Source organism: Ambystoma mexicanum, chromosome 8, assembly GCF_040938575.1.
Source record: "Ambystoma mexicanum isolate Mex_15411 chromosome 8, UKY_AmexF1_1, whole genome shotgun sequence".
Lineage (NCBI taxonomy): Eukaryota > Metazoa > Chordata > Amphibia > Caudata > Ambystomatidae > Ambystoma > Ambystoma mexicanum.
The window spans coordinates 163,018,563-164,171,995 of record NC_090929.1 but is presented as its reverse complement, the minus strand read 5'-3'; the positions used below and the strand labels follow the sequence as shown (position 1 = coordinate 164,171,995).

Below are 1,153,433 nucleotides of genomic sequence, written 5' to 3'. Positions count from 1 at the left end.
ACATGAGTGGGGGCCTGGTGGAGGCTGCCCCTGCACTGCTGGGGGGTGGGGGAAATAGGGGACATGAGTGGGGGCCTGGTGGAGGCTGCCCCTGCACTGCTGGGGAGTGGGGGTAATAGGGGACATGAGTGGGGGCCTGGTGGAGGCTGCCCCTATACTGCTGGGGGGTGGGGGTGGTGGGAGTCATGAGTGGGGGCTTGGTGGAGGCTGCCCCTGGTGGCTGGGGGGTGGGGGTGGTGGTAGACATGAGTGGGGGCCTGGTGGAGGCTGCCCCTGCACTGCTGGGGGGTGGGGGTGGTGGGAGTCATGAGTGGGGGCCTGGTGGAGGCTGCCCCTGCACTGCTGGGGGGTGGGGGTGGTGGTAGACATGGGTGGGGGCCTGGTGGAGGCTGCCCCTGGTGGCTGGGGGGTGGGGGTGGGGGTAGACATGGGTGGGGACCTGGTGGAGGCTGCCCCTGGTGGCTGGGTGGTGGGGGTGCAGGGAGACATGAGTGGGGGCCTGGTGGAGGCTGCCCCTGCACTGCTGGGGGGTGGGGGAAATAGGGGACATGAGTGGGGGCCTGGTGGAGGCTGCCCCTGCACTGCTGGGGAGTGGGGGTAATAGGGGACATGAGTGGGGGCCTGGTGGAGGCTGCCCCTGCACTGCTGGGGGGTGGGGGTGGTGGGAGTCATGAGTGGGGGCTTGGTGGAGGGTGCCCCTGGTGGCTGGGGGGTGGGGGTGGTGGGAGACATGAGTGGGGGCCTGGTGGAGGCTGCCCCTGCACTGCTGGGGGGTGGGGGTGGTGGGAGTCATGAGTGGGGGCTTGGTGGAGGCTGCCCCTGAGGGCTGGGGGGTGGGGGTGGTGGGAGACATGAGTGGGGGCCTGGTGGAGGGTGCCCCCGGTGGCTGGGGGGTGGGGGTGGTGGTAGACATGAGTGGGGGCCTGGTGGAGGCTGCCCCTGCACTGCTGGGGGGTGAGGGTGGTGGGAGTCATGAGTGGGGGCTTGGTGGAGGCTGCCCCTGGTGGCTGGGGGGTAGGGGTGGTGGGAGACATGAGTGGGGGCCTGGTGGAGGCTGCCCCTGCACTGCTGGGGGGTGGGGGTGGTGGGAGTCATGAGCGGGGGCTTGGTGGAGGCTGCCCCTGGTGGCTGGGGGGTGGGGGTGGTGGTAGACATGAGTGGGGGCCTGGTGGAGGCTGCCCCTGGTGGCTGGGGGGTGGGGGTGGTGGGAGACATGAGTGGGGGCCTGGTTGAGGCTGCCCCTGCACTGCTGGGGGGTGGGGGTAATAGGGGACATGAGTGGGGGCCTGGTGGAGGCTGCCCCTGGTGGCTGGGGGGTGGGGGTGGTGGTAGACATGGGTGGGGGCCTGGTGGAGGCTGCCCCTGGGGGGTGGGGGTGGTGGGAGACCTGAGTGGGGGCCTGGTGGAGGCTGCCCCTGGTGGCTGGGGGGTGGGGGTGGTGGAGACATGAGTGGGGGCCTGGTGGAGGCTGCCCCTGGTGGCTGGGGGGTGGGGGTGGTGGTAGACATGAGTGGGGGCCTGGTGGAGGCTGCCCCTGCACTGCTGGGGGGTGGGGGTGGTGGTAGACATGGGTGGGGGCCTGGTGGAGGCTGCCCCTGGTGGCTGGGGTTGGGGGTGGTGGTAGACATGGGTGGGGGCCTGGTGGAGGCTGCCCCTGGTGGCTGGGGGGTGGGGGTGGTGGTAGACATGGGTGGGGGACTGGTGGAGGCTGCCCCTGGTGGCTGGGGGGTGGGGGTGGTGGTAGACATCGGTGGGGGCCTGGTGGAGGTTGCCCCTGCACTGCTGGGGGGGTGGGGGTAATAGGGACATGAGTGGGGGCCTGGTGGAGGCTGCCCCTGGTGGCTGGGGGGTGGGGGTGGTGGTAGACATGGGTGGGGACCTGGTGGAGGCTGCCCCTGCACTGCTGGGGGGTGGGGGTGGTGGTAGACATGGGTGGGGGCCTGGTGGAGGCTGCCCCTGGTGGCTGGGGGGTGGGGGTGGTGGTAGACATGGGTGGGGACCTGGTGGAGGCTGCCCCTGGTGGCTGGGTGGTGGGGGTGCAGGGAGACATGAGTGGGGGCCTGGTGGAGGCTGCCCCTGCACTGCTGGGGGGTGGGGGAAATAGGGGACATGAGTGGGGGCCTGGTGGAGGCTGCCCCTGCACTGCTGGGGAGTGGGGGTAATAGGGGACATGAGTGGGGGCCTGGTGGAGGCTGCCCCTGCACTGCTGGGGGGTGGGGGTGGTGGGAGTCATGAGTGGGGGCTTGGTGGAGGCTGCCCCTGGTGGCTGGGGGGTGGGGGTGGTGGTAGACATGAGTGGGGGCCTGGTGGAGGCTGCCCCTGCACTGCTGGGGGGTGGGGGTGGTGGGAGTCATGAGTGGGGGCCTGGTGGAGGCTGCCCCTGCACTGCTGGGGGGTGGGGGTGGTGGTAGACATGGGTGGGGGCCTGGTGGAGGCTGCCCCTGGTGGCTGGGGGGTGGGGTGGTGGTAGACATGGGTGGGGACCTGGTGGAGGCTGCCCCTGGTGGCTGGGTGGTGGGGGTGCAGGGAGACATGAGTGGGGGCCTGGTGGAGGCTGCCCCTGCACTGCTGGGGGGTGGGGGAAATAGGGGACATGAGTGGGGGCCTGGTGGAGGCTGCCCCTGCACTGCTGGGGAGTGGGGGTAATAGGGGCCATGAGTGGGGGCCTGGTGGAGGCTGCCCCTGCACTGCTGGGGGGTGGGGGTGGTGGGAGTCATGAGTGGGGGCTTGGTGGAGGCTGCCCCTGGTGGCTGGGGGGTGGGGGTGGTGGTAGACATGAGTGGGGGCCTGGTGGAGGCTGCCCCTGCACTGCTGGGGGGTGGGGGTGGTGGGAGTCATGAGTGGGGGCTTGGTGGAGGCTGCCCCTGGTGGCTGGGGGGTGGGGGTGGTGGGAGACATGAGTGGGGGCCTGGTGGAGGCTGCCCCTGGTGGCTGGGGGGTGGGGGTGGTGGGAGACATGAGTGGGGGCCTGGTGGAGGCTGCCCCTGCACTGCTGGGGGGTGGGGGTGGTGGGAGACATGAGTGGGGGCCTGGTGGAGGCTGCCCCTGGTGGCTGGGGGGTGGGGGTGGTGGGAGACATGAGTGGGGGCCTGGTGGAGGCTGCCCCTGGATGCTGGGGGGTGAGGGTGCTGGGAGACATGTGTTGGTGATCAGTAGTGCAAGGTGACATGTGGGTTGGCTGGGGGGCATGGCCATGGTGGATGGGTTGCCTGTGGGACATGAGCAGGGGTGCAGGGTAGTCCCCTGTGGTGTGGGCTGCCTGCAGGGTCCGTGGAGGGTGTAGTGGGAACACCTGGGAGGACCCACATGGCCAAATCACGTGTAGCATTCCCCGGCACCACCTAAATACACGTACCCTGCTGAAATCCCGTGTGAATCTTCCCGCGCACCTCGGAATACACGTACCCAGGCCAATCGCGTGTGGAACTTCCCGCGCATCCCGAAGTACACGTACCCAGGCCAATCACGTGTGGAACTTCCCGCGCACCCTGAAGTACACGTACCCAGGCCAATCGCGTGTGGAACTTCCTGCGCACCCCAAAACACACGTAGCCGGGCCAATCGCGCGTGGAACTTCCCGCGCACCCCGAAGTACACGTACCCAGGCCAATCGCGTGTGGAACTTCCCGCGCACCCCGAAGTACACGTACCCAGGCCAATCGCGTGTGGGACTTCCCGCGCACCCAGGTACACACGCACATGCTATTTTTCACACAGCGGGTGTCCGTGTTTGTCGGTACCCCTTTGCACCTCATTTGTCCTAGAGGGCCACTGTATGGACCATTCATCATGGCTGTATATGGGTGCTTTTTGTTATCGCACATTTTGGCGCACATTTTTTTCAGGCGCAGGGACGCTACCGCCTGCTTTCTTGTGGCGTACTTGTTAGGCCCTGTGCGTGTCTTTGACCGTGTGCTGGTTTGCCCTATTCGATTCCATGAATACGGGTTGTAGGCGAGCGTGTGGGCGTTCCGCGCACTTGCCTCCTGTACTTCCCCCGTGACGCCCATATTTTCACGCGTTGTTCCCCATTCCGAGTGTTACGCCCCGTGTTCTGCCTACTTTTGTGATGTGCACCACGCTATGTGCGATTTCGCAGTGGCCGTGGCGCACGCTGTTGGATGACCTGTGCGCCGGCGTGCGCGGCGCACATTTTTAGCGCACATCCAATGTTTTTCTCGCGCACGGACTTCCATGAATCGCTGTGCGCTGGTTTCCCTGCGATTTTCGCACTTTTCCTGCGATTCGCACGTTTTGGCACCTCTGCGCGGGAATTTTCGGCGCACATTATTTCCATGAATCGACCCCTCAATGTAACATTGGTTCACTTTAGACACTACCTAGGGCCTACTCTGTGGAGGCCGTAGCCTCCTCACCCCCTCTCTCTCTCTCTCTCTCTCTCTCTCTCTCTCTCTCTCTCTCTCTCTCTTTCTCATTCTCTCTCTATCGCTCTCTCTCTTTCTCCCTCTCCTCTCTCTCTCTCTCTCTCTCTCTCTTTCTCTCTCATTCTCTCTCTCGGATCTTCTTGGTGACCTAAGCCAGGGTAGTCTGGTCTTCTTGTCATACTCTTCCCCTCTGTACATGGCCTTTCAGTTCCTATTCTCACTCTTCTCTCCTCCTCTCTACTCTGGCTCTTGGGCCTTACTCCTTCCCCCTCTCCTTCTTTCTAGTCTCCTCCTCCCTCCTGATGTTAGTACTCCTCTCGCTTCTCTTGCTCTACTTCGTTACTCCACATTTGAGTTCTCCTCTCACTCCTCCTATATCTGTTCTCCTCCTCCCTACTGATGTTACTCCTCCTCTCATCCTCTTTACTCTACTCTCCCCCGCCCTCATGGTCTTCCTCTTTCTCTCACTCTCTTTCACATAACGGTATACAGGTATTGGAAAGGGCTCATTTAGAGAAGGATACTGGGAATGACTAATTATACCTCTATTGATGCCATACGACTGGAGCTGGGGCTGTCTCTAAATCTCTTGGGATTGGGCGATGAACCATGAAAAAGTTGCCAGAATGAAATCCCTAAGCACATTCTCTAGGATGTTCTTTGCTTATAAACAACCACAAGCTTATCTCAGGCTCCTACCCTCCCCGGGTTTCACTGAGAATATTTAATATTTATTTGTTTTGGTTTATTCAAACCTTTACAAAGAGAAATATATACAGAAAACAACAGATTTCATTAAACACTGATATCAGAATGTACAGAAAACAGATTTCATTAAAAAAAATGATTTCACAATACATTACTTATACATTTCAGTTTCATTAAAATACAAAATACAGAAAAACACATATGAACAAGTGAGAGAAATAACCTACTCCAATCCAAAATATAACCATCTTACAAGCTCATTGACCTTTTTAAACTATAACACATTCTGCATCATCCATTTAGGCACCAAAGGTTTATGTCAACATACAAATGTTTTTAAAAAATTCGTTGACTTTTATTTTCAAGGCGATAGAAGAACCATGAAGCATTTCACACCACAGTTTATTTCTATCCACCCAGGCTGTATTATAAACAAATTGTGCAAAGCTTTCCAATCTCTTCTCTCGAAGATTTGGACATTCCAGTAGTAAATGTTTTAGGGATTCACCTACGTCTTTTGATTTACAGAACCAATAAACTTCTGTCCCACAGGAGCTCAACTCCCGAATAAAGAGAATCTTATTTGTGCTTAGAACGTTAAACCTGAATCGCATGTAATAGTTTCGAAATTCTCTTGAAGGATATTTTTTCAGATATGTTTCCGGGTAAGGGCAGAATTTCCAATATGACACACTTTCAGAGTATAGCTTCGAGTTTAGCAGAACTTCATTGTTCTCCAACCAATCAAATGCATTAACAACCTCCTTCACTTTGTGTGGAAACTTAATAAGTGTATTTACCGATAGACCCAAATCAAGAAGTTTCTTCTCACAGTCCTCTTTTAGATTAAGCATAAAGTTTCCATTTGACGCATGTTTCAGATGAGCATAAATTGTGCCATTTTCAGCAACCAAACATTTTCTTAATAGAGCCGATTTTCTATTAAACATGATACTATTGAGTGATCGGAGACCAAGTTCGTATCTTATTAGCTCTAAAGGAATACAATTTGGAACATAGTATAGAACTTTTCACCAGATCATAGATTCCAGTTGGCGTAAAAAGGACCACATGTTTTTAGAGAAAAATGTGCACCCATAGGACAATCTTGGCAACACCTTAAGTCTATAAAACAAGATGCAAGGGTCGAGAGTAAATTTGCCATATGTTCTTTCAATGCCTTTTATTTGATTGAGAGCGACTTTTGCTTTTTGTATCAGTCTGTTCTTTATTACTTTACTGGAGTTACTGGAAAAAACATACCCCAACCAGATTAGGACAGATTGGCTTTTGATTTTAGCACCATTACAGGTCCAATACGAAAAAAAGGGAGTTGGACTTTTGCAGCCCACGTGAAAGATTATGGTTTTGCTCGGGTCAATTTTCAGTTTTCTTTCTTCAATAAACAAACCAAAATCATTTATAAGCTTTTGCAGGCCGATTTTTGTGCAGTCCATTAATAAAAAATCATCAGCATATGACACCCACCTAACAATTGAGCCTCCAATTTTGGGTCCAATTATACCACTAGAATCCAAGGACCTGCCTGCATTAGACACATACAGATTAAAGAGTGTTGCAGCTAATCTGCAGCCCTATTTAAGCCCATTCTCAGTGGGAATAATATCAGTCATGTTTCCTTTGTTTAGTCTGACTCTAATTGATGTTTCTGTATAAAGATGAATAATTATGTCTAACAGGTCTTTATCTATGCCTAACATTGACAAGGTTTTCCATAGAGTGGGCCTGTCAACGAGAACAAATGTGGAATTTAGGTCCATGGATGCAATATATAAATGCTTCATAGCTTTTTGTTTGACCGCACTCATTAACTCAACCATCAGCAGACCTCCAGCATCAGTCCCTATAGCTCTACGAAAACCAATCTGCCTATATTCAAGAGTATTGTTGTCATCAATCCACATATTCAGTTTTTCAAGTACTATACCAGCAAAGATTTTTGACTCCACATTCATAAGTGAAATAGGGCGATAATTTTTGGGACACATACGATCACCTTTCTTAAATAGTAGAAAAACATATGACACTTTCCAGTTATTTGGGATCTTTTTTTAAGGCAAATGTCCACAAATAAAAAATGTAGGATCTTAGACCACAGATCAATATTGTTTTTTAGGTTAGCAAAAGATAAAAGATTGGGACCCGGAGTGGAGGTAGGCTTTGCTTTTTTAATTAGGCTTTTAATATTCAGAATGGATGTGTCCAATTGCCATACAGCATCTATGAAAACCTCAGACCACAAACAATTTTCCGGAGACTTATATAAAGAACCAAAGTACTTGGACAGTACCCCAGCATCAATGGGGTTCAGTTGTAAACACTGTTGATTACTGTGGTATTTATTTATTAAAGACCAAAAGCTGGTATTATTGTTCCCATGCATGGCCTTTAACATTGCCTCCCCATCTTTTTGAGCTAGCCCGCCTTTGATACTCTTGATCCAGTTCTTATATTTTTGTTTACATTGTCTAATTTTTAGACTCCTCTCGGATTCCCCCATATCTTTTCTCTTTATATTTCTAATATGTTTTCTCACAGTCTCAGCAAATGTATGTGTGTGCACTTTAATTGATTCTGTCTTGTCACTTCTGAGCACCTTGCTACAATGTAGCATATCTTCAATATAATCACCAAAATTATCGACCGAGTAGCAGATCAACTTTTTCTCATAGTTTGAATATGCAAAGTCCTGTGAAAAAATGTGGTTAACCTTTTCAATTTTGCCACAATTCCATTTTACATGTTTGCCATCATTAAATGCTTCAATTTGAATAGGAAAGGACATGGTTTCATTATTACCCTTACTCCAAGGGAGTTCCAGCTTTAGCATTGTATGATCGCCATTACAATTTTCTATAACTTCAAACTTTTTACAGTACAGTTTCTCATGAGTGGTCACAAATATATAATCTAGTATGGAACATGACCCACGAGCAGCCCAAGTAGGCATGATATTGTAGACTGGTTCCATGCCCCAACTCTTTCCAAAATCCAACCATTGACAACCTCTAGTTTTTTTACTACCCAGATTGGATGAAAAGGCACGTATCTGGTACTGTTCAGCTTTTGTAGGTGAAAAATCCGCATTCAGATCCCCCGCAAGCAAAATAAAACCTTGTGGGTATGAATCAAGCCAGTTACATATCTCTTCATTTAGATAGACAAAGAACTCCTGTAGTTTACATCTATTCTCATTACATGCATTCCAATATACGTTGAACATCAACAAATGAGCAATTCCAGCCTCTGTTATCAATTCAAAACTAGCTCTTATGGCACAATCCAGCACAAAAGAACTATCCAGTAGTTTAATACACACATCAATTCTATAAGCCAGCAGCAAACCACCACTTGGTCTACCTCTATCTTTTTTTGTTGCCGCTAATCCTAGGGTATTAAAAACCATCAATGTACAAGCCAGAGGTGACCCAGGTTTCTTGCAACAACACAAAGTCATATTCACTAAATTTCACACATTGCACAGTGTCTAACAAAAGATGTTTATATCCCCTTGTATTCCATGATACAGGTTGGAAATAAGACCTCGTGCTAAAGTGGTTTAGGGACCGATTTCAGTTGTGCAATGGATTCTCGTAAGGACAGTGCAAGCCAGCGCCACTCTTGCATGTCCTTTAGATAGGACTTAGCTTCATTGATAGCCTCCATCCCTTCATTTTGTATTAGAGGTAATTCATATGTTCTAGTCTCAGGGGTTCCATTTTACATTGGCAGCTTGGAGTTGACATAATTATTGTAAGGTATAACATCGAAGCCTCTCCTCTGTAAGGAGCCTACCTCCTTTAAGAGAAGCGCTCTAATCAGGGGATATTTGATAGTCAACCTTACATAATCATATCTCAGATTATGAATGAAGTCCACAAGTTGTATATCCGCCGATGTTATCAGGCAAAGTTCAGGGATTTCATTAAATAAATTCAATATATATTTTCTATTCAAAGAACTAGGACCACCTTCTTCAAGTACATAATACATAATTAAACTATGCTCTTCTGGAAAAGCCGGTGCCCTTAAATGTCCAAATGGCGGATCGTTCTGCAGACTATGTCTTGTTGGCACGGGCCCATTGTCAACGATAGGCATTCTGCATAGGGGTTCATATAACCTATCCGTCATACGAGTAGTGTCTACAAAGTCCCCTGAAGAAGAATTTTCGTTAGGTTCATTCAAAGCATAACCATTACAACTTGTGGTAAAAAAATGTTTTAAGATGTTATCAACCATAATTCCCAAAATAAGTTCTGAGACCCCTTCAAGACCATGACCTGCATCTTTTATAGCTGCCTCTGGTTCTGGGTTACATGTCTGCCCACATTCTTCATTTATATGTCGAGAGTCTACATTTCGGGCCTCACATAATGTTTGAGCCACGGTATCGGTCAGATTATCAATCATGCAAGATGTTTTTAGTAACCTTCGACAAGACACCCACATAACCACTCGAGTTCTGTTTTTTTAGTATATTTTCAACCAAATGGCTAACCTCTTGTTCGGTGAGACCCTTCTAGGTCTGCACACATTCTTCATTTATAGGTCGAAGGTCTATATTCAAAGGCCCACTTGAAGATTGAACCAAGGTGTCATTCAGTTTATCATCATACAGAGTATTTTTAGTGACTTTCGGCAAAACTACCGTATTTTCACCCAGCCTCTGTTTTTTTAAGATGTTTTCAACCATACAGCAAACATCTTGCTCTGTAAAACCATTCGGGGGGGGCACGCATCCAACCACCTTGGATACATCCATCGTGCCTTGCTCGACCATAGGAATCTGAGTAACAGTTCTTACTTGTGTATTCGGAGTTTCGCTGACTACAGGCCCAGATACAGCATGTGTTTGCAGATCCTCAACACTAACCACGTTATCATTCATCAAGTGAGGAGGTACACAAGGAGACATGATGCCAGTTGAGGATGGTGTAGTGGGGCGTGACTGCATTTCTGGATTTTTAAAGATATCAAATATGTCAGCCACGCCTCTTTCCATACGCCTAAGATTTTTATCAATCCTATCTGTCACCTGTTTGTGTTTTAAAGCATCTGTTAGTCTATTAGCACCCTCAATATAATCTTTCTCAGATTTATTTCCTATTTCTGTTATACCTTCACATGATATATGCTTCCTTCTTACAGTACTGGGCATAGAATGTGTTCGAGGATCCTTGTTCTTACAAAGGTCATCACCATCAAATCGCATGTCCAGATTTCTCATAAACCTACGTGAGCTGTTGCTTAAACCCTTAGATTTAGAAAGAATTTTTTTCTTTTTTGCTTTTTTCGCTTGTTTTTTAGAAATGTTTGTTATCACAGGGTCATTCACCATATTCAGTCCTTTCTCACTATCTTCCGTGCCATCTGAGAACGCATTTACTTTGGACTGTTGTGCAAGTACTTCTTCATGGTCCAGGATTGTATTATCAGATATAAGTATTGGTACATTTCGGACATCCTGTCACAATATTGTATTATCAGAAATAAGTATCGGTGCACTACTAGCGTCCTGATTACATGTTGGTAAACTACCTGTACAAATATTTTGATACACCAATTCCTGATTTAGGGTTTTTTTGTTGCCTTTTTCTTCCCACTCATTCATTATATTAGAGCACAATTCGGGTAAGGCTCTTAGTGCAAGTACAATTTCATTCAGTAGTCTAGACTGCTTCTTGAGCTCAACAAACATGAGCCCATTCACACTAGCATGCTCATTGTTTGTATTTCCTTGAACATTGCTAGTGTATTGGTTAACCTCACCCTCTGTGATAGTTTCAAGGTGTTGTGTTATTCCCATTAGGGATTGATCTGCTGTACTAAAAATAGGGGGCGTATTATCAAACAGCAGACTTGAATTTAAATCACATGGTAATGTATTATCAGGAGCCAAGGTACTATCCCCTTCATACAGACTTTGGGAGGAGACAGAAAAAACCGTATTGCTCATATCTGGAGCACTCCCACAGACATTTTTACACGACTGTGCACTTTCAATTAGATCATCATCTGTGTCTGACGCGCCAGGCAAGGCTGTCACTACAGCCAATGCCATGCTTGCACGACGCGTCAGAATATTAGGCACAAACGTTGCTTTCTGAATTATTTTCCCTCTGTGGACAGACATTTGGACTATTGATAGGTACCTAAGTCCATCAGTGTTCTTACTGCTCTCTCTGAATCATCCGCCCACAGCGCAGGCCATTCACCATTTCAATTATCTGGCATAAGCTGTTTCACAAGCCAAATGAGATAGAATCAGTAAAAATGGAGACCACACACCTACCCCACAGCCTGCACACCGCACGTCGCACAGTTAACAGTAAACAGTACTTCACGTACTTCCCACGGTGCGAGTGCGCAGGCTGAAGGGTTTAAGTAGGAGGTGATAGGAAGGAGGGGGCGTCGCAATCCACAGGAGGCGGGAGCAACACCAAGTCCTTAAACAGAAAGGGAGACAGAATATAATGTTGAAGCAATTGTACTTGGGCGAACGTATCACACCCTACAAGTAAATGCACATAGAACGCATAGAATACACGTACACGTAAAATACACGTATATGTTTAATCCTCACGAAGCACTCATGCAAAGAACAGTCACCTTTTTTAGTGTCTATGGGACAGGCAAGCCGCGGTGTTTGCGGAAAAGACATCCTCCAGGCGAAGATCCTCACAATTTCCTGCAGAACAGAGGCGAGTAGAGGAAAAGCACTTCAAAATGCCATCAAGGTCCAAACAGCAACAGACGGCACAACAGGTAAACAGTACTTCACGTACTTCCCACGGTGCACGCGCGAGTGCGCAGGCTGAAGGGTTTAAGTAGGAGGTGATAGGAAGGAGGGGGCGTCGCAATCCACAGGAGGCGGGAGCAACACCAAGTCTTTTTTTAGTGTCTATGGGACAGGCAAGCCGCGGTGTTCGCGGAAAAGACGTCCTCCAGGCAAAAATCCTCACAATTTCCTGCAGAACAGAGGCGAGTAGAGGAAAAGCACTTCAAAATGCCATCAAGGTCCAACCAGCAACAGACGGCACAACAGGTAAACAGTACTTCACGTACTTCCCACGGTGCGTGAAGTACTGTATATAGCTGAATATACAGCTAAATAGACTACGGGCCTCATTAGGAGTTTCCCTGTAACGTTGTATCCAGACCGGCAAACTGAGTTGTGCTCGCGGTTGCCTTTTATTCCACCAGGTCTGCCCTGGCGGAATGAAAGGCACCCGTGAGCACAGCAAGCCTGTAGCACCGGCACGGTAATGAACGGTGCCAGTGCTACAGGCATCCCCAATCCCATTGAACACTATGGGGCTCAAATGGGAATGGGGATCACCCGATTCCGGCATCCGCGAAAGGGCAATTACCAGGTCCGGCGGGGCCGGAATACCCTGGTAATTGCCCATTCGGGGGTGCCGGACTTTCTTGCAAGTTTGGAGGTAGCCTTGTAATGAGGCCCAAGAGGTTCTGGGGGGTTAGAGAAGCCTGGATGGGTCTATCGATTGAAAAGAGGTCTTGTAGAATTTGCAATGACACGCACGCCATCGAGTCAGTTAGGCATGTTCTTACCTCCTGTCCTAATATGAGACCCGCCTATGAGTGTTATCTGAGTAACTATGTGGAGAATTTTGAAGCCATCTACAGGGAAATGTTTTGGCTCAGATGTGTTTCACGCTATAGTCGTGGTTTAACCATTACAATTTCACGGGTATGGAAAAGTGTGAGAAAATATCTGGCGAAATTTGAAGAGGATGTCAAACTTGTTTCAGGTCTTTAATTTGTGTCTAGTTGGTAGCAAGTTAGCTGGCAATAAGAATAACATGTATGTCTGCCATCTATCCTCACGTAGTTCTCTCTATTGACCTCCTGCGTGGGCCTTGTATGGATTGTATTGAGCCTTCTTATTTGGAATTTTAATTGAAGTTCTCTTGGTTCTTTTTTCTCTATTTCTTTTAAGGGAACGTTCTTATTGTTTTTGACTGTATATGTGTTTGTAATATGTGTGAAAGTTTGATTGAACTATTTACACAATAAAACACATTTCTTGTATTACACTATACAGCGACATCACTCTCAACTGCAACACCTTACCATCCATCTCTCCAGAAATTGCAGTACTCTCCTCCAACTCCTCATCCACTTCCTGCATACTGCACTCTGGTCACTTGGCCCTCCTGCATCTCCTCCGACCTGACTACAACACACATTGGGTACTCCATTTATCTGCCCCTCTGGGCCAATCTCTGCCTTCTCTACCCAAAACTCTACCTTGTGGGCTGGAATTTCTCCTTAGTGCTTTATCCTTGCCCCCTCTTTAGCCACCATTTTCTTCCAGCCAGCCATGCAGCCTCTGGTGGCATTTGGTCCCTGTTCCCCTCCTGGATCAAATAACTCACTGTCCATAAAAATCAAGAAGGGTGTCCTGGTCTCACCTATTGCTGTGAAGCTTCCCACTGGCTCCAGTTCCACTGCCACTGCTCCAATGTTTCTTCTGCAGAGAGTCTGGGGACTCACATATGGAAGTGTTGGGCCTCACATACGGCTCCTCAATGGATAGGGAACCTCCATTCTTATCAGGGCACCATTTATGTACTGCTAGTCTAGGCCAGGTTTTGCCTATTGGACACTGGTGCATTATGGTATGCGTAGTCCTTGAAGGTGGTCTCTGGCAATTATGGCTTTCCAGGGTTCATTAATTATGTTAGTGTTATGAGGAGTGTTGTGCATGCTGGTAGTATTAGTCCCTGAGACTTGCATCAGGGTACCAGGCAGCTCTAGTCGGCATGACTCTAGGGCAATATCTGAACGTTTAGTGAAAGAGGCTTGACACAATTCCATGCATACCACCTAAAACAACCTCTGTGGAAGGGCTGGGGGCTGGCTCCGGCTGCATTTACCTGATACACGGCCACTGCTAGCTTAAGATGGGCCCTTGGTCACCCCCTGGTAGGATCATATTAATGGTCCTGTCACAATACGTAATAACCCACAAGATTTTATAGGAATAATTAGGTAAACAATTAAGAATAAAGTATAGTTTCCAAATATAAGGCATGTAAAGAAGAATTTAAAAAAACAAACAGAATAATTATTTTCTGTTTTCTTTCTTTTTTTCTTTACCATTTATGATATACCAGTTTACTTATTATGACATTGATTTCATTTTGATGTGTATATTTTGTGTTTATTATGCACATTCCATTTATTTTCTCATTTGGATGGCCTATATTTTGCGTACTTTAGTTCTGTTCTCTGATTACTTTTCATGTATATACCTCAGGAATTGAGGATTGGAGAAAAGTTTGATTCTACACTTGTTAATACATTTTAATATTTTTAGAGTGCTTAGTATCCATTATGTATAAGTGCAATACACATTTCAAGAACTGGTCTGCACCTTCTTAATGTACTAGAACACATACAAAAGGCCTTCAATTAACAGACACCAGGTGCCTCCGAAGAAGCAGGGAAATGCGAGGAACTCTACCTGGTCAACATTAACCTAGAGGCGTTGACTGTGGAGGAAGCAGAACCACCTTTTTGTTGTAACTTAGAATTCATTGGGCTAGACATCAGCACAAAACACCATAAATACACATAAGTAATAGAACAATGCTACACAAATATAATCGAGAAATGATGGAATTGCTGACATCTTTCCTCCAAGAAGGGACCTTTACAGCTTTAGATCACACTAAGAAAACATTGCGAGAAAACATTTTTTGGCTAAAAAATTATCAAGAAGGGAAATTACCACATTTTGGAAAAAGGCAACACCAGAGAAGTACTTTGACATGATAGGACTCCAAATGTTTAATGATGTTAGGTTTTCATGAACTTTGATGATGAAGATGACAAATAAACAATTTAAACAACACGTCAAGTACCATAATAAAATGTCCAGTTCAACAGGCAACAGCATTATATAGAAAATAGAAATTCCAAGGGACGCACTTATTAAAGACATTGAGGATATTGCTAGAAATGAATCACTAAATAAAAATTGCACAAGATTGAATCGTATTCCAACTTTCAGGACGCGATTAATCTGAAAAACATTGGAATATTTTTAAGAAATAAGAAGGGTTATTGACAAGAGAGAGTTTATACCTTCCACCTAAAGTATGAACTGCCCAGAAGAAATTCCCAGTCATGACAGAGTGCGCCAGGCAGTCCACCAATCAGCCTAGATGATGTAAGTGGCCAGAGCAATGAAGAAAGTACCTGTTACTCACCACTCCGAAATAAGCCGAAAGATGCAGAGAAGTGACCTTGGAGATGATGGTGGTACAAGAATCGATATTCACCCTTCCATCCCAGCTCCCCTGAGTACAAGACTCAGGCTTCCTCAAAGAGGGGCTCTTTTCCACAATGTACCTCTCTGCTGTTTCAGTTGGGACAGACAGAGGTGTCAATTGAATAAAAGAGCGGGGAGAACACACACCACCAATACCAATGCTGCAAAGGAATACAAAGATATTAGACTGAGTTGAGGTAAATGCAAGTGTTTAGAACAGTTGAATTAAATGGGCAACTACCTAGATAGATATTGGAGTGGAACTTCCCCGGGGTGGATCTACAAGGAATAACACAAAAATGAGTGGAAATGGTCTAATTCAATATCAGTCCCAACTATATACATAGAATCGATAACAACTAACCTGAATAAGGATATAATGAGGAAAGGGATCCTGGAACAGAAGACGACGACAGGAGAAAATAACAAACAGGGATGTTAGTATAGGGAAGTAGCCCCGGACGGCATGAGGGTTGCACTAGTGCCGGGTTGGTGCAGTTTTCAGGAGAGCGTTTATATGCACTTGAGGGCAATATCACATGAAAGTCACTCAAATTCCCAGAATCCAACAGAAGACTAATATCCAGACAAATTGTGGAGATAAACAGTTGTGGAAATCGGGATAGCCAATTAAATCTGTACCTGAGCACACATGTATCCCGAGTAGCTGTAGATGAGATCCGGATAGTAGACAGTAATTTGGTTCCGAGTGCAGAGGCGGCAACCAGGAATGAAGTGCCGCAGAAGGGAGACGTATCCAGTAATGTTCAGAGTCAAAACAACCAGACGAGCACGACAGGAATAAGGGAGGAGACGAGGCAATCCAGTAGTCAGGAAAAAGGTCAACACCAGGAGTTCAGATGAGGAATCGTGCGTATGAAGACACGAAGAGGAAACGGACGAAACCGCGAGTAGCTGATAACGCTAATTAGCAGCAACAAGCCCCTTGGAAGACAGTGGTTTTATAGTCGTAGGAGGGGCGTGTCTTGCCTGCCGTACGTCTTCCACGTACAAGAGTCAGCTGACCCGGAGTCCGTCGAAGTTTGTACAGACGCCATGGTAGCCTGTATCTGGTCCATAGAGGAGCTTGTAAAGAAGTCCTACCCTGCAAGGAGGCCCGCGAGGAAGCCTGAAGTGTAACAGCAACCTCCCTCAAAGACTCCGGCAACCCCTTGGCGGAATGGAAACTCCTCAGAAGATCCGGACAATGCAAATTGGAGAGAGGCTCCCAAGTACCGTCCTCAGGCCCATACTCCTTCCAATCCACGAGGTAGAATAACGTACCCCTAGACACCCTGCAGTCCAGGATACGCGAGACCTCATATTCCTCCTCAACATCCACCAAGATCGGCGAAGGACGAGTAGGCAGACGGGTCCCTTGGATGAAAGGCTTAATCAGGGAGACGTGAAAGACCGGATGCAGGCGCCATGATCGCGGCAAAGAAAGCTTAACCGCCACAGGAATGATAACATCAGTAATGACGTAGGGTCCCACATATTTGGGCAGAAGCGAGCGTTTGCCTGCAATTCGCAAATTACGGGACGACAACCACACCTTCATGCCACTGCGATAGACTGGAGCAGGTGATCGATGCACATCAGCATTCTTCTTGGCACGATCTTGAGCTCGGAGTAAATGACAGCGTACATCCCGATGAATCTTATTGAGATCTCTCACGCAATCTCTAGCTGCAGGATTAATGGCCGGTAACACCGGATCAAGTGGGAGTGCCCTAGGATGACCACCATAAAGGGCAAAAAAGGGAGAAACTCCAGTTGATGTATGCATAGAGTTGTTATATGCAAATTCTGCATAAAGCAGAGAAGTAAACCAAGACTGTTGGAACTGAAGGCATAAACAGCGTAGATACTGTTCGATAGTAGCGTTAATTCTCTCAGTCTGCCCATCCGTTTGAGGATGGTAAGCCGAGGAGTACCTGTCCTCAATACCCAGAGAAGCTGTAAGAGCCTTCCAGAATCGTGACGTAAATTGTGTGCCACGATCGGAAACAATAACCAAGGGTAATCCTAAGAAACGAAACACATTCGTCAAGAACAGTCTCGCCAATTCTGGAGCCGCGGGCAAACCAGAGCAAGGTATGAACAATGCATATTTCGTGAAATAATCAACAATTACCCAAATGGTGTCATGACCCTGAACGTCAGGAAGTTCCACAATGAAATCCATTGACAGCATCTGCCAAGATTTGTACGGAACAGGAAGAGGTTGTAACAAACCGACTGGTTTGGCTCTAGAGGTTTTACACTGGGTGCATATGGAACAAGTAAAATGTAGTCTTTTACATCACGAACCATGGAAGGCCACCAAGCCCAACGCCGTAAGGCTTCAAGAGTTTTTTGACTTCCCGGATGTGCAGCAATCAAAGAATCGTGAGACCACTGGAACGCTAAATCTCTAGCTTGACCTAAGGGTATATAGACGCGCCCTTGAATGAATGGCATTCCCTATACTATTTCCAGGTTGAGGTCAGTGATCTCTTTTGGATGGGTTGAGACCCAATCAAGGATGATTGAACGCAAAGAGGGCTGAACCGAACAAGCACAAACAACTTTGTTCGGTAGAAGAGAAAGTGCTTCGATCTGTTGAAACTGGCCATCCGCATGTAAGCAAGAGAGAGTATCAGCCGAAACTTGAGCTTTAGCCGGATGGTACATGACAACAAATTGATATTGTGAAAAGAACAAATGCCACTGCGCCTGTCTAGCTATAAGACATTTCATAGAATTGAAGGCTAGCAGACTGCGGTGATCCGAGTACACTGTTACAAGGTGTTTGGCCCCCAGAAGGTGATGTCTCCATTCCAAGAATGCGTCTCTGATGGCTAGAAGTTTGTGTTCTGTGATGGAATAATTTATTTCGTAAGCTGTCAGTTTACGAGAGAAGTAGGCAACAGGATGAATCTCTCCCGAATGAGGACAGGTTTGAGACAACACCGCCCCAAGAGCATACCCTGATGCATCAGCTTCAACAAAAAAAGGAAGCTCGGGATCAGGATGTTTGAGGACAGGGGCAGAGGTGAAGGCTGATTTTAATTGGTCAAAAGCTTTCTAAGCTTCTGAAGACCATACAAATGGCACCTTGGCACTTGTCAACGAAGTAAGAGGTGCAGAGATTTCAGAAAATCCATTGATGAAGCGTCTATAAAAGTTTGCAAATCCCAGGAATGATTATAAAGATTTGACTGATTTGGGCACAGGCCATTCCAGGATTGCAGTAATTTTGGACTGACTCATGCGCACTCCATTGTTAGTAAGATCATATCCCAAAAATTCCACCTCTGAGGCATGAAATATGCACTTTTCGGCTTTTACAAACAATCTATGTTCTCTCAGGCGTTAGAGTACTGTTTTGACATGTTTTTCATGGTCTTCGTGGTTTTGTGAGTAGATCAAAATGTCATCCAGGTAGATAACAACAAATTGATCAAGAATGTCATAAAACAGATCGTTCATGAACTGAAAGGTGGCCAGGGCATTACATAACCCAAAGGGCATGACTAGATACTCAAATAGACCGTAACGTGTTTTGAATGCGGTCCTCCATTCGTCCCCCTCTCTGATGCGGATGAGATTGTAAGCACCACTGAGATCAAGCTTAGTAAATATTTTGGAAGAACCCAATTGATCAAGGAGGACAGAAATCAGAGGAAGAGGGTACTGGTTTTTTATGGTTGCTGCATTCAAAGCATGATAATCAATACAGGGACGTAGATCCCCTTCCTTCTTAGGAACAAAGAAAAGTGGTGATTAAATTGGTGATTTAGAAGGACGAATGAATCCCATGGCCAAGGCCTTGTCTATGTAATCTTTAAGGACTTCATCTTCTTTGAGAGTGAGGGAGTACACTCTGCCGGATGGTATCTTTACCCCCGGTATTAGGTCTATTGGGCAATCATAGGCCCTATGTGGGGGTAGAGTCTCTGCCATCCCTTTGTCAAAAACATCTGTGTAATCTGCATATTGAGAAGGTATCACAGAGACAACGTTTTTAGAGACAGATCCAATATGCATAGTGGGAGAAACCAACGCCCTGACCGGACTATCCTGGGTAATACCGAGTAATGTAGTACATTGAGTATTGCATATATTAGAAGGGAACTGAATCTGAGATGTCGACCAGTCGATGGCAGGATTATGAAGCTTCAACCATGGAATTCCCAGAATGACTTTGTAGGCTGGTGCTTTAATGATATCGAATGATATGTCTTCAGTATGGCCTTCGTCAGTACTCATATACAGTGGAACCGTTTGGTGAGTTACCATTCCTGAGACAAGAATTGAACCATCCACTGCATTCACTGTTTCAGGTATAGTTTTGTGAACCAGTGGTATTCTTGACATGGAGGCAAAGCATTGATCAACATAATTACCTGTTGCACCTGAATCGATCACAGCTGTTGTCTGGAATGATACACCGTGATCTAAGGAAAATGTAACAGGTAGGTGGACTAAATGGCTCGGATTCTGTAATGTAGAGTCCAAAGGTGAGTTTCCTGACATAGGGACTCTGTCTACTGTCGGGATTTGGCATTTCCCACCTTTCTTTTGAGCTTTTTAGAACATTCTGGCAATAAGTGATCAGAGGCCCCACAGTACATGCAGAGATTGTGTGATCTACGATATTCTCGTTGAGCAGGGGTAAGTGATCCCCTAACCACACCAATCTGCATAGGTTCTGGAGCAGGAAGTGAGGAAGACGAGGCCTCTGCTGAAATCGTGCTGAACAAAGCTGGTTTCTTTTCGCCACGTCTTTCAGATTTACGAGCATCAATCTGAAGGACTAAATCTAGCAGTTCCCCGAATGCCGTGGGGACTACAGGAACAGTGGAGAGGATGTCCTTTAATTCCTCTGAGAGACCTTGAGAGAAGACGGCTGTCTTCTTTTCCTCAGGCCAGTCAGTTTCTGCTGCCAACTGATTGAACCGGGCCAAATAGACCAATAAAGAATTGTTCCCTTGTCGATGTTTTAAGAGTCAGTAGCTTGAGTAGTATAACGAGTATCAAAAACTTGACTCATCATAACAAGAAGGGCATCAGAGTTGTAAAGAACATGACTATTGGATTCCAACAATGGGTTAGCCCATGCGGCTGCAGTGCCTCCTAAATGAGACAAAACAAAAGCCGCTTTAGTTGTAGAGGTGGGAAATGAAGCGGGCCGACACAAAAAAGGCAGTTTGCATTGATTAATTAATGTTCAATATTGTTTAGGGTCGCCTAGGAAGCGTTCAGGAGGATCTAGAGGGAACTGGGTTGTAAGCATGATCGGGTTTGATTCCTGCTGTGGAGGTGGAAACCCTGAACCTGATGCTGTAGCACCAGCACCGGTCATCTATGGCGCTGGTGTGGTAACCAAAGCCTGAATGGCATCCATACGTTGGCGCAGTGCCTTTTGTGCACTGGTCAAGTCGGTACGTAAATCCGTGACCATTTGCACGATTTGATTTAAAGCATCACTGGCCTCCATGGACATTTTCGTGGCTGCTAATTCTGCTACTCACCACTCCGAAATAGGCCGAAGATGCAGAGAAGTGACCTTGGAGATGATGGTGGTACAAGAGTCGATATTCAGCCTTCCATCCCAGCTCCCCTGAGTACATGACTCAGGCTTCCTCAAAGAGGGGCTCTTTTCCACAATGTACCACTCTGCTGTTTCAGTTGGGACAGACAGAGGTGTCAATTGAATAAAAGAGCGGGGAGAACACACACCGCCAATACCAATGCTGCAAAGGAATACAAAGATATTAGACGGAGTTGAGGTAAATGCAAGTGTTTAGAACAGTTGAATTAAATGGGCAACTACCTAGATAGATATTGGAGTGGAACTTCCCCGGGGTGGATCTACAAGGAATAACACAAAAATGAGTGGAAATGGTCTGGGGGGGCGTGGCTAACCGCCATGTAGGAAGGACGTGTTCGGCGCAGCTCCGCTCGATACGATTATGGATCCGCCGCCAACTACCGCTTAAACTTGACTGCAGCCACTTGAAAACAGAATATAGGTCGTGTGAAGGAGTGTTCCGCCTGTTGACGAAGTTTGGGAGCCTCACGACCCTCTGAGGGCCCGCACCATCGAAAAGAAACGGAACGTCGTACGAGGACAGAAAATGGCGGCCATGATGATGCCCAGCCCGACGCTGTAGCGGAGCCCTGTGACCGACCGGGAGGAACCCGCAAGGGGCCAGCCTTTATGGAACTCGATCTGAAGTGGCAGAGATTGCCTAAGCTGAGACTTGTGCTCCTGTGTCCCGAAGAAGAGCAGCGAGGAGACGGAGGGGGGAGCGCCTGATGCGGCCTTAACTACACCCTCACCGGGCCCTGCTGAGCGGCCCACTGGCGTAGCCCGGCGGGCGGCCGACGCACAACCCCCCCCACGAAGTATCCCCAGCACGGCGCCATCGGACACAGACTGTGTAGTGCCTGCCGAGGCCTGACGGACCACGAAGATAGGACATGACCACTAAGGGCGCCCGAAGCAGACACCGCCAAACTACCATGGAGTCCTTCGCGGCCGCTGGAGCGATCGGACCCGCGGAGGCTTCTGCCCCTGTGGAGGTGCCGGGCGCCGCGAGACCCGAGCCAGCCAACTCCCAACTGCTAGAGGCCATCAAGACACTCCAGAAAACCATGGAGGACAAGATTGATGCGGTTGCGATCGACCTGAATTTACTGAGGCAGGATGTGCGCTCTATCACCGGCAGAACGGACGCTCTCGAGATCCAAGTCCGAGACAATACCGATGCCAAAACTCAACTTTTAAAGGATGTAGACATTTTGGCGCAGAAAGTGAAGAACCTAGAGGACAGGGCTGAGGAGGCCGAAGGAAGGGCCCGCAGAAACAATATCAGAATTATCGGCCTGCCCGAGGGCATCGAGGGCAACGACCCTACTAACTACGTCGAGAACCTGCTCATACAGGAAATTGGGGCCGGGAAACTGTCGCAGGGCTTCACTATTGAAAGAGCCCATCGCTCCTTAGCCAGGAGGCCCCCACCGGGGACCCCACCAAGACCCGTAATAGCCAAAGTCCTCAACTATAGGGACAGGGAATCCATTTTGGCCTTCACCAGGATGGGCGGATCCATACAGAGGGACGCCGCAAAGATAGCAATCTACCCTGACTACACCCTGCAGGTTCAAAGGAGCAGGGCCCAGTTCCACCACACCAAGGCGAGACTCAAGGAAGCAGGCCTGCGCTATCTACTCCTCTACCCGGCTAGACTCAAGGTCCTGCGCAACAACAAGGCCCACTTATTTGATAACCCAGCAGAGGCCTGCGAATGGATGGACAGAGAACAGATCCCGGACATCGAACGGAAGCAGCGCGGGCCCTAGCCGCCCGCAACAAAGGAACTTCTCCACTCATTGACTGCAGTCGCCGCTCGTACATTCATATGACAATAGACGTGGCGACACTGATGGAACCGGAGCCGCGCCGGTCGTGGCGCACCTCCTGACAACACCTTCGGAGGCAGCCCCTTTCCTATCCGCAGGATACTTTGGGTGAGTTCACCCGCCCGTAGGGCACCGGAAGACCCTGGTCTGATGGGGCAGAAACGGGGATGTCAGAGCAAGGGCAACCTCGCTAGACGTGTTATGTTTGAAGTTGTGTTTTTTGTTAAGTTAGACGTTGTTGTTTGTGGGGGTTTGAACCCCACGTTGGGATCGCAGTTTGAATTGGACACAAACCGGACCGGGACCAAGCGCAGCGGAATTGCAACCAGGACGACCAAGTTCGTCAAACCCCTCAACCTCACGCTTCCCACAGCCGCACGACCACACACAGACCATGGCTGAGAGGATCAGAGTCATGTCCTGGAACGTCAGGGGGCTAAACAGCTATATCAAACAGCGCCGCATCCACGCCTACATGAAACGCCACAGGGTCGGAATCGCCCTCCTTCAGGAGACCCACTTATGTGGCCCTAAGCTTGCAGCGTTGGCCAAGGTCTGGCGGGGCACCCTAGTGGGCTCCCCCTACTCCACCTACGCCAGAGGCGTCTTGATATGGATCGCCCCCTCTGTCCCAGTCAAGCTGACCCACACCAAAACGGACAATGAAGGTAGGATGGCCCTGGTTCAGGGCACCATAGAGGGGCGGGACGTCCGCCTGATTTGCACCTATGCCCCGAATCATGATGCCACTGTTTTCTTTCGCTCGCTGTACGCTCGGCTGACCCCGAGTAATGAATGCATAACGATATGGGGAGGTGACAACAACTGTACCCTGAACCCTCGCATAGACAGGTCGGATGGTAAACATGGGGACCCCTCCCCACCCGCCAAGATATTGAACGCCCTCACGCAGCAATATGCCCTGAAAGACCTGTGGAGAGTGCAAAACCCCGAAACCAGAGGCTACTCCTTTTACTCCCCCCCACATAAGGTCCATACCAGGATAGACTGCCTGTTCATTAGCGAAGAGCACGTGGCGGGATTTGAGGACACGCAGTACCTAGCCAGGGTACTTTCAGACCACTCCCCTTTGATGACCTCGTGGGTGACCACGACGCCCAGGCCCCCCATCCCCACGTGGAAATTGAGGAGCGAAGCGCTGTTAGACAAAGCCTTCAGCGAACAAATCAGGGAGGGTTCCACACATTACTGGCAGACCAACATTGATAGCGTCAGATACTTAGGCACAGCCTGGGAAGCCTACAAGGTGGTAACTAGGGGGGAAATGATAGCCGCGGCTGGAGGGGCCCTAAAATCCGTCACGTCCCTGCTAGCGCACGCTGAGACTGAACTCCAAGATCTCGAAGCCACCCCGTCCCCTGATCCCGCCCACCTGCAAAAGATGATTGATCTTAAACAAACATGCCTAACACACTGGGAGACGCTGGGGAAGTTGAGCTATACAAAATTCACGGAGAGGAATCATGCCCTGGGCGATAAACCCGGGAAGCTTCTTGCATGGCTTTATAAACGAGAAACCCCCAAATACCCCATTTGCTCCATTCGTAATACAGACGGCCTGACCCTCCACACGCAAGTGGGTATCAACGCAGTGTTCAAACAATATTACCAAACCCTTTACTCCGATCCAGCCCCGCCCCCTGACCACGCGATCGAAGACGCCCTAGACGCCATCTGGCTCCCACGCCTGGAGGACCACTTGGCAGATCCCCTCGGAGCCCCCGTCACCCCCGACGAGGTCACAGCCACCATTAGGTCATTGCCCTCGGGTAAAACGCCGGGACCGGACGGTCTCCCGAGCGAATTTTATAAGGCCTATGAGGACATACTGGCCCCCCTGTTGTCCAAAGTATATAACGAGGCGTATGACATAGGCCACCTCCCCGACACCATGACTGAAGCCACCATCATCCCCTTACTTAAGCCCGACAAGGACAGCTCTGACTGCGGCTCATACCGCCCACTATCCATGTTGAATGTAGACAACAAAATCCTCACCGCATTACTGGCCAGAAGGCTTCGTGCAGCCGTCCCGTACCTCATACACCAGGATCAGACGGGCTACATGCAGGGTCGCTCTATGTCCGAGAACCTGCGAAGGCTGCACCACGTGATACACAGCACAAACGGCATGCCCGGTAAATATGCAGTTGTGTCCCTCGACGCCTCTAAGGCCTTTGATTCGGTCCGATGGACATGGCTTTATGCCACCTTAGCAAAGATGGGGATCGGAACGGCTTTCTTGAACTGGGTCAAACTCATTTACACCAACCCCACCGCCAGAGTGCGTACCAACAACACCTTTTCTGAAAAATGGAGCCTGGCCAGGGGCACTCGGCAAGGGTGCCCCCTATCCCCTCTACTTTACATCTTAGCGATTGAACCAGTGGCAGCATACCTTAGGCAGGAATACGGTGACGGGGGAATAACGATAAATGGTGTGAACCACCTTGTCTCCATGTATGCGGATGACATGCTCCTCTACCTGAGGGATCCCGAACACCTTCTCCCCTACATCCTGGAAACCCTAGACGGGTTCCACAGATGTACAGGGGTCCAGATTAACCACAGCAAGTCTTGCTTATTCCCCCTGGCTGCACTTAGTGGAACCAAGGAAGAACACCTCCCCCCTCTGGCCCTTAAATGGGAACCCACTACGTTCAAATATCTGGGCGTCGTGATCCACCGGGACCCTGAGACCGAACATGTTCTGAACACGGGCAGGGCTAAGGAGGGACTGGCTAAATCAATCGACCTATGGTGCAAATTGCCCCTTTCGATGGCTGGTAGGGCGGGACTCCTTAAAATGGTAGCACTCCCCCGTCTCCTACATTTCTTCACCAACGTCCCCTACAACATCCCCCAGCGTTTTTTCAAAGACCTGGCCATGCTATGTAGGAAACTCTTATGGCGGGAGGGGAGGCACAGAGTTGCCTTAGACATTACTCAAAGACCGTACGAGAGGGGAGGCCTGAACACCCCTAACTTTGAGCTCTACTACATAGCGGCCCAGCTTAAGCACGTGATCCAGTGGATGGCTGATGATGCCATGATGGATACACGCCTATTGCAGCCCCCAGACGCACCATGGCTGCTCAGGGACCTCCTCTGGATCGGACCAATGCCCAAAACGCCGGACGCGCACCTCATCCGCCTAGGCACTCAAATTTGGAGTCGGGCCTGCAAGTTGGTCAAGCTGTCCGACCCCTACTCCCCACAGATCCCTATAGCCGCCATCATGTCCACTAGGCCGGAAGACCGGAAGGCGATCCGGAACATATGGGAACCCTCCGGCGTCGCCACTCTGGGCGATCTGGTGGACGACCAGGGCATCCACACATTTCCCGAGCTGCACGAATTGACTGGGGTCCCACTGGGTCAGTTCCTTCTATACGGGGCGGTGCTGGACAGACTTAGGAGGCGATGGCCGGATGCAGAATCCCAATGCGCCGGACACGAGGCCATAGAGAACCTGATAGGTGTGGCAGAAGGGGGACACGAAACCTCTAGGCTTTATGAGATCCTAATTGACAACACCACACATAGCGAACTCACATGCAAGAGCAAATGGGAGGCCGAGCTGAACACACTATTCGGCGACACGGAGTGGGAAACAATAACACACTATCACAAAAAGGTTTCTAGGAATGCCCGATTCCAGCTTATCCAATTTTACATCATCCATAGGGCCTACCTTACCCCAGCTGTCATCTCGAGATTCAATGGCGCTGGTGTGGTGCGGTGCCCCAAGTGCCAAGAACCCGCGGCCTCCCTGACCCACATGTTTTGGGCCTGCCCGAACATACGAACCTTCTGGTCGCAAATTCAGACCAAGGTAGCAGAGGAGGACATAACGCTAGACGTGCAATCCCCCAAGGCATGTCTATTGGGCTCGTACCCACGAGGGAAAAAAAACAAACCTCTCAACAGGCTCAAAGACTTGATGTACATCCTCGCAAAAAGGCGCATCGCAATGGCCTGGAAGTGTCCCAGGGCCCCTAAACTTGTAACATGGTGGGAGGACCTTCGCAGATGGACTGTGGCTGAAACCGGGGCCTGGGAGCTGGCGCAAAGACAGCAAAAAATAAATGACTCGGAGGACCTCCTGCAGTGGATTGCCCTCACGACGGCCCTGTTCAGTCCTAAGGAAGCCAGCACCTCAGGCGAGGACCCGGACAGCCCGGGCTCACCCTAATGCCAGCAGCAGACTGCGCAACCCCGGTCCGGGTTCACTTGGGGAGGGAGGGAATGCGAAATCATTGTGGATATTTAATTGATTGTCGTGTTGATGATACTGGTTGTATGTTTTCTTGGAAAAAACAATAAAAATATATTTAAAAAAAAAAAAAAAAAAAAAAAAAATGAGTGGAAATGGTCTAATTCAATATCGGTCCCAACTATATATATATAATCGATAACAACTAACCTGAATAAGGATATAATGAGGAAAGGGATCCTGGAACAGAAGACAACGACAGGAGAAAATAACAAACAGGGATGTTAGTATAGGGAAGTAGCCCCGGACGGCTCGAGGGTCGCACTAGTGCCGGGTTGGTGCAGTTTTCAGGAGAGCGTTTATATGCACTTGAGGGCAATATCACATGAAAGTCACTCAATGTCCCAGAATCCAACAGAAGACTAATATCCAGACAAATTGTGGAGATAAACAGTTGTGGAAATGGGGATAGCCAATTAAGTCTGTACCTGAGCACACATGTATCCCGAGTAGCTGTAGATGAGATCCGGATAGTAGACAGTAATTTGGTTCCGAGTGCAGAGGCGGCAACCAGGAATGAAGTGCCGCAGAAGGGAGCCGGATCCAGTAACGTTCAGAGTCAAAACAACCAGACGAGCACCACAGGAATAAGGGAGGAGACGAGACAATCCAGTAGTCAGGCAAAAGGTCAACACCAGGAGTTCAGATGAGGAATCGTGCGTATGAAGACACGAAGAGGAAACGGACAAAACCGCGAGTAGCTGATAACGCTATTTAGCAGCAACGAGCCCCTTGGAAGACAGTGGTTTTATAGTCGTAGGAGGGGCGTGTCTTGCCGTACATCTTCCACGTACAAGAGTCAGCTGACCCGGAGTCCGTCGAAGTTTGTACAGACGCCATGGTAGCCTGTATCTGGTCCATAGAAGAGCTTGTAAAGAAGTCCTACCCTGCAAGGAGGCCCGCGAGGAAGCCTGAAGTGTAACAGTACCTCCTGAAAGACAGATCAGCAACCCATTCCCAGAGTACAAGGACTCTGAATGCAGACCAAGAGCAATGGGGTAGAGGCATTAAAAGAAGGAGCATGCAACATGACAACTTAATCAACAGAAGGAAAAAGACTAGGGGCCTCATTACGAGGCGGGCAGAATGGGTTTAACGGTGCTGGTAAAGGTGCCGGCGCCGTTAAACCCATTCCGCCCTATTACGAGGTTTCCTTGCGGGACCCGCTCTAGACATCTGGTCAGACCAGACGTCCAGAGCGGGTCCCACGAGGGGATCAGGGAGCTAACAACGGGCCCGTTAATAATGGGCCCGTTGTTAGCTCCTACCCCATTCCCATTGAGCCCTATGAGGGCTCGAATCGGAATGGGAAAGGTCCGGGTTCCCTGAATGGGGAAATACCTGGCCCTCCAAAGTCGGAATGGCCCAGTATTTCCCAATTCAGGGACCACAGACCCAGACCGGAGTTTGGAGGCAGCCATGCCCATATTAAGAGCATGGCTACCTCCAAACTCGTAACGAGGCCCTAGGTGTAGTAAAGAAGTTAACAGATTGTGAAACAGACATGTTTGAACATTGTTCTAGAATGCGAACTTTCCTTTGCATCTGCCAAACCTCAGTAACATCACGGCAACATACATAGGTGCACATTCACTAGAACACTGAAAGTAAAAGAATGTTTTTCCCTTACAAGTACAAAAAAGCATACACCAATATGTATTCCACACATGTTAGTGGTCTAAGAAACACACAACTTCTTACGTCCCAAGAGAATGGGACTGAGATTACTGAAATATGTAATTGCTGGATGAACAACGTATAGAATTAAACGGGAAATTTGTTTATAAGCTTTGGTTATTGAGAGATGTCCTGTGGTCAAGGATGTTACATGGAGAATCTATGTCGTTGAGGCCAAGAGTATTCTCTTTTTTAAGGAATGTGTGTAAAATAGATTAATAAGGAATACGACTAATAATGCAAATAAGGAGTAGAATGTACACAGAAAATAATGAAGTTGTTTTTCTTCTGTAACAAAATGTAAATGTTTTGCTATTGGTGATTTTAAATGTTTTCTGTCTTTTTGTAAACGTTGTTATAAACCATAAACAAATAAATGGAGAAAAAAATATATAATTAAATGTTTCTGGACCTTCTGAACTCAAACCTTAGTCAAACTGTGTAGCTAAGTTAGCTACAGATAATTGCGTTAACATTGTATTGAAGCAGTTACCAAAGAAATACCATTGCTCCAGGTTTCTCAAAACAAAGTCAGATACAAATACACCATGAATTATCAGGAGAAAGAGGCATTAGCGAGATAAGCCTGGGACACAAACATGACTGTCACCAAGCAGATATGGTTGGAAATATAGGAATTTAAACAGCGCCGATTGCATTGTAATGGCTAACGACCTCTTTCATATACCTGACTGTCCTGCAAAGCTACATTTAGACCCAGCAGAGAGACACCATAGTCAGGCAAAGTGAGAAGTTGCGTAGGCAATGGTATGAAAAGGGGGTCTTGAAAGATGGCGAAAAGGATATGCTCAGTGTTAAACACCCTATTATGCCAACATGTTACATGCAGAAGGAAATGTTGAATAATAATGTATGTACATTACAACAAAAATCTATAAAGACTCCAATGTGTTGCTAACTCATGCATATTTGTCAAAAAGAGGACTTAGGCTGCAAGTGTATAACCACGATCACAATATACTGTATTACGTTTTGCAAAGTTTCATATAAAGTATCTCACTCAAATAATGTTTACCATCATACCATCAGCTTGAGGGGATCATCACCTCAGGTTCACCTGCTTTCTTTCTCAACCTCAGGATAAGCTCTCTCAGAAACCTTGCAACCCACCCCACCCCCTCTTTGTGTAATATACAACAAAGCATGCTGGCTTCTGTATTATTATTATTATATAATTTGTATTTATTATACAACCAAACCATTGGCTTTTTCTCAAACAATGTTCACAAAGCAATCAGAAGCAGACAATAATGGACAGATAAGGCAAGCTGAACAGTTCAATGCCACAAGTATGGTTAGATATGGATCTGAACATGAGAATTTCATACCATCCACCGGGGTATCATGACCATGATACCCGGGAGTGAGATATAAGATAGGCAGCAAGCGTGTAGCAGCAGATGTTACGCCAATCGGAATGGCTCAGACTATTGCCTCTCGATTCCAGCTCATGGCCATTCTATAATTCTTTTAATATTGCTTTATTAGACAGCCATAGTTTTGTTAGGTGGTATATGAGCGAGATCTTATTTCCATTAAGATAAAGGGCCTCATTACACGTAGTGCGGTAAGGGTTTACCAGTACCGGTAAGGGCACTGGTACTGGTAAACCCTTACCGCCTTACTACGAGGTCCCTTTGCGGGTTGGTATTAACACCTGCTTTCTAGCAGGCGTTAAAAACCAACCCGCAAAGGGACCAGGGTGCTAATTACGGTACCGCAATTTGCGGCACCGTAATTAGCGCCTTCCCCATTCCCATAGAGCCCTATGGGGCAAAAATGGGAATGGGGAAGGGCAATGGGGGAAGGGGGAATTACCGCCCCACCAACCTTGGAATAGGGCGCTAATTCCCCTTTCCTCCAAGGCGGTGCCGGTATCTTACCGGCATGGACCAAGGTGCTATTAGCACCTTGGTCCACCGCCTACCATGTAATGAGGCCCAAAGACTCCAGGGAGTATCTGGGTCAGACAGCAGGACCGTCTCCTGCCCGGAGGTTAACTCTGATGTGGTAGCTCCCTAGACATGTCCAGCTATAAGAGCAAAGCATATGCTTGGCAGATTCCACATCCACCGCTAGACACAGCCTACAAGCTCTCACTTCCTTATTTAAATTGTATCTCGGTCCTATGACTTCAAAAGTATCCACAAGGCTAAATTTGACTCTCATTTATCCGTCCCTTATTAAAGCATTTGGGAGGTCTCGAGTATACAGAGTTGGTTTGGTCTGCCTAGAGTAGTGTATGATACACTCTCTTGCGCTAGATTTAGTTGCTAAGTTAGTCACAATTTGCCCCCGTCCGACTCCTTAATCAGCATCTTCATACATTTGTATACTTGGACCTAAGCATTCTGATCGGGCCCAGCTGCTCCCACTGAGATCAGTGAAGGCCTTCTTCCCAGATAACTGTGCAGGTCACTGATTTAGCACACCTAACCAGCTTTATTCCTTCTGCATAGAACAGACTTAATACCAAAGTATTGGTGGCATTAGCAGCTTCCATTGGTACATAACTTGCATCGCTTTTAAGCTAGTTAATGAGTATATGATAATTTCATAGAGCAGGTATTGCACTGGTAATCTCTCCTGGAATTTAAAGATGGATTTAATGCACGCGCCTTCTAATTTGCACAGCTTCTTCTCCCTCTTTCCAGCCCAAACGTCTACGCCTATGTAAGCTTTGGAACAATTTTGGCCTTAGACATTTTAAGGAGTGAATTTATTGAAAAAACCTGAATGCTGGGTCACAAATCTCCGTAGAGCACCAACCTGCTGGCGGGCCGCCACTTCAATTTTGGCCATGTGCACGTGCCAGTTTAGATATTGATCCAAAATGGCTCCCAAAATATTGTATTCAGGGACACACTCAACAGAATTAACATTGAGTCTCCAAGTATAATCATCAATGGAAGTACTTCTTCTGGGGGCAAATATCATAATCTTTGTTTTTCCAGTGTGGATAATATGCAGTGTTATGTGAATTAGCAAAAGATGGAAAGCTGGGCTATCAGTGCTAGCAAGCCTCTTGGTGTAAGGTTTAAGAGAAACAAATCATCCCGACAGTCAGTCGTGTGTGTAGTTGCAAGTGTCGGTGGATCTGATTTCTTTCCTTCTTTTTTCTTTTTTTGTTTCCTTCCTTCTTTGTTTGTTTGTTTGTTTCTTTCTTTCTTCCTTTGTTTGTTTCTTTCTTTCAGCGGACACCACCATAAAAGCATAAATATGATTATACAAAATCACAAATGTCAACGGCATAAAAAAATACAGTGAACAGTTTGTCCATGTAACAAAGCAATAAAAACATTCAATGCAAAAAGTTCAAAGGAGTACAAAAATTCAAAAACTCCTTCAAATATCAGCATTTGATAGAGATAAGACGTAACCCTCCACCACCTTAGTAAGGACCCCGACATGGTCAGTCTTCCGGAGCTCTATAGCCCATGTTCTGGGTGATCATGCCCAGTTTAAGTAGGAACCCAGGGTACATCAGTAGAAACATCAAAGCAGGTCTATAATGTCTGAAACCACTATCCCTGAGTATGATTATCAAGCAAGTCTTCCAAAGATCCGCATAGATGGGGCAGAACAAAATAAAATGAGTCAAGTACTCTGTTGCCCCACATACACACAGGTGACTAGCTACCCCTTTCCAGCTACAGGTAGGAGCCACTAAGGGCAAAACCTCCATCCTTGCTCTAGTAAGCACCGTCCGATGTTGATAACTCCCAAAGGTCAGATACTTAGGTAAGGGGCTAAGCAGCAGATAAGGCCTAACCTGTGTACTGGCCAGCATACTAGTTTCCCTGCTAGATTCTGCTCAATTATCAGCTTCAGAGTCCTTTTTGAAAAACCAGCCAGCTTTACAAGGTCCTTAAAAAACAATTGTACCCAAGCTCTTATACATCAACAAGTTTTGGATTAAAAACCTGGTTAGATCTTTCCCCTTTTCAGTCCAGATGTGTACCAGGAAAGGATTGGTCTTGCATAAGTCAGATCCGCTATGTAAGGCTGCCTGGTTTCCAAATTAGGTATATAGCTTGCAGTGGACTGGGGAACGCATAATAGCTTCCTTAAGAAGAAGTGTTCTACAGTCTACAGCCTTGTCGGGTTAGTATAACCCCATATCTTGCATCCATACGACCCTACTGCGGCAGCTTTCCCTTTGTACATAGTATCTGGGCTGGCGAGGAGTGCCCCAAATCTTTAGCAAACCGGAGGATTCCGCCTAAAATCTGTCTCATTTGTATCCCCAGTTTTGATAAATGGTCAGCCCGAGTTAGTTTCACTCTCTTCAGATGTAGGGGCAGGCCAGCCATGTATAGATTAAACAAGAGTGGAGCTAATATGCACCCTTGTTTTAATCCACAAGAGGTGGTTAGATAGGATGTCAAAACAACTTCAGAATTAAGCTTGACTTTAAAGTGGTGTATTTTGAAATAGCAAAACGATGGCATTTAGTAGTCCCTTAGGGGTGCCCCAGTCCTACAATTTACTCCACAGGATATTTCTGTCGACAGTGTCAAATGCTGCACTAAAGTCTATAAAGGCCACATAAATCCTTTGCCCTTGCGGACTCCATGCACTCTCATTTAGAGTATTGATGTATTGGTTATTTGCAAGGCGCTTTATACAACAAGGTGTTTGAAAGCACCACGAGGCAAAAAGAGAAGGCAGCAGGGGAGAAAATAACAAGAAAGGTCCTACTAGGTCTTGTGACATTCGGATGTGCAAGTACATAACACGAAGGGCTAGGGAAAAAAGGAAGGGGGCGGTGAAGTGCTGGTTTGAAGAAGTGCTAAGGAGGGGGAAAATGGGTGAGGAAGGGGGGAAGTGCAACAGGGTGTCATCCGCAATCGCTACCGCGGGTGGCGGCTCCTTCCACGTTGGAGGCTGCAACCCGGCAGGTAGGGCGGTTTAGTCCCTTCTTTGTGTCTGGTCTCGAGTCATTGGCCTATCGCAGCACTGCCGGAAGTTATCTGCCCCTCAAGCCCGGCAGTCGCTGCGTTTCAACCCTTTGCTGGTCCTCGCTCCAGCGGCTCTGGTTCTTGCGCTCTCCCAGCTGTGCCCTCTGCTCGCCTCGGCGTGTGGCGGGTCATTTCTGCCTGCTCGTTCCTTATCCTTGGGTACGAGATTCCTCTCCTCCTCTGTCGGCCGGTTCGTTTTACCGGCGGCGGCCTTACCTCTTCCAGTCTCTTCCTCGCCAACCTCTCGGCACTTCCTCGCTTTCTCCTCCTAGTCTCGCTGCTCTGGTGGCGGGCATTTTTTCTCCTCTTTTCCGCTTTTTTTATCACTCGCGGTTCTCCAGTTTTTCCTTTTCTTCTTTCTGTTGTATTCTCTCCTGTAGGTTCTCTCTTTTTCCTACCGCGCCTGTGTTTCCCTTGGGCCGGTTGTTCATTGGCTTCCTTCTCACCTCGAGTTGTGTCGCATTGGACTTGCTTCCTGTGTTCAACCCTGTGGATCTCGTCTCTGCTTCCAGTCCTACTGCTACAAACTGGATCTTCACCTACTTCATTGCCAGAAGTCTCCTAAGGGTTTTTCCCACGTGTGGGTTTTTTCCCTTTTGTCCGGCCTGTTCCCAGAAAAGGGGCCCCAGGACAGCTGTCTATTCAGCAGTCACTGTGGCTTCTCACCGAGACAGGCAAGTGCTACCTAAAAAAGAACGGGACTACCTGAGCCGGTGGAATCTACGAAACTCAGGTCACTCTGAAGACTCAGGTGAGGAGAGTTTGGAGGGACGGGAAGACGAAGGGGTTCGACAGCTTAAGCATTCACAGATTGAAACGCCAAGAAAGACCAAGATGTCAGCCGAAGAACAAGTTCAGGAGTTATGGAAGGCTTTCCAGGCCATGTCACTGGAATTACAGGGGGTCAAGACTGAGAATGCCCTTCTAAAACAGATGGTAGAGGTCCGGGAACCCTCACATCCCCCGGAATTGCCCCCTATGGCTCTTTCTTCAGGAAGATTTGATGGCTCACCTAAGAAGGTAAAGGAATTCTTGGAGGCCTGTAATGTTTACTTCACCTTCAGACCGCACACCTTCTCCACGGACCAAGCCAGAGTGGGGTTTCTGATCTCCAATATGACGGGGAATGTTTTGGCCTGGGCTACTCCGCTAGAGACGAACAGTAATGCCATCCTACAGGACTTCTCTGGGTTCCAGAACCTATTGAAACAGACCTTCGAGCGACCCGAACTATCTTTTACTGCATGTGAGGACCTGCTGGATGTACTACAGGGTGCTCTAGATGTGCTGTCATACATCTCCTCCTTTAAGACACTGGCAGCAGGAGCGGGATGGCCCGAACAAGCACAGTATGCTGTATTCCGGAGAGGGTTGAGAGATGAGATCAAGGATGAGCTAGCCAGATCTCCACGCTCTCCCACATTTCCAGATTTACTTGCTGCCGCTCTCCACATCGAGTACCGTCTCCAAGAGAGAAGGGCAGAACGCCGGAAGCAAAGAGGATCAGGTAATCCCATGGACCCTCCTTCACACTCTCCCTCTGGATGTTTCCCCTCTACTCAGAGCGGAGAACCGATGCAAATCGGAGCCACAAGGGCACCCCTGTCATCTGCTGAGAGGCGGCGAAGAAGAGAAAAAGGTTTGTGCGCCTATTGTGGTTCCGACCAACATGTACTAAAGGACTGCTCTGAGGTACCGGAGTGGAAGGCGGGAAACGATTACCCTCGGCGTCAATAAGGACGGGTAGCCGGGGGTACTCAGATCTTCTTCAGCGTCCCTACGTCACACTTTCGGTGTCGGCTTCAGAATCCCAAGAGGATTCCAGACTGATGGTACTATCCGTTACCTTGAACCTCAAGGGGGTACCGGTGGAAACATTAGCCTTATTGGATTGCGGTGCGGCAGGGAACTTTGTGGACACTCTGTGGGCCGACAAGATGGGTCTCACTCGGATAGTCCGGAAGGTGGGTCAGAAAGTGGAAGGAGTCGACGGTACACCTTTGTCGTCCGGACTAATCACTCATACCACCGAACAACTCTCCTTGGTCATCAACCAACACACAGAGGTCTTGCAATTCGACATTATTAGAGCCGTGCATTTCCCCATAATCCTAGGCATTCCTTGGCTGCGTAGGCATAACCTGCATATCAACTGGACGGAAAATCGACTGAGTTTTTGTTCCACGTACTGTTCGGTCAACTGTCTTCCTCCCGATACCAGGGAAGATCAACAGTCGGTTAGGGTTCTCTCCAAGGATCATGTGGGTATTCACGCGCTTCCTAATTTTTGTGCAAAATTCTCCGGGGTATTCCAAGAGAATCTCCACGCTCGGCTACCTCCTCATCGGCCAGAAGACTGCTCAATCGATCTGGAACCTAATGCACTGGTTCCATTTGGGCGCATGTTCTCTCTTTCTCAGGCCGAAAAGAAGGTATTAAGGGACTATCTGGATACCAACTTGGAGAATGGTCTTATTCGACCTTCGAAGTCACCAGCTGGCGCCTCCCTGTTCTTCATCAAGAAGAAAGACACGACTGATCTCAGACCCTGTATCGATTACCGGGGCCTCAATAAGGTTACAATTCGTGATCGGTATCCCATGCCACTCATAACCGACATTATTGAGGCGGTACAAGGGGCTCGAATCTTCACCAAATTGGATCTCAGGAACGCATATCATCTGCTTTGCATCACCGAGGGGGACGAATGGAAGACAGCTTTTCCCACCCCATATGGTCTTTTTGAGTATAGAGTGATGCCGTTCGGCTTGGTGAACGCACCGGCTGCATTCCAGAGATTCATGGATAGGTTATTTTCAGATCTGCTATCGGTCTCGGTTATAATATACCTCAATGACATTCTGATTTTCTCCCCTAACATGAAGGAACATATTCAACACGTCACCCAGGTTCTGTCTCGCCTTCAGGAAAATCAGTTACTAGTCAAGGGCGAGAAGTGCAAGTTTGCGGTATCCTCGGTTCACTATCTCGGATTCATTCTTTCCGAAGAAGGGGTGGCCATGGACCAAACCAAGGTTGATGCTATTCTTGATTGGCCAGCTCCTACTTCGGTTCGGGAAGTCCAAAGATTCTTGGGATTAGCAAATTACTACCGTAGATTCATCTCAAATTTTTCAGAGGTAGTATACCCGATTACGCGCCTACTCAAGAAGGGGGCGGTTCAGTTTTTTTGGTCGGACGAGGCCGAGAAGAGTTTCGATTTTCTCAAGAGATTGTTCTGTACCGCTCCCATTCTTCAGCATCCTGATCAATCACGGCCATTTATTTTGGAGACCGACGCATCAGCTGTCGCAGTAGGAGCGGTATTGCTCCAGACCATGCAAGGTGTGGAACACCCCGTGGCATACATGTCAAAAACTCTTTCTCCTAGCCAGCTCAACTATTCTGTACTGGAGAAAGAACTACTGGCCATGAAACTTGCCTGTGAAGAGTGGCGCCATCTCCTACTAGGAGCCAGACATCCATTTCTGATTAGGACAGACCATAAGAACCTCAAGGTACTACAAGAATTGGAGTGTTCAAATTCCAGACAGGCCAGGTGGGCCCATCTTTTTGCACAGTTTGAATTCCAAGTCTCGTATATCCCGGGATCACAGAATAGTCTGGCGGATGCCTTGTCGCGCAAAGACTCCACCAAGGAACACCTGGCAATCAAGAGGGAGTCCATGTTCAAGCGCAACCAAATCCTGGCTTTTGTTGGTTCTTTCGTTAAAGAGGTGAAGACTGCCCTCATTCAGGAAAAGCCCCAACTACCCCCACGTCTGACCTCTCCCTTTCAACAAAGAGGAGACTGGCTTTTCTACAAACAGAAATTGTACATTCCTGAAGGTCCTCTTCGTTCAAGAATCCTGAAGTGGAGTCATGACTCTGGCTCGGCCGGCCATAGAGGGGCCGAGAATACCCTTGAGCTCCTCTCTAGAACGTTTCTTTGGCCAAATGCTAGAAAGGAGACATATGAGTATGTCAAGGCTTGTCCAATTTGTGCCAGAGCCAAATATCGCCTGGGAAAACCTTTGGGTCTGCTCACTCAGGTCGAACTTCCTACTCGCCCATGGGGTCTTATATCTACCGATTTCATTGTCGATCTGCCGGTCTCGGAATCCTGTACCTGCATTATGGTTACGGTAGACGCATTTTCTAAGCTGGCACATTTTTCTACCCTTCCAGGTCTGCCCACTGCGGCTAAGATGGCAGAGGTTTTTTCTTGAGATATATTCAAGTTACATGGTCTCCCCGATAAGATAATATCGGATCGGGGAAGTCAGTATATCTCGAAGTTTTGGACTGCCTTCTGCAACCGTTTGGGCATTGAAAGAGCTCTGTCTTCAGGGTTTCACCCGGAGACCAATGGTCAGACGGAACGCCTGAATGCGACCCTGGAACAATACCTAAGGTGTTATATAACTCAACATCAAGACAACTGGGTCTCTCTGCTTCCCACGGCAGAGTTCTCGTACAACAATACCAGGCATTCCACCACAGGACTCTCTCCTTTCCTCTGCACTTATGGGGTTCACCCTCGTGCTGTGTTTCCGGAGGTTCCCAGTTACACCAACTCCCCGACGGTGGAGGAGGTATTAGGGAATATTAAGGAAGCCCAGACTTCACCTATTCGGAGTCTAGAGGTCAGCAGACGACGGACAAAATCCTGTGCCGATCAACATCGGAAAGAATGTCCAGCATGGAAGCCAGGTGATCAGGTGTGGTCATTCACCCGGTTTCTGCCCAGATGGACACGGCCTTCTAAACTGTCTCCTCGTTTTCTGGGACCTTTCACTATTCTCTCTAAAGTCAATCCTGTCACCTATCGCCTCCGGCTTCCTTCCTCTCTTCGCCGCATTCACCCTGTTTTTGATTCCTCTCTTCTCAAACCTTACTGTCCCGACCTTCACCATAGAACCATTCCCAGATCTACCCTGGCACATTCCTCGGAGCCTGATGAGTATGAGGTATCTCATGTCCGTGATTCCAGGTATTATCGCGGACGTCTTAAGTACCTCCTGTCCTGGAAGGGATACCCTGAGTCGGAGGACTCATGGGAACCGGCTTCTCAGGTTCATGCACCAAGGTTGTTGGCTACTTTTCACTGCCGCTATCCAGGGAAGCCCGGTGCGGTTAGGTGGGGAGGGGGTCATACTGTCATCCGCAATCGCTACCGCGGGTGGCGGCTCCTTCCACGTTGGAGGCTGCAACCCGGCAGGTAGGGCGGTTTAGTCCCTTCTTTGTGTCTGGTCTCCAGTCATTGGCCTATCGCAGCACTGCCGGAAGTTATCTGCCCCTCAAGCCCGGCAGTCGCTGCATTTCAACCCTTTGCTGGTCCTCGCTCCAGCGGCTCTGGTTCTTGCGCTCTCCCAGCTGTGCCCTCTGCTCGCCTCGGCGTGCGGCGGGTCATTTCTGCCTGCTCGTTCCTTATCCTTGGGTACGAGATTCCTCTCCTTCTCTGTCGGCCGGTTCGTTTTACCGGCGGCGGCCTTACCTCTTCCAGTCTCTTCCTCGCCGACATCTCGGCACTTCCTCGCTTCCTCCTCCTAGTCTCGCTGCTCCGGCGGCGGGCATTTTTTCTCCTCTTTGCTGCTTTTTTCACTCGCGGTTCTCCAGTTTTTCCTTTTCTTCTTTCTGTTGTATTCTCTCCTGTAGGTTCTCTCTTTTTCCTACCGCGCCTGTGTTTCCCTTGGGCCGGTTGTTCATTGGCTTCCTTCTCACCTTGAGTTGTGTCGCATTGGACTTGCTTCCTGTGTTCAACCCTGTGGATCTCGTCTCTGCTTCCAGTCCTACTGCTACAAATTGGATCTTCACCTACTTCATTGCCAGAAGTCTCCTAAGGGTTTTTCCCACGTGTGGGTTTTTTCCCTTTTGTCCGGCCTGTTCCCGGAAAAGGGGCCCCAGGACGGCTGTCTATTCAGCAGTCACTGTGGCTTCTCACCGAGACAGGCAAGTGCTACCCAAAAAAGAACGGGACTACCTGAGCCGGCGGAATCTACAAAACTCAGGTCACTCTGAAGACTCAGGTGAGGAGAGTGTGGAGGGACGGGAAGACGAAGGGGTTCGACAGCTTAAGCATTCACACAGGGAGACCAGGGGGCAAGTGCCAGGAAGTGCAAATAAGTGTGGGACCGTGGCGGGGGGGGGGCCTCCTGGAACCCTGTGGTACTCTGGGGGAACCAGGCAGCCAGTTGCAGAAGCAGAAGAGAGTAAATAGCAGGGGAGGGGGGAGAGTGAAGGAGTAGGAGAAAAGGAAGGTCTTCAAGAGTTTCCAGAACTTAAGGTGATCAGGCTCAAGCCTGAGATGGGTAGAGAGACCATTTCAGAGGGCGCCTCCTGCAGAGGAGAGAGATCTACAGCTCACTCTTTACTTAGAGAAGCATCTGGGTTGCAGAGAGTTGGAGGTAGCAGGGCAAAGGGCTCTAGAAGGGAGATATTTAGGGAGAGAGAGTTGGATGCAGCGAGGTCCCAGGCCCCAGAAGGCCTTGTGGATGATGCAGAGGATCTTGAATTTGATTCTAGCAACCAACGGGAGCCAGTGAAGAGAAATTAGGGCCTGGGAGATGCGGTCATTGGGCTTGAGGCCAAGGATAAGTCTTGCAGTCCTGTTCTGGATGAGTTGAAGAGGGTGAAGAGAAGATGCAGGAAGATTGAGGAAGAGGCTGTTGCAGTAGTCAAGCCTAGAGAGAACCAGAGCTCTAAAGACATTGGCCTCATTACGAGGTTGCCGGTCCGGAAACAACGGTACTGGTAAGCTTGCGGGTACCGTTGTTTCCGGACCAGCAAAATACAAGTTCTGCGAGTGGGTGCCTTTCAGCCTGCCAGGTCTGACCTGTCGGGCGGAACGGCACCTGCTCGCAGACCTTGACAAATGCACCAGCACCATTCATGAATGGCGTCGGTGCATCCGTCCTCCCCATTCCCATTTGAGTCCAATGGGAATGGGCAGTAATATTTTCTGGTGCCCGGCAATGGGCAATTACCGGGACCGCTGGGGCCGTAATGCCCCTGTAAGTCCCCATTGCCAGACGTCGGGAAAAAAATGACTCTGGCGGCAGCCATGCCGTTTTTACCCCCATGGCTACCGCCGGACTCATAATGAGGCCCATTGAGTTTCTGGGGAAGGTGAGGAAAGATAGGATACCTCAGAGAATGAGGTACAACGAGTACAACGAGGTACAACGAGTGGGCCTTCGTAGCAAGGACCGTGATGTGAGGAGAGAAGGATAGAGAGGAGTCAAAGATCACATTAAGGTTTTTAGCCTCATAAGAGTAGTCAATGTTAGAATATTATCTACAGTGGAGTAGGTTACAGAAACCGGTTTGGTTGCAGGGTAGGGTGTTTTTCTGTAGAGACCACTCATTTAATTCAGCTAACAATTTTGTAACAACAATCTAGGCTGGTGCATCAAGCATCGCCAGAATGTGGTAGATTTTGGGATCATTGATAGGCCCCCGCTTGTATACCAGAACAGCAACGCTCTCAGTCCATGTCTTGGGGTACATGCCAGTTTGGATGATGGAATAACTGTAAATGCATCGTACCCCATAGTTTTGGGTTCATTTTCATCAGCGCATTTCTTTTTTTAAAATAAAGGTGATCATTTTCTCTGTGCTGTGTTTGAGTGTCAATTTATCTCCCTCCATGGTCAAGCAACATTCACAACCTGGTTACAACCCAAGGTCAGTGCTATGTGGGATTGCCAGGACTCCTGAGAGGCACCCTCCGTCAACTTGAAGTTGCCTGTCCTGCCATTGGCTGTTTTTGAAAAGGCTTGTGCGTCATTATTCTTGGAAATATTTATTAAGTTATTTCAACATTCAATTTTCTGTCGAGCTCTATAGCCACCATTGTCGGTATGCGGATTTGAGTAGTTTGCACTGTTTGGCTAAGATGGCCGAACATATAGTACAACGGATGACATTACGTAAGTCTTTTCGTAGGTCTCTTTTTTATCACAGATGTTATTATCATATGTATTTTTGTGTCTTTTATTGTCCCTCACGTTATTGGTGTTAAATCTTGGATTCCTGATTACTTGGATTTTTATTAAAAGTTGCAATAATTAAGTTCTTAATGAATGTCTCATAAGCCTCCAGATAATTCAGACCATATCTATAAGTCGGTTCAGTTCTTAGTTACCTTCCATGATATGATTGGTTATTTATAACGTGTTTAATACCCAGAGGTTTCGAAGTGCTGACCCGGGATCGAACTTGTGCTGCTCCATGTCGTCTTGCTTCCCAGGCGAGCACATTGCCCCTGAGCTATCCTGCCGAGACTCCATCATTATTGCTGCTTGCGCTAACATTAAAGGAGAGGTCAGGGTTAATGTCTGTTCCGCCCTACTGGAGACCCCATTATTAGCACATTCTAAATCATCAGGTTTCCAGACAATACGGTTTGATCTTTGGTTTAAGTTGATGTTGTGGTTGGTGTCATGGATCAACTTATGCAGCAGGTCTGTGTGTGAGTGCCAGCTTGAAGGACCACCAACAGACTTTAGAACAGTTGAGATACCCAATAATGTTAGAGTTCTGTATTACTGATTCTGACATTGGTATTCTCCTAATACATTAATTTATTGACGACCTAAAAGGCCAAACATAAACTAAACTAAACCATAATCTAACAGTATAATTAAAGGCCAGGTATATGTGTGTCCTGTTTGTCCAATGCAGTTATGTGCAGTCCGATATAGGTGGAGGCATTGCTAGGATACATAAAGACAGTGCCAATTCGCATAGCTTGCCTGTTGTCACCTAGAGGGAGCTATTGCCTAAGGATGTGTTGTGGTCCCATCGTGTCAATGAAAACCTTCTCCTTGGTCCGTGGACACGGCCTCTTATAACACATTAAATGCCATACTCCCGAGGAAAGAAGGGATTCTGCAATCCAGTTCAGGATTTCATTCATCAACCCCAATGCATTAAGTGATAGAAGTCTCTATTCCTTAGTGCCTCTCTAAGAGGGTTTCAAAACATAAACCAGAAAACATACAACTTCATCTCAGCGGAAAACAGACAGGAGCATTCAGAACAAGGTGCTGGTCAGCAAAGAAAACTACTAAAAAGAAAAGAAACCGAACATACCCAAGAGGGAAACAAAATTGTGCAGTACCATGGATGTTAGCTTTGTGTTCTCTTGAACATATTTGGTTTTTATTCCAATTCCTTGTGTTCACCTCAACACTATCAGAGAAAAAAGCTTTTCGTGCTTAAGAGTAGAAAGACAGTTATGAAACCATTAGCTTTATTACACAGTACTCTTCACATAGCTCAACCATACCAAAATAATTGCACAACATTGGCATGCTCTTACTTAAGATAAGGATTTAAACCAGCACTGAAGAGCACCAACCTTTAGTCTCAGATACATAAAACCGATCAAACCACGTGTCAATTTAACTTGATTCAGCCACGACCTAATTGGATTTCAGAAATGTGTCACGTGTTCACTGTGCGCCAATGTGGTACACACAAAAAAAAGACATCTTTTTTATATCGCATTTCATGTCAGGGTCCAGCCTCTTAGCGCAGGACCACGTTTTCGAACCCGTGCTGCAGCGAAGCTGTGCGGCTCTGCATTGACTTGTTTCTAAGGCAAGTAAGTACAAAACACAAATGTTTACAGTTAATGCTGGAAAAGAGGATATGATCCAAGAGCCTATCAACTGTTGTATCACTTTTGTGAGTAATACAAGTATCTATGTAAGAAGTTTTACCTTGGAAGTACAAAAAGAGAATTAAGAATGTGCATTAGAGAGAATATGCATGTAGTTTGCAACAATGATGAAAAATATCCATTGGCACAACATTGGCAGTAGGAACACCAGCGTGGAAGAAAAATGCAGATATATGTAAATTAGTCCCTCAGAAATGTTGATGGGAAATTTAATTGTAAATTAATTTAAAAGAACATGAAAAGTGTATGCTAATTGAAGAAGCACAAGGCCTTTATATTCAGCGCTAGGCCTAGAGTAGTTTAGAGAGAACTCCATTTGGAATTCTACACTAGCAGTCAGGTTTGGGGGGGGGGCTTAGTGAAATGGTCGTATTTTGCTCCACAGAGAATTTGGGCACTCTGGGCAAAATTTGCCTACTTTGCCAATTTCACCCACAGAGAAAAACAGCAATTGTTTTTCTGTCTGAAAGTTCACTGTTTTCATGAACTTTCTTTTTGTTGCTTGAAGTTTCATTACTAAAACAGAATTGTATTGAAAGAAAAGGTCAAATGTTGAGCAAAAAATGAAAGTTCTGGAAATAAAACACTCCAGCAACAGGTTGAAATTGCAGGTGATTTTTGAAAATTTCATTTCGCCGTCGGTAATCACGCCCACCACGAGGTAGGATGGAGAAAATAAACCTGCCACATCAATCTGATATTTACTGGCATGCTGATATTCTGCTGCCTTAACACAATTATTCCGATTCTTGCTTATACCACCAAAAGTATATTCATATATTACTAACAGAAGTGGCTTCAAATTGTTGGCCGGCAGATGAATACGTCATTTATGACTTCTGCCCCTCCCCCGGCCCAATACCGCACTGGTGAGAAACGTTACTCACCGAGACAACTGATCTACCCTTATCCCAGCAACAGGACATAGAGACAATTTCAGCTGAAGATGACAAAAGTATTCAATCTAACTTTGTAGCTGTAACAAGCACACGCATTAGACAGGAAGCACATATGCACTCCACATGAAGAGCATGTACAATAGGTAATATATGCATTTATATATGAATAATATTAAAATAGCATCCACAGACATGAAGAACGTTATAACCTAACCAATGTAAAAGTTGAACACAACATGAACGATACGTGCCTTTAGCTCACTAACATAGAGACAAAGTGCCTCATTACACGGTAGGTGGTAAGGGTTTACCGGTACCAGTAAGGGCACCGGTACCGGTAAACCCTTCCCACCTTAGTACGAGGTCCCTTTGCGGGACCCGACCTTAACGGCTGGTGTAAACATGGGAATGGGGAAGGGCCATGGAGGAAGGGTGAATTACCGTCCCGCCAACCTTGGAATGGGCTGGTAATTCTCCTTTCCTCCATGGTGGTACCGGTATGGTACCGGCGGCAACCATGCTGCTAATGGCACCATGGTTTACCGCCTACCGTGTAATGAGGCCCAAAGTGTAGTTAGGCAGCCATCTTCTTAAAAATGGAAGCCGCAGTGTGCTTTTAAATAAATAAAGTGAAAGACAGTAAAGGAGTATTTTAGTGCCTATAAATTCTAATGACTCGATTGTGCATACGTGCTTCAAAGAGTAAGCCAAGTATCCCTAAAGAGAACAAGTTCTACTGTAGTATCAATCCAATCATAAAACTTAGAGTATTAGTTTACACTCAAGTTGCTGCTTTTATTGTATTAGCAGTCATTCTAATGGATTTTTCTAGTATTTTGTGGTATACATAAAGAACAAAGCTTTAGATACAGTACAGTGCATAACATCCAATTGCAAAGCTCATTGGTGGGTTAGTACTGTGTGTGCATAAAGATTGCATAAGAAAAGACAAATAATAAATCAAAGCTAAAGGTTACATAAATTCAAAACCCTAAAACACCAAGTCCAACAATTTGCACCAAATCAGTTTTATGAGAAACCAAACAGAACCATGAAATGTCTAAACGGGAATACTATGAACCAAAGAAAACAGTTGGTTGGTGCATGTTTCCTGTAGTATTTCAAACTGGAGACATCTGTAGGTTATATTAGTTTAGTTTAGTTTATTCATTTGTATTGCGCACCAGACCCGAGGGTATGAGGGCACAGGAGCAACAAGGTTATTCACAGCTTGGTTACACGTTACAATGCATTACAATAATTACAGTGGGGCAATAGAAGGTTGAAGCAAACGGATTACAATGCATTATAATAATTACAGTGGAACAATAGCAGGTTGAAGCAGTCACGATAAAGGCAAGAGTTTGCGGATTTACAAATATACATATTTACATAGTTTATAGCGGTGGTGTGGGTAGGATGGTATTATCGGTCATTGTTCTTTATCCAATGTATGTAGTTGCGTCTAAAGTGTGTGTAGGTTTGGGGTGTCCTTAGAGAGGGTGGTAGGGAGTTTCAATGTTGGGCTGCTTTCACCTAGAAGCTGTTGCCACCCATTTTGGTGCGTTTGAACCTGGGAACTGCGAGTAGATTAGCGTTGGAGGTTCTAGTAGGTCTAATGGACGTGTATTTACTTATTCTGTCGACTAAGTAGCGGGGGCAGCATTGTTGAGGCATTTGTGTGTGAGTGAGGCTACTTTGAGCAGGATTTTATCTGTAGTGTTAAGCCATGTATGGGCTCTCCTAATGTTAGAGATGTGTTCTCTCTTGGGGACGCTAAGCGCTGCTCTGAGAGCGTTGTTTTGTAGCATCTGTATTTTGTAAATAACCTGTTTGCTAGCTCCTACGTAGAGGGCATTGCAATAATCCAGTTTCGATAATACACAGGCTCTGGCTAACGTAATGCAGCTCTGGGTGGATAAGAAGAGTTTGGCTGCTCTTATAAGCTTACATGTGTAGGCCGTGGAGGATGCCATAGAGCTAACCTGTTTATGGAAGGAGAGGGAGGAGTCAATGTATTTTCCTAAGGTTTTCACTTCCTTAGCTACTTTAATCAGGTTCCTGTCTATTATGAAGCTGGTGTAGTTGTGGTCCAATTTGGTTAGGTTTGCGGTGGAACCAAATATGATGAGTTCAGTCTTGTCATCATTCAGGCATAGACTGTGAGATGCCATCCACGTCTGGATGATGAGGTAAACCTTGTTCACCAAGGCTAAATCATGGTTGTAATCTCCCGTCAACGGGATGAGGATCTGGGTATCATCGGCATAGTTAGTGTAGGTGATACCCAGACCATCTAGATCATCAAACAGGGGCTTCGTGAACACGTTGTACAGTGTAAGAGAGACGCATGAACCCTGGGTGACTCCGCATGTGATGGGGATGGGGTCGGCGGCAGCTGTGGTGGAGAAGACAGGCATGGATCTGTTGCTGAGGAAAGACTCGATCCAGCCGATGGCTTCTTGGGAGAAGTGGGCAGCTGAATCCAGGTGATTGCATAGGATTTTGTGATCGACTAGATCGAATGCCGCAGAGAGGTCAAGGAGAAGCAATAAAGCTGTTTTCCCATTGTCTCTAAGAGTGTCAATTTGAGCCTTCAGGTCGATAAGGGCCATTGCTGTCCCGTGTTGGTGTCTGAGCCTGATTGCCGAATACCGAGGAGATGGTTTATTTCAAGGTATTTTTGGATTTGTTGGTAGGCTGTCTTGTCTAAAATCTTGAGCAGGAAAGGGACGGTGGTAATAGGTCTGTAGTTGGTGGGAATGGAGGGTTCGAGAGAGGGCTATTTGAGAAGGGGGAGGACCCAGGACTCTTTGAGGTTGCTGGGGATGGTGCCTGAGGAGAAGGAGGCGTTGATGAGTCTGGTGATGAATGGCGAGAGGTCTCTTGCCGCATATTTGATAATTTGTGGGGGGCAAAGGTTGCCCTGACAGTTATATGGTTTTAGGCTCAGAATGATATTTTCCAATTCAAGAGTGGAGCCTTTGGAGAAGCTGAAGCGAGTGGTGTTGGGAAGAGGGTGTTGGGGTGTGGGGTGCGGGGCCGTATCAGTGGAGTTGGTTGGTTTAGCTATGGAATCTTTCTTATTTTTAATTTTAGTTTGTAGGCCTGTGACTTTATCATTTAGGGCATTTTGGACACTGGTGCACCATTGTTTGTCCTTCACACAAGTGTCTGGAGTTAGCACAGGTGTTTCCAGTTCTTTAATGATCGTAAACAGCTCTTTAGTGCTGGAGTTGGATTATGCAATTCTTTGGTTGTACGACTCTTGTTTGGCAGCTATGATTTCTTTTTTGTAGTTGGACATTATTTTATTGAGCAATATTTTGTTATGGTCTGTGGGAGATTGTCTCCAGGCTTGTTCCATTTTGCATTTTTCTAGTCTAAGAGTTTTAAGGTGACTAGAGAACCAATGGTTGAGATGCTTTTTCGGTTTACATTTTCTTAGTTTTAATGGTGCAATGGAGTCTAAGGCTGTGCGCATGGTTTTGTTATAGCCTTCTACAAGGTCATAGGGGTTGGAAGTAGCAGGGAGTTGGTTAAGTGTGGGGAGGATGAGAGGGATCAGATTTTCCACTGTGATTTTTTTTTTACTTCTCGTGGGGATGGCTGAGGCTAGCACATTGTTGGTGATGTGGCTGGAGTCTTCGAGGGTAATGGAGAGGAGATGGTGGTCGGACCATGGTTGAGGGGAGTTATCGGTGATGGAGGCCGCGCAGTTGTAGTCTGCTACCCAGTCGAGGGATCTCGTTTTGTTATGGGTGGGGCCAGATACTTTTTGGGTAAAGCCTAATTCAGAAAGAGTATTGTTGATGAGGGTAGCCTGGTGATCTTTGGGGTCTTTAAAGCCTAGGTTGAAGTCTCCTAGGAGGAGGCTCTGTTGGTTTTCTGTTTAGTAAACTAGTTGGAACACTAGTAGTCATAAATGAACCAGCTATGAGGAGAGGGTGAAGGAAAGCATATTTCCAACAGAGGACCAAAACCATCGATCTACGCCAGGGGTAGGAGCTCCCTTATCAGTTGGTGTGGATTGGAGAGCGGAATCTAAGCTCTGTCCATGGGCGTTTCGGCTTGCTGTTGATGAACCTTCACCTGGGCCTCTGGGTTTGGCTCTCTGTGCGAGGGTTTCCTGATTACGCCGTTATGGTTTTCGGTGTCCTTGAATGAAGATTTTCGGGGAAAGCGGAGAGGGAAGTGGCCGCTTGTGACGTCCTCAAAGTAATATACTTTGCTCCACTCTGGTGTGAGTAACTAAGATTCCTGATAGATTGTGAACGCTGATTGGTGAGAAACAGCAATTTTTGACATTTTCTGTCTGAAAGTTCACTGTTTTCATGAACTTTCTTTTTGTTGCTTGAAATTTCATTAATAAAACAAAATTATATTGAAAAAAATACAAAATGTAATGAAAAAGTGAAATGTTCAGCAAAAAATGAAATTTCTGTAAAAAAAAAAGCAAAGTTCTGGGAATAAAACACTCCAGCAGCAGGTTGAAATTGCAGGTGATTTTTGCCAATTTAATTTCGCTGTCGGTAATCACGCCCACCACGAGGTAGGATGGAGAAAATAAACTTGCCACATCAATCTGGTATTTACTAGCGTGCTGATATTCTGCTGCCTTGACACAATTATTCCTATCCTTGCTTACACCACCAAAAGTATATTCCTTTATTACTAACAGAAGTGGCTTCAAATTGTTGGCTAGCAGATGAATACGTCATTTATGACTTCTGCCCCTCCCCCAGCCCAATACCGCACTGGTGAGAAACATTGCTCACCGAGACAACTGATCTACCCTTAACCCAGCAACAGGAGATAGAGACAATTTCAACTGAAGATGGCAAAAGCATTCAATGTAACTTTGTAGCTGAAACAAGCACACGCATTAGACAGGAAGCACATATGCACTCCACACGAAGAGCATGTACAATGGGTAATATATGCATTTACATATGAATAATATTAACATAGCATCCACAGACATGAAGAACTTTAACCTAACCAATGTAAAAGTTGAACACAGCATGAACGATATGTGAATATAGCTCACTAATGTAGAGACAAAAGTGTAGTTAGGCAGCCATCTTCTTAAAAATGGAAGCCGCAGTGTGCTTTTAAATAAATAAAGGCCTCAAGACTTTGATAAAACTCAAAATGCTGAAACCACAGAAATACAAATCCGTGTAGAGCTCAAGTGGTGGCTCGCACATTGTGCCGAGCTTAGAATGAAATAGGAAGGGTAGGCACGGCAGAACAAAGGTGCGAGACACAAGCAGGATACTCCCAGATTAATTAAAATTTAGTAAGAATACAACTAGTCTTTGTTAGCCAGGTGCAGTAACACAGTAAGCCAAAAAGACTCCATGAAGGATAGCTCAAAAGTGTCCTTGGAGACAACAGAACACACTACACACATGTTAATAAGAGATAAAATCTCAATAAATAAGAGGTAGTTCCATTTCATACACGGTCTCGTAGCATGTGACCCATAATTGGAAAGCACTGGCCATCATTTATTAGAAGCACAGATAGGGCACGTACCGTACTCCCTAAACGTGCACGTAGTGAAGATGGATGGCTGAATTCGCCCCCTATTCCCCTCCCATATGATCCATGGCAAGAAGGAAGAACCAAAGATATTGTGACTGCCCATACTATTTTGGACCAATTCCTAGTGCTCCACTCATTGATAAGTACGTCGAGAGGTACCCACTCAGCCAGCCTTACAGACCAAGTGCAGTACACACACTACCCAGGGTGGATGAAAACCCTCAGGTTGCAACCAATGAGACCTCAATTGACAGCATCAACTAAAGTGCCAAGAAGCAAAACCCACAGACGTTGTTAGAGATACCACGACATAAATGCATTAGACAGGAAGCACACGTGCCATCTGCACATTGGGACACAAAAACCCACCCGATTACACAGAGAATACATGCGTAACAGTTCTATGATGGTTACCCATACATTTTTTCATTAGCTTAACGTAGCAACGGAGAAAGCGCAAGAAACAAGAGATCCTGTGTACGCTTGCAGATGCTTGTATATGTAATTAACCCTCTGGAACTGCAGGAGCACCTATGAGACCTGACAGAGCCATGTGCGACTAACATATGGACACTATAGAATACCACGAACAATGTGGGAGCCATGTTAGGGCTTAGAAAAATTACAGCAGGCCACAGACTTCCAGCAGAGAGCTGAGCTGAGATTAATTCAGGCTGACTCAAGGAGAAAACGTATGGGACTGGGCCCGCAGATAATGCCACCAGATACTGATATTGATATTGATATTTTATTTATATCGCGCTAGAGAACGACAAGGCAAAGGAGGGTAACAAGGGAGAACAAAAACAACAATCTTACTAGGCCCAGTGACATTGAGAACGCACAAGTGCATGGGAGAGGGAAAAAGGGGAAAAGTGCATGGAAGGGAGAGAGGTGGAAAGTGCAGAGCAAAAGAATACAGATAAATAATAAATAAATAAATAATAACAAGCAACAAACAGTGGTAGTGCAGCCAGCAGGTGGCAAGTGCTAGGTTAGAGGCAACAGACAGGGTGAGTCCCATAGGTGCAGAGACAAAAAAGGGGGGACTGTATGGTTACAGATACAGGCCCCAGTGCCAGGGTTTGCCATGAGGCAGTGCAGGTGGGTGGCAAGGTGAGCAGGTATCTGGCACCGGAAGTCAGAAGGTAGGCCCGGTGCCAAGAGAGAGCATATCAGCAGGGGAGAGGAGGGGCAAAGGCAGAAGCAAAGAGGAAGGTCTTGAGGTGCTTCCGGAACCAGAGATGGTTTTACTCAAGTTTCAGAGTGGCAGGGAGGCTGTTCTAGAGGGAGGCCCCAGCCGAAGACAAAGATCTACCCCCAGCTCACTTCTTTGAGAAACGACTGACCCTGAGGGAGGTAGAGGAGCGAAAGGCTCGAGGGGGAAGGTATTTACGGAGGGATAGGTGAAGGTAGATTGGACCCAGGTCCCAGAAAGCCATGTGGATGATGCAAAGGATTTTGAATTTAATCCTTGCAGGCACTGGGAGCGATTTCAGGGCTGGGGAGATATGATCCCAGTGCTTAAGGCCAAGGACAAGTCTTGCAGTCCTGTTCTGGATAAGTTGCAAAGGGCGGAGAGTAGAGGCAGGTAGGTTTAGAAAGAGGCTGTCATAATAGTCCAACCTAGAGAGAACCAGGCCTCGAGAGACAGTGAGCTTCAGGGGAAAGGGGAGGAAAGGCAGAATACCTTTGTGGAGGTGCAGTAGGAAGTTTGATTTTTTAGAGATGTCAGAGATGTGGGCAGTGAAGGAAAGCGTGGAGTCAAAGATGACTCCAAGGTTCTTAGCCTTGCAGGTGGGGTAGGAGAAGAGCCAAGGAAGGCCGTCCAGAGAGTGAAAGGAAAGGAGGGTGAGGGTGTGCCAATGAGGAGGATCTCTGTCTTGCTAGCATTCAGGCAGAGATCATTGGTGGCACACCAATCCTGAATGGCAGATAGGCAATCAGAGATTAGAGAAGGAGAGGAGGTGGCCGAGGGAAGCCTGAAAATGAGTTGAGTGCTGTCAGCATAGCACTGAAAGTGGGAGCAGTAAATGGCGATGCAAAGAGCAAGAGTTGCCAGGTATTGGTTAAAAAGCCAGGGTGAGAGGTGTTAGGCACGGTTTGTATGCAGTACCCTTTGGGTGCACTAGAACAACTCTGTCTACAGGTAATAGGAAACCCAACCTTTGGTATAAGCTTGTACCACACAGTGTGATAGCGTGTTGAACAGCCAGGCTTATCTCAAGAGGGGTCAATGTGAGCCGTAAGGGAGTTACACTGAGACTTACAGTAACAAGTATTCAAATAAACACTTCCACTCAAGGTTTCTTGAATAAACAATTATTAATGTATTTATCAGTCAGTTAGAATAAGCCTTCTTCAGAAGGGAGCAATATAACAGTAACATTCAAATATACTTCATAAACTGCACACTCTTAATATTTCTGATCAGTAAGTACCCTTTTGGGATTGCCCACTGACACAGCCTACACCCTCAGGTGACTTCTATAGCTAGGGTGCTGGGGACATTAATATATCACTGTTGCATTTAGAATCATGTAGGAGTAAGTCAAAGGAAAAGGCTATTAGAACAAACAAGAGACCACACATATTCTCAATCAGGCAAATACTTTTAGATCCCCCAATAACAGTCATTCAGTGGAACAGGCTCAGACAAAGTCAATAGGCAAAAGTCTATATGAGCTGAAGCACTTCTTTGCAGGTAAGTAAAAAAAAGTCTTTGAACAATGTTTTAGAAGTCTTTGAAGAAAAGAAGAATCAAATGGGCCACATGCTGTTAGACCTGTGAAAGTAGACAATGCAAGCAACTCTACAGCAAGAGTTAAGTTCTCTTAGACTTTACAGTACCTTTGTATTGAAGAAAAAGTGCAGCAGATGACTTCAGTTCCTGTGCAGCTCTGCAGATCTCTCTGTTCCTGGGCCTCAGTCGTGGGGACAAGAGGGAGGACGTCTGGGCACTCCTGCACTGCAATGGGACGGTCACCGTTTGCAACCGGCAATCTTTCCAACAAGTGGCACTTCTGTGTTTCAGCTCCTAGCGACTACCGCAAATAGCAACACTGTGGTTTCTGGCTGTTGAGGTGGACTTTCCTTGCTTCTGGGGTCCAGGAACTCTGTTGAGGTGGCTCAGGCTCAGTTGGTCCTGCTTCCTAGGAGTCCGGAGGATCTTCCTGGAGCTCTTGGACAACTTAAAAGCAACGCACACAAACTGGTGTTCCTCTCCCTGGTGTTTCGGTTTCCAGCAGCAACTCTGTGGAAATGCAACCAGGTCAAAGAGAATGTCCAGGTGACTCACTTTGGAGTTGATTGGTCCCACCAACTCAAGGGGAGAAGTCATCCTGGCAGGGGCTTCTCTGTCGATACGAATTTGGAGTTTCAGCACAGCAGCAGGGCTTCACCAGGCAAACCAACGGTCCAGGAGTTGCAGCAGGCATCCTCTTCAAGTTCTTCTTCGGTTCCTTCGTCCAGTGGTCGACTCTGCCTTACAAGCCAAAAGCCTCACCTTTTATTCAGTTCTCTCCCATTCATTCCAGCCTAGCTGTCAGTCACCCAGCAAGATGGCTGTCCTTGCCGGACAGAGAGCAAGACAATCACTTCAGAATGCATTTGGGTCTCCTAGGAGACTAAGCACGGGGAATTTCGTCACCTCCCTCACTTCCTGCATACCCCAGACACCCTGGAGCCAGAGGCGGGCTGCACTCGTGAATCCAGCCAAAGGCAAAGCAAACAATGGGACCAAACCTGGTTTGGCACGCAGAGTAAATCTCAAGAGGGACCTTGCCACAAAGAAATGGCAAAAAAAGAAGACCGGGCCATTTTGACAAAAATGGCACCCTTGGGTGCTTTACTGTGGCTACAAACGCAGCCTGCAGTAAATGCACACCACGATAGTTAAACGTAAACCACTGCCACCAGCCATTCACTGAGGAAAGGGTAACATAAAAAATGTTACATAAGAAGCTACACAAAGGGGATACTAGGTAACCCCTCCAGCACCCTATTGTAAAATAGTGTGTGCTAGGTCTAGAAAGTTAGAATGTAAGTAAAGTCAGTTTCACTTTACTGCTCTGGGAAACAGTAGTTTATCCCAGAGAAGGTACTTAAACCTTGGGGAAATCTAGAAGCTGGAAGACTTCCCTGTGTCACTGCACTGAAGGTGCTGTGTGACACAATGTAAAAGATGATGCCTATGGAGATGGTCAGGCTCCACAACCAAAAGAAACATAGAGTTCAAAAATCACATTAAAGTACACAAGAGAGTGGGAAAAAATGCTCTCACTCTCTCCAGGTTAAAAAAATGAAATCCTCAAAATCCAGAAAAGTTGCTGGGGGTCTCTAAGGAGGAGGGAATTCTCCCTAGCAAGAGGTTAGAGCCCTGGGGAACACCACAGGTAGACAGGGAGATAGATGAAAGGAAGGACCCAAGTTGTGCCTTGGAGGGTCGATCAGAGAGGAAAGAGGTCAGCCAGGCCAGGGCCTGAGTGGTGATACCCAGGAGTAGCTCTTGAGAGAAGAGAAAGATCGGAACTGGAGATGGTGTTCAAAATGAGTGTAACATTTTGATTGTAGATTCATTACAGAGAGGTGCCACAGAGAATGGTGATTGTGCTTGAAGCGCCACCCACCTTTTGGGAGGAAGACATGGCCAAGGTACCAGATAGTTTGTGGACCACATGCCCCTATTATTTGGGTGGCATAAAAAGCATAGGGGGTGTGAAGGTTAAGTTGAAACCAGGAGCAATTTTGGCCAGAGTAAAACAGTATCCCCATACCAAGGAGGTAGATGATGGCATTTATGAGACGATTAATGCCCTCATTGAAAGAGGCATTTTTGTACCATCAGAATCTCCATGCAACACAGCAGTGTACCCCGTGTGCAAGGACAACGGGGGGTCATGGCGTTTTATTCAGGATTTAAGACCTCTTAACTACATTATAGAAGCAAAATATCCAGTAGCCCAGATCCGGTGACAATCTTGTGTGGCATTCCAGTGGAAGCCATTTGTTTCACGGTCATTGATTTAAAGAATACATTATTTTCAGTGCCACTACGCCCAGACTCACACTTAACCAGCTTTATGTACCAAAACCAGAAGATGAAACATACTTGTTTGCCACAAGGGTACTGCGAGTCACCATCTATCTTTAACAGAGTGATCCAGATGGATCTAAGCAACATACAGACAGAAAGCACAGTTCTACAGTATGTAAACAACATCCTGATTTGCATCGAGACGTAAGACCAGTGCAGGGAAGACTCAGTACACATGCTGACAGTATTAGCTGTAAAGCCAAATTACACTACTGCCAGAAAGAGGTGCTATATATTGGACAGATAATATCTAAGGGCGGCCAACACATTGCCCCAAAGAGAGCAGAGACAATACACAATACACCCCAGCCCAAGACAGTAAGAGAAATGCAGTAGTTCTTGGGGTTGTGCAATTATGGCAGGGCATGGGTCTTTGATTACACCACATACACAAGGCCACTATTGACTGCACTGATAGTGGCCCAAAAGGGAACAAAGATACTAAGATGGACCACAGACATGACTGACGCCTTTGAGGAGCTGAAAGAAGCCATAAGCACAGCTCTAGTGTTGGGCACCCAAGACTATAAGAAGGAGTTTTTCTTGTTTTCACACACTGACAGGATGGTGATGAAGGTGGTACGGACACAAAAGACAAGCATGGACCATAAACCAATTGCTTATTACAGTGGACAGCTTGACCCAGTGATGAAAGGACATTATCCATGCAAGCAATCTTTGGCTGAAGCAGCATTCGCAGTAGGAAAATCATCAACAGTGACAATGGGGTGCACCATCTCTCTTTATTTGCAGCACGCCCTGTTTGCGATACTGCATAAACCAAATAGCACCCTGCCAACACCAAGAGCATCAGGATATGAAGTGATACTATCGAATGTAGGACCCTTACCAGGTAGGGGAGTATGCACATGACTGCACAAAAAACATAGAGATGTTCAGTGAAACACGCAACGTGGGGGAAGACGGCCTAGAGTGGAGTGACACGCTGTACATTGATGGTTCGTCAACATTTGACCAAACTGATGGGATCAGACATACTGGAACTGCAGTGCTAAGCCTGAAGGAGGATGGGACAAGTGAGGTGGTCGTGAGCAAACGGCTAACATCCCATTATTCAGCACAGGCAGCAGAAATAGTGGCCCTTATACTAGCACTAGAGAGCAGCGTGGACAAGCATGTGACAATCTATTCTGACAGTGCTTACGTTACCTCAACAGTTCACTCAGGACTGGCTCGATGGTTAAGGAGAGGGTTCAGGAGAGTAGATGGGACCCCCATGCAGCATGCACTGTTGTTAGGCAAATTCATTGAAGTGATTGCATACCCAAGGGAACTGGCCCTAGTGAAGTGTTAGCCCCACACAAGTTGTGAAGATCCGATCTCCAGAGAGAACGAGGCAGCAGATTATGAGGCGAAGTGTGCCGCATATTTTGGGCAACTATGGGAGCTAGAAGAAAGATCAAAGGCCCAGGGAGGAGTAAGGAACATGGTGATGGGGGAGGGTTAGAATGCACTACCAGAGACACAGATTATGCAACGTCAGGGAACTGCACCACCTGAAGAAAGGGAGTTGTGGGTAAAGAGAGGATGCTCCATGTCCCCAACAGATGCCTTATGGTGACAAAATAACACAGGGAAGGTGGTCATCCTGCTAACATTGCTGAAGACAGCATTAGCACAATTGCACTACCCAACACACACAGGGAAGGAGGTAATTGCTGCCCGCATTGGAGAAACGTGGTTTTGCCCAAATTTGAATGAACATGTAGCTGAGTTCATAAGTGTCTACTTGACGTGTCAGCAGTTCACAGCAGGACATACATTAAGAGTGGTGAGCGGAGCCATACCAAGACATGTAGGTCAATTTCTGCACCTCCACGTAGACTATGTGGACATGATCCAAGTTTTTCAAGGTTATGTCATGATCTCTGCTTCCAAAAGATCAGGACTTGCCCGACTCCCTTGGAAGCAGACCCATAACCCCGGTTCCGAGTGCCAGCCAGTCCCAATTGGGACCTTTTGGACCCTGTCCTGGCGCCAGTGGCACCAGGCTCATAAAGATGCCCAGTCCCAGCGCTGGAAGCGCCGGGCTCATAATGCTTGGGTGGACTTACCTGCAGCAGACCATGCTGCTTACTTACCTGCCAGTTGAGCCCCTGATCCTCTTCTGTTTGGGACTACTTTTCCTGTTGGGTGGGGCAGGAGCCACTCCCTAGGTTCAGAACACTGGAACTCTTCTGGAAAGCAGGAACTCTTTTCTTACCTAGGCGAGGCTGTGGAAGGAGACACCTAAGCACTACAGGAGGCTATTTAAACCACACCCGATGGATGAATCTTGCTTTGCGTTATTCTGCATTCTCTGCAGCAGAACGCTCATCGTGTCTTCTGCTTCTGATCCTGGGCCTAAGGGAACAAGGCTTACCATCCTGGAATCCAGTCTTCAGCAGCACCTGTAAAGACAAAGCAAGAACAGGTTAGCACTACGGTCTTCAGTGGCAGCGCATCTCTTACCTGGTCCATCGGCTGTCACCAACGCCTCACGCTGCATTCCGGCATCTGAAAGACAAAGGCTTACCTACTCTTCGCATGCTCCGGAGGTCTTCGCACTGCATTCCGGCATCTGAAAGACAAAAGCTTACCAGCTCTTCGCACGCTCCAGAGGCCTTCGGCGCTGCATCCCGCATCTGAAAGACAAAAGAAGGTGCGTTTAAAGACATTGGGCAACTTTATTACCCACGTGCCATTACTCCTTCCCACGCCGAATCCAGTGGGTATTCCAGCACCCTTCAGCTTCTCGAAAGCCCCGAACTTGTACCTGCAAGATAAAAGGGACAGTTAGTGCGCATCGTGAAGCAGGCTACAAGCGCTTACTTACGTGCTTCCAGGCGCTTCTATTCCTCATGCGGGTTCGATCCTCAACTCTCATCAGCCCGCCATCCGCCATCGCCGGAACCCTGCAAAACAAGATATATCATTACAAAAGACTTTTAAGACATTTGAAGTGCCCAGAACTTACCGTTCGTGCAGTTAACGACAGGCAGCAGTCCTCTGAGGTCAAGAGGCCTGCACCCTTCTCCAGTGAAGAAACTGGTTACGGCACCCTGCCCCGAGGCAGATGGAGAGCTCGGAGTTCACTTACCTAAGGTGAGGGCGTTAACCTTTGGGGGTTCTACAGGAGAAGAGAAAGGGAAGAGGAGAGAGGCACCCAATAACCCCAGTTCATTAATCCCATATTTTCTATCTGCAGACATCTTACTCTTCGAGTCAGACATACAGTGCACAGAGGTCCAGCCCAAAGAGCCAACCGTGTGTTACACATCACCTTTGAAGATACGGCATTCACCCAGTCAAGACCGGCGCCTCTGCGGGAATCAGGTGAGCGTTACAGGTTACCGCTACATGATCATGGTGGCCTGCCCATTCCTCAGATGGACAGAAGCAGGGCTATGCTCCCAAGCCGATGCACTAAGTGCAGCAACATTTATGTTCCAGAGGAAGTTTTCCCAAGCTGGGGTGTCTGTGAGGTCCTGCGGTCTGACAACGGCCCTCACTTCGCCAATGAACTGTTTCAGCACATCACAGCCTTGCTAGTCTTCAAGCACAAATTCACCTGTGCATACCACCCACAAGCAAACGGGATGTGTGAATGCCTGAATGGACTCCTGGAGGAGTGCATGGCCAAAACTCAGCAGAGCACTAAGAATAACTGTCTTCACTGTTTGCCGTTGGCACTATTTGAATTTCTCAACAAGCCAGGGTCTGACCACCATTTAACGCCCTGCAAGGTGGTGACAGGACATGCATCTCCCCCTGGCTCCTCCCACAAGGTCAGTGAAGCTGGATTGGCTCCCACACCTCACTGCAACCTCCTCTCCTGCTTTAAAGGGAGAGGAGGCTCGCCGCCAGACAAAGCCGCGTAGGGAAGGCCAGGAGGAAAGGCCGTCATCCCTCTTTGCAACTCTTTGCTGCTCATCGGCGCTCGATGGTGCAGGGTACAGGCCAAGAGGAAAGGCTCTACTGCCCTATACCCATATACACCCTAATCCTCACACAAGTCGCTGCCCGACTCACAGAGAAGCTCCCATCTATGCCCGCCCAGCTGCCCTACCTATTAGAAACCTCCGCCATCGTTCATGCATCGTGCCCTTCCCACTGCTTAGCTACAAACCATGTATCAGTGTGAGCAACGTTAGAGTTGGCAGCAGGGGTCCTTTACAGGTTCTCTGCCGCTTTGAATCACTATGCGGTACTCCAGCTAACAAAATAGCCGCCTCAAATGAACACTCTGCCTGCTGCGATAGCATTTAAACGCTCACCAAAGGAACATTGCATGCTACACAGAGCCCAGGCGCACATAATAAATGTCTAGCCAGATACTTTGCCTGTAACCATGCCTCTGCACTGCCTGTTGATTTATGTTTGAACAACCATGTCGCTGCAGTGCCTGTGCCTCTTGATTCATGTTTGCCCTACCATTTTGCTGCACTGCCTGTGCCTGTTCATTCATGTTTGCCCAACCATGTTGCTGCAATGCCTGTGCCTGTTGATTCATGTTTGCCCAATCATGCTGCTGCATTGCCTGTGCCTATTGACTCATGTCTGCCCAATCATGGTGCTGCACTGCCTGTGCCCATTGACTCATGTCTGCCCAACCATATTGCTGCACTGCCTGTGCCTGTTGATTCATGTTTGCCCAACCATGTTGCTGCACTGCCTGTGCCCATTGACTCGTGTCTGCCCAACCATATTTCTGCACTGCCTGTGCCTGTTGATTCATGTTTGCCCAACCATGTTGCTGCGCTGCCTGTGCCTGTTGATTCATGTTTGCCCAATCATGCTGCTGCACTGCCTGTGCCTGTTGCCTCATGTCTGCCCAATCATGTTGCTGCACTGCCTGTGCCCATTGACTCATGTCTGCTCAACCATATTGCTGCACTGCCTGTGCCTGTTGATTCATGTTTGCCCAACCATGTTGCTGCACTGCCTGTGCCTGTTGATGCATGTCTGCCCAATCATGCTGCTGCACTGCCTGTGCCCATTGACCCATGTTTGCCCACTCATGTTGCTGCCCTGCCTATGCCTGTCAATCCATGTATACCTAACCATCCTGAGTGCACTAATCCTGCTCCCTCTGAAACCATCACTGAGCCACATTATATCTCTGTCCCATCCCATGTCACTCCTCAACCTTTTCCACACACCACCACACAGCACTCTGACCTTATCCTAAGGTGCGCGCTGGTTAATGCACGTTCTATTCCTGCGCATCCCCTCAACATTCACGACCTTATCATCAAAGACAACCTCGACATCCTTGTAGTTACCGAAACCTGGCTTAATGATAGCTCAGGACCTGCACTCTCATTAGCCATCCCTGCAGATTACGCTATCTTCAGGAAAGACCGTACTAATCAGAGAGGTGGGGGTGTCGCCTTCATAGCCAGGAAATCCCTCAGCATCAGAGAATCACCGGGACAGCTTGGACTCAACTGTGACTACCTCCCACTCAAAATCAACCCATCCCACAACTGCACCATCAGCATGCACACTGTATATCGACCTCCCGGTCCTTGTAGTGATTTCCAATATTCCCTCATCCACTCCCTGTCAGATAATATCAAAAAGACCTCCCAAATCATTCTCCTGGGCGATCTTAACCTGGGCTTCAATGATCCTAAGGATCACCATGCTAAAGCCCTCAACAAAGCTCTCACCACCCTAGGCTTTGCACCAACCATCTCTGAACCCACTCACATCAAAGGACGCACTCTGGATTGGATCAACCAGCACAATTGCTCCAATCTAGTCACTGCCAACAGCCCTATTCCCTGGTCCGACCACCACTATATCCAGTTCAATCTCACCGCTAAGAAAAAGCACCCGATCCTCATCAGCCCATGTCCAGCAGCACTCGCCAGGAGCTCACTCAAACTTACAGCGGAAAATCTGGCGCCATTTCTAATGGTGCTCTAGCTTCAGGCGCCCTCCTCCAATAACCCAGATACTCTGGCCAGCACCTTCAAACACATCATCACCAAAGCAATAGACGCCATCGCCCCTTTGGCCCCTAAGAAAGCCAAGAAAATTAAACATTCCAATACCTGGTTCTTAAACAACGCTCAGAAAAATTATCTGCCCTCTCTACCTGGAAAGCCAACCCTTCAGAATCTAACAGGGAGGCCTTCAAGGCCATCTCGAAGTCATACAAAAATAATGGGCCTCATTACCTGGTAGGCGGTGAGCCATGGCGCTATTAGCGCCATGGCTCATGCCGGTAAAATACCGGCACCGCCTTGGCGGAAAGGGGATTTACCGCCCCATTCCAAGGTTGGAGGGGCGGTAAATCCCCTTTCCGCCATTGCCCTTCCCCATTCCCATTTCTGCCCCATAGGGCTCTATGGGAATGGGGAAGGCGCTAATTACGGCACCGTAATTTTGCGGTGCCGTAATTAGCTCCGAGGTCCCTTAGCGGGTTGGATTTTAACGCCTGCTAAAAGCAGGCGTTAAATCCCCCAACCCGCAAAGGGACCTCGTAGTAAGGCAGTACCGGTAAATCCCTACCGCCATCCGTGTAATGAGGCCCAATGTCATTAAAGCTAAAGACCTCTCATTTAACTCAAGGATTAATGACACCAAATCAAATTCCAAAGAAATATTCTCTATCTTCAGAGAGTTGGAAAAACCCTCCACCCCTCCACCCACGCTCCTCAAGGATGAACGTTGGTGCAACAGCATTCAGTCTGCAATGCTAGACAAGCTCAACACCCTTCAGACCAAAGTCATGGCCCACCAAAAAGCGCTTGAAACTCTAATAGCCAGCCAGCACAGCCAAGCGTCCACCTCACCTGAACTGAACCCCCCTCCTCACTTCGACTTCAAAGATATTACGGAATCGGAGGTCATTACCCTGCTCAAATCAATTAAACACTCCAATTGCAAAGGTGATGCCTGCCCAGCCCAACTCATTAAAGACTCTGCTCCCACCCTTGCACCCTTCCTCACTGCCTTCATTAATTCTTCCTTCAGGTCAGGTCTTGTTCCCAAAGATCTCAAAGAAGCCTGGGTACGCCCACTATTAAAAAAGCCATCACTCAACCCCACCATCCCTGGGAACTATAGGCCCAACACCACGGTCCCATTCCTGCAAAAAAATTCTCGACAAAGCTGCATATTTGCAAGTACAAAAATACTTGAAGGAGAACCATCTCCTAGGCCTGCGGCAATCAGGTTTCCGCCCACGACATGGCACTGAATCAGCCCTCCTTGACCTAAAGAACCAAATGGACGACCTGAGAGACATAGGCAAACCAGCACTCCTCCTGCTCCTTGACCTATCAGCCGCGTTCGACCTGGTCGATCACAACACTCTTTGCCGCCATCTCGCTTCTGCGGATAACTTCTCCCCCAAAGCCTGTGACTGGATTACCTCCTTTCTCCAAGACAGGGCTATGAAAGTTTTCTCAGACTCAGCCTCCGCCACCCCCAGCCTCCTCAAATGTGGAGATCCACAAGGGTCCTGCATAGTGCCAACGCTATATAACCTCTTCACCAGGCCTTTGTTTAGCATTCTGGACTCCCTGGGCATCTCATACACCAATTATGCAGATGACACACAGGTGTTAATCCCACTCACAGAGAACTACAAAACCGACATGTCCAATCTCACGGCTATCTACTCAACCATCCAATCCTGGATGGCAGACAACTGGCTTTGCCTTAATTGTGAAAAAACGGAACTCCTACTTATCGGCTCACCCACTACCCTGGGTAACCTCAGTCAGGAATACTCCTCTTTCACTATTGACAACACACCCATCAAGGTTTCTGACAATGTCAAAACACTTGGCGTCTACCTAGACTCAAACCTCACCATGGACAGACAAGTGAATTCTATTGCCACCTCTTCAGCCTACTACGCGAAAATCATCAACGCAGCCAGACCATTTCTATCATGACAGAACCGTCTCACCATCGCCAGAGCCATTATTGGCTCCAGAGTCGACTATTGCAACACCCTACTATCTGGGACTTCTTGCAAAAACCTTGCTAAACTACAACTGGCTCAAAACAATGCCTTCAGGGCAGCCACTGGGACCTTAAGGAAAGACCACATCTCTGAAATCAGGAGACAGGTCCACTGGCTCCCTGTCAAACAGAGAATTATTTTCAAAACACTCTCCCTGGCACACAAATGCCTCCATGATGCTGCCCCTCCATACCTTGTCCAGAGGATTGTCAAACACACCGCCACAAGACCTCTCAGAGAGGGGTACTCTAACCTTATCCTTCTTCCCAAAACCATAAATGCCCATGCAGGCGGATCCAGCTTTTCCACGATAGCCGCCACACATTGGAATGCCCTTCCACCCAACCTAAGAATGATTCAGTCTCACCTAGCCTTCCGCAAAGCAATCAAAACAAAACTCTTCATCTAATACCACTCAATTGCTTTCTTATGTCTGACTAAACTCTGTTAATGCATTACTGCTGAATTATGTACCTGTAACTAAGAGACCTCACGGTCACATGTAACCTTGCCAACTGAAAATGTTTATACAGTTCATGTAACAAGCGCCACGATGCCTCTGGGCTGCAGGTGCGCTACACAAATGCAAATAAATAAATTGAAAGATTGTGAGAACAGTGCAGATATTTTAGGCCAAGAAATGTGTGCATATGTCACTGCCTTGGTTTCTAGCTCTTCCTTTATCTTTCACCAGATACAGAGGACCCAGGGCAGACCTGAAGACAGTGAAGAGATTGATTGCAATGATACAGAGACAGATAACTAACAAAATCAGTTAGTATTGGTGGGGGACATAGTATTCCTCCGCAACTTCCGGAGGCGCTGGAACATGCCCAGATTTAAGGGACCTCATGTAGTGGAAGCCATAGCTGATCGAGCAATCATGCTCATTGGTAAGACTGTTTGAAATCACATCCAGGACATCAAGCCCTACAAAGCCGTGGCCTCACCTGGCAACAGAATTGCAGTAATTGACAGGCCAACGTTCAAGACATTAATGAACTACAAGTGCGTGCAGATCTTACGGAACTAGGGAGACCAGGCCATCCTGTGATACACTTGTAGACATTGCTAACTGAAACACTGTCTGTTTGTTTTTCTTCTTTCGCACATGCAGATCTACTTGAATGTAGAGAGGGCTGTATTGGTTGATACTCTGATGATACTCCCCAGTGAACACCCTGAAAGTTTCTCTAACCAATATTTGCACAATATAATAAGACCCAGACGTTTCAGAGTGTGGTCCACTGAAGTAAACTTTCTTGTTTTTGTTGAATACCTAGCACAAACATTCCCCCAACTTCAACACAGTGCATTTCTGGTGTTACCCACATTGAGAGACCCCTCACTAAGAAAAATTTGGGCGGAATCCTTTGTTTTCGCACTTAGTGATTATTTAGTACATGTAGCTTGAGCTTACTGACAAATATTAACACAATAACGCCTTTTTCTTTGCAAATTTCAGGCAGGCAACTTTATCATCTCATCACGCTGCAGGGATACAGCAGCGTAAGTGGTCATGGCAGAAACAATAAGAAATATCATCATCATGGTGTGCTTATTGCTTCCCAGTGGCATAATGGGAATCATTTTCTGGCAACTCTATACAGTTGTAAGCACTACCGCTGTACCCTCTACTAACATTATCCTGACCTGGGCAGGAGGGACGACCATGTCAGGTGGAAGAGAAGACACTGCTGATAAGGTAAGAAGAGGTAAATGCAATGTTGACACAGACATGAAGGGAGGTGACATGTATCTCACTAACACAGCACAGGTATCAAACAACATGTGGTATAAACACATGACCAAAGTAGGTAAGGGAACCACTGGGGAGAGCTGTTATGTCTGCTCTGTAATCCCCTATACAATGCACAGTGCCTGATATACCTCGCAATGGTGCAAACACAAGGAAGATTCTAAGGGAAGACAGCAACATTGAGATGGATGTCCAAAGGGTCCTTCCCATATGAAGATAATTACATATAGACATTGGACATGATGAACAATTATTGGCAGGTAGACAAAGGGTTGCAGTACATCACTAACTGACCTGACCTGAGAAGGGAGCGATAAAGACTATCACACTGAAGGAGCTACCATGTCCTTGGACAAGAGTGAAGGAGATAGGAGGAGTTCTGGGGTGCTGGGAAAGACCACAGATACTAATCTATGAGCGAGTGTACACAAATGACAGATGGGAAGATGGAGTGGTAGGAAGCAAGGCCCTGACCCTAGCACAGTCAGCGGTGAACAAGATGCAAGAAGAAAATGACAAGTGCCTGAAGGAATGGGATACGAGTGCAAATTTGTTGACATGGGTAGAGAACAAAGCCGGACCAATGCCAATAATTCCCCTGAAGACACCAGTATTATGCTTCCTGAACAGTGGTGAGGTAGAATTTGGCGAGAACGTGGGATGCAAGACAGTTGAACAACCTCCAGCTATGAGAGCAGGAACGGCAGTACTGATGGATCACTACTGGGTGTGTGAATCAAAGGTGCACGAGAAACTGCCACCTGAATGGAGAGGAGTGTGCTCCCTGCTACACATCAACATGCCCTCATTGGTGGTACCCATGAAAGATGTAAAGCTTGATGAGTTTCTGAAGATGGATAACAAGAGAAGAAAGATGGGATCGGTCAACCCAGCACCGACAGCCCAGACAGAGAAAGTGGAGAAGCAAGACAGATTGAGCAGAGTGAAAAGAGGGGGGAAGCATCAGTAATGGCACTGGATCAAATACCAGCCGAACATAGGCTGTTCAGCCAAACACAAATGTTCTTTGCATCAATAATTCTGGGAATACAAACCTGTACAAATGCCAAGTGGTTACAAATCACTCAAAGGGAGCTGATGGTAACAATCAATTCAACAGTAAATGGGCTCAATGCAATAAAAGAAGAGCTCAGAGCAATAAGGTTGGTGGTGCTCCAGAATTGATACGTTCTGGATCTCCTCACGGCCATGGAGGGAGGAGTTTGCACAAAAATAGGGAGTTTTTGTTGCACATTTATAGCAGCTAACAACAAAGATAATTGAACTCTCTCAGATGCAGTTGCACAATTGGCACAGATGCATGCAAAAATGGAAGATGAAGCATGAGGAACAGGAGAAGACAAGAGCTGGCTAGCATACATATGGTCATGGATCACATTGTGGCTATCAGATAGCCTGGAGGTGATAGCTGGAGCACCACGTATAATGGGATCAGCATCAGAATGCAGAGCTAAAATATGCATTGGAAGGTGCAAGAATACAGCAGAAGAGGCAATTGGAATGCAGATCCTGATGGATGTAACATAGAACAAAGGATGAGATTGTGGCCGAACGAGACAAGTTAAGAGAGAAGATTACACAGTGTGAACTATTTCCAACAGGAACAATAAAGTTGGACAATCCCTGTGATCCAAAACTCTATCAAGGGAAGTGGGTTTGGTGCAACCCCGAATGGATGTGCAGCTACATGCACTGGTCCTTTGATGATCACACAAACTACTACGGATACCTCAGAGGAATAACGAAAATATGGCAGCCCAGAGAAAAAAAACTGGACATATAGAGATTTGGTTGGCAAGTTGACTAGAGGGGGGATTGAAGAGCGATGGCCGAATTTATCCCCTATTCCCCCTCCCATAAGGTACATGGCGCGAAGGACGAACCGAAGATATCATGACCGCCCATACTATTTCGGACCAATTCCTAGTGCTCCACTCATTGATAAGTACATCGAGAGGTATCCACTCAGCCAGCCTTACAGACCAGGTGTGGTACAAACACTACCCAGGGTGGATGAAGACCCTCAGGCTGCAACCAACGAGACCTCAACCGACAGCATCGACTAAAGTGCCAAGAAGCCACAGACGTTGTTAGAGACACCACAACACAGATGCATTAAACAGGAAGCACACATGCCATCCGCACATCAGGACACAAACACGCCCCCGATTACATGAAGAACACATGCGTAACAGTTCTATGAGTTAGAGGATGGTTACACATACATACTGTCATTGCGTTTATTATTTTCTCATTAGCTTAACGCAGCAACACAGAAAGCGCAAAAAGCAGAGATCCTGAGTAAGCTTGCAGATGCTTGTATGTGCAATTAACTCTATATAACTGCAGGAGCACCTATGAGCCCTGACAGAGCCATGTGTGACTAACATATGGAGACTATAGAATACCACGAACAATGTGGGAGCCATGTTAGGGCTTAAGAAAATTACAGCAGGCCACAGACTTCAAGCAAAGAGCTGAGCTGAGATGAATTCTGGCTGTCTCAAGGAGCGAACTTGTAGGACAGGGCCTGCAGCCAAGGCCACCAGATACTAGTGACATTCTATTCACTGAACGACAGTAAAACCAGCCACGGTTAATGCAAATAATTCCTCATAATTCATCATAATTCAGAGCTGCAGAAACTCCAAATCACGGTCTCTACACACGTGACTCAGGCGACTCCAATTATGAACCGAAACTAGCAGCTGAGAACGAAAAGCAATCTCACGCTGCCAGACAAGAGGCTTGCAACAGAGTTGCTACAATGGAGACAAGTGTTGCATGATGTGGACGTGCACTCTCCTTGTCTATAGTGGTACACACAAGTTACAATGCAGACACATAATTGTTAGTATTACCTTGAGAAAGTACATCGAGAGCTGAGAACCATTTTAGATCCCAGGCCTGGGGAACGTCAGCTCTAAACAATCGCAGTCTAGTATCCTAGGGGAGGGTAGCAATGGGCAAGAACCAATGCTAAGACCCTCATACTGCAACATTGCTTAATGATAATAATTTGGGATGGGCCAGGCCAGACACCTGACATGCGAGAGCAAGTAGACTAACATGTATAGGGTTCACTATAGGTGGACTTTGACTCAGCGCCCAATACTCGGGTGCGAAAGGTTTACTGGAGAGGGGCCCAGGTTGTGACATCACTCTGATGCAATGTGCCCTCAAAACTGGACTGCAAGCCAGGAAACAACGCAACATCCACAGATTGTTCTTCAATCCTTGTAATGATCCCTGTTGGTTTTGGGTGTAATATATCGCAGTTTGAACTTGCTGTCTGGCTCAGCCATTTGGAAATCATCCCACCCGAGATGGGCCAGTTCTCCAGGCAGTACAGAATGATGAGGCAAGTGTCTTGGTGGGGAGCCGGCAGCTGAGCAGTGTCAACAACACAGAACGTAAGTATGGGCCCAGACTGACAGCAATTGTGAGAGCGAGGGAGGATATTGAGTATACTGAGGTATTGATGGGTATTGTTAAATATTGTAGCAGTATTGTTTAGTAGTATCATAGCATTGTAGCAATGGTGCAGTGGGCAGAGACTGAAGAGGAGGTAGAAGTTCCTTGTCTATGGTTAGGGCACATTCGGTCTTCGAGGCAAGAAGGGTCTTGTGAAGGAGAGTAGTAACTCAAAGGACTTGGATGATAGGAGTTTGTAATTAGAGTATTCCTGTGAATTGGGCGTTTTAGCGTGGGTAATAGATGACAGTATTCCTGTAAGGGTTAGCATGAGCTATCCTATATTATGGAAGGTGAATTGGCTGGTTAAGTCTCCTGGAGAGAGGCGGTTTACACGTTAGGTGGCGCAGCGGATGCAGTTCATTCACAAGACTAGTGGTATACTCCACCTGGAGAGTGGAAAGACAGATGTGGGGTCTTTGTGTGAGTTTGGGAGTAATGGGTAATTTTTTTGTGCGCGTGAAATTCAATTTACCTATGTTGTGTTGATAGCTTGGTGACGTCAGCTTTAGGTTTTTGTATAGGATTCAGAGAATTTCAAGACGGTGTGGAGCTACTATTGTGAACGTGGGATTGGCAGATGAGGTGAACCAGTGGCGGTGCACGGAAGGCGCATGCACAGGATTGTGGTTGTGTGCCTGAAGAGGCAGAGATTGTGAAGGAGGGTGTGCGTGGAGCACGCCTGGTAAGGTGAAGAGCCAAAGAGGCTTGTAGAAATTTGAAAGTATAACCATTGCATTGTGATTTTCTATCCTTGAACAGCGGATTATTGAAACCCTCGAATTGAGGTCAGGTAAAAGAGGTATTAAAATGTATATAGGTAACAGTGGGGGAGTTCCCCCTCTTCAACATTTATGTAAGACACGTCCACCTTATAAGGATAAAATCTGTAAGTCTTTTGAAGCCATAGCAGTGACAAAGAAGGAATTAATGGTGGGTTGGGGCCTGCTCTCAAAGATAAGTGACACATGATTAATTAGCACTGGGAGTAAGAATGCTAATGGATTAATTGTAGGCAAAACCAACAAAAAAGCAGATGTCCAGATCTCATGTTGAGTGGGGAAACAAAACTTATTGGGCCTCATTACGACCCAGGCGCTAATGGGTTAACGGCGCCGTAAAAGGCTGCGGCGCCGTTAACCTATTAGCGCCTAATTACGAGGTCCCTTTGCGGGACCGGACCTTAACGGCTGGTTTATTGCGGCACCGTACTTAGCGCCTTCCTAATTCCCATTGAGCCCTATGGGGCAAAAATGGGAATGGGGAAGGGCCATGGAGGAAGGGGGAATTACCGCCCCGCCAACCTTGTAATGGGGTGGTAATTCCCAATTTCTCCATGGCGGAGTCAGTAACTTACCGGCATGGACCATGGTGCTAATAGCACCATGGTCTTCCACCAGGGTCGTAATGAGGCCCATTGTGCAAATGAAATGAAAATGTGCATATATGTTTAGAGATTGCCATTAGTTTAGATGCACAATCCTATTTTGTTCATTTCCTCAGAAACCATAAGTTACACAATAATGATTCAAATATCATTAATGAGCTGATGCACAGGCCTATCTGTTGATATAACTCTCATAATAATTTGACTTTGTAAACAAGAGTTACAACCTGAAATGTTGTTATGATTTCCCAGATAATGTCAAGAAGCAGAGATTTGGGGTGATGATAGCTTATTAAATTATATATCTGTTTGGAAAAGTTTGGGTTGGTAACTGTTATAATTATTGAATAAATCAAGAAAAACCCTCATTCAAACCTGCAACTTTGTGCAGTCAAGGGACTCATTTCATGAGGTCCGGCATGGGCAGGCCATTTTAGTTATATATTTATTTTTATGCTTAACTATAAATTCCGAAATGTTGTCACATTCTAGTTTTAAGTGCAACATTAAAATGTGTAGAAAAGTTAATTTCAAGTGGGAGGACTTGCCCCTCCCGAATTTGAGCTTGGTAAACTTAAAGGGCTAATCAAAGATAAGAGGTTTGGCCTTGAATAAGGGGATGGAAAATAGTTGTCCAATCAAAACGGATCACCAATGAGCTGGCATTTCATCATTAAGACATTTTTGTGGGAGTTGTGAAAGATTCATAAGGGGATGCACAATGGAAATGAGGGAGACTACCTGAAATTACCTGGGTTAGAACTGCTGATAAGATTGCTAGAGGAAACCAGGAGAGGGAACAGAGACTGGGATCTATTACCAAGGAGAGGCAAAATAGAGGGATTTAGCCTGGAGAATATCCATGTCTGATTTTAGATTCTGATGGACTATGGGGGGGTCAGTAAGGCGAGGTGGAGAACTGCTTGTAGATTTTTTCCAAATATGCCATTTTATTAAAGTAAATAATGGAAAATAAAGCCGTGATTGCCCTACACTACCAAGGAAGTCCCTGCCTAGTCTAGAAGCTAAGTAAACAATCTTTAGCATGGGTAAACTGGTCCTCACACTAAAAATCAAAAATACAAGAAATTATATTGCAACATCATAAATAAACAGCATTAACTCAATATCTAAATGACCTGTTCTTATCCTGGGTAAGATCCCTTCCCCAGGATTCCATGTTGACTCAAAGTGCTCTTCAAAGGAAAAGGAACATTGTGAACCAGTTATTAATAGTTCCAAGTTAAAGAAAAAGTACATCAAACAAAAATCCACTGGTAGCAACTCTTTTATCCTTGGGTGAAAAGATCCCTTTCCAGCTCCCAGCAAAGAAATAGCACCAATTGTAATGATAGTTATGATAAATTGTCTCTCCTGCAACCCAACTTACAACACTTCAAAAGAAGGTGTAATACTTCCTCAAAGTCATTGGTACACAATTCTTTAAGACTTCTCCAGTTCAACTTTAGTTACAACTGTACATTCGTATATTTGTCAGAATGTTTGCTCTGGGCTGCTGTTTCCCTTTCAACAAACACACTTGTTGGTACCATGAGAATAGTCACCTTTGTCCCACAGACGGTTCTACTTCATACCACTTTGCTTGCACAAGTGGACGGTGCTGGAGGCATCCCTAAACACCCTGTGGCCTGGAGGCCCCACCATTGCTCCCCACTGCAGCCTGTGGCATAGCTCCAGCAGAGGTAGGCCCTGTTGGGCTTTATTCAAAATATTGTGCACTAATTCAACAATCGTACTTTAAAAAAAAGAAGACAGCGAAATATCCTGAAAATGGGCCATAGGCTTGGCAACCGATGTGTGCTTACCTGGTTGTTTCTCTGGCCTATTATAGCATGCAAGGCCTGGCTGGGCAGGAGCACTACAGCATGTGGCCTCAGTCCATCGTGGCCGACACGCTTTCCATCTTCGCAGTGCCCCACCAGCCAGCCTTCCCCTCCCTGTGATTGGCCAGCCCTTGGACTCATTATCCAATCATAGAACAAGCAGGCTTAGTCGGCCCCCAAACGAAGGCCCACAACTAAGGCCCTGTCTGTGCATGTCTTGGCTCAGAGGGCCCCCCACATTTATCCCTCTACAAACTATGAAGCAGCCTCCTTTCCACACCTGCTATCCCGCACACCTGGACCCAGCATATCTACGCTCTCTGCTGATCCACCAGTGAGTGATGGCTGAACTCTTTCCCTCCTCCACTAACACCTTGAACCAAAATGGTGCCTATTTCACTCTGCCATCTCTGCTTCACCTATTCTACTTTCAACAAACAAAAAAAGAATCTAGGTTTGTGTGTATTGGCATCCTTGCACCCATTTCTGCACTGCAATCTGTGTTCTTTTAAAAAAAAAATGAATCTTGCACCCCACAGTTTGTATTGCATTTTGTGCCCTCCTATAACTACTTGGCCACCTGGTGAATTTGGGCCAGGATTGTGCAGTGCTTCAACTATCCTCTGCCACCCTGATGGCGATCACCATCTCTCCTATCTTCTCTAACTGCTACACTATCACCTAGCCACCCTCTCTCACGAAGTCTGGAAGGAAAAAGCACATAAAAGACATCGTGAGTGCCAACCCTGGCCTACCCATCGCAGACACCTATGTCAGCGCAACTTCCAGACAGGTCTTCACCGATATCCTCTTCTTTGTCCCCTCCCCATAACTATGAACTCCTCATCTCACCTCTACTCTCTCCTCTTTCACAACATCCTCTCCCATTAATGCCACCACCAAGTGGGAAGTCCTCTTGGGGGGCTTCTCCTCATCATTCTGCATCATTAATGTCTACCACTCTGGCACTATCTTGTTTCAGGTTCCTCAACCCAAACTCCTTCTCTTTGACCGGCACCTGCCTTACCTCATTAACTTCCTTCCTTCACCTGCCTCTCCCCCAACTGCTCTCTGTCCCTCCCCCTTCGACTGGTGTACCACGTCGCTGTACTCCGCCTCACAAAACCTTCAAAGGCGGAGACCTCCTTCACCTGGATACACTTAACGCCCATTCACCCAACAAACACTCTGCTGACATCTGCCTCCTTCTTGAAGACATTGCCTTCACATTCTCGCTCTTACCGAGATGTGGTTCAGTGCCAGCTCAGTCACTGCTTTTGACTCCCTTCTACCCGATGGCTACAAGATCTTTTCCAAGCCACAACCTAACCGTGCTAGCATTGGGGTTGCCTTAATCTTCCCTGAGTGGGTTCCTACTTCCCTCATACCCACTCAGACTTACTCTTCCTTTGAGAGCCTGGTCTGCAAGTTGGTCATCTCTCCCTCATCCTCTCTGACCATTGACACTATCTACAGGCTTCATGGCACTACCACCCTGTTCCTCTCTGAATGGGCTGACTTCTGCTCCTCTCAACCACGTCCAATCTCCTCCTCTTTGGTGATTTTAATATCCAATTGGACTCCCCTATCATAGCAACCACTCTCTTCCTCAACCTCTGCACTTTTCTATCCCTCTCCATTCTCCCTTCTGGTCCAACCCACTCGACTGGACATACTCTGGACGCCCTCATACATTCTAAACTCTCTCTCCCCACTTCTGGTCACACCACTCTCTTGGTCTGACCACTCACTCCTCTCTTCTTACTTACCTGGCTCCCTTTGACCCTCTGACTGCACCTCCTCCAGCCCTGCCAACCTCGTTCACAGACATCCGTCCGATGAAATGAGTGTCAGCGGCTGCCTTCACATCCACCTTCTCTCTCCTTTCCCCCCACCGCTGACTCTACTTCTGACTCTGCTCTCAGCAATCTGCATCTGGCCATTTCTAACACTCTGGCCATTCTTGCCCCAGTCATGAGGAGCTGCCTGAAACCTGCCTCTAAGCATAATTCCTGGTACGACTCAGAACTTGCAGCCCTGAAATGCAAGTGCAGAGCTGCGGAACAGAAGTGGCAAACCTCAGACATACCCTCTGACAAACTGGCCTGCCACCTGCTCCAAAGGCAATAAGACTCTCCATCCATGCCAAGAAAAGGGCCCACATCCAGGCTTGGGTATCGGGTGCTTCAACAACACAGCTGAACTCTTTCAAATCTGCAGGGAACTATCCAACCCTTCCACAGTCTCCTCCTCCCATCTTCCTTCCCAGGCCCTCTGCAACTCACTGGCCACACACTTCACCACTAAAACTCTGGACATCCTGAAAACTCTGGGCACCCTTGGTGCCCACTCTCCCAACTCCTATCCCACCCCCTGCCTCCTTTGCCCTCTCACCCTTCTTCCTCTCTCTCCTCCTTCTCCCCTGTCACACCCGATGAGGTCACCAGAGTTGTCCGCTTTATGAAAGTCTCCTCCAAACCGGTTTCACCTTGCTCCTCCAGAACCATCAAGGACAACATTGGCTCTCTTGCCCCCACTACTGCTGATTTCTGCAACCACTCTTTTGCAACTGGATCCTTCCTCTCCTCCCTCAAGAACACCCTTGTATGCCACCTCCTGAAAAATCCTTCAGCAGATTCTACTTGTCCAGCTAACTTATCGCCGTATTTCTATCACCCCCTTTCTTGGAAAACTCCCGGAGAAACTGGCCTTCCCCAACTTACCTCACACACTGAACTTGTTGGCGGTCTCCACGACCATCAACCTAGATTGCGAGCATCCAGAGGTATGGAAATTGCTCTTCTGAACATCCATGAAGAACTGCTTGCATCCCTTGATTCCAACTCTCCAGCTGTCCTCATTCTACTTCATCTCTCATCAACCACTCTATCCTCATAAAACAACTCCATGATACCCTGGGTATTTCGGAGCGAGCACTGGACTGGCTGACCTCTTTCCTAACTGATCATCCGTCCCAGCACACCTTCTCCTCGCCTACCTCCTTCTCCACCTGTGGTGTCCCCCAGAGCTCTAACCTTTCCCCCTGGCTCTTTAACACTTACCTTGCTCAGGTGGCATGCATCATTTCCTTCTTCTCCCCCAATTTCCAGTGCTACGCAGATGACACTCAACATTTCTTCAAACTTCATGCTGACTCTCTTGCTTCTTCCATCATCCCGGACTGCCTATCTGCAATCCATTCCTGGTGTACTTCTAATGATCTCTGTCTCAATGTCAGCAAGACTGAGATCCTGCCTATTGGGACCCATGCTCCCTCTTTCTTATCCACACTCTGGGCATCCTCTATGGGCTTTCCCCCTTCTCCTTCATCTGAAGCTGAAACTTTGGAGTCATCTTCGACTCCTCTCTATCCTTCCTCCCTCACATCCATGGCATTGCCAAAAAGTCAAACTTTCAACGATTCCTTCACAAAGGAATTTTCCCTTTTTTCACTTTCCCCCAGGAGCTCAATGTCGCCAGAGCTCTGGTTCTCTCTAGGCTTGACTACTGCAACAGCTTTCTCTTGAATCTACCCTCTTCCTCTCTACGACCCCTCCAGCTAATCCAGAATAGGGCAGCAAGACTTATCCTTGGCTCAAGAGCAGGGACCACATCTCTCCTGCCCTAAAGACTCTTCACTGGCTCCAGGTTGCTGCACGGATTGAATTCAAATCCCTCTGCATCATCCACGAGGCTGTCTGAGGACAGGGACCACGCTATCTACAACTTGATATTACTAAATATTCTCGCTCTAGACATCTACCTTCTTCTGTATACCTTCTTCTGTGACCAACTCTCTGTGTGTGAAGCATTTCACTAAACAGAAGGTTGGAGACCAATCTCTTACTTCTGCTGGCTCCCTCTTGTGGAACAACCTCCCCCTTCCTCTTCGTCTTGAGCCAGACCTCATCACATTCCAGAAGCTCCTCAAGAATTTCCTTTTCATTTCCTCCTTCACCTCTTCCCTCCTCTTCTAACCTCACAGGCGCCGTGATTGTGTCCTCGGGGCACTGGCCTTCCCACACCCAATCGCCTCAGCTTCTGCTTACACACAGCACTTGGCTCGGCACCGACTGGCCTATGCCATTGTAGGCTTGCACTTACCCGCTTATTGCAGCTCAACACTCCCTAGCACTTAATTTAGTTTGCACTTACATCTGCTGCTCACTCCCAAGCATGGACACTTCAGCACTTACCCCCACTCCCTCTTCCCCTTGTCTCTCTCTGCACTTGCATGTTCTGAATATTCGCGAGGCATTGTAGGTTTGTCTTTTTACTCCAATGTATATATTGTTTTTCAAACCCATGTTCCTTCCCTGTTGCCATGTGTGCATTTTGAAACATAATTTACTTATTGCCTAACAAATGCACAATAAATAAAAAATAAAAGAAATACCACTTCAATGTGACACCTACTGACAACTTTTTAAACCATCACAGCTTAAGTGTTACTGCTATAGCTCAGTACTGGAATTATTGGACACACTTCAACAGGATATACTTCAATCTCTTCAGGTAGGCAAGGCACCCTTGCCAAAAGGGACAGCCTCTTTGCCTCTCCTGTCCTTTGGACTACCCCAATTCAGTACCTTCAAAGAAGAGGCAGACTTCGACAAGATATCTTCAACCTCTGTAGGTACGGAAGGCACTCTTCATTTTAATGACTTTCTTAAAAGGGGCAGCCTCTTTGCCTCTCTTGTCTCCTGCCACTTCAGAATATTCTTCACAAGCAATTAGTTCCCAATCCCCAGCTTTGTTCACACCTTTTTAGAAGTCATTAGCCCAAAGAATTACCCAGAAGTCGTAATGCCACTCTTCTAGCTCTTCTAGCTCCAGGTAATAATGCCATTTTAGGCCACTTGAAGCTTGACAACTTTGCAGTGGATTTAGAGGGCTCTTCAACACTTGGCAATGCTATTTTCACTATACAAAAGGGGTGCCTCTTGACTTGGGCAATGTTTGTCCTTCTCTTGATTGGTTTAGACTCTTTGCCTCTTTTGAAATGGTAAAAATGTCACTTCTGGGTATAGTGAAAGATTCAGTCTGTCAAGTGAAAACACAATGGGGCACATGAAACCCTTCTTTATAATTGAGTTTCAAGTTTAAAGTTGAAGTAAGGATTGTACTTCCATGTAACAGTAAAGGATGAATTCTAACTTCCTTTGGGAAACACAATGTGGTGCTTGCTACCTTCCCTTGATATATTTCTCACACTTTGTTACTTGTAACTCGTATACTGTCAGTACTAAGTAATCAGGAATGGTTTACCTTCTTAATTGAGGACACGCGACCACTGTGTTATTCTGCTGCAGTCTAAAGAGTTGAACAATGGAGTTTCAATGACTATAGCTTTCACACAAGTATCAGGTATTTTATAATACACGCAAGTGCTACATTTCCATTGTGAAATAAGACTTCAGATAAACGAATAGCTTTCCCTCCCGTTAAACCATACGTAAACCACTTAGGAGCTGGTTACAGTTACCGGAAAGGTTTGTTCAGTGTGTTTGAATGCTGTGCTTCACTCACTAGCTTCAGGGCCACTGCTCTTGCAGGTTGCTCTGCCTTCCCGCCTTCCTCAACCGCTGCTACTACTTCTGGCTTGCTGGCGACTGTAAAGAAGGCATGGTATCAAACAGAAATATAGACACAAGTGATCACCATTCATGGGTGTTTATTGAACTTCAATTGGGTTTGAAAAACACCTCTCTAATCCTAAATCTAAAGAGGGGAGCAAGCTACGACCATCAAATAATAATAATGCAGTCCTAGTGGAGTCTGTCAAAATAAAAGGGCCTATACTAATATACCTATTGCCAATCCTTACTTCTAAATACAAAAAGTGTGGGAAACAATGGTATGCAAAAGAAAAGTGTTCAAGAAATGATATGTCCGGATATACAACCCATTGGCTACCCTTCTCCATGTTTTGAGTACAGGCAAGGCATCAAAAATGGAGTCTAGCACAGTCTCTGGCTTCTCTAGCATGAGGATTCAGTTCAAAACTTCAACATCATGGTCTTCTGTGCCAAAGTCTCTTTGCCATTCAAAGGGCCTCATTTCGAGTCTAGTGGTAACCCTGCCGGTGCTACCGTCGGGTTGCCGCCGGGCCCGTAATTATTTACTGGCATCTGACTTCCCACTGCCACCAGGGTTAGTCCCCATTCCCATAGAGTCTTATGGGACTCTATGGGAGTGAAGACACGGAAGCACCAGCACTGTTAGCAATGGTGCTGGTGCTCCCATGAAGAGTCTGCCTACCAGGGCCGCTGCGCTCGGCAGAGTCAGACCTGTCAGGCACAGCGGCAGTGGCAGGCAGACACAGAGTTTGCCAATCCGGAAACAAGGGTGCCGGTGAGCTTACCTGCCATGCCATGAATCTCTTTAAATAAACATGGATACTTGGCCAGTAAAACGTCCCACTGATGTATGCGTGGGTCTTAGACTGTCCTAAGTGTCCTCCTGTCAAATGGGAATGTGCAATCTATAGTACGATCTTACAATGGGTTTTGGGGATTACTAACTGAGTTTTACTTAGGCCTTCTCTGGAGGTTTCCGTTCTGCACAGTGATCCTTGCTTCAGGAGGAAAAAGAGACCTCCCTTCTGTAAGCTTTCCCCTTCAGGAATCACCTGAAAGAAAGCCTCTGCGAGTGCTGGATCATTTTGCTGGGCGAAGGCTAGATCGGGAAAGATGGTCGATTCTTCTTCCATCTTTGCATCCATGGTAGGTGGCTCATCAGCTTCTCCAAAGCCTAAGGTACCTCTGTCAGTTTCTTCTGGTTCAATCTCTATAAAATGGGGAATTAGAGCCCTTTCAAGAATTTCCTGTGCAATTGTGTCCCCATGGTGTGCTTCAAATGGAGTTTCGCCATGGTTCTGTAAGAGAGCATTTATGTCTCCCCGGAAGTCGGATCTATGATGTCCGCTAGGACATCCAGACCAATCTTCCAGGCCAGATTTTGGAGGCAATCTTATATAAGACCCAGGAGGGGTATTAGAACCAAGTCTATGGGAATCATTCCTCTTTTCCCTGGAGGGGTAGTAGCTTCTCTGCTGCTACAGATTTCAAAACCGATGGATTCATTCATGGTGATAGAGTGATCTGAGGCTCTATGACTAAACTTCTGGAATTTTAGGGTTCCCCAATTTGTCTCAATTGAGTCGCATCCCACCCTAACACCATATGTTAGGAAGGCATGGTACCAAAAAGTAAGACAGACACAAATGATTACAGCTCAAAGGTGTTATTGAACTTCAATTGGGTATGAAAAACGTCTCTCTAATCCTAAATCTAAAGATGGGAGCAAGTTACGACCAACAAATAATAATAGCGCAGTCCTAGTCAAGTCTGTCAAAATAAAAGGGCCTATACTAATAAACCTATTGCCAATCCTTACTTCTAAATATAAATAATGTGGGAAACGATGTTATGCAAAAGAAAAATGTTCAATTAATGATATGTCTGAATATTCAAGCCGTTGGCTTCCCTTCCCCACGTTTTCAGCACGGGACAAGGCGGCACACTCGAGCTTAACACACTCGCTGGCTTCTCTGCACGAGGATGCAGTTAAAAACTTCAACATCATGTCCTTCTGTGCCAAAGTCTCTTTGCCATTCAAAGGCTCTTATTTCAGAGGGCCTGATGAAACACGGAACATGAAAGTTCCTTTCTTCTTAGGATTTCACATGTACAAATTCTCGGGTGATTTTCTGTTCACCCCGGGACCCCCTCCACCGGACTCAGACCCAGTGGCAGATTTAAGGCAAAGGGCCCGTGGGCAGCACCAGATACAGGGCACTAGAGGAGCGGGTGATGGAGGCAGAGCTTTGGGTGGGCCGAGTTAATTGTGGTCACAAGTTTACAATGGCAAACTCTAGGGACAAAAGCTATTTTCTATTAAGTTGTCTTTATTATAGTTACCTAGGGGTCTGACTAAGTGGAAACAGCTGGGCCTCCTCAGCAGCCTTTGCTATCAATGGTAATATTGGAGAATGAAGCCTGAAGCTAATGTTGGAAATGAGCACGTTCAAGGCTAAGGGTGAAAGAGAATTACTTAAAGCTTTTCAAGAGCACACAATTTCCTAGAAAAATGGCTCTAAGAAGGCTAGTTGAATCCAATGTTTGCAATTACAACTCTGGACATTTTCCCCAAACATACAAAACCTTGTGGAAACTTGTCTTTGATAAGTACACATTTCACAGTACAATAAATTCAGTATTGTGCAACAAAACAAAACAGTTCCTTGATAGACATTCTTGTGCAAAAAGGGAAGTAAAAAACACAATTGGCAGCTAAGCTTCATAAAATAATGTCCAACGCATAACTAAAAAAATAAAGTTCAATGCTAGAAGTAAATAAATTGCCAGTGCCAACCAAAGGTCCCCAAATTGTATAGGAATACACTGCCTCTTTGTGCCTTTGCCTTTACAAATGCTTCTATCAGTTTTGATAAATCTAAATTATACACAGTATCTTGTTCAATTGCCAGAAGCCCCAAGTCACTTAGACATTTCTGTGTCATGGTAGAGCGCATGTAGTTTTTCACACGGCTTAAAGTACTCATGCTCCTCTCTGCGCTTGCAATGCCTATTGACAGGGTCAAACATATCCTGCACAGCATGGACATCTCTGGTAAGACATCTTTCATAGAAGAGGAGACTACAAACTGCAGATAGTTTACCACTGTACTCGTGGGGCATGCACTCCCAATTTTTACATGTTTCTGAACTCCAAAATAGCAGGTCTGGAATAAGACTAGGTTGCCCAGTAGCTCCTGACTGAAGACACAATGGGCCTCATTACGAGGCAGGCACTGGCGGAAAGAAGGGGGCTAATATGGGACCGCCCCCTTCATTCCGTCAGGGCCGATTACAAGTTTCCCATCGCGGGACCCGGATCGCACGCCTGGTAAAACCAGGCGTGCTTTCCGGGTCCCGCGAGGAGAAAAAGGCGATAACAACGGGACACCTGTAATGTGCCCGTTGTTACCTCCCTCCCCATTCCCATTGAGCCCTAGGGGGGCTCAAATGGGAATGGGGAATGGTTCCTGCAAGGAGGAATTACTGGATCCTTCAATATTGGAATGACTGGTTATTCCTCATTGCAGGAACCCGGTAAACGTGACCGGTTTGGTGGCAGCCATGGAGCTAATAGCTCCATGGCTACCGCCAAACTCGTAATGAGGGCCAATATTTCTTTAGGAGGAGTTCAACTGGTTTCCCCAGCTCAACACTGCTCAAGCCTGATAACCTTTGGGGCTGTAGGAAGCCAAACAGTTCGCTCACCTCTTGGAAGCCGTTGCATCACTCTCTCATTTCACCAAGCATGTTATCCAATACTTCAAAGTATCCTAGTTTATGTTTTTCCAAAGGTGAAAGTGCCACATCCCTTTAAGTTTCTCCATCACGCCTTGGTACACGCCTTTCACGTTGGACAGGGAAATCATTCCGTTCAAGCCCCATTGCTTCCCATTCTTCTCTGGCACATTTAATAAATCAAAGTAGGCATCATCTGACCTTAACATTTGAAGCTTCTGTATTGTCACTTTGAAAGTTTCAGAAACCAAATATAGGTCAATTGACTGTAGGATGCGTACCAGGGCATCCATAACAGTCAGGACTTTCTGCCACCACAACAAGTTCAGATATAATACCCAATCCATTGATAAGAGGAGTGTTCTTGCCTTCATTACATCCTCCCCCTTACTTCATTGGGCATGGGCTTCATCCTCAAGGCACTCAATTATGTTAAAAAAGTTCTCTTTCACAGCATCAACTGCCTTCAAACGAGTAAACCAACGTGATTCACACAGGGCTTTTAAGCGCAATGGCACATGGCGAGGTCTTTCATATTCTTGGCTTGATGAACTAGGTGTGACATCATATATAGTTCTTTTTCATTTTCTACTGGACTGGAGGAGGATTCCTCTTGTGGAATTCCGTTGCAGTCTTCTAGTGTATCAAAGTTACAAATGTCATTTAGTTGGGCATTTGCTTTTGTAACTTTTGAGTCACTTTCTTGGGCAAGAGAAGTAAGGTGTGCATGGTTTTCTGCTTTTTTCGATAAAAGAGCCCATTGACGATTAGAAAATGCAAATTAAGTGTACACTGATTGTATGACAGCAAAGAAACATTTAGTGGTTGGGCCGGCCCTATTCTCTGCTGCATGTACCAGAACCAAGTTAATTTGATGAGCAGGGCAGTGTATGTAAGGGGCATAGATATGATCTCCCAAATAATCTTTAATTTGTGCCTGCAATCCTCCCCAGGCACCTGACATCACACTTGCTCCATCATATCCCTGCCCACATAGATAATTGTGATTCAGCCCATATTCCTCAAAAAGAACATTCACAATGCGGGAACACAATGCAGCTGCATCTGCTTGTTGCAGGTCAATGAAAGAAAGAAAGCTCTCATTGATGGTCACATTGTTTTTTTCTTTATCAATATAAACATATCGTACCAAGATGGCCATTTGATCTACATGTGATATATCAGTCGTTGAATCAGTAATCAGTGTAAAGAATTTCACCTCTTTACACAAATCTAGGATTGACTTCCTAGTCTCCAAAGCAATCATGCCAATGAGCTCATCAGTTATGGTTTTGCTGACATACTTTATACGGTTTTGTGACTTGAGATGAGCATTAAAAGTAGGATTGTACCTGGCAATCAACTTAACAACCGTCAAAAAAAAACCACAGTTGAGACCATTTAGGTTTTCCCGATGACCCTGAAAAGGCATTCCTAACGTAGGCAAACTTCGAACTATGTCTAAAAGAATAGTTAGCACTTCATGCCACTTCTTAGCATCTTGCATCTTTGGAAATTGGTCTGTCAATAAACGTTTCAATGCTTTGGTCATTGTTGTAAGTTAAAAAAGCTAAATTAGATCTCATGTGTGATTTGCTTTTTGCGTGTAGCATCATTGATTGTCCAAGATGTCGCCAATCATTGAAGCCTTGAACCCACTTTACATCTTTGGCTTCATGATCACCCAAAAGTCAGCAATAATGGCAATATGCATAGTCTTCTTTGTAAGCGTAAGCCAGCCATTTCACTCTTATGCTTTCATTTAATACATACTTTATGAAATATGAAGAGGAGAAGCGACACAAACTGGCATTTCTTGGATAATGGCCTTCTGGAAAGTCTTTTTCAAGTGGTTTGCATGCACCATGAGAAACAAGAGCACACAGTTCAGCTTGAGTAACATTTTTGTACAGCGCTTTATCTGTTACAAAACAAATAGATCTTAATTCATCAGCTGGTGATTCCATCTCAGTGATACAATTATTCTCTGTATTATTATCTGCAGCACTTCCTGATCGGGCCCCTAGGGGACCCTCGCGAATGGAAACAAGGCACAATCACCAAACACGAATTGATACGCCAGACACGAGATCCAATTCCCAAAGCTAGTGTTTATCGCAAAGCAAATAGTCTCAGTTGGCCAAGTGGGTCTCACGTCCTGCAACGTGTGTCTCCAGACCCCGAGGGACGCAAGAGAGCGAGCATTGTACAACAGTTACAGATATACAAAACAAACATCTCCCTATCATTAATGACATATTCAATACCGCCCATAATGTATTTCCTTTGAAATGGATTCGATGATTGACAATTGTGACAAATATGACACCTTCAGACATTCATTTAGCAACAGTCTGCAATCTGCGGACCTGCAGACATGATTCTTTGTTTTAGGGAACACACTGCTCTTGTTCTTTCAAGCAAGCTGCGTGCGGGGGAGGGACACATTCCAGGCCATGCTATCTTCCAGTTTCTATTTGTGTGCTAGGGGTCAACTCGTTCTACAAGGCTCAGTGAAGGGGAGCCGTAAAAGAGAGCATAATTCAATCTATTAATTTTTCGTTCCTACCCTCACTACCGCATCAGTGAGACTAGCTGGCACCTGCGTAGTGGCTAAATGCCTTGTTGCTTACTTCCAAGGACTTGTGAGGGAGGAGACCGGCCATTGCTGTCTGGATTGCCTGAGTTGTGTTCCAACATGTATCTGGTGGCCTTGCTCTATGCATGAGCAATAATGAAATGACGGAATAGACTAAGCTTACAGCAAAGCAGTTTGAACAGAAAGCAAGAAGCGGAAATTAGACAAAATGGCGAATTCTATTCCGAACAAAATGGATGTACTCTGGTCATACTTATGAATCTGTATTACTAATACCGAATATATGAGGCGGTTGGTCTTCAGCCAACAAAATACATTGCCTATACTATGGGAGGGTAATTTCTAGACTCACAAACCCTCCTCTTGGCCGTAAGCCAAAATGCCTCATCCATACATTGCATCCTCTTCTGACCAAGTATCTGATTCCAAACTTTTCATACTACTATAATCGTCATCATTGTCATCAATATTTATTGACATAAATTCTTTCACTGTCTTCATTTCATGATTCATTTGAGTATTCAACCCAGGAGTGTTTCTTTTTGTTACTGTATGTAAGCACTCCTCACTTATTTCAGGGCAAATTATTGGTAGACAATGTATGCAACAACATGTCATGAATATTCCTAGTACTGCTACTAGGATTGCAACTAGTTTCCATCCCCATGAGCGTAATGTTTCCCATAACCAGGAGCTCATGTTCAATTCCCAACTACCTTCTGGAGGATGGAGGTCGGAGCTCAAAACGTGCAACTTTTTTATGGCCCCAAAAATAGTAGGCGATGAGTCACTTACAAATACACAACACAATGATCCCACGATTTTGCAAACTCCCCCACGATCAGCCAAAATTATGTCAAGAGCCATCCTATTTTGGAGTGTCATCAATCTAATTCCTTTTTCCTCCAACGTCATGTTGAAAATATGTCTGTTGTCCCATTTATCGTTTTCTCTAATATTTTGGACAGTTGTCTTATATTATAGGAGTTTATTGCTTGGCCCCAAAATGGTGTAAATGATTTTGCTAGGTCTTCCATAATTAATCCTCCCTCCTCGTCCCGTCGTGGTCTTGATCTGGATAGTTTGGCTAGGTCGGCTGTTTTTGAAAGAAACACCCCCTGGAAACAGAATCCCCAAATAACAAGTTCCTCCCCAGTTCCTAGGTAACCAGGGATAAGCTTTTTCTCCACATATGAAATAAACAGGGTCACCTACATACACTGGTTCTTCCTCTTTGTCAAGGAACGCTATATTCATACATCTAGTAAATGTCCCCACTGGATAAGAGCCCTCCTTCTTTACGCAAAAGGGAACAGAGCATGGACTATAGCTCACTGTATAGGCGGGGGGTAATGTATCTTTATTTCCTTCTAGGTTCATATGAAACATGATTACAGATGATTTGTATGGCACAAATAATCTATCTTAGGGCATAACTACTGGTGTTATCAGATGGGTTTTACGAAATATAGAGCAACCTACAGGTTTCATGATTATCTCCTCAAATTCATCCATGTTTGTTCTATCCAATTGACCCGTTTCACTGTTGTTCCATTTCCCATAATACAATGCACTTACAAGGACACGTAACATTCAGTACTCAATGGCAGTGGCTGCACATACCAACCTATCCCCTTACCACCATGCTGTGGTACGTGAGCACACACCCAACAATTGTTTTTTCTCAGAATTGAGTGTGTCATGTTCATTATTAGCAGTAGTGTATTATTTCCATATCCTTCCCTGTGTCTCTCTTCCATTGGGGACAGAGTATGCGTAATTACATGGACTGGGCTTTCAGTGGTAGAAATATTTCTAATAGGTAAGACGACTTGTAATGGGTGTATTTCTTCTAAATACCATAGGACCAATACTGTCGTTATTGGTGCTAATATACTCATAACGCACATGACTATTGTTAGGATCAACATACAATTTTTCCGACCGTGTTTTTTCTGTAACCTTACAGGTTCTATACATAACTCATTATCAGCAGTGGTGCAGGAAGGGGCAGAAGCTGGTGCAGGCATTTTTCTCGATTCTTCATTCTCCAGCAATGTTCGTCGTGAATACCTCTTACTCTTGCATTTGTCCGTATGTCAGTAAGTTCAAGAATGTCAACAAAGTGGTTTGCCAGTTCTCAGCAGCCTGGATTGCTATATGTTGGGCAAGATTTGTCGTGCTTCTGTACATTGCTCAAAGAACTCTGGAGCAGTTATCAATTGCCTTCATTCCATATGAGGCCCTGTAGTCTGTGAGGGGCGATCTACAGATTGATTTTTTTTTTCAAAGATTGCACCGGGGAGCCGCGTTCTTGAGATGTCGAATTTGCACAACCCTCACACCTCTCTCCCCTAGGCCTCCGGTTCCCACTTCATCCTTGATGGGAAACAGAGGCAACAAAAGATCAAGGCAAATGAAGGTTTGATCACTCCTTGTTTCGAGGCCATAAATTATACCGCCTTACTCCTGGTACTGTGTGACCAATGAATAGTGCAGGTGCACTTCCAGATTTAGACTGAGTGCCAGCCTGCGGCGCAACGATAAGTGGTGGGCGCCAAAGTGAGGATGCAGGCTTAGTGCCAGCCAGCAGTGATGCAGATTCTGCTGGGCACCGTTAGGGCACTCCTAGCCCTTCCTCCTTTATAGCAATCTTTCCAGGCTTTGTTTCAGGATCAGACACATTTTTCGGCAAAGAACTGGCAACAATTTCCTTTGTTTCAGAAGCAGCTGCCTCTTTCTGGTCATCTGGATCGTTCAGTTCTTTCAAGAACGATGGAACTTTCTTTGTGTGTGTGGCATGTATCCACGCCTTCCTACCGTCCACGCGGACCGCTGTCTGTGTTGCTAAAAGTACCTGGTAGGGTCCACGCCATCTCGGTGCAAGCAATGAATTCCTTTTGAAATATTTCACCAGGACCCAGTCGTCTGGCTGCAGCGAATGCCCCGGACCAATATCTCTGATGGGAAGTGCCTCCTGCACCTGCTGATGAATCAAACGCAATTTCTGTATTAACAGGTTACAGTATGTACTGAGCACAGGATACTCAACTTCTCTCAATCTCCTTGGATGTGGCGCACACCAAACATTCGCCGGCCTCCCCATCACGATCTCGTAACGGGAGAGTCCAGTACTTCCTTGTTACAGTTGCATGCACAATAACGCCGGGGGCAATGCGTCTGTCCAACGCAACTTATTCCCTGCACACATTTTGCTAGTTTTGCCTTTTAGTATGCCGTTCTGGCACTCAACAAGGCCGGCACTCATGGGATGTCTGGCGCAATGGAATCGTTTGTCAATCTGGAGACCTGCACAAATCTGTAGTATCGCTGCACCCACGCAATATGGGCCATTATCTGACCAAATGACTCGGGGCAGGCCAAACCACGAAAAGTATTCCTTCAACATCACTTTTGCGGTGCTCTTGGCAGTGCAGTCCTTCAATGGATGTGCCTCTACCCACTTACTGAACGCAATCACAACCACTAGAACATATCTCAAGTTTTGACACCTTTCCATTTCTATGAAATCAAAATGGATTACCTCGAATGGCATTGAAGGTGGGCCAAAACTACCTATTGGAGTCACTGTCCCCTTCCCCACATTGTGTTGTAGACATGTAATGCAATTCTTTACTAGTCTTTCTGTGTTTTTCTTTATGTGTGTGTTTTTCCATACTGTGGCCAAGTGCTGGACTATCTTTTTTGCAGAAATGTGTGTGGGACTGTGAGCCATTGTGACCATCGTGGTTACATAGGAGTTTGGCAGCATCCAAGTTCTACTCTTCTTGTCCACCCAGCAACCTTCCACATCTAGTTCTGCGGAGCCCTCAGCCCATTTTCGTATTTCATCAGCAGTGGCTTCTGCCTGCATCTCTTTAACAGTGGCAATCCCATCCTCTATCATGCAGGGCACTTCTTCTGACTGTACTGTTAACATCTTCGTATTTAAATCAGTGGCAGTTTGCTTCGCAATTCTGTCTGCAAATGCGTTTCCTTCTCCCACTTTGAATGTTACCTTCTTATGCGCCTCGCATTTTACTATTGCTAGGCGCTTTGGACACGTAAGTGCAGACAGCAATCGTACAATCAAAGGCCCATGTTGAATTCTGGTTCCATGTGATGTCAAGAAACCCCTTTCAGCCCAAAGTAGGCCAAAGTTATGTACCACCCCAAAGGCTTACTGGCTGTCAGTATATATGTTTACACTCAGATTTTCATATTTTTCACATGCTCTGGTTAACGCTATTATCTCCGCAGCCTGTGCAGGGTTGTAGGGGATTCTTTTACTCTCTACAATATTTTCCTGTGTCGTAATAGCATAGGCAGCAGTAGATGTGCCATCAGGTAATTTGAAACAGGACCTGTCACAAAACAGTTCTCCATCCGGCTCTTTCTGTGGGGTGTCTGTTAAATCAATTCTTCCTTTCGTTTCTTCCTCAGTAATCATTAAACAATCATGGGGAGGTGATTCATTCCCACCTAATTCTTCATTGGGCAGTGCATTAATTCTGCAGGACTCAAAGCGCTACACCTCATAATTTGAATGTGTGGTGCAAACAGGACAATTTCGTATCAAGTCAATCTAGCGGACGTGAGGTGTTGCGTCTGCGTTCTATTCAATAGAATGTCTATGGCATGTGGCACCATTAAAATTAAGGTGTGCTCCAACACCATACCTTCAGTTTGTTTCACTGACGCAGCAGCCGCTGCAACAGCTCGCAAACAACATGGTAACACGCAAGCGACAGGGACCAGCTCGGAGGAAAAATACCCGCATGGTCTATTTCTTCAACCTTGTTCCTGTGTCAAAACAGCCAACGCACAGCCTTCATTCTCATGCACAAACAATCTGAAAATGTTTTCATAATTTGGTGTGCCCAAAACTGGGGCAGAGCACAATACAGTTTTGAGCAGATCAAATGCTTTTTGGCATTCTTCATTCCATTGCAAAGGCATCACAGCATCCTTTTTTGTTAATGCCACCATTGGTTTCACAATCATTGCAAAGTTTATTATCCACTGCCGGCCATAGGAAGCCAAGCCTATTATGGCTCTTACTCCTTTCTGTGTTTTTGGGATAGGCATACCAGCGATACTCTCTATTCTTTCTGGTGTCAGCCTTCTCCCTTTTTTCGAAAGTAGGTAACCCAACTAGGCCACCTCCTTTCGACAATATTGGAATTTCTTCAAACTAGCTTTATGGCCATGTGCTGCTAAGTGTGACAATAACAAGACAGTACTTTTTTTTACAAATTTTCTCCATATCTGCAGCAATTAACAGATCATCTATATACTGTAATAATACACAACCTGTCAGTCGCTCTAACATATCCAATTGTTCTTTCAATGCCCTGCTATAAATACTTGGACTCTCTGTATAACCTTGAGGAATGCGCGTGAATGTAAATGACCACCCTCCTAACCTGAAAGCAAACAAGTATCTGCCATCTTTGTGTACTGGGATGCTAAAAAAGCATTTTTAAGGTCTATTACACTAAAATATTCTGCCGAAGCGGGTATCATTGTCAAAATCATGGTGACGTCTGGGACCAATGGGAATTGCGGATCAACCACTTTGTTCAATGCGCGCAAATCAATTATGAAACAATACGGTATCTCATTACCTCCTTTCTTATACACCAGGAGAATGAGGCTATTACATATGCTGCCTGCAATTTCTTCAACCACCTTTAGGTTTACCAAATCTGAAACAATACTTTTCAATGCTTTCTCTCCCTCTGCTGAAATCTTGTATTGAGGAAGATGTGGCAACGTTACTCCCTCCTTCAAAACAATTTTTATTGGCTCTATTTTCAGGCATCCCACATCATTGTCATTCATTGCCCATATGCAAGCTGGTACTTCACTCAACTCTCCCGGCAGTGGTTTGGACAAAAATTCGACACTGGTATTTTCTGTGGTGAAATTGTCAAGTACATCCCATCAGGAGTGCAATAAATAACTGCGCTCAGTTTTTTCAACAAATTTAATCCTAAAAGAGAAATGGACAATTTTCAGTAAATGGACCTAATGTTACTGTTACTAGCTGAGACACTGAATTGACTACTGGCATACCTGTGAACAATACTGAAATATTACTTTGCCCTGACAGTGCTAACTCCGGAAACCAAGTGGTGGTCTATTGAGCATTTGTGCGCACCGGTGTCTACGAGAAAGCTGTGCTCCCTATTACCGACTTTCATTTCTACGTAGGGTCCTTTTTGATTCACGGTAATAGACACTTGTTCCGACCCCTGTCTTGGGCTGTCCTATTGGGGATATTGGGGAAACAACACATCATCCGATGTGTAGTCGCCACAATATTATGCATTGGGTTGTGTGTCAAAAATGTTTCTGCTTCTGCCTTTAGTTTTGTCTGCCCTGATTCTGGTTATAAGGAACCTGACTCTGTTCTTGGCTCTGATTCTGAGTGCTGTTTCCTTGATTATTCTGGTGTTGCTGTATATTATTATTATTTCTACTCTGTTCATTTGTTCCCGGGTGTCCCCTGTGCGGTCTTCTTTGATCAAACCCATTCCTATTTTGCAAGTGTGGACATTGCGCTCGCCAATGCCCCTCTTGCCTACAATATGCACACTGATTTGATCCCAGAGGCCCCCCATGCATGTTAGAATTACTTCTCCCTTGTGCATTTCCTCTCCCTCTATTGTGTCCAGTCACCTGCTGAAGTAACACAATCGTTTTCAAATTCACCCTGTCCTTTTCCTCTTTCTCTTTCTCTGTGTTCACCCTATTCTCATAATACTGGGCCATTTGCAATACATCACTCAATGATTTTGCTTTCCATGCACTGTCTGGTGTCATTATTAAGTTTTGAATTGGAGGTATACCCTCTCACGTACTTATCAACAAATAGTATTTTACCTGCCTCCGTGCTTACATCCTGTCCGCTAAAATCTGTAAACACCTCCTCAAATCTATTAAAATAATCTCTAGATAGTTCATTTTTGTTTTGAACACATGCAGTTAATTTGTCCCACACAATTCTTTTTTCTGGAACGATTGTTTTTAGTTTTTGTATTATTCGTCCTGGTAGCGCTACCATATTTGGCGATGGTTTCTCACCTGCTTTTCTATCCTTATCCTCTTTTGCTAGATTTTCCCATGTGACACCATAGGCCTTATCATCATCTACTTTCCTTATTTGCTTCCATATATCCGCTGGCAAAATTACTGAAAATATTAAGTCTATACCATTCATGGTAAAAATGGACGATATCAAATAGGACTCTATTTCCTTATAGAATCCCGCCGGATTCGTCCTCAAATCTGGAATCAATTGTTTTATATTATTCACTTCCTGTCTGGAGAACGGGACATGTACATACTGTGCTGTATGCGCTTCCATTACCTGTGCTGCGCCTCCATTAACACCAGGAATTTCTACTTTCGGCACAAAAGTAGGTGGGACTTCCCTCATCGGAAATACCTCACTTACTTCCCCCACCTTTCCTCATATGCAATACTATTCCCAAATCAAGTGATAAGGCTGTTTCTCCTGTTCCTCGTTCAATAGCTCTCTTATATATTGCCATTAATTCGGGGGGCTCACTTGTTTATTGTCTATGTCTTTGTCCTGCAGATATTCGACCATCACCTGCAATGCTTTTCTCTTCATTGGCAATGTGTATTGATCAAATATTTCGTGCACTTCCATCGTGGGAATACTAGGATCTGTAATCCATTTTAGCACCTCGCGTTTACATACTTTCGATTTTTCACTAGTCTGTCATGATGGCAGAAGAAACCTCCGCTGTACATATGGTACCGCCTCCTTTCTATCCCTTCTTATATCTTTATTCCTATACGCTGGTGTAGCAAACATTTCAGCATACGCATCATCAAGTTCGTTTTTAAACTCGAAAAGCCTGTCCAGATGTTCTTTTATTTCTGTATCCCTCTCCCTACATCATACCAACGAATTCAAATCCTGCAACTTCTGCGGCGGTACCATTCCAGTTAACTGCGTCCATCTTTCCATTAAATATTCTCCCATGCATTCCAACAATACCTGTTTTTCACCATTCTTCCTGAAATCATACATTGAGTCCAGTGTTGATATTTCATCATTTCCATCTATATACATCTCTGCCTGTTCTGTCAACTCTTGTTTTCTCTCCTTGCTAACCGCACTATGGGTTACTCTAGTGCACTCACTTTGTCCCGCCCCCTCTCTTCCCTTATCGTCTTCTCTTATTACAGTGAATTCAAGTTCAATGGACGGAGGGGGAAGAGGAATGTCTTGAGAGGGAGGTGTGGATGGGACAACGGGGATGGGGAGTGGCTGCTGCGGTGCCGGAGTTGTGGGCCTTGGTGCTGCTTGCTGTATGGTCTGCGGCTGTACTGGAATCTGTGCTGCTGGGAGGGGCTGTACCACTAAGGGGGCAGGGAGGAGGGTTTGAGCAATAGGCACTGGTGCAATCCTCTTAGTCTCTTTATTTGGGCGCTCCTGCCTCTTCTCAGTTAATATTTTATTTATTAACTCATCTGATGAATGCAATTCTTGTTGAGGATATATTTTGTCAACCCCTAACTGACCACATCTCTCTGACTTTCTCAAATTATCATCCCATTCCTTTTCATCCTGCTCTTTCACTCTTTCTGCTTTTGATTTGTGCCTGCGCGCATTTTTCTCCCTGCTTTTCCAATGAAGCATAGCTTCCTTCCTCCAGTCTCTAATGACGTCAAATGCCGCAGGGCATGTTTTTTTTTCAGCAATACGTTTTCCAAATAATCTATCCTCACAATCACATAACTCCCATGTTTTGGCCATTGTAAATCTTCTTCGTGTCTGGTTTGCCTATGCCAAATTTCACAAAACATTACCGCCCCTACACCATATTTCACATACATTTCATATGCAGGCGACCCCACGGGTGGCGCGACCTGGCCAGTTTCCAAAGATTGTCTACCGCAGTGGAAAAATCCCACTAGGCAGGAAGACAATACCCCAGGCATGTTTTAACCTTACCGTTGGTTAATTTCAAACTGTAACGCTCACCTGATTCCCATGGAGGCGCCGACCCGTTCTGGACTGCTACAACTTCTTCCACGGTAAAGCGTAGTGCTTGGAAGATGGACTGGACTGGACCCCCAAACCTCGTCTGTCTGGCCCGTAGAATAATCCTTCTGTAGATGGGAAAAGGGAGTTTACTGTCTGCTAGATTGTGTGTGAGATTCCCCCCTTTTTCCCCTTCTCACCCTCCTCGAACCCTAGCTGTGCCTTCCGCAGACTCTCACCTTAATTTCTGTATGGACGAGTTCTCCATCCTGCTTCTGACGCAGGGGCGCGTAGATTTCCAGTTACTTCACTGGATCTCGAATTTGGCGAGGGTTCGATGTCTGCTTGCCTTTACCAAAATGCTGCCCTAAGTATATAGTTCAAAAGATCAAATCTTATTTGTCCCTTGGCCTTTGTTTAATTTTCAGGGACTAGGTGACGAATCCGTGTGGAGGAATGGATTCGCCGAGGTAAGCTCAGGTGAGTACTTTAAATGAAGGTGTGCCATAGTGGTTTGCTCCGACACCTTAATGAGTGTGTTTTATTTCCCCATAGGGGCCGGGGTATGGAAAAGCCAGAAAAGCCGCTCCGACCCGAAAAGGGAACTGAGGTCCCAACAAAATCCAGGTAAGACTTAAGGTGAGTAATCTGTCCTTTTGCAATTAGTTCGTTGCTCACCTTGTTTTGTCCTTTTTCTCCGTAGGTCTTGAATGCGACCGATCTCGCGCGCTGAAAAGGTTGCCGGCGCCACGTGAAGGTAAGTGGAAGCGGCGCGGCAGCGTGAGTAGCGGGGCGCTTCTACTATTGTCTTTCTTTTCCGTAGGTGCTGGGATGCGGCCAATGTCGCCTATGACCGCTGAAGAGCTAGACAGCGACACGTGAAGGTAAGTGGAAGTGGCGCTGCAGCGAGCGATGAGATGCGTTTCTAACCCTTGACTTTCTTTTGCAGGGTCGACGGAGTGAAGAATCCGGATGCTGGATGAAGGTAGGTAATGTCCTAATGCTTGCCTTTCTCTCCTTGCAGGTGTTCCAGGTGCTGGCAGGCGTGGCAGGAGCCAGGATGCAGGAGCCGACTGGGTGAGCGTCCTGCTGCAGAGGCAGAATAACGCGAAGCACGTGTGGCCATCCGGGCGTGGTTTAAATAGCCTTGGAAGAGCTTCAAGTGAGTGTTCTCCACTGGCCCCACCCGAGTAAGAAAAGAGTTCCTGAAAGAAAATAGTTCCTCCCCAGCCTTAGTTGGCTTGGAGCTTCAGACAGCATGATCTGCCTCGGGTGAGTATGCAGCATGGTCTGCCTCAAGTGAGTTCACCCAAGCATTACCATATGTTCTTCCATGATGAGCCTGGCGCCTATGGCACCAGGACAGATGCCTTTTATGATCCTGGCACCAAAGGCGCCAGGACAAGGTCCAAAGAACCCCTATAGGGGTTCTGCTTGGTGAGTATGAAGTCTGCTTCCGGGGATGCTGGGCCTGACCTGGCTCCTCGGGAGCAGGCATCATGACAGCACTCCCCCCCAAGGCCCCTCCCAAGGTTGTTTTCCCCGGGGGTTTTGGTTTGTCTGGGAAGGTCCGGTGAAATTTTTTAATTAACCGAGGAGCATGTACATGGTCATGGGGTTCCCATGACCTCTCTTGAGGCCCGTAACCCTTCCAATCGATTAGATAGAAAAGATCTAAAATGTTCTTCACCTCGAACTTAGGTTCTCCCTCCACTTGAATGGGTTCTGGAGGCTTGATTAGTCTGGTTCCAGGTTGCACAGGTTTCAAAAGTGACACATGAAAAACAGGATGTATTTGTCATGATCTCTGCTTCCAAAGGGTCAGGACTTACCCAACTCCCTTGGAAGCAGACCCATAAACCCGGTTCCGGGTGCCGGCCAGTCCCAATTGGGACCTTTTGGACCCTGTCCTGGTGCCAGTGGCACCAGGCTCATAAATATGCCCAGTCCCAGCGCTGGAAGCGCCGGGCTCATAATGCTTGGGTGGACTTACCTGCAGCAGACCATGCTGCTTACATACCTGCCAGTTGAGCCCCTGATCCTCTTCTGTTTGGGACTACTTTTCCTGTTGGGTGGGGCAGGAGCCACTCCCTAGGTTCAGAACACTGGAACTCTTCTGGAAAGCAGGAACTCTTTTCTTACCTAGGCGAGGCCGTGGAAGGAGACACCTAAGCACTACAGGGGGCTATTTAAACCACATCCGATGGATGAATCTTGCTTTGCGTTATTCTGCATTCTCTGCAGCAGAACACTCACTGTGTCTTCTGATCCTGTGCCTAAGGGAACAAAGGCTTACCATCCTGGAATCCAGTCTTCAGCAGCACCTATAAAGACACAGAAAGAACAGGTTAGCACTACGGTCTTCAGTGGCAGCGCATCTCTTACCTGGTCCAGCGGCTGTCACCAACGCCTCGCGCTGCATTCCGGCATCTGAAAGACAAAGGCTTACCGACTCTTCGCACGCTCCGGAGGTCTTCGCGCTGCATTCCGGCATCTGAAAGACAAAAGCTTACCGGCTCTTCGCATGCTCCGGAGGCCTTCAACGCTGCATCCCGCATCTGAAAGACAAAAGAAGGTGCGTTTAGAGACATTGGGCAACTTTACTACTCACGTGCCATCACTCCTTCCCACGCCGAAATCAGCGGGTATCCCAGCACCCTTCAGCTTCTCTAAAGCTCCGAACTTGTACCTGCAAGGTAAAAGAGACAGTTAGTGCGCATCGTGAAGCAGGCAACAAGCGCTCACTTACGTGCTTCCAAGCGCTTCTATTCCTCATGCGGGTTCGATCCTCAACTCTCTTCAGCCCGCCATCCGCCATCGCCGGAACCCTGCAAAACAAGAGGTATCATTACAAAAGAACTTTACATAAGTCAAAAGCCATACTCACGTGCTCCTCGGCACCGCTCCACAGCAGCCACGCCTTACGCACTTAAAGACTTTTAAGACATTTGAAGTGCCCAGAACTTACCGTTCGTGCAGTAAACGACGGACAGCAGTCCTCTGAGGTCAAGTGGCCTGCACCCTTATCCAGTGAAGAAACTGGTTACGGCACCCTGCCCCCGAGGCAGATGGAGAGCTCGGCGTTCACCTACCTAAGGTGAGATCGTTAACCTTTGGGGTCCTACAGGAGAAGAGAAAGGGAAGAGGAGAGAGGCACCCAATAACCCCAGTTCATTAATCCCATATTTTCTATCTGCAGACATCTTACTCTCCGAGTCAGACACACAGTGCACAGGGGTCCAGCCCGAGGAACCAACCGTGTGTTACACATCACCTTTGAAGACACGGCATTCACCCAGTCAAGACCGGTGCCTCTGCGGGAATCAGGTGAGCGTTACAGAACGCAAAGCCCACCGCAAAACTCCCACCCAGGCGCTATGGAAACCTCGGATACCGACCAGCTAGCCCAGTTACTTGGGGAACTAAGAGCAGAAGTGCATGCAGCCCGCCAGGAAACGAATGCTCTAAGAAGGGAACTGATTATTTCCAAGGAGCGAACAGATGATCTCGCTAGACAATTGCTACAGTCACAAGCCGGACAAACTCAGTTGCCCGCATCAGGGGCAAATCATCCTTCAACATCCACTACGAACCCAGTGCAGATCAACCTACCCGGGAATGTGCCTCTGGCTTCGCCCGAACGATTTTCTGGTGACCCAAAGAGGTTTGCAGTATTCATTAATCAGTGCCGCTTGCACTTCTTATGCCGGCCAGCAGCCTTCCCAACAGATCAAGCTAAGGTAGCTTTCGTGCTTTCGTACCTCAGTGGCAGTGCGGCAGATTGGTCGATCCCTCTAGTTAATCAGGATGATCCGGTTCTCCATGATTTTCAAGCTTTTCAGCTCAGCATGGAAAAACTGTTTGCAAGACATTCACTGGGGCAGGCCTTGGACAATGAGCTCCTTTCATTACGACAGGGTAATCAAGACCTTTTGGCTTATATTGCGTCTTTCAACAGACTGATAGTGGAAACCCAATGGCCTGAGGACAAAAGGATTACGCTGTTTTATAGAGGTCTACGTGGAGAGCTCAAAGATGTGTTAGCCCAAGTAGTGAATCCCCCGCAAGACTGCTCGGACTATATTGACTTAGTCGTTCAATAGACCACAGACTACAGAACAGGAAGGCCGATCGTTCCAAGTTTGATGCTCGAGTGTTTTCCAAACCACCAACTCCTACCAAAGGAGCAGACCCATGCAAATAGGGGGCCTGAAAAGGACCACTAACCCAAAAGGAGCGGGAAAGGAGAAAACAGCTGCAATTATGCCTCTATTGCGGAAACTCGGGGCACTTTCTTCGAGACTGTCCGGTGAAACCAGCCAAGAAGGCAGTAGGAGCTGCAGTTACCAGGGTCACAAACTCTGAGCAGGGAAACGACCTCGCCCGACAAGAATAGAGGTCCTCTTGCCGAGCGTTAAAACCAGTTCCGTGACCTCGCATTTCGTGATACCTATGGTCCTCATTAGCCCTGAACGTCCGGATCGATTACATGCGTTTGAAGCTTATGTCGACAGCGGTGCCATCGGCAATTATGTGGATCATGAAATGGTATTGAGGATGAATCTGACTCTTTGTCCAAAGGCTGTAAAGGACGTCATTACTACGGTGGATGGTACGGAGATAGCTTCCGGACCAGTAACGCATACCACCCAAGAAGTGACGTTAGTAAGTCAAGATGGACACTATGAGAAGATCGTGTTCGATGTGATCAAGGCCCCTCAGTTCCAGATTATTCTAGGAATTCCTTGGTTAGAGAAGCACAATCCTCAGATCGATTGGCGAGCAAGAACGATTCAGTTTCCAGAATGTGTCTCCATTTGTTACCCTCGACCTGATGTTGCACTGGCAGCAATTTCTTCGGAGGTTCCCCAGTTACCTCCCGAATACCTAGAATTCCAAGATGTCTTCCAGAAGGATCAAGCTAACTCTCTACCTCCTCATAGGTCTTATGACTGTCAGATAGACCTGATACCTGGATCTACCCCTCCTTGTAGTAGAATTTATGCCCTCACCGAGCCTGAGAATCTTCACCTCCGACAATACCTGGATCAATACCTAGCGAATGGGTTTATCCGTCCTTCCAAGTCCCCTGCTTCCTCAGCTTTGTTCTTCGTTCCAAAAAAAGAAGGGGACCTTAGAACTTGTATAGATTATCGTGCCCTGAACCAGATCACCGTTAAGAATAGATATCCGTTACCTTTGAGCCCTGAACTCCTGGACCAAGTCAGAAAAGCATGCATATATACAAAGCTGGATCTTAGAGGAGCCTACCACTTGGTACGAGTAAAAGAGGGCGATGAATGGAAGACGGCCTTCCGCACCAAGTATGGGCTATTTGAATATCAGGTCATGCCCTTCGGACTTTGCAATGCCCTGGCCGCCTTTCAATATTTTATGAACGACGTCCTCAGAGAGCTCATAGATGTGTGTGTCGTTGTCTATATTGACGACATCCTCGTTTATTCTTCATCGGAAACTGAACATCGGAAACACGTGAAAATGGTCCTCGAGAGGTTGCGTCAACACAAACTTTTCGCTAAGTTGGAAAAATGTGTTTTCAACGTGACTGAAGTTGAATTCTTGGGATTCATATTATCACCTAGCGGAGTGCGTATGGATTCAAAGAAGGTCGATGCAATTCTCAAGTGGCCTTCGCCATCCTCCGTAAAAGGTGTTCAAAGCATGTTAGGCTTCGCTAACTTTTACCGCAGGTTTATCCCCGAATTCTCTCGAATAGTCCAGCCCATCACCGCCCTGTTAAAGAAAAACAAACGTTTTGAATGGTCTACCGAGGCGGAACAAGCTTTCCAGAATTTGAAGACTAAATTTATCTCTGCACCGATCTTAAAACATCCTCGCCCAGAACTCCCCTACATTGTTGAAACTGATGCTTCGAGTCTTGCCATGGGAGCAGTTTTATCACAAAAGGACCCAGTAACCAATCAGTTGCATTCCGTGGCATTTTGGTCCTGCAAATTCTCGCCTCCTGAAATCAATTACACTATTACTGATAAGGAACTTCTGGCTATCAAGTCCGCCTTTAAGGCTTGGCGGCATTATCTTCTGGGGGCCCGACACACCGTTACTGTGATCACAGATCACCGTAACCTGCAATATTTGAAAACCGCAAAATCTCAATCCTCTAGGCAACTCCATTGGGCACTATTCTTTGCCGAGTTTGACTTCATAATTACCTACCGACCTGGTACGAAAAACGGTAAAGCTGACGCCCTTTCTTGGATGGGAGTGGAAGAACACTTGATCAATCCTAAACCTGTACCTATCATTCCCGAACAAAGAATTCTGGGTGTAATCGCCACACAATCCATTGAAGAAGTTAAGGATAAAGCCAGGCAACTGGTAACTCCAGCAGACATACAGAATCGGCATCTGCAGGGAAAGGACTTTACGGTGAAGGACAATCTATTGTATTTCCAAGGACGGTTATACTTGCCCAGCACAGATTTACAGCAAAAGGTAATCTCCTGTTATCACGATTCTTTAATGGAAGGACATCCCGGTATGGCCAAAACCTCGGAAAAGATCAAGCGCTACTTCTGGTGGCCGTCTTGGAAAAAAGATATCAGAGACTTTATAATGTCCTGTGGAGTATGCGCCCAAAACAAGAGTCAAAAGGAAAAACCAGCCGGCCTCTTACGCCCTATTGACATCCCACCTCGCCCTTGGCATACGCTTTCTATGGACGTCATCACCGATCTACCTCCATGCTCCGGATACAATACGATCTTAGTAATCGTGGACCTATTCTCCAAGATGGCGCACTTCATTCCACTCAAAGGCTTACCATCAGCAGCAACTCTGGCCCGAGAATTTCTCGAAAACATCGTCCGACTGTTTTCCTTCGGTTCTAATTTCGGATCGAGGAAGTCAATTTATTTCTCATTTTTGGCGAAGTTGCTGTCGGTCGGCTCAAATTGATGTGAGACTTTCGACCAGCCACCATCCCCAAACCGACGGACAAACCGAGAGGACCAATCAAACTCTGGAACAGTATTTACGCTGCATGCTGCAACAAACTGAAAAAACTTGGAAAGATATCCTTTGGATAGCCGAATATGCCTACAATAACTCTGTCCACTCGGGAACCGGGAAGACCCCGTTCTTTCTTTTATACGGTAGTCACCCTCGAACCTCGGATTTGGATCCACTCCAAGATCTTGGAACACCAGCAGTAGACCACCTGCATTCTACAATCACCCAAGCCTTTAAGGAAGCCGTTTCTCACCTTCAAAGGGCTAAAGAACAATACAAGAAAGGAGCAGACTAACATCGGAAGGAAGCCCCCCAATATCAAGTAGGAGATCAAGTCTGGTTATCCACCAAATATCTACCTCTAAAAGGACCACGCACATTCAACCCAAGATACCTTGGTCCCTATTCAATCACTACCATAGTAAATCCGGTAGCGGTCAAGTTGGACTTGCCCCCTCACATGAAGATACACCCGGTCTTCCACGTCTCTCTACTAAAACCCGTGCAACCTAAAACCCGACTAACTAAATCTCCAAAACCTATCCTAGTTGATGGAGAACTCGAGTTTGAAGTCAAAAGTATCCTGGATTCTAAGATCTCCAAATCTAAACTATTTTACCTGATTGACTGGAATGGTTACGGCCCCCAAGAAAGGTCCTGGGAACCTGCAGAATATGTCCACGCGCCTCATCTAATCAAAAGATTTCATCGAACATTTCCTAACAAGCCCAAACCCCCGGAGAAGCCCGGTTTGGGAGGGGCCTTGAGGGGGGGTGCTGTCATGATCTCTGCTTCCAAAGGGTCAGGACTTACCCAACTCCCTTGGAAGCAGACCCATAACCCCGGTTCCGGGTGCCGGCCAGTCCCAATTGGGACCTTTTGGACCCTGTCCTGGCGCCAGTGGCACCAGGCTCATAAATATGCCCAGTCCCAGCGCTGGAAGCGCCGGGCTCATAATGCTTGGGTGGACTTACCTGCAGCAGACCATGCTGCTTACTTACCTGCCAGTTGAGCCCCTGATCCTCTTCTGTTTGGGACTACTTTTCCTGTTGGGTGGGGCAGGAGTCACTCCCTAGGTTCAGAACACTGGAACTCTTCTGGAAAGCAGGAACTCTTTTCTTACCTAGGCGAGGCCGTGGAAGGAGGCACCTAAGCACTACAGGAGGCTATTTAAACCACACCCGATGGATGAATCTTGCTTTGCGTTATTCTGCATTCTCTGCAGCAGAACGCTCACCGTGTCTTCTGATCCTGTGCCTAAGGGAACAAAGGCTTACCATCCTGGAATCCAGTCTTCAGCAGCACCTATAAAGACAAAGAAAGAACAGGTTAGCACTACGGTCTTCAGTGGCAGTGCATCTCTTACCTGGTCCAGCGGCTGTCACCAACGCCTCGCGCTGCATTCCGGCATCTGAAAGACAAAGGCTTACCGACTCTTCGCACGCTCCGGAGGTCTTCGCGCTGCATTCCGGCATCTGAAAGACAAAAGCTTACCGGCTCTTCGCAAGCTCCAGAGGCCTTCAACGCTGCATCCCGCATCTGAAAGACAAAAGAAGGTGCGTTTAGAGACATTGGGCAACTTTACTACTCACGTGCCATCACTCCTTCCCACGCCGAAATCAGCGGGTATCCCAGCACCCTTCAGCTTCTCTAAAGCTCCGAACTTGTACCTGCAAGGTAAAAGAGACAGTTAGTGCGCATCGTGAAGCAGGCAACAAGCGCTCACTTACGTGCTTCCAAGCGCTTTTATTCCTCACGCGGGTTCGATCCTCAACTCTCTTCAGCCCGCCATCCGCCATCGCCGGAACCCTGCAAAACAAGAGGTATCATTACAAAAGAACTTTACATAAGTCAAAAGCCATACTCACGTGCTCCTCGGCACCGCTCCACAGCAGCCACGCCTTACGCACTTAAAGACTTTTAAGACATTTGAAGTGCCCAGAACTTACCGTTCGTGCAGTAAACGACGGACTGCAGTCCACTGAGGTCAAGAGGCGTGCACCCTTATCCAGTGAAGAAACTGGTTACGGCACCCTGCCCCCGAGGCAGATGGAGAGCTCGGCGTTCACCTACCTAAGGTGAGATCGTTAACCTTTGGGGTCCTACAGGAGAAGAGAAAGGGAAGAGGAGAGAGGCACCCAATAACCCCAGTTCATTAATCCCATATTTTCTATCTGCAGACATCTTACTCTCCGAGTCAGACACACAGTGCACAGAGGTCCAGCCCGAGGAACCAACCGTGTGTTACACATCACCTTTGAAGACACGGCATTCACCCAGTCAAGACCGGCGCCTCTGCGGGAATCAGGTGAGCGTTACAGAACGCAAAGCCCACCGCAAAACTCCCACCCAGGCGCTATGGAAACCTCGGATACCGACCAGCTAGCCCAGTTACTTGGGGAACTAAGAGCAGAAGTGCATGCAGCCCGCCAGGAAACGAATGCTCTAAGAAGGGAACTGATTATTTCCAAGGAGCGAACAGATGATCTCGCTAGACAATTGCTACAGTCACAAGCCGGACAAACTCAGTTGCCCGCATCAGGGGCAAATCATCCTCAACATCCTCTACGAACCCAGTGCAGATCAACCTACCCGGGAATGTGCCTCTGGCTCCGCCCGAACGATTTTCTGGTGACCCAAAGAGGTTTGCAGTATTCATTAATCAGTGCCGCTTGCACTTCTTATGCCGGCCAGCAGCCTTCCCAACAGATCAAGCTAAGGTAGCTTTCGTGCTTTCGTACCTCAGTGGCAGTGCGGCAGATTGGTCGATCCCTCTAGTTAATCAGGATGATCCGGTTCTCCATGATTTTCAAGCTTTTTAGCTCAGCATGGAAAAACTGTTTGCAAGACATTCACTGGGGCAGGCCTTGGACAATGAGCTCCTTTCATTACGACAGGGTAATCAAGACCTTTTGGCTTATATTGCGTCTTTCAACAGACCGATAGTGGAAACCCAATGGCCTGAGGACAAAAGGATTACGCTGTTTTATAGAGGTCTACGTGGAGAGCTCAAAGATGTGTTAGCCCAAGTAGTGAATCCCCCGCAAGACTGCTCGGACTATATTGACTTAGTTGTTCAATAGACCACAGACTACAGAACAGGAAGGCCGATCGTTCCAAGTTTGATGCTCGAGTGTTTTCCAAACCACCAACTCCTACCAAAGGAGCAGACCCATGCAAATAGGGGGCCTGAAAAGGACCACTAACCCAAAAGGAGCGGGAAAGGAGAAAACAGCTGCAATTATGCCTCTATTGCGGAAACTCGGGGCACTTTCTTCGAGACTGTCCGGTGAAACCAGCCAAGAAGGCAGTAGGTGCTGCAGTTACCAGGGTCACAAACTCTGAGCAGGGAAACGACCTCGCCCGACAAGAATAGAGGTCCTCTTGCCGAGCGTTAAAACCAGTTCCGTGACCTCGCATTTCGTGATACCTATGGTCCTCATTAGCCCTGAACGTCCGGATCGATTACATGAGATTGAAGCTTATGTCGACAGTGGTGCCATCGGCAATTATGTGGATCATGAAATGGTATTGAGGATGAATCTGACTCTTTGTCCAAAGGCTGTAAAGGACGTCATTACTACGGTGGATGGTACAGAGATAGCTTCCGGACCAGTAACGCATACCACCCAAGAAGTGACGTTAGTAAGTCAAGATGGACACTATGAGAAGATCGTGTTCGATGCGATCAAGGCCCCTCAGTTCCAGATTATTCTAGGAATTCCTTGGTTAGAGAAGCACAATCCTCAGATCGATTGGCGAGCAAGAACGATTCAGTTTCCAGAATGTGTCTCCATTTGTTACCCTCGACCTGATGTTGCACTGGCAGCAATTTCTTCGGAGGTTCCCCAGTTACCTCCCGAATACCTAGAATTCCAAGATGTCTTCCGGAAGGATCAAGCTAACTCTCTACCTCCTCATAGGTCTTATGACTGTCAGATAGACCTGGTACCTGGATCTACCCCTCCTTGTAGTAGAATTTATGCCCTCACCGAGCCTGAGAATCTTCACCTCTGACAATACCTGGATCAATACCTAGCGAATGGGTTTATCCGTCCTTCCAAGTCCCCTGCTTCCTCAGCTTTGTTCTTCGTTCCAAAAAAAGAAGGGGACCTTAGAACTTGTATAGATTATCGTGCCCTGAACCAGATCACCGTTAAGAATAGATATCTGTTACCTTTGATCCCTGAACTCCTGGACCAAGGCAGAAAAGCATGCATATATACAAAGCTGGATCTTAGAGGAGCCTACCACTTGGTACGAGTAAAAGAGGGCGATGAATGGAAGACGGCCTTCCGCACCAAGTATGGGCTATTTGAATATCAGGTCATGCCCTTCGGACTTTGCAATGCCCCGGCCGCCTTTCAATATTTTATGAACGACGTCCTCAGAGAGCTCATAGATGTGTGTGTCGTTGTCTATATTGACGACATCCTCGTTTATTCTTCATCGGAAACTGAACATCGGAAACACGTGAAAATGGTCCTCGAGAGGTTGCGTCAACACAAACTTTTCGCTAAGTTGGAAAAATGTGTTTTCAACGTGACTGAAGTTGAATTCTTGGGATTCATATTATCACCTAGCGGAGTGCGTATGGATTCAAAGAAGGTCGATGCAATTCTCAAGTGGCCTTCGCCATCCTCCGTAAAAGGTGTTCAAAGCATGTTAGGCTTCGCTAACTTTTACCGCAGGTTTATCCCCGAATTCTCTCGAATAGTCCAGCCCATCACCGCCCTGTTAAAGAAAAACAAACGTTTTGAATGGTCTACCGAGGCGGAACAAGCTTTCCAGAATTTGAAGACTAAATTTATCTCTGCACCGATCTTAAAACATCCTCGCCCAGAACTCCCCTACATTGTTGAAACTGATGCTTCGAGTCTTGCCATGGGAGCAGTTTTATCACAAAAGGACCCAGTAACCAATCAGTTGCATCCCGTGGCATTTTGGTCCCGCAAATTCTCGCCTCCTGAAATCAATTACACTATTACTGATAAGGAACTTCTGGCTATCAAGTCCGCCTTTAAGGCTTGGCGGCATTATCTTCTGGGGGCCCGACACACCGTTACTGTGATCACAGATCACCGTAACCTGCAATATTTGAAAACCGCGAAAGCTCAATCCTCTAGGCAACTCCATTGGGCACTATTCTTTGCCGAGTTTGACTTCATAATTACCTACCGACCTGGTACGAAAAACGGTAAAGCTGACGCCCTTTCTCGGATGGGAGTGGAAGAACACTTGATCAATCCTAAACCTGTACCTATCATTCCCGAACAAAGAATTCTGGGTGTAATCGCCACACAATCCATTGAAGAAGTTAAGGATAAAGCCAGGCAACTGGTAACTCCAGCAGACATACAGAATCGGCATCTGCAGGGAAAGGACTTTACGGTGAAGGACAATCTATTGTATTTCCAAGGACGGTTATACCTGCCCAGCACAGATTTACAGCAAAAAGTAATCTCCTGTTATCACGATTCTTTAATGGAAGGACATCCCGATATGGCCAAAACCTCGGAAAAGATCAAGCGCTACTTCTGGTGGCCGTCTTGGAAAAAAGATATCAGAGACTTTATAATGTCCTGTGGAGTATGCGCCCAAAACAAGAGTCAAAAGGAAAAACCAGCCGGCCTCTTACGCCCTATTGACATCCCACCTCGCCCTTGGCATACGCTTTCTATGGACGTCATCACCGATCTACCTCCATGCTCCGGATACAATACGATCTTAGTAATCGTGGACCTATTCTCCAAGATGGCGCACTTCATTCCACTCAAAGGCTTACCATCAGCAGCAACTCTGGCCCGAGAATTTCTCGAAAACATCGTCCGACTGTTTTCCTTCGGTTCTAATTTCGGATCGAGGAAGTCAATTTATTTCTCATTTTTGGCGAAGTTGCTGTCGGTCGGCTCAAATTGATGTGAGACTTTTGACCAGCCACCATCCCCAAACCGACAGACAAACCGAGAGGACCAATCAAACTCTGGAACAGTATTTACGCTGCATGCTGCAACAAACTGAAAAAACTTGGAAAGATATCCTTTGGATAGCCGAATATGCCTACAATAACTCTGTCCACTCGGGAACCGGGAAGACCCTGTTCTTTCTTTTATATGGTAGTCACCCTCGAACCTCGGATTTGGATCCACTCCAAGATCTTGGAACACCAGCAGTAGACCACCTGCATTCTACAATCACCCAAGCCTTTAAGGAAGCCGTTTCTCACCTTCAAAGGGCTAAAGAACAATACAAGAAAGGAGCAGACTAACATCGGAAGGAAGCCCCCCAATATCAAGTAGGAGATCAAGTCTGGTTATCCACCAAATATCTACCTCTAAAAGGACCACGCACATTCAACCCAAGATACCTTGGTCCCTATTCAATCACTACCATAGTAAATCCGGTAGCGGTCAAGTTGGACTTGCCCCCTCACATATAGATACACCCGGTCTTCCACGTCTCTCTACTAAAACCCGTGCAACCTAAAACCCGACTAACTAAATCTCCAAAACCTATCCTAGTTGATGGAGAACTCGAGTTTGAAGTCAAAAGTATCCTGGATTCTAAGATCTCCAAATCTAAACTATTTTACCTGATTGACTGGAAAGGTTACTGCCCCCAAGAAAGGTCCTGGGAACCTGCAGAATATGTCTACTTTTCCTGTTGGGTGGGGCAGGAGTCACTCCCTAGGTTCAGAACACTGGAACTCTTCTGGAAAGCAGGAACTCTTTTCTTACCTAGGCGAGGCCGTGGAAGGAGACACCTAAGCACTACAGGAGGCTATTTAAACCACACCCGATGGATGAATCTTGCTTTGCGTTATTCTGCATTCTCTGCAGCAGAACGCTCACCGTGTCTTCTGATCCTGTGCCTAAGGGAACAAAGGCTTACCATCCTGGAATCCAGTCTTCAGCAGCACCTATAAAGACAAAGGGCCTCATTACGACCCTGGCGCTAAGGGGTCTGCGCCAGCGTTAGCTGCGCGGACCCCTTACCGCCAACTACGAGTTCCTGGAGCGCCATGGTCATTTTTCCGCCCGCTTTTTGCGGGCGGAAAAATCCATGGCGCTCTGGGACCTTGGTGTTAATTACGCCACCGTATTTTACGGTGGCGTAATTAACTCCTTCCCCACTCCCATTGAGCCCTATGGGGCCGAAATGGGAATGGGGAAGGGTAAATGGGTCAATGGGGACTTACCGCCCCGCCGACCTCGGAATGGGGCGGTAAGTCCGCCATCCGCCATGGCGTAAAGGGACTTTGCGCCATGGCCGGAAAGTCCGTCGCTGGCGGAAAAAATCCGCCAGGGTCGTAATGAGGGCCAAAGAAAGAACAGGTTAGCACTACGGTCTTCAGTGGCAGCGCATCTCTTACCTGGTCCAGCGGCTGTCACCAACGCCTCGCGCTGCATTCCGGCATCTGAAAGACAAAGGCTTACCGACTCTTTGCACGCTCCGGAGGTCTTCGCGCTGCATTCCGGCATCTGAAAGAAAAAAGCTTACCGGCTCTTCGCAAGCTCCGGAGGCCTTCAACGCTGCATCCCGCATCTGAAAGACAAAAGAAGGTGCGTTTAGAGACATTGGGCAACTTTACTACTCACGTGCCATCACTCCTTCCCACGCCGAAATCAGCGGGTATCCCAGCACCCTTCAGCTTCTCTAAAGCTCCGAACTTGTACCTGCAAGGTAAAAGAGACAGTTAGTGCGCATCGTGAAGCAGGCAACAAGCGCTCACTTACGTGCTTCCAAGCGCTTTTATTCCTCACGCGGGTTCGATCCTCAACTCTCTTCAGCCCGCCATCCACCATCGCCGGAACCCTGCAAAACAAGAGGTATCATTACAAAAGAACTTTACATAAGTCAAAAGCCATACTCACGTGCTCCTCGGCACCGCTCCACAGCAGCCACGCCTTACGCACTTAAAGACTTTTAAGACATTTGAAGTGCCCAGAACTTACCGTTCGTGCAGTAAACGACGGACAGCAGTCCTCTGAGGTCAAGTGGCCTGCACCCTTATCCAGTGAAGAAACTGGTTACGGCACCCTGCCCCCGAGGCAGATGGAGAGCTCGGCGTTCACCTACCTAAGGTGAGATCGTTAACCTTTGGGGTCCTACAGGAGAAGAGAAAGGGAAGAGGAGAGAGGCACCCAATAACCCCAGTTCATTAATCCCATATTTTCTATCTGCAGACATCTTACTCTCCGAGTCAGACACACAGTGCACAGAGGTCCAGCCCGAGGAACCAACCGTGTGTTACACATCACCTTTGAAGACACGGCATTCACCCAGTCAAGACCGGCGCCTCTGCGGGAATCAGGTGAGCGTTACAGTATTCGCATATGAGCTGGTAAATCCAGTTTAACGGTCACAGGATTGATTATGGCCGTAATGGAATATGGTCCCAGGTATTTGGGATTAAAAGTTCGAGGTCCTTTGAGTGATAAGTGTTTGGAAGCCAGCCAGACTTGGTCCCCAATCTAGTACTGAGGTGCCTCACTTCGATGCCGATCAGCACTTTTCTTGTATCTTTTCTTGGCTTGTTGTAAATGTTCAGTTGCTTCTTTGAAGGCTTTGGTAATTGCGGTATGCAGCTGGTTCACTGCGGGTGTTCCGAGATCATGAGGTGGATCCAGGTCAGAGGTTCGAGGGTGAAGCCCATATAAAGTGTAAAAAGGACTTTGCCCAGTTCCAGAGTGCACAGAATTATTATATGCATAGTCAGCTATCCAAAGAATGTCTTTCCAGTTACTTTCAGATTGTTGCAGCATACAACGTAAATATTGTTCGAGAGTCTGGTTCGTTCTTTCTGTTTGACCATCGGTCTGGGGGTGATGACTGGTTGATAGTCTTACATCGATTTGTGCCAATTGACAACACCTACGCCAAAAGTGGGAAATAAATTGGCTTCCTCGATCTGAAATCAGCACAGACGGAAATCCGTGTAACCGGACAACATTTTCAAGGAATTCTTTAGCTAGAACCGAAGCTGAAGGTAAACCTTTTAATGGAATGAAGTGTGCCATCTTGGAGAATAAATCCACAATAACAAGAATAGTGTTATATCCTGAACAGGGGGGTAAGTCCGTAATAAAATCCAATGACAGGGTGTGCCAGGGCGATGGTGGAATGTCTAACGGTTGAAGAAGACCGGCTGGTCTTTTCTTTTGGCCTTTATTTTGGGCGCACACACCACAGGACATCACAAATGATTTTACATCTTTTCGCCAAGAAGGCCACCAGAATTGTCTTTTCACCTTTTCCTCAGTTTTGGCAATGCCGGGGTGTCCCTCTATTAGTGTATCGTGATAACAAGAAACAGCTAGCTTTTGTAAATCCGTGTGTGGAAGAAATAATCATCCTTGGAAATAAGGTAAATCGTTATCTATAGTAAAATCAGATCCCTTTTGAACCCAGTCCTGCAAGTCTGTTGGGTCCAGGAGTTGTTTAACTCTAGTTTGGATATTTTCTAGCGATTGTGAAGAAGTCATACCTAAGATCCTCTGTTCAGGAATTATCGGCACAGGCTCTGAGTTAGTGACTGTGTCTCCCATTCCAATTCGGGATAGAGCATCCGCTTTGCCATTCTTACAGCCAGGAAGGTAGGTGATTATGAAATCAAATTCAGCAAAAAACAGAGCCCAACGGAGCTGTCGAGATGACTGAGCCTTGGCGGTTTTCAAGTACTGTAAATTCTGATGGTCGGTGATCACCGAGATGGTATGTCTTGCGCCAAGGAGATAATGTCGCCAGGCCTTAAAAGCAGATTTAATCGCTAACAGTTCTTTGTCCGTGATGGCGTAGTTAATCTCGGGAGCCGAGAATTTTCTGGACCAGAACGCAACGGGATGCAGTTGGTTCGTCTCTGGGTCCCTTTGAGAAAGGACAGCTCCCATAGCTAGACTGGATGCGTTGGTTTTGACGATATAAGGGAGATCCGGGCGTGGGTGTTTCAATACGGGTGCAGAAGTAAATTTAGCTTTTAGTTCTTGAAAGGCTTGCTCAGCTTCTTTAGACCATTCAAAACATTTATTTTTTCTTAAGAGTGCAGTGATGGGTTGAGCCACCCGTGAAAACTCCGGAATGAACCTGCGATAAAAATTGGCAAAGCCAAGCATGCTTTGAACACCTTTTATAGAGCTGGGTGATGGCCATTTGAGGATAGCATCCACTTTTCGTGAGTCCATGTGGACTCCTTTAGGTGTCAGGATAAAACCTAGAAATTCGACTTCTGTGACATGGAAAACACATTTTTCAAGTTTAGCAAATAGTTTGTGTTGGCGCAATTTCTCGAGGACTGCCCTGACATGGTTTTGATGATCAGATTCCTAAGAGGAGTATACAAGAATGTCATCAATGTATACGATAACACAAACATCGATGAGTTCCCTGAGGACATCGTTCATGAAATATTGGAAGGCAGCCGGTGCATTGCACAGTCCAAAAGGCATAACTTGGTACTCGAACAACCCATATTTAGTGCGGAAGGCAGTTTTCCATTCATCGCCTTCTTTGATTCGCACTAGATGGTAAGCCCCCCGGAGATCTAGCTTGGTGTATATGCAGGCATCTTTCACTTGGTCAAGAAGTTCAGGGATCAAGGGCAAAGGGTATCTGTTTTTGACAGTTATCTGGTTCAGTGCGCGGTAGTCTATACAAGTTCTGAGATCACCTTCTTTTTTTGGTACGAAGAATAAAGCCGAGGATGCAGGAGACTTAGACGGGCGAATAAAACCATTGGCTAAGTACTGGTCCAGATATTGTCGTAAATGAAGATTCTCGGGGTCGGTAAGGGCATAGATCCTGCTGCAAGGGGGTGTTGCACCGGGTAGTAGATCTATCTGGCAATCGTATGACCTGTGGGGCGGTAGAGCATTGGCCTGTTCCTTTTGGAAGACGTCTTGAAACTCTTGGTACTCTGGCGGTATTTGCAAACTGACAGGAGTTACGGTAGCTAGGCCAATGCTTGTATTTCGTGGATAGCAGGTTTGTACGCACTCTGGAAAGGTTATCCTCTTTGCTCGCCAATCAATTTGAGGATTGTGTGTTTCCAACCAAGGGATCCCTAGAATTACTTGAAATTGCGGAGACTTGATTACATCAAACACCGTTGCCTCCCGATGCCCGTCTTGACCCAGCAATGTCACTTCCGTGGTGGAGTGAGTTACCGGCCCAGAGGCGATTTCGGTTCCATCCACAGTGGTGATGACATCTTTATTGGTTTTAGGGCAAAGAGGGAGGTTCATCCTAGAAGCCAATTCACGATCCACGTAGTTTCCTATAGCCCCACTATCGATGCATGCCTTAATTGCATGCAACCGTTCAGGCTGCTTTGGATTTACGAGGACCATTGGCATGGTAGAGTGCGAGGTCAAAGAGTTGGTTTTTAAGCTCGGCAAGTGGACCTCTACGCTTGTCGGGCGTGGTCGTTTCCCGGCTCAGATTCTACAATATCTTTATCCGTGGCTCTAACCACCTTTTTGGGCGGTTTTACAGGGCAGTCTCGTAAGAAGTGTCCTGAAGTTCCACAGTAGAGGCACAATTGCATTTGCCGTCTTCTTTCACGCTCCCTTTGGGTCAAAGGTCCCTTGACTACTCCAATCTGCATAGGTTCAGTAGCATTGACACCCTTTGGGTGAACCTGGGCTTTGGCAAAAACCCGGGTTTCAAACCTGGACCGATCTGCTTTTCTGTTTTGAAGCCTGTGATCCAGTTGGTCCACTAAGTCAATATAGTCCGAGCAGTCCTGGGGTGGATTTACGACCTGGGCCAAGACATCTTTAAGTTCTCCACATAGACCTCGATGGAATAGCGTAATTCTCTTATCCTCGGGCCATCTTGTTTCCACAACTAACCTATTGAAGGTCGCAATGTAAGCTAAGAGGTCCAGATTACCCTGTCGTAGAGATAGGAGTTCGTTGTCCAGGGCCTGTCCCTGAGAATGCCTCGCAAAAAGTCTTTCCATACTTGTCTGGAAGGCTTGAAAGTTCTGAAGGATCGGGTCGTCTTGAGTAACCAATGGGATTGACCAATCAGCTGCGCTGCCGCTGAGATAAGAAAGTACAAAGGCTACCTTGGTTTGGTCATTAGGGAAGGCCCCAGGTCTGCAGAGGAAATGCAATCGGCATTGATTCATAAATACTGCAAATCTTTTGGGATCTCCAGCAAAACGTTCAGGCGAGGCCAGTGGCACGTTTCCAGGTAGATTGATTTGCACTGGATTAGTTGACACCACGGGGGTGAAACTACCCCCTGAACTTGGTAGAGGAGTTTGACCAGCTTGACTCTGCAACAGCTGGCGGGCAAGATCATCAGTTTGTTCCTTTGACACAATTAACTCCCTCCTGAGGGCATTTGTCTCCTGGCGAGCGGAATGAACTTCGGCCCGTAATTCCCCTAATAGCTGGGCCAGCTGGTCTGTCTCGGATGTTTCCATGGCGCCTGGGTAGGAAGTTATTGGTAGGCTTCGCGTTCTGTAACGCCCACCTGATTCCCACAGAGGCGCTGACCCGTTCTGGACTACTACAACTTCTTCCACGGTAAAGCGTAGTGCTTGGAAGATGGACTGGACTGGACCCCCAAACCTTGTCTGTCTGGCCCGTAGAATAATCCTTCTGTAGATGGGAAAAGGGAGTTAACTGTCTGCTAGATTGTGTCTGAGATTCCCCCCTTTTTCCCCTTCTCACCCTCCTCGAACCCTAGCTGTGCCTTCCGCAGACTCTCACCTTAATTTCTGTATGGACGAGCTCTCCATCCTGCTTCTGACGCAGGGGCGCGTAGATTTCCAGTTACTTCACTGGATCTCGGATCTCGGATTTGGCGAGGGCTCAAGTCTTATTTGTCCCTTGGCCTTTGTTTAATTTTCAGGGACTAGGTGAGGAATCCGTGTGGAGGAATGGATTCGCCGAGGTAAGCTCAGGTGAGTACTTTAAATGAAGGTGTGCCGTAGTGGTTTGCTCCAACACCTTAATGAGTGTGTCTTATTTCCCCATTGGGGCCGGGGTACGGAAAAGCCAGAAAAGCCGCTCTGACCCGAAAAGAGAACTGAGGTCCCAACAAAATCCAGGTAAGGCTTAAGGTGAGTAATCTGTCCTTTTGCAATTAGTTTGTTGCTCACCTTGTTTTGTCCTTTTTCTCCGTAGGTCTTGAATGCGACCGATGTCGCCTATGGGCGCTGAAAAGGTTGCCGGCGCCACGTGAAGTTAAGTGGAAGCGGCGCGGCAGCGTGAGAAGCGGAACGCTTCTACTATTGTCTTTCTTTTCCGTAGGTGCTGGGATGCGGCCGATGTCGCCTATGACCGCTGAAGAGCTAGACAGCGCCACGTGAAGGTAAGTGGAAGCGGCGCTGCAGCGAGCGAAGAGATGCGTTTCTAACCCTTGACTTTCTTTTGCAGGGTCGACGGAGTGAAGAATCCGGATGCTGGATGAAGGTAGGTAATGTCCTAATGCTTGCCTTTCTCTCCTTGCAGGTGTTCCAGGTGTTGGCAGGCATGGCAGGAGCCAGGATGCAGGAGCCGACTCGGTGAGCGTCCTGCTGCAGATGCAGAATAACGCGAAGCACGTGTGGCCATCCGGGCGTGGTTTAAATAGCCTTGGAAGAGTTTCAAGTGAGTGTTCTTCCACTGGCCCCACCCGAGTAAGAAAAAAGTTCCTGAAAGAAAATAGTTCCTCCCCAGCCTTAGTTGGCTTGGAGCTTCAGACAGCATGGTCTGCCTCGGGTGAGTATGCAGCATGGTCTGCCTCAGGTGAGTTCACCCAAGCATTACCATATGTTCTGCCATGATGAGCCTGGCGCCTATGGCGCCAGGACAGATGCCTTTTATGAGCCTGGCGCCAAAGGCGCCAGGACAAGGACAAGGTCCAAAGAGCCCCTATAGGGGTTTGCTGGGTCCTGCTTGGTGAGTATGAAGTCTGCTTCTGGGGACGCTGGGCCTGACCTGGCTCCTCGGGAGCAGGCATCATGACACAAACTTACCATGGGCGTTTGATTTTGCAAAACCAACTCTCAACCAATATCAGGGTTATTTGGAATCAGGGCACGACTCACCTGATCAACCAATTCGTCTTTCAAGACGCAATTCGTCTGTATACTGATGCAACCAAAAACGTTGTGTCTGCGTATCTTGGCTCACTCTGCCTCATTTCGGGACCCGTGTGTACAGATCTGCGAAGGAGTCTCTCATCACTTTTACAGGGGCGCCCCGAACACCTCTTTATCCCGGTTCGACCGTCTCGTCCTCGCTTCATTCTCTCCTTTCACCTTCTTTATGTTACAATGTACACGATGGAATAAGTGGGGGAGTGTGCCTATTCGGGTGCCATTTTGATCGGGCCCCTAGGGGACCCTCGCAAATGGACACAAGCACCAAACACAAATTGATACGCCAGACACAAGATCCAATTCCCAAAGCTAGGGTTTATTACAAAGAAAAAAGTCTCAATTGGCCAACTGGGTCTCAGGTCCCGCAACGTGTGTCTCCAGACCCCGAGGGACGCAAGAGAGCGAGCATTGTACAACAGTTACATATATACAAAACGAACATCTCCCTATCAGTAATGACATATTCAATACCGCCCATAATGTATTTCCTTTGAAATGGATTTGATGATTGACAATTGTGACAAATATGACACCTTCAGACATTCATTTAGCAACAGTCTGCAATCTGCGGACCTGCAGACATTATTCTTTGTTTTAGGGAGCACACTTCTCTTGTTCTTTCAAGCAAGCTGCGTGCAGGGGAGAGACACATTCCAGGCTACGCTATCTTCCAGTTTCTATTCGTGTGCTAGGAGTCAACTCGTTCTACAGGGATCAGTGAAGGGGGGCCGTAAAAGAGAGCATAATTCAAGCCATTAATTGTTCGTTCCTACCATCCCTACCGCATCAGTGAGACTAGCTGGCACCTGCATAGTGATTAAATGCCTGGTTGCTTACTTCCAAGGACTTGTGAGGGAGGAGACCGGGCATTTCTGTCTGAATTGTCTGCGTTGTGTTTCAACATGTATCTGGTGGCCTTGCGCTATGGATGAGCAATAATGAAATGACGGAATAGAATAAGCTTACAGCAAAGCAGTTTGAACAGAAAGCAAGAAGGGAAAATTAGACAAAATGGCGAATTCTATTACGAACAAAATGGACGTACTCTGGTCATGCTTATGAATCTGTATTACTAATAGCGAATATATGAGGCGGTTGGTCTTCGGCCAACAAAATACATTGCTATACTATGGGAGGGTAATTTCTAGACTCACGTCCTATTTCGAAATCGTTTACAGAAGGATTCTGGAGTACTTTTTGTGGGTTCATGTTTGTGATCACATCAACATGGTTAGCATTTTGGTTTAGGTTAGTTGCTATAGTAGCCGTAGCTACCAGTGCACATTGTTACAGCTGTTGAGTGAGTGAGTGCACACAGACAATGGAAATGCCACAGCACCAATAGACTTTTGCCCCTCTCTTTCTGTACTCAAGCTCTTCTGACAATCTGTACTGAAAAAACTTTGGGCCCGATTCATAGAATCCAGCGGAGAAAAGGCAGAAATGCCACGCGCGGAAAAGGATTCATGGATTCCTCGAGGCATCACTACCCATGGCACAAGGAACATCAAGCAGTGCCAGTAATGCCCCCAACATGCCCCCACATGCAGTAAAAACTTGTGGAAACTCAGCATGTACCCTGTACACACCACAGCCAAATAACGTGGAAACTCAGCGTGTACCTTGTACACACCCCAGCCAAATCACGTGGGAATTCAGCGTGTACCCTGTATGCACCCCAGCCAAATCACGTGGCAACTCAACGCGTACCCCATACACACCCTATTCGCTCCAAAACAAGACACGGCACCGGCACAAATTCACAGGAAGCAGACCCCTCTTGATGGGACACCCACACCCCAGCCCCCATCACCCGTCCCGCCACCCTGCAGGCAGCCCCCACTACATGGGACACCCACGCCCCATCACCCAAGCCCGCAGGCATCCTCTGCCACATGGGACACCCCAGCCCCCATCACCCGAGCCTGCAGGCATCCCCGCCACATGGGACACCCCAGCCTAGCCCCCATCTCCCGAGCCTGCAGGCATCCCCCACCACATGGAACACCACAGCCCCCATCACCCAAGCCTGCAGCCATCCCCGCCACATGGGACACCCCAGCCCAACCCCCATCACCCGAGCCCGCAGACATCCTCCGCCACATAGGACACCCCAGCGCCCAACAACCCAGCCCGCAGGCATCCCAGCCACATGGGACACCCCCAGCCCAGCCCCCATCTCCCCAGCCTGCCGGCATCCCCCGCCACATGGGACAGCCCAGCCCCCATCACCCCAGCCCGCAGGCATCCTCCACCACATGGGACACTCCAGCCCCCATCACCCGAGCCTGCAGACATCCCCGCCACATGGGACACCCCAGCCCAACCCCCATCACCCGAGCCCTCAGCCTTCCCCCGCCACATGGGACACCCCAGCCCCCATCACCCAAGCCCACAGGCATCCCCCGCCATATGGGACACCCCCAGGCCCCATCCCCCCAGCCCGCGGGCATCCCCAGCCACATGGGACACCCCAGCCCCCATCACTTGAGCCCGCAGGCATCCCCCACCACATGGGACACCCCAGCCCAAACCCCATCACCCGAGCCCGCAGGCATCCCCTGCCACATGGGACACCCCAGCCCAGCCCTCATCACCCCAGCCCGCAGGCATCCCCGCCACATGGGACCCCCAGCTCAGCCCCCATCACCCGAGCCCGCAGGCATCCCCTGCCACATGGGACACCCCCAGCCCAGCCCCCATCACGTTCACTCAGTTGATTGGGTGTTCAGGAACTAGCTTTCTGTGTAGTGACATCACCTTAACCTCCTGTCTACAAAATATCCTGCAAACATCAAAAAAACATACAGCTGGCCCACAAGCTTCAGTGTCTCAGCTGATCATATGCAATTGCTGACTGCAACCATATCCCAACATCACAAAAGTATATGTCAAAGTGAGGCCCTGCATGCCATGTGACAAAGTAATGTCAACAATCGACATGTACAAATGATCACACAGTGACAGAATGCAAAGCACCCTCAATTGCCGTCACATGAAGAGACATTGGCCTGGCATGCCACGGCATGAGCCTCAATGAGCACACATCACCTGAACAGATAACCTCATAAACACACGAGTGACCCTCCCATGTGTGAAGGACATGACATGGCATACAACCAAATGACTTGTCATTCTGAATGCACATGTGCACAAGTGTCCAAAGGGGCAAAGAGTCCCAGGAGGGGGATGAGAGTGAAGACAGACACATGAAACTTGTTACGGCCGGAGATAATGAGACGATGCCAGTGCATGGGAAGTGGTGATTGATGAAATGTGGTTCCGGAGGTGCCAGTTCAGCACATGCGAAGGGCATCATAGCAAATACACCCAAAAAGACAACAAAGAAAGTCAGAGTTGGTGGAAGGGCCGCAGAGTTGGCTGCTGAGGTGGTTGCAGTCTGCAGCAGCTTGCTTTACTTGTGTGGAAAGGCTTTGGTAGTCTGTTTACTACCTCTATCTGGGTGAAGAAGGAGACTCTAGATAACCCCTTCGCGCCACGGAGCGCCCACGGTGTTGGCTGCTGAGGTGGTTTCAGTCTGCAGCAGTCCATGCCCGTCCGGCTTCCTCGGCAAGAAAATTACATCAAGGCGTTTTCAGGAAGCTGAAGGGCGCCGGCTACACCGCCAACGAACTCGCAGCGAGGACAGCGGACTAGAACACAGAAACCCACTGAAATCTCCTCGCGTTCAAGAAAAAACATAAACCAAGTGCAAAAATCACAGAGGTATCGGCGGCGTCAGTGGATCTGATGGATCTGTCGCAATATACGACTGAAGGATCAGAATCAGAGCTCAATCCAGCAAACATGAGAAGAAACCCAATAACAACAAACAGTCAGACAGAAGACAGATTTATGACATTAGCAGAAAAATGTGAACAACTTGTGGAGATAGAAGAGCACCGCTTAAATGGCTCTAAACCCCAGAAATCACAAGAGAACCCAAACAACAATAAAGACTGGGAAAGGGGAATACAAGAAACAGGAAGAACACACAGCAGTCCTCGAACTACATCAAAACAGCAAAACTTAAGAAAACTAAATCTCGCGACACATATAAAAACTGTGGACTCAAGAGTGAAATCATCGCCTAGGAAGGAATGCCGACCACTTGAAGAGCACCTTTGGAAAACAAAAGAAAGAGCAGAGGTGGTGAACAAGTGACGCCTCACATACCGGGAGAAAAAATCAAGGCATTTGAAATTTGAAACTGGAGCAAATGGGAGGAAGTCAAGGAGAAACAGTCCTAAAAAGGAAAAACGTAATGATGTTAATTAACTGTATACCCAACTTCAGCCAAGTTTGCACGGACAATATAACAATTGTGGAATTTGGATTCAGTGGGAGAACGGACTGTATATATTTCCATATTCCATCCCTTGTGGTGAGGTCGATGCTCACAATGGCCACAGAGAGTTTACAAATGTTAGGTTTTGACCTAATTGAATACACTTTGAACGAGAAAGTACTAAAGCAATCAATTCAAAATGACCACAGGGGTTCACAAAAAATAGCACCTCTTGCAAACTCTAAATTAAAACCCAGCTATTCAATGGAGAAAAGGGATAGAAGCCACGGGTCCAGGAACAAGTAGGTACAGACTGAGGCCCGCAAAGGCAAAAAATGAAAGGATGTCAAAACGGAGCCACTAGAAGAAGAGAAAAATCTTATCCTTGTTGATCATAAGATCCAGCTCTATCAACAAAACGGAGAACTTAAGTCCTATCAAGACCCGTTGAACACAGGGCGTAAACCACAGGGCCCGCTTTCAAAGCTAACAATCTCCTTTAAAACAGACAAACCGTCTATTGATTCTATGGAACCATACAATTGTAATGAAAATACTTCACTTAGTAAAGCTTGAGAAAAGTGGGCCTGAATACCTGAAGTTCTGGCTACCTCAACTCGAAGATAACATCTCACTGACCTGAAGTATAAACAAGGGCCACAGCAGGAAATGATACACACAACCAAGGAGACGCTAACTAACGCTGGGCTCGTGGAACACCAGAGGGTTCACACACAACCTATCACCTAGCGATGTACACTTGGGAGAATTTGATACCCTTTGTCTTTAGGAGACCTGGCTAACAGAAAAACCGTGTATGGATGGTTATGAGACTTTTATTTCACCAGCTGGATACATTTGGTCGTCCATCTTCAGGCCTCTTGACTTTGATTCTTCAGGCAGCAAAATATGCCATATACAAACTCTGATGTGAAGTCTCTATTTTCAAGTACTACATCTGAAGTGGCAACATGTGGATTGCACAAAACCGGAGGATGAGGGAAACAATATCATTCTATTTGACACCTACTGGAACCCCCTGGCCATGAGCAATAAAAACTTCCTGGAACTGGCTGAAACGACTCTGGATGAAGCCTTTGTAAATGTACAACCAAAGTATGCAATACTGTGTGGAGATTTAAACCTGACCTATCCGAAAGTTGGAAAAACCGGTAATAATCAAAAGTCAGCGACTTACCAAAGGGGTACGTTATGGCAATTGGTAATGATACCAAGAGAACTGCTAAATCTTCATTTTACAGTAAAAACAAACGAAGACCTGATTCCAACTTGGGAAAAGGATGGAAACTCAGCCACAATATACCACATTTTTGTGTCAAGAGAGTTTCTTATACACATCACAACCTTCGCTACAGTTTGAACTGCTCATAGTGACCACAATCTACTGATGATGAAATGGGATAAGAGATGGGAGATGAAAGAAAAGATGAGAGCTACAATAGAACAATGTGGCGGAAGAACTCATCTGAGGTTATGAACAACAGCAGTTAAAAATTTGACATCGACATATACCACCACCGTCTCAATGAAAGACGCTGGAGATGCCAACAACAGCAACTACGAGCCTCTCTTAAACATCTACTGAGTGAAATGCAGGAATACGACCATTGACCAACAAGACTCTAATTGGCATCTATACAACAAGAAGGTCGTTGTGGAAAGAAGAAGGTTAAGAGCTCTGAAACGCTATGCAAAAAAATCACCGCGAACATACAAAAACTGAATGAGATCATACCGTATATCATCATTCCAATTAGATGCAGAAGGCATGCTGAGAGTAATTTGCGGGAGAAAACAGAGAGAAGTTTGGTAACTTATCAAGCTCACATCGAAGGGGACAAAGAATGTGTTGCAGAATAATGTGGGAGAAAACGTTTGGATAAAGCATTTTACAGCTCTTTTCCAAAAACCTCCCGCAACTGGTCTGGATTCTTCAGATAACAGGTATGATAACGATCAGTCCCAATCTACGAACATAAAGTGGGACATCTCCTGCGATAAGGACCTGATACTGGAGAAAATTCAAAAACTTAATACATCAAGGACCCCGGGCCCAGATGGCCTGACAAACGCCCACCTAAAAGAAAACCCTACAGAATGGGCCATTTTCATCTCAGAGGTCATCAAAAAAACCACTGACACAAGGTCCATACCATCGTCATGGAGAACAGCAACAGTGGTACCAATATTTAAAAACGGGCAAGAGACACCCAGTGAACTATCGTCCGATAGCATTACTGGACGTTATTGGCAAAATCTTTAGCTCCTTGTTGCTGGAAAACTTCCAAGCGTGGAAAAAAGCCGAAAATCTGGCGAACCCATTCCAATCGGATTTTGTTAAAAACACAGGAACGTCAGTGAACATTCTGTTCCTAAGCGCGCTAAAAGATCGTTCAAAGGATCAGAACTCAAAAATCTATGTGGCTTTTGTCGACCTGCTCCAGGTGTTTGACCAGGTCAACCGAGAAATCCTTTGGAAGAAGCTTTCAGCAAGAGGTTGTCCAAGAGAAATACTAGAGCCAATTCAATCTCTACCGATAACATCCATGAAAGTAGGCTGAATCAAGCAGGTACACTGTCCAACACAATCCTCACTGCAAGAGGAGTCAAACAGGGGTGCCCCCTAGCGCCTACCCTCTTCTGTTCATACCTATGGGACTTTGGTGAATCAGAAGGTGGTGCCAGAGCCTTCCCACCAACTATGGGAGGAGTAAAAATGTCCCGTCTGCTCTACGTGGACGATATGATCTTATTAGATCAGACTGCCACAGGTTTGCAACGTCAATTGGACAATCTATCCAACTATATCAAAAATAATGGTCTAGAGATAAACAAAATGAAGACCAAAATCATGATTTTGGAGAAAAACCCAAGAAACAACGAGAAATCCCAGTGGTATTTGGAAGGTGTAAAAATCCAGTGTGTGAAAGAATTCAAATATCTGGGGGTCATGCTGAGTAACAGTTTAAAATAAACTAATATGCAGGAGTCTTTGGTGGAGAAAACTAAGAAACTGACACTCCAAGCACGAGCCATAGATACAAAATTCTACTGCTTCACTTTGGTTCCACTGATCCAGTTCTACAAAGCAAAAGTGGTACCTTCCTTGACGTATGGGGCAGACGTGATGCCTAGGATCCCGGACGCAACCTGACCCAAACTGAAGCGTCGATTTTGGTGCCAGGTTCTGAACGTGCCAACATCAACCCCTCTACCACCAATATGTCAAGAACTACGCACATTGTCACTTCAAGCCACGGTGGACAGAAGTATCCTCATGCTCTATAGGAAAGTAATCATGACAGAGTGAACAGAAATCTTAGAAATAATTCACACTGAGACAAAAGGAGGTAAGAGCAAACTACTGTTGGAATGGGTTTTGAAAAATCATTCCAAGCTGGAAGAAATAAACTCTACAGAAGAAGAACTAAAGACAAACCCAAACAAGTGTCAAACTGACTGTTCATCTCCCCACCCCCCTGCAACGACATGATTTCATGAGATCAGAACGTATTGGGGAAAACTTCCACACAAAGATTCGAGAGCTACTTTTATGAGAGCAAGATTAAACCTTCTCCCGACCAACGAAATTAGATTCATAAGAGGCATATCAAAGTCTAACAAATGCCGTTTTTGCATGACCCAAAATCAAGTAGAGACTCTTAGACACCTACTTTTATCATGTGAGGGATTGAAAACCAAAAGAGATGTTCACATGGGAACTCTGTTTAAAAACGCTAAAATATTTGAAGAAGAAGTTTGGTGGAAACGACTGATTGAGGGAGAGCGAACTGGCAATGTAATAGCAGTGACTCATTTTCTACAAAAAATTGACTGACAAAAATACGAAACTAATGAAATGACAAAAGATTACTGACTTACTTCCTGAGGACTGAGACACAGAGTCAACAGAAAAAGCCATACAACCTTGACATAACTTTGTTAACAGCACTTGGATCTTGTTTTGCGCCTTGCTTTTCTCTTTAGTTTCGCTTCATTTCATTTAATTTCTGTTTCCATGCCACTTTATCTCCAGATGAAAATGGGAAAAACTGAAAACTTTGAATGTTGACTTTGATGATTTTGGATCAAGATGACTGAGAGAAATAATCTGTAAAAATTGTTTTAAACAGTTGAATCAAGTAAATAAAAATTAAAAATAAAATAAAAAAAGAAAGTCTGCACAGCCGGTGGCAATTCCAAGCCTAAGTGCAGACATGAGGTGCAAACTGTCGGTAGGTGTCTGCTGGCATACATAAACACAGTCTAAGGATTGGGTATGCCGGGGAAGCCAGTGCAGGTGTGCAAGTGGCGTGCAAGGGGACCTTTTGCCAAGTTCAGAGGGAAGCAAGCTGACCATAGCAGATTCACACAGGACGTCATCAGGGCGTCAAATAAAAAAAGAGGAATGCAAGCTGACCTTAGCAGATTCACACAGGACGTCATCAGGGCGTCAAATAAAAAAAGAAAGTCTGCACAGCCGGTGGCAATTCCAAGCCTAAGTGCAGACATGAGGTGCAAACTGTCGGTAGGTGTCTGGCATACATAAACACAGTCTAAGGATTGGGCATGCCGGGGAAGCCAGTGCAGGTGTGCAAGTGGCGTGCAAGGGGACCTTTTGCCAAGTTCAGAGGGAAGCAAGCTGACCATAGCAGATTCACACAGGACGTCATAAGGGCAGAGTAGTACCAAAAGCACAAGCACAGAGGAAGACAGAAGTCATGATTGAGTAAATGGCAATCATACCATGCCATATCCACCAATACTGCAGCATTGATTTGTCCATGTGTAAAACCATACCAATGAATAAAAGGTATTGAAAAGCAAGATGGCTAACTACATGAGAGACAATGAAATAAGCACAAAGAAATGCTGCTGAAGGGCAAACGCACGTGTGTTACACTGCATCAAGCAAGTCCTGGCCCAAAATTGAAAACATTTTACACTCCCATCACTCACCCCACCCACCCGCATCCCAAACACAGTGAGGAACAATACACATTGTGCTGCACATGTGAAAACAAATGCCACTACACTGTGCACATGCCAACTCCACCTTGACACCCATCCACTGGTCATGCACACCAGAATATTCCACATGTAACTAGACGTTAAACATGACACATGCATGCAAGTGTGCACACGCATGACCAACAATGGTCCTTAGCAGGGACACATAACAGAGTAGGGAAGCATCAAACTTAAAAAAATAAAAGATCAAACATCACTGGGAGTGAAATAAATGAAATATATTTAAAAGTAGTGTAAATGTCATAAATATTTCTTTAAAAATGAAAAGGTACATGAACAAAGAAATCAAACGTAAGAATGTCCAAATGAAAATCCGGAGTACGTAAACAAAAGATGGAAAAGTCACAAAAAAAGTCCTTGTCCATGAATGATTTCCAGAAACCAAATTCAAATGAAAAATAAAAAACATTACACCCTAGTAAACACAAAGTAGGGAATAAAATGAGAACAATGTACAAAAGTAAGAGGTCCAATGTCCCAAATGCACACCAAAGCCGGAAATAAAAATCCACAAAATGAAACACAAAAATAACTATGTACGAAAAGCAGAGCACAGTCCAAACACTCCAAAAAAAAGTATAAAATGAAAAGGAAACTTATATCTAAAGAACTATATACAATGGCAGCGGGCTAGTTCTCCTCACCATGCTCCTTCAATGTCTCGGCCAGGGCATTATCGAACACTGCGTCCAATTCCCCTAGGTGGGCCTCTGCTCTCACCTCAAGGGCTTGCAGGGACTCCAACATGCTTGTCTCCCACTCCCTGCTAGTCTCCTCGAGGATCTCAGCCCGCCTATCTGCCCTATGCAGTGAAATCTCTGCCCTGGCCATGGTGAGTCTTGCCTCCCATGCCCGCAGCCGCTCTGCCTCGATCTGCTGCCCCAAACGCTCCAACACAGAAGACATCCTTTGGGTAAGGTCCACGTTTGCCTCTTGTCTGATGGCCGATACCTGCCTCCCTGAGATACCATGCACCGAGTATTGCCGCCTCCTACTCCGAGCCTGCTGCTGCATATAGCCTGGTGCCTGCTCCTTAAGGCCAGCCTCCGGGATGATGACAACCCCCGGGGCTGTCGTGCATCTGCCCTGCTCCTTGGTGCCTGCTCTCCCTCCATTGCTACAGCTCCTGTCGACAGCTGGATCTGCGTGGTGACCACCTTGGCTGATCCAACTTCCGACTCTGGCAGGGATGTGATCTCCACCAGACTGGCCGCTGGGGTTGGGACAGGTACACAGGGGGCCCTGGTGGTATGTTTATGTTTATGTTTATGTTTATTTTATTTATATAGCGCTTTACGCCAAAGCGCTGTACATTATAACAACAACACAATAACAGTAGAAGCAGATACAAATATGTGTCAAACCATCAATACATAAACTAGAACAATTTGCCAGCAGAGATAAATGAGAGAAAAACAATTTTCCAGCAGAGATAAATGAGGGAAAAATGGTGTAGAGTTGAATGGAGAGAGGAAGAGGAAGTGAGATAAGGTCAAGGCGAGAGGGGGGGGGAAGAGGAGATAAAGAGGAGGGATAGAGAAACATGAGGAGGAGGATAAGAGACGGGTGGGGGGGAGAGAAGGGCGGGGGAGGATCAGAGTATCAGAGAGGGGGGTGGAGAAGGAGAGATTTTAAGGAGAGACGAAAGGAGGAGTAGGTGGGGATGGAGCGAATAGAGAGGGGAAGGGAGTTCCAGTGAAGGGGGGCAAGGAGCTGAAAGGAGCGAAAACGAGAGGAGGCACATGGGGACGGGGGAACAAGGAGAAGGAAGTGATCTGCAGATCTGAGGGAACGGGAGGGAGTATAGAATGAGATGAGAGAGGAGAGATAAGCGGGAGCAAGTTCATGGAGAGATTTACAGACGAGTCAGAGGAAGTGGAATTTGAGTTGGGAATGAAAGGAAAGCCAGCCAAGCTGTGAGAGCGAGGAGGAGATGGAGTCTTTAGGTGAGAGTAAACAGAGGGTGCGGATGGCAGAGTTGAAGAGGGATTTTAGGGGGGCAAAATGAGATGCAGGGAGTCCGAAGAGGAGAGAGGAGCAGAAAAAAAGACGAGAGAAGAGAAGGGAGGATATTAAAAGTTTAGTGGCGTGGAAGGTTAGAGTGGAACGTATTTTGCGGATATTGAAAAGGTGGTAGCGACATGCGCGGGAAGTGAGAGATATGTGGTGGGTGAAGGAAAGGGAGGAGTCGAAGTGAATGCCATGGTTACGAGCATGGGCAGAGAGAGGAAGATTAGTGGGAGGAAAGTGAATAGAAGGAGGGGGAGACAGATGAGGATTAGTGTTGGAGGGAAAGAATAAGACTTCAGTCTTGTCTGTATTAAGAGACAGAAAGTGGGATGACATCCAATTTTTAATGGCAGTAAGACAAGAAGAGAGCTTAAGATGGAGGTCCGGAGTGAACGAAGAGAAAGAGAGGAAAAGCTGGGTGTCATCAGCATAGAAGTGATGAGAAATGCCGAAAGAGGAGATGATAGGTGCGAGAAGTGAGGTGTAAAGGGAGAAAAGAAAGGGGCCAAGGACAGAGCCTTGGGGAACACCATAGTCCAGTGGAAGCGTAGAAGAGGTACGACCGCCCCATGATACGGAAAAAGAGCGGTGGGAGAGGTAAGAAGAAAGCCAGTTGAGGACAGAGGGCCTCATTACGAGTCCGGCGTTAACCGAGGCGGTAAAACCGCCTGATTAACGCCGAACTCGTATTACCATTCCGCCTCCGTGATTCCCGGAATTACCGGGGCATTACAACCCCGGTTTTCCGGGAATCACGGAGGCGGAATGGTGTAAATCCCCATTCCCATTGAGTCCTATGGGACTCGATGGAAATGGGGATCATGGAAACACCGGCAGCATCTCGTAATGCTGCCGGTGTTTCCTCGTCCGCCTGCATGCGGGAGGTGTTAAACCCGCCAGGTCAGACCTGGCGGGAACATCACCTCCCGCCTGCAGGGGTCGGACTCAGGCGGTCCGGAAACAACGGTGGCAGCGGGTTTACCGCCACCGTTATTTCTGGACCCCCTGGGTCGTAATGAGGCCCAGAGCCTTTGAAACCTAAAGAAGAGAGAGTGTTGAGCAGTAAGGGGTGGTCAACGGTGTCAAAGGCTGCAGAGAGATCTAGGAGGATGAGGATAGAGGAATGCTTAGAGTAGCGAGCAGTAAGGAGGGAGTTGAGGACCTGGGTAAGGGCAGTCTCAGGGGAGTGTTTAGGATGAAAGCCAAATTGAAAGGGGGGAAGGAGAGAGTGGTTGGTGACAAACGCAGAGAGCTGGGAACAGACAATGCGTTCAAGTAATTTAGAGAGGAATGGAGGAAGAGAGACTGGACGGAAGTTGGACACAAGAAGAGGATTAGCAGATGGTTTCTTCAGAATGGGGATGATGGTAGCATGCTTGAAGGCAGAGGGGAAGGTAGCAGAGGGGAGACAGATATTGAAGAAGGAGGTTAGGTAAGGAATGAGGAGAGGGTAGATCTTGGGAATAAGGAGGGTAGGGAGTGGATCAGAAGGGGCAGTAGTGGGATGAGATTTGGACAGGAGAATGGAAACGTCAGACGGAGTGATAGGAGAGAAGTCAGTCATACATGTAGAAGGGGGTTGGGGGAAAAGGGGGGAGTGGGTACCCAAGGAGCAGGAAGTGATGATTTGGCGAAGAGAGAGTATCTTAAAGGAGAAGAAGTCAGAAAAGTCAGAAGGGGATAGGGGAGAGGAGGTTGAGGGGTCCTGAGTAGGTGGTGAGAGGAGGCGAGAGAGGGTTTGAAAGTTACGACGAGGATGAGAGGCTTGTGAGTGTAGAAGGTTAGAGCAGTAAGATCTTTTAGCAGAGTTGAGGCTGGAGTCGTAAAGAGAGTGGTAAGAGAAGTAAGTAGTCTGGTTAGATAGAGAGGGGAATTTGAGCCAGCGACGCTCGAGGCGGCGTAGAATACGAGGCATAGATAGGAGGTGGGAGGAAAGCCATGGTTGAGAAGGTTTACGAGTAGGGCGGAAGGAAGAGAGAGGATAGAGTTGATCCAGGCTAGAAGAGATTGAGGAAGACAGAGAAGATAGGGCTTCATCTGCCGAGAGGGAAGAGAAGTCGAGGAGAGGGGGAAGAGAGGAGGAGCAAGTGTCATGAAAGAGAGAAGGACTAAAGTTGCGGAGATCTCTTCGAATGAAGGAAGAGGAGGAGGGAAACGGAGAAGACTGAGGCTGAGAGGGAGTAAGGGAGAAGGAGAGTAGGGCATGGTCAGAGAGATAGTTGGGTAGTGTAGAGACGGAGGAGGAGGAATAGGTAGAGTTGAAAATGAGATCAAGAGTGGAGCCAGAAGAATGAGTAGGAGGAGATGGGAGAGGAGATAGGAGGTATGAATCAAGGATGGAGAAGAGAGGGGAAGAATGAGGAGGAGAGGGGAGGTGAAGATTGAAATTGCCAAGAACTGTGAGAGGAGATGGAGATGGAGATATAAGAGAGAGGAGGTGGTCAAGGTCTTCATAAAAGGTCTATATATAATTAAAAAAGAGATAGGATGAAGGGAAGAGAAGGATTTGTGGATGTATTCAAAGGAGGGGAAGGTTGGGAGAGGTACAGAGGAGGTAGAAGAAAGGTATTTAGGGTGGAAGAGGAGTCCAGTGCCTCCACCCCGACCAGAAGAACGAGGGACGTGAGAGAAGGAAGAGGAGGATGTAGTGAGAGAAGCAGGAACAGTAGAGTTGTGGAGTGGGATCCAGGTTTCAGTTATGCAGAGGAAGTGAAGGTTAAGTCGGAAAAACATGTCCACTACAGCAGTTGTCTTATTGCAAATGGATCTAGCATTCCAGTTGATAAACCTGGAGGGTTGGGTAATAGGAAGGTAGACAAAGTTGGGATGAAGGGGAAGGGAAGGAGGTGGTTGAGATGGGGGGAAGGGGATTGAGAGAGGGAGTGGACATGATAATAAGGGGAAAGGAAAGAAGAGTGGGGAGGAGAGGGAGGATAAGAGAGGGGGAAGTGGAAGAGGAGTGGGGGGACGAGGAGAGTGAGGATTGGCAATGTGCATGACAGGGATGCTTAAGTGAGAGGGTAAGGGGGGTCCAAGATAGAGGCGGGTCTAAATGGTCCAATTTGTGGCAGAACCAGTGGTTATGGAGGGGGCAGGCAGACAGGGGACAAGGGAGTCAGGTGAGGGGGGAATAGTCAATAGTGATGACGGGGTAAAAAGGCAGTGGAGGTTGGAAGAGAGGTTGGACCGTATTCAGGCGACCAGAGAAGGAGGTGGCGGTCCTCAGGTGGCAGGTAGTCCGTGGAATTGTCTCAGTGGGATTAGGCAACTCGTACTGGTAGGATCTAAATTCTGTAGATCATTGAAGGAGGCAGTGGTGTTATGACCGCAGGATTAGACAGCCAGTGCAGGAGGCAACAGCAATTGTAGACAGAGCACTAGGTAGGTGCCCAGTGGTGGTACCAGAGGCACCCAGTAAGGGAGGCAGCGGTACTAAGGAGGTAGGTAGATCAAAGGATAGTATCCGCAGGATTAGGCGGCCAGTGCAAGAGGCAGCGACAATTACAGGCAGAGCACAAGATAGATGTCAAGTGGTGGTGACGGAGGCAGCCGGTGTAGGAGGCAGCAGTACTTGTCAGGGTACAGGGAGTTGTAAGGGGGAGTCAGGGCTTAGTGAGAGGCCCAGGGCACAGAAGAACCAGACACAAAATAAAACAAACCAAAAGGAACAGCCTCCAGCCTTACAGGAGGCTTCTCTGTCCCTTTTGCAGGCAGAAGGCTCGCCGGACCACAACTCCCAGCAACCTCCGGGCCAGGAACTACTTTTTCACTCCCATGTTGGGAGGGGCTCGCGCACGCGCATGCGTGCAACACGAAGGCACGGGGCTTGTGCTTAAGCTCCCGACCGGAATGGACGCATCCAGCAGAGCTCCTGCCGACAGGGATTACGCGAGGCGCCACGCCCCAAGGAACCAGCATTCCGGCCCCTCGCTCACAACAGATAAGTGCGGCCAAACCATTGCGAACGAGCGATTACTCCCTACATGGGAATCAGAAACGCAGAAGCGGGGGGAGAGCGCAAAACAAGCAGAGGAGCATTGGGACATCCAGCTCGTTGAGGGCCTCGCGCAGGGGGCACCGCCCAGCCATATTACATCCCCTGCAAGGGACAAAAGCTAAGTGCTAAGCAGCGCTCCCCCACATATAACCAGCCTGAATTTTGGCTACCAAGACCCATTACCATTAACGCGTACAGCGTTTGTTATTGTCGTGTTTTCGGCCACGTGCGGCGAACTTTGGCAGCACGGAGAGCATTTCAGACCACAGCCACGTGCGGCAAACTTTGGCAGCACGTAGTGCTTGATATAGGCCACGTGCGGCAAAACTTTGGCGGCACGATGGATCTAGTTCCTTTTAAGCCACGTGCAGCGAACTTGAGCCACATGTTCAGAAACACACGCTGTTGTTGGGAACAAAAGCTTTGAGAGCATGTAATGTGCATGTGCCAGCACTATATGTGTGTGGAACGTATTATGCCTATGTGAGTTAACACAGGTCACTAATACTAAAACTCTCTTGCAGCATTGGTACTGCTCCGAACTCCGGACCTGAGAGTGTGCAGGCAGGAGGCAGGCCAGCACTCAACCACAGAGCTAAGTGCCTTTTGCATCAAAAGTTATTGTAAACACTGTGTGTGTGTTGGGGTGATTGTGCATATATTACTGTTGTTTTTTCCTATATGTCCCCTTGCCTGTCCACTTCCCCTCTCCTAACCTTCACTCCGGTTACCCTCTGTTCGAGACCCATCCAACCAACGAGATCCTAACCCTCTTTCCCTGCTGGGGTCTCGGCAGCCTGTGTAAGCTCGTCTTGCAGGTGCTCAGACCGCAGCGGGGGTAGTTGGTTCGCGCCACTCCTGCATCTGGACTTTGGAGCCGTGACAGTACTGAAGATGGTAGGTAGAGTCTCAGTGTCCACAGGAGTAAGGCAGCCAGCTCACAAAATGGAAGAGCAGTGGTGGTGACCAAGACAGTGGCAGTGACTGCTCTAGCCAAGGAGAGGTAGGGACAATCAAGAGGTTGAGACGAGGTGGCAGGTAGTATCAGTGTCTACAGGAGTAAGGCAGCCAGCACACAAAATGGAAGTCCAATGGTGATTTCTAGGCAGTGATAGTGACTGCTCAAGCCGAGGAGAGGCAGCAGGTGTAGGAAGGTGGCAGGTAGTATCAGTGTCTGCAGGAGTAAGGCAGCCAGCGCACAAAATGGAAATCCAGTGGTCATTTCCAGGCAGTGATAGTGACTTCTCAAGCCGAGGAGAGGCAGGGACAGCAGTAGGCACGTCAGGCAGTTGAGGTGAGAGTAGGAAAGGGAGTGACAGGGTCACTGCAGCCAGGAGGTAGGGGCAACAGCAGGTTCCGTCAGGAAGAGGCAGGAGCGAGAGAGGCAGTGAAGGAGTAGCTCAATCGCCCAGTATGAGAGCTAGAGGGCCAGTAGAAAGAGGAGAGCGGGGCCAGGGAACGGAGGAGATGACTCACCGTATTACCAGCGGCAGCAGAGAGTGGTAAACCAGGCAGCAGAGGAGAGGCCAAGGCAGGAGCGACTGCGGCCCCGGCAAAGATGCAACAGGAGCTGGAGATGTATGGCCCCAAACCTTGAAGCCTGCAGCGCCGAGGCAGAAGCTGGAGAGACGCAGCACCAAGGTAGAGGCTGTAGATACGGTGCGGAGGTGATGGCAGAGAGGCAGAGCAAGTTGGCTGGAGTAAGGACGCCGGTACGGGATAACGCATAAATCCAGGAGGCACCAGTACTGAAAGAAGCTAAGGGCGGTGCGACGGCCTACCGAGATCCAGGAAGCCAGTGGAAACCCGGGGGCGCCGGGCGAGGAGGCGCCACGGTGCCTATAGGTGGATCAATGGCCGGATGAGACCAACTGTACAGAGGAGGAGCCGTCGGCAGGAGAGGAGGCGAGCCGGGTGCTACCAGGAGGGCCACCGCGGAAAAGAGACAGAGGCGGCAGTGTCAAACTTGATTCCGCTGTACCCGGCAGCAGAGGAGAGGCCCACTACGGAAGATGCAGCAGACCAGGAGCAGATGAGACTGAAGCCGGAAGATGCAGAGGAGAAGCCCAGATGGGGGTGTCCGCGGTCCGGAACTGCAGGAAGGCAGAGCAGGGGTGTCCAATGTTGGCGCGAGAGAGCAGCAACCACGCAGGAGGCGAGGACCAGGTCGTCAACTCTCGGCAGGACACTCGCAGGGCGCAGGAGGAACAGGAACGACACGCCACCCCCGAGCCAATCCACGGAGAGAGGCACCGCCGCGGGCAGGCAGATGCAGTGGAGGCCCTGCGGACCCGCACAAAGAAGGTGGGAAGAGAGCAGAGTGGCGACCAGAGCTCCGAAGCAGGAAGGGAGGCAACAGGCACACTAAAACTCGGTCCGGAGGCGCACCAGGTAAGTAAGTGCCTGTCTGAAGAGTATTGGTATCTGGGCCGGAAGGCGGTTGGGAGGATGACTTGCGCACAGAGGAGGAAGACGAGGAGGAGGTCACAGAAGTGGCCAGCCCACGGACACAGTTCAAGACCAGGAAATGTGCTAGCCAGTTCACGAGACACAAGAGCTCTTCGTGATTATCTGCAAGCCCCTGGTAGAAGCCTGCACATCATCACAAATGGTACCTGTATGTCTCATGATACTGGCTAGCAACGGTTCCACCCTGTCCTGAATGGCGACATCCACAGGTATTGGTGTTTCTGTTTGTGTGGAAACATCCGCCACCTGCGGATGGGTCCGGCCTGGGGCATGCCCGCAGGTGCATACTGGCTCAGTCGCAGTCCCAGGGGCAGGAATAGGCACAGGCATCTCCACTGCGACCTGCACTGCTCCTGAGTCTGGACTGCACCAGTCCCACCCACGTCATCACCCCCACCGGGCCTCATGGACAGGGCTGCCGCGGCCTCCTCCTCCACCTCCACCAACCTGGATGCCTCCCCACCGTCTTCCACATCGGATCGTCCCCGTGCTACCTCACATGTCCCTCCCACTGCCGAGGAGCAGTGGGAGGGACATGTCCCCTCAGCAGCTGCGGCCATTATCTCTGACGCGGCACCAGTCTCCTCACTCCCCGAAGTTGAAATGACCTGAGAGCATGACTGGGCCTTGCGTCTGCGCCTTGTGGAGGCATCCCTGCTGCCCTGCTCCACAGTGCCTTCTCCGTCCTCTTCTTCCAACTTCGCTGTGGAGAGGGAGACACAGAACACAAACATCAGGGTACTGAACATATGTCTGTTTGTCACAAAGCAAATGTACATGAGTGGCACTGTCAAAGGTCACAACCATCATCACCCTGCAATTAACACACATGCACTATCATGTGTGTCCTTCACAACAGACAATCACATCTTTGGACAAGGCACTGTCAGCACCTCCAAATTGTGCATGCCTCTCACATGCATCATGGGACATACACATTACATGCACACACATCATCTGACATTCATGAAGCAGGCCACCGAACTATCACATCAGAGTCCACTCAAGGTCAAATTTGCAGCAAGAGTCAAGCACACATCCAAATGCTCCAGTAACATCCATCCAGGAGTGTTGGTCAGTCACACACTCCCTTCTCAGACACATGCACATGGACACCATGCATGTCCATGATGTTGGCAACAGAACACATGTGTCACACCTCTCACACGGCCATGTTCAGACACATGTATGCAACCATGTGCACGTCATTACATGCAGAAGCGCATCCCACATTGCAACAGAAACACAGTTGATGTCACATAGGCATCAATGGACACACATGCAGCATTGTCTGGGACATGCACACAGACATCTGTACAGGAGGCATACCTGACATAAGGCCAAGGTGCACACTCCAACCATGCATCAACATGTACATGCACTATGGAGGGCAACAACACATGGACACTTACCAGTCGACTCCAGACGGAGCTGCAATTCCATGACCTGTGCGTGCAGCGCTGGGTAGAACCATTCCAGGACCCGCATGTTGTCGGTGCTCAACCGGCACTGGCACCCCCTTTGGTTCACACCAGCCTGGAGGAAGCGCTGGGCCTTGTTGTGGGTCCTGGCTTTGAAGTCCTCCCAGGACTTGTGGACATGGGTGAAGTTGCGGTGTGCCTCCCCCTCCGCGTTGATGGCACCCACGATGCCCGCCCAGATCTTCCTCCATCCTTCCTTGAGGACTTGCAATGATCTGTGGAAGAGGGCTTCATAATGCCCCAGGACTTGCTCCACCAGGATGTCAACTTCCCTGGCTGAGAAGCTGACAGCACTCTGCCTCGCTGCCGGGGGTTGCCACTTGCCTCCGATGATGTTGGTTCAGACATGGCAACCCCCGAGGCAGGTGTGGGTGGGCAAGGTGGTCCTGGGGCTGGGCTGTAGAGCGGTGGTCTGGCACATAGGGAGTCTACTGGATCAGCAAAGCTGGTCACAGGTCCGATGACAGGAGCACTGGCAATGGTTGCACAGCAGGCACAAAAATGTGCAGCACGTGGGCAGCAGGCACACACAGTGGGCAGGCAGCAGCAGTTGGAGGTAGGTAAATTGGCTGGTAGGCAGGAGCGTGGGTCTTCCGTGTTACTCGCGTGGGCAGCCGGAAACAGAGTGACTCTGCACGTGCGGAAACTTAGCGTTAGTGTGAAATCAGAGGAAAGGCCCCAAGCGCGTAAATTATGTGACACGCCCTGAACGTTGGGCGTTGGCGTTCAGGATCAAGATAAAGGTGTGCATAGGATAACATTACAATGTACGTGCAAATTGTAGCGGACGGACGCAATGACTTCAGAGTATTTTGGGGTGACACACTAATTGTTCACTACTGTGACAGTCCGTACTTCTTGTTTTGGCGGTGACGTTGCCTCCGCCCACACGCGCGTGTATTTCTTATTTTCTTGTGAGGCTGACAGTGAGTTGCGTATGCATTTTGTATAGTGTGGGTGCCCCTGTGTGGCGTGTAGCCCCATTTCTGAGGTCATAGTACCCTATGTGTCCTTCGCGTAAACATTTTTTGTGTTACTGGGTGCCACAGCGTACTGTGTAACGTTTTCCTTTACACGTGGGCTACCGAGGGGTCGCGTGCACGTATTTTTCTTTTTGGGGGTGTCTGTGCATTACCCGGCCCGTTTTATTTTCACCAGGGGTTACATTGAGCCTTGCTGGAGCACACTGGTACGTTTTACATCACGTACCCTGCCCCTTCACTCAAATTGCCCAGAACAATTGATAGCTGCACCTCCCATTGCACTAATCCATCAGTGCCATGACTTGGAGGGCAACAAGTGGGAAGGGAGGCAAAGGTGGACGAGGTGGTGGAGGTGGCTGAGGTGGCCAAGGTGGTCGAGGTGTCAGAGGTGTCCAAGGTGCCCGAGGTGTCCAAGCCCATGCAGGGAGAGCTATGCCCCCCACCCAACAGGGTCAGGGAGATGCAGCTGATGCTGATGTCCCCAGCACCCAGGGTCCAGGAGCAGCATCGTCATCTGCTGTCCACACCAGCCAAGGTCAGGAAGCTGCAGGGGCAGCTGCAGCAACCACCCAAGCTCAGGGGCACACAGCCAAAACTGTAGTGGTCCCGGCCCAGGCCAAGAGAGACCCTCAGGCAGGGCAAGAGACATGCGGTGCAAGGTACTGGTACCAGCACCCAGGGTCCTGGAGCAGCATTATCATCTGCTGCCCACACCAGCCAGGGTCAGGAAGCTGCCGGGGCAGCAGCAGCAACCACCACCCAGGCTCAGGGTCACCCAGCCAGGACAATAGTGTCCCGGCCCAGGCCCAGAGAGACCCAGGGGCAGATGTCCTTGTCCCTAAGGGCAAGAGACATGCAGTGCAAGCTACTGGCACCAGCACCCAGGTACAGATACCTGCAAGGCAACCTGCTGTTGTACCATCAGTAGCTGATGCCATAGCCCAGTCCACCAGTACTCCAGCCCCTACTGACCCTAATGGTCCCAGCCACTCAGGGTCTGCATGACCTTGCAAGAAGCAAAAGCGTGCAGTAGCAGAACTGGCTCAAACCCAAGGCACGGCAGAGGAGACCCACACGTCGAGGAAGAGGAGTTTCTGTGATGAGCAACTGGACCTACTCGTGGACTACGTGTTGGAACATGAACGTGACATGTTTGTGCGGGCAGGCAGCACACATATGTCTGCTCAGCAAATGGCCCACTGGCATCGCATCACGGATCGTGAGGTAGTGAAGCGTTGGAATGACCTCCAACGCCGAGCCAAAGATAAGCTGGGGGCTGCCTATGCCTCTACTCTGGTGACTGGAGGTGGGTCACCGCGAGAGGATGATGAACTCACTCCACATGAAGAGATAATTAGTGATATGATTGATGTGGAGCAGATCCAAGGAGTGGGAGACCAGCCAATTTATGAGGGAATGACGGTGAATGGTGGTGCGTGTGCATCCAGGACATGTGTATGTTTCTTGGGTGACGTGTTATGATTGTCTAGCAGTTCTCACTACATTTACATGACTTCCATGGGTGAACCACATCATGGTGGACTGATACGTGCTTGTTGTCATGAAGACTGCATACGAATGTTGTGCTGTACACCGTGACAATCCTCATCACCACACCTGCTCACTCCTTCCATGTCACTCTTTGTCCAGCCTCTCTTGGCCCTCTTCCTGCTCCAACCTGTGATGGCGGATAGACTGTGATGATCTTCCACTCCACACTCGCCTTCTCTCGTCACATCCCTGACGTCTCTGAGAGGTCACCCTGCCAGCTGCAGCTCCTCAGAGGTATTCTTCCTTTCCTCCCCTTCCCCCAGCAGCTCACTGTCTCCGGGGGACTGGTAATTCCTATGGTGGACTACTGCAAGAGTCTCTACCAGGAATTCCGTGCTTCTACTCTCTTCCCTCTGCAAGTCATCCAGACCTGGACTGTTGGAGTATTCCTTTTGTCTTGGGGCCAGGTATCTCCCTAGGACTGTGATGATGGCACTGGCTCCCAGTGGCTACGACTGTTCATTTCAGAACCCTATGGGTCCTGGGGCTGTTATTCCTTCAACTCCATCTTCAAAATTCGCTTCCTTCTCATGGTCTTTGATCATCCCTTTCCTACTCCCTCAAGGTCAGTAGCTTCTCATGGCAATTAGTTTGTGGTTAATGTCTTTCTTCAGCTGGGGCCTCCCTCTGGTACAGTCTCCCTGCCTCAGTGGAACTGGAGGTGAACCTTCTCCGTGTCTGTAGGCACTTCTGTTGCTTCCTCATGTGTTGTGCTTTCTCTCCTCCTCTCCCGTGCTGGAGTCCAGGATGACTGAGAGAATGCACTTGTCACCTGGCAACACTCTGATCTGTGTCACAGTCCTCTGACCCACCATTTGAACCCAGGCACTGCCTCCCCTGCCCTTGGGGGGTATTTACTGTATACCTACAACCCACTACCAACACCTAACACCTGGTGTCTGCACTTATCCTTCCACTGCCATCAGCCCGCAACATTTACATTACTGGTTATGTAGTTATATTTTAATTTGAGGCCGTTCCCATGTACTGCACTGCTCTCTACCACTTCCAACCCCAGGTCTCCCCTTCTGCATGCCTATTCACTAGCATGATGTCAATGTGACCTGGATGGACTCATGAAATCAGTGTGCCTGGCTTCACTCTATTCCATCACCTTGTGACACTTGTGTGTTTAGAATTTGTGATTTCCATGTCATGTCATGTCATGTTATGTCACAACCATTGTACATGGCTCTGGGACAGTAGTCATCAAGTTCCATCTCATGCTGTTTGACAGTTCAGGCATGGCTATGCTACGTGGCATCTGTGTATTTGCATCAGTGATGTTGGTGACTCAACTATGCCAGTCAGGTGCTTGTGTATGAAGCAGGTGTTATGCACCATGCACTACATGTGTTGTTGTGCCCTTTAACACACATCCATGGCTGCTTTCATGCTACCCTTCCCTTCCATTGACACTGCGTACGAGCAGGAGTTTGTGCCATGACTGACCAGGCAGGTAAATGTGTTGCATGACAACATTATGATACATATGTGTGTGGGCTATGCTGTTTACAAGTGTCTGCATGTATTTTTCTGTCCATGTGCAGGTGATGAGGCACTGGATGCAGATGAGGAGGTGGAGGAGGTACAGGATACTGAGCCGCAACCAGGCACCAGTGGAGGACGTGCTGAGGTAGCCCAAGAAGATCCACTGGTGCTACAGGCCTTCCTGGCCCGGACTCAGTCTGAGTCCGCCTCTGATGAAACATTTGGCTCTGGTGGTGAAACGGATATGGATTTCTCTGTGCTGTCGCAGGTGAGTGAATCAACTGTGTGTGCTGTTCTATCCCAAACATATGCAGGTAGGGAAGACCCCTCACAGGGCCAGTCAGTGTTGGAACATCCGTCTGTGGTGGTTACGGGTGCAGGGTCATGCTCCACAGTATTGGCTCCTGTTCCTGGGACAGCTGATCAAGGGAGGGGTGCGTTCCTGCAGCCACAGACAGAGGCAGCACATCAAGGGCCACGTTCTCTTGGGCCAAGCAGGCATGGGGTCTGCCAAAGCAGTGGCCGTGTGGCAACAGGCGATACTGTGTGGGAGCAGTCCATGTATTCTGTTGCACAACAATAGGAGGATTCATATGAGATGTTGGCTCAGGGCATGGATAGGGTGGCCAATTCCATTATCCCCCCAGAAAGACAGATGGAGCTCCAGCAGCAGGCATTGCGGTCCACATGCCACTCACACAGACTCCACATGGAGGCCAGCAACAGGTGCCGATGGGCAGAACTGAGGGCTCTGAATGCGTCCATGACTGCAGAGGGTTGTGCCCACAGGGCTGCCCTGAGGGAAGAGAATGGGTCCCTCAGAACTACACTGGCTTCACTCGAGTCAGCCCACAGTAGACGGTCACAACAGCAGATGCAACAGTAGACAAACACCATCTCAGGGGAACTCCGTGCAACCCGTGAGGTGTTGCAAGCAGAACTCAGTGCATCCCATGAGGTGTTGCATGCGGACCTCCGAGCGATCATGTTGCAGATGCGAACATCTCAGTCCTGCATGGTTGCTGCCATGGAGGACAAGGCCATAGCTATGCGTGGTGACCTTCCATTACCACTAACACCTTCTAATGCTTCACCAGAGGGTGGCAACAGCAGTGACAGCTCTACCAATCCATGCTAGCCGTGCAGACCATGAACCAATTGAGGTTTTTCTTTTCTTCTCTACATCCATACATGTGGATGTTGAGGTGCACCCTGCCCCTCTACCCTCCTGGGTGCCCTTCCCCCACCCCCGGTCCACCACGGGCATTTTCGATATTTGTTTCAGTATTTTATTGTCTATTGTGCATTTATGTGACAGTGTGTTGCTTTGTGTGGCATCCAAGGGCATCCACTGTATGTTCCAGCTGGTCCCATACAGGCTTGCCTCGTGTTGGTACACTCCTTGTTTGTGCCTTAGGGTCCAGACACATATGCCACTCCTGCTTCCCCTTTCCATGGGCTTGCAAGGTGTGCAGCACGTAAAAGTAACTTACACAGAGGCATTGGGCTTCCATTATATCTGTGGGCAGTCTCAAGGCAAACCTGTGTATACACCCCTAGCGTGATTCATGATTGTTTTTCCAGTGTATGGTTAGCATCCCATTTTGTTTGGACATTGAGAACCATCATATTTTCATGTTCCATCTTCATGTATTAGCTTGACTGTCTCCATTAATGTTAGCCTTCCTGCTGTATGCGCTTTCCTGCCCCCTTTAGTTAGCAGAGCCACACTAAAAATGGAAGAGTGCCATGTGGTAGTTGGACACATTGATGCACTTGTGGTATTCTGATTGGTCACTGTCAGACAGATTCACTGTTGGGTCCTGTGTTTCTGGTATGTTATACTGGACAATTGATGTTCCTGGGTACATTATTATTTTGATGTGTGAGAGTGAGTTATTTCAGAACTAGTTCCGTTTATCATTGAGCACTTTGTGACAGTAGTGTTATGTGTTGCCCATTTAATTGTCACTTTTGACGTTGCATAGCATGGTGTGGCAACCAGGTGACATGAAGTTTGGGAGGGTTTAGATGACATAACACCATTTCAATGGGTGCTTTGGCATGGAGTTAGTGGCATACTGCATCTTCCATGTGTGCCTTTTGTGCACACCAGATTGAGTTAGTTCAAGTTGTAAGGGATGCACACAATGTAGCACTTCCAAGGACACATTCTCAGGGTGGTAAGGTCGGGACAGGTGATTGTCCCTTTGTCATCATCGATTTTGTCACCTAGACTGTGCCAGGCCTGTGTGCACTCTGCAGGGGTTGGATTTTAGGTGAAAGAATGTGTCACAAGCTGGGTACGGGCAGCCTCACCACATGCCCTTTCCCCTCCCATGTGCAGCCATTGTGCATGTGGTTGGGGATGTGGGGGCACCACCATGTCCACTGGTACGCCACACCATGTTGCAACATTCTGCAGGCCACATGCTGCCATAATGATCCTGCACACTACTTGTGGTGCATATAGTAGCTCTCCACCAGAGTGGTCAAGGGAGCGGAAGCGTGACTTTAGCACTCCGAATGTGCACTGCACTATGCCCCTAGTTGCAATATGGGCTGCGTTGTATCTTACCTGGGGTGGTGTGGTGGGGTTACGTATTGGCATCATCATGTAGGTTATCTGTGGGTAGACACTGTCCCCTGTGGAGGTGAGATGGTTTGTCAGTGGTGTGGTTTTGTCTGCGTGAGACATGCATGCATTTGCAGGGCCATTTGTACTCACCAATGAGCCATGTGTTGCCATGCCTCTCAGCTTTCAGGGCCTGGTTTAGGCGTGACATTCTGAATATGAAACTATCATGGGTGGACCCTGGATAGTTAGCATATACAGAGGTAATAATGATTCCCTTGACATCACATACAACCTGCATGTTGAAGGAATGCCAGTACTTGCGATTGCGATAGATGTGTTCTGTGGCCCTAGGTGGACATAGAGCCACATGGGTGCAATCAATGGCACCAAGCACTTAAGGGAAGTGCGCCACCCCGTCAAAATTCTGGACCATGGCCTGCCTTTCTGGGGTGTTCTGGGCATGTAGATGTGCCTGTAGACTGAGGGGCATGCAGTCATGATTGCCAACACCTGGTGTAGGCAGCATGACTGAGTGGCCTGTGAAATTCCCCCAGCTATGGCAGTTGTCCGCTGAAATGACCCAGTGTCCATAAAATGTAGAACGCTGAGCACCTTTACCAAGGGGCTCAGTGCTTGGGACCACAGGGGGGGAGATGTGAGGTCATCTTCCCACTCCGTGACCAGGTCTAATATGATATCAGGTGGAAACCTATACCTGGCATAGACCTGGTCATCAGGCATCCCAAAAAGGCTGGTCCTGGGTAAAATAATGTGGCCCCTGGCTATCCTCCTCCTCCTGCGGTATACCCACGATTACTGCTGCAAAAAATGGCAAATTCATCGTAGCTGTATAAGCACGTTTGTTTTTGCGTTGCCTTTTTATGCATTGTTTTTGGTGCGCGATGAAGCTTACTCCAGCTTTCGCGTGGCAGAAGTGTTTCCGAATTAGTGTGTCTTTTACCACGCACCGGTGAGCCCTGTTCTATTCCATAAATATGTGTTGTTAGCACGCGTGTGAGAGTTGCAAGCATTTTTCTATGGTACTTCCCACGTAACGCCCACATTTACGCTTGTTGTTCCCCATTGCATGTGTTCCGCCCCCTTTTTAGGTGACTGCGCAAGACGCTTTGCCCCTTCGCTGGGAGTCTCGCACAAGGCGTTTGTGGTGTCGCAGTGACGTGTTGGATACATGCGGATTCCTCATAAGTCTGCGGTAAGCCACGCGCATTGTGTCCTATGAATCGACAAACGGGCGCTTGCACATGTTTTCACGTGCAAGTCCCCCTTTTTCTGTGCAATTAATTCCATGAATCGGGGCGATAATTTCCTCTGTTTAGGATCGATTGCTGCAGAATTCAAAAGTAGTCGATCCTTATTGTTTCTTTTGAAAGCACCAGACTTGTGCTTGTAGGTGGTGTCACGTCATTTGAAGCCATTCTAGTACTATATCCTGACTGTTTCAGTAGCTGATGACTGGCGCGCATGTGTATGTGGCAGGGCAAGTCTTAAAAAAGAAAAAGAGAAGTCCTTATTAACATGGGCAATGGGAAGACATCACAGGAGGTTGCATCAAAGGATAATTCCTACAGCATGCAGGTCCATTTTATCCATGGCCCAGCTGTCCGGCAACTTTTGTTATGAAATAAAATCTACTCTCGACACACTAAACTCTAGTTAATGATCATTATTGGTTACTTAATTAGTGCTTCACCAAATCACTATATATAGAACATATTCGCATACAATAATCGCCCAACCTCAAAAGGATGAACGGCTGAAGTCTCAAGTTACAGTGCTTTGAGGATATTGCGTCATTTACGCTCCAGTCAAGCTTTACCTTTAAGAACTTTGAATCTCTCTCTTCCCCCTCCTGAGGCTCAAATGAATGACTTTCAACTTTGACCGCAGACAGTAAAATTAGAAAAAAGACAAAGGCAGATTTCTCTTTAGTTTATCTGTGTCCCGATTATGCTACATTGGGGGGATGGGGAGTTAAAAAGCAGCAACCTAGGGTAGCAACTGCTGCACCATGCGCATGATGCCCTTGTACACCCATTGAATTTCAACAACGAGTTAGGGTGGCGAGTCACGTGTTTGATCCCTAAATAGTCACGTTTGACAGAGGCCCATCTATCCCCACAAGTCCACCCTTTCAGACGGGGGTGCTGCTGGATTTGGAAAGATCCGGGCTATGCTAAGGTCAGGACTGTCTGGACCTGCGACTAGCAAGCCTTTTGGTAGTAGCCTCTGAGTTTCCTAGCCAGGGCTACAACCAAAAGACCCAGGGCTAACCCCAACCTCCAAGTCCCCCTTAGCGACGCCTCTGCTTTCAGATATGCCAGAGCACATGGAGACCATGCAAATGGCAGCAATGCCCGGTATAAGTCCAGTCATGCTTTTTCTTCTACCCTGTTGTTGCAGCTTTTCCTGGATGTGTCTTTGTGGGGGATTAGGTCTGGTGGTATTCCGGGTGTGAGTAGGGTAGACATTTTTCTGGGTGAAGGGGCATATCTTAATGCTATAGGCCAGGCCTTACTTTATGCAATTCTGTGCATGCCATCTGCTAAATATTCTAAACCTAGAGAACATACACGTCCTTGTAGCAGAAAGGTGATGTCATTCTGTTTGTGCGGGCGGTGCTGCAGCCATGCATTGCAAAACGGCAGAATTGCATAGTGTTAAGCTTTTGCTGCAGGGGTTGGAGTGCGGAAACCTCAGATCTGTATAACGGTGTACTGGAGAGTGTGGAATTACAGAGCCCTTTACAATATTTTTTATCTGCGTGGACTTTAGATGCAAAACAGATCAATGTGGACGGTGTTAAAAAACAAACAAGAAGACAATTGATGCTTGTGACAACCGTGTGATGAGCTGCTTGTGATCGGCGCAGGTCCAGATGCTGTATCTATTAGTTTATTAATTTGGTTTTTTTCAAAAGATTATAGAGTTTTGTGTAGTACAGTTGCGCTCTTGAGCCTACATATAACAGAAAAGGGAATGCGACATGGAAAAATGCACTGATAAATAACACAAGCAAAATAGATACAGCACACACACACACACGTTAAGCAAATCAGCCAGCTAACAGATTGCCACACTGCTGTCCGCTGCACTTATAATAGTGCCTCAGAGAAACAGGACCCTGCTGACAGTTAGGCCATAGTCTATCAAAACTGCAGAGCTGAGCCGCAAGTACAACAATACACATTCCGTCAGGAACTCTCTTTAAAAGGAAGTGCGGGAGCTGCAGAGAATCCCAGCCCTTTAAATATGTCTGGAAACAGAAGTTTGATCAGAGGGAACACGTCCAGAAATCAGTTCCTAGCCCGCCCATTCCCTCTGAACTTTCATTCTCCCCCGTCTTCATGGCGACCTTTTTGCCAACACATGGCTCATAGTTTCGGGGAAGAAGAGGCCCCACACGGATCAGCAGGCCCCTGTCCACGCCCTTTCCCAAGGCAACCTTTTTAAAGCCGTTGCTATGTGCAGCCTTCAACACAGCAACCATGCCCGAGCTAAAACTGTCCTAAAGGTGGGATAATGCATATCACAGTCAAATTATATGATAACATGGGGAGCCGGCACTTATAGCTTACCTGCCCTTTTAGTTGGCAGCAGCAGACAGCAAACACTGCTCGACAGCCTCAACTGTGTACTCAACCAGCATGCAGCACCCTGCTACTGCTAGGCCCGGGCAATGGCGAATTTTATGCCTTGTGAGTCACATGTAAGCAGCACGCAAGTCATTAATGCAAGCTCTCTTTGCAGCATTTGAACTGCTCCTGACACCGGACCTGAAAGTGCACAGGCAGGAGGCTGGCACTCACAACAAGCTAAGTGCCTTTCTGGTTTATTGTGTGTGGATGCAGTGTGAGATGTTTGCACTTGGGTGTGTGTGAATGTTCATACAGTACCCCTATCCACTTCCCCTCTCCAAGCCCTCTTTCCGGTTACCCTCTACGCTTGTACCTATCCAACCATCGTGGTCCTAACCCTCTTTCCCTGCTGGGGTCACGGAGGCCTGTGTAAGCATAGGCTTGCAGGCACCAAGACCACAGTGGGGGTGCTTGGTTCGTGCCACTCCTGCGCCTGGAAGCCAAAGCTGTGACAGGTGTCCCACTCCCAATCCCTGAAGACCCCTCACCCAGGTGATCCTCCCGCACTGGTCCACCCCCAGGAACTGTATCCAAAAGCCATGGCCCTGTCCTGGCCACCTGGATGACAGGTCCGCGGGGACAAGTGGGTGAGACACCTTCTGGTTTCTCACACGACCCACACCCTTCTCCAGCACGGGTGTCTCTGGTCTGCCCTCTTTAATTGGGAGTTCCTTTTTCTCCCGAGACCCTCAGCTTGCCTTTTGCTTCTGGCTATGGTCTCCTGCACGCTCACAGCTCTTCAATCACAGCAATATGGCTCACATGGGGAAAACTCAGCCTCCAGCACATCTTTATCTGCGCAGCCCTGGCCATTCAGGTTTTGGGAGAACGGGACTTTCTCAGAACTTGCAGGTGAAATCTGCTTTCTCCACGTTCTGGCGTCCCTTCTGTACTCCCACTTCCTCCTGGTTTGCCAGCCTTGTGCTTCTCCTCTGCTGCTACTACTACTGCCAGCCTTCCAGCTCCCGTTCCAGCTCCTTTTGCTCCTGCTTTCCTGTGGGGGCCTTTTATCCCTCACTGGTTGTCTAATAGCCTTAAGGCGTGGGCTATTAGCCTCAATGTATTTATTTATTTATTTTAATTTTTGGTAAACTCGCCCGAAGGCCTCAGGGCCCACAGAGAATGAACAAGACAAGACAAAAGGAAGGTCAGCGTCAGAGTGGCAGAAGTCAGAAATGGCTTAAATTGAGGGCACGTTGAACAAAAAGGTCTTCAGCCTTTTTCTGAACTCACACGTTTTTGATTTTTTTTAGATCAGGAAATATAGAGTTCCAGATAGTAGGGGCTAGGACATCAAAGCCTGGTCCCCCGTATCTAGCGAGCCTGACTCTTGGCTGGACACGTCTTGCCTGGTCCTGAGACCTGAGCGTGCACAAAGGCTGGTTGGGCTTCAGATGCTCTGTGAGACAGATGGGAGCCTCGTGGGCCAGGCATTTGTGGGTTAGAGTCCAGCTCTTGTGAGAGACACGTTGCCTCACAGGCAACCAGTGCAGCTCTCTTCTTGCCACAGAAATATGATGTCTTCTAGAGAGACCTAGAACTGCTCTTAGTGCCCATTTTGGGTCACTTGAAGGGCAGAGAGGTTTGATTGAGCAGTGCTGGCCAACACACTATTGCAATAGTGAAGTCGTAAGTTGACTAGGGCTGACTGGAGACATATTTTTCCGTGAAATAAAGGGACATTAATGAGGCCGAATGATGCGCAAGTCTTGGTGACGTGCTGTCTCATGGTCAGTTCAGCATCCAACGTGACACCCAGAGTTTTCACTCTCTCTTGGCTACCAGGATGTGAGTGTTGGCGATGGTGAAGTTAGCATACTCTGGGGCCTGTTTCTTTAACATATGGCTAAAGGCAGTGATAAAGATCTCGGTTGCAAGACTACTGCACTACTAGGCTTAATTGCCTGACTGCTACATCTGCATGCCTCTTCAGTCCTCTTCCTCATCTCAGTCCTGCTAGGATTCCCGAGCCATTATCCTGCAGCGCCAGTTACACCCCCAACATTGCCCCTTGCACAGGAAAAAGCCAGCGAAAAGACCCCCATGCTACCCTTGGCCCAGCACATAGCCCCCCACCATTGTATTTGCGTGAGAAATCAGAGCGTACCCCGCTCGTGGCAGTGAAATCGCGTGAAAATGGCCTACCACACCCCCGCGAAATCCCGTACCACGCTCACGCCTGTCAAATCACGTGTAAAGTGCCTTGTGTACCCCTGCGAAATCTCGTACCCCGCTCGCGCCAGTCAAATCGCATGAAAAGTGCCTACCGTAACTCCGTGAATACGTCCATGCCCCGCAGCCAGCCCATCACCTTTGACTATGCCCCGCAGGCAGCACACACCACAGGGGACCCCCAACACACGTGTCCATGCCCCTCAGACAGCCCATCACCTGTGACCATGCCCCGCAGGCAGCCCAGACCACAGGGGACCCCCAGCACCTGTGTCCATGCCCTGCAGACAGCCCATCACCTGTGACCATGCCCCGCAGGCAGCACACACCACAGGGGACCCCCAACACCCTTGTCCATGCCTCGCAGACAGCCCATCACCTATGACCATGCCCCGCAGGCAGCCCACCCTGCAGGGGACCCCCAACACCCGTGTCCATGCCCCGCAGACAGCCCATCACCTGTGACCATGCCCCGCAGGCAGCACACACCACAGGGGACCCCCAACACCGTGTCCATACCCCGCAGGCAGCCCATCACCTGTGTCCATACCCCGCAGGCAGCCCATCACCCGTGACCATGCCCTGCAGGCAGAACACACCACAGGGGACCCCCAACACCTGTGTCCATACCCCGTATGCAGCCCATCACCCGTGTCCATACCCCGCAGGCAGCCCAAATGGCACCATACACCTGCAGGCAGGCCCCGACTCATGTCCCCCCACCAGTGACGGCAATCTGCAAGCGGGCCCCGACTCATGTCCCCCCACCCTCACAAGTGACGGCAACCTGCAGGAAGGCCCCGACCCATGTCCCCTCACCAAACACATTGTCACAACATACAATCATCTAGCAAATGTCCACCCGAATGCCACCCCACGCTACCCCCCACCCCAGTGCAACTCCACACCCATCCATTGGCCCCACTTCCCAGTACTGGCCCCATGCATGGTATTCACAAAAGCACACATGCATTCACCCAAAGACATGCCCAACATAGCTACACAGCAGTGACACATGACTGAGCCAATGACGATTGACACATGCACCAAACAATTGAGAGTAGACAACACTCAGATTGGACTGTATGAAAATGTATTTAAAAAAGTAAAATACACCAAATCAAAATCAAAGATGAGAATGAAAATGAAATTTACATAAATCGAAAGGAAATGCAAATCCAAAGGAACATGAAAATCCCAAAAAGGGAGAATCCAGAAACTGGTCCTGTCCAAAGTAATGTTTGCAGTTCCAAACGTAAAACAATAAAAACCTTACTCCATGGGGAAAAAAAGCCAAAAAATCCACCAAAGTCCAACTATATACAAGAAAGGATGAAGGGTCCATGATCACAAAAGTCAGATTAATCCTCCAAAAACACCCTATAAAAAACAACTATATACAAAAAGTGGAGCAATGTCTGCGTCCTCCAAATAATAAAAAAAACAAAGGAAACCTAACACTAAAGAACTATATACAATGGTGGTGGGCTAGACCTACGACTCACCGTTGTTATCAACAGTGTTGGCCAAGGCATCATCGAACTGCGTGTCTATAGCCCGGAGGTGGGACTCAGCTCTCTCCTCGAGGAACTCCACCCGTCTCTCTGCCCGCCGGATGGAGTTCTCCGCCCTGACCATGGTGAACCGTGCCCTCTCTGCCCGCCGCCGCTCTGCACCTATTTGCCGGCCCATCCGCTGCCACACAGAAGACACACTTTGTCCTGCCCATTGGCCGATGCGTGCCCCTGTGATGTAGTTGGCCCCGAGTCCTGACGACTCCTATGTTGAGCCTGCTGCTGCATTGATGCCATGTGCCTGTGCCACCACGACTGCCTCCGAGACAATGGCAACCCCCGGGGCCGTCGTGCGCATGCCCTGCTCGAAGGTGCCTGCACAACCTCCATTGCCAGGGGTCCTGTTGCTGGGGTGACCACCTCTGCCGAACCTCCGACTCCCGACTGTGGCAAGGATGTGATCTCCACCAGACTGGCCGTGGTGGCTGGGGCAGGTCCACAGGGGGCACTGGTGCATGTTGGCCAGAAGACGGCATGGAGTACGACTGGTGCATAGTGGATGAGGAGGAGGAGGAGGAGGGGGGTCGCAGCAAGGGCCTGCACATGTAGGAGAACCACAACAATAAGCCGTCCTAGCCAGTCCAGGACGGCACATACCTATTCGTGATGATGTGCGTGGTCCCGCCAGGAAGCACACACATCATCACGAATGATGCATGTGCGCATCGCGACAGCGACTAGAACGGGCTCAACCCTGTAGCAGATTGCCTGATCCACAGGTAGAGGAAGGTCAGTTGACGTGGACTCATCTTCTACCTGCAGAATGGTCTGGACTGAGGCATGCGTGCCGGTGCACAGTGATGCAGTCACAGGATCAGAGACAGGATTAGACAAAGGCCCCTCGCGGCGACCTGGATGCCTCTGCACCATCTTCCGCACTGGATTGCCCCTGTGGGGGCTCACCCTTCCACTGCCGAGGAGCCTATGTCCAACCTCGCCCTCTTGGGCATCCCCTCAGCAGCCGTATTCGCGGACGCGGCACCAGTCACTTCACTTCTCTTAGATGTTGTAACCTGGGAGGCTGACTGGGCCAAGCGGCTGGTGGAGGCATCCCCGCCGCTTGGCTCCACAGCACTGTTTCCGCCCTCTTCCTCCATCGTCGCTGTAGATAGGGAGACATTGAACACAAGCATCAGGGTACTGAACAAATGTCTGCTAGACACAAAGCCTAGCATTAGTCCTCTGTATCATGGCTACAGTCACACATGTTGTCCCTAGCCGTCAAGATCACATCGTTCAGTCACCAACACCTACCTCAAACTTCAGCCAACTCTCTACTAACGCTATGCAACCTAATCTCTCCACATTCTGCAAGGCCCAAGAAACAATACTCTATGCCTCCCTACCTTGTACCACTTCCAATAGAAACAACAGACTCCGCGCAAGACTAGCCAAACTACATGAACCACTGAGAAGAGCCCTTCCAGCCTCCAACCTCAAAACCAACTACAAACCTAGCCCACGATTGCCCAGCCACTCTAAATGGCCTACTCAAACATCTACCTTGAATGTGAACACCATCCAGCTTAATAACCTCCAACCTAAAGCTTGCCCCACTGTAGACAAACCCATCCGAGCTAACAAAACTCCTGAGGACCCCCCCCTCAAGGGAGCGCTCCTTAATGCTAGATCACTAGTCGCTCACGCTACGGATATCGCCGATTTAATCACAGAAGGGAACCTGGATTATCTTGCAATTACGGAAACTTGGCTCCATAATGCAGCAGGACCTGCCCTCATGCTAGCTGTCCCTGACGGCTACACCATAATCAGACAAGACCGTGATAATGCACGAAGTGGCAGCATTGTGATTATTTCTAAAACGGCTCTTGGTCTCAGACTAGCCCCTACCCAGCCTCTACAATCATGTGAAACCCTCACTGCCAAAATGCAGATAAACAAGTCGCAATCCATTACCATACACCTTATATACAGACCACCCGGCCCTCTTGGTACCTTTAAGGAAGACTTGCATAATATAATTATGAACAACCTGAAACCTACCACGCAACTACTTATATTAGGTGACTTCAATTTAGGATTTAACGACCAAACGGACAAAAATGCCACAGAAATAGCTAATACGATCAAAGCACTAGGCCTTACCCAAAAAGTCACTACACCCACCCACCTTAAAGGGAGAATATTGGACTGGATAGCGGACCTTAACTGTTCTGCCACTATCACTTCCATCCTGCCTTTAGCATGGACAGACCATTCTCTGATCTCCTTTCACTTATCCACTATCAGACCCACTCCACTGGCTCGACCTCGAGCGCCACCATGCCCAACCAGAAGCAATAAAAGTATCATGGTAGAAAAAATCATCCACGCCATACTGCCTACTCTCAACGCACTGCCTGATAATCTCAACCCCAGCAGCCTAGTTCAGGAATTTAACAACATTACGCTCACCACATTGGATAAAATTGCTCCTATCAAACTCAGACCGAGCAAACCCATAGCCCACCTAAACAAGTGGTTCACCCCACAACTCAAAGACCTTTGCACCTTAAAGAACAAAAGTGAAACAAATTGGAGACTATGCCCCTCTTGTGAGAATAAAGCCAAATTAACTGCACTCTCATCACAGTACAAAAAGGAAATCTGCCAAGCAAAACGCGACTCCTACAACGAACGTATTGCTAACTCAAACTCAAGCATGAAAGAACTCTTCTGCATACTTAAAGAACTTGAGTCCCCTATTGCTATCCCGGACGTCTGCACCAAGGACAAATCCTGGTGTACAGATATCCAACAAGCCTTAGGGCATAAAATTGATACACTTCAGAATAAAATTCAACTAAAAAAGAAGGCTCTAAACCTACAACATTCGCCTAACACTCTCCTGCCCAACGAACCACCACTGGCACATAATGCCACATTCCACTTCTCCAAAATGCCCATCCTAGAGGTAGAAAAAATTATCCTATCATTGAAGCCCTCAAACTGTAAAGGTGATATCTGCCCTGCACAGCTAATAAAAGACGCTGCTAGAGAACTCTCCCCATTTATAACCAAATTGATAAATGCCTCATTTGCTACAGGTACTATACCTGCCAACCTCAAGCAATCCTGGGTGCTACCACTCCTCAAGAAACAGACACTAGATCCCCTCATCTCTACTAACTACCGGCCTATTACCACGGTCCCTTTTTTACTAAAAATACTGGATAAGGCCGCCTACACTCAAATTCAGAAGCATTTAGAATTGCACAAACTCCTGGGCAACAGACAATCTGGCTTCCGTCCACTGCACGGAACTGAGACTGCCCTAATTGACCTTAAGTCCCAGATAGACGAGTTGAGAGACAAAGGTAGGACAGCACTCCTGCTTCTACTCGACCTCTCCGCTGCATTCGACCTGGTCAACCACAAGGTCCTATGTCGGCACCTTGACTCTGCAGCTCACTTCTCCACGGACGCTATCAAGTGGATCGAGTCCTTCTTGAGTGAGAGGACCATGAGAGTCTTCTCCCCCTCAGCATCAGCCGATCCTACACCTATCCTATGTGGTGTTCCCCAAGGATCCTGCGTCTCCCCTACCTTCTACAGCATCTTCACTAAGCCACTGTTCGACGATCTGGACCAGCTGGGTATCACCTACACTAACTATGCAGATGATACTCAGATTCTCCTACCACTTTCTGGGGATTACGGTATGGACATGGGCCTAGTGAACAAAGTTTACCTTATTATTCAAGCATGGATGGCCACACACGGTCTATGCTTGAACAATGATAAGACTGAACTAATAATATTGGGCTCGCAGGCCAACATAAAAAAACTAGGTCAAGAATATTCATCTTTCAATATTGACGGCAATACTATTAAAGTCTCCAAGGAAGTAAAAACCTTGGGATTCTACTTGGACTCCACACTATCCTTTGACAAGCAGGTCAAATCCCTTACCTCGGCTACGGCTTACACATGCAAACTTCTTAGAGCTGGTAAACCGTTCCTCTCTGACAATAGTTGTCTGATCCTGGCTAGAGCTCTTATACTCTCTAGAATCGAATATTGCAATGCCCTCTACATTGGGGCTAACAATTCCACCATTCATAAGCTCCAAACGCTACAGAATAATGCCTTAAGAGCAGCCCTTGCCATAAATAAGAAAACCCACATTTCTGCCTTGAGACGTCAACACAAATGGCTCTCCACATCCAATAAAATACTTCTAAAAACACTCTCTTTGACACACAAAGCCTTGAACAATGCGGCCCCTAGTTACCTTATAGACAAACTTCAGAGAAGAACTTCTCTCAGACCCACTAGAAGTGGGAACACCAATTGCCTAAATATCCCCAAATACAAACTTACCACCATCGGGGGTAATGGCTTCACTGTTAAGGCAGCCAAAAGCTGGAATGCACTGCCCCAGGAGTTGAGAGCTGACCAACCATATCCACTCTTCAAGAAAAACTTAATAAAACACATCACTGCCACCAATCCTTAGCCCCAGGAGTTGAGAGCTGACCAACCATATCCACTCTTCAGGAAAAACTTAATAAAACACATCACTGCCACCAATCCTTAGCTTCCCATCACCTTCTCCCCTGAGGACACTATCCTGCAATTATGAAACAGTATATCTTGCTATATTCTTTCTTTATGTAAATACTGCAGCCTATGTATATGTAACCATATAAGATGTATATCCTTAGTGCATGTACCCTTGCTTCAGTCCTTGTATATATCCTATAATCATGCAAAATTGTTCATCTTGCTATATGTAAATTCTGTAACCTGTGTATACGCAACCATGTAAGCCTTGCATTTCCTTGTCGTTGTGCCCTTTTACTTACGAGTCTGGTGCGCTTAACAAATGAATAAACAAACAAACAAACAAACAAAGCAAATGCACATGAGTAGCACTGTCAAACGTCATAACCATCATCACCCTTTACAACACGCAGGTCAGTGCAAGCAACACGCATGCAGAAACAAGCATGGCACGTGCAACAGACATTTGCATCAATGTCCAAGGCACTGTGTGAACATCAGAGGCCCACAGGGAAGCCCTGAGGGAAGAGAACATCTCCCTCAGAAATACTCTGGCTACACTTTTGATGGGCCAGGGTACACGGGCAGAACAGCGGATGGAGCAGCTGGAACGCACCATCTCGGCTGAACTCCATGCATGCTGTGAGGAGTTTCGTCTGTCATGTGAGGCCTTGCAGGTAGAACTCTGTGCTACAAGCGAGACCTTGCAGGGGGAAATCCGTGCTACACGTGAGGTGCTGCATGGGGGCCTCTGTGCTATCTTCCTGCAGGGCCAGGCTTACCAGACCCACATGCTTGCTGCCATGGAAGGGCATCCTGGGGCTATGCGTGGCAGGCATCCTTAGCATGCACACCTCCTGATAATTAGCCAGAGGGTGACAACATCGACGACTGATCTCTCACTTTGGCCTAGCCGTGCAGACCATGAGCCCATGGAGGATTTTTTTTAGTCTCAACATCAATGCAAGTGGGTGTTGAGGTGCACCCTGCACCTCCCCCCTTTGGGTGCCCCCCCACTGGTCAACAATGGCCATTTTTATTTTATTTTCCTTTTTTTGACTATTGTGCATTCATTTCACAGTTTGTTGCTTTGTGGCATCCGAAGGCATCAACTGTGTGTTCCAGCTACGCCCATACAGGCTTGTCTCATGTTAGTGTTTGTGGCTTGGGGTCCGGACACATATGCCACTCTTGCTTCCCCATTCCATGGGCTCGCAAGGATCGCACCATGTGACAGTAACTTACACAGAGGCATTGGGCCTCTGTCATATCTGTGGCCAGTCTGAGGTCCAACATGTGTATACACCCCAATGGGTATTCATGATGGTCTCTTCAGTGCATGGTTGGCCTGCATTTTGGTGAGTATATTGTTAACTGTGCATATTTTCATGTTGCTTATTCATGTATTGCCATGCCTGTCTACTTTGTTGATGCACTTCTTGCTGTATGTGGTACCCTGGTGTCATGATGCCTGCCTCCAAGGAGCCAAACCAGGCCCGGCACCCTCAGAGACAGACACCATGCATTCAAGGGAAGTCCCAGCAGCCCCAGATGGGGGCCCTTTGGACTCAGTGCTGGCGCCATCGGCGCCAGGCTCACAAAGAAGTAGGTTGGGAGTAGTGCTTGGTGTAAACTTACCTGTGCAGACCATGCTGCAACTTCCAAGACTGGAAGGAACTATTTTTCTAGGGACTACTTGATCTCTAGGGTGTGACCGGTGGAGGAATACATATTTCTGGGGGAAGAATACATACCTGGAACTACTTGAAAGGCTATTTAAGCCACACCCAAGCAGCAGACCACGCTTCGCGTTGTTCTGCACTTAGCAGCTGGACGCTCACCGTGCCTGCTCCTGCCTTGGTCCTCCATCATGCCTGCCAGCATCCTGGAAACACCTAAAGAAGAAAAGGGAAGAGAACAGGTGAAAACAAGAACCTTACCTGATACATCTGCACTCCGGAATCTGCACGCCGACAATCCTGCAAAGAAGGCAAACATTTTAAACGTGCATCGCGTCGCGCTGAGCATGCTGCATTTCACTCACCTGCACGTGGCGTTTTCGAGTCCTGCGACGTCCATCCGGAGCTTCCACCGCCATCCAGCACCTATTGGAAGAAAGGAGAAAGAGAGGTGAGAAGGGAAACACGAATCTAAGTAGAACTTACCTGTGGTTCAAGTCCCTGTCCGCCTTCGGGTTTGTGCCATACCTTCGGCATCTCAGCACCCAGGCCCCTAAGGGGAAAAGAAACAGACATTGTATTAGTGAGAGCATGTGAGAACATTAGCAATACGCTCACTCAAGACTTACCCATTTGCAAGAGAGACACAGCAGCTCTTTTCGGGTCGGCGCCTTACCTCCGGCATTGCCGTACCCCGGCCCCTATGGGGAAAAAGACATTGGACATTAAAGGAGATACTTAAAACTGCAAAGGAATCTCTCATCGGAATTCTTACCAGAATTTGGCTTCTTCCAAATCGCCTGCAGCCCGGAATCTTCTCCAGCACCTGCGAAAGAAAAGAACAGATGAGTGAATATAAACCCAAACTTGCCATAAACATTTGCGGTACGACGGGAATGGACAAACTAGTTTAAACTCATCAATCCAGTGAAGTAACTGGAATCACAACGCGCCCCTGCATCAGTAGCAGGATGGAGAGCTCGTCATTTTGGTCCCTAAGGTGAGTCTTCACAGGGAATCCCAAAAGGGTTTCACGGAGGGAGAGAAGGGAAGTGGGAGGTCGGAACATCACCCGCAGACTATTAACCCTTCCTTTTCACACACAGTGGGATATTCCTCCGAGCCAGAAAAGCCAGGTTGGGGAATCCAGTCCAGTCCATCTTCCGGGTCTTACGCATCTCTGCAGAAGAGGTCACAGCAGTCCCAGCCACGCCCGCGCCTCCGTGGGAGCCAGGTGAGCGTTACAGAACGCGAAGCCTACCCATAATTTCCCACCCAGACGCCATGGAGACTTCCGAGACAGACCAACTGGCCCAATTATTGGGGGAATTACGGGCAGAAGTGCATGCCGCCCGCCAGGAAACTAACACCCTTAGAAGGGAACTAATCTTATCCAAAGAACGAACTGATGATTTGGCTAAACAGCTTTTGCAGAGTCAGGCAGGACAAACGCCTTTACCCGGCTCCGGGATGAATTCCACTCCGATGGTTTCAACCAACCCGGCGCAAATTAACCTGCCAGGAAATATGCCTCTGGCTCCCCCTGAGCGTTTTACTGTGGATCCCAAGAAATACGCCGTTTTCATGAATCAATGTCGTTTACATTTCATATGCAGACCTGGGGCCTTCCCTAATGACCAAACCAAGGTGGCTTTTGTGCTGTTTTATCTCAGCGGCAGTGCTGCCGATTGGTCGACTCCGTTGGTAAATCAAGACGACCCAATCCTTCAGGACTTTCAAGGCTTCCAGGCAAGCATGGAAAGATTATTCGCTCGACACGCTCAGGGTGAGGCCTTGGATAACGAACTTCTGTCATTGCGGCAAGGAAACCAAGATCTCCTATCTTATATAGCCACATTTAACAGATTGGTCGTAGGGACTGGGTGGCCTGAGAATAAAAGAATTACATTATTCCACCGAGGTCTGCGTGGAGAACTAAAAGACGTTCTTGCTCAAATAGTGAACCCACCTCAACTCTGCGCAGAATACATTGACTTAGTGGTCCAACTTGATCATAGACTCCAGAATAGAAAAGCGGATCGGTCCAGATTTGAAACCCGAGTTCTGATCAAAACCCACACAAGCCCCAAGGGTACCGACGCTTCAGAGCCAATGCAAATTGGGGGAGTTAAAGGACTACTAACTCAGAAAGAACGAGAACGAAGAAGACAAAAACAATTATGTCTTTACTGTGGAGCTTCTGGACACTTCCTGCGGGATTGCCCGGTAAAACCACCTAAGAAGGTGGTTGGTGCCACAGACAGTAATCTTCCAGAACCTGATTCGGGAAACGACCAAGCCCGACAAGCGTAGAGGTCCACTTGCCGAGCGTGAAGACAGACTCTTTGACCTTGCATTTCATCATGCCTATGGTCCTCATAGATCCAAAACAGCCTCAACAGTTGCACGGAATAAAAGCCTACCTCGACAGTGGGGCTATTGGAAATTATGTTGACCTTGAATTGGCTTCCAGGATTGGTCTCCCTCTCCGTCCAAAAACCACCAAGGATGTCATTACCACGGTTGATGGAACCGAAATTGCCTCCGGGCCGGTAACACACTCTACCACGGAAATGACACTGGTTGGCCAAGATGGCCATCGGGAAACCATAGTGTTTGACGTAATCAAGGCTCCACAATTTCAGGTAATCTTAGGGATCCCTTGGTTAGAAACACATAATCCTCGAATTGACTGGCGAGCAAAGAGCATAACCTTCCCTGATTGTGCACAAAAGTGTTATCCAGGAAATCCACAGATGGGTCTAGCCTCAGTAACCTCCACAACAGTACCATTACCTTTTGAGTATCAAGACTTTCAAGAAGTCTTCCAAAAGGAACAGGCCAACACCTTACCTCCTCACCGGCCATATGATTGTCAGATCGACCTGGTACCCAATGCTCAACCGCCTTGTAGTAGAATCTATGCCCTTACTGAACCGGAGAACCTTCATTTGCGACAGTATTTGGATCAGAACCTTGCCAATGGTTTTATTCGCCCGTCAAAGTCACCTGCTTCCTCAGCTCTATTCTTCGTACCGAAAAAAGAAGGCGACCTTAGAACTTGCATTGACTACCGCGCCTTAAATCAGATAACGGTCAAGAATCGTTATCCTCTGCCCTTGATCCCTGAGCTCCTTGACCAGGTAAAAGATGCTTGTATCTATACTAAGTTAGATTTAAGGGGAGCTTACCACCTGGTGCGCATCAGAGAAGGCGACGAATGGAAAACTGCCTTCCGCACCAAATATGGACTCTTTGAGTACCAGGTAATGCCTTTCGGGTTGTGCAACGCACCTGCTGCCTTTCAATATTTTATGAATGACGTTTTTCGAGAACTCATCGATGTTTGTGTCATTGTATATATTGACGACATCCTGGTGTACTCCTCCTCGGAATCCGATCACCGAAAACATGTTAGAACTGTCTTGGAGAAACTGCGCCAGCACAAACTGTTTGCAAAACTTGAAAAATGCCTTTTTCATGTTACGGAAGTTGAGTTTCTCGGATTCGTCCTAACACCTAAAGGAGTCCGAATGGACTCACGGAAAGTGGATGCGATCCTCAAATGGCCGTCTCCTAGTTCTGTGAAAGGAGTTCAAAGTATGCTAGGTTTTGCCAATTTTTACAGAAGGTTTATCCTAGAATTTTCTCGAGTGGTTCAACCCATCACGGTGCTCCTACGAAAAAACAGACGCTTCGAGTGGTCTAAGGAGGCAGAACAAGCCTTTCAGGAACTAAAAACCAAATTCACCTCCGCACCTGTGTTAAAACATCCTCGTCCGGACCTCCCTTACGTTGTGGAAACCAACGCTTCTAGTTTAGCCATGGGGGCTGTCCTTGCTCAAAGGGATCCAGTTTCAAATCAACTACATCCCGTAGCCTTTTGGTCCAGGAAATTCTCGGCTCCTGAAGTGAACTACGGAATCACAGACAAGGAACTGTTGGCTATTAAGTCAGCTTTCAAAGCTTGGCGTCACTACCTGCTCGGCGCAAGACACACTGTTACAGTGATTACAGATCACAGGAACTTGCAATACTTGAAAACGGCCAAAGCTCAATCTTCTCATCAACTCGGTTGTGCTCTGTTCTTTGCAGAATTTGACTTTATAATCACATATCGCCCGGGTTGCAAGAATGGCAAGGCAGACGCTCTATCTCAAATTGGAATGGGTGACATTGCCTCAAGTCTAGAGCCAGTTCCGATTATTCCCGAACAGAGGATTTTGGGTGTAATCTCTTCTCAAACTATTGAGGATGTTCAAGGTAGAGTTAAATTGCTTTTCGACGCTACAGCTTTACAAGAATGGAGCCAGAAAGGCTCAAACTATTCCATTAATAATGATTTACCCTATTTCCAAGGGCGGTTATTTCTGCCTCACAAGGAATTGCAAGAACTTGTTATAGCACATTATCATGATACACTAACGGAAGGACACCCGGGCATCGCTAAAACAGAGGAAAAGATCAAACGGCATTTCTGGTGGCCATCCTGGCGAAAGGATATTAAATCCTTTGTGATGACCTGCGGAGTGTGCGCCCAAAATAAAAGTCAGAAGCAAAAACCAGCCGGTCCTTTACGGCCCCTGGACATCCCTCCGGCACCGTGGCACACCTTATCGATGGACTTTATAACTGACCTGCCTCCTAGTCATGGGTATAATACTATCCTGGTGATTGTAGACCTCTTCTCCAAGATGGCTCATTTTATCCCATTGAAGGGGTTGCCTTCAGCCCCCACCTTAGCAAAGGAATTTCTTGAAAATGTTGTTCGTTTACATGGCTTCCCATCCATATTGGTTTCTGATCGGGGAAGTCAATTTATTTTTAATTTCTGGAAAAGGTGTTGCCAAATGGCCCAAGTTGATGTGCGATTATCCACCAGCCACCATCCTCAAACCGATGGTCAAACCGAAAGAACAAACCAGACCCTGGAACAGTATCTGTGGTGTATGCTACCTCAATCTGAGGGTAATTGGAAGGACATTCTATGGATTGCCGAGTACGCGTACAACAATTCTGTGCATTCTGGAACGGGTCAGACTCCTTTCTATACCCTATTCGGCCATCATCCCAGGACTTCGGACCTTGAATCCCCTCAAAGCCTTGAAATGCCCGCCGTGGATCATTTACATGCCACAATAACCCAACCCTTCAAGGAAGCAAAGACTCATTTACACAAGCCAAAGAAAGGTACAAGGAAAATGCTGATTTACATCGAAGTAAAGTACCTCCTTACAAAGTAGGAGACCAAGTGTGGCTTGCAACTAGACATTTACCGCTTAAAGGTCCACGAACTTTTAACCCAAGATATTATCCAATCAAAGCTATCATTAACCCGATAGCCTTCAAACTCGATCTGCCACCTAATATGCAAATCCATCCCGTTTTTCACGTATCACTGTTGAAACCAGTGCCACCCGGAACCAGGTTATGCAAACCACCAGAACCAATTCCAATAGATGGGAAATTGGAATTCGAAGTTAAGGACATATTGGATTCTAAGATGTCCAAGTCAAAACTCTTTTATCTGATTGATTGGAAAGGATATGGACCTCAGGAAAGATCTTGGGAACCAAGTAAGAATGTACATGCACCTCGACTAATACGGAATTTTCACCGGAAGTTCCCAAATAAACCGAGGCCTCCAGGTTGGACACCCTTGGGAGGGGCCTTGGGGGGAGGTACTGTCATGATGCCTGCCTCCAAGGAGCCAAACCAGGCCCAGCACCCTCAGAGACAGACACCATGCATTCAAGGGAAGTCCCAGCAGCCCCAGATGGGGGCCCTTTGGACTCAGTCCTGGCGCCGTTGGCGTCAGGCTCATAGGGGACATCAGTCCTGGTGCCATCAGCGCCAGGCTCATTCAGAAGTAGGTTGGGAGTAGTGCTTGGTGTAAACTTACCTGTGCAGACCATGCTGCAACTTCCAAGACTGGAAGGAACTATTTTTCTAGGGACTACTTGATCTCTAGGGTGTGACCGGTGGAGGAATACATATTTCTGGGGGAAGAATACATACCTGGAACTACTTGAAAGGCTATTTAAGCCACACCCAAGCAGCAGACCACGCTTCGCGTTGTTCTGCACTTAGCAGCTGGACGCTCACCGTGCCTGCTCCTGCCTTGGTCCTCCATCACGCCTGCCAGCATCCTGGAAACACCTAAAGAAGAAAAGGGAAGAGAACAGGTGAAAACAAGAACCTTACCTGATACATCTGCACTCCGGATTCTGCACGCCGACGATCCTGCAAAGAAGGCAAACATTTTAAACGTGCATCGCGTCGTGCGCAGCAAGCTGCATTTCACTCACCTGCATGTGGTGTTTTCGAGTCCTGCGACGTCCATCCGGAGCTTCCACCGCCATCCAGCACCTATTGGAAGAAAGGAGAAAGAGAGGTGAGAAGGGAAACACGAATCTAAGTAGAACTTACCTGTGGTTCAATTCCCTCTCCGCCTTCGGGTTTGTGCCATACCTTCGGCATCTCAGCACCCCGGCCCCTAAGGGGAAAAGAAACAGACATTGTATTAGTGAGAGCATGTGAGAACATTAGCAATACGCTCACTCAAGACTTACCCATTTGCAAGAGAGACACAGCAGCTCTTTTCGGGTCGGCGCCTTACCTCCGGCATTGCCGTACCCCGGCCCCTATGGGGAAAAAGACATTGGACATTAAAGGAGATACTTAAAACTGCAAAGGAATCTCTCATCGGAATTCTTACCAGAATTTGGCTTCATCCAAATCGCCTGCAGCCCGGAATCTTCTCCAGCACCTGCGAAAGAAAAGAACAGATGAGTGAATATAAACCCAAACTTGCCATAAACATTTGCGGCACGACGGGAATGGACAAACTAGTTTAAACTCATCAATCCAGTGAAGTAACTGGAATCACAACGCGCCCCTGCATCAGAAGCAGGATGGAGAGCTCGTCATTTTGGTCCCTAAGGTGAGTCTTCGCAGGGAATCCCAAAAGGGTTTCACGGAGGGAGAGAAGGGAAGTGGGAGGTCGGAACATCACCCGCAGACTATTAACCCTTCCTTTTCACACACAGTGGGATATTCCTCTAAACCAGAAAAGCCAGGTTGGGGAATCCAGTCCAGTCCATCTTCCGGATCTTACGCATCTCTGCAGAAGAGGTCACAGCAGTCCCAGCCACGCCCGTGCCTCCATGGGAGCCAGGTGAGCGTTACACCTGGCCCCTTTAGCTGTCTTTTCCACACTCAAGATGGAAGGGGGCTGCGTGGTGGCAATGTCACGTTGAGACACTTGTGCTATAGTGATTGGTCACTGTCTGACATTGTCACTGTTGGGTCCTGTGTTCATGATATGTTATGCTGGTAAATAGATGGTCCTGTGTTGGGTTTGCTTTTGATGTGTCAGGGGATCGGGGCGATTGTTCTGTTGCCGATGAGTCCACAACGGAGTAGTTCACATGGATATGTATGCAACACTGAAGGTGCGTACATTTCACATGTAAACATGCATTGAATACCCCTGCAAACAAACAAACACACAAAACACCCCCCCACCCCCAACTCCACCCCAACATACCCCCCCCACACACACTACTTACCTTCAGAGACATGCTGTGTCCCTGCTGCGCAAGTTCACTTTTACTTTCGTGATCGGGAACTGGCGCAGCAGGTTCATTTATTTTGTTTATTTTTTCTGCAGCTGCAGGGGTTTCCAGCCCACAACCCCCGCTCACTTTATTGTGTTGTGTAGTGAGCGGGGTGTTGCCAGAGACACCCCCGCAGCACCCGCTATTTCTTTTTTTTTTATTGCCTGAAATGCATGCCACCAAAGGTTCATACTTTTGGTGTTCTAACCTTTGGTGGCATGCATTTACGTCCTTCCGGTATAGGTTGGATATTTTGGATCAGTCTTTTCTTCGGAGTCCGTGCCTTAGGGAATTGTCTCTGGCCTATTTCCCTTTGTCATTGTGCACTTTGTGACAGTTGTGTCATGTGCTGTGAATTTATTTGGGGTTTTCACATTGCATGCCATGGCATGGTGTGTCGGGCGGGTAACATGGGGTTGAGTGGTGTTTAGGTGACATACCAGGATTTTGCTGTGCTGTTTTGCATGGGGGTGGTGGAATCTGTAGCTTGAATGTGTGCCTTTTGGTCACACAGGATTTTGTTTGTTTAAGTGGCTAGCAATGCACACAATGCTGCAATTCCAAGGACACATTCTCAGGGTGGTAAGGTTGTGACAGTTGACTGTCCCTTTGTCATCATCGATTGTCACCTGGAATGTGCCAGGCCTGTGTGCACTCCGCAGGGGTGGGATTTTAGGTGAAAAATGTAGCCACAAGTTGGGTACGGGCTGCCTCGCCATGTGCCCTTTCCCCTCCCATGTGCTGCGAGTGTGCATGTGGTTGGGGATGTGGGGGCACCACCATTTCCACCGGTACGCCCCGCTGTGTTGCAACGTTGTGCAGGACACATGCTGCCACAATGATCCTGCACACTACTCAGGGAGCACATAGTAGCTGCCCACCAGAGCGGTCAAGGGAGCGGAAACGTGACTTGAGAACTCCGAATGTGTGCTCCGCTATGCCCCTGGTTGCAATATGGGCTGCGTTGTATCTTACCTTGGGTGGCGTGGTGGAGTTCCGTATTGAGATCATCACGTAGGTGCTCAGAGGGTAGGTACTGTCCCCTGGGGAGGTGACAATGGTTGTCATTAGTTGGGTTTGTGTATTTGTCTGTGTGTGACATGCAAGCATGTGCACAGGCATTTGTACTCACCAATGGCCCATGTGTTGCCATGCCTCCGAGCTTCCAGGTCCCGGTGTAGGGCTGACATTCTGAATATGAAACTGTCATGGGTGGACCCAGGATAGTTTGCATAGACAGAGGTGATGATTCCCTTGGAATCGCATACAACCTGCACGTTGATGAAATGCCAGTGCTTGCGGTTGCGATAGATGTGCTCAGTGGCCCTAGGTGGACGTAGGGCCACATGGGTGCAATCAATGGCACCAAGCACTTTGGGGAAGTGTGCCACCCTGTAAATTCGGCGCAGGTCGAGGGTAAGCCACGCAAAATGTGTTCCATGAATACTGGAACGGGCGATTGTGCACGTTTTGGACGCGTACGCTGTGACTTTCACGCTTGCGCCCCCGATTTCGGTGCACATTTATTCCATGTATTACCCAGATAGTCTAGAAAGTAATTGGGTACTCCTATTTATTTCTGCCACCTCCAAGATTCCCTAAAGGGAGGGGTGCATTGAAAACAACATTTTCTACTGCTTCCCATTCCCCTGAACCCTGCCTTAAAGCAGAGGGGTTCCAAATGGTCAACTGAATACCTGGGCTTTTGTGTGCTGGGGCAGAACAGTGTTTTCACAAAGTTAAACAGAGTGGAGTCACTGGTTTAAAAGCACACCTTCTATTGAAAGTGAGAAAGTGGCTCCTGAAAGAAGGGAGATGTTGCCTTGCATAGCAGTGAAAGCAAAAGGGTTTCAAACATAAATAAGAAGGGTTTGTTCTGAAAAGTTTTATGTGCTATAACACTGCGAGCATTCCTAAGAGTGGAGCGCCAGTCAAAATTATTTTTACATGTGATTAAGTTAAACAAAACTGCTAGCATGTCCAAGTGCGTATGGAGATTAAAAAGACAGAGCACTGCATGTGTGAATTTGTTTTTGTCAATTGAAAAGTGTTGCATATTATTTAAATTAAACTTCATATAAAGTAGAGTGTCAAGCTTATGTTCTTGTCATGTTTCAAGGTGCTACATGCTATTAAAAGTGAACCAGAGGGAAAGTGTTTTCGCTGTGCATGTTGTGGAGCTAAAGAGTTTGAGATCTTGGTTATTCTGAACCGACTAGTGTTTTCAATTTGTGGAAAAAATAATTATTAGGAAAGAAAAGCATTTGTGCCACAGAGTGAGGTGGTTTGATTTGTGATTTTGTACACATTTTAATTTTCCTGTTCTTTAATAAGTATATATTTTTCTATACACCGGCCTGGTTCGTGGCTTACCTGTTACTAAAGGGTGAGCGATCTACGTGGTACTATATGAATCACAGGCAGGATTAGATTGAACCAAAAAGGAATATTGGTGTGGCATTTTTGATTACGGAAGAAAAGCATTCACTGCATCGCTGGTTGCCGCATAAATATCTTCAACATTGAGAAGATGTGGAAGATGAGGCACAAGTCCATGAGCTATACGTGGCCATAGCCCCCCCCTAACATGACCGGGAGGACAGAGTGCTTCCATTGTCTGTGCCCCTTGCTCCCACAAGGACCCCCAGATCACAACCCTCCACCATCAGCACATGAAGTCAATGATTGTGTGCAAGGTTCAGGATGTAAATATCCAACATGCCAAAGAATAAGAGGCTGTGATGCAGATGTATCGGATTGGGGTTGTTTGTTTGTCTGATAATTGTTTGCAGGGAACTGTCCGCATAAAGCTGCCTGCATTAGAACAACAATCAGACAAACAAACAACCCCAATAAATATGTAACCGAAATGCAGCCGCCCCCGCCCCTCCTCCCCTACTTACCTGTTTGCTTGCCTCCACGTCCTCTGCACCCCCTGCAGCGTCAGATCAGTCCCTCTAATGCTAGTTGGATCCAACACCGCAGGGTCGCATTTTCTTTTTTCTTTTTTTTGCCGTCCCCGCCTCCCATGTTGAGGTAGCGGGGAACACCCCTACAACCTTCCAAGGCCAAAACATACAGAACATGGGGAATAGGGGACCTTCCCCCCGCAACTCCCACTCCATATGTTCGGTATGTTTTATAATCGATTGAATAGTACTGGCTGAATTTGGTCAAATGTACCATTTGATCGATTATATTCGATCAAGTTGGTTAATTCTGAGTATCAGGCAGGCATCTATCGCCAGTTAGTCAACCTCTTCTACACTGCTGGTGAGGCCTGCAGGGTCCCTGAGATGACCTGTTCAGCGACTGTACTACCATGGCTCAAACCATGGTCCGGAATGCCAGTGATAGGCAACCACATTGCAGCTGCCTTTTGAAGTTTTTGTAAACAAAGTAGCAGGGTCCTCCACCTATCCATCCAAAGTGGCACCAGTGAGCTGTGCCAAGGCCCTACACCTATCCAGCCTCCACCTTGTACCCCAGAAGTACCCCATTGGCAGCAACAGCTCTGTGAGCAAGAGTGTCTGAATTGCGTCATAGTACGTGGTGTCTCACCATGATGAAAAGCTGTAGTCATGGTGACATTCATAGCAATATGCAAACACGGTCCTTGATGACACGTAGGTATACCATATGTCACAGGGATACTGTAATATTTTATTACATTTCAATAGTGTTAAATAAAGCCATATGAATTAACAACATTTTCAGTGTGCTTTTTGTGTTGCTACTACAAGCTGACACAAGTCTGGCCCTCACATAACAACAGTGCATATTATGCAACAGTGGCAAGTCGGGGTCTACCAGCAAACTATGGCAATACACATTCTCATCATTCATGCTCATATACAATTCAGTGTGTGATGCTAGGCGCTACAAATTCTATTAACATAAACATTGGGCATGTGTCATAACAAGCATCACCTGTACCATGTCAGTTCATTCCTGTATTCCACTTCCAAATCCCACTGTACAGCAAGAGTATTGTTTAGGATCCTTAACTCACGAGGCAGGTGATTACATACTCAACTAACACACTGAACTTGTCGGTGGTCTCCACGATCATCAATCTGGATTCCGAGCATCCAGGGCATTGAAACTGCTCTTCTGAATACCAGTGAAGAACTGCTCGCATCCTTGGACTCCAACTCCCCAGCTGTCCTCATCCTACTTGATCTCTCCTCTGTCTTTGACACTGTCAAACATTCCATCCTCATAGAAAGGCTCCACAATACCCTTTGTATCTCAGAGCAGGCACTGGAATGGCTGACCTCTTCCCTAACTGACCGCTCTTCCCAAGTCATCTAGGGCAACTTCTCCCCTCCTACTTCCTCCTCCACCTGTGGTGTCCCCCAGGGATCTATCCTCTAGCCCTGGCTCTTTAACAAATAGCTTTCTCAGCTGGCATCCCTCGTCTCCACCTTCTCCCTCAACTTCCAGTGTTATGCAGGCACAATCAACTCTTTTTCAGACTTCTTGCTGACTCACTCGCACCTTCCTTCATCCCTGACTGCCTATCGGCCATCCAGGCCTGGTGCACTTCCAACGATCCCTGCCTCAATGCCACCCAAACTGAGATCCTTCCAATTGGGACCCCTGCCTCCTCCTTTGTCCCTTCTCTCTTGCTTCCCACCTTGAGCTCTCCCCCTGCTCCTTCTTCTGAAGCCATGAACCTTGGAGTCATCTTTGACTCATCTCTCTCCTTCCTCACTCATAATCAGGACATTGCCAAGAAGTCCCACTTTCAACTCTTCCTTCTCAAAGGAATTCTCCCTTTTCTCACTTTCCTCCAAAAGCTCAATCTTTCCCAAGCGCTGGTTCTCTCTAGGCTTGACTATTGCAGCAGCCTCCTCCGTAATCTATCTTCTGCTTCTTTGTGACCCCTTCAGCTAATCCAGAATAGCGCAGTGAGACTTATCCTTGGCCTTAAGCCCAAGGACCGCATCTCTCCTACCCTAAAAAGTCTACACCTGCTACCGGTTGCTACACGGATCAAATTCAAATCCCTCTGCATCATCCACAAGGCTGTGTCGGGCCAGGGACCACACTATCTGCAACTCTCTCTTACAAAATACTCTCCTACTAGACCTCTACGCTCCTATAGTACCAACTCCCTCTGTGTAAAGCCTTTCACTAAAGAGAGAGCAGGCGGTCGTTCACTTTCCTCAACTGGAACAGCCTCCCCCTCCCTCTGCAGAAAGCACCTCAAAACGTTCCTCCTTTCCTCCTCCTTCCCTTCTTCACTCCTCTGGTAATCTCACAGTTGCTGTAATTGGTGTCTTGGACCCTTATGCATCCTCGGGCCCCTGACCATTCAAATCCAATTTCCCCAGCTTCTGTCTACCTTCAGCACTTTCCTCGGCACATCCTCCGCACTGGAGTCTCACACTATTTCACCTAACAAGGCTCCTGGCTGCATAGCACTTACCATACCTTGCACTTCATCCGTGGCTCACCCTCGAGCACAGACACCCCAGCACCTACCCCAATGCCCTCTTCCTTGCTGCACTTGCACATTCTGAATACTCGCAAGGCATAGTAGGTTCGGCCGTCCCTTCCCCCACTGTGTTTTTTTGTATATTTTAACTGCACTGCAATCCCATGTTCCCTCCCTGTTCCCCTGTGGGCGCTTTGAAACAGAATTAATTTGCTGTATAAGCACCTAACAAGCAAACAATAACTAAATAAATAAATAAATACTGGAGTTTCAAAGCCGCTGTGGTGGAGGTCCTACTGCCATACTTAACACAGAGCTCTCACGTTGCTCTGTGTTAACAGAGCATTACAATGTCACCCATTCAGCACTAGTGGGAGGGGGGCTATTAGCAGGGACTTTTGTCCCTTTAGAAATGGGAGAGTGAGAGGTGAGAAGGGTGCATAATGCTGTATGCTTTATGAAATGATGACTATGTATTTATTTATTTTGCATTTGTTAGGTGTCTTTACAACAAAATAGTGTTTCAAGGGAGCAGAGGGGTAAATAACAATGGTGTTTCAAGGGAGCAGAGGGGTAAATAACAATGGTGTTTCAAGGGAGCAGAGGGGTAAATAACAATGGTGTTTCGAGGGAGCAGGGGGGTAAATAACAATGGTAAAACAGTAAATGTATAATTGTGGTCCTACTAGGCCTTATGACATTCGGACGTGCAAGTGCAATGCAGGGAAGTGCTGGAGATAGGGAAGGGAGGAGAGGAGGGAGCAAAGAAAGGGCATGTGCTGGTGGGAGCCCGGGAGGGAAGTGGCTCGGGTGCTAGGGGAGCAGGTCGCTGGCTAAGTGCTAGGGCGAAGGAATCCCAGGGTGGGATGCATCGCCGCCAGGCAGAGGCCTGCAAGGGCAATTCTGAGGGGGCAGAAGGGGGCTGGTGTTGACTTGGTAAAGGGCCTGGTAACTGTGAGACTCATGAAGGACCAGGCCGCCAGTCTCAGTGGAATTGGGGTGGTTAGCAAAAGAGGGAAAGATGTCGACAAAAGCAGAGTTATGAGGAGTTTTTGGAACTTAAGGAGGTCCAGCTCAAATCTGAGAGGGGCAGGGGGATTGTTCTAAAAAGAGGCCACGTGCCGAGGAGAGAGACCTGCCCGCCACTCTGGAGAAGCGTTTGACACACAGAGAGTTGAAGTTAGAGCAATGGAGGGCTCTAGCAGGACATTATTTAGGGAGCGAGAGTTGAAGGTATTGAGGCCTCAGGCCCCAGAACGCCTTGTGGATGATGCATAGGCTCTTGAATCTGATCATCATGGCCACCGGGAGCCAGTGGAGAGATTTTAGGTCTGGAGAGATACGGTCCCTGGGCTTCAGGCAAGAATACATTTTGCAGCCCCATTCTGGATTAGCTGGAGGGGCTTTAGGGAGGAGTTAGCCAGATGAAGGAAGATGCTGTTGCAGTAGTGCAGCCTGGGGAGGATCAGAGCTCTGGAGACATTAAATTAAGCTTCTGGGGAAAGGTGAGGAAAGTAGAATGCCTCTAAGGAGGTGAAGCTGGAAGTGGGCCTTCTTTGCAAGGACTATAGCTTTAAAAGACAAGGGGAATTTGTTAGTCTCACATTCATCTGCATGATGCTATTGTGACTTTGCATGCAAGATGGAGGCATAAAACTAAAGCCATACTTTTTGTGCTCTACATATTTCTCTGACACTGTTTATTGTGTAAAGTTAGTTTACTATGAAAGGTTAGTTTATTGTGTAAGGTGGTTTGCTTCTAAGGCATTGCTATAAATAAAGTATTATTGAAGCACATGAAATGCAAAGCAAAACCTTAATACATATGTATGTAAACACTTGTGTATAGGCGTGTTATAAATGCCAGATCATATCATATCAAACTAAACTTGGGAATGTGTGCACAGTTGCTTAAATTGATCACATCCCGGTTTCACCATTTAACCAAAGTCTGTCGTCCTGGGCAAATCATTTAATCGTACTGTGTCTTATCTGCAGCTCTGTAAGTTTTTCTGATTCACTTCATAGCTTATGTTAATATACCATGCTATTAGAAAAAAAAGGCTAATGACTATAGAGTTGCTGCGTATATAATAATAGCGCACTTTAGGGATTTTGCACCAGAAAGTTATGTGCCACTTGGCTTACTTATGGCAACTTATTCAAAAGTCGCTTTCCATGGTGCCTCCAAGTATCAAACACTGCTGATGCTCCTTGCAATGTCCTTTTCTGTGAAGTCACTTCTGTTGGTGCAATCCATATGCAAATTAGGAGGTTTGCATGTATTTTGCCCCAAAGCGCCTGGACAGAGCACCAATAGATGAGTTTCTTGCATTTGTAATGATCCTGCTGTTTTATTTTTTTTGTTATGTGTTAAAATGCCATCTGCCACTGATGTTACCAAAAAGGTACATAAGGGCAGGGGTGCGCAATTTGGGGGCACGAACGGGACCGAATGGAACTGCACACACTGAATTTGCGTCGGAAAGCAGCAGGACTTTTTTTCATGGCCCCCCGCCCCCACACACACTCTTGCAATGCTAGATAATCCCCTGGACACGTGTATGACCACTCCCTACTTGTGTCCCTAATTCTGCAGCTTTGCACGGTCTCCCCATTCTTCCAGCCTATGCCTTTTGCCATTTCACCACTTGTTTTATGCATGCGTGTCTCTCCTACGCCCCCTTGTGACTTTTGTACTTATTTTTCTTGTGAATTTGATGGATCCCTTTTTTTAAGCGCATCCCTTCACTTATGCAATTTAGAGATGATGTCAATCTGTTTTGAGAATCTGGCCCGCCAATCATATTCACTGATAATGAAGTGCAGAGGACGGCAGAGGCCTCATTGCTGCCAAGCAGACGCCCAGTCCTCAGGATTCCAACTCCATCCATGGCATTGCCCTCCAATTCTTTGCGGACGGCATCTCGCTTTAGTCTCCTGGACCTCAGCGATTCTCTTCCCAAAGGTTCTGTCCCCTGAGCCCCTTGCAGCTGTCCCACTTCTGATCCTTCTCTCTCCTTGCCCCTCTTCTCATCTTCCTTCTCTCTCGCTCTACTATGATAACCTATCTCTCTCTGCTCCTTCCCTATCCCCCTCCTTTTTCCCATACAGCTTGCTGACTGTCCACCTGGTGCACCTCAGAGTCTCACATGTCCCTGGATCCCCCGCCAGTCCCCTTGCACTTGCCTCCTGGCCTTGCACTTGCCTCACCATCACTGCACTTGAGAAATGACCAAAGAGAGTGGCTCTCCCTGCACATACCCCAGGCTCCACCGACTGGGTGCGCTTGGACCCCTCACCCCAGGACTTGTCTCCCCTCCACCTCCGCCTCCCCTGTAACCGAAAGCACCTTGCCTGAAGATAGTCTCTGTTGCCCTCAGTCTTCAGTCCTTAATTGCACTTGGAAAAACTGCAGAATCGTTGTCAGACCTATTTGCTGTTATCTCCGAATTTCAAGGGCTCTGAACAACTGTTGTTCTTTCCCCATGTTCCCACCCTCCTTGAGCACTTTGAAACACTTGCCTTGTGTAAAGGCGCTTTACAAATAAACATTACCATTACCCTCACTGGAAGGCTCTCTCCCATGGCCATCAAACTTAGCCTGACAATGCAATGAGTCAACTTGATTTACCACCTTATGACAAATCCTCCCCAGCTGACCCCCAGCCTAACTCCCCTGAGAATGGAACTCGCGAATCCAATTATGCAAATCGCTCCCATGCATATTCTGGCGGTAGGCCCTTAATGCACGCCTTACCTGTGTGTGTTGCCTGGTGACTGTTCCCCATCTGCCCCTCACAGCGCTATATCCCCTCCAGCCGCTATGACCTCAGCCAGACCGCCATCACATACATTGCAATGGCCCCCCAGGAAATGCCTCTATTGTCTGTAATCCTATTTAATTCATTGCTCTATGAAAGGATGTGCTTATGATTTAAAAGAAAATAAAATGCCAATTTCTGAACTTACACAAATACATTTCTTGCACATGAGTTTGACTGCTCAAAGCAGCTGCAAAGCTCAAAGGGCAAGGATTGTCCCATGCGTTGTTGCGCAATTCACTTGCGCCAACCCGGAGCTGGCGCAAGTGAACTGCGACTGATGTGTATCTACTTATAAATCAGGGATTTGCCCACGCCAAACCCACATCAACACCAGGTTTGCAGAAACGCATCAGGTGAAGACTTCTGCATGTGTGCACGTTTGCGCGCACGCAAGCTTGCACGCAGATGCAGTCGGTAAATTAATATATTGTGCTCGTGAGTGCAAATCAGGATTTACAGATGAGCAAGTCATGCTTGCGCATCTAGAATTATGGAGCAAATTGGCCGCAATGTTTTTGTAGTGGCACAATATCAAAGTCTTTTCTACCAAAGCTTTTCTGTTTGCCTTCTGTGGAAAGCCAAATATGAGTTTTGCTCCCCCTCTAGTGGCGAACTTGAGAACTACTGCCCAATGTTGAATCGAGGGTGCACGGAACATCTATATTTATAAAATTGAACGTTTGCGGGGTTTTGGCTTGGTGAAGTGTTGTTCCTTATACAATTCCACACCGTTTCACGAATCTGCACCACATGTTGCATAGTCACCTATTAGGAACATCCGAACAATGCTGGCTACATCACATTTGTACAGCCCACCCCTTTCCCCGGATTTCAGCGCATTTCAACATTTGTTTGTGGGTTTGTGGCTTGGTGAAGCGTTGTTCCTTATACTATCCTGCAGAAGATTTTGCATAGTTACCTGTTAGGACCATGTGGACATTACTGGCTTCATGACGTTTGGACACCCCACCCCGTTCACTGGATTTCAACATCTTCACATGATTGCATTGAAATCAGTGAAACATCAATGTGGTACCTCCTCAACACCACCACAACTCCCCCTCTTCCTCCTCCTCCCCTTCTTCCGAGTCACCCTTCTATCAATTGCGCAATCACCTCTCACTCACTTCCTCCTATCTAACTACCATTTTCACGCACACACCTTCCACAAACAATCACAACACAGTACCACTTTCACTTAGCAATCAATACAGCACCTGTTCTACACGTTGCCTCCACATTCCTTTCCAGCATCCTTTCTCCTTTTAGTCCCTTGGTCAACCACTTCCTCCTCCTCTGACCTCACAGGAAGAAATCACACCTCCTGTTTCCTGTGCCTCCTTTTGTCCTCTCTCTTCTGCCTCATTGGTCTTCCACTTTTAGTTCTCCTAGCCAATCCTGTCTGCTCTTCACCAGCGGAAGGTTTACAGAATGGTAAATGCATACAAAAGGGATAACCCTTGCATCCTTCTGTCTTGCAGACCCGCTAGCATCCAGCAATGGTGTTCCGCATGGAACAATGCCTGAGTGTGTGTTATGGAGCTGCTCAGCTGCCGCCCCTTAGGTTTGTGTAATGGCTGGAATTTCATGTCTGGGAGCCACTCTGCGGCTGAGCCACAGGTAAGCTGCTCTTATTGTAGCAGGCACAAGTTCATGCCACTTGACACACTGCAATTACTTGAGCAGACAATTCGTTTTGGGTGTTCTGCTCCTTAGTGTTGCTGCCATACCACACAGTAGCTCTCTCTCTACGGTGCTGGTAGGATTCTGCTGGTGAGAGGCTTCTCACTGAAGGTTCTGGTGGACTGCCTCATCGCGGGTGATCTTCCAAGTAGTTGAATCATGTTGTTTTCTGCAATAATAAGAAAGAGGCCAGCCAGCATCTTTTTCAAGGGGTATGGGGTGATTAACAGTGGCACTGTTTACACCAATACATGCATTTAGAGATGGGCAGGAACTGGTGCCCTCCCAACTGCCACATTCCCATTCCCCCTCTGGGATGGGAATGGCTCTGACTTCCATCCTGGTGGGTCACCCGCCCCAGGCTAAGAGGGTACCCTATCTCCTCCTGACGAGGTCAGTTTACAAGGCCAGTTTACTGACCTTGTCACACCTCAGTGGCAGAGAGCAACATGCTCCGGAAAGGCCGTCCCTCATCCTGCAGACCCACTCCACAGCCTGTAGCAAAAGCAGGACTTTTTCATTCCGAGAGAGTGGTTCTGCACATCTCAGGACCCAGCGTTGGCCACCCAAGCCATGTGATTTCTAATCTTGGTAGGGTCATCCTACAGAGATCACAGCTCACAGGAAGGCTCAGAGGGCTAGTTTAGCTAATTAAAAAAGACATGAAAAATGGAAATGCCTTTTTTAATTATGTTGCAGGCACTGCCTTACGGGCTAATTAACAAAGGCACACTTTGTTAATTAGCCTGCGAGTCTGAGTGTGCCTGATAAACACATTAGAAAAGGCATCACTAAAGAAAAAGAAGAAGAAAAATCTGCTTACCGTGTCCAGACAACAGCAGCGGTTCCATCCTTCTGGTTCAGCCTGCATGCATCCTACATCAACCCCATCCTCAAAAAACCGACACGCGAACCACTCCTCCCCCAAAATGATCACCCTATCTCCAACAGACGTTTCATCGCCAAACTCATGGACGGCGCGGCATTCAAACAACTTGGCCATTTTGCCGAAGCCAACAACCTTCTAGACCCAGAACAATCAGGCTTCAGGTCACTCAGAGGAACCAAATCTACCCTAGTCTCCATCTGGGATGACCTAAAAAGAACAGCCGAAGCAGCCTGGTGGACCTCTCTGCAGCCTTCGACACCATCCATCACACCATCCTACTAAACAGGCTTCAAACACTAGAATCAGAAACACAGCCCTCTCATGGATCTCCTCTTTTATCTCCAATCGGTGAAAAATCATGCACCTCCATCATTTCACATCCACATCACGACCAGTAAAGAAAGGTTCCCCACAAGGAGCATCCCTATCCCCCCTAATCTTCAACTTCTATCTAAAACCCCTGCCCGCAATCATCTGCTCATACAATCTTACCTGCTACAACTATGCAGACCACACCCAGATCATCCTCAAAACCCCAAAATCTCAAAACCCTGGTAGTCCGGACCTGTCATCATGCCTCTCGCATATTGACCACTGGTTGACAACCAACCACCTCATCTTCAAGCCCGGTAAAACTGAAATCCTAGTTTGTGGGAAAACAGCCCTCCTCCTCCAACCAATTCCGTGGCCTCAACCCCTAGGACAAGCACCGGCAATCTTGGGCGCGGTAAAATATCTAGGATGCACACTGGACTCAGACCTATCCCTCAACCAACACACCACTACCGTTTCCTAAACCTGCTTCTTCCATCTAGGAATTCTCAGGCATATCATCCCTTGCCTCACCTGTGCAGACTGTTTTTCTGCCATCAACGCCATCATCCTGTCCCGCCTAGATTAAGCAAACTGCCTCTACCTACGCGTAATGGCATCTCAACTAAAGAAACTCCAAAGAATCCAAAATAAAGCAGCACAACTGCTCATTATCATACCCGCCAGAGAACACATCAGTCCTACACTAAAGGTCCTCCATTGGCTCCCGATTGCTCGACGCACTACCTTCAAAGCCATGTGCATCACCCACTGCGCCGTCCACATCACTGGATCGGAATTCCTTTGAGACAAAATTGTCCCCTACCAGCTGTTAAGGAATCTCGAATCCCGCACAGAATATCGCCAAGTGGTCCTACCTCACAGCTCCTCCAGGCTGGGAAGATCCTCTTTCTCCGTCCAAGTGCCAATCATCTAGAACTCCCTACGCCTACACATTCGCAACACTGAAAACCACCTGAAATTCAGAAAGGCCCTAAAATCCTGGCTCTTCCCCTAATATCCCCATGAAACCCTCCCTGAAGCCAGACTGCCGAACCCATCATCCCCATACTCCAACTACAACAGAGAGGGCTGCAGCATTCGCAGCGGCTAACCTGACACACTGTCAGCCCAGGCACAGCAACATCCCTTACGTAACTAACTCCCGCGAATCACCCCCCCTCATAAAACCGCACTGCCAAACCCTACTCTCCCTCCCTCCAACGACATCACAGAGGCCGGCAGCTTTCGGAGCAGCTCACCTGATGCACAACAACATACCTTACCTAACCACATACACCAGGGAAGACAGCAGCATTCACTGTGGCACACCACAACAAACTCTCCTGCCCTCACCACCAGGACCCTCAAACCAGAGAGACCATGAAAAATGAGACCGTGCCATCCTCTCTGCTGCACGGGACAAAGATCGCTCCAGCCAAACAGTTTTGAAGCCTACAGTACATATATCTCACACGACCTCTATGGACACAGGCTGCAGGCACGGCCAAGCATCCATGCACTATAGAATGCTGCTATGGCTACGCCCTTCCGGTCTAGCATCGCACAGAGCCATCCAGACTGCAACACCTGACGTACCTCAACATCTCTGCCACTAGCATACAGCGACTACCATCTGAAAGGAACTCGGTATAGCTGGCCACACATCGTCTCTCTCAACAATGGCCCTCTAACCCAAACCACCAACAGCACCCACCCATGTGCCTGACAAATTTGGGCTGCTTAGTCGAGCCTAGCCATCGACCTAAGCCATATTCCAGCAATAATGCACACAAGCATCTTCTAAAATTCCTAGAAACTTCAACACATTGACTACGGTCACTGAGGGCATTCCAACTACAAAGTGCATTGAGGCCATACAAATGGGGAAAGGGCGGTATATAAATAACCAAATACAATGCAATACAAAGTCTCCTTGTCCATCTGGTTGTAGTGTGTTGTTTTCAACACACGCAGTGATATTACTGGAGCCCCACGCATGTCCAGGAACTTGGGAAAGAGAAACAAAATCAACTTGGTTTTGTTTCTATTTCCCAAGTTCCTGCATGTGGGTGGGACAGTGACATCACTGCGTCGCTCTCCTCCCAGTCCACAGCCTCTCAGCATTGACCCTCCTCTATGGAGGCTGGTCAATGCTCAGAGGCTGGTGGGCACTGACATCTGGCCCTCCCTCAACTCCCCGCCCCATGTCCTATCTCTTGCACAAACTGGGGTGGGGTCTACAAAGTCGGACCACACCCTAGTCTGTTTGAAGGACAGGACAGAGGGCTGGATGTTAAGAAAAGGATGGCTTTGGGTGTTTCTTTCTTGACACACCTGGGCATCCTTTTTAGTCGGGTTTGTTGGCTTTTAAGTGCCGCCCTGGGGTGGCCTGCACTGCGCATGTGCAGCAGGTATGGCTCCTTGGAGCACTTACCTGCTGCACATTCAGTGCAGCCCCAACATGTCCAGGATGTTCCTGTTACTCGTGGACATGGTGGGGAAGTGTCTTTGTTGTTGGGGCTCGGCCACTCCCACTCCTGCTCCCATGGGCCGCCACGCCTATTGACAAATGTGCAGAAACCCTGCAAAACCCAAAACTCACACCCAAACCCCGCAAAGAGCAGGGTCATCATGTAAATGTCCAACCAAGACCAGGACAAGGGAACCCCATGGAACTTTGTAGGACAAGCTATTGTACAATCTATTGACTACCTTTAAAGGACTTCAAATGCTGAAAAGTGCACTTGTAATTTTCCTTTGGTGCCTCATGCATTTCCCCTCCCCCATTTCACCAAGAGAACACAGGAAGAGCACTCAGATGTATCAAGCTGCTTTACATTTCAATCCACTCTTTTTCATCCTAGCAGCGATTTTACACTTAGTTACTTCCTACATGATAATTAACCAGTCTGTTTCAGAACTAAACTTCTCTCATCTTGTATTTTGTGGGATTGACGACAGGTGTCCATGTAGCCGGACCCACAGTCCTTAGGAGCACATGTTACAAGCTAGGCCCCAGGCCTGGGAGTTTGGGATCTCACTTTGCACAGCTTTGGTGAGAAGTCAGGATCCAGCAGTGGTGCTGAGCTCCAGCAACCAAACCCTGATCCTACAGCACAAGTACCAATCCTGACCCGGAGGCGGTAACACTGACAAGTATCTTTAACTGGCTAGTCACTGGTTAATTTACCTTTACATAGCACCATCAAAGACAAATACCAGCACCTCTTATGTCTTTGCTCCAGCCATACAAAGATGGCAGTCGATGGCAAAGACCCAGTGGCGTTCTTCTGCAACTTCAAATGGATTGCAACTGCCACACCTTGAGATCGAACCTATTGGCTACATTGCATTGCCCCATTGCTTACTGCGGAGCTCCAGGTGGCCTATCAGGTCCTGTATGCAGATGGTCAACCACCTAGGATGACTTGTGCCTCAAGAGCCTACACAGGCCTTGGAGAGATGGGGAATTCAATCTGCAACACCTACAGAAGGCACAATAAAAACCAGAGGAGATGCCTTGCAGAGTCAGCTACTGAAAATGGCTTTTACTGGATAAGTGTCTGGTGCAGAAGACCGAGATCCACGTGGCTGAAGACTGACGTTGCAGAAGGCCACCATCTGAAGAGTGCTCCTCCGCATGGTCGCTTTCCAACTTTACGCTATTGTCAGCGAGGCCCACACCTATAGTTCCCACTGCACTGATCACATACTCCTGCCTTCTCTCCACTCCCTGTGTGCCCCCTCTACTGCACCAACCTATCTGTCCCCACCCACTGATACTGTTTGCGCTCCAGACGCTGTTAAGGCAAAATATGATGCATTATTGTAAGTCACTGCATGCACAATGCTCTTGCATCGTGATTCTACTCAGTGGCCTTCGAATGGTACATGAAAACCCTTGCTGGAGCTAAAAAGGAATTGATATGGAAGGAATTTCAATACTCTCTGGCATGCTCATTTCAGAGGCCAGTTCAGCAACTCCATCAGCCTGACCTGTAGATTGCCATCCAAACAGCCACTAGAGTGCAGAAATCACACTAATGGGGGGCCAGTGCGGAAGACGGCACGCCTCAAAGGACCCCAGCTTCATTATCTCTGAGGGAACTGTCCACCACTCCCCGGGGCACCACGCCATGGAAGGAGGAGCCCATGAAACTGGATAGACAATGAGAACCTTGGAGAATCCTTGCATCCCACCAAGAACCCGCCACCATGACCAGACCTTGCCTAGTAGAGACAAGGAAATTGGGACCCAGTCTAGCCTGTGGTGCTGTGGTGCGATATACACCTGTGGGAAGGTGGGGGATCGGGCTAGAATATGTCCAACTCTGCAAAGTACTGAGCCTATAGACACAAAGTATTGTGCTCCGTGGGTTTCAAAGAAGAAGAAGAAGAAGTGGTACCTCGAGCCAGCGTTCCAGCCTGAGCAGGTGTCATGCACATGCAGCAAAACCTCCAGCCTGAGCAGGTGTCATGCACTTGCAGCAAAACCTCTCGTAGAGCTCACCTGTAGCCAGAGTCCCCATGGACTGGAATCTCTATCCACGATGGTGTGGGAGCTCTGGGGCAGCTGGTGGAGCATGGAGGTAGACAGCGATCAGGTGATGCTTTCAGGAGATCAATTCCCACAGTAGCCGAGCATGTATCCCAGCTGCCACCATAACAGTTGCTGCGTGTAGGTGGCCGGGACACTATGTTTACCATTCCAAAAACGCGCATTGCAGCTGGTTTCTCTGTCACCACCGAGGTGCATGCCGCGGTACAGCAGCCTCCTATTGGTGCTGCTGTACCCCCAAGGCACCTGCAAGGGACAGTGAAGCTTTAAAGCTTTTTTTGCCCATTTTCTGCCCTCTGTTTTGCAGTAATCTACCCGCCTCCTGCCAGCCCCAGAGCTCGCCTTGCCTACCTCTATGAACCTCTCTACCAGGACCATCACTCAGTACTCTGCTGCCTACTGGATCCTCATTTATTTATTCATTATTCATTTAATAGTTCATTTATAAAGCGCTTAATACCAGCTTTGTGGTTGCTAAGTGCGGGATCGGCATTCGAACCTGTGTGGCGCTGCGTTGTCCTGCTTCCAAGACAAACGCGTTGCCCCTGGGCTATCCTTCCAGATGTTAATCCTGTTCTGGTTCCCTTAGTCGCCAACATTCAGTATGGACCCTTGCCCCCCTTAAAGGGCACCATGCATGTGGTTCCTGTACTGTATGTAAATACACAAAAACCTGGTAGATATAGAGTACTCAAGGGGTTGTTGATACACATATTGGGCTTGTTACAATCTCCGCTTGAGAAGAGACCAAGTTTATGTGATATTTTTGACAATCCACTGTGCATGGTCTCGACCTTCCTGAAATTGATGCCTATATTACCAGTCTATGTTGAGCACTGGGATACTTAAGTCTAACCTGATCAATGGGAATTTGTATTGAGAGCTGGATATAAAGCAAAGTTAGACCTAAACTTGAGGTTGATTCATCATAAAGTAGGGTGCTTATACTGGACACCTGTACACATGCTCAAATTAGGGCTGATCAGTGATGATTTATGCTGGAGTTCTGGCTTGGAAGTGGAACTTTGTTGCATATGCTGTGGGAATGTGTGAGGGTATGCGATTATTGGAAAGAGTTCTTAGATAGGGTAGATTTGATTATGGGTATGTCATTTCCACGTCGACCATTACCAGTGGTATTGCAATCAAAGACTGGGGGAAATAGCTGCTGGATATCTAAGTCATTGGTGATGGAAATTAAACAAATTATGAAGGTCTGGAAGACACGGAAGACGCTGCAGGTTGAAGATTGGATTTGCGAGATGCAGGTTTTATCTAGTTTTGAGAAGCTGTCATTTGGTAGGAAAGATATAACAGAGACATATCTTTAAATGTGGACTTCCTTTAATGAGTTGTATGATTGAATTGAGAGTTTGGGTATGTGCATGGAAGATGGTTGACATTTCTGAATAGTTGTGTTGGTTGTAGTGTATGTGTGTGAATGAGTGTCTTTTTGTGTTTGTCTTTTTTGGGGGGGAAATTGTATATAATTGTGATTTGTTTATTAATTGATTATTTTTAAATGCACATGCATTTTCATTTAGGATTTTCTATACTGTTTATTAACGCATGTTATTTATTATTCTGTAATTGCTTGTTATTTTCATGAAAAATGAAATAAATATACCAACAAAAAAAACACTTGAACGCTTCAAAATAGGTATCTAAAGCAGTTTACGAATTGTAAATCTGATAGAGTGCAGTGGCAGAGCTGAGGGGAAAGTGAAGGACAGTCACCCCCCTGCCCTCTGGCTCCCACCTGATGTCTGGTATGCCCCCCAGCCTCCTGGTGGCACCCTATTATCCGCCCCCCTGGCACCAAAAGCTTATGACGCTACTGAATCAGTGCTATACTCATTGAGTGCCCTTGTGGCTTGAGGTATATTGGGTTTGAAAAGAAAAAACTGCTTGATTACCCCTTTCCTAGTCTACCTTAAAGAGTGGTCAGTGAGAAGAGACAAAAGGATAGATTATCTAGTTCATCTATCCAAATAGTTGTGCCAAACAAGTAATCATTATAAAAACCACATTTTAATCAACAAACAATTAATTACAAAATGATATGATGTATGCTTTCCCGCAACATCACAAACATTCAGAGATAATTAAAACTTCAATTTAAAGAAAAACAGTCCAACAATTATTGCATTCTTGTGCCCAAAAATGTGGATTGTGTTAGTAAGTGACATTCAGCATTTATCACCATGACATCAACATTTTTACCACATGCTATTGTGGCAGGGGAATACTGTCAATATACAGCAAAAGCTAAAAGTTCATTTAGGAGAAAAAGACAACGTTGCTGTGGTGTCTGTGGGATGTCTACATATGTTTCGGCTGAACAGATGTCGTCAACACCTTCCCTGGTGTTCCGCTGTTTGCTTTATAGCCCTCTTCAGGACGGTGCGTTGTTTTAATGGATTGAAAAGAAAATTCAAGGTAAATCCCCAACTTTTTGATCTTAATATGGTTAGACTGGCGCGTCGTAGTTAAAACCAGGAAATTGCTTCCTTTATGGTGATTGCAGATTGCACTATAATTCGTGTTCTGATTTTATATTCAGATTAAATCCTACTAGGCACTTCTTCAATTGTGTGCGCGAAACCTGCGTGAGTCTTAACGATCTGTTAATTGTTGTTGTGCCGTTATGGAGCTAGATGGTCACTCCATGCAACAGTTCAGGGTACAGTCAGAATCCGTCTTGTCTGTGCTTTGCCTCTTTTTCTCGCGTGTTATCCTGCGAGAGAAAACGGTCTTACGATGCCCGCCTCAGTGCTATACTCATTGAGTGCCCTTGTGGCTTGAGGTATATTGGCCATAAGGTCAGATCAGCCAATATTCTTGTATGTGAACACAGGTCTTGTATTTGTTGCAAAAACCTAAATGCACCATTAGTGAAACAATTCATGGATGCAGGACATTCCACTGACAATCTTTTGTGGTGGATTGAAGAATGCATAACCAACACACCTAATGGAACAAGAAGTATAAAGAACACGTGTGGATTTATAGGCTTGATAATCATAAGCGTGGTCTCAATAAAGATTTTAATTGAGTCATGTTTACACAGTAACTGGAGAAGAATGTAATTGTCAAAATTGTAACCTGTATATTGCTGAACAGGATATTTCTGTTCCTCTCTTCTTAAGCTATGTAACTGTGTTACAACAAACAGATTCTGTTCAAAATACCAGTAGCAACTTTTTACTGAGAACTATGAAAACACTTTTTAAAACTTCCTTCATATATTAAGTGAGATGACTGTCTTTGGACCACTTGGAATGTGACGAATAACAGGGTCGACCGTGGAAATATTCAAATGTAGCAGACCACTGTGAAGATTCAGGAATGAAACTCGGACACAAGTTAGCCATGTTTTGGGGGAAAGGCCTCTTTAAGAGGAATTTCCCTACCTAAAACAAAAAACTAAGGATCTGTCAGTGTCAGGATGTCAAAATCAAAACTGCCCTTGTGTTCAAAAGTTCTGTTCTGACCCTCACACTATAAACGAAATGATAAGGTGAAAAGGGAAATGTCTTTAACCTTAGGTGATTGCAAAAAGAGTGTGTAATGGAAAATAAACAACTCAACACAAAGGTTCTCCAAGGTAAAATAGCCCTTGTTCCATAGGGTGGCTACCTTCCCCTGGGCTATTCCTCAAAACACATTATTCTCTAACACAAAGGTTCTCCAAAGTCAAAGGGCCTTGGTTCCAGAGGGTGGGGGCCTTGGTTCCAGACGGTGGGTCCCTTCCCCTGGATTCCTCCTTGATATAAATGATTCTTAGTTTAGCCGTTCTTTGTGTCTTTTCCTGGCCCACAACAATACTGTTATTTAAAAGGCTGCCCAGCCGTGTGGTTTCCACTTCTTTCACAGAGAGTTGCGATGACTTCTCCCAAACAGCAGCCGCCTAGACGACTTTGCTTTCGATCTTTAAATGGCCCGCGCACAGATGCATTGTGAAAACAACTAGAATGCTCATTGAGCTTAAGGCTCCCTCTGCTGTGTATTGTTCTTTGCTTCTTCGTTATCACAGTACTTGAGTGATTGTGGGAAAAGGAGTCTATTGATTTCGATTGAGACAGGTTACTTCGAAAATCCCTTTCAACAGTTCTGAATGAGCCAGTTCTATATGGTGGATAACTAGAACTGAAAAAGGTAGTTTGAGGGGTTTTAAGTTTTCGACCAGGGATGGAAGTGTGGTCTATAGGGTTTTGAGAAAAGGTTTCTCTATTTTCCCTAAAGCTCGGTGTAGATGAATGGCAATAGGCCACTAGGGTAATGAGTGTGGAGGAGTTTTCTTCATGGGGAAATGGAGGATACTATGTCTCATACAATTAAGCCATGACATCTCCCCAGAGGCTGTCTCCTCCCATGTGATCCTCCCTCATGTAGCCACCCCCAGGGTCAGGATCAGGTAGCAGCTGCCGTCCCTGGCCACATGGGAGAAGGTCACTGCGGTGGAATCAGTGATGACTCCATTGGATTCATCACACCACCTAGCATTTGAAGATGCTGATCCGGCCCCTGACTCTTCTTGCTTCTGAATGCACATCGCTGACTAATCCTGACTGACATCCATCAGGCAGATGTGCGATTTAATACTCTGTTGGGAACACATTGTTGTTTAGAGGGTAAAGAAAATATATCAGCACATTTTTTTATAGCCAATAGTATTTGTATTTTCCGTTGTTTTTGTATATAGGGATGATATATAATTAAAACAAGTGAAAACAACATATACTTATTACACATTTCTACTTCGGCATTACTAAACAACAGGCAGCGTCCTTTTCCTTAAATGTCATCACGCTGTGTATGCAAAGTGCTCACATCGTTGTCTTGTTCGATGCGGAATAATACGCCAGCCCGTGGCGTCTCTCATGAACGCCGCCGACATCCTGGACGTGAGATCTCAAAGAACTAATGACTAGTACATGTGAGTGGGGTAAATCAGAATAACGAAATAGGGTACACTGTGTTATAGCACTGCGGGCAACGTAGCTTCCGACTCCGAAAATTAGATGCTTTGTGTCTTTCTGTTTTGTAGATTTTGTGACTGGAAGGTCCTCCTAACTGTGCACTCGATGTGACTAGGTATTGTGGGCACACCAAACGAGTAATTGATCAAAAGTAAGTGCTTATAGATTTGGTTTGGGGATGCCACTCAGAGGCACGCTCTGCTTGCACATTATGTATATTAGAGAACCAAAACCAACACTTGATTTGTACTGGTAATTTGCCTTTCGCAGTTTATGCGGATTTTGAGATTGGAAGGCTCACTTAACTTTGCCTGTCTGTGTGTCAGGCTTGTCAGACCAAGCGATGACTCTGGGATCCCTCGGGATCCCTAGGAAATCTATACGCTGTACTACCCCTGCCCGAGGAAATGTGCCCCACTGATTAGTATAACAACCTGTGTGATCTATAGCCCAAGGCAGGAGTGCTACATGACACCTGCCCTCAGGAAACAATAACTGATGGTTTTTCAGGAGCTACAGAGGAGTCAGGATACATAAGTTGAAAGACATATAGAGAGTAAAGCACAAGAGTAACAAGTTAAACAGCAAGGTAGTAATGTCCTAAGTTATGGGCGAGTGGCTACTAACCAGGAGCACCAATGAATAATGCAGGCCCTAACCTGATTACCCAAACATAAATACCTGAAATATAAGAATCACTGGATGCATGGGTTCAGGTTTACATGATGTGCGACCATTGCGAGAACGGCACTGCTCTGTTCTTACTATTGTTTTATACAGGATCTGTGCTTTAAATGTGACATTAGAGGAAAGGACCCTGTAACGTTCATAGGTCACACTACATCATCTCTGCCTATTGTGAAGGCATCATGAAGTAAGACAGAGACAACAGATTCAATGTTCAAAACAAACTGATTCATTAAAGTAAATGTCAGGATGGTAGAAGGCCTAACTTTTCTTATCTTAAGGTGGGATTTGCCTACCTGAATGAAACTAAGATCCGTCTGAGTCCAAGAGTTCAACTTAAGAATCTGTCTGTGTGAAAAACATATCCTTCACAACTAAAGCTAAACAACGTGTGGGGATATCAATAATCAAATAGTGATCAACATTAAGTTCTGAGCTTCTTCCAGCTCTTAACCTCTTCTTCAGTTCCCTTTCCCTTCCCCAAGTTCAAAACAGTTCCCCAAAAGTCTGAAGATTGCCCTGACTCCAGTTCAAGGCAATATAGTTCCCATAAATCCTTGAGGTTCCCTTCCCCAAGTTTCAAGCACCACAGTTCAAAAGAAATAGTATTAGTAATTCCTCAAGTCTCAGGGTCCCTTTCCCAAGACGTTAACTCAGCCACTTGTTCCCTGGCTTGTTTCGCAATGTTCTTGGTTTTCACAATTTAGGACTCACTAGTCTAGGCACAGTTGTCAAACCATGCTGTCCACCATCACGCGTCACAGGTCACGCAAGCAGGATACCTAGACTCGGTAGCTCACACAGGTTCTTCTGTGCTGATCCCTGTGTACAGAGTCAGGTTCACGTAATCTCTTTTTACTGGTCTTTTGGCGTTATGTGTAGCCGCATTGCATTTGTTCATACCATTCATTTAGGGTGGTCTTATTTCATGGGCCACCCTCTTGTAGTACTCTTTAACACTTGCACTTTTTTCCTCAAGTTGCTTTCAAATGGGCACTTTCCTTTTTTAATCAGTATTTGCTTGGGCCATATAGTGTTATCCAATTTAGGATGTAATGTATTTATTTTCGAGTTTTTACTCAGTTCGGTATTTCACTGTGCATAGTTCAGTTTCAATATTAATGAATCAAATAATTTTCATGATTTCTTCTAGTTCAGTATTTAATATGTATGATTTAATTAGTTTTGAAAGTTTCCCATAGTTTGGTGTCCAATATGCATATGTGCTTCTGAGTGGCTCTTCCCATCACTCACCGGTCCCGGTGTTCCTCTTCTACGGCTCTGGCTGCTTCTTCTCTGCTTCCGAGATGGCAGGCCTGCCTCTGCGAGCCCCGCTCACTTGCCGTGTGCTGTCAAGCGCTCACCTGAAATTCCACTGCCTCTGGGCGGGAGGTCGGCCGACATCCTGGATCTGCTACTCTGGTCTGACCACAGCTGCCTCTTCACGGCCCGGGTCCCCTGCGGGTCTTGCCCACACAGGCCTCCCTGTTGCTCTCTATATGATATGATAGGTTATTTATAACGCGCTTAACACCCAGAGGTTTCTAAGCACGGACCCGGGGATATAACCTGTGTTGCTCCACGCCGTCTTGCTTCCAAGGCGAGCATGTTGCCCCTGAGCTATCCTCCCGAGACTGCTTTCTGACCCTCCAAGAATAAACCTGCAACCTCTTGACAGGTTGGAGGTGTGCAGTCTCAATTGGGCTTGCCTGACCAAAATTAGACAGACATGCCTCACCCTCATAGTACTCTATATGCATCTTCTTGGTCCCAGTACTAGAGTAGTGAAATGGATGTTTGGTGTTCACTACTTTTAGTCACCCCTTCCTTGTCCCAGAACTGTCAATTGTCACATGTGGGTAAATGAGGGGGAACAGCTTTATAGTAACTCATAAAGGTCCGGGAAGGGTTATGCTGATCTTTAATTGGAAAAGGGGGATACCATGTCTGTCCTGTGGGTATCCAATCCCCAAGGACCTTCCACCCAGGTGATCCTCCCTCACTTCTCCACCCTCAGTGCCTGGATCCAAAAGCGATGGCCTTTCCCTGGCCACCTGAGCAGAGGATTTAGGGGAAGTAGGAGTGAGCATACCCTCAGGTTTCTCACATACCCTTTCCCAATGAGAGCTGGACGGGGGTGCTTCACAGGGGAACTGGGAGAGGAAATCTACATGACCTTGCTCTTGTCCTTTCCAGTGTTCAACTGTGAAGCAATATGGCTCAAGGTCCATAAACCACTGTATTACCCGAGAGTTGGATTCCTTCCTCTGACTGATCCATACTAGAGGAGAGTGGTCTGTTTTTAGGCGAAAGCTGTGACCCAGGAGATAATACGTCCGATGAATCACAGCCCATTTGATTGCCAATGCCTCCAACTCAATGACTGAATAGTTTTTCTCTGCGGGAAAGAACTTTTTTGCTGATGTATAGAATTGGATGTTCAAAACCATCATAGTTTTGTGACATAACAGGTCCCATTCCCATTAAGGAAGCATCAGTCTGGAGGATAAATTCTTTGGGAAAATCTGCAAGTCGCAAAATAGGGTATTGGTTAGGGCTTGTTTAAAGGTCATATAACATATGTCATCCTCTTCTTCCCATCTGATCTTTTCGGCTCAGCATTTTTCAATGTATCTGTCAGTCGAGATGTTTTACTGGAAACATTTGGAATAAACCTGCTGTAATACCCAATTAGCCCGAAAATGGCCCGTAGATCTTTTTTGGTTTTTGGAGTAGGGGTATCAAGAACAGCTCTTACTTCCTCTTGCTGTGGTTCGACAGTGCCATTCCCCACAAAGAACCCCACATACTTAACCGCTGTTTGGCCCAGCATTCATTTTCTGGGATTAGCAGTCAACCCTTTCTTAACACTCTCATGACTGTGTGAAGGTGGTATAAGTGGTCTTCCCATTTCCTGCTATGGATTACAATGTCGTCTATATAGGCTCGGCAAAGTTCTGAGTAAGGTTGTAAGATTGTGTCCATTAATATCTGGAATGTTGCAGGAGTGCCGTGCAGACTGAACAGCAGGACTTTAAATTGAAATAACCCTATTAGAGTGGCAAAGGCAGTATTTTCTTTACCTGGGCCATGCAAAGAAACTTGCCAATCCGCTTTCATTAGATCTAGCGTCAAAAGGTAAACAGCATTACTCAGTAGGTCTATTAGATCATCGATACGGGTCATGGGGTAAGCGTCAAAGGCAGAGATGTTACTCACCTTTCGAAAGTCTATACAAAACCTCTGTTACATTGTGTAATCTTAGAATTTGATATGACACACCCTGTTGGTGAACGTTTCGTTTTCCTCCATTCGAGAACTCAGAATGGAAGAGAGCGAAGCGTCAGCCGACTTGGTGATGAGTGGTTGGCCGGGGCAGCCCGTCGGAGATTCCTTAATTAAACCTCAAATAAGTCATTTCGTCTTCTTGCATTATTGAACACTACAAATGGCGACGAGGATATTCGTTTAAAGCAGAAGAGAATCTCCGACTTGATGCGCACACTCACAGCAACCAGTGTAAGCTGTGAACACGAACTCGGACCCACGTAAGCTCGCCACGGGAGGTCTTTGCTTGAAAACAAGTACCGGCTGGTAGAAAAGTAAATAATAATTACAGAGATCTCGAAATTGAAAGGGCATCATTTGAATGTGCGCGCGGGCTCCCAACCGATGTGTCAGCATAAACCGTATGATTGATACGTCTAATCTACGTGAACCGGAACGTAAGTCTTCAAAGAAAAGGACCCTATAACGTGTTCAACGTGCCTCCATTTTGTGCATCCAGCAGTATCACCATAGCAACACATAGCAACTAATCACGCTGAGTGTTACGCGCATTTGCAGTTTGTTCGGGAGAAAGTAAACATTGCGCTTGTGACCGCATTACAGATCGATTGGGAAAGTGAACTTTTATACGCTCCAACGACACAAGTAATGAGTTTGTGCAGAGTTTCCACACAAGCAAATAAATGACTGTAGAACGCATACATGCACAATTAGAGGCCTCGTGTTTTGATTGTTGCACAATATAAAAAAGAGGAAAGAGATAAAGAAAGTGTTCATCAGAGGAACATAAAAGGAACTAGTGTCAGTCATGCAGAGTGTTGTGGCTCCGATGAAGTTTCTGCCCCTGCCTGGCAATCCAGCATGCCCCTGGGAGCAATGGCTGGACAGCTTCCAAGTTTACTTAAGGGCAGTTGGGGGAGCTAAATATAACGATGATGTTAAAGAGGCCACTTTATTGAATTGCATAGGAGCAGAGGCTTTGAGGATTTTTAGGACTATGCCAGAACCCAGTATTGTAGAGCTAGGAGCTGGGGATTCTTCCACCAGTTCAAGGAAATTTGAAATCACCCTAATAAAACTGAACAAGCATTTTGGCAACAAAACGAATATTGTCCTTGAGAGGTACAGATTTCTTTCCAGGAAGCAGGGCAAGAATGAATCTGTGGATGATTACATCGCGGCTCTGAGGGGCCTCATATCGACATGTGAATTTACAGGAGTGGCAGATGAGTATATGAGAGATCAACTGGTATTACATGTGGCCGATCCTCGAATTCAGCAGCGCCTGTGGCAGGCAAAGAACCCATCTTTAGAGCAAGCTATTGAAATAGCAAGAACATTTGAATTAGGAGAAAAGTACATGAAGGAACTTCATGGTAAGGCTGAAAGTATTGACATCAAATCCATACAAGCTACCAATGAAAGCAATAGTGACAAAGAGGAAGAAGCACTGATTGCCATGGTGAAGAAAATAGTGAAGTCAGATTTCGGCTCAAACTTGAGACAGAACAGAGAGACATTCCAAAGATTACAGAATAGATGCTTCAAATGTGGATGGTCGAAACATGTAAATAATGAAAAAGATTGCCCGGCTCATTCGGCGGAGTGCTATAAGTGTGGACAACTAGGTCATTTTGGGAAGGTCTGCCGAAATGTAAGGGGCAGAGGCAAATTCAATCCTCGCTATAACAACATGAGGACTAATGGCCAATTGACCAGAGGACCCATGACAAGTGTGAGAGCGCTTGAAGAATCAGCTGGATCGAATGACTTAGTGGCGAACACCAGCTGCTTTGAAGATGAGGTGTGCATACTCACTGTTGCAACAACTGGGAACTCTCTAGGCTCATGGGTGCCCATGGCAATAAATGGCATTACGTTGCAAGTAATGGTTGACACGGGTTCGCCATATACCATGGTAGACATGAACACATATGTAAATGTGCTGAACATGGACATAAAGAATCTTCAAACGTCCAATGTCAAGGTGACAGGTTATGGGAAGACACCCATTAATATTATTGGATATACCTGGGTGCAATTGTACTTTGAGGGAAGGAAGACTTTTTGCAAACTGTATGTGGCAAAAGATGGTTTCTCAATTGTTGGTTGGTGGGAGCAGGCTTCACTAAAAATCAGAATACACCCAGGTGAAGACGTACCGATAATGAGCATAACGTGCAACACTTGTGACTCTGCTGAAAATCTAGCAAAGAGTTTTCCCAAAGTGTTTAATGACAATATAGGAGCCCTTAAAGGTTTCAAACATCGCATAATACTGAGAAGAGGTGCAAGACTGGTAGTGCACAGAGTGAAGAACATTCCGATTGGTACAAGAGAAGCTCTACAGAAGGAGCTAGAAAAATTATGTTCTCAAGACATTATCGAGCCGATTGAGAGCTCTGAATGGCTTTCCCCTATTGTTATTGTGAGAAAACCTGAAGGGTCAATCAGGATGTGTGTAGATTTAAGAGATCTCAATAACAACATATGGATTGATCGCCATCCGTTGCCTAACATTGGGGAAATGTTAACTACCATGGAACCAGCAAAATGTTTCTCCACGCTTGATCTATCATCTGCTTATCATCAGGTTGTGTTGGATGAAGAGTCAAGGCATCTTACATCTTTTAGAACACCACTGGGGGCCTTTCGGTATAAAAGGATGCCATTTGGATTGGCGTCAGCAGCAGCAGTGTTCCAAAGGCTTATGCAACATCTTTTCTCTGGCCTAAAAGGAGTACATTACTTTCAGGACGAAATCCTTGTGTCTGCTATGACCGAAGAGGACCATGATGCCAAACTACTAGGTGTATTGCAGGTGATACAACAAAAAGGTTTAACTCTTAAAATAGAGAAATGCAAAATAAAGAAAAGTGAAGTTTCATACTTGGGCCACTGCATCAGTGAGAAGGGATTAAGGCCAAAGGAGACCCTGATAAACACCATTCTAAAAGTTCCTGATCCCACAAATAAAGACCAACTCAGGAGTTTATTAGGTCTCACAGAATATTATTCTAAATGTATTGACCATTATGCAGACAAAACCACTCACATGAGAAGTCTGATGACCAAAGGCACGAGATTTGAATGGTCGGCAGAGTGTAAAGAAGAATTGGATGAAATCAAAAATTTAATTAATAAAGCACCTGCACTCAAGATGTTTAATTGTGGTGCTAAGACCTTATTGTCAGTTGATGCTAGTAATGTAGGATTAGGTGGTGTTTTGGAACAGATCCGTGATGGCTTGCTTGTTCCAATTGCTTTTTCCTCAAGAACTTTAAAGGGGTCAGAGAGAAACTACTCTACCATTGAGAAGGAAGCATTGGCCGTCAAGTGGATTTTGGAACACTTTAAAGGACTGATTTGGGGTATCCCAATTGAATTAAAAACAGACCATAAACCACTTGTTCATGTGCTGAACCCCAAGAATTCTCATTTGACGTCCCCTCGTATTAGAAGATGGACATTAATCATTATGCAGCACAATGTTGTCATAAAATATACACCGGGTAGAACAAATAAGGTTGCTGACTGTTTTTCCCGGCTTCCGTGTGTTGATGGAGACATGGATCCGTGAAGTGATGAGAGAGTAATAGAAGACCAAGATGTAGATTCCATTATTGCACAAATGCATCCCAGTTTTGAAAAAGAGGAATGGGTGGCAGCCACTAAATCAGACATGGAACAAGATTTGTTGAGAAAGGCGGTTGTGGATGGTTGGAAAAATGTTCAGGATGAGATTAGGCTGTGGGAAAGAATCAAAGATGAGTTGTCATGTGATGACTTGTGTGTCTATCGAGGTGATCGGATTGTTCCTCCCACTACACTGAGGAAGAAAATTATGGACATTGCCCATGAAGGGCATATTGGCAGAAACTTAACAAAGAGAAGAATTAGAGGGACATACTGGTGGCCCAATGTGTGGAGCGATATGGAATCACTAGTTAAGGAATGCTCGGCTTGTGCAGTAAGTGACAAAAGTAGACTAACAAGAGTCACACCACTTCAGCCAGTAAGTGTACCTGACACAGTATGGTCTAAGCTGGCTATTGACATTGCTGGTCCTTATGAAGTTTTGGAACCTATGAAGATATATATATCTTATAGTGTTGGTTGATTACATGTCAAAGTGGGTGGAGTGTGGAATCATAGAGGATTCAGTTTCTGCATGCAAGGTTACTAGATTTTTGGAAGAAATATTTAGTAGAGAAGGTGATCCTCAAGAATTAATTTCAGATAATGGAGCCCAGTTTATGTCGAATGAAGTACAGAGTTTTTTAAAGGATCGAGCCATCAGGCACAATACCACAGCCTTGTATCATCCCATGAGTAACAGACTTGTGGAGAGGATGAATCGCTTTATAAAAGGGACAATTCAGTTGGCGGTAGTAAATAATCTGTCATGGAAAGATACTCTAAAGGAAGCACTAAATACTTATAAAGTCACCCCCTATTCTGTTACTGGTGTGGAACCGTTTACTTTAATGAGAGGCAGGGTTGCTAACAATAGACTCAAGCCGGCTTGGATGAGCACAAAGAAGAGTGCACGCCTGGACATGGATGAGATCATGGAGAGAGTCAAGAAAAGACAAGAACAATATAAGAGGTACTATGATCAACATAAGTGTGTGAAGGAGAGCAGTGTGGGAGTAGGAGACTGGGTCAGGATAAAAGAGCCCAGAAGAATCTTGAAAGGAGAGTCCAAATTTCGCACTCCCCAGAAAGTAATTAAGCGTTTGGAGAAATCAGTTGTGTTGGACAATGGAGATAAGTGGTCTTGTGATGACATCACGTTAGCAAGGAAAAATGGCTTGGAAGACATTAACAGTACCCCCGATGTATTAAAACAAAATGTGAATGAGAGAGAATTGGGAAGAAAAACAGTGAAGGAGTCAACTGTTGTAGAGTGCCAAAGGGTTCCATACAGAAATGTTGGACAATCTACAAGACCGAGGAGAGTCATACCCAATTACAGAGAAGACTTTGTTTATTATTAAAACATTAAATTGTATACACCAGACATTTATGCAATTTGCATTGCATATTCCTGTGGCGCCGGAGATGTCAAAGTGTATCCTTTTCCTTGTGTTTTTATTTACTTTTCATCATTTTTTTTCTTCTTTTTCTTTTGTTTTCTGCTTGCACTGTTTATGCACATAGTTGTTCTTTTCTTGTTCTTTGGGAGTCTGGGAAGGGAGATGCTACATTGTGTAATCTTAGAATTTGATATGACACACCCTGTTGGTGAACGTTTCGTTTTCCTCCATTCGAGAACTCAGAATGGAAGAGAGCGAAGCGTCAGCCGACTTGGTGATGAGTGGTTGGCCGGGGCAGCCCGCCGGAGATTCCTTAATTAAACCTCAAATAAGTCATTTCGTCTTCTTGCATTATTGAACACTACAACCTCCACCTTCCATTGGGCTTTGCCACCAACACGACAGGAGAGGACCACAGACTATTAGATGGTTCAATGATATTGGCCTCTAGCATGTTCTTAACTTCTTTAATTATAGTTTCTTTTCTAGCCTCAGGTAACCTATGCGGTTTTAGGTGTACTACTTTACCACGGGAGTGTGGATGTGATGATAAATACCCTTTACTCTGCTGGGTTCCTCTCCAAAAACATCAATGAACTGCCTGATAAGCTCAGATAAGTCTTGTTTCTGATTGTTGTGGAGGTCAGGTGAATTAAGGCTTTGCTTTCTGTGTCTTCTGGAAAAAGACTAGATAATATTATGACTGGGTATTCTGAAGGGTTCTCCTTCCAATCCTTCAACAGATTTATGTGGTAGATTTGGGTTCTAAGACGGCAATCTGGTTGTGAGATCATATAATTACATACATGGGCCTGTTTGCTCTAGTACTTCATATGGTCCATGCCATCTAGACCAAAGTTTATTTTTCGAAGTAGGCAATAAGACAATCACCTTTTGAGCTATCGAAAAGGACCTGGGAGAAACATTCTTATCTTAGGAGGTCCTTTGTTCTTGTGCTTTAACCATGTGAGTCTGTACCAAAGATCTTACAGCTGCCATGTGTTCTTTCACTCTATTTGCAGTTTGGGAGGGTGGAATTTGGGCCCCCTCTCTCTCTCTTCCCATGTTTCTCTCAACATATCTAGGACATCCTGCGGTTCTCATCCATAAAGGAGTTGAAACAGGGAAAGTCCTGTTGCTTGAGGGTTTTCCGGACTGCAAACAATGCCCAGGGTATCATTTGATCCCAGTTCTTACGATTCTGCTCAAATAACCTCCGGAGTATGGTTTTGAGAGTCTTATTCAATCTTTCCATGAGGCCATCTGTCTGGGGATGGTACACAGATGTTCTGAGAGTGATAATGTGTAACAGTTCTTTGACTTCCCTCATACGCTTGGTCATGAAATTAGAGGCCTGGTCAGTGAAAATCTCCTTCAGAAACCCAACTCAAGAGAAAAAAGTAGATGTTTCAGTATGTGTTGTATTGCATTAGTTCTCAGGGGGAAAGCATTGGGATACCATGTAGCATAATCTACAATAACCAGAATGTATTTGTTCCCCATTTTGGAAGTTTCGAGGGGTCCCACAACATCTATACCAATCAGAGAAATGGAACCTCAATTATTGGTAATGGATTTAAAGGAACTGGTGGTGTATGCTAGTTTACTGACAGATGACACACGCTTGGATGAAGGTTTTAACATCAGCATGAATTCCGGACCAGTGAAATGTATTTGCTATATGTGTCTGTGTTTTGGACTGCCCCAAGTCACCCCTTGTCAGATGGGAGTGGGCTATTTCTAAGACCACCTGTTTATGATGTTTAGGGACCACCAATTGTGTTCTTACCAGGCCCTCTAAGGTAGTATCCAATCTATGAAGAAGCCCATGTTTCAGAAAGAAAAAGGTCCCCCTTTCTCACAGCCCTCTGGCTCCATTACCACTTGCAAGAATGCCTCAGCTAACAAGGGGTAATTTCTTTGGGCAAAGGCTAAGTCGGGAAGTGTCTCGGGCTCTTCCCCTTTGGCTTTCCTGGGTTCAGGGTTGGGAGGGCCATCAGATGTCTCTTTGACCACCCCAAGGCCTTGAGTTCCCTTATCTGTATTTCCCTTCCTGGTCTCTTACTTAAGCCTAGGAACCACTGCTAGCACCCCTTGAACATTTGTATCCCCTTGATGTATTTGGAATGGGTATTTTCCATGATATTGTAGCAATACCTTAACATCACCTCTAAAATCTGGGTCTATCACTCCTGCTAATACAACAATTCCAAATCTCCATGCCAGCCCTGACATGGGTGCCAGTCTAATGTAAGTACCAGGGTGTCGAATCAAATCAAATCAGTGGGTATCAGTCTTCTTTCACCTGGAGGAACTGTTTTATCCCTACTACTACAGATGTCAAACCCAATAGAGCCTTTGGTGGCTATTGAAGGGTCTGAGGCTCTGACACTTAGCTTTTTGAACTGTAGGGTCCCCAACCTATATCAGTTGAGCCGCATCCCAACCCTGACACCATTTGTGAAGGCATCTGTCATGATGCCTACCTCTAAGGAGCCAGGCCGGGCCCAGCAACCCCAGAGGCAGACATCATTTTCCCCAAGGAAGTCTCAGCGGGCCCAAGTCGGGGCCCTTTGGACTCAGTCCTGGCGCCTTGGGCGCCAGGCTCATAGCGGACCCCAGTCCTGGCGCCTCAGGCGCCAGGCTCATAGAAGAGGATATGTGTTTAAGTGCTTGGGTGCACACTTACCTGATGCAGACCTTGCTGCTTCATCCAGGCCCTCTTGAGGCCTGAATGGGACTACTTAACCTGTAGGACTACTTCACCACCCGGGTGTGGTCGGGGAAGGATACATACCTGATTGGTGGAAGGATACATACCAGGAACTTCTTCCAAGGCTATTTAAACCCCACCCGAACAGCCACACATGCTTCGCGTTGTTCTGCACCTAGCAGCTGGACGCTCACTGTGTCAGCTCCTGCATCCTGACTTCAGCCACGCCTGCCAGCACCCTGGAACACCTGCAAGGGGAGAAAGGAAGAGAATAGGAGAAGAAAAGCCCTTACCTGCTAAATCTGCATCCCGGAGTCATTTCTCCAACGGCCCTGAAAAGGAAGACATCATTTTAAAGGCATTTCGTTTCGATCGCTGCAGCGCTGCATTTTACTCACCTTTGCAAGGCGCTTCCATCTTCAGCAGCGATCTTCCGGATTCAGCTACGCCCCGGCGCCTAGAGGAAAAAAGACAAGAACAAAGGTGAGAGGGAGAAAAGGAATAAGAAAAGCTCAGTTTCCTTTTAAGTCGTACCTGTTGGATTATTCCCACTGCATTTCGGGTCCTGCCGCTTCCTGGCATCTCCGGACCCCGGCCCCTATGGGGAAAAAAGACAAAGACATTGAATGAGCGAATGCAAAGACATTACCTGAGCGCTCATCCAGAACTGTTTCACTTCGGGTCGGCGCCATATCTCCGGCACTCCGAACCCCGGCCCCTAAGGGGAAAAAGACATAAGCATTAGCGCTTGCTGCAATTAGACAACGAACATTATTATTAAGCTTGAACTTTTGAACAGAACTTTTACAGCGCCTTACCTGAACAGTCAAGCTTACCTGAACTCCCATCAATCCTCAATCCAGTGAAGTAACTGGGTTTCAACGCGCCCCTGCATCAGAAGCAGGATGGAGAGCTCATCCTTCCAAACCCTAAGGTGAGGCTTCACGGGGAATCGTGGAGGAGGTATCGTGGAGGGTTGGAAGGGAGTGGGAGGCTTGAGCATTGTTCCACAGTTGGTAATACTCCCTTTTCACGCACAGGAGGGTATCCAACGAGCCAGGGAAGCCAGAATAGAGGGGCCCTTCCTGTCCATCTTCAGAGTTCTGCGCCTTCGACGCCGCGCCTCCGTGGGAACCAGGTGAGCGTTACAGCATCATGAAATAAGACACCGACAACAGGTTCAATGTTCAAAACAAACTGATTTATTAAAGTAAATGTCAGGATGGTAGAAGGCTTAACTTGCCTTGTGCTAAGGTCGGATTTCCCTACCCATACGAAACTAAAGTCCGTCTGATGCCAAGAGTTCAACTTAAGAATCTGGCTGTGTCCAAAACCTATCCTTGCCTTCACAACTAAAGCTAAACAATGTGTAGAGATGTCAATAATCAAAGAAATGGTGTTCAACATAAAGTTCGGAGCCTCTTCCAGCTCTCAACCTCTTCTTCAGTTCCCCTTCTCCAAGTTCAAAACAGTTCCCCAAAAGTCTGAAGATTGCCTTTCTCCAGTTAAAGTCTCATGAGGATAGCTCAGGGGCAACACGCTCACCTTGGAAGCAAGACGATGCAGAGAAACACAGGTTTGATCCCCAGGTCCATGCCTAAAAACCTCTCAGTATTAAGCGCTTTATAAATAACCAATTACAATTACAAAGGGAATATAGTTCCCCACAATCCTTGGGGTTCCATTCCCCAACTTTCAAGCACCACAGTTCAAAAGAAATAGGTCTTGAGGATTCGTCCTCAAGTCAATATTAGTCATGCCTCAAGTCTCAGGGCCCCTTCCCAAGACGTTAACTCAGCCACTTGTTCCTTGGCTTGTTTCGCAATGTTCTTGGTTTTCACAATTTAGGACTCACTGGTCTAGGCACAGTTGTCAGACCACACCGTCCACCCATCACAGGTCACGCAACCAGGATTCCTGGACTCTCTAGCTCACACAGGGTGTTCTGTGCTGGCCTCTGTGTACAGAGTCAGATTCACTTAGTCTCTTTTTACTGACCTTATGTCATTAAGTGTAGCCGCATTGCATTTGTTCATACCATTCACTTAGGATTGTCTTATTTCATGGCCCACATTCTTTTACTACTCGTTAACACTTGCACTCTTTTCCTCAGGTTGCTTTCAAATGGGCACTTAGCCTTTTAAATCACTATTTGCTTGACCGATATAGTTTTATACAATTTAGGATGCAATGGCCCTCATTACGGGTCGTCGGTAACCGTGCCGGTAAAACCGGCAGGTAGCCGCCGGACCCGTAATGATTTACCAGCGTCTGACTTTCTGGAAACACCGGGGCGTTACAACCCCGGTGGTCCGGTAAGTCAGGCGCCTATAGGACTCCATGGGAATGGGGACCAAAGAAGCACCGGCACCGTTATTAACAGTTGATCTGTGAAAGTCTGCGGGCGGGTGCCATACCGCCCTCCAGGTCTGACTCTAGCGGGCAGAACGGCACACGCCCACAGGCTCGTAGTTTGCTGGTCCGGAAACAACGGTGCCAGTAAGCTTATCAGCACCGTTGTTTCCGGACCGGCAAACTTGTAATGAGGGCCAATATATTAAATTTCAAGTTTTTACTCAGTTCAGTATTTCACTGTGCATAACTTGGCTTGATTCCAAGTTTTCTTATAGTTTTGTACTCAATATGCATGATATAAATCGTTTTCAAGATTTCTTGTAGTTCGGTATTCAATATGCATGATTTAAGTAGTTTTCAATGTTTCTCATAGTTCGGTATTCCATATGCATATATGCAGCCCGCTAGGAGTGCCCCGGCTCCGAGTGTAGTTTCCCATCACCAATTCCGGCGTTCCTCTTCTACAGCTCCAGCTGCTTCTACTCCACTTCCCAGACAGCAGGCCCACCTCTGCGAGCCCTGCTTGCACGCCGGGTGCTGTCAAGCACTTGCCAGCAATTCCACTGCCTCTGAGCACATGCAGACGGCATCCTCTCATCTCGCTTACAGCTCCAAGCTACTTGCTTCCCCAATATGGAGACTCCTACTCATGGGATGTCGACCGGCGTCCTGGATCTGCTCCTCAGCTCCCACCACGGCTACCTCTTCACGGTCCAGGTCCTCTGAGGGTCTTTCCCACACAGCCCTCACTTTTGCCCTCTATACTGCTTTCTGACTCTCAATGTATACACCTGTAACCTCTTGACAGGTTGCAGGTGTGCAGTCTCATTTGGGCTTGCCTGACCATAATTAGAGGGTCAATGTGACCCTCATAGTACTTTATAGGCATCTTCTTCATCCCAGTACTAGAATGGTGAAATGGATGTGTGGTGTTCACTACGCTTAGTCACCTCTTCCTTGCCCCATTATTGTCAAGTGTCACATGTGGAGAAATGAGGGAAACAGCTTTATAGTAACCCATAAAGGTCGGGGGAGGGTTGAGCTGATCTTTAATAGGAAAAGGGGGATACCATGTCTCTCCTGTGGGTACTCTGCTCCCAATCCCCAAGGACCCTCCACTCCAGTGATCCTCCCTTGCTTCTCCCCCCCCCCATAATTACTCAGAGCATAATTACCGTCCAAGGTTTGAAAAACAAGCTCATCCAAGGTTTGAAAAATCCCAAACATTTTTATTCTCCTTCACTCTGCCCTTTTTTACTGCACTGATGAACTTGCAATGAAGCCTATGGTCACTTAGTTTCATTGGTAGTTTCTTGTTGGTAAGTCTTTGGGGTGGAACTTTAATGGTTAAGGTGAATGCATTTGGAAAGAAGGTCCCATTCCTTGAGAAGCCTATGAGGGACCTGGGGCATTGGCTTCTCTCTTGCCCATGTGTTACTCATAGATGTGGCATGGACCACTTTGCTGATTTAGAGTTGGAGCATCACGTCTCTCTCTTCAAAATAACCCTGCTGTGTTTTGTCCTGGCCTTCTTTATTTTTGCAGCGAGTATCTCACCTTAAGGGATATGGTCAATTCTGTAGCCCTATTGGAAACTAAGGTGAGGAGTCCTTACAAGCCAAACCAGCGTTGGTATTTGGAGCCCTTCTCACTCGATGCTGTTGCAGTGTGTATGTAGGCAATATAAAGAAAGTACCACTGATGCAAAATAATCTTACTTAGCAGTCTATATTGCCTCTGCAAATAATTCAAGGAAATAACATTTTAATATTCTTAAACCGGTTTCTCAGCCAAGTAATGTTTCTAACTCAGTAGTACACTCTACAGTGTGGTGTAATAATTTGCAATCAGCCATTACAGAGAAAATCACTTAGATTCACCTGTATGGTATACAAATTGTTTGGAGTCTACTAGTTCTAGTTTACCCTATCCAGCAGTACCGAAAGACACTATGAGGTCTATGGACTCCATTTTGTGTTCCTCTAATGCTACTATGACTCATAAACCTCTCACATCCCACTGCTAACTTTCACCCCTAACCCTCAGCATCCTTAACCATGAGTCACGCCATGTATACGCTGTCTCTGCAGACATGTGTAAGTGGATGCATCCCGACTCGCCTGAGAACCTGCAACTCTACCTCGCTGCCCAGAACTCTCTCAATGCCTCTCTTGAAGAGCCAAAACAGAATTCTACCTCACCCTCATTGACTCTCACTCCAACTATCATTGTCAGCTACAGGGCACCCTAAACTCACTCCTCACTCCTCCTAAACCTATGACTATGAACGCCACTCTCACAGCTAATTACCTAGCTGAATACTTCACTGCAAACATCTCCAAAGTTAGAGACTCCCTAGTGACTGACCATCCTCACACTCCTTCCTCCTACATTCTACACTTGGCCTACTCTACCATCGTTCTCAGCATCTAACTCCCACATTAGTCACATTAATACCAAAGAAGTACTAGCTCTACTGATGCAGGCTAACCCCACTTGTGCCCCATCAGAGCCTCTTGCTCCTTAGCTAGTCAAGCTTATTGCACCTTTAGTGGCCTCTGACCTCACTGAACTCTTCAACCTGTTCTTCCACTCTGCTTGCTTTCCCTCTATATTCAAAACGGCTAGGTCATTCCTCTCCTAAAAAAGCAAGGGGCTGACCTGAACCTACCGGCTAACTGTTGCCCTCCTTATGCAATACTCTTAAGTACTGAAATGGGTTGTGTACAACTGTCTTACACATTTCCTGGATATCTGCAACCTTGAAACCACTTGCAAGCAGGTTTTCAGTCCTATCACTCCACAGAAACTCCTCTCATGAATATCTCCAACTTCACTGCCTCTGCTAAGAACTCCAACCTATCCTAATTTTCCTTGACCTGTCCGCTGCCTTTGACACTGCCAATCAATCTCTCTTTTCTTGGGATTCGCAATTGAGCCCTTGCCTGGATTGAATCCTACCTGGTACATCACCAGTTCTCTGTCTCCTTAAACAACACCTCTCAACTCACTCCTCTACCTGTCGGTGTTACACAAGGCTCTGGCTTGGGTCCCTTCCTCTTTACACTCTACACCTGTGAACTTGGAGCACTAATCTCTCCCTTAGGGTTCTCATACCAATGCTTTGAAGATGGCACCCAAATCTCCTTCTCTTTTCCTGGACATTTCCAACTGTCTCTCTGCCAATAAATATTAGATGGCTTTGGACTCTCTGATGTTAAACTCTGCCAAAACAGAGGTGCTCCTCGTCCCTGCCAAATACTCTCCCTCATCTCTTCCCTTGCCTATCAAGTATCCACGTGACACTCGCCCGTACTTTTCTTCAGCTAGAAACCTCATCGTTATTTGTGACCCTTCTCACACCATCTCTACTTTCATCTCCAAAACTGCAATGACAGCTCGCCTAGACAACCTAAATATTAGGAAAATCAGGCACCTCCTTCCTTTCAACACAACAAAGCATCTCTTAACCACTCTTGCCTTCTCTAAACTGGACTACTGTGCCAGCAGACTCTTTGGTCTACCCAACTCTGCTTTCTGTCCTCTCGATAAGATCATTAACTTCACCACCTGGACTCTCTTTGAACTCCCTCACTACACACTTACTTCCTCGTAATGTCACCAGGCCGGATGACTGATGATGCAAAACAGGGCCAGATTTAAATTTCTTCTCCTGGTTCACAAATCTATCCACGATAAGGCATCACTGTATCTATTCTCCTCTATCCAACCCTACAAGCCTTCTCGTAATCTCTACTCTGCTTCCTAGACTACTCTTGTGACACCTCACCCTCCCTGTGCTTCCTTGTGCTTCTGCTCTTCTGTCTTCTTGATCCACTTGCATGGAATTCTCTTCCCCAGGGCATCCGAGAAACAGTCCAAACCGATTTGTTCACAAACAAACGAAAAGCCTACCTCTTGAACGCTGAGTTACCCTCTTAACCTACCTCTCATTTGCCTTCTAGCTAACATTCAATGCTTTTTTTCTTTTAATGCATCAGCATTTTATCTTGGTTTATTTTCTTTTGATGAAATTGAGATGGTAAATAAGGGCCAACTCTAGATCGCTACGTGTTTTGGGATGTAATCTGCTAGTAAAGGTTTGATGATTAAACATGCTACTAATTTGAGCGCACATGTAATTTATTGTCTATTTTAAGATGGCACTTTGTTACTGAGGACATCGTATTGTGAGCTACTATGTCAGCTGACATAGAGATCATGTGACACAGTGCGATCAATGGGTATGCTTTTTTCTCTTTATTTAACAAACCGAGGATTGAGAGATGTCATTTTGCCTGAAGAAATCCTCGGAGAGGATGGAACGTGGGTTAAACCCGTTTCAAAGCGTGAAATGCATCAGTTTTCTTGAAACACCCGCCATGTTGGATTCTCAGACTTTTGTCTGTGTTAGCGGACATTGCGGTAGGAAAAACAACGCAACATTGCACTTGTCAAACTCAACAAACAATCTCTGGGGATGTGGGGGTGATGAGGATGGGATAGGATATATGGCCATAAGAAGCCAAAAAAACAGGTGTTTTTCATCCCCCAAAAGTCTGCGAACACTCCAGATGTCCTGGGGCAGTCCTGTAGTGTCCGCGGACACTTCAGATCTGTGCCTATTTCTGCATTACACGGTTGGTGAAAAGCAGTTTTTGGATTACTTATAACTTTGGCGCCACTCAATGAAACTGCATAATTCTAAATGGTTTCGCAAAGTTTGGTGGGATTCTGTCAAGAGGGGGCAAAATTAGAGCGGGGGCACAAAATATTGCAAAGGCTTATAAATGTGGTGCCATTTGACGAATCTGCACAACAGTTGGCAAAACGATTTTGGTCTAGCTATAAATGGTTTTGCAAAGTTTGGTGGCATTCTGTCAAGAAGGTGCAAAATTAGAGGGGGGAGCCCAAAATAATGTAAAGGCTTATAAATGTGGTGCTATTTGCCGAATCTACCCAAAAGGTTGCAAAAAGATTTTAGATCGAGATATAAATGTTTTTCTAAAGTTTGGTGGGATTTTCTCAAGAGGGGGCAAAATTAAAGGGGGGTCTCAACATTTTTAGATGGCTTATAACTTTTTTGACATTTGACCAATGTGGACAAAAGTTTTGAGAAAGATTATAGACCCAACCTTCAATGTTTGTGTAAAGAAGGAATGGATTTTGTCAAGTTGGGGCTAAGTTATATGACTATTGTATGTACATACATTTTGACACTTTTGAAAAAATAAAACATGGGCGGATTTCAAGCAAACGCATCTAAGGAGCATCAGCAAGGACCTTAAAGCATGGTTTTGCAAATGTGGCCGTGTTTTTGTTTTTTTTGACAAGATCATAATGTAGGTACAAAAAATAGTGATATACCTTTGGTGACTGAGGTATAGCCTGTGGCCACGGGCAGTGGCCAGATTGTCCGGGTCATGGTATAAGGTCATGACGCGGACAATCTGGCTAATGGCCAGGACCGCGAGGGACGAAAAATGGTGTTAAAGGGGCCATGTCCACCTGGGACTGGCTATTTGGTAACGTTATTCGAAAGTAGGATAGGTTTGAAAGGGAAAAAAATGTGGTCGTAGTAATATGGTCATAGGGTTCTGCAGGCTGCCATGGAAAGGGAAGAGGGGCTCTGTACGGAGCCCGGCCTTCTTTTTCCAATGGTGGCAATCTTGGAAAAGGATTTTCCTTCCAACAGTGGAAGAAAAATCTATTCTTTAGCACCCTGGGTTCCTGCTTTGGGAGCCAGGGGTGCTAATGGCCTTTATCCCCCATTGCAGGGGCTGCAATGGAGGATAATGGTCCGGAGCCCTTGTTATTTATTTATTTATAACACGCAGAAGCCCGCAGACATCAGGGCGCACACAGACACACTTCGCTTGGGTCGATAACTTGGGCTGCCGGGCCGTTATCCCCCGTTCCGGTTCCTGGAATGAGGGATGTACGTCACATTATTTACATTAGCATTACACAAAATGCTTATGGAAATGTTGGAAAACCGTATTGAGTCTATGTACTTTACTGAGAAATGTAAAGTAGATAGAGTCTATAAGATTGTTTTTTAGTTCTATTTTTTAACTGTGAAAGGTGGTTCCTAAAGGAACCTTTCTTTTGTTGTTTAAAAAAAAAATGTTTGCAGGAGAGGTTAGAACGTAAGGTGAGGAGGGAAATGAAGGAAGAGCCACCAAGCACTTATATGGAGTGTGTGTTACTTCTAAGGTAGTGGGTAGTGTTTCTCATGCTCCTTGATTACAGATTAAAACGCACGTCGAAATTGCTTCCCCTGCCGAGTGGTGTGTTGAAGTATAAACAGAGGACTGTTGTCTTCCAAAGATATGGATCAACAGCCTCTTTTATTGCTTGCAAGGTAGCTGGTGGGATTTTGTGTGCCACAGAAGTAGGCTGTGTGGTTACAGTATTGGTTGAGGAAGATGATGTGGAGGAAGACAGCCTACTACTTGCTAAGAAAGGAACAAACTTTCTGAGAGCATTGCAGTAGTTGGATTTGGTGTGGCGGCAAATGGAGGTGGTCCCGTAGGAGTAATGTCCAGGTAGTCTGCGAATGAGTACAAAGTTGCACTGGTCAGGGGGGGCAAAGTTATAGTGGGGTCCCAAACTTTCTTTTTTTCCCATAGACCGAATGGAGAAAAAACTTTGCTCATGCCTACAGCCCAAACTGCTGGACGGATTTTCACCAAATTTGCACCAGGAGCAGCAGCTTGGTCCCGAAAGCGTGGCGTCCCACTATAGGAAGAAAAATCTATGTTTTAGCACCCCGGGTTCCTGCTTTGGGAACCAGGGGTGCTAATGGCCTTTATCCCCCATTTCAGGGGCTGCAATGGACGATAATGGTCCGGAGCCCTCCTTATTTATTTATTTATTCATTTATTTATAATGCGCCGAAGCCCGCAGACATCAGGCTGTGTGGTTACAGTATTTGCTAAGGAAGATGAGGTGGAGGAAGACAGCTTACTACTTGCTGAGAAAGGAACAACCTTTCTGAGAGCATTGCGATCATTGGATTTGGTGTGGCGGTGCATGGAGGTGGTCCCGTAGGAGGACTGTCCAGGTAGTCTGCGACTGAGTACAAACTCAGTGCATTTCACTTTGGTAGCTTTAGCCTTTGGTACACTCCCAACAGCGGTAAAGAAATGGCACACCCATGATTCGATCTTGGTGCTAGAAGTAGGCACTTCCTCTACCTCATCTTCTTGGTCCTCTTCATTGTCTTTGGAAGTATTGCGCTTTTTTTGCTGTGAAGGTCCTCCAGCTGGTGGTGGTGGTGGCGGCTCTTGGGGAGGAGGGATGGCAATAACTGATGCCATTTTTAAGATAAATAGCAGTTTTGATAAAATTCTTCCAAGTATATACTGTGTACTAGATTGTTAATGGATAATGAGTACGAAAAGGTGTAGGAGGTGTGTAAGGGAAATTTTGAAGTTCAAAGTTCCTAGATCAGTAGAAAATGCAGTTCCAAACTGTCTTCGGAGCACAGATCCGATCACAAAGTGCAGATGCCTTCGCGCACATGTCACCATGCCTGGCACTGTCCAGAAGGTCTTTGATGAAGTCAGAGGTTCCCGGACGTCTACGGATGTAAAGGTATTTCAAAAAGTTGCAAAAATTGTATAGACGTGTTAAAAATGATGCTACAAGATGGGAAATGGCAGAGTTTTAAGGTGAAACTTTGTAAATTAGACAAAAATATTGCTTATTGGGTAAGTATGATATTAGTAAGTTGTAGGAAAATAGCATGCACTGGAAAAAACCTATGAAATTCAATGAAAAAACTTTATTAAAGGGACGTTATGGTTAAGTTGCACTAATAAAAACCTATGAAATTCAATGATAAAACTTAGGTAAGCGGACGTTGTGCTTAAGTTGCACTAAAAAAAACCTATGCAATTCAATGGAAAAACATTGTTACAGGGACGTTATGGTTACAGGTAAAACCGGAAAACCTCAGCAATTTGCCAGTTATGGTAAACTAAGCAACCATAACTCGCGCCACCACTGTGCACTGCTAAGACTAACACCCAGGACATCAAAGATGACATCACAAATGTCATTGATGACTATCGTCCTATCACAAATGTTCCTTTTCTGATAAAAATCTTGGGCACCAGTTGCAGGATATTATTGAATCTGCTGATTTCCTAGGGGTTGGCAATCTGGGTTTCATCTGTCTAGAGGTATGGAGGCTGCCTTTCTAGATGTGAAAGAAAATCTGCTTAGCATTCTAGATAGAGGCCCATCGGGGCTGCTGATGTTATTGGATGTTTCAGCAGCCTTTGATACAATTGATCAAAGCCTCCTACTCTGTCAGGCTTGGAACATTTTAAAACTATCACCTAGGGTGATTGGCTGTCTCTCCTCAATTATGACAGTTAAGTCTACTAAAGTTATAATTGAGCCCTTTCAATCAGCTAACACCCCAGTTAAGTGTGGTGTGCCTCAGGGATTCTGTGTATCACCATTATTGTTCAATAAATACATTAAGCATCTTAACAATCTTCTGGCTAGTCAAGAAGTAATGTTTCAAAACTACACTGAAGACATCGAAATAGTTTTTGAACTGTCTTGGGATGTGGCATGGAATTGGATTATTGAAAACCAAGTGTTTCATTCCTACGGCGCATAGTCAGATGGCTAGCTTGTGTCATAATTTCTTTAGTGGAAATAATAAAGTACAACTGCAAAGTAAATCCTCATGTCATTGGTTCTTCATCTAGCTTTTATCTCATGCTACTTAGGCAAATTATACCTCTTCTTTCTCAAGACAATTGTATTACCATCACTCGGGCTATCATAGGAAGCAAGTTGGATTGGTGTAATGCTTTGTTTCTAGGGACTCTATCCTGCATCCAGAGATGGCTTCAGGTAATTTTGAATTTCACTGCATGTATTGCCATAGACAGTCCTTCTGAACATCAGCCTGGATTTTGAGCAACACCCTCTTAATATTGGCAGCGCATAGGCTTACTGAATGGAACCCTGAGAAATTCAAGTGATCATTGGCTGTACCTTGAAATATTTGAGAAGCACATTAATTTCACTTACAGCAATCATACTATATAATAAAAGGCCAGATGTATGTTTGTCCGAAGCCATCATGCGCTCACTTCACCTGTTACCACCACTAGAGGTAGCTGTTGCCTTAAGTATACAACAATAAGACTTAAAGCTACACAACAGAGACTGCCCGCTTCACCAGCTGTTGCCTTTCACATACAGTAATAAAACTTCAAGTTCATCTTCCAGGCGAACAAAATGTGTATTAAAACAATGATAACATACAATTAGCTTCAGAAAAGGTGCTAGGCAGGGATACCACTTTAACAGCCTACACTTAGAAAATATATACATTTACGAAAACCTATAAACAGAAATTAATTTGATTAAACTGCTCAACGGGAATTTAACGAAAAACAATGATGGGAAACCTCCACCCAACACAACGCTGGCTCGTGTACCAGGGCTTTTGCACTACTATGTAATATTATGGCTGCTCCCGGATAATATTGTCAGCTTTTCGGAACAATGGCCTCACTGCCAAGATGGTTGGGACTATGATTTGCTGTTCAGCGTGGTCATATTTTGCAGCACTGCAGCATATTGTGCTGCATTGTGGCATAATGTGTAGCACTGAATCTTGTGTTCAGTCAAACTGCGCAGTAACCCCATAATGACCTCCTAGTTGACCTGAGCGCCATCTTTCAGAGCTACAAAGATGACACCCGAATCATCTTTCTTTCACACGGTGCTCATGAGGCAAATATGAACCGCACATGCGCACGCATGATCTTTAGCCATGTCAAGAGATGGATGAGGAATAATTGTCTTGGGTTAAATAAAAATAAAATTGATTTATCTTGATTTTCTTTGCTACTCGTTCATTACCTAAGCTCATAGAATGATTTACCAACATCCTCATGTGAGGAGTTCCTATTTCAGTTCAGCAAAAGTGAACATTCTTGGTGCCCTTCTTGATTCAGCCCTATCCAGGGATTTGCAAGTAAACAGCAACTCAATCTCTGCAAATTATTATTTAATGCTATTAAGACAGCATACACCCCTGCTGTATGAGTCCCAATGCGGAACTATTGCCCCTGCCATCATATGAGCAAGTTTGATTATTACAATGTGCTTTTTAAGGAACTAATCAGGGTACACCATTCAAAAAAGTCATACAGAATGTTGGAATCATGTGTAAAAGAGATCTAAGGTAAGGCAAGTACAAGGTATTCAAATGCAAAAATGGCTTATCTGAAAACAAAGAAAATAGTACACGATATAAATGGCCTTCCCTTGTTGGGTCGCCCAATGCCCTTGATCCAATTATTTCCAAAAATTAAGCTGTGTTGTAGATGGATGAGATTTCGTTTTAACCTCCTGTAAACCATGGAGCTATTGGGCACCAGATTACCTATTGTCATGAATAAAAGAACGTGCAGATTTTGTAAAAGGGAAGAGGTTCTGGTAAAATCCTAAAACAGTGGGTCATTGACTGTGAGACATTAAATCATGTGAGATTGGCATATTTTAATAAACGATTAAGAGATACCAGTTTGGGGCGGGGGGCGCTCGAGAGCCCGAGCAAGATGGCGGCGAGGTGATGGTAATATGATGAAGGCGGGTGTAATTCCGTAAAATGATACCGCTTATCCTGCGCAGTTTGCAACCGAACTATGAGCAATGGCAAGCCCATGTCAGAGGGAACAGACCAGCATTTACCCCAATCGTTCAGCTGGTCGGGAAGCTTAAAACATTTTGAAAACATGCTAAAAGCCGCTTCAAGCCTTAAGAGAGATGGCATCTCCAGTGCGCGATGCCAGGGAGGAGCTAACGCATGAAGGCGGCCCATCGTTTAATACCGAGACAGCGGGTCCCCCTGACAGCGCGTTGGAACACTGAGCGGACTGGCGCCTGCTGCAGGAAAACAACTGAAGGGAAGAATGCAGGCATACCTCCCCTAACGATGCTCCCTGATAACCCAGCGTTACCCATACCATGCTGAAAGGCAGAACACAGGCATATATCATCAGCGCACCTCCTATTTGGATCCCGTGACCCTCCAGCACAGCGGACGCTGTGGTACCCACACTGGGAAGTGCAGTAGCGGTAAGTGGACCCTCCCCCACATTGGCAGTTGACTTACTCGCAAGCCGCCATGCCGACAAATTAACTGAACCCATGCGAGAGGGCCAAGCGGGAGCTGGACACCGCTCTACGACACCTGACTGCACAAGCTGGGGCCACCTGGGCTTGGCTAATCACCCTCCCAACACAGAATATCCCCTGGGACATTTACAGTTGGACCAGACATAGGGGAACATCTGGCCATTACCCTGGCAACATTGGAAAATGTTGTGTGTGCATTGCTGACCTCAAAATAACATGGCAATGGACAGGGTGGCGCAATGATATCAGTAAAGCCCACAGGGGCCTCTCCTGCCATCTGAATCAGCAAATTGACGTGACTATCATATTAGTCAACAGACTGGCTGCCTATCACCCTGCACTACAACAACTTACAGTTGGGAACCATACCACCACCACGACCAAGGAGTACCTGCTAACCGCCCTTTCCACGCATACCGAAATATTTCAGGGTCCTGATCAATGGCACCCTTATGAGACCCCAATTAACATATGCTGCACCTTTTGCCACTGATCATCTGACTGCACTTAAGTGGTAAGGCCCATTTACAATTTAGCACCCCAGCTAACCTGCAACGTTACTGAATCAACACACCACCACTGTCAAACGGACCGCACGGATGGAAGGGTCCGCCTAAGCACATCCACAAGACTGCTACAACCATATCACTCAAGATCTACGTCGGTGGTCTGGATGTACCAATCATCTTGACTATATGTCTAAGGGTTCATCTTGAATGCTACTGCCACCCTTGCATGCACCAATATCACAGGCATTGGTTTGGGGGACACCTGACATGCATCTAGGGTGTATGGTGCAGGTATTTTGAACACCTCAATCAGCAACAGATAATCTCTTGGAACTGCGACTGACCACGGGGCACTACGTACGCCACCTCCTAGTTGTCAGCCCGCCACTTAATTTTAGTAATTTAATTCATTGTTTTTTTTATAATGCGCCTAATACCGTACCTGAATTCAGTTTCCAAGCACGGATCTGGGATTCGAACCTCGGTTGCTCTGCATGGTCTTGCTTCCAAGACCAGTGCGTTGCCCCTGTGCTACCCTCCATTGGGCATGGCAATAAATCTATCTGGAAGCAACATCAGCATAGATAGTGAGCCAAACCCAACAGAAATGCCTTTGCGCTGGTCTGCACGTCAACACATCAAGATGGATGTACAAAATCAACTACAAACACTTCTCACAGAAATGAGGGCAATAGGCCATAGCACCCAAGAGACAAACATCACAGTTCTGGAGATCAAGCATGACATCCAAGACATGCAGACCCGCCTGAATGCCCAAGCAGAACACACAACTGACAATGAGCAATGGATTAGCGCATTCCAGGATAATAGCGCTGTGACTGCCACTGATCTTGACAATCTCATAAAAGAAGTACAGCGCCTCAGAGCAAAAGTCGAAGACCAGGAAAATCGCTCACAGCGCAACAACCTTCATCTCGTTGGCCTCCCCGAACAGGTGGAGGGATCATACCTCGAGACATATGCTTATCGCCTATTTCAGGACCACCTTCACATCCAAAACCCAAGGTCGAATGTGATTGAAAGAATGCACATGGCCCCCGTCCCAAGACCTGAGGCAGGAGATCCTCCACGGCCCTTACAATGCGGCTCATTAACTTCCAACATAAGGTAGCCATTTTACGTGCCTATAGAGCAGCCCGCACAATTCGTGCGGATGTGTCAGAAGTCTGTATTTTTAATGATTATTCTGTCGAAGTATCTCGATGAAGGAAGAGATTTGCTCCCCTATTTACGGCACTACAAAGCACAAACCACAAATATTATTTAAAATCCCACGCGGTCTGGTGTATGCAACTGGACAAAAATGGCACTTCTTTGATGATCCACAGGACGCCTGGCACCTATTAAGGCAACAAGATCTTGTCTCTACAGACTTCCCTGCCAATACCGAGGAGAAGAGACCAACTCACCAACCAGACTCTTCGCAATGGCACCTCCAACAACAGCAACGACCGCAAGGCAAGCGACACCGCTCTGGCAGGCGCCTAAATCGACCCGACCGCAAGGACTACCGACCCCCAACGTGATTGAACTTTATCCATATCATCTTTCTTCAATCAATAGCATCATACAAAAGTCCAATGTAACTATTCCCTGTACACCAGATTGGGTCACTCAGGAAAAGAATATGCAACCAATGACAACATGTCTAAATGTCCATGCAGATGATAACAAAATAACCTACCTTCTACAATTAGCCACCCCCCACCCCATGGGCTCCCGGTATCACTGGTGGCCCCCGACGAATCCCACCAGCATGCTAGATGGGTGGACGAGATTCTTATTATCTCTCCTATCCCTCCCTGGGCATGGGCTTTCAAGAAGCAGTATTGGGATACTATTGGTTTGTCCCAATGTTAAGGTTACGACCTACAGGTTCGAGGTCATGTTTGTTTTGTTAAAGTTCTTAATTACACACACATTCACTATGTTTGATCAACACAGCTCTCTCCCATGACGGGATAGAAGGTAAACTGGGCAAAATCGGAGGTCCTATCTCTCAGACCTGACATACCATGGGACTGTCATGATGCTTACCCCCGGGCATCAGGACCAAGCCCATCAGCTCTGGGAGCAGGCATCCAGATACTTATTAAAACCCCAACAACCCTTACTAGGGGCTGTTTGGGTTCAGTCCTGGCGCCTTAGGTGCCAGGCTCAACATGGAAATCAGTCCTGGCGCCATAGGCTCTAGGCTCATAGACTTTACTTACCTGATGCAGACCATGCTGCTAGTGAGTCCAAGCCAACGTGAGGCCTGGATGGGACTATTTTTCTTCAGGGACTATTTTTTACTCAGGCGTGGTTCTAGGGAACTTCTTACCTGGAACTACTTTGGAGGCAATTTACACCACGCCCGAACAACAGCACACGCTTCGCGTTATTCTGCATCCAGCAGCGTAACGCTCACCTTGCCTGCAGTCTGCATCCAGTCTTCTGCCACGCTCACCTCGAATCTGAAACCAAGAGGAAAGAAAAGGACAAGATTAGAAAACAAACTATTTCGAATTCCTCACCTGATTTTCGGATCCATCTCGCCTCCGGACCTGGAAAGAACATCATTTCTGTACGCGTCGCATCTCCAGCTGCAGCGCTGCGCCATACTCACCAGTCCTCGCAGCATCTTTCGATTCGGCGCTGTCGCCATCATTTCTTCGCCGAACTCCGGCACCTGAGGGACAAAAGAAAACAACAAGGTGAGCTGAGAAAACCAACAAATAAAACACTTATCATCATAGACTTACCTGATTAACACCGGAGGCATTATTCTATAACTCTCCACATCTGCATGTGCCGCACCTGCAAAGGGAGAGAAAAAAACACGTTAAACACCGGCAACATTTACCGGACGGCGTCGGGTAATACAGACTCTTACCTGAGCGCCACCAACTGCCACGAGGGGTATCTTCTCACAATCTTAGTTGCAAGACAAGCAAGGAAGGGGGGAACAAGAGTGAATCATCAGACATATTGAACTCTATGAACTTGATACTTACCAAACCTTGCCAGGAACCTCAGAGTCAATACTCTCCGGAACTCTCCCACGCCTTCAAACCAGTGAAGAAACTGGCATCAACGCGCCCCTGCAATCCACGCAGGATGGAGAGCTCATCATTTAAAAACAAGGTGAGGTTTCTAAAAGGAGATATCGGAGGTGACAAGAAGGGAGAACGAGAACAGTGGGAGGGGGCTATCACTCATATCCACGGGTGGTTAAATCCCTTTCTCCACTTGCAGGAGAATACTACGGATCAAGCAGACGAGATTTGGCGGGCCAGTCCAGACAGTCATCTCGGCACTATGCATCACGTTGGTGGAGACCGGAGCTGTCCGGGTCTGAGATCGACGCCCCTGTGGGAACCAGGTGAGCGTAACAGGGACCTAGGCTTGGTAGTCCCTTTTCGCCTCCAGCTGCATTCCATCAAATATCTGGGGGTCCATGTTGCCCCAACCATCCAAGAAATTGCAGACCTGAACTACCCACCTACCCTGGCAAAGATTAAATTGGATCTTATCAAATGGAACGCACTTCGGCTGTAATTGGCGGGCCGCATCAACGCCTTTAAAATGAACTCCCTCCCAAAACTCCTATATCTAGCGATGATGCTACCCTGTGCCCCATCGCAACAAATGTACAAAGACTGTTACGCTAACCTGGTCTCTGTGGAGGCGTCGGGGCACTGTTGCAGCCCTCCCTGAACTTGTATCACCCACTTCAGGCCTCTCCCTCAGTAGAAAAGCTGTGAGCAGTGATACGTGGTGATACTGCTCCTGCATGGAGATAAGAGTGTGTGAGTGTGCCAATCTGTGATTGTTGTACCTCTCGAACCCTTCACCCCAAAGTACAGTTTCTGTGAGCATACGCCAGCCCATAAAGCTCACCTGTGAATTATGGAAGATAAGCTCTCCGTCCTGCTACTTCTGGCAGGGGCGCGTTGAATGGGATCTAGTTCCTTCACTGATCCCTGATAAGGATTAGTCCAGTCCAGCTGGGACGATGCTTCTCCTTATGATTGGTAAGTCTTTCTTGACCTCTTGTGATGCTGTTCATTCTGTTTAATGTCTTTATATGTTGCTCCTATTTATGCTTGCAATAATGCCTCTCTTCTGTTTTCTTCCCTTAGATGGAAATGCGGCCTCAATGCAGCTGTGAGACAAGAGACGCGGCCGGATGGAAGATGGATGCTACGGCAATGTTCGACAGCAGGTAAGTGATGGTTTAAGGAAAGCGTGAAGATTGGCGAAGCGCAACCTTAAACTGACTGTTTTTTCAATGTCTAACCTTGTCTTCTGTTTTTCCTTGCAGGCGCTGCTGTCGATGATGGAGCATGTCGTGCTGCGGTGCCAAGATGAAGATTTCGGCGTTCCGGAAAGTGTAAAGATGAATACTTGGTTCGCTGAAGAGATGTACAGGTAAGAATAGCTTCCCCCAGTTAGTAAGTTTGCTGGCAGGAAGCAGGATGTCCAGGAAGCAGGATCTTCAAAGGTAAGTCTGACCTCAGGCGAAGGTGAGAGTTACGCTGCTTGCAAGTGCAGAACAACACGAAGCGTCTGTCTTGAGGATCGGGGCAGCTTATATTACTGAGATCGTGGCCACGCTCATTAAGGCCGTTTTACCAGCCACACCCTGCTACTCCTAGAGAGGGAGCACGTGCGAAGGCAATCCATTAGCAGCCACACCCAAGAATGCACTTGGGGCTGCTTAATGGATGGAATGTTCAAGGTTAATGCATCCTGCTTAATGGATGGAATGTTCAAGGTTAATGCATCTGAAGTGCTATGTCCATTATAAAAGCTTTTTGGTGTTAAATGGATGTTCTTGTTTACTTTTGTTCATGAGCCTGGTGCCAAAGGCACCAGGACAGTGTCCACCCAGATCTCCTGTGCATGCGACCCCTGCATGCCTGTGCCCCTGACTTCATGAACAGGTCAGACCTGGACACACAATTAATTTGGAGAGGCAAAAAGGCAAGGATCCGGCTCAAAATTTCACAGGCCTCCAAAAATGATGGTGGACTGGCAGTACCAGCCTAGCGGACTTACCATCAGTCAGCCCAAATATGCTCAGCCAAAAGATGGATTGATACATCAGATACATATAGTTGGAGATTGATGGAACTCTCCCTAATAGCACCATATTCCCCAGCAGAAATCCTGGCCATTCCACTAAACAAACTACCTAAATGCATTAGGTTACACCCACTGATAGGCCCATCGCTGACGCAATGGCATAGGATGAGACAACTGTTGGGCTGTGATGCCCGGGTGGCCCCAGCCTGGATTAGCATATGAGCAATCCCCTTAATCACTCAATCGGCCTAGAACACACTTTACACAAATCCCATGGGCCAGAGATTAGAGTGCTAGACCCCTATCTATCTATCTATCTATCTATCTATCTATCTATCTATCTAGCTATCTATCTATCTATCTATCTATCTATATTGTTTCTTGTATAGCACCACTCGCCTGCAGGCCTCAAGGTGCTCACATAGACAAAGACAGATATATAGAACATTAAAGCAGTGGGGATCTAGTATTCTAGGATAAAGTTGGAGCTAAATAGCTACATCGTCCTTCCATCGAACAGCAATGTCTTCAGCTGTTTTTTAAAGATAGTAGTTGACGCACAGTTCTTGAGATCAAGAGAGAGAGAATTCCAAATAGTAGGAGCCCAGAAATTAAAGTTGGCTGCGCCAATTTTTTTAAGGGTCATTCGTGGCTGATGCAGCATTTGATTTCCATTAGAGCGAAGGGTTCTTCTTACAGGGGCTTAATCTTGTTGACAAGATAGCTTGGTGCGTTTCCTGACGAACATTTAAACACCAATTCTGCACCTTTAAAATTTGATTTGCTGGTCGACAGGGAGCCAGTGCAGTTTTCTCCTGGCAGACGAAATCTTAGAGCGCCGACACAAACTATAAACAGCCCTGACAGCTCCATTTTATATTGTTTGTAGTTTCTTTACGTTTGTTTTGGAGGTGCCCATCAAGAGACTATTGCAATAGTCTAATTTTGCATTAATGATTGCACCGGCAATCATGGCTCTATTCTGTTTTGTCAGAAATGGGCGAATTTGCCAAAGGAGATTTATATAGAAAGTACATGTAGGTTTCAGGTATGAAATATGCCTCTTAAATGATAACTGGGAGTCAAAAAAGACTCCAAGGGGTTTCACATGTTCTGACACTATTATATTATTACCATTTATCCTAAAGCTTGTATACTGATCATCCAATGTTTTTACTTTTTGTGGTGTGCCTATTATTAGTAGCTCTGTTTTATCCTCATTTAAGGCTAAGGAGTTTGCTGCCATCCATTTTTGAATTGCGGCAAACACATAATTTACTCTTTGAACATCGTCCTCACACGTTCCTGACAGCTCAAAAACCAACTGTGTATCATCAGCATAGTTGGTAAACCGGACACCAAGTGTTATGAGCATGTCACATAGGAGCTTAGAGAAGACATTAAAAAGTAAGGGAGACAAAAAGGAACCCTGTGGTACTCCACATGTTAGGGATGTTTTTCTCGACAAGGAGTTTCCTTTAACTAATGCAGCCATTCTGGGTCCCAAGAAGGTTTTAACCATTTGGCTGCATGGGGAGTACATTTCCCAACTGCAATTAATCTTTCAACCAGAAGATCATGATCTATCAAGTCAAATGCTGAGGATAAGTCCAATAGTAGGAGTAACGCTGTATTCCCTTCTTCGATGATATGGCAATATTGGATCGTAGGTCTAGGAGAGCCATCTCCGTACCATGCTTTGCTTGGAAACCGAATTGTTCAGAGGCAAGTATGTCATTGTTCTCTACAAATGTTTGATACTGTAAGTAGGCGATCTTATCAATTATTTTCAGTAAAAAAGGCACATTTGTAATTGGTCTAAAGTTTCCTGGAACTTTCTCAGACACTTCGTCAACTGCAAAAGACAAGGTTTATTTTGCTCTGGGACAACAGATAATTTCACTACAGTTTCAGTATCAGGGAGCATGTTCACCTGGTCTCTAATGGCCTGTTGTTGTTACTCCATTTTATAAGTAAAACTGTCATGAATAACCTGACACCAGGCATTATCCCGTGGTTTCTGAGTCTTCGTTGATGCGCTTTTTAGTTCCTTCCGAATCATAAATAATTCCTTCGACTGGGATTTTGCCTGCTGTATTTTCTCATTTAGATTTTTTGCTTTGGCTTTAAAAATGGTCTGTTCATAAGCTTATCCTGTTGTTTATAAATGGTGGCCGATTCGGCTGTGGAAGATTTTCTCCAGCAACGCTTGGCCTTTTGCTTAGCTCTTCTGGCTTCCAAGATTTCCGAAGAGAACCATTTATTCTGACCTATAGATTTATTTATTTTTTACAGTTTTTAGAGGGGCTAAGGAATGAAAAGCTTGATTACTAGCATTTCTTAAAGAGGAAGTAAGCTTTTCAAAAGGGATATAATCTTCTAGGGATGGTAGTAATGGTATTACGTGTGCGTTAAAAAGCCTCACAGGTCACTTTCTTATGGTTTCACAATAGCATAGATGGTTTATTCCTTGTTAATGATAGATCTTGAGAGGATGGTATATAAAATTCAAAATTCACATGTGAGTGGTCTGACCAGACACATTTTTCGACCGTGGTGACAGTTGGTTTCAAATGTTTTATTAAGAGCCAGTCTCTTGCAGATGAGACCAACTGCATAAATCCAATGGACTCCAGGGATAGCTTCAAATCCTTGGCTTCTTCGTCCAATTGGTTGCTATCCCATAGATTAAAATCACCCAAATGATAAAAGCAGTGGAATCTTTGGAGGCATTGCCTAAAAGATCAAGTAACTGCTCTTCAAACAATGCTGTTACTCTAGGTGGCCGATATAATAGTAGTATGCTAAGGGAGTATGTAGGGTTAACATTTAATTTCACTAACATTGCCTCACAGTTGTCATTCTCTGGAGTGCTGGAGGTGTATAGCCTCAGAGTTTGTTTGAAAAGAATGGCCACACCATCCCCACCCTCCTCCCGATCAGTATGAAGAGCAGAGTAACCTGTCGGAGTAGCCATTATCATAGCATGATGTATTGTTTTATTAATCCATGTTTCTGTGAAAAATAACATCTCAAGGCCTTGTTCAGAGACAAAGTCAGATATTTCTGTAGCATGTTCTATTAACGATCGGATGTTAAGCAAACAACATTTAAGTTTTTCACTTGGGGTTGTTATGCATGTTGGAGGACTATTATTCTCCCTATATATAATAGGATTGATCTCTGATGGTCTGCTATCTATTGGCGCTGCTGTAGTTATTCCTGAGGGGCCGTACTGAACTGAGATCTGGGTTGGAACCATACCCTGTACATCCCGAGTTGTTTGGGTTAAATGAGTAATGTGGGTTGGCCTCAATCTGATAGAGGTAAGCTCCTCTTTTACTTCGCTCCAGTAAATGTATGCGAGCTGCATATAGCTAGCAATTGGGGCATTAATGTTGTTAGACTCCCCCTTAGCCATGAAATCTACTTCTTCCTGGTCTGCCAGCTCTCCTACCCCATGGGCCTTAAAAGCAATCTCATGGGGCAGGGTATAGGAGGCATAGTTAGGTAATAAGGAGAAAGCAGTGACAGGGTGAACTGTCCACTGGGGGTAGACAGGGGTATGTTTCCCATTATGATTGGGTGCTTTCCCTGCCCTACAAGCTTCTTCTGCCTGGCCTGTTGGTTTGCCCTCCCCATGGGCCTTAAAAGCAACCTCATGGGGTAAGACAATGGCAGAAGACACAGGTGCTCAAAACAAGGGTGAATCATTTCGTCCGTTGTTAGGCACGGCTGCATTCATCCCCGAAATGGGGTTCATTAATGTCTTCACTGAATTAGCACTAACCTGTACTGAGGATAAGAGGCTGTTTGACTCTAGTTTGCTGCGTGCTATTTTTATGGCCTCCTGAACCGCTGGTAAGCCCATGCTGGAGATGGTGAGCAGGGCTTACGTGCCGTCCCTTCCAGTACCTTCCACGAACCGCCACAAACTGTCCCTGATGCTCCGGCGCTGACGCGCCTGATGTTTCAATTAGAGGAGGCTTTGAACTACAATGTTAGAGGGAATTGTAGTTTTTAGGAGCTGCTTTCACATGTAATGCACGAAGCAGAGACTTCAGGAATAAAAAAACAGCAGTTGCAACACAATTATAAACTGCGCGGTTAATATTTTGTGTCCCTAATGCAGCTTTAGGTTGAAACAGAAATTAAATAATGGTTCAGCAAGCAGATTACAAGTATGCTAGATAAAACACACCTAAAAACACAATGCAACTAATGAATAACACTAAAAGGAATAAAATATCAAGAAGAATCCTAAAAACCATCTCTTGCACAAAGTTCTATTAAGCAGCTAAACTATGACGGGGATACACCGATGGGGTTCCAAGAAGCTATTTATAAAATTTTGAGAGACTAGAGGGAATATTTATCTGGACCTCTTTAGGACAGCCCTCAAAATGTCAAAAGACTGAACACACCACACTAATGCTTAAAGGGTCCCTTGCTTCTCCAGCACCTTCTTCTGACTCAGTCATGCATGTTATTTAACTCATTAGTTTACAACATACTTTTTCCAAACAGTTTTTTTAGCAAAAATATCAATTTATTTACTCTCAATTAAAACATTGCTAAAAAACACATGCATGATTATCTTGAATACAAAATATTGCACTTTTGTCTAAGTTCAATTATTGCACATTTGCCACTATCTTTGGCATTGTTGACCACGGACAAAGCCTACATAACACTCTGTTATCTAATTCCTATCTCTGCTGTTAAATAGTTCATCAGTAGAGGACAAGTTTTTCAATTTTTAATTTACTTTTTGTGTCCTCTCATATCTTCGCTGGGTGCTCTAAATTCCCCAATGTAGTGTCCTACTCATTCACACTTATGTCATTCATACAATTTTTCATTCTACAATCCACACTACCCAATCCAAGAAGCTAGCCAAATACTCAGACTACGACACACGGAGTGGGTACATTACCCTACTATATGAGAGGTGATTAGATCCAACACAACCAGCTAGACATTGCAGAATACCCCATCAGCGGGTGGACTGGAAATGGAACAAAATCCGACTGAGTTCCCATGAATACGCTCATTCTACACCATCTGCACCCCGAACAACATCAAACACAACATAATACTCGCAGCACAATGGTCCAATGACTTAAACATCCCAATAGACGTAGGCGATATATACGACTATTTCGAAAACCTATCATCAACGTCACACAATATCCGCAACAGAGAAATACAATATAAACTGATCCAAAGGCTGTACTATACACTCAGTAAACTCTACTGTATGGGTCTTATTCGTTCACCAGCGTGCTGGCAACAGTGTGAGGAGATGGGTACAATGGGCCATATCTTGTGGTCATGCCCTATGATTAAGGCATATTGGAAAAGGGTCCATACAATGATTACCCAGGTTCCCAACATAACTATTGATTTAGCCCCTGGGCCAATGCTGTTTGGCGCAGATGATGTGGACTGGCACACCGGCCCAATTTTAAGAAAACTGGCACACCTAATCCTCTTCTCAGCACACAAGCTCTTAATAATGCATTGGAAAAGAGACTAAGTACCTACCAAACAAACATGCTTAACGATGATTACCAAAATGTGCTTACTTGAATGCTCCATCATGAGACTGAGAGGCAGGCCTGTACCAGCAGACCACTTTAGGGATATATTGGACATATACATTGAATAAGACGGAAATATGGACAGGGGCCTCCTTCATCATAGATGTCTCGCAACTGAACTAGTAGCAGGGATGTAAGAACAACTTCAACAAGTGCTGCCCCACATAATATTTCCCATCAAAAGATGCTGGTATCTGGGAAGCGAAACTATGTGCTCTACCGTATGGCCTCTATCTGAATATAAAAAGCCAAACACTTCTACAATGTGTGTGTATTATTATTACTTTTATAATTATGGTTACCATTTTTGTTTTGGGTGGGGGCAGGGTGTATTAATGCTAAATGTGAATAAAGGGGACATTTTATTTTCTTTAATTTCTTAGAGGGGGGAGAGGGGTTCGGGGTCAGTTATGTATGGATCAATGATACTGTTACCGGGCCTCTGTTTTAGGCTGATGGGTCATGTAAGCTGTCAATTACATGCTTTGCAAATAAAGAGTTCAAGTTTTTTAAACACATTATTTATCTGGAGGCTTTGCATGAATGGTCCTTAAGTATCGCTAGTACATTTTCTAATGGTGTTTTTTAAGAATTTTAAATCAGTTAAATCAATAATTTGTGTCACAAGTATTTAGTAATTATCGATAAAAGGAAATTATTATAAAAGCTAGTGAGTGTAATAAAATGCATCAATTAAAGGTTTTATTTTATTTCTTTATTTTATTTATTTAAATGTATAAAGTGCCCAGCAGCCCGTAGGCATTGTGGCGCTGTTACAGCCTATTCACTTAGTACAGGTACATTACATAGCAGTTGTAGAGATTTGGGGAAAAATTGTTACGTAGGCAGTCGTACAGGTTAGGCATTGTAGGGACGGTTAGTTGAATAGATTCGTTTTTAGCACCTTTCTGAAGACTGTGAGAGATTTTTCATGGCGTAGGTTGGGCGGGAGTGCGTTCCAAGCTTTGGGGGCTAGTACGTCAAAGCTCGTACCGCCCGCTTTGGCTCTATTGAAAACTGGAAATGATAATAGCTGGGAGTATTGGTCCCGCCTTGGTCTGTGGGCTGGAGCAAGGTGTATTCTTTCAGACAGGTAGGCAGGGGCTGTCTGCGTAATGCATTTGTGAATGACCGTGAGGGCTTTAAATGTTAGGCGTTCTTTGATGGGTAGCCAGTGGGCATCTTTTCTTGCCTGTGAGATGTGTTCTCTCCTAGGTATTCTGAGGGCCGCTCTGAGGGCATTGTTTTGTGCCGTTTGCAGTTTGTTAATGTTTTTGGTGGAGGTGCCTAGGAGCAGGATGTTGCAGTAGTCAAGTTTTGCGCCAGTGGTGGCTCTGGCGATGTTGAGGCAGTTGGTTGGTGATAGGTGTGGTTTTACTGCGTTGATGATTTTTGTAGTGAGTGCAGCTGAGGATGAGATGGCGCTGACTTGCCTGTCCATTGATAGGGTGGCGTCAAGGAATACCCCAAGAGTTTTCACTGCAGTGGAAGCTGTGATAGCCATATTCTCAATGTTGAAGGAATAATACTTGTCATTCAGTTTTTTTAGGGACTCTTTGGGGCCTATCAGTAGGATTTTGTTTTTTTCCCCCATTTAGGCAGAGACCATTGGTTGCCATCCAGACCTGGATGCATGTGTAAGTCTTTTGGAGTGTGTTAAGGTCTTGTTCATAGTTCCCAGTAAGGGGCAGAAGAATTTGTGTTTCGTCAGCATAGGTGGTAAAAGCTATGCCAAATTCTTCGAGGTCGCTGAACAGTGGGAGGGTGAAGAGATTGTATAGAGTGAGGGAGGTACAGGATCCTTGTGGCACTCCACACTCAATGGGGGAAGGGGTGGCTGAGGCATAATCGGAGAAGACCCTCATGGCCCAGCCTTCCAGGAAGGAGGTTATCCAGGTGGTGGCTTCATGGGAGAAGTGGGCGGTGTCCTTGAGATGTTTGCACAGGATCTTATGGTCAACCAAATCAAAGGCCACCGAGAGATCCAAGAGTAAGAAGAGTGAGGATTTGCCTTTGTCCATGGCTTCAAGTAGACCCCGAAGGCTCAGATTATGCTTTCTCTCTTCTTTACTTTGTCGAGCAGCAAAAATTAACAATAAACAATATAGCACAAAGTATAAAACTACAATCCACAATGTAGGTGACCTTTTTTAACCAATAGTCCATAACAAGCCTTATAAACACTGTCCACCATTATTTTTTGTCCTCTTTCTTTGCTGCTTGGGTACATATTTGCCTATCTGTATTTTCAATTATGTGAAATAAGGTGCTTAATGTGATTTGGGGCTGCGCTCGGGTTGGGGGTGTCAGTACAAGTGCAGCGCTTCACTAGGGTGTGGCGGAGCTTATCCGCAGATTAGTTATTAAGGGACACAGCGAGTCGGAGCGGGGCTCCGAGGTCCACAGTCTTTGAGGCCATCACACAGGGGGACTTGCAGTCACGGAAGTCGGCCGGAGGGCGTCAGGTGCCTCGCAGTTCTGGTGCACCTCAGTACAGAATTCTGTGACTGTTGGTGTGACAGCGCTTCAGAGGCTCGTGACGAGATCAGGATATATTCTGTATTTCGGTGATCAGCTTGCACGGGTACCCATGCTCGACAATTGATCACAGAGACATTTATTAACAGAGACATGTATTCACACAGCACGCGTGTGTATTACGAATCCATAGACTGCTGTCAGAGCGCTCACCAGAGCGAGACAGCGCCACCTGCCTGCTGTAAGTACGCAACAAATTCAATATAATATTGACGGGCATAGTCCCCTGTAAAAACTGTGTGGCAGGAGTCTAGCCACTGAGTCTGCTTTACTGCAAATGTTCTATTCATATATATATATATGTTTGATGGGAACAGGCCCATGAATCCTGTGTTTTGTGTTTTTGTGAGCATTATCCCAGAGTTATTCATGATGTCTAGCTTCAGTGAAGAAGGAAGGGCTTAAGTCAGCCAAAAGAAGAGTACAGTCCAGTATGGGGCAGGTCATACAGAAGGCTCTGGGTGCCAGTTGGGGACAATGATCCCACCTGTTGTCTCTCATGGAGGACTGGTTAAAGCTTCTTAAAGTGTGGAACACCTCAGCGGAGCGGGTGCACATGGGAGAGGGAAAGGGGGAAGAAAAAGAGCCTGTAAGTCACGCAAGGCCAAGAAGCCCCGAGGCACGTCACAGAAAGTGAAAAGTAAGAGAAAGGCAGTGAGAGCGAGAGCAAAAGACAGCAGGTGGCAGGATGTTTCCTCAGAGAGCTCAGATGAGTATGAGTAAGACGTCTGGCGGATTCAGTCCTCTGAGGAGGAAGTGGGGGTAATATCATCCTCCAGCGAAGAGGGGCATAAAAAAGCTCCTAAGAAAAAGAAGGCTGCAGATATGGAAGAGGAAGCCGGGGATGATTTCGACCCAGATACCCTTGTACACCCACAATCTGCTGAGTGGGAACTGCCAACTAAAATAGCAGCATATTTGAAAACGGGCCTTAGGCGCCGCTAGCAAAGCAGGCCAGAAACAAGCTCATGGTGAAATGGCCTCATCTCCCGGAAAGGATAGCAGAAACTCTGGAGATTGATGAGCGGATGGTGACGTTTATGGGAAGATATGTGAAGGATATCAAGAAAGGTCTATACAGGCCCTGACAGTCATGTCAAGACAATATGCTTGATGTGGCTGCACCACTTACTAAAATATTACAAACAGCTGAAGAGGCTAAAGAGAAGAATGAAGCCATCGACCCATTGATCTTGACAGGCTGGGCAGAGAGAGCGGTTTGCCTGTTGGGTAATGCCAACAGTGCAGTAACGGCAGAGAGGCAAAGATCATTCCTTGTAAAGATAGGCCCTAAGCTCAGCGAGTTGGACACGTCTGAGGTAGCTGTGGCTGCTAAAGGGAAGTTATTTGGTGACTCGTTCATAAAGGAGTTAACAAAGTTCGCTAACTCCTAAACCTCCATAGATAAAGCCCATGCGTCCCTGAAGAGGGTGTTTGGTAAACCCATTTTTGGGCTGGCCGGCAGAGGAAGGGGCCGCTCGGCCAGCCGCTCTGCATACAACAGATCTTTCAATGATAGGAACCAATGGAAACAGGACGATCGGAATCTCAACCCATTCTTCCCATCGAGAGGAAGTGGAAGGGGCTGGAGACAAGAGATTGTCAACAACAACACAACACAGTTGTGAGCAGAAGCTCATGCACAAAGGTTGAGAGAGGAGGTGCCAACAGTAGGCGGGAGACTAGAGCAAAACGTAAAGAAGTGGTACCTCATATGCTCTGATGATTGGGTTATAGATACAGTCCAAGGCTTTCATGTAGACCTATACCGGTCCAGTACAGGAGAAATGGCCAAACGAGTTGGAGCAGAGTGCAGCGGACAGGTCACTATTAGACACAGAAATAAGAGGTCTAGAGCAGAAAGCTGCCGTTGTACGAGTGACAGATCCTTCTGGGAGTTTCTTAAGCAATATGTTTTTAGTAAAAGGGTGCCACAAACTGAGGCCAGTCATAAATCTAAGGGAGTGGAACAGCTTTGTGGTCTACAGGCACTTCAAGATGGAGGGTATACACCTCCTAAAAGACATCTTCCAGCAAGGGGGCTGGCTAGTCAGAATATATCTCAGGGTTGCATACTTGACGGTGCTCATTGCTGTAGAATCAGAGGACATTTCAATGATTCCGATGGGAAGACCAGATATGGGAATTCACATGTTTGCCCTTCGGGCTGACATGTGGTGCTTCACAAAGTTGATGAAACCAGTGGTGACGTATCTCAGAGAGCAGGGGTTACGTCTGATCATTTACCTAGACAACATATTTGTTTGTTTGTTTGTTTGTTTGTTTATTTGATATAGCACAAAACCAAAAACCCTGTGGGAGCTGGGCATAATGTGTCACGACAGGGTATTGATCAAGAAACAAGAGGTCTCCACAATAGACCTGCTACTGAGATTAGATTTTTTGGTGAATTGGGAGAAATCTCTCCTGCAACCGTAGCAGACCATGGGATTTTTGGGGTTCATGGTGGACACGTCTCGAAGGGACGCTGAGCCTCCTTCTGAACAAAGTGAACAACATCAAAAAAGAAATCAGGAATCCTCTAACGAAAGAGGTGATGCTGTAACAAGAGATAGCCAGACTGGTGCGACGCTTGGCATCATCAATTCAGCGATTTTTCCAGGTCCACTCCACTACAGAGCCCTCCAGAGATTAAAGATTCAGCATCTCAGGAGGGGCGTATCTTATGAGAAAAAGGTGCCCCTATCGCAGGATGCGAAGGAGGAGCTGGAGTGGTGGCTAGAACACATGGATGCCTGCAGAACAATATTTGGCTCATCCCCGAACCTAATAATAGAGTCTGATGCCAGCAGATGGGGCTGGGGTGCCCCATGTGGAGATCTGTCGACAGGTGGCAGGTGGTCAGAGAAGGAGTTACATCAGCACATCAACTGCCTAGAGATGCTTGCGGGCTCGTTTGCAGTGAGATGCTGGACACAGGGGAGAGCACAATGTTGTGTACTCCTCAAAATGGACAACAAGTCCACAGTCAGATACATAAACAGACTAGGCGGCAAAAGATCCAGAATGTTGGTGGATCTCGTGATTGAGTTTTGGCACTTATGTCTACAGAGGGAAGTGTCAGTGACGGCAGAATATCTACCAGGCTGTCAGAACGAAGTAGCCGACTGGAACTCGAGGTTACTCAGAGATGCCAGTGAATAGAAGCTGGACGAGGGGGTAGTCCAGAAGTTGATGGCAAGATGGGGTCCATGTCAGAGAGACCTGTTTGCATTGAGATTGAACAAACAAATACATTGGTTCTTCAGTTGGAGGCCAGACCCCGAGATGGGTGGTTGGAGGCGGGAGGCGGCAGATGCATTTCTCCAGATCTGGGGCCCGAACACGGAATATGCATTCCCGCCATTTTCAATGATAGCGAGAAAGCTGGCCCAGGTCAACAGGCAATGGGAGTTGCTGCTTCTGATAACTCCAGATTACAAGGGGCAGGCATAGTCCCCAGATCTTCTGGAGATGTCGCACAATAATCCGATTTCTCTACCGAAGTACGACCTGATCATGCAAGACCCCTCAGGAGACAGCTACCCTCTAGTGCGGTCAAGCAGCCTCATTGCATGGGACATTTCTGGGGATCCTGGTCTAGGCCAAGGTTATCGAGTGAGGCTGAACATATTATCGAGGTGTCCTGGGCTCCAGGGACCAGGAAAGCTTACAGACCAACATGGGCAAACTGGCATAGCTGTGCATGGAGTGGAACATTTATCCCTCTAGAACAGATGTGGTGCACGTAGCTAATTTCTTAGCTCAGATGGTGGCACAAGGCAAGGCCTACAGCACCATTAATACGGCTTGCTCAGCGATATCAGCGAGTCATACACAGATAGAGGGGTTAGCAGTTGGAACACACATTGATATGCAGATTGCTGAAGGGTGTTAGACTGCTGAGGCCTCCAAAAGAGAAATACACCCAGTTGTGGGATGTAGATAGGGTTTTGAGAATGTTCATATCTTTGCCTGACAACAGCGAGCTATCCAGGAAAGCTTTATCTGGCAAAATGACGACCCTACTATGTTTATTGTCATGCAAGAGGGTTTCTGACGTGAGCATTAGAAGCTAACAAAAAATCATCATCTCCTTCAGGGGTAACATTTCATGTCACGAGGAGAACAAAAACACATTTGAGAACAGTATCATATGAATCATTCCCTGATCAGCCTAAATTATGCCTGGTTCGATATTTACGGATATACGAAAACATGACGAAAGACCTGCGACCTGCAAGGGTCTCTCAGCTGCTCATCGAGCTAAGGAGACCATTCGGTGCAGTGGCTCCCGCAACCCTGGCATGATGGGCAAAATGGGTGATGAGTCAAGCAGGCGATGATATAGAATGCTATGGCGCCCATTCAGTGAGGGGAGCAATGGCTTCTAAGGCCTTTAATGTGGGAGCTCTACTGGAAGACATTATGAGGGCAGCTGACTGGTCAAATGAATCGACATTCAAAACATGTTATTTCAAGCCGCTGGAAAAGTGGCAACGCTGGTGGTAGGTACGTTTTGAACAAGCATAATCCGAGCCTCTGGGTCTTGACATATAATTCAGATTCTCAACACTAACATTACCGAAAGTCATAATTCTATTAAAGACACAGAGGCGAAGGATTATCCAACCCTAATAATCATGAGAAATGATGTGATGGTGATGTTATGATGTGGTTCTGTTATGCAAATGATAATGTGTCACGATTACCCAACCGAATAGAACAAGTGTCTGAGATATGGTTTATGTTGAAGGTTCCATCCCGGACAACAAACCGTCAGGGATGTGAATATTGGATTGGAAGTTGAATTCAGTTAGCGTTTACCGGTTGGGGCGCACACGTTTTAGAAGACAAGCGAACGAAATAGGATGAATTACGATGGTGGAAAGTGTTTATAAGGCTGGTTATGGACTATTGGTTAAAAAGGTCACATGTTTTAAAGGACCAATAAAAATATGAACTACCAAAGACTCAAACTACCTTGGGCATTGTAGTTCTATGCTTTGTGCTATATTGTTAATGTTTGCTGCTCGAGAAAGTAAAGAAGAAAGCATAATCCTTCACCTCAATGCCTTTAATAGAACTATGACTTTCTGTAACGTTATTGTTGAAAATCTGAATTGTAATGATCCGTATTAATGAAGATATCATTGTAGATGGTTTTATATAACAAGGGAGAATTGTGTGTGTGTTATTTGAATCTGTCACTATTTTGTTGGAATTTTTGGTTGCACGTGTAAGGTTTTATAAAAACCACAGTAATACATTATTTAAAAAAGGAAAACAGATCATTTTTTAGATACAAGCATTGATCAATTGAGACATCTACATAAAGCCAACTCTAGCTGTTTAGGAAGGGAGACAGCAGTGCTTTTCCCACACAACAAAGTTGCTATTTTTTATAGGTTTTTACTTTTTCCCTCCTAAAATATCACTGTCCCCAATGTAAGTCAATGGACAAATACTGATTTTCCATACTAACGTTATAGAAAGTCAAGATTCTATTAAAGACACGGAGGCAAAGGATTATGCTTTCTCTCTTTACTTGAAACTCGAGCAGCATTGAAAACATGTACAACCATGTACAAAATTACAGATTAAAAAATACATTTCCCAGATGGGCCTCATTACAAGTTTGGCGTAAATAATCCGGTGTTACCGTGATGGCAGTGGTACCGTTTCCGTCACAGCGTGGTGCCGGAAACAAGGTACAATTACGGCTTGGCGGCCGCACGCATCAGCAAAGTGTGGAACTGGTGCCACCGCCATTACGGTAACACTGGTGGATTCTGATGGGCGGTATATTAAGGATTTATATTAAGGACCTATTCTTTGATTTCTTGTAGCCAGATCTGCTCATTCTGTTCTGGACACTCACCCCCGACAACCAGTCTGTGCAGGAGGTGCTCCCTAGCCATATTAATTTCTACTGGGATCGCCATTTTGGAAATATCAATTTCCTTATGACTTATTTTAGGGTGAATTTACTTTTAGAAACAGGCCTGATTTTCAGAGTATTTATTTTGAGAGGTGCTTGTACAGTGTAGCACAGTACACCAACCCAGCAAGGTGTCTGTACCCTGCAGGCTAGTATGCTGTGTTAGACTGTCACGGGCAGTAACTCGAACTCAAAATCACGGCACAAGCCAGAAAATCTGTTAAGGATTTCAATCAGGCACACACCCGGGTCTCACCTAGCATGTAATGCACAGATGAAATACTTATTTATTATGTCTATAGGTCAATATCCTGAGTGATATACCACTCATATCACACCCGTCTCAAAATACTCCCCAGTTTACAGTGGACCAGGAATCAGGCTTGTTGATAAAGGTAAATATTTATTTACTTATTTAAAATTCAAATCAAACACAAATTTTAATAAATATATATATATATATATATATATATATATATATGGGCAGCAATCACCAATGTGATGACAAATCAACAGTTCAGAAAGTAAGTAAAGCAATTGAATTCACTTATAGTAATGCAGAATAGAAAACACAGGAAAAAGAACAGTTTTGGCTTGTTGAAAAGATAGCGCTTAGGTTAAAGTTTCCCGCTGCAAAGTTCTTAATGCACAAATGAGCAATTTTACACAGATGAAAGTAATCAGCAGGTATTCAGGAATAAGAACAGAGTACAGTGTTTGAATATAATCTTCCCTCCCCAAACAAGAGAGAAAAGCATTTTTGGAAATTGACACTTTTTAAACTGACAGTTGAAAATGGCTTGGTGAAGCAATGAAAAATGTGCAAAAATGCTTAAATTGATATAAATTCCTATGGGAGCAACACTAAACAGGTTCTAACAAACATAAGCTACAAGATGAGCAACAGAACACACTTTAAATCAGAATGGGAGTGTGGAAATACTTTGAATGAGAAAAAGACATGTGAGAAACTTTTGCAAAATGCGAATTCGCGCCTAATTTCTGCTATGCGATTTTTAATAAAAATGGGTCAAATATACTATTTCGCAATGCAGTTGTGGATGTAGCTACAGGACTTAGGTTTAACTGGGAGTTGAAATTAGGTCTCCAGCTATAGAATTGAAGAAGTTATGTAAGTTTTAATGAGAGGAGTTTTAGAAAAAAAATAGAGCAGAGAAAAGCAGAAATTCGATTTTAAAATGACAGATTGGTTTTATTTAAACCATACTAATGACTGAGAAAAAGAGAATGCTGCCTGGGAATCACCACAGTTACGCATGGCCACTTGTAACACTTCATGTGGCGGATGCTACGTTTTCTTTATGGGAATTACTTTATTTAATCCAAATCATTAATGGCTTATGGTCTAATGAAACAAATGAGAAAATCAGCGCTACACTATGGATTACAAACAGGGTTGCAAGAATGGTTCTGACAATATTGGAGGTTCTGAAGTTAAAGATGGGATAGGTTGAGATTGGGATAGGACAAGAGAATATACTATGGGTTACTATGATTCCTGTTTATACTTACAGTCCACTGTAAATTCAGATTGGACCGTCAAGTTCTGGTCATCACAGATCAGTCTACGGGCAGCAGGGCACCTCTGGCGGAATTGTCAGCTGGGCGGTTCTGGTCAATTGTACAGCCCTCGGATTGGATTGGATTGGATTGGCTCTTCTGGTCACTGAACACGGTAGATCAGCGTGATGGCGAGTTTCAGCAGGCAAGCCTTAATGGTAGCAAGCCAAACTGGATCAGAATTAATTTCTCTTAAGTTTGGGATGGTTCAAGATTTGGGCCTAGCTGAAAAGAGCTCAGCAAATGCTGAGTCCTGGGTTTTGCAAAGAAGTCTGTAATCAGCTGCCAGATGAAGAAATCTGGAACAGGACGTCACGCGGCAATCAGGATGGAGTCAGGAATCAGTGTGTGTCTGTGTGTGGTGAAGTCCCTATATTTATCATGCCAAGTGACTCACAAAGTTTATGGTAGGGGCAGAATTTCAAACCACACCCCCACGGCTGTGATAGGTCAAAGGCACTTGCCTTTTTCTGGTTGGAAGTCAGAAAGAGCTGTCATTTCTTTTTTTGTGTGATTTGGGAACTCCCATATTGATTTGAACCACAATGTAACTTCCCCAAAAATGCACATTCCTATAATTATGCCCTCTAATAAAATCAGACACATACATACATAGTTTATGGGTTATCCTGACATCTAACTCCCATCTTCGTAAGAGCTGTCTTTGTTGTTCTGTGGAATTTTGTCAATTTTAATCATAACGGTTCGGCCTAAAATTCCTAATCCAGTACATATCTGTGCAATTATCCCTAGAACATGGGTATACAATATTATATTTGCAGCATAAATAGTTTTGGCACAATTATTCTTTTTGTTTAACTTTGGGTCCTTATGTAGTACAGGGTTCACTCACGTTTTCACAGAAAGAGCATAAAATTAGATCCACAACTACCAATTTTTAGATTTGTCCTCCTTCACGGGGCACAGTTAAATGTTTTCAAAGCTTAATCACAAATAGGCATTTTAAACAACCAATGTCTTTCAGCAGTTTTTTTTCTTTGTAACTTTCCTTTCAACAGGCAACAGCTGTCACATTCCTTTGATCAGGGTGGGGTCCAGAGGGAAGTTTCCTGCCCCTCCCCTAAAGGGATCAGTGCTCAGCCTGCCATTGTCCTTGGCTTGGCCAGAGACGAAAGTCTGATGAGTTCATTGTTTTCAATATGAGAGAACGTCCAGCATCAATTAAGCCTTCCTGTAGCAGGGGAGTGTCATCCTGGAGTGTCATCTTTCCCAAACTGGGCAGTGTCAAGTCAGAATTAAATAGTTAACTCAAAACTGGGTTTTGACTATAAGATTCACTTTAAGATCTTTCCTTTAAAACATATAGAAATGAACACAGTTTATAAGGGATTTGGACATTTAAATAATTAGGGCTTTCACAAAAGCATGCTTTAAACAGGCGATTTTGCACTTCTTCATGGAAAAAGCACATTTAAACTGAATCCCTTACATCAGAGTTTCCTCTGCACCACTGAAATGGTTACATGTTTTGCCATTTTTGGCCGCATTGTTCCCGTGGAACTGAAAGAAATGTTGCTGGTGTGCCTTTTTCATGAGATACATTTCTTAGCTGTTGTCAGTCAATGAGGCCCGGCTTCTCTGGCCACACTGGATGATCTGTAATTCTTTTAATTTCAATGATTCACTGCAAAATTAATGGATCTAGCGCCAAAACAGCACTTTGAAGGTTGCAAAGCTGCATTTTTAAAAGGCATTTCCGGTTTTTAGCCCAATTCTGTTGCCTTGCTTCATGTGAAATGTAACAGCATCCACTGGCATTCTCCTGCAGTGAGAATTCTGTTGTCACCCCCACTTTGACTATGTGGCAGGGGTGTGCAGCCTTGGGTGAATGTGACCCATGTGCAGTTTTGCAGATTTTTGCGTGCACAGGGGTTAGCGCATCCATTTTTGGCTGTTTCTTTCCCCATTTGTACAGGGATGCAGTGGGGCGCATCGGCATGGGTAACAATATCCCTCATCCCCCCCCGGACTTCGGCTTGACTTCCAGTCGTGGGGAAGTTGGGCACGTGGGATTTTTCTTTCTGTCCATGTGAAGAAATCTGGTTGCTTCTCCCGCCAGCGATTGATCCGACACGCTCTCCTCGCTGGTTCTGGTTGGAATGGGAATGATACTCCCGTCTTCTCTCATGCTTTCCTTTCCAGTGTGGAGTGACACTCCGGATTTCTTGGGTTTTTCCTCCGGGTCCCCGAGGAGGTCCTCCTTGGTGATTAGGTATATTTAGTGCCAATACTAGAAAACAGAACATAACACAGGTATGGAAATGTTCCCACTGCTGTTCCCAGGGGGATTTCAGCAGTGGGATAGACACATACATTTAATGACAATTTATAATATTCCGTGCATGTATTCAATATTTTAACAATTCCCTAGGTGTCCGGATTCTCTCCCTCTGGGTTTCTGGTAGGCTCTTCTATTTGCCGAAAGTGTGCCTGGGATGGCAACTCTTTAGCTGGTTGATGGGGACCCACTTGTCTTTCTGCCAGCAAGTCACCTCTGGGAATGCGGATTCTGTAGTTGAGGCCTGGGATGGTGACCTCTCCTCGATTTCTGAACTTTCATTCCTACCGTAGTGCTGGGCTGACCAGAAGGCTTTCTTTAGGATTGCCGGGACCCTGAGATTTACTCTCCAGTTGGGAGAAGCAATAACTGGGGTCCAAATTAATTTCGAGTTGGTTGAGGAGGTGACTGCCCATATAAAAGGCGGAAGGAACACCTTGCATGGCCCAACAACTATGTACTATGCTTTTCTAATCTCTAGAAATTTTGATTATGCTACTGCTAATCAGAAGTTGTTTGGAACAGGGAGTTTCCAGGCCCCATACCCATGGACCAATTGGCTCAACGGCAGGCAGGGTCTGGACTTTTGGGAGTTTCCTGAATAATACTTCGCTAATGAAGCTTTCTTCGCTATTCAAGTCAACTCCGGCAAGGACAGACTCCTTCCCGTGACTTAAATGAATCTGGAAGAAGAGCTGTACGCCCTTCTTCAGGATGCCAGCTAAGCTTTGTGCTGGTTTGATATCAATTTTGGCTATGGAATTGGGATTTTCTGATTGTGAATTAGTAAAGAATTTCAGGGTATCTCCTTCCAGTGTGGAATGCCACTTAAGACCGGAAGGAGGGTTGATTTGTAGAAATGGAGAGGAGTTCCCATTACCGGTTTGTTGTCCCACAGCAATTATGGTAACGTCAGGTATGTCATTATTTTGAAGGTAGAACTTAATTTGGTCTGGTTTGGTTAGACTAACATGGTTAATTTGATGGGCCTGTGAGTCTGGGTCCAGAGTACCTTATTCACACAGTCTATTAGGGGAGACAACCTTCGCAGGATGTCATTCCCTAATAGACAGGGGGTTCCCTCTGGCACCACGACTATGACCGGGTGCTTCATTTTGTGTCACCCAAGTTTAATTTCCAGCTCTGCAGACCCCTCGACAGGAATTTCCTTCCCATCGAAGTTCTGGAGTTGTCCAGGAAGAGGGGTGAGAGGGATCTGCTATCTCTCCCCACTTCCTGAATTAAGCTGCTCAAAGATCCTCTTTGACAGCAGAGTTGCTTGGGATCCAGCATCCACCAGTGCTGGAATTGCATATTGCCCTTGCACTTGGATGGAGGCGTAGAATCTACCTTCTTTCTCCTCCAATGGGCAAAGGTAATGGGCGTTCTTGGTAAGCTCGATGGTCAATTTAATTATTTCTGACTCGGACACCGGGATAGTTGGGTCAAGAGTCGGTGTTGGAGTTGTGGGATCCGGCAAAGAATTTTGACACACCACTATTTCGGGAGTTTCGGGCTCCCCTCTTTCTGACTCTGGCATGCCCCCCCTTTCTGGAGGCAGTCAACAGAAGTGGTTGGTGAGGTTTGGGGTTCCTCTGGTGCTGGTTCTGGGATGCCCCCCCTTCCTGGAGGCGGTCCCCATAATGGAGTTGGGTAGTTTGGGAATCCGAGCAGGAAATTTCACACTCAGGGATTCGAGGAGTCTCAGGCTCCTCCCTTTCTGATTCGGGGCTGTCCCCCCCCCCTTTTTGGAGACAGTCCCCAGAATGGCTTTGGGGATCTAGGGAATCTTCTTTCTCTGGTTCTGAGCCACCCCCACACCCCTTTTTGGAGGCAGTCCCCAGAATAGGTTTGGGCATGATTGTGTGTGGAAGCTTGGGGATCTGCAAAAAAAAATAGGATAGTTGGATATTGGGTGAGTTTTGGGCTCCCCTGGTTCTGATTCTGGGCCACCCCCACCCCCTTTTTGGAGGCAGTCACCAGGATATTTTTGGGCAGGGTGGTTTTCCAAGCAATCATTCTGGGGTTCAATGGTGGGCAGTTATAACTCCATCCCCACATTTACCCATTCTTTATTAGGATCTCTCTGGGCCCATTTTTCTTTGGGAGGAGTTCCCCCATCCCTGAAGGAGAAGATCCTTTTCCCAGAGTCCTCTGAGGACCCCTCTCCTTCACATTGGAGGACACCAACCTCCTCCACAAGATGGGTCTTTTTAGGTCCTTTATTTCTCCTACCCGCCCTCTGTTGCTTAGGTTGCAGACCTTCGGGGGCAGGAGATTTTGGTTCTGGTTCCTGGGTTTCCAGGGGCTTTTCACAAGTGGGGAAGGAAGCTTCCTCTAAGGCTTTACACCCCCCTTCCCCGGTGCCTCCTCCCTTGGAACCGGTGGATTATCAGGGTTCTCTCCCTGTCATTGCTCTGGGGTACCAGACCCTTGGGTTGTGGAGTTCTGAGCTGCCATGTTCATCTGAGGGTTCTGCTGAGCCCTCAACATGCGACCCAGATGCTGGGACAAATTCTGGACCTGACGCTCCAGTTGAGACACCCCCTCTGGTGTCATGAACCATCACCTACATCCTTTCTGGACATCGTGTTCCCTGACCCATAGGGGATTGAATGCAGTACTACTTCCAACATGGCCGCTTCACACAGAATGCTGCTTGCCAGTCTTTGCGTTCCACGCACTCCGTTCTACTAAACAGACATGCCCCCGCTGCTCTGTGAGTCTCAACGCTACCGCTTGCTGTAGTTGGACGTGTGTTGCCGGAGTTCGCTCAGGGCTTTCTACTGAATCCTGTTTCCCGGTTCCTTGAATCCCCCTTCCTTCCTTCTTTTCCTCAAACCTACCTTATAACTTCCTGGATTTTTGCCCGCGCTCGAGTCACGGCATTCCGTGTCTACGAGCTCAGACTTTGTTCCTTCCTGGTCTCCGTCCTGGACATCTGAACGTATCCTGGAGTTGGATTGTTATCCTCACGCTGGAATCCGAAGACCAGCACACGGGTTTATAAAAATCCCGGACCGTGCGAAAGAAGTCCCCAAAGAAGGTCTCAAGCAAACAACAAAAATAGGTGAGAAGGGGAGAGACTTGTGACAGATTGAGACGCCTACAAAATGATACAGACACAGTGATGGAAACCGCGGTTCAAGACCTCATGCGAGGCATGCAGGAACTAACCACAGAAGTTCAGAACCTTAAAGCTGAGAATGCTGCATTAAAGTAGTTAGTTTTGTCACGTGACTCTGCAACTAAGGAAAGCATGTTATTGGGAGGAGTAGTGGACAAATTTGATGGTTCTTCAAAGACCCTCCGTGCCTTCCTTGATTCATGTTTGGTAGACTTCACCTTCAAGCCATACTACTTTTCCACTCCTAGAGCAAAGGTGGGGTTCATGATCTCACACCTCACTGGTAACGCCTTGACCTGGGCAACCCCCCTAGTCAATTCGGGTGATGCCCTCCTGGATAAATATGATGGGTTCGTGGAAACTCTAAAGGCCATGTTTGATCGCCCAGAGCAGGTTTATAGCGCTCAAGAACATTTGCTTGAATTTCAACAAGGATCCCAGGATATGCTTACCTATGTGTCCCGCTTTAAACAACTTGTAAAGGAAGCTGATTGGTCTCAAGAAGCCAGCTTCACCCTCTTCCGAAGGGGCCTGAATGAAGAAATAAAGGATGAGTTAGCCAGGGTAGCTCGCCCAAACTCCTTCCAGGCTCTCATGGACCTTTCCTTGCAAATCGACTTTCGAATCCAGGAAAGAAAGGCAGAGAAAAAGAAGTCTAAGTCAACCTTCCAAAAGGCTGTCACAGACCACCCATCTAGACCAGAGCCCACAGCTTCTCCAACCTCGGATCCAGAACCCATGCAATTGGGGGCCTTCTGTGGACCCATTACCCCACAAGAAAGAATGCGCCGGATTCACATTGGTCTGTGTATGTTTTGCGCCTCCGATAAACATTTCGTGAGAGAGTGCCCTATTGCTCCTCCTCGGCGTTCGGGAAACGCCAGCTCCCAATCCTAGAAGGGGCACAGTTTCGGGAGAGAGATGTCTGTTCCACATCAATTCCTTCCTTGAACTCTCCTGGACAAAATAATCTTGTGATTTTACAGGCATTCCGATCGCCTTCCAAGAAAGAATCTTACTCCATCCTGGCATTATTGGATTGCAGAGCCATGGGCATATTCATAGATCATGATTGGGTGACTACTCACAACATTCCACATTAAATTCGAGAGACAATGCAACCTGTAGAAGCTATTGATGGGAGACCCCTGTCTTCGGGACCCATAACCCTTCAAACTAAAGAGATCCTGCTTTCTATAAACCACCATCAAGAGAGGATTAAATTTGACATTATAAGATCGGCCCACTATCCAATGGTTCTAGGCATGCCCTGGTTACAGAAGCATAACCCCTACAACAATTGGGAAGCAGGCTCCTTGTTCCTTGGTTCTGAACATTGTATGTCCCACTGTTTGTCCCTATATACCTTACCAAGGTCCTCTAAAGACTCTCAAGAGACCCAGCAAATTCCATTCACTGTCTCTAACATCATCCGGATTCCCAGGGCCTATCAGGCTTACTCAGATGTGTTCTTAACAGCTATTGTTCAAGCTCTACCACCCCACAGACCTGAGGACTGTGCCATTGACACTGAACATTCAGCAGTGATTCCCTTCGGAAGAATGTTTATTCTATCCGAACCTGAAAAAAGGGCCCTCCGGGAATACCTGGACACCAACTTGGAAAATTGAACTATTGGACTTTCCAAGTCCCCAGCGGGAGCTTCCATTTTCTTCGTTCCTAAGAAGGATTCCAAGGAGCTTAGGCCATGTTTGGATTACCGTGGCCTTAACCAGTACACTCTCAAGGATTGTTATCCATTGCCTCTCATCTTGGACATCCTGGAAGCAGTCAGAGATGCAGTCATCTTCACAAAATTAGATCTAAGGGGGGTGCTGTTGCGCGCAACTAAAATGGCCGCCTGATCGGAGCGCTCCGATCCCACGAATATCCTTTGTGCAAATAAATCCGTTTTGGAGCCGCGGAGAGAAGAAACTACTACACCGTCAGTTTCCCGTACTCCTACTGCACATTGTGTGCAGATCCTGTTCGAAACCGCGGAGGCGTGGGGGAGTACGCAGACCGTTTCGAACTAACGGCTTCTCCAGTGGACCGTGGCCCGCCAAGGGCTCCGGAAGAATCCTACGCCAGTCCGATGTGCCGTCATCAGCACAAGGCCACGAGGAGGAGGAGCGCTGAACACCGTGGCGCAGCCCCACGACACGGTCCTGGGATCAAACCGTGTGGGCAGACATCGGGCTCCGGCCCGCCTCCTGGATAACAACTGGGTCCGCGCACCATCTTTTCATGCAAGGCCACGGCCGACTCATGCACCGGGCCTTTCGCCGAGCGAACCCTCGCCCGCGCTGCGAGTGCAGGTGAGAGAGGTAGGCGGACCCAGAGACAATGGCTGTGTCAAGGAATAAAAGTTGTATAAAATCCTTTTTACATTGGCTGTCACCCAGAGACAGTACTTATCCTGTGCAGACGGCGGGCCTGACCCGAGTCATCGACCCTTGCTGCGCGCGGGTGACCCATAGGCCGTAACGAGAAGAAAGGCACAGGCATGAAAAAGACTGGCCCAATGGACTCCTATGCCGGCTCCCAACCCCAGGGGACGCCGGCTGCCATAAACATGGGGGACGACAATCCTGCTGCGATTGAACAGGGCGACAGAGAAGACTGCCTAATGACCATGGTGCAGAATGGCTTCCTTGCAGTGAACGTAAAGCTGGACGACATCGTTTCAGCTATCAGCTCCCTTAAGGCTAGAGTGGACAAGGAGAGCACTCGCATTAAGGAGGCTGAGAGCAGAATCAGCACAAATGAAGATATCCTGACGCAACACGGTCGAGACATAGCACAGCTGAAAGGGGAACTGCGTAAGACTGAAGCAAAATGCGATGACCTGGAATCTCGATCTAGAAGAAACAATATCCGCATTGTCGGCATTTCGGAATCCTTCTGTAAGAGTCCCATGGAGCGACAAGTTAAAGCCCTTTTGAAAACTCTTCTGGACACGGAATCCTTCTCTAGCCACTTTCTTGTTGAGCGGGCCCATCGCACCCTAGCGCCGACACCCAAACCTGGGGTGCCACCGCGCACGATTATTGCGCACCTCCTGAACTATAGGGACAGGGGCGCGATCCTGAAACTTTCAAGGGAAAAAGGCTCCCTACAGTATGAAGGAAGCAGAGTCCACATTTATCTGGATTTTTCTACCAGCATCCAAATGCAACACAGATCCTACGAACAGGCCAAAAAGCTCCTGAGATTGCGACATGTCCCGTACGCCCTCATCTTCCCAGCGAAACTACGGATTCAACATGGCGGCAGATCGCATTTCTTTGAGACACCAGCGGAGGCCATAATGTACATTGAGGCGTCCATCCCCATCCCTCCCAGAGAACATCCGCGAGATCGGAACGGGCCACCAAGACCGGGAGATGACGTCCCGGATTCAGCCGAATGACATGTACTTACGGAAACATACTTAGCTGTGAAGACGTCTCTCCTGAGAGCAACGGCTCCAATTGATATTGTTTGTTGTGGTGGGGTCGTGAGCCTCTGCTGATGGTGGCCCTGCGAATGCAACTAGCGACCCTCAGGAAAGTTCCCCAGGTTATGGGGATTGGGTTACATCATCGGGTTGGGGTTGATGGTGCGGGCGGGGGTGGGGGCAGGGTACAAAGTTATGCCACGGTTGGCAGGAGTTTCAAAACGCAGAGACGGGTTGCATTGGGTACAAATGTTAAGGCTGGTGGCGTGAGCGATTCACTTCACACATTGATAATCATTGGAATACCATGGTACTGGGGGAAGGGGGGGGTAACTGTTTAACTTCTTTCATGGAATATCCGGGGACTTAACAACCCGATTAAGGCCAGGAAAATCGCAGCATACATAACTAGACATAACCCCCAGGTGGTGTTACTGCAAGAAACCCACGCACTGGGGCAGGTCTGTTCCAATTTTCTCCCTAGATGGGGTGCATTGCGATACTATACTGAGTACTCCTCCCAATCCAGAGGGGTTATGACTCTGATACATCCGAATCTGGGCTTCCGTGTACAGCACACAAAAACTGACACTTAAGGGAGATATGTGGTATTATGGGGCGAGCTGGCGGGACGGAAGATGGTCATAGTAAATACGTATGGCCCCAACATTGACGACCCTGAATTCTATAATGCTATATATAATTTGGTGGTTGAAGCTGAGGATGCGGCAGTGATCTGGGGAGGTGATTTTAGCACGATACTCGACACGACCCTCGACAGGTCTACAACTTCTCATAGAACCTTGACCAAAACCGCATTAGCGATACGACAAATAATGCAACAGATGGCCATGGTAGATATTTGGTGAGAACTACATCCCCAAGAACAGCGCTTTACCTTTTATTCATCGGTGCATGAATCTGAAATATGAATTGATTATTGGCTTATCAGCTCCACGCTCACGAATATGGTCCAGCACTGTGATATGTACCCCCGTACCCTTTCAGATCACTCCCCTGTGACAATTACTTTGTGTGTCGGCGAGGCAGCCCCGAGGGCTAGACGCTGGAAAATGCCCCCTGTGCTACTTAGAGACCCTAACGTTTGTGAAGCACTGCGCACTGAAATAGAGGAATTTTTCCAACTAAACGAAGGGTCGGTAAACCGGTGCGCTACACTGTGGGAAACATTTAAGATATGGGTGCGGGGCGCAATTATGGCCAAAACTACGGATCTATTGAAGGCGGTTAGGCAGGAGTTGGATACAATTGAGGCCAAACTTGAGCTCCTAGAGTTTGAATACACCTGTACACACAGTAAAGAGGCCCTACTAGATATTCACACTACACTGGCAGAATTTAATAAACTTGCTGCGAGGGAGGTAGAATACATGGCTGCCCTGGCCCGGGCTCGTAGATACAGGGAGAGTAACAAGGCGGGGAGATTCCTAGCCTGGATGCTTAAGGCCGAACACGGCCATCCCCCTATAGCGACAATCCAGACACCTAGTGGTGACATAGTCAGTGGGGACAAAGAAATTAACGATTTTCAAGAAATTAGAATTTTGCTGCATTCTATAAATCATTATATGCTAACAAAGACACCAAAACGAATGAAGAAATAGTGGAATATCTAGACGTGATTGATCTCCCAACCCTGACCCCAGAGACACGATTGATACTAGACACCCCATATCACTTGAGGAAATTGCAGAGGCAATGAAAGCATTAACATCAGGTAAAGCCCCAGGCCCCGACGGCCTAGGTGCCGAATTATATAAAGAATACCATGATATACTAGCCCCGGTCTTACTGAAAGTATGGGAAGAGGCAATGGAGCGTGGCATACTTCCAGACACTACGCAAGAGGCAGTGATAATGGTCCTTCTTAAGCCCCGTAGACCCCCACAGGACATGGGGTCTTATAGACCCCTCTCACTCATTAATACCGATGCGAAGATTTTCGCTATGGTCCTAGCTACCAGGCTCCCGCCCTATATGCCTATATTGGTACATCCCAACCAGGCTGGCTTTATACCAACAAGGTCCACTGCTCTTAATCTGCGCAGACTCTTTGGAGTAATGACTCAGATAGACCCATCGGCGGATGCGGTGGCGGTTTCCCTTGATGCTGAGAAAGCTTTTGACTCTGTCTCCTGGATCTGTTTCGGGTCCTGGAGAGATTTGGGTTGGGAGGATATTTCGTTAGCTGTGTCAGGTTGTTGTATACTCGCCCGGGTGCAAAGGTACTAACAAACCAAACCATGTCATCCCTGTTTCACCTGGGTAGGGGCACCAGGCAGGGCTGCCCCTTCTCCCCAATCCTTTTCGCACTTACAATAGAACCCATGGCTGAATAGGTCTGTCAAAACCATGCATGTAGAGGTCTTCGCATGACAGGGAGACCACAAATCATTTCCTTATATGCAGATGACACCCTACTATATATTAGGAATCCGGAGGTAAATCTAGCGCCAATTATGGCTGAGGTCAAGAGGTCATCTGAATACTCGGGGTACAGGGTTAATGTCTCTAAGTCAGAACTGTTTCCGCTTACACCTAAAACTAAAGATATGTCAGACACAAAGGGATTCAAATGGACACCAACACACATCCGTTACTTGGGGATCATGGTATCCAGGGACGGGAGTACACTGCTCTCAGAAAATCATGGCGAACTCCTACAATCCCTGACTATTAAATTACAAGTCTGGAACAGGCTCCCTCTATCCCTATATGGGCATATAGCTTTACTTAAGATGGTAGTGCTACCCAACCTCCTATACCTTTTTTGCAATATACCGATTTGGCCGGGCAGAACATTCTTCACAAAACTCAATATGCTCGCCACTACATTTGTATGGGGAGGGAAAACACCCAGGTTGAAATGGTCCAAAATGACAGAACCCTTTGCAAAAGGTGGGATTGCTGCACCAGACTTTGAACTTTACTATTTAACATCACAGGCACACTTTGCGAGACACTGGTTTGATCCAGAGGACACGCACCACACATCAACCTGGAAAGATTTGCGGCATCTCCCTCAGACTTGCGAGCTGTCATGTTTCACCCTAATCGTAAGGACACGTGCAGATATGATCCTGTGGGCACCACCACACGTGCATCGGCCAGGATATATAAGAGATTGGCCATTACGACCCCATATGATCCAGAGTTACCATTGTGGAACTTCCCGGGCATTAGCCCCACATTTGATAAGGCTGTCCAGGGTGCCTGGGACCCACAGAAGCAATTTAGAATGCGGAACATGTTCCCGGAAGGGAGGTTTTGTGCACTAGATGACTTTGTCGGGGCAGTGGTGGGTGATCACCTAAAGCGATTTCAGTTTCACAGGATGAAATCTGCCTTCGCTGCCAAATGGCCTTCCTTCCCAGAAGATCCACCCACACACGAATGTATTGCAGCCATGACGGAACCAGGGGGGCACAGGAAGAGTCTGTCGGCACTATACGGCCTTGTTCAGACCCACTCCAGGCCATGCAATAATGTCAAGGAGACCTGGAAACGAGATCTAGGGGTAGAGCTGTGTGAAGCCACATGGTCGAGATACTGCCAGTTGACTAAATGTGTATCCATGAACTCAGGGCTACGTCTTATTCAGTTTAAAGTTCTGAACCAGTTACACTATACCCCAGCCAAGTTAGCTAGGTTTGTGCAGGGCCACACGGGGAAATGCCCTAAATGTGACGCCCCTGACACAGACTCCTATCATATGTATTCGGCCTGCCCACCAATATCTAAATTCTGGGGGGAGGTGGCAGAGATTTTGGAAGACATCACGGCAATACCTGCTACACCCTCCCCGCGGAAATACCTCTTTGGGGATATTGGTAAAACTGCAACTACCACTAGACGATTGTTTAATTTAGCATGTGTGATTGCAAAGCAAAATATATTGAAATGTTGGAAGTCCATAGATCCTCCTAAGTGACAGGACTTCTTGAAAGACCTGTCGATGGTTAATGAACTTGAAGAACAATTTATTATTACATTGCCATCAAGATGCCGCCCCAAAGATATATGGTCGCTGTTCAGGCTCTATCTATGCAATATGCTATCTGATGAAGAGGACAATCCATCGTCACCGCTCTAGTACTGTCAAGCAAAATGCAAAAGTGTAATGTGTATTGTAAATGATCACATATGTTGTTATATGATGTTGTGATTCGCTGACCGCTGGCCAGTTTTGTCTTGTTGTACCTTTCTCTGAACATAAATAAAGATTTAAAAAAAAAAAAAAATGTTGATCTAAGGGGTGCCTATCATCTTATTCGTATAAAGGAAGGTAACAAATGGAAAGCAGCCTTTATAACACCCTTTGGCCATTGTGAATACTTGGTTATGCCCTTTGGACATGCAAATGCCCCAGCTGTCTTCCAACCTTTTATGGATCGAGTGTTTTCTGATATGCTATTCCTATTCGTCATGGTATATCTGGATGACATACTGATCTACTCCAAGGACCACCTAAAACATGAAGAGCACGTAAGAACAGTCTTACAACGTCTACGTGAACATAAACTCCTGGCTAAACCCGAGAAGTGTCTTTTCTATGTTTCAACTGTTCACTACCTCAGATTCGTTCTTAGCCCAAAAGGAATTTGAATGGACTCCTCAAAAGGTTCATTCCATTCTATCCTGGCCTGTTCCAACCACTGTAAAACAAATTCAATCCTTCCTTGGGCTTGCTAACTTCTACCGGAAATTTATACCAGCATTTTCTGAGATTGTGCATCCTATCATTACATTGTTATAGAAGGATACCCCCTTTCGGTGGACCTCAGCCCAAGATTCGGCGTTCCAGCGGTTGAAGTCGGAGTTCACACAAGCTCCCATCCTAGCTCAACCCGACATTGATCGACCTTCTCTTGTCGAGACTGATGCCTCCAACTACGCCATTGGGGCAGTCCTGAAACAGGAACTTGGCGACAAGTTAGAACACCCCATCGCCTATCTCTCTCGCACCTTGACCCCCAGTGAAACTCATTATTCCGTCCTGGAGAAGTAATTGCTAGCCATCCGTCAAGCCTTCACTGATTGGCGTCATCTTCTTTTTGGGAGCTAAACACCCGGTACAAGTCCGCACGGACCATCAGAATCTCCTAGTCCTGCAATCCCTAGAATGTAGAAACAGTCGTCAAGCCTGTTGGGCCTTCTTTTTTGCCCAATACCAATTTCAGATCCATCATGTCCCTGGAACACATAACATTATAGCCAATGCCTTATCCAGACATCCTGATTATGAACGGCTTGAAGATCGGACCTTTCCTAAAATGTTTCCCTACACAATATTTGTTGCTCAAGCAATAACCCTCCTGGAGGATTTTCGAGTTCAAACCCAGTCCTCTGAATCTTGGAAGGAGTTTAAGAGAAACAATCGATGCAATCTCAAAACAAAGGACGGTTCAAGGACAATCGCTTGGTCATTCCCACTCCTGGACTGAGCCAAAAAATCACAAGCCTATGTCATGACACCGTGGCATCACCAACACTCTCCGTCTAATACAAAGACAGTTTTAGTGAACATGATTACAAAAGACCAGCAGGTCTCCTGCTCCAACCAGCAATACCAACAAGACCCTGGGAAATCATTGCCATGGATTTTATCGTGGAACTACTTTCTTCCAGGGGCTACACAACTATAATGGTTACCATTGATTTTTTCACTCAGATGGCTCATTTCACACCTTTATACAAACTGCCATCCTCATCTGAACTTGCTGGAATTTTCCTGGAACACATTTTCCGGCTTCATGGGCTACCTTCCAAGATCATTTCTGACCGGGGACCCCAGTACATATCCCAGTTCTGGAAACAGTTATGTTGTATACTGGGAATCCAGCTTGCCTTGTCTTCGGGTTATCACCCACAGACCAATGGAGCCACTGAACGAGTAAACCAAACCCTGGAACAGTATCTTTGTTGCTTTGCCACCAAGGTCCAGGATGATTGGTCACTCTTAATACCTGTGGCCGAATTCGCTTACAACAATTCGGATCATTCTGCCATCAAAACCCGCCCCTTCTTCTGTAGTCAAGGATTTCATCCTTCAGTCCTACTGCCCATTCTTCCACACCCTACCCCAGTTCCTGCGGTTGATTCCTGGATTGAAACACTAATTAATGTGCACAAGGAAGCAAAGGAACACCTAGAAAAGGCCCAAAGAGACGTTAAACATTATGCTGACTCCAAGAGAAGACCTGGGCCTTCCTATGCAGTAGGCGATAAAGTCTGATTATCCTCGAAACTCCTTCCCCGTCACCTACGACCAAATAAATTGGCTCCCAGGTATTACGGGCCCTTTTCTATTAAAGAAATTGTCAATCCAGTGGCCTTTCGACTCCGACTACCAGAGTCATGGAAAAAGATCCATCCAGTCTTCCACACCTCTCTGTTGAAACCATATGTTCAGCCCTCTCGAACTGCTCCAAGATCTACCCCAGTGATTGTCAATGACCAACTCGAATATGAAGTCTCCAGAATATGTGACTCTAGGTACCGACATGGTCAATTAAAATATTTGGTCGAGTGGAAGGGTTATCATCCCAGTGAGCGCACGTGGGAACCTGTGTCAAACATGAATGCCCCCAGGCTGATTCGAAGATACCATCTTATCCATCCAGGCAAACCCGGAGGAGCTGGGCTTCAGAGGAGGCATACTGTCATGAGCCGTGCCTACATCCTTTCTGGACATCGTGGTCCCTGACCCATAGGGGATTGAATGCAATACTCCTTCCAACATGGCCGCTTGACACGGATGCTGCTTGCCAGTCTTTGCGTTCCACGCACTCCATTCTACTAAAAAGACACGCCCCGCGGCTCTGCGCGTCTAAACGCTACCGCTTGCTGTAGTTGGACGTGTGTTGCCGGAGTTCGCTCAGGGCTTTCTACTGAATCCTGTTTCCCGTTCCTTGAATCCCCTTCCTTCCTTCTTCTCCTCAAACTTACCTTTTAACATCCTGGATTTTCACCCGCGCTCGGACATTGTTCCTTCCTGGTCTCCGTCATGGACATCTGAACGTATCCTGGAGTTTGATTGTCATCCTCACGCTGGAATCCGAAGACCAGCACACGGGTTTATACAAATCCCAGATCGTGCGAAAGAAGTCACCAAAGAAGGTCTCAAGCAAACAGCAAAAACAGGTGAGAAGGGGAGAGACTTGTGACATCTGGTTGTACGGGGGTCTCTGGTCCACCCTAGGTGGATCACAGGAAGGGTAACTGTCTCTTCTCCCATAATACCCTGGGTTGGGATAGTTCTGTAACCTTCCACCCTTGGACTCCCCTTCTTCCGGATTGGGCTGTCTTGGCTCAGGAAAGTGGGGAAAGAAAGGCGGGTTGTTTTGTGGGTTGAAGTTTTGCCGGTACCGGGGGAAGAAGCTCAACCTGGCATTTGGGGAATTACTGCCCTCCTGGGGAAAGTTAGGAGGGAAGTTTCCTGGGTTGGTAGCTACCTGGTTGGATCCCCACCCTTGGGCTGGGGGAGACCACACATACCCCAGGATGGGTTTGTTGCCCTTGTAATGGGGGCTAATATAATCAAGGGAGTTAGGGGTCCCATTGGTGGGATTACCTCCCTGACTACCTGTCTGGGACTGGCCCGAGGGCCTTCTGGTTCTTTGGTTGGGTAAGTTCTGTATAGGTATATTTTTAGGGCCCCCCATCTCCAGATCTAAAATAGGGGCAACCTTCACCTCCGCCACGTTAGCAGCAGCAGGGGTGTTGGTTGGTTTGGGGATTTTATTGGTATTTTTGTTCTCTAAAGGTTTCTGCACTTCATAAATACGGGTCGCCTGTTCAATGACACAGTCCAGTGATCTCTTCTCGTGAAAGACCCTCACTAGCTGGGTCATGATATATTTAGGGAGTGCATGGAAGAAGATGTTAATGAACTCCCTACTGTCTGTGCACACCCTCCTGGTGGTCTGCGCAAAAGCACATTTAAGTTCCTGCACAAATTCTTGTGGGGCCTGATCTTACCCACACTGCAGATTGCAGGCCGCCTTGCGGGACTCTTGGCGGTTCCTATGGATAGAAAAATGTTTTAAGATGGCCGCTTGAGTAGGTGGACCATCTTGAGTGGTTCTGATCCTCCAGCCCCGCAAAGAAGCTGGAGTACTCAATTGGAGAATGTCCATTTTACATATTGGATGCAACTCTGACTATCTTTCAGATGAAAAGTATCCATCATCTGTTCGTATAATTGCAGGTGTTCCCAGGCTGAATACTTGCCATTTTTGTGATAGGGAGTTATAACGCTCCTAATGGCCTTGATCTGTTTCAGGGGATCTTTTTGTAGAGCCCTCTTGATTTTGGGGCCTTTTTGGTCTTAGTCACCCGAGTCCACTCATCCTCTGACTCAGAGGCACTACTACTGGAGGTGGCTATCTGATCCTCTAGGCTCTCCCTGATTCTGTGAGCTTGAGAAGGGCTTGCAGAATGTGGGACCTAGTTTCTTGATGCCTGTGGCGCTCAGAAGAGTCTTCTGACTCTCCCCTGCTCCCAGGATTGGCAGAATACTCCCCCCCACACTGCCATAGCTGGGAAGAGGTCTTTAGGATACTCTTTTTGGGTTTGATTTCCTGGAGTTCCCCACCAAATTTTACAAACTGATCCTTTGGTAGGCATTATTTTTGAGGATCCAATTCCCTGATTCTCCCCTCACAGGAGTCTTCCTGATCACCTGATCAGAGAGGCTAGCCCTAATATTTGGGGATCTGTACAGAGACGCCCGTCCATCAATTTCTGGGGGGCGCTGATCTGTCAGTCCCATGTAACCAATTCTGCTGAAGTCTACCATCCCCATGCCCCTTGGTTCATATGAGTGTTTAAACAAACATGGTAAGCTAATAGAAGCTGTCAGACACAGACAAGCCGCCGTCGTCCTTTTAACCGTTAACAAGGTACAATGCGGTAGCACAAAAATAACGGTTTTGTATGAGGATAGTGATTCAAAAACATTCACAAATGAGGAACTAGGTATATGAACGCTCAGACTCAAGAAAGGGAGAAGGGCCACCCGGCTAAGCGTAACTTGCCCTGGGGAAGAACACCCTGCCCCTATCGGGGGTGCCTGTCCCTAGGTGGCACGTGGTGTATCGCCTATCTAAAATTAATAGAGGAGAGGGCTGTCCCTAATCTTTTATACTAGTGGCATGTGTCTGCTGGGAGACACAGATAACAAAATAACAATTATTGAGGGCAACCCATTTCCAAATGGGTGTCGCAGCAATGGATAGAACTGTGAATTAAATTCTGTAGCTGCTCGATCTAAGTGGAGACAAACTGAGAGCAGGTCAACTGATTGTATTCCATCCTAAGTATACAACTTTAATCTAGCCCGTAGGTCACAATAGTTGGAATGCAATAAGTACAAATGGAAATACCACTGGCAAACAATATGGTTAAAACAGCCGAAAAGCTGAAAGGCTAAAAATGTCTCTTATAAAACCAGCTCACTCTGTACATTTGAGTGTGCAAGCAAATAACTTGTAAGACAGTATCTCTCTACTGTGGTGGGAGATATAAAAAGTGGGTCATGAGAGCCCTCATGACCACAGGGGTCGACCGGTTTCAATGGCGTAGGTGGGTTGAGCCATCTTCATCAGGACCGTGATTCAAGCTGAAAAATTAATTTAGTAGTTCAGACTTGCTGAACTGTAGGTACCATTTGGGAGGTGATAGCGTCTCCTGTGAGGAGACAAGCGAGGGGGGGCCAAAGGGAGGTGGGGAGTTAGGGACCACTGGGCAAATTGTTAATGCCTGTGGGGGAGTGGTGGTCATCCTTCATCTGAAGGAGTGAAACGAAAACAAAATAATTTGGCAAGAAGATACAGGAATGGGTAGAGGTGCCTGAACACCAGTGAAGTGGGTCTCACCATCAAAGGTAGGGAGGGGGGTGTGTGAAGAGGGAAGGGCTGTGCAAGGAGTGGACCCAGGTCCCAATATGGTGGTACTGAGGCACTCAGCTCTTGCAAACACTAGCTGGAAGGAGGTGGTGGTGCAGTGGCTGCTAAATGCAGACGGAGCATGCTGGGCAGTCTGGTGGATCAAAAGAAGTTACCTCTGTAATGGAAACCAGGGAGCAGGGGAGCAGCTCATGTCTAGTGGTGTTGCCTCAAACAGCTGCAAAGACAAGAGTGAATGTAGGTCAACAATGATCTGTTGTGAGGAGATACCAGTAAGTGTAGCGTAAGCTAGCTTAATAAGGTGTACCTTATGATTTCAGCTGCCTGCTCCGTGAGCGCCGGGTGCTGTACTGTGATGTACAGCTCATGAGGCGTAAGTGTGTAAGGATGCCCGATCGCCTTCAAAAACAAAACAAGAGCACAGTCGCGCTAATGTCCCTGTGATGCGAACGGGTGCCTAGGTAACGCCCTGTGTGAGCGTTGTGCTCAGTTCTCAGAAAAGAAGCCTGATCACCTCCTGAAACAATCCCGGAGCACGGTCGTGCTGCTGGCCCTAAGCACGGCATATGGGCACTGCACGGATTAGTGTACCATGGTGGACCAGTGTATTGGCAACAAAGTGGGAGGCAGGGGGGATTGGAATAAAATGTTTATCACAGGGGAACCCAAGTGAGAGCACAAGGAGGACATACCAAACCATGGTAAAAGGCCAGTGATGCACCCAGCAGGCTGGATGGGAACTTAAGTTGGACAAGTGTCCAACATGGCATCAGAGCACCTCTTGTAGAAGATGGTGGAAAAGAGATGGAGACAGTGTTGCACCCTACAAGGGTGCTAGATGGAGAGCATAAAAGACTGGCAAGGGTCTGGACAAGTTGGATGGGGGCCCTAGCTGGACACCAGAGCACCTCTTGTAAAAGATGGTGGAAAAGGACAGTGTTACACCCTACAAGGATGCTGGATGGAGAACACAAATGACTGGCAGGGGTCTGGGCAAGGGAAAGAGCGCTATGCCAACACCGCTAGGTCATGCCACTGGATGTTTTTGTTTAGGGCTTGGAAGCACGTTTTAAGTCTAAAAATCCACATCTGTTCACGCCTGAACAAGATGTTGTGGTAGTTCCCCCCTCTTAAGGGTGGTGTGATTTTCTCGTTGATGGTCCATTTGAATTGGTCCACGGTGTGTCCTTCAGCTGGAAAATGTGGCACTAAGGGAGCAGTCAGCTTGTTGGTTCTGATGCATGAACGATGCTCGATTATGCGTGCACGGGCTGGCCTGGTGCTCATGCCTTAGATTGCAAGGCCATGTGATCATATAGATCACACCCTTTGTGTTGCAATTTGTGAAGGTGTTCTGTCTCCAGGGGGTCTTCCAGCCTATGTCTATCTCTGTGGTATTGGAGGTCTGGGCACACATAGAACAGTTGCCGCATGGTGCATGTCCCTTGACGGGGAGGTGTTCCATAGAGTCTGTTGGCTTGGCTCTCCTCTAGGTGTGGTGATTATCAGAGTTTTCACGACCTTGTCTCTCACGTTGAATCATCTTTTGAGTGCAAAACGCGGGACAGGTATGCTGTTATTGTCTGTATTCAAGATGGGCCATAGTCTCTTCACTTCCCTTTTGATTTTATTCAGAATGGGCAAGTAGGTAAAGACCGCTGTGAAGCCTGTCGAGTTTTCTCATTTGGCGTGTTGTTGTAGGGTGACTGACCTGGGGATGTTCCTAGCTCTTTTGTAAGTATCCTTGATGATTCTCTTCGGATAGCCTCTTTCAGCCAATTGGTTTTGGATTTGTTTGGATTGTGTGGTGTAGACAGAGGTCTGTGCACACAGCCTCCAATAGCATAGAAACTGTCCGAAAGGGAGGTTATCTTTCAGTGCTTTAGGGTGGTAACTAGAGTAGCAGAGCAGGGAATTCCTATCTGTGTTTTTTTTGTAGACGCACAAGGCAAGATTCCCATTGTCAGCCGAGATGGCCAGGTCGAGAAAATGGGTACTGTGTCTGTCTTTGTCCAGAGTGAACTTCAGATGCGGGTTCAGTGAGTTCAGCCAAGCATGGAAGGAAACTATTTCCTGGTCAGACCCTTTGAAAATCACAAAAATGTCATCTATATACCAGCGCCACACGGTCAGTTGGTCAAGGTAAGGGTTGGTGTCTGAGTAGATATGCTGGTGTTCAAATAGGTCAACATAGAGATTGGTGAGGCTGGGGGCAAAGGTGGCCCCCATCGCCGTTCCTGAGATCTGTTGATAGAATGTATCTTCAAACAGAAAATAATTTCTGGTCAGTGCTATTTCAGCTAGTTGTAGGATGAAGCCGGGTGGTACTCCATGGAGCTCCATTCCTGAGTGTAATAGACCACTAAGCATGTCTAATGTCTCCTGTTGGGGTATTCGGGTATATAATGACTCTATATCGATTGTCACAAGCCATTCATCTTCTGGATTGTATTGGAGTGTGTCTAGTAGAGTAAGCATGTTGGTAGAGTCTTCACAGTTTTTTCTACCACACTGTGCCAACACTGCCGAATCGGTCACTTTAGAGCAAGCACTGCTCAAGAAAATCACTGAATTCAAAACCAGCATTCCATTCATCAATAACAACTGTACTAAACCCCAACTTTTAACCTTGACAGATATAGCCAACAATTCAGCCATCACGATCAAACCAGCCGACAAAGGCGGGGCCATTGTCATCATGGACACCATCAACTACATCACAATGGTCAAGACCCTCCTTTGTGACAATGACAGCTACTGCATTTTACCCAGAGACCCTACATCGTCTCTACAGGCTCTCATAGCCCCAATCATTCACAAGGCTGAGGCCCAGGGATATATTAGTGCCCGCGAGGCATCTTTCCTGTCCCCGCCTAACCCCCAGATTCCGGCCATGTACGCATTACCCAAGATCCACAAAGGCATTGTTCCACCACCAGGGCGCCCTATCGTCTCTGGAATTAGCTCAGTTTTGAAACCTCTGTCACAGTTCGTGGATTTCTTCATCAAGAATCAGATTTCTAAGATGGCCAGCTACGTCAAAGGCAACATGCTTACTCTACTAGACACACTCCAATACAAAATGGCAGATGGGGCCATGTACAGTTCACTAACAGCTTGGTGTAATGGGCCCTTGTCCTGCCATGTGGCAGTGACCTGTTCTTTGATTTCTTGTAGCCAGATGTGCTCATTCTGTTCTGGACACTCACCCCTGACAACCAGTTTGTGCAGGAGGTGCTCCCTAGCCATATTAACTTCTACTGGGATCGCCATTTTGGAAATATCAATTTCCTTATGACTTATTTTAGGGTGAATTTAATTTTACAAACAGGCCTGATTTTCGGAGTATTTATTTTGAGAGGTGCTTGTACAGTGTAGCACAGTACACCAACCCAGCAAGGTGTCTGTACCCTGCAGGCTAGTATGCTGTGTTAGACAGTCACGGGCAGTAACTCGAACTCAAAATCACGGCACAAGCCCACAAAATCTGTTAAGGATTTCAATCAGGCACACACCCGGGTCTCGCCTAGCATGTAATGTACAGATGAAATACTTATTTATTATGTCTATAGGTCAACATCCTGAGTGATATACCACTCATATCACACCCGTCTCAAAATACCCCCAGGTTACAGTGGACCTGGAATCAGGCTGGTTGATAAAGGTAAATATTTATTTATTTATTTAAAACTCAAATCAAACACACATTTTAACATATATATATGGGGCAGCAATCACCAATGTGGTGACAAAACAATTCAGAAAGTAAGTAAAGCAATTGAATTCACTTATAGTAATGCAGAATAGAAAACACAGGAAAAAGAACAGTTTTGGATTGTTGAAAAGATAGCGCTTAGGTTAAAGTTTCCCCCTGCAAAATTCTTAATGCACAAATGAGCAATTCTACACAGATGTAAGTAATCAGCAGGTATTCAGGAATAAGAACAGAGTACAGTGTTTGAATATAATCTTCCCTCCCCAAACAAGAGAGAAAAGCATTTTGGGAAATGGACACTTTTTAAACTGACAGTTGAAAATGGCTTGGTGAAACAATGAAAAATGTGCAAAAATTCTTAAGTTGATATAAATTCCTATGGGAGCAACACTAAACAGGTTCTAACAAACATAAGCTACAAGATGAGGAACAGAACACACTTTAAATCAGAATGGGAGTGTAGAAATACTTTGAATGAGAAAAAGACACGTGTGAAACTTTTGCAAAATGCGAATTCGCTCCTAATTTCCGCTATGCGATGTTTAATAAAAATGGGTTGTGGATGTAGCTACAGGTCTTAGGTTTAACTGAGAGTTGAAATTAGGTCTCTAGCTATAAAATTGAAGAAGTTATGTATGTTTTAATGAGAGACGTTTTTGAAAAAATAGAGCAAAGAAAAGCAGAAATTCGGTTTTAAAATGACAGATTGGTTTTATTTAAACTATATTAATGACTAAGAAAAAAAAGAGAATGCCGCCCGGGAATCTCCACAGTTACGCACGGCCGCTTGTAACTCTTCACGTGGTGGATGCTACGTTTTCTGTATGGGAATTACTTTATTTAATCCAAATCATTAAGGGCTTATGGTCTAATGAAACAAATGAGAAAATCAGCGTTACACTACGGATTACAAACAGGGTTCTGACAATATTGGAGGTTCTGAAGTTAAAGATGGGATAGGTTGAGATTGGGATAGGACAAGCAAATATGCCATGGGTTACTATGATTCCTGTTTATACTTACAGTCCACTGTAAATTCAGATTGGACCGTCAAGTTCTGGTCAAGGATCACTCTACAGGCAGCAGGGCACCTCTGGCGGAATTGTTAGCTGGGCGGTTCTCGTCAATCGTACAGCCCTTAGATTTGATTGGTAGATTAGCGGGATGGCGAGTTTCAGCAGGCAAGCCTTAATGGTAGCAAGCCAAACTGGATCAGAATTAATTTCCCTTAAGTTTGGGATGGTTCAAGATTTGGGCATAGCTGAAAAGAGTTCAGCAAATGCTGAGGCCTGGGTTTTGCAAAGAAGTCTGTAATCAGCTGCAAGATGAAGAATTCTGGAACAGGGCGTCACACGGCAATTAGGATGGATTCAGGAATCAGTGTGTGTCTGTGTGTGGTGAAGTCCCTATATTTATCATGCCAAGTGGCATCACAAAGCTTATGGTAGGGGCAGAATTTCAAACCACACCCCCACGGCTGTGATAGGTCAAAGGCCCTTGCCTTTCTCTGGTTGGAAGTTAGGAAGAACTGTCATTTTTTTGTGTGATTTGGGAACTCCTACATTGATTTGAACCACAATTTAAAATCGGACACATACATTACATATTTTTTGGGTTATCCTGACATCTAACTCCCATCTCAGTAAGAGATGTCTTTGTCGTTCTGTGGAATTTTGTCAATTTTAATCATAACGGTTTGGCCTAACAATTCCTAATTCAGTACATATCTGTGCAATTATCCCTAGAACACGGGTATACAATATTATATTTGCAGCATCAATAATTTTGCCACAATTATTCTTTTTGTGTAACTTTGGGTCCTTATGTAGTACAGGGTTTACAGAAAGAGAATAAAATTAGACTCACAAGTACCCATTTTTAGATTTGTCCTCTTTCATGGGGCAAAGTTAAAGGTTTTCAAAGCTTAATCACAAATAGGCATTTTAAACAACCAATGTCTTTTAGCAGTTTTTTTTCTTTGTAACTTTCCTTTCAACAGGCAACAGCTGTCATATTCCTTTGATCAAGTTGGGGTCTAGAGGGAAGTTTCCTGCCCCTACCCCAAAGGGATCAGTGCTCACCCTGCCATTGTCCTTATCTGGACCAGAGACGAAAGTCTGATGAGTTCATTGTGGTCAGTATGCGAGAACCTCCAGCATCAATTAAGCCTTCCTGTAGCAGGGGAGTGTCAACCTGAAGTGTCATCTTTCCCAGGCTGGGCACTGTCAAGTCAGAATTAAATAGTTAACTCAAAACTGTGTTTTGACTTTACAATTCACTTTAAGATCTTTCCTTTAAAACATATAAAAATGAACACAGTTTATAAGGGATTTGGACATTTAAAGAATTAGGGCTTTCACAAAAACATGCTTTAAACAGGCGATTTTGCACTTTTTCATGGAAAAAGCACATTTAAACTGAATCCCTTTCATCAGAGTTTCCTCTGCACCGCTGAAATGGTTACATTTTGCCATTTTTGGCCGCATTTTTCCTGTGGAACTGAAAGAAATGTTGCTGGTCTGCCTTTTGCATGAGATACATTTCTTAGCTGCTGTCAGTCAATGAGGCCCGGCTTCTCTGGCCACATTGGATGATCTGTAACTCTTTTAATTTCAATTATTCACTGCAAAATGAATAGATCTAGTTCCAAAACAGCACTTTGAAGGTTGCAAAGCTGCATTTTTAAAAGGCATTTCCGGTTTTTAGCCTAATTCTGTGGCCTTGCTTCATGTGAAATGTAACAGCACCCACTGGAATTCTCCTGCAGTGAGAATTCTGTTGTCACCCCTACTTTGACTGTGTGGCAGGGGTGTGCAGCCTTGGGTGAGTGTGACCCATGTGCAGTTTTGCAGATTTGTGCGCGCACAGGGGTTAGCGCATCCATTTTTGGCTGTTTCTTTCCCCATTTGTCCAGGGGTGCAGTGGGGCGCATCGGCATGGGTAAAAATATTCCACAGGTACATCCTCCACAGCAGCGTGCATGCCGGACATAGCGGCACCGCCTACACAGAAGCAGAAACACCAGAGCTGGAAATACCGTTACCACCAAAACCGGAAAGAGGGCAGCAGCCATTATATAAATCACAATCCACTGCACTCCTCCGGTACCAGAAGTCATACAGCTACTGTGAGTGTCCAAAACCACTGAGGGAGATGTCTTCCATGATTCCATTGAGCCGTCAGCGCAAACCCTGCTTCAGTGAAGCGGAACTCACCCTGCTTGTTGACCACATAATTGACAACGCAGGTGAGTTATTCACAGCAGACCAGAGGTGCCGCACGCAGCAGAGGCGCAAGGCCACATGGGCTGAGGCTGCCCAGAAGGTGTCAGCTTTGGGGGTCACAGCTCGTTCGGTCAAGGACTGCCACAATAGGTGGGATGACCTGTGCTTAAGGGTGTGCAACATACTGGCAGCCCACAGACAACAGTGCAGTGCAACAGTTGGTGGACTACATTCCCCACTGAAGCTGCTACTGTGGGAGGAGAAGTGTAGCAGCGTGCTGCACCTCGAAAGCATTGAGGGAGTGGGTGCAGCGGAGGCTGGAGCAGTGACACCTGGCAAGGCTGGTGAGTACAGGGAGTGCAAAAACATGAATGTGAATCAAGCTAAACCTGCCCCCCCAGCAATGCACAGAAAACCATATATCACAGTCCCGATCAGCCCAAGCACACCCAGTACTCCCATGCCCCCCAGCAATGCACAGAAAACCACATGATCACAGTCCCCAACAGCCCGCATGCCCAGTACTCCCATACTCCCTGAGCCAAGCAGATGGCATGTCCCAAGGATGACCCATACACACCCACATGACCGCAGCACACTTCCATGCATGTAGCCACAATGTGATGTAGCTTGAGGAGTGTGATGCATGTAATCGTACCATACACATCCTGTGACACCACTAACAGCATTCCTTTCAATCTCCTACAGGAACATCACCTGACACTGATGGGTGTCACCCGGGGACGTCAAGGGGAACTGTATGTGCCCATCGTGATAGACGTCAATGTGCATCAGGTGCAGGCACCTCGGCCACCTGTGCAGAAACGAGGTCCCAGGTGCACCACGCTCATGAAACCACCACCCCTGCAGTCCCAGCTACCCAACAGGCACTGCAGCCAACCACCCCTGCAGCCCCAGCTACCCAGCAGGCACCATAGCCAACCACCCCTGCAGCCACGGCCACCCAGCAGGCACCGCAGCCAACCACCCTGCTGCCACAGCTATTACAGCAGGAAGTGCAGTGCCACCACCATACCTCTCCAAGTCAGATGGCACGGACAGCACTCAAGATGAACAGGACAGTGAGGCACCAGGATCAGACAACGAGGACAACGCCAGGCCCCAGATCAACTGGGCACATTTAGCCCAATCAACCTCTGCGCTCCTCAACACCATCACTGCAGGAGATCTCCAGCCGTCTCCAGCTCATAGAGGAACGTTAGGACATGCTGGCAGGACTAGTTGAGTGACACCTTGAGGAGTCCAGGCTCCAACACGAGGAGTCCTGCATGCAGCACGAGAGCAACCAAAAAATAGGCTGCAGGGTTGCACTTGCCATTGGGCGTTGTGCCACTTCAAACATGTTGATGTCACAAAGGGTCCGTGAGGGCAACAACATTCAGTCGAACATTGCTAAGACAATGTCACTGGCCCTGCAGGACATCATGAGCTGACTACCCCCACAAAACCCCACTATGCCCTGCACCACTACTTCCAGCTTGCAGGCAGGCAGCCCCAGGAGGAGGTCCATGCAGCTGTCTGGGGCTACTCAGAGGGACATACATGGGGTCAAGCATGGGAAGACATAGAGTGATGTTTCTTTGTTGAAAGTTTCACATGTTGACCTATTGGGTGTTGGACCTGGGCGGAGGGTGGGTATGTTTGGGAGGTGGGGGTGGTCCATAGTGGGAAAAGGTAGTTGGGGCCTGGCTGGAGGGAGGGTATGTTTGGGAGGTGGTGGTGGTCCATAGTTGCAATAGGTAGTTGGGGCCTGGTTGGAGGGTGGGTACGTTTGGGAGGTGGGGGTGGTCCATAGTGCAGACAGGTAGTTGGGGCCTGGCTGGAGGGTGGGAACGTTTGGGAGGTGGGGGTGGTCCATAGTGGGAATAGGTAGTTGGGGCTTGGCTGGAGGGTGGGTACATTTGGGAGGTGAGGGTGGTCCATAGTGGGAATAGGTAGTTGGGAGCCTAGCTGGAGGGTGGGAAGGTTTGGGAGGTAGGTGGGTAGGTGTGGGTGTTTATTCTTGTTGCACCTGTTCCTATAGATTTTTGTCATGATACACTGGGTTGCAAAATCGAATTACGAGTGGACATCTTTCTACTTCCGTGTGTGTTTCAATCATTTAATGTAAGTGCCAGAGAATAGTGTGCTCTATGTGCACTAGAATTGAATCAGAAAAAATAGTTTATTAGTGCTCTCCGTGCATGTAGTCCATTCATGGCACCCCGCCCTGGTTGTACACCCATCCCATCATCATCGTCATCCTCTTCATCCTCATCTGCTGGGTTCATGTCCGGGGGCAGTGGAATGTTCCTGCGTATTCGCATATTGTGCAGCATGGCACATGCCAGCACAATTTTCCCAACCTTTACGGGGCTGTACAGCAAAGCCCCGCCGGATCGGCTGAGGCAGCAGAACCGGGCCTTCAGCAGTCCAAAGGTCCGCTCTATCATGCCCTGTGTCCGTATGTGTTCCCGGTTGTAGGGCTTCTCATGCCTGTTCCATGGTCGTCTGATGGGTGCCATGAGCCATGGCGTTTGGGCGTATCGAGCATCACCTGCATGGGAGTGACAGAAAGATAATAGGATGTTTGTGGTAGTAATTTGGTGTTGGCGATGATAGAATGTACACAGTCACTGTATGATATTAGCACATGACATAGTAAAGGTCACAGATTTCAGTATGCATTCTGCAAAATTGACTTGGATCAACTGTTCAATATCACACACTTTGCTCACACATTACTACTGAGACTGTTTGGCCTGCAATGTCTCCATTTGCGATGTACTGCTAGGCAACTACATGTCACATTCCTCTCAATGTACTCAATGGTGTGTTCCTATGTACTAGGTGCCTCTTGTCTTGTATGGTGCAGGCTAAATCAGTGTCAGGCAGACGCAGCAAGCACGATTGGAGAAATCACTGTGCAGGGCATGGAAAATAGCCATCAAGCACATGGGTGAACCTACTACTTCATCACCGGTGACGACACTCCCTTACACATGTTGACATTGCATGGTGTGCCACTCCATTGCTATTTTTTTTTTACATTAGCCAGTGTATGTATTCCTGTGACATGGCATACTGCTATTGCAGCGGTAAGCTGTGTGAACTCTGGTGAGTGTCTATTGCCCCCGCCAACTACACAGAGGTCATGCATTGGTAGTTCTACTCACTCAAAAGCCAGGGACCCTCTGTGAGTGTCTATTGCCACCCCTCCCACTACACAGAGGTCATGCATTGGTCGCTCTACTCACCCAACAGCCAGGGACATTGACCACCCCCTCGACCCCCACTACACAGAGGTCATGCATTGGTCTCTCTACTCACCCAACGGCCAGGGACACTCTGGTGAGTGTCTATTGCCCCCCCCCCACTACACAGAGGTCATGCAATGGTCGTTCTTCTCACCCAACAACCAGGGGAGTGAAATTGCTTCCGATTTCAATAGCCGCCTCAATTGCATGTCTGGCAGACAATTCCACATGCGTGTAATCTAATGCACCAATGCAATTGGACATGCCAGCAAGGGCATGGAAGGCCACTTTGGTGGCATTGACCTGTGCAGGGGTTCGGGGTAGGGCAATGTGGTCTGACACATGGCGCAGCAGCGCATCCAGTACCTGGAAGAGTATCCTAGAAAAACAGGGTTGTGACAGCCCGTGCAGTTCGCCAACAGTGTGCTGGTAGGTTCCAGTTGCAAGGAAGTGCAGTACTGAGACTACCTTCAGCAAGGATGGAATAGCAGTCCGGATGTTGATTATGCTGCTGATGTCATCATTGATCAGGGTGATTATTGCGGCCCTGTCAAGCCGGTATAATGTGTGGATTTGACTTGGGGTCAGGTTCCAGGGTGAGGCCCTGATGCGGGGGATTGGTGGCTGCCTGCGGGGTGGTACCTGCTGTACATTGATATTTGGGATGGCCACCTGGTTCCTCATTTGCCTCCTGCACCTACGCCTCCACCTCTGCCCCAGTGCTGCTTCTAACTCCATAGCTGCTTGCAGATTCCCCATTCCAATTGTTGCTAGACAGAATGCCAGCATGGTTGCGTTGGGAGGTGGATTGGCTGTGGTCCTTTTGTAGGTTCCCAGTGGCCAATGATGTGCAGCTGGGCTAATTTTGTGCACCTGGTGTTTGTTGCTGCTCACCTTCCACTGTTTAATGCCTGGTCCGCGGTACCGGTATTACAGGCGCAGTGTTCACAGTGCTACTGCCATTTTTATGGCGCTGTTTCCGTGTACATGGTACTCGTAATGGACCCGGTATTCCGCTGTGCTGGTAATTCAGGGACGTCCGAGGATTTGTCCTGATGTTTGCGGTCACGGGCCTACCGGGTTCGGTAGCACCGGAGGGTCACTTTGTAGTGACGGTGTTTACGCCATCGTGGGTCAGAATTCACCGGTCCGGTAAACAGTGCTGGTACCATGCTACTGGCACCGTTGTTTCTGGACCGGCTTGTAATGAGACCCATAGTCTATTTTTTGTGTAGTCCATTTTTGATATGTCAACTAAATCATGTGACATTTTTATCCAATCTCATTGCACCATCTCCCTTATCTTCCTTTGCATTCCTCTGTCCTTCCTCTTTCTTTGTCTGTCTCTAACTTCAAGTTCTGCGCCCAACCGGTAGACGCTGTAATACTCCTAGGCCTTCTCTTTCTCCCTTCATGATTCTGTATTCTTCACCTCGGTTCCTGTAGAGTAATCAAACAACAAGGTTAGCTGGGATAGGGCGAGTAATGGTTATGTCACCACACAGCTTTACAACTTTAGTATCTCATATGTCACACATTCTCTATAATAAGTATGCATTCCAAGTCCCAATACTATATCAAATATGCAGTACCTGTCTATTACAAATTCCATACAACGATTGCTCGGGTGGGATAATCCTTCGCCTCTGTGTCGTTAATAGAATCAGTATTCTATGTCAAGATCAGAGGCTCGTATTATGCTTATTCAAAGCTTACTTACCACCAACGCAAACATCTCCTCTATTGGTCTAAAATAAAAGTGTTTAAACGTTGACTCCCTAGACCAGTCTGCTGCCTTTAGGATCCCCATCAATCTAGCCGCTGCGTTGTATGCCTTAGAAGCCATAGCTCCTCAAATGGAATGCGCCCCGTACGTTCCAATGTCAATGGGCCTCGTTACGAGATTGTAGGTAGCCTTGCTAATAAAACCGGCAAGGCTACCTGCAAACTCGCATCTGGGTCCGGCACCCGCGAATGGGCAATTACTGGACTATTCCAGCCCAGCCGGACCTGGTAATTGCCCTTTCGTGGGTGCCGGGCCCGGTACATCCCCATTCCCATTGAGCCCCATGGGGCTCAATGGGAATGGGGAGGGTGTTAGCACTGGTACCATTAATAACATTACCGGTGCTACCATCATGTTCTGCTCGCAGGTGAGAGTACGGCCACCAGGTCGGACCTGGTGTCTGCAAGGGCACCCGCATGCAGAACTCGTAGTATGGCAGTACGGTAGCAACGGTGCCGGTAGCGATACCGGCGCTGTTGCTGCCTTACCACCAGCCTCGTAATGAGGCCCAATGTCTGCCTGCAGAATACACCATCTAACCCATCTGGCTAAGGTTGCCCCTGCTACGGCCTTGAAAGATTTCCTTAGTGAGATAAACAATTGTATTACTCCCGTATGTCTAAGAGTACCCGTCACCTCCTTGTACTTTTTCAGGCACCGGACTGGACAGCATTCAGGTTGGTCCGGAAAAGTTGAGTAGGAAACAGTTTTAATACCTGTCTTAGTTATCATGTTAATGTGAAAGGTGACCCCTGAAGGGCTAAAGGATCTCCTGTCTATTTCGAGTGTGCTTACATCGGACACTCTTTTGCATGATATGAGGCAGAGCAGTGTAGTGAGCTTAGCCGATATTGCTTTTCTTGTCAAGTGCTCATTGTCTGGCCAGTTATTAAACATCTTCAGGACTGTATTCACGTCCCATGTCTGTGAGTATCTGGATAACAGTGGTCTCAAAAGTCTCACTCCTCTGAGGAGTCTACATACGAGTGGGTGTTCACCTACCGCCACGTTCTCTATCTTAGGATGGCCGGTGGATATGGCTGATATGCATGTTTACTGTTCTGTATGCTTTGCCTTGTGCTGCCAAAGTTGCTAGGAAATTCACTATCTGCGTTACACCTGCTCTAGTGGGATGTATGTGCCGTTCCCCACACCAGGTACTCCACCTTGTCCAGGCCAATCTGTAGACCTTTCTGGTACCTGGTGCCCACGCTTCCTCAATGAATTTTTCAGTGTCTCCTGAACGTCCTGGCTTTTGCAAGACTGTTCGTAAATCGCCCACGGAATCAGTCTCAATTCCCCTTCCTGGTTCAGTGGGTGATTCTCCACCACTGGGTTCTGAATCAGCTCCTTGAACTGGGGCAGTACCTGCGGTTTGTCGAAGGACAATTCAAGAAGGTCCGGGAACAATACCTGACTCCTCCAGTCTGGCGTTACTAACATTAGTGTCGCCTGCTGTCTCCTGACCTGTGCTACTGCTCTTGCAATCACTGCAAATGGGGGGGAAGCGTATTCCTTATCCAGTACTCATGCTAGTAGAAATGCATCCGTTGCCTCCGCTGTTAGTTTATGTTATGTTATTTTTTCTTATACCGCGCCAAAGCCTGTAAGCATCCAGGCGCCGCGAGACAGAAGTTGGCGGCAACCAGTAAGGGAAGTGTACTAATAGAAGAGGTGAGTCTTCAAAAGTTTCGGAAACACAAGCAAGTCCCCGGTTTTACGCAAGGTAGCTGGCAAGGCATTCCAGGCCTTGGCGCCTTGGATATGAAACGCTCTGCCAAGCCTGCCGGCTCGTTTCACGCGGTGGTGGGCTAATAGAAGATCTTCAGCTGATCTGAGTCTTCTTGTAGGTTGATAGATATTTATAACATCTTTCAGGTAGCTAGATGCAGACCCATAAATACATTTATGGCAAATGGTAAGTAGCTTAAACCGAATGCGGGCCTCTACAGGGAGCCAGTGTAGTTTTATTCTGGCAGCTGTGATCGGTTCAGAGTTTTTCATCTGAAAGATGATGCGGATGGCTTTGTTTTGTACTTTCTGAAGTTCATGGAGATCAGCTTTACTTGCCCCACATAAAAGTGAGTTACAGTAATCCACACGTGGTAAAATGACAGCTCTCACAAGTTTAGTGTGGTTTTCGATAGAGACAAGTGGGGCAACCTGTCTGAGCACTTTAAGATGGTAATTGGTGCTCCTTGAGATAGCTGTAACGTGAGCATCACAATATAAGCTGCTCTCCATGTAAGTACCTAGCGTTTTAACTTTCTGCACGACTTTTATGTCACTGCCATCAATCCTAAAGCCTGAGTACGCCTGGTCCAGTTTAGTTAATGCCTGGGTGGGTTCAAAGAGCATAAACTCAGTTTTTGATGTATTTAGGCAGAGCCAATTGGTAGACATCAACTTTTTTATTAGTTGATACACCATGTCCACCAAATGTTGGTCAGTATCATGGTTGCCAGTGATGTCAAGGACCAATTGAAAATCATCAGTATAGTTGGATGTTGGATCCAGCTCCGGCTGAAGAATCGCTTCAGCTGAGTGTTCAGCCTGGACACAAACAGATCTGTCTTGCATGGTCTTCTCATTTCCATTAGGGACACAAATGCCATCCTGTCTAGTTGCCAATCGCTGGCATCTCTAAGGTGTCTCGAATTCAAATCTGCTACTATGTTCTGCAGAACCGGAAGATACTCTGCTGTAATGCTGATCTTGTTCTCTAGGCATATGTAAGACACGTGGGGAGAAAGCACCAACTTCTTCAACTTGCGCCCAATCAAAGTAATTTGTGAAAAAAGAAACAGGGCGTCACAGATTCAAGAGGAGCAGAGGTCAAAACCCCACCTCTCTCCTCCACAAATTGATTCTGCGCCACACTCTCAAAATTGTACTTGAAATAAGTATTTGTTTTAATGGTCACGAAAATTAGAAAAGAAAGGTCATCTTTTGGCTCATAGGTGACACGTGTCTCGGCAGATACAGAAATTGCCTTTTTCAAACCTGGGCTAACAAAATAATACTTTGGATATAATGAAAATAATAGACAAGTTACATATGGGCCAAAAGATGACCTTTCTTTTCTAATTTTTGTGACCATTAAAACAAATACTTATTTCAAGTACAATTTTGAGAGTGTGGCGCAGAATCAATTTGTGGAGGAGCTATATGTTTTCCGATTGTTCTCTAGACACATGTGCCAGAAATCCTTTGCCAGCTCCGCTAGCATCCTGGACTTCGTCCCACCCAACCCGTTTACGTATCGTACTGCGGAGACATTGTCCATCTTTAGTAGTACACAACACTTCACCTTGTCCCAGGTCCACCATCTCACTGAAAAAGACCCCGCCATCAGCTCCAGACAATTGATGTGGTGCTCCAGTTCTTTCCCTGACAACCTGCCTCCCGTTGTTATCTCTCTGCAACGGGCACCCCAACCCCAACGGCTTGTATCGGATTCTATGATGAGGTCCGGGGATGAGCCAAATATCGTTCTCCCATTCCAGGCCTCCATGTGTCTGAACCACCACCATAGTTCTCTCCTCGCCTACGAGGATATCGGTACTCTCTGTTCGTATGATAACCCTTTTCACAGGTGTTCGATCTTCAGGAGTTGAAGAGCTCTGTAGTGTAGTGGCCCCCGGGAAGATTGCCTGAATGGATGATGCTAGTCTCCCTACTGATCTGGCTAGCTCCCAGAGCGATAACCCGTCTTTCGCTTTTATTGAGCTGATCTCTTTCTTGATCCCATTCACTTTGTCTATTGGTAGGCTGGGCGTAGCATTTCTCGTGTCTATCACAAAGCCTTGGAACTCTATTGTCTGTACTGGCTCCAAAGCGGATTTCTCCCAACTTATTAGAAAGCCCAGTTCCTGCAATAGTTGGATTGTCATGTCTGACTGTTCTACTAGTATCTTCCTGTCTTGTCCCATCAGACAAAAATCATCTAGGTATACTATCAGTTTTATGCCCTGTTCTCTGAGATGACTCACTAATGTACGCATTAACTTCATAAAGACTCAAGGCGCTGATGCCAGGCCAAATGGGAGGCATGTGAATTCCCACTTCTGGCTTCCTCACCAGAATTGTAGGAACCTCTGATGTTCCTTCACTTTTGGGATCGTCAAGTAGGCATCTTTGAGGTCTATCCTAACCAGTAAATCCTCCCTCTGCAACACGTCCCTCAAGAGATGGATACCTTCCATCTTGAAATGCCTGTATACTATGAATGCATTAAAACTTCTCAAGTTTATCACTGGTCACTGCTTTCATGTTGCTCACAAAACCGTTCGAGGAGTCAGACACTAGAGCAATGGCACCCTCATTTTCTAGTTCGACTATCTCTTTGTTTAATAGCTTTTGGTTTTCTTCGTTGAACCTTATGGGCCTCGGGTATTCTGTCTGTACTAGTTCCTGCCAGAATACTAGGTGGAAACCCTGTACTGTTTGTTCGACCCATGAATCTCCTGACAACTCTCTCCACCGTTCTAAGAACTGTGCTGTTCTCCCACCTATCGCTGGGGTCCCTGTTTCTCCAGTCTGATTGTGTAAGGCTGAACCCATTCTCACCTGTGTTTGCCTGTTGGCCCCTGTTATTTCCTCTCCAGCCTCTGCCTGTACCCCTTCCTTTCGACTGAAAGAAGGAGTTAGGTCTGCGCTCTTCTTGATTTCTCCAGTCATTTCTGGTATTGTAGTTGGTCCTGTAAAATGAGAACCGGCTGGCTGAGCGGCCCCTTCCTCTGCCAGCCCTGCAAAAAACCTTAAGTCCGAAGACTCTTTTTAATGATGCCAGTTCCTTGTTATTGTGGCGTAAGTATTTGCAAACTTTGTCATCTCCTTCATAAATGCATCTCCAAACAGTTTTTCTTTTACTGTTGGATGTTGATTCTGCTGTAGCGAGATAGCTCATTTCTGGGTCTATTTTGATGAGGATGGACCTCCGTTGTTCCGTTGTCAGGGCGTTGTTTGCATATTGCCCTCTGCATGCTGGTTTCTTCGGGTCTACCTTTTGTTCTGGCTGTCTTGCCTCTTCTGCCATCTGCCAGTTTTTTTATCGGGTCTAGGATATCCAGGATCTGCCTATCTCCTTCTTGATGTCGGTGCTGTAGCGACCCATGAAGGATAGCATCTTCTCATTAATTTCTGGCGTTTCCGTCATCCTTTCTGGCACGTGGGATCTGGGGCATTCTGCCCTTAGTTTGCTCATGGCCTCTTTAGTCAGGCTGTTGCGAATTCTCTTCTTTATCTAATTGGCAATCTTGGCAGGGGGCTCCCCCTCGGCCAACCTGGGATGTTTGAGGGAATCCTGGTCGAATACCTCACCCATCTCTTCCTCCTCCCTCTGTCTTTTCCTTTTCTTGGCAGCCTTACGCTTATCAGGAGGGCTCAGGGATGATCTATTACGCTCTTCTGAGCTGTCCTCAGATGTCTCGTCCAACTCTTCCTCTTCCAGGTCCACTGAATAGGACTCATCATCCATGTATCCCTTGCCTCTCCTCACCCATGACCTCACTCTTTTCTCAAAAGTAATAAAGTCCTCCACCAAGCTCCTACCTTGGGATATTCCCCCAAACCTGCTCCCAGTACACACTGTACTGCTTGGCCTTTGTTGAACGCTGTCCACTGCCTGCTAAAATGAGGTTCTTCAAATTCCTTGCTGGAGCTATGCATTTCTTTGCAGGGTTCCTGGGCCTGTACCCGTCTCACATTTGCAGCTTACATGTAACGCTCACCTGATTCCCGCAGAGGTGCCGGTCTTGACTGGGTGAATGCCGTATCTTCAAAGGTGACGTGTAACACACGGTTGGCTCTTTGGGCTGGACCTCTGTGCACTGTATGTCTAACTCGAAGAGTAAGATGTCTGCAGATAGAAAATATGGGATTAATGAACTGGGGTTATTGGGTGCCTCTCTCCTCTTCCCTTTCTCTTCTCCTGTAGAACCCCAAAAGGTTAACACCCTCACCTTAGGTAAGTGAACGCCGAGCTCTCCATCTGCCTCGGGGCAGGGTGCCGTAACCAGTTTCTTCACTGGATAAGGGTGCAGGCCTCTTGACCTCAGAGGACTGCTGTCCGTCGTTAACTGCACGAACTGTAAGTTCTGGGCACTTCAAATGTCTTAAAAGTCTTTTGTAATGATATCTCTTGTTTTGCAGGGTTCCGGCGATGGCGGATGGCGGGCTGATGAGAGTTGAGGATCGAACCCGCGTGAGGAATAGAAGCGCCTGGAAGCACGTAAGTAAGCGCTTGTAGCCTGCTTCACGATGCGCACTAACTGTCCCTTTTATCTTGCAGGTACAAGTTCGGAGCTTTAGAGAAGCTGAAGGATGCTGGAATACCCACTGGATTCGGCGTGGGAAGGAGTAATGGCACGTGAGTAATAAAGTTGCCCAATGTCTTTAAACGCACCTTCTTTTGTCTTTCAGATGCGGGATGCAGCGCCGAAGGCCTCCGGAGCGTGCAAAGAGCTGGTAAGCTTTTGTCTTTCAGATGCCGGAATGCAGTGCGAAGACCTCCGGAGCATGCGAAGAGTAGGTAAGCCTTTGTCTTTCAGATGCCGGAATGCAGCGCGAGGCGTTGGTGACAGCCGATGGACCAGGTAAGAGATGCGCTGCCACTGAAGACCGTAGTGCTAACCTGTTCTTTCTTTGTCTTTACAGGTGCTGCTGAAGACTGGATTCCAGGATGGTAAGCCTTTGTTCCCTTAGGCCCAGGATCAGAAGCAGAAGACACGATGAGCGTTCTGCTGCAGAGAATGCAGAATAACGCAAAGCAAGATTCATCCATCGGGTGTGGTTTAAATAGCCTCCTGTAGTGCTTAGGTCCCTCCTTCCACAGCCATGCCTAAGAAAAGAGTTCCTGCTTTCCAGAAGAGTTCCAGTGTTCTGAACCTAGGGAGTGGCTCCTGCCCCACCCAACAGGAAAAGTAGTCCCAAACAGAAGAGGATCAGGGGTTCAACTGGCAGGTAAGTAAGCAGCATGGTCTGCTGCAGGTAAGTCCACCCAAGCATTATGAGCCCGGCGCTTCCAGCGCTGGGACTGGGCATCTTTATGAGCCTGGTGCCACTGGCGCCAGGACAGGGTCCAAAAGGTCCCAATTGGGACTGGCTGGCACTCGGAACCGGGGTTATGGGTCTGCTTCCAAGGGAGTCGGGCAAGTCCTGATCTTTTGGAAGCAGAGATCATGACAGCACCCCCCCTCAAGGCCCCTCCCAAACCGGGCTTCTCCGGGGGTTTGGGCTTGTTAGGAAATGTTCGATGAAATCTTTTGATTAGACGAGGCGCGTGGACATATTCTGCAGGTTCCCAGGATCTTTCTTGGGGACCGAAGCCTTTCCAGTCAATCAGGTAAAATAGTTTAGATTTGGAGATCTTGGAATCCAGGATGCTTTTGACTTCAAACTCGAGTTCTCCATCAACTAGAATAGGTTTTGGAGATGTAGTTAGTCGGGTTTGAGGTTGCACGGGTTTTAATAGAGAGACGTGGAAGACCGGATGTATCTTCATGTGAGGGGGCAAGTCCAACTTGACCGCTACTGGATTTACTATGGTAGTGATGGAATAGGGACCAAGGTATCTTGGGTTGAATGTGCGTGGTCCTTTTAGAGGTAGATATTTGGTGGATAACCAGACTTGATCTCCTACTTGATATTGGGGGGCTTCCTTCCGATGTTGGTCTGCTCCTTTCTTGTATTGTTCTTTAGCCCTTTGAAGGTGAGAAACGGCTTCCTTAAAGGCTTGGGTGATTGTAGAATGCAGGTGGTCTACTGCTGGTGTTCCAAGATCTTGGAGTGGATCCAACTCCGAGGTTCGAGGGTGACTACCGTATAAAAGAAAAAACGGGGTCTTCCCAGTTCCCGAGTGGACAGAGTTATTGTAGGCATATTTGGCTATCCAAAGGATATCTTTCCAAGTTTTTTCAGTTTGTTGTAGCATGCAGCGCAAATACTGTTCCAGAGTTTGATTGGTCCTCTCGGTTTGTCCGTCGGTTTGAGGGTGGTGGCTGGTCGAAAGTCTCACATCAATTTGAGCCGACCGACAGCAACTTCGCCAAAAATGAGAAATAAATTGACTACCTCGATCCGAAATTAGAACTGAAGGAAAACCGTGCAGTCGGACGATGTTTTCGAGAAATTCTCGGGCCAGAGTTGCTGCTGTTGGTAAGCCTTTGAGTGGAATGAAATGCGCCATCTTGGAGAATAGGTCCACGATTACTAGGATCGTATTGTATCCGGAGCATGGAGGTAGATCGGTGATGAAGTCCATAGAAAGCGTATGCCAAGGGCGAGGCGGGAGGTCAATAGGGCGTAAGAGGCCGGCTGGTTTTTCCTTTTGACTCTTGTTTTGGGTGCATACTCCACAGGACATTATAAAGTCTCTGATATCTTTTTTCCAAGACGGCCACCAGAAGTAGCGCTTGATCTTTTCCGAGGTCTTGGTCATACCGGGATGTCCTTCCATTAAAGAATCGTGATAACAAGAGATTACCTTTTTCTGTAAATCTGTGCTGGGCAGGTATAACTGTTCTTGGAAATATAATAGGTTGTCCTTCACCGTAAAGTCCTTTCCCTGCAGATGCCAATTCTGTATGTCTGCTGGAGTTACCAGTAGCCTGGCTTTATCCTTAACTTCCTCTATGGATTGTGTGGCGATTACACCTAGAATTCTTTGTTCGGGAATGATAGGTACAGGTTTAGGATTGATCAAATGTTCTTCCACTCCCATCCGAGAAAGGGCATCAGCTTTACCGTTTTTTGTACCAGGTCGATAGGTAATTATGAAGTCAAACTCGGCAAAGAATAGTGCCCAACGGAGTTGCCTAGAGGATTGAGCTTTTGCGGTTTTCAAATATTGCAGGTTTCGGTGATCTGTAATCACAGTAACGGTGTGTCGGGCCCCCAGAAGATAATGCCGCCAAGCCTTAAAGGCGGACTTGATAGCTAGAAGTTCCTTATCAGTAATAGTGTAATTGATTTCAGGAGGCGAGAATTTGCGGGACCAAAATGCCACGGGATGCAACTGATTGGTTACTGGGTCCTTTTGTGATAGAACTGCCCCCATGGCAAGGCTCGAAGCATCAGTTTCAACGATGTAGGGGAGTTCTGGGCGAGGATGTTTTAAGATCGGTGCAGAGATAAATCTAGTCTTCAAATTCTGGAAAGCTCGTTCCACCTCGGTAGACCATTCAAAACGTTTGTTTTTCTTTAACAAGGCGGTGATGGGCTGGACTATTCGAGAGAATTCGGGGATAAACCTGCGGTAAAAGTTAGCGAAGCCTAACATGCTTTGAACACCTTTTACGGAGGATGGCGATGGCCATTTGAGAATTGCATCGACCTTCTTTGAATCCATACGCACTCCGCTAGGTGATAATATGAATCCCAAGAATTCAACTTCAGTCACGTTGAAAACACATTTTTCCAACTTAGCGAAAAGTTTGTGTTGACGCAATCTCTCGAGGACCATTTTCACGTGTTTCCGATGTTCAGTTTCCGATAAAGAATAAACGAGGATGTCGTCAATGTAAACAACAACACACACATCTATGAGCTCTCTGAGGACATCGTTCATAAAATATTGAAAGGCGGCTGGGGCATTGCAAAGTCCGAAGGGCATGACCTGATATTCAAATAGCCCATACTTGGTGCGGAAGGCCGTCTTCCATTCATCGCCCTCTTTTACTCGTACCAAGTGGTAGGCTCCTCTAAGATCCAGCTTTGTATATATGCATGCTTTTCTGACTTGGTCCAGGAGTTCAGGGATCAAAGGTAACGGATATCTATTCTTAACGGTGATCTGGTTCAGGGCGCGATAATCTATACAAGTTCTAAGGTCCCCTTCTTTTTTTGGAACGAAGAACAAAGCTGAGGAAGCAGGGGACTTGGAAGGACGAATAAACCCATTTGCTAGGTATTGATCCAGGTATTGTCGGAGGTGAAGATTCTCAGGCTCGGTGAGGGCATACATTCTACTACAAGTAGGAGTAGATCCAGGTATCAGGTCTATCTGGCAGTCATAAGACCTATGAGGAGGTAGAGAGTTAGCCTGATCCTTCCGGAAAACATCTTGGAATTCTAGGTATTCAGGAGGTAACTGAGGAGCCTCCGAGGAAATTGCTGCCAGTGCAACACCAGGTCGAGGGTGACAAGTGGAGACACATTCTGGAAACTGAACCGTTCTTGCTCGCCAATCGATCTGAGGATTGTGCTTCTCTAACCAAGGAATTCCTAGAATAATCTGGAACTGGGGGGCCTTGATCACATCGAACACGATCTTCTCATAGTGTCCATCTTGACTTACTAGCGTCACTTCTTGGGTGGTATGCGTTACTGTTCCGGAGGCTATCTCCGTACCATCCACCGTAGTAATGACGTCCTTTACAGCCTTTGGACAAAGAGTCAGATTCATCCTCAAAACCATTTCATGATCCACATAATTGCCGATGGCACCGCTGTCGACGTAAGCTTCAATCGCATGTAATCGATCCGGATGTTCAGGGCTAATGAGGACCATAGGTATCACGAAATGCGAGGTCACGGAACTGGTTTTAACGCTCGGCAAGAGGACCTCTATTCTTGTCGGGCGAGGTCGTTTCCCTGCTCCGAGTTTGTGACCCTGGTAACTGCAGCTCCTACTGCCTTCTTGGCTGGTTTCACCGGACAGTCTCGAAGAAAGTGCCCCGAGTTTCCGCAATAGAGGCATAATTGCAGCTGTTTTCTCCTTTCCCGCTCCTTTTGTGTTAGTGGTCCTTTCAGGCCCCCTATTTGCATGGGTTCCCCGGAGTCTACTCCTTTGGTAGGAGTTGGTGGTTTGGAAAATACTCGAGCATCAAACTTGGAACGATCGGCCTTCCTGTTCTGCAGTCTGTGGTCAATTTGAACGACTAAGTCAATATAGTCCGAACAGTCTTGCGGGGGATTCACTACTTGGGCTAACACATCTTTGAGCTCTCCACGTAGACCTCTATAAAACAGCGTAATCCTTTTGTCCTCAGGCCATCGAGTTTCCACTATCAGTCTGTTGAAAGACGCAATATAAGCCAAAAGGTCTTGATTACCCTGTCGCAATGAAAGGAGCTCATTGTCCAAGGCCTGCCCCTGTGAATGTCTTGCAAACAGTTTTTCCATACTGAGCTGAAAAGCTTGAAAATCATGGAGAACCGGATCATCTTGATTAACTAGAGGGATCGACCAGTCTGCCGCATTGCCACTAAGGTACGAAAGCACGAAAGCTACCTTAGCTTGATCAGTTGGAAAGGCTGCTGGCCGGCATAAGAAGTGCAACCGTCACTGATTAATAAATACTGCAAACCTCTTTGGGTCACCAGAAAATCGTTCGGGCGGAGCCAGAGGTACATTCCCAGGTAGGTTGATCTGCACTGGGTTCGTAGAGGATGTTGAAGGAAGATTTGCCCCTGATGCGGGTAACGGAGTTTGTCCGGCATGTGACTGTAGCAATTGTCTAGCGAGATCGTCTGTTCGCTCCTTGGAAATAATCAGTTCCCTTCTTAGAGCATTCGTTTCCTGACGGGCTGCATGCACTTCTGCTCTTAGTTCCCCAAGTAACTGGGCTAGCTGGTCGGTATCCGAGGTTTCCATAGCGCCTGGGTGGGAGTTTTGCGATAGGCTTTGCGTTCTGTAACGCTCACCTGATTCCCGCAGAGGCGCCGGTCTTGACTGGGTGAATGCCGTATCTTCAAAGGTGATGTGTAACACACGGCTGGCTCTTTGGGCTGGACCTCTGTGCACTGTATGTCTAACTCGAAGAGTAAGATGTCTGCAGATCGAAAATATGGGATTAATGAACTGGGGTTATTGGGTGCCTCTCTCCTCTTCCCTTTCTCTTCTCCTCTAGAACCCCAAAGGTTAACACCCTCACCTTAGGTAAGTGAACGCCGAGCTCTCCATCTGCCTCGGGGCAGGGTGCCGTAACCAGTTTCTTCACTGGATAAGGGTGCAGGCCTCTTGACCTCAGAGGACTGCAGTCCGTCGTTAACTGCACGAACGGTAAGTTCTGGGCACTTCAAATGTCTTAAAAGTCTTTTGTAATGATATTTCTTGTTTTGCAGGGTTCCGGCGATGGCGGATGGCGGGCTGATGAGAGTTGAGGATCGAACCCGTGTGAGGAATAGAAGCGCCTGGAAGCACGTAAGTAAGCGCTTGTAGCCTGCTTCACGATGCGCACTAACTGTCCCTTTTATCTTGCAGGTACAAGTTCGGAGCTTTAGAGAAGCTGAAGGATGCTGGAATACCCACTGGATTCGGCGTGGGAAGGAGTAATGGCACGTGAGTAATAAAGTTGCCCAATGTCTTTAAACGCACCTTCTTTTGTCTTTCAGATGCGGGATGCAGCGCCGAAGGCCTCCGGAGCGTGCGAAGAGCTGGTAAGCTTTTGTCTTTCAGATGCCGGAATGCAGTGCGAAGACCTCCGGAGCATGCGAAGAGTAGGTAAGCCTTTGTCTTTCAGATGCCGGAATGCAGCGCGAGGCGTTGGTGACAGCCGATGGACCAGGTAAGAGATGCGCTGCCACTGAAGACCGTACTGCTAACCTGTTCTTTCTTTGTCTTTACAGGTGCTGCTGAAGACTGGATTCCAGGATGGTAAGCCTTTGTTCCCTTAGGCCCAGGATCAGAAGCAGAAGACACGATGAGCGTTCTGCTGCAGAGAATGCAGAATAACGCAAAGCAAGATTCATCCATCGGGTGTGGTTTAAATAGCCTCCTGTAGTGCTTAGGTGTCTCCTTCCACAGCCACGCCTAAGAAAAGAGTTCCTGCTTTCCAGAAGAGTTCCAGTGTTCTGAACCTAGGGAGTGGCTCCTGCCCCACCCAACAGGAAAATTAGTCCCAAACAGAAGAGGATCAGGGGTTCAACTGGCAGGTAAGTAAGCAGCATGGTCTGCTGCAGGTAAGTCCACCCAAGCATTATGAGCCCGGCGCTTCCAGCGCTGGGACTGGGCATCTTTATGAGCCTGGTGCCACTGGCGCCAGGACAGGGTCCAAAAGGTCCCAATTGGGACTGGCTGGCACTCGGAACCGGGGTTATGGGTCTGCTTCCAAGGGGGTCGGGCAAGTCCTGATCTTTTGGAAGCAGAGATCATGACATTACATGAGCCTGGGTTACTTTACTGCACCAGTTATCTTGGGTCTGTGCCCGCAATCTGTGCTTAGCACTGTTCAGTTGACAGCTGTTGCCTTGTTTGCCTGAATGCAGGTGAAGCTCACCTCAACCGACTTATTTTCTGTCTGTATTATTATTGTCCACCAGGTGGCACTCTGATACGATCTCGCTGACTCTCCGTGTCAGCTTGTGAGCGTATCCCGCTCCGGTGCGTTGTCACGTGTTCACTGTGCTCGTTAAGATTAATCTATGTGAGTTTACCCAGAACGTTGTCTCCTCGCTGCCTTCAACGTTCTATGTGAGTTTACCCAGAACGTTGTCTCCTCGCTCCCTTCAACGTTCCGGAACATGATCACTGAGTGCCAGAAACCTTAATTGGTCCTGTAGCGCCCAGGATCACTTCTGTGAATGTAGTGCACCCTCACAATGACAGGGGACATTGCGCTCGCTGGAGCTGTTAGCCCCGTCGCAAATCTCCACACAATATCGTAAATATCTTCCTACCTCATGCCGATATGCTCCGCCAAGTCTCTGCGCGCTGCGTTCGCTCTGCTTAACCAACTTTAAATTGTTTAAGCAATTTCTGTAACACTTCAAATACCATAAAGAAATGCAAACACTTAACTGGCTGCCCGAGCAGCAAAGGAAGATAAAGGACATGGTGCGATGAGATTGACATATCAAAAGTGGACTACACACAAAAAGACTATGGGCCTCATTCTAACCTTGCTGGTCCGGAAACAACGGTGCCGGTAAATCGGATCGGCAAAGTACAGCTCTGCCAGGCAGGTGCCCTGCCGCCTTGAAGATCTGACCTGCCTGGCGACCAGCTCCCGCCCACAGAGTTTCACGGAAGCACCCACACCGTTATTACCGGTGAAGGGGGTTTCCGTGGTCCCCATTCCCATAGAGTCCTATTGGACTCTATGGGAATGGGGAACAACCTTTTACCAGCGCCTGACTTTCTGGCCGCCGGGGTTGTAATCCCCCGGTGTTACCGCCAAGTCAGGCACTGATAACTGTTTATGGGTCCGGCGGCTACCTGCCAGTTTTACCAGCATGGTTACTGCCGGACCCGTAAGGAGGCCCTATAGCTGGGAAATGTTGTTTTTAATGTGTCTTTTTTTATATGGTTGTAACGGTTTTGAATGCTGCTCGAGTTTCAAGTACAGAGTGAAAGCATAATCCGAGCCTCCGGTCTTTGTTACACTACGCGGACACCCGGCGGGAAGCAGGAGGAGTTGGGGGATTCTAAAGGGTATGTCTGTCAGTTCCTGTATGTACGATCCACGGAGAGGAATAAAGTGAAGGTCCTGCTCCGGCCCGGTGGTGTGTCTTTATATATATATATATATATATATATATATACATATATTACACGGCCACAGTAGTGGCCGTGTAGTCATAGTTAAGTTGCTGTTTCCATAGGAAGAGCACTTTTTGGGTGGCTTAAAACTTTGCTCCCTCTGGACGAATCCTCACCAAACTGCAATAAAAGTATATGGGCCACTTTGAAGTTTTTTGCAAAGTTTGGAGATGTTTGGTCCAGGGGGGCAAAAGTTATAGGGGGGGTCCCAAAACATCTTTTTTTCCAATAGACTGAATGGGGGAAAACTTTGTGCACGGCTACAGTTTAAACCGCTGGATGGATTTTCAAGAAATCTGTGGCAGGTACAGGGGCTTGGTCCAGAAAGCGTGCTTTTATAAATTTGGTGACCTTCCGTGCAGTACTTTTCTTTAAAATTATCAAAAAGTAGGTCTGAAAAAATTAGTGATATCTATGTCCGCTTCGCGGTCACACTTCCCTGTTCGGTCCACGGACAAGATATCGATTGGCTAAGGGGCTGGCGTCATGACCACGGACATGTGACGTCTCTGCCCATTGGCTGCTGCAAGACGTGTTCTGCGTCAGATTGTTTGGATGCGCCCGACAACTTCGATCCGCCGAAAGCGGAGCAACAACCAGCGTACATATGCTCTATTTATAAAACTCTTTTGGTGTGTCACAGACCGTTGGGAAAGGTTCAGACAGTAAGACATGGGTGAGCAATGCATTTGTTCTGGGGGTCGGTCTTCATGATGTACTTTCCATGGACAGCTTGTACGCACAGAAAATGAGGTGTGTAATAACGATAGCACTTCAGTCCATGCAGAGGACAGGAACTTGTAAATGTTGAAAGCACACGCGTAGTGGTAGCCAACATTGAAATTGACAACATGCCATGATTGCATTACTTTTCCCGATGGCTATTATTATATTCAGTAGTGCGATGCCATGGGTGTCACATGCTACAGTGGTTGTGGCCAGGGCCTAGAGTCTTGGATGCATGGCCGTCGGCCGAAGGCCTTACTTCCAAGACTGTAGGCCCTGGCCACAACCACTGCAGCATGGCACACCCATGGATACACCCGTAGTATTGCATTTCGATTGGCAAGTTGTGGGGAGTGCGTGCAGTCTTGGGTGCATGGCCAAAGGCCATGCACCCAAGAACAAAGTTATAAGTATTAGACGTGGAAGCCACTGCACACCCATCCCATGTAAAATCTATGGATATACAGCTAGAAGTGAAGCCTCTGGCCAGAAGCACTGAAGGATACCACACCTATAGAAAACCCCCCAGTACCACACATCACTGAGGTGGTTGTGGAGAGACCTTGCACTCTTGGGTGCATGGCCGAAAGCCATGCACCCAATAACACAGTTATAATCTCTTCATGATGTATTTCCTATGCCCACCTTGTACGCACAGAAAATGAGGGGTCCAATAAGGGCAGTATTTCAGTCCGTCCAGTGCACAGGGAACTTGTACCTGTTGTAAGGACATGCATAGTGGCAGCAAACATTAAAATTGACAACATGCTGTGATTGCATTACTATTTCCTATGGCTATTATTATATTCCTTAGTACGCCGCCATGGATGTCACATGCTACAGTGGTTGTGGCCAGGGCCTAGAGTCTTGGAGGCATGGCCGTCGGCCGAAGGCCAAAGGCCTTACTTCCAAGACTGTAGTCCCTGGCCACAACCACCGCAGCATGTCACACCCATAGATACAACCGTAGTATTGCGTTTCGATTGGCAAGTTGTGGGGAGTGCGTGCAGTCTTGGGAAGGCCATGCACCGAAGAACAAAGTTATAAGTACTAGACGTGGAAGCCACTGCACTCCCATCCCATGTAAGATCTATGGACATACAGCTAGGAGTGAAGCCTCTGGCCAGAAGCACTGAAGGATACCACACCTATAGAAATGTTCATGATGTATTTTCTATGGCCTCCTTGTGCGCACAGAAAATGAGGGGTCCAATAAGGGCAGTATATCAGTCCGTGCAGTGCAGAGGGAACTTGTAACAGTTGTAAGGACACGTGTGGTGTTAGGGAACATTGAAATTGACACCATGCCGTAATTGCTATACTTTTTCCTATGGTTATTGTATTCATCAGTACGCCGCCATGGGTGGCACATGCTACGGTGGTTGTGGCCAGGGTCTAGAGTCTTGGATGCATGGCCTTACTTCCAAAACTCTAGGCCCTGGCCGCCAACACTTCAGCATGTCACACCCATGGATACTCCCTTACTAATGCGCATCGAATGCCTGGTTGTGGGGAGTGTGTGTACTCTTGGGTGCAAGGCTGAAGGCCATGCCCCCAACAACAAAGCTATAACCTCTTCACTTACAAGCCCACATGGGTTTCATGTAGTGCAGTTGATGTGGACAAGATGTGTACTTTTGGGTGCATGGTTGCACGCTGTATGCCATAACCCAAGCAGGCACCCAACAGGAAAGGTGTAAGGAATGGAGTTATAAGAGACTTCACAACCGTATATTGAAATGTATGGCCATACGCCTAAAATTTTAGGCCTACGCACAAACCGTGCAGCATTTCAGAGCTACAGAGACACCCCTAGTATTGAACATCAGTCAGGTGGCTGTGGGGTGAGTCTGCAGTCATGAATGCATGGCCGCGGGCCATGCACCCAACAGCACAGTTATGTGTAGTGTACTTACAAGGCACAATGGGTACGATATGGTGTCGTAGTGCATCACTCTGGCGGCTGTGGGGAGGGGCTGCAATCATGCCCCCAAAAGTACATTTGTTCATAGTGCCACAATGGATGTCATATCGTGTGGTAGTAGTGGCCAGAATGCAGAGTATTTGCACTGCAGTTGTAAGCAACTATGCATTTTAAATACTGTATACCCATACATTCATAATGCTATGGCCTCAAACGCACCTAAGTAGCCTGTGGCTACTAACTACTGTACCATATCACAGCTATTGGTACACTTGTACTATGCAACATCATTAAGATGATTGTAGGGAGGGCGTTGCATTTTGGGAGCATGGCCAAAGGTCATGCTCCCAAAACCAAGTTTGTACATAGTAAAATGACAAGTCACAATGGTTGCGATATGCGGCGGTGTTTCTGGCCAGGACCCAGACTCTTGACTGCATGCCCAAAGGCCATGCACCCAAGACTGAAGTCATGAGCAGTGGAGTTACAAGTGAATATGGGTGTGGTGTAATGCGCTAGTTGTGTGGACGCCCTAGTGCCTTACCTGCATGGCTGTAGACGATGGTTCAAAAAGCAAATTTATAAGTAGCTAATTTACAAGGACCATGGTTTTGATATGCAGTGATGGTTGTGGCTATAAACTATACTCCTTGTACCTTGGTCGTAAGGCGTAGGTGGTAGGTTACACACCGAAGATGCAAGGGCCAGCCTACAGGCACTGCATCATATTAGTACCATGGATTAGACATGTAGATTTGCATGTGTAGAAAATGACTGCCAATATACTTACTCCTTACTTTGTTCAGATTCCAGATACAATTTTTAATTGCTTATCGTACTTGGCGGAAGTATCCCTTTTTCCATTTCTGTGATAAAAGAAACAGGTATGTTAGTCTTTGCATTTTTTGAAAATTTACTACATTGCTTAATAGACAGTTCACCTTTTTTTTACCCTCATATTTAGTTTACAAACCAGTGTACGGTGCATTGCGCTCAGTTTCTGTGTTTGCTTTTCTAATCCTTGGGTCTGGGGAAAAAAATCCTTTTCGGATTAAAAAAAAACCCTTCATTTACTATGGTACTAACTGCTTCCTTGTTTCCGTTGAGTGTTTCCTTCATCTTTCCGATTAATGTTATGTTTGTTGCCTTCCTGCCGATTTTTGCCAACAGTTAGATACCTGTAGGCGCATTCTAACTGTGCATTTGTTCCTACAGCTTTGTGATATTCATTCATTTGTGTCATTGTTATATCCTGTTTCCTTCATCTTTCACATTAATGTCATGTTTGCTGCCTTCCTGCCGATTTGTAACAACAGTTAGATACCTGTATGTGTATTCTACCTGTGTATTTGTTCCCAACGATCTGTGATATTCATTTATTTGTGTCATTCTTACATCCTCTTGGGTAGTTAGATACCTGTTGGAGTATTCTAACTGTTCGTAGTTTTTCGCATACGTTTCTTAAAAAATCTTGAAGTACTCATTATTTCGTAAATTTTGGCTTTAAGAACATTAAATACGCATTTGTAAGATTAGCTGGTAATCTCTGCTTTAGAGTAATGGTGCTATCATTACATTCGAACCATCCACATTTCTTTTTAATGTATGCAGTGTAGTTACATGCATTGGTTGTAGCTCCTGCATGGTAGATTATACCTACTGTTGTAAAGGTTTTCTTTCCAAGTGACACTGGACCGTGTGTGAATCCAGTCAGTTTGCAGTTGTTTTTGGTGCCATCTACATTATAACGTAGAAGCATAAGTATTATGTAGGCACTATGTGATTGTATGAGTAAGGTGGAGCGATTGTCTGAATTGCAAATAGTACATAATCTGCCATGGTTTGCATTCTGTACAAGTTGCTGAAATGGAATGCTCTCACAATTTGGTATGGAAACATACACAAATCGCTCATTTGGGATTTCTTCCTGTATCACTTTGCTACAGAGAGTCCATGTATGTTTCCACATGTACGAAATCTGGAATGTTTCATTTACAGGTATGCTTTTGTTTTCCAATACTAATAGTATGCACATTAGAAATTCTTGTGGATCTTCTTGTGTTTTCATAGTGAATCTCACCATTCCAGCACAGACGGTCAATTGTTGCCTTACTCCATGAACACTGTATGTGTTGTCAGGATTGCTTGTTGCATTTCTATGCAGCACTAACATTTGCAAACACAATTGGTCTGTACTGTGCAGGTAAATATTGTTAACAATGGGTGGCAATTGAAATAGAATATTCATTTCTACATTTGTATAGCAACTTAGCCCACTTTCATTTGCAAATTTGAATGGTCCAGCAAGTTCTGTATCTGAGTGCATTTTTCAGAATTTATGTTTCTTCTTTGCCGACGTCCCTGGTTTACATTCCCTAATAGGTTCTTCTATGTTTGCGGTAATTGATGAAACTTAACCTTCTTTTCTTTTCTTTCCGGAATTTGCTGTTGGATTCTGTTGCATTTCTGTTTCATTTAGTTTTATTTTACCAGGTTTTACTTTATCTGGAACAGGGTATTGTTTCAGATGAGGGGTGTACAGTGAACGCAATCTATTGTATTCTAGAACGCAAGGAATATCAGCTTTGACTTTACTTGCATCAAAGTTCATTAGCAATAGACCGTCAAGTGTACGCAAGTGTGATAATGCTATGTAGCTCATACCTTCCTTAAAGACTGTGTTTCCTATATCTATCAATGCCTTGTCTAGGGTAAGACCTTGGTATTTATGAATGGTAACCGCATATGCAAGAGTTAGAGAAAATTGCTCTCTATGTACATACATGTCTTTGAAGAGAAGGAATCGAGCAATTGAGCACCCTATCCTTTTCACTTCTGAAACTTCATCAAAGCGAATATTGACAAACTGAATGTTGCTATCACGTGGGTATGCTTGAAAGCCAACAACTGTGCCCAGTGCTCCATTAACTAGCCCTTGCTCTATGTCAAGTTTATGTTTAAGCATTACTCTACAATTTAAGGATAATTTCAATATTATTTCCAACCCAGCTGTGTTGGAGATTGAATTTTCTAAACTATTTAGTCTTGTTGTGGCTTGCTCACACATGGGTACTGTCATACCATGTACGTCTAGTTTGTCTGTGGCGCTAATTTCCAGTATTGGTTGCATTTCTTTATTTAACATTGTTTCATTGAATTTGAAACAGTTTGCAAGAGTTGGCATTAAGGCCATACAATTGACATATCTGTGCGCTCTTTGTTCCATAACATCAGTTGCACATGCATTGTCGCCATAAAGTGTATGTAAGTGCCAGTTTTTCAATACAAATTGTGCTTCTTGCGATAATACACCAACTCTAATACTTTTAAAGATGTTGGCATAAGTGAGATCTGCAGATTGCCGCATGTTCTCAGTTAATTCTCTATATTGGAAATGTTGCCAAAGGTTAACATTACCCATGCTACCAACAATTTTCCGGCAGAGTTTGTGGCCTAAGGTTTTTAAAATCGGTTCACCTTTCACTGGTGTCAATTGTAGATCTCCGAAAATGATAATGTGTTTCCCTGCAAAGAGTTCTTCGTTGTTACTTTTAAGTACTTCTTGCAATCTGAGATGAATCAAAGTCAACATTAGGTTGGAGACCATGCTCACTTCGTCTATTAGTAGCATTTTCATTTGTTTCAATACTCTGTGTAATTCCATTACAGCTTCTGCAGAAAGTTTGTAGTATTCTAATTTATTTTGATGCTCTACTGGAAGCAGTAGTAATCGGTGTAAAGTGACACCGCCTATGTTGTAGGCAGCTAAACCTGTGGGGGCTGTTACAACAGCTGACAGTTTGTTGTTTGTCAATTGTTGAAGGAACTTGCTGATGATTTTGTTTAAGAATGTTTTCCCTGATCCAGCTTCACCACTGACGTACAGCAGTATAGGTTTGTAATTTTGGCAGGTACATTCTTTATTTTCGTGTTGTACACCATGTACAATTTGTTTGTTACGTCTTCAAAAATGGTGCGCTGATAGTTGTTAAGTTTTGCTTGTTGTACAGTTAAGTCTTCTGTATCTTCTTGATACTGATACATGGTGTTTTCTACTTCTGCCACAGCTACTTCAGCCTCATTTGCTATTAGTGGTTGTCCTAGTGGTTCTTGACTTCCTGTTACAGAAGGTTGACTACTGTCAGAAGAGTCCTTATCTAGTTGGGCCTTAAGCTCTTCTTCCTGTTGCTGCTCATTGTGTAACATTGTTTTGTACTGCATAAAGTTCACATCGGTGATAGCGATTTCATTTGCTTTGAAAGTATCTTCATAACAGTCATAGTTATCTAGTATGTCTTCCTCTTTTCTCCATGGTTTGAAAAGTTGTAACAGAGACATGTAATATAGTTCTTTCTGTTGAGGAGTTTTCAATGACAATTTTACATGATTAATTAAGCTTCGTTTGGTAAGTTTTACTAAGCTCCCTTCACAATCGGTTACTCTATATCTACGTTTGCTTTCATCGGGTTTTGTTATTTTTGTATGCAAAGTTTTGAGCTATGTGGTATAGACACATGCTTTCCAGAGTGCTACTCCTGTTTGGATAGTATGTGTCCAGTAAATTGTTTTTTAGAATGTCTTGGCTGTTGGGATCATTTCTGGCAATTGTTTCTATTTCCTCATATGATTTTAGCACTCTTTTTCTAGATTTTGCAGGACCAAGACTGAGCCATACTATGTTGTCTGATTTTCCATACAAAGCATTACCGGTAAAACAATCTGCTGCTTCATAGGTGCCACATTCTCTATGAGAGAGCATTTTTATGCCTATGCTGTACAATTTCTGTGATAATGTTTTGTCTGATGCTAGGTCATCCCAGAGGTCTTGAAGCTCTTTTTTTTCTGCTTTTGTTAAGTAGGCTGTAACATATCGTGCAACAGCAGTTGAATTGTCTGCAATGTACTGCACATCTATGTTTGCATTCCATAAGAGGTCAATGATTGCATTGCAATCATTGATATATTTTGATTCTTCCCTTCTTTTTATGTAATGCGTGTTCTTAGGTGATTTACCTTTAACACTCTGTCGAACTGAAGACATGAAGTTGTTTACTTCACCTGTTTATGTAACTGGTCTAGGGAAACCAAAGCGGCATTTGGTGTAGTATTTACCTTTCTTTTTGTATTTGCGGCGACACTATTTGCCACATTTGTGTCTTTGAAATTGTAAAATCTGCCCATGCAGCTCATTATGTGTCTGTTGAGAAGGGATTTCACAAGTGACATATTTTTGGATAAACTGCAAAACAGTGCTGTCACTGTCGTGACCAAATTTCGGTGCACCTTTGATCCATAACAGCATGTGAATATGTGTGCTCCTCTCGCTTGATATTCTTTTCTCTAAAAGAAGTGTTGCACTTCTCCTAGGGGAGGAACAGTTTTATTGCAAATAAAGTGTAGCATGGCAATGAAATGATGATGGAACTATCTTGATACATTAACTGGATCTAAAGAGCAAAGTTTACCAGGTGTTAATATATCTATGTTATTTTTGTTGCTGTTTGCTATGCGTAGGAACTCATGTAAATCTTCCCATGCATATTCGGCACAACTTAGCGTAACAAACCAAGTTGGTGGTCCAAGGTTTCTGATCATACAACGCACGTCTCCGTGCCGTCGGAACCAGTATTCCTTTGTACCACGCATGTTTGCAAAAAACATTTGTTATACTTGATTGTAAAACCTCATCTTTTTCCTGTACTTTTTGTATTAACTGCGTAGCTGACATATTTTGAAAGTGGGTGCCAGATTTAAGAATGTGTGCAACTCCGTAACATAGTGTTGCTAATTCACTTTCATAGAGTAGGTGGAATATGTATTCCACATTTTGTCTAAATCTGGGATCTTGTGAATACATTCGTAATGAACGGTATTCTGATTCCCCAATCTGAGTGGGTCTATCATCATATCTTCCATCTTTGCCAGTAGGAAATAGCAGTGGAAAAGCATGTGCTTCTATACTTTTTTCCCATATACTCATTGGTGACCCTTTGGTTTGTCGCATTTGGTAAGTTTCCAGTGCATCATCTATGCTTTCATTGGGATGCAATGGATAAATTGTGTAATGGTCCAAAAGAGTGGATATGGTAGCAGGATCCAGAAGTTCGAATTGTCCAGTTTCTGATGGCTCTTGAATTATTTCAGTTGTTTCCCTTAAGCTTTCATCAATATTTATTTCCTCGTAGTACTCATTATTGTCTTTTAGATACTGCAATGCTTGTCTAACTTTGTGTAAGTCCACTAATTGTTGCCAAATTGTTTTGTCCTTTGTGGTACTCCATTTACCAAGACTATTAAAGAATGCTCTATTGAACGCTCCACTCCTAGAGTGTGTACATTTTCCGTTAGATCTAATGGCAAATAAACTACTTTGTCACAAATGCCTTTCACCAATTCAGAGGAAGGTAATTTTGCTGTTTTTGGATGAAGGCGTATACTTGCTTGAAATGGGTGAACTGTTTGAATTATTATGCTCTCATACAAATTGAGCTGTTGCAGGATTTTTGGTAATGGAAACAATTCCAAATTATTTGTAATAGCACGTGAAGGAGTGTGGTTGTTGTCTAATTGTGTAGTACAGTAACTGTAACATATTAGGCCTTCAGTTAGTTCATATTTGTTTTCTGCTAAAAGGTAGAGCGCTAATTCAAACCATTTAGAATCTTCATTGTCTTCTATTTTGTATGCTATGTCCACATTTTATGTGTTCCTTTTGTAAAATGTTCTGCGGCAACACACACACACATGGTCTGGTACATCAGCCGATGACCTTTTAATTTTACTATTTATTTTCTGTATGTGTGTAATAGAAGGTTGCTATGTGCAGAATTGTTGCTACTATGTTCTAAAACTGTTGCATTTTGTAAGTGGCTCTCACTTCCAAAATACTTTCTCTAAATACGGTCAATTTCTTCTTGTACGTATTTGGGTGTATTATGCAGAAGAGTGGTATTTAAGTTGCCTAATTCTGAAGCTGGACTTTTTGCATAGTATATTTTATACACTAGATTTCTTACATTGGAATGATGTATTGATATCCTTTTGATATCATGTAAGGTGCTTTTGCAAATAGGCCCAGAGATGCAGGCTAATGAATGTCCTTTTAGTCATGTGTATTTCCGCACTGGACAAATATCCATATTTTGCAGCACTTTCATCTTACTTTTGTCTTTACCTTTTACATATTGATTGAGGAACTGATGTAAAGATTTGAACGCTTTGTTTGGAATGGTACACATTGATGTGCACGGCCATTTGTATACTGGACGGTGTGGTTCTGCTGAATCTTACATTTGTAAGCTGTGTTTCTTGTTCCATGATGGTAGTTTTGATTCTCTCATACCCTCATCCACCGCTATGGATGGCAATTGTGTTTGTTTGATTTTGTTTGTATGCTTCTTCATTAAAATATGGTTCTGTGGTTGTTGTGGGACTCCATTCACCACCACAAACATGTAAGAAATTATTTTTGTTTACATTCCGTTTATTGCTGAGTTTCTTTTGTAATTTAGTACTTAGTTTTGTTAGTGATTTCATTCTATTTAACACTAATATAAACAACTTCCTTTTGAGAAGGATTGCACTGTCCACCAGAGCTTGTAGGATTAACTTTCTACAGTAGGTTTTAAGGGGTGAGGATGATTTCGGTCCTCTTCTTAGTAGATTCTGAAGGACTCTGTGACGAAACATTTTTGATAAAATACTTTTTTCACTATGCGTTCTTGTTACACTATCAGGATTATTAGGAGCATTGTTAGCTGTACTGGTAGTCGTTTTTTTGACAACATGTTTGTGTTTTGTGACATATTCTGATGGAGGAGGTAAAGTTTCGGTAGTTGAGACTTCCTTTGTTTTGCTACCCAACTGCATTAGCTGCTTTGTTCCAACATTCTCTACAAACTGTACAACAGGTGGATGCTTACATTGGGCACTTTTATTTTTATTTGCTCTACATTTGCGTTCCTTTCTACGGAGTTGCTTTTTGGTAGGCATTCTTTGGTGTCTGTTGAAAAAAAAAGGTACACTTTGGTCTGTTGTCCAATGTATGTTTGCTGTGTGCATGTGTGCATGAGTCTGATGGGGAAGCTCTTTGTCATGGTGTGTCAATGTGCATTGGACTCTTGCAATGATTTGGTAAGGCTACTTTACTGTTTGTATACTACTACAATGTGCTTCAGATGAGAGTACAAAGTGGGCTCGAGAACCATTATTAATAAACGAAATGCCATACACTTGCAACAGCAACTTATTTTCTAAATCTACCCTTCTAAGGATTACGTATGTTATTTGAGTTCCAAACACACAGGGATTTGTGAGCCATTCTGTCTGTTATTCTTTGTTCAATACATGGATATTTGTAGGTAGAATGGTTTAGAAATCAATGTTTGCTTTGGTGCCCAAATTAAACAGATAACCCACACAGCCTCTTTGAGGAGTAGTTACAATATAAAGGTAGTACTGTACTTAGTTTTTTTTGCAAAATAACCAGGTTTCTTCGGATATGTCGTCTGCAGTGTAGATGCTGTTGATTCTCAGGAGAGTAGTCTTCCCTGCGGTGCAAAAAAACAAAATCAATTACTTTGTGTGTTTACAGCAGTGATGATACTGCACACATTAATTGTGCTTCTTTCGTCACAGCAGTCTACTTTCATATTTCAACCCACTGCATGTGTGCATTTCACTTCACTCTGTGCAGTCTTTGCATGGTATTTGCAATATGGTACTTGAAAGTCCTTCAAAATTGCTAACAATTTTAAGTTTATGGAAATGTCTTGTTTTTTACACAGTGTTCTATGAATAGGAGAGAGGTTTGTAAGCGATAGGGCACAATAGTATATGGGGGAAAATGTTCTACTTGCAATTTAAAAGCACGATGCCGAAAAATCGTGAGACCCTCAGAGGGAGATGTCACCACAGCAATCGGGAGCGCTTACTTTTGTCATACGATTACATTGCGAGTAGCATTACTGTAGGCCGTACACAGTATACAACTCCGACATTTTCTAATACAAAATCGAGTTTCGCCCTAAATAGGTATCCTTGCAACGTTTGTATAGGTTATGCCAAAGACAGTAAGAAGTCGTGCGGTTTGTCAATGATAAATCGGACATCTTGCACTTAAAAGGGGGAGCGTGGCTATGTATTACCTATGCACATTTAGCAGCATTATGTTCTCCGATTGAAATATAAATACCTGTACTCTATACTCATGCATGTGCGCATGCATGGAGCTGTACGTAGAAATTCGCAACACTTGCAAAGTAGCTTCTGAAGTAGGTGCTTTGCAATGATATGCGACTTCCATTCAGAATTATCAACAGTAATTTTGAATTGCGCAATGTTGATGACGGAGTTACATTTACCGATGTTCAATGTGATTGGTGGATGGTTGTGTGACTGCTTAGTTGTGTCCAATGAGGGACTCGATTTGCTACCGTTGTGGAAAGCGTGAAAGGACTGGGTAAGAGTTGAGTGCCGCACGTAGGCAACGCTTGTCCGTGGGTAGGGCATGTCACATATGGGTTTCTACAGCAAATCCTGCATGGAAAGAGGACTGTAGGCATCAGCCAATCAGATGTTCACATTACTTTTTTGTGTCGAAAGACGGTGGGTACACTGAAGATGGCAGAGGTGGAGAGGGTCAGGGTTTTGGTGCTTGGAGACATTTTTGTCCATGGCTTACAACATTATGCAGAGAGTAGGCATGTGGCACACCATTTGGATGTGAGAGGAGTGGAGGTGGTGTGGAACGCTGAGACTGATGCCAATGTTGCGGCAATTCTGCAAGTTTGCAGACACATACGTACGATGACCTCTCCTCCTCATGTGGTAATTTTGTACTACGGTGCTTGCCATTTGGGCTACGTGACTGCACGTACTTTGTTGGCAGATTTGGGACAGTTGGTTGAAGCACTCATGAACATCTTTCCAACTGCGAAAGTAATTTTTTCTGGTTTACTCCCTAGAGTACAATGGGACAACAATTCTTTTTTCTGTCCAGATCAAAGTATTGGAAGGTGTATCATTAATCGTGGCATGCGTGCGTTTATGTTATGCGCTGGTATGTTTTTCTGCAGCCACGAAAACATTGTTCCAAGTAATGTGGATTATTTTGAAGCAGATGGTGTTGCGCTATCTTCTTTGGGAAATGCAATGTTCTTTTGGAATGTAAGGCTTGCTTTAGAGAATGTTCTGTAATGGTTGTAGGAGTAAAGCAAGGACAAAAAATATTAAAAAAATAAACAAAATAACAGATGTCTGTAAGGTATCTGCCCAAAAATAAAAAAAGCGGCTCTTTTCAGAGCCCACCTTAAAGGAGAAAAAGGGGAATAATACTTTAAAGTACAGTCGTCATGCTCTGATCCTATACATGTCCGCGGACATGGCGGTAGTTTGCAGCCAGCGCATATCACCAATGGGAATTCTGGGGTGAAGACGCATGAAAATGAAAATGAGCGGACCTAGGGGACCTAGGGATTGGTCAATAAAGTTCAGTGGGTGTGTTCTGAACGGCGAGATTTAGTAAGACCGTCTTCTCCCTGACAGGAGACCACACAGCCATGGCTTTGCATGCTCGCAAACAGATTATCTAGATTTTGGGAGACTCATGGAAACATTGGTTGAAGGTGCATGCAGAAAGCTGCAGTTTATCTGCAGATCTCGGATTTCCTCATGTGGAAGTTCACTGGCGTGGCGTGCGTGGCATGAGGTGGCTGGACTTGGTACCTCTCTGTGTTACTTTACTGACAGAGCGTCCTCCAGATATACTTATCATTCATTGCGGAGGAAACAGTTTAGGCCATGTCTCTGGAATTTCTTTGCAATTTGCAATGAAGGAAGGACTTGTGAAGCTCATGGACATGTTTCCAAATTGTCAAATACTTTTTCCCGTAATGCACAAAGACAAATATGGCTCCGTTCTTCTGCTTTTGGTCCACAAATGGAGAAAGCGAGACGCAATGTGGATAAGTCTGTTTGTGCCTTTTTAAGAGATGTTGGCATGACCTCATTCCACAATGAAAACATTTTGTTTCGCAGCTCTTTCCTTTTCCGCAGAGAAAAAAAAAACATTTCTACCTCCCCATTATGGTTCAAATTAAAACCGAAAGAAACCCTGAAATTTGCCATTTATGGTAAACTAAGCCCCCATACCTGTCATCACCACTGTGCACTGCTAAAACTAACACCCAGAACATGAAAGATGGCATCACAAATGTTATTGATGTCATCACTGACGACATCACATGTTTAGCCCCTTTGTTTTTGTTCCCTGCCACATATATATATATATATATGTACATTCAGTAAAAAAACTTTGTTAAAGGAATGTTATACTTTACAGTGAAACCAAAAAACACTGCACATTCCCCCATTATGGTAAGCTCAGCAACCATAATTCGCAGCATCTACGTGCATTGCTAAGACTAACACCCAGGACATCAAATATGACATCACAAATATCTTTGATGGCATACACCTCCCACGGTTGATTCCACCCGCCTGCAAGCTCCACAATACTCTGTCGATCTCGCGTGACATCGGCTATCTAATTCCAACTTAACTACAAGCATTCCGGGGTGATCCCACTCACCGGAGCCTGCAGGGCAATCCCGCCCCCAACAAAACACAGAACCAAGGACATTTTCTGCGTGCCAAAGGCCGCCAAAGCAATCAAGGTGATCCCGCTGTGGAGAAGAAAAAAAATGTTCTCTTCCTTTTTCTCATTACAATAACGTGACTGAAACCAGAAGCAGCAGTTGCATCAAAACAGGAGCCATCCATCAGCAAGGAGTTGGCCCACAGCTCCATTGGAAAAGCGGCCCCGCAGCTGTCCAAAGAGGCTTGGAGACAACAACGTGCCAGCCACCACATCCTAGGTGGCGCCCGGGCACAACAAGGAATCCTGTGACCTTGTAACTGTGAGTGCCAATCTACACCCACCAGAAGGGGAGTCTGCCGCACACCCAAGGACGGCGGCACCAAACGGCAGTCAAGGACAGAGGTACTGTGCAACCCTGCTACCCGTGTACGCAGCGCCAACACCATTTTCTGATCCCACACCAGCGCCAATAGTAAAATGAGTGGTCCGAGTTCGCCCTGGAGCTCAGGCCCCCACAGTGCCACCTGCATCCAAAGCGGCTCTGCTGAGGAAACCGCTCCCATTCACCATGCTGCCACAGAGCGACAAAGGACCGCGGTGGATCGAATGGGTAGAGGACTTCAATCACTTTGTTAAAGCGGCAGGCGAAGACGAAACCCCCCACACTAAGCGACATGTTCATCAACCTAGTGGGCAGTGAAATCAAAACCATTGTGAAAACCATACCGCCATAAGAAAAGATTGACTTTGCCGCCCTGATCACGGCACTCAACAGGAAACTTTTCATCGAACCCAACCGTGGTTACGAGCGGTACGTGTTTAATCAGTGCAAACAAAATCAGGAAGAAACCGTTGATGAATTGATCACACACCTTTGCGTGAAAAGCACCCTCTGTCAATTCCACCTCTTCTCTACAGACAAAGCCATAAGACTACGGGTGATCAAGGGCTGCACGTCACCCGCATTCCGAAAGCAACTACTAAAGAAGCCCTCGACCATAGAAGAAGCGAGTGAGCAGGACATCATGGGAGAGCAGGAGCTCCACAATATGCCAGAAAAAACAATACTTGCAAAGAACGCCTCACGAATATCTCAATGGGGGAGCAACACAACCCCTGCACTCTATCGGGCAGTTCTGAAGACGACTGTTACACAATGGAAACACCATTGACCCCATCATTCACATCATATGCAGCCCCCGAAAGGCTGCTGCCTACTCAGTTATCACACAGCCAGCTGTCTCGGCCTCATTGAAGGGGAAGTGATCTAGTAGACCACATCACCCATAAACAACAGAGAATCCATATGTGTACTCAGTGGGAGCACGGAAGGGGGCAGTGCCATCACAAAAGAACTCATCCAATCCAAGTTCCCTAGCCTATGGACACGGAACACTCGTCAAGTTGTGCTTCGACGAAAATATCTGTCCGGTACCCCAGCAACCGAGAAGAGTGGGTTTCCACCTTCAAGAAGCAGTCTTGAAAGAATTAGACCAGCTCCTTTCGGAACGACATCATCGAACACGCCACCGGTCCAACCGTGTGGGCGTCGACACTAGTCATTTTCCCCGAGGGTGAAGGTTGCATCAGAATCTGCATTGACATGAGGATGGCAAACACCGCTATCCAGAGGAAAAGACACCTGGGTCCGTGTATTGAGGACATGATAGTCCAACTTAACAGAGTGACCACCTTCTCCTAGTTGGATCTCGTGCAAGGGTACCACCAGCTCGGACCAGCTCGAACTCCACCCGGAATCCAGAAGTATCACCGCGCATGAGGGCCTCTTGCTGTACCGATGGCTGAATTTTGGCATCTCTTCCGCAGTAGAAATCTTTCAAGAGGCCATCAGACAGGTGATCCGCCCAATGAAGCTGCCACTAAACTACAGTGATAGGTACTTGCAAGCAGGAGAGGATAAGCTGGCACCACTTTTTTGGTTCTTTTAGTTTTTTTTATCTTTTAGTCTATGAACTCTTTGATAAATGAATATTTCTGAGTGGGGTGCAACCCATGTGATTGCGCCACCGTGCTAGGCACGTATAAACTAATAGCGACAGAAGAGACCAATGTTAGTTAGCCTTTGTTGTGGGCTGCACACCCTAACAACCACTCGAGTGGTTTTCTTCAGTATTGATATATTTGTTGCTTGTTTGCTTAAACTCGATCACAGTTGTTTACTGATATCCGGTGACTCTCACCCAAATAACCTATTTCTTACAAATTCCACTCATAAGTAAAAGGTGATTTATTTGCACTATGCATTTTGGAGAAGTCCTTCTTCAGGGCGTGATAGCTTAATCAGATCAATTCCACAAGGTACAAATTGCCCCCAATTCATAAATGATAAATGTCAAAAACCAGTCATCCCAAAAACAGAGATTTTGATAAAGAACAATTTAACCAACATAATTTGCCATGATTTGGTATTAAAATATTAAGTGCATGCAGGCCACATGACAAGAACCAACACAGTACGTTAACAAATGGTAGTACATAAAAGACAACAAAAAAGAGAAAAAACAAAAGCATTCTGTAAGTGATCAGTTACTTTTAAATGTTTTGCAACAGAAACTGTATTTTTTTTTCCTGCTTCCTTATGTGATTAGTAACACATGAGTTTGCGTGTTGCTAGCCTTGAGTGCTCTCAAAAATCATTTGACTCCTGCGTTTTGCCAGGGTTGCATAGCATGCAGTAGTAAAACAGGATGCTAATATTCATAAGTGCCCCACAAGATGGTGCACGGCATATCATCTCTTGCGTTGTCCCACTGGTGATCCTAAAATATACCATACTACCTCTGAGATTCTGGTGGTATGTGATGCATGCATCGTACCTGTTAAGGCAAACTAACATTGCTATTAATGGTCCGTGTGTCTCAGCACAGCTCATGAAATCATTAATCCTAAATTCTGAAAAGATACATCACTAGTGTCAGAATACATACTTCGAATAATTAAATGTGTCTAAATGTATCTTGGTTCAATATACAGTGTTGCGCTGATGACGGGCTCACCTTCTATTTCAGGTTCTCTAGTAATCCAAAAAACGAAACCGCTGGGACAGCCGTCCGTCTGCACGCGGCATTCAGGCAGCTATGCCTGCAGTCCCCCACGTTAACCACTGTGTATTCCGTAGCTATGGTGATGTCACTAGACATCGATGATGTCCAGTGAAATTAAGTGTGTGCTAATGTCGTGGCAATATTGTGCATGCACATTGTGCTAACCGTTCTTACTGCTGAGTAGCTACGTGTACTTATCCATATATAATAGGCGGTGCTAAATGAAGTCAATGTTTGCTAAAGTCACTAACTGTGTCTGTGTGGGTATTGCCATGCTGCTAAGGCATACTTAGTGATCAAATGGTGCGGTCTATACCATACTGCTGCAGTGCTTAGTGCACAGTTGCATGTATAATCAGCAATCCTTAATTGCAAAATAGGTTGCAGAAGATACTGAATCTGTCTATGTAGGAAATAACGTTCTGCTGAACACTGTCACAACGTGTGGAGATATCAATAAAACGTGTAGTAATGCAAAAAGAAAAATGTAAATTAATTAAACCTAAGAAAACATGATGTTTCGCTACACTGATGACATTCGATACTTTGGCACGTCACAAGAAGAACACGACGCAGCCCTGATCGAAACCTGCACCGCCCTCCAAACCGTGGGGCCGACAATAAACTTAGAAAAATGCAGGTTCAGTAAGAAAAATATCAGGTTCTACAGCCATATTTTCTTCAGACAAAGGAATGACTCCGGACCCAGACAAAGTAGACACCATCACCAACCTCCAGGCTCCGACAGAAGTGGCAGATGTGAGATCCTTCCTTGGCATGGCTGGATACTGCGCAAGATACATCCCGCACTATGCAACGCTCACTGAGCCCCTGCGAAGGCTGTTACAAAAAGACCCTTGAGTTCCACTGATCTGCCGAGTGACAAGCCACTCTTTCAGTAGCTTGACAGCTAGCCTACTTTGACCTGTCATGGCACACTGAAATGATTGTCGACGCCAGCCCAGTGGGACTAGGTGTAATACTCGCCCAGACCAGTGGTGAAGACACACACCCCAGACACATAGTTGCCTATGCAAGAAGGGCACTGTCTCAAATGGAATCAGCCTACTCCCAGGCCTAAAAGGAAAGCCTTGCAGCGGTCTTGGCATGCAAGCACTTTCATAACTTCGTCAAGAGATTCACCCTGGTGACCAACCATCAAGCTTCGCTCTCCGTGTTCGGGAATCCTTGCATGAAGATGCTGCCAAGAATCGAGAGATGGGGAATACGTTTACAAGAGTACGACTACAAAATCATTCATCGACCGGGGGAATTATCAAAACCCTGCAGACTACATATCACGCCCCCCGACAGGGGCATCGACAACCAGAAAAGGAGACACTAGTATATCAGCTATGTCACGGAAAACGCTTTGCCACCCGCACTATCGCTGGAGGCCATCGCTTCTGCATCAGCTGCAGACCCGTCCATGGCCCTGGCCATCGCGCTCACCAGCAACAATAAGTGGAGAGACTACCTACGCTCCAAAAAGAGTCACTCAGGGCTAAGCCAAGAAGAAATCGAGAGGTTGGCAGAGGTGCATAATGAACTTGCGGTCAAAGACCAGTGCATATTACTGAGAGCGTGCAAACTCATCATCCCAGTCACACTCAGAGCAGAGGTCATCAAGGCGGCACATGAGGGTCACAGGGGAGCCGATAACACCAAGAAGCAGCTTTGGTGCAACCTCTGGTTCAAATTCATGGACTCCCTAGTATACAATTGGGTGAATAGTTGTCTACCATGCCAGTGCAACACGAAGGCAGAGGTGCCCACACTCCTACAGCCAATGCACATATCTGACAGGCCGTGGGATCAGGCTGCAGTCGACTTCTATGGACCCCTAGAGTCGGGAGAATACTTAATAGTCTTCATTGCCGAACATTCAAGATTTCTCATTGTGAAGAAGGTTGCGATGACAGCATATCCCCAAGTGGCAGCCGTATTCGATGAGGTACTGAGTTGATGGGGCATACCGCGAACGATTAAATCAGACAATGACCCCCGTTCAAGGGACATGATTTCTCTGCATTCGCGAAACTCATGCGCTTTGCTCATCAAAAGATCACACCAAGATGGCCCCAGGCGAATGGAATGGCTGAATGCTTTATGGTGTCAATCAAAAAGACCATACAGAAAGCATACATCGAGGCCACCAACCAACATCAGCACCCTCTGCAGGATGCTCAGGGATTATCGCAATACACCCCATGAAGCGACTAACAAAGCACCAGCAGAAGTGATGAAGTGGTACAGGGTGCACACAAGACTCGTGAGAAACATCAATGACTAAGAAGAGCTTGACGCAGAAACCATATCGAGAAACACGCAGAGAAAGGAAATGGCAAAACATGCCACAGACATCAGGAGGAGAGCAATACACAAGGAACTGGTGACAGAAGACAAAGTACTCGTAAAACAGACACCAATCAGGAAGACCGATCCAAGATACTCACTGCATCCTTTCAAGGTAGTAGCCGCCAAAGGCTCCATGATAGCCGCGCAAAACGAGATGCAGGAAATCATGAGAAATAATTCACACTTGAAGCACCTGATCAAGAACGAGGAAAATGGCACACCCCAAATGGACTGGAAGCCAGAGGTGACGGAAACCCGTGATGAATTGGGAACGCCCCCAGAGAAGGCGAGGAGCATGCCGCCAGCCGGGCCACGGAGCCCAGAGGGCGCAGGCCCGAATGAAGGTTGGGCTCGCCCACAACGCACTATAAGAAGACCCATGCGCCTAGTAGATGAATGCTGAGACAACCTCAGAACATTTGTCCGGGGGTGATGTTACACTACACGACTCTGTGCCTTTAAGGCACAGAGAGGACACCAGGCGGGAAGCGGTAAGAAAGGGAGGAGTTGGGGGTTCGAATGGTATGTCAGTTCCTGTATGTCCTGTACTGGGGAGGCCGCCGGCCGGCCCATAGAGTCAGGGTTTGCTCCGCAGTACTTTAAGACAAGATAGCTGTACCTTTGAGATGGATGGGGGTACGGGTATATTACTCCATCACCAATCAATAAGGACAACTCAATGGTTTGGCAAAGGGGAGTCCATTTAATGACAAGTACAAAAAAACGGGGAAACATAGAAATCAACAGTGATGCGATAGTCCGTCTCGCTTGAACTCCCAAGGACTTCATACAAACAGTAACATTTGTACCCAAAACTCGTCATCATGGACATGTAACACTCGAAAAGTTAACATGCAATTCTATTGGTTGGGAAAAGGTAACTTTACTATAGGTACTATATCTGTATATGGTAACGGAGTAAGAGGATTGGATAAACACTATCAGGTGGGCGTCTAAGCCCTTCCTTCTAACATTACTCTAGTAGACGTCACTATGAGTACGACGTCTCATTGGTTCTACTATCTATAGGACCCTAGATTATTTGGTCCATTGTGATTGGGTTGGCTTCAACCCCATGCATACATTTCCACTTTACTTAGCAGCATGCAGAATGGTCAGCCAGGTGCAGGATGCCCCAAGATTCACCCGGCCTCCCTTCAATCAATCATTACTTTAGTGGCTATCTGTCAATTAGTTGGCTGTGGTCGGCCTCGAAACTTCATGTCAGGAAAAGCTATGATATCTCTGTCTGGGCGACAGCCAGGCGTAGGTGTGAACCCGTGCCACTTCTTGCTCGGATGGTCACGTGCTGCTCACACCGTGAATCTGCCTAGTTTTCTTCAATTCTGTGCATTTAATTCTTGTTCGGCTTGCCACCTGCCTGGGCCTCCTTATCTCGGCCTTCCTGAGATAGGCTGTTCTGTTCTTAAGTTTTGATTCCGCGAAGCTACTGTTCGCTCCTTCTATTGGTCTGACCTTGGCTCCCCAGGCACGAGTTGCTCTTGTTGAGTTTCAATTCAGCCGTCTCTTCTCGTTTTAGCTGGAATACGAATCCTGTCCTGTTTGACCTCTAGTAACCTGAGTTCATTCAGCTTTTGTATAAAGTGGACTCCCACTTGTATAGTGTGCTTCGTTGATGTAGATATGTGTAGGTGGCGCTTGCCGCAGACTATCTTCTACTAAGCATAGCAATCTGCACTGTTGTCTTAGCTTTCTTGCGGTTTCAAGCATATGTACAGGTGTTTAGCTGGTTGAATGACTTCATCCTGCTTTACAGTTTAAGTTTCTTTATATGTCAACATCGTCTCTCCTTCTAGGTTCACGATATCCTTATTCATGGCATTTCGTCTTTGTGTGTCATCTTTGGGTTGTCTTACCTTCTATCTGTATGTCTGTCCGGGCCTTAGTGACGTCACCATTCACCTTCAATTAAGGCCTTTGAGTTTCTTCCGGGACAGTGTTTAAGCAACCTTCATTTTGTTTAATTTGCTGGTAGCGTTTTCTCAATGGATACCTTACTGTCCATGGTTGTCTGGTTATTGGTACTTCAACAGGTATTGTTCTTATGATAGGCACTAGGCAGAGCCCTACTGCGGCTCTCTGCTGGTTTATTTGCTCATCTTACGTCATTTATTTGGGTGTGAATGTTCCTGGTACTTCGAAATGGGCGGCTGGAGTGCTGCAGGCTTTATTTGGGACCTCCACTACAGTACGATCCACGGAGAGGAATAAAGTGAATGTCCTGCTCCGGCCTGGTGTTGCGTCCTTTCTTTCTTTATATATATATGTATATATGCAAACGTTAACGGTCTTGACATAGAATTTAGTTCTCCCACTTTCCTCTCAAACTCTCCCCCTCATTTTTGTAATGTCCTTTCATCATTTCATCACGGGACCCTTCACGAGCTCCCGTGATGGAAGGGTGAATAGAACATAAAGACGTATGTTTGGAATGCGTGTTTCAAACGCGTCTCATGGCAGTTGCTTTCCACGGTCGGTGGGGCCAATTCACTTTCACTTAGCTATTAATGTAAATAAATAGCTTGCCTATAAATCACGTCTCCCTGCGTGTAATTAAACACTTCAAGTGGCGACGAGGATCTTCAGGCCCCACCGCCCCTTTGTGTGCCCCAGGCTTTCATCTTACCTGAATCTGTTTACCATCTTCTACGCTCGGTTTGCCAGCTGAGATTTATGTGCGTGAGCAGGCCCTGCAGCTATCATAAAAGCTGTGGCCGCTCCGACTTCCAGCAACGGCTAGTCAAAGTCAATTAAGTGAGTAGTTTTTCTTAATCCTGATTGTGTTTACTTTTAATGTATGCCGTCCGGACACGGCTCTTGGCCTGTGCTGTTAAGCTTACCGTATTTCACAGAATAGAGGTGTTTATTTTTTATCAGTTACAAGTTTTCCATCTACCGTAATTCTCAGTATAAAGGCGCAATCACATGGAAAGAGAAGGTACATTGAACTGATAAGCGTTTAAAATTGCAGGAAGTCATATTGTTGGCTGATAATTGACCATTTCAAGCCATCCACCCATATTCTCTACACTGTGTGCAAGTACATTAAAAAAAAAAAAGGAACAGAGAATTAAAGTGATACATTATTATACTGCAGCAACTCCCTGCATTCGAATTTAAAAGAGACATTAAGGAGACCGTAATTCACAAATTTGGTCAACCCTTTCCAATTTGTGGCACATATATTTTGTGGTCAGCATGTCTTTCAATAGTGTACCACCGCCAATGTTTTTCCTTTCGGATGTTGGTGAACCAGCTATTCCATGGAAAAGATGGATTAAATCATTTGAACATTACGCTGGCGTTGTATGTGGTCAGAATTGCAGCGTGGAGAGGAGGAAGTCTCTTTTAATGCATTGTTTAGGCCCGGCGGGGCAGGAAAAATTTGAAGATCTACCAGATCTACTTTCTGATGAAGATAATGACTTAAATGAATATGAGCGGTCAGTGAAGAAGATGGGAAAACATTATGAAAAGAAACTGAGCACTATTTTGGAACGTTATAAATTTGGGAAAAGAACTCAAGGAGAGGGTGAGAGCATAGAACAGTACATCACTAGTTTGAGAAAGCTAGCCAAGACATGCAATTTCAATACTCAGTTGGACGAGAGGTTGAGAGATCAATTCATGCTGGAGTGTAGGAGTAGCAAAGTAAGAGAAAGATTATGGGCTGAGGACGACCCCAACTTGGACACTGTCTTACGTGTGGCCAAGGAAGTGGAGCACACTGAGAAATGTGTTAAAGAATTAGAAAGCAGGATGCAAAATACTGATATTAAACATGAAATTTCAAAAGAGAAGCATAATACACTTACTACAAGTAAAGAGAATGAACCCATTGCCCAAATTTCAGGAAATTCCAATAGGAGATACAAATCAGAAAGAAACGGGAGATTACCGTGGAATGATGATAAAAGAAAAAAACCAAGCTCCAGAGTTTATAACAGTGATGTGAGAAAGAAAAGTCCGCACAGGCGTGAAGACGACCTTAGAAGGAAGAACACAGGGAGATGTTTTAGATGTGATAGCATGGATCATTGGGCGGATAACCCGGAATGTCCTGCTTTGAAAATTATATGTGGGAAATGCAAAGGCAAGGGGCATTACGCACGATGTTGCAGAAGGCAAAACACTTCCACTAACTGGATAGGAAGCGATGAAAATAGTGATGAAGATGAAGGAGAATGTGTGTTTGTCGTGACAGGCGAAGAAAATGAACAAGAAATAGAAAGCCCCAAGGCCGTAGTTTGTGTTGATGGAACCAACATGCACATGATGATTGATTCAGGTGCAAAATATACCTTGATACCACAAATTTTCTGGGACAGGAAGAAACATGAATACCTGCATGAACCAGACATAAATCCCAGAGCATATGGCGAAGTTAAAATAGATGTCATTGGATGGTTTTGGGGAGCACTCAAATTCAAGGAGAGGAAAGCAAATGGGAAAATATACATAACAAAGAAGGGGAGAACGCCTTTGTTAAGTTGGACCCACCAATGCAAACTCAAAGTGAAGTTGGATGCTGCGTCGGATGAGTCTGTATATTCAGTTGAAAACAACGCTGGAAGACTTCAAGGAAACAAAGAAGTCGCCAAGGAAGCTGATATGGTGAAAGAAATTTTCAGGAAAGACATCGGATGTCTGCGTGGGTTTGTTCATGAGATCAAAATGAAGCCAGGACATGTTCCTGTTGCGCAGAAGTTACGCAACATCCCGCTTTCAATGAGAGAAGAAGTAAGAAAGGAGATTAAATTATTGGAAGATCAGAAAATCATCGAGAGAATAGATGCCAGTGAATGGGTTTCACCATTAGTTGTATTAAGAAAAAAATCCGGAAAATTGAGAATATGTGTAGACATGAGAGAATTAAATAAGTGCGTGATCCCGGACAGACATCCACTCCCCAATATTCAAGAGATTGTATCCACTATTGGACCCTCGAAGTATTTTTCCACTCTGGATCTAACATCAGCATACCATCAGGTTAAACTTCATAGGGATTCTAAGAAAATGACAGCCTTTATCACGCCTGATGGGCTGTATCAATACAGAAGATTGCCATTTGGGTTGGTGTCAGCTGCTTCAGTATTTCAGAGAATCATGCACAAACTATTTGAAGGTGACGAAGGGATTATTTGTTTTCAAGATGACATACTGGTACACGCCATCAACCAGAAGGTGCATAATGAAAGATTACAACAGGTCTACAAGAAGTTATTTGAAGCAGGTATGACCCTTAGTAGAGATAAATGTAATATAAATCGTAACGAAATCGAATATTTAGGACATACCATATCTGCTAGCGGCATAAAACCAAGGAAACAACTTGCTGATGCCATAATGAACATGCCAAGACCAGAGTCAAAGGAGGGCCTGCGTACGTTCATTGGAATGGCAGAGTACTATTCTAAGTTTATAAAGGATTTTGCCATACATACTGTTCCGCTACGTGAACTTCTAAAGAAGAAGTCATTTGAATGGAACAGGGAGTGCGAAGAAGAATTTGAAAATATCAAATCAGAATTAAACAGAGCACCATCATTGAAGAATTTCAAGAGTGGGAGGAAGACTATAATAACAACAGATGCAAGCAACCTAGGGTTAGGAGCTGTTGTCACACAAGAAGTTGAAGGAAAAGAAGTTCTTATCGCGTTTGCATCTAGATTGTTAAAGGGTGCAGAAAGGTCGTATGCTGCAATAGAAAAGGAAATACTGGCCATCAAGTGGGCAACAGAAAAGTTCAGGAATTTCATCTGGGGAGTGGAGGTGGAGATTCGCACTGACCACAAACCATTGATACATGTCATTATGAATAAAGGTTTGGACAATGTATCTAACAGAATTAAAAGATGGGTTGTACTTCTGCAAGAGTACAACTGTACAGTACGATATGTACCAGGAGTGAAGAATCGTGCTGCTGATTGTCTGTCGCGACTTACCAACAATTCTGAAGTAGACAATGAAAGTGAAAACAATCCTGAAGTTGTTTTGAACGTTGAAGCGCTTTCCATATCCAAAACTGAGTGGGAAGAAGCGGAGAGACAAGATGATAGCATAAAACAGTTGAAACAAATTATACGAAGCAATGGAAGTTTGAAGAAAATTATGTTTGAAGGGTCCGGTCTCATCGAATACTGGAGAGTTGCAGATGAACTCAACGTAGCGAGTGACAGAATTATGAGAGGAGATCGAATAATTCCACCTACAAGTCTAAGACAAAGAATCATCGATTTGGGCCACGAAGGCCATCAAGGAATTGTGATGACTAAACAGAGAATACGCGATGATTTCTGGTGGCCAGGATGTGACCTGCAAATCGAGAGAACCATCAGAGAATGTATCCTTTGTAATCAGAGTGACAGGGCGTGTGTGAGTGCGAATTACCCTATGGTGATAACGAATATTCCAGGGAAAGTATGGGATGAAGTAGGCATGGACATACTAGGGCCTATTCATTGTGATGGTAAACAACAATTTTGCTTGGTGGTCATTGACCTTCTGACCAGATGGGTAGAAGTTTTAATCAAACCTCATATGAGTGCTAAAATAGTGATAGATTTTTTGTCAGAGATATGCACTAGAGAGGGTTTCCCAAGAAGCATATTAACTGATAATGGTGTCCAATTCAGGTCAAAAGAGATGGAAATGTTCTGTACCAGTAATTCCATTGTGCACAAAACTAGTGCAATATACCACCCACAAACCAATGGGGTGGTTGAGAGATTCAATAAGGTGCTCAAGGATGCTATTCGGTGGGCTTGGTCAAATGGGCTCAACTGGGAAGAAGCGGTGAAAAGAAAAATAATTGCTCACCGTTTTACTCCCCATAGTACTACTGGTCTATCACCTTTTGAGTTAAGTAGAGGGCGCAGAGCAAACACCAAATTGACACCATCTTGGTTGGAGAGGGAGACCATAGTAAGAAAAGATTTTGGAGAGGCAGTAGAGAGTATTAGGAAAATCCAGCTGAGGAACAAGGCAGCTCACGATAGTCTAATGAGCAAAAGGAAAAGAAACAAGGTTCCCAGAGTGGGGGGTCTGGTGAGAATTAAACTACCCCCTGTACTAAGAGATGGACCCTGCAAATGGTCCAAACCAGTGAGTGTGATTGAGGTTTTTAGACATGCGGTGAGAGTGCAAGATGGTAGAGTCTGGAATATGGAGAGAGTATGTGTGATGGAGTCAAGTAAGGATGTAAATACTGGTGAAATGGAACACAAGGAGCAACTCAGTAGGGGTGACAATGAAAGAATGAAAAGGAATGTTCAGCATGTGAGATCTAGGTTGAATAGAAATGTAATGTCAAACATTTCCTTGCCAACATCTAAACCAGATCCGCTACATATGTCAAGAACAGGGAGAGTGATCCGCAAACCAAACCGCATGAAGGATTTTGTCTGATATTACTGAGGATACAGAAGAAGCCTACTAGACTGTATTCCATGAACGGCAAGAGACTAAGGAAGGGAGATGTAGAAGAAGCCTACTAGACTGTGTTCCATAAACAACAAGAGACTAAGGAAGGGAGATGTGTAATGTCCTTTCATCATTTCATCACGGCACCCTTCGCGAGCTCCCGTGATGGAAGGGTGAATAGAACATAAAGACGTATGTTTGGAATGCGTGTTTCAAACGCGTCTCATGGCAGTTGCTTTCCACGGTCGGTGGGGCCAATTCACTTTTACTTAGCTATTAATGTAAATAAATAGCTTGCCTATAAATCACGTCTCCCTGCGTGTAATATTTTTTGTCAGTTACAAGTTTTCCATCTACCGTAATTCTCAGTATAAAGGCGCAATCACATGGAAAGAGAAGGTACATTGAACTGATAAGCGTTTAAAATTGCAGGAAGTCATATTGTTGGCTGATAATTGACCATTTCAAGCCATCCACCCATATTGTCTACACTGTGTGCAAGTACATTAAAAAAAAAAAGGAACAGAGAATTAAAGTGATACATTATTATACTGCAGCAACTCCCTGCATTCGAATTTAAAAGAGACATTAAGGAGACCGTAATTCACAAATTTGGTCAACACTTTCCAATTTGTGGCACATATATTTTGTGGTCAGCATGTCTTTCAATAGTGTACCACCGCCAATGTTTTTCCTTTCGGATGTTGGTGAACCAGCTATTCCATGGAAAAGATGGATTAAATAATTTGAACATTACGCTGGCGTTGTATGTGGTCAGAATTGCAGCGTGGACAGGAGGAAGTCTCTTTTAATGCATTGTTTAGGCCCGGCGGGGCAGGAAAAATTTGAAGATCTACCAGATCTACTTTCTGATGAAGATAATGACTTAAATGAATATGAGCGGTCAGTGAAGAAGATGGGAAAACATTATGAAAAGAAACTGAGCACTATTTTGGAACGTTATAAATTTGGGAAAAGAACTCAAGCAGAGGGTGAGAGCATAGAACAGTACATCACTAGTTTGAGAAAGCTAGCCAAGATTGGTACTTCGAAATGGGCGGCTGGAGTGCTGCAGGCTTTATTTGGGACCTCCACTACAGTACGATCCACGGAGAGGAATACAGTGAATGTCCTGCTCCGGCCTGGTGTTGCGTCCTTTCTTTCTTTATATATATATATATGTATATATGCAAACGTTAACGGTCTTGACATAGAATTTAGTTCTCCCACTTTCCTCTCAAACTCTCCCCCTCATTTTAAAATGTTGGCAAGTGTGCATTATTCAAAGATTTACTTTTCTCCAGCTATAAATGTAGACACAACATATGTTAAAACACATGAGCGCTACAGTTGGATGTTTTAAAGTTTGTTAGTGAACTCACGTTATCTTATATTTGTATGTATGTGGTTGCTGCCATGGTGTTTAAATCGGCTGCTGTTTTTGTTTCTATGTAGAATGGAGCCCAAACGATCACTCCTATACAGCACGGTTAATTCCTTCGAGCCAAAGGTGCGCTTTATAAATTCTAGACACATAGAAAATGAACCGTCTGCGACATGATGCGTTCTGTCTAAACGGGAACTATCCCATTTCATTTTCATTTTGCCGCGTTGCTACGTGCAACCTTCCACTCGATCTGCTGGTTTGATTTCTAACTGTACGGTCCCTTTCCAAACGACAGCGTAGTCCTCTTTCTGTTGCTTTGGTTGTAGCGCGCAGTGACAGGAGACACCTAACGTTGCCTAGGGGAAAGCATAGACTACGTCTCCCAGTGTACTGTGCGGTGTGCTTCCGGCGGTTAGAGTGCGCAGGCAGGCTGCCTGCAGCAGAGCCAAGCCAGCAGGCGTGTGAGGCGTACAGAGAGCGGAGCCTGGCCTGCATGGATACCCAACAGTGCTCCGCGAGCCCGGCCTGAGACAGGGGTGGCCATGTTCGTGCAGGAGGAGAAGATCTTCGCCGGGAAGGTGCTGCGGGTCACCGTGTGCACCATGGACGGGGTGGAGTGGATTGAGGAGGTGACCGAGGACAGCAGTATCGAGCGGCTCAAGGAGCGCTGCCTCAAGCACGTAAGGGCAAGCGGCTATTCTTAGGCACAGCAGCACCAACCTGGCGCACCCTGGCAGAGGCCCCTCCCCAGCTGTCACAGTTCCTCCCCAACTGACAGGCTCCTCCCACCGCCCCAAGCTGACACCGGCCCCGCCCAGTCCCTTGACCCCCCTCACCCTACCCCGGCCTGACACCTGCCACTCACTGCCTCATGCAGGTCTCTCACTAAACTTGGCAGATTCCTCTCCCATATACACCTTCCTCTCCTGTGACTCTTGCTGGACAACCCCCCCCACCCCCAATCACCCTACCTGACAGCGGCCCCTCCCAGTCCCTTGACCCCCCGCCCCCTATCCTGGCCTGACACCTGCCACTCACTGCCTCCTGCAGGTCTCTCACTAAACTTGGCAGATTCCACTCCCATATACACCTTCCTCTCCTGTGACTCTTGCTTGACATAAGACCCCCCCCCCCTCCAATGACCCTACCTGACACTGGCCCCTCAAGGCCTTTAAAATCCCAGTCCATACACGTGCTACATCTGCCTAAACTTAGTTTAAAAAAAAAGGATGCAGTGCATAACTAACCCCCTGCCCTCAGTGGGAATTTGCGTCAGTGTAACACTACTACACGTTTTCCCTACGAGTACTGTATATTTATAAATTATGTGTTCCTTATTATTCAACTGTAATCACAAACTTAATTCCACCAGTGAATGTTTTTTTTTCAATCGTACATAGTTTAAACACATTTTCTTTAATAAAAAAATATGTTTGTTCTGTTTACAAAAAAGAGCTTTAAAATATTTGTATGTGATTTAACTCGGCTGTTTAGATGTGATCTCATACATTCTTCGACAGTAGTTCAAACACGCACGAAATTTCCGTCCTGATCTAAAAAAACATTACTGTGTTTGTGAAAATATTTTTTAAACGGTTATTCAATACATTTACAAATCGTAGAATCCAAACATACATTGGTATTCCTGTGGGGATAATGTAACAAGCGCAGTACAATACATGAATTGAGAAATCAGAGTTCGGGAGGATATCTCGCGCTCACACCAACAACTTATTGTAAACCCTATTATCACTAGTGCTACAATTCTTCTGAATAGGTACAAAAATTCCTCAAGTTACATAACAGTTGTCAAATATATTATTTAATTTTGACTTTCAAAGTGTAAAACAGCCGACACGTGTTTCGACCTTTGGTCGTTATCAAGGCCTCTCTATATCAATAGGTTATATCTTCTGTCTCTGTATAGTAGACCCTGAAAGTCTATGTTCCTAACATGCCATATGTTCCAATGGTCTTAACATTCCAAAATTTTTTGTCCAAGACACGTGTTTCGACCTTTGGTCGTTATCAAGGCTGCACAAATCATTACATTCATTCAATATATCAATATATTGATAACGACCAAAGGTCGAAACACGTGTCGGCTGTTTTACACTTTGAAAGTCAAAATTAAATAATATATTTGACAACTGTTATGTAACTTGAGGAATTTTTGTACCTATTCAGAAGAATTGTAGCACTAGTGATAATAGGGTTTACAATAAGTTGTTGGTGTGAGCGCGAGATATCCTCCCGAACTCTGATTTCTTTGTCTACTTTGTACAAACTTTGTGGGAAGTTTGAGGGAGTGATATCACTTGCTGCCGACCCCTCCGTATTTTTATTATATATATTTTTTGAAATTTGAGAGTGGAAAAGAGCGCACGCAATTTGTTAGCGATCCCACAACTTTTTGTATTCCAATACATGAATTGATTTTGTCTCGCAATAGCCACATAATTGTGACAATTTGACATTATATAAAAATAAAAATGTGCTTGTGGTGGGATTTGTAGCGCTGTTCCTTATACAATTCCACACGTTTCACCAATCTGCACCAAATATTCTGTAGTTGCCTGTTAAGACCCTCCGGACATTACTGGCTACATGACATTTGGACTCCTGACATGTTTCCTGGATTTCAGCACCTTCACACATGAGACCTTTACCTGAAATCGACAAAACAGGACCAGACCCGACATGAAGAACTAAACTCGAGGTCCAGGCACTAGGATGCACAGTTTCCAAGATACTTGCACCGCAAAAAACTGCACCATGCCAGGGTGAGGCAGCAGGTGGGGAGAGAGCACAAAAGGTCCCAGTATGCAGCAACACACCAACTTTAGCCCCCCTGCTCCGGGGTATGTCAGCCTGCCACACGTGCCCATTCTTGGGCAGTCTGCCTCAGGGTGCAAAGCACATCAAGCAATAAGCGAATCAAAACAGAGACCTACACGATATGTTCACATGTCTGTCTACAGAAACCGTTGTGGGAACAGGTACTTCTGCTAGTGTTATATAAAGTTGAACCGCTTTCGGGGGCAGATTGTGTTGAAATATAAACCTCTCAATTAGATACATTTCAATTACAATATGAGTTCTTTACACCATTCCATAAGTAGCATCACAGAACAGCAGTTAAGTTTATTGTTGTTATTTGTTCCTTAAATGTTCTGGGGGGAAGATAACTTTCTCCCTTTCCCTCGGAAATATTTCCATGTTGATTTTTTATATTCAGTCATTGCAGTTGTAGGGAGGGTAATGGTGCGGTCAGTAGGCATTTATTCCACTTTTCCTACAAGTCATTACCGCGAGGCAGGAGATGGGGCACATACAAGTTGTCTGTTTGTAAGCCGGTGTGAGTTGTAGGAAAGAGGAATTAATATGTATTAATAATGGTATGCCACTCCATACAATTGGAAAGATATAATCTAAAATGAATATGGAAATATTTAACTGAGGGGTGAACGTTATCTTAATAATCCCGCAGAATGTTTAAAGACCAAATTCGGGGAAAAGGTGTAAGTGCTTTTTTCTGGTCACACTTTTGTTAAATGTGAATAATGTATTGTATTTCAAATTTTCTTAAATGAGAGGTTTCTGTTTATAAACAATTCAATGAAAAAAAGAAAAGGTGAAATTAGAAGGATGTTCTCATTAAGGCAAAAAAGCTGGCTTACAAGTCACTATGTTCCCTTAAAGTGGACAGGGCCTCTTAAAAATACCTTAAGTTCTTGTCCTGCCTCTAGTGGGGCTACTAGGCGCTTTACTGCGATTTAAGATGTTAGAGACATGTAGCCCCACTGGCGAGTCTGTGCTGAGTCGGTTCGATGTTCGAGCTCCCTTTGCGTCAACTTGATGTCCGGGACGGGTGAGCCAATGGCTTCCAATGGTTCCAGGCAGTGGTTTAATCAGCAGTGGGGTCGAATCAGTGTTCGAGTTGGCTCCCAGAGGTCTTAAAATCAGTTCCTTCCACAGAGTCGAAACGGCGATTGGGTTGAGACAAGGCAGTCCGTTTCTCTGCCAGAGAACTTTGGAATAGACTGTATTCCAAAGAGAGTGCCAGTGAATCCTTCATCTTGTGAGTGTCCAAAGATGAATGTACCAAGTAGAGGGCTTCCTGTTATATAGAATGTCACAGGGGATTGTATCAAAGGAAGCCTGCTGTAAGGGGTCCAATCCAGTCTGTTCTAATAAGCGTCCTTTGCCTTTAGACATCCTGCCCAAAGTGTTTTGTCTGCAGGAAATGGGGTGGAGAGCCATAGCAGAAACCAAGATGGTGGAACCCCTCTCCTAGCCTATCTCTATCCTGTATGATATGATATGGCATTCATATCGCGCCTATACACAAGTGTTTCAAGGTGCGACGAGGCAAGGGAGGGGGAACAGAGGGACGACAGAGACAATGATCTTACCAGGCCAGATGACATTGAGATTGCGCAAGTGCAGGGGAGGGTGGAAGAGGAGAGTGCGGGGGGAATGGGAGGGGGCAGTGCAGTACTGAACAGTAAAAAATAAATGGAATGAATAAAAACAATAGGTAAAAAGTGCAGCCAGCTTGTGGCACGTTCAGGGGCGAGTGCAGACATCAAGTGTCAGGAGCTGGCGGGGGCTGTAGGGATACAGAAACAGCCCCCGAGTGCAGGGGTTGCCTGGGAGGCAGTGCAGATGTGCAGCTGGCGGGGAGGGGACCTGGGCCCGAGGTCAGAGGGTAGCCAGGTGACAAGTGCAGTTTCAGTCAGGATTTCAGCAGGGGAGAGGAGGAGAGAAAGCAGAAGCAAAGAGGAAGGTATTGAGGTGCTTCCGGAACCGGAGATGGTTTTACTCCACCCTTTCCAATGTCTGCTGACTTCAAAAGGACGCCAGTGGTCAGCACCTTGTTGTGAGAGGGTCTTTGTTATGTCACTGTTGCCTTTGAACACAGATTCCTAGGGGATGTCTGGTGAGGGTTCTTGTGCCTTGGGAGGAAGGTGTTGCCCTTTCTGCAGGATGATCGAAAGACAGTTTCCTGGCCTTTGTTCCACATGGCTGTTTTGGAGACACCCCTGTCAGATAAGTGATACATCCCTTTCATAGGTGGACAATGCTTATCAAGCGGACCCTAGTTTGATATCAAATTGCTGTGGCTGTATAATTGTGTGAGCCGACTAGCCACCATGCTACAACCAAGCATGGCTTAAGTGCACTCTTTAACCTGTGACCAGTCTGACTAGGGTACACAATTATTATGTTTTGAATCCGCAGTTTAGAAGATTAAAAAAAGGTGCCTCTGTCTGTTGGAACCTTATGTTCCAACAGCTGTCACGAATGGGACATAAAAGATACTTGGGTTAATTATTTGACCAAGAAAAATACGACACCTGAAAGCGAAACTGTCAGACAATCACTGAAATTTTGTGTGTAGAAATATATGTATTAAGTGTATGATACATTTTCTGGAAAGAGCCAAATTTGTTTGTTTTAAGAACATTTTTTAATGAATGTGTGAGTTGGGAATGAGATAAGTATAGATGAAATATATGATGGTGAATTGTTATTTATGGTTTTCAAAACATTGCATGTAACAATGAAAGATGTGTTTATTGATTAAAATTTGTAATATTTTGTTTTGAACTATACCCGTGTCATCCCTATCTACTGGTCCATCCTTGTTTGCTATAAACTTCTTATATTTGCCTACGGGACCAGGGATTGTAGTAGGTACACCCCTTTTGTTTTGAATACAAATGCAAATGTGACATTGGAACCTGCCTTGCTGCCGCTGCAGAGCAGTTCTGTAGATGTCAGGAGACTGACAAAGCAAAGGCATGTGAATGCAATCTGCTTTTGGCATGGAGCTATATGAAAGGAGGGCCTGATTAGAAGACCCTCTGCCCCCTTTCCGAAACAGAATTACCTGTATAATTTTTATTGAATATACTTTTTATTTTTTTTAAATCTTGGGCTAATTTGCCCTCACCAGATGGCATTTCGTCACAATTGCGGGAAATCATCAATACATGTGTTTTGACCATGTGGAGCTTTTCTCTTCAATATTAATTTCGCATAGTTATGGGTTTTAGACCTTAGACCCTTAGGCAAGGAAGGAAATGTTATGTTGTGTGTTACGGTTTCTTAAAATGTAGGAAACTACAGCTGCACAGTTTATTTAAATCAAAATGTTCATTAATTATCTTTCTTTTATGAATTACTTGTGGTTTTACCAAAAAGGAAACCTTTGCAATAAAACAATGGTCAAACAGACTATACAATTCGCATAAAGGAGATAAAACAGACAATCAATCACTTATTTAAAATCAATTTCAAAATCGCAATATCCAGTGAAGTTTCATTACTGTTCAAAATCCTGAGCCCAACAAGTTTAGTATTTAAAAAATATCTCATCTGAAACAAATTGAGCAAAACATTAATAACAACTAAGTTGAAGGAATAGACACACAAAGATGATAGTGTTTTCCCTTCTTGAGCATAGAATTCGTGAATTCCTGGGTATTCTGTCCCTTGACCCTAAAACCTGTCTTGTAAATTCCAACATTGCATTTCTATGGAACCTTGAAGGATGTTTTGACAAGTAAGCGGGCAGAACATTAAAAGCCTTAATTTCATGTCTAAGATTATGGTAGTTCATTGTTAAAGCTTGGTTATTATTCCAGTCTGTTTTGAATATTTTCTTTTTGATCTTATGAGGCAAACTTATGAGAATAGTACAGCAGTGGGGGGTGTTTTAGGAATATCAACCATCAGTGTCCTGCGCTAGATAAGCAGAGGTGGCAGCTGAACAGTGGAGTAACGAAGTAATAGACCCCCTACTCCGGTAAGTATAAGTAAGTATATAGGGCTCAGAAAGAACCCTGCTCCACTTCAGGTCAAGCGCCACAAAATAAAGATAGTACAACGGATTGTTGGGTTTTCATGAAGTATATTTAAACAGACAGTTGCCCTATAGAGACACGTGTTTCGGCGAATCACTCGCCTTTTTCAATCAGGGCTAATTGGTGAGAGATATAGTTCACTTTTTCAAATACGGTGGTGAATTTCATGGGGTCAATCCCGCCTCACAAGAGGTGGTCTCCTTCACAAGCGTCGGCGTCTGGAAGCCGACGCTTGTGAAGGAGACCACCTCTTGTGAGGCGGCATTGACCCCATGAAATTCACCACCGTATTTGAAAAAGTGAACTATATCTCTCACAAATTAGCCCTGATTGAAAAAGGCGAGTGATTCGCCGAAACACGTGTCTCTATAGGGCAACTGTCTGTTTAAATATACTTCATGAAAACCCAACAATCCGTTGTACTATCTTTATTTTGTGGCGCTTGACCTGAAGTGGAGCAGGGTTCTTTCTGAGCCCTATATACTTACTTAAACTTATGAGAATGTTATAGGACTCAAGCAGTTCAGTCTTCTTAGCTTCCATTAAAATGAAACTCTACATGAGTTCAAACTCAGTTCATCTTTAGAGCAGAAAACACACAATTGCCTGGAGGAATTAAAACATTTCTCCACAACTGAACTTTTTCTCAATCTGCTCGAGCACGTAGTGAAAACGGACCGGTCTCGTGCCTTACGGCTTAAATCTGAGTTCCACATGTGAGAAATAAAATGTTCTTCCATAACTATGATTCAGCCTTCTCCTATAAATCATACAGCAGAACTGTTTCTGTTCCATACAGAAGATGGGGAACAGTTTATTGGTGATAGTACTTCAAAATAGGGGCGGCCAAAAAACAACCACATTTCCTATCAAAGACCATTATTTTGGCTGTATTTGCCTTAATTTTCCTTCGCAAGATTTTACAAAGCTAGCCGAATTGAGGGACTGGCATAGATAACAATGCCCAAATATTTAAAATTGTGAGCCACTTCTAAACGTGCGTGATTCAAAAACAATCAAAATTGATCTTTCTCAGTTTAGTATAATTTTTGATTTATTTATATTTAATATACAATCTTTTGATAAAAAATAGGCCTTAGTCGCTGCCAAGGCTCTCTGACGGCCGATAGGATTTAAAGAAAATAAAACAACATCATCAGCATAAGCCAAATGATTAACCCAATTTAGGGGGATTATTAAAAATGTCTTTAAAAATCACACCAAGGTCGCAAAAAAGGTGACAAAACGCAACCTTGGTGTAAACCCTGCTGTGTTCTGATCCATCTTGTTGTGTTACCATTTTCATCAAACTGACTTATTTCTGTCCCAGAGTGGAGGGCAATCAACATGCTCAGTATGCCTTGGGGACAACCCAGTTTGACTAATTTAGCCCGCACCAAAGCCCTACTAATGCAATCAAAAGCCTGCGTAATGTCCAGGAAGGCATAAACCTTTTTTTTTTAAAATCCCTTTCGGCTTGCTCTTGCAGCAAATAGGTTACAAAACAGTTCTGGGCCGTACTCATGCCTGCCCGGAACCCTGATAAAAAAAGTATCAAAAATACCCATGGTAGATCACCAACTCTGGAGTTCACGGAGAATCAAAGCACCGAATATCTTGCTAGAGCACTCCAAAAGGGAAATTGGGCAATCATTTTTGGGCTGTAGTCTGTCACCAGTTTTATAGATTACAGTAATCAGTGTCTTTTTCCAGGAAACTGGAAGAGTGTCCTATCTTAAAACATTCTGGAATAGGCCCCACAAAATAGCTGGCCACAGACTAACGTTAGAGTTTAAAGTTGCATTTGCAAGCCCATCTGGGCCTGGTGCATTTGATGTTTTACTTTTCTTTGTAAGGGAAAGGGCTTGAACCCTTTCGAAGTCCAGTACCATACAGTCAGCCCAACACCCAACTAATTATCGTTACCTCCTCCTCTTTCATCGTACAACTTAGAGAAAGTGCCTCCCGTATCTCTGCTTTTATTGGTTGAATTTGGAGAGAACGTTGGAGGTCTGGTGCCCTTACCAGCCTCCAGAAGGAGCGTGCATCTTTAGAGATGATTGAGCTCAAACAATGGTTTTTTAGACAATTTTCATAACTTCTTTTTAAGGCTTTACTTTGAACCATTGTTCCTAAGGGATCCTTGTTTACGTGTCTTAGGCCATTCCGTAAACAATGTTTCCTCTCTCTCTACTAACTTTTTATCATACCTGTGTTTATGTGCATGCTGCCCTGTTGAGGACTGGCAGAGCAGAGCTTCGGGGTATACAGATTCTCCAATATTTTGTAGACCACCGTGTCATAGACAAGTGGATTTAGCAGCGAATCCTTCTCGGCAGCATCAATTGACAAAACATTGTTATTAAAGCAGGTTGCCAGCCCTGGTTTCCATACTAAAGCAGTATTTCTTGGATTGACATCTATACAGATATTCAAATTAACAGGGATACTTTGCACAACATTTGAATCCACGGACAGTGAAAGTAAACAGTGGTCACCAGAATTTGTTTTAATCACGTCGACATTCAAACATAGCCAACTCAAGTCAACAGAAACAAACACATAGTTTAATGTAGACTTCCTCACCCCGTTTTTCCAGGTAACATGAAGGGGCTTATCACCCCTAATATTACCATTTACCAAGGCAAGGTCCCAACCTTTCATCTCCTCCCTTATAAGCCTTCCCCTTTCTAAAGCCCGGGTTGAGGCTTTTATTCTGTTATTCAACCGATAGTAATGAGGATCTAGGCATTCACTATTCAGACCCCCGAAAATTAGAATACTACATAAGGCTTCAGCCATAGCCTCAGCAATCAAATCCAATAGACTGTCCAGAATAGATACCATTGATGTTGATGCAGGATTAAAATATAGATTAAACACATAGCACGAGGCTTCTCCTGAGGCCACACCCTTACAGTTCACTAATTTGACCAACTGAATGTCGGCCCTCTTTGTTTCCACAGGGGACATTTTAAGGCCCAGACCGTTCTTTAGTGCACATAATAAACCCCCCACCGGACGACCTCTTTGACGCTGCACTGCATTTACAGTGCAGATGGTGAAGCCTTCTACACATGCAAGGCCTGTAAGCCCAGTCTCCTGTAGACAAATAAGGGAATAGGGTCGTAAGGACTCGAAATGTGTTGTCAGAAATGCATGACCCCTACAATTCCAAGAAGCAATATTGAAAAGTTTTTTTCATTAGACATTTTTATCGTTTAGCTGCCTTCCATGCAAAGTAGAAAGAATGGCGGATCAATCATAGCTTGGCCGAAAAATCGGGGGGATTTGATCAACCACACCACACACCAATTCAGGGCCACAAAAGACACTTCTAGTTAAAGTAAAAAGATGTCCCAACTCCAATTAACTCAAATTTGGACTCTGTACAGGTTTACAAAAGGCCTCACTAATATTTACCACCTTCCTAGCTTGCATCACTCCTATGCTAAAGACATAAAAGCTTCCAGTTCTGGAATTACCAAATTTCTGATCGTTCTATAGAAAAGATATAATTTAGCCACATCCACTCTTATATCAGAAATAAGCTCAACCTGAGAAATGTCTTTTGAAGTTGGCATGCAGAGATTTGAAATCTCTGAAAACAAGACCATAACGTGTCGCCGATTTGAGGGCAACGGAGAACTGTCCATAATAATTTGTTCACTATTTGTTCAATATTTAAAATGCGATCCTCCGCAAAGGAGTTTTTGACAGCACTGGACCCATCCGTCCCCTTTTTAGCCTTTAAATGATACCCCTGAGAAGACACCATGAGCTGGCTCACAATTTTGTTAGATGGAAGTGGCGGATACTTAGAAAGGGAGCAAGGGCACACTGGCCCATCCAAACCCTTCTTAGGGAAATGTTGGAACAAAAGCCTCCTTTTTTCTTCTAGTGACATAAAGGATTGAACAGAGGACACTTGGGCCTTTGAAGTGAACCCCCTCCGCCCCACCAGATCTGCTGCAACACTAGACTGTGGATTTTGCAACATGGACTGTAAGCGTTGCTGTGCATCAGAGGTTTGGATTTTACAAAACACCTGCGACTTCAAGTTATCTGTTACAACACATTGAACACCTTTTTAAGGGCGACTTCGACAAAGACAGCTTTTCTTTTGGTACTCTCAGTAAAAAAATTGGGGCCAGTTTTTGGGTGCTTGCTGGCAAGGACAAATGTTTTGCCACCACGGGCAAAGACGGAATTTCAACTAAAACTTCTATGGACCTCACCATTGGCTTTGCAATACTTTCCATTTCGGAATAAACTGACAGAGTGCTGACATTTAAATCTTCATGCACTTCTGAGATGGGTTTAAAGAATTTCGTAATGGAGCCTTGTACTCTAGTTAAACCCTTTTATTTCTAAATGCTTTCTTTTACTTATGGCTTTTCTAGGAGCAGAAGTAGGCTCGTCGCATAAATCTAATACACCCATTTCCTAATCTACAATACATAACGCATGCTCATCATTACATTTGGAAGGTACATTTAGAGTACATTTCGAGTAGTGCCTAGTGTTTCGCGCCTCAAGTTCCTCAAAAAAGATCTATTGTTTTTTTTAAAAAAAAATATTTCTTTTTCATGCACACAGAGGCGGAAGGGGGAGGTCAAAACGTTCCTCCTGCCATGGCCAGCCTAATTAACTAAAAAAAAGCTCCAGGCCTGTCTTTTTATTTAGCTCTGTAAATGGTGTCATCGATTAACATACCAATAGAGTGTACCTCAAACAGGCGCAGGTGGGACCCAGCTGCAGAGGCTAACAAAGGAGACAGGAAACCCCAACAACCTTTCAGATGCACGGTATCAACCTGAAGCCAGCTCCTGCCCTCAGTATCGCGTTGACAGTGAAATTTCATGTCTGGGACTGTGTATATTACAGTAGTCATCCCGGCAGGGAGACCCCATTTAGAAGGTATGAGTATGTGGATTGACGGTGCAAGAAAGTCTGTTCTCGCCGCAGCTTCAAGGGAGACCAGCCACTTTAATCAGGAACCACAGAGAGCTCCTTTAAGCAGAGAAACCCATTGATCCACAGCACACAGCAAGATTGGTGGGACTTAGTATTACATGTTTTCACCCCTTTACCTTTTCTGTTGCAAAGCACTCTGATTATGACCTCATGCATACTGGAGATTGTTGGTGGGGGGCGCAGGATTTGTTCATTAAGGGATTAGCCTACACCAATCCCTGTGGTCCATTTGGCTTCAAAACAAGGCTGAGCCTGTCTTTTGGGCAGATCATCTGAAGGCTTCACCAGAAGGAAGAACTCAGCATTAGACCCTGGCTGAAGGTACAGTCTGCCTTACATCTTCCGCCAGTGAATGAAGGCCAGGATTTCCAAAGAGGGAAGCAAGATCCCCAAAACATCACCCAGAGAACAGAGGGAGACACCAAATCCAGAGGACCCTCCTGCAGCTTCAGAACCGGTACCCAGCCAGCACATAGCATGTCCCGCTCGGCTCTGCAGCAAGCTTCCTAGGTGGGAAGTGCCAGAGACTCTCAACCAAACCAAGGATAAGGCAGCTGCCTGTAACACTCTCCTCTGCTTTGAGCCATCCACCTTAAAGGGCGACACAAGCCCAGTGAAGAAGCTAGGAGGAGTGCTTCGACAAGCATCTACCGACGTCTCCCTTAAGACATTTTCGAGCCAGCCGAGCCCCTCTGGTTGCAACCGACTGCACCAATGTCTGTTGTTATGCCACAGTCGCTAAAGCCGTCCGAGACGCCTCGACCAGTGCTTGAAAACTGCCACCAGCACTGAGACAAAGATTCCTGACCCAGAGCCACCGTGTAGGCCAGCCTGCAGCTGTCCGTCCAGCCTCCCTCCTGTCTTCAACTCTGTTGCAGAAGCTGCAAAGTTCCCTGAAACCGACTCTACACTGTCGAGCATTAAGAACTTGCACAAGGTACATTGTGGTTCTGTCCCCCTAGTCCTTCTCCGAAGGCCCCTAGTGACATTTTAAGACCCATTGCTCCTTTTGCGTTGAAACCAAGTATCCTTAAACTGTTACGATTAATTACTTTACTAACTACCCTCCTGTCAGTATCCAGAGTGCATCCCTTTTTCCTTCTTTGAAACAGTTTGTCCTCTGCATTCCTTTACGTGGTGGGAAGTATTTTGAAGTGTGCTAGAACTCTTATGATTATAATAAAGAAGATATTTGTATACAACCTTGACTGGACAGTCCCTCTTATCATTGGGTAATAACTGTTTTTTTTGCGGTGTTGCAACAAAACCAACGATTCAACGACCTTGCAGAGAAAAGCCTGCCGTTCGTCCACATTACCAAAATTGGAAATAGACGTTTATAACTGACTTGTGTTTCCAATGTGTTTGGATTCCTTCTCGTGTACTAGAGGTGTAGGGTTGATGGTTTAGAAACTGATATTCATCCCTGGGCCACTGGTTTGTGCTGCTAGTCAGGTAGCATCTCCCATCTTATTGGATGTATCCCACAAGGCACTTAGTCTGAGAATAAAGATCAAATATTGGGATCGTCCATGTATTTGTGACACATCACCAGGACCTTACACATAGACTTAGGACCCCAGGGGAAATGGTTGCTGCACAACTATGTGGTGCCCTCTATTCTGGTGGCCTGTGCCACAGATAGGCTCATACTCTTGACATTATGCTTGAGTGCAAGGTCAGTTGTTAACTCTTCTCTGGTACATGATTCAGTTGATTCATAATTCAATTGATACAATGTCAGAGTGACCAAAATGAATGAAATGTCTTTCAGATATCCGTCTTCTGTTGAAAGATCAGGCTGCCTTAGAACAAGGCAAGATGAAAATAGAGGTAGGGAGATTGCCCCAATGTTTAAACACCTAATAACAGAGGCTCAAAGCCTATTTCATATACACCGATGTGAGGGAAAGTTTTGGAAATGTTAATCGTATGTACTCCCCTTGCATATTACTGCATTATAATGCTGAGTAAGTGCTGCAAACTGCCATGTTTAAACAACTGGTTCTTGCTTCTGCGAGGCGAGACTGTCGATTGTAATGCGCATGTCTTTGTAATGAGTGCACCTCACTTAGCTTGTAGGAATGCTCGCCTTCACATCTTTCGTTTCTGGCGTGTTTCCCTTTTTGCAAATGTAACCGTGTTTTAGGCTCCTGCTTTCTTAGGAAAAGCGCATTAATAGACAAAAGTCCTCATATCACAAGTTTCCTCACCTGCCTGAGAATGTGTGTGAATAGAGTATATTCACCTTGACTAAATGGATTCCGATATGCTGTCCTCCCTGATAGTACTAACTAACATGAAAGGGGCTATGTTCTCTGCCAGCAACATTTGTTTCAGTAGAATTCCCTGACCTGTTGGGACGACCACTTCCATTGAAATTATGTGTTCCTTTGAGTATAAGAGAACGTTGCACAGAGGGAAGGAGGAAGGGGGGCTCACTTGCACTGAAGTCTTGTGCTACTGTTGGTACTGTTTTGTTGCGTTTTACTAATAAAATTCACCAATCAACCAGAATCGTGAGTGGTCATTTTTCCCCAACACGTTTGGTGACTTAAGACGTTGGATTCCCATTGCTCTGTGCCCAGCTCCAAGGGCGCACATCCCAGTGATCACCATGGGCCCTGAAGAGACAATTTCTTTGGAAGGGAGATCTGGGCAGAGTGCCTGGGGGAAACTCGAGGAGGGTGGCCAGAGCAGGTGAAGATATGATATGATAGTTTATTTATATAGCGCCTATACACAATGTGTTTCAAAATGCTTCAAGGCAAGGGAGGAAACGAGGGAAAATGCAATGAAATTCTTACAGGCCGTGAACAGTAAGGATGTGAAATTAACTATTGTACTCAGCCTGATGACATTTCAGATAGTGCAAGAGCTAAGACATAAATAAAGAAGGGCGGGTGAGAGTGGGGAGGAAATGGAAACAGACAGGCGACTACCGTACTAGGCCTGACGACATTTCTGGTAGAGTTGGAGAAAACAAAAGGTGAGGGAGAGGGGTGCAGAAAGGGAGGTGAGGAACAAAACAAGCGACTATCGTACTAGCCCTGATGACATTTCAGATAGTGCAGGATGGGCGGGGTGAGAAAAAACAAGGGGAGGGGGAGGAGACAGACGAGGTTTCTAGCATGCTAGGTCCAGGGACAATTCTGATAGAGTAAGTGCATAGAAGAAAGTAAGGGGAGGAGGGGAGAAGATAGGAAAAGGGAGAGGAAGAGAGAGCAGAGAGTAAGCAGTCAAAAAGAGTGGAGAAGCAAGAGGCGAAGCCAAATACAATTGCAGAAGATGAAAGAGCTGATTGAAAAATCGTGGATTGTGTCTTATGTCTCGTATTGTGTTGTCTGAAAAGGGTTGGGGTAAATGTTTAAGGAAAAGTAAAAGTGGCTGGCCACTGCAGTTTAAAAGGGGCACATCCATACTCCCTGCTGATTGCGTACATGAGAGAGCTGCGTTCGTCAGCATAGTGTAGTATGGATCAGGGATTAGGATGGATGTGTTCTGCATCAATGTGAAGAAAGCATTTTAGATTAGACCACCAGGATTGTCTTGTCTTAATCCGTACCTCGTTACTCGAGACCCTTACCTACCCATGTCTCTGAAAAGCTGAATACCGCTCTGCACTGTGGGTAACATAATGAGGGATATAGGTTGTCAACCAGCAGTCATCTGAATCTGACCAATATCTGCTGGTGTTCCTGAAATTTCTGTAACTGGGAGAAACAGAGACTGGGTGGTGATACCTGGTTCGGGATAGGTGTGGCAGAGTGGTTGATCTAATGAGTCGTATCTACGCCACCAGCCACGGGATTCGATAGCGTCCCGATGCAGACTGGTTAGGAACGGATGTGGATCCGTTATAAGCCCTACCTTGTCTTAGCCCTGTGAGAATGGGTTCAGGGTAGTCAAGACAAGTGCCACTTTCTCCTAACGCACACTTCATGTTTACTCACTATTCACCAAAAGCATGTAGTACCTTGAAAAATGGCACAAATAGTCACCTAAACATATTCCTCAGGAATGTACATTCGACTTGGACAGAATAACGAATTTACGCAAGGCATTAGAGAAGAAAAGTGCACCTATACGCCAACGGGATAGTTAAGATTTGTATACCAAAGCTACTAAGAGACTGACTGAATACAGGGCCCGGGCACTGAAAGACATTCAAGAAAAGCTCCATGAGCAAGTTAAATCCCTGAAAACCGAGTACTCTGACCTACAGGTGCTGGCCCAAAAAGCAAGGTACAAATGATTATATCCTGTAATTCAAGGGCCTCGCCTGTTACAGGTAAGTTCTGAAGATATCTTGGACACTTAGAACCCTGCCATTTTAAATATGATGCCCGATCAACGACTGACTTGCCCAGACTCTAACCAACCAACAACTTATCAGTCCACTCCAATAAGCTCCATAGACTATCATCCTACTTGAATTAGTTGTGGTGAGCAGTGCTGCCCACAGATGTATTTACCTTGCTTAAAGCGCATGCCAATTGACCAGCTGAAGAACCGGCAACCAATTATCAAATTAATCATCAAAAGAAGTATTGGTCTGAGATAAATCCATGTAAACAAGCTAAGGAAGAGATCCTGCGGAATACGGCGAACGTTTGAAACAACGTTTTGAACAATATTCCGGTATTGTTGACGCTGCACTTGTTGCGCCTCAAGCCGTGGTGGCTCAGTTTCTCATGTGTTTACAACCAAAGGTATCTGAATGAATTAAGGCTGTGCTGATAAAATGGAAGAAATGTGTTATTGGCTGCACAGCACTTTCATGAAAAGGTAGAGAGACCAAAAGTAATTACTGAAGCCAAACTCATGGCGCTACAAATAGTTTACAACCTCCCTCAAGGAAGGGGAGGGGTTTGCCCCGTGCTAGGTGGGCGAAAGCAGGGAAGAGGGAAAGGAGCACCCCAGTTGTATGAACCAGGGCAAACTGCTGAAAGGTATTACAGATACAGTGATCAGTGTAACTACTGAAAAGAGTTTGGCCACTGGAAATCCGAGTGCCCACATCGGCCTCACTATCAAGGTCGAGGCAGACAGCCAATGCACAGAGCAGAATGGCGAGATCTCTGCCTCCACCGCCACTACTTGAAACCGATGTTTAGGATTGCCGATGGGGTTTCTGTGCTTGTTGCACCACTTATATCAATGGATCCTACTTGCTGTATGTTGACTGTATTGTTGCTGGTCAAAAGATTTCATGTTGGCACTGGAGCATCGCACTCCACACTAAAAGCCTCAGAGTTTCCCCTGGCGATGCGTCCTGAGGATGTAATAAACTCTGTAGGTATAGGGGGTACTCCAATACCTCATTCTGTGTCCACTCCGCTTATGGTCATGATGGGTACGATTTCTGACCAACATGCGTTTTTGCTGAGCCCTTACTCCCCAGTGAATTTATTTGGATTAGATGTATTGTGTAAACTAAGCCGTTCTATTTACTGTTCCCTTGATGGTATATATCTTGAAATACCTGCTCATAGAGAGCACAAGGTGTTGGCAGTATTACAGGAAATTACACATTCGAAGCCTGGGGACCAGGCTGAAACATCTTGTCCACGGCAGGGGCTATTGGACCAAGTCCCTCTCAACTTATGATCAACCCATGCAAATGACACTGGATATATGGTTAAGGCTCGGCGAGTTAAAATCACTTTGGATCTTGCCAAGCCCTTGCCATGTGTACCTCTGTATCCCATTTCCAGACAGGCTGAAGAAGGTATCCGTCCTGTGATAGAATCCCTTCTCCATTAAGGTATTATTGTACCAACCCGCAGTCCCTGAAATACTGCTATTTTGCCTACTAAGAAACCAGGTAAAGAGGTTTATCGTTTTACTCAGGATTTGCATGCAGTTAATGCAGTATTACCGGCTGTTCCAAATCCAGCTACAGTTTTGTGATGTATTCGCTACACAGACAAATATTTTGCTGTCGTAGATTTATGTTCAGCATTTTTCTCCATACCCATGCATCCTGACAGTCAGTACCTATTCCGATTTACCCATAAATCAACACACTATACGTTCACTAGGCTACTAATGGGGTATGTAGAAAGCCCTACCTTGTTTTCCCACATTTTAAAGAAAGATCTTGATTCGATAGTTTCCTGGAGGGTCGATGCTGGTGTGCAGCATGTAGATGGCCTGCTCCTAGCACCCCCACACCTTGGAAGCGTGTGAGGAAGACTCACTGGTCCTGTTGAAAACACTCGCTGAAAAGGGACACAAGGCATCTAAAGACAAATTAGTTGTGTCTGCCCCGTGTGTGGTACCTGGACCATGACGTTTTAGCAGGGCAAAGGCGTTTGTCCCGGGATCGGATTGCAGTGGTCCAGAAAGTCCCAAAGCCCCATACCAAGAAGCAAATTAGGGGGTTCCTCTGGATGGTACATTTCTGTAGGCGATGAGTCCTGAAGTATGCTTACATAGTTTAGCCCCTTCAAAACCTCACATATGCTTAGACAGCTGAGCCCCTGCAATGGTATCTGGATGCAAAAGATATCTTCGTCCCAATTAAGATAGCAGTCGCAATAGCTTCGGATTTAGGCTGGCTGGATTGTAGTAAGCCTGCAGCTTTACATCCAGTAGCCTTGGGAATCACGGCTTGTCTGAGAGCTGTCGCAGTTGCTGCATTGTTAGTAGAGAAAACTGACTCTCTGTTGCAAGGGCATGCCGTCATGAATTTGGTTCCCCATGCAGTATTGTCATTACTGCTTAAAAGAAAGACGCAGCATGTGTCAAACTCCCGCTTTACTCGATATGAAAAGTTACTTATTTCTGCTGCCAATGTAACATTGAGAGACTGTTCAGTTCTGAACCCTGCCTCTCTATTACCACCCCCTGAGGATGTGGAGCCTAATGACTGCCAGGTTGTTGTGGAGACACTTTTGTCACCCTTTGTTGATCTTTCAGATGCACCTTTACTGAACCCTGATCTTGTATCAGTATTCCAGAAACTGGGTGATTGGTTTCTGGCTATTCTGTACGTAGCCCCCATTTCGTTTTAGAAGCCCATCGATTGGCTATGGTAAGATCAGCTCAAGTCACAGAACTCGTCATTCTCACCTATGCGTGTACTCTGGCCCGTGGGAGATCGGCTATAATCTATAATGACTCCAGGTACGCCCACAGGGTTGTCCACAACTTTGGAATTCTTTGGAAGCAACGTGGATATTTAACTTCTACACCCCAATACTAAATGGAAAATATGATTTAGCTTTATTGAATGCATTGTTACAGCCTGCAGCTGTAGCCATAGTGACACGATTCCTGACAATCTTTTGCAGCCCAAGGAAATGCTTTAGTGGATGGTGCCGCTTGCTCAGCATCCTTGTAAGGGCCCCTCACTCCTAATTCATTTCTTGTTTGTGTTGCTGTTCCAAGGTCACCTAATTCTTCCCTTTCCAGTCTGGCGATCCTTCAAGGTCAAGCCCTAGAAGCTGAAAAGGTAACCTGGACTCAACGTAAATGTAAACTGGGAATTAATTTCCTGTGGCGTTCTCCAGACGGCCGCCTGGTGGCACTCAAGGTACTTCTCCCCTGTCTGGTCAGTGAAGCTCACGGCATTGCTCATTCAGGTTAAAACACAATTGTTACTTAGTTAAATCGAGATTGGATGGCATCCGGGTCAGCTTCCATGGGCCAGAGGTATTGTGAAAGTTATGTTGTATGCTTAACGTACAATATTGGGAGAGCAGTGCCCACAAAGCTGTCTGCACGTCCTGTACTAGGAGATACATTTTTACATGTACAGACAGATTTCATACAGCTCCCCGCTTGTATGACATACACGTACTGTCTAGTTCCAGTGGATGTATTCTTTGGGTGTGTGGAGGCACATCCCTGTAGAAAAGCAGATACTGTCACTGTGGCCAAGAAGTTTATAGCTTGGTTTGGATTGCCCCTTAGTAGTGACAGTGACCGAGGTACCCATTTTACTGGTCAGGGCATTAAAGAAGTGTGCAAAGCTCTAGGAATAATTCAACAGTTCATTGTGCTTATCACCAGCCCTCAAGCGTACATGTAGTATGCCGGAGCTGTGTCCTCAAGTTGAGGCTGTCCAAAGTGTTTTAAAGAGATTTGTTTGAAATGGCTCTAAGCTTTTCCCTTGGTTTTGTTTGCATGTTAACCCCCAGCGTAAACGCAGACTGTCTGCTCATGAAATCCTCACTGGTCGCCCGTGATAATGGAAACTGCACCTCCAGTAGTTCGCCACATTCAAAGTCTGCCATTAGAGGATGGCACCTTGATTAAATGTTGTTGCATGTTGATTTAAAACTTTTCGTCTGATCTCATTATGCTCGGGTCAGTGAAGCTTTCCCTGAACCGGCTTCTGAACCCGTTTACTCTCTACGGCCAGGACACTGGGTCCTGGTGAAAGTCCATCAGCGGAGGTCTGCACTCCAACTGAGTTGGCGTGGTCCCTTCCAGGTTTTATTGAACACAAATTCTGCAGTGAAGTGTGCATTTATCCCAGCTGGATCCATGCAGCGCATTGCCACAAAGTCGCCGCCCCCAGTCGACAACATCACCTCTTTGTCCACCGATCTTACTCTGGTTGGCTGCAGTTCCACCGCGACCACCCCCACTAGTGACGTCTCAGAGTGCCAGCCGATTTTTGACTTTTTTTCAGGGTTCCTGGAACAGAACAGCCAGTATCAGAAGGCAAGGGCACGATCCCCGATCGGCCAATAAGTTCATGTGCTGAATCGAGATCTGCAGCTTCTGAATCTTTTCCATACAATGAGTTCTCTGCGGGACCTGCTGTTAAGGCTCCTTCGGCAAGGCGGTCGAATTCTTGGAAGGACCGGTCCTGATTCAGGCCCCACTGTTGGCGTACCATCTACAGTGTCTGAGTCCACTGGACCTCACAAAGCAACCTGCAAGAGGTACGCTCTCTGATCCCGTGGAAAGATACCAGATGGTCAATAGTTTTGAGCATGCTGGCAACTGGCCAAGTCCCTTGCCTCTGGATCTGTACCCCCAACAGAGATGAATCCCCTGAGGTCGTCGGTGCGCTGGCAAACAGTGGATGCCAATGCTGCATCATTTGTTGGTCATTCTTTTGTTGCAATGACACTTATTTTTGTTTGGCTTTGGTATCTTAGATATTTGGTGTTTTGGCTCTTAGGTGGAACTCTCAATCTAATACTGTGGGTTACGAATGTGGGTTCTTTGTCCAGTGCCTGAGTCTTGGTGGAACTTTGGAACATCGATGAGTACTTTGTTGCATCTTCACGGAGCCTGAAAACATTGGTCTATCGGATTTCTGTTGCCCATGTCCGATAGCCTACCAGCTTTGATAAACTAAACTGAACCTTGTCTGCAAGCCACGTCTGTTGTCCTGAGAGCACAATTCGATTTTAGACCAGGAGTGGACCTGGTGTGCAGACCGCCCGGCTACATTTCTGTTGTTATATTCTTGTTTCACTGTGACAAACATGACAAACACTTTCCGTACAACTTGCCATGAGAATGACGGTCCCTCTGCACAGTCATGGGTTCACAGTGAAAATACGTATGTACACTTCTCTTGGCAGTATGCCTGCATCTTTAATTTGACAGATTGTTGGGATTGTGCCTATATGCTACATGATTTATACTCCAGTTTCCTATTGCACCCATCCCCTTTCATTGGGGGGGTGTCTGTTTGGATCTCAAGTTGGTTGCCTGGTCCCAGGGCCCAGGAACGTGTAGAGATGCTCATTCCCACTTGGGTTTCACTGGTCCTGCGAATTTCCCCACCCAAGACCAAGTTCACATTAAACCATCAGCACTTCATCTTTCCTCCCCAGCCGTTGGTCTCATTTGTTATACCAATCAAGGTTCTTTGTTCATGGGAATTAGCAAATGTCAGTATAATCTGTTCACTGACTCTAGTGTAGTGATTAATAATGCCACATTTGCCTTTGGACATAATTGTGTCATTCTCCCATATTCCGGAACGTACTTCATCTGCGAGGACAAAGCTATCCCCTAGTTGCCCATTAATTGGTTGCCTGGGTTTTGCAATCAAGTATTGGTACATTTTCATGATGAGAAAAAGCCAACACATGTTTCGACCAGGGGTCTTTATCAAGGCGGAGGAGTGGGGGACTGGATGGTCCTTGATTAATTTGCTGGATAGCTTCTGTAGTGCCCAGGGGGCCTTGGTCAGTGCTCTGCTCACGGCGATCGCATTCACCGAGGCCAATGTACAAATAACAACATGAAAACCTAATTGTTTCTAGCAGTGAGTCCGTGACCTACACTCGGGCATCACCCAAATATGTGACAACAGTCAAATCCAGCGTCATTACCACCAGGGATCCAACCACAGCTATTCTGTACTAAGAAGTGGTCACTATAGTTATCAAGGATAAATTGTCGTTTCAAGGCTAGAATAAATCACATTGGTTCCATGTGCCAGACCCATCTTAACTTGAATCCAACGCACCATACGAATAGAGGCTGGTGTTTGTTTGTTTGTTTGTTTTTATTCACTTTTTATGCGCGCCAGACCCTGGGGTAGCAGGGCGCAGCAGCGATAAGAAAATGCGAAGCTTACATGGTTACAATAATGGCCTGAAATCACAAATAATTACATAATATACAATGTACAAGGAATGGTCAAATTGGAATTGCATAAAATATACAGTGGAGACAGATGCAAATGATTACCGTGGGATGTAGATGACAGTTCAGCTGAGGTCAGTAGAGGTTAGGAGCTGAATAACATTTTTTCTGAAACGGAGGTAGGGCAAATCCACTCTTAAGTCTTGTGGCAGTGAATTCCAGGTTTTTGCAGCCTTTACAGGGAAGCTATTTCCTCCGATCGTGGTGAGTCTGAAGTTAGGTATTGTCAAGCAGTTGGCGTTGACAGCTCTGGTCGGTCTGATAGATGTTTGCCTGTGGAATTTGTCAATCAAGTATCTAGGGGTGGAGTTGTTAAGGGCTTTGTGGGTCAGAGATAGCATCTTGAGTTGTATTTTATTGTCGGTGGTCAGCCATTTGTGATGGCGTCTGGCGGAGGAGATGTGGGTTCTTTTATTTATACCTAGTGCTGCTCTCAGGGCATTATTTTGTAATATTTGTAATCTTTGAATTATTGTTTTATTAACTCCTGAATATAGTGCATTGCAGTAATCAATTCTGGAGAGTATTAAGGCTCTGGCCAAGATTAAGCAGCTATTATTGGAACGCAATGGTTTACCAGCTCTTATCAATTTGCAGGTGTAAACCGTGGAGGAGAACAAGGATTTTACCTGTTTATCAAGTGATCAGGTGGAATCAAGATAGAATCCAAGGGTTTTTACATCCTTGGACACTTGGATGATATTCCCGTCTATATTGAAGGAGGAGAATTCCTGACCTCGTTTTTTGATATTGGCTTGGGAGCCCAGGATTATCAACTCAGTCTTATCATCGTTCAGACAGAGGCCATGAGTAGCCATCCATGCCTGGATGATAAGATATACTTTGTTCACCAATTCCGTGTCCTTTTCATGATCCCCAGAAAGCGGGAGGAGGATCTGTGTATCATCTGCATAGTTAGTGTAGGTGATACCGAGATGGTCCAGATCATCAAACAGGGGCTTGGTGAAGATGTTGTATAGAGTTGGGGAGACACAAGAGCACTGGGGGACACCACATGAGATGGGGGGGGTGGGATCTGCCGCTGCTGAGGGAGAGAAGACTCTCATGGTTCTTTCACTCAAGAATGACTCAATCCATTTAATGGCTTCCGGGGAAAAGTGGGCGGCAGAATCCAAATGACTACAAAGGACTTTATGATCCACTAAATCGAAGGGACCACAAACGGACTCCTCCTTTATTCAGAACACATGGCGTCCAAGGCTGAGTTAAGACTATTTTGAAAGGGCAGATCAGCTTCTGGGGTTTTACATATTCTTAGTTTAGGTGTTGTGGGTTCATTAAGTTGATTGTGACTTGGCATATTTGTGGATGCCATGTTTCTCGGTTATTAAGATGTGCCATTGTATCCTGTTATGGTCAGACCATGCTGTAGGTAGTAGGATTCTGGGAAGGGAGGGTCAAGGCAACAGTGATGAAGAGTCTAGATTAGGGGAAACTACAGTTGCAATTTACCAACCATGCATTAAAAGCCACTCGCCTTCTTGTGTGAAGCCAGTTCTCCATGAACACGGCACACTATTTCTTACTTGGCAAGTGTGGATTGTCACTTACAAATCATTAGGCCTAGTCTAGATTAAATGTCAGTGGGGTCTCGTCCATAAAGGGTGATGGTTGCTGACCCGCCACCTATTATGGAGCAGCCACGCTAAGCAAGCCAGCTTGGTGAAAACACGGAACACTTCCTACAGCTGCAGCATGCAGCTGAGCACTCCTTCATGGGCTGGCTTTTTACTGTAGAGAAATATGTTTTTCCCTTGACTGTACAGTACTCCAGCCGCACATGCTCTAATTGGCCATGCAAGGAGTAAATTTGCTTCGCCCACACTTGCATAACCCAAATGGGAATGCAGGCTGGGCTACTGTAGTGCAATGTATGTGTAGGGGGCGCTCATACACCTCGCTGAGCATTAAGCTGCATTGTGGTGGCAAGTTGGTGCCACTTCTGCTCCACCCTGCATGTAAGGAACAAGGCAACTCTTCTTTCATCCTGTTTGTGTGGTGCACGAGAGCCAGCAGGCCCCCTGGCAGTGTGGGTGGCATCTGGAGCAGTTAAGAAAAAAAAGCATTGTGTATGTATGCGTAAATGCAATGGTTTGCTTAAGTGTGCATATGAATGTTTGCTCGTCTGAATGAGACTTCCGTGTGTATGGATGTGAGAGCCTGATGAGATAGTGTGTATGTTATATGAATGTGTGTGTGCTTGCAGAGTCTACACTGATGCACTCAGCATGGCCATATTTTCTTACAGTGGCATGGCTTTTCTACTGGCATTAGAGGCAAAGCTAGCATGAGGAGTGTTCTTACATGGGTGTGCTGGAGGAGGGGGGTGTTAATTTGATGCAGCCAGCATGGATAGGTTTTCTTATAGTGGCATAGCCTTTTTACTGTGTTTGGGCCTCATCACGAGTTTGGCGGTAACCCTTAAATCCGGCGGTCGCGCTATTAGCGCCGGATTTGACGGTCCGCCAAATCAGGGCTTCGGCGGATTTCTCCCCAGCTCTGAGCTGGGGGGAAATCCGCTGAAAATTCGCGCTATTACCGCCGGCGGGAAATCCGCCTGCGGTAAGAGCGCGAAAATTCCCCATTGAGTTCAATGGGGAATGGGGCATTCCCGAATGGGTTCAGTGGGGAATGGGGAATTCCATTACCACCAAACCTGTGATCTGGCGCTAATAGCGCCGGGGGGTTTGGCGGTAGGGCTAATACCGCCAGCGTAACCGCCAAACTCGTGATGAGGCCCTTTGTGTGCAAAGTAAACCTGAGTATTTCTTACGTGGGCATACGTGCATATATTGGCACAGCCAGCATGAATATATTTTTTTAATACTAGCATATATTGTGGGCACATGCATCTACTGTTAGTGACAAAGAATGTATTGGATTTATACTCTATGTGGCTTTTTTTCACAGAAAGTGTGCTGTGAAATGCACCAATTTTAACGCCTTATTATAAAGATGTACTTAAAGGAAGAACCTGCCCGAGGCCCCTTTGGTTAGTTGGTGCTCCCTCATTATGCTGGGCCATATTCATTGGAAATGTTTTGCCCTTCCAATTAAAATGAAAAAATCACCAGTTGGCACCGTCCATTTTGTGTCCTGACTAATTGGTAGGGGGACCTCGAAATAACTGTAACATAACTGGAAAAGGCATTCGAAAAATGATTTGGTTACTTATAGACCTTTGTGTGGAAGCCAGAACTGTTACGGTTAATTAGTAGGAGCAGGAAAGGATTGTGGTGGTATTAAAATAGGGCTTGGTTGGGCAAGGGAGAGACATGTATACAAGATGTATGCACAGGGAAACAATGGTGATAGCGTGCATTTAAGCAGGACTTGGCAAGCAAGCCATTATGCTGAATAGATCTTTAACTTCAGGTATGCGCGGAACCTACAATGTTGTCTTATGGGAATTCATGATGAACATAGAAGATGGTGAAGCTTCCGCTGCTCCTTTTGGGGATGAGGTTTCAGAGAAGCACATTTCTGGTTAAAAATAAATAAATAAATGTCCAGTTTCTGTGTTCGATAGATGGTCGTAGATGAAGTGTTTATTTTTTTGTGTTACTCATCAGGCTTTTGATTTTGTTTTTGTAAGATGTTCTTTAAGATTGTGTAGATTGGTAGGCATTATTGTGGTGTGGCAAATTGGCTTGTTCCTCTTTCTAGTGTACCCATTGTCATGTTACTGAAGTGAAATCAGTTAATTTTATTAAAACTTGCCAATGGAAATTGCAACAGTACCTATGGAACTCTGAGTCCATCGGCTCGTTCAACAGCCTGTAAGGTGGTTACTCATTGGCAGGCTGCATTGTTGATGTTGAAATAATAGCGGTGCAGGGGCCTTGCCGGGAGGTATGTTTGTGTTCTCATCAAATATTTATTTCGATCAATAGTTAAATTTGGCTTTAGTGTACGCTATGTTAGATTCATATTGCATAGGTTTAGTGTGTTAAGTTTAGTCGGTGTTGGTCGGGGGTGCAATTTGCTGTGATTTCAAGATCGTGCTGCTGTATAGGTATTTGTATGCTTTATTTGGTGGTTCAGGGTGAGTTTGTAGGAAAATGTCTTAGTAGGGTTAGCGTAGAGCGAGGTCTCTGCGATTTGTAATTTACTTTGATTTGGGTGGTCTCCATTCCTTATATGGTCATTGGCGTTAATATGCATTCCTTTGTTGGACCAGCCTGGATTTGGTTGATTTTGATTTTGGTTTTGGTTGTTTTGGTATCTGGTGTTTCTACTTTGCTCGCGATTGGATGTTTCCCTCCGATTGTACTCCCTTTTTAGGTGGGTGAGTTAAAGAACCAGGTTTGTAGTAGTTTCCAGTAGTTTGTAGTAGTACTCTGAATTTTACTTGTTCTTCTGTTAGCAAAACTTTGGAACTGACTCCCAAAGGAAATACTGAGTTGCAGGAAAATTCTGATCCACCAAATTAAAGTTTTGAATATTGCTTTGGTTGGGGGTGGACATCGCTGCTAGATTTCAGGGCTCATTTTGGTTTCTAGATAATTTTGTATGAGTTCCGCTCCTTGGCCGTGGCTTATATAGGATACTCAACAAAGCATGTATTGGAATCCTTTCTGGACTTGAGAGTAGTTACTCACAAATTCGACAATATTGATCACATGTAGTTGGGGAGGAAGGTGATAGCGATGATGAGAGCCCCATTGCTAAGGTTGAAGTCAGTGTTGTGCCTAATTGCATGATGGCAAATTCGGGTGCAAAGGTGACACTCATTTTAAAGGATGTATAGGAAAAAGTATTGGGAGGGAAAAAGGAAGACTTGATGCACCGAACATCAGTGCAGGTGGGTATAACATGGATAGAATCGAAATTCTGGGTTACTTCTTCGCAACTTTCAAATTCAAAGGGAGGGAAGCGATGGGGAAGATTTGCGTCGCAAGGAAAGGGGCTTCATTTTTTTGGAAGGAACAACGTAAGCTGAATATTAAATTAGATCCCAACACGTGAACAAGTGCTAGCGGTTGCAGACAGGGTTGATGCTGCACCAGCAGTACTGAGGTACCTGGAGTTCTTTCTTACAAGCTGGGAAAATTACAAGGGATGGTACATAAGATTGTCTTGAAGGAAAAAGCTGTACCGGTAGTTGTTGAGGTCCGTACATATGGCATTGAGAGAAGTAGTAGGAAAGGAATTGAAAAAAAATGATGTGATGGTGGAATAATAGAGCATGCAGCACCAGTAGAATGGGTGTTTCCGTTAGTAGTTGCAGAAAACGTAATGGTGATGTGAGGCTATGTGTGGACTTGCGTCAGGTGAATAGATGTGAAGTAGTAGAATGACATCCATTACCACATATGGGAGAGTTATTAAATCTGATTGGAGATGGCAAAGTATTCACAAATCTCCAGTCCAGAAAGGATTCCAATAGATTTTATTGAGTATCCTAGAGGAGCCCCAGCTGTAGGCCTTGCACCATTCCTATACTTCTCAACCATCCTCTCTCCATGAAACTTCACACAAACATTCTATGTAACCATTCCACGTAACCTTGAAACAGGAACATATCTTTTCACGTAAGATACAACACATTGCTGTTCCTTTTACAAGTACACTGTATTCTAAATATAACATTTCATCTAACTATATACTTGAAGGTGGTAAAGGAGACAACAGTGTGCAGTGTGGAAAGGTTCCTGGAAGATGTTTAACAGGGAAGGTATTCCAAGCACTATCATGACTGACATTGGACCTTGGTTTGTGGAGGGAGGAGAGAGTATGTACTTGGAGAGGAACAAAGGGATATTGGTTCAATTAAGAGTCTATTCAAACCCTTTCTGGAGTGCTGATTTGTTGCTCAACAGATTGCTTTGTATGTTTTGAAGTAAATTCCGTCTTAGACTGGAAGCCAATTGTCATGAAGACTGGAAGCCAATTGTCATGATGCCTACCCCCGGGGACCTAGACCAAGTCCAGCAACCCCGGAAGCAGGCATAAAGTTATTCTAAGCAAGCCCAACAACCCCTGCTAGGGGCTATTTGGGTGCAGTCCTGGCGCCTATGGCGCCAGGCTCATATGGAGAGTCAGTCCCGGCGCCATAGGTGCCAGGCTCATAGATTAAAACTTACCTGATGCAGACCATGCTGCAAACTTACCTGATGCAGACCATGCTGCAAACTCACCTGATGCAGACCATGCTGCAAGAGCTCCAAGCCAAAAGAGGCTTGGAAGGGACTACTTTACCTAGGGACTATTTTTTTTTTACTCGGGTGGGGCTGGGGAGGAATACTTACCTGGGATTACTTTGGAGGCTATTTAAACTACGCCCGAAGAGCAGCACACGCTTCGCGTTATTCTGCATCCAGCAGCGTAACGTTCACCTTGCCTGCAAGTCTGCATCCAGTCTTCTGCCACGCCCGCCTCGAGTCTGGAGCTCCTAGAAAAAGGGAGAAAGAAGGAGAAAAGGTTAGAACAAGAGCAATACCTTTGATCCTTACCTGAATTCCCGATCCATCGCGCCTTCGAGCTGGAAGAAAGAAGTTATTTTATGCGCGTCGCCTCTTCTGCTGCAGCGCCGCGCTGAACTCACCGGCCTCGCAGCATCTTCACATTCCACTGCATCCTTCTGCATGTTCCCGCCGCACTCCAGCACCTAAGGGGAAGACAAGAACAGCAAGGTGAGCCAAGGGAATACACAGAGGCAATATAGTTACCCCCCATAGACTTACCTGATTTTACCACCGGGGGTACTACTCTTCTTCACGGGTCGGCGCAGCTTCCACTTCATCCTCGCCGAACCCCGGCCCCTAAGGGGAAACAAAAGGACAGCAAGGTGAAACAAAGGGACAAACAAGGGGAAACCTCCTCACCACAATAGACCTACCTGATTTTACCGCTGGAGGCATTATTCCCCGAGACTTCATGCTTTCTCTCAGCGCCTGAATAAGGGAGAAAGCAACAGGTTACATATTGACATTATTAAATCAAACTGTGTTGGATAATACAAATCCTTACCTGAATATTACCGGTTGCCACGAGGAACTCTTCGCTAGGATCAAGCTGCAACCTGCAAGGAATCGGACAAGAGTGAAAGTCAGACATTTGAACTCTCACGAACTACATACTTACGGCGTCTTGCCGGGAATCTCCGAGTCAATATTGTTCTGGAACTCACCAATTCCTTCGAGCCAGTGAAGCAACTGGTTATCTACACGCCCCTGCGCTCAATGCAGGATGGAGAGCTCATCTTTCCAAACCATCAGAAGAATATTCCTACGGGCCAAGCAAACGAAGCTAGGTGGGCCATTCCAGTCCGTCATCTCGGCACTACGCGTCACATTGGTGGAGACCGCAGCTGTCCAGTTCAGATCGACGCCCCTGTGGGAGCCAGGTGAGCGTAACACCAATGTAGGGTTCTTGGTGCTGAAGTGATGTGTTCTCTCTTAGTAAATCTGAGGAGTAGTCTTACTGCTGCTTTCTGTATTTGCTGTCAATATTTGGTGAGTTATTACGACATTCCCAGGTATAAGCTGTTGGCCTAGTGGAGATGACGTTGAGTCTTCCATGTGGGAAGGTGAAAGAATGTAGTATCCATTTGATTGCGGGTAGGTGGAAGAAGCACTTCATATTGCTGCATTGACTTGTGGTTCAAGTAGTAGGTCATTGTCCATTCATATTCTGATGTTTTTAACTATTTTGGAGGGCTCTGGTGAGTTTCTCTAGGACATGGAATGTGATGTTGGTTTAATGAGTTGTTGGGTGTGGTCATGATTTCGGTTTTGTTCGGGCTGAGTTTAAGGCTGTTGGAGCACATCCATTTGTTTGAGTGAGGCAGTTGATGAGGGTTTGGTCTGGTTCTTCAGTAGTGTTGATTTTTATAGATGAATTTGTGTGTCGTCTGCATAGTTGTAGCAGTTGAGTCCATGTCTTTTGATGAGGTAGATGTTGAAGTGAACTGGCGATGGTGATGATGAGTCTTGTGGATCTCCACAGGTTGATGTGTGTGGTTTAAGGTAGGCATGGCATCAACAGTAAGAGCAACAAAAGTGACCACAGTTCAAGGGTGTTTATTGAACTTCAAAAAGGGTATGAAAAAGCCTATTTAAACTTAAATCTACAGATGGGAGCAAACTACGACCATCAAATAATAACGCAGTCCTGGGGGTGCCTTGTCAAAATAAAAGGGCCTACACTAAAAAAAATTTTACTTCTAAATACAAATACTGTGGGGAACAATGTTATGAAAGGGAAACATGTTCAAAATATGTCAGGTTTTCAGGCCGTCGGCCTTCCTTCCCCACGTTTTCGGCACAGGATAATGCAGTTCACTTGAGCGTAGCACAATTTTACAGTTCACTTATCAGCATCAGGGCCTTCAGAGCGCAAGTCTCCTTGCTTCACAAAGTCTCTTTAACTCAAAGGGCCTGATGCAACCAAATAATCAACAAGTTATTTTCCTGTCTAGATTTTCACAAGTATTCACATCGGGTGATTCACTATCCACCCCATGATCCCCCTCAGCCGGGCTCGGATCCTTTTAGTATAAAGTTCTGCACAGGCTTCTCTCTTCCGGGCTCGAGCCCGTCTTCCACCTTTCACTTTATCACACATTGTTCATGGGTTCTTCTTTTTCAGGTGACTCACGGTTCACCCCGGATCCTCCTCTGCCGGGCTCAGATCCCTTCAACAAAATTAGTCTCCCTCAGCCGGGCTCGGACCAATGTCAATTTTAGTTCAAATATCGAAGTTTGGCTTGACCCATTGCAGTACCACTTCGATTTCACAATTGTTTTTTAACGTGCACACCCTTTTGGTTGGATACCTAACAAGAGACTTTCGAATGAGCACCCACGTGATGGCAGACCATTCTGTCTACGGTATCGGTTCTTAGTTTCAGAGGTCAGTCACTCATCGGCTGTCTTAATAATCTTCTTTATACAATGTTGCTGCTTGCAACCTTGGTTTCCACACAGACCGGTCTGATATCAGTCTCCCCGACTCACCGGCTGTGCTCACTGGCTGTGCTGGCTTCACTGGTGCTGCTTTGTTCTAGGAGCCAAGGACAGTACCACAGCAGCAAACACATCTTCCCCCAACCTCCTCCCCCTTGACTATTGACATGGGAGAGCGCCGGATACCTGCGACACACAATGCAGGATTCTTCAGCTTTTATTCCAAGTCGTAAGTTTCCTTTTCTCAAAGGCTTATGAAAGATGTGGTCTTTCGGTGAAAAGGTCAAGGGTGCTTCCCTCCTTGTAATCCTCTTCGGTCTTGCATCTTGTATTAATCTGCCCTCTTGGAACTGCTGCTTCCTTGTGTGCTTTGCGTTGCTCAGTGTGCTTTCGTGCTCTGCCTTTTATCCATGTGGGGAAGTGGGATGGAAGTCAGGTGTGTGTAATCAGTACTGGCCTGATCCTGTCTGACCATTGTAGTCGGACATGTCAGGTATACGGCTCGGGTGTTAGTCATTTTTCCCTTACAGTGAGTTGTCTGGGAGAAAGTGTTTGGTTCGGAAAAGAGGGTGGGGGGGAGAGTTGAGTCCTACATATCCTGGGGTAAAGGTGTTACAGGGAAGGGGATACCGAGTCTGTCCGTCCAGAGTCGCACTTGAACTCCCCGAAAGATCCCTCATCCAGGTGATCCTCCTGGACTGGTCCACCCCCAGGAAATGGATCCAAAAGCGATGGCCATGTCCTGGCCACCTCGATAACAAATCCTCAGGGACTAGCCGGTGAGTCACCTTCAGGTTTCTCACAGTGGTGATGAATTGAAGGGGTTAGCCAGGTTGTTTCCATTCTTTCTGTTAGCAAGGACTTTGGCCATAGCAACAGCTGATTCCTATTTCTTTAAGTCTTTTGGGGAGTGTTTCGTGGTGGACCGTGTTGAAGGCTGCTGATATGTCTAGTAGTATTAGTGCTGAGGGGGATGAGGTCTGTGTTAGTTTGTAGATCGTCCCAGATGGATCGTAGCACTGTTATCATTCCTCTCATAGGTCTGTAACTGGCTTGTTTGTGCCTGGTCTAGTATCTGATTGCTTTCTACATGTTGCAGCATTTGTTAATATATGTAGCTTTATAGTAGCTTTGCCGGGCAGGGGATGTTTGAGATTGGCCGGTAGTTGGTTAGGTCTTGTGTTTTCTGCAGTGTCTTTCAGGGGTGGTTTAAAGTCTGCCGCTTTGAAGTTTCATGGTAAAGCTCCTGTTGCCAGTGAGTGGTTAAAGAGGCTCTGGAAGTATTCTGCAGTCTCCTTTAAGTGAGGATAATCTTGTAGATGTCTGGTAGACAAGGGTCTGCTGGTGATCCTGCTTTGTTGCTTTGATTCACTAAATTGGCAAATTATTATTTTGACTGGTGCAAAGTATTTTAGTCTTGTGGTTAATTCTGGATTTAGCTCATCGGTGGAGTTATTCGTGTTCTTGGGAATATTTTTGATGACTTGCTGGATGTTGGAGATTCTGTTTTTGAAATGGTTTGCAAGGTCTTCGCACAGTTACTGGGAAAGAGTTGGGTGTGTTTTTTGCAGGCTATCTGATGTCTTGGCTCATTAATGATGCTGGACACCTTTCTGTGTGTTGCTCGCTTTTTTTGATGTGTTCGGTTTAGTATATGTTTTTGCTTTGAGGATTTTGGTTTTACATAGTCGTAGCTCTCTTTGGTGTTTGTTTTTTCTCTGTTGAGTTGGTTGTAATTTTTCTTCCACTCCTGTTCCAGTTTTTTGTTTAATTTCTTCAAGTCTCAGAGGTGGTATGTGAACAATTCTGCTGTTTTCTTTTCTGTGGGGGTGAAAGGTTTTCCTGTGTGATGGCATCTAGGGTTTCCGTAATTCATTTTTGGATTATCTGTTTTTTTCTTCTAGGGTGGTTGACCCTAAAATGGTGCTTGGTGGTTTCGTGGATTAAAGTCTGGTGTTGAAAATGTCATCTAGGGTGTGCCCTGCAGTGTGTGTCGCTTCCTTCATCAATTGCTGTAGATTCATTTCTGATGAATGAGATGTTAGTGTTTTATCTTGAGTTTGTGTTTTCTTCTTCAAACCATATGTTGAATTTTCCTAGTAGGATCAGGTGGTCATATTTGATGGTGATGCTGGCAATGGAGTCTACAAATGTGTGTGAAAATGTGTTGCATGTTGGCAGTCTGTAGATGAGAAGGAAAGAGAGGTTGGTTTGGTGGTCCAAGGCTAGCTGGAGGAAGAGCGTTTTACAGTTCCGGATATCTAGTAATGGTACTCTTATCTTTTGGTGGTCTTTGTGTGCAATGGCGTGGTCCTCTCCTTTTTCTTCTTTGTTCGCTTGTTTCAATTTGAAGTTATTGAGTAGGGATTTGTGTGCGACTAACTTGAATATTTCTGTTAGCCAGGTTTCAGTGAGGAATAGTATTTCCATTCCACCATTGCTGAGAAGATTGTATAACTCTGTGGCATGTTTTGATATTGATGTGCCATTGATTAGGTTGCAGTGAATCATTTTGTTTGCTGAAGTTTGTCCTTTTAGGGCATTGTCAGTAATTTCATTTGGCATTGGTTTGCTTTTCCTTTTGACTCTGCATTGTGTTTTGCTGTGTGAGTTGTGTGACAGACTTCTGTTGCTTCCGTTTCTTCGTTGCGTAGCTTTAGAAGGTTGCATTTTGGGTGGTTGTAGTTGTCTGTAGTTTCTTGTTGATACGTGTTCTCTTGCCAGTTTTTAGTAATGAACGGTTTGTTGAAGTCTTTGATTCAGTTGCTTTTCTTCTGTCTATCTCTGGTCTACCCTTAGCGTTTTCAGCGTCACTTTGTGGTTGGAATCTTTATGGATGGGTGGTTGTCGAAGAAGTTTGTAGGTTGATAGGTAGCGTGACCGATGAAGTGATTTTGGTCATGTTCTGGCAAAGGGGCACTCTTCCAGAGGGTGGCTTAGTGTATTGTTTCTTGGTGTTCTTTGATTCCCTTTCATGGTAGGTTGAGATGATTGGTCTTCACCCGCCCGCCTTGTTCTTTTAAAGTGTCTTCTCTCCTAGTCCATGGCATTTTTGGGGGATTTTGTTGTTGGGTTGAGGGCTTGTCGGTTGGGCAGAGTATCGCAGGGCCAAAGTATTACAGGGGTCAAGCCTCACCGTGCTCGTTGCTTTACAGTAGCAAAACCTCATCAGGAGGGATCTATGCCATTACTGCGAACCTCAGAAGTCCGACAGCCTAAAATGCCGGCTTTTTTTTTTAAACACTTACACCACATACATATGCGGGGGGAAACCGCAACATCCCCATACTTGTATCATATCCTATACTCCCCTCCCACATATATATGTGGTGTAAGAGGGGTCGGGAAAAAAAAGTCAGCATTTTCGGCAGTCGGGAGTTCTGGAGGCGACATTTTGGTATATTTCCATCAGGAGCGACCTCTTGTGAACAAGGAGCTAGTACACAGTGCCACAAATCTAACTTCCATATAAAATGCAGTCTATAACTTTTCCGTTTTAAATTTGATGCATTATGCGTTAAATGTCTTTGAGATATGTCATTAAGCTCCTTTGTATACATTAGGAAATAGCAGCATTAATGTAACATAGGTATGTTTGTATTGTGAGATTTGGTCTGGGGAGTGAAAGGTAGTTCTGTGTACCTGTTGGTGTCAGGCTAAACGGGTATTTCAAAGCTACAAGCGGAAGATAAATGTATCTCACAGGGCTCTCCAAATCTGCTAGCCCACACACATTGGCGAAGAGATTTTATGAAGGGCGAGTACCATTTGCATGGCGAGTTTGGGTATGGTTGAAATGTTCATTTTACGTTTACTGCAAACAAACTTTGTTTGCAGTAAAAGGCAAATACAAGTTTTGCTGTGCATTGCTGGCCTTTGGGTAGCATCATTGCACCAAATATTAAGTGTGCTTAGGGAGTGAAAGTTGCTAATATGCCGCTAAATTGCAGGACTGGTTATCTTGTACGGTGGGCGTAGGCACTACATGTTCCGACAAAGGTTATTTTCCCCTTTGTTTCAATTGGGGATAGAATAACCCTATTTGTAGTTTATTGGTCATGTTTGATCTTGTAGTTTAACACTAGCATAGCAATGTAGCACATTTTCTATGAAGGGGAAACCGGAGCTGGCGCCTTTACAATCCTTCTATGGCGAGTTCTGCAATAATTGTGCAGGAGGGCACATGATTAATAGGACTGTTGTAAATGTGTAACTCTCTAAAGCATCCTCTGCATGGGTTCCCCCTCGTGGATCTTAGTTCCCAGCTCCAATTTGCTGGTTAAAAAAAATGTAGTACTCTTTTACACATCATTTTACATCACTTTCTTTTAAGCTAACCCACTTTAGAACATGGTTTTGCAGTCGGGCAGTTTGGCAGCATTACAGTTAGCATTATGTAAATGCTTGCCCTTCTCACAAGCACAAAATACATCTTGACGTTCACTCTTTAGTTCTGCATCAGGTTTCAGAGGAAGCATGTGGAAAATGAAACCTTGGGCTGGCGACATTGTTGGCTCAGAGTCTCTCTTTTTTTAAATGTTTTAATTTTTTACATCTTATATATCCTTTATATATAGATTGTACAGGAAACAGGGAATTTGCCACGGCAATCGTGTTACTGATTTCGAGAAAACCTGCAGCATTCGGAAGAACATGTGCTGATCAACGAATCCTAAATTTGTAGCATTTGTATTGGGGGACCACAACAGATCACAGACCTACTTAGCCACATAATGATTTATAGTTGCTAACTAAAATACGTGATGCACCACAATATCTTAGGCTAGATTTCTTGATGGAAAGAAAAGGCATTTTTGTTGCCCTAGGATTCCTTTTTTCTTAGTCGGTTGTGAACAAGATAAGATCTTGTAGCTACCTTTTGAAAATCCACTTTTTGGGATTGAGAAGGAGAGTAGGGAGAACAGGTGGTAGTTGGAGGGCTAAATCGGTGTCGCCAGTTTGCAATCGTAGGAACGGAGGATGCAGGACTATGACCAAAACGACGCATCTGCAATTACTAAAATAGTAGAGAAGTTGCGGCTTCTTTTGAGTTTTTCATTTTAATAGGGTCAAAGCGGTGAGCAAGTATAACTCCACTCAGAATGTCACTTCAATGCTGCACTTCTATTTTGTTGAAGAGCAACCGTGATGGGCTGAAGAGTGTTTTCCACTCTAGCTCAGATTATGGAAAGCCACAAACCTTCATAGCAGTGCGGTGTGCAGTATCCTCAACTACCATTTTGGGGTATAGGATATCATGGAAATTAGGGATGTGCCGTATTTCTGTACCAAATAGATTAGTGGCACTTTATGCAGGTCCCATGTCTTGTATTAATGCAAGGATCCAGGGTGACAATCGTTTGTAGTGTGAACCCGCTCTGGGTCCTTATGTAAGTATAGTGCTACAGAGTTCTGACGGAACTCCCCTCCCTCCCAAATTGTTTACGTAACTGTCTATGGTAGTGCAGATTACACTTGCAGATACACCCAGTACAGTAGAACAAGTGAGCTTCTTAGCTTCCCACAGACACAGAATAGGTACTCTTTGACGATTGCCGGGGTAAGATTCTTTGACTTAAAACTGTGACAACGCAAGCAGGTGTGAAGGTTTACCTCTGCCACTCCCCCACCCCGCACACAAAACGGGTACAGCCTGAGCAGCTTCATTGCAAGCTTTTCTCACCCAAAGAATTGATAAGCACAACCTGTAGCACTGCAGCACTCCCACCCACCCTGACTTAAAGTGTAGCTCTGCTTATAACCGGCCCCTACAGTACATTCCTGTGAGGTTTGACTGCCAATGGTGACGTTGCAAATGTAGTAAAGATAAAGACTTTATTTGCTTCAGGTCAGAATAAAAGAAACACTTTCTTCTCATTAAGTCTTAGGTCATCTCTTCTCTGATATACTATTTTTCTCAGCTGGTCCTTGCAGTGGCTAGTGATTATGTCTCACAGTTCATGTTTCGCTATACTCCTTGGTTTCTTCTCACAGAAGGAATAATTTAGTCTGCCCGATTCTATGGAAAACTGTTTCTCTTTCTCAGCCAATCTTGAACCACATTGGGGAGCGGCTGTACTTCATCTCTCTGATGACAGTTCCCTTTGGTTCTCTGAAGGCTTTTCAGCACCACACGCTTTGACTTGTGAAGTGTAAGACTTCATCATTTCCCAAAAACAATTTGCACTGGTTCATTTTCTCCCTCTCTGAGCCTTGTTAGGATGTGACCAGACAGCAAACCCAACATAGAATTCGGTGAACATTCACCTCCTCAGACACCTGCTTTGTGCCTGAATCATCTGTCTTTCGTCACTGTTTTCTATCGCTTCAAGGCATTGTTCTTTACACTCGCTTTAAGTAGTGTTAACAAATGCCTCTCTCTTGGGAGGCCCCTTTGATCTTCTCTGTGGAGCTCTAGCATGACATTGTTACCCCACAAGCCCATGGATTTAACACTACACTTAATATGGATCTGATGTTTTGAAGCACTCCATTGCTTCCCGAACCTAGGGTCGCACTCAGTAAGCACCCTTATAATGTTGTATTCAGCATGTCGCACCTCAGTTTCCATCTAATTTCAACCTTTTCTTCACGTTGCGTACCTGGTAATCCGATCACATTGGTTCAACGGAATTGGGAGTTGCCCATCTTGATTTTCTGGCGACACTATCCCTCACATCATTCAGAAGTATTATAGCACAGACCGAGTCAGTACAAGCTTTCCCGACATGAAAGATTTTTGCATATGCACATACCAGTTAAAAGATGGGCATCACACACAAAATGGGCACAGGCAGCAGTTGTTCATATTGTTATCACATAAAGAACATGTGTAGTCCATAAAACTTCTGTGTCCTGGACAATATTGGTGCATGTCTCTCACTCGCTGACACACACAGAATATCATGACCATCAATAGCGCAGAGGTCTCTCTCTCTCTCTCTCTCTCTCTCTCTCTCTCTCTCTCTCTCTCTCTCTCTCTCTCTCTCTCTCTCTGCATGTCTCTCACTTGCTGACACACACAGAACATCATGACCATCAATAGCGCAGAGGTCTCTCTCTCTCTCTCTCTCTCTGCATGTCTCTCGCTGACACACACAGAACATCATGAGCATCAATAGCGCAGAGGTCTCTTCCTCTCCCCCAGCTCTACTGCTCGTGCTCTCTTCCCGTTTCCTTCACCACTCGCTGCCCTGTTCTCCCACTCTTTCCTGTGCACCTAAATTCAGTCAGGGAAAAGAAAAGGCTAGGTTTCAGCTGCTCAGTGTCTCACCTTCTAGTGGTCCAGCTGCCCTTAACTGGCTCATCTTGAGTTAACATGCATAGCTTGATATTGTGCCCTCTGTTTACCAGGAATGCAGCACTGGGTGATTTGGTAGTATGGTGACTCGAGAAAAGTATAGAAATTGGTATCATATAAGATTCATTCATAAATTCATCCCAAATTTTCTTCAAAACGGATGACAAAGCTATCCTAATACTTCAACTCAGTGGAGGTGTCATAAAACTGCATAACAAAAAATGGCAATATATTTTATTAATATTTGCATCAAAAGACCAGAAAAAGTGCGCGGTGCTCAGTTAGAAAAATATCAAATTCAGAATTCACAAAGTATAAAATTGGGGCGACAAAGGAAAATAATGCACCACAAAATTGCAAAAAAAAACAAAAACAAATGAAGCAGCACAAATTCACAATATAGACATTCAAAATCCAAAAGAAAGAAATCCAAGCTCTAAAACATGAATCATTTGGCTAGAGAATAATGGTCAACAAGCTAGTACAGTCGACAGGCTGTCTACCTCTTTTGCATAAATGGGCTGTTCCGTGTCATATGGTTCAGCCTTTGCTCATTTCGACTTACATCATGTCTGCCTCTGTACAACCTGCTGAATACTTATATTCAGTTTGTTGAAATCAAGTCATGTGTTCCCACCCGTGGCACAAGAGTTGCCATATTTTTGGAGGTATGCCCGTACCTTTCACTTTTTTGAATGAACAGGCAAAAACGTCAGGGGAGCGCCTTAATACAACCTTTCATTTTTGCATCTGTTCTCATAAAGCTTTTCAACGCTTTTTTCTTTATTTGGTGAGTGCGAGTATCGGCTCTGCCTACCGATATATTTGACGGCGTCTTTTTTTTTTTTTTTTTTTTACTAGCTGGGCCAGTCGACAGGCTGTCTTATTCTTAGGCTGTCCCGTGTTATACGGTTCAGCCTCTGCCAGTTTCGACATACATCATGTCTTCCTCAGGATCAACTGATGAATACTAATGAAAACAAAATAAATCTGACTATAAAAGTCAGCTATTTCCGCTGTATTTATTTATTTATTTATTGGGTATTTATAATGCGCATATACAGCAAATGGTGTTTCAAGGCGCAACAACACAAAACAAGGAGGGATAGGGAAGAAGAATAACAAAAACGGTCCTTCTAGGCCTTATGTCATTCGGATCATGCAAGTGTAGTAACAAGAAGTGCAGGCGAGTGGGGTGGTGGGGGGGTTACCGTTCGGAGTGGAATGTGCTAATGCTAAGGAGGCAACGAGGGGCATGCAGAGCGTGCAGGGAATTAAGGTCCACATGATAAGTGTGAGGAAGGGGCTGGATGGGCACAATAGGAGTGCAGGCCCCGCTAGGCTAGTACACAGGGGGCAAGAGTCCGGTAGGGCAAGTGCATGAGTGGGGCATGGGGAAGTTCAGGGGAGACCGAAGTGCTGGGGTAGACTGGGCGAGGAGAGCCTGGTCCCTGTATGAATCTGAAGAAACGAGGCAGCCAGTCAAAATCCGGCAAAGGGGGGGGGGCATTAGCTGGGAAGAGGGAGGGAAGGAAGAAGAGACGAGGAGGGTCTTGAGAAGGTTCCAGAACTTAAGGAGGTCCGGCTGAAGCCTGAGAGGGACAAGGAGGCCATTCCAGAGGGAGGCTCCTTTGGAAGAGATCTACCCACACTCTCGGTTTGGAAAAGCGTCTGATCTGTAGAGAGTTGGAGCTAGAAGACCAAAGGGCTCTAGTAGAGAGGTATTTTGGGAGAGAGAGTTGGATGTAGCGGGGTCCCAGTCCCCAAAAAGCCTTGTGGATGATGCAGAGGGTCTTGAACTTGATCCTAGTAACAATCGGGAGCCAGTGGAGAGATTTTAGGGCTGGAGAGATGCAGTCCCTGAGCTTGAGGCCAAGGTCTTGCAGTCCTATTCTGGATTAGTTGAAGGGAGTGAAGGGAGGATTTAGGCAGATTGAGAAAGAGGCGGTTTCAGTAGTCCAGCCTAGAGAGCACCAGAGCTCTGGAGACATTGAGTTTCTGGGGGAAGGCGAGGAAAGGGAGACTGTCTCTGATGTGGTGCAGCTGAAAGTGGGCCTTCTTGGCAAGGAACGCAATGTGAGGAGCGAAGACGAGATGACACCAAGGTTTTTTGCCTCACAACAGGGAGTCGGGAGGGGGTCCCGTGGAGGGCGGCCAGAGAGTAGGAGGGAGCAAGGTCCCAATGTGAAGGATCTCAGTGTTACTGGCATTAATGCAGAGATCGTTGGCAGCACACAAAGCCTGGATAGCTGGCACACATTCAGGAATGAGATAGGAACAAGAGGAGGCGGTGGCGGGAAGCTTGAATGAGAGCTGTGTGTCTGCATAACACTGGAAATAAGGAGAGAAGGCGGAGATCAAATGGGCTAGAGGGGCAAGCTAGATGTTGAAAAGCCATGGCAAGAGGATGACCCCTGAGGGACGCCTCAGGTAGAGAGTGTGATAGAGGAGAGAAAAGGGCCCAGTTAAACCTGGGATGGTCAGTCAGAGGAGAGGAAGGAGGTCAACTAGTCCAGTTCCAGGTCCGTGATGACAAGGGTATCACAGAGCCGATTTATAAGGGCAGTATGAATGACTGTATCAAAGGCAGAGGAAAGGTCAAGAAGGATGAGAACGGAAGAGTTGGAGTCGAGATTAGACAGCAAGTCTTCATGGGTTTTCAGGAGTGTAGTTTCCATGCCTCTGGTTACTCTGAAGCCAGACTGGCTGTCATGGAGGCAACCAACGGATTCAGTGTGGTGGATCAGCTGGAAGATGACCAGCTTCTCCAAGAGTTTGCCCAGGAAGGGAGTGATGGAGATAGGGCGGTAGTTAGCTATGCAGGAGGGGTCGGCAGAAGGCTTTTTGAGGAGAGGGTTCACAAGGGAGTGCTTGAGGGCTAGCTGGAAGGAGCCTGTGGCAAAGGAGTGATTGCAGAAATCAGCCAAGGCTGGGGAAAGGGAGGCAGTGTGTCCTTGATAGTTCCGGAGGAGTAGGGGAGCACCTATTTGGAGGAGACTTTCATAGAGAGGACTTGTCCAGAGACCATATCTGATGATATGGGTGAGAAAGAGGAGAGTAAGAGGGAAGGAGAGAGGGAGGCCAAATGAGGCTCGAGAGCGGGTGAGGGACAAGGGAGGTGTGTAGAGGAGAGTGAGGACAGGATGTCCTGAGTTTTGGTTAAGACGTGAGAGGCCAGTGCCGTGCAGAGGGACAGGGCTGGCAGGGGAGACGTGCAGACTGCAGTAGGATTGGCGAGTTCCTTGCAGATTTTGAACAGTTCAGTCATGTTAGTGGCCCCAGAGATGAGGGCTTGGATATAGGCTGCCATCTTCTTCAAGTTTATGGAGAGTCTGTATTGCCTTTGTCGCAGACGGCAGGCCAGTCTGTCAGAGGATGTGCTCGAAGCCTGCCACTTCTGCTCAGCAACTCTGCATTTCGTTTCAGAGAGGCTAGGTCGGAATCAAGCCAGGTGTTGCGCTTCGAGGCAGGCTTCATGCGTATCCTCATGACAGGGGCAAGTATGTCCAGAGTGTTGGTGAAGGGCTTTGTCAGTGTGAGAGTCAAGGGCTGGAGTGGGTGGGGGAATGACAATTGCGACGAAAGCAGCAACTGACACTCGTTTCATCGGTTGAATGACGGAGAAGGAGACTGGCAGGGGGGGAGAGAAAGAGAGAAAGAGAGAAAGAGCGAATGAGAGAGAGAGAGAGAGACACAGACAGACAGACAGACAGACAGACTGACTCGCCAGGTGGCCGAGCAGCAAGACAGGCACCGACAAATCAGGTGTACGAGAGAGGAGGGGGAGTCCTGAGTCAGGTGGATGGAGAGGCTAAGAGACTTGATCCTTTGCCAGCCGTACTTCGCCAAGCCACTTGTTTGCTTGAAGCACAGGCCTTGCCCAATCAGTATTTAGGGAATCCAGTACTCTTGCCTGTCAGTTCAAAAGTGCTGGGTTTGTCCGCCTGTGCCCTGCGAATGAAAAAAACCTCGTAATTTCACACACCATTAAAGTTCTTGTAATGGTGATTTGTCCGTAAGAACAACAATCAAATATAAATTCTTAACTTAAAATGTTATCAAAGCTTTTTTATTTAGGGTACGCCGAGTATTGGCTGCTTCTGGATCAATTGCACGTGCAATTACATGTCGTATGTGAACACCATTTTCTTCAAGATTAAGTCACGTGGTTTGTGCCTAAAGATGTAATCGCATCAACTGCAAATAAAGACTAGAATGCTGCATTAATATCAACCAAAGCCTGTGATTTTAGTTTTATTCCAACTCATTTGGACTGATGATGTGTGTTAATGGATCCAATAGGCTGTCCCTTGTAGATTAAGTATAGATTTTTTTATTTTTTTTTAAATGTCAAACGTCAGAGCTTTTTTTTCATAGTCGATCATAATGAAAAGGGTTCGAATGTTGGGCTACATCATGCTTTGTTGGAAAAAATTATAATTGGTGCCATGACAATTAAAATGCTCATTAGATCCGATGGTAATTGGGGATCATTAACTAAACTAAATATCGGATCTAATTAGTCATAGTTATGCACACCCTAATTGGTGCCATTCATTATGGTTGTTGAGGCTATCAAGGAAGCTTTTTGTATAGTACAACCGGAATTGTTCTCTAATCGACAATCTTCCATTACATTTTTGTCGTTACTCACAACTTTCTCAACTGCCATCATCGTAATTGGTCCTGGTTGGGCCCCATCTGGACAAAATGTTGTACTTAAGGGGCGGTAAAATTCTTTGTTCGAATCATTGTCCTGTGTTCAATGATCCGGATCCTAACGGGTCATGAAGACGTACCTACGTATATCTTGTGTCACAGACATTGAATAATATATATCACGTAGGAACTTTTGCATGTAGTGTGGGTCAAAGTTCCAGGTTTTGCCATTAGCTGTAAAAGCTTTTAGTTGGGATGTAAATCTGCAGTCACTGCATCCTCCACATGCAACATGATCTTTGACCGGCTAAAGACCCAATTGAGTTGTGAGTGTGTTGGGGCATATTTTTGATCTCCTATCTGCATTCACCAATCATTGTTTTATATTTTGTGCTTTACGAAATGCAAATTAAGGAGGCAGAAAATCATGATCAATAAGTTGTAGAACATGCCTGTTTTTTTTTATTTCGTTTTTGCGATGGAATTGCTTCTAAACTGTCATTCTGTTTGGATTTAGACAGTGGTTCAAGTAGCAGAGATTTGTCTTGATGGCTGACTCTTTTGATTTCCTAAGTATATATTTGGGGTAATCCCTTTGCCTAAGTCTGTCAGTTATCACTTTGTCCTGCATACTGAAATCACTTATTTTTGTGCAGGCGGGCCTCACCCTCAGAAATTGCCCGTAAGGAATACTTTTTTTAAAAGTGGTTTAGGCAGAAGACTTGCAAAATAGTATTATGATCTGTGGTTTTCTGTAGAGATTAGAGACTAAAAGTCCATCTAGTGCCTTGATTGTCTAAAAAGGAAATGTCTTTGTTAATTGAAGAAGAACACTTCAAACTAAATTCGGGTTTAGAAAATCTACTAAGAATTCAACATTTCCTTTTTTTTTTTGTGTACCATATGATGAGAACATCATTCATGTATTTCTTAAATAGTTGCATAGCGGACAAGAAAGGATTTGTCTGGGAGAGAATATACAATTCCTCAAATCTAGCCATATAGAGATTTGCAAAATTGGTGGCAAATGCTGTCCCCTTTATTTGCAGATAGAAGGTATTTTTGAATTTTAGTATTTTTGAGTCAATGTGGTTTCCAAATGTTTCGAAGTGTACCCGCGGTAATAGTATGTGGATTATCCCTACTGTCTAGAAAATCTTTCATAATCCAGAGTGCTTCTCTTTGAGGGATGTTCGAATATAATGCTCCAATGGCCATAGTTACCAGCATTTCCTTGACTGGATCGAAAGATGATACCTCAATCTAACTGATCATATCCCTGGAATTTGCCAAGTATGTGACCGTTGAGCAAGCAATCGATTTAAAGAAGTACATCTCCCTAATGGTTTTAGGATGGTACCATATAATTAAATTATCGGGTGGAGTAAAGTGTGTATGCTGCTTCTACACCCCCTTCCCTTGTAAAATGCCTGATTGGAGATCTGTAAATGGTAACACTTGCTTAATTAAGATTGTGAGAACAGACGCAATCAATTCTTCAGTGCAGTGTGAGTGACTTATTTAGGGTTTCCTAAATAAAAAAGAGAATTGTGTGTTTTGAATCTTAACCTGTCAGTTTTGACTAATGTTACACGCTCTATGTGAGTTAAAGTGTATTTGCCAGTGTTCCATTAACAAAATCTTGGGGAGAATAATTCCCTCTCCACTTTTTTTTTTCTTTCATATAACTTTTTATTAATAGTAAGATGAATAAAGTACGGATAGCATTGTTGCAGGAAACGCACTTAGATACACAAAAACAGAAAAACCTGGTCGGGGTGGCGGAGTGTGTTGGTGGGCTCCACATACTCGACGTATGCAAGGGGGGTCGTCATTTAGGTGGACCTCGCTATTCCATTCAAAGTGCTGGCAACAAAGACAGACAATGAAGGCAGGATGGCAATGATACACAGGGTGATGGACAACCGGGAGATCTGTATTGTGAACACTTATGCCCCAAACCATGATGCCACTTTGTTTTTCAGATCATTGTATGCAAGGTTGGGACCCTGTAGGGATGGAACATTGATCTGGGGAGGGGATTTTAATTGTACATTGGACCCAACCGTGGATAGATCAGCTGAGAAACAGAAACGGCAGTGTCCTCCGGCCAAGGTGCTAAACTCGCTGTTGAAGCATTTTCAAATACGGGATCTGTGGCGGGTAAAACATGGTGCAGACAGAGAATACTCTCATTATTCGGCCCCACATAAAGTATACACAAGAATAGATTATATGTTCACCGTGGGAGGAGGACATGAAACTCAATTCTCGGAGACGGAATACTTACCCAGTTCCCTGTCAGACCACTCCCCACTCGTGGTGAGTGTCTGACCCGAGACCACCCATTCCCACGTGCAAGCTGAGGAGTGAATAGCTGCTAGATAAAGCATTTGATAAGCATGTTATTAAGAGCACAATTGAATATATAGCGGTAAATGAGGGGAGTGTGCAGAAGGTGAGCACTGTCTGGGAGGCGTACAAGGTGGTCATCAGAGGAGTAATGGTAGCGGAATCGGGAGGGGTACAGAAAGTCATTGTCAAGGAACTCGATAAAACAGAGGAGAAGTTACCAGTATTGGAGAGGGAGGCTAACGTCAACAAAGAACACATAGACGAAGTAATTGAACTGAAACAGGCATGCCTAACACAATGGGGCAGATAGGGGAAGTTCAAATATGCAAAATACCTGGAAAGAAGCCATGCACAAGGGGATAAGCCTGGGAGAATGTTAGCGAGGTTGTGCAGATGAAACAACACTAGATCCCCAATATGCGCTATTCAGAACAGAGACCTGGAAGAGGTGAATACGCAGGTAGGCATAAATGAGGTGTTCTCTGAGTATTACAAAGCACTCTATGCTGACCCCCTGGAGAGTACGAGAGGGATATACATGATGTACTTGAAATCAAAGCGCTGCCCCGGTTGGATGCCCTCCAGGCAGAGTCCCTAGAGACACCAATAACCCCGGAGGAGGTCGTGGCTACCATTAGGACACTGCCAACAGGGAAAACGCCAGGAACATATGGGCTCCCTAGTGAATTATATAAAGCCTATGTTGATACTCTGGTGCTGTTGATGGCCAAGGTATACAACTAGGCGTATGCAGAAAATATGCTACCAGGGAGCATGTGGGAGGCCCTGATAGTACCGCTTCCCAAACCAGACAAAATAAGCACAGACTGTGGATCCTATAGGCCACTGTCACTGTTGAACCAAGACAGCAAAATCTTTACAGCAATCTTAGCAAATAGACTTTGCAAGGTAATACACGTACTGATCCATCCTGATCAGACCGGGTATGTACCAGGGAGGAACATTTCGGAGAACCTCAGGAGACTGCACCAAGTGATCTACAGCACGGAAGATCGTGCTACAGTATGTGCAGTGGCCTCCCTTGACGCTATGACTGGTTGTACGCCACGATGATAAAGATGGGGATTGGGCCACAGTAAATGAAATGGGTATGGTTGATGGATACTAATCCAATGGGCAGAGTTCGGACGGGGAGCACCTACTCAGATGCATGGCGGCGTATTTGTGGCAGGAATACAGGGAGGCGGGCATAGACATAGGGGGTGTGAAGCATGTGGTGCCCATGTACGTGGATGATGGCCTGTTGTATCTGAGCAACCCAGTGATAAACCTGCCATACATCCTGGACACACTGGACAACTCTAGCAGACTAACAGGGATAACATTAAATGAGAGTAAATCATGCTTGTTCCCTCTGTCTGTAATGGCAGATGTAGCTGAGGGGGATTTGCCAGCCCTTCCTTTTCCCTGGAGTAAGAACTCCTTCAGATACTTGGGAGTCAACATCTATCATGACCCTAAACAGGAACACAAATTTAACACACTGCGAGCCAAACAAGGGTTAGTAAAATCTATGGAGTTCTGGAGTAAGCTACCCCTGTCAGTGATGGGCAGGGCAGCACTACTAAAAATGCTGGCACTGCCGAGACTCCTGCATTGCTTGGGGAATGTCCCTTATAATATTCCTAAGCAATTCTTTTGGGACCTAGAAAGGATATGCAGGGGGTTCCTGGGGCAGTAGGGGAGGAACAGGGTGGCTCTGAGCACACTGCAAAGGCCATATGAACAGGGAGGGCTGAAGATACCACATTTCGAGCTGTACTTTCTGGCGTGCCAATTGCAATATGTGGTACAATGGATTGCTGATGACCCCACGACTGAAGCAGCGTTGCTGCAACCGCTTATTAAAAAGATACCCAAGGACCTCCTTTGGATCCCCACCAGGGAACACACTAGTCATCCTTATCTGGTGGAATTGGGCGTCCAAGTTTGGAAAAGGGCCTGTTAAGAGATGAGGCTAGCGGACCCGCTCTCACCACAAATCCTGATAGCAGCGATTCTAGATGGGGAAACTAGGCAGTAGGGAAATGGTGCGATCAAAATGGTAACTGTGTGGTGTAGCCACGGTGGGAGACCAGCGAAATGAAAGAGGGCTGATGACGTTTGTTGAATTACAAGAAGCTCCGGGCATACACGTAGGCCAGTTCCTGCTGTATTACAAGGTACTGCGAGATAGATGGCCGGGCGGCACGGATGAGACCATAGGTAGTGAAGAGATTGAGACGCTGCTTAATGTAGCGCAGGGCGGACATGCCATTTCTAGGATCTACGAGATATTGATAGATCAGACTTCGCAGACAGAATTGAAGTGTAGGGAGAAATGGGAAAAGGAATTGGGGGAAGACATTCAAAGACAGAGAATGGAAAGAAATAACATTGTACCATAAGGTCTCGAGAAACGCCAGGTTACAGCTAATGCAATTGTATATTACACAAAGAGCATACATCACACCTGCTGCCGTTGCGACATTTAAAGGTGCAAAGAGACAAAAATGTCTCAGATGCAGGGTGGTAGATGCTTGACTCATATATACACTCGATAGTGCAATTGTTCTGGATTGGGGTGGTGAACAAGCCAGCCCAGGGAGGCATAGAGCTAGATATCCAGACACCGGAGGCTTGTATGCTGGGCTGTTAGAAGCGGAATGTGAAAGATAAACTGTTAAATAAAATCAAAGACTTAATGCACATAATGGCCAAACATAGAAGATACCAAAGAGCCGAGCATAGCCAGATGGTGCAAGGAGTTGGAAAAATGGACTACGGCAGAAAACGGGGGTATGGGATAAGGCACAAAGAGAACAAAAAGCTGATGTGGGAATGGATATCGCTAACTGTGACATTGTTTTTAAACCAGGGAGAAGAGGAGGAAGTGGAGACCGCACAGTGAGGGGTAGATGCAATGTGATTGGGAATGTAAAGGTGGATATGCGGCATAGGCTTTGTTGGGGGCGGCTAAGTAGTGTTAGATGAAGTTGAAGTACAGATACAGGATAATATGTTGGAAAATATTGTGCAATTTGTTATTGTTAAAAAATGCAATAAAAAATAATTTACTAAAAAAACCCTTTTATTAACATTTTCACAGTTTTTCAATACAACAATTCCCCCCCCCCCTTCCCCAAGAGTCCTGACCCCCTTATTTTTACTCCATGTTCTTTTTTCATCTCGCAGCCACATACACCTACGTCGCCCGGTTTTTATTCGACCATGCCCAACAGTCTGATCCTTCTTGGGCACCATATTGCTCTAGCAAGCACCCCTTTGGAGATCTGAGACCAGTCCTTCAGAAAACCTTGGTGATTCCCTTGCAACGATTAAGTGGCCCATTCCAGTCCTGCAAAGTTCCAGACGTTTCCTACCCAATCATGCTCCGATGGAGGTTCTTTTGATTTCCATTTTTGTGCCACCCCCGACATCATCAGGATCACAAATATTTTACGGTGCGCTCTGGTGGACAGCCCCACCAATTGGCCCCTCACCCCGTCCGAGCCCCAAAATAGACTGTCCTCTATTACCAAGACCTAATGCCTCTCCCAGGACCTCGCATATTACCTTTCAGTATTTTTGGATTAAAGGGCAGTCCCACCAAATATGTTCCCATGTCCCTACCATTCCACATTGTCTCCAGCACAAGTTGGATAGTGAGGGGTAAAATTTGTGTAGTTTGTCTGTGGTTAGGTGCCATTGAAGCATGAATTTAAAAACGATCTTGCTAATTTAGGAATATTGACCCACGCTTGCATCCATTCCTTCTCCTCGATCTCTTAGCCCGTACCCACTTGCTAAAAGCATCCTATATCTCTGTTCCCCTGGTGACTCGTTCTGTTTGATGAACTTATATAGTACCCTCACAAAATGCTTATCTCCAGATTCTGACAGTAAGTACGTCTCGAAAGGGGTTAAGGCGTGAGTCGCTGCCTCCCTCCTGGGAGGCTGTAAGAGCCAGTGCCTAACCTGGAAGTATGTATAACTCTGTCTCTTCCACTCCAAAGTCTACCTTACATTGGGGAAATGTAAGGATGGCCGGGCCATAAAAAATATCCCTGATCTTTTGGCAGCCTGCTTGTCACCACACCCAGAATCGCCCATCTTCACAGCCAGGGGCAAAACATGGATTGCCAAGAATTGGCGTAAATGGGGACGGGAACGTGGTGAGTTGAGCGGTCTTGTTGCCTCATCCCAGGCATACCCCCCACCGTCAATATACTTCTGAGGTACATCCTTTGTGGTCTATCGCCCCCCCTTGGTTTCCAGAGTACCCTCTCCATATTGGCCCCCATCACAGCTTCGACCATAGCCCATCATCTTTCATCCAGTCTCTCACTATTCTTTTCTGCGTTGCCATAAAGTATGCTTTAAGGTCTGGTTCCCCCAGACCCCATCTGTTTCTAGGCATCATCGTAACCCTTCTAGCTATCCTTGGTCGTTTGTAGTTCCAGATACACCACCCAGTGTAATTTTGGACCGTCCTAAAGAAAGAAGGAATCTGGACACGGAGGGTTTGGCGAAGTAGTACAATAATTGTGGTAAAATAACCATCTTTATGAGGTTGATCCTTCTCAACCAAGTTATTGTTAGTGGGCCCCAATCGACCAATTTGTTCTTCAGTATGTCTAGCCAGGGGAGGTAGTTGGCCCCATAGAACTTCAGGGTTCTGGTTAACTTTATATCTAAATAAGTTATGGATTTGTCCACCCATTTATGCGGGAACATGGCCTTGAGCCCTTCCTCTATCCCTCTCAGGATTGTGAGATTCAAAATGTCTGTCTTTTGGGGATATATTTTCAAGCCGGACACCCTCCCGAACCATAAGATCTCATTCTCCATTGCCCTAAGAGAGCCTTCTGGGTTTGCCAAAGTCAAGAGTATGTCGTCTGCGAAAGCCGCTATCTTGTGAACCCTTCCCCCAAATGGTATCCCTTCTATCTCTCCATTTGCTCTTATTCTCACCAGAATTGGTTCCAAATAAATAGCATAGAGCAGGGGAGTAGGGGCAACCCTGCTTGGTATCCCGCTGGACCCTGATGGGCTTGGACAATTTGCTGTTTATTGCGAATCTCAAAGATGGATTTTGATAGTTGTCTTCGACCTTCTTTATAAAGGTATCCCAAAAGCCCATGTACTTCAGTGCCTTGAAGAGGAACCCCCACTCCACCCTACCGAAGGCCTTTTCAGCATCTAAGGCTACTAAAATCGCTTCAATTTTCTTTTTGTTGGCCTTCTCTATAAGATGAGCTATTTTCCTTGTATTATCACTTGTCTGCCGTGACTTTATGAACCCCGACTAGTCCTGGCTGATTATGCCTGGTCTCTTCGTCAGGAATTTGGGACATTTCTCACGGGCCTATGTAGGCTTGTTGAGATTGTTCATTAGGGTGGGCAGGGCTATATATTTAAGTTTGGAAAATTCCCGGGGGGTGCCCTTGGTATCCGAGCTGGTTTCCCCCTTCCACCTTTATTTTATAATAGTTTTAGCCTTCTTTTCCTTTCTCAACATTCTGGCCAGAAGTCTATCGGATTTATTGGCCTTGATGTAATATTTCTGTTTAAGCAATATTAGTGACTTCTCTGCTGCTTTCGTCTGTATAAGTTCCAGTTGGCCTTTTATGGCTCTGTACTCTTCAAATTTTCCCACTCGCCCCAGTACAATTCTTGGACATTATTCTCTTTAATTTTCTCTCCAGGTCTTGTCAACCAGTTTTAATTCCCTGTCTCTGCAGGCTTTTATTGCAATGATTTCCACCCTAATTGTGGCCTTAAAGGCATCCCATCTTGTTTGCTCTGTTGTATCCTCAGTACTATTGTCTTCAAAGAAGTATTTGATCCTATCCCCCCCAACCCATTTCTCAGAACCTTGTCCCTAAACAGGAATCCTGGATACCTCCATTTACAGAGTCCAGGGTGCCCTGGCTTTCTCCCTAGTTTCAGTAACAGTGGTGCATGATCCGAGAGGGCATAACCCTCTCGGATCATGCACCACTGTTACTGAAACAAGGGAGAAAGCCAGAACATATAGCCCCACCTCTATTGCCCTCACCCATCCAAAAAGCTTCAGGGATGCCCAAACATAATCTATGCGCAATGAGGTTTGATAGGGGTGAGAGAAGAATGTGAACCCTTCCCTAACCCTTCCTTTTCCCTCCATATGTCAACTAGGGCTAGGCGTTCCACCTTCTCTATTAATTCTTTCAATGGTTTCCCTTGCCCTTGTGCCCCCCTGGTTTTCGCAGATCTATCCTTTTCTGGATCGCAAGCCAAGTTGAAGTCTCCCGTTAGAATTATCGGGCCTTTTGCAAATTTCTCTAATCTGTTCAGGGTATGTTCAATGAAAGCATCCTGTCCTGTGTTGGGGGCATACAGAGTCGCTATTGTATATCCCTCCCCCTCCCCTTTAAGTTTAATGCTAGGTATCTCCTCTGGGCGTCTTGTCAATTTCGGTCATTGTAAGGTCCAAGTTATTTCATATTGCTATCAGCACTCCCGCCCTCTTGCTATTCCCCGTGGACTGATATATTTGGGCGAAGCCCTGTAGTCTCATCCGCTCCCTGTCCCGGTCCTGCACATGCGTTTCCTGCAAGTTTAGCATGTCGGCCCCCCCCCCCCGCTCCTCAAGTACCTCTCCAATTATTTCCTCTTCAATGGGGAGTTTAGCCCCTTTATATTCTAGGCTATCCATTTCTAAAGAAGTATTTGGCTTTCCTACGTCTTAAAACCCTGTTGTGGTCGGACTCCCCAACCCCCGACCCTCTCTCTTCCCTTCGCCCTCCCCACTGCCCCCTCCCATCTCCTCTTCTCTCCCCTCCCCCTGGCTGAGTGGGCAGTGGGCTCTATCAGCCTCTAGTCTCCTCCCCTCCCCCCAAATTTCCTCTTCGGGAATTGAGTCCCTTACTTCCCTCAGCCTGAGCTGAGCCTCTGCGGGTTCTCACCAACCCATTCTGGATTCCAACCCTGCCCCCCTCTCCTCGGAGCCCATTGTAGTCTTCCCAATGTTTGCCCTCCCCAGGCTTGCTTATTGTTTTGCCCTTTGTAACTCTGTTTGCATCACGGTGATCAGTACCTTCTGGAGGTGTCCTGCTCGCTCATACCCTTCTGGATGGATGGGCTTTCAATTGGGATAGATACCCCCTTGCTGTTTTGCTTTGGTTTTACCACTGTTGACCATTCCCAGCTCTTGAGGCCTGTTTGACCCTTCTTTTGGGAGGGCCTTGCGTCCTGGTAATCTTCATCAATCCCCAGAAATTCAGGCCTTCCTCACAGGTTGGTAATCCATAATCCCTTTCCATTCCATTCAAACACTAAGCCAAACTGGAACGCCCACCTGTATCTAATGTCTTTGTCTATAAGTGCCTGAACGATGGGGGCCATATTCCTCCTTTAGGCCAGAATAGTCTAAGACAAGTCTTGAAAAACCATCAGGTTGGCTCCATTGTATGTTATCTGTTTAGTAATCTTGCAATGCCGCGAGGACATCTAGAGGGCGCGCCCCTGGTTCCGATTTATGGGGACCAACTCTAATAATCCTATCGATTTTCACCTCTACCTTTTCCTCGGTCTCCAGTAGATCTTCAAAGGTACTTCTCACCACATCTGGAACCTCCTCAGGCATGTTTTTGATCCGTATATTTGATCTTGTCGACATGTTCTCCAAATCTGCAGTTGCCAGTTGTTCCACCCAGGTCTCTGTTTTTCTTGACTCCTCCGTCAGTTCCTGTATTGCATTCTTATTTGTATCCAGCCGGTCCTCCTTTTTGTTGACATCTTGCTTTATTTCATGAAGCGCTGCCGCCAAATCCTCTATCATGATCATTTGTTTCTGATCCGTTTCTGATATTTTATCACCAAAGTCCATAAAATATTGCTTGAGGAGTGACTGTGTTGCATTTTGGTCCTGTCCCTCATCTGTTTGGGGCTCACTCCGGTCCGTGTATTCTTGTCCCCCCTGAACCCCTTTCTTTGCTCCACATTCTCTAAAGGTTGCATTCAGAATGTTTCTTGGGACCCTTTGAGGCTGCTGGCAAGTCTTTCCCCCTAGTTTTGGACATTGTCGTTCGTTTCACTTCTAGCTGGGGGCCTAATCTCTCTGTATTGGCCTATGGCCTGACCAGTGACAAATCTAGCCTGGGTCCCTCTCAATAAGTGGGGAATATAGCTTGGACCTTCACTGTCGTCCTCGTTTTCTATGTGAATGGAGATTTAGGTTGGTTGAGTCCTCTGGTAGGTTAAATGGTAGATCGTGGGTTTGAGAGGGTGATCCCTGTGGTTCCAGATGTTTTCAGTTAGTCAGGGACCCCTTGCTCCAATTAAGGGAAGTGCCCTTGCTATCCTTGATTACTATTTGGGGGTATAGACGTCTTTACACTCCTCTGGTGGTGAATGCCGCTTTCATTATGTGAGCAGTTGCTAGCCCCCCTGGCCACGGGGTCTTGTGTTACCTTTTCCCCTCAAGATGACCTCCACTGAGGGATTTAATACCCCCACAGTGGGCTTGGGGCATGCTACTAGTTCCCTTCCTTGTATACTTCCCGGCCGAGTTCAAGCTCCCCAAGCCCCCTCAAAGCTTGGTTTGCTGTTTGTGGCTTACTGTGGGCCTGGGCAACTTCTCTGTTTTTGCCCACCTTGGTATCCGCAGTGCCCTTCTCTGTGGTTGGGGCTCTTGACACCTTCTGTCCGGGGCCCGAGGTTATGCCCCTGAATCACTGGGGAATATCACGTATCCCTCCCACAACGGCTTCGGGGGATTGCCCGTTGTCTCTCGCTCTTTATTCCACCTTTGATCCCCACCAAGGGATCCGATCGGGTGGTGGCTCCTCCTCCCCAGAACGGCTTACTGCTTTTATTCTGGATTGGGGGTTGGGGAGTTGATGGGCGAACCTTTCATGACTCCCTCGCTAGTTCCTCCTTGCCTGTCTCTGGATGTCCCGCGTTGCTGGAGGCACTGAGTCCTCTGGACCGTCTCCGGGAGTTCCTAGGGCTTTTCTCTGTTCTGAGTGCTTAGGTGCGCAGTCTGTTGCTCTGGCAGTCCTCTGTTAGGCTCACTCTTCTCACTGCTTCAGAGCGCCCAGTAAATCCGTCCCCGCGGATATCGCCGTGAAGATGTGTCCTCACTCTGGTGTCGCTCAGGGCCATGTCCTGGGCAGCGCACCAGCTTCTCTCCCACTGAGGGAGCCCGTTGTCTCGGTGCAGAGTTGTGCAGTGTATAGCTCCCTTCTACACGGGCATTCCCTATACTGCTTTCGCTGCCTGGGGAGGGCCGAGCATGCAGGTGCGTGTTTGAAGGCCCCGAGGTTCAGGAGAGCATCGAATCACGGTGCTCTCCCACAGTGGCCATCTTGGAATCTCGTTCGTTCTCCACTTTGGCGGGACTTAAAGAACACTTTATTTGAACACTAGTGCTGGTCCAATGTACTTTTCATAATGTTTCTATGCATTCACCAGTGATAAAAGAATATATTGGGAGCCCACTGGGATCATATTTTGCAGCCGGGCACACTGTCATTTTATCGCCAGTGCTACTCTACAATATGATGTTTGCCCTTTGTTACAAATTAGGCAGTGGCACCTCCCATCTCAATATAATTCCAATACTGTAGAGTAGCCCTCTCTCCCTCATGACACAAGGCATCGGGTAATTATCTTTGTGCCTGCACGCAGAGTTTTTCATCAGCAGTGAACTAAAAGGAATGGTCCTGTGCACCTCCCGAGTTCTGTATTTGGTACACACCCACTTCTTGTAAATGAACCTTGTGTAAACTGTCGGCTCCTGTAATTGCTGTATCACTCTATTAACTAGTAAGTATGTGGTAAACCTCCTTGTGTAGCGGTTACTAGTTACATTTTCTGATGTGAGCTCTGGAGAACCAAAGATAAATTCGTATTTCCTCTGAAACCACAGAATATCGATGTACTTCAAATGTATGCTCTATCCAAATACTGATTGCTTGTAATATATTGTGGGTATTTGCACTGTACTATTATCACGAGACAGTTAAAATGACCTTCAGTCATGAATAACTCCCATTGACTATGGGAAAAGTGAATACCATCAGGCTAGGACACCTCATCGTGAAGGGGAGGGCCAAGGGAGGATGGCACTACCCTTTCTGGAGCTCCATTTGCATTTGGTCATGTAGTGCCTCGTTTCAGATGGTGTAAATTCATGTTGCAATACAATATTCTATAGGTTATTGCACTCGCCACTAGCCATTGGCTAGTGATATTTCACTCTTGGTGAGTAAGCGATGGTGTGACATGTGTATGTATAGAATTGGAGTGCCGAGTGACTTTTCTATGGCTGGCTAGTAGCTTGCAACTTACATTTTTGTCCCCTGGCTTATTGTTTAAATTCCCAGGTACCCCAACATTTTAGGGATCGAGGAGGTCCAACGTGGGGGTGAAATGCCCACAGCAGCAAGTCTCTCCAATTGTTTGCCATTGTTTACATAGGCATCAAACATTCACTACAAGAAGGAATTTCCATAGTGCTCCTTAACCAAAGCAGTGTCTGCAACATTTTGCAATACTTTCACCACACCGCTCCCCCAATTTTCCAGTACTTGCATCGTCCAAATTCATTGCATAGCTTTGCCATTTGCTTTTTACTCTTCCCTTTAACTGATGTTTTTTTCAGAATTTCAAAGGTGCAAAATATTTGCATATCCATTGTCTGTTATTTAAAATTCAGTGCCCTTTGTCAAAGGCCTCTTGCAGGAGCTAACATGTACCACGGGCATGTTTTTCAAGAATGCAACACGGGCCAGGTAAAAAAATCATATTCATGTTTATCCTTCTTATAATGTGGAGGGGTGACATAAATTGAATTTAGCCGCTTCTTATTAAGTCTAATTAAACAATAAATAGACACAACCTAAGTTTCCTCCCATGCAAAGTAATCAAGGTTGTTCTTGATTATATGTCTTTCATATGCATTAAACCAGCTTAGTGTTAGTAACCAAAGATTTTCTCTTAATATCCTGCCATTAAAGTGATCTATTTTTTTCACCTTGGAGTAGTGCGCAGATCTTCCAAGGTGGTGTTATTTTGGGAATCTTTGTTTTGGATTAGTGAGCCTGAATGGTGCAGCAGATGCGTCAGGGTCACTTGCATGTATTTTGTTACAAGTCTGCAGTGCAGGAAGAGGGGATGGGCCAGATTAACTTGCACATTCATGCTTATGCATGTAGGAAAGGTCCCTGCAAGGAGCAGAGCGATCTTAAATGCAAACTGATGCCTCTGCAGTGCTTACCAGGAAATACATCCTGAATGACAAATTATTGGTGCTCAACGGGTAGTAGTTTGTTTGATGATCAAGTGTTATGTTCCAGGAACATTTATAGATTTGATCAAGTATGTTACCACACAATCATGACGGGTTTTAAGGAACTTTCAGTGAATGGCCATTATTTGAGTGAGGGGTAGTATTGGAGAAGTAAACTACGAATTTAGCAGTTATGCCAACATTATATGTTCAGGATAACTTTGATATTGATTTTTCGTTAAGTGTGTTTCAGTTAATTTCCTTCATGGCACATTAATTTCACTAGCAAAGGTATATTGTAGCTGTCACAATGTTGATGGTGTTGGGTGTGGCATATGGCAGTGAAGGAAATACAGAGACTGAATGCAGAATGCATGGGGAAGTAAGCCAGAATACCATAATGTGCACTTCTGAGCAGTGATGGCTGCCAGTAACCGGAGCGGTGCAAGGTTTGAACTTCAGCACATTGACAGTGTATGTGTGAAGGTGTATATTGATTTATTTTGCTCACATCACAGAGATTCAAAGCTTGTGACTGGCGGTGGGGACACAACCGCACAAAGGTACAAAGCGAGAGGGAGTAGTTGGATCTTCGGTACGGACAACGGCCACTGCAGGGTGCAGTGGTATGCTAGAGTGCTTGATGCATACATAGTGCAGTATTCCATAGGTTTCAGACAAAGTGGTGTAACGCTTATGGTATATGAGCCAAGGTATCAAAAAGATACATTTCCTACACTGTTTAAGGAATACAAAAAAGGGGTGCTGTGACAAAATGACTAATACTCTGAAGGCGTATAGAGATGAGTAGTGGCTAAAGTGCCTACTTACATTTTTTGTTTTTTTTTGTTTTTGATGAAACATCTTTACAACATGTGATTTATCTTCAAACAAAAAAATTACACCTTTCAAAATATACAAAAAACAGAATTCTACAATGTATTACATAAGTTATATAAAAATATAAAATATTTCAACCAACTTAGTATGGCAACAATTAAAAAGACAAAATAATATCTCTTCAAGTCCTAGCAGTATCTTGGAAGAACTGACAATTCGCTCGGTTTGAGTTGTATAACAAGTTTACAAATTTTTTACCTTTCTCTAGTCTTTACTCGAATTCTGTGACCAGATCAAGTTTGTTGTCAATAATTTGTAGAACTTTAACCAGTGCCAATATAAGTGAAATCCTGTATCCCCACATACATTCTATCCATAGCGTTTCTAGGGCAATTCCCGTGGTACCGGATAAGAATTTGCCGAGATATTTTTGTCTGTCTTCCTCAAAAGCAGCACAATATAGTAACAAATGTTTCAGAGATTAATTTACACCGATCAGACAAAATCTACAATTCATGTTATACTGCTCATTGTTGTTAAATTTCCAAAATTTCATGCGGTCTTTGGTTAACAGTAAGTGAAATTTGAATCTCATGTACGTTGTTCTTACCAGATTACTGGGTACCTGCCTAATATACAAAAGTAATGGTTTTTGATGATGTCTAAATTTTGAGTATTCTTTATACATTTTGTATCAGATGTGTTCGCCCAATCATAAATATATAGTTTTTTTTTACAATTTGAGGTAGGGTTGCCAGGTCTGTTGTACTCTGCGCAATCAAATCTAAGACTTGTGTCTCCTTATAAGACTTCTGTAAGGAAGCTGATTTGCCCCTCGTAATCATAGCTGCCAAATCCTCATATAGCAAGTTTTACATTGGTTGGAGAATTTTTGCAAAATTTGTTAGTCTTCTCCATGACATTTTAGACGCCAAAGATGTAAGCCCCAATTCATTAATTATTATGGGATTTGGCATTGAGAGGGGTAAATGTAAGACTTTTTTCCAAATAGTTCCCTGTAAGGAGTTTAAGATGTGTCCAATCGCTAAGGTACATAGATCGAAGCCATATAGTATAATTGCCTCTACTTTAAGCAGGTAAAACTCTATTAATGGGATAAGGGAAAATCTACAGAGCTTGCGATGAATGATCTTCATTTGTGCTATAAGTGGCAATGCTTTGATTGATATTGCCATTTGCCATTTTTTCACCGAGTCAGAATTCGTTAGATTTTATCCCAAGTAAATCAACCCTAGTGATCGAGGAATCATGTTTTCATTAATTAACCATTTAAATGAAACTTTTTTCCTTTTATTAGAAAAAATCATTGTTTGATTTTCCAGGGTTGACTGCCAAGTTGTGTTTTTCACAATAACCATAGAACAAATCTATTTTGTTTTGTAGCCCAAATGGCGTACGATCCAATAGGATGATATCGTCGGCAAATGCCAACCAGTTTATACATAAATCTCCCAATTTTGCAGCAAAGGTATTCGAGTGTTCCCACAACTTACCTATTTCGGCTAAATACAAATTAAAAAGAGTAGCCGCCAGGTTGCACCCTTGTTTCACCCCAATGAATGTATTTATAGGATCAGTCAACCTACCAATACCGTCAATTCGTACGCTGTAACTGGTGTTAGTATGGAGCATAGCAATCATTGTTGTTATATGTGATGGTATCTGCCATTTGTGCATCTTTGCCCACAGGATCTCTCTAATCACACAGTCAAACGCTGAGTACAGGTCCACAAATGCCATGTATATTGGACCATTTAGATTTTCTCTTGAGCTCTTTAATACGTGCGCAAGAATAGTTGCATTCAATTGTGTTCCCATACGCTTTCTAAAACCTGTTTGAAAGCGTGAGAGAATGCGTAAAGTCGATATGGATGCATTCAGTTCTCTGAGGATTAGGCCAGCGAAGACCTTTGCAGGAATATCTATCAAAGCAATAGGTCTAAAGTTAGATGGGTCAGCTGTTCCTTCCTTTTTTTGTAAGGGAATAATTAAAGCAGAGGACCAGGAAACTGGTAGTTTTTTTGTTTTAAAAATGGTATCAAAGCAGCGCATGAGATGAGCTGCCCATAATTTAGGGTCATCCTTCAACAAACGGGGAGGAATTCCATCTGGACCTGCTGCTTTTGAAAACTTTAAGCTCATAATCGCTGATTCAATTGTTTCCACATCCCATGGACAGCTGTCGGGTAGTTCTGTTACCTTTACCACGTACTTAATTGACCTGAACTTTTCAGGCAGTGCATATTTGTTACTGTAAAATTCAGTCCATGAGTCACCACTCAGGGGCGTGGCCTGGTGCTCATGGAGTGAGGAGGCTGAAATCCCGAGCTCCGGCCGAGCCCGTAATCTGATCCTGAATAGTGAGCCCAATCACTAGCAACACCGAAAATCAAGCTGACCCAGTCGAAGCTGGGACGAACCCCCCTCTTTTGCAGCTTCGCCCGACAAAAATCGGACAGCGGGGACCGAGCAAGAGGCCTGGCCCGGCGTCCCCCCTGACCTCGGGCGAGACGCGCAAGATGGCGGCCGCGGCGTACTAACACCGTGGACCCGAGCGGCGAAGGCGGAGTGCCAACAGCAGCCGCTTCCTCTCCTGCCGCCTGGAGGAGTTCGGCGGACCGAAGGAGGCGAGACCCGGCGTGGACCTCCTGGAGCTCTCGGTTCTGACTGAGGACCGCGGCGCCGAGCACTGGAGACCGGCGCGAACCAGCGGCCTACATCCGGGCGGCCTCGGTGGAGAGGCCCCTAGCGCCGCCGGCAACCTGGGCCATCCAGGCTGCGCAACAGCGGGTGGGACTCCCCCCGCGGAGCCTGCGGTGGAAGTCGTCCGGAGAAGCGGACGAGACCTGGGGCCTGTGATACGCGCTGAAGGAGGAGCGGCCGGCGGTGGCCTTGGTCTCCAAATACGGTGAGACGCAACCCTGAGACGGCGCAGAGCGCGCATCAAGAACTGCGACCATCTGCTAGAACCGCGGGCCCACCTGGGGCTGGCCCAACCTTCTGGGCCCAGACAGCCTGGACCTGGGCCGCTGCCTCCCCCATCCTGAAGGCCCATGACCGACTGGCACACTGGGGCCACAGGCGCTGAGCGCCCTCCACCACTAGCCTCTACAACCAACGGGGGTGACTCAGAGCGCCCTGCCTACCCGGACATACTGCAACGCCACCCCTAGCCTACCACGGAGGTGGGTCCACCACCCCTGAGGCGGACAGGTCCTAGGGCGAGGCCCTCCTGGGGGCCGCATCACGCCCCACAAACCCGGCAAGGACACGGCCCTGTCTCTGGCGCCACCGAGCTCCGAACGCCTGGGACCTTGAGGCAGCACGTACCCGCCAGACCTGGAGGCGCACACCGCAAACATTCCCCACTACGACTACACTGAACATCGCAGGTGGGGTCACCGGCGAAACAGACTGGCGGGGCCCACGCAGCAACCCAGTTCGAAGAGGCGTAACAGCCGAGCAAACAACACCACAATGTCCACCCTGAGAAGCAAGCCCAAATCAGCTACAATGGACCCCTTCCTCACGACCAAGGCCCACCCAGCCGCCCAATCTACCCCAAAGGGGCTGGCGCCGCAGGACACCCAGGGAGAGAGCCCTGCAAACAGCCAAGTACTCGAAGCAATAGCGGCCCTAAAGGAATTTATAGACACTAAGATAGGGGAGGTAAAAGCCGATATCCAGCTCATCCGTCAAGACGCTCGCAACCTGACAGAGCGTGTCACCAATATAGAATCCACCCAGAAAGACACTATGGAAGATACGAAAGATCTTAAAGCCGAGGTGGCAGATCTCAGGAGGAAGGTGGGCATCCTGGAGGCAAGGTCGGAGGAGGCGGAAGGACGCGCCAGGCGCAACAACATCAGGATCCTTGGCGTCCCTGAGGGGACAGAGACTTCCGACCCAACCGCATATGTAGAATCCCTAATCCAGCAGGAGATTGGGGCCGAGAAGCTGTCACAGGGCTTTGCCATAGAGAGAGCCCATAGATTGCTCCAGAAGAAGCCTCCCCCAGGCTCTTATCCCCGACCCATCATAGCGAAGGTTCTCAACTTCCGAGACAGGGAAGTGATCCTGAGATTCTCGAGGGAAGGTGGGGCGATTGACAGAAACAACTCCAAAATTACCATCTACCCAGACTATACACAATCAGTACAGAGGGCAAGGAACTCCTTTGTCCCAATTAAGGCCAGACTGAGGCAACTAAACCTGAAGTACATGCTGCTGTAGCCATCCAGACGAAAGGTGATCTACAAAGGGAGAGCGATATTCCTTGAAACCCCGGATGCGGCCGCTATGTGGATGGAACACAACAATCTGGCCGAGGTCCCTGAAGAGCCCATGCTCGAAGACAGCGTCGCAGCGCGCAAAGCACGATAGCCTGGAGCCAGAGCCCCTTTTTCCCGATCCGCACATTGAACCTCACCCTAGAACGATACAACGAGCACGCTGGACACCAGCATGACATGAGAACGCAAAATGATTACGGGGCCCGCCGAGCCTCCCACACATGAGCACGCAACGACAACCCCCGAAAGATCAGCGCAGGCCCGTTGCCAGCACGACCTTGCTCGCGCCGGAAACCCTGATGGGGCCAGATAGCGCGAGAGCACCTGAGCACTGCACTTCACCGGCAGGAGCTGGGTGCACCAGTTAGTTATTTTTTATGTGTTACTGTTGAGACCGCCCCGCTACCCGAAACAACCCAAGTAACCAACGAGTACCCGACACCGAGAGATGCATCTGGCCGACTTGCAGAACTAGAGCAAGAAACGACGCCCAGTAACACGAGATCAAGTGTTGGAGAGGCGAGGGCCCGCCCAAGACAGAAACTGCATTCAAGCGATGGTACCACAACTTAACATAATCACATGGAATGTCAGGGGGATGGGATCCTACGTAAGGAGGAACCGTGTCCACTCCTACCTGAGGCGCAAGAAGGTCTCGATTGCACTGCTCCAGGAGACACACCTCCTGGCAGAAGCCACACACAAACTGGCAGACTACTGGGGGGGTCAGGGCAGTGGCGCATCTTACTCCAAATATGCACGGGGTGTATATACATGGATAAGCCCAGACACACCATTTCACCAAATGGGAACAGAAGTGGATAAGGACGGAAGATATGTAGTGGTGTGGGGCATGATAGAGAACACACGGATATGTATTGTAAACTCATACTTCCCTCAGCACGGGGTCCCCTCCCACTTGAAACAACTATGCACTAGAATTGTGCACCACAGAGACGACACCTTCCTATGGGGGGGCGACTTCAACTGTGTTATGAATGAAGAGATGGACAGGTCTAGGACGCCACAAACCACCAACAACTCTGTCTCAAGGGCACTTCGCAAAGCAGTGGAAAACTTGGATCTGGTCGACATCTGGAGAGACCTTCATCCAGCCGATAGATCCTACTCATTCTTCTCATCTCCACATGGCCTCCACACCAGGATAGATTACTTTTTCATCAACGGCGAACTTATCCCACAGGTGCACTCCGCGGATTACCTGGGCAGGTCGATCTCGGACCACTCTCCTCTGCTCATGCAACTAAGCCTGAAAGGCCCTAGGCCCCCCATCCCGATGTGGCGTATGCCCACGGAGACCCTGATGGATCCTTCCTTCAAGGACACCCTAGGAGAAAAACTGGAAGAATTCGTAAGAATCAACACAGGGTCAGTCGAGAAATGGAGCACGCTTTGGGAGGCAATGAAGGTAGTAACCAGAGGCGAGGTGATAGCAGAAGCTGGTGGAATCAGGAAGCAACTGAAAAGGGAACTTGACGCCAATGAAGAGGAGATCAGGCGACTGGAAAACAGCCCGACCCCACCCAGCGAGAGGGAACCCAAGCTGGCAGAAACCAGGGATGAATGCCGACTCGCCTGGGACAGGCTGTCCAAATTTGACTTTTCCACACGCACTGTTAAGGCACAAAAGGAGGCGGACAAACCGGGCAGGATACTGGCCTGGCTGTGCAGGAACGAGCAACCAAGACAAGCCCTCAAGGAAATCAAGGACGAACACGGAGTAACCCAGAGGACACAACAGGCAATTAACGATGTCTTCTCAAACTTCTATGCCAAGCTTTATGCTCACGATGAACAGGTCCCAATAGAAGACATTCGCGACACCCTGGATGAAGTGGGTCTCCCCAAACTGAGCTCGGAGCAGCGAGAGATGCTGGGAGAAGCCATCAAGAAGGAGGACATCTCGGAGGCAATTAGGTCCCTCTCTACATGCAAGACTCCTGGAACCGACGGCCTCACACCAGAATTTTATAAAGCCTACGAGGAGATCTTAGCCCCGGTGCTACACGGAGTATACGTAGAGGCATATGAGACCGGCATATTACCTGGCAGCATGAGAGAGACACTCATAATACCAATGCTTAAACCTGGCAAGCCCATCGACGAGTGCGACTCATACCGCCCCCTGGCAATGCTGAATTATGACAGCAAAATCCTAACAACCATACTGGCTAAGAGGCTCTCTAGGGTGATCGGGTCTATAATACACGAGGACCAGAACGGCTTTGTCCCGGGACGTAACACTACAGCCAACCTGAGAAGGCTCCAGCACGTTATAGCACAATCCGCAGGGAGCAAGGAAGATCTGGCTGTGCTCTCACTGGACGCCATAAAGGCGTTTGACTCAATATTCTGGGAATGGCTGATTGAGACTTTGAGGGAGTTCGGACTAGGCGAGAACTTTATACGATGGATCAAGGTGCTCTACAACACCCCAGTGGCGAGGGTAAAGACAGGGGGTGTGGTGTCTGAATCCTGGGACATCCAAAGGGGAACAAGGCAGGGATGCCCACTGTCACCAATGCTGTATGTCCTCGGCCTGGAACCAGTAGCGATCTACTTCAGGAAGCAGCTCTTCGACGCAGGGATCAGAACGGGTGAGACGGATAACATTATCTCGCTGTATGCAGACGATGTCCTCTTTTATCTGCGCAACCCCCGAATGAACGCACCTACAGCACTAGACATCCTCGACAACTTCGCGAAATACTCCGGGATAAAGTTCAGCAGGCAGAAATCATGCTCCTTCCCCCTGGCCGGGCTTCAAGGGAAGGAAACAGAAGAGCTACCAGATATTGGGATTCAGTGGCAGACGGTAGCGTTCCGCTATCTTGGACTCACCATCACGCACACGGCTGCTTCCACACACGAAAGCAACACGGAAGCAGCAATGCGAGGGGTACGCAAATCCACCAAATTTTGGTCCCGACTCCCACTCTCTGTGATGGGCAGAGCGGCCATCACTAAGATGATAATACTACCGAGATTCCTGTACTACTTCACCAACATAACGCACTATATACCCCCCCCTTCTTCAGAAAATTGGAATCTCTCCTCAGAGACTTCCTGTGGGGCCCGGCCAGACATAGGCTTTCGCTGCACACCCTCACCCTCCCGTACAAAGAGGGTGGAATCCAGCTGCCTGAATTCCAAAAATACTACCTCGCAGCGCAATTGACACACGTTGTTAAGTGATTGTCCGACGAACCAACAGCTGAGACAGGCATTCTTCGCCAACTGATAGCTCCAATGCATCCTAAAGAAGTAGTATGGAATTCACAGGTCGGGCCTCCCGACCCGCCCATGCTGGTGAGGCTGGGGAGACAAGTCTGGAACAAGGCACGCACATCGCTCGGCCTGGGCCAACCATACATGCCTGAAATCCCCATGCTCGCTGATGTCTGTAGGACACCCATCGATTTACCTGCAATGAGGAAATGGGAGAATTTTGGCCTATACACCTGGGGGGACATGTTCGAGGATGGAAGCTTCAGGGAATTTGACTCACTACAGATGAAAGAAGGGCTTGCTGGTGGACAATTCCTATGGTACCAAAGGGTGAAACAGGTTGCTAAGAAGACATGGAGCACATGGCCTGAGGAACCGGAAACCCACCTCCTTGTGCAAGAGATGCACAACTTAAGCGATGGCTGGAAACCCACGTCGAGACTGTATGCCCAACTGAACGACAGGCGCAACCCGAGGAGCGCACTCCTGAAGGAAAGGTAGGAGGCAGACCTGGAGACCGACATCACGGAGAGCGAGTGGGACAGGGCCCTGATGCACCCGAAGGAAGTGCCCCGCAATGCCAGGTTCAGGCTCATCCAGCTGAATGTCCTATACAGGACCTACATGACCCCACAAAGGGTATCCACATTTAGCGGAAAAACCCCACCAGTGTGCCCATGGTGCACCAGCGAGCACGCAGACCTAATCCACATGTTCTGGACCTGCCCCAAAACCAAGAAAGTCTGGTCCGCTGTTGAAAGGACTTGCAGGGGAGCCGGACTGGAAAGGTACGAGTGGACGCCTAAGGAGTGCCTCGTGGGCACATACCCCAGACTGAGTAAAATTAAGCATATAGTGAAACTAATGGACATGGCGTGCATCCTAACGAAGAGAACGATAGCAATGGCCTGGAAATCCCCAGGAGGCCCCAGATATGAACCGTGGATCAGGGAAATGGAGAGATGGACCAGCGCTGAAACCAAAGCCTGGGAGGAGGGGAACAACCGAGGAGGCGAAGATGTGAGTGCAACACTGGAATCCTGGAAGGCCCTCCTGAGAGACATGATCTTTCTAACGGACTTTAAGCCCCCTTGAGTGCACCTCTGTCGACCCGAAACAGATTCCAGCTGTGATTCCAATCATAAAGGTGAAACAGACACAGCCCGATAGATATAACTCCATGGCTGCTTTTGGTAGTATGGCCCGAAGGCAGTCTGTTCTCCAAGACGGATGAGAGCTGGTACTGCAGCAATCCAAACAACAATAGTACAGCAATTCCAAAATAAAAGAATGTTCACGAAGGTAAATTATATGATATGATGGGTTATTTATAACGCGCTTAATACCCAGAGGTTTCTAAGCGCTGACCCGGGGATCGTACCTGTGGTGCTCAGTGTCGTCTTGCTTCCTAGGCGTGCATGTTGCCCCTGAGCTATCCTCCCGAGACTTGATTAATTAAAGATCCTAAATGATAGGATCTTTAATTAAACTAACAGAAATGCACACAACTAATAAAAACACTACTGGCCCACCCTTGTAAGGGAAAACGCAGTGAAAGCAGAAGTTAAAATAAAGAGACAAAATGGGTGTTCTGGCAAAGATTTCAGCAGCATAATGCCAGATTTATTGCATGTCTTTCACGAAGTAGAGAAGGGGGCTAAAAAGGCACTAGTGTCCTTATAAGGCGGACCAGGGGGACAGGGCCACTTCAAATACATTTCAGTTCTGGACATTAAGGTTTTTCGGTGCCAAGACGGGTTCGAGTTGGGGAGATGTAGAGACTGATTCCAACAATGCAGTGCTGTTTCGCAGCAGCGAGCGCCTGCTGGTTGCAGATGATGGGAATAGCAGGTAGTGTTGGGTCGGTGATGCTGGAAGACTCGGCAGCCTCAGATGTCTAGAAGCGCAGACTTGCCTTTGGCAGCGAAGCTACTCGATTTGCTCAACGCTGCATCTGGATACTGCAACAGCGACAGCTTGAAGAATCTGGTAACCATGCAGGCTGTGTCAAGTTGGAGACTAGAAGACTCAGTAGGTCTCAGATGCAGAGATGACATAGCTTCAGCTCCAAGTGAAACTTGGAGATGTGAAGCGGCAGTTGAGCGTCAAGGTCAAGTATGACCCAGGCGGTTCCCGTGCAGCAGCGTGGATGGTGTCAAAGTTGCACAAATCAGCATCAAGGCAGTTGGAGATGCAGGGAGAGCTGGGGTTCACTTCTTTGGTTCTGTTGTTGCTGCAAGACCCAGTCCAGGGTTTTGGAGGCAAGGGAAATCCTTTCTTCTACCTTGTCCAATTAGGAAGTTTTGTAGGGAATACCTGCAGGGTTCTACCTCATCCATTGAGCAGGATCATGTCTCAGTTGCATTAGGCCTTGTCCAGCCAGCTGGTTATCCCATGCGGCCCTTGGGGTGGTTAGGGTGACAACCCTTACCCTTCCTTGGAGCTCCTTTCTTCCCCTTTCTGGCAAAGGACTTTAGAGTAGACTGTACTCCCAATAAGGTCCCATTGAATCCTCCTTCAAAAGTGTTCCAAGGATTAACTAAGGTGAGTGTGCCCCCTGACCCCCTACACAGACAAATGTCTACAGCGGCTTGTCCACTGCAGGTGTTTTAACAAGTGTCCTTTTTTTAATGGCTTCCCCATAGAGCTTTGTTTGCAGGAAGTAGGGGAGATGACTGTACATTTTGGAGCTCTAGCAAAATCCAAGATGGCGAGACCCCCCTCTGTGGCGTGAAGCTCTCCTCAGGGCTAGTCTACTTTTGCCCCCTTCCTCTGACCATTTCAAAAAGTACTCGTGTAGTCCATTGTCAGGACAGGACTGTCTTTAAAGCACTGATTTCCAGTGGACCTACTGAGGGGAAGGGGATGGTTGGGGGTGTCCTCTTGCTTGGAGGAAGGCGGGGGAGTAACCTGGTTGATGTGAGTATACCCAGGCCAAACAGCCAATACACGCCAAGTCCCGTCATGACTGAGTCACTGCTCAAGTTGAAAATATGATCTCCAATGCTTGTGACTTTATCATTATATACTCTCAGTAGCCACCATGGCTTAATTTGACATGGCTTATTTATAGTTATTAATAACTGCTACCAGGATGCTTGGATGTCATTTTCTGAAGTAGAGAAGCAGACTGTTGAACAGCCACTTCTGCTTGTTGAAACTTCATTTTCCGACAGCTGTGTTCAGTAATGCACATGTGAATTTTGCACCGGCCCTGCTGTGACTACAGCAAAACAAAAGAGGTGATGGCTGGAAGGTTTATAATTAATCTTGACCTCTGGCATTGCTCTGGGCAACCCTCCAGACCAATCGTCCTTCACCTTCCAAGCCATTACAAAAGGGCAAAGACCACATGCAAATCATGCTTGGCCCCATCCCGAAAGGAGCAGTCCAGTCCGAACTGCTTGGTCACATCCCTTCTGCACAAGACCACAAGCATCCCTAAACATGTTTCAGCTTTGTTGGCCTTATCAGTGAAGAGTAGCTTAGGTAGGTCTAGAATTAATCTTTACCTCTGGCATTGCTCTGGGCAACCCTCCAGACCATCTTTCTTCGCCTGCCAAGCCATTACTGTCATTACAGGGCAGCTGCTGAGGGTGCTAGGATACTGTCAGCACAGTACGAGTGTGCTTTATTCTTTTTGGCATGGAGCATTAGGACAGTTGGGTGTTATCAGCAGATCCCACTTACAGAAGCAGAATTACCAGCATTGTTTGAGTATTAAAAATCTAAAAAGCTCAGGCTGTTTAATACCTGCAGATGGCATAACGTTACATGGACACATTATAGAAAACTAATAAGAACGCAGTGTTTGTATCTATTTTGATACATTCATGATCTACCACCCATCTTAACTATTATTCCTCCTCCCCCTAATACCATGAATAGGCTACTCCCACCCTCATACTAAGTTGGCACTTCCACACACACAACCTCTTGGTTAACTATGGCTAACCGCCCCAAAATTGGATGTTTTGATTGGCGCACCAGAAAGGCCCCTATTCACCCATTCAGACACCATCCTTACATGTCGTCACCCCCCCTCCCAACCTAGCATTCATGAGAAGCAACAACCTACACCCCCTTCCCGCCGGGACATCGCTCCACTTAACACCCCCCGATCAACCACCCTCTCTCACATTGGTTGTCTTTCCAGTTCATTTCCTCCCACTAGGCATAATCCTCTTTAGACCACTCCACCTCCACTCCCACTAGCTTCCTTGCATCCGCCCCCTGCTTTGCCGACCCTCCACACTTATATTGCCCCAGCTCCCTCAAAATACCTAAAGAATAGACACCTTGCTTCCCACGCCATTCCTATCGAGCAAAACTCCCCCTACCTACCTACCGCCCAGCCGTAAAAATAGCTCACACCTACATCCTCACCTCCTCCCTTACGAACCTTAACCCAGTGAAATTGCTCCTTAACCTGCTAAATGGCCCCCAAGGCCCACACCAATCGCTCCTCCCCGCGCAGCTCTCGGAGATTGTCACCAGACTCCCCAGCCACCCCTCCACCCCCCTGACTGGAAATCCAACCCCATCAGAGAGACCTTCCATCCTTGTCTCCCCCTCCAACACTAGAGAATCTACCTCCACTAACCCACGTGGCCCCAGCACCCGGTACGCTAATCCACCCCCCACCGCATACACTCCCATCCCTTGTAGCCACATTTCCATCCGACATCCAGAACTCCTCCATCATCCCAGCCCTCACCACACATCCGACAGTAACGCCTATAGCCTCTGTCCCCTCACCCTCCAGCAGAAACCAACTGTCTCCCCCTACGGACACCCCTCCCAGACACACACGTCTTGGACCTCACTCTCCCCTCCCCTCCACCGACACACCACAAGCCAACTGCCCAAGAGCATCTTCCAGCCCTCCATCCCCTTTGCATCCTCCATCACCGCATCAGCCATCACCCCCCTCCCGCCTCCGCATCGAGCCTTCCCCATCCCTCGGTGGTCAAACCTTCTCCTCTCCCAACACCCTTCCAGAATCTAACCCCCCTGTCTTCAAACAAACTAAACGGTCATCTGAATTGCATTCTCATCAATGCCAGACGTGTCGCAAAAAGTTGCTACAATATGTACAACCTAATCTCATCCGAATTCCCTGACATCCTGAAACCTGGTTCCCCCAAGATTTCTGGTTGACTGCACATGAAGCCTTCCCACCAGGTTAAAAACGTAATGTGCAAAACGGGGCCAGCAGGGCAGGCGGCAAGGCCACCCTTCACAAAGCCTCCCTATCCTCGTCACATTCGAGCAAACAAGCCTGCAACAAAGTCTGGAAATCCCTGCATGTGAAATTCCTGCTTTCACCCTCACACTCACAGATTCTTTATTTATTTTGGCATGTATAAAGCGCACACAGCCCAGAAGCATCTAAGCGCTAGAGCTTAAGAGATTGGTTACAAGAGAGTACTTCACAGGTACAGTTGCATTTTAACATATAGATTAGAGTACAGAAAATCAGATGTACAAAGCAGTCAAGACATGTATGTTATATCATAAGTAATTATTATTCATGGCAATGGTACTAGGAGTTAGACATTGATAAGTAGATAGAGGCACCTGATGATTTTCTTTATGGGATCGGGCTGTTGGTTAGGAGTGGACTGTCTATCCTAGGCCTGGTGTCTCATTGTTGGGAATCTAGGCTGAAAGGTCTGGTTTTCAGACATTTTCGGAATGACCAGAGGCATGGGCCATTTCTTAATTATGGTGGCAAGGTGTTCCACAGTTCACCTGCTACTACCGGTAAGCTGGACACACCTGCTTTCTGTCTCTTAAATCTTGATGTAGCAATGAGGTTCGCGTATGAGGCTCGAGTAGGTCTGTTGGATTGAGTTTTGACAATTTGGTTATTGAGGTAAGCTAGTGCATTGTTGGCGAGACATTTGTGGGTGACAGTGAGGATTTTAAATTTGATCCTATGATGGACCGGAAGCCACTGGATGCGTCGTCTGGTTGACGAAATGTGCTCATTCTTGGGTGTATTCAGCGCAGCTCTGATAGCATTATTTTGTACTATTTGGAGTTTTTTGATGTTTCTAGTACTAGATCCTGCAAATGGAGAATTGAAATAATCTATCCTCAAGAGGATCAGTGATCTTGCTAAGGTAATGCTATTGTCTGTCAAGAGGAAGGGTCTGCTAGATCTAATAAGTTTAGACATGTAGGCTGCGGACGAGACAATGGCATTGACCTGTTTAGTCAGGGTGAGGGAAGAGTCGATGTAGACCCCCAGCATTTTATTTCATTGGCGACATTGATGGTATTGGCAGCAATGTTGAAGGGTTTGTATTGTCTTGGAAGGTTATTTAACTTGAATTTGTTTCCTATTAAGTTTAACTCTGTCTTGTCATCGTTAAGGCATAATTAATTTTGAGCCATCCAGGCCTGGATGTCAAGGTACATTTTGTTTAGGTTGTTGGCATCAGTGTCATAACAGCCTGTGATAGGTATTAGTATTTGTGTATCATCCGCATAGTTGGTGTACATAATGCCCAGATTGCCTAGTTTCTCAAATAGGAGCTTTGTGAAGGCATTATACAATGACGGTGATACGAGCCTTGCGTTACGCCGCATGTTACTGGGACTGGGGAGGCTGCTGATGAGGTAGAGAAGACTCTCATCGCACGATTGGAAAGAAAAGATTTGATCCATTTGATGGCTTCAGGGGAGAAGTGGACTTCGGTTTCAAGATGATGGCATAATATTTTTTGATTGACCAGATCAAGCTGCGGGCAGGTCTAGTAGAAGAAGGATGCAGAGGTCTCCTCTGTCCTTGAATTGGTCCATTTTCTGTTTTTAAGTCCAATAAAGCCGTCTCTGTTCCATGACCAGGTCTAAACCCATATTGTCTCAGTCCTAGGAGTTTTAGTTTCCAGGAATAGTTGGATCTGCAGGTAAACTACACGGTCGAGGATTTTTAATAAGAATGGGACTGTAGTGATAGGTCGGAAGTTAGTTGGGATGTTAGGGTCCAAGGTCGTTTTTTTAAATTATTTAAATTTTTTTAATTTATTTTAGCAAGGGTAGTACCCAGGCTTCTTTTAAGTCATCGGATACTGAACTGGAGCCAAATGAACTGTTGATGATGGTGTTGATGAATGGTGCCAATTCGTTGGCACATTCTTTTATAAGGGTGGCAGAACAGGTGTCCCCTTTGCATCTCTAAGGTTTTAGCCCTTTGATAATGTTAATAGTTTCTACTGTGGACACTGGCATGAACGTGAATGTATTAATCACGTGTGGCTCTAAGGTCAAATGTGTGGTTTGGGAGGCAGGGTCAAGGTTGAGTTTATCTTATTTTTTTCAATTTTACTTTGCAGAAGTGATTTTGTCAGCTAGGTCCTTTTGCACATTGGTGCACCATTGCTGATCTTTGATGGAAGGGTCACGGGTCGGGGCTGGTGATTCCAGCTCACGGAGAATGGCGAATAATTATCTATCTTGATTGGGCAGTCTGGATTCTCTGATTATATGAGTTACTTTTAGCTTTGATGATCGCTTCCTTATAGTTGTTAGAGTCTGGAAGAGGGCTTTGTTTGCAGGTGTTGGTGATTTTTGCCAGCTACATTCGGCAGAGCTCTTGGATGCTCGCAAGGTTTGCAGGTCTGAAGGGAAACGGGGATTGGCGTGTGATTTTAAGTTTTACTTATTTGGATTTCAGTGGAGCAACTTTATCTATTACTGTTAGCATAGTTTTATTAGACTGTATGACTAGTAAGGATGGATCAGCATCCGGGTAGGTGGAGTTTGTTAGAGGTGATAACAGAGGGAGCATGTTGTCACAGTTGATATTTTTGAAGCTTCTAGATGGTAATGTGGATGTGAGTGGGGAGAGTTTGGTAGGTTTGGTCATTATAGTGGTGGAGAAGATTATGGTATTGTGGTCGGACCATGGTCAAGGGGAATTGGATAGGATGTCCGTGACACAGTTTGTGTCAGCAATCCAGTCTAAGGTGTGACCTTTCTCATGGGTTGGTGAGCAGATTCAATGGAAGAATCCTTAGGCTTTCATGGCGTTTTATTTATTTATGTATTTATGTATTTATGTATTTATTTATTTATTAATTAATTACATGTATATAGCGTGCAGGCAGCCCAGGGGCATTGTGGCGCTGTTTCTTGTAAGGAGACTTAGTTACAATACAATGGGTACAGTTTGTGCCTTGGGTTACAGTAAGGCAGGATCCAGTGTTGAGCGATAGGGAGTATCATACAACATAATACATCATACATGTTGGTCATGAGAGCTTGAACATATGGGGTTGGTTAGGTGAACAAGGTAGTTTTCATGGCTTTGCGGAAAGCAGTCAGTGAAGGTTCAGCTCGCAGAGGGGTGGGAAGGGTGTTCCAATGTAAGGCAGCAAGGTAAGGGAAGCTGGCGCCACCTGCTCTAGCTCTTTTTACCCTCGGTACGGAGAGCATATTGGCATAGGGTGTCCTGGTGGGTCTTGTGGAGGAGACCGGGTGGATTCTCTGGGATAGGTACGCTGGGGCTGAGAGGTGGACGCATTTGTGGGTGATACTTAGCGCTTTGAATATAATCCTTTCCTTTATGGGGAGCCAATGGGACGCTTTTCTGGCAGCAGTGATGTTGAGTTGGCTAGGAAGCCTGCATGAGTGTCCAAGGGATCATTCAGACCAAGATTAAAGTCACCTAGAATGATGGCTTTGGAATGTGGTTTCATATTGAGGGCTAGGAGAGAGGTAATGTCATCGTCGAAGGTGGATAAGGGACCTGGGGGTCTATAGACAATATGAAGGGTGCAAGTACAAGTATGTGTAAATAGAATTTTCAAAGTGATTACTTTTATTTTATTTATTTCATTTGTTACACGCCCAGACCCTGGGTATCATGGCGTGGTTCCAGACAGCTTGTGCATTAAACTTGGACAGGATTACTTACATAGCATATATACATGTAGCAGAGAAATGGGGTTACAAAATAAGCCAGTTAATAGTATGCATAAGAAGGTACACAAAAACATACAATTGTAATTACAATGTTCAATTCAGTCTACCTCCGGGGGAAAGTTCTGATAGCCCAGCGGGAATAATAAAGTCTGAGGTGGCTAGCTAGAATTTGCTAGAATTGGTTAAATAACCATGTTTTTACTGCTTTTTTAAAGCCTAGGAAGGATTCCTCCTTTTTGATGTTGAGTGGGTGGGAATTCCAGTGTGTGGGGGCAAGGACTTGGAAGCTGCTACCTCCTGCTCTGGTACATTTGTGGCACGGGATCTCCAGGAGTGCGTGATTATTCTATCTGAGAGTCCTGCTGGATGTTTTTTTCTTGATGCTTGTTTGTTTGTTTATTCATTTATAATGCGCACTGGACCCTTAGGTAACTGGGCGCTACAGCATACAAGGCTACTTCAAGTTTAGTTACATAGTGGGGAAAGATACATACAGGCATATTACAGTACATATTCAGCAAGTCTAGCTATTGGATATACATACTATACTTAAATATACATGGGTATGGATACAGGAGGGAGCAGTGATTAGGATGATAGTAGGTACACTCTGTGTTTTGTTAATCAAGGAGGTTGTTAAGAATGTAGCCAAGTGAGGATATTCCGTCTGAAGCTGTAGTGATAGTGTTGTTCAGATAAATGGGAGCTTTATTGGCAAGACATTTGTGTGTGACACAGGGTTTTGAAGATAATTCTGGCCTTAATGGGAAGCCAGTGGGGCTCCCTCCTGATATTGGAGATGTGGTCAGATTTTTTTATATCTAATGCTGCCCGTAATGCTTTGCTCTGCATTAGTTGTAACTTGCTGATGTTCGTGTTGGAAGTTCCTAGTAATAGGGCATTACAGTAGTCCAGTTTAGCTAGAATCTAGGCTCTAGCCAGGGTAATACAATTGGTAGTTGTGGGGAATTGGCGGCTTAATGTGATTAGTTTAGATGTGTACGAAGTGGAGGACGCAAGTGCAGAGATGTTTGCCCATGGTGAGGTTCGCATCTAGGTATACTCCTAGAGTTTTGACTTGCTTAAATACTGGAATCATCGTGCCAGCAATATTGATTGCTGCATAGGCTGGTTGAAGGGTACCTATTTTAGCTCGGGAGCCAACAATGAGAATCTATGTCTTCTCATCATTGAGGCAGAGGCTATTCAAGGCTATTCAATTTTGGATGATGGCATAGACTTTGTTTATGGTTAGTGTGTCTTGATCATAGTTCCCAGAGATGGGGATGAGGTTCTGGGTGTCCTCTGCAAAAGTAGTGTAGATGACACCCATATGATCTAGTGCTGAAAGGAGGAGCTTCGTGTAGGCATTATAGAGGGTAAATGAAAGGCATGAACCTTGAGGAACTCCAATGAGGACTGCTATGAAGTTGGCAGCATCTTTGCTGATGGAGACTCTGGATGTGCGTTCGGATAAGAAGGATGTTACCCAAAGCGTGGCATTGTTTGAAAAACTGAAGTCTTTTGCTAGTGTAGAAAATAATTGGTCATGATCTACAAGGTCAAACGATGCAGATAGGTCTAGCAGCAGTAAGAACTGCAACAAGAGAGAACCCATCGTCATTCCAAAGAGTTTCCCTGAGTCTCTGATGGTGTCCATCTGTATTTTCAAATCAATGAGTGCAGTTTCCGTGCTATGGTTTGACCTGAAACTGGATTGTCTGGATCCTAGGAGGTGGTTTTGTTCAAGGTGATTTTGAATCTGTGTATATGCTATTTTATCTATGATTTTGAGAAGGAATGGGACCGTAGTTATTGGTCGGTAGTTGGTGGGCACAAGAGGGTCAAGGGTGTTTTTTAGAAGCGGTGTGACCAAGGCTTCTTTGATGCTGGCTGGGACCAAATTGGTGCTAAAGGAGGCATTGATGAAATTAGTGATCATAGGGGTGAGGGTAGTTGCACATGCTTTAACTAGGTGGGCTGGGAAGTTTCCCCTTTACAGTTGGAGGCTTTAAACTTGGCAATGGTGTTATTCACTAGTTCTTGGGATACTGGGGTGAAATGGAATAGTGGGATATTACAATCATTGGAGATAGTAGGAACGATAGGTCAGGTATATATTTTTCAGCTAATCCTTTATTTTGGTGATTATTTTCTTTAGCAACAGTTCAATTTTGGAAGCTAGCGCATCTTGGATGGTCGTGCACCATTCTTTGCTAGTGTTCACTGGGGTGGATAATGGAATAGGATTTTCCAACTCTCTGAGGATGGAGAACAGTCCTTTTGAACTCAAGGAGGCATTGCTAATGCAGATATTGTAGGCATCAGCTTTGTGGGTAATAATTGGCGCTTTGTAGGTTTTGTTTGCAGTATTGAAGGCGTTTGCGGACTCTATGGTATGCGTTTCTGTAGGTTCTCGGCTGAGAGTTTCCGAATGTTTCTCATTTCATAGGGTCCATTGCCTTAGTCTTAGGAGAGCATGTTTCATTGCATGTAAGGGAGAAGTTCACACTGTGGTGTCTGTCCAGACTAGTGGAGTGATTGACTCAATGGCTAAAGCGGTATTGAGTGTTAGTATGCAGTCCAGTGTCCTTCCCTTAATATGGGTGGGTGCTTTCACAAGTTGTGTGAAATGCATATCTTTGAGGGCAGTGTGGAGGGCTTCGGCTTTGTGATCTTGGCTATCATTGAAACCTTGATTAAAATCACTGAGAATAATACATTTGGTTTTTGGTTTAACAAAGGGGGCTAGTAAAAGGGGAATGTCTACCTCAGGCTGGGAATTAGAGTTGGGCGATCTATAAATCACTACTAAGTTGATGTATTGTGATTGGTGTATTTCGCTAGTAGGACTTCGTAACCTTCAGGGTTTTCGATGGGGCATGATCTTAAATGGAGGTGGGATTTAGCTATAATGGCTACTCCCCCCACCAACAGTCTTAGATCTATCAGTCCTAAGGATGATATAATCAGGTGGGATGGCAATAGTGAGCAAGGTTCCTGACGCTTGATAGAGCCAGGATTCTGTGACTATTAGTATGTCCAAATGTTGTTCACTGATGTAGTCGTGTATCTCTGAAGCGTGGGCTCCTATGAGGCATTAATAAGGGAGCCTTTAAGTTGGGTAGTGAGAGCAGTTTTGGGTGCCGTGGTGGTGGATGGAATTGGCATCTTGTGGGCTAGCCTGTTGTTCAGTAATAGCTGTAACACTTGTTTTGAGCACTTCTGGTTGGTGTTCGGGGATGGGTTTGGTTTGTATGGGGGTAGTTATGGCGATAAACTTACGTGACCTGAGGCGGTGGGTTCTGGTACTGCCCTGAGTGGGGATCGATTTGAGCTGCTTGAGCCTGGTGAAATCTGAGTTTTGGTGGCACGTGACTATGTACATGCGTTATCTGAGTCGAGCGAGTCTGGCGTTGCCCTGTGTAGGGTAGGAAATCAGCTCGTTAACAGTCTTTAGAGCGGAGATGTAATATGTCCTAGGTGGAATGACGATGGGTTCTCTTGTTGCAGTTCTTGAGGTCATTAAGGGTGTTGGCCTGATCCTGTAAGGGTGGGAAGGGTGCTGTGGACGGTAAGAAGGGAGTGGGGCAGGGGATAGGGTGGTGCCTGGGGCAGCCTAGTCTGGAGAGGCCATTCTGATAGGTGAGGAAGGGGTTTCCTGTGCATGGAAGGCAATTAGGTACGATATAAAACGGCAACATAATAAGAGCTACCCAGCCTATCATGACTAGCGTTATAATGATGCTAGCAGTGTGATATGACAATAAAGTAATAGGTGAGATATCCTTAGTGCCTGGGTGACTGCATCAGCGTAGGACGAAGGTAGGCATTTGTGGGGTCGCTAACATTTCCTGTTTGGCATATATACAGTAGACAGCGATACATTAGGCAATGGGGCAAAGCATGATGAGCTGTTCAGGACACTTTAGTTGGTTGAGTCGAGGCAGGTACAATTAACAATATAGTAACAATATTCTAGCCTTAATGTATTCAGAGTTAACATACGTGCATCAAGGTCACCCTTAACATATTAGCATAAATAGCAAAACTTTGTTACAATACAGTACAGGTGGTACCTATTGAGTGGCAATCCCCTGCTCCAGTGCAAACGTATGTTTGTAATTTGGGAGTGTCTACAGTGCCTACTATATGTTAGTGGGATAGACAGTCGGAGCTCTAGGCAGGGCACAGTGGGCTCGCATGACAAACGTAATCTATGTCCCTGTAGGTTAAATACGACACCCCAATATTCGCACTAATATTAGAAGATTATAGTTTTGTGCATAAGGTGTATTCTGTAGTACGTAGAGAGTCAATGCAGGCAACTGAGTATATGCGAGTAGCATTCGGATATGAATTTCTCAGTGCTGCTACCGGGCAGAAGTTCGGCATCATGGTTATTTGATAATGATCATACTAGGTTGCTAAACGGAGTGGGTCTGGCTTACGGATTTACATTACTAGGTATACAGAGGTGATCAGTTAGCAGAGCGTTACAGCGACACAGGAAGCAATGAAGTGTAACTCAGTTTTCCGCAGGCAAGGCGGCACGGCCCGCCGCGGACCGCAGCAGACAGGCCCTTACGAATGTGGCCCTTGCGATAAGCGGCCAGCTTCCGCATCCGGTCGGGATCAAACGAAAATAGAGCAGATCCGCCAATCAGCTGCACGTGAAGGAAGGTACACCAGCCTCCAGTACACTTTATGCACACAAGTCGGCCATTTTTGAATGGTCGTGAAGGCTTGAGTAAAAATGGGCGATAAGCCTTGTAAGCAGGTGCAATATGGTACAGAAATGCTTTTGTAAATGGGGCAAAGCTTAATTGCGAGTCATGGAGGATAGAAAGCAGGATGTTAATTCTTTCCGCGTTGAGCCGGTCATGGATCCAGTGCAGGACGGGATGAAGTGGAGAAAAATTCAGATGAAACACCTGACATCGGGTGTAATGGCCTGATAAAGAGCACATGCTTGTACAAATCAATAAATGCACATGCTGAGGGCTTATTGCTTGCCACAGACACACAGTGCCACGTGAGGGATAATTTATTCAGATAAATCTGAAAAGATCAGACAAACAATTCACGTCGGTCTGAATTTGCACATGTGGGCTTATTTTATGGCTGGAGTGGCAAGGCTTTCACGGGAAGCCTCCAAGAGGAGGGGCTGTGCTCTTGATGCATCCCTTCTCACGTCGCTGTAGATCTTGTTAATCTATCTACCCCCGGGATACAATAGAAGCTTTGTGAATTCCCTAAGTGACTCCATAGAAGCACACATGGGTTCCATGTGTTAATATCCCACATAAATATCGCCATACAAGAATGGCACCATTTTCTTGCGGCAATATTAACCCATGGAACCTGCGGGGGACACCCCGGCAGCCAATTATTTTTTTAAAGGGAGCGGGGGTCAACCCCGCAACACCTGCTCCCATTTACCCCATAAATAATCCTGATAAATAATATCGCCTATGCCGTTTCCCGGCGACTAATATATGGCCCGGTATATTTGCATATTAGTATGCTGCTTGCACCTTATTACTATTTTTAACAGGGCCATCATGCTGTCTCTTGCATTGTTTTAGATTTGTACACTGCTACGTCGGTGTAGTGCACTTTCGCTATGCAACTATTCTGCTAAATTACATGCACTTGCACTTTATTCCATTTGCCTGAATGCTGCTACTTGCCTTGTTTACACATATTGCTATTGTCACTTTTATCTTGCAATTTTGCACACTAATTGGCTGCTAGAACTGTTTTTAATATCTTATTATGCCTCATTCATCGGCATTAGTCATGTATATCTATGTCCTATGATGCTCCAGATTGATGTCATTGATCCTTTAGTGTTGTTGTCAGACGGTGTGTTTATTTCCATTTTTATGTAATGGTTTTATTCATCAGGGGCGGATTTGTAAAATTTTCTTTTGACTGTGTCAGTACATCATTGATTCCAATTTTGTACTACTACTGTTGTTTATATTTGGTGGTACCCTGGAACCATGGCCCTGCCCTACATGGAAGGCGTGCTCCCGATTATAATTCATGGTCATTTTGCCATGATTCTCATTTCTATGCACTTACTGCAATTTTTATTGTGGTGCCACTTGGCCTTTAATTTTGGTATTTTTGCCATTCCTTTCCATTATGGCCGACGCCTCTTCCATTTGTCCAGGTACCCATGTAGTTCCAGGGAAATAGTAAAAGGACTTCCTTTGTCATATTATAAAAGTGCTCTAGTCCTTCTTCTCTTCACGTGAACAAGCACTCAGTTGAGTGTGAAACGCGTTGTGTGCGGGTCGTGTGTACTGGCGTCCTGCCTCTGTTTTTGCCGCTGCTCCCCAGCCGTATTTTGTGTATTTTTTTGTTTATTTTTTGGTCACATTAAATACTCTAAGACCTTTACTTTCTTTGTGAGCTGTGCTATGTGTGTTTCCTCATGGATTTTGGTCTTTTCATTGACCGCGGAGAGTGCGGTTCACCTCCTCTTTTTTGCTCTCTCTCTCTCTCTCTCTCTCTCTCTCTCTCTCTATATATATATATATATATCAATATTATTTATGGGGATAATATTACCTGATACCCACGCATGGTCTCCCACCCCCACCTCAAAGTATTGGGGGTTTTCAACATCTGGTTTGACATGCCACATAACCCAATGACCTGACCACTACTGGACAACCTGAAAACCTTGCATCAAACGCAGCTAGTTTTAAGGCCAACCCACTCTGCTGGTCACACCCTTGACGCAATCGGTTCACCAGAACTTCTTATCACACTAACACCACGTCCGCTTGTCTCATCTGACCACTCTGCCATCCTTTTCACCCTCTCCTCTGTAGACCTACCCGCCCCTCCCCCAGCTCCGGGGCCACAAACCAAAACCTGCCCCTGGAACGAAATCAAAGTGACTCCGGACTTGGCAGAGACCCTACTAGGCTCCCTGAACTCCACCCCCCTCCATTCGGGTCAGATCACCATCTCTAATGTTGATCACTGGCTTTCTGAAGCACTCCACTCCCTCTCGCCATTCAGATCTTTCTCTAACGGATAAGGCAGCTCACCCAGATAGTTCACCCCAGCCCTAAAAAAACTGAAAACCTTGAACCATATCGTGGAGCATAGATGGTGCAGACATCACCATCCAGCAGAATTGCCTATGCCTCCCAGCTCAAGGTTTATCATGCAGAAATATGCAAAGCCAAACAATCCTACTACTGGAACAGAATGTCCAAAGTCCTGCACCCATCGAGGGAACTCTCCAAGCTCATCTCTGAATTCAATGCCGCAGCCTCCACCACCAACACTCCCAGCCACACCGAATCCCTCTGACGCTCCCTCTCAGGCACTTCTCATAGCCCAAGAGAGACACCATTCCATCCTCTCTAAAATCTCATCACTCTTCCCCCACCTACCCCCCCTACCTCTCCCACACCATCAGAATTCCCCCCCCCCCTGAATTTCTTAAGCTAATGTCACTCAGGCGGGCCTCGGGATCCCCTGGGGACCCTTGTACTCCCACTGCTAAAAGAAATTTGAAAACAATAATGATGAGCACTTTCTACAAATGACCTCTAGAAGGCGCGCGGAACACGACAAAATATAATGCAGAAAAAACAAAAAATGTATTATCTCGGGAACGGGATGACCTATCGAGCTAGAAATAGTTGCAACAATCTGGCAATGAAATGAAGAATATTCCATGCAAAATTCATAATGCCAGAACTCGCTGTTCATGAGGAGTTATGTCCCAAGATCAACACCATACACAAAGCCACAAACAAACACAACTTTGTTTTATATATATATATAGATTAGCTGACTGAGCAGCATACTCTCGACTATGCCTTTTCTCAGAATCAAACAAGACCCTCGACTCTCCATCTGGGACAATCTTAAGACACTCAAAGAAGGTTGCGCCACCCCAGTCCTACTTGACCTCTCAGCAGCATTCAACACCATCTGCCACTCAATCCTCACCAACAGACCACACACACTCTCGGCATCTGGGATTCTGCTCTGAATTGGATATCCTCCTTCCTCACCAACATATCTCAAATAGTACACATGCCTCTTTTTTCCTCGGCTTCTCAGCCAGGCGTCTGCGGAGAGCCGCCCAGCGCCTCCCCCTCACTGCTCCTCTTTAACCTCTACCTAAGCCTGCTTTCCGCGCTCATCCAATCCCACAGCCTTTCATGCTACTATTACGACACCCAAATCATGTTCAAAATCCCAAATGGTCCCACTTCGACCTCTCCTTATCTTGCAACCTGCCTCTTAGAGATAGAACACTGGATGACAGCAACCAACATCCTATTCAATCCAGGCAAAACTGAGATCTTGCAATGTGGGTAGACTTCTCTCTTCCCTCAACCCACACCCTGGCCGCTCTCCCTCGGCCCTCACACCCCCATTCTCCCCACACCAACACAGTAAAACATCTCGGATGCATTATGGGCGCAGACTTGACCATATCGCCTCACATCATGCAGATACCTACACATGTTATGTTGATTTATACCATGTACAGCTACCACCCAAGGGCAGTCTCCAAGCGCTCACCTGGCTCTGCAAGAGAAGATGACTGGGTGTGTTAGTGAGGATAGGATGATATGATTGGTTCAGAACCAGGATGAACTGGCATCTGTGAGCCTTGTCTTGCGTGCAGGATTTGGTTCGAGAGGCCCTGCATGTTGTAACCATATGGGTAGGACTCAGTGGCTAGTGATGTCTTTTGAGGAGATGCTTGATGTAGGAGGTCCTCAATTCTTCTGGGAAGGTACCGAAGTGAGTGATGAGTTGAGGATGGATTGTGCAAGGTCGCTGACGCAGGGGGCTGTCGAAACTTCTTTTAGCAGAGGGAGTGCCAGGGTCCCCAGGGGATCCAGAGGCCCGCCTGAGTGACATTAGCTTAAGGAATTCAGGGGGGGATTCTGATGGTATGGGAGAGGTAGGGGGAGGTAGGGGAAGAGTGATGAGATTTTAGAGAGGATGGAATGGTGTCTCTCTTGGGCTATGTTATAGAAGTGCCTGAGAGGGAGCGTCAGAGGGATTGGGTGTGGCTGGGAGTGTTGGTGGTGGAGGCTGCAGCATTGAATTCAGAGATGAGCTTGGAGAGTTCCCTCGGATGTGTGCTAGTGTCTGTTTTGGGTGTGTGTGTGTTGTATGATTTTAGCGTAGGCTTTGCGGTCATGCACACTAGTTGGTTGTATCTATAAGTGGTCCAGAGTCGGGGATAACAGTTAGGTGTTTGACTGTATTGTGGTGGTGTGCATTTGTTTAGTGTCGATGGAATACCCATTCTCTGCCGCCCTTTTCCTTACCTCACCTTCCCACTCTCCGCGATCATTGCTATCGTTCTTTCACCAGTGTCCAAAATTTCAAGTTGTAGGACACTCGACACACACAAGTCACTGGCCCCCATTTTTGAAAGAAGTCTGGTGGATGACACATGAGGCCATGTGTGCCAAAACGTAAGCATTGAGGTACACATTAAAGTGATCGGAGATCATTGTCCCTGAAAGTGAACCATAATGTTCTTTAGTTCTCAACATGTCATTGTAGGTAAATGTAAAAAGCGAGCACTACAATTGTGAAGGGCATTCATTTATTGCATGTCCTAATTAAACACAGTGCTGCGATTCATTGCTCACCTCCTTCATTACATTTTAGCCTTCCTCCCTGGGCTGTCCTCATCAGCCCAAAGTTCATAGGCTTACATACTTGCAGGAAGTTCCAGGAGAAGGGAGTGTTTTAAAACGAAAGAGAGAGAGGACAAGTAGCCACTAGACTGATAGCCACTGTACATGTTAAGAACTATAGATCATTACGCTTCACTTTCAAGGACAATGATCTCTGATCGCTTTAATGTGTATCCTATTGTTGAAGTTTTGGCACACCAGGGCTTGCAAAGCATCATCCACCGCACTCTTTCACAAATGGGAGCAAGTGACTTTTGCGTGTTGCTCTGGTCTACCTTTTTGTTTATGTTGCATTGATTTTTACTCTTCCTTTTTAAGGAAACTAGGGTAGTAGCACCTGTCTGCATCCATTACTTACTGCATTTGATGTCAGATTTCAGAGGTGCAAAATATTTTCATATCCATTGTCTACTATTTTTAAACTTCAGTACCTTTTTGTCAAAGTCCCCTTGCATGAGCTAACATGCACCACGGTCCTATTTTTCAAGAATGGAACAGGGGGCGGGTAATAGAGACATATTAATTTACTCTTCCCTTTTTAAGGAAACTAGGGTAGTAGCACCTGTCTGCATCCATTACGTACTGCATTTGATGTCAGCTTTCAGAGGTGCAAAATATTTTCATATCCATTGTCTACTATTTTTAAACTTCAGTACCTTTTTGTCAAAGTCCCCTTGCATGAGCTAACATGCACCACGGTCCTATTTTTCAAGAATGGAACAGGGGGCGGGTAATAGAGACATATTAATGTTGCTGCTTCTTCATACAAAATGCATCTAGTTTAGCCCCTTAAGTCTAATTAAACAATAGACATAACCTATGTTTTCTCCCATGCAAAGTAATCAAGGTCGTTTTTGATTCCGCTGTCTGCAGCACGTTGCTCATTTATATATCATCCATATGCATTCAACCAGCATGCTGTTAGTAACAAATGTTTTTTTCTGTTCATATCCTGCCATTCAAGTGATCTCCTGTTTCACCTTGAAATAGAGTGCAGATCTTCCAAGGTGGTGTTATTTTGGGAATCTTTGCTTTGGATGAGTGAGCCTGCGTGGTGCAGCAGATGCGTCAGGGTCACTAGCATGTATTTTGTTACAGGTCTGCAGTGCAGGGAGAGGGGCCAGGCCAGATTATCTTGCACATTCATGCTTATGCATGTAGGAAAGGTCCCTACAAGGAGCAGATCTTTCAAACTGACTCTTCTGCAGTGCTTACCATGCGAACAATCCGGAATGACACATAATTGGTGCTCGTTTATTTGAGTGTTTGGTTATGTTATGTTAAATACATGTTAATATGTATTTCATACTGTGCCAAATCTCCACTGTATTATTATCAGGGGGCTTAGGCTTGTCATTGGAGTAGCGTCCTGTGCCCCGCCAGGCGTACCCAAACCTCGGAGGAATGGCTATCAGTGGAACTCCCTCTTTAGATAAATGTATGAGGGAAATATTTATCAAGGCACAATAGAAATAGTGGTTATAAAAACAGAAGTCTAATAAAAAAGGAAGTATAAAAGCTGTTTAATCAAAATATAACAAGCCATATTCAAACAAGACATTCAACAAAGCACTCAAACAATCACACTAACGTCAAACATGTAATCTAGAGCAGTTTGCAAAATACGCTCTCGCCACTAGCCAATGGCGAGTTATTTGGCTAAGAAGTAAGAAATGGTGTGCTCTGTGTTTGTATATTATTCAGGTGGCAAGTGACCTTTTTTGCATGGCTAGTAGCTTGAAACTTGAATGACTAAACCCTTATCTAGAGGTTAGTATGTTGGAGGAAAGAAAATGAGTGAAAGGATACAGAGGCAGGGAAAGCAGAAAGCATGGGGAACAGATATGCTGGGGGGTGTTTTTTGATGACATGGGTGTGTCTGTCCTGTTAGGTGGACCTTGGTTCTGCAAGAAGGAGGAGGCAGAGATGGTCTAAATTGCTTTGATTATTGGGTTGTGTTTCCAAGGCAGATTTGGACAATGTGGTCATGTTTGATGGATGAGGGTCCGAAGTGTGTGGTCGGGCAATCCTGGAAGTTTGGTGGCTTTTTTGACAAGGCATCTCTATACTTTGTACCACAGGCCAGACACTAGAATGCTAATTCTGTATCTGCCAAGCCTGCCTCAAGACTGGCATAGTAAAGAATAGCCTGTGTGTAAAAATTAATTTTGTTGGTAAACGTAGGCAAGGGAATGGAGTGGTAAAACTGGTAGAGTAAAATGAAAAAGGTTCTGCACCTTGATGTCAAAAGGGTTATTATTTCATGTCATTCCATGCTAGACTGAATTTTTGTTTGTGGTGAGACAGCGTGGTGTCCTACTTGAACGTATTGTAATATGTAGCTTTCTATGGTGCCCTACACAGGATGTGTTAGACTATGAACGTTGGAGGTGGATGTGCGGCCAAACGGGTTAGATAGGGAGAGAAGGGTCTTTCTTTATTCAGTGACGACAGGCTAGCACCCTTCTATCATGTTCTGTTACTGTGCTTTGCTTGCTAGCTACCATGAAGCTATGACATCCTTTGTACAGCACTTTATGCACAGTAAGGCACCCTCACAGGACTGAGGAGCAGGGTAGGAAGCTTTCAAGTCACAGAACAACAAACGTGAATGCCAGACTGCACAAGGATCCATGCCGAGGGGCTCCTTAGCCATTTAGCCATCCAGCCAAAGTGGAGCGAATGGGTGTGAAACGGAAGCGCGTGTGCCCCAAAATGGAATTGCAGGCAAGAGAAATATTGATCTGAGCAGCCTGTACACCTTGAAATGTTCTTAATAACCCATGCAGGAGGGGTTGAATGTCAGAACTGAGAATTTACAGAGAGCCCACGAAGAACCTCTCCCAGCCATCACTGCTCCCAGATCCCACAGATATGCCTCCATTCTAACCACCAATTGGGGGGCACTGGTCTCAGATCATTTGACCTGGCTCTAAGGGGAAGTGATCTTAAGGTGACTTTGCCCTGTCACATAGTTTAGTAGCTCTGCAGGGCCATCCAGCCCATGGAAGCCTTAAGTTAAGGGTGTTGAAGTAATGGGCAATCTCCCAGCCTTCTTCCCTCAGCCACTTGCCTATAAGCATTTGCTTTCCTGTGTCATGCTACTTGTCTGTAAATACCCGTTATTGCTTCTTCTCAGCCTTGCCCTCACCATGCAATTCTCATGCTATCTCTTCCTTTCCCTTCTTCTCTCTGCACTCCACTCAAAACCTAGCTGTCATTACACTTCCTTTTCTCGTATATACCTCAGCGCCTCTCTATTTTCTCCAACTCCACGTTACCTCCACGTCACCATGCTTCTACATCTCACTCTGTCTATTGCTCTTTGGAATGCACAGTCTGTGTAATTAAACCTCCTTTACCTCCAACTTCTTCCTTTCTCATTCGCCTTCTCTTGACCTCATTACCCTTACTGTAACCTGGATCTCCCCATCTGATTCTGCAGCCCTTTCTGCCCTTCATGACTCTGCCTACACCTTCACTCACTCTACCCTGACAGGGGTGGTGCTTTAGAACTGTTTTCATCTTCCCATCTTTCTAGCTCTCCTACTCCCCATCTCCCACTAATTCAACCTCATTCGAATACACTATCTCCACAATCACCGCCCCCTACGTCATATATAATATCTCTCGGCCACCAGGTCTGGTAGGTCAATTCTTCATCAACCTCTCCCAACGAATTGGCACTTTCCCTCTCGATCACCACCTCATTCTTGACTTTAACCTCCACTACCTCTGCTGCTCTGTTCACCGACTTTAACTCCACTCACTCTCTTCTGTGCACCCGTTAAAATGGAAACTCCCTCAACCTTGTCTTCTGTTTTGGCAAAATGGTATCGGCTTCTGTTCTGAACATTCAAACAGTGACTTTGCCCCATCTTTTATTCGTTCAAAACATCTTTTGGAGCGCCAGCAGTGACAAATAAGGAATTTATGGTGTGTTGAGGCCTGTTCTCAAAAATAAGCCAAAGATGTCCAGAACTCCCATTCAGTGGGGAAACGAAACCTAATGTGCAATTGAAGTCCGATGCATATATGCTTGGAAATTTAAATTTAGATGGACAATCATACTTTGTTCATTTTCATAGGAGCCACAAATTACACAATAATGGGACAAATATCACTGTAATGATCATTAAAAAAGGCCTTAATGTTTGATTCAACTGTCATAAAAATTCAACATTGGGAACATCAACCTTGGGAACAGGAGTTACAACAAAATGTGTTTCTAGAGCCCCAGAAAATGTCACGAAGCAGAGATTCTGGGAGATGATAGCTTATTAAATTGGATATCTGTATGGGAAATTCTGGTTTGATAACTATTATAATTATTGAATACATTGTGAAAAACCCTCACTCAGACCTGTAACATTGTGCCGCGACGGGACATATTTCAATAAGTCTGGCATGATGCGAAGAACATATATATATATATATATATATATATATATATATATATATATATATATATATATATATATATTAGTTATGCTTAACTATAAAGTAAGAGTGTAAAAGCTTACAGGGTAATTCATAGAATTTCGCAGAAAAGTGTCGCAAGCGGCTGGCGCAGAGTGTCCGCGTGCGATTGTCTGCGCCAGGCACGTGCGCTAAAACCGATATCCGCGCACAGCGTATTCATGGATTTTAGGCTCCCAAACCAGCCGTGGCGCAGAGTATCGCAGCGACCCTGCAGCAGCGCCAGTAACGCCCCCAAGAACGCCCTCGCGCAAGGAAAAGCCATCAAAATCGCTAAATCATCGCAAAGGGCTGCGCTAACCCTGGACCAGTTTACAGGGCTGCCAAACAAGGAACGCAAAGCGGGTAACGTTCATATCAGGGGTACGCGGGAAGTTTTACACGCGATTAGCCAGGGTACGTGTATTACAGGGGTACGCGGGAAGTTTAACACGCGATTGGCCAGGGTACGCGTGAAGTTTTACACGCGATTAGCCAGGGCACGTGTATTACAGGGGTACGCGGGAATTATCACACGCGATTTGGCTGGGTAGGTGTATTACAGGGGTACACGGGAAGTTTTACACGCGATTTGGCCAGGTACGTGTATTACAGGGGTGCGCGGGAATTATCACACGCGATTTGGCTGGGTACGTGTATTAGAGGGGTGCGTGGGAAGTTACACACGCGATTAGGCTGGGTGGGTCCTCACAGGTGTTCCCTGTACACCCTCCACGGCCCCTGCAGGCAGCCCACAAAACAGGGGACTACCCTGCACACCTGCTCATGTCTACCACCACCCCCACCCCCCAGCCACCAGGGGCAGCCTCCACCAGGCCCCCACCCATGTCTACCACCACCCCCACCCCCCAGCCACCAGGGGCAGCCTCCACCAGGCCCCCACCCATGTCTACCACCCCACTCCCACCCCCCAGCAGTGCAGGGGCACCCTCCACCAGGCCCCCACTCATGTCCCCTATCACCCCCACCCCCCAGCCACCAGGGGCAGCCTCCACCAGGCCCCCACTCATGTCTACCACCCCACCCCCACCCCCCAGCCACCAGGGGAAGCCTCCACCAGGCCCCCACTCATGTCTCCCACCACCCCCACCCCCCAGCAGTGCAGGGGCAGCCTCCACCAGGCCCCCACTCATGTCCCCTATCACCCCCAACCCCCAGCCACCAGGGGCAGCCTCCACCAGGCCCCCACTCATGTCTCCCACCACCCCCACACCCCAGCCACCAGGGGCAGCCTCCACCAGGCCCCCACTCATGTCCCCCTGCACCCCCACCCCCCAGCCACCAGGGGCAGCCTCCACCAGGCCCCCACTCATGTCCCCTATCACCCCCAACCCCCAGCCACCAGGGGCAGCCTCCACCAGGCCCCCACTCATGTCTCCCACCACCCCCACCCCCCAGCAGTGCAGGGGCAGCCTCCACCAGGCCCCCACTCATGTCCCCCTGCACCCCCACCCCCCAGCCACCAGGGGCAGCCTCCACCAGGCCCCCACTCATGTCTCCCTGCACCCCCATCCCCCAGCCACCAGGGGCAGCCTCCACCAGGCCCCCACTCATGTCTCCCACCACCCCCACACCCCAGCCACCAGGGGCACCCTCCACCAGGCCCCCACTCATGTCTCCCACCACCCCCACCCCCCAGCAGTGCAGGGGCAGCCTCCACCAGGCCCCCACCCATGTCTCCCACCACCCCCACCCCCCAGCAGTGCAGGGGCAGCCTCCACCAGGCCCCCACTCATGTCCCCTATCACCCCCAACCCCCAGCCACCAGGGGCAGCCTCCACCAGGCCCCCACTCATGTCTCCCACCACCCCCACACCCCAGCCACCAGGGGCAGCCTCCACCAGGCCCCCACTCATGTCCCCCTGCACCCCCACCCCCCAGCCACCAGGGGCAGCCTCCACCAGGCCCCCACTCATGTCCCCTATCACCCCCAACCCCCAGCCACCAGGGGCAGCCTCCACCAGGCCCCCACTCATGTCTCCCACCACCCTCACCCCCCAGCAGTGCAGGGGCAGCCTCCACCAGGCCCCCACTCATGTCCCCCTGCACCCCCACCCCCCAGCCACCAGGGGCAGTGTTAAGACGGATTTCTGAACTCTGTCCTGGTGGCGCAGAAGTTCAGAAGGCCAACCTAATTACTTGGAACAGGGTAACCTCTGGACAAGCCAGACCAATCAAGGTAGCGATCGCGGCGGTCAAGACTAGGTCTCAAGAGGGGTGAGGGTGACTGAAAGCCCGCAATGAGCACACAAAGCAAGAGCGCTTACAAACTACTCCAAACAGTTGTTATATCAAAAATAGATACACATTTATTTTAAGGCCTTTAAAATAATGACCGTAGCGAGAAAATCACAATATCACAATATTAAACCAACACATACCATATCAACACAATATATATACAAATACACAGTCGCAAGCGTTTAAAGCACGAAATATGTAGTCCACCTGCCAGGGAAGGAAAACAGGCAGTGCGATAATGCTTTCGACTCAGTTCGCCTTCATAGGCACCTAACTAGATGGAAGTCCGAGCCCTACGAAGAGTGGAGCCTTGTGCTCAAAGTACCTGCCACGCCGGTGCCGACGGGCACAAGGGGAAGCTCTTCGGAGGAAGTCAGGCGGTTCACGTTAGTGCACAGCAGAAGAAGAACAGGTTCCGCAACTCAAGCGCAGCCTCCACAGCGGGCAGAAGCAGAGCGCGAGCGCGGCAAAAGGGTGCTGTTTTTACACAGCAGGGAAAAGCAATGGGATACTGCAGGAGGGCGACCAGATCCTAGATATACTACTCACCGGTCCCCGAAGCAAGCAGACCCAGGCTTCTCCACGATAGTTTCAGCAGCTGGCAGGTTCAGAAGAGCAGGAGACGCTTTGTAGTCGTGTAGAGCAAAAAGACGTCCCAATCGACGAAACCAGCACAGTTTTGTTGCCGCACAGGACAACGGAGCGGCCGTGTGTATTCGAGCCAAATGAACCCTCCTCCCTTCAGACCTGGGAACGCCAAGCGTACGAAGCGTGGGAGAGGGTCAAGGACTCGCAATACAACACAACCTGGCGGCGGTTGCAGAGCCAAACTCCTTGGTAAGCTGGTCAGTCAACTGGATGGCCCAGAGACGCTTCCGAAGGCTTACTTGGCAAGAGATGGTTGAAGATGCCGGGAATAGCTGTTCCTGCTATTCCAAAGGTCGAAGCACCAGTACAGGCCTTCTGGTTCGATCAAAGGAGGACAGGGGCTCTCCGGACGACAGCAGTGCAAAGGAGGATTCCTTCAGCGGGTCACCAGCGATTCCTTGGTCCAGCCTCGTAGTTGCAGGATACTTGGCTCCTGTATTCCTTCGTTCGTGAGAACTCAGGAGATCGACATGGTAGTGGTGTTTCCAGCCCCCTCTTATCCACGGTTCCCTTCGCGCCAAAACGGAGGGGAGCCAATGGGAGATCCGCTCATCAAAACACATACCATACGTGGACCAATCACGGACCACGGTGGTCCCAGGCATTCACACCACCCTAGACTCTCTGGCACCCAGGATGTGTATTGGGACCAGACATCCCAGCCCACACCCTGGAGGCACACAAACGACATGTAGAAGCCCGCGAAAGCAACCACGTTTCGCGGGAAAGTACATGCCCAAATAAGGAAGGCCCCGGGTCGCCGGACCTGGGGAAGGTGAAGGGAGCAAGACGGTCAGTGGACAAGACAAAGGAGCCTCGCGGCCTGGCCATTTTGGGAGCCAGGCCACCATTTTGGGTTCAGTGCAAAAACGTGCTCAGAACGCCAAAAGGAGCTCAAAATAAACAATACGATCGCTGCCACCATTCGAGTCCCTGAATGACTTGCACCGATCAAATACATTCCTAAAAGAGTATCTAGGGCCTGTAGAAGGCTAGAGACCCAAGAGAGCTGTAACTTAGCTTACAGTGCCCTCTTGTGTCGTGTTGCACTAAAGCTGCGACACGATAGAAGAAACTACGGGAAACCACGTTCCCCGGTACTGACTGTCTTAAGGGCATGTCAGTTTCCCCGTAAGAAAGGAGCGAAAGCCCAGAGGAGTGCGGCAGAAGGCTGTACTTCTCTGGCAAAGTCAAGAACAAGGTTAAAAACAATAGCAAAAAGTTTAGGGGTTGCCACATGGAAGGAAAATTCCCTACAATTACGAAATCTTTCCTAACACTCGCCCCTCCCAGACTATGGACAGGGGGAACTAATCCACCCCTGGATGAGTCTCTTGTTCAGGTCGGTTAAACATTCTGGACAACCCATCAGCATTGCTATGTTGGACACCTGGTCTATGCTCAATAGTGAAGTCGAAGCCTTGAAGACTTATGGACCACCTAAGCAACTTTGGATTCTCCCCCTTCATGTTCATTAGCCACTTTAACGGCTTATGGTCAGTCTGCACAGTGAAGTGGGTCCCATAGAGGTAGGGCCTCAGCTTCCTTAGGGCCCACACAACAGAGAAACATTCTTTCTCTACCGTGGACCACCTGAGCTCTCTGTCCTTAAGCTGGCGACTAATAAAACCGATAGGGTGTTCCTTACCCTTCTCATCTACTTGTGATAGTACAGCTCCTATCCCAGTGTCAGAGGCATCCGTCTGCACGATAAAAGGTCTTTGATAATCAGGGGCCCTGAGCACAGGGGCCTGGCACAAGGAGTCTTTTAAGCCATTGAAGGCCTTCTCACACTCGTCGGTCCAAGTTACCTTCTTGGGTTTCTTCGGAGTTGTGAGGGCAGTCAGAGGAGCAGCTATGGTGCCATAGTCTGCCACAAAATTGCGATAATACCCCGTGAGTCCTAAGAAGGCTCTCACTTGGGTTTGCGTAGTGGGGGTAGGCCAGTCTTGTACTGCTTGTACTTTACTGGGTAGAGGCTGTATCCTCCCTCCACCTACTTCATGTCCAAGGTAAACCACTGAGCCTTGTCCAATCTGGCATTTACTAGCCTTTATGGTCAAGTTGGCTTTCTGAAGAGCCTGGAGCACAATCCCGAGGTGTTTCACATGGTCTTCCCAGGTGGCACTGAAAACTGCTATATCGTCCAGATATGCAAGACAGAATTCGTCCAACCCATTCAACACATGATTCACAAGCCTCTGGAAAGTGGCAGGTGCATTCTTCAACCCGAACGGCATTACCCGGAATTGGTAAAGGCCGTCTGGCGTCGAAAATGCTGTCTTCTCCCTGGCATGTTCTGCTAAAGCTATTTGCCAATAGCCAGCAGTAAGGTCAAACGTGCTGAGGTACTTGGAGGCACCCAAAGTATCCACCAGCTCATCTGTTCGAGGCAAGGGGTGGGCATCTGTCTTGGTGACAGCATTCAGAGCCCTGTAATCCACGCAGAACCTCAATTCAGAAGTGCCTGCCTTTGGAACCAGAACCACAGGACTGGACCAAGGACTACTAGAGGGTTCAATCACCCCAAGATCTAACATCTTGTTGACCTCGGTCTTAATATAAGACCGTACTTTATCTGACATCCTGTATCCCCTACTTTTGGTAGGTACACTGTCTCCTGTGTCAATGTTATGTTTGCACCAAGGTGTCAAACCAGGGGACTGTGAAAACAGGGGGGAAAACTGCCTAAGCAAACTTTTCACCTCAGCCTGCTGATCAGAAGTCAGGTGAGGGGCCACTCGGACACCCTCAACGGAGCTATCTGAAGGACCGCTTTGGAACAGGTCGGGGAGAGGTTCAGACTCCTCTTCCTCAACGTCTGATGCCAGTAGCAGTGCTGCGATTTCGACTCTTGGGACGAAAGCCTTCAGCCTATTCACGTGGAACACTTTTGGAGCCTGTCCAGGCCTTCCAAGGTCCACTAAATAGTTCACCTCACCCAGGGGCTCCACCACTGTGTAAGGGCCTGACCATTTGTCCTGTAAAGCGCGAGGCCTTATTGGATTCATGATCAGGACTTGCTGACCAGGTGTAAAGTTGATGAGGGAAGCTTTCTGGTCGTACCAATGTTTCACCAGCGCTTGCCCTGCCTTCAATTTATCACTAGCCAAGCCCATCAGAAGTACCATCCGTTTTCTGAGCCCTAGCACATAGTCAACTACATTGGTAGTAACAGGGGGAGTGGGCATCTCCCATCCCTCCTTGACAATGGCTAAGGGTCCCCGTACGGGATGACCGAACAGAAGTTCGAAGGGGCTGAAGCCAACACCCTCCTGTGGTACCTCTCGGTAGGCAAACAGCAAGCATGGTAAAAGAAGATCCCATTTTCTTCTCTGGGGCTCCTCCAGAGCCCCAATCATGCTCTTTAACGTTCTGTTGAAACGTTCCACCAGACCATTGGTCTGGGGGTGGTATGCAGAAGAGAACTTGTAGGTGACCCCACATTCTTTCCACATAGCCTGCATATACTTCGACATAAAGTTGCTGCCACGATCTGACACAACTTCTTTAGGGAAGCCAACCCTAGTGAATATGCCGAGTAAAGCTTTTGCAACTGACTTGGCAGTTACAGTTTTCAATGGGATGGCCTCAGGATACCTGGTTGCATGGTCGACCAGCACCAGGATAAACCTATTGCCCGAGGATGTTTGCGGGTCAAGGGGACCGACGATGTCGATCCCTACCCTTTCAAATGGTACCCCCACAACTGGGAGCGGTACCAACGGAGCTTGGATTGTCGCGCCAACCTTACCAGACAACTGGCAGGAGGCACAACTCCTGCAGTGACTTTCTACTTGCACCCCCATCTTGGGCCAGTAGAAGTGCATGGATAACCTTTGCTTGGTCCTCTTCATACCAAGGTGACCAGCAAGGGGAACTTCATGCGCCAACTGCAGGAGGAAGGGTCTAACAGCAAGGGGAACCACCAACCTCCTATGGTCTCCTTCTGTAGACTCTGTGGGCTCACTATACAGGAGTCCACCTTCCCAATAAATCCTATGCTTCCCAGGAGGTTCACCCTCAAGCTGGGAGCAGGCCTGTCTCCTTAGGCCTTCCAGAGATGGGCACTCACGTTGGCCTTTACTGAATTCGTCCCTATCAGGACCTCCTTCAACTAACAAGTCTTTTAGTTCCGGATGGTCGTTGGGGTCGAATACTTCAGGCATCGCCACCTCCTCGTCAGGCTCGGGCGATTGACCAACTTCCTCCACCGCAGTGGTAGGCGAGCTCGGGGGAATATTCTCTTTCCCCCGTCTTGACTTGTAGACTCCTTTCGCCTTGGGTTTCCCCTTCGGCTGGGGCGGCGTATTGGACTTGGCCAATGCTGCCCGTGCTTGAGACCGTGTGTAGGGTCTTTCGGCAGTGTCTCCTACGAGCCCTAAAGCTCTGAGATCATTACCTAATAAGACCTTTCCCGGGACGTTTCTCTGAATGCTCACTGGAATCCTGACAGCTGTACCATTTAAAGTTAGATTAACAGGGATCACGGGAAACATACGGAGGGGGCCGTCAGCCAACTTAGTGGGCATCAGAGTAGCTCTGGCAACTTCCTCTGAGTCTACCAAGGTAGAATCCACTACAGTTCGACTGCACCCACTATCCCTAAGAGCTGGAGTATCCACTCCATTGATCAGCACACTGTCTTTAAAGTAGTGCTTGGTATTATCCGGAATCCTAGCATACGCCTCTGCGACTTTAGGCTCCCAGGAACCCAGGGACACTAAAACTACCTCGGCCTCTATTCCGCTGGGAAATGAGTCCGAGGAGAAGGATGCTCCTGTAATCTCTTCTTCCTCGTAGGAGGAGAAGGCCAGATTAGCGGAGTGGACCCCCAAAGGTCTAACCTTACAACGGGGATCCCCCTTCACATGGTCGGTTGCTCCACAAGAAAAACAAGCCCCAGTGGGTCTGTTTACGTAGGGAGGCTTATTGTAACCAGAGTTCTGTTTCGGAGGCGCACCTCCACTACCCTGTGAGTTCTCTTGTGTCTTACCCTTGTTTTTCTTTTTGTGGCCCTTTTGGGAAGAAGATTTAGCAGATTCCCCACCCTCCATATCTTTGGACTTTTTCCCCTCCTCCTGCTTACCAGGATGAGTTTTGTCCTTATGGGACACTCGATGTGACACCCATAAGTCTGCTGCAATGGCCAGCTTCTTAGGATCTATCTCCTTCGAATCGGCCAAATGCTGCTTAAGCTCCGGGGAAGAAGAAGCAAAAATGTGTTCCAGCATGACAAGATTTATCATGCCGTCGAAGGTAGAAACCTTATAGCCTTCGACCCAGCCAGTTAAGTTTTTCAAAGATTCAGCGACATAAGATACCCAAGTACCACCTTCCTTTTTCTTATACTCTCGAAAACGCTTTAAATATTGGGCCGGAGTCTTCCCAAACTTTAAAATGAGAGTCTGCTTTAACATTGCGAAATCAGCCCGCTCAGCCTTCGACATTTCCATAATGGCACTACAGCCAGAATGGGGCAGTCTACTGAGCAACCACGCAATCTTATCAGCATTGTCAACTTCCTGGACCTCGCATGCATACTCAAACGCATTCAGCCAGTCCATAATGTCATTCCTCTCCTCATACACACTGAGCAGATCTTTTGGAAACCGTGGATGAGAGGAGGCCCCAGACCCATGTCCAGGACCCTTGGATCCATTTGCAACCTGAAGCTTGGCCAGTTCCAACTGGTGATCCCTGTCTTTTTGTTTTTCTGCCTGTTCGATTTTTAATTTGGCTATGCTGAATTCAAGCTCCTGCTGCCTAAACCGCAGCTCTTGCTTCTTGAATTCAAGCATAGCCTCCCCATCAGCACTGGCAGAGGAAACATTAGACATTACATCCTCCCCGTCCTCGTGGTCGCGGTGGAACAGTGCGGCGGCAGAACCGTCGGTTCTACCAGTGAGAGCAGCCCCACCACCTTCCGCACTGTCCTCAGAAGTAATAGCGTCAAGCTGCGCTTCTTGCCACGCCACGATTCTTTGGATCATTTCCAATTTCGTGCCTTGAGAGGAAACACCTCTCTCCGCACACATCTTTTTCAGCGTTTCTGATTTGGAAGCATTTAAAGTTAACAACGTACTTGTTTCCATACTGTTTGATAGGACTATGGCCTTTTTAAAGTTATACTATAACAATTCACTACGTGTACTGTTTGGAATAACCCGAAATGCCTTAGTTCGAGCGCAACACTGGATACCTTCAGTCGTATCCCACCGCTGTACACCAATTTGTTAAGACGGATTTCTGAACTCTGTCCTGGTGGCGCAGAAGTTCAGAAGGCCAACCTAATTACTTGGAACAGGGTAACCTCTGGACAAGCCAGACCAATCAAGGTAGCGATCGCGGCGGTCAAGACTAGGTCTCAAGAGGGGTGAGGGTGACTGAAAGCCCGCAATGAGCACACAAAGCAAGAGCGCTTACAAACTACTCCAAACAGTTGTTATATCAAAAATAGATACACATTTATTTTAAGGCCTTTAAAATAATGACCGTAGCGAGAAAATCACAATATCACAATATTAAACCAACACAATATATATACAAATACACAGTCGCAAGCGTTTAAAGCACGAAATATGTAGTCCACCTGCCAGGGAAGGAAAACAGGCAGTGCGATAATGCTTTCGACTCAGTTCGCCTTCATAGGCACCTAACTAGATGGAAGTCCGAGCCCTACGAAGAGTGGAGCCTTGTGCTCAAAGTACCTGCCACGCCGGTGCCGACGGGCACAAGGGGAAGCTCTTCGGAGGAAGTCAGGCGGTTCACGTTAGTGCACAGCAGAAGAAGAACAGGTTCCACAACTCAAGCGCAGCCTCCACAGCGGGCAGAAGCAGAGCGCGAGCGCGGCAAAAGGGTGCTGTTTTTACACAGCAGGGAAAAGCAATGGGATACTGCAGGAGGGCGACCAGATCCTAGATATACTACTCACCGGTCCCCGAAGCAAGCAGACCCAGGCTTCTCCACGATAGTTTCAGCAGCTGGCAGGTTCAGAAGAGCAGGAGACGCTTTGTAGTCGTGTAGAGCAAAAAGACGTCCCAATCGACGAAACCAGCACAGTTTTGTTGCCGCACAGGACAACGGAGCGGCCGTGTGTATTCGAGCCAAATGAACCCTCCTCCCTTCAGACCTGGGAACGCCAAGCGTACGAAGCGTGGGAGAGGGTCAAGGACTCGCAATACAACACAACCTGGCGGCGGTTGCAGAGCCAAACTCCTTGGTAAGCTGGTCAGTCAACTGGATGGCCCAGAGACGCTTCCGAAGGCTTACTTGGCAGGAGATGGTTGAAGATGCCGGGAATAGCTGTTCCTGCTATTCCAAAGGTCGAAGCACCAGTACAGGCCTTCTGGTTCGATCAAAGGAGGACAGGGGCTCTCCGGACGACAGCAGTGCAAAGGAGGATTCCTTCAGCGGGTCACCAGCGATTCCTCGGTCCAGCCTCGTAGTTGCAGGATACTTGGCTCCTGTATTCCTTCGTTCGTGAGAACTCAGGAGATCGACATGGTAGTGGTGTTTCCAGCCCCCTCTTATCCACGGTTCCCTTCGCGCCAAAACGGAGGGGAGCCAATGGGAGATCCGCTCATCAAAACACATACCATACGTGGACCAATCACGGACCACGGTGGTCCCAGGCATTCACACCACCCTAGACTCTCTGGCACCCAGGATGTGTATTGGGACCAGACATCCCAGCCCACACCCTGGAGGCACACAAACGACATGTAGAAGCCCGCGAAAGCAACCACGTTTCGCGGGAAAGTACATGCCCAAATAAGGAAGGCCCCGGGTCGCCGGACCTGGGGAAGGTGAAGGGAGCAAGACGGTCAGTGGACAAGACAAAGGAGCCTCGCGGCCTGGCCATTTTGGGAGCCAGGCCACCATTTTGGGTTCAGTGCAAAAACGTGCTCAGAACGCCAAAAGGAGCTCAAAATAAACAATACGATCGCTGCCACCATTCGAGTCCCTGAATGACTTGCACCGATCAAATACATTCCTAAAAGAGTATCTAGGGCCTGTAGAAGGCTAGAGACCCAAGAGAGCTGTAACTTAGCTTACAGTGCCCTCTTGTGTCGTGTTGCACTAAAGCTGCGACACGATAGAAGAAACTACGGGAAACCACGTTCCCCGGTACTGACTGTCTTAAGGGCATGTCAGTTTCCCCGTAAGAAAGGAGCGAAAGCCCAGAGGAGTGCGGCAGAAGGCTGTACTTCTCTGGCAAAGTCAAGAACAAGGTTAAAAACAATAGCAAAAAGTTTAGGGGTTGCCACATGGAAGGAAAATTCCCTACAATTACGAAATCTTTCCTAACAGGCAGCCTCCACCAGGCCCCCACTCATGTCTCCCACCACCCCCACACCCCAGCCACCAGGGGCACCCTCCACCAGGCCCCCACTCATGTCTCCCACCACCCCCACCCCCCAGCAGTGCAGGGGCAGCCTCCACCAGGCCCCCACCCATGTCTCCCACCACCCCCACCCCCCAGCAGTGCAGGGGCAGCCCCCACCAGGCCCCCACTCATGTCCCCTATCACCCCCACCCCCCAGCAGTGCAGAGGCAGCAGGCAGTCAGGCAGCAGCAGGTGGGAGCGTGCTCGGGCTCTGGGGGGCAGTAGTTCGGCCTTCCGGGCAGGAGCGTGGTATTCCGTGTGCGTACGCGTGGCCAGCTTGGTACGGAGTGATTTTGCACGTGAAAATCCTGCACGTCAGCGTGAAAACTGAGGAAAGGCCCTCAGCGCGTAAGCGCGTCTGTGACGTGACCCGCACAGGTGTTTCCCACACAGCACGTGATGACAGAGCACACGTGGAAAGACTGCACGTCAGAGTGTAATCACGTGTGATTGGTGGAAATGGCCCTACACGCAGAAGTGACAAAGCGTGTGATTGGTGGAAATGGCCCTACACTCAGAAGTGACAAAGCGTGTGATTGGTGGAAATGGCCCTACACGCAGAAGTGACAAAGCGTGTGATTGGTGGAAATGGCCCTACACGCAGAAGTGACAAAGCGTGTGATTGGTGGAAATGGCCCTACACGCAGAAGTGACAAATGCGTGTAATTGGTGGAAATGGCCCTACACGCAGAAGTGACAAAGCATGTAATAGGTGGAAATGGCCCTAGCGCGTACACGCCGCGTAAGTGACGCTGGACGTGTGGGCCTGTATAAAAGGTACGTGTAGAACACGTTTTCCTTGTACGTGCTTTTCGTGGAGAGCGAGTGGGTGAATTCTGTACTTCTTGTCGTTTCACACGCGATTTACTTCACGGCGTTTCTAGTTCGTATTCCCTGTTACCTCTGACAGCTTTTTCTCTTTTTTCTCTTTTACTGGTTTACCTGGGCCTGTTCCCTCAAACAGTGTTCCCTTCTACTGTTGTCCTGTCTCCTCAGACAGCGTACAAATCTTCTTTTGGCGGGGGTGTTGCCAACCAAACGTGCTCCTTTTACACGCTCGTTTACCAGGCAGACGGTGAGTCACGCACGTATCTAACCTCTGTGCTTGCCCCGTGTGTAGCCTACCCCTTCAGAGGTCATTCTAGGCTGCGTGTGACACGCATACGTTCATTCTTGTGTTTCTGGGTGCCACAGCGTAGTGCAGGTTTTTCTTTCTGCACACGTGGTCTAGGAGGGGTTGCGTGCACGTCATCTCCCTTTTTTGGGCCTCCTGTGCGTTGCGTGACCCGTCATCTTTCCCTAGGGGTTACATTCAGCCTTGCTAGAGCACTAGGGTACAATTACCATCTGGTACCCAACCCCTTTGACCCCCAATTGCCCAGGACAATAGTCTACATCCACTCCCATACGCACATTAACATCAGTGCCATGGCTGGGAGGCGAGGATTCCGTAAGGGTGGCAAAGGTGGAAGAGCCACAAGTGGTGGCCGTGGTGGATCCGGTAGGGGACGTGGTCGTAACTTGCAGGGTGAGCCTGTCCCCCCATGTGTGGAGGACCAGTCACGGGCACCCATAATCCCCCCCTCCCCCCCTCCCATTGAGGCTGATGTGGCTGACACCATCCATGCTCAGCCCTTGTTGAACCAGCCCATTGTGGCACCAGACCTGGCTGACTCTATGGCTGACTTCCAGGTCAGCAGGGCTACGACACGTGCGCTGGTGCACGTTGATGCCATCATGCCACGTGGATCTGGGGCAGCAAGGTCATCTGCTGCACCAAGGAGGCAGGGCGGAGAGGCTGCAGGGGCAGCTGCGGCTCCATCCACCCCAGCCCTCACACACCCAGCCAGGACAGTGTCGGTCCTAGTCCATGCTGCTGACATTCCCCCTGACACCATCACACTAGAGCTAATGCCTGCACCAACTCCCATGCTGAGTGTGCAATCCCACACTCCTGATACAGAGTCCACCAGGGCTCCTGCCCCTAGTGTCCAGAGCGGCGCAGGACACTCAGGATCACCACCACCTTCCAAGCGGAAGAGGAAGAGTGCTCGTTCGGCACAGGCTGATGCCCCAGACACGGCTACACAGTCCGGCCCGTCCAGGAAGCCCAGCTTCACGGATGACGAACTGAATGCACTTGTCGAGTATGTGTCCGGACATGACAACGAGATGGTCATTGTTGCAGGATCCAAGACCACACCTGCACAACGCCAGGCACACTGGCAGACCGTTGCGGACATCGGAAGTGCCCTTGGAATCGTGAGGCGCACAGCCAATGATTGCTATAAGCGCTGGAATGACCTAAAGCGCAGGGCAAAGAGTAAGCTGGCCTCAAGTCATGCCGCAACTCTAGTGACTGGAGGTGGGTCTCCAGTAGTAGACATGGAACTCATTCCACATGAGTCAGTCGCTGGGACCTACGTCACGGAGGAACAGATCCAAGGCGTGGGAGATCTGGCTGATTACGAGGCATTGTCCGGTGAGTGCACATGCATGTGTGTGTCATCCATGTGCATGGTGTGTGTGTGAGGGCTTCTGTTCGGGTGCCAGGTGAGTGTGTGCGCCTGAGTCGTATGGGTCAGCCATGTGCTTCATGCAATCCTTCCTGCGCAGCTGCATTTGGCCATAGCAGTATCCCTTCTGCCAACAGTAGACATCTAGCCCAACTGCACGCCAGTTGCCCTTGAAGTGTCACCTTGCCACAACATATTTGCTTCTTTTTCACTGTTCATTCAGTCAGTTTGTTTGCATTCCACCACTTTCACTAGGCATGTCGCTGTCCACTAGTCACATGTCTGACATGGGTATGGTAAAGTGGAGTGACTTTGTCTCCTGGATATCATTTGTACACACATGTCCCTGTGCAATTGGACCATTTCAGACTGGCAGCTCCAGGTGAAAAATCTGACCTGTTAGAATTAGAAAAGCAATTACATGCGGGAACTGGACTGAATGAATAGGTGCTGCCCTCCTCCCCATCTTCACTCAATAGCAATGGTACATGCCATCTGTGTGATGGCATGTGTGTTTCACCTGCCAATCACAGGCCAATGTGTGATGCCACTGCCAGGCAGCATGCAGAAAATGTGTTCATCTTCCATCTTGGTGTCATCAGTGTGTGCCATTTGCCTGCACTTCATACGCAGTGAGGGTGCATGCATGGGAGGGTTTTAGTCATGTGGGACATGTGTCAATCAAGTACTGGTTCTCTTGCTTCTCAGCCCTCAATGTGTGCCATGGTGCTAATGCCTGTTTCCATTTCTTTGTTTTCATGTCTTTGCAGGGGAAGACGCACCTGATACTGCTGGGGTTGTGGAGATGGTGCAGACCCAGGAGGGGTCCGAGGGCCGACCAACCACCAGCGAGGGACGTGGTGTGGTGGTGGGGGAGAACCCACAAGTGCTGCAGGTCGTGCTCTCAAGGGGTGTCTCTGGCTGCACCTCCCCCGAGCTGTACTCAGGTGTTGATTCGGATGAGACCTACGTGCCGTCGCAGGTGAGTGTTCCAGGGAGGGATTCTGTTCTGTCTCACCCACCTGCACCAGGGTCAGAACCCTCCATGGGGATGTCAGTGTTGCCAGCTACGCCTTCGGTGGTTACGGATGCAGGGTCACACTCCGCGACATCTGATCCTGTTCCTGGTCCAGCAGATCAGAGGGGGAATGCAGTCCTGCAGCCTCAGGCAGTGCCGGCACAGCAAGGCGCAGTTCGCCTTGCCCCAGACAGGTGTGGTGCCCGCCGACGTGGTGGCCGTACGCCACCCGGCAATACCACATGGGAGCAATCCATTTACGGTATGGCAACCCAACAGGCTGCATCATCCGAGATGATGGCTCAGGCCATGGATAGGGTGGCCACTTCCATTGTCCCCCCAGAAAGGCTGATGGAGCGACTAGAGCAGGCAACCGACTCCATCTGCCAGTCACACAGGGAGGACATGTTGGGGTCCAACAGGGACAGGCGGGCGGCACTGGCGACTCTGCAGGAGGCCATCTCCATTGAGTCCCAGGGCCACAGGGAAGCCCTGAGGCAGGAGCTCCTTCACCTCAGGACGACTCTTGTTGAGCTTGAGGCTTCAACACACCAAAGGACAGAACAGCAGCTGGAGCGTCTCACCCGTACGCTCTCAGCTGAGATGCAGGCAACGAGGGCGGAGGTCCGGGCATCCCGTGAGTTGTTGCATGGGGACCTCCGCACACTCATCCTCCAGAACCAGACCTACCACACCCGCATGCTTGCAGCCATGGAGGAGCAGACTAGGGCCTTGCGTGGGCTGCCTCCCATAGTGCAACCACCTCCGGATGCAGCTGCACAGGGTGATAATAGCGACAGCAGTGATACTCCCACAATAGGGTAGCCGTGTGGGCCATGAGCCCATGGAGGTGTTTTATCTTCCCAGGATCCACGCAGGTGGGTTCTGGTGTGCATCCTGTCCTCGGACCTCCTGGGTGGCCTCCCCAACCCCCCCGGGCCCATCAATGGCCATTTTTGATTGTTTCTTATTTTTATTTTTATTTTTATTTCTTTTATTCCCAATTTTTTTGGGACGATCTGTTGGCTTCCGTGGTTCCTGTGGGCATACGCTGCATTGTGGCTGGGCACATGCAGGCTTGTAATGTATTTGGTTCAGATGCTTGGGTTTGAGTCACACACACCCCTCCTACTTCCCGTTTCCATGGGCTTGCAAAGGGTGTGCCCAAGTGACAGTGAATTACACAGTGACGTTGGACTCCCATGAGCTGTGTGGGCAGTCTGTAGTCAATACTGTGTATACATTCCTAGTGCATATTGCTGTTGTGTTGTACACTGCATGTTGCATTGATGTGTAACTCTTCTTCTGTGTCTACCTCCCAATTTGCAGGTCCCTTCCTCATGTCCACACAAGGACCTCTAGTCTGGAGATGGGGTCCATGTTGGCAGCAGTGCACCTACAACTCTACATGGCGACAACACTGCACAGTTGGTAGTGGTGGGAGTGCAGGCATTTCCAGGTGGTGAGACTACTAATATGTAACATTTGTGATGTCATGTTAATGGTACTACGTGCTCAAGTATGTTGTTGGTCCGGCATTGCTGTGAGCATTTCAGGTGTTGCAGGTTTATAATAGTGCCACTGTACATAGTGAGACTGATGTCATGTTGTGGGGATTACTTTGTTTACCTGCAATTAACATGACATGGCACGGTGTGTCGTGTGGCGGTGCTGGGGTTGGGTTGGCTGACATGGCACTGTCCTCTTGTTGCATTTTGCAAGTGGGTATTCATTTTAGCTGCTTCAATGTGTAACTTCACAAAACTGCATTGGTGGTGTCTGTGTGGGTAGGGATGCACACATTGTGACACTTCCAGGTGAACAATCTCAGGCTGACATGGTATTCCCGGTTCATTCTCCAGACATTCAGGATCAGTGTCAGGTTGAGTCATCATTGATTGTCAGATGGAATGTGCCAGGGCAGTGTGCACTCCACAGGGGTGTGATTTCTATGTGAAGTAATTAGCCACTAGCTGTGTACGGGCTGCCTCCCCCCGTGCCCTTTCCCCTCCCATGCGCAGCGGCTGTGCATGTGGTTGGGGATGTGGGGCCACCACCATGTCCACGGCCAGGCCCCGGCGTGTTGCAACGTTGTGCAGGACACATGCTGCCACTATGATCCTGCACACTACTGGGGGAGCGTATAACAGCTGCCCGCCAGAACGGTCAAGGGAGCGAAAGCGTGACTTTAGCACTCCGAATGTGCGCTCCACTATGCCCCTGGTTGTAATGTGGGCTGTGTTATATCTTACCTGGGGTGGCGTGGTGGGGTTCCGAATTGGCGTCATCATGTGGGGGCTGAGAGGGTAGGCACTGTCCCCTGTGGAGGTGGTGATTGGTATCATTGGTGGGGTTGTGACCTTGCTCAGTATCCAACATGCATGCATGTGCAGTGGCATACATACTCACCAAGCAGCCATGTATCGCCATGCCGCCCAGCTTCTAGGTCCCGGCTTAGGGTGGACATTCGGTAAATGAAGCTGTCGTGGGTGGAGCCGGGATAGTTGGCATATACTGAGGTGATGATTCCCTTGGCATTACATGCTAACTGCACGTTGATGGAATGCCAGTGCTTGCGGTTCCTATAGATGTGCTCAGATGCCCTGGGGGGACGTAGAGCCACATGGGTGCAGTCGATGGCACCTAGCACTTTGGGGAATTGTGCCACAGCGTAAAAATCCAGGGCGGCAGCATGCCTTTCTGCAGGTGTTCTGGGCAGGTATATGTGCCTGCGGACTGATGGGCGTGCAGTGATGATGTTCAAGACCTGGTGTAGGCAGCATGACTGGGTGGCCTGTGACACCCCACCCACTATGGCACTTGTCCGCTGAAATGATCCAGTGGCTAAGAAGTGCAGTACATTGAGGACCTTCTCCAGGGGGCTGAGTGCTTGGGAGCACAGGGTGGGTGATGTGAGGTCATCCTCCCACTCACTCACCAGGTCCAGTATAATGTGTGGTGGAAACCTGTACCTCCCATACACCTGGTCATCAGGCATCCCGAAAAGGCTGGTTCTGGGTGTGAATATTCTGGCCCTGACTATCCTCCTCCTCCTCCTTTGGTAGCCCACTGCCACTGCTGCTAGGAACGGTATGTTCATCCTGGCGTCTGAGCTTGTTATTGTTAAAGTCCGCAAATTTATGCTTTGCGCGTGTTCTAGGCGAGCGTGTGACCCGCGCACCCCTGGAATCCAGTTCCCAGTCCAATGGCGTGTGGAAATTCACACGCACCACGGGATACAGCGTGTGACCCGCGCACCCCTGGAATCCAGTTCCCAGTCCAATAGCGTGTGGAAATTCACACGCACCACGGGATACAGCGTGTGACCCGCGCACCCCTGGAATCCAGTTCCCAGTCCAATAGCGTGTGGAAATTCACACGCACCACGGGATACAGGTTCGCTGACGTACTTGCGTGTGTAAGTGCCCGCGCACCCATTAAATACACGTACATAGGCCAATCGCGTGTACGCGCACTTTTGTCCAATTACACGCGATGACACTCTGACGTGCAGTATCTCCACGTGTGCCCCGTCATCACGTGCTGAGTGGGGAACACCCGTGCGGGTCACGTCACAGACGCGCGTACGCGCTGAGGGACTCTGGTACAATAGAATCGCGTATGCGTGCTGACGCGCTTACGCGCTGAGGGCCTTTCCTCGGATTTCACGCTGACGTGCAGGATTTTCACGTGCCAAATCACTCCGTATCAAGCTGGCCACGCGAAAACACACGGAAGACCACGCTCCTGCCCAGAAGGCCGAGTTACTGCCCCCCAGTGCCCCGAGCAGCCTCCCACGTGCCATCTGCTGCTGCCTGCCTGCTGCCACCGTGCCCTGCCATTTGGTGCCTGCACATCAGCCATCTGAAGGGGTCCAGTTGCTGTGTCCACCCCTGCTGGAACTGAAGACTCCCGACTGGGATTACATCGCTCCACAGCCCAGCCCCAGGACCCAGTTGCCCACCCACACCTGCCTCTGGGGTTGCCATGTCGGGCACTTCCACATCTGGCACCAGTGGCAACCCCAGGCCAGAGGGGCAGAGGGGCACCAGCTTCACTGTCACCGAAGTTGGTGTCCTGGTGGAGCATGTCCTGGGGCAGTATGATGCCCTCTTTGGATCGTCCCGCGCCAGCAAGGAAGGACGGCAGAGGATCTGGGCCGACTGTGTGGTTGCCATCAACGCGGAGGGGGTGGCAACCCGCGACGTCCTGAAGATCAAGAAGCGCTGGGAGGACTTGAGGTCCAGGACCCTTGTGAAGGTCCGGCGCCTCGTGGAGGGGGGCCGGGGCCGCATGAGTTCCATCCAGATGAGGGTCCTGGAACGCGTACGCCCAGCGCTCCACGCCCAGATCCTTGAGAGGGAGGCCCGTCTGGAGTTGAGCGGTAAGTGTCCATGCATTACTGTGTGAGACAGGGCATGTTGCGGTGTGCTGGTTCTATGATACTTGCCTGTATGTGTGCCATAGGCCATGTATGCATGTATGTGTGCAGGGACATCATGGTAATGCATGTGCGACCAGTGATGTGTGATGCACATGGTTGTTGCATGTGTTGAAATGCCGCATGGGGAGCCCTATGCAGATTTTGAACATGAGAGCATGCCAGTCTCTGTACCTGGACATGGGTGGGGGTGAGGGATGGGTGCTGATGCCAGGTACATATATGGTAGCCATGTCTGTGTGCCTGACCTGCGTGTCTGTGACTTGTGCATGCCATGGATGCATGACACATGTGTGTGACAATGCACAGATTCAGTAAAGCAGCCAAATTACCCTTGTATCCGCTGTGTTTGGTGTGTTTGGGGCCAGATGGATGTGACTGAGGTGAAGTGTGTGCATGTGATAGGCATGAGCCATGATGCATGTGAGTTACATATCATTGAATGTTTCAAGAGTCCATTGGACATGCATGGAAATGTCCATGGCATGCACCATGCCTGTTACTGTGTGTGTTTTGCCTGGACTGACCCATGTGTTGTGGAGGGACATGATGGAAGTGTACTTTGACAGTGGTGCTCATCTGCTATTGCTTCCTGTCTAGGGGACCATTGTACAGTGCCCTGATGCTTGTGTTCTTTGTCTCCCTCTACGCAGCGGCTAGTGAAGAAGAGGGCGGAGACGGCGCTGTGGAGCAAGGCGGCGGGGATGCCCCCACGGCTGCAGCGGAAGGGGTGGGTGAGCCCCCACAGGGGCCTGCTACGGTGGGAGACGGTGAGGAGCCATCCAGGTTGGTGGTTTGCACAGAGGAGGAGGAGGCCGCCACTGGGGCACACATGGGGCCTGGTGGGGGCATCCCTGCTGGTGCAAGTGGTGCAGTCCAGGGCCAGGGGCAGGAGGCAGCACAGGTCACCGTGGAGGGGCCTGTGCATGTCGCTGTCCCTGACCCTGTGAGTGCACCACCATGCACCAGCAGGGATGCCCCGTCCCAGGCCTGTCCGCAGGTAGAGGGGATGTCCATGTCACCTGACTCCCCTGCACCCGCGGACGTGGGAACCCCTGGCCGTGCGGAGAAGGTCCTGATTGGGGTCGCGATGCGCACGGCTGTGATTCGTGATGCCGTGCGTGCTTCCCGGGAGGAGCACGCACGTCATCACGAAGTGCACCGTGCCGACGTGGCCCAATTGGGATCGGCCATGTTCGGGGGTTTCCTGCATGTGTTGGCCAATGTGGCGGCCCTCTCCTCCTCTGTGCAGGCTATCCACCAGTCGTTCTCCTTGCCGTCTTCCAGCCCAGATGCCACCAGGGCCCCCTGTGGACCTGCCCCGACCAATGCAGCCAGCTCGGTGGGGATCCCATCCCTGCCACAGTCGGGAGTCAGAGATCCAGCAGGGGTGGACACCACAGCAACTGGACCCCAGCAGATGGAGGATGTGACGGCATCATCGGGCAGGGCACGTGCACGACGGCGTCGGTGGTTTCCATCAGCCTGGATGCCGTCGTGCTGGCACAGGCAGTTGCGTCGGAGGCAGCAGCAGGCTCAACGTGGGAGGCATCATGGCTCGGGGCCAGCAACATCAGGGGTGCAGGCATCGGCCGGAGGGCAGGAGAACCCTGGAATGGGAGTGGCTTCCGTGTGGGAGCGGTTGTGCCAGCGGATAGGTGCGGAGCGGCAGCGGGCAGAGGAGGAACGGCTCACGATGGTCAGGGCGGAGGACTCCATGCGGAGGGCGCTGAGGCGGGCTGAGTGCCTCGAGGGTCTTCGCAGGGAGTTTGAGCTTGACACTGCGTTATCCCTGCGGGACCTCGGGGCCAGGGAACATGCCCGCCTCCAAGCCATTGACCAGGAGTTCGATGATGCCCTGGCCCATGACAACAACCAGTGAGCCGTCCGAATAGCCCGCTGCCTTTGTATATAGTTGTATAGTTAGGGTTAGGTTTCCTTTGTTTTTTTGAATTTTTTTTTGGTTGCGATTGGACAATGCACCACTTTTTTGTATATAGTTCAGTTTTTAGTTAGTAGTCATAGTTAGGTTTAATTTGGTTGGGCTCATGGACCCAGGATGATCTTCTTCATGGTTCTTCAGTGGCTTATTTTAATTTTTCAGATTATTTTCTTGGACATTCATCTTGTTTTGTTTGATTTGCTTTGTGTTTTTTCTTATTTCATTTCCATTCTACTTGCTGTTCAATACATATTATTTTTTTATTCTTCAATGTGTCGTATCATCTCATTGCTTTCAGGCATGTCATGTTGGGTGTTTTGTCATTCACTTGCAGCCATTGTGTGTGACAGACATGTGTTCAATTGCATTATTTAAATTGGGGGTGTAACATGTAATTGCCTTTGATATGTGGGTGGGTGTGATAGTTGGTTGGGCCTTTTGGCAGGGGAGGATGGGCATTACGGACATGATTGGGGAATGTTGGGACCCAGGTGCAGGGGGGCATGGATTGGACATGGGTGGGGGCCTGCTGGCAGGTGCCCCACAGTGCTGGGGGGGTGGGGGTGGTGGGAGACATGGGTGGGGGCCTGGTGGAGGCTGCCCCTGGTGACTGGGGGGGTGGGGGTGCTGGGAGACATGAGTGGGGGCCTGGTGGAGGGTGCCCCTGGTGGCTGGGGGGTGGGGGTGGTGGGAGACATGAGTGGGGGCCTGGTGGAGGGTGACCCTGCACTGCTGGGGTTTGGGGGTGGTGGGAGACATGAGTGGGGGCCTGGTGGAGGGTGACCCTGCACTGCTGGGGTTTGGGGGTGGTGGGAGACATGAGTGGGGGCCTGGTGGAGGGTGACCCTGCACTGCTGGGGTTTGGGGGTGGTGGGAGACATGAGTGGGGGCCTGGTGGAGGGTGACCCTGCACTGCTGGGGGGTGGGGGTGGTGGGTGACATGAGTGGGGGCCTGGTGGAGGGTGCCCCTGGTGGCTGGGGTGTGGGGGTGGTGGGAGACATGAGTGGGGGCCTGGTGGAGGGTGCCCCTGGTGGCTGGGGGGTGGGGGTGGTGGGAGACATGAGTGGGGGCCTGGTGGAGGGTGACCCTGGTGGCTGGGGGGTGGGGGTGGTGGGAGACATGAGTGGGGGCCTGGTGGAGGGTGACCCTGCACTGCTGGGGTTTGGGGGTGGTGGGAGACATGAGTGGGGGCCTGGTGGAGGGTGCCCCTGGTGGCTGGGGGGTGGGGGTGGTGGGTGACATGAGTGGGGGCCTGGTGGAGGGTGACCCTGCACTGCTGGGGTTTGGGGGTGGTGGGAGACATGAGTGGGGGCCTGGTGGAGGGTGACCCTGCACTGCTGGGGTTTGGGGGTGGTGGGAGACATGAGTGGGGGCCTGGTGGAGGGTGACCCTGCACTGCTGGGGTTTGGGGGTGGTGGGAGACATGAGTGGGGGCCTGGTGGAGGGTGCCCCTGGTGGCTGGGGGGTGGGGGTGGTGGGTGACATGAGTGGGGGCCTGGTGGAGGCTGCCCCTGCACTGCTGGGGTGTGGGGGTGGTGGGAGACATGAGTGGGGGCCTGGTGGAGGGTGCCCCTGGTGGCTGGGGGGTGGGGGTGGTGGGTGACATGAGTGGGGGCCTGGTGGAGGGTGACCCTGCACTGCTGGGGTTTGGGGGTGGTGGGAGACATGAGTGGGGGCCTGGTGGAGGGTGACCCTGCACTGCTGGGGTTTGGGGGTGGTGGGAGACATGAGTGGGGGCCTGGTGGAGGGTGCCCCTGGTGGCTGGGGGGTGGGGGTGGTGGGAGACATGAGTGGGGGCCTGGTGGAGGGTGACCCTGCACTGCTGGGGTTTGGGGGTGGTGGGAGACATGAGTGGGGGCCTGGTGGAGGGTGACCCTGGTGGCTGGGGGGTGGGGGTGGTGGGGGACATGAGTTGGACATGGGTGGGGGCCTGCTGGCAGGTGCCCCACAGTGCTGGGGGGTGGGGGTGCAAGGGGACATGAGTTGGTGTTCATTAGTTCAAGGAGACATGTGCCTTTGCTGGGGGGCATGCCCATGGTGGGTGGGCTGCATGCGGGACATGACCAGGGATGCAGGGTAGTCCCCTGTGGTGTGGGCTGCCTGCAGGGGCCGTGGAGGGTGTACAGGGTACACCTGGGAGGACCCACACTGTCAAATCACATGTGGAACTTCCCGCGCACCCCTGAAATACACGCGCCCAGGCTATTCGCGTGTGGAACTTCCCGCGCACCCCTGAAATACACGCGCCCCGGCTATTCGCGTGTGGAACTTCCCGCGCACCCCTGAAATACACGCGCCCAGGCTATTCGCGTGTGGAACTTCCCGCGCACCCCTGAAATACACGCGCCCAGGCTATTCGCGTGTGGAACTTCCCGCGCACCCCTGAAATACACGCGCCCAGGCTATTCGCGTGTGGAACTTCACGCGCACCCCTGAAATACACGCGCCCCCAGGCTATTCGCGTGTGGAACTTCCCGCGCACCCCTGAAATACACGCGCCCAGGCTATTCGCGTGTGGAACTTCCCGCGCACCCCTGAAATACACGCGCCCCGGCTATTCGCGTGTGGAACTTCCCGCGCACCCCTGAAATACACGCGCCCAGGCTATTCGCGTGTGGAACTTCCCGCGCACCCCTGAAATACACGCGCCCAGGCTATTCGCGTGTGGAACTTCCCGCGCACCCCTGAAATACACGCGCCCAGGCTATTCGCGTGTGGAACTTCCCGCGCACCCCTGAAATACACGCGCCCAGGCTATTCGCGTGTGGAACTTCCCGCGCACCCCTGAAATACACGCGGCCAGGCTATTCGCGTGTGGAACTTCCCGCGCACCCCTGGAATACACGCGCCCCCAGGCTATTCGCGTGTGGAACTTCCCGCGCACCCCTGAAATACACGCGCCCAGCTATTCGCGTGTGGAACTTCACGCGCACCCCTGGAATACACGTAGCCCGCTCCCCCAGGCCCGATCGCGTGAGGAACTTCACGCGAACCCCTGAAATACACGTAGCACGCTCCCCCAGGCCCGATCGCGTGTGAAACTTCACGCGAACCCCTGAAATACACGTAGCCCGCTCCCCCAGGCCCGATCGCGTGAATAACTTCACGCGAACCCCTGTGATGCACGTACCCTGCTGAAATCGCGTGTTAGACTTCCCGCGCACCCCGGTATACACGCACACGTATTTTTTGTCAGCGGGTGTCCGTGTTTGTGGGTACCCCTTTGCACGTCATTTTTCCTGGAGGGCCACAGTATGGGACATTCATCATGGCAGTATATAGGTGCTATTTGTTGGCGCACCTTTTGGCGCACATTTCTTACAGCCGCAGAGACGCTACCGCCTGCTTTCTTGTGGCGGTCGTGTTTGTGCCTGTGCGCTGGTTTGAGCGTGCGCTTTTTTGCCCTATTCTATTCCATGAATACGTGTTGTAGGCGAGCGTGTGGGCGTTCCGCGCACTTGTGCCCTGTACTTCCCCCGTGACGCCCACGTTTTGGCAAGTTGTTCCCCATTCCGAGTGTTACGCCCGTGTTCCGCCTACTTTTGTTGCGTGCGCCGCGCTATGTGCGAATTTCGCTGTGGCCTGTGCGATTTTCGCTGTGACCTGGCGCACGCTGTTAGATGGCTTGTGCGCCAACGTGCGCCGCGCACTTTTTTATCGCACATCCGCTGGTTTTCTCGCGCACGGCCTTCCATGAATTGACGTGCGCTGCTTTTCGTGCGATTTTCGCAATTGCATTGCGATTTTCGCTATTCCACTGCGATTCGCACGTTTTTGCCCACTTGCGCCGCGCTAATTATTCCATGAATCGGCCTGTTAATCTATTGGATTACTTAGTAGTCACCCATACCTATTAGTCCTTACATAATGGACTTGGATTATAACACAATTTTAACATTAGATCTTTTTAATTTTTATATTCAAAACTTTGTTAGAACAACTTGTTTTAAAACACTTTGTGTCGCCCAAGATTATGACCCACATGGTGGGTATAACACCAATCTAATGGGAAAATATACCACCAACTTTTTTACAACGTCAACAATTTCATAAACACAACAATACACATCCGCTAGACATTTACACAACGTGTCGATTATCAACATATGTCATAATCCTGGGTGACACAGTGTTTTAAAACAAGTTGTTCTAACAATGTTTTATTAAGTTTTGAATATAAAAATTAAAAGCATCTAATGTTAAAATTGTGTTATAATCCAAGTCCATTATGTCAGGACTAATAGGTATGGGTAACTACTAATCATCTCCTCTAAAACAGATGAGTAATCCAATAGATTAAGGTTTTACACTCTTTCTCCTTTGTGTATACATATTTATGGTCTACCTCAGACTGTGGAGTTAGGTTTCCAACGGGGTTCAGCGATCTTATGTATAATGAACTATAAAGTAAAACATGTTTGTCATGTTGTAGTTTTTGAAGTGAAAAACTGAAAGGTGTAGAAATGGAAATTCATGGGGTTGGATGGATCCCACCCTGAATTTGGGCTTGGTAACTGAAGGTACTAATCAAAAGAAAAGGGGCCAGGCCTGCGTTAAGGGGGTGGAGCATCATGGTCCAATACCAAATAAGGGCCAATAAGCTGGCACATCATAATTTGGACATGTGATTATGGGTTTATAAGAAGTCGCACAATGTGAGTCATGGAGAGGGCTGCATGGTTTCATCCAAGTTGGAACTGCTGACCAAAGTTGCTGGAGGAGGCCTGGGAAGAATGAAAAGAGGCTGGGATCAATGACCAATGAGAAACAAAATGATTGACCCTGGAGAATATCCATGACTGATGTTGGATTCTGATATTCCCTGTCCTGTACCTGGAAGATGACCTGAGCTTTGATGTCCTTTTTCCTGAGCACAAACCCAGAGATATTTATTTAAGTAAACTTCCTCAATCAAATCCAGTCTGGTATGGGGGTTTGTTTCATTGATTAGTTTTCTCATTATTGATTGGGCGGGCATATGAAGCAGGTCCTTAGTATTTTTACTAAACAATAATTTAATTCATTCCCACATAGCAAAAGTACATGGGGTGATTTTGTTGAAATTTGAAATTAACAATATCGCTCCCAGTGTGGATAATAATATAGTATGAAAAGTAAATGGGTACTCCTATTTATTTTGGCCAACCCCAAAATTCCCTAAAAGGCGGGGGGTGCATTAAAAATGAAATTCCCTACTGCTTCCCATTCACATGAACCCTGCCTTAAAGCAGAGGGGTTCCAAATGATTAACTGAATACCTGAGTGTTTTTTCTGTGCTGGGGCAGAACAGGGTCTTCCCAAAGTTAAACAGAGTGGAGTCACTGATTTAAAAACATACCTTCTACTGAAAGTAAGAAAGTGGCACCTTAGAGAAGGGAGATTTTGCCTTGCAGGGGTGATAGAAAAAGGGTTTCAAACATAAATTAGAAGTTTTTATTCTGAAAAGGTATTGTGCTATAACATTGTCAGCATTGCTTAGAGTGCAGCGCCAGTCAAAATTCTTTTTACATGTGATTAAGTTATACAAAACTGCTAGCTTTCCAAGTGCACATGAAGATTAAAAAGACAGAGTCCTGTATATGTGAAATTGTTTTTGCCAAGACAGTGTTCCATCTTAGTTTAATTAAACTTCATATCAAGTGGGGTGTCTAGCTTATGATGCTGTCATGTTTCAAGGTGCTGCATGCTATTAAAAGTGAACCCCAAGCAAAGTGTTGACTGTACTTGTTGTGGGACTAATGAGCTTGTGAATTGTGTTATCCTGAAGCAACTAGTGTTTTCACTTTGTGTAAAAGAAATGATTAGGCAAGAAAAGCATTTAGGCCATGGAGTGAGGTGGCGTGATTTTGATATTATAAAAATGTAAATGTCCCTATTCTGTAATAAATATATAGTCTTCCTGGTAATGCAATGTTAAAGTTACCACTGTTGGCTTGACCTCTGAGAATCGGGGAGGTGTACAGAGGAATGCAAAAGTGATCTGATTGGGTATTGATTGTGAAATCTAGCAGACATAAAGTGCAAGGTCTTTGTTCCTGTATAGAAAGAGATTATAAAGTTGCAAAAAGCCACGTTTAAAATGAGGGCCATTGAATGGAAGAGGCCAGGAAACTATTTATATATGGACATTAGGGGCTGGCAAGCCAGAATGGTACACGAGGTGATATCAGTAGGCACTGACATTTGGTTAAAAGGTGGGATGTTTCATAAGCTTTAGAGGGACTCTACATGACCCAAAATATTTGTGAGGAACAAATTCTAATTGCTAGATTTATGGCTAATTTATATTTCCGGCTGCAATTAGTTGAAGAGAAATTGCCATACCCCAAACCAATCAGGGTATGGCATAGGGCCCTTCCCATCAAGGAGCTCATGCCAGTTACTTGCAAACTCCCAGGTACAGACTGGAACTGACCGCATGCATACCACTTCTAGAGAACAGGTAAACATGAGGCAGGTGGCCTCACCTAAACCTAGCTAGACTGATCTGGAAGGCCAGTCCTTGACTGATATTGATGAACGTTTACCTCTACCAAAGAAAAAGCCAGACCAGTGTGCCATGGCAGACAAAAAATCCTGTGAGTACTTCTGACGCTGAAAACTCATATGGTGAGAAAATCGGAGTTAGTTTTACAGAAAATATTATTGCAAAGAGAACACCTAATCTGCATCGTTGAAAGAGAAAAATCAAACCTTCAGCCTAGAAAGGGCATTTTAAAAATCTCCACAGGTTCAGGTGAAGGTGTGGACTCCCCCAGACTATCTGGAACGAGGGATAGTACACATTGGTCACCGTCAGAAGAAGAGACTACTGCGCCAAAAGGTGACAACAGGGAAAGAGACCTTGAGAGTTAACAGCAACACAGGCAAAAGGAGGAGTCCAGGTCCTATCATTCTGCGAGGTTCCCAATCTCATAGAGCTGGGGAGCGCTTAGGAGACTGGAGTTCAAATAGCAGCACTGAGTCTCGGGGTGAATGGATGGAGGTTCAAGGGCAAAAACAAAATATGAAACAGAGAAAGGGTTTTGATAATGACCCAATCAGGAAGATTACGGCCATAAAGAGCATCATGACCCCATTTGACAAGAATGCAAAATATTCGGTGTGGGAGCACTTAGAACATTATGATCAAATGATGACATCATTTGAAATCAAAAATGTCAACTGCATGGAGTTTGTGAAATGAACATCTTCCCCAGAATACGCCAGTTTCTTTGCGGGACTGGAAGACCAGGATAATTGCAAATGGTCCACCTATAAGGCAGCCATTTTAAAACGCTTCTCCACTCACAGGAACCCACAAGAGGCACATAAGGCTGCAAATAATTTGCAAGTCGAGCCCTCAACCTAATCGTGCTTCACAGAACCATGTCCCCCCTTGTCCCCACCCCCCGACCCCTATCCCACCCAACACCCGGGTCTGAAATGTCCTGGGGGGAAATGACTGATGGAAAATTCTGACAATCAACAGGTTCCTGAGGATGGGGCCCTGGTTGAAGGGAGATCAAAAGCCTTTGAGGAAGCTTCCTTTCCTACCAGAACAGAACCCCTGGAAACCTCCCAGCCTTATAGTGAATCTTCTACACCCTGGAAGCTATAACACAAACAGAGGGTACATTTGAGAGGTGTGCAGTCTGCGTTCTCGACTGATTTTCTGCTCACAGTCTGTCTACAGTTGCTGTTACTTGTGCTTTGGGCTACGAGCAGGAGGACTTGCTTTAAAACCTCCCCTAATCGTAGAGGTGTGCAGTCTCGGCAATCCGGCGAGCGACCGGGGAGCGGCGCCCTTTCTTTCCTTTTAATTTGGCTGTTTGAGTCAGAGGGACAAACAAGGAAAAATGGTAGGTCATTTACTGTACTCTCCTTCCCCGGATTGTCTTATTTGGTTACCATTGAGCAGTGCCCTGCTGCTTGTGATTCTGCTCTCGTACACATACCATGCTGACTCCGGTGTCTACAGGGTTTAATCCCTTTGAGCTATGGCAGAGTGGGAATTAACTCCGGCTACAGGGGGTTCTATGATGGCCATGTTAAGAAGTATGGGGTTGTTGCTGATATACACCCCCTATGTTCACCTCCTAGCATAGGGTGGGTGCAATTGCACTAGCTACACCATCTACTTCAAAAACTATACTGGAGAGGAGCCCTATGTGGGAAGCGCAGGGGAGGGAGGAAAGACCCCCCGCAGTTAGATCTAAAAGTATTGGATGCTCGTCTCGGTGGTACCCTCCTGTTGCCAGATAGTGTCAATGGTTGTGCTGGAGTCTTCGTCTGAAGGTAACCGGGGTCGGGTGTTCCGAGTTATTCAGTTTCCGCGTCTCAAAAAATGGGGGATGCGTTTACGATTTGTACTGGAAAATTGGACCAGGTACTCTCAAGATTACAACATGCTGGCCATGGTTCCGTTGGAATCGGGGCTGGACGTAGACTTGGTATCCGATGTTTCAATGTTAGCCCCAGTCATTTCACATGAACTGGGGAAACGTGTTACACTCTCACTGGACTTTAAATCTTATCAATGAGTAATACCGGAATCTTCATCTAACCCCATGGATTTTACAGAATCATGTTGCACCTGCCAGATCCTGTGTTATTTTTTAAATGTGATGCAGAATGCTCGCCTGTGCAGCCTTACTTGTACAAAAAAGGAGGATGATGATAAGGAAAGGTCTGGGTGTGTATACCTGAATGAGGTGGTTTTGCCAAAAGTCGATTCAGCCTGTGTTCATGGGCATCTGACAAATGATCCACCCTTCTGTGCTGGTGGGCCGCCCAGGAACGGGTTGGATAATACAGTGGTGGATTTGCTATCCTTCCCTGTCCTGACGCGACTGTTAGACACAATGGGCGACTGTTAGACACAATGGATAGAGGGTATGAATCCCTCAATTTTGAAATATGTGAGGTAAGGCAGATCTTGAAGGACCGGAGTGGTAAGTAGATTATTTGGACGGTTTTGTTACAGCATCTATTATGAATAAGAGGTACTCTGGTAAACCAGATTAAACCTATTCCATACCGCAAACACTGAGAGATGGGCTAAAACCCCTGCAGTGGCTAGGGGTGGTGTAGTCACTCTGCTAGCAAATGAGATTGAGCTGCCGCTTCCAGCAGTGTCGCGTCTAAGTTTGGATCAAAGTGATGTGGAGTGTAAAAATGCTCTGAATATCCTGAGCAGTAGTCACATTGAGGTTATCCCCCACCCCATGGTGAGGCAAGCTGCTGCGAAAGAGAGGGGGCAACAGCAAAAGAAGTCATCAAAAATTGTAAATGCCCCCTAAACAGAAAAACAGGATCTTACGAAATATTCCTAAATAACCTGAGGCAGAAGTTCAACAATGCCCTAGTGCCCAGGTGTGGGGGTCAGTTCAGCAAAAGATGGCAGCATTAACAGGGCGGAGGCTAACAGCCTTCTAGGGCATCAACATGGCAGTGCAGAAAAAGTAATCTACACCTCAGCTCAAGACCAAGGATTGAGTGGCCACTCATTGTCATCTCATTGATGATGCACCCTTATTCGACCTAAGGAAGGCCGCCAGTGGCGCAAGATAAACTTGACTGTTACTGTCTTGGGATCCGGCAAAAAGATCTCTGCTGGTGAAACTTCCCTGAGAATCCTAGCTTGAAGTACCCTTTGTGGACCCCACTGCCTTAGTGACAATCGCAACAAACCCATCCCTTCATTGGTGGTGTGCAACCCAGAGTGGGCTGGAGGTGCATTGGGTATGGTCCCTGGAGTAGTTGGCAAGGCACCTCAACTACATTGAACACCATGCGCTTTTTCTTTTTTTTTTTTTTTTTATCCCTTGAAAGCTTTCCTGGTCAACATTGCAGGGCAGGTAGTTCAGATCCTGACCAAAAATATGATCACCATGTTTTTATTTGAACAAGCAGGGGGGCACCAATTCATTGCAGTTGGCCCTTCTGATGGTCGAAACATGGGAGTTGGCTCTGGTAAACTATATTTTCCTCCAGGACCTGCACATTCCAGGGGAGATCAATGAGGAGGCAGATTCTCTCAGTAGGAGAGCTTGCGACAACCACAAGTGGGAGCTCAACCCCACAGTAGCAGAGCCGCTCTTTCAGCAGTGGGAATGCATATCTGTCGAACCTTTTGCATTCTTCCAGAATACAAAATGCCCCTTGTACGCTGCAAGACTCTAAGTGTGGCTGAAATTTCTAGGAGATATCTTGGGTGGGCCTGGAGATGTATGCGTCCTCCCCTCCCCCCTCTTGTCCACAGAGTCATAGAGTCATCAATAAGTGGCAGGAGTCCAGGGGTGCACCTTTTTGATATATTTTGTTATGATCCCTTACTGGCCTGCAAGGTTCTGGTTTTCGGACCTTAGGGACCTTGCAATGGCCTCCACCCTTGCTGAATTTCTCTGGTCAACAATGACCTGATAAAACAGAGGCAGGGGATCCTGCAACACTCTGCCTATTCACTGGATTTATCAGCCTGTACTGTATGAGCTGAGCTTACTTTGCTTAGATCAGTCTACTGGGAACATGAAGGTTATCCTGACTGCGAGAAAGCCTAGTACTAGGGCCCAGTATAAGAACAAATGAGCTTGCTTTTGTCACTTGTGCATGGCACACCACATCAATCGTGTGTCTTGTGGGCTGGACCCGGTTGTGTCCTTTGTCACAGACCTGGCAGAATAGGCATCTCTCTGGACACCTGTCTGATATATCTGCCCTTTGGCACTTATAAGAGCATAGCTTCTTCTTCCCTTGTCAAATCTGCTGGTTAATAGAATTCTGGTGGCCTCAGTAGGTTGCGTCCTTCAGTGAAGGCCTTTCGTCCTATATAAGACCTTAATGTAGTTCTTGCGGCCCTGCCTCTGAAATCTTTTGAGCCCATGGCTTCAGCTGACATACCTTGTTTTCTCTGAAGAATGCGTCCCTGGTGACTGTCATATTGGCCAATCATGCCATCCAAGCTGTTGACCGGATTCCACTAGAATAAGATGGTCCTTGAGACACACACATACATCTTTCCTTCCAAAGGTCGTCTCTTGAGTTCTGCATAAACCTGGAGATTTCACTCCACATGTTTTTCCCTACTGGCCCCACCCCCCAAAAAAAACAAAGAGGTGAAGACGGGCCCTTCATTGCTTGAATGTGAGATGCACACTCTGATGGCAGCTGGGCAAGACTTCTGCTCTTTGGAATGCCTTTTAGTGTTGCACGGCAGCACTTGCTGGAAAGTCTCCTACACATATACTCCAGAACCTCACGCCACCGAATTGCATGCACGCACAAGCGGTTCGGGCCAAGGCAGCCTTTGTAGAGACATGTCCCTTGGGATGCTATGGCCTAGGCGGATACTTGAACCTCTGCAGGTACTATTGCGTGAATACCACCTCACAGGCTGATGCCCAGTATACCTCGGCTGACCCTCAGAACTTGTTTGACCATATCATGGTAGGTCCCCCACCCATATAGTGTACTTTGCTTTTTAGTTTCTTTAGAGTGCGAGAAAGGGGGACGGTATGTAGGAGGTACGTAAAGGTTGCCCACCATAGTGATCATGTTACACCTAGTCCCATATGCCATCCCCGTTCCCCAATAAAATCAAACATCATTCACATATCGCCTAGGTGGATGGAAAGGGACTGGTGGGGTAGACGGTGGAGCCTGCATGGGGCATGATCATATGAGTGCGTATCCACTACATTTTGAGCATGGATTATTTTCTGCTGGAATGACACTCCAGTCCCATCTACTGTGGAACTGTGGACAGATAGTCTCAGGAATACAGAGGATGAGGGACAATAGACTAGTAGTAACATAGTCACTGTGGTGACTAACGTTTACTTTTATAATGTACTACTCTGATTTTACTATACTCTACTAGTTGTGATATCATCACATTGTACATGAGACACTCTTTCAGTGCTCTCCCCAGCCAAGTCAACCTTGCCAAACATTCTTCTTAGGCCTGTCTCAATATCCCACCCGAGACGCATCCCTTTTCCAAGGACCATGTCTGCTCAAAGCTCATCCACACCCTAAGACCCATCCCTGCTACGAAACCCATCCCAAATTAAAGGCCCAAACATGCACCAGGCCAATTACCTCACCAAGGCTCATTGTCACACGAGACTCAGTCATGTACATCACTTAGGTTAGTGCTAAGGAACTATATAAAATCTGGATAATCTATAATACTTTTCATTTCACACTATATTGGTGTTTTGGATAATCGTAATGGAAAACATGAATTTGTTCACTTTCTTTGTTTTTGAATTCTAAAGAATAACATACCTCCTTCAGATACATCATAAACCACCTGAAATGTTGATCCTGCATCACAGTATTATGGGTTCAGTTCCAGTTCGAAATGTGCTTTTGCAGCTTCTGACCTTTTAGTTACCTAACTTGCATCATCAGAATTCCAGCTTTTTAACATCCGCCTTTAAATTAATTGGGCCAAGAAGCACAATTTTTAAGACTACCTTTTTGGTAGATTCTCTAGAGCACATTTCTTCTTGTATCCCCTGAGCACAGTCTAGAGTGTACTTGGTTCTGTAAGGTTGCTCCCTTCTCGTCCACCTATATTGCTGTTTTTTTTTTTTTTTTTTTTTTTTTTTTTTTTAGTGTGTCCAAGGGAGCTTAGAAGACCCGAAAGTTGTCACCCATCATAAGCTGATTCATGCAGCGTCCGAGCGAGTACTGTCTGACACAAAGACTGTGGTTGAAGAGAACATTCAGGATAAAGGTAGGAGTACTTTGGCTTCATCTTTAAGGTTCCCTTCGGTGTCCTCTTGAAATGCCTGTTTTGTATTCGAAGGCTGTCCATGCTTATTATGGTTCTGTCCACAAAAGCTCTAAAGTCTATTACTGGCGCTACCGAACTGCACCCTGAACAGCAAATCTGCTACCCCAGACCAGCAATAAGCATATCCTGTAAAAAGCCCTTTGTCATGATAGTCAACTGCTTAGAGGCACAGTGGATTAGCAGTTCGGGTTAGTCTAATGAAAACTTATTTGCATGTGGTTCATCTCCTTCTGTAGAGCTTAACAAGTTAAAATGTGATTCCATAGAATTACCAATTTTTAGGAAGTGTTCTCTTAAGCAATTCAGTAGATTTTATTTTGAATGAAGGTGCTGATTATCTATTCATTTCTGTTCAGTGAACAGTGTTTTTCATGCTAGGACTTGTAGGCTCATACGTGTAATAGAAAAAGTTGTGAAGTGCATGGTCCAGCTTGTGAAGTGCTAGAAGCTGAAAATCCAAAACTGTATTAAGGCCACCCCCAAAATATGGGGAAGTTTCCAGCTATGTGTTTCGGGATGCTTTAGTTTTACTTTAAGAACAAAGCAAATCCTCATTGCGCTCCAATTTGACTAGAAGTGCTCCAAGAATTACTGCACTTTATAGTTGATTTCTTTTTTTGGGATCATTTTACTGTCTTTTCCATATCACTGTTCTGGATTTAGCAACTGTAAGATGGTCGATCAGTGATTTGCATAACAACCAACATTTCAAGACTTTGGGCAAACACTTTCATTATTAGATTCTTGAGGAAAACGTTTGGATGAATGCCTAGCGGTGCTATGGGTGGAACTAGAAACCATAAGGAGGATCTTGGATAACCTTGTTTCAGGTTGGGATTAAAGAAAGTGATGGGTAACTTGCTACAGCACTTAAGCCTCTTATGTAGGCTATTGTGCAAACATAAAGATTCTTAATCCTACTCTAAAAAGCTCTTGCCCCCTCCTGCACATTTCTATTCTGAAAAGGAAAGTTCCAAATGGGTGGGCAACTACTTCTCAGGTCCTGAGCATCCCATGCTCCTCTAAGCTAAAACAAAGAACTTTGAAAAAGACCGGCGAGCAAAAGTTCACAAATCTCGCCTTTAGAAGTTTGCCCTTATTCTACCAACACAAACCGTCTCTGGAAAAAATGCCCCTCCAGTGGTTACTCAAAATCCAGCTTTCATCTCGTCTTCCTGCTTTCACACAATGCCCTTTCCTTTTTATGGGTTGCAGCTCTTGCATTCTTTCTCTTGTTCTCCTTTCAAGCCCCTCGTAGGAGACTGTTACTAATTTGTCCTTCCTTCGCCGTTCTTCATCTTTCTTTGTTTTAACAGGCCCCTTTCCAAGACCCTTTCCCTGGAACATTTGAAAGGGCATACCCACCGATTTAATCTGAGTCATTTTGTGCAGACAATATGGTAACCCTCCTGCCACAGGTGTACAGCTCATTCTGCATCCCGTCCCCCATGCCTCGAAAGTCCCAGATGGGCGTTCAGTTCCCCAAAGGTTTTCTCAAGTCACCTGAAATTAGTTTCAGTCCTTCTCCTCCAGGTCATCCTGCCAAGGCTAGTCTTAAAGTGCTCTTCGCCAGGTCTTCCTAGCTTGCTGAGCCTTTTCTGAGCCTGCTCAGGCAGCGGCCGTCTCTAAAATACCCTTCTCGACAACTTCTATCTTCTCGCAGTCTCCCTATGTATCAAGGGAGCATTCGGAAATACTCCTGCTTCCTTTGGCTCCAAGTCAAACAGGGAACCCGCCTATCCGATTTTTGTTTTATCTCTCTAGCTGTGGTGCTTGGTCTAAAGCTAACCTCGATTGGTTACTCCTTGGGACTTCATGTATCCCTATCTGGGATTGGTTCTTCTCGTCAGTGGTCTTAAGGGTCTTTCATCATGTTTATTAATAGTTTTAAGGATTGGTTTATACAGTAAGGGTTCTTATTTAATGTAATTAGGTACCGCAAGTTTCATAAGCATCCGCGCTCTGTCTCTGTGCAGCACCATCTTGGAAATCCTTTCAGCTGGTTGCATGCTTCCGTGGTCTCCCTCGCCAGGTGCAGCGTCCGGGGTGTTGGAGACGCTTGGCAAAGTATCCGCTGTTCGTCTTTCTGAGGGTAAGTCAACCCAATCAGATTTGCAGACGTTGTTATCCCACAAACAACCTTAAGCGGATTAATGCCCAGTCCATGTTCTGGTACGGAAACTGGTCTGGTTTCAGATAGTTTATTCAGGTATGAGTGCTCTGTAGAGAAATGTTATCCGGAAACCCACTAGGGTGGTTTACCGCATCACTCTGGGGACAGAGAGCTGGAGGGATCACTCCTCACCGTCCTTCTGAGGGTAGCGGTCTGAACACCCCAGTCTCTGGTGGTTTGCTTCCCACACAACTTAACTTGGGGAGTTTGGTGAACTTGCCACCACACTACTTGGTGTTCATTTTTCATAGTGAAATGTTTTATTGTGTAATGTTTTATCCCATCTATTCTTAGGTATTTTGCTATAGACTGTCATCCCTTGGGCTACCCGTTCCAGTTCATTTCTGTAGGGCGTATTCTCTTCTCCACCCACAGTACATTGCTTTTATCTAGCATTGTAGACCTTTTCTAATGTTTGCTGTGTTATTTCTTTTTTTTTTTTTACCTAGCATGGTGTTTCGCCGGCTTTCACTAATGCCGCCCTCCAGCTTCCACACGCTAACTAACTCAATAATGGTTATTTTAGAATTAAAGTGTAGTTATTAGACAAGAGCAAACTATGATTTCATATAATAGCTTTATTATTAAAAATCTTGTTTTGTGTCCTCCCTAGTACTGAAAGATGCTAAAATGATTATGTTGGCAAGAAGTCATGAGATGTACACAACTTTAAATGTTTCTTCCGTGTATTTTTCCTCTACAGATGTCTTGTTGTTGATAAAAAAGAGGGCTCCACCTCCTCCTCCTAAAATGGCGGAAGTGTCTGCGGAAGAAAAAGTAAGTCCAGGCAGATTTTGTTTACCCGCTCCTCTGGCGTTTAATTTGCAGCTTGAAATACATTGTGTATAGGCACATTATAAATACCCCATAAATAAAAAGAAATAAAAATGAACAGATGAGAACGTGTTAAAAAGCTGCAAATGGAACTAGCGCCATGCACCTTAACCACAGTTGAAAACAAATCACAGTGGCTAATTTAAGTTTTTTTTAGTGTGTGTTTGTATTTGTTGGCTTGTAAATAACGTGTCTATGTGCATGTGTGATATATAGTAAGTGGAAAACATTGGTTAAATGAATGTTATGGTTGTTTCCCTTAAACATGAAAATCGACATTCAGTAAGAAAAACTTTGTTAGGACATTGTATTTGCAGAGCAAACCAAAAAAGAACCAATAATTTGGCAGTTATAGTTTTTTAAGCAACATTAATGGTGCCCCCGCCATTATAAAACAACCATAACTCGGCAACTGCCACATTATTTCAGGGAAAGTTTGGTGCTTCCGGGATCCTCTCCTGGTTATGCTATTCATAATGAGATTGGGCTCAAGCTACTTGTAAGATGATATAATATTAAGCCCAATGTCCCTTTGGCTATCTGCTTGGTGTAACCAGTACACAATATTTACACAAACGCTGCTGAAGGGCATTTTTCTATTTTATGTTATAACACTTGTATAGCCCCAAAGCCCTAAGGCATCTAGGCGCTTACTTACAAACAGGAAAAAGAGACTGGTGGGCAGATGCTTACATGAACAGTGTCATTTTTAAGGACTTTCTGAAAGCCAAGTGGTTATTTTCTTCTCTAAGTGCTTGGGGCAATTCGTTCCATGCATATGCCACCAGAACTGGAAACGAACGTCCATTTCCATCCACTCTCTTGAACTGATCCACTTTCAAGAGATGGGTGGTGGCGGATCGAAGGTCTCTCATAGCTTGTAAATTGAGACCCTAGCTGGGTGCACATCCGTAGATGCACTTGTGACATAGTCAATAGCTTGAAAGAAATCCTAGCTGATATAGGCAGCCAATGCAATTCCTTCCTAGCAAGGGTGGTAGATTCATTTCGTTTCATGCTGTAACAATACGGACGGCCGCGTTCTGGATTTTTTGCAATTTAAAGATGTCTTCTTTGCTGGCACCCAACTAAATGAGAAATCAATCTGCACTCCCGTTTCTATCCAATAATGTATGAGGTTTTGATATTTTTAAGCAAAATATTAAGTGGATGCAGACGAGATGATAACCAACCCTGGCATAAGGGTTGTATAATATGAATCAAAGAACAAATAAGTTCCCAATGTGGCAACTCCCGCCCCCTGCACACTATCGAAAGGCTCAAAACGTATTGAGTCCAGGTAATTTATTTGTATTTTGTGTGTTTGTATCAGTGTAATTTTCCATCCTTACATTCATATCGATAGGCAATATTTCATATGATTCAATACATATCAGATAAATAGACAATTGGCATTCTTGTAGAACATAATTGATTTATTTGAGGCCCAACGCGTTTCGAGACAATCTCTTCAGGGGCATATGAATACATTTCAAACAATATCTGAAAAGAATATTTAGATAGTAAGCATTAATACATGCTATTTACAAATATGATTCAACAATCAAGCAAAAAAAGCAATACAAACACTATTCACAGTATATATGTTTGTGAACATCATATTAACATGTATGATCAACCTAATGACACGTGTACACATCCTCATTATTACATTTTTAGTCCATTTTAGTCTTTTAATAACAAGGACTCATGGTAGTCCCTAATCCTAACTGGATTTTGCTCAAAAGAAATTTTATTATAAGTAGCTCCTACTATTAGCTACCCGTTTGTTACAACTCCTCAAAGTGGAATTTAGCAATAGCTGAATAAATTCTTAAAAGCGCTACGGATCCCTAATTGTTGAATACAAACTGACAGAATACTGTTTTGTAAGTCTGGGAGGCTTACAAAGAATCGTGGCAACTGCTAAGATAATATTGCTTGCTTCAAGTAAAAAATCCCCAAGGATGAAATTCAAGGATCCAACTGTACAGATTTTTTATGGTGCTAGACCAAACCTATGCAAAGAGTGAAAAGTATTGGATCTGGTTGCTAATTGATACAAAAGGACAACAATCATTTTCAAGAAAGGTAAGTTAAAGCAACTTACCCAAAGTGATCAATTGGATGTTTAGTAAGGATGATGATCAAACTGGAGAGAAAGATCCCTCTGGGGTAGTTCTAGTTATGCAGCTAAGCAATGAAATGACCTATGATGTCTTTTTTTGGAAGGGACAGAACCTAAGGATAAAAGGTATCCTATTTAGAATACTAGGTAAACAGTAATATGGATAACAAAGTGTAAAAACACCTCACCAAAAAAGACTTACTATGTATACATTTTGCGCTGGGGAGCAGAATACCAGGAGCATCCGCCGTATCCATCCGAAGAAGGATTCAGGATGAAAGTTGTTGTCAAGATGCCCGCTATAAATAGTGGCCTGTAATGATAATGTAATCGCGCTGTCTAACAAGATAATGTAGAGTGATGTCATCGCGCATGCGCAGCGTGACGTCACAATTAAAAAAGGCTGCAAGTTAGTGTTCATACAGCAACTTGAAACTGCGATGTCAACGAACAGTAAAAAGAGCTAAAATTAGGCCCTAATGGGGATGTAATGGCTGTAAGATTTTACTCTGGTTGCAAAGCACTAAGAAAATTATGATATGACGTACACACGCGCATGTGCAACGTGACATCATGACTACAAAAGGTCATTCAGAGAGTCAAAAATTAAGAGGATGTAAAGGCTCTAAAATAAACTCTAAGTCTACCTAAGATGACAAGGGCTATTCCAGAGAGCTCATAAGCCCGTCCTGATGGATAAAGAGGTAATACTCAGATGGTATAGCCATCAAAAGTAGATAATAATAATATGTCGTTCACACGCGTCTGCGCCACGTGACGTCATGGACTTAAGAGTAGGTCAACCGGAGACTAGAACGTTTAGTAAACATTATAAATCCAATGGCAGGATGAAGCAACGACTCTTAAAAACTGAATTTGAGTTATAAATAAACATAATGAGCGTCATGAACATAACATGTGGATGGTCAGTGGTATGAAAGGACTCCATCACATATCCTAGAAATGTTAAAACATGAGTAAAATTACTAAAGTGTGTTTACCTATGTCTACCCCTGTGAGGAGGCATGCCATTGGTAAGAAATAGATTTGAAGTCAAATACTAGATATGAATTTTAGACCTGTCTCAAAAAGAGAGATCACAATCTGTGAGTTTAGGACAAATTGGTCCATAGTCCGATTAACCCGTATCAACATGTTCTGTCTTAAAAGGAGTTCACATTCTGATGTTATGAAATTATGTGCAAATATACAATAGTCTATTGTTGGAGTTGGAAACAGGTGACATACAGAATACCTGCTTATCACACAATACATTTACAAGGCTCAATTTGTATAAAGTTAGGATGGATTTTAAAGAAAAGGACCTAAATAAAAGTCCTCATTAAGTCCAAGTGGGGTCAATGAATCCAATTTATGGATCCAGTATAGTTTTTTCTGAGAAAGGCGTTTAGCAAGATCCCCGCCTCTAGGCAGTAAATGGATCACTTCTAAGACGGTCCAACGGAGTTGTGAAATGTTGTCTATTTTCATTAAAATATCTATAAACAGGAGATTTGATATTGCTTGTTCTGATGTTTGATTCATGATCAGTTAGATGTTCTTTGATCTTCCTTGAGGTTTTACCAATGTAATATTTACCACAGGGGCATTTTAAGGCGGGAATCACAGTTTTACTCACAGGTTGCATAGTCTTTAAGTGGGATTTTCTTACCACTATTAGGATGTCAAGCTGTTGGAACAATGCTGACAATTTAAGCATGCGAATGTTCCATGTTTCTGTTTAGCAAGAAAAATGTGATGTTGTTTTTTGGGGGTTTTCTGCCTTTATCAGTGAATCTGTAAGGTTTCTGCCTCTTTTGTAGGCTAGCATAGGTGGTTGTGGAAACAATTTGTTTAGATTGGCATCAGATTTGATAAGATCCCAGTTTTGTTGAATGATTTTCTTAATTTGAAAACTTTGGCTAGAATATTTCAGAGTATGTATCAGTCGTGTGTTGTCATTTTTGGGATTTTCTTTTAAAAGGTCTACCCCTTTAAGTGGTTCAATCCCTTCTATGGCAGTGTTCATTATTTGTTCAGGGAACCCTCTTTTCATGAATCTTCCTTTCATGTTTTCCAATTCAGCTGTTAATTGGTTAGTATCAGATGTTATCCTTTGTGCCCGCAGGCATTGGCTGTATGGCAAGTTCTTTTTGAGGTTGGATTGTTGATAGCTCGAAAAGTGTAAAGTGCTGTTAACGTCGGTAGGTTTTCTGTACGTTTCTGTGGTAAAGACATTACCAACCCTTGAAATATTAACATCTAAAAAGTGGATGTTAGGTTTGCCAATTTCCAAGGTAAACTGTATTTTTTCATGGCAGCTATTCAGATAGCTGAAAAACTCTTGTAAGTCTTCTTGAGAGCCATGCCAAATACCAAAAATATTGTTATTGAAAAGTTTACAAAAAATCAATTTCGTTTTCCAAGGTTCTTTGTCCAAAATGTGAGTTTTTTCAAAATGTAACATGAAGATGTTTGCATAGGCCGGTGCTACCGAGGAGCCCATGGATGTTCTCAAGATCTGTAAGTAGTATTTGCTGTTAAATCGAAAGTAATTATTGTACAGAATGATGTTAATCAATTAAATAGCAAATGTTTGTGCATGGCGATGTCGTCATGTTGGAGCAAAAACCATTCTAATGCTGCAATTCCTTCTGCATGAGGGATGGCGGTGTATAAACTATTGAAATCCAAAGTGAATAGTATGAGAGTTGGTTCATCGTTCTTGATTTCATTCAATAGATGCAAAAAATGTGAAGTATCTTTAAGGTATGTGGACGTTTTCTGTACCAAAGGTTTCAGGGCTTTGTCCAGATAAATGGCCAACGGGTGGAAAATGCTCTAGGCCCCTGCCACTATGGGTCTAAATGGAGGGTCGTTCATGTTCTTGTGTACCTCGGGTAGTGCATAAAGTACTGGAATCGTAGGGAATTTTTTGTCAAGTAATCCACTGGTGTGGTCAGATATCCAATCATAGTCTAAGGCTTTGTCAATAGTTTTCTTTATGACTTACTTTAATAGCCATTGTCGGATCATCATCAAGCACCATGTATGTTCCTTCATCATGCAGTAATTTGAGGCATCCTTCATTATACATGTCAGTGTCCATCATCACCACCACCCCGCCTTGGTCTGCCGGTTTGAGTGTGATTGAATTGTCCTCAGATAATTCTTTAATAAGGTTCAATTGATGTCTTATGTTGATTTTGTTTGAGGTACAAGCGTCTCAATTCTTTGGTGGTTTTTTAACTTGAATAGATTAATCACTGGATGGTTGACTTGAGGATGGAATGTGCTTTTACTTTAGATTTCCAGGAATTCATGTTTTTTCCGTTGTACAGTTGTTTCTGGTATAGAGTCAATGAAAACTTTGAGTTCCATTTTCCGGATGAGTTTAAAAAGATTAACTTCTTCCTCAAAAATGGCAGTAGGGTTAGTCAGAATGAATGAAATACCTACATTTAAAGTGTCTTCTTGTGCTTTAGTCAGATGTTTAGATAAAATGTTGAAAATAATAGAATCCTTTATTTGTTTTTTTGTCTGGGCTTTCTTCTTCCCTCTGCGGGTTTGTCGCCTCCTTCTAAAAAAGGAGGAGGTTTCAACTGTTGGTGCTTTGGATTTGGAGGGATTTACATTTGTTCCGCCCTCTCTTGCTGTTGGTTGATTTCCAGTGTTGGTGGCACCTGTGTTGTCACATTCACCACTTGCTATGTCAGAACTGTCTGTGTTACTGTTGGTACCGGGTTGTCTAGGTGGGCTTGCAAGGGTTCTTGAAGGTCTTAAGTTATTGTAATATGCTTGCCAAGAATTTACAATATCCTGCACGCAGTCTAAGATGTCTCTATGAAATTTCCTGATTTTTTTGTTGTTCAATATCTTTCTTATGTGACTCTAATTTCTGGTTGGTGTCTTCAAGAATAAGTTTGAGTTCATCCGTAGTTTTTAACTTGGAAAGTTGTTTCATTGAGGTCAATGATTTAGATAATTCTTCTATGGTTAATAAAATCAGATCCAAGGAGCACTTGTTTAGGATCTGTTCCCACTTTTTCACAAAAGCTGATTCTCCTTACATAGTGTAGGTCTGAGGTAGACTCTGAGGCCTCTCGGTATTCTCTTGCTTTTGAAGTGCTGTGCTAGCGTTGTCGCGTGCAGTTTTTGTGATATTTCACGTCGAATTAATTTTTCCAATTTGAAAATGAGTCTTTCAGGGTTGTCATCACCTGTTGTTGCAGTGTCAGTATCTTTAATTCAGTTTTTAAGAGTCTTTGCTTCATCCTGCCATTGAATCTATAATGTTTACTAAATGTTCTAGTCTCCGGACGACCTGCTCTTCAGTCCATGACGTCAGGTGGTGCAGACGCGTGTGAACGTCATATTATTATCTACTTTTTATGGCTATACCATCTGAGTATTACCTCATTATCCATCAGGACTGCTTATGTGCTCTCTGGAATAGCCCTTGTCATCCTATGTAGACTTAGTTTTTTTTAGAGCCCTTACATCCTCTTAAATTTTGACTTTCTGAATGACCTTTTTTTGTAGTCATGATGTCAAGTTGCGCACATGCGTGTGTACGTATGTCAAAAATCTTACAGCCATTACATCCCCATTAGGGCCTCATTTTAGCTCTTTTTACTGATCGTTGACATCGCAGTTTCACGTTGCTGTATGAACACTAACTCACAGCCTTTTTTTAATTGTGACGTCACGCTGCGCATGCGCGCAATGACGTCACTCTGTTTACATTATCTTGTTAGACTGCGCGATTACGTCATCATTACAGGCCACTATTTATAGCGGCCATCTTGACAACAACTTTCAGCCTGAATCCTCCTTCGGATGGATACGGCGGATGCTCCTGGTCTACCCCGCGCAAAACGTATACATAGGAAGTCTTTTTTGGTGAGGTGCTTTTACACTTCGTTATCCATAGTACTGTTTACCTAGTATTCTAAATAGGTTACCTTTTATCCTTAGGTTCTGTCCCTTCCAAAAAAGACATCATAGGACATTTCATTGCCTAGCTGCATAACTATAACTACCCCAGAGGGATCTTTCTCTCCAGTTTGATCATCATCCTTACTAAACATACAATTGATCACTTTGGGTAAGTTGCTTTAACTTACCTTTCTTGAAAATGATTGTTGTCCTTTTGTATCAATTACCAACCAGATACAATACTTTTCACTTTTGCATAGGCGTACTCTAGCACCCTACAGTTGGATCCTTGAATTGCATCCTTGGGACATTCTCTTAGCAGTTGCCACGATTCTTGGTAATCCTCCCAGACTGTTTTGTAAAAACAGTATTCTGTCAGTTTGTATTCAACAATTAGGGATCCGTAGCCCTCGGTTTAGAATTTATTCAGCTATTGCTAAATTCCACTTTGAGAAGTTGTAACAAACGGGTGGCTAACAGTAGGAGCTACTTATAACATATAATTTCTTTTGAGCAAAATCCAGTTAGGATTAGGGACTACTATGAGTCATTGTTGTTAAAGGACTAAAATGGACTAAAAATGAGGATGTGTACATGCGTCATTAGGTTGATCATAAATGTTAATATGATGTTTACGAACATAGACACTGTGAATAGCGTTTGTATTTCTTTTTTGCTTGATTGTTGAATCGTATTTGTAAATAGCATGTATTAATGCTTTTTATCTAAATATTCTTTTCAGATATTGTTTGAAATGTATTCATATGCCCCTGAAGAAGAGATTGTCTCAAAATGCATTGGGCCTCAAATCACTTATGTTCTACAAGAATACTAATTGTCTATTTATCTGATATGCATTGAATCATATGAAATATTGCCTATCGATATGAATGTAAGGATGGAAAATTACACTGAAACAAACACACAAAATACAACTAAATTACCTGGACTCAATATGTTTTGAGCCTTTCCATAGTGTGCAGAGGACGGGAGTTCCCTTCTTTGCTGGCACCGCCCAATAGTGTATTGCAATAATCCAAGTGTGGAAGACTAACGGCCCTAACCAACTTGGTTTGATTATTTTTTTTAATTAAAGGAGCCACCTGTTTTAGCACTCTGAAATAGTATTGGGTACTTTTTACAATAGCATCTACTTGGGCCCCTGAGTTCTATGTGGCTTACAAATACGTGCCTAAGGTTTTTATCTTACTAAATACCGCTATCTGGCTACCTTCAACCAGGAAACTGGAAAAGACCAGAGCTAAATTCTCCCTTGACTTCTTTGACCCGTATATCATTAGTTCCGTCTTTCTGGCATTGAGACACAACCAATTTGTGGTCATCCAATTCCTGAGCCTCCTGGTAATTTCCAGACAGCTCCAGGGACAACTGAAAGTCGTCTGTTACATGTACCCTGTATTCCATGGCTGGCCTCCTCCCCCTTCCAACTTAACAGTATGAGAAAGATGTCTTGAATTCTTCACTTGACAAAACTTCAATAGGGAATCATCATAGGAGGAGGAGAAGCAAGAAGCCAACAATAAGTAAGTGTGGCAAGGGCGGGGAGTGAAGCAATTACTTCACGCCATACTACATTACCACCCAACTCCGGAAGCTAAACTATTGTAAACTTCTCCATCTGTGATGTAATTGCATTTAGAAAATCTACCTAATGTCATATCTGTCTTGTAGTTGCACTTAGAAAGTCGGCCTTAAATAGCATAACCCTGGTCTACTTTGCATTTAGAAAGTATGCCTAATAGCATATCTGTGGTTTAATTGCATTTAGAAAGTCTGCCTTAAATAGGATATCTGTGGTCTGGTTTGCATTTAGAAAATCTGCCTAATTGCATATATGTGGTTTAATTGCATTTAGATAGTCTGCCTAATAGCATATCCGTGGTGTAGTCGTATTTAGAAAGTCCACCTAATAGCATATCTGTCTGTGTAGGTGCATATAGAAAGTCCGCCTAATAGCATATCTGTGGTTTAATTGCATTTAGAAAATCTGCCTAAACAGCATATCTGTGGTTTAACTTCATTTAGAAAATCTGCCTAATAGCATATCTGTGGTTTAATTGCATTTAGAAAATCTGCCTAATAGCATATCTGTGGTAGTAATAGTAGTAGTTGCATTTAGAATGACTACCTAGTAGCATATCTGTTGGTGTAGGTCCATTTAGAAAGTCTGCCTAATAGCACATCTGTGATTTAATTGCATTTAGAAAGTCTGCCCAATAGATATCTGTGGTTTAATTGCATTTAGATAGTCTGCCTAATAGCATATCCGTGGTGTAGTCGCATTTAGAAAGTCCACCTAATAGCATATCTGTCGGTGTAGGTGCATATAGAAAGTGCGCCTAATAGCATATCTGTGGTTTAACTGCATTTAGAAAACTGACCTAATAGCATATATGTGGTTTAATTGCATTTAGAAAGTCTGCCTAATAGCATATCTGTAGTGTAGATGCATTTAGAAAGTCCACCTAATAGCATATCTGTGGTTTAATTGCATTTAGAAAGTCTGCCTAATAGCATATCTGTGGTTTAATTGCATTTAGAAAGTCTGCCCAATAGCATCTCTGTGGTTTAATTGCATTTAGAAAATCTGCCTAAATAGCATATCTGTGGTTTAACTGCATTTAGAAAATCTACCTAATAGCATATCTATGGTTTAATTGCATTTAGAAAATCTGCCTAATAGCATATCTGTGGTGGTAGTAGTAGTAGTAGTAGTTACATTTAGAATGTCTATCTAATAGCATATCTGTTGGTGTAGGTCAATTTAGAAAGTCTGCCTAATAGCATATCTGTGGTTTAATTGCATTTAGAAAGTCTGCCTAATAGCATATCTGTGGTTTCATTGCATTTAGAAAGTCTGCCTTAAATAGCATATCTGTGGTCTAGTTTGCATTTAGAAAATCTTCCTAATTGCATATATGTGGTTTAATTGCATTTAGATAGTCTGCCTAATAGCATATCCGTGGTGTAGTCGTATTTAGAAAGTCCACCTAATAGCATATCTGTCGGTGTAGGTGCATATAGAAAGTCCGCCTAATAGCATATCTGTGGTTTAATTGCATTTAGAAAATCTGCCTAAATAGCATATCTGTGGTTTAACTGCATTTAGAAAATCTGCCTAATAGCCTATCTGTGGTAGTAATAGTAGTAGTTGCATTTAGAATGACTACCTAATAGCATATCTGTTGGTGTAGGTCCATTTAGAAAGTCTGCCTAATAGCACATCTGTGATTTAATTGCATTTAGAAAGTCTGCCCAATAGCATATCTGTGGTTTAATTGCATTTAGATAGTCTGCCTAATAGCATATCCGTGGTGTAGTCGCATTTAGAAAGTCCACCTAATAGCATATCTGTCGGTGTAGGTGCATATAGAAAGTGCGCCTAATAGCATATCTGTGGTTTAACTGCATTTAGAAAACCGACCTAATGGCATATCTGTGGTTTAATTGCATTTAGAAAGTTTGCCCAATAGCATCTCTGTGGTTTAATTGCATTTAGAAAGTCTGCCTAATAGCATATCGGTGGTTTAATTGCATTTAGGAAGTCTGCCCAATAGCATATCTGTGGTTTAACTGGATTTAGAAAATCTTCCTAATAGCATATCTGTGTTGTAGATGCATTTAGAAAGTCTACCTAATAGCATATCTGTAGTGTAGATGCATTTAGAAAGTCCACCTAATAGCATATCTGTGGTTTAATTGCATTTAGAAAGTCCACCTAAATAGCATATCTGTGGTTTAACTGCATTTAGAAAATCTACCTAATAGCATATCTGTGGTTTAATTGCATTTAGAAAATCTGCCTAATAGCATCTCTGTGGTTTAATTGCTTTTAGAAAGTATGCTTAATAGCATCTCTGTGGTTTAATTGCATTTAGAAAGTCTGCCTAATAGCATATCGGTGGTTTAATTGCATTTAGGAAGTCTGCCCAATAGCATATCTGTGCTTTAATTGCATTTAGAAAGTATGCTTAATAGCATCTCTGTGGTTTAATTGCATTTAGAAAGTCTGCCTAATAGCATATCGGTGGTTTAATTGCATTTAGGAAGTCTGCCCAATAGCATATCTGTGGTTTAACTGGATTTAGAAAATCTGCCTAATGGCATATCTGTGTTGCAGATGCATTTAGAAAGTCTACCTAATAGCATATCTGTGGTCAAGTTTGTATTTATAAAATCTGCCTAATGGCATATCTGTTGGTGTAGGTGCATTTAGAAAGTCTACCTCATAGCATATCTGTAGTGTAGATGCATTTAGAAAAGCCACCTAATAGCATATCTGTGGTTTAATTGCATTTAGAAAGTCCGCCTAAATAGCATATCTGTGGTTTAACTGCATTTAGAAAATCTGCCTAATAGCATATCTGTGGTGGTGGTAGTAGTAGTTACATTTAGAATGTCTATCTAATAGCATATCTGTTGGTGTAGGTCCATTTAGAAAGTCTGCCTAATAGCATATCTGTGGTTTAATTGTATTTAGAAAGTCTGCCTAATAGCATATCAGTGGTTTAATTGCATTTAGGAAGTCTGCCCAATAGCAAATCTGTGGTTTAACTGGATTTAGAAAGTCTGCCTAATAGCATATCGGTGGTTTAATTGCATTTAGGAAGTCTGCCCAATAGCATATCTGAGGTTTAACTGGATTTAGACAATCTGCCTAATAGCATAACTATGTTGTAGATGCATTTAGAGAGTCTACCTAACAGCATATCTGTAGTGTCGATGCATTTAGAAAGTCCACCTAATAGCATATCTGTGGTTTAATTGCATTTAGAAAGTCTGCCTTAAATAGCATATCTGTGGTCTAGTTTGCATTTAGAAAGTCTGCCTAATAGCATATCGGTGGTTTAATTGCATTTAGGAAGTCTGCCCAATAGCATATCTGAGGTTTAACTGGATTTAGACAATCTGCCTAATAGCATATCTATGTTGTAGATGCATTTAGAGAGTCTACCTAATAGCATATCTGTAGTGTCGATGCATTTAGAAAGTCCACCTAATAGCATATCTGTGGTTTAATTGCATTTACAAAGTCTGCCTTAAATAGCATATCTGTGGTCTAGTTTGCATTTAGAAAATCTTCCTAATTGCATATAAGTGGTTTAATTGCATTTAGAAAATCTGCCTAATAGCATATCTGTGGTTTAATTGCATTTAGAAAATCTGCCTAATAGCATATCTGTGGTAGTAATAGTAGTAGTTGCATTTAGAATGACTACCTAATAGCATATCTGTTGGTGTAGGTCCATTTAGAAAGTCTGCCTAATAGCACATCTGTGATTTAATTGCATTTAGAAAGTCTGCCCAATAGCATATCTGTGGTTTAATTGCATTTAGATAGTCTGCCTAATAGCATATCCGTGGTGTAGTCGCATTTAGAAAGTCCACCTAATAGCATATCTGTCGGTGTAGGTGCATATAGAAAGTCCGCCTAATAGCATATCTGTGATTTAACTGCATTTAGAAAACCGACCTAATAGCATATATGTGGTTTAATTGCATTTAGAAAATCTGCCTAATAGCATATCTGTGGTTTAATTGCATTTAGAAAGTCTGCCTAATAGCATCTCTGTGGTTTAATTGCATTTTAGAAAGTCTGCCTAATAGCATGTCGGTGGTTTAATTGCATTTAGAAAGTCTGCCCAATAGCATCTCTGTGGTTTAATTGCATTTAGATAGTCTGCCTAATAGCATATCCGTGGTGTAGTCGCATTTAGAAAGTCCAGCTAATAGCATATCTGTCGGTGTAGGTGCATATAGAAAGTCTGTCTAATAGCATATCTGTGGTTTAACTGCATTTAGAAAACCAACATAATGGCATAAATGTGGTTTAATTGCATCTAGAAAATCTGCCTAATAGCATATCTGTGGTTTAATTGCATTTAGAAAGTCTGCCTAATAGCATCTCTGTGGTTTAATTGCATTTAGAAAGTCTGCCTAATAGCATATTGGTGGTTTAATTGCATTTAGGAAGTCTGCCCAATAGCATATCTGTGGTTTAACTGGATTTAGAAAATCTGCCTAATAGCATATCTGTGTTGTAGATATATTTAGAAAGTCCGCCTAATAGCATATCTGTGGTTTAACTGCATTTAGAAAATCTACGTAATAGCATATCTGTGGTTTAACTGCATTTAGAAAATCTGCCTAATAGCATATCTGTGGTGGTAGTAGTAGTTACATTTAGAATGTCTATCTAATAGCATATCTGTTGGTGTAGGTCCATTTAGAAAGTCTGCCTAATAGCATATCTGTGGTTAAATTGCATTTAGAAAGTCTGCCTAATAGCATATCTGTTGGTGTAGGTGCATTTAGAAAGTCTACCTATAGCATATCTGTAGTGTAGTTGCATTTAGAAAGTCCACCTAATAGCATATCTGTGGTTTAATTGCATTTAGAAAGTCCGCCTAAATAGCATATCTGTGATTTAATTGCATTTAGAAAATCTGCCTAATCAGACCCTCCAGCTTATAGCGAAAGCCGCGAAAACGGGCGTTTTGCGGAAAATGCCGCAAAAAAGGCTGTTTTATGCAAAAACAGCATCTTTAAAAAAAATGTTTTTTTTTACATTTTTTTTAAAGTAATCTGCAAAAATTACTGTTTTAAAAAAATAATACTTAGGGTGCCAGGTAGTCAACTTTTTTTGTTACACAAGAAATGAAATGCGCGAACACATCTCATCACTTGTGCCCCAAAAAAGTGCAGCCCAAAATACTGAGTACACTCTTTATAATGAGTATGCCTCTAGACCGCGAAAGTGGGGTACATGTCCTCATTATCTCAAGATATGTCCATGTAATAAGATAAGAAATGTCTACTTAAGATTTAGACTAAATCAGTTTGGAACTCTTGAACGCATGCAGAAATGGGATAATGTAAGGCATCAATATCTGGCCTTAAATTGTCGATTTTGTGAAAATATAATGCAGAGAGAAACAATTAAGCACCTTGTGGTTTACTGTCCACATTTTGAGCAACGCAGACTTATTTTATTGGATGATTATGCACCCGGACCCACTGTTATAGAAAGGGTTTCATTTTGGGAACGATGTATGCAGGGTGATAGTATGCAGATGATTCTTGCCTTAACTAGATTGTTATATAAAATCAATGAACAATTGGAAAGTAAAAACTTAAATATAACATAAAATTAATATTGACCTGAAGAACGAATTTACTTTTGTAAATGATGTACATATAGTATATACTTATAGTGGTTCTATGAATTTTGTAGGTGCATATAGATACTGGTTTTTAAAAAAGTGAGATCTTTGCAGGTGTACTTGTGAAAAGTACTTATATGCATAAATGAACAGATGTAAATTAGCAAACTGTGTTTAATGAAAAAACTGAATATGATTCGTAATTTGTATAGTAAACTCAAATGATAGCTGTGTTTTATTTGTTTTATGTTAAAGTAATTTTTTTAAACAAACGTTATGATAATACTGTTTGTAAAAAGTTTATTATAAAATATAAACTGTAAACAACTTTTTAAATAAAAAATAAAAAAAAAGTGCAGCCCAATCCATAAGGGACACATGAATGGGCACATTTTATATGTGCGCCCATTCAGATGGCCTTTTTCACCTCCTTGATCAAATAAAGTGGCGTTTTTGTCAATTTAAAAGCACATCCCTCATTTCCAAGCAAGATGCACTTTTAAATGTGCAGAAATTGTAGGCAACCCTACGCGCACATGATGTGGGGCTGCCACTGCATGACAGGGTCTTTCCTGACCCTGTCATGCATTTCTTTTAAGGTATGAACCGCTGCTGTGTCGCTTGCATTTCTGTTCCTCAAACAAGATAAAAATGCATTTTTTGGGTCGCATTTTACAGCGGCAGGCACCTGGAGGGTCTGTCCCTGTGAAAGGCGCTGGGAGCTTGCAGAACACTGTCGGGAGAGCGATTCTATTCAAAGTACTGCCCATTTTGATGACAAAAACAATTTGACCTATTTCGTCCAGTACTATTCGATCGATTTTTATAAATACTGAACATGTGTTGCGGGGGTGTCACCCGCTCCCCATGTTCAGTATTTTTGGTCTAGGGTGGTTGCAGAAGGGTTTTCCCCCTTTTCCTCAAAATTGGAGGCGGGGACAGAAAAAAAAGAAAGAAAAGAAAATAACGAAAAAGGGACCCTGCGGAGTCGGATCCGACCCGCGTTAGAGGGATGGATCTGGCACCGCAGGGTTGCAGGAGAAGCGGCAGCGACCAAGCAGTTAAGTAGGGGAGAAGGTGGGGTGGTGGTGAAAGGTACATTTTGGGTTGTTTGGCTGAAGTGCAAATCAGTTTGCAGCGAAATTGACTGTGGTCAATTCTGCCGCAAATAATTACTCTTCGGTCAAACAACCCAGAACACCATTCAAGGCAGCTCGCCAGCGCACAATTTGTGCTACAGCTCAAGCCTGTGGAAATGTGCCGGTCACCTTTGAGAATAAGGTGACCTGCTCATTTCCAAAAATGGGTTGTCTAAAAATAGCATATTCTCCGTTCTTTTTTTAAATGCCCCATTATGTGAGGAACTGGGTCAAAATCTACATTAAAAAAATGGTTACACTATGAGAGAGAGGGAGAGTGATGGGTGAGATGTGAAGTGATGGGCAAGAAAGCAGAGGGATAGCAGTGGGTCAGAGGAGGAAGTGCTGTACAAGAGAGCAGAGGAAGCAGTGATGCGGTGGGCTAGAAATCTGAGCGAGAAAAGGTACAGAAAGTAGAGGGAGTGTGTGGTCAGTGAGCCAGAAAGCAGAGAGGACGCGATTGGCCAGAAAGAGGCAGTGAGCTGCAGATTGGGAAAAAGGATGAGGGAAGAGTGCGATAGAATGGGAGAAAGGATGCAAGATGCAGAAGCAGCAATAAAGGATGAAGGACTGTATATTGCGGGAGGAATTGTAGAGTGTAAGGTGTGAGTTGGGAGTATGATTTGGAGTGTGGCAGGGGCTGGGCAGTGCAAATTGTGACTTGACAGTGTGACATAGCACGTGAGTATTTGTATGACAGAGTGAGAGGTTAAGGAATGCAAGTTGTGATGGAGAGTTGGTGAGATGTGTGTTGGTGAGAGAGGTGTGTGGGTGTTTGGGGGAATGGAGAACATAGAAGGGGAATATTTTCAGCATTACAATTGATAATGATCAATTTAGTTGATACTATTAAATAAGCATGAACATTAAACCAGAAATGTAGCCAAATCAAACACTGTTCTGTCAAGCCAAAGACATTTGGGACTCTTCCTATTAAATACAAAAGATACATAATAATGATACCCTGGCTCTCTTGTAGCCTTGCACTCTGCCTATTTCCTGCAATGTGGCAATCTTACACCCTCCAGTTAATACAAAATGTCCCGCAAAAATGCCGCAATAAATAAAGGTTTGTGCTGCAAAATTTGCCATTTCATGCTGCAAAATTTGCCATTTCATGCCGCAAAATCCTGGAAGGTCTGCTTAATAGCATATCTGTGGTTTAATTGCATTTAGAAAATCTACCTAATAGCATATCTGTGGTTTAATTGCATTTAGGAAATCTGCCTAATAGCATATCTGTGTTGTAGCTGCATTTAGAAAGTCTACCTAATAGCATATCTGTGGTGTAGTTGCATTTAGAAAGTCCGCCTAATAGCATATTTGTGGTCTAGTTTCCACTTGGAAAATCTGCCTAATAGCATATCTGTTGTAGATGCATTTAGAAAGTCTACCTAATAGCTTATCTGTGGTGTAGTTGCATTTAGAGAGTCCGCCTAATAGCATATCTGTGGCCTAGTTTCCACTTAGAAATCTGCTTATTAGCACATCTGTGGTTTGATTGCATTTAGAAAATCTGCCTAATATCACATCTGTTGGTGTGGGTGCATTTAGAAAGTCTGCCTAATAGCATATCCGTGGTTTAACTGCAATTAGAAAGTCTGCCTTAAAAAGCATATCTGTGGTTTATTTGCATTTAGAAAATCTGCCTAACAGCATATCTGTGGTTTAATTGCATTTAGAAAGTGTGCTGAATAGCATATCTGTGGTATATGTGCACTTAGAAAATCCACCTAATAGCATATCAGTTGTTTAATTGCATTCAGAAAGTCCACCCAATAGCATATCGGTGGTTTAGCTGCATTTAGAAAGTCCGCCTAATAGCGTATCTGCGGTCTAGTTTGCATTTAGAGAATCTGCCTAATAGCAGATCTACGTTTTTAATTGCATTTAGAAAGTCCACCCAATAGCATATCTGCGGCTTGTTTGCATTTAAAAAACCTGCCTAATAGCATTTCTGTTGTTTAGTTGCATTTAGAAAGTCCACCTAATAACATATCTGTGGTGTAATTGTATTTAGAAAGTGTGCTGATTAATCTCACCCTATGGTATAATTCAATTTAGAAATCTGAATAATATCAGCCTATGGTATAGTTGAATCTTATATAGTTGAACTTAGAAAGTGTGAATAATATCTCCCTGTGGTTTAGTTAAAGGAACTGTGAATAATGTCACCCGGTGGTATTTTTGAACTTAGAAAGTGCAAATTGTCAGTAAAGATAATACAGTTAATCTTAGAGAGTGGGTACAATTAACATCCAGTGGTATAGTTGAAGTGGGAAGGTGTGAACGAAATCATCCAACGCCAACTATAACACAGTTCAAACTAATCCAAACCATGAGTCCACCCAACCCACCAAGGTCCACTGAAAATGACCCACTCGCGCCCGCCTTCCTTACCGCCCACCCTACCTCATACCCCCCTTCCGCAAACCATCATGCCCTCCACCACATCCCCCACCCATCCCCTATCCAAACACCAAGCCAGAGGGGCACGATGGCGAGCCAACCATCCTAAGACCTCTGCTCCTCCCATCCCCTCCTCCCACCCGCCTACTATCATCATACCCGCCCCCCCCCCCCCGACTACCGGCCCGCCTAGCCTCCCAAGCACACACAGTCCCGCTACCATCCACCCCCCCACTCCCCTCATCAACTCCTACCATCATCCCCCTCCAACCCCACTCCTCCCCCCGCCCCCTAAAATTCCACGCCTCGCCCTGGCAAGAACAGTAGCCGCCTCCCTTTCCCCCTCCAGCCCCCCTACCCTCTCCCACACACCAACCGCAACAAAAAAAACTGAAGAGAAAACATACTTGGTCTCCCTCAATCTCTCAGTACTCATCGCCACTCCTATCTCGTCCCACCTCCTCATCCTCCCAATCTCGATCATCACCACGGCCCCCCCCTGCCTCGCCCTACCTGAAACCACTCTCCCTCGAATTCTCACCGACCACAACTGAAACTCCTAACCCCCCACACCCCACCTCCAATTCCTCCGACCCTAATCCAATCAACCCGTCTCACCAGTCCAACCCCTCCCCCATACCCACCAACTCAACTGCCCGCCTGCTCTTCCCACCGACCACCATCCACCCCCTCCTCTCGCTCCCCCCTCCAATCCCCCCCTCCTCTCGCTCCCCATTTTTCACCCTCTCCCCTCCCACCCCCAACCTCTGCAACTCCCTCATCTTCCTGTTCCGAAGTAAGTTGCATCCTTTTTAATGCCCGATCCATAGCAAAAAACAGACACAGCATCTTTGACCTCCTCACCTCTGACGAACCGGACCTAGTCTTTATCACGTAAACCTGGTCCTTTGACGAATTTGCCCCTATCGCCAATGAAGCCTTCCCCCCAGACTACTCCCTCATCCCACTGAACCGTCCCTCTAGAGGAGGAGGAATAGCAATCGCCTTCAAGTCTCTCTTTCACGCCTCAATCATCGACAACCAGCCATCCATTCCTTCCTGCGAATCACTCCTCGTAAAACTATCCCTCCCCCCTTCGTTCTCCCACAGCTTCCTAATCATCTACAGACCCCCTGGCTACGATAGACAATTCTCAAACAACCTCTGCGACTTTGCCACCCTCCAACCAAACCATCCCACCCTCACCCTTCTAGGAGACTTCAACATATGGCTTGACATCCCCACTAACCCTATGACCCACTCTCTGGTTGACGGCCTAGACGCGATTAACTTCCATCCCCACATAAACGGACCGACTCGCTATAAAGGACACACACTTGATGCCATCTTCAGCTCCCACCTGATGCATCTAAACCCTTCCACCCCTATTATCTGGTCCAATCACTTCATTGTTTCTTTCGCCATTCGCTCACCCAGCTCGCTCCCCTTACCCGAACCAGAAACTCTGAATCTACGCAAATGCTGGAAGATCCGAAAAATTCTTCCCACTCTTGCTGATGCACTCCTTCAAGCTCCTCCCCCTACCCACCTACCCAATGAACTCCTAACCTCCAACGCCTTTGACTCATGGCTCAACACCTCACTAATCCCGCTCACCCCCTCTTGCAAACCATCAGCTCGCCATGGCCTTTTTCCTAGATGGTTCACACCAGAACTGAAGACCACTAAACAGCATTATAAATCCCTAGAACGCAAATGGTGGAAAGACAAAACAGCCCTGAGCAGATCCACTTTGGCACGGCACCATCGCCACTAAACGGCCCAAATCCGGAAAGCTAAAAAAGCACATTACAACTCCCGAATCCTAAAGTGCAAAAAACCCCAGCAAAGAACTTCACAAAATCATCGCAGAATTCACCAAACCATCATGTACCAACCCCTCACAATCACTGTGCGACTCAATCTCTCTACACTTTTACACCACAGCTCTCGAAAGAACAAACTCTCTAACCAACAAACTAGCTCTCTTACACCCCCAGGCAATCCACCCACCTGCCATCCCACCGCCTGCGACCGATACCCAACCGACTTTCAACTCTTTCACTCCAATATCAACTGACCAATTTCTCAAACTTCTCTCTGCCCGCAAACCATCTGGCTCCCCGCTGGACCCCTGCCCAGCCACAACCCTCAAAGAAATGTTTGCATCTACCTCTGCGGGAGAACATGCAAGAACCATCATAAACGACTCCCTCTCCTCCGGAATTTTTGCCGACGCGTTCAAAACTGTTCATGTCAAGCCTCTTCTAAAAAAAACTTCCCTCGACCCTCTCGAGCCCAAAAACTACCACCCCATCTCAAACACCAGGTTCCTTGCCAAACTCATTGACCGAACCGCCTACTTCCAACTAAATGCCTTTGTCGAAGCCAACAATCTCTTAGACCCCGCTCAATCAGGTTTCAGAGGACGACGCGGAACCGAAACCACCCTAACCTCAATCTGGGATGACCTTAAAACACTGCTGATTCTGCGGGAAGCGCCGCATTGACCTATCTGCCGCCTTCCACACAATCAACCACTCAATCCTCCTTGACCGCCTCCACTCCCTGGGAATCCGTTGAAACACTCTCAAATGGATAGCATCCGTCCTCGACAAGAGGAACCAAATAACCCTAACACTGGAGTTCCACAAGGAGCATGCCTATCAGCCCTCCTGTTTAACCTCCTGTTTAACCTCTATATGTCCACCCTCCCAAGAATAATCAGCTTGCACAATATCATGTGCTACAACTACGCCGATGACACGCAACTAATCCTTAAACTCCTGAATTCAAAAATCATCTGCCAACCCGGCCTCGCTTCCTGCCTCCTCGACATAGATCACTGAATGACCAGAAACCACCTCTTGCTAAACCCCTCCAAAACTGAAATCATGGTATGTGGCAACACCGCTACCCTGGCCATCGGCCATGGGCAATTCCCTGACACCCTCAAATTCAGTAAAAAACCTTGTATGCACCCTAGATTCAAAACCCTCTCGCTCCAAGTCAACAATGTCTCGAAGTCCTGCCACTACCACCTTAAAAACCTTAGTCGCATTTTTCCATACCTCTCCTTTCCCAAAAGACTTTCTGCGGTCCAATCAATTATGTCAAGACTGGACTACGCTAACCCCCTCTACCTCGGGAGTCCACGCATACCAACTGACTAAACTACAAAGAGCACAAAACGCTGCAGCCAAACTGCTACTAGCGCTTGGCCCGAGAGATCACATCTCCCAAGCGCTCAAAACTCAGTACTGGCTTCCGGTTGCACGAAGGGTGACTTTCAAAACCCTATGCATCTCTCACCGAGCAATCCATGAAACCGGACCTCAATAGCTTCAAGACAAACTAAAACCCTACCATCCCCCACGCACTCTAAGATCAAGCTCTGCCAGCCTCCTAGTCATACCAAAAACCAACTCAGTCAGGTCAGGTTAGGTGGATCATCATTCTCAGCCCTGGCCCCCACTCTGTGGAATGCACTTCCACCCCACATCCGACTCACCGAGGACCTCATGTCTTTCCGCAAATTACTGAAAACCTGGCTCTTCCCCCTAAAATCGACTCTTAACTCAAAATCGATCACAGCAATCAATGTCCTTAGCCCAAAGCTACTTTAACATAAATAACAATCCAGCAGCATGATCCGAGCGAGAAATCAAAAACTAATAATCGCTTTTGTAAATTAAAACGGATAAACTGAATAGAACGAGTGAAGTTGATGAAAGGAATAAACTGGATGAAAGCAGGGAAGTGGATGAAATTAAGAAAATGGATGAAATAAATTAAATGGACGTGAAGAACGAAGTAGACATATGGAATAAAGTGTACGAGAGGATGGAAAGGAGGAGTACACTATACAGATGGAGTGCACTGAATAGATAGAGTGTATGGAACGGATAGATGGCATGAAATGACAAAGTGCATGGAATGAAAAGAACGAATGGGACGGATGGGGTGCATGGGACGGATGGGGTGCATGGGACCGATGACGTGGGTAGAACGGATGACATGTATGTGGAGCGGATGACGTGTGTGGAGCGGATGAAGAGCGTGGTGCAGATGGAGCACGTGGAACGGTTGGATCGCATGGAATGCATAGAGCATGATCTCGATCTCGAGCACCTACTGAAAACCACCATATAACATCACCACCCTTACTCTCTTCTATTCACCACCACTCAACTAGAACACCGCGATACTATGACACATTCGGTATAGCTGTTCTCATACCAACTCCTGCCACATACTCCCCATCATCCTAACTAAACACAGCTGGTTGCACACCCGCCACTCTAGGCGTTCTCCTCAGGCCTAACGCAGCCAGAATCCGTCTGGTATCACCCTGCCAGAACGAACACATACTCCTGATCTCCCAACCACCACACCTACCGCTAAGAAGCAGCTATCATACGAGTGCCACACATACTGCACACATATCTGGTGTACACACGCACCTTATGTCTCTCTCTCTCTCTCTCTCTCTCTCTCTCTCTCTCTCTCTCTCTCTCTCTCTCTCTCTCTCTCTCTCTCTCTCTCTCTCTCTCTCTCTCTCTCTCTCTCTCTCTCTCTTTTCTCTCTTTCTCTCTCTCTTTCTCTCTCTCTTTCTCTCTCTCTCTCTCTCTCCTGACTTGAACTACGGTTCCCGAGGGCTTTCAACCTACCAGCGCCTTGAGATCATACCAATGGTAAATAAGGCGTTATATAAATGCAAAGTAACATGACATAACATAGTTAGCAAAACCTTCAAACAATGGAGTTCTAATGAGGGCTAGGCTAAACCATTAATCCTCGCTCAGCCTTGTATTCTTCCCTTACTTCTAATAATTGTGACAAAGTAAAATAAAATGTGTATTCTTTTATTTGCCTTTGTAAAATGACGTGTTTTTAGAAAAATCATTATGGGCTTTTTATGTGAATGCAATGCATGTAAATAACACTTTTGTCTCAAAAGTTCATGTGCTTTTGTCAATTCCAAATATTCAAATAAAGATGTATTGATTGAATGCCTACTGGGATGCCCCTCGACCCTGGCCAGTGGTTTGGGGCGTTATTGGAGGCGGAGAGTGGGGGTACACTATGCACAAAAGTGAAGACAAAAACCTGTTTTGGCCACAGGGTTGGTGGTCTAAGAACAGGGCCATAGTCCACAGGCATGTTGCATTCATAGTTGTACTTCTATGAAGATGACAGATGTCCATTTCAATGAGAAATAAGTTGCAATAGCCCATGCAGTTGCACATGGTGAAGACATTCCCTGGGAGGGTGCATGTACAATAGCGCAAAGATGAGAAGTGGTGAGCTAGTTTGAGGTGCTGGGGATTGGGGCATGGCAAAAGGCTGTGGCCAGTGGCCACTTGAGTGGGAAAGATTGCCATGGCGTGCGGCTACCTTTTGTTACCAAAGGTCATGGTCTGGGCCAATGGGCACTAAGGGTGATTTATGGTGGCCTGGGTGGGCAGATCCAGTTGCAGTATTTTATGTACTTATTTATGTATTTTTTTATTCTGTGGCAGAGGTATGGAAGGTATAGTTGATGTAGGAACCTTAACCGGTCAACATGTATGCTTTTTTGTTTTGTGTGAGAAAGGCCTACAACTAGTACCCAACTTTTCTTTGACAGTATAAGAATGCTATTTAAGTCCCCCACCCAGAAGAACATGGAAAATGTATTAACCAGATTAATAAAGAACCAGAGATCATCAGTGGTCCCTCTGTGATCAGACCCAAAATTCACAATACAATAGAAGAACTAGTAAGGGGACTGCTGGAGGGAATCTGTGGAAAACATTTGTTTTATAGGATAAGTACAATCGTCCAAGCATTTGAAACTGTTACCTTTTGAATGTACAGCCAGATCCAATCCACTGCTCTGTTGATTTGTGCTTTCCATGTTGTAATAAACAGCATTACTTCTTGCCCGGTGTGTGCTCCTTTTTGAGTGTGATGTTTATATGGTGTGATCAGCAGACCCTTGTTTACAGTATTAGTCAACTTGTGTTGGTACAATAGTTGTTTTACATAAGGGATTCCCCAAAAGTTCTTCCTTATCAACTCCTAAACTACATTACAACCAAGATATTAATACAATGTACCTTATTGTTTCCTTGAGTTTGTGAAAATCACCATACAAGCAATCTTTAGGAGGGTGTAAGATTTTGCAATAGAAAGATACCAAGCGCCACTCAGTTCAAACATTCAATGATCTTAAACCAATTTCGTATCTGATTGCTGTGATTGGTATACAATTAGGTAAGCGAAGAACCTTCCACTAGACTAGCCCCTCAAAAATATAGAGAGAATTAATCACCCATGCATGCAACACTCCAAACCATATAGCAGTTTAGTGCTTACTTTTCCCTCACAATATTCCAAGAGGTTTAATAGAAAATTTGCCAAAGTTTGAATGAATCTTTTGCATTTGACCAGTGAGTGCAATGACTTTATTCCTTAAAAATTTAATTGGACACATTTTATTAGGATTATCCAGTACAAGGAACCCCAAGTAAATCAAATGATGACGGGTATCGGGTATCAAGTCTGGGACAGCCAACAGGCCAAGTGCAATTAAGAGATTTACAAGTTGACAACCGCAGAACTTCATGACGAGATGGTTTGTGCGGCTTGCAAGCTCCTGCATCCGAAGACACTGAAGGAGCGCTGTGTTAAGCGGTGGGCGGCCTACGGAATGTCGCAGGCCGAGTCTAGTTCTCCCACTGCCACAACCGCCGATTGTGACGAGGGGCTGAGTGATGAACAGGTCTCCGATTGGGAGGCGATTGACCTCTCGGCAGAGCATTCTCGCTCTGCATCGTCTGTCCCCGGCCCAACTAGATAAGACTCGGGTCCTGCTATGGGGACTGTACACCTCTGCGACAAAGACGCATACACTAAGAACACAACCCCAGGGACGTCTTTGACGAAACAGTCGAAGCAGTCCATAGCGCCAACGGGCACACCAATAACTTCAGCCTTGCCCGCCGATCGTCAGGATCGGCAGCCCTCCCCGCAACCGCAGGTGCGCCTTGTGACTGGGCCCTCTAAATTGCAGGGCGTTGCCCCCAATATTCAGGAGTCTGTCGCAAATCCAAGGATAGGCCGAAGGATTCATTGGAAACCACGGAGAGGCCCAAAGACAAACAGAAGGACACATGTCAACCGTTAGTCCGCCGAAAGGACTTTTTCGGAAGGCACTGGAGGAATTTCTTTGACGTTAAAGAAGAAATCTCGGCATTTGGCGACAAAAGATCCATTACAGGAGCCTTTTCCACCCCTGGGCACTCTGGTTCATTCATTTGGACCAGGGAGAAATTTGAAGGATGTATGGAGAGGCTAGAGAGGTTTGTAGAACTCTCTGAGAAATCCACGCCCACAAGACCTAGAGAGGAGAACCCCCCCCTCGCTTGGTGGCTAAGCTTCAGAAAGTCGTTGACCCGTCTCAAGAGGAAGAATATATTTATGACCTCACTGAGGAGGAGGTTCCTGTAGACCCATACAATCAAGATGAAGATCCCTTTGCTGACACTGAGGATGTTAATTTGGACTCCAATTGATCCTCGCCCTTGGCAGTCACCTACTCCAACACAGGAACCTGATGCCTTGTGCTTGGACTCCCCTCGCCCCACCCCCCCAACCACACCCACTCGGCAAGCCTCCCCGGTCGACGACCAAATTGCATTCAATGCCATACTGAGGAAAGCAGCTGAACATTTCCATATTGCTACCCAGGAGGCTGTTCCAGAAGCTGATATTTGTGGAGGACATACTAAAAGAAAAACCACCGTCCAGCCAAGCTATTCCTGTTAAATTCGATCAAGAAGCGGTTGGCACCTTCTTTATTGACGTCTGCCCTAACTAGAGCAGTAAATCCTAGGGTAGAAAAATAGTTTCGACTTTCCCCCTCCAAACCCCTTTACATCAGGGGTTATGCTACTTCCGAATCACTGGTAGGTTCCCCTATCAGCTGGGGAGGGACCCCCTGACAAGGAGTGTAAAAGGCTATATTCTCTAGGGGAAAGGGTCACGGCTGCAGCTTTTTTTTCATTTGCATCGCAACCCTGTTGGCCAGCTATGCCGATGCACAATGGGCCATGCTGCAGGAGGGCCTTCAAGAAGTCCCTGAACCGCTGCGAACTCGCCTGCTCTCCACAGTGGCTGAAGGCAGGCAGGTTAATCGGAGTATCCTTAAGAATACTTTGGATGCAGCAGAGACAGCTGGCAGATCGTTGGCTCAAGGTACCCTCCTAAAGAGGCACGCATGGTTACGCAACTATGGTTTTAAACTAGAGACTCAAGCCTCATTAATAAATAAGCAGGTGGAGGAGACTGATTTATTTGGAAAAGCGGTTGACGAAGCGCTCGCAACTGCTAAGAAAGAGCATGACACCCTCAAGACCCTGGATCAGATCACCCAGAGGACTTTTCCGAGGAGGGGCAGTGGGTCTAAACTTTCCTTTCGTGGTCAACCTTCCACTCCGAACCAATTTAACTCGGGAAATAATTGGTCCTCTACCCAGAGCCCAAACCTACACCACCCCGTATCCCCAAGAGGCCATCGACATGTCAAAGGAAGGGGTCAGAATTCTACCCCTCGAATCTCCCCGGCCTCAGGCCAAAAATGACCCGCAGATCCGGGTCCCTCCCATGCCTCCCCGGTCGGGGGCCGGTTAACATCATTTCTTTGAGCATGGGATGGAATAACTACAGACCAGTGGGTACTCGAGAACATTGCCCACGGGTGCTGTATAGAATTCGGCCAGTCCCCTCAATTCAGACCTCCACGAGCAAGACGTCTGACGCCAGAACATCTGCGCATCCTGCTACAAGAAGTCGAGACCCTGCAGGAAAAGGGCACCATAGAAGTCGTGCCTCTTCTACATGTAAACAAGGGTATTTATTCAGTGTACTTCCTTGTACTCAAAAAGGATCTCACCATGCGCCTTGTACTAGATTTGCACCCAGGAAACAAATTTGCCAAGCCATCGTCACTCTGCAGGAAGCATTTCCCCTGCTCACATAGGGGGATTACATGGCAACATTGGACAATGAAAGATGCATACTTTCATATTTCAATGTTACCGGCGTTTAGAAAATACCTCCTCATTCATAATACAGGACAAGTACTATCAGTTCAAGGTACTACCCTTCGGCATAGCTTCGGCACCAAGGGTGTTTACAAAGGTACTGGCAGTGGCAGCAGCACACCTGCGCAGATTATCCATCCCGGTTTATCCTTCCCTCGACGACTGGCTCATAACATGGGATTCTTACGAAACATGCCTGTCAAATACCCAAAAGACGATAGACCTCTTATTCAGCCTGGGATTCTCCATCAACGAGAAGAAGTCCAGCTTAAACCCCAGTCAAGTCAAGCCATTCCTAGGAGCTCTAATTCGAACAAAGGACAGCCTCGTCTTCCCCTCCAACGAGAGGGTCCAAAACATGTTGTTTCAGATCCTTCAATAGGTAGCCAGTCGGGAGGCGATGGTACGCAAGGCTATGCGACTGTAAGGAATGATGGCGTCATGCATTTATTTGGTTCTTTACGCGCGCTTGCTCATGTGTCCAATGCAGGAGTGGCTCGACAGCCAGTGATGTCAGGCCAGCGGACAATGGGACGATCTAGTGGTTGTCTCGCCAGCCCTTGTTCTCTCGCTACGGTGGTGGTCGAGGGAGAACCTCTTGAAGGAGAAATCTTTCACCAGGCCCGCAGTGGAGGCCACTCTCACTACAGACGCATCTCTCACAGGGTGGTGAGCTCACCTGCTTCCACAGACAGCGCACAGAGTTTGGTCGTCAGACATGGCACCCAACCACATAAACCTGTAGGAACTGTTTGCAGTATTCAAATCACTGAAAGACTTTATCTGGTGCAACATCAAGGGCATCAATCCCATTGACTGCTCACCTACATTGTATTGTACCTGACTCACTTGCTTGATTCAGGCCTGGTTTTTAACTCCCTTAGCTGCTCTCTCAGCCTACACTACGTCACAACAAAGTATCCTGGTAGAAGATACCAGTTAATAAGGCTTTCATGGAAGGGGTCAAGAGGATTCACCCCTCCCCCCCCACCCCCATTTCAAATACAGCTCCTGGATGGGACCTGAATGTGGTATTAACCAGACTCGTTGGGTCTCCATTGAGCCTATGCATAAGGCAAGTCTCAAAGAGCTTACCTATATGACAGCCTTCCTAGTGGCTATCACTTCTATAAGAAGAGTTCAGAGATAAGGTGGTTCTGCGCACTCACCCTTGTTTTGCGCCTAAATATATCTCTAAGTTCCATGTGAACCAATCAATAGAACTGTGTACTTTCTTCCAGAACCCTACTCACCTGGCCGAGAGAAGCCTACACACATTAGATGTGCGTAGGGCAGTCATGTTTTACCTGGACAGAACTAAACCACTGAGAAAGACAAACCAATTTTTCGTTTCAGTAGCAGCTGGTAGAGAAGGGAATCCTGTCTCTAAATCGGCAATCTCAAAGTGGATTGTCAAATGCATCACACTCTGTTACACTCTTGCTAAGAGGGAACTGCCCTTCAAGCCTAGAGCACACTCTACTCGGGGCACTGGGGCTTCCATAGCAATTATTGCAAATGTTCCCCTAGAGTCCATTTGCAAAGCGGCAACCTGGAGTCCTGTACTCACCTTAACAAAACACTATTGCCTAGACACTCATTCTCAGTCTGATTCTTAGGTGGGACACGCAGTACTAAGACATCTTTTCACTACTGTTCCTTCTCACAACCCACCTCCAATTCTGGGTACTGCTCGCTAGTCTATGCACAGCATGTGATTCTAAGCAGATTAACAAGCATCAGAAGACATGCATTACTTACCGTAAAAGCATTTCTGATGATTGTATCTGCTTAGATTCACATGCGCCCGCCCTTCTCCCCGCTCGGATGGAAGGAACATAGACGTCTTACTACTTTCTCTCTTTTCTGTAGTCACTCGTGATAGTCATAAGGCTCCCACAATGGAGAAAAAATACAATCGGAGGGACCTCGATGCGTGAGGGATTTTGGGTACACTACACGTCATGTAGGGATAGTGTTACAGGCACGCCCATGTCAACGTCCCCTTTCGATTCTCGAAAGACCAGATGCAATACTCTGCGGTTACCACTGAATGTCGGACTATATGCACAGCAGGTGAATCTAAGCAGATACAATCATCAGAAATGCTTTCACGGTAAGTAATGCATGTCATACCAGAAGTCCGTAGGAGAGCCATCAAGTTAGGTCAAAGTGGTCATACAGAAGGTCAAGCAAAATCCCTGGAAGTTGAAAGCCTTTGACCTGAGAACTGTAGAGAAAGTAAGGGAAGTGAATCGCTTAATCGTTGAAATAAAAGTGAATCTGAAATTGGCAAGAGTGAACCCGACCGAGGGATGCTGATTAATATGGGGCAAAGTCTAAAGTCCCATGAAACAGTGTGTTGACAAAAATTAACCCGGCTGAGGGATGTCCTCTGGAACTGTTTAGAAAGACATTTAGCTTTATGAAGGAAGGAAAAGCCATAATAAACCCAGAGGAGGGAGGCTGAAAGTTAAAGAGGTGTCAGCGCCCGGGAAGAGGGGGACCCATGGTGGGGTGAACCCATCACCCAGCAAACATTGGAAAATTAACTTCAGTTATTTTTTGAAGGAACTTTTGTTTTGTTAGTTGAATACGTCAGGCACTCGAAGGCAAGAGACTTGCAAGAGAAACAAGACTTGGCCATTGTGAACCCTGACAGCTGCAAGCGAAACTGTCATCTCGTGCTGGGGAAGCTCGAAAGTGTACTGTGCTCCAAGATCCTACCTTACCCCATGGAGAAGGGAGACCCAAGCGCTACCTCATCCTGACATATTATTTGTGAACATTCTTTTCTTGAAAATTATCCCACACCCTTTATGTATTAGTTGTAAGGTTTGGCAATAGGTTTCTTATTATAGGCCCTTTTTTATTTGATATGATGCCACTAGGTTTGCCTTATTTTAATTTGATGGTAGAAGCTTGCTCCCATATAAGATTTAGGTTAGTTGTTTTTACAACCTGCACACCGTTTAATGAACACCCTTGAACTGTCTGTGATCACTTGTCCGTCTTTACTGTTGCCACCATGAGTTCCCTACATATGGTGCCAGAAGTGGGATGTGACTCGATTGCAACAAATTGGGGGACCCTACAATTTCAAAAACTTAGTCAGAGAGCCTCTAACCTGTCCATCGCCACCAAGGTATCAATAGGGTTTGATATCTGTATTACTAGGGAAACTATATCCCCCTGGGAAAAGAGGAATGAATCCTACGGACTTGGGTTTTGATACCCCCTCTGGGGTGCTACATACGACTAGTCCCAAAATCTGGCTTAGCATGGAAGTTCGGGATAGATGTTCTAGCTGGCGTTATTGACCCCGACTTCCGGGGAGACGTGAAAGATCTCTTACAGAATCATGGATAAGTCCCTTTTGAGGTACGTCGGGGAGACCAAATTGCACAGAGAATTTAGGAAATCGCTTTATTCCATCAGTTCAAAGAAAGCGAACCAGACAAAACAGAAAGACGTAACTTAGACTTTGGGGATGCTGATAAATCACTTAACAATGAAGAAAGGAAAGGAGAAGAACCCACCATCTATCTAGCCTTTGCCCAACGAAATGATCCAGCCCTCGCTGAAGCTTTTTTACTAGCAAATCCAGAAGGGGAAGGCATAGAGAAGGGAAGTCCCTTTTGTCTTCTTAAAACTTGGGTTACTTAACAGAAAAGAAACCTTCCCAGAAAGTTTTATGAAAACCCAACTGGTTATACCTAAAAGCTACCGAAAGGTCATGCTAGAGATCGCACATTCCCATCTCACAGGAGGGCATTTGGGACATGTTAAAACACAGGCACATATTGGTGGAAAGTGCTACTGGCCAGGGTTTCCACGCCGATATAAAAGCTTTCATACAAATCTGCGAAATATGTCGAAAGACCAGCCTGCGCATCCCAGTAGCGGCCCCTCTGTACCCTCTGCCGATCATAGAAGTCCCCTTTTTTAGAATTGGTATGGACATAATAAGACTGCTAAAAACATCTAAATTGGTTCAACAAGTATGTCCTGGTGATCGTGGATTATGCAACCCGATATCCCAAGGCATTCTCAATACGAAATAATACCACTCAGCAGACCCAAAACAACTTCTACCGTATTTCTATAGGGTCGGTTTTCCCAAAGAAATGCTAACAGACCAAGGTTTGAATTATATAAGTAAGCTTATGGCTGAAGTCAAAGACCTACTCCACATTACCACCTTGCAAACTTCTGTGTACCTGTCATGATGCCTGCCCCCGGAAGACCAGACCAGGCCCAGCAGCCCCGGAAACAGGCATCTTGCCACTTGGAGCATGCCCAAAAGCCTGTGGCGCCAGGCTCATAAAGATAAAGTCAGTCCTGGCGCCATGGGTGCCAGGCTCATTATTGATAACTTACCTAAAGCAGACCATGCTGCATACTCACCTGAGACAGACCATGCTGCATGAAGACTCAAGCCAAATGAGGCTTAGGAGGGACTATTTTACTGAAGGGACTATTTTGTTACTTGGTTGGGGCTGTGGAAGAATACTTACCTGGAACTTCTTCCAAGGCTATTTAAACCACGCCCGGACAGCCACACGTGCTTCGGGTTATTCTGCTTGCTGCAGCGTAACGCTCACCGTGTTTTCAGCAGCTCCAGTCTTCAGCCACGCCCGCTTCAGTCCTGGGACTCCTGAAACAAGAAGAAAAGAAGGATAAAGGTTAGAACAGGAGTTTTAACTTTAATCCTTACCTGAATCCTGATCCATCTCGCCACGGAGTTGAAAGACAGAAGTCATTCCTACGGCGCCGCGCTGAACTCACCTGCTTGGCGGTACTTCAGCATTCCATCACGCTCTCTCCATCTCGCGGCCGCCCTCCGACACCTAAGGAGACAAAGACAGCAAGGTGAGCAAGGGGACTCTCCCAAAGCTATACAAGCTACCCCCAATGACTTACCTGATTTACCACGGGGGGTACTCACCTCATCTCGGGTCGGCGCAGTCAACTCTGCTTCATCGCCGTACCCCCGGCCCCTAAGGGGAAAACCACAATAGACTTACCTGAATCTTACCAATTGCCATTTGGAAATCTTCGAGTGGATTAATCGGCAACCTGCAAGGAATCGGACAGAGTGAAGATCAGACATTAGAACTCTTATGAACAATTGGACTTTAGAGTCAATACTGGAACTCACCAATTCCTCTACGCCAGTGAAGTAACTGGTCATCAACGCGCCCCTGCGGTCGACGCAGGATGGAGAGCTCATCCTTCCAAACCATCAGGTGAGACTAAGGAGGGGACATCAAGAGTGATCTGTGGGAAGACAACGGGAGTGGGGAAGGTGGGTTGACACTCAATTCCACGGGTGGTTAATTCCCCTTCTCCTTTGCAGAAGAATATTCCTGCGAGCCAGTCGAACTAGTCTGAGCGGGCCAGTCCAGTCAGTCATCTCGGCGCTACACGTCACGCTGGTGGAAACAACAGCAGCCCAGTTCCGGTCGACGCCCCCGTGGGAACCAGGTGAGCGTAACAGTACCATCCTCAAACTGATGGTCCAGTGGAAAGATTTAATAAGACCCTGAAACTAATTCTACGGAAATTGGTAGACAAGGGTCGGATAGACTGGGATTGTATGATCCCATGGGCACAATTTGCAGTGAGAAACCCTCCCCCCCAAGCTTCCATTGTTTTCTCTCCGTTTCAGCTACTCTATGGAAGTGAACCGAGAGATGTCCTGGACATGCTCTGGGAATCCTGGGAAGAACGAGAGGAGGCTCCAATCCCAATATCACAAACAGCCACTAGAATGCGAGAACACATGAAGTTAGTCAGGGCTTAATTTGTAGTCCTATGGCAAAGGCCCAAAGCCAACAAAAGGCCAATTATGATAAAAAAGTAAATTTAAGATATTTGTTTATTGGACAGAAAGTACTAGTCCTCTTACCGAGCTTGGAGAATAAACTAGTTTCCAAGTAGCATGGACCTTACGAAGTAATAGAACGAACAGGAACCTGCACGTATAAGATATCCCAACCAGATTGCCAACAGAAAGTCCACTTAACACCACATCAACCTCTTAAAAGAGTGGAAGGAGAACCTGTCAGCCATCCATGCCAAAGTACTAGCCTGCCTGGTTCCCGAAGATACAGATAACTTTGATTTAATTCCTTCTGAGATATCTTTCCAACAACGAGAAGATCTAAAAGATGTAGTGGTTTCATTCCCTGTTGTATTCTCAGAAAAACCAGGAAGAGTAAAAGGTACATACCTTTTATATTGAACACCTAAAGGCAAGGTGGTTAATCTAAGACCCTATCGTCTACCAGATGCACGTAAACAAATGGTGATCGAGGATTTCAACAGAATGTTGAGCCCACCTCAAGTCCCTGGTCCTCTCCTAACGTGTTGGTCACTAAACCTGACCGTTCATGGAGATTTTGTATAGACTTTAGTCAAGTTAATGCAATTTCCCACTTCGATGCCTATCTCATGCCAGGCATCGATGACCTAATTGATGAACTTGGAACAGCCACCCTTCTATCTACCCTAGATTTAGCCAAGGGGTACTGGCAAGTCCCTTTATATGGGCCAGATAAGGAAAAAACACCCCTAGGATTATTCCAGTTTTAAGTCCTCACTTACATTGACAATATTGTCTTTTATTGTAAGACCTGGGAGGACCATCTCTTCCATCTTTATACCATCATGAAAGTCCTCAGGAATGCTGGCCTAACTGCTAATCCAGCTAAATGCAGATTGGCCCAATAAATCGTGAAATACCTTGGCTTTTTCGTAGGGAATGGAATGTACAACCCCTACATGAAAAGGTAAAAGCCGTACTCCAACTCCCAAGACCAAAAGAGATCTTAGAGCGTTCCTTGGCTTAATAGGATATTACCATATTACCATAGGTTTATCCCTAACTTTTTAGACAAAACCTTTGACTTAAGGACTGTAGTGGAAGTAAGGGAAGTGAATCCCGCAATCGTTGAAAGCAAAGTGAATGTGAAGTTGGCAAAAGTGAACCCGAACAAAGGATGCTAACGAAGTGGCACTAGTGAACCCGACTGAGGGATGCTGATAAAGGAACGGCAAAGTCTAAAGTCCCAGGAAACAGTGTGTTTACAAAAGTGGACCCGGCCGAGGAATGTCCACTGGAACTGTTTAAAAAGACATTTACCTTTATGAAGGAAAGAAAAGCCATAGAAAACCTGGAGGAGGGAGGCTGAAAGCAAAGAGGGGTGAGCGCCCGTAAGAGGGTGACTTGGGTGAAGCCATCACCCAGCGAACATTGGAAACTGAACGTCATTCTTTTGTTGAATTAACTTTTGTTTTGTTAGTTGAATATGTTACGCCCTCGAAAGCAAGAGACTTTCAAGAGAAACAAGACTTGGCCATCGACTACCCTGAGAGCTGCAAGCAGAACTGTCATCTCGTGCTGGGGAAGGTCGGGACTGTACTGTGCTCCAAGATCCTACCTTACCCCATGCTCAAAAACATGGGGAAGGGAGACCCAAGCTACCGCATCCTGACTTATATTATTTGTGAACACTTCTTTCTTTTCTTGAAAACTATCCCACAACCTTTATGTATTAGTTGTAAGGTTGGGCAATAGGTTTCTTAGTATAGGCCCTTTTTTTGTTTGACACAATGCCACTAGGACTGCCTTATTTTCATTTGTTGGTCGACGCTTGTTCCCATCTTAGATTTAAGTTTCGATTAGGCTTTTTTCCAACCAGCATGCAGTTTAATAAACACCCTTGAAGTGATCACTGTTGCCACCATGAGTTCCTTACACTTCTCACCAGACTTGCTTCTTCCCTGTTCTCATCCACCACTTGGTCAACAGCCGTCAGCGAAGCACTCCATGGTGCTCCACGCCACCACAGAGTATTTGAAGCAGAAGGTGTTACTGCTTTCTGTGTCCATAGGAGTACCAGATCCTCAGTCAAAAAAAAACGTGTGCGTTTGAGACCTCTGTCAGCATCACTCGGCAAAGCACTGCGGCTGACCTTTTTATACGCTTCCTTCGCTCACTTGAATTCATAACAATTAGACTGCACGATGATCTGGGAATGTGTCGACCATGCAGCAGATCTTGGTGGCCCGTGTTGACCCGCCAGGTTCTGCTTCTCAGACCATAACGTGTTACCACACCTCCCTCCCATCCAGCTTTACCTGAAGCCTGAACTGCCGTTGCAGGAGGCAGGGAAGAGATGCCTTCCATCCCCTCAGCCTCTTCATTTATCTGCTTGGTAAGTGTTTGGGCAACTAGGGTTGTCTAAAGAGAATCTCAACATATAATGGCAGTGCTCTCTCTTAATGGCAGTGCTCTCTTCTGCTGTTGCTGGGACAAACTTGGGGATCCCTTGTCTTGTGCTTTGGTTCTGTCTTTAAATGAATAGCTGATCCGTCTAATTTTGGCATATCAATTAAGTCATCCCGTACATATCAGCGGCATATAGGAATATGGATTTGGGTGTGGGGGATTCAACTCCCTTTCCAGTGCGGTCATGAAGCAGCATTTTGAGGTGCTCAGTCGGGCAGCTGTTCCTTCCTGTCGTGGACCTCTATCCAGTCTGGGACCTCAATGAAGTCTCATCATCCCTGGCTCACAAGCCTTTTGAACCTCTCACCACAGTTGACACAAACCTGGTGGCCCTTTCGGCTGTTGGGTCCTTTGCTACTTTGCATAAAGACAACGTGATGCGTTGGGCCCACCTTTCCTTTTTGCCAAAAATGAGGTCCGATTTCCACCTTAAAAAGATCTGTGTGATTTTCATTCCCAATCTGTTCTCGTAAGGGGAAAGGGCTTTGATCAACTTCTGCATGGCATACTTGGATGACATTGAAGTATTCAGCCAAACCTGGGAAGAGCATGTTGACCACCTGGGACATGTTTTGCAGGCTCTTGAGAAGGCCAATCTGACCATAAAGGCAAGTAAATGCCAGATTGGACAGAGTAAAGTGGTCTACCTTGGACGTGAGGTAGGAGGTGGAGAAATAAGGCCTTTGCCCAGAAAGATTGAAGCTCTGCAAAATTGGACAACACCTACTACTCGGACCCAGGTGAGAGCCTTCTTAGGGCTCACTGGGTACTACAGGAATTTCATAGAGAACTATGGCACCATAGCTTCTCCACTGAATGTGATCCCCCTCTCCTAAATTCCCTAAAAAGGTCAGATGGAATGAGGAGTGCAATCAGGCTTTTGAAAACCTGAAGAAAGCCCTTTGTCAAGCTCCAGTGCTAAGAGCTCCTGACTACCACCAAACTTTCATTGTACAGACAGATGCTTCTAATGCAGGTATAGGTGCAGTCCTTAGTCAACTGGATGGGAAAGGTAGGGAGCACCCCATTTGCTTCATCAGTAGAAAACTGAAGGATCCTGAGACAAGGTGGGCAACTATTGAAAGAGAATGTTTTGCCATTGTGTGGGCTCTGAAGAAGTTTAGGCCATACTTGTATGGTTCTACTTTTGTTATTCAGACTGACCACCACCCCTTGAGATGGTTAATGCAAATGAAAGGGGAGAACCCAAAACTATTGAGATGGCCAATCTGCCTCCAGGGGTTTGATTTCACCATTGAGCACAGGTCAGGGTGTCACCACCAAAATACTGATGGTCTCTGTAGGATGTTGATAACCGACTAGAGGCATGAGATTAATCCAGGAGTGGATTCAATCCTCCTGTCCCTTAGTCTGGGGGGGAGGGGCGAGTGCTCGGGAGAATTCTCTTATAAGGCTAATTTCCCAAACCTAGTGAGTCCCCCAGCAGCTTTGCTGGATTTTTGGGGTTTGTTTTTTTCTCCTGCTAAGAGTGAGATTCTTTTCCTCCCACTCTTAGGCATGATTTGAGGTATGTCTCTGACTTTTTGGTGCTTATGGGCTATGGGGTCTTTTACTCCATAGGGTATCATCTGGTCTTTGTGTATGTGTTACACAGCACTCTCAGTGCAGTAACACAGGGGTGTCATAGTGACCCCCAAACATAGACTCCATACCCTGGGACTGACTACTGTCTCCCAGGGCATGTAAAGTGACCATTGACTTTACTAGTCCAAAATTGTGACAGAACTAGTACAAACCATCATATTGTGGAAGTACTGGGAGTGGTTAATTTGATTGCCCCCAGTCTGTTTTCAAGGGGGCACTGTCCAGTCCCCCCTTGTCGAGTTTCTAGCTGGTGGCAGTGGTTACCACGCAAAATATTCCACCAGAATATTTCCTATGGGAGTTTCCCATTGATTTTAAACGCACCACTTTTTGGTGCAATGTTAAAGATACCGCTGGTTTATTTATTTGATATTAAATCAACGGTTGGGTCTTTTTGCCAGAACTCTTTTCTAAAATGGCGTTCGTGTCCGTCTCTGTAACTCCAACCAAGGTCGGGCCCTTTGTTCAACTATTTTGGCAGGCTTCTGCACAGAAGCCCTCCAAATGGTGCCACTCTGTCTGGGTTCCACAGGATGTGGGGGGAGGGGAATTTGCACCCTGGACTGCGTTGCCTTAGCAACTCAAGTCGCAATCTGTTCTGATTGGCCCAGTGGTGAGACGCCCGGCTCACCACTTAGCATGTTTGAGTGACATCTAGGCTGTTGAATGGGGGGTTTTCTGCATAAAAGCAGGGCTTTTGGGACTGGAACTTCAGAGGTCGCCACAGGACCTATGAATCAAAAGAGGGACGAAGCCGAGCCATTTGCAACGACGCCACCACCGATGGAGCCCTGCTTCAACGAACTCGCCACTTTCCCAACGACAAGAGAAGATCTTCTGCTTGACGAGTCTTCTTCCTTTGAGCTGGTGGGATCAACCAGTTCGCCCCTTTCACCTTCCAAAGACGTCTCTTGGTCGAATCGCCCGTGCCAAGCACCCCGGCGGCCGTATAGCCAAGCTTCACCACTTTGACCGCGAATAAAAGGAAGGCACCTTTTAACCGACGAACCCCGCGGCTGGTTTCATCCCTGTGCAGTGCATCGACTCGACGAGATCCTCTCTTCCCTTGGTCGAAACAAAGAACTGCAACCACTGCCTGGAACAACTGCCACCGCTGGAGCTTACTCTCTCTTTAAGGTACTGTGTTCTGCCTGGCCTCTCTTTCCACGGATTGCTAAAGGTGACCCTTAAATCCTTGGCTTTCAAAATGAGTTGGCCCCAGACATTCTAACTTTACTTCTTAATCACCCAACCTCTTTTGAACACTCTGCAAAGACTTTTAGTGCATTTTAAACTGTGTGATCTTGGGCACATTTCGCTTTGCTCCATTTAAAGTGGGCCTGGCCTATGAGCTTTGGCTCTACAGTGTATACTCCCTTTACTCCCTTGCTTTGAACTTCTATAAGTGTTGGGAACTGTTTTATTTTTATGCCCTGCCCTTTTCTCTCCCTTTAACTTAACTATTAGAGTGCCATCTAGGTTACGTGCTCACATCTGTTTTAACAAATAGTGGTGTTTTAACTCTGACTTGTCTAATAGTTATCAAGGGAGGTGTTTATACTTTACCTGACTATGTTTTAACTTGCTTTTGATTTAGAGTGCTAGAGTATTGCCTAAAGTGTGTTTTAAATATATAATTATATACTTCTGGTACAAAGCTCTGGTCAGTGTTTGTTTGCTCTGCTGTGTTGTTGGCCCTATTGTGTATACTCTATATACTGCCCTACTCTTCTTGAGAGAAGTCTGACTGCTCAGCCACAGCTACCAGGTAAATCTGGGTGGTGCAGACTGCTACCAATTGGGTTTACTGCTTACTCCTGTAGTCTTAATCTTCTTGCAGTTGTCCCCAAGGGAACTGCAAAGGATTCTGCCTAACAGCACGAAACAGGGTTTGGATTGTAAAACAAGTACCACGTGGTGAGCATATTGGATATTACGAAGGTCTCTAAAATGGCCATGTTTGTTCACAATGCAGTCTATGGGACAGCCCCTGAATATTTAAAGGAACGACTATCTACCAACCAGCAAAAACTCTACTTTCAAGTAACTGTATGCTACTACTTTGCCCATGCTCAAAACGGCTAAAAGGCAATGGAAATCATTTTCTTACACAGCATCGTTCGCTTGGAATGCTCTCCCTCCCAACCTGAGGTTGGAAGGGAATCTGCTCTCTTCCCGAAAAAGCTTGTAAACACCTGTTCGAGTAGACACTACCCGACCTCCTTACAGGTGACATCCTTGGGGAATTGCCTTATGTTATTGTTATGTCATGTTTGTTTTTTGTTTCCATGCCCCGATGCCAGTCCGGTTTTCGGTGTTAAATAAAACAAAATAAAATAATGGGTTTTATGATTCCCACGTCTTGAGCTATCTCAGTCAATTTTTTCTCTCTATCTAGAGTTCCACAGTCAATATTTGGGGGTTTTCTGTAGTAGGTACAGTTTGTTTGTTCAAATGAGTATGTGTTTATTCAGAGAGAAGGTATGCTGGCAGTCTTGTCTGGGGCAAAAGTGTGCTTTCGGTTTTGTTTTGCTATATTTAAAAATCCAGAGCAATTTCGGGACAGACACTGAGATGAAACCTGCATAGAAATGTTTTTCCATTTTCATTTACTGATTGCATTCCTCCACCCATCTGTGGGTAATACCTTTAACTCTCCTTTATTAATCTGGGATTCCCTAATTATTTCAACATGATCACCTTAATTTTAATGTTACATGCATCCCAGGTTTCCTCCATTCATAGAGGTGCCACTCGAGGCAAGTTAATGATGGCGGAACTTGACTCCAGATTCACAAAGAGTTGTTTTTGAATGAGTGAAAGATTCACGTATGAATGTAAAAACAACCAATTGTAGGTATTGGCACTTTCACCACAAAGATCGATGGGCAAAAGCACTGGGAATAGTTCATGGATAGAATGAAGACCGTGAAATGTGAATCAATGAAAGTGACCTACAGGCTCATCCATGTGGTTCCTTTGTATACCTGTTTACCACCAACTATACTTGCTTGTTTACTGACTTTTCCCTTGCATGCCCATCACGAGGAACCATTGTTTCAAATCTATATCCTCTGAATTCTGTTTCTCCTGCAACATTAACCTAGGTGGTAATAGGCAAACTTCAAATGTTCTAAAAATTGGTTCCTTTACCCCCTCACGAGTCTGCTCCCTTTTTCCTTGTATAATGACAAAGAGCTCCTTTCTGCATGCGTTAATCAAATATATGTGTGAGGTACTGTAATACTTTCAGTGTGTGTTCTCAGTTATAAATATACACTCAATGTTTCAAACCATATGCTGTTGCCATCTGTAACAAAGTGGACCTCCAGCCACCTAACCTGAAAGCAGATTACTACACCATCCATCTGGCTTTTCATTTCTACAGATGAATTAAAGAGTTTTCTTTGTAATATTTTGATTTATGTTCACAGAGGAAACAAGAGCAGAAAGCGCCAGACAAGGAGGCAATTGTAAAAGCAACAACTGGCCTTTCATCCCACAATGCTGATAGGACTGTCGCCCATCACAACATGAGGGACGTAAGTGGCGATCTTAAATTCTTTTCAAATTGAGGTTTGGGACATTATAGATGTGGGTTTCGTATGCTGATGTTTAATTTGGCATTTTCTCAAATGAACTGTAAAATGTGGCAGTAAACAGGCTAAACCTGGACAGAAGATGATGACTTTGCAACTTAGGGAAAGTTATGTTGGTCCTACTCTATTAATACTAACATTGTTTTTATTTCAGTTCCAGACAGAGCTCAGGAAGATTTTAGTATCTCTTATTGAAGTTGCTCAGAAGTTACTGGCACTTAACCCTGATGCTGTTGAATTGTTCAAGAAAGCAAATGGTATGTTTTATTGGATGTTTGTATTTTGATTGTGGCATAGTTTGTCATGTTTAATGGTCTTTTCCTTGATAAATAAAACCATTGTTTCTGATTATTCACTGGAACAAGTTAACATAAGTTTAAATACAAATGATTTACTGGGAGAGGCAGAGCCAGCAGACGCCCAAGATGGCTGTGATTCCTCTGAGCTTCCGCCACTGGGTCTACGCTGTGCTCCAGTGAGGCAACAAGGACTTCTTTGGATGTCTTGGAGGTAGTGTAGATTTCAGAAAAAGGTATCTGCATATCTGAAGAACAGAGGCACCACCCAAGAGATGAGTAATCCAGGGAGGTAGTGTAGCTTTCAGAAAAAGGTATCTGCATATCTGAAGAACAGAGGCACCACCCAAGAGATGAGTAATCCAGGGAGGTAGTGTAGCTTTCAGAAAAGCATCTGCATATCTGAAGAACAGAGGCACCACCCAAGAGATGAGTAATCCAGGGAGTTCTCAGCTTCCTGCGTATGTGCGAAGAACTGCACAGTTACCTGGCCTGCCTGAGATTGCAGCAGCATTAATTGCAGAGTCTGGTTTTTAGTGTAATATACTGGCAAACCGGACTAGTCATTTAATTGAAGGTGGGTGTCTGAAGTCCCCAAGAGGTGCCAGCGTTTGCTGAAGGAGACCATTGCCTCCTCATGAACAAGTTTGAAATTCCACTGAGTTACCTAAGCAGCATATGGATAGATGCAGTCAAGAGGTGTTTCTTCCATGGACAGTGAGGCCCCATATTACTTTGGCCTGGTGTTTTTTTCATGGCCTGCATCCCAGGCTTTCCGAGAGATCAGAGTGTGCAAACGGATGCACATCTTGATCTTGCAGGGTCAAGGAGATCATGGTAGACAAGCGCACGAGGCAGACGGAGGATGATAGCATGTGGGGATAAGACTACTTACATCGATAAATGCTCTTCATGCTGACTTCAGTCTGTTCACAGGAAACATGAAGTCCCCAGAAAAAACTGTAGATGCTGAGGACTTCCAACAGAATGGCATCCACAGAATGCTCATGCTTGAGACCATAGTGACTGCATTAGAACAGCATGATATGTGCACAGCCATTTGAATAGCACAAGCAGTGAAATTCAAGACTGCACTATCTGTAGCATTTTGAGAATAGATGAAAAGGTTGAGATTCCAGACAATATGAGGTGGGGAGCTCACGCTCTGGTGTAAATCCCACAGTATGTGTTATTTGCAGACCTAAAGACTACTCTACAAGATACTTTGATGATTTCCTGTTGAATTGCTAGCTGCTGGTTGGATCATTCATCAAGCGCATAGATTATAATGGAAACAACCGTTTTTCTGCATTGAACCATTCTATAATTACAACTCACTTTTTACTATCTATTTTTTTCATTTTTTCCTCCTTTTGATGAACTTGTTCTACTGTAGGATAGAAATGTCAGAAATGCAGACCTGTTTCCCCCCCGTCCCTCATTTCTGCCAGATCGCACAACCTAGTTATATACTTGGTCAAACATAGAAAATCATGTCTACAACAAGTCTTCTGCTCAAACACTGACTTTTTCCATGGCTTAATCATGTAAATCAAGCTTCGAATGGATTGTGTCCTCCACGTATTCCTCATCTTTGACATGTAATGTCCAGCTTCAGTTGCTTTAGAAAACTTTTTCGCCAGAGGGCGCTGTGCGTCGATGGCGTCGAGTCGATGTCCCACAAAGGCCTTCATCAAGGGTGGCATCATCGGATATCATTTATTGCACGTGCGGCGCTCGTTGGCCTCAGTTCTGTTTTTCCGTGGAAGCTATCGCTTCGTCTAACGGGAATCGGCACGCCTCATCGTTTAACGACTTGTTTTTGAAAGAAATTCTTCGACAAATCCTTCGAGATGTCTTCATCCTCGCCACCTTCAACACCGAAAACCGGTTTCAAAAAATGCCGGGACTGCGGGCCAAAGATGTTCCTTACCGACCCGAAACCGTGTCTGCTTATGGTGCCTTGGCGAGGACCATGACACGGCCAATTGTTAAAAATGTCAATCCATTACAGGAAAGGCCTTGAGGTAGCGGAAGGGAAAACTCCAGGTAGGAAAATTACCCAAATCCCCTAACCCACGATCTGCTAAGCCATCGACCGACGAGTCGAGAGGAGATTCTCCTCGAAGGAAGAAGGCTAAGCGCTCTAGGTCAAGGAGTCGGCTAAAAAGTCAAAGAGGGGCACCGCAGGTCGCCTTCGTCGACATCTTCCTCTGACGATTCACCCGTAAGGGTCGCATGTCCCACAAAAAATCTACCCCAGCAGATTAGGAAGTTTTCAGAGAAAATTTAATTTTTTTTTTCGAAAGACGGGGTCATGCTCCTACCAAGCCTTCCAAGTAAGCCAGTTAGGATAGGTCCCGGCCAAAAACCTTTGCACCCTCGAGCCCGGGTAAACGGCCTTACAAACATCGAGAGCCCTCAAGACCCTCTGTCAATGAAAAATCTAGATCGCGGTCCTCGACACCATTGAGACCCTCGACGCAATCGTTGACGCCAAAAATGTCCTCGATAATTAAACCTTCGTCCACAACGGTGCCATCGACGTCGACAACTTCGGAGACAGCTACGCCGCATATGCTGGCTGTTCAATCGAAGCCAGGCGCTTTTCCTCATCCGGCACCAATGAAGCCTTTGTCATCAAAGCCTTTCCGGACTCCATCTGATAAAGTCTATACTCCTTTACCCAAAAAGGAGTTTTCCAAATCACTCTCTTCAATATATGAAGATGAAGAACGTTCTGATGGGAAGGATGCTCCTTTTGGACTGCAATATGGGATGTCCAATGCTCCAGAGTGTCTGATTTCAGAGGAGTCCAGGATTAAAGATCTTTATGACAATTTACAGTCAGCGAGTAGAGTTGATACTTCACCCGAGCTAGAGTTCTGTAGACCTGAGCCTGGTAAACATGCTGACGCAACATATAGACAACTCATATCCAGAGTTGTAGAGTATCTAGGATGGAGCAGACCACCACTCCCTTTTGAACAGGACGATTTAACCAATATTTTGGATAAAGGTCCCCAAACTGACTCAGTATTGCCATTCCACATGGCTTTCCTAAAAAGGGTGGCTGGAAATTGGGAAATTCCGGATACCAATCCGGCAGTTAATAAAAATTGGACACGGAAATACCGCCCCTCCACTAGTGACCCTGACTATCTGTCGAACCCCACTCCGGAGAGTCTGGTGGTGCAGACAGCTACAGCAACGTCGAAGCAGGCAGCGTACTCTACCATCCCTCCTGATAGGGATGACAAGCGTGTAGATGGGTGGGCAAGAAAGGCATTTTCAGCTGGGAGCATAGCTCGGAAATCGGCCAACTCCACCTGTGCCCTGGCAAAATGTTCGTACACTCTGTGGGATTGCATATCTATGGTGGCAGAGCATATCTCCGACAGGGATGAAAGGGATGGCTTCTTAGCTATTATTAAGGACGGCAAGGAAGCTAGTTGTGAGAATCCCTTCAATCTGGCTTGGATACTGCGGATAGCATCAGCAGATCCATGGCAACCAGCACTGTAATACACAGACATGCGTGGTTCAAGTCAGGTTTTGCACCAGAGGTGCAGTCGAGACAGCTCAACATACCTTTTGATGGGTCTCATCTTTTTGGCAGCAAGGCTGATGTCAGCCTTCAGAGGTTACAGACCTCGAAGGCGGCGACCAAGTCTTTAGGTGCCACTGTTCGGCAACCTCAGCCTTTTCGTACTAGTGGACAACCTTGGAGGGGTAGATCTTTTCGCTTCTACTCCTCAGTTGCAAGGGCGAGAGGAATGGCCAGTCAAAGAGGCCAGAGAAAATGTCCTCGTGGTGGACGTGGTAGAGGTGCCAAGACAGCTCAAGCAGCAGCCTCTTTACCATCGGCCTCTGCAACAGCCGCCTCAAAACCACTTTGAGGTCTTTAATCACAGTTCACTAGTGGGGGACAGACTGTCTCAGCATTTAGAAGAATGGCGAGCCATTACTTTGGATGCTTGGGCTCTGTAAACTGTAGCCCATGGTTACTGCTTTCCTTATATAAGAAGACCTCAAAACAATACACTTGGGAGCTGCTCTTTGATGGTTCTGGATCCGCTCCTTGTGCAGGAAGTTTTAACCCTGCTAGCGAAAGGTGCTATAGAACCGGTACCTGTAGCAGAGAGGAACAAGGGATGGTACTGGCCATATTTTTTGATCCCCAAAAAAGACGGTGGACTGAGGCCCATCTTGGACTTGAGATACTTGAACAAGTTGCTAAGGAAAGACAAGTTCAAGATGGTCCCACTTTCTCGGATACTCCAGGCCCTCCAACTCCAGGATTGGTTGGTGTCCTTAGACCTTAAGGATGCTTATTTTCGTGTGCCAATCCATCTCAAGCACAGAAAATACCTGAGGTTTGCAGTTGGCAGTTCTCATTATCAGTTTCGAGTTCTGCCTTTTGGGCTAACCTCTGCCCTGAGAATATTCACCAAACTGATGGCAGTAGTGGCAGCGAATCTCAGGAGAGGGGGAATTCACATCTACCCATACCTGGGCGATTGGCTGATCGGGAGAACATGCCCTGAACAAGCCATCGGGGCACATTCTCCCGAACAAGCCCTGGATCATCTCTGAGTCACCTGCCACTCCCTTCACAGATTGGGCTTTTTTCTCAATTACAAGAAGTCCCATAGGCCACATTCCCAACAGCTCCAATACATCAGAGCTGTGTTAGACACGTCTTTTGGAAAGAGCTCGCCTCCCAAATTGAGGGCTCAAGACATTCTTCAGATGGTATCTAAATTTCAGAATGCCCAGAATCTTCCGGCCTTCGATTTCTTGAGGTTGCTCGGCCTCATGGCATCCTGCATTTATTTATTTTTATTTTTTTTTAAAGGCTTGAACTTGCCAGTTCTCTCTTCTCCCAGTTCTGTTCACTGTTTCATGTCTCCAGGACTCTTCAAAGTCCTTTGGCCCGATGACAGGCTTGCAGGGCCTTGTTATGGCGTCTACTCGTTCAGGTTTTCGAGGCTCCCATAACCCTTGTGGCCTCTCCAGCCGTGTGTTTCAATGTCTTTTGATTTGCCAGGTCTCCTCAAAGTCCTCTGACCCTCTGATAGTCTTACTTTATCAGGGCCTCATCAGGGTGTCTACCCATTCGGTTTTTCCAAGTTCCTGTAACCCTTGTAACCCTGATACTACGGTTCGCCCCTCTCACCAGTGTTATCTCCTCTGGAGCAGTCGCATCCCTTACTCTCCCCAGCTTGGCAGTTGTTGCACTTCTTATGCAGAGTTCTGGGATCTGACTTCTCCTCTGCGGTCTGGTCTCGGCATCAGTTAATGGGCCCCAGGGCCCACCATTGCTTCTGTGTGATCACGCCTCCAGGCGAGGCGGGCTGTCTACAATCTGTCTTTCTCCCACCCTTGACTTCTTCGTCAGTCAGGTCTCTCGTCTTCCACCGTCACTCTGATTTGTTAGTTCTCCACGCTACTGCCTGCACTTCGGTCAGGCGTGGTCCCGCCCCTCCAGGACTCTTCCCCTCCCCCCACCCCCCACCTTCTTGGTCAGAGGCTCTAATCTGTGTAGGATTCTCTCTCCTCCATTCAAGGTGCCTTGTGTTTTTACCACATCTCAACACAATGTATATTGGTGGAAAGTGCCTGTAAAACTAATCTATCCTCCAGTAGCTCACCCTTCATCAGGGTTGGATCTAAATACAGGGCTTTCGAATGGATTGTGTCCTCCAACGTATTCCTCATCTTTGACATGTAATGTCCAGCTTTGGAAAACTTTTTCGGCAGAGGGCGCCCTGCGCCGATGGCGTTGAGTCAATGTCCCTCGAAGGCCTCTGTCGAGGGTGACGTCATCTGATGTTATAAGAAGCACGCACGGCGCCCGTTGGCCTCAGTCCTGTTTTTCCACAAACGTGTTTGCTTCGAAACTCAGCGTGCCTCGTTCAATTCGATTGCGTAGTTACCTCAATTGCGCAGTTACCTTCGATTAAATATGTCTTTGTCTTCAACTCCGACGACCCCTCGTTCAGGATAAAAAAAATGCAAGGTATGCGACTCCAAGATGTCCATCACGGATCTGCATCAATTCCTGTACCAAGTGTCAAGCTATGACAGGAAAGGCCTTGCAAGAATGATAGGGGAAGTTGCAGGTAGGTAAGATATCCAAGCCCCATAAAACCAGACCTGATCGTTCTTCGACCGCCGAGTCGAGAGAATGCGCTCCTCAGCGTAAGAAGGATAAAAAATGTTCAACGTCCCGAAGTAGCTCCCGCCATTCTTTGTCCTCGACAAAGCGATCGAGGAGGAGGCACCATCGGTCGCCTTCGTCCTCGTCAGGTGGCACCCCCGAGAGGGTAAAGTGCCCCTCCAAAAAGTCGACGCCCACGAAGTGGGAAGCATTCCAGGTAGAGATGCAAAACAAAATGTGAAACAGGGTAAGGCTCCGTTTGCGCCTTCTGTAGAAGCTGGCAAGGAGCGGTCTCGACCCAAAACATGCACGCCCTTGAGCCCGGTTAGACGGCATGATTCGCATTTAGAGGCTTCGAATGGACAAGGATCACTCGAGACATGGCGAGCGTTTGAGATCTTCGAAGCCTGTAGAACCCTCGAAGCCCTCGGTGCCAAAACCGTTGAAGGAGCCCGTCGATTCAGCACCATAGATGCCATTGTTGTTGTCGAAGCCTTCAACGCTAAAGCTACCGATTGTGTCAGTTCAGCCCCCAGGGACTGAGGAAACTCGTAAGAAGGCTAAACCCAAATCTACATCGAAGCCAGTGAGTACTCCTGAGAAAATCTCCACTCCTCTGCCAAAGGATTTTTTTCAAATCCCCCTCTCCATTTTTGAGGAGGAAGAGAGATCAGATGGGGAAGATGCCCCTTTTGGGCTTCAGTATGGAACCGCCAATGTGCTGGAATGCCTCCTATCAGAAGAGAGCAAGATGGAAGATCTTTATGACACCTTGCATAATGCCAGCGGCATTGATACCTCTCCTGAGTTGGAGTTAAGCAGGCCAGAACCAGGCGAGCACGCTGACTCCTCATGCCGGAAACTGATGTCCAGAGTAGTGGAGTACCTAGGCTGGGCTAGACCCCCGGTACAGTTTGATCAGGATGATCTGGCCGATATTATAGACCAAGGCCCACTTACAGATCTTATATCACCCTTCATGTGGCTCTGCAAAAAAGGGTGGCCAGAAATTAGCAGACCCCTGAAACCAATCCTGCGGTGGACAAGTCCTTTACAAAGAAATACTGTCCTTCTAGTAGCAACCCTGGCTACCTGTCCAAACACTGCACTCCGGAAAGTCTGGTGGTCGAGGCAGCCACGGCTACCTCGAACAAGGCAGCGTACCCTAACATCCCTCCTGATAGGGATGACAAGTGCATGTATGGATGGGCACGGAAGGTATTTTCAGCTGGGAGTATGGCCCTGAAGTCGGCCAACTCCACATGTGCTGTAGCAACATTTTCGTACACTCTGTGGGAGTGCATATCCATGGTGGCAGGGGCATATTCCAGAAGGGGATGAAAGGAACATCTTCCTGGCTATTATTAAGGACGGTAAGGAAGCCATGTGCGAGTCCCTTCAGTCTGATTTGGACACTGCGGATAGCATCAGCAGGTCCATGGCCACGAGCACCGTGATGCGCAGATTTGCGTGGTTCCGGATGAGCAGGCTCGTCTTCTCAACATGCCATTTTATGGGTCTCACCTTTCTGGCAGCAAGGCTGACGAGAGCCTTGAGAGGTTGCAGACCTCGAATGTGGCTGCCAAATCTTTAGGGACCGCTGTTAGGCAACTTCAGTCTTTTCGTCTGTCGGGACAGCCATGGAGGGGGCGATCTTTTCCCTACTACTCGTTTGGAAAGGCGAGAGGAATGGCCAGTCAAAGAGGCCAACAGAAGTTCCCTTGTGGTGGATGAGGTAGAGGTGCCAAGCCAACTCCAGCTGCTGCTACCTTACCATCAGCAGCTGCAGCAACCGCTTCAAAACCACTTTGAGAGGTTGCGTCACGTGTCACCGGTGGGGGCAGACTGTCTCAGCATCTCGAACAATGGCGAGCCATTACTTCAGACGCGTAGGCTCTGGAGACAATAGCCCACGGTTACTTCCTACTATTCATAACGCAGCCTCACACCAATCCACCGGGGAACCGCTCTTTGAAGAGTCAGGATCCGCTCCTTGTGCAGGAAATATTAACCCTGCTAGAGAAAGGTGCTATAGAACCAGTGCCTGTAGCGGAGAGGGAAAAGGGTTGGGATTTCCCATATTTTTGATCCCCAAGAAAGACAGAGGACTGAGACCCATGTTGAACTTGATATGCTTGGACAAGTTCCTCAGGAAGGACACATTCAAGATGGTCACACTTTCTTAGATCCTTCTGGCCCTCAATTACAGGGTTGGTTTGTGTCATTGGACCTTCAGGATGCTTATTTTCATGTGCCAATCCATCTCAAGCACAGGAAATAACTGATGTTCCCTGTTGGCGGCTCGCTTTATCAGTTTCGAGTCCTGCCTTTCGGGTTGACCTCCGCCCAAGAGTCTTCACCAAACTAATGGTGGTGGTGGCAGCGCATCTCAGGAGAGGGGGGATTCACATCTACCCCTACCTGTAAGATTGGCTGATCAGAACGCGATCTCCCGAGCAAGCCTTGGATCACCTCAGCGTTACCTGCCACTCCCTACACAGACAGGGCTTCTCCCTCAATTTCAAGAAGTCACACATGACACCTTCCCAACAGGTCAAGTATATTGGGTCTGTTTTAGACACATCCTTGGGAAAGTGTTTGCCACCCAAGATGAGGGCTCAAGACATTCTCCAGATGCTAACAAAGTTTCAGAATGTCCACTGTCTCCCGGCCTTCGAATTCCTAAGGTTGGTCGGCCTCATGGCATCCTGCATTTACCTGGTGCCAGAGGCCCGCCTACCAATGAGATCCCTACAGTGGGCTCTCCGAACACAATGGTCCCAGTTCTCGGGCCGAATATCGGGTTTACTGCAGGTCCCGATCAAAGTTACACAGGATCTTCTGTGCTGGGCCTGCAAGGAAAATATCCTGAAGAGGGAACCTTTTTGGCAACCACGGCCAGATACAACTATAGTGATGGACACCTTACTCGCGGGGTGGGGAGCCCACACCAACGATCTGACAGCCAGCGGTCGTTGGTCTCCATCGGAGTACAAACTAAATATCAATCGTTTGGAGCTGTGGGCAATCAGACTAGCACTGAAGGCCTTCCTGCCCTCGGTCAGGGGAAATAATGGCCTGATAATGACGGACAACACAGTGGCCATGCATTACCTCAACAAGAGAGGTGGTGTAGGGTCACTACCACTGTGCAGAGAGGCAATGCAGCTCTGGTACTGGGCAATTCGAGAAGGAATGTCCCTATCGGCAGTTCACTTGGCCGGGGAGGAGAACACCTTGGCGGACGCTCTGAGCAGGGAGAGCACAGTCCCCCACGAGTGGGAACTAGCTCAGGAAGTCCTTCAAGAGATCTTTGCCCTTTGGGGAACCCCTCAAGTAGATCTGTTTGCAACCGGGATCAACCGGAAGTGTGAAAGGTTCTGCTCAAGGGAATTTCCGGCGAAAGGAGCTCTAGGAGACTCGTTCGTGGTGGATTGGGATTTTCCACTGCTATACGCGTTTCCACTGGTCCCCGTCATTCCTCAAGTAATCAGGAGGTTGAGACGGTTCGGGAGCCACATGAGCTTAATTGCTCCGGATTGGCCCAGGAGGACATGGTAGCTGGACCTTCTTCTGGACATGTCCATCTGTCCTGTGATACGTCTTCCACAAAGAGATGACCTTCACTCACAAAAGGAGTCAGTTTCTCCATCGAGAGGTCAACACTCTCAACCTTCACGCGTGGTTTCTGAAAGGTTGAGATGCAAGGATTGGGACTTCCCAGATGATGTGATGGAGGTGTTGCTTTCGACAAGAAGGCCAGCAACAAAATCTCTGTACCGTTGCCGTTGGAATAAGTTTTGCAACTGGTGCAGGGAAAAGAATGTTGATCCTTTTCTATGTTCAACTCCGGATATGCTATCCTTTCTGCTTTCATTAGCACACAAAGGTCTTCACATTGGGACCATTAAGGGTTATCTAGCAGCGCTCTCGATATTCAAGTGTTCATTGGAGGAATGGTCTTACTTCAAAATTCCATTGGTGACTTAATTTCTGAAAGGACTCATGAATGTGTTCCCACCTTTTGCTTTTCAGGTTTCAGTTTGGGACCTTAACCTGGTTCTAAAATGTTTAATGTGTGCACCATTTGAACCTTTGCACACATGTCCATTGAGGTTGTTAACCTTGAAGACTATACTGTTGGCTGCTCGAACATCTGCACGTAGAGTGAGTGAGTTGCAGGCACTCTCTTCAAAGCCACCCTTTACCATATTCCACAAGGGCAGGGTTGTGTTGAGGGTTAAACCCTCCTTCCTACCTAAAATAGTATCTGACTTCCATCTAAAACAGAAAATGGTTCTGCCAGCGTTTTATCCTCCGCCGCATCCCAATAAAGAGGAAGAAAGGCTCCATAGATTGGACCCTAGAAGAGCGTTAATCTTTTGTGTGTCTAGGATTTCCAAGTTGAGAGTGGACGACCAGCTCTTTATAGGATATACTGGATGCAAAAGTAGGGCAAGCTGTTTCAAAACAGACTTTGTCCAGGTGGATCATCCTTACGATTTCAGAATGTTAGACTGGCGGGCAAGGACCCACCAGAGGGTTTGAGGGCACACTCCACTAGGGCCATGGCCTCTTCCACAGCCCTGCAAAGGGGAGTACCCATTCAAAACGTCTGTGATGCTGCAACATGCTCATCATTGCACACGTTCACCAAGCATTATTGCTTGGATACTTCCCACGCTCAGGACGTCGCTTTTGGTAAGGCAGTACTTTATTCTGCCTTGTGACAATTGGCAAATCTAAATTCTCCACCCTCCTCCAGTCTTGGATACTGCTTTGGTAGTCTGTCAAAGATGAAGAATACATTGGAGGACACAATCCATTCGAACAACAAGTTCCTTAACAACTGGTAACGTTCTTTCGACTGGATGTTCCTCCAACGTACTCCTCATCGCCCTCCCATCCTACCCCTCTGTAAAATTTCCCATGCTATTACAGCTTTCGTTCCACCAGGGCTGACTACTACTTGCCTGTACTAACAGGCACCTTTGCTAACACTAGGAGGGTAAAAACAGAACGGAGGCCTTCGAGGGACATCGACTCTACGCCATCAACGCAGTCCCCCCTGTGCCGAAAAAGCTTTCCGAAGCAGCCGAAGCTGAACATTACATGTCAAAGATGAGGAATACGTTGGAGGAACATCCAGTCGAAAGAACGTTACCAGTTGGTAAGTAGCTTGTTCTTCTTAACTAATAAGTTTGAGCCAATGCATAAGGCTCTGTTAAAGGAGATTTCATATTAAGTGGCTTCCCTTATTGTCATTGCATCAATCAGATGAATTGGTGAATTGCAATCCCTGTCAGTTTCTGATTCTTTTGCCACAATACATAAACATAAGTTGTTGTTAAGAACACACCCAAGGTTCTCACCTGAATTCATATCCAAATTTCACATTAACCAATTGAGTTACCTCAATTTTTCCAGAATCCTCGGAACGGGAGAAAGGACATGGCACACTTGACTTTTGCTAGGTGGTCATGTACTACATGGACTGAAACAAAACACTTAGAAATAAGTATAATTCTTTGGATCAATGACAGAAGGTGTTCCAACGGGTATTAGTCACTGAAGCAACCATTGCAAGATGGATTGTTAGGTGTATACAGTTTTGCATGAATGCAAAAAAGATCAATCGACCAGCCGTGTGTGAAAAATGGTGTCGGAACAATTGTGCATCGTTTATGAATCAATTTAAAATGTTTGCGTACTCAAAGGTATTAATGTAATCTACCTAATACTTAAGGGATTGTTAAGGTTAGATTTGTGGTGGTTTGGAGTGAGTATTTACTCTTCTAGTTTTATGGTTGTAGCTGGTAGTGGCATACAGTGAGTGCTTGTACCTTAACTATGTTCCTTTTCTTTGTAGACTTTGCTATTTGTGACATTAACCTTTTACTCTTGATTTTCATGTTTTTTTTTATATCTAATTCAGCCCTTTTTTTGTAGGAAGTGTAGCATATAGCATATGAGTGTATTTTGTGTAAGTGTATGCAGTATGAGTATTTGGCGTTTAAGCCATCAGGTTTACTATATATATATATATCTTATTTCTAAGGCTTGTGGAATCTGCTTAGATCACATGCTGTGCATAGGCCGACATCTAGTGGAAGCTGCAGAGTATTAGTTTGTTTTTCGAAACTCGAAAATGGGCGTCAACACAGGGCATGCCAGTAATACTATCCCTAGTGTGACGTCCACTGTACCCATGATCCCTCACGCGTGTAGGACCCTCAGATTGTTTTTTTCCGCTATACTTGTCGGAAAGCATTGCGCGGATTTCCCTGGCTTTCAGCCATATTTTGCTAAATATCATGTTAATTTCCCCATTCTTCCACTCCCACGTCGAGACATCGAAGTTCGAAGATCGATGTCGGTCCGAAGAACAAACAACCGTCGAGAGCTGCACGACGGACTTTGGGTCTCGGAAGGCCTCTGGCCTTGGCCCTGCAAGTAGGGAGAGTGGGGAGTGGAAACCTACTGTACACTCTTATTTTTCCTACACACACTAGCCCGCTGCCACAGGGTGCGTATGGAGGGTACCCAATTTAAATTTTGCCCCAAGTGCAACCGAAAGTACCCATGGGTTGACAAACGCGCCACCTGTAACCTCTACTTGCCGAGGGATCTGTCACGACCCTCGCCCAAAAGCCCCTCTGGCAAACCCATTGGCCAGGTGAGTCAGGACTCTGGCCTCTAGAGCCTGGCATCCTCTTCAGAAGCCCTCATGGGGACAGTCCTGGCACCTATGGCGCCAGCCTCATACAACATGAACAACAATGTGCTTGGGAACTACTTTTTGTACTGTCAGCCAACATGGAGGCATCCACATAGCTTGGTTCTTAGGAACCAAGCTATGCGGTCTAGTGTTTTGGGTGTGGTAGCCTAGGGACTACTTTACCTGGACTATTTTGTTGGGGCTATTTAACCACACCCGAGCAAGACAACACGCTTCGCGTTACTTTGCAGCTTGCAACGTGACGTTCACCTTTTCCAGCTATTCCCCCCCGAACCTCAGAGAAGCAGAACCTGCAAGGAGACAAAAGGAACATCATTAGCAGCAGCATCTTACCTGCAGTCTTCATCTTTAGCCACTCGCAGCTCCTGAGAACAGCTTCCTCGAATTTGCACGCCTCCCGGACAGAACGACCTGAAAGAGGAAGATGGAGGCAACATTAAAGAAAGCAGTAGAGACATTTGCAAATTACGAACTGCTCAAAAGGCTTACCTGGCTGGTCGCCTCTCGGCTGACACCACTCCGGACATTGCACTCGCGCTGAAGAACACCGCAACTTACAAGGAAGGAAAACACAAGGTTAGCAAAGGCAAGACTTTGCAGCGCTGTGCATAGCGCTTACTTACCGCATCATAGCGCTCATAATGCGTCATCGTTTACCGGCGGGGCTCAACCAAGCCAGTTCGCCACGCTGAAGCTCCGCATACCTAAGGGAGAAAGAGACATTTTAAACAAGGAAAGGCATGCAGGATAGCAACAATACTAAAGAACAGCAATAAGACCTACCTGAACAATATCAAACGGGCCAGCGTCCGTGAAGTAACTGGACCGCACACGCCCACGAAAGACAACGTGCCCCTGCAAAGAAGGCAGGATGGAGAGCACGCCTAACTGTACCACAAGGTGAGGAGAGGCCCCAGAGGGGCTGAAATCATACCGGGGTGGAGGGAGGATACTTGCCCCGGTCGGTCAGTCTTGAACACAGTCCTTCTGTATTTTCAGGCAGAACCTTCCCAGCAGATCACATCTGGGCAAAGCTGAGAAGTATACCAGCGAGTAACCCGGCTGGGTGGCGTCCCTGTGGATACCAGGTGAGCGTAACAGAATCCCACCGAGGCGAACTGAAGAACGTGTAGCCGGTTCAAGGCTAAAACACTAAAGGACCGCTCGACCAAACATTGGGTCCACCACCCCAGGCAACTCGTGGCCATGGATGCGGAGGGCGCCTTCAGTGATGGCAGCGACATCGTACTTGCGGACGGGGAGAGGCAAGAAGGTGTCGAAAGACGCCCAAGCGCGAGTCCCTGACCTCGGAAGATTGTCCTGCAGGGCAGTTATGGGGAGCACACCCGGCGACACGAGCACTACCCACACCACTTCTACACCTAAACACTCGCAGTCCATGTCGAGTTCTCGGAAAGAGGCACAAAGAGAGTGGTCCCCCGAATCGGTGTCCTCTGGGCGTTCTCGGTCAAGATCGCTGCACGACACGAGGCAACCGTCCACAGTTGCCAAAGGTGCCTCACTCACCAAAGTCATGGAGGTACGCTCGTCAGAAGAAGAAACCGACTGCCAGCCCCTGGCCGCACACCAGGGGTCGGCTCCAGCAGACGGTTCGGCGGCTGCTTCCAAGTCCCGACGTCCTCACTCGAAGGAAAGAGACACTACCCCTGAATCTCGACGCCAGGCGTCGAAAAGCTCTGAGAAGGTGAAAACATCAGGGAAACACTCTTCTACTCATGAGGAAGGGGGTAAACAGCAGAAGAAACCATCTCACCCTTCTTCTGCACCTCAGATACATAAAGACAGTTCTAAGTCTTCAGATAAGCATCAATCCAAGACCCCTGTACAGGCCCATAGGCCCAGACAATGAATAGAGGGGCAACCCTCTCAAGAAATGGTCATTCCCAGCTCCAAAAAATGGACCAATGAGGATATAGACAGGGTTATGACTAGAATGTCCTCCCTAGCAGACTTCTACTCCAAGAACCCAGAGCACTTCCTCTCCTATACCCCTGACAGTGCTACTCCTTCAGGATGTAGGGACCCGCAGCCCCCTGGTAAGAAACCTCGGTTTGAGACTCCAAAGCAAGGTCTGACTTCAGACCCTTTTTACATCCAGCCTTACACCCAGTATAGCGAGGATCCACAACAGGATGAGGATCCAGACTTGGTAACGTTGGACGACCAAACTGGGGTGGACTATTATGGGGACGACGAGGACCAAGATGAGGAGGAAGATGACCCAGAAGTCTACAGAATAGACTCCCGTTTGCAAAGAACCTCAGGTTACCGACTCTCCAGTCGACAACCAGCCCCTCCTAAATGAGGTCTTGACTAGAGCGGCAGAACACTTCCGCGTAGACACTCGGGGAGCACAGGTGGAGAGGGACTTTGCTGAGGAACTATTGGGAGAAAAGAAAACCAATGCCCAAGCCATTCTAATTCTCAAGTCCATCCAACGGAGAATTGATCCTTCCCTTCTCACTCCTAACCTCACCAGGGCAGTAAACCCCAGAATCGAGAAATTGTTCAGGGCAGCCCAATCAGACCCTCTTTACATAAGGGGTCAACTGAAGCCGGACTCCTTGCTAGTTAATAACACCCGGAAGAGGGCGGGGACACCTCTCATCATCTGGGACCCCCCCAGACAAGGAGAGCAAGAACATTTACGGTTTGGGAAGGAAGGTAGCCTCCACCACTCTGCTGGCAAGTTACAATTGCCACCAGTGGGAGCAGGTAGCTGCCCTCATCGACTCCGCACCGGAACCACTAAAGGGCCAGTTTGCCCAGGTCGCTTCGGAGGGGAGAGCTGTGTCCGGTTGCATCCTTACAGCAACCTTTGATGCCGCAGATAACGCTGACAGGCTAATAGCAGAGAGCACTGTCATTAAGAGGCATGCTTGGTTAAGACAGTCGGGGTTTAAACCTGAGACACAAGCATCCTTAATCGACATGCCGGTGGAACCTAATTACTGTTTGGCAAAGCGGTAGAGGACGCATTAAAAACTGCCAAAGACGAGTATGATACTCTGAGATCCCTGGGACAGTTGACCAACCAGCCCCCTAATCAAAGAGGCAATGGTAATTTTCGTCGCTCACGCGGCCAGAATTCCCAAAGGGTACGTCATGGGGTAACAACCAGCAAACTACCCAGAGTTACGGCCGAGGGAAACAAGAGGAGCTGTGGTAGAGGTAGAGGTAGAGGCAGCCCCAGCAGAGGCGGCACGCCTCCCCCAAAACAGTGATGCTCCGCTCAGGGTTAATTCTCATGCATCCCCAGTAGGGGGACACATTTCCAACTTCACCCAAGCTTGGGAAGGGATCACATCAGACAGATGGGTGCTGTCCATAGTGTCTGCAGGATACTACATAGAACTGCTTGAGCCTCCCCGAAACCTCCCTCCATGTCAAATGATACATTCCTTGGACCACTGTTAGGGAGAATTCTCTGTTTAGGCTAAATTTCCTAACCTAGTGAGTCCCCCAGCAGCTTTGCTGGATTTTTTGGGTTTATTTATTTCTCCTGCCAAGAGTGAGACTCTTTTACCCTCACTCTTGGGCATGATTTGAGTGTGTTTCTTTGAATCTAGATGTGTTTAATGGGCTATGGGGCCTTTTACTCCATAGGGCTTCATGTATTTTTGTGATGTGTGTTACACAGCACCCTCAGTGCAGTAACACAGGGGTGTCATAGTGACCCCCCAGTATATACTCCATACCCTGGTACTGACTACTGTCTCCCAGGACATGTAAAGTCACCATTGACTTTGCTAGTCTTAAATCCTGAACAGAACCAGTACAAACCATCATATTGTGGACGTACTGGCTGGGGCAATTCAATTGCCCCGGGGTCTGTTAGTCGAGGGGGCACGTCTCCGTCCCCCCTGATCGAGTTTTGGCTGGTGGCAGTGGATACTACTTTTTATATTCAACCGCAAATATTTTCCTATGGGATTTCCCATTGTTTTAGGCTACTATCTTTTTTTAATTATTTACGGTAGCCTCGAACATACCGCCAGTTTATTTAATTAATATTAATTCTCCGTTGGTATTTTTTGCCAGAACTTGATTCTAAAATGGCGTTTGTGTTCTTTTCTGTGACTCAACCCAAGTCGAGCCCTTTGTTCCACTTGTTGGCGGGCTTCTCCAAGTGGTGCCACTCTGTCTGGGGTGCTTAGGAGGGATGAAGGGGAATTTAGGCACCCTGGACTGAGTTGCCTAGGCAACTCAAGTCGCACTCCATCCTGATTGGCCGGCTCACCACTTAGCATGTTTGAGTGACAGCTAGGCTGAGTGAATGGGGGTTTTCTGCATAAAAGCAGGGCTTTGGGGACTGGAACTTCAGAAGTCGCCACAGGACCTAAGAATCCGACGCGGGAGAAGCTGAGCCGACCTGCCACGACGCCACCACCGGTGGAGCCCTGCTGGACCGTCTCACCACTTTTCCCAACGACAGAGGAGATCTCCCGCTGGAGAGTCTTCTTCCTTTGACTGGTGGGGGTAACCAGTTTTACTGTCTTTTCGCCTTCCTGACGTACCTCGTGGCCGCCTTGCCTGTGCCAAGCACCCCGGCAACCGGGATACCACGTTTTACCATGACCGCGAACAAAGGTACCACCTTTAACCGGAAAACTCCACGGCTGGTTTCTTCCCTGGTAGTGCAACGACCTTCATCTTTCCTCCAAGTCGAGATCTTCTCTTCTCCTGGACGACGACGCAACGTGCACCCACTACCAGGGACAACTGCCACCGCTGGAGGATCCTTCCCATTTAAGGTACTATGTCCCGCCTGGATTCCCTTGCTACCGACTGTACGGGGTAGATTTAGCCCCCGGCTTTCGAACCTGGGTTAGCCTGGGACACCCTGGCTAAACTTTCCTAAGCCTCTCTAAACTCTTTTTGAACCCTCTGCAAGACTTTCTAAGCCTAGTGTAACTGTGTGATCTTGGGCGCATTTGTGCTCTGCTCTCTCTAAGAGTGGGCCCAGCCTTTGGACTTTGGCTCACCAGTGACTTTTGCTCTTCTGCCTTGCTAACAGTGTTCCTGAATTTTAGAGTGGTGTACCTTTCCATATTCTGTCTTTTTCCCTCCCTTTCTCACAAACTTATTGGAGTGCCATCTAGTTAAGCGCTCACCTCTGTATGAAAATAAGTGGTGTTTTACAGTGACTTATCTGATAAGGAAAAAGGGGTGTATATATTACACTAGTAACTGTGTTTAGAATATTTTACAATAAGAGTGCTGGAGTGTTTCAAACAGTGTGTTTTTAAATAAATAATTATATACTTTGATACCAAAGCTCTGGTCAGTGTTTGCTTGTATTATTGTATCTGAGTGCCTATTGTGTATACTTTGCATACTGCCTAACTCTTCTTGAGAGAAGTCTGACTGCTCAGCCACAGCTACCAGGTAAATCTGGGTGGTACAGACTGCTACCAAGTGGGTTTACTGCTAACACCTGTAGTCCTAAATCTTTTGCAGTGTTCCCTAAGGGAACTGCACAGGTTTCTGTCTAACAACCACCAAAAGATCCTCCTCGAGGAGGTCGTCAATCTTCTAGCAAAGGACACGATCAAACTCGTCCCGGGCAACCAGGTAAACAAGGATATTTATTCAACTTACTTCCTTGTGCCAAAAAAAGATTTGACAATGTGCCCAGTCTTAGACTTACGCCCTGCAAACAAATGTCAAGCCCCAAAAGTTTTGCATGACTACTCTCCAAGAGGTAATCCCCCCTCCTAACAAAGGGGGATTACATGGCATGAAAGATGCCTATTTTCTGATTTCCATGTTCCCAGCGCACAGAAGATTGTTGCGCTTCAAGGTGGACAGTCGGCACTACCAGTTCAAGGTGCTGCCCTTCGGTATAGCCTCGGCTCCAAGGGTATTCACCAAGGTTCTGGCGGTGGTGGCGGCACACCTACGCAGGGAGGCAATCCCAGTGTACCCTTACCTGGACGACTGGCTCATCACGGGGGAGACCCCAGCAATTTGCAGTTCAAACATTCAAAGAACGAGCGACCTCCTCTTCGAATTGGGTTTCTCCATAAACGAGAAAAAAAATCAAGCCTGGTGCCAAGCACCTCCAAACAGTTCCTGGGAGCTGTACTAAACACTCAAGAGGGGTTGGCCTTTCCATCAGAAGAAAGAATTTGGAATATACTACTGCAGATTCCTCAATATCAGCCTGGTCGCCAGATAAGGGTGCGCAAAGCGATGTGTTTGCTAGGCATGATGTATTTACCTGCTCCCCCACGCGCGTCTGCGCATGCGTCCCATGCAAGAATGGTTGGCGAAACAGTGGTCTCAGGCAAGTGGTCAGTGGGACGATCTAGTGGTCGTTTCGCCAACACTGGTACAGAGTCTTCACTGGTGGACAAGAGAGAACCTGTCAAAGGGGAAACCCTTATACGATCCAGAAGTACAGGCCGTAGTCACTACAGATCCATCCCGGTCAGGGTGGGGAGCACACCTCCTTCACCACACAGCCCAGGGTCTCTGGCCTCACACATTGGCCAAGAATCATATCTATCTGCTAGAGCTTCTGGCAGTATTCAGAGCGTTTCGAGCGTTCGAGTCCCACCTGTTAAACCTGTCAGTGCAGATCTTAACAGACAGCACAACAGCAATGTTCTACCTAAACGAGCAGGGAGGGACTCGTTCGCCAAATCTGTCCAAGCTTGCCCAAAACATTTGGATATCTCAGACAGAACATTTACCTGTCATCTCAACATCTTCCAGGGGATTTCAATTCTCTAGCAGACGCTTGAGCAGAGATCCTCTCCCAAGAGAACACGAGTGGTCTCTACACAGAGAAGTCGTTGAAGACCTCTTCTCACAGTGGGGTTTCCCCACTATAGACCTAATCGCCACAAGCGAAAACAGACAATGCCCGGACTTCGCATCCAGGTTTCCCCAGCCAGGCTCCAATGGGAACGCCCTGTGGACGAACTGGTCAGGGATGTTTGCTTACGCTTTTCCACCAACTCTGATGAGGAAGGTGGTCAACAAGATGCACAACAAATCGATGACGCTCATCCCAGTTGCTCCCATGTGGGCGAGACAACTGTGGTTCCCACACCTGCGCAGGCCTTCAACGTGCAAACCAATCAGACTCCCGTGCTGGTACAACCTACTATCCTAGCACCAAGGTCAAACAGTGCATCCTCAACCCAGCTCAAGGAACTTGGCAGGATGGCTCCTGAAGTCATAGAGTTTGGACACCTCAACTTACCACAGAGGTGCATGGACATCCTGAAGGAATCTAAGAAACCTAAAACATGAGGGACTGTTATTATGAAACATATAAAAGATAAGTTATCTGGTGCCAGAATAAGTAAATCAACCCAGTTGATTGCACTCCTTCCACTATTGTCACCTACATGCTCCACATGCTGGACGCAGGGTTGGTATTTAATTCACTAAAGGTACACCTGGCAGCTCTGTCAGCATACACCACCTCCCATAACAAGGTGATCGTGGTGGAAAGTACCAGTGGTTAAAGCCTTCATGGAAGGGGTAAAGAAACTTCACCCTCCAATTTCTAACCCACCACCAGGATGGGACCTTAATGTGGTGCTGACTAAACCCATGGACCCCCCATTCGAGCCCATGCATAAAGGCAGTCTCAAACACCTGACATATAAAACTGCCTTCTTAGTAGCCATTACATCGATAAGAAGGGTCAGTGTAATTCAGGCTCTGTCAGTGCAGGATCCTTTCTTTACTGTTCATAAAGATAAACTGGTTTTACAAACACATCCTAGGTTTTCACCTAAGTGTATTTCTAAATTCCATGTTAACCAGTCCATTGAGCTTCCGGCTTTCTTCCAAGAACCCCAAAGCTCTGCTGAGGTGAAACTACACACCCTAAATGTGCATAGGGCGGTCCTATACTATGTAGACAAGACCAGGCCACTAGGGAAAACAGACCAACTGTTTGTCTCCATAGCTACAGGCAGAGAGGGAGATTGCGTCTCTAAAGGTGCCATCTCTAAGTGGATTATAAATTGTATCTAGCTGTGTTACTCCCTTTCTGACAAAACTCTGCCTTTCACGCCAAGAGCCCACTCTACAAGAGGCATTGGGGCCACTCTGGCTTTCATTGCAAATGTACCCCTTAACACCATTTGCAAAGCAGCTACTTGGAGCTCTATTCACACTTTTACTCAGCACTACTGCATAGACACTCATTCCAAGACAGATACTCAAGTGGGACAAGCGGTTCTTAGACATTTATTTGCTCATGACCCTTCTCACATCCCACCTCCTTCTTCTAACACTGCTCGCTAATCTATGCACAGCATGTGATCTAAGCAGATTCCACAAGCCTCAGAAGGGATACATTACTCACCGTAATCGTATTTCTGATGCTTGTATCTGCCTAGATTCACATGCGACCCACCCTGCCTCCCCTCTGAGAGAAGGCGCATGGGTGCTTGTAGTCTTAACTTTCTATCTATCTGCTTGGATAATCTGTACTCGCGCTACTCCTCATGCAACCTCATGTCAGAAAAAATACAATCTGAGGGTCCTAGACGCGTGAGGGATCATGGGTACAGTGGACGTCACACTAGGGATAGTATTACTGGCACGCCCTGTGTGGACGCCCATTTTTCGAGTTTTGAAAAACAAACTGTAATACTCTGCAGCTTCCACTAGATGTCGGCCTATGCACAGCATGTGAATCTAAGCAGATACAAGCATCCGAAATACGATTACGGTGAGTAATGTATCATATACATATTTCTGAGGCTTGTGGAATCAGCTTGGATCACATGCTGTGCATAGGCCGACATCTAGTGGAAGCTGCGTAGTATTACAGTTTGTTTTTTCGAAACTCGAAAATGGGCGTCGACACAGGGCGTGCCAGTAATACTATCCCCAGTGTGACGTCCACTGTACCCATGATCCCTCACGCGTCTAGGACCCTCAGATTGTTTTTTTCCGCCATACTGGTCGGAAGCATTCCACGGAGTTCCCTGGCCTTAGCCATACTTTTGCTAAAATATTGTTATATTTCCACACTTCTCCACCCCAATGTCGAGTCACCGAACATCCACACTCGACGTCGGCCCGGAAAAAAGAATCGACCGTCGAGAGCTGCAAGACAGATTTGGGCCTCGGAAGGCCTCTGGCCTCGGCCCGGGCCTCGGAAGGCCTATGGCCTCGGCCCTGCAAGTAGGGAGAGTGGGGATCGACATACTCTACACTCTTTTGGTATATAGGTACATTCTTATATATTCCTACACTTATTAGCCCGCTGCCACAAGGTGCGTATGGAGGGTACCCCTTTCCAATTTTGCCCCAAGTGCAACCGCAAGTACCCTTGGGTTGACAGACACGCCACGTGCAATCTCTGCTTACCGAGGGACCACCCCGAGGCTAATTGCAGAGCGTGTAGTAGGTTCGAACCGAAAACACTCAAGGACCGTTCGATCAAGCGTTGGGCACACCACGCCAGGCGTCAAGAGGCCATGGCAGCGGAGGGCGCCTTCAGCGATGGCAGCGACGCCGTACTTTTGGACGGCGAGGGCAACGTGGCGTCAATTGGCAGCCAAGCGCAAGTCCCCGACCTCGGAAGGTCGTCAGGCAAGGCGGCTATGGGGAAGACCCCCAGCGACACAAGCGCTACCCACAGAACTTCCACAAAACACATGAAGTCCAACCGAGACTCGACGTGCACGTCGAGTACTCGGAAAGAGGCACGCACATGGAGAACGGTCCGAATCGGTGTCCTCTGAGCGTACTCGATGTAGATCACCACATGACTCCAGGCAACCATCCACTGTTGCCAAGAGTGCCTCGCTCCCCAAGGTAATGGAGGTTCGATCGTCGGAAGACGAAGCCGACCTCTATCCCCAGACCGCACTCCAGGAGTCGGCGTCAACAGACCGTGCAAAGGCTGTTCCCGAGTCCCAACCTCCACACTCGAGAGGTAGGGACACTACCCCCGAACCTCGGCGCCAGGTGTCGAAAGGCTCCTGAGGGGCGAAAAAACAGGGTAAACACTCTTCCACCCACGGGGAAGGGGAAAAACAACACAGGAAGCAGTCTCAGCCTCCTTCCACACCTCAAAAACATTCTACTCCACATAAACAGATGGACAAGTCTCGGTCTTCTGTTATCCCAAAGACCCCTGTTCAAACCAGTAGGTCTAGTCAAGATAAAACAGGGAAAGGCCTCCAAGAAAGAATCATTCCCAGTTCAAGAGAATGGTCAAGTGATGACATAGACATAGACAGAGTCATGTCAAGGATGTCATCATTGGCAGATTTCTATGCCAAAAACCCTGAACACTTTCTCTCTTATACCCCCGACGGGTCAACTCCCTCAGGCTCTAAGGATCCTATACCCCCAAGTAAGAAGACCCGGGTTGAAGCTCCTACTTCAGACCCCTTCGGTGTACAGCCCTATTCTCAATATCAGGGAGATCCATCCTTTTGTGAGGATCCAGATTTCGGCATGTTGGAAGAACAAACTGGGACGGGCTACTATGGGGATGACGTAGACCAAGAGGAGGAGGAGGAGGAGGAGGAGGAGGACGACGACCCAGAAACCTACAGGCTAGATTCCCCGGTAGATAAAGAGCCCCCGGTTACCGACTCCCCTGTCGACAACCAGCCTCTCTTGAATGAAGTGCTGTCCAGAGCGGCAGAACACTTCCACATTGACACCCAGGGTGCTCAGGAAGAGAGGGACTTTGCCGAGGAGTTAGTGGGAGAAAGGAGACCTGTTGCCCAGGCCATCCCTATCCTTAAGTAGATACAAAGAAGGATAGACCCTTCACTTGTTAATCCCAATCTCACTAGGGCGGTAAACCCCAGAGTTAAGCTTTTCAGGGCAGCCCAAACAGACCCACTGTACATAAGAGGGCATCTGAAACCGGACTCCCTAGTAGTTACAAACACCCGTAAGAGGGCGGGAACACCCTTGTCATCGTCGGAAGCTCCTCCCGACAAGGAGAGCAAGAAGATGTATGGCTTGGGCAGGAAAGTAGACTCCTCTTCCGCCTACCAGGCAAGGATTGCCAACTCCACCACCCTGCTGGCGAGTTACAACTGCCACCAGTGGGAAGAAGTCGCGGCACTCATAGATTCCGCCCCAGAACCCTTAAAAAGCCAATTGGCACGAGTTTCGGCGGAAGGAAGAGCCGTGTCAGGTTGCATATTCAAAGCAACCTTTGATGCCGCGGATAATGCCGGCAGATTGATAGCAGAAGGTACTGTTATCAAAAGGCATGCTTGGTTGCGACAGTCTGGGTTCAAAGCCGACACCCAAGCATCATTGATGGATAAACCGGTGGAGCCGGATCTATTGTTTGGAAAGGCGGTCAAGGACGCGCTGAAAAATGCCAAGGCTGAGTATGAGACACTCAAATCCCTAGGACAACTAACCAATAAACCCCCAAACCAGAGAGGGAATGGCAATTTTCGTCGCCCACGTGGACAAAATTCCCAGAGAGGGTCTAACTATTCCCAGGGGCAGGGTACACAATGGAACAACAGCCAGCAGTCTACTCAAGGTTATGGCAGGGGTAATAAGAGAGGACGTGGTAAAGGTAGAGGCAGCCCCAGTAGAGGCGCCGCCACGCCTCCACCAAAACAGTGACGCTCCGTTCAGGGTCCCTTCTCACGCATCCCCAGTAGGGGGACGCATTTCCAACTTCACCCAAGCTTGGGAAGGGATCACATCAGACAGCTGGGTGCTGTCAACAGTGTCCGAAGGATACTGCATAGAACTGTTAGAGCGTCCCCGAAACCACCATCCAGGACAAAAATACATTCTTTGGACCACCAGAAGATCCTCCTCGAGGAGATCGTCAATCTTCTAGCAAAGGACGCGATAGAACTCGTCCCGGGACACCAGGTAAACAAGGGTATTTATTCAATTTACTTCCTTGTGCCAAAAAAAGATTTGACACTGCGCCCAGTATTGGACTTACGGCCTGCAAACAAGTATGTCAAGCCCCAAAAATTTTGCATGACTACTCTCCAAGAGGTAATCCCCCTCCTAAAAAGGGGGGATTACATGGTAACATTGGACATGAAAGATGCCTATTTTCATATTTCCATGTTCCCAGCACGCAGAAAGTACTTGCGCTTCAAGGTGGACACTCGGCACTACCAGTTCAAGGTACTACCCTTCGGGATAGCCTCGGCTCCAAGGGTATTCACCAAGGTACTGGCGGTGGTGGCAGCACACCTACGCAGGGAGGCAATCCCGGTGTACCCTTACCTGGACGACTGGCTCATCACGAGGGAGACCCCAGTAATTTGCAGAACAAACATTCAAAGGATGATCGACCTCCTCTTCAAAATAGGTTTCTCAATAAACGAGAAGAAGTCAAGTCTGGTGCCAAGCACCTCCACACAGTTCCTAGGAGCTATCCTAGACACACGAGGGGTTGACCTTTCCATCAGAGGAAAGAATTCGGAATATACTGCTGCAAATTCCGCTATATCAGTCCGGTCGCCAGATAACGCTACGCAAAGCAATGCGTTTACTGGGCATGATGGCATCATGTATTTACCTGGTCCCCCACGCGCACCTGCGCATGCGTCCCATGCAGGAATGGTTGGCGAAACAGTGGTCTCAGGCAAGTGGTCAGTCGGACGATCTAGTGGTCGTTTCGCCAACACTGGGACAAAGCCTTCACTGGTGGACAAGAGAAAATATGTCCAAGGGGAAACCCTTTTACGATCCCGAGATACAGGCGGTAGTCACAACCGATGCATGCCTGACAGGGTAGGGAGCTCACCACCTCCACCACACAGCTCAGGGCCTCTGGTCTCACTCAGTGGCCAAGAATCACATCAACCTGCTAGAGCTTCTGGCAGTATTCAGAGCGCTTCAAGCGTTCGAGCCCTACCTGCTGAATCTGTCAGTGCAGATCCGGACGGACAGCACTACAGCCATGTTTTACCTAAACAAGCAAGGAGGGACTCGTTCGCCAAATCTGTCCAAGCTTGCCCAGATAATTTGGATAAGGGCGCTCAGACGGAAGATCTTCCTGTCATCTCAACCTGTTCCAGGGGGATCTCAATTCTCTGGCGGATGCTTTGAGCAGAGATCCCCTCCCAGAGGAACACAAATGCTGTCTACACAGAGAAATCATAGAAGATAGCTTCTCTCAGTGGGGTTTCCCCACTATAGACCTATTCGGCACAAGCGAAAACAGGCAGTGCCCAGGATTTGCATCCAGGTTCCCCCAGCCAGACTCCCAGGGGAACGCTCTGTGGATGAACTGGTCAGGGATGTTTGTGTACGCTTTTCCACCAACACCTCATCAGGAAGGTGGTCAACAAGATGAACAGAGAATCAATGACGCTTGTCCTAGTTGCTCCCATGTGGGCGAGACAACCGTGGTTCCCACACCTACGCAGATAAGCGGTGTGCGAACCCATCAAACTCCCGGGCTGGTACAACCTACTGTCCCAGCACCAAGGTCAAATAGTGCATCCTCAACCCAACTCAATGGACCTAGCAGCATGGCTCCTGAGGTCATGGAGTTCGGACATCTCAAATTACCACAGAGATGTATGGACATCCTAAAAGAATCTAGGAAGCCAAACACGAGGCACTGCTACTTTGACAAATGGAAACTATTGTTATCTGGTGCCAGAATAAGCAAGTCAACCCAGTTGATTACACTTCTTCCACTATTGTCACATACATGCTCCACCTGCTGGATGCAGGACTGGTATTTAACTCACTGAAGGTACATCTGGCAGCGCTGTCAGCATACACCACCTCCCATAACAAGGTGTCGTGGTGGAAGATACCAGTGGTTTAAGCTTTCATGGAAGGAGTAAAGAGACTTCCCCCTCCTATTTCAAACCCACCACCAGGATGGGACCTTATCGTGGTGCTATCTAAACTCATGGGCCCCCCATTCGAACCCATGCATAAAAGCAGTCTCAAACACCTGACTTATAAGACCGCCTTCTTAGTAGCAATAACATCTATAAGAAGGGTCAGTGAAATTCAGGCTCTGTCAGTGCAGGATCCATTCTTTACAGTTCATAAAGATAAACTAGTTTTACGTACACACCCTAGGTTCTCACCTAAGTTTATTTCTAAATTCCACATGAACCAGTCCATCAAGCTTCCGGCCTTCTTCCAAGACCCACAAAGCTCGGCTGAGGTGAAACTACACACCCTAGATGTGCGTAGGGCGGTCCTCTACTATGTAAACAAAACCAGACCGCTGAGGAAAACAGATCAGCTGTTTGTCTCCGTAGCTACATGCAGAGAGGGAGATCGCGTCTCTAAAGGTGCCATCTCTAAGTGGATTGTTAACTGTATCCAGCTGTGTTACTCTCTTTCTGAAAAAACTCTGCCTTTCACGCCAAGAACCCACTCTACAAGAGGCATTGGGGCCACTCTGGCTTTCATTGCAAATGTACCCCTTGACACCATTTGCAAAGCAGCTACTTGGAGCTCTATTCACACTTTTACTCAGCACTACTGCATTGACACCCATTCCAAGACAGATACTCAAGTGGGACAAGCGGTTCTAAGACATTTATTTGCTCATGACCCTTCTCACATCCCACCTCCTTCTTCTAACACTGCTCGCTAAAATATGCACAGCATGTGATCTAAGCAGATTCCACAAGCCTCAGAAGGGATACATTACTCACCGTAATCGTATTTCTGATGCTTGTATCTGCTTAGATTCACATGCGACCCACCCTTCACCTCTGAGAGAAGGCGCATGGATGCTTGTAGTCTTATCTATCTATCTGCTTGGATTATCTGTACTCGCGCTACTCCTCATGCTACCTCATGTCAGACAAAATACAATCTGAGGGTCCAAGACGCGTGAGGGATCATGGGTACAGTGGACGTCACACTAGGGATAGTATTACTGGCACACCCTGTGTCGACGCCCATTTTCGAGTTTCGAAAAACAAACTGTAATACTCTGCAGCTTCCACTAGATGTCGGCCTATGCACAGCATGTGAATCTAAGCAGATACAAGCATCAGAAATACGATTACGGTGAGTAATGTATCATTTTCAGTGAAAAAAACTTTGTTAAAGGGACGATATGGTTCCAAGTAAAACCGAAAAACCCCTGAAATTCGCCAGTTATGGTAAGCTAAGCAACCATAACTTGCGCTACCACCATGCACTGCTAAGACTAACACCCAGGACACCAAAGATGACATCACAAATGTCATTGATGACATCACTGATGACATCACAAGTCTAGCCCCTTCTTTTTTGTTCACTGCCATATCTAGGCCAGGTTGTTTTATTTACTGACAGTCAGAAACAACATTCAAAAGTTATTACATTTATGGATGTTGCTATTCTCACGTGTTCTTGCACTACTTTCCTTAGAATTTAATCGCATCTTATGATGTACATTTATAGGGGAAGAAGCAGGCCTGAAACATAGCAATCGTTTTTTTGCGTGAATACAATCATGTTGGTTATGCACAGTTGCTAATGATACTGCCTCTTGTTTGCCTACTTAACTCTTCATATATAAGCCCCATATTTGTATGCATTGTAGTCTATTTATGTTTTGTGTGTATTAGTCGAAATATGTAGTAAGTGATGCATTATTAGCAACTTAGTACATGTTTCACAGTACGGAAAAGTCTGATACAGAAGCATTCACCGTTTCATTATATAACTTTGGAAAATTACAAATATTGCACCTCTATGGTGTATGCTGCAGCCAATACCTACATTTCTGTAGGAGTAGGTTCCTGTACTAGAAAAAACACTGCAATTGAATGTTCTTTAGAACACTACATTGCATAATGAAGTATGTAGTTTATTACGCAGTATCTCCCGATAATCCCTAATACTTTTTGCCAACATTACATTCACAACCCCTTGTATGAAAAGTAAATGCACATGTGATGTCATCAGTGATGTCATCAGTGATGTCATCAATGACATTTGTGATGTCATCTTTGCTTTCCTGAGTGTTAGTCTTAGCAGTGCATGGTGGTAGTGTGAGTTATGGTTGCTTAGCTTACCATAACTAGCGAATTTCAGGTGTTTTTCGATTTTACTTGGAACCATAAAGTCCCTGTAACAAAGTTGTATTCACTGAATTTGATAGGTTTTTAGTAGAGCAACTTAACCATAACGTTCCTGTAACAAAAGTTTTTTTCACTGAATATAGATATATAGATAATGTAAATGTAATAAATGTTTACTAGGATGCCCTTAGTTTATATACATATAACATAGAATATACTGAACCCCCTAGATGCGCTAGTGGGTCTGATATACTTGGACCGTACGCTTGTTCGCGGACGGACTTGGACAACATCAACACTATCCAAAAACTCAGGGTGTATCTTACATTGTTATATCATCCAAAAAAACACTGAACCTGTTCAAAAAGCAGCACATAAATAAATTACATTCAATAATAAGAGGTGAAACTGTGTACGTAAGACACTAACAGTCCAATTACATAGCATCATAGCATATGCAACATAGTGGAATATACCAAAACACAATAAATATGCCTCCCACAGAATTACCTCACAGGAATTGCACAGCAAAAATCAACCGGACACCTACGCAGCAGTAACAGCAAAACTTAGCAATAAACCAGTGAGTATACTACTTTTATTGTATATATTTATAAACTTTCTGTATTAGCTACACTTAAACTAATAGTTATTTTTTTTACACAGAAATGTCCTGTACTTTGGAATGGCTGGAAGAAAACTTTCCTTGGGATGAAATGAGTGAAGACTGTGATACTCCTGGTAGACCCTAGACTTCTCTATATTAGCCAGTTGTGTACTTATAATGTTTTTTTAACAGACCATACAGACATCAAAAATAATATACCAAGGGAGACGTTAGAAAATCCTCTGCAGCGAATGGAGCTAAAAATTGATTTGTTAATGAAAAATTTCTTTCTTATAAAAAACTTTGTGGAGGACCATATAAAAGACAAAATTAAATATCACTGTCCAACATGTACCTGTTCCCCCCCCTCTCCATGTCCCACCCAACTATCCCCAAAACCTCCCCAGCAAGAAAAACATTTTGAGGAGACTTCCATCCCTTCCTCCCCTACCATCCATCATGTCCAAACCCCTAATTCCCCTGTATTTGTTTCAGTTTCTGCTACCCCCTCTCTTTTGTAATTTGTATACGGTTATACAATAATAAAATAATAAAATAAGGGGTTAATTCGTAGAAATCAGCGCACAAGTGGACCACACGGCTGGCGCACAGTGTGCGCGTGCGGCAAAACCCATTTCAGCACACAGCGTATTCATGGATTTCAACATCCATAACCAGCCGTGGCGCAGAGTGGTGCAGCGACCCTGCAGCAGTGCCAGTTACGCCACCAACCCCGCCCTGTGCGCATGAACAGCGCACAAATCCAGTACGTGGCGCAAAGGCCAGTGGACCAGCAAACAGCCCCCCAACCACGAAAACACATGTAAAACTCCCTGCGCACCCCTCAGAATACACATACCCATCTCGCGCTAGCGAAATCGCGTGTAAGACTCTCCACGCACCCCCCAGAATACACGTACCCGTCTCACGCTAGTGAAATCGCGTATAAAACTCCCTGCACACCCCTCAGAATACACATACCCCTCTTGCGCTAGCGAATTCGCGTATAAAACTCCCCGCGCTCCCCTCAGAATACACGTACCCCGCTTGCGCCAGGTAAATAGCGTGAAAAAAGTCCCCCCTGTGGTGTGGGCTGCCTATGGGGCATAGCCAGGGTGGATGGGCTGCCTGTGAGGCATGTGGAGGGTGGATGGGCAGCCTGCACGAATTTTGGGGGTGCACGGAAAGTATCACACGTGATAGGCCTTGGGCGAGCGTGGTACGTGTATTTGTGGGGTATGCGGGGAGTTTCACACGTGATAGGCCCTGTGCGAGCGGGGTACGTGCATTTCAGGGGTGCGCGGGAACTCATACGCGCGTTATCGCTAGCGCGAGAGGGTTACGTGTATTCTGAGGGGAGCGCAGGGACATTTACATGCGATTTGTCACTGTGGGTCCTCCCGGGTGTGCCCCTTCCCCAGGCCCTGCAGGCAGCCCACACCCCTGGCATACCCCGCAGGCAGCCCACATGGCACCATGCACTTGTGAGCCCCAACACATGTCCACCCACCATTGACAAGCACCTGCCAGCAGGCCCCGACTCATGTCCCACTGCACCCCTACCCACCCAGCAGTGACGGGCACCTGTCAGCAGGCCCCGACTCAGGCCCTCCAAACACTTCATCACCATCCACAATCAAGTCCCTTATGGCCACCCAAATCCTACCCCACGCCACCCCAGTCCAAACACCCAACCAAGTATTCCATCCACCCCACATTGAAATCCCCATTACATGACACATCCCAAATGGCAAGTATGCACATCAATACATGTCCGTCACACACACACAATGGGTGCAAGTGAATGAGAAAACCCACATCGTGACATGCATGAAACCAATGAGAGAATACCACACAATTGAAGTATGAAACCAAAATGTATTAAATGAAAAATCAATGGAATAAAAGAAAATCACACAAGAGAAAATAATAACAAACAAAAGGCTGGATGTCCAAAAAAATGTAAAAAAAATATATCAATGCATAATCCAAATAAATTCAAATGAAAATGGCTCCAATGTGTTTGTCCATCAAACCAAATCCAAAGGAGAAAAAAAGAGAAATCCATTGCTCCATGGAAAAACAAAAAATGAGGTCAAATCCAGTCTTCAACTATATACAATGTACAAATCCAGGGTCCATGAGCCCAACAATTCAAAGGAAACCTACAAAAAACACTATCTAATAAACAACTATATACAAAAAGGTGGTGCATAGTCCATGCACACCAAATGAAAGAAAAATAGAAAGGAAACCTAACACTAATCAATTATATCCAATGGCGGCGGGCAAGTCCTACGGCTCACTCTGTGATGTTCCGGGCCAGGGCATCATCGAACACCACGTCGATGTCCCGGAGGTGAACCTCTTCCCTGTCCCCGAGGCCTCGCAGGGATGCAGTCATGGCCTGTTCCAACTCCCTGCGAGTTGCTTCGAGGCACTCAGCCCGCCTCAATGCCCTGTGCATAGAGTTCTCCGACCTGACCATAGTGAGCCGTGCCTCTCCCTCCCGCCGCCGCTCCGCCGCTCTGCATCTATCCGCTAGCCCCTTCCGATGTTGATGGCCCTGAGCCATGATGCCTCCCACGCTGAGCCTGCCGCTGCCTCCGACACAACTGCCTCTGCCAGCATGACGGCATCCGGGCTGATGAAATCCACCCCCGCCGTCGTGCACGTGCCCTGCCCGATGATGCCGGCACATCCTCCATCTGCTGGGCTCCAGTTGGTGGGGTGTCCACCCCTACTGGACCTCCGACTCGCGACTGTGGCAGGGATGGGATCTCCACCAAGCTGGCTGGGTTGGTCGGGGCAGGACCACAGGGGGCCCTGGTGGAATCTGGGCTGGAAGACGGCACGGAGAACGACTGGCGCATAGTGTGCACAGAGAAGGAGAGGGCCGCCAGAGTGCCCGACACATGTAGGAACCCTCCGACCAGGGCCCCTCCCAACTGGGCCACATTGGCACGCAGCTCTTTGTGATGACGTGCGTGGTCCCCCCAGGAAGCACGCACATCATCACAAATGTCACGTATGCGCAACGCGACACCAATCACGATGGACTCCATACAGTCACGGGTTGCCTCGTCCGCAGGTAGTGGAGTGCCAGATGATGTGGGCCTCCCCCCCCCCCACCTGCGGACGGGCCTGGAATGGGGCATCCCTGCTGGAGCATGGTGGTGCAGTCACAGGGTCAGGGACAGTGACATGCACCGGCCCCTCCACAGCGACTTGTGCTTCCTCCTGCCACTGGCCCTGGACTGCACCACTTGCACCAGTGGTACCACCCCCACCAGGCCCCATGTGCGGCTCAGTAGCGGCCTCCTCCTCCTCTGTGCACACCACCAACCTGGATGGCTCCGCACCGTCTTCCGCCATCTCAAGCCCCTGTGGGGGCTCACCCGCCCCTTCCGCTGCAGCCGTAGTGGCAGACGCGGCACCAGTCCCCTCGCTCCCGGATGTTGTTAATTCCTGGGAGGGTGGCTCGGCCTTGCGTCGCCGGCCGGTGGAGGCATCCCCGCCGTTTTGCTCCACAGCGCTGTCTCCGCCCTCTTCTTCACTCGCCGCTGTGTAGAGGGAGACATAGAACACAAGCATCAGGGTACTGTACAATAGTCCCCTAGACAGGAAGCAATAGCACATGAGTGGCACTGTCAAACGTCACTTCCATCATGTCCCTCCACAACACATGGGTCAATGCAGGCAACACACATGCAGAAACAGGCACGGCGCATGCAATCAACATTTGCATCCATGTCCAAGGGACTCTATTAACATACAATGGTGGGTTGAAATTCGCATGCATCATGGGTCATACTGATCACATGCACACACATCACCGGAAGTTCATGCATCTGGCCTCGTACACCACAGACACAGTGGATACAAGGATGACTAGGCTGCATCAGTGAATCTACACATTGTCACGGACATGTGTCATGGATCCATGGCATTTACAAGTCACACACACGCCACTCAGACACACAGACATATACACCATACACGTCCATGACAGCAGCACCCATCCCTCACACCCTAACCATTTCCAAGAACAGAGACCGGCATGCATTCATGTGTGCATTCTGCATGCTGCTCCGCATGTTGCATTGTAACACATACACCATCCATATGGGTCATGCCTGACTAGACTCACATGCAGCACCGTCCTTTCCCTGCACACACACATCCATACATGACCTATGTCACACATGCAGCCGAGTAGGTAACTACCACCATGCTTCAACATGCACTGTTTCAAACGGGAATGCATGGCCACTTATTGCTCGACTCCAGACGGGCCTGCATCCTGAGGATCTGGTGGTGAAGCACTGGATGAATGTGCTCCAGGACCCTCATCTGCTGGGTGGTAAGATGGGCCCGGTGCCCCACTGCATTCGCTTCCTCCAAGAGACACCGAGCCTTCTTGAGGGTCCTGGATTTGAAGTCCTCCCAGCGCTTCCGGACATGTTTGATCTCGCGGGGTGCCACCCCCTCAGCGTTGATGGCACCCACTGTGTCCTCCCAGATCCTCTCCCGTCCTTCCTTGTCGGCACGCGATGGTGTGAAGAGGGCATCATAATGCCCCAGAACTTGCTCCACCAGGATACCAACTTTCTTGTCACTGAAACTGGTAGCCCTCTGCTTCTCTGGCTGGGGGTCGCCAGTGGTCTCTGATGGTGTTTGCCCCGACATGGCGACCCCGAGGCAGGTGTGGGTGGGCAACTGGGTCCTGGGGCTGGGCTGTGGAGCGATGGAATACCAGTCGGGAGTCTTCTGTTCCGGCAGGGGTGGTCACAGCAACTGGACCCCTGCAGATGGCAGATATGCAGGCACCAAATGGCAGGGCACAGTGGCAGCAGGCAGGCAGCAGCAGATGGCTCGTGGGAGGCTGCTCGGTGTTCTGGGGGGCAGTGATTCGGCCTTTTGGGCAGGAGCGTGGTCTTCCGTGTGTTGTCGCATGGCCAGCCTGATACGGAGTGATTTGGCACGTGAAAAAACTGCACGTCAACATGTAATTCGAGGAAAGGCCCTTGGTGCGCAAGCGCGTCTGTGATGTTATGCGCACGAGCATTTCCCTCGTGACAGGTGCATAGTGATACAGCACGTAAAAAACAGCACGTCCGCGTGTTAATTCATGTAATCCGAGGAAAGGGCCTAAGCGCGTAAGAGAAGTGACACGTGCAGACGTTTTCCCCTCAGCACGGGTGCATCCGCACGTGCCAAAAAACACATCCGCATGTGAATGCGTGTAATTCGAGGAAAGGGCGTAAGCGCGTATGTGACGTTACGTGCACAGGTGTTGCTCTCTGCACGGGTTAAAGGTGAGCGTGGGCCAGCAAAACGCTGTACGTGCTGTTCGTGGAGACAGACGCGTGTGTTTACTCTGCTGGAATCACACGCGATTACTTCACAGCATCTGAAGTCCGTACCTCTTCTTTTGGTGGGGTGTAGCCTACGCGCATAAGCGCATGGTTTTTTTTGTTTTTTTTTCCACGCAAGGCAGACGGTGAGTTGCATATGCTTTTTTTCCCACTGTGGTTCCCCCTGTGCATGCGTACCATTTAGAGGTCATTGTAGACCGCGTTCCACGCGTACGTGTTTATTGTGTTCCTGGGTGCCACACTGTACTGCTGGAGGTAATATTCACGCACGTGGGCTACCAGGTCGAGTGCACACTTTTTTTTTTTTTTTTATTCTAATTTCGTGAGCTTAAATTCATTTTTATTTTTTATTTTTTTATTTTTTTTTAAATTTATTTTTGTATTCTTTTTTTAAAGGGGTGTCTGAGCATTGCATGACCCATCATTTCTCCCCAGGGGTCACAGACAGCCTTGCAGGCGCACTGGGGTACCTATTCCATCAAGTACCTTGCCCCCTTCTAGCCAATTGCCCAGGACAATTGTTGAGTGAACCTCCAATAGCCCATTTTCCATCGGTGCCATGGTTGGGAGGCCACCAAATGCTAAGGGTGAAAAAGCTGGCTGTCCTCCCAGGGCTGGACGTGGTCTGGCACGTGGGCGCAGAGACCAGGGAGTCCAGGGTGGCTACAGGGGTGGAAGAGGCAGGGGTGCCCCTCTGGGACAGGATGCCCAGCCACGTGCTGTTGCAGACATGCCACCACCCCCTGTGGTTCCTGGTGATGCAACTGTTGCATCACAACCTGGCACCCATATCACCCAACAGCAAATTACATCTGCTGTCACAGGCCCACCGGTGGTTGTAACTGCATGTGCAGATGCAGCCAACACCACCCCGGCAGTGAGTCAGACCCAAGCCAGACCTTCTGTCCTCATACCAACACCAACTGCCTTTGTCCAGTCCACCAGCGCCACTGCCCCCACTGATCAGGGCCACATTGCCCACTCAGGGTCAGTACCACCGGCCAAAAGGAGGAAGCGTGCTCCTGCACAAGAGGCTGGGACCCCAGCCACGGCTCCGGCCTCTGGCACGTCAGGAAGAAGCCTTTCTGCAATCAGGAACTGGACTTCCTTGTGGGCTACGTGTCGGAACACCAACGCGATATGCTTGTGGGCCCACAGTTCCATACAACACATCACCAGCGTTGGGTCCACTGGCAGCATGTTGTGGATGGTGTGACATCCATGGGATTCCAGGTGCGCACAGCTCAGGACTGCTACAACCGCTGGAATGACCTCAAACGCAGTGCTAAGCAAAAGCGTGCCTCCAAATACTCCATGTCTCTGGTGACTGGTGGTGGGCCACCACCAGAAGAGGATGAACTCACTCAGCATGAGGAGATCGCTTCAGAGTTCATCCCGGAGGAACAAATCCGTGGAGTGGGAGAGAGGATGGACTATGATGCATCATCTGGTGAGTATTGCATGTAACTCAATGACATGTGTGTTTGGCATGTGTGACCCGCCCAGCTACAAGTTGGCTCTTACCTATCTTCAATATCCCTCTCCACCTGTGTTGTTCACCAGGGGTCTGAACTTTTGGCCTCAATTCGCAGAGAGCACCTGGCAGCTCTTAACTACTGCATTATAATTTTTTTGTATGAGTTCTGGTGCTATGCGGATGACCACCAACTCATTTCCTGGCTGCCCTTGGCCACCTCTTGTCCTGCCCTTATTTCCGATAGCCTCATTGCCATTTGTTTTTGGTGTACTACCAACGGTCTCTGTCTGAATGCCAGCTGACATCCTCCTCATTGATGCACCTTTTCCATCCTTTGCAACATCTCTGGCCAGCCCTACTTGGCCCTCCTCCTGCCTCCATCTGCAAGGCCATGAACTACTGGGTCACCTTTGACTCAACACATCCCTTTTACACACACATTTGTGATGTATCTTGGAATGGATTAACTTCTTGCTCAGCCACCTCAAGGGTATTGTGCCCTCCCTAACATTCTTCTACATGCTCAGTCTGTCAAGCTCTGGTTCATTCAAGGTTGGGGTACTGTGACAGTCTTATTCAATAATCGACCGGCCTCCACCCTCCACCACTAATCCAGTACAGGACTGCAAGACTTGTCCTTGGCCACAAGCCCTGGTATCCCATCTTTCCAGCTATGTGACCCCTTCACTGGCTACCAGTGGATGCAAGGATGATACTTCAGACTCTCTGCATTGTGCACAAGGTTTCTTTGGGACTGGGTAGAAAATACCTTCGACGATCCCTCTACCAATTCCTCCCCCCTTGAGTCCTTTGCTCCTCTACCCCACACTCCCTCAAGCTCAGTCGTTAATTTAATAAATGAGGTAGGAGCAGATCTGTGAGTACAGCTGCGATCTCACTTTTGAACAGCCAACTGGCCATGTTGAATCTTGAGGGGAGATATATCTGCTTCTGGTAGCACCTCAACACCTTCCTTCTTGCTCCTCATTAGCCCCTCTCCTACCCAGTTGAACACTTTTCCTCTGTTGGCACGGTGCCCCTGCACACACACATCGGATCAGGTACCTGCTCACCCTGCCTCCCTGCTGCACTGCCTACAGGCCTCCCATATCAATGGGTCCAGTGCTTGTCCCCATACAGTCCAGCACTCTTTGTCTGCACTCCTCAGATTTGCCCTTTCCAAATCACCTTGCACTTGCCACTTGCTGGCTACACAACCGCTATTTGAATGGACATTCTATCATTGCACTTCATTTTCCTTCTTTGGTCTGTTCTGTTTGGCAGGTTCCGCTTCTCCCCCTTCCTGGGTCTTCAACCCTTTATCCCTTCTCCATGCACTAGCATGTTCTGTATATCACTGTGCACAGTAGGATAGTTGTTTTGAATTCCTTTTCTCCCTTGTTCCCCACCCTTTGCTTGTTTGCGCTCTGAGCCAATTGTGTACGTGTGCAATCTTGATGAGATGTCACATCATGTTATACGCATCCTTTGTCCTTGGTGCAGTGTGGCTCACTCTAAGTGTGCTGATGGCAGTGGCTCCGCATGCACATATGTGCAGGATCATATTACATGTGCATTCCATGTATGCCCCTAGGTGTCCTTCACCATCTGCTCATTGTTGTATATTTTCAGGATGATCCAAGTGTCATCTCATTAGGACAGCCATGTCATGCTCACTGTAGGTCTGTGTGTCATCACGCACGTCTTGAGCTGTGCACATCTGTATCATGGCCATGGCACCCCCCAGTTACACGCCAATGACCACTTTTCAACTGGTGTTGTCTTCTACATGCATGGATGTACTATGGATGGTTCCTCAACTGTCCTCCATCATGTCCACTTCTCATTGGCTGTAGAGACATTTGACTGACGAGATGCAATAAACGCACGCCTACACTGTCTGGCAATGGACAGTTCTGCGTGGAACATGTCATTGCCATGCAGTACCTCCCTGCTATTGGCCATAGGGCGAGTGTTTCATGGAAACCATGCTACCTGGTGCATGCCATTTGTACATGATGGCTGCAATTGCCATTACACTGCCATAATGTTTGAATATTGTCATCACTACGTACATCTTGATGTTGTAAATTGAGGGGCTACACATGCACTGCAACACACACACACCCACTCCTGTGCCAAGTTAAGCCCTTCAATGTGCAATCATGATGGTGCTGTGTGATGTTGACCTGACATGTATGTACCCATGTCCCTCCCATCACAGTTTGGAAATGCACTAGCGTAGATGCCTCCTATGACACATGTACTGTGCATAGTTGATTGTAGTTGCGTGCTGCACATGAACATGCATGTTAAATGTATCATGGTGTCTTCAGTTACATTTCTAGCTGTGTCTATCTGTGTTGTAACACATGCTTATGCTAGGTGCCGACTAGTTGTTACCATCTCTCATTTTTTAATTGCATGTATGCCCCCTAGAGGTTGTGTTTGATGCAGGTGATGTGCGACATGCAATACATGTGTTGCATTCACATTTTGCACACATCCTTTACTGCTTTTGGGATGGCCCTGCATTGCAATGCTGCTGGATGCTTGTTGGGGTTTGATTTGCCTGTGACATGGCTGTTTACATTTTTGTCTGTCAATGTTGTGAACTGTATGTGTGTGGTATGTGCTACTGACATGCGTGTTATTGTTTTTCTTTTTTATGTTGCAGGTGATGACGCACTGGCGGCAGAGGATGAAGATGTCATACCAGACACAGCCGTCAGTTCACATGATCAACCAGGCACCAATGGTGGTCGTGGGGTGGCAGCCCACGAGAACCCGTAGGTGCTCCAGGCCATCGTGTCCAGAGCTGACTCTGAGTCAGGCTTTGATGTATCCTCTGACCACTATGTTGAGGCGGATCTGCATCATGACGTGTCATCGCCGGTAGGTGATCCTGTGTCGGATGGTCTTCTGTCTGCAACACCTGCAGTAGGGAGCCAGGCAGGGTTGGAATGTCCACCTGTGGTGGTTATGGGTGCACGGTCACACTCGACACCAGTTGGCCGTGTTCCTGGGGCATCAGGTCGACTGAGGGATGCAGTCCTGTAGCCGCAGGTGGCTCCAACCCAGCAAGGACAACGTCTCCTTGGGCCCAGCAGTTGTGGTGTTTGGCAACTTGGTGGCCGTGTGCCACCGGGGTCAACTGAGTGGGAGCGTTCCATGATTGCCATAGCACAGGAACAGGGGGGAGCAGTTGAGATGATTGCTCAAGGTATGGAAAGTGTGGCCCGTTCCATCCTCCCCTGTGTTAGGCAAATGGTGCTCCATCAGCGGGCTACGCAGTCCACATGCCGCTCACTCAGGCTGGGCATGGTGGCGTATGACTGGGCGCGCCGGGCTGAAATTGTGGCGCTGCGTGAAACACTTAATGCTCAAGCAGAGGCCACCGTGAGGCCCTGAGGGTGGAACAACAAGCCCTCCGATCTACTCTAGCTGACCTCATGATGGATCAGAGTAGGCAGACAGAAGACAGGTTTGAACAGCTTGAAAGAACCATCTCGGCTGAACTCGGGAGTCACTCCGTTTGTCATGTGAGGCCATGCAAGCAGAACTCCGTCTCACACGTCAGTCCCTGCAGGAGGAAGCATGTGTGACACGTGAGGTAATGCATGCTGACCTCAGTGTCATTGCCCGCCAGGACCTGGCCTACCAGACCCGCATACATGCTGCCGTTGAGAGGCAAGGCGTGGCTAGGAGTGGTGAGTCAACTGCACCACCTCCACCTTCTGATTCAGATCCAGAGGGTGATCTCCCACATAGGTCGGGCCGTGCAGGCGCTGAGCCCAATGAGTTTTTTTTGTTTTTACCTCGACATCTACAAATGTGGGTGTAGAGGTGCACCCTGTACCTCCCCGCCTCCTGGGTGCCCCAACACCCCCCGGGTCATATATGGCAATTTTTTATTAAAAGAAATTTCCTGCAAATTTTTTTTTATTTTTCCAGCAGTATTTAATCTGAAAATATTTCTGATTTTTCATCAAAATTGTATGGTTTTTGGTAAGTATGTTATCTTTTCATTAAAATGTTTCATTTGATTTAATTTTTCCGTTATTTTGCTGTTCCTTTTGAATGATTTCACTTCGTTTTTTATTTGTTATGTTTTTTTTCAGGTTTTCTTCTATTTTATTGATTTTGATTTTGTTTCATTCATTACTCTTTTCATTTTATTTATTTAAATTGATTATTTTATTTGTATTTTCTTTAGAATTCTATTTTTTTCAAATTTTATTTTGTCTATTGTGCATACATGTGACAGTGTGATGTTTTGTGGCATCGGAAGATCCACTGTATGTTCCTGCTTGGCCCGTTCAGGCTGCTCTTGTGTATGTGTTTTGCTTGGGGTCCTGACACATATGCTACTCCTGCTTCCCTTTTCCATGGGCTTGCAAGGATGGCTCGGTGTAACAGCATATCACACATGGGCATTGGGCTTCTGTCATATCTGTGGCCAGCCTGCAGTTCTACTTATGTGTACACCCCTAGTGGGTATTCCAGATGGGTTCTCCAATGCATGTCTGCACTTCACTTTGGTGAGTATAAAGCTGACTGTGCATTTCATCATGTTGCTTGAGATGTTTGTTATGTATTGAATGTCTATGTTGATGCACTTCCTGCTGTAGCTGGTACCATGCACCCTCTGGCTGCATACAGCACACTGGTGGTGGGAGGGGTCCATCTGCTGAGAATGTGGAATTGGGACAGTTTTCCCACAGTGATTTTGATATGCCACATGAAGGCTGCACGCTGAGTTACCCCTGTCACAACGCATTTCAACAACCACCCATTCCTTGCTAGCTCCACTCTGGACATTTCCCTTGTTTGGATGTGACTTCTGAGTTATGACTACATTGTTTGTCATTTAAATTTTCAGTTTGTGTCCTGGACCTGCTCCCCCCCCTGCCCACTGTTTGCACTTGGCCCTTCTGACAATCCGGCCAACCAGGATGCTTGAGCCTGGCACCACTATCAAATGCCCACTAAGGATCCCCTGTCTAGACCTGTCCACATGTCTTCTCAGTCACTTGAAGACCCCCCTGTCTCGTGTCACCCCCCCCTTCATCATCACATCCCCTACTCTCCTTACCGGCAGGTTTCCCTCTGCCCCCTGTGTGTGCTTTCTTTCACCATCTTCCCCATTGGTCATTTTGTGCTTGGCCCCCTCCTCCCTTCTCTCCTCCCTCTCCCTCTCCACCCCCCTTTGGCCTCCTCCTTGTACCCTGGCTGTCCTTTTCAACCACTAGCCCAATTGCCATTGACCATGGTGATACGTAGGCGCTTGTTCTTTGCAGACATTTGCCCTTCTGCCTCCGTCCTTCCACACCCCACCTTCACCATTTTAAGTATTATTTTGACAGTTGATTTGATCATTAGTCCCCCCCCACTGATTACATGTCATCTCTTCCCCCTTTCCCTTCTGTCTTTCTTCTACGCCTCCCCAGCACTATGTTGATTATTTGTAGACCTACCACAGTTTGTCACTTGTTTTGTTACTCTCCTCACTTCTTCCATCCTTTTCCGTCACTCCCCTCCTTATGTTACTCCTGCACTGCGACTATTCCTGTCAGGCATAGGAATGTTGATGCTAGTTATGTCATCCTACATTCCCTCCCTAGGCTCTCCCTTATTGGTCCTGTACTTTGCTTTTCCAGTTCATTCTCACACTGTGGACTGTTTGAAGGACATATAGGAATGTACTGTTCTTCTACCTTATTCACTCCCTTATTGATGCACTTTGATGAAGTTTGTGTGTTGTTCATTTAATCGATTTCTATGAATCAGTGATGGGTCACTGTCTGCCATTGCCGATGTGGTGTACTCTGTACATGATATGTCTGCTGGTCAATGGCTGATGCAATGTAGTGATTTCTTTTGATGTGTTAGGGGATGGGTGTGGTTTGAGACGCAATGCATTTTGTATATTTCGCAGAAAAATCTGATTGCCGGCATAAGTAAGATGTACTCTCTCTGCGAAAAATGTGTGTAGTACGAAACATAATGTTTTCATCGTAGAAAGAGGACATACCAACATCTCTCAAAAAGGCACAGACAGCCTTGTTAACATTGCGCCTTGCTTTCTCCATTTGTGGACCAAATGAAGAACAACGCAGCCCCATTTGTCTGCGCATTACGGGAAAAAATTACTCTGGAGTTTGGATACATGTCCATGACTTTCCCAAGTCCTTCTTTCATTGCAAATTGCAAAGAGATTCCAGACAGATGTCCTAAACTGTTCCCTCCACAATGAATAATAGTAATGTCTGGATGACACTGTGTCACCAAAGTAGCACAAAGAGGTACCAAATCTAGCCACTTCATTACACGCACTCCATGCCAGTGCACTTCCACATGAGGGAATCCAAGATTGTCAGCCACTCTGCAGCGATCTGCATGCACCTCCAACCAATTTATCCATGAATCTCCCAAAATCCAGACGATCTGCTTTCTGAAACACACAGCCATAGCTATCCCCTCAGGAAAAAGACTTTCTAACAAACTCTCTGCTCACACATCACACCCAGTAAAGCCTATTGACCAATCCCTTGCTGTGCTACGTCTCATTTGCATCCCCCTCAACCTCATAAATCCTGTATGTAATACTTGCTGTCCGCGGACAACCGCGGTGTCCGTGGACACATCGAAAAATCTGAGCGTGGGGAATGAAAATTTAACTAGTGTGCCCCATTTCCCCTTTGAGGTTGGCTCTGAAAAGAACCTTCTTTTTCTTTTTCTGCAGATGCTTCAGAAACACCTTTTTATTTTGTATTTTTGGTTTTTTTATTCCTCATTTTCCTCCAGAAATCTCCACATTAGCTTCTCCAAAGTAACCCTTGTGTTCCAAAACAGCATGGCATTTCCCTTAAAAGATAAAGACATGCCATCTTTAAAGTAATCAACATTACCAGAGTCAATGTTCTCATTGTTGCAAAAGAACATGCCAGCTCTAATCATAAAAGCAAACATGCCTCGGTTGATGAAGCACCTACCAACATTTTGCTGTGGACAAAAAACAGAACTATTGTCCCATACTGTCCTAGGTACCAAAGCATAAAAAATAACCTTCGCATTTGGAAGCACTTTCATGACTGCCTGAACCAAGTTTCGCAGATCTTGCAACAAAGTAGGGGCACTGACATAGCCCAAATGCAAAGCACCACAGTGCAGAACAACCACATGTGCACTATAATACCTAGCCATTTCCTGACAAACTTCTAGCATTGCCTGCAAATTAAAACCAGGCACAGTACACCACATCACTTCCACTCCTTTTGTGTCAAAATGGTTAGCCACATGCCAAGATTTAGCATACTGCTCCAAACCATTCACAAACAAATCTCCCAGCACCACCACCCTGTCTTTCTCCACCTCTGCCATCTTCACTGCACACAGCCTCTCAATACGAAGCAGAACCTCAACACCCGATTGGCTAATCCTCAAAATACACTCCCATTTCATGCTCGGAAGCCCCAGATGTGCATGTCCTGTCTGCGAACTGCCGGGCTGTTCACGGAGCGTATAAGTAACACTGGGGCAGCCCGTCTACCCTTTCCACTTCACTCTCTGCACCATTCCCTCATTGGCTACTGTTAAGCAGTCACACAACCATCCACCAATCACATGCAATACCTCTACAGCTAACTCCATCATCACAATTCAGCACTTTAGATGTACTGTTGATCACTCAGAGTACAATTGCGCTGTAACTGCCAAGCACCTACAGCAACTACTAGTACACTCTCCAATATTTCTACTTGCTGATTCATGCACATCCACATGCATGAACACAAAGTACAGGTATGAATATTTTTTCAACAGTACATCATACATGTCAACCTTCTGACCCACCAGTAAGGGACATTTCCTCAGAAAAATCGGGAGACAACACTTGTGTTATAAGAATGCATTGGGCAAATATGTATTTTCGGCGGGAGAGCGTGAAAAAAAGCAATCTTTTTCAGGAAAAAAATCAGTCTCCCGCCGAAATCGGGAGGATTGGCATGTATGGTACATGTACATCTCTTCTATAAATGCATATAAACAAAGTAACTGCTACTTACCCTGAGCAACCTGTAAAACAAGCTTACTGTCATTTATCCCATCTGCTATGATGAAGTGTCACTTGCAAAGTTATCTGCTCCCCAAATTTTTATTTCGCCATATTTTTAACTGCAATGTGCAAACTGTTATTTTCTTCATTCTATCATTTCTGTAGCCACGTGCTTAAGCACATTACAACCATGATAGCAGTTAATGCATTATAGTGCATAAGATGTACATACAATTTCCTTTCTATACATTCTCCATACTTAACATACATTCTATCATTTCAACTTCCTTTACAAATGACTATATTAGTAATCAGACACAAACACACAGCTATCTAACAAAGTGTCATTTCATGTTAAAAGATGGGAGAAATATCAGTATAATTATGGAAAAAGGCTTTCTAGTGTTATAAAATTACACACAGCCAGGATGAGTACATGCATCTTTATTTATGCAGACAGATAGCCAATATAATTTCAAAGGCTCCCAGCTGAAACACCACTGCCTCTACAACTGTTCTTCCAATCTATAGAGCTCTCTCATTCCAGCTGGCTGTCCATTCCATTATAGATTTCACAACAGCATTCAGCTATGCACAGTTGCAGTCATATCTATCACATCATCTACAACTATGTACAGTGTTGTAAAATAAGACATACAGCATCCCCCACTTCCCTTCAGTCTGCAACACAAGCACCAGGTCCTTCCTTGCAACCCTTACTTTATTTCAGACTCTCCCATCTCCAAGCACCACAAAAAACAGTACCCACATTTTTGAAAACATATCCCCTAAATAGCCCACATACCACAATCAAAATGTTTGGTAGCATAGTAGAGTTATGCTTTTGTGTTTTGGCCAGGGCCTAGAGTCTTGGGTGCATGGCTAACGGCCTACGGCCATGCACCCAAGACTCTAGACCCTGGCCACAAAGACTGCAGCATAACATACCCATAGAAACAAACACGAACCAAATGACCACAAACCAAAAACATAAAGCATCCACCCCAAAACTATCTACTTCAATTAACATTCTAAAAAATAATTACAACCAACGTACAAACTCTTCAATACATACCCTCTTCACCCAATGCTCTTCTAACGACCCAAAACCAACATCATACTAAAGTAAAATAGCCAGTAGTGCGCCCAGTGTTAGTATGTCCGCGGACATCGTGAACACATCGCTGCCTTCTGCCACCTAAACAAATACAGCATTTGACCCATCTCTTACTCCCCCACCCTCTCCAAGCACTCGTACACACCAACACGTTCTCCAAAATTAAATTTATGCTCACTTCGTTCGCATGTCCGTGCATGCAATATGGCAGGCGCATTGAAACAATTTGACGCACCTCATCCCAGCCAATCAGACAACACATCGCCTGTCCGCGGATATGACGCAAGCCGATTATCCAATCGGTGTCCTGTCTGCAGAGCGAACAGGGAAGTGTGTCCAAGCGGATGTCCACGGAGGCAATCGGCTCGAAAGGCTTGCGTTGCAAAGCTGCAAGAACCACATTGAGGTCCCAGACCAGATGCAGCCTATTCACCGGAGGAAAAAGCCTAGACAACCCCTTAAGGTGGGCCTTAACCACCGGGTTGTCTGCCAAAAACACATGCTCTGGGGAATTCTGGAAGCCCCTTATGGCCGCCAAATACGTGCTGCAAGTATCCACCAGAACTCCAGAATGAGCCAGGCCTGCTGAAAAAGCCAATATGTCATCCAAAGGACAGGTGACAGGGTCCAGAACCTTGTCGCAAGTCCAATGACAGAACCTTGTCCATTTGCTTTTATACTGGGACCAAGTCGAGGGCCTCCTGGCCTGCTGAATGATGTCCCAGTTGTCATCTAATAATTGAGCATGCTGAATCCTCAGCTGATCAGGAACCAGGCCCCCAGGGCCAGTTTGGCCAGGTCTGGATTTACCACTACCACACCCTGCTGCGCCAGGAAGCCCCTGCTAGGGATCGGAAAGGTGGACGGGACCCTGGGAGCATAACTGCAGCAGATCCGAAAACCAGGGTCTCGATGGCCAGTGGGGGTCAACCAGGATGAGGCTGCAGCCCACAGAAGCCCATTATTTACAAAGGGTCTGCTGGAGCTGAGGGGTGGGCTGGAACACGTAACAACTGCCGCCGTGCCAGCAGATCTGGAAGGCATCTCCCCGCGACTCCCGACCTGCCCACGAGGCATACTGGGGGCACTTGGCATTCAGGGGAGATGCAAGCAAGTTCAGGTCCGCGAACCCCCAACACTGAAACTGAGGCATCAAGGAGTCATTGTGCAACTCCCACTTGTAGTATTGAACCCCAAGAGACTCAGCTGATCCGCTTCTGCATTGCTATCCCTCGGTAGGTGGACTGCTGAAATCCAAATCCTCTCTGTAAGGCCCCATTACTAGATCGAAACGGCCTCAATTTAGAGGAGGGGGGAATGGGTACCACCTTGCTTGTTAAGGTAAAACATCGTAGTAGAATTGTCCGTCCTGACCAGAACCGACTTGTCCCTAATTAGGTGCAAACACGCCTTGAGGATAAGGCCCACTGCCCTGAGCTCAAGCAGATTGATATGTAGGAGGGCTTACGTCCTGGACCATGCTCCATGAATTGCATAGCCCTCCAGAAAAACCCTGCAGCCTGAAAGAGAGGAGTCAGTCGTCATCACCAGGGTGGGCTCCGGTCAGGTGAAGGGTGTAGTTGTGGTTTATCATCTCCAACTACTTTATTCCTAGCATTAGGGGCGGAGCGCATCATACTGGTAGAAAATCATGGAGGACAGCTCCGCTAGAGATCTTTGTATGGTAACCTGGTATGGTAACCTGGAATGTGCAGGTTACCATACCATAGGTCCCAGGGAAGCGAAAGCCAGTGGCGCGCAAACTAGCAGAGCTTTCTGCGGACATAGTCTGCCTACAAGAGATGCATCTCCTAGCCTCTGACAAGCGGTGTATAAAATGTGGGCGGTTAACTGTGGGCTACTTCGCTACCTCTGGGGAAAAGAAGAGGGGGTGGGGAGGTTGCACTGCTCTTCACTAGGAAGGTACCACTAATCGAGGTCACAGTGAAGCAGGACCCAATGGGAAGGTACATACTAGTGAAAGTACGCCTATATGAGCAAACCCTTTAATTTGCATCAATCTACTGTCCGCACAGTGCACAAGACCGGTTCCTGCGTACAATCGCCCCAGACATCATCTCATTTGCAGAGGGATGAATTCTGATGGGGTTCCATTTGGTCCCTGACCCAGAGAACGATAAAACTCTACCGCCCACGAGGGAGGATTACATGAGAGCTATAGGGTTTGACGAATTTCTTAAGAGAGGTGGGGATAGTTGATGTTTGCCGGCTATCAATGCAGGCATGCACGATTACACGTTCTATTCCCGCATCCATAAGGGCCCTCTCACGAATAGATCTAATGTCTAGCAAGCTTTTCCTTTGCCTGGACGGGGTCAGTATTTTGTCCAGTGTTATGTTGGACCACACCCCGATGTTTGCCCGTATTTCGGCAATCGGCTTCCCAGCCCAGCCCAGCAACAAAGGCCTTGGAAGCTGCAGGACTCCTTATTACAAGATGCAGCAATTGGAGGGCGGGAGAATATCTAATGCCCTAACCAGTTGTTTTAGGGAAAATTCCTCTGTGGGCTGCACCCTATCAACGGTCTGGAATGACATTAAAGCAGTAATACGGGGGTAGCTGATAACATGCGCTGCGGCACTCAGGGGAACAGGGCAGATACAGCAAGCTCAGCTAGAGGAGAGGGTGGCGGAGCTATAAAAGACACACAAATCAATCCATTAGTGAAAGCATGGAGGGATCTCAAAAAATCAAATTCCATGCTGGAAATGCACCTAGCTGACAAATCCGCCCGTACCCTAGCATATAGACCAAACAGTTCTACTTAAACAGTGTACTGGTGTATAAATTGTAAAAACAATACACGCTCGGAACAATATCCGAACATTAAGGGACCCAGATGGTTCCCTATTGGTCTTGGAGGGGGACCAAATTAAGCGTAATGATGGATCACCATAGGGATGTAATGACCGGGCCTCAATCGAGAGTGCACTGCAAACATATTTGGCCACCACGCCCCCCATCCCCTGCAGAGGTGTCACTGGATCAGCTAGCCCCCTCGAGCTCTCTCTCACTCTTGATGAGCTAACCGAGGCAATCAAGGCCCTGAAAAACACAGCTCCAGGCCCTGATGGATTTACTGCTCGATTTAAAAAAAGTTAATGCCCATTAGCCCCTAGGTTAACTTAGCCCCTCGGTTAACAGATCTCTTTAATTCCTTCCTAACCACAGGATGTATTAAACCATCTGTGGAGCAATCTCTAAAAGTACTTATACCACATCACGGGAAAGACCCAGAGGACTATAGTTTGTACAGACCCATAACGCTTATGAAAAACGATGCAAAAATCTCCAAGATATTGGCAATTACGCTTGCTAGGGTCCTGCCCAAATTGGTGAACCCTGATCAAACAGGGTTTATCTCGGCCGTATAACCCAAGATAACATCACGTACATCCTCAACTTTATTGAGGGCGCTTCAAGATAAGAAGTGGAATTGTGGTGGTCTCACTAGACGCTCACAAAGCGGTTGACCTTTTCGACTGGGGGTACGTAGGTAAGACGCTGGCCCATTATGGGTTTGGCCCGAAGTATACAAAATGGGTCTTAGCTAACTATCAGCAACCCACCACGTCCTGAGAATTAACAGGGTCCATTCCCCAAAGCTGGACATCTCACCGGGCACTTGCCAGGGCTGCCCCTTATCACTGTTAATATGTGCACTATCGATGGAGCCATTTGCTACCAGGATACGTGCCAACCCGCGGACACATGGAATGCGGGTAGTTGGCCACTGCTACAAAATCTCCTTATATGCTGATGACGTCCTCCTCTTCCCTTACTCAGCCGGATGTATCCCTAGAGACGCTCTGGCGTGAAATCTCTGTGTTTGGTGAGGCGTCAGGCTTTAGGGTCAACTACTCGCAATCAAAAGCTTTGGGGGTAAACATCCCTCAAACGCGGAGGGAAATACTGACAAGCAGTGGGCCAATCCCACGGGACAAGGCCCACATTACCTACCTGGGGGTTCGGATCCCGGATAAAGTCGAGAAAGTGTATCAAGCCAATTTCCTACAACTGTTCAGTGACCTATTGAATGATCAAGACTGCTGGCATAAGCAAGAGGTATCATGTTTTGGGAAGAACACCGCTCTCAAGATGAATCTGGTACTGAGGTTCCTCTATCAATGCCTTTCTCTACCCGTGTCAATCCCGGAGAGGGAGGTTGGGAAACTACAAAGGGGGATGATGAAATATATATGGGGCTGGAAAAAGCCATTGGTAGCCAAGATGGTCATGCTCTGGGGGTTCTCAAGCGGGCGCCTGGTGTCCCAAACATCTTCAGGTACTGCCTAGCAGCGCAACTATCTCACGCCTTTGTATGTATGGCACAAGACTGATAACCCACCCCATTGGAAATAAATATAGGAGGCATGGAGCAGAGTTTCTCTTTCAGCCCTACCCCACCTTGGGCCGACACAGGGTCGCTCTTCCACCTTCTGTGGTCCTGCCAAAAATCAGTCCAATTCTGGAAGAATGTTCTTGCGCAGGTTAAACACATCACAGGGCTAACGATTCCTTGAGACCCAGGGATAGTATTATTGGGTGACACAGGCAACAGAGTGTTTCCACTAACGGTCTATATGGCCGATCTAATCAGTCAACACCTCACGGCAGCAAAGATTACCATTGCCTGCCTCTAGAAGTGCCTTGAGGGGCTGGTAATCACCATGTGGTGGGAAGAGTGTTGGGACACAGCAGTAGCAGAGAAAATCACAGCAGCACGCCTGGAAACATGGGTAAATTCCACAGCACCTGGTCCCCCTTTTTCGAATGTATTTATTGTTCACTTGTTAGGTGCTTATACAGAAAGTAAATACTGTTTCAAAGTGCCCACCCGGCAACCGGGAGGGGACAAGGGATGATAAGACCATGTAATCACAATGTTAAATAAATACAACAAAAAGAAGAGAAAATGGGGAGGGGGAAGACGAACATACTATGCCTTGTGAGTGTTCAGCACGTGCAAGTGCAGAGAGGAGAGGGGTATGGGATAGGTGTTGTGGTGCTCATGGCGAGCAAAGGTGAGTGCAACCTCCAGTGGTGGAGGGTGAACCGAGACAAGTGCAGAGGATAGACAGCAGCTGGGATAAGATGTAGGAGGTCAAGGCCCTGAGGATGCATAAGGGCCCTGCACACCAGTCAAACTACTGTGCGATTAGCAGGATAGGTTGGGGGGGGGGGGGAGGAGAGGTAAAGAGGAAGGTCTTGAGGCTTTTCCAGAACTTAAGGATGTCCTGCTCAAGACTAAGTGGGAGGGAGAAGCTGTTCTAGAGAAGGGAGACTGCTGAGAAAAGCGATCAACTACCTGCTCTCTGTTTAGCAAACCATTTCACACACAAGGGGTTGGTGCCAGAAGAACGCAGGTGTCTAGATGGGGAGTATTTGGTCAGAAAGTGTTGCAGATAGAGTGGTCCCCGGCCCCAGATAGCCTTGTGGATGATGGAGAGGGATTTGGATTTAATCTGTGCTGCGATTGGGAGCCAGTGGAGACTTTGTAGGGCAGGGGAGATGTGGTTCCTGTGCTTGAGGCCAAGGATAATTCTTGCTGCCCTATTCTGGATTAGCTGGAGGGGTTGCATAGTAGACAAAGGTAGGTTAAGAAGAAAGCTATTGCAATAGTCAAGCCTAGAGAGAACCAGAGCACGGGTAACATTGATTCTCTGGGGGAAGGTGAGGAAAGGAAGAATTCCTTTCAGAAGGAACAGCTGAAAGTGGGACTTCTTGGCAATGTCCTTAGTATGAGGGAGGAAGGAGAGAGGAGTCCAAGATGACTTGGATATTTCTGGCTTCCAGGCGCGAGCAGGGGGAGATTCCATGGAAGAAGGCCAGAGTGAAGATAGGAAGTAGGGTGCTGGGGTCCCAATAGGGAGGATCCCTGTTTTGCTGCCGTCGAGGCAAAGATCATTAGAAGTACACCAGACCTGAGAGGCAGTCAGGGATGAAGGAAGGTGCAAGGGCATCTGTGGGGAGTTTGAAGAAGAGTTGTGTGTGGTCAGCATAGCACTGGAAGTTGGGGGAGAAGGAGGAAATGAGGCGTGCTAGAAGAGGAAGGTAGATAAAGAGCCAAGGCAAAAGAATTGAGCCCTGGGGACACCACAGGTGGAGAAGGAAGTAGGGGAGGAGAAGGTGCCTTTGGAAGAGTGGTCAGTGAGGAAGGAGGTAAGCCAGTCCATTGCCCGCTCCGAGATACCAAGGCTGTCATGGAGCCTTTTTATGAGGATGGAGTGGTTCACTGTGTCAAATGCAGAAGGGAGATCCAGGAGGATGAGGACAGCAGGGGAGTTGGAATCAAGGGATGCAAGCAGTTCTTCACGGGTGTTCAGTAGAGCAGTTTCTGTGCCTCTGGCTGCTCGGAATCCAGACTGATGGTCATGAGGACCGCAAACAAGTTCAGTGTGGAAGTTAAATTGGAGGAGGGCCAACTTCTCAAACAGTTTCCCCAGGAAAGGGGTGATGGAAATGGGGCGATAGTTGGCTGGGCAGGAAGGGTCTGCTGATGGTTTTTTAAGGAGGGGGACGCACAAGGGAGTGCTTTAGGGAGGATGGAAAAGAACCAGATCCTTATACCTCTTACAGGCAACTATGACCAGGACACGTTAGCTATCAATAAAATTTACGTCATCATACAAAACTGGATGGCTTTGAACAGTCTATGTCTTAACGATGAGAAGACGGAAGTCCTCATCGTAGGAGCTCCAGCCAAATTAGCAACCCTTCAGCCAGAATATTCAACTATCAACATCGACGGCACCAATATCCCAGTGTCAAAACAAGTAAAAACACTGGGCGTGTACCTCGGTGCTAGCCTTTCCATGACCAAACAGATCAATGCACTTTCCTCCTCCACGGCCTACACTTCCAAATTAATCGCACTCAGCCGACAATTCCTGACCCCAGCAAACTGCCTCACCCTGGCCAGAGCACTGGTCCTATCGAAATTGGACTACTGCAATGTCTTGCTGCTGGGCACCTCCAACACCAACCTAGCCAAAATGCAACTTCTGCAAAACAAAGTCCTGAGGGCAGCACTAGGCATAAAAAAATCAGACCATATTTCCAAGACCAGGAAAGATGCCCACTGGCTCCCCATCAAAGCCTGCATCATTTTCAAAACACTATGCATCACCCACAAATGCATTACTAAAAAAGGACCTACCTACCTCAATAACACTCTGCATCCTAAAACTAACACAAGATTACTGAGATCCAACGACAAACTCCTCCTGGACCCCCCTCGATTCAAAACCACTAGAGCAGGGGGCAGCAGCTTCACCACTTTAGCCCCCAAACACTGGAACACCCTACCCATCACCATCAAAAAAGCATCCTCCTTCAAGCTCTTTAAGAAACAGCTAAAAACCTGGCTATTCAACCAATATTAGCACACTTAGATTGGACCCCTCCATCGGACACTGTTGTGAATACTTAGGCCACTGTATATTTTCTTGTGAATATGTTATAAACTATGTCATGTATTGCACTGTCTGTAATGTTTGATTGTGACTAATTCCTAAGCTATCTTATAACCTCGCCGTGACACCTGAGGGTTTGGGCGTGTAACAAATATACAAATAAAAAATAATAATAATAATAATAAATAACCACTAGCAAAGGAGTGGTTACAAAGATAAGCGAGCACAGGGGCGAGAGAGGAAATGTCCTTGATGGTTCTGGATGAGCAAGGGGCAAACTGCTTGAAATAGACCTTCATGGAGTTGAGGCAAAGGAGGAAGGAGGAGGGTGAGTGGTTGGGGGAGACAAGGTGGTGAGGGATGGGTTGCAAAAGTGTGTGACAAGGCTGTTCAGTATGTCCTGTGTTTTGGAGGTGAACTGAGTGGTGAGTGCATTTCAAAGGGCCTAGGGAGGAGTAGGGGCAATGGATACTGCGGACGGGTTGGCAAGTTCCCTGCAGATGTTTAAGAGTTCAGCCGTGTTGTTGGACGCGCTAGATATTCGTTCCTGAATGTGGGCCCTTTTTTTTGCACGGATAGACAGCCAGTAATGCCTTTTCGGAGCAGGTGGCAGGCCAGTTTGTCAGAGCGTGAACCTGAAGTTTGCCACTTCTGTTCTGCAGCCCTGCACTTATGTTTTTGGTCTGCAATTTCTGAGTCGTACCAGGTGTTCTGCTTGGAGGCAGGTTTCAGGCCGATCCTCATGACTGGGGCAAGGGTGTCAGGGGTGTTGGTAATGGAAAGATAGAGGTTGCTGATTGCGGAATCAGAGGTAGAGTCTGAGTTGGGTGGGCAAGAGGGAATGAAGGTGGAAGAGAAGGCAGCAGCTGACACTAGTTTCATCAGATGGATGTTCGTGAACGAGGCTGGCAGGGCATTTGGAAGAGTTGGCACAGGGCCATAGGGACCCAGGTGCGAGGAGAGAAGAGTAGTCCGACCAAGAGAGAGGGGTGACCAGAGGAGATGAGGGAGGAGGTTGGAATGGATGATGGCGTCCAGCGTGTGTCCGGCAGAGTGTGTTGGACCAGATGGAAGAATGGAGAGGGATAGGGAGGTGCAGAGGTCAATGAAGAGGGTGAATGCTGTGCACACAGTCTAAATGGATGTTGAAGTTACCCAGGAATAGCAGGTTGGAGGTGGTAGAGAGTAAGGTACAGAAATCAGCCCACTCAGAGAGGAACAGAGGATGCGCCTGGAGGCCGGTAAATGGTAGCAATGGCCAGGGTGGAGGAGGGAGAATACACCAGTTTGCATACCAGGTTCTAAAAGGATGAACAAAGCTGAGTGGGTAGGATGGAAGAAGGAATTCACTCAGGGAAGATGAAGGCAACCCCACCACCAGCCCGGTGAGGTCAAGTAGACCTCAAACCTACCTGGGAGTTTGTCGCAACACTCTTCTCTAACTATATTAGACCTGTGTGCTGAATATAGTGCCTACTTCTCTTACATTGGTACAGAGTTCACACCTAGGACATCACGTCACCCCTCGCGCCACCTGACTCACTAGACGCCATCCACCCTCTGCTTCCCGCCACCTGGTACAGCTGTACCCCTCCTCTGTCCCCCTCTGATTCCTACCCCCCGCTGTATATCTGTTCTGTTGTTACCAATGAAAGTACTCTGCTATGCATCTGTAATGGTGTATATATCTGTAAATCACTTGTTGCTTCTCAAAGCTAGGTCCCCGCTCAATAAATATAATGATAGTAAAAAATGTAAGTCAACTTTTGAAGTCTAAGGAAGAATACATTTCATTCCAAGGCATCAGAAGTGAACATGACTTTATCATTCAGTGACTATATACTGTCTATGAATGCTGGCTCCTGAAGCAGTTTTGTGGAGTAGTTGTGGTTTATCATCTCCAACTAATTTATGCCTAGCATCACGCAACCATCATGTCACTAATGACTTGCGTGTGTGCCATGGTTGCATTGGATTGGTTTTGCCAAGATTTAGAGTCTGACTGTTTTAGCAACACTTCAACCTTAATTACTACTAGACTCCACATATCTATGCTGAGGATCATTTTTGATTTCCTGTCTGTTTGAATAGTGCTGATGTAACATAGTTGCATTGCACAGCTGGCATACAGTGAGAATGAAAGTACAAGGTTAAACTTTATTTTAAACTGTGTGTCGATCCGGTTGACTCTGTCCCTCGAGGGCTTCCATCCCAGGGTCAACGTCATTGTCTGTGTATATAGCACGCGCAGTCTACCATTCACACATTTATAAAGCATTATAATCTGGATTTATCCTCTAGCCAAGAAGGAGGATTTGGGAAAGCTGACCTATATTCAATCCATGACAAAACTTAAATCTGAAAATTGTTACTCCCTCCTCCAAAACATAACACTGCTTTGGGAGTCTTATCAACAAATGAGGATTTCGTGGGAGGACACAATCCATTTCAAAAAACAAGTTACTTACCCACTGGTCACATTCCTTCAGAGTGTAGTGTTGTCTGGGACTCGCTGGCATTTCTGCAGTAAGGCTTAAAAACAAAACTGCATCCATTGGGCGCTGCACATGCTATATATACCGACAATGACGTCGAACCTGAGATGAAAGCCCTCGACGGACATTGAGTCGACCGCATCGATGCGCAGCGTCCTCTGCTGATATTTTTTTTCGGAAGCAGCTGAATCTGGAAGGAGATCTATAACAAGATGAGTAATACGTGGAAGGAACATCCAGTTGAAAGAACGTTACCAGCTGTAAGTAACTTGTTTTTCTGAGGCTTGTGGATCTGCTTAGAATCGCATGCTTTGAATAGGCCGACATTTAGTGGTAGCTGCAAAGTATTTTTCATGAAGTTTTCAAGTTCGAAAAGGGATGTCGACGGGGCGTGTTTGTAATTCTATCCCTGGTGTGACGTCCACTGTACCCATTATTCCTCAAGCGCAAAGTTCCTCCGTTTATTTTTTTCCGCCATCGTGGATAGTCGTGTTCTCCAGCCTGGGGTCTGGCATGGATACACATGCTCATTAATATTCCCGTTGTCAGGCTGGGAATCCTCGGTAAAGAAAAAAATCCGTTTTGTTTCTGAACTGTCTTTCTACCAATAACCAATCACTGGTCTCTGGGTCATACTGCCCCCAGCCAATGACTGCCCTCTACCTAAGCCCCTCCTCTGGCAGCCATCTTCAGATTTTTACTGCACGTTCCAGTGTTGGGAGTCCTCTTGCTTAGCTCTCGAGCTTTTACTGCGTATTGCGTTTTTTCTATGGTTTTACTCTTATTTTTTAGGTCAATTTGAGCCTCAAGCTCCACCATTTCTTCTTCTGATTGACAGGGACCCGTTTCAGAAATCTCTACGCCCCTCGAGGGCAATTTATTTATTTATTTTCCGTCAAATTTCACTTCTTGGAGGATTCCGGAAGATCTTTGAGGCCTACCCCGTGCGGACATGGCCCAGGACAAAGGAGATTCAACACCCGCTGGATCCAAGCTGTTTAGGAACTGCCCAGGATGTGGACTGCAAAACGTCTTGAAGGAAGATGAGCACTCCTGGTGCCTCTACTGCCTGCACTTTGACAAGTCGCACGTGGAGGAGGACTGCGCATTCTGCAAGAACATGTCCGCCCTGACCATGAAGGACTGTCGTTCACGACTCGCTAACTGGCTGGAGGCGAAGAGCCCAGCAGCAGGTGAGAAGAAGAAGTCGGAGCAGTCTTCTAAGACCTTTGAGGGTGCTCTGGCGATGGGGGCCCAACAGAAGGTAAAGCACTGCGAGTCTGCGGGCCCCGGGAGCACTGTTGGTTCAGGCTACTCGGCTGCCAGGCTGGGCGCAACATCACCAACGCCGTCAACCAAGAGCCAATGCTCCGGCTCGATGAAAAGGAAGTCGGAGAACCCGGGTAAGCTCCGGGAGAAGCCCCAGTCAAACCCAACGGAGAAAGCCAAAGGGGAGCGAGGCGGTGATCCTCCCCCCACGGTGAAGCCCTCAGACATGCCTAAGGTCGTGAAGACCCAGATTCAACCGGCTAAGGCCTCGATTGAGGGAGTTGTGGCGGCCCTGGCGAAGCCTGCAGAGGCGAACCCAGTGGAGACGAACCCCAGGCATAGTTTCCCTGCCATCCCGGAGGGAATCGTCTTTCCAGCCTATCGAGAAGACCCCCCGTGAAGCCCGGGCCGAGAAGGATTGGGGGTGCGGTAGTCTTAACGAACTCGGATACCTCCACCGAGGATGAGCTGTCTGGCATAAAGGCAGTCCTGGACAAGAGGTTCGAAGAGGTCGGGACCTACGGGAAGGATTCTGACGAAGCAGACGTAAAGGGCAACGGTGGAGCCGACGAGGAGCGGCAGGCTGAGGAGGAACCGGAGGACACCACGCCCCTGCCAACACTCCCGTCGCAACCGATGCCTCTGCCGAAGGACAGGTCGGAAGACATCTAGCTCGCTTTGCAGACCCTGTGCACAGAGATAAGGACAAGGTTGCCCTTACTTCCAGCTGACGATCCAGCGGCACCTGGACCATCGGGGAGTCCTCCAAACAAGTGGAGGCAAGTTCACCCTCCCCCCACCCTTCCATCCTTCACCTCCATCCCCTCCGCTGAGGGATGCAACTGGGACGGCGATGACTGGGACGGGGACGGATGACTGTGGCGACGATGGAATGGATCTCCCTTCGCCTCCTGCCCAGGCGTCCCCTCCCGACGAAATTGGCTCCTTTCACGCCATGATCGCCAGGGCCTCGGAGCTTTTCCAGCTGTGCTCTGAGGAGCAGAAGAAAGGGGGATTTCTTTACCAACGCAGGGAGGCCAAGAGGAAAACCGTACTCTCAGTCCTACTGTTGGACGACATCTGGGACGAAGTTCTGTCCCTTCTGAAGAACCCGTCTACAGCCCATGCAAAGAGAGCCCGGTACGAGAAGAAGTACCGGGTCCCGGACTCCGTTCCCATGTGCCTCAGGGTGCAACCGACCCCGGATTCAGCGGTCTCCGCAGCAGCCAAGAAGAAAGCGGCAGGGGCGACGGCGTCATCTTCCACTTCCCCGCCGGACGGTGAGGGGAAGAAGCTTGATGCCATGGGATGTCGGGTCATCAACCATCACGGCAGCCAACGCCCTCGCGATCGTGGGCTGCTTTGACAGGGAGCTGTGGTTCAAGATTGCTCCTATCCTAGACTTCCTCCCAGACGACAAGAGGGCGGGAGCCCTTGAAATCTTGCAGGAGGGCGAGGTGGCTTCGGATCACGCCATCACAGTAGCCACGGATATCGCCGACACTGGTTTTCATCAGATGGGCAACAGCGTTTGCCTTCGCTGGCACGGTTGGCTCAGGGCCACCAACTTCCGTCAGGACGTGCAGACCAGGGTACTGGACATGCCCTTCGACGGAAACATCCTGTTCGGCAAGGCAGTGGACGAGTCACTGCAGGCCATCAAGGCAGACACCGAGACGGCCCGTGCCTTGGGCACTCTCCATCAATGACGGCCGTCCTTTCGGACCTCCGGAGGCAAATCTCAAGGTGCCTCCAAAGGATTCGGCGGCTGTCCCTCGTACCGCCAGGCAGCCTGCTCCTCGTCGCAGGAAGCCTACAGAGGCTGCAGCAAGGCCGGTGGATATCGTCGTTGTCGCCAAGGAGCCCAGGGTGGCAAGGCCTCAGGGAAACGAGAGTGAACCGGCTGTGATGTCGGGTCCCCACCTGAGCACCCCGGTGGGAGGCTGGCTGGTGAACTTCGTCGGCGTGTGGGAGTCCATCTCCACCGACTGTTGGGTGCTGGATGCCCTGGCCCACGGGCACACTCTGGAGTTCCAAAGGAAGTGCCCTTGTTTCCCACCTGTGGCCAGGAAAGAAAACCACGTTTCACAGCTGCTTCTGGAGGTACGTGCAATGCTGAGAAAGGGCGTGATAGAACTCGTCCCCAAAAGGCTCCGGGGCTACGGAGTATACTCGTGGTACTTCCTCGTCAGCAAGAAAACCGGCAGCTGGCGGCCCATCCTAGACCTTCGCTGATTCAACAAATGCATCAAATCCCAGAAGTTCCGGATGGTCACCCTTCAACATGTGCTGGGACAACTGGAGGAAGGCGACTGCCTGTCGTCGCTGGACTTGGAGGATGCCTACTTCCACATCCCCATACACAAAGGAGATCGAAAATTCCTAAGATTCGTGGTCCAAGGGCGGCACTACCAGTTCAAGGCACTGCCCTTCAGGTTGAAGTCGGCGGCAAGGGTCTTCACCAAGTGCCTGGCACCGGTGGCGGCGCGGCTGTGCCTGCAGGGGATCCACGTATACCCCTACCTGGACGATTGGCTAATCTGAGCAAAGTCAAGAGAACTCACCATCTACAACACATCGAAGACCGTCCACCTGCTCACGGAACTGAGGTTCTCGATCAACTTTGCGAAGTCTCGCTTGGTACCGTCGCAGGACGCCCTGTTCCTGGGAGCCAGACTCGGCACAGTGGCGCGGTTGGCTTCATTGTTGGAGGAGAGGACAAAGGCCATCCTGGGCAAGGTGGAACGGCTGTTGACCATGGAAGTGGCCAGGGTGAGGTTCCTCAAGTCCCTGCTCGGCATGATGTCATCATGCATCTACCTTGTGCATCTGTGCAGGTTGCGGATGCCGCCACTGCAGGAGTTACTCGACGCCCGTTGGATGTAAGTGGCGGGAAGCTTCGAAGACATGATCTCCCTCCACATGACTTTCCGTCAAGCGATCTGGTGTTGGGGCACCCGCGCGAATCTCGCAGCGGGCATGGACTTCCAGACCCCAGCGCATCAGGAAACTGTGATGACGGACGCCTCCTTGGAGGGATATGGAGCGCACACCGTAGATCTTCAGGCAAGAGGCCTTTGGATCCCGGAGGAGAGGTCCCTGCACATCAACGTCCTGGAGCACCGGGCTGTGTTCTGGGCCCTCAGGTCTTTGCTTCCGTCCCTCAAGGGCAAAGTGGTACGGGTCTTCACCGACAACACCACCACAATGCTCTACCTCCGGAAGCAGGGGGGCACCAGATCCCCAGCCCTATCCAAGGAAGAGCAGGATCTGGGGCACTGGGCCGTCGCCCAGGGGATGTTCCTGGTACCTTTTCATCTGGCAGGAGCTTTTGCCACGAATGGGAGCTTCGGCAGGATCAAGTGGATCTCCTGTTTCGACGATGGGGCAATCCCCAGATCGATCTGTTGGCGACGGCAATGAACGCCAAGTGCCGGAGGTTTGCCAGCAGGTTTCCACAGCCGGGGAGCATGGGCGATGCATTCTCCTTCCCCTGGGACGGCCTGTTCCTGTATGCGTTCCCACCGTTGCTGTTGCTTCTGCGACTCATCAGTCAACTCAGACGGTCCCGGTGCAGGATGATCCTCGTCGTACTGGCGTGGCCGAGGCAGATATGGTTCCCGGACCTTCTGGACATGTCAGTACCCCCCACCCCCCAGTCAAACTGCCGACAGACGTGGATCTTCTCGCCAGGTAAGGAGGCGCCATCCTACATCACGACCCAGGATCGCTGAACCTGCAGCCCTGGCTCCTACAGCACTAGAGTTCGGAGGCTACGATATCCCGGCGGACTGCAAGGAGGTACTTGCAAAGGCCAGGGTGTCCTCGACTCTTAAGAGCTATGAACATAAAAGGAAGAGGTTCCCTGTCTGGTGCCATGCACCGATCAATCCTCTATGGATTACGGCCCCTCAAGTGCTGCCGTACTTGCTGTCGCTGGCCAAGGCGGGGCTGGCACATGCCTCCATCTGGCGGCTATCTCCCGCTACACCAGAACTCCGGGGCGGTTGTCGATGTGGTTTCACCGCCTGGTGAAGGAGTTCATGAAAGGATTGTTCCGCTCGTTCCTGCCGGTGAAGGCTCCGGCCCCGGCGTGGGAGCTCAATGTGGTGCTCAACAGGCTCATGGGTCCTGAATTCGAGCCCTTGCATTCGGCACCGCTGAAGTTCCTATAGTGGAAGACAGCCTTTCTTGTGGCCATCACTTCCGCACGACGAGTGGGAGCGATCCAGGCCCTCTCCTGTAAGCCTCCATATCTGACATTCCAAGAGACGTGAGTTGTGCTGAGGACGCAATCCTCCTTTATGCCCAAGGTGCCGACGTACTTTCATCTCAACGAGCCCTTGGTGCTACCTGTTTTCTTCCCGTCGCCTTCGTTGCCGGCTGAGAGGACTTTGCACTCACTGGATGTGGCTAGAGCGCTGAAGTTCTCCGTGGACCGCACAAAGATCTTTCGGAAGGCATCACAGCTGTTTGTGAACTTTGGACCTGTGAACCAAGGGAAGGCCCTCTCGAAGGCTTCCATTTCCAGATGGCTCTCCGGCTGCATCATGCACTGTCACCGGTTGGCAAACCGACTGTTGCCCAGCCGTCCGAGAGCCCATTCAACCAGAGCGATTGCTGCTACTACGGCGTTCCTGTCTGGTGTGCCCCTGCTGGACATCTGCAGGGCTGCTACATGGAGGCCGACACACACCTTCACGAAATTCTACTGCGTCGACCGGGATTCCAGGGAGAAGTCCAGAGTTGGCCAGGCAGTGCTGCGCAACCTGTTCGCTTGAAGTTGAGCCTGGTGAGGAGGTAAGAGATGCTTAATGTTGAGTTGTTGAATTGCTTAATATTGAGCCATGCCACCTCACGTGGTTGTGCATGTGTGTACTGCTATGTATTCTTGTATTCATGAGCATGTAAATAGATGCCAGACCCCATGCTGGAGAAGGAACAAGTTACTTACCTGTAACTGTTGTTCTCCAGCATGGGTCTGGCATGAATTCACCTGTGAACCCTCCCTCCAACCCCTCTGCGGCTCTTCTCTTGGTCCTACCAAATCTGAAGACTTGAAGCCAGAGTAGGGGCTTAGGTAGAGGGCAGTCATTGGCTGGGGGCAGTATGACCCAGAGACGGGACGCTGTTGAGCACCGAACAAGATAGCCGCCTGAAGTTTGTGCTCTGTGGCAGGCAGATCATAAGATCCTGATTTGGCACCTTTACGATCAAGTAGTCGGCCCTGCCGGGCACGATTTTGTAGCTGCTGATCCGTGGACCCTGTGGTCCAAATCCTGACAAGAAACGGTGCCGGGGACCCTGGTATTCGGACACTGCTGTGACCATCCCCCATCGGCGGCGCTTCTACGCGCCAATACCCAGCCCCGGCGGAGGGACGGACTTATCTGCCCAGTGTTCCCGCAACGTCTCTCTACTCCTGCGGGGACCCATCGTGAGCTGACCCTCCTCCAGGGCTCCAGATAGGGGTGGAGTCGTGGGCGCCGTGTGCCTGCCCTGGAGCCGCGTATCGCCGGCTCGAGTGGACGCGGCCGCTAGCACTGTACGGCCCGAGGCGTGCTGATCCGGCGCCGCCTTGGGGAGGCGGCTGCCCCCTACACCGGCACTACCTGTCCCTTCTCCCTCGATAGACGCGCTTCGCCTGAGGGGCTTCCCGGTGGAGGGCCCCTCCCCCCAACCATCAGCGAGACTCCGGCGCCCGGGGTGGAGCTCCGGTGATACCATCTGACATCAGGTGCGGCGCTCCCCCAACGACGCACACTGGGCTGCCCGATCCGGGTTGCCATAAGGTGCATGAGGAGGGGGAGCCCCATGCGCCCCCGGGGAGCGGCGCGGCCTCGCTCAACCCCTGCGGTGGTGCCAAGCCATTGGCACAATACTAACGCTGGACTGTGCCTCCCTGAGCGGCGCTATATAAACACAATGGGGCCTGGTGGCTCGCTCTTGGGGACACACTGTGGCCTAGACCCTGTCTTGACTCCGCGCCATCCTTCCCAGTGGGTCCCCCGCAGCGGGGGCCCACCTATATCCTCTTGCTCTGCCTGCGAGTGTCCTGGGCCACATTGGACTCCCACACTGTACCCGGAGGGGCCTTAACCCCTGATTACATTAGTGTGGATCTACAATATCCTTCTCCGCACGTCCCACTTATAAACTGGAGCCTCCTGAGAATCACATCACTTACTCTGGATGCCATGTCCTGTCTGTCCTATAGGCAAAATACTACAAGGCTGGGAGATATTCACCCTCACCCCCCCTGCAAATATATTTGGACATTGGTGCCTGAGCCCCTATCCTCCGTGGAGGTCTAATGGTATCACCGCGCCCAGCCCTTCGGTGACCTGCGACAAGTGCCATTGATTATACGCTGGCAGATTTGGGTCCGTATCCTCAACTCATCCATTATAGGCTGAGACCCTACAGGCTGCATTGGTAGTCGCAACCATTGTATAGACGAGACCACGGTCACTGGACCCCCTGAGCACCTACCTGATCCTCTTCACTGCACACCAATTAACTCATCTGTACAGTCTGAGGGTCCCCCTTCCCCTGCCTGGGTCGAATACAGTATTCTATTGTCATCCTGAGTGACCACCCGAGGCGTGGGTGGGCGACCTGGTCCCCCTCTCGAGCTGCCGAGGCGCCACCGGCCCTGCTCGCTCCACTTGAACCCCAACACCGCCATAAGGACCAAAGGGGCCGAGAAAAAGCAGAGCATCAATATGTTTGCGAAGACTCCGGTGAGATCGTCGGTGGAGGTCCCTGAGCAGGCCCCTACTAAGCCATCATCCCTTGTTACCCCGAAATCCCAGAACATGATGGAATTCATCTGCGAGGGCTTCACCACACTACACTCGAAGTTAGATTACATGAACGGCACCATATCCTCCATCAAGGCCCATATCGAAAGGACGGACAGTCGGGTGTTGGAGGTCGAGGCCAGGGTGAGCTCTGCCGAGGATGGTCTGTGTGCCCTACTTTTCGGAGGTCACCGCTCTTTCCAGCCGAGTTCTTGAGGTGGAGAAGGAGAATGAGGACTTGGAATCCCGATCAAGGCGTAACAACCTCCACATTATCGGTGTTCCTGAGAATAATATCAATTAACCAATGGAGGACTTTGTTGAACATACACTGCTGTCACTCCTTGACTTACTGAAGCTCTCCCCGCAGTTCGCTATAGAGCGTGTGCATCGGGCCCTGACAGCTAAGCCTAAGCCCGGCACTCCTCCCCGACCCATCATAGCTCGAGTGCTGAATTTTCGAGACCCTGATGCCCTCCTCAGGGGCGCGAGGCTTAAGGGAGTACTCCTACTGGGTGGCGCAAGGATACACCTCTACCCTGACTTCTCGGTGGCTGTCCAGCGAGAGCGCAAGACTTTCCTAGCGGTGAAGAGAAGGCTTCGGGACCATAGAATTAAATACTCCATGCTATATCCCGCAAAAACTGCCATAGAGCACGCCAACCAGGTGTTTTTTTTCACAATCCCAGAGGAGGCATCCAGATTCATTGACGAAAATTTTCCAGGCTGATCCTCCCCTCCAACCATGTTTCTGCCACTGTTCGGCTGTCCCGGTGGGGGGTGGGGGGTGTCACCGGTTCTGGCCGCCCTCCTGCGCGGGGAGTATATTGGTTTCTTACTCCTTAATTAGTTCAGCTTGTTTCATCTCTACAAATATGTGCCACATTAATATGTGCAAAGACTCTTCAAGTTACGTGTGAAACCTCATTATAGGCACTATGCTTTATTCGGATCTGCCATTGGCCCGGAGCAGCGCCACCAGTCTGGCCTACAGGCCCCCAGGCGTTAATTTGGTTAAAGGGTTTTGGGATTGTCATTCCTCTGGTTGGGGGAGGGATGTGGGTGGGGGTGGGATACGTTGGGTGTTATATTATAAAAAGCTTGGCGTTGGCAGCGGAGGCGGATCACAGGGCGGTGTGGAATGACTGGGGCTGCAGTGCTGCTAAAATCAGTCCATTGGCTATTGACACTCTCTCGATACGAACACCACTGCATTGACAACTAAGAGCGACCTGACTTTCATGAGCTGGAATGTGCGGGGATTGGACAATTTTAAAAAGATGAGGCAACTCCAGCTGCAGGCCGAACGTCATGGGACCAAGAGCCTCTTCTTGCAAGAGACACATGCCTGCGCTGAACAATGTATGAGATTTGCTAAAATGTGGGGTACCCAAAGTTACTTTACCAATTTCTCTACCCAAAGCCGCGGGGTCATGACTCTTATTCATAAGAGTCTCAAATGTACTCTTATTTCCTCACAAATAGACACTCAGGGCAGATATGTACTACTCCATGCCACAATTCAGAACAGGGAGGTTGTCTTACTGAATATCTATGGCCCTAACATAGATGACCCAGATTTTTATGTGCACCTCACGTCCCTTCTCGATGGCTTTCCTCTAGTTCCCATTCTTTGGGGGGGCGACTTCAATACAATCTTTGACGTGGACCTCGATAGATCTGGGTCCAGACCCCGCCAACTTACCAAGGCAGCCTATACTGCGCTGTCATCCCTGCCCCCCCTCGCCATGGTTGATGCATGGAGACTCCTCCACCCTGATTCTCGCGCTTACTCCTTCTACTCCTCGGTGCATGACTCCTATTCCCGAATTGATAGATGGGTGATCTCTAACGAATTGATAAAAAATGTTATACAACTGTTGATCCTCCCTAGAACCCTATCTGACCACTCTCCTGTAACCATCACCATGGGTTGGGGTCCGGATCGTGACCGAACTCGACACTGGAGGATGACACCCCATTCTCTCCTTGACCCCGTGTTCAGCTCCGAGCTCGAGGTGGCTATTGAAGAGTTCTTCGAAATAAACACAGGTTCAGTGTAATTGCAGGCCATGCTATGGGAGTCCTTCAAGGTTAACATTAGGGGTATAGTGCTGTCCAAAGAAAATGGCATTCTCAGAACAATCCGGAGGGACATCGCGGAAAGCGAATCCAAACTATTGTTCCTCGAGGCCCAATGCTCACTGCTCTCTACCCCGGAGACTCTAGCAGCTATAGGGGCGGAACTAGATACATTCCGGTCCCTTGCGGATCGCGAACAAAAATTCTTAGCTAGCCCTGGCATGGCGAGGAGATATGGAGAGGGGGAGCGTCCTGGTCGCTTTCAGGCTAGACTCATCTGTCGTGAGCTAGGGTCTCCACATATCACTGGGATTGAAAGGACCGACGGCTCTATGGCTGTCACATCACAAAACATCAATTCAGAATTTTTCACATTTTATGAAGCCCTGTATTCCAACTCGGATGAGGACTCAATGGCAGAAGTCAGTTCCTACCTCGATACCCTCCCCCTATAGGCCCTTTCCCCGGAGACCACGGGATCCCTTGACTCCCCACTCACCCTGGAAGGGTTCTCAGACGCCATAGACTCCCTTTCCCCTGGCTCTGATGGCATCTCAATTGAGTTTTACAAACGCTATAAAGCTCTCTGGGAGGAATCAGTAGAAGCGGGCATATTTCCCCCATCATTCAGAGAAGCCACAATAACGGTATTACTTAAAGCTGGTAAATCTCCCACACAGTGCGGTTCGTACCGCCCACTCTCACTCATAAATTGCGATGTCAAAATATACGCCAAATTGCTGGCGCTCAGGCTTGCCCCCTTTTTGACATCTATCATCCGCCCAGATCAAGCCGGTTTCATCCCGGGTCGCTCTACCTCTTTGAACCTGAGGCGTCTCTTTAATATAATTAGAATAAGTCCCAAAGCGCACGCGGTGGCCACCACTCTTGACATGCAAAAAGCGTTTGATTCAGTCTCTTGGAGGTACCTTTGGCGAGTCCTCGAACAATGCAAATTTGGTCCCAACTTCCTCTCCTGGGTCCGAGTGCTCTACTCAAATCCTGTGCTTAGGGTCCGCACTGGAGACCGATGTTCCCCTCTCTTCAAGATTGCTAAGGGGACGAGACAGGGATGCCCTTTCTCTCCCCTGATCTTCGCTATAGCAATAGAACCATTTGCTGACATGCTTTGCCAATCCCACGCACATAGAGGGCTCCGCACTGCGGGTCAGGCTGACATAGTGTCCTTATATGCTGATGACGCACTGCTTTTCATACGTTCCCCCTCCATCAATTTATCCCCGATATTGAAGGACTTCATCCGCTTTGGCCGTATATTGGGCCTCAAGGTGAACTGCTCGAAATCCACACTCTTCCCACTCACGGATTGCACCCCCCCCCTCCTGACACCCTGGGGTTCACGTGGGCTCAGTCTAAAATCACCTATCTGGGAATAGAAATAACGCGACACTACGAGTTGACCTTCGAGGAGAACTATCAGAATTATCTTGCGCATCTGTTGACTAAGGCACTAGCCTGGGATAAGCTACCAATCTCCCTTGCAGGCAGAATAGGGATATTGAAAGATATTGAAAATGGTAGTGTTACCCCAACTACTCTACAGGTTCACCAACATCCCCATCCCCTTATGGCCAGGCGAGGGCTTCTTCCGAGTGTTAACTCACATTATCAACTCCTTTTTATGGCACTCGGGTGCGGTCCGACTTAAACTTGGTGCCTTGTCTACCCCTATGACCAATGGTGGCTTTGGAGCCCCTGATTTCCTTAAATATTGGCTGGTATCCCAAATTCAATCCACATCGTATTGGTTTAACACAACGGACCCCCCTGCCCCCCCAACATGTCAGACTAGAAAAACAAGCGGTTAGTGACCGGGACATCCGCTCCCTGGTGTTGCAACCCGTCCCCCCGGCACTGGGCTCACTGGACCCGGTCTCCTGTACATCCTTGGCATTAACAAAAGTATGGAAATTGGTTGGTACCGCTTATCCATTCCATGGCAACCTCCCGCTTTGGAACTTTGTCCCAGGGGTTCTGCGAGTACCGCTATCTATGGTGCGACGCTGGGCCGAGGCGGGGTACGAGCTGCTTCGAGATGTTTTCGAACTGGGTAGCTTTGACGAGTGGCCTGACCTCCCATTGCCCCTGAGGCTTGGCCCGTGTGCATGGTTTCAGTATTCTTCCCTTCGTAAGATCCTCAAACGAAACTACCAGATGTTCCCGGCGTTACCACCAGATGACCCTGCTATTGAGGAACTGACCTCCCCTTCACCCACCAGAGGTAAAATATCTAGGCTTTACACCATGGTGCAATCCAGATCCATTCCGAAATTCACTGAACTGAGGCGGGCATGGGAGGTCGACCTTGGGATGGAGGTGTCAGATGAATGCTCGGCCCTATGTGTGCTCGCATACACCTGGTATCCTTTAACTCCTGCTTCAAATTGATTCAGTTTAAAGTACTGCATAGGTTCCACTATACCCCGAACAGATTACATCACATGTTTAGCGACCACTCCCCAAGTTGTCCCAGATGTGGCCAGGATACTGCTGATTATATTCACATGATTTGGTCCTGCCCCCGCCTTTCTCAGTTCTGGGATACGGTGTGCTCAACCGTATCTGCTATGCTCGACCACCCTATTGACCCCTCCCCAATGGGGTGCCTCTTCTCCAGCATGGGGTCTGGCATGTATTCACATGCTCATGAATATTCCCCCTCGTCAGGCTGGGAATCCTTGGTAAAGAAAAAATCAGTATCAGTTTCGTTTCTGATCTGTCTTTCTTAGTAACCAATCACTGATCTCTGGGTCATACTGCCCCCAGCCAATGACTGCCCTCTCCCTAAGCCCCGCCTCTGGCAGCCATCCTCAGATTTTTACCGCACGCTCAAGTGTTGGGAGTCCTCGTGTTTAGCTCTTGAGTTTTTTTACTGCGTTTTCATCCTTTTTTTCAGATTTTCTCATTTTTTCGGTTTAATCAAGCCTCAAGCACCACCGTTTCTACTTCTGATAACGGGGATCAGTTTCGGAATTCTTCTACGCCCCTCGTCGAGTTTATACTTCTTGGAGGATTCCGGAAGATCTGCGGCCTACCTCAACGGACATGGCCCAGGACGCGGGAAGCTCGACGCCCGGATCCAAGCTGTTCAGGTGCTGCCCTGGATGCGGATTACAGAACGTTTTCAAGGAGTACAAGCATTCATGATGTCTCTACTGCCTCCATGAGGACAAGACACACGTGGAGAAAGACTGTGCGTTCTGCAAGAACCTTTCAGAACGGACCAAACAAGATCGTCGTTCCGCCTCGTCGCCTGGCTGGAGAAGGGCACAGCAGGTGAGAAGGCGAAGAAGAAGTCTGAGCGGGCTTCTAAGTCCTGTGAGGGCGCCCCGGCGACGGGGGCCCAACAGAAGGCCAAGCACCGCAAGTCCGCGGGCACCAGGAGCGCCGTAAGTTCAGGCTCTTCGGTTGCCAAGCAGGGCGCTACTTCCCCAGCACGTTCGACCACGAGCCAGCGCTCTGGTTCGGGGAAGAGGAAGTCCAAGAACTGCTGGAGTGGACCCGGTCGATCTCGAAGGGGGAGCGAGGCGCTGACCCTCCCCCCAAGGCGAAGGCCCAGGACGCACCTAAGGTGGTGAGGGCTTTGATCCACCCAGCAAAGGCCTCTACCGAAGTGGTTGCTGCGACCCTGGCAAAGCCGGCTGAGACTACGCCTGTGGAAACGCCCGCTGGGCCCAGAGTATCCCTGCCACCGCGGAGGGATTCCTCTTTCCAGCCCATCGCTAAGACCCCCGTGAAGCCCCCGGCTGAAAAAGAGGGAGGGGGGTGGCGGTGGACATTACAGACTCGGAATCAGCCTCTGCGGAGGAACTGGTGGAAACTGAGAAGGGCCTCAACGAAAGGTCCATAGGCCTCAACGAGAGGTTCATAGGCCTCAATGAGAGGTTCGAGAAGGTTCGGTCCCAGGGGGCGGTCGCTGCTGATGTGATCGAAGATGGCGACGACGAACGGGGTCCAGTGGAATGGCCATCCCATCCGGATGGCCATCCCATCCGTCGCAGCCATTGCCCGAGCCCCAGGATAGCTTGGTGGCCATTTTGTTGGCAATCCAATCCTTATGCACCGAGATAAGGACGAGATTACCACAGACCCCGACGGAGGATCCAGAACCAGGCCCGTCGGGAAGCCCTCCGAACAAGCGGAGGAGAGTCCACCCCGCTCCGCCCTTCGTGCCTGCAAGACCGGTGGACCTCTCATCCCGCTCGCCGGACCATAGAGAGGATACGGAGACGGATACAGCGACGGGGACGGACGATGACAGCGGTGATGACGCAGCTGACATCCCGTCGTCAACCCCCCGCCCCTCGCGGGCGTCTCCAGCCGACGAAATTGGCTCTTTCCACGCCATGATAACCAGGGCATCCGAGCTCTTCCAGCTCTGCCCTGAAGAACAGAAAAAGGAGGGGTTTCTGTACCTACGACGAGAGGCCAAGAGGAAGACAGGCCTTTACTCAACGACATCTGGGAGGAGGGGCTTGCTGTCCTCAAGAACCCTTCCACGACACCAGCCAAGAGGGACAGGTACGAGAAGAAGTACCGAGTCACCGATGCCGCCCCCTTGTGCCTCAGGGCCCAGCCCACGCCAGACTCCTTCATCTCGGCAGCGGCTAAGAAGAAGGCAGCGGGTGCGGCGGCTTCAACTTCCACCTCCCCGCCGGACAGCGAGGGCAAGAAGTTGGACTCTATGGGACGATGAGTCATCTCGTCGGCGGCGACGACGATTAAGGCGGCCAATGCCTTAGCGATCGTGGCCCGCTACGACAGGGAGCTCTGGTTCAAGATAGCTCCCCTGCTAGACTTCCTGCCTGATGACAAAAGGGCGGAGGCCCTAGAAATTCTGCAGGAAGGTGAGGTGGCGTCGGATCACGCCATAACGGTGGCAACGGACATTGCTGATACCGGATTTCACCAACTGGGCAACAGAGTTTGCCTCCGACGACGAGGATGGCTCAAGGTGACAGACTTTCGCCAGGACGTCCAGACCAGGGTGTTGGACATGCCGTTCGACGGCAACAACCTTTTTGGTAAGGCGGTGGATGAGTCCCTACAGGCCATCAAGACCGACTTGGAGACGGCCCGGGCCCTGGGGGTGCTTCAACAGCGGCGGCCCTTTCGGAGCTCCGGAGGCAGACAGGGTGCCTCTAAAGGATCCAGCGGTGGCTCCTCCACTTACCACCAGGCGGCCCGCTCCTCTTCTCAGGAGGCCTACAGAGGTTGCGGCAAGCAAGGGGGTTCCCGTCGCCAAGGAGGCCAAGGCGGCAAGGCCGCCTCCAAGCAAGACTGACCCGGCCAGGTTGTCGGGCCCCCACCAAAGCACCCCTGTGGGAGGCCGGCAGACGAAGTTCGTCAGCGTCTGGAAGTCCATCTCCACCGACCGTTGGGTGTTGGACACCCTGGCCAACGGGCATTCGCTGTAATTCCAAAAGAAGTGCCCTCGCATTCCTCCGTGGCCAGGATGGAGAATCACGTCCCTCAACGACTGTTGGAGGTAAAGGCGATGCTCAAGAAAGGTGCCATCGAGCTCGTCCCCAGAGGGCTCCGGAGTGTACTCGAGGTACTTCCTTGTCAAGAAGAAGACAGGCGGTTGGCGCCCCATCCTTGACCTGCGTCGCTTAAACAAGTACATCAAGGCGCAGAAATTCAGGATGGTCACCCTCCAGCACGTGCTGGGACAGCTGGAGGAAGGGGACTTCCTATCATCTTTGGACCTGGTGGATGCTTACTTCCACATCCCTATTCTAAAAAGGCACAGGAAGTTCCTCGGGTTCATGGTTCAGGGACGCCACTACCAATTCAGGGCCCTACCGTTTCGATTAAAGTCGGCACCCAGGGTTTTCACCAAGTGCCTGGCACCAGTGGCGGCGCGGCTGCGTCTGCAGGGGATCCACGTTTACCCCTACCTGGACGACTGGCTAATCCGGGCAAGGACAAGGGACCTCGCTGTCGAACACACGGCGAGGACCGTCCGGTTGCTCACGGAGCTGGGGTTCGCCATCAACTACCCCAAATCCCACCTGGTTCCATCGCAGCTAGCACTGTTTCTGGGAGCGAAGCTCGATACAGTGGGGCAATTGGCCTCCCCTTCAGAGGAGAGGACCAAGACCATCCTGGGCAAGGTGCGGCGCCTGGTAGCCACGGACGTGGCCAGGGTGAGGTCCATGAAGTCCCTCCTCGGGATGATGTCCTCATGCATCTACCTTGTACCCCTTTGCAGACTTCGAATGCGTCCGCTACAGGAGTTTCTCGACGCCCACTGGCTCCAAGCGAGGGGCTGTTTCGAGGACAGGATCCCTCTCGGCGAGGAGTTCCGTCGGGCGATCTTATGGTGGGGCATCCGTGCTCACCTCAAGACAGGCACGGAATTACAAATCCCGGCGTTTCAGGAGAAGGTGACAACGGACGCCTCTCTGGAGGGTTGGGGGGCCCACACCAGAGACCTCCACTCAAGAGTCCTTTGGCTCCCGGAGGAGAGGGCTCTTCCCATCGGAGCTCCAGAATGTTGAGCAGTGTTCTGGGCCCTCAAGTCGTTCCTTCCGTCCCTCAATCGCAAAGTGGTGAGGATCTTCACCGACAACACCACCACGATGTTCTACATACGGAAGCAAGGGGGCACCAGATACCCAGCCCTATCCAAGGAGGCCCATGATCTGTGGCACTGGGCCGTCTCCCAGGGGATATTTCTGGTTCCCTTCCACCTGGCAGGAATAAAAAAAACACCATAGCGGACTCAGTCAGCAGGGAGCTGCGCTCGTGCCACGAGTGGGAACTGCGCCAGGACCAAGTGGATCGACTCGTCCAACGATGGGGCAAACCCCCAGATCGACCTGTTCGCGACGGCGACGAACTCCAAGTGCCAGAGGTTCGCCAGCAGGTTCCCACAGCCGAGGAGAATGGGCAATGCTTTCTCGTTCCCTTGGGACGGCATGTTTCTATACGCGTTCCCTCCGTTGCCGCTCCGCCTCATCAACCAGCTCAAGAAGTCCAGGTGCAGGATGATCTTCGTCGCACCAGCGTGGCCGCGGCAGATCTGGTTCCCGGACCTTCTGGACTTGTCAACGTCCCCACCAGTCAAGCTGCCGGCGGACGCGGATCTTCTCTCCAGAGAAGTAGGTGCCATTATCCATCACGACCCACAGTCGCTGAACTTGCAGGCTTGGCTCCTGCAGCACTAGAGTTTGGAGGGTAGGATATCCCGGCTGATTGCAGAGAGGTTCTTGCAAAGGCCAGGGCGTCCTCGACTCTCAAGTGGTATGGTCATAAGTGGAAGAGGTTCTCTGTCTGGTGCCGTGCACAGAAGATTAACCCTCTGCGGATTACCGCCCTTCAAGTGCTGCCGTAACTACTGTCGCTGGCCAAAGCTGGACTGGTTCACACCTCCATAAAAATACATCAGGCTGCCATCTCCCGATACACCAGGACTACGGGACGGGCGTCCTTGTGGTCTCATCGCCTGGTAAAGGAATTCATGAAGGGACTACTGTTCCGACCATTCCCGCCGGTGAAGGCCCCTGCCCCGGCGTGGGAGCTTAATGTGGTGCTGACCAGGCTCATGGGAGCCCCATTCGAGACTATGCATTCAGTGCCTTTGAAGTTCCTGTCATGGAAGACAGCGCTCCTCGTGGCCATCACCTCTGCACGACGAGTGGGAGAGATTCAGGCCCCATCTTGCAAGCCTCCATACTTGACTTTTCATGAAACAATGGTAGTGCTGAGGACGCACCCCTCATTCATGCCCAAGGTGCCGTCGGACTTGCACCTCAATGAGCCCTTGGTGTTACCAGTTTTCTTCCCGTCGCCTTCGACGCCGGCCGAGAGGACTTTGCACTCGCTGGATCTAGCTAGAGCGCTGAAGTTCTACGTGGACCGCACAAAGAGTTTTCGGAAGACGTCACAACTGTTTGTGAACTTTGGGTCTGTGAATCAAGGGAAGGCTCTCTCGAAGACTTCCATTTCCAGATGGCTCTCCGGCTGCATCATGCATTGTCACCGGTTGGCAAACCGACCGCTGCCCGGCCGTCCGAGAGCCCATTCGAACAAAGCGATTGTTGCTACCACGGCGTTCCTGTCTGGTGTGCCCCTGCTGGACATCTGCAGGGCTGCTATGTGGAGGTCGACGCACACCTTCACAAGATTCTACTGTGTCTATTGGGGATCTCAAGGGAGGAGTCCAGGGTCGGCCAAGCAGTGCTGCGCAACCTGTTCGCTTAAGGTGAGCCTGGTGAGGAGGTAAGAGATGCTTAATGTTGAGTTGTTGTATTGCTTAATGTTGAGCCTGTTGTCACCTCCCGTGGTTGTGCATGTGTATACTGCTATGTATTCTTTTATTCATGAGCATGTGAATCTCCATGCCAGACCCCATGCTGGAGAAGGAACAAGTTACTTACCTGTAACTGTTGTTCTCCAGCATGGGTCTGGCATGGATTCACATGCGAACCCTCCCACCTACCCCTCTGCGGCTCTTCACTTGGTCATACTGCCGCTTGGCGTGCTACCAAATCTGAGGATGGCTGCCAGAGGCGGGGCTTAGGGAGAGGGCAGTCATTGGATGGGGGCAGTATGACCCAGAGATCAGTGATTGGTTACTACTAAGAAAGACAGATCAGAAACGAAACTGATACTGATTTTTTCTTTTCCGAGGATTCCCAGCCTGACGACGGGGAATATTCATGAGCATGTAAATCCATGCCAGACCCATGCTGGAGAACAACAGTTACAGGTAAGTAACTTGTTCCTTCCACGACTTCTCTGGACTTTCCTGGGACTCCAAAAAACTGGCTGGCCTTTGCATGCTCCTTGCAGTACGATCCATCCTACTCTGTTGGCTACGCCCCATACCTCCCACTCACGCTCAATGGCCAAGGGCAGTCACGTGGGCATCGGACACTGAGGAAACCCGGTCTTACCTACAGCCCACTCACTCAAGACCCAGAAATATCTGGCTTAAATTCCGGTCCTATATGTCCGATTTGAGTGCAAGGCCGGATGCACCCTCTCCAGCTGTTACCCCTTCCCAACTAGGGTCCCCCTCCTGAATCGGTTGTACGTTGTTTCGCCGCGGTATTTTTCATCGCAGGTTTTTTCATCGCCGTTTTTTTCTCTCGAAAAACTCATTTTTTTTCTTTTTTTTTTTTTTCTGGGTGTGTAACCCCCCTCGCCCCCAAGCCCCACTTTTTAATTTTTTTTTTATTCCCTTACACCCACAACCATATATTTAATTTTTTTAACCCCCCCCCAACAAAAAAAACCGGCAATGAAAAAACTTGCGATGAAAAATACTGCTGTGAAATGCGTGTATACCCCTGAATCATAGCCCTTATACGGCTTGCTTATTTTACATATGTACTGCATGGTCATGTCCGTATGAGAAGCAGTCACTGTATGCCTATATTGTTTACAACTGTAATTATATTGTACCTGCCTTGTGTGTTCGCCTGTGTTATGCTGCCAAGCTGAATAAATAAAAGTTAAAAAAAAAAAAAAAAAAGTATGACCCAGAGACCAGTGATTGGTTATTGGTAGAAAGACAGTTCAGAAACTAAACTGAAACTGATTTTCTTTCTTTACCGAGGATTCCCAGCCTGATGACGGGGAATATTCATGAGCATGTGAATCCATGCCAGACCAATGCTGGAGAACAACAGTTACAGGTAAGTAACTTGTTCCTTATCGCAGAGTCCCATAGCAAAGCTACTTTGGAGTTATACCTCTTTATTCTAACTCGGCGGCTACCATTCGACGTGACATCCTGACGGCTGACCCTCAAAAACCGAAACAGACGTTTGTTCCAACAATGGGTTTCGGCCAACACCTGGCTTGAGCCTATCATAGGGAGAGTGTGGGGGACTGATCCTTCCTAGAGAGTGTGGGGGACTGATCCTTTCTATCTAGAGAATGCCTACCTCAATTCCCTGTTTCTGCTGCTCTTCTCTTGCTGCCCTTTTTTCCACTTTACACCATGGAGCGCACTCGTTTACGTTATGCCATCAAAGGTTTCGGTGGAAAGACACCCATAAGAGTGTGCAGCCACTGCCTTCCCTGCGATCACCTAGAGTCCTGTTGCGCATATTACAAGCTCTTTAGACCCAAAACCCTTAAAGAGCGCTGAATAAAGCGGTGGGCGGCACACGCCATGATGGCGAATTCGGAAACCGCTGCAGGACTGAGTCGGATCCGAAAGACCAGGGCAGCGGAGGCTCCGATTCGGAGCCCGAAGACACCATGAGGAATCCATCCAACTCTCATGCGCCTGTCTCCAGCCCTAAAAGGCAGTCGCAGCGTGCTGCTATGCGGAGAGCCTCTGGTGACAATGGTGCACACACATGCACGCCTACACCCAAGCACATAGCGCAAGGTCGCTGCTCGACTGAAGCATTGCAGGAAGGGAGCACGCCGGCGGTAGGGGAATCTTACCCTACCGATTCAACGCCGAAGTAGCCCACTATGGTTCTGCAACCGCGTTTACCGCAAGGCGATAAGGACAAAATACCAGCAATAGGCATGCACAAACCACACTCGACGGATCAGGTGAAGATGCCGAAACAGCAGTCAAACACAAAACAAACTCTTTCTGGTGGAAAAGGACCATAAGAAGCCTTCTGCTCATAAGAGACAGACACCTGGTGCCTCTGAAGACTATAAAGAAGCCCATTCTCCTCTTTTTATCATCTCTGTAGAGAAAACATCCAATGGAGAGCCCAGTAGATAATCCTAGAGTAGACCCAGACGCAGTCGTGTTCCCTTTGGCTGATGCACCAAAGAGCTTAGAAGAAAACATGGATAAGGTTTCATCTTTTGTCGATTTCATGAATAAGTTCCCTTCTCCAGCATGGGTCTGGCATGGATTTGCATGCTCATGAATATTCCCTGTCGCCAAGCCAGAAATCCTCAGTAAAAGACAGAGCAGTTTCACTTTCACTTACAAACTGTATTTCTCCTCTAAACCAATCCCTGCACTCTGGGTCATACTGCCTCAAGCCAATGATCGCCCTCTGCCTAAGCCCCTTCTCTGGCAGCCATCTCCCGATGTTTACCGCATGTTCAAGTGTTGGGAGTCCTTGTGGTTTGCTCCATGAGCTATTCTACATTTTTCTGGCTTTTTTCAAGAAAACGTCCTATTTGTGTATTCTTTCTCCCAATCGGCCGACCAGTGCTGATCCGTTTATCAGTGAATTTCAGCGCCCCTCAAGGGCAAGGATCGTTGAGTTTTCATGGAAAGTTCCAGAAGGCTCGGGCCTGCTGCGCAATCCGGACCATGTCGGAAGAGAAATATGAGGGAAAGTCTTTTCAAGCTCTGTTCCTGTTGCGGACTGCGGAACGTGTTTGCGGATGACAAACCCATTCAGTGCCTCTACTGTCTCCATCCGGACAACCAAGGAGATTGCAAGATCTGCCTCGGATTCACCAAGAGAACCATGAAGGATCGTCACACTAGACTGGCGGCATGGCTCAGCGCCAAAGCCTCTACCCCGTGCCCCAAGCAAGGGCATTCCTCACCCAGAACTGGCCGGTCGGAGGTGCGGGCTTCGACGTCCTTTGTGGGGGCCGAAGACAAAGCCAAGCACTGCAAGTCTGTTTCTGTTAGGGTCACCTCGCAAGCGAGTCCTGCGATGGGCAGGGTGCGATCAACCTCACCATCTGCCTTCCATCTCCAGCCATCAATCCAGCTCTTCCTCCTTAGTAAAAAAAGACCAGGGGCTGGAGGCCCATTCTAGACCTGCAGAGTCTCCAGGTACCTTGAATCCCAAAAATGCAGGATGGTCACTTTGCAGCATGTGCTCGGCCAACTGGAGGAAGGAGACTTCGTGATGTCGCTGGATCTGGAGGACGCATACTTCCACGTTCCCATTCACAGGAAGCATCAGAAGTTCCTGCGCTTCGTAGTGCAGGGAAGACACTACCAATTGAAGGCCCTCCCTTTCGGCCTGAGGTCGGGACTCAGGGTGTTTTATGAAGTGCCTGGCACCAGTGGCGGCCCATCTGTCTACAGGGGATTCACGTGTACCCCTACTTTGACGACTGGCTCATCGGTGCCACGTCAAGGGAAGTAGCCATTGAACACACAGAGAGGACTGTCCGGCTGCTTATGCATCTGGGGTTCTCCATCAATTATCCAAAGTCCTGCTTGACACCATCGCAGATTGCACTGTTCATGAGAGCCAAGCTCAACACGGTCTCCTGCCTGGCGCCCCCCTCAGAGGAGAGTGTAGCAGTCATACTGCGGAAGGTGTAACGGCTGTTGTCACTGGAGACCACCACTGTGCAGACCATCAAGTCGCTGCTCGGCATGATGTCGTTGTGCAGCCACCTTATCCGCCTCTGCAGGTTACGAATGCGACATCTTCAGGAGCTCCTGGACGCTCGCTGGATACAAGTGTCTGGGAAGCTTTGCAGACAAGATCCCTCTTAATGAGTTCAATCGGGCGATAAGATGGTGGAGCATCCACTCCAACATTGCACAGGGTTTCACAACCCCCCATACCAGGAGACGGTCACCACGGATGCTTTCCTGGAGGGCTGAGGAACCCACACCGGACGTCTGCACGCCAGAGGACTGTGGCTGCCTGAGGAGAAGGATCTCCACATCAATATCCTGGAGCTAAGGGCAGTTTTCTGGACCCTCAAATCATTACTTCTGTTCCTGAAGGGCAGAGTGGTGAGGATCTTCTCTGACAACACCACCACAATGTTCTACATCAGGAAGCAGGAGGGCACCCGATCCCCAACGCTTTCCAGAGAGGCCCAAGACTTGTGGCACTGGGCCGTCGGCCAGGAGATGTTTACCTGGCGGGAGTCAAGAACACCATCGCCGATTCCCTCAGCAGGGAGCTGCGCTCCTGCCATGAGTGGGAACTTCGGCAGTATCAGGTGGGCCGCATCTTCCTCAGGTGGGGCAGACCCCAGATCGATCTGCTTGTCACGGCAGTGAACTCCAAATGCCAGAAATTCGCCAGCAGGTTCCACCAGCTGAGGAGCATGGGGGACGCTGTCTCCTTCCCGTGGGAAGGCCTGTTCCTATACGCGTTCCTCTGTTGCCTCTCCTGCTGCGAGTCATCAATCAACTCAAACAGTGTCTATGCAGGATGTTACCAGTTGCCCCGGCGGGGCCGAAGCAGATTTGGTACCCGCACCTTATCAGCCTGTCAACATCGCCTCCGGTCAAGCTGCCAGTGGTCGCAGATCTGCTCAACAGAAAATGAGGCGCAATCCTGCATCACGACCCAGGATTGCTGATCCTGAGGGCTTGGCTCCTGCAGCCCTAGAGTTTGGAGGATACGAGTTGCCGGCAGGACTGCAGCGAGGTCCTTGCCAAGGCCAGGGTGTCGTCGACTCTTCAGTGCTACGGGCACAAGTGGAGCGTTTCGCTACGTGGTCCGGCCGCAGAAGATCAACCCTTTGAGGACCACGGCCCCACAGATTCTTCCATACTTGTTGTCCTTGGCCAAAGCGGGGCTGGCGCACGCCTCTATCAAGGTGCATCTGGCTGCTATCTCCCGCTACTCCAGGTCCCAGGACGATCTTCTCTTTCGTCCCATCATCTGGTCAAGGAATTCCTCAAATGATTGTTTTGATCTTTCCCACCGGTGAAGGCTTCTGCCCCGGTGTGGGAACTCAATGTGGTGCTGACGCGGCTCGTGGCGGGGGGGGCCTTCGAGCCTATGCATCAGGCCCCTCTCAAGTTCTCTCATGGAAAACGGCTTTCTTTGTGGTCATCATCTCTGCCAGGAGGGTGGGTGAGATCAAGGCCCTATCCTGCAAATAGCCATATCTGACTTTTCACAAATCGAGGGGGGTGCTGCAGACACACCACTCCTTCATGCCAAAGGCTCCGTTGGAATTCCACTTCAACAAGCCTTTGGTGTTGCCTGTGTTCTTTCCGAAACCTTCGTCACCGGCAGAGAGGACTTTGAACTTGCTGGACGCTGCTCTTGCTCTGAGGTTCTACATGGCACCCACGAAGAGAGTTTTCGGAAGACGTCTCAGCTGTTCGTGAACTTTGGTCCTGTGAACCATGGGAAGGCCTTGTCCAAGCTTCCATCTCCAGGTGGCTCTCTGGCTGCATCATGCACTGCCATCGGTTGTAGAACCGACTGCTGCCTGGCCGTTCGAGAGCCCATTCCACCTGAGCGATCGCTGCGACAATGGCTTTCCTGTCTGGTGTGCCCCTGCTGGACATCTGCAGGGCTGCTACGTGGAGGTTCATGCACACCTTCACGAGATTATACTGCGTCGACAGGGATTCCAGATGGGGACAGCAACTCTGCTGGCAGAGATTAGGTTGCTCATCGGGAGCCAGGCTGTGGAAGAAGTCCTGACCTCCCAGCGAGGCTTGGGCTTTTATTCCAGGATTTACGCCATACTGAAGAAGAACCAGGCTTGCCTGAGAGTTGTGTTGAACCTTTCCACCCTCAATCTCTCCCTCCCTCTGCAAAAATTCAAGATGGTTACGCCAGCTCTTAGAGCACATTGGACAGGGGACCCTGGATGTGCTTCCTGGATCTGAAGGACACTTACCTACCCGTCCCGATTTGGCAGGCGCATCGTTCCTTGCAGTGCTTCAGGAGCATGGGCTTCCATTTCCAATGCAAGGTGCTACCCTTCGGCCTCAACTGGGCTCCAAGGGTATTTACCAGGTTGATAAATGCAGTGGCCATACCTGGACGACTGGCTCATCTGGCCCACCTCTCCGGAAGCGGTTCAGCATACTGCCTCCACACTGATGAACACACTCCATGACCAATCTCAAGAAGTCTCGGCAGCAGCCCACGCAGAGCCTGACCTTCTGGGACACAAGCTCTGTGAGAGTCATTCGCTCAGAGGACAAGATTGCAACCATCAAGAGAGCTACAGCTCACTTCCTCTCCAGGCCCATGACCTCGGCCTGGTGGTACCAACACCGACTGGGGCTTACGTCAGCGGTTCTTCTGGCCGTGCCCCGCACAAGACTCAGGATGCGGAGATTACATATGCACTTTGCAGCCTCATGGAATCAGGAGAAGGCCTCCCAAGAGGAGCCAGTCAACATTCCGCCCTTTATCCCCTCGGACCTCCACTGGTGGTCTGCAGACTTCAACCTGAGGCAGGGCAAGCCCTTCCGGCAGCCGGTCCCTCAGGTCCCATTTTCTGCAGACTTGAGGGCCATGTGGTTGGCTCTCGAGGCCTTTCTGCCTTTTATTGAGGGCAAGTCAGTTCTTATCCAGACAGACAACGCCACCAGCATGTACTCTGTCAACAAGCAGGGGGGCACCAGACCCCTTCCGCTGTGCAGCTTAGCAGTCGGCAGGTGGGAATGGGATCTGGAGAATGACAATTACCTCAGGGCTGTCCACCTCCTGGGGGAATCCAACCTGGAAGCAGACAGGCTGAGCAGACTGGGGGCTTACAATTACGAGTTGCAATTGAAGGACCTGGTACTAAGGGAGATCTTCCTCAGATGGGGGCATCCCCAGGTGGATCTGTTTGCCTCCTGGGACAACAGGAAATGCCAACAGTGCACTTACTGGCAGGGGCACAGCTCCGGCTCCCTGGGCGACGCATTACAGATCCAATGGAATGACAGGACGGCATCTGCCTTCCCGCCCACACCCCCTCGTCCATAGGGTGATCTGCAAGATAAAGGAATCTCAGCACCACAGCATCATTGTGATAGCTCCCTGGTGGCCGGTCAGACGTTGGCTCTCCTGGCTCCTCAGTCATACGGACAGACCACCTATTCACCTACTTCTAGGTCCAGCTCCTCGTCTGGCCCAGCAGGGGGGCAGGGTACTCCACCCTGCTCTTCACAAGCTAGCCCACGCAGCGTGGCTCCTGAGCAGCTCACGCTGAAACACTCAAGCCTATCTCAGGCTAATGTACGGGTCATCCAGGGCGCTAGGAGTAAGGCTACAGGGAGCCAATATAAGAGTAAATGGTCAGGCGACCTCTGGCAGGCCTCCACAGGCTGTACACGCCTATTAGGAAGCCACACCAGGTGTGAGATCTTAATGTTGTGTTGGGTGCCTCGACGCACAAACCTCTGGAGCCTACATCTGCGGATATCAGTTTGGTCACCGTAAAGATAGCTCTGCTCTGCTCGTGAGCCTCTCCTCAGCTTGCAGAGTCATCGAGATCCAGGCTCTGGTGGCATCAGAACGCTACACCACTTTTTACAGGGACACCCTGCTTTCCTACCCAAGGAAATAGAGGATGCCTTGTTTGTCACTTTCGGTGGGTCAAGACCCGGTTATCCAAAGCCTCCATAGCAAGCGGATGATTGCGGCCATCAGGGAGGCCGATGAGGCGCAGCTCAAACCAGTGCCAGCCAACTTACATGCCCATGCGGTTAGGGCCAGGGTCACGGCCATCGCGTTCCAACGGCATGTGCCGTGGCAGGTCATCTGCAGGGCGGCTTCCGGGGCCTCTCCTTCAGCTTTCTGTAAGCCCTACTGTTTTGACCCCGCCTCTAAGTCAGACGTGGCGTTCGGTCACGCGGGTCTAAGAAACCTGTGTTCTTAAGGAGGGGCTCCTCTCCACCTTGGGGCTACATTCAGTTGTAATCGCCCATACAGTATGGAGGAAAGGGGACGGGATGTATGAGTTATTACCAGTTACTCGCCGTAGTGACTAACGTACTCTTAGTCCCCTTTCCTCCATACGTCCCACCATCCCCCCCAATAATACTGCTGTCGTTAGGCAATGGCTATCATTGTCAACGCGTCAATGGGGACTGAGGAGTGCCCTGGGGGGTGGAGTTGGGCGAGCTCATGCTGCCGGGGCCGTGCCCCGTGCGCCTCTAAATTTAAAGGGGAAGAATATTTTTTTCTGGTGAAAAAGGTTCCGTCTCCCGTTCATCGCGAGGGCAGCCCATACAGTATGGAGGAAAGGGGACTATGGACTAAGAGTACGTTAGTCACTACGGTGAGTAACTGTTAATTTTTAGAAAGAAATAACAGTGTTCTCTGAAACTATTCCCCATTTAAATTTGTAGATAGTGGTGGATTGCTTATCTTTTTGGCTTGAAAGAAATTGGGTGGCCTAAAATCAGGCTTCTGAGTTTCGGAACTACAAAAGAGAAGTACTATGAATTAATTACCTATTTTATTGTCAAGTAATGTATTGTGAATGTTTGTGGTCACAATGTAAGTCAAATGTCCCTGTTTCTTTTTCTTTTAATGTACGTTTGCTAAGAATATGTGTTTGCTATCAACTTTCATTTTTATGTATCTTTCTTTGTAAAAGGTTCTTGTAACCATACACAAAAAAAAAAATAATACGTTCCCTAAATTTTCTAGGAGGGTTATAATTTTATATTATATACTCCCACCGTAGAATATTTGGGGAAAGTGTTTGATTTTAATGAGGGTGCATTTTTGGGGAAATGCCGCCACATGGCAGCCATTTCCCAGGTCACTTTATCACTGGACACTAAATTCTGCAGGCGGTGAGACTGTATCAGAATGACCCAGCACGTGTCTGAAGGCAACAATACAGGGTCAAAGGGCTCCGCTGCTGCAGGCTAGCTCAGCCCAATGGCCAATAGCAGCAGCCGCCGAGCCTCAAGGATAGATGTCCCACAACAGTGTTGCACAAAACGATAAGCAGCAATGAAGGCAGCTCGTCATTCCAGTGCTAGAGGAACCCCTCTATCAGGATACACAGACCTTCTGGAATGTTGCAGTCCTCTGAGACCTACGAGATTCAGGAGGGAGCCAAACAATATGCAGGATGGTGGACCAGTTGTCTCCAGTGGTTCAAAGAAGGGAATCAACTGGACAAATTTCCCCCCGGTTAAGAGAAGCAGAAGTCAGTCTTATAGGAGCTGGCTTTGGCATTGATGAGGTGTTGGCTTTATGAACTGAGCTGCTACTGTTCCTATGGGTCCATTTAGTGCATTGGCTTCAGGACCCAGTGGTTGATGAGCGCCAACATCTTCTCGGATATACAAAATGCTGGGCTAGAGGTTATCCTAACCCATCTATTGGAGGATTTGCAACATTAAATATTTTGGTGGGGATCAATACCTGGGTCGCCGGACAAACTCCACTCATGCTATCACTCAGTTTGTTTTGGATTGGCATGTCTGTGATGCCTAATCATAGCCACCGCTGGTTCCTACCAATTTGTGGATGTTGTCCAGAGCCTGCGAAAGGGCATGACCATATATTGCCAGTGGAGTAAAAAGGTCAACAAAGCCAGTGGTTCACAATTCCCGGTCTTAAAACGAGGTCACCATTCTGGCCACTAAGCAGCCACTAATGGCAACCTTGTAGGCAAACCCAAAAAGGTGAACAGATGTTCCCAAAAAGAGCTAACACTCCCACCAGTCCCTCTGAACACACCCCCTGTATGGAAAACAAAACTGGGGAACAGTGAGCGTCGCCTGGCACTGGTAGCCATCGGAATTAGCAGCACTACCCAAAAGGATTCACATGCACTGACAGAGATAGGAAGTGGTCACTACTCCCCAAAAGAAAGTTGAAGTGGTAAGCAAGGCTGAAATTGAGCCTCATTTAGCCAATCACAAGCTAGCAACACAAAATAGTCAGCAGATTACTGAGGGTCTCATAGTGAGTCTTGAAGGCAGGAAAAAGGAACATCTTTCCCAAACGGCCCCCAGATTTGTGGCTGGTCTGAGGACTTTCAACAGGGAGAGTATTATGGAATCTTGGTCTGGGGTAAATTGGGCAGCGTCTTTTAGAATAAAGGTGGTGTGCTAATCGCTGCCGGCAAGAGGCATGGGCAGTCTGTGCGGCTGACCAAGGCCCCACGGTCCTAGGGGCCCTGCAGGCACCAGCTGCCTGCCTAAAGCATAAAGGAATATTGTTTTCAAAAGGGGCCGTGCTGCTTCTATGTACAAGGCTGATTTTCTTTTTGTCTGAGTGAAGCAGCGTGTCACTTCTCAACCCCCTGCTGCAATGCTTTTGAGACAAATGCCCCCCCCTCCCAGCAACCCACCAACGCTGTGGGGCCGTAGGTACTGCTCATCTCCTTCTTCAATCAGAGCATTTAAAGTGGGAGTGATTTACAAGTGATGGCCCATTTAAGAGACCATTGTTTTTGACAAGACGTTCTTAACGTTTCGGTGTTAAGAATTGCAAAGGGGGGGGTGTGGCCAACTGCGCAATGCAGTAGACGTGTGCCTCTGGAGCTCCCGCTGCCGCGGCTTAACATCCTGTTATAAACGACTATGTAAGGATATCTGGTGACCCCCCAAAATACGCTCTCCGGTGCGTGATACCCCAGGGCACATCTCGGGTGAATTCCAGCCTGAAACGCGCCGGGGCTGCAGAGGTGGGAGCGGGGGAAGGAGACGCCGGTGCGGCCCGACGACGAACCAAGGTGGCCGCCGGAGCACTGGGCGCGCTTTGAGTGGGGACCGGACCACCCCCACACCCTGCGGTGGTTGCCAGCTTGCATCGGGGACGGAGCTCTGTAAAACTGGTGGGGGCCGGTAGCGGAGGCGAGGCCCCGTGGGACCCCGACTGGAGGTATCAGTGTGCCGGACCAGTTGGTCGCCGCGGCGGAGACTCGCACACGGCGGAGGCAGCCCCGCCGGTGAGTGCCTGCAGCGGGGGGCCCCCTGTCGTCTGGAACCATCTGAAGGGGGAGAGAGCAGCAAAACCGCAAAATCTCCAGCACCCTGTGGCCAGGACAACACAGCCGCTAACACGAGCTCACCACCCGGCTCCACCACCGCCTAGCGGTCTGCGTCAGGGAATCGCTGTTCGGTTCGTGCCCTCCTTCCCCCCACCTGCCTCGGTTGAGGGGGGCAATCTATACCCAGACAAGGTGCGGGCTTTGTTTATCAACCAGTGAAGTACCCTTGTGGGGCTGGGTCAGAGTGTGGCGGGACCATAATCTGGACACAGGAAGAAGCCCAAGGGGCCCGGCAACGGACATGGGGAAAGACAAAACTAGACTGCCCACCATGCAAAACAGAATCGACCAGTACACAATTCCTCCATCGCAACCCCCTGATTCTCAACCGCTGCCGTCGGTAGATGAGGACTCTGCATCCGGACTCTCCTTGAGAGACGTCATGGCAGCTGTAGCAGACTCCCGCACATCAATGGAGCAGAAGATGGACGGAATCAGCCTGGATGTCTCCCTCCTCCGACACGACTTGCAGAAATTGTCAGCACGAACGGGTGAGGCGGAACAGCGCATTTCCAACACGGAGGACGGGTTGCACGCGGTGCAACAACAGCTTCAAGGAGTCTCCGCCAAACTTAGAACTCTGGAAGCCAGAGTCGAAGAAGGGGAGGGCAGGTCCAGGCGCAACAACATTCGAATCCTAGGTATTCCCGGGAAGGCTGAAGGCCCCGGTATGGAGCTTTTCTTGGAGCAGTGGCTGATGGACCTGTTTGACCAGCAATTCTTTTCTATAGAGAGGGCACACCGAATGTCCACTGGTAGACCAGTGCCTGGTGCTCCACCGCGAACGCTGATAGCAAGACTATTGAACTATCGGGATCGAGACGCGCTGCTGCACCTTGCACGAACCAAAGGCACAATCACCTTTAACAGCTCCAAGATAGCCTTCTTCCCAGACTACACGCGGGAGGTCCAGAAGGCAAGGCAAGCCTTTGAAAAACTTAAGACAGTTGCAAGCGATGGGAGTCAAATATGGCCTGCTCTTCCCGGCTCAGCTGAAAATCTATCATAAGGGCACAACGGTCCACTTCAACGACCCAAAGGAGGCCTGGCGATGGGCAGAGCAGCATATCGAGGGAGACTGGTCGGCACTTCGAACCAACAGAGACAGAAATCCCAGACCACCAGCGGGCCACCATCCAGAGCTGGACCAGCCACCCTCACCGAACCAACCGGCGGAAGCTGGGGACTGACTCTGGCGGGTTCCCCGCAGGGGGGTCTGATCCCACAAGCGGGTGTAGGACCGAATTGATACTACAGACTATGCTGGGTGGTGCCAAAAAACTGTTGTAAGTCGTTTACGTCATTAATAATGTGGCTAGCGGTGGCGTACCTCCATCACACCTGGGAAAAGGCTACGGGCCCCCCCCTAACTTGTACAAGGGTTCGCAAGGTTGACACCCTACTTTTTTTTGAGTGTCAGCGATGTTGGGGCTGCAGGTACTTCGTGTTGGGGTGGAGTATGGGGAGGGGGAGGGAAGGGAAAGTTATGAGTTTTTTGTTACCCTGGGAGCAATGCGCCATTGCAAGCTCCAAGGTCTGTTGAGGTTCATGGTAAAACGAGGCTACCAATGGTCCAGACAGTACAATATTCACTACTCCAGGCACGCACCACAATACATCACCATTAGCGGGGATACCCTCCTCATGAAACACCCGCCCAACCCTTTATCCCGATTTATGGATGGCATCCATACAACTCCAGTCGATCCCGACTGAACGCCCCAAGTCTTTCAAGGTGCTTACCTGGAATGTAAATGGGATGGGCTCAGCGATTTAAAAGGCGCTTGATTAAGCAAATACTCAGTAGACACTGCCCCGACGTGGCCCTGCTATCCGAAACACACCTAGCGGGATCGAACTGTGCTCCTTTCCAACGCACAAACTACAGGGCTGCCTTCCATGCGGGATACACAATGAGATCCAGGGGTACTCTCATTCTTATACACAAACGCATCCCTTTTGCCATTCAAAGCCTGGAACAAGACCCTAGGGGCCGCTATGCGTTGATCCTGGGAACGCTTTGGAACGAGAGGGTCGCTTTTGCTTCAGTGTACTCCCCACCCAGACTGGGGCAGGAGCTACTGGAAGAATTGACTACCCTCATAGGTAAACACCAACCTGATAAGTTGTTTCTGGGGGGAGACTTTTATGATGTCATGTGCAATGCCACTGACCGTACACATGTCAGACAACGCAACCCGGACACCCCTACGAAGCTGTTTAACTTTGTGTCCACCTTGGGTTTGGGTGATGTATGGCGAGAGTTACACCTGGACATCAAGGGGTACTCCTTCCACTCTGGAGCCCACGGCTTCCTATCCAGGATTGACTAACTCTTTGTCCCACACACAGATCTCTACAGAACACGGGCGGGCCATTTCCTTCCCCGGGGCATCTCAGACCACTCACCCCTACTTGTGGAGATTCGCACACAGGGTTCTTACCCCCCCCCCTAGAACATGGAGACTAAACAATTACTATCTGGGTTTTTCCGGAGCTCATTGACCACCTTACGGAAGTCTCCACCGAATACTTCGAAATTAATGATAACGGAGAACAGGACCCGGTGGTGGTCTTGGAGGCCTATAAGACAGTCTTGCGGGGCGCTTTAATCTCTTGGGTGGCGAACAGGAGGCGAGAGAGACTCCAAGACATAGCGAAGGCGGAGGGTGAACTGACCCAATGCGAGAACGAACACATCCTTGACCCATCCCCACAGACCCACCTCTCCCTTAAACGAGCCACTGAGCGGCTCCGAAACCTCTTATTGGACAACGCTAAACAAGCCCATTGGGACTCTCGAGCCAGAATCTATGAGCATGGGGACAAAGCCGGCAGAATGCTAGCTTGGCTGGAGAAAAGGGATGAGGGACAACGCTGCGTTCGCGAGATTGTCACCTCATGAGGTGAAAGGTGCACATCGGATGCAGAGATAGCCAAGGCCTTTGCCCAATTCTATGAAAAACTTTATCGGGCCCCGACCTCGCGGCCGGACACAACCCTCCTTAATGACATATTATTCCCGACTATCTCAGTACAGCAAAAGGCGAGTCTGGACTCTGCCCTCTCGGAGACCGAGGTGGCCGAAGCACTAGCCCAACTGCAGACCGGGAAAACACCGGGCCCGAATGGGTTCCCAGTTGAAACCTGGCACAAGCTGGGGGGCTAGAGGGGGGCAACATTACATCGTCTCTCCATAAAATGTTCTTGACTGCCGGGGAACAGGGCACCCTCCCGCAGGACCTCTGTAAGGCCACCATTGTGGTCATCCCTAAATCTGATAAGCCCCAGGAGCAGTGTGCCTCCTACAGGCCAATCTCGCTAATCAATGGCGAGGCTAAGGTCCTTGCCAAACTCCTAGCCAACAGGTTACAACCGGTAGCTGATGCCCTAATACACCCGGATCAATGTGGCTTTATGCCACACAAATCGACCCGAATGAATCTGCGTCGACTTCACTTGGCGCTAGAGAGGGCTCCCACCATTAACAACCCGCTTGCTCTTCTAGCAATCGACTTTGAGAAGGCTTTTGATTCGGTCCGATGGGATGGCCTCTGGGAGATCATGGAACGCAAGGGCTTCGGGGAGGGGTTCCTGGGATGGGTGAAGCTGCTGTACACAAATATCCGGGCGGAGGTCAAGGTGAATGGGTGGACCTCTTGCTCTTTCCGATTGGGCAGGGGTACACGGCAGGGGTGCCCCCTCTCCCCCTTCTCTTCGCTCTTGCGATAGAGCCATTGGCCATATGGCTTCGTGAGAGCACATCCTGGATGGGATTCAGGTGGCCAGAGGGACACGAAGACTGGATATCCCTATACGCGGACGACCTCCTTATATACCTGGGAGAGCCTGTCCGAACCTGCCCCATAGTGACCCAGATGTTTGTCCAATACGGGGAATTTAGCGGTCTAAAGATCAATTGGAAGAAATCTGTTTTCTTCCCGGTGAAAGGAGGGGGGGGGGATCAGCCCGACCCATCTGACTGCTCATACCACATAGAACAGTTTGGCTTCCGATACCTTGGGATCTGGATAACAACAGATCTTACCAGTTATAGCATGCACAATCTTAAACCGATCATGGACCGATTCTCTAATGATGTACAACATTGGAAGCTTCTCCCCCTGACCCTCATGGGTAGGGCCGCCCTTTTTAAAATGTTAGCTCTCCCGCGATTCCTTTATGTCCTTTAAAACGCCACGTTGCAGATCCTGGGGGCTGAAATTGGCCGGGTGGAAACCCTCTTTAGGGAGCTCATATGGGGCGGAGGACAAGCGCGTATAGCCCTGGCCACACTTCAGAGGTCGGTCTGGGAGGGTGGGATCGGAGTGCCCCGCCTTCAGACCTACTAGTGGGCCTCCCAACTGGTGGTTGTCAATGACCTACTGCACGGAGACCGGGAACTTCCCCATATCAAAGCCGATGTGGGAGCTATGCATGACACCGATCCATTGCAACTATTGTACCAAACCCCTCCCCCCACTAACCATGAAGACACAGATTATTACCACTTGGAGGAACGTACACATGTTTGTGGGGTGGGGGAACAAAATTTAACCGGCGCAATCCCTATGGCGAAACGCCAATCTGAGGGAAATTGCAAAACTCAAGCCTTGGCCGTGCAGGGTGAGGGCTGGGATTCAGAAAGTGGGGGATGTCTTGAAAGATGGGAATCTTGCCCCATTTGCAGACCTACAACGCAGATTCCAGCTCCCAGACACTGAGAGATACCATCACATACAAATGTCCCACGCCCTAAGAGTCCACATATCGACGGAGGACAATATCCCGGAATGCTCACCTATTGATCGCAACATTTTGCCTGAATATAACCCCTACAAATGCACATCCATACTTTATAATGCCATCACATCCTTCGCGACTCCTGAGCTGACCGGTCTAAAGGCCAAGTGGGAAATAGATGTAGGGGATGTCGACCCTGAGGACTGGATCTGGGTACTAATGCACCCACGGGAAGCCGCCATCTCCTCGATACTCAGACTGGTGCAACTTAAAATACTGCATAGAGTGTACTATCCTAGAACTGCACTGTTTGGGTGTAAAAAAGCAACGAACCCGAACTGTCTCAGATGTGGGGATGAGGAGGGGACCTTCTTTCACATTCTGTAGTCCTGTCCCCGCATCCGAATTTTCTGGGAGGCCTGTTGTCGGGAGCTGGCCCAGATATTCTCCAAAACAATAGAAATGGACCCGAAGATCCTAATCCTGGGAGTACCGGGGGAGCACGAATTGAATAAATGGGAAGAACTGTTACTGCATACGGCGGCCGCCCTAATCAAGCGCAATATTGCACAAAAATGGGGAGACCCGGACTCTCCGACACTGGAGCAATGGGCACTGGACATGGAAACATGTGCTATGATCGAAAGAAGGATCTATAACGCAAGAGGCTGTCCCAACAAAGCCTCTAAAATATGGGCGGCATGGGAGGAGGGAGGGCCCTGATGTATATGGACTCAGGGGATGTTACTCTGAACACTTACACTGGGAACTCTAACCATATTCCATGAGAATGGTGATGCAAGACATACTACTACTGTAAGACGGGCCGTGTCGGCCCCATTAAATGTAGCTGCCTCGTCCCTCTTTTTTTCCTCCCCTTTGGTTTTGGTTGTTTTGTCTATGTTATATAACCAATTGATAATAATAAAACATGTTTTATCAAAAAATTTGCAAAGGGACATTTTTATTCTGAATGCCCACACAAAGCACCAATTTTCTGCCTAAATCCATGACCTACAGGAAAATAAAAGCACCAATTTGCTGCCTAAATCCATGACCTACAGGAAAATAAAAGCACCAATTTGCTGCCTAAATCCATGACCTACAGAAAAATAAAAACATTAACACTTTTAAAAAAATCTGCCTTATTTTCCCCTGATCTTATTTAACGCACCAAAAAGCGTTTATTTTGGGTAGAATGTTACATTTTTCTCACTTAAGATATGAAGCATGAGTTTGTCAAACATTAAAACTCATACTGGTTACCTTTTCACACATTTTCTTTTATTATGAGTCTTTAAGTAGATTTTCAAAATCCAAAGGCATTTTTGCCTTCTGTTGAATTGTATTCTGGTTATTTGTAGTCTTACATTCAAGGTGGCGGGAATAAGGCCACAATTGTATACTTTTTGCCTAGCATATTTCTATAAGAATTTAGATATTTGTGTGAGTACTTTACTTTGGTGTGTGCACTTTTCAAGTTATCTTCATAAAATAGAGAATTGTTGAGCCATACCTGAGGGTTACAGGAGAAAGGGAGTCATACTTAGTTGTCCAGGATGTGGCAGGAGAGATTACCGTCCTGGAGACTGAAGGGGTTATTTTCTTTGGGTCTCGCCATGTGCTGATTTTCAAGGCACAAGTCGAGGATGCATCTGAGTGGACAGCGTCCACTCACTTTTTTCAGAGGTTCGGATGAAACCCTTGTTTGGGTGTTTGAGGCCATCATGAAAAGTTTGCTTACTCAAGTGTTAGGCTCCTAAGATTTCATCTGAGGTTGTCATGTTTCCAGTGCAGCCATTCACCCACAATACCACATAAAATGTCATTAAAGCACATGTCTCCTGTTTGGATGTTGGTTTCCTCAGAATATTTAATTGTACATTGTTGGGCTACTTTTATTTACTTTGATCAGATCAGGGCTCTCCTAGATTAAGGTGAGGCCACCAATGCTCAACTCAATAAAAACATTCCTTTTTAAAAGTAATTTAATAAAGGATCATTGTATATACATGATATATCGTTGATTACATTCTGAGTGATAAATATTAACAGATAATTGACATGTGTAATCCACATAAGGTGCCACAAAGCCATGTGCGATTGGAAATTCTCCTCTCTTGGATTCTTTTTCCAAGTTGATTATTTATTTTGAAAGGCAAATGCTCATTTGTCTTGTGCACCTTCTCCTAAGAGAAAAGGTCGATTTGAACTAAATGTGTATATTTCACTTTCAGATATGTGCAGTTACTGTGCATATATGAATGGGTGTCAGCTTTTGATTTTCGCTGCAGGGGCAGCTATTCCCACACTGAGTAACGTGAGGGAGCTGTACCCATACCATCCCCAGGTCGAAACAACACATTTTGCAGGAGGAATAGGAAAAAAGCCATATGAGTTACACGACGGTCTAAACATCTATCCGAGTTGTCTTTGCAGGATTCTGTTGTAGGATCCTCTGCTACTCCCCAAAATAGATTTGGCCTGCCCACCCCATCCAAGATTCAGGTGGTCCATTAATGAGGCTCCTTCCAATTCTGAAGTTAGCAGCACTTGCTAATTTTGCAAGATGCACATTATCAAGCCTGAGCCCAGTAGGAGAGGAGACGGAAACCTTGCCACAACCAGTGATTTAGATGAGCATGGCAAGGCGAACGGGTGCAACAATGTGCTCTTCCCCCAGGTAGGCAGTCACTTTGCAGTTATTATATAGGTCCCCTCTATCCCACACCTCCTTTTTTATTTTTTTTTATTTTTTACGACTGTGGAGTCCTGTTAATTGTGTTTTTGAAGACCTGGAACTTTTCTTACTTATATATAGGCTCTATTACACTATAAGGCAATCTTGCAGTAGGTGCAACCTGCCTGACTGCCCATGTGCCAATCCCTGCTCTGACATGACATCCTTGGAACTTGCTTGGAATTTTTCTTTTGACAGCCAAAATAATCCTCTTCTGTGTTATCTGTAGCTTCGGAAAGAAGTGTATCGCTAATTTCAACAATATGGCCAAATCTATATATAATTTTAAAAAGTTATCAAGATACAATCACCATATTTTTGCAGTGCCTTCCATTCAGATGTTGTTTTCAAAAACTAACATCAAATTTAACTGAATGTATATTCCATCTTCCTGTAACAAATGTATGTGATCACTGTAACAGCGATGCAATGCCCCTGGGCTGTTGCACGCTTTATAAATGCATAAAATAAATAACAATACATAAAAAGACCTTTTACAAACAATAGGCCAAGCCTCTTTTCGATATACTTGATTACCTGGGTATCACGTACACCAATTATGCGAATGATACCCAGATACTCGTACCTATCACTGGTGACCACATTGTAGACAGTAAGACACTCAACAATGTCTACAGCACTATACAAATTTGGATGGCAAAGCACAGTATTTTTTAATTTTTTTATTTATTTTTATTTGGTTTAGTTGAAAATTCAACTTTACAAATATATATAAAAATCATCATTAGTACAATACAATCGATCTTTTCACATCCTTTACATATATAAAACATAATGAACAAGCATAGATCTCAATAGAGAGTTTAAAAGGGAAGTGTTTCTTTACAATCCTCTGTGAATTAGAAGAGGGAGAACAAAAAAAAGGGCAAGCAACAGAAACATAATTACAACTTCATTTTCACTTGGCAGTTAAATGACCTTTTCGTTCATACGGTAAAGCAACATCAAGCATGTTAATGGTTGCAATTCTAACTGACATTTTTTTGGTGCTAAAGATTTCAGCTCACATTTCATTATCAGATCTTATATTGTACTTATATTTCATACATTTAGCCAGTTTCAAATGGTTTAACACAAAGGTCTCACATTGTGTAATAATATGGCGAAGAGTTTCTGTATAAGATGCGTCTTTACAAAAGCGACAATACATTAGATCTTTTTTCACTATGCCTCTTCTGATCAGAATCTCATTTACCGGCCATAAGTTAAGCCGGAATCTCTGAATTTTCTGTCTTAGGGAAGAGGATGGACATTTCACAAGATAATCAGCCATTGTGCGGAATCTCTTGTGACCAAAGAGATTCCTATCAAAATCTTTTGTTTTCGTGCATTTCTCTTGAGTGAGTATCCAATCAGACTGATATAGCTTGATCTTTGCTCTGGATGGATTCGTCAGCAATAGATCAATTGAAATTTCTGCATTGACAAGGGCATTCACCACATGATTACGCCAGTTTGATGGAAATACCTGGTTTGAAGTCAACAGATGGTTCGCTAGAATGGCTAAGCTATTTGGGTTAGAAACACCCAAAAGACATTTTCTAAACAAAGTGCAAATTTTCCAGGTGACTTGAGTATGTATGGACAGAAGCCCCAATTCAAACCTTGGTAGCATGGTGGGGGTGCTTTTTGGTAGATTGAATATGGATTTCCAAAATGTTGCCTCTAGTTGATTCCAAAATACCTGCGTTCTAGGCAGCACAGATTCCATCCCATAGGTAATCACAGGTAAAACCTTCTGTTGGTAAAAGGACATAATGGGGATGCATGTAAACTTGCAGAGTTTAGCCAGAATTATTTTTGCTTGAGATGTTAGCATAGTGAGTTTTGCTAATATTGTTATTTCAACCGATTTGTCTGATTTCAGATTATTGAACATCATCCCTAAGTATTTGTATTCTGAGACTATCTGTAGATTGTGACCAGCAATAGACCAATGATACTTATTTGATTTCGGTTTATTTAGTATCATTACTTGGGTTTTGTCTTTATTCACCGTTAAATTGTTTGAGCACACATAATGATCAAGTACATCAAGTAGAGTTTGTAGCCCTGCCGGAGTTTGAGAAATTAAAACCAAATCATCTGCATAAAGTAGCCAAGATATTGTTTGGTTTTCTATCTTTGGTGAGTCTGATATGACTGATGCAAAGACGCCTGCAATGTCCAAAAGGAAAAGATTGAACAGTGTCGAAGCAAGGATACATCCTTTCTTCAGGCCTGTAGCGGTTACAATGATGTTAGAAAGGAGGCCTTCCATGTTCAACTTTATTTGGATAGACGTATTTGTATGCAGAAGGCTCACAATTTTTATCAGTGATTCTAGGCATTCATAATTCATCAACTTTCTCACAAGGAGCTTTCGGTCAACTGAGTCGAAAGCCATGCGGAAGTACACAAAGGCCATGTAAAGGGGATGCTTCCGCATGGTACATGAAGACTTGATGGTGTTAAGTAATGTTACATTTTATTGAAGTGCCCAAACCAGAAACAAATCCCGTTTGAAAGGGATCTCTTCGATGAGTTGCTAGTGACCAGGCATTCAAGTCACGCAGGACCAATCTACAGAAAATTTTCCCTGGCACATCTAAGAGTGCAATGGGCCGATAGCTCAAGGGGTTTTGTCGATCAACTTTTTTGTGGATGGGCACAATGATTGAATGGGTCCAGGATTTCGGCAGCTCTTGATTACGTAAGATTAGGCTGAATAAAGTGTACAGGATTGAACCCCAAAGATCAACATTATTTTTTAATATTGCATTCAAAAGCCCATCCGGACCAGGGGCTCGAGACATGCTAGCTGTGTTGATGTAATAACGAATGTCATCTTTGTCTAATTTTACATCGAAAATGACTGGCTCAAGACTTAAAGCATCCTGTTGCTTTGGAGCAGCATAGATAGCCGAAAAATGGGTTATCCAGTCATTTTCCGTTACACCGTTTAGCTGTGAAGTTAATTGTGGAGCCTTGCGGTTCGTATTGAGCATTTGCCAAATTTGAGCAGTGTTTTTACTTTGGAAATGCATTAACATGCTTTCTCCCTCTTTTTGTTGTCTGAATAATCTGTATTCATTCATCCAATTTCTGTAAACTGTTTTAATAGATTTCAAGGATGCATCTTTTAGAGCCGATGGTACTGTCCGGGCTTGTCGTTTCTGTTTCCTGAACAATGCTTTTCTTAGACAAACAGTGTTATCAGCATCAAGATGGATTTTTGGTTTGGAATTCTTACAAGTGGCATACAGCTGCATTAGGTCATAGGGCGCTACATTGTTTGCATGTATAGTGCTCACGCCTGCTTGATCATAGCTTTTTAGATGATTTCTGTATCGGACAAGTGATTTTTCTGACCATTTTAATCGATTCAAGGAGTTGTTTATTTCCACCGAACCTTGATGCCATTGTCTCTGTGGACATGGGGAGGATGTCATGGTCAGATTAAAGGTCAGCGGTCTAGGATCACTGTATTCAGATGTTTTCACTGCAAATTCTGATGTGTGATCAAATAGATTTCTAGTTACAAAGATGTAATCAATGATCGCGCTCTGGTTTCATCTAGACCAAGTTGGCTTAGGAGGAGAGTCAGCCATGCTTGTGCCATTCAACATCACCAAATTTCATGCTTTCGCAAAAGTGTTCTACAATTTTACTCGCTCCTGATTTCTAGACAAGTTCTCATTTACAAGATGTGCATTCAAATCACCTGTAATAATGACATGAGTGATACCATTTTCCAGGATAATTTTCTCCATTGAAGTTGTCATGTTTTTAAGGAACAGGTAAGTTGAAATGCCCATGGGGTTCCAATAGGTATTGATACATGCTATTTTAATGGAACTAACAGAAAAATAAGAGCATTGAATGAAAGGGTTGACAGCAGGCAGAGTATACAAATGCATGTTAGTTGTGATATTAGTGGCAGTTAGCAAACCTGACATTGGTCTACCCTTAGCTGCACGTATTGCAGGTTCCAAATGAATGTCATAGATATTCCAAACCGGGGGGCTGGACAGCCAAGTTTCTTGGAGAAAAATAAGATCATATTCTCCCAGAATGCTCCGAGGGTTATTAATAAGATGGCTAAATCCTCGAGTGTTCCAGCTGATAACTGATAGTCACTTTAGCATTCTCAGGTTCTAGTTGTACTCTTGTTATATGACTATATTCTTTGTATTCAGGAGCATTTTGTCTAACAGAGTGAGAAACGGAATTCTGAGTAGTCTTGAGACAAGGTTTTAAAGGACTTTTCCTATCAGTGTTAGATGAGATCAAAAAGCCCAGGTTGAACAGAGCATCCCTTGCTGCGCAGATGATATTACGTATTATTAAGGAACGAGTCCATATTAGAGCAGAACCCAGGTTATTTTGGTTAGGAAATTCAATTTGATCTTAATCATCAGATCGGATTTCTTTCAGCTCAAAGGTGTCAGCAACATTTTTTAGGATACTCTGACAGTTCATAATGTAAACAGGAGTGATTTCAAGTCGACAAGAGAGTAGCAAAGAATGTCTCGTTTCTAACTTGGGACTTATCTAAAGCACGGTATTTGTTTGAACGATGAAAAGACCGAACTACTCCTTCTCGGCTCTCCAACCAAACTGAACAAGATAGGGACCATATTCACCTCCTTTAACATAGACGGCAATATCATTAGTCGCAAAGGGTGTAAAAACGCTAGGAATCTACATTGACTCTGCACTCTCACTTACGAGACAAATTAACGCCTTAGACTCTTCCACGGCTTATACTTGTAAGCTTATCACGACCTATCGCCCCTACCTAACATCGACTAACTGCACTTCAGTAGCAAGAGCATTAGTCTTATCAAAACTTGACAATTGCAATGCGCTCTACCTATGCACATCTCAACAGAATATCAACAAAATGCAAGTCATGCAAAATAATGCCGTCAGATCGGCATGCAACATTCCTAGAAAACAACATATCACAACTACCAGACAGTCTATAAAGTGGCTTAATATCAAGCAAAGGATATATTTGAAGTCACTCTCCCTCACTCACAAGTGTCTCTACAACCAGGCACCCACTACCTTTCTGACACTTTCTCACGCCACACCTCGACTTGACCTACCAGAACCGCACAAACGCATTGTGTCTCCGTCCCATGATTTAACCAACAACGTGCAGGTGGAGTCTGCTTCCCAGTTCTTGTGGCAAAGAAATGGAATGCTCTCCCTATCTCCATTAGAGAAGAACCATCCTTCGCGCAATTCCACTTGAAGGTAAAAAATTGGTTGTGTGAGCAGGACATCAACCAGTCCGCTCTCCTAAAATAATCCTCTCAACATCCCATGCTCACTCAACACCTCTTAAAGAACTGCTCTATACTATATACTGTATTGAATTATATACAATATATCTGCTACATACTCCTTGCCTTACCGATGCCCATATGTATTGCTCGCTTACTCCTGCCTATACAACCTGCAAATTCTTGCCTGTTATTCATGTAAATTGTGTGCCATATCTATGGCTTATGTACTGCCTGTATATGTCATGCCTGTGTAACTTGTAAGATTACCTGTAAATCATGCATACTGTGTGCCATATCTATGGCTTATGTATTGCCTGTATATTTCATGCCTGTGTAACTTGTAAGACCACCGCCCAGTTGCCCCAGGGCTAGGTTGCGCTTTACAAATAAATAAAATACAAATATTTCGAAAGGGTTGTGTCCTACCACATATTCTTTATCTTGGATATGTTCGTAAGTCTGCTTGCAGCTTTGGAAACTTTGTTCATATTAAAGGGCGACGTCGAGTCATGGTCCATGACGGCCTCTGTCCTGTTCTCGGCCATGATATTGACGCTGGTATAAGTAGCCCACGCTGCGCCCATTGCTTCAATTCCGTTTGTCACACTTCAGATGGTTCATCGCCTCAGTGTTTTCTCACTGCGTATTTTCAACATTTTCGAAGTTCGCCGAAAATATCTACACCGAAGACCGGCTTCAAACAGTGTTCCGATTGTGGCGCTAAAATGTCCATTACGGACCCAAATCGGATCTGCCTGTGGTGTCTGGATGTGGACCACAGAGTCGACGACTGCAATTCCTGTCAGTCAAAGACGGTGAAGGCCTTAAGGGAGAGGAAGGGGAAACCCGTGGCAGGTAGGCCCCTTCTACTACCCCTTCAAAGAAGAAGTCGTTGGACGACTCCTAGGAGGTTTCCCCTGTGAAAAAGCACTCCAAATATTCTAAGCGCTCGGTCCCCAGATCTCGACATTCGTTCTCTTCTCACAAAAAGACGAAGAAGTGACTCCTTTGGTCATGGCCTTCTTAGTCTGGCCCCTCTCCTGACAAACTGGGTAACTTTCCTAGCAAGTCGGCGTCTTCTGCTGGCTATGCGAAATTTTGTCTCCAAATGCTGGAAGTTTTTCAGTAGACGGCTCCAAGCGCCCCATCAAGAGCCCAAGAAGGCTTCAGATCCCACTGCGCCTTTTAAGACTGGCACGATATCTTCTGAGATCACTACTCTTGTGTTACAGAGACGGGGAGCAAGTCTCCTCTACATTCGTCGAAGCAGTCTTCGTCTCGACAGAAGTTAAAATCTAAGCCTTCCTCCTTGACTCCTATAAAGGAGCAGGTACCTGGCCCATGGAAGCCAGTGCCACCACCAAACCCTTTTAAGCCATTGGCGCCTTTGACACCATCAGCGTCTTCAAAGACTTCAAGACCTTCTGTCAAAGTGTCAGTCTTTTAAACCTTTAACTAAGGCTGATTTCTTTAAGAGCATGGGGTTGAGGCGGAAGAGGATGAGAATGTGCCTTTTGGCTTTGAGTATGCTACTCCCAAATTGCCTGATGAAATGATCTCGGAGGAGTCCAGAATTCAAAATCTTGTGGACACTCTGAAAGATGGTAGTGGCTTAGACACCTCACCTGACACAGATTTCCCCACTCCTGACTCTTCAGGTCATCCTTACACCTCACGTAGAGCAGTGATGCCATGTGTCAATCTCTCCAGTTTGGTCTGGATTCTGCAGACTCAGTTAGCAGGGCTATGGCAGCGAGTACTGTCACCAGAAGATTTGCTTGGCTAAGGAAATCAGGTTTTGCACCCGGCGTCCAGTCAAGATTACTGGACAAGCCATTTGATGGCTCACACCTTTTCGGCTCCAAAGCTGATGAGAGCCTAGAAAAAGTACAGGCATCGGAGGCTGCAGCAAAGTCTCTGGGAGCAGCAAAACTCCAGCCTCAACAATCACAAGGGTCTTCTCCATGGCTAGAGGGGTCTGCCTTTTCATTTCTACTCCTCAATTGCTAGAGGAAGAGGCCAGTTTGCACAGAGGGGACAAAGAAGATCTCCCCGTGGTCCTAGAGGACTAGCAGGAAAAACTACTCTCTCAGCCTCTGCTTCTTTGTCCTCTGCTTCAGCAACAACCCCAAAACCTCTTTGAGTCCTTGGTTCACAGGCCTGTGGTGGGGGGCAGGCTGAATCAGCATTTGGAGAATTGGTGGGGTATAACCTCTGGGGCCTGGGCACTGCAGGCCCCTCACGGCTACTGCCTCCCCTTTTTAAGCAGACCCCCAGATTGTACTCCGGAGCCAAGCCTTGAAAGATCTGGATGCGCTCCTCCTACAGGAGATCTAATCCCCAAGAAGGACGGAGGACTGCGACCCATCTTCGACTTGAGACACTTGAACAAGTTCCTCAGGAAGGACAAGTTCAAGATGTTAACTCTTTCGCAGTACCTTCAGGCCCTTGGGCTTCAGGATTCCTTGGTGTCATTGGATGTCCAGCATGCTTACTTTCATGTGCCAATTCATCACAAACCCAGAAAGAACCTGAAGTTCTAATTTTGCGTTTCTCATTATCAACTTCTGGTCCTGCCATTCGGACTCACCTCTACTCTTAGGGTCTTCACCAAGCTCATGGCAGTGGTGGCAGAAAGTGTAAGGAGGGATGAGATTCACATCTACCCTTACCTGAACGATTAGCTGATCAGAGCTTGTTCTCCCGAAAAGACTTTGGATCACCTCAGTCATACTTGCCACTTCCTCCACAGGCTTGGCTTCACCCTCAATTTCAAGAAGTCTCAATTGACACCATTTCAGAAGCTTCAGTTTATTGGAGTGGTCTGTGACTCTTCTTCTGGGAAAGCCTCGCCCCCCGAGCTGAGGGCTCAACATCTTTCGCAGATGGTACAAATGTTTGAGTTGCCCAGTCTCTTCCGGCCTTCGACATTCTTGCTCGGCCTCATGGCATCCTGCGTTCTTCTGGTGCCAGAATCCCGTTTGATAATGAGGTCCCTTCAGTGGGCCCTCTGATCCCAGTGGTCACATTTCTCTGGCAGAATGACTGACCTTCTTCAGGTCCCAAACAAGGTCGCACAGGATCTCCTCTGCTGCGCCTGTTGGGAGAACATGATGAAAGGAGAACATTTTTGGCAACCATGGCCAGAGATGACAATTGTGACTGATGCCTCCCTCACAGGGTGGGGAGCCCAAATGAACGACCTTTCAATCATTGGTCTGTCGGAGTCCAAACTTCACATCAACCTTTTAGTGCTGAGATCAATCGGACCGTCGCTGATGGCTTTTTTGCCTTCTGTGCAGGGGAAAACTGTCCTGATAATGACCGACAACACATTGGCCATCTACTACCTCAACCGGAGAGGGGGTGTAGGGTCACTACCTCTGTGCAGAGAAGCAATGCAGCTCTGATTTTGGTCAGTAAGCGAAGGAATCCCTCTACTGGTAGTTCACCTAGCTGGAGAAGAAAGCAAATCGTCAGACGCTCTGAGCAGGTAGATCACTATCTCCCATGAACTCAGGAAGTCCTTCTAGAGATCTTTGCCCTTTCAGGAAACCCTCAGGTGGATCTGTTGGCATCCAGTGTCAACAGGATGTGTGATCTATTCTGCTCCAGGGAATTTCGTCAGAGAAGAGCTCTAGGAGATGTTTGCAGTGGACTGGGAATTAGCACTTCTGTACGCCTTTCTACCAGTCCCCGTTATTACTCATGTCATCAGGAGGTTGAGGCAGTTCAGAAATCCATGATCCTGATTGGGCCAGGAGAACGTGTTTCCCAGAACTTCTAGAGATGGCCATATGCCCTCCAATTCATCTTCCCCAAAGAGAGGACTTATTCTCACAAGAGGGGGGGGTCTCCTTCATCTTAAAATCATTACTTTGAACCTTCACACCTGGTTTCTGAGAGGATAAGATACAAAGATTGGTATCTTACGGAAGATGTAACAGAAGTATTGCTCTAGGCCAGAAGACCAGCAACCTAATTTCTGTATCGCTGCCGAGATAAAGGTATTGATCCTTTTTACATGCAAAACCTCTACTGTCTACTGTATTATCTTTTTTGCTACATCTGGCCCATCAGGGGCTTCAGGTATTCATGGTAAAGGGTTATTTAATAGCGCTTTCCATTTTTATGTGTTCGCTGAATGAGGGTTCCAATTTGAAGGTCCCTATTGTAATTCCATTCTTAAAGGGATTAACAAACATTGTTCCCCCGCTTCCATTTATTGTACTGGTTTGGGACTTAAATTTGGTGGTGAGGTACCTAATGGAGGCACCATTTGAACCCTCACACTCTTGTCTGATCAGAATGTTAACACTTAACAATTTTTCTGAAAGCGATTGAGCTTCAAGCTTTCTTCTAAACCACCCTTTACTACCTTTTTTTAAGGAAAAGGTGGTTTTGAGGTTAGGTCCTCTATCTAAGGTGAGGAATAAGTGGGAGGACATATTCCATTGGAATAACAAATACTTACACAAGGTAATGTTCTTTTTAACTGGATGTTCTCCCAAATATTCCTCATCGCCCTCCCATCCTTCTCCTCTATCTTGCCAATAATTTCAGTGTTTTTACACCTTCCTCTGTTTCAACATCTGGATCATTTCATTAAGACGGCTGAGCATAGGGAGGAAAAACTAAAACTAAGGCAATGGGCTCTGCACAAGCTACTTATACCAGCATCAATGTCGTGGCAGAGGACAGGACAAAGGCCGTTGAGGGCCTCGACTCGACGATGCACAGCACCCATTACTATGAAAAAAGTTTCCGAAGCTGCAAGCAGACTTGCGAATAAATCTACAATGAGGAATACGTGGGAGGGACATCTAGTCGAAAGAACATTAGCAGGGGTAAGTACATTTTTCTTCTACCACTTAAATCTTAGATGAGATGTCTTCAGGTTCCTGAATTGCAGACTGCTTCTCCACTTAACCAAAGTGTGTGATCCCGACCAAATCCTTTTATCTCACTATGACTTATCTGCCAAAATAAAGTCTTTTTTAGGTATTTAGCTCACACTGTCTCTGTTACGCTCACCTGGTATCCACAGGGACGCCACCCAGCCCTGGTTGGATGATTTGCACTCTCGAACCCTCTCCCGGTCCCTTGGTAATGCCTCTGGTTAAAGATGGGTCTGCAATATAGGAGAGCTGGATTCAGTACCAGATTGTCCTTGTTTTCCCACCTCCCTTGGCCTCAACTCCTTCCTCCCCCTTGGGCCTTCTCCTCACCTTAATATTGTAAAAGGTGGATTCTCCGTCCTGCTCCTCGTGGCAGGGGCGCATAGATGTGGGGGCGAGCAGCGACCAAGTTACTTCACTGGTGCAAGCCCCCCTGTGGGAATCCAGGCCTGCTGCGACTCCGTAGGTTTGCTGCTTTACAGTCTTTATATGCAGTTCTTATGTTCCGTTCAGTTAGAATAATAATGTCTTGCTTCTTTCCTTTTAGGTATGGAAAGGTATTTTGGTGTTGTCATGCAGTTTGAAGATGAGCATGGACCGGTAGGCGAAAGCGCGGTGTGCGCGATGCTGTCCGGGGAGTTATGCGCGATGCGCGGCTCTGTTTCGCCTTTTATATTGCTAACCTGTGTCTTTTCTCTCCTTGCAGGTTGCGATGTTCCTCGCCGATCGCCATAATGTTCCAGCAATGACACTGACCAGGAGATGACTACCCAGGTAAGAATTGTGTGGCTTTTTTAATTCAGGAGGAAACGTGAGTAAATGCTGTCTTTCTTTCTCCTCTTTCCAGGTTATGGCATTCCAGGATGCATGTAGTGCCGGATGATGGAGTTCGTACCTTCAGGTGAGTGGAACTGAAGTCCGCGATGGATTGAAGACAGGATACTGTTCCAGGTAAGTTTCGTAGTGTCCTTTCTCTCTCTGCAGGTCCTTGGTTTCAGGTAAGCTGGAATCCAAGAACTGGACACACTGAGCGTTACGCTGCCCACAGCAGAATAACGCAAAGCATGGTCTGCTGTTTGGGTGTGGTTTAAATAGTCTCAGGTAAAGTAGTCCAGGTAAAATAGTTCCAGGCCTGCCACACCCAAAGTAGTCCAGGTAACATAGTCCCAGGCCTGCCACACCCAAAAGACTAGACCGCATAGCTCAGTTCCTTTTAACTGAGCCATGTGTGTGCCTCCATGTTGGCTGAACCCCCCCCCTCAACCCCCAAGTTAAATAGTCCCAAGTAAATAGTCCCATTCTAATGTTGTTCTTCATGATGGTTATGAGCCTGGCACCAAAGGCCAAAGGCGCCAGGACTGCCTCCAAGAGAGTCTTGGCTGAGGTTTTAATGCCTTTGACCTGGCCCTAACTGGAAGGCTGACTTGCCAGTGAGGGCCAGGGGCAGGGGTCATGACAGTCTTCTACATTAAAAAAGTCTCACTCCTGATATTTCCACATGACTTATCAACAGTATTAGTCTCTTCTCCCCAAGGGAGAGCCACCCCCTTTGAGGCTAGGGAGGTGATCCCGCTCTGCAAGATCCTCCTTAGGGGTCTGGGCAAATGGGACCTCACTGGGAGTGACTTTCGCACAGGCAAGTATCAAGAAAGTGAGAGACTGGCGAGCAAAGCACTGGGCAAACAGCTTCCTGAGAGAGAAGTGTCCATGACCTGGCGGTCGCATGACTACAAGCAGATTGTGGTGAGCAAAGTGACTGCACGCCTACATCACTGCTGAGAGTGAGCAGAGCCCCCCTGTTGCTTGCGTCCGAAGAAGGCAGCAGCCTAAGGGGAAGCTGAGATTGGGATGCTGACTAAAGCCGACGGGGAGGATGGAAAAGCGGGAGGGTACCGGGGAAGAAACATCTCACCCCAGTCATAAAGTCAAAGAACGCAATTGTTAAGTTACCAATGTGAAAGGTGTCTAGAGTCGATAACCAGAAACAGCAACCCTGTGAGGAGAATAATGTTCTTGAAGAATGTAACTGGCCATAATTCCAAAGAAGAGACACACGGACTAAAGTTTAACTGGCAATGTGGAGAGCTTGTAGAGTGAATACCAAAAGGATAATAGAGAGAGACTGGAGACAAATACACTGTGAGGAAGGCATATAGTCTCATAAACCAAGAGAGGAAGATTGGAGAAAACACGACCCAAAGCCGGGTCTTAAGAAATACGGTATCCTAGTACCAATAAAGTATGAGAATAAAAGAGAAAACACTAAAGAAAGATCCCAGGAGACAACATACAAGGGCATCAAGTCCCAGGTAATCTAATCAAGGGCAAATTGAGAGACTATAAAACAAGAGACAAGATTTGCAAAAGTATGTAAAGACTCATTGGCCATAACGTATCCTTAAAGAAAGCACACACCCCAGGAATGTTGTCCAAGAATTAAGAACTCATGGAGGAGATAGCCATTTTTTATTATAAAAAGATCAAACCGAGACATTTCATCCAGACTTTTGAAGAATTCCGCAACCCAAAAGAATAAGGATCTTCTCTTGGATAAGTCTAAATTTATCTTAGTGGTACGTTCAGGTAGAGTTCGGTGTGGACCGAGGACATTTTTATTTGATGACTTCCTGGTGACTGACAAGGACCCTTAGGTGTTTCAGATTGGTAGAGTGAACCCTTTAGCGATAGCAAAAGTTAGGCTGTATCTATAAGATTTCATAAAAAATCTGTAGAATGCCCTTAAAGTATCTACCTCCTTTTTCTGACCCGCAGCACTTCATATACTAGACGTCAGTTTATTGCTCTCCCACCTTACTCACGGCAACATGTTTTTAATGTAACTTTCTATGATTTGCATACTGGAGATTCATTCTATATTATCATTTTCTGTAATATCACTGATGTCACTATTTATGCAAATAAAGGGGTTTGGGGGACACACCATTTGCCCCCAGGTCCCTGCAAATCCAAGGGCCAGCCCTTGTGGTAATGAGCTATGACCTATTTGATCCTAGCCATTTATTTTCTAAAACTAAAAAGTCTGTCAAGCATTTATGTGTTTGAGAGATTATTAAAGCAGAACCGTCGGTACTATGAAACTCTACATCATGTTAACCAGCTTTAGGAGCTTGTTCACTACTGACTTCAGAGGAAAACTGGACCTGTTTAGCTCTTAAACTGGCCTTGTGGTGGTGTGAGGTTCTGGCTTGCTCAGAATGCAAGCGGAGCCTGAGCTATTGTGGGCGGCTGATTGCATTTTTCAGGTTTTTTTGTTGAGCTGTATTAGGGAATCTACAACCGGCTTTCATGTAGTCGTTTAGCACTCCCTTTTTAAAGGGGCCAGGCATAATTATAATGGTGGAGTTGAGTGTCTCTGACATTGTTCAGTAGTATTGCAGGGCAATGAATTCCTTTGGAAGCCTGAAATTAACAGTTGGTTGAAGCTGGCAGACGGAAGCTTTTTTTATTGGAGTGAAACTTAACCGTATCTAGGAGGAGGGAGGGAGGGAGGATATGTGGAAGGAAAGAAACTGCTTGATTAGAATCAACTGGTGGTCAGAATAGATGAGTGATTAATGGAATAATGGTGGTAATGCCACTTGGAGGAATGTCTTTAGGCAGCGCCTTTTCCTGTGTGTGGCATTTCTAGAGGTGATCTGGTTGTGTGGCATTCATAGAGCTTCAGGATGTCACTAGTGGGTGGGGTGCCTGTACGCTCCGTAGTATAGTTTTATCATCTAATGAAAAATGTTCCCCTAGCACTATCAATGTATTTGCATTCTACAATTGAGTGGGATTGCATTTTTTTCTAAGTTCAATTAGTCCTTAAATTAAGGGATCCATCCTAGAGCTAGAACAGTCTTTCAATCTCTTGGGAAAGAAGTACACTACATTCAGCGTTAATCAATCAGGGCCATGATAGCATTGGCAACCGAGATGGAAAACCTATACATGTAAAGAATTTACCAAATTCCCCTTTGCTAATTCTTTTGCTAACTCCCTCTCTTTCTTCCCTTTTTACTACAGCCATGTTGGACGAAGACGAGGATGATAGAGTTGATGAAACGGCACTACGACAGTTGACCGAAATGGGGTTTCCTGAGAGCAGAGCTATGAAAGCACTCCGGATTAATCAGTGGGTACCTTGTACAACAATCCTATGGCTGATTAGAAAGTTTAATACCGGCAGTATTTCCTAGGTTTTTTTTTTTCTCTGATAAGTTGTTTTCCCCAGTAAATACGTAGGTATCCTATTTCATGCAGTAGTTGGAAAGAAAATCTAAAATGTGAATAAAATATGAAATGACAAAATTAGTTCAATCCTATCTTGTATGTAGATGATGTCTACCTTGCAAATATAGGTACGTGCTTTTGGAGGGCTTTGATATTTTTGAGGGGATTACCCACCTGAACAAGGTCTTGAGGGGGAATTGAAATCCAAAAGAATATTCCCTGGGCACCAAGTGGTCCTCTGCCATGTTGATGCGTGGAAAACGTTTTCTACCCTCCCTCCTCACCTGCATAGTTATGTGCATGCCATATTCTTTTTATGTTTGGCAGTGTTTTTCCTTCACTCTGGTATAGAAGTAAAAATGTATCCCACCATTGTATGCTATCAACAAATGTAGTAAACCTGACAGTATTCTCCCACCCACCGAGGATCTTCCATTCAGGTGGACAAGCAAGGGAGGATCACCTGAGTGTTGGGTCACAGGGGATTGGGAGGAGGATTCCCGAGGGCGAGACATGGTATTTCCCCAGTCCTGAAAACACCTTAACCTACTCTCGCTCAGCTTTTTTGGGGTGTTTACAATCTCCCCCTCCCCATTCCCAACAAATACTGAGACAAGGAGGAGGCAACTAAGATTAGTAAAGATTATCCATAGGAATAAAATGGGGAAAACTAATGGAAACCTACCCTAGAAAGAATTCCGGTTGTCCCACTAATAGTCACAATATAGTAAATACTCACACTTGACTCCTTGACAGTTTCGTTCACTATAAAAGGTGTGGTCATACACACAAGAATGAGCGAGCTGGAGATGCAGTCTGGACCGTTGGAGCCCAGTAGCGGAGAGAAGAAGGAGCTGCAGGCTGGAGGAGGACGGCGTGCAAAGATGCTAGCCCAGTGCTGTGGGCTGTAGCGTGGCGAGGGATATGTGCCTCCAGGGAGCCTGAGAAGCACTGCCTGCATTCTTCATGCCAGGTCCGGAAGAGTGCTTGTTCCCTTGGGGCCAGTGCCGACCCCAAGGGGGCCTGAGGTGCAGGTGGTGAGACACTGACCTCAACCCCGCGCTTCCAGGAGGAACCGCCGCTCTCCGCGACGCTGCCCAGTGAGTTTCATGGGGAACGTGAGAGAAACTTGTCAGAGTGTGTTCGGATGAGAGCGGAGCGGGAGAAGGGCACGGATTGTAAAAGCGGCACAGAATTGCAAAGAAAGGAAAGCATAAAAGCGGAATGTCTAGCAGAAAGCCAGAGCGAGGCTGATAGCGGAAAGGCTGAGGGCAAAGCAGAAAGCCAGAAGCAGAAAGCCAGAGCCAAGCAGAAAGCATAGCTGAAAGCATTAGCATAAAGGCAGAAAGCGTGAATGCTAAAGGCATAACTGCAAGCACAAATAAAGCAGAAAGCAAGAAAAGCAGATCAGAGTGGAAAGCGAGCAAAAGACCTATGATGTGATATGATAGGTTATTTATAGAGTGCTTAATACCCAGAGGTTTCTAAGCGCTGACCCAGGGATCGAACCTGTGGTGCTCCCTGTCATCTTGCTTCTAAGGCAAGCACGTTTCCCCTGAGCTATCCTCCCGGGATCCAAATAGAATACTCAATCCAAATAGAAAGTGAAAGAAAGTGGAAAGAAACACAATGGTGCGAGTGGCCCGTACCGAAAAGAGAGGGGGGCATGAGAAGAGGCAAGGATAGGTGCCAGGGGCCCGATGAGAAGGAAACAGAAAAGCAGATGCAAGTGTGCATGGAAAGGAAAAAAGAGGGAAAGTGTGCACTGAAAGGAAAGAAGTAAAGGGGTGCAGGAAGCATCTAAAGAGAAACAAAAGGTATAAAGAAATTAAACAGGAAGACAGAGGGGCAGAATGGTCAGAGTGGTCGTGTCTAGGAAAAGCAAAGATCCTGGCATTTGTGAAAGCCCCTTGATTCTACCCTATGAAAGGATGGTATAGGAAAAAGGTTGGCAATAAGGAAAAGGCGCATCTTATACCATGGAATTTGTACCGGCTACTGACTGCTGTACTGCTACAGAACTCTGCCTGCCAAGCTACGGAAACCTCACTTTCATTGTTGGATCTCCTAATAAAGTTTAATACGCTAATATATTATATCTGTCTCTTCTTGCATGTAACCACGCCCACAACTACGTGATTTCTATAAAATCAGCCGCACACCAACCCGAGTACCACCGAGTACTGACTGCTGACCGCGGCGGTGCAGTGCAGTGCCCCGCTCTCTGATCTAGTATCTATTGCTTTTCACTTTTAGTTCTAGCTATTCTGCAATTTTCCTACTGTTCAAATATAAGTTTTTTTCTTTCATTCTGAGTGTTACAGCTTTCTAATAATTGGCTCCTTTTCACCCCTAGTCACGCATTCCATGTCGCCTTATTGACTAACGACAGGTATGCCGAAACACCCACCTCTTGGCATACTTCTTAATGCCTTTGCCAAAACCTATGCACAGAGCTCTCTCTCTCGCATGCCCCAGCGCTTCCACGCCCTCCTAATATCAAGGCGACATCAGAAACGTTCCCCTGCCTAATGAGGAACTCTTCGGATCTCTATTCACGAATTCCATTGTTCATGTGAGTAAAGATCAGCCCACGGTTTCTTTTGGACCGACTACACTCCCTCGAGCCGAAAGTGACGCCAACCCGCTATTGTCTGACATGACAGTGTAAATATGTGTCTCGCCTTCAACGCCTGGTGACGCCTCTGAATCCTTCCACACTCCTTTTTGCATGACGGAAACCCCGCCCACCCCTAGACTCCCTTCTCCCTGTGTCCATGCATACAATTGACTCCTCTGCCATCCCCTTACTATACTCCCAAGTTGTGCAGCAACATCCGCCCTCAAACTCGGTTCAAATTCATCCATGTCCTTTGAAACCTATGTCATGCGCTCTCCCATGCGCATCGCTTCTTGCTCAAGCACACTCCATGGAATCTTCATCCCCCAATTCAAGTGTTTTTGACCTGAATCATCATACTATCCCTTCTGTTGCCTCAACAAGACTCCAATTCCCCACCTCTATATTCCAATGATTGTCCAATCCGCAATTCCTCCTCATCTGCTTCCAAATCCTCCATGGTGGCCTCCTTTTCCAAACCCATTCCTCGTGTCTCCTTTCGTTTTCCATCTACTTCCAACTCTATGGACTCAGCTTTCGCAGCTGTCAATGCGAGTATATACACACTGACAAATCTGTATGAGGTATTGATCAAAAAGATAACTCCCAGGTTTCTTTGTTACACGTTCTCACCAATAAAGTAGACTGGTTAGTATGGAACTTACCGGTCTTGTTCTCATCTGCCTTTGAGAACAACAAATCCAATGAACTCGACTTAGCTCAGCTTGACCAATCTTTACTGGCAATGCCAGAAACCAGGACGGAGAGCTCCATCATTGCTGTGGCACCACCTGCGGAACCTATCCCTAGAACAAACTCCTAGGATCCACAAGCACCAGAAAACATTGATCCAGAAACTAGTCCAGGAGAACTCCTAGAAGTTTCTTCCAATGCAACTCCGCTCTTTGATGTCTTCTGTCCTGTTGCCCCAGGTAAAAAGAGGAAAAAAGAGGAATAGGAAACGCACCTCCAGTGATTCCGCCAATAAAAAGAAAAAAATCTAAAATAAAAGCTTTAATTTCAAAAATCTCCAAACCTGTTCGCCCTGCGTCATCTCAGGATGTTTACGAAATCAAACTCGATGGGCAAAACACTGATGGCGCTGGGATGTCTCCAACACCAGCTCTCCCTCCTGAGTTGAATCTGGCATTGCCACAAGATATGTCTGACTGATTCACAACTACATCTCGAACCTTGGCTCTCTCCTGACCCTGTGATTCAAGCAGTCAAACTATCAACTTCTAATACTCATCATCCCTTCTATCCAACCACAGTAGTATTGAATATGTTAAAGATATTTGTACCGCGCACCGTCACCAACGGAATTGGTCTCCAGGCGCTCTGGCGGATCTGCAAATGAGAAGGTGGGATGGGTTAGTAGGTGAAGCGTGAGTAGGATAGTGAGAGGAGTGGTGTTCTGTTGGCAGCTTCAACTCAGTATACACCGGGTGCTGAGTTTCGGTGCGAGTATTGAATCAATGTCAGTCCTCGTGTGCTGTTGGTGTTACTTATGTTTTGTTGCGGTGTTGTGAAGTGCGTGCGGGTTGTTGTGCGAGAGATGGTTGTGTGAGATTTTGAGTGAGATAAGTCTGCAGAAATGCTGAGTCTTTGTTAGTCGGTTGTATGAAGGTTAACAGAAGTTCAGAAATCTGTCCGAGTGTGGCACCCGCCAATCCTCCCAATTTCATCGGGGTGGGCAAAAAGGCTACGCCTGGCAGGGTTTTGGTTTGTGTGGGCGCTCCCTATGCTGTTCTAACGCGCTTTGTAAGTGTTATGATTGCTCCTCGCCGTTCTATTCTAGCCAACTCTGTAGGTGTTCTAATGCCGATGGATTGATTAATGTGGGTTGGGTGTCTATTCTCCTCCTTGGGTGCTGGACTGGTGTGGCAGACTCCTCTCAAACTTTCTATCTAAATGCGTCTGCCGGTTTGGATATGGTACGTCCGGGGGGAGTGGGTGAGTCATTTAGGGCTGTCGTCTGGGTCTGAGTATGTGATCAGTCTCTGGAGGCCTCCTTTTGTGGCTATTTCCCATGATATCTTATGGTCTGTCGTGTGGTTGGTTCTTTGGGTTCAGTGTTTGTCCATTTGAGAGTGGCCGATGGGGTGGGCATTCTAGTGCGTCGCTGTTGTGGTTACGCTGTGAAGAGCCATGATTTGAGGAGTTTCCTGAATGCTAGGTGGTTTGTTGTGTTCCGTATATTCTTAGGTAGGTCATTCCAGGTTTTCGGTGCCTAGTGAGAGAAAGAGGATCCTCCAAGTTTTCTTCTATTATAGGGTTTTGGTTCCAGGCGGATGTCGGTGCTTGATCTCAGTGTTCTTGTCGGTTGGAATCCGCTATCCCTCAACGAATTACAGTTTATGGATAAGATAGAAGTGATTTTAGATCTCGCCCTGCTAGACCCATCCATCCAGACTACTATTATTGCAGGTGATTTTAATATGAACTGTCTCCCCTCAAGGCCTATCCAACTCCAGTCGCGAGCAGCCAAGTGAATTACTCTTATGAACATTAGAAACTTTGTCATGCTAAACGGCACGACTGCCGATGACTGTCCCCCTGCTTTCACGTGGTCAAGGGGCCTGAGTTCATCGATCTTGGACTATGTCTTTGTCTCGTCCAATGCAAACAAAAGCATAATTTCCTTCAAAATCTCGCCAACTACTGCTAGTGATCATATGATGCTCGAAACACGCTGGGTTCCCCACCAATTGAAAATGTGCAATATCACAGCTTCCCACTCGAACTTAACGGCAAACATCGCTTGCGCTGGAACCCTCAGCTGATGCTACCCTAAATCGGAAGCTCACTAAAGCCAGCATACACAATGATGAATCTGCGCCAATGTTGTATACTGATCACATACTGATTATCTGATCATTCAATCGACTCAATACAGTTCACAACCTTTTTTTAAACATAGGCATTACTTTAATTCTTCCATTCATGATCTTAAAAGAGAACTCCGACAGGCCCTGCAGCCTCTTTCTCCTATAACTGGTTCTATTGAGAGGTCTCTATTGAAGACAAGATACAAGAATGCAATTAATCAGATTTTAGCTAACCAAAAGCAAGCTAATGCTGAGAAAATGCTAAAAGCTTTAATGACCAAATCTGCAGTTGAGATTTGGCGCTTAATTAACAATCTACCCCCAACTCTAGAATTAAACACAATAAGTGAAACTAATCTTCTCAATAAATCCAACGTTATAGCAAGCCCCTCCTTTTCTGTCATTCCAGATCTCTCACAGTTTGAATTCGACACACTAGACATTCTAATAATAATTAAAAAGTTAAGCATGTCTAGAGCATCGGGCACAGACAACTTAACAAATGCAATATTGAAAGCAAATCCCGAGGTTTGGGCCTCTGTTGTTGAATTAATATTTAGAAAAGTCATTTGCACCGGTCACATCCCTCCGTCTTGGCAAGAAGCCATAATCATTCCGATATTCAAGAAAGGGGATAGAACAGATACAAAGAACTATAGGCCCATTGCGCTCCTTGACGCTCCAGGTAAGATTCTAGCAAGATTAATATTACAAGACTTTTTAAAATGGCTAGTGTGGAGCAACCGATTGGACATACACCAATCGGGCTGTGTTGCAGGTTTTGGAACTGCCTTAACTTTAACATTGTTATCAGCCATTAAAAATCAAGCCATTTTAACTAAGCAACAAGCTTTTATTGCTCTAATAGATTTTAAGCAGGCTTTTGATTCAGTTCCTCGCGGTATTTTATGGAACACATTTTTTAATACCAATTATCCTTTAAAAATGTATTTAAAACACAAGTTTTTACCAACCCTTCCATCAAGGTGAAACTCGCAACCGGCGGTCTATAATCAAATTCCATACGAATGAATATTGGTCTTAAACAAGGTTGCCCCCTCACGTAAATTTTTTAAAATTTCTTTATTAATTACATCTATGCAGTTTTTAAATCTGTTCGATCGTTCCCTCTGAGAGTTGGGTCGATTGAGATACCCTATCTTCTTTACGCAGATGATCTAGTGATTCTAGATAGAACAACCATTGGGTTGCAAAGAAGTTTGACAGCCCTAAATTGCTATGCTGAAGCAAACAACCTCGTTATTAACACCGCCAGATCTAATATACATATCTTCCACCATCGTCTCCCTAAAATAGGATATGAATTTGAATTGCAACTCACGAAGCGATCGCTATCCCAGACCTTACAATGTAAATATCATGGAGTGAATATTAACTCCGATCTGACTGATCAGCCCTACATATTTGAACTCTCCAGTAGAATGCGACCTTTAGCAACGCAAGGGAAAGTGATTCAGCGGAAGCATGGTAAATTCGCGATCTCTCTGGCTATAATTTTCTACATGCAAAAAGCCGTCCGCATAATAATTTACGGAAGCCAGACAAAAGCATTTCCCCAATCTAACAGGTAGGTTACCTTGGAAGTTATCTACTGGAAAACCATCCTTGACCTTCCACAAAATACGTCAATTGCTATCATCAGATTTGAACTAGGACCCATATCCTTATCTGCGACGGTGACTTGGCTAATGTTGGCGAACTACAGAAAATGCCTTTTGTCAACTAGCCCTTCACGCAATCTATTCCCGTCACTAAAATCCCTGCTAGAATCCCAACTTTCTGGTCCTCTGCAATCATGGAAGAACTTTTGTCTGCCCTCCTTACAAAAGGCTGATATTTTACTGGAAACACTTCTAAATAATCCTGAAAGAGCAAAAATGTAACTATGGCAATGGGACTGGATATCTACCTGGGAGAAATGTAATTCCTATGTAGCAATTAAAGGGGCATTTGCAATGAAATCTATGAACATATCACCTCAGTATCACGCCAAATTTCCAGATCGGTCATATGCCGACACAATGCTCCGCTTTCGCTTCAACCTCTGCCTGACAAAAGGCAAATTGGCATACCACACCAACTAGCCAATCCTGACATAGTTTGCAGATTTTGTAAATTAGAAGACTCTCCGGAGACCACTCAGCATCTAATAACTGAATCCTCCGCCATGGCAGACCTAAGGAAGACATTTTTCTATAAACACCTCAAGCATATATCCCTATTGTCAAAGGAACAGTTTTGGAACGCAGTGTTTAATGCAGCCAAAATCACACTAAATATTGCCACAGTTCATATTTTAACATCCCTAAATCTCACTGCACTGAATAATCTTGATGGGCTTCACACAGACTGAGTATCCCCTTTCCCCTAAAGTACATGGTATCATGAAAAGAAACTAATGAGCCTGTAGTTAGTCTCTGGATGCAAGTTTCTTGCAAGCTATAATGTTACCATATGTGATGGTTTAGGATTTTAGACACTTAACTGCTCTACTGTTTTTTAAGTCAATCTTCTGCACTAATGAAAGAGACTTATGAGTCTGTAGTGAGGCTCTGTATGCAACTTTTCCACTGCTCTCCATTGTTGCTATATGTGATGCTTGTAGGACCTCCGCTCTTAGACTGTTTAGTTTTATCAATTTTATCCAGCTCTCAAGTGCCACCTCATTCCTGTGAAGTGATTCGTAATGATGGGTCACTTAAGTTGGTTGAAAAAACGTTCTGCTTTAAAGATAGCCCATATGTTTGTCACCCAGTCCTCACTTGTCACATTTGATTCATTACCAAGTGGCCCCATCTGATGGTTTTGCGATTCTAACTGCCAGTCTTTTTATAGTTGTTTTAAAAGTGTTTTAAATAATTGGTTGCTATATTTCTAGTTCAGATTTTCTAAAGTGCGATGATTTTAACATCTTAATTGCTAGACCATTGGCTGTCGACTCCTTGGAACTGCCTACGTAATTTTATTATACCAAGTGGTCTCATTTGATGGTTTCAAGATTTGAACTGCCAGCCTATTTATAATTTGGTTTAAAGAATTGGTTGTTATATTTTTAGTTCGGATTTTCTAAAGTGCGATGATTTTAACATCTTAATTGCTAGTCCATTTGGTGTCGACTCCTTGGAACTGGCTACATAATTTTAATATATTTGAAATGTATGTGAATATTTGGTCATTTGTGCTTCATGTTGCCTATGTTACTTGATTCGATTGTAATTCAATAATTGTAAAAGGCCATCATTTTGTTTTTGCTTTACCACTGATTTCAGTTGTGTTCTGTAATTCGCAATTTTTCATACTTTTGATTCTGTATCAAACTGTAATGTCCAATTGAAAAGTTGAAATTTCAACTAAAACAATTTTTTAAATAAGAAAATATAATAATTGAACCCATTAAGTGCCAAGGACGAACATGCTTGTCTTTTTTGCATAGACTTGCATAATAGCCTGGCCACTCTCTAATGACCCTGGGTTGTGCTGCATCGTAGTATCTGAGGAAGTGTGGGAATGCCACCCCCGCCCCCCTTTGTTTCTTGGGGCCGTAAGTGTTGTCTATGCTACCCCGTTTTTTTCTTCTTCCATATATATGCGTTTATGGCCTTATTCAAGGAGCTAAAGAAGGATTTTGGGACTATAATTGGTATCGCTTGGAAGTAGTACATTACCCTTGGCAGGGGTCACCATTTTTATTGTCGTCATGCAGCCCCACCATGTGACCATTAACAGGTCCATTTTGTCAAGTCTGTTCTGATGTTACTCAATAATAATAATTGGGGATAATTTACCCCGTATAGTTGGTCTACTTTTTTTTGTGAGGGTTAAGTCTAAGTATTTTATACCTTCTTTAGCCTGTTTTAGTTGTCTTCCTCTCCAGACCATTTATTATTTCCAGGTCTGCAACATTTCCAATTTTTGTTTGTTTATTTTCAGTCCAGAGATCTTCCCGAAGTCTTCTAATTCTTGTATTAGGACCGGTAGTGCTTGTTCCGGGTTTGAAAGGGCGACTAGCATTTAATTTGTAAATGCTATGATTTTATGGGGATTCCCCCGCCATTTCTATATCCTTTAGTCCATTCATGTTTTTAAACATGCTTCACACTACTTGTGTTCGTTATCAGACTGTTTTGGAACACAGTGAAAGTCATTTTTAAAAGAGAAATGATTGTTTCATTTACTTTGCATACCCCTAATGCACTCCTTTGTGGCTCTGATCTGGTGGTCCACTTCTAGTGGACGCTGGTAGGCTACGCTATGGCCTAATAACTGAAATGGCCTACTCCACTCTCGCATTACAGGTAGAAGTGTTTTTTTTCTTGCATTTGTAAACCCACAATAATATTAATGGTGTTTGGTTAACACATCCCAATGCTCCATGCACAACAATGTCAACCTGGACCACACTGGTATTCCCAATTAGGGTGAAGTCATAGCAAGTTGGTTGTTGCATCCTTACGCGGTGTTGTCTTGTGCAGAAAAAGCTATGTCTAAATATTGCTGCCTTATAAGAACAAACCATTATCTCACATGGAATACAAAATGTAAGCTGTTCAGTTAATAAACATACCCATAGTGCACTGTGAACCTTCAGTTAAGGCTTCTGGTTGTTGCTGTGGCTTGTTAACTGAAATGCCTATTTTACGCGCTATTTTATTATTGATTCACAGTCTATTATTCATCCGTCTTGCCCCTCAGGTTGATTTGTGATCCATTTATCATCTTACTCCAAAGGTGTCTGACTTTAATTTACACTTTAACCGATAGTCCTCCCTCCTCTCCTGTTCCCATTTATAGTATGAAATCATCTGAGCCATTGCACCCCTGAATGAAAAGCCGAAGTTGAGCTTAGTAAAAATTCCAAAAGGTATCAGGGGAGTTAATTTACATATTTTCTCTGCGTTCCTCAGAACCCATATTAGCGTCCAGCAAAAAAGGGCACACTGGCTAAAAGGCTTTAGAACCAAGAAAAAACAGAATGTTACTTTGTAATGGTTGGTACATTTGTCTTCATCTTTCTACTGTCGCTTGCGCCTGTTCCGTGGAATGCTTACTTCTTTTCCACCTATTTTACACTTTTCCAACACTGGCTGTTCCTACATTGAGTGGCTCTTTATGATATGATATTAAGATAAGAGTTTATCTAGGGTTTGTTGATCTAGAGCAAGCCTTTGATTGTATTAGCCGCAAATTGTTATGGGCCAAGTTAAAGCTCTGGAACTGCCTGGAAGATCTTATAGAGGCAATCCAAGCACTATACACGGATACGATAGTACAGGTCCAATTATCCAGAGATGGATCCATAACGAGGAAGATTTTCACCTTCCAAGGGATTAAGTAGGGCTGTGCACTGGCACCATTTGTATTTGCACTATATTTAGCAGATCTGAAAAACTCTCAAAAAGAAATCGGGGCCTTTCCCCCTAAGATTGAAAAAGGCGAAATCCTCTGGATCATCTACACAGATGACCTGGTCTTCATTGACCAGAGGCGATTAGAAGCCTTTAAAATCTACTTGGAGAGTAATCAAATGACAATAAACATCGATAAGTCAAAGATCTTAATCATGAAATCAGCATGCAGTAAATCAAGGAAACGAAAAGATTTCAATTGGACCATTGATAATCAATCTCTAGAAGTTGTGGAATCAATAATTTACCTTGGGATTCGAATTAACAAGCACATTGATGAGTCAGGCCACTACCTGCTGATCAGTGAAAAGTTATTGAAGCTAACAAACCAAGGTAGAGCATTTCATCACCGTTATGGAACATTTTCTTAGTTACCTATTGTCATCTTTTACAAGCAGAAGGTTTTAGCAGTAATAACATACGGAACAGAGTCACTGATGAACCTCTCATGGAAAATATGGGATTTATGTGAAACCTATTTCTGGTGAAAAATTCTCAGACTACCTAATTCACTATCAGTTGCAACAATTAGGTTTGATTTAAGATTGCAATCACTAACATCCATAGTTATGTGGAAGACAATCTCCCTCTATCGGAAATGTGTCCTCGATAATCCACCTGAATCTTTTGAGATACTAATGGGATCAGCAACAACAAAAGATAAGAACCTTGAGAGATGGAAGGAACGCTGCAGAGAATTTCTAAATAGTTCAAATATTGACTTGGATACTCCGAAAGGAAATCCAAATAAAGTTAAAAAATCTTGCAGGAAAAAGATTGGGTCGAAACAGTTGAAATGAAGAGAATAAACAAATTATGTTAACATTGTATGGGAGTGCAAGAAAATAAACGAGCTTCCCCTATACTAAGTTCTCATCGACCCATTACAGAGAGCTACTACGATGCAGACTTGACATACTGGCCTCGAGAGAAGTACTGCTGCGAAGGAAGCAAATACTCCCACAAGATACAATCTGTCGCTTCTGCAGAGGTGGACGTCTTAGTAACAGTTAGACATTTGACGCTATCGTGCCCCGCTATAAATGAGCAAAGGGAGAAAGTAATGGGGGTCGAGGGTCTGGAAGCAAGCTCCAATGAGGAAGAGAAGACGTGGCAAAGTATTCAAACGACAAGAGCTTTTGGATGTACGATTAAAGCTTTAAAACTGGTGGACATACTACTGACGAGCTCAGAGACCCAGGACTAATTTTGGAAACAGGAGTTGTGTTGGAAATTAATTAGGAAATGGACCTGGTATAGACACTGTATGGAAATAATTTATGGTATGCTAAAGATTTATGTTAAAGGTTGAAAGTTAATTAAGCAATAAAACATTATTTAAAAAAAAAAGATATTTAGGATGCCTCAGTGGTTTGAAATGTGGCAGCATTCATTTATGTATTTGCACAAGTAACAAAGGAATTGTCTCTTTCATAATGAAATTAGAAATTAGAAGATACTGATGTGCCCTTCCTACCAATTTAAACTCTTTTAAGCATTTTTCCCTTAAAAATCTGGCAATCGTCTTATCTTTACTAGTTCCACCTGAGTCATCATCAATCCTGCAGGACGCATATCGTGTATCTGTGATCTTGCACGTTGAGCTCTATTCCAAAGTATGAATGTGATTTCAGTACAAGAAGTGTCCATCGACGCACTGATATATTTAGTAGTTGCAAATACATTGAGCTGATATGTACGTGTGTATCTCTGCCAGACAGAAATTAGCCTTGAGTGCATTTTCAAAATCCAGGAAAGGTTTGGTCACAGCTGTCAAACTGGTATGAAATTAAAATGAGAGATAAACATGGCAAGCTTCAGGTACTCACACAAATGCCTGGAAAAGTTGATCTAGTGGCATAAAATAAATTATTAAAATAACACCTAATGCTCATATGCCTTTTTTTGAAACCATGTTTTGACATGGTTTCAGAAAGGCCAACCAGCAGTAGAGTACAGGGCGTCGACAAAGACAGACCTTATAAATGTGACAAAGCAGTAGTATGTCTTCACTCTTTGGCGGAGGTGGAGGCTGGTATAAGGCACACATTATATAAACAAACACCAAGTAAAAGATTGTCCACACAAGTTATACTGAACAAAATATAAAAATATACTCTATTTATGTATGGGCATAGAACATTAATATATACAAAAGGTAAGCAAGCACTGCAAAGAGCCAATCCAATTTTAAAGAACAGTAAAAGGGCCCAAAACAGAACTAAAAAACAAACAGTTTCATTCTTCAAACAGAATTATACACGGTTACAATTTAAAGAGTGAAATACAGACTGGTTAAACACAAAACACTTCTTTAAAAATGTAAAGCAAACGTTTAAAAATCCAACAAATGTCTTTGACTGTCCAACCGAATCCCCTTTTTGTATGGTCTCACAGTGTGAAGGTGAGTAATGTTTCAAGTTACTTTACAGGGTTTAGACTGCGTCAACCTTCCTCCCATTGGCAACCACAGGACAAAGACAACCGGAAGGCATGGATAGGATGTCACCATAGGTAAGTATGTACTTGTAGCTCTCCAAGGCAAGAGAAGAGCTGCCAGAGAGACTGGGCAGTCGAGGGTACTGCAGAGATGATTCTCATGCCCAGGTTCCACAACCGAAGGCAAGAGGACTGATGCTGCAAACCAAGGACTCAAGTCATTTGTAAGAACTTCACAGCCGATGGGGCCAACAAAAGGGGTATGCAAGCAAATTCCACAGACCCAACTGACAGACTGCTACTCAAGGTAGACCCAAGGACCCAGGTGCAGAGGTAGATTCTGCTGTCGGGATTAGGTCGGGTTCCCATTATTTCAGGTCTCCTGTGATGGGCTACAGAAGATGACGAGGCCAGGAACTCAGAACTCTCGATACAGGACCACCTCTTTCCAGCAACTGTGACAAAGTCCCAACCTCACTCTGGGGACCTCCAGTGAGCTAACCAAGGGGTGCAGGGTGCCTTCTCAAGGTAGCATATGCTTGAGGGACTATGATGAGGATCCCCTGGTCTCCCCCACTTTGTTCCCGTCCCAGAGCTGGGGACAGTCACATTGCTACAATAGACACCCCTGCCCATTTAAAGGAATCGAAGAACGATGGTACTGTAGAACCACCAGTACCTATAAACTCTGCTCCCCTTGTGTGAGGGCTGGAATATGATTTAAATCTATAGAGGGAAAGATGTAGACACAAATTAGGATGAGCTAATGGCCAGCCATTCATTGCACAAGGATCCACCCTCATAAGGCTACGAACAGATAGGTTAAGGGAGTCCACCCAGGGTCAGGGGTAGGGACAACCGAAAAAAGGACCACCGAGCCCCAAGTCCCATATAGAAGCCATCCTCTGGGGTTGAGTCCATAAGTCAATCTTTGCACCAGCTTCCTGAAAAAACACCCCTCGGTTCCTCTACTCCAGAGAGAGGCTGGAAGGCAGGGAGAGAGAGGGTGTCCAAGGGGAAAGACAAACCCATCTCTTGTCACACATCAGGGTTGTAAGCCATCCCCATGGGTTGAGCCGACAACCCAATCACCATCCCAGCTAACATACCAGGGTCCTCTTTCACCAGATAGAAGATGGAATGTGTTGTCAAAGTCCTATAAAAGCACAGATGTTCAGTCTGGCAGTGTGTTTGGAGTAAGAGTTGGAGAGTGGGGATAGAAGTTCATGTGGAGAAGGTTGGCTGTGGGAGCAAAGGATTTGGCAAGAGCCGGGATAAAAGAGGAGCGGTCCAGGAGTGCAGGTTAGGCAACGCAAGGGGGAACTGCAGGTGGATAAAGACACAGGAGCCTTGGGTCCTGTATGAGGACCCAATGATGAGGTCCTTGATGAAGCCAGACCCCGAGAGAGCTCAATCTGGAGAAAGACCCAGAAGGCTGCAAGGAGGACTCTGGGTTCTGGGTGAAGCCCATGCCAGGAGGGACCTTGTAAGCTGCAAGGGAGACCCAGGGGCTGGGTGAGGCTGTGCCAGGATATTATTGATAAAGATCCAGGTGGCTGGAAGACAGATAAGACCATTGAGCTAGAAAGTGGAGGGAACAGTGTGGTTCCCAAAGGCACGAAGAAGGTGCCCAGAAAGTCCAAGAAGCTGAAGCAGAGCTACAAATCCTTGAATATGTAAGTGTGGGTGGTGCTGTTGAGCAGCCCAAGATGGCTGCTTAGTCCTATAGCTTAGTCCTATAGCTCCGTGTGGCTCCGGCTGAAAATCCACCCTCAGCTGCGGTACTCTTCCTCCTGCCTGCTCCTCCTCCTGCCTGCTCCACTTCAATCGGTACCGGGAAACCAGTGAACGGGACTTTTTGACCAGCTGGCTGTCGGCCTGAGGGGGCCTCCGCGCGCTGCCGGGTCCCGCTCCCTCCTCCCTGCCTGCTCTCAACTACAGCGGGCGGTGAGCGCGGTGGCCGCGTGTCCTGTCCCCCTTCTGGGGGCCCCCACTGCGCGGCCGACCACCTGGAGAAGGGACTCTGCCATCGGCTGCGGCGCCCCCCCCTTGGAGTGCACCATTGCGTGGGCGGGTGCAGCGGGGGCCTGCGCTGGAGCGCGCCCCGACTCCTTTCCCTGCCATCAGCGCCGGAGCGCTCGGCTCGCCGCAGCATGGGGCATCTGGGCTGGAGCCTAGCTGTCCCCCGAAATTTGTGGTCCACAATCCGGACAGTCGCACCCAGGTGAGGAGCGGGTGGGGGGTACCCGCGCTGTGGTGTTGGCGGTGCCCCGGGGCTGGCCCTCATCTCGCTGCCTCTGAGAGCCTGGAGCCTCTTGCTGCACCCTAGAGGGGGATGCCATACTCTGACTGCCTGCCCCTGTGGGGGCCTCCGGGGGCTCTGTACACTGGGCACCCCACCACCTATTGTCACTGGCGCCCCGGACTGCACCGGGGACACCCCCTTGCGCGAGTGGCCTGAGGCCGCGGAACCCTTGGACTAGCGGGGTGCTTGGCCTTCACCTTCACCCCCATTCCATTGGGGGCACCCGACAAACTAAATCTACACGGAGGCCTCTGACCCAATAGAGGAGTGAACTCTTACGCAGCAACTGCTGCATCTTTCTGTCAGGCTACTCGCTTTTGTGGGCTGGCAGCCTTCCCCCATTGGCCCCTGAATGGTTCCACGCTCTCTACTTTGTTGCTGCCTCCCTGCCTTGACTGCTGCCATAACCTGCCCATACCACCGCCACAAGTGCAGTGCTTGACGTCTGCTATCGCTTTGATCCTTTGACCATCCACCTTTTCCTAATTGCAAACACGCAAATACACCCACTACTCCTCGGTGCACGATAGCTCGTCCAGAATTGACATGTTCCTTCTGTCAAGCAAAATGCTGGGGAGGGTGGTGGAAACACAAATTTTGGCCCGCACCCTGTCGGACCACTCACCAATCTTGATGTCCCTGGAACTGGGAGTGCCTTCTCCCACCGTCAATACTTGGAGGTTCAAGTCTTCTGCATTGCAGGACATTGTGTTCAAGGCGGACATTCTTGTCGATATTCAGACCTACTTTGAGTTCAGCGCACCCCAGCCCACCCCCTTGGTAGTCCGATGAGACGTTTTCAAAGCCTTTATCGGAGGAATGTCTATATCCAGGGAGGCGGGAGTCCTTAAGACTATAAGAGCAGCCCTTGGCCGCTCCAAAACCAAATTGCGCGAACTGGAGAGGGATCACCCGTCGTCAGTTGACCCTGCCACTCTACTCCAAATCAGTAAAGAACTCCAATTCTTTAACGAGCAGGCCACTAGAGAGGTGCAATACATTAGCCGCCCGCAGGCTGCGCGGAAATATGGGGAGGGCGATAGAACCGGGAAAACATTGCCCACCGTTGGCAGGGGCGAGTGGGGCCAAACTCGGGTCAATTGTGTAAAGGACAACCAGGGGACAGCTCACTGGTCCGACCAACAGGTCCTTGAAGTCTTTACGGACTTCTATACAGACCTATACTCTCAACCCCCTGAACACAACGAATCCTTTATGCGAGACCTCCTCAAGCAGATTCCCACAACCTGTATCTCCCCCGCAACCAGGGACCAGCTAGACTCCCCCTTCCAACTAGATGAAATAGTTGAAGCCATATCTAAGTGCCCTAAGGGTAAGGCACCGGGCCCTGATGGGCTGACCGCAGAATTTTATCAAGAGCACGTGGCCATACTAGCCCCCAAACTACTCGAAGTATGGAATGAGTCACTCCGGCTGGGTTCCCTTCCCCCAACGTTACGTGAGGCCGTTATAACGGTTTTACTTAAATCCAGTAAGCCCAAAGATGAGTGCGGATCGTACAGACCCCTCTCGTTAATGAACTTAGACACCAAAATGTTTGCTAAAGTGATTGCCAATCGCTTCCTCCCAGTCATGCCATATATGGTCCATGATGACCCAGCAGGCTTTGTGCCTGGGAGGTCCACATCCCATAGCATTAAGAGGTTGTTCAATGTTATGTCCCGTATTGACCAAGGGGTGAGTGCAGTCGCAGTTACACTAGATGCCCAGAAGGCATTTGACATGGCATCCTGGAAATACATGTGGTTGGTGTTGGAAACTATGGGCGTAGGGCCCAACTTGATGGCATACATTAAGTTACTCTATACCTCCCTGGTGGCCAGGGTCCGTGTCAACTCCCAGAAGTCGGGGCTGATCCCCTTTTGTAGAGGTAGCCGACAGGGCTGCCCGTTCTCCCGGATCCTGTTCGCCCTGGCAATAGAGCCAATGGCGGACTACGTAAGGGAGCGACATTCACGCAAAGGCATACGGCTGAAAGACTCCCCTGAAATTATCTCGCTTTATGCTGACGACGTACTGTTGTTTGTAAGAGACCCGGCTGTTCACCTTGACCCAATCCTGCGCGATATTACCCGTATAGGCACATATTCTGGGTTCACTATAAACTACACTAAATCCGAAATCTTCCCCCTCACCAGCTCCACGCTACAACCTGCCACTGAGTACCCGCTCTGCTGGTCCCCAGGTGGGATCAAATATCTGGGAGTCCAGGTGTGTCTGACCAAAGACACATTGCTGGCAGACAACTACCTGGCTGCAGCTGAGCAAGCGGAAGCCAAGATAGCGCTCTGGCGCACCCTTCCACTTTCACTGGCCGGGAGGCTCTCGCTGGTGAAAATGATTTTGCTCCCCAAATTATTGTACATATTTGGCAATGTCCCTATCTGGCCAGGAAAAAGATACTTCGTAAACTTACACAAGCTATATGCCCAATTCCTATGGCACTCTGGCGCCGTACGTAAAATATGGTCGGACATGACACTCCCCCTATGACAGAGGGGGATTCATCGCCCCTGACATGCTGCGATACTGGATCGCAGCACAGGCGCAGTTCGCCTCCTACTGGTACCCCGGGCCCCCACCTCGTCCTCGTGTCAAGTTGGAAACACTGGCAGCAATAGGCACCAACATAATGTCCTTAATCCTACATCAACACTACGAACCTGATTCAGCCGTCGACCGGGTCTATACCACGGTGCGGGCATGGGGCCGAATATTCGAGACCTGCACCGAACACCCATACTACAAATGGCTTCCTGTCTGGCGATTCCCCGAGCTGGAACCCACATTCGACACAGCATTGGCACGACACTGCGAAGACCTGGGATATCACGCCCTAACTGACTTCTACCCTGAAGGACAGTTCATAACGCCACAAACTTGGAGACCAGACCACTCGGGTTCTGCACTGGAAACCTTGTAGTTCTATAGACTCTGCGCTGCTTTCAGAGATGTGTGGCCTGACTTCCCCAATGAACCTCTGGATTCCCCTGGGGTTGCCTACATTGCCAACTCGGGAGGCGCTTGTGGGGTGGTATCCACACTGTACAAGCTCTTACTGACCACTGTCCCCCTCTTCCCCCAGCCCTCCAAGGCCCGAGATGACTGGGCGTCTGAACTGGAGTTGGAGCTCACCGACAACCTATGGGAGAAGATGTGTTCTCATACCAATAGGGTCTCCCTAAACTTCCGTTACCGAACCATACAGTATAAGTTGTTAAATAGGCTGTACTATACCTCGCGCAGGATCTCCAGCTTTGCGCACGCTGACCCACGACCTAGCCCCCGCTGCGGTGCGGAGGGGGCTGACCATCTACACATGTTCTGGAACTGTCCGGGCCTGACTGCGTCCTGGGGCAGGGTTTTGGAAACACTGAAATTACTGACTCTGTGGTTGACGCCGATCCGCTGGGTGTTCTGTTTGGGATATAGCAGGCTGAGGGAGCCAGGAGCATGGCTACGTTTCTGAATATTGGCTGTATAGTGGCTAAACAATGTGTGTTGCAAAACTGGAAGAGTCCCACCCCCCCCTTCGTTCCAGAAATGGTTAAATCTGCTCACATGGTCCCGAAACTGTGAAGAAGAGTTTATTGAAATGATCCCAGCTCGCTCCCACCCCCGAAACATATGGTCCGCCTTTAATAGCTACTTGAATGGCTTAGATGATACTTCCACAGTGGACGATTCCCCCCAGCCCCCTCCTTGAAGAACTTGGGAACTTATTGCCCCTCTGTGTCATCCCTGCCACGATGTTGCTCCATTGTCTCTGTATACCCCTGCACTCTCATGTATGTAGCTAATGCTTTACCTGCTCTGATGTATGTATATGCTTTATGCCTCTGCCGACGGAAAAAAAAAGAATATGTAAGTGTGCAGGAAGATGGTATCAAAAGGGGTGAAGAAGGAGACATTATAAGTAGCCAAGAGTAGGGCAACGGGGTGGAGATGTTAGAAGTTGAATGTAGTAAGAAAGAGGGTGGTACTCAGAGTAGCGAAGAAGGAGCCCAAAGAGGTGAAGGTGAGGGACATAGAGGTTGAGAATGGGAATGGAGAGAGTGGCACACAGAGCAGCTAAGAAAATACCTAAAGGGGTGACAAGGTTGGGAGAGAGAAGTGAATCTTGGAAAGTAGTGACAATACCGAATAGATGTATTATTGGTAGTTAGTGATTGTATAGTGGAGGCTGCTAATAGTGAGGAGAAGGTTGGCGTATATGAGAAGGAGGAGGTGGGAGAATATTAGGAGATTAGAGAATATCAGGAGGTGTTGTGTGGAGAATTTAACAAACATTGACTAAGAGAATTTGCAGAGAAGGGTAAAGACGATGGTGAGAAAGAGCCAGTAAGAGCAAATCGGGAAGAGCTGAAACAACAGGGCGTGAATGTAGAAAGAAAAGAGGAATTAAGAGTGTCTGGATGGGATTGAGGAGGACCAGAAGAAAGTTGAGACAGCGGGAGGAGGTCGAGGAACTGGGAGATAGTCTGGCAAGGAAGGTTCCTGTGTGCCCAGTTGGTCCTAGGCAGATGTGTGTGGGGGAATTAGTGCATGTGTCTAAAGTTCAGAGTGGCTTACGAGGATATTGAGACCTAAAATAATGAAGGAAGGGATAGGCAGGTCTAAGACTTCACCCCTAGGGAGACAGGAGGACCCTTCTCCATGGCTCTACCAAACACAGACCAGCTTCCCCAGGACTCCAAGATACGAGAGGAGGAGCTGGACACTTTTTTCATGGAGCAGAAACTCCAATTCTACCTTTCCCGCCTGAAAGGTAGCCACCGAAACATGTTGGCTGGGAACGGATCTGCCTGGCAACCTTTCGAAGGGTGCTTGGACACTAAAACTTGAGACTGAGAATGGGACCTGTGAGAAGGGTGTGGGAACCCCTGGAAAGCCACATTGGAGGATTAAGGCAGAACATGGCACCAGCATTTGTTTGAGCACTTGGCTTAAGAGAATATCCATCGGGACTATTTTGTTTGTTGTTTTTGTTCATCCTTTGTACCCCTACCCCCAGTACATTCTTGTTTACGAGAATTATGGTCTGGTTGATCATTTGAATCCCATCAGACATGACACAAGCACAGTGAAGAAGAGCACAGAAGATGCAGCAGAAATGGATCAGACGCAGGATGACCTTCGTAACACATCACAGACAATGTAAGATAGGATAACTAGAATGAGGTAAAAAACAGCAAAAAGGAAAATGTTTGAACTCTGCTTTCATATGTTACATTTGCATTAATTTCTAAAAATGGTCGAGCAACTATTCCACTAAAAATTCCTAGTTTACACCGTCTTAATTTTTTAACCCCGGGGCAGGCGCTATACATCTTCAGCACTACCTCGCATCTCATCAACTGCTGAATTTGTGCCAATCTGGTGGTTGTCCTCATACGGTATTGAGACAACAACCATCAAGCTAGAGGGGATGCCTAGTGAACCCTGGACTTTGGCAAGGCTTCTTTACTCGTTATTTTAGTTCTCTCATTGGGTCATCCATGGCGGGGGGGCTAACCGTTTTTTCTACCTGCATATGGGAAGAGGGAATGATTTGCTGGATTGGCTTTCACCCTTTTTGACTTGGTCGATCCCAAGACACATAGGTGGGAGTTTCTAAGTAAGCGCACTCCACATGGCTTGAGACATACTTAATTCGTTTTTTTAATGTCGCAGGAAGTAGTTGGGAAATCTATTGCTAGTCTTGGTCCTCTCATTACCGGTATGCACAAAGCGTTCAACTACATCTTGAGTTGCTGCCAGTGACCGATATCCAGTGCTTGAGGAGGAATGTCTCATTGCTATAGAAGATTGAATGCCTCGTTATTCTTACTTTGCCCCCAACAAAATTGATTTTCTTTTACAGCCACTTCGGTCCAGAACTGGCTGACTTTTTTTTTCCTGCTCATTTATTTTCCACTTTCTTTTACAATCTGTTTTATAATGTTTCTTAACTTTTTGTTTTACACTTGTTTATGCAATATCTCTTTTCTATTGCCACCTGCTTACCCATTCTGTTGTCCAGGCCCTCTCATGTACCTAACTGCTGAATTTTCTTTTTGCCCACTATGGTGTACAATTCATGTTGGTGGCGGGTTGAAGAATACCTGTCTGCATCACTCATTCTTTTTAATCTTTACTGGCTTCCCTTCATGACCGATGTTCAGTTTAAGGTATGTTGCATAGCCTTTAAAGCTTGTCCTGAACCCAACCCCCTTTTGCTGTGAAGTTCTCAAACTTTATTGGGTCGTCTTCTACCCATAACAAGAACATCCCAATCATCCCTTTTCCTTGATGCTTAAGTATAGCTGTTCAGTCGGGGCACAAACAGGACCGTTGCACAGCAAACCCCTCTAAACTTTGAGCAAAACTGGTGCACACATGCAGGGCTCTACCACCCCTTCCATGCCCACACTCTGTCTTCTCCTACCAGTACCTTTCTTTGTGCAGGTTGGTATGAATACCTGATCACATGAAATTAGAACACTTTCCTTTTTTGCCTTGCTTCCCTCTTATTTTAAATTAATTTCCTCTGCTTATTGCCTCCCATTCCACCGTCCTTTGTTAGGTGGTCTATGCTCCACAAATGTTTTTCGCTCTACAGGTCTTGTGAGTGTAGGTTCCTGGTCAAGGACCTCCACACACTCTGAGGTTTTTTGTCCCGACCACAGATGGAAATTGTACACTCTATGTGGACGCACTTTCGACGCAAGCGCTTGGTAACAGTTTACAACATTTGGAAGAGACTTTTCACCTGCCTCCTACAGTGGAAAATCTTCAATTCATCAAAAAAGCAAAAATTCATCAAAAAAGCAAAAGAGGAGTACCACTACCCTTATTTTTCAGCAACTCACCCCACTCACACTTTCCTGAGCATCTCAAGCCCCTGGTTGGACCCAAAGGATTCTCAAATGACCGCCATACTGGAAGAAACTAGTAAGAAGTCTGGTACCATCCTTCATGATGAGGGGGCTTAAGGGACTGACACCAAGGTGTGCCTCAAGAGGCTGCAACAATGCTTTAAAGGTAATAGTAGATTTCTTCCTGGTCCAACTTCCACTCGGGGCATGGTGCCTCACACCGGCAGAGTACTCTTGGTAATTCTATTGCCAGGATTAATCTTGCAGGGTTTTTATCACCTTCAGAAGACCATTAGAACAGGCACACAACAGAGGTCGATGTCCCAAGAAAATGGTTGTGCATTTTGAGTTACTCTGAAAAAGGAGGGCATCAGAGGGCCATGTGGGCAACGTTTTCCAGATTACATTTTTCAGACACATTTTGCCATAAAGTATGATCATGCTTTTTATCTGTGAGGGGTCAGCAATGAAAGACAGACACAAAGTTGTAGTTTTCTCAATATTTGCCATATTTATTAAAAGTAAAGAGGGGTGAGACTTAACTTATGAAAGATGCCCTTGTGTCCAAATGTATCTGACCTTTTCACTAATACATACAACTAAAGTGCATAAGGAAAATGTATCTGTTTTCAGTTCAACAAAAATTTGCAAAAGTTCAAACTCATAATTCACACAAAGCAATCTTTGTAACTAGGGTTTGATTCCCTTCCCCTGAATCAATTCAGGAAGACTTTTGAAGGAGTTCTTTCAACGCAATTCTGTTCATTTCATAGAAAATGTCCATCCAGTACGCCTTTCCAATTGGTAAATTAAATATCTTTCACAAAACACTTGTTCAAAACCAAAGTAATTGTTTCCTCCACAAAGTATTCTTCCCAGAAGTAGAGTGGTTATGAGAACATCACAATTATCGTTTCAATGGAATACATTTGTTAGGACAACACAGCAAATGTCTTTTGTTTTATAACAGTTTGTCAGGATGGTAACATTCATGGTTTCTTTCCACAGGAATAACTTCTACTTTCATACAACTTGTCCCTTTCCTGGTTTACTCGCCTACCAGGAAGGATTGCAACCTTCTAAAATTGTAAAAGGTCTTTTCTGCTAGCGCAAGTCCTTGTTCCAAGTCTCTCTACACCATTATCCCCTGTGAGGGTGGTTGTACAATGTTTGCCTAACTTTATAGTTTCTTGGCTGCTGGCAATTTGGGTTACAGGTTTCCCCAGACAGATATCTTGTGAGAGGAGAATTGCCCCTTTGTTGCCCTTTTATCTCTTCTTTATAGTTCTTGTCAATGTGGGTTACAGGTTTCCCCAAACTGATATATAAATGGAGAGTTGTGCCCTTTTTGCCCTTCTTTTCTATTTGTTCGGTATTCCAAACTTTCTTTTGGTGATAATTGTTCTGCTCATAGCACCCTGGGTTACCGTTCTCTTCAGGCCATCTCACTGGCTTCTTTCAGCTTCTCTGCATCCGTCCTTAGTGCTGCTTTGTAGTATCGGTGAGGACAGGATTTCGGTGAACTGTTAGGCCGTTTGAGGTCCGGCAATACCGCTGACAGCTCTCCTGTGACCGCCGTTACTTGCACGTCGGGTCTCTGCATCCCCCAGCACACCTGAGCAACTCTCATTGGGTCAGCAGTACCTCTCCCATACAGCTGTTCTTCTTTCCCCACGGCCGTCTTCCTCGTTTCTGCTTCTGCACATACTGTGCAAAACCGCTGCTGCTTTCAATTCTGCGTCTACTTCAACTGCTTCTTGGCTTTCAGTGGCTTTTTCGACTTCACCGGTTTCTCTCCTGACTACTTCTGCCTCTGCTACTCCCTCTCTCACCTGTGGATGATTTCCACATTTAAATGTCCCGCTTAGGTGATTTGAATTGAAACAACTGGACTGCAGTCTTCTTAGTAGGACCATTGATTATCATTAATTCTTTGTTCCTCTTCCTCGTCCCAGTACCATAGGCATTATGGGTGTTGAAGTTTATAAAGGTTTTAGGTGTTCCATGGTTATTTCGTTTTGATTGAGTGGAACTGGAAGTAATCAGAGCTAGGAGATGTTATGTGAATGGCAGGTGCTTTGACATTGGGGTTAGGATTTCTACCTAAGCCAGAATCATGATAATTAGAGGATGTCACATTTGATTCGTGAATTTCCAAGGTATAACACCTATTCTGTTTAGGTGACTTTTTATGGAATGTTCTTTGGGTTTTCTTATGGGAGGAACATGTGCAGTGACAGCTGTGAGGTAAGCATCATATCAAAAGGTAGACACAGACGCAAGCAAGCAAGTTTGTAAAACCTTTAACTTGAAAATGGGTTGGGGACTTCCTAACTGGCCCCATTTCTAAATTGGAGTTGTCTCAACCATTTAACCAAGTCAAAAGGTAGTCCAATGTCCGTCCGTCAGTCAAAATAATAAAGATGTCTGTGTCAAGCCTATGTTTGCCCTCACTTTCATCTAGAACAATAATGTGTACGGGATTGGATCAACATAAAATAGGGAGTCAAAATAATATCAGGATGGCACTGGAGCTGTCCCACAGCTCCCTTCCCCAAGCTTGAATTACGTGGGCTTCAAAAAAGTTCCTTGGGTTGCATTAGTTCACACAAAGTTCCTTTAGGTTTCTAAGGGCTTTCTTTCTACTCAGACTTGGAAGCCTTTCTTGTCACCTTCTCTCAGGAATTCCACAGTTCAAAATAATTTGCTTTCTTGTGCTTTGGATTCATCAGGGGTTTCCTTCCCCTACAATTCCAACAACTTGACAGTTCAATGGTTTCTCTTCACATCAGATTCTCTTGTTCAAAACTGTGATTCCCTTCCCCAACAGTTCAACTGTTCTTAATGACTCAACAGCTCTTCATATCAAAGACTTTCGAGAGTGTACAGTTTTACTCAGCCCTGTGCAGGACCACTCTGATACTTTGTCTTCATGGGATCGTGCCTGGACACTACATCACTTTTAGCACAATTCACAAAGAAGGTTGTGCCCCAGGCACTCTTTAGCTTCTTTACTTTTTCACAAATGGGTTCATGCCCCAAGCAATCTTTGCTTTCACAATTATTGCTTTCACAGAAGCTTTCTCTTCAGCACGTCTTTCTTCCTATTCTTGTCCTTCACTTGCAACAAATTATCTCTCATGCTTAGCGTCTTTCACCAATCTGGCTCCTATCTCACTTTGAACTCACCGGTTGTGATTACTACAGCGTAGCTTTTGCAGTTATGTTGTGTCGGGGTCAGGGGCTCTTCGCTTGCCCCTCAGACAATCCTGGGCTGCCTCGCTGGTCCGGGGGAACGAGCACCTATTCAAGGACTTTCCTTCAGAGACCAGCTTACCACGCAATCCCCATCTGGCTCCTTGGAGACACGGCTCTCTCGCCACGCTTTCTCTAGCCTTCTCAATCCGCAGGCTCTCAGCGTCTCAACGCTGTTCTCTGAAAGCAGAACTCATGTTGCTCAGGCTTTATCGGTTGCCTGTCAGCTCGCTCTCTGACTCTGGTTCCTTCTCTGGCTCCAACTGGTTCCTTATGTTTCTCGCAGCTACTCCTTTTATTCACCTCTGTAATATTAACAGGCTTCAGGTGGACACAATTTTCACCCAGTGCCTGACCTTGTTAGTGGGACATTCATGAAAATAGTATAGTGCCTTTGAATGTGGTTTCGTTGTTTTAAAGGCACTGTGATATTTTGCAAAGGAAGAGTATAACGTTGAAATGCTCCTCTTCCTCGTCTGAGGCCTCGTCAAAGGAATGGGGAAAGTTGGTGTCTGGGGAACAGTAAGCCATATAGGCTGAGGGGAATGTCAGGTAGGTGTTCGAAAATACCATGTCTCACCTTTGGGTAATCCCTCCCCAATTCCAGAGGACCCTCTACGCAGGTGCTCCTCCGTTGCTGGTCTGCCCCCAGCATCGGGATCCAAAGCGATGGCCCTCCCCTGTCCACCTGTTTAGAGGATTCTGCCTGGATTGGGAGGGGAAAATCCCTCAGGTCTTTCACATAGCATGCCATTAGATATTTGGGGAATTATAGGATCCTAATTCTCATAAGAAGAGGAAGACTGTCTCTCCTAAGGGAGTCACTCTGACTCCATCTCCTCCCATATGATGATCCTTCATAATGCCACCCCCAGGGTTATGATCAGCTGGCGGCTGCCTTCCCCTGGCCACATGGAAGGTGAAAGGACGTTGTACCCTTTATGCTGGGGATCAGTGATGACTCTGCAGGATTCATCACACATCACAGACAGACCAATGCCAGATGCTTTACTGGCCACATGCACTATAGGTTTTGGAGGGTAATAGGTGATTTGAGAAAAAAGTTAGTTTTATCTTTATTTCGATTACAAATGGCTGAGAGAGAGACAGAGAGAGAGACAGAGACAGAGAGAGAGAGAGAGAGAGAGAGAGAGAGAGAGAGAGAGAGAGAGAGAGAGAGAGAGAGAGAGAGAGAGAGAGACACAGAGACACAGAGACACAGAGACACAGAGACACAGAGACACAGAGACACAGAGACACAGAGACACAGAGACACACAGACAGAGAGAGATCAGTACTTTGTTTTCCTGACCAGCATTGCTGGTTCTCAGATGCATCTTTAATCTATTACACCTTTGACCGCCATATCCTAATGCAAAAAGCCATGCTTTAAGAAGGGAGACCCCATGGCTTAGAGGCTAGAGAATTGGTTTACCAATGGCAAGGTTGAAGGATCATGTCCCCTTGTTGGCATGGAAATAGCCAAAGTGGTAGGTTGAGCTTTGAACTGGAAGGATGTAGGTGATATTTTGTGTGTTTTTACTGTTATAAAAATATTGTTTTATCTTTTTTCCATTACAAATGGGTCAGAGTGAGACCAGCAAATTTGTTTATCCCAAACAACATTGCTAGTTCCCAGATGCGTCGTTATCCATTGCATCTTTGACTGGCATGTCAAAATGCAAAAAACTATGCTTTATCAAGGCAGACCCTCTGGCTGAGAAGTTAGAGCATTAGTTTACCAATGACAAGGTTGCAGGTTGAGGTCCCGGTAAGCAGTGGCTTTTTTGTGCAAGATTGGCAGAGGATATGCAGATATGATGAAACGTTACTCCACCATACTTATTGACAGGATGTAGGCCTGAATTAGGTCTTTCAAAAGCACAACAGAGTGCAAGATAAAATCCTGTATTTTTACTTTGATGCAGTAGAGGTTTTTGACTCTTTGATACACATCAAACTTACTCAAAAAACTCTTTGATGCAGAATGCAAAGTCATTAGTCTCATTAACGAAACCACCTCGGAAATCCTTTTCTAGTATCTCCCACCAGAGACAAGACAGACTTTGCTTTTATGTGGTTTTCATGGCTTCTACAACAGTAAACATTGACTACAGTAGAGCTCACTTAGCTCCCAGGGAAAGAAAAAGCAAAAGGTGAGATTAGCTCCACGTCCCAGATGAAGTTGGCTTGAAACTCTAAGCATGGACTCCTTTCTCCCAAAACATCTTCTGCTAGTTGGTGGGTGAATTCCACACTTTCTGAAGGCTTGGAACAACATCTCAACAGACTAATGGAAAGTTTCAGTAGTGGACAGAAAGTACAGACTGCCAATTTCACCTAGTCAACCTCCCCTTCAGACCGGTTCAATCAGTTTTGCAGAGGTAAAGAAACCTTCAAGCAGTCCCCGGCTCACATGTTGGAATGGACATTCCCCCAGATTGGACGGAACCAGGCTTTTGGGTACTTGGAAAGGTTTTCTTTGGATGTTTGAATGTTTCTAAGGGAGATATGAAATCTTCCACTGCACCGTAGATGGTGCTTGTTACTTTTCGTCCATTGGCTTTCCATCCTCCCCATATTGTTGGGAAAGGCCTGGTTGAGCTCAAAATCTGCATGCATCCCTCCTCCCAATTACTCACCAGAGTGCTTACACTTCCCTATATAAACATGCCCCATCATACATGGATACAGGTTCCTATGATTCTTCCTAGCAGCTGGGTTGGGGGGGTGGGGGAGTGCTCTCCTGTCCTCCTTTTTGGGTGCATTGTTTTCTGTTTTTCGGGCCCTATTTGTGGCTAGTTTAAAAAGAAGTGATGATTGTTTGTGTATGTTTATGGGGAAGATGTTTTTCCTGTTAGGTTTTGCAAATAGGTTTTTTGGAGAAGTTTTTATTATAAGTTTTTGTCAAATTGCCTCCCTTCCATCAAGGCCATATGCTGTATGTCTCAAGGGGTTACATAGGTTGTCCATGCCAGATCTTGTGCATTTGGGTCAATATTCTGCTTGTGCCGTGCAGGAAGTGGCTCCTTGACCGTTCAGAGCAGTTCAACTCCAGCACACAGTTAAATCAATGAACCTATAAATGTGCTGATGGTAGCCCCCGTCAGTCTTTTGGAACCCCTTTTCCAGCCAGACAAGTTTCTATGGGATGCAGGAGGCAAGCCAATATGTCTGCTTTCCAGCCATTCAAGTGATGATGGTCCGGAAGAGAACTACCAAGACCTCGGCTTGACACCACACAGTTTCCGCCGGCCATGAGGTTCATGAGGCTTTGGCCGATTTTCCCAAATCAGCAGCCGTGGTACATTAGGTCCATCATTTAGAGGTTGAGCCTCACTTCCCCTGTATCCATAAACACTTGGGTCTTGGTGCCAGAGGCTCTGGCGAAATACAAAATCCCTTGGGTCCAACAGTTAAGGGATCTAGCCTCCACAGCTAGAGCTGTTGATAAGCACTGGAATAGTCACAACAGGGAGAATGAGTTCTTGTTTTTGAAGAAGAGGCCCCACAAGCAAAGGTGAAGAGACCAAGAAACATTGACCGTCCTTCACTGTAGGAATCTGCTGCTGTCTCGTACCAGAGAATGTTTCTCTGGCTGATTTCAAGTGCATGCTTGATTAAAGAATCGATGTCCACAATCCGGTGGTAGAGTTTCACCCAGTCTCTCCCCACCTTTAAGTTTCCTTTCAGCTGGTTCTGCATGTTGGGGAGAATTTTCATTTCTGTCCCAATTCCCTTTAACCTTAGAGACCGCCCAGCTCTTTTTCTGTACTCAGGACTTTTTAATTTTAACTCCTGAGTGAGTGGGACTTTTTCTCACTCTCTCATGTGTTTTTTCTGACTAGGATTTTTGTGTTTCTCAATGTTTAATCGAATCTAGTAAACTCCTTAGGCATCTGCTTTTTGCGTTCTGACACAGAGCACCTTTTGTGCAGTGCCACTGAGAAGACCCTTGGACTTCTCTTAATGTTTGACTAAAGTTTCTTGGGTGAACTACTGTTCCCAAGAATAGTAAGATGGCTTCCGTCTTACTTACCTCTTCTTTTGTGGGTTCAGCACAGACCACCCTATGTGGAGTGCTGGTGGGGCATATAGTAACTTCTTTATCCCACTTCTCCTGTAACAATCTGTTAAACTAACTTGAATGGTTGGTGGCAACGGTTTCTTTTTTGCTATCTGTGTGCCATGTATCTGCAGGCTGATTTCTCAGCTGCAGTACAGCACCCAAGTCTGCCCATTTTCCCCAAATGGCCCCTGGCTTCTTTTTTTGCTGCTTGTTGTCAGTTAGTTCCTTCTGGGCTTTTACTCTGTTTGAATCAGGTTTGAGTCCTTTGTTCATTCTGTCCAGGCTCCAGTGTGTCTGGAAAGGCAGGACGTGAGGGAGGGTCCCAAAACCTTCCTGTCCTTTCTCTCTGTGTGCGCCTGAGTGAAACCAGTTCCGATTGACCGGCCGGACAGGCACCCTGCTGGGTGATTGACAGCCTAGGGATGTGAATGAATGGCAACTTGCTTAAAAGGCGAGGTTTTTGGGACTAGAGGTAGTCAACCACTGGAAGACGTGAAGAGACTTCAGCAGCACCCTCCTGGACCGCAAAGTGCCCTGTGAAGCCCTGCAGCTGTGTTGAACTCGTTTTTGTTTCGACTGGGAAGACCCGTAGGGGACGACTTTCTCCCTTGGGCTGGTGGGACCAACTATTGTGACAAGCTTCATTTTGGCACAACCCCCGACTTGCTGTGACTTTCCAAAGCTGCAGAATCCCAATGCCGGGGACCCCTGACGATCGAGTCAATTTTCTTCGGAAGTGCGAATCCAGCCAAAACTTTGTGGGCATCCAGAGGGCCCTACAGAAGCAGGAAATCTTCATCCAGAATCTCCTCACCAGAGTCCAAGACCGAGGGATCAAGTGACTTCTAACCGTAGCTGTTTGTTCTTCTTTGGAGCTGAGAAAAATGTGCCAAAACCACAAAAGGCAGCTGAATCAAGAAGAATCCATTGGTGCAGAGCCCCTCTCTCGAGTGCTGCCGCAGAAACACACCAGACGTCCCCCATTTCTTCTCCATGACCAAGGACCAGGAACAAGGGTCTACTGCACTGCAACAGGAAGGCATCCAGCTGGAACAAATTCTTCAGTTCACAGGTACTGGGGGGTTTGGGGTACATCTATGTTTTTGTCTATTGTGGTGCTTCCTAACTATTTTAAACCCTTTTGAGTTGACCTCAACTCACATGCATTGGCCTTCCTATTTGTGCTTCTTCAAGGTGGCTCCTCTTGCGCTTCTTTGATTTTTTTTTACTGAGCTACTGACATTTTTTAAACCATTCTCTAAGAAGAGAGCATCAGAACTTTAAACCAGTTGATTGACTTTGCCTGTCCTGGCTCCCTAAATGCCTCCTTCTGAACCTATTGGCTTTGGCAGTGCTTAATTGTTGAACACTATTATTGCTGGGATAAAAGACTGCCTGCATCCCTCTGGGATAAGCTAACAGTTTTTCTAAAGTACAAAGTATGTTCTGATCTGACTTTAACTTTTCCCTTCTTATAACTCAATATTGCAGTGGTTAACTTTTCCCTTCTTATAACTCAATATTGCAGTGGTGATCACAAATCAAATAAGTGCCATTACTGACCTCAAATGAGATGTGATGTATGTAGGCCCAAGCCGCCTTCAGCTCTGACATCTGCCACTGCAGACAAGCTCCTCCTTTTCAAGGATTCTCGCCTTATCCCTGAAGTAGTGCATACGCGCCAGGACTGAGCGTGGTCCACGTGCTCCCCGTCCGGCTCAGTGCACCCTGTCTATGACTACTCCCTCTCCTTCCCTGGCTTCCAGGACCATCCCTATTACATCTTGTATTTTTTGCTCAAGGCCTGCGGGGGTTTGGCCGGCCCACAGGCCTGTCCAGAAGTCGTTACAGCCCTTAAAATAGAATAGGGATTGTCACCATAACTCCCACCTAATTCCTATGGCGTTGTTGCATTACTGGTCTAGGTCTGCCGGGGCTCCTCCACACATTTCCAGTGCCAGTGATCCCAGTGATGGGAGAGAATGCAGTTTGCTCCTCACTGGAGCTATTATGTGCTTCTTGCGTTGGAATGTGGCTCCAGTCTGCCCCATAGACCAGCCCCACAGCATGTGGGGGCACCATGGCAGCAGGGGCTCAGCAGCGGTCCATGCATCCCAAGCGGGCGCCTCCCGAGCCCCGGGCTCCCTCCCGCGTGTATGGTCCTCACCTCAAGCAGTGTCTTGGAGTCTTCCGGGTTCTCCCCCTGATCCACCCCTCCGCGGCTCTGCACTTTATGCTGCTCCCGAGCCCATTGGCATTCCAATTGTGGTCCTGCCGAGCCTGATCTCCCCAGATGGGGGGGAAGGAGCAAGACGTGGGCAATTCGTGCCGCAGGCGCCTCACCCGCTGCGTCTCTCCGAGGGAACAACCACATCTGGCACTTCGGGGGAGGTGTCGCTGGCACGCAGTTCGCTGTGTCCCTCACTTGGGGCCGCTGCCTCCTCCTGTTTAGTTGGAGATACGATGTATGTAGACACAAGCCCACCTTTAGTTCTGACCTCTGCCACTGCGGACAGGCACCTCCTCCCCCGAATCGACTCCATGCAGCTCCACAGGGACAGCAGGCTCGCCGCTTCCCGGGCCTTGCAGTAAACGCAGGATTAGAGCCCGACGGTCCCATAAGCCTGTACTGCTCCAGCCGGTTCCCACTGAGTCACTCTGCTGCCTTTTCGCCATAACACCTCTATGCTGCCCAGGCAGGGGACAGAGCTAGTGACTCAGGCAGCCATCTTGTCTGCGCCCCCTGGTGGCCTAAAGGTTTATCCATTTTTGAAAATCAGATTTAGGAGTGCTTTTCACTGTTTTGTGCCTCCATTTTTTAAATCAGATTTAGGTGTGCTTTTCACTGTTTTGTGCATCCACTCTCCAAATCAGATTTAGGTGTGTTGTATTCATCTGTGAACTGCCTGCATTTCACTGTTTTCTGCCTCCTTTTGACTTCCTACTAGGCCTCCTGGTGAGTTTAGCTAGAATGGTACTATGCAGCCACTCCCCTTCCTTTCCTTGTCCAAACCTCTGCTGAGCTATGGCTCTCTCCATTTCTCCCATATTCTCTAACTGCTACTCTATCAACTATCCACCCTCTCTCACTAGGTACGGCAGAAAAAAGCACAAAAAAGACATCTTGAGTGAAAACTCTGGACTGCCCATTGCAGACACCTTTGTCAGTGCTTCCTCTAGAGAGATTTTCACTGATATCCTCTTCTGTTTCCCCTCTCCAGATCTATAGAACTCCCATCTCTTCTCTACTCTCTCTCCTTCCACATGCTCGACTATTAACGGTGGCACCAAGTGGGAAGTCCTCTTGGCCAGCTTTTCACCATGTCGTTGTTTCGCTAATGTCCATCACACTGGCACTATCCTGGTCCAGGGTCCACAACTCGACCTCTTTCTCTTTTACCGGATCCTGTCTTCTCTCATTAACTTCCTTCCTTCTCTCTGGGGGCGTGGCTACACAGCCATGTAGTAGGACGAGCTCCTGTGATCCATACATGATTTTACCCTGAGGACAGGGTTTATGTCCGCCTGAAAATTTGTGATTGAAGCACAAGGTGTGGGAAACCGGTTGTTAGGATATCAATGTTACATGTAAGATACATTTCGTCAGTGTTTTGGTTTGTATGTGCTTGGAATGTGGATCCTCGTACCCAGGGGTTCCAAGTTCCAAGCACGAGAAGAAAGGAGAAAGGGAAAGCTGTGGACGGTGGTTGAAGCTCTCCCGGGGGTCATTGTCTATTTGACTTATTTAATAAAGAACATATTATTTATACAAGCTGGTGTTCTTGGTGTCAGTGAAACAAAACATAACAACTGGCGACGAGGATAAAGGATTTTTCAAAGACGACCCCCGGCACAACGTAAACTAAGAATACTACGACTACGAATCGGGAAAAGAGGAAGTAACCGGCCACGCAATGATACATGATCCAGAGCCACTAGATAAGAAAAGAATTGGCTGAACACAGGTACCGACGATATTCTCTTTAAGTACACAGTGACATTGAGCAAAGTGGTTTACTTTTAAAATACCTGCATGCGCATTCCAACGCCACCCCGCCACACGCATCGATAGCGTTCGGAATACAAGATCAAGTGACGCAACGAAGGCAACTGAAAAAAGGACCCTACGGCGTAACGGACGCCGTAATCGACGTCTCCACGCAACAAAAGAAAACACATAGGCGGACCAGCGATTGATGGTAAACAAACGAAGACAGAGCGACTCAGCGGAAGCTCGTCGACTTGGTGAGACGATCAATGCAGAGTAGCGTCCCGCAGGACGCCGGACGAGTGTGCGATTCAACAGACTTGAGGAACAAACGGATAGCACCACATCATACAAGTTGGCGGGTGAGTTACATATAACGCAAATATTTACATGGTTGAATTGAGGGAAATTTGACAATATACCAGTCGTGCCACAGCATAGCATCTACAAGTACTGGTACAACGGTACACAATGGCAAATGTTCCAGCCCCAGTATTTTTCTTGTCTTCACCTGGAGAACCCAGAGTACGATGGATAGATTGGAAGGAAGGTTTCCATAAATATGCGTTAGCAGTATTTGGCCCCAATTATTCCATTGAAAGGAAAGAAGCCTTATTGTTTCATTGTCTAGGGACAGCAGGCCAGGAAGTTTTAAGGAAATTACCAGAGCCTACAGACACACCAGACACAGGCCCATATGAGAAGGCACTGGCCAAGCTAGACAAACATTACAAAGTAGAGGAGAACATCATTTTAGAGAGATACAAATTCGCCACCAGGGAACAAAAGAATGGAGAGAACATAGAAGACTTTATTACAGCTCTGAGGGGTTTAGCAGTGAAGTGTAGATTCACTCACTGTCAAGAAGAACATATACGGGATCAATTAATGATCAAATGCAACAATGACAATATTAGGAAAGAGCTTTGGAAGGAGAAAGATCCCACATTGGATAGAGCAATAGAGATTGCAAAGATGGTGGAACACACTGATAAATGTATAAAGTTACTCCAAGCAGACAATCAGTTGAACATAGAGAAACCCAAGTTGGAAGAAACAGAGGGTGCAGTTCAGAAAGTATCAAAAGTTAAGGCGAGGATGAGCTCAAGTTTTTCGAAAAGACAGTTGCAGTATGGAAAAAAAGGCGAGGATCGACAGGAGAGTAGGCCGCCAGTGGGAAAAAGTTGGAATCGCCGAGGGTTGGTCAAAGACAATAGGAATTTCTCCAGAGAATCTAACTTTTCCAGGAGTCCTAAAGAGGCAGTGACAAATAGAGATGTCCCAACAAGAAGGTGTTTCCGGTGTGGGAGTTTCTCACATGTAGCATCGGACAAGGAGTGTTTTGCAATGCACGTCATATGCAACAATTGTGGTATACGTGGACACATCGCCAGATGTTGTAGAAATGTTAATTCCAATTCAGGTCAAGTTTTCGATGTCAGTGTAAATAATGAGGAGGATGATTATGTTGAGAATGGTAGAGAAGTGGTGTTCATGGTGAATGCCATTGATGGGCAAGTGAAGAAGAAAAAGCCATATGCCATGGTGTTGGTTAATGGGATACAAATATTGATGCTTATGGATAGTGGGGCGGATTACACATTAATAGGAGTACAGGTATGGAAAGAGAGATTTAATTGCTGTAGATTGAGAGAAAACAAAATTAAGGTGAATGCATATGGTGACAAACCAATAGAGATTATAGGATACTTTGATGCCAAACTGCAGTTTAAAGATAGAGAAGCCACCACCACTATTTATGTTGCCAACAAGGGGGGAGAGTTATTATCCTGGAGTGATCAAGCTGAACTAAAAATCAGACTTGAAGCAGGTCATCCTGAACAAGTCTTAACAGTGAATGGTGAGAGTTTGATTGAAAAAGAAAATAAGCTTGGATGTATGAAAGGATTTGTTCACAAAATACGGTTAAAAAAAGGGGCAGTTCCCAAGATCGCGAAATTGCGCACCATTCCCCTGGCACTTAAGGAGGGTGTAGAAAATGAATTAAAAAAAATGGAGAATGAAGGGGTTATTGAAAGAATTGAATCCTCAGAATGGGTGAGTCCCATAGTGGTAGTCCGGAAAGCCTCTGGGTCCTTGAGAATATGCATTGACTTAAGACATCTTAACAGTATGGTGGTGGCAGATAGGTTTCCGCTCCCTAGGATAGATGATCTACTGGTGGGTGTCTCTGGATCAAAAATATTTTCAATTTTAGATCTCAAGTCAGCTTATCACCAAATTGAGCTGCATCCAGATTCCAGAGATTTAACCGCATTTATTACTCCTAATGGTTTATTAAGGTGTGTACGAATGCCGTTTGGTTTGGTGTCGGCTGCGAGTGTATTTCAGAGTATTATGTACAAACTACTAGGTGGAGAGAAAGGAGTGATGTACTACCAAGATGATGTTCTAGTTTGTGGCAGTGACGAAGTGGAACATGACAGACGGTTAAAAAGGGTGTTAGACATATTAGGAGAAGCTGGTTTAACAATAGCGTCAGAAAAGTGTACATTCAAAGCAAATAGAGTGGTTTATTTAGGTCACGAAATCACTGCTGAGGGAGTCAAACCTAAAGAGGAGGCTATTGAAGCAATAAGAAAAATGGAAGATCCCAAATCCAAAGCAGAAGTGTTGTCGTTTTTGGGGTTAGTCGAATTCTATGGCAAATTTATTAAGAATTTGTCAGACATGTCAAGACACATGAGAAGGCTCACGCGCAAAGGTGTGATATTTAAATGGAGTGAAGACTGTAAGTTGGAGTTTGAAATGATAAAAAAGGCCATAATTAATGCTCCCATTCTAAAGACATTTGAAGAAGGGAAACGCACACTACTTTTCGTAGATGCCAGCGACTATGGCATAGGTGCAGTTCTTATGCAAGAAGATTCAGAGGGGCTGCATACTATAGCGTTTGCCTCAAGGTCACTGAAAGATCCTGAAGTCAGATATTCAGTGGTGGAGAAAGAGGCTCTTGCTTGCATTTGGGGTGTTGAGAAGTTCAAAAGGTTTCTTTGGGGAAGGAAATTTGAGATTTGTACTGATCATAAACCATTGGTTGGTATTTTTGCCAAGGGTGGGCTGGAAGGTGTATCAAGACGCATAATGAAGTGGGTAACAGCTCTTCAAGGTTTGCAATTTACTATGATTCACATTAGCGGTGAAGTTAATGTAGTGGCAGATGCCTTGTCAAGATCTGTTCATAGAGATGGCCACATCAAGTTAGAACAATCAGATCAGGAAGAAACATTTGAGATTGTCCAGGTGCATGAGTCCTTAAAAAAAGATGAGTGGGATAAAGCGTGTAGTGAAGATTCAATATACCAGAAAATATTAACATTAGTGAGAGAAAATGGAGTAATGAATTACAAAGGTGATATGGGTGGATTTGCCAGAGTTAAAGGAGACTTGTGGATCAATGACAAGTATCTATATAGAGGGCATCAGATGATAGTTCCTCAGGGAATGAGGAGACAAGTAGTGGAACTAGCTCATGAAGGACATTTAGGTATAGCTAGGACTAAAGGTATAATAAGAGCTGAGTTCTGGTGGCCTGGAATCGATAAAGAGATTGAAGAGCAGGTCAAGGAGTGCACAGAGTGTCTGGAGGGAAACAAAGGTTTGAGAGTACAAAAAGTACCCATGGTTATTAGGGAAACACCGAGGGTACCATGGGATGAGATTGCAATAGATTTATTAGGACCATTTAATATAGGAGGGACCCGAGACAGTTATTTGCTGGTGGTCATAGATCTATTGTCCAAATGGCCAGAGATTTGTTTACTTAGAGATATTTCTAGCAGCAGTGTTACTAAATTCTTAGAACAACTATTTTGGAGAGAAGGCTTTCCTAGGAAATGTTTGTCGGATAATGGATCTCAATTAACATCCAAGGAATTTAGAGAATTTTTGGATAAGAATGGTATTGAACAGGTAAACACTTCTCTCTATCATCCCCAAAGTAATGGATGTGTTGAACGCTTCAATAGGACGTTGATGGAAGCCATAAGAATTGCAGTAGCAACCGGTGGGGATTGGTTCAGGACGGCAATGGAAAGGACATTCCAGTATAGAATAACGCCTCATAGTGTTACAGGATTAACGCCATTTGAGATGTTGAGAGGTAGGAAACCCAATTCTCATCTATGTCCAGGATGGATGGGAAAATCCAGGATGGTTGAAGTGGATGTGGGAAGAGCGAGGAGTAGAATGGATGAGGCAGGAGTTAAATCCAAGGTAAGGTATGATCTAAGAAATTGTTGTAAAGAATTTAAGATTAATGAAGGTGATTGGATCAAAATTAAGCTACCCATCAAAGTACGCAAGGGAGCATCTTTGTATTCTGAGCCCAAACAAGTGGTAAAAGATTTAGGTTCATCGGTATTAGTCAGAGGTGGAGGTATTTGGAACAAGGAGAGAGTAGCAATTATCAAGTGCTCCAAAGGAAGACAGGTCTGCATATAAGGTTTCTGGCATTAGCATCACTGTCCACATATAATTCTAACAGTACAAAGTTTAAGACATTTTGTGAAAGAAAAAAAAAAAAAAAAAAAAAAAAAAAATTTTTTTTTTTAAGTTTCTGGCACCTGCCCAGCACAATTCAAGATAGGTTATATTTCAAGATTTTACGTTAGTTAAATTAATAGCATTGGTTCATACATGAGAGGTTTAGTCATTTTTCAAATGTTAGAAAGGAAGGAGGTGTTAGGATATCAATGTTACATGTAAGATACATTTCGTCAGTGTTTTGGTTTGTATGTGCTTGGAATGTGGATCCTCGTACCCAGGGGTTCCAAGTTCCAAGCACGAGAAGAAAGGAGAAAGGGAAAGCTGTGGACGGTGGTTGAAGCTCTCCCGGGGGTCATTGTCTATTTGACTTATTTAATAAAGAACATATTATTTATACAAGCCGGTGTTCTTGGTGTCAGTGAAACATAACACCGGTGGGCACAGTTGATGCTCTCCAGGTACTTGTGGTGCCCTATCGACGGAATGCTGGCCATCCAAAAGTCAGGACCCGGCCGGAAGAAAAGGAAACAAGATGGCGGCTTGGAGCAAAGGGGAGGCCGCCAAGCTCTGATAGCCTAAGGCAGGATAAAGCCACAACAGAGGCAAACGCAGAGGAAGTTTGCTTGCAAAGGGAGGACCTGCAATACAAGCAGAAACGCTGCTGCTCGAACAGACATGATGCATCGCACAGAGGACGGCGTAGTGAGCCGCACGAGTGGTGCAGGCACTCGCTAGTGTGGTGATCCTGGAAGGGCTGCTGTCGGACGCCAGCACAGGCGACCAGAAGGCAGCTCGTGTAAACGGAGCAGTACGCACACCAACGGAGGCTAAGAAGATATCACACGTCTGTGTGCGGGTGTGTTGGCGGCATCATCCCAGCAAAAGGCATCGCACTTGCGCAATCTGAATGACACCAGGCCTAGTAGGATCGTTGTCTGTCTTCCACTGTCCCCCCCCCCCTTGCCTCATCGCTCCTTGAAACACTTGTGTATAGGTGCGATATAAATGCCATATCATATATCAAAGGATTCATCAGCTGGTCGTTCTCAACAGTCGCGGAGAAGCGACTATGGCTGGTGTGCAGAATCAAGAAGGCAATTGAAAATCAAAGTACAAGAGACAGGGAAGCCTTGAGGCAGACGACCTGCGTGTAGTAGATACGGCAGTATGCAGAGGGGTGATGGTGAAACACAATCGGAATAGCTGCAGCCCAGCAGTTATCCGGGCGGAGACGGCACAGTAATAGACACAGTGACCAAGCAAGCCGCGAGAACAGTAGCGGGGAGAGGCCACCTCGACGTTCAGTGAGCGGAGTGTTTAGCAAGAACGCCCTGACTCAAGCAAGGACATGGCCGCCTGTGGCATGGGGTGCTGCGGGCATAGCCCTTGCTTCCATAAGGGAGGAGTAATTGAATCGGTCGGGGCACCCCGACTGCCTTTTGTCACGAGCTGGACAGAAGACGAGAAATGAGCCAACACAACACATAAGGCCCCCGAGAGCGGAGACCAGCAGCTACTTATGGCACAGCACATACAGAATTCTGGCCCAGCTTGAAATATGCCAGAGAGGCCAAAACACAGCCACAGGAGTGGTGGACATGCACATCTGAAGCGGGCTGACTTGCGCAGCCGCAGAGCAGGCACAGCGAAGATATTGAACAGTTCGGAGCCTGTAGAAGAGCCAACGCAGTCAAAGGCCTGTCATTTTGGCATGAAACAAGCATCAAATGAGGGCCGGTGGATACTAAAATCATCACAGATGAATACGGAGTAAGCAGTTAGCTCCGGGTTGGGCATATTATTCTGTCTTTGTGGGTGCCTGCAGCATCCATGCAGCTGAAGAGACAAACAAATACAGCAAGTTCTTACTCAATGGTAGCGAACCTTAGCATATACACTATCAGGAGTCCGGGTAGCAGGCTGAGAGAAATTTGACATTTGGCAGGATGCCCTGTTGTCACCGTGGACCAGGCAAAAAGACCTACACGCTAGCACTAACCACAGGCCATAGCAGCGACACATAGCCTCCAAAATGGCTGGAAGCGGACGCAGGTGGATCCCATCCTATACGGAGGCACGTAATATTGTGAAGTAAGGAGCATGGATTGGGGCACTGAAGCAATTTACAAGTTGTACCGAAGACCCCTAGCTATCATCCAGTATACTGATGAAGGCCCGTACTAAGAACAAAGAGCCCACGATAAGCACCAGGATTCCAAGGTGCATAATCATAGCGAACATTCGGTGGTAGTTTGCAACTTTACCTCACCAGGGCAGACTGGTTAACAGTGGTCTACAGCGAGATACAGCTGGAATATTGGCTCAGGGACGTCAGTCGAGGTGGCGTTAGGGGTACCCAACAAAACTGTTAGGTGGCTCAAGTGCACAGATGGAGCGAAACACAAGAAGCCTGCCTGCAAGGTCGGGAGTACATGAAGTGGTGGTGCCCCACCTGAGCGACACAGGCATAAAGGGGCATAAGAAGCAGCATAGCAAGGCTGAGTCATGACGGCCAACTTTCAAAAAGGCAAGGGTAAGCAACTCACATTGGACCACTGCTCAAGCAACCCCTGAACCCCCGGTTGGAGAACAGCTGCTTGAGAAGGGTGACCAGCAGATACTGGAGGCCATAGCATCTCTGAAAGTGGCTCTCGAGTCTAAAATGGATGCAATCAGCATAGATGTGAACTTGTTGAGGAAAGATGGCCCTTGGTGAACGCACAGGTACACTTGAGAAGGAGATGGCAGAGAACAAGGGTGGCCTAAAGGTTACTAGTCGGGGTACTGCAACAAGTGCGTAACCTGGAAGACACGGCCGAAGATGCAGAAGGTAGAGCCAGATGTAACAACGTAAGGATCATCGGACTTCCAGAAGGAGAAGAGGGACCGAACCCAACTAATTACATTGAGACCTTATTGCTGGAGGATATAGGCCCCGGGCCCTCACTCAAGGCTTTACGGTTGAGGGACGCATAGATCATTGATGAGGAAACCGCCACCTGGCACCCCGCCAAGGCCAATGATAGCTTGGATACTGAACAAACGAGATAGGGAAAAGATACTGGAGCACTTTCGCAAAGGAGGAATGATCCAGAGTGCATCGCCCACGACAACTGCATACCCGGACTATACCTTACAGATGAACTACATGCGTTCAAGAGAAGATTGCGAGTGGCGGACCTGAGGTATATGTTGCTGTATCCTGTGAGACTGAAAATGCTTCACAAGGGTCGTGCCATTTTCTTTGATAACCCGGAAGATGTACACAAACGGATGGAGGCGGAGAACTTACCAACTGGAACGGAGGCTGAGCCGAGCGCAGAAAAAGGAACACTAAGAGAGCCAAAGCAACTAACCAGCAGCAGACATTTTACATCAGCAGGATTGAGCCAGGATTGAATTTACAGAAAGTTGCCTCAGGAATCACATTTGCTAATACAGGAGTCAACCACGTAGTGCTCAGTAGGAACGTCCTGTACACCAGACTGGATTAGTTTATTCGGATATTAGCAGTTACGTATCCGCCTACTGCGCCCTATGCACCGGAAGAAGTCCAGTGGGAAAGCCTGAGCATGAGGTACAGAGCTGGGCAATTGTTGGGGGGGCAATGGGGGGTAGGGGACGAAGGAAAGTTGGGGTAGTTAGTTGGGGGTTAGCCTATAGGTCCGTGTTAAATATGCTGAACGGACATACTGGGCTGCGTCGGTGTGTTAGAATTTTTAAGAGTGATGGGGGAACTTAGAATAGTGTCCTGGAACATCAAGGGCCTTAATTGTTACATGAAACGAAATAGAGTTATGACTTACCTTAGGTGGCAGAAAATAGACATTGCACTACTGCAAGAAACTCATCTCGCCAAAGAGAAACTTGCTCCTCTGACAAAAAAATGGAGAGGTACAACGCTAGGCTCAGCATACTCTGCATATGCTAGGGGGTTGTTAAAATGGGTGGCTCCGTCGGTGCCCCTGAGGGTTGCTGAGTCCCGGATAAAGAAGGAAGGATGTGTGTATTGCGGGGTCGTCTGGAACACAGAGAAGTTTGTATCATAAACACATACGCACCAAACCAGGAAACGGCTGCCTATTTCCGTACGTTATACCCACTTAAGTCCACATGTAGACGGCACACTGATATGGGGAAGAGACTTTAATTGTACGCTCAACCCTAGATTGGCTAGGTCGGACCACAAGTACACCCATCCTGCCCCCCTCGGCCAAAGCCCTAAACACATTGCTGCAAGCATTTAAAATCTGATATATTTGGCGGACGCTGCACCCGCAGACCTGTGGATATTCGCATTACACTGCTACCCTAGAGCTGTAAACCAGATTGGATTATATTTTTATGGGTGAAGGCGCCCTGGGGGAATTCGTAAAGGCGGAATAAAAAGCAAGGGTGTTGTCAGATCATGCCCCGCTAGTGGTCACATGGCGGGCTTCCCCTCTTCCCCCCCGAGAGCAAGGATCCAGACATGGAGACTTAGAAGTGAATCTCTGAAGGACGATGCATTTAGGCAACAGCTAAGAGAGGGAGTGCAGGACTATTTTTCACATAATACAGACAGTGTGGCATCAGCAGGACTGTTATGGGAGGCCTTCAAAGTGATGATCAGAAGGACAGCAATTACCAAAGCAAACGGAGTGCAAGCCGCAATAGTTTATGGCAGTAACTGTGTTAGAACCAGTTAAGGCGTTTGACTCGGTCCGGTGGCTTTGGTTACTGGTGGTGTTGGGAGGTTTTGGGATTGGGCCTAAATATATCAAATGGGTGAAGCTGTTATACAGCAACCCGGTGGCAAGAGTTAAAACAGTTAACATGATATCAGAGCAATGGGGGCTAAGTAAAGGCACCAGACAGGGTTGCCCATGGTCCCCTATGCTGTTTGTATTGGCTTTAGAGCCACTAGCGGTATACCTACAGAAAGAATATCACGAGGCAGGCATCAGCATACAAGGCAACACACACCTGATCTCGTATGCAGATGATATGCTCCTTTATCTGCAACATCCAGGGACCAATTTACAATACATACTGGATGTGTTCAAACACTATGCAGACCTTTCTGGTATTACAATTAACGCACAGAAGTCGTGCTTATTTCCCCTAACGGGGTACACAGGCAGACCTTGTGAAGCGTTGCCAGAGTTATTGATTAAATGGGAAACAGACACATCTAGATACCCGGGAGTAGATGTATTTCGAGTGGATTGTGTCCTCCAACGTATTCCTCATTTTAGATGTATTCCATCCATCCTTGCTGCTCTTCGCAAATGTTTTCGGCAGAGGGCGCCGTGCGTCAATGTCGTCGAGTCGATGGTCCCTCGAAGGCCTCCGTCGAGGGTGACGTCATCGGGTGTATAAGTATCACGCGCGGCGCCCGTTGGCCTCAGTTCCGTTTTTCCGCAGTTACGTTGCTTCGGACATCCGGCGCGCCTCGAGTTCTGTCAGAGAAGTAATTATGTCCTCGTCATCGACGCCGACCACGACCCCGAGATCGGGTTTTAAGAAATGCAAGTCGTGCGGCTCAAAAATGTCGATCACACCCGCACCGCAAGTGTTTGTGGTGTCTCAGGGAAGGCCACGACATGGAGGCCTGTTCGAAGTGTCAGGCGATGACGGGGAAGGCCTTGCGAGAAAGGAGAGGAAAGCTACAGGTAGGTCGGAAGGATCGAAAAGCCTCTAGCGTCGAGTCGAGACCCCATGGGGAAAAATCTCCTCAACGCAAAAGGCATCGATCTAGATCCCGAAGCGATTCTCATCGCTCGTCGTCTTCGTCGAAAAAGTCAAAGAAATGACGCCGTAGGTCTCCCTCCACCTCGTCGTCAGACTAGTCTCCAAAAATGAAATGCCCCACAAAACATTTGTCTACCGAAGAGTGGGAAGCATTCAGGGTCAAAATGATGGAGGTGTTTGAGAAGGCGAAGCCTCGGTCCGTTCCTTCTTCGGAAGCCGGCCGGGAGCGTCATCGCTCCGACACTCGCGCGCCCTCGAGCCCGGGTGATCGTAAAAGGAAGGATAGGGAACCTTCCAGGACGCCGAGCGATAAACGCTCGAGTCAAGTCGACCGCTCGAGGTCTCCGACGCCGTCCGAGACCTATCACGCCTCGAATGGGAAAACGTTGAAGGCCGCCTCGACGCCCTCGAAGCAGACCCTGTCGACGACCACTGTCATCGACGTTTATGCCGAAACCCTTGGCGCCAAAGGCTCCAACCAAGCCAGGGCAGCCAGAAAAAGAGTAGGAAAAACATGTAATTCCTTCAGAGCCTGGTACTACACCTCTTCCTCCTCCTCTCCCAGAGAAGGTTTTCAAGCCTCTCCCTAGGAAGGAGTTTTTCAAATCCTTGACCTCAATTTTTGAGGAACAGGAGAGATCAGAGGAAAATGTACCTTTTGGATTGGAGTATGGCACCCCAAATGTCCCAGAATGCTTGATCTCAGAGGAAAGCAGAATGAGGAATTTGGTGGAGTCTTTACACAATGCAAGTGGCATTGACACCTCTCCTGAGAATGATTTCGGTAGACCAGATCCAGGAGAGCATGCCAGTCCATCTTACCGTCAGTTAATGACCAAGGTGGTAGATTACTTGGGATGGGCTAGACCACCAGCCCAATTCGTCCAGGACGATTTAACAGACATATTGGACCATGGTCCCACTGAAGACCCAGTACTACCTTTCATGTAGCCTTACAAAACAGGGTGGCCAAGAATTGGGAAACTCTGGATTCTATTCCTCCAGTAAATAAATCCCTCGCATCAAAATACCGCCCAGGCAGTAGCGACCCCGGCTATCTGTCAAAACATCCAACTCCCGAGAATTTGGTCATACAGGCAGCCACAGCTTCCAACAAACTTGCGTACCCGTCTATCCCTCCAGACAGGGACGATAAGCATGTGGATGGTTGGGCACGGAAGGTATTTTCAGCCGGGAGCATGGCATTAAAATCTGCCAACTCCACATGTGCCTTGGCAAAACTTTCGTACACTCTATGGGATTGCATCGCAATGGTGGCGGAGCACATACCAGAAGGGGAAGAAGGGGAAGGTTTCCTAGCCATCTTTCAAGATGGAAAGGAGGCCATGAAGGATCCCTTCAATCTGGATTGGACACTGCGGATAGTGTAAGCAGGTCCATGGGCACTAGCACGGTAATGCGCAGGTTTGCGTGGTTACGGAAGTCGGGTTTTGCACCGGACGTACAGAACCGCCTCCTGAACATGCCTTTTGATGGGTCCCACCTTTTTGGCAACAAGGCTGACGAGAGCCTTGAGAGGTTGCAGACCTCAAAAGCAGCAGCAAAATCCTTAGGAGCTGCTATTGGGCAACCTGAGCCTTTTCGTGCGCAAGGGCAATCATGGAGGGGACGATCCTATCGTTATTACACCTCATACGGGAAGACGAGAGGAATGGCCAGTCAAAGGGGCCAAAGAAAGGCCACTCGTGGTGGACAAGGAAAACGTGCTAAGTCAGCTCCAGCTGCAGCCTCTTTGCCATCAGCAGCTGCAACATCCGCCACAAAACCACTTTGAGGACTTGCACCACAAAACACCTGTAGGAGGCAGGCTGTCGCAGCATCTCCAAGAATGGCGAGCCATTACTTCAGATGTTTGGGCTCTAGAAATAATAGCCCAAGGTTATTGCCTTCCTTTTCTAAAGCAACCTCAAAGCAATCCACCATGGAGACACCCGTTGAAACTTTCAAACCCGCTCCTACAGCAGGAAGTTCTAACCCTGCTGGAGAAAGGTGCTATAGAACTAGTACCTGCAGCAGAGAGGAACAAGGGTTGGTACTCCCCGTATTTTTTGATCCCCAAAAAGGAAGGAGGACTGAGACCCATCTTGGACTTAAGAAACTTGAACAAGTTTCTCAGGAAGGACAAGTTCAAGATGGTTACCCTTTCTGAGATCCTTCAGGCCCTTCAACTCAAGGACTGGTTGGTGTCATTGGACCTCCAGGATGCTTATTTTCATGTGCCGATTAATCTCAAACACAGAAAATACCTGAGGTTCGTAGTTGGCGACTCACACTATCAGTTTCGAGTCCTGCCATTCGGGTTGACCTCCGGCCGAGGGTCTTCACCAAGTTAATGGTAGTGGTGGCAGCGCACCTCAGGAGAGGGGGGATTCATGTCTACCCCTACCTGGACGATTGGTTGATCAGAGCACGCTCAGCCGAGCAAGCATTGGATCATCTGAAAGTCACGTGCCACTTCCTCCACAAACTGGGCTTCTCCCTCAATTTCAAGAAGTCACAGATGACACCTTCCCAACAGCTTCAGTACATAGGAGCTGTATTAGACACGTCCTTGGGAAAGAGCTCGCCTCCCAAGTCGAGGGCTCAAGACATTCTTCAGATGGTTTCCAAATTCCAAAATGCCCAAAATCTCCAGGCTTACGACTTTTTAAGGTTGCTCGGCCTCATGGCATCCTGCATCTTTCTGGTGCCAGAGGCACGCTTGAGGATGAGATCCCTTCAATGGGCCCTAAAGACTGTGGTCCCAGTTCTCGGGTCAAATGACAGATCTTCTTCAGATTCCGAACAAGGTCAGACAAGACCTTCTATGGTGGACCTGTACAGAGATCCTAAAAGGAGAACCTTTATGGCAACCATGGCCAGAGATCACAGTAGTGACGGACGCCTCACTCCTGGGGTGGGGAGCTCATGCCAACGATTTGACAATCAGCGGTCGTTGGTCTCCATCGGAGACCAAACTACATATCAACCTTTTAGAGTTGAGGGCAATCAGACTAGCGCTGAAGGCCTTCCTGCCATCTGTCAGGGGAAAGAATGTCCTGATAATGACGGACAACACAGTGGCCATGCACTACCTAAACAAAAGAGCAGGCGTCGGGTCACTACCCCTGTGCAGAGAGGCAATGCAGCTCTGGTATTGGGCGATTCAGGAGGGAATCTCTTTAATAGCAATTCATCTAGCCGGGGAAGAGAATATGACGGCAGATGCTCTGGGCAGGCAGAGCACAGTATCCCACGAATGGGAACTGTCTCAGGAAGTCATTCAAGAGATCTTCGCCCTTTGGGGAACCCCTCAAGTAGACCTGTTTGCAACCGGAATCAACCGAAAATGCGAAAGGTATTGCTCAAGGGAATTTCCCCCGAGAGGAGCCTGGTGGAGTGTAATTTCCCACTATTGTACGCGTTCCCTCCGATTCCCGTCATACCTCAGGTCATCAGGAGGCTGAGAAGGTTTCGGAGCCGCATGATCCTAATTGCCCCGGATTGGGCCAGGAGGGTGTGGTACCTGGACCTTCTAGACATGTCCATCTGCCCTCCTGGGTCAAAACGCTCAACCTTCATGCTTGGTATCTGACAGGCTGAGATACAGGGATTGGAACCTTCCAGATGACGTTATGGAGGTGAAGGCCAGCAACAAAGTCTCTATACCGTTGCCGTTGGAAAAAGTTTTGCAACTAGTGCAGAGAAAAGAATGTCGATCCTTTTCTATGTTCTATTCTGGAAGTATTATCTTTCGTTCTGACCCTAGCACATAGAAGTCTGAATATTGGAACAATAAAAGGTTACCTTGCGGTGCTTTCCATTTTCAAGCGCTCATCGGAAGAATGCTCCTACTTCAAAATTCCTTTGATAATACAATTCTTAAAAGGACTCACTAATGTGTTTCCTCCTCACCCATTTCAATTACACGTGTCCATTAAGATTACTAACGTGGAAAACAGCATTCTTGGTTGCTCTAACATCAGCAAGAAGAGTGAGCGAATTGCAGGCACTGTCTTCTGGGCCACCCTATACTGTGTTCCATAAGGACAGAGTTGTGTTGAGGGTAAAACCATCATTTTTACCGAAAGTAATATCTGATTTTCATTTAAGTCAGAAAATTGTCTTACCCACATTCTATCCTCCACCCCATCCTTCAAAGGAGGAGGAAAGATTACACAGGTTGGATCCGAAAAGAGCTTTAAGCTTTTACATCTCTAGACTTTCCAGACTTAGAGTGGACAACCAGCTGTTTATAGATTACACAGGAAGGATACTGGGTCAATCGGTGATAAAACAGACAGTTTCACGCTGGATTGTGCTTTGCATTTCAGAATGCTACAGACTAGCTCAAAAAGACCCTCCGGAAGGGTTAAGGGCTCATTCCACCAGAGGCATCGCCTCCTCCACGGCCCTTCAAAGAGGTGTTCCAATAAGATCCATTTGCGAAGTAGCAACTTGGTCTTCGCTACACACATTCTAAAAATTCTATAACCTGGATGCTTCCCAGTCTAGGGAGCTAACTTTTGGAAAAGCAGTACTATAATCAGCCATCTAAGAGTATCAAAAAATCTACCCCCTCAAAAAATCTACCCCCTCCTCCAGAGGAATTGTCCATACTGCTTTGGGAGTCTATCTAAGATGAGGAATACGTTGGAGGACACAATCCACTCGAAGAACAAGTTACTTACCAACTGGTAACGTTCTTTCGATTGGATGTTCCTCCAACGTATTCCTTATCGCCCTCCCAACCTACCTCTCTGTAGATTTTTCTAGGTTATTGCCATCTCAAATCTCGCAAGGCTCATACCTGTCTGCCGGCACAATCTACACAGGACAAGATCAAAGATAAAAAGGGGGAAAAACAGAACTGAGGCCAACGGGCGCTGCGCATGCTACTTATACACCCGATGACGTAACCCTCGACGGAAGCCTTCGAGGGACCATCGACTCGACGACATCGACGCACAGCGCCCTCTGCCGAAAAAATTTCTGAAGAGCAGCAAAGCTGGATGGAATACACCTAAGATGAGGAATACGTTGGAGGAACATCCAATAGAAAGAACGTTACCAGTTGGTAAGTAACTTGTTCATCATGACCTCAAAATAGAACATGTACAAAACAAAACAGGCGGTGGACAAAATAGAGAAGTCCATGAACTTCTGGGCCAAATAGCTGCTTTCAGTAATGGGTAGGGCTGCGCTGTTGGTGGAGCTTCCAAGACTGCTCTGTTATTTCACAAATGTTCCATATAATATACCCAGAACCTTTTTCAAGACTCTGAACACTACCTGCAAGGGGTTCATATGGCGCAACTCGAGAATTAGAATGTCGTTGGAGAAATTGCAGAGACCATACGAACGGGGGGGATAAGAGTGCTGGATTTTGAAGGGTATTTTGTAGCATGCCATCTCCAATTTGTCACGTATTGGTTGCCTGAACAGACCCAAGATACCGTACAACTGCAACCTGCAAGCACCCCATTCTTTCTGAAAGAAATGGTGTGGACCACAGCATCCTGAACACCTAGTTGCTCACTGTTGCTGAGGTTAGGTAAAACAATGTGGCAAAGGGGCTGGCGCTTTATGTGCAAATATTGCCCTTACTCACCCCAAATCCTGCTGGTGACACTGAAGTGCGAGGATGCCCACCTTAGGTTAAATTTTAGTTAATATTGGGAACCTAGAGGGGTAGCGACATTAGGAGACATATTAAGGTAAGGATGACTGATGTCCTTTGGTGCAGTTGCTTCAGAACTAGGAATACAGGAAGGGCAACACATAGTATATGCCTCACTCCTCCATAGTGTGAAACTAAAATGGTTGGGGCTGGATTGAAGTTTGCTTGAAGATGAACAGATTGCAGTGCTCTACGACATTGCTAAGGGGGGGGGATACGCAGTCCAGATTATATGAGGTACTGACAACCAGGCCGTAGGACAACCTACTACAGATTAGGCATAGCTGGGAAGCAGACTTGCAGGAGCAACTAACGGACACGCCCTGGAACAGGGTTATGGGGTATCACAAGAAAGTGATTCAGTTGATTCAATTATACATCACTCACAGAGCATACTTAACTCCAAAGAAAATAGCAAAATTATGTAGAGCAACAGAACAAACATGTCAGAAATGTGGCTTGACAAATGCAGATCGTTTCCCCCATGGCGTGCTTGCTAGGATTCTTTCCTAGATGGAAATAGGCGAGACATGTCAGCAAATTGATGGACCTACTGTACATTTTAGCGGAGCATAGCAATGTGATGGAAGACAAGTAACAGTACAGCGATAAAGGTGTGGTTGTGGGACCTTCAGAAGTGGACACTGGTGGAGACTGCTTTGTGGCAGGAAGCATCCCGTCAAGGACAAGTTGAACAAAATAAAGACTTGGCTGCCTGGAAACAAATGTTGCAAGAACTGATAGCCGTGGCTCAGGAGGACGCACAGGCATCAACAAAATCCGCAGAGGAGAGATAGGTGGATGGGTCCAATGCAGTCGGATGAGGCTGGGGAGGGGGGGGGGGAGCCAGGGGAGGTTGGAACAGACGTAAAAGAAAAATGTATAACTTGATGTGAATTAAGTCTGTGAGTTATTTTGTTGAAAAGCAATAAAATTGTTTTTTTTAAAATACTTCTTTTTGCATCTCCGCCTTCTAGTCTCTCTCCCCCTCCTCTGACTGATGTGCCACGCCCCTGTATACCACCTCAGAAAACCGACATCCTCCACCTGGTAATGCTTAACGCCCGCTCAGCCAACAAACACTCTGCTGACATCTGTCTCCTTCTTGAAGACGTTGATCTCGACATTTTACAGAGAACTGGTTCAATGCTAGCTCAGTGACTGCTTTTGACTCCCTGACGGCTTCAAGATCATCTCCAAGCCTCTGCCTCACCGCACTGGCTGGCGGGTTGCCTTAATCTTCGCTGAGTGGGTTCATCATGCTTCCATCTTACCTACCCAGCTCTACTCTTCCTTTTAATGCCAAGTTGGTCATCTCTCCCATCTCTACCTTGACCATTGCCACCGTTTACCGGCCTCCAGGCGCTACCACCCAGTTCCTCTCTGATTGAGCTGACATCTGCTCTTCCTTACTTTCCTCCACATCCAACCTACTCCTACTGGGTGAATTTAACATCCATTTGGACTCTCCCAGGCTCTGCATCCACTATCTTCACTGACCTCTGCACCTCGCTTTCACTCCTCATTCTCCCTTCCGCTCAGCTGCACATACTCTGGATGCCCTCATACACTCTGACCTCCACCCACCCTTGCGCACTAGTCACCCCTCTCTGCTGGTCTGATCATTCTCTCCTCTGACTTGAGTCCCCTTGGCCCCCTGACTAGCCACCCCAAAGTCCCACCAACCTCTTTCGCTAACATCCGCTCGATGAAACGAGTGTCTGCAGCTGCCTTCGCTTCCACCTTGATCCCCCCTCGCCCCTGCACCTCTGACTCTACCTCCAACTCTGCCCTCAGCAACTTCCACATTTCCATCACCAATACTGTCAACATCCTTGCCCCAGCCATGAGGATCCACTTGAAACCTGCCTCTAAGTGTAACACCTGGTACGATACCGGACTTGTGGCCATGATACGTAAGTTCAGGGCAGCAGAACAGAAATGGCAAACCTCAAGCTCATCCTCTGACAAACTGGCCTGCTGCATGCTCCAAAGGCAATACAGACACTCGATCCCTGCCGGGTTTCCGGTGCATCCAATAACACGGCTGTACTTTTCAAGATCTGCAGGGATCTAGCCAACCCCTCATCAGTCTTCTCCTCCCCTGCTCCCTCCCAGGTCCTCTGCAATGCACTGGCCTCACACTCGGCCTCCAAAACCTAGGAAATCCTGACCAGCCTTGCTACACACCATCACAACCCGTCCCTCACCCCAGTGTTAGGGAGAATTCTCTGTAAAGGCTAATTTCCCAAACCTAGTGAGTCCACCAGCAGCTTTGCTGGATTTTTTGGGGTTTAATTTTTGTCTTCTGCTAAGAGTGAGACTCTTTTTCTCCCACTCTTAGGCATGATTTGAGAATGTCCTTTGACTTTGTAATGTGTTTTATGGGCTATGGGGTCTTTTACTCCATAGGGCTTCATGTTTGTTTGGTAAGTGTTACACAGCACCCTCAGTGCAGTAACACAGGGGTGTCATAGTGGCCCCCAAACATAGAGTCCATACCCTGGGACTGATTACTGTCTCCCAGGGCATGTAAATTCACCATTGACTTTACTAGTCTTAAATTGTGAACAGAACCAGTACAAACCATCATATTGTGGAAGTACTGGTAGGGGTAATTCGATTGCCCCTGGGTCTGTTTTTCAAGGGGGCACTGTCCAGTCCCCCCTTGTCGAGTTTCTGGCTGGTGGCAGTGGTTACCACGCGAAATATTCCACCGGAATATTTCCTGTGGGATTTTCCCATTAATTTTAAAAGCACCACTTTTTTGGTGCAATGTTAAAGATACCGCCGGGTTATTTATTTAATATTTATTCCCCGGTTGGGTCTTTTTGCCAGGACTCGGTTTTAAAATGGCGTTTGTGTTCGCCTCTGTAACTCCAACCCAAGTCGAGCCCTTTGTTCCACTTTTGGGGGGCTTCTACACAGAAGCCTCCAAAAGTGGTGCCACTCTGTCTGGGTCTACAGGATGTGTGGGAGGGGGGAATAGGCACCCTGGACTGAGTTGCCTCGGCAACTCAAGTCGCACTCTTGTGTGATTGGCCCAGTGGTGAGCCGCCCGGCTCACCACTTAGCATGTTTGAGTGACAGCTAGGACTGATGAATGGGGATTTTCTGCATAAAAGCAGGGCTTTGGGGACTGGAACTTCAGAAGTCGCCACAGGACCTAAAGAATCCGAAGAGGGAGAAGCTGAGCCGACCTGCAACGACAACACCACCAGTGGAGCCATGCTGAACCGAACTCACCACTTCCAAACGACAGAGAAGATCTTCTTCCAGGAGAGTCTTCTTCCTTTGAGCTGGTGGGGTTAACCAGTTCGCCTTTTTTCACCTTCCTGGATCATCTTGTGGTCGAATCGCCCGTGCCAGCACCCCGGCGGCCGGATAGCCACGCTTCACCACTACCGCGAATAAAAGCGTAGTACCTTTTAACCGGGAAACTCTGCGGCTGGTTTCTTCCCTGGCAGTGCAACGACCTCCAGCTTTCCTCCACGTCGAGATCTTCTCTTCCCCTGGACGAAGCACCGACTTGCACCCGCTGCCAGGAACAACAGCCCCCGCTGGAGCTTTCTCGCCATTTCAGGTACTGTGTCCCGCCTGGTCTCCCTTGCAACAGACTGTTCAAGGTGTCCCGTAAATCCTTGACTCTCTATCCTGGGGTGACCTCGGACCTGTTAACTAACTTTTCTGAACTGATCCAACTCCTTTTTGAACTATCTGCAAAGACTTTTAAAGTGTACTTAAACTGTGTGATCTTGGGCACATTCCGCCTTGCTCTCTCCAAGAGTGGGCCTGGCCTATGAACTTTTTGCTCTACAGCAGACCCTGCCTTTCTTGACTTGCTGTGGTTTTTTAAAAGTGTTTGTAACGTGTGTTTTCCTATTTCTGCCCTTTTCGCTCCCTTTTTAAATCATTATTGGAGTGCCATCTATGGTTATGCGCTCACCTCTGTTTTGCTAAATAAGTGGTGTACTAACCTAGACTTGTCAAATAATTAATTAGGGAGGTGTATATATTTCTAGTGACTATGTTTGAACTTGCTTGACATATTAGTGCCAGTGTATTTTTACAAGTGTGTTTTAAAATAAATAATTATATACTTTTATACCAAAGCTCTGGTCAGTGTTTGCTTGTTCTACTGTGTCTTTGGCCCTATTGTGTATACTCTATATACTGCCTAACTCTTCTTGAGAGAAGTCTGACTGCTCAGCCACAGCTACCAGGTAAATCTGGGCGGTACAGACTGCTACCAATTGGGTTTACTGTGAACACCTGTAGTCTTAAACTTTTTGCAGTGGTCCCTAAGGGAACTGCACAGGTTTCTGCCTAACACACTCGGCCTCCAAAACCTAGGAAATCCTTACCAGCCTTGCTACACACCATCACAACCCGTCCCTCACCCCCCTCCCTCCTCTGTCCTTATTTTCATGCTTCACCCCTTTCACAACTGAGAGCTACCAGAGTTGTCCGCTCCATGAAGGCCTCTTCTAAGCATGTTTCCCCCTGTCACCCAGGATGTCAAGGATAACATCGAGTCTTTTGCCTCTGCTGATTTCACAGGATCCTTCCCCTCCTCCCGTAAGCACTCCCTTGTGTGCCCACTTCTGAAAAAAAACATCAGATCCTAGCTGCTCTGCCAACTACTGCCCCATCTCCATCACTCCCTTCCTGGTGAAACTGCTGGAGAAGTTGGTTCTTCCCCAACTCAACTCACACACTGAACTTGTTAGTGGTCTCCACGATCATCAATCTAGATTCCGAGCATCCAGAGGCACGGCAACTGCTCTTCTGAACACCTGTGAAGAACTGTTCACATCTCTGGACTCCAACTCCCCAGCTGTCCTTATCCTTCTCGATCTTTCCTCTGCCTTTGACGCAGTCAACCATTCCATCCTCATACAAAGGCTCCACGATACCCTTGGTTTCTCGTAACAGGCACTGGACTGGCTGACATCCTTCCTTACTGACCGCTCTTCCCAAGTCATCCTGGGTACCTTCTCCTCTCCTACCTCCCTCTCCACCTGTGGTGTCCCCCAGGGTTCTATCCTCTCCCGCTGATGTTGTAACATCTACCTTGCTCTGCTTGCACACCTCATTTCTTTCTCTTCCAACTTCCAATTTTATGCAGATGACACGCAGCTCTTTTTCAAACTCCCCTCCGGCCCTCTTGCACCCGCCATCATCTCAGACTGCCTATCTGCCTTCCAGTTCTGGTGCACCACCAACAAGCTCTGCCTCAACGCCTGTAAAACTGAGATCCTTCCCATCGGGACCCCTGCTCCCTCCTTCTTCCCTTCACTCTGGCGTTCCTCTTTGCGCTCTGCGCTTGCCCCTCGTCTGAAGCCAGAAACCTTGGAGTCATCTTCGACTGCTCTCTCCCCTTCCTCCCTCACGCTCAGGACATTGCCAAGTAGTCCCACTTTCAGCTCTTCCTTCTCAAAGGAATTCTCCCTTTTCTCACTTTCCCCCAGAGGCTGAATGTGACCAAAGCCCTGGTTCTCTCTAGGCTTGACTACTGCAATAGCCTCCTCCTGAATCTACCATCTTCTACTCAGCGACCCCTCCAACTGATCCAGAATAGGGCAGCAAGACTTATCCTTGGCCTTAAACCCAGGGATTCCATCTCTCCGGCACTAAAAAGTCTTCACTGGCTCCCAGTTGCTGCTCGGCTTAAATTCAAATCCCTATGCATCATCCACAAGGCAGTCTGGGCCTGCGGACCACACTATCTTCAACGTAATCTTACTAAATATTCTCCCACTAGACCTCTATGCTCCTCTGGCTCCAACTCTGTGTGTAAAGCGTTAAGATGGCAGGTGGTCGTTCGCTTTCCTCCGCTGGCTCCCTCCTATGCAACAGCCTCCCCCTCCTTCTGCGCCTTGAGCAGGATCTTCTTATATTCCGAAAGCTCCTTAAAACTCTCCTCTTTACCTCCTCCTTCCCTTCCTCTCTTCCCTGCTAATTCCACAGTTGCTTCAATTGGTGTCCTGGGCCCTTATGCATCCTCAGGCCCCTGACCTCCCGCACCCAATCGGCCCAGCTTCAGTCTGTCCTCTGCACTTGCACTTACACCCTGCACACTGGAGGCTCGCACTTACACCCCCTCGCCAACTCAACATTCCTAGCACTTCATCTGTGACTCACCCATGAGCTCAGACTCCTCAGCAATTCCCCTCCCTCTGCCCTCTTCCTTGCTGCACTTGCCCATTCTGAATACTCACAAGTCATAGTATGTTCGTCCTCTTTTGCTGTTCCCCACAGTGCTCTTAAGTATTATGTTTTTTATGTATGTTAATGTATTTCCCACTCCTGCTCCCTCCCTTGCCCTGTGGGTGCTGTGAAACAGTATTTCTTATTGTATAGGCGCCTAACAAGCAAACAATAAAATAGAAATAAATACATTTTGGTCTATACGCTAAACCCCAACCCAGGGAGCAACACCAGGGGTTAGTGGTAACCAGCAGTGGCACTGGCAATAGATTCAAAGGATTTTGCCGCAACATGGCACATTTAACATAGAAACTGGAGGCCCTTTTTAACAAGGGGCAGGAAGAACTAATGCTGGAAAAGTGCATGTGCGAATCTTTCAATGACTTATATGGGGAGGTGAAAAGTTAAAAAAACATGCTAAAGGGCCTACTATGCACGCCCATGTGTTTAACGTCGAGATATGGAATAGAAAGAAAAAGCATGTTCTGACTTGATGGTCGTGTAGATAAATAATACCTCCGTCCCCAAGTACCACACGAGTAAGAGCAAAAACACTACTCGAGCAATCTTTGAGGCCACAGGTGTAGAGTGTCGTCAGCCTGGAACTGGGAACGCCGGAAGAACCCCCTGACCACTGTAAGGCAATGAAGGGTTACAGTAAGCAGTGATAATTGACAACAATGGTAGGGACAGTAGTGACAATGTAACAGGTGGGCAGGTGGGAAGTTGTAGGCGTAGGCAGATAGTATGCTGACAGCAGCGGCAGGCTGAGGTGTTCTGATGGCACTCCGGGAGACACCTGAGTTAGGTATGGAACAAGAACGTAATCCGTGATCAATCCAAAACACAATCCGAGGTCAGAAGCCAAAAGACAGAACTGGAGACAGGGAAATCCAAGTACCAAGTCCAGTATCCAAGCCAGTGGTCAAAAGTCCAGGTAATCGGAGAACACGGCAAAATCCAAGTAGGGAAAATCCAAAAGACACTCCAAACGTTCTGTGATCAAGGTAGTACGTGAATAACAAGAGTAATCCAAAACGCCAAGCAGTTCTCCGTGAAGAAGCTGTGAAGCAATGTTTCCGCGTTTGCTTGCCCTTTTTAATACGAGCGTGGTCATGTGACGTGGTCACGTGACCGCAGCTGCGTGTCACGTGGAACGCAACGCAGACAGGGATTGGTGTTACGGGCGTCTTCCGGGCATGTGACGCGTGGGTTTCCATACGCCCTTGTTTCGCTGTGGAGCGTGAAGGAGTCGCCATGGCAACCGCCACCGTGGAAAGGGGCGCAAAGACACTGGTCCACCAGCCGGGAAACCTCTGCGGCTGTGTTGCTGCTGCTGTCGCTGCCGTTGTCGCTGCTGTTGGGAGTGCATGTGGGAACTGGGAACAGTAGCAGGTGAGCGATTGGACATGACAGAGGACATGACAAAGCGCAAGGCAGGCCTAGCATCACTGCGGCAGCAGTCATTTGACAGTAAAACCTATGAGAAAAAAAAGGGATCTGGTAAGAAGTTTGAAAAATTGGATTCTGAACCAGAAACAAGAGAGAAAGCAAATATTGCCCTTGGAGTGTTGAATTTGAACAGATAGAAGTTAGGCAGCTGATTACAAAATCCTTGAACTCTAATGCAGCAGGACCCAATGGACAAATTCAATACTCAAGTCAAATCTGGATCTCTGGTCTTTGGTTCTGACACATTTGCTCAGGGACATTCTCAGATTAGGCGCCACACCAAGTTCCTGGAAGGAATCCATAATTGTTCCCATTTTTAAGAAGGGCAATCGGTCTGATCCTAACAACTATCGGCTGATTGCACTCTTAGACTGTGATGGTAAAATCTTATCAGCATTAGTATTAGCCTGGAAACATGGATCAAAGAAAATAACATTCTACCCAGGAACTAATGTGGCTTTAGAAAGCGGCAGTCAACGCTCCTTAATGGCCTAATTTTATCCGTCATAAAAAATGGAACTAGAAGCGAAGTGAAGCGATTGCCAAACCAAATGTATGTGGCCCTAATAGACTCCTCCAAGGCTTTCGATCGACTTAATCAAGACTTGTTTTGGGGAAAGCTAAACAAATGGGGTATTTCAGCTTCTTTGCTGGGTATCCTAGAGTACATACATGAGGGCACATCAGTGAGGGTGCAAATGGACGCTGGGGGATCCCTAGCGAGCTGTTTTCCCACATCGAAAGAACTCCGCCAGGGATGCATATTCGCTCCTTGCTTATACAGCTTATACCTGGCGGACCTAAATGACTCATTGGGAAAGGCAGCATTGATTAGACCCTAGGTGGGTGGGCTTCCCATTAGTTGGCTGTCATATGCGGATGACATAGCACTCATGGATGGCTCACCTATAGGTCTACAGAGGCTATTAGCATTAAGTGATTACACAAAGGCCAATGATCTGACTATTAATCAGAAAAAGTCACATTATGTTTGGAAACACTAAAAGGAAATTCAGAAGTTATAATTGGCAAATCAATGAAACAAGCATGGAGACTAAGGAGACCGTGACCTACTTGAGATTCAATTTAAGTAGGCCCTCAAGAAGATCACTTGTCATTGATAACATTGAAAAGAAAATTGACCAATTGGTCTCTCAAATGAGGAGGCATTTGAGGCAATGTGATGAGCCATGGGGAGGGGGAAAGGGAGAATAACAACTTCCTGTCCAGCAGGACCCCATGCTAATATAACCAGTTATAGTGTAACCATATGGTGTGGCCCAAGGCGCGGGCGGCATCAATATTTTGTGTGGATATTGATAATCGTAGGTAGAAGAGAAGGCTTGCGCAGTAAATGCAGCAATACATGCACTAGGCCCAAATTCTCAAGGCCACAGAAATCTCCAGTCATGCCCGAGTTCCTATGAGGACAGTTTGCACCCTTGCCTGCCACACTGTTTATTCATTGTTCTTGAAAGTGTTGCAAAGATGTGTCTTTCACCCAAGAGGAATGTGCCTTTCAAGGCCGCGGTCAGAGACTAGCGCCTGGTGTGCATGTTTCTCACTTTGGCCAAAGCATGACCCGGCCCATTCCCAAGTGACCACAAGTTATAGCCCATATAACTGACTGAACCCTAATATCCCCGAATTCCATGGCACCAGGTGCCCTTTGACCCCCAACCCCAAAGTACCAAGTCCTGAAAAGTTCAAAGAGGATGGACAGGGTGTATCGCTGAAGTGACAATCATGTGATTTGTATTGCGAGGTGCTGGGAAGGATGAATTATAGTTCAAAACGAGGGCGGAGACCTTGAAGCTGGATGGTGCAGAGGCAGGGAAATCTGTGTGTGAAGGTTACAGTGCCCCCCAAACCTCCTGTGTCCGTCTTAAGGCCAGCCAAGTGCACAGTATGAGTGATAAAACAAGCTGTATAGTAGGAGTATAATTAATTTGTTTTCTGACCTTCATTGTGAGAAGGTGATGAGCCCTGCAGCACCCACGTGATGGAAGACGGACGGACGGACGGATGGACGGACTGACGGACGGACTGGGCTGGGACCAATTAGCTGCCATCCACTATGGATAAAGTTAGTACCTGTAAATGGTCCATCCAATCAGCCAGGCAGGTGTTTACTGTATGTTGTTGCGCCACTATAACCCTGTGTACCTTTAAATGTTTCTGCTTGTACCTCTTTTTGGCAGAACGTTCTTAGCAGCAGAGTTCTTTGCTGTTGCTCTCATCTGCGTGTGAAATTAAACTGGTTATCTTTACAAGATCGACTTGGGCCTTTCTTTCCTAGCCTTTTGTATTCTAGATGGTGTGAGCGTTCAAGGGTGTGCCTTCAATTGGTGACGCTGACGCAATCCCAGCGCCCCCCCATACCTACAGAGACTTCCAGGCCGCTTCTCCGGAAGGAGTGACCTACAGCGACTAGCACCGCAAAAACACGTGTTCCGAGTGGTTTAGCAGGAGCCATTTTAAGAAAAGTCCTCTTTGCTCTTTAAAGTGGGGCGCGGCTCCGAGGAGAGTGCATGCCGGTGTTGGAACCCTGTGATGGGGGAGTTGGGTGAGCACGCACATGTGAGTAGATTATTGTAAGAGGTAACAAGTAGGTGACAGATACATGGAGAAGTGAGAACGCAGAGAGTGTGGTCATCAATGTGACGTGGATGAGGTTTGGGTTTTCTGTTAAAATTTGCATTATTGATTGAGTGGTTCAGTAAAATATTATAAGGCAAGGCATTATAAGATAGGGCAAAGGTAAGGCAGGGATCCCCTCTTCGGAAGGGGAGCGAAGGTGGTACCACATGGCAGAATAGTACTTAAAGGATGTATATGGAAAAAAAAATAGTGGTCCTGGGTAAGCAGTAGGCCTGGAACAAGTAGTGGTTTTTAGAGTAGTGTGTTGGTTTAATGTATTGTAGTTGTGTTTCTTGGGTGAAAAGCAGGTCCTAAAAGGGGCGGTAATTGCGTGCATCGCGGTGTGGTGTGGTGCTGCCCCATTTCCAGGAGCGGCGTGCGTGGGTGCGTATGGAAGGGTGAGAGAGAAGGATGGGGGTTGATTCTCTTGTTTTCTGTTGTTACAAGCAAGCAGCAGTGTGCGCAGCCCGTTAGAGGGTTTTCGCGGGGTTAGTAAGAGATAGATGACTCTAGCATGGGGGGAGGATCACCAATAGAGCATATGCATAAGGCCCTGCCACTGTATCGTGACAGGGTGGAGAAATATCATAAGCAGCAGATTGCGAGACAGGAGGAGGGGGTAATGCCATGCCCATGGCCAGGGCAGGGCTCCGAGAACAAGAGCATTTTGGAGGAACTCTTGTCCACATTTTTAGTAGCAAAATATAAGGGGAAGCAGCTACAGAAGAGAAAAGATTCTTGATCTTTGGTTTATGTTCGAAGACCCAGAGGATCAAGAGAATTTAGTGGAGGCACAGAGACGGAGATGGGAAGTGCAGAAAGGACGAGGGAGAAGGTGGGGCGTCAGTGGGGGTAGGGAATTATATCCCTTGACAACATATCCCGCAGAAGGATACACTAATCCAAATTATGTACCCATTGCGATAGGGACCCCTTCTGCTGCGGCACCGTCCCCTGCAGTGTCAGTAACACCACAGGCTACTGCTCCCCCACCTCCGTACGCCCACCCACCCGAAGTACCGGCATTGACGGGTTACAGGTCTAGGGATTTTGAGGATGGGCTGACTGGATTACTAGCAGAACTCAAAAGGCTACAGACATCCCCAGGAACAGGAAGGGATATAAGTGCATTGAGAGAAAGATCGGGTGAGTGGAAGTCAGGGGAAGTATTGCTTAAGATGGATACTGAAGGTATAGGACGTGTGGGTGTCGAGAAAGAAAGTCTTGTTAGCTGGATTATCCTGAGAGAGGAGAATACGGTTTTGGGAGAAAATGTGGAGGAAGGAGATGCAGATTCATTTACTGAGGATCAGAGTGGAGGAGAAGGGAGGGTTGAAGAGGCGGCTGAGAATACCCCCCAAGTTGAAGTTGCATGGCCAGGGGGCAGGTTGAGGAACAGGGCGGGCCGGATGGCATTAGTAAAAGGAGAGGAGTTGTGAAGAAGGTTTTGGGAAGTAGAGCAATAATGCAGATGCCCCTCATAAATAAGGGGGAAGGAAGGACACACTATGTGCCTCGGTCTCAAATGGATAAGAATAATTTAATTAAGGCCCTCCCGCCGCTCATAGCAGGGGCGAGCAAATGGATATACAAATTCGAAAAACAAACGGCAGGGTTGCCCCTGGCAACAGGGGATCTTAAGAGCCTGTTGGTTGCCGTAATTGTGGATCAGTCTGGGGACATATGGATTAAGGCCGAATTCCCAGGAGTAACCTAGGGGGTCGATGCACATGATGGAGCATCATTGAATGGAGTTAGAGCATTGGTATGGGACACACTACGTAGGGCCTTTCCGGATACTTCTGATTTAGTCTTTGATGCAGTATACCATGGGTGATGATGAGGAGATGTATTCTTAAAATGCAAGAGAAGTGGAGAGCTGAGACGGGAGGGCCGTGGGATCAATCAATACCATTCTTCTATTTTATCGTAAAGAGGGGCTTACCGAAAGAAGTGCAGAAGGCGCTGGATAAGATTGTGGGTATTGAGTCGAAGGGATGGCCAGAAATACACAGTATAATAGTGCATCATTGTAAAAGAATTAAGGAGCGGGAGAGGGAAACCGCGCAAAGGCCTCACATGGACAAAGCGAAATTGGTGGAGAAAAAAATTGGCAAAGGTGTCAGTTCAGTTGCCTTTGCCGTCGCCAGTACAGGTGGAAGGAACAGAGTACCCCGCAAGTTGTTAGTGCCACTATTGCGATGCTCTGGGCTGAAGGAGGACAAGGACAGTGGGGTGGGGTGCAACAGTACCCTGTCCCACAGTGCCAGCAAGGAGTGCCGCAGTGAGGAAGAGATGGATTTCGAGGAGCTATAGGAGGAGGGTTTGGACCCAGAGTAGGTGGGTTCGGACAGTCTCAATGTTGGAATTGATTAAGGTGGGGGTATTTCATAAGGGATTGCAGGAGCAGGTCTGCTGTGGGTATAATTATGGGCTGCAGCTACAGGACCCCCAGGACTAGGGTACCAGCAACATGGTCAAGGGTACCAGAACCAGGAGTACCCTCGGGGGCAATAGCAAACTAATAATCTGCAGCTCCAAGTGCCGGAAACACGAGCGGCACCCACCGCAGCAACAGCAGGGCAGTGTTGCCCCGGTAATCAGGGTGCCTGGTGAGACTGCCGCTCCCTTTGGGGAGAACCAGTAGTAGGAGGTAGCTCCTTCTCGTTCCCTCTAACAAGTACGTATCCCAATTAGGACAGCCCACAGAGAGCACTCCTGTGTCCGGGCCTGTCAACGACTATCCACCCTGAAGAGGAACCGTTGGTGGGGGCAGAGATAGGAAATAAGCAATTAATATTTATGATGGACTCCCCATGGAGAGTTCCCCCAGTCAATTTACTGGTTAGGGACCTGCTTAGTAAGTTAAACATGACTACATCCTTCACAGATCATGCAGTAGTCTGTTCCACGCCCGGGGAGTGTGCTGCAAGGGGGATGTAGATAATCCGCACAGTGACGAGGGAGGTGGTAGTCTGCGAGATTCCCATGTTTGTTTATGGTATATGGTGCTTGTGAAGCCGGTGCCCCAGATTGCCAAGCGATGCTGGCGAGTGCTCACTGATATTATTTTTCGCCCAGCTGTGTTGCCCTAAGTGGTGACAGGAACAATATTATCGCTGGACCTGCAGGGGTTGTTGGTTTCGGACAGAAGGATTGTCCTATTGGGAATGGATAGGAACGGGTGTGAGTGGAGCACAGTGCTCTGTGTAGACCCAACAGTACAGTTAAAGGAGGTGACGATGACAAACTGTTTGAGAATAACGACAGAGGGGGAAATAATACTGGAGATTTCCATTCCATGTGACATAATGATACAGTATCGAAGCGTGCAGTGTCCTTTTAATGGTAGCAGTAACTCCATCCCCATTTTTCAATGAAGATTTACAGCATGTGCCTTCACAGTTGTGGACTACAAATGCACATGAAGTAGGGTTATTGAAAGATGTAACACATATGCGTATAACCCTGAAACCAGGTGCAGTGGTGTCCAGGGTATGACAATATCCACTGTCAACTGAGGTGGAGGGGGCATTAGAAAAACAATACAGGCTGTTCTGGACCAGGGGATTATCGTGCCATCTACGTCCCTGTGCAATACGGCAATATATCTGGTTAAAAAATCAATGGGGGGGCAATTGGAGAATGATCCAGGACTTGTGCCCCCTAAAATACGTGATAGCGAAAGAGTTTCCATTAGTTCCGAATCCTGTGACAATTTTATATAGCATCCCCAACGAAGCCACATATTTCATTGTAGTGATTCTGAAAAATGCATTATTCTCGATTCCACTCTATTGGGAGTCGAGGTACCTCATGGCATATACACAGGGTTGGATGAGGTTCGAACACACTAATTACCTCAGGGGTACTGTGAGAGCCCAAGCATATTTAACAGAAAATTGCATGCCGATTTTAGAAATATTCAGGTGCCTAGCACGATTATCCAGTATATGGACGATCGGTTAGTGTGTAGTGACCAAGAACAGCGTTGCCGAAGGCACTCGATTGCACTCCTGCATTTGTTGGCTTGTAAGAGGTACAAGGTCGATGAGGCTAAATTACAATATTGCCAGCAGGCAGTAATTTATTTGGGGTAGTTCATATCAGCAAATGGGAAAAGGATACTACCTGGCAGTGCAGTGTCAGTACGCGCCACCCCCAGACCTGCCTCAGTTAAACAAATACAGAGGTTTGTGAGCTTGTGTAAATACTGCAGGGTCTGGATTCTAGATTACGCGGCATACACAAGGCAACTCTTACAGTCCCAGAGTGAAGCACAAAAAACAAAGGACCACAAGTTACATTTGATGGCAGAAATGATCAAACAGTTTGACACCTTAAAAGAAGTCATTAGTTCGGCATCCGTACTGGCCGTCCCATATTACACACATGAATTCAATTTGTTTTCACATTTTTGGTCCGCTTATGACAGCAGTGTTGATGCAAAAAAGCTCTATGGGCCACAAGCCATTGGCCTATTATAGTGATACTCTGGATTCAGTGATGCAAGGGCAGTTCACATGCGAACAAGCATTAGCAGTTGCTGCGTTTGCCATAGAGAAAATTTCTACGGTCGTAACGTTCAGTAACGTTGTATGCGCAACATTCTTTTTCTGCTATTCTAGAAAGGGCAAAATATATCCTGACTGATCGTCGGCATATGAGATTATCATCTCAAAACCCCACATTCATGTGGTTAGGTGTAAGACAGTGAATCTTGCCACCTTTTTAACAAACTTGTCTAATACAGAGGATCTGACGGCGCATGATTGTGCAACCGATGAGGGGGCGGAGGATGGTACTCCTGAAGCAAGGGACTATACAGTGACAGAAGGTGTGGTACTTTTCGTTGACCGGTCATCCACAATTGATCAAGAGGATGGGCAGAGATGAATGGGGGTAGAAATAGTACGACTTGAGGGAGGGGAGTGCAAGACGGTGATCATTAAGTGGCTGCCCATGCATTATTCTGCACAAGCGGCAGAACTTGTGGTGCTCATCAAAGCACTGAGAACGTCACGAGGGTGCCATTTCACGTTTTATTCTGGCTTGGCATACATTACAACAACGGTACACAAGCTGGTCTCTCCCGTTAGTCGAGGAGAGGGTTTCGGAGGGTGGATGGATTCCAAGTGCAGCATGCAGTGTTAGAGATGCTGATAGAAGCGTTATCACAGCCATCTGTTGTGGCAGTTGTCAAGTGCTCCGCCCATACTCAAGGTACAGATGAAATCTCAAGGGGGAACGCAGCCACCGTTGCGTCAGCCAAAATCCCGGTGTATCTGTCAAATGAAATATCCACTGAGTATGTTGTGACTGCTCCAACGAAAGACAAGCGTCCAGTGCCTTACACCGCCTTGCCCATCTCCCAGATTATCAAACTACAAGGAAGGGTGCCGGAGAGGGAGAAGCAGTTGTGGTTTCGGAGTGTAAGCAATCTCCGACAAATCTGTTATAAAGACAACCGAGCTCTGGGAAGACAGTGATGCCCCAGGAACTGTTGGCAGTAGCATTTGAACAATTGCACTACCAGTCTCACATTTCGAAACAACACATAGGTGCAGACATACAGGAGGATTGGTTCAAACCAAACATCCAGGAGACCATTCCAGATATGGTCGTCCATTGCACCACATTTAGTACAGGAATGACTCTACAAACGTTACGGGCCCCACCCTAATTGGCCATTCCGTGAATTACACCTAGACTACGCTCATTTGGGTGAGCGTTGTAATGAAACTAGGTACCTCATTGTGGTTGTCTTTCCTTTCTCAAGGTGGGTGGAAGCAGGGCCGTGTGCACATCCTGATGCCCTAGGCTTTGTGCAAGGTTTTAAGGTCAGATAATGGCACACATTGCTTTAATGCATTATTCCAACACATTACAACATTTCTTGCCATCAAACATCGGATGTGTTCAATTTATCACCCACAGGCCAATGGTATTGTGGAAAGAATAAATGGCCTCCTCAAGAGTAAGTTATCTAAATTGTGCACCACATTAAAGAACAATTGGGTGTACTGACTGATAATGGCCGACGTATGCATAACCCCATATCCCCTGTGAGAAGAGCTTCTGATGGACAGAGGACTGCAGCGGTGTTACGAGAGGAATTCAGGGAATATTTGACAACACTAACTCGGGCCATTACATGCATCTCCCGACAGGTTGCATCTCCCAGGATTGTGACTACAGAGACGCCTGATGCTGCACAGACAACGGGGACAGATCCTAAGCATATATCGACTCGACCACTGCTGCCAGGGGATTATATCTAAGTTTGAAATTTTGTGCGCCGGTAGAACAATCCTCGGTTCCACGGGCCGTACAAGGTTGTATTTTGTACCACCCTCCCGGTCAAAGTGAAAGAATTGTGCTACTGGGTCCACCTCTCCGACATTTGTAGGACACCTCCAGAGAGGACATTGGTGCATCATTTGTCTTAAAACAAAGGGTAACAGTACCTGTACCTCGATTATCTCACCGGCCTGTCCAAAGGAAATAGGGATGTGGTGGCACGTCCGAGTGGCAGGCCAAAGCTCAGCTGCTAGCTCCACACTTTTCTTTTTCTGGGAGCGTTTTTCTCTCTCTCTCTCTCATATTTTTTCTTTTTTTACAGTGTACATCTTGTACATTTTTTCCTTTTTGGTTGTCTTGTCTGTCTGTGCTTCTAGTTCAGAAAAAAAGATGGACCCGAAGAATGTACATAGTTTAAGTTGGGACCTGAGGCGTAGAAGCGAATTAGAGGTTGTGGACATATATCTACTATTGTGGGTCAGTACTTGCTGGAGGATTGTGTGTGATATTGCTAGTACTACTGTTTTGGAGGAGGATATTATAGAGGGAGGTCCTATAAAGGGTGAGAATGGGGGAAATGGGAGTGTATATTATCCAAATGAAACGATACATATAAATGTTAATAACCTGAGTGGAGTTACATATATCATTACTGATGTTAATACTAATAACAAGAATGGAAATGGATGTAATGACTCCAATATGCAGGTTATGCCTGTGAAGGAAGCAGAGAACAGGTTGTTTACAATAAGTAGGGGATTGTCTGCCACTATTGAAAGCTATAATGGTACTTCTGACAATACTATTAAAGTGGCCATCCTTGAGAATTTGTATAGAAGAATCAAAAGAGAAGTACGACGAAAGTATGATACGTATCAAGGATTGGGTTTTGATGTGATCAAGGATATTCATCACCCAGAGTTCACTAATTCGTGGTACTCTGATATGAGTAGTATGGGGAGAAAGGCTGTGATTGGGAGCAGCTATGTGTGTGTTCAATCATTCCGCACGTGCCGGGGGCTCCCAAGGTGTTAGTGCCACAAGCAGTCCCAATTACAGAGGCACAATGCTTGGTTCATTTTGTGCTATGCAGAATAAAAGCCTGATCATACAGCTGGGAATTCTGGGCAGTCAAGGTCAGGTAGATCATACCGGAGACCTAAACATCTGACAGAATGTGTGTAAGAGATTAGCTTTTGGAAGAAGTCTTTGAAGGGCAGGGGATGTGTAGTATTGCATCTGCCAATCACACTGTGTCACTGTGAGACCAAGTCTCGAGGACGAACGGTGGGGGTTCCAGGGAGAGCGCGGAAAAGGCGGTTCGGGAGAGAAAGGCTCGGCGAAGGGTGTAGACTGGCGGGACTCATTGTCCATATTATATTCACTTAAATAAATCCCATTAGTTATACCCTGCTTACCTTTCCGTGCTTTCATTTCCCTTCTGATACTGCAGGTTTGCAAAAACGTTCGTACCTCCAGAAGATGCGGAAAATGTATCATATCCCACATTATTGCAGCTGTCCATGTCGTGGGAGTTCGTATGAAGGAAGGAGGAATCCAGGACATTGATGGGCCGAATATTTGATATATCACATCACATGGCATTTATAACATGCCTATACACAAGTGTTTCAAGGCGCGACAAGGCAAGGGAGGGGAAAAAGAGGGAGGACAAAAAACAACAATCTTACTAGACCTATGGGCATTGAGAGTGTTCAAGTGCAGGTGGGAGGGGAGAATTTCTAGGGAAGGGGTGGGGGAGGATGGACAATTGCAGGACAAGGAATCAACACAACAATTGGTTCAGCCAACAGGTGGCAAGTGCGGGTGTTAGAAATGCAGACAACCAGTGTCTAATAAGTGCTGGAAAGGGGGACTGTAGGGTTACAGATACAGACCACAAGTGCAGGGGGTGCCAGAAGGCAGTGCAGGTATGCAGCTGGACCGGCAAGGGACCTGGGCCTGAATTCACAGGGTAGCCAGGTGACCAGTGCATGGATCAGACAGGAGATCAGCAGGGGAGAGGGGAGAGGAAGAGGAAGAGAAGGCATAAGCAAAGAGGAAGGTCTTGAGGTGCTTCCGGAACTTGAGATGGTTCTGCACAAGTTGCAGGGAGGCTGTTCCAGAGGGAGGCACCAGCCGAAGGAGATCTGCCTCCAACTCGTGGCTTCGAGAAGAGACTGACCCTCTGGGAGTTAGAGGAGCAAAGAGCTCAAGTAGGAAGGTATTTCTGTAGACAGAGTTGGAGGTATTGCAGTCCCAGATCCCAGAATGCCTTGTGGACAATGCAGAGGGTCTTTAACTTGATCCTTGCCGCCACTGGGAGCCAATGGAGAGATTTCAGAGCTGGAGAGATTCGATCACTGGGTTGAGGCCAAGGAAAAGTCTTGCATTCGTGTTCTGGATTAGTTGTAGAGGACGGAGAGTAGAGGCAGGCAGATTTAGAAAGAGGCTGTTGCAGTAGTCCAGCCTAGAGAGAACCAAACCTCTGGAGACAGTGAGCTTCTGGGGGGAAGTGAGGAAAGGAAGAATACCTCTGAGGAGGTGCAAATGTTAGTAAGACTTCTTAGAGACGTCAGAGATGTGAGGAGAGAAGGAGAGTGTGGAGTCAAAGATGACCCAGAGATTCTTAGCCTCACAGGTGGGAGCAGGAAGGAGGGCCCAGAGTGGGTGGCCAGAGAGTGACAGGAAAGGAAGGTGCAGGTGAGCCGAAGAGGAGGATCTCTGTCTTACTGGCATTAAGGCACAGATCATTGGTGGCACGCCACTCCTGGATTGTGGATAGACAAGAGATGAGAGAGGAAGAAGAGGCGGTTGAGGGGAGCCTGGCAGCGAGCTGAGTGTCATCCACATAGCACTGAAGGTTGAAGCAGTGAGCAGCTATGTGGTGGGCGAGAGGTGCCAGGCATTGATTGAACAGCCAGGGAGAAAGATTAAACCCCTGGGAACACCACAGGTAAAGAGAGAGAGAGAGAGAGATGGAGGAGGGGAAAGACCTAAGTTGCACCTGGAAGGGTCAGTCAGAGAAAGGTGGTCAGCCAGGCCACGGCCTGATCAGTGATACCCAGGTTATCACGAAGACGGTTGAGCAGGATGGCATGGTTGACAGTATCAAAAGCAGAAGAGAGATTGAGTAGGATGAGGACAGAAGGGTGGTTAGTATCAAGGTTTGAGAGCAGGTCTTCAAGGATGTTTAGGAGAACAGTATCCATGCTTCTGGCCGCTCTGAAGCCAGACTGGTGGTCATGGAGACAACCAACCGATTCAGTGTGAAGGTTAAGCTGGGAAATGGCCAGCTTTTCCAAGAGTTTTCTTAGAAAAGGTATAATGGAGATTGGGCAGTAGTTAGCCGGACAGGAGTGGTCGGTTGAGGGTTTCTTAAGAAGAGGGTGCACAAGAGTGCTTCAGGGGGGAAGGGAAGGTTCCAGTGGCGAAAGAGTGGTTGCAGAAGTCGGCCAAGGCTGGAGCGAGGCTGTCAATGTGGTCCTTGATGGTTTTGGATGAACATGGAAGAACCCGATTTGAAGAAACTTTCATAGATCGGAATTGTCTAGAAACCTCGTCAGGAGTGAACAAAGTAAAGGAAGAGAAGGGAGGTTGAAAGGCGGCCGCAGGAAGGCCAGAGGTAGAGGAAAAAGTAGAGGATGGAAGAGAGGGTGGACAGGATGTCCTGGGCTTTTAAAATAAAATGTGAAGCCAAGGCCGTGCAGAGGGCGTGGTAGGGGACAGGAGAGGTAGAGACAGCAGCAAGATTGGCCAGCTCCTTGCAGAGAAGAGTTAGGCCGAGTTGTTAGATGCCGCAGAGATGCAGGCTTGGATGTTTGCTATCTTCTTAGTGTAGGCAGAGAGTCGGTACTGCCTTTGAAGCAGGCGGCAGGCCAGTTCATCAGCGGGTGCACAAGATGCCTGCCATTTCATCTCAGCCACCCTACACTTGAGTTTAAGAGTTACGAGGTCTGATTCCTACCAAGAGATGCACTTGGCTTTGGGCCTCAAGCGGGTCCTCGTGACTGGGGCAAGTGCATCAAGAGTGCCAGAGATAGAAGAATGGAGGTTGGAAAGGGCTGTGTTAGGATGTGAGTCAGCCAGAGGTGCAAGATGGGGAGAGAAAGTTGCGGTGAAAGCCTCAGCTGACACATGCTTCATGGGTTGGATGACTGAGAAGGTGGGTGGCAGTGCAGGGGTTGGCTTGGCCTGAGGGGTAGAGAGAAAGATGAGAGAGGAGGAGAAAGTGGTCACTCCAGTAGAGAGGAGTGGTGAGAGGGTTAGAGAGGTGGAGGTCTGAGGAGATCAGAACATCCAGGGCGTGCCCTGCAGAGTAAGTCGGGCCAGAGGGAAGAATAGAGAGAGTCCAGAGGAGGGATAGGAAGCATCCAGGTGGATGTTGAGGTCTCTGAGGAGGAGGAGTTGAGTGGTCGAGGCGAGGAGGGAGGAGGAGAGGTCTGCCCATTCGGAGAGGCAGGAGGTTACCCAACCAGGTGGCCGGTAGATAGTAGCCACAGTGAGAGAACGGCTAGGAGAAGTGAGCATGCATACCAGGCATTCAAAGGAGGAGTAGAACTGCATAGGAATAATAGAGGCAGGGATGCACTCCGGGAAGATCAAGGCTACACCCCGACCGGACGGTTGGATCTCGGCGCAGAGAGGATCTTGTAGCCATCATGGAGGAGAGTGTCAAAACTCGTGACAGATCTGGCCGTTAACCATGTCTCGGTAAGACCGAGAACGTCAAGGTTGAGTTCTTCCAGGAGACTGCCGATGTCGGTGGAGCGTTTGACATATGACATTTAACTGGGCCCCATTGTGGCAAGGAGCAATCGTGAAGATGTTAATGCCTATCATTGTGTTCATCCTGGTCATTTTCTGCACTTGTCAACGGCATCTTCAATGCTGTGCCACCACTGTGTCACCTGATAGCGCAAGAATGATGGTATCAATGGCGGGGGTTCAAAAGCACCTCGCGAAACAAAAAACATTGAATTGCAAACCGATGTCCCACAGGGTAGCCTGAAATATGAAATGTTCCCTATTCCGTATGGAGATGAAGTTGATCCTCTATACAACACAATCATTTCCCCTGCCCCCGATCCAGAAAATTAGAGGTTTGGGGGAACCTGGCAGGGGAGGGTGGGTTGCATTTACATGTCTTGTTCACCTGAAGAGTACCCGCGTAGGGGGGAGAGTGCAGGGCGCAGTGTGCAGGGCGTGGGTGCCAGTAAAAAAAGAATAAGTCATATGTGGATGTAGAAACTGGGGAGTGGGAGCGCAGAACTAGTCCAGAAGTCGTTACTGTTGAAGTAAGAAAGGGGGAATGTTGGGAAGGGGGCAGCCCCCTCTGCCCAGGCGCTTTAAAGTAAAATGAAATGCATTTGAGGCACTGTGATGAGCCAGGGGGGAGGAGGGATAGGGAGAGCGAAGACTTCCTGTCCAGCCGGACCCCATGCTAATATAACCAATTATAGTGTAAGCATATTGTGTGGCCCAAGGCGCGGCAGCATCACTATTTTGCGCAGATATTAATAATAGGTATAAGAGAAGGCTTGCCCGGTAAATGCAGCAGTACATGCACTAGGCCCAAAATCACAAGGCTCCAGAAATCTCAAGTCATGCCCGAGCTCCCATGAGGACAGTTTTCAGCCCCACCCTCCACACTATTTATAAATTGTTCATGAAAGTGTTGCAAAGATGTGTCTTTCACCAAAGAGGAATGTGCCCTACAATGCCGCGATCAGAGACCAGTGCCTGGTGTGCATGTTATCTCACTTTGACCAAAGCATGACCTGGCCCATTCCAGAGTGATCACGAGTTATAGCCCATATAACTGACTGAACCCTAAGATCCCTGAATTCCATGGCACCAGGTGCCTTTGACCACCAACCCAAAAGTAACAAGTCCTGAAATGTTCAAAGAGGATGGAGAGGGTGTATTGCTTATGTGACAATTGTGTGATTTGTATTACGAGGTGCTGGCAGGGATGAATTATATTTCAAAACGAGGGCGGAGACCTTGGTACCGGATGGCACAGAAGGAGTGAGTGAAATGTGTGAAGGTAAGAGTGCCCCCGAACCTCCTGTGTCCATCCTAAGGCCTGCCAAGTGCACAGTATGAGTGATCAAACAAGCTGTATAGTAGGAGTATAATTAATTTGTTTTCTGACCTTCAACGTGAGAAGATGAGCCCCTCAGCACCTGCTTGATGGAATGACGGACTGAATGGGCCCGGACCAATAAACTGCCATCCCATATGGATAAAGGCAGTACCTGTATTCTGCGGATCGATACTAGCAACATACTTGAGAGACTCTGATTTGCCTGAGAAATGATCCTGTTTGGGTGTTAACCCTGCGAGAGAAGATTTCTATATCTAGCTCACACTGATTGGGCTATATCATTTTTTGAATTTATTGATCTGACACCCTTATGTATTTTTGCTCATCATTATTTCACTGACCTACCTACTAGCAGCTTTACCAGTCTCATATTTATTACTGTGCACCTGCCGATACACATTGTTTGCTGAGAGAACAATGCAATATGCTTACTTTGTAATTCATTCCTCTCTGAAGCCTCATTAGCTATATCTAATTTTTCACACATTTTAGTCTAGATTTTAATTTGTTTTCCTTGCAATTCTATTCCCTTGCGATTTAAAGGCATGGTCTAGTAAAAAATGTTATTGTCCCTACGGGTCGGCCATTTTTTTTTAAGCCTAAGTGGCTCGATTTTAGAAAACTTTCCTATGGACCTTACCCGAGTTTTCGTCCATTAAACGCACGCGAAAACAGGCATCAGGGAGCCGCCATTTTGTGATAATCCTATCACTTGCCGCATCGCCCTGGCTGACCTGCTTCTGCGGCACTAAATCAATTCCCCCGCCCCTGAGCCTGACATTATCAAAACATTCATATTCCCGGCCTCTCTCCGTGACGTTACTGTGCTGCGTAGGCAAACGCGCCCAGTCGTCTTCTATGCGACTCCACACAGAACCCGGAAACCAACACAGACCATCTCACAACACAGCGCGCCACAATTCGGAATATGAAACTGTACTTTAAAATCAAACAGCAACACGGTACATTTGGTAAAGTACATTTATTTGACATTAAATGTTTAGAGAATATTCAGCAATTGCCATATGAACTCCGAAAGCCATTTATTTTCTTTTATCTGTATCCGCAATGATACACAGGGTGTTGCTTTTCATTAAAAGAAGCACTTTGGAAGCACGGTGAACCGCAAGGCTGTTCCATCAACTAGGCACTAGTCCATCGTAAAGGTTGATATGTTGCTTCTAGCCACTAGTACAGCGTAAGGGCATGTGGGCCCTTGGCGATCGTCCCATAAAATTGTCAGTGTGCTCCAGTTGTTCACACGAAGCTGCAGGTGTCTGACGCAAAAACCGTCTGCCGGTGTCTCAAACCGATGACGGTAGCAGAAGGGGAGCAAATACCTGTTATGAAAACAAAAAAATTATAATTAGTCTCGCCAGCCGATCTTCATTAATATTACTCATTTTATTTATTACGGCCGATCAGAAACTATTTGCTTGCAAGGATAGTTCAATGGAGTATGTTCGGCTCTAAAATCAATGCGAAAAGTAACTAAATAAATCGAGGCCAACACACAATGAGAAACGACAGTTAGTCTACATGCGTGTGGAATGATATGATATATGATATGGCATTTGTAACGCGCCTATACACAAGTGTTTCAAGGCGCGACGAGGCAGGGGGGGGGAACAAGGGCAGACAGACAACGATCCTACTAGGCCAGGTGTCTTTCAGATCGCGCATGGGGAAGGGGAGAGGGGGGTAAAAGTGCTGTACATGGTTAGTAGAATACAAGATAAATAATAGGGCCAGCTGGTAGCAAGTGCAAGGTAAATGCTGGGAGAAAGGGCCTAAAGGATACAGAGACAGTCCCGTAGTGCAGGTAGGCAGTGCAGGGAAAAGTGGCTGGGCCAAGGACCGAGATCGGTGAGACCAGTGGACCTGCATGCCCATGTGCACACTACAAACACGTTTTCCTTGCTCTTCGTTCATTCATTATTCATGCATCCATTCATTAATTCTTCATTCCGGTATAAAAGCGTCTAAAGATTTACTTTCATTATATTTGAAATTTCCATTGTGTCTCTGCGTAATGCAGTCTGTAAAACGGACCGTGCTCTTGACAACGATTTTTCGTATACTGAACTAAAATGAAATTCGGTCTAGTTTCTGAATTTTCTGCCTTATCGTCTCTTACGTTATTGCACACCCCCTTCAAATGAAGTTCTTTCGGCATGGTCCCTGTCTCAAGGTCAAAAAACAATAGACCCTTATACTTCCAGTGCACCTTGTGGGTCTCTTCTGGGCGTGAGCTGAAAATCAAAGCCGCTGTCCTTCGCATTCTTTATTTGCAACATCCCGTAGTAAAGGCATCTGTGAGAACTTGAAGTTTAGAATCCCTCTATGTAGTGCACCTCAATGTGCAAATGCGAACTGGCTTCTCTCCTAAATGCCACGGCCCGCTTGGCGCGTTCTAAGGCCCCCAATTTTGTCCCCGTTGTCTGCGAGCTTTGCAGCCCAAATGGAGACATTTAATTTTTGGCAGAAGGTCAGGGAAAGTATAAAGTACCACAGGAGTTGAGTTAAAAGTGAGATTTATTGTTTGTTTGTTTTATTATTTGCAATACGCAAGCCTCCCCTCCGTTAACAGTGCGCAGCATTTACATTTACATGAGATGAGACATGAGAAAAATATATACATACACATATATGAGGTGAATAGAGAGAATTCAAAGATGACACCCAGCTTGTCCGCCACCAATGATGGTGAAGGTAGGGGTTAGGGTTACAGGTACACTGTACAATAACATTTATTTACAAAAAGACAATCGTATTGCAATTATTTAAAGCGGGATTTGTACTTCACAACCAGCTGTGCTTCTGGTGGACATGGCACAGTTGCAATGTTCGGTGGCAATGGATCACTGCTCTGCACAGAAACGTCCAAAATTCCATATCTGTGCTTCTCTAACACAGCAACAACAAGGCCTTTCACAAAGTCGAACTGCATTTCATCATAGACTGGTTTGATCACCCATTGCTTACTTCGTTTTGAAAACACCTTAGTGTAGCGAGGCATCCTTACTTTACCCCTAGTCCTAGATTGTTCACGTCCGACATTGCTGTTATGGGCCAAGACCGCTAGTAGAGTGCGATGTTTCATGCCCCGAAAGCTAAAATGGAAGCGCTTTGGCCTGTACTTTAGGCACATATTGTGGAACACCTCCAAATCTCCTGTGTGACAGAATTCTGTCAGTCCTCTCAAATCTCTTGATAGAGTTTTGTCGAAAACAATCTTCTCAATGGCTTTGTGTGTCGGTGAAGATGGAATCAACCACTTCTTCTTCCTTGCCTCCTCTGGGGACAAAGGGCCATGTTCACATTGGTGGAAATGTAGGTTTTCTGATCAGCGGTGAACGTTGGTACAGTGGTGCATCAGTGACCGCCATTTTTCAAGTAGTATTTCCACTGACCCTTCACAAGTTTTTGAGCTCCACCAAAGATGGTTGGTGATAGACTGGGACCACTGCAAAATACTTTCAAAACCTTTTTTTTTTCCTGCAGCTGAGATTTTCTTACTGATTGATTTAGCAAGATGCCATACGTCAAATTGATGATTAATAAGCGGGAACTGCTCTCTCATTGTCTTGGCAATTGAAACGTGTCTGTCCGTGGCTATGAGGTCGATGTGCATTCCCCTTGATTGTAGATCTTCCACTGATTTTATAAATCCTAGTTTCTCCATGGCCACTGAGGATGTACATTGTGTTACCTGCACCACCACCGAACTCACAATTTTCTTACTATCCATGTCCTGAAAGTGATAGGTGCAGTACTTGGCAGAAAATCCAGGGCTGTCGCACTGTCCATCGCCGGCTAGCCTGAATCGTTTGCCTTCGAATGTACTTGCTAGAGACAATTGTTCAATTTTCCAAGCATCACTAATGGCCGGAAACAGATAATCATGTTGGTATATGTAGTACAGCGATTTAGAAATGAAATGGAGTCCCACAAACTGAAAGAAAGCCTCTAACTTTCTAAAACTGGAGCCACTAAAAAGTGATGCAGCTGCACACAGTAGATTGCCTGCTGGCATTTTCCCCAGCATCGTTTGTGCTGACCATGAGAACCTATGATTTAATCTACAGGCGGCATCTATTTTGACGTTACTGCCTTTTATTTGACAAGTCACATTAATCCATGGCTTCCCACATACTTTCCCTCTAACGGAATGCACCCATTTCAGCATACTTATAATTTCCATCAAACAACTGTCAAATACAATGTATTTGCTCTCTTTCATTAGACTGTCATCCTGCGTCAACGTTGTTTCGGCCTGTGATGTTGCGGAGATTTCAACACATTGGAAAGTAATATCGCTGATATCAAGTTCTGATGCGTCTATGGATGCTGCGGCTGGTTCATTCTCTGTCATTTCGACATCTGTTACTTCAACATTGATGGGAGAACACAACAATGTCGACAGGTTTTTGGGTGGCAATTTTTTTGGCAGGTGCAGATTGTGTGAATTGATCTGCAACTACTTCAGAGCTATCTTCAATACATTCAATATCATCTTCTTGTGGTGGTGCGGTCGCACTGTAGCAATGGTCCAATGCAACTTTGCTGTATTCTCCAAACACAGTTAATTCATGTTCTGGCCATTGGACATGAGCATCTCGAGCCTGTACACGCCTCGCCTCAATTAATAGTTCCTCCATAGTGTACATGGTCTGGCAAGCAACATCTCTCATTCGCTTCACTGTCTATGTATGTATAGTTCTGACACCCACGGGGTAACTAGAGGAGGGATTGGAAAAGGGATGTTCAGTTTAAACACAAGATAAAGTGTAGTCCAATTGACTGGAAAAAAACATAAAATAGTCCCCAGCACAAACATTTTTTTAAAGTTATGAACTGTTTGTAACTAACCTTTTTTTGTTTTTTTTGTTTGCAACTTTTTTGACTCGACCTTCAACATCTGCACGCTGTAGCTCCGATTCGTTTCCGCATGTCCTCCCTTCCTCTTGCGCTGCAACGACTATATTTTCTGTATCCGCGTAGACAGCACGGAATGAGGCTCCATCGTCTCCCTGAAACATAGTACTTTCATTACTATGTATCAAAATATTGTTAGCATAAAACACACGTGAGGACGACCACACAGGTACATCTCAATAGCCAAACACGATTTAAACATTGTGTGCAACAATCAAACGACAAGTATTCGACCTGTGATGATATATTTCGATGGAACTGTCAGTATCCATACCTCTTTCTCTGCATGGACTGCCATGTATGGTTGTATTGGAGAGGAGGCATCAGCATCTCCCTGAAACACAGTACTTGCATTAGTATGGTTTTCAATATTGGAAACATAACACACACTTGGGGTCGACGGCACAGGTACATATAAAGAGATAACCACAAATGATGCATTGTCTAAAACAATCAAGGAAAATATAAATATGCAGATTTCATCGACTTATTTCTCTGATTCCTTTACATCTGCATCATCAAAATGGGATGTTGTGATTGTAGTGGAAGCTCCGTCGTCTCCCTGAAACACAGTACTTGGATTAGTATGGTTTTCAATATTGGAAACATAACACACACTTGGGGTCGAACGAACAGGTACATATAAAGAGATAACCACAAATGATGCATTGTCTAAAACAATCAAGGAAAATCTAAATATGATCACATTTCATCGACTTATTTCTCCGATTTATTTACATCTGCATCATCTAAATGGGATGTTGTGATTGTAGTGGAAGCTCTGTCGTCTCCCTGAAACACAGAACTTGCGTTAATAGGGAAGAAAGTATAGCAAATGGAATCACGTTATATGATCACGCATGATGGAGCTGTCAGTATCCATACCTCTTGCTGCTGAAGAATATCTATGGATGTTGCAAATGTAGTGCGCACTTCCGAAAGCTGTTGCGCCGATTCGTATACGCATGGTCCCGCTTCCACTTCCCCTGGAATTACTTGAATGTCAGGCTCCGCATCAAGTGCAGGGATTGACGCTCCATCAACTGACTGAAACATAGTACTTGCATTAGTGAGGATTACAATAGTGAAAACATAACACACACCTGGGGTCGACAGCACAGGTACATATCAACGGCTAACCACGAATGAAACATTGTGTAGAACAATCAAACGACAAGAATTCCAGCTCTGATGATGACGCTCGATGGAGCTGTCAGTATCCATCTAGAAATGTTGTAGATGTGGCGGACGCTTCAGCATCTCCCTGAAAGACAGTACTTGCATTAGTATGGATAACACTAATTATAACTGAAAACAAACACCAGTGGATGATAACTAAGGTGTATATCAATTGGAAAGCACTAACCAAACATTCGGTAAAATAATTACACGATAGAATAAAACTATTACTTGACATGCATAAAACAAGTCTGTAGCGGATTAGCCTAGTAAGATTACCTGATACGCGCTAGAAGTGGTTGATAACTGCGACCACGTCAAGGATGTAGAATGTTCTTGCTTCAGATTCAAGGGATAGTCAAGAAGTTGTAAAGGTAAATTAATGATTGATAATGAAATGCCAATATTGAAAATAGCCATGTAAGGCGACAGAATACTTGAAAAATGCTCAATACAGCAAAATTCCCTGTTCCCATATATATACATTTCGTTTGTGGGTTATGAAATCGAAAAAGAATATATTGATAAATGTCATTATTCAAAAAGCTATACACTCATATCAATATCGAAATTATTACAAGGGATAGAACACCTACAATATCAATTAATCCATTCGGCTACCTACACACTACCGCAAGGCCTAAAGCTAAATCCGGACATTTGACTCACCGGTGGCGGAATGTGGACGAATAGAGTGGGAATAGCGTTTTCGAGCAATTTCTGTGTCGTTCGCCGTTTATTCTTCGTTGTTACCCAAGATGTTTTGTACATGTCCAAGGAAAAGTGCCGGCTGCAGATGCGGTATCGATCACCTCTCTTGTCCTGTAAGACTTGTTGGACTCTACTTTCCAGCTCATCCAGTGGATATCCGCAATGTCTGACCCATTCTCTTATTCGATCAACAGTTTTCGGGAATACATGCATTGTAGTGCCTTCAGATTTCGCATGGGTCTTCGAAGGGCAACCGCTAATCGAACAGGCAGGCATTGTTGATAAATCTGAAAAGTAAATATCAACATTATTATACAATCTTCATGAATAAAGATTTGATACAAAAGTAAATTAATCATACAATGATCAATGCAAGGTTTGTTTTGGTCGCAGGAACTATACCAGTTCATTATGTGCGGCTTAGTATTTGCATAAATTGCAGAAATGTATAAATGATGTGACTAAAATCTGAACATTTGACTCGTCCCTTGGATGTTCTGAAGGAAACATGCTTACATTATAGACTGGACCCCCGAAGGATGCAATTCGATGACAATAGACAAAGATGAAAATAAATAGATCTATTGATAGCATAGCAATGGAAACTCAAGTCAATAGCAATGAGACCAATGAACATAGCACTATTGTGTACTCTACTCGCAAATAGATAGAAATTTAAAAATCTGCGAAATATGACTAGGATACATGGCCTTACCTTGACCAACAAACAGTTGGATTCAGCAAGCAGAGCAGTATGTTGCAGGAGAATAGGTGGGTGGCCACAGGTAGCACACTGATGGGTTTGCTCTAAGCGGTCACCGAAGTTTACGGATAGCACGACGACAAGCCGATTAGCGTAGATCTCAGTGGCTGCCAGGTAGCACGTTCAGGAGTTGACTTGCAAAGCACAAAGATGTTCTCATGAGACATATCAAGTGGTTTATAAAGTATTAGAAACAGGGGTGTGTTTGGGAATGAATGACGTATATATGTCATGGTCTTAGGGGGGCGGCCTGCTTGAAGGGGAGGCCTGGCTGGAGACACGGGGTCTGAGGAGGCCATGTGAGCGATGGCCCCTCGGCGTGGGATACCTTTTGAAGTGTATATGCTGTTTGGCACCTTGGCCGTTTACGCAGTGACAGCCCCCCATGCCAGCGCTCATCCCCGGGTGTGAACTGCCTTTGATAGAGGGGGTGGGATGGATGGGCCTGGGGCGTGCAGATAAGGCACAGGAAGACTGCTGAATGGAGACACACTTATGTGGATTGCAGGGGGACGGCCTGCTTCAAGGGGAGGCCTGGCTGGAGACACGGGGTCTGAGGAAGCCATGTGAGCGATGGCCCCTGGGCGTGGGATACCTTTTGAAGTGTACATGCTGTTTGGCACCTTGGCCATTTGCGCCTGTGACAGCCCCCCATGCCAGCGCTCATCCCCGGGTGCGAACCGCCTTTGATAGAGGGGGTGGGATGGATGGGCCTGGGGCGTGCAGATAAGGCACAGGAAGACTGCTGAATGGAGACACACTTATGTGGATTGCAGGGGGACGGCCTGCTTCAAGGGGAGGCCTGGCTGTAGACACGGGGTCTGAGGAAGCATGTGAGCGATGGCCCCTGGGCGTGGGATACCTTTTGAAGTGTACATGCTGTTTGGCACCTTGGCCATTTGCGCCCGTGACAGCCCCCCATGCCAGCGCTCATCCTCGGGTGCGAACCGCCTTTGATAGTATATCGTTGCTTATCAATAACAAATGCCACATACCGGAGATTCTTGTGAGCACAGACCCACACTTCAACCGGTGTATTATAGTGGTCAAGACCCTTAACCTAAGGCCTGTATAATCCAATGGTAATTGTTAGTATAGATATATGTGTGACTTTTATAGAGACATAACCTACTGAAAGCTTTCAACAAGTGTTATTTAGTGCATGCATTTGTCGAGAATATTTTATGTTAGCTTAGATAGATAGTGACCACCCTTCTTCACAGCGACCAGACCTTAACCCATTCGGAGCACAGATGTCTGATGTCCATCCTTGAATGGAGACACACGTGATTCATTTAAAAAAATCGAAACAACCGTTGTTAAAATATATGTGGTGTTTTATTTTGTATCTTATTTTCATGACACAAAAATACAAGACTTTAAAGATTATACAGGTCAGGTTGCAGCACAGCGAGAGAAAATCCCCTGTACTGACCGCTGTCACTCGGGAACGTTTCTCTTGTGGCACGAACGGCACAGGCGGGTATCACTCTTCGAACGTGGTGTCCAAGCATCCCGTGGAGCCACCATGTAAAGGAACGATGGGCCACCAGCCTGTACCACCTGTGAAAAGGAATGAAACAAACTGTTTTTAAATGACCAAGATAAGTTTAATAAACGTTTGTTGTCAATGACAATTCTTGTAACTAATGGCATTCTGCATGGACAAATGCTATCTAGACAATGCACACTTTTGAACGTCTCATGCGTTACTATGATATGAATATATAATTTTGGATATAATAGAAGAACATGAAATAGGAGTGGCATGACAAGCACAGTGTACTTACTCGTTACTCGGATTACGAGGACGAACAGTTGCGCGAAGTTCGTGCATAAGCACCATCATTATTCTCAACACGGCCCGTGTGAGGCAGGCTGCTCTGAAGTCTGGCAGCTCGGTGATGCATTGCGGTCGTGGCTGGCCTTCCGAAATGTAGGCCAGGCATCCCGAGTTTTCTCGGCAGCAGCAGTTCTCCTCCTCGGTTGGCATTAGCTCGCACCGATTGCATGTACACCATGTGGAGACGCCGTCCATGCGACTAGGCCCAGGCTCTTCATCTGTTGATTCGTCCTGCCAACTGCCGTCCGAATCCCCATCGTTTTCGCGTGCTTCCCTTTCCAGTAGTTCCTCCTCGGTATACTCGGGCTCGTACATGTAGGGCATTATTGTAGCCATTGTGTGGTAAACAAAGTAAAATAATTTACCGAGATGGTACAGGTGTTCACACGGGCTACAAGCGGCGAAGGTAGCTGACCAGAGCACAGAAACGAGTCACAAAATACTCTAAGTAACACAGAGAGAGGAATGGAATCGAAAATCTGCTGCTGTGTGTTGTGAAACGGTCTGTTTATACTTATTGAGGAAAGAGGCGTCCTGCCATTTCCATGGCGACACGTCATTAGCTGAAGCGCAGCGAATGTTGACACAAGACGTGCTTTGGCGTTGGGAAATGGGCGGTACGAGTCTGCTGATGACAGGCTCAGGGGTAGGGGAAGTGATTTAGTGCCGCAGAAGCAGGTCAGCCAGAGCGATGCGGCAAGTGATAGGATTATCACAAAATGGCGGCTCCCTGGTGCCTGTTTTCGCGTGCGTTTAATGGACGAAAACTCGGGTAAGGTCCATAGGAAAGTTTTCTAAAATCGAGCCACTTAGGCTTAAAAAAAACATGGCCGACCCAAAGGGACAATAACATTTTTTACTGGACCATGCCTTTAATGCATTAAACATATTAGTAACGTTTATGCCAACCTTTAGACGGCATCCATAACATGGCCGTTATGCCGTGTGTCCTGCCCCCAGGGCCCGCAGGACGCGAGGCATACGTAATATCACTGCGTACTTGTACACGTGACGTCACGTCACCTGGCAATGGTGGCCAGTGAAACAACAAACCCTAGCGCAGACTCGCGCACCGAGTCTTCCTACAGCTTGCTCAACGCAAAACACTAAGGTGTAAGACCTTCGCACCACCTGAGCAACCATCAGCGCAGGCTTGTTACTAGCTTGCTGCCCACGTTTACCATACTAAGTACTTTCAATCTCACATTTTAGGTAGAGAAGAACGTTACTCTGGTTATTATCGGGATGTCATTACTACTCCAGATAACCTTTTGAGTCCACTATGGGGTAACCTTAAATTCTGACTTTATGCACAGTTTAATTGTTCTGGGTTTTCCTCATATTGAATTGCAGATAGAAGAAGGCTTCACAGCCAGGTAAATTATCTTTTTTTTTGTTTAATTTTATGAAAACGTATGAGTTTCTCTATTATTTTTCCTTTCTATACAAGACATGAATAATGTGTGGTACGTATTCATTTATATTTTATTTTGGATTGGTTCACATATAGTTCTTTTTAATGGTGATGAAAATACTTGTTCTCCAGCATGGGGTCTGGCATGGATTCACATGCTCATGAATATTCCCCGTCGTCAGGCTGGGAATCCTCGGTAAAGAAAAAACCAGTATCAGTTTCGTTTCTGATCTGTCTTTCGTAGTAATAACCAATCACTGGTCTCTGCGTCATACTGACCACAGCCAATGACTGCCCTCTACCTAAGCACCGCCTCTGGCAGCCATCTTCAGATTTTTACCGCATGTTCATGTGTTGGGATCCTCCTGCTATTGCTCTCGAGCGTTAGTGCTATTTTTTCACGTTTTTTCTCAAAAACTTCGGTTTTTTCGGTCAAAAGAGCCTCAAGCTCCACCGACTCTCCATCCGATCAACGGGGACCCGTGTCGGATTCGTCTGCGCCCCTCAAGGGTAAAGATTTCGTCGAGCTACGTTTTTGGAGGACTCCAGAAGCTTCTCAGGCCCGGACATGGCCCAGGAGAAGGGAAGCTCGACGCCTGAAAGCTGTTCAGGGTCTGCCCTGGATGCCAGCTGCAGAACGTCTTTAAGGAGGACGAACACTCCTTTTGTCTCTACTGCCTACATGAGGACAAGACGCACGTGGAGAAGGACTGTGCGTTTTGCGGCAATATGTCGGAGCGGACCATGAAGGACCGCCATCAACGCCTCGCCAACTGGCTGGAAGGGAAGAGCCCGTCAGGCGAAGAAGAGGAAGTAATCCGAGCGGTCTTCTAAGACCTTTGAGGACGCCCCGGCGACGGGGGTCCAACACAAGGCCAAGCACCGCGAGTCCGCTGGCACCGGGAGCGCCGAACGGTCGGGCTCTACGGGCGCCAGGCAGGGCGCACCCTCCCCGGCACCTTCAGCCACGAGCCAACGCTCTGGGTCGGGTAAGAGGAAGGGCGAGCACCCGGCGAAGCTCCTGGAGAGGCCCCGGTCGAGCTCGAAGGCCCCATCGGAGGGGGAGCGAGGCAGTGTCCCCCCCCCTCAAGGATAAGGCGGTGAGCGCACCTAAGGTGGTAAAGGCCTTAATCCATCCGGCCAAGCCCTCTATCGATACTGTCGCAGCGGCCCTGGCTCAGCCTGTGGAGGCTACACCAGTGGTGGCGATCTCGGGGCTCAGAGTCTCCCTGCCACCTCGGAGGGAGTCCTCTTTTGTGCCCATCGATAGGACCCCCGTGAAATCCCCGGCGGGGAAGAAAAAGGGGGGGCAGGGCGTCGTCGTAGATTCGGCTTCAACCTCGGAGGAAGAGCTGATCGAGGTCTTAAGCCACGGCCTTGGCGTGGATGAAGACCGGCCCGTCGGGATGGATCCCGACGCAGGTGACGACGACATCGTCGAGGGTGCCGACGGGGCCCCTGATCGCCCGTCGGATTCCCCTCTGCCAGCGCCGCGAGACAACTCGGCGGCCATTTTGTTGGCTATACAGTCCTTATGCTCAGAGATAAGGACGAGACTACCGTTGCCGACGGAGGAACCTCTCCCGTCGGGGGATCCTGAACTGGGACCTTCTGGTGTTCCCCCGCCCAAGAAAAGAAGGATTCACCCTCCACCTCCTTTTCAGCCGTCGCGCCCCGTCCAGCCCTCCTCCCCGTCCACCCGAGGGGATGATACGGTGACTGACACGGCAGCGACGGGTACGGACAACGAGGTATACGACGAGGATCTACCGTCGTCACCTCCCACCAGGGCTTCTCCGCCCGACGAGATTGGATCGTTCCACTCCATGATCGCCAGGGCATCCGAGCTTTTCCAACTCTGCCCTGAGGAGAAGAAAAAGGAAGGATTCCTTTACCAACGGCGCGAGGCCAAGAGGAAGACGGTCCTCGCGGTGCCTCTACTGGACGACATTTGGGATGAGGGCCTCGCCCTCCTCAAGAACCCTTCCACGACGCCAGCTAGAAGAGACCGGTACGAGAAGAAGTACCGGGTCCCGGACGTGGCCCCCCTGTGCCTCCGGGCGCAGCCTACCCCGGACTCCGTCGTCTCTGCGGCGGCCAGGAAGAAAGCGGGGGGGGTGCGGCCTCCACATCGACTTCCCCACCGGACGGCGAGGGAAAGAAATTGGACGCTATGGGACGCAGGGTCATCTCGTCTGCAGCGACGACGATTAAAGCGGCCAACGCCTTGGCTATCGTGGCCCGCTACGACAGGGAGCTATGGTACAAACTGGCTCCCCTGCTGGACTTCCTACCGGACGACAAGAGGGTGGATGCCCTGGAGATCCTACAGGAAGGTGAGGTGGCGTCGGACCACGCCACCACTATTGCGACGGACATCGCCAACACTGGGTTTCGCCAGTTGGGCAACGGCGTGTGCCTTAGGCGGCGTGGATGGCTCAAGGCTACGGACTTCCGTCAAGACGTACAGACCAGAGTCCTGGACATGCTGTTCGATGGGAACAACCTGTTTGGGAAAACAGTGGACGATTCCCTTCAGGCCATTAAAGCGGACACTGAGACGGCCCGGGCCCTTGGGGTTCTGCAGCAACGACAGACGCCCTTTCGGAGCAGCGGAGGCAAGGGCGCCTCCAAAGGTTCCGGCGGCGGTTTCTCCACCTACCGTCAAGCGGCCCACTCGTCGTCTCAGGAGGCCTACAGAGGACGAGGCAAGTCTGGCGGACCCCGCCGTCGTCGCCAAGGAGGTCAAGGCGGCAAAGCCTCGTCGAAACAGGATTGAACCGGCCGTGGGGTCGGGCCCCCACCGAAGCACCCCGGTGGGAGGCCGACTGGCGAGCTTCGTCAGCGTGTGGGAGTCCATCTCCACCGACCGTTGGGTGCTGGACGCCTTAGCCCGGGGCCACGCGCTCGAGTTTCAAAGAAGGTGCCCGCGCGTCCCCCCCGTGGCCAGGAAAGAGCTTCACGTCCCTCAGCTTCTCCTGGAGGTAAAGGCGATGCTCAGGAAGGGCGCCATCGAACTCGTCCCAAAAAGGCTTCGGGGCTCCGGAGTTTACTCGAGATACTTCCTCGTGAAGAAGAAGACGGGAGGATGGCGCCCCATCCTAGACCTGCGACGTCTGAACAAGTTCATCAAGGCGCAGAAGTTCCGGATGGTCACCCTCCAGCACGTCCTGGGTCAGCTGGAGGAAGGAGACTTCCTGTCGTCGTTGGATTTGGAGGATGCCTACTTCCATATTCCCATCCTAAAGGGGCACCGAAAATTCCTCAGGTTTGTGGTCCAAGGGCGTCACTACCAGTTCAAAGCCCTCCCCTTCGGACTACGGTCGGCACCCAGGGTATTCACCAAGTGCCTTGCACCGGTGGCGGCGCAGCTGCGCCGCGAGGGGATCCACGTCTACCCCTACCTGGACGACTGGCTCATCCGAGCCAAGACGAGGGAGCTCGCCGTGGAGCACACGGAAAGGACCGTCCAACTTCTCACGGACCTGGGATTCTCCGTGAACTACGCCAAGTCCCACCTGGTACCCGCGCAAAACGCACTGTTTCTGGGAGCGAAGCTCGACACAGTGTCCCTTCTGGCCTCCCCGTCGGAGGAAAGGACCAGGTCCATCCTGGGCAAGGTACAGCGGATGTTGGTTTCCGACGCGGCCAAGGTGAGGTCCATCAAGTCCCTCCTCGGAATGATGTCTTCTTGCATCTACCTCATTCCCATGTGCAGGCTCCGGATGCGCCCGTTGCAGGAGTTCCTGGACGCGCGCTGGATCCAAACGACGGGCGGCTTCGAGGAGAGGATCACACTCGACGAGAGTTTCCGCCGAGCGGTCCGGTGGTGGGGCACCCGCGCGCATCTGACGGCGGGCATGGACTTCCAGACCCCAGACCACCAGGAGACAGTGACCACCGATGCCTCCCTGGAAGGGTGGGGAGCGCACACCGAAAATCTGCACGCGAGAGGCCTTTGGCTCCCGACGGAGAAGTCCCTCCATATCAACGTCCTGGAGCTCCGTGCAGTGTTCTGGGCCCTCAGGTCCTTCCTTCCGTCCCTCAAGGGCAAGGTGGTGAGGATCTTCACCGACAACACCACCACCATGTTTTACATCAGGAAACAGGGCGGAACCAGGTCCCCAGCACTGTCCAAGGAGGCACAGGACATGTGGCATTGGGCCGTCGCCCAAAGGATGTTTCTGGTGCCGTTTCATCTGGCAGGGATAAAAAACACCATCGCCGACTCACTCAGCAGGGAGCTGCTCTCGTGCCACGAGTGGGAACTACGGCAGGATCTAGTGGATCGCCTCTTCCGACGGTGGGGCACACCCCAGATCGACCTGTTCGCGACGGCGACGAACTCCAAGTGCCGGAGGTTCGCCAGCAGGTTTCCCCAGGCGAGGAGCATGGGCGATGCTTTCTCGTTCCCCTGGGAGGGCCTGTTCCTCTACGCGTTCCCTCCTTTGCCACTGCTAATCCGGCTCGTCAACCAGCTCAAGAGGTCACAGTGCAGGATGATCCTCATCGCACCTGCGTGGCCGAGGCAGATATGGTTCCCGGACCTTCTGGACTTGTCAGCGTCCCCGCCAATCAAGCTGCCGGTGGACGCGGATCTACTCTCCAGGGAAGGAGGCGCCATCCTCCACCACGACCCGAAATCGCTGAACTTGCAGGCCTGGCTCCTGCAGCGCTAGAGTTTGGAGGATACGACATACCGGCCGACTGCAGAGAGGTTCTTGCAAAGGCCAGGGCGTCCTCGACTCTTAAATGCTACGGACACAAATGGAAGAGGTTCTCTGTCTGGTGCCACGCACAGAAGATTAACCCTCTACGGATTACGGCTCCCCAGGTACTGCCGTACCTGCTGACGCTGGCCAAAGCTGGACTGGCACACGCGTCCATCAAGATTCATCTTGCTGCGATCTCCCGATACACCAGAACCACGGGCCGGACGTCCTTGTGGTCTCATCGTCTGGTGAAAGAGTTCATGAAGGGACTGTTCAGATCGTTCCCGCCGGTGAAGGCTCCGGCCCCGGCGTGGGAGCTCAACGTGGTGCTGACCAAGCTCATGGGACCTCCGTTCGAGCCTCTGCACTCGGCCCCGTTGAAGTTTCTGTCGTGGAAAACAGCGTTTCTTGTGGCCATCACCTCCGCACGACGGGTGGGAGAGATCCAGGCCCTTTCCTGCAAGGCCCCGTACTTGCCTTTTCACGACACGAGGGTAGTGCTCAGGACGCACCCCTCCTTCATGCCCAAGGTACCGTCGGACTTCCATCTCAACGAACCCTTGGTGTTGCCTGTGTTCTTCCCGTCGCCTTCGTCGCCGGCTGAGAGGACTTTGCACTCGCTGGATGTGGCTAGAGCGCTGAAGTTCTACGTGGACCGCACGAAGTGTTTTCGGAAGACGTCACAACTCTTTGTGAACTTTGGACCTGTCAATCAGGGGAAGGCTCTCTCGAAGGCTTCCATTTCCAGATGGCTCTCCGGCTGTATCATGTACTGTCATCGGTTGGCAAACCGACCGCTGCCTGGCCGTCCGAGAGCCCATTCCACCAGAGCGATCGCAGCTACCACGGCGTTCCTTTCTGGTGTGCCCCTGCTGGACATATGCAGGGCTGCTACGTGGAGGTCGACGCACACCTTCACGAAATTCTACTGCGTCGATCGGGATTCCAGGGAGGAGTCCAGGGTCGGCCAAGCAGTGCTGCGCAACCTGTTCGCCTGAGGTGAGCCTGGTGAGGAGGTAAGATGCTTAATGTTGAGTTTGATGTAATGCTTAATGTTGAGCCTTTGCCACCTCCCGTGGTTGTGCATGTGTGTACTGCTATGTATTCTTTATTCATGAGCATGTGAATCCATGCCAGACCCCATGCTGGAGAAGGAACAAGTTACTTACCTGTAACTGTTGTTCTCCAGCATGGGTCTGGCATGGATTCACATGCGAACCCTCCCGCCTACCCCTCTGCGGCTCTTCACTTGGTCATACTGCCACTTCACGTGCTTCCAAATCTGAAGATGGCTGCCAGAGGCGGTGCTTAGGTAGAGGGCAGTCATTGGCTGTGGTCAGTATGACGCAGAGACCAGTGATTGGTTATTACTACGAAAGACAGATCAGAAACGAAACTGATACTGGTTTTTTCTTTACCGAGGATTCCCAGCCTGACGGGGAATATTCATGAGCATGTGAATCCATGCCAGACCCATGCTGGAGAACAACAGTTACAGGTAAGTAACTTGTTCCATATATATTCTCCAAGCCCTGAAGACGGACTATGTCTGAAATATATTGGCAAACACTGTTGGGACACACACCTTCTGAATGCATATTGCCTTTTTTATGAATAATGAACTAATATCTGCAGCTTGAATATAGAGCAGAGCTTGAGCATACCATGGACTAGGAATTGTCTCCTAGCTCTTCTTTTTTAGTCCCAGTATAGGGTCCATCCAATCAGCAGCACATGTATTTACTGTATGTTGTAGCATCACTATGATGCTGTGTACCTTTAAAAGTTTCTGCTTGTACCTCTTTTTGGCAGAACGTTCTTAGCAGCAGAGTTCTTTGCTGTTGCTCTCATCTGCGTATTATCCTTACAAAATCGACTCTGGCCTTTCTTCCCTAACATGTTGTATTCTCTCTGGTGTGAGCGTTCAGGGGCGTACCTTCACTAGAAAGAAAATTATGTGGAAATGATACTTATTGTCTTGTATGTTAAGGTTATACCAAAGATAATGTATGGGATGGAAATAGAGTTGGCAGCCGATAATATTCCATGGGAGAGATTGGAGGGCTGACTATGGAAGAGGGCAATGGGATTGCCCTCGTCTCTCCCCATGGCTTCATTGCGCTTCATACTGGGCCTTCTGTCGTTAGAATATTGGTTCAGTTGGCTGGTTTTAACTCTGGCTAGAAATATCTGACGCCCATGAGAAATTCCCTATACGCGATTCTTTTAAACTGCCTGATGACAAGATCTTCACTGTTGCTGAAAAGATATCTGTGGCTGGCAGCTTTTTTGATGCAATAGATAAAGATCGCTCAGATTTAACAGGAAACCCAATGAATATAAAGAAGGTGTTAAAAAAGAAAAGGATTGGATTAACATAATCTCACGCACCAGAGGATATAAATTGTACTCTACCTTTTAACTATTCGATAAACCCTTTGGCCGTTTACCAAATTATCTTAATCAATTCCCGTGCCCTGTTAAAAGAACACATTTTTTAAGATTCAGACTAAACCTCTTATTAATGGAGGAAATTACACAAGCCCGAAAAAAAACAAAAGGAGGATGGTGCTGATATTTGCCCTTGGTTTAATTTTGCAGGGAAACCAGAAACCCTGTGCCACATATTGGTGGAATGTCCAATGTTGACATTGATGAGAACAGAACATCTGGGTTGATTCTTTTGTACCTTAAACAATTTCATAAATTTGAACGACCTGTGGAACTGTATGTCTATAGGATCTGAAATGTTCTTACTACATGCAATTGTGAAAATGTTGGACTTACTAGGTGTACTTAATTTTTTTTTACTTGACATGATTATTTGTAGTTAGAGATGTTAATATTTTTATATGCGTTGTATTATGAGATTAATTTTATTTATATGAATATTTGTATATGTGTGTGTAAGATCAAACTAAATGCATATGGAATATTAGCCGGAAGCATGGCCACCGACGCACACGCGTCTGCCATCACACACCACTCGACTCTCGGCACAACACCTCTGCCATAAGAATGCAGCTTCTATTCACAACAAAAACTTGATGGGTAGCATAATGATTATCCCACTCTCGCATACCCTCTCTAGACTACCTCACCAACCATACACATACCAGCTCGACATGGGTGGCTAACAGGTACTTGGTCATCCCTTCTTACCTTTGTATTGGCCAATATGCACACACGCATACCAGCATCTCTTCGAACTTCTCATACCTGGACTCCGGTTCACCAAGGGCGTTCAACCTACAGTGCGTTGTGGCCATACTAATGGTGAAAGGCGTTATAAAAATGACGTACTAATACTACTTTCAAATGGATTGTGTCCTCCCATGTATCCCTCATCTTTTGATATATTTTTTCCAGCTTCAGCTGCTTTGGAAATATTTTTTCGGCAGAGGGCGCTGTGAACGTTTCCGTTGACTCAGATGTCCCTCGAGGGCCTCTATCGCTTTTGAAAGGATTACCGCTCGCTTTGGTTTTTTTAAATTAAAACTGCGACACTCGAGAGAAAATGTCTTCACCGCGGCTCCATCGACACCGAAGTGGGGATTAAAGAAAAGTCATGTTTGTGCTTCCAAAATGGCCATTACTGGCCCTCATTGAGTGTGTCTGTCTTGTCTTGGCACAGAGCAGCGAACGGCTGATTGCGACTGCTGTCAGGCAATGACCGTTAAGGCTCAAAGATTGCATAGAGGGAAAGTAGCAGCGGGTAGGACCCCCTCGCAATCCCCTTCATCCCAATCTAAAAATTCGATCTTTTGACGAGTCGAGAGGAGACGCTCCTTGGAGAAAATCTTTAAAAAAAACAATCTCACTCCAGGATTGGCTCCCACCATTCTTCGTCTTCGACCAAGAAGTCGAAAAAGAGGCATTGCAGATCTCCATCATCCTCTAGTGATTCCTCTCCTGAAAGAATTTCATGTCCGACCAAATACTCGACTTCTGCCAAGTGGGAAGAGTTTCGGAGAGAGATGTTAAAGATATTCGATAAGGAGGCCCCAGCCCCCTCGAAGGACAAGCAGAGAAGCCATGCTGTGGTTGCCCCGAATAAAGCTGACAGAGGAAAGGCAAAGGCAAAATCCTGCACACCTTCGAGCCCTGAAATAAGCCATCATCCCAAAGAGAGCCGTCAAGGCCTCGACCTGACGAAATTTCGTCGAAGGCTCCTTCGAGTCTAGGGTCTAGCCCTTCGAGGGCGTTATCAACAAAAAAGGCATCATCGACACCAACAGTGTCGAGGCCATTGTTGGTGTTGAAGTCGTCAATGTCTCCAGTGTTGAGCGGCAATGCCATTGATCTTGAAGCAGCAGTCAACGACAAGTTCGAAGCAGTTGATGCCTTTAGCTAAGCAGGTGGAGAAAATGTACAAACCTGCAATGAGAAAAGATTTCTTCAAATCTTTTATCAATTTATGAAAAGCATGATCCTTCTGATGGGGACACTCCACCCTTTGGTCTGGAGTTTGGTACCCCTAACATGCCAGAGACCGTGGTGTCAGAAGAATCCTAGATGAATGACTTATATGAGAGCCTCCAAACAGCCGGTGGTGATACATCACCTGAATTGGAATTCCTAAACCCAGACCCTTCAGACAATGCAGAAGCCTCCTATAGGCAACTCATGACCAGGGTGGTTGACACTCTAGGTCGGAGCAGATCTACTCCTACATTTGAGCCAGACGATTTAATGGATATCCTGGACCAAAGTCCACAAAAGGATCCAATCCTTCCCTTTCACGTTGCCCTTCAAAAAAGGGTTAAGACAAATTGGGAGGCAGCTGAGACAATTGCTGCGGTGAACAAGAACCTTACCAAGAAATATAGGCCATCCCGCAATGACCCTGAATATTTATTAAAGCACCCCATGCCAAAAGGCCAGTGGCTCAGGTGGCGACATCCTCTTCCAAACAGGCTGCATATCCCACTATCCCTCCTGACAGATAAGTGTGTGGACGCTTGGGCAAGAAAGATTTTTTTTTTTTTTTCCTGCAGGAAGCATGGCATTAAAATATGCCAACGCCACTTAGCAAAATTCACATACACTCTGAGGGATTGTGTAGCAATGGCGGCTGACTATATTCCCAAGGGGGAAGAAAGAGACTGCTTCCTGGCTATCATAAGTGATGGAAAAGAGGCTTTGTGTGAGTCTCTACAGTAAGGACTGGATACTGCTGACAGCATCAGTAGATCCATGGCAACAAGTACTGTACTACACAGATTTGCGTGGTTGAGAAAGTTGGGATTTTCATCGGATGTGCCGTCCAGACTTCTCAGTATGCCATTTGACTGCTCTCAGCTGTTTTGCAACAAGGCTGACAAAAGCCTGGAGAAGCTACAGACCTCTAAGGCGGCGGGAAAATCACTAATCGTCACAATCTTACCCACTGAATTTTCTTAGAGGGGTAGGTCCTTTCACTTCTATTCCACAGTTTGTAGGGCGAGGGGACAGGCTAGTAATAGAGGCCAAAGAAGATTCCCTCATGGTGGACGAGGAAGCGGTACTTAGTCTGCCCAAACAGCGGTTGCTTTACCATCAGCCACTGTTCCAGCCACCTCAAAACCTCTCTGAGGTCTTAATCTACAAGACCCCAGTGGGAGGCAGACTGGCTCAGCATCTGCAAGAATGACGGGGCATTACTTCAGATGCTTGGGCATTAGAAACTGTAGCCCAGGGTTACTGTGTCCCATTCATTAAAAGACCTCAATCATCCACCAGGGAACCACTCACTCAAAACTCCAGATCCGTTCCTTGTGCAGGACATGTTGAGCCTGCTAGAGAAAGATGCTGTAGAACCAGTAACTGTAGCGGAATGGAACACAGGGTGGCATTCCCCATACTTTCTGATCCCGAAGAAGGACGGGGGATTGAGACCCAGCTTGGACGTAAGATACTTGAGGAAGTTCCTCAGAAAGATCAAGTTCAAGATGGTTACCCTTTGTCGGATCCTTTAGGCCCTTCAGCTTCAGGATTGGATGGTGTCATTGGACCTTCAGGATGCTTACTTTCATGTGCCTATCCATCACCGGCACAGAAAGCACCTGAGGTTTGCAGTTCTCATCATCAGTTTTGAGTTCTGCCATTCGGGCTCACCTACGCCCAAGGGTTTTCACCAAGTTAATGTTGGTTGGGGCAGTGAGTCTCAGGAGAGGGGGTATTTGTGTCTACCCCTACCTGGACGATTGGCTGATCAGGGCCTGTTCTCCCGAACAAGCCCTGGAATATCTCAGAATCACCTGCCACTCTCTCCACATACTGGGCTTTCCCTCAGTTTCAAGAAGTCCCACATGATACCATCACAGTTTATCGGAGCAGTCCTGGATGCATCCTCATGAAAATCCTTGCCACCCGAAGTGAGGGCTCAACACATTCAGCAGATGGTCACCAAATTCTACAGTGCCCAGTGTCTCCCAGCCTTTGATTTTCTAAGGCTGTGTGGCTTCATGGCATCCTGCAATTTCCTGGTGCCAGAGGCGCGTCAGAGGATGAGATCCCTCGGATGGGCCCTCAGGACTCAGTGGTTTCAATTCTCAGGCAAGATGACAGGCCTTCAGGTTCCGAGCAGGGTTGCGCAGGACCTTCTGTGGTGGTTCTGCAAAGACAACATTCTGAAGGGAGAAACTTTTCGGCAGCCATGGCCAGATATAACAGTAGTTACCGACGCCTCACTCATGGGGTGGAGAGCGCACACCAACGATCTGACAGTCAGCGGACGTTGGTCTCCATCGGAGTCAAAACTACACATCAATCATTTGGAGCTGAGGGCAATCAGACTAGCGCTGAAGGCCTTTCTGCCATCTGTACGGGGAAGAAACATACTGATAATGAAGTGGTCATGTACTACCTGAACAAAAGAGGAGGCTTAGGGTCACTACCACTGTGCAGAGAGGCTATGCAGCTCTGGTTCTGGGCAATTCAAGCAGGAATCTCCTTGTCAGCAGTTAACCTAGCCTGGAAGGAGAACAGGGCGGTGGACGCTCTGTGCAGGCAGAGCACAGTCTTCCACGAGTGGGAACTAGCTCAGGAAGTCCTTCAAGAGATCTTCACCCTTTGGGGAACCTCTCGGGTAGATCTGTTCGCTACCAGTGCCAACAGGAATTGCGAACTGTACTGCTCCAAGGAATTTCCCACAAGAGGAGCTATAAGGGGCGTGTCCGTAGTGGACTGGGAGTTTCCGTTCCTGTACAAGTTTCGTCCAGTCCCCGTCATTCTGCAAGTAATCAGGAGGTTGAGAAGGTTCAGGAAACCCATGATCCCAATTGCTCCAGATTGGGCCAGGAGGACATGGTACCCTGATCTTCTGGACATGTCCATCTGCCCTCCAATACGTCTTCCACAAAGAGAGGACCTTCTCTCGCGAGATGAGGGTCGTGTTCTCCATCCGTAGGTCAAGACACTCAACCTTCACGCATGGTTTCTGAGAGGTTGAGATATAAGGATTGGGACCTTCCGGATGACGTAATGGAGATTTTGCTATCGGCCAGATGGCCAGCAACTAAATCATTGTGCCGTTGGAACAGGTTCTGCAACTGGTGCAGGTGTAAGAATGTGGAGCGATTTCAATGTAATTCACCTATGGTGTTGCCTTTCTTGCTACATTTGGCAAATGTGGGGCACGAGATTGGAACCATTAAAGGTTATTTGGCAGCGCTTTCAATTTTTAAGCGCTCTTCTGAGGAAGTGTCATACTTTATATTTCCCTTAATCATACGTGTTTCCCCCGTCTCCTTTTCAAGTCCCTTTTTGGGATTTGAATCTTGTTCTAAAATTTCTTGTGTGCGCCATTTGAACCACTTCATTTGTGTCCATTAAAACGTCTGACATTTAAGACCATTTTGCTAGTAGCTCTAACATCAGCCTGCAGGGTGAGCAGGCGGCAGGTGTTATCTTGTAGAACCCCTTTCACTACTTTTTTATAGAGACAAGGTTGTTCTTCAGGTAAAACCTTCTTTTCTTCCTAAAATAGTCATCCGATGTCCATGTAGCTCAAAAAATTGTTTTACCAACTTTTTACCGCCCCACCCCTCATCCTGGAAAGCAAGAGGAGAGGCTATATAGACTTGACCCAAGAAGAGCTATGAGTTTCTATATTTCACGAATGGCGTAGATTTGCCACAATTATCAGCGCTTCATTGGATACACGGGTCTTAAATTAGGACTACCAGTAACGAAACAAACCCTGTCCAGATGGATTATTCTGAGCATTGAAGAATGCTATAAATTGGCTGGGAAAGACCCTACAGAATACCTAAGGCCCCATTCTACAAGGGGCATGCCAACATCTTCTGCCCTACAAAAAGGGGTGCCGATAAGGGACATCTGTGCAGCAGCCACATGGACTACCATCCATGTTTTTGTAAAGCATTACTGTCTAGACTCATCTTCATCTCAGGAAGGAGGATTTGGGAAGGAAGTCCTTCATTTGGTCCATGACTAATATTAATTCTGAAAATTCATACTCCCGTCTCCAAAACCGACACTGCTTTATGAATTGATGAGGAATGTGTGTGGGAGGACACAATCGATTTGAAGAACAAGTTACTTACCCATGGTAATGTTCTTTAGGCTGGATGTTCCTCCCACGGATTCCTCATCGTCCCTTCCAACCTGCCCCGCTGTAGAATTTCCAGGCATTACACTTTACGCTCTTTTAGAGTCTGATACGGTATGATGCTAAGCGGGTAATTATGCAAAGGAAAACAGGGAAAAACAGAACTGAACCCAACAGGCGCTGCACGTGCTATGTATACCGGTCATGTCGACCTCGAGACGGGGGCCCTCGAGGAACATCAAGTCGACAGGAACAACGCACATCATACTCTTCCTATTTTCCCAAAGCAGCTGAAGCTTATAAGAATATTTCAAAAGATGTGGGAGGAACATCCAGTCGAAAGAATGTTAATAGCAGTAAATAACTTGTTCAACTGAGTCTAGCCTCAGGAATCAGCCTTCATTGATACTCTGCCAGACCTTCCTTCTGCAACTATGGTGCCAAATGTGGCAGAGGCCCCTACAAGGGGCAAATATGTAGCTGACACCAACACCACCACTTTTAGATTCTGGGTTGTTATGGAAGTAAGTCAAAATTATTTATTCGTATAAAATACATTAACGCACAAAATAGCAATACAAAATGCATGACATTCATCAAGATATATAAAAGTGATGACCAATGCGAGACGCGTGCTCCAAAGGGCGAAGCGTTCCCTAGAAATGCATCTAGCCGACAAAGCGGCCAGAGCACTAACATACACCAAACAGTTTTATAATGTGCACAGCAACAAAGCAAATCGGCTTCTGGTCCATAAGCTAAAAAAACTACAATCAAGAAACTCCATCCATAGCCTCTTGGATGCGCAAGGAACTCTTCGCTACTCTACCACTGAGAAATCATGACAGCTCATCACAGGGGTATCATGTCGGGTATTCCCACGGCCGCATCAGCACAAGTTAAATATCTCGCAGGAGGACAGCCAGCCGTACCACACCCTCAACTCCTGGCCCTAGAGGTCCCTATCTCGGCAGAAGAAGTGAGTGAGGTCATAGCTAAAATGAAAAACTCAACTCCTGGCCCGGATGGGCTTACAGCACAATTCTATAAAAAGTTTTCATATATCCTCTCGGCCCATCTGGCAACCCTCTTCAACTCGTTCCTATCATCAGGAACGACCACCCCCTTGATGGAAGAATCGCTAACCGTGCTGCTATTGAAACCTGGAAGGGACTGGAGCCATTGCGCCTCCTACAGACCCATCACCCTCCTGAACTAAGACGCTAAAATCTTCACCAAAACCCTTGCGAACAGGCTGGCTCCCTTGCTTCCGTCCATCATCCATCTGGATCAGATTGGATTCATCCCTGGCCGCAGCACCCATGATGATATAAGGAGAACCATAAATGTCATTGAATCAGCCAACAGGAAGGGGTGGGCACTGATGGTACTATCCCTCGACGCGCATAAGGCCTTTGACATGCTCGATTGGGGCTACATCCAAAAATCACTCCTGCATTTCGGCTTTGGCCCAAATTTCATAAAATGGACATTAGCGAACTACCAACATCCCTCCACCAGACTTAGAATCAATGGGTCCAGGTCCGAAATAATCAAAATCTCAAGAGGCACCAGGCAGGGTTGCCCTCTGTCCCCCCGTTATTCGCCCTCTCCATGGAGCCATTCGCGAACAGGGTACGTCTAAATGCAGGGATCCAAGGCCCGACAATCAAGGCCCAAACATATAAAGCCGCCCTGTACGCCGACGACGTCCTCCTTACACTGATCAAGCCAAGGGAATCCATGAAGGCCCTATGGAGGGAACTGCTCGAATTTGGGGAAGCCTCGGGATTTAAGGTTAATCTATCCAAATCGACAGCGCTAAGCATTAACCTGCCTGGTTCTCTAATGTCAGATCTGGAAAAAGAATACCACATACCCTGGGCAAAAAAGAATCTCACATATCTAGGGGTCCAGCTCCCAGGCGTCCTCAGTAGACTATACAAAGCCAACTTCCCGGCGCTCCTTAAAGAATTCAAGAACGACCTTGTACGCTGGCAAAAGCAGGAGATTTCATGGTTCGGGAGAATCACGGCTCTGAAGATGAACCTCATTCCTAGACTACTTTACCAGTGCGCAGCCATACCTACCACAATTCCGAAGCAGGCGATCCAGAAGCTACAAAAGAACATCATGAGTTATATCTGGGAAGGAAAACAGCCGCAAATCCCAAGGAAACTCATGCTCCGAGGACGGGCGCTGGGAGGTCTGGGAGCGCCTGAGGTGGCCAGATATATCCTTGCCGCTCAGCTCTCATTCGCGTTCGCTTGGCTTCCCTCCACCCCAAAGCCCCGCTGGCTGGATCTGGAAGAGGCCTGGAGCCTGTGCCCGATAAACTCGCTACCACACCTGAAGCAACCAAGCGCAGGCATGGACGTGGGACCCCTGGCGGCATCCCAAAAACACGGTGATGAGCTGGAGAAGGGCGGCGCGCCTGTGGAATCTCCGCAGCACAATGGGTCCACTCACCCCGGTCTGGAGGAATCCAGAATTTACCCCGGGCTATAACCCCAAGAATTTCACGAGGTGGAAAAATGGAGGGCTGGAGAGGGTGCAAGATTTCTATGAGGAGGGAGACCACCTTGACTTCGAGGCCTGCAAGGCGAAATTCAACGTGCTGGGGAGCCAAAAATTTAGATATACCCAGCTCCGACATTGGCTCTCGAGTAGGGATATGAAGCGCCTCGGAAGCAGAGACCTCACTGCCCTGGAACTCACTCTCACAGGATCCCCACCAAAGGGCAGAATTTCTACCCTCTACAAGCTCTTGGACAGAACTGACCCATCCCGCAAAGAGCCGTACATGCTGAAATGGGAGAATGACATTGGGAGGCCCATCGAACTGGAGGAGTGGAACCACATCTGGGCAAGGGCAAACAGAAGCTCGAAATGTGTTTCCAACAAGGAGGGGGCATTCAAGGTATGCTTCAGGTGGTACCGGACCCCAGAGACACTTAACAAATGTAACCCGACAATTCCTCTGGCGTGCTGGAGAGGATGTCCAGATAAAGGCACACTCTACCATTTGTTTTGGACATGTCCCAAAGCCACCCAATTCTGGAGATCCGTGCTGGATCACATCAACAGGATCACAGGACTCACAATCCCATGGGATCCGGGCATTGTTCTACTGGGAGCAAGCGGGGAGGGCCAATTCCCCCTCTCAGGGCACAGAGCAGAGCTATGCTCTCATCTGCTGACGGCCGCTAAGATTTCTGTGGCTAGGTTGTGGAAAAACCCAGAGGGCCCAGCAGTACAAATGTGGTGGACGAAATGCTGGGATATAATTGCAGCGGAAAAAATAACTGACCTCCAGTTCGGGAACAGAGACAAATTCCTCCAAACGTGGTTTAGCCTGACAACCTCCCTCCCTACGATGGATGGACAAAACTGAGTAAAAGCAAAGGGGACAACACATAGTAGAAGATCCGACCAAGGTAGCTTCCCGCCTGCTCGTAAACCCAGGAACAAAAACATTGAAGGCCGGATAGACCGGCGATCCCTGCTCTCTGCCCATTGCCCTGATCCCAAAGCATGTACAATTCCCCCTGCCCGCCCTCATTTAACTAATACGGACTATCATGGCACCACTGCCATCTTGGCTCCCCCACGAACATCTCTCTGACCTGTTGTTGATGTTTATGTTCTTGTTGTTTAATACATGCACCTCTAAGCACGACTGCGCTGCTTGTAGCGCTTTTCAAGTACTTGCCACACTTTGATACAGTGTATGTGTAAAATCAATAAAAATATATTTTAAAAAAAAAGGTGATGACCAATATTAAAAACAGTACTACCGACGATTTACACACATCTTCCTCACTCTGGCCACCTGCTTAAGAAACAACAATAAAGCCCAGGCTACATGGCACAAATTAGCTGTCAAAAGAAAATACATAGCCGGGCGACATTGCACAAAAGTAAAAAACAAAGATAAAATACCTCTGGGAGTCTCAGTGCTGGAATTTGCTGTGGTTCCATGCAAAAAGTCCTTTTCAGAACCTACCCTGGCTAAAAGCTTGGATACGAAATACTGATCACGCAAGGAGAATTCTATTGTACTTTAGATCTACTTGTCAGATGAATTGGCTGTAGTTTCAGCTGCTTTGGCTCAAGGAAAGGTCCTGGCTTCCCAAGTTTTCAATTTTTGGACAAGGGTAGTAGGGTATATCGCTTGAAAAAAGAATTGCGAAATACAGGGCTGGCCTTAAGACTGTTATATTTGCTTATCTTTTGTATCAGAGTGTGTCAGAGGAGTTGTCCTTTTTCCTCGGCTTGGCCAAGGAAACTTCTCTTCATCAACTTTCATTTTGGATGAACAAGACCAACACAGGGCAATGTTATGTAGCACAATACCGATTCCAAGGCATCTAGACCTTTGAGACTTTCCTTGTCCTTCCCTTTGACAGGGAAAACATAATTTGCACTGAACACAGCCTAGGTCCTGCAGCAAGGAAAACTGGCCCAAATAGTCACATCCATGTGCTCCATGCTGTGCAACAGTGAAAACATATGTTTCAGCCTCCTATTTTTCTCAGCATTTGCAGAGAGGCACCCTGGCAAATAAAAATGTGGCCATGCCTAAACAAAAGATTGTTTTCAGACCGGAAAGAAGGGTGCAGTCCTAGCAAGAACTGACCATGCCAAACCTATGGTCTGAGACCTATTAAGAAGATTGTGTCTGAGCCCCTCTATCACTTTAAGCACCTTTTCCTCTTCATTAGAGGGCCAGCATTTACAAGAGTACCTATAATTCACGAGGGATCAGTGTCTTTTGGATGTAATAAGGGGCTACTCTCTGATACGTCTGTCTCCTCAACTGGCGTCATTTCTGTGTCACAAGTAGGTAGCCCCTTCCCCAAACTCCTATTAGAGATGCAGGAGCAATTATCTCTAGATGCCACCAAGGAGCTCTTGAAGCACCAAATAGACCAGGGATTGTATTCCTGGTACTTTCTGATCATCAAAAAATCTGGAAACATAAGACCATTTTCTAGGTGTGTAATTTCTAAACTTTGTTCTCCTGTTGGACACCTACCATATGGTAAACATTGCAGGAATCTTGGATTCTCTTCAGGGGGCGGGAGACTCGTTTTCTTCTCTCCACCTCCAGGACGCTTATTTCCACATCCCCATAAGGAAAAAACATCAGACGTTCCTGAGTTTTACAATGAAAGGTTGACGGTTTAATTTCTAAAGTAGTCTACCTCTACTTTGATGACTGGCTGATTTAGACCTCCTTATAGGACCCTACCTGCAAATTCAGGAAGGCATGCAATGAGCTGTTTAGGCAATGTTTTTCAGCAAATCTGAAAGTCGTATTTGTCTTTGGTGCAGAGACAATTTTTGACGCTTCATTGGGAGCGTCTTATCTCAAACCCAGAGGGTTGCCTACAACAAGGTGACCATGGAAGCTTTACAGACAAAAACCACATTCAGGCAATATTATTTGGTCTGAGAAGGAGCACATTCGACTTGGTCTGCCCCACCCCCAGCCCCGCTCGGTGGGGGGGGGAGGCACTGCAGCACTCTACGGGTACATGGTCTTTGGGCAGCACAGGGAAAATGGTGTACTGGAACTAAAGGCCATTGTTACCGCCATGAAAGCCTTCCCCAATGGGAACATTATGCAAATTCACATATACTGTACCACTGCTATGTTTTAGCTGAACAAGCGGGGGCACCCGCACTCGCCCACTGTGCCTGATGGCTATCCAGCTTTGGCTTTAGGTCTGGCCAAACAATATTATTGTCATTATTACGGCAGCAGACCAGCTCAGTCATCTGTCGCTATCCTCACAATTGGGAACTCCAGTCATAGTAGAGACTATTTTTCTCTGTTGAGGTATACGTCCAATAAACCTATTACTACCTTAAAGGCACAACAAAAGGCATCCATCCAAAGTGTCATAGATGGGGCGGGAGGTCACATTTTTTAGGGGATGCCTTTTTACTGGATTGGTCCGGCAAGTTCATCAATGCCTTTCCTCTGGCACCATTAGTTCCCAAGGTGCTTCTGAAATTCAGGCAGTGTGAATGGAGCCATGTTTCTGAGCACCCCAAACTGACCTTGCCAGTTTTGGTGCTCAGATCTTCTTCTGTTATCACACAGGTTCTTCCAAAATATTTCATTGAAAAAAGATGTTCTGTCCCAAGAGATGGTGTTGATCCTCTATCCCTCCCTTCAATTGCTCCCCTTGAGAGCCTGGTACCTGAAGATATAATGTATGCATAAGAGGGGAATTAGGATCCCAGCTTTCAGATTATATAATCTGAAAGATGGGATCAGCTCCTCGGCTGAACATTTTAGCGAATAGACTTAATTGCGTGCATTTCAGATGTGATGCATGCATCACAGGCAGGGTTCATAAGCCAAAGGTACTGATATGATAATGTCAGATCGATTATTAATGTATTGGAGCATACATTTGATGATGATCATAATGCAGCTCTGATTTTTTGGGATGCTGAGATGGCGGTTGATCGGGTATTTGTAGAATGTATCTTGCAGAAAATGGATTTTGGAGATAACTTTTATGAAAATCGTTCATTGCCTGCAAAATGGCTTGGTAGCAAGTATTTGGGTCAATGGCATAATGTCTAGCAAATCTAAGGTGAAAAACAAGGTTGCCCTTCCCTTTTTTGTTTAACCCCTTAACTTCTGAGGATTTTCCCTCACAGTGCTGAGCACTTTTTGGACATTTCAGTATGTCAGCATTCAATCCCTTGTAACTCTTATTACAAGTGATATCCTGGTCAAATTTGAATCCTTTTCCTCCCACATGTAGGCAGTCCAAATGCCACCATGGATTAGTTGTTTGTTGTAGGAGGGTGTGAGAAAGTAAAGAAAAAGTGACACAATTCTGTGTTTTCTCAGAAAATTGAATACAATGATGTTTCTTCTTCTCTCTTTTTATTTTTTTTTATTAGTGTTAGCTTCAAAAGAAGCTTTTTACCATTTACAGTTCAAATTCAGCATGAAATGAAGAAAAAAAAAAAATTAAAGAAAATGATGTACAAAGAAGCCTTTTTTTTTTTCTTGTAAGAGTGATGAAAAAATGGTTTGCAGTTTTGGATTCACCTTTTTCCATGCTTTCAACAACAGGTTGAGTGGAAACAAAAAAACACATTTATCATAAGGTTACCATCAGTTTTGTGAGAGGTAGGCGATTTTTCACACAGCTCTAGGAACGGCCGGGGGTGCTTGCACATGGGTAGACCTACCCCTGCCCAGCAGCAGTCATCGGATGACCTGGCAGGGCGCCCGCCCTCCCCAGAGGGTAAAGCTTTAATGCAGCATGACCAGAGCTCGAGGACAGCCGGGGGTACTGCCCCCGTCCTTGGGCACCTGCCTCCCATATGGGTTGCGCGTCCCCAGGCCCAGCTGTCATCCCAGGGAGCCCGGCAGGGTCCCCATCCCTCCCTGAAGGGCAAAGCTGTAACGCGGCATGGTCAGATACCCAGGACAGCCGGGGGTTCTGCCCCCGGTCTTGGGCGTCTGCCTCGCACGTGGATCGAGCGACCCGAGCCCAGCGCCAGTCCCAGGGAGCCCGCACAGGGTCCCCATCCCTCCACAGAGGGAAAAGCTCTAACATGGCCCTGCCAGAGATCCAGGACGGCTGGGTGTACTGCCACGGGAAATGGGCGAAACAGCCCCCCAACCCCAAAATCTTTTCCCTGGTGGCTTAGTGTCCTTTACTGCTTCCCAGGCTTGGCAAAATTGGACGAGACCCTCAATTCTGCCCCCAGGAAAGCAGAAAAGATCTGCCCCTTCATGGGGGGATTCTTGAGGGGACTGGCCCTAGAGGCATTGGGCCAGCCTCCTGATGGATCCCTAGTTTGCCTCTGGCAAATGTACCCTATGTTTGTTTGCCTTCCTCGGGGGTAAATGGGTGCAAAACAGCACTAATCTGCCCCCGGAGAAGGCAAAACAACATTATGCCACCTGGTTGGCATTGTCTTGGGGTGGGTTGGCTGATTGACCTAGGCCGCTCCCTCCCACCCCCCCCCACCCGAAGATCATATTCCCAGTGGCCTAGTGGTCCTTGCTGCTTCCCTCACGTGGCAAAATGGGGTCAGACTCTCCATTTTACACCCCCCTCTCCCCTCCAGGGAAGCAGCAAGAATCTGCCACTCCCTCTCCCCCCAAGTGTGCCTTTTCCTTTTGTATCTTCCGGGAAAAACATTGTGGCGTTGTTTTTGTAGTGTGGGGCTGTTTGGCTTGAGGGGGGGTGGGGAGGGCACCCCCAAAATCAATTTCCTGGTGGTCCAGTGGGATTGGTGGTCAAGGATCGAACGATCCCAACCAGCAATCTGCTTGTGGGACGGCTCGTTAGAAAGGTGAGTCTCCCCTTTCCAACTAGCCCTCTCTCATGCAAATCGGCAGAAAATGCCCAAGCAGCACGTAAAAGGGTGCCTGCTATATTTACATGCTGAAGCCTAATGGCTTCAGCATGTAAATATAATTTCCTGATGACGTCGCTGCACGTAGCGCGCCCCAACCTTATCACAGCAACCCCCAGGCATGGAATGGTAAGTCCTCCCCTTCTCTGCCTGGGGGTCAGGGAGATCGGAGCTGCAACAGGGGGGCAATCTGCACCCCCAAAGTTAAGTGTTAGAGGGCGAGGTATCTCGTCACCAGCACTGAAAGCATAGTGCTGAGGATGAGATACCGCATCCTTAGCACTTAAGGGGTTAATATTGCTTTGGGGCCTTTAAGAGCATTGATTAGACAAAGTACAAGTCTTCAAGGATTGAGACTTGGTGCTTTTAACATTAGAGTGTTGGCCTTTGCAGTCGACTTATTACCCTTTCAAATCCACGAGATTGGGGTTCTTTTTTAAGGGACATTTTTGATGAAATGATGAAGTTGTCGGGGCACAAGATAAACTGGTTGAAAACAGAGATATTCCCTCTTTCGGATAGATGTTTTAGGATGGACTTTGTTGCTGGGAGCTGTAAGTGGTCTAACGATAATGTCATTTTAGTTCATGATTTTAAGAACATTGTTGAGATTGACGTCAGTAAGGTGATGGCAGATGGGGAACATACTGTTAATAGATGGAGTCATACTCATTTGAATATGGGGTAAAATGAGTGTAATTAAAATGGTACTGCTTCCAAAAACACTCCATATTATTCAGCCGCTACTCTTGCTTTTTTCAAAAAAACGGCTGGATAAAATGGATGGGGTTTTTAAGAACTTTTTGTGGGTTGATCAGAAAACTGAAAGGATTACATTTTAGCGCATGATGTAACGAGGGGTGGTTTTGGCTACTTGAGCAAGTATCATAAGGGTTTTCCTCTCAAGAAAGCAGTGTTATATTTTAGTAATATTTAGTAATATTTAGGGGACCATGCCCCTCTGGCTGCTGATGGAAACAAGCAGTTCTACCTTTCAAACTTGCCAGTCTCTACACTATATCTAGACTGCCACGCACTATTAGATTACGCCTGACTATATTGCTTACATGTAAAGTACTGTTTGTTTGATTGAAGGAGAATGATCAATGCGTGTGGTTACATAAAAGTACCTCCTTGTGGAGTAATCCAGTTCTCCAGTTAGCAAATAAACTGTTATGTTGCAAATGAGGGATTTTTAAAGGAATCCTAGTGGTGAATGATGTGTTAAAGGGTGGTTGTCTGGTCTGCTTTAATGTCTTGCGTGATAAGTTTAGTTTGCGCGCAGGAGATGAGAAGTATTTCTCCGACTTAAAGTTATTGTCTGAAAGGATTGCTTTAATGGAGGGCCCTCTGTTAGATGGAGAAAAGATAAGGACCCTTGCGCCCCCAGCACACCTCTCATACTGCTGGGAGACAGGTTGAAAACCCTTCATTTGTACCCAATAATAGTTTCTTCGCGTTGGTATCTGTCTTAAGGTGTGCCTGAAGGACAGGGAATCTAAGAAAAATGTAACAATTCACCATGTGGTGTGACGTTCCATTCAAAGTTTCAATCTTAAGTTATTCTCATTGTGACACTGTCTACTCAATATGTAATTCAGTATTAAAAAATGTAGGGGTTCCATACCCTTAATGGTAAGTGGCAAGGGGTGGCTGTCTGGAGATTCATTTGGATTCCCCCAGAATGGTAAGCCAATTTAATCTCGGTGAGTCCACACCGTTACTCGGTCTGAGGAATTCAAAACAATGTATAAATGACGGTGAGCCATGGGGTAGAGGATGTTGTATGGCAGTAGTTGTCTGTAGCGTATAGAGTAAAGACCAACTAAAAACTAGTAGTGAGGAACTGTGTTTCTGATGTTTGTTAATCTGCTTAGAATCACATGCTGTTCATAGTCCCACATCCAGTGGTCACTGCTGAGTATTGCATTTTGTTTTCATAGTCGAAAAGGGGACGTCGACAAGGCGTGTCTGTAACACTATCCCTATAGTGACGTGCATTGTACCCACAATCCTTCACGCGACGAGGTCCCTCAGATTGTTTTTTTCCGCCCAGATATTGGTCGCCTTAACGCAGAGCTCCTCGAGAGAAATTGCAAAAACATTTACTCGACCCTTTTGTTGTTATTTATTATTATACATTACATTAGATCCCTCCTTCAACTTCGAAGCTGCAAAGCTGTTTTACCGCTGAGTAAGAACTTCGACGCCGGTGACTTAGATGGAGGAGATCCTTCAGCGCTGCCGAACACGTGGCCTAGCTTCGCCGGCCTAAGAAAGTAGGGAGAGTGGGGTCGTGGGACATTTCTTCTATTTCTAAGAATGCCTTTCTCTTTCCCCCCTCTTTCCTTCTGGGTCGTTATCACTCGTATCTGTATCCTCAGCTATGGAGAGGACTCTGTTTAGATTTTGCCCACGCTGTAAGGGCAAATTCACATGGAAAGACCAGCACAAGCGATGTAACCGCTGCTTACCCCTCGACCACAAGGAGGAAGGCTGTGCGGCCTGTAAACTGCTTCGCCCGAAAACTTTATAGGACCGCAGGGTCAAGAGGTGGGCAGCCTACGCAATGTCTAGAGCTGATTCCTCACCCGCCGCCGCCGCGTGTGACGAGGATAGTGATAACCGGATCTCGGTTTTGGAAGTTGTAGACCTCTCTAGGGAGCATACCCGCTCCTCGGCGTCTGTCCCCGGCCCAGACAAGTTCGGCTCACTTATGGGGATGAACAACCCGGCGACATTGACGAACACAGAAGGCATAAACATAAGCACACAACCCACAGCACTTCTTCGTCAAAGACGAAGAAAGCCATAGCGCCAACGGAGACGCCGGACCCACCGGCGTCCTCCACCGACCGTAAGGGTCGCAAGCCCTCCCCGCCACCGCAGACGCGACTAGCGACTGGGCTACCTGCAGACAGGTGCTACCACCAAAACTCCAGGCAACGCGCCTCGTAAGAGCGCTATCGTTGCCGAAAAAGACTCGACACCGCCCAGCACGACGCCAGATGAACCCTCGACGGAGAAATGAATTGTTGAGAGCTTGGCGCGTATAGTTTCCACTGACGGCCAGAAATGGACGGCGAGTGATACGCCGAAGACCGCTCACAAGGCCAGGGAAACGCTGAGAATGCCGGAAGGGAGGCAGGGACCGCTCCCACCGTCGAAAGAAGGCCCTAGCCTACGAGAAGGTTTCTCAGAAGGCGAAGGGACTTTATCCTCGACGTTATGGGACAGATCAAGACAGCTACAGGCAGAAGAGCCTCCTTTTTCGCCTCCACACCGTTCTGGGTTACCACATTGGACTTTTGAGAGATTCCATTCGTGTATGGACAAACTGGATAGATTTATGTCCACTCCTGAACATAAAACACCCAAGAGGCCAAGAGAGGTACTTCATGAGGACCCCAGGGCTAAATATCCTAGACTATTTAACCCCCTTCAAGAGGAATCTAACACTTATGACCTCACTGAAGAAGACCCTCACTTCCAAGAGGACAAGGAATTCTTAGAACCTCAAAGAAGGTTTTGAGGAAAACCTTGACATAGGTTGGGGGGGGCTTCGAGGAAGACCCAGATGAAGGTGACTCACAGCCTTGGCACTCACCAACAGCGTCTACAGACCCTGAGATCCTAAACCTTCCCTCTCCTCAGACCACACCGGTCAGGAATCCGTGACCAATAGATGACCAACCCACTTTCAACGCGCTACTACAGAAGGCAGCAGCGCACTTTGATATTGAAACTGATTTTGTAGAAAGAATAATTAAGGAAAATCCTCCCACTAGTGAAACCATTCCCCGCCTCGCCTGAGTTAAAAGACTAATCACCCCATCGCTGTCTACACCTGCGCTGGTCAGAGGGGTCAATCCTAGAATTGAAAAACTGTTTATTCCCTCTCCTTCGGACCCATTATACATTAACGGTCACTCAATTTCAGACTCCTTGGTGGTAACTACCACAAGGAAAAGAGCAGGGGTTCCGCTATCAACCAGCGAAGCACCCCCAGACAAAGAAGGAAAGAGAAACTACGCCCTGAGTAAAAGAATTACAGCCTCGGCAGCTTTTTCAACCAGAATTGCCAATAATAATACCCTGCTGGCAAGTTATGCTGATGCCCAATGGGGAAAATTACGGCAAGACCTCAAGGAAGTCCCTGAGCCCTTAAGAACTCGCTTATTCTCCAGCATGGGGTCTGGCATGGATTCACATGCTCATGAATATTCCCCGTCGTCAGGCTGGGAATCCTCGGTAAAGAAAAAAAACAGTATCAGTTTCGTTTCTGATCTGTCTTTCGTAGTAATAACCAATCACTGGTCTCTGCGTCATACTGACCACAGCCAATGACTGCCCTCTAGCTAAGCACCGCCTCTGGCAGCCATCTTCAGATTTTTACCGCACGTTCATGTGTTGGGATCCTCGTGCTATTGCTCTCGAGCGTTGGTGCTATTTTTTCACGTTTTTTCTCAAAAACTTCGTTTTTTTCGGTCAAAAGAGCCTCAAGCTCCACCGACTCTCCATCCGATCAACGGGGACCCGTGTCGGATTCGTCTGCGCCCCTCAAGGGTGAAGATTTCGTCGAGCTACGCTTTTGGAGGACTCCAGAAGCTTCTCAGGCCCGGACATGGCCCAGGAGAAGGGAAGCTCGACGCCCGGAAAGCTGTTCAGGGTCTGCCCTGGATGCCAGCTGCAGAACGTCTTTAAAGAGGACGAACACTCCTTTTGTCTCTACTGCTTACATGAGGACAAGACGCACGTGGAGAAGGACTGTGCGTTTTGCGGCAATATGTCGGAGCGGACCATGAAGGACCGCCATCAACGTCTCGCCAACTGGCTGGAAGGGAAGAGCCCGTCAGGCGAGAAGAAGAGGAAGAAATCCGAGCGGTCTTCTAAGACCTTTGAGGACGCCCCGGCGACGGGGGTCCAACACAAGGCCAAGCACCGCGAGTCCGCTGGCACCGGGAGCGCCGAACGGTCGGGCTCTACGGGCGCCAGGCAGGGCGCACCCTCCCCGGCACCTTCAGCCACGAGCCAACGCTCTGGGTCGGGTAAGAGGAAGGGCGAGCACCCGGCGAAGCTCCTGGAGAGGCCCCGGTCGAGCTCGAAGGCCCCATCGGAGGGGGAGCGAGGCAGTGTCCCCCCCCCTCAAGGATAAGGCGGTGAGCGCACCTAAGGTGGTGAAGGCCTTAATCCATCCGGCCAAGCCCTCTATCGAAACTGTCGCGGCGGCCCTGGCTCAGCCTGTGGAGGCTACACCAGTGGTGGCGACCTCGGGGCTCAGAGTCTCCCTGCCACCTCGGAGGGAGTCCTCTTTTGTGCCCATCGATAGGACCCCCGTGAAATCCCCGGCGGGGAAGAAAAAGGGGGGGCAGGGCGTCGTCGTAGATTCGGCTTCAACCTCGGAGGAAGAGCTGATCGAGGTCTTAAGCCACGGCCTTGGCGTGGAAGAAGACCGGCCCGTCGGGATGGATCCCGACGCAGGTGACGACGACATCGTCGAGGGTGCCGACGGGGCCCCTGATCGCCCGTCGGATTACCCTCTGCCAGCGCCGCAAGACAACTCGGCGGCCATTTTGTTGGCTATACAGTCCTTATGCTCAGAGATAAGGACGAGACTACCGTTGCCGACGGAGGAACCTCTCCCGTCGGGGGATCCTGAACCGGGACCTTCTGGTGTTCCCCCGCCCAAGAAAAGAAGGATTCACCCTCCACCTCCTTTTCAGCCGTCGCGCCCCGTCCAGCCCTCCTCCCCGTCCACCCGAGGGGATGATACGGGGACTGACACGGCAGCGACGGGTACGGACAACGAGGTATACGACGAGGATCTACCGTCGTCACCTCCCACCAGGGCTTCTCCGCCCGACGAGATTGGATCGTTCCACTCCATGATCGCCAGGGCATCCGAGCTTTTCCAACTCTGCCCTGAGGAGAAGAAAAAGGAAGGATTCCTTTACCAACGGCGCGAGGCCAAGAGGAAGACGGTCCTCGCGGTGCCTCTACTGGACGACATTTGGGATGAGGGCCTCGCCCTCCTCAAGAACCCTTCCACGACGCCAGCTAGAAGAGACCGGTACGAGAAGAAGTACCGGGTCCCGGACGTGGCCCCCCTGTGCCTCCGGGCGCAGCCTACCCCGGACTCCGTCGTCTCTGCGGCGGCCAGGAAGAAAGCGGGGGGGGTGCGGCCTCCACATCGACTTCCCCACCGGACGGCGAGGGAAAGAAATTGGACGCTATGGGACGCAGGGTCATCTCGTCTGCAGCGACGACGATTAAAGCGGCCAACGCCTTAGCTATCGTGGCCCGCTACGACAGGGAGCTATGGTACAAACTGGCTCCCCTGCTGGACTTCCTACCGGACGACAAGAGGGTGGATGCCCTGGAGATCCTACAGGAAGGTGAGGTGGCGTCGGACCACGCCATCACTATTGCGACGGACATCGCCGACACTGGGTTTCGCCAGTTGGGCAACGGCGTGTGCCTTAGGCGGCGTGGATGGCTCAAGGCTACGGACTTCCGTCAAGACGTACAGACCAGAGTCCTGGACATGCCGTTCGATGGGAACAACCTGTTTGGGAAAACAGTGGACGATTCCCTTCAGGCCATTAAAGCGGACACTGAGACGGCCCGGGCCCTTGGGGTTCTGCAGCAACGACAGACGCCCTTTCGGAGCAGCGGAGGCAAGGGCGCCTCCAAAGGTTCCGGCGGCGGTTTCTCCACCTACCGTCAAGCGGCCCACTCGTCGTCTCAGGAGGCCTACAGAGGACGAGGCAAGTCTGGCGGACCCCGCCGTCGTCGCCAAGGAGGTCAAGGCGGCAAAGCCTCGTCGAAACAGGATTGAACCGGCCGTGGGGTCGGGCCCCCACCGAAGCACCCCGGTGGGAGGCCGGCTGGCGAGCTTCGTCAGCGTGTGGGAGTCCATCTCCACCGACCGTTGGGTGCTGGACGCCTTAGCCCGGGGCCACGCGCTCGAGTTTCAAAGAAGGTGCCCGCGCGTCCCCCCCGTGGCCAGGAAAGAGCTTCACGTCCCTCAGCTTCTCCTGGAGGTAAAGGCGATGCTCAGGAAGGGCGCCATCGAACTCGTCCCAAAAAGGCTTCGGGGCTCCGGAGTTTACTCGAGATACTTCCTCGTGAAGAAGAAGACGGGAGGATGGCGCCCCATCCTAGACCTGCGACGTCTGAACAAGTTCATCAAGGCGCAGAAGTTCCGGATGGTCACCCTCCAGCACGTCCTGGGTCAGCTGGAGGAAGGAGACTTCCTGTCGTCGTTGGATTTGGAGGATGCCTACTTCCATATTCCCATCCTAAAGGGGCACCGAAAATTCCTCAGGTTTGTGGTCCAAGGGCGTCACTACCAGTTCAAAGCCCTCCCCTTCGGACTACGGTCGGCACCCAGGGTATTCACCAAGTGCCTTGCACCGGTGGCGGCGCAGCTGCGCCGCGAGGGGATCCACGTCTACCCCTACCTGGACGACTGGCTCATCCGAGCCAAGACGAGGGAGCTCGCCGTGGAGCACACGGCAAGGACCGTCCAACTTCTCACGGACCTGGGATTCTCCGTGAACTACGCCAAGTCCCACCTGGTACCCGCGCAAAACGCACTGTTTCTGGGAGCGAAGCTCGACACAGTGTCCCTTCTGGCCTCCCCGTCGGAGGAAAGGACCAGGTCCATCCTGGGCAAGGTACAGCGGATGTTGGTTTCCGACGCGGCCAAGGTGAGGTCCATCAAGTCCCTCCTCGGAATGATGTCTTCTTGCATCTACCTCATTCCCATGTGCAGGCTCCGGATGCGCCCGTTGCAGGAGTTCCTGGACGCGCGCTGGATCCAAACGACGGGCGGCTTCGAGGAGAGGATCACACTCGACGAGAGTTTCCGCCGAGCGGTCCGGTGGTGGGGCACCCGCGCGCATCTGACGGCGGGCATGGACTTCCAGACCCCAGACCACCAGGAGACAGTGACCACCGATGCCTCCCTGGAAGGGTGGGGAGCGCACACCGAAAATCTGCACGCGAGAGGCCTTTGGCTCCCGACGGAGAAGTCCCTCCATATCAACGTCCTGGAGCTCCGTGCAGTGTTCTGGGCCCTCAGGTCCTTCCTTCCGTCCCTCAAGGGCAAGGTGGTGAGGATCTTCACCGACAACACCACCACCATGTTTTACATCAGGAAACAGGGCGGAACCAGGTCCCCAGCACTGTCCAAGGAGGCACAGGACATGTGGCATTGGGCCGTCGCCCAAAGGATGTTTCTGGTGCCGTTTCATCTGGCAGGGATAAAAAACACCATCGCCGACTCACTCAGCAGGGAGCTGCTCTCGTGCCACGAGTGGGAACTACGGCAGGATCTAGTGGATCGCCTCTTCCGACGGTGGGGCACACCCCAGATCGACCTGTTCGCGACGGCGACGAACTCCAAGTGCCGGAGGTTCGCCAGCAGGTTTCCCCAGGCGAGGAGCATGGGCGATGCTTTCTCGTTCCCCTGGGAGGGCCTGTTCCTCTACGCGTTCCCTCCTTTGCCACTGCTAATCCGGCTCGTCAACCAGCTCAAGAGGTCACGGTGCAGGATGATCCTCGTTGCACCTGTGTGGCCGAGGCAGATATGGTTCCCGGACCTTCTGGACTTGTCAGCGTCCCCGCCAATCAAGCTGCCGGTGGACGCGGATCTACTCTCCAGGGAAGGAGGCGCCATCCTCCACCACGACCCGAAATCGCTGAACTTGCAGGCCTGGCTCCTGCAGCGCTAGAGTTTGGAGGATACGACATACCGGCCGACTGCAGAGAGGTTCTTGCAAAGGCCAGGGCGTCCTCGACTTTTAAATGCTACGGACACAAATAGAAGAGGTTCTCTGTCTGGTGCCACGCACAGAAGATTAACCCTCTACGGATTACGGCTCCCCAGGTACTGCCGTACCTGCTGACGCTGGCCAAAGCTGGACTGGCACACGCGTCCATCAAGATTCATCTTGCTGCGATCTCCCGATACACCAGAACCACGGGGCGGACGTCCTTGTGGTCTCATCGTCTGGTGAAAGAGTTCATGAAGGGACTGTTCAGATCGTTCCCGCCGGTGAAGGCTCCGGCCCCGGCGTGGGAGCTCAACGTGGTGCTGACCAAGCTCATGGGACCTCCGTTCGAGCCTCTGCACTCGGCCCCGTTGAAGTTTCTGTCGTGGAAAACAGCGTTTCTTGTGGCCATCACCTCCGCACGACGGGTGGGAGAGATCCAGGCCCTTTCCTGCAAGGCCCCGTACTTGACTTTTCACGACACGAGGGTAGTGCTCAGGACGCACCCCTCCTTCATGCCCAAGGTACCGTCGGACTTCCATCTCAACGAACCCTTGGTGTTGCCTGTGTTCTTCCCGTCGCCTTCGTCGCCAGCTGAGAGGACTTTGCACTCGCTGGATGTGGCTAGAGCGCTGAAGTTCTACGTGGACCGCACGAAGTGTTTTCGGAAGAAGTCACAACTCTTTGTGAACTTTGGACCTGTCAATCAGGGGAAGGCTCTCTCGAAGGCTTCCATTTCCAGATGGCTCTCCGGCTGTATCATGTACTGTCATCGATTGGCAAACCGACCCCTGCCTGGCCGTCCGAGAGCCCATTCCACCAGAGCGATCGCAGCTACCACGGCATTCCTTTCTGGTGTGCCCCTGCTGGACATATGTAGGGCTGCTACGTGGAGGTCGACGCACACCTTCATGAAATTCTACTGCGTCGATCGGGATTCCAGGGAGGAGTCCAGGGTCGGCCAAGCAGTGCTGCGCAACCTGTTCGCCTGAGGTGAGCCTGGTGAGGAGGTAAGATGCTTAATGTTGAGTTTGATGTAATGCTTAATGTTGAGCCTTTGCCACCTCCCGTGGTTGTGCATGTGTGTACTGCTATGTATTCTTTATTCATGAGCATGTGAATCCATGCCAGACCCCATGCTGGAGAAGGAACAAGTTACTTACCTGTAACTGTTGTTCTCCAGCATGGGTCTGGCATGGATTCACATGCGAACCCTCCCGCCTACCCCTCTGCGGCTCTTCACTTGGTCATACTGCCACTTCACGTGCTTCCAAATCTGAAGATGGCTGCCAGAGGCGGTGCTTAGGTAGAGGGCAGTCATTGGCTGTGGTCAGTATGACGCAGAGACCAGTGATTGGTTATTACTACGAAAGACAGATCAGAAACGAAACTGATACTGGTTTTTTTCTTTACCGAGGATTCCCAGCCTGACGACGGGGAATATTCATGAGCATGTGAATCCATGCCAGACCCATGCTGGAGAACAACAGTTACAGGTAAGTAACTTGTTCCTTAACCACGGTAACAGAAGGAACTCTGGTTAACCAGAGCATCATTAAAAACACTCTTGATCCTGCAGAAACGGCTGGCCGTTCTTTAGTCCAGGGAATACTTCTGAAGCATCATGTCTGGCTCTGCAGTTCAGGTTTTAAGCCAGAAACCCAGGCGTCGCTCATTAATAAACCAATAGAGGATTCTAACCTCTTTGGGAAAGCAGTGGATGACGCACTGGAGACTGCGAAGAAGGATTTCGACACCCTAAAGATTTTAGACCAAATCTCAAGGCCTCTCAATAAGCGAGGATTCGGCAACAGACGCTTTTTTCGAGGCCAACGTCAACAACAGCAACAACGACAGCAGTACACCGCAGGCAACTGGTCTTCTACTCAGTGAACCAGTGGCCAATACACTCATAGAACACTGCAGTGGCAAGGGTAGAGGTCGGGGTCCCACTCCCAGAGGATCCCCGGCTACCAACACCAAATGACCCGAAGGTTCGGGTCCCCTCCCATGCATCGTCGGTCGGGGGCCGGTTAACATCTTTCCTACCAGCATGGGAGGGAATAACATCAGACCGCTGGGTATTGTCAACCATAGCCTGCGGTTACTGCATAGAATTCAGTCCGTCCCCCAAGTACAGACCCCCAAGGGGATGATGCTTCTCACCGGAGCACCTTGCCATCCTTCTTCAAGAAATGGGGCCTGCTGCTACTAAAAGGAGCAATAGAGGTCGTGCCTCTATCACAGGTAACGGAAGGTATTTATTCAGTGTACTTCCTTGTACCCAAAAAGGACTTAACCATGCGCCCTGTACTAGATCTTCGCCCAGCGAACAAATTTGTCAAACCTCAAAAATTTCGCATGGTGACCCTACAGGAAGTAATCCCCCTACTTTTACAAGGAGATTACATGACAACACTGGACATGAAAGATACATACTTTCATATTTTAATGTTTCCAGCGCACAGAAAATACCTCAGGTTCATGATAGAGGGCAAACACTACCAGTTCAGAGTGCTACCCTTCGGCATAGCGTCAACGCCGAGGGTATTCACAAAAGTACTGGCAGTGGCAGCGGCCCACCTGCGCAGGTTGTCCATCCCAGTATACCCTTACCTCGACGATTGGCTCATAACAGGGGATTCTTACGAGACATGCTTCTCAAATACCCAAAAGATTGTAGACCTTTTGTTCCAACTGGGCTTCTCCATCAACGAGAAGAAGTCCAGCCTAGACCCCAGCCAGATCAAACAATTTCTAGGGGCTCGAATTCGAACAAAGGACGGCTTTGTCTTTCCCTCCAACGAGAGGTTCCAAAATATGCTTCAGATCCGTCAATATGTGGCCGGTCGAGAGGTGACGGTACGCAAAGCAATGCGATTGCTAGGAATGATGGCGTCATGTATATATTTGGTACCCCACGCATGCCTGCGCAAGAGTGGCAAAACAGCCAGTGGTGTCAGGCCAGCGGACAATGGGACGATCTAGTGGTGCTCTTGCAGGCCTTGTTTCTCTCGCTGCGGTGGTGGTCGAAGGAAAACCTGGTAATAGGGAAACCATTCGCCACCCCCGCAGTGGAAGCCACTCTAACCACAGACGCATCCCTCACAGGATGGGGGGGGCTCACCCATCCCATCAGACTGCACATGGAGTCCAAACACACAAACTTGCTGGAACTTCTAGCAGTCTTCAAAGCACTGAAGGTTTTCCAGGCACACCTGCAAGGGAAAACAGTGTTGGTCCTCACAGACAGCACCACAGCCATGTACTACCTGAACAAGCAAGGGGGCACGAACTCTCCAAGCTGTCCCACAACATCTGGAAGTGGGCTCTCAAACACAACATGTTCCTGTTGTCACAACATGTACCAGGGGAACTCAATCTGCTAGCAGACGAACTCAGCAGAGACTTCCCTCTGCCCGCAGAGTACGAATGGCGGTTAAGAGAAGACATCGTCTTCAACGTTTTCACATAATAGGGGTTCCTAGAAATAGATCTGTTTGCAACGCTGGAGAACTCCCAATGCCAAGATTATGCCCCCAGGTACCCCCAGAACCGATCCAAGGGGAACTGTCTCTGGATAACATGGTCAGGGAAATTTGTTTACGCTTTTGCCCCCCGACTCCCCTTCTCAGCAAAATAGTGCACAAGATGCACCAGGAACCAGTCACCATGATACTAGTGGCCCCTATGTGGGCCCGACAGCCATGGTTCGCTCACCTGATGGAGATGTCTGTCTCCACCGGTGAAACTACCCTGCCCGTACAACATGCTGTCACAGGACAGGGGCAAGACGATACACCCATGCCCACAGACCATGAACTTAGCAACCTGGCTCCTGAGGTCATAGAATTTGGACACTTACAGCTCCCTCAAAGATGCATGTACATTCTTAGGGAGGCTAGAAAACCTAACACTCGTTACTGCTATTCTAGCAAATGGAAGAGATTTGTCATCTGGTGTAGAAATAAGAGCATCAACCCCGTTGACTGCTCTCCCACACATATTGTTCTTTACCTGACTCACTTATTAGACTCAGGTTTGGTCTTTAATTCTATTAAATTTAATCTAGCTGCACTTTCCGCATACACCACTTCTCAACTCAGTGTCATGGTGGAAAGTCCCAGTTATTAAAGCCTTCGTGGAGGGAGTAAAGAGGATACACCCTCCTATAGCCAACCCAGTTCCTGGATGGGACCTAAACGTGGTACTTACCAGGCTTATGGGCCCACCCTTTGAACCCATGCACAAGGCATCCCTGAAGGACCTCACTCTTAAGACTGCTTTCTTAATAGCTATCACCTACATTAGGAGAGTGAGTGAACTACAAGCGCTCTCTATACTAGACCCCTTTGTAACAGTTCACAAAGATAAGGTGGTTCTACGCACACGTCCTAGGTTTGCACCAAAATGTATTTCAAAATTCCATGTCAACCAGTCAATAGAACTACCAACGTTCTTTCAAAACCCTTCAAATTTAGGAGAAAGGAGCCTGCATACACTAGATGTGCGCAGAGCCGTCATGTTTTATATGGAAAGAACTAGACCTCTGAGAAAGACTAATCAGTTCTTTGTCTAAGTGGCAGGAGGAAGAGAAGGAGATGCAGTTTCAAAATCCACTATATCTCGATGGATTGTCCAATGCATCACTCTCTGTTACACTCTTGCTAAGAGAGAACTACCCTTCAAGCCGAGAGCACATGCTACTCGTGGCACTGGGGCCTCCATAGCATTCATTGCAAATGTCCCTCTTGAGTCCATTTGCAAAGCGTCAACCTGGAGTTCTGTACACACCTTTACAAAACACTACTGTCTAGATGCCCACTCTAGATCTGATTCCCAGGTGGGACCAGCAGTATTAAGACATCTTTTTTCTACTGTTCATTCTCACAACCCACCTCCAACTCCGGGTACTGCTCGCTAGTCTATGCACAGCATGTGATTCTAAGCAGATTAACAAACATCAGAAGACAATGCATTACTTACCGTAAAAGCATTTCTGATGGTTTTATCTGCTTGGATTCACATGCGCCCACCCTTCCTCCCTGCTCGGATGGAAGGAACATAGACATCCTTTATCTATCCCTCTCTTTGCTGTACTCACTCGCGTCTAATAGGCTCCCCCAGGGCAGAATAAATACAAACAGAGGGACCTCAACACGTGGGGGATTGTGGGTACAATGCACGTCACTATAGGGATAGTGTTACAGACACGCCTTGTCGATGTCCCCTTTTCGACTACGAAAACAAAATGCAATACTCCGCAGTGACCACTGGATGTCGGACTATGCACAGCATGTGAATCTAAGCAGATACAACCATCAGAAATGCTTTTTTTTTTGTTGCCTTTATTTTTTTTAAACCTCTCTATTAGTTTTCCAGTTGCATAACAAATAACACATCAGGCAATGTCAATACAACTTTACAAACAGAAGATAAAAAAAGACAAGCAAAAAAAGACAAGGAACAAACCCCCTGGCCCCCACCCAACCCTTCAACTCCCACCAGGTCGTCAATGCATGCAACAGAACATATCCAAATGACAAGAGTTTCATCTAGGATACAGTGACCTAGACTATCTTCATAAAGACAATGAGCCAGATATTAATAGGCCCGCAACTGGCGAAGATACTGAACAAAATTATAAAGTCAATAATCTTCAACTCCGTTCTTGGGTGCCTTCCTCATTATCCTGCGACGATAGGGCACTCTGAGTCCGACTCACGAGCCATATAGCTCCTAAAAGAGTGCCAATAGTCCTTGGGTCTATTATTAAGGGAGAGCGTTTGGTTATATTGTGACTCTCTACGCTCATACATCGACATGCATTTCACCCATTGATGTATTGACGGGGCCCTAGAAGACCCCCCTGCACGTGCCACCAGAGACTTGGCGACCACCGAAGCCATCCCAAACAGTTTTCTGTCTCTGCTTACTGGTAGATCTACCCACGATAGCACCCACGTTTCCGAAGTGAAAGTGATTGTGATCTCCAACACCCGCCCCATCACCTCAGCGACAGCACCCCAGAAAGTCTGGACATGGGAACAGGACCAAGCTACATGGTAAAAATCAGCAGGGGACAGATGACATCTCTTGCACTCCGAAGACCGAAGGGGAAACAGTTTATGCAAAGTCAGAGGAGAATAATGCAGTTGATGCAAGAATTTAAAGTGAATCAGGCGAAATCTGTTATTACTAGAAATCGATTTAGTCTGAGCAAGTATGCCTTCCCACTGATTGTCAGGTAATGAACGAGCCATACTAACTTCCCATTTGGCCCTATAGGAAGAAGGAGAGCCCCCAATCCCCCGAACCAGACAATACAGGGAACAGACCACTTTTCTAGAAGAGGGCGGGGCCACAATATACTCTTAAGACGGGGGAGCTCTCTGGTGCATCAGGAAGTCAGGCAATTTCGATTTCAGTACCTCGCGGAGGTGGAAATATAACAACTGGGTAATCGGACTGCAGTCGCCTCTCTCCTTAAGGTTTTCCCAAGTTATGAATTTCCCTTGTGGTGCTACATCGCCCAGGGTGTGAATGTGCAGACTCTGGAAATGCTGAATAAAGATGTGTTCAAATGTAAGCGGGATCCCACGGACCCTATATATGGCCATCTTGGGTGAATACCACGAGCCCATCCCTACCAACTTCGCCAAGCTGTCCCAGGCCCTGAGCGGAATCTCCAACGGCTGAACCTCCGTCCTCAAATGGCGCTCCCGAACAGCCCAAAGGTAGCCTCTAAGGTCCTCCGTTTGAGCGATTGACCTCTCCAACTGCGAGTGTGGCAGAACGTTCGTTGGGGACCACCACCAAATCGAGTACTGGATCTGTGCCACTAGAAAATAGAGGTACAGGTTAGGAACCTCAAACCCCCCCCTGGGCATATGAACTGTACATTGAGCGCAGGGAAATGCGGGATCGTTTCCCTGCCCAGATCAATCTAGTCAGCATAGACTCTATACGATTCCAGAATGATACCGGGGGCCATACCGGAACGTTGTTAAAAACATACAATAGTTTCGGTAAGACAATCGTTTTGGCTAGGGAGATGCGGGCCGCCTGGGAGATGGGAAGCCGGACCCAAGAATCCACCCGGTGTTCCAAATATTGCAAGGTAGAAACATAATTTTCCTGATACAAAAGTGCTGGGGAAGTGGATACCCTGATACCCAAATATCGGATCCCCTGTGGACACCACGCGAAGGCCTCTCCCACATCATGTGGGGTGACTCCCTGTGTAAGCGGAAGTACCTCCGAATTGGACCAGTTTATCTGTAGCCCAGACAGGGCACCAAACGCAACTATCTCCCCCATTACGGGTTGCAAGTTTATTCGAGGATGAGTTATGTATAAAGCATGTCATCCGCGTAAAGTGAGATGATGGATGCATGCGACCGGAGTATCACACCACGATAAGAGTGGAATTCTCTTAATACACAGGGCACCGGCTCAATAGCCAGGGCAAATAGGAGAGGGGAAAAGGGACAGCCCTGCCTAGTGCCCCGGGAAGGATAGATGGGAGCGGATTGAACCCCATTCGTGTAGACCCGTGCCTGTGGAGCCAAGTATAGAAGGCAAATCCAGGCTAGATACATAGAGCCGATACCCGAGCCGCGCAAGACCTTGAACAGGAAAGGCCATTCCACAGAATCAAACGCCTTTTCCGTGTCCAAGGCTACCACCGCAATCGGGACCTCCGGATTCACATTGTACATCATAGTAAATAATCTACGCAGATTGTTCTGAGTGGATTGTCCCGGAATAAAACCCGCCTGGTGGGGAAGGATTATTGCTGGCATGTGAGGGAGAAGCCGATCTGCAAGTAATTTAGCGATGATTTTATTATTGGTGTTTATCAATGAAAGTGGGTGATAGGAGGAGCATCGTTTAGGATCTTTATCAGGCTTAAGTAATACCGTGACCGGGGCAGTACGCGTAGATTCCGGGAGTACCCCGGAGGATGCCGCGTCCTCAAACATTTTACATAAGTGAGGGATGAGCAAATCGGGCTAAGCTTTGTATAATTCAGCTGATATCCCGTCCGTTCCCGGGGCTTTCCCATTCGGAAGAGACATAATCACCCTATGGAATTCCTCCGCCGAGGGGGGTTCATTAAGAAGACCACCAATCTCAGAATCCAGCCAACCCAAGGCGACCCCATCAAGAAAGTCTGTGATATCGTCATGCCCAGCTGAACCAGTAGCGGTGTACAACTGCTCATAGTATTGACGAAATACCTCAAGCACATCCCTGACAAGCGGGCCACCCTGAGATTCCACCTCTAGAATAGGCTCCAGATGATTCTCCTGTCTGACAGCCCAGGCCAGGGTCCTACTCGGACGATCCCCCTCCCCATATCTCGCTGCGACCACAGGGTCACCCAAGAATCTCTCCTCGTCGTCCATCAGGGCCTGAACCTCCCGCCTCCTTGCTGCAAGAGTATTTTGCAGATCTGGGGAATCTGCGCTTCCCTGAAGGAGTTCCAGATCCCTAATTTCCCTCTCCTTACGTGCTATCACACCACAAATACTTTTCAGCACCCCCCCCCCCCACTCGGCATTAAATTGAAAAAACTGTGATGGCCTGGCAAAGCCCCTCCCGGAACACCAAGTCTTCGAACGCTCGGGGGCGAAACCTCCAGCGAAGCTGCCTAGGATAAGATGGGGGTCCCTTAAATTTTACCAGCACTGGGGAATGGTCCGAAAGGGTACGCGGGAGAATATCCGCCCTGACCACCCCGCGGGCCGAGCCCGGGGACATAAACACATAATCAATTCTGGGAACTCCTGTGTACACTAGAGTGAAACGTGAATTCCGGAGCATCAGGGTGACACCGTCGCCATACGTCAAACAAGGGGTAATCAAATATAATGGATTGCCATTTTTGCACAGCGTGGGGAATCGACCGTTGAGTCGATGCCGACCTGTCCCGCGTAGAAGAAAGTGCCACATTAAAGTCCCCCGCCCACACTATCTCGTAACCCGGGAATAGTCGTAGATGCTCCGAACATTTTTGAAAGAAATAGGGAGAATCATAATTAGGGCCATAGATGTTAATAAATATAATAGGATGGTTCGCGGTCTCCCCAGCCACCAGCAAAAATCATCCCTCCTCGTCTGCCACTTGCTTGTGACATTTAAATCCTGAAGAGCGATGGATGTAAGTAGCAATTCCCCGGGAATGTGTGGAGTAAGAAGAGCCATACCTATGTATTCCCCAGCCGGAAAGGGCAGGGAGCTTGTAACCCCTTCCCAGGTGCGTCTCTTGTAAACATAACACGTTAATCTGATGATTCCTGGCAAAATTGGATATGAGTCGCACCTTTTTCGCATTTGTGAGGCCCTGAATATTCCATGTATGCAGAGTTATGTCCAAAGGGACAGGGGAACCCGGCCCCGAGGGAGAACTCATGTCAACCACCAATGGGTATATGTCGAAGGAGCTGCAGTCGGCAAAATATCAACCGGGGCACAGCCATAGGAAAACCCTGTCAGTCCGGACGCATCCAGAGCGCCCCCTTCGCCAACAAGAGAGCTCACCCCTCCCATTCTTTGTGTACGAATATATCAGGGTGACCACACTGGAGACCATGAGAGAACCCCAGCAGTTTTGAAGTCAGGTCAAAGTTAATTACTAGACAGGTAATACCACCAAATAAAATCCTGCTGAATTCTCCGTCTGTGCATACAATAACCTGGGAACCCCCCCCCCCAAACAACACCCACGCAATACCAACAAAATAACAAACCAAACCCCAAACCCCTCCCTCCACCCACGCCAGAAACCCCAATCTACTGGCCCCCTCAATCCCACCCACCACCCTAAACCCCACAAACAATATGCAAGTCCAAGCTAAGTGGCCGCTGGGCTCGGGGGGAAGCTGGCAGCATCTGCCGCTCATAAAGCTTGGAGGCTCAATACCATGGTTACACGTCACAGTTTGATCACCCACCAGAAGACAAGGTTAGTCGGTACATTCACAACTCAAAGTAATGTTTACATAGCCATCCCACAGGACCCGCCGTGCATCCTTGAGCAGCCCCATAAGCATGCCAATTCGCTCCCAATCAAGGGCACGTCGGAGCAGGAGGCACGGGGTCTGGAATGCTCAAGGCGAACCTCTCGGCCGTTTCAGGGTTAATGAAGGACACCTTACCATCATGCACCACCCTAAGTTTAGCAGGATACATCATAGCATAGCGGACCCCTTCTTCCGCAACATGGCCTTAACGCTTAGAAACGTTTTCCTCTGATCTTGCACCTGCTGGCTAAAGTCAGAAATAAACAAAATGTTGATGAGCCCCATTGCAGGATCTTCCTGTCCCTGGCCACGCGCAACAGGGTATCCCGATCCCTGTAGCTGAAAATACGGGCTATAATGGCCCTTTCCGGGGCCCCCGGGGGCGGCCTAACCGCCAATGAACGATGGGCCCTTTCAACCATAAACATATTCGAAACTGGCGGATCGTCCAAAACCTACTTCAGAAGCTGTTCAACAAAGTGTTCCATGTTATCAATATGAGTGGACTCAGCCACCCCGGTAATCCTTATATTGTTCCTCCTTGATCTCCCTTCCAAGTCGTCATTCTTCGCCGTTATTTTCTTAACTGCCTGTTGCAAAGAGGTCACCTCTCTTTGGAGAGCGGAGATCTTGTCCTCCCCCATCCCCAATCATCTGCTCCGCCTCAGCCATCCAACCGCACAGCTTCTCAATTTGTATCGCCGATACATCCACCTTATAGGTGAGAGCATCGATCTTGGCTCCAAGCTGTCAGTACTTCCCTTGAGGGCCAGTAGGGTTTGATTTAAGGCTGACATGTCAATATGAGCCGCCCCAGACTCTTCTCCCTGGCCGGCAATTACTCTATCCGCCTTTGTGAATTGCTCCATCTTGGATTGTTTCTTGGGGTTGTCCATTCTAGGGGGATACAGGGGACCACAAACAGCGGCCGTGCTCGAGCCGCACCGGCTTCAGACACAGGGAGGATAAACTATTTAAATCCAGATTTTGCCAGACTTAAGGGCGTAAAAGCACAACTCGAGGGCAAAGGTCCCAGCTCCCCCCGCAGCTACAAGGACAATCACGAGCTGCGCCCCACTCCACCGTTATTTAGCCCAGACAGGTGGGGGGAGGGGGAAGGTGCCAACAACCAGCCCGCAAACCGTCCCATCAGGAGTCCAATTCGGAGGTGCCCCAGAGAGTATAGAGGCCAAAACCCAGCAAAGAGGAAACAAAAAAAGGGGGAACATCCACGGAGAGGGGGCACCTCACTACACTCCAAAATGGGAGGCCGGGAGGGTACCCCACCATGTCTTCCACAGAGTCGATGCTTCACTTTAGAGGGTGCCACTTGCCACCAGTCCCAAATGCCCCCAGTCTGCACCACAGTTCTCAGGAAGCCACAACCATCTGCACATAGGTGCCCAAAGTCACTCGCTGCCGTGAGGGTGCCCCCAAAGCACAGGCGTGAGTATTCACAAAGGGGCCACTCCGCTCACCTCCATGGGGGCCACAAACCCCCCCGCCCCCACCGCCTCCAACGTCCCAAGCAGGCGATCCTCTGACAGCAAGGCCCGCGGCTCCAAGCCGGGGCGCCAGCGCTGCGGAGCGGACGTCCGAGCCGGCACCCGGCCTTAGGAAGGGCAGGAGCAGGCATCGTGGGACGCGTCCACTGGCCCCGAGTGCCGTCTGCCCCCAAGCCATGGCCACAGCACTCCCAGCAGCGGCCGGGGCCACCCGATACACGGATCTCCACGAGGCGGGGGGGAGGGGCACACCAGGTTCACGCGGCCGAAGCAGCTCAGGGCCTCGAGGCTGGACACGGCGATCCGCCGCCCGCAGCCCTCGAGCCGCGGTCCAAATATCCCCTAAGTGCTCCGCCACGACTTGGAGCAGAATCCGAGCCACAGCCACGTGTAAATCGCCTCCGGTGGGTGAAGGATCCACAGCTTCCAGCAGAGCGCTCTCAGGCTGCGGCCATCTACGATGCCACGCAACAGCGCCCCCCCATCAGAAATGCTTTTACGGTAAGTAATGCATTGTCATTTCCTCTTACCAGAGGTTCCTCTGGCAGTTGTCTAAATGTCGGAGCACGGGTATCGCACAGCAAGCTCCCGAGCTCCAAAATGGCTGCTTTAAGCAGAACATAACCGGCAGTGTGACATCAAGTATGAGTGCAATGACCTCATGACGCCATGTAAACAAGTGCAGAAGCGCTACAGAGACAGCAGTATTTCTGAAAACATTAAATTGTATAGATTCAAATATACTTGCCACGCTATAAAACCAAGCCCGGGAGCATTACGGAAAAGACACTATTAAAAAAAAATTCTTGAGGATCCACCATATACTCTCAGCTCGTGACTTTGTGCCAGGGTCTCTCTTTTTCCCTTCACTCCAAACCTATGTAATACCCAAGATACCATTGTGAAGTATTTGACTCTGTATGAAAAAGGTGTGCACTATTAGGGAATTGGTATTTTGTTCTCCGTCTGGTAAATCGACCGGGTTTGTTTGCGAATTCACAATTCACCGCCTCAAAGGGTGTCCACGTTCCTGAAACTCATGCCTGTTGGATTTGTAATAGCAGCAGGCTGGGATCGATTGCGACAGAAATTTTCTGTTGAATTGGGATATGGATTATATCCGGAAGAATGGAAGGAGGCGACTAAACAAGCAACTTTGGCAAAATTGGATCTTAATCTATGCTTAGCATGACAAAAAACACTGGTTAGGATGTATCGACACCTGCAAAGATGCTCTCCATGGGTCTGCTAGATAATAATCATTGTTGGGGGTGAGGGAAGGGGAGGGGGACACTGATGCAGATACTGTGGGATTGCTGAAAGGTTGAGGACCTCTGGATGGATGTGCTTAATAGAATACATTTAGTGGCTAATGTTGCTATCCCAAGACACCCTGAAAGTTTAATAGTATTCTTGGGATGGCATGGCTTGGCAATCAACTTTGGCACTAAAGTTTGGGCTGTCAGGCCTCTTGTTTTGGAAAACTAGAAATAAACTCTATTAGATATCTGGCTGATTGATTTACTTATGCTTTCTCACTATGAGAAAGTCATGTATAAAAAGAAAGATACATTCTCAATTAAATGAGGATATTTGATCAGCATTCAATGAATTGTACAGTTAGCCACAATTGTTTTATGGTCATGAGATTTCGTGCTTTTGAGTGAGGTGTAGCAGGATTTTCTTCTTTTTTATTTTTTCTTGTTTAGTGTCTGTCATATAAAGTAGGATTAAAGGGTTGGGACCAATCTGTAACTTGGAAATGTTTCAATGGTCTCTGCGTTAATTAGAAACAATTGATTGCATTAATTAGCTTGGTAAATGTATCTACTGATGTATGGTTCGCTAAAGTTCTCTATTTCTTTAATCCTGTATTCACTATACTAGTTATATTGCTTCAGTGACTTACCGTTGTGTAAAATTTCTGTATATTGGTTATGGCGTTTGTTGTATAATAATGGTTATAAATAAAGAAGTTTAAAAAATGTGTGAAGAGCTTTCTTGGCTTGAGAACCATGAAGCTATGACTGAAAGGATGGTAAATACATCTATTGGTTGAAGTGAAAATCAAAAAAGACTTTGGGTGCAAAAGGACATAACTGTGCTGGGGAGCATAAAAGACTCTGCAGGGTTTGTTGGGTGATAAAACCTGCAAATTGCTTACCCTCCTGGCAGAAGTGACTGTAACTAGGAAGACAGAGGTCCGGTTACAATGGTACCAGTAATCTAGCCGGTACCGTTGCTACCACACTGGCAAACTAAGAGTTCTGCTCGCGGGGTGCCATCCCGCCTGCCAAGTCTGACCTGGCGGGTGTACCGGCACCCGCAAGCAGAGCATGTCGGATGCACTGGCACCGTTCTGAATGGTGCCGGTGCATCCGACCTCCCCATTCCTGTTGAGCCCTATAGGGCTCAAGTGCGAATGGGGAGCATTTTTTTCCGGGAAAGGCAAAATGAAGAATCCGGAGATTAGCACCACGAGCCGACGAGAACCCCAATGACCCAAAAGAAAAACAATCATCCTTCACAGGAGTGGGACCCACCATCTGAAGGTGGAATCAACAATGGATATAGCTCCAGGAAGACGTAGGAAGCTTCACACGGCAGACCCCAGAAGCTCAGCAGGACACAGCTGGATGCAAAGAGAGACGACCAGGGCAAGCAGATTTGATGGGTGGTTTTTTAATTTTAAATTTTATTTATTTGTTTGGCGCCTATACACAGGGACATGGGAGTCAAAAAAGTGGAATACAAACGGTTATATTGGGCATGTGACAATCGTACCATGGAAGTGCATGACAAGTTGGTAAGTGCAAGGGGGAGGGGGTAGAGGGTGCAGGAGCGGGGTGCCCCCAAGGGTGGGGGCGGGCAAGTGCTGGGCAGGCCAAGGCGGACCGTGCTGGGGTGTGGGGGGTTTAGTGCATATTAGTGCAGTGGACAGGTAGAACGCAAGTTTTGAGATAGTCTGGGGAAGGGAGCCCTGGGCCAAGTGCTGGCAAAGGAGGCTGGGGGGGACTGGTAGGGAGTGGTCTGGCCCCTGTATGACTCTGAAGGAACCAGAGCCCAGTGGAAACGTTTGACCTGCAGAGAGTTGGAGCTAGAAGAAGGAAGGGTGCTGGCCGAGAGGTATTTAGGGAGGACACGATGAATGTAAAGAGGTCCCAGGCCACAGACAGCCTTGTGGATGATGCAGAGGGTCTTGCATTTTATCCTTGCGGTCACCAGGAGATAGTGGGGAGATTTTAGGGCTAGAGAGATTCAGTCCCTGGGATTGAGGCCAAGGATAAGTCTTGCAGTCCTATTCTGGATTAGTTAGGGGGGGCGAAGGTAGGAAAGAGGCAGATTGAGGAAGAGGCTGTTGCAGTTGTCTAGCCTAGAGAGAACCAGGGCTCTGGAGATGTTGAACTTCTGGGGGAAGGTGAGGAAAGGAAGAATGCGCCTGAGGAGATAGAACTGAATATGGGACTTCTTGGCAAGGTCCATGATGTGTGGAGAGAAAGAGGAGTCATAGATGATCCTAAGTTTTTTTGCCTCACAAGTGGGTGAGGGGAGAAGACCCAGGGAGTCTGGCCAGAGAGTGGGGGGTGGGGGGAAAACGAGGAGCAGGCGTCTCAATGAGAAGGATCCCTGTATTACTGGTTTTAAGGCAGAGATTATTGGCAGAGCACCATGCCAGAATAGCATTCGGGTATGAGGGAGCAGGAGGAGGAGGTAGATGAATGCAGCTTGAAAGAGGGCTGTGTGTCATCTGCGCAACACTGGAAATGAGGGGAGAAAGTAGAGATCAGGTGGGCCAGAGGGGCCAGGTAGATGTTCAAGTGCCAAGGCGATAGGATAGAGCCCTGAGGGACGCCACAGGTAGTAAGTGAGGTGGAGGAGAGAAAGGGGACGATTTGCACTTGGGATGGTTTGTTTGAAAGGAAGGAGGTCCCAACACCTTTCAAGATGGTGGCAGCTTAAAAAATCACGGTGGAACATCTTGGCTGGAACAGTGATAAAATGCAGTAAAACAGCCCGGAAAACAGCGCTAGGATGGAAGGCCTGGCCCCAGCAGATGAGCACAACCAAAAGAAGGGTAAGGTCATTGCGGGAAGGGCACCCAGCATCCAAAGATTCAAACCAGAGCTGTGCCCGGGCCACTGCATCCATGGCCAGAAGAGGGCTTAACCACTTAGGCGGATAGGGCACTATGGAATTGGAATACTGCAATCACTCCAAAGCCTTGTACATTTGCTTGAATATTCCAAATCCTAACAGCAGTGTTCTCAAATTATGATTCATTTCTGCTTTTTGCAACTGCATTATAGTTCACCTCTATTCTGTCTCCTGTCCTTGTTTTATAGGCGTTAAGGAAGGTTTTAAAGATAAATGCATTTGTTATTGCTTGCTTCTTGTATTGTTTTGCTTTGTATTTATATCAACAACACAATCTTAAAGTGCATGGGCACCTATCACTTTGGACCAATCCTTTGCATTGCAAACCCATCTTGCACTTCTTTTGACTGTTTGCTCAAGCAGTGGTCCACCACTAAATCCCAATCACCTGCCCTCATCTCTCTGGTCACCTCCCTCCTTCAATCTGCAAGTTTTGTTCCCTTTTTGAAGAAACCCTCTACTGACACAATTGTCTAAGCAAACTATCACCTGGTTTCCCTCGTACCTCATTATTCGAAGGTCCTTTAGTGGGTGGTGGTCAACTGGATCACTTGATGGATGATGACCTTAGAGATCCACTTCAATCTTGCTTCCATAGTAAATACTCCACCGAGACTGCATTCATGCATATCTCCAACCTTTTCTCTGATGCTCACCACTCCAAACTCTCTTCTTACTAATCTTTTTGGACCTCTGTCTTTTTAACGCTGTTGACCACTCCTATCTCCTGGAAATTGGGTTCTGCAAATCTGCTCTAGCCTAGATTGCCTAAAACCTGTAAGGTCGCTCCTTTAAAATCGCCTGGAACTCACAAACCTCTTATCTGACCCCTAATCCTCACTGCATCTCCCAAGAATCGATATTTTGATTTCTGCTCTTAATCCACTGTACCTCTGCCATAGGTAGACTTGTCTTGTCCTTTTGCTTTCTTTTTTCTCTCTTTGGTGATGACACTCAAATCTTTTTCTCCTTTCCCTCCTTCATCTCAGCCAACTCGGATCAGATTACCAACTGTTACATTGTAATCCATCATGGAAGACTCTCAGCTGCCTCATGCAGAGTTCATCTTTTTCCTTGACTTCCAATGGCATGAGTACCCTCCTTTTCCCATACCCCTCCTGTCTGACCTTATTTCGATCTCTCCCAAGGGTCGCAACCTTGATGACCTCTTTGATAGTAACCTCAGACTGCAACAATTCATCAATATCACCACCTCTGGTACACGTATTAACCTTACCAACATTTGGATAATTCGTCCATTTCTTACTCACTTCTGTATAAAAACTCTAATCTCCACCATCGTGCTCAGCGTTCTTGACTACTCCTTGTGCCTACTCCTTGGTATTCCTCTCTACTCCTTCCTTTCTCTAGACAAAGTCCTCAACGTTGCTACCCTCGCTCTCTACAGCCCCCCAGCGTATACCAACCAATACCATGGTGGTTGGCTCTCCTTGCACAACTTCTCCCTTTCCAAGTTCCTTTTCCTTTCCAAGTTCCTTTTCCTAGTCTGCAAAGCTGTGAATGTTTTTTCTCCTCTGTATATGGCCGACTGTATCACTAGCTACTCGCCATCTCGTTCCCTCTACTCTTTATCTGCTCTCAACCTCACTTCCTAATGCCCTTCTGACACTTCTCTTGCTTGCCCCTTTTTCCCCACTCGCCCACTCTATTGGAACTGAAGTTAGCCCGGCTTTGGATCTCTTCAAAGCTTGGCTTACGTTTCACCTGATGGCCAAAGGGAGAGCTCCCATCCCCCTTACCAGACCCCGCCGCATTCCCCAAAGTGCAGCATAGAAGTGCAATTTTGTACAGTATTCTTTAGTTTGCATTGTTTGTCCCCCTAGGTTAATGTTATCTTTGTAAATCGCCTGCTTTTTTTCCTTTTTTTTTGTTTTGTTCCGTCCCTGCTCTGTTCCACTTGGTTCACACCCTCATAAGCTGGATCACCACTTATTTTAATCTTTGTGGTATTGTAGAGGCACCCTTCTGGGGAATGCCTCTGCCATCTGTAAATGTGCTATTGAATGTCATTTCTGATCGAAATTGACATCTGTGGCGCACCAGAAGTAGTAGTCTGACTCAAGGAGGACATTTCAAGTGTGTTTATTAAACTGAAAAGGAAAATGCGAACTATCCCTACCGCTAAGAGGTTTTCCCTGCCTACAAAACGTAGTTATGGGTGCACATCTGTTGTCAAAATAAAACGTAGTCCTCAGTCCAAAAACCTAACCGTTATCTGGCCCTACCACTTGTAGAAAAGAAAAACATAAATTAAACCAGAGCACTATGCCTCTATGCCTTGTCCTTTTCAGGTTTTGGGTAGTATCTCTCAGGATATTATCAGTTCCAAATCAAATGTTCAATGTCGGTTCACCAAACTGACTCTTTAAATCTCTCTTTAACCAGTGGTCGAAGTGAGCGGGAGCGTTTGGGAGCGGTGCTCCCCTACTTTTTTAAATTAAGTTTTACTGTTCCTATACTTTTATTTTAAAAAGAAACTGTTCCGGAATGGTTTCGTTTTAAAATAAAAGTGTAGGAAGAAGATGAAACTTGCACTTTCAGTGCAACGCACTGAATGTTTCCTTAAACAGCAGGTGCATGTGTCTGGGGAATTGTATTGTGTGTGGGAGGGGGCGCAGTGATGGTGTTTGTGGGGAGTGGGTGCAGGCCAGCAGGGAACATAGTTCCACTACTTCTTTTTGTACACTTCGACCACTGTCTTTAACTTACTTTGGGAAAGTTGCAACTCTTGATATACATCCAAAGTCTTATATCTTTTTAATGGAGAGATGTTTCCGTTATGCCTTTTCCATCAGTTTGGTTGTTCCCCTCTTGGCTTTTGCTCTATTTGTTTGAACCCTCTGGGTTTGCTTCACCACGGATAATGTACAGTGTCATTTGTTTCAATAGGGTTCCCCTGATCCCTCTGATTCCCTCTCTGGGAAGATCTCTTTGGCCATGGCCAGCTTCCTAGGGCTCTGATAACCCGTTCAGGATTTCTAATTTCTTCCTTCCATTCACCTCTCTCTGCCCCTGGCAACCTTCGTACTTCCAATACCAATGGGTCTGCTCCAGCAGAATAGCATCTCAGCATGGTGATTGTAGTTCGCTCTCCTGTCGGCTTCTCCGGTATGTCAGCGCGTGCTCCCTGGACTGCGATCATCTTGGCAGTCTCATTCCTCATGTTCGGAGCATAGGATCCATTCTGAGGGCCCCACACCCACCACGTCTGCAGTCTGGTTGCGCAACCAGGAGAGACTGTACTTTTATCCTTGTCTCGGTCGTGGCTTGCTTGCCACTCATGGTGCTGGCCTTCCGGTGTCCTCTCTTGCTCTCGCTCTCCTTCTACACTACTGCTGACTCATCGGTGCAGCACTGCTCCGCCCCTTCAGAACATTCTCATGTCAGAGGCTCTCCTCTGCATCGGATTCTCTCTCCTCCATTCAAGGCTCCTCGGCTCTTTATTTCCACCACCATCTTTGAAAGTGGCGTGTTGTTCCTCTTTGACTGTTGTGTTCAGGGGGAATCCGGCATTACCTAAAGCCAAAGAGGTGGAAGCAATATCACTATTTGTTGGATTCAAAATAGAAGTAACATCTATCCCCATATATGCAAACAGAGTATTCTTGATAAAGAGTTCCTTGTAGGAATGGGAGTCCTTGCCACTAGAGGGGAGTCACTCCCAGTGAGGCACCGCCCTAACTTTAGCCATCCCACCCAACTACACTATTTTCAGGAAAGAATGATCAAACTGCAACGGGGGAGGGGTAGCACTAATTGCAAAAGACTCATTAGTCATTAAAGAGATCAACAGTGGCACACCCTCCTCCGGTGAAGTACTGTCCCTCAGAAACACTCTCTCTCTCACACTTCAACACTAACTACCCACATAATATACAGAGCACCCGGCCCAATATCCACTGTTGAAGACATTTTACAAGTCCTAGGCTCAAACACCAAGCCTTCTTCACAAATTCTTCTCCTATGCGACTTGAACTTGGGATTCAATTACTCGAATGACAGCAACACCCTCTCCAACGCTGTAACTGCACTTGGACTCGCCCAATGCATCCACAGCCCCACCCACATTAAGGGTCGGATACTCGACTGGATTGGCGAAATGAACTGCCCCATTACCTTTAACTAATCTTATCCATGGTCCGACCACAACGTGATATAATTCACCCTTCCCACACAAAAAGACCTCCCAACAACGGCCACTGTAAGCTCCCCAACCTTTCGCACAATTCAAAAAACATCACAGCAACAAATATCTTTCCATTGCTATCTGAATCACCAACTCCGCAATCATGCCAGAAAACCCAACAGCTCTTGCTTAAATTTACAACTCAACCATAGCAAAAGCCATCAACACCGTGGTGCCGCTGACTCAATGGAAAGCCAGGCCCCTCTCGCATCGCAACTCCTGGTTCACTCCAGACCTGAAAACCTTGCGACAAAAAAAACCAGAGCTCACCATCTGAAGCAAACAAAAGCAACTTCCTCTCAATAGCCAAAACCTACAAAAACGCCCTCCTCCTGGCCAAAATATCCACACACAACGAAAGAATCGCCAAATCCAGTTCTAGCTCTCGAGAACTCTTTGCTATTCTACACGAGCTAGAAACACCATCCATCCCCAAAGATAGCTGTAACAAAGACGAAGCATGGTGTGTTAGCATTCAAAATATGCTGCTTAGCAAATTGGACTCCCTTCAGAAAAAGAAACGACAAAAACAGAACTTTCACCAAACCCCCCCCCCTACTAAGACGAGACCACCACCACTTGCACGCTGGCATTCCAGTTTAAGCCAATCTCGCCACAAGAAACCTTGAGCATCATCCAAAACCTGAGACCCACAAGATGCCAAGGCGGCACCTGCCCAGCTACCATAATCGAGGACTGTGCCATAGATCTGGCATCCTTCATCAGTGCCCTGATCAATGCCTACTTTGCCACCTGCGAAGTCCCCAGCAACCTCTCCCTGCTAAAAAAAAAACCCTCTCTAGATCCTGACATCCCCACCAACTACCACCCTATCACCACTGTCCCACCCATTCCTACTCAAAATACTGGATAGAGTAGCATATCAACAACCTCTTGGGCCTAAGACAATCTGGATTTAGACCAGATCTTAAAAACCAGATGGACAAGCCAGAGCCTCTGGCAGGGTCCCCCTCCTACTCCTTCTCGACCCGTCAGCCTTCGACCTAGTTGACCATTGCATCCTCTGCCAGCACCTCGCCTCAGCTGTGCATTTCTCAGAACAAGCCACTACTTGGATCTCATCCTTCCTGTCCAACAGATCCATCAGAGTGTTCCCTAACATAGCCTCCGCCCCACCCACCCCCAAGGCTTCTGCGTCTCGCCTACATTGTATAATATTTTCATGAAACCACTATTTGACTTCTTAGACAGTCGCAGAATATCATACACAAACTATGCGGATGACACGCAAATACTTAAATCCATCTCGGGCAACTATACTACAGCATCTATCACACAATCGAAGCATGGGTGGCTACAAACATGCTTTGCTTAAACGACGAGAAAACAGAGATTCTCCTGACAGGTTCACAGACCTCCTTCAACAAACATGACCACAACTACAAAGCCTTCACCATTGACTGTATCACCATACTAGTATCCAATGTCGAAAAAACACGGAGTATACCTGAACGCCACCCTCTCACTGCACAGACAGGTCAGCGCTATCTCCTCCTCATCGCCATAACGCCAAACTCATTCATGCCTCCAGAGCGTTCTTGCCCAAGACATCTGCCTCACGATCGCTAGGGCCCTCATATGGTCCAGGCTGGTCTACTGCATTGCACTCTTTGCAGGCATCTCCACACAAAACCTTAAACTCCAGGTAACTCAAAACAGTGCCATCAGAGCCGAACTTAATTTTCCAAAGCGTGAACACATCCCTGTGGCTAGGAAAAAGGCCCACTGGCTACCCATTAGGCAGTGCATAACCAGCAAAGCACCTAGATATCTCTCGCAAAAAATACTAAAAAAGCAATCTTCTAGACCGACCCGATCGATCCACTCCAAACATCTAACCTTCCTGCCCTACAGACTGAAAAGAGCTGGGGGTGCCAGCTTCCCCGCCCTCGCTGCAGGATAGTGGAACAATCTAACAATCCGGAAGCAGCTCAAATCCTTCCTGTTTTCTCAGGACACCATAGCCTAGTGAAACCTAGACACTAGCTCCCGCCCTCGCCTCCCATTCTCTGCAACTCCTGTACCGCCACCCGCTTTCTCCCTGCACCTGTATATCCCTGTATGTACCCGTATCTCTGTATTGGTCTCTCCTTATACTCCTGTATCTCTGTACCTGTATCGCTGTATTTATGTATCTCTGTAATAATCTCTCTACATACTATTCATGTAACCAGCACCCTGATGCCTCATGGCTTGGCGCGCATTACAAATGTTAATAAACAAATCGATAAAATAAATGTTCATGGTCCAAGCACACAGAACTTAGCACAGGTTTCCTATTAAATTCCAGATAGTCTTATACAAAATACAAAGGCATGTAACACAGTTATAGCACTTGTATGTAGAGCACAGGGGAACGATGTCCAACGTAGCCAGAAGGGCTACGAATGTCCAGGAGGTAGTTTAGGAACACCGTTCCTAGGCCCAGAAGGGCATATTACGCACCAAGGAGACAAACTGTAGCAGTGGGCTGTGAAACAATGTATCCTATGCAGGAGTGCCATGTACAAATTTAAAAGTCCCTAATAAAACCAGAGGAAGTCTCCAAAGAAGCAGGGCTTGGTGAGGAACTCCAGGGACCCTAGGAGAACCATTGAATAATCCCACAGTTCAGGTAAGTACCTTGCAGTGTCACCAAGTTCCAGTGTTGAGAATAGTTCCCCATAGGAAACAATATGATGCCTCAGCTTCTTTTCACAGTTATCCAGAAGAAAGTAATCGGCCACACGGGACACCAGTGGGGACTCTAAAAACAAGATATGTTGGGAGACGGAAAACACAGAATCCCCAGGAACACAAAATCAAATCAGGATTCAGCCCCCAATGTTATCCATTGGAAAATGCGGTAGAAGGGGACCTACTCAACACAACCACCACAGCCCACGGGCACCCCTGAAGGGGCGTATATTTAATAACCCAGCAGCCCAGGGGTAAGTACTTGTAGTTGCTTCCAGAAAGTTGGTTCCCAAAAGGACATATAACCTGGGAAGTAATGGCTTCTTTGTAACTGAGAAAGGAAGGGTCCAGTCACCCAGGCATTGGCACACTGTGCTAACGACCCCAATTACCCAAAAGAAAAAACAATCGTCCTTCACATGAGTGGGAACCACTATCCAGAAATGGAATCAAGGATGGATATAGCTTTAGGAGGACAGAGGAACCAGCAACTGTCAAACTCCAGCGGCCCAGCAAGCAAACCTGGTCAGCACACCAAAAAATACTGCCCCTGCAGCAGGACAAAGGTGAAGGCTACCAGATGACCCAGGTAAGCAGATTTAGCGGGTTGTTTGAGTCCCAACATCTTTCAGGCGGCAGCAGCAGCAGCTTACAAAATCAAGGCGGAGCGTCCTGGCAGGAACAGTAGTAAAATTCAGTAAAACGGCCCAGACACGGCACCAGAATGGGAGGCCTGCTCTGAGCAGATGACAGGACTAAAAGCGGGATGAGGAAGTCTCGGGAAGGGCACAAGAAGCCAGAGATCCAAACCAGAGCTGTGCCCAGTTCACTGCATACAGCCAATATGGCAAGAAGATGGCCTACAAATGTAACAACGGCAGGAAGTGGCTGAAAATCCTTGAGTAGGTAAGCAGACCTGTTTACCTTCCAAAAATCCAGCAGCACTGAGCTTGAACAGGGTTTCTTCTATATATCTGTTTACTCACAGGAGCTGGCATCTGCAAGCCCACCGTCCCATCAGAGGAAAAAAACAAACGTTTGGTGGCCAGCCAATCAGGTTCCCATAGGAAGTCTTGTGGTCTGCACAGGGCCAGGAACCAGCCCAAACCACCATAGAGGCTGCCATCCTGGCTCACAATGAGCCCACGGGGACAGTGTTGCCATTTTAAGTCCTCCGTCGTGGTTTGCCTGAAAAAAAGGATGTCTCCAAAACAAAATGTCAGAAAGTAGGACGTTAAAAACCATTAATACCCCAATGGCTACCATAAAGGTGCATTGGTCTACTAATGCAGTAAATCGGCTTGCACCCCTGGTGAAAGTCAATACTAAATATTAGCTACCACCAGCCTACCCATAAAACCAATGTAGGGTGATCAAATCGGCCTGGGGTAAACTATGAGAGGCACTCCTTGGACTGGGCACCTTATGGGTGGCCCAATACCATATAGCCTAAGTATGTAAAAAGGGATGTAGTGTCAAGGGGGCTTCCCTCTGACCACCAAATTAAATGAGAACCCCAAAAAATAGAGGGAAAAAGCAAAAAAGAATATGGTCCCATAAAATGAGACTGCAGAACTCCAAAAATGGTATTCTGCCCCAACTCCTGTTTTTCCAAATATATACAAGTACACCTCCTGTTATAGTGTAGCTGCGCTCTGTTGAAATATATGAATAAAGAATTCTGACTCCAAAACTGCTATCTCTCAATGTGTCATTTTCCTCTTGCCTAGTAGATCAAAAATAATTCTTCTGAAAAGTTCAGAACAGTTACAAGATTGCTCTCTTTTGTGTTTCGTGTGGCTTGCCCTTTTAAGACCTGCCTTCTTTTTGTCCAGTATGTCTGTTACACAGGCCATGGAGTGGTTGATAGAGCATGCAGACGATCCCACAGCAGATTCACCATTTCCAGATCAAACTATATTAGAGGCAGCAGCTGCAGCTCCGACCGGTGCTGAAGCAGGAGCCCATTCCATTGCAGAAGCCAGCGCAGAGACTATCAAGGATGAACTAACGGAAATTTTCAAAAAGATCCGAAGGAAAAGAGAATTTCGCCCCGATTCAAGAGTATGTACTATCATTGATGGAAAACTGTTCTCTAAAAGTTGTTAAATTTTTCCAAGTACTTTAAAAAAACGAAATCTATATTAAACAAAAGTAAAATTCAGTCATGCATGCATAATTTTAATCTTTGCCTATCCAGAATTAGGCAAGATATACATGAGTCTCATCATGCCTGGCTATTGTACATTTATAATCATATTATACTGAACTATATATTTATTTGCAACTAAGTGCTCTGCACCATTTCTTTTAAATACAGAGCTCTAAAAATTGCTACGTCCAGATCGGTCAATTAAAAGTTGCTAAAGCACTACTTTTTTCAATAATCTGACTGGTAGGTTTCATAGACATACTGTATACTAGGTTTGTGTCTGTGTTCTAATAACAATTAACTACACGAACACCCTCAGAGTCTCCTGCTCTCTTGTGGCAAAACACCATGAATGGTCCAGAGACAAAAATATGGTACAGGATTCCTTTATGCGCCACGGTGCAGTCTGGTGAGGTGAAATGAATGAACAGTGAGATGTTTGAAAAGCTAAATTGTAACGTTTACTTTTGGCGTGGATTCACCCCCATTTACAGAAAGAAACAGTTTAGAGCGCTAGGGAGAATGAGGAGTTTGTGGGTAAGCTGTGGCAAAGCGGGGATGGGTTTGGGGTAATAGCTGGGGCTTGCACCCTGATCAAAGGGTATCCTTTACAGCAGGAATGTTGCAGTCACATTCCTGGTACCATTATAGATGTACATGCTGGTAGAGCCAGACCACAGACCCTAAAGACCCTAAACATTGTTAATGCTTGTTGAGGTACGTGGTGGTGCTGACTTACTTTGTTTTGGGGCTTCGTGTGTTGTTAAGCAAGCAGGGCTTGCTCATTAGAAATACATTTGCACTCCTGCTTTATCAGGTCTTGCAAGGCAGCTTTTTGGAGGAGAATTGATTTAAGTTTTCCTGAACTGTTGTTGGTTCTTGAGCCTCAGTCTCCTGGAGCATGTTCCCCAGTTTTGCTCTGGGAGATGTGAGCGTTAAGACACTGCTGCATGCTTTTGTGGATTTTGGGACACATAGTGCTTTGTCTCTGCAGACCTCAAGTTTCCCGTTGATTTATACTAATTTAGTTCATTGGAGAGGTAAATGGGCCTTAGGTTCCAGATATCTTGGTGGACTGTGCATAGACTTTTGATGTCCACCCTCTCCAAAGGGGAAGGTAGTAAAAGGCTTGCAGGCCCTACATAATGTAATGATTTCCTTTTAGGCAGACATTTCTGTATTAGTAGTAGGTGCTTCAGTGTGCTCTTTGGGTACCCACCATATGGCCTTTTGCTGTAATCCAGTCCAGATAGTAACAAGGTCCTTGCACATACTACTTTAAGGTGGAACTTAAAGGAGATTATTTTATCAGTATGTAAGCATGTGCATTCCTGGTTGCAATGTTTATTTGATTTGTGAATGATAGGTCTCGGTCATATTTTACCCCTACATTTCTGGTCATTTCTGCAGGGGTCGGGTGCTCACAGAAGGATGCCAGGGTTATGGAGGATGTGCTTATCACCCTAGAGCAGCAGATTGTTTTCCGTCTTTCTTCCGTTCATGCAGAGGCAACTTGCCCTCATCCAGTTTTTTATGTACTGCTGTTGTCTTGTGACCTTCTGTAGGGGACTGAGGTGTCATTTTATCTAGCAGCATGCTTGGAAATTACAGTTGGTTAAGTCCATTTTTGGGCGAGTACCCTGAAGCCAATCCTGCTTTCACGGCTTGATCTTTTGCACCTGTTTCCTTTGAAAGAGGGCATTGATTGTCTCTAAGAATGTTGTGCACAAAAAAGTCCTGATATCTTAGTTGATTTTGCCATAACAGTTCATCAATACAATTGTGGACTCTTTGGAACGAGAAACCACGTTATCAGTTTTGCATATTGGGTCGTACTGTGTTTTATTAAGCTCAAATAACCATCAGCCTGTTATTTACGCTGTGCAGCCAGTTAGCTGCACACATTTTGTCATAAATGCACAAACTGGTGTCAGAGAGTGGAGACTGGGCAGCAGCATCAAATAGTGGTGGTCAGGTGACAATGGATGACCGTCCCTTATATGCTGTTCTGTGCTAGCTTTACCTCATACATGCACTGTGTACTTCAGCATTATTTTGTACTGAATTGTACTGCAGTTTAATTTTTTCAGCTGGTGCATACTTAGTCCATTCCAATTCAGCATGTACCCCTGGATTACTAGTGGAATGCGCAAATATGTATTGCAGATGCCCCTTTCTTCTGGTTCCCAACAAAACCAGGCCTGCATCCGCAAGTCAGTAAAGATTACTGTAACAAACTGTGCCTGAACGAAAGTCATATTTGACATAATAAGAGCAAAGGAAGTTAAAAGAAAAGTATGAAGCTCTAGGCATAGGCGAGACACTTTTGTTAACAGTTTGATACTTTGTCTGGGGACATCTGTTCTATTGATTCACACTTCTTGCCACCCAACCTTTTGCATACAGATTGATCTGCGTTGAACACATTCCTTCGAGTAGGATTGTTTTGTTTTCCGTCTTCGTGACACAGTGAGCAATACAGTAGGAGTCAAGAATCAGTAGAAGGGAAATGGCTGAGCTGTGTCTGAAACAGTCATAGAATCAGTGGCGCAGAGTGCCCGATTGTCAGTGCAGAATGTCTACGGTGTGGCTTAAGGAGCCTTTTGCAAAACAAGAGGTGATGATGGCTGTAAGGTTTGGAATGAATCCTGACTTCTGGCATTGCTCTGGGAAACACGCCAGATCCTTGTTTTTCTGCCTGCCAAGCCATTGCAGAATATGCCAGAGCAATGCCAGAGGTTAAGATTACTTCTAAACCTTCCAGCCATCACACCTTTTGTTTTGCTATAGTCGCCCCGAGTGGGACGGGTATGCCCACATGTGGGTCCCGTGCCTGCTGGGCCTAGAGACCCAAGCTACTCCTCACTGATGAGGCCCAACAAGGCTGAAACATGTTTCGGGACGCTTGTGGTCTCATGCAGAAGGAATGTGACCAAGCAGTCTGGGCTGGACTGCCCCTTTTGGGGTGGGACCGAGCCTGTTTTGCATATGGTCTTTCCCCTTTTGTAATGGTTTGGCAGGCGAATAACAATGGTCTGGAGGGAGGCCCAGAGCAATGCCAGAGGTTAAGATTACTTCAAAACCTTCCAGCCATCACACCTTCGGTTTTGCTTAAGGGTCTTTTGTCCAGGGTTCGTCACAAAAGTGGCATGAAATGTATTCCTTTAGTGGAAGGTTACTAGGGCTGGACGAGTCAGACTCCAAAGTAGATTTTGCCTTCCACTGAAGTAAAAAAGGCAAGTGGGCTGGTGTAACATGAAGATAGAAGACAAAGATGTGTCCATGTCATTGGACACAACATCACCATTCACAATTCCTCCCAAGAAGAAAATCATTGAGTGGTTCAAGGAGGAACTGGACCTCCAAGAAGCAGTCATTAAGACTGCGGACGAGTGTAGCACCTAACATGTAATGACTGATCATTTGTGTGCAAACTATTCATGGTAGCGAATTAAATCCCTGTGGTGGAGAGGGCAGACCAGGGTGCCCTCAAGATTGAGCTCCACCCTTGCAAGGAAGCTTTAATACTAAGTGTAACTGGGGGTGCAATGCACACAACAAACCCTTGTGGAGGAATAACCCTCTGTATTCATGGGGAAATTTGGGTTATGGAAAGTTATCTTTTAGAGAGATGTTCAAAACGCCTTCTGGTGATGGCTTAGGAAAGTCAACCAGGGGTGTTGGGTAGAGGTTCCATTAAGTTATTCCTGACTCTCTCAGTGGTAGCTGGTAGAGTAGCCAAGACTTTACTTTTCAGATGGAAGTGGCATGCTAAAGGAAAATGGCCTACATACAGATGAGTGTAAAATAAAGGAATGTTGTACACAGTATTCTACTGAACATATTCTCTTGATATGAAGTTGTACTGAAAGTAAATGTCTGAGTTAAAAGGTGAGGACGCAAAAACTAGCAAAACAAAGAATGTTTAAAAAATTGTAAAGGGACTGTTTAAGGGACCGGAGACCATAATCCTTAACAAGTATTCAACAAACTGTTAGGTTAAACATCAGCAAAGATTAAATTAGTTAGAAAGTTATTTCCATAGAATCACATGAGACACAATCAACAGGCAGCTCCCTCCTATAGGGAAAAATGGGCTAAGTGTTACCAGGTTTCAAGGCGAGCTGCAGAAGAGGCAGTCCTCCATCCAAAGTCAACAAGGAACCCCATTATAGGAAACCCAGCCAAAGAGTCACCACAGAAGGAACCCTGGCAATGAAACTGCAAAGGTGAAGTTCTGATCTAGGTGGTTGTGCTGCCCTGGAGAAAGATCTTCAAGTGATTCACCCAGGCACTAAAGAAAGAAACAGTCCAACATGTCATCTCAGCAGGGCAGCCTGGTGTTACACCTCTTTCCTCAATTAATGTCCTCGTCCACTTTCACCAAGCAGAGTGGGGATCAGTGAGACATAGACCAAAGTGGCAGTTTTAATCTGGCTTTATTTTAGCAACAATCATCCATACGCTCTCCCCTTTAACTCTGCCCCCGGTGTCGTTACCACCCATTCCAGACCGTGGAATGGGTGATTATTCCTTTTAGCACCCTGGGTTGGCAATCTGGTAACCCGGGGTGCTGATAGTTATGTCTTTTGGATGAATGAACAAGGTGCCTTGCGGCATCCCGTTCATCCATTCAAGACTGTTTCAAAATGGCTTCCACAGATCTAGAAGACGGGGCTCAAAGCTGAGGCCTTGTTCCATTTCCATGGCAGGCAGAAGGAAGACGCAGCAGCAGGGCCACCGCTGTAGCCATCCGGTAAGTGTGGGGTGGGAGGGACGGGGAAATTAAGGAGAAGAGAAGGTGGAGGGGGCAGATGGCTGGGACGGGGGAAGCAGCCGTCAGGTTGCTCGGAACATGTTTGGATCGTGGGAGATAGCTTGCGATCCGAGCAACGTGATTGGTTGTCCCCTCCCCACCCTGGCTGATAATTCAGTAACTCACGTTAATGGTATCCACTCAAGCAAGTAAAGGGATGCATTCTGCTTGAATTTAAGACAAACCAGGTGATACAGAAATAACAGGAGGGTTTGTCCTTGTTTTAAAACAAGTAAACCAAAAGTCATTGTTTCAGTTCAGCGATCTAACTGGGCCTCCTTTCTGGGTACCCAGTCTATGGGAGTTGATAGTTATTCAGTTTGAGGTCTTCCAAGTGTTCCCAGCACTACGTACCATGAGCCTGCTAGGAGTTGTCGCCTTCATTTGTTTTGTGGGGACTTGGAACAGGGTTGGACACTCTTGCTGTCCAAATGTAACCCAGTCTTTGCCTAGTCTTTTGCAGGTTAGCTGGGGTCCAGAGGGGGTGCTTCTACCTCTTACTCAAGAGTTCCCTGGCTAACCCCTCACTCCCCACCGCCAGACTACCTTTCTTGTGCCTTCATGTCAAGATGAATTTTTAGAATGGACAGATTCTGGTAGGGCCCCCATTTGTCTGGTGATCTGCGACAGACAACTAATGGCTAGCCAAACTGCCAAGCTTAGTGTGACTGAGCAGTATGGCTTTCGACTTAGGAGAATGTGAGGGTGGTTAAATGTTCATTTAAGAACAAACAGAGCACTCTTAATAAGAGGAATTAGGCAGAATGCAAAAAGATAGTTATATTTATTGTGGCCTTGGACAAATCTTATCAATTAAAGATCACAGGTAAGTAAATCACTAAACATACACTACTAATATAAACACATTACCATTTGGGGTGCTTTGGCTACAGAGCACCAGCACTTTACTTTTAAACGCAGTAAGATTAGCAATAGAACACTGCAATGTAGCAAAATAAGTAAAGAAAAAGTCAAGGTAAGTAAGAAACCAATTTTAGAAGTAATAGGTAAAAATAAAGGTGTTAAAACACAATACAAAGCCTTATAATTATAAGGTTCTATACTTTTAAAAGTCATTCCTTTGCTAAAGGAGATGGGGGTCTAGTGCCCCTAGTCACAATAAAACCCTTTACAGCAGGCTAGAAGGCTTTAAAGTAGTCTGAACAAGTGTTGGCAAACCCAACATGCAGTTTGTAAGTGTTTTAGAAGTTAGGAACAAAGAAAGTAAAGTCCCAATCCAACCAACTCAGGGAAAGCCCAGAGGAGATCCTTGACCAGAACTCGACCGATCATGGTCAGGAAAGGGAGAGGTAGGGTAAGGTATTTACGCTTATTAAACCCTATGGAGAGGAGTAGAAACATATGGGTTAACTTACCCCTTTATACTGTGATTCTCTCAGAGACCAATAGATTATACCTACCTATTAAAATCTTCGCAGATCACACATTAACAATAGGTCTGTCACACAATTACATCACTCATTTCTTTATTATCAAAAATATTCACATCAATTTAAAATTATTTCAGATTTTTAAAACTTATTACACTGTTTTCTAAAATGTTTCACTGTGCTACTACTTCAACAAGACACCACATGATTTTAAAATCACTCCTATGAAAGAATGTATTGAAATACAGTAACAGCATAGGAAGCAGTTGGTGTTATTTTGCTTTCTGCTAATCATCATGTACATCCTTGGAGATCAATTATTTGAAAAACACCTTTACTTTTTAAACAGATACCCCTTCAATTATAATGAAAAGATCATTTGTTTCAGTGGGAATCTGCGAATTACACATTTCAAGGGAGATAAATTAATATCTCCTTTTTCTGCATGTTTACTGCAATAAACATGCAGAATAATGTTACACTCACCTGGTATCCACGGGGACGCCATCCAACCCTGGTTGGATGATTTGCACTCTCGAACCCTCTCCCAGTCCCTTGGTAAGGTGTCTGGTTAAAGATGGGTCTGCAATATAGGAGAGCTGGATTCAATACCAGATTATCTTTGTTTTCCCACCTCCCTTGGCCTCAACTCCTTCCTCCCCCTTGGGCCTTCTCCTCACCTTAATATTGTAAAAGGTGGATTCTCTATCCTGCTTCTCGTGGCAGGGGCGCGTAGATGTGGGGGGCGAGCAGCGACCAAGTTACTTCACTGGTGCAAGCCCCCCTGTGGGAATCCAGGCCTACTGCGACTCCGTAGGTTTGCTGCTTTACAGTCTTTATATAGGTATTTTGGTGTTTTCATGCGGAAGATGAGCATGGGCCGGTAGGTGAAAGCGCGGTGTGCGCGATGCTGTCCGGTGAGTGATGCGCAGCACTGTTTCGCCTTTTATATTGCTAACCTCTGTCTTTTCTCTCCTTGCAGGTTGCGATGTTCCTCGCCGAGCGCTGTAATGTTCCAGCGATGATAATGACCAGGAGATGACTACCCAGGTAAGAATTGTGTGGCTTTCTTCGATCGGGAGGAAACGTGAGTAAACGCTTACTAATGCTGTCTTTCTTTCTCCTCTTTCCAGGTTATGGTATTCCAGGATGCATGCAGTGCCGGATGATGGAGTTCGTACCTTCAGGTGAGTGGAACTGAAGTCGGCAATGGATTGTAGACAGGATACTGTTCCAGGTAAGTTTCGTAGTGTTGTTTCTCTCTGCAGGTTCTTGGTTTCAGGTAAGCTGGCATCAAAGAACTGGACACGGTGAGCGTTACGCTTCCCACAGCAGAATAACGCGAAGCATGTTCTGCTGTTTGGGTGCGGTTTAAATAGTCTGTTAAAGTAGTCCGGGTAAAATAGTCCCAGGCCTGCCACACCCAAAGAAGTCCAGGTAAAGTAGTCCCATGCCTGCCACACCCAAAAGACTAGAGCGCATAGCTCAGTTCCTTGTAACTGAGCTATGTGTGTGCCTCCAGGTTGGCTGACCCCCCCCCCCCTCCCCAAGTTAAATAGTCCCATTCTAATGTTGGTCTTCATGATGGTTCTGACCCTGGCACAAAAGGCGCCATGACTGACTCCAAGAGAGTCCTGGATGAGGTTTTAAGGCCTCTGACCTGGCCCTAACTGGAAGGCTGACTTGCCAGTGAGGGCCAGGGGTAAGGGTCATGACAAATAGAGATATTCATTTATCTCCTCTGAAATTTGTCATTCACAGATTCCCACTGAAATAAATGGGCTTTTTATAAGACAACTTGCCTGATGAGAATTAATTAAAATGGTTCAAACACTCCTTAATGGGCTGAGAAATTGCCCGACGATGGACATTTAAAAGTGCTATTTAGGGAACTGATATATGTACGTAACTTGATCTCCTGATGAAAGTTCCAATAGATGTCATATAGGGAACTGAAACATGTTGAGCAAATAATGATAGGCACTGAAGGGGTATCTGTTTAAAACATTGTTTTAAAAAAATAATTGATCTGTAAGGACGCACGTGAGGATTAGCAGAAAGCAAAATAACACCAACTGCTTCCTATGTTATTGTATGTTAATAAATGTTTCATAGGAGTGATTTTAAAATTATGCGGTGTTTTGTGGAAGTGGTAGCACAATGACATTTTTCTTTCTATATATTGTTTTTAAGTATGTGGAAATAAATTAAATTGACGTGAATATTTTTGATAATAAAGAAGAGTGTTGTAATTGTCTGACAGACCTGTTATGTGTGATCTGCGAAGACTTTACTAAACTGAACATAGTTACAATTTATAGTTATGGTTTTGTTAATCAGAGTATCTACCTTGGTCCTGAATCCCGGTGCCCTCCACTATATATTAGTGCAGTAAACAAAGAACCACCACAATGCCGGCGACTTCACAGGACTACCCGGATATGATGCAGGCAGAAATCCGTGATGGCCACCGCGGTCAAGCAGCAAAAGTTGACCCTCGCGGTGGAAACAAAGAAGCTGGTTCGGCGAGGCCCCTCTTCATGCTGGATAGCTGCAACTGCTGTGTGAGGCCATTTGTTTCAGAAGCTGAGGGTCTATGGCATCCTGAGACTAAACTCAGGACAACAACCTATGTATCGAGGTACCCAAGGAGGAATCTAGTCAGCCCACAGGATGTTGCAGGACATTTCCTCAGGCTTCCAATGGTACGATCTTCAGACAGGGGTTGAGGTACTGATGAAGCGAGAAAAGCAAAGCAGCGCGTCTTTGCTGAGATGATTGAAGACAATTCTGGATAGGTGCAATGAAGAGTTACAGGTCTTCATCTGGTTGCTCCTTTTCTAAGGGGTTTTGGCTCGAACGGCGATCTGAAAAATGGCTGCAGTGGCCCTCCAATGGTAAGGATTAGCACCATTCAAAATAGCAGGGGCCGGTCAACCCTCGAAAGCCTCGGCCATCACACCTGCCTAGCAGCATTCACACTTTAGCCAGGATATGGTCCAGACTGTCGCAGCCCCCACATCCGTCCACAAACATATACTGCTGCTTTGCCTGGGAAAGCTGAGGCCTCACTGAGGAAAGGATTTACCATGTATGGCAAATCCAGCTCTGAGATGTGTGAAAAATCAGAAGGTGTCTCACCCACAAGTCTCCGGGAATCTGTCATCCAGGTGGCCAGGACACGACCATCGCTTGTGGATCCAGTTCCTGGGGGTGGATCAGTGCGGGAGGATCACCTGGGTGAGGGGTCTTCAGGGAGTGGGACACTGGATGGTGAGGCGCTGTATCCCCTTCCCAATAACACCTTTACCCCATCCTACCAGGTAGGATATTTAAGAACTCACAACACACTTTCACACGAACAGCCCGCTTTGAGAGAAAACAGACTAAGACCTAAGGAGTATCCCTGATGTGTCCCAATACAATGGTCAGGCGAGATCAGGCAATTACTGACCATCACACACACCTGTCTTCCATTAAGTTTCCCCACACGGATAAAAGGCAGAGCACGAGAGTACACTCGGAGCCAGGCAAAGCACACAAAGAAACAGCAGTTTTGAGACTGCAGCTGAGCGAGAGAAGACAGACGGCAAAACAGAAGGGGATCTCAAGGAGGGAAGTTCACTTGACCTTTTCGACCAGGAACCGTTACTTACCTGAAACCTCGAGAATAGAAAGCGTAAGACCAGGAAACCGGGCTGAAGAATCCTGCATTGTGTGTCAGAGATACACAGGGCCCTCCCGCGTCAATAATCAAGGGAGGGAGAAGCGCCAGCCGGCGTGGTACCGTCCTTGGCTCCAAGAACAAAGCAGAGTCCGTGAAATCAATACAGCCAATGAGTTGGGGAGACCGATACAAGACCGGTCTGTGTTCAAGCCAAGGTTGTAAGCAGCAGCATTGTATTGTGACCGCTGGAACAAACATTGTTACAACGCAAGTAAAGTTAAGCAAGATATAATATTGATATTGATATTTTATTTCTATTGCGCTCGTACACAAGTTTTTCAGAGCGCGACAAGGCAAGGGAGGGGAACAGGGGAGAACAAAACAGCAATCTTACTAGGCCCAGTGACATTGAGAACGTGCAAGTGCATAGGAGAGGGGGGAGGGGGGGAAAGTGCATGGAAGGGGGGAGAAGTGGAAAGTGCGAAGCAGAGGAGAAACAGATAAATAACAATAAATAAATAATAAAGGCAACACACAGTGGTAGTGCAGCCAGCAATTTGCAAGTGCCAGGTTTAAGGTTTAAGGCAGCAGACAGGGTAGGTCTGATAAGTGCAGGAAGAAAAGGGGGGGCTGTATGGGTACAGATATAGACCCCAGTGCAAGGGGTGGCCCGGAGGCAGTGCGAGAGGGTGGCAGGGTGAGCAGGTACCTGAGCCCGGAGGACAGAGGGTGGCCAGGTGCACGGTGCCAAGAGAGAACAGAAAGAGGCTGTTACAATAGTCCAAGCTAGAGAGAACCTGAGCTTGGGATAACATGAGCTTCTGGGGGAAGGAGAGGAAAGGCAGACTACCTCTGAGGAGGTGCAGTATGAAATTTGACTTTTTAGAGACCTCAGAGATGTGGGCGGAGAAGGAAAAGGGTGGAGTCAAGGATGACCCCGAGGTTCTTAGCCTCGCAGGTGGGGGTAAGAGGAGGGCCAAGGGAGGCCGGCAGAGGGTGAGGGGAAAGGATGGAAAGGATGGTGAAGGTGTGCCGATGAGGAGGATCTCCATCTTGCTGACATTCAGACAAAGATCATTGGCGGCACACCAATCTTGAATGGCAGTTAGGCAATCAGAGATGAGAGAGGGAGAGGTGGTGGCAGAGGGCAGCCTGAAAATGAGTTGTCGTCAGCGTAGCACTGGAAATCTGAGCAGAAAGTGGAAATGCAGTAGGCAAGAGTTGCCAGGTATTCGTTGAAAAACCAGGGCGAGAGGTTAGACCCCTGGGGAACACCACAGATCGAGAGGAAGATAGATGAAAGGAAGGACCCATGTTGGTCCAGGGAGGGTCGATCTGAGAGGAAAGAGGCCAGCCAGGCCAGAGCCTGATCAGTGATACCCAGGTTTTCACGGAGACGGTTGAGCAGGATGGTATGGTTGACCGTGTCAAAGGCAGAAGAGAGATCGAGGAGGATGAGGACAGAGGGAATGTTAGAGTCAAGGTTGGAGAGCATAATACCTTTGACAGAGTGGTCCGGCACTGCATGAGTGCTCAATCGAGGGTCTCTAAGGTATCCAGCTGAGAAGCAACAAAAGTGAAAGTGAGAAAAAGGTTATATCAAGAAGAGAACGAGTAATTGAGAACCGAAGTGGTCATGCGACGGGTCAAGCAAAATCACGTGCTCAGTCGAATGTCTTCGATTTTGATGAAGTAGAGAAAGTTTGGAAAAGTAGATAAACTTGGTCCGAGCCCAGCCGAGGGACCTGTGGAATTGGGTATTTGAAAATCCTGACAACCTTGTGTCAAAGTGGGTCTGAGACCGGCAGAGGCGGACCCGGGGTGAACAGTGAATCACCTAAGAAGTTGTAAATGTGAATTCCTAAGAAAGGAACTTTAATGTTTGTCGTGTTGCATCAGGCTCTCTGAAATAAGAGACTTTGAATGGCAAAGACACTTTGGCACAGAAGGCCCTGATGTTGAGGTTTTAAACTGCATCCTCGTGCTAGAGAAGCCAGAGTGTGTGCTAGCTTGAGTGTGCTGCCTTGTCCTAAAAACGTGGGGAAGAGAAGCCAACGGCTTGAATATCCAGACATATCATTTCTTGAACACTATTCTTTTGCATAACATTGTTTCCCACACTATTTGTATTTAGAATTAAGGATTGGCAATAGGTTTATTAATATAGGCCTTTTTATTTTGACAGACTCGACTAAGACTATTATTATTTGATGGTCGTAGCTTGAGCCCATCTTTAGATTTAGGATTTGATAGGCGTTTCTCAAACCCAATTGAAGTTCGATAAACAACCTTGAACTATGATCACTTGTGTCTGTTTTACTGTTTGATACCATGCCTTCCTTACAGATGGCAGGAAGAATGGCAAAAGACACACTGGCTAAAAATCAAAGTGGAAATATTGTGGTACAGCAATTTTACAGTAGATGGTATTCAAAAAAGGCATTGTGTGGGAAAATGCAAAATTGCCTAGGATAATATTACGTTAACAGCATTTCTTAAGCGCGACCTTCACCAACTACTGCATTGTGGCACTGCTGATGTCGAAACTGTAAAGGGAGCAAGCGAAGGGGCAGCGTGCAAGCTCAAACTGTTAACATAAAAGTCTTCAGGGCACTTCGGAAGAGCAGATGGTTCACAATCTCCACTGCTGTGCTATGCTCACAGAAAGACCTCCCACACGAGAATATTTAACGAGGGGTTCTAGAATCCTCAAGGCAGTCGAGGAGCGCAAGAAACAGAGTGGATAGAGCGGAACATACTGACGAAACCTAACTTGCAGTTATTCAGGCCCCGTTTTGCAGATGGCCTAATGGAGAATGCCAAGTGCCTTAAATGTAATCTGTTTAACCAAAGGCAATCAGTGTAATGCATTCAGAATGGGGAATGCAGAAGAATAGTGAGCAGCACCAGTGGCAAGCCTAGCTGCCGAAATGTGTAGAGTTTGAAATTGCTGAAGAAGAAAAGCAGGTTGAGCAAGAAAAGCGAATGGCAAAAATCCAGAGATCCAGATGTTAAAGAAGATGCAACCAGAGGGCGAAGTGGAGGGGGGAGATAAGGTAGAACTGTGCGCAGGACGCGTACTTTGTAGTGAATAGACTGGCATACTGCGCTAACCTGGGCCTGCATGGACAATGAGTCAGGGAGCTTCACCTCCCGGTTTTTAACCACTAGAGAGAGGGCAGGCAGCCAGCCAAGTTCGGCATGCCAGAAGTCTCAGGACCACCCCGAGGACTCCTGGGGGTTAGGGGAGCTTTCGGAGCCAACAATATGGTCCCCCGTTTTCTCAAAGCCAATTTTTGCCCATCCAGAGATGGACGGCAGACAAACCGGCCCAACAGCGCTAAACAGTGTCAATAAGAGAAAGGTCAAACGGCACCAAGAACGGAGTGTCATCTACATATGAGAAACACTCAAATCCAAAAGAGTGAATCAGTTTAACAAATCTGAATATAGAGATTAAAGAGAAGAGGGGAAAGGCACCAGCCTTGGGGAACACCAAAGGTGAGGGGCCTAGATCATGAGATGAAAGGAGAGATGGAAAGAGACTGAGAGAGGTCAGAAAGAAATGACCCAAACCAGTCTAGGACTGGGCCATAGACACCTGCTAAAGGCAGCCTCTCCATGAGGATGCAATGGTCCATGGTGTTAAATGCGTCGGAGTGGTCCAGCAGTATCAGGGCTTCAATAAACCCTAGATTAGGACCAATTCTTTACCCCGGCCAGGCCGAAAACTGGACTGGAGATGGTCAAGAAAAACAGAATCTTCCAAAAAGGAGTGAAAAAAGAGGCGTGCCCAGAGCTTCCAGCAGTTTCATAGGAAAAGGAAGAAGAGAGATTGGGCGAAAGTTAGAAGGATCCAAATTAGGCTTTTTAAGAAGAGGGATGATCAAAGCGTGTTTAAGTACACTGGGACGTGAGAATTAGAAAACAAATTGACAGCCATGGTAATTAGAGGTGCAATAGCAGGGCTGATGGTTTTTAGAATGCTGAGTGGAATAGGGCCTGCAGGGGAGGCTGATTTCATGTTAATAGTAGCTCATATAACATCCCAGTCCAAAAAAGTTGACCAGGCATGGAGATACTGCCTAGTATCCAAAGCATCTGCTGGAAAAACCGACAAAGCCAATTGGCTGGCAATCTTCTGCCTAATAAATGCAATTTTATCATCAAAGAATATGGAAAGAGAGTCGCAGTCTTTGTGAAGGAATCACCTGATTAATGGACGGGAGGAAGGAAAGAGAGAGACTGGACCAATTGGATAAGTTCTTTAGGGAAATTAACTGCAGCTTCCACTCGAAGCAAAAAAGGAGCAATTGGCTTGTGCTATAGCATGTTCATATAAAGCAGTAGCTTTACGTGGAGCCAGACGTGCTATGTGGATGTATGATGTGTGCCATTTAAACCCTGCTTGCGATCCAAGTGAAGAATACCAAGACCGGTCGTAAACCAAGGCTCTGAGGGGTGACCACAAGGTCTGGATGGTTTAAGTGCCGCCAAATGATTAGCAGTGGTAACCATTGCTAAAGAGAGCCATAAAATCACAGGGGAGTCTACAGGAAGTGAGCCAGTGATGCCAGAAGAGGGATGACTCCCTACCAAGTAATCTTCTGACCCTGTCTCCCAGGTCACTGCCAAAATTGTCATGGAAGCTCAGTCTACTCCATATCGCGCCGCCCTGTGGTTCCCCGTCTAGGTCATTTAGTTTGCGCAGTCCCCCCTCACTTGGGACCCTGTTTTGGTTTTGCCTGGCAGCATAGCTGCCCTATCATATTTCGATCTGCGCTCTTGCTCTGCTTGCCTATCCCTTCCCACGTTGTCAAGTGGTTGATCCCAATCTTAGTCCTATGTCTCTCACAGCACGCTCCTCCTTGCGTTTGCACTCTTACAAGCCGTTCTATTTTCCACTTACTCCTTTCCCTCTTTACCAAAACTTGATTTTCCTTCTCGTTTTCCTCTCTATCTCCTCAAGTTCTTTTGCTGCTCCTGCTCTTTCTGTTCTGCCCTTTGCTTTTCTCTTCGCACTCTCTCGTGTGCCTCCTTTTCAGCTTCTTGTCTCTCCACCTCTTTCATTATCTCTGTCCATTCTCGACTTCATTGTTCTCCTTGCAAGCAGCTACTTCCTTACTCGCCCCTTCTGTGTCTCCTGCTGTCTTCCCGTCTAATTTCAATAGTATTTGTCCTCCCACCCACTTGTTCAATGCTATATTCTCCAGCCCCTGCCTTGTGCTTGTCTGGGTCTCGCTGTGCACCCCTTTTCCACATCCTGCTGGCGTGGCCCCTTTCTGCCTTTCCTCCTTGGTTTATGGTGGAGGTGCAAAAGTTGGATTTGTGTACCCCTCTGCTGCTCTCTATTCTCGTATAGGGTATAGTCCCTGGGCTCCTGCTGCAGCTCCTTTGTTCCCATGTTCAGGAGGAGGTGGGAAAGTGGGGGCCGAGGGCTTTTCACTGGGGTCTCCTGTTGGCTCTGCATCCATTGATGCCTCGCCACATCCCCTCGTGTGTGTGTGTGTGTGTGTGTGTGTAAGCAAGCTTAGTTAAGTTTCATGCCTTCCTTAATTCTGTTCTATTAAAGCATTACTAAGGAAACACTCAAAACAGTTGCTGTACAAAATGATTATATTTTAATTTACTTCTGTCTAAAACATGTGAGAAAGGGAAATATACATAACAGTATTCCACAAAGAAAAACTAAAGTGCTTTGCGCTTAACAGTGTGTCATATAAATTGATGCATACAGTACATTACACAGTCTGGTACAAAAATTCTAAAAACCAATACACTCAATCATTCTCTTCATACTTCATTCACCCAACATGTTTCATTCCTTCTTGTATATTTTAAAAAGCTACTGTAGGAAATTCTTCATGGGTTTTAGATCTTATTTCTCTTCTTTCTAATCTCTGAGTCCTAATGATATATTCCGGTTCAATTCATTAACTTGTCTTTGTGTGATCCGAATATATTCAGTTGCAGTCCACCTAGCATATGCTTCTGGGTCTCTTTAGTTGCAGTGGGATGCTTATGCCTCAAGGATGTAGCCAAGTTCACATTAATGTCTGCTGTGTGTCGTCACGTCCACTGCATCTCAGGATGATTGATCAGTACCCTTTTGCTCTGTGCACGTGTGAATCTTAATGGTGACTGCGTGTTCAATTTACCTTCTGTGCTTTTCGTCCATTCCGTGCTATATTTACAAATCTTGTCCTTAAATCACGGAAGGGCCTTACATAGGTGCTGTAGGGTCTGGTCCCCTGCACCTTTAACACAATGCATTGCTTCTTAATACTTACTTGACCTCAAGTTGAGGTTTTCAACACTTTATTTTTATGTCTTTATAACAACTGCAGTTAATCTTGTTTTTTTTTTCTCAACTTTACAGGTACCAGTTCTTTAAAAAAAATATCACAATCCTCTCTGGCATCCAACCAACTTCTCAGGTGTGCTCCATGCACCGCCCTTATGCAACTCTCTGCCTCCTCAGGCACACCCACTAATCTTGCGCATGCGCCTTCCGCACATCGCCACAGAATAGCCTACTCTGTACATGTTTGATTGCCAAAACCGAATTCTGCACCTCCTCGTGCTCTCCTAGTCCTATACACAGACCTCACTGGCGACATCACCTCTTCAATAAGTAAGGGAATGATAGAAATCACTAACAGAGCTCACAACGATATTGTCCTATTAGACTTTTTCACAAAACCCAATCAACATATACCCACGGCCGTCGTTCTGCCTCCTAACAGGGATGCCAATATTTCACGTGCTCAATCTGTACCTACAGAGTTGCCTTGGAGATAAAACACCTCTGCAAGACTTAACCAGAAGAACACCTTCCGCTGTTTGAGCTAGCCTGCGTTGCTATGCCCTATACACAGGGATAGCATCATTCATGACCCGAGCTAAAATGCCCAATCCATAAGAAATCCATTATTTACATAACTTCTGTCATCCGTGCCGTTAAGTGAATAGTCTAGGCTAACCGCCTGAACCTTGTACTTCAAGATCGAATGTTCCCTAACCACGAACAAATTATATCTACCTCTGCTCCTTTCTCAGCTAAACTTCACAATACTCAACAATACCTCAACGACACACCTAACATTTCTTTACCACCCCCTCAATTTCTGTGTGGCTGAATACTTGCACTCTGTAATCCACTGACACTTCTCGGCCACGCCTCTCCCAAAAACTGCCACACCGCCCTTCTGTTGGGCTCCTGACAGGCCGCGGGCAGGATATTTCTCAAGACGGCTCCTGAGAGCCTCTGCACAGGGTGCACTGCCATGTGGTCTCACGCTCCGCGGGGCGCCTCACAGCCCTCCAGGCTCTGCGGCAGAAGCAGCTCTATGGCCAAAGGGCGTAGTGAACCATTCCTCTGCTACCAATTGTTTAGGTATAGCAGAGCACCGGGGTTCACGCTACAATCACTGTACAGAGCACCTAGGGCCCAACAAACCCTCCCCTGGTATACAGACTTAGGACTCAGCCAAGGGCAAGTTAGAACTGACCTTTATTTTCCATAACGGACAGGGATCATACATGAAATAGGAAAATCTCCAGCAATCACAGCTCCTGAGCCTATGCCAGATGCTTTTGTTTGGTTTGTCGTCACAAGTCGGAGCTCTTCCCCAAAACTCTAATAGCCTCAACAATTTGGTGGCTTGAGTGTTAGAACCTATAGCCTGCAGGTTTAGGTCGAAAAGACAGAAAAAAAAGGTCAAAACGACCAAAAGTTCTAAAAAATGATACAACCAAAGGATCGAACACCAAAAGTTCGATACTCTGGTGGGAGCATTAAAAAAAAAAAACAGGGGCTGCGGGGGTGTCCCCCGCATTGCCCCGCTCACCATACTTTATGGTATAGTGAGCGGGGGCTGAGTGGAACACCGCTGCAGCCGTCCGTGGAAAAAAAAAATAATAAATAAACCGGGGCTGCGGGGTGTCCCCCGCATTGCCCCGCTCACTATACCTTATGGTATAGCGAGTGGGGGCTGCGGGGGACACCCCCGCAGCCGTCCGTTTAAAAAAAAATAAAAAATAAATAAAAGAAATGGACCCTGCAGCACCAGTTCCCAATCACAGAAGTGAAAGGGAACTGGCGCTGCAGGAACCAGCGTGAAGGTGTGTGTGTGTGTGTGTGCGTGTGTTGGCGTGTGTTGGCGTGTGTGTGTGTTGGCGTGTGTTGGCAAATTATCGGGGCTGAAATGTCCAAAAACAAAGTGTTCGAACTTTTGGTAATTCGAACATTTCGTTTTCGGATATTTCAGCCTCGATAATTTCCCCTTCAGTCAAATCACTGGGATTCTAGCCTGCACCTATAGAAGTTAGCTGACTGGCCCTCTCATGTCCGGTGGCTTTGTCTGAGCCTTCCCAAAAATTATTACATTGCTGCAGGGTCCCAGGATTACCATTGGCCTTTGCGCTTTACCATCCATCCCTGGATTTGTGTTCCCTGATTGGCTTGAGCGGATCTCCTCAGGCCTGGCACCCAGCTCTGTTCTCAACGCTCTGTGTACCATCGCAAGGTGATGAGAAAGACTGTGTCCCCATTGTTGCTACTGGTATAACCACTTTTCCATAGAGTGCAGGCAGGGTTGCAACGTTGTAAAACAACACATGTATCAGTTCTTATCTGCTTTGCTGGGAACTGCTCCTCTTCTCACCACGGGTAAAAGGCTATTTTTCGGCTGGGCCAGATAACGTGGGTGAAGACCGCAAAATGTAGCTTTTCTGTCTGCAATTAGTGGGAAGTTATTTTGCAGTTGGCTCCTTGTCTCTGGGGCCAGGAATGTGCTGCTCATCTCTGACCTTGGCTGCGAGCACCGGCCCTTGACAGTGTGGTGTAAAATCTGTTTTCCTTTGTCCCATACTCTTGAGACATGTGGCTTAATGTAATTCTACTGTAGTTATTCTAGGATTTCTGTATGTCTATATTGTTTTATTTTCCTTATAGATTAGTGGTACTTGGTGCTTCCAGGTTCCTTATACGATCCTGTAGTTCCATATGGTTATTTGCAATTGCTTTTCTTGTGTTTGGCTAGTGAAAGAAAATGAGAAATGCTTTCAACAGTATGTGTGTGTGTATATATATATATATATATATATATATATATTTCTGAGGCTTGTGGAATCTGCTTAGATCACATGCTGTGCATAGGTTGACTTCTAGTGGAAGCTGCGGAGTATTAGTTTGTTTTTCGAAACTCGAAAATGGGCGTCAACACAGGGCCTGCCAGTAATACTATCCCTAGTGTGACGTCCACTGTACCCATTATCCCTCACGCGTGTAGGACCCTCAGATTGTTTTTTTCCGCCATACTGGTGGGAAGCATTCTGCGGAGTTCCCTGTCTTCCAGCCATATTTTGCAAAATACCTTAATATTTCCCTATGTCTCCCACTCCTACCTCGAGTCATCGAAGTTCGAAGCACGACGCCGGCCCGCAGAAGAAAACGACCGTCGTGAGCGGCAGGACGGACCTTGGGCCTCGGAAGGCCTCTGGCCTCAGCCCGGGCCTTGGAAGGCCTCTGGCCTCCGCCCTACAAGTAGGGAGAGTGGGGGGTGGAACATACTCTACACTCTTATACATATATTTCCTACACACACTAGCCCGCTGCCACAGGTTGCGTATGGAGGGTACCCCTTTCAAATTCTGCCCCAAGTGCAACCGCAAGTATCCTTGGGTTGACAAACACGCCACCTGTAACGTCTGCTTGCCGAGGGACCACCCTGAGGCGAACTGTAGAGCGTGTAGCCGGTTCAAGGCTAAGACACTAAAGGGCCGCTCGACCAAACGTTGGGCCAACCACACCAGGCAACGCGAGGCCATCGAAGCGGAGGGCGCCTTCAGTGATGGCAGCGACGCTGTACTTTCGGACGGCGAGGGCAACGTGGTGTCGAAAGACGGCCAAGCGCAAGTCCCCGAACTCGGAAGGCTGTCCGGCAGGGCGGTTATGGGGAACACACCCGGCGACACGAGCGCTACCCACACCACTTCCACTCCTAAACACTCGAAGTCCAACCGAGACTCGATGCGCGTGTCGAGTTCTCGGAAAGAGGCACACAAAGAGCGGTCCACCGAATCCGTGTCCTGGGCATTCTCGGTCAAGATCGCTGCACAACACCAGGCAACCATCCACAGTTGCCAAGAGTGCCTCACTCACCAAAGTCATGGAGGTACGCTCGTCAGGAGACGAAGCCGACCACCAGCCCCAGGCCGCTCACCAGGAGTCGGCGTCAGCAGACCGTTCTGCGGTTGCTTCCGAATCCCGATCCCGCACCCTAAGGAAAGGGACACTACCCCCGAATCCCGACGCCAGGTGTCGAAAGGCTCTGAGAGGGTGAAAACACATGGGAAACACTCTTCCACTCATGGGGAAGGGGGGAAAGAAACAGCTGAAGAAACCACCTCACCTGTCCTCTGCACCACAGTTACATAAAGATAGTGCCAAGTCTTCTGATAAACAGCTAGCCAAGACCCCTGCACAAGCCCATAGGTCCAGTCAAGTCATAGTAGGGAAACCCTCTCAGGAAAGGGTAATTCCCAGCTCCAAGGAATGGACCTGTGAGGATATAGACAGGGTTATGTCTAGAATGTCATCCCTAGCAGATTTTCTATGCCAAGAACACTTCCTCTCCTATACCCCTGATGGGGCTACTCCCTCAGGGTCTAGGGACCCGCTACCCCCTGGTAAGAAACCTCGGTTTGAGACACCAATGCAAAGTAGGTCTTCTGACCCTTTCTACATCCAGCCTTACGCCCAGTATAGTGAGGATCCACTACAGGATAAGGATCTAGAATTGGTAATGTTGGATGACCAAACTGGGGTGGACTATTAAGGGGATGACAAGGACCAGGAGGAGGAGGAGGATGACTCAGAAGTCTACAGAGTAGACTCCCCGGTAGGCAAAGAACCGTTACCGACACTCCAGTCGACAACTAGCCCCTCCTAAATGAGGTCTTGACTAGAGCGACAGAACACTTCCACATCGACACTCAGGGGGCACAGGAGGAGAGGGACTTTGCTGAGGAACTAGTAGGAGAAAAGAAGCCCATTGCCCAGGCCATTCCAATTCTCAAGTCCATCCAACGGAGAATTGATCCTTCCCTTCTTAATCCTAACCTCACCAGGGCAGTAAACCCCAGAATCGAGAAATTGTTCAGGGCAGCCCAATCAAACCCCCTTTACATAAGTGGGCAACTGAAACCTGACTCCCTGGTAGTTACTAATACCCGGAAGAGGACGGGAACGCCTCTATCATCATCTGAGGCTCCCCCCCGACAAAGAGAGCAAGAAGATCTATGGGTTGAAAAGGAAGGTAGCTTCCGCTTACCAGGCAAGGATTGCCAACTCCACTACTCTGCTGGCTAGTTACAACTGCCACCAGTGGGAACAAGTAGCTGCCCTCATAGACTCTGCACCGGAACCTTTAAAGGGCCAGTTGGCTCAGGTTGCGTCAGAGGGGAGAGCCGTGTCTGGTTGCATCCTTAAGGCAACCTTTGATGCCGCAGATAGAGCTGGCAGGCTAATAGCAGAGAGCACTATCATTAAGAGACACGCTTGGTTAAGACAGTCAGGGTTTAAACCCGAGACACAAGCGTCCCTAATTGACAAGCCAGTGGAACCGGACCTTCTGTTTGGCAAAGCGGTAGAGGACGCTTGGAAAAACTGCCAAAGACGAGTATGAGACTCTGAAATCCCTGGGATAGTTGACGAACAAGCCCCCTAATCAAAGAGGGAAAGGTAATTTTTGTTGCCCCCCGGCCAAATTTCCCAGAGGGGCTCCAATTATACACAGGGACAGGGTACATCATGGGGTAACAACCAGCAGTCTACACAGAGTTTTGGCAGTGGAAACAAGAGGGGCCGGGGTAAGGGTAGAGGCAGCCCCATAGAGGCGGCAGCATGCCTCCCGTTTAACAGTGACGTTCCGCTCAGGGTCGCTTCTCACGCATACCCAGTAAGGGGACGCATTTCCAACTTCACCCCAGCTTGGGAAGGGATCACATCAGACAGATGGATGCTGTACACAATGTCCGCAGGATACTGCATAGAACTGTTAGAGCGGCCCCGAAACCACCCTCCACGTCAAAAAGTACATTCCTTAGACCACCAGAAGATCCTCCTCGAGGAAATTGTCAATCTTCTAGCAAAGGATGCGATAGAACTCGTCCCGGGACACCAGGTAAACAAGGATATCTATTCAATTTACTTCCTTGTGCCAAAAAAAGTTTTGACAATGCGCCCAGCTTTGGATTTACGCCCTGCAAAGAAGTATGTCAAGCCCCAAAAATTTCGCATGACTACTCTCCAAGAGGTAATCCCCCTCCTAAAAAAAAGGGGGGATTACATGGCAACATTGGACGTGAAAGATGCCTATTTTTATATTTCCATGTTCCCAGCGCACAGAAGATTCTTGCGCTTCAAGGTGGACAGTCAGCACTACCAGTTCAAGGTGCTGCCCTTCGGTATAGCCTCGGCTCCAAGGGTATTCACCAAGGTACTGGCGGTGGCGGCAGCACACCTATGCAGGGAGGCAATCCCAGTGTACCCTTACCTGGACGACTGGCTCATCACGGGGGAGACCCCAGTAATTTGCAGATCAAACATTCAAAGAACAATCGACCTCCTCTTCGAATTGGGTTTCTCCATAAATGAGAAAAAAATCAAGCCTGGTGCCAAGCACCTCCAAAAAGTTCCTAGGAGCTGTCCTAAACACTCAAGAGGGGTTGGCCTTTCCATCAGAGGAAATAATTCGGAATCTACTGCTGCAAATTCCTCTATATCAGCCCGGTCGTCAGATAAGGGTGCGCAAAGCGATGCGTTTGCTAGGCATGATGGCGTCATGTATTTACCTGGTCCCCCATGCATGCCTGCGCATGCGTCCCATGCAAGAATGGTTGGCGAAACAGTGGTCTCAGGCAAGTGGTCAGTGGGACGATCTAGTGGTCGTTTCGCCAACACTTATACAAAGTCTTCACTGGTGGACAAAAGAGAACCTGTCAAAGGGGAAACCCTTTTACGATCCCGAGATACAGGCTGTATTCACTACAGACGCATCCCTGTCAGGGTGTGGAGCACACCTTCACCACACAGCTCAGGGTCTCTAGTCTCACACATTGGCCAAGAATCATCAATCTGCTAGAGCTTCTGGCAGTATTCAGAGCGCTTCAAGCGTTCGAGCCCCACCTGTTGAACCTGTCAGTGCAGATCTTGACAGACAGCACAACAGCAATGTTTTACCTAAACAAACAGGGAGGTTCTCATTTGCCAAATCTGTCCAAGCTTGCCCAGAAAATGTGGATATGGGCATGGACGGAACATCTACCTGTCATCTCAACATGTTTCAGGGGATCTCAATTCACTAGCGGACGCTTTGAGCAGAGATCCCCTCCCAGAAGAACACGAATGGTGTCTACACAGAGAAGTCGTAGAAGACATCTTCTCTCTGTGGGGTTTCCCCACTACAGACCTATTCGCCACAAGCGAAAACAGGCAATGCCCAGGATTCGCATCCAGGTTCCCTCAGCCAGACTCCAAGGGGAACGCCCTGTGGATGAACTGGTCAGGGATGTTTGCGTACGCTTTTCCACCAACCCCTCTCATGAGGAAGGTGGTCAACAAGATGCACAGGGAATCGATGACGCTCATCCTGGTTGCTCCCATGTGGGAGAGGCAACCGTGGTTCCCACTCTTACGCAGACTAGTGGTGTGCGAACCCATCAGACTCCCGTGCTGGTACAACCTACTGTCCCAGCACCAAGGTCAAACAGTGCATCCTCAACCCAGCTCAATGAACTTGGCAGCATGGCTCCTGAAATCATAGAGTTTGGACATCTCGACCTACCTCAGAAATGTATGGACATCCTAAAAGAATCTAGGAAGCCAAACACGAGACACTGCTACTTTGACAAATGGAAAAGATTTGTTATCTGGTGCCAGAATAAACAAATCAACCCTGTTGATTGCACTCCTTCCACTATTGTCACCTACATGCTCCACCTGCTGGACGCAGGGTTGGTATTTAATTCACTGAAGGTACAACTGGCGGCACTGTCAGCATAACCCACCTCCCATAACAAGGTGTCGTGGTGGAAAGTACCAGTGGTTAAAGCCTTCATGGAAGGGGTAAATAGACTCCACCCTCCAATTTCTAACCCACCACCAGGATGGGACCTTAATGTGGTGCTTGCTAAACTCATGGGCCCCCCCCTTCGAGCCCATGCATAAGAGCAGTATCAAACACCTGACCTATAAGACTGCCTTCTTGGTAGCCATTACATCCATAAGAAGGGTCAGTGAAATTCAGGCTCTATCAGTGCAGGATCCTTTCTTTACTGTTCATAAAGATAAACTGGTTTTACAAACACACCCTAGGTTCTCACCTAAGTTTATTTCTAAATTCCACGTTAACCAGTCCATTGAGCTTCCGGCTTTCTTCCAAGAACCCCAAAGCTCTGCTGAGGTGAAACTGCACACCCTAGATGTGCGAAGGGCGGTCCTGTACTATGTGGACAAGACTAGGCTGCTGAGGAAAACGGACCAACTGTTCGTCTCCGTAGCTAGAGGCAGAGAGGGAGATCATCGCGTCTCTAAAGGCGCAATCTCAAAATGGATAGTCAATTGTATCCAGCTGTGTTACTCCTTTCTGATGGCTATATCTGCTTAGATTCACATGCGACCCACCCTTCCTCCCCTCTGAGAGAAGGCTCATGGATGCTTGTAGTCTTATCTTTCTATCTATCTGCTCGGATAATCTGTACTCACGCTACTCCTCATGCTACCTCATGTCTGAAAAAATACAATCTGAGGGTCCTACACGCGTGAGGGATCATGGGTACAGTGGACGTCACACTAGGGATAGTATTACTGGCACGCCCTGTGTCGACACCAGTTTTCGAGTTTCGAAAAACAAACTGTAATACTCTGCAGCTTCCACTAGATGTCGGCCTATGCACAGCATGTGAATCTAAGCAGATAAAAGCATCAGAAATACGACTACGGTGAGTAATGTATTATATATATATATATATATATATATATATATATATATATATATTAGTTAAAACATGGAGGAGAAAAACTGCACTCCAAGCATGAGGTCTAGGAGTCCCAAAGGAAAGAAATAATAAACTCGAGTCAAATAAACACTCAAGTTTAATAAATGGTAAACAAAAGGTGGGCAAAACACACAACAAAACAAAGCAGGACGCCAGGGCAGTGTCCTGAACGACGTGTTTAGCGCTTCCCTGAGCACTTGATCACGTTAGGGAGACATGAAAACAATGACAATAGATATTGCAGATTAGTCCTTTTCATTCAGTGAAAAAACGTTACAGGGCCGTTATGGTTAAGTTGCACTAGTAAAAATGTAATGGAAATACGTTGTTACAGGGACGTTATGGTCGGTGTCCGGACATTTCATCGAAAAGAATTTGCCGACAGGACATTTGGTCGATGTAATTTCGTCGAAAACCAAATGGTCGAATTTTTTTATTTATTTATATATTTTTTTTTAAGGTTGTGGTTTAGGGGAAAAAAAAGGGTTTTTTAGAAAAAAAAGAGGGTTGGGGGGAACCCCCCCAAAAAAAAGGGGGTAAAAATAAAAAAAATACAAACAAACAGCATAAAGGTAAAGGCATAGGGAATACACCTTAACGGAATGCACCAACAAGAGAAGTGACATCTGCCTTCAACAATCTTATGCCTTCAACAATCTTACCGCACTGCTACTTTACATGGTAACAAAGAACGAACGGGCGAGTTAGGACTGGAAAGTACTAAGACCAGAACGTCACTACAACGTAGTGAGCACACTGAAGTTTCTTATAATTGCACAGGTGGTGCAGTTACAATAGTTGAGAAGCATTGCGTTTTTTTTTACGCAGCAATGGCAAGCACCTTAGAGTGGCTGGAAGAAAATCTCCCTCATGGCGCAATGACTTACGATAGTAACCCCATTGATATGCACCGCTGTCTGAAACGTAAAATATTTAATATCTATTGCTTCATGTACACCTAACAGATTTATTTTTCTTTAAGAGAACATATTGGAAAGGAAAGCAAGGCAGCACAAGCGGCACCCCTTCCACAACAGCATACAGGCACAGGAAAGGAAAGAAACTCTGTAAATGGCAAACTGGACAGCCTGGAAGCCAAAATGGAAGAATTGGTGAACAATTTTTGCCGCCTTAAAACATGACGTACAAGGACATATTATGGTCAAAATAAAATACCACTGCCCGACCTGCACGTGTACCCCTTCACCATTTCACAGCCTGCCACCCCCTCAAAGTCCATGTGATTAGAGATGTTACGCTGATACCTCAATCCCTTCCTCCCCTCGTGACCAGCTTGTGCAAATCCCTAATTCCCCACAATAAGTACCCACTTCTGCTAACCCCTCCCTTTCCTAATGGTATGTATGAATGTGTGGAAGTAAAGGTTGATATGTAAATTGTTGCTGAGCGTATATGTGGCTTTTCCTTTGGTTTTAAAATGCCGTAATGACTCAGCGGCGCACAGTACCAGTGGGAATGACCGCAATTAAGCAAAAGGGAGGTGTCCTACTGACACGCACTTGCCCGGCCTACCCGCAATCAAAATGGAGGCATACGTACCACGGCAGTAAGAACCACATGTCCGCACCTTGTGAACCACCTATAACTAGTTGTGGGAGCGGACGTTTGTCAGTTCCACAAGTACGCGCATGCGTATCTCTTCCTCTATCTCCTGGTAACACCGCCCCTGTTCAGCATATGCAAAGAAACCTGTGACGAACTTTAAGTAGTTTGAGGCGCCCAGCCACGTCCTACAGGTAGATGTACACATAAACATCCACCTACTATACCCTACAAAAACCCAGCGTATCCCAAAATGGTTGACGCACGTGTGTTGCACTATTAATCCGTGCAGAGATCCCAACGGTGTGTATAGGACACCTATGCACATGCGCACAAAGTATTCTGCCCAAAACTCATCCTACGGACAGCCGTCCCAATCGAGAACATGCATGACATCACCATGGGACCGCACCCACGCTGTGCGTGAGTCCTTATGTTGGGGACACGATCCGGACCCTTGAACAGTGGAAAAGTGTAATGTTCTGCGATCTACGGAGTGTCATTGGGAAAACTCCCAACAATTTGCCATTGCACATGTATGTATTTGGTTCAACAATGTAGGCCTCTTTGCCAGTTACAAGGTCTCCGTAGCAGCCCTACAAAAGGTCACACCCCAGAACTGCTCCACATTCTGTTTCTAGCTTTTCAGAACAGAGTAGCGGCCACATAGCTTTGAACTGTAACTGAGTTTGGAATAATTTCTGCTATGCTACATTACCTTTGCAAGTAATGGCAACCATGTCAGCCCAGCTCATAACGCGCAGTAATGGGGAGAAGCATTTACTCCCCTTCCTGTGAACCACACCCTCAGTACCGATAATCCCCACTATCCCATCCCCATGGTCAGCATGCTGACAACGGTAGTATGTGGCACGTGCGCTTCCCCAAGTACCACGTGTGCCGTGCCCCAGTAAAGCAGTAACAGCCCTTCTTCCCTTTCTCCTATCTTCTTTCCAGCACCCCCTCATTCGGTACTGATAAATAGTCACACACACATCCACCAATCACAGTTAAGAGCTCTGCATGGCATGTAACAAAATCAGTTCGGAAAAATATTCATCTGCGTAGACACCACACCCATAAATGCAATTGCGCAATCCCTTAGACTCCACAGTCCCATTTCCATGACTGCCATCCTCAAAAACCCCAGATGTGGCTTTCGTGCTGTGTGCGTGCGTGTGGTAATAATTATTTATGTATTTATTTATTTATTTGATGCTTCTAAAGAAACTCGTTTATTTTGGTTTTATATAGGGTTTTATGTTTTCTTCTCCTCACTTTCTTACAGTAAACATTTCAACGCCTCCTGTATATGGGCAAACAAAAGAGCATCACCAATGCTGAACAAAGAAATGCTATTTGCATGGAAACACACCGCATTTCGAGAACATACATTGGGATAGTCCCATACTCCTCTTGGTGGTATGGCAGCAAAAACCACCTGGGCAGTGAGAAAAAGCTTCTTCACTGCCTTCATCAACCTCTTCAGTTGATGGAACAAACGTAAGCAAGGCATGTAACCCAAATGAACGCCGCCATAATGCACAACGACAATGTGCAATGTAGCAAAACTGGCCACTTGTCTGCAAAGGTCAACCATAACGCTGAAACTGCAGACATGGACAGCGCACCACAATGCGTCCACTCCTTCCAAACCGAAATCGCCATCAACGTCTCTCCTGGTCATACATATGCAAATCTACCACAAAGGCATCACCCACAATCAATATAATGTGTTTCTCCATGTCATCCCTCCTCACTATGCAGAGTAACGAAAAATAGTTTTACCGCCCCTTCGTGTGAACTATACCCTCAGTACCTGATTGGATAATTCCCATAGTCCCATTTCCATTGGCCTGCATGGTGAGAAGCGTAGACTTTGGCACATATGCTTCCCCAAGTACCGCGAGGGCTGCGCTCAGTAAAGCAGGAGCAGTCCTTCTTCCCTTTTCACTATTTTTTGTCCAGCACTACCTCAGTGGGTACTGTTAAATAGTCACACACTCATCCACCAATCACTGGCAAGACGTCAGCATCCAACATTGTCAATTCTGAACAACACTTCATATGTACCGTTATACATTCAGACCGCAAGTGTTGTGTGAATCGAAAGCACCTCCAGTACAAAGTTCAGTAACACTATTCAAGACTTCTGCATCCAGATTCATCCACATTGCCAGGAGTGAGGGAATACATTTCAGGGTAGGGGAGTTTGTCTGTAGTGGCGGCTCTGAAAAGAGCCTTTTTTTTTTGTATTCTTATTTTTTTTTTACATGCTTACACATAACCTTGTTTGTTGTTTCTTTTCATCTCAGTTTGTTTCCTTTTCCTTCTTACGTTTTTACAGGATTCTCTTCAATGCTTCTTGCACAGTGTAAAACAACACAGCATTGCCAGTGGCGGTCAAAGAAATTCCATTTGCATGGAACCAGTGCAAATGTCATATTCGGTGGAGAACATCCCACATGAACTGACACATGCTTCTGTTTATAAGACACCGTCCGACCTCTGGCTGGGGACAAATTTCTCCAGCATGGGGTCTGGCATGGATTCACATGCTCGTGAATATTCCCTGTCATCAGGCTGGGAATCCTCGGTAAAGAAAAACTCGGTATCAGTTTCGTTTCTGATCTGTCTTTCTTAGAAGTAACCAATCACTGGTCTCTGGGTCATACTACCCCCAGCCAATGACTGCCCTCTCCCTAAGTCCCGCCCCTGGCAGCCATCCTCAGATTTTTACCGCACGTTCAAGTGTTGGGAGACCATGTGCTTTAGCTCTCGAGCTTTTACTGCATTTTGCGTTTTTTTTTCAAAGAGTTTTATCTCTTTTTTTCGGTCAGTTGAGCCTCAAGCTCCACCGTTTCTACTTCCGATCAATGGGGACCCGTTTCGGAATTTTCTACGCCCCTCAGGGGTGAGGATTTTGTCGAGTTACACTTCTGGAGGATTCCAGAATTTTCTGAGGCCTACCTCTTTGACATGGCCCAGGAAAAGGGAAGCTCGACACCCAGATCCAAGCTGTTTAGGAACTGCCCTGGATGCGGGTTACAGAATGTGTTCAAGGAGGACGAGCATTCTAGATGCCTCTACTGCCTTCACGAAGACAAAACGCACGTGGAGAAGGACTGTGCGTTTTGCATGCGCATGACGGATCGGACTATGAGGGATCGTCGGACCCGTCTCACCAACTGGCTGGAAGGAAAGGGCCCAGCAGGTGAGAAGAAGAAGTCTGAGCGGTCTTCTATGTCCTGTAAGGGCGCTCTGGCGACGGGGGCCCAACATAAGGCAAAGCACTGCGAGTCCCTGAGCACCGGGAACGCCGAACGGTCGGGCTCCTTGGCTGCCAGGCAGGGCGCACCTTCACCGGCGCCATCAACCACGAGCCAACGCTCTGGCTCGGGGAAGAGAAAATCCGAGAACCCGGCCAAGCCTCTGGAGAGGCCCCGGTTGATCTCGAAGGAACCAGCCAAGGGGGAGCGAGGCGGTGACCCTCCCCCCAAGGTGAAGGCCTCAAGTGTGCACGAGGTGGCGAAGGCCTTGATTCACCCGGCTAAGGCCTCTATCGAGGTAGTCGCGCCAGCCCTGGCGAAGCCTGTGGAGGCTACCCCAGTGGAGGCGACCTCGGGGCCCAGAGTTTCCCTGCCACCGCGGAGGGAATCCTCTTTTCAGCCCATCGAGAAGACCCCTGTGAAGATCCCGGTGGAGAAAGAGGGGGTGGGGGGGTGGTGGCCGTTACGGACACAGATACAGCCTCTGAGGAGGAGCTGGTTGAAGTCGTGGAGGGCCTCAAAGAGAAGTTTCAAGGAGGTCCGGCCCCACGGGAGGAATCCCGGCGAGGAGGACGAAGAGAGCGACAGTGGCGCCGACGAAGCTCCCGTGGAGGAGGAGCAACCATCGCGCCCGTCGCAACCGAAGCCACAGGTCAACTCGGTGGCCATTTTGATGGCAATCCAAACCTTATGCACGGAGATAAGGATGAGATTGCCCCTACCCCCAACGGACGACCCAGCAGAATAAGGCCCGTCGGGAAGCCCTCCAAACAAGAGGAGGAGACTTCATCCACCCCCCGCCTTTCCAGCCCTCACGGCCATCTCGGCCCTTATCTCCTTCCCCTGTCCCTGGGGATGGCACGGGAACAGATATGGCCACGAGGGGGACGGATGACGACGGTGGTGACGACGGGATGGGCCTCCCGTCAACACCTCCTCGGGCCCCCCCGCCCGATGAAATTGGCTCCTTCCACGCCATGATTGCCAGGGCATCCGAGATTTTCCAGCTCTGCCCCGAAGAACAGAAGAAGGAAGGCTTCCTCTACCAACGGCGCGAGGCCAAGAGGAAGACGGTTCTCGCGGTGCCATTGCTGGATGACATTAGGGATGAGGGACTTGCTCTTTTGAAAAACCCGTCCACGACGCCTGCCAAGAGGGACCGGTACGAGAAGAAGTACCGGGTCCCCGATACCGCCCCTTTGTGCCTGAGGGCACAGCCGACCCCAGATTCGGTCGTCTCGGTGGCGGCCAAGAAGAAAGCGGCGGGGCATCGGTTTCATCTTCAACTACCCCACCGGATGGTGATGGAAAGAAACTGGACGCCATGGGACGACGAGTCATCTAGTCTGCGGCGACGACGATTAAGGCGGCCAACGCCCTAGCGATTGTGGCCCGCTACGACAGGGAGTTGTGGTACAAGATAGCCCCCCTGTTGGACTTCCTGCCGGACGACAAGAGGGCAGAGGCCCTGGTGATCCTATAGGAAGGGGAGGTGGCGTTGGACCACGCCATAACGGTAGCCACGGACATTGCCGACCCTGGTTTCCGCCAGTTGGGCAACGGCGTTTGCCTTCGCCGGCGGGGATGGCTCAAGGCAACAGATTTCCGCGTGGACGTGCAAACCAGATATTTGGACATGCCCTTCAACGAGAACAACCTGTTTGGAAAAACAGTGGATGAGTCACTTCAGGCCATCAAGACCGACACAGAGAAGGCTCGGGCCTTGGGAGTTTTGCAGCAGCGACGGCCGCCCTTTTGGAACTCCGTAGGCAAGCAAGGTGCCTCCAAAGGATTCGGCGGTGGCTCCTCGACGTACCGGCAAGCGGCCCACTCCTCTTCGCAGGAGGCCTACAGAGGACGAGGCAAGTGAGGTGGATCTCGCCGTCGTCGACAGGGAGGACAAGGCGCCAAGGCCTCTGCCAAGCAAGACTGAACCGGCTGTAGCGTCGGGCCCCCACCTGAGCACCCCGGTGGGAGGCCGGCTGGCGAAGTTCGTCAGCGTGTGGGAGTCCATCTCCACCGATCGATGGGTGCTGGATGCCCTGGCCCACGGGCACACACTCGAATTTCTAAAAAAGTGCCCCAGCATTCCTCCTGTGGCCAGGAAGGAGAACCACGTCCCTCAACTGCTGTTGGAAGTAAGGGTGATGCTCAAGAAAGGAGCCATCGAGCTTGTCCCAAAGAGGCTCCGGGGCTCCGGAGTGTACTCCAGATACTTCCTCGTCAGAAAGAAGACAGGAGGATGGCGTCCCATCCTGGACCTGCGTCGATTAAACAAATACATCAAGGCACAGAAGTTCCGGATGGTCACCCTCCAGCACGTGCTGGGCCAGCTGGAGGAAGGCGACTTCCTATCGTCGTTGGATTTGGAGGATGAGTACTTTCACATCCCCATTCTAAAAGGACACCAAAAGTTTCTCAGGTTCGTAGTCCAAGGACGGCACTACCAATTCAAGGCCCTCCCATTCGGATTGAAGTCGGCGCCCAGGGTATTCACCAAGTGCCTGGCACCAGTGACGGCGTGGCTGCGCCCACAGGGGATCCACATCTACCCCTACCTGGACGATTGGCTCATCCAAGCAAGGACAAGGGAGCTCGCTGTCGAGCACACACCGAGGACGGTCCAGCTGCTCACGGACCTGGGATTCTCCATTAACTTCCCCAAATCCCACCTGGTTCCGTCGCAGGTCGCACTGTTTCCGGGAGCCAGGCTCAATACAGTAGCGCGATTGGCCTCGCCGTCGGAGGAAAGGACGAAGGCCATACTGGGCAAGGTGCAGCGTTTGCTGGCCACGGACGTGGCCAGGGTGACGTCCATCAAGTCCCTTCTCGGGATAATGTCCTCATGCATCTACCTGGTGCGCCTATGCAGGCTTCGGATGCATCCCCTACAGGAGTTCCTCGACGCCCGTTGGATGCAAGCGGTGGGCAGTTTCGAGGACAAGATCCCGCTCAACGAAGTTTTCCGCCAAGCAATTCACAGACTTTCAGACCCCAGCACACCAAGTGACCGTGAGGACGGATGCCTCCCTGGAAGGGTGGGGAGCGCACACCGGAGATCTTCACGCGAGAGGCCTTTGGCTACCGGAGGAGAGGCCACTCCACATCAACATCCTGGAACTCTGAGCAGTGTTCTGGGCCCTCAGGTCATTTCTCCCGTCCCTCAAGGGCAAGGTGTTCAGGATCTTCACCGACAACACCACCACGATGTTCTACATCCGGAAGCAGCGAGGAACCAGACCCCAGCCCTATCCAAGGAAGCCCAGGGTCTGTGGCATTGGGCCGTGGTTTTGGTACCCTTTCATCTGGCAGGGATAAAGAACACCATCGCCGACTCACTCAGCAGGGAGCTGCACTCGTGCCACAAGTGGGAACTACGTCAGGACCAAGTGGATTGACTCTTCCAACGATGGGGCAAACCCCAGATCGACCTGTTCGCGACGGCGAGGAACTCCAAGTGCCAGAGGTACGCCAGAAGGTTTCCCCAGCCGAGGAGCATGGGCGATGCTTTCTCCTTCCCCAGGGACGGCATGTTCCTGTATGCGTTTCCTCCGTTGCCGTTGCTACTGCAACTCGTCAACCAACTCAAGAGGTCCCAGTGCAGGATGATCCTTGTTGCACCGACGTGGCCGAGACGGATCTGGTTCCCGGGCCTTCTGGACTTGTCAGCGTCCCCACCAGTGAAACTGTCGACGGACGCAGATCTTCTCTCCAGAGAAGGAGGCGCCATACTCCATCACGACCTGGAGTCGCTGAACTTGCAGGCCTGGCTCCTGCGGCACTAGAGTTTGGAGGGTACGATATCCCGACGGACTGCAAGGAGGTGCTTGCAAAGGCCAGGGCGTCCTCAACTCTAAGGTGCTACGGACACAAGTGGACGAGGTTCTCTGTCTGGTGCCGTGCACAGAAGATCAACCCTCTGCGAATTATGGCCCCTCAAGGGCTGCTGTACCTGCTGTCGCTGGCCAAGGAGGGGCTAGCTCACGCTTCCATCAAGATCCATCTTGCAGCGATTTCCCGTTACACCAGAACTACGGGACGGTCATCCCTGTGCTCTCATCGCCTGGTGAAAGAATTTACAAAAGAACTGTTCCGATCGTTTCCGCCGGTGAAGGCTTCGGCCCCGGCGTGGGAGCTCAACGTGGTGCTGACCAGGCTCATGGGGCCGCCATTCGAGCCTCTGCATTCGGCACCATTGAAATTTCTGTCATGGAAAACAGCGTTCCTTGTGAACATTACCTCTGCACGATGAGTGGGAGAGATGCAGGCCCTTTCCTGCAAGCCTCCATACTTAACTTTCCACGAGATGAGGGTGGTGCTGAGGACGCACCACTCCTTCATGCCCAAGGTGCCGTCTGACTTCCACCTCAACAAGCCCTTGGTGTTGCCAGTTTTCTTCCCGTCTCCTTCGTCGCCGGCCGAGAGGACTTTGCACTCGCTGGATGTAGCTAGAGCGCTGAAGTTCTACGTGGACCGCACATAGAGTTTTTGGAAGACATCACAGCTTTTTGTGAACTTTGGACCTGTGAATCAAGGGAAGGCCCTCTCGAAGGCTTCCATTTCCAGATGGCTCTCCGGCTGCATCATGCACTGTCATCGGTTGGCAAACCAACTGTTGCCTGGCCGTCCGAAAGCCCATTCGACCAGAGCGATCGCTGCTACTACGGCGTTCTTGTCTGGTGTGCCCCTGCTGGACATCTGCAGGGCTGCTACGTGGAGGTCGACGCACACCTTCACGAAATTCTACTGCGTCGACTGGGATTCCAGGGAGGAGTCCAGAGTCGGCCAAGCAGTGCTGCGCAACCTGTTCGCCTGAAGGTGGGCCTGGTGAGGAGGTAAGAGTTGCTTAATGTTGAGTTTTTGTAATGCTCAATGTTGAGTCTTGCCACCTCCCGTGGTTGTGCATGTGTGTACTGCTATGTATTCTCCTATTCATGAGCATGTGAATCCATGCCTGACCCCATGCTGGAGAAGGAACAAGTTACTTACATGTAGCTGTTGTTCTCCAGCATGGGTCTGGCATGGATTCACATGCGAACCCTCCCTCCTACCCCTCTGCGGCTCTTCACTTGGTCATACTGCCACTTTATGTGCTACCAAATCTGAGGATGGCTGCCAGGGGCGGGGCTTTGGGAGAGGGCAGTCATTTCTGGGGGCAGTATGACCCAGAGACCAGTGATTGGTTACTACTAAGAAAGACAGATCAGAAACGAAACTGATACTGATTTTTTCTTTACCGAGGATTCCCAGCCTGACGACAGGGAATATTCATGAGCATGTGAATCCATGCCAGACCCATGCTGCAGAACAACAGTTACAGGTAAGTAACTTGTTCCTACACCGGCATGGTCCCATGCTCCTCTTGGTGGTATGCTTGAGAAAACCTCTTTGGCAGTGGGTAAAATCTGCATCGCTGCTTTCATCAACTTCTTTAGGTGATGGAGCAAACGTCCACACGACATATACCCCAAATGTTGTCCTCCAAAATGCACCACGACAACATCAACAGTACCGACAGAGGCCACACATCTGCAAAGGTCAACCATACCGCTGAAACTGCTCTCATAGACACTGCCCCAGAAAGCCTCCACTCCTTCCAACTCAAAATTAACAACAATGCCTCTTTGCACGGCATTGTCGCTCTCTGAAACACCTCTGTATGAGCGCGATATAAATAAAATATCATATATCAAAATATACCTGTGCATCTCTTGCACAACGGTATCACCCACAATCAGTACTTTGCGTCTCTACATCTCAGCCAACCTCACTACAGAGTATTGGGAAAAAATAATACTGCCCCTTCTTGTGAAGCACACCCTCGACACCTGATTGAATAATCCCCACAGTTCAATTTCCATGCCCACCATGCTGAGAAGGGCAGAATGTGGCACGTACGCTTTCCCAACTGCAGCGAGGGCTGGGCCCCAGTAAACCAGGGACAGGCCTTCTTCCCTTTCCACATTTGTTTTTGCAGCTCTTCCTCGTTAGGTACTATCAAATAGTCACACAGGCATGCAGCCATCACATCCAAGACCTCTGCATCGAACACTATAATATAGTGTACAGCCCTCCATATGTACCATTAAACACTCACAGTACACGTCTCTTGTGCTTTCAAACCACCTCCAGTTAAAGGTTCGCCAAAAGTATCCACGCTTTCAGCCTCCAGATTCACCCAGAGCAGCACCCACCACCACTAAGTACAGGTAGCAATATTTTCTTTCCTCGCAGCACTGCAATAAGTGCAAAGAACCAATACTTCAAAGTGCAGTACAGTAGTCGGTAATCTGCGCAATGCACACTACCCAAGCACATTAAATATCCAGTGCACCCCTATCCACTTCTGTACACACAGTATTTCAACACAGCACTCAGTGGACACACTGCGGGAGTGTTCATGCCATAAGCTCCAGCCATGGACTACAAACTTTAGGATGGGCTAACAATCACCACACCAATGGAACCAACAATGTATGCAATGCTCACAAGCCACACACAGAACGCAACAATGGCAAACCTACGTGCTAGCAGGCCACATAGTTGTCGCTGCAACGGCTCCAGCCATGCATCCAAGAGCTAGGGCCTCACCACACATAACACACCGTAGTACACTCTGTTTAAATGTTCATGTCATCTGCAATGCACTCCACAGCTGCAATTGAGCCTGCCAACTTTCACCCTGGCCACATGTTTGCATGCATGGCTGCATGACGCTGCGTTGGGTGTGGTGAACGGTATGTGGGTGGCTGTGTACATTGTCCACATTTGAAATGTGTGTTGCTTAGGACTTCCTTTCATGGCACAATATCTTAACACTTCCTACAGCATAAGGGGCACACCATAGCAAACGCAAATGCTCACATGTGGCTCCCTAATGTGCAACACGTGCAATGACCTACACCATATGGTAATGTGCGCATATCAGCTCACTTCGGGTGTGCTACCAAGTCTAAAATGTCCTCCACAACCATTCTTTAAAGGTCATCACCATCGGAGAGATGCAGAGTTAAACCTTCATGGCTGCATTATGTTGTGGTGGCTATCGTCAAGGCCTAGGCTCTTAGGTGCATGGCCTACGGCCTATGGCATTTGGCCATGCAGCCTAGAGTGTAGGCCTTGCCCAGACCCACCACAGCATAATGGAGCCATGATTACGAACATGTGGCCACGTACCACAATCCACAAACGTACCATAGGAAGGGTGTTATAAAGGGCAAACCATAGCAAACGCAAATGGTCACACGTGGCTCCCTAATTTGCAACACGTGCAATAACCTACACCATATGGTAATGTGCGCATATCCGCTCACTTCTGCTGTTCTAGCACATCTAAAATGTCCTCCACAACCTTTCATTGCAGGTCACCAGCCTCGGAGAGATGCAGGGGTAAAACTGCATGGCTGCATTATGTTGTGGTGGCTGTGGTGAAGGCCCAGGCTCTTGGGTGCATGGCCTACGGCCTATGGCCTTTTGCCATGCACCCAACAGTGTAGGCCTTGCCCACACCCAGCACAACATAACAGAGCCATGCAGGCGAACATGTGGCCAGCTACCACAATACGCAAACGTAACATAGGCAGCGACACTTCTACCCAAACCCCACACCATAATACAGTGATGCATGCACACATGTAACAGCAGAATCCACAAACATACCACAGGGTCTGGCATCCCTACCCACTTCTATTCACATAGCATTGTATTACTGCCAACCCAACCACAAAATCTTCACAACAGTGGCCCTGCTCCCAGCACTCTAATAGGTGCACAAAACCAATACTTCATGGTGCGGTATAGTAGTCTGCACTCCTTGCAATGGCACGCTTCCCTCCAGTCAACCACCGGCTGCGTCCGATGTTCGCCGGCATCACAGCGTATTGCAAGCCAATGAGACTTTTGTCCGTGGAGCCAACAGGGAAATGACTCTGCGGAGCCAGATATCACACATTTTTTTAGACGTACATTTCAGTTCTTTGCAACAATAGTACTGGTCAGATTTCCACCAAACACACAAAAGCACGCTTTCCGAACAAAGCCCCCGCTCCTGCCACAAATTTGGTTAAAATCCGTTCGGCCTGTAGGCGTGGGCAAAATCTTTGCCCATTCAGTCTATTGAAAAAAAAAAGAATTTGGGACCCCCTCTAACTCCCCCCCGTCCCCCCCTCACAAAACGTCATCCGTATACTTCCGTGGCAAAGGTTTAGCCAAATTCCTCCACGGGGAGCAAAGTTATAAGCCGCCCAAAAAGTGCTCTTCCCATGGGTTTAGCAACTTAACCATAACTACACGGCCGTTACCTCTATTTACAGAACTGTTTATGCATGTTCTTCGTGTGTGCACCCGTGTAACTTTGTGCAGGGATGCAAGTTTGCTTTGTGACTAACGTTTTTATGTGGTGGTGTCTCGAATGATGTCCGCACAGCAGTATATTTGTCATTAGTCGATCAGGTACAGTGAGGCAACTGCATCCAGGAAGAGGTCAGCTGGATAAGGTTTGAATGATTGTCTGAGAGAATATCTGTTCGCTTATGTAGATGTCACTGGCCCTCCTGGGGTCTAGCCAAAAAGTGACTGGCATCTTGCATTTCTGGCTCTTCGGGCTGTCATGCTTATGGGGTTAAGAGGAGCATTCCAGAGACCCTCTCTTCAAGAACACGGAGCAGGAAAGCCTCCATATTGATTGTATGCCTTGGAGACACAACGGAACAATTAAAAATGAAGCAATATAACAGGGCAATCGCCCCACCCAACCGAGGGGCTACCGTATCCAATCTAAGTATGCCGTACCAATGGGAAGGGCATGGACTAAAAGCAGACTCAGTCTTTCAGCCACATCTCGTGACAAATGCCATGTCTGGGGCATGATCCAAAAGAAGGGCATGGCAATCAGTGGCTTAAGCCACTAATGAATGGCCATTAAGCAACAGACATTTCACCTGACATTGCGGTTGAGAGACTGAGGACACAAAAACATCCGGGGGTGACAGCCAACCAGGAGGAAACACCATGCCAGGAGGGGCTGCAGAGACCAGCTTGTTGCCTGTATACCAGGTCAAGGTATTGCCATTGGAGGCTCTTCCGCTGCGTTTGTCCGCTGCACCTCCAAAAAGGAGGCGAAGTAGTATTGCACATCTAATCTGCATGTAGTGCCCAGGGGCAGTGAAGACAGTCGCTTAGTGCGTGGGTGTCAGAAATTTCAAAGACAGACTTACATCAGGAGCGGGCCCCGTGAAAGCCAGGAGGCCAGGCAATCTTGTTGGGGGGGGAACAGGTGAAATGTAAAAAAAACATTGCAGAACATATCATGCAAGTAACGTAAAGCTACTACAAATGAAGAGAAAGTGATACAAAGTATACCTCGCAATACACTGTAAGGTGATGTGCATAGTGCAAACAAACCTGTAATTTTGTAATGAAGGATAGAGCCCCACTGCACTTATAGCCATAGGGACTGATCAGATGAGCCCGAACAGATGATCATATCAAGGTAAGTAAAGCAGAAAAGGCTTTACTTGGCTCCAAAAGTCAGGTCAGGTATAAAACAGGAAAATGTTGGAGGGTGCGAGGGGCAGGAGAGGATCCATAGAGGTATATGGATGGAAAGCAGCAAAAATAAAATCTTTAGTAGCGCTTCATAACAAATGTGTTCCTTGCAACTTCTTCCCTCTCTTTGCGGCTTCACCACTCAGAACTCTTATCTTCGTTTTGATGCATACTCTTGCCTTAACCCTCCTCTGCTGGTCCAGTAGATGGTAGGACCTATCTGGGGCACCTTCCCTCTCCCCTTTTGTCTGCCTCCCATAGGCTCTGTCACATGTTTTCTTAGGTCTTCTTCCACTCCTTTGACTTCTCTCTGTAGATGGCCCTTCTTTGGCCGTCTCTAACTCTTAACCCCCCTGTCCGTATACTTGGGCTGCCTCCTTCTGCTCCAGATACATTTCTCTCCTCCACTCCAACGCCACTTGGTCTTTCATTGGCTCTCCTCCTTTCTCTTCCATCTCTCTCTCGCCCTCCAGTCTCCTGGGTTTGTCTCTACCCAACCTCCTGAGTGCTTCCCTCTGTGTCCTGTGTGGTCTCTTGTTCTCCAGCAGCCTGGTTCACTCTCCTGGGTTTCCCTTCCACTCTCTCCCCGGTGTCCTGGGTCTGTGTGTGTCTCTTTCTCTCTGGTGCCTTTGGCTTTCCCCAGCATTATGGGGTCTCCCTCGCCCACACTCTCCTCCCTGTGCCGTGCAGTGGCCTGGGTGTGTTTCACAACACCCTGCGTAGGGGTAGTACGAACCACTCGCCCCGACAAGGGTTTTTGGACCTGCAGGCTTTGAATTACACAGGCCTCTGCAACCCCAGTAGGGAAGGAGGGTTAGGGTACTTTGGGTGGATGGGCAGGGAGGGGTTTGGGCTACCCGGAAAGAGGCTAAGGGAGAGGTTGTGGTTAGGTAGGATGACTGTAGGTTAAAGCACTGCTCCTCGACTCTTGCCCTCTTGATCACCTTTGTATGCATAAACACACACACACACACACACACACACACACACACACACACACACACACACACACACACACACACACACACACACACACACACACACACACACACACACACACACACACACACACACACACACACACACACACACACACACACACACACACACACACACACACACACACACACACACACACACACACACACACACACACACACACACACACACACACACACACACACACACACACACACACACACACACACACACACACACACACACACACACACACACACACACACACACACACACACACACACACACACACACCAGGTATCCTGTAAAATGCGGGACTAACAGCCATGTTGTTCTGTATAAAACTTGTTTTTGTTGATCAGCGAATTCCAAGGAAGACTCTTATCCTCAGGAATTTAAAATATCTTGAAGAGAAAAGCTGGGGAAGGGAGAAATTCCCTGGAACTGTGAACTTTTTCCATTGGGAACTTTGTGTTGGAGTTACGCCTTTCTTTTTGAACTTGAACAAAGACATTGGGCCTGATTCACAGAGCATTTTTCAATGGGATTGTGCCATTATGGAAGGCTTCTGAATCAGGCCCATTATCCTTTTCACCTTAGAGGGACTTTTAGAATTTGAGGGCCAGAATACGATTTAGGAGACAGGACATTTTTGCTTTGGGCATCTTGACATCGGACAGACCCTTCGTTTTGCTTGACGTAGTGAAACACCTCCCAGAATAGGGACACCGAGGCATTTTCCAACCCCCCTTTGATTTTGAATAGAGGATTATAGTCAAACCTATGCGCTCTGTGTCCGTGCTCAATCCTGGTTTCTCACAACACAAACATCCTTACCTTAAACCTGGCTTGTAGGCTCAGTCCCTTCTCTTTCAGTATTCTGTTAGGGTAGCGGAAATATTATCCCTGGCAACAAGCAGCAGGGCGGCCTTCAACCCCTGTGGAGCAACAGATATGACAGATCATTGTATCCTCCCATCCAACTCACAAGACTGTCTCAGGAGAATATGGTTGAAGATTAGAAACATTTTAAAATTGAAGTGTTCCGATGGATTAAAGGCCCACCAGTGTGATGCATTCTTAGTGATTCAAGCATACAACCTTTTTATTGCAGACATATTTGCCAGATATAATGATCTATTTCCATACTTATGCTCCCCAAATGCTCTTTGATTTTATGCAAAGTAGCACAGAATCCTCATTGGTGTCATTTGTCCCTTTCCCCCTCTCTCCTACAGGTATTTTAAAAGAGTATAGTAGGATTGCACGAGACTGTGTCTATATTGGAATGATAAACTTCTATCACAAAATAATCTAATTGTTATTCTGGGTTTAAATGTTCTATGCTCCACAAGATAATGGTGACATGTTTATTGTTAGGGAGAATTCTCATTCAATGGCTAATTTCCCTCACCTCGTGAGTCCTTTAGCAGCTTTGCTGCATTTCTGGAGTAAATTTTTTCCACTTGGTAAGAGTGTGAGCTTCCCCCCCCACTTTACCCATGTTGTGCCATGTGTATTTCATCTGTTTTTGTGATTGTGGGCTCTGGAGTACACCACTTCAGTAGCCCCCTTCTTTTGTGTGTTACACAGCACCTTCAGTGCAGTGACACAGGGTTGTCTTTTAGACTTCCCACCGACTCCATTTCTGGGGCTGACTACTGTTCCCCAGAAAAGAGTAAAGTTGCCATTAACTTTACCTAGTCATTTAACCACAGATCCAGTACACCCCATCTTACATGGAGTACTGGAAAGGGTTAATCCTTAGCCCTTTTTATCTGTACCTCCTAGACCATTGTTTCGCTCTTTTAACATTTAGACTTGGCTGGTAGCAGTGGTATCTACCCTAACTTTTCTACCGCGATTATACTATATAAACGTGTTATTGTTTTCGGCTATTATATTAGCCTCGAACCTAAACCCGCTTGACCAAATACTGTTTCTTTTGGCCCTGGTCGGGTTTATTCGCCATTTCTTTTTGTAAAAGTCCTTCTTGTGTTTTACTTTGCGCGGCAAACCAGTTTTGCCTTCTTTGTTCACTGTTTTGTTGGCGGGCTTCTGGGTGTCTAGGTGGGCTGAATGTGAGGGAGGGGTGTAGTCACCCCCTGCACAGGGTATCCTAGGAAACCCTAGTCGCACTTTGCCATGATTGGCTGAGGTGGTTGTCCAGGCTGGACAACCCCCCTGCTGCGTGATTGACAGCCAAGCTGTGTGAATGGGGGATTTTCGCATAAAAGGCAGGACTCTTGGGCTAGAAGTCAGAGTCACCACTGGAACTACAAGGAACCGATGAGAAGCAGAGAAGAAGTCAGCTGCTGCAACTATCCCGTCCCGGTGAAGCCCTGCTGCAGTCCTAAGCTATCTACCCCCCAGAGACGACCAGAGAAGATCCAGTCCGGAGTCTTCTTCCCTTGAGCCTGGTGGGGATAACCAGCTCATCTTCTACAGCCAGAGGATCCTCTTCGTGGTCAAAATCGCTGCACCCTGCTGTAGTGGTCCGGATAGCCATCTGAAGAGCCTCTCCTGTTTTTAATGAGCGCACCTTTTATTCACCGTCGCTGCTGCTGGCTTCAGCCCTGTGTGGTGCAGACCCCTCCAGACGTCCTCCTTCTTGCCGAAGCTCCAGGAACCGTGGGTCTGCAGGAAATTACCAGGAACAACTGCCGTGGCACCAGCTTCTTTGAATAAGGTACTGTGTTCTGCTTGAGGAAATCGGGTGAATCCCTTTTTCACCTCCTACAAGGCTTGTCCTTATCTTTCCTCCTTCTTATAACTTTTGCTTCATCCATTGACAATATCTACGTACTCCTGGCTACGTTGAATTGTGAACGGTCCGACTGTGTGATCCTCGACAACAGGAACCCGGTTCCACTTGACACTGGCTCCGGCCTATTGACTCTTGAATTTCTGTCTGAGTGGTCTCTGATTCTGTCTGCCTTGACAAAAGTATTGCCTATGATTTTTGCCCCCAACTCTCTCTGGGTATCTCAGGTGCTAAGTGTGTTTTTGCCCCGGTAACATTTCTTGCCGCGGATATGCGTTTCTTTAGTAAGACCGAACTGTCATTAATGTCAAAAAGTGATTGCAAATGTATTCCCGGTAACGTCTTTTGTTTCACAACACCGGTTCGTAAAAACACAGGGTACTTACCTTGAAGTTATATCGTACAAAGTGAATTGGTTAGTTGTAGTATATTTTACGTGTGGTTTTTATTTAATAGAAGTGTCGTGTTTATAACAAACGGTTTAAAAATAAATGTACTTCTATTTTTTACCTGAAACCTTGAGTCGGTGTTTGCTTGAGTCACAGTAATTGTGGTCCCTTTGTGTAATCTCTGCTACTGCTCATATAATCTTGAGATGAGCCTGGCTGCTCCGCTACTGCTACCACTTTAACATAGTAGTACAGGCTTGTACCCAAGGTAAAACTTGTATTACCACTTGTAGTCTTAATTGTGTGTAGTGGTCCTTAAGGGCACTGCACGGGATTCTGCCTAGCATTATGACAACTTTATATGTACTGGATGTGATCATTATAAATTAATATTTTACAACCCACTTAATACTGGAGACCAGTCTCTAAGCACTGGACCGGTATTCAAACCTGAGTTGCTCCGCTTTGTCTTGCTTCCAAGGCAAACGCGTTGCCCCCAAGCTCTCCTTCTGGGACTAAAATGATCATTTTAAGGTGCCAGTAAACAATATTAGTACAATTAGTTTTCTTTTTTAATTCCTTCTTTTTCAAAAGAAACTCAGGCCCCTCTTCCCTTCAAGACTATGTTCTGTCTGTTTGCGCTTCTTTCTGCAGCGGTTGAATTGGGTCTAGTCAATGTGCTCCCAATGAGACTCTTGCCCACAAAGACATAGCGTGATGGAAGAGGATGCACACGATTGCCGTGAGATATGACAAGTATAGCTAGTATTTCTGTATTTGGCTTTCTGGCACTATAAAATAGAATGGCCAACATAATGCAAGAAAATGTGTGTCCTGAACTTCTTTCCAAAGGACAAATAGTAATCTGTAGCTGTATTGGAAATCACCAGGCAGTTTAATGCTTTGCAATCCATTGTTTAGTTTGACTTTAAAAGGGCAGAGAAGCAGGACCTTGGCAGAATACCTTGCCTGGGATCAGGTTTCATTTTTTCTATCAGGAAGAGTTTGTCTCTATCCATAGAAGGCAGCATGAGAACATGAGTAATACACAGAGCTTGCTACGTAGGTATTAACAGACATGGCTGTTAATTCTAGCACCATGTATTTGTGATGAAGATGTAGTGGGTACAAATGGAATATAATTGTCTTTTGATATTGCACAGCCTTCTGATTTCTTAATACCTTTTGTGTGCATAGAGGAGTGACTAAAATTAACAAACAATAACAATCAGTGTTCTTTGTAATTTAGGCCGTTGTTGCACTTATGGAGATGGGGTTTGATGAGAAAGAGGTCATAGACGCACTCCGAGTAAACAGCAATCAGCAGGATGCAGCTGTAAGTATTTGTGTTCACTTTGAAAGAATCCAGTCTTTTCAGCATGTGGTCTGTTGATTAACATGTTTAAGCAATGTTCTCACTGACACAGGTACATTCTCAGAGAAATTTATTTAACTTGTTAGTCTTAATATGAAATTTGGATTTTGCTTATGAATTCTTGAAAGGTGTATACCATATACAATTCCAAACCCCCACAGCTGCACATTGTTCCCCTCCATCACAGGTTAATATTTGGAATGTAACATCAAGGATTGCTTAGAATAATGAGTCGCATTTCGAGGGGATTGGGTCCTCCGACGTATTCCATATCTATGACAGTAATCACCACAGCTGTGCTGCTTCGGAAAATCTTTTGGCTCCTGCGTCGATGACGTCGGTACGCCGCTCTCGAGGACCTCCTCCGACGGCCGACGTCACTGGATGTTATAAGTAGGATGCACGACGCCCGTAGCCTCAGTTCCGTTTTTTCCGCGAACGTGTTCACTTCGGAGATCTCGGCGCGCCTCGGAGTTTCTGTTCTTTCGGTTCTTCGAACCTGTTCGTTTCTGAAGTAAAAGTCCTTCATGATGTCTATGTTACGCTCACCTGGTTCCCACGGGGGCGTCGACCGGAACTGGGCCGCTGTTATTTCCACCAGCATGACGTGTAGCGCCGAGATGACTGACTGGACTGGCCCGCTCAGCCTAGTTTGTCTGGCTCGCAAGAATATTCTTCTGCAAAGGAGAAGAGGAATTAACCACCCGTGGATTTGAGTGTCAACCCACCTTCCCCACTCCCGTTGTCTTCCCACAGATCACTCTTGATGTCCCCTCCTTAGTCTCACCTGATGGTTTGGAAGGATGAGCTCTCCATCCTGCGTCGACCGCGTTGATGACCAGTTACTTCACTGGCGTAGAGGAATTGGTAAGTTCCAGTATTGACTCTAAAGTCCAATTGTTCATAAGAGTTCAAATGTCTGCTCTTCACTCTGTCCGATTCCTTGCAGGTTGCCGATTAATCCACTCGAAGATTTCCAAATGGCACTCGGTAAGATTCAGGTAAGTCTATTGTGGTTTTCCCCATAGGGGCCGGGGTACGGCGATGAAGCAGAGTTGACTGTGCCGACCCGAGATGAGGTGAGTACCTCCCGTGGTAAATCAGGTAAATCCTTGGGGGTAGCTTGTATAGCCTTAGAGAGTCCCCTTGCTCACCTTGCTGTCTTTGTCTCCTTAGGTGTCGGAGGGCGACCGCGAGATGGAGAGAGCATGATGGAATGCTGAAGTACCGCCAAGCAGGTGAGTTCAGCGCGGCGCCGTAGGAATGCAAAGCAATGCTTCAAAGACTTCTGTCTTTCAGTTCCGTGGTGAAATGGATCAGGATTCAGGTAAGGATTAAAGTTAAACCTCCTGTTCTAACCTTTATCCTTCTTGTCGTCTTGTTCCAGGAGTCCCAGGACTGAAGCGGGCGTGGCTGAAGACTGGAGCTGCTAAAAACACGGTGAGCGTTACGCTGCAGCAAGCAGAATAACGCAAAGCACGTGTGGCTGTCCGGGCGTGGTTTAAATAGCCTTGGAAGAAGATCCAGGAAAGTATTCTTCCACAGCCCCACCCAAGTAACAAAATAGTCCCTTCAGTAAAATAGTCCCTCCAAAGCCTCATTTGGCTTGAGTCTTCATGCAGCATGGTCTGCCTCAGGTGAGTATGCAGCATGGTCTGCTTCAGGTAAGTTATCAATAATGAGCCAGGACTGACTTTATCTTTATGAGCCTGGCGCCATGGGCGCCAGGACTGAACCCAAACAGCCCCTAACTGGGGCTTTTGGGCATGCTCCAAGTGGCATGATGCCTGCTTCTGGGGCTGCTGGGCCTGGTCTGGTCTTCCGGGGGCAGGCATCATGACAGTCTACCTCTTCTTCCACCCCGCGTCCGGGCTTCAAGAAGTGCGGGGACTGAGGGTCCAAGGTGTCGGTGACGGACTCACACGACGCCTGCCTCTGGTGCCTCGGGGAGGCCCATGACATGGATGATTGTGTCGACTGCCAGTCGCTTACGTCCAAAGCCTTGCGGGAGCGCAAGAAGAAACTGTCAGTCGGTAAGGTGTCCAAGCCCCGGAAGTCGAGGTCCGCGGGGCTTTCGACAGACGATTCGAGGGGCGACTCTCCGCATCGTCATCGGAAGTCCAGTGGGTCTCGGTCCTGAAGTGGGTCCCGCCACTCCTCTGCCTCTTCGAGGCACTCCCGGAAGCGCCGTCATTGGTCGCCTTCCCCGTCCTCATCCGAGGACTCCGCCCATCGGCGGGTCGCTTATCTCACCAAGCATGCAACGCCGGAGGAATGGGCTTCCTTCGGTAAGAAAATACTAGTGATTCTCGAATCGCAGGGCACTGGTCCGTCTGCGCCTCCGAGTGGGGTCGGTCGTGATCGGACTAGAGTCACCGCTCATATGCCTTCGGGCTCGGGTGGTCGGCACGATTCACGGGAGCGGTCCCGCTCGGACAAGGGGAATCGTTCTAGTCATGCCCGTTCCAGGTCCCGGTCCTCGACGTGCTCGAGACCGTGTGAGCCTGTGACGTCTTTGAGGAAGACGTCGACGCCTGTGGCGGCGAGGTCGTCGAGGGACTCTCGAGGCTTCGCCTCTGAGGAAGTTATCGACGCCATCGGCGCCCAGGAGGTCGAGGGACACGCTCGGGGCTCCGCCCTCGAGGCCTGTGTCAACGCCGTCGATGCTGTCGGCGTGCGTTCGGCGTCGATGCTGATTCACTCGAGGCTGTTTCGACAGGGGTACCCCGGGGCACGGTGGAACCCCCTAGAAAGGCTCTGGCCAAGGTAAAGCATGGCTTTGTTCCCCATTCTGTGCCCACTTTCCGCCATCTTGAGTACATTTCAGAGGTAGATGAGGGCTCTGATGATGGCATGGTTCCTGATACGGTGCCAGATGAGATTCTGTCGGGCCATTGCCAGATTGAGGACTTGCGTCAGTCCCTGCACGATGCCAGTGGTCTGGACACCTCTCCGGAGGTGGAGTTTTGTAGGCCTGAGCCTGGCACCCATGCCGACTCCTTGTATCGGCGCCTTATGTCTAGGGTCACCGAGTACTTGGGGTGGTCTGCTCCCCCAGGGGATTTTATTCAGGATGACCTCACGAATATCCTCGACCAAGGTCCACCAACTGACCCGGTACTGCATTTCCATATGGCTCTACAGAGGAGGGTGGCAGCGGCTTGGGCAAGTCTTTGCCGTGAAAATACTGCCCAGCCAGTAGCGACCCCTGCTACTTGACCAAGCACCCCACTCCAGAGAGTTTGGTGGTGCAGGCGGCTACAGCCCCAGCAAAGCAGGCGTCGTATCCTACCATCCCTCATGATAGGGACGACAAGCGTTTTGATGGTTAGGTGAAGAAAGTGTTTTCTTCGGGGGGTATGGCTCTTCAGGCGGCCAACTCCGTATGTGCCTTGTCACGTTTCACGCACACTCTGTGGAACCGTGTTTCCTTAGCGGCTGAACATATTCCCAAAGGGGACGAAAGGGATGGTTTTCTTGCTATGGTCCAGGATGGCAAGGATGCCATGTGTGAGGCCGTTCAGTCGGGTTTGGACATGGCAGATTGCGTCAGCTGGTCAATGGCGGCGAGCACCATAATACGCAGGTTTGCGTGGTTGCGGAAGTCGGGGGTTTGCTCCTGATGTGCAGGCCCGGTTCCTCAACATGCCCTTTGATGGTGAACATCTTTTTGGCAGCAAGGCTGACGAGAGCCTTGAGAGGTTGCAGACCTCCAAAGCTGCAGCGAAGTCGTTGGGCGCTGCAGTTCGCCAACCTCTGCCTTTTCGTCCTAGGGGGCAGCAATGGAGGGGAGGTTCCTTTTCGTTATTACTCATCCTTTGGTAAAGCGAGAGGAGCTGCCAGTCAAAGGGTCCACTGTAGGAGTGCCAGAGGTGGAAAGCAGGGTACTTGAGGTTCCAAGTCCGCTCGGGCAGTTGCCTCTTTGCCCTCAGGCAATGCCGCAGCTGCTTCTGCTCAGTCATGAGGCCATGTCCCATGGTTCACCGGTTGGGGGAAGGCTGGCGCAGCATCTTGTCGAATGGCGTGCCATTACTTCAGATGTGTGGGTTCTGGAGATCATAGCCCACGGCTACTGTCTTCCCTTTCGGCAGAGGCCTCGCGACAATCCACCAGGAAATCTCTCGTTGCAGAGTCCGGATCCGCTCCTTGTGCAGGAGGTTCAAGCCCTGCTGGAGAAAGGCGCCATAGAACTGGTGCCTGTAGCAGAGAGGAACAAGGGATGGTATTCCCCTTATTTTTTGATTTCCAATAAAGACTGGGGATTGAGACCCATCATGAACTTGCGCGGTTTGAACAAACTCCTCAGGAAGGACAAGTTCAAGATGGTTACTCTTTCTCAAGTCCTCCAGGCCTTTCAACTTCAGGACTGGTTGGTGTCTCTCGACCTCAAGGACGCTTATTTTCATGTACCGATCCATCCAAAGTACAAGAAGTACCTGAGGTTCGCGATTGGCGTCTCGCACTTTCAGTTTCGGGTCCTGCCGTTCGGATTGATCTCCACCCTGAGGGTCTTCACCAAGCTCATGGTAGTGGTGGCAGCGCATCTCAGGAAAGGGGGGGATTCACGTCTACCCCTACCTGGACGATTGGTTGATCAGGGCGCGCTCTCCCGAGCAAGTCCTGGATCATCTGTCCGTCACCTGCCACTCCCTCCACAAGCTGGGCTTCTCCCTCAACTTAAAGAAGTCCCACTTGACGCCAACTCAAAGGCTCCAGTACATCGGAGCAGTGCTCGACACGTCCCTGGGGCAGTGTTTTTCTCCCCAGGTGAGGGCTCATCACATTCAGCACAAGTTTTAGCATGCCCAGAGTCTCCCAGCGTTCGAGTTCTTGAGATTGCTCGGCCTCATGACATCCTGCATTCTTCTGGTGCCAGAGGCCAGGTTGCGGATGAGATCTTTGCAATGGGCACTCAAGCTCCAGTGGTCTCAGTCGTCCGGCAGGATGTCGTCCCTGTTCAGGTGCCGTCCTCGGTCGCCCAGGACCTTCTGTGGTGGGCCGTCGAACGCAATCTGATAAAGGCGGCTCCATTTTGGATACCCTGGCCGGAGGTGACTATCGTGACGGACGCATCTCTCACGGGATGGGGAGCTCATGCCAACGAGTTGACAGTCAGTGGTCATTGGTCTCCGTCGGAGTCCAGACTCCATATCAATCTGTTGGAGCTGAGGGCTGTCAGGCTTGCCCTGAAGGCTTTTCTGCCGACTGTGCGAGGAAAGAATGCCCTGATCCTGACGGACAACACAGTGGCCATGCACTACCTCAACAAAAGGGGGGGGCAGGGTCACTTCCTCTGTGCAGCGATGCAGCTCTGGTTCTGGGCAATCCAGCAGGAAGTTTCGATCTCGGCAGTTCATCTGGCCGGATACGAAAATGAGACGGCAGACGCTCTAAGCAGGAAGAGTGCGATCTCTCACGAGTGGGAGTTGGCTCAGGAGATTCTCCTGGAGATCTTCGCCCTTTGGGGGACCCCTCAAGTGGATCTCATTGCCTCCAGTGTCAACCAGAAGTGCGAAAAGTTCTGCTCGTGGGAATTTCCTCCAAGAGGAGCCTTAGGAGACGCGTTTGTGGTGGAGTGGTCATTCCCACTGCTGTACGCGTTTCCTCCAGTCCCTGTCATCCCGCAAGTGCTGCAGAGGTTACGAGGGTTCGGTTCCCGGATGATCCTCATTGCTCCGGCATGGGCCCGGAGGACGTGGTACCCGGACTTCTCGACTTGTCCATCTGCCCTCCACGTCGTCTTCCCTAACGAGACGATCTGCTCTCATGGGAGGGGGGTCAGGTTCTCCATCCAGAGATCAGTTCCCTCAACCTTCACGCTTGGTTTCTGAAAGGTTGAGGTATAAGGATTGGGACCTCCCTGAAGATGTGATGGAGGTGTTGCTTTCGGCCAGAAGGACGCAACAAAGTCCCTGTACCATTGCAGTTGGAGAAAGTTCTGCGACTGGTGCAGGGTTAAGAATGTGGATCCGTTTTCATGTGACATTCCTGTGGTTCTGTCTTTTTTGCTTTTTTTAGCCCACAGGGGCTTGCAAGTGGGTACCGTTAAAGGTTACCTGGTGGCGCTGTCCCCATTTAAGCGCTCCTCTGAAGAGTGTTCTTATTTTAAAATCCCTTTAATTTCTCAGTTTCTGAAAGGGCTCACTAATGTGTTCCCTCCGTCACCTTTCCAGGTGCCCGGTTGGGATTTGAACCTTGTCCTCAAGTTTCTGATGGGTGCTCCGTTTGAGCCTTTGCATTCGTGCCCTTTGAGACTGTTAACTCTTAAAACTGTATTTTTGGTTGCGGTCACTTAGTTACAGGCACTTTCAGTTAAGCCATCCTTCACTGTATTTCATAAGGACAGGGTTGTCCTTAGAGTTCGCCCTTCCTTTCTTCCGAACGTGGTGTCGGAATTTCATTTAGGCCAGAAGGTTATTTTTCTGGCATTTTATCCTCCTCTGCATCCTGGTAAGGAAGAGGAGAGGCTCCATAGGCTCGATCGTAGGAGAGCTTTAAGCTTTTATATTTCACGCATGTCCCAGGTCACAGTGGACAATCAACTCTTCATTGGTTACGCTGGAAAGCGTTTGGGACAAGCTGTGACTAAGCAGACTTTGTCTCACTGGATTATTCTGGCAATTTCTGAATGTTACCGCTTGGCGGGTCAGGACCCACCGGTCGGCTTGCGGGCCCATTCTACCAGGGGTATGGCTGCCTCTACTGCGCTACAGAGGGGTGTTCCTATCCGTAACATCTGTGATGCAGCCACCTGGGCTTCGGTCCATACTTTTGTACGTCAATACTCCCTTGATTCCATCCGTTGGCAGGATCTGGCCTTTGGCAAGGTGGTCCTTTGCTCCGCAATTTGATTGGGCATTCTAAATTTCTGTATTCTGTATTCTAAATTATTTTTCCACCTCCTTGCATTGGTACTGCTTTGGGAGTCTGTCATAGGTATGGAATATGTCGGAGGACACAATCCCCTCGAAGAACAAGTTACTCTCTTACCTGGTAACGTTCTTTCGATGGGATGGTCTGACGACGTATTCCATATCGCTCCCTCCCTGCCTTCCCCGCTACAGAATTTCTTATGCGATTGCAGCTTACGTTTCTGCAAGGCTTTGTGTGGTCAGACTGGCAGAAGTCTCGTGCCACACGTTCTGGGAAAAAACTACAACTGAGGCTACGGGCGTTGTGCGTCCTACTTATAACATCCACTGACGTCGGCCGTCGGAGGAGGTCCTCGAGGGCGGCGTATCGACGCAGGACGCAGACGGCGAAAGATTTTCCGAAGCAGCACAGCTGTGGTGATTACTGTCATAGATATGGTATACATCGTCAGACCATCCCATCGAAAGAACGTTACCAGGTAGGAGAATAACTTGTTCTTCTCATTTTTTTTATAGCTTTTTAACTTTCCGTTTTTTTTGGTGTGCATGATTTTTTTGTTTTCAGTTTGTTCTTATTGTAGCGGAAATCTGTTCGCGATTTGGGTGCTGCAAATAGTACAGGGCTCGAAATTAGGATTGAATAAGCAGGTGCTACAAGCAGCTCCTACGTATGCAGCAGTAACTAGTCGCCAGCAGCTACCACTGGGGATCGAGGAGCTAGTACCTAGCGTTATGCAATCTAATTTCCACATAAAATCCAAACATCTAATTGAATTCATTATTTATGACCACTTATGCTTTAAATACTTCAAATGCCATATATAATTGCCCCAATGTTTATTTATAAATGGTCCCAAATGCACAGTGTTAAATTCACATAGTTGTGTTAGGCAATAGTTGGCCTGAAGAGCCAAAAGTAGCTACTGGTAACTTTTGGTTTTAAGCTAACCAGGCTCTTGTAAGCATACAAATAACAGAGATTTGATCTGAAGGAGTTAGGGGATGATCTCAAGTGGTGAGATTGTTTCAGAGTCTGTCTGAGAACTGAGGATTTTTTTTTATTTTTATTTTTTTAAATAAACTTCAGTTTATACACAAGGCACAAACTTTTGTTTCAAGAAGAATTCATCACAATTCGCTAAGGACCACTGAAAATGGGTCCATAGCAATTTTCTTAACATTCACTCCCTCATTTCTTTACACTAAAAATCACACACCTCATGAGTTAATTCATTCCAGGCTCAAAAAACTATTCAAAAGAAAAGACACGATTTAACAATGATGGACTACATTAGACATCTACTGCCAAAATCATGTCCAAGTAGTTCACAATTGCAAAGACAAGTTTTATGTTGTTCCCAAAGATGCACCTAGTCCACCACTCATCCATGTTGTGGTAGAGGGGGGCAAACTTTCCAAGATGTAAAGAACGTTGGTTTACTGTCTGGGTGCATTCAATGAGCAGATGTTTCGAAGATTCAACACACACAATCCACAGAAGCGGCATAGATTATCTCTTGTAGATTTGTCTTTCCTTAGCCAAAGTATTTCTTTTGTTTTTAGGTTGTTTGTCCGGAACCTAAGAAATTGATCGCGATGATGGCGAGATGGACAATGCAAGAGATATTGTGCTTGTTTATTTAATTTTTTGAAGTCCCATCCCAAGAATTTTATTGATTGCATTGTTTGACGATTTTCTTTATTTACAATTCAAGCCCAATTCTCAAATTTATTTTTTGCGCATTGCAGGTGATTTAGAATCTCTTGGTTATTTATGTCCACTGCTACCAAAAATGACAATAACTTGCGGAACCACAAGTAAAGTAAGTTTTGATTGTTAGGAGCATACTCGTTGGCAAAAATTTAGTATGCCGGTGCCGGAGTCTTCAAAGCCATCTTGCGCATTGTCATGATGGAATTCCAATCCACTCTGCTGTGTAGCGAGTTTAAGGATAATTCATGTTGCAATATCATCATTGACGTTGATTGTGGCAGCCTTAGCACATGTCGCCAAAAAAGCCCTTCCAACATTTGCCAAGTTTCTTAGCATATGTTCCACCCTGCCTCGGCATCGAAAGTTATGACTGGAACAGCTTTTTGGTGATAGAATCTTAGAACAGGTTCCAGTGAAAACTTTCAATAATTCTTATTGATTTTCGCAGCTTGCAGAGCGAGCATCAGCAATTTTTATTTTAGTTCTTTGACCCAGTGAAGCTCGCAGACGGAATTGTTAAATTCAATTCCTAGGTATCTTATGGAATACACAGAGGCAATATGGGCATCCGCGACTTTCCATCTGAATGCTTTATCTTTCTTTGTTTTTAAGTTTCCAACTGATACGATTTTTGTTTTTGATGTGTTTGTCAATTCATTCGCAATCATATACTCCTGCAGACTTACAAGAAGGCACTGAAGGCCTATTTGTGTTCTGTCTATCAGCACCAAGTCATCCGCGTATATGATGCATTTAATCGGTATACGATTGATCATTGGCGAGAAGGAAGGAACCTGCGCGAGATGGATTGGCAGATCGGCCAAGAATAGTTTAAAGAGCTCCGCAGCAAGCGGACAGCCTGGTTTGACACCTTTATGGGTCCAGATGGTTTTGGATAACAGGTCGCTGTTGTTTAGTCGCACTCTTATCGATGTTTGATCATGAAGGGCAATTATTGGTTCAAGAATGGATTTCGGACATCACCATTTTGCCCAGAGCAGGCCACGGTTCACACTGTCAAAGGCCTGTTTCATATCTATAAAGGCAAAATTAATTTTTCCATTTGCCTTTAGCGATTCCAGTTTCAGAATGGTCAAAATTACTAAATTTGCATCCACACCAACACCTTTCGTAAAACCGGTTTGGCTTGTATCTGCAATCAGTGAGACCTTAGCCCAGTTTGCAAGTTTTAGTCTTAGATTTTACCCGAAAATGTTGCCGATCGTATCCAGCAGGGCAATTGGGCGATAGTTGTTCGGATCATTCCAATTGCCCTTCTTGTGAATTGGTACCACTATTGCAGTGGTCCACGAGTCGGGCAATTTTTTTAGCGCTGCAATATTCGTGAATAAGTTCCCAATAAAGTGTGCCCACTCGCTTGGATGTTTTTTGAGGGCTACGTTGGAAATCAGATCAGGTCCGGATGCACGCAAGTTTTTTAATACCTTTATGGCTGACAATTTCATCGTGCGACATCTTCACTTCCCACTGAATATCATCAGCAATAGTCAGTGGACACGTCGCAATATCAGACTTTTTTTTTCCAACATTATTTTTTATTATTTTGGCATAACAAGTCATACAGGTTCTCTGAGTGTTACATGCTTAGTAAGCTTGTTATAGCACTAGAGAGAGTAAAACAACACTGGACGTAACTGATTCTTAACAAATTATGCATTTTCTTCAAAAATAAAATTGTTAATAACAACTGAGGAGGGGGGAAGGGGAGTGGGGGGACATGGAGCTCTATACACAATAGGAACAGAAGACTGCTTAGTTCACCGGTGGGGTCGTTTCAAAGGATCAGGGTGACTCTCCGGCTGGGTTAAGGGCGTTTTTTTCGAAGCAGGCTGTGCGAGGTTAGGGAGGCTAGAATGATTGGCTATCAGTGGCTCAGGGGTGTGGAGGCACCCAATCGCGCCTCAAACCTAGTTTTAGTCTTGTTCTTTTCAGTCCTGGGTTTCCATCCAACGCAGAGTTGGGGGCTGGCTTGCCACCCCCGGGAATTGTTGCACATAGTCCAGGAAGGGGGCCCATATATGTTCGAATTTGGGCTTATTGCCTAGTTGTGATGGCCGTGACTTTCTCGGCTGCCACAATTTCCCAGCATTTGGACCACCACATGTGCGTGGACGGGCCCTCCGGGTTTTTCCAGAGTCTGGCGATGGCAATTTTGGCGGCTGTGAGGAGATGGGTGCATAGGTCCGCCAGGCAGCCTGTAAGGGGGAATTGGTCGTCTCCTGTCGCCCCTAGCAGCACGATTCTTGGATCCCAGGGGATGTTAAGCCCGGTGATTGCTTTAATCTGTTCCAAAATATTCTTCCAGAATAGGGCGGCTTTTGGGCAAGACCAGAAGAGGTGGAACAGGGTTCCTCGTTCAGAGCACCCTCTCCAGCACTGGGCAGGGATCGCTGGGTTACACTTGTTTAGAATGACAGGGGTTCGGTACCATCTGTAGCAAACTTTAAACACACTTTCTTTGTTTGTCACACATTTTGAGCTTTTTTGTGCTCGGGACAATATATGGTGCCATTCCTCTGGTTCAATCGGTCTTCCGATGTCTTCTTCCCATTTCAGCATATGGTTCTTTTTTCAGTGTGGTCTGCTCTGTCTAGCATTTTGTACAGTGCAGAGAATTTCCCTCTCGGGGGGGATTTGCTGAGAGGGTGAGTTCTAATGCCGTTAGCTCCCTGCTGCCCTGTTTCCTGACCTGCGGGTTCGACGGCCAGTGCCTCAGTTGCGTGTAGCGAAACCTTTCAGTTTCCGGGATCTTGATTTTTGCTTTGCACTCCTCAAAGTTTAAGGGACGGCCATTCTCGAAGAAATCTGCCATAGTTTCTGAGCCTCTAGCTCTCCACTCCGTGAACTGGTTTGGTGAGACTCCTGGGGAGAAGTCTGGGTTCTCCCAGATTGGTGTGAGGGGACCCATTGTGCCCCTACATTTCCACCGGCAGGCTGCCGTTTTCCAGCTGGCAACCGTGTTCCTTGTTGCTGGTAGGGGGCCCAAGTCTTGGGTCCCTTTTAGATTCTTTGGAGTGGGGCAGAGATTCTAGCGGGGCCTTACTCCAATCTTCTTCCAGTTGTAACCACCTGGGGCGGTTAACGCTGAGCTTCCAGGCGAAAGCCGGGACTAGCTGGGCTGCTAGACTGTACCTTGCTACGTCTGGGACCCCCAGGCCACCCAGGGCGGCGCTTCTGAGCATGATGCGTTTCGGGATACGAGACTTCTTTCCTTCCCAGACTAGGTTCAAGATCTCTCCTTGCAGCCTTCGCAGGGCCTTTTCCCGGATCGCCACAGGCAGTGCTTGTGCGTAATATAGCAGCTGTGGGGTTAGATTCATTTTTATCGCTGTAATTCGGCCAAACCAGGAGATTTCTTGTTTTTTCCATCGGTTGATGTCACTTTTCAGGTCCCTGAAGAGTGCCGGGAAGTTTGTCTTATATAGCTTCTCAGTTTTGTTGGGTATCTGAACTCCTAGGTAGCTGATGCTGCTTCTTGCCCAGGGGATCCGGAACTCCTCTTCGAGATTGGATTTGGGCTTATTTGGGATGTTGATGCCCAGTGCTACTGATTTTGAGATGTTTAAGGTAAACCCTCAGGCTGCCCTGAATTCTTCGACAGTTTGCCATAGGGCTCCTATTGATTCTGCTGGTCGGGTGAGTGTGAGGAGCATGTCGTCCGCGTATAGGGCGATTTTGTAGGCTTCTCTTTTGAGCGTGAGGCCGTGTATTGATGGATTTCGGCGGACCCTGTCCGCAAATGGCTGATTGATAGGGCGAAGATAAGTGGGGAGAGTGGGCATCCTTGTCTCGTGCCCCTGGTTATGTTTATACTGCAGGATTTGGCCCTGTTAAGGCGTAGGCTCGTAGAAGGTCTTTGATAGATGGCTAGGACCCATTTTACGAAGTTTGGGCCGAAGCCAAAATGCCGTAGGATTTCTTCCACGTAGCCCCAATCGAGCATATTGAATGTCTTATGCGCATCTAAGGAGAGGACTGCTAGCCTTGAGCCCAATCTGTTCGCTGACTCTATGATGATGATGGGTCTGCGGATATTGTCTTGGGTGCCCCGTCCCGGGATGAAGCCTGCTTGGTCTGGATGAATGATCTCTGGGAGGGAGGGGGCCAGCCGGTTTGCCAGAATTTTGGCGAATATTTTCACATCGTTGTTTAGGAGTGTTATGGGTCTGTATGATGCACATAGCGTTCGGTCTTTCCCCGGTTTTGGGATCAGTACTGTTATTGATTCGTTCATAGACGCTGTCGTGGAGCCAGTGGAGAGAAATTAGTTGAATAGATTCGCCAGCTGCGATGCTAGCAAGTGAGCGAACTTCTTGTAGAATTTTGAGGATAGCCCGTCTGGCCCGGGCGTTGTGTTTTTCAGGTGGCGGATAGTTTCGCTAACTTCTTCTGCTGAGATTAGGCTCTCCAAGTCCGAGAGTGTGTGGGATGGATGTGGCTTTGGGATGGGGCCAAGAATTGAGTAATGGCTGGGGTTAACGTCGGAGGTCCTGCCATGATTTCCTTGTGGTGCTGCACCATTATCTCAAGCTTTTCAGGGTCCAGATGGTGTAAGGAGCCGTTTTTGCCCAGCAGGGCTTGGATGCGGTTCCTGGTTTGAAGCTTTTTCAGTTTGTGTACTAGGAGCCGGTTCGCTTTGTTGCTGTTAAGGTAGGAGTACTGTTTAGTATAGGTTAGTGCTCTGGTGGCCCGGTCTGCCAAGTGGATCTCCAGCTCTCTTTTTGCTCTTTTTAGTTCTCTTTGCGTTGTTTTCACATAACGTTGTTTGAGCTCGTTTTCTAGTTCTGCAAGTCTTTCCTCTAGCTTTCATTGCTTCATCAGATTATGGCGCTTGAGTCTAGTTGTTGAATCCATCGCCACCCCTCGGATTACCGGCTTCATGGCGTCCCACACTGTTGCTATTGAGGCGTCTGGGGTTGTGTTCTCTGTGAAATAATTCTGAATCGCCTCCGCAAGGCCGGAGCTGGCCGCTAAGTCGGTAAGGATGTAGTCTTGCAGCTTCCATTGCCTCTGAGTAGGTTCAGGAGCTCCGTGAAGTAGCAGTGTCATAGTGACTGACGCGTGGTCTGAGATTGCAATGGGTCTGATTTGGATGTTCTCCACGCAGGGGGCCATGGTGTTAGTGGCAAGCAGGGGGTCAATCCGCGAATAGCCTCTGTGTACGTGTGAAAAGAAAGTGTAATCTCTTTTTTCCTGGTTGCGTAGTCTCCATATGTCTATGGTCTCGGTTTCTCTCAGGAATTCAGCCAGGGCCAGGGATTTGCCGAAGTCTTCCCACGAGGCTGGAAGTGTTTTATCCACCCTCGGGTCTGGGGGGAGGTTGAAATCCCCTCCGATTAGCAAGTGGCCTGCGCAGAAGGTGGTGATCTGCATTAATGGGAGATTTTGGCCTAGTAAGATAGCGACTCCTCTCTTTTTCTGTGTAGCTGAGGCGAAGTAGCATTTCGGGTAGCGTCGGAAACCTATTCACTTTTCATCTTCCGCAATCAAGTGGGTTTCCTGGATGAAGACAATGTCAGCTGCTAATTGGTCTAGTTTGTGCTCCACTGACTTCCGCTTTCTTGGTGCGTTGAGCCCCTGCACATTCCAAGTCATAATAGTAAGTGTTTTGTCTAGCGAACCCATCCTTTAAGTCCTAAGTAGGACGCTTCGTAGTCTTCCTTAAAGATTTCTTGTTCCCTGTCTTCCGGTGTTGTGTTCCGCCATGCTCCGCTCTTTATGAGGATCATCCCCCTCCTCTTCCCTCCCTCCCCTCCCTCCACCCGCCCTATCAATAACCAGGTTTCCGGACCAGCCTTCGACCAACGGGTCATCCGGCCAGACCGGTGTAATAATAACTCTGCTTGGAGACAAGCATTGCCTCTTCTGTTGACCAGTAAAGTTCAGGTTGAGTCTAAAGAATTTGTTTGATGGAGTCAGCTTAAGGACTTTCGGCATCCCGCTCAACGGTTGTTATCCCTTTTAGACTTGCCCGGTGGGCCTCGAGGTCTGCGGCGCCCCGATATCTTGGTCTAGGCTCTAGTGGGGTCTCCACGGGATCTCCCCGGGGCCTCCGCAGCTTCAGCGGGGGACCCTTCCTCGTCTTCCGGATTCATGAATCGCTCGGCTTCTCTAGGAGAGGGGATTATCCAAGACCTGCCCTCCCAATTGAAGATTAGAGCTGTAGGGAAGCCCCAGCGGTAGGTTGTTTTCCTCTCATGCAGCCATTCGGCGAGGGGCTTAAGGGCTTTTCTTTTTGCGAGAGTAGATGCTGCAAGGTCCTGATACAGGGATATTTCGGCATCTCGGAAGCTAATTCGGGCCGAACTTCTGGCTTCATGCATGATTTCTTCCTTTACTTTGTAGAAGTGGACTCTCGCTAGAACGTCCGGCACAGAATTTGTGTTTTGTCTGGCTGTAACCTTGTGAACCCTATCCAGTTCCAGGGGGGCTCCGTCTGGGAGCGTTAGGATGAAGCGAAATAGGCCATTGACATAGGAGTTGAGTTCTTCGTCGGGGACAGAGCTCGGTATGCCCCTCAAGCGGATATTGTTGCGCCTGGACCTGTTTTCGGCGGCTTCTTGTTTGTTCTTGAGGGCTTCGCATCTGGCCTCCAGTGAGGTGAGTCTATCAGCCCCTTCCCCGATCTTGAAGTTTTGCTCAAACAAGGTGGTTTCAATTTCTTCTGTTCTGGTTTCGACTTCCCCCACTCTTTTGTCCAGGGACGCAATTTTGCTTTTCAGTTCTTCTGTGCCCTTGTGATACTCCTTAGTTATGGCAGATAGGAGCTCTTGGAGGTCAGCTTTCGTCGCTCCTTGGGTTAGTGGCTCGTTGTAGGGGTCAGGGGAGGCACCCGCAGTGTCGTTACGCTCCCCTTTCTTAGTCTTTTCGCCCATGGTGGTTGATAGTAGGGTCGCTATGTCGGTTTGCTTGGATGATTTCAGATTCCTGGACATTACTCCTTGTGACTTAGGCGGGAGCTTGTCCGTCCCTCACCCGAGTTGGGTTGTTTTAGGGCACCTGGGGCCCTCCATGACCCCGACCCCCCGGCTGGGCAGGTTTGTGTATTGTCTCTGCTGCGGGCGAGCCGAATAGTCGGCTACTGTGTTCTTTCAGAGTCTTGGGGTTCTGGTGGAGGGCAGCAAAGCCATGGGCCGCCCTCGGGCGGATCGCTTCTCCGGCTTGATGTAGACTCTGGGGAAGGGCGCGGAGGGACCCTGAGGGCCGAGGGACTCAGTGGGTGGGGAAGGATGTGGCCTCCCTTCCCAGTTCGTGCGCCTATCTCACTCTAGGAGGGGGCCGCGGTCGAGCGGGCACCTCCCCTCTTCGCCCGGAGCCAGAGTGGGGAGGATGGCTTGCTGACCCAGGAAGCTTCTACTTGGTGCAGCAGGTGCCACCCTACCTTCCTCCGGGAGCGGGCACCGGAGTTCGCACCAACAGGATCATTGAGGGGCCTCTCTCTCTCCGGCTTCAGGCACTGCTGGTGACTGACTAGTGGAGGACGCTCCCTTGGGCCCCCAGCTCCAGCTGGGACACGGGGCTATGGATCACCCACGGACCTCCGCGGGCCACCTGCGACAGTGAGCTGATGGGTCCGGGGGGAAGCCCCGAGCCACACTCCTCCGTGGCGAGACTCGCTCCACCGCTGGTGATGACTCCCAGACCCGGTTCGAAGACCCTCAAACCCAAGCGGGGGGGGGGGGTTACCGGACTCCGCCAGAGGAGCGGCCGTGTTTGCTGCTTTGCGTGGTCGGGGCCCAGCCACAGTGGAAGGGGAGCTGGTGGGTTCGGAGAGGGAGGCAGGGCTCCATGCCGTAAACCTCCGGGGCCGGACCTGCCCTAATGCCATGGATGATAGCTGGAACCTCCCCCGCACCGGAGCGGGGGGGTTCGTTGGGCCCCGTCTGAAGGTAGGGCCCGCTGTTTTCAGTGACGGGCCCTACGGATGCAGTTGCTTGCGGCGCCGCGGGTACTGATGCTCCCCCAGGCCTTTGGTATTGAGGCGTCACAGACGTCGGGAGGAGAAGCCCCGCGCTGCCGCACTCTGTGGCGGGAATCGCCCCGCCGTCGCTGCTGGTCTCCGGACCCGGTGCTTCGGTCTTCCCACGCCGGGACAGGAGGGCTCACAGGGCCTCGTCTGGAAGAGGGGCCCGCTGCTTTTGTGGTTGGGTGCTGCGCCGGCACGGATGCGACCTCAGGCGGGGGTGCTGGAAGTTCCGTCTCTTGCATATTTGGGAAGAAAGATTGCGACCAGCTCCAGAGTGAGCACTCGCAGTTCCCACACGGTTCGGACGCCGGAGAGGGGGCCGGATTACGCCACACAGCAGTCTGCCATCTTGGAATGCTGCCAACGCCGAGACATCTCGCCGGAGGGATTCGCCTCAAACTCGGTCCCTCTTCGGATTAGGATGGCGTAATTGAGGCATGGGCTGCAGAAGCCTCCCGGCTCTGCAGGGCGCCGACTTTGTTCTCGGAAACCTGAACTTTGCTGGGCCATTACTGGTAAACACGCGGTCGCGGCCAGAAGCTCTCACCGGACCCGACTGTTCACCATGGTGCCAAGCCACGCCGCGAAATATCAGACTTTTGAAATACCATAGAAAAGTGCATGTCCCATGCATCTCCTGAAATTGCGTTCGTCAACATTGGGGTGCATTTTGAAAGGTCTATATTCAAGATTCGCCAAATTTTGCGTGTATTTCTTTTCAAAAGTAGATTTAACATTAACTCAGCTCGGTTCCTTTTGCCATCTCTGCCCTCTGGCCTCAACAGCGATATCAGGTAGCCGCTTATAAATCTGTAGAGATTCATCAAACTGGAACCAAGTACAGTTTAGGTCTCCACAACAGATTATTGACTTATTAATTGATTATTAAGCTAGTATAGCCTCATCTATTAGCTCTAAGATGGCATTTATGAAATCAATGGTACTGATTTTTGCTGGATTCCAGTATCCATTTATGATCAGTAAGTGCTTCCTTACTTGAGAGCTTTTTGTCATCGTATGGATAAGGGTGCCTTGCACGTATGGATTAGGATTTGTCATAACAGGAGCGGACTATGTTTGCGTTATTCGCACCATTGTTATTAAACCAGAGCTTGGGCGACCTTTGGCATTTTTTTCCGCAGGATTTAGGAGAGTGGTGAATCCGTTGCACATTGGGGTTTTACAAAGCCAGGTTTCCTGTAGAGATATTACAAACACACGTTCCAAAGGGATCTCGAAATCGTTAAATAGGTATTTGAATCCACATGTGTTCCAAGATAGAAACTCATGCAGGGTCTCATGTTCTATCAGTCCTGGCTATCGAGAGCCCCAATTCCTGTTCAGATTAGCTTTTTTTGTTGGTTAGTTTTTTGACAGGTTTTGTTCAAATCTTGAGATTTGGCTAATGCACATAGACTGTCGTAACACTGCAGAGTCCACAGGTTTCGATTGATGTTGATTGGCTCTGTTTCTTTGTTGTTTTGTAAAGAGTTTTCCTGATCGGGTTCAGACAAGATTTCAAATCCAAAGAACAAGAGATCATCGCTGGCTCTTAGGAGAGTACTTCGAACACCTGCTGAATTAATATGTAGAAGCACCTGATCCGAAGATTTTTCTGTTGCATATTCCACAATCTTTGTCGTCTGATTCGATTGTGCGCAGAAGTGGAATACACTTGAACAATTTCATAATGTTTGTTTGATTTAAATTTACTTCTGTTTCGTCACTTTGAATATTTTGTAGACGCAGTTTGCGACAAGTAAGTGCACCTTTGTTGTGTTTATTTTCGTGAGCTCTTGTTTTAAGTGCACACGCTGATTGTGTTGATTTAGCGTGAATTTTGTATTCAGAAGGTCAACACCCAACGCTAAATTTGCATTTACTGTAGCATCAGTTTTTGGTGTAGGGTTCATGTCTCTAGATTTCGTTGCAGTAGGAGTTTCTTTATGTGGTTTCAATGGGTTAACCTGAGTTATCACTGATCGATAGCCACTAGAAGAAGAGGACACGTCGTGATCCTCATGATTCGAGTAAGTTGATAAATCACATAGATCTATTGAAGTGGATGCGGTTGAGGAGCCGCTTGTCTCGGAATCAGATATTATACTTTGTCGTTTTAGAGCTGTTTTTGTTTGTTTTGACAGTTAAGTGCATCAGCCCCGTTTTTTTGGGGCAGTTTCTGACGGTTTATTAGTTGTGCCATCGTCCCGTTTGAATAGGCTCAGCTTTGACGGGGAAGATACATTCCTTATGAATTTCTTAGTTTTTGTGTGGGTATCCAATTGACCTTTCTTTGACGATTTCCGAGAGGCGGCTTTGTCGGCTGTTTTGTTTGCTACCACCACAGATGTGGTAGTGGTTGATTTTGCCGCGCCAGTAAATATACCAAATGATGAAAAAGGATTTTTAGCAGTGATCTTTTTCGCTTGGGTGTCTTCTTGGCGAATTTTGTCTTGTACGCCTTTATTTCCCTCGTCACTGCATGTGCTTTTCAAACCACTGAGATATTTTACCTTTCTGGTTTGAAGTTCCAGCGCCGGCAAGTGTTGGGGCATGTTGACGTCCAAGGCTATGGTAGGATTTATCAGAGTCGGCCATGGTGCCTCCGTGCCTACTAATGGTAAAGCAACAATTTGTTTGCTTACCTTGCTGTTTCTGGACTCGGTCTTGTTCGCAGCAGTCCAGGGATTCAGCATACGGCGTTGTTGCAGCGTTTTGTGTCGGGTCTGGGGACCAGATTTTTTCAGAAAACAGTCAGCCATGGACTCAGCCATGGACGCGTCCTGTGGCGGACTGGGGCAGACTGGGATCTCGGTGCCGGAACTCCGCTCCCACCAGCAGTTTTTATAGTGAACACAAAGGCAGGACTCAAAACTCCAAACACGTCGTGCAGCTCCTCAAGCCAAAACACAATGGGACTGGGGCAGACTTGGAACTCGGTGCTGGAACTCTGGAATAATCTGCCACTTGTTTATTTTAATTTTTGTTTGCAGTTTGTTGGTGAAATGGTAAGTACGGAAGATGGCGAGAGATTTTGGATTCTCAGTAGTTAAGTGCAGTTGCCTGCAGGCATTTATAGACGAGGCAGAGGACCTTTAAGTGGATCATGGAGCAGACTGGAAGCCAGTAGAGATTTCTGTTGTGAGCAATGTTTTTCAAATGTTGAGGTTTACAATCAGGTGGACAATGGCATATGTATGAAGACCAGCATATAGGGTGTTGCCATAATCAAGGCGCAAGCTTATTATGGTGCCGACCACTTGTGGTGTGTTGACTGAACACCCCATTGTAACGTGGGGGAAGTGAGCCACCAGCGACTGGTCTGGACCAGCTGCTACTTCTCGACGTGCCTTCCAGAGCCTGGATTAGAAGCGATCTCAATGGCTTGCTGCCCCCAGCCCTGCCGTCCCGTGATGCAGTAAAACAGCCCCAGAGGGGGACCCCTTGTGATAATGGCCTGGAGGTTTTCAGAACCCAGAAAGCATTGCCAAAGGTTGCCATGTTCCAGTCATGCTGTAATACGGATTGTAGCCAAAGTTTTAAGGATGCATATAGAGCAAATATATTCTGCACAAAATTCACACAAATACATTAATTCATCCTAAAAGTGTCTTCATAATTTGAAATGTAAAGAAGGTTCTTGATAAATGAACAGAACTCTCTCAGTAGAGATTACTGGCATCCAGACTTTCTGCCCAACGCGTTTCGCATCTATTGATCCTTCTTCAGGGCAATGAAAACTTTCTCTCATGTAATTTAGTTAAACAGTACCGACCTTCTGCATACTGTGCTCACACGGAGTCGTCGAAATATTCAAATTCTGAAATCAAACAAGGAGGTATCAGAAGTAGTTTATCCTAAAAAAGTTACTTCACCCATATCCCATCATACACCAAATGTGAAAAAGCTTACCAGAATTCAAAATAACCAATGCTTGTCAAGGGTCAATGAAGTGTCACAATCTGGTTCACCACAGACACACACCAAGTCTCTGTAATATATTACACCAACTCATTCAGTGAAACGTTCTATTTTGCACAGTACTCCTTATCTGTAAAAAACACTTCACTTATTCACCCCCTCCCATTTTACTACAGTGCATCCATCCAATTTAAAAATCGTACTCTTGTCATGTGCTAGGAATGGGCAGAGGAGCAGAAGAAGCAACATCTCCCTCTGCTCCTCGCTCGTATATTGAGACCCTAAGACCGTGATGTGACCTGTACCTGACAAAGTCCCATTGACTAATGCCAGCATGAATCAGACGGCACCATCTTTTAATAGAGTGCTTCTATGCAATCTCTACTGTGCTATATTTAAGTCAAAAATGTACATGATAAACATTCATCAACAATAGGTGGGTTATACATCCTTTGAGTCACTGTTTACCATGGCAAACTTAATATTTGTATTGTAAATTTCTCACAGGAAAAAGTATCTATCCTCACAACATTGCGCAAACTAAACTCCTGTCAGTTCTGCTTTTTGAAACATTGCATGTCGTTTGACAAATTTACTAATAAAAGAGAAACTGCTGTCCTTATGGAACACTGCATCTAATCCTCATAACTTGCTGTAAAACAACTACTGTCTCTATTGACCGTCATATCTTACAGTCTCTCTTCCACCATTTAATCCGGTTGTCCACATAATAATCTTTAACAACATACTTCAGTAAGAATCTCCTTCTCAACTATATACTAAACATTTCCAACCTTCAGTCATGCCGTAAGTACATAGTCGGAATAAAAATCGTGCAATTAAATGAATTCCTATCTGTAGCATATAAAGCAGTGTTTATGTTGTTATAATCTTTACAAACTGATAGTGAGAACCACCTCAGTTATTTTCTAGACATTTTCAACCTTCAATCATGCCATAAGTACGTAGTCAAAATTTGGATCATATAAACATCAAAGGAATTCATACCTGCAGCATATCACACAATGTTCATGTTGATGCATTCAACGTTGGGGCAAATAACAAAACGTTATCCAAACCATGAAAGGGAGCAAGGGAGTCACGCTCGAGCTCACACTTTGTGGCATGACCATCGGAAATGTAGGAGAGGCTGCCGAATGCATCAGAGCCACTTAACATGCTACCAGTAATTTCAAGATAGCATTGAACACCACATACACCTTTAAAACCTTGTGAGCCCTCCTTAACGCCATTCAGGGCCATAAGGTAATAATCCAATACCAGACCATAACTAATATTCCCCAGAAGAGTAACGAGTGAGTGAAGAAAATTGAAATATACATGGGGAATTAGGCTCCGCCAAGGGAACTATAAAGGGGGCACCGAATGCTTAGAAGGGGAGAGATTCTTAAAGGAACACGGGAAACGGACGTGCTGAGCAATGCTCCCTTGATGCAAGGAGAGCTTTGTGAAGTGAGTTATGCTGGAAGGATATCTGCCTAGAAGAAGACCGTACAAACCTGAAGGAAGATTGGAGAAGCAAGAGCGAGAGCTGTTCAGACCGGGAAGCCCGGTGTGTGATTGAAGAAAACCTCTCAAGCCCTTGGGAGAACAGAGAGGCCAGACTTAAGGTTTACCAAGGGCACCACAAATGAAGAAATAAAAATATCTAGACCCATGGCAAGGGGGTGACAACAATATCCGCTGCCTGAAAAGGGTCCTGAGTGGGGGAGGGGTATACCATTATGACCTTGTGGATTTCCTCCTTAAAACCCTCACCCATAGATGAAATGCCAAAATGTAAATGCTTCTAGAGGTATAAACACAATTCAAATGGATTGTGTCCTCCAACATATTCCCCATCTATGACATGTAATGGCCACAGCTGTGCTGCTTCGGAAATGTTTTCGGCAGAGGGCGCCCTGCATTGATGTCGTCGGGTCGATGTCCCTCGAAGGCCTCCGTCGAGGGTGACGTCATCGGATATTATAAGTAGCACGCACGGCGCCCGTATCCTCAGTTCCATTTTTTCTGAAAACTTGTTTGCTTCGTAATACTCGGCGCGCCTCGTGGTTACTGTTAAGTTACCGTTTCATGTCTTCTTCTTCTATCCCGACGTCCCTGCGGTCTGGCTTCAAGAAATGTCGGGACTGAGGCTCCAAGATGTCGATTACGGATCTGCATAGAATTTGTCTGTCGTGCCTGGGCGAGGACCACACTACGGATGACTGCTCGAAGTGCCCGTCGTTGACTGCCAAGGCCTTGCGGGAACGTAAGGGGAAATTGAAGGTAGGAAGGGTGTCCAAGCCTCGTACATTCACGTCTGCTGGACTTTCGACCGACGAGTCGAGAGGGGACTCTCCTCGGCGGAAGAAGTCCAAGTGCTCCTGGTCCCGCAGTCGTTCGCGCCACTCTTCCTCTTCGTCGCGGCAGTGGGGAACCCCGCAGGTGGATCTGTTCGCGACCAGTGCCAACTGGAAGTACGAAAGGTACTGCTTGAGGGAATTTCCTCCGAGAGGAGCTCTAGGAGACATGTTAGTCATGGATTGGTTATTCCCGCTTCTGTAGACGTTTCCTCTAATCCCCGTCATTCCTCATGTTCTCAGGAGGTTACGACGGTTCAGGACCCGCATGATCCTCATTGCTCCTGATTGGGTCAGAGGGCGGGGTACCCGGACCTTCTAGACATGTCCATCTGTCCTCCAATGCATCTTCCCCAAAGAGAGGATCTTCTCTCGCGAACGGAAGGTCGGGTTCTCCATCCAGAGGTCAAGACTCTCAACCTTCACGCATGGTTTCTGAACGTTTGAGATATAAAGAATGGGACCACCTGGATGACGTGATGGAGGTGTTGCTTTCGGCCAGGCCGCCAGCAACAAAGTCCCTGTACCGTTGCCATAAGTTTTGCGACAGTGCAGAGGAAAGAATGTTAATCCTTTTTCAGTGCTCAATTCCGCAGCGCTTTCTATCTGTAAGCGCTCGTTCGAGGAAGGCCCCTATTTTAGATTCCACTGATCACTCCGTTTCTGAAAGGGCTCAGGTGCCGGTCTGGGAGCTTAATTTGGTCTTCAAGTTTCTGATGGGTGCTCCGTTTGAACCTTTGCAATCTTATCCGTTGAGATTGTTGACATTTGAGACTGTTTTCTTGGTTCCAGTTACCTCTGCTCGAAGATTGAGGGAGTTGCAGGCACTTTCTTCTAAGCCACTTTTTACTTTGTTCCACAAGGACAGGGTTGTATTGAGAGTACGTTCGTTTTTCCTACCTAAGGTAGTGTCAGAATTTCATTTAAGTCAGAAGGTGGTGCCCCCCGCCTTCTATCCTCCTCCGCATCCTAAAAAGGACGAGGAGAGACTCCATAGGTTGGATCCTAGGCAGGCATTGAGCTTTTATCTTTCTACAATGTCCAAGGTCAGAGTGGACGACCAGCTCTTTGTGGGGTATACTAGACACTGAACCGATTGAGCCAGGCTGTTTCTAAGCAGATCTTGTCTAGGTGGATCATCCTCACTATTTCAGAATGCTACAGGTTGGCTGGCAAGGACTCTCCTGTGGGCTTGCGGGCTCATTCCACCAGGGACATGGCTACATCGACAGCCCTGCAGAGGGGTGTACCGGTAAAGAACCTCTGTGATGCTGTAATGTGGTCTTCCATACACACGTTTGTTAAGCATTATTCCCTGGAAACTCCCCATGCTCAGGATGTTGCCTTTGGGAAGGCAGTGCTTTTCTCTGCCATTTAATTGGGTATGTCTAAATTCTTCTCCCTCCTCCACTCATGGATACTGCTTTGGGAGTCTGTCATAGATGAGGAATACGTTGGAGGACACAATTCATTAGAAGAACAAGTTACTTACCAACTGGTAACGTTTTTTTTTCGACTGGATGTTCCTCCAACATATTCCTCATTGCCCTCCCAGCCTACCTCTCTCAAGAATTTCCCATGCCATTACAGCTTTTGTTCCAACACAGCTAAGTGCCGTCGATGCTGTATTATAGGCACGTGTGCCACACATTGTGAGGGAGAAAAACATGAACTGAGACTACGGGCGCCATGCGTGCTACTCATAACATCCGATGATGTCCCCCCTCGACGGAGACCTTCGAGGGACATCGACCTGACGCCATCAACGCAGGGCGTCCTCTGCCGAAAAAAAATCAGAAGTAGCACAGTTGTGGACATTACATGTCGTAGATGAGGAATACTTTGGAGGAACATCCAGTTGAAAGAACGTTACCAGTTGGTAAGTAACTTGTTCATCTGTGGCAATAGTAGTAGTATACCTTGAGGAAGTGTCCAATTCCAGCTGATGCTAGCCTTACTGATGGTCTAATTTTGAAAAATAATCAATGACAACACTATTGAGTAGGTAGTCATGTCTTTGTCTTTTACACTTAATTGACGTATTTGGTTGTTACATGTCTATACATGTGCAAATTCAAATAGCTGCATGTTTCTTCTACACCTGAACAATTGACACAACCGGAGGTATTGCACGACAAACTGGTTCATTGATGTACTCATCTTGGAGCAATTTGATCTCAGTTTACATCCGTTTTTTAACTGGAACTTCAGTATTGAATTTATTTTGATAAGCCATGGAATAATGACAGAAGTGTCTTTTCAATGAATGCGAAACAACTACAGTTTCCACTCAGCCTGTAGATAATGTGCAGAAGAACCATTGACTGTCCTGTCGCTGCAGTTTCCTTTTATGTTTCTTCACCTGAAACGTAGGGCTGTGCTGATCCAACTGGTTGAGAGATTTCAATCTCCCGATCATTGCCTTGGAACGCTACATTTAAGACAGAAAAATGGGTCTCCTCATGCATTGCATGGGCCCAGATGTTGGTGACAGACTGCAGACTTAAAACGAAGAAGTCGCCCACTATCGGCTCTTTTGCTGATCATGTGAAGATGTACTGGGCCTAGTATTCTTTGTTGGGCACCTTGAATACTTTGGGGCATTGGAGAAACCTTTAAGGAGTGAATTGATGGGAATTCAGTCAGTCCCTTGTATTCATCCACATCCATGACATTAACAGTTTCTACAGAAACTATCAGAAATTCAACTGGAAGGCTATTTACCAAGGTTGTGCCATCTGTTGAAGTTCGGTCACTTTTTATTTTATTTATATTTTAAACTTGATTATTCTTTCTTTTTCATACAACCAGCATAATACAAGTACAACTTTCCTGATTATAATTTCCCTTCCCTTCCCCGCACCAACGCAATAAATGTTTTCGTTTCTAATATTCGCACCTACAGATAAGTAACAACCACATGGATTTTTAACATGAATATAATATTACAACATTGCTTTTGCTTTTGCTCCCTCTTGCAATAGGAATGTTAGAAATTAAGACTTGTAAGTAAGTTCTGTGCTATCCTCCTCTACATATCCCATTCCACCACTATGCTTTCAACAGGGTTGCACTACCCCGCTTGCCATTAACTTCTAGCTATCGCGATTATCGCCCCCCTCTGCCCGCCCCCAGGTGTCCCCACCTCAGTGCAGTCAGTCTACCGCTAGAGAGGCATCAACGTGATTCCATCTCCCACCTTGCTATCTGAGGTCCCCATTCCTCCTGAAAGGAGCCCAGGTGATGGTTTACCACTGCAGTTAATTTCTCCATGACAAAAATATCTTGTAATTGTTTCTTCCACTCCACTTTCGTTGGAACTCTCTCCTCCTTCTGCTTTTGATCTATCACCAACCTCCCCACTCTGAACATCGCTGCCCACATCCGGTGAAATCTATATTGCTCCCTGTCCTGACTGGGAATCCCCAATAACATTTGGAGTGGGTCTAGTTCCAAGTTATTACCCCATTGTTATTGTTACGCTCGCCTTGGATCCACGGGGACGCCACCCAGCCCTGGTTGGATGATTTGCACTCTCGAACCCTCTCCCGGTCCCTTGGTAAGGCCTCTGGTTAAAGATGGGTCTGCAATATAGGAGAGCCAGATTGTCTGTTTTCCCACCTCCCTTGGCTCAACTCCTTCCTCCCCCTTGGGCCCTCTCCTCACCTTAATATTGTAAAAGGTGGATTCTCCGTCCTGCTCCTCGTAGCAGGGGCACGTAGGTGTGGGGGCCGAGCAGCGACCAAGTTACTTCACTGATGCAGGCCCCCCTCTGGGAATCCAGGCCTGCTGCGACTCCGAAGGCTTGCTGCTTTGGAGTCTTTATATGCACTTCTTATGTTCCTCTTAGTTCGAATAATAATGTCTTGCTTCTTTCCTTTTAGGTATGGAAAGGTATTTTGGTGGTGTCATGCAGTTTGAAGATGAGCATGGGCCGGTAGGTGAAAGCGCGGTGTGCGCGATGCTGTCCGGTGAGTAATGCGCGATGCACGGCGCTGTTTCGCCTTTTATATTGCTAACCTGTGTCTTCTCCAGCATGGGGTCTGGCATGGATTCACATGCTCATGAATATTCCCCGTCGTCAGGCTGGGAATCCTCGGTAAAGAAAAAACCAGTATCAGTTTCGTTTCTGATCTGTCTTTCGTAGTAATAACCAATCACTGGTCTCTGCGTCATACTGACCACAGCCAATGACTGCCCTCTACCTAAGCACCGCCTCTGGCAGCCATCTTCAGATTTTTACCGCACGTTCATGTGTTGGGATCCTCGTGCTATTGCTCTCGAGCGTTAGTGCTATTTTTTCGCGCTTTTTCACAAAAACTCGATTCTTTCGGTCAAAAGAGCCTCAAGCTCCACCGATCCTACATCCGATCAACGGGGACCCGTGTCGGATTCGTCTGCGCCCCTCAAGGGTGAAGATTTCGTCGAGCTACACTTCGGAGGACTCCAGAAGCTTCTCAGGCCCGGTCTCGGAGATGGCCCAGGAGAAGGGAAGCTCGACGCCCGGAAAACTGTTCAGGGTCTGCCCTGGATGCCAGCTGCAGAACGTCTTTAAGGAGGACGAACACTCTTTCTGCCTTTACTGCCTTCATGAGGACAAGACGCACGTGGAGAAGGACTGTGCGTTTTGCGGCAACATGTCGGAACGGACCATGAAGGACCGCCATCAACGTCTCGCCAACTGGCTGGAGGGTAAGAGCCCGTCTGGCGAGAAGAAGAAGAAATCCGAGCGGTCTTCTAAGACCTTTGAGGGCGCCCTGGCGACGGGGGCCCAACATAAGGCTAAGCACCGCGAGTCCGCTGGCACCGGGAGCGCCGAACGGTCGGGCTCTACGGGCGCCAGGCAGGGCGCACCCTCCCCGGCACCATCAACCACGAGCCAACGCTCTGGGTCGGGTAAGAGGAAGGCCGAGCACCCGGCGAAACTCCTGGAGAGGCCCCGGTCGAGCTCTAAGGCAGAGGAGGAGCGTGGCAGTGCCCCCTCCCTCAAGGATAAGGCGGTGAGCGCACCTAAGGTGGTGAAGGCCTTGATCCATCCGACCAAGCCCTCTATCGAAACGGTCGCGGCGGCCCTGGCTCAGCCTGTGGAGGCTGCGCCAGTGGTGGCGACCTCGGGGCCCAGAATCTCCCTGCCTCCTCGGAGGGAGTCTTCTTTTGTGCCCATCGATAGGACCCCCGTGAAACCCTCCGTGGGGAAGAAGAAGGGGGGGCAGGGCGTCGTCGTAGATTCGGCCTCAACCTCAGAAGAGGAGCTGATCGAGGTCTTAAGCCACGGCCTAGGCGTGGAAGAAGGCCAGCCCGTCGGAATGGACCCCGACGCAGGTGACGACGACGACGACATCGTCGAGGATACCGACGGGGCCCCTGCTCGCCCGTCGGATTCCCCTCTGCCAGCGCCGCAAGACAACTCGGCGGCCATTTTGTTGGCCATACAGTCCTTATGCTCCGAGATAAGGACGAGACTACCGTTACCGACGGAGGAACCTCTCCCGTCGGGGGATCCAGAACCGGGACCTTCTGGTGTTCCCCCTACCAGGAAAAGAAGGATCCATCCACCACCTCCTTTTCAACCGTCGCGCCCCGTCCAGCCCTCCTCCCCGTCCACCCGAGGGGATGATACGGGGACTGACACGGCAGCGACGGGTACGGACGACGAGGCATACGACGAGGATATTCCGTCGTCGCCTCCCGCCAGGGCTTCTCCGCCCGACGAGATCGGATCTTTCCACTCCATGATCTCCAGGGCTTCCGAGCTTTTCCAACTCTGCCCTGAGGAGAAGAAAAAGGAAGGCTTCCTTTATCAGCGGCGCGAGGCCAAGAGGAAGACGGTCCTCGCAGTGCCTCTGTTGGACGACATTTGGGATGAGGGCCTTTCCCTCCTCAAGAACCCTTCCACGACGCCAGCTAGAAGAGACCGGTACGAGAAAAAGTACCGGGTCCCGGACACGGCCCCCCTGTGCCTCCGGGCGCAGCCTACCCCGGATTCCGTCGTCTCCGCGGCAGCCAGGAAGAAAGCGGGGGGGGGTGCGGCCTCCACATCGACTTCCCCGCCGGACGGCGAGGGAAAGAAATTGGATGCTATGGGACGTAGAGTCATCTCGTCGGCAGCGACGACGATTAAAGCGGCCAACGCCTTGGCTATCGTGGCTCGCTACGACAGGGAGCTCTGGTACAAGATAGCTCCCCTGCTGGATTTTCTGCCGGACGACAAGAGGGCGGAGGCCCTGGAGATCCTGCAGGAAGGTGAGGTGGCCTCGGACCACGCCATCACCGTGGCGACGGACATCGCCGACACTGGGTTCCGCCAGCTGGGCAACGGCGTTTGCCTTCGACGTCGTGGATGGCTCAAAGCTACGGACTTCCGGCAGGACGTCCAGACCAGAGTCCTGGACATGCCCTTCGACGGGAACAACCTGTTTGGGAAGACAGTGGACGATTCCCTTCAGGCCATCAAGGCGGATACTGAGACGGCCCGGGCCCTCGGAGTTCTGCAGCAACGTCGGACGCCCTTTCGGAGCAGCGGAGGCAAGGGCGCCTCCAGAGGTTCCGGCGGCGGTTTCGCTTCCTACCGTCAAGCGGCCCGCTCGTCGTCGCAAGAGGCCTACAGAGGACGAGGCAAGTCTAGCGGACCCCGCCGTCGTCGCCCAGGAGGTCAAGGCGGCAAGGCCGCGTCCAAGCAGGATTGAACCGGCTGTGGGGTCGGGCCCCCACCGGAGCACCCCGGTGGGAGGCCGGCTGGCGGGCTTCGTCAGCGTGTGGGAGTCCATCTCCACCGACCGTTGGGTGCTGGACGCCCTGGCCCGGGGCCACGCGCTCGAGTTTCAAAGAAGGTGCCCGCGCGTCCCCCCCGTGGCCAGGAAAGAACTTCACGTCCCTCAACTTCTCCTGGAGGTAAAGGAAGGGGATTTCCTATCGTCGTTGGATTTGGAGGATGCCTACTTCCACATTCCCATCCTAAAGGGGCACCGAAAATTCCTCAGGTTCGTGGTCCAAGGGCGTCATTACCAGTTCAGAGCCCTCCCCTTCGGACTACGGTCGGCACCCAGGGTATTCACCAAGTGCCTCGCACCGGTGGCGGCGCAGCTGCGCCGCGAGGGGATCCACGTCTACCCCTACCTGGACGACTGGCTCATCCGCGCCAAGACGAGGGAGCTCGCCGTGGTTCACACGGCAAGGACCGTCCAACTCCTCACGGACCTGGGATTCTTCGTGAACTACGCCAAATCCCGCCTGGTGCCCGCGCAAGTCGCACTGTTTCTGGGAGCGAGGCTCGACACAGTGTCCCTTCTGGCCTCCCCGTCGGAGGAGAGGACCAGGACCATCTTGGGCAAGGTGCAACGGATGTTGGTGGCCGACGCGGCCAAAGTGAGGTCCATCAAGTCCCTCCTCGGGATGATGTCTTCCTGCATCTACCTCATTCCCATGTGCAGGCTCCGGATGCGCCCGTTGCAAGAATTCCTGGATGCGCGCTGGATCCAGACGACGGGCAGCTTCGAGGAAAGGATCAAGCTCGACGAGAACTTCCGACGAGCGATACGGTGGTGGGGCACCCGCGCGCATCTGACGGCGGGCATGGACTTCCAGACCCCAGCCCACCAGGAGACTGTGACTACGGATGCCTCCCTGGAAGGGTGGGGAGCGCACACCGAAAATCTGCACGCAAAGGGACTCTGGCTCCCGACGGAGAAGTCCCTGCATATCAACGTCCTGGAGCTCCGTGCAGTGTTTTGGGCCCTCAGGTCTTTCCTTCCGTCCCTCAAGGGCAAGGTGGTGAGGATCTTCACCGACAACACCACCACCATGTTTTACATCAGGAAACAGGGCGGAACCAGGTCCCCAGCGCTGTCCAAGGAGGCGCAGGACCTGTGGCATTGGGCCGTCGCCCAAAGGATTTTTCTGGTGCCGTTTCATCTGGCAGGGATAAAAAACACCATCGCCGACTCACTCAGCAGGGAGCTGCGCTCGTGCCACGAGTGGGAACTACGGCAGGATCTGGTGGATCGCCTCTTCCGACGGTGGGGCACACCCCAGATCGACCTGTTCGCGACGGCGACGAACACCAAGTGCCGGAGGTTCGCCAGCAGGTTTCCCCAGACGAGGAGCATGGGCGATGCTTTCTCGTTCCCCTGGGAGGGCCTGTTCCTCTACGCGTTCCCTCCCTTGCCTCTGCTAATCCGGCTAGTCAACCTGCTCAAGAGGTCACGGTGCAGGATGATCCTCGTCGCACCCTCGTGGCCGAGGCAGATATGGTTCCCGGACCTTCTGGACTTGTCAGCGTCCCCGCCGATCAAGCTGCCGGCGGACGCGGATCTACTCTCCAGGGAAGGAGGCGCCATCCTCCACCACGACCCGAAGTCGCTGAACTTGCAGGCCTGGCTCCTGCAGCGCTAGAGTTTGGAGGATACGACATACCGGCCGACTGCAGAGAGGTTCTTGCAAAGGCCAGGGCGTCCTCGACTCTTAAATGCTACGGACACAAATGGAAGAGGTTCTCTGTCTGGTGCCACGCACAGAAGATTAACCCTCTACGGATTACGGCTCCCCAAGTACTGCCGTACCTGCTGACGCTGGCCAAAGCTGGCCTGGCACACGCGTCCATCAAGATTCATCTTGCTGCGATCTCCCGATACACCAGAACCACGGGGCGGACGTCCTTGTGGTCTCATCGCCTGGTGAAAGAGTTCATGAAGGGACTGTTCAGATCGTTCCCGCCGGTGAAGGCTCCGGCCCCGGCGTGGGAGCTCAACGTGGTGCTGACCAAGCTCATGGGACCTCCGTTCGAGCCTCTGCACTCGGCTCCGTTGAAGTTTCTATCGTGGAAAACAGCGTTTCTTGTGGCCATCACCTCCGCACGACGAGTGGGAGAGATCCAGGCCCTTTCCTGCAAGGCCCCGTACTTGACTTTCCACGACACGAGGGTAGTGCTCAGGACGCACCCCTCCTTCATGCCCAAGGTACCGTCGGACTTCCATCTCAACGAACCCTTGGTGTTGCCTGTGTTCTTCCCGTCGCCTTCGTCGCCGGCTGAGAGGACTTTGCACTCGCTGGATGTGGCTAGAGCGCTGAAGTTCTACGTGGACCGCACGAAGTGTTTTCGGAAGACGTCACAACTCTTTGTGAACGTTGGACCTGTCAATCAGGGGAAGGCTCTCTCGAAGGCTTCCATTTCCAGATGGCTCTCCGGCTGTATCATGTACTGTCATCGGTTGGCAAACCGACCGCTGCCTGGCCGTCCGAGAGCCCATTCCACCAGAGCGATCGCAGCTACCACGGCGTTCCTTTCTGGTGTGCCCCTGCTGGACATATGCAGGGCTGCTACGTGGAGGTCGACGCACACCTTCACGAAGTTCTACTGCGTCGATCGGGATTCCAGGGAGGAGTCCAGGGTCGGCCAAGCAGTGCTGCGCAACCTGTTCGCCTGAGGTGAGCCTGGTGAGGAGGTAAGATGCTTAATGTTGAGTTTGATGCTATGCTTAATGTTGAGCCTTTGCCACCTCCCGTGGTTGTGCATGTGTATACTGCTATGTATTCTTTATTCATGAGCATGTGAATCCATGCCAGACCCCATGCTGGAGAAGGAACAAGTTACTTACCTGTAACTGTTGTTCTCCAGCATGGGTCTGGCATGGATTCACATGCGAACCCTCCCGCCTACCCCTCTGCGGCTCTTCACTTGGTCATACTGCCACTTCACGTGCTTCCAAATCTGAAGATGGCTGCCAGAGGCGGTGCTTAGGTAGAGGGCAGTCATTGGCTGTGGTCAGTATGACGCAGAGACCAGTGATTGGTTATTACTACGAAAGACAGATCAGAAACGAAACTGATACTGGTTTTTTCTTTACCGAGGATTCCCAGCCTGACGACGGGGAATATTCATGAGCATGTGAATCCATGCCAGACCCATGCTGGAGAACAACAGTTACAGGTAAGTAACTTGTTCCTTTTCTCTCCTTGCAGGTTGCGATGTTCCTCGCCGAGCGCCTTAATGTTCCAGCAATTATACTGACCAGGAGATGACCACCCAGGTAAGAATTGTGTGGCTTTCTTCATTCAGGAGGAAACGTGAGTAAACGCTTACTAATGCTGTCTTTCTTTCTCCTCTTTCCAGGTTATGGTATTCCAGGATGCATACAGTGCCGGATGGAGTTCGTACCTTCAGGTGAGTGGAACTGAAGTCGGTGATGGATTGAAGATAGGATACTGTTCCAGGTAAGTTTCGTAGTGTTCTTTCTCTCTCTGCAGGTCCTTGGTTTCAGGTAAGCTGGCATCAAAGAACTGGACACACTGAGCATTACTCTGCCCACAGCAGAATAACGCAAAGCATGTTCTGCTGTTTGGGTGCGGTTTAAATAGTCTCAGGTAAAGTAGTCCAGGTAAAATAGTCCCAGGCCTGCCACACCCAAAGTAGCCCAGGTAAAGTAGTCCCAGGCCTGCCACACCCAAAAGACTAGACCGCATAGCTCAGTTCCTTGTAACTGAGCTATGTGTGTGCCTCCATGTTGGCTGAACCACCCCAAGTTAAATAATCCAAGTAAATAGTCCCATTCTAATGTTGGTCTTCATGATGGTTATGAGCCTGGCGCCAAAGGCGCCAGGACTGACTCCAAGAGAGTCTTGGATGAGGTTTTAAGGCCTTTGCCCTGGCCCTAACTGGAAGGCTTACTTGCCAGTGAGGGCCAGGGGCAAGGGTCATGACAGTTATATCTTTAATCCAGCTCAAAAGTTCATCCCAATAGTTTTTTCTCTTCGGGCAATGCCACCACATATGCACCAACGACCCTACCTGCCCACAAGCCTTAGGGCACAGAGGGGAAGCCCCTTGGAAAATGTCTTCGAAAGTTTTAGAGGATCCTTATGTCATCCTTGCAATATCTTAACATTATGTACCATGGTGGAAGTCAAAAGATTTCCTTGAAACATTACCATCTTTACCCATTCTTCATCTGTAATGACCCACCCTGCAACTCCCACCCAGTATCTCCTTAAAGGTTTGTCTGCCATCATGTCAGCAACGTTAAGGACTTTTGAAAGGATACCCTTTCTATTTATTAACTTGAGTCGTCTACGGCTTTCTCAAACTGTATAGGGCTTTCTCAAACAGGGTTAGTACTTTAGACAACTTCTTGACCACTTATGACCAGTAACAAAAAACTGTGGACGAAGATAGTCAAAAATGGTAATCCTGTCAATGCCCAGAGTCATGCCTTCTTTGAACAGTTGACCCACCCTTTCCAGACCTATCTGACCATTTTTGGTCGTATCTAAAACCCTGACGATTGAGATTAATCAGTGGGCCCCATACTGACGTCATTGTAGAGGACCAGGAGGATAGTAAAATATTTGCACTCTTTTTTTTCCATATTGACCATAATACCCCCAGGTAGGGTGATCCCTCAATTTTTGGGGAATTTCCTTATAAGCTGCCATAATAGATCCCTTAATTTTCGGGATGGGTTTCCAAGTCTTCTAGGTAAGTCCAGTATGTTCTCTGATAAACCCTTATATGATTGTAACATCACTCGCTGTTGGGAGGCTTGATAGTAAATGTGAAAATCGGGTAGGCTGACTCCCCCACACTCCCTCGGGAAGGTGAAAGTAGCCTTTTTCAAGCTGGGCTTTCTATTCTGCCAAATGAATCTGCTTACTGTTGTGTTCAGATCAGTAAAGTAACTCTCTTGGTGAATTGTCAGAAGGGCAGTAAATAGATCAAGTAAATGAGGAAGGATATTCATCTTAACTGAAGTCACGTGACCATACCAGGATAAGGCCACCAGGTCCCATTGCTACGTGTTCGACTTAATCATTGGCAACAGTGGATCAAAGTTGGCATGCATTAAATTCTCCAAATCCCTCATAAGGTGAACACCAATATATTTAATGACTGATTTTTCTACTCTCATTACCGCTATTCTAGCTCTAGAATCTAATATGGATGTTTCATCTGTTATTGGCATAACACACGATTTATCAATATTTTTTTTAGGCCCAAAAAGTATCTAAAGGTCGAAATCTGAGAAAACCGCTCTGTGAGAGAGGAATGAACGTCGGAGATGTAGCCCAGGATGTCATCAGCAAAGAGTGACAACTTGAACTCTACTTCTCCACACGTAATCCCTTTTATTATGGATATGGCTAGCGGCTCCATCATCAAGGCGTACAGCAAGGGCCACAGATGGCATCCCTGCGTAGTCCATCTCGATAAACTAAAGGAGCCAGTTAATGACCCGTTCCCCTGCACCCTACTGCTTGGAGATCTATAAAGAGCAGAGATCCATTTCCGGAAATTGCCACCAAACCCCATTCTTTCCAAAACCTTGCTCATATGTTGCCACTGCACTCTATCAAAGGCCTTCTTAGAATCTTTAGCCACCAGACAAGCATCAAGATTGGTAGATCTAGCATGGTGCATGTGGTCAATGGTCTTTCTAATATATTCAGGACCTTGTCTCCCTCTAATGAAACCCACATGATCTCCATGGAATAGTGATTGGAGAATGGTGTCAAGTCTATTACCCAGATGTATTGGGCAATATCTTTACATCATTATTCAACAGTGAGATGGGTCTATATGAAGAGCAGGAGGACGGGTTCTTTCCCTCTGGATAACAACAATAACTGCCTCATTGTGTCAGGGAGGGCAGCTTCTGTGAGAACCACATACCCTTACTAAATAAAGAGCAAGTGTAGAACCAAACATTTTGTAAAATTTCATAGAGAAAACGTCAGAACCCGGAGATGTGCCTCCCTTCATTTTTTTATTGTTTGAGTCACTTCCTCAGATGTGATTGGCGAGTCAGGGTTATAGGCCGTTGGCCGCGAGAACCCCGGGTTGGGTATCTTGTCGAAAAACCTCATAATATGAGATCCATCCCTCAAGTATTCCGAGGTATAGAGCTCCTCATAATATTTGGTAAACTCCTAACGATAATGCCACTCATTTACTTTTTTCTCCTCCCTTAACTGCCACGCTACAATTTTGTCCACTTCATTCAATTTTTTGTCGTATTTTTGTTTACGTAATAACAGCTTTTTTCCATATCCTTTAGAAGAGACTTGAGCATTGCTTTATAGTGTTTAAGTTTGCTGGCCGATGCGGGTGAAAGATGGGTTCCCCGGGGCGCCTCATGGCTGTAATTCAGTTATTCTCTTCCTGAGAATCTCCTCTTGTCTCGACCTTTCCTTTTTTTCTGGGAGCCCAACCCTATGACAAATCCCCGAATGGTTGCCTTCAAGCCTTCCCACAAAACCTGCGGTCCCTCGTCCCCATTATTAATATGCTCAAAGTATTCTTTGATATCTGTTAGGAGACCCTGGGATACCTCTGTATCTTTAAGCAAGATGTCGTTGCACCTCCACCTACCCCTCTCTGCTTGTCTCAACCAGTCCCCCCACCACCACTCTCACCAAATCGTGATCTGACCATGGAATAGGCATCATCTGGGATTCTGAGATCAACCCCTTGAGGGTGTTATGCACCAAAATGATGTCTATTCTTGAAAACGAGTTGTGAGTTTGTGAATAATAAGTATATGGCCAGTCTCCCTCTGTTTGTTCTATGAGAGAGTCTGTGAGACCCAGCTCCCGGTTCACTCTCCGAAATCGCCTAGAGTCGCTAACCCGGGGTAGTGTTGCTGGGACCTCCTCTATCCTTTTCCGGATTCTGTTCGCCTCTAGCACCATGTTGAACCCCCCCCCCCCCCACTAATAGGGTCCCCTCAACAAAGTCAAATTTTTCAGTTTTCCCTTCCCAGAAAGGCAATTGTCCATATTTGGGCAATATACTGATCCTGTTGTAAATGGTCTACCCTGCAGTCTCCCTTTTATAAACCTGTATCGGCCATCGAGATAAGTAGCCCTTGTTATACCTGTAGGCTCCACCTGTTCAACAGGACTATGGCAGCCCCTCTTTTCTTAGTCGGGACAGACGACATGTAAACTGCACCCACTGATTTAGCTCTTAATCTTGGTTGTTTACCCTTAAGCCAATTTGTTTCCTGCAATTATAGGACGTCCAATTTGGATCTCTGGAATTCTCTAAGGACTAAAGATCTCTTCGCTGATGAGTTGACTCCTCTTGCATTGAGGGAGCCTATCGTGAAATCAAAGCCTGTACCTATGACTTTTTACGGAACAAAAATATTACAATCCCTGTGCTTTGTGCCATATGTTTTATGAGCTGTAGAGGTCGTAACTTTGCCCTTGAACAGACTCAACCGAAACATTTAAATCAACTTGTAAATTCCTTCCACCAAGGCAGCCCCTGAACCCCCACCCTTAGCGTCCAGTCCAACACGTTATCCAAGCGCAGCATTGGGCCAGACCACCAGTAGACTCCGGACAGATCCCCCTGCTTAACCTATCCTTATCAATTGCAACCGTATGTGATCAAAGCCCCTCAAGAGACATCAGTTATATTCACAGACACAGATTGTGATCCCAGAACATCACTTCTACGCTCTAAGGATCATGCCTCGATCTCCCACTACGACAAATAGGCCTGTTGATTCCAGGGGAACCCTCAGTTGTTAATACAATCCCATCCTAACTAAACCTGACACCCCCTCATGGAAGTGCCGTAGAAATCACTTCTTCCCCAGTGGGGGAGTGTTCAGCCTTTTGAACTTGCAGGATCCTGGGATACATCTTCTTTCACCATTGTGACCTTTTCTTGAGTGTCTCTGTTGACACCTTCTGAGTCGTGGGCACGCTGTTATGTTTCCCAGTAGTTCCCCCTTCACTCTTTGTATGTCATCTTTGGATAGTAACTTGTATTTGTAGCCTTCATATTCAAAAGAGATCAAGAAGGGGAGCCCCCAGCGGTACCCCACTCTTGACTTTTAGCCACTGCGTTAGGGGGCCACACATCCTCTTTCCAATGTAAAAGGTAGAAAGGACCTGAAAAATCGATATCTGAGCCGTACTGTAAGTTTTAGGACCCTCTTCTCTCCTTGCCTTACCTAGGATCTTCGCTTTAGGACCCCTAGCGCCTCCTCCAGCTTCAGTGAGCACCATCTATGGTGGGTTCATCCATTGTTTCCTCTTCAAAGTTCTGACAACGTCTAGGATGGTCCTCTTTATGACTCTTTCTCCCCTTCTTTCTCAGGGAGCCCAAAAAATCTGAGATTGTTACAGCGCTCTCTATTTTTAAAATAGCCTACTTTGAGCGCCATTGCGTCTTCTCCCCTTTCGGCCTCTGAGAATCTCATGTCCATTTGGGTTTCCAAAGTGTCCACAGATGTTTGATTCTTTTCAAGGCCTTGAATTCTATTATCTGTCGAGTCCACCTTTCTATCCAGTTTATCCAGCATTTGACCAATGTTGGAGCGTAGGCCCCTTATCTCCTCCAGGAGCGCTGCTATGTCCTTTTTCGTAGCATGGAATCCTCTGCAATCGTCGGTGTTGACTTTCGATCGGGAGAAAGGGCTGTAGTGGGCCGTCCTAGAAATCAGTATTGCTGTAGGGCATCCCTGCGGGACATGAAAGTGAAGCACCGTAGCCCTGTACGTTCCTGTTTTTGCAGAAGCTTGCTTGCCAGGGAGGGCCAGGAGCGTGAAAGCCCCTTGTGTCCCGGCTCTAGGATCACCACTAGGAAGGAGCACTTAGGCGCAACTCACCACCAAAGCAAAACTCGGGCTGTTGTTGCTGGTGTAGCACAGGGGAAATCCCTGACACAGGTTTGGAGGAGAGAGTGAGCTGTTTGGGAAATAAGTGGATGCACCCTCATGCTGCACAGTCCAGGCCCGCTGTTTACACCTCAAGGGTATTGGTAGCCCAGTTCCAAAGCTTTTCAAGGATCCCTGACCATAGGCCTAACGATCCACCGCCGTTTTTCTGTTGGGGGCCAACTTGCTACAGTGCCCAGCCTGTAGGGGTCGTCTACTCGCCAACCCTCCAGGGTTCCATGTGTTAAAATCGTGGCACAAATTGGGCGTTTACACAAAAAAAATCGCAGAAAAAAGGCAGTGGTTTTGCCACCGCAGTAGATGTAAAGGATGCAGGGGGACACCACCGCAACCACCAGACCCATTATACCATTTAAGGGGAGCAGGGGACACCCTGGCAAACCCTGCGCCCCTTAAATGGTATAATGGGGTACACCTTTACCAAGTCAAACCACAGCATGTTTGCTGTGTTTTTTTGGAAAGGCGACATTTCTGCCGCGATTTTACCCCCTCCAGTCCACATTTAATGATGTCTCTTTTTTCGGAAAAGCCGGGAATCAGTGCCTCCCCTCTCCAGGCCCTACTCACTGTTGGTGATCTCCTTTCCGGATTCCCCATGGCGACAGCCCGGATGGAGGTCCACACATGACACACTCCCTCCTGGGGGCTTAGGGCGAGATCCATCTCCCTCCGGATGATCACCCTGCGGGCCTGAACCGCGAACAAAACTGCTCAGTGTTCTGTCCAAAGGGAGCGCCGGCTCCACACCAGGTCACCGCCTCACACCATTAATATGGAGCCGACCCACTGATGAGGCAAACGCTAATTGCCCGGGCCACTCGAAGGAAGTCCTTCAATCCGGCTCGCTGCTTGTTGTGGGCCTGAGCTCATTCTCGGATCGGGGCTAGGAACTCCACCCGGGCCGCCTCCAAGCATGGCTATCTCCAGCTATAGGCGTCCAAAATGTCTCAAATTTGGACAGTGTGTGCTCAGATACTACACCTTAAGGAATCAATGTTCGGATCTCTGCAGGGTGTTCAAGGGGGGGTGGCTCTGTTCCCCTTTATTTCCGGTGATCTGGGAGCAGCTTGACTTAAGCTGCCATCGACTGTGCGGCCTCTGGTGACACGCTGCTCTGTCACTTCTGATAGTTGGGTGATTGCCCGTCAATGGAAGACTATCTGGAGTGAGGCTTGCTTGGCTTGTTCGATTCTAAGTGCAGTATGCAGTGCCTTGGACTCATGTATCTAGTCAGGTATATCTCGTCAGGTATGACACTGGGCTCCTGCAGTTGGACCAACAACCTCAGTCCCCGCCTCCCTTCGGCTGCAGGCATGATTCTGCCTCGACAGGCTACATAAATTATCTTTCCTGCACAGACTGGACACAGCTGCTTCATGGCTGGACACTCACCCTCATGTGAGTAAGCTTGACCAGATCAATGGCAATCTCTGCCGTAGCCACTTCCTTCTTTAAGGCTGTCTGTAGTGTTTCATATGCTGTCCTGGGGTGCCGACATGGGTCTGGACATAGTCATTACATTCTGGAAATCCACTGTGCGGGCAATGCAGTCCTTTGCCTGGATATCATCAAAGCTCTCAGCGACTTGTAACTTCCAACGCGTCATCTGGAATATCTGCAGAAATTGCAGTGTTTCAACTTTGCTTTTGCATGCAATAAAATTGTCCAGAGTCTCCTTTTGTCTCACATAAGAGGCACTGTCTGAATCATGCATTTCAAATATGTTAAAAACACTTGGGTCCACATGACGCATGAGTATACCATTCTTTATCTCTGGACATTGAAACCCCTCATCCACCCGCACCAGCTTGCCTCTAGGTTGTGTGACTGAGGTGACAAAATATATTGGCAATTTGCACAAAATCCCGTTGGTGGCTGTCCCGGCTTCACAGGTGGCGCTATTTTGCTACGTCTGCTGATGCCACCAGGGGACCTTCTCTGGAACACATAATTGAGGTATGCTGGCCGTAAAAGGAAAAACACTGAATACCTTGCATCAGTGTGGCAGTAGAGGCTTCAAGAAATGCAGTTGCAGAGTGAAAAGAGTAGAGCCATGCAGGTGGGTTACTGGTATAGCTGCTTATGAGCAGGCACATATTAGGAATTTTCATGACAGCCATTCATGTAACTTGCCCAGAATGCTGCAGGAAGAGGCACATCGCTCCGTCTCCCACAGAATGAACGATGGTGCTAGATCCCGGGAAGATGGGAATGAGGGATTTCCTTCAGCGCTTGACTGCTCCAAAAAGGACTTCTATGGCTACGTGGGCTGAATGCTACAGATGCAGCATGGAAGGCAGCATACCGCTGAACAGATCCTCCATCCCCATTAAGTATTATATGAATGAGAGTATGTGCCAGTACCCTCACGGACCCGCTTTATTATCAAGCTCCCCTTCCTATTGCGTCTTGTCCATGGACAACATGCCAGGCTTTTAACCTTGTCCTAACTCCCTGTAGGGCTGTGTTATTTTCTAATTGCTCTTAGAATTCTACTAGCAAAATCAAATTCCTTTTATCAGTCTTCCTCCTCTTGTGCTTTTATTCCTCTGACGAACGACGGCCACTGAACAAAGTCTCCTGTCCCGAGCCTGATCTTCAGATACAGCATCCTAGGAGCAGGAGCTCCTTATACAGTGCAGGGGCAGTGCCTACACCATGCTCGGCGCACATCTGATCGGCAAGGTAAGCCACTGGGCTGCCTGATGCGTCCAGTGGATCAGCTGTTTTATTTCAGCTAGAGCAGAGGAACGCACCGCCAATCTGCACCATCCACTACTTTATCTGATCTTAAGTGAGCAATATTTCCCTATGATACCACGTAGTGAAAAGCTGCATGCAAATCATTTTTACAACATTTTGCAAGAATGTACACCATGAGAAACCCTTGCAAATATGGCCGCCGCGAGAGCTGAGCTTGCACTTTTGTGCTAATATCTCATTTATCTTGCTGCCTGCAATCGGATTGGCTGAAGCCATCCACATATCCCCATATGCTTTGCCGGCAGGTGAAAGACGGCCCCTGAACAAAGGCCATCTAATTTAGGCTCCTGTCCCGCGCCTGTCGGACCCGGGAGGAAGTGCCAAATTCTTCTGCCCCATTTCGCAATGTCAGCCATTCGGCATCAAATCTGAAAGTCCCTACCGTTGCCCCGAATTTGTCGCCCGCAATTAAGGTATCGTGCTCAATATACAATATCTGCTGCATAACCAGGTTCTAACTTTGTACAAACCCACAGCAATGGCTGATCCCATGAACAGCCGCCTACTTTCTATCATTATCGAGTAGTGCCGACGTCGGACCCGGCACTGCGCCGCCCAGCCAATCATCTCATAAGTAACGTGGTCTACCTGACAAAAATGTTTCCACTTTTATACTGTGCCCTAACGTATAACCAAGACCCTTAAGTGCCAGGTTCCATCCAACCCCCCAACAGGTGTAACTGCTGCATTGTCTTGCGCCGATATACCGTTATGCTGTGCTGCCCTAATCTCCTGCCTAGCATATTGTATGCATTTGTGTTGCCCATAGTACTTGACTAGCACATTGTATTCTGTTGTGTGCCCATACTACATGCCAAACATACTGTATACTGCTGCACTGCCCTCACCACCTGCCTAGCATGCTGGATGCATTTGTATTGCCCTTAGTACTTGACTAGCACATTGTATTCTGTTGTGTGCCCATACTACACGCCAAACATACTGTATACTGCTTCTCGGCCCTAATCACCTGCCTAGCATATTGTATGCGCTTGTGTTGCCCATAGTATCTGATTTAGCTTCTTGCACATTTCTGTGTTGCCCATGTTAAATACCCAACTGCAGCAGAGCTCAGCATCTGCCCCGACGCCTACACATACTATAGAGCTTCTCCATCCCTGTAGTACATCATGGCCAATACAATATTAAACTTGCTTAGCAGACCATCGACCCTCCAGTGCCTTAGGTCAGCCTGCACCACACACCCACCCTGCACTATACTTACCCAACCCATAGCCAGCAACCACCGCAACCGTCTACAACCCCAACATACCCTGATCAGAAATTTGAACTTGTCATCCAGAATCAAACTCTTCAGAGAAAATTCTTCAAACCCCCCCACCCCCAAACACCCTGCGCAGGATCGCTCTCCTCACATTGAGAACCAATCAGAGCTACACTAACATTAAGACACATCGTCTGAATGACTCATCCTTTAACTCCCCCATGCACACCCATCTTATCCTAGGCGCTCTCAGCAATGCTAGGTCACTCGCAGCTCATGCACTCGACATTGCTGACATAATCACAGCTAACAAACTAGACTTCCTTGCTATAACCGAATCATGGCTGCAGGCAGATTCCGGTCCTGCTTTATCCATTGCCGTCCCTGACAGTTACTTTATCTGGAGAAGGTACAGACCCACAGTCAAAGGAGGAGGCGTTGCCATTATCGCCAAAACCTCCCTCAACATGAGAGAAACTCCTACATCTACTCCTTTCACCACCGGGGAACTCCTCTCATTTAAAGGTCTCCATACGCAACTTCCACCCTCAATATCCATCTAGTATATAGACCCCCAGGACTTGCACTGGCATTTTAAAATGATGTTACCCAAATCCTTTCAGCTAACTCTAAACCCAAATCTTAAACCATCATTATGGGCGGCTTCAATTTAGGCTTCCGAGACCGATCAGACAAATACGCCTTAACACTAGCCAACACCATGACAGCCCTAGGGCTCTCACACAGGATTCACAATCCCACACATGCTAAAGACCGCACGCCAGACTGGCTCGCAGAAATCAACTGCAAATCCACTATTTCATCCCATTCTCCTTGCCCCTGGTCAGACCATCATATTATTACCTTCACAATTGATGCAACTACCAACAAATCTGACTCCCTAAGCTAGCACTAGCCGCCCCAACCAGAAACAAAAGAAACAACGCCCGATAACCTACTCCCACCTCTACAACCCCTCCTATCAACCAACTCCAAGGAAAACCCTGACCCCACCACGATGGTCAAAATCTACAATGACATCATGCTGGCTGCCATCGACCAACTGGCCCCGTTGGCCAATCGCAAAGCCAAAGAACCAGCTCACCTTAACCAGTGTTTCACACCCTCACTCAATGACTCTGGGAAAGTAAAAAGAAAGGCTGAATCACTTTGGAAGAAAGATCCCGACCGAATCAAATAAACTAGCCTTCCTCAAAACTGCGCGAGAATTTAAAACACTAGTTCTCCAAACCAAAATGCACTCTACAACGACAGAATAGTGAATGATAACTCAAAACCTAAGGAACTATTCGCTATACTAGGAGAGTTAGAAACCCCCATCCCCCAGTGGATATCTGCAACAAAAAACGAAAATTGGTGTCTGGACATTCAGAACGCCCTGCTAGGCAAAATCTTTCAATTCAAGTCCAAAAATTTAGCAAAAGGAAAACGCTAGTATTGTCCACAGCCTCAGCCATCTCCAACCCATAACCACCAACAAGCCTCAAACACCGCAATTAGAATTCACCAAGGTCACTAACGCGGAAGTCCTTTGGTATCTTCTCCACCTTAAAACCATCTAGATGCCAAGGTGATCCTTGTCCAACATCGGTCATCAAGAAGTTGCGCACCACCCGTGTGGGGGGGCGCTGTTGCACATGTTGCTGTTTGTAGCCTTGTGTGTGAGCTCCGATGGTATGCGTGGGTCCGGGTCAAAAATTGGGCAGTTTGGCCCGGTGAAACCGAAGTTATGGTTGTATTTTGATGCACCCTGGGGACGGCCTCCGGCACGAGAAACGCAATGCCGCTGCAGACGCCTCTCCCCAAGGAGCTGCGTGATCACGCCGACGGAGCCCAGGAGATACAGGCCTGGGCGCTATGCTCAGCAACAAAGCGACAAGCTGGTCTGGCCCAAGAGAAGCGACCCTGCAGTAGTTAATACTGAGTAGTGAAGGCAAGGATACTGCGCGGCCGACGACAAACGCGAATAGCAGCTGAGGCATAAAACGAGAGCGGGATCCGCTCTGCTGCACAGGACCCACACCGAGTGAAGCGAGGGTTGTCCACACCAGGATCGGAAGACCCTGTGGACCCTGTGCTGTTGGGGACGATATATCTCACACCTGTCCCTCCTCCAGCAACACAACACCTGCGCTACTAATGAGCGACGAGGAAATGGTAGACTGAGGCAGAGGGGAGCAACAATCAGTACCCATATGAGGCGACACAACCGTAGCTTCACCAACTTTCCCCGCGGGAGTCCAAATTACTACTACTTACAACTCCATAAATAAGGCGCGCGCCCAGCCCCGGCACAATCCGAGTTGGAACACAGACGTGGCTCTGCATACGCAGCAACCAACTCCGATGTGAGCCTTAATATGCTGGGCTGACGGAGCGGGCAAGGAACGGTGCTGCGCATACGCGGGCTCGTGTTTGGGACAGGAACACAACAGGACCCGAGGTGACTGCAAAGGAAAACACCATCTCTCCCCTTCGGACCTCTGAGGCGCTCACCCTTGCATATAATCTGTAGATCCACCATATGTGAGCACAGCAAAGCTCCAGAGCGGGAGACACCTCACAGTGACCACTGGAAGCACGCTTACGGCCACTGCATACGGCACGAGCAACAGTGAACGTTCTATGATTGACCATGTCTGCGACACGCGCCCTAGTTACATTTTGAGGGCAAACCACAAGAAAACACACTTCAGGAGTTAGCCCAACACAGAGCAGGACAGGCTGGGAATCGGCCACAACTCGACAGCAAACCACAAAGAAACGCACAGCATTAAGGACCAGCCCAACACAGAACAGGACAGGCTGGGAACCGGCATGGGTAAACAATTGGCAGCCCTGCACACACATGAGCAGGGCAGCTGAAGGATCGCCCAGCTCACGAGGACGCTAGACACGTGCCAACACACATGTGCTTCCCTCACCCCGAGCTGTGCTCATGTTGGAGAGCGATACCAACGGAAAGATACCCAAACAGGATCCAGGAAATTGTGACGGCGCTCAGAATACATCCCTAGAGTTTTGTATAAGGCCTAAAGAGTGGGACAGTGGATAAGTTCACCAAACCAACCCCTAAAAAGAGCGCCACTGGAGACAGTGGCTCAGGCTGCCCAGAACCACCCCCGTCACAGACGACACCAACTGTAATGGGCCTACAGAGCGGTTTTACATCAATGCAATAAGGCTTTGCCTCAATCAATGATAAACATGATGGCGTTAACGCTAACGTCGCAACAATAAGCAACCAACTGGAGAAAGCCTCGCAACACATCACAGAAGCAGAGACCAGGATCAGCACAGCTGAGGATACACTGGAGGCACTACAGACCACTATGACCAACAGGGCCCAGGATTTGGGTACAGTTAAACTAAAGTGCGCAGACTTGGAGGCGAGGGAATAACATATACATTGTCGGAGTTCCCGAGGATGCGATGCACTAAAGGCACTGATGGAACTAGCAGTCGAACTGTTAAAAGATCTGCTGGGATGGTCGGCAATGTTTGTGGTTGCGCGTGCACATAGATCACTAGCCCCGAGACCAAAGCCAGGTGCCTATCCAAGACCAATTTATAGCAAGACTCATGAACTACAGGGACAGGAACCTGGTGTTGAGAGCTGCTGGGACAAACAAGAACTAAAGATAGGATCCAGTGTGATCTGCAAATTCCCAGACTACTCCCTGACAGTCCAGCAGGAAAGACGAACATTCACGGGTGTGAAGAAGATGCTGAGAGAATGTATAATACCTTACGGGATACTATACCCAGCCAGGTTGCGTATGCAATACAAAAATAAAACAAAATTTTTTCCAGAAGAAGCAGTCGCCTTCGTTGAAACAAACATTCCACTGCCTGATAGACGATCGGCAGGGATCATCGACGGGGACCAGCAATGGGCCCTACCCCAGAGGGCAGAACTGGCTGCACTACGTTGACCCAGAGACTTGATCCAGACCTGTGAAGCATGAGGTATTCATCGGACACTTCCACGGTTGGGTACGACTCCCTGTGCCGGGCTGCTATCAGTTTGCAAACTGGCATACTCTGGTATGTGTACTGATAACGTCACTATAAGAACAGGAGCTGTAAGTGATAGGACTCTGATGGTAGCAACTGAATGTAAGGTAACAATAACACTGGAGCACGCATTGCATTAGCTGTTCATGCTGACTATACCTGTAACAATATGGTGTTTTGTGTGCTAGATAGGAACACAGATTGAGAATGCATCGCTTAGAACAAAGAGATGGTCCCTAGGCACATGAACAGTAAGAACCACCATGATGGATCGGATTAGCCTACGGGTAGTACAGGGCGAGTGGATATGCGGGTTTGGGGCAGCTGATGAGCAGTTATAAGGGGGATTAAAATAGATTTGTATATTGTATGTGGTTGGAGAATAGTGTCATACGTAGATGGGGGTATCTAATGCAGACGCGACCGCCCTGCGCACAAAGTAAATGATTATGAGTGTTGGTTAAGAAGAAACTCGGATAAGCAAGGATTAAACAGTATGTACCGGGCCCGGGCCGCCAAAGGCAGCACATTCCTCACCCCACCCACCCAATGCGAGTGTATAGTTTAGCTGGGGAAGGGATGGGTGGGAAAGGGGGGAGGGGTTCATTGGGCACTGCATAGTCGAAGTTTGGGGTACTATGAGGGTGGGGGAGGAGGGTGATAAGGGCAGTTGGGTTGCAAAAGTTCAAAAAATGCACAGACTAATTGCAACATACTATTACCATGTTAAAAGACTGCGTGAAATGATGATGGTGAAACAAGAATGAATAAAAGACAATGGTTGATACAGAAGTGAAAGGAATAAAATTACTTAGCTGGAATGTGAGAGGTCTAAGTGCACCTGTGAAGATGAGGAAAGTTATGGCCTATGTCAATAGACAAGGCGCCCAGATATTATTCTTACAGGAAACACACTTACTGGACCACCAAGCCCGCAAACTTGCCCCCGGGTGGGGGAAACATTGTTTCGAAGGGATTGTGTCCTCCGACATATTCCTTATCTTTGATAATTCGTCTCCAGCTTGCTGGCCTCGGAATTTTTTTCTGTAGAGGGCGCTGCGCGTCGACGTCCGCCGAGTCGATGTCCCTCGACGGCCACTGTATCGGTGCCGACGTCACCATGCCCATAAATAGCCACGCGCGGCGTCCGTTGCTCAGTTCCGTTTTTCCGCACTTCGTGGGTCCTCGGAACATCGTTGCTCAGTTCAGTCAGATAAACCTTCTACATCTACTCGAATATACCAACTCGTTCTCAATGGCATCTTCATCGGAAACAACAACGCCGCGATCCGGCTTAAAAAAATGTCGAGACTGCGGTAAAAAAATTTCGATAACGGATACACACAGGATCTGCTTGTGGTGCTTGGGAGCCGAGCACCATTGTTCGGAGTGTGAGGACTGCATGTCCATGACGGCAAAAGCCTTGAAGGAGCGCAAGGGGAAGCTCGAGAGAGGTAAGTCAGTCAAAACCTCCTCGAAAGTTTCTTCGGCTGAGTCGAGGCATTCGTCTCCTCGCCGTCAAACATTCCCATACTAGATCTCGAAGTAGCTCCCACCATTCGTCGAGATCAAGACACTCAAGGAAGAGACGTCGAAGATCCCCTTCCTCGTCTTCTGTTTCCCCAGAAAGGGTCTCCTGCCCCACAAAACACAGCTCTCAGGCTGAGTGGGAGGAATTCAGGAAGAAAATGTTAAGCGTCTTCGAGAAAGCGGCCTCGACCCCCTCGAAGACAGCTGAGGGTGATACCCTGGGTGAAAAACCCAAAAATCAAAACACAGCGAGTCGCTGCACCCGGCGAAAGATTCCACCCGAGAGCGCCACGGGCCATCGGGTAAGAAGACACCGTCTTCGACGCCGTCGTCGAAGATCCCTTCGACGCATGGATCGGCGCCATCAACGCCGTTGTCGAAGGGTTCTTCGACGCATCGGTCGGTCGATCGACTCGACGCCAATCGTCGACGCTGATGAAAGAGAAGACCACGGCTACTCCACAGCCAACAGTGATTCCAAGAGCCTCCGGCACGACGCCGAGACCGTCGTCGACATCCTCGAGTAGGATCCCGATCCTCTCGAGTTCTTTGAGGCCTCTTCCAGTTTTCTCGACGCCGTTCTTGGCGCCTTCGAAACCTGTCACATTGGCGTCGACGACATCGACGTTTTCTCGCCCAATAATGACGAGTTTGGCTCCTTCTGCCTTAGAAATGGGTTTTACACCATTTCAGAGGTCAGAGTACCCTGGATTATCTTCAATTTATGAAGAAGGGGAAGATTCTAACCAGGAAACCTTCCTGTTGTAGAGGGCCACACTACCTGTTTTCAGAGGATTTCACCTCTGAGGAAAGAAGGTTGAAAGACCTACAGGAGTCATTACATGAGGCAAGTGGGCTGGACACTTCCCCAGAAGTGGAACATGCCGAAACACCCTACAGAACCCTGATGGCAAGGATTATTGAATTTATGGGTTGGTCTGCGCCTTCGCCTGTTTTTCAACAGGATGACCTGACAGACATATTAGACAAAGGTCCACAGGAGGATCCTGTGGTCCCCTTCCATGCAGCCTTACAAAGAAAGATTTCATCTAATTGGGAAACTCCTGAAGTTATCCCTGCTGTCAATAAAAGATTGTCAGCCAAGTATAGGGTAGCTGCAGCTGACCCTGAATACTTATCAAAACACCCGACTCCAGAGAGCCTGGTGGTCCAAGCGGCAACTTCATCAAGCAGCAGGACCGCTTACCCTACTGTCCCACAGGATAGAGATGACAAGAGGTACGATTCTATGGCAAAGAAAGTCTTCTCTGCTTGTAGTATGGCGTTGAAGTCCATCAACGCCACCTGTACGCTCGCCAGGTTCAGTCACACACTGTGGGAGTGTGCTTCATCAGCGGCTGACTGCATACCCGAAGGAGAGGAAAGGGAAACCTTCCTTAACATTATTGAAGATGGCAAAGATGCCATGTGCGAGTCACTTCAAACTGGCATCGATTCCGCTGACAGTATCAGCAGGGCCATGGCGGCAAGTACAACAATCCGCAGGCATGCGTGGTTGCGAAAGTCTGGCTTTGCTCCAGATGTACAGGCCAGACTTTTGAATATACCCTTGGACGGCTCTTCATTATTCGGAAAAAAGGCTGATGACAGTCTGGAAAAGTTGCAGACATCTAAAGCAGCGGCAAAATCGTTAGGAGCTGCAATCCGCCAAACTCCTTTTCGCCCCTCAGGAACCTCTTGAAGAGGAAAGTCCTTTCGCTATTATTCTGCATTCGGGAAAGGCAGAGGACAGTCGGCTCAAAGAGGCCAAAGGAGATCCACCCGAGGTGGATGGGTCAAAAGTACTAAAGCCGCAGCAGCAGCAGGTGCCTCTTTACCCTCGGCATCTGCATCAGCCGCCCCCAAACCACTCTGAGGTCTTTCCACACAAAACACCTGTAGGGGGCAGGTTAACTCACCATCTGACGGAATGGCAGGCTATAACGTCAGATGCTTGGGCATTGGAGACAGTTGCCCAGGGTTACTGCCTACCCTTTCCACACATCCCTCAGAGTCATCCACCGGGGCATAGCTCTCTAAAAGTTCCAGATCCGCTCCTCTTTCAGGAAATTATAGACCTGCTAGAGAAAGGTGCCATAGAACCGGTACCTGTAGCAGACAGGAACAAGAGCTGGTACTCCCCCTACTTTCTCGTACCAAAGAAGGACGGAGGACTGAGACCCATCCTGGACTTACAAGAATTGAACAAGTTCCTCAGGAAGGACAAGTTCAAGATGGTAACTCTCTCTCCGATCCTTTAGGCCCTCCAGCTCCAGGACTGGCTGGTATCTCTGGACCTTCAGGATGCTTATTTCCATGTGCCAATCCATCTCAAACACAGGAAAAACCTGAGGTTCGCAATTGGCGACTCTCATTATCAATTTTGAGTTCTGCCATTTGGGCTCACCTCCGCCCGAGGGTCTTCACCAAGCTAATGTTAGTAGTCGCTGCGGATTTAAGGAGTGAAGGGATCAACGTCTACCCCTACCTGGACGATTGGCTGATCAGGGCTGTATCTTCGGAACAAGCTCAGATCCAGCTATATTATGTCTGCCACTTCCTTCACAATCTGGGCTTCTCCCTCAATTTAAAGAAGTAACAGATGATACCATCACAGAGACTCCAGTTCATTGGAGCGGTCCTGGACACTTCCCTGGGAAAAGCCTCTCCACCAGAGGTGAGGGCTCAAGATATTCTGCAGATGGTCAACAAGTTTCAAAATGCCCAACGTCTCCCAGCCTTTGACTTTTTGAGGATGCTAAGCCTCATGGCATCCTGCATCTTCCTTGTGCCAGAGGCTCGCCTGAGAATGAGATCTCTTCAGTGGGCACTGAGAACTCAGTGGTCGCAATTCTCATGGAGAATGACAGATCTCCTCCGGATTCCGGACAAGGTAGCCCACGACCTCCAATGGTGGGCCTATCCAGAGAACATCTTGAAAGGAGAACTGTTTTGGCAACCACGGCCGGAGATAACAGTAGTCACAGACGCCTCACTCACGGGGTGGGGAGCCCATGCCAACGACTTGACCATCAGCGGTCGTTGGTCTCCATCGGAGTCCAGACTACACATCAACCTATTGGAGCTGAGAGCGATCAGACTAGTGCTGAAAGCTTTCCTGCCATCAGTACAGGGGAGAAATGTCCTGATAATGACGGACAACACGGTGGCCATGCACTACCTCAACAACAGAGGAGGCGTAGGGTCACTGCACTGTGCAGAGAGGCAATGCAGCTCTGGTTTTGGGCAATTCAGGAAGGAATCTCTATATCGGCAGTCCACCTAGCCGGAGAGAAGAACTTGACAGCGGACGCTCTGAGCAGGCAGAGCACAGTCTCCCACGAGTGGGAGCTAGCTCAGGAAGTCCTTCAAGAGATCTTCGCCCTTTGGGGAACCCCTCAGGTGGATCTCTTCGCCACAAGCACCAACAGGAAGTGCGATCTGTTCTGTTCAAGGGAATTTCCCCCGAGAGGAGCTCTAGGAGACCCGTTCGTAGTGGACTGGGAGTTTCCACTCCTTTACGCGTTTCCACCAGTCCCTGTTATTCCTCAAATGATCAGGAGGTTGAGAAGATTCCGGAAAATCATGATCCTAATTGCCCCGGACTGGGCCAGGAGAACGTGGTACCCGGACCTTCTAGATATGTCCATCTGCCCTCCAATCCGTCTTCCACTCAAAGAGAATCTTCTCTCGCAGAAGGGAGGTCAGGTTCTCCATCCAGACATCAGAACCCTCAACCTTCACGCTTGGCTTCTGAAAGGGTGACGTACAAGGATTGGGACCTCCCTGATGACGTCATGGAGGTGTTGCTTTCGGCCAGAAGGCCAGCAACAAAGTCTTCATACCGCTGCATTTGGAACACAGGAGGGTGAGCGAGCTACAAGCTCTCTCCTGTAAACCCCCACATACAATTTTCCACAAGGACAAAGTTGTCCTACAGGTGAAGCCTAATTTCCTCCCAAAGGTGGTTTCTGAATTTCATATTACTCAGAAAATTACCTTACCTTCGTTCTACCCTCCTCCCCATCTGGGGAAAGAGGAAGAAAGGCTACATAGGCTGGACCCAAGGCGAGCTCTAAACTTTTATATCAGCAGAATGGTTAGGATCAGGCAAGCAGACCAACTGTTTGTAGGATACTCAGGTCACAAGTTGGGATTACCCATAACAAAACAAACCCTTTCCAGGTGGATTATTTTGGCCATTCTGGAATGTTACAAACTGGCAGGGAAAGAGCCACCCCAAAATCTTAGGGCTCATTCAACCAGGGGTATTGCGGCCTCTTCGGCCCTCCAAAGAGGGGTACCGGTCAGAGACATATGTGCGGCTGCCACATGGTCGTCCGCACATACATTCACAAAATTTTACAACCTGGATTCCTCCCCTAGTCAAGAGACCAGATTTGGCAAAGCCGTATTACATTCGGTCCATCCCGAAAGGGATACATGACATTCTTACTCCCACCTCCAATTACATGCCACTGCTATGGGAGTCTATCAAAGATAAGGAATACGTCGGAGGACACAATACCTTCGAGGAACAAGTTACTTCTTACCTTGCAACGTTCTTTCGATGGGATGTTCCTCCGACGTATTCCTTATTGCCCCTCCCATCCATCCCCGCAGTAATACTTCCCTTGTGGTTGCAGTTTACGCTCCTTCAAGGTCAATAACCAATTCAGGCATGACTTTTCTTATGCTACAAAACGGAACTGAGCAACTGACGCCGCGCGTGGCTATTTATGGGCATGGTGACGTCAGCGCCGATACGGTGGCCGTCGAGGGACATCGACTCGGCGGAAGTCGACGCGCAGCGCCCTCTACCGAAAAAATTTCTGAGGCAAGCAAGCTGGAGACGAATTATCAAAGATAAGGAATACGTCGGAGGAACATCCCATCGAAAGAACGTTACAAGGTAAGAAGTGACTTGTTCTTTTTCACCACCTACTCCACAAGACAAGAGCCAGGGGAACTATGATACTAATTCATAAATCATTACGCCACAGAGAGCGACCCCTGTGGTAGATATGTGGGGGTGCACGGGAAATTGGGCAGGGTGGAAACACTTATGATTAACGTATATGGCCCTAACATAGATGACCCAGAGTATTACACAGAAGTCTTTCGTAAGTGCGCCAGGTACCCCACCGCCCATATAATATGTGGCGGAGACTTCAACACCATTTTGGATGTGAACTTGGACAGGACGTCAACCACACCTAGATCGCTGACCAATGCAGCACGGGTGGTACATACACACTGCACAGATCTGGGATTGAGGGACGTCTGGAGCATATTGCACCGGAACCAACAAAGTCTTCACCTTTTATTCATTGGTCCATGACATGCACTCTAGAATTGACCTGTGGTTGATTTCCCAAACGGTGATGGGCTGAGCATCAGAGGCCAAGATACTCCCTAGGACACTGTCTGATCACTCCCTTGTATCTCTCTTATTAGATATCCCAGAAGGATCTCCACAGAAAGCGCCATGGAGATTCAAGGCTACGGCACTACTGGACCCAGTCTTTAAAACTAGTTTGACACATCATATTAACGAGTTCTTCGAAAACAATGAAGGATCAGTGACCCAGCAGTCTGTGCTGTGGCAAGCATTCAAGGTCTATACATGAGGAATCGCTATGTCTGCTGAACTTGGGGTGCTTAGGGACATAAGGAGGGTACTCTGGAAGAGGGAGGAGACACTGGCCAGGCTACAAGCAGAGTATGCACATAACCCATCACCACAGGTCGCTACAGATATTAAAACATAACTAGACGATTACCGAAAGGCAGAGGATGGGGAAATGCACTATTTTGACAGACCTGCAGCCACACATAGATACGGAGAACAAGATAGGCCGGGTAAACTCTTGGCATACATGGTGCGCAACGAGAGGGGCCACACAAACATCCCATGTATCACCAAGCCAGCTGGGGTGGTGGTAACTAGACCCGAGGACATCCATGAGGTGTTCTACGATTTCTACACCTATTTATACTCTCCCTAGAGCACTGCAACAGATCAGGACATTGATGACTATTTAGCAAACATTCCCACAACACTGCTATCCACTGAAGCCCCAATGCATTGCACCGATAACACTTAGTGAGATAAAAGAAGCTCTAGAAACCCTCCTGAGCGGTAAGGCACTGGGCTCCGACGGGCTCCGTGCCAAATTCTATAAGGAATTTGTTACAGAGCTGACGCCCCATCTCTTAGCACTGTGGACTGAAGCACTGGTGTACAACGAAATACAACGCGAGAAGCGATTATCACCCTATTATTAAAACCAGGGAAGCCATCTGACGAGTGTGGGTGTTATCGGCCATTGTCCCTTATAAACACTGTCGCGAAAATATTTGCAAGGCTTCTCCCTACCCGATTGAACCCACTGATGCCATATATGGTGCATGAGGATCAAGCGGGATTTGTGCAGGGTAGATCTACTGCCTCCAACATAAGGAGGTGCTTTAATATACTTGCAAAAATCCCCCAAGACACCATATGGGTAGCAGTCGCCTTAGACATGCAGAAGGCATTTGACACAGTTTACTGGCCTTTCTTGTTTGGAGAACTTCACACCTATGGTTTTGGTCCTAACTTCATTAAATGGGTGCACATTTTGTACACACAGCATTTGTACAGGTATGTGTAAATGGGAAGCTGTCCACAATCCTGACACTAGCTGGGGGTACCATACACTGATGCCCCAACTCTCCATTACTATTCGCACTGGTGGTAGAGCCATTGGCAAACCTACTTAGGGCACAGTATATGCGAGCCGGGATCACTACAGCAGGCAACACTCAATTGATAACGCTTTATGCAGATGACGGTATCCCCGGAGATACCTGCAGAAGGTTCTATCGGCAGTCCAGAAATTTGGGGAACACTCAGGACTCAAACTGAATTCTAAATATTCCCCTTGACAGAGAAGACCAGTGAACCCACCGAACTCTACGGCCTAAAATGGACACCCCAACGGGTGAGAAATTTAGGTGTTGAAATTGCACATACAGCTTGATTGGTGCACTCCCTCAATTATGAGGAACTGGCTGACGCTCTCTGCTCGTCGCATGCAGCACTTGAAACACTTGGGAAAGACCCTACCTTCCTGGTACACGGCTTAGCTGAAGGGAAGCCCAGAAGCGACAATCAAATGGATCTGGCCCTGTTCACACAGCGTGCATGGGCTAAGCTGCTCCACCATCCTAAAGGCTCAATAATGTACACTCCAGACATGCCTATTTGGGATGCACCATATTTACCACCGTCGCAAGACGAGAGCCTCGCTACACACTAGCGGCACAGGGGTATACTACACTTTAAGGACCTCTTCCCAGATAGTCAGTTTATAACCTGGGAAGATGTCAAGTTTATCATAGGTGACACTCCTTTACAGAAATTAAAATGAATAGGGCTCCGCTCCGCCCTGGCGACGCACTGGGATGTGTTCACATTTGAGCCACCTTCACATCCAAGCCTGAAGTACGCACTTACTCCTAGTAAGGCCAAAAAGACAGCCTCAGCACTATATAAAATAACACCATCAGTCAGGAAGGTGTAGGCGATGGACATCAAAGGGGAATGGGGAAGGGACCTGGGGATCACTTTCATAGAGGCGCACTGGGTGCAACTGTGCAGGTTGACAAATCAAATCTCCTACAGCTCCAGGGACAGACTAATTCAGTTTAAGATACTAAAAAAAGTGCATCTCACCCCGGCGCGACTTGCGAAAATGTATATTGCCACTGAAGGGAAATGTCTGAGATGTGGGAATGATGATGCAGATTTGTTACGCATGCTATGGTCCTGCGAGAAGCTAACAGAGTACTCGGAGAATGTGTGCACAGCGTTAGAAGGGATAGTCGATCGACCTGTCACATAGGAGCTTGGGACATGTTTATTGGGCTTAGTGTGCAAGATGAACCCCATTCACTGAAGGCTCCTTAACTTAGGTTTGTTATTGGCAAAACGCACTATATTACTGAAATGGAAAAGTAAGAAACCACCCTTGATGGACGATTGGTTGAACGATATGTCTTGGGCGAACAATAATGAGGAAGTTTACTTTAGCCTGTTGCCCTCAACGAATCGCCCGATTTTGGGGAGGATTCAGTCAATACTTACTTAGCAGAAGCGAAGATGAAACTGGCAATAGTGGAACGCCATGATGCTTAAAAGGTAATTCCTTGAGATGTTTGTGTCACATTATACAAATGTATCATGATAAAGAAAAAGTCAATTGTATGGAATGTATTGTTGCTAATCTGTGTACTGTTCAATAAAGTAAAAAAAATAAATTAAAAAAGATTACGCACCTTAACTTGCCCCGTTCATCACTAATCTCATCAACGCCTCCTTCGACAACAACTGTGTCCCTAAGGACCTAAAAAATGCCTAAAAAAAAAAACTCGCTTGACCCCACCAAACTATAGACCTATTACTACTGTGCCATTTTTACTACAGATCATAGACAGAGTGGCATACCTCCAAATTCAGAAATACCTAGAAGTAAACAACATCCTGGGACTTGGGCAATCCAGTTTCCGACCCAGACATGGGACTGAAACGGCTCTCATAGATCTAAAAGTCCAAATGGACGACCTGAAGGATAAAGGGAAACTGGCCCTGCTCCTCCTACTGGACCTTCCAGCTGACTTCGATATGGTGGACCATAACATCCTCTGCAGCCACCTTTCCACAGCAGCACAATTCTCACCCAAAGCCACACAATGGATTAAATCGTTCCTCTCAGAGCGAACTATGAAGGTCTTCTCTCCAAAGGCAGAGGCACCCCCTACCCCAGTCTTATGCGGAGTACCACAAGAATCATGTGTGGCTCCCATGCTGTATAACATATTTACAAAGCCGCTGTTTGACTGTCTTGATGGCCTGGGCGTCTCGTATACCAATTACGCAGATGACACCCAGGTCCTCATACCCATCACGGTTGATCACACTACCGATACCATCACCCTCAACGCCATGTAACAAACCATTCAGGTCTGGATGGCACATCAAAGCCTGTGCCTCAAGAACGAGAAGACAGAGCTGCTCCTCATAGGCTCTCAACTCAGACTTGCCAAACTCGGCATTTCAATCCTTCAACATTGATGGCAATTCCGTCACTGTCTCCAGTCATGTCAAAAAACGGCAGGTATCTACCTAGAGTCCTCCCTCACCCTAGCGAAACAAGTGAATGCCACTGCCTCTGCCACCTCCTACACCTGCAAGCTGATTAACGCCTGTAGGCACTTGCTGTTGCCAGACAGCTGCATCACGCTAGCGAGAGCACGCTAACCAGACTGGATTACTGCAATGCACTATATACCGGAACCTGCAGCATCAAAAAACTCCAGGTCTTTCAAAACAATGCAATCACAGCAGCGCTCAACATTCCAAGATCAGCACACATCTCAGAAACCAGAATTAAACTCAACTGGCTGCCCATTCAAGAACGAATCAGCTTCAAAATGCTCACTTTAACGCACAAGTGCCTCCATCGGTTAGCTCTCGCTTATCTGGCCGACAAAATAACCAAAACCCAATCATCCAGACCCACCAGAACTGCCTACACGCACCTCCTGGTCACCCCTAAATTCAAGCTCCAAAAAGTGGGCAGCAGCAGCTTCCCCACAAGGGCGACCAAACCCTGGAACGAACTTCCAATGCACCTTAGAGCCCAAGACTCTTTTTGGACATTCCGCAAACAGCTCAAAATACACCTCTTCGCACACCCAAGCACTACTAACACTAGCTACCACTCACACCATAGACTAATCCACCTCTCATAATACCTGCCTAACGGACCTTTCCCTTGCTACAATTGCAGAATGTAACTGTGTAAATAGAAATGTATGATCATGATCCTGTAACAAATGTAAATTAACTATGTAAATATAAGTGTATCTTTATACACATGTAACTAATGTAAATTTTATATGCAAGCAAGGAACCTGTAACAAATGTAAACCTTCTATGCAAGTAAGTGCACAGATGCCCTAGGGCTTGGCGCGCTATACAAGCAACTGAATAAATAAATGACAGAGCAGAAGTTCCATAGGTTAGGCTGTAAGAGAGCGTTGAGCTGGGGTGTAGCAAATACCAATGAGACCAGGCAGGATGATGTGGGAACGTCACCTTCTAATAGCTTGATGACGTTAGACTGGTGTGATGTGACACCTGGAGGTGCTCTATGGAGGATCCCCAGTCCTTCCTCGGACATCCAAGGGTGCAGAAACTGCCAATGTCAGGGAAGAACACTCATATCAGCCAAGCGGAAATACGCCTCATTAGAAAGGAAAGTGGGTACATCATTGGTGTAAGGATTACTTGCGAGGGGAAGAAACCCTGCGAAAACCATCCCAGGAAAGGTTTAACATGTCTGATCCAAACTGGTGATTTGATATGATATGGCGTTTTTAACGTGCCTATCCACAAGTGTTTCAAGGCACAATGAGGCAAAGAAGGGGGAACAGCAGGAGGACAGAGACAACGATCTTACTAGGCCAAGTGACATTGAGTGTCATGATCTCTGCTTCCAAAAGGTCAGGGTTTTCCCAACTCCCTTGGAAGCAGATCCATAACCCAGGTTCCGAGTGCCAACCAGTCCCAATTGGGACCTTTTGGACCCAGTCCTGGCGCCAGTGGCACCAGGCTCATAAATATGCCCAGTCCCAGCGCTGGAAGCGCCGGGCTCATAATGCTTGGGTGGACTTACCTGCAGCAGACCATGCTGCTTACTTGCCTGCCAGTTGAGCCTCTGATCCTCTTCTGTTTGGAACTACTTTTCCTGTTGGGTGGGGCTGGAGCCACTCCCTAGATTCAGAACACTGGAACTCTTCTGGAAGGCAGGACCTCTTTTCTTACCAGGAACTCTTTTCTTACCTAGGCGTGGCTGTGGAAGGAGACACCTAAGCACTACAGGAGGCTATTTAAACCACACCCGGAGGATGAATCTTGCTTTGCGTTATTCTGCACCCTCTGCAGCAGAACGCTCATCGTGTCTTCTGCATCCGGTCCTGGGCCTAAGGAAAAAGGCTTACCATCCTGAATCCAGTCTTCAGCAACACCTATAAAGACAAGAAAGAACAGGTTAGCATTCCGGCATCTGAAAGGCAAAGGCTTACCTACTCTTCGTGCGCTCCGGAGGTCTTCATACTGCATTCCGGCATCTGAAAGACAAAAGCTTACCAACTCTTCGCACGCTCCGGAGGCCTTCGGCGCTGCATCCCGCATCTGAAAGACAAAACAAGGTGCGTTTAAAGACATTGGGGAACTTTAATACTCACGTGCCATTACTCCTTTCCACATCTAATCCAGTGGGTATTCCGGCACCCTGCAGCCGCTCCGAACTCGTACCTGCAAAATAAAAAGACAGTTAGAGCGCATCGTGAAGCAGGCAACAAGCGCTTACTTACGTGCTTCCAGGCGCTTCTATTCATCACACGGGCTCCATCTTCAACTCACTTCAGCCCGTCATCCGCCATCGCCGGAACCCTGCAAAACAAGAAACATCATTACTAAAGACTTTAAAGACATTTGAATGACTCGAAACTTACCGTTCGTGCAGTAAACGACGGACAGCAGTCCTCTGAAGTCAAGAGGCCTCACTACCTATCCAGTGAAGAAACTGGTTACAGCACCCTGCCCCGAGGCAGATGGAGAGCTCGGCATTCACTTACCTAAGGTGAGAGCGTTAACCTTTGGGGGTCTACAGGAGAGGAGAAGAGGAAAGAGATAGGGACACCCCAATAACCCCAGTTCATTAACCCCATATTTTCTATCTGCAGACATCTTACTCTACACGTCAGGCATACAGTGCACAGAGGTCCAGCCCAAAGAGCCAACCGGGTGCTACACATCACCTTTGAAGATACGGTAGTCGCCCAGTCAAGACCGGCGCCTCTGCGAGAATCAGGTGAGCGTTACAGAACGCAAAGCCTACCGCAAAACTCTCGCCCAGGCGCTATGGAAACCTTGGATACTGACCCCAGAGCCCGGTTACTTGGGGAACTAAGGGCAGAAGTGCATGCAGCTCGTCAGGAAACGAATGCTCTAAGAAGGGAACTAATTATTTCCAAGGAGAGAACAGACAATCTTGCTAGACAAGTGCTACAGTCACAAGCCGGACAGACCCCGTTACCCGCATCAGGGGCAAATCTTTCTTCAACATCCTCTATGAATCCAGTGCAGATCAATCTACCTGGGAATGTACCTCTGGCTCCGCCCGAACGATTTTCTGGTGACCCAAAGAGGTTTGCAGTATTTATCAATCAGTGCCGGTTGCACTTCTTATGCCGGCCAGCAGCCTTTCCAACTGATCAAGCTAAAGTAGCTTTTGTACTTTCGTACCTTAGTGGCAATGCGGCAGACTGGTCGATCCCTCTAGTTCATCAAGATGATCCGGTTCTCCATGATTTTCAAGCCTTTCAGCTTAGTATGGAAAAACTGTTCGCAAGACATTCACAGGGGCAGGCCTTGGACAATGAGCTTCTTTGGTTGCGACAGGGTAATCAAGACCTTTTGGCTTATATTGCATCTTTCAATAGACTAATAGTGGAAACTCAATGGCCTGAGGACAAAAGGATTACGCTGTTTTATAGAGGTCTACGTGGAGAGCTCAAAGACGTTTTAGCCCAAGTAGTGAATCCCCCACAGGACTGTTCGGATTATATAGACTTGGTCGTTCAAATAGATCACAGGCTGCAGAACAGGAAGGCCGATCGTTCCAAGTTTGATGCTCGAGTATTTTCCAAACCGCCAACTCCTTCCAAAGGAGTAGACTCCGGGGAACCCATGCAAATAGGGGGTCTGAAAGGTCCTCTAACACAAAGGGAGCGGGAAAGGAGGAAACAGTTGCAATTATGCCTATATTGCGGAAACTCAGGGCACTTTCTTCGAGACTGTCCGGTGAAACCTGCCAAGAAGGCAGTAGGAGCTGCAGTTACCAAAGTTACAAACTCTGAGCAGGGAAACGACCTCGCCCGACAAGAATAGAGGTCCTCTTGCCGAGCGTGAAAACCAGTTCCGTGACCTCGCATTTCGTGATACCTATGGTCCTCATTAGCCCTGATAATCCGGATCGATTACATGCAATTGAAGCTTACGTCGACAGCGGTGCCATCGGCAATTATGTGGATCATGAAATGGTTTTGAGGATGAATCTAACTCTTTGTCCCAAGGCTGTAAAGGACGTCATTACTACGGTGGATGGTACGGAGATAGCCTCCGGGCCAGTAACGCATACCACTCAAGAGGTGACGCTAGTAAGTCAAGATGGACACCATGAGAAGATCGTGTTCGATGTGATCAAGGCCCCTCAGTTTCAGATTATTCTAGGAATACCTTGGTTAGAGAAACACAATCCTCTGATCGATTGGCGAGCAAGAACGGTCCAGTTTCCAGAATGTGTCTCTACTTGTCACCCTCCACCTGGTGTTGCACTGGCCGCAATTTCTCAGAGACTCCCCAGTTACCTCCCGAATACCTAGAATACCAAGATGTTTTCCGGAAGGATCAGGCTAACTCTCTACCTCCTCATAGGTCTTATGACTGTCAGATAGACCTGATACCTGGATCTACTCCTCCTTGTAGTAGAATTTATGCCCTCACCGAGCCTGAGAACCTTCACCTGCGACAATACCTGGATCAATACCTGGCAAATGGGTTTATTCGTCCTTCCAAGTCCCCTGCTTCTTCAGCTTTGTTCTTCGTTCCAAAAAAGGAAGGAGACCTTAGAACTTGTATCGATTATCGCTCCCTGAACCAGATCACCGTTAAGAATAGATATCCGTTACCTTTGATCCCTGAACTCCTGGACCAAGTCAGAAAAGCATGCATATATACAAAACTGGATCTTAGAGGAGCTTATCACTTGGTACGAGTAAAAGAGGGCGATGAATGGAAGACGGCCTTCCGCACCAAGTATGGGCTATTTGAATATCAGGTCATGCCCTTCGGACTTTGCAATGCCCCGGCCGCCTTTCAATATTTTATGAACGATGTCCTCAGAGAGCTCATAGATGTATATGTTGTTGTTTACATTGACGACATCCTCGTTTATTCTTCATCGGAATCTGAACATCGGAAACACGTGAAAATGGTCCTCGAAAGATTGCGTCAACACAAACTTTTCGCTAAGTTGGAAAAATGTGTTTTCAACGTGACTGAAGTTGAATTCTTGGGATTCATATTATCACCTGGCGGAGTGCGTATGGATTCAAAGAAGGTCGATGCAGTTCTCAAATGGCCATCACCATCCTCCGTAAAAGGTGTGCAAAGCATGTTAGGCTTCGCTAACTTTTACCGCAGGTTTATCCCCGAGTTCTCTCGAATAGTCCAGCCCATCACTGCCTTGTTAAAGAAAAACAAACGTTTTGAATGGTCTACCGAGGCGGAACAAGCTTTCCAGGATTTGAAGACTAAATTTATCTCTGCACCAATCTTAAAACACCCTCGCCCCGAACTCCCCTACATCGTGGAAACTGATGCTTCAAGCCTTGCCATGGGGGCAGTTCTATCACAAAAGGACCCGGTAACCAATCAGTTGCATCCCGTGGCATTTTGGTCCCGCAAATTCTCGCCTCCTGAAGTCAATTACACGATTACTGACAAGGAACTTCTGGCTATCAAGTCTGCCTTTAAGGCTTGGCGGCATTATCTGCTCGGGGCCCGACACACCGTTACTGTGATTACGGATCACCGAAACCTGCAATATTTGAAAACCGCAAAAGCCCAATCCTCTAGACAACTCCGTTGGGCATTATTCTTTGCCGAGTTTGACTTCATAATTACCTATCGACCTGGTACAAAGAACGGTAAAGCCGATGCCCTTTCTCGGATGGGAGTGGAAGAACACTTGATCAACCCTAAACCTGTACCAATCATTCCCGAACAAAGAATTCTGGGTGTAATCGCCACAGAATCCATAGAGGAAGTTAAGGATAAAGCCAGGCAACTTGTAACTCCAGCAGACATACAGAATTGGCATCTGCAGGGAAAGGACTTTGCAGTAAAGGACAACTTATTGTATTTCCAAGAACGATTATACCTACCCAGCACAGATTTACAGAAAAAAGTAATCTCTTGTTATCACGACTCTTTAATGGAAGGTCATCCCGGTATAGCCAATACCTCAGAAAAGATCAAGCGCTACTTCTGGTGGCCGTCTTGGAAAAAAGATATCAGAGACTTTATAATGTCCTGTGGAGTATGCGCCCAAAACAAGAGTCAAAAGGAAAGACCAGCAGGCCTCTTACGCCCTATTGACATCCCACCTCGCCCTTGGCATACGCTTTCTATGGACTTCATCACCGATCTACCTCCATGCTCCGGATACAATACGATTCTAGTAATCGTGGACTTATTCTCCAAGATGGCGCATTTCATTCCGCTCAAAGGCTTGCCAACAGCAGCAACTCTGGCCCGAGAATTTCTCGAAAACATCGTCCGACTGCACGGTTTTCCTTCGGTTCTAATTTCGTATCGAGGTAGTCAATTTATTTCTCATTTTTGGCGAAGTTGCTGTCGGTCGGCTCAAATTGATGTGAGACTATCGACCAGTCACCACCCTCAGACCGACGGACAAACCGAGAGGACCAATCAAACTCTGGAACAGTATTTACGCTGCATGCTGCAACAAACTGACAAAACTTGGAAAGATATCCTTTGGATAGCCGAGTATGCCTACAATAACTCTGTCCATTCGGGAACTGGGAAAACCCCATTTTTTCTTTTGTACGGCAGCCACCCTCGAACCTCGGAGTTGGATCCCCTCCAAGATCTTGAAACACCAGCAGTAGACTACCTGCATTCTACAATCACCCAAGCCTTTAAGGAAGCTGTTTCTCACCTTCAAAGGGCTAAAGAACAATACAAGAAAGGAGCAGATCAACATCGGAAGGAAGCCCCTCACTATCAAGTAGGGGATCAAGTCTGGTTATCCACCAAATATCTATCTCTAAAAGGGCCACGCACATTCAACCCAAGATACCTTGGTCCCTATTCCATCACTACCATAGTAAACCCAGTAGCGGTCAAGTTGGACTTGCCCCCGCACATGAAGATACATCCGGTCTTCCACGTCTCTCTATTAAAACCCGTGCAACCTCAAACCCGACTAACCAAATCTCCAAAACCTATCCTAGTTGATGGAGAACTCGAGTTTGAAGTCAAAAGCATTCTGGACTCCAAGATCTCCAAATCTAAACTATTCTACCTAATTGACTGGAAAGGCTACGGCCCCCAAGAGAGATCCTGGGAACCTGCTGAATATGTCCACGCTCCTCGCCTAATCAAAAGATTTCACCGAACATTTCCTGACAAGCCAAAACCCCCGGAGAAGCCCGGTTTGGGAGGGGCCTTGAGGGGGGGTACTGTCATGATCTCTGCTTCCAAAAGGTCAGGGTTTTCCCAACTCCCTTGGAAGCAGATCCATAACCCAGGTTCCGAGTGCCAACCAGTCCCAATTGGGACCTTTTGGACCCAGTCCTGGCGCCAGTGGCACCAGGCTCATAAATATGCCCAGTCCCAGCGCTGGAAGCGCCGGGCTCATAATGCTTGGGTGGACTTACCTGCAGCAGACCATGCTGCTTACTTGCCTGCCAGTTGAGCCTCTGATCCTCTTCTGTTTGGAACTACTTTTCCTGTTGGGTGGGGCTGGAGCCACTCCCTAGATTCAGAACACTGGAACTCTTCTGGAAGGCAGGAACTCTTTTCTTACCAGGAACTCTTTTCTTACCTAGGCGTGGCTGTGGAAGGAGACACCTAAGCACTACAGGAGGCTATTTAAACCACACCCGGTGGATGAATCTTGCTTTGCGTTATTCTGCACCCTCTGCAGCAGAACGCTCATCGTGTCTTCTGCATCCGGTCCTGGGCCTAAGGAAAAAGGCTTACCATCCTGAATCCAGTCTTCAGCAACACCTATAAAGACAAGAAAGAACAGGTTAGCATTCCGGCATCTGAAAGGCAAAGGCTTACCTACTCTTCGTGCGCTCCGGAGGTCTTCATACTGCATTCCGGCATCTGAAAGACAAAAGCTTACCAACTCTTCGCACGCTCCGGAAGCCTTCGGCGCTGCATCCCGCATCTGAAAGACAAAACAAGGTGCGTTTAAAGACATTGGGGAACTTTAATACTCACGTGCCATTACTCCTTGCCACATCTAATCCAGTGGGTATTCCGGCACCCTGCAGCCGCTCCGAACTCGTACCTGCAAAATAAAAAGACAGTTAGAGCGCATCGTGAAGCAGGCAACAAGCGCTTACTTACGTGCTTCCAGGCGCTTCTATTCATCACACGGGCTCCATCTTCAACTCACTTCAGCCCGTCATCCGCCATCGCCGGAACCCTGCAAAACAAGAGACATCATTACTAAAGACTTTAAAGACATTTGAATGACTCGAAACTTACCGTTCGTGCAGTAAACGACGGACAGCAGTCCTCTGAAGTCAAGAGGCCTGCGCTACCTATCCAGTGAAGAAACTGGTTACAGCACCCTGCCCCGAGGCAGATGGAGAGCTCGGCATTCACTTACCTAAGGTGAGAGCGTTAACCTTTGGGGGTCTACAGGAGAGGAGAAGAGGAAAGAGATAGGGACACCCCAATAACCCCAGTTCATTAACCCCATATTTTCTATCTGCAGACATCTTACTCTACACGTCAGGCATACAGTGCACAGAGGTCCAGCCCAAAGAGCCAACCGGGTGCTACACATCACCTTTGAAGATACGGTAGTCGCCCAGTCAAGACCGGCGCCTCTGTGAGAATCAGGTGAGCGTTACATTGAGATCGTACAAGTGCAGGGAAGGGGGAGGAGAAAAGTGCCAGGGGAAAGGAGAGGGGGCAGTGCTGTACATGGGATCAAAACAATAACAAGAAGTGCGGCCAGCAGGTGGCAGGTGCATGGGTAAGTGCAGACCGCAGGTGTCCACAAGTGCAGGTAGAGGGACTGTAGGGTTACAGATACAGACCGAAGTGCGAGGGTTGCCGGGAGGCAGTCGGGTGTGCAACTGGGCGGGCAGGGACCTGGGCCCGAAATCAGAAGGTAGCCAGGTGACCAGTGCAGTATCAGACAGGAAATCGGCAGGGGAGAGGAAGAGAGAAGGCAGAAGCAAAGGGGAAGGTCTTGAGGTGCTTCTGGAACCGGAGATGGTTCTCCTCAAGTTTCAGAGAGGCAGGGAGGGTGTTCCAGAGGGAGACCTCAGCTAAAGAACGAGATCTACCACCAACTTGTTGCTTGGAGAAGCGACTGACCCCGAGTGAGTTGGAGGTGCGAAGAGCTCGAGTAGGAAGTTATTTGCGAAGAGAGAGTTGGAGGTATTGAGGACCCGGGCCCCAGAAGGTCTTGTGGACAATGCAGAGGGTCTTCACCTTAATCCTTGCAGCCGCTGGGAGCCAATGCAGAGATTTCAGTGCTGGAGAGATACGATCCCTGAGCTTCAGGCCAGGGGCAAATCTTTCAGTCCGGTTCTAGATGCGTTGCAGAGGGCGGAGAGTAGAACCAGGCAGATTTAGAAAGAGGCTGTTGCAGTAGTCCAGCCTAGAGAGAACCAGAGCTCTAGAGACAGTGAGCTTCTTGGGGGAAGGATAGGAAAGGAAGAATACATCTGAGGAGGTGCAGTTGGTAGTTTGACTTCTTAGAGATGTCAGAGATGTGAGGAGAAAAGAAGAGTGTGGAGTCGAACATGACCCCGAGGTTCTTAGCCTCACAGGTGGGAGCAGGAAGAGGGCCAAGGGAGGTCGGCCAGAGAGTGACAGGAAAGGAAGATGCAGGTGTGCCGATGAGGAGAATCTCCGTCTTACTGGCATTAAGGCAGAGATCGTTGGCGGCACACCACTCCTGGATAGCAGACAGTCCGAGATGAGAGGAGAATAGGTGGCAGAGGGGAGCCTGAAAACGAGCCGAGTGTCATACGCATAGCACTGAAAGTTGGAGCAGAGAGCAGCAATGCGGTGGGCCAGAGGTGCCAGGTATTGGGTGAACAGCCAGGGAGAGAAGTTAGACTCCTGGGGAACACTACAGGTAGAGAGTGAGATAGTGGAAAGGAAGGACCTAAGTTGGACCTGGGAGGCTTGATCAGATGAACGAGGTTAGCCAGGCCAGGGGCTGATCGGTGATACACAGGTTATCACAGAGTTGATTGAGCGGGATGGCATGATTGACCGTGTCAAAAGCAGATGAGAGATCGAGTAAGATGAGGACAGAGGGGAGATTAGAATGAAGGTTAGAGAGCAGGTCTTCACGGATGTTCAGGAGAGTTGTTTCCGTGCTTCTGGCTTCTCTGAAGCCAGACTGATGGTCATGGAGACAACCAACAGATTCAGTGTGAAGATTAAGCTGGGAGATGGCCAGCTTTTTTAGGAGTTTGCCCAGGAAAGGAGTGATGGAGGTCGGGTGATAGCTAGCCGGGGAGGAGGGGTCAGCTGAGGGTTTCTTGAGAAGAGTGCACAAGAGAGCGCTTCAGGGGGAAGGGAAGGCTCCAGTTGCGAAGGAGTAGTTGCAGAAGTCAGCCAGGGCAGGAGCAAGGGTGTCAATGTGGTCCTTGATGGTTTTGGAAGAGCAGGGAAGAACCTGTTTTGACGAGCATTTCATAGATCAGACTTGTCTAGAGGGAGGAGGAGGAGGAGGAGAGGAGGAGAGGTCGGACAGTGGATTTGATGAGCATTTTCGTCCCCTTTGCAGTTTCTTGTGCAAAACAATACTTAAAGCTAGCATGTTGGATGCACATACCCAGATTTGGAGAGCAAATAGAAACTAAAAAGAAAACCTGCTGCAACAAGGAAAACACGCATTCGGGCTCCGCGCTAGGATGCTCAGAGCAGCGAAAGCTACTCTTTTGCAAACTTGTGAGCTAAAACGTAGAATCAGTGGGCCGCCATATTGCTACCCAATTCCAACATGGCAGGCAGGCATTTTGTAATGTCGAAACCTGGGTGCTGGGAACAGTATTCCAATTATTGAAGCACACATATGATATTAAGTCAAACTAATGGCCAAACACCAAGGGAGGCAGTGGAGCTATTAGGGAAAAAACCATCGCGAACAAACATACTAACAGGGAAACTGACCCACCATCCAGAGCACTTAATGGGGCAATTACTAAAAGAACCTACCTATAAAAAAAAGGCAGATGCTGCCCGTATTTGAGAATGTTAAAATGGTATTAAAGAGTATGAGTTGTGTTACAGTCAGAGGGGGTGGAGGAGCACTAAAGAGTCAGAAACATCATTGGTCAAGCTAATAAGCCAGAAATGCAGGCCAGGAGCAGGTGGCCAAGCCAAGTGACACATATTGTAGACGAGGGCCAGGCTTAGAAGGAAGGCTAGAGTAGAGAGCCTGCTAGGGTCCTGGGTTTAAAGGCTGGCAGGAGTCAGGCCAGAGAAGAGAAGCTGTTAAAAATCTGTTGGGTGGGAATGCGGGGGGCTCTAGCCCAGGTTTGGTAGTACTTAAAAAGCCACAAACGCCAACCGAAGGAGTTTGCATCATTTGAGATACTTGGCCTGGGGTCAAGGGTCTGCCAAACACCACAGTAGGGAGATTTGGGGGTGGGGGAATTACTTCCCTGGAGAATCCCTGTCGCAAGAGAAGAAACTGTAGGTTTTGCATCTGTGAAGCATTGAAAGAACGCTTATGACACTAGGGATACAATTCACTACTTGCCTAGTAGGCATTTCAAGGCTACAGCATCCCAGCTGACAATACGACATTGATATTGTCTGCCAAGGCCAAGACAGCAACGTTTTCTGTGGCACCTTAAATAGCCCTGAAATTGGGAGTGATTGGATTGATAGTTTCCGCAGTGCAGACACCCCAGGAACAAGTGATTTATTTTAGGGCCTGGAATTTGGACTCCGGATACTAGATTCAATTAAAATAGACTTACACTTGAGTTAAGTAAACTTCTCTTACTGACACTTTTTCCTATTGGCCCCTCTCTATTTTGTTCTTTTGCTTGTGTGTAGTTTCACACCCTGCCTTAATCCTAGGACTCATGTGAAGGGAATTTGAGGTAAGCGGGAGCTGGAGGCCCTGGATACCTAACTAATCCAAGATAGTCCTGAGCAAGACTGAACACATGCCCTACTAAGACTAGGGACTATCCACACCTACTCTTAGCCACTGGATCCCACTCGGTAGATATCCTTTTGAATCCCATGTACTTAATACCGTTGATATGTATTGTTCTCAGAATCAAACTAGATATACCTCATCTACAGTATTTTTGTATATATGTCATGGTACTCCTCTTGAGAATGATCAGATTTTCATCTGAAAGGAAAATCTCTTTCCAAGCAGTTGATTACTAGAGTTGCATTCTTTGCATGAAGATCTTCTATGGCCTCGCACAGAAGCATGTGCCTGTTGGATTATTGGCTTATTCCTTGACGGGCTGGTGGCTACTTCTCTATTGCCGAGAGGTGTGGACTTGTTGGATATCTGTCAGGTGGCACTGTCTATTTCATTGCATACCTGCAATAAACATTACGACTGCCCTAATTCTTGAAAGATATGCTTTCTGATCTCCTGAATGGCAAGTAAAAGGCTTCTTGGCATTATTAGTGATTTTATTTTAACATTTGTAATGCGCATACCCATTAGTTTCCAACCAGAACTGCATCTAGGCTAAGATGCTAATAAAATCAGTAGTTTGCATCATCATGCTATCCTAAGCTTATCGAGCCTCGGGCAAATTACATAAAAAAATAGTTTCCTCCTGAACACGGATAGGGATTCGATCTGCCACAGGTCCTTGTGTAAAGAATTCCAAGAACGAGGCCCAAAGGAAGAGAAACACCTATCACCCCAGGTTGTCGTTTTGGTAAAAGGGACAATCTGCACATTTTGCCCGATTGAACGAAGTAATCAGTAGGCTGGTGACGTTGAATTTTAGACGCTAAATATGTCGGGCCAGGCCATGAAGGCAACTAAATACCAGCCACAGAGTCTTGAAAAGAATTTGCTGTTGGATGGCGAGTCAATGAAGACTTCTCCGATACTGACAAACAGCTGACCTCCATGACGATGTAAAAATCGGTCTAACTGCCGAGTTCTGTGCCACCTGCAGTCTTTGTTCTTGGAATTTTTGAACACCCATAAAGAATGCATTACAATAATCCAATTTGGAATTTCTCAATATGTAAACCACTATTGAACAATCTTTCTCTGCTGTAAGAGGCAGAAGAGGCTTAATCAATTTAAGTTGGTAATATACAGATTTGTTTGTCTGATAAACATACACCTTGCAGTCTAGATTGGATTGCCAAATGCAACCAGGATTCTTTACTTTGTCAGAAAATGTTGTAGGAGTACTAAACAGAAGTGGGCAGGGAATGCTTTGGAGCATATTTGCCACTTTCTGTTTTTGGGCCAAAAACAATCACTTCTGTTTTAGATAGATTCAGCTCGAGTTTATTATCCAGCATCCAGGTTTGAATTTTTGCCTCACAGGGTTGTTCAAGCCATATATAAATTTGGGTGTCGTCAGCGTAGGAGTGATAATACCGCCCAAAATCCAACAAAAGTGGACGAATGTAAATGTTGAACAACAGTGGGGACAAAGCAGAGCCTTGAGGTACCCCATAATCCACTGGTAGAGAGATGGAAAAACATGAGCCAATTTTGACTTGCTGTGTGCGGTTAGTAAGAAATGATCGAAACCACTCCAGGGGCTCATCAGAGACCTTTGCTACCGATCTCAGCCTTGAAAGAAGAATCTTAAAATCAACTGTGTCGAAAGCTGCCGACAGGTCAAGCATGACTAGCAGGCTAATGACCCCATCATCGGCAGCCCTCAACAGATTGTCCCAGACTGGCACAAGAGCCGTCTTGGTCCCGTGGCCTTGTCTGAATCCCGGTTGGTATACATCCAACAAATTATTGCAGCTGTGTAGTTACAATTTCTCCAATATTTTGGCTGGCCATGAAAGGCAGGCAATTGGATGATAATTGGAAAACAGTTTATGATCCAGTGTTGACTTCTTTAGCAGCAGTATAAGATAGGATTTTTTTTAAACCTGATGGAACACAATGCTGTGATGGGGAAGCTTTCAGATGGATAACTGTATTCCTCAAGCAGATTGCTTAAAAAATATTTTAGTGTCAGTTCTACACTTGCCTAGTATCTGACACCGAGGGGGGCGGGGCGGCGAGGGTGGAACTCGGCTAATCGGGCTTGTGCATCTCTGTATGTATGCCGGAGACTTCAATAACTGATGTGGGGATTCCACTGATGCAGTGATACTGGGTCTCGAGCTGGTAATGCCCTCTAATGGCTATCAAACATTTCCTTAGAAGCCTGCGCCTAAATTTGATTTCAAAAGATGATTTTGTGTTAGGACAACCAGATCTCTCGGAAAGAACATTACCAAAGGTAAGTAATTTGTTCATCCGGATCCTAACCTCTGCATCCTTAATTGGCTGTGATCTTGCACAAATCACTTTCTCCCTGTACTTCAGCTCCCTTAATTGGCATTTAATGTATTCTGTGCACATTAATGAGTTACTGCAACAGCGCTTTTTTGACACACAAACCTGACACACAGCACAAGCTCCAATCTTCGTAGGGCTGGACTTTTTAAGTTCGGGAAGCTCATCTCTGGAGTTGGCCAATGTCTTAAAGTTTGTCTGCTTTCCCACTTGACAGGTTTTGGCAGGAAAGAGCACTTTACCACATTGACCGAAAAGTGATTATACATATGTTTTACATAGTGTGTGTTTAAGTAGTGATATTTCTGTTTTTTCCATTATTCACTTGTTTGTTCTGGCCTGATAAATTGTATGTTTTTTATAAACTACTGTCTAAGGGTAATTCTTGTAGTCCTACTGTGTGTGCTCAACCAAGACCTTAGATCACACCCACCACTCCTGAGACTTAGCCTTCACCACTCTCCAAGCTACCTTGAATTATCCGGACTAACTTCTCAGAAGTGTCCCCTGTTTAACTTACACGGGTGGCCTCCTAAACATTTGTTTACCAGAGCAGCAGAGTTTAGAAATCCATTCTAACAAATTGGTGTACAGTGGTGGGATAAGAACTGAAGTATTTGGGTGGTTCACACTGGTATGGCACTGAATTACATTTACACAGTAACATTGTGACTTTTGTTAGCCAGTAGTTGTAAACCACTTAACTTTAAATGGAATCAGTCAATGCTATTAATTTGAGTGCTTCTAGATCTGAAACATTAAGAAGGCTATGTACAGAAAGAGGCACCACTGCCTCTGGCACAAAAGCTGAGTTAATCCAAAAGATTATTGATTGGCAGGAAAGTCGAATTGTACCTCTTCCCTCTTATGATAGTGCAGAAGGTGCTGGGGCTGCTCCCAGTAACAGTCATGGAATGTCTGTTGCTGCCATCGTAGAGAGGGAGGATGAGGATGCCCAAGCCCAATCCCATGTGTCCTCCTTTTCCTCTGAAACTGAGGCTGTGTTATACCTCAAGAGACAAAAGGCTGAGCTTAGGCTGAGCGAAAAGGAGCTTAAGTTTAACATGGCTAAGCTGAAGATGGACAAATTGGAAAAACAAAAACATAGGGAGCATCAGTGGGGCTTGCCAAGTTTCAAGCTGCCAACAACTCGTCAAGAGGATCTGGAAAAGGTTTTGGTTCCACCTCTCATACTAGATTTCCTAAAGATCTGTTTAGAGTGTATTACCAGAAAAATTACAGTAGATGCTGATAAGATTGCGTGGTTGCTCAGTAGACTGCCCCACTCTGGCTGCAGTGCCATTGTGGAAATGTCAATGACTGAGAGGAAAGACTTTGCAAAATTAAAGCAAACCCTGATGTTTGGGAAGACTCCTGCCCAATGCTTGAAAAGAATCAGGGAGTACAAGAAAAGATAAGGTAGTACTTGGGTCATATATGTAACAGACTCTTTAAAAAAACTTGACGGGTTGGGTGGATGGTCTAAAGTTACCACGTTTGAAGGCACGATTCATTTGGTCATGCTGGAACATATTTTTGCCTCCTGTTCCCCTGAGCTTAAGCAGCTTCAGGCTGATTCTAAGGAGATAGATCCTAACAAGTTAGTCACTGCAGCAGATTTGTGTGTTTTAGGGAGAATTATCTTGTAAGGCTAATTTCCCAAACCTAGTGAGTCCCCCAGCAGCTTTGCTGGATTTTTGGGGTTTGTTGTTTTTCTCCTGCTAAGAGTGAGCCTCGTTTCCTCCCACTCTTAGGCATGATTTGAGGTATGTCTTTGACTCTTTGTGTGCTTATGGGCTAATGGTTTTTATTTACTCCATGGGGTATCATCTGTTTTTGTGTGTGTTACACAGCACCCTCAGTGCAGTAACACAGGGGTGTTATAGTAACCCCCAAACATAGACTCCATACCCTGGGACTGACTACTGTCTCCCAGGGCATGTAAAGGCACCATTGACTAGTCCAAATTTGTGAACAGAACCAGTACAAACCATCATATTGTGGAAGTACTGGAAGGGGTTAATTCGATTTCCCAAGGGTCTGTTTTCAAGGGGGCACTGTCCAGTCCCCCTTGTCGAGTTTCTGGCTGGTGGCAGTGGTTACTACGCAAAATATTCCACCGGAATATTTCCTATGGGATTTTCCCATTGATTTTAAACACACCACTTTTTGGTGCAATGTTAAAGATACCGCCGGTTTATTTATTTAATATTAAATCACCGGTTGGGTATTTTTGCCAGAACTCTTTTCTAAAATGGCGTTCGTGTCCGTCTCTGTAACTCCAACCAAGGTCGCGCCCTTTGTTCCACTTTTTGGCGGGCTTCTCCACAGAAGCCCTCCAATTGGTGCCAATCTGTCTGGGTTCCACAGGATGTGTGGGTGGGTGAATTGGCACCCTGGACTGCGTTGCCTTAGTAACCCAAGTCGCACTCTGTTCTGATTGGGCCAGTGGTGAGCCGCCCGGCTCACCACTTAGAATGTTTGAGTGACAGCTAGGCTGTTGAATGAGGGTTTTTCTGCATATAAGCAGGGCTTTTGGGACTGGAACTTCAGAAGTCACCACAGGACCTAAGAAATCCAAAGAGGGGAGAAGCTGAGCCATCTGCAACGACAACACCACTTTCCCGACGACAAGGGAAGATCTTCGGCTGAAAGAGTCTTCTTCCTCTGAGCTGGTGGGATCAACCAGTTCGCCATTTCGCCTTCCAGGATGTCTCTGTCGAATCGCCTGTGCCAAGCACCCCGGCGGCCGGATAGCCAAACTTCACCACTGTGACCGCGAATACCAGGAACGCACCGTTTAACCGACAAACTCCGCGGCTGGTTTCTTCCCTGGGCAGTGCAACAGCTCCAAGTTTCCTCGTCAACGAGATCCTCTCTTCCCCTGGTCGAAACCACGAACTGCACCCGCTGCCAGGAACAACTGCCACCGCTGGAGCTTCCTCAACTTTAAAGGTACTCTGTTCCACCTGGCCTCCCTTTCTTTGGTTTGCTCAAGGTGACCCTTAAATCCTTGGCTTTCCAACTGGGTTGGCCCCAGACCTTCTAACTTTATCTTTTGAACCATCCCAACCTCTTTTGAACATTTCTACAAAGACTTGAATGCAATTCGCAACTGTGAGATCTTGGGCACATTTTACCTTGCTCCATTTAAAGTGGGCCTGGCCTATGAGCTTTGGCTCTATAGTAGACTCTGCCTTCACTAACTTGTTTGTGTCTCTTAAAAGTGTTGGGAACTGTTTTATCTTTATGACCTGTCTTTTTCTCTCCCTTTTATTTAATTATTGGAGTGCCATCTAAATTACGCGTTCACCTCTGTTTTGACAAAAAGTGGTGTTTTGACTTAGACTTGTCTAATAATTGCTTAGGGAGGTGTGTATACTTTTCTGATTGTGTTTTGAACTTGTTTGGATTAATAGTGCTAGTGTATTTAGTGTGTGTTAAATAAATAACTATATACTTTTGATACAAAGCTCTGGTCAGTGTTTGCTTGTTCTACTGTGTTTTTGGCCCTATTGTGTATCCTATGTATACCGCCTAACCCTTCTTGAGGGAAGTCTGACTGCTCAGCCACAGCTACCAGGTAAATCTGGGTGGTGCAGACTGCTACCAATTGGGTTTACTGCTTACTCCTGTAGACTTAATCTTCTTGCAGTGGTCCCCAAGGGAACTGCACAGGATTCTGCCTAACTCTGGTGTACAGCGGTGGGATTTGTATTGAGGATACATTGTAGAGTGCTTCTAATACTTTAGTGCAACTAACCACAAAGCTTAGCACTAAAAAAGTTTATTTTCTAACATGGAAAGTTACAGCCAGGAGTCCCTTTCTGCAAAAACTGCTGATTGTGTAAGAGTTCTTTGTAGACATAAGGATCTTCCTGTAAAAGGCAAGAAAATAGAATTGATAGAAAGATTGTTAGAAAACCAAAGTCTGGGTAGTGGTTCAGATGAGCCTACCTCCCCAGCAAATGTAGACAACAGTAATGAAGTGAACATGGATCAAAGTTTTGATAGTAATGTTGTGGAGTTGGAAGAGGAAGGTGAGGCCAATGTAACTGCCCCCACTGGCCATCTGCCTGCCCTAGCACCTCAAGCTATGTCTACTGGACCTTTGTCAGGTCCCACATTAAGTCCTGCATTCATTGAACTAGAAAAAACGAGGCTTGAATTAGAGTGCAAAAGAATTAGTGCCCAATCTGAACAAAGGCACCAAGAACTAAGGCCCAGAGAAATGGAGCTCAAACATGAGCTAGAGATGAAGAAATTGTCTGTGGAAAATGCTTCTCTCCCCGGATCGTCTAGGAGTTCCAGTCCCAAAAGACCCCGGATGCCTAAAGAGATTGTGGGTATGTATGAACCTAAGTTGGATGTGTTGGATTGTTGGCTATGCTTGAGTATAATCATAGGCTCCAGGACATCACAGGGAATCAGTTGCTTCCCTGGTTGTTCTCTAGGCTCCCCCCTGTTGCATCTGATGTGGTAATGGAGTTGGGGGAGGTGGATAGGATGGACTATGAATGTGTGAAGCTTGCTTTAATAGCTAGATTTGGGAAGACCCATTCCCAGTACCTTAAAAGGTTTAGGACCCTCAAAAAGCAAGATGGTACCCCTTGGGCTACCTGGGTTAGTGAAAGTTTGAAGAATTTAGAGGGATGGATTAAGGGTTACAGAGTGAACACTTATGAGGGAATGAGAAATCTTGTTATGTTGGAGACTATTTATGATGCCTGCTCTCCTGAGCTCAGACAGCACTTGGCTGATTCAAAGGAAATAGATTCCAAGAAGCTAGCTAAGGCTGCTGACTCGTGGGTTGCCAACAGGGCTACTCACAAGGATTCAGGGGTCACTCAGAAAAAGGATGAGGGAAAGCAGCCACCAAAAGGGAACCAAGAGATTTCTAATGCCTCCCAACCCAAAGAGGCCCACAAACCACAAAATAACCAGGGTAAGCCCCAAGGGAAACCAAATAGGGCTAGTGAGCCCTCTGGTGTCCAACCAAAAAGAGGTCAGCAGGAGCCCCCATTCCAGAGAGCATTTGGAACATGCTATCGCTGTGGGGCAACTGACCACATCAAAGGAGATCCCAGATGTAAGGGTAAACCTGCAGGGATCAGCGCAGTCTCTTTAGCCTTCACTCCTGAGGAGGAAGTACAAGTGGCTAGTGTTCACTTTGAAGTCTTTGCTGAAAACCCCTTGAGTCTTCAAGCAAGTATATCCTTAGAGCCTATGGGTCTGGTTAGCAGCCAGAATAGGGAAATCTATGACTTCCTACCAGCCAACTCTAAAATATATTACATGGACAGTGTTCTTTTCAATGGCCAGGATACTCCTGCCAGGAGAGACTCTGGGGCCAGCAGAACAGTAGTGGATGAAAGCTTTTTCAAACCTGAGGATGTGGCAAAGGCACCCAAAGGTCCCACTAGAAATTCTGGAGGCCCTGTCCAGATGGTTCCTATTCTACCAGTCCTCATTCAGTGTAATAACATGACAGTGAGGATTCCTGTCAGTGTTCAGACTGAGGTGCCTGGGAGAGTCCTGTTGGGGAATGATCTAAAAACTCTAGGAGTAGTATCAAGTACCCCCAGGCCTCCCAGTATAGAGATGCAGAACCTAACCAAATTGGCTAGAGAGGCCTCCTTAAGGGACCACTCTAAGCCTGTGGGAACCTCTACAGAGAACCCCACAACAAGCCCTGGTGTTAGTAAGTTCACCTCTAACCCAGACACATTTCAGGCTAATATGTTAGGGAAATGGGAGCCCGAACCAAGCGCCATCATTGTTCCCCCAGTTTTAGAGTCTCTCACTCCCCCTGCTTCTGAGGAAGAGGTGGATAGACCAACTGGACCCCTCTCGAGGCCTAAGAGAACTGGTAATTCTCAGTGCTGGTGGAAAACCAGAAAAGAAAAGTCTAAGGCCAAAAACCTTCATACTGTTGGACCTTCTACTGAAGACTCCAACTCAAATCCTAGTATTGGGAGTGAAACTCCTAAAGTAGGTGAGGTAAGATCTAAGAGGAATGGGAAGCAGGTACATTGCCTAACCCCACCTCCTCCAACCAAGAGGCCTGAGATCCAACCTGCTCCCAACAGAGACGTGGTGAGGAACGTTGGAGGCCCCTCTAGATCTAAGGGAATCTTTATAAGGACCCCTTGAAAAAGCCTAACACAGGTTCAGACGTTGTACCAACTTCTGAGGGACTGGTCAACCAGATCCCCTATAGATTTAACAAGGAAGATGTTCCTCAAAGGGTTTGTAGGTCATATAGTTTACAACGGAATACGTTTGATTTTTCCATTGAACACAGGTCAAGGTGTCACCACCAAAATGCTGATGGTCTCTCTAGGGTGTTTGTAACCGACTAGAGGTATGAGATTCATCCAGGGGTGGATTCAATCCTCCTGTCCCTTAGTCTGGGGGGGCGAGTGTTGGGGAGAATTCTCTTATAAGGCTAATTTCCCAAACCTAGTGAGTCCCCCAGCAGCTTTGCTGGATTTTTTTTTTCTCCTTTCTCCTACTAAGAGTGAGACTCTTTTCCTCCCACTCTTAGGCATGATTTGAGGTATGTCTTTGACTCTTTGTGTGCTTATGGGCTATGTTTTTTTTTTACTCTATAGGGTATCATCTGTTTTTGTGTGTGTGTTACACAGCACCCTCAGTGCAGTAACACAGGGGTGTCATAGTGACACCCAAACATAGACTCCATACCCTGGGACTGACTACTGTCTCCCAGGGCATGTAAAGTCACCATTGACTTTACTAGTCCAAAATTGTGAACAGAACCAGTACAAACCATCATATTGTGGAAGTACTGGAAGGGTTTAATTCGATTGCTCCTGGGTCTGTTTCCAAGGGGGCACTGTCCAGTCCCACCTTGTCGAGTTTCTGGCTGGTGGCAGTGGTTACCACGCAAAATATTCCATCGCAATATTTCCTATGGGATTTTCCCATTGATTTTAAACGCACCACTTTTTGGTGCAATGTTAAAGATACCGCCGGTTTATTTATTTAATATTAAATCACCAGTTGGGTATTTTTGCCAGAACTCTTTTCTAAAATGGCATTCGTGTCCGTCTCTGTAACTCCAACCAAGGTCGGGCCCTTTGTTCCACTTTTTGGCAGGCTTCTCCACAGAAGCCCTCCAACTGGTGCCACTCTGTCTGGGTTCCACAGGATGTGTGGGTGGGGGAATTGGCACCCTGGATTGTGTTGCCTTAGCAACCCAAGACGCACTCTGTTCTGATTGGGCCAGTAGTGAGCCGTCCGGCTCACCACTTAGCATGTTTGAGTGACAGCTAAGCTGTTGAATGGGGGTTTCTCTGCATAAAAGCAGGGCTTTTGGGACTGGAACTTCAGAAGTCGCTACAGGACCTAAGAAATCCAAAGAGCGGAGAAGCTGAGCCATCTGCAACAACGACACCACCGGTGGAGCCCTGCTGCAACGACCTCACCAATTTCCCGACGGCAAGAGAAGATCTTCTGCTGAGAGTCTTCTTCCTCTGAGCTGATGGGATCAACCAGTTCGCCATTTCGCCATCCAGGACGTCTCTTGGTCGAATCGCCCGTGCCAAGCACCCCGGCGGCCAGATAGCCAAGCTAAACCACTGTGACTGCGAATACCAGGAACACACCGTTTAACCGACGAACTCCGCGGCTGGTTTCATCCCTGTGCAGTGCAACGACTCCAAGTTTCCTCCTCGACGAGATCCTCTCTTCCCCTGGTCGAAACCACAAACTGCACCCGCTGCCAGGAACAACTGCCACCTCAGCTTCCTCAACTTTAAAGGTGTTGTGTTCCACCTGGCCTCCCTTTCTTCGGTTTGCTCAAGGTGACCCTTAAATCCTTGGCTTTCCAACTGGGTTGCCCCCCAGACCTTCATACTGTATCTTTTGAACCACCTGTTAGAGAGAATTCTCTGTTTAGGCTGAATTTCCTAACCTAGTGAGTCCCCCAGCAGCTTTGCTGGATTTCTGGAGTTTGTTTTTTCCATCCTGCCAAGAGTGAGACTCTTTTTCTCCCACTCTTGGACATGAATGTGTGTAATTCCTTGAAATGTCAATGTGTTCTATGGGCTATGGGTTCTTTTACTCCATCGGGTCTCATATGTTTTGCTATGTGTGTTACACCGCAGCCTCCGTGCCGTAGCACTGGGGCGTCCTAGCAGACCTCCATCATAGACTCCATACCCGGGGACCGACTACTGTCTCCCCGGGCATGTAAAGTCACCATTGGCTTTACTAGACCTAAATTTACTAACAGAACTAGTACAAACCATCCTATTGTGGACGTACTAGTAGGGGTAATTCGATTACTCCTGGGTCTGTTATTCGAGGGGGCACTGTCCCGTCCCCCCTCGTCGAGTTTTGGCTGGTGGCAGTGGAAACTACTTGTTATGTTCGACCCCGAATATAACCCTATTGGATTCGTCCCATTGTTGGAGATTGATACTTTTCCTCGTTAATCTCTAACATACCACCGGTTTACTTATCTTAAATAAGTCTATCGGATGGTATTTTCTGCCAGAACTCGGTTTTTAAAATGGCGTATGTGTTCGTCTCTGTGACTCCTAAACCAAAGGTTGAGCCCTTTGTTCCACTTTTGGCGGGCTTCTGTACAGAGACCCTCCAAAGTGGTGCCATTCTGTCTGGGTTACCACAGGGGTGTGGGAGGGGGTTTAGGCACCCTGGACTGAGTTGCCTTGCTAACTCCAGTCGCACTCTGGTGTGATTGGCCCAAGTGGTGAGCCACCCCGCTCACCACTTAGCGTGTTTTGATTGACAGCTAGGCTGAATGAATGGGGGTTTTCTGCATAAAAGCAGGGCTTTTGGGACTGGATCTTCAGACGTCGCCACATGACCTAAGAATCCGACGAGGGAAAAGCTGAGCCGACCTGCAACGACGACACCTCCGGTGGAGCCCTGCTGAACCAACTCACCACTTCCCGACGACGGAGGAGATCTCCCTGCCGGAGAGTCTCTTCCCCTGACTGGTGGGAACAACCAGTCCCCCTTGCTTTTTCTTCGCTCCAGGACACAGTGGTCGAATTGCCCGTGCAGAGCACCTCGGCAACCGGATAGCCACTACCCCTGTACCGCGACCAAAAGGTGGTGCCTTGTGACGGAGCACTCCGCGGCTGGTCTCTTCCCTGGTGGTGCACCGGACTTCACTTTTCTTCGACTATGAGATCATCTCTACTCTTGGCAAAGACCCGACGTGCATCCACCACCAGGAACAACTGCCCCTGCCGGAGCTGTCTCTCCACAAACAAGGTACCGTGTCCGCCTGGCTTCCCTTTCTGCCGGATCGAGTGAGGTGTCTTAATCCTCGCCTTTCCATTGGGTCGCCTCCAAGCTTTCTTTAACGTGTTGTTCTGAACTGGTCCAATCTTTCCATAACAATTTTGCGATAAAGACTCGAAGCGCATTTCCACTGAGACACTTTTTGGGACATATCGCCTTACCTCTCTCCGAGTGGGCCTGGCCTCTGAACTTTCTGATCTGCAGTAGACCCTGCCTTACTTGCCTTGCATTTGTCCGAAAAGTATTGGTACCGAGTTGATTTCATAACCTGCCTTATTTTTCTCTCCCGTCCTAACGAATACTAGAGTACCATCTAGGTTAAAGCATACACCTCTGTCTGCAAATAAGTGATGCCGATGAACCTAGACTTGTCAAACTATTGTTTGGGGGATTGATCTTTTTCTTCGTATAGTAATTTTGATTGGAGTTGTTTTGCCGTATTAGTGCCAGAGTGTTTTCCATAGATGTGTTGTTATAAATAAATACCTTTTATATCTTTACACCGAAGCCTTGTTCCGTGTTTGCTTGTTCTACTGTGTAGATTGCCCTATATTGTATACTCCACATACTGCCTAACTCTTCTTGAGGGAAGTCTGACTGCTCAGCCACAGCTACCAAGTGAATCTGTGTGGTACAGACTGCTACCAAGTGGGTTTACTGCCAAACACCTGTAGTCCTAAATCTTTTGCAGTGGTCCCAGAGGGAACTGCACAGGTTTCCGCCTAACACCACCCCAACCTCTTTTGAACATTTCTAGAAAGACTTGAATGCATTTCGCAACTGTGTGATCTTGGGCACATTTCTACAGTAGACTCTGCCTTCACTAACTTGTTTGTGTCTCTTAAAAGTGTTGGGAACTGTTTTATCTTTATGATCTGCCTTTTTCTCTCCCTTTTATTTAATTATTGGAGTGCCATCTCAGTTACACGCTCACCTCTGTTTTGACAAAAAGTGGTGTTTTTGACTTAGACTTGTCTAATAATTTCTAAGGGAGGTGTGTATACTTTTCTGATTGTGTTTTGAACTTGTTTGGATTAATAGTGCTAGTGTATTTTCTAAAGTGTGTGTTAATTATATACTTTTGATACAAAGCTCTGGTCAGTGTTTGCTTGTTCTACTGTGTTTTTGGCCCTATTGTGTATCCTCTGTATACTGCCTAACCCTTCTTGAGGGAAGTCTGACTGCTCAGCCACAGCTACCAGGTAAATCTGGGTGGTGCAGACTGCTACCAATTGGGTTTACTGCTTACTCCTGTAGACTTAATCTTCTTGCAGTGGTCCCCAAGGGAACTGCACAGGATTCTGCCTAACAATGGGTTTCCCACAGGGTGTCCCATAAGGACAATCCTGCTTTTGGGAAGCAGTAAGAGGGGAAGAAGTAGAAGGAGAAAGAGGGTGGGTCAACTGAACATTCTTCATCCCAACAGTGCCTTAAAATGTTTAAAAAGGGTAAGTCACATGACCATGTACAGGGTAGTGGGACTAATCATCCCAAGCACATCTCTGGTTAGGCTAATCCTCCCTATGTCCCAAGACCCAGTGGATCTTGTGTGGCTTTTGGAGCAAATGACCACGTGAGGGTGGACCTCAGATGTAAGGTCAACACCTTGGGGGGGTCCAGTCTGTGAATCTGGCCTTCAACCAAGCGGAAGAAGAAATACTCAGAGGTGCATCCTTCTCTTCTGATTTCTTCCCCAGTGGGATAGACTCAGAAGTAGTTTTGCTTTCCCTGGGATCCTGGGCAACTAGAGGAACTGAGGCATATGCCTCCATCCCTGACAATACTAAGCATTCCTTTTAGGATAGTGTCTTTGTAGATGGTGTAGACCTATGCCATCAGGGTCACTGGGGCCATTAGAGCTGTAGTGGATTCCACTTTGGTAAACCCAGAGGAGCTGGCCAAAGCTCCTCTTATGCCCACTAAGTTGGCTGATGGACCCCCTCTCAAGTTTCCAGTTATGCAGATAGGGAGCTCTTAGCAAACCCCTCCCACCTGGTGCCTTCCTGGTGTCCACTCTTTTTCCCCACTTAGCAAGCCCTGCCCACCTCGTGCCTTCCTGTTGCTGCTCTTTTTCTCTATTTAACGAGCCCTCCAGCCTCTTTTCCTTTGCAGATGGGGAGCAGGTGCAAGTGGATCTAGGTTACCTGGTCTAAGCACCACCCACCTTCTTAGCCCTGCCTCTTCCTTCCTACTCTTAGATCAAGGGCTTCTCTCGCCCGGGAGTCCGAAGTGAAGGGCTGACAAAGAAAAGGGCAATTCCTGTTAGAACCAGGAAGACCGAAGGCCCGACCCCCTGCTCAGACAGCAGGTAAGCATGCACCAACTTGTGTTTACCACCTCTGTCCCCCAGGCCATCACCGCCCCCTTTGGTCCCCCTGTGTATTTCCTTGTGCTCCCTTCCCTTCTTGCATACAGGTGTTGCCTGTTTTGCTTGATTCTTCTACCCTTCTCCCTCCCACCTCCAACCAACTTCTGCAGGAGTCTGTTCTGATAGATTCTGAGCATCCAATCGAGTATGGAAGCCACTTTGGGTTGTCTGGGGAAGGTCGGAAACAGCTGCCTCATAGAATTTCTCAGCCGAAAGTACAGAAACCTATCCAAGGCCGAGAGCTTCCCCAAACCCTGCAGCTCCTCTAATGTTAGAAATTGCCCGTTTGGGAACAGATCCCGAAAGCAAGTCAAATTCAGACGTTTAGTCGGGGTAATATAGCTCCTCTCACTGGTGATGGGAATCCCAGGGATGTATATGATCAGTAAGTCTGAGGTGTAAATGATCTCGCCCCTGGATCTCTGCTCGATGCGTACCCACGCCCTACAGGTCAGTTCCACCATATTGCTTACTCTAGTTGTCCTGTCCGGTGCCGTTAAGATGATGGACCTCAAGAGAGATGGCAAGGCTATTGCTCTCTATACCTCCACATATGCTTTATCGCCTCAGTCTCCATACCAATGTAAGAGATGCCTGGCCTGAGCTACATTAGAGTAAGTCTCGAAATCAGGCAGTGCCAGTCACCCCCCACCCCCTCACATAGCAGCATCACCAGGAGACTCTAGCCTGCTTCCCAGCCTAAATAAAATGTATTCTCAGGGATTTTAGGTCCTTAGAATATTCCCTGGGAAGTGGTAGCGGGACATTAAGTAATATATAGAGGAGTCTGCGCAGTAATACCATTTTGACTAGGGAAATCCTACCATACAGATTGAGGGGCAGATTCATCCATCTGCCCATCGTAATTTTGCCTGTTTCTTATAATTGTTTTCATACAGTACATTCAGGTGACATGCTATGTTAACCCCTAGATATCGAGTGTAGTCGGTATGCCACTGGTGCTCCGCACTGTCTGTCATCGGGAAGAGGACTGATTTTGCAGGGTTGATTTTGAGTCCAGAAAAATCCCCAAATTCCAGCACATCCCGCATAATCGTGTCTAGTTTGTGCATTGGCTCGGACACGAAGAGCACCATGTCGTGCGCATATAGTTAGATCACTATCCTGTGTTTACACAACTGGACCCCCCCTGCGTAGGTGTCTCTCCCGAATTGCCTTTGCTAATGGTTCTATTTCCAGGGCAAATAGCAACAGCGACAAGGGGCATCCCTGTCTGGTACCTCTTTCTAGCATTATATCAGCCGTGAGTTGACCATTCACTGTGATCATGGCTTTGGGCCTCGTGTATAGTAATAATACTAGTAAGATAAACTGCTCTCCCACCCCCATCTTGTGCTATACCGCAAATAGTCAAATGCCTTTGTGGAATCCAAAAGTTCCGCTACTGTGGGCTTGTCTTTGTGCACCGACGATAGTAAGCCGAACATCCTGCGCAGGCCATGAGAAGTGGATCGATCCGGTATGAACCCAGACAGGCCTGCTCGGACCATTCTCTGCATCATGGGTGCTAGCCTGGTGGCCAGGATTTTAGCTAGAATGTTGTTGTCTAGGTTAATAAGGGATATGTGCCGGTAGGAGGAGCATTCATTTGGAAGTTTGTCCGGTTTAAGTAGCACCACCACTCTCAGGGATTTTGGCAGTTGGCCGTCTCTCAAACTCTGGTGGAACATCTGTAACAGATATGGTGCCAGTTTTTCAGCATACTGCTTATAGAACTCGGCTGTGAACCGATCCGGCCCCAGAGATTTTCCCAAATGGAGTGAGCGGATGGCCCCGAGTACCTCCAATTGTTCCCGTTCTATGTCTGTGCACCAATACAAAGCCACTCGTTCCAGATAGTTCTCCACCTCACCCCGAGAGACTTCAACATGAGATGAGTATAACTGTCCATAAAACCTACAGAATTTCCGGACAATCTCTAGGTCTGCGAACTTCTCTTCTCCCTGTGTGTCTGTTATGGGCATCGCTTGGGGATCGTCCATTTTGGCGGCCCTTGCCCGTAGTTTACCCGGTTTCTGCCCCTCCCCATATTGTCGAACCGCAGCCTTCCCCCGATAAATTTGACTTCTCTGTGAGCCAAGTCGCTGAACTATAGCTGCTTCCTGATCTCTGCTTGTTCCGAGGGTGTTGGTGTGGATGCTCACAATTGTAACCCTTGTATATGGGCTTCTTTATCTGTTAATTATTTCCTAATTTGTTTCAGCATCCCACTCTTTCGATATACATTCTGCTCTAGTCACACATTTAAAACTCTCCCATGGGGTTCCCGCTGAGTCCACCAATCCCTCATTGACCTCAAAGAACGCGTCTATCGCCCCGGAGAGAGATTCCCGGAATACCACATCTGTCATCCCTTCGCTTTTAAATACCCAGGGTGTCCTTCCCGTTCCCTGACCCTTTAGTTCTATAACCAATAGTATTGGGACGTGGTCTGATAATGTATGCACTAGGATAGACACCTCTGACACCTCACCTATCAGCCTGTGGGAGATCAAAAAGTAGTCCAGTTGAGATGCTGAGCTGTGCACAGAAGAGTTGCATGTCTACCCCAGCGTCCCTTGATTTCTGATCCTCCATATATCCGCGACCCCCCACAATGAGCACGTCCCTGAGTTTACCTGTCATCTTGGGCGTCTGATGGTGTGCACCTGCCGTGATGTCTTGGCTTTGTTCCATGACCGCGTTAAAAGCCCCCAGCCCAAATGATGTCCCCACATGGCATTGCCCCGATATGGCGGTCAATCCATCCCAATGTTTCCATCGAATCGTGGTTCGGGCCATAGTAGTTAATCGGAGCGTACAATCGGCCCTGTATGGTTCCTTGCACCACCAGGCACCTCCCCTCCTGGTCTTTGACCATTGTAGTTAGGCGGAACCCCACCGAGTTGTGAATGAGAATACAAACCCTCTATAGTATGATGAATACGAGGAGAAGTAGCAGTGACATCCCCAACTTTTCCAAAATTTCGACTCTGTGTCCGATGTGTTTCCTGTAGGAACGTTACTCCCACATGATATCTTTGCATGAATATTAGTACTCTACGCCCCTTTGAGGGGCAGTTCAAGCCCCTCACATTCCATGTGATCTATATAAGTGACCCAGCCATAACACAACCCCAACAATATTTCCACCACGTATTGCCTATTTACCGATGTGCCCTACAGCCCAGTGCTACATACTTTCAGAGCTCGCCAATGAATCTTATCTGTAGCCCCAACTGTGACTTCCGCCACCAGCAACCCCAATTCTCCAGCCCCACCCCATCTTCCTCCCAAACGACATACATATGCTCATGCTCAGGGAGCTCAACAGAACCCAGTCATCCTGGCAACCCAGTCCATGGGTAATGTTCCAGCTGCTTTGATGTATCTTTATCTACTTTGCAGACTTGTTTCGCTTCCTGTGAATTCTCCGAGCTGATTTCTGATCAGTCATTGTTGCCTCTGTCTCTTGGAGCCCTTGGCAAGGATTTCAGAAAGGAGTTCACTTCCTTCAGGGGTATGGAAAAATTGCATCCTGCCATGTGAACTCTGTTTCGATGGAAACAGCATCGCGTATTTAATGGGCCTTCTTTTCACGTCTATAAAGGTTTTCCTGGATGATTGTACCTTATCTAAAAAGTCTGGGAACAGGCGGATCTGTGCACCATGAAATTTCAGGGTACCTTTTTCTCTGTCCTTCCGGAGTGCTGCATCTCTGTCGCGATAATTTAGCAATCAGGCTATTGGCAGGCGGGCAAGTGCCCCAGGTACAGGTTTCCTACCGCTTGGTATGCGGTGGGCCCTCTCCATGATAATTACAGCCGAGAAATCTTCATCTCCCAAAACCTCCCTCAGTAGGGCCTCCACCATTGCCTCCATGTTTCGCTGGTCCGCCGCCTCTGGTCCTCCTAGGATCCTTAGATTATTCTTCCGGGATCGAGATTCCTGATCATCCTGTTTGGTCAGCATTTCCTTCATCGTGCGCTTGATCCCTACTAAGTCCCTAACTGCTGTATTAGTCTTGTCTTTAATCGTAGATATCCTGCCCTCAGCTCATCCAGCCGCTCACCATGTCTCTCCAGGACTCAAGTGATTGGATGCTAGCTTGCATAGCTTTAATGTCACAAAGTGCATCACCAGGATCTGGTGTTGAGGTTTGTGAGAACTCCTCATGGGGTCCCTCACCACTCCCGGATGGCCTGGAGTTTGAGGCAGTCTCAAAATGTAGTCTGGATTGTTGTTTACTGGACTTTTGTGCTTTAGACATGATACTGCTGCTGGCCGGTTAATCAGTAACGCAAAGTGCTGATCACCCAATTCTGAGTTGTCCAACAAATGATGCAGGTATTTCCCCTAGTCGGATGTTTTCTTGAAGTTTTTGGGGACTTATCACACCCGACCCAGAGTAGAGTCTCTAGGGTATGCATGGTGTTAAGATGGCGGTGGGGGACCTTTCCGGCGCAATGGTAAGTGGCAGCAATGAAAAACCTTGCCTCTGGTGAGGTGTTGTCGAGTCTGTCAGCCCGGGAAAGCCCTCTCATCGGCCAAAAGGTGCTGGCTGGCTATAATAGCAGCCTTGATGATTTCCCCAGTCTAGTGGACCCCGTTGGTCGATGCAGGTCGCTTGTCACCCCACACCGTGTATTGTTTCGTGCAGTGCACCGGGGGTCTCACCTTTGGTTTGGCCGTGCCGCCCGAGTTGGTATTAACCCTTGTATGCCGGGCGCACTGCTGGTTGCCTCGGGGGTGTTACTTCTGTCTGTTTGCTTTGGGTTGGCAACTCCACAATTTATTTATTTTTGGGGCTCAGCAACCCGGCGAGGGCTCTGTTCTACTCCTAAATCCTGTGATCACCCACCAGATTTTCTGCAGTGAGTGCCGTGTCCTACTTCTGGTTCGGGGTCTGGTATACCAGGGCTTCCGCCTTTGTTATTGTGCCTGACTTGCCTCTACGCTGCCCCTCGTGGTTCACGCCGCTGGCAGGAGTGTGCCACTTTAAGCCACCCCCCAGCCTAGTCTTGGATCCTCGGGGTGATTGATGCGCCCCTTGTTGCCTCTCCTTGTGTGTCCTCACCAGTTTCATCACCAGGGTCCCATCCGTCGTGCGCTCAACATTGCTACGTGACAGTGCACCCGGAGCCACGTATTTCGCTCGCATTCCAGCTGTCCCTAAAGGGTGTGCCTTGCCTCGCAGGAGCTCTATTCCGGTCATGTACAGCTCCTCCCCCCGCTTCCTCGGGGAGTGTTGTCGGGCACGGTGGGCTGTGGTTATGCTTCTGAGGTCAAGTATCCATGAATTTGTCCTCCACGCTCCCGGGCTCACCTAGGATGTTTATGTGGGACAGTGAGTGCTTCTGCTCCACCACGCCTCTGGCCATGTAGCTCGTCCGGATCTCCAGTGACGACCAGTTGACCCTAAGCACAGGTACTTTCCTTGTCTCCGTTTGACACCCCTCGAGCAGCCTGGCTGCCCACACTTCGCCCAGGTGTGCTTATGTTGCAGCAGTGCACTTTTCAAATGTTTCCCGTGCAGCTGTGTCAGGATTTTGCTCAGATGTTTGCTGGGTTTGGTGGGTGCTCACAGGCTCGCATCCATTTTACCTGGGCTCTTTGGCATCCCCCCAGCATGACATACTTGACACAGCGCTCTCTCAGTAGTTCCTTCCACCTAGGAAGGTTTTCCGCTCGTTTTGCACTGACAGGAATATTCTGCTGGATTCATAGTGTAGCTCCCCCTTCCCCCCCTGCACTTCAGAAGCATGTCACAATCTCTATAATTGAAAATTCTGGCTATTATTATTCTGGGAGGAGCTCTGGGTCTTGGCCTGGACTAAAGTGAGCAATGCACCCATTCCACATTGAAGTGCGGCTAGAGATCAAGGGATCCCAGCACCATCTTCAAAAGATCCTCCACACACTTCTCCATATTTCCTTGCTTTCCAGTAGCCCCCACAATACACACATTATTTCGCCTGGATCGGGATTCCAGGTCGTCCCATTTGGCCTGTACCGCCTTGAGATCTTTGCCCAATGAAAGGATCATCGTTGCATTTTAAAAATACCTTCAGCATGCCCAGTTCTCACTGTTCTTCAGTGACGGACACAGGCACTTTCTTTCTCTAGCTTGGTTTTCAGGGAATGTACACTAGCGTTAATATTGTAGTTTAGGAGTGGGGGCCACAGCCGCCTCCGAGCCCTCATCCGTATCCACATGCAACAGTTGACCATACTTTACCCTGCACCACGCTCAATGAGACATGCAGCCTACCCCCTCTTCCACTGGCCCAGCCAAGGTGGCATTCTGTCTGCCCTAGCTCCCATGGGTGATGTCTGGACGCTCTGAGGCCATTGTCCCGCCATAGGGCTTGCTCCTCAACCGTAAGGCTGTTATGCTGTGTAATTCATCTTAATTCCCCCAGATGAGAAGCTGTGGTATGTACATATATCTCTGCCCTCCTCTTCGCATGCTTGCTGTTCAGACCTTATAGATTGGCCTGATGCATGCCAGTGCATTCCTCAGCTGGCCACTGTTTAATAGTGGAACATTCAGCAGTTTAATGGGTGCCACTAATGCCTCCATCAGCTGTGTCACGGCATCCATACCTTCTGCCGAAACCCAGGGTACCACATATTGCAATACTGCAGCTTCATAATATGCTCTAAAGTCAAGAAAAGCTACTGTACCGTCATATATTAATTTCAATGTGCATAAATGTACCCTGGGGTTCTTGGTCCCCTGTACAACTTAACTATAACAGCCTGTGCATTCTTTTAAAAACCGCACCCGGTACAAACATAGGCATGCTCTGCAGCACATACAATATGCAGGGAAGTATTATTATTTAGATGGGGAAACACAGCTTAATAGTGATGAGGGGAATTTTAATCAGTAATCTTCAGATTTATGAACTACTCAACAATTTCAGGAAGTTGCATTCATACACCTCACCATTATCTGAGCTGGCTATGATCTCGAGGTACCTAAATGGTGCAATTGTGGTTGGTATCGGCAGTGCGTCAGGCAGCAGCTCCAAGCTCGGTATCGTATACATGCAGGATTTTATCCACTTTATTTTCAATCCGGAAACCTGGCCAAATATAGCACCAGGCGACGCAGTTGAACTCCTTGTGGGTGTCCAGACTTATGACTGCCCACTGGCCTGGCTTTTTTTTCTCTCATAATTTCCATTATTAGAAATAGTCATCTGATATTCGTTGTAGTACTGCATTTGGGGATAAAACCTGCTTGCTCCTCATGCACTATTTTATGAATTACTCTGGACAGCCTTATATATAGGCTAGTAGAGAACAAAATGGGGGGGCTCCAACCACATGTCAAATGCTTACACTCTAACCTTAATTGGAGTGTTTACTGTGCTGTATCAGTTTATCATTTTCAATTAGTGCTTCAAAAGTAAACTGAGTATCCAAATAGTAGGGTTATTTTACTCTGGATTTAGGTTTCATACACATATCCTGAGACATTACTTTCGAGCTTAAAAAGGGCTGCTTTTATTCAGCAGGTCCAGTCCTCTGACTGGATTTACATCTAACATATTCATATTTCAACAAATGAACAGAGTATGGATATTGTAGTGTTTTACACAGTACTAGACCACATCACAGTGTATAAAGGGTGTGTTAGTACTGCTTTGTGAGGTAAATATTACATCATATTAACGTTTTTGTAAAAAAAAAAAACATAGGACAAAGTAACAGTATTTACACATATAAAGGCAGTGTTCTGCACAGCTTTTACAGAATTGTTATACACATATTCCCTTGTATTAATCCAAGGTGGGGATGTGCTATACGTTTGGTTTGTTATACATGGCTTCTACACATGTTCTAAAGTTACCAGCCACCCCCATTATTTCCAGGACCACCCTGAGGAATAGCCGACCTGGCAAAGGCCTGACCCGGTTGTATGTTTCTCCAGGATGGGGTCTGGCATGGATTCCCATGCTCATGAATATTCCATGTCATCAGGCTGGGAATCCTCGGTGAAAGAAACAGTTTCACTTTCACTTACAAACTGTATTCCTCCCATAAAGCAATCCTGCCATACTGCTTTATGGGAGGTCATACTGCCCCCATTCAATGACGGTCTTCTCCCTAAGCCCCTCCTCTGACAGCCATCTTCGGATTTTCAATGCATGCTTCAATTTTGGGAGTCCTCGAGTTTGCTCTGCAAGCTACTTCTAGGTTTGTTCATGTTTTTCGACGGAAAAAGGTTCTATTTATGTCCCAAAAGAGCCTGTGTGCTCTTCACTCCATCTGCCGACAGTGGGGATCCTTTGTCTGTGAATTTCAGTGCCCCTCAAGAGCGAAGATCGTCAAAGTTTCCAGATGGCCATTGAGCCTATTTCGCGCCCTTAGACCATGACGGTGGAGAAGAAGGAAGAGAGGTCCCTCTTCAAGTCCTGCACCAAGTGCACGCTTTAAAATGTGTTTGCGGAGGACAAGAACCTGCAATGCTTCTAATTCCTGCATCCGGACCACAAGGAAGGAGATTACGAGATATACCGCGGCTTCTCCAAGAAGACTACAAAAGGACATGCACAGCAGACTGGCAGTGTGGCTGTACGCCACCTGGTCTGCCCCGTGCTGCGAGCAGGGTCATACCTCACCCAGGACCGGTCGGTCCGAGGAGCGGTCTTCTAAGACCTGTAAGGGCGACTCATCTGTGGGGGCCCAAGATAAGGCCAAGAACCGCCAGTCCGGTGCACCAGTTTATCTCGAGAAGATAGCTCAACGGCAACGTGCTTGCCTTGGAAGCAAGACGACACAGAGCAACACAGGTTTGATTATTTGGTCTGCGCTTGGAAACCTCTGGGTATTAAGCACGTTTATAAATAACATATTTCATATCATATCACCATGGTCACTGCAGAAGTGGTTCCCACCCCAGTTAGGGCGCGATCAACATCATCTTCGACCTCCATTTCAAGCCGGCAGTCGAGCTCCTCCTCGAAGAGAAAATCGTCCAACCCAGCTAAACTGCGGGAAAAGCCTGAGATGCCACGGACAGAGGAGAAGAAAGCTGAACTGCTCAAGAAGGCCTGGCAGCACTGGATAAGTCTCTGTCAACGATTGAGCTAGTAGCGGCTGCTCTGTCGAAAGCTAAGGGGACTGACCCTGAGATGGTAGCCCCCACAGCGCTGAAGGCATCCCTCCCTCTGAGGCGCAAGGATGCTGTAGTGACTTTGACAAGGTCTGCCGGCACGCCGGAGAAGGGAACACCGTCTCAGAACCTGGTTCCAGCCCCTTGGGTTGGAAAAAAGAGGGGGGGGGGCAAGGAGGCCCTGGATCAGCCGCAGGCAGTTGCCTGAGCCATGGACATATCGTCCACGGATGACGAGGACCTGGACATCCTCTCAACCCTCCACACCTTGATGCCAGAGATTCAGAAGAGGATGTCATAAGGGCCGTTCCAATGGTACCCAATCAGCTGCCAGTGGAAAAGAGGAAGCGCCATGCGACACCCCCATTTCAGCCTCCACATCGGGGTCGAGGGCACCTTCTCCCCCAGCAGACACGGGGACGGATACGGCCGCAACGCCGACCGGTGGCAGTGATATTGTCGCAACCGGTGGCGGGTCCCTGCAGCCTACGGCATCCCCACCGGACAGGGGTCGTTTCATTCCATGATCGCCAGAGCCTCCGAGCTGTTCCAGCTTGTGCCCGAAGAAACCAGGAAGGAGGATTTCCTGTACCAGATGCGTGAGGCCAAGAGGAAGACAATCATGGAGGTGACCCTCCTGGACGACGTGTGGGAGGAGGGCCTGACCCTCTTGAAGAGCCCTTGCACAGCTCCAGTCAAACGGGATAGGCTGGAGTAGAAGTACCGGGTACTGGAATCCACACCCAAGTCGCAACTAACGCCAGATTCGGTGGTTTCTGCGGTTGTGAGCAATCGGTCGACTAACCCGTTCTCGTCGTCTTCAGTCCCTCCGGACAGCGAGGGGAAGAAGATGGACGCCATGGGTAGGAAGCTGATTTAGTCTGCAGCGTCCACCATAAAGGCGGCCAACGGACTGGCGATCCTAGCCAGATTTGACAGGGAGCAGTGGTACAAGCTGGGTCCGATTTTGGAGTTCCTCCCGGACGACAAGAGGATGGAGACAATCGCTCTCTTCTCTTCCAGGAGGGGGAGGTAGCGTCAGATCACACCATCAAAGTGGTGCTGGACATTGCTGACACAGGGTTCTGGCAGATGGCGAACAGTGTCTGCCTTTGTCGCCAAGGCTGGATGAAGGCCACAAATTTCCACCAGGAGGTCATGCCTTTCGACAGAGATCACCTTTTCGGGAAGGTCGTCGAAGAGTCCCTACAGGCCATAAAGGCGGATAAGGAGACGGCCAGTTCCCTGGGCACCCTCCAGCACCACCGCTCCTCCAGAGGAAAGTCGGGCAGGTAATCCAAAGATTTTTCCTCATCGTACAGTCAGCCTTCCAGATCCACGACTCAGGAAGCCTACAGAGGCCATTCCCAGGCCTTTGGTGGCGAAGGACAGCCTCGCCGTCGCCTCCAGATCAGGGCGCCGAAGCAAGCCTGAACCAACCAGAATGTCGGCCTCCCCCCAAACCCCCCCCACCATACACCCCGGTGGGAGGCTGGCTGTCAAGGTTCATCAGCAAGTGGGAAAAGATCACCACCGACAGATGGGTGCTGGAAGCTCTCGCCCAAGGACATACTCTGGAGTTCAGTACAGGTGTCCGCAGGGCCCTCCGGGGCCCGTCAGGAGTGGCACATCGCTCAGCTCTTGGAGGCGGTATGGGCAATGTTATGAAAGGGGGCAATAGAGCTGGTTGCCCAGCGACTCTGGGGCCCTGGAGTCTATTCCAGATACTACTTGGTCAGAAAGAAGATGGGGTGCTGGAAACCCATTCTAGACCTACGACGTCTGAATAAGTACCTAAAGTCTCAGATTCAGGATGGTCACGTTGCAACACGTTCTCGGCCAACTGGAAAGAGGGGATTTCTTGAAATCGCTGGACCTGGAGGATGCCTACTTCCACGTCCCTATTCACAGGAAACACTGAAAGTGTCTACACTTCGTGGTGCAGGGACAGCACTACCAGGTCAAGGTCCTACCGTGCGACTTGAAGTCGGCCCCCAGATTTTTCACAAAGTGCCTTGCAACACTAGCGGCTCATCTGCGTCTTAGGGGGATACACATACACCCCCCATACATCGACGACTGGCTCATTTAGGCCTGCTCGCAAGAGTTTGCTGTCGGACACACGGAGGCGGCTGTCAAGCTGCTGACGGATCTAGGATTCTCCATCAATTATCCAAAGTGCTGCTTGACACCATCTCGGAAAACACTGTTCCTGGGAGCCAGACTCAATACAATGTCCTGCCAGGCATCACCCTTGGAGGAGAGGGTAGCAGCCATTCAGGGGAATGTTGTCCTGCATCTACCTTATCCGGCTCTGCAGGTTACAGATGCAACCTCTTCAGGATTTCTTGGATGTTTGCTGGATACAAATGTCCAGAAACTTTGCAGACAAGATCACTCTGGATGACTAATTCCATTGGGCGATAAGGTGGTGGGGCATCCGGTCCAACAACGCCGGGGCACAGGGTTTCAGAACCCTGCGCTCCAGGAAACGGTCACCACAGATGCTTCCCTGGAAGGCTGGGGAGCCGGGCGTCTGCACAACAGAGGCCTGTGGCTGCCAGAGAAGGATCGTCATATCAACATCCTGGAGCTACGGCCACTGTTCTGGGCCCTTAAATCATTCCTTCCGTCCCTGAAGGGCAAAGTGTTGAGGATCTTCACAGACAACACCACCATGATGTTCTACATCAGGAAACAGGGGGGCACTTGATCCCCGGCGCACTCTTGTGGCGCTGGGCTGTCGGACAAGAAATGTTCCTCGTCCCCCTTTAAATAGCTGGAGTCAAGAACACCATTGCAGACTCCCTCAGCAGGGAATTGTGCTCCTGCCAGGAGTGGGAACTTCGGCAGGACTACGTAGACCGCATGTTCGCCCAATGGGGCAGGTCCCAGATCGATCTATTTGCGACGGCGGCAGAATCCAAATGCCAGAAGTTCACCAGCAGATTCCACCATCCAAGGAGCCTGGGGGACGCGTTCTCAATTCCTGTGGGAAGGGATGTTTCTGTACACGTTTCCTCCGTTGCCTCTCCTGCTACGAGTCATCAACACACTCGGACAGTTTCCGTGCAGGATTATACTCATCGCCCCTGCGTGCCGAGACAGATTTGGTTCCCGGACCTTCGCAGCCTGTCAGCGTCGCCTCCGGTCAAGCTACCAGTGGTCCTGGATCTTCTCACCAGAGAAGGAGTAGCAATCCTGCATCACGACCCAGGGCCGCTCAACCTGAGGGCTTGGCTCCTGCAGCCCTACAGTTTGGAGGATTTGAGTTGCCTGTGGACTGCAGGGAGGTCCTCGCCAAGGCCAGGTTGTCATCGACTATGAAATGCTACGGTCACAAGTGGAAGCGTTTCGCTACGTGGTGCCGGTTGCAGAAAATTACCCCTCCCGAGGATCACGGCCCTGCAGATTCTTCCATACTTGCTATCCTTGGCCAAGGCCGGCTGGCGCATGCCTCGATCAAAGTACATCTGGCGGCTAGCTCACGCTGCACCAGGTCTCCAGGAAGATCTTCACTTTGGTCTCATCGACTCGTCAAGGAGTTCCTCAAAGGACTTCTTCGATCTTTCCCACCGGTGAAGGCTCCTGCCCCGGCATGGGAACTCAACATGCTTCTGACGAGGCTCATGGGGGCCCCCTTCGAGCCTATGCATCAGGCCCCTCTCAAGTTCCTTTCGTGGAGAACGGCTTTCTAGGTGGCCCTCACCTCTGCCAGGAGGGTGGGTGAGATACAGGTCCTATCCTGCAAACAGCCATACCTAACTTTCCACGAATCAAGGGTTGCGCTGCAGACGCACCCCTCTTTGATGCCGAAGGATCCGTCTGAATTACTCCTCAACGAACCTTTGATGTTACCTGTTTTTTTTCCTAAATCCTTTGTCACCGGCTGAAAGGGCTTTGCACTCGCTGGATGTTGCTCGTGCCCTGAAGTTCTATGTGGCATATACAAAGAGTTTCCAGAAGACTTCACAGCTGTTCGTGAACTTTGGTCCTGTGAAACATGGGAAGTCCTTGTCCAAGGCTTTCGTCTCAGGGTGACTCTCCCGCTTCATCGTACACTCTCATGGGTTGGCGAACGGACCGCTGCCTGGCCGTCCGAGAGCCCACTCCACCAGAGCAATCGCTGTGACGACAGCATTCCTGGCTGGTGTGCCGCTGCTTGACATCTGCAGGGCTGCTACGTGGAGGTCCACGCACACCTTCACGAAGTTCTAGTGCGTCGACAGATTTCCAGGGAGTGCTAAGCAACCTCTTTGCTTGAGGTGAGTCTGTTGCAGAGGTGAGGGTGAATTGCTTCTGTTGAGCCTTGCCCCACCTCCTGTGGTTGTGTAATGTACTGCTGTGTATTGGTTATTCATGAGCATGTGAATCCATGCTAGACACCTTGCTGGAGAAGGAACAAGTTACTTACCTGTAACAATTGTTCTCCAGCATGGGTCTGGCATGGATTCACATGTGAACCTCCCTCCATCCCTTCTGCGGCTCTTCTTGGTCATACTTCCACTTGACGTGCTTCCCAAATCTGAAACTGGCTGCCAGAGGAGGGGCTTAGGGAGAGGACTGTCATTGGATGGGGGCAGTATGACCCAGAGGACAGTGATTGGTTTATGGGAGAAATACAGTGCGTAAGTGAAAGTGAAACTGTTTTTCTTTTACTGAGGATTCCCAGCCTGACAACGGGGAATATTCATGAGCATGTGAATCCATGCCAGACCCATGCTGGACAACAATTGTTACAGGTAAGTAACTTGTTCACCAAGCATGCACTCTTACCCCTCTCCTGTGGCAGATGGATTAGGTTTAATGTTTTTCGAATGTTGTCTGCTCCCTGGCTCTCTCATATAAATCCAACTTGGTCCCCATGTATTATGTCAGGGAGGACAGAGTCCAATCTGTTTCCTAAAGCTTTTGCTAGGATTTTCATGCCCACATTTAAGAGAACTATGTAACTATGTGGTGATAATTCTCGCACTTGGAGGGGCCTTTGCCTTCTTTCAGTATTACCGACATTATAGCGCTCAGCGTGGTTTTTGGAAGGATCAGTCCCTCTAAATCCCATTAAACACTTTTTCTGGCACTGAGGCAAGGTGGGATGTTACGGTTTTATAAAACCTTATACTTTACCAAACTTCTGAAGACATCCCACTCAGCATACCCTTACTTGTTGTTCAATTTCTTCTGGTGTTATTATCCAGGTGCAGGGCTTTTTCATCTCTCAACCTGGGGAGTTGTGTTTCATCTGTGTCTTCCATACTCCCTCGAAATTCTGATGTATATAATTTTTCATAGTATTTTGCAAACTCCTCCGTGATCCCTGGCTAGTCGCGTATGGTGTGTCCCTCAGGTCCCTTCAGGCTCATTACAGTTCTAGAGTTCCGTTCTTTAATCTCCATGTGAGCAATGAATCTGCCTTTTCTCCTTCTCGTATTATTTTTGCTCAATTTCCATTCTCTCTTCCAGGAGGAGTGTGTTGCACGACACCTTACTTTCTTTCAGTTCTCTTACTAGCATGTCTATGTTCTTCTGTTTGTCTTATTTTGTAAATCATTGATTTCTTATCTCAGTTTATCTTCCCTGTTCTTTTGCACGTTTTTCATAAATGCTCCTAACTTGATAATTTTCCCTCTTGTTGCTTTTAGACCTTCCAATAGAGTTATTTCTTTTTTTACTCCTAATTAATTTCCAGGTACTCCCTGTATTTTATCTCCTGTCATTTCCGCACCTGCCCTCTCTTCAAGCAGTCAATCATTACATATACATCTCCCTCTCCTTCCTTGATGGACCCATTCTCCCAAGATGATTCTCATTAGATCGTGGCCCGACCAAGTGGTGGTGTATGTCAGATTTGTTCAACCAGGGGAGCAAGAACTTTTCAACTAAGGTTAGGTCTGTACTGGCAAATGAGTCCTGCACTTGCAAGTGATGGACGTACCCAGTCTCTCTCCACCCTTTATTTTGCCTGCATGAGTCCATCAGCCCCATTTCCATGTTTAGGGTCTTGAACTTTCTGGCTTCTCTTCTGTGATTCCTGCCACTGCCGACCCACTTACCCCAATGTGTCCTTCACCGGTTTCATCACCAAGCTGAAATCCCATCTCACCAATACCATTCCATCAACAAATATTCCTAATTGTTTGCAAACCTCTTCCCAGAATGGTATTTGGCCTGTGTTTGGACAATAGACTGAAACTACTATAATCTGGTTACCTTGGTGTATTGGGCAGATCATATTATTCACCTAGTGGGAGACGGGTGTAGGTGGGCACACAACATACATCTTATGCCTTCATTTATACCTTGGCCCTCCTCTTACCTGTTTCCAAACCTCCCAGGGTTCAAGATCAGCCCGGGGAACACCGCTGTGAATGTGAATGAGGTTGGAAATGGCGGAAGATTAAGGCAGGATTTTCCCCAAATATCCCTAAGGAAAAAAAACACTAGGTTAAAGTAAACTGTGTCACAAATGGAGCAGTGGACAAAGGAATGTTGGTGTACGGTTCTTTTAGTTGTTGTAGGCTTACTTATGTGTTTCTCTTCCGGTACACCAGCAGGGTTTTGAGATGTTTAAAAACAAATAAAAGGAGAAATCACAAGATCTATATGTATAAAAGTCAAATTTTGTCTGTGGCGGGATTTGAGGCTTTGTGGGTTGGCGGCCTGGCGAAGTATTGTTCCTTATACAATTCCACACCGTTTGACCAATCTGCACCAAATTTTGCATAGTGACCTGTTAGGACCCTTCAGACATTACTGGCTACATGGCATTTGGACACCCCCACCCCTTTCCCCGGATTTCAGCAAAAGTAAAAAAAAATTGTGGGTTTGTGACCTGCTGGCAAAGCAGTACACTATGTACACTGGGAAGAGAAACAAAAAATGTATGAGAGGCGGATGGACCTGACTGAGAGGCAAAGGTGAAGGCAGGTAGCATTTCAGAAGCTTCCACATTTTTGCCGCGTCAGGTGCAATTAATTTCGCCAGAGGATTTTTGCGAGATGGTGTCTGCCGACAAAGCCGTAAACCATGTTCACTGGGAAGGGAAACAAAAAATGTTGTTTCTCAACCGGTCCTGACCCAAGGAAAAAGAAACCCATGTTTCAAAGCCCTAGGATGCATGGTTTCTGAGATATTTGCACCGCAATAAACTGTACCACGCCAGGTTGAGGCTGACCAGCGACCAACAGGATCATTCATTTTCAACAATTGATGAATGTTATTACATCTGTCCACAGATCCCGTTCGGAGAATGGGTACTTCTGCTAGTACTATATACAATTACTTGACCCTAAGCAGATAGGTATGTTAAACCCCTTCACCAATATAAAAATAGTCGTTGGGGGCCCAAAGTCATTTATGTGGCTGGGCTGCTTATGCAATATGCAGCTCAGCAATCAGAGGCAGCGTGGGAAGCCCCACACAAATCTCCTCCACGTGAGCCACATCTGCCAGGTGTGGTTCAGGGAGTGCTAGTAGGCCAACTGTCAGGGTCAGCCCCTTTAGTTATACACAGCCCAGGAGGGCTGGAAACGCTGGGCGATCCCCTGCTATAAGGAGTGCCAGTACTTAATGAGGCTCAGCTGCGTCAGGATGCCACCTGGGGGGTGGAAGTGATATTTTTAGGCATTACCCTGCTGGTCATGGGAGTCCCAATCTGAAGGCTCGGGCATCGGTGGTGAGCTGGTTCAGAGCAGAGCGCCATGACACCCGTAGAGAGTTTTTTCCTTTCTAGCCGGCGCTCCGCTCACAACTTTCTTTTCTCTTTTAAGAGTAACGGAACCCTGGCGCGATGGTCCTTTGCTCTAACCACTTTTTTTTTTTCATTCACGGATCCCCTAAGCTGCTCTTGCGCAGGGGATTTGATTCTTTGTTTTATTTTTTATTTTACCCCTGCATGGGGGTTACATGCTCATCCCCCTTTTAACTATCCTCAGCCCTGAGGATAGCTTTGGCCTGTTCTATAAACTTAAGCTATGATTTTGATGGACAGGTCACCAGTTCCCACCCAGTACTCTGAATCTCAGGCATCCCCCCACAGTACTCCTGAACTCCCAAGAAGTTGCTCTAAAAAAGAAGAGCAACAGATGACTGAGAAGAGTTGGCAATGGGAACCTCACACTTTACCCCTTGTGAATCGTAAGTTAATTTCATAATGGGTCTGCTCTCCCTGGTGGTATGGTGGAGAGCATCTGTGGCCTCATCTAGGGTTTCCCCCTGACTCGTTGGAGTACTCTGCAACAAGTCGTTGTCCCCATCTTCCAGTGGAGAACCAGGTAAGGGTTCCTCTACCACGTCCAGCATAATAGGGTTGATTGGAACAGGATCTGGATTGGACTCAACAGGAACAGTCTCAGGATGTGATACAGGTTCCTTACGAGTGGGATCTGGATCAGTGGGTGTAGGGATCCACACTAGTTTCTGATTTAACCCTTGGTCTGGGTAGACGCCAAAATGATCTCTCAGTGTCTTAACTGGCTTCTGGCTGGCCTTCTGATGGTCTCGGTAGCTTGCAAAGCTTCAAGGGATTGCACCTTGAAGACTCTTCTTTGGGCCTTTCAATGCGGAAGGCACTGCTGTCTTGTTACCGCCCCTGTTAGGGAGAATTCTCTGTTTAGGCTGAATTTCTTAACCTATTGAGTCCCCCAGCAGCTTTGGTGGATTTTTGGGGTTTATTTTTTTCTCCTGCCAAGAGTGAGACTCTTTTACTCTCACTCTTGGACATGATTTGCGTGAGTCTCTTTGATTATAGATGTGTTTTATGGGCTATGGGTTCTTTTACTCCATAGGGCTTCATGTGTTTTTGTGATGTGTGTTACACAGCACCCTCAGTGCAGTAACACAGGGGTGTCATAGTGACCCCCCAGTATAGACTCCATACCCTGGGACTGACTACTTTCTCCCAGGGCATGTAAAGTCACCATTGACTTTACTAGTCTCACATTCTGAACAGAACCAGTACAAACCATCATATTGTGGACGTACTGGCCGGGGCAATTCGATTGCCCCAGGGTCTGTTAGTCGAGGGGGCACGTCTCCGTCCCCCCTGATCGAGTTTTGGCTGGTGGCAGTGGATACTACTTTTTATATTCGACCGCGAATATATCCCTATGGGATTTCCCATTGTTCGAGGCTACCAACTTTAATTATTTAATTCCTATAGCCTCGAACATACCGCCGGTTTATTTATTTAATATTAATTCTCCGGTTGGTATTTTTTGCCAGAACTCGGTTCTAAAATGGCGTTTGTGTTCGCTTCTGTGACTCCAACCCAAGTTGAGCCCTTTGTTCCACTTTTTGGCGGGCTTCTCCACAGAAGCCCTCCAAAGTGGTGCCACTCTGTCTGGGGTACTTAGGAGGGGTGGAGGGGGATTTAGGCACCCTGGACTGAGTTGCCTAGGCAACTCAAGTCGCACTCCGTCCTGATTGGCCCAATTGGCTCACCACTTAGCATGTTTGAGTGACAGCTAGGCTGAGTGAATGGGGGTTTTCTGCATAAAAGCAGGGCTTTGGGGACTGGAACTTTAGAAGTCGCCACAGGACCTAAGAATCCGATGAGGGAGAAGCTGAGCCGACCTGCTACGACGACACCACCGGTGGAGCCCTGCTGAACCGTCTCACCACTTTTCCCAACGACAGAGGAAATCTCCAGCCCGGAGAGTCTTCTTCCTTCGACTGGTGGGGATAACCAGTCTGCTTCCTTTTTCGCTTCCTGGAACATCTCGTGGCCGCCTTGCCTGTGCCAAGTACCCCGGCAACCGGGATACCACGTTTTACCACTACCGCGAATCAAAGGGTAGTACCTTTAACCGGAAAACTCCGCGGCTGGTTTCTTCCCTGGCAGTGCAACGACCTTCATCTTTCCTCCACGTCGAGATCTTCTCTTCCTCTGGACGACGCCGCGACTTGCACCCGCTGCCAGGAACAACTGCCCCCGCTGGAGGATCCTTTCCACATAAGCTTCCTGGCTTCCCTTGCAACCGACTTTACGGAGTAGATTTAGCCCCCGGCTTTCGACCCTGGGTTAGCCTGGGACACCCTGGCTAAACTTTTCTGAGCCTAACTAAAACCTTTCCGAACTCCCTGCAAGACTTTTTAAGCCTGTTGTCTTTGTGTGATCTTGGGTGCATTTGTGCCCTGCTCTCTCCAAGAGTGGGCCCAGCCTATGGACTTTGGCTCACAAGTAACTTTTGACTTTCCTGCCTTGCTTAAGAGTTCCTAAGTATTAGTGTGGTGTATTTTCCTACATTCTGCCTTTTTCCCTCCCTTTTTCGTTAACTTATTGGAGTGCCATCTGTAGTTTTTTTTTTTTTTTAAACTTTTATTTTTGCTGACAGAGGCAAAGGCATACACACACATCAGAGTAATAGACACATATTTGTTGCATATATAAGTGAATACAGAGCATATAGGCAGAAGTATGGTAACAGCGGTTGAGTAACAACATATCACAGAGCACCAAGATGCCGAACAGCAATAGAGACGCTAGGAGGGCTCATCCACCGAGGAAGTGTCATTTAAGCTAATCAAGTAGCTGTTGAATGCAGACCATATGTTGCGAGGACGAGAACATACTGGGAGCATACCCAGAAACTCCTCCTCACAGTTTTCGGACCACGTGAGTAAATTTAACCATTTCTGGAATGTAGGGGGACTGGGGTTCTTCCAGCTTTGTAAGACACATTTCTTGGCTATGATACAGCTTACATTTAAGAACTTAATTTCGAAGGGATTGTGTCCTCCGACGTATTCCTCATCTTAGATATCTCCTTTCAGCTCTGCTGGCCTCGGAAAAATTTTTCTCTAGAGGGCGCTGCGCGTCGACGTCCTCCGAGTCGATGTCCTTCGACAGCCGCCGTATCGACGTCGACGTCATCCTGCCTATAAAGGCCGCGCGCAGCGTCCGTTACTCAGTTCCGTTTTTCCGCGCTTACTCAGTGCCTCGGAATACCGTTGCTCAGTTCTTAGTCAGATTAATCCTATTTACCTCGAGTTATTCGATCCGTACTCGATGGCTTCCTCGTCGGAACCGACAACTCCTCGATCCGGCTTCAAGAAATGTCGAGATTGTGGGAAAAAGATGTCGTTGACCGATCCTCACAGAATTTGTCTGTGGTGTTTGGGAGCTGAACACCATTGTTCGGAATGCGAGGACTGTATGTCCATGACAGCTAAGGCCCTGAAGGAGCGTAGGGGGAAGCTGGAGAAAGGTAAGACTTTTAAAGCTTCTTCTTCGTCGACGAAGTCGAGACATTCGTCTCCTCGTCACCATTCGCGCTCCAGGTCTCGGAGTTGGTCTCATCACTCCTCGAGATCGAAGCACTCGAAGAGGAGACGTCGAAGATCCCCTTCTCCGTCTTCCTCTTCCTCTGTTTCGCCAAAAAGAATCCCTTGCCCCACGAAACATAGTTCCCGGGCTGAATGGGAGGAATTCCGAAAGAATATGATGAGCGTCTTCGAGAAAGCGGCCTCGACCCCCTCGAAGACTGCCGAGAGCGATGCTCTGGTCGAAAGACCCGAAGGTCAAAAACGCCGCGAGTCGCAGTACCCGCCGAAAGAAACCTCTCGAGCGCGTCTCGAACCCTCGAGCAGGACTATGACCTCCAAACCTTCCTCGAAGGTTCCGTCGACGCCGTCGACAAAGGTCCCGTCGAGGTCGATGTCTTCGACGCCGTTGTCGAGGGGACCTTCGACACACGGGTCTGTCGACTCGACGCCAGCCTCGACACCGGCGTCGACGCCAAGAAAAGTCACGGTTATCACACATCCAGTGACTATCCCCAGGCCCTCGACGTCGATGGCTTCGATATTGTCGAGTAGAATTCCAATTCTGTCGAGGTCCTCGAGGCCTCCACCTCTGTTTTCGACGCCACGCTCGAAGCCTTCGACGTCGACGACATCGACGTTTTCGAGGCCAATAATGACGAGTTCGGCACCCTCTGCCTTGGAAATGGGATTTACTCCCTTTATGAGTTCAGAACAATTGAGAACTATATCCTCAATTTTAGAAGAGGGTGATTTGTCTGAACAGGAAGACACATTTGAGTTACAGGGACCTGTAACCCCAGTTAGAGAGGAATTTTCCTCTGAAGAGCGCAGATTAAAGGATCTTCATGATTCTTTACATGAGGCAAGTGGGTTAGACACTTCCCCTGAGGTGGAGTTTGCTAAGCCAGACCTGGGGGAGCATGCTGAAACCCCCTACAGAGCCTTAATGGCCAGGATTACAGAGTTCATGGGGTGGTCTGCACCTTCACAATCTTTCCAACAAGATGACCTCACGGATATTCTTGACAAAGGCCCACAAGAGGATCCTGTGGTGCCCTTTCATAAAGCTCTTCAGAGAAAGATCATGACAAACTGGGAAACCCCAGATGTAATACCAGCAGTAAATAAAAAACTGTCTACAAAGTACAGGGTATCTTCCACAGACCCAGAGTTTTTGTCTAAACACCCATCCCCAGAAAGTCTGGTGGTACAAGCAGCATCCTCTACCGATGTCAAGACGGCTTATCCTACAGTCCCACAGGACAGGGACGATAAAAAATATGATGCTATGGCAAAGAAAGTCTTTTCAGCAGGTAGCATGGCGTTAAAGTCTGTTAATGCTACTTGCACCCTTGCTAGGTTCAGCCATACACTTTGGGAGTGTGCTTCTACAGCGGCTGACTGCATCCCGGAGGGAGAAGAAAGGGATGCGTTCCTGAATATTATACAGGACGTTAAAGACGCTATGTGCGAATCCCTCCAGACGGGCATTGATTCGGCTGACAGTATCAGCAGAGCAATGGCGGCAAGTACATCAACCAGGAGATTCGCTTGGTTGAGAAAGTCGGGTTTTGCCCCAGATGTGCAAGCCAGGCTCTTGAACATGCCATTCGATGGCTCTTCTTTGTTCGGGAAAAAGGCGGATGACAGTTTAGAGAAACTGCAAACTTCAAAAGCAGCAGCAAAATCCCTAGGAGCTGCAATCCGTCAGACTCCTTTTCGTCCCACAGGAACCTCTGCGAGGGGCAAGTCCTTTCGCTTCTACTCCGCATTCGGAAGAGGTAGAGGACGACCGGCTCAAAGGGGTCAAAGAAGAACTACCCGAGGTGGTCGAAGTAGATATTCAAAAGCCGCAGCAACAGCAGGTGCCTCTTTACCATCGGCATCTGCATCAGCCGCCCCAAAACCACTCTGAGGACTCCCCTCACAGGACACCTGTAGGAGGCAGGTTCACTCAACATCTGGCGGTATGGCAGGCTATCACGTCAGATGCTTGGGCATTGGAAACAGTTGCCCAAGGTTACTGCCTGCCTTTCCTACGTATACCTCAGAGTCATCCACCGGGGATCAGCTCTCAGAAAGCTCCAGATCCGCTCCTCTTGCAGGAAATTTTGGACCTGCTAGAGGAAGGTGCCATAGAACCGGTACCTGTAGCGGAGAGGAACAAGGGCTGGTACTCCCCTTACTTTCTCATTCCAAAGAAAGACGGAGGACTGAGACCCATCTTGGACTTGCGAGAATTGAACAAATTCCTCAGAAAAGACAAATTCAAGATGGTCACTCTTTCTCAGATCCTCCAGGCCCTTCAGTTCCAGGACTGGTTGGTATCTCTGGACCTTCAGGACGCTTATTTCCATGTGCCTATCCATCTCAAACACAGGAAATACATGAGGTTCGCAATTGGCAACTCTCACTATCAATTTCGAGTGCTGCCATTTGGGCTGACCTCCGCCCCGAGGGTCTTCACCAAGTTAATGTCGGTAGTGGCTGCAAGTCTAAGGAGGGAAGGGATTCACGTCTACCCCTACCTGGACGATTGGTTGATCAGGGCTGTTTCTCCGGAACAAGCTCAGATCCAGCTAAATCACGTGTGCCACTTCCTTCACAGACTGGGCTTCTCCCTCATTTTAAAGAAGTCACAAATAATACCATCGCAGAGACTCCAGTTCATAGGAGCGATCCTGGATACTTCCCTGGGAAAAGCCTCGCCACCAGAGGTGAGGGCTCAAGATATTCTACAGATGGTTACCAAGTTCCAGCATGCCCAACGTCTCCCAGCCTTCGACTTTTTGAGGTTGCTAGGCCTCATGGCATCCTGCATTTTCCTAGTGCCAGAGGCTCGCCTGAGAATGAGATCCCTCCAGTGGGCACTGAGGACTCAGTGGTCACAATTCTCAGGGAGAATGACAGATCTTCTTCAGGTTCCCGGCAGGGTGGCTCGAGACCTTCAGTGGTGGGCCTGTCAGGAGAACATTCTGAAAGGAGAACAGTTTTGGCAACCCTGGCCGGAGATAACAGTAGTCACGGATGCCTCACTCACGGGGTGGGGTGCCCACGCCAACGACTTGACCATCAGCGGTCGTTGGTCTCCATCGGAGTCCAGACTACACATCAACCTGTTAGAGCTGAGAGCCATCAGACTTGCGCTGAAGGCGTTCCTGCCAGCTGTACAAGGGAAGGACGTCCTGATAATGACGGACAACACGGTGGCCATGCATTACCTCAACAAAAGAGGAGGCGTAGGATCACTACCCCTGTGCAGAGAGGCAATGCAGCTCTGGTTTTGGGCAATCCAAGAAGGAATCTCTCTATCGGCAGTTCACCTAGCCGGAGAGAAGAACTTGACAGCGGACGCTCTGAGCAGGCAGAACACAGTCTCCCACGAGTGGGAGCTAGCTCAGGAAGTCCTTCAAGAGATCTTCGCCCTTTGGGGAACCCCTCAGGTAGATCTGTTCGCCACCAGCCTAAACAGGAAATGCGACCTGTTCTGCTCAAGGGAATTTCCCCCGAGAGGAGCTCTGGGAGACGCGTTCATAGTGGACTGGGAGTTTCCGCTTCTGTACGCGTTCCCACCGGTCCCTGTCATTCCTCAAATGATCAGGAGGTTGAGAAGATTCCGGCGAACCATGATCCTAATTGCCCCGGATTGGGCCAGGAGAACGTAGTACCCGGACCTTCTAGACTTGTCCATCTGCCCTCCAATTCGATTTCCACTCAGAGAGAACCTACTCTCACAGAAGGGAGGTCAGGTTCTCCATCCAGACATCAAAACCCTCAACCTTCACGCTTGGCTTCTGAAAGGCTGAGGTACAAGGATTGGGACCTCCCTGATGATGTTATGGAGGTGTTGCTTTCGGCAAGGAGGCCAGCAACAAAGTCTTTATACCGCTGCCGTTGGAACAGATTTTGCAGCTGGTGTAGAGAACAGAATATCGACCCTTTTTCATGTGGTACACCAATGGTTTTGTCCTTCCTACTATATTTGGCAAATTCAGGCCTTCAAATTGGCACCATTAAGGGCTATCTCGCAGCGCTATCCATCTTTAAGCGTACTGCGGAAGAACCATCCTATTTCAAATTACCCTTGGTAATACAGTTTCTAAAGGGGTTAAGCAATGTTTATCCCCCAAGACCATTCCAAGTTCCCCTATGGGATTTAAACTTAGTACTAACTTTCCTGATGGGTACACCTTTCAAACCTCTCCATTCTTGTTCGTTAAGATTCCTTACCCTTAAAACTGTTTTATTAATAGCACTTACATCTGCTAGAAGGGTGAGCGAATTACAAGCTCTTTCTTGTAAACCCCCTCATACAATCTTTCACAAAGACAAAGTTGGCCTGCAAGTGAAGCCTAATTTCCTCCCAAAGGTGGTTTCTGAATTCCATATCACTCAGAAGATTACCCTACCATCTTTCTATCCTCCTCCTCACCCGGGGAAAGAGGAAGAGAGGTTACACAGGCTAGACCCTAGGAGGGCTTTAAGTTTTTACATTAGTGGACTAGCCAGGATAAGACAGGCAGACCAGCTGTTTGTAGGTTACACAGGTCACAAGCTGGGGTTACCAATAACTAAGCAGACCATTTCCAGATGGATCATTCTAGCCATTCTGGAATGTTATAAACTGGCAGGGAAAGAGCCCCCTCAAAACCTTAGGGCTCATTCGACCAGGGGTATTGCAGCTTCATCGGCCCTCAAAAGAGGCGTGCCGGTTAAAGACATATGTGCGGCCGCTACATGGTCGTCTGTCCATACCTTTACACGTTTTTACAATCTGGATTCCTCCTCCAGTCAAGAGACTAGGTTTGGAAGGGCTGTACTGCATTCTATTCATCAATAGAAGACAGCGTGAAGTCAGTACTCCCTCCTCCAAATATAGAATACTGCTATGGGAGCCTATCTAAGATGAGGAATACGTCGGAGGACACAATCCCTTCGAAGAACAAGTTACTTCTTACCTTGTAACGTTCTTTCGACGGGATGTTCCTCCGACGTATTCCTCATCGACCCTTCCATCCATCCCCGCAGTTCTACTTCCCTTGTTGTTGCAGCTTACGCTCCTTCAGGGTGATTAGTTAGTCCAGAAAGTATTATTGTGGGCTACAAAACGGAACTGAGCAACGGACGCTGCGCGCGGCCTTTATAGGCAGGATGACGTCGACGTCGATACGGCGGCTGTCGAAGGACATCGACTCGGAGGACGTCGACGCGCAGCGCCCTCTAGAGAAAAAATTTTCCAAGGCCAGCAGAGCTGGAAGGAGATATCTAAGATGAGGAATACGTCGGAGGAACATCCCGTCGAAAGAACGTTACAAGGTAAGAAGTAACTTGTTCGTCTCTACTCCCCCGGGCTGCCACACTCCAAACGGAACCCCCATTGGATCAGGATCCACAACAGTATCAGTGATCACAGACAATGTCTCTATGACTTTACTCCAGAATGTGGCCAGTTCCGGGCAGTCCCAAAACATGTGCAGGTGGTCAGCGCCTTCCGCACCGCAGCGGGGGCACAGCCGAGGATCAGAGCAAGCAAACCTTGACACTCTACCTGGAGTGTAATACAGCCTGTTGAGCAATTTATATTGTATGGTGCGGTAGCGGAAGTTTAGGGACACCCTGCTAGTATGGGAACACATCTTCTCCCACTGTTGATCAGTAAGTTCCAGTTCCAGCTCAGAGGCCCAGTCATCACTGGCCCTGGATGGAAGTGGAGAGGCCGAGGTCAAGAGGAGCTTATATAATGAGGAAACCACCCCGTGGGCGCCACCCGAGTTGGCGATGTAAGCAATCCCAGGAGAGTACTGGGGTTCATTGGGGAAGACAGGCCATGCATTTCGGAAGGCAGCGCGGAGTCTGTAGAACTGCAGGAGCTCCAGAACGGAACCCGAGTGCCCCGGCCTCCACTTCTGCAGTATTATAAACTGTCCCTCTGGATAGAAATCGGTAAGGGCGCGGTATCCCAGGGCCTCCCAGTGGCGCGCCAGGGCGGTGTCATGCGTGGGTTCCAGCCCGGGAAACCTCCAGGCGGGGAGCCATTTGTAGTACGGATATTGCTCGTCTCAAGTTTTGAATATCTGGCCCCAAGCCTGTACCGTGGTGCGGACCGGGTCAATGGGAGAGTTCGGCACATACTGCCGGTTTAGAATCAAGGACATGACATCAGTGCCTGTCGCTGCCAGAACCTCAAGTTTGACGTGGGGACGGGGTGGGGGCCCAGGGTACCAGTAAGATGCGAACTGCGCCTGTGAAGCAGTCCAATATCGCAGCAAGTCTGGGGCTGTGAAACCCCCTCTGTCGTAGGGCAGTGACATATCCGACCACTTTTTACGCACCGCGCCAGAGTGCCATAGGAATTGAGCAAACAATTTGTGAAGGTTCGTGAAATATTTCAGCGCGTGATTTTGGCTCGGCTTGCTCAGCTACAGCCTGGTAGTTGTCTGCTAGTAGCAATTCTTTGGAGAGGGACACCTGGACTCCCAAGTACTTAATCCCATTCGGGGACCAACGGAGCGGGTACTCGGTGGTGGGCTGCATTGTGGCGCTAGTAAGGGGGAAGATCTCAGATTTCGTATAATTTATAGTGAACCCCGGGTATGTACCTGTGCGGGTGACGTCACATAAGATTGGGTCCAGATGAACAGCTCGGTCTCTTACAAAGAGTAGTACATCGTCCGCATAAAGCGAGATGATCTCAGGGGAGTCTTTCAACCGCACCCCTTTCCGCGCATGCCGCTCCCTGACGTAATCGGCCATCGGCTCAATTGCCAAGGCGAAGAGGATCGGGGAAAACGGGCAGCCTTGTCGAGTACCTCTAGAGAGAGGGAACAGACCGGACGTCTGGGAGTTAACTCGCACCCTGGCCACCGGGGAAGTGTACAGTAACCTAATGTATGCTATCATATTGGGCCCTACCCCCATATTTTCCAAGACCAACCAGATGTATTTCCAAGACACCATGTCAAATGCCTTCTGGGCATCCAGTGTGACCGCAACCGCACTCGCCCCTTGGTCAATGCGTGCCATGACGTTAAGCAGCCTCCTAATGTTGTGGGATGTTGATCTTCCGGGTACAAAGCCTGATTGATCATTGTGGACCATGTACGACATGACCGGGAGGAAGCGGTTGGCAATCACTTTGGCGAAGATTTTGGTGTCCAAATTCATCAGTGAGAGGGGCCTATATGATCCGCACTCGTTAGTGGGTTTACCGGGTTTGAGCAGGACCGTGATGATGGCCTCGCGCAGCGATGGGGGAAGAGTGCCCAGCCGAAGTGACTCGTTCCAAACCTCAAGCAGTTTGGGGGCTAAGATGGCCACGTGCTCCTGATAGAACTCAGCTGTCAGCCCGTCAGGACCAGGTGCTTTTCCTTTAGGGAATTTAGATATAGCCTCAACTATTTCATCCAACAGGATGGGGGAATCCAATTGGTCTCTGGTAGCGGGGGAGACGATGGTCATGGGGATCTGCTCGAGGAGGTTGCGCATTTGGGACTCACTGTGCTCGGGGGGTTGGGTGTACAGCTCTGAGTAAAAGTCCGTGAAGACCTCCAGAATATGTTGGTCAGACCACCGTTCCGACCCCAGGCTGTCCTTGATGCAAGTGATCTGGGTTTGGCCCCACTCACCCCTGGCCAATGCAGCCAGTGTCCTGCCAGGTCTGTCCCCCTCTCCATACCTACGAGCCGCCTGCAGGCGACTGAAGTATTGGACTTCCCTGGTGGCTTGTTCGTTAAAAAATTGGAGTTCCTTGCTTATCTGGGATAGAGTAGCGGGGTCAATAGATGTAGGATGAGCGCTCTCAAGTTCGCGCAATTTGGCTTCAGAGCGGGCAAGGGCAGCTCTAATGGCCTTGAGGACTCCCGCCTCCCTAGATATGGACATTCCCCTGATGAAGACTTTGAAAGCCTCCCACCGGAACCCTATAGAAGTAGATTGAGGTGTATTAAGTTCAAAGTAGGACTGGATGTCGGCCAAAATATCAGCCTTAAATACTATGTCCTGTAAGGCCAAGGACTTGAAACGCCAAGTGTTAATTGTAGGGGCGGGCACACCAAAGTCTATAGATAGCCGGATCGGTGAATGGTCCGACAGGGTGCGCGCCAATATTTGAGTTTCCAACACCCTCCCCAGCAAAGAACTAGACAGGAAGAACATATCAATTCTGGAGGAGCTGTCATGCACCGAAGAATAATGAGTATATTCACGCATCTGCGGGTGCATTGCCCGCCAGGGGTCTCGAATGTCAAGGGCAAAGCTACGTGGAAGGAGCTTGCGCGCCGCATTGGAAAGGAGTCTGGGGCCCGTGCCTGTTCTGTCCAGTGTGGTGTCTAATATAAAGTTCATGTCCCCCCCTCCCCCAAATGATCTGCACCCCTACGTATCCCAGCAGTATGGAAGCAATCCGGTCAATAAAGTCGGGAGAGTCCACATTGGGGCCATACGTATTAACCAGTAAAAAGTCCCTGTTCGCTATTGCGCAATGTAGGATAATGTACCTTCCCTCTGGATCGATGTAGCTCTCATGGAGTACAAACTTAAGTGACCTGTGGATCATTGTCAATACCCCTCTGGCGCGGGTCGAGTAAGCCGTGAAGTATCTGTGTGGACCCCATGAAGGTGCCATGCCTCTACAGTGTGTTTCCTGTAATAGCAATATCTTGCAACCATGTCTGTTGGCGTAGGCCATGATTTTGCGCGCCTTGGTGTAGTTACTTAAACCCCGGACATTCCAGGACATCACTGTTGTGGACATTTCAGGAGACTAAGGTACATCCCACAACCGCTGTAGAAACCTACATGGTGAATGAAGAGAGCCCCCACGGGGGTGCCCCGATGTCGTGTGCTTTGCCAAACCGCCCCCGTGATTTACAATATTGTTACCCCAGACCCCCACCATACCACCCCCTTCCCTCACTGCCCACCCACAACGTGCAGTGGAAATCACCCCCCCCCCCCGGATGCACGTGTCACCAACTAACCCGACCATCACTAGGAAGTAAGGGTCAAAGGGCGAAATCCAACAGGGATATGCCCTTTCCAGGGCCCAACTGGGGCCAACTAGCAGTAGCATCCAACAAAACATAAACATTGCAATTGCAGTGAGGTGCGCTGTTGCCGTGTGGACGGCTACTTAAACATTGTGTAAGACAGCATGAGCTGTCAAAAACAGGTTTCTGCGGAATACGGAGTCTTTGTAGGGTCCCAAAGCTAGTCTCCAGCACCCAAGCCGGGCCGCGGCCCGTAAGTAAATTTGAGGGTACCCAGACCGCATGGTTGATGATAGAAGATTGCCATTGACCCATGCACATTGAAGGATTACCAGCCAGGTGAAGCAGTGACAGACTGAGCTACATCTGGTCAGTCAACGCCGGTGCGGTCAGGCGTCGGATTGTGGAGTGGTATGTGTGCCTCGATGAATTTTGCCGCTTCGTCCGGGACAGTGAAAAAGTATAGTTTATTATTATGAGTAATTTTGAGACGTGCCGGGAACAATATGGCATACGGGACATTGCGTTCTCTAAGCAGTTTCTTAACCCCAAGGAATTGGCGCCGCTCCTGCTGTACCGCAATTGAAAAGTCCGGGAAGATCCTGATGGTGTGGGACTCATGGCGCAAGTCTCCCTTTTCACGGGCCAGTCGGAGGATAAGGTCTCTGTCCCGATAGTTGAGGATCCTGGCAATGATGGGCCTTGGGATATCCCCCGGCTTGGGCAGAGGAGACAGGGCCCTATGCACACGTTCAACAGTAAAGTATGGTGAGAGATTCGGATTGCCTAGTAGAGCTTCGACGGCGTCCTCCATGCGGCCCTTAAGTGCGTTCTCAGGGACCCCGATTATACGTAGGTTATTTCTACGAGAGCGCGATTCTAGGTCGTCACACTTGGCTCTCACACTCTTCATGTCGCGCGATAGGGAGGCGACGGTACTCTGCAGCACATGGATCTCGTCCTCGTTCGTGGATATCCCACCTTCGGCTTCAGTAATTCTGGTGCCTGCCTGGTCCACTCGGGTTTTAAGAGAAGCAACATTGGCGTTAATGTCGTCCAATTTTTCGTCGAAAGAGGCGAAGTTCTTGGCCATGGATTCCATAAGTGTGGTCAGATCGGGGGTTCTCGCCCCAGAGGGAGTGTCACTTTCCGGGTCCTCCTGCAAGGACGATGTGTGCCCCATCTCCTCCCTCGGGACTGATTTGGCAAATTTATCCATGGTTCTCCCCCCAGAGGCCCCCTTGGTTTTATTTGGCATTGTGGATAGAAACACCGAGAGGGCAGAGGGCCGCTGGGGCAGGCGACGGAGTGGAGGGAACAGTCAAGGGATCCAAACGGCGAAAAGCCAAGGGTGCCGCACCAGTGGCCCCCCGAAGACCAGGTTCCGCGTGGCAGAGCGCGCGGGCGCGGCAATTAGAAAAGGCGAATAGCCCAAGGATCAAAGCGATGGCAACCGTCAAGCACCGCACCCGCGGCGGAAGCCCAGGCAGATTATAGAAACAGTGGGGTCGGGGAGGCTGCAGGAAAGTAGGAAGCAAAGACCATGCAGGAGTCGATAGGAAAAGGCAGCCAGCCCCAGCGAGCGAGTGATTTCCTGATAATGAAGTTGGACAGTTGTTTTATAGAGGTCCACCTCTAATCATGTCAGAGAGTACTGAGTAGAAGCCATTTGCCAGGTGCCCCTGGTGGAATGGGGGGAATGCGCAGGCCCGGCACCCCACTGGGCCCGAGATGCGGCAGCCACCAGTAGCCCGTATATGGAGGGGGAACCCAGTGCGGTCCGGGCTCCCAGCATGGGAAGCGGTGGAGCAGTTTGTGACCAGGGACCCAGGTCCCCCGCGGGTGCAGGCAGTTCAGATGTCACGCAGGGCAGAGTGAGAGGGCCAGGATTCCCAGGAGCAGCTAGACAAGGAGATGGGGGTCCGCCCGGTGCACCCCCCAGCCCCCCGCTCCTCACCCCAACCTCAAAGTCCCCAGTCCAGTAGTGTGAGCCACACGATCTCAGGGCAGCCAGGCTCCGGCGCTGTATGCAAGGGGAGAAGCGGGGCCCAGGAACAGGGGCCACACGTCGCTGAGGCAGGCGGGAAGGCCCCAGTCCAGTCGCCACGCCGGGACGAGCGCTCCGGTGCTGACGACAGGGGAGAGGTGGGGTCGCTCTCCAGCGCGGGCCCCCGCAGCCACCTCCCAGGGACGCGTGTTGTCAAGGCGGCCATGCTCCAGCCCAGCCACCGCGTAGAGACGAGCGCTCCGGCGCCAATCGCGGAGGAGGAGGTGAGGGCACGCGGGTCCCGGCAGCGGTCCCCCGCTCGATGGTGTCCTCAAAGGAGCCGCCGCGTCCGGCGGCCAGAGGCCTCCCCAGGCGGGCAGACAAGGCCGCGCACACCGGCACCGCGCCCTGCGGCCGCCGCCCGCGGCTGATGGAGGGCAGGGGGCGGGAGCCAGGCGCCCGCTAAGGCCCGGCGCGCCAACCTCCAGCCGGCCCAGGAGCCCCGTTCGCAGGCTTCCCGGGGCCGATTCGGGTCGGGATTGCAGCAAGATTGCCAGAAGGGATGGGGTAACAGCTCCACCAAAGATAAAGCAGTGCAGGCAAAAGGAACCGCAGTTGATGGCGGATTTCAGCCGGAGCCACACGGAGCTCAAGAGCTAGGCAGCCATCTTGGGCTGCTCCACAGCGCCACCTCCTTTAGTGCCATCTACAGTTAAGCGCTCACCTCTGTTTGGAAATAAGTGGTGTTAACTAAGACTTGTCTGATAAGGAATAAGGAGTGTATATATAATAATAGTAAATGTGTTTAGAGTGATTTACAACAATAGTGCTGCAGTGTTTCAATAAGTGTGTTTTTAAATAAATAATTATATACCTTGTTACCAAAGCTCTGGTCAGTGTTTGCTTGTGCTATTGTATCTGGGTGCCTATTGTGTATACTTTGCATACTGCCTAACTCTTCTTGAGGGAAGTCTGACTGCTCAGCCACAGCTACTAGGTAAATCTGGGCGGTACAGACTGCTACCAAGTGGGTTTACTGCCAACACCTGTAGTCCTAAATCTTTTGCAGTGGTCCCCAAGGGAACTGCACAGGTTTCTGTCTAACAGCCCCCTTGGCCGGTTCTTCTTTGGTCACCTTCAGTGTCAGCTCAACCTCATCCCTGACTGGGAACCGGTGGTTCCGGTGCAAGGTCTTGATGTTCCTTGGCTATCCCTCCTCTCGCAGTCGGTAGACTGAGAGCTCTCCTAGCTGTTGCGTTATGATGAAAGGCTGGGACTCCCACTTGTCGCCTATCTTGTTGCAGCCTCCCTTCCCCAGGCTACAGATCAGGTTGAAGTGCATGAAACCAGACCATGGAGTCGTAGCAGCGTTTGTTACCTTCCGCTGTCTTCTCCATGGCAGCCTGGGCGAGCTGATGTACTTGCTCCAATTGACACTTGAGTTGATTTACATAGCTGGCGTGATTCTCGCTGCCTGTTCCATATGTGGACACTCTGGAACACAGGTCTACAGGCAGCCGGACATCCGTTCCAAACATCAAGAAGTACGGTGTTAACCCAGTGACATTGTTCTTTGTATAGTTGTAAGCATGGGTCAGGGTGGCCACATGCTTACTTCGTCTGCTCTTCTCCTCTGGCCTCAGGGTACCAAGCATTGTCAGGGGGGTTTGATTAAACCTCTCCACTTGGGCATCCCCCTAAAGGTGATATGGAGTTGTATGCATCTTCTTAATGTCACCCGGCTCCATCATCTACTTTGAGCGATGACTCTAAATCCGGTCCTTGGTCGGAATGAATCCTGGCAGGCCGGCCGTACCGCACAAAGTATTTTTCCCACACGGGCAATGGTGGTGGCACATTGATATTTGGTATGTCACCACCAGGATGTTCTGTACACCTTGCTTGTCCATCTCCAACTTCAGAAAGTCTATGCAGAGGCGGTCCATGGCCTGGAACTCTGCAGGTGTTGAAGATAGGTTTCAGGACGAGCTGCAGTCTTCGTGGTGAGACACCTGGCACAGTGCTGGCAATGATGCTCAACATCTGCTGCTAGTCTGGGGCCAGAAAAACATTGAGCAGACCAACTTGGAAGGTTCTGTCGCTGCCAACATGTCCATGCTGGTCGTGGAATACATACAATACATCTTGACAATCTGTGGCAACATCAGACGATGTAGAAGCCAGGCTCCAACTTTGCGTTCCTTGTACAGGATTCCGCCCTTCTGCACAAGCGTCTTCCACTTCTTCAGCAACGCAGCTTGCTTGGGGTCATGAGAGAAGTCTCTGGATACATCTGCTCCCATGGTATTGGCTTTGAGGAACCGAGTAATGCCAGGGTCCGCTGGCTGAGACGTGCAGATTTCATCTCTGGTCAGACGCAGTACCTCGGATATCTCCAGACTGGTGATAATGCAGTAAACGGCGGGTACTGCCTCATCTGAGGATCCCAAGCAATCTGCTGTGAGAAACCTTAGGGTATTCTCACTCTTACTACCCATGGATCCTCTTCTCAGGTGGCCAGGGGACGGCCATCGCTACTGGATGCAGACCCTGGTGGTGGACAGGCGAGGGAGGTCACCTGAGTGGAGAGTCACGGGGGATTGGGCAGAGAATACCCGAGGGCGAGACATGGTGTTTCCCCATTTCCCATCTGAAACCCCTTCCTCAGCTTTCATGGGATATTTGCAATCCCATTCCATCTCCTCCTCCCCATTTCAGACAAATACTGAGACGAGGAAGAGGCAACTGCAAGCAGTAGGGATTACCCATATAAACAACATGGAGAAAGTAAGGGAAACCGACTATAGAAAGAGCTTAAACTGTCCCACTGACCGTGTCAGGCATTTACTAATTATCACTCACACCTGACTCCACTTGACTCTTTTTCCAACTATAAAAGGTGTGGTTCTGTGAGAGCGAGCTGGGGAAGTTGTCTGGACCATAGAAGCCAAGGAACTGAGAGCAGCATGATCTACGACCAGAGGAGAACGGCGTGCCGAGACGCTGGCCCAGCGTTTGTGAGCGGCTGCAGCGTGGCTAGGGAGTCGTGTCTCCAGGGAGCTGGAGCAAAGCACCCTCCAGGCTGCTCTTGGCGGTCAGAACATCGCTCGTTCCCTTGGGACCTGTGCCGGCCTCAAGAGAGTCTGGGGGGCAGGTGGTGAGACCCTGACATCTGGACCGCACAACCCGAAGGGACAGCTTGACAATGGGCTGCTGCCCGGGTGAGTCTCGTGAAAGAAAGTAAGGGAGAGAGAGAGACTCGGGAGCATGCGGGTGAAAGGAATGCATGAAGCGGCACAGAGCGGAAAAGAGGAAAGAAAAGATTGGAACTAGTAAAGCAATATAGAATGAAAGAAGAGTGACAATATCAAGAGAAAGTAAGAGAAAGCAAGAAAAGCAGAGCACGCAAGTGCCACAAAATGAAAGAACTGTAATAAAGAGGGCCCGAGCAACTCGAAATGATAAAGAAGGGTGCAAGAGACCTGGCACAGTGGAAAGTGCAAGTGTGCATAGGAAACCAAGAAGGAAGATGCCAGTGGGCACAGGGAGGTACAGAGAGTGCAAGTGTGCACAGAGGAAGATAAAGAAGGTGCCTGTGGGCACAAGGGGGAGAGGAAGGTGCAAGTGTGTAGGAGAAGGAAAAAAGGGTGCCAGTTGTCACGCAAAAGAAGTCAAGAAAACGGAGGGGAAAGTGAAGGGGTTGCAGAAATCCCCATAAGGCAAAAGGTTAAGAGAAGGAACAGCAGGCAATAAAAGAGAGGGGTTAAAGCTTGTAGTGGTCGCGCTTAGGAGGAGCAAAGAACCTTGCATTTTCGAAAGTCTCTGATCCTACCCCTATAAAGAACTGTATATGAAAGAAAGGTGCATCCTGACAAACTGAACTTGTGTTTTGAAACTCTAGAGGGGCCTGAGCTTGGGGAAGGGAACCCTAAGAGGCCTATCAAAGTGGAAACTTGATTATTTTGTGTTAATGAAGGAATTGAAGGTTGGGGAAGGGAACTCTGAGATGCTTAAAGAAGATCTGGATTTGTTTTGGGTATGTTTTGAACTTGGAAGGACAAAGGTCCCTTTTGTTTGAACTCATTCTTTTGAAGCTAACCAACACACCTTGTGAGAAGACCACCTAAAACCAATCCTGGTTTTCTATTTTTGATGAACCACCACTTTTTGCTTTCATTTTTGTCGAAGAGTGAGGTCAAGCATAGGTTTAGACAGACAGATTTTTATTTTGGACTTCCAGACTTCGTCGGCCCTTAGAAACATTAGTTAAGGGACCCATCCCTTTAGTGTTAGGGCCAGTTAGACATTACACCAACCCTGGAACTTAAGCCAATAAAGGTTTTTAAAAAGAACATCTTTGAGTCTGTGTCTCTCTTGATACGACACTCCTGGCTCTGTCTGGCTCCAGCTGACTTGCAGCCTGGCCGATAGCTCTGACGCTTGCTGAAGACAACTCCTTCTACATGCTGGATCATCCGGCTGAGCATGAGTCCTCAGAGAGGGCATCAGCATTGATGTTGGTGCACCCAGGTCCGTATTTCAAACTGAAAATCTGCTGGTCTCATCTCACCCTTGTGCTCCTGGTAGAGAACAGCTCACAGTCCTTGCAGACTTGCGCCAGTATGCTAGGTGTACTACGTAGGCCAGGACTGGTGCTACGGTGAGTCTGCTTGAGCTCCTTAAAGGCCTGCTGGCATCGGTCAGTCTACCGATCACCAAAGGATTCCCATGGATGGAATAAATGATCTGCAAAGATGACTGTATTGTGATGATCATACAGACGGCGTCACTTCTCCCCAGAGGGGAGCCCCTTTCCATGAGCCTAGGGAAGTGCGGCCGCTAACCAAGTGACCCCGTAGGAGTGGTAGCATGAGGCAGGACCTCATGGGGATGAACTCCCCTCCTGGGGATAAGGATGTGAGTCTGGGACACGGCCCATTTAACTTTCCATCCCATAAAGTAATACCAACACCAAGACCTTCTCTGTTTGATACAGTCAGAAACAATGTGTTGTTGTACACTGTCGGACAATCCCACTGTGACAGGGGCAAAGATCACAAGCATGCTACCATCAAGTAGAAAGAGTGTTCAGCCAGCTGTTGTCAGTCAAACTGACGTATGCTGGGGCCGTCCCTGCTATTTAAATCCAACAGTAAAGGAGGACTGTGTTCTGGTTCTGAATCCAGAAGGAGAGGCTGTTCTGGATCCAGAGAGAGATTGAATGAGAGACCGGAGGAGGTCCCGAAGGGGAAACCAAAGAAGGGGATTAGAGAGTCCTGAGAAGAACGGCATGCAGGGTGTGGCTTGTCGTAATACACAAGCACATTGGGAAAGTCAACATGGTGTCGGCGGAAGCAGTAGAAAGTGGACAGAGCGTCTTGCAAGTTGGCAGGATGTCTGCAGTAGTAGTAGAAGACGACGAAGAAAGTGGAAGCCGGAGCGCGAGCAACAATGAACTTATTGAGAAGAGGTCGCGTGAAGTAGAAAAGACTGAACATGGGACACCCAGAGAATATCTTTATAATTGACGGAGAGCCAACATCAGTGGAGCAAAGGTGTGGTGGTGGCACGACCTGTGGTGGCTGGACTGTACGGTCAGAGAATGGCGCCGAAACCTCCAGCACTGGCCTACCGCAGATCCGCAGAGGGGACTACACAAGAAACATCCAGGATGGCAAGCCGTGCGCTACCTGGAAAGGCTGCGCGGTCGGGTCTGCAGCAAGCACCCAAACTGCCGATAGCCAAGGGCTGTGGAACCAAACGGGCCCCAACAAAATAATTAAAGAACTTAAACTTATGCAACAGCCCCAGGTGCATATGTAAGTGAAACCACCAAGGAGACTTACTTGGACCAAGTCCTTAAAACGTTGAAGACGGGGATCCGTTAGAAATTGTCTTTGGGAAGAGCAACTCCTGGATTTAGGGCTCTTCAAGAGCATTATTGGCGAGAACAGTAATCCTCCTGCTGTACAGTCCGGAAACTGCCAGTGCCTGTGAGCCAGTGAATACCTTTTGAGACACACAAGAGTATGCAAGAGACATTCTTCCTTTCGTTTTTGTCAACGCAAGATCCCACCAAGAGTCAGTCCCCTCTGAAACTAACGGAACACACTTCTTTTGAAATCGAGGATGAACAGAATTTTGTTGTTTCATCCCTGTGCTAAGAAATACTGGCTTTGATAGACCAAAGAGCAATTGGCAAGTCTCTTACATCTCCTATTTGTGCAACGTAAAGAAAGTAGAGAAAGTAAAGCAAGTAAAGGGTGAAAGAAGCCCTTGGAGGGAAGTGCAAGATTGGTTGAAAAGGTGGAAGTTAAGATAGCCTGGAAGAGGCTTATAAAGAACTGGGGAGCATGCTAGGAGATGGGAGTCATTCTCCTAGCTCCACCTGGATATTGTGGAACTTTGTTTCTGATGCTTGTGGATCTGCTTAGAATCACATGCTGTGCATATAGTCCGACATTTAGTGGTAATCGCAGAGCATTGCATCTTTTTTTCGAAGATCGAAAGGGACGTCGAAGTGGCCGTGACTGTAACATTATCCCTAATGTGACGTGTAGTGTACCCAAAATCCCTTATGCATCGAGGTCCTAAACATCGTTTTTTTCCGCCAACCTAGTTGGTCGCTTATGCGGAGCTCGTAAGAGTTTATATTGCTATCTGTTTCCACGGCCTATGGTCATTTAGTCAACTTCGACATCCTTCTCGATGGCTGTATCATGGGTTTCCTGCCGCCGCCGACTACATCTACAACTGCTCGGCGACTGTAGACTGCGTGGCCTCGAACCTTAAGGCCTGGTTTTTACAGTAGGGAGAGTGGGACCATGTTTCTTCCTTCTCTCTGAGAATGCATTTCCTTCACCCCTCTCTTTCTGTTCTTGGTCTGGCTACCACTAACCTCTGCTGTGGAGAGGACTCCTTTTAAATTCTGCCCATCTTGTAACAGAAAATTTCCCTGGAAAGACACCCATCGCTGATGCAATAAGTGTCTTCCTAATGACCACGACGAGTGCTCATGTATGGCCTGTAAACCTTTTCAGTCTAAGACGCTGAAAGACAGGTAGACTAAGCGGTGGGCGGCCTACGCTATGCAGGCCGAAAGCCTTTCCCTCGTCGGCACCTCGGACGAGGAATTCGTTGGGAGTCGTGGCTCTGATTCGGAAGCCATCAACCTTTCTGCTGAGCCTACGTGCTCCCATGTGCACTGTTATGGGGAAGTCGCACCCCGGCGACAAGGGCACCTACGCACCACGTGTACTTAAGCACACAACTCCTAAGGCCTCTTCAACGGGGTTGTTGAAGAGGTCCTCAACGCCCGTAGGGCTGCTGAAAATGTCGACGGTACCTTCCGAACCTCATGGTTTGGCGTCCTCCCCGCAACCGCATCCGCAAATGGACATAAGACTTCTTCTGCTCGGGCGGTTCTCATAAAACATCACTCATCAACCTGCCTTCCAAAGGCGCTCGAACACCAACTGCTACAGTGCCAACAGGCGCGCCGAAACACACTACGCCGTCAATACAGCTTCCGAAGCTTCAGGAGAAGCTTTCGGTTACCATTTTGATGGCCAGGGACTCCAAAGAGACCCCCTCTCCCCGAGAGGACTATTCTGAGGACCCCAGCCTCTTTCTGAGCCCTTGCATAAGGGTTCACCCCCTTCTAGACAGCCCTTCACACCTCCTGACCTTTCAGCGTCATCAGAATGGAGTAGGGAGACGTTTGAACAGTGTATGGCTGAAATGACTGAGTTCATCGACTTTACAGACCAGTATGACAGAGCCTTGAAGAGACCTAGGGAAGTGGACTCTTGCCCCATCCCCTCTAAATCGCGGAAACATCCTCCCCTGGTGCCCAGTTTCCCTCTTTGGAGGAACCACAGGGCACCACGATAATCTTTGGGGATGATCCCGAGGACCCGGCGCAGGATGTCTCTTACGAAAGGGTTAAACCGTTAGGACCAGGACCCAGTCTATCAAGACCCAGACTGGAATCAAGCGGAAGACCGCCACATACCACTGAACCAGACATCATCTGTCTGGATCCCCCTACTACTCCTCCATAGAGGGATTAGTCGCCATTTGACGACCAAATTCTGTTCAACTCCGCCTTAAAAGGAGCAGCCGACCATTTTAAAATGACTATGCACGAAGCCACTCCAGACTCAACTTTGTTGAGGACATCCTCAAGGAAAAGACTCCAGTTAGCAAAGCCATCCCCTTATTAAATTCTATTAAGACGCCTGGCTCCTTCTTTACTGTCCCCCGTCCTATACCCGGGCAGTTAATCCCAGTGTGGAAACATTGTTTCGCCGAGCCCCATCTGACCCTCTCTACTTTAGGGGTCACGCCTGTGATGCTGGAAATGCATTGGAGGGACAGGGCCGCCACCCTGTCCTTGTCCTGTAGTCCTTTTTCATTTGTGTTCTGTAATGATTTCTGCCCAGGAGTCCATGTGGGACTCCTGGCAGTGCAGCTCTTCCTGTTTTTGGTTTGGTGTACAGACCCACAGGATAACCTTATGGCACCCATGGGTGGGGGTACAACCCTGTGCCCCCAGTGCATGTTATTGGGCACCTGTGTGTGGCCCACAGAGCAGGGTATGGGCTGGTGGCAGCTCCATGCTGAATTTGATAGGTGCTCTGAGTATCCTCCATTTTGGGATACCCAAGCCCTGGCATTGGAATCAGTTGATTCCTGATGGGGAAACAAGATGGCACTTGTGGCCTCTTGCTTTCTATTGCCTGTTACCTTGTTTTCCGAAAGTCCTGTGAAGCCCTGACTCTGTTCCTTCCCCCTGACTGGCTGTTGGGTGGAAGTTCCATATATGGTGGTGTTGTGAAGTCTAGGCCAGACTGGCTGGAGCCTTCCCAGTGACTGTATGTTGTGGGTACACCCTGTGGGTGGGACCTGGGTGAATGGAGTGTGTGACCAATATGCACTTCTTGTTGTGGATGTCTGGTATCTGGTGTTTGACACAATGACTGAGACAGCCGTGACCGAAACTGTTATGAATGCAGCGTGTAGTGTTGAATGGCTGGGTACTTGTCCCAATACACATTCCTTGTTGTGAGTGTCTGAGAGGGAGGAGTATGGCCTGAATGCACTGTATGCCTGATTGGCTGACTGACTGCTGAATGCCCTTCTGAGTGATTGGTTGCCTGAGTGTGACCCAGCAGAATGAATGAAATATCAACTAGTATATCTGGGGGCCCCTCACTACTAGAATTTGTTCAGAAACTGGAGTTGAAACTAACATTGAAACTGAAGCTGAATCTCGAAACCAAGCCTGAAGAAGGTTGACTGCTGTCTCCCTTTGCCGAAATCCGAAAGCCGCCGAGCTGTAGAGACTGATCCAAGAGAGGACCTGGTTAGGCGCCCTCTTCTCCTGCTCTGAAGGACCATCAAGCACTGCTAACCTTCGCCAAAGCTCCCTGGAAGTCAGACCCTCGAGAGGCTGCCGACTGGTGACGGGGACCGCTGAGTAGAACGAAGATAAGCACCGGACATTCCGTCCACTGCCGTCGACCAGGGTTCGCAGGTTTGCATAACTGCTGGAAGCCTGTCGAAGCTGTGTTGCCCAGAAGAGGGGACCGCTTGGCGCTGTGCCATCGACGACTGGAGCCACAATGCTCCTTTGCCTAAGACTTTTGAATCACGGACGCGCTCGTCCGCACCACCGCCCTCCTTATCCCGCCGGAGAAGGCCAGGCCGTCAACGCACCAAGGAGCATCCAAAGGTGGGTTTCCCGCCACCCAGCAACCGTAGGGACGCCGGACGACTCGACGCCCTTGCTGGGCCACAGTTCATCCCACTCTTTGCGGTCCTGAACTATCGACATCGAGGTGCCCCGCACGCCTCTTCCTTGCAGGACGTCTTCATTCTGTCCTTGACCAGCACCGCTGGAACCGAAGCTGCGCCTCGATGCCGAGTTCACTTTCTTCGAGGGATCTCGACTATCCGTAGCTCTTGCTTTAAAGGGGAGCTGCTCAAGAAGGATCCGTCGACGACTCCTCGCCAAACTCTGCTATTCCAGGTACATTGGGGTGGAAGAAACAATATAGAAGGAAATAAGACTTATAGAACAATATATGGACTGGGCTTGTGGTATATCTTTATTTTAAAGGTTGCCCAGGTGGGGGGGGGGGATCTCCACACAGAACTGTGTCTAGGTAACGCGGCCAGTATTCTGCCAATTGTTCTAACCAACTGCTTTCCTCCTATATCTATTGTTGGCTACCGTTTATTAAGTGATTTGTGACATTTGACCAGAGTACAGTTGATGCATTTTAATGAAAACTGATAATAATTGTGCTACCACTTAGAGCTGTATATATTTGCCATTGTAGATTTACTGAGCACAAAGTTAGTTATTGTGATTGTGTATATAACCTTGAACCTTAATTATATAAAGACTGTGTTTTAACTAATACAGTGTGTGGACATTCCTTTGTGGGTGTTTGGGGACCACACTGTACTTAAGAACCAGCTTGCATTACCTCCTGAGAAGCTAGGCCCTGATTGCTCGTCCATTGCTACCAACAATAGAGAATCTGGGCTGGGGTCCTCTGTGCCTCTCCTCTACCATATAGAGAGCAGGAGTACAGACACCCCCCTCCAGTCTTTAAAACGCCACGCCGGACTCTTTGGTCATAACGACCACTCGCAAAAGGTTTGGGCTACCACTGTCTTCTACCGGTTGTTGACTATTTTGGTCAGATTGGAGACAAGCACAGGTTGTTGTTTGTTCTCTATAAAGAAATGGTGGGCTGGACTTAGATACAACCCTCTTTATCCCGCAGAAAATATTGATTATTGTTGATCTGCGTGGTTTTGGTGCCCTACACAACTCCTTAAGTCTCAACAACTAACTCTTATATATTCATATAGAGAGATTGGTTACAACACAGTTGAATACAGTTTGGGGACCAATTGAGGATCTTTGCTGTTTACGGAAGTTGTGTACTTTTGAATTAAGTTAGGCACAATGCACTTATGTTTACATCTTAGGATGCTTAGTAAAATATTATGCACTTCGATTGGACATGCTGAGCATTAATTATGCGTTTTTATGCTGGTTTTAATTGTATGGTAATTGAATATGTGTTTATTAAAGATTTATTGAATATTTCTCTATGTCTCTTGACCTGATCTGCCCCTACATTTAGCTCCTTCACAATGGGCAGTATATTCCATTGATTGACTCTATGGCTTTATCCCCTTGAACTCCCTCCCTCCCCCCCTCCCCCCCTGGTGGGTCTGTCTTATTTCAGCAAAATCCCCTCCAGACAAGGACTGCAAAAAACATTACACCCTTGGTAAGCGTGTCACTGCCTCTGCAGCCTATTCCACAAGGATTGCCAACAACACCACGCTCCTTGGTAGCTACAGTGATTTTCAGTGGGGCCCAGTACAGGATGGTCCTCATGAAGTTCTAAAGCCTACCCGATCACGCCGCTGGCGGTCATGGCAGAAGACGGACAGTGACCCAGAATATCCTGAAAAACACTCTGAAACTGCTGGACGCACCCTTGCCCAGCAAACCCTACTCAAGTGGCATGCGTGGTTAAAAGAACTCCAGGTTCAAACCCGAGACACAAGCCTCTTTAATTAACAAGCCTGTGGAGGAATCCAACCTATTTGGAAAGGCGGTTGACGACGCCCAGGAAACTGCAAAAAAGGAGCACAAGACTTTTAGCCAGATTATGGCTAAACCTTTTCACCAGCACGGTGGCCCTTACGTCCGTCAGTCCTTTCGTGGCAATTCTTCTCCCTCTCGCCCCAAGGTCAGTATGGCTCAGGGGGTACCCCCTGGTCCTCTGGTCAGGGCTCCTCTTACAATTTCCAATAATAGCAAAGAAGCTCTCGTAGGGTCAAGGGCAGAGGTAGAAATTCTGCTCCTAGAGGCTCTGCGACCTCCACCTTTAAGTAACTCGCCAGTACAGGTGCCCTCCCATGCTTCCCCGGTCTTCATTTATCCACGCTTGGGAGTTGATCACTTCAGATCAGTGGGTACTAAAGACTGTTGCCCACGGGTATTGTATTGAGTTTCTCCGACCACCTTGCTACCACCCACCAAGAATCAGACGCCGGTCGCTAGAACACCTGTGCATCCTGCTGGAAGAAATTCAGGTCCTGCTGGAAAAGGGCACCATAGACGTCGTCCCCCTTTTCCAGGTAAGCACTACCTTGTACCCAAAAAGGGTCTCATATGTGCACTGTTTTAGACCTGCGAACAAGTATGTAAAACCTGAAAAGTTCAGGATGACAACACTTCAGGAGGTAATCCCCCTGCTGCAGCAGGGGGATTACATGGCCACATTAGTCATGAAAGATGCATAGTTTCATATTTCAATGTTGCCAGCGCACAGAAAGTACCTCAGGTTCATGATAGAGGACACCAACTATCAGTTCAAGACTTTCCCCTTCGGCATTGCCTCTGCCCAAGGGTGTTCACAAAAGTACTTGCGGTGGTGGTGGCTCAAATGCGCAGGCGGTCTATCCCAGTCTATCCCTACATCGACGACTGGCATATAACAGGGGATTAGTACGGAACATACCACACAACTACCCAGAAGACGGTAGATCTCCTCTTCAACCTAGGATTCTCTTTCAATGAAAAGGAATCCAGTCTAACCCCCAGGAAGGTCAAACAATTTCTGGGGGGGCTCTAATTTGGACAGAAGACTGGCTAGTCTTCCCCTCCAACGAGAGGCTCCCAAACATGCTGTTCCAGATCCCTCACTATGTAGCCAGTCACCAGGGGACAGTGCGCAATGCCATGCGACTGATGGGGATGATGGCTTCCTGCGTCTTCCTAGTTCCTCACGCTCGTCTGTGCATGTGCCCCATGCAAGAGTGGCTCTCGAGCCAATGGTGTCAGGCCAGCGGCCAGTCGGACGATCTAGTGGTTGTCTCGTCAGCTCTCGGCCAGTCTCTGCATTGGTGGTCAAGGGAAAACCTTCTGCAGGTGAAAACCTTCACCACCCCCACAGTAGAAGCCACTCTCACTACAGACGCATCTCTGCCAGGGCGGGGGGCTCACGTCCTTCAACAGGCCGTGCACAGTGTGTGGTCTCCAGCAGTAGCGTCCAATCACATCAACCTGTTGGAACTGCTAGCAATGTTCAAGGCCCTGAAGGCTTTCCAGACACCTCCGGAGGAAGACGGTTCTAGTCCTCACATACAGTACCACAGCCATGTACTACTTGAACAAACAAGGGGGCACTCGGCTATCCATCTGCAAGTGGGCACTCAAACACATGTTCCTCCTCTCACAATATGTTCCAGAAAAACTCAATCTTCTGGCAGACGTAGTCAGCAGACATCCACCTACCCATAGAGCATGAGTGGTTGCTACAAGAGGACATTTTACTCAACGTCTTTGCAGAATGGTGCTTCCCAGAGATCCACTTATTCGCCACCCTGGAAAATGCCCAATGCCCAGACTACGCCTCCAGATACCCACAGAACCGCTCCAAGGGGAACGATCTCTGTAACATGGTCTGGGAGATTTGCCTAAGCTTCCCCCCCCCCGATTCCCCTTCTCAACAGAATCTTGCACAAGATGCACCAGAAACCAGTCACAATGATCCTGGTGGCCCATATGTGGGTCCGCCAGCCTTAGTTCTCCCATCTCATGGCAATGTCCGTCTCCCCGCCCAGGAAGGTGCCATGCCCGTACAACATGCTGTCTCAAGATCAGGGAGAGGCACTACATCCATGCCCCCAAACTCTCAATTTAGCACCCTGGCTCCTGCAGTCAGAGTTTGGGCACCTTGAACTCCCTCAGAGGTGCATGGACATACTCGGAGAGGCACAGAAACCTACCTACAGACATTGCCACTCCAGTTAGTGGAAGCACTTTATTACCTGGTGTAATACCAAGGGCATCAATCCTATTTCTTGCTCCCCTAAGGATATTGTCCTATACCTGACTCACCTGTTAGATTCAGGACTGGTTTTCAGTTCTCTAAAGGTCCACTTAGCCGCTCTTTCGGTGTACACCACGTCCCCGAGCAGAGTTTCATGGTGGAAGATTCCTGTGTTTAGAGCCTTTATGGAGGTGATAAAGAGATTTCATTCCCCATCTCCAACCGAGCTCCCGGATGGGACCGGACTGTTCCTACCAGACTAATGGGACTTCCCTTTGAACCATTGCACAAGGCTAGCCTTAAGGCACTCGCATACAAGACCGTCTTCCTAATGGCGATCACCTCTATAAGGAGAGTTAATGAACTGCAGGCCCTTTCAGTTCAGGACCCCTTTGTCACGATTCACAAAGACAAGGTTGTTTTACGCACACACCCATATTTTGCGCCCAAATTTATCTCGAAGTTCCATGCAAACCAGTCCATAGAACTACCCACCCTTTTCCAGAACCCCACTAACGTGGCAGAAAGGAGCCTCCACACACTAGATGTGAGGAGAGAGGTTATTTGCTATCTGGAAAAAACAAAGCCGCCAAGAAAGATAAACCAGTTCTTCGTATCAGTGGCAGCTGGTAGAGATGGGGACCCTGTCTCTAAATCAGCTGTTTCCAAGTTGTTCCTAAACTGCATCACACTGTGCTACACTCTTCTCCAGCATTGGGTCTGGCATGGATTCACATGCTCATGAATGTTCCCCGTCATCAGGCTGGGAATCCTCGATAAAAGAAAAATCTGTTTCAGTTTCTTTTCTGAACTGTCCTTCTCCTAATAACCAATCACTGGTCTCTGGGTCATACTTCCCCCAGCCAATGACTGCCCTTTACCTAAGCCCCTCCTCGGGCAGCCATCTTCAGATTTTTACTGCACGTTCAAGTGTTGGGAGTCCTCGTGCTTAGCTCTCGAGCTTTTACTGCGTTTTGCATCTTTCAAAAGAGTTTACTCTTATTTTTCCAGTCAAATTGAGTCTCGCGCTCCACCGATTCATCTTCCGATTAACAGGGACCCGTTTCGGAAATCTCTACGCCCCTCAAGGGTGAATTTCCGTCGAATTTCACTTCTTGGAGGATTCCAGAAGATCTTGGAGGCCTACCCCTTGTGGTCATGGCCGAAGACAAAGGAGACTCAACGCCTCTGTTTAGGATCTGCCCAGGATGTGGACTACAGAACGTCTTCAAGGAAGATGGGCACTCCCGGTGCCTCTACTGTCTGCACGCAGATAAATCGCACGTCGAGGAGCCCTGTGTGTTCTGGAAGGACATGTCGTCCCGGACATGAAGGACCGTCACAAGCGACTCGCTGACTGGCTGGAGTCGCAGAGCCCGTCGGCAGGTGTGCCCCGGCAAAGTACTTCTCCCAAGAGGAAATCCGAGCAGTCTTTGAAGACCTTTGAGGGCGCTCCCGCAACATGGGCCCAACATAAGGCAAAGCACTGCGAGTCCGTGGGCACCGGGAGTGCCGTTGATACGGGCTCCTCAGCTGCCAGGCCGGGTGCAGCATCCCCTCCACTGAGGGACGAGACGGAGACGGCAACAAAAGGGACGGATGACGGCAGCGAAGACGGAACTGATCTCCTGTCGCCCCCACCCCAGGCTTCTCCCCCCGACGAAATTGGCTCCTTTCACGCCATGATCGCTAGGGTCTCAGACCTTTTTCAGCTATGCCCCAAAGAGCAGAAGGAGGGATTCCTTTATCAGTGACGAGAGGCCAAAAGGAAGGCTGTGCTCTCGTTCCCGCTGTTGGACGACATCTGGGACGAAGGGCTGGCCCTTCTGAAGAACTCTGCCCCGGCGAAGAGAGACCAGTATGAGAAGTAGTACCGGTTGCCAGACTCTGCACCTATGTGCCTCAGGGCGCAGCCATCCCCGGACTCGGTGGTCTCCGCGGCGGCCAAGAAGAAATCTGCTGGGGCAACGGCATCGACCTCCACTTCCCCGCCTGACGGCGAGGGGAAGAAGCTGGACACCATGGGACGTCGGGTCATCTCATGGGTGGCAACGACCATTAAGGCAGCAAACACTCTCGCTATCGTGGCTCGCTACGATAGGGAGCTGTGGTTTAAAATCGCCCACCTCCTGGACTTCCTCCCGGACGACAAGAGGGTAGAAGCCCTCGAGATCTTGCAAGAAGGCGAGGTGGCGTCGGACCACGCCATCACGGTGGCCACAGACATCGCCGACACCCAGCTTCCGCCAGATGGGCAACAGCGTTTGCCTTCGCCAGCGTGGCTGGCTCAGGGCCACCGATTTCCGTCAGGACGTACAGTCGAGGGTACTGGACATGCCCTTCGACTGGAACAACTTGTTCGGCAAGGCAGTGGATGAGTCACTGCAGGCCATCAAGGCAGACACTGAGACGGCCTGTGCCTTAGGCACGCTCCATCAACGACGGCCGTCCTTTCGGCCCTCTGGAGGCAAGTCACAAGGTGCCTCCAAAAGATTCAGCGGGAGCTCTTCTTCCTACCGTCAAGCGGCCCGTTTGTCATCCCAGGAAGCCTACAGAGGCTGCAACAAGGCCAGAGGACATCGTCGTCGCCAAGGAGCCCAAGGCGATAAGGCCTCGGCCAAGCAGGACTGAACCGGCCGTGACGTCGGGCCCCCACCCGAGCATTCGGGTGGGAGGCCGGCTGGCGAACTATGTCGGCGTGTGGAAGTCCATCTCCACTGACCATTAGGTGCTGATGCCCTGACCCACGGACACACTCTGGAGTTCCAGGGGAAGTGTCCCCGTTTTCCACCTGTGGCCAGGAAAGAAAACCACATTCCGCAGCTTCTGCTGGAGGTGCGAGCAATGCTAAAAAAGGGCGCAATAGAACTCGTCCCAAAGAGGCTCTGGGGCGCTCTAGTTTACTCGCGGTACTTCCTCATCCGAAAGAAGACCGGCAGTTGGCGGCCCATTCTAGATCTTCGCTGCCTCAACAAGTACATAAAATGCCAGAAGTTCCGGATGGTCACCCTCCAGCACGCGCTGGGACAGCTGGAGGAAGGGGACTTCCTGTCGTCGCTGGACTTGGAGGATGCCTATTTCCACATCCCCATTCACAAACGACATTGAACGTTTCTGCGCCTGCAGGGGATCCACGTCTACCCCTATCTGGACGATTGGCTCATCCGAGCGAAGTCAAAGGAACTCGCCGTCTGGCACACAGCGAGGACCGTCCACCCGCTCACGGAACTGGGGTTCTCGATAAACTATGCAAAGTCCTGCTTCGGGCCGTCTCACGACGCCCAGTTCCTGGGAGCCAGACTCAACACAGTGACGCGCCTAGCCGCACCATTAGAGGACAGGATAAAGGCCATCCTGGGCAAGATGCAAAGGCTATTGACCATGAAGGTTGCCAGGGTTAGGTGCATCAAGTCCCTGCTCGGCATGATGTCGTCATGCATCTACCTCGTTCGGCTGTGCAGACTGCAGATGCTGCCGCTGCAGGAGTTCCTCGACGCCCGTTGGATGCAGGCGACGGGAAGCTTCGAGGACAAGATCGCCCTCAACAAGACATTCCATCAGGCGATCCAATGGTGGGGGGCCCACGTGCAGGCACGGACTTCCAGACACCGGCGCATCAGGAGATGGTGACAAGGGAAGCCTCCCTGGAGGGATGGGGCGCACACACCGGAAATCGCCACGCAAGAGGCCTTTGGCTCCCGGAGGAGAAGTCGTTGCACATCAACGTCGTGGCGCTCCGGGCCGTGTTTTGGGCCCACAAGTCATTCCTTCCGTCCCTCAAGGGCAAGGTGGTGCAGGTCTTCACCAACAACACCACGATGATGTTCTACATTTGGAAGCAGGGGGGCACCAGGTCCCCAGCTCTCTCCAAGGAAGCGCAGGACCTATTGCACTGTACCGTCGCCCAAAGGATGTTTCTGGTACCCTTTCATCTGGCAGGAGTGAAAAACACTGTCGCCGAATCACTCTGCAGGGAACTGCACTCTTGTCACGAGTGGGAACTTCGGCATGATCAGATGGAGCTACTGTTTCGACGTTGGGGCAATCCCCATATCGATCTGTTTGCGACGGCGACGAACACCAAGTGCCGGAGGTTCGCCAGCAGGTTTTCCCAGCGGAGGAGCATGGGGGATGCATTCTCATTCCCCTGGGATGGCCTGTTTCTCTATGCGTTCCCACCGTCGCTGTTGCTCCTACGACTCATCAGTCAACTCAGAATGAGAGCTCAATGTGGTGCTGATTAGGCTTATGGGTCCCCCGTTCGAGCCTCTGCATTCGGCACCTCTGAAATTCCTCTTGTGGAAGACGGCGTTCCTGGTGGCCATCACCTCCACACGACGAGTGGGAGAGATACAGGCCCTCTCCTGTAAGCCTCCATACTTGACTTTCCACGCAACGAGGGTTGTGCTGACGACGCACCCCTCCTTCATGCCCAAGATGCCGTCGGACTTCCATTTCAACGAGCCCTTGTAGTTACCTGTTTTCTTCCCGTCGCCTTCGTCGCCGGCTGAGAGGACTTTGCACTCCCTGGATGTGGCTAGAGCGCTGAAGTTCTACATGGATCACACGAAGAGTTTTCGGAAGACGTCACAGCTGTTTGTGAACCTTGGTCCTGTGAACCAGGGGAAGGCCTTCTCCAAGGTCTCCATTTCCAGGTGGCTCTCCAGCTGCATCACGCACTGTCACCGGTTGGCAAACCGACCGTTGCCTGGCTGTCCTAAAGCCCATTCGACCAGAGGGATTGCAGCAACTACAGCTTTCCTGTCTGGTGTGCCCCTGCTGGACATCTGCAGGGCTGCTACGTGGTGGTCGACGCACACCTTCACGAAATTCTACTGCGTCGACCGGGATTCCAGGGAGGAGTCCCGATTCGGCCAAGCGGTGCTGCGCAACCTGTTCGTTTGAAGGTGAGCCTGGTGAGGAGGTAAGGGATGCTTAATGTTGAGTTGTTGAAATGCTTAATGTTGATACTTGCCACCTCCTGTGGTTGTGCATGTGTGTACTGCTATGTATTCTTTTATTCATGAGCATCTGAATCCATGCCAGACCCCATGCTGGAGAAGGAACAAGTTACTTACCTGTAACTGTTGTTCTCCAGCATGGGTCTGGCATGGATTCACATGCGAACCCTCCCGCCTACCCCTCTGCGGCTCTTCTCTTGGTCCTACTGCCACTTTACGTGCTACCAAATCTGAAGATGGCTGCCTGAGGAGGGGCTTAGGTAGAGGGCGGTCATTGGCTGGGGGCAATATGACCGAGAGACCAGTGATTGGTTATTTGGAGAAAGACAGTTCAGTAATGAAACTGAAACTGATTTTTCTTTTATCGAGGATTCCCAGCCTGACTGGGAATATTCATGAGCATGTGAATCCATGCTAGACCCATGCTGGAGAACAACAGTTACAGGTAAGTAACTTGTTCCTTGCCAAAACAGATCTACCCTTCACGCCTACAGCTCACTCGACTCGGGGCAAGCTGGAGTTCTGTACACACCTTTACACAACACTACTGCCTAGATGCACACTTTAGGTCTGATTCTCAGGTGGGACAAGAAGTGTTAAAACATCTCTTTGCTATTGTTCCTTCACACATCCCACCACCATCTCTGGGTACTGCTCGCTAGTCTATGCACAGCATGTGATTCTAAGCAGAGCCACAAGCATCAGAAGAGACATGTATTACTCATTATAATCGTGTTTCTGATGATTGTATCTGCTTAGATACACATGTGCCCACCCTTCCTCCCTTCTTCGAGTAGAAAGAACATAGACTTCTTACACCTTCTCTCTTCTTTACTCGCTCATGCACACTATAAGGCTCCCTCACAGCAGAAAAAAACAACCGGTGGCACCTCGCAGCGTGATGGATTTTGGGTACACTACATGTTACGTTGGGGATAGTGTTACAGTCCCGCCCATGTCGACGGCCCTTTCGATCAAAAAAGATGCAATGCTCATGTCGGACTGTATGCACAGCATGTGAATCTAACCAGATACAATCCTCAGAAATAGGATTATGGTGAGTAATGCATGTCTTCTTTTATTGGTGACCTTTTCAAACTTTCTTTTGTTCATGAACTTTGGAACATTTCTTGAAGCTGATATTGTTGCTCCAGTGAGAGAGGCATACCCTGGAGAAGGGAGTCAGTTATCCTGTGTGGTACAAGAACTCCTTTTCTTAGATTAGAGTTTGTGTTTAAGTGGTAGGGATAGAATAGGAGTTTGGACTAAGACAGTGAACTTTGATTTGGACTAGAGGGACTTCCTGACTGAGTTTTTAGTTTTGTTGAGTTAGGGGAACCACCTCTAGTTAGGGATAGGTAGTTTGGTTTGTTCATAAATAAACATCTTTAGCAATCGCTATACTCAGTTTGGTCTGACGTCTCCAACTCATCTGGGTAGGTGGGTATCTTTTGGTGAGGTCCACAAGTGGTTGGGCGATGTCATATCCCACAGCAAACCTCCTGTAGTAGTTGCAGAATCCCAGGAAACTCACTACTTAAGGGTCTGAGGTCCTGGCCAGGTGAAGAGGACGTCCATCTTTGCCAGATCCACTTAGATGCTGTCCATAGAGACTGTGCACATATGGAAGGTGTGGCCTTCCTGTTCACATACGTGGAAGAACTGCCAAGGCTGGAATGGTGCAGTCCGCTGTTGCATCATTTGGGGCTGTCGTGTGTGCACCGGAAGAACTGGTGTTCTCTCTCTCAGTATGGCGGTGTAGAGCCTCCTCCACGCTCTGGTGGCCAGGATGTCATTACAGGCTCTGGCTTGGCCGGCACCCTCTGCAGCTGCATCACCTGGATGGTTTGGCACAGCTCCTCCACTTGATGTTGCAGGTCGTACTCTGGAGCAGTGACTCTGTAGACTATACACTGCATCCTCCATCTCTCCTTCCAGAGTGCGCACCTCCGGAACCAGCTCATCAAAGGGTGCTGGTTTGTGGGTCTGTTCTCGGAGATGTAACCACAGAGGCATCAGTGGCAGTGATTTGGCTCCTTGCATGACCTGTTGCAGCCTGACCAGGTTGAGGCTGTTCGGCTCAATCTCCTTCCGTTGTAAACCCAGCTGAAGAGTTGGCTTGGTCCTAGCCAGATATTCCGATAATCACTTACCGACTAGGGGTAGGCATGAGGCTACTGAGGTACGTAGGGAGGGAATAGGCACACCAAAGGTGATCTCAGCAGTGCCTCCAGAAAATGTAGCAGGGGATCTTATTACTCACCTTTGTGTGAGACAGGTGTAGGAAAGCACACAATAAACATCTTAACTTACCACTTTCCTGTCCCTAAAATCCCCTTCCCAGGGCTCAAGATCACCCTGGTGATCCCCACTGTGAATGTGGAGAAAGCTCAAGATCACCCTGGTGATCCCCACTGTATGTGGAGAAAGCAGGAAGAGGCAGGAGGTTAGGGCAGGATTTTCCCCCAAACCCCTAAGGAAATAAAATACTAGGTTAAAGTAACTGGCACACAAAAGGAAAGGTATTCAAAGGATTGCTGGTGTACGGTTCTTTTAGTTATTGTTTGTTTACTTCCGTTGTTTGTCTCTTCTGGTACACCAGCAGGGTTTTGAGAGCTTCTTAAAAAGGGGAAATCACAGGACACTATATACAATTAACTTCACACTAAGCAGCTGCGTATCTAAAAACACTGTCACCAATACAAAAATAGTAGTTTAAAATAGTTCCCTAAAAATGTGAAAAAGTCTTTAAAAAGTGTAGACAAAGTCCATACAGTGCATTGTATCAAAAAACAATATTTTAAAACACCTTACTTCGCAGAGAGCCTGGCCAGAGCTGTCTCAATGTCCTTGCTGCTGTGCTTTCTTGATGTTCTTCTCTTTTGACTGGTTTTGATGCTCTCTTGAGATGGTTCTGGCAAGCAGTTCTTCTTTACAGGCACAAGGCAGCAGCAGCAATAGTGTGTGGGGGCCCCAGAGTGTTTTTATGTGGCTGGGCTGCTTATGGAAGATGCAGCCCAGCAATCGTAAGGCAGCATGGGGAGGCCCTACTCAGCCTTGGCCTCTTTTATGTGCTCTGTCCATGGTAACCTGCATACCCCCGTTCTCCGCAAATAATTTCATGCATCTTTTTCTCCATTTCTTTAGTTATTTCATTCACTTTTTCGGGGACTCTGAAGAACTGTTGATTGCACTGCCTTTCACCATTTTCAACTTACTCAATATTAAGGCATGCTTATTCCTCCTGTCTCTCTAATTCAGAGATTCTTAGATTCATTTGTACTTCCAGTATATCCACAGATGTTTGATTCGCCTCCAGCCCCTGTACCTGTTCATCTGAGTCAAACCCTTTCCTTTAATTGATCCATTCGATGTCGAACCTCTATCCTTGCGGCCCTTATTTCATCCAGGATGGTTGTTATGCCACCTTTAGTGGCCACTTATTTGCTTCTTCTTGGGTACCCGGGTCTGTGACCATATTTCTCTGCTCCTCCTCTTCTCTGCTGTTCGGCTGATATTTTTGGAGGGAGATCCTCCAGCTCATACAGGACTTTGTATTAAAAATGTGGTATCTCTGCTAACGGTCTGCTGAGAGGAGTGTCCGTGGATTTGTGGGGGTTGACTGGCATAAAGGTGTGCTAGGATCTGTGCTCCGCCCGCACCCGCCTCACCACCATGATCCCAGTTTCTCTTCTGATTCTGTGGTCTGACACTACTTAGGCCCAGCACCAATCGTTTTTTTTTGTTTTTGCATTGTTTGTGTCTCTTTCATCATCTCTGTTTTAAGGGCCCTTTCCTTCCAATACTTCTCACCGGAGACTTCTGGCCTGCGCCTGTTCTCCATTTCTGTGCTTCTTCAGCAGGTCTCTGCCTCCTCTCCTGAGGCTGCTGTCCCACTGTACAGTTTACTCCGTGGTGTTGCAGCGGCCCATTGAACCTTTATCCTAGTGGGCCGTTTAGTTACCGTCCTCACATGCGGTATCTTCTGGACTCGCTGGTAATCTCTTCTTCTCCCCTTGTTTTCTGCGTTTACACAGGAATTAGTGGACATTTGCTTGTTTCTCACTCATGGCTCCTCTCACCGTTCCTCTACGGCAGCTAATTCTGAAAGCTTTGGTCTGTGCACAGCATCTTCTGTGCTCCCTGTTAGCTCTTCCGGTGGGGATCGCCCTTCAAGCGGGGAAGGGGAGTCTGCTTGCCAGCGGCCTGCTATCTTTCGTTCCTGTCTGGATGTGTGTGGGCAGATAGGGGAGTGATATCCTTTTTTACAGCATTACTTGATGTACCTTGGGGACTTCGTTTTGCTAGTCATAGGGTTGTCTCATTTTTGTTTAGCTCTTCCAAACCCGCGTTCCAGGGCGTATTTTTCAGGGTTAATGTGATCTTGAGACCAGAGATGCTCTATGAAACCGCCATCTTCCCTATGCCATATTGTTAGGCAGAATCCTGTGCAGTTTCCTTAGGAAGCACTACAGAAGATTAAGACTACAGGTATATGCAAGAAAATCCCCTTTGGTATCAGTCTGTACCACAAAGATTTAGTTGGTAGCTCTGGCTAAGCAGTCAGACTTATCTCAAGAGGGAGATGAGCAGTATTACGGGTTTACACAATAGGACTACAATACTATGGAACAAGGAAACACTGACCAAAGCTTTGTATTAAAAAGAATATATATTTTACACACTTGCAAGTACAACACACAATTCACTATTATTAAAGCAAGTTAAAACAGTCAAGAAAAGTATACACAACTCCCTATTTAAATTGTAGACAAGTTTGAGCAAGAGTGAAAACTGAGCAAAATGGCACAGTGTAAACCAAGCAGAAATGGCCCTTTAACAAGTTCTCAAAACGGAGGGAAAGGACAAGTTATATAGGTTTAGACTCTTTAACACACCAGCAACACTTCCCAAGTAGATTGTGAACAAGTTGGGCAAGGCAGTACTTTAGCATATGCAATACTGAGGTGAAAACCGACAAAATGGCACTTCACAATGTTAAAAGGGGGAAGGAAAAAGGTGGTTATAAGAGTTAGGTGCACCAACACATTTCGAGGGGAGAAGCAATCTAGAGAAGGCAGTTGCAACAGATTTAGCCAGAGTCAATAGGCCTGTGCCAGAGTCAGTGGTACAAGGCAAAGTGCCCAGGATCCAACGGTTCTAGTAGCTGCAGTCAAGTCTTTGTTTAACGATTTGAAAAGGCGGTTGCAGAAGGTAAAAGACAATGTTAGACGATAGGGCGGCCAACCCAGCAGGTAAGTAAAGGATTTAAAACACCTTTAGCGATACCCAACGAAACGGGAGGCCTGGCGGAACAATGTACCTTTAAAGTGGAAGAGGCTCCTGCGGTGGCGGTAGTTCCTGGCAGTTCCTGCAGTTCGGGAGATCCAGCAGAGTAAGAGAGGCTCTTGTTGTGGAGGAAGGTTCGAGTTACTGCACTGCCCCGGGATGAAGCCAGCCGCGGTGCTGCCAAAACGAATAAAAGGTACGCTCCTTTAAATCGCGGTCGTGATGGACGGCTGTCTGGCTATTCGGTCTCCGAGTGCAGGGCACTGGCGATTCGACCAAGGCAGGTCCTGGAAGGCAATTGGCGAATTGGTTGGCCCCACCAGCTCAAGGGAAGATGACTCTTGCAGAGGAAGAGCTTCTCAAGTTGTTGGCGAAAAGTGGTGAGAATCTGCAGCAGGACTTCACCGGTGGTTCAGTCGTTGCAGATGTCTTCAGCTTCTCTCCTCTTCTGGTTTCTAGTTCCAGTGGCGACGTCTTGTCCTCCAGTCCTCAGGACCCTGCTTTTATGCAGCAAGACCCACATTCATATTGCCTAGCTGTCACTCACACAGTGAGGTGGCTCTCCTGGTGGGAGAACCCCCCAGCCTATCAGGGCAGAGTGCGACTTGGGTTGCATAGGCAACCCGGTCCAGGGTGCCTATTCCCCCTCCCAAACATCCTGTCTACCCCAGACTCAGTGGCGCCGAGAGGAGGGCTTCTGTGCAGAAGCCTGCCAAAAGGACGAACAAAGGATCCCCGACCCGGGTTAGGATTTCAGAGAAAGAAATATTATTAAAGTTCTGGCAAAAACAAAACACTGGATTAAAGTTAATATCAAAATAAACCGGCGGTATGTTAGAGGCTGTCAGTAAAAGTGGTAGCCTCGAACAATGGGAAAATCCCATAGGGAAATATTTGCGGTCGAATATTTATGGTAGTAACCACTGCCACCAGCCAGAAACTTTGGAGAGAGGGACTGTACGGTACCCTCTCAAAAATGAACACCAGGGAAAAACTATTAACCCTTGCCAGTACTTCCATAGTAAGATGGGTTGTACTGGTTTTGTTCATAATTAGTGGCTAGTAAAGTCAATGGGGACTTTACATGCCCTGGGAGACAGTTGTCAGTCCCAGGGTATGGAGTCTGTTTGGGGTTCACTATGACACCCCTGTGTTACTGCACTGAGGGTGCTGTGTAACACACTGGTAAAAAAGATGATACCTATGAGGGTGAGAAAAACCCCATAGACCATAAGCACAAAAATAGCCTAGAACACATCAAAATACAACTAAGAGTGGGAAAAAGAGTTTCACTCTTAGTAGGAGTAAAAAAAATAAACCCCTGAAATCCAGCAAAGCTGCTGGGGGACTCTGTAGGTAAGGGAAATTAGCCTTATAAGAGAATTCTCCCTAACACGTATCACCACAGCCTCTGCGTGGTTACTTTCTGTCCTAGTTGGAGGCATGATTGGATATGATGGGCAGGAGCATTTTGTTTAATTTCAGGGAAGCATACTGATGTGTGACTGTGCCCCTCTTGGAGTTCTCCTTAAAAATGCGCTTGGACCTAACCTCCAGTCCTTTCCACTGTGTGGATGGCATAGGAGTAACGGTCAGCAGCGGTGCAGTTTTTCCTAAAGCATATTACTTTTTGGGTGATCACCACAAGCTTATGCACAGATGTCGGAGATTTCTGCGTTGCTTGATTAAAGCCTTTTCTGTCTCTGGCCTACACTTAGTGTTAGTGTCTCCGGGCAGAACATTTGTGGCCCGACGGTGCTGCTTGTGACATGCTGTCCTCTAATTCTCTAGTGTCGAGGCTATGTTGCTTGAGGCAGTCATTAATGAACAGTTCTAGTGTTGGAGAAAGTTAAGCATGTTCCTTCTCTAACATTAGATTTTTCTTAGTCACATGCTGTTTGAATATTCCCCATCGCCTCGCTGGGAATCCTCAGTAACATTAAGCAGTTTCAAGAAATACAAGAAGTTTGATTCATTTCAGTGTTGTTTTGAGCCATTTACACTTCAGCCCCTAGGCAGTGCCTCCCTTACCTCCACGTTCAGATTCTTAGTTGGGAGTCCTTCAAAACTTTTGCTTTATTTGACATGCTCTTCAAACATTTGAGCCTACAGCTTCAATGTATAGCATCTTCTGACTTCACTATTGTGGGGTTTGGGAGCTTTTCATAGTCTCCTAATTGGGGCACACGTTTGCTCTATGTTCTTTCTTGGTAGAGTCCATTGAAGTGTGCCTTCCTCTCCTCACGATGACTGATTCTTCAGAAAGAGCATTTTCAAAACCTGCTCTACTTGTCGATTAAAAAACATTATGTGGAATATAAGCATGAGGAATGTCTTTACTGCCTTTGATCTGACCACGACTTGGCATCTGGCTCCATTTGTCTCTTTGTTGAAGGTTTTGCCAACCTAATCTTCAGTGTTTATGCAACCTCTAATTGAAGTGACGTTTGTCTGATCTGCCTTTCATTTTATTTCACTAGCCAAATGTATTCTGAAATGAATGGCTAGAAGTGTAGCTCATGAGGCACCTTTCCCAAGGTAAACCTAATCAAGGGGAGGCCTCCTCTATGATAGGGCCTCAACGACCAGAAAGTCTAAGAGAGAGGCCAGTCTACGGGGAGGGCTTTGTCTGACAGGCTTGTCCATCAGAGAGTCTTGTCTACGAATGAGTCGCAGGGAGGGAGTCTAGTGTATGCGAGGACCTAGGCTACGACAGGCTAGTCTACGACAGAGTTACATCGAGTGGGCTTTATCTACGAGAGCGCATCATCTACAAATGGACTTATTCTACGTTTGAAACTCATCATTAAGATGCCTATTGTATGGCAGAAAATAATCAATAAGACTATCAAACACAGGCACATCTATTAATGGCCTGATCTACTGAAGCAATAGAACCCGAGGAGGGAGAGGCATTACCAATAGAATAATGCCACCCTAGAGATAGTTAGAAGCCTGAGTGACGCAAGAGCTTTAAAGTAGCCCTGGGGGCATTACCTGACCTGTAAGGCCCCCGTCCAATTGTTCTATTGCTATTAGTACTCCAGCATTTTGTACCAGTGTACTAATAGCAATTCCTCTCGAGTTGAGATGGCATTGCGACCGTTTCTCAACTCTAGAAAAAAATGGCCACCAAGGATCCGGGAGAAGGGGCTACACAGTCCCTTCTCCCTTTCCATGGCTGCCATTAAAAGAATAGAAAAAAATGTAAGTAATGAAAATGGCCACCATGCATCGGGACATAGGGGCTCACATAGTCTCTTCTTTTCCCTGACGGCCAGACAGAGAAAGGAAAGGAACATTGAGGGGCGCAGCATGTGTCCTTCGCACAGGTAAATCCTACCCGGCCGGGTAATGACCCAGCGATGGCCATTCAGATTGATTGTAACATTCTGATTGTCCCTCGCTGGGTACTAATGCAAGCTAGTCTACGGTATCTTCCTCTCGGAGAGGCCTTGTCTGCCAGAGCTTCTTCTGAGAGGCTTTTGTCTAACAAGAAATGTCTACGAGAGCTAGGTCAACGTCCAGTACTCGCTAAGGTAAAGCTGGGTAATCCCCCACATTTCAATGGTGACTGGGGAAATATGACTATATAACACAAAATGGTGCACCATTGGGCTTTTTAAAAATGTTGATTACTAAAATGGATACTATGAGGTAGGGTAGCTTGGCCAGATATCCCATTCTACATGTCTGGTATGAAACACCAAAATAAAAATAACAAAGAAATATTCAATAGATAATACAAAACATTTAAGATATTACAAGATGTAGTTGGATTTTATTTACTAATTCTAGGCATCACAAAATTGTATTAACAACAATGATAACAATAAATATTATGATTCCAATGAACAGTACCCTGGACAGATAGACTTTGAAATGGAGAAGAAAGAAGTAGAAGACCCAACGAGTGTGGCTGCCTTGTTAATCTTCATCAAGTTTGCTTTGATAATAGACTAGTTACATAAAAACATGAAAAAAAGTTCAAAGAAGAAAATATAGAAAAAATAGATACAAATACGTTAATTTACTTGTTCATCAAAGAATCTCAAACATCTATTGCCTGTACATTTCCTTTCTGTTCACATCCCGTCATTCAGGGTTTGTTTGAATATGCAAAAAAGAAATGTTTGATTTTTATAAAGTTCATTTATTTTTTTAAAGGGGGGAGGGCCTGCCAACGTGTGGATAGCATATATGTAGCCATTAGATGTTGTATAAGGATCCTGTTTGTCGATCAGGGCCCCAAATCCAGCACGGTTTGGCAGTCCAATGTCAAAATCTGTCCGCCTTCTTCAGGGTGTGTTCATAGACCCTGCGGATGTATATATTTGTGTATTTTAGTGCGATACCCACAGTAGATTCTCGAATGTTGGTATAGAGCCAATGTAACCACCCTATGTCACTTACCCTAAGTAGAGTCAGTTAGGATACTCCAGGTATCTACTGCCATCCTGTTTGGACTACTGTGACAGAGGAGCTGACACTGCAACCATCCAAATATTGCTGCCACTATGGTGGTAGTTAATATGTTCTGCACTAGTGTTTGTTCAATATGAAGCCCTCAATTCTTGAGGGGGGAGGAGGAACTCTTTCAATCTGGGGCCGAAAAGGGAAAAACTGGTAAGTGGAAGGTACTTTTGCTACGTGTCGCTCCAGTACCAAAGTGAGGACTACCAAGCATGCCGAGGGCGAATAGGTGAAGTGCCCCACCAGTGTTCCGGTACAGACTGGTGGTGGTCTGGACCCTGTTCGTGGTAACCCACTAGTGTGCTCATGCATTATAGCGTGTTTGAGCCAAAGTACAGAGGCAGCGATCTCCCTGCCATAATGGATACAGTCACTATTTCTGTGAGCTGCATCAAGAATCTCGATCACCTACGTGATGCATGAAACTGAAAAATAATGAATGCGTGGTGCTTATCTTGCCTCATAGGGTTTTTGGCCTGTGTGAGAGTATAAAGAAAACATCTAATGAGGCACTGACCTGGATTAGTGAATCGAGAGAGTGTCTTCTCAGCATTCAACAATGGCTGCAGATTCAGGCTAGCGTTTGCCTTGTTGATATGGATACCAATGCTGTATTTTTAGTGGTTCCTGTCGTGAAGAGAAACGCATGCCTCATCACGCCCTTGATGAGAAAGCAATTCTGGTTGTAAGCATGGTATCATTGCCATAGCAACCCGTGTATGGAAACGATGTAGGGAGGATTCCGTTCTGCATTGTAAGTTATCACATACAACCATAATGAAATGGAGACGAGCAACGTGTGGTGCCCATGCTTAAGTTCTTGTCTCCATTTGTTCGGAAGTCCTACAATCCCAGAGAGGAGTTGTAATTCATAGTGTATGACTCCACTGCATCTAGTGCGGTCATGGTTGTCATCGCGCATGCTCGGTGCAGCGGGATGAAATATGGACTGTGTCCTAAATCGGATTCTCGATTGGATTGGAGAGGGGTAATAAATGGCGTGCTAAAATAGACTAGTGCACGTTTAATTGCGTAATAGCTGATGGCAATGTTCCAAGGTCATGGATGCACCCTGCGGTGGGACCAGATATGATTTATAATTTATATTTAAAGTGTAATATCTGTAGGGTTTGAAGCATCACTAGTTTCTCGATTCTGTCACATAAATGGACAAGTGGAGGAGGAAAGGGCAGCTGGTCGGGTAGATCAGCCGCAAGTGTTGCACCAATCATTTCCCTTTTCTCAATGTGTAAGTATACCAATTACCTCATCTGTCTGCCGGGGTCATAATCTTTGAGGCATGAATTCCTCATTTAATCTATGATTGAATGTGTTCTGAAGATTGGGTGCCCCTTTTACTGTCTCCAGGATCCACCATATTGGATCAGTGGGGGAATGTTGGAATTCGATGTAGTGGTTAACCATAGGCGCCGTTGCCTTCTTGCATCGATTTATGATCTCTGTTCGGATATTCCTCTTATGAATGGACCTCATCGTTTGTTCCACGTAGCGTAAGCCACATGGGAATTTGATGCAATAGACGGCCTGACTGGTTTTGCAGTTAGTGTGGCTTTGGAGTGTCCATATCCTGTCACCAATGGTGAACAATTGGATTTTTCTTGTGAACTTGCAGGCAATGCTGTTGTCACATGGAAAATGTCCAGTCACTGCTCGTAAATTCCATAGGCCGCTGCGTGGTGTCTTTTTATTAAACTGCGAATTAACTAGTTGATCTCAGATTCTTTGCCCTTTGTGAATCTTGGCATGGATTCTTCAAGTAAGTTCAATTGTGCCAGTGGCCAGTAATTACATATATGTTTTTTAACTTGAAAAGTGTGAGGTTCATGTGTAATGACACAGGTCATTGTTTGGTTGATGTCACTTGTTACCTGGTTTTACAAAGTCAGAAGCGCCTCTCTATCTGTGAATCTTGCCTGTTTTTCGATCTGGAAAGTAGTTTTTTAGGGTAACCTCTGGCTTTTAGTCTACCATCTAGTTGTTCTGCGTGGTCATAGAATGCTTTCAAGGATGTGCAGTTTCGCCTATTTCTTTAGTATTGTCCATATGGTACATTTTCTTTGATGTGGGTTGGGTGATTACTTGTGAAGTGTAGGAGAGTGTTCCTGTCACTACTTTTGCGGTATCGGCTACATTCCAGTTCCTCATTGCGATGTTTGATCACAAAGTCCAAGAAGTGAATTTCTGAGTTGTTGTATTCCATAGTAAACTGGATGTTCTGGTCACACCCCTTCAGACAGATGAGAAATTATTTTAATCTATCTTCTGGGCCATCCCATATGAACACCACATCTATGTATCTCTTCCAGTGTTGGCTTTGTACCCTGACCAGTACTCTACAAACCTTCTTCCCCTTTAAATTTAGAGGCGTGCGGGGCTGCGGCCCTGGGAGCATGCGCTGCTCTGACTCCGCCCTCTGGCGCCACACATCAGTTCCCTTTTTTTCTGTGTCGGCGGGAACGGGCCGAATTCACCAGCGCTCCTGGGTTTGGCTTCAGCCGTGAAATCCATGCAGATACTTCTTCTCTTCTGTCTTTTTATCTTTTATCATTCAGATACTCAGTCCTAAGGCGTCACGCTCCTCCCCGACGCATGTCGACTTCTACAGGGTTCAGCAGGTGTCCTTCCTGCGATGGGCTGTTTGCAACTTAAGACCCCCACGCCCTCTGCCTATGTAGCCTTGGCCCTGACCACGGCTGGCAAGCTTGTACCGCGTGCAACGCGCTCTCGTCGATGTCTCTGAAGAACAGACTAGCCAGGTGGAGGGAGCTCTTCCAGAGTTAGCCTCCAGAGGACCTGAAGGACTTCTTCAATCATCGATCCAGGCCCATGGTAGGGTCACTCTTTTCCAGCTCACCCCGCAAGGGAGACTCCTTTCCAAGGACTGGTCCGCGGGGGAGTAACCGCTCAGGTTCTCATACCAGCACGAGTACAGAGAGGCTAAGTCAGCTACCGGCCGGTCAGCAGATCCTCCAGTGACTGTGCTGAGAGACTGGAAGGTTCTCTTACCGGATCTTCACCCGAGGCGCCACTCCTTAATATTGGCAACATGTCCGAAGGGGCGCCTATACGCAGTTGTCATGATGCCTACCCCCGGGCATCCGGATCAATCCCATCAGCCCCGGGAGCAGGCATCCAGGTATTTAATAAAACCCCAGCAGCCCCGGCTGGGGGCTGTCTGGGTTCAAGCCTGGCGCCATAGGCGCCAGGCTCATAGACTTTACTTACCTCATGCAGATCATGCTGCAAATGAATCCAAGCCAACGTGAGGCCTGGATGGGACTATTTTACTACAGGGACTATTTTTTTCCTCGGGTGTGGTTCTAGGGACTTCTTACCTGGAACTACTTTGGAGGCTATTTAAACCACGCCCGAACAGCAGCACATGCTTTGCGTTATTCTGCATCCAGCAGCGTAACGCTCACCGTGCCTGCAGTCAGCATCCAGTCTTCAGCCACGCCCGTCTCGAATCCAGAGCTCCTAGCAATAGAAGAAAGAAGAACGAAAGGTTAGAAAACATATTATTTCAATCCTTACCTGAATTCCGGATCCATCACGTCTTCGAACTTGAAAAGGACATTATTCTACACGCGTCGCATCGCCAGCTCCAGTGCCGCACCATACTCACCAGTCCACACAGCATTTTTCGATCCGGCGCAGCCTCCATTTTCTCCGCCGAATTCCACCATCTAGGGGACAAAAGAAACATAAGGTGAGCCGAGAGAGCCAACAAATACAACCTCTCCACCATAGACTTACCTGATTAACAACCGGAGGCATTATTCTGTAACAAACCACAACGTCTTACGCCGCACCTGTAAGGAGAGAGAAACCAGCAATTAAAACACACGCATCTTTTGCCGGACAGTGTTGGGTAATATAGACTCTTACCTGAACACCATCAGCTGCCACAGGACAATCTTCCCTTGGACCCAGCTGCAACACAAGAAAGGAATGTAAAAGAGTGAACATGGGACATATTGAACTCTTTGAACTTTATACTTACGGGTTCTCGCCTGGAACCTCGGAGTCAATATTCATCCGGAACGCTTCCAACGCCCTCAAACCAGTGAAGTAACTGGTATCTACGTGCCTGTCACGCCGGCCACACGATCTAGTGTTCTCCCTGCTAGGTCACGCCCCTCCCCGCTCACAACTTCCATCCGTCCTGTTACCCGACATGAACATACTGGCACACGTACCCCTCATTACCGTCACAGCAGGTCACAGCATGTTAGGACCGGCGTTTACCGCCCTTCACGTCTATGGCAACTGAACTGGAGGTTGTCTCCGCATCGCATCGGCTTGCGCCGTTTGCAGAGAACCGCTCGTCACTGCGCGCCACGGATCCCGTGATTCCCTGTCTCCTAGCAACGACGCAACGCTCCTGTTCCACACGCATCACGTGACTTCTGCCGGTTGGATAAAGGATGCCTGGAAACAGAAAGCGCTGCTTCACAGCTGTCTCATCAGGGTTACGTGTCGCTCGTTCTATGGTTTAAGGATTACTGGAACTGCTATCGACCACGCTTTGTTTCACGGATTGTCTTTGCCTGCTCCCATAAACTGCTACGGACTTCGGATCACCTGTTGCCTGACCACGCTTTGTTTCACGGATTGTCTTTGCCTGCTCCCATAAACTGCTACGGACTTCGGATCACCTGTTGCCTGACCACGCTTTGTTTCACGGATTGTCTTTGCCTGCTCCCATAAACTGCTACGGACTTCGGATCACCTGTTGCCTGACCCCGCTTTGTTTCACGGATTGCCTACGCTCTCATTCTACGGACCACGAGTCCCACACTAGGTGTTCACCTATCCCTGTCTCCTGTTTTGGCTTTTCGGCTTGGGGTCCTGTTCCTGTCTGGGTCTACCTCACGCTCACAGGTAAACCATATTATTACACCCTTTCTGCTTCATTGTCCTGCCCTGATTATAACTGCATTACAACTTGCTTTTCAGCGCTCCAGGGGTTCTTCCGGCTGTCCCTCAACCCGGGCTAGACGGACTGAAAGACCATACAGACAGTATTCTGGTGCTGTCTGTGTGGTACTTGAGGACAGAGGGGGTGTTCATACTCCACACGACCATCAAGTCTGTAACAGTGCCCCTGCATTCCACGCAGGATGGAGAGCTCATCATTTACAAACGTAAGGTGAGCTTACTGAAAGTGAATATCGGTGGTGATTAGTGGGGAGAACAGTGGGGTGCCATTACTAAAATCCACGGTGGCTAAATCCCTTTCTCCACCTGCAGGAGAATACTTCTATGGGTCAAGCAGACGAGATTAGGCAGTCCAGTCCAGGCCGTCATCTCTGCACTACGCTTCACATTGGAGGAGGTCCCAGCTGTCCGGTTCCGATCGACGTCCCTGTTGGGAGCCAGGTGAGCGTAACAGCAGTCCTATCGCCAGATCTGCCGAGGGCGAAACGCCTCCCTGGTCTCGGCCTGAGGAACAGGGTAGGTCTCATGATCAACACTCGAGTCCTGGACGAGGCGGGGCCCAGTAAGCCAAGCAACACGACGCAGGCATGTGGGAGGCAGCTCGACAAGATGGCCGCCGTGCCTGACATTTCTGACACCCGCTCGATATCGCACCATGGCAGGGAGCAGATGGAGGAACGAGTGTCAAGGTGGGACTGGTGTCAACCAGGTATGTGGCCTACAGCCTACCCTTCATTTTCGCAGGTCATGTTCCTGCTCCTGCTGCGTCCGTATGGGCAGGGTGAGCAACGGCTCCAGCAGCCGCCTGCTACCCCGTCAATATCACCTACCACCCCATCGGCCTGTGAGGACAGATTTTTTTTTTTAAAGTTCCTTGGGCTAATGAAATCTCCTCGGATGGGGATCATCCTCCTTACGCCATCAGAGACGTGCTCCCGCCAAAGGTTCTGGCGTTGCAGGCCCCAGTACAGACGTTCCTGGCCCCTGTTCAGCCTCTGCCGCCCGCTCCAGCCACCCAACCAATTGTGCAGGCGGTTCCGTGCTAGCCTCCACTGCAGCCTCCAGCTTCGGTCTCCACACCCCAGCTTTCGGCTCCCAGCACCCCTCCAAATGTGCCGGACCAACCAGACCCGCAGGTGGCCATAGATGAGGAGAAGGACCCCCGACACGCCGTCATCAGCCAAGGCCTTCCACAAACATCTGGCAGGGCTGGCAGAGTACTTGGGCCTTCCTCAAACTGAGGTCGAGCAACCATCAGAGGGGGTCCTCTCAGAAGTCCTCACGCTGCGTCCTGCAGCGAGGACGGGAATCCCGATGCAGAAGGGCGTCGTCGGCTTGGCCAAAAAGGGCTGGCTCAAGCCCCACTCGGTCCAGACGGTCAATCGACGCCTGGATGCCAAGTACAGGCAGATGGAGGGGGATACACTCTTGCTATCGACCCACCCTCAGCCTCACTCCTCAGTGATCGCTGCAGCATCACTATACTGCAAGCCTCAGTCATCCCTGGCCTCCTCCTCCGCGGCGCTGGTATGCAAGGAGAAGTCCTTGGATGTGTACGGGAAGAAGCTGTATTCCAACGCGTCCCTGCATCTTCATCAAGCCAACGCGGATACCTTGCTGGCAGCCGTTAATCTGAGGCTTTGGCGGTTAATTGCGGATTTCATCCCAGAGCTTCCGACGCAGAGCCAATCACGGTTCAAGGCGGGACTGGCAGAGGCCAAGATGGTGGCTCAAGACATCATGGAGTCCACTGTGGCCCACATTGACACCTCTGGCCGTGTCATCTGCATTGCCACTGACATGAAAAGAACAGCCTGGCTCCGTGCTACGAAATTCAACCCGAATAGCCAGGAACGCATCTTAGACCTGCCATTCGAAGGGGGTGACCTCTTCCACTCCATTACGGACGAGGGGCTGGATAAAAAGAAGAGCTCACAAACGGCAAAGTCTTTATCCATCCTTACAAAGACGCCCAAAACGTACACCCAGTCACAGCAGCACTCAGACAGGGAGCGTACATACATAGGGTTCCGCGGCTTCCAAGAGTGGAGGCCCAGACAGCCGGACCGCTCTCCGACCCAGCATCGTTGCAAGCAACAAAAAGGGGGGGGGGTGTAAGGGCTTTTTCCAGTCCCCCTCCTCCGCAACAGCCTTAGAGGGAAAGAAGGCATGCCACGCCCCTCCGGGTCCACGTGTCTCCAGTGGGGGGCAGGCTTGCTCTCCATGCACACTTCTGGTGCCAGAATTTCACGGACCCCTGGATCCTCTCCGTAGTAGCCACGGGGTACCGTCTACCCATCTCAGCCTCCCCTCCACTCCCACATATTGGGACAGCAACTCTTTTGGCGGAGATCCGGTCGCTTGTCGAGAGCCAGGCAGTGGTGGAAGTCCCAGCCTCCCAGCGAGGCTTGGGCTTCTACTCCTGGATTTTCGCCATTCAGAAGAAGATGCAAGTGAGCCTGAGAGTTGTGCTGGACCTTTCCACCTTCAACCTCTCCCTACCTCTACAATACTTCAAGATGGTTACGCCAGCTTTAATAGCAGAGACATTGTGCAAGGGAGACTGGGTGTGCTCCCTGCATCTGAAGGACGCATACTTACACGTCCCGATTTGGCAGCCTCATCGTTCTTTTCTACCATTCAGGATCAGGGGCTACCATTTCTAATACAAGGTGCTTCCCTTCGGCCTCAATTCGGCCCCCAGGGTTTTTACCAGGCTGATGAATACAGTGGCGGCCCGCCTCAGTGCTCTGGGATACCACATATACCCGTACCTCGACGACTGACTCGTCAGGGCATCGTCTCCGGAAGCGTTGCACCGCACCTCCCACGCTCTGATGAACACACTGCACGATCTGTGCTTTTCGTTCCATCTCAAGTCGCAGCTGCAGCCCGCACAGAATCTGACCTTCTTGGGTCTCATCTGGGACACGTGCTCCGAAAAAGTTTTTCCTTCGGAGGACAAAATCACAGCCATCAATGTCTCGATGATGATAAGACTGAGTAAATGATTGTGGGTACGCAGGCACGCCTGAATAAACTCGACACTAGATACTCCTCTTTCATCATTGATAGCAATACAATCAACATCTCCAAAGAGATAAAAACATTGGGGTTTACCTCGACTCAACTCTCTCACTTAAAAAACAGGTCAACACTGTTGCATCCTCCACGTCCTACACCAATAAACTGATCTATAGCTGCAAATCTTTTCTTTCCACAAGTAGATGCCTAACGTTGGCCAGAGCACTTGCTCTATCGGAAATTGATTACTGCAACACACTTTTCCTTGGCTCCTCGGAACACAACCTAAACAAACTCCAGGTGCTTCAGAATAACTCATTTAGAGCAGCACTTAGTCTCCCAAGATCATGCCACATTTCCATTCACAGACATAACGCCAACTGGCTACCCATCCATGACAGAATCACTCTACGCACCCTAGCCATCACGCACAAATGCCTCATTAACTGAGCCCCGAAATACCTGGCCGCGAAAATTTGTCTACACCAACCCACATGCACTACCAGATCATCGCATTCCCACAATTTAGTGGTTCCAAGATGCAATCTAAAAACAGCAGGAGGGGCCAGCTTCCCAGTCCAAGCTGCCAAACGATGGAACTCTATCCTCATTCCCTCAGACAGAAACCCTCCTTCCTCACTTTTAAAGCTAGTATAAAAAAACTTGCTGACTAACGAGCCTCCTCAGTAAGATGTACTCACTAGGCTTGCCTCACCTTCTATGCTTTGGTTCAATCGCCTGTTAGTCTACTATTGTATTTCTTCGCCTGTATCTCACATTTTGACCCGTCTGTAACCAGGGTCCTTTTTGTTGTTTTTGTTGTTTTTATTCTGTATGCCTGTCTATGTCTGTAACCTTTGTTTTTTTTCAAGTGCCCAGTTACCTCAGGTGCGCGATACAAATAATAAACAAATACAAATACAAATGAAGAGGGCCACGGCGCACTTCCTCAGCAGAGAAGTGACATCGGTCTAGTGGTACCAACACCTACTGGGTCTCATGGCAGTGGTCCTTCTGGCCGTCCCCCATACGAGACTCAGGATAAGGAGGATACAGCTGCACTTCGCAGCATCATGGAACCGGAGCGGGGCTCTCAGGCGGAGATGATCAGCGTTCCTCCCTCTCTGCGCCCGGACCTTAAATGGTGGTCCAGGGACTGCAACCTGCGGACGGCCAGGCCCTTCCGGCAACCTACCCCACAGGTCACTATCACAACGGATTCCTCTCTCGAGGGCTGGGGTGCCACCTTGGACAACCACTGCATCCATGGCACCTAGACCCAGCAGGAGTACATCAATTGGCTGGAACTGAAGGCCATCTGGCTAGCGCTCGGGGCCTTCCTTCCGGTTATCGAGGGCAAGGTAGTCCTCATTCAGACAGACAACGCAACCTTGTTCTATGTCAACAAGCCGGGGGGGAGGGGACCAGGTCCTATCCATTGTGCAGACTGGTGCTCAGCATGTGGTAATAGGCCCTGGAGAACAACATCTACCTCACGGCTGTCCACCTTGTGGGGGAACGCACCTTCCGGGGGAATCCAACCTGGAGGCGGACAGGCTCAGCAGGCTGGGAGCGGACAATTACAAGTGGCAATTGAACAACCTTGTGCTGCAGGAGATTTTCAGCAGATGCGGACACCCCCAGGTGGACCTCTTTATCTCCCGGACAACAGGAAGTGCCAGCAGTTTGCCTCCTGGCAGGGACAGGGCCCCAGCTCCCTGGACGACGCATTTCGGATTCAGTGGAATGGCATGACTGCATACGCCTTCCCGCCCACACCGCTGATTCACAGGGTGATATGCAAGATCAAGGAGTCTCGCCACCTCAGCGTCATCCTGATAGCTCCATAGTGGCCAGCCAGGCCATGGTTGTCGGAGCTGCTCAGCCTCTCAGAAAGACCGCCCATCCGCCTTCCGACATGCCCAGCACATCTTCTGGCGCAGCAGGGGGGCAGGGTCCTCCATCCCGCACCTCAGAAATGGTTCCATGTAATAATGTCGCCACAAAAATATCGCCATACAAAAATATCGCCGAAAAATTGTCGTTTTTTGTGGCGACATTATTGCATGGAACATGCGGGGGACAACCCGCAACCCCCAATTTTTATTTTTTTTTTATATATTTTTTTTTTTTGCCCCTGTCGCCACAAATAATATCGCCACAACATTTTCCCAGCGATATTATTTACGGCGACCATATATGTGGCGAAATTATTACCTGCCCTCACAGCGTGGTTCCTGGGTAGAGCACGCTAGATCACCTCAGCCTTTCCCAGGCTAATCTAGAGATCATACAGGGGTCAGGAGCAAAGCTACCAGGTCCCAGTATAAGAGCAAGTGGACCAGGTTCTGCCACTGGGCAGACTCTAAGGCCCCCTTGCATGTACATTGGATGATGTGCTCTCCTTCTCAGTGCACCTTGCCCACTCGGGTATGCAGGTAGATGCTTGCTGCACATACTTGGTGGCCATTGGGGCCTACAGGAACTCGGAGGAAGGGTTGTTCTCCTCTTCCAACCCGATTGTCAAGAGGAATAGGATGGGACTCGCCAGACTCCACCCACCCATCAAAAGGCCACACCCCGTGTGGGACCTTAACATAGTTCTGGGGGCCTTGACTCACAACCATTTGAGCCAATGGCGTCCGCGGACATCAGGCTGGTCACCATTAATTCAGCCATGTGAGTCGGCCTCACCTCGGTGCACAGTCCGTGAAATCGAGGCGCTGGTCGCCTCAGAGCCTTATACTACGTTTCACAAGGATAAAGTAGTCCTGCTGACACACCCAGCATTCCTACCTAAGGTGCCTTCTGCATTCCATCCAACAAGGAAATAGTGCTTCCTACGTTCTTTGCTGAGCCTAAGGACGAGGCACAGAGAGTTCTGCACTACCTCAATGTCAGGCGTGCCCTGAAATTCTACTTGGACAGGACCCAGGGCTTCCACAAGTCGGACGCACAGTTTGTCACCTTCCGCGGCTCAAGACCGGGGTATCTGAACTCCAAGGCCTCCATAGCCCGTTGGATGGTCTCTGCCATCAAAGAGGCATACGAGGGACGGCATAAGCCACTGCCGGCCAACATGAATGCAGACGTGGTCAGAGCCAAGGCAACGGCCATTGCATTCCAGCGTCATGTCCCCTGGCAAGTCATAAGCCGGACGGCCACATGGCCTCCCCTTCGGCATCCCCAGACACGTGTTTTGGTCTGGTTGGACCTCATCAGTAGGGAGGAGCTGTGCCTCTCTAAGAATAGTGAGCAAGGGACTCCCAGGACCCTCTTGTTAATTTGCATATTTAAGTAACTTTGAGTCTCACCCTAAGTTACTAGGTGAATCCAGACGTGGACCCCTTGCTCACTTTTCTTAGAGAGGCACAGATCCACCCTACTGATGAGGTCCAACCAGACCGAAACACGTGACTGGGGTTTCTGTTGGTACTCGTGTTCAGAGGAGAATTGCCTAGCATTTCATTGCTGGACTGCCCCAGGGCAGGACAAAGACTGATATGTTTGGAATATTTCTTCTCTGTGAAAGATAGTGAGCTAAAGACTCTGGGTAAGTCTCTCGTAACCAGGACTAATGTCTGGCAGAGGGACTCCCAGGACCCCCTTGTTAATTTGTATCTAAAGCCATCCACCACAAAACCCTATCTTACTTTCACGACACACTCAAACTCCATCACCCACACAAACACCCATATAAGCAAGCCAGCATCTTCTACACATTCTACTCTGCAAACGAACATTCATACAAAAACTAGAGTTCACCAAGGGGACACCCAGAGCATAGAATACTGTACTACTTAACACCTGCACTGCACCCTCTTTCTGCAAGAGTCTCTAAACATACTTGTAGCCCACACAAAATCCAGTCCCTCCAGCTCTCCTACTACCAATTGTCTATCCTAATCTTCCTATCCTATTCTAGAAACATTTTGTAACTTCTGTTTCCCCTCCCACCTTTTGAACCTCTGAATCTTGTAAGACGCTGAGCGACCCGCTGGGTAGAGCCAGCACTGGACAGAAATTCAAATAGAAGAATACGCAGGTTTCCTCAGTACAGATGATCAAGTCCCTTTTGGGCATGATGTCCCCATGCATTCCACTCATCAGAAATTGCGGCTCCATGTGTGCCCCTTCAAGAATTCCTATATGCCCATTGATGTCAGGTCTCCAGACGTTAGGATGACAAGCTCTTTCTAATCAGTCCCTATTATAACACTCTTAAGTTTGTGGAAGGACATTGCCAACCTTACCAGCAGAGCTCCTTTCACAGTTGTGTCAACTGGCTGCAACTACATTCCACCTCCATGGAGGACTGGGGAGCCCACGCTGCATTTCTTCAAGACAGAGGTCTCTGGTCAACAGGGTATAAGTCTCTGCATATTAGTGTTTAGCCCTAGCAGTATTCTGAGCCCTCAGGTTTTTCCTGCCCCACGTACATGGAGAAAATGCTACTTGTGTTCACGAACAACACAACTGTGATGTTCGGCACCCAAAAGGAAGGTCACGCCTCTGGTCCTTTCCTCTGAGGCCCAATCCCTGTGCAAATGGACTGTAGCCCAGGTAATGGTTGTACACATGTTTGGGCGCTTTGAAAACAATTTACTTGATGTATAAACGCCTTACAAACGCACAATAAATAAATAAATACCCCCCACCAACCCAACCCCTTTTTGTTTTCACCTTCCGGGCATACGCAACTCTGGCCGATTCCCTCAGCAACGAACTACACTCCTGCCATGAATGAGAGCTACTGCAAAGCCAAGTGAAGTCATCTTCTAAACATGGGGACGGTCAGTCGTCGAGCTATTCGCCACAAAGGACAACTCCAAGTGGGACTTGTTTGCCAGCAGGTTCCCTGCACCAGCCAGCCTGGGAGAAGCTTTCAGATTTTTGTGCAATGGTCCCTGTATGACTTGCCCCCATTTTCACTCATCTCAAATATCCTCCAAACAGCTGAAATGCAGTCAGATTTTTCTGGCGCCCGCATTGAAGTTCTGGTTTTCTGAGCTTCTATCTCTCTCCTTGGCACCACACGTCAGGCTTCCACCAGTGCACATCCTGCTTTCCAGCAGAATTAGGTCCTCTACCATAACCCATCCTTGCTCAACCTCACAGCCTGGTTCCTGCGTACCTGGAATTCAACCACGGTGACAAGCCCCAGAACTGTAGGGATGTCCCTGCGAAGGCTTGAGGCCCTTCCACCATCTTCTGTTATAACAAGAATTGCAAGAAGATCACCATCTGGTGTTCCGGTCATGGGGTGGATGACCTACATTTGCAGCCGCAGTAAATCCTGCCATACTTGCTCTCCTTGGCTACCAGTGGTCTCAATAATTCTTCCATCAAGATTTGGCTGCCGTTTCCCACTTCACACGCACATCTGTGGTGGCTTGGCTCCGGTCGCACAGACTGGTGAAAGAACTAATAAATTGAAATGTTTTTGTCCTTTCCCTCTGTTGGCAAGCCTGCCCCTCCTTGGGAGCTGAATGTTGTTCTCTCTAGATTGGTGGGGCCCCCATTCGAGCCGATGCATAAGACCACCATTAAGTTCTTCTCCTGGAAGACAGTGTTTTAAGTTGCTATCACCTCAACCAGAAGAATGGGTGATAGTCAGGCGTTGCCCACGCAGCCACCTTACCTCACTTTCCATAAATACAAGGCCCTGCTAAAGGCCAATCCTAAATTTATTACCTCTTTTTCACCTCAACAAGCACTTCGTCCTTTATCTTCTTCAGCTCTCCAATATCACCTGCTGACTGCTCTTTTCACTGCCTCTAGGTTATGAGGGCGCTCAATTACGCTGAATATACCAAGATTTTTTTTTTAAATCATTGAAACTGTTTGTTTTCTTTTAGCCCACTGCTACTGGCAAGGGTGTTTATAAAGCTTTGATTTCTATTAGGGCTCTGCTTGTATCGCTTTCTGCCATCAACTTGATAACAGTGCGCTTCCTAGTCAGTCTCTTGCATGTGCTGCAAGAGCAGTCTTGTCTACAGCCTCTCTTGCAGGAGTGCCGCTGTCTGACATCTGCATGGCGGCCAAGTAAGGGTCCGCACACACACCTTCACCAGGTTCTACTGCATTGAAAGAAATTCTGCAGAGGAGTCCTAGATTGGACAAGCAGTCCTTCGAAGCCTGTTCGCCTAATGTGAGCCATGTTTTCCTCCCTTACATGTATGTGCATGTTCATGCATTTTCTATTGCTTTTTAATCTATTTAAGCAGCATGAGAATCTATAAAATATCCAATGATGGAGAAAGGAATATATTACTTACCTGTAACTCCTGTTCTCCAGGATTGGGATCTTCGATTTGCATACATCTCCTCTGCCCACTCCGAATGTGGTACAACATTTCAGTGTTCCGTGCACTATATGAATCTGAAGGTGGCCTACAAAGGTGGAGCAAAGGGATGCACTGCCTATTGGCTGAGTAGTAAATTTCCCAAAACACTAAGAGACCATTAAAGTGAATGCAGTTTCTTGTTTATTTCTATGACACTGCCTAGTGTTACTTGCTGGAGAACAGGAGTACAGCTAAGTAACTTATTTTTTTTCTTCACAGCAGACTTAATCTCCACCACCTCCCCCAACCCTTTCCTCTGAGGAAGGGATTCATACCCCATCACTCGCCAACTGGGAGGGGTCTTCTAGGACTAACTCATGTGGCAAGAAAGAAAGCATTGTTTGTATTTTATTTGGGACCATATTCTTTCCACAGAAGCATATGCAAAGTGGGAATACAGCAAACTGGGCAATCCTCTCTTCTGCTGCCTTAAAATTGGGCATTTAGGTATGAATAAGTGACTGTTTTTTTTATATTGGTAAGCTGGGACATAAACCAGGGACCATACACATATGAAAAAAATGGAGAGGTAGGGTGATCATGAGTATAAAAGAGGGAATTTGATTGTGGGGAGTAGGGTCAAACTGGAGAGGGCAGTGTATTTTTCAAAGATCACAATATTGCTGATTGGAATGTAAGGCTGTTGATGTAATTTTTAATATCAAGGATAGTGGGTTCCAGTGATGAGGGGCAAAGATCAGACACGAGAATGCACAAGGTGGGTGTTGAGCAGAAAGGTTGAGGGTGTTGCTGTAAGTTAGTGTGCAGTGGGTGAGGTGGTGGGAGATGGACGATACCATGTATGAAAGGGCTAGTCAATGGATAGGTTTGAAGAGGAATGTTTTGTATTGGATGTCCAGGCAGCATGGAAACAGTGGTAGATGTAGGAGGGGAGCCAAGGAGCTTGTAGAGAGTGTGAGTAGCAAAGTTGAGGATTTTGTCATGGGAGCCAAAAGAGAATCACGGGAGGTTCAGGAGGATGCTGGAGCAATAGTTAAGTACACTGAGTACAAATGTGGAGATTTTTTGCGGATTGGTAGGTGAAAAGGGGTTCTCTACCTGATCTTAAGGCGTTTGAGTCTAGCTTAAGTGACAATCGGGTTTAGGAATTGTTGGCATCTGTGTCACTGTCAAAGAGGACCCCCTAAGGTTGTGAGCCTTGGTGGATGAGGTTAGAAAGTCATGGTAGAAAGATATAAGAGGCGAGAAGCATTGTGAGCAGAGAGATGGATTATGTCTGTCTTTCATGAAGTGAACATACGAAAGAAAAAAATGATACTTGTTAGAGACTTCCAGGTTGAAGGCAGGCTAGTAAGATGATGTGGGCATTATCTGCAAAGTGATGGTAGGAGATGCTAAAGGAGAATATACTCTTGTCTAAGTAGTAGTTGTAGACTGTAAACATGAGAAGGCCACAGACAGTACCCTGCAAGGGACTATGGGCGACGGGCGTGGGTGAGCACATCAGCAGCTTGCATGTTTCAAGAGCTGTAAACAATTGGTCATAGACAAGCTAGGTGCAAAGACTGGAGAGGGGTGTCTGTACTCCTGCTCTCTATATGGTAGAGGAGAGGCACAGAGGACCCCAGCCAAGATTCTCTATTGTTGGTAGCAATGGACGAGCAATCAGGGCCTAGCTTCTCAGGAGGTGAAGCGGGCTGGTTCTTAAGTACAGTGTAGTCCCCAATCCCCCACAAATGAATGTCCACACACTGTATTAGTTAAAACACAGTCTTCATATAATTAAGTTCAAGTTGATGTACATAATCACAATAACTCACTTTGTGCTCAGTAAATCTACAATGGCAAATATATACAGTTTTAAGTGGTACCAAAATTATTATTAGATTCCATTAAAGTGCATCAACTGTACTCTGGTTAAATGTCACACAAGTCAATTAATAGCAGTAACCAACAATAGACATAGGAGGAAAGCAGTTGGTTAGAACAATTGGCAGAATATTTGGCCCGTTACCTAGACACAGTTCTGTGTGGAGATCCCCCCCACCTGGGCAACCTGTAAAGTAAAGATATGTCACAAGCCCAGTCCATATATTGTTCTAGAAGTCTTATTTCCTTCCAAGATAGTTCTACAACCCCAGTGTACCTGGAATAGCAGAGTTCGTCATCGGGTCGTCGACGGATCCTTCTTGAGCGGCTCCCTTTAAGGCTCCCTTTTAATCCAGAGATCCTGGTTGAAGAATACAACAAGGTCATGGCTACCTCGTTGGATCTCATCGCCCCACTTAAACTCAGACCTAGCAAACAGAAAATGCACCTTAACAAATGGTACACACCATTCCTCAATAACCTAAGGCAGCAAAAGAGGAACTGTGAGGCTACCTGGAAAAAATCACCTACAGCCGCTAACAAACTTAAACTTTCTAAACTAGCCTTACTCTATAAAAAAGAAATCTACTTGGCCAAACGAACCTCCTTTGAGTCCCGCATATCCCAAGCTAAATCTAATATGAAAGAACTCTTCTCTATACTTAAAGAAGTAGAAACCCCTATACTACCCCCTGTCACATGCACAAAAGATAAAAACTGGTGCTCTGAAATTTAAAATGCCTTGGCAAATAAGATCGGGTCCCTTCAGAGCAAAATCTCCAGCAAAAAAGCTGCCCTAAAAGACACGCTCCCATCCAAAAGTTCGGATAAGTGCACGACCATAGACCCTACCCACTTCAAGTTTTCTAAAGTCAATACTCTCGACGTAGAAAAAATTATCTTGTCTTTGAAACCCTCCAATTGCCAGGGAGACCTATGCCCAGCACAGCTCATCAAAGATGCCGCACGTGACCTCTCACCCTTCATCACTAAACTGATCAATGCCTCCTTCATTACTGGCTCCATCCCCACTAATCTAAAACAATCCTGGGTACTTCCTCTACTAAAAAACCTACTCTTGACCCAGCCATACCCACCAATTACCGACCCATAACGACTGTTCCCTTCCTACTAAAAATCTTAGACAAGGTCGCCTACCTACAAATACAGAAGCACCTGGAAGATCACCATCTCTTAGGATCCAGACAATCAGGGTTCCGCCTTCAACATGGGACTGAGACTGCACTCATCGACCTGAAAGCTCAGATTGATACACTCGGGGACAAAGGACAAGTTGCCTTTCTCCTCCTCCTTGACTTATCTGCAGCTTTTGATTTGGTCGACCATTCTGTCCTATGCTCACATCTCCACACAGCAGCACACTTCTCTCCCAAGGCCATTACATGGATCACCTCATTCCTTAACGGAAGAACTATGAGGGTCTTCTCGCTCACTGCTGCAGCAGACCCCATACCCATCACCTGTGGTGTCCCACAGGGCTCCTGCGTCTCCCCCACACTGTACAACATATTTACCAAGCCCCTTTTCGATGATTTGGATCATCTCAGTATCACCTACACTAATTATGCAGACGATACCCAGATCCTCCTCCTGCTTTCTGGAGATTATGGAAAGGATTTGGCCATGTTTAATAGGGTGTACATCATCATCCAGGCATGGATGACCACTCATGGACTTTGCCTGAATGATGAGAAAACGGAGCTCATCATCCTGGGTACTACGCACAGTTTAAAGAAACTTAGCCCGGTCTACAACTCATTCATGATAGATGGGAACAATATCAAAGTTGGACAAGAGGTCAAAAAATTAGGATATTACCTGGATTCTAACCTTTCCTTCAAAAGACAACTGAGTTCCCTGGCATCCTCATCTGCATACACGTGCAAATTAATCCGCTCAGCTAAAGCATTTCTATCAGACACTAGCTGCCTCACACTTGCTAGAGACCTCATACTATCCCGCCTTGACTACTGTAACGCCCTCTGCCTGGGAACCTCTAAGGCTACCACTAGCAAGTTACAAACTCTCCAGAACAACGCCCTGAGAGCAGCCCTAGGCATCCCCAGAAGAGAGCACATCTCAGGACTCAGCCAACAGAACAACTGGCTCTCCGCTAGAGACAAAATTGTCCGCAAAACAGCATCACTTACCTACAAATCTCTTAACAATGCCGCCCCGATCTACTTGATTAACAGATTCCATAGACAAGCCTCCTCGAGACCCCTCAGAACTGCATACAAAGACTGCCTCTCTGTCCCAAACTTCAAACTTGCCACCATAGGAGGTAACAGCTTCCCGGTAAAAGCAGACAAACTATGGAACTCTTTGCCTCCCAACCTCAGAGTAGACATGCCTTGCCTGAATTTCCGTTCTAAGATAGTCTCATGGCTGAAATTGAAGGACCACCAAGATAGCTAAGTGCCAAAGCTATCCCCTCACGCGATCAGTACACTGTGTAACCTTGTGTGCCACTTTTTACTTTGTATATACTTTATATATTGCCTGTCTTCCTCTTCTACTTTGTATATTCTCCCTCTGCCAACATGTACATTTTATACTCTGTAGCTAAGCTTCTCATATTCTTGTAAATGCTGCGCCCTGATACCCTTGGGTATAACTGCGCATTATAAATAATAAAACAAACAAACAAACAGGAGCCACAGATCGTCGAGATCCCACGAGGAAAAGGGTGAACGACGATGGCGAGGTGCAAGCTTCGTTCCTAGCAGTGCTCGGCGACAACAGAGCGTTGGCTTCCTGCAAGGAAGAGGCGTGCAGGGCACCTCGATGATGATAGTTTAGGACCACAAAGAGATTGTGAAGAACTGTAGCCCAGCAAGGGAGTCGAGTCGTCCGGCGTGTCTACGGTAGTCTACGGTAGTCAGGTGGCGGGAAACCCGCTCCTCGGTGCATCAGCGGCTTCGACTTTCTGCGGCGGGACAAAGCGGTAGACGGTGCAGGCGAGAGCATCCTTAGATCAAATGTTACTTGGGCAAAGGGAGCACGGTGGCTCCGGTCGGCGACGGCAGTCGACGGTGATGGACAACAGTGTCCGGGCGCTTCTCCTTGTGATTCCACGGCGGTCCCCGTCTCCGGTCGGCAGCCTTTCGTAGGTCTGTCTACCAGGGAGCGCTGGCAAAGATTAGCAGAGCATGATGGTCCCTCGTAGCTCGGGAAGAGGGCGCCTAACCAGGTCCTCTCTGGGTCAGTCCTTGGAGGCACAGCAGCTTTCAGATCGACGAAGTAGAGCAGCAGCAAGACTTCTCTTCCAGCAGGGCTTCAAGGTTAAGCTTCAGTTTCAACTCCAGTTTCTCTTCAGCTTCTGAACACTTTCTAGCAGTGAGAGGCCCCCAGATATACTAGTTGATCTCCCATTCATTCTGCTGGGTCACACTCAGGCAACCAATCGGTCAGAAGGGCATTCATGCAGGCAGGCAGCCAATCAGGTGCATAGTGCATTCAGGCCATTCACTTCTCTCCAGACACTCGCAACAAGTTATGTGTATTGGGACAAATACCCAGCCATTCAGCACTCCACACTGCATTCATAACAGTTTTGGGCAGGGTTGTCTCAGTCATTGTGTCAAACACTAGAAACCAGACATCCACAACAAGAAGTGCATATTCGTCACACACTCCATTCACCCAGGTCCCACCCACAGGGTGTACCCACAACATACAGTCACTGGGAAGGCTCCAGCCAGTCTGGCCTGGACTTCACAGCAACACTTCCACCCAACAGCCAGTCAGGGGGAAGGGACAGAGTCAGGGCTTCCCAGGACTTTGGGAAAACAAGGTAACAGACACTAGAAAGCAAGCGGCCACAGGGCCATCTTGTTTCCTATCAGGAATCAACTCCCAAAATGGAGTATACTCAGAGCACCTGTCAAATTCAGAATGGAGCTGCCACCAGCCCATACCCTGCTCTGTGGCCCACACAAAGGTGCCCAAAAACATACACTACGGGCACAGGGTTGCACCCCCACCCATGGGTGCCCTAAGGGTATCGCATGGGTCTGTACACCAAACCAAAAACAGGAAGAGCTGCACTGCCTGGAGTCCCACATGGACTCCTGGGCAGAAAACCATTCAGAACACAAATGGAAAAGCAGTACAGGACAAGGGCAGGGAGGCCCTGTCCCTCCAATGCATTTCCAGCATCACACTAGGTGAGTGCTGAGTGTTCTGTCAAAGGCTACAATCAATCACATCCCTGTCACCAAGGAACTGTTGGAGGGTCTTTAGTGATGTATGGTAAAATCCCACCTGATGGTCTGGGTGTGTTCTGGCCTCTTGAGCTTCCCATAAACACATACTCCTTTGAATTTGCATGAGGTTGCACCTTCATTTTCACCATCTGTGATCCCGTCAACAACAAAGTGCTTTAGTGCACAGCAGTCTTGTTGGCCCTGAAGGCGTCTCTTGCCGCTTTTCTGGCAAAGAAGGTGCTGATCTGCACAAACAGTAAACAGTGGTATTCTATGTAAAAAAGCAAGTTGATCCCATGTCACTCAACTTTGTGCTTTAGTGGTGTGGGAGTGAGCAAGCACTCAAGTGACACTCTTGGAAACACTCCTTGCATGTGTTGACAGCTACAGAGTGCTCTCCCTGGACATGCTGATGCATCCTTCAAACGAATATGAGGTGCACAATCCAAGTTGTGAACTCATTCAAGAGATCGGGTTATCCATCCATCGACTTCATTCAGCTGCAGTCTCCACCAACGTGATGCGTAGTGAAGAGATGACAGTCTGGACTGGCCCGCCTAATCTTGTCTGCTGGATTCGTAGAAGTATTCTCCTGCAAGTGGAGAAAGAGATTTAGCCACCCGTGGACTTTAGTGATGGCCCTCCCCCAACTGTTCTCGTTCTCCCCACTAATCACCTCCGATATCCACTCTTGGTAACCTCACCTTATGTTTTTAAATGATGAGTTCTCCATCCTGCATGGCATGCAGGGGTGCGTAGATACCAGTTACTTCACTGGTTTGAAGGTACTGGAGGAGTTCCGGAGGAATATTGACTCCAGTGTCTATAAAGTTCAAAGAGTTCAATATGTCCGATGTTCACTCTTGTTCCATTCCCTCGTTAGGTTGCTGCTGGGTCCAAAAGAATATTGCCTGGAGGCAGCTGATGGCGTTCAGGTAAGAGTCTGTATTACCAAACACTGTCCGGTAAAAGTTCCATGAGCATAACTTGCTGTTTTCTCTCCCTTTATAGGTGCGGCATAGAAAGATGCAGCAAATTAAAGGATAATGCCTCTGGTGGTAAAGCAGGTAAGCCTATGGTGGCAAAGAGATTGTCTTTGTCAGTTTTCTCGGCTCACCTTGTTATTCCTTTTGTTTCCCCCCAGGTGCTGGGTTTCGACAAAGAAAATGATGAAGGCACCGCTGAGTTGAAAGATGCGGTGGACTGGTGAGTATAACGCGGCGCTGCTGCTGGCGAAGCGACGCGTGCTGAAATAATGTCCTTTCCAGTCTCGGAGATGTGCTGGGTCCGGAATCAGGTAAGGAATCAAATAATGTCCGTGATCTAACCTCTTCTCCTTTCTTTTCCTTTTGTCTAGGAGCTCTGGATTTGAGGCGGGCGTGGCAGAAGACTGGATGCTGACTTGCAGACACGGTGAGTGTTACGCTGCTGGATGCAGAATAACACGAAGCATGAGCTGCTGTTCGGGCGTGGTTTAAATAGCCTGCAAAGTAGTCCCAGGTAAAAAGTTCCCCAGAACCACACCCGAGTAAAAAATAGTCCCTGTAATAAAATAGTCCCATCCAGGCCTCACGTTGGCTTGGACTCATTTGCAGCATGGTCTGCATAAGGTAAGTAAAGTCTATGAGCCTGGCGCCTATGGCGCCAGGACTGATTTCTATGATGAGCCTGGCGCCAGGACTGAATCCAAACAGCCCCCAGCCGGGGCTATTTGGGTTTTAATGAGTATCTGGATGCCTGCTCCCGGGGCTGATGGACTCGATCCGGATGCCCGTGGGTAGGCATCATGACAGCGCAGCGTATAGTCAAATGCATTCTCACGGGGGAAAAACTTTTTCTTGAATTAGTTGGGGATGTTTGTGTATGCATTTTAACCTCTTCTCCTCCCCCTCTGATGGATAGTGCATTTTATAATGTTGTGGTGTGACTATTTTCCTGCAATTTGTGCGAGTGAGTCGTAAGGTGAGGACGAGTAGGGCATTGAGTCTACCCCCTAAAAAAGTTATTTACATGTTTTTCTCAAAATTGAGTATTTTGTATCTTAATTATGGGGTGAATTGAAACAAAACATATGATTCACAGGTAGTTGTGCATGGGAACAAACAAACTATTCAAATACTTTGAATGCCAGGCCATCAACAGTACACGCAAGCATTTTGCTGCAACAAATCATGTACATGCCTCTCAGAAAATTGGGTGGACGATTAGAAAAATATATTCGAGGGGATTGGGTCCTCCGACGTATTCCATATCTATGACATGTAATCACCACAGCTGTGCTGCTTCGGAAACTTTTTCGGCGTCTGCGTCCTGCGTCGATGACGTCGATGCGCCGTCGTCGAGGACCTCCTCCGACGTCCGACGTCATCCGATGTGATAAGTAGGACGCACGACGCCCATAGCCTCAGTTCCGTTTTTTCCGCGAACGTGTTGCTTCGTGTTTCTCGGTTCTAAGCCTCGACTCTTTGGAGTTCTGTTCTTTCTGGTTCTTCGAACCTGTTCGTTTGTGAATTTCCTTCGGCGATGTCTTCCACTTCGTCTTCAACCCCGCGTCCGGGCTTTAAGAAGTGCGGGGAGTGTGGGTCCAAGATGTCGGTGACTGACTCGCACGACGCCTGCCTCTGGTGCCTCGGGGAGGCCCACGACACGGATGACTGTGTCGACTGCCAGTCGCTCACGTCCAAAGCCTTACGCGAACGTAAGAAGAAGTTGTCGGTAGGTCGGGTGTCCAAGCCCCGGAAGTCGAAGTCGGCGGGGCTTTCGACGGATGATTCGAGGGGTGACTCTCCGCGTCATCGTCGGAAGTCTCGTCGGTCTTCTTCTAGGAGTGGGTCTCGCCACTCCTCGGCCTCTTCGAGGCATTCTCGGAAGCGCCGTCACCGGTCGCCTTCCAGGTCCTCTTCCGAGGATTCTGCACGGCACGTCGGTTACCCCACCAGCCGTGCGACGCCGGAAGAATGGGCTTCCTTCGGGAAGAAAATGTTGGCGATTCTTGAGTCGCAGGGTACTCAGCCGTCCACACCCCCGAGTTGGGTCGGCCGTGTGAGGTCGAGAGACGCCGCTCGCAAGAGTGGTCGGCACGAGTCACGGGAGCGGTCCCGTTCGGACAAGGAGGCTCGTTCTCGCCGTACCCGTTCCAGGTCCCGGTCCTCGACGCGTTCGAGACCGTGTGCTCCTGTGAAGTCTTCGAGGAAGACATCGACGTCTGAGGCGTCGAGGGCGTCGACAGGCTTTCTCGAGGCTCCGGCTTCGAGGGCCTCGTCGAAGCCGTCGACGATCAGGTCGTCGAGGGACACGCTCGGAGCTCCGGCTTCGAGGGCTGTGTCGACGCCGCCGATACTGGAGGCGCTGCATCTGACGTCGACGCCGATTTCCTCGACGTCGACGCCGATCCTCTCGGCGCCGTTGCCGGTTTTCTCGGCGTCGGCGCCGATTCGCTCGACGCCATCGACGCCTTTCGTGTCGGAGGTGCCCCGTGTCACGGGTGTACCCCCTAGGAAGGCTCTGATTAAGAGCAAGCACTCTCGGGTGCCTTTTCGCCACCTGGAATATATTTCGGAGGCGGATGAGGATTCTGATGGCCTGGTTCCTAGTCAGGTGCCAGATGAAATTGTCTCGGGCCATAGTCAGTTTGACGATTTGAGGCAGTCACTGCATGATGCCAGTGGACTGGACACCTCTCCGGAGGTGGAATTTTGTAGGCCTGAGCCTGGCTCCCATGCCGATTCCTCGTACCGGCGCCTTATGGCTAGGGTGTCTGAGTATCTGGGATGGTCTGCTCCCCCAGGGGAGTTTGTGCAGGATGATCTGACGGACATCCTTGATGTTGGTCCCCCAACTGACCCGGTACTGCCGTTCCATATGGCTTTACAGAGAAGGGTGGCGGCGGCTTGGACTGCTCCGGAGAGTCTCCCGGCGGTGGGCAGATCCTTGTCGCGTAAATACCGTCCAGCCAGTAGCGACCCCTGCTACTTGACCAGGCACCCCACTCCGGAAAGTTTGGTGGTGCAGGCGGCCACGGCCCCGGCAAAGCAGGCGTCGTACCCTACCATCCCTCCTGATAGGGACGACAAACGTTTTGATGGCTGGGCGAAGAAAGTGTTTTCTTCTGGTGGTATGGCGCTTCAGGCGGCCAACTCCATTTGTGCCTTGTCACGTTTCACGCACACTCTGTGGAACTGTGTTGCGTTAGCGGCTGAACATATTCCCGAAGGGGTTGAACGGGATGGTTTCCTTGCTATGGTCCAGGATGGTAAGGATGCCATGTGTGAGTCCGTTCAGTCGGGTCTGGACTTGGCTGAATGCGTCAGTAGGTCCATGGCGGCGAGCACCGTGATACGCAGGTTTGCATGGTTGCGGAAGTCGGGGTTTGCTCCTGATGTGCAGTCCCGGCTCCTCAACATGCCCTTTGATGGTGAACACCTTTTTGGCAGCAAGGCTGACGAGAGCCTTGAGAGGTTGCAGACCTCAAAAGCTGCAGCGAAGTCGTTGGGCGCTGCAGTTCGCCAACCTCCGCCTTTTCGTCCTAGGGGACAGCAGTGGAGGGGTGGTTCCTTTCGCTATTACTCATCCTTCAGTAAAGCGAGAGGAGCTGGCAGTCAAAGAGGCCAACGCAGGGGTACCAGAGGTGGACGACAGGGTACCCGTGGTGCCAAGGCCGCTCGGGCAGTTGCCTCTTTGCCCTCAGGTAACGCCGCAGCCGCTCCCATTCAGTCGTGAGGCCATGTCCCATGGTTCGCCGGTTGGGGGAAGGCTGGCGCAGCATCTTGTAGAGTGGCAAGCCATTACTTCAGATGTGTGGGTTCTGGAGATCATAACCCACGGCTACTGTCTTCCTTTTCGGCACAGGCCTCGCGACAATCCACCGGGGAACCTCTCTTTGCAGAGTCCGGATCCGCTCCTTGCGCAGGAAATTCAAGCCCTGCTGGAGAAAGGCGCCATAGAACTGGTGCCTGTAGCGGAGAGGAACAAGGGATGGTATTCCCCTTATTTTTTGGTTTCGAAGAAAGACGGGGGATTGAGACCCATCATGGACTTGCGCGATTTGAACAAACTCCTCAGGAAGGACAAGTTCAAGATGGTTACTCTCTCTCAAGTCCTCCAGGCCCTTCAGCTTCAGGACTGGTTGGTGTCACTCGACCTCAAGGATGCTTACTTCCATGTGCCGATCCATCCCAAGCACAAGAAGTACCTGAGGTTCGCGGTTGGCGACTCGCACTTTCAGTTTCGGGTCCTGCCGTTCGGATTGACCTCCGCCCGAGGGTTTTCACCAAGCTCATGGTGGTGGTGGCAGCGCATCTCAGGCAAGGGGGGATTCACGTCTACCCCTACCTGGACGATTGGTTGATCAGGGGGAGCTCTCCCGAGCAAGTCCTGGATCATCTATTGATCGCCTGTCGCTCCCTTCACAGGCTGGGCTTCTCCCTCAATTTAAAGAAGTCCCATTTGACGCCAACGCAGCGGCTCCAGTACATCGGAGCAGTGCTCGACACTTCCCTGGGGCAGTGTTTTCCTCCCCAGGTGAGGGCTCTTCACATTCAGCAGATGGTGCACAAGTTTCAGCATGCCCAGACGCTCCCAGCGTTCGAGTTCTTGAGGTTGCTCGGCCTCATGGAATCCTGCATTCTTCTGGTGCCAGAGGCTCGCCTGCGGATGAGATCTTTGCAGTGGGCACTCAAGACGCAATGGTCGCAGTCCTCCGGCAGGATGTCGGACTCGATTCAGGTGCCGTCCTCGGTCGCCCGGGACCTTCTGTGGTGGGCCGTCGAAGGCAACTTGATGAAGGGGGCTCCATTTTGGCTTCCCTGGCCGGAGGTGACGATCGTGACGGATGCATCCCTCACGGGATGGGGAGCTCATGCCAACGGGCTGACAGTCAGCGGTCGTTGGTCTCCGTCGGAGTCCAGACTCCATATCAATCTGTTGGAGCTGAGGGCCGTCAGGCTAGCCCTGAAGGCTTTTCTGCCGACTGTGCGAGGGACGAATGTCCTGATCCTGACGGACAACACAGTGGCCATGCACTACCTCAACAAAAAGGGGGGGGCAGGGTCACTTCCTCTGTGCAGAGAGGCGATGCAGCTCGAGTTCTGGGCCATCCAGCAGGAAGTTTCGATCTCGGCAGTTCATCTGGCCGGTGCCGAAAACGTGACGGCGGACGCTCTGAGCAGGCAGAGCGCGATCTCTCACGAGTGGGAGTTGGCTCAGGAGATTCTCCTGGAGATCTTCGCCCTTTGGGGGACCCCTCAAGTGGATCTCTTCGCCTCCAGTGTCAACCGGAAGTGCGAAAGGTTTTGCTCGCGGGAATTTCCTCCAGAAGGGGCCTTAGGAGACGCGTTCGTGGTGGAGTGGTCATTCCCGCTGCTGTACGCGTTTCCTCCAGTCCCCGTCATCCCGCAAGTGCTGCGGAGGTTACGGAAGTTCGGTTCCCGGATGATCCTCATTGCCCCGGCGTGGGCTCGGAGGACGTGGTACCCGGACCTTCTCGACTTATCCATCTGCCCTCCACGTCGTCTTCCCTATCGAGACGATCTGCTCTCACGGGAGGGGGGTCAGGTTCTCCATCCAGAGGTCAGATCCCTCAACCTTCACGCTTGGTTTCTGAAAGGTTGAGGTATAAGGATTGGGACCTCCCTGAGGACGTGATGGAGGTGTTGCTTTCGGCCCGAAGGCCGGCAACAAAGTCTCTGTACCGTTGCCGTTGGCGTAAGTTCTGCGACTGGTGCAGAGTTCAGAATGTGGATCCTTTTGCATGTGACATCCCCATGGTTCTGTCCTTTTTACTTTCTTTGGCCCACAGGGGCTTGCAAGTGGGTACCGTTAAGGGTTACCTGGCGGCGCTGTCCATCTTTAAGCGCTAGTCTGAAGAGTGTTCTTACTTTAAAATCCCTTTGATTTCACAGTTCCTGAAAGGGCTCACTAATGTGTTCCCTCCGTCACCTTTCCTGGTGCCCGGTTGGGATTTAAACCTGGTTCTTAAGTTTCTTATGGGTGCTCCGTTTGAGCCTTTACATTCTTGCCCTTTGAGGCTGTTGACTCTGAAAACTGTGTTTTTAGTTGCGGTTACTTCCGCTCGCAGAGTGAGTGAGTTACAGGCACTTTCAGTTAAGCCTCCCTTCACTGTATTTCACAAGGACAGGGTTGTCCTTAGAGTTCGTCCTTCTTTTCTTCCGAAGGTAGTGACGGAATTTCATTTGGCCCAGAAGGTTTTTCTTCCGGCATTCTATCCTCCTCCGCATCCTGGTAAGGAAGAGGAGAGGCTCCATAGGCTTGATCCTAGGAGAGCTTTAAGCTTTTATGTTTCACGCATGTCCCGGGTCAGAGTGGATGATGAACTCTTTATTGGTTACGCTGGTAAGCGTTTGGGGCAAGCTGTGACGAAACAGACTTTGTCTCGCTGGATTATTTTGGCCATCTCGGAGTGCTACCGTTTGGCGGGTAAGGACCCACCGGCTGGCTTGCGGGCCCATTCTACCAGGGGTATGGCTGCGTCTACTGCCCTGCAGAGGGGTGTTCCTATTCGCAACATCTGTGATGCAGCCACCTGGGCTTCAGTACATACATTTGTACGTCACTATTCCCTTGATTCCATCCGAGCACAGGATCTGGCCTTTGGCAAGGCGGTCCTTTGCTCTGCTATTTGATTGGCTATTCTACATTTTGATTCTAAATTCTTTCCCTCCTCCTTGCTTTGGTACTGCTTTGGGAGTCTGTCATAGATATGCAATACGTCGGAGGACCCAATCCCCTCGAAGAACAAGTTACTTTCTTACCTGGTAACGTTCTTTCGATGGGATGGTCCGACGACGTATTCCATATCGCTCCCGCCCGGCCTTCCCCGCTGCAGAATTTCTTTTGCGATTGCAGCTTACGTTCCGCAAGGCTTTGTGTCTGACTGGCAGTTGACTTATGTCACACGTTCTGGGGGAAAAAACTACAACTGAGGCTATGGGCGTCGTGCGTCCTACTTATCACATCGGATGACGTCGGACGTCGGAGGAGGTCCTCGACGACGGCGCATCGACGTCATCGACGCAGGACGCAGACGCCGAAAAAGTTTCCGAAGCAGCACAGCTGTGGTGATTACATGTCATAGATATGGAATACGTCGTCGGACCATCCCATCGAAAGAACGTTACCAGGTAAGAAAGTAACTTGTTCTATGCACAGTTGATCAAATGTATGTTTGTGTGCAAGACCGCTCTGAAACCGTGCCTGACCATGTGCCACTACCACACCACGAAAATGGTAATAGTAAATTAAATGCAATCGAAGTTCAACTGGTTTTAAATATGGTGCGTGGAGAATTATTTGTTCCTATGCTAGTAAATGAAATACATTAATAACTGCCAGAACATAAATACAATTTCTTAACTGCCAGAATATAAAAACATCTGAATTGTCCTCAAGAGTGTTTTGATCTCCACTGTTACCAGAACATGTTGAAACTAACTTCAACAGTGTACCATGCTTGTTCCAGTTTAGCACATGGTCAGGCTAACATATACATCACGCCAGAATTGCCCTATGTCACTTATTGTCATATACCATGTCCTACTACCATGTGAATTGCCTCATGTCACTTTCATATGACCCAGAACTGCTGCATTCGAACGCCATGGCCCCAGGGACTCCACCATGGCACTTTCTATCAACCTAAGAACTGCCTATGTCATCTCATTGCCCCAAATTGCCCCTCCCATGAATTCTGGTAGCTGCATAACATGTACATTCCCACTCTTTGCACCCTCCCCTGATTTCCCTCACAGGGTATACCTAAACCCATCACTACAGATACATGCTTGCCTTGTGCAAACTCTCACCCTTCCATTAGTCCACACATGGCATAGTTGCCTTTCACAACCAAAATGGCCAACATGAACGTAGGGAGAAGGGAACTACATGCAGTCCTATCTCCTTTTCCATGGTGGCCATTGCAGTGGAGGGGCCAGGCCGGAACAGCAACTGTTCCTGCTGTAGGCGAGAGACGAGGTGACCACAGGTAATCAGGGTTGGGGTGGAAAGGGGGAATGGGCGGGGTAGGAGGAAGTGGTGACAAAGTGGTGGGAAGGGACTGCTACTGCAAGGATGTACCAGCTCTGGAGGGGAGCCACCTGTTTCTGAGGAGGCTTGGAACGGGGGCCCATCTTTCCGAAATTCCTGGCTTGCTGGGAGGGCCCACAGGTGCAAATAACAATTATTGTCTGATTGGAAGAGTAAATCAAATGTTTGTATAAAATATTCTTCTTAAGGTTTTTACAGAAATACACCATAATGTCGCTCTCATTTGCTCGCCCCGCAGTCACGAAGCATTTGGGGGCGCACAAAATACTGACTCCCATTACTGCCCCCAAGCAGAGCGGGGGTGTCTGGGAGTCGGATGCTGCGGGGGTGTCCCCCACTTACCATTGTGGTAAGCGGGGGACAACAAAGTTAAAAGAATTAAATAAAATAAGCACCTGCTGCGTCGGCTCCGACCCACACAAAGGAACCAACGCTGCAGGAATAGCAGGGAGTCTGCGGCGCACATAGAAGTGTGCCGCCGTGAAGGTAAGTGGGATGGGGTGGGGGAGGTGGGTAAAGTGATCTATTTGATCACTACGCTGCTCCGTAATTGCCGTCGACATTTCAGCACTATACACTGTTCTTTTTTCTCTTTATGTCTTTAGACACCATCTACCTATGTCATGTTGGAATAATTGTTGGAATAATTGTACTTTCGTTTGGAAAACTTTCTTAGTTTTCAATGTGCTTGTTCTATTTTACAGTGCGAATGGCTACTAGGCGACAGAAAGCCCTCTCCAGAGGAACTGGACAAAGGAATTGATACCACTAGCCCATTATTTCAAGCCATCCTCGACAATCCAGTGGTACAGTTAGGCTTAACAAACCCCAAAACACTGTTAGGTAAGTTTGTTATTTGCATTTTGACACATAAATAATCTATTCCTTTAGTAGTGAAATCTAGATATTAATTTCACTACTAAGTAGCCATTGTACATCTAGAGTTTCTGTTCACTCTTTGCATATCAGCTGCTTGCTTTGCATTGCTCTGTTGTGTTTTGAAATGTAATATAAATAATCTTTCATACTGTGCTGTTAACTGTCCGTATTATTCTCAAGTGATCAGACTGGTGACTTGTAGCTTTTCAAATCTGTGAGCTGGTTTTGGAAAGGTCTGGCAGCATAATGTGTCTGACTGTTTAAGGAAGAAGGTGGTTTGGGTAGTTAAAGGATCCGTGAGTCTCAACAGAAGGTGGGTTGGGTGACAGGTCTGGATTTTTCTGACAGTTCAGGTGATGTATTGAGCCTTGTACTGTCAATTTCCAGTTCTTCGCCACACAACGTGCAATAGTAGACCAGATGAAGTATTTTGGGCTGGGTGGATAGCTCAGGGGCAACACGTTTGTCCTGGAAGCAAGACAACGCATAGCAACACAGGTTCGAACCTTGGGCTCACGCTTAGGAACTGGTCTCCAGTATTAAGCGTGTTATAAGAGAACAATTACATTCAATATGTTTGACTTGCGTTCTCTGTTGAGAAAGAAAGACTTGCTCAGTGGCTTTAATTGTGTGCTGTGTGCACCCATGCATTGATTGTAGTTTACAACCGCCCTCCCCTCCCCCATCACCCCAATCTGCTGATGTGTGTGGTGTGATCAGTTGAGTTGCTAATTCGACATAGCTGGTGCAGAAACAAAATTCTATTGCTAGATCAAGCAGTCACTCATTAGGCATTCAAGAGATCCTAACTTCAAACATACAGCCTGTCTGTTGTGAAAGAAGCAAAACAGTTTAGGGCCAAAACTGATACTGCCTTTAAAGAGTCTTTTAGGCAATTCCGACTAATATATTTGTACTCGAGTTTCTCACCTCTACATTTACTAGCAGAGTGAGGAATAGAGCTTTTCTTGCACAGAACAAAACATTATTTCTTCAAAAGCAAAGCAAGTTTGCATGCATGGCAACTCCTGTGCTAGCTTCTCAACATATTCTCCTGCTTTTCTCCATCAGTCCTTTTCTCAATGACAGCAGGACTTCATGCTTTCCAGATAGGTCTCAGGCCATTTCTGCCGTTTCTCAATCTCTTTTCTTTTGCAAACTTCCTCCTCTAATATGCTGTATAGTTCCAGCTTCTCTTTGCAGATTGTGCTTCGACCCTGATCACTAGTGATGGGTACTGTGCGTCACCTGCGACATTTCTTCTCAGGGCCCTCAATTCATCTATCCATGGTTATTAAGACATCTTAAAGTGGCCCTACCATCCTCATTCTTTTTCCTCATTAAGGCTAACAATGAAAACCCCTTAGCCGTGCAATGAGTCCCTTCACTTCTCTGGTTCTTGGAGGGGAGGGGCAGCGATGGTCCTTTGTCCATCTTACCAGGAGGCTTCCTGGTCAATACACATACCCTATGCCCTTCCATGCAGCAATCAAGTGCCCTAATGACCTGAATGCAAGTGGTGATAATGGGGTTCACTCCACTTTGCACCTTGCTTTGGTCTGGGTCTCTCTTTGCCTGTACCAGGGAAATGCCAGAACACTTAAGGGTTTTATGCTATGATTCCAGGACCAAGCTCCAACCCTGCTGTCCCACTGTATTCCATATCATCATGGGTCAGTGACACTCGTGGTTCTTTATTCCTTACATAACAACGCCATATTTTTTATTTTATTGAATTCCAATTATCTTTTTCAATCTTACCTCACCCTCTCCCCACTTTACACTTCTTAGTTCAGGTATTCAGATTCTTCAGGGGCAGCACTTTCCGGGCTCTGTCTCTGGTTCGGAGCACACAGGCTATGCAGTGGAACACTCCTGACAGCTTTATCCGGTCTGCCCAGCAACCTTGTCCCTCTTACCATGGTAACAAAGATATGGTATTTTAAAAATGCAGAAACTGGTGACGTCCTAGTTTATGGACCTTGTCAGAAAAATGCGTTCAAAGCGATTGTGTCCTCCGACGTATTCCTTATCTTTGATAATATGTTTCCAGCTTGCTGGCCTTGGAATTTTTTTCTGTAGAGGTCGCTACGCGTCGATGTCTGCCAAGTCAATGTCTCTCGACGGCCACAGTATCGGCGCCGACGTTACCATGCCCATAAATAGCCACGCGCTGCGTCCGTTGCTCAGTTCTGTTTTTCCGCGCTTCGTGGGGCCTCGGAACGTCATTGCTCAGTTCAGTCAGGATAACTCTATATCTACTCGAATAATACCTACTCGTTCTCGATGGCATCTTCATCGGAACTGACAACGCCACGATCCGGCTTCAAGAAATGTTGAGACTGCGGTAAAAAAATGTCGATAACGGATCCACACAGGATCTGCTTGTGGTGCTTGGGATCCGAGCACCATTGTTCGGAGTGTGAGGACTGCATGTCCATGACGGCGAAAGCCTTGAAGGAGCGCAAGGGGAAGCTCGAAAGAGGTAAGTCAAAAACCTCCTCGAAGGTTTATCCGGCTGAGTCGAGGCATTCGTCTCCTCGCCGTCGAAAACATTCCCATTCGAGATCTCGAAGTAGCTCCCACCATTCGTCGAGATCAAGACACTCAAAAAAGAGACTTTGAAGATCCCCTTCCTCGTCGTCTTCTGTGTCCCCAGAAAGGGTCTCCTGTCCCACAAAACACAGCTCTCAAGCTGAGTGGGAGGAATTCAGAAAGAAAATGTTAAGCGTCTTCAAGAACGCAGCCTCGACCCCCTCGAAGACAGCTGAGGGTGATACCCCGGGTGAAAAACCCAAAAAATCAAAACGCTGCGAGTCGCAGCACCCGGCGAAACATTCCACCCGAGAGCGCCACGAGCCATCGGGTAAGAAGGCACCATCTTCCACGCCGTCGTCGAGGATTCCTTCGACGCCGTCGTCGAAGGTTCCTTCGACGCATGGATCGGCGCCATCGACGCCGTTGTCGAAGGGTTTCTCGACGCCATCGTCGACGCCGACATCGACGCCGATGAAAGAGAAGACCAAGGCTACTCCACAGCCGACGGTGATTCCAAGGGCCTCCGGCACGACGCCGAGACCGTCGTCGATGTCCTCGAGTAGGATCCCGATCCTCTCGAGTTCTTCGAGACCCCTTCCAGTTTTTTCTAAGCCTGTCACATCGGCGTCGACGACATCGACGTTTTCTCGCCCAATAATGACGAGTTTGGCTCCTTCTGCCTTAAAGATGGGTTTTACACCATTTCAGAGGTCAGAGTACCCTGGACTATCTTCAATTTATGAAGAGGGGGAAGATTCTGACCAGGAAACATTTGGGTTACAGAGGACCACACTGCCTATTTCAGAGGATTTCACCTCTGAGGAAAGAAGGCTGAAGGACCTACAAGAGTCACTACATGAGGCAAGTGGGCTGGACACTTCCCCAGAAGTGGAATTTGTTAAGCCAGACCCAGGGGAACATGCCGAAACACCCTATAGAACCCTTATGGCAAGAATTATTGAATTTATGGGTTGGTCTGCGCCTTCCCCTGTTTTTCAACAGGATGATTTAACAGACATTTTAGACAAAGGTCCACAGGAGGACCCTGTGGTCCCCTTCCATGCAGCCTTGCAAAGGAAAATTACATCTAATTGGGAAACTCCTGAAGTTATCCCTGCGGTCAATAAAAGATTGTCAGCCAAGTATAGGGTAGCGGCTGCTGACCCTGAATACTTATCAAAACGCCCGACTCCAGAGAGCCTGGTGGTTCAAGCGGCAACTCCATCTAGCAGTAGGACCGCTTACCCTACTTTCCGACAGGATAGAGATGACAAGAGGTACGATTCTATGGCGAAGAATGTCTTCTCTGCTTGTAGTATGGTGTTGAAGTCCATCAACGCCACCTGTACGCTCGCCAGGTTCAGTCACACACTATGGGAGTGTGCTTCATCATCGGCTGACTGCATACCCGAAGGAGAGGAAAAGGAAGCCTTCCTTAACATTATTAAAGATGGCAAAGATGCCATGTGCGAATCACTTCAAACTGGCATCGATTCCGCTGACAGTATCAGCAGGGCCATGGCGGCAAGTACAACAATCCGCAGGCATGCGTGGTTGCGAAAGTCTGGCTTTGCTCCAGATGTACAGGCCAGACTTTTGAATATGCCCTTTGACGGCTCTTCACTATTCAGAAAAAAGGCTGATGACAGTCTGGAAAAGTTACAGACTTCTAAAGCCGCAGCAAAATCTTTAGGAGCTGCTATCCGCCAAACTCCTTTTCGCCCCTCAGGAACCTCTGGGAGAAGAAAGTCCTTTCCCTATTATTCTGCATTCGGGAAAGGCAGAGGACAGCCGGCTCAAAGAGGCCAAAGGAGATCCACCCGAGGTGGACTGGTCAAAAGTACTAAGGCCGCAGCAGCAGCAGGTGCCTCTTTACCCTCGGCATCTGCATCAGCCGCCCCCAAACCACTCGGAGGCCTTTCCACACAATACACCTGTAGGGGGCAGGTTAACTCACCATCTGACGGAATGGCAGGCTATAACGTCAGATGCTTGGGCATTGGAGACAGTTGCCCAGGGTTACTGCCTACCCTTTCTACACATCCCTCAGAGTCATCCACCGGGGAACAGCTCTCTAAAAGTTCCAGATTCGCTCCTCTTGCAGGAAATTATAGACCTGCTAGAGAAAGGTGCCATAGAACCGGTACCTGTAGCGGACAGGAACAAGGGCTGGTACTCCCCCTACTTTCTCATACCGAAGAAGGACTGAGGACTCAGACCCATCCTGGACTTACGAGAATTGAACAAGTTCCTCAGGAAGGACAAGTTCAAGATGGTAACTCTCTCTCAGATCCTTCAGGCCCTCCAGCTCCAGGACTGGCTGGTATCTCTGGACCTTCAGGATGCTTATTTCCATGTGCCAATCCATCTAAAACACAGGAAATACCTGAGGTTCGCAATTGGCGAGACTCATTATCAATTTCGAGTTCTGCCATTTGGGCTGACCTCCGCCCCGAGGGTCTTCACCAAGCTAATGTCGGTAGTGGCTGCGAGTCTAAGGAGGGAAGGGATCCACGTTTACCCCTACCTGGACGATTGGCTGATCAGGGCTGTATCTTCGGAACAAGCTCAGATCCAGCTAGATTATGTCTGCCACTTCCTTCACAAACTGGGATTCTCCCTCAATTTAAATAAGTCACAGATGATACCATCACAGAGACGCCAGTTCATTGGAGCGGTCCTGGACACTTCCCTGGGAAAAGCCTCGCCACCAGAGGTGAGGGCTCAAGATATTCTACAGATGGTCACCAAGTTTCAAAATGCCCAACGTCTCCCAGCCTTCAACTTTTTGAGGTTGCTAGGCCTCATGGCATCCTGCATCTTCCTTGTGCCAGAGGCTCGCCTGAGAATGAGATATCTTCAGTGGGCACTGAGAAGTCAGTGGTTGCAATTCTCAGGGAGAATGACAGATCTCCTCCGGATTCCGGACAAGGTAGCCCGCGACCTTCAATGGTGGGCCTATCCAGAGAACATCTTGAAAGGAGAACTGTTTTGGCAACCATGGCCGGAGATAACAGTAGTCACAGACGCCTCACTCACGGGGTGGGGAGCCCATGCCAACGACTTGACCATCAGCGGTCGTTGGTCTCCATCGGAGTCCAGACTACACATCAACCTATTGGAGCTGAGAGCGATCAGACTAGCGCTGAAAGCTTTCCTGCCATCAGTACAGGGGAGAAATGTCCTGATAATGACGGACAACACGGTGGCCATGCACTACCTCAACAAAAGAGGAGGCGTAGGATCACTGCCACTGTGCCTGTGCAGAGAGGCGATGCAGCTCTGGTTTTGGGCAATTCGGGAAGGAATCTCTCTATCGGCAGTCCACCTAGCCGGAGAGAAGAACTTGACAGCGGACGCTCTGAGCAGGCAGAGCACAGTCTCCCACGAGTGGTAGCTAGCTCAGGAAGTCCTTCCAGAGATCCTAGCCCTTTGTGGAACCCCTCAGGTGGATCTGTTCGCCACAAGCACCAACAGGAAGTGCGATCTGTTCTGTTCAAGGGAATTTCCCCCGAGAGGAGCTCTGGGAGACATGTTCGTAGTGGACTGGGAGTTTCCACTCCTTTACGCGTTTCCACCAGTCCCTGCTATTCCTCAAATGATCAGGAGGTTGAGAAGATTCCGGAAAACCATGATCCTAATTGCCCCGGATTGGGCCAGGAGAACGTGGTACCCGGACCTTCTAGATATGTCCATCTGCCCTCCAATCCGTCTTCCACTCAAAGAGAATCTTCTCTCGCAGAAGGGAGGTCAGGTTCTCCATCCAGACACCAGAACCCTCAACCTTCACGCTTGGCTTCTGAAAGGGTGAGGTACAAGGATTGTGCTCTCCCTGATGACGTCATGGAGGTGTTGCTTTCGGCCAGAAGGCCAGCAACAAAGTCTTTATACTGCTGCCATTGGAACAAATTTTGCAGCTGGTGTAGGGAAGAGAATATCGACCCTTTTTCATGTGGTACACCAACGGTGTTATCGTTTCTACTCTACTTGGCAAACTCAGGCCTTCAAGTTGGCACTGTAAAAGGCTATCTCGCAGCGCTTTCTATCTTCAAGCGCACTGCGGAGGAACCATCGTATTTCAAACTTCCTCTAGTGGTACAATTTCTCAAGGGATTAACTAATGTTTATCCCCCAAAACCATTCCAGGTTCCCTTATGGGACTTAAATTTAGTCTTAAACTTCCTAATGGGCACTCCATTCGAACTACTTCACTTTTGTTCGCTGAGATTTCTCACGCTTAAAACTGTCCTATTGGTAGCGCTAACATCTGCTAGGAGAGTGAGCGAGCTACAAGCTCTCTCCTGTAAACCCACACATTTCCACAAGGACAAAGTTGTCCTACAGGTGAAGCCTAATTTCCTCCCAAAGGTGGTTTCTGAATTTCATATTACTCAAAATTACCTTACCTTCGTTCTACCCTCCTCCCCATCCGGGGAAAGAGGACGAAAGGCTACATAGGCTGGACCCAAGGCGAGCTCTCAGCTTTTATATCAGCAGAATGGCTAGGATCAGGCAAGCAGACCAACTGTTTGTAGGATACTCAGGTCACAAGTTGGGACTACCCATAACAAAACAAACCATCTCCAGGTGGATTATTTTGGCCATTCTGGAATGTTACAAACTGGCAGGGAAAGAGCCACCCCAAAAGCTCAGGGCTCATACAACCAGGGGTATCGCAGCCTCTTCGGCTCTCCAAAGAGGGGTACCGGTCCGAGACATATGTGCGGCTGCCACATGGTGGTCCGCACATACATTCACAAAATTTTACAATATGGATTCCTCCACTACTCAAGAGACCAGATTTGGCAAGGCCGTATTACATTCGGTCCATCCCTAAAGGGATACATAACATTCTCACTCCCACCTCCAATTACATGCCACTGCTATGGGAGTCTATCAAAGATAAGGAATACGTCGGAGGACACAATACCTTCGAAGAACAAGTTACTTCTTACCTTGTAACGTTCTTTCGATGGGATGTTCCTCTGACGTATTCCTTATTGCCCCTCCCATCCATCCCCGCAGTAATACTTCCCTTGTGGTTGCAGCTTACGCTCCTTCAAGGTCAATAACCAATTCAGGCATGACTTTTCTTATGCTACAAAACGGAACTGAGCAACGGACGCATGCTACAAAACGGAACTGAGCAACGGACGCCGCGCGTGGCTATTTATGGGCACGGTGACGTCGGCTCCGATACGGTGGCCGTCTAGGGACATCGACGCGCTTCGCCCTCTACAGAAAAAATTTCCGAGGCCAGCAAGCTGGAAACGTATCATCAAAGATAAGGAATACGTCGGAGGAACATCCCGTCGAAAGAACGTTACAAGGTAAGAAGTAACTTGTTCTTCTCCACTACCACTCCATCCACCGTCTGTACCTGTGGATCCTGTGCCATGGGCCTTCTACCCATGAGACCCCTCCTCTCCCTATGGACTCTCCTGCATGTGGTTTCCAGCCGATCCTCCCACCTGCTGCCTCCTCCAGGGGATCCAGCTCCAAATCAGACACCTGCTTCTAAAGCGGGTTATCCAAGCCCAGTCCAGGAAACTCATATAGATGGACCTGAGAATGAGATTCCGTCTTCTCAAATATTCCATGAAATGCTAGTTGGTATAATGGAATGTATGCTGCTTTTGGTGCAGGATACTCTTGCATCGGCAGCAGATGGCTTGTATCGATTTTGCCAACCAAAGATGGCACCAAAATTTGTGAAAAGCCACATTCAGCTACACTGTTAATAAAATGATTGATGGAGAAGGTGTGCATGAAATCCTACCCCCAGGTTCAATCGTTAGTGGTCGCTGCAGCCATGATGTGGGGAAAGTGGCCCTTCGGCTCCTCCACTTCACCTACGATGCAGGAGTTATTTTTGGATAGCCTTGATAGGTGTATCTACAAGAATGCTTGGAGACCAGCCCAGTTTGCCCAGTCGGGAGGGATACAAAACCGATGGATGTGCACCTGTTTGAGTTATGGTTGCCTCACATTGACACTAACACTAGGGAGGTTGTTGGGAGGGGCATGTATTGGTTTGTTGAATGCCAGTAGGCTTAGATGAAGACAAGTGAAATTCAGATGGGTGGTCAGGCGCTGCTTCTTTCTCCCTCCTTACTCTTTTCCCCCTCTTTGATCTTTTCCAGAACCTTCTTTCCACCTCCTCTGCTCTTAATCTTTCTTCTCTGGCCCTCCCATCTTCTACTTCAGCTTCCTTCACTCTTACAATATTTTCTTCCCCACGTCCTTCTGCATCTCATCCCAGACCTTTCCAATCTCCTCCTCGCTCTCTCCTGCCGCCTTGTTCTGCTTTATCCCTTCCTCCTTGTCCTGCTCCAGTACCTCGGCTCCTCCTTTCCTCCTGCTTGCAACATTCCACACTCTCCTCTAGCACCTCCTCCGAATTGCCACTTCCTTCTCAAACCAACTCCAGGCACCAACTCCTGTAAGGTCCCAGCTCTCAAATCCTGCAGGAGCAGACAATGAGTTCTCCAGACGCTTTAGTCCGGTCCACCCAATAATCTTTGTTACAATTGCTGAGGTGACCAGCCCGGGGAGAAAGGGGAAGTTGATAAAATATAAAAGAACAGGTCCCTGTCGATTGCCCTCTGACTTCAGGACCTTGCGCATTCAGGAAACTTGCAAAATGAATACATCTTATGGTTATGTAACTTCACTGAATCTGACACTCCTTACAATATTTTATACCACCTTCCCTTAATTACCTGAATACCTCTGCCCCAAGCATGGTGGTAACCTTTTAGGAACTGTGTTGAATTGAGTCTCTACTGACTTGTGTAGACTTACTTGTAATATGTCTTTAAGTGAAAAGTTCTTTTGAAACAAAGGTTGTCTCTCTTCTGATCTATCACAAATACTTTCTCCCAGCAATGGCAGTATTTAATGTTCATTTTCTGTAAGTACTCTTTGGAATGGATTGTGTCCTCCCACGTATTCCTCATTTTATGATATCTTTGTTACCAACTTCAGCTGCTTCGGAAATAAAAATCTCCTGGCAGAGGGTGCTGTACGTCGTGGCGGTCGACCCGATGTCCCTCGAGGGCTTCCATCTCAGCTGACGTAACTGTTGAGTAAATATACCATGCGCAGCACCCGTTGGCTTCAGTTCTGTTTTTCCGCGAATGCGATTGCTTCAAGAATTACAGGGTGCAAATCGAAAATGACCTTGTCTTCAGCTTCGACTACCGGTTTGAATAAGTGCCTAAAATGCGGCACCAAAATGTCCATCGCGGACCCGCGTAAGATATGTATCTGGTGCCTGGGTGTCGAGCATGTAACAGACGACTGTCGATCCTGTCAGTCGATGACAGGTAAGGCCTTAAAAGAGCGCAAAGCTAAACTGTTGGTGGGTAGGATTTTCCCCAAATCCTCGTCCACTCCATCTAAATTTGGGTCATCTCACGAGTTGAGAGATTCCGCTCCTCACAAAGAAAATCCCCAAAACAGTTCCACTCGAGGAGCAGACACTCCTTGTCATCGAAAAATCAATAGTAGGCAATAATCACATTCTTCTCCCTCATCTTCTTCCTTAGAAAGGAGCATAGTCTGCCCGACTAAATCTTCCTCCAAAGAGGAGTTGGAACTCTATAGGAACTCTATATGAAGAAGATTTGCAAAATCTTCGAGGAGCAAGCCCCCTCGTCCTCGAAGAAGAAGAAAAGTGGCGATGCTACGGTCAATGACAAGCATGAGGCCAAGGCAAAACCCTGCACACCCTCGAGCACGGGTCATAAGCCCAAGACAACTCAAATCTTCGAGTACTCGACAAGACAAGAAATTGTCTAAGAAACCGCTGAGGGTCAAGTCCCTCGAAGCACAAGACCAAATTCAAGCCGTCAACTCCATCAACGCCACTGAAGTCGACACCATTGACGCCATACATAAAACATTGACGCTGATTGTAGATTCTTCAATGCTGTTACCACAAAAAAGGCAGGAAAAGCTTTTTAAACCTTTAGCTTAAAAGGATTTCTTTATATCCTTAACATCTATAAATTAGGGTTATGAAACCTCCGATGATACCACTCCATGTGGTCTCCAATTGGATACTCAAAGTATTCAAAGAAATACTAACATACCTCAATGTTTCATTTCAGAACAGACCAGGGTTAGGGAACTACATGACACCCTACAAACAGCTAGTGGGTTAGACACCTTCCCAGAACTTGATTTTGAGATACCGCACCCGGCTGATCGTGCAGATGCATTTTACAGAAACCTAGTCCAGAGTCATAGAGTAGACCAGCTCCTGCTTATGAACAAGAAGAGCTGACTGACATATTGGACAAAGGTCCTCAATATAACTCTATATTACCATTCCATGTGGCACTGCAAAAAAGGGTGTGGCAAACCGGGAGGCTCCAGAGTCCAGCCCGGCAGTAAACTCAAATCTGACAAAACAATACAGGCCATCCATTAGCGACCCTGGCTACTTGTCAATACATCCAACTCCGGAAAGCCTAATAGTTCAAGCAGCTAATCTGCCTCCAAGCAAGCTGCATACCCAACCATACCACCTGTTGGGGGATGACCAACGCATTGATTATTGGGCAAAGAAAATATTTTCTGCTAGAAGCATGGCTTTTAAGTCTGCTAATTCCACTTGTGCCCTTGAAAAGTTTACATTCACCCTGTGGGGCTGCATAGCGATGGCAGCTGATCACAACCCTGAGGGTGAGGAAAGAGACAGCTTCATGAACCTGATAAGGGATTGCAAGGAGGCCATGACTGAGTCTCTGCAATCAGGTCTGGACACTGCTGACATCGTCAGCAGTGCCATGGCAGCAAGCACTGTCATACGCAGATTTGCGTGGTTGAAGAAGTCAGGATTTGCACCTGATGTACAATCCAGACTCCTTAACATGCCCTTTGACGGCTCCCATTTATTTGGAAATAAGGCTGACGAAAGCCTTGAAAAGCTGCAGACCTCAAAGGATGCAGCCAAGTCCTTAAGTGCCGCAGTCAGGCAGCCACAGCCTTTTCTCCCGAGTGGAATATCTTGGAAGGGGTAGGTCTTTTCGCTGCTACTCCTCAGTTGGAAGAGCGAGAGGACAGGCTGGTCAAGGAGCACAGAGAAGATTCCCTCGTGGTGGACGAGGGAGAGGTGCAAAGCCTGCCTAAGCAGCAGTGTCCTTACCATCAGCTGCTGCCTTAGCCGCCTCAAAACCACTCTGAGGTCTTCACTTGCGACACCCCGGTGGGAGGCAGACTGTCACAGCATCTGAAAGATTGGCAAGGTATTACCAGGGTTACTGCCTCCCCTTTATACAAAGACCTCGGGATTATCCACCGCTAAACCATTCGCTAAATGTTCCAGATCCATTCCTGTTGCAGGAAATGTTGACCCTGCTAGAGAAAGGTGCTATAAAACCAGTACCTGTGAAGGACGGAGGCTTGAGACCCATCTTGGACTTGAGCTACTTGAACAAGTTCCTCCGGAAGGGCAAGTTCAAGATGGTCACACTTTCTCAGATCCTGCAGGCCCTCCAGCTCCAGGAATGGATGATATTGTTGGACCTTCAGGATGCTTACTTTCATGTGCCAATCCATCACAAAAACAGGAAGTACCTGAGGTTCGCCATTGACGGTTCTCGTTATCACTTTCGAGTTCTGAAATTCGGTCTGACCTCCGCCCCAAGGGTTTTTGCCAAGTTAAGGGCAGTGGTGGCAGCAAGTCTCAGGAGAGGGGGGGATTCATGTCTACCCCTACCTGGACAATTGGCTGATCAGGGCACGTTCACCCGAACAGGCCCAAGAACATCTAAGTATCACCTGCCACTCCCTCCACAGACTGGGCTTCTCCCTCAGTTACAAGAAGCCTCACATGATACCATCTCAGAGACTCCAGTTTATTGAAGCAGTCCTGGATGCAACCTTGGGAAAAGCCTTGCCACCCGAGGTGAGGGCTCAAGACATTTTGCAGATGGTCACCAAATTTCAGAGTGCCCAGTCTCTTCAGGCCTTCGACTTTTTAAGTTGCTCCGCCTCATGGCATCCTGCATTTTTCTGGTGCCAGAGACTCACCTGAGAATGAGATCCCTTCAATGGGCTCTCAGAACACAGTGGTCCCAATTCTCAGGCAGGACGTCGGACCTCCTTCAGATTCCGAGCAGAGTCTCACCAGACCTTCTGTGGTGGGTCTGCAAGGACAACATTCTGAAAGGAGAACCTTTTTGGAAACCATGACCGGAGTTAACAGTAGTGACGGACCCCTCGCTCATAGGCTGGGGAGCCCACGCCAATGATCTGACAATCAGCAGTCGTTGGTGTAAGGAAGGCATGATATCAAAGTAAAACAGACTCTAGTAATCACAGTTCAAGGGTGTTTATTGAACTTTATCAGGGGTGTGAAAAACACCTATCTAAACCTAAAAAAAAAACTATTGCCAATCCTTAGCGCTATGCTACAAAATAATGTGGGATAATGTTCACAAAAAGAAAGTAGTGTTCACAAAATGACGAGTCAGGTTGTTTAGGCCCTTGGCCTCTGTTCCCCACGTTTTTAGCACGTGACAAGGCGGGTCACTGGAGCACAGCACACTCTTCGGCTTCTTCAGCACAAGGTCACAGTTCCTTTTACCAACATCAGGGCATTCTGTGCCCAAGTCTCTTTTGTTCAAAGTCTCTTGCTTCAGAGGGCCTGATGTACCAGAAGCAACAAAGAAAAGTTCCAAATATTCAAGTCGGGCGATTTACTCTTCGCCCTGGATCCCCCTCAGCCAGGCTCAGACCAATTTCATTTCGTAGGCATCCCTCAGTCGGGTTCACATTTACCACAACAATATCTTCTCGGGTGAGTTTTACTTTTCACACCAGGTGCCCCTCTTCCGGGCTCAGATCCCCTTTTAAACAATGAGTCCCTCTCTTCCGGTCTCAGACAAATTTCAGTTCACAGGCAATCTAAGACTTTCGAATGTGCACAGGCTTCAGCTTAACCCGCTGCAGGACCACTTCTATTTCAACTTTCAATAATCTTTTACATGCTCTGGGGGTACCAAACAGAGACCTTCGAGTGAGCACCCACGTGGCGCCGGGCCACTCTGTATCTGGTACCTATTTTGGCTTCATAAAGTTCAATCGCACACAAGTTCTTTGTTCATACAATGTTGCCGCTTGCGACCTTGAGCATAACACAGTCCGGTCTCCTATCAGTTTCTCCTGACTCACCGGCTGTGCTGAACTCGTTGGCGTTGCTTTGCTGATGAAGTCAAGGGACAGTACCACGTTGGCAATCTCTTCTCCCCATCATGGCTATCAATGCGGGAGGACTCTGTGTACCTTTGACTCATGCTACAACATTTGTCAGCTGTAATTCCTGGTCTTATGTTTCTTTTTCTTGAGGCTTCTTGAAAGTTGCGATCCTTTCCTGAAAAGGGCAAGGGTAACTCCCTCCTTGACATCCTCTCTGGTCTCGCCGCCTTTCTCCTCGGTTTAGGCTGCCATCCTGGAATAGTCGCTTCCTTGTGCGTTTGGCCTTCCTCAGAGTGTGCTTTCGTGCTCTGCCTTAATCCGTGTTGGGAAGTGTGTTGGAAGTCAGGTTTGTGCAGTTATCAGTAATTTCCTGACTCTGGCTGACCCTTGTGTTGGGACATGTCAGGTATATGGCTCTGGTGTTAGTCCGTTGTCACTCACGATGAACTGTCCTTGATAAAATGTTGTCATGATCTCTGCTTCCAAAAGATCAGGACTTGCCCAACTCCCTTGGAAGCAGACCCATAACCCCGGTTCCGAGTGCCAGCCAGTCCCAATTGGGACCTTTTGGACCCTGTCCTGGCGCCAGTGGCACCAGGCTCATAAAGATGCCCAGTCCCAGCGCTGGAAGCGCCGGGCTCATAATGCTTGGGTGGACTTACCTGCAGCAGACCATGCTGCTTACTTACCTGCCAGTTGAACCCCTGATCCTCTTCTGTTTTGGACTACTTTTCCTGTTGGGTGGGGCAGGAGCCACTCCCTAGGTTCAGAACACTGGAACGCTTCTGGAAAGCAGGAACTCTTTTCTTACCTAGGCGTGGCTGTGGAAGGAGACACCTAAGCACTACAGGAGGCTATTTAAACCACACCCGATGGATGAATCTTGCTTTGTGTTATTCTGCATTCTCTGCAGCAGAACGCTCATCGTGTCTTCTGCTTCTGATCCTGGGCCTAAGGGAACAAAGGCTTACCATCCTGGAATCCAGTCTTCAGCAGCACCTGTAAAGACAAAGAAAGAACAGGTTAGCACTACGGTCTTCAGTGGCAGCGCATCTCTTACCTGGTCCATCGGCTGTCACCAACGCCTCGCGCTGCATTCCGGCATCTGAAGACAAAGGCTTACCTACTCTTCGCATGCTCCGGAGGTCTTCGCACTGCATTTCGGCATCTGAAAGACAAAAGCTTACCAGCTCTTCGCACGCTCCGGAGGCCTTCGGCGCTGCATCCCGCATCTGAAAGACAAAAGAAGGTGCGTTTAAAGACATTGGGCAACTTTATTACTCACGTGCCATTACTCCTTCCCACGCCGAATCCAGTGGGCATTCCAGCACCCTTCAGCTTCTCTAAAGCTCCGAACTTGTACCTGCAAGATAAAAGGGACAGTTAGTGCGCATCGTGAAGCAGGCTACAAGCGCTTACTTACGTGCTTCCAGGCGCTTCTATTCCTCACGCGGGTTCGATCCTCAACTCTCATCAGCCCGCCATCCGCCATCGCCGGAACCCTGCAAAACAAGAGATATCATTACAAAAGACTTTTAAGACATTTGAAGTGCCCAGAACTTACCGTTCGTGCAGTTAACGACGGACAGCAGTCCTCTGAGGTCAAGAGGCCTGCACCCTTATCCAGTGAAGAAACTGGTTACGGCACCCTGCCCCGAGGCAGATGGAGAGCTCGGCGTTCACTTACCTAAGGTGAGGGCGTTAACCTTTGGGGTTCTACAGGAGAAGAGAAAGGGAAGAGGAGAGAGGCACCCAATAACCCCAGTTCATTAATCCCATATTTTCTATCTGCAGACATCTTACTCTTCGAGTCAGACATACAGTGCACAGAGGTCCAGCCCAAAGAGCCAACCGTGTGTTACACATCACCTTTGAAGATACGGCATTCACCCAGTCAAGACCGGCGCCTCTGCGGGAATCAGGTGAGCGTTACAGAACACAAAGCCTACCGCAAAACTCCCACCCAGGCGCTATGGAAACCTCGGATACCGACCAGCTAGCCCAGTTACTTGGGGAACTAAGAGCAGAAGTGCATGCAGCCCGTCAGGAAACGAATGCTCTAAGAAGGGAACTGATTATTTCCAAGGAGCGAACAGACGATCTCGCTAGGCAATTGCTACAGTCACAAGCCGGACAAACTCCGTTACCCGCATCAGGGGCAAATCTTCCTTCAACATCCTCTACGAACCCAGTGCAGATCAACCTACCTGGGAATGTACCTCTGGCTCCGCCCGAACGATTTTCTGGTGACCCAAAGAGGTTTGCAGTATTTATTAATCAGTGCCGGTTGCACTTCTTATGCCGGCCAGCAGCCTTTCCAACTGATCAAGCTAAGGTAGCTTTCGTGCTTTCGTACCTTAGTGGCAATGCGGCAGACTGGTCGATCCCTCTAGTTAATCAAGATGATCCGGTTCTCCATGATTTTCAAGCTTTTCAGCTCAGTATGGAAAAACTGTTTGCAAGACATTCACAGGGGCAGGCCTTGGACAATGAGCTCCTTTCATTGCGACAGGGTAATCAAGACCTTTTGGCTTATATTGCGTCTTTCAACAGACTGATAGTGGAAACTCGATGGCCTGAGGACAAAAGGATTACGCTGTTTTATAGAGGTCTACGTGGAGAGCTCAAAGATGTGTTAGCCCAAGTAGTGAATCCCCCGCAAGACTGTTCGGACTATATTGACTTAGTCGTTCAAATTGACCACAGACTGCAGAACAGGAAGGCCGATCGTTCCAAGTTTGATGCTCGAGTATTTTCCAAACCACCAACTCCTACCAAAGGAGTAGACTCCGGGGAACCCATGCAAATAGGGGGCCTGAAAGGACCACTAACACAAAAGGAGCGGGAAAGGAGAAAACAGCTGCAATTATGCCTCTATTGCGGAAACTCGGGGCACTTTCTTCGAGACTGTCCGGTGAAACCAGCCAAGAAGGCAGTAGGAGCTGCAGTTACCACGGTCACAAACTCTGAGCAGGGAAACGACCTCGCCCGACAAGAATAGAGGTCCTCTTGCCGAGCGTTAAAACCAGTTCAGTGACCTCGCATTTCGTGATACCTATGGTCCTCATTAGCCCTGAACATCCGGATCGATTACATGCGATTGAAGCTTACGTCGACAGCGGTGCCATCGGCAATTATGTGGATCATGAAATGGTTTTGAGGATGAATCTGACTCTTTTTCCAAAGGCTGTAAAGGACGTCATCACTACGGTGGATAGTACGGAGATAGCCTCCGGACCAGTAACGCATACCACCCAAGAAGTGACGCTAGTAAGTCAAGATGGACACCATGAGAAGATCGTGTTCGATGTGATCAAGGCCCCTCAGTTCCAGATTATTCTAGGAATTCCTTGGTTAGAGAAGCACAATCCTCAGATCGATTGGCGAGCAAGAACGGTTCAGTTTCCAGAATGTGTCTCTACTTGTCACCCTCGACCTGGTGTTGCACTGGCAGCAATTTCCTCGGAGGCTCCCCAGTTACCTCCTGAATACCTAGAATTCCAAGATGTTTTCCGGAAGGATCAGGCTAACTCTCTACCTCCTCATAGGTCTTATGACTGCCAGATAGACCTGATACCTGGATCTACTCCTCCTTGTAGTAGAATTTATGCCCTCACCGAGCCTGAGAATCTTCACCTCCGACAATACCTGGATCAATACCTAGCGAATGGGTTTATTCGTCCTTCCAAGTCCCCTGCTTCCTCAGCTTTGTTCTTCGTTCCAAAAAAAGAAGGGGACCTTAGAACTTGTATAGATTATCGCGCCCTGAACCAGATCACCGTTAAGAATAGATATCCGTTACCTTTGATCCCTGAACTCCTGGACCAAGTCAGAAAAGCATGCATATATACAAAGCTGGATCTTAGAGGAGCCTACCACTTGGTACGAGTAAAAGAGGGCGATGAATGGAAGACGGCCTTCCGCACCAAGTATGGGCTATTTGAATATCAGGTCATGCCCTTCGGACTTTGCAATGCCCCGGCCGCCTTTCAATATTTTATGAACGATGTCCTCAGAGAGCTCATAGATGTGTGTGTTGTTGTTTACATTGACGACATCCTCGTTTATTCTTCATCGGAAACTGAACATCGGAAACAGAGATTGCGTCAACACAAACTTTTCGCTAAGTCGGAAAAATGTGTTTTCAACGTGACTGAAGTTGAATTCTTGGGATTCATATTATCACCTAGCGGAGTGCGTATGGATTCAAAGAAGGTCGATGCAATTCTCAAATGGCCATCGCCATCCTCCGTAAAAGGTGTTCAAAGCATGTTAGGCTTCGCTAACTTTTACCGCAGGTTTATCCCCGAATTCTCTCGAATAGTCCAGCCCATCACCGCCTTGTTAAAGAAAAACAAACGTTTTGAATGGTCTACCGAGGCGGAACAAGCTTTCCAGAATTTGAAGACTAGATTTATCTCTGCACCGATCTTAAAACATCCTCGCCCAGAACTCCCCTACATCGTTGAAACTGATGCTTCGAGCCTTGCCATGGGGGCAGTTCTATCACAAAAGGACCCAGTAACCAATCAGTTGCATCCCGTGGCATTTTGGTCCCGCAAATTCTCGCCTCCTGAAATCAATTACACTATTACTGATAAGGAACTTCTAGCTATCAAGTCCGCCTTTAAGGCTTGGCGGCATTATCTTCTGGGGGCCCGACACACCGTTACTGTGATTACAGATCACCGAAACCTGCAATATTTGAAAACCGCAAAAGCTCAATCCTCTAGGCAACTCCGTTGGGCACTATTCTTTGCCGAGTTTGACTTCATAATTACCTATCGACCTGGTACAAAAAACGGTAAAGCTGATGCCCTTTCTCGGATGGGAGTGGAAGAACATTTGATCAATCCTAAACCTGTACCTATCATTCCCGAACAAAGAATTCTAGGTGTAATCGCCACACAATCCATAGAGGAAGTTAAGGATAAAGCCAGGCTACTGGTAACTCCAGCAGACATACAGAATTGGCATCTGCAGGGAAAGGACTTTACGGTGAAGGACAACCTATTATATTTCCAAGAACGGTTATACCTGCCCAGCACAGATTTACAGAAAAAGGTAATCTCTTGTTATCACGATTCTTTAATGGAAGGACATCCCGGTATGACCAAGACCTCGGAAAAGATCAAGCGCTACTTCTGGTGGCCGTCTTGGAAAAAAGATATCAGAGACTTTATAATGTCCTGTGGAGTATGCGCCCAAAACAAGAGTCAAAAGGAAAAACCAGCCGGCCTCTTACGCCCTATTGACATCCCGCCTCGCCCTTGGCATACGCTTTCTATGGACTTCATCACTGATCTACCTCCATGCTCCGGATACAATACGATCCTAGTAATCGTGGACCTATTCTCCAAGATGGCGCATTTCATTCCACTCAAAGGCTTACCAACAGCAGCAACTCTGGCCCGAGAATTTCTCGAAAACATCGTCCGACTGCACGGTTTTCCTTCAGTTCTAATTTCGGATCGAGGTAGTCAATTTATTTCTCATTTTTGGCGAAGTTGCTGTCGGTCGGCTCAAATTGATGTGAGACTTTTGACCAGCCACCACCCTCAAACCGACTGACAAACCGAGAGGACCAATCAAACTCTGGAACAGTATTTGCGCTGCATGCTACAACAAACTGAAAAAACTTGGAAAGATATCCTTTGGATAGCCGAATATGCCTACAATAACTCTGTCCACTCGGGAACTGGGAAGACCCCGTTTTTTCTTTTATACGGTAGTCACCCTCGAACCTCGGAGTTGGATCCACTCCAAGATCTTGGAACACCAGCAGTAGACCACCTGCATTCTACAATCACCCAAGCCTTTAAGGAAGCCGTTTCTCACCTTCAAAGGGCTAAAGAACAATACAAGAAAGGAGCAGACCAACATCGGAAGGAAGACCCCCAATATCAAGTAGGAGATCAAGTCTGGTTATCCACCAAATATCTACCTCTAAAAGGACCACGCACATTCAACCCAAGATACCTTGGTCCCTATTCCATCACTACCATAGTAAATCCAGTAGCGGTCAAGTTGGACTTGCCCCCTCACATGAAGATACATCCGGTCTTCCATGTCTCTCTATTAAAACCCGTGCAACCTCAAACCCGACTAACTACATCTCCAAAACCTATTCTAGTTGATGGAGAACTAGAGTTTGAAGTTAAAAGCATCCTGGATTCCAAGATCTCCAAATCTAAACTATTTTACCTGATTGACTGGAAAGGCTACGGTCCCCAAGAAAGATCCTGGGAACCTGCAGAATATGTCCACGCGCCTCGTCTAATCAAAAGATTTCATCGAACATTTCCTAACAAGCCCAAACCCCCGGAGAAGCCCGGTTTGGGAGGGGCCTTGAGGGGGGGTGCTGTCATGATCTCTGCTTCCAAAAGATCAGGACTTGCCCGACTCCCTTGGAAGCAGACCCATAACCCCGGTTCCGAGTGCCAGCCAGTCCCAATTGGGACCTTTTGGACCCTGTCCTGGCGCCAGTGGCACCAGGCTCATAAAGATGCCCAGTCCCAGCGCTGGAAGCGCCGGGCTCATAATGCTTGGGTGGACTTACCTGCAGCAGACCATGCTGCTTACTTACCTGCCAGTTGAACCCCTGATCCTCTTCTGTTTGGGACTACTTTTCCTGTTGGGTGGGGCAGGAGCCACTCCCTAGATTCAGAACACTGGAACTCTTCTGGAAAGCAGGAACTCTTTTCTTACCTAGGCGTGGCTGTGGAAGGAGACACCTAAGCACTACAGGAGGCTATTTAAACCACACCCGATGGATGAATCTTGCTTTGTGTTATTCTGCATTCTCTGCAGCAGAACGCTCATCGTGTCTTCTGCTTCTGATCCTGGGCCTAAGGGAACAAAGGCTTACCATCCTGGAATCCAGTCTTCAGCAGCACCTGTAAAGACAAAGAAAGAACAGGTTAGCACTACGGTCTTCAGTGGCAGCGCATCTCTTACCTGGTCCATCGGCTGTCACCAACGCCTCGCGCTGCATTCCGGCATCTGAAGACAAAGGCTTACCTACTCTTCGCATGCTCCGGAGGTCTTCGCACTGCATTTCGGCATCTGAAAGACAAAAGCTTACCAGCTCTTCGCACGCTCCGGAGGCCTTCGGCGCTGCATCCCGCATCTGAAAGACAAAAGAAGGTGCGTTTAAAGACATTGGGCAACTTTATTACTCACGTGCCATTACTCCTTCCCACGCCGAATCCAGTGGGCATTCCAGCACCCTTCAGCTTCTCTAAAGCTCCGAACTTGTACCTGCAAGATAAAAGGGACAGTTAGTGCGCATCGTGAAGCAGGCTACAAGCGCTTACTTACGTGCTTCCAGGCGCTTCTATTCCTCACGCGGGTTCGATCCTCAACTCTCATCAGCCCGCCATCCGCCATCGCCGGAACCCTGCAAAACAAGAGATATCATTACAAAAGACTTTTAAGACATTTGAAGTGCCCAGAACTTACCGTTCGTGCAGTTAACGACGGACAGCAGTCCTCTGAGGTCAAGAGGCCTGCACCCTTATCCAGTGAAGAAACTGGTTACGGCACCCTGCCCCGAGGCAGATGGAGAGCTCGGCGTTCACTTACCTAAGGTGAGGGCGTTAACCTTTGGGGTTCTACAGGAGAAGAGAAAGGGAAGAGGAGAGAGGCACCCAATAACCCCAGTTCATTAATCCCATATTTTCTATCTGCAGACATCTTACTCTTCGAGTCAGGCATACAGTGCACAGAGGTCCAGCCCAAAGAGCCAACCGTGTGTTACACATCACCTTTGAAGATACGGCATTCACCCAGTCAAGACCGGCGCCTCTGCGGGAATCAGGTGAGCGTTACAATGTTCATATCGGAAAGGTGGAGTGGGGGGGTTCTAGATATGCTGCATGTTATGGTGCGGAAAAGGTGTTATAAGGGAGGGGATACCTTATCTCACCCTTTGGTGTCTTGCTTCCACTCCCCGAAGACGCCCTTGCCCCCATCCAGGTGATCTTCCCACACTGGTCCACCCCAGGAACTGGTTCCAATAGCAATGGCCACCTAAATGGCAAATCCCCAGGGACTAGCGGGTGAGACACCTATAGATTTCTCACATTGGTCTCCATACGAGCCCAAACTACACATCAATATTTTAGGGCCGAGGGAAATCAGGCTAGCGCTGAAGGCCTTTCTGCCCTCTTTACGGGGAAAGAATGATCTGATAATGATGGACAAGACAGTGGTCATGTATGACCTCAACAAGAGAGGATGCATAGGGTTGCTGCCACTGTGCAGAGAAGCAATGCAGCTCTGGTTCTGGCTAATTCAAGAAGGAGTCTATCGGCAGTTCACCTAGTTGGAGAGGAGAACACAGTGGCGGACGCTCTGAGCAGGCAGAGCACAGTCTCCCACGAGTGGGAACTAGCTCAAGAAGTCCTTCAAAAGATGTTCACCCTTTGGGGACCCCCGCAAATGGATCTGTTCGCAACCAGTGTCAACCGGAAGTGCAAACTCTTTTGCTCCAGGGAATTTCCTCCAAGAGGAGCTCTAGGGGACGTGTTCGTAGTGGACTGGAATTTTCCACTACTGTGCGCGTTTCCTCCAGTCCCTGTCATTCCTCATGAGGTTGAGAAAGTTCAGGATTTTCATGATCCTATTGGGCCAGGAGGACGTGGTACCTGGACCTTCTGGACATGTCCATCTGCCCTCCAATACGTCTTCTTCCACAAAGAGAGGACCTTCTCTCGCAAGAGAAGGGTCGGATTCTCCATCCAGAGGTCAAGACACCCAGCCCTCATGCTTGATTTCTGAGAGGCAGAGTATTTGGACCCTCCTGGATGACGTAATGGAGACTTGGCTTTCGGCCAGAAGGCCAGCAACAAAATCTTTGTGCTGCTGCCGTTGGAACAAGTTCTGCAGTTGGTCTAGGGAAAAGGATGTGGACCCTCTTCTACTACATTTGGCAAATCTGGAGCTCCAGATTGGAACAATCAAGGGTTATCTAGTAGTGCTTTCATATTCAAGTGCACCTTGGAAGAGGCATCCTACTTCAAAATACCCTTAACAATTCAATTTCTTAAAGGACTCACAAATTTGTTTCCTCCTGCACCATTCCAAATACCAACTTGGGACCTTAACTTGCTTTTAAAGTTTTTGACGTGCGCTCATTTCGAGCCACTGCATTCCTGCCCTTAAAGGCTTCTAACTTACAAAACTATTTTTTTAGTAGCGATAACATCAGCCCGCAGGGTGAGTGTGCTGCAGGCATTCTCCTCAGATGACCACTTTTTACAAGGATACGGTTGTCCTTAAGGTCAAACCCTTTTTTCTACCTAAGATTGTGTCAAATTACCATTTAGCACAGAAAATTGGGCTTCCGGCCTTTTATCCTCCTCCTCATCCTGGCAAAGAAGAGGAAAGATTCCATAGACTCGATCCTAGGAGAGCTCTAAGATTTTATAGTTCAAGGATGGCAAAGTTGCGACAGCATGGCCAACTTTTCATTGGTTACACAAACTAGGTCTGTCAGTTACCAAACAGACTCTATCCAGATAGATCATACTGGCTATTTTGGAGTGCTATGGGCTAGCTGGGAAAGATCCGCCATAAGGTTTAAGGGCTCATTCCACTAGGGGCATGGCAACTTCCTTTGCCCTTCAGAGGGAAGTTCGATAAAGGACATCTGCGAGGCAGCTACCTGGTCCACCTTCCACACGTTCACAAAACATTGTTGTTTAGACACTTCTAACAATGAAGGAAGATTTGGGAAGGCAGTTCTATGCTCCATTCAGGACAAACAATAACTCTCAATTCTTACTCCCTCCTCCAGAAGAACCTAATACTGCTTTGGGAGTCTACTATAAGATGAGGAATACGTGGGCGGACACAATCCATTCGAAGAACAAGTTACTTACGTCTGGTAACGCTCTTTCAACTGGATGTTCCTCCCACATATTCCTCATCGCCCTCCCAACCTACCCCACTGTAGAATTTCCAAGCCTTAGACCTTGTGCTCTTTTAAGGCCTAATAATTTAAAGGCACTTATCAAGGCCGGTAATTCTGCATATGGGTGGTGGAAAAAAACAGAACTGAAGCCAACGGGTGCTGCGCGTGGTATATTTACTCGACAGTGACGTCGTCAACCGAGATGGAAGCCCCTGAGGGACATTGAGTCAACTGTCTCGACGCACAGCGCCCTCTGCCGAGAGAATTTTTTCCGAAGCAGCTGAATCTGGAAACCAAGATATCATAAGATGAGGAATGCGTGGGAGGAACATCCAGTCAAAATAATGTTTCCAGGGGTAAGTAACTTGTTCCTTCTCTATTATGGCTCTCATGTTTTCAGTTACATTTCTTTTTCTAAATCCGTATTCCACTCTGAATGCCTTTTCCACTTTTACAAAAGATTTTTTTTTAGGGTAACTCCTTCTCGGGTTGTTCTGAATAAATAGCTCTGAATATACCTTTGTGATTTTACAGATTTGACTAGTTCAACAAACTATTTACATTGCTTAAATCTCAAAGCACTTACTTGCTCCGGTTCGGTGAACTAGCTGTTTCTTCAACCTCGCTGCCGCATGCAAGGAAGACTATGAATTTCCTGCAGTGCCTCACCCACGTGCACAAATGAAGAAAGACATTTCTACCTTCTTTGTTTCTCTCAGCTCTGCTGCCTCCTAGGCGATACACACGGGCAGCCTCTGCCATTTAATCTTCACTGTGCAGCCTAGGAACGCCAAACTCCGTCCTAATAGGACCCACGCATCCAACATCTGTGCGCCTTATTGGGTACCTTCCTCTAATTAATTCGTAACAAACTCTTGAGCCTGCGCTGCCTTCACTATAAAAATATATAGCATTCTAGTCATATCTTAAACGCATGCTACACAGTTACTGCGCTTTAATAAAGAACTGCCTAAAATTAAAACGCTCAGCAAATGCTATCGAAAACATTGCTGAGCCTCTTCACAAATTCTTAAGGTTAAGATTAAACTATGTACAAGTCTGAACTTCCTTTTCCTTGACTTTTATTTTCAAATTCGTTTTGTTGGTAAATCAACATGTGTAGAATACATCAAATTGCAAATAAACAGTTGTTGCTTCGATTTCGTACCATGTGAAGGTTTTTAACTTTTTGTTGTAAAATTACGTAATCACCCCAACCATCTCCCCCTAATTCCCAAGCATTACCCCCTCCCCCTGTTCCAGCCTTGTGCTCTCCAGACGGGGCCTGTCATCGGATGGCCCCATTCCCACCTCCCTTCTTTTGTCATTTGGAGTCCACTTTTAATCCTCTCCAGTACCTCTCATCTTCCCGCTCGGAGGTCTGCTGTGGGGTCCACCGACTCCTAGTGTATATCACATTCCCTCTTCTCGTCCCCTTTCATCAGGCTTACGCCATGTCCCTCACCAGTAATTGTGCCACCTGAGTCCCCCCAGTTCATTGAGAGGTGCTCGTCCGGGGCCTTTCAGGGTTGGATCTTTCCAGGAAGGGGGTCCATTCCATTTCCCTTGAGGGGGTTTGGCCGTATAACTGCCTGGTGAGTTTTTCCATTCGGTATATGTCCAAGGCCCTGGCGGTCCATTGTGTTTAACTGGGGAGTTCCATCCCTTTCCAGCATCCTGCTATACATGCCCTGGCCACTATAACAGAAAGTGCAGCATATGTGGGAGTTTGACCCAGTCTCCTTCTACCACCTCTATCCCAAATAGCACCGAGAAGGGGTCTAATCGCCTATCCACTCCATCAAGGTCCCTCATCCAGCTCAAGATCTCCTTCCAGTAACTCTGCACCTTATCGCAGGCCCACCACATATGCCAGTAGTCCGGCTGCAGTCCGCATTGCCTCCAACACTGGGGGCTGACCCCCTGGTACATCAATGATAGCCTCACCGGGTCCCACTGCCACCTGTACAAGAGTTTCAACCCATGGAGTTTATATTGGCAGGCTACTGTGGTGTGGTGGGCGTTCTCGCAAAGTCTTTGCTATTGGGTGTCTTCCATTCTTACTTTCATGTCCCTCTCCCATTTTCACCTATATACCTCTAAGCTCCTCCCTGTGCTTCTAACAGGACCGGATATAACCCAGAGATAAGCCCTTTAGACCCGTTTCCTGTGTCCAACACTTTTTCTGTTCGTGTCAATTCCCTTTGTAGGTTGCCCTTCCAATCCTCTGACATTAGTACCCCTTTGAGCTGTAAATATTTAAATACTGAGATCTTCCCACCTCCCAACTTATCCTGTAGCTCATTTAGCTCTATAAACACATCCTTTTTCAGGACTTGCCCCACCCTTTCCGGTCCTTCAATCCAATCCTGGAATTATTCATGTCCGGGGATCCTATCTCTTATGGCGGGAGCCCAGATATGGCTAAGGGGCGAGGGCCAGGTTGTCACCCCCACCATTTCCCTCTTAACCCTCCAGAGGGCCCAGAGCTGGCCCAGGATCCTATGTCGCTGTACTTTTTTAGTACTCCCACTGTGCCCAGAGCCATTTCCCCAGGGTCACTGGCCAGAATAAGTGATTCTCAGTGTTCACCCACTGCTTCTGTTTGTCTTCCCTTCGGTGGGGGATCAGGGCTCTAAACTGGGCCGCTCTGTAATACGTGCGCATATCGGAGAGCCCTACCCCTCCTTTCTCCTTGGGCTGTATCAATAGTCTGTAGGCTACTCTGCATTTCTTCCCTCCCTAGAGGAATCTTACCATCCGCCTTTTCAGTTCCCCAAGTGTATGTCCGGGAGTCCTATCGGGAGCGCTTGATATAGGTATAGTAGCTTTGGGAGGAGGACAATTTCTAGTGCGTCCTAGCCACGAGATGGTTAATTTCCCCCAGTTGTCTAAATCCCAAAGAGCTGATGCAGTGGGGGGGAGGGGAGATTACCACTCTCGGCCATATCTCTGGGGATCCTCACCCGAAGTATTTCAGGCTACTCTCCTCCATTTATATCCCCAAACCTTCCCAGCTCCTTCTTTGCATTGCCGTTATCTCGCTGAGTGGGAGAAGAATTGATTTGGCGACATTTATCTTGAAACCCGATATGCGTCCATACCCTTCCACCACCCGGACTACTCTAGGCACTGTCTCAGTCACCTCTGAGAGGTACACCATAACATCATCTGCGTACATGCTTAGTTTGTGGGACGTGTCGCCTACCCTTATCCCCCTGATCTGCGCATCTTTCTGGATCTCCTCCCCCAGTGGCTCCATCACTAGGGCGAATAGGAGCAGAGACAAGGGACAGCCATGTCTAGTGCCCCTACTCAGCCTGAATTCCCTAGATTTCGCCCCGTGTACCACTACCCTCGCCTTTGGGCCGGAGTAGATGGCTTGGATAGCCTTGCACATTCTTTGCCCCAATCCAATTTTCCTCAGCACCGCGAATAGAAACCTCCACTCCACCCGGTCAAATGCTTTTTCTGCATCGAGGCTTAGGAGCCGTGGCCCCCCTGGTCCCCTCCATGTTCCATTAGATCTAGGGACTTCAACCGCGTCAGGACCATGCCTTCCCGCTATAAACCCTATCTGGTCTGGGTGTATTATCTGTGGTAATTTCTCTTCAAAGCGCGATGCTAATATATGCATGAAAATCTTCTCGTCGACGTTAAGTAGCAAGATGGGGCAATAGGATGCACATTACATGGGGTCCCACCCCTCGTTTGGGATTACTGATATTAACGCTTTGCTAAAGGTATCCGGGGCCTCACCTGTTTCTAGAATGTGATTGTACATTCGTGTCATGTGCCGGGTCAGGATCCCCGAGACTTTCTTGTAGAATTCATGGTGTATCTGTCTTCCCCCGGGGGTTTACCGTTGGGGAGGCGGGATATTGCTTCCTGTACCTCTTCTATTGTTAAAGGACTTTCCAGGTGTTCCTTCTCTAAAGTTGTAAGCTGTTTCATGTCTATCTTGTCCAGGTATTCACCTATTGCTGCACTACCTTCTTGCGTTTTCAGTTCTGTAAAGGGTTTCATAGTATTGGGTGAACCCATCCGCTATCTCTCTAGGAGAGTCCCTGATTTCCCTCTCTTCAGCCCGCTAAGGAGGGTACCCACCTCTCTGCTCGGAGTCTTGCCGCAAGCAGCGCATATGCTTTGTCCCCTTTCTCGTAATATTTTTGTTTGAGGTACCTCCGTTTCCACACAGTTTCCCCCATTCCTAATGCTTTCAATTCTGCTCTTTTGGAGTATAGTGATTCTTTAATTTCACTTGTGTCCCCGTCCGTCGCATGCATCCTCCCTTCCTCTTCCACTATTTCTCTCCTCAGCTTCTCCTCCCTAATGTTCCTTTCCCATTTTGCGTCTTGCCCCCTCCCTGATAAGCAACCCCCTCCAGGTTGATTTTCCCGTGTCCCAGAGTACTCCGCTACTTACTTCCCCATTGTCATTTATTTCAAAGTTTTGCGTGATTGCCTCTCCAAACATCTATTAATCCATGGGCCGCCATTGTGCGTCCCAGGTGACCTGGCCTGACACTCTCTACCCCCCGCCCCCAGTTTTACAGGGCACATAGTCTTTCTATCCTTTATTTTGTCTGCCCAGGAGTTAAAGTCCCCCCCTATCAGGTAGAGATCCGCCACTTGTTCTTGTATTGCATTAAGTGTGCTGGATATGAACTGCACTTGTCCCTGGTTTGGAGCATATAACGCCACCAGGAGTACCCCCGCACCATCCAGTACCCCATTAATAATCAGTACCCCACCCCAGAAGATGGGTTGTAGTGCATTCCCATAGACTGCATTGTTTGTAAAGCACTGTGCCGACTTCCCCCTCTTTTTGGCAGTCCCCGATGTCCAGTGCACTTGCCCAATACCTGCTCCTCATAGCGGCTGTTCCTCTTCATGAATCAGGTGTGTCTCCTGGAAGAAGAGAACGTCCAGGTGTGCTTTGCGGAATTCCCTGGAAACTAGGGATCTCTTGGTCGGGGAGTTGAGCCCTTTCACGTTCAGTGTCCCCACCAGCAGACCCTTAGCAGTATCACCTCTTCCCATCACGAGGGCCTGTCTTCAATTCGATGTGTGGCTCCAATACCACATATTCCTTCTCGTCATTGGAGAGATGTATTCGTCTCGTCCGATCTCCCTCCAAAGAGCCATGGCTTTTGAACCAACCCCTAAACAATTTTTCATTTAAAGATAACTGATGCTTGAGTTCGATCATGTTCTTTGAGACACCCCTCTTCTGAGGAGGAGTAACCGTGGAGCGGAGTGTTTCACCTCCCTCTGGCTGAACTTATTGTCTTGTGAGCTTTCGCCAGGTTTCATTTTGGTGCTCTCATTCCCTTACGTGATTAATTCCCTGTGTTTTTGCTCCAGTCCATTCTCCTGTGCTGCAGGCTGTTTGCGGGGTGGAGGGCCATCTAGCCTCATGTACTTCCTCCCTGTCCTAACTCTCCTCCTTCGTGGGCCAGGGGCAGGTCTCGACTCCCCACCACTTGTGGATGGGCCCCCGCGGGCTCCCCGGCTCGGCCCCCATATCTGATGTCAAGTGGCCCCAGGGCCTGTTTAACTTCCTCTGCAGACGACGGGCGGTATTCCACCCTTTCAACTTCGAATTCCAGTGAGAATGGGTAGCCCCAACAGTATCTTATTCCCTTGTCTCAGAGGCATGTTGGGAGGGGTCTACAGGCTCTGCGCCTGGTCAGGGGAAGGTTCGAGAGGTCCTGGTAAATTGCAACCTTGGCGCCTTCAAATTTCTTTAGCTGCTCGCTCCTGTCTGTGTACCTTAAGAACCTGACTACTATTGAACGAGGGCCATGCCCGTAGGGCCTGCCACCTCTGTGCGCCCTCTCGATTTGCACTGCCTTACCCCCCTCTGCCTCAAAGAGCTGGTTCACCAACATCTGGATCTTTTCCTCCACTTGCCTAGGGGTTTCCCTCCCCGGTGGTTTTAACCGAGTATCCTTCGGTTATTGTGCCTTTCCCTGTTCTCCAAGTCATCCATCTTGAGCATGACTTCCTCTTCACGGAGTTCAATTTCTGTCATTCTGGCATCTAATTTCATCTCAACCAATTCGGCGTTTAATTGGTTGTGCTCCAGGTTCTCAACTTTATTTTCCATAGAGGTCATTCTGCCCATTAGATCTGTTAGAAAGGCCTGTATGTCTCCCCTCAGGGCCTTGATCTCCGCCAGTATATGCCTGTCTTCCTTGGTGGAGAACCTGGACATGTCTTATCTCAGGGGGCAGCTCCTTCTCCATTTCGCCTCCTTTCTTTGCCATAGGCCCCTTCTCCTTTGGGGGACTGCTTCCTTGTCCTGGAGCTTCAGTTCGGATCGCTACTTGTGGTGATTCTCTGGTTTTCTCAGCTGGGAGACTCTATTGCCCCTGAGGCCAGTCTCTGTGTTGTGTCCGTGGAAGCCAGCTCCTTTTGACAGCCGGGGGCAGCTTAATTTGTCCTTTGGCTGACGCTTCAATGAAGGCTGGCCCCCTCTATGGCCCCTACTAGTTGTGCTCCTACGCCTCACTAGTTCCTCACCTCCTGTTGGGTCGCTGTCGTGCCTTTCCACACATTCAGGTGTTCCTTCTCTGTTTCCCTGTCCGTGCAGGGGACACCGGCACGCCACGCTTCTCGGCGTGTACACCTGTCTCCTATCCGGGTCCGCACTTCCTTGCTTCTGACCCCCACCTCATTGTTAGATGCCCGCCCCCTGCCAGCGCGGGCCCAGTGCGTACCCCGGTTCTCTGGCTCCTCCGGCACCATCATTGCCGCTGCAGGCTGTCTCTGTCCCCCTCCACTCGTTCTCCGGATCCTCCTCTGGGCCTCGAGGGGGGGGACGTACCTGTCAACGTAGGTCCTCGATCTCCCTCAGGACTCCTGGTATGGTCTGCTCTGTGCACTCTCTGTTCCTGTTACACACCCCACACACAAAGAGCGAGGGAGCAGACCACTTTTCCCCCCTTTGTTCCGCCGTTTCGTGCCTCTGCCTCTGGTACTCTGTCCTTCTTGGAGCGCAGTCTCGTCTGGTGCCTCCCGTGCAGCCCGGGTCGGGGCCTGGGGTCAGGCGGCTCCGTACTGGTTCCCCAGAGCTCCGGTCCTCCCGTCCGATTCTCTCCACGCGATTCTTCTCCGCCTGCACAGTGCTTACCAGGACGAGGGGTCCTACTGTGCCCTCGGCCGCAGTGCGCTGGGTTTCCATCTTTGCCCGCGCCTCCTGGTGGTCTCCCTTTCCTTGACTTTTCATTGAAGGATAATTCTCTAAATTATTTCAGCACTTATCTGAGTACTGCAGTTTTCTTCTCAGAAGACAGTAGATGTCCTGTGTGATCTTCTTCTTTTTTCCTTCAGTTCTTCACCGGAGCTCTGCTTACTGTGACTTTCCTTGAACATGAAAGGAATGAAAGGCATTTTAGAATCTTCTTTTAGATTTCAAACTACCTCACAATCACCTCTGATCCAATCATTGCTGCTCTGTATGCCCACCATTTTGAGTTGGGGCTACTCCTGTATCCTGCAAAAGCAATGTTAAAAAGGTATACTTGCCCCAGGATTACCACACTTAACAATGGACTTTAAATCTTGCACCTTTCCTACACAAAACACAGATCTTCCATACCGGAACTTCCTTCTAGCAGAGCTACGTAATGGGAACCTTCATAACTTTGCAGGCACCCCTTGCGGGACAAGCAATAGCAGAACTGGACCCAGCTGTGCCACTCTGTGTGCTGAGCATGGTGGTTGGTTCTCGAAAGTTGTATTCACCTCCTGTTTTCCTGGTGGCCATTCTCCTTGGCAGCCCTCTGTCATCTGCCAGTGCCCATTCTCAGCGAGTACACATTTGTGACGTGCGCCAGTGTGCTGGGGACATTTTCTGAGCGCTCGGATCATAAAAAACGTGTCTTCACACTCACCAATCCCAACCTAACCTGAGACTGAGCAACCTGCTCCCTTCTGTTTCCTTCCCAGGTTGCTTGTAGACCCCTTGCTGCTAAATTGCTCACACTCCCGCTGTTAGCTCAACACTCACTTTTATCTATGCTTTCCTCTCTGTGTAATACGCCCGCCACCCCGACAGCCCCTAAGACTGTAAAGTGCTGCGTTGCATCCCATCAGAAAGGACTGCACTGAATAAATGCCATGATAATAAATTACAGCTTAATAGCATATGCTCTTTATGATTTACTTTAATGGTCCAGGGGATTTTGGACCAATTTGAAGGCAGAGTGGGGGCATGGATCAGGATATACATTAGTAATGGATTCTTTCCTCCCACGGATTCCTCATCTAGGAAATCCTATCCCCAGCATAGGTGATTTTCTGAAACTTCTACGCCACCAGGGGGAACTGCATGGCTCTGGTCCACCCAGTACGTATATGCGCCCTGTACCTGACATTACTCTGGAGACATTGTATATCGAGGCACCGCGACTTATTACCTCCGTCCCTTTTTTCAGTGCACTTTGTTCACTTGGCGAGCACGCTACTTTGTAATATTTTACAAAGTCATACCTACCACCGCAAAGGCTTCAGGCTAAAAGACATGGGTGGATTGCAGCCGACAAATGAGGGTATCGGACAGCAAAGTGGTTTTCCTATTTCCACGTTGCAAAAGATTATCTAGATTTCAATGAGATCCCAAGGCGCAGAACATCGGTTTGGCAACAGGTCTCGAGCCTTCAAGGAAAAGGAGAAACACCAAAAGAGATCCCGCTCCCCAAGCAATTCCTCTCAGCACCATTCTTGTGTCCTGGCCAAATTTTATTTTGGCCTCTGGTCAGCGTTTAGTGGTGCAACAGAGTACCTCCTCCACCGAGAGGTGATAGTGAGCTTTGAGACTGATTGTGTGGGGCGTGCTAGAATGCACAGGCAAAGCTCCTGTCCATGCCTTTTGATGGACATAACTTCTTTCGGGCCTTGCAGAGATTTCAGTTGCCTAATGTGACTGCCAGATCTTTAGGTCTAGCTGTCAAACAAACCTCCATGCCATCAGGCACAGGTCATGCATTACAACCCTCCACCTCCTTTACCCAACATGGGAGAGGAAATGCTCACCCAGTTTAACAGCAGATTCGCTCTTTTACCAGGGGTATGGCTAGAGGAGGTCAGAGTGGTGGGATCGCTGTATCCTAAGTCCCCTTGGCCGCCCCACATGCAAAACCCCTGTGAGTTTTCCTGCACGTCCCCAATGGGAGGGAGAATTTCCCAGGTCAGCACAGAATGGACCCGTACCACGTCGGATGCTTCGGCCTTAAAGGTCGTTCATCAGGGTTATTGTCTTTCATTCAACGCCCTCCAGCCGATCCTCCTCCCATCTTTGCCTGACCTCTGGCCCCCTCATTTTGAAGGAAGTCTGGCAGCTACTGACAAAGAGTGCAATCCGACTAGTGCCACGCACAGAACAAGGGAAAGTATGGTGTTTCACTTACTTTCTGGTTCCAAAGGAGGACAGGGCTTACCCCCCATCTTTGATCTGAGACTTCGGAATCTGTACTTGTGCACTGTCAAATTCAAGATGGCCACTCTAGCTCAGAGCACGCAAGCACTAAGCCTGCAGGACTGGTTGGTTTCACTGTATCCCCAGCGCGCGCCTACTTCAATGTGCCACTCTATGTGAGGTACCCGAGAGTCCTGCCATTCAGTCTTTCTTCAGCACCCATGCCTGTTCCACAAGTGCAGCCTATTGCAGTGTGGGCTTTTCCCTAAACTTGAGAAAGTCTCAGGTTTCGCCATTGAAGTCCCTCTGATTCATCGGGCGGTCTTGGAAAGTTGCCTGGCGCAGGGCCTTTCCGCCCAAGGATTCAGTGGCCAACATCTCTCAGAAGGTCCATGTCTGCCAATCCCAGGATCAAGTTCCGGCCTCAGCCTTTCTGCGTCTGCTGGGTGTCATGGCCTCCTGCATTCTTGCGGTCCTGGAAGCCTGGTTGCTCATAAGGTCTCTTCAGTTGATCCTCTGTGGCCAGTAGTCTCAATTTCAAGGGAACATGTCAGAACTTCAAGAATTCAATCAAGTTTCTCAAGACCTTCCATGGTGGTCCCTACGAGACAACGAGAAAGGGTATGTTGCTTCTGCAAACCTGGCCTCAAGTAATGGCGGTCACCGAAGTGTCACTGAGAGGTTGGGGCGCCCATCTGGTCGGATCTGAAGGTGAGCGGACTGTGATCTGGAGTTGAGGGCCATCAGGTTGCCATGGGTGCCTTCCTCCCCCTCTGTACATGGAAAGTCTGTGCTGGTACTGACGGACAACACAGTGGCCATGCGCTACCTCCGCTAACTAGGTGTTGTGGGATCCTTGCCACTATGCATCTGTGGTTCTGGGTTTAAGAGAATGATGTATGTCTGATGGCGGCTTACCTTGCCGGAAATGGAGTATGTCACGGAAGATGCCTTGAACAGGCAGACTTTGGCCTCCCACGAATGGGAGCTCTGCGTGGAAGTCCCATAAAAGATTTTTTTCCCAATGGAGTTCCTCAGGTAGACCGCTTTGCTTCCATTGTGAACAAGAAGTGTGAGTTGTTGTGCTCCAGAGAATTTCCTCGGCAGGGAGCTTTGAGGGGTGCTTTTACGGTCAACAACGTCGACCTTCACTCTTCACTATGTGTTCTGCTATTCCCTGTCATACCACTGGTTCTCAGAAGACTGCGCTTGTTCGGGTCCATGGTGATCCTAATAGTTGCGGACTAGGCTCGTAGTATGTGGTACCCAGATTTGCTAGATATGGCCATTCACCCTCCCTGGCTCCTTCAGAAGAGGGAGCGGCGCTTTGATATATACTGGCCCAACATCCTATCCCACGAGTAGAAGCATCTGGCGAAGCCACATTCTGCCCCATGGTGGCAGAAAAGTTTCAGAAAATTGCCTGCGCTCGGGATAGGATATGATAGATGAGGAATCTGTGGGAGAAATTTCCATCTGAAAGAACAGGCTGCTCTCCCATCGACTTCAATGAGCGCCATGGTTTTCCACCTGCATATATTTTCATGCTGACAGAAAACCAAAGGACCTGGTAAAAGCAGGTGAATTCTATTGGAATTAATTGTTAAGTGTAATTTGCATGCAGCATTTACAATTATTTCAAAAACTGTTTGGAAAAGTGAAACGTAAAGGTGATTTCGTCTGTGTTTTACTTTTCGCATGTCCACCCTATTTTGAAAATGATCATAATTGCACAGGGGGAGATTATTTGCACAGTGCTATTTAGGAGGGAAGCAAAATAATCTCCAATATCTCATTTAAAACAATATTGAAAGTCCCCCAGCTCCAAGTCCACAGGACTCTGAACTCGCCTCCTGCCACATGGGTTCCACCACAAACATTTGCGTGTTTGAGTCACAAATGCAATCTTGTGTTTCTTTGGCAAATCCCTGAGCAGAGAATGTGGGATAGACTTGCTTGCAGTGAGTGGCAGTAACCTCTTGCAACTGCGTTTGTACCATAGTCTCTTCTTACAGTAAGTTCTTTCCATTCAGAGTAATGATCACCACAGTTGCTACTCTGGTATATTTGTTCTTTGGATTTCAGCAACAGGTCGGCAGTGGGTAGTTTGCAAAAACCTAACTGGAGGCCATTTGGGTGTTTCCCAAACAGCACCTCAATGGCTTTCCTTCCCCAGGGCAATATCTCACTGGCCAGGTGGACTACCCCTCTGCCTTGACCAAACCTCTGGGCCTCTCTTTACTCTCTCGGGTATCCTAGGTTTTGTGTTCTGCACCACCTGTAGGATCATGCTTTACACCCAGTGTCCCCTAAGATAATGAATGGGTGGGCTTTATAACTCGGGGGATGGACTCTGTAGACTGGTGTATTCTAGTTTACCTCCATTAGCCCCTACATCAGAGTAGGTGATGGCACCTGGCCTTCATGCTCACTGTAGTCCCAGCCCCCAGCCTGAAACATGGGACTTTGTCATATACCCTTCCCCTTTCGCGGACGCCCCACACTTATAGGGGACCTCACAAGCAAAGATTGTTAGGGAAAGGGGAATTTTCTCCCAAACCCACGCATCTGGACCGTCACCCAGTAGGTACCTTAGTCCTTTTACATGGAGGTGATCTTATCAGAGGGTCTACATTTCCAGTTGGCAAGGTTCCCTTGAGGGATGGTCACCCAATAAAAGTGAGCAAGGTCAGTTCCTAGGATGTCTTCTTCCCCCTAGATCGCGTGTTCGGAAAGATTGGACCTCAGTACCAGTTTGCCAGTCTGGTAACAACGGTACTGGTAAGCTTGCCGGTACCATTGTTACCGGACCGGCAAACTACGAGTTATGATATGATATGATATGATTGTTTATTTATATAGCGCCTATACACAATGTGTTTCAAAGCGCTTCAAGGCAAGGGAGGGAACAAGGGAAAATACAACCACATTCTTACAGGCCATGAACAGTAAGGATGTGAAATTAACTATCGTACTCAGCCTGACGACATTCCAGATAGTGCAAGAGCTAAGACATAGATAAGGAAGGGTGGGGGAGAGTGGGGAGGAAATGGAAACAGACAGGCGACTACCGTACTAGGCCTGACAACATTTCTGGTAGAGCCGGAGAAAAACAAAAGGTGAGGGAGAGGGGTGCAGAAAGGGAGGGGAAGAACAAAACAAGCGACTATCATACTAGGCTTGACGACATTTCAGATAGTGCTGGAGGGGTGTTGGGGAGGAAAAAAACAGTAATGGGAGGGTGGAGGAAACAGACGAGGTTGCTATCATATTAGGTCCAGGGACAATTCTGATAGAGTAAGTGCATAGAAGAAAGTAAGGGGAGGAGATAGGAAAAGAGAGAAGGGAAAGGAGGAGAGAACAGAGAGTAAGCAGTCAAAAGAGTGGAGAAGCAAGAGTGGAGAGCGAATACAATTGCAGAAGTAAGTAGTAACACATAATGTTGCAAGCCAGGATACAAGATGAAGATGGGAATAGCATGATTCAGGGCCACCATGGGTACAAGATGCAAAGGAAGTCCAGCATGAGAGTTGAGAAAGAGTGACGCACCATGAATGAATGAAGTCCATAAAAGTCAAATCCAGCATTGGCCACAAGACGGTGATGGTGAAGGAAGGCACCAGGTGGGCGGGGCTTGCTAAGTGGTGAAAAAGAGCAGCAGGCAGGAAGGCACCAGGTGGGCGGGGCTTAGGCCAAGTGACCTAGATCCACTTGCACCTGCTCCCCATCTGCAAAGGAAAAGAAGCTGGAGGGCTCCTTAAGTAGGGAAACAGAGCGGCAAGCAGGAAGGCACCAGGTGGGCGTGGCTTGTTAAGTGGTGAAAAAGAGCGGCAAGCAGGAAGGCACCAGTTGGGCAGGGCTTGCTAAGTGGTGAAAAAGAGCGGCAGACAGGAAGGCACCAGGTGGGCGGAGCTTAGGCCAGGTGACCTAGATCCACTTGCACCTGCTCCCCATCTGCAAAGGAAAAGAGGCTGGAGGGTTCCTTAAGTAGGGAAACAGAGCGGCAAGCAGGAAGGCACCAGGTGGGCGTGGCTTGCTAAGTGGTGAAAGAGCGGGAAGCAGGAAGGCACCAGGTGGACAGGGCTTGCGAGTTCTGCTCACAGGTGCCTTCCCGCCGGCCTCCCCATTCCAATTGAGCCCTATGGGGCTCAAATGGGAATGGGGTTAATTATTACCGGCAATGGGGAAATACAGGGTCCGCCAGAGCTGTAATGCCCCTGTATTCCTCATTGCCAGGCGCTGGAATAATTTGCAAGTTCGGTGGCAGCCTGCCAGTTTTACCGGCAAGGCTACCGCCAAACTTGTAATGAGGCCCATTGTCTTTTTCTACTTTCCCTCCATAAACATCTATAGAACCCCCCAACTTTGTGCTGTTCCCTTGAACCTGTCCTGAGTTTTAAGAGCAAGTGAATCCTTTTTGCTTTATTTACCTTGCTTGGCTCATCTGTTTGGGGGCACTGATAAGTCCCTTTTGTTATCAGTGCAGGGGGACCCTGTCCCTATTACAAAATTCCTTGTTTGTTTTAAGCTGCACACCTCAACTTACAGTGAAGGGCGGCAGGGGGTAGTTTGTACCCCTCTTTCTTTTTCTTTAACATGGCTGTTACTTGCATGATGTGGCCAGAACCGACTGGTGGCTGCAGATATTGTATTGTGTTTTTAGCTTTTCTGGTGTGTGCTTTTGCATTTGACCACATAATGTTTTTTAGAGTACCATATACTCTAAAATGCTATACCGCAAGACTTTGCCATGTCCTGTGACCATCTTGTATTTTTGCCATCTTCCTTCACTCGTGGGGCTGGATATTCCATGTCAGGCTAGTCATTTCCCTGGCAAAGTGGTGGTAGGTGTTTCTGACTGGATGTTGGGGCTTTGGTTGTTTAGTCCCAGTCCACATCCTGGTCAGTGTGTTTCTGTTGCTGGCCAGATATAGTAAACGGAGGCTGTCCATGATTAGACCGCCCCTGCCAGTTTGAAAGGTGCAGATCCTTTTGTCTTGGTGGGTTTGGAGGCGTTCCAGCTCAAATTTCGGATAAGTGTATTCCTGCAGCTATTCTTCAGGTCATTGTTTGATCTTAGACCCCTTTCGAAGAGGAGCATCCTGCTGAAGATCCATGCATCGTAGTTGAAGTGAACCAGCATTGCCTCCAGGAAAATCCCTGCAATGCTCTGCTCCTTCGTCTGATCTCCTGAAGGCCCTCATTGGTGCTTTACCCCACCTTGATAGTTTGGATATAGACTTTAGCATCTTTTCCTGCTCGCCAGACTAGGGTGGCCTCTCCGAACCTGCCCACAGGGTTGATTCTGAAAATCTATCTCCACACCGGGCAACACCAGTGCCTCTCAGGATAACTTGGTCCCCATCCACTTCGACCTTGATATTATTTGTGTAATAGACCTCCTGGTCTTCGTGGACACGTGATGGGGATGGTCTTCTTACTCATCATTTAGTCTGTTTTGGTTAAGCCCCCTTTCTGAATCGAGTAGAGCGGTTTCTTGTTCTCCATCAATTCTGGTGGCGATGTAATACTGCCGACCTCCCTTACCTTTGGCCACCATGTCGACTTGAGCTGTAGGGTTCTCACCCTTTGATCAGCCTCATTACACCTCATTACAGACTCTTCTGTCTCTACCGAAGCTTCATCCGGCACCACCAGTTGACAGAAGCTGATGTCCATTCGTTTTTTGGTAAACGTTTCACTGCATTATCAGGAGATGTGGCATAGTTTGTCACAGGCTTAGCACTTCAGGCGTGGCCTTTCTGGTGGAACTTAAGTAGCCTTTCTCTGCCTGGTTGATCAGTGGGCTTGGTTGTGCTTCCCTTTGTGGTCCAAGGTATCTAAAGATGTGGGTGTGAATTGACTGTTAAGTTGATTTCTTCTTTATTGCTGACGCTGATTTTAATCATGGCAGTCTTTGGTGGACTGTGCTGAGCTTGATGCTAAATGGGAGCTGTCTGTACTGCCTGTTTGAGCATGTTTGACTGGTCGCTGTAGGAAAAGGTTGCAGGGAAGCACAGAATTGTTCCTCTTCCAGTGACAGACCACTCCTCTACCTTCCTGTATCTTATGCTTGGTACAGAAGTTGACTGGGTTATTCATTGGGCTTCAATAAGAGATTCGCTAGGCGTTGCTGATTCTATTCGGAGCCAAGCCAAACATCTGAAATTCCCTTTTAAGCTAATCTTATTCAGTCTGGTCATCACAATTGGCCACTTGGTATTACCCCGTCAGTAGCAGGTCAATTATCGTACCCCCATGTTCTTTCTGCCACTTGGTGGTCTCATCTATCCTCTTGAACTTGGTGCAAAATGTTCCCGTGTCCTCTTTGGAGACCTATTTCGGTAGGACGGTGGGGCATGTGTGTCGGGTGCTCACTGAGGATGGCCTACCACATCCATCAAATCTTCTGTTTCCTTGACCTGGCAAGGCACCAGCTCATTGAGAACATGTTTAACGGACATCACATCAACCCATAGTCTGTACTAAGTAGTTTGACTTCAGGCACAGATGTCTCTAGGAAGACAGTCGGCTACATCTTGCCAAGGTCCGGTCTCCTGTTTTTTTTCTGGCTCCTTGTAATTCGCTATCTGATTTGCTGGTAGGGAGACGTCCTTTACTTCGGTATGACTACACTGCTAGTCTTACAGCCACATTTTGGCATCTACTTTTGTTTGCCCTATTTGACTTCCTGGCCCGTTTACTGGCCTAAACTTCCCATGCCCATCCAGCAATGACTGCATAAAGAAAACTTGAGCTTCTTATACCAGTAGCCGTATCTCTGGGGTTTGTTTCTCTGCTCTTTTCCTGAAGGCGCTCCATCACTTGATACTTCTTGCTTTTTCTCCGAACTTGGATAATTCTTCTTCACACAAGCACGTCACCAGCCTAGTCACCCCTAGTGGAGGGCCCAGACATTAAACCGTGGAGAGGGCAAGTCTAGTGTATACCTGAAAGGGCCAGGCAAGTTTTCCCTAATATCCCTTGAGAATGTAACTGATGTGGGGCCTAATACAGTGCTCCAGTGTCAACCTTTATAAGAGGGGATGGATTTGGATACTGCTACTGGCACCAAATGTCACACAAGAGCTCAACAGACCCCTATGCTCCCAATAAATGGTTTATTTAAAGTGATTTAGTTCACAAAGAAAAGATGGTTAGCATTTTTGGAAGGTTGACATTAACATTCTGGGAAATTTCAAAAGGTCCAAAGCTTACAGGATGTTTTACCTGACCTCTCGGAGGCTGGAAATGGCAAGGCACTGGCCCCTTTGTGCCGTGAGCAGAATCTGCTGAAGTCTCCACCAGCACAGTGAGGGTCGGCATCCCAAAACATTGGTGTACTTTAGCTTGGACACTTTCTTCTTCGCCTGACCGATCTTTGCTCTTTCATCTATCCTCTGGTAATATGTCTTCTACTTGACAAACTGCAACGATCCGGCCCCCTTCACATCCCTTCTTTGCTTCCAGTCCCTGTTGATGCCTTCTTCCTCTTCCTATTCCTCTTTTCTACAATCCAGATGGTTGCTCTCTTTCCTTTTGTTCTGCCCTCTTCCCTGATCTTCTCCAGTACCTCCTTTCCAATCTCATTTGCTCCCTATTTCTCTCCAATAGCAACTTTTCTCCATCCTCCTCTGCTCTCATTTTCTTCTCTCCCTCTCTTCCTTCTGCTCCGTTAATGCTCCTCTATCTCTCGCCCTCTCCTTTTCATCCTCCTGCTTTAGTAATTTTCCTCCAAGCTCTTCTCTCTCCCTCCTTCTTCTGTTGTACTCTTTTGCAGCCACTCTTTTAAAAAAAAAATCTTTTCTCTATCCCCATACTCTCCCTCCTCCTTCTTGCACTGCTCCAGCTCCACCGCTCTTCCTCAGTCGCCTCAAGCATTTCCGTGCTGCTCCAAATTGCTGCTGCTTTCTTGCAGTGGCTGCATGCAATAGCTGAATCACGCTTAGCTGCACCTCTTGCTGTGCGGAGTGTGGGTACGGTTCTCAAAATGTTAATTAAAACCCCCCCAGCTGTTTGGTTTCTGCTGCAAACTGATCCCTCATAGAGGAAGTTCCCTATCTTGCCTGTCAAACTTATTCACCAATGTCAGCCCTGCAACTCCTGTTGGCCTGGCAGCTAGCCTGTTTGGGTGGAATTAATGGCTCTCCCTAGATATGTGTCTCAGTTCAAACCAGTGTTGAATGCCACCAGTTCTAAGTCTGCACTTTCTGCTTGCCACAAAGAGCCCACCGCAAACATCTGCTCCTCTGAGTCACCAATGGTGGCCTGTATTTCACTGCCAATACCGTAGTCCGAGACCTTGTTACAGACTGAATTACGGTGGGACACATTCAATGCTGGCGATTGTGGTTGTGCCTTACTATGGTCCTGCTCATGAAGATTATGATTGCCAAAGCTTTAACACTTTAACAAGTGTATGTGTTATTTATACTTAACCCGCAAGGTTCTACATTATTAATGAAGGATGCATGCCTCCATATCCCCATACGGTTTCCGCAAAGGTTCTCTCCTGCACCCAGAATCTTCCAATGTAGAGTCCTGCCATTTGCTGTAAGCAAGTGTTATGGCAGGATTCCATTTTTGGGGTTCTGCAATCTCATTTTATGGGACCCCTAATTGTTTTGTTTTCCCCCCCTTTATTTTGGGGGGTTTCTAATTTATTTTGGTGGTCCGAGGGACCTCTGCTGAAGTCCTGCTGCTACCTCACTTTTTTGTTCCGTAGGTATATAGCGGCATAAGTAGTACATGAACTCATGGATGCTTTTTAAGAACCCCCTGTGTGCTCTAGGGTGATTATATCACCCTACACATGTTTTAGGAGTTAGTCTGGTGGTGTCTAATATTATTTTTAGCTTCAGAAGTGATGCAAGCCAATTTACTGCATAAGTAGCCAAATGTAACTTTATGATGGCCATCAGGGTGCCAATGTTTTTTCGTTAGTCCCGCTCTCTGCCATTTTATTTTATGGGCTTCCATTGTTTAGAGAATCACGAGGCAGAACTAAAATGTCTTTTCTGCCCATGTGAACTTATTGTGAGCCAAGGTGGCAACTTCCATAGTGGTTTGGACTGGTGTAGACCAGTTCCTAGTTCTGGGAAGACGAGTACAATTCCTTTGGGGATGGGCCTGAGTGTTTAGCAGTTTTTGGGGGCAACCTGATTGTAGGGCCACCAAAGCCTTTGTCTTAAATCCTCTAATGGGATTGGCGGACAGCAGAAACCAGCCCCTGTGTGTGAAGGTACACATAGGGGAAACTTGTTTGTACACTCAGTTCGATCATATTTTCTTTTTTTTTTTTTTAAGGTGCGCTGGAGCAGGTAAACTTACTTGCTGGAAGAAAAAACAAAACATTGTAGCTGATATTGAGACCCAGGATGGCCATGCTGGTGAGACTGGTGCCTCTTGCTTGAGCTCTGGTTTACATTTTCGAGTGCTGGTCATCTCTCCCGGGTCTTTATCGTCCTGCTGCTGGTGGTCCTCCTCTTCTTGGACCAGGTTTCCCACCCTGGGACTGTTTTCCAAGCTGTTCTACTGCTTGGCTGTTTCCAAAACAAAGGGTCTGCTGGATCTCCGTTCCCCTTTGGTCAACTGCTTTATTTTGAATACCTGTGTGAATGAACTGGGATAAACTTAGCTTTTCATCATAACAGCAGGTCAGCCTACAGACTCTGTCCCATTGTTGCCAATGGAGCAATTTTCTCAACACTGGAACTCCCACAGGTTCCACTGAACTAAACTGTCACATTTTTCTAGAGTCTCCCCAGGGTCCTTAAAGGTCTTCACCAAGCCCTGCATTTTAGAGACTGCCCCAGATTTAATAGGTATTTTTAAATGTTTGTATTACACTCTGGTCTAAGGATATACATTGTTTCACTGAAGTGCTACCGTTTCCCTCCTTATTGAGTAATATGCCATGCTGGGCCTAGGCATTGTATAACTATAATATATCCTGGACAATGATAACCCTCCTGGTTTTATTGGCAATTGTTACCCTGTGCTCTTCCTCTAAGTGATATTGTATTTTGTGCATATTTATTATGTATTGTACTTTTATTTTAGATTTGGGATCCAGACTGGTAATTATTACTGTGGTGTCTAATATTGTCAGGGGATCTTTTTGTAACTTCCCTCTGGAAAGCCTTTATGTATAGTCTCTACCAGCAGTTATGCGGCTTACATTTTAGGGTAAAAAGAGTAAGTTATGCCTTAACTGGCCATTTACTGTTTTTTTATCTACACTATGCTTTGTGTTACCCGAATACTTATTTTTTCTATCATAAATATTTGATGTGTGACCTTAATCAAGTTTATATTTTTCAGTTTACAGGTGTGTTGTGTTCTTTTGTGGTGTCTATTGAGAGTAGTTGTTACCTCCCTGCTAGTCTTCCTCGCTCCTTAATTTGAGCCTCTCTGCTCGGCTACAGCTACCATATGAGACTCTGGTCTTCCTTTTTGTGTGGTGCACTGTTGAACCATAAGGGTTGATGATTACACAGCACTCAACAGTGGGTTGTGCAAAACTCTTCCCAATAGCCGTTCCTGTGAGTATTCATGAAGGTCATTATCATTACGGCATTGGCTGCCTCTTGCTAGACTGCTGGACATTCACAATGATCTGTCAGAATCTTCTATGATGGGGCAGCACCCTACCCTTTTATGCACATCCTAATCAACCATGTCCCGATTGACAGTCCTAAAAATAAAATCATCTCTTCCCTGCCCAGACTCTGAACTTCAGTTGTTTTGTCTGGGGACATCATATCAGTGGCACTTCATTTTCTGTCCCGACAGGAGATTACGACCCTCTGATACTCCAAGACTTTTGGGTCTCATGGCTACATCTGTGTTACCTGTTCCACTTGCGAGGTTCAGGATCTGGTGAATCCAGCAGCACTTAATGGCCCATTATGATATAAGTCATGTGTAACGCACCTGTACACAAGTGTTTCTAGGCGTGCCAAGACAAGGAAGGGAGGACAGAAAGCGGGCCAAACAACAATCTTACTAGGCCTTGTGTCATTCAGATCGCGCAAGTGCGGGGGATGGGGGGAGTCCCTGGGGGTTGGGGGAGTGCATAGTAACTTTTAAGTGCAGCCGGGAGGTGGCTCATTAGTGCAGTGAGTCAGGGGACTGTAGGGTTGCAGATACAGTCGCTTAAGTATTGGGAGGCTCGAGGCAGTACAAGCACAAATGGTCATGCAGGAGCCTGGTCCCGTACGTTCAGTGGGTGGCCAGTTAACCAGTATGCGCAACAGACCGGGACATCAGCAAGGGAGAAAGTGGAAGCAAAAAGGAAGGTCTTTAGTTTGTTTCGGAACTTTAGGTGGTCCTGCACAGGTTTGAGAGAGGCAGGGAGGCTGTTGCAGAGGGAGGCCCCAGCCTAGGAGAGAGATCTACTCCCCACTCTCTGCCTGGAGAAGCGTCTGACCCTCAGAGAGTTGGGGGTGGATGAGCAGAGGGATCGAGAAGGAAGATGCTTAGGAAGAGAAGGTTGGATGTAGTGTGGTCCCCGGCCCCAGAAAGCCTTGTGAACTATGCAGAAGGTCTTGAACTTGAGCCTCGCAGCCACAGGGAGCCAATGGAGAGATTTCAGGGCTGGAGAGATACAATCCCTGGGCTTAAGGACAAGTCTCGCAGTCCTGTTCTGGATTGGTTGTAAAGGGCGAAGAGTAGAGGCAAGCAGATTTAGAAAGAGGCTGTTGCAGTAGTCCAGCATAGAGAAAACCAGGGCTCTGAAGACAGTGAGCTTCTGGGGAAATGCGAGAAGGGGAAGAATACCTTTGAGAAGGTGCAGCCGATAGTGTAACTTCTTAGAGACCTCAGAGATGTGGAGAGAGGAGTGGGTGGACTCGAAAATGACACCAAGGTTCTTCGCCTCACAGAAAAGTGCAGGTAGAGGGCCCAGGGTGGGCGGCCAGATTGAGAGAGGGAAGGCGGAAGCAGGGGTCCCAATGAGGAGGATCTCAGTCTACTGGCATTAAGGCAGAGGTTGTTTGGGGCACACGTTCCTGAATTGCAGACAGTCCGGTGAGAGATCAGGAGCAGAAGAGGCTGAGATGAGCCTGAAGGAGAGCTTGGTGTCATCTGCATAACACTGAAAGTTAGAACAGAAGGTAGAGATGCAGTGGGTCAGAGGTGCCAGGGAAAAAGGTTAGACCCTGGGCAACAACACAAATTGAGAGAGGGATAGAAGAGAGGAAAGACCAAAGTTGGACCTTGGAGGATCAATTTGTGAGAAAGGAGGTCAACCAGGCTAGGGCCTGATCAGAGATACCCAGGTTGTCACAGAGACGATTGAGCAGGATGGCGTGGTTAATCGTGCCGAAAGCAGAGGATAGATCAAGGAGAATGTGGACAGAAGGAAGGTTAGAGTAAAGATTGAGATCAAGTCTTCACAGGTGTTCAGGAGAGCAGTGTCTGTGCTTCTGGCTGCTCTGAAGCCAGACTGGTGGTCATGGAGACAACCAACAGATTCAGGTTGTAGATAAAGCTGGGAGATGCCCTGCTTTTCCAGGAGCTTGCCCAGCCATAGTTTGCCAGAGAGAAAGGATCGGCATAGGGCTTCTTAAGAAGGGGGTGCACAAGGGAGTGCTTAAGGGGGACGGTAAGGTTCCAGTGGCAAAAGAGTGATTGCAGAAATCGGCCAAGGCTGGAGCAAGGGTGTCGATGTGGTTCTAAATGGTCCTGGAGGTGCAGGGAAGCACCTGCTTTGAGGAGCCTTTCATAGATCGGACTTGTCTAGAAACATTGTCGGGTGTGAACAGGGGGAAGGAGGAGAAAGGAAGAGGAGATGCGGCTGGAGAGGGGCCTGGAATGGTAGAGGGAGAGGAAGAGCCGGTAGAAGAATAGGAGAGAGTGATCAGGATGTCCTGTGTTTTAGTGCTGAAATGAGATGCCAGAGCTGTGCAAAGGTCCTGGGAGGGAACAGGAGAGGTTGAGATTGCAACAGGATTGGCCAGCTCCTTGCCGATTTGGAAAAGTTTGGCCAAGTTGTTAGAGGCTGCTGCGATGTGGGCTTGGATGTAGACTCTCTTCTTAGAAAGAACGACAAAACGGTTTTGCAAACTTGTCCATCCTTTCTGGCAAATGTGTATCTGATTTCCACTTAAATCTGGAGATGTTTCTCCGCTCCTTCTGATGCCGAAAGAGCATTGCACAACCTGTTTTTCCAGGGATGCCAATGCTTGGTGCTTCTTAAAATACAATGCAGTCAGAACCAAGGACATGAGATCAGGCCACATAACTTGCACTCGCCACTAGGCATTGGCTAGTTATAATTCACTCTTGGCAAGGAAGAAATGGTGTGCTGTATGATGTCAGGGGGTGAGGTGACTTTTTATGCCTAGCTATTAGCTTGGAACTTGAAATGCTTACCCCTTCATTAGATCTTCATGGATACTGTCACTTATGGGGGCTGGTGTTTCTCCTGGCAAGCACCTACGCCTAAGACTTCCATTGCTTGGCGGTTTGTGCCGTACACCTAGCAATGGTTTAGGGCACAATCCAAAGGAGTGCTACTCGATTCAGGGACCCTGTGCCACAAAAGGACTAAATACTGATGCCATAAGAGCAAAGACAGGAACGTGCATCTCTGAAAGACTACGGACCCTCTGAATACAATCAAGCAGTCAGGCATGTTGGCTACTCATCTGAAATTCTGCATCCATTACACATTGAACTCCAGAAACCTATTTGGTTAGGCTATTGCTCATGTCTAACCTCCCCCTATATCTTCTTGCTTGGTAACTTTCCATGAGCATCGAAGAAAGGGAATCAAACTTAATTTGGGAGAGAAAGATTACTGTAGTGACTACTGCATTATTGCTCCATGGTTTATTTTCCGCCATGTGACCCTCTTTCCATCCCCACTAAATCTTAGCTATCTGCAAGGTTTTGCCTTGTGGGGGAGGAGGCGGGGGGGGATGCAGTGATGGTCAAGCCAGGGAAAAGGGTGAGCAGTGGCGGAAGTGGGTGCTGTCATTGTTCCCCAAATGTCCTGGCTTTACTTTTGGGAAAAATGTTTCTGTATCCACGGCCTGTCTGGTATAAGGACGCCATTGCATGAGTATGGAGGAAAGGAGATTATGAACTAGGAATACAGTATCCACTACTGTGTTCAACATAGGGTTGTTGTGTATGGCTTCCATTGGAAGCCCTTAGTGCAACCCTTTATTTTTCTAAATTCTGCATCCCCTACTGTGGCATCATAGCAGAGAAATGTGGGAATCATCCGATGCTGTAATGTCGCAGCAGGAGAATACAGCATTTTCTCTGACTCTCAGTGAGAATGAGGTCAAAGTGGCCAGGTATTTCGAATGGATTACTTCCACCCACAGATTACTCATTTTAGGAATCTATTCCCCAGCATCGTTCTGGCCTCCGAAATTTTATTCAGCCACCCAGCGGCTGTACTGCATTTATCCTTGGCATTGGAGCCAGTGACTCTGGATTTGAACATGTGGTTGTAGATTTGAAGCCAGTTGCACCCCATGACCTCAGTTCCTTTTTTTCCCCACACGCTGCATCCGTGTGCCACTGCTGACACTTAGCAAAATTGCTTCTGCTTCATGCCTAATCCCCCAAATCCCTTGGGCCTTAAACCTGCAGGTGGATGTCTGTGTCCATCCCAATAAGGTATGCATGGGCACCGACAATGGAACAGGCAAGTATGATTTCTGTCAGTCCTTACAGCCCTATGCCCTCTACGGGCATGTCACAAAGCTTTTCACACGGACGGGAAACTAACCCCTTCAGAATTCCTGGGTTCAGAGCCTTGTAAGAGTCCCTGAGGAAGAATCAAAGACGTCCCGTCCTCCTGAAAAGGGGAAGAAGAAACACTGCAAGATTCATCACAGTTTGTTGCATGAGGATTTTTATCATTAGAAGGTTTTATATCGCAGATAGTTTTAAGATTACCTCAGGCTATACCATTTGTGTTATTAGAGTTGAATTTTAGGTTTATCACTGGAGGCATATATTGTCTGTAATAGAATCCTACTGTATCATAAATTCAGATCCTCTCTAGTCAGTACACTGCTGGCAGATTTTAAAGGAAGGAATGCCCAACTAGACACTATCCTTGTTAATAAAACAGCTGAAAAACTGTAAGAGTGGGGCTTGGATGCAAAGACTGTGGCTCACAGACTGGTGTAGAACACGTGGTTTGGTGAGTGAATGTGAGAGATACCAGAACATAACACTTGGTCATAAAAAAATGGGAGTATGTGTGCAATATCTCTGTAAATATCCCTCTTGGAAAATTGGAAACACATTGTTGAGGTTCATGCTGGACATTATGCCTACCAGGCTAAACTTTGTTAGATGGAAGAAGGACTATATGTCTGACAGATGTAGATTCTGTTTAGAGGCTAGCCAGACATTACAACATCTAACATTAGTACGGGTGCAATATGGGAATAGTAATATGGAATTTGTGTTGGTCCAAGATGCCTTATCACTTGAGTAAGATCTGGTTCCAATTTCTGTCTAGGATCACATTGGTGGAATAGAAATGGAGGGGAGGGCGGGGGAACTAACAAAAGTGAATATGAATATTGGATCACACTATTTTAAATTGTCTTGGATGAATGATGAAAACTTTATGGTACAATTTTAGGTAATGTAGTAAGATTTTTATGATGTTTGATGAATTTGTGTAAGGTTTTAACTTGTTTTAAAACTGAATGCACAATAAACAAAAAAGATATCCAACCCCCCCCCCCCCCCATCCCCAGCAACTCATTTAATCCACACTCTATTTTTCGTCTTCCTCCGGGAAGAGAAACTGTCATTCCTGTTTCAACAGTGATATCATCTCAATGAATTGCCAATTGGCAAAGGACAAGTACTGTTCTCAACCAGCTCCTCAAGTGTCCAGTGTACTGTTTCGACCTTCCTGCTCGGGCCCACTTTGCCTTCTGAGGCACCTATTCGCAGCAATGGCATGCCTGCTTGTGGTAGGGTTTTTTTACCGCGAATTTATTTTCGAAAAAAAACGAGTTTTCTTTTTGGGGGGGGGGGGGTTAAAAAATTAGGAAAATTTGTGTAAGGGAATAAAAAAATTAATAAAGTGAACAGAGTGTTTCGGGGGGATAACCCCCCCCCCCCCCCCCCCCCAAAAAAAGAAATTTGATGGGTTTTTTTTCGAAAAAACATTTGCGGTAAAAAACCCTGCGATGAAAAGTCCCGCGATTAAATAACGTAGAACCCCTGCTTGCTTGGTCCTGGCCCTTATTATGGAGTAGGGGTGTCACGGTATTAGTTTTATGACGGTATGATAACCTTCTTGCCAAATGACGGTATATCATGGTTATCGCGGTATAGCAGTTGGAGTTAACCAAATATTTTCTAAAAAGGTCATAAATTGTCAGTTTTATCATCACAAACAAAACCAGGCACCCAGGGCCAGAATTGGGCTTTTCAACATACTTTCCACTGAAATGCCACCCCTTGCTTCCACCAAACACAAACACACCTGTGGAGAGGAGGAGGGGGGGGGAGCCCTGCTGCGACTGGCAAAGCAAACTGAATAGCTTTTCTTAAGTGGTCATTTTGGATTTTAGCTCCCCCACTGGCTACTGGTGAAGATGAACATGTTGCCATCTTTATAACCTGCATGCCACAGATCAATGGAGGCTGACGGTAGTATAAGCTTGTGCGCATACACACACACACGCACGCTCTCTTTACGTTACAGCCTTTAGTTTACTTGCGGGCCAAAAGGTGTTCATGTAATCACAGACATGTTACCCTTTAGTATGGCAGCAGGGAATACCCATAGAGATGAGTGAATTTCGCAACGTGACTTATTATATGTAAATTCAATGATAGAACCAGGCAAATACCCCATTGTCATATGTTTAGCAAACATTATCCATTATAAATATATAAACCCCAAAGTCGCCAACCCAAAGTAAACCCTTTCCCTTCTTGACACTGTATTTATTCTTCCTATTGCTAACATATTGATTTTGTGTCAGGCACGTGTGGTTTATGCAATGGCATTAAAAACTGCTCCAACTGAAACTACTTGGCAGATGGCACATCCAACAGTGCAAGGCCAAGACTATGCAGCACTTGCTTACTGCAGCCTTTCCAAATCAGATTGAAAAGCACACTTAACGGTATAAACGGTATAAACAATGTGACGGTTATTATTGTTCAATTGAGTGGTTCGCGGTATCTTTAATGGCATACCGTTATACCGTTACATCCCTATTATGGAGACTGCTTAGCACCTCTTTACTCAGACTTTTGACTGGCTTCCAGACCCCAAATGTTCTCCAAAATGGATTGCATCTTCTTTGAAGGACCTGGACTTTGGATTGGAGTAAATGGTCTCTGGGAGAGGTGGAGAATTTTCAAGCAGACGTTAATAGGCAGATTGGTGTTCTAACTTCCTTGGCCTCAGATGAACATTGCTCCATCCACTTGGACACCTTGCCTGTGCTTGATTTTATGCAAGCTTCTTCATATGAAAAGGCTAATGTTTCCTTTCAAAGCATAATAGAACAGGACATGGAAACCTTTTGGGATATCTGCTTCTTCAAAGCCTCCGGTCCAGGCATGAAAGCAGGGTCCCACTAAATATACACTAATTATTTCTAACTTTGCTATGGCTGCCCTTGTCAAGGTGGTGTGGTTGAAGCCAGTTTCTGCCCCAGCTGTGAGCATGCATCATGTGAAATGGCATTTCTCTGCCCCTGCAAATGGTACTGTCTTGGTCCAAGGCCCTCAGGCCAACCTTCTCCTCTTTGATAGGCGTTTCCTGTGCCTCATCAACTTTTCTTCTCCTGCTGTCCCCTTTTCCCCCCTCCACTGCTTCCTCGCCACCCCCTGCTGCCTCCTCGTTGGCTACCTTGCCCTCTCCTCCTTCCTCTTCTGCCCCCCCTTCTGGCTTCTCTTACACCTCCTCAGAGCGTACCTTTTAATTTGTACCCCTCCTCAGAAGTCTTTCAAGGACGGCAGCCTTCTCCATATTGCCACTCTGAACTCTCGGTCAGCTGTCAAACACTCCTGACATCTGCCGCCTTCTGGAGGAACTCTACCTCGATGTCCTCGGTCTCGCCGAGACATGGTTCACGGCCAGCTCTGTCACGAGCTTTGACACCCTACTCCCGGATGGCTACAAGATCCTCTCCGCACTCGGGTCCAACCGCTCTGGAGGGGGTGTAGCTGTGATCTTCCCCGAGTGGATTCCTGCCTCTGTCATTCCTATGCAGGCCTACTCTTCCTTCGAATGCCTCACTGCTCTCTCTCTCCTAGCCATTCCCTTACTGTGGCTACTATCTATCGGCCACCTGGTCCGATCTCCTCCTTCCTCTCTGAGTGGGCGGACCTCTCCTCTTCCCTCCTGGTCTCGACCACTCAACTCCTCCTTCAAGGAGACTTCAACATCCACCTGGATGCCTCCTGTCCTTCCTCTGGACTCTTTTGCGACCTTTGCAACTCTCTCTCACTCTCTATTCTCCCCTCTGGCCCGACTCACTCTACAGGGCACACTCTGCATGTTCTGATCTCCTCAGACCTTCCCCTTTCTATCCCTCTCACCACTCCTCTCTCCTGGAGCGATCACTTTCTCCTTTCCTCCCAGCACACCCTCTCTACCCCTCAGGCCAAGCCAACTCCAGCACTGCCACCCACTTTCTCCGTCATCCGTCCCATGAAGCGTGTGTCAGTTGAAGCTTTCGCTGCCACTTTCTCACCTCCCCTTCCACCTTTGGCTAACTCACACCCTGACACAGCCCTTTCCATGCTCCACTCTGCTATATCTGATACTCTCAATGTTCTTGCCCCTGTTATGAGGATCCGCCTGAAGCCCAAAGCCAAGTGCAACTCCTGGTACGACTCAGACCTCGTCACCCTCAAACGCAAGTCCAGTGTGGCTGAGAGGAAATGGCTTGCTTCCGGTACATCCTCTGACAAACTGGCCTGCCGCCTGCTTCAAAGACAATACCGGCTCTCTGTCCTCACCAAGAAGAGAGCTCACATCCAAGCCTGTGTCTCTGTGGCATCTAACAACTCGGCTGAACTCTTTAAAATCTGCAAGGAACTGACTCAGCCTGCCGCAGTCTCTACCTCTCCTGTCCCTTCCCAGGCCCTCTACATGGCAGTGGCTTCTCATTTCATCTCTAAAACTCAGGACATTCTATCCTCTCGCTCCTCCTCTCCCTTTCCTCCCCCCTGCTCCTCCTCCAGCCCTTCTTCTACCACCTCTCCTCCCACCTTCTCTGCCTTTCCCCTGTTCTCCCCAGTTGAGGTTTCTAGACAGGTCTGATCTATGAATGTCTCGTCAAAACAGCTTCAGCCTTGCTCCTCCAAAAACATCAAGGACCACATTGACTCCCTGGCTCCTGCGCTGGCCGACTTCTGCAACCACTCCTTTGCCAGTGGAGTCTTCCCCCTCCCCCCCTTAAGCACTCCCTTGTGCACCCTCTTCTTTAAAAACCCTCTGCCGACCCTTCCTGCCCGACTGGTCATCTCCCAGCTCAATCTTCACACTGAATCTGTTGGTTGTCTCCGTGACCATCAGTCTGGCTTTAGAGCTTTCAGAAGCACGGGAACAGCTCTCTTGAACATCCGTGAAGACCTGCTCTCCAATCTTGATTCCAGCACCGCCTGCGTCCTCATCTTACTTGATCTCTCTTCTGCCTTCGACGCGGTCAACCATGCCAAACTGCTCAACTGTCTCCATGATAACCTGGGTATCACCGGTCAGGCCCTGGCGTGGCTGACCTCGTTCCTCTTTGATCGACCCTCCCAGGTCCAACTTGGGTCCTTCCTCTCCTCTATCTCAATCTCTCCCTGTGGTGTTCCCCAGGGGTCTAACCTCTCTCCCTGGCTGTTCAACCAATACCTGGCACTGCTTGCCCACCGCATTGCAGCGCTCTGTCCCAACTTCCAGTGCTATGCGGATGACGCTCAGCTCATTTTCAGGCTACCTTCAGCCACCTCTTCTCCCTCTCTCATCTCTGACTGCCTGTCCGCCATCCAGGAGTGGTCCGCCGCCAATGATCTCTGCCTTAATTCCAGTAAGACTGAGATTCTCATCATCTGCACACCCGCTCCCTCCTTTCCTGTCACTCTCTGGCTGATCGCTCTTGGCCCTCTTCCCGTTCCACCTGTGAGGCTAAAAACCTCGGGTCATCTTCGACTCCACACTCTCCTTCTCGCCTCACATCTCTGATGTCTCTAAGAAGTCACACTACCAGCTGCACCTCCTCGCAGGTATTCTTCCTTTCCTCTGCGTACCCCAGAACCTCACTGTCTCCAGAGCTCTGGTTCTCTCTAGGCTGGACTACTGCAACAGCCTCTTCCTAAATCTGCCTGCTTCTACTCTTCGCCCTCTGCAACTCATCCAGAACAGGACTGCTAGACGTGTTCTTGGCCTCAAGCCCAGGGATCGTATCTCTCAGAACTGAAATCTCTGCACTGGCTCCCAGTGGCTGCGAGGATTAAGTTCAAAACCATCTGCATTGTCCACAAGGCCTTCTGGGGTCTGGGCCTCAATACCTTCAACTCTCTCTTCCTAAATATCTTCCTTCTTGAGCTCTTCGCTCATCTGCCTCCAACTCCCTCCAAGCAACGAGTTGGTTTTAAATCTTTCTCTGGCCGGGGCCTCCCTCTGGAAGCACCTCAAAACCTTTCTCTTTGCTTCTGCTTTTTCTCCTCTCCCCTGCTGAATTCCTGGCTGAAACTGAATTTGCACTGGCTACCTGGCCACCCTCTGATCTCGGGCCCAGGTCCCCTCGTCCGCCAGTCACACTCCTGCACTGCCTTCCGGGCAACCCCTGCACTTGGGGACTGTTTCTGTAACCCGTCAGTCCCACTTCCAACACTTGACATCCGATGTCTGCACTTTCCTTGCACTTGCCACCAGCAGGCCGTACCTTTTCCTATTGTTATTTATCTACTATCCCATGTACCGCACTGTTCCCCCACCCCCCCTTACCCCTGCAGTTTCCCCTTCCCCCCTTCCCATTCCCATGCACTTGCACTATCTGAATGACACCTGGTCTAGTAGGATCGTTGTCTTTGTCTTCCCACTGTTCCCCCTCCCTTGCCTCGCCGCGCCTTGCAACACTTGTGTATAGGCACGTTATAAATGCCACATCATATCATATCAAGCATTCATGTTGGCTTTCCTTGAACTGTGCACCGGAGATCCTGGTGGTCTAGACCTCCACTCTGGGGTTTGAGGTGGCAATCGTTCCATATTTTACCCCAGGGCAGGGAAAGCAACAGTTTAATACCCTGGTAGGAATGTATTTGCACCTAACAACCTTGGTCGGTGGGCTGAACACGACATGTGCCCATTACAAATATTCACACCCTTGTCATCTCAGAGTTTGGTTAGAATCTGCCCATTCTTGATATGTAATGTTTCTCTTCGGTGGAGGGTGATAAGGAAGGTGTACACCAGATATTGCATTCAGGCCTGAACACAGTGTACTGTGTGGCCTATGTGATGTGCACTGGAACAGTGATTTTTGAGGAACTCTTGGTTTATAGCAGTTGGTTTACCCCTGGTGTCCAAGCAAAACCGTTTAATATGCCATTTGATGGTGACAATCTCATTGGCTCCAACGTTGAAGGGTCCCTAGCGAAATGTAAATTCTCCAAGGCCATAGTGAAATTTTGCTGTCCAGCATCCTTCTGTTACTTCCTCTAGGGGCTGGTCATTTTAGTATTGTCCAATCTTTGCAGACGTGAGCAGGGTCAGGCACCTTCTTGCAAACTGGCCCAGTGCATTTCCCCTGCCAGGGTAGAGGCATAGGGGTGCCTGGAGACGCAATGTGTCAACCGCCTCAGTCTCCTCTACTTCCCCTGGTCCAAAACTGCTTTAACTTGTGCATTATTCGTTCTTCTCTGGTGGGGTTTAGTGTGTCACTGTACATAAATGAGTTGCAATGCACCACCTCAGACACCTGGCCCTTATAGGTCGTGTCACAGGGTTGCTGCCTCCTTTTCCTTCACCGCCCCATAGAACGTTACAACCCGCTCACCCCCAATCTACCGTCTGTTGGGCGAGGTTGCAGTAGGGCTTGTGAGAACCCTCCTCGTGAAACTCACCTACCAGTTTTAGCATCCATTGCATCTGGACCTAGAGAAACCCTAAAATCAAACACTTTGAACAAGCCACTCAAACTCAGCATAACCATTCACATAGGAAATTGCACTACCAGCAAAAGCTGACTCTTAAGCCTACCCACACAGAACCACACTCTTTTCTGCTAAGGTCCTAGTCTGCAAAGAAGGTCCAGTCAACTTTTGTAATTAAAAAAGTGAGAAGTCCTGAAACTCGAACTTTCTAGCTCTGGACTTGAGATCCCAATAAATATACCAAATTCAGAAAATCCAACAAAACGGAATACTTCCCAGAAGGCTTCAACTACCAGGTTGTTATTGGTTTCTAGATTTCTCATCTTTAGTTTATTTTCACAAATGACATGTAATTCTTTACTGCAAAGCTCAATAGAAAGGACTGTTTCAGGCCTAAGAATGCCATCTGTTGATTAATCTGTGAACTCAACATATCTGCCTTCCTCTTCCTCTCCTCACTTTTCCTGTCCTTCTCTATACCTTGTACCCCTACCCCCCTCCTTTTTGTTCTAGGTGGGAGCGCTTAAGCAACATTGTTGTGCCTGGTGCAATTTACAAATCACATATAATCAAACTGATTTCTAAAGACTGCTCCTAAATCCCACAAAATACTTAACCGCCTCACAATTCTCTTAAACCAAACAGCCTCCAACATCCCCAGCACAATGTACACCTCAGAACAAAAGGCACACTTCCAAATGTGCTCACAATAGGGACTACTGTAGTTCTGATCCACAGTCAATGGGGAAAAGGTGAGGACTTGGGAGTAGCCTCTGCTACTCCACGCACACCCACACTTAGCCCTCCTTTCTCATGTGATTCACCATAAGGGAAAACCTTCATCAAACTGTTCAGTTAAGACCTTCAGTAAGGGTTCTGTTGGTCGCTCCAGATAGCAGTCTTCCCCAAAAGACTATGAAAATGGCAGAGCTTGTGCTTAATGAGTACCCAGTGTTAAGACAGAATTCCTATTTTGGGGATTACAATGCCCCTTTTAGGGCCCCTCAAACCTTTTGTCTTTTTCCCCTTCGTTGTTTGTATCTCTGACCTATTGTTAGTGGCCAGAGGGACTTCTAATGAAGTCCCTCTGCCATTGTAACCCTTCCTCCTTCATTTAAGGTATATGGTCTTGGGTTTCTCATATGGCTCCCAGTACCACTTGTTACCTCTCACACTCCATGTTTGCCTAAGGGTGATGTTATCACCCTACATTGGTTCTAGGAAGTAGACTGGTGGCACATGTACTTTAGTTTGACATCACCAGAGGTGAAAGCCATTTCATTTATTTATTTTAATTCTTGTAACGCGCCACATGCCCGTGATCCTCAAGGCTCACATAAAACAAGACAAGATAGTACTACAAAGGCAGGAAATGGTCATACCAAATGATCGGCAGATGAAAGTGTCAAGCATTAGTCAGGACTAAGGTTGAAGAGGTGTGTTTTAATGGCTTTTTTAAATGAAGAGAGGTTATTGATGAGACGCACAGAGGCAGGAAGAGAATTCCAGAGAAGGGGTGCAGCCAAAATATACAATTTAAATCTTGTTGAACAAGTGTGGGTGCCAAGGATGACCGAAGAGTTCTGGTGGGTATATTACGGTTGGCACGATCAGATAATTATGCAGCACATGAATGAGACAAGCATTTGTAGGCAAGTGTCAAGATTTTATGTGAAATTCTTTGTTTCAAAGGAAGCCAATGTAGGGCTTTCCTAGATGTCGAAACATATGTTCGGCAAGAGAAATCAAAAGTTACTCGTACCGCGTTATTCTGGGTGACTTGCAGAGCTTGAATGTTAAGAGCAGTGGTACCAGCTAACAGGCTGTTGCAGCAATCAAGCCTGGAATTGATTAAGATAGTAGAAAGCAAGGCGCAGTTTTATGTTGTAATAAAAGGACAAATGTAGTGTATGCATTTAGTGATAAGACCGTATGTAAAACGGATGTATGACACATGAGGCTTCATGGATAGTTCCTCATCCAGAATTGCTCCCAAGGTTTTAACCTACTTGGAGACAAGAATAGTGTGACCCACAATTGGAAAGATGGAATAGTCGGATGTGAGCTTGCTCAGACCTGCTTTGGTGGGAACAATCATAAGTTCGGTCTTTTTACAATTGAGAGCTAGAGAATTACAGGCCATCCAGTTCTGAATGGCATTGTAGATGGTATTGAGGGTGCCATGGTCCTGTTTGTAGTGCACGCTGAGCTGAAGTACAACCTGGGTATAATCGGCATAGTCTGTATATTGGACACTCAGACTGTTCAACAAGTCAAGCAGATGCCGGATGTAAATATTAAACAAGAGCTCGGACAAACCGGAACCCCGAGGGACACCGCAGGTTTGTGTGATGGGGGAGGAGTGCTCATTTCCAACACATACCCATACAATGCGAGGTCCCAAAAATGAGGCAATCCATTGGATGCTGAGGTGGACCAGTGGGCGACCTCTCCAAGCCTAGTTACTAGTAATGCATGATCGACAAGATCAAAGGCTGCAGAGAGGTCTAGGAGCATCAGCAGGGCAGGATTACCCTTATCTGCATGCCAACCAAGGTGGACTTGAGGTCAAGCATGAAAGTTTTTGTCCCATGCTGTGCTCTGTAGCCAGACTGTCGCATGCCCAAGATGTTGTATTCATCCTCAATATGTGCCTGGAGTTGAATATATGCCCATTTATTTAGGATTTTAAGGATAAATGGCACATTCGTTATGGGCCAGTAATTGTCTGCAATCAAAGGGTCCAAGTTAACTTTTTTCAACAACGGTGTAACCCAAGCAGCCTTGAGAGAAGAAGCATTATATTTTACTGCATTGTAGCTCAATCTAGCTTTTTGGTAGCCATTAGGGTACCAGTGCACTTGATTTTTAAGTCCTGCTTTCAGCCATGTTGTATTTTAGTTTTTTCTTTGTTTAGGGCAACCACAAGTTTGGCTTAAAATAGCCATTCAGCCCGTGTCTTAAGTTCCAGGGCTCTGCCTCTCATGCCCTCTGGGAGTGATCTGAGATGAGTGGGATTTCATCTGGCCAACCAGAATGGTTGTTCACCTGACCCATTTGTCCCTAGCCCCCTTGTGTGATGTAGGGGCTGTCCAAAGCCAGCCCACCAGAGTAGTGGCGCTTAAGGGGTTTCCCATGCTATTGTGCTCTCTTTTGTTGTTGGATTATTTTAGCAGCAGGTCTAGCAATCTACTGTAGGAGTTTCCCGCTGATTCCCACCGTTTATGCATTTTTAGTGGCCATCCAGGCTGAATTTTAAAGTCATGCTCATCTTTTCTTTTTTCTGTGAATGTAGATGGACACTGCATCTACTTTTAGTGGCTGTGTAACTATTTTTCCTAGAAGTGAATTCGATGGTAACTGTTGCTAAACTCCCTCCTCCTTTGATTGTCATGTGTGCATTTGTATTATTCAACTAATGTTGGTGTTTCCTATAGGGGCCCTTATGCCTATGCCTATGCCGTAAAATGCCCGGTTCCCTCTGTTTCCCGTCCCATCACTATATATCTATTGTTTGCTTACTACCAGAAATAGGGACTACAATATATAACAAACGTGGATTTTAATGTATATTAAAGGATGGGTATAAGGAGAGTCCTCAGATATATTTACTGGTTTTATACATATAAAGCAGTGGTATTCAAACTGTGGGGCACAACTCTGCGGGGGGCTGCGGCTCAGGTCTAGTGGGTTGAGCATCCACAGTCTGGGAAAAAAATAGTTTACAATCTACTAGGAGCATGTACCATCCAGTATTGTCGAGGCCGGAGCAGTACTAACGGGCGTAGTGAAATTGAACCAGCAATTTTTGGGGCTTTTGAGTTTACCACTGAAAAGGGCTTGTGCAGCTAAGATCCTTCCCATGTTACTACCCAGAGCTCTGTCTTGGCATTCTGTGATCTTGCTCAGATTATTCAATTCCAGTGTTTGTGTTGGAAGCATGCCCTGTCGGTTTCACAGTCGACCCTTGCACTGTTAGACTGGAAGCGGGTATCCTCCCTACTTATAGGGTTAGCATCATATAGTTGCGTTCATTTGGCCGACAGGAGGGGGCAATTATTACATCTCAAGTCTTGGGGAGTAGATATTTATTAGGTTTATATAGCGCTTTAATCCAAAACGCTTTAAAATATAACAACAAGGTACAATAATGGAAGAAGCAAGTTAACAATCAAGAGACAAACCAGCGAATCAATATGTAGAACAGTTTGCTTGCATAGTGGAGGTGAGGGAAAGGTGAGAAGGAAGGGAGAGGAGGTAGTAAAGGGAAGAGGAACAATAATTCAAATATGTGATATAAGGTCAAGTGGATGTGAGAAGGAAGGGGAAGGCAAGGTATGAGGGGTCAGGGAGATGGGGAGGAGAGACAATAGGTCAAGGAGGGGAGTGAAGAAGGGCTTTCAAGGAAGTGCGGAAGGAGGTGTATGTGGGGATGGAGCGGATAGAGAGAGGTAAGGAGTTCCAGTGTAGGGGGGCCAAGAGCTGATAGGAACGGAAGCGAGAAGCTGCACATGGTGACGGGGGTACAGTGAGTAAGAAGAGGTCAGCAGAGCGGAGAGAACGAGAGGGAGTGTAAAATGAGAGGAGAGAAGAGAGATAGGGGGGAGCATGGTCATGGAGAGATTTGAAGACCAGACGGAGGAATTGAAATTTAAGTTGGCAGGAGAAGGGAAGTCAGCCAAGTTGAGAGAGTGAGGAGGAAATAGAGTTGCGAGGGCCGAGGAGTCAGAGAGTATGGATAGAGGAGTGGTAGATGGATTTGAGGGGGGTCAGATGAGAGGCAGGGAGTCCAAAGAGGAGAGAAGAGCAGTAGAAGAGACGGGAGAAGATGATGGAGGAGATTACAAATTTAGAAGTGTGGAAGGTGAGGGAGGATCAAATCTTGGGGATGTTGTAGAGATGGGGCCGACAGGAACGAGAGGTGAAAGATGTGGTGGGAGAAGGAAAGGGAGGAGTCGAAGTGGAGACCAAGATTGCGAGCCTAGGTAGAGATGGGGAGATTGGAAGGGGGAAAGTGGATGGAAGGAGGAGGGGGTAGGGCAAAGTGGGTTAGAAGGAAAGAAGAGGACTTCCGTCTTGTCATTGTTGAGCGAGAGAAAATGGGATGACATCCAGTTTTTAATAGCTGTACGGCAGGAAGATAAGGAGTGATGAAGATCAGGAGTGAAAGAGGAGAAGGAGAGAAAGAGTTGGGTGTCATCAGCGAAGAAGTGGTGGGAAATGCTGAAAGAAGAGATGACGGGAGCGAGAAGGGCGGTGTAAAGAGAAAAGGAGGGACACCGTAGTCCAAGGGGATGTTGGAAGAGGTGCGGCCGCCCCAGGAGATAGCATAGGAACGATTGGAGAGGTAAGAGAAGAGCCAGGTGAGGACAGAACCTTTGAAGCCAAAGGAGGAAAGAGTACTAAGGAGTAAGGGGTGATCTACGGTATCGAAGGGAGCGGACAGGTCAAGGAGGAGGAGGATAGAGGATTGCTTAGCGTAGCGAGCAGTAAGGAGGGAATTGAGCACGGAAGTGAGAGCAGTCTTGGTGGAGTGAATCCAGATTGAGAGGGAGGAAGGAGAAAGTGAGTGGTTACAAAAGCTGAGAGCTGAGAGTAGGCTAGGTGCTCGTAGTTTAGATAGGAAGAGGAGAAGTGAGATTGGACGAAAGTTAGAAGTGAGAAGAGGGTTAGCAGAGGGTTTCTTCAGGATGGGAATGATAGTGGCGAGTTTAAATGCAGAAGGAAAGGTGGCAGAGGAGAGGCAGGTGTTGAAGAAAGTAGTTAGGTAGGGAATGAGGAGGGGGGGATTTTAGGAGTAAGGTAGGTGGGAAGGGGATCAGGGGGAGGGGATCAGAGGGGACAGCAGTAGGGTGAGTTTTGGACAGAAGGGAGACACAAGATGGAGTGACAGGAGAGAAGTTGGGCATGCAAGCGGAGGTATGGGAGGAGGGGCATAGGAGGGGGGAGGAGAATATTTTGGCGTAGGGATTGAATTTTGGATGAGAAAAAGTTGGCAAAGTCAGAGGGAGAGAGAGGAGTTGTCAGAGGCATCAGGAGGTGGAGGGAGAGGAGGCGAGAGAGGGTTTTGAAGATTCGACGGGGGTGGGAGGCTTGTGAGTGGAGAAGGTTAGAGTAGTTATGATGGGGGTTGTAGAGCTGCAATCGGTCAGCCAAAGAACACAGCAACAAAAGGTTTGCCCATTCTCCTTTTCCCTGGAACTCATACCACACTAATAATCCCCCAAACCTTAAGGACGAATCTGCCACCAGGCTGACGTTGAGTTGTGGGATCCCTCTTTTCACCTTGCCATGGTCTATGTACTGCTGCCCGAGACCCAAGTTTAGGTCTTGGGTAGGCTCCAGCTTCTTTTTATACAGAGTGCTCCTTCCAAGTACCATGCCTCCACCCTGACCCAACCCCCTGTTCTGCCCCCCAGTGTCAACTGCACACTGTTTGGGGTTTTAGCCAATTTCCTTTTAAAATGTGCTCTAAAATGCAGTTTTTTAACCCATTATTTGGAAATAATTCCCAGGGGGAGAAGGCCCCGAGAACCCCGACTTTGGTTTGGGCTCCCTCCCTACGCTCGGTCGCTATGACATATCTGTGGAAAATAGTTATGCCCCACCACTTTAAAAAATCACCAGCCGCCACTGGCCCTAAATCTGTGCTGGGAGCAGGGTGGGGGGGAGCCCAGGGACTGTGGTGGGAGCAGGATGGGTGTGGAGCCATGGGATAGTGATGGGAGCAGGGAGGGGGTAGTCCTAGCCATTTGGACTTACTGTCCATTTGGCATTATTGTGGGGGCCCGGCCTGCCCACATTATGCTCAGGTGGGCCCAGGCCAAAAAAGTTTGAAGACCACTGATGTACGGTGTATTTAAATTCTGTGTATTCTGTACTGAAGTACTAATATGACCTGATATGTTTATAATGTGACATGATAAATGTATATCTTTTTCAGTACACGGGTGTGGTGTGTGGTGTGTGTTTCTCAGAATACATCTGTGGATTAATGATATCTTTTTGTCAGTTCCTTTAAGTTAAACCTATGGTTAGTGGTTGCACAGCCCCTAACAACCAGTAACAGCACACCCGTTTGCCCCCAGACCTAGCCATCTGTCAGATCTGTTTAAAATGAGTCCATTAGCTCTGTGGTGGAGACTGCTAAAATAAAATCTGACTAGTGCATTAAGAAGTATGAAAATCGATGACGTAAATTGCATCGCCTAACTCTTTCAATAAAGCGTTTGTGTGTTTTTGATATCTGGTTACCATAATATTTTGTAAAAGCTTCCAACAAGAACCATACATGGAAACATGTGTTTTAACATGAGGACCGACTATTGGTCTTTTCAGCCAGTGGAATTGTGCCTAAATGGAATCTGGGAACGACAGTTGGTTGTGGATGGAATTCTCCCTTTTAAAATGTCATTAGTGTATTTTTGGTATTGGATGTCATGCTTCGCAAACTGCTATGTAGGCAGTATAGTTGAGGGGGTTAAACTATTCACAAGAGCTGCTGATGGAAGGACTTCAGGATTTGACCTGCCACTGATTGAATGTTTAGCAGTAAACAGGCTCTGTCTGTCTTGGAAAGTGGCCATGATGTGAGACAGACTTTTTTTTCAGTACTTACGCCAGTCGTTGCTCAGCAGACACATTACTGACCTTGTAGCATAGAAATAGCTTTTTTTCTAAAGCACATTTTCTGCTGATTTATTTTATTAAAGCTTCATATAAAAAGAGAAATGCAAATCATGTTATCTGAAAAATCAGTTGTGATAAATGCAATCAATCTATTGTTTTTCATGTCAGTGACCAGCATTTGCTATAAGAAGAGACGTTCGATAACCCATAAAATGTGTTGCAGTGGCCCTTAGCCTTTGGCTAATTATTTCCCCTTTGGAAAGATCCCAAATGAAGGCTTCATCCAAAAACATTTTTCTTGTGAAAACCTTTCCTAAATATCTGTTTTCATCTCCGTCAATATCTACTTGCAGATTTACTTTTTACTGTCAGATTTGTCAACTTTTTCTTCTTTTAACAAATAGTGCACATGTTGATGTTTGGCCTTAAATGGCCAAACATCAACCAAAGAATTGACCTTAAAGCCCTATCATTAACACATATATCCCTACACAATCAAGCGCCTTCCTACCTTTGCGACACTTTTACTAGGCACACTTCAGCCACACCTATCAGAACAGCCCATACCCATTGCATAAATACTCCTTGATTCAATCTACAAAGTGCGGGCGGAGTCAGCTTCCCTGTCCTTGCTGCAAAAAATGGAAAGCACTCCCCCTCAACATCAGAGCTGAGCCCTCCTTCATGATCTCTAGGAACAAGGTTAAGTCAGGCTTCTGGAACCAAAATCACATCTAGCCACCCTACCGTCCTCTTGGCGCCTGTTTACGCACCTCTATATATGCAAATGTTCTACGCTATAATTGCCGCCAGTCTGGCCACAAAATACTGTAAATTGTAAATTTACTTATGTACAATGTCAAATGTATGCATAACATGTTTGTAAGATATGCGCTCAGCGGCCCCAGGGCCCCCATGCACAATACAAATAAATATAATACAAATGTGCACAAGGCTGCTTTGATGTGTTCACATTAACTCAAGTTTCATCCAAAGAATGAAGTACTTTCGAATGGATTGTGTCCTCCAACGTATTCCACATCTTTGACATGTAATGTCCACAGCTGTGTAGGGTAGAGGGTGTCCTGCGTCGATGGCATTGGGTCGATGTCCCTCGAAGGTGACGTCACCGGATGTTATAAATAGGATGCACGGTGCCCATAGCCTCGGGTCAGTTTTTTCCACAAACGTGTTTACTTCAGAGACTCGGCACGCCTCGTGTTCTACCTTGTGAAGATGTCGTCTTCTTCGACCCCCTCCGACTCCGCGGTCACCGACCCGCATCGCATTTGTTTGTGTTGCTTGGGCGAAAGTCATGACACCAACGACTGTTCTAAATGCCAGTCGCTGACTGCTAAGGCCTTGCGGGAGCATAAGGGAAAGCTTCAGGTAGGTAGGGGTGCTAAACCCAGTAAGTCCAAACGTACTTCCAAGTCCAAAGGTATGTCCAGCGACGATTCGAGGGGCAACTCTCTGCATCCTCCTTGTCTCGGCATTCCAGGAAGCACCGTCACTGGTCGCTTTCCCCGTCCTCCTCGGAGGATGGTGCCTCGAGGAAAGTGGCTTGCCCAGCGAAGTCCTCGTCTTCGGAGGAATGGGCTGCCCTTAGGGAGCAGATGTTGGTTATTTTTCAATCGCAGGGCACAGTTCCATCTGTGCCTTCTCACGAAGCCGGCAAGGAACGGTCTTGAACCGTGGCTCATACGCCTTCAGGCTCTGGTCCTCTGCGCAATCCTCATTGGGAACCTTCGAGGTCCCGGTCGGACAAGGCTAAGGATGGTCGCAAGAGACATGCTTCCAGGTCTCGGTCCTCGTCCCCGGCGAGACCGCAGAATCCTGCTAAGGGTTCAAAGTCGGCGTCGACCCCGTCAGCGCAGTGTCCGTCGGATATGGATGTCGAAGCAGCGCCTTCGTATCAGCCGTTGGCGCCCTTGTCGACGCCAAAGCCATCAACGTCCTCAACGCCAAAGCCATCGGCGCTTTCAACGACTTCGGGGCTGTTTGGCCGACAGGTAGCGTCGGAAATCCCTGATGTTGTGGATCCTCCTATGAAGGCTACTTCCAGGTCTGTGGGGCCGGTGGTAGACTCCAGGCCCTCTTCTGTTCTGAGGCAGGGTTTTTACCTCCCTCTGGATGACATTTATAAGGAGGAGGAAAGGTCAGACTTTGATGTGGGCCCTATTGAGCCTAATGAGGCGCCTGTCTTTTCTGGAGACAGTCATTTGGAAGAGTTGAGGCAAACTCTTCATGATGCCAGTGGTTTGGACACTTCTCCGGAAGCGGAATTTGGCAGTCCTGAGCCTGGCGCTCATGCGGAATCGTCCTACAGCAGACTCATGGCTAGGGTCAGAGTATCTGTCATGATGCCTACCTCCAAGGAGCCAGGTCCGACCCAGCAACCCCAGAGGCAGGCATCATTCCCCCCAGGGAAGTGCCAGCGGGCCCAAGCTGGGGCCCTTTGGACACAGTCCTGGCGCCTTAGGCGCCAGGCTCATGTTAGACCCCTGTCCTGGCGCCTTAGGCGCCAGGCTCATAAAGCTAGACATGTGTTCAAGTGTTTTAATGTGCACTTACCTGATGCAGACCATGCTGCTACATCCAGGCCCTCTTGAGGCCTGAATGGAACTACTTTACCTGTGGGACTACTTTCCACCTGGGTGTGGTCAGGGAAGGATACATACCTGATCGGTGGAAGGATACATATCTGGAACTTCTTCCAAAGCTATTTAAACCACGCCCGATCAGCAACTCACGCTTCGCGTTGTTCTGCTCCTCGCAGCTGGACGCTCACCGTGTCAGCTCCTGCATCTGGACTTCAGCCACGCCTGTCAGCAACCTGGGTCGCCTGCAAGGGGAGATAAGAGAGAATTGGTGAGAAAGAAGACCTTACCTGCTAAAGCTGCATCACAGAGATATCACACCGACGATCCTGAAAGGGAAGACATCATTTTAAAAGCATTTCGCTTCGATCGCTGCAGCGCTGCATTTCACTCACCTTTCCTGGGCGCCTCCATCTTCAGCAGCGATCATCCGGATCCGCACCCACTTCCCTGAGCCTAGAGAGAAAAAGACAAGAAAACAAGGTGAGAGAAGGAAGGGAATAGGAAAGGCTCAGTTTCCTTCTAAGACTTACTTGTTGGGTCATTCCCATTTCATTTCGGGTCCTGCCGCTTCCTGGCATTCCGGACCCCGGCCCCTATGGGGAAAAAAGACAAAGACATTGAATGAGCGAATGCAAAGACATTACCTGAACGCTCATCCAGAACTTACCTGTCATTTACTGGAACTGCACGTTTCACTTCGGGTCGGCGCCATATCTCCGGCATTCCGAACCCCGGCCCCTATGGGGAAAAAGACATAAGCATTAGCGCTTGCTGCAAAAAGACAATGAACATTATTATTAAGCTTGAACTTTTGAACTTGCAACAGAACTCTTACAACGCCTCACCTGAATAGTCAAGCTTATTTTGAACTCCCATCAAACCTCAATCCAGTGAAGTAACTGGGTTTCAACGCGCCCCTGCATCAGAAGCAGGATGGAGAGCTCATCCTTCCAGACCCTAAGGTGAGACTTCACGGGGAATCGTGGAAGGGTATTGTGGAGGGTTGGAAGGGAGTGGGAGGCTTGAGCATTATTCCGTCAGTAGGTAATACTCCCTTTTCACGCACAGGGGAATATTCCTGCGTGCCAGGAAAGCCAGAGTAGAGGGGCCCTTTCTGTCCATCTTCAGAGTCCTGCGCTTCACTATTGAAGAAGCATCAGCACTCGAAGCCAGACCTGCGCCTCCGTGGGAATCAGGTGAGCCTGACAGTATCTGGGCTGGTCCAGTCCTCGGGAAGCTTTTGTGCAAGATGATCTAACAGACGTTTTAGATCAAGGTCCATCCTCTGACACAGTGTTACCTTTTCATCTCACTTTAAAGAAAAGGGTGGCGGCTGCTTGGCAGTCGCCAGAAACTCTTCTGGCTGTTAACAAATCATTGACCAAAAAATACCACCCTTCCGGTAGCGACCCCAGCTACTTATCTTCTCCCCCTACTCCCGAGAGGTTGGTGGTTCAGGCGGCTACAGCACCTCTAGTCAGGCGGCGTACCCTACCATCCCTCCGGATATGGACGACAAATGCTTCGACGGTTGGGCACGCAAGGTGTTTTCTGCGGAGAGTATGGCGTTGAAATTGGCCAACTCCACTTGTGCCATGGCAAGATTTTCACACACTCTGTGGAATTGTGTTTCTCTTGCGGCTGAGCATATTCCTGAGGGGGAAGATAGGGATGGGTTCCTTGCTCTTGTGCAAGATGGCAAGGATGCCATGTGTGAATCCCTTCAGTCGGGTTTGGACACGGCTGACAGTGTAAGCCGGTCCATGGCTGTGAGCACTGTTATACGCAGGTTTGCGTGGTTGTGGAAGTCGGGTTTTGCCCCGAATGTGCAAGCCCGTCTTTTGAACATGCCATTTGATGGCGTGCATTTGTTTGGCAGCCAAGCTGACTAGAGCTCTGAGAGGTTGCAGAGCTCAAAAGCTGCGGCAAAATCTTTAAGCACAGCTGTGTGTCAACCTCCGCCTTTTCGTCCTAGGGGACAGCAGTGGAGGGGAGGTTCTTTTCGTTACTACTCCTACTTTGGTAGAATGAGAGGAGCCGCCAGTCAAAGGGGTCCATGAAAAAGTACCCATGGTGGTCGGGGAAATAGAGGTGCGAAAGGCGCTCAGGTGGGTGCCTCTTTGCCTTCAGGCGCTGCCGCAGCCGCTCCAAGACAGTCATGAGGCCATGTCCCAGAGTGGCGAGCCATTACTTCGTATGCGTGGGTCCTGGATACTATTGCCCGCGGCTACTGTCTTCCCTTCCTAAAGCGGCCTCACGACAGTACACCAGGGAATCTCTATTTGAAGCTTCCAGATCCACTCCATGTGCAGGAAATCTTGACCCTGCTAGAGAAAGGTGCTATAGAACTGGTGCCTATAGCGGAGAGGAACAAGGGATGGTATTCCCCTTATTTTTTGATTCCAAAGAAAGACGGGGGATTGAGACCCATCCTGGACTTGCGTTGGTTGAACAAACTTCTCAGGATGGAAAAGTTCAAGATGGTCACTCTTTCTCAAGTCCTCCAACTTCAGGATTGGTTGGTGTCTCTGGACCTAAAGGGTGCTTACTTTCATGTGCCAGTTCATCGCAAGCACAGAACAGAAAGTACCTGAGGTTTGCGGCTGGCGACTAGCACTTTCAGTTTCGCAAACCCGAAGTGCGAGAGATTCTGCTGAAGGGAATTTCCTCAGAGAGGAGCCTTAGGAGACGCATTTGTGGTGGATTGGTCATTCCCACTGATGTACGAGTTTCCTCCAGTCCCTGTCAATCCTCAAGTGTTACGGAGGTTGCAGAGGTTCGGTTCCCACATGATCCTCATTGCTCCGGATTGGGCTAGGAGAGCGTGGTTCCTGGACCTTCTAGAAATGTCCATCTGCCCTCCTCGCTGTCTTCCCTACCGAGAGGATCTGCTCTCGCGAGAGGGGGGGGGGGTCATGTTCTCCATCCAGAGGTCAGAACTCTCAACCTTCAAGCTTGGTATCTGAAAGGTTGAGATTTAAGGATTGGGACTTCCTGGATGATGGAATGGAGGTGTTGCTTTCGTCCAGGAGGCCATCAACAAAATCCCTGTACCGTTGCCGTTGGCGTAAGTTTTGCGACTGGTGCAGAGGGCAAAATGTTGATCCTTTTCAGTTTTCCATTCCTATGGTTTGGTCTTTCTTACTTTCCTGGCCCACAGGGGCCTTCAAGTAGGTACCATTAAAGGTTACCTGGCGGCGCTGTCTATATTTAAGCGCTCGTTTGAAGAATGCTCTTACTTTAAGATTCCCTTGATTTCTCAATTTCTTAAAGGACTGAATGTGCTCCCACCGTCCCCAGGTGCCGGTTTGGGATTTGAATTTGGTTTTTAAATTTCTAATGGGTGCTCCGTTTGAACCTTTGCACTCTTGTCCTTTGAGACTGTCCTTCAAGACTGTGTTCTTGGTTGCGGTTACCTCCACTCGCAGAGTGAGTGAATTGCAGGCACTTTCTTCTCAGCCGTCCTTTACTGTGTTCCACAAGGACAGGGTTGTACGAAGGGTACGTCCTTCCTTTCTTCCTAAGGTAGTATTTGAATTTCATTTGAGCCAGAAGGTGGTTCTTCCTTCTTTCTATCCTCCTCCTCATCCTGGTAAGGAAGAGGAGTGACTCCATCGGTTGGATCTTAGGAAAGCTCTGAGCTTTTATATTGCTACGATGTCCAGGGTCAGAGTGGAGGAGCAACTCTTTGTGGGACATGCTGGACATCAATTGGGCCAGGCTGTTACCAAACAGACCTTGTCCAGGTGGATTATCCTCACCATTACTGAATGTTACTGATTGGCGGATAAGGACCCTCCTGAAGGGCTGCAAGCTCATCCCACTAGGGGCGTGGCTACTTCCACAGCCCTACAACAGGGAGTTACTATTAAGAATATTTGTGATGCAGCCACATGGGCTTCTATCCACACCTTTGTTAAACATTATTCCCTGGATACGAGCCATGGTCAATATATGGCCTTTGGTTAGGCGGTTCTTTATTCCGCTATCTGATTGGGTACTCTAAATTCTTTTCCCTCCTCCATTTTCTGGTACTGCTTTGGGAGTCTATCAAAGATGCGGAATACGTTGGAGGACACAATCCCTTCGAAGAACAAGTTACTTACCAACTGGTAACATTCTAGTGTGATATAGTGTGTCACCACTGTGAATGAGTAGTACTAAAAGAAATGCATGTGCCGAAGTAGGACACGGCTTGCACCCAATTTTAGATCTGCTAATATTGAATGTGTATCTGCGTAAGGACACGTTCAGGGTTGTCCAATCTTGGAGGAGCTGTACCTTCAGGACTGACTTGTGTTCCTTCACAAGGTGCCTTCAACATTTGACTCTCTAGATGTTTTGAATTAGAACGCCCATCATAGCCAATGAGGAAAAAATCATAGGAGTTATTGTCCAAAACATCTGGAGAGCTGCTGGCTGCAGACCCCTGCACTAGACCTTTAGGATGCCTACTTTCATATTCCATTAATTCCCAAGCACAGAGTACCTAAGGTTTGTATTTGCTGATGTCCATACCTGTTTGCTTGGCCTCTTTGGCACCCATGGTTTTGCACCAAGCTGTTGGCAGTGGTGGTCACTTGTCTCAGCAGGGAACCAATGACAGTCTTCCCATGCCTGAACGGCTAGCTCTTTCAAGCTATTCTCCAGGAGCAAGTGTAAACTCATCTGCACTACACGTCATTTGCTGCAAAGTTTGAGCTTTTCCCTGAAGTTCAATAAGCCTTACTCTATCTATGATGCTTCATGTTCGGAACATTTTTCTTATTTTTGTGGCTTTCCCTTCATAGATATGAATGGCACAAACAACGTTTTGCTGTTCTTTTGTACCTTTTCTGACATTTGGAGTCAAGTGAAGACTTTTTACTTCACTTGCCTTGCAAAGCCAATCTGTTTTGGGGGCACTGATCTGTCCCTATGGCTGTCAGTGCAGGAGAACTCCATTGTATACTAACAAGATGTGTCCATAATGGGTTGGTGGCAGTGGATAATTTTATACTGTTCATTTTGATTCTCTTGCACCTTTGCATTTAACCGCTTAATGCTAAATAGAGTAGCATATATTCTAAAATGGCTGTGCCTTGAGTTGTTTGGCCCTATCATGTTGTTTGGCCTTCTTCTTTCTCTCTAAGAGCTGGAATTGTCATATATGGAAAGCCCTTTCTCTTTGAAAGCTCCACAGGCAAAGTTATGGAATGTGTTTGTGGCTGGACGTGAGCAGTGGGACTGTCTGGTCCCAGACCACATCCATGCCAAGGTTTGCCTGTTGATGGGCAGATTTCATGGCCAGGGGCTGTCCAGGATGGGCCAGCCCCTGCCAGTTTGAATGGTACAGATCCTTACCATTGGTGTGTCTTGGGTCGACTCCAGCTCGAATCATGGATAAAATGCAGAGATTCAACAGATTGTCATTGGAGCCAAGACCCCTACAAAGAGGAGCATCCTGCTGAAGAGCCGGAACTTGTTGGAAGCCAGCCAGCAGCCCTTTCTTCAACTGTCCTGGCCAGGCTCAGCTCCTTTTCTGATCTCCAGAAGGCCTTCATCAGTGCTTTGACCATCCGTACCTGTGGGAACAACCTTAGGATCTTGCCTTTGGAAGCCTATAGAAGTGTCCCTGGAACCATCCCGTGGGTTGAACAGCTTCCTGTTGGGTTACCTCGCTATATCGGTCATCGTCCCCAGTTGAGCTTTGAGACTCTGCAGAGTGCGATTCATCAGATGTCGTCACTACTCCCTGAGGGGAAGCCCCTTCCCATGAGGCCAGGGAGGTGAGGCCGCTACAGTGGTACAATGAGGGAGGATCTCATGGTCCGGTACAAGCCACCCCTCTCCTTGGGAGAAGGATGGTATACCTGGGTAGAATTAGGCCCAACATCATCAACCTAACCTTCCCAAACCCCTTACCATCTTTTAACCAACCTCCACTTGCTAGCACTTCCATTTGGTATTGTGGCGTTATACCATTTACTGACTCCAATACTGACACAGAGTATTACCTAAGAGGCAGGTACTGACATGAAGAGGATGCATGGATGTAGGAAGAAAACTTCTGTGAACCGAGAGGAACATTCGAACCTTCCTGTTACAAACATACCTGTACGGACTTTAAAAACCAACACAATGTCAAGCCGTCCCTGGAGCAGCATCGTTTGTGGAAGCTGTTCGACACAGGATATTCAAAGGGCTGGAGACCGTGACGCCATCTGAGAAGCAGACTCTTCTCTAGCAGGTCTAACACAAGACACGGCAAGATGCTGGTGATGCGGTAGCACGACCTCCAGGAGGAGGGGTACCGCACAGTCCATAACAGGTGCTGAGACTGCACGGAGCCAAAGGCTGTGGAACGGCTGCAGCGACCCAGAAGAGACCAGAGTCTGGCTGGAAGAACCCAGAAAGTATGGGAGAGAGTGGGCTGGGGCTGACCAATGAGGGCACAAGAGGGTCTTGGCAACCGAGTAACAGCACATGGGAAAACAAGCAGGCACCAGTCCCTTAATATGAAAGGAAGCATAAGGGAACTTTGCATGAGAGGAAATGTTCCTCATGTCAGTGATAGTACTAACATAACTGATCACCAGAGAAGGGTCATGGACCCCAATGTGAGAGAGTGACTTTTACATCGTATTGGTGGTAACCCCAAGGCCACTAACCATCAGAAAAGGGTTGAGGACCCCAACAAAAGAGAGCAAGATAAAAGATTCATCTTCCCCGTGGCAGTACTTGTCATGGTAGTGAACCAAGTGGGCCAATTCAGAGAAGAGGCCAAGGAGAAACCAGGTTCTCGGACCGAATACCAGAAAGAGATGCTTGTCATCTTCCTCATGGCAGTACTTGGCAGGGAAGTGACCCAAGTGGACCGAGTCAAAGAGGAGGTGAAACCAGAATTGGGTGCTGAAGGTGTGAACCCTGATAGAAAGAATACATGGTGAGTGGAGTCATTTCACCTTGTTGCGACGAACTGAGAGCAAGATACCAGGAGAAGGGAACATTATTATTATTGTATAAATATCAAATTATTATTCACCTGGTAGTTTGGACTGGCAGTAATATCCAAGAAGGCCTGGGGAAAGGAGTCTTTCCCCTAGGCTGTTTGAAAGAACAGTAAACTCAGACCGGCAGTAAGGTCAAAAAGGGGGCTGGGGAAGGGAGTCATTACCCCAGGCTATCTGAAAGCATACTTCAAGAAAGGGGAGACATTTTCCTGACCCACCAAGAGGGAGTACCAGAGTTTTTGGGGACTCTACTATCAGTGCAAGGGAGCCATTCCCCATGATAACATGTGAGAAGTATTGTTTGGAACATTGCTAGCAGGGAAATGGGAGCTGTTCCCTCTGACAATGTGTGAGACAAGAGATTGTTTTAAACTGAATATTATGCACTGAAAAATGTGTGGTGAGTATCCTGCATCGGAATCGGTGGGAACCGCCTTAAAAAGGAATTCACACATATGCTCGCTAAGTAGAGCTGTGTGCTGCTTTTTACAAGAAGATGCTCACCTGGTAGTTGCAATCTTGTAATTATTAGCACCTTTTCAAGAACTTTGCACAAACATCCAAGTCGAGGTTATACCTCAGAGCTCAGCACTGGACCATCCTAAACAATGCAAGTATTTACAAGGCCATAGCAAGGCCCTTTCTACAAGAGGTTTTGACGCCAACAGGCCTTGTGCCTGCTACAATGGCCCTATGCATGTATTCAGAGGCATCATCCCCTCAGGATTTTCCCAATTTTCCTGTGGGCCAGTCCGCCACCGAGTATCATAATGACTAGAACAATATTCCCATGAACAGCCTTCAAGAATATATCGTACAACATAAAATTGAACTCCTGCCCCACCCACAAGAAAAACATGTTTCATTTACAGCTGTGGCCTTACATATGACCAAAAGGTATTTTCTAAAGGCTATACAACAAAAAACTAAGCACTGCATAAGATAAAGTATGGAATTTCAAAAGTTAATTCTGAAATGAAATGGGAAATATGAAAATGGTATTTATTGAAGATCTCGGCTAGACACTAACAAACGTTGGGCCTCATTCTGCGTGTGGTGGAGCGGTACTAGAAAGTGGTGGTAATTCTGTTATCGCACCTTTTCCTGCTACACCAAACTCTGAATTTGGCCATGAAGTGGAGTATTTACCTCCAGCAAAGTGTTGGAGGTAAATTCTCCACTTTTACCGGCGAACACATTTCAAAATTGCAGAATTACTGCTGGTGGAATTGCTGCCAGCAGTAATTATGCAGAAATCCCCATATAGTCCTATGCACTCTTAAAAAGTAATGGTAATTCAGTTTGACTCTTCAATGATTTCTTTGAGTTGCTGCAATATTAGATGGTTCTTTCATTCTTTAAGTTCTTTCTGCAAACTTAGTGTTAACTTTACTTGAAGACTGTAATTAAACTTTCCCCCACTGAGACAAGGAAGAGGGTCTCCCGAGTCCTTCTTGACTCTTCAATTCCACAGTCTTATGGAGCTGACCAGGGAGTTACTGTTCGGTTCTCTTGGGGAACGCTTCAACGATTTCACAAGGGGTTGCAGGTTTGTTCTTCTCTCTCTTCTTCTGCTCTTCGTCGGCCCGCTTGACTTCAAGGCAAAGGTCTCTGCAAATGTTTCGGACCACACAATCCACCCGTTAAAGGTAACGCAACCACAATTCCTCGTATTTCCCATGCAAACGCCTCTGCGCTCCACAGTAGGCTAGTGTTGGTGGTTTGGGTGTAGTTCTTGGACCGCACAGTCTTTCACACTACAGGTCACACCACCACCACACTTACTCTCAGCTTCATGGGTGTCAACTCCCAGCTGACGGATGAGACGCTTTCCTAGTGTCCCTCGGTTTGCTCTCGATACTCCACCCTGCTGCTTCGACAAAGCCTTTGAACGCTCTGTTTCTAACTCGCAGGCTTTTTGGCCGTCTCCTTGTTCGCTGACTTCTTCCTGATGTTGCTCACCTTTTGGAGGTTGCTCTCCCTGTCAGTCTTTGCTGTTTACCTAAGTAGCTCGGACTGCCCAGTATAACGTCAGTTTGATTGACAACAGCTGGTCGAACACTCTTCATGCTTGGCGTTAACTTTCTTGGGTTCTTCTTCGTCCCAGTGCCTATCATAGTCTGACACATTACAGTAACACATCATATTAAACTTTACCATTGGTAAGGGTTGGATGATTATTTTACCCTCTGGGGCTGGGAGATAAAGGGGATGTGTCCATGTATGTCCTTGTCCCCAAGAGGGAAGTCCCTCCCCAAGAGATCCACTCACATGTTACCACCCCTATGGGGATTATCGGTTAGCAGCCTCCCCTCCCTCCCAAGCCCCACGGAAAGGAAAGGGGTTCCCCTTTGGGGAGGAGTGACGTCATCTGAAGGATCATCACAGGTTACAAACCAAATCATGATTAAAAACACAAATAATGGTGCATAATGGAAAAGGTTTTTTTTAGTAATCGTAGTAAACTGAATTGTCATGATCAATATAATCCGTGCATGATCAAATGTAATGTTGCATGCCAATTCCATTACTAAGTTAACCTAACAGGAGCTAGTTTGCTACATATTTAATGGAGCAATACATTAGTTACTCACTGTAGTGACTAGAGTACTCAGAGACCATAGTGTCCTTTCCTCCATCCTTGTGGGCATCCCCCAACATGGGGACGGTACCAGCACCTTTGGCAGCGAAAAAAATTGATCTTCCCCTTTAAATTTAGTATAGCATGCAGGGGTGCAGCCTTGGGCGTGGGAACGCCCTGCCAAGGCCCCGCCCTCCGGCGCCTCACCTCAGTCCTCTTTAAACACATGGGATGCTTAGATACCTGGCTACACCTACACCTATTAGCCCTTGCGGCCTGAACCGGAGGAGGGACTAGCGGGGGAAGGTGGGTGGGACGTATGGAGGAAAGGGGAATTTGGACTGTGAGTACTCTAGTCACTACAGTGAGTAACTTTAACTACTTGTACGTCCTGTCCCCTTTCCTCCATCCTTGTGGGGGATTCCAACAAACAGGAAACATAGGGTGGAGCTGTGATAACCTGCCTCATATCTAGGACAAGCCAAAAGGTTTTTCTGAACTGCCTGACCAAACTCTACATCGCTTCTGGTGCTGGTGTCCAATGAGTAGTGCTTACAGAAGGCCGACAGAGTGGCCCAAGTAGCCACCTTGCTGATGACTTCCCAAGAAGCGTGTCTCTGAAACACGATGGACGTGGCCTTGGCTCTGACCGCATGAGTATGAATCCCCTCAGGAACAGGTTTGCCCATGGCCGTATATGCCTCTCCGAAATGGCCTGAACCATCCAACGGGCGATGGAAGCCTTTGAGGCCTGGGAGCCGGGGGAAGAGCCCCCAAAAGTCACAAACCGTGCCTCATACTCCCTGAGAGAGATTAGGCTTGAGTATGTTCTTCAAGTCCAAGGAATGCAGAGCCCTCTCCACCTCTCGACTGCGATTTCGGGAAGAACCCCGGCAGGCAGATCTCTTTATTCAGATGAAATGGAGAGACACCTTGGGCAAGAGGTTTGGGTGAATACGCAAGAGGACCTTGTCTTTGTGAAACGTGTTGACCGGGTCACACGAAAACAACGCCTGCAGCTCACTAACCCTGCGTGCAGAGGTGAGGGCCACCAATAAAACAATCTTAAGTGTCACCAAGCGGATGTCCACAGTTGTCATCGGCTTGAAAGGCTTGCGTTCCAAAGCCGCAAGAAACACATCAAGGTCCCAGACCGGATGTGGTCTATGCACAGGAGGAAAAAGCCTAGGCAGCCCCTTAAAGAAATTCTTGTATGCCACGATGGCTGCCAAATACGGGCAGCAAGTATCCACCTGAACTCAAGAACGAGTCAGGTGCGCTGAAAAGGCCAGTACGTCATCCAGAGGACACGTGACGGGTCCAGCCCCTTCTTACTAGCCCAATGGCTAGTCCACTTGTTCTTATACTGCGACCTGGTCGAGGGCCTCCTGGCCTGCTGAATGATATCCCAGTTGTCATCTGAAAATTGAGTGTGCTGAAGCCTCAGTTCACCAGGAAGCAAGCCGCCAGGGCCAGTTTGGCCAGGTCCGGATGTTTCACTGCCCTGCTGCGTTAGGAAGCCCCTGCTGGGGATCGGAAGATGGATGGGACCCTGGGAGCACAACTGTAGCAGATCCGAAAACCAGGGTCTCAAATGCCAATGTAGGGCAACCAGGATAAAGCTGCAACCTACAGAGGCCCGGAACTTGCAGAGGGGCCGTTGGAGTAGAGGGGTGGGTGGGAACGCATAACACATGCTGCTGTGCCAACAGATCTGGCAGACGTCTCCCAGCGATCCCTGGCCTGCCTGTGAAGCAAAATGGAGGCACTTGGCATTCCGGGGGGATGCAAAAAAATCCAGGTCCGCGAACCGCATCGCTGGAACAGGGGCAAAAAGGAGTCGTAGTGCAAGTCCCACTTGTAGGTGTTGAAAACCAAGCGGCTCAACTGATCCGCAAGTCCCACTTGTAGGTGTTGAAAACCAAGCGGCTCAACTGATCCGCTTCTGCATTGCTGTCCCCCGGTAGGTGGACTGCTGAAATCCAGAGCCCCTCCGTCAAGCCCCATTCCCGGATCAAAACCACCTCCATGCATAGGAGGGGGAAGTGGGGGGGGCAGGTTCCACCCTGATTGATTGTTCAGGTAAAACATTGTAGTAGAATGATCTGTCCTGACCAGAACCGACTTGTCCCTGTTTAGGGGCAAAAATGCCTTGAGAGGCAGACACACTGCCCGGAGCTCGAGCAGATTGATGTGTAGGAGAGCTTCCATCCTGTACCATGCTCAATGGATCGCATAGCTCTCCAGAGTGCCCCCCCGCAGCCCGAAAGAGAATAGTCCGTCATCACCAACAGGATAGGCTCTGGTCAGGTGAAGGGAGCTCCAACTGAAAGATTGTCATCTATCAGCCACCAGCAAAGGTCAGGCAGAAGGAAAGGCAGCATAGGGATCCTGTCCAACTGAGACCCTGTCTCCTGGTCCCAATTGGCAGCCAGGTGGAGCTGGAGGCACCTCCTCTTGAGGCAAAGATGCTGAACAGTGAGCATTCAGGAAGCCATCATGCCCAGAATGTGCTGGAACCACCACGCCGAGGTGGTCGAGTGGGCCAAAAAGTGCCCCACTGCCTTGCGGAGGAACATCAGCCTCTCTGGCGTGGTGAACACCCGCTGAACGGTGGTGTTCCAACACACCCATATGAAGACCGGTCCCTGAGATGGGCATAGCTGTGATTTCCGCTGTTTGAGGGAAAACCCCAGCTGATGAAGGGTATCCCCCACCCTGTGGCAGGCGTGCACCACCCCTTTGGGCAACCCCTCCCTCACCAACCAGTCGTCCACGTAAGGGTATAGATGATGGCCCTCCAAGCGGAGAAGACCCGCCGCTGCGTTCATCAACTCTGTGAAGACACGAGGGGCCGAGTTCAGGTCAAAGGGCAGCACCGTACTGAAAGTGGTACGACATAATCGTGAACTGCAGAAACTTCTGATGCAGTTAATAGATGGGTACATGCAAGTAAGCATCCTTGAGGTCCAGGGAACGCATTCAGTCCCCCGCACATAGATACTCGGCTATGTGTGCAGAAGTAATAATTTTGAAGCTTTCCAGTGTTAAAAGCAGATTTAGAAAAGACAGCTCTATCGCCTGTATCTCCAAGAGTAAAAGGACCTCCCGTAAAAGAGCTGGGGACCCAGTCTGACAAAGAGGCGGAGAGGAGAGGATGGTAGATCCATGGGTTGCTGAAATGACACTTCCAGGTGTCCTGTAACAGAGCCAAACGGCCCCCCACAGGAGATTTGTGTTCCCCGACCCTGACGTCACTGCTTCTTGGCATCAGAGGCGGGGGAGCAGAAAAACCTGTGCGACGTCCTCTGCTGCTTCCTTATGCTGTCACTTAGCGACCTGTCAGGCCTCCGCGTACCGCTGTCCCTGAAACCCTTGAAGCCAGAGAAGGTTTGGGATTTGAACTCTGTCCTACCCGGAGATTGATGGGAGGACTTCTGGCCTGGCTTTATCAGGATGGCCAACGACTTGGTAGTTTCAGTGGAGGTTTTCTTCTTTGTCAATTCATCCTACGTGAACGAATGAAAAAGGTCCACTCCCTCGGAGGGCAGATCAATAATCTGCTTCTGCACGTCAGATGAAAACGTGCATCCAGGCCGTTATTTTCATCTCGACACCAAGACACAGCCCTCTGCTGGCTGTGTCGATGTGAGAGACCGAAGACTCCATGATGTCCTGCGCAATGGCCCGGGCATCTGCCAGCCCTTGAAGGACGTCTGCTTGTCCGAAGGGAGGTTGGGCAGAAGGGCGATTGGGCAGAAATTCTCTGCGCTCCCGCCACAGCTTCTGGTTAGCCGCGGCCAAGAGGGCATCTGCTGCAGAGTGTTAGGGAGAATTCTCTGTAAGGCTAATTTCCCGAACCTAGTGAGTCCCCCAGCAGCTTTGCTGGATTTTTTTCTCTCCTGCTAAGAGTGAGATTCTTTTACTCCCACTCTTAGACATGATTTGAGGTGTTCCTTTATCTTTCAATGTGTTTCATGGACTATGGGGTCTTTTACTCCATAGGGTCTCATGTGTTTTTGATGTGGGTTAAACAGGACCCTCCGTGCCGTAACCCAGGGGTGTCGTAGCGACCCCCCAACATAGACTCCATACCCTGGGACTGACTACTGTCTCCCAGGGCATGTAAAGTCACCATTGGCTTTACTAGTCCCAAATTATGAACAGAAACCAGTACAAACCATCATATTGTGGACGTACTGGTTGGGGCAATTCGATTGCCCCGGGGTCTGTTGTTCGAGGGGGCACGTCTCCGTCCCCCCTGATCGAGTTTTGGCTGGTGGCAGTGGATACTACTTTTTATATTCGACCGCGAATATATCTCTATGGGATGTTCCCATTGTTCGAGGATACCAACTTTAATTATTTAATTCTTATAGCCTTGAACATACCGCCGGTTTATTTATTTAATATTAATTCACCAGTTGGTATTTTTTGCCAGAACTCGATTCTAAAATGGCGTTTGTGTTCTCTTCTGTGACTCCAACCCAAGTCGAGCCCTTTGTTCCACTTTTTGGCGGGCTTCTCCACAGAAGCCTCCAAAAGTGGTGCCACTCTGTCTGGGTACCACAGGGGGTGTGGGAGGGTGTTTAGGCACCCTGGACTGAGTTACCTTGGTAACTCAAGTCGCACTCTTGTGTGATTGGCCCACGTGGTGAGCCCTTAGCATGTTTGATTGACAGCTAGGCTGAGTGAATGGGGGTGTGCTGCATAAAAGCAGGGCTTTGGGGACTGGAACTTCAGAAGTCGCCACAGGACCTAAGAATCCAAGGAGGGAGAAGCTGAGCCGACCTGCAACGGCGACACCACCGGTGGAGCCCTGCTGAACCGTCTCACCACTTTTCCCGACGACTGAGGAGATCTCCAGTCCGGAGAGTCTTCTTCCTTTGACTGGTGGGGATAACCAGTTTCGCCTTCTTTTCACCTTGCTGGAGCATCTCGTGGCCGCCTTGCCCGTGCCAAGCACCCCGGCAACTGGAATACCACGGTTTACCACTACTGCGAAGAGAAGGGTAGTGCCTTTTAACCGGAGAACTCTGCGGCTGGTTTCTTCCCTGGCAGTGCAACGACCTTCATCTTTCCTCCACGGCGAGACCTCTTCTTCCTCTGGACGAAACACCGCCTTGCACCTGCTGCCAGGAACAACTGCCCCCGCTGGAGCTTCCTTCACACTTAAGGTACTGTGTCCCGCCTGGCTTCCCTTGCGACAGATCGTTCGGGGTGACAGTAAAGCCTCGACTGTCTAACCTGGGCTAGCCTGGGACAACCTAGCTAACGGTTCCTGACTTTAATTTCATCATTTTTGTGTGAACTATCTACAAAGACTCTTTGGGCATAACCCCACTGTGTGAACCTGGACCCCTTCTGCTTGCTCTCTCCAAGAGTGGGCCTTGCAATTGACTTCCTTGCTCTCCAGTAGAACTCTGCCTATCATGCCTTACTGTGGTTCTTTGTAAAAGTATTGAAACTTGTGTGCTTCCTTAACTCTGCCTTCCCCCCCCCTTTCTTTACAACTTATTAGAGTGTCATCTTATGTTAAGAGCTCACCTCTGTCTGAAAATAAGTGGTGTTTCTGACTAAGACTTGTCTAATAAGTGAATAGGGTTGTATATATATATGATAGTGACTGTGTGCTGAAATTACTTACCTCGTTTTTGCTAGTGTAAATCACAAGTGTGTTTTTAAATAAATAATTATATACTTTTACACCAAAGCTCTGGTCAGTGTTTGTGTGTGCTACTGTGTCTCTGTACCTATTGTGCATACTCTGCATACTACCCAACTCTTCTTGAGGGAAGTCTGACTGCTCAGCCACAGCTAACAAGTGAATCTGTGTGGTACAGACTGCTACCAAATGGGTTTAATGCCAAACACCTGTAGTCTTAAATCTTTTGCAGTGGTCCCTAAGGGAACTGCACAGGTTTCTGCCTAACACAGATGCAGTCCTGAGGTGGAGTAACAGCGCTTTCCCAGGGACTCAAGGCGGTATCACTACATATTATCCCCACCAAAAATATCGCCATATATATGGTCGTCTGGAACAGCCATAGGGGGGATAATTTTTGGGGGTTTTGGGAGCGGGGGTTGTGAGGGGGTCCCCCGCTCCTTTAAAAATAATGCAGGGGTTGCGGGGGTGTCCCCCGCAGGTTCCATGCCTTAATAATGCCACAAAAATATGGCAATCATTTTCTATGGTGATATTTTTGCTGGAATATTAACACATGGAACCTTCAAGGCCTCTTTGGAGAGGCAAGTGTAGGTGGCTCCCATGGAGGAAGACAACGATGATGATGGTTTAGAATATAAAAAAGCATCGGCCACCACTGAAAAATAGGGCTGCTGGTGGGAGGCAAGGAGGATTCGGCTCACTGTCCGTCACCTTGAACCTGCTGTCCAACTTCTTGTTGATTTGGGCATTGCCCCTGGGCTTCCGTAGGGCCTGTAGCATGTCTCTCTGGAGCGGAATGCCACACCAGGTCGTGGTCACTTCCCCAAGACCTCTGCGAGCCCCCCAGAGTCCTGGGGGGGCTTCCTCTGGAAGAGAGACCCCCAAGTACTCCACCAGGCCCTGGAGGCGGCAATGAAATGGATTGACGTATGCCGAGGGCTTGTGAACCTGGGTCTCTGCGTCATCGTTGTCATCATCCCCCCTTTTTTGCAGGCCGAGGGAAATCCGGGCCTTGGGACACAAATGCTGGCGGAGTCTCGCTCCCCCACTCCCAAGATCTGGAGCTGCAGACCAGTCCAATGGCTGTTGAGGGGGAGGCGTTGGTGGTACTGGAGGAAGTGGAGGCATCAGAACGACCGCTAGGGCCTGAACCGGAGGAGGGACCGGCACTGGGAGTGCTGGAGAAACACCCAGAGGAGGGGACCTAGGCTGCGCCGCCTGCGGGATGATCTCCTTCACAATATCCTTCAGGAGCCCCTTCATCTGAGGCCAGGCATGAGGAAGAGTAAATGTTGAAAGAAGCGGTCCTCATTATCCGCCGATTCCCTATGGGCCCTGCCCTCTGAGGCACTAGGCCTCCGTTCCTGGTTGTGTGAGGTCCATGACCAATTCCTGCTCCATATGGCAAAAATGGAGAACTCATCCACATTGTGTAGGAAGACACCCAAGATGGCCACGAGTCGGTGCAGTATCCTACTCTATCAACAGCGCATTAGTGTTCCCTCAAGATGGCGCTCGATTTCCTGATGCATCGTCATCCTTTCATACTTAAGGACTCTGCGTCGGGAAGCAAACTGTAGCTGAACGCTCGTTTCCTATCCCTCCTCCAGTTTCGGTCCGAACTCCGCCTCCCTCGTGGAACTTTCAGTTTTCTTCCTTCCCTTCCTCGCGCCGCCTCCTCCCCACCCCCCCCCCCCCTCCATTTTCTGCGGCTTCTGCCGGCCCCTTCCTTCTCTGTTCTGCTGTTTTGGCTGCCTTCTTTCCGCAGTTTTTCTTTCGGCTCCTTCCTTCAGCATTGTGAGCTTGCTCACTTTAATTCCAGAATTCTACGCGGCATACACGGATCAGCTGTGCTGGTTGTTGGCTGTTGCTACGGGCTCACACGACTGACTAATACAGGCACGAATCAGCTGTGCAGAGTGCTGGCATCTTGCTACGGTTCACACTCCATACTCTGTACAGCCCTGAGAGACTACGCGGTTCCGACCACCTCCAGACCTACAGCTGTGGAATACCAATCGGCCTTTTCCAAACATGGAGACAGACCTTCTGCAACTCAACCTGCAGGTTTTTCTCCTTCACTGGGTTTTTTCCCAATTGGGGGCTTGACCCTTTTTGTTTCCTGTGCTTCCCTGTCTTCACTACTGGATTCACAGGAAGCAGTGAGGGGCATTTCCAAAATGGCTCATCAAGGGACTTCATTACACCAAGAGGTTAGTTCCTCCACCTTTCATGTTGTTGTATGAGTTAACAGATCGAAGCACTGAGGTGCATGGTGCAGGCAACTGTTGGGCTGTGATGGGTACATGTACCCCTGACGGGACCAGAACCCTGCCCCATAGGATGCGTTGCCGCTTCTCGGAAGAAGGGGGCTGGAATCGTCCTGCAAGGCCCACTCGATGGGAGAAAGGACTGGCAGTGCCTGAGCTGGATCCAAAATGGCTGCCTGACAGGCACCACCACGTGCCCCCGCCATTATGATGCCTTGCGCCAGTGCCCCAGCATTTGGCATAGTTAGCAACACTGAGATTATAGTATTTGTTTAAACTGACGTCAATTGTTTTTAAAGAAAATATTCACCCAGCTTCTTATTGTCGCCGTGGTAATTCTGTCTCCACCTCTTTACTTTGGTAGAAATATTTCTATGCTGAGAAATATTCTATCTTGCATTTTTTATCTTTATGTACTTAATTCCAGTGAGATGGACACTGGAACCGAATACTATGCATCTCGTGTTATAATCACCCTAAGACGTTCATAAAGTCTAGCTCTACAAAGGGCCCTTTTTAAGCCATTTGAGGCATTGAAATTGTCCTACTTCATAAATCGCCTACAATAAATGTATTCTGTTTGTCTTTGGTACCTGGTGCCACTACCACTGCCAGTTCCTACTGGAGACTGTTGAGGTACCCACGCATTGCCCACCTACGCATCTCGGAAGAATGAGTGCTTCATTTGAAGCATCCCACAAATGCAGCCTTCCTAAAGCCTGCGTGTCACCGCTTCAGACTACACCCCTAAGTGGTGATTGGTCCAAGTGACTTCACAGCAGATCTCTTCCTGCAGACTGACCTTCACATCACTGTACCGAAGTCCAACTAACTGCCACTGTTTGAATGACACACCTGTTCCTTCATAATGGAAGCAGCGCAGAATGCAAAAGAAGAAAGGAGGAAGCACAGAGCCAATGAACGGACAACTATAACTCAATTTGTTGAACACCACTGCCTCCCACAGGCAACACTTAACATTGGCTATTGACCTGACAATTAAAAAGGTACTTGCGAGAGAAAAACAACATTGTAATTCATTTTAAAAACTGAAAATTCCACTCTTGTAAACAAATAAAAATGCTTTCCCTAAAAGAACTTTTCCTAAAAGGACAGTAGCTTAAACTAAAAACTTCTGGGCAAAACACTATAGCTTGGAGATTTTCAAAATGAAGAACGGAGGCGCATACGCAGATCATTGGGGAATAGCCAACGCTATTATGAAGCACGTCATCAAGCGTTTTAATGCTAGGAATCTTAATAACTGAATGAACACAAACAAAACAAATATATAGAGGTAGAAAACGCCTGATACTAGATGCGCTCAAACAACCAGCTCCATTAACGGCGTTGCATCGCCAATCGTGGGTGCCATCTCCATTATAGACCAGCTCACAAATACATCAACCAGCAGAACAGCTTCAAACCAAGCCGTTGGCACTCCGAAAAAGTATCCAGATTCAAAGAATGTTTATGATCAAAGTTCATTCATATCGTGCGAAGTCTCATGGAACGTCCTAACACGGTTATATATCGTATTAAACAAGAGTTTGAGAGCCCCTCTACTGAGAATGAACATGGGTTAAATACCCTGTTCTGTTATGTCTTTCACTCAGGAGGTTCTACAACAACCAATTTTAGCTGACTGCACCCTTCACAGGGGAGAAATATCCATGTGCAACCAGTCTGGTCCCACCAAGTGCTTAATTTGCTAAAAAAATAAGTGCCAGGGCCCAAATATTTTCGAGCACGCCTGTTACACATCGGGGTGGGCGGCTCCCAGTCCACTTTTGCCACCAGCCATGCGCTATTCACCACTTTTTTTGGCTTTCCGCTTGCTCCCTGTTTGTTTTTTCCACTCTTATTTCACTTCCCTTCGGTGTCTCGCCTTCATGGGTGCATGTCGGCCGCAGGAGGATTCATGAGATGTGCCTCATGCTACCGCTCGTTCCCGGCCTCAGACCTCCAGGCACTCTGCCTTGAATGTTTGAGTCCCAACCACCGCTGGGACTCGTGTTCGACCTGCAGCACTCTCGGTCACAGGGCATTGAAGAATAGTTTGTCGCGGTGGAGGGAGATCTTCCATACTTCTCCTCCTCCACCAATTTAAGGACTTCATCTCCAGGATCTCTTGTCAAGACAAGGAAGGCCCTCTGTTGAGCATGGATCCACAGCGCAGCAACTCCTTCCCTGGGGTTCCCTCGGGTCGGGGTTCCTCTGATTCAGGTTCTGGCAGGCCAGAGGCCTCTACAGCTACCGGCTCCCAAGCCGAGGAGCCTGTGGGCTCTTCCGGGCGCTCCGGGGACAGACCTGAGGTCGTCCTGGCTACCAGCTCCCAAGCTGAGGGGCTCTGGGGCCCTACCAGGCTGTCCTCAGAAGAGCGATCAAGTTTGTCCTCTTCTACCCCAGGGATCATCGAGTGCCACCAGAGTCTGTCTTCGGATAGATCCAGCACAGCTACTGGCACAGGTGATGAGGACGTCCAGCCTACCGGAGCTCGCTCTGAGGTCATGAGTAAGGGCATTAGGACTACCGGCCATCCAGCTGAGGGCTAAACACCTGCCGTGAGTGATCTCTGGGGTCTACGCCTCCACTTGGGGTACAAGACCAAAGCTGTATCCTCATGTGTCTGATGCTCTCTCTTGGCTCAGGGTCTCCATGCTCTTCTGCCAAGGGAATGGTGCAAAGCTTCAAAATGGCAGAGCCCAAGGAAGATGCAGAGAAAACGCTCCACTTTCTGGATGTCTGTAGAACGTTGAAATGCTATATCGACAGAACAAAGGACATCCGCAAGACAGACACACTGTCTGTAACATTTGGAGATTCCAGGCCTGTGCAGCAAGCCTCCAAGGCATCCATAGCTCGATGGATGATGGCAGTAATCCAGGAGGCATACAAGGTGCAAAATAAGGATCCGCCACAGGGCATGCACGTGCATGCAGTAAGAGCGAAGGCGACCGCAGTTGCGTTCCAGCACCACCTTCCCTGACAGGTGATCAGCAGGGCGGCAACATGGGCCACTCCTTCGGCTTTTTGCATGTGCTACTGCTTGGACACCAGTGCCAAGGATGATGTAGCATTCGGTCAAGCAGTGCTGTGTAATCCATTTGCCTAGAGCGTCAGGCTCTCCTCCCCAGGGCGTTGTCAGTTGTAATCGCCCATACAGGTTGGAGGATAGGGGACAGGACTTGGGAGTAATTAAGTGTTAATCACCGGAGTGACTAACGTACTCCTAGTCCATAGTCCCCATTCCTCCATACGTCCCACCATCTATCCCCCATAATAAGACCAGTGAGGTTGTTAAAGCATAATACAGCCAACGCGTCAAAGAGGGTCTGAGGTGTGGCGCCGGTGGACCGGGGAGCCCAAGCTCCCGGGCCGCGCGCCAGTATATTTAAGGGGAAATGTCTTTTTCTGGTGGAAAAAGGGTTCTGTTCCATCCCTCTCGAGAGATGCTCATACAGGATGGAGGAAAGGGGACTAGGAGTATGTTAGTCACTCCGGTGAGTAACACTTAATTCCTCATGCATTCCTCTGAGATGAAGGGGCTCATGAAGGACATTGTGAAGGAGGTCATCCTGCAGGTGGCACTGCCTCGGCCCCCTCCTCTGGTTGCTTCTCCCATTCCTGCTGTGCTGCTGGTGCCGGTCTGTCCACTCATTCAGGCCCTTCTGGTCGTTCTGACCCCTCCACCTCCCCCTGTACCACCCCCCCCTCCCTCTGCCTGTGAAAAATAGTCTGGGGTCATGACAACAATGATGACGCCCAGGGCGACGAGCCCTCTGCTTCCATTAAGGCCTTTCATGACCGTCCTCGGGGCCTGGCGGAGTTCTTGGGGGTTCCTCTTCAGTGGAAGTCCCCCAGGAGTAGGGTGAGCTAGCAGAGGTCTTGGGGAAACGCACCACGACCTGGTCTGTCATCCTCCTCCAGAAGGATGTCCTGCTGGTAGCGTGGAAGGTCTGGGAGAAGCCCTGGGCCAACGCCCAGATGAGCAAGAAGCTGGACAGCAGGTTTAGGCTGATGGATGGGGAGCCAATCCTCCTGGCCTCCCACCCGTGACCCCATTTTTATGTGGTGGCTGCGGCCTCGTATTCTAAACCATCATCTCCGTCATCTTCCTCCACGGGAGCCACCTCCAGTTGCCTCTCCAAGGAGGACAAAGTCCTCGAGTCTTTTGGAAAGCGCTGTTATTCTATCTTAGGACTGCATCTGCGCCAAGCCAACGTAGACGCCCTCTTGGCAGTGGCTAACCAGAAGCTAAATGGGAGCTCAGGGGATTTCTGCCCAACCTTCCTTTGGACAAGCAGGCGTCCTTCGAGGCTGGGCTGGCTGATGCCCGGGCCATTGCGCAGGACCTCATGCAGTCTTCGGTGTCCCACATCGACACAGCCAGCAAAGGGCTGTGCCATGGGGTTGAGATGAGAAGGACGTGGTGTGGATGTACAACACTAAGTTTTCTTCTGATGGGCAGGAACGAATACTGGATCTGCCCTTTGAGGGCGTGGACCTTTTTCATTCGTCATCCGATGAAGAGTTAACAAAGAAGAAAACGTCCACTTAAACTGCCAAGTCCTTGACCATCCTGACAAAACCAGGCCAGAAATCCTTCCCTCAGTCCCAGAGCATGGCTGAGTTCAAGCCCTGCGCCTTCTCCGGCTTCAAGGGGTTCTGGGATGCAGTACACAGAGACCTGACAGGTTGTCCAGTGACAACAGGAGGAAACATCAGAGGAAGTTGCGCAGGTTTTTCCGCTCCCCCTCCTATACTCCCGCCTCTGACGCCAAACAGCAGTGACGTCAAGGTCAGGGAGCACAGCTCGCCCGTGGGGGGCCCATTTGGCTTTTTCAGGACACCTAGAAGCGCCTTTTCAGCAGCCTGTGGATCTGATCCATAGTCTCCACGGGCTTCAGTCTTCATCTTCCCTCGCCTCTACCATCAGCTCCTCTTCTTCTTCGTCAGATTGGATCCCTGACTCTTTTACGGCAGGTAGTTTTGTTCTTGGAGTCGCGGGCGATAGAACATGTTCCTGTTGTAGACAGGGGCTCTGGGCATTGTTCCAGGATTTTTGCAGTACCCAAGAACAACCAGGCTGGCCTGAGGGTTGTCCTGGACCTGTCATTTCTAAATTTGTCTTTACCGCTGGAACGCTTCAAGATGATTACTCCTGTGCACATAGCTGTGCCTCTGTGTGCAGGGGACTGGATGTGTTCCCTGGACCTCAAGGATGCGTACCTGCATGTTCCCATCTGTTTACCAACCGTATTGGACATTTCTGCGGTTCCCGATATGTCATACCACTTTCAGTGCAAGGTGCTGTCCTTTGGCTTGAACTTGGCACCTCGTGTCTTCACAAAGTTTATGAACTCAGTGGAGGGCCTTCGCTGCTTGGAGGGCTATCCTCTGTATCCTTATTTGGACGACTGGCGGGTGAGGGCGGGGTCACCCAAAGAGGTGGTGCTCTCCTGCCAGAGTTTGGCAGATATTCTTCATCAGCTGGGGTTCTCCCTCAACCAGTGTTCAGCGGGTGTTTGTTATGCCCGAGAGGTTTCTGTCCCTCCTCAAGGCAGCAGGGCACTTTCTGGTCAACACAACCACCTTGGCATGGTGGTTCCAGCACATTCTGGGCCTGATGGCCTCGTGCGTGCTCACTGTACAGTCTCAAGATGAGGCGCCTCCAACTGGGATCAGGAGACGGGGTCTCAATCAGACAGGATCCGAATACCTCCACTCCTAGTGCCCAATCTTCGCTGTTGGCTGATGGGTGGAAATGTTTCAGTGGGAGCCCCTTTCACCAGATCGTAGCCTACCCTGGTGGTAACGACAGACTCCTCTCTTTCGGGCTGGGGGCTACTCTGGAGGGCTACACGATTTCATGGAGTATGGTCAAGGACGGAAGCCCTCCTGCATATCGATCTGCTCGAGCTCAGAACAGTTGGCCTGGCCCTCAAGGCATTTTTGCCCCTCTTCAGGGACAAGTCATTACTGGTCAGCTCGGACAATTCTACTGTAATGTTTTACCTGAACAAGCAGGGTGGCACCTGTTGCACCCCATCCCCCGATCCTCCTACCGCCGCTTATCCCCTCCCCATCCCCTCTGCATGGAGGCAGTCTCGATCTGGGAATGGGCCCTGACAGAGGGTGTTTGGATTTCAGCAGTCCACCTCCCGGGGGACAGCAATGCAAAAGCGGATCAGCGGAGCAACCTGGGCTTCAACACCTATGAGTGCGAGTTGCACACCGACTCCTTGTTGCCCCTGGATTTGATTCTCCTCTGAATTTGCTTCATTGGCAGGACAGGGTTCGGGGGTCTCTGGGAGATGCCTTCCAGGTCTGTTGGCATACAGGCAGGTGTTATGCAGTCCCGTCCACCCCTCTTCTCCAGTGGACCCTCTGCAAGTTTCAGGCATCGGTAGGTTGCAGCCTCATCCTGATTGCCCCCACTGGCCTTCGAGGCCCTGGTTTTCGAATCTGCTGCAGTTATACTCCTACGGACCCATCCACCTTCCGAACTCTAGCAGGGGATTCCTGATGCAGCAGGACGAGGCAGTGGAAAATCCGGACCAGGCCAAGCTGGCGCTGGCGGCCTGGTTCCTGACCACCTGAGGCTTCAGCATGCTAAATTTTCGGATGACAACTGGGATATCCTTCAGCAGGCCAGGAGGCCCTCGACTCGGTCCCAGTATAAGAGTAAATGAACTGATTTCTGCCATAGGGCTTGTGACAACGGTCTGAACCCTGTCACTTGTCCTCTGGATGACGTGCTGGCTTTTTCGGGACACTTGGCTCGGTCTGGAGTTCAGGTGTACATACTGGATATATATTTGGCGGCCATTGGGGCTTACAAGAATTCCCTGAGCATGTGTTTTCTGAGGCCAACCCAGTGGTTAGAGCCCACGTTAAGGGGTTGTCAAAGCTTTTTCCTCCAGTGCATAGGCCGCACCCGGTCTGGGATCTCAATGTGGTTCTTGCAACTTTGCAGCGCAAGTTTTTCAAGCAGATGGCCTCTGTGGACATCCACTTGGTGACACTAAAGACACTCTTACCGGTGACTCTCCCCTCTGTACCAGGGTTCGAGAGTTGTAGGCTTTGTCCTCCTGCCAGCCTTTCACGACATTTCACAACGACAATGACATCTTGTACACTCACCATAACTTCCTGCCAAAGGCGGTCTCTCCATTTCATCTGAATCAAGAGATCTGCCTGCCGGTGTTCTTCCTGAACCCGCAGTCGGAGGCAGAGAGGGCCCTGCATTCCTTGGACCTCAAAAGCGTCCTCAGGTTTTATCTCTCTCAGACAAAACCCTTCAGAAAATCTGAGGCATTGTTTGACTTTTGGGGGTCTACTCTGCCGGCTTCCAAGGCTTCCATCACCCGTTGTATGGTTCAGGCCATCTCGGATGCGTGCACAGTCATGGGCAAACCTGTTCCTGAGGGGGATTCATGCCCATGCGGTCAGACCTAAGACCACAGCCATCGCGTTTCAGGGGCATGCTTCTTGGGATGTCCTCAGCAAGGCAGCTACTTGGGCCACTCCATCAGCCTTCTGTAAACACTCCTCACTGGACACCAGCTCCTTGGACCGATGCAGCGTTTGGTCAGTCGGTTCTGAACAACCTTTTTGCTTCATCCTTGATATGTGTCAGGTTATCACAGTTCCACCCTATGTTCTTGTTCGGTCGAATCCTCCACAATGACGGAGGAAAGGGGGTGTGACATAGGAGTAATAAGTTGCTCACCGTAGTGTCTAGAGTACTCCTAGTCCATAGTCCCCTTTCCTCCATACGACCCACCCGCCTTCCCCCGCTAGTATGCTAAGGGCTAATATGTACTGCACGTAGCCAGGTATCTAAACATCCAATGTGGTCAAAGGGGATGAGGTGAGTCGCCGGAGGGCGGGTTCTCGGCAGGACGTTCCCGTGCCCCGCGGGCTATACTAAATATAAAGGGAAACTCAATTTTTCACTGACAAAGGTTCTGGTACTGTCCCCATGTTGGGGGACGCCCACAAGGTTGGAGGAAAATGGACTATGAGTACTCTAGTCACTAAGGTGAGTAACTTTACTTTTTGTATAGGTTTGCACTCATGACAGGCACTGCTCTTGTGCACTGACCTTTTCCCTCTTCTTCCCCCTGTGTTGGTGCTGCTGGCATGGTCACTGTCCTGTTGTTATCAACCCTCACTACTTTGGGAGTTCTGCACCAATGTCATTCAGGTTGATTTGAGTTCTATGTGAACATGACCAGCACAAGCACGGAGGATTGACTGACACCTTCTAACTCGTGGTTCTCTCTGAAAACTGATAACTAGCATTGCCCTGCATACCTGAATCATCAGGTTAATTAATAATAATGACCTGGCCCACGATGCAGAGGCCCTAACCATTGCACACTGTGGTTGCTTGATGATTGACTACCATTGACTGACAATTGAAATAATATAGTTGCCAAAAGACCACCTCCTAATGAAACTGAGTCTGAGACAATAGGTACCGGGGCTGAGCGCTGGCAAACACCCCCACAAATTAAGCACTGATCCCACCCTCAAGGGCAACACAGCACCTTAATGCTGAGCAATTCTCCTCTGAACAAGAGTATCAGCAACCCCAGACATGCATTTGGGCCTTGCTGGGCCTCCTCTGTGAGGTGAAACTGAGCCCCTCTAAGGCACAGTGCGCATATCATATCATATATATGCCAATCACAGAAGCACTAACTAGTGACATTGAAAATATCTTTGCAATTGGGAGAGTAGCACGCTACAAAAGTGACTCTGATTTCCGTTCATGCCTTACAAGCTAACTAAATATAGTAATGTTTGACAACACCATACTTTGCAATTAAAAGCAACAAAATGAGGTTCAGTGAGAACACTTGCTGAATAACAATACTATTGAACATTCATTGTTGAGTGTAAGGAATTGCGTGAAAGAAAGTGCAGTAAATCCACCCAAAAACACAAGACCAACAAAACCAACGCTATGTCAAACACAAGAGAACTATCGAATGACAAAAAAAACAGGTAATGAATTACCTACTCTGCTTGGTATGCAGGGTTGGTTTTGAACTCTGCACAAACTCATTGCCAATTTATGATTCACACAGAAATGCAAAAGGTAAGACTACAACCATCAGAATTACATCAAAACAAATGCAGGAAAACAACTTAAAAACACAAGAACAACGAAACAGAGAATGTGCGAAACACCAGAGAACTAATGTAAGCAATCAAACACAGAAAATTATCTCTTCTGTTTGGTATCCAGGATTGGTTTTGACCTTACACACAGAAATGCAAAAGGTAAGATTGCAACTGTCGTAATGCAGTCTTTGCTGCCTGAATACAAAAACAAAAGGAAAGCACTCCTGGGACGATGACTGGATTGAAACTGTTAATTCTCAGGTTGCATGCAGGTAAAGCGCCCCCCACCTCACCTGCTCAAGTTAGTTTCTCAACCGCCACCAGGCCCTGTTGCTGTGGGAGGTCACCATGGCCTCACAGCGCCCAAAGAACCCTGGAATCGGAGGGGAAGGAAGGGAGCAAGCAGGGAAAGGAAAGGCTGTTTTAACATGCCAGGGATTCAGAAATGTAACCGTCCTAAAATACGTCACCCAACACAGCCCTAAAATACATAACTCAACATATCTCCACCTTCATAATCTAGAGAAAAAAGACAAAGGTACTTAACATTATGATGTCCTCAGTGTTAACAACCATTCCCGTGCCTCAGTATCCAGTATGGCAGTGCTCACTTGGGACTTATTCCACAACAAACCCAATCACCATTCTGAAACTTTTTATCTTGACATGCAAATCTAGCATCATCCTTCTCCTTCCCACACTTATTGTGCTCATCAATTTCTTCTGGAAGCTCCCTCTCGGAGTGTCCAACCACCTTTGCAAAAACCCTCCACCCAGAACACAACCTGGACTGACGATTTATGCCCCTTATCACCTCAAATGGTACCAGGCCTGTGATGACATGTGGAGCCATCCTATACACCCCCACTCTACACAATAGCTCCTGCTCCCAATCGCCTTCCAATGTCCGTCATCCTCACACCATCCATCAATATCCTGTTTAATCTTTCCACAGCTCCATTAGACTGGCATGATATAATACTGTTTTGGCCTGCTTTATTTATTTATTTTATTTATTCATTTCTAGTGCGCCATAGCGCGCAGGTATCAGGGCACAGATCACACATAACAGTTTACATGACAAACGCTTACGCAAACCTCTTAACAGAACAGCACTGTCTTTTGCTCTCTTTTGAATGAGGCAGGGTTTTCTTCTTCACGAAGCAATTCTGGGAGAGCATTCCAAGCCATGGCGGCTTTCACAGAGCAGGAAATGCCTCTCCCTCTTGCTCTCTTAGCTCTTGAAACTGATTGATGCCATTGGCACCCAAAAACCCCACCATCTCCTCCGACGTCATTTGTACACCATTGTCTGTGACCAACTTACTTGGGGAAACCCTGTATCCAAAAGACTTGTTCTAAGAAGCGGATAGCCACGCTCGTAGTGATTTCATTGGTCACCGACACCTCCGGCCATTTGAAATACAAATCAATCAGACTGATGATAAACCTAGACCCCAGTCTCTGTATGATTTTGGGCCTGACCAAATCTAAGACAACCTCATCCAAGGCCCTTTGGGAAATGGGTGCATGCCCAACGACTATTGCCCATCTTGTAGTACCTGGTCACCGTCCTAAAATAATTGACTGGCCTTCATCAGCTCCTCAAACTCATGTATCAAGAGCCTTAAACACTTGTTTTTACTCCTCCTTACCCTGGCCCTCATCTCCTCGCTTACTTATACTCCCATGATTGTGGGATAGTGCAATTGCCACTACATTGTCCTTTTCCTTATTTAACTCCAGCCACATATTTAAACCTTGAATTGATGACACCCGCCTGACAATCCCCCTTGAAATATCATCCATGTCTTTGACCTCATAGACACCTTTTAGTGGCTTGTAGTCAGTCCTTAACCCAAACAGTATTCCACACACATACACTCGAAACTTCTGAATTGCCTGTATGCATTCCAAGGCCTCTTTCTATGAGGGCGGTACCAAAATTCAACAGCCCGTAAAAGTCTGGATGAAAAAACAATAGACCTCTCCATCCTGCATCTGGCACAATACTGCCCCCAAACCGGTCTCATTGGCATCTTTGTATATCACCAGATCACACCTACTTTCAAACCTGGGCAAAACCTTCGAACTCAATATCTCCACTTGTAGCCCTGCAAATTAGTTTTCACTCTCCCGACCATTTAAAATTTACTTTCTTTTTGAGGCACTTACTCGTGATGCAGGATTTATCCGGAAAATTTGCTGTGAACCTGAAATAGTACTCCAGCAAACCCAACACTGCGATGAGTTCCTGTTTGATCCTCAGTGATTGCAACCTCCTAATTGCCTCCAGTAGATCCTCCTTGGGCCTTACATCTTTGGTTAATAGCACGTGTCCAAAATATTCCAATCCGTTCCTTCTAAAGTCATTTCTCATATTTGTTAGCCCATCCTTATGCAACACCTTCAACACTTCCAATCGTGTTCTCGTTTGTCCCATCCAAAACTTAATAGGTCATCTTGATGGCACATTACAACCTCTTTTGCACCAAAGAACCTAATAGTTAATTTCTGAAATGCACTTGCCACAGAAACCAGTCCAAAAGGAATGCGTCGGAGCCTACACGACCGAAACTTCGTAATGAATGTAGTTGGATGCTTCGAGCCCTCATACAGCCTTACCGGATGATCTGCTGAAGCAAGATCAATCCTTGAGAGCCACGTTGCTTTCCCAGGTGCATGCAATAATTCTGATGGCACCAGCAAGGGAAAACGTTCCTCTGCAACCTGTTTATTCAGGTTGTGCAGGTCCACACACAACCTGACCTACCCACTAGCCTTTCTAGCCACTGCAGTAGGAGAGACACATTCTGATGCATCCACCTCTTCAATCACCCCATCACTCAGCATCCAATCCCTCAAACTGATGGGAATACCCGTATCCTTTGATGCAATGGGCACCGCAGCCTCTTTAAGCCGCGTCTCATGACAAAAGCCCTTCATCCCCATTATATTTGCAAAGACCAAGGGAAACTTTCTTAGGAGCACACTCGCCTCCATGTCGTGTGAAACAAAGATGCTAACTCCTTCTGTACTTAGTACCACCTCAGGGTTATTGGGATCCAATATTATTGGAAATTGCCCGTTTTGAGATCAAGCCAACAGATTCCCTCTAACCTTAGTAACATGTAGAGGGGCAACAATGTCTCTATTCTTAAACCCAAGACTGACTGTAAACTTCCCTAGAGTTTGAATTGGATTCCCTTCATAGATATTGGAATATATCTTCAGCACATCCTGATCATCGCTTTCCAACACCCACTGTTAATCAGTGTATATAGTCTGACCCAGAGTCTACAAATACCATAACCTCCAACCCATTGATCGTGAAACAAGCAACTGGTCTCTACCTTATAGGAATTGCCAGATTGCATGCCAGACACAAGTAGGGATATGTTCGTCTTTTTCCGACTGTGCAACAACCTCTTTCACAGCAACTCTGCTAAGGTTTCCGCAGCACCTGGCAAAAAGGTCCTTTGCACCCGCATTCTGTGCAAGTGGCTGCAAAACCTGGACATTCCGACGCATTGGCCAAGTGATTGCTGCTGTTGCACCTGTAACATTTCCTGTCCTTCCACCCTGGGAATTTGTCCCTCTGACCCTGCATTGGCCTGTCTTCGGGTTGTGTCTTGGCATGCCCTGAGGCTTCTAATTTGTTCACCTCAAAATAATTCTCGCCATTACACGCCACACCGCTGGACACAATCATTAATGAGTAACAGTATCAGTTATGTCCAACTGTCAAAAATCTGCTTATCTCCAAATGTCACCAGACAAGGGAACAGACTGCGAATGTCTTAGTTGCTGTTTCTATTATTACACGCCTTTCAAGCAATGGACAGTAGATGGCACCGGAGTCCAGAGAAGGGCGCGCTCGCCCTCGTGTTGCCGGAGCAGGACATTTTGGCACAGCTGTTCTGGCGCCAGATGTTTTGACGGCCCGTTTGGACTCAGATCCCATGTTTGCATGCCGAGTTGGACGCAGCCGACATGGCGCAGCGACTAATGGACGCTGATACTCTGTGGCGCACTGAAAATGGCGCAACGTTCCCATTTAGTGGGAGATCTGTTTAATAGATAATGCATTGTGTATGCTCACGATTTATGCCTGTGCTGCTAACACAATGTTCCAATGATCATGAACATCTTGAACGGATAAGGTGGCATAGCTCTCAACCTTTCGTTGCCCCTGGGCAGGTGAAAACACCCGAATTTGTATTTGGTGGGCGAAATCCCATTGATGAGTATGGACGTGTAAAGGGGCTTGGCTGGTGAGAGCGCTGCCAAAAGCGTGTGAGTTGAGAGGTATATATGTGAGTAGGCCAGCTTTACAGAGAACCCAGCCTCACCCCGTTACCAGTGAGATGTGATCAGTCTTTTCCCTTCGTTGGCAAAGTGTTGGCAAGTTCCAGCGCATTGCCAAATGTTCAAGGATGTAATGGAACATGTCCTCGTTTGTATTTATTAAGTCATAAAAAAAATACATTTGAGGCGGCAATCGGCATATGATGGCAGCAACTGTACAAATGAGGCTACACCTTTAACACCAAGCACTACATTTATCACTGTCACAGATGGCGCACGTAGACATCATTTAAAACTTGAAAGCACTTCATTTTTGGACCAAAAAGTGATTACTTAAAGTATTTTTTTTAATGCTGGAGTTGCAGCTGTGACATGTTTCTGACCCGAGAAATTGAATATTCTGTATAAGTGGGAACATTACACATTCCTCCTAAACAGGGCTTTAAGTGGGCCGGGGCCAGCTGGGGCCAAGCCCTGGCAGACTCCAGAAAGGGCCCCTGACTAGCCCCAGCCAGCCCACACCTCAGGCAGCCCGTGTAGCGGTTACACCCATCAATACTTGGGATTAGGAAAAAAGAAAAGACTAAGCCTTTTCTTTTTTCTAAACTGAAATACTGACACTTGCAAGCAGCAGGTGTAACCATGCAGTGTGGGCAGCCTGATGTCTATGTACTCGAAACAGGAGGAGGGCTGGACTGCCCAGCTCTCCTTTTGTTTCCAAGTAACTAGTCATCATCCAGCATAAATCCTAGGCTTCATGCTGGGTGATGACTAGTTACTCGGAAACGAAATGATTGACTGGACTCTACAACCCTCCTCCGGTTTCAAGTACAGTGACACCAGCAGCAGGCAGCCCTTTCATTCAAGGAGCCCGTGGTTAAAGCGGGCTCCTTGAATGAAAGGGCTGCTTGCTGTGTGCGATCTGGGGCACATGGTGTCACACCTTTTGGTGCACACAGACCCTTCTTTTGTTTAAAAGGATGAGCTGGGTGCATCAAATGTAATAATTCCAGTGTGCCCAGCTCCACCTCTTTTACCATCCCACCCCCACCCTTAATCGAGAGAGGGGGCTCTCGTAAGGGGCATGTCCTTAGGCCACACCCCCTAACTAAAGCCCCCCTCGATTTCCAATCCCACTTAAAGCACGGCTCCCAAACCTCTTCAAATGGGATTGTTATTAGAATCATAGAAAAGGTGACTCCCTCTGGCAGCCTACAGGTCAGGGAACTCGCCAGCGCAGCCAAACAGAGCAGCATGAGCTGCGCAAGTACAAAATCAGCATTTTGGCTAATGGTGGACTGGCTGTCAAGTAGACCACCAGAGGTCATACAGGTGGTGAGACCATGAGCAAGTGCTAATGACGAGCGGCTCAAAGTCAGCAACAGAAACAGGTGGCTGCTGAAACATTGGTTCCGTTCTACATAGCCATGGCGCCAAAATTCACACATGCTTCTCAGAGGTGAGTGGCTGGGCGCCAAGCATCAACCGCGCGAAAGGTCAGGGACACGCAGTGAGTCGAGTCTGAAGGTGCAAGGCGCCCCTCTCCCTGGTAACTGATAAAGCTGTCTGGGTTAAGCAGACTAATAGGAAAGTCCAGGTTCACTTTAGGGATGGCGTTGTTCACTGTTCACCTCACAAGATTTCCCCTATTAAAAAAAAACACTGTTGTATGGCTCAATTTAATTGAAAAGGCGAAATGCCCGGAAACGATCCTGCTGGATGTTTTCCATGTTAAAGTCACCGTCCTGGATATTAATGACAAAGCCCCAGCTTTTTTGAAAAGTCTGCTCGATTTCGAAATTGTTGAGACGATTTAACGGGTACATCTCACAACGGCGCCTCCCCTGGTTGTACCATCTCTCACCACATTCAGCTTCCTAACCCTCCCCACCCTGCCAAGACCTCTCGCGTGTTCCCGGAAATAAAGAGGCAGGACCAGTTTTCAAAGGTGGAAGTCACAAATACTGCAGCAAGCTTTATTGCATAAAGCCAGGCCTTCTCTTACAGGTGATCCGTTTCTCCGCCACACCTCAGGATTATTCTATGCTGGGTGTAGCTTTTTAAGCACCTGCGTCAGTGTCCAGAGGACCCTGCCGGGTAGGCACGTCCCTCCATTCTCTCTCTACCTATGGCCATTTCTTTGTTTACTTTTCACTTTCATTTTTCTTTATTTCTTTATCTAATTTTCGATTCATGTACTTTTCTTTCATTCGATTTCTATTTACTTGTTCTAACATTCTCACTTTCAAATTTTTTTTTTGTATATATTTTTATTAATTTTCAGCAATAAACGACCAGTTAAGAACTTCCAACAAACCCACCCCCCCTCCCCCATACCCCCCACGCATTGATGGTAGCCTCCTGAGCCCCGCGGAGATACTCGAGCCTGAAATAGGCCCAAAATCCGGATCCTGTGCGGACACCATTGCATCATGTAGTCCGACTGGAGGCAGTCCAAGACCGTCCCCCATCTTTTCGTGAATGATTCAGTTGAACCTTGTATGCTATGTGACAGACTTTCCATTGTGACCAGGGACCATACCTTCTGCAGCCAGCTAAAAACCCCCGGAGGTTCACATTGCTTCCAGTTCTGGGCAATCACTGTCCAAGCCATAATAACTAATCCCATAAAGCATCTCCATTGTGTCATTGAGAACTTCTTAGCTGTGTGATTGCTCAGTCCACACAGCTAAACCTGCACTCCCAATTGGTCCACGTAGGGGGACATCTCCTTCATTTGGGATTTCACCTTAGCCCAGAATACCTGCACCCCTTTACAATCCCAGCATATATGCCTCCAGGTACCACCACCCCCACTCCCCCCCCCCCCTGCATCCCCTCCAGCATGACTTGGAAACTTTTGGGAACATCCCATTCAGTCGCTCCGGTGTATAGTGCCACTGCAATACAATCTTAGCCCACATTTGCCTTGATTGGATGGAGCGGGTCAGTTTAGGGATACCCCCCCCCCCCCATAGGTCTTTCCACTCCACTGCTGTTTACTGATAGGTTCCCTCAGTGTGCGTTCTCATTTTATCATGTAATTCCACGTGCTCATTTATGTCTGTACATTTATAAACTATTACAATGTTGAGACAAATTTCTGCGACCCTGAGTTGGTTATGGTGTACTTTTCAAAGGGTGTGAGGTCCAATAGCAGGTGTCATTAGCCAATGGTGAAGCTGTTCATACTTGTATCTGTCTGAGTCTTTCAGCCTCATAAGTCTAGCGCAGGTCTCAAATGACTTGACCTCCCCGTCCTGGTACATTTCGCCAATCTTAGTCCACCCTGCTTGTTCCCATTTCCCATAGGCCCCTTTCTCCATCCCCGGTGGGAAATCCGGGTTACCGAACATCAGAGTAAACTGGCCCGGCACAGTCGTCCTAGCCCCTTTTCCCGTTTGATCATCCCAGTCTTCCAGAGTAGCCCCCATAACTTTGCTTATTCACAAGTTAGAGTGTCTACCATAAATGCCCTTCCATTACAGGTCTCCTAGCTGGGTTCTTGCTACAGCTCTATCTTGCTCAGCCCATATTGTTTGCCCTTCTCCCCCAGCCATTCCTTTATGACCCAGAGTTGCGCCGCCTGGTAATATCTGAAGAAATGTGGGAAAGCTAGGCCTCCATCTTTATGCAGTGCAGACAACACCCCCCTTGCCACCCTAGGCGGTTTCCTCCTCCAGACAAAAGAATGTACTATTTTAGTGAGGGCTCGGAAAAAGGTCTTGGGGTTCGAGATCGGTAGAGCCTGAAAGAAATGTAGCAACTTAGGAAGGACTGACATCTTAACCGAGACCATGTGCCCCAACCATGAAATCATCATTGGATTCCAGCGCTCAAGCTCCCTTTTGCCAAAAGACCTCTGTAGTTCTGGCCATAGAGGGTCTCCATCCTGCCTGTGAGAGTTACCCCCAGGTAATTAATCCCGACATCTGCTACCTTGAGGTTTAAAGAAGTCGCCACCCAGTTTATCTCTGCACCATCCCCTGCTAACACCAATACTTCTGACTTATTTATTTTCAACCCAGACACCACACCAAACCTCTCCAATTCCTGACAAACCACCGGAAGGGATCGGGTTGGGTCCGTCAGGAGCACCAGCATATCATCCGCATATGCCATTACCCTATGCTGGATGCCCGCCATGTCTATCCCTGCAATCATGGGAAGTTCTCTGATCCTAATTAGAAATGGCTCTAGGAAAACAGCATATAGCAATGGCTAAAGCGGGCATCCCTGCTTAGTGCCTCTCGTTAACTCCACCCTCTCCGTGATCTCCCCGTTCAAAGCTATTCTGATTGAGGGGGTGTTATAATTGGCTCTAACCATTTTCATAAATTGCTCTCCGAATCCCATACCCTCCATAGTCCTAAAAAGCATTGACCATTCCACCCGGTCGATTTGCCTTTTCGCCATCCAACGCTAGGAGAACTGCCGGGGTTTGCTTGATCCCTATCTTTTCAATCAGGTGTATGATTCGCCTGATATTGTCATGGGTTTTACGGCCTTGTATAAAGCCTGACTGGTCCTTATTAATCAATTTGGGGAGCACAAGAGTCGGCCTTGCCGCCAATACTTTCATGTAGATTTTGGAATCTACATTTATTAGGGCTATAGGTCGATAAGAGCTCGGAAGCAATGGGTCCTTGCCTGCCTTATAAAAGACCAAGGTCTTGGCCTCATTCATTGACTGTGTCACGGTGCCTTCCTCCCTAAAGGTGTTAAATAGGTTGCTAACAAGGGGGACAGAACATCTGCATATTTTATAGAAAGCCACCGTGAATCCGTCACTTTGTTTACCCAGAGTTGAGTTCTCTTATGGCCTTCCTGACTTCATCCTCCCCGATTTCCCCTTCCAACGAGTCTGTCTTCCTCCGAAAGCTGAGGCAAGTTTATCTCACTTAAGTAAGAGTGTTGGGCCTCACCATTCGCAGTATCCGAGGAGTACAGCTTCTGATAGTAGTCTCTAAAGACTTCCCCCTATATGTTTTGTGTGGGTTACCGTCTCTCCCTGCCTTGTTCTTAGTCTTTTAATCGAGAGTTCCTGCCGTTTTGCTCTCAGCTGCCTGGCTAGGTACCTGTCGGCCTTATTCGCCTTCATATAATAATAATGACAAAGAAATAGGAGATTTCTCTCTGCTTTTTTAGTGCGAAGCGCATCAAGCTGGGCCTCAGTTTGCGTTAGCTCTCTTTTCAGGCGAAGAGTGGGCGTATGGGCAAGTTCCCCTCGAATGTCTGCCATTTTCACCTCCATTTCCTTCTCCCATGCATATCGCTGCTTATCTTTGCAGTAATGCTAATGCAGCTTTCAAGGCTATCACTTTCCTCTTTATCACGGCCTTAAAGGCCTCCCATGCCGTTCCTGCGCTAACATCCCCTGTATCATTGAGGGCCCAATATTCCTCAATCTTTTCCCTGACCGAATTTCCTATCACCGGGTCCTGAAGGACCCCATACAGGAACCTCCATCTCCAGATTCCTAACCTCTTCTCCGGTATTTTTAACTCCATCCACACCGGCACATGGTCTGAGAATGAAATGGGCCCTACTTCCACTTCCTGTACATTCCCCAGAAGCCCCACTGTGGCCCAGAAGTAATCTATCCTAGACATTGAATTATACACATGAGAGTAGAAGGTGAACCCCTGCTGTGGACCATTCATTTCCCTTCAGACATCACAGAGCGCCAATTGGCTCATTTTTGGCAGAGCCGTTTAGAAGGAGCTTGCGGGTGCTTGATGAATCCCCGAGCTCCGATCCGCTGCAGGGACCCAAGCCACGTTCAGGTCGCCCCCCAGGATTATTTCCCCCTCCGCAAAGGCCTCCAACTTCTCTAGTACCTCTCTCAGAAAACCATCTTGCCCCGTATTCGGAGAATACACCGAGGCTAAGGTGAATACCCTCCCTTCCATTGTAACATTAACAAATAAGAATCACCCCATTTTGTCTGCCTGTGTGTTGTGTAGATGGATATGTGCCCCATCATGAAAAGCTATCAAGACCCCAGCCTTCTTGTCAGTCGAGTTGGCTTGTATTATCCGCTTGTACCCCCTTATACGCAACCTTGCTTTGTCCTGCACTCTAATATGCATTTCCGCCAGGAGCAGGATGTCCCCTCTATCCCTTCTTAGGAAGTCCTCCACCTTCTTCCTCTTAACCGGGGCATTGAGACCCCGGACGTTAAATGTCAGTAGTTTCCGCTTCCCCATTGAAGTTGACCCCTCTCATTGAGTATGCCCCATTTGGATCTCTGCAGCCCCAGCGGCCAGGAGAATAACAGACCAAATGGGAAGGTCCACTTGTATCTGATATTTCTGTTCACCAACTCTCTGACCACAGGAGCCATCGCCCTCCTCTTCTGCAGAATCACCTGCACCAGATCCTGATAAAGGTGTATTACCACCCCATTCATTTTTATATGCTCCTTTCCCCTGGCTTTCCTCAGGATCTCCTCTTTCTGTGGATAAGAGGACATCGCCACCAACACGTCTCTGGGGCGTTCCCCCGGCTCTCCCACCCTTCTGGGTCCCACACGGTGGACCCTATCAATCTTGACCGATTCCACATCTTCCTCTGCAACTATGTCTCGAAACACTTCTTGGACCGCTTTCTTCAAGTCCTTCTCCTCCACCGTCTCCACCATATTCTTAATACGGATATTCGCCCTACGGGACTGATTTTCCAAGTCTTCGCATTGTAACTTATGCGTCAAGCGAACCAGCTGCTCCTGTGTTTCACTATATTGCTGAGTTTCTTCCTCCATATTTTGTACTATCTTTTCCAAGGTGTCAGTACGTTCTTCGAGTTTTGCAACATCTTGCCGAATGTCCTGGACTGCCTGCTTCATGTCCTCTCTCATGCTGGCGAACTGCTCCTGCACTGTGGACATAAATGTGTCCTGCAGGTCTTTAAACCAAACCTGAATGTCTTCCTTCGAAATCTGAAGACCCTGCGTGGGGGCTTGGTTCTGGGTCTCTGGAGCGTCCGCCTGAGCTTTCCCTCGGTGGCCGCCCGCCCACATCTGGACTAGGTTCGTGTCTTGTTTAGCAGAGGTCGAGTGTGCCCCAGATGGGCCTCCCTTTCCTTTGCTCTTAGACATCCGGATTCCGCCCAGCCAGGCCTCTGCCTACCTTATCACTTCCCTCTTCTGCTGGGACGTACTGTTTGTGGGGGCGCCCACCGCACACCTCACCCCCCTGGGAGTTCTCCTTCTCCCACCTGCAACAACCCCCAGATCCCCGAGGGGTTGGTTCGTGGCCTCTCTCCTGCCCGGAATGCGGAACCACTACTTCTCTAATGTCCAGCTCCGGCTCACCCTCCCTGCTCTGGCCACCCTGAATTCATCTGATGATGTCCGCCACTCTTTCTCTGTCCTAACGTAATTCACTCTGTTACATGCAGGCTGGGCAAGAGTAGAACAGAACCTGATGCCCCCAGACCATGGCTTATTATTGCAGGGTCTCCCGCATAGGTCCAGTGCCTCCAGCAGCACCCTGCCTGGTCGCCCAGACCGCCCGTGTTCTTCCTGTTTATACTTTTGACGGTTGCCCCCGATGATGATGGACCCTCTGTAGGGGGCCCTGCTGCAGCCACCAACGGGCCCAGTTCCAAAGCGCAGTCCGAGGGGTGGGGGGAAATAGGGATGGGCTCCACCCCACTCCACCACCGGGCCGCTTGTTGCCTGTTGCCTCCCGGGGCCCCTGCAGCAGCGCTCATCTCCACTCTTGATCCTGCCTTCAAGGCAAGGCCGATGGAACTCCTCTGCTCCTTGGCCTTCCGAGATGCTGGAGGCACCTTCCGGGGTGGTCCGCCGCTGATGTATGCACTTCTGGCGCTCCTCTGCGGCAGCGTAGCAAAGGGGGGGCGTTACGCCTGCCGTATCATCGGGGGGTCCGCAATTTCCCTGGACCCCCTATCTTAAGTTCACTGGTGCGGCCGCTGCCTGCCTCTGACGGCACTTATTTTGGCTCGGGGCCGCCGCCGCCTGGTCCTCTCCGGCGCCCGTCCGCGCGCTCCCCCGTCGTCCTCCCTCTTCAGCTGTGTGGCGTGTCTGTGTGGGCGGGTCCGCTCCTCGCCTCTGGGCTACCCGGCCGCCACACCGGATGCCTCTTCTCCACTGCGTCGGCCGTTCCCAGGAAGCCCCGGTGTCAGGAGCCGTGGGGGGCGCGAGCAGGCGCCACATCCGCAGTGGGGGAGTCTCCACACGGCGCTTCCCTGCCGTCCTCCGCCGCGCCCTCCACTCGCCCCTGTGTCGGCTCTGTTGGACCACCAACATCCTTAGGGCTCGCGCCACGCCGGGCCTGGGGTCTCCGTTCCTCCCAGGTATACTCTCTGCCGTGAACGGTCATGCCGGCCCACATTCTCCTCATCTTGCTCAGAGCAGGATCCTCAGCTCCTCCAGGAGTACCTCGGGTGGACAGGTCGCTTTTCTGCGCTTCCAATGCTTTTTGAAGTGCTTTTCTAGTGCGGCCCGGCGGGAGCGACCTCTACGTGCGACTCCTCACCACGGCCGCCATCTTGGGAGTCCCCTAACTTTCTAATTCTATTGCTTCGCGTTCATGAGCTTTTCTTCAATTCCATTTTCTATTAATTTGTTCTTTCTAACATTCTAGTATTCTAATTCACAGTTCTTTCTTCCCGTTTCTACCTGTCTTCCTTGTTCTCTTACTTTCGTTCTAATTCCAAATCCATTCCATTCCTTCTTCCCCCCTCCACCCATCCCCCTTACCCCCATGTCTAAATCCCCCCCTTCATCCTGAGTTTCTTCTTCCTCCCGTCCCCTTGCTTCCATATTCAGTTCTATCTATTCCCCAAGTAGCCTGCCCAATCCCCTCCCCCCCTCCCCCGGTTCTTACCCCCTTATCTCCCAAATTCTTCCTTTACCCAAATGTTCCTGTAACCACATTCTTCTCGTTCCCCCACTATTTCCCCTCCCCCCCAGTTTTTGTTCTCCCTTCCCTTCCCCATACCCCCCGCGTTTGGAGTTGGAAGGACTTCCAAGCCCCTTAACTCCTCCCCCTTCTCCCAGGGCCTCCCCTGAGTCTTGTACTCCTGGGCGCCGTTACTTCTAAGCTATTGGCTGCGCAGTCCCCTTTGGGATCTGTCGGTGCTTTGTAGGGGCTTGGCCTGTGACTCCGCCATGCCTCTCTGCTGGTTACCAGTGGCAGAGTGTCCCTCCTCCCCCCCCCCCCCCAGGTACCAGGTCGTGGCTCGCCCCGGGGCAAGGGTTTTACCATAACTTCCGCTTACCCGGTCACATTCACCCTCATCCCAACAATAATTATCTTTAGAGAGGCCCTCCGAACATGTCCGGAGGCGTGTCGAAACTTTGTAGACTGGCACCAGCCCCGGCCTTCACCTTAGTGTGACAGTGTCTCTCATGCATCCACTGTGTTTATACCTGACCTAATTGCTCTCCTACTATTATATGAGGGCGGTGAAACTTAAGGCGTGGGGGGTTCACACATTCACACTCATCCCAACATTAACACATTTAAAAGGCACCCCGGATGTGTCTGGTGGCGTGTCAAACAACTTTGTAGAGGAGCTCTGGCCCTGGCCTTCACCCTTGTGTGAATGTGTCTCTCTTTCATCCACTGTGTTTCCAACATTATGTAATCTATTGTAGCCTGGATCCCCCTCCCCCATCACAACCGACAACAGACTCCCTCGAACCACACTGGAAGCAAAGAAATACCCAACTTTAACCAAAGGGTGACTTGCAAAAGTTTTGACCCACAGCCTCCTTATGACCCATGAATTCTCCCTTAACCCTGGGCACCCAGAAATGCCTCTACATTTAATTGCTATCCTACTGTCAGGTGAGGGCAGGTGGGACTTCAGCCGGGGGGCTGAAGAAAGAGACTGGGCTCGGCAGTCCCCCTGCCTGATATCCGTTCCCTGGAGCTCTGCTGAATGTGGCTGGGCCCGAGGACACCCCTTCCGCCTAAGGAGGCGGCAAGGTGGGAGTGCCCGCCTTCCTAATTGAATCTCCATGTTAGTTGCCTGTATGTTTTGGGATTTCACAAGGCATGGCCCCACTTCCCTATGTAAACCCGATCCAATGGGCATGCCGGTTGCTCTTGACCCCATCCTTGCTTGCCTTGGTCATCCCCATCTCCTAAATCAAGGGCTCTTATCTGTCATGACTCATTTAGGGTACTATGTTAAAAGCACCGTTGTTTCCATTGTGTAAGACACAGGGCCCCAGATACCCGCCCACGTCTATCCCCCTCACTTATAAACCCCATTGCTTCAAGATGTATCTGTTTGGTTCACAGGTAGAGACCCTCACACTTCGCCTGGGTGGTTGCTAAACTTTGGCAAGTACACTCCGAATTAAATTATCTAGTGCCATTACTCACACAGAATTAGGAAAATAACATGTATGGTCTTTAACCCCAACTTTCCCCTTCACCACTCCATAGTAGTACTAGAGCGGCAATTAGAGCTCCTTCTCGGGGTATCCGTCAGTGTGTGCCACTGATTTGAAACCCACTGTGACAATGGAACCTCCTGTCCAGCGGTTTGTTCATGCAACCTTACTTGTTTTGGAAGTAGTGGTGCAGTGCCTTTCGTACGGCTGCCCTAGTGTTTATAAAAAATGTAAATTGCTCCTTGGAAGTTAAATAACTTCCGCTGCGATTGCTATTTATGTATGCTGTACGTAGAGCGTGTTTGCATCACTCCGCTCAAAGTTAACTTGTATGGTCTTGCACGCTAGTTTCCCCCTGGCCACTCCCAAGAGTATGCAATTGCTATTTTGCAGGGAACAGCTGCCTCGGAGGGTAGATGAGCCCCTTCTGACTTGCCTTTTTAGCCGCCCAACAAACGTTCCCACCTTGAAAACAAAAGACAAAATATATTAGTATAGGTCAAGACAACTTAATTTACTTCACAACATTATTAGCCCGCCCGATAGACAGCAGTAAGAACCGATCAGCAGGGGAGTAAAGCCCTCCGCCCCACGCCATTGTTAATCAATTACCCCTATGGCTCCCTATTCCCGCGGTGCAGTAACCACCGAAGCATGGGATCAATGTGTCACAGGCCCGTCCAAATTACACTGATGATTCCTAATTTTGATTGACTACGTTTTGAAAAAAACATTCCCCTCCTCGACATGAGGTGCTACCACTTGTTCTGCCCTTGTGTGCATTCATTCCCCCTCACCATGGTTAGACAATTGTGCGGGCGGTTGGTTCAGTTGCTGGTGGTATATTAATGCTACAAGTAATGCTAATGCATATTGTAACAAGTGGCCCCTGCCATTGCAACGTTCCAATCTCAAACCCCATGCAATGCCCACCAACCTGTCCCGCACAACAGGTAACGCGGCGCGTCCCAGACGAAACTACGTCGCCCTGAATGCACCTTGTATTCCACCCATACCCCTGTCGCACACCCTCTCCCGCTAGTCAGGCATATTGATTTAGACATTTCTTTTTTGGGGGGATCTCAACCACAATTTCATGGCTCCCGTGCAGCTAATAACCCATAACCATTGCGCCATGTACCATGTACCACATACCAACAAGTGAAGAGCACAGATGCCACAAGAGACAATGAAGGGGTGCGTGTTCTATGATGGTTTGTTTGTTTGTTTGTTTTATTCACTTTTTATGCGCGCCAGACCCAGGGGGAGCAGGGCGCAGTGGCAAGAAAATGCGAAACTTACAGGTTACATCATAGCAAAATGTACATTAAGATTACATTGGGTCAGACAGATCAGGCATACAGTAATTACAGCAAGTATACAGGTTCAAGGAGGTAAAGATACCCGTAGGAAGTAGGAACCCCCGGTCAACAAAGGTCAGACGAGGTAAGGAGTTGAATAACTTTTTTCCTGAAACAACGGTAGGGCATGTCTGCTCTCAGGTCTTGTGGTAGAGAATTCCAGGTTTTAGCCGCCTTTACTGGGAAGCTGTTTCCTCCAATAGTGTTGAGTCTAAAGTTTGGTATTGTCAAACAGTTGAAGTTGCCAGCTCTGGTAGGTCTAAGAGATGTTCTCCTATGGAGTTTGTCAGTCAAGTAACTAGGGGCAGAGTTATTGAGGGCTTTGTGGGTCAAGGATAGCATCTTGAGTTTTATTTTGTTCTCTGTGGACAGCCAATTGTGATGTTGTCTGGTGGATGAGATATGGGACCTTTTGTTAATGCCTACTGCCGCTCTCAGGGCATTATTTTGTAATGTTTGTAGTCTATGGGTTATTTTTTTATTAGCTCCAGAGTATAGAGCATTACAATAATCTACTCTGGAAAGAATTAGGGCTCTGGCCAGGATTAGACAACTCTTGTGGGAGAGGAAAGGTTTACCGGCTCTAATCAGTTTGCACGTGTAGGCCGTGGAGGAGGCAAGGGATTTTAGCTGTTTATCAAAAGATAGGGTAGAATCAAGATAGAATCCCAGGGTTTTTACATCCTTGGATACTTGGATGATATTCCCGTCTATGTTGAAGGAGGCAAATTCCTGACCTAGTTTTTTGATATTGGCTTAGGTACCCAAGATGATCAACTCTGTCTTATCGTTTAGACAGAGGCCATGAGTGGCCATCCATGCCTGGATGATAAGGTATACCTTGTTCACCAATTCCGTGTCCTTAGCATGATCCCCAGAAAGCGGGAGGAGGATCTGTGTATCATCTGCGTAGTTAGTGTAGGTGATACCAAGATGATCCAGATCGTCAAACAGGGGCTTGGTGAAAATGTTGTATAGAGTTGGGGATACGCAGGAGCCCTGAGGGACACCACACGAGATCGGGTGGGATCTGCCTCCGCGGAGGGAGAGAAGACTCGCATCGTTCTCTCGCTCAGGAAAGACTTGATCCATCCAATGGCTTCTGCCGAGAAATGAGCGGCGGAGTCCAGGTGGCTACAGAGGACTCTATGATCCACCAAATCAGAGGCCGCTGAGAGGTCCAGGAGTAGTAGGAGTACTGTTCTCCCTTTGTGTCTTAGCTCATCAATTTGGGACTTCAAGTCTATGAGGGCAGTTTCTGTTCCGTGTAGGGGTCGGAAGCCCGATTGTCTTTCTCCTAATAGGTTGTGTAGTTCCAGGTGCCTTTGAAATTGGATGTAGGATATACCTACATGATTTTACATGAATTTGGATATACCGTCATGATAGGGCGGTAGTTAGTAGGGATGAGAGGGTCTAATGTCTGCTTCTTTAGGAGAGGGAGAACCCAGGACTGTTTGAGGTTGGCCGGGATCGTACCTGAGGCGAAGGATGCGTTGATCAGTTTAGCAATAAAGGGGGATAATTCTCTGGCAGCGTCTTTTATCAGCTGTGCTGGGCAGATGTCACCTTTACAATTTGAAGGTTTAAGCGACAGGATACATTTTTCTACTTCCAGGGTGGTCATTTTGGAGAAGTGGAAGGTGTTACTATGCACCAGTGAGTTCTTGGTATGAGGCAGATCCTGAATTTTGAGTGGTTTTTTTTTTTTTTGCTTGATTTTATTTTGGAGTGTGATGATTTTATTTGTAAGGGCTTGCTGGATATCCGTGCACCAAGGTTTGTCCTTGGTACAGGTGTCCTGAATGGCAATGGGAGACTCGAGTTCCTTTAGAATCGAGAAGAGCTCTTTTATACTATACTGGAATTGGATTTCGCTATGTGGTCATCATATGAATTGCGTTTTGCCTGGCAGACTTCTTTTTTATACAGTGAGGAGAGAGTGGAAAGTTTGGCTTTGTTGTCAGCTGATGGGCAAAGCCTCCAAGCGGTTTCACTCTTTCTTTTTAAGATACGTAGATCTTTTAGCTGTGGAGTAAACCATTTGTTTAGATGAGCTTTCGGCTTACTCGGTCTAAGTTTGAGAGGGGCCACTTTAGCTAGGGTAGTGAGCATGATAGTGTTAAATTCTTGCACTAGTATGCTGGGGTTTAGGTTCGCTGATAGCGCATTAAGGGTTGGTAATATAGCTGGGATTACTTTCTCTAGGGTGATGCATTTTTTATTTCTGGTTAAGCAAGGTGGTGCTAGTGGAAGGGCCGTGGGGTTGGGTCTGGCGGTAGCTAAATTAAAGGACACCAGGGAATGGTCTGTCCAAGGTAAGGGCATTATGGATGAAATAGTAGTTGTACAGTTACAGTCAGCTATCCAATCCAAAGTTCTTCCCTTCAGGTGCGTAGGCTTATCAACTCTTTGAGTTAGGCCGAGTGAGTGAATAGTATTAGCTACCAATGTAGCATTAGTATCTGTAGTGTCATGGAGGCCTAGGTTAAAATCCCCAAGAAGGATCGATTGAGAGCAAGGTTTAAGGTTATTTGTAAGAAGGTTGTGGAGGTCATCTTCGAAGGTACCTAGTGGGCCAGGGGGTCTATATAGGAGGTGAATGATAAGCGTTTGATTATTGTTTAGTTGGAGTTTGGCAGACAGAGTCTCACAAGAATGAATCGATTGGGTGGGTACTAGTCTAAGAGAGAGGCTTATTTTAGAGATTATCGCAATGCCGCCACCTCTAGCTCCTACTCGGTCGTGTCTAACTATCATGTAGCCATCAGGGATGGCTAGCATGAGCGCTGGTCCTGCTGCATTATGTAGCCAGGTCTCAGTGATAGCAGGAAAATCAAGGTTGCCGTCTATTATTATGTCGGCAATGTCTAGGGCATGGGCAACAAGCAATATCACGTTGAGGAGTGCTCCCACAATAGTTGGAGTCTTAGTGACCTCTATGGCTTGAAGAGGTAGGGTAGTAGACATATTAGGTGTATTTAAGATAATGCATTGAATTGGATTAGGTTGTAAGGGTTGTCCAGTATAACGCGGTTTGCCAATTTGCTTGAGATTAGTTTTTATATTGCTAGAGGGCAAGGATCTGCGGGTGGGTTCATGCAATTTCGAGAGTCTAGCACGGAGTCTGAGGTTCCTACAAGGAGTGTCGCATGGGTGAGATATCATGGTGGCTGTCACAAGGGGCTCATGACTCGGGCGTGCATAGGAGTCAGGAAGGTTAGTGTTGGGGTGTACTGTGGGCTTAAGAGGTGGCAGGGAGTTAAATACGTTGGTATCAGGCATGGTGAGTAGTTGTAGGATAGTCCTCAGTAAGGTTGTGTAAATAGCTGGTAGATACATAATTGTATGGAGGTAACCTGTCTAAGGTACCACGTTAGTAATTACAGACTAGGCAGTGCAGGCAATCAATGACTCAAAGAGGCATTGCTCAAACATAGTTGACTATGGAGGTACACGAACAGACAGTGCATGCACTCATTGATTCAAAAAGGCATTGCTTAGGTCTGGACAGTTCAGGGCGTGCATATGCAGGCATTCAGGAATCAGAGGCATTACTCACATGCAGAACGGTGGTCCCGTGGTGGATAGGTAGCTACAGTGACCAAAGTATTATGGGCCAGTGGCAACTTGGCAACTTGACTGGGCAGCTTGGGAACGTTGGGTGCACCTATTAAGCAGGTAGTGGTCTTACCCGATGATCTCAGGCACTGGTAGGCACTCGAGAGTGGTCCTGCGGAAGCGGGACCTTCATGCTGGCACTTTCGTGAATGGGCCAGGGGGACTGGCAGAGGCAGAATCGGCGCGAAACAGGCAGCAAACAGGCGATGTCCTTAGGCTGTGGTCCTTGGTGCTGGTGGGCCGGCTTCGCCTGCCGGTGACCAATAGCCACAGTAAATGGGACGGCGGCCAATCAGGAGTTGAGATGCAGGGGTGTGAGCCTAGTTAGGCTTCTATAGTCGGCAACGTTGGTCGGGCGGCCATATTGAACTGCATTACATCCGCATGTAAAGTAATGGCGAATGCACACTTGCCTCGGTAGAAAAACCTGATTACAGGTCGAGAGGCAGTCTGCTTCTTTTTTAGAGGCAGCGTGGCGGCGAGTGGCACGGGTGAAGGAATTTGGAGGGATTTCCGGGAATGAAGAGCAGCGAAGTCAGCGCTCCTCCAAATTTCAGTAGAGGCACAGTGGCCTTAGTGCAGGGTGCCCACTGCTCCTGCAGGGGTCAATCCTGCTCGAGGAGCTCCGGCTCCTGGACGATGACGGCGGGAGTGAGTGAGTGAGTGGAGGGAGGGCCACTATGCAAGTGAAGTTCCTGTGTAAGCATAATGCCTTATGTGATCAAGGGCAAAGTGCTCCGTGTGTGTGAATGCCACAGTTTTAAATTTGTTGTTGGGCGAATGAATAAGCTTGCGTAAGGGCATTATGGTCATATGCGTGTGATGGAGGACCTATGCAATATTGTTTCCTTGCGATAGAGAGAAGACCCATATATTTAGTATATTTAGACCTTGAAACTAAAATCCCTCTTCTACGAGGGGGCGCCCTGGGCTAGCGCCCTCAAACAGTACCTCTTACGTGTGCCCTACACCAAACCAATCAACCGCTAGGCCGCCCCTCAGCAGCACTGCCACTACCAGACCGAAAATGAGCCTCTTTACCTTGCACTCCCTCTTACCGTAAAACAGAAAAGGCTATCTGCCCTACCAGTGTTGTAGACTCAATTGCACGCCGTGTGCCCAGCTCTGACGACAGCCCCACAGTTCACCATAAACAAAAAGTCCCCTAACAAAAGGCCAACCGCCCCAGTTATCCGTGTCGCAGATTCAATAGATACTGCACGGCTGCCTCACTAGGCACGTGTAACATGGGCGATTTAAACACATTTTGGTACACATCCAAAATGTCAAACCGCCCACATGAAGTAAGTGCGACACTGTGTCTGCAAAAGATGCATCAAATGAACCACGCTCCCATATTGGCATTGACACGGCACAGCGGTCCCAAGAGGAACCTAAAACAAAAAACCACATGAACAACCAAATATTTCGCGATACTCGTTCAAAACCTCACAACCTCTCACAGTCAAACAAGGTGCAAGTAATAAGCAAGGCTCTCTTTAGTAACGTTGATGCAGTCCAGCGGCCGCAAGAGGTGCAGTAACTAACATCCCCCCACCAGATCCAGACTGCCAATTGCACCTCCCCTGCCAAAGGAAAAGAAAACCTAAGATAAAGGTAAAGTCAGGTAAGTCTTCGTTGCCCAGCTTGGAAAGCAGGCAGTGTGTTGACCATACTGTACTGGGTAATTGCAATCCCTCAAACGGCAGTCCCACTGTACGGCATCTACCTCCAAATGAACACCCCCTTGCCCCCCGCAACAAACTCCCCAGCGCCAACAGAGGGCTCCACTGCAACTCCACAGCTGGATGTCGCCATATACTTCACATGCCCTCCCTCCCAATCCCCTGCAGCGGTGCCCAACACCCATCTCTTCCCGTTCACTCGCCCAAAACAAGCAAAAGCCCCCCGTTCCTCCCCCCATATACTGTGGCCGTAGCCCGCCCAATTTACACACACCATAAAACCTGCAATAAACCCCCCCCCCTGTGCAGCGGTCACCCACCGCACATCAATCACTCACTCAATTGCTTCTGCCCTGGAGTAAAGGAGTGGTTTGCCACTCCATTCTAATTCCAAAACTTTCAGCGCAATAAGCACACACGTGGCTATGTAGCGCATACGGTTTGTGCATTCACTCGAATATATCTATTTACCACGTGGAAAACAAGTCTGTATTCATATCGATACATGTGAGTGCCGCTATGGCTTGGGATAGTTATGTATTAAGCATGTGTGGCAAATCAACCACGTGTGAAAAACCAAATTCTGCATTCTTATTGATACATGTGAGTGCCGCTATGGCTCAAGGGATAGTTCAGTGTATTAAGCACGTATGGCAGAGATATTTGTTCATATGCCGGATCACTGCACCAAGTTCAGCCAGGGCGAGACTGCAATTGCCATGCTTGAGGTTGGCCATGCCCATCCATTCTTAGGCCACACTAATCACCCAAGCCATGCACTCAACTGAGAACCACCCCTCGATTTCTCACCCCACTTATATGATTAAAGTCTCCTACTACCGCCCTTTTGAAAATAACTCCTCACCGAAAATCAGAGTGGAAGATGAATTACTGTTTATGAGAACAAAATTCAGTACCAAAACATCACCGAACAATTCAGGCAGCTTGGCTATCTGCGCAACGCTACGAACGTGATGTATTCACTGCCAAGAGCATGACACAACTATTAAACTAACGTATACAAACCCGCATCGTATCATTGTACTTCTGATCGAATGAAATCCTGATGCTGCCATGCTCTTTAGAAACAGAAAGTGCATGACCAGCTTTACAGGCACTGGGCTATTTCTGAAGCAAGCATCACCTCATGCAAACAGGATGCCAGCTGTTAATGACTCCAATCAAGCAGTCCCACTAAGTCAGTGCCTTGTCTGGGATTGCTCAAGGGAAGCCCTTATTTATATATTTTTATGTCCAGTTCATGTACTCTGGATGACAACCTTAAATTACACCCCTCTCTTAGAATCCCCATGACCCCACTGAGCCAAGAAGTAAGTTTGTTTTGCAAATTTTAAAGGTTTATTTGAGAATTAAACAATATATATATATATCACACTTTTATAATAAATTAATAATTGATATCACACTTGTGAATATGAGCAGTAATCAGCAATAGGTAATCCTACAATAGCACAGTTCTGGTGACTTATGACTAGGAACAGGGGAATGAGGTATCAGAGAATGCTTTATGGTTTCAAGGAGATGCAAAGATGAATAAGGGGCAGTACAGAAATAAACTTGATATGATTTCAGCAAAAGATAATGTGGTCACTTTTTCTTCAACAATTCACTCCCCCCCCCCCCCCCCATGCAATGTAAGGAGATGGAAGTAACACGCACAATTCTCAGGAATACACACAAATGCAATACAAAGTTCCAGTTCCCCCCAGCGAGCTTAGAGGAAAACAGATATGATTTTAAACACAGGCAAAATCCTTTTAAATGTGGAGGCAATGAAGTGAAAATATACTCAAATTGCTTTTAATTCCCTCTAGAGGTTCAGGGTGGGTGACAGCTACTTTGTATTAGTTCAGGATCACTTTAGCAATGCTCTATGAATGATTATCAGATGGCAAACGAATTTCAGCAAAGGAAAGCAAGGAGCTGCTATTTTGACAAGTGAAGAAATTGAGCCAAATCGCGGCAATTTTTCCGAGTGCGTCGAGCGCGATTACGGAAAAAGTATAATGAATAGAAAGTCGGTTCTGGGTTCGTTGGAAAGCCCAGATTCTTAGCTTTAAGATGAAAGTTAGACAAACGGTTCCCGAGATACGGCCGATTTTGTGAACGTAGATTCTCAAAATAAAAGTTAAGATCAGAATGACAGAGGACAATTTTCCAGCTTTGAATCAAAAGGAAGGGACACGATTTCTATGATGCAGTTCTCAATAGGTTAAAATAGTTTGAATTAGATTATTTTAAACTAAGAGATTGGTTTTGCACAGTCCTGGCTGAGTACTCACACTATATGTTGGACAGGAATGCGACTTCGTCACGGATCGGGTCAGGATTGGCTGCGGTTCTCTGGTACTGGTTCCGCGCACAGCGATCTGGGTCAGCTCTCAGCACTGCACAGCGACCTGGTCTGGGTCTGGTCTCTCTGGATAATTCTGCCTTCTGGGTCTCTGGTTCTGGCAAAAGTTCTTGGCAAAAATTCAAACAGCTCGCCCGGCTGTTGAATAGTTTGCAAATGATTTGGAGGCCTGCTGAAAAAGGATTGAGCTTGTGGATTCAGGCATCTCTGCTACAAGTTCTGGAGTTAATTTCTGGTCTCTGGAGATTGATGGATTTGAAGTCTGGATCTCTGGATGTGAAGTTGTCTGTCAAAATGCTCTGCAGAAAGTGAAAAAGAAAGTGTCTATCTGGCTTCCAGTGGCTCTTTTTATGTGTTTAGAAAGTGGGTGGGTCGGCTAATTCTGCATGCCCAACCCTCTCAAGATTTGATTGGTCAAAGGATTCTTTGGTCCCTGATTTGAGAAAGGATAGTGTGTCAGAGTGATGTCAGCCATTTACGATCTATTGAAGAAACGCCCCTTTGCTTTTACCTTAGAAATCATTTTTCATAACTACACATATTTCCCAGATACACCGCTGTTTGACATTACATGTACATATTACAGATTACTTATGGTCCATGCTTTTTCAACTTTGATCTTCCTAAGAGCTTGCATTCAAAAATGACAACTTATTTTCATTTTTATTTGATTTACCAATATCGGACGTTTACCAAAAATGGCACACATGTACACAGCCTTTCCACCCACATTCCATTAATGTACTAGGTCTCTAGCATAAACACAGTGTCTGTAGTATTAATAATTAGCAGGGTTTTGGCTCAGAACATCACAGAGCGACCAGCCTAGTTTTGAACTGGGAGTGAATGTGTCAATTTAAAGATCCCAAAGTTGTACATTTCTGTCATCTGGTTACAATTAGTTATCAGTGTTTTTATAAAAACATATATTTGCCTTCAATTCAATTCACAAAAAGTGTCTGGGTCCGCCCCCAGAAACTTGGGAGTCAGGGACCACATGTCTCTTCTGCCAAGCAGAGCTCTGTCCACACCCGAATTAACATACCCCATTCAATTGCAAGAGTCTATTGAGTCGGCTGAGGTCAGCAGGCCAGGGGGCCACTCTGCATTTGGTTAGCATGCCCATGTGATCTCCTGGGTTCTTGTGTGTAGGTCTGAGGTGAGAAGGTTTCCCAGCCTCTTGCAATGTTAATTGAATCAGCCTGTCTTCAGGGAGCAGCAGGTGTTTAAATTCTTAATTAACCAAAAAGGCTTTGAAGTTTCCAGCTGTCTCAGGAGGCTGGCAACTCCTGAAGTAAAGTTCTACTGTCAGAATTTAGACCGCTAGCGCTGACTTGTGTCCAAAGCTGGTACTGCAGCTATTTTTGTAGGTGTTGAATTTGACAGGAGGATTTTGCTTGACAGCTCTAATCCTTGCTGCCATTGTTTTGACGGGCATCCTTACAGTAGAGTGGTGATGTGGAACCCCCCTCCAGTAGGTTGAATCTTTAGAGTGGTCTTGTGCCCATGGTTTTAGCAACTTGTTGACATCAATAAAAACGGATTTTGAACAAATTGAAATGGACATTTTGAGCTTGCACTTCAGAGAAACAGCAGTGATTTCAAGGCGCTTTTGATCTAACAGGCACTGCTATTTTTCCTTTGGCACCACCTTTCACCCCTGGCACTTCCGGTCCATCACGCTTGCACTGGTGGGTGGCAGGTTAGGAGACCATTTTGGTGTGCGCAAAACTGCGCGGTTCTCCTGGTTCTGGGATAGAATGATGGGCGGTGACAGCTCAATCCCCACCTCTACCCGGTCTATTGATTTAGTTTTGTTCTGGGATAGAATGATGGGCGGCGACAGCTCATCCCCACCTCTACCCGGTCTATTGATTTAGTTTTGTTCTGGGATAGAATGATGGGCGGCGACGGCTCATCCCCACATCTACCCAGTCTATTGATTTAGTTTTGTTCTGGCCTAATAATTCAACATGGGTCAAAACCCTTGACACAGCAAAACACCAGCCCCCAACGCCAGCGATTGTCCCCAAGTGTACCCTAAAATTTGCAGCGATGTTTCCTTGCACAATAAAGCAAGTGCGGACAAAGCAGGAATTCACAAGTGCAGACTAAATCTGTAAGCCAGAACCTCAGAAAGATTTTAAATTACAGACTTCAAGGCACTTTCTGTCAGAAGGCATAGTCTTCTTAGAGAAGTTTCCCCCGACCCTCAAAGTGGTGCATACAAGTGCAGCAATAATTGTTGAATATGATCAAGTAGCACCCCAGGGGATGGGTTGCTTATTGTATTGGTGCATAGTAGTAAACATGTTTATAGTGCACCGAACACCATGTAGCCCAGGAACAGGCATTTGTAAAAAGGTCAAAGAGGTAACATTCATACAAAATGGCTCACATACTGAAAAGGGTTTCTCGGGTTTAATTACCTTTCGATTTGGTTGCTCTCAGAAAATGGAGCCGGCTGCTCGCAGGCTGACTAAGGGTGATGTATTTCCTCTCAGCTCCAGAGGTGGCCCTGTCCTGTCTCCTCGAACAAACTCCTTCGTTGGACTGCAGGATAGACTTCTTTTCCACTAGGCTGGGTGGGGGAGAAGGACCAAGAGGGAGCCCCAGCACTGCTGCTTCTTCTTGCTGATAGATTCTTATCCATCAGCAGTGATTTTTGGATACCGAGGCTTGAGCCTCATTACTCCATCTTCTCGGGTTGAGTGTGTAGTCATGGGTTTGTATTCTTCTTGGTCTGTGTGGTCTTGTCACAGTAGGGCTGGTTTCACAGGGTCTTCGCAGTGATGGGCTGTGGATAGCGGTCGAAGGGGTTTGCAGTGGTGGCAGTGAGTCTTCTGATCAGAGGGTTCGGGTTCTGATCCAGTCCTTGGCAGAAGTTCTTACTCAGCTTCGCTAGATATTCGTCCAATATCTCGATGTCCAGGTCTCTGCGAAGGTCTGCTATCCTTGTGAAGATTGGAGCTCCAGACGATATCCGCAGGGCCTTGTTCTGGACTATCTAAAGACTCTTCCGGTGTCGCTCATGGCAGGTCATCCATGCTGGGGAGGCATACGTCAGGGTTGGTCTGATGATCGCCTTGTAGACGTTAATCTTTGTCCAGAGGGGCAGGGACTTGGTCTTCAGGAGTGGGTACAGCGCTGCCATCTTTCCTGTTGCCTTCTGCTGAGTATTCTCATTGTGGCTTTCCCAGTTGAGCTTGCTGTCCAGGGTCACACCGAGGTAGCGGCTGCCGCTCTCCCGTTTGATGGTGTCCCCGTTGAGGCTGATGTGTGGGTGCTCCTTGATCTTCTTTCTGGTGAACAGTGTTGCGGTTGTCTTGCGGGTGTTTAGTTCTATCCGCCAGTCGCTGTACCACGTCGCAATGGTATCCAGTGAAGCTTGCAGGTTCTTCGACACTTCCTTTTTGCTGAATGACTGGGAGATGACGGCAACATCGTCTGCATACAGCGCCAGGTCGGTCTTGTGGAGATCTGTCGGGATGTCGTTGGTGAAGAGGTTGAACAGGAAGGGTCTGAGGTTCGATCCCTGTGGCACGCCTGCTCGGATGGGATGTGATGAGGACATCTCAGACCGCATGGTGACATGGAAGGTGCGGCCTCCCAGGTAGCTTGCAATCGTGTTCACCAGGTAGTTCGGAAATCCCAGGCCAATCATCTTGTGCAGCAGTCCCTTGGCATTCGGCGTCGGGGAATCGACGGCCCTTCTTGAATGCCTTCCCTTTCAAGCGGGAGACACGGGGCGTCGAACGTCCGACAACAAACAGGGTAGAACGGCGTCGATGAGGCGGCAGCTTCGATCCAAGCGGTGCTCGTCGACGACGGAGCGTTGGCGTCCTGCAAGGCAGAGGCGTGCGGGGCACCTCGATGACAATTGTTCTGGACCGCAAAGATTGTGGAGACGGGGGCCCAGCAAGGGCGTCGAGTCGTTTGAGTCTTTGTGGTCTTCGGGTGGCGGGAAACCCACCGGCAGGTTTCTCCTCGGCGCGTTGGTCGTCCTCGACTTTCTCCGGCAGGATAAAGCTATCGACGGTGCGGACGAGGGAGACCTTCGATTCAAATGTTCTTAGGCAAGGAGCGGACGGCTCCGGTCGTCGGCGGCACGGCGTCAAGTGGTTCCCAAGGCTGGGCAACACAACTTCGACGGGCCTCCAGCGGTTACACAGACCTGCGAACCCTGGTCGACGGCAATGGACTTCGACGGCGGCGATGTCCGGGTGCTTCACTTCGATCTCCTCGGCGGTCCCGTCTCGGGTCGGCAGCCTTTCGAGGGTCTGACTTCCTGGGCGCTTCGGCGAAGATGTAGCGGTGCTCAATGATCCCTCGGAGCACGGGAAGAGGGCGCCTTACCAGGTCCTCTCTCGGGTCAGTCTTCGACGATTTCGGCAGCCTTCGGATCGGTCGAAGCAAATGCAGCAGCAAGTCTTCTTCTTCCAGCTGGGCGTCGAGGATCAGCAGTTCCAGTTACTCTTAGAGTGGAGACTCAGCTCCTGAACGCTTCTGAACAATTACCAGTGGTGAGAGGTCCCCAGATATACTATTCTGTCTCTCATCCACACTGCTGGCACACACTCAGCAGCCAATCATACAGAAGGGCATTCATGCAGTAAGTCAGCCAATCAGGCACACAGTGCATTCAGGCCACACTCCTCCCTTTCAGACACTCACAACAAGGAATGTGGATTGGGACAAGTACCCAGCCATTCAACACTACACACTGCATTCAGGCCAGTTTCGGGCAGGGCTGTCTCAGTCTTTGTCTCTCATGCCAGAAACCAGACAACCACAACAAGGAGTGTATATTGGTCACACACTCCATTCACCCAGGTCCCACCCACAGGAGGTACCCACAACATACAGTCACTGGGAAGGCTCCAGTCAGTCTAGCTGGGCCTTCACAACAACACCATATATGGAACTTCCACCCAACAGCCAGTCAGGGGGAAGGGACAGAGTCAGGGCTTCCCAGGACTTTGGGAAAACAAGGTAACAGGCAATAGAAAGCAAGAGGCCACAGGGGCCATCTTGTTTCCTATCAGGAATCAACTGATCCCAATGGCAGGGCCTGGGTATCCCAAAATGGAGGACACCCAGAGCACCTGTCAAATTCAGCATGGAGCTGCCACCAGCCCATACCCTGCTCTGTGGGCCACCCACAGGTGCCCAAAAACATACACTAGGGGCACAGGGTTGTACCCCTACCCATGGGTGCCATAAGGGTATCCCATGGGTCTGTTCACCAAACCAAAAGAGAGAGCTGCACTGCCAGGAGTCCCACATGGACTCCTGGGCAGAAAACAACACAGAACACAATATGAAAAAGGACTACAGGACAAGGACAGGGAGGCCCTGTCCCTCCAATGCCTTTCCAGCATCACAGTGAGGCCTACATATTCTAAGGACTCCGCTGACTCCCTCCCCATTTACGACTAGATGAAACCAGAAGTACAGAGCACCTAAGACTGGCCCCTTGTGCCTGTGAGAAAAACCCACACTCAGATTTGATAATAAGCTCAAGACTCTCTTGCCCCAGCTATATCAAGGAGTGTATTGACAGGGCTTCTTGTGAATGCTCGTTCCATGGTGAAACACTCAGCGGCCTGTTCTGATTTATTGACCGACCTGGCCCCTGATGTGCTGTGTGTCACTGAAACCTGGTTGAATGGTGCCTCTGGCCCGGCATTGGTTCAACTTCTTTCTGATTCCTATGAAATTTTCCATGTGGACCGTCCAGCCAGCACAAGCTGGTGGTGGGACAGCGCTGATTGTTAAATCTGGGTTGTATGTCAGTTATATCCCTCTGACACACTCTATAAGAATGGAGGCCATTTTTGTTAAAATTGCTACTTCTACTCACGCTAGTTGTCATATTTTGGTGGTTCATCGCCCTTCTGGAGGGAATGGCTCTTTTTGTGACCAATTCTTTGAGTTCGTCACTGATTTGGAATGACACTATCCGCACCTAGTCATTACTGGTGACTTTAATCTGCATTTCAACTGCCCTGCTACAAGGGCTGAAAAACAGTTCTTTGAGATAATGAAGGACTTGGTTCTGAATCAGGTTGTTTGCTCCGACTCATATAGCCGGCAATACTTTGGATCTCATCTTTGCAAGAGCGACTTTAGCTACTCTGTTCGCCCCTTCTTTTCCTATTTTGGGGTCTGACCACTTAGTTGTGCCGTTTGTGATTCAAGCTCAGGGTGTTTTTGCTTCGGTGACTGTTAAGTACCAACTTTGTCGTAACTAGCTAAAAATTACTAACGAGGATATTGCTTCCAATATTCAGGCACATTGCCTAATGGCAGATACCATGAACTTCTCCACACTAACAAACATTTTTGTTAAGGTGGCTTCGTAAGCTTAGGGGGGGGGGTCCTGCCGAGCCTTGGTTCTCTGATGAGTTTAAGGCCTTGCAAGCGAAAAAGCAGCAAGCTGAGAAGCAGTGGCGGAGAGCTTACTCAGTTGGCGCCAAGTCTGCCTTTTCTTTGGCCTCTAGTACTCACCATCTTGCTATTCAGATGGCCAAAAGTGCCTTCTTTACTGGTAAGAACGAAGGTGCTTTAAATCAACCTCGAGAATAGTTTTCCATTGTTAGAGCTCTTTCTACTCCTGTGGATTCTACTCCTCAGATTGCTCATTCACAAGTCTTCTGTGATGACTTGGCAGCCCTCTTTTATAAAAATAAGTTAATCTGATATGGGATGAGATCTGTCTCGCTGAGTTTCCAAATGCAGAATCGCAGACGTTCCTCTGCTCACCTGAGCAGTGTTGGTCGGTGTTCCCTCTTTTTTCAATCCAGGAGGTTGAGTCTGCTGTTGGTAACTTAAAATCTGCATCACCTTCAGATGCCATGTGAAGGCAATCACCCTGGAGATATCTACATGGCTTACAGAGGCGGTAAACGGCTCCTGCCAGACTGGCTCTATTCCATCTGAGCTTAAACAAGCGGTTGTTATTCCACTTCTGAAGAAGCCTTCTTTGGACCCGGCTATCCTGGCTAATATTCGACCGATGTCTTTGCTTCCCTGCTTCATGAGATTGCTGGAATCCCTTGTTTCCCCTTTACTTACTTCCTTTTTGGAGCAATCTTCCTTCTTGAGTCCCTTCCAGTCGGGATTTCCTCCAGGCCGAGGCACGGAGAGTGTCCTGGTGGTGTTGTACTATGATCTTTGTTTGCTGCCCGATAAAGTGGGTATAGGAGCCCTCATTTTGTTAGATCTATCGTCGGCATTCACTACCGTTGACCATCTCGTGTTATTGGACCGCCTGGCTGCAGCTGGCTTGTCAGATCAGGTTCTGGCGTGGTTTGCTTCCTTTTTAGCCAATTGCAGCCAAACCTTGACATTAGCCTCTTTTTCTCTCTGCCATTTCAGTCTTGTTGTTTGGGGTGCCCCAGGGATCAGACTTGTCCCCGGCTCTCTTTAACATTTACATTCCGCCGCTGGTTCTGCTTATCCGCTCCTTCGGCTACAGGTGTAACTCCTATGCTGCTGATATGCAAATCATCGTCCGGCTGGATTCTTCCCAGCCAGGCCTCGCAGCTCAGCTTAGTTGCCTGCTGGCTGTGAGTGAGTGGATGGGCAGTAACTGGCTGAAATTGAATTGTGACAAGACTGAGATCCTGGTGGTGTTCCCTCAGGGTGTTCCTCGGGTGGCCATTTCGGTGCCTGCTGCCATGTGGTCTCCAGCCTTTTGGCCTTTGGAACTTGTCTCTTACCCTCTCCGGTTGCAGAGGTTAAAAATCTGGGAGTCATTTTCTCTGCCTCCTTTTCAGTGGAGATACAAGTTGGGGGCATTTGCAAAACAGTATTTTTCCAATGTAGGGTTCTCTGTAAGGTTATGCCATTCGTTCCTGTTTAGTTGAGACCGTTAGTCACAGCCTCCTTAGTTTTAAGCCGGCTGGACTACTGTAAATCTCTGCTCCTGGCCCAACCTTTGTATCTTCTCCATCGCCTACAACTTCTCCAGATCATTTCTGCCCGTATCTGTACTGGCACTCCATATGGTGCTCATATTTCTCCAGTTCTCCTTTCTTTACATTGGCTCCCACTTCTTCAGGGTGTCCGATTTAAATCCATGGTGATAGTGCATCAGACCTTTTATGGGTCCGGTGCGGAGTGTCTCCAGGAGAAGTTTTATCCTTACGTGTCTGTTCGTGACTTGCAATCTGCTGGTGCTTGTCTGCTGGTGATTACACGCTATCAACGTGAACGAGTGGGCGCTTGTGCGTGCTCTGTGGCAGCAGCGAAGTTGTGGAACTCTCTGCCTGCTCCCCTTAGGGCCACAGAGAACCTTGTTTCTTTCCATCAGCTGTTGAAAACTTATCTGTTTTGAATTTTCTAACTCTCTTTGGCTAGCTCAATTCGACCTGCGGTTTCTTCTTACCTCCAAGATGCTTCGGCGAGCGTGCGCTTTACAAAATTAATTAACATAACATAACTTCTCCAGCATGGGGTCTGGCATGGATTCACATGCTCATGAATATTCCCCGTCGTCAGGCCGGGAATCCTCGGTAAAGAAAAAATCAGTATCAGTTTCGTTTCTGATCTGTCTTTCTCAGTAGTAACCAATCACTGGTCTCTGGGTCATACTGCCCCCAGCCAATGACTGCCCTCTCCCTAAGCCCCGCCTCTGGCAGCCATCTTCAGATTTTCACTGCACGCTCAAGTGTTGGGAGTCCTCGTGCTTGGCTCTCGAACTTTTGCTGTGTTTTCGCTCTTTTTCAAAGAGGATTTCTCATTTTTTTGGTCAAATAGCGCCTCAAGCTCCACCGTCTCTACATCCGATTAACGGGTATCCGTGTCGGATTTTTTCTACGCCCCTCAAGGGTGAAGATTTTGTCGAGTTACGCTTCTTGGAGGATTCCAGAAGTTTCTGCGGCCTTCCCGAACATGGCCCAGGAGAAAGGAAGCTCGACGCCCGGAAAGCTGTTCAGGGTCTGCCCTGGATGCCAGCTACAGAATGTGTTCAAGGAGGACGAGCATTCAAAATGTCTCTACTGCCTTCATGAGGACAAAACGCACGTGGAGAAGGACTGTGCGTTTTGCAGGAACATGTCGGAACGGACCATCAGGGACCGACACCTTCGTCTCTCCAACTGGCTGGAAGGAAGGAGTCTGTCAGGTGAGAAGAAGAAGAAGAAGAAGAAGAAGAAGAAGAAGAAGAAGAAGAAGAAGAAGTCAGAGCGGTCTTCCAACGCTCTGGTTCGGGGAAGAGGAAATCCGAGAACCCGGGTAAGCCTCTGGAGAGGCCCCGGTCGATCTCGGAAGGATTCGGCCGAGGGGGAGCGAGGCAGTGACCCTCCCCCCAAGGTGAAGGCCTCAAATGCGCCTAAGGCGGTGAAGGCCTTGATTCACCCAGCCAAGGCCTCTATCGAGGGAGTCGCGGCGGGCCTGGCGCAGCCTGTGGAGGCTACACCAGTGAAGGCGACCTCGGGGCCCAGAGTCTCCCTTCCTCCGTGGAGGGAAGCCTCTTTCAGACCTATCAAAAAGACCCCCGTGAAGACCCCGGCGGAAAAAGAGGGGGGGTGGTGGCCATTGTGGACACGGACACAACATCCGAGGAGGAGTTGGCAGAAGTCCTAGAGAGCCTCGACGAGGGCGTCGAGGAGGCCCGTCCCCACGGGAGGGATCCCGACAAGGGTGACTATGAAAGTGATGGCAGCGCTGGCGAGGGTCCTAGTCAGCCGTCGCTTCCGGAGCCGCAGGATAACTCGGCGGCCATTTTGTTGGCGATACAATCCTTATGTTCAGAGATAAGGACGAGATTGCCCTTACCACCGACAGAGGACCCGGTACCAGGTCTGGCGGAGGAACCAGAGCCGGTCCCGGCGGGAAGCCCCCCGAACAAGAGAAGACGGATCCACCCAGCCCCGCCTTCTCAGCCCTCGCGGCCTGCTCGGCCTTTACCCACGTCCCCCGTCCCTGGGGATGACACAGGAACAGACACGGCCACGACGGGTACCGACGACGACGGCGGTGACGACGGGACGGAGCTCCCGTCACCAGCCCGGGCCTCCCCGTCCGATGAGATCGGATCTTTCCACGCAATGATCGCCAGGGCATCCAAGCTTTTTCAGCTCTGCCCCGAGGAGAAGGAGGAAGGTTTCCTTTACCAACGGCGCGAGGCCAGGAGGAAGTCAGTCCTCGCCGTGCCTCTGCTGGATGACATCTGGGACGATTCTCAAGAACCCTTCTACGACGCCGGCCAAGAAGGATCGGTATGAGAAGAAGTACTGGGTCCCCGATGCGGCCCCTCTGTGCCTTAGGGCACAACCTACCCCGGACTCGGTCGTCTCAGCGGCGGCCAAGAAGAAAGCGGGGGGGCATCGGTCTCAACATCAACTTCCCCGCCGGACGGCGAAGGGAAGAAGCTGGACGCAATGGGATGACAAGTTATCTCATCGGCAGCAACAACGATTAAGGCGGCCAACGCCCTCACGATCGTGACCCGCTGCGATAGGGAGTTATGGTTCAAGTTCGCCCCCCTGTTGGACTTCCTACTGGATGACAAGAGGGCCGAGGCCCTGGAGATCTTGCAAGAAGGCGAAGTGGCGTCGGACCATGCCATTACGGTGGCAACGGACAATGCTGACACCGGTTTCCGCCAGCTAGGCAACAGCGTTTGCCTTAGACGACTAGGTTGGCTCAAAGCGACGGTTTCCCGCCAGGATGTGCAAGCCAAGGTGCTGGACATGCCGTTCGGGAACAACCTGTTTGGGGAAACGGTGGATGAGTCCCTCCAAGCCATCAAGGTGGACACAGACTGCCAGGGCCCTAGGCATCCTTTCGGAGCACCGGAGGCAAGCAGAGTGCCTCCAAGGGATTTTGCGGTGGCTCCTCTACGTACCGCCAAGAGGCCCGCTCCTCGTCGCAGGAAGCCTATGCAGGACGAGACAAGTCGGGGGGACCCCGCCATCGTCGCCAGGGAGGCCAAGGCGGCAAGGCGTCTGCCAAGCAAGATTGAACCGACAGTGTGGTCGGGCCCCCACCGAAACACCCCGGTGGGAGGCCGGCTGGCGAAGTTAGTCAGCGTGTGGGAGTCCATCTCCACCGACCGTTGGGTGCTGGACGCCCTGGCCCAGGGGCATGCCCTTGAATTTCTAAAACAGTGCCCCCGCATTCCACCCGTAGTCAGGAAGGAAAATCACGTCCCTCAACTGCTCTTTGAGGTGAGGGCGTTGCTCAGAAAAGGTGCCATTGACCTCGTCCCAAAGAAGCTCCGGGGCTACGGAGTATACTCAAGGTACTTCCTAGTAAAAAAGAAGACAGGAGGATGGCGCCCCATCCTGGACCTGCGATGGCTGAACAAATACATCAAGGCACAGAAATTCCAGATGCTCACCCTCCAGCACATGCTGGGACAGCTGGAGGAGGGCGATTTCCTGTCGTCGTTGGATTTGGAGGATGCGTACTTCCACATCCCCATTCTGAAAGGTCACCGAAAGTTCCACAGGTTCGTGGTCCAAGGACGGCACTACCAGTTCAAGGCCCTCCCGTTCGGATTGAAGTCGGCACACAGGGTGTTCACCAAGTGCCTCGCACCGGTGGCGGTGCGGCTGCGCCTGCAGGGGATCCACGTCTACCCCTACCTGGACGACAGGCTCATCCGAGCAGGGACAAGGGAGCTTGCCGTGGATCACACAGCAAAGACCGTCCAGCTGCTCTCGGACCTGGGATTCTCCATCAACTTTCCCAAATCCCACCTGGTCCCGTCACAAGTCGCACTGTTTCTGGGAGCAAAGCTTGACACAGTGGCGTGCCTGGCCTCACCATCGGAAGAAAGGACGAAGGCCATCCTGGGCCAGGTGCAGCGCCTGCTGGCCACGGACGTGGCCAGGGTGAGGTCCATCAAGTCCCTCCTGGATGATGTCCTCCTGCATATATCTCATGCGCTTATGCAGGCTTCGGATGCGCCCTCTGCAAGAGTTCCTCGACTCCCGCTGGATCCAAACGATGGGCAGCTTCGAGGACAGGATCCCGCTCAACGAGGCCTTCCGACGAGCGATCCGGTGGTGGGGCACCCGCGCTCATCTGACGGCGGGCACAGACTTTCAGACCCCATCCCACCAGATAACGGTGACGACAGATGCCTCCCTGGAAGGGTGGGGAGCGCACACCGGAGAACTTCACGCGAGAGGCCTTTGGCTCCCGGAGGAGAAGACGCTCCACATCAATATCCTGGAGCTCCGTGCAGTGTTCTGGTCCCACAGGTCCTTTCTCTCGTCCCTCAAGGGCAAGGTAGTGAGAATCTTCACCTACAACACCACCACAATGTTCTACATCCAGAAGCAGGGAGGAACCAGATCCCCAGCCCTCTCCAAGGAAGCCCAGGATCTGTGGCATTGGGCCGTCGCCCCTTTCATCTGGCAGGGATAAAAAACAGCATCGCCGACTCACTCAGCAGGGAGCTGCACCCGTGCCACGAGTGGGAACTACGTCAGGATCAAGTGGATCGACTCTTCCGACGATGGGGAAAACCCCAGATCGACCGGTTCGCGACAGCGACGAACTCCAAGTGCCAGAGGTTCGCCAGCAGGTTCCCCCAGCCAAGGAGCATGGGCGATGCTTTCTCGTTCCCCTGGGAAGGCCTGTTCCTTTATGCATTCCCTCTGTTGCCGTTGCTGCTCCGACTCGTCAACCAGCTCAAGAGGTCCCAGTGCAGGATGATCCTGGTCGCACCGGCGTGGCCGATGAAGATCTGGTTCCCGGACCTTCTGGACTTGTCAGCGTCCTCACCAGTCAAGCTGCCGGCGGACGCGGATCTTCTCTCCAGAGAGGGAAGCGCCATACTTCATCACGACCCGGAGTCGCTGAACTTGCAGGCCTGGCTCCTGCAGCGCTAGAGTTTGGAGGGTACGATATCCCGGCTGACTGCAGAGAGGTCCTTGCAAAAGCCAGGGCATCCTCAACTCTCAAGTGCTACGGACATAAGTGGAAGAGGTTCTCTGTCTGGTGGTACTCGCTGGATGTGGCTAGAGCGCTGAAGGTCTACGTGGACCGAGCGAAGAGTTTTCGGAAGACATCACAGCTGTTTGTGACCTTTGGACCTGTGAACCAAGGGAAGGCTCTCTCGAAGGCTTCCATTTCCAGATGGCTCTACGGCTGCATCTTGCATTGTCATCGGTTGGCGAACCGACCGTTGCCCGGCCGTCCGAGAGCCCATTCGACCAGAGCGATCGCTGCTACCATGGCATTCTTGTCTGGTGTGCCCCTGCTGGACATCTGCAGGGCTGCTACGTGGAGGTCGACGCACACCTTCACGAGATTCTACTGCGTCGACCGGGATTCCATGGAGGAGTCCAGAGTCGGCCAGGCAGTGCTGCGCAACCTGTTCGCTTAAGGTGAGCCTGGTGGGAAGGTAAGAGATGATTAATGTTGAGTTTTATGTAATGCTTAATGTTGAGCCTTGCACCTCCCGTGGTTGTGCATGTGTACTGCTATGTATTCTTATATTCATGAGAATGTAAATCCATGCCGGAGCCCATGCTGGAGAAGGAACAAGTTACTTTCCTGTAACTGATGTTCTCCAGCATGGTTCTGGCATGGATTCACATGCAAACCCTCCCTCCTGCCCCTCTACGGCTCTTCACTTGGTCATACTGCCACTTTGCGTGCTACCAAATCTGAAGATGGCTGCCAGAGGCGGGGCTTAGGGAGAGGGCAGTCATTGGCTGCGGGCAGTATGACCCAGAGACCAGTGATTGGTTACTACTGAGAAAGACAGATCAGAAACGAAACTGATACTGATTTTTTCTTTACCGAGGATTCCCGGCCTGACGACGGGGAATATTCATGAGCATGTGAATCCATGCCAGACCCATGCTGGAGAACAACAGTTACAGGTAAGTAACTTGTTCCATGTGGCTACCAGATGGCAATCCGCAAACCTGGCTGCCATCCTTTCATTGTCCCTTGATAAAGATGGGTAGACAACTAGAGTTCTGTAAGACCAAGTCCATCACAGTGTTAGCCATGGTACAAAATAGACACATTTATTGACGACCATATTACGGAGATGTGAACAAAAGCTAAATCTATTATCGAGACTGCAAAACGGCATTAAACCACCAGATTACACAGTCCTTGACGCAGTGAATGCAGTATTTAGTGGTACTGTATTGTGCCACAAGACTTGAATGATGGCCACTGACTTCCGACCATAGTTTCGAGCATAGTACTTGGCATGTCCTTTGATGCCCTGGAAGGGAAAAAGAGTCTTCTGAGTGCTACAAGGTTACCAGCCACCCTAAAGGGTGAACAGCAGTGTTGGGGAGGTGCAGAAGTGGCAGTGGTAACAACCTTGACTCCTACATCAAAGGCGCGAAAGACAGAAAGCATCTTAACATGAATGGGATGGGATTTTCCAGTTCTCTCAGGATCGAGAACAGTTCTTTAGAGTCAGATGCAACGTTACTGATCCGAGCATTATAGGCCTTCGCTTTATGAGTGATTATAGCTGTTTTATAGATTTTATTCGCTGCCGCCAGACTCTGTGGTGAGGTGTTTTTTGTGGGCATGCTCAAGGGCGCGTTTAGTTCTCCTGAGTATAACTAGGTCCTCATTGAACCAAAAGCACAAGCATTTGTCAGTGCATTTTGTTTTGGTAGTTAGAGGCGCTACGGCATTGAGTATAGAGGTGAGACAGTTATGGTAAGTGTATGCTAGAAGGCAGGGGTTTTTGCTGGAAATTGACATGGAATCTAAGGCTTTACTAAGCATGGGGTTAAGATTCTCAGGTGTAAGCTTGTGAAGATTCATAGTTTCGTAGGTATCAGTTACTTTGGGTTTGATGGGTAAGGGTTCATTGGAGATGAGGGTGTTGGATGTCAGAATGTCAAAAGCAAAAACGTCCTGTGTTTCCAAAGTACTTGTCATGATGCCTATCCCCGGGGGAACCAGACCAGGTCCAGCAACCCCGGAAGCAGGCATCAAGTTATTTTGAGCAAGCCCAAAAACCCCTGCTAGGGGCTGTTTGGTTGCGGTCCTGGTGCCTATGGCGCCAGGCTCATAGAGTAGAACTTACCTGATGCAGACCATGCTGCAAGCTTACCTGATGCAGACCATGCTGCAGAGCTCCAAGCCAAATGAGGCTTGGAAGGGACTATATTTTTTACTGGGGTGGGGCTGGAGAGGAATACTTAGCTGGGACTACTTTGGAGGCTATTTAAACCACGCCCGAAGAGCAGCACACGCTTCGTGTTATTCTGCATCCAGCAGCGTAATGCTCACCGTGTCTGCAAGCCTGCATGCAGTCTTCTGCCACGCCCGCCTCGAGTCTGCAGCTCCTAGAAAAAGGGAGGAACAGAAGGAGAAGATGTTAGAATAAGAGTAAAACCTTCGATCTTTACCTGAATTCCGGATCCACAGCGCCTTCGAGCTGGAAGAAAGAAGCATTTTACGCGCGCCGCCTCGCCTGCTGCAGCGCCGCGCTGAACTCACCGGCCTTCGCAGCATCCTCACGATCCACCGCATCCTTCTGCACGTTCCCGCCGCACTCTGGCACCTAAGGGGAACACAAGAACAGCAAAGGTGAGCCAAGGGAATAAACAGAGGCAATAGTAACTACCCCCATAGACTTACCTGATTACCGCCGGGGGTACTATTCCTCTTCACAGGTCGGCGCAGTCTTCATTGCATCCTCGCCGTACCCCGGCCCCTAAGGGGAACAAAAGGACAACAATGTGGTACGAAGGGACAAACAAGGGGAACTCTTCTCACCACAATAGACTTACCTAATTTTACCGCCGGAGGCATTATTCCCCGAACTTCATATTTTCTCTCCACACCTGAATAAGGGAGCAAGCCACAGGTTACATTCTGGCCTTATTTTATTGAACTGTGTAGGATAAGCCAAATCCTTACCTGAACTTCGTCAGCTACCACGAGGAACTCTTCGCTGGGGTCAAGCTGCAAACTGCAAGGAATCGGACAAGAGTGAAAGTCAGACATGTGAACTCTTACGAACTACTTACTTTTCGGAGTCAATATTGTACTGGAACTCACCAATTCCTTCGAGCCAGTGAAGCAACTGGTTATCAACGCGCCCCTGCGCTCAATGCAGGATGGAGAGCTCATCTTTTCAAACCATCAGGTGAGACTATAAGAGGGGACATCAAAGGTGATCTGTGGGGAGAACAGCGGGGGCGGGGGGATTTACGCTCTACCCCACGGGTGGTTAATTCCCTTTCTTCATTTACAGAAGAATATTCCTACGAGCCAAGCAAACGAAGCTAGGTGGCCCAGTCCAGTCCGCCATCTCGGCCCTACGCGTCACACTGGTGGAGACCGCAGCTGTCCAGTTCAGATCGACGCCTCTGTGGGAGCCAGGTGAGCGTAACAGTACTATTCTGGACCTCATATTCAAATAATCAACTGTGAGGTTAAAGGGGAAGAATTTCTTTGGCCTTAAGTAGTGTGCACATGTTCAAAAAGGAAATGTGTAACTCCAGCACAAAAGTTCCAGAAGGATAAAGTTCTCAGTTACAGAGGATGTTTCCCTTCCCCTGGCGAGTGTCTGATCCTGAGATCCTTCGTCCGCAGGAGCTGCTGAGCCCCACAGTCCCTCCAAGGTGTTCACTCAACTACTGAGTAACAACCAGCAGAAGTCTCAACACCACTGAGGGAAAGGGGAAGTGGATAAAATAAAAAAGGACACAGGTTTCACTCTCCACTTGACTGTGCAAATGCAGAGGATGAGAAACACGAAAAGTATTATTTCCACCCTCTCAAAACCACCCTACCCGGTTCCCTTAGAATTTCTAGTACCTGTTAACCCTCCATGGATAGCTGGAAGGCATGAAGAATAACTCCTCTCTGCTACACCTTTCTTTCCATTCTACTGATAAGAAGAACTAGCTCTGGTTTCCCTTGCATGTGAAACTTGCACCAACTCCAAGAGAAAGTTGTTTCTTTTTCTTTAATCAAGGTTGCAGACTGGAATGTTTTTTTAGCTCAAAGTAAATAATGAAATCTTCCTTTCTTATTTGAAACAGAATTGTATTCTCTGGAAATAAAGTTTTTCCTCTATCTGTAAAATTCAGAATTGTCTAGGCATCTTTTAAAATATGTTCCTCAAATTTTCTAAAGAATGCTTAGTGTTCAACAGTGTCTGTAAATGGATCTCTTCTCACTTGTGTTGTATCAAAGGTCCAGGGAATACCACTACTTCCCCGGACTGCTGAAGATGTTTCCTGTAGGCTCTGCATTCTGTGTTAGGGACACTAGTCTCTGGGGCATGCGCACGGACTGCCCTTCAAACACTGAGCCTTTCTTGACAGCCCTGCTGAAAAATCAATTGAGACACTTGAGGCACTTCCTCAGTTCATGCGCGCGGTGGCGTTTATAGTCCTTGGACGCCAGCCGTGCTTGCATTGAGACTTTTTCTTTTAACTAGATTCCTTCTGCCTAGAGCATGCACACGGCAGCACTTGCTAATCCTAAAAACACCAGCCGCGCGTGCGCTACACTCCTTACAATGAACGGGACACTTTCTCATCGAACATGCGTGCAGCAGCATTACAAAACTTTAACATTGGTTGCGCCTGCGCTGCAACTTCACTCCAAATGATTTTTCACCTGAGTTACAGTACTATAAACTTGCCAAAGGCTTCCTGAGGAAAAAACAAAACTAGCGTTCAGCAAGCAAACATAACGCAGATGCGTATAACGGCATCCATAAGTTTTCAATACTTTAACTGAATTGTTAGAAGAAAACAGTCTTGGCTTAGCATGTACCCTAACTGACTAAATACCTAATCTAACTATTAGAGAACAGTATATGTTTTTTAAACACACTTTCCTTGACAGACTTGACTTTCTGAAGCGGAACAAAAAAATAGTATTTTCTTTTCATTTACTAGAGCGCAGCGCTCGCACCAGGTTTACAGCTTGTCTTGTCCCACACTGCTCTTCAGTCTGAACCTGGATCTTTACCATCCTGGCCAAAATTACTACGATACTTACATAGGCCTTAAAACAGGAGACAAAAGTAACAGGGCCTTCCTGTTAAGGAGTGAACAATGAAAGACAGTTTAGAATGCCCTTTCAGTTCCCTGGCACTCTCAACATTCAATTCGAATCCAGGGTCCGGACACTAGGGTCTTCTCCAATCAATTCCCTGCACCCTCAGCACAATGCTGGCTTGGGAAACTTTCCCTCTTAGACAATGAAGGTTAAGGGCAACTAAGAAAGAAATATTGAAAACACTGAATTATCACCTCAAAGTGGCACAGCAGACTGGAAACCTGACAGTGAGGAAGGATAGCTCAGGGGCAACGTGTTTGTCTAGGAAGCAAGACAACGCAGCGCAACACTGTTTTCGAATCCAGATCCCACGCTAAGAAACCACTCTCAGGTATAAAGTGTGTTATAAAAGAACAATTATAATTTCTCGTCACTCTGCTTTATACTTTTAAGAGCATCAGTTCCTTGAGTTTCTTTTGATCGACAACTCAACTGGTGGTGTCAAACCACTTAGCTGTTATTCTGATTCTAGGTAGGATACCTAGTGTACTCGCCTCACAGGTTTCTTCTCCCCTTTAATATATTTTACCACAGCCTTTTACCCGTCCTGATGTGTCTTTCTCAGGACCTTTTTAGGTGATGTATTTTACATAGACTGTTCAGCTTGTCCTTGCCTGGCGTGCTTCCCTACCTGGGCTTTCTCATATAAACACACTTGTAACTGCCTGGAATACTCTCTTGCCAGGGTATTTTCTCTTCTTACTTTAAATATGCCAGGTATCTTCTCCTGCCAGGGCTTTTTTCTCATGACTTGAATCTGCCTTGTATATGCTCTTGCCAGAGCTTTTCTCTTGTGACTTAAATAGGCCTGGTATATTCTCCTGCCAGGGCTTTTGTCTCGTGACTTGAATATGCCTGGTATATTCTCCTGCCAGGGCTTTTCTCTCGTGACTTGAATCTGCCTGGTATATTCTCTTGCCAGGCTTTTCTTAGAGGTATGTTCTTGTATCTTGAGTCTGCCTGGTGTACTCTGTCAGGGCTTTCGTTATATGTGCACTGTGCACATTTACAAACTTAATAGTCTTCTATGTTTGTTCTGTTCTGTCTTGAGTCTGCCTGGTATAGTATCCTGCCAGGGCTTCCCCTATTTATGCACTTTGCATATCTCCAAACGTGACAGCCTCTTATATTTACTTTGTTCTGTCTCTTCAAGTGGCATTCACTTATTCTTTCTTATATACTGCATTCACAGTTATTTGCTTTCGGCAGGGTTGCCAATACGCGCCAGTGTCCCTGTGGCGGCTCATTCAGTGTTCCACTCCCTTCCGCCACCTCTACGATGTAGCTTCTGTGTTTTTTAGCAGCTCCCGTTCGTCTGTTAGGCATCTCTCCAAGTTTGGACGGTGTGGAGGCTGCCCCACGGTACCCCAACGCTCTGGAGCCTTTCTCCTGCTTCGGGCGTCCTCCAATACCGAGAGGGTAGAGTTATCCAGCCCGTGTCTGCTTGTCAGCTGGTTCGCCGGTTTAAATTCCCTGGCATCAGGCATGTGCCTATAACAACTAGAGTGCAACCTGTACTCCTGGCCTCCATTGAGCTCATCGTCTTCGTCACAGTACTTTCACATTTCAGGAAATGGAAGTCCGTTTTTGATAACTTGTATGCAAGTATGGGACCGTGTTCTCAGCGATCTTGAAAGGCAAGTCTGTTCTTAAGGACTTGTATGCAGAGTTTGGGACAGTGTTGTCAGTGATCTTGAAAAGCAAGTCAGTTCTTGATAACTTGTATGCAGAGTATGGGAAGGTGTTTTCAGGACTCTTGAAAAGCAAGTCAGGTTTTGTATACAGATCCTGTGACAGGGTTTTCAGTACCATTCCTAGGTGGGTGAGGGGAGGCATGACAATGTAATTAAGGCATGGGTAATGTAGGGGGTATCCTTAAAAGACCTATTCAAATTATAAACAGTCTTCTCCTACTTGTAGCACCGATGATGGAAGAAGTGGGGAGGTTGGAGTGAGGATCCACATTTGGTGTCGCACTCGAAAAATAATTTACTTGCACTCAGCCCTTCCTCTGACTCTTTGCAACCCGGTTGGGGGACAGCTGGTCCGTCATGTCCGTCAGTGGCAAGAAATTACCCCAGATAAGTGTGTCCTTCAAATTGGTCACCAGGGCCTTTTGTCAATACCACTGCAAACCAACCCCCAACTTCCCCAAGCTCAGTCTGAGAGCTGCACTCAGAGATGTAGGTCATGCTGTGAAAACAGGCCATTTAACACATTGTTCCCTGATGGAAAATAGTTCAGTTTTGAGAGGCAGTCGTGTGGAGCCACCAAGATGACTGCATGGGAGCTGAGATGGCGCTCAATTAAAATCCAGTTTGAGAACAGCCTGGATGTTGAGAGAGGAGTGGCCATGTTGAGGACACACTGAGGACCGGACAAATGCTATTCTAGAGAGCTGCTGTGACTACAGACAAGTGGCAGAGCTGCATGGTTGAGGCCAAGCAGAGTGAATTGTGGTGAGTTCCATCATATCTCAGTGAAAGGTGCACAGGCGGTATGGGTGCCCCACAGGAGGGATGCCTGGACAACACAGCATCCAGGAGCAGTTACTCGACGGTTGGTGGGAACACCCATGACGTGAACTGGTGGAAGGAGGACCAACTGTGGCTTTACAAAAGAGTTGCCCTGGACTGGATACCGGGGGACTGCACGAGAGCAGAGGTCTGATTAAAGCCAAAGCACAGCTTTTAAATAAATGATGTGATCATGTGTAACCACATCAGTGTGCACCAGAAAACCATGTTATGGTGGAGAACATGAACTGACTGGCCATATACTGAGTAAAGAAGGGAAGCTGAGAGGGGGAGCGGCTGTGTGCGCCAGACTCTTCAGACTGGAGTAGGTGATCACCACCCCCAACTGCAGGCGGGTATGAGAGGAAGAAGACAGTAGCAAAACACAGGACTCTGGTATAAGGCGCACTGGCTGCTTGGAGCGATGGCACAATGGAGTGCCCAGAAGTGGATGGGGCTATACCAAAGTTTGGCGAGCTAGCCATAAGTGGGAACCCCAGGAAAAAAGCTCTGTCAATATCCCTGGACCAAATAGGTACAATCGAATGATCTTAGGGCTGGAAAGCGAATGTAACCAGTACTGACAAACAATAGGTGCAAAGAACAAATAGCTAAAGAAGAAATAAAGTTGGAGAGCATTTACAATGCAGACGATCTAGTACAGGGTATATGGTGCCCGAACAATACGCACACAAGACTGTGTAAGGGGCCACTGAATCGCTGCTAACACCCAGGACACACCAACACACAACAGGCTGCAGAGGAGACCCATGCTGACTTGAGCATAAACCAAGAGAGAAATAAATGAGCAACACCTGTCACCAAATTGCTGTTAGATACCAAGGTGAACAAGATCAGTAACCGTTGATTGCAAGCGGCGGCACACGCATTGACCACCCAAATAAAGGGAAATCTCTGCAAGGCAAAAGGTCTGGAGGCTGAGCCTGGAACCAGCTTGGAAACTAAGGCAATTATAAATACAATACGAGCATACATGATAATCATGGACTTAAAATAAGAGAGGTGGGGGTCGTGGCCAACTGCCCAAAGAAATGGCTTCCTATCTGAGGGGCTCTGTACTCGAACGCCATTTTTCACTAGGGCAGCAAGGCTTAACCCTGCATGGAACAGACAGGACAAGTGTCACAAACTCAGCAGTACTTGGAATACAAGGGTACCAGTATGCTCCAGTTAAGTGTGAATGCAGGGTCTGCATATATTTTCTTCAAGGGTGTGTGCTGCATAGTTTGGGTAGGATAACCAAAATGGTATCTGGGAAGGTTAACAAAAAGCAGGTAGGCAATTTCTGCACCACGTAGTAGACAGGCCTGGAAGCGTCTTGACATGCCTCACCGTCACAGGACCCGGTAATAGCTGCACTAGGGTGCATTGATAAATCTGTATCGATGCTGGAAAATAAGTTCGACAAAATGAATGAGAAGGTGGCGCAATTGGAAGCTAGAACCTCCACCTTGGAACAGGAAATGGCTGAGTTAGACCGGCAATGCTTCCAAATAACCTCAGTGGTGAAACATATGGGGGAGAAGATGGAGGCAATCGTAAGGGGGAACAAAATCTTACAAACTAGGCTTGAAACCCTGGAAAACATGGTGCGAGTGAAGCAGGTTAGAATTTTTGGCCTTCTGTCAGGGGCAGAAGCGTAAGACCCTATTGCATCTGCATCTGTCTGGCTCCCAGAATTGCTAAATCTGGAAATGGAGGAAGACACCATTTATATCGAGAAATGCTACAGAATTAGGATGCACCCTCATATGAACCTATAGGAACCCACACTTGGTCCAACACTTACTGTTAACTTGTCAGATAATAGGGTTCATAAAGAGGAACCTGAAGGCAGCCACAATGAAGGACAACCTGTTCATTTTCTTGGACACTGAGAGAGCTGAAGACCTGTTAAAATGGATCCCTGAGAAGTCCACGTCTGGGGAGGCACAGTGCTGAATCGAGTCGAGACTAGTGAACGGTTATTTGAAAATGGTTTGGTGAGATCTTCAGTTATACGTTGCCATTTTCCAAAGTTTGTGTTGGTAGTTACTGAGGCCTGTGAATATAACTCTGGGGTTTTGGGTCTGGAAGCCAGAAAAAGTGGACATTTGAAGAACTTAACAGCAGGTGAAAAAATGGGGGAGAACCTGATGCCCAGATGGCAACTAATAAATACGTTATGTGGGAATGTAAGACGCCTGCCAAAGGAGCCTTTGAAATAAGCCAAATCAAAAGGAGGACTATTTTTAGGGTAATACAACTGTGTGTTGCCCAATTTCGTTTTCACACTAATAATAACAACACAGTCCTATCGATTGTAGAGGGTTTGACAAAGAAAAGCCAATATGCCTAATTGCGCTTTCCGAATAGTCTCTTAATGCACTTGTGTTGTGCTAAAAGACACATGCTCCACCGCTTTGGCTTTGGCATGTGTTGGCTGCCCCCCAGATGAAGATAAACATTAATTTTATTGGATTTTCTCTGGGTAGGCAGGTGCAAATACAAGTTAGTTAAAATTGTGAAGAGTTTTCTTCAACGACAGTCTCTCTTGAGGTAGGTCACCTCGGATTGAGAAGGGGTCCCTGAATGCTTTTAACAGGGTTGCCTCAAATTGAACGAACTAGAACTGTGCGGTACGTGTTATGCACTAGGTTATAGTCGTTCTCTTAGCCGACCGGTTTCTGTGGTGCAAATAAGTGGGCCACATTCATCAGGGCTTGTGCAGGGCATCTGCATGTGTGCCTGCTGTTAGTCTCATGGGGCAGCACTGTCTGCGTATCTTAACGTCCTCTCCCTGTAGGGGTGACAGGAGGGGAGGGGGAGAGAGAAAGGGAGAGCAGCGGTAAGTATCACATGCTGTCAATTCAAGCTATTAGAAGACATTGCACTGGTGTGTCAGGAGGGGGAAAAGAAGGCTTACCCGCTCCGTGTGATCTGGTGGCTTAATCAAGAACGGTGAGACGGCCCGATACCTGGGGGCCAAAGGACAACAATTATTATTGTCTAGTTTGATGTCTGAGTACATCGGATCGGAAAAAAGTCAGTACAAAACGTTACTTATTCTTCTAACCAAATTGAGTAGTTTTCCTGTCTAGTGCGACACGCGCTCGGCGTTGTCGCTACACATTTAGCAAACATATTTCTGACAAGCTTCAGTACATCCCGGATGCCCACGAAGGCGTGACATCAGTGGGAGAGGGAGTGGCTAACCCGGGTGGGCCACAAGGGGCTTACCTCTGAGCAGAGTTCAGTCCGTTTCACGAGCCGTGCGCGAGAGGGTTGAGTCTTCGCGGGCCGTGTGACTACACTATTTATGTTGCCATGGGTTGGCGCGTGGTCACGTGTGCCTTTGAAATAAGAACATGTTCTCCAGCATGGGGTCTGGCATGGATTCACATGCTCATGAATATTCCCCGTCGTCGTCAGGCCGGGAATCCTCGGTATAGAAAAAAATCAGTATCAGTTTCGTTTCTGATCTGTCTTTCTTAGTAGTAACCAATCACTGGTCTCTGGGTCATACTGCCCCCAGCTAATGACTGCCCTCTCCCTAAGCCCCGCCTCCGGCAGCCATCCTCAGATTTTTACCGCACGTTCAAGTGTTGGGAGTCCTCGTGCTGTAGCTCTCGAGCTTTTGCTGCGTTTTCGAGCTTTTTCTCATTTTTCGGTTAAATAGAGCCTCAAGCTCCACCGTTTCTACATCCGATCAACGGGGATCCGTTTCGGAGTTTTCTACGCCCCTCAAGGGTGAACATTTCGTCGAGTTACGCTTTTGGAGGATTCCAGAAGTTCCGAGGCCTACCCCGTACATGGCCCAGGAGAAAGGAAGCTCGACGCCCGGGAAGCCCTTCAGGACCTGCCCTGGATGCCAGCTTCAGAATGTTTTCAAGGAGGACGAGCATTCGTTATGCCTCTACTGTCTCCATGAGGACAAGACGCACAAGGAGAAGGACTGTGCGTTTTGTGGGAACATGTCGGAGCGGACCATGAAGGATCGCCACCTCCGTCTCGCCAACTGGCTGGAAGGGAAGAGCCCGTCAAGCGAGAAGAAGAAAAAGAAGTCCGAGCGGTCTTCGAAGTCCTGTGAGGGTGCCCCGGCGATGGGGGCCCAACAAAAGGCTAAGCACCGCGAGTCCGCGGGCACCGGGAGCGCCGAACGGTCGGGCTCCTTGGCTGCCAGGCAGGGCGCATCCTCCCCGGCGCCATCAACCACGAGCCAACGTGGGTAAGAGGAAGTCCGAGAACCCGGCGAAGCTTCTGGAGAGGCCCCGCTCGATCTCGAAGATTCTGGCAGAGGGGGAGCGAGGCTCGGACCCTCCCCCTAAGGTGAAGGCCCCAGGCGTCCAGAAGGTGACGATGGCCTTAATTCACCCTGCTAAGACCTCAATTGAGGATGTCGCCACGGCCCTGGCTCAGCCTGTGGAGGCTACACCAGTGGAGGCGCCCTCAGGACCCAGAGTCTCCCTGCCACCGCGGAGGGAGTCGTCTTTCAGGCCCATTGAGAAGACCCCCACGAAGTCCTCGCTGGAAAAGGTGGGGGAGGGGCTGGTGGCCATCGTGGATACGGACACGACCTCTGAAGAAGAGCTAATCGAAGTCGTGGAAGAGGCCCAGCCCATCGGGAGGGATCCCGACGAGGGCGACGACGAGAGCTACGGTGTCGCTGACAAGGCTCCTCAAGAGCCCTCGCGTCCGTCGTTTCCGGCACCGCAGGACACCTCGGCGGCCATTTTGTCAGCGATTCAGTCCTTATGCTCGGAGATAAGGACAAGGTTGCCCCTTCCCCCGACGGAGGTACCTGAGCCAGACCCGACGGGGGAACCGGAGCCAGGACCTTCGGAGAGTCCACCGCATAAGAGGAGGAGGACGCATCCTACGCCACCTCTCCCACCTCTGCGGCCTGCTCTGCCTTCCCCCCGGTCTACTACCCACGGGGATGATACAGGCACAGACACGGCTACGACCGGTACAGATGACGACGGAGGCGACGACGGGACGTGTCCCCCGTCGCCCCCTGCTCGGGCGGCCCGCCCGACGAGATTGGATCCTTTCATGCCATGATTTCCAGGGCATCCGAGCTTTTTCAGCTCTGCCCAGAAGAAAAGAAGAAAGAAGGGTTCCTTTACCAACGGCGCAAGGCTAAAAGGAAGATGGTCCTCACTGTACCGCTTCTTGATGACATCTGGGATGAGGGGCTCTCCCTCCTCAAGAACTCTGCCACGGCGCCGGCAAAGAGGGACCGGTACGAGAAGAAGTACCGGGTCCCCGACGCTGCCCCCTTGTGCCTTCGGGCACAACCTACCCCGGATTTGGTCATCTCGGCGGCTGCAAAGAAGAAAGCTGGGGGGGGCATCGGCCTCGACATCAACTTCCCCGCCGGACGGCGAGGGCAGGAAGTTGGACACGATGGGACGACGGATCATCTCATCCGCAGCGACGACTATCAAGGCGGCCAACGCCCTGGCTATCGTAGCTCGCTACGACAGGGAGTTGTGGTTCAAAATCGCCCCTCTGTTAGACTTCCTTCCGGACGCCAAAAGGGCTGAGGCCCTTGAAATCCTACAGGAGGGGGAGATTGCTTCGGACCACGCCATCACGGTGGCAACGGACATCGCCGACACCGGTTTCCGTCAGTTGGGCAACAGCGTTTGCTTGAGACGACCAGGATGGCTCAAGGCCACGGATTTCCGCCAGGACGTACAAACCAAGGTTTTGGACATGCCCTTCGACGGGAACAACCTGTTTGGGAAGGCGGTTGATGAGTCCCTTCAGGCCATCAAGACAGACACAGAGACTGCCCGGGCACTGGGAGTGCTCCAACGACGACGGTCCTCCTTTCGGAGCTCCGGAGGCAGACAAGGTGCCTCCAAGGGATCCGGCAGTGGCTCCTCCACTTACCGCCAAGCGGCATGATCTTCGTCCCAGGAAGCCTACAGGGGACGTGGCAAGTCAGGTGGTGCCCGTCGTCGTCGACAAGGAGGTCAAGGAGGCAAGGCGGCCTCCAAACAAGATTGAACCGACCGTGGGGTCGGGCCACCGCCTAAGCACCCCGGTGGGAGGCCAGCTGGCGAGGTTCGTCAGCGTGTGGGAGTCCATCTCCACCAACCGTTGGGTGCTGGACGCCCTGGCCCAAGGGCATGCCCTCGAGTTTCAGAAGTGGTGCCCTCGCGTTCCACCCGTGGCCAGGAAGGAAAATCACGTCCCTCAATTACTGTTGGAAGTAAGGGCGATGCTCAAGAAATGCGCCATCAAGCTCATCCCAAAGAGGCTTCGGGGCTCCGGAGTTTACTCAAGGTACTTCCTCGTAAAAAAGAAGACAGGAGGATGGCGCCCCATCCTGGACCTACTACGACTGAACAAGTACATCAAGGCACAGAAGTTCCGTATGGTCACCCTCCAGCATGTGCTGGGACAGCTGGAGGAGGGCGATTTCCTGTCGTCGTTGGACTTGGAGGATGCGTACTTCCAAATCCCCATTCTAAAAAGACACCGAAAGTTCCACAGGTTCGTGGTCCAAGGGCGGCACTACCAGTTCAAGGCCCTCCCGTTCGGATTGAAGTCGGCACCCAGGGTGTTCACCAAGTGCTTCTCATCGGTGGCGGCGAGGCTGCGCCTACAGGGGATCCACGTCTACCCCTACCTGGACGACTGGCTCATCCGGGCAAGGGCAAGGGAGCTCGCCGTGGAGCACACTGCGAAGACCGTCCAGCTGCTCACAGACCTGGGATTATCCATCAACTTTCCAAAATCCCACCTGGTTCCGTCGCAAGTCGCCCTGTTTCTGGGAGCCAAGCTCGACACAGTGGCGCGGCTGGCCTCGCCGTCGGAGGAAAGGACCAGGACCATTCTGGGCAGGGTGCAGCATCTGCTGGCCACGGACATGGCCAGGGTAAGATCTATCAAGTCCCTCCTCGGGATGATGTCCTCCTGCATTTATCTGGTGCGCCTTTGCAGGCTTCGGATGAGACCCTTACAGGAGTTCCTCGACGCCCGCTGGATCCAGTCGACGGGCAGCTTCGAGGACAGGATCCTTCTCAACGAGATGTTCCGTCAGGCGATCCGGTGGTGGGGTACCCGCTCCCATCTGTCGGCGGGCACAGACTTTCAGACCCCAGCTCACCAGGTGACGGTGACGACGGACGCCTCCCTGGAAGGTTGGGGAGCACACTCCGGAGATCTTCACACGAGAGGCCTTTGGCTCCCGGAGGAGAAGTCTCTCCACATCAACATCTTGGAGCTCCGCGCGGTGTTCTGGGCCCTCAGGTCTTTTCTTCCGTCCCTCAAGGGCAAGGTGGTGAGGATCTTCACCGACAACACCACCACGATGTTCTACATCCGGAAGCAGGGCGGAACCAGGTCCCCAGCCCTATCCAAGGAAGCCCAGGATCTGTGGCATTGGGCCGTCGCCCAAGGGATTTTTCTGGTGCCTCTTCATCTGGCAGGAATAAAAAACACGATCGCTGACTCACTCAGCAGGGAGCTGCGCTCGTGCCACGAGTGGGAACTACGCCAGGATCAAGTGGATCGACTCTTCCGACGATGGGGCGAACCCCAAAGCGATCTCTTTGCGACGGTGACAAATTCCAAGTGCCGGAGGTTCGCCAGCAGGTTCCCCCAGCCGAGGAGCATGGGCGACGCATTCTCGTTCCCATGGGACGGCCTATTTCTTTATGCGTTCCCTCCGCTGCCGTTGCTGCTCCGGCTCATCAACCAGCTCAAGAGGTCCCGGTGCAGGATGACCCTCTTCCGGCATGGCCGAGACAGATCTGGTTCCCGGACCTTCTGGACTTGTCAACGTCCGCACCAGTCAAGCTGCCGATGGACGCAGACCTTCTCTCCAGAGAAGGAGGCGCCATTCTTCACCACAAGCCGGAGTCGCTGAGCTTGCAGGCCTGGCTCCTGCAGCACTAGAGTTTGGAGGGTACGACATCCCGGCTGACTGCAGAGAGGTTCTTGCAAAGGCCAGGGCGTCCTCAACTCTCAAGTGCTACGGACATAAATGGAAGAGGTTCTCTGTATGGTGTCGTGCACAGAAGATTAACCCTTTGCGGATTACGGCCCCTCAAGTTCTGCCGTACCTACTGTCGCTGGCCAAAGCTGGACTGGCTCACGCCTCCATCAAAATGCATCTGGCTGCAATCTCCCGATATACCAGGACGACGGGATGGGCGTCCTTGTGGTCTCATCGCCTGGTGAAAGAATTCATGAAGGGACTATTCCGATCATTCCCGCCGGTGAAGGCTCCTGCCCCGGCGTGGGAGCTTAATGTGTTGCTGACCAAGCTCATGGGGGGCCCCATTCGAGCCTATGCATTTGGCGCCTTTGAAGTTCCTGTCATGGAAGACAGCTTTCCTCGTGGCCATCACCTCCGCACGACGAGTGGGAGAGATCCAGGACCTATCTTGCAAGCCTCCATACTTGACTTTTCATGACACGAGGGTGGTGCTGAGGACACACCCATCCTTTATGTCCAAGGTGCCGTCGGACTTCCACCTCAACGAGCCCTTGGTGTTGCCAGTTTTCTTCCCGTCGCCGGCTGAGAGGACTTTGCACTCGCTGGATGTAGCTAGAGCGCTGAAGTTCTACGTGGACCGCACGAAGAGTTTTCGGAAGACGTCACAGCTGTTTGTGAACTTTGGGACTGTGAATCAAGGGAAGGCTCTCTCGAAGACTTCCATTTCCAGATGGCTCTCCGGCTGCATCATGCAGTGTCACCGGTTGGCTAACCGACAGCTGCCCGGCCGTCCGAGAGCCCATTCGACCAGAGCGATCGCTGCTACCACGGCGTTCTTGTCTGGTGTGCCCCTGCTGGACATCTGCAGGGCTGCGACGTGGAGGTCGACGCACACCTTCACAAGATTCTGCTGCGTCGATCAGGACTCCAGGGAGGAGTCCAGGGTCGGCCAAGCAGTGCTGCGCAACCTGTTCGCCTAAGGTGAGCCTGGTGAGGAGGTAAGAGTTGCTTAATGTTGAGTTGTTGTACTGCTTAATGTTGAGCCTGTTGCCACCTCACGTGGTTGTGCATGTGTGTACTGCTATGTATTCTCTTATTCATGAGCATGTGAATCCATGCCAGACCCCATGCTGGAGAAGGAACAAGTTACTTACCTGTAACTGTTGTTCTCCAGCATGGGTCTGGCATGGATTCACATGCGAACCCTCCCGCCTACCCCTCTGCGGCTCTTCACTTGGTCATACTGCCACTTTACGTGCTACCAAATCTGAGGATGGCTGCCAGAGACGGGGCTTAGGGAGAGGGCAGTCATTGGCTGGGGGCAGTATGACCTAGAGACCAGTGATTGGTTACTACTAAGAAAGACAGATCAGAAACGAAACTGATACTGTTTTTTTTTCTGTACCGAGGGTTCCCGACCTGACGACGGGGAATATTCATGAGCATGTGAATCCATGCCAGACCCATGCTGGAGAACAACAGTTACAGGTAAGTAACTTGTTCCTTATAAAGGGAAGTAGTGGGGATGTAATAGGCTCGGAAATATGTAGTCGAAAAAGAAAATGAGGGAGAGAAAGAGGTGGGATGGGGGTTTAAGTGGAATGGAAAGTATTCAAGTATGGATTATAGTAAATGGAAGGGTGTGAGAGGATTATAAGAGTGGAAAAGGAAAGGGGGGCAGAGATGAGGGGAATATGATGCTAATTTGGTCCCTCTCAATGCCAATCATAACTACATCACCCCCTCCAGGTCCACACTCACACCTGAGAATAAATGTAGTCATGCTAAAAGCAGTTAGCGGCTACTCTAGCACACCCCCAAGCAAAGAGGCCAATTAAACTTGTGGAAACTTATGTATCCAACTGAATATCATTTGCAAAGTCAGGGTAGGGAATACACACTGGAAGGTGGAGTCACACCAGTGAGGGAGGGGATTGGGAAATGGAACAAGAGTAAAAAAATGAAGCAAACACAGATATGGGGAAAGTTATGTAAATTGTTGCTGTCTAGCACTGGTGTGGAAGATTGAGTAAAGGAATATCATTGTTTTGCTCAGACTATTTGCAAATAGAAACTGGGGAACATGCAGACCTGGATGATCTTTAAAAAAAGTGGGGATCCAAGCGTTTACATGGAATGTGAGAGGACTGAATATTGTGTTAAAAGCTAGGTAAGTATTGGCTTACCTGAAAAGGCATGATATAAACAAGAGCTATGCTACAAGAAACACACCTATTAAAGGGCAGGGCATCCGAGATTTGGAATCAGCTGGGGCAGACACAGATTGTTCTCCTTGCACAACATTCAGTCCGATCTAGGGGAGTGTTATTATAATGATCCACAATACTCTAGACTTTAAATTGCTAAACATACAAGAAGACAGTTAGAGGAGATACTTGATAGTAGAAGGAGTTGTTAACAAGAGGAAAATAGACCTAGGCAATATTTGGATACCGAACATAGACCCTTCTTTTCTTTTTTACAACATGACGGAAATAATGAAGATATACACTTGGGGATTACATACTTATGGAAGGTGATTATAATAGCATCACAGATTTAGGAAAAGATACATCATCGAATAACCTGAAAAAAACCTAAGTGTGAATGACTCATTGTCCAGAAAAGATAAATAGTTGATAACCAGGACACTGATGTGAGCAATTCAAATGTGACATATTTCTGAGAACGATCTTTGATTTTTCGCCTGTCATTGGGTAGTGGTTCTCACGTTCAGTGGATTCAAGGTTGGTTCCAGATGCTTCCTTCAAGGTGCGGCTGCAGTCCTTGATGCCATCATGGAGTCGATGCGTGAATAGGTAGGGATGATCCCTCCCGGACGCCACTGTGTTTACCCTGGAAATACAGGGGAAAACACCAGGGTGTCTGGGGGGATGCCAACAGATTAGAGTGCTTGTTGCTGAAAAGGCATTTGAGACACTTGAATGGCTATTCTTATTCAAAGTACTAGGAAAAATGGGATTTGGTGCGTGCTTTCTAGCAATGACTAAACTGTTATATGCTTCCCCATTGGCAAGGGTACTGGTCAGCAACACCCTAGCACAACAATTTGCACTGAAGCGAGGCACTCAAAAGGGCTGCATGCTGTCACCATTACTATTCACAATAGCTGCAGAGCCACTGGCCCATTACCAAAGCGAACCACACATACAGGTGAATACAGTTATACTTTGACGAATTGGATCCTGCTTTCCAGGAGTACAAGGGGGAGAAAATTCCTACTCAGCCCTCACACTTCTAAGAGCCAATGCATTCATAAAGGTAAAATAGGCAGGTTTAAGCGACATACCTCCTTTGCCTTTTGTGTTAATGTGGGCAGAGGGAAGGCTATGCTCTTAAGCGGAGTGTGAATGTGATCCAGTAGTGACCCAAACAACACAGTAGTACAGTCCAAAATAAATGGAATGTCCAATCAAGATTCTATTTAAAAAAAATACTTTAATTACCATCTGCAATCGAACTATCCACTGTGCAAACGATTCTGTGTGATTTCATTGAGGAGATTTGGTCGAATCCAAATCAATCAATTTTTTTTTCTTTTAAGCCATTTTGCTGCAAATATATGTAGGGGAGACCATATTTTAAATGATTTTTGAAACAATAAATATCTTACATAAGTAACGGGAGATCAAGGTAAAAAGGACAATGGGCCTCAATATGTATTACTCCCTCCACCCCCATCATTGAATTGCCATGGTTTTCTCGACGTGCCTTTCGTCAGTTTTATGGTCCATGCCTATGTCTCTGACGGACTGGTTATCCAATATCATTTGGCTAGGATGCAGTTTATTGTGCTCCAGTGCAATTCCTGAGGCCAACAGTTTTCCCCTGCACCCTGGTAGTGACCAAGGCCTCACAAACTCTCGATTACGTCCCCCTGTTAGGCAGAAACCTGTGCAGTCCTTAGGGACCACTGCAAAAAGTTTAAGACCACAGGAGTAAGCAGTAAACCCAATTGGTAGCAGTCTGCACCACCCAGATTTACCTGGTAGCTGCGGATGAGCAGTCCGACTTCTCTCAAGAAGAGTTAGGCAGTATATAGGGTATACATAATAGGACTAAAAATACAATAGAACAAGCAAACACTGACCAGAGCTTTGGTATAAAAGTATATAATTATTTATTTAAAAACACACTTATGAAAATACACTGGCACTAATATATCAAGCAAGTTCAGTCACTATAAGTATATACACCTCCCTAGTTAATTATTCGACAAGTCTAGGTTAAGACACCACTTATTTAGCAAAACAGAGATGAGCGCGTAACCGTAGATGGCACTCAAACAATTAGTTTAAAAAGGGAGAGAAAAGGCAGAGTATGGGAATAACACAGTACCAACACTTTTAAGAAACCACAGCAAGTCAAGAAAGGCAGGGTCTACTATAGAGCCAAAAGTTCATAGGCCAGGCCCACTCTTGGAGAGTTTTCTCAAAAACTCTAGCCTTGTTGAGATTAGGTATTTTTCAAAAGGGAATCATTAAGTGCAACTGGTCGCGTCTCACCGGATTCCGGGTTTAGCCAAGAAAACCCCCCTTGAGCATAAGTATAAAGTATAAATAATCCGGAAGGAGACTGCGCCCCACTGTTCAAAGAGATTGTTTTATTTTCCAAAAGTGCCCTTAAGTGATGACACGTGTTTCGGTCTCCCTGAGACCTTTTTCAAATCAGGGCTTGCATTCCTCTAATGCCCCTATTTACATTTGGAATTAATCCTCCTCAATAAACGGGTTAGATCCCTCTTGAACCAATACAGCGTTTGATCGCGTGTTGCTCAGAATCTCGAGGGGGCCGCTGTATTGGTTCAAGAGGGATCTAAAAGTCCCGTGGTCGAGTTCCCCATCCCCCCTTGCTGTCTGTAGTGCTCTATACACTCGTGATACTCTGCCCCTACCCTCGCCCAGTCCCAGTAGCATCTGCATAGCTGGGTGCTCCTCTGGCTCTTCCGGGATGCCGCCGCATAATGTTGCCATTCGTTTGACCACCCTGGCGTACGCAAGAAAGTGACCCTTCGCTATTTGGTTCGTTTGTCTCCATTCCTCAAACATCTTCAATCTCCCATCCCTGAATAAATCTCCCACTGTATTGCATGACCTGTCTTTCAGTACCTGAGCAGCGCCGACCTGATGGTGGTTTCGAACCCGATTGGTAGTCCTTTGCTATATGTTTGTTTAGTCTGCATCTTCTTTAGTGACTTTGCCCACACCTCCTGGACCGTTTTGAAGGCCACTGTATCCCCTCTGCCTCCTATGGGCCCCCACAGTAATTTCCCTGTCTCTCCAGCTGTATCTCCCCCAATAGGCCTGACAGCTCATCTTCTGGCCCAGTACGCCACAGTGGCGTTGCTTGCAATTGCGCTGCCATGAAGTATAGTTTGAAATCTGGCATATTGAGTCCCCCTTCCCCTCTCGTGCGGCTCAATGTCCGCATGGCTACTCTTGTACGCCCCGTATTCCACAGTAGTTCCCCCAGCATTTTGTCCAGGATCTTAAAAAAGACCTTCACTATGTATGGGATATTTGTGAAGTAATATAAAAGACGTGGGAGGACCACCATTTTACAGAGTGCAACTCTTCCCATTAGGGATAATGATAGCTTCTTCCAGAATTTCACTGCGTCCCCTATCCGTTAGAGATCCCTTCCGGTGTTGTGGACAAATGTCTCCTCCATCTCATGGTAAATTTGAATACCCAGGTACTTAAAAGATTCCCATTCTCAGCCAAACTCCCCGCACGAGATCCCCTCCCCCCTCCTGTCCTTCAGACCCACCAATGGGAAAACCAATGATTTGTCTTTATTTACCTGAATCACCTACAGTTTGCAGAAGTTGCCTAACACGTCCAGGATCACCGGAGTATTTTCTACTGGGTTATCCACGAAAAGCAGCACGTCGTCTGTGTAGAGTGAGATGCTGTGCGTCATCCTCCCTGCCTGTATGACAAAGTATCTCGCCACTGGTTCTAGCGCTAGGGTGAATATAATTGGAGAGACCAGGCATCCCTGACGTGGGCCTCTAAACACCACCTCTGTGATACCCATCCCCCTGTTTTGACCCTGGCCTTGGAAGTGTTATATAGCAGTCGGAAGTGGATCTAGGTCAACTGGCCTAAGCCCCGGCCACCTGGTGCCTTCCTGGTTGCTGCTCTTTTTCACCACTTAGCAAGCCCCGCCCACCTGGTGCCTTCCTGCTTGCTGCTCTTTTCCCTACTTAAGGAGCCATCCAGCCTCTTTTCCTTTGCAGCTGGGGAGCAGGTGTAAGTGGATCTAGGTCAACTGGCCTAAGCCCCGCCCACCTGGTTCCTTCCTGGTTGCTGCTCTTTTTCACCACTTAGCAAGCCCCGCCCACCTGGTGCCTTCCTGCTTGCCGCTCTTTTCCCTACTTAAGGAGCCCTCCAGCCTCTTTTCCTTTGCAGCTGGGGAGCAGGTGTAAGTGGATCTAGATCACCTGGCATATGCCCAACCCACCTTCTTAGCCCTGCCTCTTCCTTCCTGCTCTTAACTCTTAGATCAAGGGCGTCTTTCGCCCGGGAGTCCAAAGTGAAGGGCAATTCCTGTTTGGACCTGTTCGGACCAGGAGGATCCAGGGTCCGACCCCCTGCTAAAACAGCAGGTAAGCATGCACCAACATGTGTTTACACCCTCTGTCCCCACAGGCCATCCCCACCCTCTGTTTCACCATCACCGTCTTGTGGCCAATGCTGTATTTTACTTTTATGTTCTTCATTGATTCACGGTGCGTCACCCTTTCTCAACTCTCATGCTGGACTTCCTTTGCATCTTGTACTCATGGTGGTCCTGAATCATTCTGTTCCCATCTTCATCTTGTATCCTGGCTTGCAACATTGTGTTACTACTGACATCTGCAATTGTATTAGCTCTCCCCTCTTGCTTCTCCACTCTTTTTGACTGCTTACTCTGTTCTCTCCTCCTCTTCCTTTCTCCCTTTTCCTATCTCCTCCCCTCCTCCCCTTAATTTCTTCTATGCACTTACTCTATCAGAATAGTCCCTGGACCTAGTATGATAGCAACCTAGTCTGTCGCTCCCCCATCCCCTTACTGTTCCCCCCTCCCTCCCTCCAGCACTATCTGAAACGTTGTCAGGCCTAGTTTGATAGTCGCTTGTTTTGTTCCTTCCCTCCCTTTCGCACCCCTCTCCCTCATCTTTTGTTTTCTCCGGCTCTACCAGAAATGTCATCAGGCCTAGTACGGTACCGTCTGGGACATGCATACCCCTTTCAAGGTCACCTTAAATGCCTCCCACTGCATTCCCATGTTTTCCAGTGACCCTTCATTGATCTCAAAGAATGACGTGATCGCTTCTCTTAGGGTTTGTGTATTAGCTACATCCCCCAGTAGCCCTTGCCTCATGCACCATCACTTCGTACCACGTGCTTGTTAACCCCCTCACGCTCAGTGGCGAGTGGTCCGATATGGCACTATCTAGGTACCTCGGCTCATGGAAAGCTCTCCCTCCCCGCATATAAATAGTCCAGTCTGGAAAACGACCGATGCACCCCTGAGCGAAAGGAATACCCTTTCTCTAATCCATGCTTTTCCCTCCATAGCTCCACGAGAGCCAGCCTCTCTATCGCCTGTTTCAGTGCTTCTCGAGCCAGTGGTCTCGTTGTGCCCCCTCTCCCTGAGCAATCTAATTCCGGGTCAATTACACAATTAAATTCACCCCCCACTCTCTCCCACCAGATGGATAGTCCCGCCCACTGTCAACCTGTTAGCTCCATTACCGAGGTAAAATAGGACTTGTCGTCCGTACTCGCCCCGTAGAAGTTTACCACACAAATGTCATGCCCCTCCCATTCACCTACTAGAGCTATTGTCCTGCCCTCTCTGTCACCCATTGTTCGTTCAACCTATATAGGAACCCCAGAAGCCACCCAAATCAACACTCCTCTCGAGTACGTGGAGTACAAAGACTTAAACACTTTGCCCCCCCCCCCAATTTGGATTCCAATCCCTTCAACCCCTCGCCCCTGTAGGTTTATGTCCTGTAGTAGTGCCAATTGTATCCCTTGTCTCTTTAAATATTGCCCCACCCTGACTCTCTTTCCCTTGCTCCCCAGCCCCTGCATGTTCCATGTGCTTATTTTAAGGCGGGTCCCACCATCGCCAACCTTGGCATTGTTTTCTGCAGGGTTCACCACGGTCTTGAAGCCATTCACCCTGCTTACCTTCCCTCTGCTTCTGAATAGCACCAGAGCCCACACTGTCCCCGGCCCTTAACAAAGAACTGTCCCTTAACTCCCCCCTCAACCTGCCCCCACCCCCTCAGCCTGCCCCCACCCCCTCTAGATCTCCCCAACTTCCCAAACCACCCCCCATACCCCATTTAATAGCCCAACTTCCTTCCCTCCCTCCCCCGCATCCCTTTCAACCTGTTCCAATCGGGTTGAACCTCCAACTCACATTCCTTGTCCGCTGCGTTGGATGGGTCTCGATTTCGGGGTTGACTGAGGCATTTCCCGCTCCAGCCACCTTTACAGCACACTGCCACCATTACTTCATGGTAAACATTGGTTCCTTTCCTTACCCTCTCGGGCAAATGGGCTCAACCTCTGGCATTCTGTGTTTCGTCTCCCCTGGCCTGCTACTTGGGCTCCTCCTCATTCCTTCCGTCGCTGGTCATCCGGTTCCTGTGATGGTTGCTTAGGTCCTTTCCCATCCGGCCAGTCCCAAACATCTTTCGGGAAGGTGAATATGAAGGAGAGCCCCCGTCCATTACTTTCAGCTTCACCGGGAAAATTGTTATGTATTGTAGATTCAATTCACGAAGTCTGCGTTAGGCTGAGTCAAAGGACCATCTCTGCTTCTGTACCTCCTGTGTGAAATCTGGGAAGATCAGAATTCTGGCGTCATTTGATTCGATGTACATGCCACTTGTAATATCTCTCTAGCTCTGAAGTTCAATAGTTTGGCAATTATTGCCCTGGGCTAGCCTTCTGGTGGTGGTCTGCCCGGTACCCGGTGTGCTCTCTCTACTGTGAAGAGTTTCGATAGGCCTTTTGGGTGTAGGGTCTCCAGAACTAGCTTTTCCACGTACAGTTCCGCGCTGGTCCCCCCTGACCTTCTGGAACCCCCACCAGGCGTATGTTGTTTCGATGGGAGCGAGCTTCGGAGTCCTCCGCCTTCATTTCAAGCCCCCTTGTTGCACCAATTAGCACCTTGCACCTGAGTACAGTCAGGTCATCCTCCACTGTGCTTACACGTTGTTCTGCCTCCGTCACTCTTTTGCTGGTTTTACGCAGGCCGGCTCGCAGCAGAGACACTTCTGTCCCCACCTCTTGTATCTTCCCTTCAAGTGATGTTCGGGATTCCTGAATGGCTGCTTGCAGCCCTTGCAGCGTGACACTCTCTCTCCTCCTTTCTGCCCTTGGCCCTGAGGCATCCTCCTCTGTGCCCAGACTTTTGGGCCCCTTCTGCTTGGGGGCCGTGAAGTGGTCAATCTTTTGCTGGTCACCATTGTGCTGGTCTCGGATGCCCTGTCCATACCGTGTACGGCACACTGTGTGCAGTGTTTTTGCGTTCAAACAAAGATTTAGTGGCCTACTTTAAGTGTGTGCCCCTTGCCAATGTCTATTCACAAAGTGCAGCACTCCCTACCTGCCTTTGTCGCCTGAGGAGTTCCTCTGCAGTCCTCAGCCGCCTCCTCTGCGGCACTGCTAGGCAAGGAGGAGAAATTCTTGGAGGCTTACGGCAAGAAGATTTATTCCAACGCCTCCTTGCACGTACGTCAGGCCAACGCAGATGCCACGCTGGCTGCCGCCAACCAATGGTTATGGTGGGAAATTGCGGACTTCCTCTCGGAACTCCCCTCCCAATGTCAGTCGTGCTTTAAGGCGGGGCTAGCGGAGACCAAGCTTGTGGCGCATGATCTCATGGAATCAACAGTGGCGCATATCGATACCTCGGGCCGTGCCATCTGCATTGTCACGGACATGAGGCGCACAGCCTGGCTCCGGGTGACAAAATTCAACCCGGACGTCCAGGAGCACATCCTAGATCTACTGTTCGAAGGGGGGGGACCTCTTCCACTCCTCTACGGATGAAGAGCTGGACAAAAAGAAGAACAGCTCACAAACGGCAAAGTCCTTGTCCATTCTTACAAAGACCACGCCCAAATCTTAAACCCAATCTCAGCAACGCTCAGAGAAGGGTCGCACATATGGAGGGTTCCGCAGCTTCCAGCAATGCAGATCCAGGCAACCGGACCGCTCGCCATCTCAGAACTGGCGCAAATGACAAAAAGGGGGGGAGAGTAAGGGTTTTTTCCAGTCCCCCTACTCAGCCTCAGCCTCAGAGGGAAAGAAGGCATGACACGCCCCTTCGGGTCCACGTGTCTCCGGTGGGGGGCAGGCTTGCTCTCCATGCACATTTCTGGCGCCAGACTTTTGCAGACCCCTGGATCCTCTCCGTAGTTTCGACGGGGTACCGCCTACCTATCCCAGCCTCTCCTCCCTCCTCCCCTCCACTCCCACAGGTTGGGACAGCAACTCTTTTGGCGGAGATCCGGTCGCTCGTAGAGAGCCAGGCAGTGGAGGAAGTTCCAGCCTCCCAGCGGGGCTTTGGCTTCTACTCCAGGATTTTCACCATTCAGAAGAAGAACCAGGCGGGACAGAGTTGTGCTGGACCTTTCCACCCTCGATCTCTCCTTAGCCCTGCAAAAATTCAAGATGGTTACACCAGCTTTTATAGCGGAGACATTGGAAAAGGGAGACTGAATGTGCTCCCTAGATGTGAAGGACTTGTACCTACACATCCCGATTTGGCAGCCCCATCATTCTTTCCTACGGTTCAGGATACCATTTCCAGTACAAGGTCCTCCCGTTTGGCCTCAACTCGGGCCCCAGGGTCTATACCAGACTCATGAACACAGTAGCGGCCCTCCTCAGAGAGCAGGGCCTCCACATCTAGCCATACCTCGACGACTGGCTCGTCAGGGCTACATCCCCGGAGGCAGTTCACCACTCCTCCCATGCCCTTATGAACACACTGCACGACTTGGGATTCTCGCTCAATCTCAAGAAATCCCAGCTGCTCCCTATGCAGACTCTGACGTTCCTGGGACTAATTTGGGACATGTGCTCCTAATTCTGCTGGTTTTCACTCGACGAGGGTGACTCACTGCTAGAGGGCTACCTCATTTCAATGTAGCAGACAAAGCGTCTGCGTCTTGAGCTTTCGGATGGTCCGTATTCTTCCAGCGCATAGGATTTCTTGTGTTTGCGCTCATAGCATTGCGGCCATCTTGATTCACTGTCCGGTCCGCCCTCGTGAGGACTTGATGGCGTCATCCTGCGTCGTTCCCGTTGTGTCCTCCAGTTGGTCAGGTGTGTGGGTGCGTTTTTGTATACGGCCCTGAAGGGGTTGTCGCCGCTGCATGTAGCACCTTTTTGGCACAGGGCTGGGCATTCACCTGTATGGGGATATTCGTATCCGCATCGGAAACATGTGGCCTCCTGGTCGGCTGGTTTCGTGCAGTATATTGTTTGTTAGTGGCATCCGGTTCGGAGGCTTTGGGTTGTAATGTGACCTTGCCCAGGTTGTCAAGTTGAGATTCCACTGCTGCTTCCATGCGTGCTAGGGCCAAGATCTCTTCCAGTGACCTCTGCTTCTACCAGAGTTTCTTTCGGAATAACTGAGAGCAGCCAGCTATGATTTTGGACCTTAGGGCCTATTCATTAGAGTATCGATGGAACTCTGTGTTTTAACTTAATTCTCAGTCTCATCACAAAGTTATCTAGCGATTCTCCTTTGTCTTGGCGTGTTGTATGAGCCTGAGCCTGTAGCATGATCTCAGTTGGTTCCTCTAAGCCGTTATGGCTATTGTGCCCTTGCTGGACTAGAGGCACCTTGCAGAGGGTAAGGGGGTTCCTGTGGGCTTGTACCCTTGTGCATCCTTATACTCATGCAGGGCCGCTAGTGTTTCCTTCCCCCTTTTCCAGTACCTGGGAGCTACGAGGAGATGGTGGGCGTTCCGGATGCAGAGGCACGCCGACGCGCGTAGCTCGGGCCTGGCAGCACCCTCTGACATTGCGCAAATGGCACATTCTTCGGCCCGTACTCCGGGACCACATGCGTGCTGCCTGCGGGCCTGCGTGCACTGAATGCAGCATGGTTCGCGGCAGGGGCGTGGGCCTTTACTTCAGCCTCATCGCCAATGTAAAGTCGAGCTGTCCACGCTTGACGAGAGGAGAAGCCCATTCTTACAGGGCAACCTCCGACAAAGAAAGAGACATGCACACCAGCCGGTAAAATGCAGAACCTTCTTTATTCTACGCTGTTACATGAATGAATTCTACTGCTCCCAACCACCCCCATCCCTCGTCACATCCCCTCCCTATCCCAAAGTCACTTCTCTTAACGTGGGCCATTCCACATAACTGTGTGAGAGGGCGCGGAGCTCGCCCCGTCACGACGTGACATATGGCACCCGTTTTGTGCACTTGAAGTTGTTTTTCTGGGCCACATTGATGCCATCACGTATTTCTTTTCATTTATTGGACAGATGGCGTATATAATTATATTCATTCAGATCTTCAACCAACCAATTGAGGTGAATCAAAGAGGCAACAGACTAAAAATAAATAGCAAGCAATTGCGGAAATTAAACAGAATGATAACCTCAGAGGAGACCGCTTTATGCGACAAACTAAACTATCCAGCGTTGATGATAGACTTTCAAATCAAGTTTAAACATCCAAATTGCTGCTCCTATCAAAAGAAATATGAATTTAGTACACTGGTGTCTCTTAAAAAAAAAAACTACGCCGTGATCTCAGGAAATTAAATAAAGAGTCAGATCCAAATAAATTGTTGCAAAGGAAACATCCAAAGGCACAATATCGAAACTGGTTGAAATGCTTCAAAACGATGAGAGATCAAGAAAGAGGTGAACGAATTCTGAAGCTCATTATTTGCCACCAAACAAAGGACTTATGGAACATCATAAATAATAAAACAATATTCCAGCAGGCGAAGACCCATCATGGTATCTCTAAGGCCACTTGGGAAAAGCACTTTGCCAAAGTTTTTGGGAGCAATGAACATCAGCAGAGCGACGAAAGACTTGATGAAGTCCAGTCTTGGAATGTAATCGAATCAAAAGAAGATATATCAATAGCAATTCGACACTTAAAAAACTTGCGAGCCGCTGGACCTGATGGCCTTTCCAATGTCACACTGAAAGCACGCAACGAGCTGTGGACAACCTTCATTTTCCATCTACTTCTAACAATTGCAGCAACAAAAATGATACCTAAATCTTGGAACTCAGCCATTATAATTCCCATTTTCAAGAAAGGATGCTGCGACGATCCGGCCAACTATCGACCAATTGCTCTTTTAGATATCCTGGGGAAGATATTTGCGTCTTTCCTACAACAGAAGTTGTCAAAGTGGGCTATGTGTTCTGGTCACTTCGACTTACGTCAGACAGGTTTTACCAAAGGCGTAGGAACAGAAGTGAACTTAACTATACTAAACCTGCTGAAATTAAATGCTTTACAACAAGGCAAGAATCTCTTTATTGCCTTTATTGATATGAAACAGGCTTTTGACTCCTTAAATCGAACAAAATTGTGGAAAAAACTGACAAACTGGTCATGTCCATCTGAATTACTGCAGCCGATAATGACTCTCCACAAAGATACCTCAGTTAGAGTGCGAATCAACGAAGCAGGTGTGCTGACTGATAAAATAAGAACGAATAAAGGAGTCAAACAGGGGTGCCCTTTAGCTGCCCTGCTATTCAAACTTTTCATATCTGATATATCTGAAGCATTTACACAGACACGCTGTTTCCCCCCGAGGATAGACAACAACAGCATTAGCTATTAGATAATATATGCAGACGACATTGTCCTATTAGATGCAACACCGATTGGACTCCAGAGACTCCAGAGACTGTTATATGCATTGGAAAGCTATCTATCAGACAATTCGCTGCAAATCAATGTAGAAAAAACAAAGGTCATGTCGATCGGAACTACATCCAAAAGATTAACAAAGAACTTTAGTTGGAACCTTGATGTACTTCAGATCCAACCTGTATCATCTATTAGATATCTGGGCATTGTTTATAACATCTCAATAAGAGAGCATGGGTGGATCTGCGACCTGAAACAACGTATGTTGACATTTGCATTACAAGGATCGAAGCTACATGCCGAATATGGGAAATTTACCCTCAAACCTGTACTAACCTTTTATACACAAAAGGTTATTCCCTCAATCACGTTTGGAGCTGAGGCTGGATGGAACCTAGATTATCATATATGGCCAACCCTTGAAGGTCTCTTCTGGAGACGCATTCTCAAACTACCAAAAGGTGTTTCAATGATTTCTATTAGACATGAACTCGGACTTGAATCAATGCATAACATAGGTGTCTGGAAATCTCTGGCCCTGTTCCGAAAGATGTCACTAAAGGACCAGGCTCCGGCCTACAAAATTTTCGCAAATATGATCCATCAACAACACTGCAGCATTACACAAAATTGGACTAACGGTCTAAAACGGATTTTGGATACTGCAGATTTAACGTGGGAAACCTTGATAGACACTCCCCAAATTGCGAAACAAAAACTAAGGAAATGGAATCGGATAGAGAACTTAGAACGAAGAACTCTTCTATCTACGTCGATCGACCTAGGCTCTCTAACAAATTGTCTGGACCACCTACCAAGATACCTACAAAAATTCCCTTCAAGGAAACCTCGTAATCAATTTCTGAGACTGCGGCTGAACGCACACACAACAAAGGAGATTCTATGGAGACGAAAAGCCCCCAAAATTGTGAATAATCTTTGTAGGTTTTGTGAAATCACAGTCGAATCTGTAAAACACCTAGTCATTGAATGTCCAAAAATTAAGGAACATCGAACTCGCTATTTGGGTGCCTTTGCTCCAATTGACGAGGACATGGACAAATGGTGGTACCATATACTATCTGGATCAAATGTGCCACTGACATGTGCAGTTTGCGATTTAGTGGAACATATTCTGAATGAGGACCAGTGTCAATCAGAAAGATCCCCTTTCCTTTCTTCATTGAATGATTGTCATTGAAAGACTGTAATTTCCTTGTGTTGTCTTTGTTCTCTTGTTTTTCTTGTCCTCCTGTGGATTTATGTTTATATATGTGAAAGCAAGATCGTCTATTGTTTATTGTAATTGAAGTTTATTTGTAAACTAATTGTTACAATTAAAAAAAAAAAAAAAAAATTATATTATATTCATTCAATACCCCTTCTGGTTCCTACTGAGGCTTTAGAAACATACTAATTCTCTTCTTTACTATCTTTGTTCCTGTATCTTCACCAGTTTGAGAACATTATGTTTATACCCATTTTTCCACTGAAGTATAGAAGAAATATTTTACTAAATAGCGCATAGCAGTCCTATTTGCAAACTGTTGCTGAGTGGGACAGGGGTGTGTCTGGGGAGGCGTGGGGATTACAGTGGCATTATGCATACATTCACTCTTAAATGCTAACATGTTCTTTGGGTTTGTTTGTGGCTTAAAAATGCAAAATGGTGGGTTGTTGGCATTTAAAGAAATTTTTAAATCTCTATAGTGTGAGCAATTTCTGTATCAAGACGGCAGGCAATTATTCTGCATAACTTTCTGTGTTTTCGACAGCACAGCAAACATAACAAGAAAAAAAGTAAGTCCCATCTACCCCAGTGCATTTAGAAGTTGAACTCTTTTGGAACACAAAGTTTATACTGTCCAGTGTCCTTAAGGCCAGCCACATGACCTAAAGGAACACGCATAAGCGTCATGCTCATTCTCTTGCCCATCCTCTTTCAGCACATAAGTAGCTTTTATTGGTGCTGGTCGATTAACATGTCTTGGATTTTGTTTATGGTATATTTTACTTTTTCATAAAGTTCATAGTATTGTGGATTATTACTGCTTTTCATGATGTTGTTTTGCATGATTTTACACTGCAATTATTTTCTTCATTTGTGTCCGCTGGTGCTGGAATTGTTGTCACTGTAAATCAACGGCATTCAACTTAATGGCCCACTGTGGTTTTCCCCCCACACTCTTAAATGTATACATTGCTGCAGCAGCAATTTGCGCTACTAGAACTAGTAGCTCAAATGTGGTTCTCATTGGGCATGGGATTAGCTACTGCTGGACGCTCTCTTAAGTGGCGCTCATGCTCTTCCCTTCTGCATTCATGGTTACGCTGAACAGAGCGATAGGACCACTGGGGAGCCGCGCTGTATACAAAGCAGACATGCGCTTTCCCAGCGGTCCCCAGATTGCAGAGCCCACAAATGCAGCATTAGCCATGCCGTCTGTAGTATCTCTCCCACACAGCACATGTATATTGATCTGGGTTCAATTTGATCAACTACTTGAGGCTGCCCCGTATGAAAGCTGTCATTCTTCTCTGTTGTATTGCACGAATCTGAGCTCACATCTCAGCTTGCTTCTATTGGTCATTTTCCAAGGCCTCTTCCCCTCTAGTTCATTTCGTTCTCCTCATGGTCTGGGCCTTTTCGAAGCTAAGCTTTTTCCAGGGACCTATTCAATGTGTCCTTAACAGAGGAATGGTCTGAGCAGCTTGGTGAGGGGGAATTTGATTGGATTATCAGGATTCAAAGGAGAAGACCACTTTTAGTACTGTGATTCTAGTGCTTACAACTACTAGCAATCTCATGATTACCCAGGCGATGCCCTGGTCCTTTACTTAAAAGGTTTTCGCCAGCTCAGTAATAAAACCGTGCACACCACTGTTTCTGATGGTGTGAAGCCTGTCAAGGCACAACTTGATGCAATTGAAGCACACTTGAGCCAAAAACATTCTTGAGAATAAAGCACTGTAGGGATCCCCTCATCTGGAATCCTGAGCAGCAATGCCGTAATACCACATGGCTCATCTGTGGATTCACAACAGGGCTGTACCTATGCCTGTGCCATGACAAATTACAAGGGATTCTCCCCTGAAGGCTATGTCCACTTGATGCTCAAGGTGGCCTTTGTTACAGGGATGATGCAAAGTCTCTTGCGCTCCGCCCCAGAGGAAGACTCTATGGGTGCATCACAACCTCAGACAAGAAGCTCCTTGTCTGCTCTGGTCCCAGATCAAGAGGGCAATGAAGATAAGGTCCCGGAGAAATATGATTGACGTGATCTGAAACAAGGCGACCATGCAGAGGTCAAAGTTACTGGGCCCATCAAATGTAGGGGCCACAGTAATGTTAAACCCAGAAATTATCCACCTTCTGTATACCAAATGGGCCCCTTCCCTGGGGTGGCGGCGTACTTGAGTCTGCACCTATATAAAGGCATTGATCGATGGGTAAAAGCAGATCTACAAATGCCCTAACTCATCCCTAGTGGAGTGGGTAAGCACAACTCCAGATGTAGACCCTTGTATCCTATTTTATTTCTCTAAAGGGGACAAAGATCTTCTGAAGGACATAGATTGATCTTGGAACAGTTGTAAATGGAAGCTCCTTCATCATGTTGGCAAAGATTGAGCCTCACCAAATGGCCAGTCAACCCAAGTGTTCAAGTGACCCCAAACCCCTTTGATGGAAAGGCTCGGTGAGCAGTTTGCCTCCTAGGTAATGCCAACTGTGCCATTTCTACAGAATGAATGCTTGGTGTCCTAGTGAAAATTGATTACAAGTTAGACAAACGCGCTTGCTCAGAAGCAGTTTCTGAAGTGTTGGGTCTGCTCTTCTGATGCCCTTTTGCTAAGCACTTTAGCAAGTTTATTAGCACTTGCACTACCTTGGTCAAGGCCCAATCCACATTCAGAGAATCTTTCACTTTTGGCAGGGATGGATGAGGCATTGGTTGTGTACTCTGCCGCTTACATGATCACTTCACGAGCTCCAATGGCAAAGTACAGACTTATTTCTGAGATTTCTACCTTGAGGACCCCTCCTTTATTGGTAGAGGCTGGGGGGGTGGCCACAGGTGAGGAACTCCAGCCGACAGCTCATACCACATGTGGGCAGTCACACAATACTCAGCTGGTAGGAGTTTCTACAGCAGAATTTATGCACAGTTGGTGACTCCTATTAAAGGATACTTGGTATTTGCAAACTTTGCAGAGCTTCCCTTTAGACCCTGACAATACCCCTGTGTAGGTGAGACACCCTTTCCACTCCCATTCATTTCTCACATGAAGAGAAAGCTCCCATGAACAAGGAAGTAGCAGATCTCGCCCCTTAAGATGGCTATTGGACTGTCCCTATCCCAGGGCATTCATGAGCAACTTTTTCCTGGTCCACAAGAAAGGCAAAGTGAGACCAGTTATGAACTTGAGGGATTTCACTGGTTGGGTGGCCTCACACCATTTCAAGATGGTCGGTATCCATCCTTTCTGGGGTATCTCGCAAAAGGAAGATTGGCTGGCTCGTCTAAAACTCAAGACCTGACGGTTCCTATCTTTCGCCTGCATGAGCTGTTCTTGCAGTTACAATTGGGGGAAAGAGCGGGGTCAGTTTTGTAAATTCATTGGCCCTACTTTGGTCTGTCATCATTTCTGTGCTCCTTCAAGAACCTCATTCAACCTGTGGTGAATGCTGTCCGGTGTAGGCAGCACTCCTAACTCCCCACTTGGAAATGGTGCAGGTTCTTCAGGATCTCGGCTTTCTGATAATTTGGGAAAATCCACCCTGACCCCCTACTGCTCTCTGAGGTTCCTAGGTATCCAAGCAGATTCCTCATCGGCAACACTATAACTCCCATGCTGGAAAATACACAATATTAAGAGGGGTGGGAGGTTCCACACAGTCATCAACAAACGCCTCGTCTTACTCTGGGTGCCAACTAGGGTTAGGGCTCTTAGCTTCTGCTGCTGTCCCACTGATATTTACAGGTCCCCTGCATTATAGAGCACTTCAGGCAATAACCTATTGCTTCTGGATCATGAGGCTCTTGCAGAATTACATTGGTGGCTGGACTACATGGAGGCTTGGTACAGCCATGCTATCTTTTGCTCATCCCCAGAGCATGTGATACTCCGATGCAAGCAGGGACTAGGGTCCTTGTTGTTGAGAGACCTTCACAGGTGGTCACTAGTCTAACTCAACCTCCACATCAAATGTCTGAAGCTGCTGGCCGATCCGCACCCTGTGTATAGACAGAGTGAACTCGTGTATTCTTCTCAAATTGGATACTGTGTCTACAAGTGCACACCATGGTAATGCCCAGAAAATCTGAATCCGAAAACGAGGCTGAGAAGATAGAGTATTTTTGTCAACGTTTTGCTGGATTTTTGCACATTTTAATAAATAAATATATGGGGGCTGGTGTAAGGGTATAAATTAAGGTAGGGGGAAGTGCAAAAATCCCCCAAAACAATTTCGCAATTAGAACAGAAAATCTGTCTTTTCGTTCTTGTTATTGTCTTTCACTTTTTTTTCACGTAGTTCCCACGCCACTGCCACCTGCATGGTCTAGCAGTTACGTCAGAACATCTGTCAGGATTTTCCAACCTGATAGGTGTCTGGAACTCCCTGGACCTTACGGATATCTTTGACTGAATGGTGTACCAGAGAGTTTTTTTTAGTACTCAGGACATTTAGGAACATTGAATCTTTCATAGATTCACATGCTGTGACTATTCCCTCAATACACTAAGGGACTTTTCATGGTCTCGTACCTGTAGATTACCGTAATACATTTTCACACATACAGAATCTCAGGTCACTTTACTATATCAATTTAACATACAAATGTCGCCCTAGTCTCGCTTGCCCTTCAACCACACTCAACTAAACCCTTGTGTCTTCCTATCCCTGGAAAGCGCTGGTTGCTCCGCCTATCTAAGGTGAGGGGATAGTTGAGAAGAAATTGCCCTATCGCTAATCTATACACAGTACCCAGTGTCTATTAGGGTTTTGCTAAAAGGAACATGCCATAGAATTTAGGGCATATGTTGTCTACCTTCCAAATGAATATCTTTCACTCTTTATTCGTTTTTTTTTGTCTGGCAGAAAAATTAAAAATGAGTTCTAAAAAAGTGCTCTCGGTTCGTGCCTGATTGTATCTCTTAGCACGACACTCGAGAGGACTTACTGTTGCAGTTATTGCCCACAGATTTCAATATCTTTTGAGAAAAACAACCCCACATATCCTACAGTGAGAGATCCTACTCATTAGGCCTTGCTGTATTATGTCAGTGAGAGGTTCTATTTGCCTCCCTCCTGATTTCAAAAGGAGACTTTATTACGACCTTGTGTACGACAGTGTTTAGTGTTACTGTACAAGGTCATGTCAAGCCGACCGGTTTCAGTGGACTGATTTCAATAAGCCACTTTCTTCAGGGCTAGTGACAGCACCAATCTGTATGCTGTCTTATTCGGTCTCAGCTCTATGTGCAATTTTCTTGTATTATCCATTTATGCTCTTTTCCCCCAGACAAGGAAGGCAAATGCCTTGACACCTTCTGTAAAAAGATCATTACCACCGCAGCCACGACTATCAAGGCGGCTAATGCAGTGGCCATACTCGCACGTTACGATCGCAAGCTGTGGTACAAGTTGGGTCCTTTGTTGGAGTTCCTGCCAGTTGACAAAAAGCAGGAGACATCTTCCATGAATGCGAGTTGGCATCTGACCCTGCCATTACGGGCTCTGTGGACTTTGCAGACACTGGTTTTCACCAGCTAGGGAATGGAGCGGTCCTACTTAGGCAGGTTTGGCTCAAGACCACAGATGTTTGACCTGATGTCCTGTCCAGGGTTGTGGATATGCCCTTTGACGGATCTGCCCTTTTTTGGAAAGAAGGTGGATGAAGCCTTACAGTCCATAAAAACACACGGAAACAGATCGCTACTTGGGCACACTACTACAGAGGCGCCAGTCCTTTTTTTCAGGAATAGGACACTATGGCAGGACTTCGTGGGATAACTCCTACAAAACCTGTACACATCAGGTGACCCGTACAGGAAAAAGTCCCAGTCCTATAGGGGCTTGCAATGACGGTGGGGTTCGTCCCAATCTAGGGGCCAGTTCTGCAGACAAACATGGCCAGCCCAGGGCCACGTCCTCCCACTTGTGGGAGTAGAATGTCAAGGTTCATCAAAGAATGGACACACATCACGACCGACAAATGGGTGCTATCCCTCCTCCAGCAGGGCAACTAGCTGGAGTTTGTTTACTATCCACCGGACATTCCTCCAGCACACAAACCAGAAACGTTGCAACACCTCTTGCTTCAGGAAGTGTGAGTTCTGCAGCAGAAGGGCACAGTGGAGAAGGTTATCAAGGACCAGCTGGGTACAGGAGTATACCCCTGCTAATTCCTGGTAAGGAAAAAGTCTCTGCACAACAAGTCTGGGGTTTGGAGGCTCATATTAGATCTGACGGTGCAAACGTTCTGCATTGTCATTCTACAGCAGGTGTTGTCCCAGCCACAACAAGGAGATTACTTGGCGTCCCTTGACTTCGAGGACGCCTACTTTCACATCCCTATTCGCCTCTCACACCGGTGCTACCTTTGCTTTGTGGTGGCAGGAGTGCATTATAAGTTCAAGGCCTTTCCATTCGGCCTGCGGTCTGCTCCACAGGTGTTCACCAAATGCTTTGCACCAGTGGTGGCTCTCCTGCGGTGGAGGGACGTTCATGTCTACCCGTATCTGGATGACTGGTTAGTAAGAGCCCCCCTTGTCCGCTGGCAGAAACCAACACCGCCACCACCATACCGTGTCTACAGCAACTGGGTTTCTCCATCAACTTCCCAAAGTCGCACCTGGTTCCATCTCAACAGGTACTCTATCTCGGACCAAGGCTCAGCACCCAAACATGCACCGCCAGACCCTCAGACGAAAGGATGGCAGCTCTTTTACACAAGATGCATTGTCTCAACAGCACCCCGGCAACGCCTGTTCGCAACTACAAATCCCTGCCGGGGACATTGTCATCAGGCATCCCGTTGATCACCAACTGTCGGTTACACGTGAGACCAGTGCAAGAATTCCTGGATGTCCGCTGGATCCAAGCCTCGGGGTCCTGTGAGGACCGCATTGCTCCAACACCGGTTTTCAAACTGAGCCTTTCCTGGTGGTCAGTGAGGGAAACTATCTGGTGAAGGGCACCCCCTTCAGGTTGCTGGATCATCAGGCCACCATCACAACGGATGCTTCACTTGAGGGCTGGGGCGTCCACTGTCAGGACAAACATAGCTGGGGCCTTTGGTCGGAGGAGAAAAAGAGCCAGCACATCAACCTACTGGAGCTATGAGCAATTTTTTGGGCCCAGAAGTCTTTTATTCCCCTCCTTAAGAGAAAGGTGGTACGTATTTACACGACAATGCAACGTCAATGTTTTATGTCCGCAAGCAAGGAGGGATAAGGTCCCCACAGCTTTCCAAGGAGGCCCAAGCCCTGTGGCATTGGACTCTACAGCAGGGCATGTTTCTCATTCACCTTCATCTACCGGGGATTCAGAACACTCTGGCGGACTCCCTCAGCAGGGAGTCGCGCTCTTGCCACGAATGGGAGCTGCTCAAGGACCAGCTTCACTTGTTATTTCAAATGTGGGACACCCACAGAGATCGACTTCTTTGCCATCCACGACAACTGTCGCTGCAAGACCTTTGCCATCCGCTTCCACCATCGGGAGAGCTTGGAGGACACCTTTTGAGTTTCCATAGGAAGGGACGTTTCTTTATACATTGCCCCCCCCACAATTCCTCTGGTGCATCGAGTCCTCACCACCTTCAGACTGCATCGGCGCTGTGAGAAACCTGAAGGTTTGTTTGCGTCTCCCTTACAAGTGCCCGGGGATCCAGGTGGTCAGGACACGGTCATCGCTATTGGATCAAGTTCCCGGGGTGTGGACCAATGAGGGAGGATCCTCTGGGAGTGGAAGTGGGACACCTACCGGAGAGACCCCCTTCTTTCATCACCTTTTCCCACATCCTACCACGTAGGATATTCCAAAACACTACTCCCCCCCACTTTTTCCGACACAAATATTTTCACACATCAAGAAAGACAACAGACTAACACCAGAGCCATTTACCTGACATGTCCCAATACAAGGGTCAAGCAATTGACCAGAATCACACATAACTGCCCTTTCTCTTACCCACAGGGATAAAAGATGGAGCACGAGAGCACAGGATAAGTAAGGCAGACAGCACAACGAAAGAGCTAACTCAGCACAGCAGTTCAAGAGGTGGAGAAAGACGGCGTAAACCGAGAGGGTTACAAGGAGAGAAACAACCTTGCCCTTTTCGAGCCAGGCCTGTGAGACCTTTGTGGAAGGAATTGTAAGACTGTGAACAATAGCCCAAGTATGCTGCAGCAGATGTCAATGGTACGCGGAGCGTGCCTACGCTGATAAGCAAGACCGAGGGAGACACCTGCTACCGTGGTACTGGCCTTGACTCCAGATACAACTAAAGCTAAGCGGTTCATCACAGCCGGTGAGTCGAGGGGAGAACTGATAAGAAACCAAACTGTGTTGAATGAAAGTCGCAAAGTGCCACATTTAGGAAAGTTCACAGAACTATAAATTGTTAAGGGAAGACCAGCTGCATAGGGTAGCAGCATCATGGGGGTGCCAACTCTACAGACTCTAGTTGATCCTATGTTAATTGAAATTACTGATACCAGAAGGCCATAGGAGAGCCGCCAAGAAAGGTCAACCTGGTCATACAGGGGTCTAGCAAAATCCCCGTACAGTCGAAAGTCTTTGACCGACAAATCTTTGAGAACGCAAGGGAAGTGAATCCGACATCAAGAGAAAGCAAAAGGTTGGGGAAGAGAGACCGCCGCCTACACATCATCCTGACTTATCATTTGTGAACACTTTTTCTTTCTTGTGAACCTTATCCCACACTCTTTTTGTATTTAGCTGTAAGGACCGGCAATCGTTTTTTTAGTATAGGCCTTTTTATTTGACAAGTATAGGCCTTTTTATTTGACAAGACGCCACTAGGAGTGCCTTATTTTTCATTTGATGGTTGTAGCATGCTCACATCTCAGCTTTAGGTTTAGATTAGGTGTTATTCCAACCTGCAAACTCAGTTTAATAAACACCCTTAAACTGTGATCACTTGTCTGTCTATTCTTGATACCATGCCTTCCTTAAAGTGCAAACTGATATTAGTGGCCCCAGCGTGACCGAGACAGTCAGACCTCCTTGCTCTCTCGTCAGCAACACTGATCAAGCTGCACCACGACCCGGCCTCTCTCAATCTGACCACCTGGCTGCTGTGTTCCTAGAATTCAGGGCTCTGCCCCTTCTGCAAGATTGCCAAGCAATCCTGGCTAGGGCTAGGGCTCCGTCCACCTTGAAATGCTACAACAGCAGGTGGAAAGGTTTTCAAGTATGGTTTGTTTGTTTATTTGTTTGGTAATGCGCACTAAGACCTTGGGTAGACGGGCGCAACACATGGTGCTAAAACAAACAACTGCGACCTCACACCACCAGACCAGAAAATCTTTTGCCATATCTGTTGTCCCTGGCTTGTTCTGGTTTAATGCATTCTTCCATTAAGGTGCACCTAGTGGCAATCTCCAGGTACAACTGCACTGCAGGGGCTCAATCCCTGTGGTCTCACTGGCTGCTGAAGGAGTTTTTGCGTGGTCTGTTCCAGTCTTTCCCACCTGTCCGTCGACCAGCTCCAGCATGGGCGCTCAATGTGGTACGTGCAAGACTTGTGAAACCACCGTTAGAGCCCATGAACCAAGCATCTTTCCTGGGAAACTACGTTCTTGGTGGCCATAATTTCAGCCAGGCGAGTTTGGGAGATCCAGACGTTTTCCGGAAAACCGCCCTATTTAACGTTTCACAAGGACAAGGCTGTTCTACATACCAACCCAACATTTGTGCCAAAGGTGCCATCTGGTTTCCATCTAAATCAGCAGCCGGTTCTGCCTGTATTCTTCGGCACGCCAACATCTCCAACGGAGCGAACACTAAACAAGCAGGATGTGGGGCACGCCCTCAAGTACTATGTGGCGCGTACTTAGTCCTTCCGTACAATGGATCAACTGTTTGTTTCATTTGGACCTTCTGGGCCTGGAAAGGCTCTCTCAAAGTCCTCCATTGCGAGATGGATTGCTGCCTCCATCTCATTCTGCCATCAGCAAGCCGGCAGACCACTTCCCGGCCTGCCCCGAGCTCACTCTACCAGAGCAAGAGTTGCAACCACTGCTTTCCTCTGTTGAATTCCACTGCCTGACAGCTGCTGTGCAACCACCTGGAGATCGCTGCATACGTTCACCAGGTTCTACTGTCGACAACATTCTGCAGAAGAGTCTAGAGTCGGCCATTCGATTCTGCTGAACCTTTTTGCGTGAGGTGGATAAGTCTCCAGTGGTAAGTTATGCTGGGAGCTTGCCTCTGCCCACGGGTATTGTTTTAATGCTGTTTCTAAAACTATTCACAGCATGTGAATCTATGAAAGATCCAATGCTGGAGAAGGAATAAGTTACTTATTTGTAATTCCGATTCTCCAGCATTGGTATCTTTCAAAGAGTCGCATGCGACCCTCCCACCTACCCTGCATGGCGTCTTTTGGCTCTTACTGCCACTTGTGTGCTGCCAAATCTGAAGATGGCCGACAGGGGAGAAGCTAAGGGAGGTGTTCCCATTGGCTGTGAGCAGTATGACCCAAAATGAGTGATAGAGCACAAAAGTGGTGTGCAGTCAAAATATCGAGAAAAAAAAATGTCGAAAGTCCAAAAAATTGAAAAAATAATGCCGAAAAAAAGTCGAATAATTTATTTTTTTATTTTTTGACTGAAACCTCCCCCCCCATTTCGAATAAAAAACATAATAAAAAAGAAATTTGACTTTCTTTTTCAACATTTTTTTTCGATATTTTGACTTTCGACTTTTTTGTTTTCGATTTTATGACTATAAACCCACAAAAGTGACTGAAAGTTTTCAGTTTGTTTAAATTGCTCTGTTACCAAGGATTCCCAGCCTGACGGGGAATATTCACAGCATGTGAATCTATGAAAGCTACCAATGCTGGAGAACCAGAGTTACAGGTAAGTAGCTTACCCCCCTGTTCTGATTGAACAAGTTCTAGCCAAGTCAGGATGATGTGGTGGGGCCCATTGTTGGTCCTGTTGACTCTCCTACAGACATCCCAGGCCAGTTTCAAATTCTTCTAGGACATTCCTCTGCTTCTCCAATCCTTCTTCCTGGGAACTGAAATCTCCTATCGAGTACAGGGGCAAACGTTCCTCTGCTAGAGGACATGTGGTTGCAGCTGGTGGACTGGAAGGTTTTGGGGAATGGGTCGTCTCAAGTTTTTTGCAGGCAGCTATCCCACATCAAGGACTAATTGGACCCCTCCTACTGCAAAGAGATATGCGGCAACAGGGGTAGCCTTGTATGGTTGGTGTTTGAAACAGGGTCTCAATCGCATTCATCTCCTGTGGAGACTATGACTAACTGCCTAGCTGAGTTAGTGGAATTAAATTAAAGCTTTTGATACCGTCTGCATATAGAGGCTGCCCATTTCGGCTGCTAACTCAGCTGTGGATGGTGCCACAGTTTGTGACCACCCTCTAGTCAGCTGGCTGATGAAAGGGCTTTGTTTTGTGATGCCTCCTTTGTGAGAATATTAATATCTGTTGGATGTGAACACTGATTTGCAATCGTTTACCAACTGGGGAGATGGCGCACTGTTGCACAAAGCTTTGACAAGTAAATTAACAACGTTCCTATGCCTGACTTTCTGCAAGAGGGTTTTGGATGTCTGGGTACTCGACTTGAAGAGCAGGAATTTCGATTTGGATTGTGTCCTCCCACGTATTCCTCATCTTTGATATACATATCATCAGTTTTGCTGCTATGGCAATTTTTTATTCCCCACACCACAGGGCGCTGTGCTCGATGTCATGGCGCCGATGTCCCTCGAGGGCTGCCGTAGGATGTCGACATCAGCAATACAAATAGCTCGAGCCGCGCCCGTTGTCTTCAGTTCCGTTTTTCTGAAAGCTTTCGTCAGAAATGTCTTCATCTTCCAACCCTTATACGCCAAAGTCTGGGTTTAAACAATGCCATAACTGCGGCAAAAAGATGTCTATCACCGACCCCCACCGTGCATGCCTGTGGTGCCTGGGTTCCGAACATCGGACCGATGACTGCGGGTCCTGTCAGGCCATGACAGGAAAAGCTCTCAGGGTGCGCTGAGGTAAACTGGCGGCGGGGAGGGGGGTTTCGAAGACCTCTTCGAAGGGGGATAACAAGTCCGGGGAGTCTAGGGACTCGTCCCAGCGCAAAAAGTCAAAGTCTCGATCGAGGAGTCGATCGAGACAGTCTTCATCTTCTTCATCGAAGAATGTGAAGAAGAGATGCCATAGGTCTCCCTCTTCTTCTTCTTCTGATTCCTCTACGGAAGTTATCATGTACCCAACCAAAAATGATTCCCCCAAAAAATGGGAGGCTTTCAGGAGTTCAATGTTGCGTATATTCGAGAATGAGACCTCGACCCGTCGAAGGAGTTACGCAAAGACCATGCCCTGATCGATCCGTCAGAGGACAGATGGAGGTCAAACACTACCAAGGCAAAGCCGAGTCGCTCTAGGTCCAGCGAGAAATTGGTGAGGGTATCATCTAGAGAACATAGCCCTTCTCTGATACCTCTAAAAAAGAGCAAACCGTCGACAGAGACAAGCCTATCAGTGCATAAATCGAAGGCAAGGCCAAGTAAATCGGCGTTAGTGTCGAAACCTTTGTCAACACCTTTGTGGAAGGTGTCATCGGCACCATTAACTTTATCGATGCCATTGCCCAAGACGGCGTCAACGCCATTAGCATCATCGATGCTATTGTCGAAGCCAGTATCAGCGCCTTCGAAGGTCACTTCGACCATTTCAAAGCCTCTGCCCAATACAGAGAAGGCCTATAAGCCTATACCGAAAAAATACTTTTTCAAATCTGTGGCTTAATTTATGAGGAAGAGCAAGCCTATGAGTAGGATTCTCCCCTGTTTGATTTGGGTTATGGTACCCAAAATGTTCCTGAGGAACTTATTGATCAGGAATCTAAGATAACTGATCTTTATGATTGCCTACAGTCTGCTAGTGGCATAGACACTTCGCCAGAGCTTGAATTTGGCAGACCTGATCTGGCTGAACATGCGGATTCTCATACAAAAATTTCATGAATAGGGTCATTGAATTCATGGGCTGTAGCAGGAATTCTTCTACCTATGAACAAGACGAAATGACCGATATTCTGAATCAAGGCCCTCAGAAGGACCCCGTATTACCTTTTCATGCAACCCTTCAGGGGAAGGTCATGGCAAACTGGGCAACTACAGTATCTGGTCCTGCTGCTGTAAATAGGAACTTTGCCAGAAAATATGGGCCTTCTAGCATTGATCCAGACTATTTGACCAAGCACCCTACACCTGAGAGCTTGGTGGTTCAGGCATCCACGTCGACCAGGCAGTCTGCTTACCCCTCTATTCGCCCGGATAGGGACGACAAGAGGGTGGATGCCTGGGCGCGTAAGATCTTCTCTTCAGGCAGTATGACCTTGAAATCAGCTAATGTTACTTGTACCCTTTCAAAATGTACTTACACCCTGTGGGACTGTGTTAGCATGGTGGCTGACGCATTCCGGAAGCCGAGGAAAGAGACGGCTTCGTGGCTTTAGTGAAAGATGAAAAGGAGGCAATGGGAGAGTGTCTCCAAGCAGGTCCATGGCTTCTAGCACCGTATTACGCAGGTTTGCGTGGTTGAGAAAGTCCGGCTTTGCACCGGATGTGCAAGCCAGATTACCCTTGACGGCTTGAGGTTGTTTGGCAGCAAGGCAGATGAGAGTCTGGAGAAGCTGCAGACCTCCAAGGCGGTGGTTATGTCACTTTGCGCCTCTATACGTCAACCTCAACAAAAATCCTATTCAGGCTCATCTTCCTGAAGAGGTCGTCCTTTTCTTTTCCATTCCTCATTTGGAAGGGGAAGAGGACAGGCTGGACAAAGGGGACAGAAAAGAGTCCCTCATGGTGTTATGTTATATACATTTCTAAAGTGTGCATACACCGGAGGTTATCTTGGCGCTAAGTGATACAGAGGCAGCAGTAGTTCAGAGGAGCCTAGTACAGATAGGTCTTAAGGGCATGACAAAAAGACAGATGGTTATCAACCCTTCGGAGAGGCAGCAGAAGACTATTCCAGGCCTTTGCGGCAGTGACAGAGAAAGCCCGGCCACCGACACGAGAGAGTTTGACTCGAGGAATGGAAATCAGAAGAGCAGACTGGGAGCAAAGAGGCATTGTTAGGGAGAATTCTCTGTTTAGGCTGATTTCCCTAACCTAGTGAGTCCCCCAGCAGCTTTGCTGGATTTTTGGGGTTTATTTTTTTTCTCCTGCCAAGAGTGAGACTCTTTTACCCTCACTCTTGGACATGATTTGAGAGTGTTTCTGTGACTTGCTATGTGCTTATGGGCTAGGGGGTATTTTTTCCCCATAGGCTATCATTGGTTTTTTGAATGTGTGTTACACAGCACCCTCAGTGCAGTAACACAGGGGTGTCATAGAGACCCCCAAACATAGACTCCACACCCTGGGACTGACTACTGTCTCCCTGGGTCTGTAAAGTCACCATTGACTTTACTAGTCTTAACTTAGGAACTTAACCAGTACAAACCATCTTACTGTGGAAGTACTGGTAGGGGCAATTAGATTGCCCCTGGGTCTGTTGTCGAGGGGGTACTGTCCCGTCCCCCCTCGCCGAGTTCTGGCTGGTGGCAGTGGATACCACGGAAATATTCCACCGGAATATTTCCCAATGGGATTTCCCATTGTTTTTAATGCACCACTTTTTGGTGCAATGTTAAAGATACCGCCGGTTTATTTATTTAATATAAATTCACCGGTTGGGGTTTTTTGCCAGAACTCGCCGCCAAAATGGCATCTAGGTTCACTTCAGTAACCCTGAACCCGAGTCGAGCCTTTATTCCACTTTTGGCGGGCTTCTGCACAGAAGCCCTCCACAGTGGTGCCATTCTGTCTGGGTACCACAGGGGGTGTGGGAGGGGGGTTTAGGCACCCTGGACTGAGTTGCCTTGCCAACTCATGTCGCACTCTGGTGTGATTGGCCCAAGTGGTGAGCCACCCCGCTCACCACTTAGCATGTTTGAGTGACAGCTAGGCTGTATGAATGGGGGTTTGCTGCATAAAAGCAGGGTTTTTGGGACTGGTTCTTCAGAAGTCGCCACAGGACCTAAGAAGCCGAAGAGGGAGAAGCCGAGACGACCTGCCAAGACGACACCACCGGTGAAGCCCTGCGGAACCGTCTCACCACTTTTTCCGACGACAGAGGAGATCTCCCGCCGGAGAGTCTTCTTCCCTTAACTGGTGGGGACAACCAGTTGCTGCCTTCTTTTCGCCGTCCCGAAGCATCTCGTGGCCGCCTTGCCTGTGCCAAGCACCCCGGCAACCGGGATACCACTTTTTACCTCAACCGCGAAAGGGGGGTAAACTCCTTTGTGACCGGAAAACTCCACGGCTGGTCTCATCCCTGGTAGTGCAACGACCTGCAGCTTTCCTCCACGTTGAGATCACCTCTTCCCCTGGACGACGCCGCGACTTGCACCCACTACCAGGAACAACTACCACCGCTGGAGGATCCTTTCCACTTTTAAAGGTACTGTGTTCCGCCCGGCTTCCCTTGCCACCGATTGTACGGGGTAGATTTAGCCCTCGGCTCTCGACCCTGGGTAAGCCTGGGACACCCTAACTAAACTTTTTCTAAACTCAGTAAAACCTTTTCTACTCACCTGCAAAGACTTGTGACATTGTGTGATCTTGGGCATATTTTCGCCTGGCTCTCTCTAAAGCGGGCTTCAAACCAATTCTCCTTGTTCCACAGTTGACTGCCTTTGCTAACCTTATGTGAAAAGTGCTTTACCTTGCTGCTTTCATTACTTCTGCTTTTTCCCTCCCTTTTTTAATAACTTGTTGGAGTGCCATCTGACGTTAAGCGCTCACCTCTGTTTGGAAATAAGTGGGGTTAACTTAGACTTGTCCAACATATGACTAGGGATGTACATATAAGTAATAGTGACTGTGTTTTGACTTACTTACCTTTTTCTGTGCTAGTGTAATTTATGAGTGTGCCTTTAAAATAAATAAGTATATACTTTTACACCTAGCTCTGGTCAGTGTTTGCTTGTACTACTGTGCCTCTGTACCTATCCTGTATCCTCTATATACTGCCTAACTCTTCTTGAGGGAAGTCTGACTGCTCAGCCACAGCTACCACAGTGAATCTGTGTGGTGCGGACTGCTACCAAGTGGGTTTACTGCCAACACCTGTAATCTTAAATCTTTTGCAGTGGTCCCAGAGGGAACTGCACAGGTTTCTGCTTAACACTGGTGTACAGCGGTGGGATTTGTATTGAGTATACACTTTAGTGTACTTTTGAGATACCTTAGTGCAACTAACCACAAAGCTTAAGCACAAGAAAGAAAGTCATTTTCTAACCTGTCTACTATGGAAAGTTATAGTCAAGAATCCCTTGCTACAAAAACTGCTGATTGTCTAAGACTTCTCTGTAAGCATAAGAATCTCATGACTAAAGGAAAGAAAATGGAGCTAATAGAAAGGTTGTTAGAAAACCAAAGTCTGGATGATGGTTCAGAGGAACCTATCACTCCAGCAAATGTAGAGAACAGCAATGATATTAATATTGAACAAAGTATTGATGATCTTGAGTCAGAACCAGAAGAGGAGGATGAAACTGTTGTAGATGTTCCCTCTAGGCCTCTGTCTGCTCTACCAGCTGTACCTACTGGACCTTTGCCAGGTCCCACATTTAACCCTCAATACTTTGAACTAGAGAAAATGAAAATTGAATTAGAGTACCAGAAACTTAGTGCTCAAACTGACAAAGAACTAAGGCTAAGAGAAATGGAGCTTAAGTATGAGCTAGAAATGAAAAAATTGTCTGTTGAGAATGCTTCTCTCTCTGGCTCCTCTAGAAGTTCCAGTCCTAAAAGACCCAGGATGCCTAAGGAATTGATTGGTATGTATGAACCTAAGTTGGATGTGTTGGATTGGTTGTCTATGTTTGAGTATAATCATGGGCTCCAGAACATCACAGGTAATGAGTTACTCACCTGGTTGTTCTCTAGGCTTCCCCCTGTTGCAACTGATGCGGTAATGGAGTTGGGGGAGGAGGATAGGAAAGAGTATGAATGTGTGAAACTAGCTTTGATAGCTAGATTTGGGAAGACCCCTTCCCAGTATCTTAAGAGGTTTAGGAGCCTCAAAAAGCATGATGGTACCCCTTGGGCTACCTGGGTGTGTGAAGGGTTAAAAAACTTAGAGGGATGGATTAAGGGTTACAAGGTGAACACTTATGAAGGAATGAGGAATCTTGTAATGATGGAGTCAATTTATGATGCCTGCTCTCCTGAGCTCAGACAGCACTTGGCTGATTCACGGGAATTAGATCCTAGGAAGCTAGCTAAGGCTGCTGACTTGTGGGTTGCCAACAGGGCTACTCACAAGGATTCTGGGGTAACTCAGAAGAAGGATGAGGGAAGACAGCCTAAGAAAGACTCCAAAGAGAATTCTAATAATTCCAATTCCAAAGAGGGCCCCAAACCAAACCATAAGGGTAAGCCACCCGGGAAACCACAGCAGAGTAGTATACCTTCTGGTGCTAAACCAGAAGGAGGTCAGAACAAGCCTCCATTCCAAAGGACCTTTGGGGCCTGTTATGTTTGTAAGGCTACTGACCATGTGAAAGGAGATCCCAGATGTAAGGGTAAACCTTCAGGGGTCCAACTTGTCTCCTTAGCCTTCGCTCCAGAGGAGGAAGTCACTATGGCAAGTGGAAACTTTCTACTACTGGCTGATGAACCCACTGGAGTCTCAGCCAGTGTTTCTTTAGTCTCTCTGGGGTTGTGGGAACAACAGAATTTAGATGTGTATAATTCTATCCCAGATAATACTAAAGAGTATTATAAGGACAGTGTCCACGTGAATGGTCAGGAGACTCCTGCCATCAGGGACACTGGGGCCAGCATAACTGTGGTGGATGAATCATTTTTCAAGGCAGAGGATGTTGCTAAGGCACCCAAATGCCTCACCAAGTTAGCTGGAGGGCCTGTGCAGATGTGTCCCCAGTTACCAGTTCTCATCCAGTGTAATGATATGGCTGTGAAGATACCTGTCAGTATACAATGTGAAGTACCAGGAAGAGTTCTGTTGGGAAATGACCTGAAAGCTCTTGGAGTTGTGTCACATACCCCCAGACCGCCTAGTAAAAGGTTACAGGAGCTCACCAAACCTGCAAGAGAGAAAACCCTGCGAGGTTTATCTCAGGAGATGGTGACAGAAATCACTCCTCTCCCACTGGAGCAACTTACTGCAGTAACTACCAGATCAGGAGCAAAGGGGCAACCCAAGACTCCTAGGAAAAAGCCTACAGCAAGCACTCCAGTGCTTCCAACAAGGACTTCCCCGAGGTTGTCCAAAGTTACACCTGTAACTCCACCTCCAGCTGAGGCTGAGAGGGAGGTACAACCCTGTCTGGTTGAACTAGACTCTGAGGAAGAGCTAGTAGGAGGCCCAGAACTTATTGGAGATCTGGACCCGGCTGACCATCCTGAGCTGCAGTCTTTACTGGCAGAAGGTGGACCCAGCAGGACAGCTTTTCGTAAGGGACAAAGAGAATGTCCAACTCTGGAGGGTCTCCGCCAACAGGCTGCTTCTCAGGCTGATGGGCAAGAGCCTGGGAAGTATAGGTTACACTGGGAAGATGGCCTCTTCTACAGTGAACCCACTGAATCTGAACCTGGAGCCTACCAACGCCTGGTAGTGCCCCAAGAGAACAGACAACAGTTCTTGCAACTAGCCCACGAGATTCCTTTGGCTGGTCACTTGAGTTTCAAGAAGACCAAGGAAAGGCTCTCCCTCTACTTTTATTGGCCAAAGATGGGGGCTGAAGTAGATAGATATTGCAGGAGCTGCCATACCTGCCAGACTTCTGGTAAGGTTGGTTCCAAGAATGTGGCACCTTTAGTGCCTCTCCCAGTTGTGGGAGTCCCATTTGAGAGGGTAGGGATTGACATTGTTGGTCCCCTTGATCCTCCATCCTCCTCAGGCAACAGGTTTATCCTTGTTGTAGTAGACCATGCTACTAGGTACCCTGAGGCAATTCCTATGAGGACTGTTACAGCTCAGGCTGTGGCTAAGGCCCTCCTTGGTATCTTTACCAGGGTTGGGTTTCCTAAGGAGGTGATTTCTGACAGGGGGTCAAATTTTATGTCCAACTACATGAAAGCCATGTGGAAAACCTGCGCAGTCACCTACAAGTTCTCAACCGCATACCACCCTCAGACAAACGGGTTGGTAGAAAGGTTTAACAGAACTATGAAGAGCATGATAGGTGCTTTAGAAGAACCCCTTAAGAAGAAGTGGGACCTTCTACTGCCATGCCTTCTATTTGCTTATAGGGAAGTCCCTCAGGAGGGAGTAGGTTATTCTCCCTTTGAACTTCTCTATGGCCATCCAGTCAGAGGCCCCTTGGCCCTGATTAAGGAGGGGTTGGAGAGTGCTCCTTCCCCCAAGCCAGTCAGAGTGACTGACTATGTGATAGGTCTCCGAAGGAGAATGTCACACATGATGGCAGAAGCAAGTGACAACTTGAAAGCTGGCCAAGCTCTGATCAAACATTGGCATGATCAGAAGGCTAACATGGTTGAGTTTACTCAAGACCAGCTAGTTCTAGTTATGCTTCCAACAAGGCAGAGGGCCTTGCAAGACAAATGGATGGGACCCTTCAAGGTTGTGGGAAAACTTGGAGAGGTCAACTATCTGGTGGATCTGGGCAAACCCAGGGAAGCTCCCCGAGTCTTCCACACCAACCGCCTCAAAGCCTATGTCTCTAGACCAGAAGTTGGAGCCTTGCTTCTAACTTCACCAGAAGAGGAGGAGGAGAGTGGAGCTCTACCTGACCTCCTGAGAGGCTTACCTTTGGACGAAAAGGTTGAAGGAGTTAATCTCTCTTCAGATCTGACCCCTGAGCAACAGGAGGAGTGCAAAGCAATGTTAAATCAGTTTGCCCCCCTGTTCTCACTTTCACCAGGCTTGACCCCTTGGGGACAGCATGATATACTCACTGGTGACTGTCTGCCAGTCAAAAGCAGAGGATATAGAATGTCAGAACATGTCAGAACCCACATCAAAGGTGAGGTCAAGAAGATGCTTGATCTCGGGGTAATAGAGCCCTCTACTAGTCCATGGTCTAGCCCAGTGGTGTTAGTACCAAAGGCAGGATCCAAAGAGTTGAGATTCTGTGTGGACTATAGAGCTCTTAATGCAGTCACCAAGACTGATGCCCACCCTTTGCCAAGGACAGATGAGTTGGTGGATAAACTTGGTGCAGCCAAGTACCTCAGCACACTGGACCTTACGTCAGGCTATTGGCAAATAGCCCTGACAGACCATGCCAAGGAGAAAACTGCATTTTCTACCCCAGTTGGCCTATACCAATTCAAGGTTATGCCTTTTGGACTGAAAAATGCACCTGCAACATTCCAAAGGATGGTGAACCAAGTTCTAGCTGGGATGGAAGACTTTTGCATGGCATACTTGGATGACATTGCAGTCTTCAGCCACTCCTGGGAGGAACATGTGACCCACCTAGGACATGTTTTGCAGGCTCTTGAGCAGGCCAATCTGACCATAAAGGCAAGCAAATGCCAAATTGGACAGAGTAAAGTGGTCTACCTTGGACATGAGGTAGGAGGTGGAGAAATAAGGCCTTTGCTCAGCAAGATTGAAGCTGTGCAAAATTGGACAACACCTACTACTCAGACCCAGGTGAGAGCCTTCTTAGGCCTCACTGGGTACTACAGGAATTTCATTGAGAACTATGGGACCATAGCTTCTCCTCTGAATGTGATCTCCTCCCCAAAATTCCCTAAAAAGGTCAAATGGAATGAGGAATGCAATCAGGCCTTTGAAAACCTGAAGAAAGCTCTTTGCCAAGCTCCAGTACTCAGAGCTTGTGACTACCACCAAACTTTCATCGTACAAACTGATGCTTCCAATGTAGGTATAGGTGCAGTTCTTAGCCAACTGGATGAAAAGGGTAGGGAACACCCCATTTGCTTCATCAGTAGAAAACTGAAGGATCCTGAAACAAGGTGGGCAACAATTGAAAGAGAATGCTTTGCTATTGTGTGGGCACTGAAGAAGTTTAGGCCATACTTGTATGGTTCTACTTTTGTCATTCAGACTGACCACCAACCCTTGAGATGGTTAATGCAAATGAAAGGGGAAAATCCAAAACTATTGAGATGGTCAATCTGCCTCCAAGGGTTTGATTTCACCATTGAGCACAGGTCAGGGTGTCGCCATCAAAATGATGATGGACTCTCTAGGATGTATGTCATCGACTAGAGGTATGAGGTTCATCCAGGAGTGGATTAAATCCTCCTGTCCCTTAGTCTGGGGGGGGCGAGTGTTAGGGATAATTCTCTGTTTAGGCTGAATTCCCTAACCTAGTGAGTCCCCCAGCAGCTTTGCTGGATTTTTGGGGTTTATTTTTTTTCTCCTGCCAAGAGTGAGACTCTTTTACCCTCACTCTTGGACATGATTTGAGAGTGTTTCTGTGACTTGCTATGTGCTTATGGGCTAGGGGGTATTTTTTCCCCATAGGCTATCATTGGTTTTTTTGAATGTGTGTTACACAGCACCCTCAGTGCAGTAACACAGGGGTGTCATAGAGACCCCCAAACATAGACTCCACACTCTGGGACTGACTACTGTCTCCCTGGGTCTGTAAAGTCACCATTGACTTTACTAGTCTTAACTTAGGAACTTAACCAGTACAAACCATCTTACTGTGGAAGTACTGGTAGGGGCAATTAGATTGCCCCTGGGTCTGTTGTCGAGGGGGTACTGTCCCGTCCCCCCTCGCCGAGTTCTGGCTGGTGGCAGTGGGTACCACGGAAATATTCCACCGGAATATTTCCCAATGGGATTTCCCATTGTTTTTAATGCACCACTTTTTGGTGCAATGTTAAAGATACCGCCGGTTTATTTATTTAATATAAATTCACCGGTTGGGGTTTTTTGCCAGAAATCGCCGCCAAAATGGCGTCTAGGTTCACTTCAGTAACCCTAAACCCGAGTCGAGCCTTTATTCCACTTTTGGCGGGCTTCTGCACAGAAGCCCTCCACAGTGGTGCCATTCTGTCTGGGTACCACAGAGGGTGTGGGAGGGGGTTTAGGCACCCTGGACTGAGTTGCCTTGCCAACTCATGTCGCACTCTGGTGTGATTGGCCCAAGTGGTGAGCCACCCCGCTCACCACTTAGCATGTTTGAGTGACAGCTAGGCTGTATGAATGGGGGTTTGCTGCATAAAAGCAGGGTTTTTGGGACTGGTTCTTCAGAAGTCGCCACAGGACCTAAGAAGCCGAAGAGGGAGAAGCCGAGACGGCCTGCCAAGACGACACCACCGGTGAAGCCCTGCGGAACCGTCTCACCACTTTTTCCGACGACAGAGGAGATCTCCCGCCGGAGAGTCTTCTTCCCTTAACTGGTGGGGACAACCAGTTGCTGCCTTCTTTTCGCCGTCCCGAAGCATCTCGTGGCCGCCTTGCCTGTGCCAAGTACCCCGGCAACCGGGATACCACTTTTTACCTCAACCGCGAAAGGGGGGTAAACTCCTTTGTGACCGGAAAACTCCACGGCTGGTCTCATCCCTGGTAGTGCAACGACCTGCAGCTTTCTTCCACGTTGAGATCACCTCTTCCCCTGGACGACGCCGCGACTTGCACCCACTACCAGGAACAACTACCACCGCTGGAGGACCGCCTGGGACACCCTAACTAAACTTTTTCTAAACTCAGTAAAACCTTTTCTACTCACCTGCAAAGACTTGTGACATTGTGTGATCTTGGGCATATTTTCGCCTGGCTCTCTCTAAAGCGGGCTTCAAACCAATTCTCCTTGTTCCACAGTTGACTGCCTTTGCTAACCTTATGTGAAAAGTGCTTTACCTTGCTGCTTTCATTACTTCTGCTTTTTCCCTCCCTTTTTTAATAACTTGTTGGAGTGCCATCTGACGTTAAGCGCTCACCTCTGTTTGGAAATAAGTGGGGTTAACTTAGACTTGTCCAACAAATGACTAGGGATGTACATATAAGTAATAGTGACTGTGTTTTGACTTACTTACCTTTTTCTGTGCTACTGTAATTTATGAGTGTGCCTTTAAAATAAATAAGTATATACTTTTACACCTAGCTCTGGTCAGTGTTTGCTTGTACTACTGTGCCTCTGTACCTATCCTGTATCCTCTATATACTGCCTAACTCTTCTTGAGGGAAGTCTGACTGCTCAGCCACAGCTACCACAGTGAATCTGTGTGGTGCGGACTGCTACCAAGTGGGTTTACTGCCAACACCTGTAATCTTAAATCCTTTGCAGTGGTCCCAGAGGGAACTGCACAGGTTTCTGCTTAACAGGCGGGACGGCACATATCCGGGAAATTTTGTTTGGCTGTATTCTGCACTCTGCTTGTAGAAAACATGTGCACAGTGCACATTGATTTAAAAAGGATGCGCTTCTCGATGGGCAGCCAGTGCAGTTGCCTGAGGAGCGGAGTGACGTGAGCTCCAAAGGGAGGGCGAGTGACTACCCAAACCGCAGAATTTTGCAGCATCTGGAGGCGGTTGATAATGTAGCCTGGCTGACCCAAGTAGAGGGAGTTGCAGTAGTCTGTGGTGCTCATCACTAAGGCGGCGACCAGTGGTGCGTGGTATTCGGTAGGCACAAAGGGGAGCACCTTGCACAGTATACGCAGTTTGAAGTGACCAGACTTGCATATTGCCCCCACCTGGGGTGCCATGGATAGAAAAGATGACCATGTCACACCAAGATTTTTTACTGTTGCCGTGGGAGAAGGGCAGGTACCTAAAGACCACTTTGCAGAGAGGCAATGCCGCTCTGGTTCTGGCCAATTCAAGAAGGAATCTCTGTCGGCAGTTCACCTAACCGGAGAGCAAAACACGGCAGCGGACACTCTGAGCAGGCAGAGCAGTCTCCCACTAGTGGGAACTAGCTCAGGAAGCCCTTCAAGAGATCTTCACCCTTTGGGGAACCCTCAACTGGATCTGTTTGCGAGATCGGAAGTGTGAACAGTATTGCTCAAGGGAATTTCCTCTGAGAGGAGCTTTAGGAGACGTGCTCGTAGTGGACTGGGAATTTCCGCTTCTCTACGCGTTCCCTCCAGTCCCCATCATTCCTCACGTGATCAGGAGATTAAGAAAGTTTGGGAAATCCATGATCCTAATTGCTCTGGATTGGGCGAGGAGGGCGTGGTACGCGAACCTTCTGGACTTGTCCATCTGCCCTCCAATATTACTTCCACAAAGAGAGAAACTTCTCTCGCAAGAGGAAGGTCAGGTTCTCCATCCAGAGGTCAAGACACTGAGCCTTCACGCATGATTTCTGAGAGGTATCCAGTCAATATGTCGAAACATTTTTTCGACATACCAATATGTCAAAACACAAGTGATGACATTTTTTTTTCTTAGAATTTGTTTATTTTATAGGGTTTAGTTTTGTTTAGTTAGCAATAAAATGTTTTTTTTTTAAAAACGGGGGGTTTAGGGGGTCCCCCCCCACCCCCACATATTTTTTTTTTTTTAAAAGGCTTTGGAAAAAATAAATTTTCGCCACTTTTGGTTCGACATATTGGTATTTCAAAATAGTGACTGTTGAAAAAGTCACTATAAACCTTTCTGAGAGGCTGGGATATAAGGAATGCGACCTCCCGGATGATGTAATGGAGCTCTTGCTTTCGGCCAGAAGGCCAGCAACCAAATCCTTGTACCGGTGTCGTTGGAATAAATTCAGTAACTGGTGCAAAGATAAGAATGTGTATCCCTTCCAATGTGGTACACCTATAGTGCTTTCTTTCCTGTTACATTTAGCCAATCTGGGGCTCCACAGTGGAACGATAAAAGGATACCTGGCTGCGCTTTCCATTTTTAAGTGCTCCTCTGAAGAGGTCTCTTATTTTAAGATAACACTGATTGTGCAATTTCTAAAGGGTCTCGCTAACGTGTACCCTCCAGTCCCTTTTCATGTGCCCGTTTGGGCTTAAATTTGGTATTAAAATTTCTCACATGCATTCCATTTGAGCCATTACATTCATGTCCTCTACGGCCCCATACATTAAAAACGGTCCTTCTAGTGGCTCTAACAGCAGCCCGCAGGGTGAGTGAATTACAGGCTCTTACTTGTAAGCCTCCTTACCCTGTTTTCCATGAGGATAAGCTCACACCATCATTCCTGCTTAAGGTAGTCTCTGATTTTCATTTGTCTCAAAAGATAACATTGCCAACTTGTTATCCTCCCCCTCATGCAGGAAAGGAGGAAGAAAGGCTTCACAGGCTAGACCCAAAAGGGGCTCTAAGCTTTTATATGTCAAGGCTTGCTAAATTTAGACAGGATGATCAAATCTTCATTGGGTATAGTGGCTACAAATTGGGACTGGCAGTAACTAAACAGACTATATCAAGATGGATAATTTTAGCAATTGTAGAATAATATAGACTGGCTGGTAAAGAACCACCAGATGGGCTAAGGGCCCATTCCACTAGGGGCATGGCAAATTCTGCAGCTCTGCTAAGTGGTATCCCGGTAAACGAAATCTGTGCACCGGCCACCTGGTCGTCTATGCATACGTTCGTAAAGCATTACTGTTTGGACTCAACCTCATCTCAAGGAGGTCTTTTTGCAAAGGTTGTTCTTCATAAAGTCATGCGTTCTGAGACCCCAGAGTGTGGGATGAAGATTCTAACACCTAATTGGGATTTGGATTTCAATGTCCTGGACCTTGAATTGTTAATTAAGAAATCTTCAGCATCTACAGCATCTGGTCCGAATGGTTTGAGAAATTCGATTTTGAAAATGGATTCAATCACCTGGGCGAAGGTCCTAAAAATACTCTTTGATAATGTCATTCTACAGAAGAGATTTCCAGACTCCTGGAAACATTCCATAGTCATACCCATCTACAAAAAGGGTGATGGGTCTCTGGCCTCTAATTACCACCCTATCTCTTTGTTAGATGCAGATAGTAAAATCTTTTCGGGCATCATCTTAGGGGAATTGGAAGCCTGGGCTAAAACAAAGGGAATTATCCCAAAGCAGCAATCTGGTTTTAGGAAGGTTCTATCTACTTCTTTGAATGGGCTTGTTCTAAATTGCCTGGCTGTAAAGTCATTTACCAAGGGTGGCCCTACCCTTTTTGGAGCCTGGATTGACCTTTCCCAGGCTTTCGATTTGGTCGATAGGAATTTACTTTGGAAAAAACCTGATGCCGGGGGAATCCCTCCTGGCTTACTTTCTATATTGAGAGAGTTGCATTCTAATAACTATATGCGGGTCAGATTAGGTAGATCGGGTTTACTCTCTAATCCAATTAGGATAACTAGAGGGGTACGACAAGGTTGTTTACTTGCTCCTTTGCTTTTCATCCTCTTTATGACGGATCTAACTCTAATTGGTTGCATGATATTGGTTTAATATCTCCATATATCGGTAACATTAAAATAAATTGGTTAGCTTATGCGGATGACATAGTAGTCCTGGATTATTCCCAAGTGGGGCTACAACGACTGCTAACCACTTTAGAATGCTATGCAAGGAGCAATAAACTAAATATTAACCCTTCAAAATCTAAGATCCTATTCTTCAAGAGACCAAACAAAATAGTAAAGAATTTTGCTTGGTAGTTGGATCAGTAGAGGTTGTTTCAGAATTAACATATCTGGGAGTTGTATTAAGATCTTTTCCTACAAAGAGTAATTTGGTGTCATCCATTGATCTAAAAGTGTCATCCATTGATCTAAAAGTAGTGAAATTATGTGCTCAGATGAAAAAAATCAATTCTAAATTCGGCAAATTCTCTATTCTCCCACTTATAAGATTCTACATAGGGAAGGTAGTTCCCATAATTCTTTATGGATTGGATTATAGCAATATAGCATTGGAGATAGATTGGGATGTAATAGTCTAGGATCTGGAAACGCACTTTGGGTCTGCCAGATTGTGTTCCAATTGTTAGTTTGCGCTATGAACTTGGTCTCTCGTCACTTAGATCATGGCTAGAATGGAAGTGGCTGACTCTTTACAGACTAATCTTAGATCCTCCAAAGAATTCCTTATTTGAGGAAACTGCTATAGAGTACCAACTAGGGAACAATGTCTTCTTATGTAGATTGGGGCAAAAATGTTAAGAACTCTTGTCTGGATGTGACTGCGACACTGAGTTCCTTTTACAGAACCCTTTAAAAGTGAAAGAAAAAATGAAATTGAATGATTGGATAGACACTATTGATGATATGCGAAAAACGAAAAGATCAGCCTCTCTGACAGTATTAGATAAACGTCTTTCAACCTTGCCGACTTATTTAAAGAAGTCCCCAAATCCTCGGTTTAGGTCAACTTTCTTGAGATTTCATTTAAATTTACTTCCCACCTTAGAATTACTAGCTATTAGAGATAAGGAAGGGGTGACTTTACCTATCTGTGATAGGTGCCCTAGTAACGAACTCCAGACTATCAAGCATTTGTTATCTAGTTGCTCTGGGACCTGGAGTATTAGGGCTGGACATTTTAATAGATTTGTTCATGATGAGTCCTATATCAATTCCGAGGATTTTTGGGCTAGACTATCTTCTGGGATAGCGTCGGCGTTATCAATTGAGGTTGGAAGGTGTTTAAGGGAACTGAAGTTAGTTTTAGATTGAATTGTTACTAGTGATTTGAATTCTTGTTTTCTTGTTTTTTACTTAGGATGCTTGTTGCTACTGTATTCAGAATATGTAAAAAAAAAAAATGTGGACTGTATATTGTTTTATTATTCGCTGAAATGTGTTAAGTCAAAGTGCACAATAAATAAAAAAAAATAAAATAAAGTCCATGATTAGATAAATAGGTACTCCCTCATCCAAATTGTCACTGCTTTGGGAGTCTATCAAAGATGAGGAATGCGTGGGAGGACACAATCCATTCGAAGAACAAGTTACTTACTCCTGGTAACGTTTTTTTCGATTGGATGTTTCTCCCACGTATTCCTCATCGCCCCTCCCAGACTACCCCGCGCTGTACACTTTTACATACTTTACACTCAGCGTTTTCTGGGAGCTTGTGGTCTTGGGGTACGCCTGGTCAATCACTGGATTGATGGGAACGCGTGGGAGGAACATCCAGTCGAAAGAACATTACCAGAGGTAAGTAACTTGTTCTTCTCCCCAGATAGTGTTACTGTTGTCATTTTTGCACTAAATCCAGCCTCAAGTCTGTCCCGGACTCCACTTTTCTGGGTAATCCTTACATGGGTGTAGTCCGTTCCTTTCAGCAATATGTAAGATTAATAGCCACAGAGCGAATGCCAGGGGAACGCCAATTGCTTTTGGGCTAGAGGAAACCCCCTTAGGCTGGTATCTGACCCTACACTGACAAGATGAGTCAGTGCTCATGTGCAAGCAGCTGTTTTAGCGCTCATTAGGCCCACAGGAGCATGACCTCTAAAACTTTCTTTCTGGGAGCTTGTCTGGAGATTTCCTGAAGGCAGTTCTACATGTCTTCGCCTTCCTGACAAACAATCAAAAAGTAACAAAAAAAAGTGCCGTGTTCAATATCACAAAGGTGAAACCACTGCATACCCCTGTTGGCGACTGATTGGCAAAGGGTCTAGTTTTCAAAGAGTTCTATTGAAAGCTTATTGGGGAGGTGGCTTTTTTAGTGGTGAGTATGCTTTAAATGCCCAATTCTTGCCTCCGGTCAGAACATAGAATAGGAATTGCATTCACTTGTTAGTATAAGTCAGTACTAATACTACTAAATACATATAGGTGAGTATTATCCCTCCCTGCATTACCAAAGTACTATGGTTTGGTATGGCACTACAGTTCATTTTTATCTGGTGATAATAGACATTTGTCCCATTCCCGTTATTGACACCTTTGTTTTTCAGGGGCAAAGCAGAAGTCTTCTGGCAAAATTGCTTTGGCATATGGAGGGCTCTCCAATCCCACCCAAGATCGCCTGGTTTATATGGTTATTTCCCATCATTGTAGGCTCTAGCTGGGTAGATGGATCTTGTTTGACTTATTGTTTCTATTACTGTTGGTTTGTTTGTTCACCCTGGTGTGATTGGTCGTGACAGAGGATGGGCAAGAGACAGGAAATCAGGCCATGTGGACGGTGTTAAGGTCACTGGACAGTATAAACCATGTTTTCTAAAAGGGTTCAAATACTACTAACTGATCATGGGGTCAATTAAATGTGTAGTTTTTGTAATGTTTACTTTGTTGCTGAAACTTTTGTTTTAAATAAAGTGAAACATAATGTGCACTTATGCGTCTTCAATACAATCAGAGGTCCCTTATACTAGCTATTAATGGGACTGCCTGTGCTGAAACGCAGTCGTCAGGTGAGGAAAGCAACGATGGCAAAGACAGTATTTATATGTAAAGAGTCCATAAAATTGGAACCGTCACTCTTACACCCTGGTCTGCTTTCCTTTTCATGCACATGTCGTCCTAAACGTCTAGGAAAAGCCACAGGAGGCATCCATACAGTAAAAGTGAAGTCCATCCCATGCTAGAAAGGAAGGTTGCTTAAATGCCTATAAGCACTATAGATTCTGTAGCAAATAACCTGTTCTTTCTTCTCTCAACAGCATTTGAAGATATGCTTGAAAACCCTTTAAACAGTACTCAGTGGATGAACGACCCAGAAACCGGCCCAGTAATGCTTCAAATTTCTAGAATCTTCCAGACTCTAAATCGCACGTAATGGATGGTATCCTCCCTTCTTCTGCTTCACGGCACTCCTTCCTGCCGACTTCTCACCATGCCACCCCTTTCAGTTTTTCAAGTTTTTTAAACAATGAAAATCACTGGTTTTGGGGACGTACTGCAGGAGATAGATGGCTTTTTAAGTGTGAACAGTGGCTTTCTCTGCTGTATTACGTTGGAGAATGTATGTGTGTGTGTGTGTGCGTGTGTATTTATGGCCAACCTGAAGTTAATTGCCTTGTGGATCTAGTAATAGTGAAAGTGGTTTGAAGATTTTATTTTGCTTTAAGGTGTTAGATTGAGGGGGAGAAAAGTATATTTAAGAATAGAAAACTTTTTGAAAACAGCAAAGCATTAACCTGACCCTTTTTTAAAGCAAGCTTGGGTGTGAAATAAGATGGCACTGCTAAATTCTTTGTCTCGTCCTTTAATATTATCAGGATCCACTATAAGCCAGCTTATTGAAGTTTTTTGTTTTATTTTAATGTCACGGGTACGTTTCTGCCATGTCTGCCCTCTAAGATGGCATTTCACAAAGAAAAACAGGTGTTTTAGCCTTGTACATTTCATGGTGTTCATATCTGCTTTTCACATTTGAGTTTTTCAAATCTTTGTATGTTATAAATGTACCACCAAACAAGCAACATTGAACATGTAGTGCTCTCTGGTTTAGAACAAAACATGTACATCTTCATTTCTGATTAGGAAAAATCGTATTGGTCAAGACACCACTTTAATTTATATTTGACACATTCTTAAATGTTGTCAGTGGTGTTGCAGTTATTTTTCAACTTGTGCACAAACACTGCTTCCCAATACATGTTTAGCCATTCGTTCAATACTAATGGAGATATCTCAAGGAACATATTTTAAGTGTGTTTTATGGGAAAGGAGCTTTTATTTCAAAATCTAAAAGGCAGATATTGTTGCTCAATGAGGAAAGGGGTAACTAGTAGATAGGACTGAAACAGGAGGGATATGTCAACCAACTGCTGAAGGAATGCACATATTCTGGTGCATTTCGATGATTGAAATTCTATTTCCAGTCTTAAAATAGTGGTCACAACATCATTTGATTGATAGAATGTTAAACTTCGCTGGTCAAATGTCAGTTTCATTTTGACATTGAAAGTATTCATATAACCCTATATAGCCATTTAAACTCCTGATGTTTTCCACTTATTGGGCCCCCTTGGAGATGTCACCTGACTCCTGCTAATCTCCATACACAATTTTCAAAGTAAAGAAAATGTGGGTTTTTCACATGCACATGTCTCATTTGCGGCTTCTGGCCCCACTCCTCTGTAGTCCATATGAAATAATTTCTTTTCTTTCACATAGTTTCGGTTGTCTAAAACTAGAGAGGCTCTCCAAGTTCTTCTCAGGAAATATGTTTGCTGCAGGCCTTTCTTTCAGTGTTTGATGTATTTGGTGTATGCATTGCTCTCCCAGCTGTCGAGAGCTGTGTAGTCCATTGGAAAAACTTCTCTACCATTCCCTTCTTCTGCCCCCTTGGAATGTTTTGAAACCTTAAAGTTCACTCGACCATATGTGGATATTGTTAGAAGTGCCATGGTGAGAGAACCAGTTTTTGAAGATGCAAGAGAAGTGCTCAGAGGGATTCTGATATCTGAGGCAGTAATGAAATGGGCACCACTTAGCATTGTTTTGCAAAACGTTTTAGCCTATAGCTTTGTCCCTGCTCCTGACGTTCATGGGGAGCTTGCCTTTGCTAGAACACCAGCTCTCCGTATGTAGCAAAAGTGGTCCCAAATGGGAAAAATACTACATCTTTTGACACTCTTCCCCCATACAGGTTTACTTGATCATTCCAGTCTATGTTTGTTCTTTCTTGGTTATCCCGAATGAGTGTAGTTAACACTTTTGGCATTCAGTAACTCCATGGTTGATCATGCTTAGATCACTTTCCTGAAAAAGGTCTTGCTCAGTATACTGCCTGGGACTGCAGACAAAATCGACCCCTTGCTCCTTTCGTTCAGTGTCTTTCCCGAGACATTGTGCATACTTCATACTCTTATGTTTGGTCCTTGAAATCTTTTCTTATGCTCATATTTTTCTAAACCCCTTAGCTATAGCTGAAATGAGGAAACCTCTACAACCCAAGAACCCCTGGTTTCTAATTGAAAGAAGGTACAATCCATCTGTGTCTGTTGATGTTTCAGAGCTTTTGCTCCAAGGGATGTTTCAGTTGTTCCTCATGCTTGAAGTTGAATGACTTGTTGCATGCTCGTATTCCCTCCACACCAGCGTTTTTACTCTCAATCAAGCTTCCTCCATCGTGCCCACCTCCATGATGAGCGTGGACCGGGGGAAACTTTTATGGCATTCCATCCTTGATTAAGTCCTGTCTGTAAGGTGTCTGCCCCATAATAATTAGAGCATCCTCGCCATCATCTGGTTGTTACTATTGAAGTTACTCTGTCCAGACTTCTCATGACCTGTTGTCCACCTAGTGCCACGATTAGCACTCTTGTATGTACGCACTGTTGGCGGCTTCCTCCAAGGTACATCGGTCATAGTTTAACAAAAGCCTTATACATTTGCAAACTAAACATCGACATTCTTTCTTCTACGCATGAACATCTATACTATTCTATTCTGACTATAAGGACTTTCCTTTAAGGTCTGTAAAATACTTATTTACCTTTTCTTTGACCTTGTTTGTAGATCAAAGATATATTGGATTTGTTGGATCAGGTTTGATGCATTTCATCTTCAAGCAAAGGATGTGGTAGATGGCCTTGTTTTTTTTGGTGTTTTTATTTTGACAGTTGACATCATTTCAGCTCTACAATTCATCTTCACAGCATGGCAAGTTGTCTAAATGCCTTATTTACAGGTCTTTGGACTCTTACAGAGCCTCTTGTTACAAATGCAACCTCATTCCAATTTTGCTTCAAACTTTAATAGCATCTGCCAGTGTCAATGCAGGATTCTATTAAGTAATCTATTAAGTAATCTGTTAAGTATGGGAGTGAGAGATTCCAAATTCCTCCATCGATGGGCATTCTGAACTCTGGATATAAGCGCCTCATATGGCTCTGATTCTCATAAAGTCTCTGCAAATCCTTCTTTTGTGCTAGGACTCTCCAAAGCCCTTCCTATAGCTTTGAAAAACATAGCTCCCTGTGCAATGGACCTTCTTTGGCCAAACTCTGTTTTACCAGTCTGTTTCGTGAATACAAAAAGAACTGTAGGTCTTCATCCAATTCATCTTCCATTTTCGCACCTGCAGAATAACTAAGTTTCCTCTGTTATGCATGAAAATCATAAGCCTTATCCAAGCCACGCATGGGTAAGAGACGCATTTTAAGACAGTGCCTTGATCTGTAGTTGGGAAAACCTTTATCTTACCCTTGATGGGAGAACATCAATTCTTCTTATTCGGATTATCATTACGTCTGGTACTCTTTCTACTCGTGGTTTTTTATATCGGTCATTTGAAACTTGCAGGCGGATTTCAGAAAGTCTTCAAGTGTTTTTACATGGGGAATGTGCACGATGATGTTTCGTTGACCTGCAATTCCTTACCAATTTTGGGCCTGCTTTGACCTGGTTTGTTGGTTCTTTTTGCATACTTTACTCACAAAAGGGGAAACCGCTCTTCTAGCATTCCCGCTGCAGCATATATGGGTTTTCTAAAGGAAATGTGTTGGGCAGACACCTAGCGTATGCTTCTTGTTTTTGTAAGCATTGTTTTCTGGACACTATTTTGCATGCTGAAGCTGGACAGACCTCATTGCAACATGTTTAGCAGAGCCCTGGCAAAGACCTGCTTAGTCCCAATTTTTTAGTTTACTTTTCCTCTGTAATCTAGTCCTACCAAGAGAGAAGGTTGACTAAGTTAATAAAAGAAAAAAGCTACGTCAGTTTGAGAATTCTTACAATAGTAGGCCCCCTCCACATGTTGCTTGCCTCATATGTCATCTCTGTCCTTAACTATTCTTTTGTCGCCTCCTACAAGGGACAAACATGAGCAGCCTTAAGGTGAAACTAGCCTATAAAGTAGGAAAGCCAAAATGACTACCACACACCTTCCCACACCCACTAAGTCCCCCTCACCCCCCGATGCTTTTGTCTGCAACGCCATCATCATGGACCTCATCGTGGACTATGCGGTCTGCGGCTGATATGAGTTGCCTCCCACAACGTGTGGAGGATAGAGGGTTGGTTCTCCCCTGGTATAATGTTCCTTTACTCAGCAGAGAATCATCAAATGATACAATGTACCTCCGAGTAAACCGGTCCACTGTAGGTGTTTGTCTTGTTCTGGCAACAACCAGAGGAAAAGCAGCACTGTTATTATAGTTCTGTTTGTCATATTTGTATTTCTTGAATATTAGTGACACTACTGAACCTGAACTCTACTGAACCTGAACTCAAATGAAAGAGCAATTAACTAGCACCTTTGAAATATGCATGACTCCCACATGGTCGCTTTGCTGGCTGAATAGTGCCAACGCAGCACGCTGAAAGACTCTTGCTGGTCAAAATTAACGTTATCAACAATATAACACGCATTGAAAAGTTAGAGGATGGGGTCATAGAGATTGAATTTAAAGTGGTTTTAACTCTGTGTATAGCTCAGAACAGTGATTCACATTTTGAGAACACATTTCATCTGCAAATAGCAGATTTTGCTAATCGCTCCTGTAAGGGTTACGTTGCATCTGCAAATGTTTACAAGAGGTCACTGACCACTAAAGAAAAGGGTAAGAATTATATTCTGCATCTTTAGTCTAAACAGTGTTATTTGTTTTCTCACACAAAAGACATGACTTTCTGACACTATGTTTCTTCAACAACCCATGCAAAACTAGCACTTTAAGCAGTACAAATACATCCAAATTGTTCAGTTATCTTTTAATTTAAACAGAAAATGTCTCTATCAATAAATTGTATTACATTTTTCCTTGCTTTGTTTTCTGTGTTGAGAGTTGTGAATGTCTTCGCAAATTTTAAGCAATAGTACTACTGAAAGAATTTTACACGGACCCTATTAGATTGAAATTGAAAGTGCATCATTTTCTGTAATTCCTACTGGCTTAATGTAATTGTTCTTATTTCCATTTCAGCATTTTTTGGTGATTACTTTCATTAACTTTTGGCCCTTGATTATGTTTATATGCTTCTCCGCCATTTAATCTTCCATAGATTCTCATGATGTTTGAATATTCTCTGTCATCAGTGTGGGAATCTTCGGTAACATTTAAGAAGTTTACATTTAAATTTAAAAACTGCTGCCACTTAAGTGCTCGATTAGAGTCACTCTGGGTCATATTGCCCCACAGTCAATAGACCTGTCTCCCTTCGCTTCACCCCTGGAGGACATCTTCAGATTTCTTTTTCTCCATACATTCAGTATTGGGAGCCCTCAAAACATCTCTTCATTCTTTGAACAGTTAAAATATAATTTTTACTGTTTCCTTTAACTTTTCAGAAGCCAGGAGCTTCTCCCGCCTGTCGGTGGGTTATTTCTAGTTTCTCGATGCCTCCGTAGATGGTGCACTAGCTCCTTTTCGTTGAGGCGCATGGATAGTGTGCAATACACTATGGCTGACACCAGGAAAAAGAGCCTTTTCAAGGCATGTTCTAATTAGCATCTGAAGAACGTCTGTATTGAAGAGCTTCATGATGACTGCCTCTTTCCTAGTCACAAGATCAACAACTTCTCAATCGGCTGGTCCTTCTCAGACAAGACGCTCTGAGACCATCACAGAAGGTTGGTAGCTTAGTTAGACGATGGTGCTGGAGCCTCTCCACCTCTGTCCGCAGTTATGCTTTCCTCAGGCATATCGGGCCCCTGGAGTGAACTCCATCTTCCAAGAGGCCGAGATCTCACAATGACTTCAGGTGAGAAAAGAGCAACAAAGAGTAATGCGACCCCCACCCGGGCTACCACATCGTCCACTGCATAAGTCCACCAACTTACTCGCGGCCCTGGGAGCATTCACTCACCTGATTCCGCCCACCGGCGCCACTCCTCAGTCCCCTTTTCTGCGTGGACGGGAATGGGCAGATTTCACCAGCGCTCCTGGGTTTGGTTTCGGCCATGCAATTCCATGCGTGGATACTTCTTCTCTTCTGTCTTTTTATCATTCAGGTACCTGGCCCTCCGGCGTCACGCTCCTCCCCGGCGCATGTAGACTTCTACTGGGTTCAGCAGGTGCCCATCCTGCTATGGGCTCTTTCCAACTAAAGACGCCCTCGGTCTCTGTTGCCTTGGCCCAGAGCACGGCTGGTAAACTTGTACCGCGTGCGACGCGCTCTCCTCGAGGTCTCTGGAGAACAGACTAGCCAGGTGAAGGGAGCTCTTCCAGAGTTCGCCTATAGAGAACCTAAAGGACTTTGTCTATCATTGATCCAAGTCCCAGGTAGGAGCCGCTCTTCTCCAGTGCTCCCCGCAAGGGAGACACCTTCCCAAGGACTCGCCCGCGCGGGAGGGACCGATTAGGTCCTCATACCAGCACAAGTACCAAGGCTAAATCAGCTACCGGCCGGTAGGCCGAGGGGTCAGTGAATCCTCCCGGTGACAGTGCTGAGGGGCCGGAAGGTTCTTTTACCGGATCTTCACCTGAGGGGCCATGCCCTAGTACCTACAACATGTCTGAGGGGGTGCCTATACGCAGTACTAGCGGCAGATCCCCCGAGGGCGAAACGGCTAACAGGTCTCGGGCAGAATCCCGGTATTAATCCCGAGGGGCAATGCCCTAGTACCGGCACACATACCGAGGCTAGTCCAGCTACCGGCTTCATGGCCGAGGAGTCTCCGGATCCTTCCAGTGTCAGTACTGAGTGGACAGTAAGGTTCTTTTACAGGGGTTACCCCTGAGGGGAAACGCCCTAGTACCGGCACACATACCGAGGCTAGTCCAGCTACTGGCCTCACGGCCGAGGGGTCTCCGAATCCTTCTGGTGTCAGTGCTAAGTGACCGCAAGGTTCTTTTACCGGGGTTACTCCTGAGGGGCAACGCTCTGGTACCGGCAACAGGTCCGAGGGGGGGCTTTCACGCAGCACTACCGGCAGCTCTGCCGAGGGCTCACGCCTTCCAGGTCACGCCCTGAGGTGTGGGATGGGAGCACTCATGAGAGCCACGGCAGACTTCCTCTCCAGGCCCATGACTTCGGCTTGGTGGTATCAACACTGACTGGGGCTTAAGGCAGCGGTGGTCCTCGCTGTGCCACCGCAAGACTCGGGATTACAGCTGCACTTCGCAGCCTCATGGAATCAGTAGAAGAGGAACCAGTCAAGCCAGTCCGGCCTTTCTCCTCTCGGACCTCCACTGGGGGTCCGCGGACTACCTGAGGCATGGAAAGCCCTCCCAGCAGCCGACCCCTCAGGTCACAGTTACTACAGACTTGAAGGCCATAGGGTTGGCTCTCAAGGCCTTTTCTCCCTCTTATGAGGGCAAGCCAGTTCTTATCCAGACAGAAAGACATTTACCTCATGGTGGTCCCCCTCCTGGTGGAATCCAACCTGGAAGCAGACAGACTCCGGAGACTGGGGGCGGACAATTGCGTGCCGCAATTGAACAACCTGGTACTGAAAGAGAACTTCCCCGGGGGGGCATCCCCAGGTGGATTTGTTTGCCTCCCGGGACAACAGGAAATGTCTCCTGGCAGGGGCAGGACTCCGGCTCCCTGGGCGACACATTCCAGATCCAATGGAAAGACAGGACGGCATATGCCTTCCCACCCACACACCTAGTCCACAGGGTGATCTGCAAAATAAAGAAATCCAGGCACCTCGGCATCATTTTGATAGCTCCTGGCGGCCGGCCAGATCGTGTTTCTCCAAGCTCCTCAGACTTTCGGACAGACCACCCATTCAGCTACTGCTCGGCCCAGCGCGTCTCCTGGCCCAGCAAGGGGGCAGGGTACTCCACCCTCCTCCTCATACCCGCAGCGTGGCTCCTGAGCAGGTCACGCTGAAACACTTAGGCCCATCTCAGGCTAAGCTAGAGCTCATCCAGGGCTTTAGAAGCACGGCTACTAGGAGACCATATAAGAGTAAATGATCAGGTGACAGTTCCGGCCTCCTCAGGCTTTACACGCCTATAAAGAAGCCACACCCAGTGTGGGACCTTAATGTTGTGTTGGGCGCCTCAGCGCACAAACCTTTGGAGCATTTGGCATCCGCAGACACCAGGCTGGGCACCATAGAGACAGCTCTGCTCGTGGGCCTCACCTCAGCTCGCAGAGTCAGTGAGATCCAGGCTCTGGTGGCATCAGAACCCTATGCCACTTTGTTCATGGACAAGGTCGTCCTGCGGACTCACCCTGCTTTCCTAGCCAAGGTGACCACCTCCTTCCATCTCAACAAGGAAATAGCGGATGCCGTGTTTGTCACTTTCGATGGGTCAAGGCCCGGGCCTCCAAGGCCCCCAAATCAAAGAGGCCTTGGAGGGGCAACACAAACCAGTGGCAGCTGACTTACAGGCCCATTCGGTCAGACACAAGGCCGCGGCCATTGCGTTCCAACGGCATGCGCCGTGGCAGGTCATCAGCAGGGCAGCTTCCTGGGCCACCCATTCAGCTTTCGGTAAACACTACTGTTTTGACGCTGCGTCTGTCAGATACGTAATTCGAGCAGTCGGTTCTAAAAAACCTATTTTCAAGGAGGGGCTACATTCAGTTGTGATCGCCCATACAATATGGAGGAAAGGGGACGGACGGAAGAGTACTTACCGTAGTGACTAATATGCTCTTAGTCCATAGACCCCTTTCCTCCATACGTCCCACAACCCCCGCCCTAATAATACCGGTGACATTATGCAATGTCTATCATTGTCGATGCGTCAATGGGGACTGAGGAGTGGCGCCGTTGGGCAGAGTCAGGTGAGCACATGCTACCAGGGCCGTGTCCCCGGGCGCCTCTAAATTTAAAGGGGAGTTTTTTTCTGGTGAAAAAAGTTCCGTCTCCCGTCCCTCGCTAGGGACGCCCATACAGTATGGTGGAAAGGGTACTATGGACGAAGAGTACGTTAGTCACTGCAGTGAGTAACTGTTAATAAAGTCCCTGCTAGGGATGATGTCATCCTTCATTTCCATAATCCAGCACTACAGGCTGCTAACAAGACACATCCAGGAGTTTCTGGATGCACGGTGGAAGGAGAGGAGATCTGCGGGTCTTGGGAAGACAAGATCCTTCTTGCGCATCCCTTCTGTAAAGCTCTTTGCTGGTGCTGCTCCGGTCCAATCTCACCCAGGGTGTTTCTTTTAGTCTGCTGCACCATAAAGTCACATTCATGGCAGACCGGTCTCGGAGGGCTGAGGTCCCCACACAGGTCCTCTCCATGCCAGGGGCCCCTGGTCGCAGGAAGAAAATTAATTTCACATCATTGTTCTGGAACTGTGTGCCGTGTTTTTGGCTTAAGTCCTTTCTACCATAACTTCAAGGCCGAGTGGTTTGGGTGTTTACAACCACAATGTTTTACATTTCCAAACATGGCGGGACCGGTCCTCCGTTCTATCAACAGAAGCTCAGGCCCTGTGTACTTGGGCACTGGCTCATCATCATATGTTCCTCATTCCATTTCACCTGCCGGGGATTCACAACACAGTGACAGATTCCTTTAACAGAGAGCTGTGATCCTGTCATGAATGGGCACGTCTTCACAGTCAGGTTTGCTGCATCTTCCTCCAGTGGGGAGCCCCAGATGTTGAACTGCATGACTTTCGCCAGGAGGTTTCATCATGCAGGGATTCTGGGGGATGCCTTCACGTCCCTTGGGAGAGGGTGGTTTCTGTATGCATATCCACTGATAACTCCTCTCTCGAGTGATCAGCAGCAGTGTAGACTAATCTTGATGGCCCCAACTTGGTAGAGGCAGTTCTGGTTCTCAGACCTCCTCAGTCTCTCGCCAGCGCCTCCCATCAGGTTGCCTCCACTCGTCAACTTTCTTTCCAGGGACAACGGAGCAGTGTTGCACCATGACCCGGCCTCCCTTAATCTGACGACTTGGCTCCTGCTTTCGGACTTCCGTAAAGTACTGGCCAAGACCAGGCTTCCTCCGCGGTACTCAAGTGTCCCATCCGCTTTCCTCTTTACTGTATGTGGACGGGCTGGAATGGAACCTTTTTTACTCCAGAAAAATAGCATTTCCCCTTTAAATTTCAGGCACGGTTATGGGCGTGACCACACCATCTTAGCCCCGCCCTCTAGCTCCTGGCTCTCAAGACCTTCTTCTGCAAGCTCTTGAGAGTTTATTTCATTTTTCTGGATTCACCCAAGCTATTTAGTTTTTACATTATGACCAGCCTCTGGTGCTTTGTCAGCCCCATCAGGCTTCAGCCGGTGTCGGACCATCAATCGCTTTGTCCAGTGCTTAGGCATGAGCCGTCGTTGGGAAGACTGCGAGGCATGCCAATCCCTTATGCCACACTCCTTGAAGAATCAGTTGGCTCGGTGGAGGGAGATCTCTGCTGCTTCTCCCCCAGACCATCTGAAGAACTTTGTGCAACGAAGAAGCAAGTCAGACTAGGTAAGTGTGAAACTCTTTTCTAAAGCAGCCTGTAAGGGGGATTCCTTCCCAGGCAATCCTTTGAGCGGGAGGGGTTCCAAGGACTAGGGTCTCAAGTCTCCAAGAGCTGCCGGTCCCTAGACCGTGGGGCATGCAGGTCTTCGTGAGGCATCGGCTAAAGGGTGCAAACGCGCTAACACTGAGGCTTGCCCCGAGGGGAATACACGCTCTAGTACCAAGCCTAGCCCCGAGGGGATGCCTTTATGACTACCGGATGCAAGTCTGAGGGCTCCAAGCCTACCAGGAAGCTCCCCGAGGTCGCACCCAGAATCAAGCTCCTCTCGAGGGCCCTTCACGGTCTGGGTGTTCAGGCTCATCACCGGGCATTTATTTCCGTGCAATCCAGAGGAAACTTCTGCGTGCAAGAGGGTGTCGAGCGACAAAATGGTGCCTAGTCGCGTTCGGCACCCAGACCTCGGCAGATCTCTAAAGTCAGTGATGCAGCAGGAGGGAATACGGAGCAACCAGCCCCTTGGAGGTCAGATTTCACCCCGCGGCTGGAATGGTTGGCGATTAGGGTCCATTGGTGCACCTAGTGCCCTATCATGACCTCTGCGCTGCACTACACCGAGAGTGGGGGATCCCAGCCCAGGGCAGCCGGTCTTTGTATAGCGGGGCCGCGCATGCAGCGTCGCCATGTTAAGACAGGTTCTTTGACCGCTTCATGGGCCTAATGAGGTCTCAGCAGATGGCTGGGCTTCTCCAGCATGGGTCTGGCATGGATTCACATGCTCATGAATACTCCCTGTCGTCAGGCTGCAAATCCTCAGTAAAAGAAAAACGTTTCACTTTAGAACTGTATTTTTCCTCTAAACCAATCCCTATCCTCTGGGGTCATACTGCCTCCATCCAATGACAGTACTCTCCCTAAAGCCCGCCTTTGGCTGCCATCTTCAGATTTTTACTGCACGCTTCAGTGTTGGGAGTCCTTGAGTTTCCCTCCGAGCTATTTTGTACATTTTTCCAAGTTTTTTGCAGAGCAGTTATATTTTTGTTCCATTGGAGCCTGTGTACTCCTGTCTTGAGCTGGCAACGGGTATCCGTTGTGGGTGAAGTTGTGCACCCCTCAAGGGCGTCAAAGTTTCTGGAAGGCCGTCTTGGCCCTACTTCGTTCCCTCTGACCATGACAGAGGAGAAAACTGACACTTTTTAGGCCCTGCGACAAAAGCGAACTAAGGAACGTCTTCGTGGAGGACAAACATTTAAGTGTCTATACTGTCTGCACCCGGACCACAAAGAGGATGGGTGCGAGATATAATAATAATTTTGCATTTATATAGCACTATGAACCCTCAGGCATTTTAGTGCTGCTTATTATTAGCTAGGGTGTGTGGTGCTCATTTATCGACCTCGGAAGGATGAAAGGCTGAATTTGGCCCTGCCGGGATTCGAACATGAGTCTGTGTGCTCTGCACGGATGTCAAAGCGAGCGCTCTACTCGCTATGCTATCTGACCGGCTTCTTTGCCTGGGCTTCGCGAAGAAGACGAAGAAAGACAGGTATGGCAGGCTGGTGGCATGGCTCAAGTCGAGCCATGCTCCGAGCAGGGTCATGCCTCTCCCAAGACCAATTGGTCTCTGTGAGGAGGTCAAAGTCCTTTCGGGACGCCCCATCAAGACAACGCAAAGAACTGCAAGACCGATTCACTGGGTTCGCCGCTGATGCGGGTTCCAGGTGGGATAGACTGTGATCGCTGTAGCGTCTTTAGCCAGCCTGCAATCTGGTTCCTCCACCCCTGCCAAGTTAAGGGAGAAATCAGAGAAACAAAGGGCGTAGGAAGAGCAGAAGGCCTCACAGGCTCATCAGGCACAGCCGAAGACGCCTCTGGGGCGACCGATACAGCGAGTGGTACCGAGCGAGGGTGGTCCAGCACAGAATGTCCCTGCCTCCCAGGGGACACAGCCGCTGAGGCAGCAGCAAAGGCTGCGTCCATCCGTGGGGGTGGCAACCAGTTCTGGTCCCGGTGCATGGCCCTCAGAAGGGGGGGGGGGCGAGGAAGCCCCAAAACAGCCCTCCAAGGTTTACGGATGACGACCAAGCGTCAGTCCATACAGTCCACAAGGACTACGATGGCGCGGGGCCTAGACCTCCATCATTCCCTCTTCGGCCAAGGAATATATCATGGGCATCCTGTCAACTCTCCACGACGAATCCTTTCGAGCCATAAAGATAGAGACGGCGCATATCCTTGGCACTCTGCAGCAGAATCGCTCGCCATCCAAAGACAACCTCCCCGATCCTCCACGCAGGAAGCCTACAGGTGCCGCTCCCATGCCTAAAGTAGCGGAGCTCAGCATCGCCATCGCCCACTGGGCAGGGTGCCGGCGCCCAAGCAAGCCTGAACCTGCCAAGACGTTGGGGCCCCCACTCGTGCACCCCGGTTGGAGACTGCCTGACTAGGTTCATCAGCGAGTGGAAGAAGATCATCATTGACAGATGGGTGCTAGATGCTCTCGCTCAGGGACACACCTTGGAGTTCCAACGCAGGTGCTGTCATATTCCACCGTCCCCGTCAGGAGCAGCACATTTCTAGGCTCCCGGAAGAAGTGTAAGCCATGTTATGGAAAGGGGCGATAGAGCTCGTTCCCCAGTGGCTCCGTGGCTCCAGAGTCTATCCCACATACTTTCTGGTCAGAAAGAAGACTGGGGCAGTGGGGTTGGAGACCCATCCTAGATATACGCCGTCTGAACAAGTTCCTGAAGTCCTAAAATTTCCAGATGGTCATTTTGCAGCACATGCTCGGCCAACTGGAGGAAGGGGATTTCTTGACATCATTGGATCTGGAGGATGCATACTTCCACGTCCCCATCCACAGGAAACATCGAAAGTTCCTGCAGTGCGTTGTACAAGGCCAACACTACCAGTTCAAGGCCCTAGCATTCAGCTTAACGTCGGCCCCAAGAGTGTTCACAAAATGCCTGGCCCCGATGGTGGCCCACTTGTGTCTGCAGGGCATACACGTTTACCCGTATCTGGACAATTGGCTGATGCGTGCCCGGTCCCGGGAACTGGCTGACTAGCCCAGCTGCTGACGGAGCTACGGTTCTCCGTAACCTATCCGAAGTCCTGCTTAACGCCATCACAGAATGCGCAGTTCCTCTGCGCCATACTCCACACAGTGACCTGGCGTCACCCTCGGAGGAGAGGCTAGCAGCCATTCAAGGGAAGGTTCAGCGACTGTCGTCGGCGAAGACCGCCACTGTTCGGGCCATCAAGTCATTGCTGGGCATGGTGTTCTGCATCTACCTCATCTGTCTCCGCAAGTTGCAGATGCGACCCTACAGGAATTCTTGGATGCACGTTGGATACAAGTGTCCAGGAGTTTTGCGGTCAAGAACCCCCTCAACGAGGAGTTACGGCGGGTGATAGAGTGGTGGGGCGTGCGCTCTTACATCGCCCAGGGGGTGGGATTTCAAACCCTGCCATACCAGGAGACGGTCACCACGGACGCCACTCTGGAAGGTTGGGGGGCTCACACCGGATATCTACACACCAGAGATTTGTGGCTTCCTGAAGAGACCGATCTGCACATCAACATCCTGGAGCTACGGGCAGTGCTCTGGGCCCTCAAGTCTTTCCTACTGTCTCTGAAGGGCAAGGTGGTGAGGATCTTCACGGACAACACCACCACCATGTTCTACATCAGGAAGCAAGGGGGCACTCGATCCCAGTGCTCTCCAAGGAAGCTGAAGGATTGTGACACTGGGCCATCGGACGGGGGATGTTCCTCGTCCCGCTCCACCTGGCAGGCGTCAAGAACACCATTGCAGACTCCTGCCATGAGTGGGAGCTTCGTCAGGATCAGGTGGACTGCCTGTTAGTCAAATGGGGCAGACCCCCGATCTATCTTTTTGCCACGGCGGCAAACTCCAAATGCCAGAAGTTTGCCAGAAGATTCCACCAACTGAGGAGCTTGGCGAACGGTGCTCCTTCCCATGGTAGGGTTTGTTTCTGTATGCCTTCCCCCCCCCCCTTTCCTCTTGCTACGTGTGATCAACCCACTCAGACAGTGTCCGTGCAGAATGATACTCATCACCCACCGTGGCCGAGGCAGATTTGGTATCCGGACCTACTCAGCCTGTCAGCGTTGCCTCCAGTCAAGTTGCCGGTACTTCCGGATCTGCTTACCAGAGAGGGAGGCCCAATCCTTCATCACGACCCAGGATCCCTGAACCTGAAGGCATGGCTCCTGCAGTCTTAGAGTTTGGGGGTTATGAGCTGCCAGGAGACTGCAGGGAGGTCCTCGCCAAAGCCAGGGCGTTGTCGACACTAAAGTGCTACAGCCATAAGTGAAAGTGTTTTTCTACATGGTGCCGGTCGCAGAAGATTACCCCTGTGAGGGTCACAGCCCCACAGATTCTTTTGTATTGGCAAAAGCTGGTCTGGCTCACGCGTCCATCAAGGTACACCTGGGGGCCATCTCACGCTACACCAGATCCTCGTAAAGATCCTCGCTGTCCCACAGATTCATAAAGGAGTTTCTCAAGGGTCTTTTTAATCTTTCCTGCCGGTGAAGGCACCTGCCCCGGCATGGGAACTCAACATAGTCCTGACGAGACTTATGGGGGCACCCTTCGATCCTATGCATCAACTCCCTCTCAAGTTTCTCTAATGGAAGACTGCATTCCTCGTGACAATAACCTCAGCCAGATGAGTGGGTGAGATCCAGGCCCTGGCCTGAAAACAGCCATACCGGGCTTTCCACAAATCGAGGGTGGTGCTGCGTACGCACCCCTCTTTCATGCCGAATGTTTTGTCGTAATTCCACCTCAACAAGCCTTTGGTGTTACCCGTTTTCTTCCCGAAACCTTTGTCGCCAGCAGAGAGGACCTTGCATTCCCTGAATTTTTTTTCGTGCCTTGAAGTTCTACATGGCATGCAAGAAGAGTTTTCGGAAGACTTCTCAATTGTTTGTGAACTTTGGACCTGTGAATAATGGGAAGACCTTGTCCAATGCTTCCATCTCAAGGCTGGCTCTCCGGCTGCATCATGCACTGTCATTGGCTGGCTAACCGGCTCCTGCCAGGGCGCCCGAGAGCCCACTCCACCAGAGCGATCATTGCAATGACGGCATTCCTTCCTGGTGTACCCCTGCTCGACATCTGCAGGGCTGTGACGTGGAGGTCCATGCATACCTTCAGGAGGTTCTGCTGCATCCACATGGATTTCAGGGAGGAGTCCAGTGTCGGTCTGGTAGTACTAAACATCCTGTTCCCTTGTGGTGAGTCTGTTCCACCGGTAAGTGTTGATTACTTCGAAGGGATTGTGTCCTCCGACGTATTCCTTATCTTAGATATAAATCCTTCAGCTTTGCTGGCCTCGGAAAATTTTTTTTCGCCAGAGGGCGCTGCGCGTCGATGATCGCCGAGTCGATGACCCTCGACGGCCTCCGTGCCGACGTCGACGTCATCCTGCCTATAAAGGCCGCGCGCAGCGTCCGTTGCTCAGTTCCGTTTTTCCGCGCTTCGTTGTGCCTCGGAACACCGTTGCTCAGTTCTCGTCAAGATAACGTATATAATAACTACTATTTACCTCGATATCGATGGCATCCTCCTCCGACCCGACGACCCCTCGGTCCGGTTTCAAAAAGTGCCGAGACTGCGGGAAGAAAATGTCGTTGACGGACCCTCACAGGGTCTGTTTGTGGTGTCTGGGAATCACGCACCAGAGTTCGGAGTGTGAGGAATGCCTTTCCATGACGGCGAAAGCCTTGAAGGAGCGTAGGGGGAAGCTCGAGAGAGGTAGGTCAACTTTAACTTCCTCGAAAGCTTCTTCGGTAGAGTCGAGACGTTCGTCTCCTCACCATAAAAAACACTCTCGATCTAGATCACGAAGTGGCTCCCACCACTCGTCGACATCGAGACACTCGAAGAAGAGACGTAGGAGATCCCCTTCGTCATCTTCGTCGAGTTCTCCTGAGAGAGTTCATTGCCCCACAAAACGCAGCTCGCAAGCTGAGTGGGAGGAATTCAGGAAAAAGATGCTAAGCGTCTTCGAGAAAGCGGCCTCGTCCCCCTCGAAGACAGCTGAGGGTGATACCCCGGGTAAAAAACCCAAAAAATCTAAACGCCGCGAGTCGCAGTACCCGGCGGAAAAGTCAACCCGAAAGCGCCTCGAGCCATCGGGAGATAAAGCATCATCGACGCCATCGTCGAAAACTCCTTCGAAACAGAGGTCGGCGCCATCGACGCCGTTGTCGAAGGATTCATCGGCGCATCAGTCGATCGAGTCGACGCCGACGTCGACGCCGATATCGACGCCGGTGAAGGAAAGAACCACGGCTACTCCACAGCCAACGGTTAGACAAAAGACCTCCGACTCGACGCCGAGAACGTCGACGTCGTTCTCGAGCAAGACTCCGATCCTTTCGAGTTCTTCGAGGCCTAGTACACATTTCTCGACGCTTTTCACGGCGCCTTCGAGTACTTTCACGTCGGTGTCGACGACATCGACGTTTTCAAGGCCTGTGATGATGGCTCCTTCTGCATTGGAAATGGGGTTTATACCATTCCAAAAACCAATGTATCCCCCTTTAACCTCGATTTTTGAGGAAAGGGAGGATTCAGACCAAGATATTGATTTACAGAGGACCACATCACCAGAGCCAGAGACTTTCGCCTCTGAGGAAGGAAGATTAAAAAATCTTCAGGATGCACTTCAGGAAGCTAGTGGCTTGGACACTTCTCCTGAAGCAGAATTTATCAAACCAGACCCAGGAGAACATGCGGAGACTCCATATAGAGCTCTGATGTCTAGAATCATAGAATTTATGGGTTGGTCTGCACCTTCTCCTGCCTTTCAGCAGGATGATCTCACTGACATACTGGACAAGGGCCCACAGGAGGATCCTGTGGTTCCATTTCACTCTGCTCTACAGAGAAGGATTTTGACAAACTGGGAAACGCCAGAAATTATCCCGGCAGTAAATAAAAAACTGTCAACAAAATACAGGGTGGCTAGTTCTGACCCTGAATATTTGTCAAAACACCCTACTCCTGAGAGCTTGGTTGTACAGGCTGCAACCTCATCAGGCAGCACATCTGCATACCCCACTGCTCCGCAGGATAGGGATGACAAAAAATATGATGCCATGGCTAAGAAGGTTTTTTCTGCCTGTAGCATGGCGTTAAAGTCTATTAACGCGACCTGTACGCTCGCTAGGTTCAGCCACACCCTTTGGGAGTGCGCTTCATCAGCGGCTGACTGCCTCCAAGAAGGAGAGGAAAGGGACGCATTTTTAAACATCATCAGGGATGGTAAAGATGCGATGTGCGAGACCCTACAAACTGGCCTAGATTCTGCTGACAGTATCAGCAGGGCCATGGCGGCAAGTACCACAATCCGCAGGCATGCGTGGTTGAGGAAGTCTGGTTTTGCCTCTGACGTGCAGACCAGGCTTTTGAATATGCCCTTTGACGGTTCTACCCTCTTTGGAAAGAAGGCGGATGACAGTTTGGAGAAACTGCAAACGTCCAAGGCAGCAGCCAAGTCATTGGGAGCTGCTATCCGTCAGAATACCTTTCGTCCTTCGGGATCATCGTGGAGAGGACGGTCCTTTCGTTACTATTCCTCATATGGAAGGGGCAGGGGACGACCGGCTCAAAGAGGCCAAGGAAGATTTACCCGTGGTGGACGGGGTAGGGGAAAGAAAGCCGCACCCGCAGGAGCAGGAGCCACTTTACCTTCGGCAACTGCATCAGCCGCTTCAAAACCACTCTGAGGTCTCCCCTCACAGAACACCAGTAGGGGGCAGGTTAACTCACCATCTGACGGAATGGCAGGCTATTACGTCAGATGCTTGGGCTCTGGAGACAGTAGCCCAAGGTTACTGCCTGCCCTTCCTACATATCCCTCAGAGTCATCCACCGGGGAACAACCCTTTGAAGCTTCCAGATCCGCTCCTCTTGCAGGAGGTTTTAGACCTGCTAGAGAAAGGTGCCATAGAACTGGTACCTGTAGCGGAAAGGAACAAGGGTTGGTACTCCCCCTACTTCATAATACCGAAGAAGGACGGAGGACTGAGACCCATCTTAGACTTACGGGAATTGAACAAATTCCTCCGAAAGGACAAGTTCAAGATGGTGACTCTCTCTCAGATCCTTCAGGCCCTCCAGCTTCAGGACTGGTTGGTATCTCTAGACCTCCAGGACGCTTATTTCCATGTGCCGATCCATCCCAGGCACAGGAGATACCTGAGGTTCGCAATTGGCAGCTCTCATTATCAATTTCGAGTTCTGCCATTTGGGCTAACCTCCGCCCCGAGGGTCTTTACCAAGCTAATGTCGGTTGTGGCTGCAAGTCTAAGGAGGGAAGGGATTCATGTCTACCCTTACCTAGACGATTGGTTGATCAGAGCTGTATCTTCGGAACAGGCTCAGAGACAACTAGATTATGTTTGCCACTTCCTTCACAAGCTGGGCTTCTCCCTCAATTTAAAGAAGTCACAGATGATACCATCACAGAGACTCCAATTCATTGGAGCAGTCCTGGACACTTCCCTGGGAAAAGCCTTGCCACCAGAGGTGAGGGCTCGAGATATTCTGCAGATGGTCATCAGATTTCAGAATGCCCAATATCTCCCAGCCTACGACTTTCTGAGGTTGCTAGGCCTCATGGCATCCTGCATATTCCTCGTGCCGGAGGCTCGCCTGAGAATGAGATCCCTCCAGTGGGCACTGAGAACTCAGTGGTCACAGTTCTCAGGAAGGATGACAGATCTCCTTCGGATCCCGGTCAAAGTAGCCCGAGACCTTCAGTGGTGGGCCTGTCGGGAGAACATCCTGAAAGGAGAAATGTTTTGGCAACCATGGCCGGAGATAACAGTAGTCACGGATGCCTCACTCACGGGGTGGGGAGCTCACGCCAACGACTTGACCATCAGCGGTCGTTGGTCTCCATCGGAGTCCAGACTACATATCAACCTGTTGGAGCTGAGAGCCATCAGACTAGCGCTGAAGGCTTTTCTGCCGTCTGTACGGGGAAGAAACGTCCTAATAATGACGGACAATACAGTGGCCATGCACTACCTCAACAAAAGAGGAGGCGTAGGCTCACTACCACTGTGCAGAGAGGCGATGCAGCTCTGGTTTTGGGCAATTCAGGAAGGAATCTCTCTATCGGCAATTCACCTAGCCGGAGAGAAGAACTTGACAGCGGACGCTCTGAGCAGGCAGAGCACAGTCTCTCACGAGTGGGAGATAGCTCAGGAAGTCCTTCAAGAGATCTTCGCCCTTTGGGGAACCCCTCAAGTGGATCTGTTCGCCACCAGTATCAACAGGAAGTGCGACAGATTTTGCTCAAGGGAATTTCCCCCGAGAGGAGCTCTAGGAGATGCGTTCGTAGTGGACTGGGAGTTCCCACTTCTGTACGCGTTCCCTCCGGTCCCTGTCATTCCTCAAATGATCAGGAGGTTGAGAAGGTTTCGGAAGACCATGATCCTAATTGCCCCGGATTGGGCCAGGAGAACGTGGTACCCGGACCTTCTAGACATGTCCATCTGCCCTCCAATTCGACTGCCATACAGAGAGGATCTTCTCTCGCAGAAGGAAGGTCAGGTTCTCCATCCAGCCATCAAGACCCTCAACCTTCACGCTTGGTGTCTGAAAGGTTGAGGTACAAGGATTGGGACCTTCCGGATGATGTTATGGAGGTGTTGCTTTCGGCCAGAAGGCCGGCAACTAAAACTCTATACCGCTGCCGTTGGAACAAATTTTGCAGCTGGTGCAGAGAAAAGAATATTGAACCCTTTTCTTGTGGTACACCTATGGTGTTGTCATTCTTACTTTACCTGGCTAATTCAGGCCTACAGGTTGGCACAATTAAGGGCTATCTCGCAGCGCTATCAATCTTTAAGCGCACTGCAGAGGAGCCTTCATACTTCAAAATTCCATTGGTAATACAATACCTAAAAGGATTAACTAATGTTTATCCCCCGAAACCTTTTCAAGTTCCCTTATGGGATTTAAACCTAATTTTAAACTTCCTAAAGGGTGCCCCTTTTGAACCACTACACTCTTGTTCATTGAAGCTTCTCACCCTCAAAACTGTTTTGCTAATAGCATTGACATCTGCTAGAAGGGTTAGCGAGTTGCAAGCCTTATCGTGTAAACCTCCACATACAATCTTTTACAAGGACAAAGTTGTTCTTCAGGTGAAGCCTAACTTCCTCCCGAAGGTAGTCTCGGAGTTTCACATCACTCAGAAGATTATATTACCTTCTTTCTACCCTCCTCCTCATCCGGGGAAGGAGGAAGAGAGACTGCACAGGCTGGACCCTAAGCGAGCCTTGAGCTTCTATATCAGCAGATTGGCTAAGATCAGACAAGCAGACCAACTCTTTGTAGGTTATGCAGGACATAAGTTGGGCCTTCCAATAACAAAACAAACCATCTCCAGATGGATTATTTTAGCCATTCTGGAATGCTACAAATTGGCAGGAAAGGAGCCTCCTCAAAATCTAAGGGCTCATTCTACCAGGGGTATCGCAACATCCTCAGCCCTTCAAAGAGGGGTGCCAATTCGAGATATATGTGCGGCTGCCACATGGTCGTCCGCACATACATTTACCAAATTCTATAGCCTGGATTCCTCCTCTAGTCAAGAAACTAGATTCGGCAAGGCTGTGTTACACTCTGTCCATTCTGGAAGGGTAACATAACTTTTATTACTCCCGCCTCCAGTCACAATACCACTGCTATGGGAGTCTATCTAAGATAAGGAATACGTCGGAGGACACAATCCCTTCGAAGAACTAGTTACTCTTACCTTGTAACGTTCTTTCGATGGGATGTTCCTCCGACGTATTCCTTATCGACCCTCCCATCCATCCCCGCAGTATGACTTCCTGTGGGTTTGCAGCCTATGCTCCTTCAAGGTGATTAGTCTAATCCAAAAACATTACTGGGGACTACAAAACGGAACTGAGCAACGGACGCTGCGCGCGGCCTTTATAGGCAGGATGACGTCGACGTCGGCACGGAGGCCGTCGAGGGTCATCGACTCGGCGATCATCGACGCGCAGCGCCCTCTGGCGAAAAAAAATTTTCCGAGGCCAGCAAAGCTGAAGGATTTATATCTAAGATAAGGAATACGTCGGAGGAACATCCCATCGAAAGAACGTTACAAGGTAAGAGTAACTAGTTCTTCTGTTGAGTCTTGCCACGTGGTTGTGTAATGTGTACTGCTGTGTATTTGTTATTCATGAGCATGTGAATCCATGCCAGACCCCATGCTGGAGAAGGATTGAGTTACTTAACTGTAAATATTGTACTCCAGCATGGGTCTGGCATGGATTTACATGCGAACCCTCCAGCCCCTCTGTGGCTCTCCATGGTCATACTGTCACTTTACCTGCTTAATAAATCTGAAGATTGCTGCCAGAGGCGGGGCTTAGGGAGAGGACTGTCATTGGATGGGGGCAATATGACCCACAGGACAGTGATTGGTTTAGAGGAGAAATGCAGTTTTGATGTGAAAGTGAAGCTGTTTTTTTTCTTTTACTGAGGATTCCTAGACTGACTGGGAATTTTGATGAACATGTGAATACATGCCAGACCCATGCTGGAGAACAAAAGTTACAGGTAAGTAACTTTATCCTGCTCAAATCCTTAATGAAGCAGGGCATTCTGCTGGCTCCGCCTCCTCCACCTCTGGCTCTGGCCACTCCTCCTCCCGTACAGCAGCCAGGTCAGTCTCCTTCTGCAACCCGAACCCGTACAGCAGCCAGTTCAGGCTCCTCCTGCGCCCACCCCAGTTCTAGGGAATGGTGCTCCCGCTGAAATTCAGATGCACCAGGGCGTCGGTCACGCACCAGACAGCAGTTCAGCACTGCAGGCCACAGCGGATCTAACCCCGGTACCAGGCTCCGAGCCAGAATCTCCGCAAGTGAATGAGCATTCAGGGCAAGCGGACAAGGACACAGACGAGGAAGATGACGTAGAGGCTGCCACTTCTGTGAAAGCTTTTCATGACAGAATGGAGGGCCTGGCAGAATTCTTGGGGGTGCCTCTGCCACAACAGGAGCAGCCAGAGTCTGGCCTGCTCGCAGAAGTGCTGGCCCTTAGGGTGCATAGCAAAGCATGCAAACCCTTGCATAAGGATGTGGTGCCCTTAGCGAAAAAGGGATGGCTGAAGCCCCATTCAGCACAAACGATCAACAAGAGGCTGGATGCCAAGTACAGGCAGGTAGACTGGGAGGTTATTCTCCTGTACTTCAACCCACAACCCCACTCCTCCTTCGTTGCAACGGCGTCCATGTATGTCAAACCCCAGTCCTCCTGGACATCAGGATTTTCGTCAGTGACCCACCTAGGGAAAGAAGATAGACAATTGGAGACCTATGGAAAGGTGGTCTACCAGAATTCAACAGGCCAAAGCGATATCAGCAGCGCCAACCAAATGTTGGGGTAGATTGCCGACTTTCTACCAAACCGTCCCTCCCATAGGCCGGCTGCATTCAAGGCAGGCCTGGCTGAGGCCAAAGTTGTGGCACAGGATTTGCTTGAGTCTGCAGTGGCTCACATCGATACAGCAGAGAGGGACATTTGCGTGCCTACGGACATGCTCGGCATGGCATGGTTGCATGCTACCAGATTTAATGTAGATGTCCAGGACAGGATACTCGATCTCCCCTTCGAAGGGCTGAGCTCTTCCACTCCTCCACGGATGAGGAACTCAATAAGAAAAAGACCAGACGGCGAAATCACTGGCAATCCTGGCCAAACCTCTGGCGAAACTGTTCATCCAGTGTCATAGCAGGTTGGACCATAGTAGCAGAGCATTTGGCAGATTCAGGGGCTTTCAGAACCGCCGGTCCAGGCTGCCGGACAGGTCACGCAATCCGCAGAGGCGTAGACATCAGTGCACCTTGCAGAGGTGGCTCTTCTAGTCCCCCTCCTCCAACCCAGCCTCAGAAGCCAAGAAACAATGAGGGTGGGTTCCCGGTCCTTCCCTCCCCAGTGAGGGGCAGAGTGGCTCACCACGAGATGCAGTGTTGTTCCCTTTTTACAGACCACCAAGTACTTTCTGTGGTTTCCTGGGAGGTTAGACTCCCAGCTCCCTCTCCTCAAACGATTTGCCCCCCTCTGTTATAGGTACCAGCTCCAACAGAAATTGCTTCCCTGATACAAAACAGAACAGAGTGGTGGAGGAAGTACCCCCGCATCAGAGGGGCCCTGACTAATCTTCCTGAATTTTTGCCATCCCCAAGAAGAACCAGGCTGGCCTGAGGGTGGTACTCAAACTATCTTTCTTCAACTCTTACCTTCCACTCAAAACATTTAAGATAACGCCAGCGCAGATCGCAGAGGCTCTGCAAGGGAGATTGGATGTGCTCCCTGGACCTCAGGCGCATATTTGAACATCCTGATTTGGCAGATGCACAGGAAATTCCTGCAGTTCACAGTAATGTGGCGGCACTTTCAGTATCGAGTACTGCCATTCGGCCTGAACTCTGACACTCGCGTGTTCACAAGGCTGATGAATACAATAGCGGTGTTGCTTCCGGCCAGAGGTCATCACATATATCTATATTTAGACGACTGGCTGGTTAGGGGCAGCATGCAGGAAGGGGCGAGCCACACCTGGGAGTACCACGTGGACCTTCTGTAGAACCTCGGCATTTTGGCACACTAGACCAAGTTGAAGTTTACCCTTGCACAGTCCTTGCTATTCCTCAGATAGTCATGGGATACAGACAGGCAGAGGATTTTCCCTACACAAGAAAGGGTTGATGCGATATTCGGGGCCACAAGCCATTTCCTTGGCAGACAGACAACGTCGGCGTGGTGGTATCAACACCTGTTAGGGCTCCTGGCAGTGCCCTATGCCAGACTGAAGATGCAGAGTTTGCAACTGCACCTAGCGGACAACTGGAACCTAGAGAACGGTTCTTACACAGACAAGATCACAATACCGGTAGAGGTCAAACCAGAACTTGTGCGATGGAGGCAGCAGAGAAGTCTGATGAAAGGTGTGCCTTTCTGCCAGGCGGAGGCATCAGTGGTTATCACTACAGATTCCTCTCTAGAGGGCAGCAGGGCAACGCTAGACAGCTATTCAATTCACAGGCTGCAGGAGCAGATGGAGCTCGTAAATGTGCTGGGCCTGAAAGCCATTCAATTGGCTCTACGGGCATTTCTCTCGATTACAAACATGACAGTGCTCATACAAACAGACAATACCACGTCCATGTTTTACTTAAACAAGCAGGGAGGGGCAAGGTCTCCTGTGCTGTGCAGACTGGCTATTCAGATCTGGGATTGGGCCTTAGAACAGGGCATTCGCCTGACTGCTGTCCACCTCCCGGGAGAGACCAACATGGAGACAGCGCAGTTGAGCAGTCTTCCGGTGGACAACTAGGAGCGGGAAGTGGGCTTGCAGGCCCTCAACTCATTCTTCAGGGAATGGGGCCAACCGGAGGTGGATTTAGTCTCCACACAGAAGAACACAAGTGCAGGCAGTTTGCCTCATGGATGGGGATAGGGAGACACCTTCCAAATCTCCTGGAACAACCCGTGGTTCTACGCATTCGCGCTGACTCCATTAATCCAGAGGGTTCTGCAGAAGTTTAATTGTCAAATGATTTTTGTAGTCCCGGACTGACCAGCCGGGTTCCATTACTCAGACCTGCTGAGGTTGGCATGTCGGGGCCCAATCCTGCTGAGGTCGATCAGGCTGGTACACCTCCTGCAGCCGGGCGGGGCAGTAGTGCACCCCCAGCCAGAGTACCTAGCCCTATCAGCCTGGTACCTGAGCAACTAAAGATGCAGCAACTTGGCTTTCCCCAGGCCAATCATGATATTATTCAGAACGCTAGAAAGGAGTCCACCTGGCTCCAATAAGAGCAAATGGACCAGGTTTTGCCACTGGGCAAGTGATCGGGAGTGAATCCAACATAGTGCATGCTCGATCAAGTCTTATCCTTTACTGCACACTCAGCAAGCACCGGCGTGCAGGTGGACACATGTCGCACATACTTGGCGGCAATCTGTGCATACAGGAACACAGAGGGCCAATCATTCTCCATGGCCAACCCAGTGGTGAAGAGACATTTGCCAGGACTAGCGAGGCTATACCCTCCAGTCAAAAAAAACAATCCGGGGTGGTACCCTAATGTGGTACTGGCGGCTCTAGTGAACAAGTCCTTTGAGACCATTGTTACTACAGACATCAAATGGATGACTTTCAAGACAGCGATTTTGTGAGGCCTAAGATCAGCGAGGCGCTTTAGCGAAAATCACGCCTTAGTCGCTTCAGCGCCTTACACAATCCTTCACAAAGGTAAGGTGGTCATGAAGACGCACCCAAAATTTCTACCGAAAGTCTTCTTTTCACATCAATAAGATCGTGCTCCCCGTCTTCTTTCCACATCCTCATTTGGAAGCACAGAGGGCATTAGATTGCTTGGACGTTAGGAGAGCACTTAAGGTGTTTCCTTCAGGTGAGCTTTACCTGTGCCCTTTTGTTTTTTGTGTACTATTTTGTAATCTATTCAAACAGCATGTGAATCTATGAAAGATCCAATGCTGAAGAAGGAATAACTCCTGTTCTCCAGCATTGGTATCTCTCATAGATGCACATGTGGGCCTCCCGCCTACCCCTCTTTACACTTCTTGATTCATATTATTGCCACATTCACGGGCGCTGTCCAAAATCTAAAGATGTCCTCCACGGGTAGAGCTATGGGAGACTGGTCTATTGGCTGTGAGGCAATGTGACCCAAAGTGACTCTAGTAGAGCACTAAAAGGACAGCAATTTTTGAATTTAAAGGTAAACTGCTTTAATGTTACCGAGGATTCCCAGCCTGACGATGGGGAATATTCAAACAGCATGTGAATCTATGAAAGATACCCATGCTGGAGAACAGGAGTTAAAAGTAAGTAATGTATTCCTTTTAGGTCATCCCATGTGTTTGTGTGTTCAGATGGCTCTTCTAATCAGTATGATGCGGGCACTGTTTTATTTATATGAATTCGTTTTCAGGCAAAACTCTGTGCTACAGACCCAAAAAGGCAGGCTGGATGTAGAGAAGAAAGTATCAGATATGCTTTGTCTAGTCTCCGTAATACCATAGTAGGCACCTTGAAATATAAGCCTGATCTGAAAGAGAGGGCTCCGGAAAGTCTGATCTTTTATTCTTGACATTATTGTATAGATCAAAGAATCTTCAAATATTCTAACAATAGTACCACCGTTTGAAATTCTTGCAGCCTGTATCAGATGCAAAGTTCCATAGTTATAGCACAAACCAGATCCATGATCCTTCTATACATTTGTACAATACACAGCAGGTTAAGCGCTCTATGCTGAGATCTTGGGTAGATCTGCTGGTATCAGGTACAAATCACGGCAGACTTGACTCATCCTTTCATTCATTTAAAGGTAGATGAAATGAATAACAATTTTGATTGGGTAATAACAATTGTATGCAAAGGTTTATGTAAAGCGCTTTGCATAAAAGTGCTACATAAAAGTCACATTATTATTCTAAATGAAAAAGTACTGTTACCGGTTTGTATTCTTCGGTACCCGGTTTAGTACCTAAGAATTCGGAAAGCAAAGCATTTTCTCTTAGGTGGGTTGGGGGATAAAGTGCATTTTGGCCTGCTATTCAGCTATTGAAATTATAAAATGATATGCCCATTCAGTTAAGCCTGCCGAGCAACATTTTCCACTTCAGGGTGGGAAATTTGCTTTTTACATTCCATGTCTTGCTTGGTGGCCTGCTGTGGGTTGGTTTACTTGTGCCCAGATCTTAATGATTGAGCAGTGCATGCAGGTAGTTTGGGCCTAAATAGGTTCTGCTATGTTATACTGTAGCTTTATAGTCGGATGCCTCATGCAGTATTTCTCTGCTTCCTAGTTATTATAGGGCTCTGATAGGGCGTGGCCTGGAGCTCATGGCGAGTAGAGGCTGAGGCGCCGTGCTCCGGCCAAGACGCCGCATCTTGATCCTTTTTGCCTGACCCAAATCACACCTGTGACGAAGAAAAGTGGGCCGAGTGTAGCGGAACCGGCTCCCGGCGTGATCCCGCAACTTTTGTTTGGATCGAAGTCTACAGACCAGCAGGATCGCCATCGTAAAGATCCCCCCCTACCTTCGGTGGGATCTAAGATGGCGGCTACCCACTGAAAATGGCGCAGACAGAAACAGCGGCCGCCTCTACAGCGACCCCAATCCACACACTGGTGGGCGGGTGGGCGCTTCTGAGGTGGGTCGCGATCAAGGAGGACCCCGTCCCCCCGCCCGGGCTCATTCCAGCACGACACTACGATAGTCGTCGGCAGACCACAACACACCGCTACAGCCCTGCCTCGCATGGAGGGGACAACCAGCCGGGGCGGGGACAAGAAGAAGAAGCTCCCGCACGGGGAAGCTGGGTCTGGATCCCCCACTCCGACCCCTGAAATAGCCGGGGAGGCCCCTGGCCCATGGCCTGCAGGAGAGCAATACAGCCGAAACACCCGGGAGCGACGCCGACGACAACAGAGCTCCCTCCCTGCCGCGCGGGGAAGTACGACCAGCCGGGGGAACAAGTAGTAGCTGGCCCATGGCCTACAGGAGAGCAATAAAGCGACGCCGTGAGGAGACGCACAGACCCCACCTCTCAGGCAACCCCGGCGCTCGCCCGCCTCCGCAACAGAGAGCCCGAAGAACTCTAGTCGAGGAGAACCGCGGGAGGGGGCTCGTAATTAACTAGGCCGCCGAACACTCCCACTATAGGGGACTATAGCTACGCACCACTGGCACAATTACGAACGCTCCCCCAAGAACAGACCAGGAAACTAATTTCACCAGGCCAGAGCTGTCTTTCCAGGAGAATCCTCATGCTACTCATCGTCACCTAGCTGAACCCTGGAAACAACCCGCGCAAAGCACAGTGTATAGTCCCCGCACACTGAGGACCAAGCCTAGTCCACCCACCCACCCAATCCTACGGCTTCCCCTCCAGGTCAACACCGTGTACAGGAGCTCCGACCCCTGAAACAGAAGGGGCAGAGTACTTGCACACCCCTCATCATGTCCGCCAGAAACAAGGGGAAAACAGCTACCATGGACACATACATATCCACTAAAACGAAGTCCCCCCCCCCCCGCAACCAAGTCCTTCCACCCCCGAACATGCACAAGCAAAAGTAACCGAATCCTCTGAAAACCAAGCCCAGGTGCTGGAAGCCATTGCATCCCTAGACTCCAGAATTGGTGAGTTCAAATCCGAAATAGAACTCATGCGCCAGGATGCCCGCAACCTAACCGAGAGAGTGACGAGTGCGGAGACAACCATAAAAGAAACATCTGACGGCGCAACAGAATTGAAAGCCAAGGTTGTCAACCTGGAAAGGAAGGTGGCCGTGCTTGAGGCCAGAGCTGAGGAGGCCGAGGGCCGGGCTAGACGTAGTAACGTCAGAATACTTGGGGTCCCAGAAGGAAGCGAAGGCTCGAACCGGACGGCCTACATAGAGTCCCTGATACAACAAGAGATAGATGCTGAAAGGCTAACACAAGGTTTCTCGGTCGAAAGGGCGCATGGATCCCTACAAAAAAGACCTCCACCGGGCTCAAATCCTCGCCCTATAATCGCCAAAATACTAAATTTCCAAGACAGAGAAATCATCCTACGGCACTCCAGAGAAGAGGGACCCTTCGAACGTGGAGACTCCAAAATATCCATCTACCCCGATTACACCCAGAAAGTCCAGAGGGAGAGAAACTCATTTGTCCCGATTAAAGCACGGCTCAGACACCTGAATCTGAAACACATGATGTTATACCCCTCAAGACTGAAGGTGATTTACAAGGGCCGTGCGATTTTCCTAGAGACCCCCGCAGCCGCCAATATGTGGCTGGAAGACAACAACCTAGCAGAGGGTTAAGACACACAACCTTTGGAAGACTAAGGAACCCCCTTCGTAATCGATCGAAACATGGAATGGTTCATGGCTGACAAAGCCAACACAGGCACAAGGCAAATAAAAACCAAGAAGGTAAACCATACAACAGTTAGCTACATAGATGCGGCCCCCGCTCGGCCCCACGCCAGGCACAGGGCCCTACCCCCATGAACAGTTCAGGACAGGCCAGTTGCCTGACCGACCTTACTCGTGCCCGACACCTGGATGGGTCCAAACGGCACGGGGGCGCCTGAGCACCGAAAGGAACTTGTAGTTGCTGGGCGCACCAGTTCAAGTTATGTTCATCGTTTTGTTAGTTATGCAGTCTTCAAAACACAAAGGAGGGAATGGCATGGGACCAGTTGGCCTCGGAGACCAGAGACAAGGGATCACCGGAACCCAGGCATGGAACTTCACAACCAGGGGCAACAACTGCCCCGGGAAATCTGGGGTGACCGGATTGTAGAGACCAAATTATCAACGCAATGGCATCTCAACTCAGGGTGATGACGTGGAATGTGAGGGGAATGGGCACATACTTGAGAAGAAACCGGATCCATTCCTACCTGTGCAGAAAAAAGATCTCGATTGCAATGCTTCAGGAGACCCATCTTACGGATGAATCCACATCCAAACTATCCGAACGGTGGGAAGGGACCGGTAGAGGGGCACCTTATTCCAAGTTCGCTAGAGGAGTATTCATGTGGATAAACCCGACAGTGCCATTCCAGCTACTGGACTACGAAGCCGATAAAGAGGGCAGATACCTAATAATAATGTGGGGAACCTTCGAATGCACGACTGTATGCCTGGTAAACTCATACCTACCACAACACGGAATACCTACACACCTCAAAATGTTAACTGCTAAAATGATACTCCGTAAAGAAGGAGCTTTCATATGGGGAGGCGATTTCAATTGCATCAGGAACGGAACTCTAGACAGATCGGACCCCCCACCACCTAAACAACGCAGCAGCCAATGCACTAAACAGCACAATAGAACACCTCGACCTAGTGGACATCTGGAGGGAACAACATCGCACAGAGAGAAGCTACTCCTACTACTCGGCCCCACACAAGATCCACACGAGGATTGATTATCTGCTAATAGACCGAGAGCTGGCACAACAGGTGGAATCCTCAGTGTACCTAGGCAGATCCATCTCAGATCACTCTCCGCTGGTTATGCAATGGACACTCGGAGGACCTAGACCACCAATCCCGCTATGGAGAATGCCAGTGGCAGCACTCACAGACCACTCATTCAAGGAGGAACGTGGAACCAAACTAGAAGACTACCTAGACATTAACAAAGGCTCAGTGACAAGTTGGGGCACACTATGGGAAGCCATGAAAGTAGTAACAAGGGGAGAGGTGATATCTGGAGCGGGAGGCATCCGCAAACATCTGAAAACGGAACTAGAAGACCTGGAAACTAAGATTACGCATTTGGAATCCGAAATTGATGCCTCACCGGACACTGAGACAAAACTAAAAGAAACTCGGGAGGAATGCTTATCTGCCTGGAACAGATTGTCTAAATTCGACTACACGACTTATACAGCTAAGGCACACAAAGAAGCGGACAAGCCTGGTAGAATGTTGGCCTGGCTTTGCAAACGCGAGTTCCCAAGACACCTCCCAACCGAGATTATAGATGAAAGGGGGGCAACCCACAGGACGCAGCAAGATATCAACCGTGCATTTGCAGATTTCTACTCTAAACTGTACGCACATGAACACCTGTGGAGGACATAAGAGCTACCCTAGAGGAAATAGAGCTCCCAAGATTGTCAGAAGACCAAAGAGAACTATTAGATGCGGAAATCACTGTGGAAGACGTGACAGAGGCGATTGGATCGCTAGCTACATGCAAGGCCCCCGGGAGTGACGGACTTCCGCCAGAATTCTACAAAGCGTATGAAGCAACCCTCACCCCGATCCTGCACGAGGTATATATGGAGGCATACGAAAATGGAATCCTACCCAACTCCATGAAAGAAACAATAATCATTCCCATACTTAAGCCCAACAAACCTATCAACAAGTGCGATTCATACCGCCCAATTGCAATGCTAAACTACAATAGTAAGA

The 1,153,433-nt window shown here is 47.8% G+C and overlaps 1 protein-coding gene across 1 annotated transcript; it reads left to right on the top strand.

Annotated features, from left to right (window-relative positions):
- Positions 1-302,993: 302,993 nt before the first annotated feature.
- UBAC1 (UBA domain containing 1) lies at positions 302,994-1,122,238 on the top strand. Its single transcript, XM_069609556.1, has 10 exons — positions 302,994-303,284; positions 424,923-425,043; positions 427,980-428,053; positions 468,333-468,440; positions 468,652-468,754; positions 575,781-575,889; positions 714,153-714,381; positions 759,165-759,251; positions 932,603-932,741; positions 1,121,782-1,122,238. Exons 1-10 carry the CDS (start codon positions 303,147-303,149, stop codon positions 1,121,895-1,121,897), a joined length of 1,224 nt encoding a protein of 407 aa, XP_069465657.1. The 5' UTR covers positions 302,994-303,146; the 3' UTR covers positions 1,121,898-1,122,238.
- The last annotated feature ends 31,195 nt before the right edge of the window (positions 1,122,239-1,153,433 follow it).

What these genes read in the sequence shown, in the direction of transcription:
- UBAC1 (XM_069609556.1), top strand. Translation starts at nt 303,147, where the DNA reads ATGTTCGTGCAGGAGGAGAAGATCTTCGCCGGGAAGGTGCTGCGGGTC. An exon ending in AGGAGCGCTGCCTCAAGCAC is followed by an intron (nt 303,285 to 424,922) that starts GTAAGGGCAAGC and finishes TTTTTTTTTTAG; the next exon opens with TGTGTCCAAGGGAGCTTAGA. An exon ending in CCCATCACAACATGAGGGAC is followed by an intron (nt 468,441 to 468,651) that starts GTAAGTGGCGAT and finishes TTTTTATTTCAG; the next exon opens with TTCCAGACAGAGCTCAGGAA.